This window comes from Lissotriton vulgaris, chromosome 3_1 (assembly GCF_964263255.1).
Source record: "Lissotriton vulgaris chromosome 3_1, aLisVul1.2, whole genome shotgun sequence".
In the NCBI taxonomy this organism is placed as follows: Eukaryota; Metazoa; Chordata; class Amphibia; order Caudata; family Salamandridae; genus Lissotriton; species Lissotriton vulgaris.
The window spans coordinates 296,882,242-298,035,674 of NC_141689.1; the positions used below are offsets into that span (position 1 = coordinate 296,882,242).

The 1,153,433-nt window shown below is 43.6% G+C and overlaps 1 protein-coding gene across 1 annotated transcript; it reads right to left on the reverse strand.

Annotated features, from left to right (window-relative positions):
- Positions 1-40,883: 40,883 nt before the first annotated feature.
- On the reverse strand, positions 40,884-865,864 carry CCBE1 (collagen and calcium binding EGF domains 1). The gene is made up of 11 exons (XM_086960489.1): positions 865,244-865,864; positions 864,258-864,338; positions 171,437-171,489; positions 133,835-133,969; positions 97,457-97,594; positions 59,477-59,580; positions 55,746-55,866; positions 52,723-52,862; positions 52,611-52,646; positions 51,183-51,218; positions 40,884-41,586 (listed from the first exon to the last, which is right to left on the reverse strand). The coding sequence occupies exons 1-11, from the start codon at positions 865,357-865,359 to the stop codon at positions 41,353-41,355; spliced, it is 1,194 nt and encodes a 397-aa protein (XP_086816615.1). The 5' UTR covers positions 865,360-865,864; the 3' UTR covers positions 40,884-41,352.
- Positions 865,865-1,153,433: the final 287,569 nt, after the last annotated feature.

A 1,153,433-nucleotide genomic window follows, 5' to 3' on the forward strand; every position in this document is an offset into this window, starting at 1 on the left:
CTCCACACTGCTCATACAGTGTAGCCTTGCACCCCTCCAACTACTACTCCATTGTTTCCTTCCCAGCAATTGCAATTTGCAGCCCTCACCACTCATTTATCTTGATGCACTTTCACATAGATTTTTTCTTCAAGCTAGGCGTCCATCATCTTTAATTGGTAAGTTACAAGTTAGAAGAAAAAAAAAAGAAATGGCCAGCGCATGGTGAAGCATACATGTGTATCTGTGGTAATACCTTCACACGTATACATCACTATGCTGTGACACCTTTTTTTGTTTTTTGCTCTGTTGTACCACATTGGCAAAGAAGCGTTTTTCCCTTATGACAACATAGAACGGCATCAACGAACAAAATTAGCAAATTGAAAACGTTGAGTAAAGCCATTAAAACTAAAAGTGGATCCTATTGGGTTTGCCAATGTTTGCTTTATTACTACTGCTAGTTTTCCAATATACATTTCTTAATTTCTTGAAACTTGCCCTGTCTTGTATGTAAAGCACTGGTTTGCGCTTATTAAAATCGCAAATAAATACATCTTCCAAAATATATACAACTAGCGCATAAAATATTCTGTCATTGGTGCAAATTATTAGTTTAGAATCTGAGATCATATATGGATATTACATACATTTTGCTGTATTGCTCTTCTCAGCTTTACTGTCACGCAGCACACTAAGAGCACACTTGTTCACTTTTTGTACCAATGATTAACAATTTTATCTCTGAAAAACGAATACTATTGCAGACATCGAAAACTTACACTTGCTATTCCCTTATAGCTATTTTCTATGCACAGTACATTTAAATATAAAGTCATTCTTCTCCGACAGTTCCTTCTTTTTATAAGGATTCAAAATGGATTTTGTGTGTGCATGGAAGAGAAACTAAATAGTGTGTATAGCGAATGAGAGAGTGATGACGCACACAGACCTGAATACTGCTGCACCGTTCCAGCTGCTGCTGGTGAATACAGCTGTGGCTTCTATGACTGCACAGATGTCCCAATAGCTTGCCTTGCAGCGTTTTGAAGTTGTAAGTGACAGACGTTTCATGCACACTTACTGATTATACCTTAGTTTTGAACCATTTATAATGAACTTCCACACAGGCTCAAAAGGTCACACCGGTGTAATTTTGGCTCCCAATCGGAGAAATGTAGGACTTTAGATTCTGTAATACAAGATTCAAAACTCCTGATACCACACGTGTGGTAAGGTCTGGGTGTGGGGTTACTACTCAATCATGAGTAGTTTATGGTATGAGGAGTTACCGAAGAAATCACTGTTACCATGCTGATTTCTTTAGTTGATTGTCAATTACCAGGTTTTTTACAAGGACATATCTGGCAATGCTACACCATATAAATATGTCATGGAAAACCAGAGGGTACAGGAAAGCAGCATGTGAAATTACCAGTCGAGTCAAATCCCTTACAAGGCTGGTGACTCCTGTTACGTCTCCACAGAGGAATGTCAAGCAAATCACAACAAGGTGTTACCATTGTAAAAACTTGGCGCCACTCAGTACAATTTACTTAACCCAGTCTTAAAACTGCAAATTATCTTTCCCCCTTAGTGCAAAAGTAGTGATTTGGGTGATAAAGAGGATATAGTGTGACAGGCAACGTTCTTGAGCGTCTGTAACTGGAAACTCTGGTGGTTTAGTAAATGAACAAAGTTTTGAGGTTTTTGTTGTTGAAAATATGTAGGCCACATTTAGCGTGCCCCATCTTCTGACTATTAGCTAGCAGGGAAAAACCTTTAGTGAAACCACTAGTTAGATCCAAAATTTAGGATGAGAAGTAACCACAGATATTTAACCCTTAATGGATTTCCACTTTACTACAATCTTGCACTAAAATCAGATAGTAATCTAGCATGGTGGTGGACTAACTTACCGGACCATGCAGGCATCCTAAACTGGTCCCACTATGCCCCCACAAAAGAGGAAGACAGGACTTTAAGTGGGATGAAACAACTGGGGGCGGGGGGAGGTCTTTCAAAGGGGCGTGGCCAATGTAATTAAGGGTGCGGCTTAAAAACGCAGAGCAAAAAATCTGTGCTTAGCATAGTGTGCCGCCCAATTCGTATTTTGCTGTTTCTGTCATTGCATCCAGATATATGATACAACAAGTAGCATCATATTTACAACGTCAGGCATATTTGCTTCATCAATGGTTGTTAGTTGCATAAGATAAATAAGCAGCAACTATGGCTTGTATATAATATTGAAAAAGCTTCCACTTAAAGGCCTGGTGACACCACGACAATGTTGCTTCTCCTGGGTCTAAAAAAGAGAAGAGAAATCCAGAGAGAAAATTACTCTTAAAGGATTTCCCTTCACCTGGCATGACGTCATTCCATATCTTCTCCACCAGTGAGAAGAAGTGAGCAGTGTGAGTACCACACATGATGTGCCTGCTGTCACTGCAGTCCCGAAAAAAACGGACCGCCTGTGCCAGGGTACAAAACAGAGCCCGATAGAGACCTGTTTCGAGGCCCCCTTTAAAAAACTGCTAGTGCTCAGCACTGGTGAGACCCAGCCCAACTTAAAGCCCTGGAGGGAGTGCAGGGGTTTATTTATCCAGGCTACACTTTGAAAGGCCCTGCTCTGTAGCTCAGCGGCAACATTGCAATGGAGAATTGAAGAAGAAAGAAAACAAACCTTCTTGTGACCTTGTATGTATGCATGCTTGCATATATTTGGTGTTTCTATAGCACAAACCCAGCCGGACTGCTGTACAGGGTCAAAGGCAAGCATAAAGTGAAGGAGTGATTGGAGCAGTAGCTGGGTTTGGACATTTAATCTATTTTAATGTGGTATTCTTTAAAGAGATGTCTTCAACTAGACCCTGAATTGGATCAGCATCGGGGTGGGGTCGGGGTGGAAGTGGGGTGTCCTGAGGGATGAGGGAATGATCTTCTAGATCCTGGGTAAATGGTTTGGAAATGCCTGCTGCCTTCTGTTTTTTATTTTTTACTCTTTGTAGTCTGCAGTCTGATGGTACCTTGACAGCTGTGCCGAGAACTACCAGAGATGTTGAACTTGGTGTGATGGTTGTGATAGATTTGTAAATGATGCAGCTGTTTTGTTTTTTACAGCTTCAAAAATAACAAACATCCTGGGGGCATCTGGATGTTCCTGAACCTTAAGCAACTGAAACTGGCTGAAAGGGGGCAAGGGCAGAACACGTGGTCCAGGCCATTGGCTTGCTTGCAGGACGTCTTGGCTTTTGTGCCCTTGCACTGAGTGTTTCTTGAAGAAAGTGGTTCTAAACGCTAGTGTTATCATTAAACATAACATTTGTAGAGGAGAAATTTCTGCACTTTTGAAATTGAGGGTGGAGACTCATCGCTTGAAGAAAACTTTGCTACCTCCACCTGACAAAGATAATTATCTGCCATTTTGCAATCTGCTCTTGATTAGTAGTTATTGGGAGCTTGTGTGCAAATGTGCTGATCCACCTAGATATGCAGGGCAGTTTCCTGTCAGTGTTTGAGCGATGTCATGAGACTCATTCATTTCTTGCAGATATGAAAGACTAGTTGCTATTGGCCCAGGGTGGAATGTGGACACAGTGCAGATTCTGCTTGAGCCACTGGCCGCCTTCAATTCTATTGAACACTCCCTGTTAATAAATCGTGTAATGGAGGTGATCGATGTGTCCATGCTGACAAAAAAAAATTATAGGAGCTTCATCAATGGCAGGTTGCACATGGTTTAGTCCAGCCTCAAGTAAATATCCACAAGTGTTCGAACAGTGTGCAGATCTTTCCCAGATTCCCGGATGAATGGAAAAGAGCCATGGTGGTTCCACTCTTGAAAAAACCTGGCGCGGATCCCAAGACACTTTCTAACTACCGCCCCATCTCCTTGTTGCCTATGTTCTCAAAGATCTTGGAGAGGCACATCAATACACATCTCACCTCCCATTTAGAGACTACAGGCTTCCTACACCCGTCCTAATCTGGGTTCCACACCCATTTTTCCACGGAAACCACCCTCTTGGGGGTTTCTGACCAGGGCGAAACCTCGGCGCTTATTCTTTTAGACTTAAGCTCCGCATTCGATGCAGTTTCGCACAGTGTCCTTTTGAAAGCATTGAAGATGGCCGGGGTGACTGGTCCTGCATTGGCTTGGCTGTCCTCTTTTCTGAGCGGACGCTCATTCCAGGTAATTTCTTCCAACTCCTCCTCCTCTGTTCGCTCATCTGCGTATGGGGTGCCCAGGGGTCCTCACTGAGCCCTATGCTCTTTAACATCTATGTGAGGCCCCTGGCAACCATCATGGAAGACGCTGGTCTTTCCCTGTACTCATACGCAGACAACACCCAAATCATCTTTTCCCTCTCCTCAGCTAATCTGTGTGCCCCGTCTGCTCTCAAACAGGGGCTTAGCCGAGTGGCGGAGTGGATGCAGACTAACCTCTTCAAACTGAATGGAGATAAGACGGAGGTGGTCATTCTGGGCAAGCATAAACATCTTTGGGGCTCACAACACTGGCTGCCAGAAATGGGCCCACTACCCCTGCCTGTTGCGCAGGTAGGGAACCTTGGCTTTGTTCTGGATGACTCGCTCTCTATGCGGCACCAAGTAGTCAGAGTTGCAGCCACCTGTTTTTCCATCTTAGGGTGGCTTCGCAAAATCCTTTGGATGCTCCAGGACTCGACAAGGCATACTGTGGTCCAGGCTTTGGTCACCTCGCGCCTGGACTACGGCAATGTGCTCTACCTTGAAGCCACCGTGGAGTCCAAGAGGAAACTCCAGCTTGTTCAGAACTCGGCCGCCCGTCTCCTATGCAATGTCCCATGGAGATCCTCTATCTCCCCCTATCTTAAAGATCTACACTGGCTCCGCATCGAAAGCCGAATCAAATTCAAGGCCTTCTGCTTCATGTATAAGATTAAGCAGAGGCTAGCTCCAGCCTACCTCCAGTCTCTTGTCCAACTATACTCTCCATCTCGTCTTCTCACATCCTCTTCTCAAGGGAACTTTCTGATTCCACGTTTTAAACTGACAATATTGGGCGGACGCTCCTTCTCCTGTCTGGCGCCTAAACTGTGGAACTCTCTCCCAAGTTCACTGAAACTAGAACCATCCTTGATGAAATTTCGCAAAGATCTAAAAACCGGGCTCTTCCCTCAATGATAACTGATGGACTCATGTCATTGCTACCTCAAGTGGCGCCGGGAGACCCTATGTGGGTAGCTGAGCGCATTATACGTGCAATTACAATTACAATTACAATTACAATTACAATATCTATGTGAAACCATTATCCTGGTTGTTCAAGGAAATATTCTATGAGTTTTCTGATGTATTCCTCTGTATACTTAATATAAAGGACCACATGACACCGAACATGATCTAAATACACTGGCTGCAAGTTGATGTCAAGGTCAGGATTAAGATGCTACCCTTGCCACCTGTAGCAGAGTATATTGGTGACACAAGGCACTGAAAATGTAATAGAGGGGCTTGCACCATGATGACAGCGGCAGATCCAACAAATACCATCTTAAAGAATAAAATGCCAGGGGAGGTTATCGCTTCCTAATGGTGTGGCCTCACCATTAGGCTTAGATAGAATTTAAAAAAATCAACAATTTCTTTTTTTTTATGTTTGAAAGCTTTATTAGAGTAAAATCAGATATTACACTAAGGTGACATCAGCAAAATACAAGAAAAAGGTTAAAAGTTGGGATAAACTAAACAGAAGTAGCCAATATCACAATAAAAAACAAAGCATTTTGGATTAATTTTACGGGAAAGAGGGGGGGGGAGGGGAAGGAAATAAAACCATACTAATATCATAAAAGAATGACTAAAAATAGAGACACAATGAGTGTCAGTCAGAAAGTACAGTAAATACACAATATTCAGCATTTACCTGAAATAAGAACTTTTAGCAAAAAGGAAACATGAGTAAAGCTAAAAAACTGCATTAGTGAAATTGAAAAACATCATAAACTACAAGCAGGGGTACATTTGTTCAAGGGGGTTTGAAATTATCAGAGGAAAGTGGAGAATATGACTTTTTGGCAGATTGATCCAAATATAGAGTGAGAGGTAACCAGTAGTGTTCAAAATTTCGGGAGGGTTTGCAGGAGGAGGCAAAAGCAACATCAAGTCTATGTGAGTGGCATACTAGATTCCACCAGCAGCTTAGGGACAAAGTATTCAAGGATTTCCAATTAGAAACAATGTGCTGCAGTGCTAGGGCTAGCATAAGATCAAAGAGACCATGAGAATGTGGAGGGAGTTCCAGATTGTCTGAGAGACTACCTAGAAAAACAAAAGAGATAGAAAAAGGAGTAGAGATGCTGAAAATACGGGAGAGACGAGACCATATCTGAGTCCAAAAAATGCGAACTGAGGGACAGAGGAAGAAGAGGTGAATGAGATCTGCATTGGGAGCGTTACAGGTCCAACAATTAGCTACAGAATTGGATTGAAAGCGAGAAATAGAAAGAGGAGAAAGGTAGAGTCTGTGATAGAAGAAAAATAGGGACTGAGTAAGAGAAGCAGTACGGGAAATCTTCAAGGATCTGGCCCATATTTTGTCTCAAAGAGAAATTGACCATGAGGAACCCAAGTCCTTCTCCCAAGATAATTCCAATTTCGATTTGAGACGATCCGGGTCAGGGGCCAAGAAATACCGATAAATAAGGGAAGCTTTAGGAACAGTAGAGAGGACGGTAAGTAGAGAGGGAGACGAGGTTGGTAAACCTTCAGAAGGGAGAGAATAATAACAATCAAGAATGGTTTCCATAAGTATGAAAAATTTCTTTGCAAAAGAAGGAGGACAACGGAATTGAGATTGGAATTGAGGAAACGAGCAGGGGGATGAACCATCAAAAAGATGACGCACCCAGATGATACCTTTCGCTCTCCACGAGGGCCATGCAATAGGTCTGTTATGTATTAATATGAGTGAGTTGTACCAGATAGGTAATGATAAGAAGGATTCCTGAGAAACCGAGGCAGAGGAAACTAAAGGCCGCAAAAGAGAGGAAGTGTGTTTGAATAGGAGGGGGTTAAGACATGGGGCTTTAGAAGTGAAACGAATCACCTCTTGCAAAGAATAAGGAAGCAATAATTCCTTTTCAACAGAAAGCCAAAGGGGAGAGAAAGGGGAGATTTCCTGTGATAACCAGCGGGAAGCTTGTCGAAGTGAGAAGGACTTATGGTAGAGGCGAAAATCTGGAAAATTGGTCCCACCATTAAGTTTAGATTTACGAAGGTGTGAGAGAGATATACAAGCCTTTTTCTGTTTCCAGAGAAATTTGGACAGAACAGAGTCGATGCGGCGGAAATAGAACGCTGGGATACGGATTGGGAGCATGGATAATAAGTAGATCAAAATCGGGGCAATCATCATCCTGATGGAATCAAGACGACCCCACCAAGAAAGAAATAAAGGATTCCAAGAAGAGAGTAGTGAATCTATTCTAGGGATGACCGCGTTCATGTTAAGTTGAATAGAGGAGGAGAGAGAGTTAGAGAAAAGAACACCAAGAAATTTTATTTTCTTAGAGCTCCAAGCAAAGCCGGTGGATGTGAAGAAGTGGGGAAGGCAAAATTTGGTTAAAGGAAGAATTTCTGTCTTATCAGAATTTATTTTATAACCTGAAACCAAAGAGAATTTTTCAAATTCAGTTAATAAAGAGGGAACACAGGTGACCGGGTCTGAAATAAATAAAAGGATATCGTCCGCATATGCAGATAATTTAAGATGACGATCACCATACGGGAATCCAGAAATGGAGGGATTGTTACGTATGGAAGTGAGAAAGGGCTCAAGCGCCAAAATAAATAAAAGAGGTGACAGAGGACAGCCCTGACGAACTCCACGCTGAAGCGTGAATGGGGAAGTGAGGTGACCATTGACGAGAACGGAGGCCTTGGGCATAGAGTATATCAAAGAAATATAGGAGATAAATTTAGGATTGAAGCCATGCCATTTCAAGGAAGCCATGAGAAAAGACCAGTCAACCCGATCAAAGGCTTTCTCAGCATCGACTGAAATGGCTGCAATAGGAATTGATAGTGAGGGGGCCTTACTTAAAACATTAAGGAAGAGTCGGGAGTTGTCCGAGGTAAGGCGGCCCTTAACAAAACCACATTGCTCTCTTCCGATGAGATGTGGCAGGAGCGGGTCGAGGCGAAGAGCTAGTAATTTTGCAAAAATCTTATAGTCCACATTAACTAAAGATATAGGTTGATAATTCTTACAAAACTTAGGGTCTCTACCTTCTTTAGGGATAAGGCATATAGTAGCGTCCTGAAAGGAGCCTTGGGCCAGTCCAGTAGAACAAAAAGACTGAAAAAGAGAGAGAAGTTTGGGTAAGAGGAGATCGGAAAAATGTAGGTAAAATTCAACCGGAAAGCCATCAGGTCCTGGAGTCTTGCCTTTAGTGAGAGAGGATAAAGCAGTGGATAACTCAGAAATAGTGAGATCAATATCAACGGCCGAAAAATTAAGGTGGGAGGTATCTGGTTGAGGTAGGTTATCAAAATAAGATTGAATAAGCTCTGGGGTGGGGGGGTTCTCAGGTGTATATAAAGATTCATAAAAAGAGTGAAATTGTTCCAGAATTTCTGCATTTGTATGTAGAAGAACATTAGAGGGGGAATAGATAGAATCTATGTTAGTTCGTTCCTTACGCGATTTAAGATAGTTAGCCAGTAATTTACCTGACTTATTGCGACCTCCATAGTATCGTGCACTGCTCCGGAGAAGAAAAGAGGAGGCTGAATCCGTGGTAAGTTTGTTAAAAGCAATCTTAGCCTTAAGAAGTTCAGGAGACATATGATTAGGAGAGGAAGTATAGAATTGATGTTCCAGCGACTTAATGTGTGCAAGGGTGACTTTACGCTTTTGAAGGAACTTTTTCTTCTTTTTAGAGACAAAATCGATAATAAAACCGCGGGCTGTGGCCTTGAAGGAATCCCAAAGAACATGAGGAGGGGTATCAGGCTTAGAGTTAAGTTGGAAAAATTCAGAAGCGAAAGAGCGAAAAGAGGAGGAAAAAAGAGGATCAGTAAGAAGAGAAGGGTTAAAACGCCAGCGAGAAGATTTGGGAGTAGGAGGAAGAAGATCAAATACAGTGATAATAGGGGCATGGTCAGAGATAACAATAGGTTCAATAGAAGAGGATATAAGGTGTTGAGATAGAGATGAAGATAGAAAGATGTAGTCCAGACGAGAGAAAGAAGCATGAGGAGGAGAGAAGAAGGAAAAGTCTATAACATCTGGGTGAGTAAGTCTCCAGGAGTCCACAAGATGTATTTGAGTGATAGTGTCAAGGAACTGTTTATGTGGTTTGTGAGGAGATAAACGGACAGAAGATCTACGATCTAAAAAGGGATCAATGATCTGATTACAGTCTCCACCTAACAGGAAGGAATCATCTTTGTATTGAACACATTTTGCTGTAATGGAGGGCCAAAAAGAGGAGTCAAAGCATGTAGGGCCATAAACATTGAACACAGTAATTGGGATAGCATTAATGAGTAGTTTAGCCAAAATCCAACGTCCCTCATCATCCTTTTCTTCTAGTAATACTTTACATTGAAGACGTTTATGAATCAAAATAGCAACCCCGTTCTTTTTTTGAGAAGCAGGGGAGAATAAAACAGTTCCAACCCACAATCTCTTTAGTTTTAGGGATTCAATATCTGAAAGGTGGGTTTCTTGAATAAGGACAATATCAGGATTGTAAGAGGATAGGTGTGAGAGTACTCTTTGCCGTTTGATAGGATGATTAAATCCTTTCACATTCCATGAAACAACTTTGAAGGTGAAAGAGTAGTAACCTGATCAAAATCGAAAAATGCAAAAACATACTGTACAGTTAGTAATTCAAACTTTAGAGAGGTAATAACCATAAAGATCATCAAAAAGGTAGAAGGAAGGATAGGTAGAGGATGAAAAAGAAAAAGAAAAGGGAAAAGGGAGAGGGGTAGGGAAAGGGAAAGAAGATCAGCAAAGGAAGGAGAAGGAAGAAAAGAGAGAAGGCATAGAAGACAGTACAAATCCAAAGGGATGACTGTATTGAACATACCTGGGAGGGGAAATACACACAGGGGGAAGGTGGGGAGGTGGTGATGCGTTACAAGACGGATGGACCAGGATCAGGAGCAGAACCACACCGAGACCGCACAAAAAGGAACAAAGGATGGAACAAAATGGTGAAGGGAACGTCCGATACAAATCCGTCTGGGGAAAAAAGGAAAAATTGTTAACATACGGAACATGCGACATAAAGTATAGATCCAGAAATTAGAGAGAGAAAGTAAGTATATATAAGATACGCAAAAAAGAGATATGAAGAAAGAAGATAAGCAAGGTGAGAAGATTAAGATTAAGATAAGGAGTATAGAGAGGTACATGAAGTCAGAGAAACACTACTAGAAAACAAGACAAAGAGACAACAAAAGCCAAATTTCAGCCACTGTTCGGAGTAGAGGAGGAGGCGTCCATCCCCTCTTCATTCTGTAAAAGGAGAAAATTCCGTAGTTCCCCAGGATCTTGAAATGACCAAGTCTTATTCCGATAAGTGACTCTGAGAGTACAAGGGTGAAACAGGCCATATCTTGCTCCCAGGGAGCGTAGAGAAGGACGCATAGCTAGAAACTCCTTACGTCTGGAGGCAGTGACATTAGAGACATCTTGAGATAAGTAAACTCGTTGACCTTGGCAAGTCACTTGTTTTTTGTTCCTTGCTGCTGAAAGAATCAAAAGGAGATCTGTGTACTTCAAAAATAGGATGATGACTCCACGAGGCTTAGAAGAAGAATCTGTTCTTGCACCTAATCTATGAGCTCTCTGTATACTGATGGATGTAGAGGGGGACAAGTCCAAAAGTTTCGGCAGGAAGGTGGTAAAGAAAGTCACTGGATTGTCACCCTCAAGATTTTCCGGCAAATTGTAAATACGGAGGTTGTTCCTCCTATTGCGATTTTCCAAATCTTCTGTATGCTTTTGTAGAGAAAGGACAGTCTTTTCTAATGCAACAATACGTTGCATGTTGGATTGAAGCTCAGGGATGTGTAGCTCAACAGTAGAAAGTTGGGCATCCATGGACTCCCACTTGTCCTTCAAAAGCTGCATATCCGTACTTGTCTTTTCAACAAAGGGACGCATTGCTCGCAGCTCCTCCAAAATTTGATCAGTAGGAGAGGTCGAAGGGTTATCTTCCGGTGTAGGAGAATTTTGTTTAAGACGCTTGCCCGATGGAGCAGGTGGAGAGGGCTTACTAGCAGATGGGTGAGCCAAAGATGTTTTTTGAGAAGACATTTTTGCAGAGTAATTCGATTTAGGTGTACCAGATGAAGAACCCACCGAAGTATTCACAGAGGGTGTAAAGACAAATTGAGGTTTACGTAGTCTCACCATAGAAATGTCTTCTTGTGCCAATAAGTAATCTCAATTCCCTGAGAGGTGAAGCGCCATAAGATACAAGACGTTTCCAAAAATACAGCAGATGAAGAGGAGAAAGTGGAGCTATCTCCTGAGGAAGCGCTTGTAAATTGTAGAAGAGAGCGTCAGGGAATTGGAGTGAGAATATGCTGGCAACTGAAAGAGAGAGGGCGATGCGTCATGAAGCAGCTGAGGCGTAAAGAAATGCACAAAAGAGTCCCAAAAAATTAGCAAAACGCCATGAGGAGGAGCATTAGGAATAGCGCTAAGATTTGAAAGACGTCTAAAAAAGAAAAAGCGGGTCTCAGAGATGAAACGCTACGTCAATGCGCTTCAGCAAATCTGCCTCAGTGTAGAAAAAAAAAAAAGAAGATAAACGTAGCAGAGAGTTACCACATAGTTAATTTGCTCACCCCCAAAGTCGGCACTGCCAGGGTGGTTGGTGTCCAGTGACACGTCGTGTTGTGGCGAATTATGAAGTTAGAGGTCCGGGAGTTGAGGAGACCTCAAAATGGCGGCTCCGTGAGGAGCGGCAGAAACATCGCGGAGACGGGTGAAAACGGCACCTCGAGAGCCGCAAAGCCGCTCCGCTCGCTCCCCCGAGGCTCCGTTAGTCGAATTCGGCAGCGGGGCTCAAGGACGTTCCCGTTCACATGGGGAAATCCGTTGTGAGGCTTGACGGTGTAGCGGAGCTCCGCACCTAGCCGGCCATCTTGCGCGGCACCCAAGCCACGCCCCCCCAAAAAAATCAACAATTTCTAATAGCCTTGAAAGCACACATGTCTTCCACCAAGCCCCTGCAAATTGTAGAATCTTTTTAGAGGTGGGGTGAATATCATAGCTGTTCATTTGACTTTCAAATACGGAATCAGCTATTGGGATGTAGATGCCACTGTAGGTATACAATGACATATAATATAACAAATACTGAACATATCACTCATATCATAACCTAACATTAAAATACCATTTGGATCTCAAGAGATTTTGTCCATATCATGCAAGCACTGTGCAATCCTGCTGGCACCAAGAGCCAAGCTTTCAGTTTGAGAGGAGGCATCAATTGAGCTGGGGGCCCAGCAACAAATCATCAGCATCCTCACCTACCAAGAAGCATCTGTTCTGACCATGCATGAATGGATAAGCTATTGTGGATTCAGTGTGGGGATCCGAGAAGTAGAATCTTCAATACCTGCATGTGGCCCTTTGTGACCATATGTTTTTACCGATCATGGAGTAAGACCTACTGGACTGAATTCATGCCAATACTGGCGGACGCTGAGTTACCAAGGTCCCATATCCAAGATATTACGGGTAACATGTAAACATTGGACTGGGCGTCCAGTTGCTAATCTAGAAACAGCCTGCAATGCAAACACTCAGAGAATGGTGAAAACAAGATGTGCTTTCAGTTATTTTCCTGGTGGAGAAATAATTGAAGTTTCTATCTAACACTGAGTTGCAATCTTGTAATGGCAAAGATGATCTTAGACAGGAAGTTCTTTGATCATCAGAATGTATATCTTCACGCACTTGTTACACAATCAGAGGAAAATGAAAACTGATGAAGAGGATTGATCAAACAAGGGCAAGACAATGACAATTACTATAAAGCTGTGGTGGAAAATGGATAGGTGCAGATTAAAGTCTAGTAGAGGCACACACCTGTAAAAAAATGGAGCAACACACCCTCTTTATACATTCTATTGGCTTGGACACCAAGCCCTATGATCTCTAAGTACCCCAGGTCCAACAAGCATCATTCAACAGACGGGGTGGTTGTTAGAACTCTTTAATCTGATGTGAGGCAGATGCTAGTGGCAAGTGTTAGTGAGCACAATTAGATACATGTTCTGCCCAGGGATTGTGGTGTCTTCTGAAAGATTTGAGATCCTAGAATCAAAGAGAAATTGTTTCAGCCCACCATGCTGACTGAATGAACACAACAACAATGGAACCTTTTAAACTGTGTGCGAGCTACAAGATGTGAAGTCATGGCCAACTTGGCAGGAGAGATTGGTGAAGGGGCAACATTCATTTGATATCTATTTGCTGAAACATATTTGATGGGTGGACACCTTTGTAAATGACTACCTCAGAAGCATATTTACCTCTTTTAAAGAATGTTCTATAGACAAGAATCATCAGAAACTCTGGATCCAATTTGGCTTGCCTGTGTTATTTTTACTTGATTTTCTGCTGGGTTGCTTTTGTTTTAGTTTTCCATTACTGGGAACTTTTATCATGGATAAACTTACCAGTCACTGACCAGGAGGCCCATCTTATCTATTTGTTCCTATCCCACTGCTCCTGAGACTAGAAGAGTTGGATTGATTATACTGTTTCAACAGATATCCCGCCTGCTGAAATATAAATCCCATAATATCCTAATGGATTTATATTTCGGTGGACGGGATATCCGTTACCATTGTGACAGAGTAACCCATCTGCCGAAATTTAAATCCAGCCCAGAGTCATGGTAGGAACCTTGTTTTTGAACCATGATTTACAGGTTCCTTCTTCTCCAGGGATTAGCCACACAGGAGGTCTGGGTGCAATAGTTGTTTCTTAATCTGTTAGATCCCCTTTCTTCTCAGAAAATTAGTCTGGAGTCTTTCTAGGGAGAAGGCCTTGCCATTTCAACAGTATCAATGCAAGTCCATATTAATGTCACACAACTACCATTGAGCACTAATAAATGAATACCAAGTCTTTTCCTGACATCCTGTGGATGTTACATATAAATGAGTGAGGACATACAGAGAGGTAGTGGGGTATAAGCTGTGCAAGGTTAAGTGAGCCCGTAATGTAAAACAATTTTATATAAAAATGACCAAGCTCAAAGAGAAATTTTACAACGACCACCCTTCGCTCTCAATAGCATAGACAAAGTCCACACAATTATATTTTATAATATTGCTGCTATTGACTGATGATGGTCCTTGATTACTCACCTGACTACGCTCTCATTTGTGAGTGTTCTCTACTATAAGTGTCAGCTGTTTATATACAACTGACCTTAGTTTTTTGCTTGTGTTTAGGAGGATATGGGAGTTTGATATGTGATATATATTACTTATACATTATTATAGGAGGCGTTTTTTATTGAAGAAGTTTAATTTGTGAAGGTAGCCATCAAGTTTACATCGTGCTTAAGACATTATAGTTGGTGGCGAGTGATTGATTTGCTGGCACTTAATAGATGTGCATGATATGGGTTGCTTTTTAGTTTTTGCCTTTTTGGTTTACACTTTTGTGTTTTATTGCATCAATTGGTGTTGCACTTAGGTGGTCATTAGGATTGCGGTTTTTCCGCATACTCCGGTGCCGGCGGAAGTGTCCGCCGGCCCTAAGGATGCGGAAAAACCGCTGCGGAGGCTTCAAAGACCCCCCGCCAGATTAGGATGGCTGGGCGGTCAGGAAGACCGTCTGCCGCTTTTCCGCCGCGGTTGCCTCACGACCGCGGCGGAAAAGCTCTAATATGGAGACGTGTCTAACAGACACCGCCAGCCATATTAGGATGGGGGTGAGCAGATGCCTTTCCACAGCGGCTTCTCCGCTGTGGAAAGGCATACAGTGATTTCTTTGGGAGCCCGTTGCGGGGCCCCCAGGGTGACAGGGGTGGGGGGTGCACACGGGGGGTACCTATGGTACCCCCCTGCATTTGCATGCACAAAGCGGCAGGCATCGTGCGGTGCCTGCCGCTTTGTGCATGCAAATGCGAAGCATGCATTTTTAACATTGCGGCGGGTGCTGCTTCAAGCAGCAGCCGCCGCAATGTTAAACATACAGGATGTGACCGCCAGGGTGGCGGTCACATCCTAATTTGCACAGAGGGACCGCCACTGTCCCTGCGGACGGTCCCTCCTCCTCTGGAGTGGCGTACGGACGCAGGTCCGTCCGCCATCCTAATAGGGCCCTTAGTTTGGTGCTGGTTTTGAGTTTGGGATTCTTGTCTTTATGCACTGTTCGCTTTTATTTAATTTCCTATATATTCTTTTATACTATTTCTGGACACACTTTCCCACTCTACTCGCATGTGTACTACAAACATATGGATTGGAGATTGTACACTAGGTATCGTGTTTTCTTCTGTACTTTTTTCATCTCCTTTTTTCTAATTTTCTTTTGCGTGGGTTTTTTTCTCTTATATGAGAAGAGTTGGCTAGCATTTAGACTAATATTATATTATGTATTTGTTTGTTTTAGCCCTGAGGAAGTCCTAAATTAATCCTGGACGAAACACGTGTTGGCATAATCTGGGCATAATCTGTGGCTATCTGTTCTGTTGCCGAAGAATAGAAGATTTTCATTGTATAAACAGCGAATAAAGTACCAAGGAGAAAATATATTGACTAGACCCCTGCGTGGATTGATTGACTGTATCTGAATACAAAGTGACTGTAGTTCGGGAAATTGTCGTGTTTGTACATATAAATGAGGCTTACTTTTATGTTAAAAAATGGCTGCACTAATCCTTTAGAGTTTTATGTGGAATGTTTATGGCCTAGGAAACTAATATATGGAAATATGATAATAATTAGCTGGGTGTGTGAAATCACCATATTATTTCATAAGCAGCCTGACATTAGTTATGCTAACAAAAATAACTAAAATGCATGGAAGAGAAAATCTTTCATTCTGCTGTTTAGTAAGTTATGTGCACTACGCAACATTGCAAGGTTGTTTGGCTGAGCACAGAGCTAATGTGGCGGGAAGAAAACTTTTATACCATTCCTTTCGGATGTCTCTAATCGAGGGATTGTTGATGCAGCAATATAGATGCAAGAAGCTGGATACACAACTCCCCACGCCTCTCTCCATAGGGAATCAATGAGGAAGAAGATATAAAGAGCAGTGGCGTCTCCTCCGCTATGGCGGAGGAGCGTCACACCTCTGCTTTTGAGCAGAGCCAAGAAGAAATATAAAATGATAATAACTTAGTCATTATCATTTTATGCTTCATGTCCTGCTGCTCTGTGGGCAGCCGGGTGGGCGGGGCTGCTTCTCTCTCAGAGCAGGGGAGTAGTGGTGTGCCTACCCTTAAGTGCATATTGACTGGCCGGCCCTCTCGGGCCGCCCTAACCAGTCATGCACACTTTTCCCGTTCTCCATGCAAGCTAAATTACAGCCTGCATGGAGAACATGCCCACCCCTCTAGCCACTGGCTGAGCGCTGTGTCACGGTGCTCAGACCAATCACAATGCTGCATTGCAGCGTTATGATTGGCTTAGGGAGGAACCCTGGCTGCCTGATTCCTGCTCCTGGAGTTGGAGGCAGAAGATCAGGAGCAGAGAACCGGGACCCGGCCTCAAGCTCAGTTTATTTCTTATATCCCCCGCAAAATCCCCCATGACCCCCCCCAACACCGCGCAATTCCTGCCACCCGCGATCAATGCTGGCCACCACTGATAAAGAGACTTAAGATTTAGGGAGAGGCAGACACAAAGACTGGATGCTTTGGTAGAATACCAGAGAGCTGACACCTGTGCATGGCATGGGAAAACATAGAAACAGATGACGCTAACAGTTCCATCAAAACCATAATATGGATGCAGATAATAATATATGTATAAAGATAGGTAGAACACTGAGACTGAGATATTATTACCAAAAGTCGCATTGAATGTTGACATATAGATTCACATTACAATTGGAATGTAAATACCAACTCCAAATTACTATTACAGGTAATGTTTTAATACCTGATGCAATATTAGTCCAAGTGGAACTAATGCATGTGTTTCTGAAGCCAAGTGGTCACGGTCAAACCCATAGAAATTTGTCACTGGAAAAAGGCCAAGAATTCAGGAAAGACACCCAGAATTCAGAGCTATAACAGTGATTTCCAGTGTTATTCCTCATCCCTTTGGGGATCTGTAAAGGATTGCTTGTAATCCCATGATAATTCCGCAACCTGCATCCCAGAAATAGTTATACCTGCAGTATCAGCTACTTTTGGTGTGGAATTACTGTATCAGAATTATCAATGGTGTTTTAATGTGGCCATATTGTTGTTGCTAACAAACGTTTTTATGATTAAGGGGGTGAAACCCCCTGTCTAGCACAGTCCTTGTCAGGGTGAACCACAAAATTCACTAAATTAACCTGTGTTTAACCCTCTGGTAGCTTGGCAAAAAAGCATCCAGGCTTAACTTAGAGGCACACAAACAGTAATAAAGTGAAAAAATAACAACAGAAAAATCCCACATAAATTTAGAAACATGCTGAAAATTTTTATTAATAATTTGACACCAAAACAGCAAAAATTCACATCTAGTCAACGAAGCCCGGAGCAAAGTCGAAAGTTATGGCCCATTGAGATGGAATGCTGTTCAGATATATGAGGTGGATTGGGCCCGATTTTGGCCTACCCTCGAACGTAGAAGAAATGTCTGGGAAGGTAAAGTTCAGCTGAGTTAGGCAGCCAGCGGTGTCTGAGGAAGAGCCGTCATCATTGGGGAGCCGCTGGACAAAGTTGCAGTGAAGAATTCTACATTTAGACTTTGTCACTTTTTTGGGAGTTGCAAATCTCCATCTGGACGAAGCTGCAGGCTGTAACTGAGAAGGGTTTCACGCAGCTTGTTTCCCCTTCTGCAAAGAGCCACTGAATATGATTTTCTGGTGCAGAGAAGAATTTAGTGGGAGCTACAGCAACGTCCGGCATCTGGCGATGCACCTTGGACAAATCTGCGAGCAGGTAGTTCCCAGTCTTCTGTCTGTTCTCGGAGCAAATTTTGGGTGAAACACTTGGTAATCCCAAGTTTGAGTTTTGGCTGTTTGGGCACCTTTAGCACCTCTTCCAAGGACCCTGGACTGGGTAGGCACCACTTGGAGGGTTGGACTCACTCCAAGCAGGGTCCTGGCGGGGGTTCAAGTTGTTGGAACTTTTTGTGTCTCTTTAGCTCAGAACAGGAGGCTAGCCTTTAGAGTTAATCTGGTAGTGGTGGGTTCAAGCAGTGAGGCAGCACTCAAGCAGCAGGGCAGCCTTCTGAGAGTACGGGGCAGGCTTAAGGCGGAAGGGCAGTCCTCTTGAGGCAGCAGGGCAGTACTCTGAAGTACACAGGAGGCCACAGGCAGCGGGGCAATGCTAGGAAAGTTCTCTACAGGTCCAGGAGTGAACTGTAGAGTGGGTCTGAAGGTCATATTGTTTTATAACTGGTGCCAGCTTTGAAGTGGAAGAATGTTCTAGAGTTTTCCCACCCACAGGCCTGTGGCCGCCTCTATACTTCAGGTAGGCCTTGACGGAAATGCCCTAGATTGACTTAAAGATTTTCTGGCTGATAGAACCCAAGTGGTCACACTACAAGGGAGGTTTATAAGCCACTTGCACTGCCAGTGTGTCACATTGCGTGATGCACCGGCGGCGCAACCTGCTGAGTGATATTCACAAGAACAGGTAAAGCTACCCTGCATGACTTTACCTGTGCTTTTAAATATCGCCCCTTTTCACGCACCAATTTGTGTGTTAGGGGCATGACATGGGTGTTGCTGTGGGTGTCCCCATGCAATACCCTTGTCCACTGATGCATTTCCAGATTTACGAGGAATAGTAAATCTGGAAATGCGTCAGAATGCTACGCCACGCTAGGGGTGGCATAGCAAGGTGCAACGAGGAGAAATGTTTTAATTTCTCCTCGTTTTTTTCCCTTTTTCAATGTGTGCTGCATTCTACAGCACACATTGGAAGAGGAAATCACCTCAAATGATTGTTTTTGTGCAGGACGTTACCCCTACCTGCACAAACACAAGTTCCCTACGACGCAGGCACACGGGTGCTTGCGGCAGTGTATGGCAGCAGTTTGTGCGCCAGGGCAGGGAGAAGCACAGAGTTAAGACACATTGTTGTAAATATGGTGTATCCCTGGGCTTCGAAACTAATGCAGCACGGTGCAGCAAAATGCCTTGCCGCACCACGCTATGTTAGTTTCTTATAAATCTGCCCCTACATCTTTTCAATTCTAGATCTATGACCATAGACAAAGGGGTTTGTCAGGGCTCTTCCTTGATCCCTACCCTCTTTAACATTTTTGTGGTCCCTCTTTCCAACATTGTTCATGCTTGCAGCTTTCAGATGACACCCAATGGATAATCTCATTGGGCAGGATTTTGAGTTCGGCCCAGATCTCTGTATTGGGGTGAATGTATGACATTGTTCTGCATTCTGTCCATCAACTGTTGTTTTTGCATTTGTCACCCCGAGTGGGACGGGTATGGTCAGACGTGAGTCCTGTGCTCTCCATGCCACTGGAATCAAGCTATCCAGGCTGATGAGGGCTGAAAGACCGAAACCGGTCCTTGGATGCTTGTTTCCAGTCCAGGGAGAACATGGCTTGGCAGTTCAAGCTGGACTGTTCCCATGGGGCACAGGGTCATGCCTGATTTGCATATGGCTGGGTTCAAACTGGAATGGCATGGTGAGCAAAAAAATTATGGATTTAGGCACAAATCTCTGTACTGGGGGGAATGTATGACATTGTTCTGCATTCTGTCCATCAACTGTTATTTTTGCATCTGTCACCCCGGGTGGGACAGGTATGCTCAGACTTGAGTCCCGTGCTCTCCATGCCACTGGAATCAAGCAATCCAGGCTGATGAGGGTTAAAAGCCCGAAACCGGTCCTTGGATGATTGTTTCCAGACCAGGGAGGACCTGGCTTGGCCGTTCGGGCTGGACTGTTCCCATGGGGCACAGGGTCAAGACTGATTTGCATATGGCTGGGTTCAAACTGGAATGGCATGGTGAGCAACAGAATTATGGATTTATGCCCAGATCTCTGTATTGGGGTGAATGTATGACATTGTTCTGCATTCTGTCCATCAACTGTTATTTTTGCATCTGTCACCCCGAGTATGACAGGTATGCTCAGACTTGAGTCCCGTGCTCTCCATGCCACTGGAATCAAGCAATCCAGGCTGATGAGGGTTAAAAGCCCGAAACCGGTCCTTGGATGCTTGTTTCCAGACCAGGGAGGACCTGGCTTGGCAGTTCGGGCTGGACTGTTCCCATGGGGCACAGGGTCAAGACTGATTTGCATATGGCTGGGTTCAAACTGGAATGGCATGGTGAGCAACAAAATGATGGATTTAGGCCCAGATCTCTGTACTGGGGTGAATGTATGACATTGTTCTGCATTCTGTCCATCAACTGTTATTTTTGCATCTGTCACCCCGAGTGGGACAGGTATGCTCAGACTTGAGTCCCGTGCTCTCCATGCCACTGGAATCAAGCAATCCAGGCTGATGAGGGTTAAAAGCCCGAAACCGGTCCTTGGATGCTTGTTTCCAGACCAGGGAGGACCTGGCTTGGCAGTTCGGGCTGGACTGTTCCCATGGGGCACAGGGTCAAGACTGATTTGCATATGGCTGGGTTCAAACTGGAATGGCATGGTGAGCAACAAAATGATGGATTTAGGCCCAGATCTCTGTACTGGGGTGAATGTATGACATTGTTCTGTATTCTGTCCATCAACTGTTGTTTTTGCATTTGTCACCCCGAGTGGGACGGGTATGCTCAGACGTGAGTTCTGTGCTTTCCATGCCACTGGAATCAAGCTATCCAGGCTGATGAGGGCTGAAAGCCCGAAACCGGTCCTTGGATGCTTGTTTCCAGTCCAGGGAGGACCTGGCTTGGCAGTTCGGGCTGGCTGTTCCCATGGGACACTGGGTCAAGACTAATTAGCATATGGCTGGGTTCAAACTGGAATGGCATGGTGAGCAAAAAAATTATGGATTTAGGCCAGAATCTCTTTACTGGGGTGAATTTATGACATTGTTCTGCATTCTGTCCATCAACTGTTGTTTTTGCATTTGTCACCCCGAGTGGGATGGGTATGCTCAGACGTGAGTCCTGTGCTCTCCATGCCACTGGAATCAAGCTATCCAGGCTGATGAGGGCTGAAAGCCCGAAACCGGTCCTTGGATGCTTGTTTCCAGTCCAGGGAGGACCTGACTTGGCAGTTCGGGCTGGACTGTTCCCATGGGGCACAGGGTCAAGACTAATTTGCATATGGCTTGGTTCAAACTGGAATGGCATGGTGAGCAAAAAAATGATGGATTTAGGCCCAGATCTCTGTACTGGGGTGAATGTATGACATTGTTCTGCATTCTGTCCATCAACTTGTTTTTGCAGGATTTTGAGTTGTCCAAAGTCAGATTCATCAACTGCATGCATAAGGTGACACTTAACAGTCTTCAATTGAATGGAGGAGAGACTGAAATTATCTTGTTGGGCAAAGCACAAAAACTTTGGTCAGATGACTGGTGATCTACAGAGCTAGGGCCGGTTTCGTACTTTGAGAATAGCAAAAAACTGGGCTTCCTGGTCTATACTAATTTATCCATGAAAGATCAAGTCAACTGCGGTACCTGTTTCAACACATTATGGCTACAAAAAATATTCTCTTGAGCTCTTGAAGAACACAGATCCGGGCACTTATTAGCAGTAATCTGGATTATCACAACGCTCTTCTTGTAGAAGATAATGAGATGCTCCTCTCCAAACTTCAATTGGTTCCAAACACTGCGGCACCTAGTCTATAGACTTCCTGCTGGTACTCCTTTGACACCTACCCTAGGAGCTTTGCACTGGCTTCCAGTTAAGAAACGTTTGGTGTTCAAATTTCTATCTTTCACTCACAAATCGCTAATGGTCCTTCCTACCTTCGAGTCAAGCTTTCATGGCATCAGCAGCATAGCTAACCCATGTGCCAGCCCTGGTGGTCCCTGCATTTGCTGCCCACGGTGGCATATTAGAGCAGGAGGGGTGCTGGTGATTCCCGCAATGACTGCAGGTAAGAACAGGGGGTGGTCAGAGGGTGCTGGCAATTCCTGCAACGGCCCAGGTAAGGAGGGAGAGGCCGTCACCCCAAAACTCATGCTGCCCTGAGATCCATGGATAAAGCCTTTCTAAGACCACATCACATTTGTTCCTCCCTGCGCAGACTCTAAGAGGCCTAGAATGACAAAAGACTGGTGTGACGTTGTTTTTGAGTGTGCTGAGGTAGCTCCCTTGAAATTTAAGTGGGGTAGGAAATAGTTCTGCCCCCCCATCCAGGAAGGATGGCCTATGTTGCCAACTGCTAGCCCCCATTTGTCTCACTGTCTGGGAGGAATACAGAACTGTCAATTGCAAATGTCATGTGACTCAGGACACAGGCTGCAGGCACCAGATGATCAGGACAAGAAAATGTCAACTTTCTTTAGCAGAAGGATCTAGTATCCTGAAATTGCAGTGCATCTGGGTGTGGAGTGTGAGTTTCGCACTCCCCACTTGTTTATATAACTTTCTAAATGTGCCATTTTCAGAATTGTGATTTAAAATCTGACTTTAGCATTAAAGAGGATTTTTCATTACAATTCTTTAGAGATCAAACATCACATTTCTACCTATTATTACCAAACAAAGGTTATCAATTACAAAATGTAATTAGGCAACCCAATGTTATCCTATGGGAGAGGTAGGTCTTGCCATAGTGAATAATGGGTTAAAGAGTTTTTCAGTATCCTGGACACGAAAAACTTCAAAGTATATGTCTAACTTTTTTAATGCACTGCACCCACCCTGCAAACATAGAGGTGACTTATATCTATTAAAAAGGAAGTTTAGGCTTAGCAAAGGGGTTATTTTTTGCTAAGCCAAATTGGTAGTTTAAAACTGTACACAGGCTGCAAAGTCAGGACTGAGACATGTCCTTCTTAGTGGATAGCACAACAAGTGCTGCAGTCTCACAAGTAGCATTTAAGTTACAGGCCCTGGGTACATGTTATACCACTTTACTAGGGGGTTATGAGTAAATTAAATGTGCCAATCAGGATAAGGCCAATTTTACCATATTTTAAGGAGTGAGTACGAGAACTTTAGCACTGGTTAGCAGTGGTAAAGTGCACACAATTTTAAAGCCAACAAAAACGAATTTCAGCAAAGGGGAATAGGCAAATATTTTACCCCTGTCCCCCTAAGGCTGACAGGTGTAAGAGTAGTCAAAGACGTTTATTTTATCATGACTTGAAATTTTCCCAATAACATCTAACAGACAAAAATAACACAAATTGGCCCAACAGCACTACAATAAAACATCAGAATGACAACAACTAAATGCATATGAGATGTGCGAGGCCGTCCACTCAAAGTGCCTTTTTGCTCTGGACGGGTGGCATTTTTGATTCCGCTTTGGTCACATTCTATTGATTATGTTCAGCCACATGCTGTTCTTTTAAAGGTATATACATTTTATTCTCTTTAGAACCGTATGCAACAAACAGTTTCTAAATATTTAATGGGTAGTTACCGTTCCATTAACTCGAGGAAGCCTGCAGGAACGTAAATAAAATGTGATATTAAATTTGTGTTTGATTGTAAAATTGTGATCAGAGCCAAACTCACAGCATGTAGGTAACCTGGTCTGAAAAGGCTACTGGGGAAAATAGATTTCAGTTACCATGTACCATGTTAGCGGACTGGGAATTTTATGCCTTTACGTAGTTAGGGTGGAGTCCAATGGCATATTATTTTCTGACAGGAATCACCACAAAACTGGTTTCTAAGGCAGAAAATGTATCACATTGCTAACAGTGCTGCCTCATCTTCAAAAGGAATATGATTTTCCATATAAAGCAAAATCAAATTTTATCCACTATAAGGCGACAAGCTGACTGGAATTTAAAGAGGAGGCATTTTTGCCTGCTTTCACATAATTGTAGTTTGCCTGCTGGAGCACTGAATAATTGTTTCTAACTCAGGGGTTAATTACAATGGGGAACATCCTTTACAATGCGGTAATGACACCGCAGTGCCATTAAAACATGGGTTTCACAACGCAAGTCGTCCGACCGCTATCACAGCAGACAGGAGACCACCCGACAAGCAGTCAGGGGTCTGACTGATGAATTATGAATCGACCGCGGTGCTGGTGGTCAGAAAGTGCTCTTTAACGTGGCAGCTTGTGCTGCAGCTCAGGAAAAGGGCTGCAGTGTTAAATAGCAGTATGTGCACATCCATGCAACGTGTGCCAGGCACCATATGGTGCCTGGCACACGGTGCATGGTTGTGCATGGGGGCACCAGGGACGAGGGCCTGTTCTGGGCCCTCAAAGTCCCACTCTCATAGCCTTCTCATGGTGGTTGAACCACCATGAGAAGGCTTTCGGAAAGGGACCTCGTAAACCCAACTGCAGGGCCTGCCTTGGAGCTGCCACCATTCAAGGGATATGATTCCGACCGCCACCCAGACGAGATCATTGATTCTGTCAGAGGCTGCGGTCTTTCCCTGTGATGGTTTCGGTCCCACCACCTGCATCATATTGCAGCTGTTGGACCGAAGTGCTATCTTTCGGTGGGACTGCCCCCAACCACCTGCCGGTGGCGGTCCCACCGACATCAAAATCAGTCCCTTACTCTTGAACGTCTGCCTCTAGCAATATTCTTCAGAACTGGATGGAGGAACTTCCTGCCTAATGGGCCACAGAGAGTTTTTGATTCTTCTCCTGAAAGGAGCATCCCTGCTGGAGAACTTTTTCCAAGAGGTCCGAGTGCAGAGGAGCTGAGAAAACGACTGGGCTGGAGATGCTGCTGCCTGGGAAGAATTAAACTGAGGAGTGTGAGCATTGTGGAAGCTCACATGAGACGGTGCCTGGAAACAGCTGCTCAGATAGACTGACAAAGGGAACGTAGGCCAATGCAATGATGCAAGAGGCCGCATTCTGACCTTTCCTTGAAAAGTAAAATGTTTTAGTCATGTGGACCATCTCCTCTGCTGAGCTAGTGTTTGAAATAAGCCAAGGCCTCACTGAAAGTCAGCCACCAGTGGAGCCTTCACCCTGACACACACTTCCATCCAGCCTCACCTGAAGCCCTCAGGCTTTGAGCTCCTGTACTTGGTTTTGATTCCACCTAAAACAATGCACACCTTGGTAGAGGGAGGGCCACTTTGAGATCCACTGGAGACCTCATGAAGCGTCTTGCTACTTGAAGCCAACAATTATGTCCAGAAACCACTTTAAAATAATGGGGCATATTACCAAGCAATAGCGATAATTATCGCTATTGCTTGGTTAGAGACAAAAATGTACCGCTGCGCTGCGGCGATTTTTACCGCAAATAAACCTTGGTATTACCAAGGTTTATCGCAAATGCGATAAAAATATCCGCAATGCATGAATATCGCTGAAAAGTCAGCGATATTCATGCATTACCGAGCTAATGCTCTTAGCCATGTTATCCACCTCCCATTGGATAACATGACTAAGAACTGCTCAGGGCAGGTGTTAGCTTTTGGAGATATTCGCGCTTAGCGCGAATATCTCCAAACGTTGGTAATAGGAGATAGCGATGTTAGCGACTAACATCTTGGCACGCCCACTTTGCATATCATTAGTGATAAATATCACTGACATGCAAAGTGGGGCCCAAGATGCTCGCTATCTCCTACTAGCTGTCGCTAACTGGTGTTAGCGACAGCTAGGTGATAGGGAGATCATTTTATCTCCGCTTTCTTGGCTTTTAAAGCCAAAAAAGCAGAGATAAACCCCATTGATAATATGCCCCTATGTCTCTTGTTATAAGATGGGGGTACATTCCTATCCCTATCAAAACGGGAGTATGTACAGGGACGGACATTTCGAATAGTGCTGTTTTCGAAAGGTCAATCTTGCCAAAATTTAGCAAAAGAAGAGACTCAGAAAAAAGGGAAAGTCATGTGGAGTATGGTGCGTTAAATACCTATTCTACATGCTATGCCTCACCTACAAGGAAAAAATATGGGACCGAAGGTACTGCTCCCACCCAGTAAATACCTCATCCTAGGATAATGACTTTGATCGGGTTTGGTAAACACCTCACGCTCTTCTGACTCTCTCAAACTCGGGGCCACGGAGTCAGATTGATTTTGCCTTGTGGCAGCCTTTAGTTATTAAAGAAGAAATCATCAACTGTAGAACAGAGTCCTTTTTTAGGCATTATGTGGCACTTCTGTATACCAATTATTTTAAAAAAATCATAGCACATGGCAATTTGATGAATGCTGCGACTGGACTCCTTATGCCATTGCTTGGAATGTACTTCTTATCAAACCAGGTTGAAAGGGCCAGTGAGGCACTGGGAATAAAATGCTCACCCATGAATCTGCGAAGATTCAGACTGGTTCAACTAATGCACATATAGAAATCAATGCAAAACTTTTGTTGACCATATCATCTACACATGCTCTTAAACTATCAGTCAAAACATCTGGCAAATAAACTGTATGTTAATGCAGTAAAAAAAGATTCCTAGGTCAGGATGCGCCATTTGGTGCTACGCTTGGACAGACCAGGTCCACTGCAATATTCACGAAGAGGGATTCCCGTATTTTCAAGGCGTGGTTTCCCGTCATATGGAGCCTGTGCAAAGAGCAACGCTAACTCTTACCTCTGGGGGTCTATGCAAAATAACGTAGCCTATATCTTTTGTGAAGCACATATTTACACCTTGGGGATCTTTGTGCTGAATAGCATATTTATTGTTACTCAACTCAATGGAACTGCTTTTATCAACATTGGAAGGATGAAAGGCTGAGTGGGCTAACCAGGATTTGAACATATTACTGTGAGTTCAAACATAGATTCCTGGAGTGGTTCACTGATCCAGGAAACCTTGCCATGGATAGTCTTAAAATAGAGCTCACAGGAAACGTTTCTGGAATGTATCCCAGGAAAGGCACATACACCTAGGGCCGTATTATACATTGTGCCCCGGGATGCATTGTATATGTACACCTACTTGATGCACAACTGGGGCACAATGGTATTACAGAAGGGGCTGCAGATCCCTGTGCTTTACCTTCTGTAATACTGATAGCGCGGGTACACATGTAACACTAGGGAGGGAGTTCCCTCATTTGCATGGGGTTGTAGCAAATTGCGACTTTTGGAGGTGATTCTGATGCGAGTTACATGGACGTGTGCATGTGCAAGTGGAAAATGACTCTACCCTGCAGGATAGATTACTCATTGAGCATTGTCTCATGGTCAAAATCTAGACCATTCAGGGGATTGTCCTAGTCTGGGCAGATCTACACTGTGTCCTGATGATGGTCTCGTGGAGCGCTTAGCCATAAGAGTCCAAAACGTCAACGGTTCATCCTCTCTAGCCTCATTTATAGTATTATTTTGTTTATTAGTCCTAATGATTTTTGGAGTAAAGAAGAAGAAACTGAACTGGACTCTGGGTTTATAAACATATATGGTTATGTGGATTTATCGCTCCCAATTGATCTTCTGTTTAGAAGCATTCTGTAATTTATTTTAATCATGTGAGGTGCAACAGTGTTGTTGTTCCTGAAAATTATATGTTTTTCTATGATCTATATAAAACTGATAGAACTAAATAAGTACAGTCTTATCAGACCGGTATGCCAAAAGTCAATTTTTTTGGTTATGATTTGATTATGTTTCCTGTATATGAATTATACTGTTGGATTGAGACACAAACTAATTGAAAAGTATACTTAAATGATTCCTCCAGCAACATTCTGTCTGTTAACTTATAGATGTGGGCACAGGCGCAAACAGGCCCATAGCAGGCGTGCTGTCAGTGTGCCTCTTGACAGTGCCCCATAAACGTTGGCGCACTGTTAGTGCACTTCCTCAAGGTAGACCTCTATATGGGAGAAATGTGGCTTGTTTTGCCTGTCCACTTCTGGATGGGATGGGGTAACACAGGGCAATGACAGCCCTGAATTTAGCCACTTTTAGGAAATGTTTAAAGATTCATCTGTACCTGACCATGTAGACATTTTCTCTCCATACCCTGATTGGCTTTATTTGGATATAGCTTTGGTAAGAACACAAGCGTGGAGATACCCCTCCGGGGGTCGAATTCCTGCGCTATACAAGCAAATAAATAATTAAATAAATAAATAAATGTACAATTATACTTGTGTCTGTGATGGTGATTATTTTTCAGAAGGAGATATTACTTGTGAATTAACAATATATTTTCACATTTTATTATTAGTATTTGGCCTGTCTGTGCATTTTTCTTTGATTGTAGTTTTCAGGTTAATTTACTTGAAAGCCTGCATTCACATTTTATTGTATAAAACTGGAGCATCGTAATTTTGGCTCCACCCTTTTTCGTTTGATGATTTATTGTGATTTAATTTCATTAATGTACTGTTGTGCACTTGAGCAGATATAGAAGGTGCATTTACTGCATACTCTCGACATTTACATGAATGTGCAGGCTAATGTTTTCCTCACTGTGTCACGGAATTGCAGTTCTCATATATATATATCTGCATTTGGGTGTTTTGAATAATATTGCTAATTCCTGTGTAATCATGTATCCACTTGAACAGTAATCAGCATTTGCATTAGACAATATATATCTCTAAAAATGCATTTAAACCTGTACTGAATGGTTGCAACATTAATTTGACCAAATACTTTAAGTATTTGTATTTTAATGTTTAATGTTCAATACAAAAGCTTCCTTGGGTTGCAATGTTTTTCTCTCCATTGCAGGTGCATTTATATGATCTCAAAGTTAGTGAAAGGCACATTGTGTATGAGAGATAGTGAGGCTTGAGAGGTCTTGCTCGTGCGTATGCGCACAACGTGGGGGTTTCTAATAGACCAGGATGGTGAGGACGAGGAAGGAGAGCGCCCATGGCAAGGAGGAGGTACCCACAGCAGGTAAGTAACTTTAAAAAATATATATAATTAATTAGAGAGGGAGGAAGAGCTGGCTAGCTCCGCTTTGCCACAGAGTCAGAGTTTTGCCTTAACTCTGCATTCGCAATGGAGCGTGGAGTAGGCAAAACACAGTAAACTCTGCTGGCAGAGCAGATTTACCCACCCAGGGTTAGTAATTATCCAGCTTCTGAGGGTTTACACCAGGCGCGCAACACCCATTGGAATCAAAGGGCTTCAGCCCCCCCCCCCCCCTCCTTGTGTGTGGCAGCCCGGGCTCAGACAGCTCCCGGGCACACACACAGCCGCACCCGAGCACTTCACAGGTGCCAGAACCAGGCTTAATGTTTTAGCCCCGCCCCCCCCGAAATTTTTTCTTAGCCCCCCCGAAATGTGGCTCTAGTTGCGCCTCTGGTTTACACCTTGTGTTTTTTTGGTAATGGAATAATCACTGCTTCTTTAAAGGCTGACAGCACAGCCCCTTGGGTCATGGATGAGTTCAGTAGGGAGAGGATAGTCTCTGATGAGGTTGTAAAAATGTGATGAATTTCAGACGAGAAGGAAAGAGAAGAAGAGAGAGAGAGAGGGGATGAGACAGAGGAAAAAGATGAGAGCACCGGAAATAGTGACAGTGTGTCTAGTGATAGTCTTCTGAACATGTTGTTGTCAGAACGTCCACCTCCGCCTAATGGGACCAAATCAATGGGATGTGGAATCGCTAACACAAGTGTAAATTCTGGAGTTGCTACCGCACCAGGAAATGTGAATCCTAATGTAACAGGAGCTATCCCTGTGAATGTGAATCAAAATTTGATGGGAGGGAATCCAGGTATTTTTTGCCCCTTGTACCTTCATAACTCTTAATGTTCCAGATGCTCTCACTGTACTGGTTATCATTGGCCCTGTGGTTCCAATATATAACTGTAGTTCCACATGGAATATAACACACAACGTGACTGCCCCTGCCAAGCTAAAAGCCCCAGAGAATGTTCCTGCAAGTTCAAACGTGTGAAGATTTGTCCCCTTAGTACCAGTTCCCCTTGTGGTGCGAGTTGAGTTCAACAATGAACCACACAGAATTCCTGACTTTAATGTCATTTCCAGGATTGCCAGATCTAGGTACACTTATCTGGGAGCCATCCTTAAAGGCACACATTAGCACCCACAGACAGGGGGGAGCACCTAAAGCCTCTGAGCTGCAACATAGTTTTAACACTCAGGAGTTAGACGTGTAGTTGAAGGATCTTAATGCCACTTCGGACGAGAGTGGAAGCATAGAAATGAGTCAAGGAATGATTAAGTCATCATTGAGGGTAAACCCGGTGCATTGGGTAAAATTAAAATTTGAATTGGATGAAAGGATTAGTGGAAGTATTGAATTGGCCCAATTGGATATTTATCAGGAAAGTGAAATTTTGTTGTTGAGTAAAATGTTATTAGACAAGCACAGCAAGCCTACGACAAATTGTCTGAAGTAGCTCAGAAATATGAAGTAGATCTGGATCAGGCTAAAGCTTTACAGAAAAGCCACTGACTCTGTTTTAATGATAAGGGCATAGAGTGTCTGAGAATACCAGAAATGAAGTTGTTTATTTGGGAATTGACTCAAAGCATTCGAACTTGGAGTGCACTAGATAAGTGGGAAGGTAAATGGGTGAAGAAGAAATCTTTGGGAAAAACACCTCCTTCCATAGAGGGGAAATGGGAAGTACCCAGTGGATGTTATGTACATGTGCCTTGGAGTAGAAGTGATCTCACGTCATTCACCAGTGATTTCCCCAAGTTGAGAAAGAAACCTATAGAATGGTCAAAGCAAATTGAGAATTATTAGCCCACAAAACCTCAAAGGTTAACCAGGTGATGACATGGTTGAAGTCTAAAGTGTTGCCCCAAGATACTAACTGGGTCATATTTGACCGAGCGATCCAGGAACCAAAGTAAACGATTTATGCATATTATGAGGGATTGTTACAGGCATTTAAGCATTTAAACAGCACAGTGGAATGGAGATACTGGAGCCCAAAGATATGGGATATTTTGTGCCTAGGTTTGTTATGGGAATGAGGCCTGAAATTAGCATGATGATTCAGCTGCATTTGAATAGTTGGCAGAATAAGTCAGTAGATGAGAACGGTGATGGATTAAACCCAGATCTGTGACTGGGGGTGAGTGTCTGAAAAGTTTCAGTGCTTTTTTTATCATCTCCTTGTGTTTGCTTTGTTTGCTCTAAGTTCGCAGGGCATGCTCTGCGTGGGTCCCTTACTCACTTTTCCACTGGATTCAAGCAAGCCTGCCTGATATGGGGTGTTGTACCGAGACTGGTCCCAGGATGCTTGTTACCAGTCGAGGGAAGACCTAGCTTGGCAGTTCAGGCCAGACTGTTGCCATGAGGAACAGGGTCAAGACTGATATGCATATGGCTGGGTCTGAACTGTGGTGGCGCAGTGAGCTTAAGAACAACAATGGATTAAACCCAGATCTGTGACTGGGGAGAGTGTCCATCATCTCCTTGTGTTTGCTTCAAGATGTTAAGATATTTCAAGTACTGTAACAATAAACATGAGGGAGGAGAAAGTGAAAAAGAAATTGATGGGGGCGCAAATGAAGGCTGCTCAGCGAGGAGGTCAAAGTCAGCCTTTTGTAGGGAATGTTCCCCCATTCATGGAGCTCCTGCAGTACAGGGTGGAGGTGGAATTTACCCACAAGGTATAAATTGTAGCATTCCAATTGACCTGTGCTCTGGGATTGATGTAGCTACTTTAAAGAAGTCTAATCCCTGCAGTTATTGTAATAAGTCTTAATCCTGTAAATCAAGGTCAAAATCCAGGGTTTACATAGTCTCAGAATAATAACCCCTTGCAGTCGCAAAATATGCTGAGACAAAGGTTTCAAAATTCTTTGTGCCACAAGCCCCAGTGATGAAAGTTCCACATTCCCTGATGCCACAGCAAGCTGCTAAAGGTCCTAGATTTACTTCAAATCATGTTCGAAATACAATCCAGGCTTTGTTTTTGAATAACAATCCTTTTCAGCAGTACCCCATGCTTGAGAATTATGGCTCCAATCAGTCCTCCTGACGGTGCCTGAGAGGGGAGGAAGATTGAATGTTTGGAACAGTCTTGGAGGTAGACCAGAGTGGTCTATTAATAGACGGTAAGGTAAATGGCCACCCCATATTGTTTTTGGTTGATACTGGTACTACCGTTCTACTGTGAGAATAGTGGAAATTCCAAATCTACCCCTCTCGGGAAAAGAATCAAAGTTGTAGTTGTTGCATATAAACAAATGACCAATCCTGTAACCAAAGATCTGCCTGTAAAAGTAGGAAACATTTGAGATAATCACCAATTCATGGTAGGTGATTTGAGTCCTGTGAGTTTGTTGGGACATGATTTATTGTGCAAGCAGAATTGGTTAATCAAATTCCAGCAATTGAACTGTTCTCTATGATGACAAGTGAAGAGTTACCCCTGGATCTCAGAGATGCAGTGAAGTCAGAAGTGTGGGATTTTTCAGGCAAGGACATAGGACTTATTAAAGGACTTGAGCCTGTGTGTATACAGATAAAGCCAAATTCTGAATACCCAAGAACCCAGCAATATATTCTGACCCTTGACATGGTCACTGGAATTACTCCAGTAATCGAGGTAAAGATCCTACAAGGTATTCTGCAGGAGATTATAGGGAGTCCATGTAACCCACCCATTATGGGTTTACAGAAGCCTAGTGGTAAGTACCTCATAGTGCAGGACCTCCGAAAGATAAACAATATTGTGGTTCCTTGTTTTTCATGGTACCGACCCTTGCTGTGATTTTGTTTCAGGTTCCATGTGAGTCTGAGTTGTTTTCCGTCATCCAATTGAGTCGGACCTTTCGCTCCATACCCGTGCACAAAAACATACATTAATCTTTGCATTTCTGCAGTCGTGTTTTGGCATGCTGCAGAGTCTCATAAGGGTATACGGAGAGCCCATCTATTTTAAATCAAATCCTTAAAAATAATCTGGAGTCCTTGGTTATGCCCTGTAACTCTGTCCAGGCGCAGTATATTGACGACCTGCTGGTTGCGTCAAATACACAGGAAGCTTGCAAGATGGATACTATTTGCCCTGTTGAACCACTTGGCTAAGCATGGACATAAGGTGTCCCCCAATAAGTTGCAATAGTGTTTGAAAGAACTCAGACATCACATTGAAAAAGTAGTCAGGAAAGTTTCACAGGAAAGAATCTCAGCAATTCTGCCAATAAAACTACCAAAAACACAGAAAGAGGTCAGAATTGTTTTGGGAATGGTGGGTTACTGTCACCAGTGGATACCAAACTTTTCCCTAGTGGCCAAGCCTTTACAGAGGCTGGCACACAAGGATGTGTTGGATCCTGTACCATGGGTTTATTATTGTTTGATTGCCTTCTTAGTGCTGAGACAAAGTCTCTGCCGTGCCCAGGCACTGGGAATGCCTGATTACAACCAAGAGTGTTCGCTTTTCTGCAGTGAGAGGGAGTGCTGGACTCTCTTGGTGCTTACACAGACTCATGGAAGTGCCCCTAGACAGGCTGAGTACTTCTCTGCTACACTTGATGCAGTAGCTGCAGCGTTGTCTGGATGTCTTCAGTCTATGGCTGCTGCCAGTATCAGCATAGAGAGATGTGAAGGCATTGTTCTGGGTCATCCTTTAACTGTGTATGTGCCTCTCTCTGTAGAGATACACATACTCGCACTCAACACTTAGCAAACAGTCTCCGGACTTGGTATTAACAGATCATACTGGTGGCTGAAAATGTTACCTAAAAAGATGTGCTATTCTGAACCCTGCCACTTTGTTGCCCCTTCCTGAGAATGACAATGATTCGAGTGAAGTGGAGCATGACTGTCTAGATGTTACTGAACTGTGCACTAATCCAAGACAAGATATACAAGATAAGCCACTGCCTGAATCTGATTTTGCATTGTATGTGGATGGCTCATGTTTACGAGACTATGGAGGAAATTTATGAGCTACCTGTGCAGTTTGTATAGTTTCAGGAGTTGTTGAAGATTCAATGCTCCAATGATTGCTCTTACTAGAGCATGCTGCGTCTCTGACCAGCAAACAGTGACCCTTTTCAGTGATAGTCTGTATGACTTTGGTTTTGTTCATGACTTTGGACAGTTTTGGTCTCAGAGGGGGTTTATTACCTCTTCAGAGTTCCACAGTCAGACCTGAGAAAGTAAGAAAGCGTCTTGAGGACTTGCAACTACCTGCCCAGGTTGCGGATGTCAAGTGTGCTGCTCATTGTAATGGAGATGATTATGTGACCACCGACAATAGATTTGCTGACGAGGTAGCAACGTACTGTGCTCATAATGTTTGCACCTTTAATGGCAAATATATCAATGAAGGGACCGATGAGACCACCTACAACCTTTTGTTAATGACAGCTCATACATGGGAAGTAGTAAAAAGGCTTCAGAAAGAAGTATCAGAGGCAGAACAGCAGAGCTGGGTTAATGCAGGTTATGTCAAGAGGGCTATGGATGAGATTTGGGTTTCAGGAGATGGAAGACCTGTGTTGTCAAATTGTCTTTTGCCTCCAATGGCTAGGCATTATCATGGCCCGACTCATGTATGGAGGGATGCCATGGTCAGGTTGTTTCAGCAGACTTGGTTTAATCCAGATTCAGATTGATGGCTGAATCATTGTGTAACAGATGCATTATTTGTCAACAGAACAATATAGAGAAAAGGACTGCAGTGACATTGTGTCACATAGGAAGATCAGGTGGTCCCTTCAGCAGGGTGCAGGTGCTGTTCATTGAGATGCCTGTGTGTAATGGGTTGAGCTATGCCCTAAAGATTGAGTGTGTCCATTTTTTCACGCTGAGTTGAGGTATGCCCGACTACAAAAGATGGCAGTCTCACCCAAGTCAAGCTGCTTTTGAGGGAGTTAATTCCTAGGTTTGGTTTCCCGACTTCTCTGGAATCTGACCAAGGCACGCACTTCAACAATCTTGAGAATGCTGTGTGCAGCTTTGCAAGTTGAACAGAGACTGCATTGTAGCTATAGACTAGAGGCTTCAGGTCTGGTAGAACAGATTAACAGGACATTGAAATCCAGACTTGAAAAAGTGTGTGCTTCTACGTCTTTGGAGTGGCCAGATGCCTTGCCTCTTATGTTGATGAGTCTTTGCAGCATACCTGATCATGGGACAGGATTGTCCCCCCATGGAAATCATCATGGGCAGAGAAATGAGATTGCCAGCTGTAACTGCAAATGCACTTATGAACATTACAGATGACATAATATTTGATTAATGCAAAGGACTGGCTGACGTGGTGTGCTCTGTATCTCATCAGCCTAAAGCTGCCACAGCCCAGTCACATCAGGAGCTGTGCTATGACCTTAGACCAGGGGACTAGGTCTTGATGAAAAAGCGCGTGCAAAAGAGCCTCGCTGGTGTGGCCCTTTTTCGGGTGTTTCTGGTCATGACAACTGCTGTGAAGTGCGGAGGTCCTCCCAATTGAGTGTATTCTGCCCACACTCACCGAGTTCATGTCCCCTTGATGATGTAACAGCACCTCTTCCAGAAGTGCTGGTGGTGATTGAGAGATCACAGGAGCAGGTTAGGCAAGCTGCAAGGGGCCAGCAAGAATCTGAAGCAGCACTTGTTCAGCCTGAGAGGGGTCTTGGAGAGTTGGTAGCTGAAGCTGAAGCAGGAGAGTCTAGTCCTGTTGTTGAGAACGAACCAGACTCAGACTCTGACAAAGGGCCTAGTGATGTAGAACTGCGAGTGGCAGCAGGAGAATATTTGCCGAGAATACAAGGAGACTAGTTCCGCAAAGAGAAGAAGGCTCCAGGCCATTCTGAAAGATACTGAGGATTCTGATCTAAGTGACGGAGGAGGTGAGGGGACAGCACTCAGAAGATCAACATGAGCAACGGTGCCCTTTTGGAGGCTTTCTTCCCCTGAATGGACTGACTTTGCTGCAAATGACAGAGTGAGAGAATTTAGGGAATTCATGGATAACTGTGGAGATCCAACTGAAACTTTGTGAACTTGACCTTCAGTTTGATCTTACTTTTGAACTTCCTTTGTTGCTAAGATTAAGCGCCTTGATACATCTTATCTTGGATGTGACCAAATTTCCTTTCCTGGATGTGAGTGAATTCCCTTTGCTAATAAATGAACTGTGACATTTAGTTCTGGAACTGATTGTTAATGAACTTGAACCATTCCTTATCAGAGACATTTATATAGACTTTGTAGGAGAATTAAGAAGAATACCGAGGCCCAAGTCAGCTGAAGGAGTGTAAGGTTCTCCTTTAGAAGAACACTAAGTAGGGCTAAGGAAGTCTCACAAATATTTTGTACATATTTTCATTGAATATCATTTGAACTTTGTTTTTGCCATTTGCACAGGTGGGAACCGACAGAGAAGACGCTGCTGCTGGTAAGTTCCACCCAGCGGTTCGTGTGAGGAAGCAATGGAAGACAATCCTAACACTGGTAGACGTAGGTACATAATAGCAAACACACTAGTGTTTGTTGTTGTAGCACTAATTATTTTGCTTGTAGAATTATATCTGTCTACATCTTATCCAGTGGAGACTAAGGGGCTCATTAGGATATCGGGCGGCGGCGATCCGCCCGAAAAAAAATACAGCCCGCATAAGAATTCCCCTGCCACATTACCACGGGAAGACTGTCTGCCCTTTTACCACCGGTAGGCAATCTGGCCGATTGCCTACCGGGCGGAAAAGCAGTTTATATGGTGGCGGTGTCTGTTAGACACCACCATCCATATTAGTATGCAGGTGGGGTGTTGCCTTTCTGTTTGCGGAAAGCAGGCGGTCTTTTACATTGGGGGCCCGTAGCGGGCCCCCAGGGATTCTGGGGGGTGGTGGGTGCACATGGTGGGTACCTGCCACATTGTGCATGGAAGTGCACGACATGCTGAGAGCACTGCCCGCCGCAATATCAAGAATACAGTATGCGCACCCACCAGTGTGGCGAGCGCATCCTAATGTCACCAACGGGACCCCCGCACCAATGGCGGGCGGTCCAGTTCCACGAAAGGATGGCGGGCGGACAAAGTCTGCACGCCATCCTAATGACCCCCTAAGTCTATAATCATTTATAAATCCTCATACCCAAACGGTAAAGTCTTCTATTCATTAGATGAGACAGAGCTACGCATATATATATGTCTAGAGGCAATTATTTAGCAAATGCTTAATTTAAATTGCTTTATCAGTATATTGATAGTTAATTGTTAGTATATTGATACTATGGATGCCAGGGATTGCTATGTTTGTACGCAACTGCCAGCTACCGAGGGTATTACCTATTACTTATCACCATAGTCCATTGACGTATGGTATTAACTGTAGTATTTATTTGCCTTCTAACAGCGGTTGAGAAGATTTTTTTACATTTGGTTGAAGACAGGAGGATACATTTGTAATCTAAGTCAAAAACAGACGAAAATATTAAGAATGAACAAAAGTGGTCTAAGTGAACTAAAGAGGAAATAGTGCATTCAGTGTCAGGAAATCAAGCAGCAATCACTCTAGATTGGAAACATAAAGGGAAATTATGTATATTTGTGAAGCAGTCTTCATTTGACAATTATTTTGTGGGAAACAGTGAGTATGAGCATCTATTTGAAGTTAGGGGAAATTGGAATTTATTCTTTGATGGGTGATGATCCTGTTATTCTTAGAGACTTCTATATTTGTGAAGCACATGCTTTTTTCACGTTGCCCAGAGGTTAGTATGGTACTTGCTACCTAGGTATACTTTCTCAAACATTTATCCTGTGGAACATCTCATTGACTTTGTGTGGCAACAGAATTCCGGGCTTAAGTGAGGTGTTGGTGCTGGAGAAGTAGTGGGAGATATTTTTGGTGCAATGATGGGTTGATTTTGAATGATATTAACATTAGAAATTGTCCACTATAATGGATAGGTTGGCGACTAGTACAACAGGAGCTTTATTATTTATAGATATGGAAATGGTGGCTGTCAGGTTATGGTCTTGCAAAACCGCCTTGCATTAGACATCCTGCTCGCAAAAGAGGGCGGAGCGTGCCAGATGTTTAACGGTCCAGCAAAGTTGCACCTACATTCCTGACAAGAGTAACGATTTGAAGAAGTGTATTACAAATACTTCTGACTTGCACAAGGATTTGCAGGAGTTGGAAGCAACACGTACTTGGGAAGTCACCTGAAACGTTTTGGAAATCTGGGAAGTGGAATTTTGGGTGTTATTTTGAACCCCTTGGGTTAATTGCCGCTGATGTAATATTCTTAGTTGTGATCTTTAAGGGATATAAGTGCATGGAAGTCAGTGAGTGAAGAGAAAGAGAGCAGATTTAGAGCTAGAGGTGACTCATAGTCGATATTAAGAAGTAATGAAACGTCTGGAAGAATCTAGACAAAAGATGCTAAAAATTACATGGCTTTAGCTGGTCCATCTGATAAGATCAGATTTTAAGTTGTGATGGCCATCAAAAGGGGGACTGGAGCAGCTTCATTTTGGCTGCACCCTTTTTAATTTTGACCATGCCATATATACGTGTATGTGGTCTCATGTATTTGCGTGATTTAATATCATTAATGTAATGTGGTAAACTTGAACAGATATAAAAGGGGTAGTTACTGTCTAGAGCAGTTGACCTCAAAGCTGGGGAACTGGTTCGAGACTCAGCAGGGATGCTCAACATCCTGTGATTCTGAGAAAATCACAATCTCGCATTGCCTAACAAAATGAATGTGTCCATCTGTAACGCAACAGGTGCTCAAGTAAAGCGCTCTGATACCTTTGGTCGTGTTTGGGCTATATAAACCCCACCAAAATATGAATGTGCATTCTAATGCTTTCTTTACATTGTCACTGAATTGCAGTGCTCATATATATCTGCATTTGGGTGCTTTGAATAATATTGCTAATTCCTGTATAATCACGCGTTAATTTATATGGTAATCAGCATGTACATTATGACTGTATATGTATCCATAGCCATGCATTTAAATGTGTACTGAACGATTGCTACGTTAATTTGACCAAAGGACTTATACATTTGGATTGTAATGTTTAACCTTCAACGTGAAAACTTGCCTGGGTTGCAATGTTTTTCTCTCCTCTCCAGGTACATTTGGATGATCTCATGGTTACTTAAAGGCACAATGGATATAAGAGTAAGTGAGGCTCTGGAGGAGTATTATTGGCAAGGACGAGAAGCACTAATGAACAAAGAGAGGACCACTGCCTGTGCTGTATAATGAGACAGAAGGTACCCAAGGAAGTTCCAAGGGATGGCTCAGAAGAGGGGAATTTTCAAGTGTAGTTGCCATAGTTTCACACTGAGAAGGTGGGAGAGCCTTCAGACATGTGATATGGGATTCTCAAATGTTCTTTTGTGGGTTTAATTGGTTATAACACTTTAGCTTTAAACAGATTATTTTTAGACTTGAAGGGAACAGACTTCTTTGCTTTTTCTCTGTTGCGTAGCTTTGACTTGAGAGAACTTCTACAGAAGGTCTCCACAATGGTGACACCCTTCTGCTTTATTCTAGCAGCTTAGGGTTTTCCCACTCATCCTAACTAGGGGCCCTATTAGGATGGCGGACCTGCGTCCGTCCGCCACCCCAGAGGAGGAGGGACCATCCGCAGGGGCAGCGGCGGTCCCTCCGTGCAAATTAGGATGTGACGCAACCCTGGCGGTCACATCCTGTATGTTTAACATTGCGGCGGGTGCTGCTTGAAGCAGCACCCGCGGCAATGTTAAAAATGCATGCTTCGCATTTGCATGCACAAAGCGGCAGGCACCGTGCGTGCCTGCCGCTTTGTGCATGCAAATGCAGGCGGGTACCATAGGTACCCCCCATGTGCACCCCCCACCCCCCCTTCACCATGGGGGCCCGCAACAGGCCCCCAAAGAAATCACTGTATGCCTTTCCACGGCAGAGAATCCGCCGCAGAAAGGCATCTGTTTACCCCCATCCTAATATGGCTGGCGGTGTCTGTTAGACACCGCCTCCATATTAGAGCTTTTCTGCCGCGGTCGGAAGGGGACCTTGGCGGAAAAGCGGCGGACGGTCTTCCTGACCCCCAGCCATCCTACTCTGGCGGGGGGCCTTTGAAGGGTCCGCAGCGGTTTTTCCGCATCCTCCGGGCCAGCGGACACTTCCGCCGGTCCGGAGGATGCGGAAAAAACGCAATCCTAATGACCCCCTAGGTTAGACTTCATTGAATAATCTGGCCTTACTTATGCATAGGCAAGGAGAGCGCAAATTATATTCTGACAATCAAATTCTGTTCCTAATTTTCGGCATTGCCATTACTGAATATGTTGTTTGTTTCCTGTTGTTAAGGCTTAATTTTGTCAGATGGTTTGGTCTGCCAGTAGTGAATTTGTATTTTTACAATGTATTCATAAGACTGATGTATATCAACTAGGCCCTGAGTTATTAATAAATCTATGCTTAATCCCAGCTGCCCACGTTGAGTCCTCACTGTGTGGCCAAATGGGTTACACTGTAAATTGAATTTGTGGATGTTGCTAACTCCTCTTTATTCTTCAGTCAACTAAAAAGCTCAGTTGCAGGGAGATTTGGCAAAGGGCCCCAGTGCTCTAGCACTACTGAGCAGACAATCAAAAATTACCAAGCACCTTGAACACTTTTATATCCATAATTAGGAATACACGTATCTGCAGACATATAATAAGTAATTCCTCTTTTTCTCTATGCAGTCTGAAACCATATTGAAGTATTGAAGGACTCTATAAACAGTTAACAAGCAGCTGTGAGGGTATTGGTACACGTTTTAATACATATTTGTGGAATTTCAAGGATCTTAAACAAAATTGAATGACTGACAACAATGTTTTCCACTGAGCGTGATGAATGTTTTAGGAAGCAGTGGACACCACTGTTTAGCACTAATATTGCTTCGCTTACTTAATTGGTTAGTATGTGTATTTGGGCCATTGTCAATTGTAAACAGATTATAACATTTATGCAAAATTGGTCCAATGTGATAAGATTGTTTCTTACTTTCCTTCTACATGTACCCCAAATATGCAACTCAACAGGGATTATCACTAAAATAAACTACAGGTAACTATAGGACTACACAGACGATGGTAAAGCATGATACATTGCGATAGGCAAGGAAGAGATTGGAAAATAATATACATATTTTACATTCATCAGTGCATTTTTTTTATACATTGTACATCTTTGAAAAAGTACAGTTCGCTTCAGCCAAAGCAGTTAGTGCTGATGTTTTTTGTCTGTTCGTGAGTCCTTTGGCACAGTTCTTTTTTTATAGTCCTCTCCAGATCCAAAGTCTACTGTATCTTGATAGTTTGTAAGTTCCCCAGGAAAGGGAAACTCCTCTGTCGAGGAATGTGTCCGGTGGCCATACACTTTCTCCTGAAGTTCAGCAATGTCATTCCTGATGTCCGCCATCATGAGGAGGAGGAAGTCAAAGGAACCAGGCGGGCCCTGGAAATAAATAAACCATGGTTTATTCAGCATGTGGGGACCACACTGACAACAGACTCTAGGATCTTTCTGCAGAGTGTGGGTATAATACACTGAGGAGTACATATTGCATGCAAATAAAATAAAACATGAAGTATATTATCAAACATAAATTATATTATCAGACCTAGGGTGATAAATTGGCCTGGGCAGAATTTCGAATATGTTGGAGTAATTGGAGTAATTTCAGTAATCCCGCATTACTCTTTGACGTGAAATTACTGATAATTAAGCCATTATGCCTCCTTTGTGGAGTAATTTGTGAGGGACAATCTTTCAGCAAAAGCACATTTAGAGAGTGCGAACGACCACTCCGGCTCACTATTCATGTTCTGCTGCATTTAGCGCTATTTCTTAATACAAAATGCATCCTTGCATCTGTTTTGGACTTGGTGGGGCATTTTTGTGCCTAAAAATAGTGCTAAATGCAGAACTACTCTTGCATTATTCGAGCATCATCTCTTATTATTCATAGGATGTTCTGCATGATTAATCCTCTAATTTCCCTTTACAAGAAGTTTCAAGAGTAGATTTGAACTTTTTGGATTCAGGACTCTCTCTTCATAATAGGAAAATGTTTTAGATCTGCAAAAGGGCTATTCGGTGAATCATGTCAAAATGCATAGGAAACAGTAGCCATCATCGAACAAAGAAACATTATTGAATGGCCATTGTTGGCTATTGTTAGAGGTACATGACAAGGTAAAGAGAACTGTACTTTCTTTACACTCTCTACACTCAATGTCCCCTTTAATAGTTTAGGAAAGTCATCTTTATGAAGGTCTTTCAATAGGCATGTATGTTCTCGTATATGTATAATGTTGTCTTTTGTGGCTGGTTTTCTTTGATTCATTCAAGATTTCAATCCAATATTGGGTTATCATAACATCATTTAGACACTAAAAAGTATGTTTTGTCATCTACATTAGTGAGAACATTATTACAATTGCTAAGCCCTTGTGTTAAAATTAAACACTAACTTACACAGATGAAGGCCCCATGTCAAGGCTGTGCCCTAAACAATCACAGGTACTCTTATGGATTAGTAAAACCTCCTTCAGCTACAAATCCTGTTTTGTTCATCTGGTCACATAACCCACCCTGAGACTGCTGTCAGTAGCACTCTGTACTTTACAGTGTCATAGATAAATATAATTATGAGGTACAATGATTTATCTTTAGGGTATCTATGTGTTAGAAGGTGGTTCTGACACTAGGGGCCGCACAGATTGTTTGCTTTTTGGGCACCTAATTGTTGAGCTTTTACTGTGGGGGAGCCTCATAATCTGGGACTCATCCACAGTGAACTCATAAGGAGGGAGACTGCATGGAGATTTTACTGGTGTCCCCCTGGCTTGACTAGGCCGCTGTAGCTGGAGTATGGGGCACCGCGCTGGATACATGCAGACACATGTGTACATGCGTGTGCACATGTGTAGGGGCTTCGCAGGGGAGATTCCTAGCGTGCGCAGTCCAGGAGCAGGTACAAACTGAATGGTGTGGCAGGACCTATGCAGAACTGGGTGGTGACATGGAATAGGCTTTACACTGGAAGGAAACATGCCAGGGAAACTCAGTGTGTTTTAATGTGTTTTTCACTTCATTATTCCCTTATGGGGAAGTGGAACCCATGGCTAGAGTAACTTCCACAAGGCCTACAGATTACAGACATGCACTAAGGTCCAGTATGGCGGATGTGAAAAGAAGTATTCTGCAGAGTCCAAAGTCCTATTTGTACTGCTTTTGGGTCATACAGAACTGTCATATTTCTCTGAGCCAGCCATGACCAGACCCAGGCTGAGGGATGACCTCAGCTGGATGGATTGATAACCTTTCTTCCACAAGCTAAGGCCTCCTCTCCACAAAGAAGAAGATGGGTGGGGCTACAGGCTCATCCATTAGCAGCTGTCACTGGGTGCCAGGCACCAGGCTGCACCAAGGAGGGAAGGCAGTGAGGGGGGAAGGAGTTGGGTTTCAGATGCCATGTGGCCAGAGACACTGGACGACTCCATTTTGAACAACCCAGAGGCTGGACAAGAAGGGGGGAGCAGGGGCAGGGAAGTGATGTGTCGCTGTTTGATAGGACACACAGAGACTTCCTGCCAGACCCCTACTCAACTTTTAAAAAGTACTTGCACAGGAAGAAAAGCTCTCTCTGGGGTGTGGTCTGCTGAGACGAAAGGTGCTGGAGCCTGGCGCAATGGGCAGTTGGAAGGAGGACACCCCTGACTGCCCCCCCAGGCCTCTAACAGCACCAGAAGAAGAGCCCAGGACAGGTGGGCAGAAGAAGAGGCCTCTGCGCGGGGGGAAGAGAGACGCAGGGAGCCAGTGAAAACCGATCCCTGCAGAATGCACCCTCTTGGAGACCTGGAGTACGAAGGAGAGTGCTCCCAGTGGCTTGGGGACGCCACCAGGAGCAAGAAGACGTGAAAATTGGGCAGATCGGACCCCCGGGGGCTGAGATATGGCCCCGGAAGGTGGGCAACCTTTGACCCCATAGAAGACCGACGAGGAAGCGCGTGGGGCTCCACCGTCGGTCTCAGAGATGCCCCCGGGGTGGGTCAGGTCCCGGGGCTGCCCCGAAGGAGAAGTAAAGCCAGGGTGTGCCGTCGCGCTTCCCGTGAAGGTGCCCCCACGAGGTGCCAGGAGCACACCCTGGCCCCCACCGAAGATGGAGGCAGGGAGTGCCGTTGTGCCCCCCCGCGAGGAGGATGGCCGGGGAGCGCCGTTGGCCTCCCTGTGACAATACCCACATAGGGCGCCAGGAGCCCACCCTGGCCACCGACAAAAATGGCAATGGGGTGCACCATCAGGAAACCCTATTTAGAGGAGGAGGGATTTGGGACCCCATCTCAGGGCCCCGAGGTGGAGAGGGGGAGCGCCATCGCCCCAAAAGATATCCAGGGGCCCGGGACCCCATCCCCGGGCCCCGACATAGAGGAGAAGGCTGGGGGAGGGCCGCCGCACTCCCCCGAGGTCCCAACGGGACCGCTGAGTCTGCGTCTGCCCACCGGAGCGGTCAGACCAGAAGTGCTCGGCCGGCTCCCGCGGCAGCACAGAAGTGTGCTGGCCACGCGGGGAGCCGCAGGGGGCAGCCAGGGGTGGGCTCCCCGGGCTGCCCTCCAACGAAGAAGGAATGCGGGGGTCCCAGGTGGGACCGGAGCCCCGAGGAAGACCTTCAGTTGTGTGAGGGGCCCAGGTGGGACCGGACCCTGGAAAGGAGGAGGAGCGGCTGGGGGTGGGCTCCCTGAGCCGTCGGAGCCCATCTGGGGGTCCAGGTGGGACCGGGCCCCCCAACAGGCCCAAGAAGCGGTCGGAGGCCATATCGCAGCTCTCCCCGGAGCAGCGGGAGAGCCGCTCATCTAATATTCAGCGATTCCCATAATGCCTTGCAGGCCAGGAACGGCCTGCAAGGTAAAACCATCATTTTCTTTACTTGTGGTGGCCCCAGGAGGACGGGGTCACCACCACTTGAAGGTGCAGGTGCTGGGGGAGCTGCTGGAGAAGCGCAGTCTCCCCCCTGCACGAAGAGAAAAGTCTCACCCTAAGTGTCTTGGGGATTGGAAAGAATAACCCCTCAAGGGCTCAGCTTGCATTTATCACCTTCTGGGCTGGAACTTTTGATCTTCAGCTGAGGGTGAATTGAAAAGTACTTCATGGAGTGAAGAGTTGAGGTGGTGGATGTCTGGAGAAGGAAATCCCCTGGAGGTGAAAAAGTGTAATTGCACCATAAAGGCTTTTACTAATGTTATTCTTTATAGATGGATTCAAGTTCATGTGTTTAATGTACATGATTAAGGTGGAGTCATAAGCAAAGGGGATTTAAGTGGCTAGACATTCCTGCTAGGCTGTCTGACTGTATTTACTTAAACCTGTGATTTTATCTGTGATGCTTTTAGGAGCTGTAATTGCAATGCATTCTAATGATATCCAAATGGTATGAGTACTGTCGCTCTAAAGTGATTCGTAAACATGTATTCTTGCTGCTGCGCTTAGGTGAAGAACCCAGACTGTTAGCCCTTAAGATATAGATGCGCATACCTTATGGTCGGTAGGAAATGCTCACTCAGGGTTGTGTGCCACCAAGGCAGGGTTACCTATTTTAAATGCTGGTGGAAGTACTGGGTGAGTCGCCACTGGGATGGTGCCAGTGCGCAGGGCCCTTGCTCCAGGTTATGATCCACTAACTGCATTGGGGGGTAAGATGATGTGCATTCATGAGAGTGGTGGTACTAGACCCCACCCCTCCTTGCAGGAGGGGAGGAGATGTTATGCAATGTCACAAAGTAATTCCAACAGCTTATGTATATTTGGAAATTGGTGCATAGTATTGTATAGTGTGTGTGTTTAATAAATGCACTCTTACTTTTATAAAGCAAATTACAGACTGGACAATCAATTATTGAGTGTTATTTTTGCGCACCTGCAAATGGCGAATACTAGCCCACACCACCTCCCTTAAGTAAGCCTCAGACTGCTCTGCAACGCTACCCTCTGAGAGTCAGGCGCTACAATTGGGTGTTTGGTTCCCAGTGAAGGACAAATGTAGTCATATTATTTGTGCAGGCCTCACATATGCTGCATCGTTTTTCAACACTATGATAATTAGGAAGCAGCACCAACCATGGAACCATCGCAATGGATTAATTCTCTGAGGTCATTATTGGCTTGTCACTTAACATTGATCTGTTAGTCAGAGGACATTTCAAGGCATGGGCAAAGTGGGCTCCGGCCCTGGGCCCAGCCTTTCAGGGAGGCCCCCTAGAGAGCCAAATCTGTTCTGCAGAGATTCTTACCCTGATGACCTTGAAAAATTCTTAATTCTTTTTTTTAAATACCATGTTCCCTTAATTTTTCTTTTCATATGGGTGATATGTGAGTCTATTACAGACATTTTGCAGAGAAATGTTGTGTTTGTTTTATGCAACATCCATTTAAAGCCTTTTTAGATTAAAGCAGGACCTCACATATGAGAAGTGAGAGGGTGTCACAGAGATTATTTGCAGTAATATTAGTAAGCTGCTGCTTTGTTACAATATTAAATACGGGAAACATCCTTTACAACGCAACTTTTACCACGCAGTGCTTTTACATCGCAACTTTTACAACGCAAACCATTACAACGCATTGCGCTGGGGGGCGCTCTAGGATAGGGAATAGATTTAATTTACTATCCAACACCTTCCCTACTATCCACGGGGACTGGAGTTGGAATACTAAATTAAACTATTCACTATCCAGCACCCCTCAACACTATGCGTTGTAAAGGCATGCGTTGTAAAAGTTGCGATGTAAAAGCATGCGTGGTAAAAGCATGCGTTGTGATGTCATACATCCATTAAATACACAAGTCACAAACCTTGAATATTTGCTGGAAACACATGTAGATTTAGCATGAGTGTACCTGTACACTGTCAGGGACCTGGCCAAATAAGGTATGAAAAAGCTGAAATTGGATCATCAATTCAAAGCTGTTCTGAACAGCGGACACCACAATGCCCTTGGCCAAGGGTCCCTAAAAAACCTTAAGATGTTCCTGCTGCTAGTGATTCAGAAAAGACCCTTTCATCATCATACAAAACCTCTTTTCACCATAGAAAATAGCTAGAGTCCACATAGATGTTAAACTGGTGGGTGATTCACAGGGCTGTTCTCAACCACTGGTTGCCTTAACTAATTCTTATGGGGATGACAGATATTTGTGATATGTGTCTGTATCTATGGGTGTCCGATACTGCTATTGTTGGCCATTGATTACTTCATATAAATCCAGGACTTTATTCAACCTGCACTTGCACTCCCTCTCCACTGACGGAACTTACATAGGGCGCTCCTAATCGTTTAATTGTAATGTTACATTACTCTGTAGGTCGATTGCCGAAGCCTGCTGATCTAATTTTTGCTTTTCTTTTTGATGCTTTCTGTGAAAATGAATGCAAATTGTTGAAAGAAACTATTACGAATGTAACTACTAAAATGTTTTACCTTTTCGCACCCATAATATTTGTTTTTTTCATATTATACATCCAACATTTTTATAAAACAATTTTTAATGTTATGGCCATTTGTTCAAGGGTAGTGTACTGAAAAAGTTAAAATATCAAAAATAGAATTTCAGCATACACTGTTCCTTTATGCACTAAAATCATAAATGGGGATCCAATGGTTGACAAAAGAAAATAGTGGGAAGAACAGAAAACCCTACTGTAGTAGGTTTTTAGCAGCGCTTCCCTTATGCTTATTCCAACTTCTGAACAACTTCAGAAAGCTTTTCCAGGCCAGATGAACTTTGTAAAACTCCTGTCTCCAGCTCTTACCCACTTACATTTTGGGAAAACTAAGAAAATTCTGTGCTTACAATGTGAGTGTCTCAGCAGCTGATAGGGGGACATTTTTTTCAATGAGCGTTAGACTTTCCAATTCAGATCTTGATGTACAGCCACCAAGATGTTGATGATGACACAGATTTACCTGATGACCATTGTACTTAGTGAATGTGCTCTATACCTTATGTGATGCTGCCAGTTCCCTGACCATCTGAAGACCATGTTAAAGATACTGAGTAAAATGAGAAATAACTATTTGCACTCCTCTTACTGACATGGTGAGTTGTAAAACTGAGCACTTAATGCAAATAGTAAAACAGCAAGGAATAGAATATTGAAGGCTATTAAATGGTTTTTAGTTTCGCTATTGCCGGGTTTGGTTACTCTTGTATGCTGTCCTTTTGATTATATTTCATTCTCTCCCTATGTTTTGCCTCTGCATAAATTATCTGCACAAGGTTTAAGTTACTGTTCACTTCCTATTTGCTTATTCCTGATACTTTTAAAGCAAGGGATGGTGACAGAATCATTTACAGTCATTCACTGCTCCCTAGTTCCTATTAATAGTTAGTAGTCTAAGCTATGTTGTCGTTCCTAGACCCTGTAGGACTTTCTATGTCAAAAATTATTTTCTTTATATTTTTGTCCATTTAAGACTGTTTAAATTTTTATGTCAGTGTGCTTACTGTTTGTAGAGATGTCCCTTCTGGACCCACTTTGGCTTGCCCTTAGTTTAGCAAATTAGGTGTTTTAGGCTACTTCTTCTTACACAGCCACACAGACCACCTTTGTTTTTGTGACGTTATTTTAAAAATATGCTGTACATGTTGCTTTGTTATTCAGTGATTCTTCTTGCGATTCCGTGAGTACATAATGTCCAAGGTAGTCTAGAATACAAAACTTCATGTTGTACTGTTTTCTGCTCGGTCAGCAACAGCTGCTAACATTTTAGACAGAACACGGTAGCCCAGCTGCAGCCTTCTAACGCAATAGTTTTATTATATAAACTGTGTCTTGTCCCTTTGGGGCCAGAGAGACGAATTCCAGCAGAGAGACCTGCCCTTGAACGAATTAACGCCAGGCATTAGGGTTCATTTCTAATCCCGGAGATCACTAATATATCCCTTTGCCTTACAGATAAGAATAGACCCAGACAGATAGATCATTTGTCATGATCTAATTTTTTATTGTTTACTGTCTGCTAGTAATATTCATTACTTTGCTCAGTTGTATTTGCGTTCTTATCACAGCTCATCTGCTTCATAATAGACTACGGTAGTTTCAACAAATGTATTGTTAACTTACATCAGTTCTTTCTTTTGTTTACTCGGGGCATGCTTAAGTGAAGGACGAAAGGTGATGATCTGTGTCACAGTTCCCTTGGGGACTTGAGGGTAATGTTCTAGCTTTGCCAAAATCACCTGCTACTCTGGCAAGGTTAGGAGTTCAGATGAGGCACTGTGAGCTAGCCCAGATTTGGGACAAAAGGTACTGGTAGACGTGGTAGAGACACACAGTCACTAAAATCTGACGTCCTGTCATCACAAGGCACTTTTTTGCTTTCCTAGCTGAATCCCTGCAACAGTGGGCCTTGGAACATTTATTGATTTGTATTAACGTGAAAAATAAACTTAATAAAAGCTAACTTGAGGAAAGCAACCTGAGTAACAGTAAGAATATGAAGATAAAATAGGATCTGTTAATGGGATTGATGTAACGCAAAAAAACGTAGCGAACAACGAAATAAAACCATTGATTTTGCACAATTCTTGAATTTAAATCATGAGATAGACTGCATTACAGGATGCTGCTTTGCCCTCTGGGCTTTGTGGTTTTTCATTTCCAGGACCTCTCCTGTGTATTTAATTGCTATTCAACAGGAATCTACATTTTATATATTGCCATGGCTCTGGGATACTTGCCTTACTAGTCACACATGGAATTGTGAGTTGGGAAACATGAAGATATCACAAGATATGGAACTTCAATTTTTAGTTGTTTTTTCCATAGGTATTTCCAGTTGGTAGTAATTATTGCTGGATGTGTTATCAAGTTTTTAAAATACTAATATAAAAAGACATTTTTGACATATCATCATTAATGGTAAACAAAAATATTTTCACAACGCCTTCATCAGAAAAGATTTTCAAGAGGCTAACCCAACTAATGAAAAATTGCAAGTCAGTGAATTTTCACTTTCTTTGAATGTTCATGCTACCAGAAATTGCCTCAGCTCAAACTAATGAAATATCATCTTTGCCTGAAGGTATAGCATCTGTCACCTTGGCAGATAACCACCCTCCACATTTAGAGATTTCCACCTGCCTTGATTGCCTTTTGAGAAGCCCCCGCCACAGCATCTCCTCTGCAGGCACTGTAGCTTTCCTGAGAGGCCACCATATTTCCAGCAGTCATTCAGCAAAGTTTTTTTGCTTTTAAAAAAACAAACTCCCAAAGACACCCTGCATGTTTTCTCATAGTGTGTTGGATACGTTTTAGTCATTCCTGTTTGGGCTCACTAGGAGTTTCCAAATGGTTAGAAACAGGAAAAGAACTACGTCAGAATGGCTGCCCTGAATAGGGGTGACAGTATATAATGCGTACATCATTGGCCCGATTGAGGCAGAGGAAGCTTCTCTGGTAGAAATATGACAGTTGGCCCTTCTCTAAATAGAGAGGTGGGCCAACTGTTTGATGTTCAGAATACTTTGCCACATTTGTGGTGGAGTACCTTGTCCCCCTAACTCTAAATAAGGCCCTATGTTTGCTTTACAATGGTTGGAAGAAGGGAAGAGGGATGAGAATGAAGGTCCCTGCTGGTAAATGTTTTGTATGCACTGGACACTGGGTAGCATAGCATATTTAATGCGTGAAAAGTCCATAAGTCTTCTAATTGCAGGCAGCAAGAAAACAGAAACGTAGAACAGAACATTATTAGTTAGGAGAAAGTCGGCAAGAATGATGAGACTAGGTATGGCACCTTTTATAAAACCAGGGACACCTGATGGTCCAGGTCCTCCAACTAAGATACAAAGTAGAAATGAACATTGTGTAAAGAAATCCATTGTAGCAGATAGGTGTTGTGCTTTAGCTGAATGTTTGAAAATGTGTTGATTACAATTAGGCCATACAATGCTTTGCATTAAGTATGTAACAACTTAAGTGGTAATTGTTGGTTTTACACTAACCATATTATTATTAAAAATACATAAATTATATACATTTACTTACCGGGGTTCCTCTTGGCCCTGGAGCTCCTCTGTCACCCTGAAAACAAAAGTGTATTTTTGTTTATGGGTGCCTCTTTAAGGGGACAGATGGTAAGCAATGATCACATATCCTTGTTATACAGATGACAAAGTTTGCTTTTTTGTATTATTATTTGTATGATTTATAATGTAGAACAGTGTACACATAACACTTTTAGGTGCAACAGTAGGAAACAAACAGTATTAGCAAATGATAGTGTGAGAGGACTAGTCCAGAATTTAAACTGAATAAATAATTTGCAATTTTCAGACCTCTCAGAAGATAAAAGATTTCTCGTCATTGCAATACTTGTTATGCCCTTGATTGCTAGAACCCAATCTACCTTGTGGAGAATCGTGTAATGGTGGTTCAAATAACTACAAAGTGGTTACAATGGTTTGGTGCTCCTCATACAAAGTACTCACCCGTTTGTAATCAGAATTGGGGTCAACTGCAGCAATGTGGGCTGTGAGAGTCATTGTGCAATTACACCAAACTACACACTAGAATTACAATGTCTAATGTTGGTCCCCTTTTCATATGGAAGTTTAGGTCAAAAACAGTTTTCTCAGTATTGAATGTTACCACTGGCAAAATTAGAGCAAATCAATTTTCACCCTGGTGTAAACTCCCTAGGCTACAATATGTATTGCAGAGGCTACACTAATAAACCAACATCTACCACACAAAACTAAGACCCAGCTACCAAAAGCCACTTGATGGCCTGAGTGAGCTAAGGGGCTACTCCTTTAGAACTACGGGTGGGAACACCCAAGGTGTCCCAGCTCTCTAAATTATCCTTAGGTGTGACACCGAAGGCAGCAGTCTGCAGTTTGGGGCTTAAACTTTTACTAAAAATTAAAAAGTGCAGTTGACCAAGGCAACAAGATGATGGAGATGTCAGATCTATATATTTTCTTGGGTCTATTGTCATTATAAATTGTTTGCCACTCCAAATGAACACTCTTCAAAATGTTTGGACATTAATTGATATAGGAAGCCTTTCTAGTTTATTTTGTTTGAACATCAATCCTCTCCATATACATTAATCATCAAATTGGCTCAATTAACATTTATATAAACTGGGAACCTTTTCATGTTACAGATAAATTTACTTGTGCTCAATTCCTAGTAAATTTGGAAGCATTCATTAATCATGTGAAAGAGTTAAAGATGTATTAATGTCCATGTTCCTATATATAAAAGTGAACAAATAAAAATAAATTTGAAATAACTTTCATATCTATCTACTTATTCCCACTATATTAAGGAGCAATTGTATCCACTAAGATCTTTGAAATAGACACATAAATAGCTTCCACGTCACATAAATAAATATACAACGTTAGAATTTGTAGCACCTGGTATCAGACATTAACATGCACACTTAAAGCAAATATGTATACACACCTTTGTGCCATCCCTCCCAGCAGCTCCTGGTGGACCCTAGAGAAAATATACAGTGTGTTAGCACATAGCTAGGGAGATTAGAACATCTTTCTGATACATTTCAAATACTAACCACTGGGCCCCTCCTGCCTTGCTTGATGTGAGAGATGTCTGGCGATGGTCCGATGGGTCCCATTGATCCCCTGGGGCCTGCAGGTCCTGGAGGCCCAGGTGGTCCAGGATGACCTGAGCTTCCTTTTGGTCCTGGTGATCCTGTAAAAATTCAAAATCCATCTAGCATCAATGCCCATTTACCTGTGCATTACATAGAGGGAAATACATGAAGGCATGATTTTGAACTTTAGGTTTGAATATTATATTCTAAAGTAATTCAATGTACTATTATAATCCTAAGGAAGGACTGGACCATTAACAACACACATTGTTCGAGAAGTTGTGCTGAATTCCTGTTTTAGGGGCTCCAGCCATACTGGTAAACAGAAAAATAATCTAGCACACCGTATCTGAATGGAGAAAAGTGCAAGCAGTATTGAGCAATATAAATTCTGTTGAATGATCAATTTCTTCCCAGTGTCCTAATCCAGTACTGGGGTAATATATATCATTTGGATATCTTTAGATTTGTTGCATGTTGTTAGGGGCTATGATCTTAGCAGTGGCTTACTAATGAATTTCCAGACGAAAGACAGCTACTTCATGCACAAAAACTATGTGAATCAATCCCCTGATTTAAAAATGTTTTTTTCATTTATTTTAATTCTACACTTCAGTTCTCAAATTATTTTTATTATCACAGAAACAAATAATGAACTTTCCGATTACTGGATAATCTTCTGCTTCCAGGATAATCTTACAAATTAATATATGTCATTATCTGTCACTATAGTGCCACCACTGGGAGAAGTGTGGCTCAATGGTTAGAGCGGCAGACCCTGATGCAGAAGTCTAGCCCGGGACCAGGGTTCAATTCCCTGCCTCGGCGGGTCTTGGGCTCAAAATTCCAAGGACCTGATAATTCTCGCCTCGGTGTCTATTCTAATCATAGAGTGCAACTCTGGGCAATAGCTTGCTTAATCTCCACAACGGCCCCCACAATGCTAAGGATGCCTGGCCTCCACCTTGGGGGTGCCCAGGAGTGGACGCCTCACATGGAAAGCCAGGACCGGTTCCACAGCGGTATTTGCACAAGTGCCTTGAGACCCTTGCGGGTGAGTAGTGCGCTATTCAAGTATCAATTTACATTTTACCATTACCTGTTTCTCTAAGGAACAACAGATTTCCCTAGACCAGAATGACATTTAAAACTCATGATATATTGGTGCCATGTGGCCACAGTAGTAATTCATCTGGCCTAATTTGCTGCCGCTGTTCCCACAGGCTATTGATGTAATCACTTCAATTTAGTTTGATAACGTGCAATTCTATTTAAATTGGGCTAGATAAAATATAAATCAGCCAACAACTTCTAAGCTTTATTTGAATTATAGCTCCATTGTTCTTTCTGTTAGGCAATATATATTTTTAACAATTTCCACAATGATACAGCTAAAGAAACTGTTTACAAATACTGTTGCAAGAAGATACAAGTTGTCATAGATATAATTTCTGCAACGAATACCAATGTACACTGAAAAAAAATGCCTAGATTATTGGCTAGTCATCTCCATTACTGTTACTGTACCATACCATGCCATATTCCTTTCTAGTGCGATGACATGTTGGTTACCAATGTTGAGTCTAACTCATTCTGCTAGTGTGCTGGCATATGATTGGAACATCCCTTTAACATGTATCCTATGCCACTAAAATAAGACCACCCCAGGATCTGTTCGATCCTAAACAGACATTATTCAGGTTTATATCAGATTCCATATCCTTCTACCTGCAAGAACTTAGGGTCAGATGTACAACCCTTTTAATTAGCGCCTTGCAATTTGCGACTCATTGTGAGTCGCTAATTGCGAGGCGCTAAATGAAATGTAGAACAGTGTTATTACACTATTTTGCGATTCCCAATGGGGTCGAAAATTGCGAGGCTCATTAATATTAATGTGCCTCTCGCAATTTGTGAGCCCATTGGGAATTCCAGCCCTCCTAGGGATGGTGGCCTGCTGGGTACAGCAGACCACCATGTCTGGGACTGCTTTTTAATAAAGCAGCTGTTTTTTTTAAATGCAGCCCGTATTCCTTAAAGGAAAACGGGATGCATTAAAAAAAAAAGTAACGTTTTAGTTTTGTGTTTTATGGGCATGCAGTGGTCCCTTGACAGTGAGACAGTCACAAAGTGGAAGGGGTAACCTGGGGACCCCTTCCAAATTGAGACTAAATTACCATCTTCTCGAAAAGGGGGATAATTTGCGAGTTTTTTGCAACCGCATTTGTGGTCACAAAACATTCACACATAAAATTGCAGACGCAATTAGGAAGGGAATGCCCCTTCCTAATTGTGACTCACAATTCCTAAATAGTGAGTTGCAAATAAATTTTGACTTGCTATTTAGGAATTGTACATGGCCAACAGTGATTTTTGAATCCGCAAACACGTTTGCAAACCCATTGCGCATGCAAAATCACGTTTTACATCTGGCCCTTAGTGCTAACCTTGTGAAAAATTAAATCAGCATTTCTCCATCTGGCTGTGTTTCTGAGAGGCCAAACAGGCCGCTCAGACCAATCATGACGCTGCTGTCATGTTGTTGACAGCATAGTCGTGATTGGCTACGGGGAGCCAATGTGCTGCTGGGAGCCACTAAGAGAAGAGGACAGAGGAGAAGCTGCGGCTGGAATCAGGTAAGTGAAAAAAATGTTTATCCTCCCTACCCGCCCCACCTTCCTTGTTCCATAGCAGCCTCCACTGCATTAGACTGTGTGCAAATTTCACCTATGGGTTTCCACAACACCTGGCATGGCTTCGGTCTCTGTGAACCAACACCGGGCACCTGAATTTTAGATATGGCACTAAGCAACATTCTTATGTAACACATACTATTTGCTTCTCTTCATACACATTTTGACCCTACAGATACCAAGCAATATTTGTGCTGTTCCTGGGCAACCTTCAGAATCACAATTAAGGACATAAGCGGGATTTATTATGATCTGCTGCCCATAATAATTATTTAAATGCTTTCTTACCTGGGGGTCCTTGAGAACCAGGCTGCCCCGGGGGTCCTGGGAGGTAGGTGCTGGAGGCAAGAACCTTATCACCAGTTATGTGTTTCACGCTGTCAGCAACATTATTTGGAAGCAAAGATATCTGAAAGAACATAAAGCATTATAGTTCTAAGACATATGTGAATTTTCCAATAGTAATATAGGTTATTCATGGTAGTACCTGATATTTAATATAAATGAATCATATTATTAAATATATGATAATTGCTAAAAACTGGGCACAACAGTAAATACTGTAAAAACAATAAAGGCTGTGCATTCTGACCATGTAGAAATCCCTCAATTACTCATTCTTGCAGTCTAGTCAAAACCTTTAAAGGGGTCTTACTACCATTACATATGCTAAAAGAGCATTCAACTTATGATGTCAAATCATCTGGTTTGCCTTATTTGCTACAATCATACTCAAATTATCCGTTCTATTTTCAGTTGTTTACCGTAACTATATTTCATCATAAATCCTTCATTCCCATTTATTCCTATAGGTGTGATATGCTAATCATGGGATAGAAAAGCTGGATGGCGATAAAAGTATATGAAATGATTGTGCAGAGACCATGTTAGCAGCGGTGGCTCCTACGTTAAGATGGAAGAGCGTCGCCCCACTGCTCTCAACAGTGAAAATACGGAAAAATAAAATAATAAAACATGTTATTATCATTTTATTTTTTCTTGCTGAGCCAAGTCCAGGGTGGGCGGGGCGGGCCATCCTCGTTGACAGCAGCAGTAGGTCGCTCTTCGGATGCGGGGGACTGTGGCGAGGGCGAGGTTGGGGGAGCGGAGCTGGCGGGTGGGGGTGTAAAAGGTGAGTCGTCTGTTGAGGTACATTGGTCCGGAGTTGCGGTGTGCTTTGTGTGCGTGCGTGAGGAGCTTGAAGGTTATCCTCTTGTTGATGGGGAGCCTGTGCAGGTCTCTCAGGTGGGGTGTGATGTGGCTGCGGCATGGGATGTCGAGGATCAGGCGTGCCGAGGCGTTCTGGATGCGTTGAAGCCATCTCAGGAGTTTGGCTGGGGCTCCTGCGTAGAGGTCGTTTCCGTAGTCCAACCTGCTGCTGACGAGGGCCTGGGTGACCATTCGTCTCGTATCGGATCGGCATGCGGAGGGTGTTGAAAAAGGAGAAAGAGACAGCGTTGACCTGCTTAGTCATGGAGAGGGTGGAGTCAAGGATGACCTCTAGGTTGCGTGCGTGGTCGGTGGGTGTTGGAGCTGTTCCCAGTGCGGTGGGCCTCCAGGAGTCGTCCCAGGCTGAAGGGGTGGATCCAAAGATGAGGACCCCCGTCTTGTCCAAGTTCAGTTTCAGGCAGCTGTTCCTCATCCATTTGGCAACGGCTTCATTCCTTCTTGTAGGTTGGTATTGGCAGTGTGGGGGTCCTTGGTGAGGGAGAGGATCAGCTGGGTGTCATCGTCATAGGAAATGATGTTGAGGTCGTGCAGTCGGGTGACAAGGGTGAACGGTGCCATGCAGATGTTAAACAGCCAGGGGCTGAGGGATGAGCCCTGGGGTACGCCGCAGATGATCTCTGTGGCTTCGGAGCGGAAAGGGGGAAGGCGGACACCCTGTGTTCTGCCAGAGAGGAAGGAGGAGGTCCAGTCCAGGGCCTTCTCTTGGATCCCGGCGTCGCGGAGGCGTGTTCGTAGTGTGCGGTGGCAGACTGTGTCAAAGGCGGCTGACAGGTCCAGGAAGATGAGGGCCGCTGTTTCTCCGTTGTCTAGCAGGGTCCTGATGTCATCTGTGGCGGTGATGCGGGCAGTTTCGGTGCTGTGGTTGCTGCAGAACCCAGATTGGGAAAGGTCCAGAATGCTGTTCTCCTCGAGGTAGCGGATCAGTTATTTGTTGACGGTCTTCTCGATGACCTTCACCGGGAACGGGAGCAGGGAGATGGGCCAGAAGTTCTTGATGTCCCTGGGGTCTGCCTTGGGTTTCTTGAGTAAGGCGTTGATCTCGGCGTGCTTCCAGCTCTCTGGGAAGGTTGCTGTCTCAAAGGAGATGTTGATGACTTTCCAGAGATGGGCTGCGATGGCTGTGTTGGCTTTGTTGAAGATATGGTGTGGGCATGGGTCTGACGGAGATCTGGAGTGGATGGTGTTCATGATCTTGATGGTGTCATTGTCGTTGATGTTGGACCCGGATAGTATGCGGTTGGTGCGGGTGGTGGTCATGGGAGCGGAGGTCTCAGTGGTTGTCGGGGTGGTCGTGGCGTTGAAGCTGTCATGGATGTCTGCGATCTTGCGGTGGAAGGAGGTGGCCAGCGAGTTGCACAGGTCTTGCAAGGGTGGGATGTCATTGGTGTTGGAGGGCTCTGGGTGAGGGTGGTGGTTAGCTGGTCTTTGGTGACTTTGCTCCAGCAGTGGCAAGGTATCTGTTGGGTGAGGTGTTGTGTGGTGGGCTTCTTGAAAGTGAAGTGTATGCAGCGGCGGTAGGTCCAGTGGAGTTCAGTGGTGTGGTTGAAGGAGACGTGGGGGCTTGCGGAGAAGATGGGGTCAAGCGTGTGGCCGGCAGAGTGGGTGGGTGTTGTGACAAGTTGTCTAAGACCGAGGTTGTCTTGGTTGCCGATCAGGGTGTTGGAGTTGGTGTTGTTGTTGTTCTCGAGGTGGAAGTTCAGGTCCCCGAGAAAGATGTAGCCCGTGGAGGTGAGGGCATGTGTGCTGACGAAGTCGGTGATGGCGTTGCTGAACTGTGGACGGGGTCAGTGTTTCACTGATGCAGCTCACTCTCTTCTCATTCACATCTGAGCGCCCTCCCTGACATGGTCGGTACCATTCTCACTGTGGTCATATAAGTGAATGGCAATAACACAAAAATGCCTTCTGTGGTGAAAAACATTTATCACCCTGATTAACGGCAATGAAGACAGTGCATGCAGGGACATCTATAGGGGGCACTGAAGGCCACAAGTAGGTGGAACTAATTTGTATACATTGTGAAAAGTTACATTTGTTTCAAGTAACGATAATAGAGAATATTCTGAAATGTCCCTTTAGAGGATGAACAATGTGGAGAAAGAAGTCCCGAACTGCAGACTTGGGGGCACATTTCACGGCCACCACTAACTATTCAAATCAATCAGTTGAAAATACAAACGTTAATCTAGTGCAATTCATGCAGTTTCCTGCAAACTACCATGATTCTTGCAAATCATATTCCTCTATACTTATGTTCTAATGTGTTCCCCAAACTCTTCTCCTATTTGCACATCCGCTTTCCCTGAGCCACTTCTCAATGGGCCTCTAGTTTTTATTATTATGCTATTCTCTCTCTTCTTCCTTTTGCCATAGTGTTGTCATGTATGATATTTTTACTCTGTCTTTCAGATTGTTTTAATGTATCTGGTTTTGATTTGATTTTTAACCTAATCCCCCCATTATGTCTCAATTTAGTGATCACTTTATAAACATGAACAAAAAATAGCCCTTGCTATTGTTGCCAGATCACACAATTTCATTGTGACTTAACATTTATAGCATTGTTCTTTATTTTAAGTCAGTGCATGCTAGAAGTTATAACTTTGATTCACTTAAGGTTTTACACTGACTTGCACACTTGAAAATAATATTGTGTAAAATCAAAACCAAAATTGGAACCTGGCATCCCACTGACCTGGAGTTGTATGGCAACTCAAGCTGTTACTGACATATTTTTGCTATTCCACCAATTATACTTCACCAATGAATCCATATAAAAGTGGCTTTACCTTTTGTTTCAACTGTAAAATTGTCTGCTTTATTTGTTGAAACTCCTTGCAGGTGTCTGTGCAGGATCCTGTTTTTAGCACATCATTAGACTTCTCATACTGTCCTGGAAAGACAGAATTCAAACAATAGTTCCAATGATATATTTTGAAATAATGTCATTAAGACAATAGGTCATCTCATTACAGTGGATACATGTGTGAGGATGAGCTGTGATTTTGGTCTGAGCCAATGCAAGTTGATATTTTGCCCTCACCTTGACAAAATAAAATACTGGTAATGGCAATCTGTCTCTAGAGGCCAAATTCCTGAATATAAATCTATGTGCAGATCTATGTGGCCATCCCATGCTAGTAGGTGACAGCCAAGTCTTGGTTTACACTATGCTATGCCATCGTTTTGCTTTGGCTGTGAACTAGGAAAGTCAGTGCCTGACCTCCTCGTATCATAGAGTGTGGTGGAAGATGTGAAGATGTAGCCATCTACAATATTATATATACTATTTTGGTTAATTAAGAACAAAGTATCTATTGTAGGTGTATATTAGAAAGGTGGCTACGTGTGGAAGTCCATGGACAAGCTTTCACAACACAACACATGTCAGGTGGCGATCACAGAGTCGAAAGGATGTCTTTATGTATCATAATTTTACATTGTGGGCTGAGCACAAGGCTTTCTGTAAGGGAGGTGCAGGAGGAGGTGGTTGCATTGATACAACTCAGGTGGCAATATAGGCAAAAGAGTAATGAATGTAAAGTCCTTCACCAAAAATGTAAAAATAAAAAATATATGTAGTTATGTAGGCATTTTCTACAGCTAACAAGTGACGAGCAGAAAAAATAAAAAAATGCTACAGACATAGTGGAGAGAATGGCATTACTATTTTAATGCAGGCTGATAGGAATGCCTGTGAACTTTGCAGTCATAGAGAGTTTAAGGCTATTACCTGGAGAAGGATGTTATGCCCACATGACGTACATGCATACATATGAAACAAATACAATATTTCCAAGTTAATCAAGAATATATGTAAATATATAAAAAGTAAGTATTAAATAGACTTTTTATAACTCACAATTTTGTTTCAAATAACTCTCGACATACTTCCCACATCATGGTCATGTGATAAATGTAAAGCAGACTAAAACACTTAATATTTAGTTGTCATTATACTCATCATTATAGGATTAAGGTATGAGAACTGATAAATTCTGAATGTCAATCAAATATTCCCTTTTCCTTTGTCTATCTTTTCCTGGCAGCTGATCAGAAGACTGGAATTAATGTATGTTAAATGCTTAAATAATTGACCTTATGTTAGCAGTTGCTCTTAACAAATTAATAAAAACTGGAAGTGCTTAAAAAAAACATTCAGTTTCAAGCTTGGTGGTATGGAATATGTTACAATCATAGACTTGATAGAGCTTATATTGCACCTTTCTCACTTGCTATGAAAAGGGACGCTCTATTGTCTCCTGTCAAAAGTCATCAAAATTTTATTTTTCTCTCTCTCCTCTCTTCTTCTTTTCTTTACTTTTCTTTCTTCCCCTCATTGGTTATTCTGGATTTTTCATTATCTCTATTGCCTCATGTTTTAACTTATCATATTCACTTACAATATTGTATGGCTTTGTTTGTGTTTTTGTTAAACTTAATAAAAAATTCTTAAACTAAAAAAAAACATCTAAATACTACTGCAATTTTGTATGCCTTACATCAACTTTTGATTGAAGAGGTGCCCAAACCCCCCTGAAAAGCTTTATTATTCTGCGATTTTGTATAATTTAAAATTCATTATCACATTTATCTATAAACTATATCTATATATGTATATATATATATATATATATAAAAATATATCCACACAAAGTTTGCCCTGAAGCAAGGATGCAACTTCCCAGCTGGCTGCCTTTCAAAAGCCTTTATTTTCGAAAACCGGCATTTTCAGCACCAAACACTTACAAATCCTGACGCGTTTCAGAGCCCCCAGGATCTTTCATCAGAGGATGACACTGCCAAACTGAAATGCAAGGTAGGCGCCATTAGCTGCATGCATATTATATACAGCCCACGTGGGCTTCTCATGTGAGTCACAATTGCAGTATGCTGGTGCCTGTAGTTTTCACTCCAAGCAAAATCTTCCCCATGTGGGTTCAGTTAAGTAGCAATGTCCTTTCTTTTAAACGAATAAAAATGCCAGAGTGGGTTTTGGGAATGAAATCCCCAGTTTTCTTTTTCCATAACACAGCTGCGCCTAAAGGTCAAGAATGTTCAAACCTCTCGGGCCCCATTATGACTCTATGGTGAGGCATCCTTCTCGGCCAGGCTGCGGAGTATAAATCCACACAAAGTTTGCCCTGAAGCAAGGATGCAACTTCCCAGCTGGTTGCTTTTCAAAAGCCTTTATTTTCGAAAACCGGCATTTCCAGCTCCAAACATTTACAAATCCTGACGCATTTCAGAGCACCCAGGCTCTTTCATCAGAGGATGACACTTCCAAACTGAAATGCAAGGTTGGCGCCATTAACTGCATGCATATTATATACAGCCCACGTGGGCTTCTCACGTGAGTCACAATTGCAGCATGCTGGTACCTGTAGTTTTCACAGCTGGGAAGTTGCATTGAATTCCATTTGTGTGCACTGTAAGAAGCTGGCAATGAAGGCATGGTGACTTGGCACTGGTGGTCAGGATCGCACGGTCAATAACCTACATCGATGATTACTCTTTCCCCAACTCCATTTCTCCTCTGCCAATTAGCCTCCTTGGAAAACCAGGTTTTACTTTTGTTCAGTTTTTTTGCGCAAGCAGGGTATATATAAGTGTTTCCAATTGTAAGCGAGTAGTAAAAAGCATACTTAAGTATATCACAGGGAATAAGGTCACACAACTTTTTTTTTGTCCTTCTAAATTTTATATACGCAAGCTTGACCCAAAGGTATCAGGCATCAGACCGCTTTTGAGGAGCAGTAAATAGGGGGAGGCTTCCGGGTAGGTACAGGGGGAGGGATTTAGGAGAGTGTAAGGGAGGGGAGGGGAATGGAGGAGGGGTAGGTGGAGCTCTGATTTGGGGTAGGGTAAAAAAAGGGGGAACATTTTTTATTGCAGGAAGGAGTGATTGCTTAGGTATTCGTAAACTATATTTGTTGGTATTAATAAAATTGCGTGTGCAGAGGACAGACAATTGTATGACTATAGGAAATGTTGAAAATTTGATTTTTAGTTTGGAATGTTGCTGGTCTCAATAACAAACAGAAAAGAAAATTGGTACAAGAAGAAATGGATATGTATAAGCCTCATCTAGCACTTATGTCTGAAACACACATTAGTTACCAAGATAGAAAGCTCTTATCCCAAATGGGTTATGACTTGGTTGTTAGCTCGTCCTTAGGAGCTTCGATCCGTGGGGTTGCTATATTTAAAAAAAAAAGTTTAGTGATGGAAATTATTAAAACGGCTTCTGAAGTACGGGGAAGATGGGCAATAGCGCAAATTCCAATGGAAACTAAGAAATTCGTCTTGTGTCTGGTTTACGGGCCTAATATTGATGATCCGAGATTGTATGAGCAGCTAAAAATTGAGCTATTGGACTGGGAGGGCGAAGTTTTGGTAATGGGAGATTTTAATTGTGCTATGGATAACAAAATAGACACTACTGGCTTAAGCAGTGCTAAAAGGATGCTCAAGGTTAGGGCTGCATTTACGGAGCTGGGTAGAATTCATAATTTGAAAGACATATGGCGCTCAAAACACCCCAAACTAGCTGGCTTCACTTATTACTCAGCACCCCATTGATCTTGCTCTAGAATTGATATGGTCTGGGCTTCTGATCATATAATAGAAAATTGTACGATAGAATTATGCCCAAGGGTTACCTCAGATCACAACCCGATACTTATGGAACTTAAAATTACTGTACAAAGTCTAGGTGTACGACTTTTTACATTTCCAAAGTACTTGTTTAGCGATTCTCAATTTGTCTTACTTTTAAAGGAGCATATTAAAGAATATATAAATTTAAACACCAACACGGCTCCGGTAAATACAGTCTGGGACGCCTGCAAGTGCAGCATTAGGGGCTTCGCCCAACAGTATATTTTTAGGAAAACGCTGAAAGTCGTAGAGAAACTAAGTTAACCATCTCTAATATTTTGCGGGTTGAGCAACAACTAGCAGAAGCTGCCGCTCAAAAAACACCCAACATTGAACTACTAAGAATGGAGCTGTTAAAACTACAATTTTCTATTAAAAAGTCACTAAGAGAAGGGTACAGTACTAAAATCCATAAATATAAATTGGCTCAGTAAGAAGGAGGGGATAGAATAGGCAAAGTACTTGCATATAAAGTTGCTGATAAGAAAGCTAGAACCAGGGTTAAACAAATCAAAGGTTCAGACTTATGCATTTATGAACAAACAGACCAGTTTCTTGACCAATTTACCAAATACTACTGCAAACTATATACACCCGAAATCATCCCTACTACAGCCAAAATACTTCCGTATCTTGACGAGTATATGCCTACACCTTTAGATACTGAGGCTGTGCACCAGCTTAATTCTAGAATAACAATGTCTGAAATAAATGAGGCAACTCTCGCCCTACCCTCTGGTAAAGCGGCAGGAGAGGATAGCTTGCCTATAGAACTGTATAAAGTATGTGCATAAGAACTACTCCCTCTTCTGGTAACAGTGATGGACGCTATAACGTTTCTAGAAAGGCTCCCATGTCCTGGAAAATTGCTAAAATAGCATTCTTTTTAAAGAAAAATAAGCCCCCGGAAGAATGTGGCTCATATCGGCCGATTTCTTTGATCAATTCTGATGTTAAAATCTTTGCCAAAATCTTGGCTAAACGCTTAGCCCCTATAATGCCAGGTTTAGTTAATGCCCAACAACACGGTTTTTTGACAGGAAGGGATACCACAGCCCATGTGAATATGGCAATTACAGCCTTCGATGTCGCCTCAACTGCTCACACCCCACTCGGGATGGTAATGTTAGATGCTGAAAAAGCATTTGACCGAGTGGGGTGGGAGTGTTTGTGGGAGGTTTTGAAGAAGATTGGTATCCAGGGCCCCTATCTCGATTGGGTCTGTTCGCTCTATGATACACCACGGGCGAAGATTAGTTATGGGGGAACAGAGTCAGCTACGTTTTTGATAGAGAGGGGAACAAGGCAAGGTTGCCCTCTGTCCCCTCTACTTTACGCGCTATCTCTGGAGCCTTTTTTAAATGCATTGACAGCTCAGAATAGTATTATACCTGCACAACATGGTGGTAAAAATCTGAAGATAACTGCTTTTGCAGATGATGTAGCGATACTTACTATTGACTTGGTTACAGCAATTCCGGCAATAATACAAGAGGCCGGAAATTTTGGAGAGGTGTCTGGCTATAAACTTAATGTAAGCAAGACACAAGTTACTGCTAATTATAAACCATCTGCACCAATTCTGGGTTTATGCCAAAGCGCGACCTATCTTGGAATCAAGTTGGCAGCTAATATAGACAAGGTGATAACTATGAACTATGACTCTATGTTAAAGGAAATAATGTTACTCTTAAAAAAATGGCACAAGATACCGCTTAACCTAAGTGGGGCGTATCAACTTAATTAAAATGAAGATTCTGCCCAAATTATTATACTTATTTAGATCAATCCCCTTGCAAATTAACAAACTTTTCTTTAAAAAACTAGAAGGCATTTGTAGCAGCTTTGTGTGGGGTTGTAAAAAAGCGCGAAGATCTATCAAATTATTGGAGCTACCAATTGAAAAGGGAGGCCTGATGTTTCCTGATTTTAGAATATATTATTTTGCCACTTTTTTTCAATGCATACGAAGCTTGCTGAAAAATTAGAGTTCTTTATTTTATCACCACTACATGCTGGGACCTGACTGCAATCAATTCTTATTTCGTGTACACGATCCTAATTACTTCAAAAGAGTTACATTTAAGACCGCTAGGCATATAAAAAAATTCTGGGACCAAATCATGACTCTAGGAAAAATTCCTTATTACAATGCTGAGCTTAGACTGTGGGGTAATCCTGGGCTGCCTTGTATTTTTTCAGATGGTTTGGGGAAGACATGGGCTAGGCATGGAATCACCACTCTGGGAGACCTTTATGGCCCGAATGGTTTTCTCGATTTTGGCTTACTTAAACATATTTTTGAATTAAATGACGATATGTACTTTAAATATATCCAAATCAGGGGTTTTCTACTTCGCAAGATGAAGATTGTAGAAGCATCACATTCGGACTTTCTAACGAGTCTCTACTCAGACAAAGTTAAATCACTTATAAGTTTAAGCTACGGCCATTTGATTGCAAATAAAAGAGACGATAGTGGGAAACTAGCGGCTAATTGGTCAACCAGACTAGGAGTTAACATCAACCCTAAACAGATTTCAGCCTCATTATGCCAAATAAACCGGGTAGTTCAATCCTCCAACTTGAGGCTCCAGCTATACCGAACAGTTACTCAGCTATACTACACTTCACAAAGAATATTTAGTTGAACATGTGGCAACCAATCTAATGATTGTACTAAGTGCCCGAAATGCGATTTGGAAGCAGCAGGTATTGAGCATATGTTGGTTCTATGCCCAAAGTTATCTATATTTTGGAACGGGATAACTGATGTTCTGTCGAGGAAACAAATCAATACTCCGCCGATATCGCCTCAGTTAATTTTACTTGATTTTCATGATAACCGTAGTCAGCATAGGGATCTATTAACTATAGTATATGCATGTGCTAGACTAGTCATAGCTAGATCCTGGATCTTAAAAGATCCTCCTAGTGTAATGGAATGGTGGAGTTTGATAAATGAAATCAATGTTATGGAACTCTCTTTAGCAAGACTTAGAGGTCCCAATGCTTTAAAAAAGAAATAAAAAATCGGGGGCACTTTTTTTGATTTTTGAACATGTTTAAAGACCAGTGGTAAAATTTGCTGTTATAATTACGCCTTGCTAAAAAGTATCTTTTTTGGAATTATATATGTCTGTTCTCCGCTAAAGCTGTTAAAGAAGAAATTGTTTTTTTTTCTTTTTATATTGAAATTTGATGAAGATGTTCTTCCTGCAATAATAGTAAAAATATTTTTTTTTAAAAAAGAGGAGCTGAAAGCAAAGAGGATAGATAGACGCAGCAAGACTGGTAGGAAAAAACACAAAACCAGCCACCACTGCAGAAAAGTTTAACACAAGCATAGCATGTCCATGAGAATCCGCAGGGCACTGTAGAAAGTCTATAGGGCAGCATTTCACCCCACACGGTCACCCACTTCCACTAAATACAGAGTAAAATCGGCATTGTTCATTCATACTGGTTGTTTTATAGCATCAGTCTAAAGAACTCCGTTCCCATTTATCAAAATCTGATAATGGGGAGAATGCTGATGCCAAAAGCTTTGTAATTAGGGTCTGCAAGTGCACCACCGCATCCAGCTCTGTTACTAGAAACTCCTTTAAGGTCAACAACTAGTTACACAGCAGCATGAAAGGGCAGACTTCAGTTTACAGGCATTTTCAGAAGATCGACAAAACCAAGAGAGACAAAAGCAAGAGTTAGGGGCGAAATAAGCTTTTCCTATCACACTGGAAGGCACAGGAGACACGACTGCAGCATCATGCTCACAAACCAAGGGACGCATTAAGAATATACAGACTTAGCTTTATAACTGCCCAAAAGATTTCATAAATTAATTTGCCATTTTAGGTAAGTGGTTTGTCTGATATCCATCCTACACACTTGTAAATCAATTCAAATCAGCATGCTAGCGAGTACCCACTTCCTGACCCAGGCTGCTCAGAAGAACCAGATTGTGCACGACACTTCCACTGCTGCATCACGAACACGCTGAGTACAAAACAACGAACACATTTATTCTTAGTGCATCTTTTACACCAACCTTGCTAAACAGGGTCTTCAAGCAAGGTAAAATAAGCATTTGAAAAAACACCAAGGCCGGTTACTCCCACCTTGCTCACCACCCATTGACACCTAAGATGAGCCAGGAAGACTTACAGAAAAACAGGACAACCAAAGGCCTGTGACAGAACTAAGAAAAAGAAGGACAACGCTTTATATGGATCACTCTAGTGGCCTATAAACATGATGTAATCGCCTTTAAACTCACGAGCCAAACAAAACATGAGCAGAATGTGCACGGCAAAACAGCAGCTCTAACAATTTCAAAAACGTCAACTTACAATTTAGGTTGGTCAATGTAAACAGATATGACTTCCAAAAGCGATACTACGATTGAAAACCCTTAATTACATTTAGGCTCCAAACCATTGGCAGCCTTAATGGGGTGGTGGACCCGAGGTACTAGAGAGATCACTGCACACCCCTTGGTGCTCAATGCTCACTCCTCTCACTGGCAGTCTAAACAGCACCTTGTTTTAACATGCCTCAATATTTGTTGTTTGAGCATTCTTAAGCAGCCGTTAGGTGGCTTGAGTCCACATAAAAATAAAAATAAACGCATAAACATGGAGAAGAGCATTTGGCATTGAAATAAAAAGTGGAACATGAGCTACAAGAAGCCCGGCAAAACAGCAGCTTTAACAATTGCAATGAGAGCTATTGTATTGTAAATGCTTGTTTTTTATTGTGTATGCCTCGGTGCCAGCAAAATTCAGCGAGATTTAATGGAAAGGAGCATGAAAATCTATAATGCTTCAACAATCTTGTGACCACCCTAAGGACGAAAACAAATAGAACTGCAAACCCCAGAATCCATGGGGCATGAAAACCCGGTCCACGTGAACAGTTCAAACTTAAATGACTCAAAACCATCATAGTCTTCCAATGAAAAAAAACAGCAAAAATCAGGGGACCGATTGTAAGCATCAGAGGCTCGAGGACACTCAACGCAGGTTCTAGTCTGCTTGTGCACATGAATTACACACCTTCAAAAGTAAGTGTGCACCGCGAAGCACAGACAGGCGTAGGTTAAAAAATCAGGGGACTGATTGTAAGCATCAGAGGGTGAACTATGAGCCCAACGGCTCGAGGACGCTCAACCCAGGTTCTAGTCTGCTCGTGCACATGAATTACACACCTTCAAAAGTAAGTGTGCACCGCGAAGCACAGACGGGCGTGGGTTGACAAAACAGCAGCTCTAACAATTTCAACAAGGAAAGAGGAAAATGAAGTTCTTTGACCGTGGAACAAGTGGGCACCATGGTGGATAAACAGCAGAAATCAATATCTTTCAGCAGTAGTGGATATAAAGGAATAAACAAACAGGTGTAAAGGCAGTCACTGTAGGCAACACTTCACTGTTCGAGAAGCAAACCTGAATGAAAGGCCATAAAAACAAGCAGGAAGTAGGATAAGGGAGGGGGTGGCAAATGGTGAGCACTTTCGCACCCGCTTTGATGTTCTCAGTGGCCGCGCAGCTCACTGAGAACATCAAAGCGGCGCGAAAGTGATCAGCAGGGGGACAAATGGTGCACGTGCCCGGCGCACATGCACTGTACCCGATCCGCACTTTGGGAGCACTTTTGAAAACCCCTCCTTAATATCTCGCCAATGCATCGCTAACGCAATGGCTTAGGGGAGACCTAAAAGGAAAAATAAAGATATTTCTCCCCGTTGCACCTACCTTACGCCAGAGAGGCGTAAGCTTTTGGCACTGCCTCAGATTTACGATTTCTCGTAAATCTGGAGCAGTGTCAAAAGGCTATGGATGTTGCTGGGAACGCCCCCAGCAACACCCATTGCATGTCCCTTTAACGCCTAACACTGCGTTAAAGGGACTGATATTTATCAGGCAGCGTTAAGCCAAAAAAAGTGGCTTAGGGCTGCCTGATAAATTTCACGCAGGCTTCTGCGCCACGGAACGTCACAAAAAGTGGCGTGCCGATGGCGCAAGGGACCCCATAAATGAGGCCCTGTGTATTTGGGAGGAATGACGTATAGAGACTTGGTTTTTATTCAGGCTGCTTTGTTTTCTTTTTTTACATTCTTTCATTTATCAACATCTGGAGAAGGAAGCCCTGTAATAATTCAAACTTATGTTGCAACTTGAAACTGTTTCCAGCAGGCACAGAAAGCAGTAAACAGTTTTTCAGGATGGAAACGTGTGCCTTCATTTAAGGCCACACAACGGTCCCTACAAGAGCTGCAAGACCCATTAAGCTAACTCACAACGATCTGAAGCTGTGACCTCCAGCTTACAGGCATTGCTTTGCAAGAGGACCACAACATTTTTGCTTAACTGCATGCGTGTGGTAACAGCATGTGAGAACCACCAGTGCATCTTCATCACTGTAGAGTGAACAAAGGTGCCTGGAGGAGCAGTGGGATGGGGTGCTGATGGCGAGCTGGCAACGAGTCGCGTTCGGTGTTTATTTATTATTTATTTATTTATGCATTTTTATATACCGCGGACTTTACCCGAAGGTGTCAGAGCGCTTCACAATAGGAACAGAACTGATACATGAGAACATTACAAGTGAACAAATTACAAAAGCAAACGCTAAGTTACATGAGGCAAAAGTGACAATCGTGAGCAAACAAATACAAGAGGTAGCAAACGGTACATTACAGGAGGAAAAAGTGACATGTGTCCAGGTTACAAAAGCGTACAAGTACAAATAGAGGTAATATTAAACCTGGCCCATGCCTGAGCTCACAAAAAGCATCTCTGCTCTCCATTGCAGAAATTGATCAATTATTCAAAATAAAACCACCGACAATTGATCATTTACTGACAAGCGGTGCTGACAAATGCAGCATCTGACCCCATTATTTTTTTGCTGGGAGAAGCTTCAGAATCATTTCTTGGGAGGATCAAAATGGATTGCTTCACTCACACATCCCACTGGCTAACAAGAAATATTGTATACTGATCCCCCCACTTAAAAATGTTGGATTACCTTGCCTTAGATCATCTGCTGCACCGAAGTATAATTTCTTTATACTGCAACTGATACTTACTAACCTTATACAGAGCAATACACATTTTTTTCAATGCCATTCTTGAGGCAAAATGTCCCACTACACCATACACTTTTCAAACTATCTTTAAAGCAAGACAGAACTTACATGTAGTGACGTGTTCCTAAATAACATCCGCAACACGTTTCATGTCACTCGCCTACCACTGCTTTTACCACACCACACTTCCAGCTGTTTTTGAGTATTTGATCACAGTGAGCACACTGATTTCTGATACAGTTTACATGCGGACCTTATTGATTCTTGTCATGCTCCAGGAGGTATCGATCACTTCCTCCAATGAGGACTCTTGCAAGTTACCAACCACTTTTGAGTTTTGTGGCACCTAAGGACCAAATGATTTCTAGTTTCCAAATTCAAATGTGCCTCCAAACACTCTCAATCAATCAATCAATCATAGCATTTGTAAAGCGCACTACATACCCGTGAAGGGTCTCAAGGCACTAGGGGGGGGGGGGGGAGGTGTGCTGCTACTGTTTGAAGAGCCAGGTCTTGAGTAGTCTCCTGAAGGTTAGAAGGTCTTCGGTCTGCCTGCTCTCCGTGTGGGACGGTATCAATTGATGGTCTCACATTTATTTATTTTATTTATTTATAAAGTTTTATATAGCGCAAACTTGATTACACTTTCCAGAGAATACCTTTTGCTGCCTGATAATGGGATTTACTTTAATCTGATTTCCAAGGCATGTCACAGGCCCTTGATAATCATCCACCCCCACTTCCCCTTACACAATGGTAAATATTAAAAAAAATACTCAAATAACTTATAGCTTAAGAAACATAAGGAGTGACTTAACAAAAGTCCCTGAAACACGTGGTGGCTGGCTGTAACTGCTGAGACTTTATGGATACATTTAATTAAACTTATGGAGAAGATTATTAATAAAGACTAAACATCCTGAATGAATAAGGGAGTATGTTTGGATATATGAACTCTGACAAATTATTAGACTACGCCCTAAGGAACAAATATGTTCAAGACTGCACCAGTGGGGTTTTGCTGCTGAAGGTTAAGGCGCTGGGCAACTAATTCCTTTTTGACCACAAAGTTTTGTTCTATAAATCAAAGAATGCTAACCAAGGATATATTGCTATGAATGTCCGGAGTCTTGAAATAGCAAATGCAAATGGGTTTTTCCAAGTATTTGCTAACATCCGTGTTTCCTTAGGTCTCCTGAGCATGGGAGCATTAGATACATGTGGGTTTTCAAAGGGTTTGCAGGGCCTACAGGTTGGATGCAGTCCAGTCAGGAAATTTTGAAAGCAACTAAAAATGCAATGCCTCAAGGGGTACCTGCTTTTTGGTCACAGGCAATGTCTAATGACGCTTCGGCGGCTTATGGTGATGATGTTCGAGGCATCCATTTTCGCTGTTTTTTATTTGCTATTCCATCATAAAGCAATAAATAAACAGAAAATAGAATATGGGCGAAAGTGCCTTTTTAGAAAGAAGTGGCTTATGTACAAATTCTAGCTGCCGGATCCTTCCCCCAAAACTAAAAATATAAAATAGGATGAAGCAGAAGGGGAGGGGGGGGTAATGCTAGACCGGGCAGGGCCAAATGTAAATGCTGGCACTATTATCATGATAAGAAAAGGAACAGGAAACAAGAAAAGCAGAGCCCTGGCACATAGAACAGTGAACTGCCACTGTTTCATACATGAAGTGGCCCAGAATTTATCACCGGACCACATAGTTTGCTAGTTTGGTAGTGCCCATATGTGATTGGGCATCAGAAAACTCACTCCTGAGGATGGGCCTCACCTATAAAAGGAAATTTGCCTTCATTAGGGGCAAAATAAGCAACAGGGGCAAAATGTTTTATGATGTGGAGGGTATCCTGCAGACAACCTTTCATCACATAGTCAAGTAAAGTGTTAAATAATGATGGACAGATTTACGCCAAAGGGTAAAAGAATAAACACAATTAAATCAGAGGTTTGTTGCAAAGGAAAATTAACATTCCCATGATTCGCCATACATGATTACCCGTTTTTCAAGATTTTGAGTAGATTCACAAATGGAGATCAACATTCTAAAGGAAACATAAAGTGCTCTTTCTGTTTTCTCATTGTCTGAACCATAACTACCAAAGTTCTACAGGTGCCTCAGTGAGATACAAATTATTCTAATACACATCTCAGGGTCTTTAGCTTAAATGTTCACTGTTTAACATATCCTTCCACTTCTGAAGAAAGGGGACTTTGTTACTTTATTCACTGTTACCATCACCACATCTGTGATAATATATAGAACTACACTTACAGGGATATTTTTTACCGAGGGGTTGTGAGTGATATAAAATAAACAACGAAAGCAAAGCTCTTGTTGTCAATGATGCTACCTAGAACCCCGAAGTGAAACACATCACCGTAACTTATAGTTAAATATCTATATGTATGCTGCCTCAAACTCATCTGCCCCCTGCTGATAATTACTAGGCAGAAGCAAATAAGTAATTGAGGAGCCATACATAAAATGGACTCTCCTCTTCATCCCAAATGTGAAAACATACCTTACCTGGCATCTTTATCAAACTCAAACCACCTTTCCTGCCTTTCATCTCCCTCCTGGAGCTGTGCTTTCTGCCTTCAGTCAAAGAAGACAAGCAGCGCTGTGCTGACAGGCTCTCCGACAGCCCTGCCAGCCTAGCCTGGAATGCCTTTATAAAGTAGCAGCAGTGGGTAACCAGTTTGTGATCAACTATTGCTACTTTGCAGAAGTGAAGTGCAAGAATTAGAATGGTGCCAACGATACAGGCTTTACATGGAAGCCGTGCATAACAAAGTCATTTGTTTTACAAATAAAAGTAATCTTGTTATGGAACATTTTGTTGTCCTATCAAATTATCATAAATGGCTCTTGTAGTAGATGATATTAATCAGAAGAACGATAAAATTGGCAAATTCAATATTTTGTTGAGTGTTTTTATTCATTAGATAATGCCCCCTTTTATAGGCTCTTATCAAACAGCATGTTTGTATTTTATTTAGATATTGATATTTTGCATTGATTGAAAGGAAACCAGCTTGTTGTCAACAGAGGATTGTTCACATTGCCTGGGATAAAACACAGAGTGGCCCCGAAATCTGTGAAACCCTAGCCTCCTTTTTTTGGCAAAAAGTGGACACTATTTTTTCCTCCTTTTGCAATCTGCCAAAAGAGGGCCTTAAGATCGGAGCCATATGCAAAGACCTTTTTCTAAAGCAGAATTGTAAGAAGTTGTAAAAAAACCTTCCATTAGGTAAGGCTTGTGGTCCCGACGGCTTCCCCTCAGAATTCTTTAAAGTTTTCATTAGTTCCCTCAGTGACTTATTTTTGTTATTGTTGAACTCAATGCTGGAAGGAGGGCAAGTCCCGGAATCCTTCCATGATGGTACAGTCATTAGTTTTTTTTAAAAAGGGAAAGAATCCAAAGATCTGAATTCTTACAGGCCAATTCCTTTATTAAATTCAGATTATAAAATAACTACTAAGCTGCTCTCACTCCATCTTAATGATCATACGGCGGATTTGATCCATCCAGATCAAAACGGTTTTATAATAGGCAGACAATTATTTACTAATACACACTTTTTAGTTGAAGCATTAGATTATTTTGAAGCACGTGGGATACAGGCCTTGGTTTTACTTTTAGATGCTGAAAAAGCTTTTGATTTGGTGGTATGGGACACCATTTTTCTTATTTTATCTAAGTTTGCCATTTCTCAACGCATCATCAATTTGATAAAGAATTTGTATGTGGGCGCTAGAGCAAACATAATTATTAATAAATCATTAGCAGGCTCAATCTTAGTACAACGTGGCACTAGGCAAGGCTGCCCTTTATCACCCATTCTTTTTGCTTTTTTTATCGAACCGTTAACTATTGCTATCAGGAATTGTTTTCAGATCACATCACCAGTTACCTCCATGGCCAAAATCAAACTCTATGCAGATGATATTATGTTACTTATTAAACCTGATTTGGAATCACAGACTTATATTTTTCAAATTTTTGAAGAGTTTGAATCTCTAGGAGGTTACCGAATTAACAAAAAAATGACAGAAATATTGGTTTGTGGGGGTGCAGACCCAGTTTTTCACAAAGATTTGCAAGGTTGTATTAATTCAAAACCTAAAAGATATCTGGGGATTCTGTTCTCTTCCAATATTCTGGATTTATATACACTCAATTTCGTTCCATTAATAAAAAAAGTTCAATGAATGTTTGCTCGTTGGGACCCTATGCCTTTAACTATTCTCGGCCGCATCAATTTAATTAAAATGTCAATCCTTCCTCTTTTTAATTTTTTGTTCGCATCAATTCCAGTCTATTTGCCTGGTACTTTTTTCTCCAAAATAGAATCTATGTTTTCTAAATTTATTTGGGCAAAAAAAACACCCAGATTAGACATACGGACTTTAACTGCAGAAACTGATTATGGCGGTCTTTCCTTACCAAATTTGAAAGATTATTACTATGCTTACTTTGCACAGTACTTAGAGAGATTTAAGAATAGAAATGCAGCAACTGGTTGTTTTATAAATTTTTTCTTTGATTTGATATGTTTAGAAATTCAAATTCCATCCCCTTTGTCTGTACCGAAATCACCCAAATTTGTGCGGTATAAAATCCTAAATTGGTTTTTTTAAACAACGTAATGCAATGCTTAAGAGATATTCACTTCCACCCTTTCATTTACTAACTCCTTTAATTGGAGTGTTTTCCTTTTTAAGGATTAAAATCGATCCCCTTGTTATAAAAAATTGGGGCCGAGCCGGGTTTAGAACATTAGCTGATTTTTTGGTCAGCGGGACTTGGCCCTCTGTCAATGAGATGTCAGGTCGAATTGTTGGCAATTTTTTGCTAATTGGTTCCTATACTAACTTAATTTATCCTATGTTGGCGCAATTAGATCCCGGTACCATTTCAAATTATACTTCTACTCTTGTTTTAGATCTTTTTGTTAATAACTTGGAGAAGAAACCTGGAGCATGGAAACAGTGTCTGATACAAAGTCGGGAGGTAGAGTTGACTACTAAAGCTATCCGTAAATGGTACACTCAGGAAAATTTTATATGATCACCGGAAATATGGAAAACTATTAATCACTTTAATTTCTGTGTACTGCGTGGTGCCAATTGGCGCCGGATGCTGTATTTTAGCAAATGGCTATTATATCGTACACCAGTAATAATTGCTAAAATGTATAACAATACGTCTGCTTTTTGTTTTAGACATTGCAATTGCAAACAAGCCAATTGGTCACACATTATAGTGTTTTGTCCTAAAATTAAGCATTTTTGGGAAGAAATTATTGGTTTTTTAGAAACTTATTGTATGCTATCAGTCCCATGTAATGCAACAATGTTTTTATTTGGTTATGATCCTGAATGTACATTTTCAAGTCACTTGGCAAAATTGATTTATATCATAATGGCCGTTGCTAGATCTTTACTATTGCAGAATTGGCTTTCAACCTATATCGCGACGCTGCAGGAATGGCTGGAAAAAATGAAAAGGGTTAGGAAAAGCGAATTGTTATACGCTCAAAGAGTTGGTTGTATTAGAATATTCGATCAAATTTGGGGATGTTATTTTGAGTAAATTGGTTTGATATTACGTTAAATTGAAAACAAATGTAATTTTACTATTGCTATGATTTTTTTTTCCTGTATTTTATGATCTATACTGCATAAATCGGAATACAACTTCAATAAAAAGGGAAAAAAAAAAAGAAGAACGATAAAATTGGCAAATTCAATATTTTGTTGAGCGTTTTTATTCATTAGATAATGCCCCCTTTTATAGGCTCTTATCAAACAGCATGTTTGTATTTTATTTAGATATTGATATTTTGCATTGATTGAAAGGAAACCAGCTTGTTGTCAACAGAGGATTGTTCACATTGCCTAGGATAAAACACAGAGTGGCCCCGAAATCTGTGAAACCCTAGCCTCCTTTTTTCGGCAAAAAGTGGACACTATTTTTTCCTCCTTTTGCAATCTGCCAAAAGAGGGCCTTAAGATCGGAGCCTGGGGCCGTCAAGAGACATCAAGTCAATCCCCACTTAAGACAGCTTCACCACACTGGAGGCTCAAGATGTCACCAAGCTGCTGTTGGCAATTCAATCTGGTTCCCCTTTAGACCCGTGTCCAGCATCAGTGGTCAAACTTGTCCCGAACACTATCGGGCCTGCTCTTGCCCCAGTGTTTAATACCATCTTTAACTCGGGTCAGTTTCCCAAATCCTGGAAAAGAGCTTCAATCCTCCCACTCCTGAAGAAATCTAACCTAGAACCCAAAGAGTCAAACAACTACAGACCCATATCTTGTCTTCCGCTGCCGGCTAAGATGATTGAAATGGAAATTAAACTCTCAATTAAGGTCTTTTCTTCAGAATAATTGCCTACTAGATTCGACGCAATTTGGCTTTCGTGTTGAACACAGCACTGAGCTGGCTCTGATTAAATCAACAGAAGAAATCAGAGAGGCATTAGATCAGGGTGGAACCGCAATTTTGATTATGCTAGACATCTCGGCGGCCTTCGACAATGTCCACCACGAAGTGTTGATTGACCGGATAGTTGAAAGGGAGGTTCAAGGCAAGGCGTACGACCTCCTAAAATCTTTTCTTACTGACAGAACCCAAACAGTGTACCTGGACAAAGATCGATCGAGGCATTTCTTCCTGCCTTGCGGGGTACCGCAGGTGTCTGCGCTTAGCCCTACACTATTCAATGTGTACGTGTCTCCGCTGGCAGCCCTTATAAGATCATTTGGGCTCCAGCTGACCTCTTATGCTGATGACACAAAAACTGTGTTGTCAATACAGAAGGGAAAAGAGGCTGAGATAGAACGAGACTGCAATGACTGCATGCAAGCCATTGCGAGCTGGATGTCAGCAAACTGCCTTAAGCTAAACGCAGGGAAAACTGCGGTTATCATCGTCAGTAACTCCACTAATCTCTGGACACCCGACTGGTGGCCTGATGCCATGGGCATGCTCCCAGCCCCCACCTATAAGGTTAAGAATTTGGGGGTGATCGTGTACTCAAAACTTTCCTTTGGGGACCAGATTAGCCGGGCCGTTTCCTCTTGCTTCCATCTTCTGAGGATCGTGAGGAAAATAAAATTTCTTCTTCCTGAAGATAGTCTCAGGATAGTAGTCACAGCTCTCATTTTGTCCCGACTGGATTACTGCAACGACCTCTATCTTAACATCCAAAAGAGACACCTCAATCGACTCCAGGTCGTACCGTACAAAATGCAGCAACTAGGGTGCTTTTGGGCACCCCAAGGTTTGTTTCAGTGAAGAAGGGACTTCGAAACCTTCACTGGCTTCCGGTGAAACAACACATAGAATTTAAGCCTCTTTGTATGGTTTTTAAGGCCCTTAAGGGGTCTGGTCCTGCTTACATGAGACAACACCTACAATGGTATGTTCCTGGCAGAGCACTGCGCTCGGCCGGGGCAAAACAAATAATAATTCCACACGTCAAAAAGACCAGCTGGGGGGGTAGGAGTTTCTTCTGATGTGCTGCAAAGGCCTGGAACGGCCTACCCTTTCACCTCAGAAGTGCAACTGCGCTCCTCACATTCAGAAGGGGAAAACCTGGCTCTTTCCCTGACCAGTCATCTCTTCTCAGCAACCAAGCAGGCAGCTTCCAGCGCCAGGACACCTTTGGGTAGCAGTGTGCTTTACAAGCTTCATTAACATAACATAACATAAGATTTTCCCTTCAGTAATGAACACAAAGACTTCCAGTAGTAGTTAGTCTAACTAGTCTACTTGTCAAAGATGGACCGTGTCGGAAAGCTGGGCATCTGCCACTCTGCCAGAGACTTGCTCGCATCTTTTTTGGCTGAAAGAACACAAGCGGTCACCTTGGGACCTTACCAATCTGCACAACTCTCGCTGCCATGTGGGGTTCCCCAAGGCTCATCCCTTAGTCTGACACTATTTAACATCTATGTGTCGGACCTTGCTAATGTTATCAAAGCACATGGGATGAGCCTAACCTCCTATGCGGACGACACGCAATTGGTACTTGCCATCAAAGGTGACGGAGGTGAGGTGGCACAACGCTTCCAAAATGGAATGCTGGAAATTGGAGAGTGGATGGCAACAAATTGCCTCAAGTTGAACTCAGAAAAAACTGAGGTAGTTATTTTTGGACCCCTCTCACCAGCATGGTCATCATGCTGGTGGCCACCAGCCTTTGGAACACCCCCAGTCCGACAGCTAAGGTCAGGAATTTGGGAGTCATTTTTGACGACGGTCTTAACTTTATGGATCACGCAAATAAAGTAGCAACCATAGCCCACCATAAACTTAGAATGATCAGGAAAATCAGCCCATTCCTCCCAGAGCTGCGACCAAAACACTGGTCAGCTCCTTAGTCCTATCGTCCCTCGATTATTGCAACGGCTTATTCCTCAATGCCCAGGTCAGGGTCACGATGAAGTTACAGGCAATACAGAACGCCGCAGCACGTCTGCTCTCTGGAACGCCTAAATTCGAGGCCATATCCGACACCATTAAAGAATACCATTGACTGACTATCCGGAACAGAATTAAGTTTAAATCACTATGTATAGTGTATAAGGCACTCAACAATTAAGGACCTCACTTTCTGAAGGACCAACTGAAACCCTACAAACCTTACAGACTGCTTCGTTCCACCACCCTAAACCAGTTAGTGATCCCACGATCCAAAACAGTGTCTTGGGGTGACCGCCGCTTTTTAGTGGCCGCACCCAAACTATGGAACACTCTGCCTCAAAACATTAGGCTGAGCCCCTCACTTCTCCAGTTTCTTCAAACAGCTAAAGACTTGGCTTTTTGATCAATAATATTCATCTAATCCCTCAGGAGCTTCTTAATACCTATTGAAGTTATGCGAATTGTTTAGCGCCGAGGCGCCTGCGGGTAATTGTTTGCGCTTTATAAGTGGCAAAAATAAATAAATAAATAAATGGATTCCACCTGATTAGAACTGCAGAAAACCCGTTTCTACAAGCATGTCCAATCCATGTCCTTGCTCACAGTATTGAATGCAAGTGTGAATGTAGATTGCTCCAGGCTAGAGCAAAGATTTACACATTCAATCAGACAAAGCAGAGAGGGACAAAAGGAAGTACTCAGTGATGTGAGGTGCATGTATGAGAAAAGAGGTTCTTTTTTAAATGCCTTTAGAAAAAGAATATATGTTACATCTGCTGACAGCTGACGTTTTTGGCAAGCTTTGGGGATAACCATGAGACCATCTGTAACACTCTACAACAAACTTTTGATTTTTATTTCTTTTCGACTTGTACTGTACAATGGGGAGTGTTAAGTTTTATTTGAATACCACTGACTGGCTAGTGTTTTGAAAGGTAAAAAGCTCATTCTGGAATTTAAAGTTAATTCCACATTTTGCACATAAATAGGCATGTCCACGTATGGTATTTTATAATACCCTCCGACAAATCCAAGTGCTGATAAAATTCTATGTCCAGTGTCTGGCCACAATAGATTGTACACACTATACTCCGGCCTTCATTTTATAAATAAGCTGTATGAAATCACCGCTGTATAATGTAGAGAGCTATAGGTTGTTGCTCCTGCCACTCCAATGAGCTCATCATTACTGCTGGCAGGTTGGACCACCTTTGTAATGGAGCTTTCCAGCAAATCTCGTGGAGCTCTGGTCACGGTTCTATCTCATTTAGACATGGGAAATCCATCCTCGGTGGATTACCTAAAAGATCAACATCTCTCCTAAAGGGAATTCATCACACAGATGCCAGGTGGGTTACCTAAGCTATAAAAAAAAATCACTTTATGATATACTTATTACATTCCTAAGATTTTACATTACACGATTTGTAATATCTTGCTCCCAGGATGCTGATGTGAGCAGAGAATGTCTCGTTAAGAGACATTTTTAGATCGAATCAGTCTATTTTGGGCAACCTTTAATTGTAATACTAACAAACCACATTCTGAGCTATTTGCATTATTTCATATAATGTTCATGAAATTTCACAGAAAATAATAGCTAATCTCACACATCCCTGTATAAAACATTCCCGTTAATGCAGATAACATTGCTTTTAACTTTGTGCATTGTTCTCTGCAATCTACACAAGCAGTTACAAAAGCATTATTTGCATTATGCTCAAAATGAGCTAAATCACAGACAAGCATATCACTTAATGTGGTAGCAACCAAATAGGAAGCAAACAAGAGAAAGTAGAATTAAACCATTCTCCTCTTTCCCGTCTCTTACACCCTCCTCATTCAAAAAGATATAGAAGGTGAACTGTACCACCTACTTCTCTGGCAAATCTAAACTTTCCCAAATGGACATTTTCAGATCTTAGCAGATGCCAGTGATATGATAGTACCCAATGGATCAATCCTCTCTCTGTGCATGGACTTTCTAAATGTTCTCTTGGTCCATCAAAGCATCAAAATTCACCAGTGCCGCCGAAATAGCCAGTTCTACATGAAAATACAGGTATAACATCAAACAGCTCAGAGATAATATAATGCTGATCCAAGCCTGGATGTCAAGTGAGTATCCAAAAATGTAATCCACCAAGACCTCACAGATGCTTGTCGATTAGAGCTCCAAAGAATCACAGGATGAAGAGTGGATTACCATGAGTAACGTGAGTATATAATATTAATAAATATACTGAGATTTATTAAGCGCAACAGCTACCCCCAACAGAGGGGTGTCCCGGCGCTGAAAACAGTAGGTGCCAGTGCGTCAAAAAGAGTAGTACGCTTATCGAGTCTACATTGCAGCTGCACTGAAAAGCCACGTCTTCAAGGTTTTTTTAAAGCAGGATTCTGGCTTGACATTTCGTGAGGAAACTGGTAAGGCATTCCACAGAGCGGCCATTCTAACCGTGAATGCTCTCCCACCTAGCCGGAATTTCTCAAAGCGTGGGGTCTGAAGCCAGTTGATAGAGTTTGAGCGGAACACCGGGTTTTGCTTATAGGGGCATTGTCTTTCTTTAAGATACTTCGGGCAGTTTTCGTTCATAGCCCGATAGGCCATTGTCATAGCCTTGATAATGATTCTTTTCTCCACTGGAAGCCAGTGGAGTTTATGTAAATGCGGAGAGATATGGTGTCGGAAAGGGATGCGGCAAACCTTTCTCGCAGCCGCATTTTCAATCATCTGAAGATGATGGATTGCATATTTAGGGAGGCCAAGATACAGAGCATTGGCATAATCTAGCCTAGATGTTACTATGGCATGTACTACTGTTTTGCGGCAATCTTCCGGTAGAAAATGCAACACTTTCCGGAGATTTTTTAATTTGCTGAAGCAAGTTGCAGAGACCTGTTGTATTTGAGCTGAGAAGGTAAGATTTGCTTCCCATTTCACTCCTAAGTTTCGAATAGAGGTGACCAGAGATGGAGGAGCACCCATTTCTGATGGCCACCATAGTGCAGACTATGGCACAGTTCCCTGCCCAAAAAACAGAACCTCTGTTTTTTCCGCGTTTAGCTTTAATTTACTAGAATTCATCCAAATGGCTATATCACATAGGCATCCCTTGAAATTATTGAACCTGTCCAGCGTCTGCTCTTTGAAAGAGAAAACCAACTGGGTGTCGTCGGCGTATGAAATAGCTTTCACTCCCAAGTTGGCAATCAGGGAAAACAAAGGAGCTAGGTAGAGGTTAAAAAATAGAGCCCTGAGGCACCCCACACCAGAGCTGTTTTGGTTGGGATTCATATGGGGACTTTCTGAGTACGTCCCCTCAGATAGGAAGTCAGCCATGTGAGTACTTTACCCTCAAAGCCTACTTCTTTTAGGTGCTCGACCAGGATAGTGTGGTCTAAAGTGTTGAATGCCGCAGACAGATCCAGGAGCACCAGCAGTGCTTGTGCTCCTGAATCCAAAGACCACCTTATCGACTTTGCCACCTCCAGGAGAGCAGTCTCTGTGCTAAATCCTGCTCGAAAGCCTGATTGAATATCATGCAGAGCCCCATTCTGCTCAATAAAGCTGGTCAATTGACGTTGAACCAATTTTTCCAACATTTTTCCTGGAGCGGGTAATAAAGAGATTGGTTGCAGATTTTTGAGATCGCCGGGGTCACCATTTTTTTTTTTCAACGGGAGAAGTGTTGCGCTCTTCCATTTATCTGGGAAGATGCCTGTTTCCAGAGATGAGTTCCAAATGTGTAATAACCCATCTACCAATGAGGAGGATAACATCTTCCATAATTTGGGAGGGCATGGATCATCTGGGGCTTCTGAATGGCATCTCTGAATTTCAATTAGGGCATCCTGCGGCAAAATTGGTGTAAACTCGCTTAGTCTAGGTATCTCCCCTATGAGCGGAGATTTATCCCCTTTCGTAGTGGCCTCTGGGGCCCGAAACGACTCATAGACCTTTACGATTTTTTAATCAAAATAGTTTGCGGTCTTATTGCACAGGGCTGCGGATGAAGTTACTTCTGTCTCCAGTACCCTGGGCTTAAAAAAAGATTGAACTACCTTAAAGACATCGCTGCTGGATTGATTAGCATTTCGGATACTTGACGCAATATGATTTTGTCTAGCTGTTTTTATCTCCTTGTGAAACACTTTTAAGGCTTTTTTATAATTTGCCTTCGTTCTCTCACAGTAGCTCAGCCTCCATTGTCGTTCCAGCTTTTTGCACTTACCTTTGCTCTCCCTAAGGGCATTTGGGGAACCATGGAGCAGTGGGGGATAATGTAGTTGATTTCACCATTCTACCAGGTGCTACCGACTCCACCGCTGTAGCAATCCAATGGTGTATCGAGATGGCATCAGCATCGGGATTAGCCGATAGGCGGGGAGGATTGTCTTGCAAATGGAGTTTAGTACTGTTTCGGTCAAATTATTCCAATTTCTTTTGAGCGTGAGACGCGTTCCTTTTACTTGCCCTAAATTAGGTAAAATAATAGAAAAAGGGACCAGATAGTGATCTGACCATGTCAGAGGAACGGAAGTCTCCATATCAATAGTGGTACAGTTGGAAAAAACTAAGTCCAGGGTATGCCCCGCAACATGTGTGGGATGGGAGACCCATTGTTTGAGATTAGCCCCAGATAATGATGTAATTAACTGCATTGCTTGCGAACAGTTCAAGTCGTTTACATGCAGGTTGAAATCTCCCAAGGCCAGAAAATTAGTATACATTATTGATTAGTTATAGATCGTATGAAGGGCAGGCACTACACAGTCAGGTGGTCTGTAAATAAGAATCCCCCCAAGAGCAGACATGGGGGTTGGTTGTAAACAGAAATGTAAGCCTTCAATGCCCTGAGCAAAGAAAGGAGCCGGGGGCACCAACTCCCATGTATCTCTAAAAATAATAGCCACCCCTCCCCTTTTTCCTCCTTCTCTATTAGCATGGCACATTTTAAAACCTGGAGGGATCGCTAATGTAATAGTTGTCACTGTATCCAAATTAAGCCAAGTTTCCATCATAACATCACAGGTATCCTCAATTAGAATTGACTAAACATCTTCAGCATGCTAGGGCAGTGATCTAAAGATTATAAGACAGGCCTTCATTTTTGCACTACACACCTTATCTTGACATGGGGCGGCATGCCTGCTTTTTCCTAGGTGCCTTGATAGATACCAAAGACTGCCCACAACCATCACAGCTGTGTGGAAGTGGAGTAGTGGCTAGATTAATCTGATGTGGCATAATGCAGCCAGGACCACAGAGCTGCAGTAACTCATCCCGCGTCCAAGATTGAAACTCACTGCTCCTGTTTCTAACAGCATGGCGGACGACGGTCGCGATCGAGTCGGCGACGGGTGCAGACGGGTTTGCCTTAGGCGCGCCTTCGTCGCGCCCGCTGCACGCGGCCGGCAAGCCATCTGTCTAATGAACCCACTGGCAGGAAGTGAGGCAGCCACTGTGGGTGGAGTAGCGTCTGTCCCGCGGTGCAATCGGCACTGTTTGCCGTGGCGGACCTGGGACTGCAACACCCTCGAGTGAGTACCAGCGTCTGATTAAACTAGAGTAATGTATGTTTTTCAGTTTAAAAGCAGATAAAAACAATTTTCAAATTTCCTTATTAGATGCGGGGATGTGCAAAATACAAATTTCAATGTGCAAATCAGGAAGAGACCAACAGTTTAAAAACCAGCATAGCCTCGCGGCGCGATATCACTTAGTGCTGCGCGGCCGGTAAGCCATCCGTCTAATGAACCCACTGGCAGGAAATGAGGCAGCCACTGTGGGCGGAGTCGCGTCTGTCCCTCCGTGCAATAGGCACTGTTTGATGTGACGGACCGGGGACTGCGACACCCTCGAGTGAGTAGCAGCCTCTGATTAACTAGAGCAATGTAAGTTTTTCAGTTTAAAAGCAAATAAAACAAATTTCAAATTTCCTTATAAGATGCGGGGATGTGCACAATACAAATTTCAATGTGCAAATCAGGCAGAGACCAACAGTTTAAAAACCAGCATAGCCTTGCGGCGCGTAATCACCTAGTGCTGTATACTCTTTACTCAGTGCAAGCGTTAGGTCCCTCGGTTTCATAATCAACAGTTACCCTCCAAAATCCATGGTACAAGCTTTCTACTGTAAAATAAAAATACATTCACAAAGCAGAATTCTGAGTCATCATACAAGCACAGGATGGCGACACTGCCTTGTTTGTGGTCCTTGCCAATACTAACTGATACCTATGAAGCGTTTTCTGCATGCCGCCACCTGACCCATCAACAATCTAGTAAAGAATCATCACTGCAACCCAGGCCTGACAGCATCACTCTGAATCCACTTACAGCTCTACATCAGTTTCAGAAGACATATGTAATTGCATCTGATCAGAAAAAGAAAATCATGATCTCAAGTGGTCAGAGGACACCTAAAGCCATGTCACTGCTAGACGGGAAATCATGAGATGAAAATGAGAAATACCAGAAGGGTCACGTCGGACATACGCTAAACACCATTTCTGCCATTACAAGGAATATCTAATCTCATCTAGACCCTCTTTACATTTGAAAAAGTCTAATTTTGTCATTCAGCTATCCACACACTTGTGAGACCACCCCACATACAGTGCTGATCAGCTAAGATTGCCCTAGAGCTGAACCAATACCAAAATAACTGAGTAAGTGAGCACATAAATAGCCTTTATTCTGCATAGTGGAAATTGACATACTTCTTGACAAGAATACTATACAGATTGGAGAAATCAGGCATTGTGAGTGACTGCCAGAGTTTTTTATTGATATTTTAAACAGATGAGGCCATTCAAACAAGCCAAAGTAAAAGCCTCAGATATAAAAGACGTTGAATACAAGACATAGTTCACTGTGAGGCGTCCGCTGAATTTAAACCAAATTATGGGCATATTACCAAGGGGGGCGATAGGCCCCCCTTGGTAATAGGGGGGCCTAATTCTATAATAATTCTATCGCCCTATTAGCAAGCTGTCGCTAACTGATGTTAGCGACAGCTTTTAGGCGACAGCGAGCGGTTTGCATGTCAGCGATGTTTATCGCTAATGACATGCAAAGTAGGCGTACCCAACCAGTTGGCGACTGAAAGCAGTCGCTAACGTCGCTATCGCCTATTAGCAAGGCAGGCGTAGCATTGGAAATATTCACGCTAAGCGCGAATATCTCCAAATACTAACACCTGCCCAGACCAGTTCTTAGCCATGTTATCCAATGGGAGGTGGATAACATGGCTAAGAGCATTTCGTCGCTAATGTGTGAATATTGCTGTATTCTCAGCGATATTCACGCATTTCGCCGCTATCACTGGATATTTTAGCACAATGGAGAAAAACGTTGCTAATAGCATGTTTTCTCCGCTAACATATCCAGCTATAGGCAGCGATAAAAAAATTGTCGCTAAGCCTATTTAGCGATACATATCGCTACTTGTTGGTAATATGCCCCTTAGTTTGTAATTTCTGGTCCACTTTCAAAATATGTACCTACTATGCGATCATTCCATGCTCTAAATGCCGCTTTCCACAAAGCTTCTTTTCTGGTTGCAATCTATAAGAAATGCTCCAATAAGCCAACTATTCCTGTCCTACATCTAGCCATGCCCTGGCAAGGTTAAACATCAAGCAATTACTGTAATATCAGAAAATAAGCTTTCTCTGTGCAAGCACCCGGAGTGCCAACAAGGCTTCCTGTGACTCTTAGCTGATCTTGTGTCCAACAGTTCTGAGAGGAACCTACATTTCACCTCCTCTTTCTTTATCTTGGACAATAAAAGCCTTATCATGTTATCTTGTGCTATGTACCTGGCCGTAGTTTGCTTCTGATATGTTACCCTGAATGATGTAATTCCCTGAGGTACCTTCTCCACTTCAGATGAACAGTGCTAAGCGGCCTGATTGAGACACCCATGAATACTTAAGTAAATCTATCAAGGCTTTAGCATTAAGAGGAATTCATTTTATGAATGAGGATTTTCTAACTGGCGAAAAATCATGCATTAATAATCCTACACAGGTGTGAAATTGTATGTGTTTCCATGATGTGTAACACCCACAAACTTACCAATTTTCTGGTATTCACCTATGTTTGAAGGTAGGGCTGCCCAGAAAATTCCACAAACCCACTACTTGTGGAATTTTCAGATATGCAAATACACCTTGTATGCATAACATTTCTTCACTTCTCAATCGGTAATATCAAGACTAGGAATTTCTATGGATAATGAAGACATTAGCACTATCAAGATGTTTGTGAATCGAGCTCTGCGATACTTCTATGTAGTACATAAAGCACTGGGCAGTCCTTTATAGAGAGGACTACAAAAATAAAATACTCATTGGTAAATCCAATCGTTTTTGACCTTGGTAAGTTGGCGAAAATGGTAACAAATAAAAGATACTTGAAATAATATGCCGCAAAATTGTAAAGAAGCTAAAGAAAATGCAACCACCCAAACATGGTGGCCATCGGTTGCAATAAAAAGTTTACATTGAAAAATAACCATTGTAGATCATTTTAATTGAACAGTATTTCCAAAGTAAAATATGATTCCTTTCGTTGAAAAGAAAAGATGTTATAGCTTTTAATTGCTATCATGAAGACATAGTTCACATACACAAGGGGGACGAAAAAAGGCTGAAGGATGGAAAGAAACAAACATTGGCAAAGTAAAGTATTGGTCCATCAGACTTAGTACTGAAGTGCACTTTTTTACAGGGGTGTGCACACGCGTGATTAGGCAAATGCAATGACTCACAGTGCAAGAAACCAGTGGCAGAAGTGGGCTGACTCCTTGCATACATGACACTGGCAACACAGCTAAATGTATCTTTAGACTAAAATGCAGGCACTAATGTCGTGTCAGAGATGGTATGTGAGTAGGGAAAGATAAACTAACAGGGCTGCATTGCATAAGTACACCCTTGTAGTTCTAAGGCCAGTGGTATGCCATTAAAATTATTTCAAAAACAAAAGTAAAAAGATAAATCATATTGTCAGAGGCAGGTAGCTGGTGTCAAAGGCTACTGGTATTTTTCTTGGCTCCTTCCGGCCACTGGGGATTTCCTTGCACCTATTCCCGCCACTCTCCCAATACTTTAGAACGTCTAACTTCCTAAAATAACAAACGGCACATCATTAAGCCGTGATTTACTGCACGCATGCAGTGTTATGAATTTCTTACAGAGGCACCATGGCTCTTTGAGGGCCCAGGCTGCTGAGCACTGATTTACGGTGGCATTTCTTCTCATGCAAGCCACCGCCGGCCTTGTCCAGCACGAGTGATTGAAATAACTGATAAAGTGAGCTGCAATCTTTCAGTCATCAGGGTACATTTGTTTTTATTCAATTTCACTCTATCCGTGAAACTGACTTGGTTGAAAGTGCCCTCATTGGTAATTAATGCTCCAAGAAGAGGAAGCAGCTCTGGCGTGTTTAGGTTTCACTGCAGACACTCTCTTTTGCAAACAAAACAAACACTTGCAATTGATGTATGTGGCATACCCAACCAGAGGGGATATATTCAACTAGGTGTCTGGTAAATCAGCCACTGTGTAAATTCCACGGGAAACTAACATCGTGTTATCACCAAACAATCGCCAAACAGATCTAGTTTCAGCTGTGCAAAGGCTATATCCAAGGCAGAACAAAACTGGGCCCAAGTTCATTGTGGTGTGGGAAGTGGTGGAGTGAAAACGTATTCTAAAAATACTCTGGCATAAAACCCCACATCGGATGTGATGTGTTACTCAAATATTAGCACGGTATCTGTTTTTACGCCATTTGCAGCGTATTTGCAGTGGTATACAACGCAAGGCTCGGTTTTTTCACAAACTATCAAATGAGTAATATTTTATGTACAAATAATACTACCCAGCTGAAACTATAAGTCATTTGTTCAACCTGGGAAAGAGGAAAAGCAGAGTTGATTTCGCAAGAAATGAATCAAGCGAATCGCGCAGGAATCTTGCAGAGATATTTCACTGACATCCAAATATGTATTTAAACAAAATGTTCATGCAATTAATGTGATGGGGTACACCTGACTCTCTCATAGCGTACAGATATTTCTTGGCATTAGGCTGAATGGGGGCCCCCTTAAAGGGTTTTGCGCCCCCCAGCTCTGCAAACAAACTCCCAAAGTTGGACCATGGCCATGATATGCAGGGAGATTTTTCCCTATGGGTCAGGGTCACTCTTTGTATTCCTTGCCCAGATCCACCATGCCATCTGAGTAAATCAGTGGAGGAAGCCCCACTAAATACAGCCAGCGCAGTTTCTACTGAGAGAACCCCAGAGGCAGAAGAACCCAAGGGTTGTGGATGTGGAATTTACTGATTTTTGAATGGATGACTCCTTCCACCCCCATCACATTCTCCAACATTTAAATAACTCACTAAATGTGTATATGTGTAGCAGGTGGGAGAGTCTTCAAGGCGAATCATAGAAATCCGAATTAAATGCAATATGCAGATATAACTTGGAATTTATAAAACATGGCACTGACTTTGAACAAGATGAAAATACCTGCATTGTTGGGAAGGGCAAAACATAAACACAAGAGCTGTGCTAGCCAGCACTCTATTCATAACAGGAGTCAGGAAGGTACCTGACATTTGTTGTGCATTGTTTCTTTCACCCACATTTGTTGAGGGACCTCATCATCCTTTAACCCCAACCAAGTGAGTGATAATAGCGCAAACTTGTCACTCCTACCAATTGTTAGATGGACGCAGAGAAGCACTGCCCATGTCAATATCCCAACCACTTATAACTCAACCTCAGATAGTTCTATATATGGCGCACCTGCGATTGGGCTGAGCACGCCATGAACATGTAAGCACTGTTCTGAAGCTGCCTCTATGCGTCAGAACACACTTAATTAGATTAACAGAAATAACACCATTTAAAGATACAAGTTATTGAATCACATATAAAATGCAACACTCTGCGGAAAACCGAGTTTCAATTCAATACAAGATGCAGAGCAAAGAGTGAGTGCATATCCTTTACCTAAAGGCTGGGATTGTTGTATCTGCTCCTGTATTATTTTTGCTGTCTTTTGCTGGCACCACTTGTGTGGATTAATGATCCGAGTCTGGCTTTAGCTCCCAGAAACTCGGCATTCATCTACGTAGATAAAATGAATTGTTTTTCTTAGCCACAGCACATTGTCCAGTAGGTAGCCTTAAAGTGCTCGCAGAGTCCCTCTAGCCTACAATGGGATGAAGCACTTGGCAGTCGTAGCTGTTTACACTTCTCTCTCCAAGAGCCAGTAATTACTCCCTGGATGCTTGTGACGTGTCTGCCACGACAGTCAAACCCTGCAGGCTACAGCAATGCCTTTTCACAGTCAGAAGGAACAGCCCAGGTAGGCTGGAACAGTCTCATAGGTAGGCACAGCCAACAGATAAATACCTATTTGATTTCACCTAAGGCATTTTGATGTTTACTGTCATTATTTAAGTTAAACGCTACAAGGAGGACTGTTTCTTTGCAATTAATTGAGCACCAAAGGATTCTCTGAGCTTACATTTGTGCTCTTCTAATGCGGGATAAAGGCCTGTCTTCCTACCAGTAACCCTCATTACTGGAGTTCATGGCTTTATCGTTACCTTCCCTCCTTAATTATCCCTAAAAGCAGTGATTAACTTCCCCTTGCAAGGATATTGTGCTGCATAACTAAATACTTATAAGTTCCCAAAAGCGAGAACTATTGGGTATGCCAATGCTTGTAATATATATATTTGTTTTTCTCCCACCTCTCCTCTTCCCCCCTCTGAATTCTCCCCCTCCCCCCTGCTACCCTACCAGTTTTAGATGCTGGCAGCTGCCACTGACTCTTTGTGCCTCTGTTGTGGGTACACAAGGCTGGAGACTACCCAGCTGCAAGGAGCCTGACCCCACACAATTTGAATTTTAAAATATTTGTAGAGCGCTCTTATACCGAAATCGGTTTCATGGCGCTAGGGTTGTGTTTGCAGAGCAGTATAAACAGGCAATTCAAAAGTGAAGCCACCCCAAGCCAGTTCTCCTGGTCAAGTCGTCTAATGTGCTACGCTTGAACTGCAAAATGTTTTTTTTAGTTTGAAACCGTTTCATTATGCAACTTTCATCGCTTTGAGAAGAAATTAGGAAATAAGAGCATATGTGGCTTTCCTTTAACCACAATTACTTCTGAAATGCAGTGGTGTTATTGATGCCAAACACATTACTGCCTGAGACCTGGACACCTGATTGATGCTGCCAGGCCCGGACTGGCCATTGCAGGCACCGGGCAATCACCCGGTGCGCCTCACGGGTGGGGGCCGGTTTTGGTCCCTGGGGGCTGGTTTTGTTACAGGGCAGTTTTTGCTGCATAGCTGCAAAATCGGCCCTGTAACAAAATCGGCCGAAAACCGACCCCGGCAAAGAGCTCGGTCGCACCCCCAGGGGGCCGGCCGAGCACTTTGCCAGGACCGGTTTTGGTTCTCAGTCCGGCCCTGGATGCAGCGTGCTTCATGGTTTACACACGTATAAGCAAAACACTGAAACAATGTCAGCTGAGTACAGAAACTCTCCCTCTCTTCGGATGCATTATTACATAAAACATAAGTGCCTAGGGGTCGAGATATTGTGAAATGCCGTGATTTTCAAATAGCACATAGCAAAACATGACACAACCCTCCAACCACAGGGTCAATTTCAAGGTAAGAGTATGGAACCTCCGGCCCAGGTACATTGTATCCCAGAGCCACCCAACAGGAGGTCCAAAGATGAACCAAGGTTACGCCAGGTGGCACATTTCGAATGCCTCAAAAATAGGACTATATGTTAAAAATAACTATATCTTCCAATAAACAGTATACAAGTTACAGCACAAATGAAAATACCTGATCAGCAAGCTTTGAATCTTGGACCTGTAGATGTCAACATCATGTTCAAACCTACTGGACTCGAATGTCTTATTGGTTTTGGAGTTAAAAGCTCTACAATGTACATTTCTACATCCCTCCACAGCGTACCAAAGTTGTATCTGCACTGTTCTTCGGCATAACACAAGGAGCAGGCTTCACTGTGCAATATAACACCCCCTCCCCCTTAACCCACCCCCAGGGGTTATCTATGGAGTGTGCGGTTGCGCCATTGGAATACAGGTGCTGCTGCTTCACACCGAAGTATACACTGAATAACCATTACTGAACGCTGTCATCGCTTCGTGGCGGGGCTTGATATATAAGGGGGTACACAACAGCACCTTTGAGCTGCCTTTTCTGTTTGTGGAAGCCCCTTGGGTGGGGTGGCTGTGCCCCCTCCGCCGACAGAAGCAAGCCAACAGTGGCTTTCATGCCACTCAGACGCCTCCACACCGGCAATACCTGCCCCGTCAGATCCACATTACCAGGTGCGGGTGGGTGGCAACTCCCAGCTCCTCTGCCTGAACCCACACACGTGCCACAGAAGGGGGGCACCCGCTGCACAGAAGCAGCATCCTCATAACGCGGGCCTCAGACAAGACAGGAATAAGGCTGCTAACTAGTTAAACTTTACTCCCTGCCATCACAGGGGCATCATCAAGCACAAAGCATCTGCTCACGCCCCCCCCCCCCCCGGGGGCAAATTACCTCAAAGATTGAGGAGACGGTTACAACGATAACGTTTGGGATAGTCATAACACTTTGGACAGGAAGTTTAAAAACCCATTTAAAAGTGTACGAAATATGAGGAATCCAAATAGCCTGGAGTAAGAAGATGCATGAGTTTTATGAGGGTCTGGAGATAGAAATCTGCTGAAATTAGAAATCTACTAATATGTAGATTAAGCAGGGTCCGGGGTAGGGTGGGGGACTCCTTTGTGGGAGCAGAGGCAAAGAAGCCTTCAGTTTCCATGAATCCAGGACCCAGATGTCAGTTTGGGATAAAGGGTCAAATGTACTGAGGGCCAGTTTTCAAAACGTGACATACATTGCACACCAACTTTTTGAGACCGAACTCAGATTTTGCGAGCCAACCTATGTGAGAATAGGTTGAGTCATATAGACATATATTAAAGCCTAATATTGTCCAGTGGTGAACAGGCCGCCTGTACAGCATCTTATTTTGAGTATTTCTATCCTAATGCCTGCCTGCATTACTTTCAGTCCCACCTTCGTATTTCTGTTAATAGCCCATGAATTCGGCTCAAATAGCAAGATGAGGATACGGCAAGAGTTTACACTTTTTAAATAGAATGCTTATTAAAAGGCAATCCATTTGTAACTGAAAATAAAAAACAAAATCCGAGAAGTCATACATAATTATTGACTAGTGGGGCAATGAGTTTTGGCCAAGACATTCAGTGTCTAGAAGCTCGTGTTTAAAATCTTTGTTAACCAAAATCGGAACAATTGTGCAGACTAAAATAATATTTGTTATATCGCCAATATTATTTCATATTATTACTGTTTGTAGAGCTTTTCTTGACAGAGGAAGATCAAAAGAAACTTCACGACTTTGAAGAAAGCTGTGCTAAAATATATTTCAATAGAAAAGAAGACGAATTCCAGTCTGTAAGTGAGCAAAGAATCAGGGTAACTTCAGAAAGGTAAAAAGACAAATGCTATAAATACTGGCTTTTGATGTTTTTATATGGAGGATTTTTGTAATTGATAAGAAAGTATTGCAACTAAGGGGTGGGGGTAGTGCTCAACTATGTACGCTCACAGTTATATTAATAAATCCCCTTGTCGCCCAATGTGTACTTGAATCAACCTCTGCCGAAACCCTTTGGACGTTCCTAAAGAAAGACAAGCATTGGCTGCACAGCAGTAAAGCCGCGCGTCCGTGAAAGTGCACGAGTCGCGCTAAAGAAGGAAGCAGCAGGGTGAGGGGAGACAGGAGGGGGCCTGCGCATGTTTCCCTTGTGTGAATGAGTAGGGGCACCATATGTTTGCAAGGTAATTACAAACATATGTTGCCCCTGCTCGCCCCCGCCAGGGAAAAGCCAGACGTGTACGCATTGCCATTGAAGGCAATGGAACGTGTGCATGGTTTGGCCTGAAAAGGCGCATCGATGGTTTTAGGTGTCTCTCCTATACAACGCATGCGCGTTGCATATGCGAGACCTAAAAAGGAGCTATCTGATAAATGCTACTTAATTATGAAAGGGTCATTCTTTCTTGCAATGGAATCCTCTGGACAGCTACGGTTCCAGAGTAGAGGACAGAACGGACTTGGAGCTGAGAGTGGTTAAAGGGGCTATTGATCCAGTGGCAGAAGCCAAGGAGAGAAAGACATTTGCTTTGCACTTGTCCTTTGTTCTTAAAAACCTTCACTAGCACAAAGAGATACACAGGTATTGTCGAAAGCACACGTAGAACGCACATTGCCCATTCTAATGTTGGCGATTCAAAGTGATACAAAAGGGATGACACTGCAGAATAGAAACTGGAAGAGGAATCTCCTACCGATGGCATGCCTCACAATATGCTTGCGAAGTTGTATGCATAACATGAGGGCTGCATTTGTTTTTGACTTCCTAGAGTAAGGGTATGCAGGGACCTGGGTACATTACTGACTATTATCTCAGCTCTGTGGACCCACAGACTATCTACATTGGTATGAGGGCCACTCGATCTACCCCTGGAAGGCAGGGTCTATTGGGTTGCTTCAAGGTGTACCCCGCAAAAACATTAAGTATCTTTCAAAACAACAGACCATACCTTGAATAAATTCATTGTTACCCCATTAATTGTACCTTACAATATGTGACCTGTTTTAATAGGTGCCCTGGTCATCAGCTGCACCAGTAGAACCAATAATTTCATTGCTGAGGGCTACCTTGAATTCCCAAAAAACTGTGTTGTAAGTCTATATTGTGTGCCCCTATCAACCTTAAAATTCTGCTTGGAATGATCATTGGCCATCTGTGATACCCTGTGTCCTGAGAAGAATCTTGCATCAAGTAATAAGTACACATTTGCACATTGTTATTCATAGTGACAGATCTCTCAAGTATTGACCTTCCCCCTACCAGCACCATATCCATCCTCCCCTGAGCGCACCAACTTCACGGTAATGTCTACAATACTGTGCTCTACTACTCCCCTTGAGTAGTGGTACAGTTGGAAAGACTGGAATACTGCTGCTTGAGTGTTTACAGTATGTGACACCAGTTGACAAGCAGCACAATAAAATGATGGAGCACTTCCAGTTCAAGTTCTCAGGATCAATGGAGAGAACACAATCGGCTTGCCAGAAAAATATGTTGGACCGGAAGGCACAGGTTTTCAAGGAATGTCGAAGACCTTTCAACTAAAAGATAACATCTTGGCTAAAGCTAAAAAATTGAATCCATGCCATTATGGATTCCTGGTTAAACTATTGGAAATATGTTTCAAAAATTACATATGTGAATAGAACAAAAGAGAACACCCTGCCTAGAGATATGAAGGCCCTAACTAGAGGGTCCAACAAATATATATGGAGGGGTGATTAACCTAGGAGTTGACACTACACACAACAATCGCAAGGTCAATCCAAATAGATTCTGCAGATCATATTAGAAATATATATGTTTTTATTTCTTTTGGGATAACAAGGATATAAAAAATAGATAGTACTTTCGTATCACAAATACATTTAGAGCATAAAAAAAGACAAACATTGATATGGGGGCAACAACGAAAGGGAAGATAGGGCTACATTAAGACCTACCCAGTACCAGCCATACTTCAAACACACTATCTCACTTACTTCAGTCTCTTCTCACTCTGTCTCATCTTCTACCAATCACCTTTCATTCTTCCATTCATTCTTCTAATCCTGGCGAGTACAACACATAGGTGGTAAATGTGTTGTGTGGATCGGGATGTTGGTCCAGGTAGATGATTTTTACTACGGGTCCTGATGTAATTAGGACAATGACCGTATTCCTGGAGACACAAGCCGACGCGCGTTTCGGTGACATGCCAATGAGGCCACACCTTCGTCAGGGCTAGGGGCAGTATACTGGGAGGGACACAAGGGTAAAATCTGTATGATTATTTGTCTCTGTTGTTAGAGATCACAGGCGTCTGATGGCAGCGTGTTACACAGGAGCGCCACTGTTTCTAATTTTCATTAACAGGACTCCAGAGCGATACGGATCCGGAGTGGCCGGCACGTCAACGCTGTGTTTATTTCAATACCAAGGAATCACATGAGTTCATAATAATGGTCGGCAGATAGCGAGCCTTCCATGGATATGAATACTTTTTCTCAGTAGGGTTCCAATAGCTTCTCTACTCTGTAAACTTCCACCGCGGAAGACGGGCTGATGCAGTGCCTTCTCTACTCGGTTAACTGCAACCGCGGAAGACGGGCTGAAGCAGAGCCTTCCTCTCGAAGACTGTCTCGTTCGGATGGGGTTCCGCCGACCGCGTCTGCCGGCCTACTGCTGGAGACTGGATTCTATTTTTTATATCCTTGTTATCCCAAAAGAAATAAAAACATATATATTTCTAATATGATCTGCAGAGTCTATTTGGATTGACCTTGTGATTGTTGTGTGTAGTGTCAACTCCTAGGTTAATCACCCCTCCATATATATTTGTTGGACCCTCTAGTTAGGGCCTTCATATCTCTAGGCAGGGTGTTCTCTTTTGTTCTATTCACATTAGTCTTTTCCCCCTACGACCTGCCCATATCCTAAAGTTACCCACGGGGAACCCCCTTCTTTTGTTTACTCAAAAATCACATATATCAAACATTGCTTGCAGTTTGATAAAGCTCCTCTGTTGGCTCAAACTGCAATACCAGTCTCTAGTATGAAATAAAATGTCTTGTAGGACAAAACAAGAGCCTTTGAGATTGCAAATAACTTTTGAGACTAGTATGAAGTGGTGAGGAGATTAGGGTGGTGTGAGATGTAGCGTGTTTGATGAGACCTTTTGAAGGCCTTTCTACAGGCTGCAGAATGGTTTAAGTACTCAAAACAAAACGTAAAATCCAAAGTTTATGGCCTTGGCCAGCCAATCCCTGTTGTCTTTTCCACTTGGACCTCAAAAGCCAAATCAAGCATGTACATTTAACCTCATCCGTGCTGCCCCGATTTACCCCCGGTGCTGGGCCCTAATGAAAATGGGCATGGTCATGACGGAACGGTTCCGTCATGAGCACAGCTCGACCGATGCTCATGACGGAACCGTTCCGTCATGAGCACAGCTCGACCGATGCTCATGACGGAACCGTTCCGTCATGAGCATCAAAAGGGTTAAGCATATGCTCTGAGATGTCAAAGGCTACAATTACATTCTTTGCAAGAAGTTAAAAGCATGAAAAGCAAGCCACAACAACTTCAAATAGATGTTGATCCCTAATGAAATGCGAACAGGAGAATTTTGCATATAAATATGAAATCTCGAATACCAGTACCCTGTTACAAAAGAGCATGTATGCAGTAGAAAGATTTATTAGATAGGTTAAGAACCTTTGTTAAACCTTGACCACAGCAAATGTGTATACTGTTACATGAAATGCATAGCAGAACAGCAGTACATCGAGGTAGAGAATGTTGATGATGACAAACGATGGGTTATAGGACATCATACCCTGGACTCCTTTGATGCATGTCGTCCCATCCTCTTCTAGCGTGTAGCCCTCTAGACAGCTGCATCTGTAACTTCCAGGCATATTGATGCAGATATGAGAGCAGACAGTCACATTGCTGGAGGCACACTCGTCAATATCTGATATCATCAAAAGAATCAAGATTAATGTCAAATAAAATTGTGTTACACAATATACATAACCGCAGATATTTACTTGAAACTCATCTAGGACTAACACAGCTTATTTGATACAAAGCAACAGGATATTGGACAAGGAAGACACAACGGGCCTGATTCACAAAGGTTAACTTAATATTTTTTGGAAGTTTATGTATGTTTTGGTATTCACAAACGCAAATGTTAATAGTAAGTTTACAACTTTGGAGACTGCATTTGGGACAGAGAACTTCACACATACAAAAATAGGCATAGCCTGTCCTACATCCTATCTTAGATAGGATATGGCTATCTTTTTTACGAGCGGAGCTCTCCGCCCCAACTGCAGTCTCTGCAGTTTTAAATGTACTATTAAATCAGTGTTGGCAAATACCATATTAAACTTAAACTTACACAAACAAATAAGCTTAATTTTGTTAATTAGAACCTACTACATTTCATGTGCTGCTAAAATCCATAATTTTGGTTATCCTATTGTTAATGCAGTCATCACAATGAAAGAAATGCTCTCAGATGTTATACACATCTGTTTGATCTGTTGGAATTAAATTCATGCAGAATAATGCAAAATACTACAGTTATTTATACAAGAAAAATGGCTCCGGCTCCTGTTAGGCTACCACACCTAAAACTGTCCTACGATCCTGTTTGCCTTACAAGGATGGCTGTCTGCTAAAGCTGGCGTCTTTGACTTGAGTTTTCCCGTAGTGGGTACAACAAAGTACCACTCTATGCCAATTAGTTAATCGTAAACTGGAAGAAAACGTCCAGAAAAAAAAAGCTAAAATCACAAAGTTGTACCTTTTTACATAGCACACACCTTACCAAATTGGACAGATCAAAAAAAGTCATGGATTTCATGGGGATTTTAACAAGTTTCACACCTGCATTAACTGTGCTATGAATTTCCTTACGAGTACTGTTAACTTCCTCAACACTACCTACATGTAAATCTACAAACCACATATTAGAATATTGGAATGTTGAGCACTCCATTGTAAGCAGTGGAGTGCTCGAATGGATGGTAGAAGCCCAGAGAGCAACATTCCAATGTTGTTTTATTTTCACAGCTGCTGCTGTGAACAAAGGCCTCACGGAGCCCGAGGGGATATAAACCCTCTCAAGCTCGAGAGGCCTTTGTTTGTACTAATCACAGCAATCTGCCCTCTATGGGTGGAATGTTCTAATAGTCCTTGCGCCTACTAGCGGGACTTCAGCTCGGGCCTTCAACGCTGGAGCGGGCCTTTAATGGCCGGTAGAGCCTGTTAGGTCGGGCTCTAAGGCTACAGTAGACCATTGGAATGTTGGGAGCACCAATGAAGAAAATGGAGTGCTCTGGGCTTCTAATGGCTGGTAAAAGCCAAGAGCTCCAACATTCCAATGTTTGCCGTTCACAGGTGTTGCTGTGAACAAAGACCTCAGTGACACCTGCGGGGATGTAAATCCCCTCGGGCTCCACTGAGGCCTTTGGTTGATGTGTAAGAACATTATGCCTTCCAGTGGTGGAATGTTCTATTAGCTTTATAGCCTGCTGTTGCTGGGGTACACCGGCCATTAAAGGCCCACTCCCTTGTTAAAGGCTCTGCCTTTAGCTCAGGCCTTTAATGCTGGAGCCAGACTTTAATGGCTGGTAAAGCCCGCTACGGTGGGTTACAGGGCTATATTAGGAAACCAGACCAATTTAGGTGATAAGCTATCACTTTTTTACAATTTCTACTGCTCGCTTATTTTGTCCTACATTCTTAGGGCTTTTTGACGCCTATTGCTGGCTTGAGAACCAATAGCCATATTATCATAGTCTGCACATGCACTCATCTGTGAGCTCTTGTTGCATAAGCTATCTAAGTGTGAACCTGGTTCACCCAGCCTGAAGCTCTAACCGACAGTCACAGATGCAACATTTGGCCAAAAAGATCTGTACTGTCAGCTGCCAGCCTGCTGTCTTTGAAGCCAAAGGGCTGCCTTTGGGCGAGGAGCCACTGAGGTCTCTGGTGTGCAAAGCTCGGGAGCAGATTAGTACATCTTTCAATTCTCAGGATTACCAGTAGTCTTGTGTACTCTCTGACATGGGCACTAACATTATTAAAGCACAATCTTGTACACTCTGCCCAACTGAGGCTGCAGAGTTGTGTGTACATAAGAAGAGAAGCTACACTGGAGAGAAACACTGCACTGCGGTTATATAATGAGTTTTCTCTACAATCGTGATGAGACTGACTCTGAGTCGAGGGGCTCTGATGTTTCTTTCTATCTGTTCTCACCTGGAGCAGCCTTTAATTTACAAGCCTGGTCCACAGCAGGCTTGCAATGGGATTTGGGGGGTAGAAAGTGGTGTCAATCAGCAGCAGGGAGAGTCCAATAGCAAGCAGGATGCCTACTCCTCATGTGAGTGGCAACTGAGCAGGGGCGGAGACTCAGGGAGGAACCAATGGGACTCGGATTAAGGCTCCACAACCTCTCATCTAGATGGGGGTGCTGAAGCACTTGCTTTGTGCATCACATGGATACCCAATAATGCACAAAGTTAGTGAAACAGTCTGTAGGGAGGATAGCGAGGGACCAGGGAGGGAACGAAGAGAGAGAGAGAGAGAGAGAGAGAGAGAGAGAGAGAGGGAGAAGGAGTGGAGAGCCGGTAAGGAAGATGAGAGGAAACCTAAGGGGTAGTGAGGGAGAGAGTAAAAACCAGAGGAATGAAGTGAGAGGTACCCTGAAAGCAGGTATTGGTTAATTTGAGCTGGTTGGCCCCACCAGCACTTATTTTGGAGCATTTCCCATCTAGTATTGTCTCTGGCCTGCCAGACTGGCAGCTACCTGTCCTATTACACATCACAAATATTTTTGGTGCCGACGTCATGCAAGTATGGCCCCAGTACTGCCATGTTCTTGGTGCATTGATGCGATGCCCCCTGCGTACCCGTATGTCTTGGCTGCAGCCTCCGAGTAGTTCACACTCCCCCCCCCCTACATCTGTAACATTATTTGTTTGGGTGCCGTGGCTGTGAGTTATGTATTAGATTGTGAGTTATACCTACCTAAGTGATGCGCGCAGCATAGAAACACATCGACATATAAATGAAACCCTAAACCTACCAAGAGATAACAGCTAACTACAACTGGTTTCTCTCACACTACTTCCTCTAGCACACTGCTAGACAGGATAAGAGCACCTCTCTGGTCACTCGTGCATGATACCAAAACCCTTCCCACAAAGGTTCACAAAAAGCGATAGAACGCTCTCACAACCACGAATTCCTGTCCCAACCCCCCCAGAGGCCCCTGCAGTGTTGGGGGTCCCCAACCCATCAGGAGTCCTACAAAACTTCAGGATCCCCCATTCACCACAAGCCTATGAACATCTGTAGACATGGGAGACTATGAGGCCCTTCTCAAATTGTGTATGGCGGCCGCATCATTTTGTGTTATGTCACTGTTTCCCCCACGGTGCAGAGTGCTGTCTTTCTGATAATGTACTTTGGAGCCATGCAGAGTGGTATGAAGCACTGTGTAAATACTATAGTACAAAAAGGAACAGTGATAAAACAACAAACGACCCAAAAAAGACATTTATTTTAAAGTTACAGCTTCATCTTTTCTCGTAAACTCTTTAATCTAAAGAACTGTGCCTGGGTGACAAAGAAGGCAGAGCTGAGGACTGGGCCCAGGGCAGGGCACTGCAGGGGTGGAAGTCCTGTGCTGTGTCCCAGGGCATGCACAGTGAACATAGGCTTGTGCTCATACTCACAGCCTGTTGGTAATCAAGCAAGGGGAAATCTCTTTTTCCAAATGTGATGCTTTTAACCACTAAAACACTAATTTACAAGCCTTGGGTCTTCCTGGAGAAGTTTGATGCCATGTGCGATGTATAAGTCAGGAGATGTTTCAACTTAAAATCTAAAATGGTGAAAGAAGCACATTGGGGTACGCACTTTAAAACTCATAGGTTAGGTTGCTTTATTTGGTAGTGTTTGATACCACCCAAGGAAACTTGTAAGCGCTGAGGACAAGATAGATGGATAAGAGGGTCCAGGCAAGACCAGCCCAGGGTACAAGACAGATGGGGTGAGGATGAAGCGATCTTTCCTGAAATCCTATATCTCATCATATGGAGCATCAGTGAGTTAAGGGTAGACAGACTTGGGCTTCTGTCTAGCAGAAGATGAGGCAGGGGTGGGAAGCAAAAGATAATATGATAAGGTATCAGGTCCTGACCCCATTGCCAGCCCCAGGTTTCTGGGCGCTTACCTGTATCCTCATGCTCTGTGCAGACAGACAGCTCTGTGTCGGCCATCACAACCTACCTGGTCTGTAGGCTGTAACCCATGGACCAGAACCTAGAGAGTACCCAACATATAACAGACTCTCTAAGGCACGCACAGACACGCAGGAGGGAGGCAACTTATACGGACAAGACCTAGACCTTGTAGGCACTTATAACATTCATCCTTCTATTACGGGGATACCAATTATTGCAATATTGTTGCAAGAAGTCACTCCCCTATCATTAGTTATTGGGGTAGTCGGTATAGCCCTGGATAGTGCCTCTTTTAACAGTCGCCCGTTCCAAGCATAATTTTGGGTATAAGTGGCTTGAGCCCCACACGCAGGTTGTTTACAAAGGTGTATTTTTATGTTGTTTCAGTTGTGAAGACCAATCTGTCCATATGCAGTGGCTTTAATGTACATGACGCCCTGAAGAAATTGCCAAAAACCTTTGATGGCAATGAAACATGTCGGCAAGTATAGTAGTGGTGATTGGATAGTTAGTAACCACTCCTACTATTTTTAAACTCCCACACCCAACACAAGATACAGAATAAAATTGTATATCTATGTTGTTGTGTGATGTGTTTTTATATGTTTATATGTTGTTTTGACTCTTTGCATGTCATTGAAGACCTTCATTTCACTGCATATCTTTACACAATTTCTTTGTGGTTTTTTTGGACACTTTTCCCTTTCTTTTCTGAGTTTGAAGGCACCAATGATGAGAACAGGGCAATCCTGGTGAGTACCTGCCAGGTTCCCGTTGGTGGTGCGCCCGTGAGGTGCCTGCTCTCTCTCACTCACTTTTTGTCGTTTATGTATCACGGTTCGACACTAAAGTGTATATGTGTGTTGTCTCACAACTGAATTTTATTATGCTTGAAACGGGCAACTGTTAAAAGAGGCACTATCCAGGGCTATACCGACTACCCCAATAACTAATGATAGGGGAGTGACTTCTTGCAACAATATTGCAATAATTGGTATCCCCGTAATAGAAGGATGAATGTTATAAGTGCCTACAGGGTCTAGGTCTTGTTCGTATATGTTGCATTATGAGTGGAGGGCGACCTATGACTAGCTTTACCCTCTAAGCTCCTTTGTTTTGAACGCAGGAGGGAGGAACAAGATGCCACATTGGTCAAGTACATATTCATGGTTCGCTCAACTCTGGTGCGTATGCGTGCCACAGTTTAAGCAATAGTATGACGTCAGACGTTGAGTCAATGCGATACCTGGGTTAATTTGTTTATCGTTCAGATCTCCTGGAAGATTTCTTCTTTTCTGCATACCTGCCAACTCACATGGTGTCAACGTGTCACATACGATTTCGGCTCCCATCACACGGTCTCCCGGTGAGGAGCCCATATCACACGGTGACAGGGAAAACGTGCTGAAAACCGAAGCAGTAGTCACAACAGTTCTGGACACCCTGCGCGATTGTGCTGACAGACGCTCTCCCCAAGCCCTGGTGCTCCTAGACCTCTCGGCCGCTTTTTACACGGTCAACCACGACATCTTGGTCGACCGTGTCAAACAAGCCGGCGTCAGGGACTTAGCTGCCGGCTGGCTGAGATCTTTTTTGACTGACCGTAACCAAACTCTGCGCCTTGGTGATTTAATGGGCTCCAAACAGGCCATCACCTGTGGAGTGCCACAGGGCTCCTCCCTGTCTCCTCACCTATTTAATTTATATATACTCCCTCTGATTCAGACCTTAAGAGACAACCAGGTGAGAGTCTTCAACTATGCAGACGACTTACAGCTGCTGTTCACCATCGATAACACCGAAGACTCCATACGGCACTTCCAGTCCACCATGAGCTACATTAAAGCTTGGATGGACCAGAACCAGCTCAAATTAAATCCAGGTAAAACGGAACTAGTCCTGACAGGTGAAAGCAGTAAGTACTGGGGCCCGCATTATTGGCCTTCTGAACTAGGTCAAGCTCCAATACCTTCCCTGTCAGCCAAAACACTTGGAGTCACCGTGGACCGAGACTTGTCTCTTAAAACTCAAGTTGGTCAAGTGGTCTCCAAGTGTTTTTTCCAACTGAAGAAAATCCGGAAGGTACGCCGCCTGCTTACACCCGATGCACTCACCCAGGTGGTTATTTCTACTGTACTGCCCCATCTGGACTACGCGAATGCCATCTACATAGGTCTTCCCAACTACCTAACTAAGCGACTCCAGATGGCACAGAACCATGCCGCAAGGCTAATTCTGAACCAACCTAGGCGTCAGGCAGCCACCCCCCTCCTTAGGAAACTACACTGGCTCCCTGTGGTCCAGCGATGTGCCTTCAAAACTGGTTGCATAATCTTCAAGTCCCTTTACTGTAAAAGCCCACTATTCATCAACAACCTGATTTCCAAGTACACTCCGTCCCGCAACCTACGCTCACTCCACCAGAACCTCCTGCAGTCGCCTTCCTTCAACCTAAAGCGTGCAGGAGGTCGTAGGTTTGCTACCCTTGCTTCCCGCTTGTGGAACTCTCTCCCTATGGAGACCCGGAATTGTCAGGATCTCCTCTCCTTCCGGAAAGCCTTGAAGACCTGGCTGTTCAGACACGCATTTTCATAACCCTCTTCCCTCTATGTTCATGTTATTGCTGATCACAGCGCCAAGCAACCAATCGGTGTTAGTGCGCTCTAGAAATATTTTTATAACATATAACATAACATAACAAAACCACTGTAAATAGTGGTTTTCCAGCTCGTTTTCCAAAGCTTTGGACTGCAGACGTCCATTTTGGGGAACCAGCCTAAGCAAGTCTTTTCTTAGGTTTTTTTTTTTAGGATTGGGCTTGGGGAACGGGTGGTGTTCAAAAGTGCCTCCTAGGTACTTCTGGACATGAGGTCCCACCCCCTTCAAGGTCCCACCCCCTCCTCACATGGTGAGATTGTTCTACAAGTTGACAGGTGTTCTTCTGCATCAAATCAAAATATTTCCAGGTTTCCAAGAGGCGCCTAGTTTCAAGCATTGTTCTTGACGTTCCTCTGTCACAGGATAACTTGTAAGAGTAAATCAAAGACGAGTGTGAGGATAGACACGTCTTTTGGAATCCGCCCGAGGGTACCCCACCGGGAGATAAACGTGATGCTTCTTCCGTTTCCATGCCATCCAGCGCTCATCCTCTCGCGCCGATGACCACTGTTGAAACCTTGCCCATCCAATCTGCGCCTCAGCTGCGGGGCACCATGTCAGAATCACCCATCTGCCGAGGAGATAAACCTCGAAAATGAGAACCAGAGCAAAATGCTGGCCGCCGAGCTGACGTTTATTTTATGAAATATAGACTATAAAATATTTGTGGACATAGAGGGAAGAAAAGCTTCAAAGATGTTTTGGTATTTTGGCCTGGGAGGGCTGTACTGAGCAGATAATGTGTTTGCATGGATGGAAAACACGAAGATGAGTGTCTGTTGAATAGAATGAACTAGCACGTGTTGTGATCAAAAGATAAAAGAATTGTGATAAACCAAAAATATTTCTAATATTTGAATGCGTTGTAGTTTATAAACCACAGACACGATCTTATTGGGCGTATACATTTCACTCTCAGATGGAAAAAGATGCGTAACCGTGATAAACATGTCTTGGGATTTTTGGGTGCTACAGACAAAAGTTTATCCAGGGTCAGACTCCACTCAGGCAACACCTCTCTTCACACTGTCGCACTCTGAACCGACGTTAATGACATCATTATTTATAGTTATTGAATCATAAAGGAATCATTCAGTGTGGAGGGAAAAAAACTGTTCTTTTTGCACAGTCTTGAATATTTAACAGAAACAATAGGCACTCTAGAATGTTCTTTCTTTGATGATGTCAGCTGGTGTTTGGAGATCTATTGTGACATCATTCACCGGTTGGCCCCTTTTATGTCAATGTCCTGAGTAAGGTACCATGAGCTGTGTTTAGTAAAACATTACCTTCTTCATTGGTATATTGGACGGGATTTTCTCGAATGACCATAGATTAAAGTCCGGTCCCCCTATTCCTTTGATATGGTCAGACCATTTGGTGGTACCATTTGAATTTAAATATGAGAATATCCCCCCTCTTGTCCCTGACTCAAAGAAATGGCAACTCAGGAGGAGTCTCAGACATATTAATAACGAATCGCTTGCACCATTCCTGCATAGTCTCAGTCCCCCTGTGAATAAGGACACTCATTCTGCTGCAACAGATTTGTTTAATTCCATCGCCGGGGCGGTAAACATCTTAGCCCCTGCAAAACTTCATTACTCGGCCAGGAAGGCCCCTTCTGCTCCCTGGTTCTCTGACAATCTCAGAGAACTTAGACAAGGATGCAGAAAGCAAGAAAGGCGCTGGCACGCTAATCTGGACTCCACTGAGAAAAAACAACGGCATAACACCCTTTTGAAAGGATATACAAATGCCATTGTGAGGAGAAAAAGTCCTATTTTCTCAATTTGACCACCTCCTTGAGTTCTTCTAGGGAGCTTTTCAAGATCATCGACTGCCTTTCGGTTACTCCGAAGGCGGAGACCATAGTTGAGTCCCAGGAGCTGTGCAATAATATTTCCATCTTTTTCCATACGAAAATTGCTGATATATATTGCTCCTTGGATACTCTCAATCAGGGGCTTAACCTGGGGTCTGATCCTTCCCTTTTTTTCCCACCCTCTAGTGCAGTTTTGACCCCTGTTGAGTCTGGGCCCTCTCTTCTCTCCTTTCCTCCCCTTACCCTTGTTGAAACAAATGGCATCCTTGACAGAATTAAATCTGGCTCTCCTTTGGATCCCTGCCCTTTGAACATTTTGAAGAGCTGTAGGGAGGCGATTCTGCCCCCTCTTCTAGAGGTGCTTAACCTGGCCATTACGGAGGGGGGTTTTCCCCGTCCCTGGAAGTCAGCTGTGGTTAAGCCTCTCTTGAAAAAAGCCTCTTTGGACCCCGGAGTTATGAAAAACCTTCGACCCATCTCCCTGCTTCCTGCCCCTGCGAAGATTATTGAAATCCACCTTAATCAACATCTCACCACCTTTTTGGACGATTTGAACCTCCTGGATATTTCACAGCATGGTTTCTGGAGAGCCCATAGTACCGAAACTGCTCTGACTATGGTGGTTAACAATATTCGGTCTAAGGTAGACAGGGGGCCAATTACGTTGCTGGTATTACTTGATCTTACAGCAGCTTTCGACACCTTGCCTCCCTCCATCCTAGTTTCCAGGCTGGGGGAGATGGGCGTTGGGGGCACTGCCATCAGACTCCTTGCCTCCTTTCTCCATCGAAGGGAGCAGAGAGTCAAATTGGGCAACTTCCTGTCTCTTTCCACTCCTGTGCAATGTGGGGTCCCTCAGGGATCCTCTTTAAGTCCCACTCTGTTCAATATCTATTTGGCCCCACTTGCTAAGGTAGTGAGATCCTATGGTTTTGATGTGTTGTCCTATGCTGACGACAGCCAAATCATGGTCTCCCTCACCCAGTCGGTGAAAGACTCTACCCTCAATTTTAAAACCTGTAAGGAGGCAGTTTCCCGCTGGATGGTGCAAAATATTTAAAACTTAATGGCGAAAAGACTGAAGTTTTGATTTTTGGCTGTGAACAGGATACATGGTCCAAAGACTGGAGGCCGGATTCCCTTGGGGAATGTCCTCTTCCATCTCTTTCCGCTAAGAACCTTGGGGTTTTATTTGACACCTCCCTCTCATTTGACCGCCAGGTAAACAGGACCGTATCCTCATGCTGTGGGATTATTAGAATCCTCAAAAATATAGGTTCCTATCTTTCCTTAGATGCAAGGAAGCAGATTGGACTGCTGTAACGCACTATACGTGGGCATGAATAAGAGCTCTGTCCATCGGTTACAGATGGTCCAGAATGCGGCAGCCAGGTTGGTGCTTAACCTCCCTAGACTTTCGTCAGCCTCCTTGGCGAGGAAAAACCTCCACTGGCTGCCCATTCAGGCAAGAATCTCGTTTAAACTTCTCTGCCTAGCCCATGGGGCCATTTATGGCTCGGGGGCGGAGGGTATTAGGTCCCTGCTTGTTCCTTACCTTCCAACCAGAGCACTTCGATCCTCTACCAAAAAACTCCTTCAAGTGACCAAATTTGTAAAAGCAAGATGGGGGGGGGGGGAGCTTTTTCCATCATTACTCCTAAGCTCTGGAATTCCCTTCCCCCCGACTTGATGGCACAACCATCTCTAAAAACCTGGTTGTTCTGTGAAGTCTATCAGTAAGCAATGTTCCCAGCAACTTTGAGATCTTCTGTTTTTATTTTGGCTTTGCCCTGCGCCTTGACGCCCTTGGGCTAAGTTGCGCATTATAAAATTTGTTTCATTCATTCATTCAGATGGGACTTCATTCGTATTTCCTAGTGAGGATACTTAGGAATATTTAGGGCTTTAGATTCTACTGGCACCTCAGACGTCTTGTTTTTTTTTAACTCCAAGTAATGCACGTGTAAACATGAATCTAAAAGTTTCAAATAGATGAGGTGAAGGCTGGAAAAAGAGCGGAATAGTTTAAAGTCTATACATTGAACCTCGTTGCTCAGTCGTAGTTTCCAGTTTTGAGCCCTGTATGTTGGATGGGAGCTGGGGTTCCAGTCACTGCTCTTTACCCGCTAGACAAGAAGTTGGAGGGCTCCCACTGAGTGCCTTCACTTCTTGACTAAGCCTCTGACTACGAGTGGTGTGTAGAATTGCAGCTCCCCTTAGTATCTCAGCAAGATTTTGTTTGGTAAGTTTTATATAGCAGACACTTGACTCAAAGTTACTGGAGCGCTTTACATGAGCATAAGTTACATTACACAAGAACACATTCCTTTTTGGTAGACACGGGGAGATTAAGTGATTTACCCAGAATCACAGGATGTTGAGCTGATGTAGAGACCCGAACCTGGTTTGTCACTTTCGCAGTCAATAGCTCTGGCTGTTACATCACATCCATCCAAGATCGCCCAGATCTCTTGCTGGGCTCCTGAGAGCAAGTGTCCCAGCACTGAGTGGATGTTGTAAAGGTAGATGTACCACCACCTACTGCAAACATACCTTGTAGAAGGAACTCCTGTGCTTTCTAGAGCTGTTTCCTTAGGTTGTCTAGTAAGCCTAGTGGTATAGGTCTATTTCTTGCTCGCCCTCACACAGGGAGTTTATTGCAAGACAGGAGGCTAGTATTATGCAATAACTTTTATGCACCCAATTCTGAGCAGCACTTTAAAAGCTTCAAAAGAACAACATCAAGTCACAATTAATCAGAACTTCAAATACAACATAAGTCTTCAACATTCCAGGCTCATCCTCTTTTGTTTGATGCTTCTGAGCAGATAAGTATTCTCTTTACTCTTTCCTTGGAAAGAAATGAGAGAAATCTCATGCAGGCAGAATGTTCACGGCCAGTGATTGAGGTCAAAGAAACTATGACCCCAAACTTGGAGCCTGAACTTATTACATACTTATTTAAATTGGGACGTGATTCTAGGAAGAGATTAGAACATTCCTTAAAGCAATGCAAGGATAAATTGCTAGATAGTTTAGGTCCTATAGCTAGGATCTTTTATATGGTTGAAGAATCCTATATGAATGGGACTGATCTGTATATTAACTATTGAGAGGTTGGAGCCCAAGGGCTATATGTTTTATTGGAAACGAAAATGCAGGATTAATTGCTGAAAGACGTAAGGCAGTGCTTTTCAGAATTAGCCCAAAATTAGCGAAGATTCGAAGAGAGTCGAATGAGGAGTCAAAAGGACTTTTATTTGGGGAAGGACTAGTTAAGTCCTTGGGGAAACATGTGCAGACATTTACTGTTTTAGACAAAGCACATGTTTCTATGAAAAAGGTGTTTGGAGATTGGAATTTATATGGCAGTACTAGAAGACTAAGCTTATCTTGCAGCTGCCCTTAGGTCAGGGGCCAATATTATCAAGCAGGAAATTCAAAGGGAAGAGGAGTCTTTAGAGGTACAGGATCTGCATATTCTGGAAGCTTCTACCCGCAACGAGGTAAAGCAGGAAGGAACTGAGGAGGTCGAGGAAGGTCAGGGTTCCACAAAGGAACACAAGCAGGACACCAAGGTGAGTATGAAAAAAGTAACCGGTTTTATCCAGAGAAATGCTGGAGGGAGGATAAGGTTTTTCATAAAGGAATGGGAGAAAGTAACAAGAGATATGTTGGTTCAGGAAACCGTGAAAGGGTATATAATAGAGTTTCGTATGGAACCATTTCAGGAAAAAGAACCAAGGGAAATTATCTTTCAGGAACAGATTAAAGAGATCATGGAACAGGAAATAGGGGAAATGTAACAAAAGGAAGCAATACTGAAGGCATCAGAGGAACAGTAAGGGTTTGTAAGTACTCTTTTTGTAGTGGAAAAGAGAAAAAGGGTTGGAGACCAGTGATAAATTTAAGGGAATTTTTTGTCATTATTTATAGGCATTTCAAGGTGGAAGAAATCCATCTGTTAAGGGATATTTGAATGGTAAACGATTAAATGGCCAAAATAGATTTAAAGGATGCTTGTTTTTTTAATTTCGATGGCGAAGAAGAGTCAAAGATATCTTCAGTTCAGATGGAAAGGTCAGTTGAACAAGTTCACATGTCTTCCGTTTGGTTTTTCCTCAGCCCCATGGTGCTTCTCAAAGGTTTTGAGGCCAGCTGTTTATTATTTGAGAGTAAGAGGGGTACAGTTGATAGTTTACCTGGACAACATATTTGTGTTATGTTGTGTCTACCTTTCCCTGCGCCAGGACGCTCCTTCGCTGGAGCAGCTGTGCGCATTAAAAATGTAAATAACATAACATAACATATTGTTGATGGATCAGACTATTGTGAAGTTGAAAGAGAATGTTGTGATGGTACAGGGTTTATTGAGAGACTTAGGATTTGTGATAAACAGGGAGAAGTAGATAATGGAAGCAACTCAAAGGATAGAGTTTTTGGGGTTTATAGGGGACACTGTGATAAGAAAAATTGAGTTACCGGAGAGGAAGATTACTTTAATAAAGCGAGAGGTGAGTTTTATGTTGAAAAAAGAAGAGGTCAACTTGAGACAGTTGGCAAGAGTAATTGGCCTTTTGTCATCTTCAATTCAGGTGGTATTTCCAGGTCTACTACACTACAGAGCTTTACGAAGGGTCAAGATTGTGGGACTAAGCAAAGGTCTTTGGTATGGAGACAGAGTGAAGCTGGATGTAGAAGCGAAAGAAGAGTTGTTGTGGTGGTTGGAATATTTACTGGCATGGAATGGTCATGCAATTTTTGGGACATATCCAGATTTTGTGTTGGAAACAGGAGGTGAGCAATTTAGGTTGGGGTGCAAGATTGGACTCTCAGCAGACAGGTGGAAGATGAAATATATGTGAAAGGGAGGAGCACGTAAATTGCTTAGAGTTGAATTCAGGGGAATTGGCAGTCTGCAATTTCAGAAATCAGATAAAGGGAACTTCAGTATTTTTTAAGCTGGACAATAGAACTGCAGTGACATTTATTTACAAGCTAGGAGGGAACAGGTTAAGAAGATTGTCAGAGTTAGCATAGGATTTCTGGAAGTTTTGCATAGAATTAAAAGTGAATGTGACTGCATAGGAAAGAGAATTTGGTTGCAGATTGGAATTCGAGATTATTTAGGAATTTCAGCAATTGGAAACTGGATTCGAAGATATTTCAATTGGTGGAGAAGAAGTTAGGTCCATTGAAAGTAGGTTTGTTTGCGTAAAGGCTGACCAACCAGTTGAGAGTGTATGTGAGTTGGACACTGGATCCGGGTGCGATAGCGGTAGACGCTTTCAGTTTGGATTGACGAGATATCAAAGTTTATGCATTCCCTCCATTTTCAATGATACAGAGAGCACTAATGCAGTAAGGAGACAGATATGCAAGTTAGTTCTAATGACTCTGTTTTGGATAACTCAGGCGTATTACCCATCAGTGATGGAATTAGCTATAGAGGATCCATATCTGATATTAGCGGAGAAGGGTCTTCTAGAAAATGTGGATGGGACTGAATGTCCTCTTGTAGAGTCAGGTGTGTTCAACCTTCTATTTTGGAGCATTTCAGGAAATCTAGAAGATTTGCAAGCTTATCAGGAGAGGCTTCAGAATTATTATATTAATCATGGGTGCCAGGAACCAGGAAGAGGTATGCAAGCATGTGGAAAGTTTGGTTAAGCTGTTGCGTGGAAAGGGATTAGGATCTTGTTGAGGCAGATGAGATTATGGTTGCAAATGTTTTGGCAGAATTGTCCAAGGAAGGTTTGAGTTATAGGACTGTTAACTGTTCTGGGTCGGCAATCGCAGCTGGTCATTCTCTGGTTGAGGGTGTATCGATAGGTTAAAAACTGTTAGTTTTCAGGATTATGAAGGGTATTCATTTGAAGAAACCTCCTGGTGCAAGGTATAATACTCTGTGGGATGTAAGTCCGCTTTGGAAATTATTTGAAGGCTGGCAAGACAACAAATATATGTTATTAAAGCATTTCTCTTGGAAGTTAGCTACTTTGTTGTGTTTGATATAATTTGAAGGGTTTCAGATGTAGAGTCTATTTGTGTTTCAGGTAGATTTTATCATCCAGAGGGAGTCTTTTTTTAAATTACAAGAAGAACAAAAACTATGACTGAAATAATTTTTTTACTGAGATTTGATAATCACCCAAAATTGTATGTGGAGAAATGTATTAGAGAATATGACGCGAGAGTAAGTGAGTTAAGATGTGCGGGGACAGATCAGTTATTAATATCTTACGTGAAACCTCATAGAGCTGTGTCTACAGCACCAAGACACCTCCGTCGGAGGTAGCTGTTTGCGCTTTATAAATGTCTGTATTATTATTAGCAACAAGATTATGCATGAAGCAGGTGTGAATTTGGAAACATTTAAGGCACATTCAATTCGTGGGGCAAGGGCATCAAAAGTGTATTGTGTTGGTGGTAGTTTGAGTGAGATTTTAAAAGCGGCTGATTGGTCAAATGATACAGTGTTTCAGTACTTCTATTTCAGACCTGTGGAGCATGGTTCTGAATGTGTTTAAATGGGCTTTAAACATGCATAATGCTAGCCTCCTGTCTTGCCATAATATGTTGATTCTCAGAGGCTCACTGTATAGAGAATAGTGTTTTTATTAAAGACTAGGAGGCTAGCATTATCCCACTCTCCCACCAGTTATGGTGGAAAGAAGGATTAACATAATTACAATTGTTTGTGGATATTGTATATTGTACTAGAGTATAGATTATTTTGTAAATTATTTTTGGTTTTTAGAGTTTTTTCTATAACATTTTGTTTATATGGGCAGTGAATAAAGAGAAAGGACAACAGAAGAAGAGGGGAAAGAAGACGTTGAGGAGAAGAACAGAAACAAAAGAGGATGAGCCTGGAATGCTGAAGACTTCTGTTGTATTGGAAGTTCTGATTAATTTTGACTTCAAGTTGTTCTTTTGAAGCTTTTAAAGTGCTGCTCAGAGGTGGGTGAATAAAAGGTTATGTATAATGCTAGCCTCCTTGTCTTTAATACAATATTGATTCTCTATACACTGAACCTCTGAGAATCGACATTCACCTAAGGAATCCCACTTTGTGTCCCTCACTTCTCCTCAGCCATGTTAAGTTTTCTGTGGGCTTGATTCACACATTTTATCCAGTGAATATAATAATAAAATTGTGATAGGCAATGACCTAATGATTTCGATGCCAACAATGTTTGGCCTTCTGTTGGATCCTGTATGCCTAGTGAATTTTGGGAAAGATGTATATAATGGGAAGGCATTGATATGTAGTGGTTAAGATCTCCTGTTCTTCCTCAATGGCTCAGATCATATCAGCAGGATACATCCTTATTTTAGCATTATTACCAGTTCACCCAAACAGTGTATTATCTGTTTGATCATTCACTTAAATATTGTGCTAAATGCACTATTGTTAGGGACATAAGAATGCTTTTAGGTGTGAATGTTTATAAGTCTAGGAGTATGGTGTCTGCAAACACAATTTCTTTCTGCTAAAATGAGTACGACGTTTCCAAGTCAGGAGACTTGATATTCACATTTTCTTTTCATTTGCAAGCTTGCAAAATGCAAAGTTTGCAAAGTATGCTTTAAGAAAAAGTACTGTTTAGCAGCAATTCAAGAAGAATGCAGAAGTAGTCAACAACTGCCAGTTTAGCAGGAATTAAACATCTAGGTGGGGATACAGGACAGCTGGCAGAACAAAGGACAGCTTTAACAGTTCATTTCAGTTGCTTATCCCAATTCAGACTAATGACAGTATTTGCTCCCATTCATGCCCAGGGCACTCCCAATACCTTTGGAGCCTACTCCAGCAGCAAGAAGAACCAGTTATGATCCTGACTGAAGGGGAGGAGAGTTCATCTAAATAAAAAATGGATAAGGAACAACATAGAGCTCTTCCAGGAGAAAGAAGGGTGCAGTCATCTTGAATTTCAGGCTTCTCTTAATTTTGCAGCAAAGAGGAAGTGCTGGTGTAAGTTGAGAATGTAGCCTGAATTGGGTATAGGAATGTCTTCAATCACTTGCTAGTGCACAGGATAAGTCCATCACCCCACCACCTATTTGATTTGATTTTGTAAAGTACCTGAATCACCCCGTAGGTGTATCTCTGCGCTACTGAGGGAAAAAAACATTCATATTCAGAACAATCATGGAGCTATGAGAGCTCAACGCTGGTGCATATGTGTGACACAGAGACACCTAGTTTAGGCACCAGAAGTATGACTTCAGATGTTAAGAAGAAGAAGGCCCTGCTGAATGAAAGAAGACTACTAACTCCTCCTGGAAGAAAAGGACTTAAGGAATCCAGACTCTTGCCGGCACCAAGGTCAAAGCACTGCTTTCCAAGGGTCAGGAGGTTGACTTCCTGTTTGCCTGTTACCGGGACACAACAAGCAGAAGGACCCCAACTCCAAGACGGCCCAACTGTCGAGCACACTCGATCTTGCAGGAGCCGTGGCTGGAGAGAGATCTAGTTCCTGGAAACCTGAAGCGAGGAACTGAGAACAACAGGACTGCACAAACAGAACTCAGTAGATTGTCTCTGAAACTTGCTTTGAGACTTAACCAGTGTTTATATAGCTTGTAATTACACACCCTTCTGCAAGTTAATACCCAACTTTCTGACAGTCAAGAAACATTTTTCCACCACTAATTTCAATGGCCTGACTTTATTTGCTGGATGAAACCCAGTCCATGGTTTAAGACTCTCGTGTTTGTAGACAATAGAGAATATGTAGTCAGATAAAAACATTGACTCCAAGTTCCTGGTGGTGACATCTTGCTCAAGTGGAAGTTGGAGGCATCTCTGTTCGTAGGACATGACAACAATGCCACCTTCTTTTAGGAGGCCCTGTAAATTAAAATTCTTGGATTAAAAAACAAATCTTGTTGGCATTATTACTCATGCTGAATAGCTCCATAGCTCTCAAGAAGAATATAATAAATTCATAGGAGCACTCTGGTGGAAACACTGGGAGCTGGTCAGCCAATCTCAATGTTTATATTTCCCTAGTGGGATATAACTCAGGAAAACAACACTATGTACTGCATCCTTTAACCGCATCGCTGCTGCAGTGATTTTTGCGCTGTGCGGCTGTTTTCCATTTACCGCGATACATGACGAGCTCAGCTCATCATTCGCACACGTCACCCGTGGCTGATGACGAGCTGAACTCGTCATCAGCATCGAAGGGGTTAAAGGTCTGTCTTATGTGCTGTGGTCCATAGGAGCACCAAAAAACATTAGAGACCACGGATAGAGCAGGGACTGCCTTCTACATTGAATACAGGTTGAAACACCAGCTCCATTATCTTGTAGCACTGCCTCTCCCTCATCTAATGCAGATGTTGGTTCATGGAAGGCTGGTGTGTAGGCTTCTCCTCCCTCCTGCTAATTGAAAGGGAATCCCAATCAGCCTGAAAAGTAGAAAAATATCAACAAAGGTTTTTCTACTATTTTGGTTGTTTGGGCATTAGTACGGAGCCATTTTTTTCCAGCTGCCTTTAAGGGAAGGGGCAGCTCCTGCAGTACTCTAGTCTATTTTCTATTTTCTTGTTGCCTTTACCTGCATAGTGATGACAGTTTTAAATTACCCTCCCCTTATTAAGGGTTCCAAACATTGGCTCTAGCCATACTTACAGGGATGTTAATAACAGCTGTTCATACTGCTCAATTAGAGCACTGTGGCGTTTAGAGCTCAATAATGAAGTTGTCTGGTGCTAGTAATGGCTGGTGTTCACTTCCTGCACCAACATTCCAGTGCTTGCCTTTCTGTTTATTTCAGTGTGTGGAAAGGTAAAAAACAAATATAGCCCCACCAACTCTCATTCAATCAATCATTTTACACAGCACAGCAATTCACCCTTTAGGATCTTGAGGCGCTGGTGATGTTGGCTGCTGCGTGGTGGTGGTTTAATGATTCAAACAACCATGTCTTGAGTTCCTTCCTCAGTTGCTGGAGAGACGTGAGATGCAGGTGGAGGTTGTTCCATGCCTTAGTTGCCAGGTGCGAGAAGGAGCTTCCTCCGCTGTTCGTTTGCGGGATCCGTGGGGTGTCTGCAGGGAAGAGGGTAGCGGATCAAAGGTGTCTGGTTGGTTGATGGAAGGTCAGGCATTTGTTGATAAATGTAAATGTAAATGTATGTGTCTTGTAAAGCGCACTGCTGACCTGAGGCATCGTGGCGCTGTAGACCGCTGGGGAACCCATCCTGGCTATCCCTGTGAGATGGTCCCTACTGGGTATCTCCAAGGTGAAACCAGGCATCACCGGCGAATGTGGGGGGCCGTTGTAGAGATGAGGCAAGCTAATGCCCAGAGTTGCCGAGTGCGATCCCTGGTTAGAGTAGGCACGAGGCAAGAATTATCGAGTCCGCTTACCCTGGTTCACGACCCTGCCGCGGCGGGAATTGAACCCTGGTCCCGGGCCGTTCTCTGCTTCCGGGTCTGCCACCTCTAACCAGTGTGCCACACGACAGGTCCTTCATTGTGCCAGGCCTTGTAAACGTGGGTGGGCATCTTGAACTGCCATCTCTTCTGAATCAGGAACTAGTGTAGTTTCTTGAGGTGGGATGTGATGTGGGTCCTTCCGGGGAGGTCGAGCATGAGTCTCGCCACTTTGTTTTGTATTGTCTTGGAGTCTCTTCATGAGGTGTGCAGTGATTCCTACGTAGAGTGTGTTTCCGTAGTTTAGCTTAGTGGTGATGGGGGCCTGCATAATGGTCTTCCTGGTATTGGGTGGGAGCTACCTGAAGCGCTTGTGTAGCATGCGGAGGGTGTGTAAATAGGTTGATGAGACTGCGTCAACTTGTTCCATAATCCATAAATAATTGAAATAGACTAAAAGGTCACACATCTATCCCTGCATGAGGACAAACAACAGAATATCTTTCCATCTACAAGCAGAGCAAACCCTGCACAGCACTGTTCATCTGCCAGCTGAGAAGACCACAATGCACCGGAAGCTAAGCAGACATAGATGTACAGAGAGATGTAGAGGTGTGCAGTGAGCAATGCAGAATAACGAGGCACAGACATGTACACAGAGATATAGACAGAGAGGTCTAAAGAGAGATGTAAGTAGAGGCATATACAGAGAGCCACAGAAATAGAGAAGAGGGTGTAGAAAGAGATGGGAGGCATAGGTGAGAGATGAGATGTCGCCAGCAGGCCAGTAGGTGGCAGCATTATTTGGTGGGGTTGTGACCTACTCTTCTGCTTATGAACATGATAGCAGAGGTGGGGAGAGTAAAGCATAGAAACAGAAGTCCCCCTTGGGTAAGGAATACATCCTCTAAATTCTAGCACTTACTGGGAGATATTCTGCCACTGGTGCATACTTCCTGGGACTCCAGCGACTTTAACCATAAAGTCGCTGCCAATGTTCCCTTTTTCCCCTGGTGAATATTTTCACACAAAACGTTTAATGGCTATCAATTGCAGTAAAGAAATCTATGCTTCTAAACGTCACATGTGCTTCATAAATTAAATATTTGTTCCTGATCAGTCTTTTGGGAGCAGACTTTGAGGCATATTTACAAGGCCCCTGCGCCACCAGAGCGCCACTTTTTTGACGCTCCGGTGAGGCACAATGCAGAGCTCATGCAAAGCCACCCTACATGGCTTTTCATGGCCTTGTAAATATGGCCTCATTACTGCATTACTCTGCGTGAAAGGGGCTGTGCATGGGTGTTACTATGGGTGTTCCCACTCAACACCAATGGACTCTGACAAATTCCTAGGTTTGCAAGGTTTCGTAACTCTGGGAATGCATCAGATTCTAACACCTCCCCAGGAGGAGAAATAGATTTTTTTATCCTCACTTTGTGCTTTTTGTTATGTGTGCTGCATTTTGCCGAACACAAAGAAGGGGGAAAACACCATCACCAATTGTTCTTGTGCACAACAACAATCATCCCTAGACACCCAGGGCATTTGTGCACTATATAAATGCACAAATCAAATCAAATCCCTGCAATGCAGGGCATTGGCGCTAGGCAGCCAATTGTACACCAGCGCAGAGGAAAGCACAGGGGCGCGTCGTATTGCTGTAAATACGATACATCCCTGCACTTTTCTAATGATGCAACTTGGCGCAGCAAGACGACTTGCAGCCCAGGCCTGCTTCATTTTCTAGTAAATATGCCCCTGTGTTTTTCGTTGCGCTTGAAGGTGCCTTGCATTCATGCAATTATCCAAGCAAAAAACTAAAATGGAGTTCTTCTAATACTAATGATTAATGCAAGTTACCAGGAAAGTAGTTTTAACGTTTGGATTAGACTCCCCATAGATATTTTGAATTAATGTGTTCTTTGTACTAAGAGGGCCTGAGTCCACATACACGTGCCCAGCTGCCAACTCACAAAACAGTCTGTTTCTACTATGAAAATGAGTTGAGTGAATTTTGAACATTTTGAAAGTTGATTAGCCTCTAGATGAACAGTAGGCTTAAAATCAGCATAAACAATAATCTGGTAGTTTCAGCAGCAGCTGAGTGGATAGCACACTTTATTTCCAAGAATGAATATTCTTTTTCACAAAATGAACTTGAGGCAACTGCTGGCACACAATACTTTCAATTAGTTGTTTATGGCATTTTCTGTGCAATAGACACGTCAAAACACGATTTTTGGGTTATTCATTATAAAATGAAACTTCACAGTCAAATATTTTTATTCCTTGCTACTTAACTCGTATTTGGCATTAAGAGCTTTTGACCTAAATATGAGTACCAGAGGGAACAGACATGGGGCATATTTCCAAGATAATAATGCAGCGTGGCGCTTCAAGCCATCTTGGTGCGCCGAGCTGCGTCATTAGGAAAGTGCAGAGATGCATTGTATTTACAACATCGATAGGCTTCCTAGCACCAAAGCAGTCACCCTTGCACCATGGTGCAAGAGCGCCTGTTTAGCAGGGAAGGTTGTTTTTGTGCAGGAAAACAATCATTGATGGCGTCTTCCTTTTTGCCGACCACGCTGAGCACCTCCTCACAGCCGAAGAACTCAGTAAAGAGTCTAGGGGTTCTCATCGACAAGAATCTATCCATGAACCCTCAACTTGAAGCGGTGAAATCCTCCTGCTTTGTACAACTGTGAAAAATCAAGAAGACTGGCACATTTTGTACATTTGATGCCTTGGTCCAGGTCATTTTGGCATTAGTCATTCTAGATTAGACTATGCCAACTTGTCATATCTTGTCCTCCCTAAGGACCTGAACCATGGACTTTAAATAATTCAAAAACTGGCTGCCAGGCTTATTTTTCAACTGCCTAGGCCTCGCCATTTCACCCCCTTGCTGAGAAAGCTTCAGGCGTCCGGTGGAACAGTGCCCTATTTTAAAAATGGGATGTATCATTTTTAAATCTCTTCACTGCAAAAGTTCTGCTTTCATATCATCGACAATCTCCTTACAACCCCCTCAGTTAAAATGAAGAGATTGGGAGGTTCCTGATTTTTTGTTCTTGCCCCTCGCATCTGGAACTCTCCCCTGTTGAGTTGCAATCTACAGTTAACTATTGGAGATTCAAGAAACTCTTGAATTATTGGCTCTTCAGACAAGTGTATAACTACGTTCTTGCCTAGGGTGCACTGAGGAGGAAGAGGTGTGGTGCCCCAGCTAGGGCGACTGACTCTGCAATCTGGGGATCACGGTTCAGTCCCTGGCACCGGCGGCAGATTAGCCCAGCACCATGTGACTTTCGGCAATAGTTTGCTTAATCTTCCCGACAGCCCCCCAGCGCCTAGAGACCCTTACGGGTGATTGTGCGCTTTACAAATGTGGATTATTATTATTATTGTCTCTGTTACCCAGTGCGAAGAAACCTGACCGGTGATCGAGCGCTAAATAAAACCTTGTAACATAACATAACATTTCCTTTTATGTGTGCTGCAGAATGCAGCTTACATAGAAAGAAAAAAAAAACTAGGAGAAATAAAGGTATTTCTCCTTATTGCGCAACGTTTACGCCTTTCCCTTGGAAGGCGTTAGAAGCTGACGCATTTCCAGGTTTATGAAGCCATGTAAATCTGAGAATGGATCAGAATCCATGGATGTGGCGTGGGAACCCCCATAGCAACACCCATGGAACACCCCTTTCTTGCAGAGTAATGCGTGAAAGGGGGCCATATTTACAAGGCCATAAAAAGCCATGTGGGGTGGCTTTGTGTGGCCTTATACATAATGGTCAGCACACTGCACCCCTGGAGCATCCAAAAAAGTGACACTCCAATGGCTCAAGGGGCCTGTAGATCTACAGGCCGGCAGAGGAGGGTAGGCCCAGGGATAATCTCCCATGAGGATTACTTTATTTCCCGCAGCTCTGTCGCAGGCTCTGCCTCATCCTAAGGGGTTCTTTGTATCCAAGACTACGGGTGGAATCAAACACATTGCATCGATTCAGGTGCAGTATGTTTGACTTTTGTGAGCAGCCAGGGTGGCCCCATACACACATATAGGGTAGGAATAGAATTGATTTTGGTCCTGAGGAAATGCCAATTGACCCTCCTGGCAACAAAAGCATTAAACATGTCGACCCCACGCTACAATTGATTCACTTTGGCTATCAGAGTACATTGTGACATCAGGATAGCGGCTTGTTTTTTATTGTGTCAAGGGACCATTGCCCTATAAAGAAATCCCTGGTTCCCTTAGACTCTTTTACTCTCACTCTTTGTCACCACCCTAGTGAAAGCCCCCACATGCATTTATCTGAAGGCATTTTGCAGATTAAACAGGCCCATCGAGCATTGCAGAACCGGCTTGGCGAGGAGCGCCCTATGATGAAGCATGACCCTCCCCCAGTGTGTGATGGCGTTATGATCTGACCACTAGTATCCACAGTATCCCTTTGGTCGGACCTGTCAGTCCACTTATATTAGGGCCCACTTTCTCCCTGGAGAGGAACAACTCCAGTTGAAGTGGCTTGTAAATATGCTCCATGGTTTCACACAATGCTGGTTTAGGAAGAGGTGTGGCGCAGGGGCCAGGGTGCCTGACTCCGGTTTACGGGGTTCATGGTTCGAACCCTGGAGCCAGCGGCAGGTTAGCCCAGCACCATGTGACTCTGGGCAATAGCTTGCTTAATCTTCCTGAGGGCCCCCTGTGCCAGGACATCATATTGGAGGTAGTTGTGCGCTTTACAAATACTGGTATTTCATTTCATCCATCAAAAGATGTGTTTATACCATCAAAAAATACTCTATACTTTGCCCTGGTGGAAATTTTTAATTGACCAGTCACATAATTGTTTGTGGAAATTATTCCTGTTTCTATTGCAGTGAGAAGTGAGGACATCCATGTGCTCTTCAGTTCTGCAGCTCTATGTTTAGCAGCTCTGATTCTGGCGCAGAGTACTGGTCCCTGAGTTCAATGCCATGTTTCCCTGAAGCTGTGCAGTTTCTCCTCTAGGAACCTGTGGTTGGAGATGCTGAGGCACAGTGCTTGTCATTTGGGGTTCACACAACTCCGGTTCGTGTTCCCTCCATTCCGGTTCAGACCCAGAGATTCAATAGTTTGTTTGTGTGCTGTTCTACTTTCCTGCAGCTTCCTTTGTGTGGGGTGAAATAGTTTTGTGCTTTATGCCAATTTTACAACAGAATTCACATCACAGGTTGTGTGAAATTGCATTATTTTTTACTTGAAATTTTGAGAAATATATATAATAGTTTAACACAATTATGCACACTCGCGCTTTCACAGTGAAATGCGGTCTTCCAATATTTTGGGGCAGATTTATGATGCCCTTGCGCCGCAATTGCGTCACTTTATTTGACGCAACTACGGCGCAAACAATGTGCCCTATTTACAACGTGACGCATCTAGGAGATGCGTCACGTTGTAAAGCCCTGCGCCATAAGGAGGCGTTCCTGCGCAGGGGGGGCGTTCCTGCGCAGGCACGCCTCCTGAAAGTGGCCGAGTGAAATCTATTAGATTTCACTCAGTCACTTTCAGGCCAATGCAGCGTCAAAACCCTGCGCCTGCTTGAAGCAGGCGTAGGTCTTGACGCAGCATTGTGTAGATGGGGCACCCCCAGGCCTTGCTGGAGCTGCGTCGCGCTTGCGACGCAACTCCAGCAATGCGCCACATTTCCGGCACAGATGCGGCACGCATCTGTGTCGTTTTTGCACCATGGTGCGCCACATTATAAATGCGGCGCACCATGGGTGGCGGAGCTGTGGCGCACTGTGGCGCACGTTAACTGGTGCATCCCTGGGGATGCGCCAGTTAACATAAATCTGCCCCTTTGTGTGAAATCCTGGCGTTCCTCCTTTCAGCTGCTCTTGCATCCAATTAACTTGCCACCAGAAGCTGTGATGGAAGTGGTGCAGAGGCTCTGCCCTCACTGGCAAAGCCCATAGGTCTGCCTCAAATGTGCTACTGCATATTCAGTGTCATTTATGCTTATCTGTCTTGGCATGATTTACTAACCCCTGCCTAGCCAAAACAATGCAAGTGGATTATAAAAAGAATGTGCAAAATATGTCTTTATGAAAGATTGTGTTGTGTTGCAGGCACTGCAATGGAAAGATGCTAATGCATTCCAAAAACTAGCATTGGCAAAAAAGCCAATAGGTCTCCCTGTTGCAAGAGCTATTGACTCTGCCAGTATGTTTTAGCCATGTTGTACACCCCTGTGGCTGCTGTTCAGCATTGTTATAAGCCACTCACATGAATCCCAGGTGGTTCTGATGGGGAGATGCTTAAAGCCCCGTTTCCCACTAGGGTCTGTGCACAATGTCAGGAAGTACCACTGTATCTTCTACAGGCCCCATGCGAAAAGCGGGTTGGGATTTGGAAAGTTCAGCACAAGCTTGAACATTGGCTCTGGCAATTATCCATGTGAGGTTAATTGGCAACACCTGCTGCTAGTTTGTGGAGTGTTCATAAAGACCAAAGCAATTAGTTCTAACTGTTGTCAGGTGCACCTGTTGCTGTTAGGCTTAAAGAACGTTCTGGATGATTTTAAACAATCAGTGATTACGCATACAATGTTGACTAAGTGAATGACAAGGCCCATGATTCCCATTATGTTACCAGGAGAAAAATGCATAGCAAACCCAAACCAAGAAATGAAAGTGTCAATCTGGGAAATCAGCCTGGACCCAATCATAATCATCGTAGGGCTGTGGCTGGGACCATGACAGTCGCCCTCCCCGAAGGTAGCCTTACAGGGCGAGGTTCGGTGGGGCTAAGGCATGAAAACGTTGCACCACATAAGAAGCATGAACAAAAGAGCCGGGTTCCCATGAACGTTCTGATGGGTCATACCCTTTCCAGTCAATTAAGTAGTGTAATTTGCCTCCAGAGCGTTTGGAATTGCAGATGTCATGAAGACAGCCAAACCAAATCTCCCTCCTTCCACATGGGAGCTGGGGTCCTATGTTTTTTGGAGTGTTCAAAAAGGTAAAAACAATTAGTTTTGAATATTACCAGGTGCACCTGTGGGAATTTTCTGCATGATTTTAAACAAGCAGTGATCATGTAGACAGTTCTGACTAAGTGAATGACAAGGTCAATGATTCCCACTATGTTACCGGTAGAGAAACGCACATCAAACCCAAACCAAGAAATAAAAGTGTCAACTGGGGAATCAGCCTGGACCGAATCATAAACTCGTAGAGAGTAGGGCAGTAGCTGGGGCTGTGACACGTATGGCTAAAGGTTAGTGGGGTAAAGGAGAGAAGCGCAACGTGAAGTGTCACAAAGTCGAGTATCATGGAGTAGAGTGGAATGTTATGGAATGCCATAGAGCGTCATGGAGTGACGTAGAATGGTGTGACGTGGCACAGAGTGATGTAGAGTGGTGTAGAGTAGAGTTGAGTGTCCTGGATCGGAGTGAAAGAGTGTCATGGAATGGCGTAGAGTGGAGTGTCGGGGAGGGAGTGGAGTGTCATAGAGTGGAAGGGCTTAGAGTGGAATAGAGTGTCATAGAGTGGAGTAAAGTGTCAGAGTGGAGTAAAGTGTCCTAGAGTGGAGTGGCATAGAAAGTCGTGGAGTGGCGTACAGCAGAGTGAAGTGGCGTGGAGGGTGTTTAGTTGAGTGTTGTAGAGTAGAGTGGCCTAAAGCAGAAAAGATTGTCATAGAGTGGAATGACATAGAGTGGAGTAGTGTAGTAGAGTGGAAAGGCATAGAGTGAAGTAGAGTCTTGTAAATTGCTTGGCATAGAGTGGAGTAGGATATCGTAGAGTGGGGTGGCATAGAGTGGCATGGGGTGGAGTAGTGGAGTGGATTAGATCGAAATAGATTGTCATAGAATAGAGTGGAATAAAGTGGCATGGTATGATATAGAAGGAAGTGTGTAGAGCATTGTAGAGAGGAGTAGTGTCATAGAGTGGAATAAAGTGCAGAGAGCAATGTCATAGAGTTGAGTAGAGTGCCATAGAGTGGAGAAGAATTAAATGGAGTAGAGCATCAGACTGGAGTATGGTGGAGTGGAGTGTTGTAGAGTGGAATATAGTGGTCTAGAGTGAAGTGGCATAAATTACAGTGGTGCAGAGTAGACTGGCATAGAAAGCAGAGGCGTAGAGTGCATTGGCTTTGAGTAAGGTTGTGTAGAGTGCAAAGGCCGTAGAGTGGCTTCGATTGCAGTTGCATAGAGTGTAGTGACGTAGAGTGGAGTGATGCAGAGTGTAATAGACAGGCGTAGAGTGCTGTGGCATAGAGCAAATTGTTTCACAGTAGAGTGAAGTGTCAGAGTATAGTGGTATAGAGAAGAGTGTTTTAGAGTGCAGTGGTACAGTGTCCTAAAGTGGACTCGCGAAGAGTGCAGTGGTGTAAGGTGTAGCGATGCTGATTAGAGTGGCATAGAGTGCAATGGTGTACAGTGCATTGACGTAGAGTGCAGTAGAGTGGCATAGAGATAAGTGGTGCAGAGTGGAGTAGAGTGGCATAGAGCGACATAGCATATATTGCAGTGGCATAGAGTGTAGTGACATAGAGTGGAGTGGTGCAGAGTGTAATAGAGTGGTGTAGAGTGCTGTGGCATAGAGCAGATTGTTTCAGAGTAGAGTGAAGTGTCATAGAGTGCAGTGGTATAAAGAAGAGTGTTTTTTTTTTTTGCATTGTAGGGCATTTCTTTTTTTAAATATATTTTTATTGTATTTTCATAGACATGGTACACACAAAATAAAAAGACATATACTATTTCTGGTGCATAGATCACTGCGCCTGTACATTGTATACCATAGACAAATGAATAAACTATGCGTTGTTTTCCTCTGTTGGGCGGTTGGTTCCAAGTCCCCTTGGGCTAATAGTTCAGTGTACACATTACGATGGACTTCCTTTGTTGGCTCTAAGCTAGTTCGTAGACATATAACATGGAACATGTAACATATAGTTGTTGGCAGGTGGTTGAAGATCGCCATACAACATCTTGTTTCTATCTCATAGTTTATTTTTACTACGGTGGTTTGAATGGGTCTAGCGCCTTGTCTAGTGATGACCACATCTGTCTGTGGGTTTCTTCCAGGGCGTATATCTTAGTGCTGTGTTGTCGGCACCTCTTAAGAATATAACCCAGTTTATCCACCCTTTAAAGGTGGCCTTGGAGGTGTTTTTCCATTTGGCCAGTATAATCTTTGTGGCACTAGTTAGGAGGAAGTCGAGAAGGTTTCTGTCTTGTTGTGTGTTGATGTCGGTGTTGATGTGTGCTGTTGTTAGGGTGCAGAACTCCCTCTTGAGGGTGCAGCCTAGTGTCTGGTTGGTGAAGTCGAACACTTTGCCCCAGAATTTCTTGACCTTGCTACACTGGAAGATTAGATGGGCTAGGTCCCCTGTTGCCTTGTTGCAGTTCCAGCACTGGCTATTCTCTCTTAGGCTCAGTTTCGCAAGCTTTGCTGGGGTCCAGTGTGCTTGGTGTAGTAACCGAAATTTAGTTTGCGCTAGTACTGGTGAAATTATATTTTGCGTAGGGGAGGCCCACATGGCCGTTAGGTCCTGCTCTGTGAGAGTACGGCCTATCTGGTTTTTCCAGTACCGTTTATTTTTTTCATTGAGTTTTGAGGTCGTTGGGCGGAGGAGTTTATATAAGTGTGATATGTGGTGGCCCGTTTTGTTTAGGTTTTCCATGAGTCGGAAAATTGATGGGGTAAGACTGCTTAGGTTCGCTTTTGTGATCGCTGTTTTAATGGTCAGGAACTTGTAAAAGTTCCGCCTCTGGAAGGCCGAACCTACCCTTTATGGTGTTAAAAGTGAACGGTTTGCCTTCATCTTCTAGGTGTGCTGGATGTGAGAGGCCTAGTGTACTTCACGTGTTTATTTCTAGGGTTTTCCCTCTGTATCTTATTTTCGGGTTAGCCCATAGTGCCACCCACTAAGAGTATTGTAGGCTTACCTCTAGTTTCTGATCTACCTAAGGAGGGCAGTTCTTGTTATCTTGAATATTGGGTTCCCTTTTAGTGACTGTTTGTTGGCTGTGAGGTGGGTTAGGGTGTCTGAATTGTCTAGGATGGCTTTTTCTAGGGCTAAATCTTTAACGAGTCCATCTAGCACTCTAGTATTTTATATTCTTTTCTTATTTATTCCATTCGTTGTTGTGCAACGTAAAAAATGAGTTGAACCAATTTGAAGACTTATCAGCTACACTTGAAGAGGTTAACAAAAAACTGGAAAGATATGCTAAAGAGATTGAGGACAGAAAGATCAAAAAATACCGGAGAGATACAATAGATTATAAACTTGAAGAAGTATACAGTTGGGCAGAAGTTTATAATCAAAGGAAGTGGCAACAACCGCAAACTAATGTCAGTTCATCACAAGAAAGCATGGTGTCTGACTCTGACACAGCACAAAATAGGAGACCTATATCAAAAGACAAACGCAAAGATCAACAAAATAAAGCGCCTTTTTTAGATATCAGCCCGGCAGCAAACAACGCTCCATTAACGAGCATAACAATAACAGAGCCCTTAAAACAAGGAGGGGAAAAGGAAAAAGAAAAAACACAAGGGAAAGAAACGGTAGCGGAGAGAGAATTGAGATCAAAGAAACAGAAACCGACTTAGTCATTAATATATCAGACAGACAATTGACGGAGGCTCAAACTAAAGTATTAAACAAAGGCTTAACGTTTGTTCCAAATATCAATTTACAAATTTCTACAGAATTTGAGATTAAAGAATTTCTTCAACAACTTACCACCCAGTGAAAGACCGGAGACGGATTTGAAAGAATTTAGACCCAAAAGCACTTTCTGTGCTCCTACCTCACATAAAACCATTGATGCATATGAACGAATTATAACATCTGAAATTCAGAAAATCAAATACTCCAGTGGTACTACCAGTAATTTTTCTAGAAAAGAATGGCAAATCCTACAAACCTTAAGAGACGCAAATGACATCACTATAATAAAGGCAGACAAAGGGGGAGCAATAGTGGTGATGAATACGACCTACTATAAAGAGAGCGTACAGGCCCATCTACAAGATGAAAACATATATCATAAGTTGGATCAAGACCCGACTGAAACCTTTGGAATGACACTTAAAATAATTCTTGATAAAGCCCTAGAGATTAAATGGATCACTTTGAAGACATACCAATTCTTGAATACCAAATATCCAAGGAGACCTCAATTTTACATGCTCCCAAAGATACATAAGGACTCCAAGAGACCTCCTTTTAGACCTATAGTCTCTGCATGTGGATCATTATCAGAACCACTGGGTCAATACCTGGATTGGTTCCTACAACCTTTAGTGCAGAAATGGAGCACACACATAAAAGATACCACCGCATTTCTAAATATGTTATCCACAGTAAACATCCCAACAAATGAAGAAATATGGTTGTGTTCAATCGATGTAACAGCACTGTACACTTTGATCCCGCACAGTGAGGGAATTGAAGCCATGGAATGGTGTTTACTGAATAATGAAGTGACTGGTGGAGAAAAAACATTAATGTTGGAACTGTTACAGTTTGCTCTATTACACAGTTACTTCAACTGGGAAGACAACTTCTATGAACAATGCAGTGGGACCTCTATGGGGTTTGCGGTGGCGCCGTCCTACGCAAACACCTTTATGGCAAAGTTTGAGCATGATCATATAATTCACAACACCAACTGGACAACGGGGCTAATGGTATTCAAACGATACATCGACGATATCTTCCTCATATGGAAGGGTAAACAGGAAGAACTAACTAACAATATTGAAAGATTGAATGCAGTTCATGATCGAATCAAATTCACTCATCAAATGGATCAGAAAGAATTGGCATTTCTAGATGTAAAAATTCATCTTGAACAAAACAGGATAAGAACCAGTGTGTACACAAAAGAAACTGACAGAAATAGTGGTCTACACTACCAAAGCTTTCACCATTATTCCCTGAAGAAACATCTTCCAATGTCTCAATTTATTCGCCAAAAAAGGATTACCTCCGATCCACAAGACCTACTCTCCACCATCGACAAACAGATCTAAAAGTACCTACAACGAGGTTATCCTAAACCATTACTGGAAGAATCCAAGATTAAAGTCTTGAACATGAAGAGAGAGTCTTTACTTGTAACTAAAGAGAGAAGTGAAACTAAAATGACAGTATGTGTTCTGAAACATTCTACACAATCAGTGAAGATAGCCAACATCATGAGAAAGCATTGGGCACTCATTGCACAAGAACCAGATCTAGAACCATTAGTTGCCAATCAGATAACGTTTGCATATAATAGGTCTAAAAAAAATGAAAGAACTACTGAAAAAGAAAATCAAATTGAATGAAACTAACCATAAAGGCATGCAGAGATGCGAAAATTGCATACATTGTAACAATGTGATGGTAGGACAAATGTTTACGCATCCAATGACTGGAAAGAAGGTGACTTTGTTACATTCAGGAACTTGTGACACTAAAAACGTTATTTACGGAATTAAGTGCCCATGTGGAAAATTGTATATAGGCCAAACTGAACGGAAAATAAAAGTAAGAATAACAGAACACAAGAGCAACATTCGGTTGAAAAATCTGAAATCTACATTGACTGTACATTGGTTGGAAGCAGGACATAATGTTGCACAATTACGCTTCACCATACTGGAAGTCATTAAACATCACCCTGAGAGAGACTCACATAAACAAAGACTGAGATCCGAATATTTTTGGATAAAAAAGATGGGCAGCCTACAACCTAATGGATTGAATGACAGGATAGAATTATCCTGCTTTCTATAAACAGACTTTGGGAGAGCCAACATTATTTCCATGCATAACTTTAAGTGTGAGAATTCCCCTACCCAAAATGGCCGACACTACTTGCTTTGAGTTTTTTCCCAGTAATTGTGAATGTTTCTGTTTTATTTCATTTCATTTTATTTACTGTTGACCAGCATTATTTAGGGTCTCTGACCTGTATATATCGTGGCAACAGAGTTATGAGTAATATGAGGAATCATTTTCGATGTTCGAATTTTTTTCAGACATGAAATTTATTTATGATTATTGGTACTGATGTTTAATATTATTAAGGAATTTTTTACAACATTTACCGACATCTACCGATTTTGAATCATTTATCATCAGTTAGATGAGAGTTGAGCATTAGTCCAACGTCACGATCACGTGATCGCAAGCTTAGCCAATTGTAGCGCACATAGCTTAAAATAGCCGCACACCAAGTGTTTGGGAGTAGCGGATTGGATGACAACTTGAAACGCAGGACGTTCGCATTTCCTAGTAAGTGAAGCACAAACGAGGAGCAGGGCTTTTGATATGCTCGAGAAGCTGTGTTTTAGTTTAACGGTTATTTTCGCTAGAACATGTTTCCACAGAGCGCGCAGTTAAAACTCTGCCAGTTTGCTCTAGAAGCTTTTTTCAGTGTAACGGTTTTTTTTGTTTTTATATGTTTTCACGGAGCATGCAGTGAGAACACTGAAAGTTTGGCTATGTAGGGATCACCAGGTTATTTGATAAAGTCCATGTAATTACATGACATGATTTTTGTTTGCTGAATAGTCACAGAGTTAACATAAGAAATGCAATTTGATGTGGTTATATATGCACAGAGATGGTTATGAGGCTGATGGTATTCTCCTTGATTTTTCTTATAGAGACCCCCGAGGAAGGGTCACCATAGACCCGAAATGCATTGGGTAAATGGGATATGTTAACACGAAATGTCCTGGAAATAAAAGGATTCGCATTGATAAAAAAGATGAAATAAATACAAAAGTTTGAAACAAGAATAATCACATTGAATGGACTATTATTGTTTATAAATATACCAGAAGAGAACCAAGTTGGTTCCAGTAAAAGTGTGCACAATATTACCACCTAGACAACGGGATTGCCCGCTGACTCCAAATTTTTCTAGGGCTAGCCACATTGGTGTGTATTTCTGGTTTTGGATTACCCAGTGCAACCCTTGTCTGGTTATGCAGGCTGTCTGAAATGTTCTTAGATTTGCCACGTTAAGGCCTCCTAGTTATTTCCTCAGTCTAAGTTTTTGGAGTGCTATTCTGGGTTTTTTGTCCCTCCAGATGAATTTGTTCAGTGTCTGGTCTATTCTCTTGTGGAAGTCGTTGGTTAGTGCTAGGGGGAGCATACTGGCCAGGTAGTTAACTATAGGTATAGCCATCATTTTGACTGTTTCTATTCTTCTCCACCAGGTGATAAATTTGGGTGACCATTTTTCCAGCAGGCCTCTTATCTTTGTCAGTGTCCTCTTTTCATTTAGGTCCAGGGTGGTTCTTAAATCCTTACCAAAGTTGATTCCTAGGTATTTGATCGATTGTGTTTGCCACACCAGCCCTGAGTCCCCTAGTACTTCTTTGGGCGTGTATACGTTCATGGGCATACACTCTGACTTGTCTCTGTTTAGTTTGTACCCGGAGTGGGAAGCGTAGGTGTCAATGGTGCTCATGAGTGCGGGTATGGAAACTGTTTGGTCTTCCGTAATTATCAATAAGTTATCTGCGTAGGCCGCTAGTTTGGCCGTGGTTTTATTGATGGATATGCCTGCTATGTTCTCGATTGTGATAATGTCTTTGATCAAGGGTTCTAGTACTATTAAGAACAGCAGTGGGGATAGCGGACACTTAAAGTGGGCTCGCTTAGAGTGCAGTGGTGTAGAGTGGTGCAGAGTGGCATAGAGTGCAGTAATGTAAAGTGCAGTGGCGTAATGTGCAGTAGAGTGGCATAGAGTAGAGTGGTGCAGAGTGCGGTGCAGTGGAATAGAGTCCAGAGGTGCAGAGTAGAGTGGTGTAGACTGGAGTCATGCAGAGTAGAGTAGCATAATGGCATTGAGTACAGTGGTACAGAGTAGAATAGAGTGGCGTAGAGTTTAGTGACATAGAGTACAATGCTGTAGAGTGCAGTGGTATAGAGTGCAGTGGTGTAGAGTGTTGCAGAGTAGAGAATAGTGGTGTTGAGTGCAGTGGTGCAGAGAAGATTTCCATAGAATTCAGTGGCATACAGATTATAGGTTTTGAGTAAAAAGGTGTAGAGTGCATTGGCATGGAATGCAGTGACGTAGAGTGACGTTGAGTGCAGTGGCATAGAGTAGACTGGTGCAGAGTAGAGTGACATAGAGTGTGGTGGCATAGAGTACATTGGTGTAGAGTGAAGTAGAGTGGCATAAAGCTAAGTGCTGTAGAGTAAAGTGTCAAGGTATATATAGAGTGGCACAGCATGCAGTAGTGTAGAGTAGAATGTTGCAGAGTAGAGTATAGTGACGTAGAGTGCAGTGGTGCAGAGTAGTTGGCATAGAGGGCAGTGGCGTAGAGTGCATTGGATTTGAGTAAAGTGGTGTAGAGTGCATTGGCATATAGTGCAGTGGTTTAGACTAGAGTGGCATAGAGTGCAGTGGTACAGAGCAGAGTAGAGTGGCATAGAGTGGTACAGCATAGATTGCAGTGGCATAGAGTGGAGTGACGCAGAGTGGAGTGTCGTAGAGTGTAATAGAGTGTTGTAGAGTGCTGTGGAATGGAGCAGATTGCTCCAGAATAGAGTGAAGTGTCATAGAGTGCAGTGGTATGGAGAAAAGTGTTTTATAGTGCAGTGGTACAGATTACATTAGAGTGTATTAAAGTGTATTTGCATAGGGTGCAATGGTGTAGAGTGGAGCGATGCAGATTAGAGTGGCATAGAGTTCAATAGTGTACAGTGCATTAGCGTAGAGTGCAGTAGAGAGGCATAGAGTAGAGTGGTGCAGAGTGGCGTGCAGTGGAATAGAGTCCAGAGGTGCAGAGTAGAGTGGTGTATAGTGGAGTGATGCAGAAACGAGTTGCTTAGAGAGTAGTTACATAGAGTGCAGTGGTGCAGAGAAGAATATAGTGGCATAGAGTGTAGTGACATAGAGTACAATGTTGTAGAGTGAAGTTGCATAGAGTGCAGTGGTATAGAGTGCTTCATACCACTGCACTCTACTCTACTGGTGCTGAGTGCAGTGGTGCAGAGTAAATTGGCATAGAATGCAGTGGCATTCGGAGCATTGATTTTGAGTAAAGAGGTGTAGAGTGCATTGCCGTAGAATGCAGTGATGTTGAGTGGCATAGAGTGCAGTGGCATAGAGTAGATTGGTGCAGAATAGAGTGGCATAGAATGCAGTGGCATAGAGTAGAGTGGCGTAGAGTAGAGTGGCTTAGAGTGAAGTGGTGCAGCATAGATAGCAGTGCAGTAAAGTGCCTTGTCATGTAGTAGAGTGGAGTTGTGCAGAGGTGGCGCAAAGTGGAGTGGCGCAGCATAGATTGCAGTTGTGTAGAATTTAGTGGTGTAGAGTGCATTTGCACAGAGTGCAGTGGAATAGAATAGATTGTTTCAATGTAGAGTGAAGTGGTGTAGAGTGGAGTGGTACACAATAGAGTGGAGTGGTGCAGGGTAGAGTGCAGTGGCATAGAGTGCAGTGGCATAGAGTAGGATCATCCAGAGTGCAGTGGTGAAGAGTAGATTAGAATGGTATAGAGGTACACTGGTGTAGAGTGGAATGGCACAGAGTAGAGTCCATTCTCAGAAAATGCAGTAGCATAGAGTGCCAGCTTGTTGAGTCTGCATAATCTTATCAAATTTCTGGCATTACACATTACAACTGTTAAGCTAAATGCCAGTGTATATACCATTACCCCATGTCGCACAGTTGCAATTGACAATGGCAAAATTATTGTAGCATGTGAAGAAAACAAATGAACGAAACGCAAGTAGCTGTTGTTTGCGAACTATGCGACTTTGTGCCATTGTTTAATGGCAAATATGTCCATTAATAGTGCAACATACTGCATTTCACATACATTTTTGGGCATGTGGCATAATTTCCTCTAGAAATATTACGCAAATGTTGCCCAAACCTACAGAAAATGGTACTATATTTTTAGCTTTACCATTAAGTGACTTGTAAAGCATGGTCTAGAGGATAAAGCTATACTCAGTCGGGTTGACTGAAATGTACATTTGAGTTGTACATGATTAGCACTATCAGGTGCACTTGGCATTGATACAATATAGCACATTTTTTCACCCACCTAAGCAGTATGGCTTCACTCGGTTTCTGTGCCGTTCACGGTCGTACCGATATCCAGGATAACAGGTACATAAGACCCTGCCAAAGTTATCTGTGCATTGCTGTTCACATGGAGCCTCCGCACACACATCATAATCTGAAATGAGAAGAATGTACATTGCATTACACATTACATAAGGAATCATTGCCAGGATTGCCAAGATAAAGGTCAGATATTGGAAGTCACCTAGGAGCTCTAATGACCATATAGAGGAATGAGGCTAAAGGATTGTTTTAGAATTTTCATGAGATTATCTTTACTTTGATAGACTTTTAAAGATGTAGAATATCTGGACACATTTTAGCTGTTCTTCCTTGTAACAAGGTGTAGTTGCAGTGACACCTCAAATTACAACATAGATGAAAGTACAAAAGATTAAAACCATTCATTTGTTTGTGCATCTACAATAGTGATTTATTATAAAGATTCTCTTAAATTAAATCCAAGTATGATTTACAAGCAAGAAAAATATGCATTATGATCTTGCAATTTTAAAAAGGACATGGTGTGAGGTCAAATTTAAAAATGGACATATTGTAAAAATAAGAGTAGATTTTTCTATAGGAGTACATAGAAGCAAGCCAAAAGACACAAAGTAATATCTTTGAGGGAATTGAACAAATATGTTGGAAACATTGTGAAATGTAAAGCGATGAGAATTTGTTAATTTGATGCTAAACGTATTTATACATCAAAGTATGTACTTGAAAACTATGCAGCTTAGCAGCACAGAGACTGTAATTTGCATAATTTATACAAGTGCCTAATAGAAATATCCAAACAGTTGTTTGGATGCTTAACACCAGCATCAGATTTGATATGCAGACCATAACTTTGGATTGTGACAAGGCAAACTCAACTTTCTTGGGTGATGGTAACACCTACTATTTACAGTACTTTAAAAGTTCACTAGTCCAATAGTTCAGAGTGACAATCACCCTGCCATATTTAGATCAGGGTCACTGTAACCAGATTTCCCAAATTTGGACTGCCAGATATGGTGGTCCCAGGATATATCATCCCTCAATATCTGCATCATTTTGAAGAAAACTCCCTTCACATTCACATGAAGAGAGATAGAGATGAAGAAATGCATAGAAGGGGATTAGTATGTCTGCTAATACGTCAAGCTTGTTTATCATTTTGATACAGGTGAGTTTTAAGGCAATGTTGGATCAGGAAATTTTGGAGTATTGATGCAAAATTTGAGGATGAGGAAAAATTGGAATTCCTCCCAGGCAGAGTGAAATTATTCACAAATATGTTGTCAGAAGCAGTTGAGAGGGGATATGATCTAACCATTGTTTCATAAAATAGTTGCCGTTCCTGGGTGGGTGATAGATAATGGTAATTTATATGGACTTGTCAGAGGTGTAGTTTGACCTGTAGACAAGCATTCAAATGTGGTAACAGCTTTTAATAGACAGGATTGCTGTTATTGGAATTTTTGATTAGCAGGGCCACTTCACCTGATCTTGTGCTTTCTTAATCAAAATGGATGATAGAATATCTAGATGGGATAAGGATGTCTTTGAATTTTCATTAAGTCAAATTGAGCTCTTGTGCGAGGTCCAAATGTAGGTTAAAATTGTGCCAGCGATCTAGATTTGATGATTAATGATTGATCTATGATTGTGAAGTAGCCAATTAGGTTGGTCATGGTAATATTCTCATAGGCAGAGGAGTCTTTAAGAGGTTTTAGTTCTACAAGTCCCACAACTTCCTGTTTGAAAAGGCTCCCTTGAGCCATTGAGCTGACAAGCTTGTGGAGATGCACCTGTGCAAGGTACTGAGACCTGTAAGAATTGTGGCAGCCTGCTCAGCCACCCCAGATGAACATTGTTTTTTTATTTATTTCTACTGATGAAGGATAAAATCCAGAAACACATGTGTCTAGAAATCTACAGCACTAACCTGCACCAAATTTGGTGAAACACTCCAGCAAAATACCAAGTGAACATGCACTACAAACTGCATTTACCATATTGCTAAGGGGCAAACTGTGCTGGGAGGTCAGCAGGATGTTCCCACCCCTTCCTGTTTGAAAAGGCTCCCTTTAGCCATTGAGCTGACGAGCTTGTGGAGATGCACCTTTGCGCCTGTGAGAGGTACTGAGACCTGTAAGAATTGTGGCAGCCTGCTCAGCCATCCCAGATGAAAATAATTTTTTTCTTTATCTCTACTGATGAAGGATAAAATCCAGAAACACATGTGTCAGAAGATGTACAGCACTAACCTGCACCAACTTTGGTGGAACACTCCAGCAAAATAATACCAAGTAAGCATGCACTACAAACTGCATTTACCATAATGCTAAGGGGCGAACTGTGCTGGGAGGTCAGCAGTGTGCTCCCACCCCTTCCTGTTTGAAAAGACTCCCTTGAGCCATTGAGCTGACACGCTTGTTGAGATGCACCTGTGCACCTGTGAGATGTACTGAGACCTGTAAGAATTGTGGCAGCCTGCCTAGCCACCCCAGATGAAAATCGTTTTTTGTTTATCTCTACTGATGAAGGATAAAATCCAGAAACACATGTGTCTGGAGATTTACAGCACTAACCTGCACCAACGTTGGTGGAACACTCCAGCAAAACACCAAGTAAGCATGCACTACAAACTGCATTTACCATAATGCTAAGGGGTGAACTGTGCTGGGAGGTCAGCAGTGTGCTCCCACCCCCTCCTGTTCTTCTTTGGAAGGACTAATCTTGGGATACAGGGTTTGGTCATGTTTTTGATGGCCACCATTGGGTACTCTCTGCTGTGACCTGCATCTTAGTCTTCTCATATTCTTTAACAGAATGGTCCTTATGGGCTAGCCCTTAGAGGGCATGCTTAGGATGCTTCTGCTAAAAAATGCTATCTGTATCTGGCCACTGTGCTTCTCAACCACTGCGACCACAATCACTTTGGGCATCCTGTGGGGCCTCAACATGGACCCATCCTGTCTTCTCTTCGTCATTGTCTGAGAATTCCGTAAGAGACAGATTAATTCTTAGACCATAGCTTTGGCCTCGCCTAGACCCACCTGTACTTCGGCTACATTCTGTTGCACCTGGAGCCAAGAACAGCAAAGGAAGAAGTAGTGATGGTAAATAAATGATAAGATGAAAGGGTGATATCCTAGGGAAGTGGTCTTCTGCACTAAACCTTACAGGACTAATAGGTCACCACAGGTGCTACTACAACACAAGGTTTTTTAAGTGACTGAAAAGGCAGGATCGCTCCAGCTGAAAATGAACAGGGTGAGTATTTATATCACATACAAAACTGGCAAATATCCTTTGGAATGCTAAGCTTATCATCTCATCTCTCTTATCAATATGAATGAAAAGATCCTGACCAAGGTGGTAGCTGATAGGGTGCATACCCTTATTTCATCCTTGTTGGAAAATGGCCCTTTCTGAAGGGTCTTTGAAAATGTTTTGCCATTGTCCTTGTATTGTATGGTATATTTTATTTGTAAAGCGTGACTATTGCTCCGAGAGAGCATCTTGGCACTATGCGGATTCCTGGATAGGGCTCAGGAATGCTGCACCCTAAGGCGGACAATCAGAAAAGGGAAGGGCACAGGGGATCAGGGGATCCAAAAATCCAGGTTTTCAGCGAATTCCTAAAGCAAGGTTCTGAATATATGAGTCTGAAATGGCAAGGGAGAAAGTTCCAGGATTTAGCCCAGAGAACGGCCACCATTACCTCACCCTTTGTTTTACACCTGAAAGGGGGAGGTTTCAGGAGATTCGCTGATGAGGATCTGAGCAGGCATGCAATGAGATACAGCATAAACCTGGCTGTTAGATATTTAGGTAATCGATGCTCTAATAGCTCTAACAGTGATTACCAGGATTTTAAATAACACTCTTTTATGAATGGGTAACCAGTGCAAAGACTTTAGGGTTGCTGAGGCTGAGGAACGGTGGGGTAGTTTTAGCACTAGGCGTGCTGATGCATGTTGAAGTGTCTGTAGCTTTTTAAAGATTGTTTTGTTAGTTTCTGCATACAGGCTATCACAGTAATCCAGTCTGGAGGTGATTAGGGCAATAGCCACTGCCTTTCTTGCTGTGCACAGGATCAAATCAAATAACTTTTTTAGGGTTTTTATCAGTTGGAAATACTTCCCAGTCACCACTGGAGCTTGTGGGTGAAAGGATAATGTAGTGTCAAATTTTACTCCTAGTTTCTTAACCACATCTACTGTGTCAGGTGGAGAGGGAGTGTCTTTAGGCAACCATAAGCTAAGCGTGAAAGGATTGGACTGTCCTAGTAAGATGATCTCAGTTTTTTAGTATTACATTTAAGATGGTTATATTGCATCCAACGAATGACTTCTGTAACTCATAGAAGGAAATAATTCACCTCCCCATTGGTAGAGTCCTTGTCTAACACATGGATTAACTGAGTATCATCAGCATTAGAGGTGGTTTCAATATTGAAAGATGATATCAATGCTATATGGGGAGTCATTTATATTTTAAATAGCTCCGGCCTGAGGGCAGAACCCGGCGGGACACTTGAGTTAAAAGTTTTATCAGCTGATTGGTAGCGTCAAAGAGTGAATACTTGCCTACAGTTGGCAAGAAATTACTTCAGCCAGGCCTGGGACAAGTGGGAGATGCCACAAGTTCTTCAGGCGATGTACATGAATATCATGGGAGATGGTGTCAAACCCAGCTGACAAATATAATAGAATCAGCACAACATTTTTCCCAGCATGTAATGCAAATTTGTAATAATGCGGTTTCTGTTAAATGCTTAGGCCTGAGCCCGACTGACTAGGATGCAGAATGTTAGCCTCTTCTAGAAAGGTAGTCAGTTGGCTATTGACTAATTTCTCTCTAATTTTACAAAGGCTTGGTAATAAAGAGATGGGACAGAGTTTGGAAAGAGTAGTAGGATTGGATATTTGCTTTTTCTGAATGGGTTTGACTGCAGCGGTTTCCAGTCCACAGGTACTTCAGCTGATAAGAGTAAGGAGTTAATTATGTCAATAATGACCGGGTTAATAATATCTATGTCAGCGTGCAGTACCTCCGATGGGCATGGGTCAAAAGGAGATCCAGACTTGCATGAGGGAATGGCTTGGCGTGACTGTTCTAAACTAATAGTGTGAAAAGATTGGAGACTAGGACCAGCATTCTCGGAATTTGATGATATGTCTGTGGGGTGGGGGGAGGTGGGGAAGGATATCACCTTAAAATCAATGTGTAGATTTTGTATTTTTTGTTAAAAGAAGTTAGCAATTTGATTGCAAAGGGTCTGTGATGGAGGGATATTGTGTTCTAGTATTTTGGGGTGGGTGAATGATTTCACAATTTAAAAAATGTTTTTTTTGTTCCGACTCTGCTAGTGTTTGTTAAATTAATATAGTGGACCTTCTTTTCCACTTTGATTTTTTGATGGTAGACTTTAAGCACCAATCTGAACTGTGTTGGCTCCTCTAGTTAATAACCTCTTCCCCATCTTTACTCTAGCTGTCTGCAGTGAAGATGTAATTATGTCAGCTTTTGTGTATACCAGGGGGATGACCTTTTGATGGTAGATGTTTCTGACCTTTTTGTTGGCTTTAGAACTCTGTGCACTTTACCACTGCTAACCAGTTCTAAAGTGCATGTGCTCTCTCCCATACACCAGTTTGGCATATTTAATTTACTTAAAAGTCCCTTGTAAAGTGATATACCATATACCCAGAACTAAAGGCACTGATTGTGTCACTCACAACAGTAGCCCTGTAAACCTGCCTTAGGCCTGCCACTACAGAACCTGTGCATTCAGTTTTACTGCCATTTGTATTTTTTACAGAGTTATATATAGCGCGAACTTGACCCGAATCGGGTATCAGAGCACTTTACATAGCACCAGTTGCATTATATGAGGACACACTGTGACAGTCTTGCCAACTTTTTTGTTACCAAAGTGGAACAAATACATTCATCACTGGAAAAAAACCAGTTAACCGCCTCTCCTCAACTGACCTCTGTTTCTGGACTTACCAGTATGGCAGAATCAACCACCAAGCTAGAATCCTGGGTGCCTCTGGATATTAACTCTTTAAAAAATATCCTAGGCAGCCTTAAATCAGGCTCCCCCTGTGATCTCCTCCCAGCTTGAATTACCATCCATGACGCTAATCACAGAGCTACTGAATGCTTCTCTACAAGAGGCAATTGTTCTGCCCGGCTGGAAACATGCCATGGTCCTTCCTCTCTTGAAGAAGGCTAATGGTCGATCCTGCCCAGCCATTTAATTTTAGGCCAATTTCCTTGCTCCCTATTTACTCAAAAATTCTGGAAAAGCACATAAACCTACAACTCACCCAATTCACTGAATTCTCCAGCTTTCTACATCCTTCTCAATCTGGCTTCAGAGCCAGTTTTTCAACTGAGACAGCCCTCCTTGGAGTCACAGAAATTATACGACAAAGCCTGAACACTAGGGACACGGTGGCCCTCATATTTGAGCATGGCATTTGACACTGTATCTCACACTGCATTAATCAAATCCCTGCAGTCCCTCTGCATTTCTGGTCCCTCACTTGGTTGGCTTTCATCCTTTCTTGCCAAGCGGACATTTCAAGTCTTCTCATCTAAGGCTACTTCCAAAACTTATTTTTCCCCAATTGGGGTACCCCCGGGCTCCATCTTAAGCCCCCTCCTGTTTAAGTGATCGCAGAGGAGGCTGGGTTGTCCCTCTTCTCTTACGCGGACGACACCCAAATCATCTTCTCCCTTACAACGGAAAAGTTACCTGGACCATCTGTTCTTCAGGCCGGTTTGAGTAACATTGCATCTCGGATGCAAGCTAATCTACTCAAACTTAACAGAGAAAAAACCGAGGTCCTGATTCTAGGTAACAATAAAGATCTCTGGGGCCCCCAGCACTGGCCTATCGAAATGGGTACCCTTCCGAAGCCTACCAATCATGTTAGCAATATAGGTTTTATCATCGATGACAAATTATTGACGAAACAAACGGCGGTGAAGGTGGCAGCCACCTGCTTTACCATTCTGAAATGGTTGAAAAAAAATGCTCCCTAGCCATACCCAAAAACCGTCGTCCAGGCGCTTGTGACTGCCAGACTGGACTACGGGAACATCCTTTTTTGGGGGGCTAGTAAGGATGTAATACGAAAGCTTCAAGTGGTTCAAAATTCAGCTGCAAGGTTGCTCTGCCAGATTCCTAAAACATCTTCCACCTCTAGTGCCCTGAGAGATCTGCATTGGCTTAGGATCGAAAGCCGTACCAAGTTTAAAGCCTTGGCATAAATGTTCAAGATCAAGGATGGCACAGCCCCTCAATATCTGCAAAATGTGTTCATCCCTACCAACCCTTTCGTTAATTACGCTCTTCTACCCAGGGAAAATTCTCGATCCCTAGAGTCAAGCTTACGAGGACTGGAGGTTGGTTGTTTTCCTACTTCGGTCCATTCCTGTGGAACTCTCTCCCCACAGCACTTCATAGTGAAAGAATATATGCGAACTTTCGTAAACTTTTAAAAGCATGGTTGTTTAATCAGTAATTTTTCATCTCGGCTGCTTCTATTTCTTTAAGCTGGCGCTGGAAAACCCATGTTGGGTAGCTGCGCGCCTTACAAAACTAACCTAACATAACATAATATAACATAACATTTATTTTTGTTAGGCACGGGGAGATTAAGTAGTTTGCCCTGAATAATAGGATGTTCAGCATCATTGCCATGACTCAAACCCAGTTCCCCAGATTCAAGGTCAACCGCCCTTGCCGTTAGGCCAACTCCTCTCCCCATTTTTACTTGGCATTTCAAACTCTTTGGCCAGTCTTACATTCTCCTTTTATTACACATACAAACCCCTAGGTTAGGCTGTAGGTAGTCCAAAGGGCAGGGTGCTGTGTAAGTGAAAGGTAGGACATGTACTTTTAAAGTTTGCCTGTCCTGGTAGTGAAAAATACCTACATTTGTTTTCCAATACTGGGAGGTCTACTCCACTCATAGGTTAACAATGCGTCCTTAATACACTTATAGACAGTAATTCCTGATTAGACAGGAGTAGCTGTGTCATGTTGTATATGTTCGTAATGGTAATGACAAATTCTTTTTACTGGTAAAGTTGGATTTGACATTACCATTTTAGAAATGCCCTTTTTGTTAGAAAGCAGACATTTCTCTGCTCTTATAGCTCTGTGTGCCTGTAGCCTGTCTCCAAGACATGTCTGATGAGGATGACAACGGCACTTGATTTTTTTGTAATTTCGGTCTTGATTTATTTAACAGATTATTGTGTATTTTACCAAACAAGTGTGGAGTCTTTTTGTGGTGTTTTCATTCTGTTACTGTGTGTGTTGCACACATACTTTACACATTGCCTTTTTAGATTAAACTGACTGTTCTGTGCCAAGCTACCAGAACGTGAACACAGGTTATCTATTAGGGTGTATCTAACTCAGCCTGACTAGAGTAGTAGTCCTTACTTGAACTGGGTGCATACCTCTGCCAACTAGAGACCTCATTTCTAACAATCCTTTATTCATCACTCCTAGATTAATTTCTGTTTCAGGCAGCTCCTCATGGGACAACATTGACACCTTGTTCCAGCCGCTATGATAGGTTTGAAATGACCATGATGAGAAACTGGTGTTTTTGACTAGCTTATGAGAAAGTAGTCGAATGAGTGTAATGAGGCTAGCTGTTCCAGATGATGAAAATGGCTATTATCAGCCCAGTGGGGCCCCATTTTTTAGAAATGCAGCACACAGACTATGTGGTACTTCTCTGTTTATCTTCTGCTTACTCTGCTAAATTATTTTGCACTTAGAAAGTAGAATTCCAATGTAGGTTATATAAAAATACAGTCCACTTGTTGCATAAAAGTTAAATGTCAGGTTACAGATGGGAATCAAGAGAGCTCAACAGGGATATATAATGTAACTTTGTCATATGAGGAAAAAAATTACCTTGTCTAATGAGGGATTGTCATGAGTTTAGAAAAGGAAAAACAATCAAGAATCACTGATTTATTATGGCCGATCATAGGGATACATCATCTTAAGACTCCAGCATCGTAAATAGCACCAGCAAATAACAAGAGAATATGAAAAATCTGTAAAAATAAGCAAGGCCTGACTCAAGTCTTGTTATGTTATGTGACTTTGTGCAGCTCGCTAATCACCTATTAGGATATTCAAGGAGCTTGAGCAGGTGGATAGGTGTGAGGACCCGCAGAGTCAGTCGCAGAACCAAGCCTTCTGGAATTCCAGAAGTGGGGAAGAGGCTCTAATGTGTTGTGGGAGATCGTTACAGGTTTTGGGTGCAATGTAAGATAATGAGTGACCTCCTGTTTTGCTTTTGTAAATGTGGAGTGAGTGAGTGAGTGAGTGAGTGAGTGAGTGAGTGAGTGAGTGAGTGAGTGAGTGAGTGAGTGAGTGAGTGAGAGTGTTGCAGAGCACAGGTGTCTGGCAGGCTGGTGAGATTATATTCAACTTTTCAGGTATGTTGGTCTAATGTTGTGCAGCGCCCTGTATGTGAAGAGTTTGAATTGGCTGCATATGTGAATGGCGAGCCTGTGGAGATCTCTGAGTTGTGGTGAGATGTGGTGTGTGATGTGGATGGTGCTGGATGATCTCTAGTCTATGTAAGAGCTGAGTCTGCGTGTGATGAGTGCTTGTGTGATGGTACGTCTGATGTCCTGGGGCAGCAATTTGAAGATCTTTAGTAGCATCTGTAGCATCTGTAGGATGTGGAAGCAGGAGCAACTCACTGCATTGACTAGTGCTGTCATGTTTTTTTGTCCAGGACAATTTCACGTTTCTGGCATGGTCGGTGGATGTTGGTCTAAGCTCTGTCGGCTATGAGGTGGGGTCCCAGGGAGAGTTTTTGTTTCCAAAGACCAGTACTTCTATCTTTTTTGGAAATGAGCTACAGGCAGTTTGATCTAATCTATTCTGCTACAGTGATCATTCAGTTAGAGAAGTTGGTTTTGGAAGTGGTTATCTTGTCTGTCATGGATACGATGAGTTGGGTGCCGTCGATGTAGGATATGATGGTGACTCTTTGAGATCAAATTATGTTAGCGAGTGGAGCCATGTAGATGTCGAACAGGGTGGGACTGAGAGATAAACCCTGGGGGACTTTGTAGATCAGGTTCTTGGACTCTGATTTGTAGGATGAAGGAGCCTATCCAATTGAGGGCTGGTCCTTGGATGTCGATGTGGTAGAGTATTCTGATGAGCGCACAGTGAGAGACTGTATCGAAGGCTATGGAGTGGTCGGGCAGTAGGAGTGCTACAGTCTCACCCAAGTCCAATATGGTTCAGATGTTGTTTTGGCTGTGATGAGTGCTGTTTCAGTGCAAGAGCTACTTCTGAATGATGATTGGGTGCATCCAGTAGGTGGTGTAGTTTAAGGTTGCTGGTGAGTTGTTTGTTGATCCATCAACAAACAACTCACCAGCCACCTCGAGCTACACCACCTACTGGACTGTACCCACTCATCATTCATAAGTTTGCACAGAAACAGCACTCAATTTCATCACTTTGGCTTAGTAGGGGAACAATGAGATTGGGAGGAAGTTGTTCAGTTGGTTTCGGTCAGCTGATGGAATAGTGACTATGAGCCAAATGAACAAAGCATTTTTGTAGTCAGAAACACTCCGATTCAGAATTTGCGATTTCAAAATGTGTTTATTTTTTATTGTAATAATTCCATTTTGGAGCTGATAAACTTTTAATAACTCCAAAAATTGGGATCACGACTACACACTGATTTGATATTTGAAAGAAGCATATTGTAGGCGTCCCTTCCAAATATGACATGTATCAATCTTTTTCAACTGAAATCCATTTGCAAAACATTGACAAATTTCTGACTTCTGTGTCGAGGTGGCAAGCCATTCACAACGAGAAAGGGGTCCCAGGAAACCCCTTCCCCTTTTTGAATGTTTAAAATACGATATTTTGGGAGTAGGCAGGTGTCCAGGGGACCACTGCCAACTCTCAAACTTAAAAAAAGAAACCTAGCAAACTTTCATTTTTTAAAAGCAGACCTATTTCCTACAAAATAAGCTGTATTAAAAAGAAATGTTTTGTTTATTTAAAGGTGATTACAGAAATGGAGGCCCATTTACCCTACTAGGCCACCATCTGTATGAGGGTCATCAATTAGAATGCGCTTCAATTTTGCAATCTACCTCATAAATAATAATGAGGTAGCTCGGATTACAGCCTACTCTTTATTAGAATATTACGAACCAGCCTATTTGCATATATATTAGTCGGCTCATACAATTCTGTACTGGTCGCAAATTATGACCAGTTATTATGTGCAGTTATTTGTGCATCAGACCCCTAGTGACTTTGTCATTAATCAAATTAAGGGAAAAAGGGTAATGATCCTCTTTGTAGCTCTTTAGTGTTAAATGCTTCTTTTGTGAGTATTTAGAGTTCTATAAGCTTCCATCTCACAAGCTGGAAAACCTTATGACCTCCTATGAAAGAGAATAGGCATGACTCCTTTTTTGTTCATTTAAATTCCGTGGAAAGACCTTTTAAGCTTTGATGTGGAAGCTGGCAGGTAGACACCATGCACTTTATTTGGTACCTAGAGCAGAGAAATAGTGCTAGACACAATAAGGTAAAACAAATAGTAGCAGCACTAGGGTAAGAGGAGCACACTCAAGAGCCACCAGGTACCACTTCCCCTCACACGCATTTCAGGGAGACCAACCCTCCTCTAGTTTACACTGTGACTAAGTGTAGGTCTCTCTTCCCCAAGTGTCCTGAAAGGATAGGAAAACTGCTGCAAGAGTGTTGTACTGCACTGTTTTGAGGCCATTGCCCTATAGCTTTAAACATGTGAGGACAGTCTTATGTGTTTAGTCCTTGCACCCTCACATTGTGTATGCTGCACTACATTATTGATGTTGTATGCATAATCACTGCTATGGAGAAAAGTTATCTTCCTTTCTCTTGACTACAGCCTTTGATGATTGTTAGTAATGGGGGTCTCTAGTTGACAATGGTTTTCACATTTGTCCGAGTAGGGACCCTTCTTCCTAGTCAGGGTAACACATTTCTAAAATTACCCCTGCTCACCACCTTGGTAGCTTGGCATGAGCAGTCATGCTTATCCCAGAGGCAGTGTGTAAAGCATTTGTGCACACATACAGTAACACAGTGAAAACACTGCAAATGGACAACACACCAGTTTAGAAAAAAAGGAAATCTTTATCTAAACCAAACAAGACCAAAATGACAAAAATCCAATATACAATAATCAAAATATGACTTTTAGAAGGTAAAAGCTGTTATATCCATAGCAAACTATAGATGCAACACTTTCAACACTAAGTACATTGCATGAGTCAAAATCATAAACAAAAACAGCTGCAGAGAAGGTGATGCGTCGGTTCCTTACCCCCAGGGAAGGTAATGCTTTGGTTCTTTACTCCAGGGTAGGTGATGCGTCGGTTCCTTATTGCCACGCAGGGGAGGCGATGCATCTGTTCCGTATCGGAGGGGAGGTGATGCGTCAGTTTCTTAATGTGCGGGGAGGGGATGCATTGGTTTCTTACTGCAGCCTGATGTTCTTGTAGACTTGGTGCCCTGGTGTGATGCGTGAGGATTGGGGATGAGTGGTTGTCAAAGCAGCTGCAACATCGCTGCGATGGTCTCTCCAGCCATGGTCCCACGATGCGTTGGTTTTTGCAGCAGCCCAGCAGGCCCTGTGTCAGAATGGGTGCAGTGATCTCGGACTGACGGGATTGGTGCACAGCATTCAGTGTGCAGTGATTTCTCCAGCCAAGGGTAGGCGCTGTTTTGGTTTCTTCAGAGACACAGCGGCGATGTTTTGGAAATGGGTGTGGGTGTGTGGCGCTTCTCTTCGTTATATCTCTTTTTCAGCACCCAACAGCAGTAACAACCTCCTGAGTCCCAACACAGCAACAGGAACCTTTTGGTAGGTCAGAACACCCAACAAGGAAGTTCAGGGGAGCTGGTAGACCTTCTTCAAGCAGGATACACAACATTCAGGAGTCTTTATCCTCTCTTTGGCAGAAACAGCCACTACAGGCCAAACCCAGACAGCACTCAGCATAGGGGCAGTACTTCTCCTTCAGCTTTTCCAGTTCTTCTCCTTGGCAGAGGTTCCTCTTGAGTCCGTAAGTATTCTAAAGTTCTGGGGTCTGGACCCCAATATTTATACAACATGTTCCTTTGTTCTCTTGTGGCTGGGAGGCTCTATGCTCAGTCAAAACCAGTTCTGTCCTCTCTGGTCCAGCTTCCTGACAGGAGGTGGAGACAGCATTGTGTAAGGCAGACAAGGCCCATTCAGGTGTAAGGAAATCTCATCTCCCTACTCTAAATGCAGCCCAGGTTTATACAGCCCAGCCCTGACTCATTCAGGAAGGCAGGATATACATCAACACCCCGCCCGTGGCTGTCTCAGAGAATGCACTTCCCCAGCCCCTGTCACTCCAATGCCAGACAGTCAATCCACAAACCAGCAGAGGTACACAGGATGGCTAAGCAAGAAAATACCTACTTTCTAAAAGTGGTAGTTTCAAACCCACAATATAAAAATCATCTTTACTAAAAGATGCATTTTTATATTCTGAGTTCAGGCCTACTAAACTTCATCTCTCAATCTTGTCCAAATGGGAAGTTATGTTTTTAAGAGATTATAAGTAAACAGATAGCCATTCAATAGTGAAAAATGAAATTCATTCTATTTTACTATCAGGACATGTCACACACTTCAGTTAGTGTCCTACCTTCCACATACACTGCACCCTGCCCACATGGGTACCTTGGGCCTACCTTAGGGGTGACTGAAAATGTAGTAAAAAGGGAAGGTTAGGGCCTGGCATGTGGGTGCACTTGCCAGATGGACATGGCAGTGGAGACTGTGTGCAGACACTGCAGTAGCAGGCTTGAGAACCTTTTGTAAGGCAGCGTGTGTGGGTGGCACAATAAGTGCTGCAGGCCAACTAGCAGCACTTGATTTACAGACCCTGGGCACACTCAGTGACCTGTACTAGGGGCTTAATAGTAAATTAAACAAGCTAATCATGGAAACACCAATCCCTAATCACAATTTACAGACAGCATATGCACTTTAGCACTGATCAGCAGTGGTAAAGTGCCCAAAGTCATAAAACCAACAAAAGCAGGATTAAAAACAGGAGGCAAAAAAGCAAAACGTCTGTGGGGTAAACCCTCTGAAAAAGCCAGGTCTAACAATAACCAGTTGTTTATGGGCACAATTTTGGGCATAACCTGCAGTGGGCTGTCTACTGACTCCACTAGCCCAGAGATATTTCATGTGGCCTCTTACTGCTCTCTTTACTCTACAGTGCCATCTTCTAAAGGGCACACAAGCAAAGACATTTAGCCCAGAGTGCAAGAAAAGTAGTTGAACTCCATTGTAGCAAGCCTATGATTACGCTCCTCCACTTTCCAACACAAGTCAACAGCCCTCCTGGTCACCTCTGACCCTACATTCGCTTTCATGAGAGATGCTCACCCTCAAGAACTAGAGTAAAAAAGATCGCTGCCTCATGAAAGGACCAGGTTTATGACCCATCAGTGCAATAGAAGGGGGTAGATTGGGGGCATGAGGCCCTCACCCCAGTGATTTCCAGGAGCCCAAAATACTCACTAGTAGATGCTTATGGCACCTGGCAAAAACGGGAGCAGCCTCCAGGGCCCCGCACGAAGCTTTGGCCACAGCACCCGGCACACCATCTTCGAAGCAAGGCATGACACTGCTGATAATTTCAGGGATAGGATAAGTGGAAACCATCCTTTGCAGTGTAGAGTATACAAATATATGTTACTGCAATCTGTGAGAGGATTCATGTTTCAGCTAGACTCATGAATTCTGACATTTCCTTGCAATTAACTTACTCAGAAAGGTTGAAGTCCCTCTCTGCAAATGAGCATATGCGGGCCTTTTGTCAGCACATTGATTCAATTAAGGAAATCTATGATGAATGTTGAATTTGAGCTGGGTAATTTGTGGGAATATCTAATTAATTTTAAGCAAGAACAGTAGACAGCGGCTTTGGAGCAATCAGGCTGCCAATATCAAGGGCATTCATCACTTGTGTGTTGTGAAATATTAGACAGCATGACTGGAAGGAAGTTCTATTGCATAAATAGTAAATGTTTTTTTAAATACTTTTAATATTTGGCATACAGTTTTCTTTGATCGAATAAATTATTTGAGATCTGAATGCAATCCATGAGATCATTAAACTAAGTTAATTTGACCTTAGCTGAAAGTCTTCTATTATTCATAGAGCCCTGTCTCGTCCATGGCATGCTGTAGTGATAAACAGCAAACACAATTAAAAGTGGAAAGCCTGCTGATAAATCACAATTATTATCGTTAATTCTGACCTTATGGGCCATGTCTGTTTTGTGCTATCAGTTTTGCTGATTAGAATATATATCTAGGCGAAAACAAAGCTAGGTTTAGACGAGGATAGTGACAAAAACAAAAATGATTGCTTTTCTATAACTTTTATGATATAGCAAAAGTAATCGTCTTTCCAAACCCTCTCTGTTTGCATCGCCCCACTTAGGATTCTGGACATGAACAGGCACCCCATGTATCTTTATATATTGTAGCAAGAAACAAAAGAGGTTGCGCTACATCAGCATAAGAGGTGGATACCTACTCCTCCAGTAACCATGTAAAAATGGCTTCTCATCAGGACCTAGAAAGATCCCTTCTGCACTCTAAATGATAATGATAAAAAGTGAATTCTTTACAAGGTAATCACTATGTGGTGCATATTATAATACACATGCACTGTGTACTGAACCCTAATAGGTATGTTTATGGAGCAGCAGTGAGGTAGTATCCAGGCGAGGTAGCAACCTTGAAGACTGTTTGACTACAGGTGCGCCTCCGCTCCCATTCTACAGGCTCATCGGGCACTAGATTGGCTAATTAAAAATCCAATACGGAAACATACCTATTAGGGTACAGCATACAGTGCATGTGCATTATAATATGCACCACATAGTGATTACTTTGTAAATATTTCACTTTTTATCAGAAGGGATCTCTCTAGGTCCTGGTGAGAAGCCAGGGGAGGGCTTCGAAACATGTCGACAAAGGAAGTACTGCTCATTAAAGCATAGTACTCCGCTGATTCCCCACTTTTAACGATGCCAGCTTTAAGAATATTAAAGTCTTTTTTCCGCCTAGCCAGGTATCTTTTAATTAATTCATCACTTCACTTAGTCACTCTTCACCCTTCCATTCGCACTTCTACACTGCAAATAGAATTGTCAAAATCAGTCTCCGGCTTAGTCGTAGGTCGTAGCACGCCCCGTCCTGCAGTGGGGCGGGATGACCCCGATGATGAAGCATGCCACCAAGGGTCCTTTGGTGGGTGAGGGGTATTTTAACAAAGTTGTGTGCCTTCCCAGAACATAGGAGCCACACTCTTGTTGGAAGGACACTATGCATTATCTGATAAAGTTGGATCCCTATTTTTATTACATCTTTATAAATTGTCCCATTGTGTAAAGACTGCATTGTGCAAACACCACCAGGGCAGGTCCTCGTACAAGTGCATTCCTCGATCAGCGAGAGTTCTGTGATCGAAATGTGCATGTCTGAAATTGAACAATTTATTAGCAAATGCAAATAATGGTAATTACTTCATGTTATCACATCCTAGTCCTATGCCTCAATCGGTGAGGCCTGCTGGAGACACAAGTGCTCTTCGGGAAACCAAAATGTAACTCTACTGTCACCCCTCCTGGACACCTCATGTTTTTCATCAGTCTCTGTGTAAAGACATGGGCCTGACTTTGGAAGCCACGTGATATATCATTCAGAGTGTATCCCTTGTTTAAATGTATTTCAAGAAATTTGTAAATTTGTGGAAATGAAGTTTATCTCACAGGGAAACAAATTCCCACACCCTTAGGTGAGTGCTGTTTACAGAAGACAGTCCAATCCTCACTCCTCTTCTAAATCCTGGTCCCTGTGGCTTTATTTATGGTACCCTGACAGAATTACACATTGCTTTTTGGCAGAGAATGCTGAGGGGTTGCAATAGCCCTCCACCGAGGCACTGTTTTTTTCTCCCAGTGTACTCTCTGAGGAGCAAAACTTGACCTCAGCCTGATTGGCGAGAACTTCGAGATTGCAGGATGTCCAGGCCATTAATTGCAGTGTGGCTTGATTCTACTTCCCAGATCTGTGCACATAAACTAGAGCTTCTCAACAACTCACTGATCAGTTCCTGGACTCGGACCCGCTTGAGCTCTTGATGCTGAGATGTACACAGGTTGAGGAGCAAGAGTGCTGCCGTGTACACCCGGCTGGTATTAAGCTTTTGGCACTACTAAATCACTGCAGCTTGTCTGGCTGCTGACCCTCTGCCCTGCATGGAAGCTCACAGCCAGCCAAAAGATCCCAGAGAGCAGGGGCACACCGTGCCGCTAACCATGAGATGGAGGTGGGCAGATGAAGATGTGAACTTATGAGGCGGAGATGTTTGCAAGCATCAGCTGAGTCCATGGGTCTGCCTCCAAGCGATGGAGGCAGGGAGAACAATCCTTGTAAGTAGCAATTCAGTCTGGTGAGCACGTGCCACTGGGTAATGCCATTTGCTATTTTCTGCTATTTCGTTTTGCTTTCTTGATCTGTCATGAGTGGCAGTTCCACACCCTGCTGTTAGACCAGCTAGATGCAGACAGGAACCCCAGATGACATGCACAAACACCAAGACACTTTCCCCTTGCCTTTCAGGCACTCCTGACTCTTTTGAAATAGCTGTACTTGATCTGCAAAGTGTTGTTTGCGAATCTGCAAACATTCTTATATTATGCAAGCGATACAAAGTGTCCAATTTAGGTGAGGACGTTACAGTCCTCCATTGTGAGTGTGTTCGTATCTACATCACTTCACAAACAAATGGCGTTTGCAAAGTTCCAATATTGCATCTGTATTCTGCTTGCAGGTCATTTTGGACAGCTTTTGAGGTTCACAAACGTTAGAGTTTGGAAATGATTAGACGTTTCCAGGAACATTACTGTATTTATCAAGTGCCCATTGTTTTAGTAACTGCATTGTGGCATGTATATAGTTTAGTTGTGGCTAGTGGCCCGAATGAGCGTGCACCATTAGCTCACTGTACCATAATGTATTATTATGATGTTGTGTTTAGTATTGTCTTATCTGCACACCATCGTTGGCTGGATATTTGTAGGGTCGAACCTACGAGTGCCTTGCGCTAGCGCATGCGTCTCGGTTGTGAAACAATCAAAAAAATACTTTAGTTTCCAAGAAATAAATTCTAACAGAAAAATTGCACATTACCCGATTCATTAGTAATCAAACAGAAATGTTATAAAATTAGTAGTGTGCAGCAAATATTTAGATCAATTTGACCAGCACATGACTTTGGCTAATAACAATGCAAACACTTAAAATTTCTGACAACAAAACCCATGAATGGTCAACATCCACAGATCCCACATGCATTAAGATCACATTAAAAAGACAATAGTTGCTAAAATAACCATTTGCCTGCGGTATTGTATACAAAAAAGGGCTTGGAGCCTACCCGTTTCTTACCATTTGTTGGCTTCATGTTACTCTTTTTATAACCTCCTTAATTGGCCAGTGCAGGCAAAACACCCCTCCCGATCACTGCTGTGGAGCAGGGACCAAGCATAGATTGATTCGAGTCAATCTGTGTCAGTCCGCTGCTCCTAACGTGACTGAGGTACTATTTCTTCCCCATCCCACTCTCCGTGCCAGCTGCTCCCTCCATAGCGCTTGCGCTTTTTTTCTTGTTTTTTTGCCTCCACTTCTGTTTCACTTATTGTGCATGCTTCTTATTGCTTTTATCCCCACTCACTGCATCACTGTCTCCTTGTTGCTGGCCTCCATCCTCTCACCCCCCTCTGCTGTTTGTCATAGGCGTGCATATTCGCATGTGCCCTCCCTGTTATTCTCGTGACTGACTGTTCTTTCTTTACATTTTCTTTTCTGTCTCCGGTGCTGTTTCACTTAGTGCACATGCAGTGTCTCTGTCTTTTTCACTGTGCTCGTCTCTGCCTCTGTCTTTTTTTGCTGCTTTTGTCCTTTGCTCTCTCTATTCCGGAGCATCTCTCCATGCCCTAGTCTCTTTGAGGCAGTCTCAAATGGCAAAAATATTTCAGAGCAGCTAAACATCATTCATATGCAACGACTTCACGTCACACAAACGGTCCTCGGCTTGAAATTATTTCACTGCATCAATCCTAACTCAAAGTTACAACGAGGAAGACTCTGAGTGACCAACAGTCCAAAAATATGCACTCCCATAGGAGAAGAAAGAACTTTAGCACATTCTCCATATATTCATCTCACTCTGACGGATAAGAGGAAAAGTTGAACCAAGACAGCCAGGAAAAATACATTCCCAAGGAGCAGTTGGTAGAGGTTCTTGTTTTTAAAAGCAATTTAGTATCTCTTGTTCATGAACTGGTACTATACCCCAGTGGGAGGCTCCTCAAATACATTCTTCACATCCACTAGGCAGTGTCTGCAGAGTCAGAAATGTACCACTCAGTCCAAGTGAACCTGACTTAAACTGCTTCTAGGTACCCAATTGATAAAAAGGTCAATCAATTCCTAGAAACATAATCATTACTGAGTATTTATTTAAAGCCCTCCTCATCCCTCCAGTAAGAGGAATATTGTGCTAAACATTTGAAAATCGATATCTTGTCAGATGTTTCCTTTGGTAACTTTTGCGTGTCTGCTTTTGATTGTTGTGTGTCCATTGTAGACCTAATTGGAGGACTGGAAGGTGGGGTACTAAAAAAGAATAGATCCTCTTGAACATATGAGGGACCTCTCAGGAGTCTCTTGCTGTCCTTAATCTTGATTAATCTTAGATTGCTCACCTGTATTGTGGGGCATATATTGGACCTTCTACATTCAAACAGTGATCCTCTTTTGGCAGATAACTCAGTCCTTTTAATTTGGCCAGACTATTCTGCAGTACCCTGGCAACTGAACTTTCCTTTTCCCAATGCCCCTTCAGGGCTCAAAGAAAACCATGTCTACAACCTGGCCCAAGGTGACAAGTGATCATCTTAAGGTTGCGCCGAAAGCTGTTCTTCTGAATTGGACAGGTAATGTGGAGACTGACAACCCTCTATTTAATGTTTGGATTTCTACTTCCCTAGATATTATTCTCTGCCAATCCTTCAAGACAGATTTTTTCCAAAGTGAACTAATTTCTCAAACATTTAAGCTGTAAACAAACCATCCAGCCATCTCTAGAGTTCATTGATAACTTGGACTACTTCGCTGTAGGCAAAATCTCCATAAAAACGTTAATGCACAGTCGGGGGGCTGCTACTGCCTTACCTTTTATGTATACCTTCACTCCAATTTCTGAAGCTGATGTTGAAGCTGGTTTGGCAGCCTGTTCTTTGGACTCTCCTCTAGACCCAAGCCCCCATAACTCTTACAGTTAGGTTTAGAAAACATTTGCCCTCAACTCTGCAGACATTTTCTAGCACTTCCGGGAAACGAGCATAATGTCTTCTCTTTGAAATCCACTGTAGTGAATCCCTTGTTGCTGAAGCAGTCCATTGATCCGTCCTTACAGGTCAATTTGAGTCCTATTTGGAGACAGGTACTCAGGCTGCATAGAGTCTAATGTGATTTATCTATTGGCTGTTTGGGATTGTGAAGTGGATAATGTTTGGGCAAAGTCCCTCAGCTAAATGTTTACCCCATCTCAGGATTTTCTCAGATGTTCACGACTCAATTGTGCATCAACATTCCATGTTTTAGTGCTTGAATCTGAAAGATGCGACATTTTGTGGTTGATATCATTTTCTGTCAAAGGCCATCTGGCTTAGTATTCACATTTCATTTGATGCCAAGTTTGCTACAAAGTAAAATGAGAATAGATGCAATGGAGATTGCAGATCTCCCCCTGTGGAAAATTGTGACTTGGTTTTTCTTTGTAGATGATTTATGGGTCCAGACTGCATCATTGGATGTCTGATGCTTGTTTTTCCTAGTAGGCCATATAATCCATCTTCTGTGATTCCTGGAATGGGGTAAGGTTGGAGACAGTCAATAGTACAATTCTATAACAACCATGATGTTTTAAGTGTGGTGTCCTGACAGGAAGGCTCAATCTGGGACTAAGTCATCAAATTTTACTGGAACGTTTTGAGAAGGGCTTAGCAATACCTTCTACAAGGTTCCAATGCTTTGTTAATAAAGACATATGAGACCCTATTGAAATTCAGATTTATTTAAGAATATGGCCTCTGGGCTGGACTTTGTCTAATATCTGTGTAGACCTTTGATTTCTCCTTATGATATTTTCCTTGTACAAAGAGTGTTACAGGGTTCACACTGCAAAACCTTTACAGACGTTACCTGTTCCATTGCATTTCATGGAAATATTTTTCTGCAGCTATTGTTACTGCTAAGTGTCTGGGAAAACTGGAGTTCCATTTGTATATAGGTTCTGTATTCAGGCTATCTCTGAACTAGCTGGCTTTCAAGCTTCATTTCAAATGTGTCTTCTGTTTAAAATCTGGACCCAGAAATTATCTTTCCTTCTTTTGGTAAAGACCAGGCCTTTCTTGATGTAGTATTGCTACCTTTTATTGTAGTCTGCAGAGTGGTGGGTATTTATTCAATGTACTGCCGTTCTGCCAGTATGAGTCACACTGTTCTATTTTTTTTAAGAAAGGGTGGACTCTTGCCAATATGCTCAGACCTAGATAACTCATCATTTTGAAACCTAGTGTAATCAGCTTACTATAAACAATTCACAGAAGTAGTCAGACCATACTTGACAAGGGAGAAAGAAAAACTAGTCTCCCTTTTTGTTTTTTAGGGCTCGCGCTGCATGCAGTGCGCAGCGAAAGTCCTTTTGTCCGGGGTTCCGAAACGGACCCTAGAATTGAACATGCTCGTGCATGTGTTTTTACTTTTGTGGCCTGCTATTGGCCTTTGCCTGCGTGTTTGTTTTTAATAGAACACGCAATAGGCCAAAGGTGGGCGCATACCTCCGTCCATGGCCTATTGGTGTCAATTACGCGCATTGTTGCCATATGGTTTTAATTATCGTGCCCAGACACAGGCGCGATAATTGAAACCATATGGCTCGCAGTGGCGCGCGCACACCACTCGCGGCTTTCTATGTTTCCAAAAGCGATCGTTCGCAATCGCTCGCGATTGCTTTACTTGTTGTATATGGCTGGGTCACTAGCGGCCTGCACGGTGTGATCATCTTTGCTCTGTTTACATTTGAGCTGAGCCTTTGTGCAGACGGTGAGTGGGAGAGTGGCTGCATGGTGGCTTGTGGCCGGTTTGCACATTATCCTCCTAGTTTCTTTGGCCGCAGTTGGAGAAGGGCGGAGACCCAAACCTTATTTTCTTTTCTTCTTTTCATTTAAAGAACGAGCCCGGCAGCTTTTGAAAAAAGCCCACGCAGATAAAAGCTTTACTGTGAAGCAAGGCCGTGCTCGAGCATCCCTGGACAGCGCCGAGAGGCTGCACTTGACTTTGGAAAGGTGTTGGCTGTGAAAGCTGCTGCTGTGTGTGGCGGGCGTGCTGTCAGCCTCCCCGCCCTGCCGAGCCCTGCTCCCCAGAATTATTGACTTCGACTGTCGTTTTCCTAGAAATAGCTGCTTCAGTTGTTTTTCTTCTAGAATGAACAATTGCACTTGAGTCACCGAAGCTGCGGAGCATGAATCATTCAGAGGAAGGCGCGCCTGAGAGCTGTAAAGAACCAGGAAGCCTTTTAAAATGTCCTCGCCTTCAGTCTTGCACAAGTCGAGGGGTCATTGTCTGTATTCATGTCCCTGCCAGTGTGTTTCGAGACAAGGAAACAGGACAATTGGTCCCTTTCTACATCACAACCATCTCTGTGCATGTACCCCGGGCTCAGGCACGCGTCAAGGTCTGCGCTTGTGACAGACAGGGGTGAGTAAATGATTTGCCCAGAATCACCGGAGATGGAACAGACGCTGAGACTCCAACCTGGTTTGCCACCTCCAGAGTCGGTAGGTCAAGCCCTTAAGCCACAATTACACTGCAAACAGAAGGAGGGAACAAAACCCCCCTTCACTCAGTACCTTCCCTGACTCCGGCCTCCCGCACCGCCAACTCACCTGCCGAAGATCACACGGCGCGCCCACTTCACACAGCACTTCGGGCTGAAAGTAACTTGCCTGTCTGAGTCTGGCATCCACGGCTTATGTGGTCACCCCACCTTTACCAGTGACGTTAGAAAAGCTGCATTCGGTGAGGGTGGTCAGCGGGGGGCAGCCCCAGAAAGCCCTCCAAGCACCCCCACCCGAAGCGATGGTGGGAGGTTGTAGGACGAGGATAATGGGCAGAGCCTACGTATTCCTCTCCCTGGTTACAAAATAAATAAATGGTGCAGCCTCTTGTAGAGGTGTGAAGTACCTTCCTGCTGTACACCCCCGCCCCCCTCCTCATGCTTTCACCCTAGCTGCACCCCTCAGACTGCAGTGCTGACTCTCCCCTCCACCCCTGGGGCACTTCTCCTGCAGGCTCTGTCCCGTCTCCTCCCCCTGCTGATTCTCCCCCTCATACACATTCCTAGGGGGGAGGTCTGTTATACCAATGTCCTCCTCTCCCCCCTTACCCAGTCCAGACTCTGACTCTCTTTCCCCCAGCTCCCCACAGCCTCCTCCCACGGACCTGAAACCTCTTCTTTCTCCTTGAACCAAAATTGTAAAGCGCTGCAGCGCCTCCGGGTCATGTCAACGCTATGTGATAATGCATAAATGAATACATTAAAAGAGATCTCTGCAGCTGGTAACCTACTCTGGCAGCCAGGGCCGGAGGATTTTATTTTTAATTTTTAATTTTCAAAGTTTTGTATAGCGCTAGCTAGACCCGTAGGTATCAGAGCGCTTCACATACATATTGTGCAAAGCCGAAGGGCCTTACATTACCTAGAAGGCTGACAGTAAGTAGGCAAACTACGGATAAAGAATACAGAATGAACAATAAATAACTGTGCAACGGAGGGGGAGAGAAAAAAAAGAAAAACTAGGTGATTAGCATAGTCCGTTCGCCAACAATCCTTGAATGGGAGTCAACTCAGGATATTGAGGTCTAGGTTAGTTGGCGTTGTCCAGGAAAGTATTTATTAAGGAGATGGAGTTTGAGGTCTTTTTGAAACAAGAGAAGGAGGGGTTGCATCCTAGGACTCCCGGGAGAGCGTTCCATATCCTGGGAGCGTTGCCAGAAAACAATCGGTATTGGGTGGTTTTCTTTTTCATTTTTGGTGGAATGAGAAGGAGTGAGTTGGAGCTTCTCAGTGTTCCGTCTTGACCTGCTCTTACCAGTTTGTTGTTCTGGTAGTTGGGGGCTGGAGAGTGGAGGGTTTTGTGTGTGATGCTGGCCAGCTTGTAAATACATCTCCCTTCCATGGGAAGCCATTTGAGGGAGTTGAGAGCTGGAGTGATGTGATCAAATCTTTTTACTCCAGATACAAGTCGAGCGGCCATGTTCAGCACTGCCCTTAGAGGGGCTAGGTGAGCTTTTGGAGTCCCTGTAAGGATGGCGTTCCCATAGTCGATTTTAGAGAGAACCAGGGATTGAACTACTGTCTTGAGGTCATCATGGGGAAGAAAAAGCTTCAATTTCTTGAGGTGTTTTAGATAGAAAAGAGCACTTTTTGAGGAGTTTTTGATGTGGGCCTCCATTGATAGGTTCTTGTCAAGGGTGATGCCTAGAGACTTAACTTGTAACTCCACTACATTATTGTTTGTATGAGTAACTCCAGGATACAATGTCAATGTAAATTAATATCAGTGACCTGCAAGCTCACTCTGTTTGCCTGATATTTCCTTTCACTTACTTTTACTTTCTCACTTCCCCCCTCTGTACGGCACAGGACTGTGCCCTACTATAACCCCAATGTTTCGGGTTATATGATGTATTTTGAGATTAAATAATCTATCAGATCATTAAATATCCCTTGCCCGGGTGGTCAAGGAACTCTGAATTATATAGTAGTCCATTGTGGTCTATATACAACATTTGTGTTTTCCCTTACTCTTGTATGCTCAGGACCGCTTGTTGTTTTGATAAATAGAGACTTAACTGAGTCGGATAGAACGAGGGGGCAGTTTAGGGCAACCAGATTCTTGAGGCACTCTTGGATAGGACAATGGTTGCTTTTTGGAGAGAATAGGATCAGTTCCATTTTTTCTGGGTTGAGCTTTAAGTGATTGACGTTGAACCAAGCTTGGATCTCCGTTAGAGTGGTATTGAGGTGTTGGATGTCATCGGGGGACTTTATTTTGAAATAGATTTGGGTGTTGTTCGCATAAAGGTGGTAACTCACTCCAGCTTATGCCCACCCCAAGATTGTGAATAGGGGGGGCACAGGGGGACATGTGTTGCAGACAAGACACACCTCCTGTGCACGTATACTATTCACAGGGCCCCTGGAGGACTATAGCGCTACCTGTGACTGCTCTGCCTTCGAGGCGCTAACTTGCCCACAGCCAGGGTCGGGGTTAGAAGGTGGCTATTCACTGGTGCCCGAGGACAGACTCACCCCCCCACCGCCGGAAAGGCAAGTGCTGTTTTTTTAAATGCTAAGGGATCCTTCCTGCTGGTGCTCATTAATTTTTGCTTTTGCTTCATACCAGCATCTTTTTTTTGCCTGTTAAATTGCTGTTAATAAGACAGCTGCAGCTCTCAGTAAAGGTTTTTTTAATCAAAACAATTAATAGTTGTCATCTGGGTGAAACGTCCTGGGGTGTCACTTCCTGTGATGTCATGTCAACAGTAGTGGCTGCAACCAGATGGTAGTGGTGGGGGAGAAGGAAATGAAAAAGAAATCACATACCTGAGCTGGCTACCCGGCTGCAGTCTCTCCTCAGTCCTCTTCCTGTCTCCGACGTCAGCAGGAAGCAGCAGGAAGCACCCACGCTCCCCTAAGCCAATCACAATGCTGCAATGCAGATAGGGACTGGGAGGTTTTGCATGTTCCTCACCAGATTGTGTAATGCAGACTGGTGGTGAACATGCACAGTGCACGTGACTGTTTGGCTTGCGCAAGAGGGCCGGCCAAGCAGAAATGTGCACCTAAGGAGTGCAAACCACTCCTCCGCCTTCTGTGGCCAGCCCCACCTGCTCCGCCCCTCCCCACGCCAAAAGCCACTGCCTTTAGGCCAACACAGTAACACAGCAAGGTAGGACCCCTAGGGAGACCTATGGGTATATATACATCATGCTTAGAAGGGGAGAGGAGACTGAGACTTCCCGGCTGACACACTGACCAGAGACGCTGAGGTTCCTGCATGCAGACGCTCCAGCTCGCAATGGTCTAAGATCCCTCATGGGGTGTCCAACTCAAGACCAGGACGGGGTCCCACATTCTTTTACTTCAGGTAAGTTGGGGTTGCCTAGATCCTAGAGGGACTCTTAGCTTAACACCTACACAGATGCTAGGTACATTTAGGTACAACTAGTTAGGGAGACATCGTAGGAGTATGCACCTTTTATCATGTGTTTTATATACTTGTATGTATTCATGATTATTGCAAGATGGTAGAGCTATAACATCCATTTACTTTCATAGTGCATCTAATCATATATCCCTGCTACTGTCTAATGGTTATTGCAGCTCATCTATTCTGGTATCTGATGATTATCTGCTATGTATCTGCTGTAAAGCGCTCTGATACCCTAGGGTCAGGCCAGCGCTATAGCAAACGTCTTAAATAAAATAAATATATTTTACACTAGAATAACAACTGTTCAATAAATTCTTATTGAAACCCCAGCCTGTTTATTCTGTGTATCTTTCTGAGACAAACTAAGTGAGCACGAGTGACTGAGCGAAAAGTAGTACATTGTTTCCACGATCCTGGGGGATCAGGGTTGTCATGTTCTGAAGTTGCCAAGAACTATTCTCTCCCCGATAAGAAGAGATCTAGTGGCACTGTGAGCTAGCTGATAAAGAGAGACTAACGTATCCGGTGGGGGTGCACATGATCAGTCTGCCACCAGTCCCACAGTTTATGTTATCCAAAACACGAAGATCCTGCATAGGTAATATAGTAACTACACGACAATCAGGGCCAGGTCTATGCATCTGCTGCAGGTCACATTATTCACATGATATTGATATAATTGATTATCTCACTGATTCGGCGCACAGTGTTGTTATCGATGTCTCCAGAGTCCTGGTAAAGAAGAGTGTTGCTGCTGTGAGAGCCTGAGCCATTTAGCCAAGAAGATTCAGGTATGATGGCATTGGCGGCCCTTAGTTCACTGTTGCCGGTGGTGAGTGTGCACTTATTGCGATGGATTTGGTTCCTCTGGGGTAGGGGCTGTGTGGTAGCGTGCGCAGATTTTATTCTGATTGCAACGCCCCAGCACAACCGCACCCCACGAGTCATCATCTGCATTCAAGGCAGCACAACAGCATTGAGGGCAGGCAGCAGCACCAGGCCCAATTTATCAGTTAATAAAGGCACGAAGGTAGTGTGACCCGGCCCGGCCCACCACGTAACCGTAAGTAAGTACTAAATAGCAGTATAGTAAATCGCTGTAGCCATAAATGCGTTGTTACTATCCGCCGACTCCCTAGCACTGACTCGAAGGCTCACACTGGGACAAACAAAATTAAGTAAGATATAAAGAATCCCTGCAACACAGACACAAAGTATACGCACAAAGCCACACACAATGCCTTACACGTCTTTAATGCGGATGCAAACAAACATGCATGACAAACATGTCCCCGCGCCCAATTACACCCTTCTTGTCGTCACCTCAGCACCCCTTCGTCGTATGCCCACCTGCGGCTCGACCCCCTCTTCGCTTGAGGTTCTCACTCTAGATGCTGCTGGCTTCAGGGTTGACTTTTCTGTCTCACAGTTGTGATACTCTCCTTCACCCCACCCAACCCAGTCATGTTACCCAGCAGGTCAGGAGTCGTGTCACCCCCGTCTCCACACAAATGGTGTGAAAGGCAATAGAGAGCAGAGGTAGAGCCGGGACTCCTCTGCATCACTTTGCTCGGCAGCAGCCTCCTTTACATCTAGTGGCCCTTCCTGTGAGGATGTCTCCTGTACCGGTCGGCCTCCTCCTGCAACCCACCTCCCCCCTTGCCCTCCTTTCCTCCTCACCAAACACACACCTCAGCAGACAACTCCTGTCGAGAGAGAGATGGGAGGGGGTGCTACCACGGATGTCCCAGAGATCTGAAAGAGATGACAATGAGCCGTCCCTATTGTGTAACTAACGTCAAATTAGATACCCCTGCTGCGAATTAAGCTAATTTTACTTTTTGCAAGAGAGAGAAAACTGTGGCAGCCATGGTGCAGGAGATAAATGACGTGAGACATTGCCATTGTAGGATGAAGAGATAGGACAGACCTGTACTGTGTGAATGGAGGACAGTGGGGTAGTTCAGTTCATTTGGCAGCCTGGCAGGACAGTATGCGAGTCCCACTATTCGGCAAGAAGGGTGGATAGTTTGAGCACCCTGGACTTTGACAGAGGATTGTGGTTTGGCCATGAATTGTTAACGTAAGGAAAGTAAGTCTGCCCAGTGTAGTGTTCCCCACTACAAGGATGCACAGACACAGACTCATATGTTATCAGTTCTTTATTCCTGCGTCTCTCTCATTCCCCGTCCCTACTCTAACTGCCCCTTCCTGTCCTGTCCCCACCTCTTCCCCTCTGCCCACCTAGCTCCGCCCACCCCAACTACTGGACTGCCAACTCTCTTACATCTCCCCCTTTCTTAACAAAACAACAGTGAATACTGGAAGTTAGTCCATTTCTTCAATTAGTCTCTTTGGAGGCTGCACGTGACGTCTGGGTCGAGCCGGTGTGGACACAATGTTCTCTACTACTGGTTCCCGCGCCGTTGAGGGTGCAGACTCAAGCTCGCCGGACTCCGGTTTGTCACGATTCTCCGGTGTAGAATCTGTGGGTGGGTACTCGTGCTTTCCAGGAGAGCATTTCTTGAAGTGTGATGCATTGCGGGTGACCCGCCGAGTTTCTGATTCGGCGGTCACCATGGTGCCCTTTTGTTGCACGATTGTGAGAGGCTCATCCTTGAAGCGACAGTCAGTCTTTTGGCATTGTTCCTGCTTGACAAACACCTTGTCACCTTCTTTGAGGGATGGTGACCTCGCCCTTCTCTTGTGGTCTGCATACTCTTTCATCCTCTCTTTGCGATGCTGGTCCGTTGCAGTCATGTCTCGGAGTTGTTGGTCCGAGAGGGGTTTCTTCAGGGCTCCTTCCCATGTTGGGATTCGATTTCTCACTGTCCTCCCAAGCATGAGGGTGGCTGGGCATTGCCCTGTTGTGGAGTGAGGGGTGGTTCGGTAGGCACAGAGGACTTCGTTCAGGGCCGACTGTAGGTCTCTCTTCTCGGCCGTGGCCTGTTGGAAGGTTCTCTTAATGGTGGACATGAACCTCTCAACGGTGCCGTTGGCTTGCGGCCAGAGTGGTGTGACCCTGCGGTGCTGGAAGTCCATTTGTTGCGCAAAGTCACTGAACTCATGCCCGTTAAAGGGGGGCCCATTATCCGTTTTGATGACTCTGGGGACGCCCTAGGTCGCGAAGACGTCTTCAAGTACCTTGAGGGTACAGGTGGCACTAGTGGATGAGACGAACTGGGCTACTGGAAATCTGGAGTATTCATCCATGATGACGATCACGTATTTCCCTGAATGTAAGGGCCCATAAAAGTCCATGGCAACCTCCTGCCACACCCCATCGGGTAATGGGGTCATCTGCAGTGGCGCAGGCGGGTTGTTGTGGCTGGTCAGTTGGCAGGGGTGACAGTCTTTCAGAGTGTCCTCGACCATCTGGTCTAGAGCTGGAAACCACACACGCTCTCTTAGTGCTCTCTTGGTGGATACAACCCCTCGATGACCCTCGTGCGCTAGGTTAACTACTCCTTGTCTCAGAGCGGCTGGAATGACTATTCTGTGGTCTCTCAGGAGGAGGCCGTCTTCAGTCACTGAGAGCTCGTCAGAGACGTGTCGGAAGGCCTGGAGTTCTTTCTTGATTTCAGGATCTTCTTCATCTTCCTGCGGGTGATACCTCCACCTGTTGGACTGTGTGCGCTTCCGTACAATCTGTAGAGTTGGGTCTTGGTTGGTTGCTTCCTTGATGGCGGGCATAGGTATGGCTGGTGGGCGAGCATGGCTGGTCACAAAATGGATGTATTCTTCCGCGATAGAAGACGCAGCCTCTGCGGATTCTCGGGGGTGGCGGGACATGTAATCAGCTGGGTTCTCCCCCTTCCCCGGTTTATGGACAATTGTGAAGGTGTACTCCTGCAGACGAAGACCCCATCGCTCGATCCTGGGGGGCATCTTGCTCTTGGGATTACCATAGATTGTGACAAGCGCCTGGTGGTCGGTGATGAGCGTGAAGTGCTTCCCGTATATGAAGATGTGGAAGTGCTCGCACGCCCACACAACCGCCAGGCTCTCCTTTTCGGGCTGTGAATACTTTCTTTCTGTATTGGTGAGGCTCCGACTGGCATATGCGATGATTCTCCGCTGTTCCGAGTCGTCGTCGTATTGAGCCAGGATGGCTCCCAGGCCCACTGGACTGGCGTCTACAGTGATCTCAGTTTTTCTCCTGGGATTGAAGTACGACAGGCAATCGGACGATTCCATGGCGCGTTTGATGTCCCTGAAAGCGCTCTCGCACTCCGGGGTCCAATTGAACGGCTGGCCAGTCTTTGTGAGGAGCCTCAGCGGATGGCTCACTGTGGCATAGTCGCGAATGTAACGAGCGCAGTAACTCGCCATCCCTAGGAAAGAGCACAGATCGTTCACATCGGCAGGACTCTTGGTGTTGTTGAGAACGGCAATTTTGTCGGGGTCCGGTTTCATGCCATTGGATGAGAAGATGTGACCGAAGAATTTCAGGGTTGACTGATGAAATTCACATTTACTTTTGTTTAGAGTCAAGTTGGCGTTCATGAGGGCATGGCAGACACGGTCAAGGGCGATGTCGTGCTCCCGTAGATCCGCGCCGTACACTAAGATGTCGTCACTGTAGTTGAGGGAGTTCGGTATGTGATGGATGATCAGACGAATCGCCTCCTGGAAAATCTCAGCAGCTGAGGACACGCCAAAGCTGAGCCGTTTGTAGCGGAAGAGGCCAAGGTGCGTGGCAAAGGTGGTGATGGAGCGAGAGCTGTCATCCAATTCGAGCTGGTGGTAGCCCTTGTTAAGGTCCAATTTGGAAAAGACTGTTGCCCCATTGAGTGCTGCAATCATGTCGCTCAAGTGTGGACCGGGATGCCTCTCCCTTTCGATAGCTGTGTTCGGCAGGCGCATGTCCACACAGAGATGGACTTTGTCGGGGGCCCCTTTTTTGGGCACAATGACCACCGGAGACACCCAGGGAGTGGGTCCCTCGGTGCGTTCGATGATATCGGCGTCTAAGAGGTCTTGCAGTTCTTGCGCCACGGCAGATTGCAGATGAAAAGGCACTCTTCGCGGATGTTGAGCTACGGGTTTGATTCTTTCATTGATGTGCAAGTGGACTTGCCGGCCTTTCAGTTTGCCCAGGCCCTGGAACAGTGATGGAAATTTCAAGGCATAGTCAGAGCTGTCATTCACGTTGAATAAGATGTGCACCTGGCGCAAGCATTCAGCAGTGGGGAGGCTCAGCAAACAGTCTGCGTCTGGTCCCTTGATGACGTGGATGACTGCCGGGACAGTGATGTCGCCATGCGTGAGGGTGGTGTCGAACTTGCCTAGGCAAGGGAGTGGCTTCCTCGACATCCAGGTGTACACCCGGACGGGTGCAAAGCGCAGGTGAGGCCTGGGAATCATGCGTTCATGTTCGGCAACTGAGATGTAGTTGAGTGACGCGCCACTGTCCATCACGAATTTGGCTGCATGACTACCCACCATGATGTCGAGCCGTGGGTAGCGTTTGAGCTGGTCGTTGTCGGCGATGTTGACGTACTCCGTGGTGAAGGAAGATCGCCTTGATGAGGAGGATCTGGAGTCTCTTGAGGGAGAGCGACGATCCCATATGGAGCGTCTGGAGTCGTGGCTGGAGTGAGAGGATGCAGGAGAACGGGCGGGTTGATCCTGAACGGCTCTGACGTGGTACCGTTTGGTTTCAGATCTCGAGGGTCTATGTTGACTGGTCCGTCTGTCCCGGTCACCTCGTTTCTCTCTGTAGTAATCACTGCACATGGCCTCATGCCACATTTGCGGCAGCGTTGGCCCATAGCAGGGCAAGAGTCAATGTGGGGGTAGTCATACCCACATCTGAAGCATCGCCTCGAGCGTTCAGGCCGTCGATCTCTTCTCTCAGGTCTTTTGTTCTGTGGTCCGATCGACGTCTGGGTGAGAATCTGGATCTGCGTGACCTGTCACGCGGGTTGCCACGATGTTCCTGTCTTCCATGTTGTCGGTCAGAGACACGGTATGTATGTTCGCGGCTGGCGGTGGGTTTAACTTCGATGTCCGCCGCGTTTTCTTCGGCCTGGTCATAGAGCCGGGAGTTTTCTTCAATTTCAGCGAGCTCTTGCGGTTTTCTCAACAGTCGACGTCTCAGCGACTCCGAGTGACACCCCGAAATTATTCGAGACTTGATAGCCGCATCGGGCGAGAAATTTGCAAAGTCACAGTATTAGGACTGACGTCGCAGTCGATGAATGAAAGCATTCAGTGGTTCGTCTTTGTCCTGGCACAGTTGGTGGAACTTGTGTCGCTCATAATCAACATTCCTTTTATGTAGAAAGCGGTTGTTCAGCACGCCTTTCACTTTGTCAAAGGTATTACCTTCATCAGTTGGAATCTCTCGTACGATCTTGCTGATCTCGCGTCCTCCTAGGTTGCGAAGGGTTATTATTTTGTCTTTGTCCGAGTCTATCTTGGACCCTTCAAGGTAGTCCTCAAGGTCTTCCAGCCATTCCTGCCACTTCAGGCCCATGCTGCTCCCTGTCGTGACGGTCAATGGTTCCGGTGCCCTCAAATGCGTTCCTCCCTTGACTTCCCTTTGCGCGGGAGGGTTAGACATCCTGACGGTGAATTGACAGTGCTTGTTTGACTTCCGTTATGGTTACTGGCGTTTGTCTCCCAATTGTCTCCTACAGCTGCCGGTGCTTGTTTGTTACTTGCAGCCCAGGTGCACTTGGTGAGGTTCGCTGGGCTATCTTGTTCCGATTTGTCAGTTTGCGCTGCCAGTGCTTGTTTCTTTACTTTGCCTGACTTAAAGATGGCCGCCGCCCATTCATATAGGGTCTGTCCTTCAAGTCGCCTGACCTCAAGATGGCCGCCCCCTCTATAGCCCACGAGGTTTTCTCTCCCTTAGGCACACATACACACGGTGCTGCTGGACTCACAATTGGGCTGTGGCTGGTCTTCACTCTTCTGGCGGGGCTTGGTGAGTTTGGTCCGCTGTGTGTGACTCGCTGGCCTCACGCGCCGCGTATCAAGCGGCTGTACTTTCCTTCTGCCGGCAGTTGCAGTGCTGGCGTCATGCACTCTGCCACACGCGCTTGGGGCTCTTCTCCCGCCCTCACGGCGCTGCGGGCGTGCTGGGGCAGTGTCGGAACGAGCCTCCGACCCTCGCTAGGCTCTGGCGCGCTTCTAGTTTTCGCGCAACCAGCGCTGCCGGCGCTCTCACTTGGCGCCTCTTCCTGGGCTCTGCAGCGCTCACTCTCAGTGCTCCTTCATGTGGCGCTTCGGCGTTTGCCCACGTCGCTGCTTTCTTTCCTCGACCCTCCTCCGCTGTGGAGGGGAGATCAGGCCGCTCCTGGGGGGGCTCGTTGTCGGCGCCGCAGGGTCTCGGCTGCAGCGGAGCTCTGTATGCTCCACGCTGCGGGACGGGGCACTCTCGGGTGGGTTTCTGCTTCATCCCACCCTCGTCGCCAGTTGTAGTGTTCCCCACTACAAGGATGCACAGACACAGACTCATATGTTATCAGCTCTTTATTCCTGCGTCTCTCTCATTCCCCGTCCCTACTCTAACTGCCCCTTCCTGTCCTGTCCCCACCTCTTCCCCTCTGCCCACCTAGCTCCGCCCACCCCAACTACTGGACTGCCAACTCTCTTACACCCAGTAGCATAGTTTCCATTTGAGCACCATGTGCAGTGGCACCTGGCTGAAGGGGACCACTGAACCCTCATCATTGCTCTGTTTTATAATTTAAACAACAGCCAGGAGGCGTATTTCCTTGCTTGCGCTTGGGTCCGTGACGCATTGTCCACGCTACAGGGTTTTCGTCTGTGACAGAAGAGATAGGGACATGCTGAAATGTGACACACAGAGAGGCCCTTACCGTCTGAAGGAACACTAGACAGCCTTGGTATCTGGCAGAGAGAACAGGAATACACTCGTATTACTCAATAGAAAAAAAATACAAAAGAAAGTCCTGTACTTTGGCAGGCGGGAAAGCGAGGCAATCGTACATCTGCCCACAGCCTTTGGCGTAGCTTGGGCTGCCAACGAGCCTCTTGGTGTGGCACTGCACCAGAGCCTGTGTGTAAATTAAGATTTTCTTGCGCCAGCCCAGTGCGCAAACATTATTTGCTCGCACTAGTTCATGTAATGGATGATTACTGAGGCTGCGTTCGGTCGGCACATCTCTTACCATATTACCACCTTTTTATGGGAACAAGATTCTCGACGTAGTGAAATGTGTCACACATTTGTTGTGCTGATGATGTCGTCTGTTTTTTTGTGCTGCTTTATTGCAGTGTGATTTGTGTTACATGGGCGCGATGGAGACCTGTGCAGCCTCTGCGGCACATCGGGCCCCACCATGACCTAAAAGTATGTGAATTGCATTGCATTGCAAACTATAAAATGGGGCGCAAAAAGTTTTGCGCAGTTTGTTCCTTTCATGTAGTTTTGTCATGTGATTTAGGATTAGCTTTCATGGATATTACCTTGCCAGCCAGCAGTGTTTGCTCAGTGAAGAGCACATTTCTAGGGGATCCATCAAAGGTCTGCTATGATGAGTGATCTGTAAGGAAACCTTTTCCCACTGCGGCTTGCAAAGTATATTAAGGAACGGTCGAACAGCTTTCTACATTACCGACAAGTTATCCTAACTCGAGCAAACTTAAACCACGTATTGCTGTAATATTCCAGTTAATAGTTTTCTAATTACTTTCAAATTCATAAATTGAATAGGAACAGATGTATACGTGTATACGTGACCATTTCACACACTGTGTGTTTATAATTCTGATCACGTGTTTAATTCCACTTTCATGACCTCTGCTTACACTTTTCATAATTCGAACAACCTTTGCTGCTCATTATACTGGTGCGCAGTTGTTGGGAGCTTGTTTTCAGCAGGTAGAAACAGGAGGTGTGCTAACATTTCAGGTGAAGAAAAAGTTCCATGCAGATTGCATTGTGACATTCCTGTCGTCTGATTAAGTAAGCTGTAGCCAAACACAAACTATAGTTAGACTAAGGGTAGGAGCACTAGCACTGACAGGGGTTGTCGCTGCAAGCAGTCATTTAGCATCTGCTGAATCTGAAAATGCACAATTGTGGCTCAAAGAGGTAATGTGGGGCTGGAGCATAGCCAGTAAGACTGAGAGAAGGTTTTCTACTTGTCAAGAGCATCAGACCAGAAAGGAGTGATATAAGAGCATCAGCATCTGATGAACTTAGAAACACATGGGACTTAAACTGCGGCCTAATATTCCAGTGAACAAGCCTGGCCTCGTCAAGTGAGTATGCCTGTTACAGACTTGGTCAGTGCACAGATAAAGCCCCTTTCCCTTGGGCAGTGACCTCACACCTGCTATGGAGGCAGCACACTAGTGAAAGAAATGGATCAGCTGACTAAAGTAGCTGTTTCACTATTTACAATGCAATAGCAAAATGGCCTGTTGTGCCCGCACCTGCCTGGAGTGGGATGTCTGGGGTATCCACGGTACCTTCGTATGGTACCTCAGTATTGTCCTTTCCCCAAATCAGCACATAGAGCACTGGAATTGTCTCTTTTCAATGCATTAGTGATTTTAGCTGGTTTATCCCAAAATTGTGCTTTAGTTTAAATGCACTTTTGATTTAATCTTTTTCCAAATTTTCACAGGGCGGGGGAACCTCCTATCAAACGCTTACCATAGGGAAGGTTCCCTTGCTGAAATTCAGATCGGGTATTACATCTGACTTTTAGCAGTGCCAGTTGAGGATGAGGATGGAGCTAATAGAGTAAGTGGGAGTAGCCAGTGGAGGAAGTGGGTGGGGTCAGAGAAAAGTAGGTGTGGCCTCCGACAAACATTTGAGCACCTGCACTTCATATTTTACATATTAAGCACTGCACCCACACACTACACCACTGCAGCCACAATGACTGGAATAGCAGGATTATGTGAGGCCCCGTTCTCAAATGGACACCAAGAAAAAAAACATGTAACATGAAAAATAAACAAGCCAATTTATTTATTTATTTATTTATTATTTATTTAAGAGGTTTTATATAGCTCTAGCCAGACCAGAAGGTATCGGAGCGCTTTACAGCATATAGGGGGAAAAAACACATAAAAGAGGCGCAAGAAACTGTAAGTGATCAAAAGTTCCAGTGTGCTGTGCGTCCGAGGAGCACATTGAGGTAGAGTGGTTCCGAGGTAGTTTCGATGCGTGGGTAAAGTCCTGAGCTCGGTCTCCACCGGGAGTGGAGGAGAATAGGGGGCATGGATGAGGTGGGGGGTGTTGGAGCAATTGCCTGTTGGCAGCAGGGTGTCGGCTTGTGCGCTTAGGAGTTCAGTTTGGGAAGGCACGGTTGAGGTATAAGTCTTTTAAGAGTCTTTTGAATTTTATGAAGGAGGGAATAGGCCTGATGTCAACCTGGATGGAGTTCCAGATTTTGGGTGCGTTTCCTGCGAAGGAACGAGCTGCAGTTTTTTGTTTGCGTCTTTTCAAAGGGATTAGTAGGAGGGTGTTGGAGCTTCTAAGGTTTCTTGACTGGCTGGCTTTCTTGAGCTTTGAGGCCAGGTATTCCGGTTTCCCTATGTGTAAAGATTTGTGAGTAAGGCAGGCAGTTCTGAAGCTGGCGCGCATTTCCACTGGGAGCCATTTTAGTTCTCTGAGTGCAGAAGATAGGTGGTCGTATTTTTTGACTCTAGTGACTATTTTGGCAGCAGCATTGAGAGTTGTTTTGAGTGGGGCTAGGCGGGAGAGAGAGGTATACCGGAGAGAACTGCGTTCCCATAGTCCAGTCTAGATAACACCATCTGTGAAATGTTTTACATTTCATTGCCTAGTTTACCTGTCCTTTCACAAAATACTATACTCTAAATGTGAACACCATTATTAAATTAATGCATTTGTCTATCCTTTTGATTGGATACTTTACCTCGAATAAAATAGTCTAGTCCATATATGACATATACAAAAAACAAAAACGAATGCTAATTCTGTGTCTCGATTTAATCAGGGGCTGGGAATTCTTTATACACGATTCCCAATGTACACAGCCTATACCACACATTTATTACAAATTAATTTTGCAAACGCAATACTTCAGGAACCTGAGTGTGCAACTTATAAATAAAGAATAAACTTAGAAATGGGCTCACCTTCGGGGATGCATTGTCCGAGAACGAACTTGTAGCCTCTGCAGCATTTTTTTCTGAAATAAAAAAGTACTTTTTAAAAAGAGCGATTTCCATTGGGGTGTAAATTCTGCAAAACAATTGAAAAAATGTAATCATTGTATAGATAGTCAACGTTCTGCATCTATATTGGTGTGGATTGTCTGTCTGGGGATGAGACACTGGAGAAGCTCAAGCGGGCACAGAAGGAAGTGTGAACAAGCATTCTGTAGGATTTTGTAAATATAGATATCTCAGCGTACGGAAGTTAACTTCTAGGCGCATGTTTACTTATAAAGTTGACAGTGCATAAGCATTGCTGAGGGCATGAGCTCATCATTTCATTTGACAAATATCATGAACCAAGTCAACAAATTCCACTGATACTACAAGATAAGAGGCCAGGGGTTAGGAATCTGGTTCACTCACCTGCGCCTCTAGCCCTGAGGTCAATCCCTATTCCTACAGCCTAGGGCCTGCCAACCAATATTTCCTGGCCAACAAAATGCGTACCCTCACATTTTAGAAAATAAAATCATGAAACCAAGTTAGCCGCAGTTAGAGAAAAAAACTGTTCTAAGGAAAAAAAAACTTGTTACACACTCATTAACGTAAACTAAACGTTACTCACGTTACTCATCTTACAGTTTCACTAGTTCCCTTTAGACATGCTTTTTGGTGTGAATAATAGGAATTACTGCCATCTATTTAGTCTCGTTGTCTAAATAGACCTTCTAGAGTCGTAGGGGTCGAGATTGTCAAACATCAACTGCCCCTCCACCTGATTGGACGTGTTCACCCATAAATCGCTTTCATTAAAAAGGGCACTCATACCTGTCAACTCACAGGGTGCCACCGTGTGACACACCATATCGGCTGGAACATGTAGGATCAGTGGGTCACTGGTCCCATCCTTGGGTGCACACTATAATTCCTCTATGATTCACAGAGGTTCCACACTTAGTTCATTGTTAATTGTTCGTATTTATTTTTCTCAAAAAGCATATTTTGTTAGATGAATTATTCCATTCTCAACATATTGACTTTATCCTTTGCGTCAATCCAATGCATTTCCGGGCTATTAACTGCCCCTTCATCAGGGAAAAGGTACTGTAACAAAGTTAGATAAAAGAGGTATAAGCGATAATGAATAGGAATGTTATGGTGTGTGATATAGGGAGGATACTAAAGGGTGTAAGGGGGGGAATGGTGTTTGTGGTTTAAAAGGTCACCTTAACAAACTTTTTCGACCCGTGTTAAAAACATAATCATGCTTTCAATATGGCTTACGTGCGCTGAAGATAGTCAAGATGCACCAGTCTGCTGGAAAGTAAAAGGTGCGTTTCGTAAGTCTGAGTTTAAATCAATTGAAATCAATCATGTGGTTGTCCTTCATGCGGTGCACTAACCTGGTGAAATGGAAGCTTAAAGTTCAATGTTGATCCGCTCGTGAACGCCGGTCAGGACGGAGACGTCTGCTGCCGCGTTTGATCAGTTACGTGTGTTGCGGTCACGTGGGTGATAGACAAGGAAAACAGACTCGCGTTTACAGTCTGAGTTCGGGTGCTGTGATAGACGTATGGAAATTGGACCCGTGGAATTAAAGGATAGAAATCAGAGTGTTGGGGGATTCATGCAGTGCCCGGAAGGGTTAAATAAAATGCTAATAAAGTTGGTGTGGTTAATGTTGGAAATGGATTTCTAAAGTGCCGAGTGGGTGGGTATTAGTAAACACGCAAAAAACTAATTGGCCAGGAAAGTAAAAATCATTACATACATGAGGATTAAATTTATAATACAGTACATATGATGTATAACGGCAGGAAGCCTGTTAAGGCTCCATTGGCAACACTTATAGGTAGCAAGAAAGTTCGATTCTATCATTAAGGCCCATTGGCTTCTGTGTAGATAGTCTTTGGATCCAGGTATTTTCTCGTTGAAGAAGGTATTTGGTATTATCTCTTCCTTCAATTTTGGCAACAGTTTCCAATATAATGAATTTTAATTGAGAAATGTTATGTTTTAGTTCTTCAAAATGCGTGGCAATCGTGGATTTGCTGTTTTTCAATCTTATATTGGACTTGTGTTCTGTTAATCTGATTTTAATTTTTCTTTCGGTCTTGCCGATGTAGAGTTTCCCGCAGGGACATTTGAGGGCATAGATTATGTTGCTAGAATCACATGTCGCATTAACATGAAGTTTGATTGTGTTGCCCTTCATGGGGTGATTGATTGTATTGCCCTTTATAATGCTATTGCAGTTCCCGCAATTAAGACAAGGTTTGGTGCCAGTATATTTGACAGTCACAATGGGTTTGTGTTGAACTAGTTCACCTAAGTTTTGAGCTCTGGTGAATGCAAATAGTGGAGGTTCCAAAAAGATCTGGTTAAAATCCGGTTCCAAATTAAGTAGTGACCAATGTTGGTGTATAGTTCGTTTGAATTTCACGGTGGCTGTGGAATATTTGGAAACTACCACAATACGTGTCTGTTGTTTTTTGAAGCCAGGTTGTAGGAGTTTTTGTCGATCAATGTTCAAAATTTTCTGTTTTGATTCTTCAAGGAGGTTCGGTGGATATCCTCTATCCTTGAATTTGGTGACAATTTGTTCAATTCTCTGTGTGGATTTTACAGGATTTGATACAATCCTTTTAGCTCTGGCCATTTGTGAAAATGGAAGGTATCTTTTTAGATTTGGTTCATGAAAGCTCGTATAGTGGAGCATATTGTTTCTGTCGGTGGGCTTCACAAACAAGTCTGTCTCAAATCCCTGTTGGGTGATGGATACTCTGACGTCTAGAAAATTAATGCTCTCTTCCGATATTTCCCACGTGATTTGTATCCGTTCATCAATGTTATTGAACTGTGTCAATAATTCTTGTAATTTTTCGCTGGAATTCTTCCACACAATGAAGATGTCATCGATGTATCGTGTTAGTAGCACTAGGTTGTCTGTCCATTCTGGTTTTTTGAAGATGTGCGTTTCTTCATATTGTTCCATGAAAAGATTGGCATATACCGGCGCCGCAGAGTTGCCCATGGCCATGCCTTCTAGTTGTTGATACCATGTTTCTTGGTGTTTAAAGTAACTTTGGTATAAAGTAAAGAGCATGAGTTCCATCAAGAATGCTTGGAAATGACTGTCTATGGTAGAATTCAGTAAAGTTTTTTCGATGGCTTCTATGCCCAGAGAGTGTGGTATGGAGGTGTAAAGGGATCGTACGTCCGCAGTGCATAGAATCAGTTTATCCTCAGGATTGATTTGCAGATTATTCAATTTGGAAATGAAGTCTGTAGTGTCTTTTGTGTAGGTTCTCATTGATTGTACTGCTGGTTGGAGGTATTTATCTAGTACTTGTCCAATCGGTTCATGGATGCTTCCACATGTTGAGACTATTGGTCTCATGGGGGGGTCCATGAGGTTTTTATGAATTTTGGGTACCATTCTCAAGGTAGGGCTCTTTGGGTTAGTCTTGATAAGAAAGTTCTTGGTCCTATCGTTTATAGTTCCGTTATCGTGTGCTTTGTCAATGATGTTTTTCAAGGTGGTCATGAACTCCAATGTGGGGTTCTTTTCCAGTTTCATGTATGTTTGGGTGTCAGTAATGTGCTCCATTATTTTGGATTCATACATGTTATGGTCCATGATCACTAGGGCTCCCCCTTTGTCCGCTTTTGTGCAAGTTATCTGGTTGTTTCTTGATATCTTCTTTAATGTATCAAAGTCTTTTTGAGTGATGTTTCTCGTGTGTTTTTTATCATGTTTGATGTTAGTTAGATCTTGTTTAACTATGTTCTCGAATAAATCCAAGGTTTTGTGGCTAATTGGAGGTTGGAAAGTACTATGTGGTCTTAATCCAAGTAGTTGGTCCTCCTGTTGATTAGATTGTTTGGGTAGTACATTTTCAAAAAAGTGACACAAGCGTAGTTTGCGCATTAGCTTAAAAAAGCTGACTTCTAATTCCAGGCTGTTGGTATTAGTCGTGGGTACAAACGATGTGCCTTTTTGTAGTAATCGCTCTTCACTTTTGGTAAGTGGGTATTTACTGATGTTAATCACTAGTTGTTCTGTGTCGTTTTCTTTGGTTTCTTCTCCTTGGTGGATGCTGTCACGCTCCTCGTGGTAGGTGGTTCTATTTCCTTGTCTTTTTCTTTTGTTCTTTCCTCTCCGGGGTCTCCTTGTTGGGCTTGGCCCTGTCCTAAAAAACCAACTACTTGGATTAAGACCACATAGTACTTTCCAACCTCCAATTAGCCACAAAACCTTGGATTTATTCGAGAACATAGTTAAACAAGATCTAACTAACATCAAACATGATAAAAAACACACGAGAAACATCACTCAAAAAGACTTTGATACATTAAAGAAGATATCAAGAAACAACCAGATAACTTGCACAAAAGCGGACAAAGGGGGAGCCCTAGTGATCATGGACCATAACATGTATGAATCCAAAATAATGGAGCACATTACTGACACCCAAACATACATGAAACTGGAAAAGAACCCCACATTGGAGTTCATGACCACCTTGAAAAACATCATTGACAAAGCACACGATAACGGAACTATAAACGATAGGACCAAGAACTTTCTTATCAAGACTAACCCCAAGAGCCCTACCTTGAGAATGGTACCCAAAATTCATAAAAACCTCATGGACCCCCCCATGAGACCAATAGTCTCAACATGTGGAAGCATCCATGAACCGATTGGACAAGTACTAGATAAATACCTCCAACCAGCAGTACAATCAATGAGAACCTACACAAAAGACACTACAGACTTCATTTCCAAATTGAATAATCTGCATATCAATCCTGAGGATAAACTGATTCTATGCACTGCGGACGTACGATCCCTTTACACCTCCATACCACACTCTCTGGGCATAGAAGCCATCGAAAAAACTTTACTGAATTCTACCATAGACAGTCAATTCCAAGCATTCTTGATGTAACTCATGCTCTTTACTTTATACCAAAGTTACTTTAAACACCAAGAAACATGGTATCAACAACTAGTGGGCATGGCCATGGGCAACTCTGCGGCGCCGGTATACGCCAATCTTTTCATGGAACAATATGAAGAAACGCACATCTTGGAAAAACCAGAATGGACAGACAACCTAGTGCTAATAACACGATACATCGATGACATCTTCATTGTGTGGAAGAATTCCCGCGAAAAATTACAAGAATTATTGACACAGTTCAATAACATTGATGAACGGATACAAATCACGTGGGAAATATCGGAAGAGAGCATTAATTTTCTAGACGTCAGAGTATCCATCACCCAACAGGGATTTGAGACAGACTTGTTTGTGAAGCCCACCGACAGAAACAATATGCTCCACTATACGAGCTTTCATGAACCAAATCTAAAAAGATACCTTCCATTTTCACAAATGGCCAGAGCTAAAAGGATTGTATCAAATCCTGTAAAATCCACACAGAGAATTGAACAAATTGTCACCAAATTCAAGGATAGAGGATATCCACCGAACCTCCTTGAAGAATCAAAACAGAAAATTTTGAACATTGATCGACAAAAACTCCTACAACCTGGCTTCAAAAAACAACAGACACGTATTGTGGTAGTTTCCAAATATTCCACAGCCACCGTGAAATTCAAACGAACTATACACCAACATTGGTCACTACTTAATTTGGAACCGGATTTTAACCAGATCTTTTTGGAACCTCCACTATTTGCATTCACCAGAGCTCAAAACTTAGGTGATCTAGTTCAACACAAACCCATTGTGACTGTCAAATATACTGGCACCAAACCTTGTCTTAATTGCGGGAACTGTGAGGTTCCGTGACGATTGTAAGTGATGCTTCCAACTCGCACGAATATGGTCGAGTCTGGTATCTACGAACCGCAAATGATGAGTTTAGTGGGTGTGCGCAGTTTCGCTGTGCTAACCTAAACCGTTTGTCTGTTTCGTGGGTTTATACATCTGTACCCACGGGTTCCATCTTAGATATGACATCCATTTTGTCTCTTGCCCTCAAGTAGCCAGCGAACGGACGCTGTCCGCTTCGCGACCCTGGGATTCCCAAGACTCTTGCGGAAGACACATTTCCTTTGAAAGTGTCTTTATGATGAGGGGGATGATACTGTAAGGCAGATGGCCCCGCTCGAGGCTCATCTTGCCATGCCGGACTGTTGTCTCAGCCGTGCATCTCATTAGGCACGTCCCTTTGATGCCTGTAGCTCGTGTTTCCCGATACCACCCCCTTTTACACCCTTTCCGATCTCCCCACTGTTTCTGCCTTCCTCTGCACCTGTCCTTGTTCCTTCTCCGATCTGTTTACTGTCGATTGGAATGTACTAATGGTGGGAAGATGGGTTTTTACAGTTGGGAACCACGAATGTTTCTGTACTTATGTTCTGGACCTTGAATGCATCAAAGCGACCCCTCTCGGGGATAATTATGGGAACCAAGTTGTAAACTTTTGTGTACCATGTTAACCTATAAGAGAAATGTGTATAAAAAGGAGCGATCCACAGTAGCAAATTGAAGCAGATCCCGAAAACATACCCGTTGTGTACTTCTCGTGAATTCTGTGTTCCCTGCAGTAAATAAACCTCGAATCTTTGACGCCGAAGGAAGTGTCCCGTGTCTCTGTCATTTGTACGCCGGAACAATAGTAAGGAAATCTTTACGATTGTAAAAAGTTTTGTATCTCCCTGTGCATCACAACCTCTGCTACCTGCTTCGAAGGAATGGTGTGAAGAACTATCTGAGTTTTTTATTGAAAAAATTGTTAAAATTCAGGAAGATCTGCAAAATGTTTGTAATGGCCCCACATCGTCTCTAACTACTTTGCTTCCTTCAATGCCTCCACGCACTGAGCAACTGGCTACATTCACTCCCCAACTAAAATCTGATATTACTTCTACAGTTGCTGCTCTAAAATCAGGATCTCCTTCTGACCCCTGCCCGGCTAGAGTATTTGCGGGTTTAGCGGAAACAGTGGGAAATGAGGTTACCCAGCTCATCAACCTTTCGCTTCTTACGGCTACTGTCCCCGCTTGCTGGAAGCAAGCAAAATTGCTCCCATTGCTAAAAAAAAATGGATTAGATCCGGCTACGCCGTCTAATTATCGGCCTATATCTTTGCTCCCAGCTCTTGCAAAAATCTGTGAAAAGACTGTCTTTAAGCAGCTGGATAAATTTGTTGAATCAACAGAGGCCCTACATCCAGCTCAATCTGGCTTCCGGGCCTCCTATAGTACCGAGACGGCCTTGGTCGAAATCTCGGAAGCTATTCGGGAGTGTCTTGACGAAGGTGGCAGAGCGGCCCTGATTTTATTAGACCTCTCTGCTGCCTTCGATACGGTGCCTCACTCCCTATTACTCGCCAGACTAGCCGATATTGGTGTTATTGGCCCTGCATTTGACTGGCTGACTTCATTCTTAAATAACCGTACTCAACAAATTTGGCTGCCTCCATTTGCCTCCACTCCTAAACAACTTTCTACAGGTGTTCCCCAGGGGTCCATTTTAAGCCCCTTACTTTTTAATATTTACCTTACCCCTTTGATTTACCTTGCTGAACAATTAGGGGCTAAAATTATGGCGTACGCCGACGACACACAGCTTTTGTTTACCTGGCCTAAAGATAATTTAGATACGTCGGCTGCCCAACTCTGTTTGTCCTCTGTATTTCAATGGCTTGCACACGCACAACTAAAATGCAATGAAAGTAAATCCGAGATCCTGCTGTACGGCTCTTTTCCTGAGGATTTTAGTGAGCGTCTCTGGCCTGCTGACCTCCCCCCTCCAAAAGCCACATCTGGCCCAGTGAAAAACTTAGGAGTCTGGTTCGGTAAGAACCTTAAGTTCGAGGACCACATAAAGAAACTTACGGGGGTTTGTTTTGCCACCCTAAAAACTTTACGTAGGTTCTTTCCCTTCCTACCAAAAGAAGCTAAAGAGACGGTCATTCGTGCCTTAGTTCTCTCTAGGTTGGACTACTCGAATGGACTGTTCTGCGGATTGCCGGCATACCTGATTCACCGCCTTCAGGTCATTCAGAACGCCGCCGCCAGACTTTTGTTTAATGCACCTAGGCGCTCCAGTGCCCGTCCCCTGCTATGTGCTCTCCGCTGGCTCCCGGTTGCCCACAGGATTCTGTTTAAAATTCTAGTGTTGGCCTACCGAGCTATTTATCAAACTGGCCCTGTCTATTTGAGGAAAAGGTTCTGTTTGTATGTCCCTAATCGCCCTCTGCGATCGGCCAACATGTGCCAGATGTCCGTTCCCAAATTTAAATATTGCAGACTTGGCGGCCAATCAATCTCAGTAAGAGCAGCAAAATCCTGGAATGCCCTTCCCCTCCACTTAAAAACTGCATCATCTCTCAGTGCTTTTAAGAAAGGACTAAAAACTCACCTTTTTAATATCAAAGTCTAAATTTTCTTTTTCTGTTTCTAGATATTTGTCCTCACCCATTCTGTTCTGCCTTCATCGCGCCAGGATACTATTTTTTAGTAATAGAGCGCGCTATAAAAGCCTTTAATAATAATAATAATAATAATAATAATAATAAATAATAACAGGTTACCCACGAAGGTTTCAGGTGTTGTCCCCTGGCACCGCTGGGTCTTAAATAACCCAGTCCTTCAGTTGGCGCCCAACATGGGGCTGCATCAGTGGTACCGGTCCAAGCCCGACGATCGTGATGAACTTCGTGTGAAATCTCCGAGGGAAGGTGCACTCCGCTTCATCGATCCTGTTGTCGAAACAAGTGGCCGACGACTTTTCCCGCGAAGATTCCCGCCTCCTGACGGCTGCGACGGACTGCTGCCCTGACTGTAGACCTGTTTTGGCGCCTGGCGTAGACCTTGGTACAGCGAGACGATTGACGGGCCTTCCTGGTGACGCCATTGATCTTTGAGTTAAGTATTTGTGGGTCGCTCCCAGAGTCCTTGGTTGTGGTTGCTTAGTTGTTGCATGGTTCCATTGCATTTGTGGTTCTTCGTACTTGGTTCTTTGTTGTGATATTTGACGACTGCAGCCGCCAAAAACCGAGGGTTTTTGCTCTTTGCTGGGACTTGGTAAATCCCGTAACCCTTGAAGTTTGTGAAACTTGGCTAGTGTGCAAGATGCCTGGTCGTAGTACTTTGTTCAGTTGTTTCAGACGTTGTGGCACGGATTCCCGGCTGGAGGACTCGTGTCCGATACCTCCGGTTGGAACTCCCACTTATGAGCTCTATAGTAAGCACGGGCTAGGCTCGATTACCTTTAATGAATATTGGATTCGCTATACTAAAAAAGACGGTGTCCTTAGTTGGCCACCTCATGGTAGTTTTGAGACCCCGATTTTAGATAACCTCGAGGCTAAATTGTTTAAGAAAAAGTCAAGGCCGGCCATGTTTGATGCCTTTCGGTTGTGGCGTAAAGAAGCCCGACAGAAAGAGATCAGACAGACTAAACGTAATCAGAGAGATGGTGTTGCTACTATTGTAAAGAAAGCAGAGCAGTTTCAGCGTGATAAGGAGGATAAGGAAAAGGAAGTTTTTGACAGGCTTCAGCGTATGACTATAGATAAATGTTATCCCGCTCTGCCCACGGAGTCGGATAAGAAGGAGGAATTAGTTGAGGATCCTTTAATGTCCTATCTTATGAAGTCACCACCTCCGTACGCACAGGTACCGCAGTTCCTGTGGTTCCTCCTGTACCTGCTCCTGTACCTGCTCCTCAACCTGTTCTTCCGACTGTTCCTGCTCCCTTGCCTGTTGTCGTTCCTACTGCTCCTCTGCCTGTACTTCCACATACTCCTGCTCCCGCTACTGCTCCTGTTCTACTTACTCCTACTGCTTCTTCTGTTTCTACTCCTTCTCTTGTTTCTACTCTATCGTATACTTCTCCAACTACTCGACGTCGTACCCCTTCAATGGCTGCTAACTTTTTCAATTCTCTTGGACCTATTCTTGAGTCCGTTGATTCGGACGGTCCACAAAGACGTAGTCAGCTTCCCGGTAATAGGGAACGTGCTGCGCTGTATAATATGGCGATGTCTTGGATGTTGCATCCCTATAGAAATCCTCCACGTTCGGTGTTGGATACGTTCAGTCAATTCAATATACCGACACAGAGGTATGTTTTCGAAGAAATGTGCAAAGTTTTGCGCGATCAAATATCGGCAGATGCATCGGAAGATGTATTAACTGCTTTGACTAACTTACAGCTTCAGTTTTCGAGCGGAATGGTGGTGGGTACTAATGTTCGACGTGCTATTGAGCAATTATTAGCTTTTCGTCCCTCTCCGATACCTCAAGCATTGTTCGTTGAAGATGTTGAGAGACAGTTAGATCCGTCTGGTCAGTTTCCCATGCGTGAAGTTCCACCCGTGTGGATGCCAGGCGATGCTAATGCTGTCCTTATTATCCTGCCACATTTCCAGAGAGTATGGATACATCTCCCATGGAAACAATCAGAAGTTTTACAGGTGAAGCAATCTTTGCCTGACCCTCGCAAAAACCCTGCAGGGTATTACAAGGAGTTGTCACAGCTCGTAGACGCGACGATAATGAATCTTGCCGATATTGATATGCTGTTTGGCAACGTCGTACCGCAACCGGTATGGGCCAAGATTCGGCACGAAGACCATGCAAACGAATTGGGTGGCGATTGGGCTGCCCTTACTGCGACCGATATACGACAAGTTGGCGGGGCTAAGCCTGAACAGCTTATTACTGCTCTCCCTCAGAGAATAATTACCCTGATGAAAACGCTTATGCCAGCTATGAGGGTGAACTGGGACAAGTTGTCAGCTTGTAGACAGAAGAAAGACGAGAGTGTCTCCGATTTCTTTACGAGATTTGAGGAGGCATTCATCGACCACAGTGGTCAGGATATGAGTACCGAGGGTGGTCAGCGGTTGTTTGTGGATAAATTTGTTTCAAACTTATTGCCCGATTTGAGCAATAAATTGAAAAATTCTGAGAGTGCGTGGGCTGTTTCTACGTCTGCTCAAATATTGGCTACGGCACAATATTATGAGAATAGGGAGAAAGAAGAGAATGATCGTGCCGATAAGAAGACGAAAGAACTTAAAACTAAGGTGTTGTTGCAGCAAGCGTACCCTCCGCGCTCGAATCAGAATGATTCGCAACAACGTAATCGATCGCAGTCGCAATCTAATAGGTCGCAATTGCGAACTGACTCCTCTTCGCAAAGATCTTCATTGGGGTACAACCAGTGTGCCTATTGTAGACAGGAGGGTCATTTAAAATTTAATTGTCCTGTTCTAAATGAGCGTAATAGTGGTAACACATCTAGAGGAGGTCGGGGTGGTGCTCAGCAGATGTCACGTGGTAGGGGTCGTGGTGCTCCCAACGATCGTTCAGACAATTCATCAAATTCTAATAATTGTTTTGATCAACGTGGATCATCGCAAGGACGATCTGCACAATACAACGTAGATGATTATTACGTCGATCAGAATGCTGACGACGGTAATTATTAGGACAGCCGTAGACAAGGAGAGGGAGTGGTATCAGTTCCGGTTGATCAGAGAGGGCCTTACGTCGCAGTTGCCACCTCGGGCGTCGTTGAGCCTTTTCTGTTGGACACTGGTGCAGCGAAAAGTTCCATCATGCATTCGAAACTCCCTGGCGCACCTTTGTCTGGCTTAACAAATGTTTCCGTTGGATTCTCTGGCGCCCCTGTTAGCAATCCGGTTTCGTGCCCATTGCCACTCACAATTGGGCCACGTGAGCTTGAAGCTCCGTTGATTTTGACCACTGGTTGTGGTGAAAATCTCTTGGGCCTGGATTTGCTAAAACGTCTGTATGCGACTTTGTATTGTTCTCCTGCGGGAGTAAAGCTTACTTTGGGTGAGAGAGTTGTCTCTCCTATGTATTTGTCTCTCGATAAGCTCCCACCGGAATTGAGTTCTCTTCCTGCATCTTTGTGGGCAACAGGTCCCAATGACGTGGGCCTGCTTGACATCTCCCCTTATGTTGTGCACGTGAAATCTAATGTGCGATTGCCTCGTATTCCCCAGTATCGTATCTCCCTTGATGGTGAACGAGCATTGTTGGCGATCATCTATGATTTGATTGAGAAAGGTGTTATTGAGGAGACTCGGGGAAACGTGTGCAACAGCCCCGTGCTGCCGATTTTGAAACGTACTGATCCTTCGAAACCACCCGTTTATCGTTTTGTTATCGATTTACGGGAGGTCAATAAAATTGTGATTCCTCAGTTCCCTGTTGTGCCTGACATCACGGCGCTACTGACTCTGATTCCAGCTTCTGCATCATGGTTTTCAGTAATCGATCTGAAGAATGCGTTCTTCAGTATTCCGATTGCTGAGGAAAGCAGAGACCTTTTCGGTTTCTCTCTTGGTGGCCGTAGCTTCCGCTTCAAACGTGCTCCTCAGGGCTACTGTGAGAGTCCATCGATTTACAGTCAAGCCTTGAAGGGTCAACTAGATGCGTTTGTGTTGCCGGCTGGTGGGGCTTTGATCCAATACGTCGACGATTTATTGGTAGCCGCAGATACTCAGGACATTTGCAAAATTGCCACTATATCATTGTTGCAGCATCTCTGTGACTTACATCACAAGGTGTCTCCTTCTAAACTCCAATATTGTTGTCAAGAAGTAACCTATCTAGGTCACTTATTGTCAAAGGAGGGAAGACGGTTGACCCCAGAGAGAATTGCGGCCATTGCACGAATACCTGTGCCAACAACCCAAAGAGATGCGCGTGCCTTTTTAGGTATCACGTCATACTGTAGACAGTGGATTCCAAATTTTTCATTGTTAGCGAAACCATTGGTGGCTCTTACGTGCAAGGATGTTTCAACTCCTTTACCATGGATGGAAGAATGTCAGAAAAGTTTTTCGGAACTGCGTGACGCATTATGTTCGGCTCCTGTGTTAGGGACTCCTGACTACAGCAAGCCGTTTACATTATACGTTCACGAGAGGGAAGGTTGTGCGTTGAGTGTTTTAACGCAACCTTTCGGTGATAAACAACGTCCATGTGCATATTTTTCCTCGACCTTGGACCCGGTATCTAGAGCAATGCCGAGTTGTTTGAGAGCAACAGCGGCAGCCGCGGTCTCCATCCGACAATCAGCAGGATTGGTCATGGATAATATGCTTACGGTGATGGTTCCACATGCAGTTGACACTCTTTTGAATCGTACGAAAACTCAGCACTTGACGAGTGCGAGGTTGTCAGGGTACGAGCTGACGTTGTTGGCAAGCCATATTCAGATAAAACGATGTAATGTCCTGAACCCGGCGACTTTATTGCCAATTAGTACGGAGTCAGATGAAATAGCAGCCCATGATTGCTATTTAAGGACTGAAGAGGAAACAAAAGGTCGAGTGGACCTTAAAAACACTCCTTTGGAAGATCCCGATGGGACCTTGTATGTGGATGGTTCGTGTTTTAAATTGCCAAATGGTGATGTGACGACTGCGTATGCTGTTGTAACTTTGAATACTGTCGTGGAAACTGCAAGATTGAATCAGAACTCTGCCCAGGCTGCAGAGCTGATCGCTCTAACTCGAGCGTGTGTGTTGGCGAAAGGGAAACGAGTGAATGTGTTTACCGACAGCCAATATGCCTTTGGCGTCGCTCATAGCTTTGGACGATTGTGGCGAGAGAGAGGTTTTATGACGTCGCATGGTACGAAAATTCAGCATGGACAGCTTGTGAATGATCTTTTGGATGCACTTACGTTACCTAAGCAAGTGGCGATTGTTAAATTTAGTGCGCACCGTAAGGTGACGGATGATATTGGTCGTGGCAATGCGTTCGCGGATGAGATTGCTAAGGAGACTGCCCGGAACCTTAGCACTAGAATGTATGTGACGAGTTCGGTTAGGTGGCCTACAGAGACTAGTATGTGTGAGGACACTATTGAGAGCGTGAAAGCAATTCAGAATGAGGCCACTGAGACTGAAAAGACGAAGTGGAAAGAGAGTACGGGAAAGTTGGATGCGAATGGTTGCTGGGTCGATTTGTCGGAGCACAAGAGATGGATGTTGCCAGATGCATATGTGCTGGCTGTTGTGACGATGGCACACGGGTTAGCACATATTAGTGCGAAAGGTATTTGTAAGTTGTTGTCTCCTGTGTGGAAGAATGACGGTATTACGAAATGTGCTGAGAGATTGGTGAAGAATTGCATGATATGTATGTTATACAATCCTGGCAAGGGGACCCCCACACCTCCTGGCCATTTTGCTCCCCCTTCATATCCCTTTGAAGTAATCCAGCTAGACTTCATCCATATGGAGAGATGCAATAATCTGAAATACGTTTTAGTTGTGGTTTGCGCGTTCTCCCGATGGATTGAAGCCTACCCTCTTAAAGACAACACTGCCCTGTCTACTGCAAAAATCCTGCTGAAGGAATACTTTCCTCGGTATGGAATGCCTCGAATTGTATGGTCCGATAACGGAAGTGAGTTTGTAGGGAGTGTGATGAAGAGTGTGTGTAAGGGCCTTGGAATTAATCAAAAATTCCATAGCGCCAATCATCCCCAATCAGCAGGTTTGGTTGAAGGGTATAATGGCACCCTTAAACTCAAACTGGCTAAGATTCAGGCTACGACTGGTCTTTCGTGGCCTGACGCTTTGCCCCTTGCATTGTTGTCAACAAGGAAGACAGTACACTCCCGAGTAGGGCTTAGTCCCTATGAAATAGTGTTCGGCCGTCCTGCGAATGTTTGAGGGGTTCCTAGACCAAGTGTGTTTTCTAATCTTGAGTACCCAATGCTGATTGATTATCTTCATGAACTGACTGCTAAACTGAGGTTAATTCACCAACAGGTTTACGAAGCACTGCCGACGCAGACGGAGGGTCCAGGCCACCAGCTCCAACCCGGGGACTGGGTGGTCACCCGCAACTTTGCCCGAAAAAAGAACTTGGAACCCCGTTTCACTGGACCCTAGCAGGTCCTCCTTGCCACGAGAACTGCGGTCCGTTTGGAAGGGCGAAAAAATTGGGTGCATGCCACCCATACTAAGAAGGTTCCTATACCTTTACCGGCAGACTCGTGGGTGAAGAAGGGCATTGCTTCATCTGAAACTGAAGGACCACAGACTTTTGTACCCTTTAGCGACGCACAACCTGTCGGAGAATCCTCAGTGCAGCAGAAAGACATTGTTGAACATTTGCCATCACAAAACTCAAGATCGGAACAATCAACTGATCGGCAGAATTCTGTTCCTTCATTGGATTCTTTGTTTGACGAACAGACACGTCCTGGAAAAACTCGATACTTTTTGCGATCTAACACCAGAGACAAATAAAGAATTTCCGTTCTGTCCCTTGACAACTGCATTATCCCATTTGCCACGATCAGTCTAAAACACCCGCATAATTGTGATTTTTTTGTAAAAATTGAGCTTCGTTCCATCTATGTGCTTTTTACTTCCACAGCTTAGAGACTGTCTGTATATACATTGTGAATAAAGATACCTTGCATCCAGGTGTACCGTAGGGCCGCGCGTGTACTTCCTTCTGGTTAGTAGGTCTTGGCGCTAGGCCGCAGACCGTCGGTTCCTGGGAACTCCTAGGGATCGACTACTGCTACACAGAACGAAGTGCGTCAAGAAACGTTGCGGACGGCAGTAGGGGATGGCGTTTTCGAAGCTGATGGACTTGGAAGAAGCTCAGGCGCAAAGATTCAAACTGCAACAAATTATTCGTACCAAATGTTTTATGCTTCAAGTGTTCCTATTGTTTCTGACTGTTTCTTCGCTATTGGCGGGTGGGGTGTATTGCATGATGTCGTACTTCCTACCCTCTGCCTCACCTAATCCTACTTCTGAACCTAAACTTATCTCCACTGTATCCCCTCATTCTTTTCATATCTTACCCGAACACGAACAGGCTAGACGTGCAGAGTTCAGAAATAATTCCTTTATTCAGCTCCTTCATCAGCATCAGTTAGTGGTTAATACTACGAATTGTTGGGTGTGCGGGTTAATGCCACATACCACGGATAAGGGAATTCCATATCTGGTCCTACCTTATAGTTCCCAGGGTTCAGCTCGAGCATTCCAAACAATGTTTCGAAGTGCACTAGATTCTTACCCCAGTCGAGAGCCACGTTCTCCCTACTCTGGTCCTGGCTCGTATCATAAGCCTTTGTCTATAGCGATAGAAGATTTGGATAAAGATATCTATGAGCCATCGCTCATCCCAGAGGAAGAGGTACAAGCCTATAGGGTCCTGAGTAAGGTCGAGTATAGTGCGCTCACGAGTGAAAAGCAGCTTAGAAGCTCGCCTCCGATATGGGTCGTACCCCACATTGGTAATCTCTGTCTAATGGGTCGTGGCCGAAGATCGAAAGCTCGTCTTGGAGAGAGTGCTTGCTCCGAAAATTATATCCTGTCGATGGTCTCGTCCCCTGTGTTTCTGGCTGCCAAGGGTACATACTTTGTCTGCCATGATCGTGCGTATACATGGTTGCCCTCCGACTTTGTGGGCTCATGTTTTATCGCAAATCTGTTGCCTCCGACGTTCACTGTCGATGCAGACTACCACAAGACTAGGGTTGTGAGAGGCGTGATTAGCGAAGAGGACACCGCCGGTCAAGAGGCAGGAGACTTTTTCAAGGGTTTCCTCCCGTTTTGGGGACCTATGGTTAATAGTAGGAACCTGAGACAGTTGACTCGTGTGGTGGAATCGACAGCTAATATCACTGCCAGTGCCCTTGGTAATATCACCACAGAACTTCAGGCGGAACGGCTTATGACGTTACAAAACCGTATGGTTTTAGATGTGGTCTTAGCAGATCGAGGTGGAGTATGTAAGGTGATCCATTCGAGCTGCTGCATTTTCATTCCAGATAATGCTCCTACTGTCTATCAAGCCATCTCAAGGTTGCATAAGATCTCTGAGTCCATACACGTGGACGTAGGGGATTGGACGCTGCTTGGGTGGTTTTGGGGCTTGATGTCGACTTGGGGTTGGAAAATTCTGATGATCATCGGAGTTGTTGTAGTGTTCCTGTTCACGTGTTGCCTTTGTGTGCAGTGTGGTCCTGCCTTATGTGGCCTCTGTGCTACAACGTGTATAAGACAGCCGCCTGTTACCAAAGGAACTCGGTCGGACAGAGCTATGTTGCAGCAACATCTAGATGGTCTGATGAATATTGAATATGATTCTGACTAGTGCTTGCCTACATGAGGGCAAAAGGAGCGTCTGAGGTTCCGTGACGATTGTAAGTGATGCTTCCAACTCGCACGAATATGGTCGAGTCTGGTATCTACGAACCGCAAATGATGAGTTTAGTGGGTGTGCGCAGTTTCGCTGTGCTAACCTAAACTGTTCGTCTGTTTCGTGGGTTTATACATCTGTACCCACGGGTTCCATCTTAGATATGGCATCCATTTTGTCTCTTGCCCTCAAGTAGCCAGCGAACGGACGCTGTCCGCTTCGCGACCCTGGGATTCCCAAGACTCTTGCGGAAGACACATTTCCTTTGAAAGTGTCTTTATGATGAGGGGGATGATACTGTAAGGCAGATGGCCCCGCTCGAGGCTCATCTTGCCGTGCCGGACTGTTGTCTCAGCCGTGCATCTCATTAGGCACGTCCCTTTGATGCCTGTAGCTCGTGTTTCCCGATACCACCCCCTTTTACACCCTTTCCGATCTCCCCACTGTTTCTGCCTTCCTCTGCACCTGTCCTTGTTCCTTCTCCGATCTGTTTACTGTCGATTGGAATGTACTAATGGTGGGAAGATGGGTTTTTACAGTTGGGAACCACGAATGTTTCTGTACTTATGTTCCGGACCTTGAATGCATCAAAGCAACCCCTCTCGGGGATAATTATGGGAACCAAGTTGTAAACTTTTGTGTACCATGTTAACCTATGAGAGAAATGTGTATAAAAAGGAGCGATCCACAGTAGCAAATTGAAGCAGATCCCGAAAACATACCCGTTGTGTACTTCTCGTGAATTCTGTGTTCCCTGCAGTAAATAAACCTCGAATCTTTGACGCCGAAGGAAGTGTCCCGTGTCTCTGTCATTTGTACGCCGGAACAGGTTACCCACGAAGGTTTCAGGTGTTGTCCCCTGGCACCGCTGGGTCTTAAATAACCCAGTCCTTCAACTGCAATAGCATTATAAAGGGCAATACAATCAATCACCCCATGAAGGGCAACACAATCAAACTTCATGTTAATGCGACATGTGATTCTAGCAACGTAATCTATGCCCTCAAATGTCCCTGCGGGAAACTCTACATCGGCAAGACCGAAAGAAAAATTAAAATCAGATTAACAGAACACAAGTCCAATATGAGATTGAAAAACAGCAAATCCACGATTGCCACGTATTTTGAAGAACTAAAACATAACATTTCTCAATTAAAATTCATTATATTGGAAACTGTTGCCAAAATTGAAGGAAGAGATAATACCAAATACCTTCTTCAACGAGAAAATACCTGGATTCAAAGACTATCTACACAGAAGCCAATGGGCCTTAATGATAGAATCGAACTTTCTTGATACCTATAAGTGTTGCCAATGGAGCCTTAACAGGCTTCCTGCCGTTATACATCATATGTACTGTATTATAAATGTAATCCTCATGTATGTAATGATTTTTACTTTCCTGGCCAATTAGTTTTTTGCGTGTTTACTAATACCCACCCACTCGGCACTTTTGAAATCCATTTCCAACATTAACCACACCAACTTTATTAGCATTTTATTTTACCCTTCCGGGCACTGCATGAATCCCCCAACACTCTGATTTCTATCCTTTAATTCCACGCGTCCAATTTCCATACGTCTATCACAGCACCCGAACCCAGACTGTAAACGCGAGTCTGTTTTCCTTGTCTATCACCCACGTGACCGCAACACACGTAACTGATCAAACGCGGCAGCAGACGTCTCCGTCCTGACCGGCGTTCACGAGCGGATCAACATTGAACTTTAAGCTTCCATTTCACCAGGTTAGTGCACTGCATGAAGGACAACCACATGATTGATTTCAATTGATTTAAACTCAGACTTACGAAACACACCTTTTACTTTCCAGCAGACTGGTGCATCTTGACTATCTTCAGCGCACGTAAGCCATATTGAAAGCATGATTATGTTTTTAACACGGGTCGAAAAAGTTTGTTAAGGTGACCTTTTAAACCACAAACACCACTCCCTCCCCTTACACCCTTTAGTATCCTCCCTATATCACACGCCATAACATTCCTATTCATTATCGCTTATACCTCTTTTATCTAACTTTATTACAGTACCTTTTCCCTGATGAAGGGGCAGTTAATAGCCCCGAAATGCATTGGATTGACGCAAAGGATAAAGTCAATATGTTGAGAATGGAATAATTCATCTAACAAAATATGCTTTTTGAGAAAAATAAATACGAACAATTAACAATGAACTAAGTGTGGAACCTCTGTGAATCATAGAGGAATTATAGTGTGCACCCAAGGATGGGACCAGTGACCCACTGATCCTACATTTTCTGGTTACTTTTTGACATCGTGGGACACTAGACGTTACTTGCGTAGCACCTAAACTTTGATTAAAATAAGTTTAAACTTACACAAACTCGCTGTGCATCTACCCAAACAACTTGATAGATCTACACCATATCGGCTCTCATCCCAGGGTCTCCCGTGAGGAGCCCATATCACATGGTGCAAGTAAAAACAAGCTGAAACCCTTTGTAAATAGTGGTTTTCTAGCTGGCTTTCCGAGCCTTTGAACTGCCGACGCCCATTAGGGGTGAGAAAACACCCCAGGACATTGCACCTGACTCAGCAAGCTTTTTGTTTTTTTGGGGAGGAGGGACTTGGGGGCGGGGTGGGGTTCAAAAGTGCCTGGTAGATACTTCTCAGCACAAGGCCCTGCCACCTTCAAGGCCCTGCCCCCTCCTCACACCATGAGATTGTTCTTCAAGTTGGCAGGTATGGGCACTGCTTCTGTTTCCTTTGTACTCCCAAGTAACGGATACGTTATACATAGTGCTGTACGAACTAAAAATGCAGGAAAAGCTTAACTGGCTAATTCAAATTAGAATACATTTCAGTACTAGCTGCTGTTGTGTGTCTGCTTTAGCTTTTTGTAGAAGGACCTTTAATAGAGTTTCAGGGATAGAAACACCAGAGTATGGTCAGAAAATGCTATGGAGGTAACGCAGGTATATCCTAGTTTTTAGAATCAAAAAGGTGGCAGCCTCAAGAATTGTCAGTTCGGTTTATAAGAATGATGATGATATTGCTTTATCTAACAAAGATATTTGTGGGAAATTCTCTTCACAATTCAATTCAATTGTCTTTATTCGATCTTCCAAAGACAGATAATAAAAGATGCACACAATATAAAGTAAACATACTACATAGTACACACACATGTTAAAAACTACCGACCATGTACTTAAAATAATTCATTGTGCAACAGTTCATAAAATAGAGTTCCAGGCGCATCAAGTCTATAATAGATTCATCAGTATAAGGTAGCACCTTCATTCTGAAGAGGAGCTAGAGATGATGCTCAAACATAAATCAATGTTATATCTATTCCAAACATAACCATTGAGGATGGTGAGTGATTATAAAGACAATATTAGTAGACTAAATATTGAATGCAATTGTCTCCGTACAAAATGGCAAAGCACCTGGCACTCATGGGTACCCAGCCAATACCTCTGGCCTCATGTCACAAATCCCTGCCTGTGCTCCCATGCCCACCAACAGGGGGCCGAATTGTGGAGCTTTCCGGTGTTCTAATATGCTTCCAGACACTCCCCTGCATGCATATCCTGACTTCCAGGCATTTGAACACCATTTAGGAATTGACATCCATTCCCAATCCATGCCGGGTTTTGTGGAAGCCAGTCTGCTCATGCTGGAAACTCCATTACCTATAATCCCCTGCTAACTGCTTTGTCTCCACCCCTGCAGGCCAAGCATGGGTGGAGGATTTCAGCTCACCTGTGGCTGGCTGCTGCTAGCCTGCTCACACCTGAAGCATGTAATTACTGTGAGCTCTGTTAAGCCCCATCTCCCTTCAGCCCAAGGTTGGTCATTGTAGCTGTATACCAGTGAGACCGATCTTAGTTCCAGTGTTTCATGAGCCATTGATATCCTTGTTTTTAGTGTTTCCTGAGATTTAGTTATTCCTTGTTCCTGAGCTCCTGCTGTTTTCCTTATTCCTGAATTGGAACTGCCTGCAGTGCTACCTTAACTTCTGAGCCTTAGCATTCCTTGTTCCTGAAGTGCAGCAGTTTCCCTGCTGCTGAACTAGCACTGCCTGCAGTGCTACCTTGACTCCTGGGCCTTAACATTCCTTGTTCCTGAACTATAGCAGTTCCTCTGTTCCTGACTAGCATTGCCGGCAGTGCTACCTTGACTCCTGACGCTTTAGTAATTCCCTGTTCCTGAACCAGCACTGCCTGCAGTGCCTCCTTGACTCCTGGGCTTTAGTAATTCCCTGTTTCTGAACTAGTACTGCCTGCAATGCTACCTTGACTCCTGAGCCGTAGCTCAATTCTTGTTCCTGCCCAGCACTGTCTTCAATGCTAATTTGTTTTCTTGATTCCTGAACATGCACTATTCTAGTACACCTTGGTAGCCTCCCTTTCTGTATATCCTTTTCCAGTCCCTGCCTTTCTTCTCATTTCCTTGGTTCCAGTTCCTAGTTTGCTGTCATTCTATTCTGCTGTCTTGCTTCTGTTGCCTTGTATGCTTGTTACCCGCTTTCTGCCAAGTGTGCACTGTGATTGCCTTCCTTTCCTGTTATTATTAGAAGTAGAGGGGTCCCAGTGAGGGAGAGCAAGTTATTTAAAAATCTTTAGAATGAATCTAATCAACAAAATAATACCTCCATAATGTTTTAATCACACTATAGGAAAACGAGCAATATTAGGCAATCATAAAGCATACACAATTATAGTGGTACAGGTGCCCCTGGGGGAAGGGGGGGAAAGTGATATAGTGAAGGTAGGGTGGGGAAGTACTTTGTGACAATAAAAACACGATATTGATCGAATGATATCAGAATAACAATGTTAAATAATGAGCAGAATAAATGATTAATCAATGTCACAGTTTCAGAGAACATGCCCCAGTGTCCATCATGCGCACGAATGAAGCAATGACAAGGGCTGTTGAGGGGACGTATGTCGACGTTTCGACCCTAAGAAAGCAGGATGGGTAGGAATCCTTGCATGTGGGTCTTCTTCAGGACGGGCGGTATGGTAGGGGCAGCCAACCTATTATTAAAAAGGGGGGGATTGGTCAATTAATTATATAATGGACATGTCTTAATCTGATCTAAATGGGTAGGGTAGACAAAGGACATACCTGAGTACATCGGTTTAGGGGATGAAGTTAATCCACTTCAAGGTCCATGACATTGGTTTAAAACCTTGAGAAAAAAAAATATATATATATATATATAACCATTAGAATTTGAAAATGTATGGTCAAATCTGCCAAATTATTGTAGGGAAAAGCCCGCGGACTTACTATTGAGGTAAAGTCCGGATTCTCGGGGGTAGATCCAGTTGCTGGACGCGGGACCACTCGAACAATCTATCAAAAAGGGGAACAGCACTTAGAAACAGGCCGTTTTAGAGCCGGGCCTTCAAGAAATCTAAAAGCGTGAAGGACTATGTTGTACGTTCGCTCCTTACAACTAAGGAGGAACCGACCATCAGATCACTCTGGAATCTAGAGCCAGTCACTGGCCATTTCAAATGCGGTCAATGCAAAGCCTGTGATAGCTGTATACAGACAAAAGAATTCCGACATAACCTGAACAAAATCCAATTGCAATCTTTAACCAACTGCAATACATCCACTGTGATTTATGCGATTGTTTGCCCTTGCAACCTTATATATATTGGGCAAACCCAACAAAGAATCAAACAACGGGTCTTACAACATATGAGCCGCATCAGATGTGAAGTGGTAGGTGCACCATTAGTCGACCACTTCAGATCAGCCCAACACCCACCTGAGAGTCTCAAATGGGCCGTGATTGAGAAAATCAATCTAGGGCCCAGGGGGGGAAACATCTCCAATATACTCAACATCAGGGAACTGAAGTGGATGTTCTATTTCGACTCCATTCAGTCAGGCTTGAACGAACATGACAGTTCCTTTTCACAGCTTGCCACCTTAGTTTAAAGTGAATATAGGATAATCACCTATGGTGACTGCACTATATATTGACCCTGTATGATAATCATCTACTATGTTATTTTTCTCTTTCTAAACTTGAGACCAAATGTAGATATACATACAGAATGCAACTGCCTATACCGTCATGTGACAGGTACGCGGTATAATGCTTATGAATTACTCGACTGTACTATATATTGACCCTGTATGATAATCATCTACTGTGTTATTTTTCTCTTTCTAAACTTGAGACCAAATGTAGATATACATACAGAATGCAACTGCCTATACCGTCATGTGACAGGTACGCGGTATAATGCTTTTGAATTACTCGACCCCCAGGGATTTGGGTGGGAAGTCACTCTTGTTGACGTACATGGCATATCTGTGTAATTATCAATGATTTGAACTGCCATACCGTCCTGTGTTAGGTACGCAGCATTATACTATTGATAATATTATTGCCTCACCATCGGATGTACCAATTAACTCACTGCCCCCTACCGGCGCTCAACGGACAGATCCACCGTTCAGCATGCCTTGTCTATATAGCAACCATCTGATAGGCAATCAGTATTAAATCACTGACAATGTCGCTGACATATTGGTAACCCCTCCCGCGTCTACCTTGAACATAATGTTCCCTTTCAATATGACATATTGGTAATCCTCCCTGCGGTTGCCTCGAACGTACCGAACCCGAGTAATTATTTCTTTTTAGCACCCGGCCCCTAAATTTAGTACTGGCACCGGACACAAATCTTTGTTTTAGCTCGTTACCTTGGGAACGGACGAATTCCGGGAGTTTGTTCTCTAGATCTATCTCATGTGACCCTGGTTACCATAACAACTATAATATCAGGAAGTTCCCTGCCTGCCTCGAGGAACCCGAGGCAGACGCCGAGCTGCTTGCCGACCGGTAAGCCCGTCTATCCACTTGTCTTAAATAATACCTATTGATAGTGTAACCATCATCTCTTGTCCACCCACGATGATGACGCCCTACCACCATTTTCTCTACCCTGCAGAAAATGCGCTTGATTTGATCAGCGACCTTTCCTCAAACACAGAATACACCAGCGGACTTCTGAATCACTCGGTAAGTTCCGCCCCCGGTTTTATCTGTAATCAAGTCCCGGCTCTAAAACGGCCTGTTTCTAAGTGCTGTTCCCCTTTTTGATAGATTGTTCGAGTGGTCCCGCGTCCAGCAACTGGATCTACCCCCGAGAATCCGGACTTTACCTCAATAGTAAGTCCGCGGGCTTTTCCCTACAATAATTTGGCAGATTTGACCATACATTTTCAAATTCTAATGGTTATATATATATATTTTTTTTTTCTCAAGGTTTTAAACCAATGTCATGGACCTTGAAGTGGATTAACTTCATCCCCTAAACCGATGTACTCAGGTATGTCCTTTGTCTACCCTACCCATTTAGATCAGATTAAGACGTTTCCATTATATAATTAATTGACCAATCCCCCCCTTTTTAATAATAGGTTGGCTGCCCCTACCATACCGCCCATCCTGAAGAAGACCCACATGCAAGGATTCCTACCCATCCTGCTTTCTTAGGGTCGAAACGTCGACATACGTCCCCTCAACAGCCCTTGTCATTGCTTCATTCGTGCGCATGATGGACACTGGGGCATGTTCTCTGAAACTGTGACATTGATTAATCATTTATTCTGCTCATTATTTAACATTGTTATTCTGATATCATTCGATCAATATCGTGTTTTTATTGTCACAAAGTACTTCCCCACCCTACCTTCACTATATCACTTTCCCACCTTCCCCCAGGGGCACCTGTACCACTATAATTGTGTATGCTTTATGATTGCCTAATATTGCTCGTTTTCCTATAGTGTGATTAAAACATTATGGAGGTATTATTTTGTTGATTAGATTCATTCTAAAGATTTTTAAATAACTTGCTCTCCCTCACTGGGACCCCTCTACTTCTAACGATAGCTACCCAGGTCCCAGCGACTTTATTGGGTCAACCCTTGTCTCACATAACTTCCTTTCCTGTTAAGCACTCCTCTTTGCTAGCTCCTTGTCTATTGTGCTTGTGTTTAGTTCTACCCCCTTGCTGTTACTGCCTTGCGTGTTCCTGTTTGATTGCCAGGATCCATGGGCACAGCTGATTACCTAGGCGGTGGTTCTTGTTCGCTGTGAGTATTGTCTTTGAGTTGCATTTATAACATCACTATATGTATAAGTTCCACAGACCCTGCCTTTGCATGCATATCCTATATGTGGGTATTTGCAGTCAGTATCTGTAACAGCAATTGTTGGTGGAAAACTTACTGAGCTTCAGTCTTACCGTGTGGAGCTCCTGAGTGCTTTTACCCATACTCCCCTTTATTAATAATGTTGTTTCATATATATGTCTTGCACATTCGTCCTGGGTGTAGTTTTTCTAAATGCTAAATTACCTCATGAGTGCCTGTTCTTTCTGAGTCTTAGCCATTGTGTTCCTTCGTGCCGGCTTCCCCTTTGGATCCCTTTTCTCCTCTGACTTTTTGTATGATCCTGGGCAGCGCTGTGCTCCTCTTTCTGTGTACATTTTCAACCCTGTTCCCAGTCCTGGCCCAAGTACCTGACTGTGTTCCCAACATAGTCCCAGACAGTCCCTGGCCTGGCACTTGTATTGGTTTATATCTATTCCTACATATTAAATTAGGAAAATAAAATATCCTCCATGGAAACAGTGCGTATTACTTTGATTCTCCAAGATGTTAGCCTAACTGAATGTGCGCATTATAAACATATTCACTCTTGAACACTGACCTCAAAATCATAGATAGAATCTTTGCTGTGAGTTTGGAAAATACTGTACCAATACTGATTCAGCTTTCATGGTTAGGTTTTATCAGTGGCAGATAACGAATCCATAATAATAGATCTCAACTTAACTTAATTAATCATAATACTAACAATGCAACACCTTTAACATGGGTATGTCCTGATGGAGGTAATATATCTTTTGATGTATTTTTGTAGGTCTCATCTCCACCATGTACATTATTGTGAATGTCTCTGTTGTAGTGAACTAGGTCTTGCCAGAGAATCTCTAACTGCAATGGGAACACTTCAAGGATGCATTGTTCCTTCCTTGCTTTTCATTTCTTCCTTTAAACTGCTCACTGCTTACCTAAAACATAATCATCAGGTCACAGGAATTTTCAAAGGCATCATGAATTTAAATCCTGATCCTATGCAGATTATAATCCTTTGTTGGTATCTAACACTTGTTTTTCTGGCACATGCTTTGCATTTGAATCCAATTATGAAGCTCTCTTAGGAGTTTAGTTAAATGTCGGGACAACTGAGACCTTTATACTAACAAGATTGTAAAGGGGCATATAAATAAGTTGGTTTGTCAAGTGGCCTGAAAATTCCTTTCACATACACCAGAATTATGTTTTAAGGTGATTTCCTACTATTACTCTGGTGAACTTAAAGCAAATATTGATTCAACCAAAGGATGACATATATTGAAGAAATTTAAATTGATTATTTGGCAATGTGCATATACTTAAGATTTGTGCCTTAATTGAATCAGGAATCTTTCTCTGCTTTATTAAATCCATGTTAGTAAAATAAGGCCTCTATTCAGCCTGCAAATTACTATATGATTTTTTTTAATATGATCCAGGGACATTATTGGGATTCTCCTGGGCATCCTAAAGGCAGATATAGAACTTGATGGGTTAGAAATCCCTTATTAAGAAAAATATCAGTTAGTTTTTTCTCTGAATCATCTATCAGAAATGATGTCAAGTGAGGTAACAAATCTGTCTAGAAGATAAATAGCAATGGTATCCTCTTCTTACGTTCAATATCACAAGCAATATATAAGTCTATGATTTGGAACCTCAGAGCACAGCGAGAATAAATACTCTTTAACTTTAACATCAAAAAAAGAGGAAATTCTGTTTGCTCTTATATGCTATATAATACATACTCCTAAGGACATCACTGTTGTGGAATGCTACAGATTAGATAGAAATCTTGGAATAGCAATGGTTACTTAATGCTGATCGACTCTACAATGAGCATATCTTCCTCCTTTAATAACCGTGAACTCAAATATTGGTTATAAGTGAAGGAGATTCATAGATATCTGTATGTGCACTTCCATCTAATAGAAGGCTTTGGGAAAATATATCAGTCTACATCTATCTTTGGTTTGGTAATATGACCTTTTTATTATCTGCCTAAACTGGCTATTCTATTAACAAAATTTCAGATGATTTAATGTGAATCACCAGAAGTTGTTGGCTTACACTATTTCTTCTCTGAATTGTATTGCTGCCTATTCAGAAAGCCCTAGACCAAATTCCAACTATTGGTATGCATTAGCCTGGTACAGCGAAATTATCTTCCTCAATGATCAGCCGACTTTTGGGGTTAACTGACATCAATAAATATTTGTCCGAAATGGGAGCAAACAATTTTGGGCTGAAGAGGAAGTAAAAGTGGCATGAAAACTGCTGCTATTATTTTCTTCTAGCAAAATATGGGAGCAATCCTGTATTCCTGGTAACCTGGAAATTTTATCATCAAAAAGAACAATGGTTCCCTCGGAGGAAGATATAAGCCTATGCTTTCCATGCACTATAAATTTATCTAGACATTTGTACATAAATCCAGATGTATTTAATTTTTTGCATATTTTTCCTTCATATGCAAACAAACATGCATGGTTTAGGTGCTCCATATTAATGGTGCAGTTCTGGAGAATAGTGACAATAGTAAATAATATTGTGCTGGTGCTATTTACAGAGGCAAAAGATAACTATAGATTGATAAGTATTTAAATTGTTGAAAAGAAGCCTCAGGTTTACTTTTGCAACACTATAATGAATGGCAATTGTAGGAAGTTGGCTTGCTATATACTGAACTAAAATGGGGTACACTGTCTAGACAGTCCAGGCTACCCTTATTGGTCTAAAGGGGCTTTCTATAAAAAAAATCCTAAGTGCATTCTTTTGTGGTAGTGTGGTCTAGTAGTTTAGGCTTATCAAAGGGCATTTGTTGCACACATCGATTTTAATGTGTTTTTAGACATCAAGATCATCGGAATCTAGTAAGTATTTGAGATATTATCAATTTTAACAGTAATAGTAGAAAATTACAGCTGTCAGATTTGTGGCATGAGCCTCAAACATGATAATGTTATCTTATGGGAAAAACATTCACTGCATATGGTCACTTGCAAACGACTTGCTGGACTTTTATTCTGGGGATAAGGTAAGTGGGCGCCAAGGTCCAAGAATACACCAGAAGTTCGGGTTTACCTCCCTTGGGGTGTCTGGATGGAGAGGTGCTGGCCACGGTAGTTGTCTCAAGTGCTATGTGCTTAGGTCAATGGGTAAAGTACTTGAAAGAAAGAGGCTGCAAGAGGGGACTGGGAAACCAGTCCAACAGAACCCAAAGGGGGATTAGCTCTTGAGGGCATCTGGACCCCGAAGGTACCGTTGGTTTCTGTGAACTCGGGCTGGGGGGTTCTGGTGCATATGTGTTTTGCCCTGCGGGTCGGTGAGTTCTGAAGTTGTCACTTTGCCGTTAGTTTTGCAGTAAACAGTACAGCTAATCCACTCTTGACGTGGATCTCACTGGCCTTAAATACTAAACACCAGCATTTTCAGTGAAGCCATCATGTAGCAGAATAACTTGTGATGATCAGCCCCCAGTAAATGCATCAGTAAATGTCATCAGTGATGTCACTGACCATGTCATGAATGATGTAATATGTGACATCATCAGCAGTGGATTGCGGGTGCGCGATATATAGTTATTGCAACTAACTATATATGCAAATTTCAATGGTTTTGTGTGAGTAAAATAAGGTTTTGTAAATGCTAATTCCTAACTATATATGGTCTATAACATATGGTTTTTTCAGTGAATTTTCAAGGTTTTATAAATGCTAATTCCTAACTATATATGGACTATAACCTATGGTTTTTTCAGTGAATTTCAATGGTTTTTTAATAGCAAATATCAAAAGTTGTAAAATGTATTCTTCTTTTAATCGAAAAATATTTTTTATATGTTTTTAATATAATTTTTTAATGTATATATATTTTTTAAATTATTTTTTATGTTTCGCTACCGGTCCGCGCACCGGGTAGCTTCCCGTTAGCTCAATTTGGTGCCGCGACCCGGTCCGCAAACCAGTAAACGTTCTGTTAGCGCAACTGCCGCGTTAGAAAACAACATTGTGACGCATCGCGTAAGCGCGACGTATCGCGTTGCCGCGTGATGCGTCTTATGACGCGCTGCGTTAGCGCACCCGGAAGCGCTCCGGAGCACTACAGAGCGCGATGCGCAGCGCCTCGGAAGCGCTCCGGGGCGCTGCCCGGGGTGCGTAACGTAAGCGTAACAGGTCATGTGACCTGAAAATAACACTTTTTATTGGTTCTGAATCTTTTTTTCAAAATGATGAAAGCCCCCACCTTTTTACCTCATTCTTACTTTCTACTTCCAGAGAGCAAGACCTGTTTTTTAGAATGGCTTCTATTTTAGCTGCAGCTGGTGCTTCTCAGCAACCACCACCACCACCACCAAAAGGACCACCTCCAACACTGGACTTTGGTGTAGAGGAAGATAATGAGGATGAAGAGGAGGAGGAGGAAGAGCAAGTAAAGCAGTTCCTGACAGAAACACTATTGCAGAGCCATTCCCAAGCACAAGTAAGGGATCTTGCTGCCAACCCCCCAAATGTCATCCCCAGCACCTCCAGTGGACAAAGCTCGTTCGCCGGACCAGAAGGCCGAGAAATGGTCTACAATTTTCAAACTCCTTTTGAAAACTACAAAATAGTTTGTATATATTGTGGAGGAACTATCAGTTTTGGAGAAAAGAGTATTACTTTGATTATCCGAGCTGGAGAAAATCATAAATGCAACAAGAAGACAAAACATTGATTCCTTTTTATTTTTTTTTGCTCCTGTTGAGATATGTTCTAACCCTGCTTTTTTGTTATTTCCCCTAAAAAAAACACTAAAAAAACACAAAATAGTTTTCAAAAATCCTAAAAAATCAAAAAATTGTTCTGAAAATTATTTAAAAAAATAAAAAACAAGAAAAAGAATAAAAAAACAGTTCTTTTCAGAACTACCTTCCATTTATATCAAAATTGCTAAAAATTTTACACCCTGTCTTTCTTTTTTTCTCTTTGTTGCGCTTCCCGGAGCGCTGCCCGGTTCGCGTACCGGGCGCTCCCCCTGCGATTCTTTTTAATTTTTTTATTATTTTTGGCCTATATGAGCGTCCTAAGCCCCCCTCAGAAAACCTAGAGGGTTAGGAAGTGTCTACTGTGCCCCCTTCTAGCCATTCCCAACGTTTTTTGTCCTCCATCTTGTGTCTCAATTCTACCGAAACACAAAATGGAGGACTCCCGTAACGCTACCGGTATGCGTACCGGGCGTGCACCGGTAAGCGCTCGATAAAAAAAGGTGGGAAAGTAATTTACAAAAAAACCACTGGAGACACTTTCATCAAATATAGAATAGGCCCTACTACAAAGCAGACCCTACCATTTACCCAAATTTGGTGGTATTCCATTGAGCCATTTGGGCTGTAGCCCTGTCTAAATATCCGGAGGTAAATTACATGACAAAAACACATACGAAACTGTTTGAATTTTTAACCAATTAAAATGTTACTTACATTTTGTACTTTTATGTGCTGACATTTGATTGGTTAAGTACAAGAATATATATAAAAAATGAGAGGGAAACACAGCCATTTTGACTAACACTACCTAAGGTACATTTGCAAAAGAATTTGACGTTTTTAGATCGTTATATACTGTCCCTCTGTAAGAGTTAGACATTGAGATAGGCTTGACTATTATAATTATGGATTGATTTAGGCTTCTGTGGTATAATTATGAATTTACTTAGGCTTCTTCACAGGCACTTTTTAATAGTTCTACTTCCTGCCTGAAACCATACAGTGCCCAAAGATAACTTCTCGGTTATAAACTCACAAGTACCTGTCTGAACTTAAACCAAACAGTGCCCTATCTCTACTGTTATATTTATTTTTTATGCAATTTACTGCAAGAAAATGGAAGCACAACAGAATGAAAATAAAATTTCATTTCAAATTAAGATTGAAAACAATCCTAACGAAGAAAAAGAAGAAATAGACTTTTTGGATGACACTGTAGACGAAGAATTAATTAAATGTGTTGATGAATGTGAATCATGGAATGAAAAGGAAGACATACCAGATGAATTAATGTTGCAAATTCTTTTAGATTTTGAAAAATCAGAACAATAAATTTAAATTTTATAAGTTAAAATTGGTTGAGACATTATTCTTTTTTATTTGAAAATGCTGAAAAAGTACCCCAAAAGATATAATATAAAGTGAGAATTAAAATATACTGTGCAACTTTTTTGTGTTACATAGTAAGTTTGCTCATAGTTACTTCCTTTCTCCAACTATATTATCTCCAATGTGTATTTAACATCTCTTTATCATCTCCTGCCTCCATATTGTTTCTGCTTTCCTGACACACTATGGTATGAATTCCATATACCACAATAACTTCTGAAACAACATGCAAGATATCTACAAAAGAGACGGTATATATCCATTTTTTGACTCTGCATTGGTACCTACATGTTGCTACTTAAATAAAAAAAATAAAAAAAAGAACAATCAATAAACATACAATATTTGAAAATTCTTTAATTCTTTTTTCCCTATAGTACGCTCCCCGGACCGCTTCCCGGTGCGCGTACCAGGCGCTCCCCATGCAAAAAAAACGATTTTTTTTTTTTTTGCCCCGCGGGGCCCTTTTAAAGCCCCCACATCAAACCTAGGGGGTCAGGGAGGATCTACTATGCCCCCTTATGGTCATTTCCCCCTTTATTTTGGCCAACTCTTGTGTCTCGATCCTACCGAGACCCAAGATGGCGGCCGCTCCGGACTGCTTAGAATGTTTACAGACACCCGAGAGCCAATCCGCTTCTCCTAGCAAAGTTCCGTTACGCGTCTGGTACGAGAACCGGGGCGCTTACCGGGACGCTGTCACAGATATATTTATTTTTTTGAACCTAAAATACTCAAAATCCACTTGAGCACATATCTTGAAACCTAGCAAAGGCACATCGGACTGCCAGTCCCTACAATTTTGCCAAGTTTCATAGAAATCCATTCAGCCGTTCGAGCTAAAAGTGAGTCCAACCGCCCTATGGAAAACTCAATGTTAAAAACACGTTTTGGGACCCCCCTTTTTTCTTAGCCCCCACTTCAAGAAACCCCCCCAAACTTTCAGGGGACGCTCAGAAACAAAATGTGCCATTTTCCTAAAATTTCAGCCAATTCCATCCTTCAACGCCAAAGTTATTCAACATAGAATTTTCAGAAATCCCTATTCAAAAAAATCCTAACTATATATACCTACTGGCGACCGCCAGTAGGTTATATATACATATATATATATATTTATCCTACTGGTGGTCACCAGTAGGAAGTTATAATTAGGAACATGTTTGCATAGGAAAAGGATTTTTTGACTTGCCTATAACTTTAGCGTTGTATGATGAATCTTCACAAAATTTTCCCCAAAATGTGTGGCAGTAATTCTTGTTGAGCATGGGGAGTTTTGGAATGATACGTCAAGTGGCGGCAGGGAAAAAAGGGGGGTAAACAAAAGTGTTTGGGGACCCCGTCAGACCAAAAAAGCATTTAAAAAAGACATTTGCAGTGAAATTCACAAATTGGAGGCGAAAAAAACAAAACAAAAACAAGCACGTGTTTTGAAGAGTGTGGGCCAGGTTCATATGGACATTTCATTAAAAAAGGAGGCGACACACAAGGCCACCCCCTTGAGGCACTAGAAGCCCTGGGAACCACACCTCCCGGGGCTTTATTTTAAATAATGGATGGAGTCTGCACAGACCCTTCTCCATGGGCTCAAATGAGACCCTGGGACGACCACCTCCCCTGGGCTTTAATTAATTAATGGAGGGGGGGGCCACATGGACCCCCTCATGGGCTGTTTCAGGCCCCGGGTACATAGCTGTTTGCTTTTGCTTGGCAGCAGCTTTGACAGCTCGCACCAAGCAAAATCAAACATTCTGGTTTCAGCAGGCGGGAGCTGTCAAAGTGTTCCTGCCCACTGGAAGTGGAGGTTTGATCTTTTCCTCCCTGCAGACATGATGGCAGGAAAAGAGATGAAACAATTGCTCCTACATGGAAGGAGCTACCTTTTCAGCAACTGCCTCTATGCAGCAGCAATGTGGGCTCCCATAGGAGGTAGGGAGCTGTATGGGACAATGGAGGACTTGATGCACCCCAGTGGTCCCCAACGTGCACACTGGGTGCCTTGGCTGTGACCAGGGCACCCAGAGACACATGGCCGAGTTCTGGGGGATGGGGCTTCAGGGGCTTAAATTTGCACAGGAAAGGGGGCCACTCTGTCCCACTCCTTAATTTTTTTATGGCTGGGCCCCAGGGGATGGGGTCCTAAGGGTTCCCAATTGGCATGGGGAGGGGGGCTGCATGGTCCCCAGTTCCCATTTGTTTAAGGTCAATCCCCGGGGATTGGATCCCCGGGCCAAAATCGGCCCAGTGAGGGGGGGGGGGCGGCGCACATTTCCCTCCCCTACTGAATTATGGCTGGGCCCCTGGGCATTGGGTCCCTGTGTCAAAATCCACCCAGGGAGGGGGGTGCACAGCCACCTTCCCTCATTCAATTATAGCATGCTCCAGGGGAGGCCTGGCCACTCAAACACCCACTCACAGATATACTCACAGACCCATTCACAGATCCACTCACACATCACTCACAGACCCACACAGACACACACACACCCACTCATGGATCCACTCACAGACCCCTGCGCCCACTCACAGACCCGCTGAAAAACTCTTGTGCTCATTCACAGACCCACTGAGAGACTCATGCACCCACTCAAAGACTAAGTCACATAATTATGGAGGCACTCTTAAACACACTCAAAACTACTCACAGACCCACTGAGACACCCAAGCACTCAATCAGACACCAAGTGAGGAACGTAAGCAGCTCCTCTCAGGCCCACTCAAACACCCACTCACACACCAATTGAGGAACTTATGCACTCACTCACACACCGACTGAGACACTCATGCACCCACTCACACATTCACTCTGAAAGGTTACAGTTAGGAATTACAATTTTGAAAACTGTCATTTGAGATGTCATTAGTGATGTCACTTACCAAGTCATGACTGATGTAATACTTGAGATCATAAGCAGTGCATTGCGGGGACGTAAGTTATAAGTAGCTCAGATAACTATAACTGCGGAATTTCACAGCAAAATATGAGCCTAACTATAATGTCCCTGTAACCTTTGGTTTTTTCAATATGTATATATCCACTGGCTACAGCATGTTTCCTTGTGGCAGCCTGACCACTGGTGGTGCTTGGAAATGCAGCGCTCCACCACGCGCTGTGTGGGATTGGCAAAAACGGTTCACCAACGCAATCTGCAAGAAACCTTCAGCACTCCAGTGCAGTTGAAAATCCTTTATTAGTACTTTGGCAGTAGCTCTAACGCTAACGCGTTTCGGTGCGAGGTCGTACCTTAGTCACGGCAAGTTTTTTTGATTAATTGCTTGTATTTGGTAATAGATTAGTTGTAATCACGTATTGGTTAATGAATTCAATTTGCACAAGCCAAAATATAACATTGAGATTCGATAAGGGATGATATAAGATGAAAAAAGAGTAAACTCTGCCTCTTTAATATGGCCCTGTTATTGAAGTAAAAGTACTAGTCATATTTTTATATTTATGTTAATTTGTGTAGTGGCGAGTAAAACATATAAAAAAATGCTGTTGATTTAGTGGTCAGCGCTGTGACCAAGTTGCGTGTGGAACCGTTTTTGCATATAGATCTATATATATATCTATATATATATATATAGATATATATATATAGATATATCTATATATATATATAGATATATATATATTATATATATAGATATATATATATTATATATATATATATATATATATATATATATATATATATATATATATATCTATATATATATATATATAGATATATATATATATATATATATATATATATATATATATATATATATATATATATATATAAACTCTGCTCTGCCGGCGTAGATCACTGAGTTTTGGCACGCCATGCTTTGTTTTGAGGCGGAGTTCGGCAGAAAAACTCAGCTAACCATCATTGGAGCGGAGTTCAGTTTACCAGCACGCTCACAATTTCAAATTCTCTTTTCAAATTCTGGTGTGGTATATTATGTGCATGCCTGCACGGCTGGGACTGCATGTGGTGGATGAGGGAGGGATGGGAGTGGAGTGTGTTGGTGAGGGGCATCACGAACCGCACTAGGCCTCGCCTCCCAACTGTAGGACAGTCCAAAACCATCTCAAATCAGGCATAGATCATTAATGGGGTAGGGGCAGCTGCCAGATGTGAGGGAGCCCAGGCGTCAGTGAAGGGATGGATTGATGATCTCGACGAGGGAGAGGACCAGCTCCAGGGAGGCCAACCCCCAGGACATAGCAGTTTCTCTGCCCGCAGAGACTTAGGCAGAGAAACGTGTGTTTGCTCTTTTTTGGTGTGGCATTTTCAAAACTCCCATCACTCGGGAGCAAACACAAAGTCTGCTCCCAGCTGGTGGAACTTAAAAAAATCTCCCTCTGAATGGGAGCAGACTTGATCTGTTTCTCTGCCTGCAAATTTGTGGGCAGGGTAACAGATCAAAATATTGCTCCTACCCTGTGGTAGCTGCATTAGTAGCAGATCCGTCTGGGCAGGAGCAATGCCTTCTCCCGCTGTATGCGGGGAGCCCGATGGGGCCGCTAGGGCTCCAGTTGAGGCTCCCAACGAGTATATGGTGGACATCCACCTCTAAGAAATGCAGGCCTCAGGGGATGGGGTCCCCCAGGGTCAATAACAGCTCAGGGAGGGGGGCAACGCTGCCCTGCTGTCTTTAAACAAAACAGCCCTGGTAGATGCGGTCCGCAGAGCCTAATAAGTCTTAGGGGTCAGGCTCCTCCCTCTCTTTTATATTAAGTAGTGTCACTAAAGAATGGGATCCCCATGGCGTAATGGGCTTGGGGAGGGTGTCCATGCTGTCCCCCTCACCCTTACATGAAAAAAGCCCCTTGGGATTAGGTCCATATGCCCTAATAAGGCACAGGGAGGGGGCACATGGCCCCTTCCCCTCTATAATAAATCAGGCCATGGGGGATGGAGTCCTCAGGGCCTAATGGGGCTGGGGGGGGGCATGCAGCCCTCTTCCTGTTAAAATATATATATATGCCCTGAGGAATCAACCATAAGGGCCATCATAGGTTCTTAAAGGGGGCCATGAAGCCCCCTCTCCTTTAAAATAAAGGCCATGGGGAATGGTGCCCCCAGGTCCCCGCCCTGTGGCCAACCCCTGCTGTGCAAGACCAAAAATCCTGCGCAGTATGAAGTTGGCTGCCTTTAGGGGGGTTGGCTGCAGGGTCTGTCTGCAGGCCAGGTCTTGTGACCAACACTGCCACTGCACACCACTGAAGGCCATGTGCAGAGTGGAGTTGGCTGCATGCAGGATCCTGGAGTCAACCCCCTTCCGTGTACAGCCGAAGGGATTGGTTGGATTTTCGTATTTTAATTAAATATTACTTTAGGTAAAAAACAAAAACTAGAAATTCACTGAAACGACTAAAGGTTACAGTAATGATATAGTTAGGTAACATGTTCAATATCAATGTAACATTTTAAACTCAAAAACCACAGAAATTCACCAGTTATAGTTTTCTCACGTAACTATAACTCCTGCACTAAGGTAACTATAACTCGCGCCCTCGCTATGCATTGCTAATATTACATCATCCAAGACATCTACTATGACATCATTGATAACAGTGAAATTATTGATGAGAAAACAGTGCATGGCGAGTATGCAAGTTATAGTAACCTTAGGGCACGAGTTATAGTTGGTAGGGAATTAGTAGGACCTGCAAAGAGGACACCTCATACACCTCCCTATACTTTACCTGTGTGGACTGATTGTTGATGGGTCAGTAAAGCAACAGAGCACTTTTCAGTAGGATACCACAAAAATGCAGAATGCTGTGATATTCATTGTGGCGCTGGTGATGGGATAACCTTAATTCAAATAGAATAGACAACTCGGGACCATTGCTATTCTCCCTAGGGTCAATGCCTGAGCCTCTCCAAAGGATGGAAGACTAGACAACCATCCAGACGGTCATCTACTGGAATGTATAGAAGACTTAATTAACCTTGTTTTTTGTTCTGTTATAATGTAATCTCGAAGGGTGTCACTACGGAATCCTAAGGCCTGAGACGCCTTGAACTAAAAATAAAAGAGAAGACTTCCACCTCCTCTTGTGTTGTGTCTGAGACCCAATCTTACATAGTTTGAGCAGCTGAGCAGGTATCAAAACTTGAGGATTCACTATGTGGTTATATTAGTTTCCCAACTTATGAATGATGTGGAGCTCGTTTGAGACTTACCCTTGCTGAGAGACATGAGAACTGCTGATGCTTTTTGACATGTGATACCTGCATTGGTCCTTTTGATGTAAGACACAGAGGTGTGGCGCAGCGGTCAGGGTGCCTGACTCTGCACCACAGGGTTCACTGTTTGATCCCTGGTGCCAGGGGGCAGGTTGGCCAAGCACCATGTGACTCTGGGCAATAACTTGCTTAATCTTCCAGACGGCCCCCAGCGCCTTGACACCCTCGGGTAATTGTGCGCTTTACAAATACTGGATTTTGTTTAATTTCATTCACACAAGCTGTGATCCTTTTTCCTCATTTACCTTATCTTCATATTGTCCTTATTAAGTGTGGGATTCAGGGGTAAATATTTGTTTGCCTTGGTAAGTAGTTATCTGGATTATGAGTGGGTTCTGCTATTAAAGTAGGTAATACTGAAGGAAGAATATTTTGATCTTTTTTGGGGGTCTTCTGCTTCTGTTTTAAGATAGTCTTTATTACATACAAGTGACCCATGATCTCTATCTGGCACCTTATGTTCACCACCTCTATCAGTACCTGTTTCTATTTCAATTCTCTCCACTATGTGGTAGCTATCGGTTATCATTTGCTGAATTGAGGTTCTTTCATAGTGAGCGCTACATCCTCCTTGTGTACTTTTTCCACAAACTTCATCCACAAACGTCTCTAGCACAAACATTATTGACAATACCCTGCTTTTTTGTCCCTCACGTGGAGTTGATTGGTACTTGTTGATGGGGTTCCAGATAGTACCATTTGCAAATGCTCATAGTCAGAAGAATAATGAATAGTGAATTTGCAAAATAATTTGTAATCTGATTTTTAAGTATCAACAAGTACAATCAAAAGGGAAGACAAAATTTACTCTGAGCAAGAGATGACATGCCCTTGCTGTCCGAGTACTAAAGTTTGACTATCTTTCGGCGGGTTTCCCCGGTCTTGGACCACACTGGGCGCATTCTGCTTTGAGCAGTAACCATTGAATGCAGGAAGAGCCTTTATCCCAGTTGATCCTGTAAACTGTAAAGTATTGTCGAGGTGCTGTAACTAGGGATTGGGCATAGGCTATGATGCCATTGAATAGTACGTGAAGATTCTGTATTGTGGGAGACTGGAAACATCTGGCAACTATTGGGAGTGAGGACTGTGTCCAACTGTCCAGGCAGGATGTAAAACAGATAAATGCACTACTTACTTTAACACCTCTGTGGGCCTCTTTAGGAGCCTTCATTAAGATGTTTGCAAGAGACACATTTTACAATGAGCTGCTTAGTTTTTAATTAAGGTACAGGAAACGTTTCATTTACTTATTTCTTTTAATCAAATAGCCATATGGCCATGGCTGAGTTTTTAGCTAACCACAAAAATGCAGTTTCCAGAAAAAAAACATCTCTTTAGTTATTGCAATCCTGACATTATCCTCATTTCCCTGCAAGTGTGCCAAGGATGATCATTGGCTGTGTGGCTCTCAATACTGTAACAGTTCACTATGATGGAAAACCTCTAGCTCCCAGATGCTTTGAATGGACTAACATTCTCCGAAACTCTGGCTTTCCTCATGAACCTTTAACAGTTTGTTGTTTTCTTGGCACAGAACTCTACCAGATGCAGCTACTATTCTTGTAAAGTTTACTTTCTTAAGAAAAGGCTGTTCTTGTTTGAAGAGCATTCGTGCTTCATTGAATCAAAATCAGAATCCCTGGCAGCGACCTCAGGAAGGTATGTGTGCAAACAGGATGAGCGCATAGTGAGAAAAAAACGATTTACCCATCCACTTATTCATTCTTTCTCTTTGCTCGCATACTGAATGAATTGTTTGTTTCTCATTTAGCAAACAGGCGAGCTCGATAGAACTGAATACCTTAATCCAGATTCAGTGGCAATCTCGTGGTATTTTGGCACCAAAAGTGAGTATTTTTCCATAACCCCCTTTTTAGTAGTCACCCATGTAGCTACACCCCAGGTCAATGAATTCATGAGTGACACTCCGAGCAGGGTTGTGAATAGGAAAGATCTTGGTAGAGTCCAAAGCTTGTGGAAAATAGAGAGAACCCCTTCAGAACAAGGGGGCAGGGTTTAAGCAACCGAACAGCACAAGAGATTCCCCTTGATGAATTACAAAAAGTAAATATACTCACATCAAGTCACCACAATCAAACTAATTTGATACCATGGAAAATAAAAAAAAATAGATCATTTCATTCTATGTTCAATAAACATTCATAAATGGGATTTTGCTTGAGAGGTTAAGAGAGGCAGGGATCGCTGGTACGGCCCTGCTTTGGTTTTATTCATATCTTAGTGACAGACTACAGGCTGTATCCCTTCCCCCATACCAATCGGCCTTTTCCCCTGTCCCTCACGGTGTTCCTCAGGGCTCCTCTATTAGCCCGATTCTTTTTAATGTTTACCTGAAACCACTGGTTCTGCTAATCAAATCGCACAAGGTGACCACAGTAAATTATGCAGATGACACTCAGCTGTTGCTTTCTTGGGAGGGCGAAGAATCCATCCCCTTAGAAGCTTTTCACAACTGTCTAAGAGACACCGCTAGCTGGTTGCACCGGAATTCCCTCCAGTTCAACTCCGCGAAAACCGAGGTTTTGTTCTGTCCGGCGAGCCGCATTCCCCGCCCTCTGCCTGCTGAGTTCTGGCCCCCGGAAAACTCTAACAACCCACCACCCGTCACCAGTGTTCGCAATCTGGGCGTCATGCTAAACCACCAGCTGAGCATGGAAACGCAGGTCTCAAGAACAGTTGCTACCTGCTCAGCCCTCATGCGCTCACTGCGCAAGGTTCTGCCTCTTTTACCACCCCCGGCCCGAGCATTGATAGTCAGGTGTACTATTCTCAGTCGCCTTGACTACTGTAATGCTCTCCTGTTTGAATCCCCTGTGACACTACTGGACAGACTCCAACGAGTTCAGTCGGCAGCAGCCAAACTGGCTCTTGGTTGGACCAGAAGATCCTCTGCCACCGCTGCGCTGGCCGAGCTGCACTGGCTACCGCTGAAGCAGCGTATTGCCTTCAAGGCCCTCTGTCTGGTCTTCAAGGCACTACATGGTGCAGGACCTAGACCTCTCCAACGCCTGTTCTCGTGGTACACACCCACCAGAACACTTAGGTCTACAACTGCCTGCCTGGTGAAAGTCCCCAAATATAAGAAGTCCAGGATCGGAGGCAGATCTTTCAGAGTGGCTGCAGCTAAGCTGTGGAACAGTTTGCCGGCCGATGTCCGCCGAATCACTCATCTCCTACCCTTTAGGAAACGAATCAAAACTTGGCTCTTTCCTTCACCCCTTTAGCCTGCTAGTTAAAGTTCAACCTCCCTGTCTATAAACCCAGGAGTAGCCACCAGCGCCAGGATACCTGCAAGGTGACAGTTGCGCTTAATAAATGTTTTAAATAAATAAATAAAATAAATAAATTAAAATCAATCAATGTACCGAATTAACAATAATACCATAAAAGACAAATATACAAAACAACATCAATGAAGGAATTTAATAGACTCTCCAATTGGTTTCTCATAAGAAAGTACACTCCCACTTAGCGCCCAATTGGTGGCGCAAGGTGCGCCCTGCTGCCGCACCGCCAAATCCCCAGTGAGGCAGCACGCCCATCAGATTATGAGGTAAACTCGTGTCTGGTGGGATTGTTTGGGCGTTCCCATGGCGGTGCCTTTAAAAACAGGCACTGCAATGGGAACTCCAAAAACAGTTCCTGCAAGGCATGGGCTGAATAGTCCAGGAACTGGTGTGTATGCACACAGTCGAAACATGTTGTTCCCCACTGTGTGCATACACAGGGCGTGAAGCACCAGAGGGCCCTTTAAGAACCTTGGTGGTGAGGAAACTCGAAATATGCTTGGCGGGACCACAGCAGACCCACAAGCATATTTGCAACCTCTGGACCGTTGTGCCACCTCGAGGGAACAGCGGTACCCTGGCAGTGTCGGTAGTCCTATTGCAGTCCAACTGCCTGATTCGTTATTGGGCGCGCGAAACACCGCCACACCCCCACGAGTTAGGTGGTGCATGGACCACCAGAATCGTAATTGACCCCTTAGTGTGTCACTTTGTGGTTAAAAATGTTCGGTGACATAGCAACATTTTCCACACACTGTGGGTCATGTTTATGTGTTCTGTCGGAGTTCGAGGATCTTAAACCATATATACCACCTTCCTCAGGACAAACATTTTTGACTCCTCCCAAACCAATATCTATGGAAAACATATATTCCATTTCCATCAACAAAAGCAAAAACATCAACATACAGCTAAAGCTACACAAATTGTGACATACTTTAGTAACAATTATTGGTGGGGAATGTTAATTTTTTTGTTTTTTAAACAAGTGATAAAACAAATTTATAAACCATATGGGCCAACCCAGTATCCCATGGTATTAAAGAGTTGCTGCTGAATCACGTTCCACTTGACATTTATACATCTCAACTATCGCTAATTCAAGGTGCACAGACGAATATCTCCAGCGTCAACCAATATCTATAAAGCATGCGCCTATGCCTTTAAAAAACTATTGAACCATGCAAGCAAGATCCATAAGAATCAAGGGCCATTACTGTATATTTTATTTATCCAACACTCACTCAGTGATGATACTTAGGTAATGAAAGCCCGAAACCGGTCCTAGGATGCTTGTTTCGAGTCCAGGGAGGACCTAGCGTGGCAGTTCCGGCTTGACGGTTTCCATTGGGCGCAGGGTCAAGACTGATTTGCATATGGCTGAGTCCAAACTGGAATGGCATGGTGAGCAAAAACACAATGGATTTAAGCCCAGATCTCTGTACTGGGGTGAATGTATGACATTGTTCTGCATTCTGTCCATCCATTGTTCGTTTTTGCATTTGTCACTCCGAGTGGGGCGGGTATGCCCAGACATGGGTCCTGTGCTCTCCATGCCACAGGAATCAAGCTATCCTGGCTGATGGGGGCTGAAAGCCCCAAACCGGTCCTAGGATGCTTGTTTCCAGTCCAGGGATGACCTGGCCTGGCAGTTCGGGCTGAACTGTTCCCATTGGGCGCTGGGTCAAGACTGATTTGCATATGGCTGGGTCCAAACTGGAATGGCATGGTGAGCAAAAAAAACGAGGGATTTAAGCCCAGATCTCTGTACTGGGGTGAATGTATGACATTGTTCTGCATTCTGTCCATCAATTATTCTTTTTTTGCAAATGTCAAATACAAAGCAGAAGCAGTCCGGAAAATGACACAAATTGAATTCAGAAACACAAACATTGTTGTCGAAGATGAAGTTGATTTGCAAGAAAATAACAACTGAGTTGGAATATGCAGATTCTGTTGGTGGTTTAAGTCTTACCAGGGTCGGCATGGGTGGTGATGACCAAGGTGACGGCATTGGTGGATTGTCATATATAGCTTCTCTAACAATAGACAACTACATTGCAGTGTAAAACAATTGATGCATCCAGTCACTCTTTGGGCAAATTGATTGCATTACTTACCCAATGTCAAAGACCGTTATTGGCCATTGTTCCAATGGAATGTCCAAGTAAACTGTTACAAATCAGATGATGCACCAGAGAGCAGGTCTCACTGAGAAAGCTTGAAACTTGTGAAATGACAAATCCCCCTTTCTTAGTTATCCTGTTCAGTAGGTCTCCAGTAAATTAGAAAGCCATTGTTTCATGGGCTTGTTGTTCAGATGGACACATTTCACTTCCATCCATGCTGGCAATCATGCTGGCTTTATTTCTTTAGCAGAAAAAAATAAGAATTGCCCACTGGCTATCAGAAGTATAGTTGAGATTCCACAAAACAAATATCAAAACACCAAACGGAAGAATAAGAAATTAATCCAAAAATAGTCTTAAAACCAAAAAATAGGCCAGTTACAATAATTTCATGACCACAGACTATGCCTGTTGTGTTTAATGCATGGAAGATGGTGTGAAATAAATTAGCAAAATGTATTGGAAACCGAATCGGCAGAAGCTGTTGAATTTTAAGTGCAGACTGGGATTGACGTAAAGTCCCTAAGGTCCAACTCTATTCCTGTCAGACCCTCTAATCAATCTTGGACCACACTCCTTCCAAATTCTGTCATATCGATTATAAACAATAATACCATGTACGCCATCTGCCCGTATCATTTGTTGAAATGAGAAAGGGACAGAAAGTGTCAACTCGTTCCAATAATGACCCAGATATAACACCTGATGGGACACTCATTCTGCAAAAAGCGTTCCCTTATCAATATGTCAATGCCATCAAGAAGCATCCCTAGATAATTCATCAAAGTGGTGTAGTTTAAAGTGATGTCCTCAGACTCCCACTTTCTATACATAACAATCCTAAAACGATGTCCAAGGTTTTCAACCCTGATAAGATTTAAGTATTTAAGGACCACCTCCTGAACCCTTAGGCAGAGAGGTCTTTTGTTCTAGATTATCCTATAAGATACCATCCGAAGACAATCTTGGTTAATGCCAGCATTCACAGAAGCTGATACAGCTTGCCTAAAGTTACTGAGAGCGGAGTACCCCAGGAGAACTGATAGCATGGCAATTGTTCGCGTTTCACAGGAAGCACTTCCTCAAGGCTCTTCTGATAACGACTACCTGAGCTGTCACCAACCTATGGAGACCGCTACTTCTTCCCAAGAAACTCTAGTCTGCAAGTTGCTCTACTACATGCTCTGCTAGAGTAGCGCAAAGGAGTAGGTTTAGGGTATTTGGCTTTTAGGTTACATTTTAATCACGTAAGAAATGTTCATTTTATTTTTAACATATTTTTGTTGCTGTTCTTATGATATCATGTGTGATTATTTACATGTACTAAGAAACAGGCTCCCCTCTGCTGTAAGAAAAACCTTTAGCTAAAAGTGTCTAGTATTCTTAGTGTTTTTTGTGTGTGATAACATTAAGAGAAAAATAAGTATATTCTTACCAAAATGCCCCTGATCCTTTTTCAGGGATTGTTAGTAACCCAAAGGCAATGGCTTCACTTCAACTTTATTTGCTGGGGTTCTGTGGAACTACAATAACCTGTCTTTCACATTCAGTGCTGGTGCATTGAACTGAGTTTACCTGATTCACCCAGGGGTGGGAAAGCAAACCTAGTAGAGCTACACCAGAGTCGTAGCTTACACAACAGGATGTTGATAAGCACAATATTACTGCTGCAGAGGTTAAGAACAACTTTTTCTGTTCTGTGTCTGACTTGCAGCAGGTTTTGTTTAATTTATTAAAATATGTATTCATCATGTGCATCTACTTGTGGCCGAGGAGCACTTCAAACTATTTCTTTGGCAGGGAATAGAATGTAATATCATAACATTTAACAGTCAATTCAAAGATGATTCCTAGAGTCAAACCACAAAAACTTGTACTTGTTCTGATACAATGCAAACCGTATTCTATGAGTGTATGATAGTAAGGACTGAAAGAAACAGGTACTGCAAGTAATTTACAAGCAAGGCTGGGCTTCAAAGAGTTACAAGAGCTATGTAGAGTCATAGAATCACAAAGGTGTGAATAATATAGTGGGTTGTTGCATGCAAATATGTTAATGAATGCAGGATTGTCTTTTGTTCGGCAACTGAACTTGAAAGAGAATTTCCAGATGTTTTGAAGGAAAGTATTGTGCCTTTTTTTTTTTTTTTTTTTAAATTTTTGAAACCTTTATTGTGCATCAGAGAAATACAGTTACGGGCCCACAACCACACGGGCCGGCCTCGAAGCAATTAATAGCACAAAAAGTAAGGATAGGGCAGCCCAGCAGTCCCAAACAACAAAATGCGAAAAGTGTCCAGGACATGGCATATGGAAAGAGGGACTTAGGAGGTAAAGGAGGAATTAGGTTAATTTTAAATTTTGTAGATAAGAAGGATCAGACGCGGACAATCTATCGAAGCAGATGGCAGGCAACGAACCAGCAAATCAGCGACAGTACGAGAGAGAATAATTGAAAAAGCAGCAAAAAATAATATGATTCAGGATAATACCACAAACAAACAGTACATGCTGGCTATCGCCCGCCCCACGGACTCAGTACTCCCAAATCCACAATAATAAAAGAATAAGCAGCAGAAAGAATACTCCGCGCTACCCCTAAACACCCGTCTGACCCGAAGAAAAAGGGAAAAAGGAAGAGAAACCAAGAAAAGGAAAAAATTAAGGCCCATAGAAACTGAAACTAAACAAAATCCCCACCCCCAACCCCCCACCCTGCACGCATGCGGAGGCTATGGCCTATCCCCCCCCCTAGCAGTGTGCCTGTCGCCCAGAAATCGAACCCGAAATTTAGAACAGAAAAGGGAAAGAAGAAAAGAAAAGAAATAACGTAATACACAGAAGAACGGAGGAGGGCCACAGAGATAAAACCAAAACTACCAGCACATATCACTCCGGCTGCCCGATCCCAGACCCCGCCACCAACACAATACCTGTATTCAATGATCCCGGCAGTCCATCAATATCCCAGCAGTACAAGCAAAAACAGTCCGAACATAAGAGGAGACAACCTCAACCTTGCCCCCTGCGATGCGAAGCAGCGACATAGTCCAGCCTCATGGTAGACATCTGGGAAGAGGCGAGCGAGCAAAGTGACCACATCCGAGCGGGGGGGTGTCCATCAAAGTCCATCCGAAACACAGCCATGTAGATGACAATGGTACAGGAAGATGCAACGTCCTTCAGTGAACCACCAAAATCAGCAAGCCCAGTCAATAGGAACCACTCCAGGACAGAAAAGCAAGCCATGTCAGTAACCCCGCGAGGAGTCGCTAAACGTGGCGCCCGGACATTCCCCTCCAGCCACATTGCAGCTCCAGAAACTGCAAGCCTCTCCGAGGATGTAACAGCCGGCCCGCCGTCCTCAGACCATTCCGCCACTTTTCCAATCAACACTGAAGTGTCATCAGGCTCACGCACCTTCAATGTCTCCGAACACACCCGGGTAGACACTCCACCGCAATCAAGGACAGGATATGGCACAGTGTCCTGCAATCGAGGGACAACCCGTCCCACCGGGAGCATATAGGTGGTAATAGTGTCCAGCCGGTCCCCTAAGTCCCGGACAGTATCTTGTAGGGCAGATCTCAAAGTACCCAAGGCACACAGGACGTCTACCACCGTCAGTGGTGCAGAAGAGGGAAGAGGAGCAACAGGTCTCTGCATGCGGGGCTCGCGGAGGTGTCGTAGTCCTTGAGGCTGGTCTCCACCATCACCGCCACAAAGCTGGTCTCCCAATCCGGGTTCCGCGTAAGACGACATGACTGGGGGCACTGGAGCAGCACAACCCATGCCGACCCCATGCACAGCACCAGAGCAATGTGGGCAATCGAACCTCGTTACCGGCAGCAGCCCGGAGTAAGCACAGCAGCCGGGGGAACAATCGTCAAGATGGCAGCACCCGGGACCCTGGAAAGGAAGGCGATCAATCAGTGCCTGCAGTAAGTTGGAGACACAATGTTGCACTCCAGACTCGAAATTCCCCCAAGCGCGGAAATGAGAAGAGCAAAGCAAATCCACGCGGCAGTGAACACATCGGAGCAGCTGGTCCCGCCGGTCTCCTCTGCCCGCTTCAGTGTCCGACGGGAGTGAAAACATGGCCGGCCATCGTCAGGACAAAGACCCGATCTGCTTTAGCCAGCGCCGGAATGGGGACGAGGGCGCTCCGGCACTTTTACAGCTGGGGCTGCGCGAAGAAACACACCGCTGGAAGCAGAATTGTCTCCCGGTCCCGATGATGCTGGTAACAAACAGGATAGATAGCAGAAGAAGGTGATGGCCGGGAGGAAGACGGAAGGATCGGCGGAGCCGAGGGATCAGGCGGCCATCACAGATGCAGGCTAGGCTCCTCCCCCCTATTGTGCCTTTTTTATACCAACTCAGAGATGTGTGTTTTTGACAATTATACAAATGGAATGCAGTGATTGAGAAGGAGATTACTCAGTGCTGGAGCCACATAAGGTGTGGATCCTCTCTATTTGGTCTATTGATAAACGATCGTATGATGTCTCTGTCTTAGGGATTGCTATCTGTTTCAAAGTCAAATTGTAAGGGCCAAACACAGCTGATTCATTTAGGAGCTGCTTTGGTACTTTTTTCATTTGTATTATTACCCATGTCTGGTCTTGCCTTTGTTGCAAATTATGTTTATCTTCTTTTAAAAGGTTGATAGCAGAAAGATAATGATTGAGATTTTTTATAAACATTTTGGGAGTGTTTAAAAAACATTGTCAGTAATATTAAATGTACTGTGAATTATTTCTTTGTCAGTTTCTCTAATTCTTTATGCAGCCTCTTTTTCAAATTAAGTCTGCTCTTCTTTTATAGCAGTGTATATGAGAGTATACATAAATCTTTTTTTTTCCCTGGGATGTCGCAAGAGGAGCAAACCACTTAAATCCACGTCTGTGCTAAGCGTTGATGGGTGTTCTTTCACAGAATTCAAACCAGAATTAATTTGCCTTCTTTGGCATCATTTACCAACACTACATGTGCCATGTTAATTTCTTTCTGATGACTAATAAAGACCTTTGATAATTCATCTATGATTAAAAGTATGAGATCCAATAAAACATTTGTTAAGAATGGTTTACTAACATTCTATGAATTTCTGATCAGTTTTGCAAAGCATGGGTTTTAAAGCGACACACAAACCATAGGGTATTCTTTTAGCCTTGTGATACTGAATCAAAGTTGTTGCATGTAAACGTTGATTTATCTCTGTGCACGATAGATACTCCAAGTATTTAATCTGTTGTGCAATGGTTCTCACTGAAGTGCCCTTTTGGTTAGTTTTTGATGAATAAATATCTGTCTATAGCCTTTTCTGCGGTGTATGCACATGTGTTAGCTCTGTTTTCTGTGATATGTGTCTTATCTTCAAAAGACATGTTGACAATAGGTGTAACAATGAGATATAATGGGCAGAAGTCTACAATCAGAAATTATAAATCTGGAGTAATGCAACGTGATTTTATGTGGTATGGGTTTCAGTGAAATTTATATCAGGCTCTGGAATGCTGTCTAGGTGTGTTCTCTATCCTCATAACATAAGTGGATACTTGAAAATAGCTGGTGGTAAAGGTGTGTTCACCAGTCGTTTGGGCATTTAAAAACTCTTGTTATGAAAATTCGTAACTCCGAATGGATGAACTTTATTTGGAATTTTTGTTTTCTCTGGAAATAAGATCCATTATGATAATGCTAAATTTACAACTATGTTAATGAAGCCATAAAAGTTTTATGATTTAATTTTCGCATGAACTATGATTTAATTATTGGATGAACTTAAATTTGACTTCGATAGAAATTGATTTAGCCCTATTGGCAATTGTGGCTTGGTGTGTCCCGCAACTGGTGAACACACCCCTACCGCCAGCTATTTTCAAATGCAACATGATGATCGCATTGTGCTCTGTGAGAAGAACATGCTTGCAATTCCTGAGCCACAGGATACAGCACGGTCTTATCAGGAATACAAAATTATAATCAGCAGCACTAATCACATTGGAATGGACACAACTTCCGTAGAAAACAAGCTATATGACTATGGTAGACAAAGGTCGATATCAGAATCAACAGTAAGCAAGAAGCCGGTATGAACCCACGCGCAATCTACGCTCCTCCCGAACTGGGTTGCTAAAGGTTCCAAGAGTAAGGAAGGCTCGCATGGGAGGGAGATCCTTCAGATACCTCGCTCCCAGGTGTTGGAATGCTCTGCCTTTAGAATTGCGCTTGGAACCATCTGAGACCATGTTTAGAAAGAAATTCAAAACCCTTTTATATAGTAGGTAGGCTTCTTTAGGGGCGGGAGGGGCGGCTACTCCACTTATCATAGCGCGGGGACACGCCGGTGGCGTAACCAGGCGCTTTATAAATGTCCAATAATAATAAAAGCCATCTGCAGTGCCACCTGATTGGAGGAAGAATTGAATTTCTTTATTCAAACCTTGAATCAGCTTTCATTTCATATAGTATAATGTCTTGTGTGGTATAATTTAAAGTGATGCAGGTTCTGTTGGTGGTTCATAACATATCACAGTTGCAGAAGTTGCAATTGTTCATATTGGAACATTAGTTTCACTTGTTGAAACCAGCAGTTGTACTGCATCATTTAATTCATAATTTGATGTTGCTGGCACTTGGTGTAAAGTTAGAGACTCATCAGTTCCCGCAATGGGGGTGAACATTTCAATGTGGCAGTAGTGTTCTTCGGATAGTTCAGCCAGAATAGGGATGGAATATGTTGATCTACTTCCTAACTTTACTACTCTTAAATGCCCTTTGTGAATACCAAAAGTCATAAATTTAGGATTTTGACTCAGATTACTTTTGTGAATCAGGCCCAACATTTGTCGTGCTACCTTTTGTCTGTAAATATTTAATTTCTAACATATATGCTTGCTGTATATGTGACATAGATATGGATTTTCATTCAACTGTTTTTGGAAAATGTGGGAGAAATCCATTTGTACAAAGGCTTAATCCACTCAGGATAATGTGACAAGAAAACTCTCCCAAAGTTAAGAAATCGTATTAGTGTGTGTAATATTAATCTGTTGGAGGTGGTAAAGTAGCACACTTCTACAGGAAATCAGGTGCTAATCCTTTACCAGACAGGATAATTCATATACAAGAAAAAAGACATTCAGATAGTCTATATCCGATTTTATTCATTATTATTAATTGTAAGCCCATGTTTGACTCAGAGCATCACTGTCTTAGCCACTGTATCCAGGTGTTCAGTCAAGTCTTCATCTGGAATTTAGGTGTCCGCAATATATAATAGTCCCTCAAGTTCTTCATGTAGAATCACAATAACTCTTGCCACAAAGAGGCCAGGGCTCGTCTTTATCCCTAACACAATCTTTATAAGTGCAGTGAAACGCTCAGAATGAGAAAGCTATATTGAGATTCAGATGCTATATTTTGACTAATGAACCAGTTAGGTAAATCTGATGCTATTTTATATTTTTTCCTGATTAGATTCATCACTAGTCCACTGCTGGAAGCATTTCAGACAGCATGTGTAAATATTTGTGCATTTATATTTCTATATTCTAAAACAAATCTATATGAACTATTACGTTATAACACCGGAAAAAAGAGGAGTGTTCATGGTGAAATGACAAGGCACTATCAAGCCTTGATATTTTAATAGGTCTAATAGAGCTAATATATCACACGTAGCTTCTGGCTTAAGAGAATATTGAGTCTGGGCTTGGGGAGGGCTCACTTAAGGGAATCAAATGTGGAACAGATTCTTTATTTGACATCTATACACACACACACAGGAGCTTTCTTGAAGGCACATTTGACTGTGTTTTTTTCCCTAAGTTCTTTGGGGATGAAGGAGGAAAACTCTTCTATTATTGCCTAACTTCGGGGCCATCCTATATAAAAACTGGATGCCAGTAATCCTCTGCAAATATAATTCATCAGTATCTGACAAATGAGACTAGAATAGAGCTTTTATTTTGTGCGATATATCAGCCTCAATCTGTATTTCTACATCATAAACCCTAAGTGGAGGATTTACACGTCCATCTATCAAATTGCAATTGTAATAATGTGATCTACATGATCACCTGCCCATGCGGCTACATGGGATGACACCCAGAAAAATCAAAACCAGGATCAGTAAACACAGAATATCCATACGATGTAAAAGCATATCTACAAAGCTAACAGCACATTATGTAGAGAAAGCACACACTGATTAAGATGGAAGATGGACTATCATAGAGAAATTAAACTACAATACAAAGTGGAACAAAAATTACTCGGAAATCAGAAGCGCTGGGCAGACTGAGCACGCATGAATCAGGACTCAATGATGAGATTCCATGGAATCAGTAAACCCCACATTGAACAGTATCCTCAAAAAATTAATGTCTCATGGTTACGTGAATATTCCATATGCTTACACAATTGTAGATAAACATGATGTATTGGATAAAAAACACTGCCCCTGCCCCCGATAGTATCAGAAGACATCAAAAACTCAAAAAACTAAAGGCCTACTGATGTGATAATAAGAATAGGCATTGTATAAGAACAGGAAATTAATTTGATATCAAATATATGTTTTTTCTATTCTTAATATAAAATGAGTGGATCATCCAATCAGGTGTTGTCCTTTAATATCATGGAACAAGAGAGGGATAATGACCTAAACCTGAGTACTAGAAGAGGGATATGTGTTGGTACGCACAAGGTGCTGTTTTACAGTGTACATGATCAACACGGACCGACTTCGATATCTGGTAATAAAACACAAGTTCCATGACTCATGTGGTTTATGGTAGTTCCACGCCAGCGGCAGGTTGCCCGGACAACCACCGTAATCCATGACACAAACTAACGCTACTTCTGGCTGACTCAGGCACTAGCAGCGTTGATCAAACATAGCTGCAACCAAAACGGCTTATAAAACCGAGCTCTCTACCAAACTTGGAAACCACAACCTGGAAAAAGTGGAAACGAATAGGTCAAAAGGAAGGGTAGGACCCTTGGCGAAGTAAGTTTTTCTTTTACTGTCTTAGGTCAAGATTAAATTATAAACTGCGTTGACATTTCACCTTAAAACGCCATATTTACACTGATGCTTTTTTCTCTAAAAAACGCCCTAAACACCAAGTAGCTTGACTACATGGCGGCCCTTTTTAGGTCTCGCCTGGCGTTGCAGCACACATGCACTGTTGCTCTGCGAGGTCCTCTTGGAATCAGTACGGTTTTAGAACTTGTCTCTACTGCGCCTGTAATTTTCATTGGCGAGCGTTGTTTGTCGTCAGTGATTATGTTAAATATAGTTTGTTGATTGCACCGGAGTGTCCTTGTTGCCATCCTGTCCACTTTAGGCCACACCCACCTGGACTAGATGTTTTACAGGCGGCGTGAGATGGTGGGTTTTATATTAACTTTCTGCACTTTTTATTTTACTATTGCATGCGTCTTGCATGTAGGATACATTTCCTTCTGTTCACAAAAAGCCACATTTACCTTAATCTGTTCTTTACATCAGTTAAGTTATTTTAAATATTCTTACTATAGGCTTGCGGCGCGTGGGGCAATATTGTTACTATAGGCTTGAGGCGCGTGTGGCTTTTTGTGATTTTTTTTAATATGCCAATCATCTTGCGTGTGGGATGCACTAAGCTTCAGGTGTGTGGGTCTTGTGGCGATTTTGTTTTTAAATATTGCATGCATCTTGCATGTATAATGCACTAGGCTTGAGGCGCGTGGGGCTTGTGGTTGTGTATTTTTTGTAAATATTGCATGCGTCTTGCGTGTGGGATGCACTAGGCTTGAGGCGCGTGGGGCTTGTGCCGATTTCTACACTAATAAATACAAAACTAAAAAACAATACCATTTACAACACAAATTGCTTTAACTTAAACAAAGGCGAGACCTATTGCATCTCCAATGCTTATTCTTCCTTCTCCCCAGAAACAAAAAACCCAGACAGACTGGGCGAGGTTATGGATGTACGAGTTGTTAACAATGATACCGCAGTGATGCTTGAAATTATGAAGTGATGGTGTGCATGTTTGTTCTTTCTTGTCTCATGGTTTTGGAAAAGTAATGTAAACAAATCTAATATATTATCCTAGCATGAGACACAATTTGGAGGTTGAAGGCACTAATGACACTGTAAAACGTGTTTCAAAAAGTTCTCCTGATGCGAGGAAAACAAGCTCTTGTTTGCCACAAGAGGGGACTTGAGGCTAATTGCCCCATATAGCTTCCTGACCATATGGCATGAGGTGAACTAGAGAGTATCATTTTCTCAACTAAGACAGCATGCATTGGGCAATGCATGCCACGAGTAAAAAAAAAAGTTCCTGTGCAATGATTGACTGTTGGAAGCACGCACTAGATGTTATAAAATAAATATTATGATAACTATAACAAAAAAATAACATTTCTTTTTTAAAATTGACAGGTCTGATTTCAAAAGAAGAAAATGGCAAGCATATTCACTGCCCAAGCATGCACCAGATTGCATGCATCACATGTGCAAAATAGTGTAATGAGCCACGATACTGGGGAGGTGAGTTGTTTCACCCTGATGAATGCGCCGGACCTATTCAGACCTTCAGAGTGGGGCTGAAATATGTTGGGTACTATACAGTCATAGTACCATTGTATCCTAATCACCCCTTGCTATTTTTAGTTTTAATATCCCTGACCACTTCAGCAATTAAGGGATATCTTGGAGCAGTCGAGGGATTTTTAACCTGTAGTTACACCCCATGGTCTTTTTTTCTCTCAATAGCTCCCTGGAAGACGGTTGAGCTCACCTTGACCTTTAGGAGTTGGGGTGAACCCGATGATAAACCATGACACTATTAGAGTGTGTGAGGGTAATTTAAAGTGGGAAGTGTTTCCTTCCCCACAACTAGATACATCGTGTGTTAGTGACTTCAAGCACTCCCCATCACGCTACTATTTTCGCTTCTTCTGCGCTGGCTAGAAGTTCTACTGCCCAAGTCCCATTCCGGAGAAGTATACGTAGCTGCCAAGGCATCAGTGGCAACCGGTGGTTGTAAAAAGCGGTGGGGCAAAAGACCATGTTTGGAATTACACCATTTAAACCCTAAGTCATAGAGACTCATTTATTGACCTCAGCAGGATGAAATGTTGACCAAGCTTACCAGGATTTGAACACGTACCATAGACTCAAACAAAGATCCTTCTAGAATATACATTCCTTAGTAGAACAGGGAGTAGAATGAAAGACAGAGACTTGAACAGGTTTTTACCTTTACTGAAGAGGCACTCCGAATAGGATTGAATATTTGTTTTGTTTAATCAGTGCACTGCTTTTGTGGGTCACGTCTGGAGTACACTTTCACACCTATGTCACAGCTGTGACACATCACTTGCACTGACAGCAGGGCTGACATGATCATATCACTGTAAACTTTTCATCCATTCGCATGTACTAAATTAAAAAACTGTTGCCAAGTATATAACCTGGCATCAGAGAACAAAGGATACTGCAGTGTCTCACCCTATTCTTTACTCTGCCCTTTACATTTTGTATCAAGGAGGAAGGTTAACCTCTTCGCTGCTGATAATGAGCTCAGCTCATCATCAGCTACAGCGGTCGTGTGCTGATGACGAGCTGAGCTCGTCATGTAACGCTGCTTTTTCAAAATTGCCGCAAACAGCGGGAAAAGCCGCTGCAGCGATGCGGTTAATGATGCTTCCTGATTGCACCCCACCCTGTGACAAAATGGGAGAGGGTGGAGAAATTGTTCTTTACTGACCTTCAGTCTTCTACAACCCAATCTGAAAAGTGAAACGCTCAAGACTAATTCTTACAGTATTGCCAGAGACAGAATGAGACTAGGAAGTGACATCACCTGGGATCAGAGCAATTTATGCCGCAACAGAGAGTCAGGCGTGCACTCAGACATGTGCAGCTACTGATAGTGCCTGATTACCTGTCTATGAGCAAAACAGTCAGGTTTGAGTTACATTTACAATGTATATATAACAAACTTTATTTATGGCAGAATACTCTTAAGTGAAGAGGCGACAAAGGGGGTGGGCAAATCCCAAACACTCTTAATGACCAGCCGCTACTGCAAGGCATTTTTTTTGCTAAACCCGTAAACCAGCTACCTTCCTTTTAAAATGGGTTTTTGAGCCTGAACCTTTCTCTTGCTTATGTATACTACCTTCAACTTGAAGCATCGGCTCACTTTTCTGCCTGACAAATTCATCCTTTTTGCAATACTTAGCCCGTTCACTTGTTCTGCCCTTTTACTCTCCCCAGAGTCTTCAAAAAAGGGAAAGAACGGCTATCAGAATACTGAAACTGATCCAGCTCTAATGTTATTATGTACCCTCAAATTATATACAGACCTACTGGACTCCTAAATTAGAGAGATCCAGTTTTTTGTTTTTTGTTTTGCTTTGTGCTTTTTCTTAGCTGCTGGTGCAGCTTTCTCTTCAGCAGAGCCCTCAGTCTAATTTTTGCTTTTAGCTGCGGTTTTGCAATTCAAAAACGTAAATTATCAGGGCCTTAGAGGTGTAGATTTCCCAGATATTTCTAGGAAGCTCTTGCTCACGATTTCGCTTAGAAACTGCTGCCAACAGCTGGTGTCATGCCAGAACTGTGACGTTTCCTCGAATGTTACTCAGAACTATCGAGGAAACTGTTTTAAAATGTCCTGTTAATTTCATTCCTAAATCATGAACAGGTGTTGAGCTGTGCTCGTTCTGTATTTGTGTTAACACCTCCAGTAACACTGTTGATAAAGTGTGCTATGTGTAGTTATGCAGATACTCCCAAAGATTGAACCCAATGTAGTCCACTCTTCTATGGGTGGTATGTTGTATCTTGAGTCTCCCTGCTGCTCAGCTTGTATGCATGAGATGTGGAATGTTGGAAGTATGGAATGTTAGTGTGTTATGATTGTCAGTTGGGTGAGGGCTGATCAGCAGGACAGCTGCTCCTGATGGGGTTAACATTATAACTTACTACTTAACATCTTAACTTAAATAAAGCAACGTATGAATCTACAGTTCCAGCTTCTTTCAGATTACTTCATGGTACTTCACATTATATGTTTATCCAGGAGTGATGTGTGGGCATACACCACTTCTAACTGGTTAGTTATATGAATGATCCAAGCTGGAATCTCATCTTGCTCTGTGGGTGCTTTGCTCAGGATTGCATTAATAGTCTATGGACTAATTGCCTGCACCATAGGATGCAGACATGTGCAGGGTCAGAAAAAAAGGCTTCCACAGCAATCAATTATAAATCAAACGGTTTGAAGTTGCCCACAGATGTCCACTATCCAATGAGTTTCTTACTTCTGAAACTGTTGAATTTACGGTATCAGTACATGGTGTGTACTGTGTCAATACAGGTCGGGTAGCTGTTTTATTCCTCAAGGGACCCATTCTAACATTCTAAATTACATGGGGTAATTTTCTACAAATACATGCTTGATGCTCTGGTTTTCTACCAGGATTTCTAAATGGCAATACGATTCATAATGATTGGTACAGCTGTATATGTATAAAATTGTTCATCTTTTGGGATCTACAACCAAGACTTCAATTTTTCAAAAGAGCATTTACAATGAAAGTTAACCCACCTCCAGTGTTAAGGAAAACACTACCCAAGATGGTGTGTGTAATTGCCCTAACATGTACTACTCTCGGAAGAGGTTATTGTGCCATTATAAAACAAATTCAAAACATAAGATTCAAAACTGAAATCTAATTAGGGAATAACCTTTTATACATCAAGTCCTTGACAAAACCCAGCAGACAGAGAGCAACTAAGACAGACGCCTTCCCTATTAGTCTATCACTACGGTAGCAGTGGAAACAAGTTACCCGCACTATCTCCACATAATGTGGTCAGTATTGAATATAGCCCTATCAAGGCTGATGCTGCAACAAACGATACTCCTGCTACCTAAAAGAGATTACAGGGAAATGCAAACCTAACTGGAGCACACACAATTATGTTAAATAAAATAGCAAATTAATTAGATGATTGTAAGATGTATTCCGATATAACGCTAGAACATTACAATAGTACACAAGAATGTGTGTACAAACTCAATGTACTAAGATACAATACAGTGAATGAAGCAGCAGGAAACAGTGTAGTCCTATATACAAGCAGGGCACAATAAGTACAATGAACTTCTGAAATCTTTGGTATGAATTCAACTTAATTAAATGTCAGATTTTGGATGTTCACGATAGACATAACAGATACAGCCAACACATGTTCATCAGATTGACTTAAGCAGGGCTGTAACAATTGCAATACATATATGATAATGTAAATCAACAAGAAAAGAAATGTAAAAAAACATACATCAAAATTACACCCAGATGTAAGCAAGAAAAAAGTGAACGAAGCCACGATATTTAAGGCCCAACGCGCTAGTGTCCTAAAAGGAGCAGAGTGTCATTCAAGGAGTCTCCTGTGCTGTGAAACTGGAGGTGGGCAGACAGCTAAACAATAAACAGGCCTTCTCGACAGGGTGCCTGCTTGCCTGAAAGAGATGCAAATGTGCGCAAATGGTTGAAGATGTAAAGGGTGCTTGGGAGCAGTACTGGCTTTAATTGATGGAATCCCATGAAGCTTTGTGATGACGAAGACTTAATCCTTTCGTTAGAATTTCAAGGAATTTACGGGTGGAGCTATTACTTGTGTGCTTTTAAGGGACCGTTATACAATAAAATTGCATTTTGTACGGTCTGGGTATTACGAAAACCTATATTTTGAAAACACAATTTTATCTGAAATGTTTTAGCACATTTTGTAGCAGTGTATCTTATATTGTGTGTAATGCTGGTTTAAAATAATGACTTACATATCCACAGTGCTTTCTGTCACAGGCTTGGACCTCGAAGCACTAAAAATACATAAGTCACTATTCTCCAATGCCACAACCAAGATTTCGTTCTGTGGCTCTTTGGTAACACACAAACCTCTCCAGTCTTTTAACTAATCAAGTTTTCATAATGTCCTATAGTGTATGTGAGAAGTTGGCCTGGTATATGATGTCCACTATTCTAGTGGGCACCTTGCACCAGTCCAATCGATCCTTATTGATGGTAGGTTATAAAGTCAACCTTATAGAAAGCTATCCTAGTGGTAGCTGTGGAGAGCATCCTTCAGGCTAAAACTTGGAGACGAGTTAAGCAAGTTGTTTTACCAATTATAATCTCTCGAATGATCAAATGAAAGCACACCACACAAGGTGTATATCAAATATATATGTATTTATTCTAAACACAACGCCTCTGCACTCTTTATGAGGTCAGAGGTAAAAGTACAAAACAAGGAACTTAATTAGCATAGGATAATTGCACAGTATACGTTATGCCCTAGGGGCCTCACAAGCCATATACTAAAATAGTGGTATAAGAACCACGTGAGAGTTAGAAAGCAGGCTAAGGGCCTGAGGAATTGCTGGGGCTGCCTAGAACCATCAAAGGTTAGGATGTAGGAGGCCCACGGGAGACAGGTGCAGTGTCTAAACACAGCCGCAGGTTACCATTGACTTTCTATGGAGAACGAACAAGTTACAAAGTTACAGTTTAAGGGTACTTCTAGGTGAACTACGATGGAACCCTTTTAGACTAGGACACTTCGAGAGTCAAGACACACGGGAGCACTGGAGTACTCCTGTTAGCTCACCCAGGGAAGCCGGGTGCATAGGTGCCTTTTGGTGTTGGGTTTCGTCATCGATTCCAATGGAGAGCTGCGAAGAAGTGCTGCAGACGACCAAAGGAAAAGTGTCCGGGTGGATCCAAGGGTGGATCGGAGATGTGAAGAACCTGAAAGCAGAGATGACAGAGTCTGGGCCACTTGCCAGTGACCAGGATGGCGACAGGAAGATGCCAGCGAATGTTGGGTGATTTCAGATGAAAAGATGAAGCTTGTCTCTTCAACCACCAGGTCCAGGAGGTGTCGACGACAACCAGGAGCTGGATTTCAAGCTGTCCCACAAAGGATCTAGTTGACTGTGGTGTTGGTATCCAGATTCGACCCAACAAGGCTTGGCAAATGCAATCCACGCAAGATGTCGAGATGGGCTACGGTGCAGACCAGCAATGTCTGAGGAACTCCCCCTTTGGAGAGGAGTTGGAGCAAGCATGGAGCAACCAGGAAAGCAAAGTAAACTAAGGATTGGTCTTCTTGTCTTGGGGCCTCACTAGCGAACGGACTAGGAACCGCGAAGACGCGTCAAGCAGAAATGCACAAAGCAGGCCCACGGGACACACGTGGAGTGTGGGCCTCTGAGCTACGGTGCAAAAGGTGCTATGGGCTGGGGTTTCAAGCACCCCAATGCACAATGTTGGGATACCTTGGGAAGTAGGTGCATGTTGCAAAATGCAGGATGTCCAGGAGTTCCGGTCCCACGTCTCTCGTGTCCGCTACAGGTCTCAGCTTTGCTGGGAGCACAGGTCAGGGTCAGAGATGTCTGGAAGTCTATGTCCGGTGTCACAGATTCTTCAGGATCCGGCAGGAACCTCAAATGCAGACCGGCAAAGATGCAGTTGGTGCCTGTTTGAACAGGGTGGTCACTCCTTGACCACTAGGGAGATTTCTTCCAGTCGATATGGAATGTCAAAGGTCCAAGATATATGTTGCAGAGTTTCATCCAGGGTAATCTGAAGTCCTAGGGACTGGGGTTCTATACTTATAATAAGTTTAGGGGTTGGACTAACTCTAAGGTCCCTCTTATGGGTGGACCTGGGGAGGGGGTGGTTACACCCCTTCCCCTTTGTCCAGTTTCACGGCAGAGCTGGGGCTGGGTGCCCCAGCAACTAGTTTGAACTGGAAAATGCATGGAGCACCTTGTGTGCCCCAGGCAGTGTCTGGAAAGCATTCACTGATTGCAGCCCTCCCTGCCCCAATGCACTAAAGCCTGTCTGGGGAGGTTCCAGCACCTCCCTGGACAGGAAACCTATTGTCCAGTCCTCTCCTGCCAGAGTTTCGTCCAGCAGCAGGAGGGCAGACTCGTATCTGTGGCAGCAGCATCCATTTTGTGATGCTGGGGCTCTGTTTAACTTTAACCGGATTTAACAGTAACTACATGTCTTCTCCCTCTAAAAGGGTGGAATGCCACCAGAATTGGTGGGGGGGTAGTATTCCAAAGTGTTTGACACCTTACATGACATGTTTTGATAACGCCAAACCAAAGTTAGCATTAACCGCGAGGATTTGAATGCACTTAAGAGTAAATGGTATGCCTACATCATAGAACAGCTGTAAGGAGATGGTTCCGAAAGCTGTAGAGGGGCTCAGCTCATGCTAGGACACCCTCTCACACAAAACCAACCACTCTACCTCCAGGATTGTCAAGACCTGACATAGGAGTTACCAATAGGTTACTATGGGCCCGATTCACAGAACTAACTTAAGACAAAATCCTAAACTTACTACTTTTGGTATTCACAGAAGTTAGGATTTTGTCTTAACTTTGTCTCAAGACAGACTTAAGACGGACTTAAAACAAAATCCTAACTTAAGTCTGTCTTAAGACAAACTTAAGACAAAATCCTAACTTCTGTGAATACCAAAAGTAGTACGTTTAGGATTTTGTCTTAAGTTAGTTCTGTGAATCGGCCCCTATGTGTCTATATATAAGGTAGATCTAGATATACTATATCTAAGTAAGGGGTGAGTACACCACCTTACCCAGGCTGTAAGTACAGACCTGTGGTGTCAGTTTGGAAGGCTAACCAGGGGTGGCACAATACATGCTGCAGCCCCTGGTAGGCCTAGGGTGCACCTATGCCTTGGGTACATAGAGTACCATATACAGGGGCGCACAAGGGTGACCCAGTAACCAATCTGGTATGTACCCAAAGCACATGGTATCAATTTAGAGAGAGTACAGCTAGTCTGTGGGCCTGATTAGCAGGACCACAGCCATACTAAAATCGAAAAGCCAGTGAATCACAGCAAAAAGTGGGGGTAACCATAGGAAGCAGACCCTATTCTTCTACAGTGTTTTTCTAAATTGGGTAGGCGGACTGCCTAGTAAACAGGTGGATTAACAAATGGTAGAGTGACGGCTGGACCAGATCATCCAAAATCTAGATCAGGCCCACAGTCTTTAGTCTCAGAGAATTCGGTTGAAGTAATATGGACCTTATAGGCATGTAAAAGCCATTAACCTGCATAAAAGGTTATCAACTTTTCCCAAACCAATATGGTGGCCGGTCAGATTGCAGGGTGACACAGTAGCAGCTCCAAAGTTGTTCCACAATCAACAAAGCATAACACACACTCATTCTCCTTGCTGTCCAAGTGGAGCAGAGGAGGCAAAGACTCTGTTTCTCCATTACGGAACAAGAGAATAAATGCAGACCAACACTGTACACTATCAGGTGAGCAGAGCTCCCCTCTCTCACAACAACAAACAGGAAGCAGGGAATCTCCCAGGCTAACAATCAACAACCATGTAAGTGGGAACCCCTTCCCAGGCCAAAAGGCCTCTTTTCTTTAAAAGGTGCACCTACCTATTCTTAGTCCACTTAACTATACAAGGTTGCATAGGACCTGCAATCCTGTAACCTGGAGACCTGTGCCCAGCACCGGAGTTTGGAAAGAAACAAAAACAGCAAAGGTGGACTTCCTTTGTTAGGGACTCTGCAGGACGTCTCTTGACAGCAGGCACACGGCTAAGAGTAGATTTGTGCAAATGAGGGGAAGGGGCCTCCTCTGGAAGGACTCAGGACAGCTCTTTTTCTTTGAGGTGGACAGTGGGGAGCCAGTCAGTGGGATGAGAACACCTCATTTTGTGAGGACTGTGACAAGGAAGGGAAAGAGGGACAATAGGTTGCAGATGCAAAATCATATTTCCACAGAAAAGCAAACACCTATACAATGCCATAGTATCTGCAGTGCTGTTAATATTGTAGTGAGAAACGTTCTATGTTTCAAGAGGCAAAGGCCACACATGGCCAGGTACACTTCCACCCCCCGTTACAGCAATAAATGGGCACCTGACGCCACAATGTATAGTGCTAGTGTACCCCTAATCCGGACAAGTGCTTGCTATGTCATTAGCACATTATTTTGGTTAATTTAATGAAAATGAGGCGGATCCACTGAGGACAAGGCTTATGATAAAGTGACAAGCTCGGAAGGCCCACCATCTCTCAAATTTGCCAAAGTCCAGTTTAATTCCAGTCGGGACTTCAGCTTTCATTGCTAAGGCCTGTATGACAGAAAACAAAAAACTGTCCACCAGAAGCGGCTTTAACAAGGTGTCCTTGATAATTCCAACACATGGTTTTAGTCACCCCAACCGCAATTTGACTTTTTTCCTGCGAACTCGAGCTGGGTCCAATTTTTTTAATATAAAAGGAAAAAAAAACTCCCTAATCACTATAATGGCTTTTAAAATATGGGAGGAATCTACAGGCCAGGAGCCGCTCAGTGACACGCTGATTTAGCTGGGCTGCACGTCCTTTTACGAGACTAGACACCATTTCCGCCCTCATAAATCAGTTATTTTAATTTTAAAGAGATTAGCGCGCAGTCAGAAAGTTTAGAGGAATTTGGACGCTTCCCCTGAAAAAACGGGGTGTCTGGGCGCTTTGTATTGGGGTTGGCTTCTTGCTGTGCAGTACATGCGAAAATCTGGACAAGAGGGAGGCATGTTTCTGCTCCTCTGGCCTGTGATCGCTTTGCAACATGTGGTTATATTTCCCGGTTTCTATTTTGAACGTTGTATCTAAGGTAGACATCCAAGATTTCTGATAGCATTTTAAGCGCCTTTAATGGGACGGCGGTCCCTCGCAACCTTCGCCGCATTGCTGGAAATTAAGCTGTGAAATGTCAAGAATGCCAAAGCATTCACTTAACATTTCTTCGGTCTGCGTGAAAGGGGCAGGCCCGGTCAGTGGCGTCACTAGGGGGGTGCGGGGGGTGCGGACCGCACCGGGTGACACCACCCACATGGGGTGACACCAAGGTTGCGCTGTGTAACACAGCTCTGCAGCCTCGCCTCTGCTCTGTGGGGACGATGGGTAGATGATGTCACTTTTTGCTACCCCAGGCACGGTAGTGCACTGAAGTCCAGCAGGAATTGTATGACGATGTCACGGTGGAATAAGGACGTCTGTAGGAAAACATCGGGAGCAAGTCAGGAACCTTCAAACTGAAACGCATTTTGGCAATTATGTCGGAGCGGTGATGATGGGAGAGGGTTGTAGAAGTATGACCAGGCGGCAGCGTGCGGGGCCATGTGATGTATTTGTGATGATGAAGAGATGAAACAAAATATGGAAATGTGTGTCCTGAGCCACAAGAACAAAGAGAGGGAGCAGTTATTTTCGTATCTTGACTTCGTTAGAGGCAAGAACAACGCGTGAATTTTAGAGAATATTACTTTTATTGTGTACGGAAATGAATATTGATACATAACTTAACAATGACTTTTTTCAAAGCACAATAAAAAGCTGCATCATTTGTGGACTTCATAGTATTACCATCAAGCCAAAGAACATCCATATTATCTGGTTCGTTACAATTGCAGTTTGATTTATGCTGGGAAGGATTCCGATTTATGATATGCAGGTCAAGGGCACATCTTTACAGCAGAGGGACAACCAACTTTATTATTCTCCAGGGTCTTGTTATCTACCTTTTGCACAAGGCCATATGCAACAGCTGCGTTAACCAACTGAACAATCTTACTACGATTTGTACCAGAAATCTACAGAACAGTGCTGTAAAGAATACACTTTAACATTGCTGCTAAACTGCAATGCTCTTATCACAAGATGCATGTAAGTGAAGTGTTGTGTGTACGCACATATGTGTATGTACTACGTGCACACCCAACACATGCATACATCTATGTAATTTTGTACATGTAATCGGTTACCAAAGCGTTGCAGTTTAGTTCCAATATTAGTATGTCTTTTGCACAGTGTTGTAAAGGGGCCAATTGAAGAAAAGCGCTTAAGAAAGTGTGACAGTGGTACATTAGGAGCTGCAGATTAGGGAATTGCCTTGCAGCACACTGAATACAGGTGCCTGGGGACAACATCGACTGAGTAGATAAGGGCAGACTGACAAGGGTCTTCATGGGCAGTGAGGGGCTCGGGGTTCTAATGGGCGTGTTTTATGGACTTAGAAGCCTAAGGTTATTTTATGAATCAAGAGAGGAATTGAGGGCTAGCAGAGGTACTTTGGAAATATCTGACTGTCGAAGGCAAGCTGAGGTGATCTTTCTATGTGATTGGCTTCAAACACAGGTGGGGGCCCCTCAGAGGCTTTGGAGACTGGTACAGAGAGGCTAAAGGTCAGTTAAATCTTGCTGAAAGTAGGGGTGGGTTAAATTGGGAGAAGTGTGGTGCAGCGGCTAGAGCGGCTTACTCCAGAGAGAGAGGCTGGTGGCTCGATACCCAACGCCTGCGGCAGCTCAGCTCAGCATCATGTGATTATGGACAATGACTCACTTAATCTACGTGATGACCCCCAGCACCTGGATACCCTTAAGGGTGATAAGTTTTACAAAGCTGGAATTAAATGTGAGGGCCAGCAAGGGCTTCCGAGAGTTAGTTAGGGGTTGACTGAGGTCTGCTAAGGGTCTCTTTGGGTCATCTGTTGTCAGTAGAGAGTGAAAAATGATGGTCTGAGACCATGGTGACAGGGTCTGTGAGAAGATGGAGGCAGAGTAAATGGATCCAAGAAGCCGCTGGTGAACGTGCGCTGTACAAATGTCTTTTTCATTCATTTTCATTCATTCATCTGTGTAATGAGCCGTGGTAGAGTGGGCTTGAACACTGTCTGAGGATCAACTAAGGGTGCTGATAGACACTTGGAAATGTAACAACCAGCTGAGAGTTTATGATGAGAGTTGAAGGTAGGCTGATGGTGCCTCAGGACAAGCAGAGGGCCTCTTAGGGTGGATGAGTGCTAGCATTTAGTTGGCTGAAGTATAGCCTGTCAACTCTTAGTGTTAGCTGAGTGTTTATGGTGCCCAGTTGATGGTTTGTGAGAACTTGCTGGGGTGCTGCTGATACCAGCTAAGGGCTAGAGAGCCATGACACAATTTGTAATGACAAGTCGGGTACCTTCTTTACAACCAGAAGAAAGGTTCATTAACATGTCCCTGCCGACCAGAGGAGACCAGTATCCCCATGTTTGTCTAGCTTCTTGTTGTGTTCCAACTTACACCTGTTCGCTCTGTGAGGTTAGCTTGCTTTGCTGCTGCTTTTCCTCTGCCTGTTTTGTGTCTGAGCGCATCATGCACAGCTACTTCTCTGTACCTGCTCTGTGTTGTGTTTTGTGGAAAGGGTGCCCTTAAGCTAGCATTCTGTACCTGTTCTGTGGGTATGAGGGAAGTATATGTGATGTAAGTTTCCACTGCTGCTGTTGCCTGGTGTATGCACTGTTGGGCACTCATTACATTTAATGTTTAGTGGGCAGGGTGGAGGTGTGTACCACTGAATATTATATTTATTCTGCTTCTTTGAGTTTAGCCCAATCCCATTTAATATTTCAATAGAGTAAGCCATTTGGTGCGCCCAGACACTATTTCTTTACTCAATGGGAAATCACCATAAAACATTTTAGTACATTCTTAGTATCATTGGGATGTTACATTTAATTGAATCCGAGATAGTGAAACTGATTTAGATTATTGAATTATTAACGAGGATTTTGAATTATTGTTGTAAATTAGTGTGCATACTCTTTCCTAAGAAGAGCTTGCAAGGATATTTGATGGTATTTTATGTCCAGCATAAAAGGATAGTATGTGACATGCTGACCACTGAGGGCCCTATTTACAAAGGCTTGTGACACTTTTTATGCTTCTGTTGCACCACAGTTTGTAAAACTGCTGCAGCGTACAAAATGCGCCACATTTACAAAGTGATGCATCTAAACAGATGTGTCACTTTGTAAAGGCATGCGTCAGGTATAATGTATGCAGGGTGTGCATTCCCCGCAATAAAGGGTTGTAAAAGTGGTGCTGTGAAATCTATGAATTTTCACTGCAACACTTCTAGGACACTCCTGCATCAATATCTTATGCCTGCCTCACAGCAGGCATAAGACTGACACAGGTCCTTTCACATGGGGCTTCCTTCTGCTTCTTCCTTCACTTTTGCACCTACAGATACGACAGTAATACTGACATATTTGTAACTCCTTGCGATGTGGAGCGGTGTACATTTATTATGGCGCATCTACGGTGTTGCAAGGAGGGCAATCTGAAAACTGTTGCATCGCTGTTTTCACCCAGCGATGTGACCGTTTTCATAAATGAGGCCCTGAGTATTTATCATCATAAAAAAGTGCTTGGCACTGACCTACGTCCTTTATCGAGCACACACTACTTGACTGTGAGGTGAAGGAAATTCCTATTGGAAAGCAGCCTGTCAAGCACAACAAACTGAGCAAATACCAACTAAGCATGAAACACATGTCCGAGAATATCCAGCACTGGCTATACCAACACTAGGCGGCAAACGCTTGAGAGACAGTGAGTATCAACACTATTGAGGACTGCATTTAGCAAAATGTCTTGGGAGTTCTGGTGCAGGCAATATGCTTCTAAGCCCAACAGTTTAATTTGTTTTAGTTAATGAACCCTGGGGATGTTCCTGTGTGCTTCAATGCGGTAAGTCGTGAGGGGGTGACACCATGAGTTACCCGCACCGGGTGACACCAACCCTAGTGACGCCACTGGGCCCGGTGTTTGCAGAACACAAAGCTGAACTTGGCGTTTCCGCTGGCGTCAGCGCGTGCGCTTTCCGAATCCTAACCTGTTCTAAAGAAAACCTCTACGGGCTTGCAGCCTGATTCATGAAAAGGAATTGCGCTCGCAAAGGGCCAGATTCTGAGAATCTGGCCCTTTGCGAGTGCAATTTTTGCATTTGGGATTCATCATCCCAAATGCAAAATTCGCTATTTCAGAACTCGCAAATTTGCGAGGAATAGCATTTAAGGAATCTCTATTAGAGATTCCTTAAATGCTATTCTTGAAACATTTAAAAATTGCGAATTCGCAATTTTGGACCGCTATTTATCGCAAGGTCAAACCTCGTGGTAAATAGCGAAAACTTAGAAAAATGCTTTTAAAAGCCTTTTTCTAAGTTGCATGTTACACACACACATATCTTTTGGACATGTGTGTGTGTAACATCTGGGTAATTTTACATTTCAGGGGTGTTACAGGGTGTCCTTTGGACACCCCTGCACCCTTGAAATCGCAATCTCATTTGCGATTAGCTAATTGCTAATCGCAAATAAGGAATGACTCCCCATGCATTCCTATGGGCCTTTAGGCATGGGGAGTTATTCCTTATTTGCGATTAGCAATAAGTTAATCGCAAATAAGGAATCTGTCGGAATCGCAAATAATATTGCGAATCCTACATGAATCCCGTTTTGCGAGTCTGGAATAGTGATTCCTTATGAATCGCTATTTCAGACTCGCAAAACTTCACAATGATGATTCTGGCCGTTAGTCATGAGCCCTTGCGTCACTTTTGCCCCGCCGGTGCGCTGGTTTCTGTGACGCACCAGCAGGGTAAAGAATGCGCCATGTTGTGTCATATTTACAAAGTGACGCATCTAGGTAGATGCGTCACTTTGTGAGCCCCTGCGCCACATTGTACCTGCGCCAAGTATAACGGGGCTTATTTACAAGCCACTTGCGCCGCCCACACGTCACTTTTCCCATGTTAAAAATTACGTAAAAGTGGCGCAAGAGGCTTGTAAATAAGCCCCAATGTATGCAGGGTGGCCGTTCTGACGCAAGTAAGCCTCGTAGAAGTGACGCAGTGAAATCTATGAGATTGCATTGCGTCAATTCTAGAACACAAATGTGTCAATATCTTACACCTGCCGTATGGCAGGTGTAAGACTTACGCGAGCACATTTCACATAGGACTTGCCCATGTGTTGAGGTTCCGTGACAATTGTAAGTGGTGTTTTCGACTCGCACGAATATGGTCGAGTCTGGTATCTATGAACCGCAAATGACGAGTTTAGTAAGTGTGCGCAGTTTCGCTGTGCTAACTTAAACCGTTCGTTTGTTATGTGGGCTTTTCATCTGTACCCACGGGTTCCATCTTAGATACGGCATCCATTTTGTCTCTTGCCCTCAAGTAGTCAGCGAACGGACGCTGTCCGCTTCGCGACCCTGGGACTCCCAAGATATTTGCGGAAGACACATGTCCTTTGTAAGTGTCTTTATGACGAGGGGGTTGCTGCTGTAAGGCAGATGGCGCCGCTCGAGGCTCATCTTGCCGCACGGACTTATTGTCTCAGCCGTGCATCTCATTAGGCACGTCCCTTTGATGCCTGTATCTCGTGCTTCTCGTTACCTCCCCTTTTACACCCTTTCCGATCTCCCCACTGTCTCCGTCTTCCTCTGCACCTGTCTTCGTTCCTATTTCGATCTACTTTACTGCTGATTGGAATTTGCTAATGGTGGGAAGATGGGTTTTTACAGTTGGGAACCGCCAAATGTTTCCGCACTTATGTTCCGGACCTTATGTGTTTCAAAGTGACCAAAGCGACCCCTCTGAGAGCTAAATGTGGGAACCGGGTTGTAAACTATTGTGTATCATGTTATCCTATGGGTAAAAACTGTATAAAAGGAGCGATCCACAAAACCAATTTGAAGCAGTCTCCCCGAACTACACTCGATGTACTTCCTGTGACTTCTGTGTTCCCTGCAGTAAATAAACCTTGACTCTTTGACGCCGAAGGAAGTGTCCCGTGTCTCTGTGACTTGTACGCCGGAGCAGGTTACCCACGAAGGTTTCAGGTGTTGTGCCCTGGCACCGCTGGGTCCAAAAGAGCCCAGTCCTTCAGTTGGCGCCCATTACGTGGGGCTGCATCAGTGGTACCGGTCCAAGCCCGACGATCGTGAGGAACTTCGTGTGAAATCTCCGAGGGAAGGTGCACCCCGCTTCATCGATCCTGTTGTCGAAATAAGTGGCCCGAAGACTTTTCCCGCGAAGATTCCCGCCTCCTAACGGCTGCGACGGACTGCTGCCCTGACTGTAGACCTGTTTTGGCGCCTGGCGTAGACCTTGGTATAGCGAGACGATTGACGGGCCTTCCTGAGGACGCCATTGATCTTTGAGTTAAGTATTTGTGGGTCGCTCCCAGAGTTCTTGGTTGTAGACACTTTAGCGAGTGTCTTTGTTGTAAACACTTTAGCGAGTGTTTTTGTTGTACACGCTGTGTGAGTGTTTTTGTCGGTGACACTTTGCTAGCGTACTTTGTTGTTGTATTTGTTTGACGACTGCAGCCGCCAAAGACCGAGGGTTTTGTTCTTGCTGGGACTTGGTAAATCCCGTAACCCTTGAAGTTTGTGAAACTCGGCTAGTGTGCAAGATGCCTGGTCGCAGTACTTTGTTCAGTTGTTGTAGACCTTGTGGTGCGGATTCCCTGCTGGAGGACTCGTGTCCGATACCTCCGGTTGGAACTCCTACTTATGACTTATATAGCAAACATGGGCTAGGCCCGATTGCTTTTAACGATTATTGGATAAAATATACAAAGAAAGACGGCGATCTTCGTTGGCCACCTCACGGTAGCTTCGAAGCGTCGATCTTAGATAATTTGGAAATAAAGTTGTTCGAACGCAAATCTAGGCCGGCCATGTTTGATGCCTTTCGGTTGTGGCGCAAAGAAGCCCGACAGAAAGAAATCAGACAGAATAAACGTAGTGAGCGAGATACTGTTGCTACCATAGTGAAGAAAGCTGAGCAGTTTCAGCGTGATAAGGAGGATAAGGATAAGGAAGTGTTTGAGAGGCTACAGCGTATGTCTATAGATAAATGCTATCCTGCTTTGCCTACGGAGTCGGATAAGAAGGAAGAGGCAGTTGAGGATTCTTTAATGTCCTATCTTATGAAGTCGCCACCTCCGTACGTACAGGGTACCGCAGCTCCTGTGGTCCCTCCTAGCCCTCAACCCCGGTCGCGCCCCCAACTGCATCCAAGCCGCTCCAGGACGCACCCATGGACCGTTCTCCTGCCTCTCCTGCAAATTCATCGGCACCGTCAACATCTCCGCTCCGACAACACCACAGATTCCCGACCCCAACCACCTACAATGCATACTGCTCAACACCCGCTCGGTCCACAGGCACGCCATTGAACTTTGGAACCTACTAGACACCATCTCTCCAGACGTCGCCTTCCTAACGGAAACATGGATGAACGCCTCCTCCGCCCCTGACATCGCCATCGCTATCCCTGACGAATATAAGATTACACGCAAAGACCGCACCGACCAAACAGGAGGAGGAATCGCTATCATCCACAAAAAATCAATCCGCGTCTCAACCAGCTCTGACGCCAACCTCGCCAACTCCGAACACCTCCACTTCCAGATCCACATCGACCCCAAGACCACACTCAGAGGCACCCTCCTCTACAGACCACCAGGACCCCGCGCAAAATTCAGTGAAGACATCACAGACTTCATCACCCCACACGCGCTCCCCTCCAAAGACTACATCCTCCTGGGAGACCTCAACTTCCACCTTGAGAAGATCAACGACCGCAACACCGCCAACCTCTTAGACAACCTCGCCAACCTCGGACTAAAACAACTGGTCACCTCCCCCACCCACATCGCAGGGCACACACTCGACCCCATCTTCACCTCCAGCAACCATGTCTCTTTCAACCACACTACGGAGCTCCTCTGGACTGACCACAGCTGCGTCCACTTCACCTACAACAAGCCGCAACCCATCATCCACCTCCATCCAACTCTACAAAGAAACTGGAACAAAATCCCCACGGAACAGATCTCCTCATCGCTCCTTCAAACCTCCCCAGCCCTCTCTTCCAACGCCAGCGAAGCCGCCTCCAACCTCACCCTTTGGTTATCCAACACCGCAGACACCTTAGCACCACTGAAAAAACGCCAACACAAAATCAAGAAGGCCTCATGGTTCAACGAGGACCTCAAGAAATCCAAGAAACTATGCCGCTCCCTTGAAAAGGCCTGGAAAAAAGACTCATCCACCAGCAACAAGGACGCCTTCAAAAACGCCATCCGTACTCACCACCAACTGATCCGAAAAGCCAAAAAAACAGCATTCAAGGATCGACTCGACAACAACGCCCACAACAGCAAGGAACTTTTCAACATCGTCAAGGAATTTTCCAACCCCTCGACCAACTCCAACGACATCACCCCCTCTCAAGCCCTCTGCGACTCCCTAGCCTCTTTTTTCCACAACAAGATTGCTGACATCCACAACAGCTTTGACAACCAACCCGGAAGCCAACCCACCCTACCATCAGCTGACTATCCTCCCCCCGTTAACACCCTCATCGCCTGGAACCCTATCACCACTGAGGACACCATCCGCCTGATGAATTCCATCCACTCTGGATCCCCCACAGACCCATGCCCTCACCACATCTTCAACAAAGCAGATTCCGTCATAGCACCGCACCTCCGAGACGTCATCAACTGCTCCTTCAACTCCGCTACCTTCCCAGAAGACTGGAAACACGCTGAACTCACCGCCCTTCTGAAAAAACCAACAGCAGACCCCACCGAACTCAAAAACTACCGCCCCATCTCACTTCTTCCATTCCCGGCCAAAGTCATCGAGAAAGCGGTCAACAACCAGCTCGCCGCCTTCCTCGAGGCCAACAAATCCCTCGACTCCTCACAATCTGGCTTCCGTGCAAAGCACAGCACTGAGACCGCCCTCATCGCAGCAACAGACGACATTCGAACTCTACTGGACAATGGAGACACAGTCGCCCTCATCCTCCTCGACCTCTCTGCAGCCTTCGACACAGTCTGCCACAGCACCCTTTTACAGCGCCTCAGAAACATCGGAATCCAAGGAAAGGCACTGGAATGGATCACCTCGTTCCTCTCCGGAAGAACCCAGAGAGTCCGCCTCCCACCATTCAAGTCCGAGGCCTCTGAAATCATCTGCGGCGTACCACAAGGATCCTCTCTCAGCCCCACCCTCTTCAATGTATACATGAGCCCCCTCGCGACCATCGCCCGCCAACACAACCTCAACATCATCTCTTACGCGGACGACACTCAACTGATCCTTTCTCTCACCAATGACCCCAGCACCGCCAAAACTAACCTACACGAAGGAATGAAAGAAGTCGCCGAATGGATGAAACAAAGCCGTCTGAAACTGAACTCAGACAAAACAGAAGTCCTCATCTTAGGTAAATCCCCCTCTGCATGGGACGACTCCTGGTGGCCGGAAGCCCTCGGAAAAGCACCCATCCCGACAGACCACGCACGGAACCTTGGCGTCATCCTGGACTCTTCACTTTCAATGAACAGACAAGTCAGTGCCGTATCCTCATCCTGCTTCAACATCCTTCGCATGCTCAGAAAAACATTTCGCTGGATCCCCACAGAAACAAGGAAAACAGTCACCCATGCTCTGGTCACGAGCCGACTGGACTACGGAAACACCCTCTACGCAGGTACCACCGCCAAACTACAGAAGAAACTACAACGAATCCAAAACGCCTCAGCCAGGCTAATATTAGACATCCCACGCAACGAACACATCTCTGGTCACCTTAAAGACCTACACTGGCTACCCGTCAATAAGAGGATCACTTTCCGACTGCTTACCCACGCACACAAATCACTCTACGACATCGGACCAGATTGCCTCAACTCTCGACTGTCCTTCTACACCCCCTCCCGCCAACTTCGATCTTCCAGCCAAGCTTTCGCCACTGTCCCTCGCATCAACAAAACCACCATGGGAGGCAGATCCTTCTCATACCTGGCTGCCAAAACATGGAACTCACTCCCCGCCTACCTTCGTCTCACCCAGAATCATCTAGCGTTCAGAAAACAACTTAAAACGTGGATATTTGACAAATAATCCCCCTCCCCTCCCCAAGCGCCTTGAAACCCTCCGGGTATGTAGTGCGCTATATAAATTTTATGACTTGACTTGACTTGACTTGACTTCCTCAACCTGCACCCGCTCTTCCGACTGTTCCTGCTCCTTTGCCTGTTTCTATTCCTACTGCTCCTCCGCTTCCACATACTCCTGTTCCCGCTACTGCTCACGCTACTGCTCCTGTGTTGTTAACCCCTGTTGTTGCTAATGTCTCTACTCCTTCTCTTGTTAGTCCTGTGTCTTACTCTTCTCCCTCTACTCGTAACCGTGATTCTCCCAGTATGACAAACTTCTTTCAGTCGCTCGGACCTGTTTTTGGCTCTGCTGGTTCTGATGGTCCTCAGAGACGTAGCCAGCTTCCTGCTAATAGAGAACGTGTTGCGCTATACAATATGGTGATGAGTTGGATGGTAAACCCTGTTAGAAATCCACCTCGTGTTGTCCTCGAAACGTTTGATCAATTCAACATACCAACTCAGAGATATGTGTTTGATGAAATGTGCAAGTTCTTACATGATCAGATAGTGGCCTATGCGCCTGACGAGGTGCTGACCGCCCTGTCTGAACTTCGGCTTCAGTTCGCAACTGGACTGATAGTCGACACTAATGTCCGACGTGCTATTGAGCGGTTACTATCTCTTCGTCCCGCTCCTATTCCTCATGCATTGTTCGTTGAGGACATTGAAAAACAAGACGAGTCTGGCCAATATCCTATGCGTGAAGTTCCGCCGGTTTGGGTACCAGCTGATAATACTGGTGCCCAGCCAGTTCCGGCACATTTCCAGAGAGTGTGGATACACCTCCCATGGAAAAGATCGGAAGTGCTTCAGGTGAAACAAACTTTGCCCGATCCTCGCAAAAATCCTGCTGGGTATTATAAGGAATTATCGCAGCTCGTAGACGCTACGATAATGAATCTTGCCGATATCGACATGTTGTTTGGCAATGTCGTACCGCAACCGGTATGGGCCAAGATTCGTCACCAAGATCACGCAAATGAATTAGGTGGTGATTGGAATGCCATCACAGCGGCAGACGCTGGACAAGTGGCTGCTACTAAACCCGATCAGTTGATTGCTCTTCTCCCCCAGCGAATCATTACATTAATGAAAACGCTTATGCCAGCTATGAGGGTAAATTGGGACAAGTTGTCAGCCTGTAAGCAGAAGAAAGATGAGAGTGTATCAGACTTCTTCACGAGGTTTGAGGAAACATTTGTTGATCATAGTGGACAGGATATGGGTACTGAGGGTGGACAGAGGTTGTTTGTGGATAAATTCGTATCGAACTTATTGCCCGACTTGAGCAATAAATTGAAGAATTCAGAAAGTGCGTGGGCCGTTTCTACCTCAGCTCAGATATTGGCTACGGCACAATATTACGAAAATAGAGAAAAAGAGGAAACTGACCGTGCTGATAAAAAGACGAAAGAGCTGAAAACTAAAGTGTTGTTGCAACAAGCGTATCCGCCGCGTTCTAATCAGAATGCGCCTCAACAGAATAGATCACAGTCGCAATCGAATCGATCGCAGCCGCGTAATGATTCCTCTTTCCAAAGATCTTCGTTAGGGTACAATCAATGTGCTTATTGTAGACAGGAGGGACATATTAAATTTGATTGTCCTGCTTTAAATGACCGTAATAGCGGTAATTCATCTAGAGGAGGCCGTGGTGGTTCACAGCACGCATCACGTGGTAGAGGTCGTGGTGCTCAGAACGACCGTTCCGACAATTCATCAAATTCTAATAACTGTTTCGATCAACGTGGATCATCGCACGGACGATCTGCGCAGTACAATGTAGACGATTATTACGTCGATCAGGGAACTGACGATCGTAATTACTAGGACAGCCAAAGACAAGGAGAGGGAGTGGTATCAGTTCCGGTTGATCAGAGAGGGCCTTACGTCGCAGTTGCTACATCGGGCGTCGTTGAGCCTTTTCTGTTGGACACTGGTGCAGCGAAAAGTTCTATCATGCATTCGAAACTCCCTGGCGCACCTTTGTCTGGCTTAACAAATGTTTCCGTTGGATTCTCTGGCGCCCCCGTTAGCAATCCAGTTTCACGCCCTTTGCCCCTTAAAATTGGGCCTCGTGAGCTCGAAGCTCCGTTGATTTTGACCACTGGTTGTGGCGAAAATCTTTTGGGTCTGGATTTGCTTAAACGTTTGTATGCAACTTTGTATTGTTCTCCTGCGGGTGTAAAGCTTACGTTCGGAGAGAGAGTAGTCTCTCCCATGTATTTGTCCCTCGATAAGCTTCCACCGGAATTGGATTCTCTTCCTGCGTCTTTGTGGGCGACGGGTCCAAATGATGTGGGCCTACTTGATATCTCCCCTTATGTTGTTCAGTTGAAATCGAATGTGCGATTGCCACGTATTCCCCAATACCGTATCTCCCTTGATGGTGAACGAGCTTTGTTAGCGATCATCTATGACTTGATCGAGAAAGATGTTATTGAGGAGACTCGGGGAAACGTGTGCAATAGCCCTGTACTGCCCATTCTTAAACGTACTGATCCTACCAAACCGCCTGTTTATCGTTTTGTTATCGATTTACGGGAGGTAAATAAAATTGTGGTTCCTCAATTCCCTGTTGTGCCTGACATCACGGCGCTACTGACTCTGATTCCAGCTACTGCTTCGTGGTTTTCGGTGATTGATTTGAAAAATGCGTTTTTCAGCATCCCGATCGCCGAAGAGAGCAGGGACCTTTTCGGTTTCTCTCTTGGTGGACGTAGCTTCCGGTTCAAACGCGCTCCTCAGGGCTACTGTGAAAGTCCATCGATTTACAGTCAAGCTTTGAAGGGTCAACTGGATGCGTTTAGGTTGCCGGTTGGTGCGGCTTTAATCCAATACGTCGACGACTTATTGGTGGCTGCTGATACTCAGGACATTTGCAAAATTGCTACGGTATCGTTGCTGCAACATCTCTGTGAGTTAAATCACAAGGTGTCACCTTCTAAACTCCAATATTGTTGTCAAGAAGTAACCTATCTAGGTCACTTATTGTCAAAGGAGGGAAGGAGATTGACCCCAGAGAGAATTGCAGCGATTGCGCGAATGGCTGTGCCACGAACCCAAAGAGATGTGCGTGCCTTTCTAGGTATCACGTCGTACTGCAGGCAGTGGATTCCTAATTTTTCATTGCTAGCGAAACCATTGGTGGCTCTTACGTGCAAGGATGTTTCAACTCCTTTACCATGGACGGAAGAATGTCAGAAAAGTTTTTCTGAATTACGTGATTCATTGTGTTCGGCTCCTGTGTTAGGTACCCCTGATTACAGTAAGCCGTTCACGTTATATGTTCACGAGAGGGAAGGTTGTGCTTTGAGTGTCTTAACGCAACCTTTTGGTGGTAAGCAACGTCCATGTGCATATTTTTCCTCGACCTTAGACCCAGTAGCTAGAGCATTGCCGAGTTGTTTGAGAGCAACTGCGGCAGCTGCGGTCTCCATCCGACAATCAGCAGGATTGGTCATGGATAATATGCTTACGGTGATGGTTCCGCATGCAGTCGATACTCTTTTGAATCGTACGAAAACTCAGCACTTGACGAGTGCAAGGTTATCTGGGTACGAATTGACGCTCTTGGCAAGCCACATTCAGATAAAGCGTTGCAATGTCCTAAATCCGGCAACTTTGTTACCAATTAGTGCAGAGTCAGATGAAGTAGCAGAACATGACTGTTACTTGCGGACAGAAGAGGAAACAAAAGGTCGAGTGGACCTTAAAAACACCCCATTGGAAGACCCGGAGGGCACTCTGTATGTGGATGGGTCATGTTTTAAATTACCGAATGGCGATGTGACTACTGCTTATGCTGTTGTGACGTTGAATACTGTTGTTGAGACTGCGAGATTGAATCAGAATTCTGCCCAAGCTGCAGAGCTGATTGCTCTCACTAGAGCATGTGTATTAGCAAAAGGTAAACGTGTGAATGTGTACACCGATAGCCAGTACGCTTTCGGTGTAGCGCATAGCTTTGGACGGTTGTGGCGAGAGCGTGGTTTCTTCACGTCGCATGGCATGAAAATACAGCATGGCCAGCTTGTGAACGATCTTTTGGATGCATTGACTTTACCTGCTCAAGTTGCAATTGTTAAGTGTAGTGCGCATCGTAAAGTGACGGATGATGTTGGTCGTGGTAATGCATTTGCAGATGAGATTGCTAAGGAGACTGCCCGGAACCTTAGCACTCGAATGTATGTGACGAGTTCGGTTAGGTGGCCTACAGAATCGAATATGTGTGAAGATACTATAGAGAGTGTGAAAACAATACAGAATGAGGCCACTGATACTGAAAAGACGAAGTGGAAAGAAAGTACGGGAAGGTTGGATGTGAATGGTTGCTGGATTGATCTGTCGGATCAGAAAAGATGGATGTTGCCTGATGCGTATGTACTGGCCGTTGTGACAATGGCACACGGGTTAGCACATATTAGCGCGAAAGGTATTTGCAAGTTGTTGGCTGCTGTGTGGAAGAATGATGGAATTACGAAATGTGCTGAACGTCTGGTGAAGAATTGTATGGTGTGCATAATGTACAATCCTGGCAAAGGAACCCCAACTCCCCCTGGCAGTTTTGCTCCTCCTTCGTATCCCTTTGAGGTGATCCAATTGGACTTCATCCATATGGAGCGATGCAATAACCTGAAATACGTTTTGGTTGTGGTTTGCGCATTCTCCCGATGGATCGAGGCCTATCCCCTCAAAGACAATACTGCTTTGTCTACTGCGAAAATCCTACTGAAGGAATACTTTCCTCGGTATGGAATGCCTAGAGTCGTGTGGTCAGATAACGGAAGTGAGTTTGTTGGAAGTGTGATGAAGAGTGTGTGTAAGGGCCTTGGAATTAATCAAAAATTCCATAGCGCCAATCATCCCCAGTCGGCTGGATTGGTTGAAGGGTACAATGGCACCCTTAAACTAAAACTAGCGAAGATTCAGGCTACGACTGGACTTTCGTGGCCTGACGCTTTGCCTCTAGCATTACTGTCAACTAGGGCGACTGTACACTCCCGAATAGGGCTTAGTCCCTATGAAATAGTGTTCGGCCGTCCTGCGAATGTGTGGGGGGTTCCTAGGCCAGGAATATTCGTTGATCTTGAGTATCCGATGTTGATTGACTACTTACATGACTTGACTGCTAAACTGAGGTTAATTCATCAACAGGTTTACGACGCCTTGCCGACGCAGACGGAGGGTCCAGGCCACCAGCTCCAGCCTGGGGATTGGGTGGTTACCCGTAACTTCTCACGCAAGAACAATCTGGACCCCCGTTTCACCGGACCTTACCAGGTGCTCCTGGCCACGAGGACTGCCGTTCGTCTTGAGGGGCGGAAGAATTGGGTACATGCTACCCATTGTAAGCGAGTCCCTATTCCTTTGCCGGCAGACCCGTGGGTGAGGAAAGGCATTGCGTCAACAGAAACAGAAACATTGCCGGCGTTTGTACCTTTTAGCGACGCACAGCTTGTTGGAGAACTCTCAGCGCAGCAGAAAGCCACTGTTGAACACTTGTCAGCAAAAGACTCAAGACCAAATCAACAAACTGATCAGCAGGACGCTGTCTCTTCAACGGATCCTTTGTTCGACGAGCAGACACGTCCCGGGAAACATCGATATTCTTTGCGTTCTCACACTAAGGACAAATAACATTTTCTTGCTTTGCTGAAATTGATAACTGCAATATCCTCGTTTCCCATGATCAATTTTGAACACTCGTATCATTGAAACTTGTTTTGTACATATATCAAGCTTCTTCCTTGTATCTTTTTCCTTCCACAGCTGAGAAATATTGTGCTAAATATATACATATTGTGTATTGAGGGCCGTAGGGCCGCGCGCGTACTTCCTTCTGGACAGTAGGTCTTGACGCTAGGTTAAAGGCCGTCGGTTCCTAGGAACTCCTGGGGATTGACTATTGCTGCACAGAACGAAGTGCGTCAAGAAACGTTGCGGACGGTCGTAGGGAAATGGCATTTTCGAAGCTGAATGATTTGGAAGGAACTCAGGCGTACAGAGTCAAGTTGCAGAAACTCAGTCGTACTAAATGTTTTATATTCCAATTGTTTGTATTGTTTTTGACTGCTTCTGCATTTTTGGCGGGTGGGGTGTATTACACTATGTCTTACTTCTTACTTGCTACCCCTACTCCTACTCCTTACCCTAACCTTACTTCTACTACCACTACTGTTTCTCCCCATTCCTTTCATATGTTACCGGAACACGAACAGGCTAGACGTGTAGAATTCCGCAACAATTCCTTTATTCAGCTCCTCCATCAGCATCAGTTAGTGGTTAACACTACTAATTGTTGGGTGTGTGGGTTGATGCCACATACTACGGGTAAGGGAATTCCATATCTGGTGTTACCGTATAGTTCCCAAGGGTCAGCTCGAGCATTCCAAACAATGTTTCGAAGCGCACTGGGTTTCCACCCCACTCAAGAACAACGTTCCCCCAACTCTGGTCCTACTTCGTATCAGAGGTTGCTATCAATGGCAATAGAGGATATGGAAGATGAGATCCATGATCCTTTTCTCATCCCTAAAGAAGAGGTACAAGCCTATAGGGTCTTAAGTAGAGGGGAATATAGTATGTTCGCTAATGAAAAGCAGCTTAAAAGCTCGCCTCCAATATGGGTCGTACCCCACACTGGTAATCTTTGTCTTGTGGGTCGTGGTTCGCACGCCTCACTTGGAGCAAGTGCTTGCACTGAAAGTTACGTTCTGCCAATGTTCCCGTCCCCTGTGTTTCTGGCTGCCAAGGGTACATACTTTATCTGTCATGATCGTGCATATACATGGTTGCCCGCAGACTTCATGGGCTCATGTTTTATTGCAAATCTGTTGCCTCCGACGTTCACTGTAGATGCCGATTATCATAAGACTAGAGTTGTACGAGGCGTGATTAGCGAAGAGGATACTGCCGGTCAAGAGGCAGGAGACTTTTTCAAGGGTTTCCTCCCGTTTTGGGGACCTATGGTTAATAGTAGGAACCTGAGACATTTGACTCGAGTGGTAGAATCGACAGCTAATATTACTGCCAGTGCCCTTGGTAATATCACCACAGAACTTCAGGCGGAGAGACTTATGACGTTACAAAACCGTATGGTTTTAGATGTCGTCTTGGCAGATCGCGGTGGGGTATGTAAAGTGATCCATTCGAGCTGTTGCATTTTCATTCCAGATAATGCTCCTACTGTCTATCAAGCCATCTCGAAGTTGCATAAGATCTCCGAATCCATACACGTGGATGTAGGGGATTGGACACTACTTGGATGGTTTTGGGGCCTGGTATCGACTTGGGGTTGGAAGATTCTGACGATCATCGGGGTCGTGGTAGTGTTCCTGTTCACGTGTTGCCTTTGTGTGCAGTGTGGTCCTGCCTTATGTGGCCTCTGTGCTACAACGTGTATGAGACAACCATCTGTTACCAAGGGGACTCGGTTGGACAGAGCTATGCTACAACGACATCTTGATGGTCTGATGAATATCGAATATGATTCCGACTAGTGCTTGCCTACATGAGGGCAAAAGGAGCGTCTGAGGTTCCGTGACAATTGTAAGTGGTGTTTTCGACTCGCACGAATATGGTCGAGTCTGGTATCTATGAACCGCAAATGACGAGTTTAGTAAGTGTGCGCAGTTTCGCTGTGCTAACTTAAACCGTTCGTTTGTTATGTGGGCTTTTCATCTGTACCCACGGGTTCCATCTTAGATACGGCATCCATTTTGTCTCTTGCCCTCAAGTAGTCAGCGAACGGACGCTGTCCGCTTCGCGACCCTGGGACTCCCAAGATATTTGCGGAAGACACATGTCCTTTGTAAGTGTCTTTATGACGAGGGGGTTGCTGCTGTAAGGCAGATGGCGCCGCTCGAGGCTCATCTTGCCGCACGGACTTATTGTCTCAGCCGTGCATCTCATTAGGCACGTCCCTTTGATGCCTGTATCTCGTGCTTCTCGTTACCTCCCCTTTTACACCCTTTCCGATCTCCCCACTGTCTCCGTCTTCCTCTGCACCTGTCTTCGTTCCTATTTCGATCTACTTTACTGCTGATTGGAATTTGCTAATGGTGGGAAGATGGGTTTTTACAGTTGGGAACCGCCAAATGTTTCCGCACTTATGTTCCGGACCTTATGTGTTTCAAAGTGACCAAAGCGACCCCTCTGAGAGCTAAATGTGGGAACCGGGTTGTAAACTATTGTGTATCATGTTATCCTATGGGTAAAAACTGTATAAAAGGAGCGATCCACAAAACCAATTTGAAGCAGTCTCCCCGAACTACACTCGATGTACTTCCTGTGACTTCTGTGTTCCCTGCAGTAAATAAACCTTGACTCTTTGACGCCGAAGGAAGTGTCCCGTGTCTCTGTGACTTGTACGCCGGAGCAGGTTACCCACGAAGGTTTCAGGTGTTGTGCCCTGGCACCGCTGGGTCCAAAAGAGCCCAGTCCTTCAGTGTAATGATCCATTGCTGGAGTTGCGTCACTTTTATGACACACTCCAGCAATGCGTCCTTTTTGCGCCTACAGATGCGTCAGAAATGCTGACGTATCCGTAACTCTTTGCGACATGATGCGTCATACTGTAAATATAACGCATCATTGGTGTCGCAAGGAGGGCGCAATGGAAAGTGACGCATCGCTGTTTTCTCGCAGCAATGAGTCACTTTTCATAAATGAGGCCCCTAGTCTGGGCAAACGGTTTCTTCTTTGAATCCTGAATATGTAATATAGTGAACAAACCACCAGGCAAGGATGGCTCAGCCCTCAATTTTTTCAAGGGTCCTAAACTGAGTACCATTACATTTGGTAATAGTAAGAGCTATTATTTACAGCGCCTAAACACCAGAAATAGAGCCATATAAAAAAGTTTTTTTTATGTGTCTTGAAGTGACTCATGGCAATAACTGAACAAATCAGATAGGGGTGCTGAGAAGGGCGGGGGGGGGGCTTTTATTGAACCCAGCATTTCTATGGGGCCAGTTTTAAAGCCCAAGGCAACACCTGGTGCCTCTGCCTCTCCCACCAGCTCCCCGAGGGGAGTTGCAGAAGGGAGGGTAAGGCTTCAAGAGAGTGAGGAAGGGGGAAGGTAGAGAGAAAGCGATAAGAGAGATAGAAGAGAGAGAGAGAGAGAGGAGAGAAGGACAGAGAGACTAGATGGAAGGAAAGAGAAAATGTGTGAGGAGATGTAGAGAGTGGGATGGTTTTAGATCCCCAATCCAACACAGAAATCTTTAAAAAATGAAAAGGGAGTGAGATCATATGTTCTAGAGGGATCCCTTTTAGAAAAATCTGTGGGACCCTCAACAGTTATTGTCGGTCAGTGCTACATGCTTTGCCACTGACGTACTTGTAGCTGATAGCATCATCATTGGGTCTTTTTCCTTCATCAGATGGAAATCTCTCTGATCGAAGAGATTAACCGGGATCCGCCTTAGAATATGAAATCTAAAATGTCCTCTTTTCTAGATGGAAATGATTTATTAAGAGCCTAGATAGGGGTAAGGTTATAAAAGAAAGTGGATGTGTATTTGGGATATATAATGTGTCCTTCACATCACTTAGTGAAAACAGGTCTACAGGTTTCAGCCCACCTGAACGGGTCGGCGGCTTTTGTTAGGACCAATAGAGTCGGAGGATCCTTTATTTACAAGTCAGGTGGAACACTGTGCCCTGGTTTCTATGTGGTCACTTTAAATTCATTCCAGATGCGGAGAAGACACTGTTCTCTGCTCTTTTTTCGATTATTTGGGCCCAATAGACTCAGGGAAGGGACGCATAAACAGAGCCAGACTGGCTACCGGGCGTTTTGCTGGGCTGCCAAGCTGGGGGCTGATTTAGTTGATGGGGATCTAAGTGTGTTTAAAACCAGTCCTTTTGCTTTGTTTATTTAGAAGCACATGCAGGTCCCCATCAATGAAATCAACCCCCACCGCAGTGAAATCAGCCCCCAGCTTGGCAGCACCTCAAAACGTCCGATAGCCAGTCCGGCCCTACGCATAGACCAATGACCGAAAATAACTGTTGATGGTACCACAGATTTTTCTAAACTGGTTCCCCCCAGAACATATGATGCCACTCCCTTTTGATTGGCAAATTAATATAGAATGTTTCCGGTGGGTAAGTATTGCTAAGCAGGCTTCACTCTCACATGCACTGTGAAAACAGCACATAGCTGAATCCCTCAGCTCTATGCACTTGTAAAGTTGACTAGCTTGAGTGGCCTTTTTCATGAGGACAAAGTGAGTTTTGACAATTCATAGAGGTCAGTTTTGCACTCATAAAATAACCATGGACACTGGGATTATGCAGCAGGGGTGGACCAGATTTACAACTGGGTCGACTAAATTATGAGGCAAGAAAAGGTAAATTATGCGATGTAATGTGGGAAAGTTTGTGATGGTATACTTCACTATTTTGACACACATTAAGGTTTCACCTCGTTACTATTTTTTTTTTGGCAGAGTTTATATAGCGAGAACTTGACCCGAACCGAATCGGGTATCAGAGCGCTTTACATAGCACCAGTTATGTTACATGAGAACACACGTTCATTTTTGTTCATGTTATTTGTTCAATACCTAAATACAATAGGCAATTGAGAGGTCCTTCTATTGCACAGAAATAAGTGAGGTTATGTTTTTAGCAACTTTTGATCAAGTTGATAAAAAAAATATGTACAAATCTGCAATTTATGCAACAGATGACGGATTGTGTGGCAAATGTGGCAAAACTATACTTATGTGAAAAATGCTGCAGCTGCAGAATTTCATAATTCCATTGGCCCTAAAAAGAACTCACACAAAGGTTTATGTGTGAGTAAACCTCTTGTGCAGGGGTGTAACCATCAATAGTGCAGTAGGTGCAGTGGCACCATGACCCCAAGGGTCTGGGTTGACAACTGCACCCCAATTATAGATTTATTTTCTTACAAACCAAGTGGAAGAGCGCCCATTTTCGTTGCTTGTATTAGGGAACATGACACCATTGCTATGCCACTGCTCATGCTGTTGTCGACTGAATTTTTAAGGACCAAACTAGCCTAGAAGTTTATGGGCTCACAAATGCACATATTTGTGCATATTTACAAACACATTTCTTTTCCTTTGGCTGGAAAGTGGTCATTTTAAGGTAGGAATACCCTGGAAATATGTGTACACCCACAGATGTAGACATGATTGGATATATACAAACTCTTTTTAGGCCGAAGCCACCAGACAACACAGTTGTCTGGTTTGCTAAAGACATATTGGGGACATCCAGAAAGCTGACCTAGGAATGCATTCAATCAGTTGCTTACCATTTGCTTTGTGGATTGTAACCCACATTTTTTGGCTTTCTATTTGCTGGCTTTATTTGCTTTAGGCTTGAGTTTGCCCCTGCTTGAGTTTGCCCCTGCTCTTGCCCAAACCTTGTTTACTATATTCTTCCATGAACTTGCTTTCTGTAAACAGGCCTTTAAATCTAGTTCTTATCTTGTCACATTTGTTGTGCATTCAAAGACGGAGGTCAAATGTCAAGCTCTCTCTTACCAGATTACGATGGTGGGCACACTTACGTCTCCACGCCACCCTATCAGGGATTGGGACTTCCTGACAGGTTGTAGATGGTCCCGCCCTAAGCATTTTCATGCGACCACCACAACAGCAGTTAAAATGATATATTTTGCATTGAGGCAGGTGCTGCTGCCTGCAGCACCCTTCGCAATGCAAAAAAGGGACACTTTACATATCCCTGCACCATGCGGTGCCTGCCATATGGTGCAGGGATATGGTGCCCCCCAGGTCCCGTGTCTCGGGGCCAGGAGGTAAGGGGGGCTCGCTAGGGGCCGCCAATGTCCCTTTCTGCCAGGCAAACATTGCAATTACCTATTTTGCAAATGCAATGCATTTGGTGCATCAGAAAAGCCATTTTACCAGTTGCAAACCGGTCGATCCTGCGAATAAGCCCATTCGCGACCGGTAAAATGCTTGATGCATGTGCTTAACAGAATCGCAGACAGTCTGATAAAAAAATCTTTCCATGGATATTTTGAAATGTATTTCTTTTTAAATGCCTTTGGAAAAGGCCTTATAATTAGGGACAGCATGCATAGATGTTCGTCTGATCACACCACCACACAGCAGCCAAACATTTCCAACGCTTCGAGAACTTCACAGGTGATTTTCAGCGCTCTATAAATGTCTGATTGATTGATTGATTGATTGAGCTTGCGCTAAATCACCTGGATGCAGTGGTGCTGGAACTAAGGATGCGGGAGGTGCTGTAAAACCCCGGTAAAGTTTGAAAGAGTTTAGATGGAGAATGATCAATAAAGGAATCCTTCAAATGTTCAAAGTGTTTTTAACAAGGCGCTCAAACTTTATAAACATCAAAAATATGTTGCATTTCTTTTTAATGGCATGTGTCTTAAATCCAAAAGTAGTTCCTATATTAAGACACATACATATTAACATGAAATGTATTGTACTGCACAGCACCCGCGATTGAGCAGCACTGCATCCTTACTATCGGTTATCGTACCGGACTCCCTTGAACAACCCTATATTCCCGATTGTGGTCCGCCTGACGTTCTTTGACTGGCCAAACCTTGGCCACTCTTCAGTCTTAAACAAGCACATTGATAACCGGAATCGAATCCAAGCTGACCCCAACAGGTCACAGCAACAGCCCGCCCGGCAAATGAGGCTGCTTTACTATTAGGCATACATAAAATGTCCTGATGAGATCCGTAGAGTGTGTTAAACGGATCGAAACGCCATCGACAACTATGAGCACCTTACACACATGGAATGTTTTATTTGCCCTTTAAAAGTATGAACTGTATTGTCAACAGGCACCTATTAGGTTTTTTATGAAGCCCTCACCCACCAACCTAGTTGGTGGCATGCTTCATCATCGGGCCCACCCAGTGACACCTAATGTGTCCCGGGTGTGCTACGACGCCTGATTACAGCGGAGCGTATGCTTGAGGAGGAAATCCCCCTCTTACACTTATAGCACCTTAGTGAGTGCGACACATAGTCTGAAAGCACTCACTTTATTGTATTTAACCCACACTTGCACTATTTATGGTCCTGGGGAAAGCCAGCATAATCAAAGGCACTGGCTGAAACATGTCGACCCAAACTGGATGTAGGAGGTCTTAATCTTGCCACCACAACATCCACTTGCCTGGTTTTTAACCGCTGACGGAGGCCCAGGCTATTAAAATGTAATTCACCCTCGGGTACTGGGACCATCGTTTAGCCGTTTTAACTTCACTGCACAATTCACTACACTGCACTCTCAGAAAAATACCTGCTCCGCTGTAATAAGGCACCGTAGCACACCCGGGACACATTAGGTGTCACTGGGTGGGCCCGATGATGAAGCATGCCACCAACTAGGTTGGTGGGTGAGGGCTTCATAAAAGACCTAATAGGTGCCTGCTGATAATACAGTTCAGAGTCCTATAATATGGTCACACCCAGACTTTGAAGCAGTACACGTCCTCTCTGACACCAACCCCTATAAAGAAAGCGCCATCCTATGGCATCGTTACATTGACAACGTCTTGGTATTCTGGAAAGGAGGATGAAATATCATCCCTCTCTTTGTTACTTGGGTCAATAGCCTTAACCCTAACATAAGGTACACAGCTAGTATATCCGACCAGGAACTAACCTTCCTGGATATTGTGATAAGCCTAAAAGAGAATAGATTGGAATACAAAACCTACAAAAAACCCACTGACAGCCACAGTCCTTTACTCCTTTACAAAAGCATTGTCGGAAAATCTACCCTATGGCAATTCTTGAGGCTCAGACGCAATTGCAGTAACCTTGATGACTTTCATACACAGTCATCGTAACTCACCACCCATCTGGCTGGACGGGAGTACCCGGTAAGAAAGATCCATACTGCTCGTAAGAGAGCACGGAATGCGAATAGAGAGGCACTCCTTGAAATTCGGCCCAAAATTGAAACAGAGCAAATCACATGTGTCACCACCTTTGCCCCAGAATCTAATATGATCAAACGAATCATAAAGAAACACTGGAGGATTCTACAACACGGTGACTTAGCACCAAATCCTCCTAGGTTCGCTTTTAAAAGAACTGCTAATCTGAAAGATTTATTGATTAGTACCAGACCTAAAAAGGATCCACCATCACAAAACCAGCTGTGGAATTTCCCCCCCGTGACAGGCCTCTACCCCTGCGGACAGCACATAGTTTGCCCACTTACAAGTGCAACAAAAAACAATTTCTCTAACTGACACGTTCTAGTGGCTACAAAAGAAACACACCAACTACAACATGTGCAACTGTGTATATCTGATTACCTGCCCTTGCCGACTCAAATACATAGGTATGACTACACGCCCGTTAAAACTAGAATTACAGAACACAGGAGCAAAATAAGGTTTAAAAAGACCAACACCAAAATGTGTATCCACTTCACTGAATTGAACTACACTACAGATGACCTACCCTGGACTATATTTGAGTCGCATCCCCAGATTAGGAAGGAGGCGCTATTCTAGAACGAACAACAAGGGATTTTTAGACTTTCGAACCCATATCTCAGGTCTCAACAATGATATCCCTTGGGTTGAACTGAATCGCATTTGATTACACTCACATACCACCACACCTTAGCATCCTCTTCCTGTGATACCGCTCTTATTATGTATAGCGGGCACAGCCATTGTGCGTATTCCACCCATTATGACTGGAACGCCCCTCCCCCTGTGACACTCTGCCCATTACACACAGTAGTCATAACTACCTGGCCCTACCACCCACAATGAAAACTATTGGGATCCACAATGCTTAGTGTACTTAAGATACACCAAGTACCATGAAAGGCACCCGCAAACCCAGTTATCCTCCTGTACACCCACATACATCCTGTGGGCACTAGAGACCACATTTTCGTCTGGTTTAGGGTTTTGCCCACTCCTATGCAGTGTTAATGACACAGATTGAGACACACAAATAACCTCTGAGGCACCAGCTGACAATTTAATACACAGTGTCCCCCCTACTACTCCATTGTATTAAGTTGCCATACATAACAACCTTTTTTACTCCCATTTGGCACATTTAGGCCATATCAACTGCAACCAGCATGGGTGAGTTGATTTTCATAACAAACGTGCATGATTGTTGGTACACTGTGTGCTTTAATAAAGTTGACCACCAAGATGGCCTGCGTGTTTAGCATCCTAGCGTCGTTATGCGAGGACGCTGAAACATTCCATTACATATATGAAGGTTTCAGAGGCACAGGCACGGGGACCAGAGTTAGGGTAAGACGATAGCTAGTTGCCACACCACCCTACATGAGTATTGCCATCCACCACCATAGGGATTTGTTGAACGGCTATGCGCTACCCTGCTGGTAAGATAACTAACGTTTGCCTAAACCAAGACGCTCAGCGTCTTCGTCTTTCTCCCTTTCTTACAGGGTAAGAGCAAAGCAAGGCTTTGTTGGCACACCCCGTCTTCTCCGAGTACAGGGGTGCGTGTGTCTACAATAAGTCCAATATGGACTGGGCTGAAATTGCATTTACTGCAGAAGCCCATAACTTTATTGAGTGTAAGTGTACACACCTGTCGGCTGCGATGAGACGTGATGTTTTGGCCATAGCTATATGTGTGAACTGGCAAATGGCACAAGCTACAGGTGAGGTGGCTAGTGGCTACCCCTAGTTTTTACACGTGGGTAGTCCACACATGTACGGTAATCACGCTACATGTTACCCAACATATGTGTTGTGTTTTCTGTGTTTGTCTTTTATCACGAATGATATTGTTACCAATTGAGAATACCTTGTGCTCCCATTTAAATTTCAAGCCTCTTGAAACGGGTACTCCTACTGCATGGTTCTCAATACCTTGATTTTGATTTTAACAGTGTAACCAATTGAGAATACTTTTTCTCCCAATTGAATTTTAGGCCTTTGAAACAGGTGTTTCTACCCCTTGTTTCTCAACACTGTGAATTTTAATATTGAGTCCTTCCTCACCTCATATGTGCTTGGACCATTTAAAGATGGACCATACTGATTCAGTCTATTAGATTAAATTACTTGTCAGCCAGTGCATGCAGCGGTTCTGGTCGCTCCTCCACGAGCACCAATGACAACAAGCTTATGAACTTCACGAGTGATTAATCCTTTCTCTTTCACTAGGAGTTTGGTGAGACCCATAAGGGCATATACAACATAACGACAACTCTTCATTGTTTTAACACCTTGAATTCTTATCAGTCTCATTTCAGGTCACAGAACTCCAGGCCAAATGACCTGGTGAAAAAAAGCAAAACTGGTTACACCGTGACGTTCAGAACCAGCATTGCGGTAGTTTAAGAGTCGAGATCTCCTTCTCTTTTTTACAACGGACCTGAAGAATTGCTACGAGACCCTTTAAGGGATTTCTTAGGTAAGGCACATGTCGACCACTTGCACCAGATAGACCCTGCAGGGCCATTACCTCGAGGCAGGGCTCACAGTTTTTAGCTATGTTAGTGCACCCACAGAATAAAATTATTGCTAAGGGTAGTAAATGAAATGAAATGAAAAATTATATTTATATAGCGCGTAACTACCCGGAGGCCTCGCAGCGCTTTAACTGATTACTGAGGCGAGGGCCAGGGTAGAATTAGCATGCTTTAGCGAACAGATGTGTTTTCAGAGCTTTCCTGAATGCCATCCGGTTGTTATTCTCTCTGAGGTTCAATGGGAGAGAGTTCCACATTCTCGCAGCAATGTGCGAGAATGAACGGCCGCCCCACCGGGCTTTTTTGATTTTGGTTGAGGTGGCTAAATGCAGTGCACTGGAACGAAGGGTTCTGGAAGGAGTGTAGGGTACAACCAGAAGGCACAGGATGGCAGGACCCACTCGATGAAAGGCTTTATTCACGATGCACATGGCCTTAAAGGGGAAACATCACTTACAACGCAACTTTTACAACGAGATACCATTACAACGCAACTTTTACATCGCAAAAACTTTTACAACGCATGTATTTACAACGAATGTTTTTACAACGCAGGTACCTTTACAACGCATACCATTACAACGTAAGTATTGGTAAGTATATAATTATATTTTAAATGTTATATGTTTGGGGTAAAGGGGTATTTTTAGGGTTCAGGGTCAGTTTTGGGTTTTTGGGTAAAGGGGTATTTTTGGGGTTCAGGGTCAGTTTTTAGTTTTTGGGTAAAGGGGTATTTTTGGGGTTCAGGGTCAGTTTTTAGTTTTTGGGTAAAGGGGTATTTTTGGGGTTCAGGGTCAGTTTTTAGTTTTTGGGTAAAGGGGTATTTTTGGGGTTCAGGGTCAGTTTTTAGTTTTTGGGTAAAGGGGTATTTTTGGGGTTCAGGGTCAGTTTTTAGTTTTTGGGTAAAGGGGTATTTTTGGGGTTCAGGGTCAGTTTTTAGTTCTTGGGTAAAGGGGTATTTTTGGGGTTCAGGGTCAGTTTTTAGTTTTTGGGTAAAGGGGTATTTTTGGGGTTCAGGGTCAGTTTTTAGTTTTTGGGTAAAGGGGTATTTTTGGGGTTCAGGGTCAGTTTTTAGTTTTTGGGTAAAGGGGTATATTTGGGGTTCAGGGTCAGTTTTTAGTTTTTGGGTAAAGGGGTATTTTTAGGGTTCAGGGTCAGTTTTTAGTTTTTGGGTAAAGGGGTATTTTTGGGGTTCAGGGTCAGTTTTTAGTTTTTGGGTAAAGGGGTATTTTTTGGGTTCAGCGTCAGTTTTTAGTTTTTGGGTAAAGGGGTATTTTTGGGGTTCAGGGTCAGTTTTGGGTTTTGGGGGTACAGGGGTACAGGGTAAAAATAAATTAAAATTACATTTAAATTAAATTACATTAAATTATATTTTTTTAAATTGATTTACGATTATAAAATTAATATATATTTAACAATACTTACGTTGTAATGGTATGCGTTGTAAAGGTACCTGCGTTGTAAAAACATTAGTTGTAAATACATGCGTTGTAAAAGTTTTTGCGTTGTAAAAATTGCGATGTAAAAGCATGCGTTGTAATAACATGCGTTGTATCGACATAGATCCCCTTAAAGTGTACTCTGGCAGCCACTGGAAGCCAGTGTAGGTCTTTTAGGGCTTTCTTAGCTGAATGCCAACGGGGAATGTTGAATAGTAGTCGGGCAGCGCAGTTTTGAGTGACTTGGAGTCTATTAGTCACTGCCGCCGGGACTCCTAGATACAAAGCATTTCCATAATCCAGGCGGGAGAGTATCAGGGCCTGCACCATGATTCTCCTTGCCTGGAAAGGAAATAGAGGGAGCACCTTCCGGAGCATTCTCATTAGCCCGACACAGGTGGATGCCGTTTTGGTGGCCTGAACAGAGAAGTCTAATGCTTTATCGAGCCAGACTCCAAGACTCTTTATCTGAGGTTTAGGGGAGGGAGGAGAGCCAAGACAGGTGGGCCAGATGGAAGCCATAGTGGTCGGTGCGGGGTTGCCCAGCAGCATAATCTCTGTCTTCTCCCCGTTAAATCTGAGACAGTACTAGACCTATTTTAAACTAAACTGCACACTCACTACACTACCCTGTCCATGTAACCTCACACACCCAACAGCTTCATCAAAAAAAGATCTCCGCTAAAGAGCCCCTTCACGGGTGCCCATCAGACATTGCAACGCCGGCCCGACGAGGAGCAGGCCCAATGATGAAGCATGACCTCCTCCGGGGTGTGTGAGGCCAATCCATAACAGCCCTTAACACTCCTTCACATATAGGACCAGCACATTTAAAATTTTCGCATCCTTATTCGACCCCAGTGTGGATTTCAGTCCTCGGCGAAAATCTGCAAGCCGATTGGGGACAGGCATGTCGGTTTCTCTGAAAGGTAGTTGCAATGAAACTTATGAAGGGATTATGTTCTAAAGTGAAGTCAAATTGAAACCTCTTTTGCGCCCAGCACTTGTGAAATATGCAGCCTCAAAAGGCAAATTCGTATTAAGAAATATGTGCTTCTTGGCACTGTTTGTGACAGAAATCATCTTTCATCTCTCAACTTACAAACCTTCCTATCAGCTTGTAGCGATATGAAGCCAATATTTACATTAAACGACGATAAGAGAGATGCATGTTCTGTTGTGGTAGAAGTTTCTACTTAATGTGTTCCAATGTAAGCAAAGCTAAGAGGAAAAGCCTTTTGCAAATGTATATATGCTCAGATTTCATGCTCATAAGTTTAAAGTATACATTTTTATACTGTGCTAATTGCCCTAGCACCCTGTATGTTCAATGTTACACCCTGTCATCTCAGTGAGGGGTAAACTGAAACAATCAATCAGTTGAAATAAAAAAACTATAATTAACTTCAGTGTGTTCGTGCTTTTTCCCAGTACACTCTCAATATCTTTATAATTGAAATACTAATTTATCTTGGAATGTGCTTTGTTTCAACACAGCGTGTGCTTTCCATACTGAATTCAATTACTGAACTGGCATATTGTGAAGATTGGTGTGCCTTACTTTAAACATTTTTTGGGTGTTTGCATGTGCCTCTCGGTATGTCCATGTGGCTTTTGGAATGTAATGTACCTGAATGCCTTCTCCTTAACCCATTATGTGCTCACTTGATGCAGAATGTAGCTATCCAGCCCTCGCCCCTGTCACTCTGGAGAAAATCATAATTTTCAGCCAGATAAGGACAATAATTTGACCTTTAGATATTTCATTTACAAAGCAGAAATAATATGTCATAAACACTGACATCATTAACAACACATTAGATATATAATCTATAAATATCAATATTTGTCTTGTTCAGAAGTAACACCAACAAAGGAACTCGAACAGCCCAAAAACGAACAACTCCATTCTGGAGGGAAACCCAGATTCGATGATGAGAAAATGACACATATTTAAAGACTGATTGTTCTAGGAAAAAGTTACATTGTGTTTTCCTTAAAATTGGTTTCCCACCAAGAGTTCAGAAAATTGGCATTTTACATCAAGGCACGGAGGCTAAAATCAAGTGCACAACCAATGAAACAAACTGACACTGGCACTAGCAATAGGTTTGAATCAGAAGATCTTAGAGGTAGAGCAGCTGGACCAATCAGTAACCTTTAGTAGATCTTTAAGCTGCTGTGAAAGAAAGTCATATCACCACGGGTGGAGTGAACACCAGACTCACCTAAATCAATTCCAGCCATCTTCAGAACTAATCACATCTATGGGGGCAAAAGTGCTACTGAAACCTCAAAAAAGGGGGATCAATAGCACATCAACGACTGATAAGAGGCCCTCGGTTGAATGTTAAGGTGATGTTTCTGTTGAAGGTGCAAACAGTTAATATTTTATTGGGCAGAGGAGAACATATGACTTTATTAGAAATGTTCCTGTCCTATACAAGTTTAGCAGCAGAGAACTTGGGAGTGGGACTAGAGGTAGCTATTAAGGTTTGTACCTATGCCACCCATGAATGGTCCAAGTTTTTTAGCCCTTTAGTGTAGAGGCAGATGGCACAGGTATGACCTGTTTGTTACTGAGTCCAGTATTAAAGTTGGGTGGCCAGGTGGGTTGGGCAATCGATACAGATAACCTTATAGCATAAGGCTGAGTATGGGGACCACAGTCCCCTAATTATTGTTTATTTTTAGCCAAGGTCTGGATTTAAAGTGTAGTCCAGTCATTTGAATGTTTGCCACATAAATTAGATAACCTTGCCACATAATTTGGTCCTCCTGACATTATTAAGCTCTGCATATTGGTTTAGAGGCTGTTATTGTGATGATGAAATCGATGTTTCCCAGGCACCCCATGAAATATTTCCTATATTCCACGATTATCTCTGCAATATGAGTTAATATACCACTGCATTTTGTACAATAAAAGCACTAAAACATGTAACTTCCCTTGGAACACACTGCGACAAAATCCTTTCCACAATGTATGAGTTGCTTCACATATAAGAACACACCAGCACTGTGTTGTGTGTAGCAATAGCAAAGGGGTTTTGGAGATGGGTGGCAATCAGTAATCAACTGTCAGCTCTGTTGTTGTTATTTTACTTTACAACCAAAGATGTGTGATAAGATAATATGCCTCAGCTGGTAAAAAGACTGTTGTGTATACCATACATACAAAACAAAAAGACATATGGTCTAATTTCCCTTCAAGAAACATTTGTGATTTTAATTTGGTAGTGGGAAGGAGGTCTGCTGTCCCTTTAAATGTGACATTTTATGCACCTATTCTACGACCCAGTTGAAGGCTGCGGCTAAAATGTGTAGGTCTGTTCTTTCGGGCGCACATGCACTATGCAATTTGTGAGAAAAATTTATCAGAAAGAATTAGCTTTTTCATGATGTTTGGTATGTTTAGAATGGTAGTGATAAATTCCCCTTACTGGGTAATTGGATTTCACATTACAATTTTAGAAATGCCACTTTTAGAAAGTGAAACTGACCAGGGCACAACAGTCCTAGACAGAGAAAGCACTACGTCTGACACTCATGAATGAGTGTGTCATCAAAGTATTATATCAAAATTAGTACATATCAACCACACCGTTTTTTTTAAAGTACTCCATGTAAACAAAACACAAATATTCCAATTCTTACGACGGTCAACATAAAAAAGTAACTTCATCCAAGATTCTTCTTGACGCGTCCTTTTATTCTTAAGTGGAGTACAAGCTCATGTGAAACTTTGATACTCAAAGTACAATTTCTTGGAAATCATAAAGAAAATCAGTCCCAATGCACTCAGATCTGCACTCTGAGTTTATTAACTACTTAATTCACAGTACCATCGGTGTGGTAATGCTTTCTCCTGTCAGTTTACTTTTTCTTACTTTTCCTTGTTGGTTATAATAACTCACCTCTTAATGGCACCATCAGGATGATTTTCACTATTACTGTTCCATTTCTTAGATTTAGGACTTTCCTTCCTGGATAATGTGAGAATTGTTGAATCATGAACTTCATGTATATGATACAATATATATTATAATGCAAACATTTTGTTGTAGATAGCCCCTGACGAAGGGTGTTGAAGACACCCGAACTGCATTGGGATTGATTTTCTTTATGATTGCCAAGAAGTTGTACTTTGAGTATCAAAGTTTCACATGAGCTTGTACTCCACTTCAGAATAAATGGAAGCATCAAGAACGCCTACATCACCTCCATAACGCCCCACATGTCTATAATGCCCCCCATGTCCACGCCAACATCCCCCCTGGGAATTCACCTTCAAACCCATCCTTTCATACTCCCCCCCTGATGCCAGGAGATATCTTAGCTTCTGATAACCACTCCCATAATGCCTACATCGCCTCCATAACACCCCCCATGTCCATGCCGACATCCCACCCTTGGCATTCACCTTCAAACCCATCCTTTCCTACTCCCACCCGACGCCAGGAGATATCCTAGCCTCTGAGAACCACTCCCACAATGCCAACATCACCTCCCGCTCACCGAGGATCCAATCAAGTAACATCCTTTATAATAGTCCCCCGAACATTAAGAACCCTCACATGTCCATAACCCTGACGCACACCTCTCTGATACATACCTCTCCCGCTTTGTCTACATCCCCATCTCTCCATCTCTGGACAACCTGACTGGTAGTTCTCATTACGCAGATGCAGACCACTGCTACCCTCCAATTCACATCCTAAACCATTCCCCCCCCATTCTCCTAGAAAACAAAATTACAAGAAGCTCACACCGCACCCTAGACTCGATGAAATCCTACTTTCACTACAATGTATCAAAGATGACCTCCACAAGCTATGGAACCTTTTTAGGCAGCAACCCAAGATCAGACGCATACTGGTGATAAGAGCAAGTTCCCCCACAGCAACAGCCCCACACCCCAGCACCAGTCTCAATGCCTCAGCCGCCCCCAAGATGGAGAACAGTTCCTAACTGCAATTCCACAACCCGTCCGATCCGCAGGTAGAATACCTTATCCACCAAGGATAGACACTCCGTCTTCCTCTGCTACGATCCCACCAACCCAACCAGCCCATATTTGTCCCGAACAAGCTAAAGCAACCCTCCCTAATCGAAACCATCCATCTCAGTTCACACAGACCCCCTAATCACAACACCAGAGTTATAATCCTGGAGACTCTTATGCAAGTTCCATTAACACTGGAAACTCCAACGACCTCCGAGCAGTGTCTCAAATGCATCCTACTAAACTCCAGATCAGCCTCAGCACACACAGCTGACATAGCTGACCTTATACTCACTCACAAACCTGACCTCCTAATCCTTTCTGAAACATGGCCAAATAAATTGTCCAACCCGATCCTGGACATACTGGTCCTCCCTAATTATGATATCACTAGACTAGACAGACCCATTAGATCAGGAGGGGGTATTACCTGCATCTACCGGAACAGCCTCGCAGAGAAACGCTCACCCTCACCGGATCTTTCCTCATATGAATATCTTTGCTTAGATATCACAAGTAATAACAAACCAATTTGTTCACTGAACACTTTTACCACCCGCCAGGCAATAACCTCACCTTCTACGAGCAATAGTGACCACACATACGGGTCAACGAATATCCAAATATTACTAGGTGATTTCAATCTCCATTGGAACGACCCTAAGGACCCGGCAGTAAATAGCCTCAAAACATTCCTTTTGGACCTTGACCTCACCCAAATCTACAATAGCCCCACACATGCCAAAGGCTCAACCGGGGGTGATTGCCAATCAGATTAACACAATCCTTCCCTGTGATTGGTTTGATCATCATTCCATCACCTTCTATATCAAGGTATCAGTTAAACTACGCTCAGCACAACCAACAAGACCCAAAGTATGCAAGTGAAACCTAAAAAGCTCCCTCACAGACTTTTCCTCATCCGCCAATGTCAACCTCCTGCTTCCCCCGGAAGACTTAACAGAGGTTCAAGCTTTGACACAGCACTACTTTAACTCCATGACCACGATCTTAGATACAACCGCGCCTATACAACTGAAGAGGCTCTCGACAAAAGACTCTAAACCTTGGTATGATGGTAGACTCAACATGGAGAGACGAGCCCTAAGATTAGTTGAACAGAGATGGAGGTCATCACCATCCATGGACCACCTTAAACTGCTCAGATCCTCCAGAAACTCGTACTATAGAAAGATCAGACACTCAAAAGCAAACTTTAAAATAATCAGCTAGATCAAGTCAAGAACTGACCCAAGAAGCTATTTGAACTAGTTAAAACTCAATCTCTTGGCTTTGCTCACCCTCCCTAAGATGGTCAATGTTCTCCACCCAGCTGCAAAGAATTTTCTTCCTTCTTCACGAGAAAGACAAAACTCCTGAAAACAGATCTACCTAAGGCCTCATTAGCTCAGATCGACATTCAGAAGGAGAGGCCATCTAACACGTTAGTAACCCCAAGCACCTGCACAACCAAGCTCGCCCTCAAAAACAACGCTGCCTGGGCCTCCTTTACAACCTACAGCAAAGAAACAATCCTAAAAGCGTTCATGTCCTTGAACCCCTCCAATCACTTCTCTGACCCCCTCCTTGCTAACTACTTCAAAGATCTCATACCGGTGCTATTGCCACTTTGGACAAAGATCATCAATGCTTCCTTAGCCCAAGGTGTTATTCCGGATATTCTCAAATCGGGACAAGTTTCCCCCATCTTGAAAAAATTGACAGGGGACCCTACGGACCTGAATAACTACATACCAATTTCCAACATCCCAACTCTGGCGAAACTCCTTGAAAAATGTGTTCTCAGCCAGTTACACAACCACATCACCAACTCCCAACTCCTCAATAAATTTCAATCTGGCTTCCGGGCAGGGCATAGTACGGAGTCAGCCATCACCCACATAGTAGATGACGCACTAAAAATCCTAGATCAGAACAAAGCCTGTCTACTTATCCTACCTGACTTATCGTCGACATTTGACACCGTAAAACATGAAAATCTACTAGGCCTCCTGCAAGACAGAATGGGCTTATCAGGGTCAGTTCTAAATTGGTTTACCTCCTTCCTCCGAACTAGATCCCAAAGGTTCAAGGTCAACCAATCCCGGTCCATGACCGTCCAAGTTACATTAGGAGTCCCACAGGGCTCCTCCCTCTCACCTACACTGTTCAACTTATTCATGGAACCACTCACTGAGATCCTCAACTCATCAAATATCCACTTTCACATGTACGCTGATGACACACAATTTTATTTAAAGATAAACTCTTCATGCCACATCAAAGCTCTCAATTTAACTCTATCAGTCAGTCTTGGCTGACTGATAACCACCTCCAGCTAAACTCACTCAAAACCGAATTCCTACTAATCGCCCTCCCTAACCAAACAGACATCATTCAAGAATGGCTTAAACAACTTACAGCGCTCAACTGCCAACCTCTTTTAATCAATTCAGCAAAATCACTGGGAGTAACTATGGACAGTAACCTAAACATGCAAAAAATATTAGTGCTGCAACAAAAGGAGCAAACTTTCAGATGCACACCTTGAGAAAATTAAAACCCTTCCTCCCAGCAAATGACCTCAAACTGGCAGTCCAGGCACAAGTACTTCCCAGACTAGAATATGATAGTGCAACGCTTTGTGGACTCCCTAGATCGACAACTGCCCCGCTAAGAGCATCACTCAACTCAGCGACCAGGCTCATCACACACACATTTCCTCTGACTTCAAAACGCTCAACTGGCTACCCTTGGAAGCAATAATTCAACTAAAAATCGCTTGCATGACACACAAAACCTTACATTACAACACCCCGAGGTACCTGGCCCAGAAACTGGAGCGCTCATGTGGAAACAGATCCTCCAGGAGCCCCAACAACCTTCTTTTGAAGCCTCAAAGATTTGCCAAGAAGAAAACATGTAATCGCGCCTTCTCTGGAATTGCTCCAAGGATTTGGAATGCACTACCCACAGAAACCAGACTAAACCCATCATCTGCATCCTTCAAAAAAGAAGTTAAATCTCTTCTCTTGACGAGATTCACGTGAATATTATTTCGGATTCTTGAAACAACCAGCTGTAACATAAGTCTTTATATCGAAATACTATGTTTCTTTTGTACATTTTTTCTTTTGTTTAACTACCTCACTTGTAAAGCGCTCTGATACTCGCAAGGGTCATGTTCGCACTATATAAAACCTTCAAAATAAAAGAAATAAAATAAAATAGGAAGAATCTTGGATGAAGTTACTTTTTTATGTTGACTGCCGTAAGAATTGGAATATTTGTGTTTTGTTTACGTGGAGTACTTTCCCAAAAAAATGTTGTGGTTGATATGTACTAATTTTGATATAATACTTTGTTGATACACTCATTCATCAGTGCCAGAGGTAGTGCTTTCTCTATCTAAGACTGTTGAGGGTGGAACCACTTCAGAGTGAGCACACCAATTGTGATCACTAGAGTCAAAGTTTAATTGGTTTAGTGTTGAACTGAGTGCATCATTGCTGTTTCTTTCATATTACTTTTAGAAAGTGGGCATTTCTCTTTGCTTATAATTCTTTGTGCCTGACAGCTTGTCTCCAATACACATCTGGGCTGGGTGACTGCTACAGTTTGTGCATTCCCTTTAGACAGCCACAACACAGGAAGGGCTGGGTGTGGCAAGGGATATATCTGAATTCATGTACATACTGACAGCCTTTCGGGGCAGGAAGGGGGAGAGGTGGCTCACACTTACATCTGAATAGGTGGTGTCCTGCCCTCACACAAAAGGCTGATTTACTCCCTACTGATAGTCTGGAGCCAGGGCTGGGCTGAAAGGGATCGTTGTGCACTTCAGCAAGTTCCTTTGAAGTCACCCCTTAATCAAAAGCACTTTTGGTTTAAGAAGTTGGGCTCTGACCGAATCTATTCAGACACTGTGTGGGACTTGTAACAAGACACTGCTGGCCATACATCTGCACATTGCCAGCAGGACTGCTGTGCTGCCAGTCGGGGCTGACACTTTGCTAATTGTTTTGCTGTGTTGGCCTGCTGTCTGTGGATTGTTGGGCAGCAGGAAGGACTGCCACTTCTCAAACTGCCTGGATGTGCTGACTTGCTTCCTGCTATCTTCTTTTGTGCCCCAACACAAGTGTATTCCAATGGCTTGTTGACTTGCCCCCTGTTCTTTTGGAATCTCAGGGCCATCAAAGATTCCCCCTGCCTGCCACGGCTGTTAGACTCTACAGCTGGTGAGTCCGGCAATGGGGTTTTGGCATGTTCAGTGCCCCAGTTATCTAAGACCCTAGCGCTGTCTACCTGGCAAGTACGAGTTCCTGACAAGGATCAGCTGTGCCTGATCGCCCAAAGTTGACTCGTGGCCTGATCTCCCCCGGTGTCTGAAGGATTGTTTAAGTGCTGGTGCTTTTTGTCAGAACAGAGCATTCTGAGTTACTCTACTGATGCTGCAGCACAGAAGGAAGTCTGCAAGCATGGTCCTGCCTGTTATTATGACAGCCACAGTTTCACTGTGGTGACATGGCAGCCATCCACCCTCATGAGAAGGTCTGCCCTAGTGTATAAACTGCACCTGCTAAAGAAGGTGGAGGCGGATCGCTGAGAGATTGCCTCTATGGTGTCTCCCCTCTTTGAGCCACGGGCTGCTGAGCCTGCTCAGCAGACTGCCACACCTGTCCGGAGAACCGCAGAGCCTGCCCAGTGACTGCCCGTGCAGCCACCGCCACCCTGCTGCATCACACGAGCGCACCTTGTATAGTTTTGGTCTTGTTTTGTGCATAATAGAGAAACCTATTTTTATAAACCTGTGTGGAGTCTTTTTGTGGTGTATTGCATGTGTTACTGTGTGTGTGTGATTGCCTCTGTGGATACGCCTGCCTGCTCTGCGACAAGGTACCACGGGTTATCTTTAGTGTGTATCACGCTTACCCTGACTAGAGTGGTGGGTTCTGCCTGGCTTGGGTTCATACCCAAGCCAACCAAAAAAAACATTTTTTTAACACTGAGTATGTGCCCAAATCCCTAGTAATGATCCTTGGCTCTTAGTGAATCCCCAAAATAGGACCCAGAATGCCAAAGAAACAATTAAATTGGTGTTTTTACAAGGGGTAACGTGCATCATCGGCAAGGCCAGGATTATTCTGGAGCTCTGACCCCTGTTTTGGCTACCCCTTTGATTACTCATTTATCGTTTTGTTTAGCTTTTAGTACAAAATTGCAAAATAGATTTTACCTTACAAGGTTCTGGTTAGGAACAATGCACTGTTTGGTACTTTTTCCAGGATTGTTGGATAAGCTTACGCCATGTCCCTGTGACAACTCGTCCAAACAAAGCGCTGTGCAGGTTGTATTATTTTGCGAAATGTATAAGTCAGTGAGAGCAAGCTTCTACTCCCATTAGTAAGAAAGCAGCATCTGTGTATTTAGAGATTTTAGTTACCTGCATTCACTGGCCTCTATTGACATCTGTTTTGAGCTCCTGAATTTTATCAGGAGTGCTGTTGTGATCAGAAAGCGTTATGGGTAAAACTTGCAACAGAGTGCTAGGCAGTGACACCCTTGAGTCTTGGGTGCTAAATTCCTTTGATAAGTGGTGAACATGCTACCACAAGTTGGTAACGCGCCTATATTAAGTGACAGTGATGTCCTAATTCAAACTTCTGAATAAGATATCTAACTAGGCCTGGTTATTTACTATCATCTTCAAGAGTATACCTTCTCTTTCAAATATCATGTGCCAAATCTTGTGGAGGAATAGCTGGGAGATACATACCAGTTTAATGATATTTACTTATGTTTAAAAAAATATTCTTTGCAGAACCTTTTATTGGCCCTCTTGCACCATTTACTCTACTTATCCCAATGCATTGTCAGAGCCTCCCCCAGTTGGAACTACACACGGGTGGCCTTGCATACCCCTCTGAGCTCTTTTTAAAGAGCCTCGTTTTGAGTTTTTTGTCTCCCTGGTTCTGATTGCAGCTTTAGGGTTGCATTTTATTAACTGATATTATGTTAGAACTTGATTATTATATGTACACTGGTATGGAATGTGATTTGGATTGATGAAGTTTTAATGCATTAATAATTTCTTTGTACTGGGCGCTTTCCTGGTTCTTTGAACCAAAATAAAGTTAATCTGATTTACTGACTGGCTCTTAGTGAACAATGACTGAAGAAACTGACACGGTGGAGATGGATGACAAGGAGATTCCCAGGGGTGAGATTACATTAGTTGGAGGAGAAGACCCTAGGTATAATCTATTCATCCATTGAAACAGAAATGCAACAGGGATAGCGTGGAGAAGTGTGGCTCAATGGTTAGAGCGGCAGACCCTGATGCAGAGGTCTGGCCCGGGACCAGGGTTCAATTCCCGGCTCTTGGACTCAATTCCACGGACCTGATAATTCTCGCCTCGGTGCCTATTCTAATCATGGGTCCCACTCTGTGACTCTGGGCAATAGCTTGCTTAATCTCCATAACGTCCCCAGCAGCGCTGTGGATGCCTGGCTTCACCTTGGTGGTGCCCAGGAGTGGACATTTCACAGGAAAGCCAGGATGGGTTCCACAGCGGTATGAATACAGCGCTCGAGGTCTCTGGGTAGAAATGCGCTATATAAATACTCTACATATTCACAAAATATTCAGAAGTAGATCCTGCAGACCTATATAATCCATTTGTTGTTATCGATGTGCTGCTAACCGATTTCATAAATAAACAAAGAGCAATGTCTCAACCGGTGGTCATTTAGAGGGCAAATACATAAATAAAACTTACAATTAAGAGGGGAGAAGTGGGAAAAAAGTGAGAAAAGATTTCGAGCACTTGACCATAATTCCAAGGAGAATTGGCACATGCTATGCAAAATGATGTATCTTTGTCAGGGCAAACATGGTCACCCTGGCCTCATATACAGCACATACCATAGGGATTGATTTCCTAGAAGCCTGGAAATGTTGACAGAAATAATACACATATACAGACAGATGATATACTATTTAGTACAGTAGCGAGGCACTGAGGTCACATGTAGCATTCAGACTCCTATGCACATACAAGCCACTGCCTTGATCCACAAAATATACGTTTGGGTGGTGCCAAGCTAAACAAATTAAATTATGTTTTGGGTACCAAGGAACATAGATAGAAGCGGTACATACTAATTTGGGAGATGACCATGCAGAGATCGGTCGTGAAAGGAAGGAGGACAAAATAGCACTGGCTTTTATATACTCCTGCAAAATGGCATTGTTTGCACATTTTTTTAGCAACTCAGGAGCTGAGTACGAGCGATCCCTCCTCACTCAATAAGATACCATTAGCAATAAAGGTATATATTGTTTAAGGGTATTGGGCAGGGTTAGCACTTAGACTGGTTTCTGACTCAGGATGCTGAAGAGCTGAATTCTGGCTGCTGACCCGATGATAGCATAAGGTATATGGAGAATGTACGTATGGCCTCACATAGGAAAAGCTTAGTGAAATCATATAGCTAATTTGGTTCCCAAACTTATTTGACATATCGAAAAAAATAAATCTTAAATTCTTCTCATGTTTCTTTATTCTCCCCTCCCCCCTTTGTAATTCAATGCCCCCAATTGCACCTGAGGCTGCTACCGTGCTCCCTGGATCTTTCCCCCATTCTCCGGGGGGGGCGGGGGGAGGGCAGTATCGCCCACTTTGGGAATCATACACTGCATACGTAATAGACTAAGACGATAGATTTGTTATCACTATCTGAAGATAAGTGTTTCTCTGACAACATTGTCTGACTCCTGACACTCAGGGGCATATTCTCAAGCCCCCATCGCCACCACAACGTCACTTTTAGTGATGTTGTGGCGATAGGGGCATAGCCTATTCACAAGGCAGCGTTAAGCCACGTTAAGAGGCTTAACCCGGCCTAACGCTGCCTTGAGAATAGGGCCCCCTTCATGCTGTATTTAGCATGAAAAGGGTGTGCAGTGGGTGTTGCGGAACACCCATTGAGTTTGATGCTACCTCCTTTTCACAAGGGCAGTGTAAATAGGACGTAGCGCCAAACTTAATACTGGATAAAATCTGGTCTTTAGGTGCCTAAACGAGGAGAAATGCTTTATTTACCCTCGTTTTGCTTTTTCCATGTGTGTTGCCTTGTGCAGCACACATAGAAAAAAGCAAAATGCCATGGGTTGTTTATGTACAGGAAGGTGTCCCTTACTGCACATAAACAAACCTTAAATACCAGTTTGTAACGCACATGTGTGCTGCTTCATGCAGCACACATGTAAGTAACAAAACGGCATTTAAAAAAAAGGTTTGTTTATGTACATAAACAAACCTCCCGGCTTGCAGACCCCCTTGCAATCTGGTGCAAGGGTGCCTGCGTTGGCGCTAAGTTGTGAAACTTAGAGCCATCGCAGGGGGAAACGCGAGGCTGAGCCATATCCTTGAGGATAGGGTGCAGCCTTGCGTTTCTGAAGTGGTTGAGAGAGGGGTTAAGCCAAGAAGGCTAATGCCTTCTTTCCGCCACTTCTTTGAGATTATGGCCCTCAGTGCCTTACTGAACATAACTTGCCAGAGAATGAGCCATTCCACTTTTCTCTGAAAAGTGCATATTTTCTATTGTGGCTAAGGCAATCCGGTGGGTGTGGACCCTATAATATTGGGGTGAACATGACAGCAGGGAGCAATTGAGTATCAGACATTAATGTCTCTGAGGCTGAGAAAGTAACATTGTGAAACGTTGTGTACACTACATCCCAGTATAATTTCTTTAATTGTGACTTGTGGGAAGATGATAAATATATACCAGGTGGAATTGGAACAGGAAGTTCTATGTCAATTTTCATTCTATCGTGATAAAGGCTTTTTCCCCAAGATTACTGTGCTAATGCAACAGGTGTTGTCTCTAAGCAGTCAGATGCTGGGAACAAAGAATTTGTTTTTTATAACTATATGTTTTTCCTTTTTCCTGCTCACCCATATCTTGAAAGATGGAGGATCTACACCACAACTGACTGAAGGTAAACCCAGATTTTTCTCTTTCAGAGATAGCTTATGTGAGTAAAACAAGTTAAACAAATGTATGGTGTAAATTGCAGATGAAAAGAAACATACATGCACATACCAAATATCTCCTTATTGTGGGGGATCACAACAAAATCACAACACAAGTAGCAGCTGAAGGTGTGGATATTCCGTCTGGGAAATGAACCCTACAGATTGCAGAAGCAGTTAGGCTTTTAGGGGCAGATGTATCAAGCATTTGTTTTGTCGCAAACACTGCGAATCGCAAAATAGCAGTGGTTGCGACAAAAAAAATGGGAAATGCGATGTATGAAAAAAATCGCATTGCAAAAATAAGGAATCGCAACATTTGCGAATCCTCTCTTTTGCGCTACCATTTAAGGAATCGCAAAAAGCGATTCCTTAAATGGTATGTAAGAAACAAGACAGTTTTACGAATTCATACTAAGAAATCGCAAATTACCACCAACTTGCAGTTGGTGGTAATTTGTAAATTCTTTTACAAATGCACTTTTGCAATTTGTAAAGGTGGCATGTGGCGCTCATACATGCCCTTAGGGCATGTATGTACGCCATATGCGGACACATGTCAATTTCAGGGGGTGCAGCAGGGTGTCCTTAAGACACCGTTTAAATTATTCTCAATTTGCAATTAGCAAATTGCGAATCGCAAATTGAGAATAATTTCCCATTCCTTCCTATGGGCCTCCTGGCCCAAAGAAATGAATGGGAAATTATTCCTTAATTGCGATTAGCAATTTGCTAATCGCAATTAAGTAACTTTAAGAAATCGCAAAAAAATAGCGAATTTCTACATACATACCATTTTGGAATTCTCAAATAGCGATTCCTTAAAAATCGCTATTTGAGATTCGCAAAAGGGTATCTTGATACATCTGGCCCTAAGGCCCATAGGAAGGAATGGGAAATTATTCGCAATTTGCGATTCCCAATTTGCTAATCGCAAATTGAGAATAATTTCAAGGGTGCAAGGGTGTCTTAAGGACACCCTGCTGCACCCCTGAAATTGACATGTGTGTGCATATGGCGTACATACATGCCCTAAAGGCATGTATTAGCGTCACATGCCACCTTTACAAATTGCAAAAAGTGCATTTGTAAAAGAATTCGCAAATTACCACCAACTACACGTTGGTGGTAATTTACGATTTCTTAGTGTGAATTCGCAAAACTTTCTTGTTTCTTACATACCATTTAAGGAATTGCTTTTTGCGATTCCTTAAATGGTAGCGCAAAAGTAAGGATTCACAAATTTTGCGATTCCTTATTTTTGCGATGCGATTTTTTTCATACATCGCATTTCCCGTTTTTTTGTAGCAACTGCTGCTATTTTGCAATTCGCAGCGTTTGCGACAAAAAAAGCACTTGACACATCTGCCCCTAAATCTCTTATTTTGTTTTCCTCTTTCTTATGTTATTACCACGGAACAGGATAAACTGAGCAACAAATTCGTGTGATAAGCACAGCACATTACAATCTTTTGGAGAAGAAAGAAACACTGAACATATACATGTTTATATTTCAGGGGATTCATTACAAACGTTTTTGCACGTTATCAAACCATGTATGATAAGTTTTGGAAATCACAATCGTTTGCTTAGTTTTTTATTATTGTGCACACACAGCAACAATAACACAAATCCCTTTGCTCCCTTTTAAACCATATCACATTCCTTCAAAACTAATTAATATTTCTGGTATTCGTTTATAAACAAAAATAATTGTGGTCTTCAATGCCACACCTTAGCAGTATTGGGGCTAGCATCTTTTAAATATAAAATATTTAACTGCAGAACTCCATGGTCTGTTATGCTTCATCTTCCTGACAATGCAACTGTAAGAATGTCACTGTCCTGCCAGAAATGAAAGCGAGAGTAACACCTTGAGGATGTAAACCAGAGCTTTCACATGTTCTGGAGTTAATGATGCACACTGATTAAGGAACCCTTGGTGAGCTGATTGGCTGCAAGGCTGAGCTCAGTGCTTAGTCCCGCAGAGATGCTGATTGATGCATGAAACCAAGTAAGATTGACTCTTCTTCAGAGAAAGCTCCTCTAAAACACAAAACAGTATGGAAAAGACCAAGCCAATCATAATTGTCTTAATCAATCTGTCACCTAAGAAATCCGATAAGAAAGGACGAACACGAACTGTGGAAAACTAAATTTCATATATCTTATCTTTTTTTCTCAGTTTTAGCTATGTTCAAATTAAAGCAAAACATGACGACGTTGTCTCTTTCCTTTTCTGGCACACCAGCATTATACCTAAGTGAAATGCGAATGCTCTCCATCCAGAGCTAAATTTGAATAATGTCTCCATCAGTAAGGATCAATATGCTCCATCGATAATAAAATCTATCCTGACCCAACACAGTTCGTTTCTCACAAAAACTAAAAATGCACGGAACTCATTTTTATCCATCAGCAATGATGTACTGTCTGCCATCATTACAACCTTGACCATATCCCTGTCAAAATTATTCAAGCCAGTTTGTTATTTTATGAAAACACCTGGTGTTGATTGATCAATGCTCACCTATCCTAAGGCATCTTTCCAGACACTTTGCAAACTGGCCAAATCACCCCACACAAAACACCCAACCTCAATCAAGACCAGCTTCTTTTTCACGTCAGTCCTGCTAGGGAAAGCATACGAGAGATATATTGAAAATCAATTACATGCTTCTATTGCTGAGCAATATCTGCAGTCAATTTGGTTATTCCTCTGGCTATGTTGTTAAAACAGGTGCACTGAAGATATTGGATGATGCGCATCTCATCTTGAATAAAGGTGATGCCTGTTTACCTGTTTTTCTAACCTTCAATACAGATAATGACAGCAAGCTAATCTGATCATTGGAATGTCACGGGAAAGGTCCTGAGCAGGTCTCTTCCGTTCGCTCCAAAATATCTCAAGTGGTGAAGATTGGAAATTACATCTAAGGAAAAGCACAAGGCCTTGTGTGCCAACCAAAGTTTGGGTTTAGCTCCTGCCCTGTTCAGTCTGTATATGGAGCCCATGAGTCTGACCCTTACTGATAGAGGTATTGTGGTGTTCATGCTATGTATTTCTATGTTGTTTTTACTTACCTTGTTTTACAGGATATATGTGGAATCCTCATATTCTCTTGAGCCTGTATTATATGCTTTGTTACTGTTGGAATGTATGAGGCAAGCATTGGAACTCCTTAGTGTCAGTTGCTTCTGCCTCCTTGAGCCATTAGTACCTTCATACTTTATCATAAATCTGTTATTTAAAGTCACAAGAAGACTCCAGAAGATCTTTACAAATTTGGCGACAAGCATGGGATGCAGAACTGTCACCTAAGACTCCACCTTTCAACCTAATTTTTTTTTCATTACATACAATCAACTACGTTCTACTCATCTACTTTGTCCACGTTCAAGTTCTGCCCTTCACTTGACTCTCAAGCTCCCTCGTCAACCTAAGGCACTGTGACTCTTGATTACTTTATTTTTCGAGGGCTCAAGGATCCATTTTTCCTTCTGGATACTTTCTCCTCATCGCAGAGACTCTGTGTATCCTGCCTTTTCATTTTACTTCCATATGGGGTCATCATTGGTATTTGTCTTTTCATCGACTCCAATTTTGTTACTTTGGGCATCTACATTTCAACTCTTTGCGCTGCCTCGCTCTGCCGGCATCGTTCAAGTTTGCCTCGCTCTGCCAGCATCGTTCAAGTCTGCCGCAAGTGGCCTGCATTGTTCAAGTCTGCCTTGCGCTGCCTGCATTTCTCAAGACTTCACTCGATCATTCTGCTTGAGCGCAACACGCTGCCAAAGCTTACCTGTGGCCATGGCTGCCTTCCTGCATTCACGTTGAGCGCTCCGCTTATGTGCACCTCCATGGATCTCAGTTTTCTTCACATCAGCTCGCACTGATTACAATTTTTTACAACTTAGCCGATTTCCTCCCCCATCAGCTTTCCGGCTTAATTAAAGGATCTGACACTGTTCAAGAATACCGTCCAGCATTCCTCAAGTTCTTCAACAGTGCCTCCCTTGGTGTACCAGTGTACTACACCAATTCAGCAGTAAGATTGACTATTCTTCTTGCTCGTGTTAACAGCAATTAACACGCTTGTACACATTTTCTCCGGATTTGTGTTAACAGCGATTAACATGCTTTATTTCAACACTAACTTCGAAAGTGTATTATGAAGTAGTATTTATTGATATTCTCATTTCTTCTATATTCTTTGTACAACACTTTTCCTGAAAACAATTTTTCTCTTCAATCTTCTTACTTTATTATTATTTTTCTTACTTTACGCTCCCTTCTTCTTCTTACTCAACATGCAATCAGTCACACCTCCTTCTCCTTTCTTACATGAACCTGGAGAACCACCTGTTAAGTGGCGCTTCTGGTACAGGTCTTTTGATGCTTATTTAGGAGCAATTGATGGTCTTAAGCTTAAACCTGACAGAAAACGCAGTCTTTTGTATTATTACTTAGGCGTTGAAGGCCAAAATGTTTTTGACACTTTGCCTGCTTATCTAGGAGGTGACAGAGGCATCTCAATGAATTTCAGTGTGCTGTCAAAAAATTATCTATTTATTTTGAAGGAAAAGTCAATCTTGCTGTCCACAGGCATAAGTTCTTTACACGTGTTCAAGGTCTTAATGAATCTATTGGCACATATTTTACTGTTTTAAAAGTTCTTGTTGGGTATTGTGATTTTGAAAACATTACATCTCGGCTAATCAGGGACCAAATAGTGTGTAGATGTTATCCAAAAAAGATCCAACAAAAACTGCTGTCCTGTAAAAATCCATCTCTTGATGAGGCTATCGACATAGCTAAAGGCATTGAATGCTCCCAGTTGGACGTTAAACAACTAGAGGTTGAATCTTCAACCACTAGTGTTGTAAAATTCTATAACAAAGATGTGCAAGCCTCTGATTCGCTTTCCAGGAAACCCACACCTCCCTCTAATACCAGCATCAGGGATGGGAAAGGTAAACTTTCTGTTAGCCCAAAATTTATATGCTACAGATGTGGCTCAACTTCTCATATTACCAGCTTTTAGAACTGTCCTGACGCAACGCAGGAATGCTGGAAGTGCAAGAAAATTGGCCACTTTGGCAATGTCTGTAGAGGAGGTGAAGGTACTCCAGTACGTTACGTGCAAGAGCATGCCGTAGACATTGAATATGATATGGTTGAAAAGAAATTCGAGGAACTACTTTTAGCTGTTGACTCTGTGAACATCAATAATATTCAATCTGACAATAACATTAGTGATCCCTTAGTTCAGATTAAAATTGACAATGTCAACAATCCTCTTCTAATAGATTCATGAGCAAGAACTACTATAATTTCTATTGATAAATACAAATTTATCACCTCCCAATGTCATTACTACTGCGTTTGAAGGTAGTAAAATTGATTTGGCTGGGTACTTCACTGGCAACATTACTTTTGAAACTAAAACTATCTTTGGGAACATTTATATAGCCCACAAAGGCATCAATGTTTTAGGATGGTGGCACCAAGCAGAATTTGGCATGATCATTAAACCAGGTCACAAGTACCCTGTCTCTCTAACCAACTACATTTCTGATCAAACGTTATGGAAAGAAAAATTCAAAGATGGTTTTACTCAAAAAATTAGTTTGATCAAAGGTTTTTCACACACCATCAAAGTCAAGGAAGGTGGTTTGCCCATTAAACACAAATTATGCAATGTCCCTCACAGCATTAGATCAGAACTCTCACTTATGTTAAAAAAAGGTTGATGCCACTTTGTGGCTTTCTCCCTTAGTTCTGGCCAAGAAAAAGAATGGTGAATTATGTTTATGTGTGGACTTACGCTCACATAATAATTTATTTTATTTATAAAGTTTTATATAGCGCAAACAAGATCCCGACGGATATCAGAGCGCTTTACAATATGATGGGAGGAAGAGCATAAAAGCAATATCAACATCCAGTAGAAAGAGAGAGAAAAAAAGACTGGAATGGTTGTAGAATGTATGCCATTTGGGTGGAAAATTTTCATTTACCACACGTCAACGACTTCATCACAGCATTTGGCCAATCCAAGTGGTTTTCTAAACTGGATTTATGTACAGCTTACCATCAGGTGGAACTGGACAAGTCTTCCAGACATTTAACAGCTTTTGTTATACCTGATGGTACATTTCAGTTTAAGAGAATGGCATTTGGACTGGCATCGGCTGCCTCAAAATTTCAAAAAGTTATGAGCAATATGTTCCAAGGTGTATCTAACGTTGTAGTATTCCAAGATGACATTTTAATTCATACTGTCACTGAGGAAGATCATTATGCTGTAATTGAATAAGTGCTTTCTATTTTGCAAAACAACAATGTCATTGTTAGGGAGGACAAATGCATTTTTGCTGTTAACGAAGTTGAATATTTGGGCCATATTCTTTCAAAAGACAGTGTGAAACCCAAACCAAGTATTGTAGACTGTATTATTAATGCTCCTCTTCCTGTTGACAAGGATCAACTTCGTTCCTTAATTGGTTTGTGTGAGTTTTACTCTAAATTCATCAAAAACTTTGCCAGTTTTACTGAATGTTTCAGGAGTTTATTAAAAAAATCAACAGATTTTTTGTGGACCTCTACATGTGATGAACATTTTCAACTTATTAAGGAGAGTATTTTATCTGCACCGCACTTTAAGCACATGTTGAAGGTTGTGATACCTTTGTTATAGTGGATGCTAGCGCCTTTGGCATGGGTGCTGTTCTTTCACAAATGGTGGGCAATGAGTAAGTCATCATTGGTTTTACCTCACGCAGAACGAAAGATGTAGAGCTAAGATATTCTGTTTATCGAGAAACAGATGCTTGCTTGTGTGTGGGGAGTGGAGAAATTTAAACCTTACCTCTGGGGGAGAACATTTTGGCTCAGGACGGACCACAAACCATTAGTAGAAATGTTATCAGGCAACAAAATAAAAAATGCAATGGCTAGATTAGCTAAATTGGCCACCAAACACTTAGAGTTACATTTTTCTGTGCAACATATTGCTGGAGGCAAAAATATCAAGGCTGATTTTTTGTCTAGACTTCCCGTTCAAAATTCCAGCACAAGTATAAATGATGAGGAGGACATTGAATAGTGTATCATTGCCACTGTTGATGATACCATCATTTGTGCCAACATGGAGGAGTGGCGCAAAGCTTTAGAAATCGACTCTACTCTTGCACAAGTCATGAATTTTGTCGTGACAGGTTGGCCCAACGAAAGGTCCACTGATTCTAATCTTCAACCTTTCTGCAAAGTTGCCAATAAGCCTTCCATTGAAAATAATGTATTGGTTAGAGAAGGAAAGTTGGTTCCTCCTTCCTGTTTCAGGTAAAGATTTTTAGAAACAGCTCCTTCTGGTCACCTAGGCACGATTGCTACCAAACACAGGATTTAAAATGATCATCTCTCCAGATGGGTAGAAGTTAGAGGTATTTCTGAACCCAACACCAGTTGATCATTGGTTTTCTTCAAGATGTGTTTAGTAGGGAAGGAATTCCTGAAGAATTTTTGACCGACAACGGTGTTCAGTTTACCTCTGCCACCATGCAGGATTTTTTAACCACAGTAGGAATCAAACACTTACGCACTCCACTATATTTTACTCAAGCCAATGGAAAGGTTGAAAGATTCAACAGGGTCTTGGTTGAATGCATGCAGAGTGCTATCAAAGCTAGAGTGGCTTGTGAGACTGCAATTAGAGATGTTGTCTGGGAATACAGAACTACTCCTCATTCTGTTTCTGGGTTGGTTCCTTTCAAATTAATGAGAGGTAGAAAGGTTAGTTACACTCTCAATCCCTTTTGGAAGGTAAAAGCTTTAAATGGAAAATGCACAGTGCTGAAAGATGCTTCCAAAGCTAAATTTATGAGTGATAAAACTAATCTTCACAGGTATGATAAGTCCAGAATATCTGCTACAAAAGGAGTAATCACATTTTCCATTGGATTGGGTTCACGTTAAAGAGCATTTATTACTGCAAAAAGGTAAGCCTAAATTTAGAGAGCCTGCATGCATTGTTGCTATCAGAGGTCAAGCTATAAAATTGGACAATGACCAATGGTGGGATATTTCATGTTTGGCCAAGGTCAAGAACACTGATAATATCTCTAATCTGCAAAGGAGAAGTCATGAATTACCTGCTGTCAGAAGAAGTTTAAGGAACAGAAGAATGCCTTGTAAATTCAATGATTGAACATGTGTTCCTTTATCTTCATTTTTGGAAAAGGGGGAGATATGTGGTGTTCATGCTATGTATTTCTATGTTGTTTTTACTTACCTTGTTTTACAGGACAGATGTGGAATCCTCATATTATCTTCAGCCTGTATTATATGCTTTGTTACTGTTGGAATGTATGAGGCAGGCATTGGAACTCCTTAGTGTCAGTTGCTTCTGCCTCCTTGAGCCCTTAGTACCTTCATACTTTGTGTCCTTACTTTATAATAAATCTGTTATTTAAAGTCACAAGAAGACTCCAGAAGATCTTTACAGGTATCTCTGTCCATAAATAATCTGATGACTCTCAATTGTACCGTAAAATATCTACAATCCCGGACATTATAGTTTTACACATTTTTCTTGAAAGATTTCGGATAAGGATGTTAGATACATTTGATATTTCGCTCTAGAAGAGATAACCATATAACACTAATCACGTTCACTCTTAATTGCCTACCCACAGAGATGAGGCATTTATTCAAGCTGTTATATATAGTGTGTAAGGCTACACCTAAGAACTTTCGAAACTGGGTAACGATAAACTGACCATCTCTAGTGACCCACAATTACCCCGAAGCAAAGACATTTTGATCTTGCAAACACCAGCCTTCAAAAATCAAGAACTCTAAACTAAAAAATTTTATTAGACTAGATTCAGAGTTTGGAATACCATCTAACCTCCATAATTACCAATGTTCCATAGTGTACTTTGAAGTGAGAGCTTAAAGTCCTACTCTTCAATGACACATCCAAATGGAAATATCTGATTAATGATCTTCTTCGAACTGGAGTGAGAGATTTAGAAATTACTTAATGTTGTTAGCCAGAGGGTTCGAACTCTGAGTTACGGCTCACCTTCCATAGTATCATGTCTATTGGAACTGGTTCACTACTTCTCCTAAAAGCTAATGTTTGTGGGCAGGCAAGTACAGTGCAATTACCTTGCAAGTGTTTCTATATACTAATTCCATTTCTATTGGTTACCGGCTTCCACCTTCTCTTTCTTGTGCTTATGTACTTGTATATTTATGTGATCCCGTAAAGCTCTCTACTACCTCGGCCATCCTGGTGCATGCTATACGGAGCAGCAAATAAAAATAAAAATAATTACATTATTGTGATATTATTTGCTAGGATATTAACACATTTCTTCTTCATCACCTCCAAGTTGTATAAAGCTAGAGAGTTTGAGTGGCTAATTCTACCGCCCAATATTGCTGCACTTTCCCCCATTCTCCAGTATTTCTATTGTCTTCCCATCCACTCCAGATTTTCTTTTAAGGTTTTATGTTAGGAATACTACAACATTTATAGGCGACCTCTAGGTTTCCTCCAAATACGCACCAAATCAATCTTGTGCTCTTGATGCTCAATAACTTTAAATGTTGTGTGACTTAGAAAGCTCGACATGATAGCTACACATTTTCAGTTTGAGCTTACACTTCATGGAACACACTTCCTATTCACCTCAGATGAACTTCTCTCTTCACAGAAAAAAATGTAACACCTTGCCCTTCCAGCATTAAAAATCACATGCACTACCACGTTCTGTTAGTGCTTCTCGTCGGGTCTTCGAGAACTATATTAATGGTACATAACATAACAAAACTTGTTCCTCAGTCTGTCATCACTAGAGTGCACAGAGAGAAGGAGATATGCAGGACGAGTTCTTTGTACTCCTTAAAAAGGTAGGCTCCGGCTCCCCCACAGACTGTTGTCCTTCTCATATTCTACAAGCAGCTTTTACCAATTGTCCCAAGCCCCCCCTGGCACTCCTTAACAACTCCCTTAGATTAGGCTTAGTTCCAGATTCCTTTTAGACAACCGAAGTCGTCCCCATCCTGAAGAAACCTAATGCTGACCCTTCCTTATTGAGCAACTTTCGTCCCATCTCGCTGCTCCCTTAACTCAGTAAGGTGCTTGAGGCCCATGTCACCAACTTCTTTAGCTCATTCATTGAACACTCCCAGTTCTTCGACTCGCAACAAGCTGGCTTTTTTCCAGCTCATTCCACTGAGTTAGTCATCCTCTCAGTTATGGATGAACTTAGGAGGGGAGCGGACCTCAAGATCTGCCAAGCCTTAGTGTTCCTGGATTTGTCGGCTGCCTTCGACAGGGTCGACCATAACATCTTAATCGACCGTGTCGGCGAGGCCGGCATCGAGGGGTCGGCCCTCAGGTGGATTTCCTCTTTCCTTAGTAACCGACATCAGGCTGTCCGCCTTTCCAACTTCTCCGCGGAAAAAGTTAAGCTGACATGTGGCGTCCCCCAGGGATCTTCCCTTTCACCCCTTCTTTTTAATTTGTATCTGTCTCCCCTTATTCGGTCCCTACGCGGGAGTAAGGACACTGCTTTTAATTATGCAGACGACATGCAACTGGTCTTCGAGATTGATTCCTCAGACCACTCCATCCATAACTTTTAGTCCACCATGTGCCTCATTAGTAATTGGATGGAGGTCAATCACTTGAAACTCAATCCCGACAAGAATAAGCTGATCTTGACTGGAGGCATTTCCAACCCGTGGAACTCTAATTTTTGCCCCCTCACGCTTCGGCTCCCCTCCGTCCCCGGCTGAATCGGCTAAAAGCCTAGGAGTCATTATCTGTAAAGACCTCTCCATGAAGTCCCAGATTAGTGCTGTGGTATCTTCCTGCTTTTTCCACCTCCGCAGAATTCGCAAGATCTCTCGATTTTTAACAACAGAGGCTCTAACGTTGGCTCTTCCGGCCCTGGTCATCTCACGCATCGACTATGCCAACTCACTCCATGTTGGCATTCCGGCTTACCAGCTTCGTCGCCTGCAGCTGGTACAAAATCAGGCTGCTAGACTCATTTTTCATCAACCTAGACAACACCATGTCCGCCCCCTGCTTAAAAGCCTCCATTGGCTCCCAGTGGCCAAACGCTGTGAATTTAAATTAGGCTGTATCATCTTTAAAGCACTGGCCGGCCTTGGTCCAGCTTTTATCTCATCCCTGCTTCACCGCTATTTCCCCCCTCGTAACCTTCGCTCCTCCCACCTGGCTCTCCTCACAACCCCCACTTTCTTTCGTAAGAAACATGGAGGTCTTAGATTCTCCTTTCTCGCCCCCTCCCGCTGGAACTCACTTCCTGCTGAATTTAGATTAATTACGTCCTACCCCCACTTCAGATCCTGTCTAAAAACTCTACTGTTTTGCCAGAGTTATGAGTAATCCATTAACTGTCCATTCTCCCTCACTGCTGGTCTTTCTGCCTCTTCCCCGCTCACAGAGCCATGAAACCACTTGGTGTAAGTGCGCTTTAAAAATAATTTTAACATAACATAACATAACAACTGGAAAAACATAGGACTTGTGGGATACAGAACAACACAAGCCCTGGACTGATTAGAGAACACTGTCGAAATGGGCAGAATAAAGTGTTTACTATTTTCCTGTGCTGAAAAGTAGCAGTGTTGTTAGCTTCAACAAAGGAAGTGCATTTAGAATCATTTTGCATTAATTGGCTTTTGTGAGTTTTTTTTAACTAAGTAGGATGAGCGAAACAATTTTTCTTCTGTATAGAACTACGAATGTGCTCCTTTAAAAATCTGGATATGCAAAGTATTTAGATCTGTGAGTATTGTGTCGATATTACTTCTGACGTGCTCATGCTACTAAAAATTGTATGCTATCAATGTCCTGCTAAACAGCAATAGGTATTCAGTTTGTTATGTATTGCTCACACATGGTATATAGTATATTTTACGTGTTTGCCTCGACATTTCTGCAGAGGTTCAGTGATAATTTTTCTAAAATGTATATTTTTGAAATCTTTGCCAGTTTGTAACACAACTTGCACTCTTTTGCAATTATTTAATTTTCAAATCTGAATTTCTTTTCTTTTCAATTCTCAATGTGACATTGTTCTAACTGTGATATGTGGACTTGCTTCTCATACACTGTAAAATTAGGATACAGGATATATTCACAAGTCACTTGCCAATAATCTTGTGTCATCAAATTCATCTTCTCAACACTCCAGACTATTTCTAATTTAAAGGGTACGGTAAACACAAAAAGCATACAGATGCCAACACATCTGTTGCACATAATTATATGGCACAGTTTGTGAACTGAAACATTTCTGCTCAGCACCTAATCAGTTCAGGAAAATAAGACACAAAGGACCACAGAGTTTGTTCAAGGGGAGAAAACTGATTTCAGGCCCCAGTGGTTCCACAGTTTGCAGATGAAATACTAGGTTACATCTCCACTTTTACAGTGATGTGCACTACCTAGAACAAAATGTCTATTTATATTTGAAATTAGAACAGAGCTCTGGTATACCTTCTGAGGTCTGATTGCATGGAAGTATGATACTCTTAAACATTATATATACTTTGTTGCTTACGCTATAAAGCAATCCACCTAAAGTCACCTCAATTTCTCCCTCATTACCTTAAATTATCAGGAGGCGCTGTCATCAGTGCTGTCACTGACCATGTCATGAGTGATGTACTATGTGAGGTCATAAGCGGTGCATTATGAGTTATAGCTAGCTCACTAACTAGAACAGCTGAATTTCTCAGGTTTTGTATGAGTGAAATGTTAGCCTAACTATAACGTCTCTATAACCTTTATTTTTTTTCAGTGAATTTCTATGGGCATTTTTCCATTTTCTAACTATAACGTCCCTGTAACCTTTAGTTTTTTTCAGTGAATTTCTAAGGTTTTTTAACGAGTAGTTGCGTTTACGAAGTGGTGGAGAAAGTGGGCTGAGCCTTCGACCAGCTCTCAGGAATCCTGCTGTGGCACCAAGAGGGCTTCTTTGCCCCCAAGGTCCCTCAGCAGTAAAGTGGGCTGAATCTCCTAACCAGTAGTGCACCTTGAGCCGCATTTGCAGAGTGGTCGATGAAGGGGGCATGGGCTTTGAAGACCTCTTAGCAATCCTGCTATGTGGGACTTATTGCAGATAACAGATTACCTCCAGGAAATGCCACACAGCAGGATTGCAGAGAGATTATGAAAGGCCACACCCCTTTACTCTACAAATGTCCAAACATACTTCCTGAACCAACACTGTGTCAGGAGGTATGTTTGCAGAGTGGGGTCGTGGCTCCTGGCGACTTGCTGGAGTTTTTTTTTTAAGGGAGCGGGGCTGCATGGCCCCCTTTCCCTGGGCCATTTTCAGCCCGAGGGACCCCATCTCCTGGGGCCCTCCCCTTTATAGACACACACACATATGCTATTGAAAATGATTCAAATATGTTTGACGAACAATTACTTCTTATTTAACAAAGAGGTACATCAACAACTCTGGTGTGGCTATGGGGGCATGTTTCTCCCCAGCTATGCATGCTTGCACGTTTGCTGGTGGGAGGGGCATGTCCTAGGCCACACCTGGGGTGACCTCTTCAGTAACAATATTGTCAGGCGGTGGAGGTTTATAGACTATGTGTGCGTGATATGGCAGGGGTCGGTTGAGTCCGCTAAAGATTTTGTTGATAACATCAATAGGAATAACCTTAATTTAGAATTTACCGATACCATTAGAAGAGAGAGAGTTGAATTCTTGGATGTGGAGATATATGTAAGTGGCAATATTATCCACACTAAATTACATAGAAAGGCAACGGCCGGGAATTCAACACCAGGTTAAGAGCATCCCCTACAGGGAGTTCTTAAGGATAAAAAGGATTTGCAGCAATGATAATGATTTAACTGACTGAATGATTCTGTGCAGAGATTTTTAGCACAGGTTTATAAGATGGGGGATCTACAGATGGCTTTATCTAAAGTACATAATCAGTCAAGTGAAGTGACAATGATCAATGAAGAAAGTTGTATAACACCCAGTGAAACATGGGATTCTAGAACAGAAAAACCAGTGGTCAGACTGATATCTACTTTCAGTTAATAAGAAAAAACAGGTCAGAAATATCATTAATAAAAATTGGCCAATCCTTAAGGCTAAAAAAAAAAAAAAATCTCTCTGACCTTTTTTCTTTGGACTATATCCAAAAACAGAAAACAAAAACATCTAATGGCAAAGAGATGCATTATTCAACTATCAAAGGTACCCAAAACCTAACTAAACTAATGCAGATGGGTTCAACTGTTTTTAAATCCACTATCTAAGACCAAATATTGACTGAAATTTAAAAAAATATATATATTCTAAATTATATAAATGGAAAGCCGAACACTGGAGCATCACTCTAAAAAACTCCTTTTTCAAAAAATCGGCCAAATAAGAACGCTACACATAATTTTATTACACACTTGTGTAAACTTCAGCGACCTACATCCAAGATGGCCGCCGCAAACAGAACGTTCTAGCATCCACAGAGGCCCCGAACCCGGAAGCGCGGTGATTCTAAATACACCGGCGTAGCCGCACAGCATCAGTATGCGGTCGGGTGAGGAGTGAACAGGTAGTACCGAGCGGGTTTGCCGATAGGAAGTAAGTAAAGCAGCGCGAAACAATACAGCTGTTTCATGCCTTTTAGAGGGTTTGAACTCTTTTAAGATGGAAACGCGGGACTGCAGTTGAAACGAAATGTAACTATTATCTCAAACCTTTACAGCAATGTTTCCACGAGGCGATCCTGCCCTCACCTGAGACCATGAAGTGTAACTTAACACTTATAAATGTAAATATACCATTTGCCATGACAATATTCTATGTATATGTGTTGTGTGTCTTGTCGATAGTCACATTTAGTCTTGTGTCATCTGTGTGAAATCACGAAACCACTTTATTCACAGATTTTATATTTGCACTGATTTGGACAGGCTGCACGCACCAGTATGGTGCTCAAGGCACACCTACGCCCTAGACGAAGTGAGCTGCATGTGTGATCCCCTCACTCTTTTGAGGGGGGATGTTTGCCACTAATCAAGTGTCATTTTCTTTTACAGAACTACGAGTAGGATACAAATCGTATGTATAAAAAACGCATGTTTAATCATTAACAGCGTATTGTACAATAACTATTTTTCTAAAAAACCTATTTATTAAAATATAGGAGTAGAAAATACAGGGCTGGACCCTGTATGGTCCTGATGAAAAGCTTGGGGAGCTTGAAACATGTCGACCATAACATTGATCTAGCCCAAATTTAAGGTTAGAATACAGTGTTACCCCATTTTAATATACCACACTAGGAGCATAATAAATTGTTGAGGCCCACTAGCACAGTATTTTTAATCACACATCCACTCCACCATCACCACACTTTACACCACACATAGTCATTTCACAAACAAGTGCTCCTGCGTAGTTCGCTAGTCGCAGCACGCCCCTTTTCGTAGAGAACTGGGAAGGCCCCAATGATGAAGCATGTCACCGTGGGGCAACCCCGGCGAGTGAGGGGACTCTAGAAAGAAATTTTTCTTTCTCATTTTCTGGTACACACTGACATAATTGACAGTAACCATATACACCAACTAGGTCTCTGAACCCTGTAAAGTGTGTTCCTGTATTTTTTGATACTGACTGGAGGCCGACCTAGTTTGGTTTAACCCCCCTCTCCCTCCTATTTTTTGTTTTGCAATCCTTAAGGCTGACATTACACTTGCCCCTGAACTAGATGCTTAGCCAGCCATTACATTTAGAAGGGCTCCCTCGATGAGGGACGCCCTAGTAAAAACTATAACGGAAGTACGTGACACAGACAATTGGTTGTCCAATAGAACAGGATACTACAAGTGTAGTGCCTGTAGGGTGTGTAAGTTTGGTACCATTAAACTAGAATTCCTTGATGCCTTTTCTTCAACCCTAGTTAATATCAAAGGACCCTTTACTTGTAAGACAGATCATGCTGTCTATGTACTTGAATGCACATGTCAGCTAAAATACATAGGCAGTACTAAGCTCCAGGTTTTAAGCGCATTTTACAGCACCTACGTGCTATTGTTAACTCAGACTCTAGTTATCCTGTCATTTTAAATTAGTCCATCAAAATAACTTGAAAGATCTAAGTTATTTTGTAATTGACGCAGTCCCCAAATCGATCAGGAGGCAATAGAGAAAAAAAGCTGTGACAACTAGAGAGCCAGTACATATTACAACTTGATACTAAAATGCCTAATGGATTGAATACTGGAGATTAATATAATTTTTTATGATATCCATTTATATATCATTATGCTGCTATTTCCTGTACTGTGATGAATTTTTTGATACATACTTTTTTATGGATGAATTACTTTTTATTGGAATTTTATCTTCATTTTTATCAGATTTTTACTGGTTTTACTGGATTTCTGGGTTTACTGGTTTTTATTTGGTATCTGTGAGGAGTGGGGTTCCTGTAGATTGTTGTTTGTGCATGATTACAGTATTGATTAAAATGATTCTATTTTTCTAATGGGTTTCCTGTATTTAAGAATGAACATTAATTAGATCACAAAGATGTTCTTCATTTCTGAGCCATTTTTGCGCATATTTAAAACTCATCGATTAAGTCTACATGATTCTCTGTTTGTGGATATGATATTGCATTAGCACTTTATAAACTGATTGATTCTTGATTTTGAAGTAATTCTGCATTAAGCACTTTACTGTATATTGAATATTTTAATTATTGGCATCCTTGACATTTGCTTCATTTATTTATGGTTAAGTGTATGCTAGTTACTTATGAATTTAATAGTAGAATTGCATTTACTTTTATTTTATCAATATTTGGTTGGTACACATTTCTTTAAAATTTACCACATTTTTTTGCACTTAGCACTTTGCTCTGACATCAGACTTTAGATAGTATATTGGAATCTTGGTATCATGATATATCCATGTTTTGGTAATACTTATTCCATTAAGTGTAGGGGCACTTGCCCAGGAAGTCTGATATGCATTTAATCATGATTATTTTCCTTTTAGGACATAACCAGTATATAACAATTACAAATATGTTTAAATGATTACCTTATGGGAAAAGGTTTTATATTTTGACATGGTTTGTTATATTAGGTTTTAGCCACAAATATCTTTCTTTGTATAGTCTGTTGTCTAATTCTATGAGTGTAATAGGAGAAGCTAACTGTGAGTGTAATAGTATTTAACCATGCATTGGGTCTCTGTATGTCATATGATCAAGACCGGGGCAGCCCGGTCAAAATGCGTCATGCTGTTGGAATAATAAACAAAGCACTGAAGAAAAACGCTTACTGTGTGGTGTTCCTGGTCGTTTTGGAAAAGAAACGTTTAGTGTCAGGACTGTGATTATATATATATATATATAAAATATATATATATAAAATATATAAAATATATATATATATATATATATATATATATTTATATATATATATATTTTCGTAGTTTTATATAGACCAAACTTGACCTGAAGGTATCAGAGCACCTTACATGAGCACCAGTTGTGTTACACAAGGACACATTAATTTTTTGTAGGCATAGGGAGATTAAGTGATTTGCCCGGAATCACAGGATGTTGAGCGCCATTGCCGAGACTCGAACCCGGTTCCCAGATTCGAGATCGACCGCCCTAGCCGTTAGGCTACATCCTCTCCCCCAAATATATATATATACATATATATTTTCAATTAAAAGGGGGGCAATACTGCCCTCCCCTCCTGGGTCATTTTTGGCCCCGTGGAGCCGATCCTCTGGGGCCTACCCCTTTCTACATTTAAAAAAACTAAACATTTTTGGCCCCAGAGACCCCATCTCCCGGGGCCCAATCTGTAGTGTGGGTACCCAGGGCACCCACATTTTACAGTTGGGGACCGTGGGGGAGCCTGAAGGTGCCCGCTGTCCCAGCCGGCTCCCTGCCTCCTGCGGGAGCCTACATTGGTTTTTACACCCAGGGAGCTGCTCAGATGCAGCTCCCTGTGTGTAAAAGGGTGTATTCAAACAAAATATTGAATTAAAATATTGCGGCGCACCCTTATCAAGTTTTTAATATCACGATACACAAATATCGTCAAGCAGGAATATCGGTAACAAAAATATCGATTTTCTATAGAAAGTAATATCAATGCCAAAAATATCTAAGCTCTTAATATCATTTACGAAAATATTGTTGTGAATATCATTGTTTTTATTATCTTTATGTAGTTTAGTATATATTGCAATTGCATATGCTATAAATTGTTTTTAAATAGAGTTCATACATTTTGCATTGTTTTTAAATTCAATTTAATTTTTATTGGCAAAGCAGGTTGTGTGGTTTCTAGGGGTACAGGGTGTGAAGTAAATTAATTATAATGAACTACTAATTAATTTCAACTATCCATTTTTAATTGATAATTAATTATGTAAATTGTGTAATTCATTTATCTTTTAAGTTATATTTTAGGTGCAAGTTATGGAATAAAGGGTGAGAAGTTAAATAGCTATAAATAATTAATTTTTAATCAACATAAATTACTTAATTGACAATTCATTATGTAAATTGTGTGAATATTTTATTGTTTAAGTTATATTTTAGGTGTGTGTTGTAGGGTTTGTAGGGGCAAAGGGTGGGAAGTTAATTAATTATAATGAATTAATAATTTTATAATAATATTAGTTATTTAACAGATAATTAATTATACAAACTGTAATTAAGATATTTTCAAGTTATATTTCAGGTATGGATTGTTGAGTTTTTAGGGATAAATGGAGGGAAGTTAATTAATTATAATTATTTAATAATTACTTCTTAATTAGTATCAATTATTTAATTGATCATTAATTGTGTACACTGTGTAATTAATATATTGTTTAAGATATAGTTGAGGTGTGGGTTGTAGGATTTGTAGAAGTAAAGGGTGGGAAGTTAGTTATGTATAATTATTAATGATTATTAATTATTAATTGTTTAATTGATAATTAATTAGGTAATTTGCATAATTATTGTAATTTGTAAGATATATTTTAGGTGCAGGATGTTGGGTTTTTAGGTGTACAGAGTGGGAACCTACTTAAGAAATAAGTCATTGATATTTATTAATTTAATATTAATTATTTAATTGGTAATTATGCAAACTGAACAGATTATCATGTTTGTTTAGCTATGTTTTAGGTGTAGGCTGTTGAATTTGTAGAGGAATAGGATGAGAAGTTAATTACGTAATAATACATAACATTTTATTTATTCTATTATGAAAAATCATTTTATTTATTGCTTAATATGTTAACTGTGTTATACTTTTTTATTTCAATTACATTTTAATTGTGGGCTGTTACCTCCGAGGCCGGGACGTTTTGCCATCGTATTACAATGCAACCACTGCTAGCGCTGCAATCACATTTATGACAGAGCACATATCACCGAATATGTCACTGCAAATGTATACAAAATCATAGAAAACATGTGAATTGTACACACATGCATGGCATATGTGGAGGTATGCCTTGTGCACCATGTACCCCATTGCTGCAGTGTGGCAGAATGGGCACATTCCAGTCAACAGGGATACATACTGGATAAGGACTTACCTTGATTCATGTGCTCACAGGATTGTAGTAATAGGAGCTGCTCAGGTTGAGGGGGCACCTGACTGGAGGAAGGGATCGATAATGGAGACTGCTGGGGAGACATTAATTTCGGTGAGTTTACACCCCATATCCATTGTTTCTGACGACTTGAGGCAGACTGTCAGACCTCCACAGTTGTGTCATCGGAAACCCACATCATAATCAGGACAGCGCTCAGAGATCTCTGTACTGCCCCATGGATGCTGTTTTTCTCCAACCGCCATCTCAGCGATCGGACCATGCATCATAATCCGGCGGTCGTATGGACCCCTTCCGACTAGACCGCAGCGGTCCGACCGCCTCCGATAGGCTCATTTTGTGGTATTTTATTTAAATTATTAATATTTGTTGTAATTTATAATTATCTAAAAAATATAATTATATAATTTGTTTATTTTTTGTTAACAATTAGATATATGATTATTACATTTAGATCTTTATCGATATTTAATGGAGTTGTTAACATAAGTTAATTGTTTGAAGGAAACTACTCTCTCTCTATTGTTGCACCGACTGGAGTGGGAATAGTCAATTTTACCCCTTTGGTGTCAAATGCTTTCCCTACTCTTGCACAGACTGGAGTGGGAATAGTAATTTTTACCCCTCCGGTGTCCATGCTTTCCCTAATGTTGCACGGAATGTAGTGGGAATATTAAACTTTACCTCTTCTGAGCCAAATGCTTTCCCAACTGTTGCACAAACTGGAGTGTGAGTAGTAAATTATACCCCTACTGAGTCCAACGCATTCCCTACTGTTGCACAGATTGGAGTGGGAATAGAGAATTTTACCCCTTCTGAGTCCAACGCTTTCCCCACTGTTGCATAGATTGGAGTGTGAATTGCATATTTATTATTCCTATTTTTTAAATTGTCTTGTTAATGTTGTTTAAATATATATTATTATGTGTTTGTGTATTTAATTATATGAGTTATATGTATATTAATTTATGTAATTTTTAAGATATTTTTAGTGAAACGTATTTCAGCTATTTACTTTTTATGTATAGATTGAAAATATATTGTAAAAAATTGCTGTTTATTTGTTCAATTTTTTATTTTTCATGTGTATAGAAATATCTATCGAAATATATATATGTATATATATATATATATATATATATATATATATATACTTGTTATATTAGCACATGTAAAAACAGTAGAAAATTTGAATATTATGATATAGATAGAAATCTATATTTTTAGAATAATTTTACATTATATATGTGAATATAAACATACACACATACATATATATGTCTGTGTGTTTGGTTAAAAAAGTACCTATTTATATGCATGTTTAAATGTTATTTAAACATATTCAATTTATATTATAGTAATGATATATGTTAAAATATTTATGATTTACTATTTTTAACTATATATATGTATATATATATATATATATATTTTAAAACAATATTTGTGCATATGTTTTTTCGATATTAGTGTATTTATGTTCTTACTTTTAAAGTATAGGAAAACAAAAATGTTGTGATCGATATTTTTGACACAATATTTATGCAGCATGATATTCATGGTTTCGATATAATGTCAATGAACTGTGTTAGGTATATGAAAGACAAACAAAAACGATATTCTCACTCTTCAACTGGACTTTTAAAGCACACTGCCAAGAAGTATATTAACACCTCTCCTTACTGAACCATAAAAAGGCACTGGTGTACAGATTTGGCATATATTATGCATATTTTGGATCTACATCCTCAACTCGGTGGAAAAAGACTATATTTGTCCAAAATAAGTTATGGTATGTAGAGATTTGATAAATCACTGGAATGAATTCTCTAGTGCGTCCTGTAGTTTTATATAATGCTCACGAGACTTGCTGTTAACACGCGTGCTCTAATGTGCATTTTCCTCTGGTGGCCAGTGATTTTAATGGGTGATTTAGTGTTTTGCAAATTGTTCTGCTCCCTTCTACTTAAAGTCCTGAATGAGAGAGACAGGGCATCCATCTGAAATTCTCAGACGGTCAGAAAAGTCCTGCACCTCCACTGTGGTTAATGAGTAAGTGTCAAAACAAGACAGCTCTATCAGAAGCCAGACCAAAACTACATGGCTAAATCCACAAACGTGCAGCACTCAGGGGAAGAAAAAAAGAGAAACATTAGGCAGGTTGAAAAGAAAAATGAGACGAAATATAAAGTCAACTAACTCGTACTCTTGTGTCCCCCGCTGTTGGGTTTTTTCGGCTGCTGGCACATAAATCAGCCCATGAATTAAAACGTCATGTATGAAAAACCTATTAATCTTAAAAAGGAGTGGTTACTTTCATTAAAATCATAATTGTCTCTCTAGTCGGAGAAGCTGACAAAATAGATTCAAACCTTCACATTTTAGCTGTCTATAATTTACCGAGTTTCGGTATATAGTTTATTTTATTTCACTATTTTTGTACTGTACGGTTATACTTTTATTACCAATGAAGTTTCTATTTTTGGATAATTTCTATGACGTGTAAAAGAAATTAATATTTAAAAAAGATTAAAAATCAAAATACGACGAGTTCACCACATAAATATACGACCAGACTTACTTATTTTATGTCATCCTGGGTGGTTTAACCGGGATTTCCACCTGTAAAGCAGAACCTCCTGTTTTTCTTCTGGAACTCCCATGCTGCTGTGGGACAGTCTGCATAAACGGGTATTTCACAGGATTATGTGCTGGGAGTAACATAAAACAAGTGGCCTTAGACAATATTTGGAAGGCCCACAAAGGTTTGCTTGTATTCACAAACAATGGGGGTTATTAGGATTGCGGACTCACCAAAACCCACCGCCACATTAGGATGGCTGGTGGGTCCTGGTTTCCGTCCGCAGCTTTTCCGCCGCGGTTGGCTTACAACCGCGGCGGAAAAGCTCTGATATGGTGACGGTGTCTCTCAGACACCGTCAGCCAGATTAGAATGGGATGTGAAACATGCTTTTCCGCTGCGACTTTTCCGCCGTGGTAAAGCATGTGTAACTTCACTGCGGGGGCCCGTTGCGGGCCCCCTAGGTGAAGGGGGGGTGGGGGGTGCACATGGGGGGTACCTATGGTACCCCCCTGCATTTGTATGCGGAAAGCGGCAGGCACCGCGCAGTGCCTGCCTCTTTCTGCATACAAATGCAACACCTGCATTTTTAACATTGCCGCGGGTGCAGCTTGAAGCCGCACCCGCCGCAATGTTAAAAATAGAGGATGTGACCGCCAGGGTGGCGGTCACATCCTAATTGCACAGGAGGGAACTCTGCATGCCATGCGGAGGTTGCCTCCTGCTCTGGAAGCCCGTCCGCGATCCTAATGAGGCCCAATGTGCGGTATTCCAGCCAAAAGCCATGTACTCAGCGCTGGCTTTAGGGGTTGTTACTGGAAATTGTATAGCGCCAGCTTCCACTGATGTGAACTCTTAATGCTGTTACTTTACTCGATTTTCTTAATTGTTAAAGCTAAGGTGTGCTTCGGTGGAGGAAGTTCTGCCTGAAAACGATAAAGGGCCTTATAACGAGTTCGGTTGCGGAACCAACAGCATATTGAGGCCTCAGACCACTGCACAACTGCAGCGGGATCACGGGTCCACTACGGTTGCCTCTGTCCTGTGGCGGTCCAACTACCCGAATTATAATAGGGCGGGTGGTCCGCCAGTCTGACGGTCCACCGCCACTGCGACTATGGTGGTCCTATCATGATAAGGCCCAGAGGGCCATATTCTCAAGCCCCCATCGCCACCACAACGTCACTTTCAGTGATGTTGTTGTGGCGATAGGGACTTAGCCATATGCACAAGGCAGTGTTAAGCCACGTTAACGCTGCTTTGTGAATAGGGCCCCCTTCATGCTGTTTTTAGCATGAAAGAGGCGTGCAGTGGGTGTTGCGGTGGGCGTTCCACCGGAACACCTATTGAGTTTGACACTATCTCCTATTCACAAGGGCAGCGTAAATAGAAGGTAGCGCCAAACTTAAGACCAGGAAAAATCTGGTCTTAAGGTGGCGAAACCTGGAGAGATGCTTTATTTCTCCTCGATTATGCTTTTTCCATGTTTGCTGCCTTGTGCAGCACACATTGAAAAAGCAAAATGCCATGGTTTGTTTATGTACAGGAAGGTGTCCCTTCCTGTACATAAACAAACCTTTTTTTTAAATGCCATTTTGTAACTTACATGTGTGCAGCATAAAGCAGCACACATGTAAGTTACAAACTGGCATTTAACGTTTGTTTATGTGCAGGAAGGGACACCTTCCTGCACATAAACAAACTTCCCTGCTTGCAGACACCCTTGTACTCTAGTGCAAGGGTGCCTGCGTTGGCACTAAGTTGTGAAATGTAGTGCCGTCACAGGGGGAAACGCAAGACTGCACCGTATCCTTGAGAATAGGGTGCAGCCTTACGTTTCCGAAGTGGTGGAAACAGAAAATGTGCCACTGTTGGAATATTGGGACTGCAGCTGACCCCCTAACCTTTTCTAGAATGCCCAGTTCTTTTGGTCTGTATTGTGAATGCTTTCCCGCTGAACAAATCTTATATTTACTCATTTTAATTCCTAAACCCATCAATTAACCCAACACCCGTTTTCTGACTTTGGAATAAGATCCGATGCGTTCCCCTGCATGAAGTCCCATGTTTAGATCACGAGGTCTATCCCATTGCTGGCCTTCTGGGGATGCTTTCAAGTTCGAACAGTATTCATCTTCCCCTTGAATCGACACCCATGTGTGCACGACGGGTGGTTTTGACGTTGTGCTGTGCAACAGTTGGGCATCTGTGCTGTGTGTGACTGGGCAGTTGGAGCTTCTTGCCACAGAAGACCAATATACTTCGAAAGGGTTTCATTAAAAAAATTAATAATAATCATGAAGTTCCCAAACTACATTTTCTGGCGAGCAGCCTAGAGAAACCTGGAAATGAATTCCTGGTTAGTGTTCCGCGTCATTGGCTGTGTAGATTTGTATATTAAAAATAAGATGTTTTTACTTCAAGTGCAAAATTTCTCCGCACGGACAGCTTAACACGGGGGTAAGTGAGTGGGGGCGGCTTAGGCTTACAGCCTGTCTTCTGGAAGTGCATGTGCCAAATATGAACACAATTGAAAGAATTGCTAAGGTGTGCTACGTGTACGGTCAGGGTTGTTAAAGAGAAACCACTCATTCACAATTGAAAGGAGGTTCACCAGCATGTATCTTGCACGTTACACCCCATGACGTTGAGTATGATACATTTGGAAATGTTATATGTACAGATATCAGGGATGTCACTAAATAGGTAAATTATAAGATCCCATGTGGAGCCCTAGTTTTATAGCCAAGCATAGTTAGGCAGTGTTTTTTAAGTTTAATTCTTAGTCACAAAAGGTTGTTAACTCACTATTATTCTGAGAATATATACATGTGTAAGTGCAAACGGGAATGCATATATACAGAACATATTACATGTTTTGAGGCTTTTATTGCACATAATACACTGGAATAAAAATCCCAATATCACAGAGCACCATGAATTATAGAACTACTTCACCCGTGCCTGTGAAATACGGGTTTAATCATCGTAATGACACCACCCAAACCACTCTAGAGAGCTTTAACATTGCGTTCTACTAGGCTTATGCGGCATGGTGTAGCAAATAATGTGTTATATTTCTTTAAAGTCGTGCAGCAACAATGCAAATTAAATGACACATTCTCTAGCAGTATTAATTTCATCTATTTGAGCTGGAGACAAACTTTTGGTGGACTCTTTACATTTTGCAAATATGTGGTACATTTTGTGATAAACACAGTAAATACACAACTATGCAGTAAATGCTGACGTCACATATATATCCTTATCCATTAGTCTCAACTTTTAGTCAGAAGTGGCCATCATCCACAAGAGAAGAACCCTCGAATGAGTCATAATGTTGTTCCCCTCCCTCAACAATGGTAATAAATATCATATTATACACTGTAAATTGATCACATCTGCATATATTTTGTCATGCTATTTTTCATGTGTACTTTTTTAACAAATGTATTTAACTAACCACAGGGTGCAAGGGGTTAAATATGTGCATCAAGGTAAAATTACACTGAAGAAATATTGTGAGAATTTAAGAGCAGTTGTGTAATGCAATACTTACATGCAATTTTTGAAGTAGAATTTTTTTTATGCCACTTTTTCTGCACAGTTGTAATGACATTCAAATTTGACATTTACGCTGCAGTAATAAATGTATGAATATGAGTGTACTAATACAATTCCTCCAAATAATGTGTGTTTGGGTCTCATACATTTTTACTGCTGTAGCATAAATATGTTTTAATATATATAAATATGTGCTGAGTTAAATATGCTACTTTTTGAGTGTGGGGGGAGTAATTACTCATGAGAGACAAAGCCTCGTGTTTTTTTTAAATACATGTTATTACAGTTTAGAATAACACAATTTCTGATGAACCTCGGCATATCAATGCATTATGGTAGATTACATTGGTAAGTAAGTGTGGTACAACATAGCATTAAATCAAACAAGGTGGCATTTACTCAACAGTGCCAAAGATTCCTCTAGTTGCAGGTAATGCAATCCAATATAGACTAATGTAACCATAGAACCATCCCCAACTCCCTCATGAACCAGACATCATCATGATGAACATGAATGTGTCTGTAGTGTTATTTGAATCATGGTGGCGTGCTGAAAACACAGCCAACAGACACTAGGAGTGTGCTGGTGCCGGTCTTGATTATATACTAAGCCTCAAGTGGTTTTTGATGTTCCTCCGCTCCCTCAACATGACAATACATAACATCTGCACAACTTCCATTAAACCACCCCTTTTAATATTGATCAAAAATCCAATTGAATCATGAAATTGGATTTATGATAAATATACCGAAAAAGTTGGACTTGCCTACCTAAAACCCCAGCAGCCTAATTAGCATTATCCTTCCTGCAACTAGCCTGTCAGTACTGCCTTTGATAAGGTGCGACATGCCACTCCCAGAGTAGAGGCAATGGCTTGGGTGTGGCAGGATGGCTTGTGTGAGGAATGTGACACAACTTAATCCAAAAAGGGCAGTTAAGGACTGTTAGAATTGGGGTCTCTAGTTGGCACAGGTAGGTACTTGTGACAAATAAGGACCCTCTCCTCTAGTCAGAGTAAGGGGGATTACACTCCTAAAATAACCCCTGCTCACCCTCTAGGCGGCGCGGAGCGAGCAGTCAAGACTTATTTCAGAGGCGTTGTAAGTTAAGCATTTGTGACCACATACAGTAACGCAGTGACAACACTACAAATGGACACCACACAAGGTTTTATATCAAAAATAAGTTATACTTTATATAGAGTTACCACAAGACCAATAAACAACAAAAAGAATCCACAGTACTATTAGATTTCAAGAGTTCTGGTTAAAAGGCTTAAATCAAAGTTCTGTGCGAGTCGGTAGCGCGGACGGGCTACAGCATTGTTAAAAATAACAGAGTCTAGCAAATCCAGCAGACCGCGTCAATATGGACCCACTAAAATGGTCAACAGACTCAGTTATAGTACCTTATACTTGGGGCGGCCGGCACGGACGTGCGAGGCGGTTCCGGTGATCATCGAGTTGCAGAAAGGAAGCGTTGCAGGACGTGTTGTCTCTCGATGCGGTGGAGGCAGCGGCCCGTTGACAGAGTTGGTGGATCCAAGGCTTGCGTTGCAGGGCGAGACGGTGCTTCGATGTGGTGCTTGCAGCTTGCGGTGCGGCAAAGGAGTCGGAGTTCGGGAGCTGGTGTCAGTCAGTCCAGACAGCGGTGCGAGTTGGGCTCTGGAGGCGGTGCCCGACTCCAGTGCAGTCACAGGACTCGAAGTCAGCAGCAGTGACCGCGTCGGTCGAGCCAGTTCGATTTGGTGTAGAGAGGCTGTCCTTCCAGTCATGGTGCAGGCTACGGCTCGTTGACAGAGTCGGTGAGTGCAGAGCTTGCGTTGTTCGAGGCGGATGTTGCTTGGTGCGGTGCCTGCAAAAACAACAAGTGATGGACCGAATGTGGATCAATGTCACACATTCTCCCAGTCAAAAGATCTGGGCCTAAATCCATCGTTTTTTTGCACTCCACACCACCCTGGGTTAGACAATGGCGATATGCAAATCAGCTCTGACCCTGTTGCCCCATGGGAACAGTCCAGTCCGAACTACAAAAGCCATGTCCTTCCCAGAACGGAATCAAGCATCCGAGGACCGGACCGGTTTTGAGGCAACACCTCTCATCAGCCCGGCTAGCTTGACTCCAAGTGGTGTGGAGTGCCTGGGACCCACGTCTGGGCATCCCCAGCGCACTTAGGGCGGCAATTGCAAAAACAACAAGTGATGGACCGAATGTGGATCAATGTCACACATTCTCCCAGTCAAAAGATCTGGGCCTAAATCCATCGTTTTTTTGCACTCCACACCACCCTGGGTTAGACAATGGCGATATGCAAATCAGCTCTGAACCCTGTTGCCCCATGGGAACAGTCCAGTCCGAACTACAAAAGCCATGTCCTTCCCAGAATGGAATCAAAAATCCGAGGACTGGACCGGTTTCGAGGTAACACCTCTCATCAGCCCGGCTAGCTTGACTCCAAGTGGTGAGGAGTGCCTGGGACCCACGTCTGGGCATCCCCAGCGCACTTAGGGCGGCAATTGCAAAAACAACAAGTGATGGACCGAATGTGGATCAATGTCACACATTCTCCCAGTCAAAAGATTTGGGCCTAAATCCATCGTTTTTTTGCACTCCACACCACCCTGGGTTAGACAATGGCGATATGCAAATCAGCTCTGACTCTGTTGCCCCATGGGAACAGTCCAGTCCGAACTACAAAAGCCATGTCCTTCCCAGAACGGAATCAAGCATCCGAGGACCGGACCGGTTTTGAGGTAACACCTCTCATCAGCCCGGCTAGCTTGACTCCAAGTGGTGTGGAGTGCCTGGGACCCACGTCTGGGCATCCCCAGCGCACTTAGGGCGGCAATTGCAAAAACAACAAGTGATGGACCGAATGTGGATCAATGTCACACATTCTCCCAGTCAAAAGATCTGGGCCTAAATCCATCATTTTTTTGCACTCCGCACCACCCTGGGTTAGACAATGGCGATATGCAAATCAGCTCTGACCCTGTTGCCCCATGGGAACAGTCCAGTCCGAACTACAAAAGCCATGTCCTTCCCAGAACGGAATCAAGCATCCGAGGACCGGACCGGTTTCGAGGTAACACCTCTCATCAGCCCGGCTAGCTTGACTCCAAGTGGTGTGGAGTGCCTGGGACCCACGTCTGGGCATCCCCAGCGCACTTAGGGCGGCAATTGCAAAAACAACAAGTGCTGGACCGAATGTGGATCAATGTCACACATTCTCCCAGTCAAAAGATCTGGGCCTAAATCCATCGTTTTTTTGCACTCCACACCACCCTGGGTTAGACAATGGCGATATGCAAATCAGCTCGGACCCTGTTGCCCCATAGGAACAGTCCTGTCCGAACTACAAAAGCCATGTCCTTCCCAGAACGGAATCAAGCATCTGAGGACCGGACCGGTTTCGAGGTAACACCTCTCATCAGCCCGGCTAGCTTGACTCCAAGTGGTGTGGAGTGCCTGGGACCCACGTCTGGGCATCCCCAGCGCACTTAGGGCGGCAATTGCAAAAACAACAAGTGATGGACCGAATGTGGATCAATGTCACACATTCTCCCAGTCAAAAGATCTGGGCCTAAATCCATCGTTTTTTTGCACTCCACACCACCCTGGGTTAGACAATGGCGATATGCAAATCAGCTCTGACCCTGTTACCCCATGGGAACAGTCCAGTCTGAACTACAAAAGCCATGTCCTTCCCAGAATGGAATCAAAAATCCGAGGACCGGACCGGTTTCGAGGTAACACCTCTCATCAGCCCGGCTAGCTTGACTCCAAGTGGTGTGGAGTGCCTGGGACCCACGTCTGGGCATCCCCAGCGCACTTAGGGCGGCAATTGCAAAAACAACAAGTGACTATAAGCACTTTAATTGTTGAGCATGGCAATTTCTGCACTGTGTAGCACAATATGCCAAAACAATACTTACCCCTAGTCTGCGATATTTCACAAAGAGTGTGCATTCAATAGATCTCCTATGTAATACATACTCCTGTGTTTTTTCAGACCCAGTGCGTTTTAGAATCTTATCACTGATGTAGTAGCTACTGAATCCCCCTTTAAAAATTCTAATATATCTGCTTTTTAACCCAGATCTGTGACTGGAGGCGAATGTTTGACAATGTTCAGCATTCTGTCCATCATCTTTTGTGTTGCTACAGTTGCCCTACGTGTGAAAAATATGCCCAGTCGTGGGTCTCATGCTCACTATGCCACTGGATTCAAGCTAACCTGGATTCAAGCTGGCCTGAAACCAGTCCCAGGATACTTGTTTTACGGCCCAGGGAGGATACGGCCTGGCAGTTCGGGCTGGACTTTTCCCATAGGGAGGAGGGACAAGACTGATTTGTTTTCCAATTCAGGGAGAACCGGGCATGGTGATTCTGGCTGGACTGTGCCCATGCAGAGCAGGGTTAAGACTGATTTAAATATGGCTGGGTCCAAACTGGGGTGGCATGGTGAGCAAAAAAAACTAAAACAATGAATTTAACCCAGATCTGCGACTGGGGGTGAATGTTTGACAATGTTCAGCATCCCATTCATCTTCCCCATATTATTTCTGGCATGATTTAAAAAACGGTGTTTTTATTGTTCAAACAGAAAAAAATATGTCGCATTTAGAATCGAAGCTCACCAGCCTTTTCATCTCCTGGAAGAAGAGTCATATAGTCAGAAAATGTGTTTTGACCCAAAAGGAATTATTATGCCACAAGCAAACCAGTTTATTGAAATATAATAAGTTTTGATTTTACAAAACCCCTTACCATAAGTGGTTATGGTTTGTGTGCATGCTAAATACTTGGCCCATTTAAACATTTTGGGCCAGATGTAGGTAAATGCATGTTTGCGATTCCTTAATAGCGATTCTTAGGGAATCGCCATTAAGGAATCCTAAAATGCCATGTAGGTAGGTATCGCAATATTTTTTGTGATTCCTTAATGTTCCTTAATTGTGAATCGCAAATTGCGATTCGCAATTAAGGAATACCTTCCCATTCATTTTTATGGGCAAAGAGGCCCATAGAAATAAATAGGAATTGCTCCCACAATTTGTGAGTCACAATTTCAAGGGTACCAGGGTTCCAAAAGGACACCCTGTTGCACCCCTGAAATGTGCATGTGTGCAATTTGGCCACCTACATCTGGCCCTTTATTAGGTAATTTGGGAGCCGTGCACTGTCAAAGACTGATTCTGAAGTGGACCACACAGAAATTAAACTCTGCCAATTGATGGTGGTAATTTATTTTTATATGACTTGCTCTTTACTTGATTCTTAAGAGCCTGTTCCAGGTTCTAAGTGTTTCCATGAATGCCTTCCTCTCATCTGTCGTTAATAGTACTTTGCCACAAGGTTACACAGTGCAGACCATCAATCCTGTGTAATGTGTGCTGCACGCCAGGCGCTAAATCTACATTTCAACGAACACCACAGTTAGTTCTTCAAGAAAATATTATAATCCTCAATATGCTGTAATTGTATTCCAAAATAGTCAGATCCTTTCCAACTATAAACTTATTGCCAGTAACATCTGCTCTAGTTCATATTAATATATTGGGTGTCTAGTGAATTTCAGAAGTGACACAGGCCATTCAAGAGGACCATTTGCACGTCCCTCTTCGGACTAATGATCAGGAAACTAAACAAATGCAAAGTCTTTAAATGTCATAGACACTCAAGCAATGGCTGTTTACACAATAATAGAAGAGACACGACCTAAAAACGATAAAGACATGCATGATACACCAACCTCTGAGCATGCTATAGCCCTCTGCACGATTGTGGAGTGTGAGATGAGAGAGTTGACATTGCCATATTATACTGTTGATTTATGAAGTATTTACATTTTTTTGTTGTGAAATAAGTCTACAAAATAGCTAGACTCATTAAGCAGATTTCTGCTTGGTACATGTCTCATTGAAATTCCCCCCCCCCCCCCCCCCCCTCCCCTTGTATGTTAAAAGAATCTGTGTTATTTCTGTTTCAGGTACACTGAGACCTTTATCAAAAGGAAACAGGTTAATTATCCTATTTTCTTATCACTTTTTTGAGAGCACTTTACCCCCTTTTTTCCCCCACATTATTCACATAACGGTCCTGATGAATGCCAGTAAGTCCTAACCTAGGCGGACAAGGCAGAAACATGTTGACCAATTTTTACTCCCCCCTCACAATATTTTAATCTACTACTCTAAGTGCACCTACGACTCATAAAAAATCACAAGATGCACTTTTACAGAGTTATCCAGACCCGAACCCAGTCCTAATAAATATTTCCATCAGGTTTTCCGGGCCTTTTTAAGATCCCCTATCACTGGCTCACTACTGTTGCAACCTTGGGTAAGAACCTCCTGGTGGAGGCTGCATAACTCAACGACCTATTGATTATGCACACACGTGACATGTACAGCGGAGAACCAAGATATACCGCTTGAATACCATCATACCCATCACGTGCATGAGGGTCTTTTACTTTGGGACGTCCAGCCGTAACTCCTGCAGACCTAAGGTTGTACAGGACAAGTGATCCTTTCTCTCTTGATTAGTAAAAGTATTTTTGGAAACTGAAAGGATCCTCCTTTCCACCTCCCCCCCTTCTGATTAGAAGATGCCCAAATCTGACAACGAGATTCTCTCACTGAGTGGCAGCTAGTGCAAGATGGAAAGAGCTGGATCTGCAGGTGCACGTCTCGGTAGATTTAAAACAAGGTGTGTTGCTACATTTTGAACCCTCCGCAATTTCTGCAGTTTCCCCTTCCTTACCCCCAAAGAGAGGACATTACAGTAATATAACTACGCTGTCACCATTGCCTGCACAATGTTTTCCCTAGAAGTTATAGGGAGATGGTCCATGATCTTTATCAACTTTTTGAAAATATTAAAACATTTTCCTGTGACACAGGCTATCTGGTGCTCAAAAGGCAATTTAGAGTCAAACCAGACTCCCAGGTTCTTAACCTTTTCCCCTAACAACCCATCTTTAAAGCAAGTATTTTTGTTTTCATTCTGATCCTCCATTGCCATGCCCTGTATTGACACCAAGAAAGGTTGCAGGAGTGCTGACCTACATTGTGTGACTCCAGCTTTATCAAAGATACAATGAATACTTTACAATCTCAACTTCTGATACAATTTCTAAGATAATGCACAGTTCAGGTTTGAGCACGAAGCCATTGCAAGAACATATGGAAGAGGTTTATGAACGATTGGTTTGAGATGATGCCTACGGAAACAAGCCCATTCAAAATCTGTTTAGTACATGACTTCTGTAGATCCTGGTACTCCCGAATGATTTAAGGGGTGAACCGCATTTTCAATCAATGTCCTTTCTTTCTGCAGGAATGTGCCTGGATCTCTAAAATAATACAATGGCACTGATTCCCTGTAAGTTGGTAAATAAACAATTAATCTATTGAATGTGCCAGCTGTGTTCAAAGAACAAAATATCGTTGACAATGTCCTGAGTTGGGAGTACCTTCTGTTCGCTCAGAGTTTCACAAAAGGAGAGAGAAATGCACGTAGTCGTCCATTTATTTCTAACAATGCCGTAGTCCATCTTGAGCCAAACATTGAGTACATTAACAGCACTTGGTACATAAAAATTTATTTTAATCACAAAGTACATGGGGCCCGATTTAAAGAACTAACTTAAGACAAAATCCTAAACTTACTACTTTTGGTATTCACAGAAGTTACGATTTTGTCTTAAGTCTGTCTTAAGTTTGTCTTAAGACAAAATCCTAATTTCTGTGAATACCAAAAGTAGTAAGTTTAGGATTTTGTCTTAAGTTAGTTTTGTGAATCGGGCCCTTGGACATTTTCTCAAAAACATAAAATAAGGTGAATGGTATAGATGTGCCCTACAATATGATAAATTCCCTTCATTTAATGTGCTAAATCTGATCCTGCTCCATGCAGTGTGTTGCACAATAGATAATGGGAATGAGCTAGGTAAGTTAAGTAAATGTAAATTATTTAGAAAACCATTTTCCCAAAGGTACTGTTACTGTTTGAATTACATTTACAGGAGTCCATGGGGTTTTAAGTAGAGGTGTGCGGAACGTGCAGAGATTCAGTCCAAGAAATTCCGCAGAGTTACTCAAAACTCTCAAGATTTCATGGTGTCTGCCACTGGGTGGAAAATATGATGTGGTGCTGCTCGCCCTGCTCATGATGCAACCTAGTACCAGTAGCAGGACCAGTGTTGAAAGATCAGCCCAACAGCACCATGCTGTGTGCAAGAGTACGTGGCCATTTGAGTTGATTTTGCTGCCGCTCAAGCAGAAAAATCTACTTAAGCGGCAGCAAATCTACTTGAGAAGCAGCTCTCTGGCTCGTAAATCTACTTGAAAAGCAGCTCTCTGGCTTATAAATCTACTTGAGAAGCGGTTATCTGGCTCATAAATATACTCGGGAAGCAGCTCTCTGGCTCATAAATATACTCTAGGAGCAGCAGTCTGGCTCATAAATATATTCGAGAAGTGGCTCTCTGGCTCATAAATATACTCGAGAAGCAGCTCGCTGGTTCATAAATATACTCGAGAAGCAGCTCTGAGGCTCATCATAAATATACGCAAGAAGCAGCGCTCTCGCTCATACATTTACTTGAGAAGCAGCTCTCTGGCTCATAAATATACTGGAGAAGCAGCTCCCTGGCTTCTAAATCTACTCGAGAAGCAGCTCTCTGGCTTATAAATCTACTCATGAAGCAGCTCTCTGGCTTAGAAATCTACTTGAGAAGCAGCTCTCTGTGGCTCATTAATATACTCAAGAAGCAGTTCTCTGGCTCATAAATATACTCGAGAAGCAGCTCTCTGGCTCTTAAATATACTCGAGAAGTAGTTCTCTGGCTTATCAATATTCTCGAGAAGCAGGTCTCCGCTTATAAATATACTCGAGGAGCATCTCTCATGCTCATAAATATACTTGAGAAACAGCTCTCTGGCTCGTAAATGTACTCGAGAATCAGCTCTCTGGCTCACAAATACACTGAGAAGCATCTCTCTGGCTCATAAATATACTTGAGAAGCAGCTCTCTGGCTCATAAATCTACTCGAGACACAGCTCTCTGGCTTTTAAATATACTCGAGAAGCAGCTCTCTGGCTTATAAATATACTCGAGAAGCAGTTCTCTGGCTCATAAATATACTCCAGAACCAGCTCTCTGGCTCATAAATATACTTGAGAAGCAGCGCTCTTGCTCATAAATCTACTTGAGAAGCAGGTCTCTGGCTCCTCGGGAAGCAGCTCTCTGGCTCATAAATATACTTGAGAGGCAGCTCTCTGACTTTTAAATGTACTAGAGAAGCAGCTCTCTAGATTACAAATCTACCTGAGAAGCAGCTCTCCGGCTTTTAAATATACTTGAGAAGCAGCTCACTGGCTTATAAATCTACTCTAGAAGCAGCTCTCTGGCTCATAAATATACTCGAGAATCAGCTCTCAGGCTCATAAATATACTCATGAAGCAGCTCTCTGGCATATAAATGTACTCGAGAAGCAGCTCTCTGGCTCATAAATATACTTGAGCTGCAGCTCTCTGGTTTTATATATACTCGATAAGCAGCTCTCTGGCTTATAAATCTACTTGAGAAGCAACTCTCTGGCTTACAAATCTACTTGAGAAGCAGCTCTCTGACTTGTAAATATACTTGAGAAGCAGCTCACTGGCTTATAAATATACTTGAGAAGCAGCTCTCTGGCTTATAAATATACTCTAGAAGCAGTTCTCTGACACATGAATATACTCGAGAAGCAGCTCTATGGATAATATACTCGAGAAGCAGCTCTCTGGCTCATAAATATACTCGAGAAGCAGCTCTCTGGCTCATAAATATACTGGAGAAGCAGCTCTCTGGTTTATAAATCTACTCGAGAAGCAGCTCTCTGGCTTACAAATATACTCGAGAAGCAGCTCTATGGCTTATAAATCTACTCGAGAAGCAGCTCTCTGGCTCTTTAATATACTTGAGAAGCAGCTCTCTGGCTCATAAATATATTCGAGAAGCAGCTCTCTGGCTCATAAATATTTTCGAGAAGTAGCTCTCTGGCTTATAAATATACTCGAGAAGCAGCTCTCTGGCTCATAAATATACTCGAGAAGCAGCTCTCAATCTCATAAATATACTTGAGAAGCAGATCTCTGACTCATAAATATACTTGAGAAGCAGCTCTCTGGCTCATAAATATACTTGAGAAGCACGGGACCTTTGCCTTGCTTGATCAGTTCAAGAGATACCGCACCGCAGAAGTAGAAGCGGAGCTGAGCACGGGCCGAGAGTGCTCGTGGGACTGATTTAGCTTGTGGCACTGAGGCATTGAGGCACATCGCACCACGCCATACAGAACCGCACCGCACCGCACAGCACTGCACCGCAGAAGTGGAAGAAGAAGCGGGAGCGCCTGAGGCAGAAGCGCTTGAGAACGCATGAAACGCTGGTGATATCGGGGTTTTGCTGTGTTTGTATCCAGTGTCCCTTCTGGTTCCAGTTGAGAGTGAGCGAGCTGCAACAGAGGGGAGAGCTGTGGGAGAGGAGCAGAAGCAGCGTGCTGCTTGGTGTAGCAAGTGAGCGAGGAGGTCAGAGCGACCGGAGCGGGGTTACCAGTTATCGGTTACCGCTGATTTAGCAACCGAGCCACTTAAGCCGCCGGACATGTATGACATGTTTGGCGAGTATGCAGGCAGAACCGCCACCACATTTTGAGCCGTCGCCTCCTCCTCCGCTGGAGCCACTTAGCTGCCACCGCCACCGCTATTGGAGGAATGGAACTGAGTGGAGCGGAGCGGTGAAGCGGTGAAGAAAAAGGAAAGGGAGAGTGAAGGAGAGTGGTGAGTCGGGGAGCTGCATAAAGGTAGCAGTTGCAGTGTGGTATACAAAGACGTTAGGAGGAGAGCGCTTGCTCTGCACCCTCCGACTAGTGTAATTTTTCGTTGATCATCACTAGAGTGTGCTAGAGAGCTGCTAGCTGCTAGCTGCAGGAAACGTCAGGGTCACTAGAACGCCGATCCGGGCGGGTGGCTGCTGCTGCGGAGGTTGCTGCAGAAGTGAGCAGGAACAAGCAGGAAGAAGCAAGAAACAGGAACAGGGAACAAGCTACCGGCTACTGGTTACCGGCTACCGGCTACCGGTTCCAGCCTTCAGCGGCTGCTGCGGGGGCTAAGGCTGCGGTGAGGCTGCGCTGCCATACCCCCTGCTGCGGCGGGATCAGGATCTGGTAACAGGAACGTCCGGAGTAGTGTACCGTGTAGTCCCGGTGGCCAGACGGGGGTCGGCGTGCTGCCGAATCGCCCAGGTGCCGGGAGTGGCGGTGTGTGGGTTCTAAGAGGTACTCTGACCCCCGTCGCCTGACCAGTGAGGATCATTGAGGAAACTTCCGTGGAGTGGGAGTGGGAGTGGTAGTGGTGCACCCTGTGGGATTGAATATTTGGAAGCTGTCTCGCCCTCCCTGCAATTGATGGTGAATTTTGGTGGTGAATTTGTCAAACCTACACGAATTCAAAATCTTGAGCACACAAACTCAAGAGAGTGAAGGAGGAGGTCTTTTGTCCGAAGTGGACTTTGTGTGTCTAACGATAATGAGGTCCGTTCGCCAGCGTGGGGGTCCACAAAACTCTATACAAAACTCTAAGCAAACTCAAAAGACAGAGGAGATAACAGAGATAACGGAGATAACAGAAGCTCCTACGGAAGCATCAACCCGACTGAGCAGGGATAAGGATAATGGAGAACAGGAGGAAAACATGCTAATTAATAAATTAAAAGAATTGCCTGTTCAGAGGAGAAACTGTGCACCCCAGCCGAGGAAAAAGCCTCTTCCGTCTCTCTTAGTAAAGACTCTTGTCATATGAGGTCTCCATGTGTGGCGCAGTCATCTATAAAGAGCTACTTCTTTAAGTACCATCAAACTCAGTCTGATAAAGATAATCACAAAGATAATCATAAAAGGAAGTCCTCCGAAAAGGAAGATCCTAGTGGGGGCATTAGTGAATGTTCATTGTCCTCTCCTTTGCCTTCCCCGCTGTGTAAAAAAGAGAAAATAAGTTGCTCAGTTAGTAATCTGACCCAACCTAAGTTGCCTGAAAAATTGGATGCTGCAGTGGTTAATAAGGTCAGGAGGGCAATAGAAGAAGAAGTTGTAACAAATAAAGTATTGGCACCTGTCCCCGCACCCCCATCCCATCCTTTAATTGGTCTGTTACAGGCTCAAGCGCAAATTCACGTCTGTGACCCTGTAGCTCAGGTGGTGACTCGGCTGGCCGATGATCTCGAAATTACCAGTCAAGGGTTGGACTATATAGGGGGTCTGGAGTGTGTGATTTGTCTCCTTGTATGTCTAGGAACGAAAATAAACATGATCATTTGCATGACATAGGAGCTGAAGTTGGTACCGAAGTTGGAAAGTTAGCTCTCAAGGCCGGACCCAGTGAACCAATTCTAGTTACAGAGGACATACTACCTAGCCCAATTAGTTGTTCAGTTAAAGGTGGTAATGTTAGCTTTTTTAACCCGGGCCAGTCAAGTATAATAATGGAAAATAGCCTTTATATCAATATATCATCATTCGATCAAGGTGATGGCAGTTCTGAGAAGATTACTAATACACATAAACAACGTAGCTTAGACCTTATAGGGCAGTCTAAATCAGTGAATATATTGTCATTATCTAAAGCAGAGGTTGACCCTCAGGCATCCCCAGGTGACTCAAAAAGGAGTGAGTTTAGCACGGAGCAGGGTTTATGGGATTGCCTTTTACACACCATGGGCTCAATTACTCATGCGCTTAATTTCCACTCAGACAAATTGGATGTTCAGGTGGATATTTTAAACACGCTAGCATCCCATGTGGCAGGTATTGACACCAAACTCTTACATCTGACTAACTTGATTATGAAGGTGCAAGCAGATAAGGATAGTCCATTTATAACCTGTACCTGTGCAGAGTTGATTGATAGGATCTCTGATTTGCCCTCAATAGTAAGTTCCACGGTGCAAGAAGGTAAACTGCTGTTGGGTAGAAATGTGCAAGGTAGTAATGAAATCGTTGAACCATGAAATAATTTAAGCAGATTAATTGACGCTGATAAGTTGCCACATGTAAAGGATGATAGCAACACACAAGTAACTGAGATCCCTTATCCGAAATTCGAATGTGACATAATTAATGATAGCTTGGTAATGGAAGGTGTGACTAGTGATTTTTCAAGGTCAAGCGATGATTCAAGTAGTATGAAATCGTCATGCTCAAAACAACTCCAAGATTCAAGCGGACCATTAAAACCAACAAACCTTTCGAAAAGGGCTAGGAAAAGGTTTAGGAAAGCTCACAATAAGAAAGCACATGAATTAAAATCTATTAGTAAGAAAGTGAGTGATGATCCTAAATTTTTGAAAGTAAAGGAATCTGAAATGAAATCATATTTCCCGATTTTTTAGCCCAATAAGAAATCGGGATTTAAGGTAAAGGTAAATCAAATAACGGAGTGTGACATTGAAAAACTAGGGGACGCAGATCCCAAATTTAGTTCTGGCCTCATAGGCGAAGTTCCAATAATAATAAAAGAAAAAGCATCTGACCAATCGATAAGTGTGGACGTCAATAGTGTGCAATCTAGTCACATTGAGAAATTAGTGGACTCTAATGGTCAAGTGGGTAGTATGAGCAATGAATTGGGGTCTGAATTAAGCCGGAAACCAAGTAATGAAGTAGTGGTCGACCAAGGTGCACAAAATAATATTGTTAATCAGAATTTAGTAAATCACATTCATCAGCAAGGTGTTAATAGAGCCAATCAAGTGGTCCTCTGTGGGACACAAGAGCGATTAATAAAGGAAGCTAAAGAAGTCAATCTGCTGACGGAAAGGGTTCCTGTGCCCGTTAAGGATAATTCATGCCCGCCAGTTATAATTGAGAAAGATAATTTTGAGCATTTAAATTTGTCGACCGATATGAGGAAAGTAGTCTTCAGGCCCCAATACACTTCTAGAGGCCCACATGACATTTTAAACCGCGGTAACATCCTGGAATTATTACATGCTATTATAGATCTAAAAGATGTGGTAACCACGGATCTGGAAGCTGTGGAGTTTAAGAAAGAAAGTGAAAATTGTGACAGGGAAATAACAGTTACAACTTGGTTAAATATGGATATTGTTGATAAAATAATGGCAAACGGTAGCATATTTGAGAAATGGGGCATTAAAGTTTGGCGAGCTCAAGAATCTTGCTACCCGATGTTGCTAATTCCAAATGAACCAAAAGGGGATGATAAAAAATTAGCTATGGCTACTCAAAATATTGATGACAAAAAAAGAGCCATAGTAGAACAGGTTAGAGTTTTAAAAAATGCTTCAGGCGCATCTACGGAATTGAACTTAGCATATAGCATCAAGATAAGGAGCAGCCTGTCCGGTCTGCGAACTTGTGAGGCGTTGAAGAAAGTCCCAGAGTTAGTAGATGATTGGAGTTGGCTTCCAGAAATTTTAACAAAACATAATTTTGAAACGAAGGATTGATGTCTATCAAATCCTTTGACTCTCTGTTGCTGGAACACCAATGGCTTAAAATCATTAATCAAAGCCCAATATGTAATTGATTTTTTGAAGGCTTTTAGTATATTAATGTTTCAGGAAACTTGGACCACGTCAAAAGAACCTTTTATAGGTTATGTTGAATACTGTAATGTCGCAAGACGAGAAGCCAACTCAGGTCGCCCATGTGGTGGTCTTTCTATATATATATCATCAAAACTAAAAGCCTCTCACTTTGAAATTGACCTTCATGTAAAATGGCTACAGTGTGTTAAACTAATAGCAAGTCACTCGATTATTCTAATAAATGTGTATTTAAGTTGCAAAAAGAAGGTTAGATCCACCCAAATTACTCAGCTATGGGGGATGGTAAAAACTTTATATTATGAGCACTTGGATTCAGTATTTATTATTTCAGGTGATTTTAATATGCACTTTGTTGCACTTAAAAAGCAGACATTTGACTTAAAATGGTTAGCTCAATGGACAGACTGTGAGTTTAAAAAAATACAATTTAAAGATTATACATGACCTTGATAATATCCCGACCTTTACCAAAGCAGATATCTCCTCTGTAATAGACTATACTATAATGTCTGATAACTTATATAAGGTATTAAAAAGCTATGAGATTGCCCCAAGGATTGAAAGTGATCACAATCCACAAGTGATCAATTTTAATATTGATGTAGACCATTTACCGGAAACTAAGATTCTGGTAAAAGCACCAACATCCTTTAATCTTAAAAGGTTAACATGGAATGATAAAACTGAGGATAACATTTTGAGAGTGCTTGACTGTTTAATCAAGGATGTCCATGCTGCTTATGATGAAGGTAAATCTATGGTTGACCTTTGGGCACATTTGTGTGACGAACTGATGGCTAAATCTGCTAGAAATGAGCCCTCCAATGGCATATTGATAATCCTAAGAAACCAGGATGGTATTCTTCTCATCTACTATATCAAAAAAGAAAGCTTAATAAAGACATAAGATCACTGCACCGGAATAAAAATAGGCTATCGCTTCAAACTGCATCGCTTACAAACAGAGAATTAAAACATAGATACAAAAGGGAAATCTGGAGGGCTAAGCAAGCATTCTATGAATCAACATGGGCAAAAGTCCATCATGCTTGTAAAGCCAAAGATTTACGGTTATTCTGGAGCATTATTAATGACATCGAGAACGATAATAATAGAGGCAATAGTGCTAATGTTGATGAAGTGAGTTGGGTGAGCTACTTCAACAATAAAATAGATACCCAATGCCTAGATAATGATAAATGTTTCAATAAAAGTCCAATTCATATGCATAAAGTATTAGATAGAGGGAGTAAGGGTTGTATTCCCCCTCCTCAATGTAGAGTGGATTTGGGGCCCTGGTCGCTCGATAAAGTAAAAAAAGCGATAAATAAGATTAGATCCAACGGAGCACCAGGCCCAAATGGTATCCCGAATGCAATATTTAAAGTTGATATAAGTAACTGGCCGGAGTTGCTAATGCTTCTGTTTAATGAAGTTCTTAAACAGGTCTTATTCCGCTATCTTGGCATGGGAGTGTTATTCAACTAATATATAAGAGTGGCCCACAGGATAATCCGGCTAATTATCGTTTAATTACGCTCACTGATGTAGAGGCAAAAATGTTTGCTAGTTGCCTGTTGGAAGAGCTAGAGGCTTGGGCCACAAAGGAAGATCGTATCCCTAATTTTCAAACTGGGTTTAGAAAGGGAGAATCTACCCATACCAATTTGATTTTACTAACATTATTAGGTGAGAGAGACAAAACCAGGATGCAAAGATTATATGTGTGTTTTATTGATCTAAAAGCTGCTTTTGATTCTGTGCCGCGAAATACTCTCTGGGGTAAGTTAAGGAATTGGGGTATTCCGGAATCTCTATTAAAGATGATTATACTTTTATACACCCACACCTGGGTGCAGATCAAAATTGGCGATGGAAAGCATATGACCCGTCAATTGGATACAAATGTGGGATTGAAAGAAGGCTGTGTGTTGGCTCCTTGCCTTTTTAATCTTTTTACTTGCCAGCTCATTTTAAAAATAGTAATTCACATTCGGCTTTTATTCACGGTCAAGAAATTAAATACCTGCAATATGCAGATGATACCATTTTATTGAGCCAAACAGAAATAGGGTTAAAAAGGTTAATTGACTCTTTTAATGGCTATGTCACTCAAAATGGACTAACAGTTAATACAAAAAAGACAAAAATAATGACTATGGGAAAAGGGAAACAGAGGATTAAGGAGTGGAATATCAATGGCCTGGTAATCGAAAATGTGAAATCATATAAATATCTTGGGATCAGGTTTGACGATGGACTGATATTTAGACAACATTTTAATAACCTTGAAGCGAGGGGCTGCTCTCTTGCATTTGCTTTTAGGAAATTAAGAGAAATTATTATGCCCTAATTATGGTCATCATCTGATGAAGGTGATGAGAGCAAAGTTAATTCCATCTTTGGACTATTGCTCACTCATCTTTCGGGGCAAAGACGCGAAAGTGCTCGACGATATAGAAATTAGAACTTATAAAGCTGTTTTTAAAATCCCTAAATACATCAGTCGAGCAAACATAAGATTGGAATTTGGATTGAAAAACCAAATTGTGGCGCGTCAATCAGCATTTCTGAAGTCCTTTATATCATTAGCCCGCTCGGAGGAAGGATCTTTAGCAAAGCTATGTTCGCTCGAAATTTCAGAAGGGGAATATTAAAAAAACTGGCAGCTGTACCTAACTGAATGCTTATGTAATTTCGATTGCTCTAATTTAGAAGATGAAGTGAGGAGTAAAGTAGTTTTTAAAAAAGAAATGAATCAAATGGCCGCACTACTAACGATTATACCTGACAAGGAAGAATTAAGGAAAAGAAATCATTTCTGGACAATTGCTAATTCCTTTGGTAAGCTGACGCCTCAACCCTATTTAGCATATCATTTAAAACCAAGGTTTAAGAATAAATTCATGCACTTAAGGTTGGGAAGATATCCGACAAAGGATGGCATACCAAAATAGGAGAATCAATGGTCATCGAGCATTTGTAGGCTTTGTAGGCAAAGGGATGAAACAATAATTCATATAGTAACCTTATGTCCAGCTTTGGCAGACGCTCGGAAGTCCATCCTAAAACCGATCTTTAATGAACTAGGAATTAGAACATGTAGACAAGCAATTATCACCTGTTTGAGTGGGGCGAATATTAAACTTACTTATCTTTTTGTTAAGTTTATCATTATTGCAGGGAAGAAACTCAAAGGAGTAGAACGGGTAAATAGCTGTATTGCGATATAAAATACGTAAGAAACATAATTTAATGTTCATTGGATGCAAAGTGTTAAGCTAGCTTAAGGGACTGGGAGTATATTTTAATATAGTTGCGCACATTGCACTTTATTATCGCTTGCACATGGAATACAGCTAAAATTTGTATTTGTAACTGCAACTGCCAACAGAAGTCACTTTATGTAAATGCTGCTATAATAGTTCCTGGGGCAATTATAAGGCATTTTAGTAAGTTTCATGTATTTTAATTATTGCATAATATATTAATGTTGCACTTTACTATCGCTTGTACATGAAACACAGCTAAAATTTGTATTTGTAATTGCATCTGCCAACACAAGTCACTTTATGTAAATGCTGCTATAATAGTTTTTGGAGCAATTATAAGGCACTTTAGTAAGTTTTATGGATTTTTAATTATTGCGTAATGTATGAACGTTTTGATGGAATGGTCATCCATCAACGTATTATTGGAGGATCACTTTAAGATGCTAATAACTTTGTGTATAGTATATGCTTGTTTTATTCGGTTGTTTTAATCTGTCCTTGCTTGTGATGATTTTAATTAATCAACAAATAAAATACTTACTTACTTACTTACTTGAGAAGCAGCTCTCTGGCTTATAAATCTACTCCAGAAGCAGCTCTCTGGCTTTTAAATCTACTCGAGAAGCAGCTCTCTGGCTTATAAATATACTTGAGAAGCAGCTCTCTGGCTTATAAATCTACTCCAGAAGCAGCTCTCTGGCTCATAAATATACTTGAGAAGCAGATTCTGGCTCATAAATCTACTTGAAAAGCAGCTCTCTGGCTTATAAATATACTCGAGAAGCAGGTCTTTGGCTCATAAATCTACTCGAGAAGCAGCTCTCAGGCTCATAACTATACTTGAGAGGCACTTCTCTGGCTTTTAAATATACTCGAGAAGCAGTTCTCTGGCTTACAAATCTACTTGAGAAGCAGCTCTCCGGCAAGCAGCTCACTGGCTTATACATTTACTGGAGAAGCTGCTCTCTGGTAACAAATCTACAGGAGAAGCAGCTCGCTGGCTTATAATTCTACTCAAGAAGCAGCTCTCTGGCTTACAAATCTACTTGAGAAGCAGCTCTCCGGCTTTTAAATATACTTGAGAAGCAGCTCACTGGCTTATACATTTACTGGAGAAGCAGCTCTCTGGTAACAAATCTACTGGAGAAGCAGCTCTCTGGCTTAAAAATCTATTCAAGAAGCAGCTCTCTGGCATCTAATCGAGAAGCAGCTCTCTGACTGCGACCTCTTGCGTCCAGCTATAATTGCCCGCTTTAGAAAATGGTGCTATGAGACGCCAAATCTCGCTTGCACTAGCATTTTTAGAGCCTTGTTGGAAAAAATCCATCATGCGGCAATTGATGGAATTTGGCCGTAACATTGTGTTACAAGATTAACACAGAGTCACTAAATTTCTCCAGTTCCAGCTAACACAGGACCACCCACAATTTTTGTAATTCCGGCTAACACAGGAAATGAAATTGTGCTTACATTGCAAATTACAATGAATGCAATGGAAAACATTTTTTGCATGCACAGACTATTGTCTTTCAGTATCTTCTGCACATCATGGACTGGATATTTCAGTGAGTTAAGTATTTTCTGATGTCTAATATGATTTGGAGGTCATGAGTTTGAATTCTGGTAATGTCAACTCAACCTTAAAGGAATCTTCGGTGCTAGGATACTTTCCTGGGTGATACTACACTCTCCAAATCTGCATAATATAACATACCATGCTGAGGAGAATTAATTGAGTACTACTAAACTAGGTAATCTGAACACCAATTATTAATGGGCAACAACAAAAACGGTGGTATCAAACAATATATAAAATAAACTTACTGGTAGTATTATTTTGTGTCCCAATGCGAACATTGTGTAGTAAAGTGGTCTTACAGGAGCCCCAACAGTGCCTTGAATATCTAGCTTTCTGAATCATGCCTATTTCATGTATACATAATAATAAACATTTTAAAGGCAATTGTATTTCTGCCCAGCCCAAAATCCTTAGGAAAACATCATGGGTCATTTGGTCTGGCTAAAGAGAGCTTTGTCTGTCTGACAGAAGTCATGTAATTACAAACATGATTTTAAAAAAGTATAGAAAGAGGGACTTGGTTAATCTTTTCTTGATCTTTATTTACAGCAGCACACCATATATGTGTTCAACAAGGAGTATTTCCTTTGTAGAAAAAGAAGGGTTAAGTGCCCATGCACTGCAAGGGAGGCACACCTCTGAAGATACCACTCCTGCTGCTGCAATGCTCCATACTATTGCGCTGTAAGTTCCGCAAGTGCCAGTAGCACTTATGAAGCTGCTGCTCTGGTAGTGCTTAGGTCTTTGCAGCAAGGATGCTGCATGTCACTAGGCATCCCAGAGCAGCAATAGCTATTGTCGGACCAGGTAATGATTTGCAGGTCACCAGGACAACAACAGACTGCACAGCTAGCTTCCATTTTGTATTCAACAGCTGTGTTTGAGTTTGCAAATGAAAACAATATTACTGTCTGCTCACAAAGTAAAGTTGTGTCTCTCTTTGACTCTTTAAGACTGGTGGGTGGTTGCTCTAAAAACCTGGGGCTGGCTTAAACCTGAAACCTCCTCCAATATGGGAACTGATTTCCATAAAGCTCACTGATGTTGCCGATGTAGAATTCGTTTAGCTCCATTTATCCTTGTAGCCCTCTTTTAGTGTCATTAATCATAGTGTTCAACAGAATGTATGGTTTGAAAAGAGGGTTTTAGGGAGATAAATTGCCAATCAATTGAATAAGCAGAATATTGTTTGCAGTAAGACAATTCGAAGAAATTTGATCCATCCTACTAATGTTAAAGAAAGTTGCCCCCATATATTAAGCAGTCTTGCCGTTTGTTTTTTAACAGAGATGCAGTGTGTTAATCTAATATTGTCATATGCGAATTTGAGACCAAATCACTAGGTATTTCATATTAGGGACTGTGTATTGGGTACATTGGATCTGTTTAGCAGAAGGGCTGAAAGGGGGTATATGTGTTTTGTCCTGACTATTTTTGTTGGGAGGGCTATATTGGGATTAGGAGTGACCACTAAACACATCATCAGCATAAGCCAAATTTCAATAGTATGTGCCTTAACTTTGATAGGTATTATATTACTGGATTCAACTCGCTTTCCTAAAAAGGGCTCCATATAAAGTGCATGTAGGGTTGGAGACAGTGGGCATCCCTGCATGGTCCCTCGATATTTGTGAAATACTTCAGATGTTGATCCATTACCCAAAATTACTGTCTGTGATTCTCTATAAGTCTGTTGGATCCATTGAATAGATGCATGGGGAAATGTATATCATTCTATTGTTGTCCCAAGAAAAGGGCATTTGACATGGTCACAGGCCTTCTCTGCATCTAAAGCAATAAAGTATAGTGATTGCTTTGTGGCCTCTCCCAAGACTATCATTTATATTTCTGTATTTGGATGGTGAGTTGTATAAATCCATGTTGCCATCGGAAACTAAATGTATAATGTACAATCTCCAGGGATCGTTTATATCAAGTTTACCAATCATTGATGAGATGGAATTCCTACCTCAGGACATGCAGGTATACCAGTTGACATATTTAGTATCTAGATGTGGAGAGCTAATGCATTTGAAGGTCCCTGACATAATAAAGCAGCCTATAGCTGTTGTCTGTGAAGAAGATAATGGTGTAATGTCATTTAGGCCATATATAGAGCAAATGTGCATTTACAAGCTGCTATTAATAGTAATAAGAACACAAAGACCATAAACAAGGGAAATGCTCCTTATGACCTTTAGAAATTAGTCAAATAAAAAGACATCTGCTCCCTTTAAAGAAGCAATTCGCGGGTTGTACACAAAGATGTGGCTTCTAAATGCAAATATATATTATGGTCTTGATAGGCAACCCAGTGTGTCTTTACTGAGACTGCTACTTTGTATTGCTGAAGATGGCACTGTGGCTTCTGGATGAAGTTCACAACACCAGTACAGGACTGAGATCCATGTATTTATAACTTTGTATTATTGCCATTTGTGTGTTTGTGGGGCCTATTTTGGCATCTGTAACATCTGCAGTTCTCCTTGGCATGCAATCTTCAGACTCGTCACTGTCACTAGTGATAATGTGAAGCTCATTCCTTTTAACACATACTGGCTTGTACTCATTTCTCATAGTGATTTGGCAGTATGAAAATAATAATCTGGAGTGAAAAAAATGAGTAACCTGCACACATTTAGCTTCCCTTTTAGACCTAGGTTTGCTCAATATGTTTTTCCACGATCAAAAAGTCCATGATTAGTGTTTGTGGTGCATATGGTGTATTCTGGTATAGGACCCAAGGTCCAAATAGATCCGAATTTGACTAAAACATCACAGTGATGTTGAGGGATCTCTTTCCAGAATGGCAAAAGATGAATTCTTAAGCACATTAAAATTCAACCAGTGCTGGAAATTAAAGCTAGTAGTGTTGGGACATCTCAATATTTGGTAGACTGCATAAGTGAAATAGAATGAAAAGAACCAAATATGTCACTACCATTTTAATGAGAAAATTTTTAACAATGCTACCAAACCATAATAGAATTACACCAACACTGTTAGAAATACTGAGATATGTATCATGAGCAATGTCATCATGCCTAAGCAGGATTGCCATATTTGTATTGCTTTTAAAGAAGAGTACTTGCACTTCTCAGGAGGGTCACTGTGCCTTATCGAGATAGTGCAGACATTCCTCAGAAGGGCTGGCAAACATTTATTGGGCAGTGCCAACAATATTCAGCAAGACTAGCAAATGAGACATTTGTTTCCCATTAGTTCTTTGTAAATCTGGTTCTACAGTTTTTTATGTGCATGTAAAAAAGGGGCATTTGTAAATTGAAATATTGTGTATTGAGTTTGGGGTTGATCGTTGTTAAATGATTGCAGTAATACATATGCCTTGTTGGTACTGAAGTTCATATCTCCATCTCCATATTTCTCCAGTACCTATGTCTGCATTTTATGGTCTAGCCTTCATGCCTCCATATTTGTCTGTCAGTGTCAGCATCCCATTGCCATGGTGAGTCAATTCTGGACTCCATACACCATTGCACATAGATTCATTTGTTCTAATTCAATCTAGTTGCAGCTTCTTAATGATAGTGTCTCAATGTCAGTGTCCACATACAGTGTCTGTGTGCATTACCAAGTATATTTCATCTTGCCTGTCTGACCTTAGGAGCATTCCATTGTCAGTGTCCCTACATCAAAATCACAGAGGTAGTGATGATGTGACAGTACCTAGTGCTCATCATAGTGTCAGTTGTCCCTATGTAAAAGTCAAAATTTCAGTCCCCCTTCTTAGTGGCTCCATGTGCATCAGGTACATTGTCTTATAGTGTCCATATCACAAGGCCAATATCAGAATCCAAGTTTCATGTTCCCACTCTATCTGCCCTTGTCGCTTTCCCTGTGTTGCTGCCTCCTTGTCAAGGTAACATTATCAGAGTCCCAATGTCAATCTCCCTGTGTCACTTTTCCTGTGAGCCAATCCCTTGTCAGTCATTCTGTGTCTTTACCACAGGGTACTTTTATCAGTGTTATTATATCAGTGTTCATGAGCCAATACCACTCTCCATAGTTCAGCACTCAAATCCATGTCCCGATGTCAAAGCCAGTGTCAGTAGCCCTGTGTCAGGTACCATTATGCCTGTGTCCTATGTGTAGGGTAACCAGGCTGTGCCAGGACGGTCCCGGTTTTTCACCAGCTGTCTCGGCAGATTTCAGGGAATTTAGTTCAAGTCCCGGTTTTTAGAGAGTGTCGACTGAAAACGGCAGGAGGTGCTTTTTTATGTTTTACAAAGCAGGGATAGTTATCTGTTGTTTCAAGTAAGCAATTTAATTAAAAGGCGAGCTACTGGGTTTAAAAAAATGCATTTTATATATGGCATTTTCGTGAAATGTCCTGGTTTTTGGTTTTAAAATTCTGGTCACCCTACCTATGTGTCCTAGTGTTCATAGTGGATAGGTTCCTCTGTCAGTTTGCTTTTGACAATGTGCTAATGTACTTCCATGTTGATTTCGTAGCAATAGGGTGTCAGTTTCCAAGTGACCCACCTGTCGGCGTCAGTATATCAGCATCTCTGAATTCATGTGAGCACCCCATTCTCTTTGTATCAGTGTCCCATGTGAGTGGAAGTGTCTCCATGTTGTTGTATGTGAGTGTCCCAGGCAATGCTTCATTTCAGAGTCCATACCCCAGCCTCCTTGCTGCCCTCTCAAAATGCCAGAATACTAAGGCGGGACCGGACTCATGCACGCCGCTGAGTATGGCGGTCGTGCTGGTCCCCCGCAGCAGGCTGCGCCGCGCACAATAGTGACTCGCTGTCCCTGGTCCTACCTGGTGAGCAGCTAATTGACTGTTTGGGCGTTTGACGCAAGAAGCGTCAACGTCGGGGAAGCTGGTTGTAACCGGCTCCCCGGCTTCTCTTTTTCTGCAGCTCCACAGCCTTGACGCAAAGGCCTCGATTGGAGGCTCCAACTGGGCAACATTTTTCTCTTTGTTTTTTCCCCTGCAGGTCCTCGGATTTTCTGCCGCAGGAGAAGCCATCCTCCAGTTTTTCCCCACCTTCTAGTCATTTTACAGGGCTTTCTCTGCACATCGGTCAGCGTTTGTGGAGGAGCCTGCAGCCTTGACCCTACAGCAGGAGAGTTTTGGGGGCATACGTGGAGGTTTCCTCCTGCCCCTGACCAGTGTGCCTTTTTGAGCCAGCTTGCAGCCGAGCAGGCTGAGTTTTTACTCGCCGGTCCCACACGATTGGTGTTGCGGTGGTGGCTCCAGCTAGTGTTTGGTATCCAGGCACACTGGGGGATCTGTTAGGTGGACCTTTGCTTCAGGATTCTCTAAGGTGATGGGGTTTTGGGCCTAAGGGTGCTGGCACTGTTTGGTCCATGTGCAAGAGGCATATTTATGTACCAGGGGCTGTGTTTTTGGATTGCTGAGCATTGTGTTGTGGTATAGCCACTAGAGAGGGCCCCTGTGTTACTCTTTTTCAGTACTTTGGTGAATTGGTGCGCAGCCTTAAAACCCTATGTAGGCTGGGGTTGTTGGGAGTATTTTTTTCTGGTGCTGTGTGTCTGAGAATTTTAAAGAGTTAGTAGCCAGAGGATATCGGTTTAAGGTTTTTACTGAAGGGAGGTGAATCCTGGTGTTACAATGGCCCCCCAAGGCAAAGAGGAGCGAACAGCACTCGCGCATGGACACATTTATGGAGTCCAAAATGAAAAAAATGGAATACAAAGTGGATGGGCAGGATAGGACAGAGGATAGGCCCAGACGATCGGGAGGGCCCCTAAGGTGGCATTCCCATCAATGTCTAAAAGTGCTAGAGCCAGGAGAGGGGAATCACCTGCCCCAGCACCACGGAGGGTGGGGGAGCAGAGGGGGCAGCGGCACCAGCCCCAGCGGGGGCAGTGCTTCAGGCAGTAGGTTCTGTGCCGGTTCCAACGGTGGTGTTCTCACAGGGTGATGATGGGTTAGTCAGCCAGGTACATCTGATAGCAATCCCCCCCTCAGATCCCAAGCTTCCCCACATAGGGGGCCCACCTGGTACCGCAGGGGGTAACCAACCTGGTATATCAGGTAACGCCCTCGCGCTGCAGGCCCTAATCATCAGGGAGTGCGCCAGGGCAGCCTGACTTGGTAGCTAGTTTGAAAGCAGTTTTGCCATGGTTGGAGAAGGCATGCACCTGGACCACAGTGGCAGGGGCTGGGACGTTGGGTAGTGAAGAGAGCACACTGGAATAAGCAAGGAAGACGGTGGCAAAGTTTGCTGGGGCTAAGACTGGAGAAGGGCAGACAGTATCGGCAGGGAGTGCAATGGCCAATGGAACAACACCCACAGTAAATGGAAAAGACCAGCTTGCAGTAAACACGCCATTGGGCGCGGGAAAGGCAAAACCATGGGAAGCACCAACAGCAGGTACGCCTTGGACATTGCCAATGTTAGGGAGACTTGCACTCTTCTAGAGAACGTTTGGGAAGGCATGTGTCACCGGAAGTAAAAGTAAACATTTGGAAGGGGAGTTATGTGAATATGTTTTCCTTGCTGGTAGATGAGGCAGTAAGAGAGGAAGCCAAAAAGAATAAGGAGTGGACGCACCCAAGGGAGTGGTCTAATTGGCTACAAAAGAAGACGGTTGATGCGACCCTGGTCAATTGGTTTTAGGGCTTCTCAACCCACATGGCAATCATGTCTGAATGTTTCCCAGGCCTGGGCTCACAAATGGCATGTTACCAGAACCAGCTATCTGTGAGAGCCAATAATGGAGTGGCGGCAGCAAAAATTGAAAAATAATTAAGATTGTGCAGAGTAGCGGGTCCATTTGATACCATACCGGTGGAGGGTTTTGTGTGCTCTCCATTGGGGGTAGTTCACTAGAAGGAGCAAGGGGAGTTCCGCATGATTCACAATCTGTCGGACCCCAAGGGCCAATCTTTAAATGAAGCCATAGATGGGGAACTGTGCATGGTCAAGTCCTTTGAACAGGCAATTGAGATGCTTAGGGGGCTGGGACCTGGAGCACTCCTGGCAAAATCGGATATCGAATCAGCCTTCCGCCTTTTACCAGTACATCCGCTGGATTGTCGCCTGCTGGGTTTCCAGTTCCAAGGGAAGTACTACATGGATAAAGGCATGCCTATGGGGTGTTCTGTTCCTGCTATTATTTTGAGAAGTTCAGTGCTTTTTTAGAATGGTTTTCAGGCAGGTGACGGGCCACCAGTCAGTCCTACACCACCTAGACGATTTCCTCTTCTTGGGAGCACCAGGCTCCCAGGAATGCGGTTGGGTGCTGCAGGGTTTCTGTGCACTCATGTAGGATTTTGGTGTGCCTTTGGCACAGGGTAAGACGGTCGGGCCAACCATAGAGATCTAATTCTTGGGGATAGAGTTGGATTCAATGCAAGGGGTGTCACGATTGCCAAAGGGAAAAATTGCAGCATTCAGGTCAGCACTACAACACTGCTTAAGGAAGGAGAATATTATACTGCACCAGCTACAACAAACAGTGGGACAGGTAAATTTTGCCTTGCAAGTCATTCCCATGGCACAGCCATTCTCATGCACCATTGCACAGGCTATGTCAGACCTCAAAGAAAAAATTAATCACACCAGGTTATCCAGTGAGGTCAGGCACGACATGTGGATTTGGATGGCATTCCTATGTGAATTCAATGGAAAGGTGATGTGGCCCAGGCCACCGAGATCCAGTCCGGGGATCGGGCTGATGACTGACGCAGCACGTAGCGAGGGATTTTACGCCATTCTAGGACCATCACGGGTGGCACAGTACTGGCCAGCATGGTGAGTGGAAGCTGGGCATATGGGGAACATTGGTTTCCTGGAATTGTTCCCCATCCTGGTGGCATTGTCCATATGACCAGAGCAGCTAAAAACACGATCTGTAGTTTTCTGGTCCGATAATATGTCGGTGGTGGACTGCATCAATCAGCAATCAGCAAAGTGTAAGATGATCCTGCGGTTATTGAAGGAAATAATACTTTTGTGCAGGAGGTTAAACCTGCTGTTTAGAGCAAAACATGTCCCAGGTGTATTGAACCATGCTGCTGATGCCCTCTCTCGCTTTAAGATGAAGGTTTTCAGGTCCCACCAACCAGAAGCGGCAGAGAACCCAAAGCCGTTCCCAGACCAGCTTTGGCAGCTCGGTGCCCCCAATAACCAGACCTCATGGCAGCTAGCCTAGCACCCAGGAGCAGGAGGGCATACGAAGGGGCGTTTTGGGCTTACTGCAATTTTTGGGGGGAAGGATGGGAGGAGACCTGGCATGATACTGCGGCAGTGTTTTCCTACTTAAGAGCAATGAAGGATGGGGGGGCGCTCAGTGACATCAGCACGATGACACAGCAGCAATTTCCTTTTTCGCAAACGTATGGGATGGCGCCACTAGACTTTTTTTTTGGTGAGGAAAGCCCTGAAAGGGTGGTAGCGTTTGCAAGGTTCACAGCCAGATGTGAGGCGACCAATAGGTGTGGAGATTTTGGCCACATTACTGGGCGTGCTGAATCAGGTTTGTGACTCAGTGGGTGAAACACTCCTGTTTCAAACAGCTTTTTCTCTGGCGTTCTATGGTGCTTTCAGAATTGGGGAACTGGTGTAAAAAAACACAAGCATTTACAATGAAATAGGTCTCGCAGCATTAAAGTTTGAGTTATTGGCATTGTGTATGACAATGCGTTGCATACATTTTTTAGCAAACTTTGAATTGGTGAGCAGTGAGAGTGTGTGCAAGAGTATGCTGTTGCTCACAGCTGTTATTATTCACACAGCTCTGATGATGTACCTCACACACGGGGCTGACGCAGTTATTATTCACACAGCTCTGATGATGCACCTCAGGCACAGGCTCACAACTGTTATTATTCACACAGCTCTGATGATGCACCTCACGCACGGGGCTGACACAGTTCTTATTCACACAGCTCTGATGATGCACCTCGGCCACGGGCTCACAGCTGTTATTATTCACGCAGCTCTGATGATGCACCTCAGCCACGGGCTCACAGCTGTTATTATTCACACAGCTCTGATGATGCACCTCAGCATGGGGCTGACGCAGTTATTATTCACACAGCTCTGATGATGCACCTCAGCACGGGGCTGACGCAGTTATTATTCACACTGCTCTGATGATGCACCTCAGCACGGGGCTGCCGGCAGTTACTATTCACACAGCTTTGATGATGCACCTCAGGCACGAGGTTCACAGCTGTTATTATTCACACAGCTCTTATGATGCACCTTAAGCTGGGGGCTGACGCAGTTATTATTCACACAGCTCTGATGATGCACCTCAGCACGGGGCTCACAGCTGTTATTATTCACACAGCTCTGATGATGCACCTCAGGCACGGGGCTGACACAGTTATTATTCACACAGCTCATACGTCCCCGACTTCACCTGCACCACACAGACTCGATGCTCAGACGGGACGGAAAGAAAAAACAGGTGGCAACCCCCCTAATCCGATTGGTGACGGATGGAAGTACCTGTGATTCTTGCGCTCGGTGTTAGAGCCTGATGGCTGCCTGTGAAGGATTCAGTGTCCCGTGCTCCTACAGCCGCCCTCCATAGCAAGGTCTTGACAAGACGTGAGCGAAACCGAAACCTTCCGTGGGGCGGGACTTCCGTCTTCCCGCCCACGGAGTGCCACGGAGAGAAGCAGCGATGGTGACGTGGGCTCCCATGCCCGAGGGAGAGCCGGCAGAAGTCCAGAATGGCGGTAAGTGGCGCTTAGTTGTAGGGGGGTGCGCTTGTGTGTGTGTGCGCACGCCTGTGTGTATGTGTGTGGCGGCGGGGGGGTCTCTACGTGTGTGTGCGTGCGTGTGTGTGTGTATTTGTGTGTGTGCGGCGGGGAGGCGGGGGTCTATGTGTGTGTAGGTGCGCTCGTATGTGTGTCTCTGTGTGTGTGTGCATGCGTGCAGGGGGAGGTGTGGCTGTGTGTTACGGCTTTCCAGGAGACAAGAGCTGGCCACAGCTAGCGCGTTCTTGTGCGCGTGGCCCGCTCAAATCGCCTTCTGGCAGAGGAAATGCGAGCAGTCAGGTGCTGTCTCCAGGAAAGCTGTGTCACTCACAATAGGTCTCTGTCGAGACAGCGCTTCGCGCTGTGAATCGCCACGAGATCTAAACAGTATAACCATAACCGCAATACTTAGGGTAGTAAGAAAGACTTACCAGTGAGTGTTCTGTAAGTAGTTATTTTAGTTACCTCAGGGGCCTGATCTTTTAGCATAGGTGTCAGGGGAAGGTACCTGGGGTCTCTGTACATGGTGCCTACATCTTACAGCTCGTACATAATCTCTTACAGACACAACTTGACAAACCTACACATTTTTACTCAAAATAATAGTTTTTTCTCTTAAGCACTAATCCAGAGTATAAGCAGAGTGTTTTGTTTCTTACGGGGCTTTGTCCTCGAGGTGTTAAGTTTCAGCTACCTCCCCTAGCCAGGATAAGACCTGAACAGAGGGAGGGCTGCTGGCACTTTAAGGGAGGCATTTGTGTAAGGCCCATAGCTCAAAAGGACAAATTCCACAGAGGAAGGTTTGCGTTCCTTGGACAATTGAACAATCCATTCTGTCCTTTGTTCGAGTACATTCCGATGCCCCCCTGTATTAGGAACAATCTATCGATTCTGTACTTGACTGCAAACGATCTTACTTCAGCGCCAAGAAGACTAGGTGCAAGGCCCTCAAACAATTCTGGGGGCCTATTTATTTTAAAAAATGGGTGTCAGAGGATTGTGCCTGGAGTCTCTGCCCATGGTCCCGACTCTCAAGGACCGTCCCGACGTCAGGGGCCCCGAGCAGGAGTTGTTTTATCACAGATACATTAAATTAGACCGCCTAACACGTCGTAGCGCTTAGAAACCGCCCAGGGTTTTCTCTCTCGATATATTCACTTATTATGATCTTTGCACATTAGTTTTGCCTTCCAGCCAGTGTGTATTCACAGTTGTTTGATGGAAATGTTGTGCAGATTTTGGCAGATGTTCTGTTAAAAAAAACCTCAAAAGTTTTGGGCCAATGTTTTGTTCATTGGAAGTAGTAACAGACCAACTGCAGTTATCTACGTTAAATGTACTTACGAGATTTGGTGCTTTAATGATAACTGCATGCAGGGCATTGGCATAAACTGCAGTAATCCGACATGTGGCCGGTTTTGGCCCAGGCCTGACTTTCGAAAGCATCGGCCTATCTCGAAATCTTTGCGGTTTTACCACAGCGCAGGTCACCTCTAGCGGGGACGGCACTTCCAAGAAATGCACTCTGCTAAAACGGATGTGACCTCTCCCCACAGTTTATTAAAACCCCTGCCATGCAAACAAGCTGCGAGGGCCAAGGCTCAAAGCTACCGAGGCTGCACTATCCTTTGTGAATACAAACCTGTGTCAGAGTGTGCTTGATTGTAAATAAAGCCCTTTATTGTGTGCCCCCGTGCCAGAGTAGCATGTCTGTGAATCAAAACCTTTATTGTGAGCCCCCGTGCCAGAGTGGAGTCGAGTATAATGTGCATGTTTGTGAATAAAATACTTTCTTGTGTACCCCGTAAGGCCCATACTAGTGACAAGCCTACGCTTGTCAATATATAAGATTGTTTGTGAGTATACTCACATGATGTCACCACTAGAACCTTGGGTGACATCATGGAGTGTTTGGGGCTTAGTCTGGTGACAACTGGCAGTTGGAACCAGGCAGGCTGAGTGGCAAGCTAGTCACTCCTGGTGGGTCTTTTCTGTAACTTAACTTAACATCTTGAAGACTTGAATAAAGTAACCTAAATGATACCAGGCTCCAGCTTCTATTTACAACAATAAACCTTTGTGTGCCCTGTACCACAGAGGAGTGTAGTGTACATGGTTGTGAATAAAATACTTTATGGTGAGCCCCCGTGCCACAGAGAGGTAAATTGAGCATGTTTGGGAATAAAACCCTTTATTGTGAGCCCCCGCGTGGTTCAACGCCACGAGACCTAAAAAGGACTCGCAGGGGGGTCTGCAGTTCAGCCACGTAAAAGTGCGAGGAGACTCACTCTTTATATCCATCCTTAGGTCAAAAATCGGACCAGGAGGGTAGAGGGGAAGATGTGGTTTTGCGAAGTTTGGAGGAAACACTTGCTGCCCCATCGCCAACCTTGAGGCATCCTTGGAACACATGCCAAGGGGGGCTGGGGGCCTTTGCTAATGCATACAAATGGGACCCGCTCACTACATTTCAATTCAGAAGGGTCATGGGCACGGCAATCAAGAAGGCTGGTTTAGACCCAGGCACTTTTGGGACCCACTCTTTCAGAATAGGGGACACCACTGAAGCAGTGGCCAGAGGGTTTGCCGAGAGCACAGTACACAGGATTGGTAGGTGGTCCTCAGACTGTTACAAGCGCTATGTGCGCCTGCTATGATCTAGAGTTGTAGTGGTGTCACTTACAGTTGTTCTATCTTCCTATTTGACTTACAGTTTCTACATCCTGCTTTTATTTACAACAATAAACCTTTGTGTGCCCTGTACCACAGAGGAGTGTAGTGTACATGGTTGTGAATAAAATACTTTATTGTGAGCCCCCGTGCCACAGAGAGGTAAATTGAGCATGTTTGGGAATAAAACCCTTTATTGTGAGCCCCCGTGCCATAGAAGAGTGTAGTGTGCATGTTTGTGAATAAAAACCTTTATTGTGACCCTGGTGCCAGAGAAGTCGAGTGTGTATGTATGTGAATAAAATCCTTTGTTGTGAGCCCCCCCCCCCTCCGCTCCGGAGAGGAGTGTATTATACTTGCTTGTGAGTATAACCTTTGTGAGTGACTTGTGCCAGAGGAGTACGGTGGGCATGTAGGTGAATAAAAACCTTTCTTGGGAGCCCCCTCTGCCAGAGAGAAGTGTGGTGTGCATGATTGTGAATAGAGGCCTTGATTGTGAGCCCTGGTGCCACAGAAGCATAGCGTGTATGTGTGTGACTACAAACCTGTCCTCTGAGCCCCACAACCCATCTCCGAGACGAGTGGGGTATAAATGTCTGAATATAAGCGGTGACCCCAGTGCCAGTGAGGAGTGCAGCGCGTGTGTCTGTGAATAGAAACCTTTCTTCGAGCCCACGTGTCAGAGATGAGTGTAATGTACATGTTTTCTCTCCTTGTTTCTTTTCTTCCTTCTTGGAAGGCTGGCAGACGCCTGGCACTGCCTTTCAGCTGAAGAGCCAGGACAAGAACCAACAGTAGCCGGATTGGTCTAACCCAGATGGGCCCCGGGGGGAGCGGTGGCTTGCACGCCCTCCCAGCGGAAGAGGCAGTCTAGTGGTATGGATGCGACGAGCCCTCAAGCGAGCACTACAAGGGCCCCTCCTGGCCCTCGGCTCGGCAGTAAAGTCGAGGTGCCAGGGCCCTCGGTGCTGGCTGCTGCATGAGGGATGGCGGTGCCAATAGAAGTGGTGGTGAAAATGAGTAACTGATGATAACTCTGAAGCGGCACAACGCACGCATCGATCACTCGCCAACCTCTAGGTGGGATTTACAGGTTAAATGTAATTCATGCAAGGGGCGGACTTGTCACTTATCCCTTCTGATGTCGATTAACTGAATTTTAGCTAACCGCAACATCTTTTATTTACAATGATCATAAACCGTCGCAAGTACAGTAAAGAAAATGAAGGTACCACTGGGTGGCACCTTTAGGGCTCATTGGGGACCCTACCCGGAAACAGCAGTGGCTGAACGTGTGCACGCGATGAAACGAGCAAAAGTGACCACGGTTAACGTCCTAGCACAGAAACCGGAGTGAGACCAGGACAAAGGAGGAGGCACTGAACTGAAAGTGCCATAGGCCGCTGGCATCCACTCCACCACAAGAGATGCAAAAAAACAATGAATGCATTTCATAAACGTATAAAACTGAAGTAAGGTTCATGAGGACAGGTTGTAGCTGGAGATGGGGCACAGAAAGCACGGAAGCGGCCAGCGCTGCTTACTGGGGGAAACGGTGGTGTCAGAAACTCACTAAACACATAAACAGAATGCCAGCCTCTCCCTCGTTAGTGCAAACTCTCTCAGGCTTCCGTGGGGCGGTACTTCCATCTTCGGAAGCCCGCGCACGTGCCCACGGAGTGCCACGGAGAGAAGCAGTGCTGGTGACGCGGGGCTCCCATGCCCGAGGGAGAGAGCCGCGGAGGCTGCTGAAGTCCAGAATGGTGGTAAGTGGCGCTTAGTTGTAGGGGGGTGCGCTTGTGTGTGTGTGTGTGCGCGCGCGTGTGTATGTGTGAGGCGGCAGTGGGGGCAGGGGGTCTCTATATGTGTGTGTGCGTGCGTGTGTGTAGGTGTGCTCGTGTGTGTGTCTCTTTGTGTGCGCATGCGTGCAGGGGGAGGTGTGGCTGTGTGGCACGGCTTTCCCAGGAGAGGAGACAGGAGCTGGGCACAGCGAGCACGTTCGCGTGTGCGTGGCCCGCTCAATTCCGAGCACACCGCCAGCTCCTGTCCCCTCTCCTCGAAAGAAGAATCCCTAACAATAGGTCTCTGGCGAGACCAAGCTTCGCGCGGTTCAACGCCACGAGACCTAAAAAGGACTGGCAGGGGGGTCTGCAGTTCAGCCACGTAAAAGTGCGAGGAGACTCACTCTTTATATCCATCCTTAGGTCAAAAATCGGACCAGGAGGGTAGAGGGGAAGATGTGGTTTTGCGAAGTTTGGAGGAAACACTTGCTGCCCCATCGCCAACCTTGAGGCATTCTTGGAACACAGCCCAAGGGGTGCTGGGGGCCTTTGCTAATGCATACAAATGGGACCCGCTCACTACATTTCAATTCAGAAGGGTCATGGGCACGGCAATCAAGAAGGCTGGTTTAGACCCAGGCAGTTTTGGGACCCACTCTTTCAGAATAGGGGACACCACTGAAGCAGTGGCCAGAGGGTTTGCCGAGAGCACAGTACACAGGATTGGTAGGTGGTCCTCAGACTGTTACAAGCGCTATGTGCGCCTGCTATGATCTAGAGTTGTAGTGGTGTCACTTACAGTTGTTCTATCTTCCTATTTGACTTACAGTTTCTACATTCTGTCCCGCAGGAGGGAAGCTTGCAGCGGTTCGTTGTTCGCCAGCATCTGTTGTGGACCGGGTGCCCGCCTGGGAAAGGGGAGAAATGGACGTGTGGGGCATTGGCCACTCTTATGTAAAAAGGCTGAGACAATTTTTCTTTGCAGGCAATTATGAACACATAGCACGGCAGGCCGGTTTCAAGGTATCTTTCCATGGGCAGGGTGGGCTATGCTTTGGCCAACTCAGAGATATTTTGGTGGGCTTGCTGAGCAAGAATCAGGTACCCCCTGCAGCGTTTATCTTACATATAGAGGCAAAGAAGTAGGGTGGCTGGCAAAGAGATGCCAGGAAGCAGTACTGGTATGGTCACACATGATTCCCAGATTTCAGTGGAGAGGGGGCGAGTCTGTGTGGGCCTTGAACCACTCAGTGAAAATGATCAACAACCAGACAACAGCGCATGGATGCATCCGGGGTAAACAGTTCTTCCTACAGGATGGTGTGCACCTCTCTACACGGGGTAAGAAGCTGTTCATGTAAAATTTACGAGCATGGCTAGTGGGGAAATGGAGCAGAGCAGGACAATCTGGAGGCAGAGAGGGGAGGCCTGATAGTCGAGCAACTGTACTTGCCTGTGGCAGTAAGGTCATGATTGGTGAGCATAGTTTACGGTCCTTAGCAGGCATCACCATTGTCAAATGGGGAAGCCTGAGGGGGGGACAGATGGTCTCTCATGGAACTCCAGGGGCAGTTACAGCTGGTATGCTGGAAGGGTGCGGGGTAGGGGAAGTTCCACTTCTGATAGGCTGTTTGTCCAACCCCCGCACTTGCACAAAGGTGCAAGTAAGCTGGGCATAACTGCCCTGGCCCTTATAAAGATTATGTTGAGGGCGTAGAGGGTGCCCGGGTAAAGTAACCTTCTGGTGAACTGGGTACCCTGTGCAAGGTCACTCAAGTAGGAGGGTGGATCTGGATCTTGGGACAGTCATTGACATTGCCGTAGGCTCAAGCAGGGATACGCAGAAAGATAATTTGTTGATCACTTAGCTTACGATAGGAATGGCTATGTATTAGAAACATGCTAAGTGTAGCCAAAATGACACACTGTACCTATCAATGTAATGGACCAGACTTTCTGCCAATTGTATAAATGTAAATAGTAATTTTAATGTTTGATTATTGTTATGAAATAAAGTACGGCTGGGGTTTACGACCCTTAATCCAATCTCTTGTGTTGTTTAAGTTGTTGCCTTGGGGGAAGAAGGGACGGTTGACTTCACTGGAGCTGGGAGAGGGCCCACCCCAGAGGTTTGGGAAAAAGGGAGTAGGGGTACTCGGTAGTACCTGGCCATGTCTATCAAGGACTCCCTGCATAGATAGTTAGTTGATCGAGTGTCCGTATCGAATGTCTGATGAAAGGGCGACTCCTCTCTGTAGCATTGCACAGTATAATATAATGAAGGGTGAGAAGTGTCCCGTTTAGAAGTTCAAAGGGGACAAAAAGCCTGTGGTGATCTGTAATGTGTACTGCTTGTTATCATTTCATCACTGAACCCTGTGATGTCATCCATGGGGTTTCCGTGCACTGAGTATTCTTCCCCAGTGTTCCCTGTGTGGCAGTTGCAGCTGCTGTGTCTTCCCTTCAAGCTGGACGGCTCTCTTCTCTTCAATAAATCTCCAACTTCAATCTCCTGCCTCCGCCTCATCCTTACATTGGCGACAGAGGATGGTCAGCTGTTCTTCAGCTGTCTTTTCAACATTCTCGCGTAAAGCGTTCCGAAATTCAGGAAATTTTCTTCCTTTACGAACGACATTCATGTGAGTACTTTTACAAACTGTTTTTGCCTGCTGTACATTTTGAGATTGAGAGCCGTCGCAGCCGCAGGATTTCCGTTCGTTTTATTTTTTTTCTTCTCCTGCCATTTTTTTATTTAATCCTTTGCCGATTAAGCCTTAACTGCGTGTGACCAAGCTGCGTGTGATCAAGCTTCATGTGACTTTCTCTTGTACCAGCCCACATTGTGTATATTGGCTGATTTTTACAAGACTTTTCCGCCGCTATTTAAGACCTCCTTACCTTCATCTCTGCTCTTCCAGCGCTGCGAGTGTCTCCATCGCTTGTTCCTCTCCCTTCAAGCTGCGCTTCACAATGATGACGTTGTAGAATTTCCAACGTATCACAGCCAGGCGCCATCACGTCTCACGCATGCTGGTTACCATAACAACTTTCATTCGTCAAGACGCTCACGCTGTCTGTCAGCTACCACGTCACAACGACGCTCTTGCTGTCTTCCAGCTGCTACACGTCACAAAGGATCTATTCGTCACAAAGGCTTCATCTGCTGCATTCAAGTCTTCATTGTTTCTGCCGTGCACAGCTCACCAGCTACAAAGCTTTTGTCTTCTCTGATGCACACAGCCATTGATGTTTCGCTTTGTTTATTCACGCGCTGACGTACAGAGCTTTTCATTCACACGCTGATGTACACAGCTCTCGTACCATATTTTTGTTTACTTGTTTACTTGCTCAACCTTATTTCACGCTGATGTGCACAGCTGGAGCACGTAGCAAACCATTTCTTTCTTCTCACGCTGATGTGCACAGCTATATATATATTTACATATTACAAAAAAAACTACGTTTTCGTGCTGATGCGCACAGCCTATACTTACTATAGCGACGTTTACACGCTGATATGCACAGCTTCTGCACACGTCAAAAGATCATTTACATATTTGTGCTACAGTACATTTTCTTAGTTATTTGTTCATTGTTAATTGCAGGCTTTATTCTAAAGACTTATTTACAGTAGTCACTTTCATTTCCTCTTTTGTCCATATATATATATTTTTTTTACTTTGTTGTTCCATTGAAACATTTCAATTCAAAGAAAAAATAGAAGACTCCACGATGCAAAGCGTCTCTCCTCCAGCTCCATTTCTTCAGACTCCTGGAGATCCTCCTCTTGAATGGAAGCTTTGGTTGAGATCTTTCATGGCTTATTTAGGTGCAATCGATGGTCTCAGATATCGTGCAGAAAGAAAAAAAAGTTTAATGTATTATCATCTTGGTGTAGAAGGCCAGAACGTTTTTGACCATCTACCTCCTTATGTTCCTCCTCCCGGTGAAGCTCCAGATGAATTCGACATAGCTATAGCCAAATTAGACAAGTACTTTGTTAAAACTAAAAACATGGTTGTACATCGTTACAAATTTTTCACCAGGGCTCAAAAACCTGAAGAAAGCATTGACACCTTTGTTACTGCTTTGAAAATACTTGCTTCCAAATGTGAATTTGATAATTTCACTTCTCAACTTATTAGGGATCAACTTGTTGCTCGCTGTTCATGTAAACAAATCCAAGGGAAATTATTATCTTGCAAAGATCCTTCTCTGGATAAGGCTATTGACATAGCCAAAAGTATAGAGACATCTTTGGAGGATTCTAAACAATTAGAAGTTTCCCTCTCCAATACCTCTATTTCTAGTGCAGTTACCACCAAAACGCCTGTTCCTACTAAGACATCTAACTTTATTCCTCGTGACACACGTGGTTATTTTAGAAGAATGGGAACCACTAGTACCAGAAGACCCTTCATGCCTAATAGACAATTCAGCCAAAGTACTTTTTGTTTTAGATGTGGCTCTTCTTACCATGTTTCTAACTTCAAAAATTGTCCTGCTGTCAACCAACAATGCAGTCAATGTGGCAAAAATGGTCATTTCTCAAGAGTTTGTATGAGAGGTAGAAGAGGCAGTGTGTGTTGTGTCATGAATGAGAATGATTCTTCTCCTGATTTAAATTCTCTAGAGCATTCAACTGAATATTCAGAATGTGATGTAACTACTCAGGAGTATGTAGTTGTTGTGAAAGACAGTGACAACGTCAGTCATACATTTCATGTTCCTGATCCCGAAGTCGATACTATCATTGAAAAACATCACGTTCAATTACTTGTAGACACCGGAGCTCGCATCATAATTGTTTCTCATGACAAATATTCTCATTTTTGGCAAGATAAGTGTTTACTTCCCCCTGATGTTCTCACTGTGGCTTTTGAAGGAAGCAGAATTAATCTTTTAGGTTATTTCTGGGCTGAAATCTCTATTTTTGGCAAATCTATTAAAGGGAAGGTTTATGTTGCCAAGCGTGGCATTAATGTCCTTGGTCTCTTACATCAGGCAGAATTTGGTATTACTATCAAACCTGGTTTACCCAACCCTGTATTTATTGAAGGGTGCAATCTTCCTTGTTCTACGTCTTAATTTTCTGTCCCTGTATGAAACATTTTGGATGGTAAATTGTGGGAGCGCAAATATGGAAAAAATTTTGAAGTCAAAGATTGCATTAGCCCGGTCAAACACAAACTCAGAAATGTCCCACTCAGTATTAGAGATGATTTGTCTAAACACCTAAAGTCACTATGTGAACAAGAAATTATTGAAAAAGTAGAATCCACATTATGGCTTTCTCCCATTGTACTTGCCAGGAAAAGGTCTGGTGACCTTAGGATGTGTGTGGGTTTGCACATTCTTAATGAGGCCATCTGGGTCGATGGCTTTCCCCTTCCCCGTATTGAGGATTTGATAGCAAAGGTAGGCTCATCCACTTGGTTTTCCAAACTTGATCTCAAGGCAGCCTACCACCAGATTGAATTGCATCCTCTCTCACGACATCTCACTGCTTTTGTAACACCTGATGGTGTTTTCCAATTTCGTCGCCTTCCTTTTGGGTTGGCTTCTGCCGCTGCTGTCTTCCAGCGAATCATGTCTGAAATGTTTGAGGAACTCTCTAACGTAGTCGTTTTCAAAGATGATATTCTTATTTTTACTTAAACTGAGAGCGAGCATGACAAAGTCATTGATCAAGTCTTCAACATCCTAGAACAAAGAGGTGTTACTCTACAGAAGAGTAAGTGTGTTTTCAAAACCAGAGAGGTAGAATATCTGGGTCATATCATTTCTGAGAGTGGCATCAAGCCCAGACCCGGTCTAGTTAAAAGCATTATTGAAGCCCCTGCCCCCTCTAACAAAGAACAACTTTTGTCCTTTCTTGGTCTTTGTGAGTTTTACTCAAAATTCATGAGAGACTATGCCAAGACTACTGAATGTTTTAAACTTTTACTAAAAAAGGGTGCCACCTTCAGCTGGTCTGATGAGTGTGAAAAGGGCTTTCAGCTCATTAAAGAGCACATCACTAAAGCTCCTGCTCTTCAGCCTTTTAATGGTAATAGAGAAACTGTGATCACTGTTGATGCTTGTGAATATGGCCTAGGAGCTGTCCTCTCACAATTAGCTTACGGTAAGGAATTTACCGTGGGGTTTGCCTCCAGGACTCTCCGTCCTGTTGAAAGAAAATATTCGGTCATAGATAAAGAACTCCTAGCTTGCGCTTGGAGTGTTGAGAAATTCAAATCTTACTTATGGGGTAGACCGTTTATCCTTCAAACCGACCATCGACCTCTTGTCGACATTTTGTCAGGCAGAAATATCAAACGCACAACCGCACGGTTGGCTAGACTTTCCACTAAATTATTGGAATTCAACTTCAAAGTTATCTATATCCCTGGCGGTAAAAACAAACGGGCAGACTGTTTGTCCAGGCTACCCATACAAGACAAAGAGGAAAATGATTGGGAAACTGAGATTGAAGAATGTTTTGTGGCCAACATTTCCCAAAATTCTATTTCTTTTGCTGAAAGTGATTGGATTAAAGCAGTTGAAAATGATGTTGTCCTCAAAGATGTAACTTCCTTCATACAAAAAGGCTGGCCTAAAGAAAAATCCCTTTCTCCCGAACTTCAGATCTATTGGAAAATTAACTCTGAGCTTTCTTTGGAAAATGGCAAAATTGTTAGGGGTGATAAATTCATTCCCCCTTCTGTTTACCGAGAGAAAATTATTGCTGATGCCCATTCTGGACATCTAGGAGCCACCATTACCAAGAGAAATGTCAGATTGAATTTTTGGTGGCCAAAAATGGACAATCAAATTGTGGAAGCTATCAAACTTTGTACACGTTGTAACACTAGTGACAAAATCCTTATCTTGGAAGGTGTTTGTGATTCCGTTGTTCCTCCACATGTCAGAGCTTGGCAGAAAATTGGTCTGGACTTTCTGGGTCCATTTCATGTTCTTCCCAATACTTCCAAGTACTTCATGGTCCTTGTTGATCATCTCTCTAGGTGGGTCGAAGTTGAACCTATCAATGTTCCCAACTCTAAAAGTGTCATTGATTGTTTAAGCAAAATCTTCCTGAGGGAGGGTTGTCCAGAAGAAATTCTCACTGACAACGGGGTACAATTCATTTCCAAAGAAATGGGTGTTTTTTTTAATAACTGCTGTATTAAACATACCAGAACTCCTTTGTACCATCCCCAGAGCAATGGCAAAACCGAGAGGTTCAATAGAGTTATTGTTGAATGTGTGCAAGCTGCTTTCAGGTCTAATAACTGTATCTTCCAAGCTGTAAAAGATCTCATATGGTCCTATCGGATTTCTCCCCATGTTGCCACGGGTTTTTCTCCCTTTGAACTTATGAGAGGAAGAAAAGCCTGCTCCCAGGCTTTCCCTTTTTGGATGGTCAAAAGTTTCCACCGGGGCTGTGACTTGGAAGAGGTGTGGGAATGTGCCAATAAAAAGTCTTCCAGTTCACTGCCTTGCAATGTGGAATCAGGCAAGAAGACTTCATGCAATATTCATGCTGGCGATTGGGTTAGAATTAAGAATCCTGTCACTGTTAAGAAAGGTTTTTCAAAATTTCTAGATTCTCAGCAAGTTGTGGAAGTTCGCAAGAATGCTGTCAAATTGTCAAATGGCAACTGGTGGAGCACTTCTCGTGTTGCTAAAGATCCTTCCCGTGCAACTGCTCCTTCACCTAAAAATGTCAATGCACCTAAAAATGTCAATGTTGGTAATGGCTTAAGGAAAAGCTCTAGAGTAACTGTTAGGCCTAACAGATTTCGTGATTATATCTGATTTGCTTTTCCTTGTAATTTTATTCTGCTTTTAGGATTGTTTTTCTTTTCTTGTTTTTTTTTTCTTTTAAAAAAGGGGGGAGGTGTGTGGTGATCTGTAATGTGTACTGCTTGTTATCATTTCATCACTGAACCCTGTGATGTCATCCATGGGGTTTCCGTGCACTGAGTATTCTTCCCCAGTGTTCCCTGTGTGGCAGTTGCAGCTGGTGTCTTCCCTTCAAGCTGGACGGCTCTCTTCTCTTCAATAAATCTCCAACTACAATCTCCTGCCTCCGCCTCATCTTTACAAAGCCTTTTGGCAATGTTTGTGATTCCTGATTTAAGGTGTAGAGAGCAGTGGGGATTACATCAATGCACCAAACTCTTCCTGACATCAGGAAAGAGAAAACTGCAAAGCAGAAAAACAAATTCAAGGACAGATGATCTACAAAGAATGACCCAAATGCTTCAGAAAAAGATGATAACAAGGAGCGCTGAAAACACTAATCACAAAATAACAAATCCAAAGAAGAAACATCCAACCTGTCAAGGAAATCATCAGGGAAAAAACGAATAACTTGTGGGACATTAGTGCGATGAAAAATCTTGGAACAAAAAGCATTTCTAATGACTACTTTTAGATGCTTGAAATTGCATGTGACCGCACAGGAAGAAACTCTGCCACTTATTGGATTGCAATATTCCACGAACTTTCACTGACTAACCACTAACTTGGAAAAGTAATTTTATAGGGCCAAGCTCTGCCTGTAATTGGGAAATCTTGGCATCTGCTCTGCCTCAGAGAAGAAGTCTAAGTCAAGCCTTCTGTGCAGCATGCAGGGCTCTGGACGTCCTCTTCACGCGACCCTTGGGATTCCCTGTGGGTACGGAAATACTTGGAACAGTTCTGGTGCTAACAGAGTCCTATGACAGGCTAGGCATGCTGCAGCAACGTGCTGACATAGGGCGCATAAGAGGCATCTTCTCTTCTGAGGCTGCCTCTTCTTGTGCACTCTCTATGTAAGTTCTTGGCACAAGTGCAATAATATCCCTGTGTGAGTGCCCCTACCAGTGTCCCCGTACACACTAAGCTTCACAGCACTGACATATTGCACAGAGTATGGAGTTTATATTAGCCTTTCGCTTTTTCAAGTAAGTGCTGGTGCACAGCAGTGAAAGTCGGTGCACAGAAGTGGAAGTGTTGCACTGAAGATGAGTGGAAGCATTACCCAATACAAAGGACAAGTTTTCAGCTTAGGAACTATTTGCTTTATACTGCATACCAAACCCTGCTCTTCACATTGCATGTTTTAGTTCAACATAATTGTGTTTTTTTTTGTCAAATGAGCCATACGTTTCATTTTGTAGCATGGCCAATTGGTCTTGATGCATGAGTGAAGCTAAAGAAGTGTGTGGAAGCCAAAAGGCAACATAGAACGGTTACACTCTCTTTCTCCCTCAAACTAGGTGACTATAGCGCAGCCCTCAGAAATTCATCCACTAACTACAATGTCTCTGAGTTGGGGCCAACAGCTCAGTAAAAGAGTGACATCTATGATCTGCAAGTCATGAGAATGAATCCTGTCAAGGACAGTTCAGTCTTCCATCCTTCTAAGGTCATAATTTGAATGCCATTACATTTGATATTAGCAAGACCAATTATATACAGGGCCCGATTCACAAAAGTAATATGAGACAAAGTCCTAACTTTACGACTTTCGGCATTCACAAAAGCCATTCAGGAGTATTAGAGTTACGATTTTGTCTTAAGTTTTTCTTAAGTTTTGGTCTTAAAACAAAATCCTAACTTAAGTTAAACTTAAGTTAGGATTTTGTCTTCAGACCAAAACTTAAGACAAACTTGAGACAAAATCCTAACTTTACTACTCCTAAATGCCTTTTGTGAATACCGAAAGTCGTAAAGTTAGGATTTTGTCTCAGATTACTTTTGTGAATCGGGCCCAGAGTGCTTATAATTGAAGAAGTTTGCTATGAAGCACAATATATGAGAACTCCTGACTAATGTAACACATTTCATATGTTTGAGGTTATTCTTGCGCCTCCCCTGATTCACCTGCTGGACACCTCACCTGCTGAGACTCCCCAGTTACTCAAGCCACTAGAGCAGCCTTTTATCATGTTCTTACTCCCCCACACAGTTTCTTCTAATTTTCTTTTTTGACTCCTATTTCCCTTTAGTGTCAGGACATTCCTCAATCAATCAATCAATCAAGAATTTGTAGAGCGCACTATTCACCCGTGAGGGTCTCAAAGCGCTGGGGGAAAAAAGAGGGGTGCTACTGGTCGAACAGCCAGGTCTTGAGTAGCCTCCTGAAGGTTAGCAGGTCTTGGGTCTGTCGTAGGCTCAGTGGGAGGGTGTTCCAGGTCTTGGCGGCGAGGCGGGAGAAGGTTTTGCCGCAGGTGGTTGTTCTTCGGATGCGAGGGATGGTGGTGAGGGTGAGGTCGGCGGAACGGAGCTGGAGGTTGGGGATGTAGAAGAAGAGTCGTCTGTTGAGGGAGGCTGGGCCGGTCTTGTGGAGTGCCTTGTGTGCGTGGATGAGGAGCTTGAAGGAAATACTCTTGTTGACGGGGAGCCAGTGCAGGTTTCTCAGGTGGGGGGTGATGTGGCTGTGGCCTGGTACATCGAGGATCAGGCGTGCAGAGGCATTTCGAATGCGTTGCAATCGTTTGATGAGCTTGGCCGGGGCTCCTGCGTAGAGGGCGTTTCCATAGTCGAGTCTGCTACTGACGAGGGCCTGGGTGACTGTTCTTCTTGTATCTGTTGGGATCCACCTGTAGATCTTGCGGAGCATGCGGAGGGTGTTGAAGCAGGAGAAGGAGACTGCGTTGACTTGCTTGGTCATGGAGAGTGTTGAGTCGAGGATGACTCCTAAGTTGCGTGTGTGGTTGGTGGTTGTCGGGGCTGCTCCCAGTGCTGTAGGACACCGGGACTCGTCCCAGGCTGAAGGATTGGATCCGAGGATGAGGACATCTGTCTTGTCCGTGTTCAGCTTCAGTCGGCTGATCTTCATCCAGTCGGCGCCGGCCTTCATTCCTTCGTAGAGGTTGGATTTGGCGGTGAGGGGGTTCTTAGGGTGGGAGAGGATCAGTTGAGTGTTGTTGGCGTAGGAGATTATGTTGAGGTTGTGCTGTCGGGCGACTTGTGCGAGCGGGGCCATGTAGATGTCGAACAGTGTCGGGCTGAGAGATGATCCCTGGGGTACGCCGCAGATGATCTTGGAGGCTTCGGATCGGAATGGGAGGAGGCGGACGCTCTGGGTTCTGCTGGAGAGGAAGGCGGTGGTCCATTCCAGGGCCTTGTCTCCGATCCCTGTGTCATGGAGACGTGTGCATAGTGTGCGGTGGCAGATGGTGTAGAAGGTGGCAGAGAGGTCCAGGAGGATGAAGGCCGTGGTCTCACCGTTGTCCAGCAGGGTCCTGATGTCGTCGTCGGCGGGAATGAGGGCAGTCTCGGTGCTGTGGTTGCTGCGGAACCCTGACTGGGATGGGTCCAGGATAATGTTTTCTTAGAGGTATCGGGTTAGCTGTCTGTTGATGATCTTCTCGATGACCTTGGCTGGTAATGGAAGCAGGGAGATGGGCCAGAAGTTCTTGAGGTCTCTCGGGTCCGCCTTGGGTTTTTTTAGTAGGGCGTTGATCTTGGCTTGTTTCCAGTTCTCTGGGAAGGTCGCGGTCTCGAAGGAGAGATTGATCACGTTGCGCAGGTGGGGTGCGATGGAGCTGCTGGCTTTGTTGAAGATGTGGTGCGGGAGTGGGTCTGATGGGGAGCCAGAGTGGATTGTGCTCATGGTCTTGATGGTGTCTTCTATGCCCAGGCTGGCAGTCGTTCATGGTCAATGGTGTGCAGGGTGTCTGGAGTGTCGATGTCTGTTGGGGCTGTCTGGGCATTGAAGCTGTTGTGGATGTCAGTGATCTTGTGGTGGAGGAAGGTGGTGAGGCAGTTGCACAGGGCTTGCGATGGCAGGGTGTCGTTGGTGTTGGACCTGAGGTTGGAGAGTTCCTTTACGATGTTGAAGAGCTCCTTGCTGTTGTGTGCGTTGGTGTTGAGATGGTCTTTGAAGGAGGTCCTCTTGGCAGACCTGATGAGGTGATGGTATTTGCGGATGGCGTCTTTGTGGGCTGCGAGGCTGTCCGGTTTCTTTTCATTGTGCCGTTTCTTCTCTAGTTTTCTGCAAGTTCGCTGTTGTCGTTGCGGCTGGATTCCCATCATAAAACATTAAAATACCATTCCAATTGAGTGTTTGGAAGGAACGTCCTAAAAATGCTCCTTCCAAATACCGAATTGGAATTGGGTGGCACACACAAATTGCGATTTGTTAACACAGTACCGAATCACAATTTTATGTTTGTACATAAGAAAAGGCATTTTTGTTCTCACAAACAGCCCAATTCGCAAAATCAGGCTATTTGAGACCGCAAAATGATTTGTAAATCTGGCCCCCGGGTACTTCAGAACATAGTTGTTGGTATCTATAACCACTATATTGGGCCTAGATATCATAGTCAAGAGATTGCAGTTAAGTGGTCTGGTCATTGTCAATATTACTGAGCCTTGGATTATACACTGCTGAACTGCCTTTGGTGGAGGATAGAATTAGCCATATTGTCCTGACTGTTCTCGAGGATCATCATACCCTCACTACTGGATTTGACAGATCTAAGTATTGAATTTGGCTTTGGTACCTTTCATTAGCACGTCCTGCTAATTGTTCCATTCCTTGGGCATTAGATAGGGAAACTGAAGGGTAGTGGTGCTGCCGGTGTTTTTTGGGTGCTAGGAGTTGTTGTGTTGTCATCATGAGCTATTGTGTTAGTTTATACAATGTGTGCTCTTTCTGATCACAATGCTCCACTGTTTTAAAATCCAATTGCCTCTCCTATCCTACCCTATAGGTGCATTTACCTATAAAGACCCCATTGTGTACCATTTGGATTATTAATGGTTTCAGTAGCGGTCAATGAGCTTCTTGGTATACCCTTTTCTATTATTCCTCTTCCTTGTCACCTTTCAATAGCTGCTTTACCAGTGTGAACATGTGTGCTGTTTTATACTGTTACTTGAAGACTCATCCAGTGTTGATACTAGGTCTGGTATTTAGACCTTCACCCTCAATGACTATTGTTTTAGGTCTGGCTGACTCTGACTTAGGGTGGAAAATTGGTCACATTTAATAGTAATTACTTTTCTATTAAAGTCACCATTATTCCCTGTTTTCCCTTCTTTGTAGTTAGTTATAGGTGCAGCCAACTATTAACTATGTTCAGTAGGAGTCTTTTTTGTGTTTGTTCATGTGTAACTAAAGTTGGCAATATTCATAATCAATATCAGGAGCAATCCAAAAGTCCAGTACTTGTGGATCTGGTGTACATGTCTGAAATTTGTGGAAACTATGGTTACACTAACAATCTGACTTGCAATACGGCTACAATTTACATGCTGCGTAGAGTTGTGTAGCACAATAATTCAGTTGTGATAGCAAAGTATCAGGGAACTAGCAATAGTTTAACTTATTATCATTGTTGTTTGCATCCCAACTGTGTACGGCAGATGATGGATGGAGAGCACAAAGCAGCCCCATCTCGACGCTGATGGACTCCCGGAGGAGTTGCCAGTGTCAGAGCTTCATGCTGTGCTACCGCTCACTCCCCCAACACTCATCACTGCCCTTTCCTCACCAAGATAATGCTGCCATCTGCTGAAGTCTATGGGTAATGAAGAAGGTAATGAGATGCTCCTGCCGCGGCTTATGCAACCGGCAGGTGGTTGGTTCTGTTTAACCCCTTCTGTGCTCATGACGAGCTGAGCTCGTCATGAGTTGTGCCGCTCGCATGCTCATGACGAGCTCAGCTCGTCATGTAACGCAGCTTTTTGAAAAAAGCAGCACAGCGCACAAACAACCGCTGCACGCATGTGGTTAAGCTGACATAGGTCCATGAACTGTAGTGAGTGTGACAGAGACAGTCCATCCATAAACAGCGGTACAAGCCATGCTGTATTATCACCCAATGGTAATATTATAAAGTCTTGAACATGATGCTGAATAGTAGGTTTTAACAGACATGGCGCTTCCATTATCATGTTCCCATTTTTGTTGCGCACCAGGAACTGCTCGCAGAAACTTAAGTGGCAAGTGACTGTTCAGCTGCTCTCACAGCAGTAATCTTTCCAGCAAGACAAAAAAATGGGAATTTTATTGTGTCTGGACAACGCTATGCTTCTCTAATAAACTTTAAGAAAAGCAAAACATGTGTGAAGAACTGCTTTAATTTTTTCCAGGTTGGCTTGAATTGTATTTTATCAATCCAGAGCTATAATACTGTGCCTGGAATCGTAAAAAGCCTTTGTTGTTTTTTAGCCCTGCAAGGATAGCCCTTACTTTTAAAAGACTTACAGATATTGCCAAAGAATGGCAAAATACTTCTCTAGCTTGGCATGGATGGCTCGGGGTCATCCTATGCTCAATATCTGTGCTAGAAAAACAGACATGTCCGACTTAGAAAATAGCATTTTTGTATTCTCAAAACTTAAACAGCGATTCGGTAAAATGTTACTGAATTTTTCTGAATCACAATGCGAGTTTGGGAATAGATACTGAATTGGAATTGGAAGGGGAGTGTTAAAGGCTTCTTTTCCAGATGCCGATTCCTTTAGGGATTTACTAATGTTTTGGGACCATAATCCGGTCACCAAACATTAGTATTTTCCACCTCCTCAAAGTGACCCCTTCCCCTTTTTGAATATTGACAAAAACATATTTAGGAGCAGGCAGTGGTCGATGGGTAATTTGGCATTTTTTTTAAATGCATTCCATTTTCCTCTAAGGAAAATGGGCTGCATTAAACAATTTAAAATATTACCTTATTTAAAAGCAATCACAGATATGGTGGTGTACTGAACCAAGCAGGACACTATGCCTGTGAATGTAGCCAATTGTAGTAGGTAATAATTTGCAACCTACCTCATGCACATTAATGAGGTAGGCTTCAAGATTCTGCATTTTGTGAGCCGACCTATTAGTACATACTTCAGTTCACAAAATAAAAATGCATTTGGTAAAAATTGGTGCACTTTTACCAACTTCCCTTTTAGTATATTCTTGATAAGAATCCGCAAATTACAAATTGCTCAGTGGAGCAATTTATGACTTCTTAACAGGAATCTTTGTACATGATGGCCTTAGAGTGTTGATGGTGTTGTATAGCACTCTCTATAAAGGAACTGCTCTCCATCTAAAACTTGGGAAGTGCCCATGGCTCCCTATTTCTTATTCGCAGACTTGAGTGAGTACAAGCTAATGGAAGGCTGTCTCAATATTTGCACTATTAATCAGCATTACCTGAAAAACATAGGTGTGAATACTAACTTCAACATAGCCTCTACATGGCTCTACATTCTACTGGAATCTTGTCCACAGCAGACTGCTAAAACCGGAGTCCCCTTCCCTAGGTCCAAGACCCCTACTCTTTCTCATACTCCTCCAAAGTCCTTATCAGACACAAAACACTTGACCTCAAGGCCTTTAAGAACAGTAGCACCCATGTCAGACAGTAAAGAAACCCTGCTAGCCGCCGCAAAAAACATCCCCGCCTTTGATTCTCCCTAATCGAAAATTCAAGTAATCACAGGTCACCGGAAAGACCCACCCAGCACCAAACCTCAGAGACACCCGGTCCTCACCGCCATACCAAGGGAGACTATAGATAATTCGGCCAGTAATCAGGAGCAATTCTCCAACTGCTTACTAATCAACTGTAGATCGGCCTCAATGCACGCAACTAAACTAGCTGAAGCCATCCTCACCCACGATATTGACATTGCATTCCTCACAGAGACCTGGCTAAATAAGATTTCCCCTCCCCGCCTTGACTTGCTGGTACCACCCGGCTTCTCCCTCATTACCAAAGACAGGTTAGAGCAGCGGGGAGGAGGGGTAGCTATCATCCACAAGGACAGCCTGGACATTTCGGAAACCCCCTCTTTTGATTACGACTCATTTGAATGCTTATCCACCATCATCAAGACCAAAGATAAGGATTCTCTACTATGTCACCTGCTCTACCACCCCCCAGGTAAAAACAACTCTTTTGGAGAACAACTTTCCGACCTGATTGCACAAGACGCACTCGGCGACTCAAACAACCTAATTCTTGGCAATCTGAATCTTCACTGGAACGAGACACACAATCCCCTAATCCAATCGCTATCCAGCCTCCTCCATGATAACAGCCTTAAACAACACTGCACCAAGGAGACTCATTACAAAGGAGCCACATTGGATGCTATCATCTCAAAAAAGAACTCAATCACGGTCAATCACATCCTCCCCGTCAACTGGTCAGACCACCACTTGATCCTCTTTCATATTAATCACCCAATTACCTCACACAAACCTCCCACAGACCCCCCCAAATGGACTAGAAACCTCTCACAAATACCCCTGGATATCCTGGATGGTCAGTTAAGCTCTCTTCTTCCGGCCAACAAAGCGCACCTTTCCACCAATGAGCTCACCGACTGCTACAATTCCGAGCTAGTGTCCATACTCGACAAACTAGCACCACTAAAGCTCAAAAGAAGTAGAGCTATCCCTTCCAGAACTTGGTTCAACACTGACCTCAACGCAGAAAGGAGAACCCTAAGAGCCAAGTAGAGAAAATGGAGAAATAACCCAACGGCCATCCTTCGTGATCAACTGAAAGCAGCCCGCAGGAAATACAACAACCACATCAAAAACAAAAAAATCCAGCTTCTTCCGTGAGGCACTGGACAAAGCCAAAAACAGACCGAAGGAGCTTTACAGCATCATCAGACAACAAACCTCCAAACCACTGTCCTCTTCTGTACAGGCGTCCAAAGAACTATGCGACAATTTCGCCCACTTCTTCAACGACAAGATCACAAGAATCAAACTTTCACTTGACTTCAACAATTCACACCCCAAGAAGACCAGCTCGGCCGCCCCTCAGGCCATCTCTCCCGGTGCATTGAGCACCCCCTGGCTTATCTTTCGCCCCGTTCCAGATGCAGAGATAATCTCACTGATCGCGTCCTCCAAACCAACATCACATATCTCTGACCCCATTCCTCCCTCACTAATCAAGAAAATGAAGTACACTTTTGCACCTATATGGGGCAAAATCATTAACAGGTCCCTAAAAAATGGAGTGGTCCCTGACTGCCTAAAAATGGGGCAAGTTACCCCCCTGCTGAAAAAACCAGGCCTTGACTCAACAGACCTGAACAATTTCAGACCAATATCTAACCTCCCTTTACTCTCCAAAACACTGGAACGCTGCATACTTCTGCAACTGACTCAACATCTGGACAACATCAATCTCCTAGACCCCCTCCAATCTGGCTTCAGACAAAGATGCAGCACAGAAACAGCGATGCTGAACATCATCGATGATATCCACGGATCTCTTGATTCAGACAAATGCTGCCTCCTCACTCTCCTTGACCTCTCTGCAGCATTCGATAAGGTGGACCACAAACTCCTCACCAAGGCTCTTCAAGGGAGAGCTGGCCTCGGCGAAGTAGTTCTCAAATGGTTCTCCTCATTCAAACACAATCAAACACAAATCATAAAAATCAAGAACTTCACCTCCGAAACCCAGCAGGTCAATAAGGGCGTCCCCCAAGGATTGGTGCTCTCGCCTCAGCTTTTCAATATCTATATGGAACCACTTTCCAAATTACTCAGGAAAGCCAACATCCGCTTCCACCTCTACGCGGACGATACACAAATCTATCTGGAAACTTCCTCTCTCACTGACTAAACAATGTCCTGAAAGATGTTCAACAATGGCTGACAAACAATCACCTGAAACTGAATCCAGAAAAAACTGAGACACTCCTCATCTCGAACAAGGATGACAACCCTCAAATCACCGAATGGCTAAAAGCAATTGATGCCCTCAAAGGAAATCTTACTCTAGCCGACTCTGTCAAATCTCTTGGCATCATCATAGACCCCAAATTAAACATGACAAAACACATCAAGAACGCGGCCAGAGGCGCATTCTTTAACCTCAGACTTTTGAACAAGATCAAACCCTACATCCCAAACAAGGATCTCAAAATGGCCACGCAATCTCTGGTACTGTCAAGACTGGACTATGGGAACGCAATCCTAACAAGTATCCCTAAATCGAGATTGGCTCAGATCAAAACAACATTACATGCAGCAGCCAGAATGATCACCAGCATCAATTAATCGGATCACATCTCCCCAGCACTCAAGGAACTCAAATGGCTCCCAGTGGAAATGCGAAGCAACTTCAGAACGGCCTGCCTAACCCACAAAGCCCTCCATACCGGCAAACCCGAATACCTGGCAAATAAACTCAAAAAAGCAGGCCAAGCCAGGAATCTGAGAAGCTCCAACTCCTTCCTGCTCATCCTACCTAAAACTAGAAAGAAAAAAACAGCGGACTGCTCGTTCACTGGAAACGCCCCCAAAATCTGGAATTCCATCCCCCAGCACATCAGAACTATTCCATCTTTTGTGGAATTCAAAAGGCAACTCAAATCCTTGTTCCTTATCCGCTCCCTCGGTTGCGGATAACCGGGGCCAGTAAGCAGCCCCTGTACTATTGTGACTACAACTAATCATGTAACCAAAGAAGTTCGGCAGCACAATCATGTTCCGCTTACTATGTTACTCCTTGAATGCTAATACCTTTCATATGTCATGTTTATGCAGATTTCTGTCTTTCTCTTACTTAAAGCGCTCTGTTACCTCGGGGTCTTGACAGCGCTATAGAAAACTTCCTAAATAAAATAAAATAAATAAATAAATAAAGTCTGCCCAACGTAGAGATAAAGCAAAAAGGTACACACACGGCAGAGGAGCAAAACACCGCACAGAAACAACACTGTCAACAGGAGGGAGCGGCCATCTTTGTGCAAGGGACGGGGCGATGGTGAAAATCGTAACACGGAATGTAGACCGCAAACGTCAAGAAAACAAGTAAGAGCGGCTGATAGTGAGGGAAAAAAAAGTAGTAGGTAGCGCCAGGGCTTAACCCCTGGTAGGTAAACAATCATAAGAAGCCAGGGGCACGCGGAGCGCAACAAAAGGACCAGAAAGTAGGCGCCAGATCCTCTACTATACCGATTCCCACCAACTGCAAGTTGACCACCCACCAGCACCGGCAAAAAATGGAAACACCTGCAAAAGCCAAAATTGAAACAGAACAGGGGCACAGAGGAAACACCATATTGCCACCACTGAACGGAAACAAAACAATACCCTACAAGCGTAAGAGCACAAAAGCACTTGTCAAGGCACAACAGCCACCAAAACTCGACCACACCAAACAAAGAAGCCCGGTCACGGCACAGAATACATCCCAAAGGGACCAAGCACACATAGGGAAAGACAAACCAAGGGTACAAGAGGAAAAAAAGTGCAAGCAAGGCAGACTGAACACAAAAGCACTATAAATTCACACGAGCAGAGAGATAACGCGCCACAAAAGAGAACTCCCACAAGTGCGAGCAACCCAGCCTACACCACAGAGCAGTAACAAAAGATTCAAACTCCTACAAGCAAAGAGAGGACTGGCAAAAATGGCCAGTAACAAAGGGAAACTAGCTCAACAACCAAACAAAAACAAGCCTGAAGGTCACCTAGAGTCCCCCATTAAGCAAACGTCAGACATCAGCAGCACACTGGACAGCATTCTCAAAAAACTGCCTGAAGTCCACGACTTGGCAAAAACTACGAAAAAAAACGCAATCCAGCCTGAACTAGCTGCAGTCAGAGTAGACATGCACACGGCTAATAACAGGCTGTCTGCGGTGGAACAAAGGACAAGTCACAGCAAACAGGGAAGGCGATCGACACCATTGCAAAGGCTACCACGGAGCTCCGAAAACAAGAAGCGGAATTCGAGGATCGAAGCAGAAAAGGAAATGTAAGAATTCTAGTGGTGCCTGAAGGAGAGGAACAAATATGCTGGCTCGTGTGTGTCACTCGTACAGAGCCTCATACCTAAACTGACAAATCTCAAATTCGAAAACCCCTTCGAGCTGGACAAAGCTCACAGAGTCCCGGCCTTCAGACCAACCAACAGATCGGGCCCAAGACCGATAATATGCAAACCACTACGCTCACATCAAACGGACGCCATCTTTTGGGTAGTTAGAAAAAACCCTACTTTACAATGGAACGGACACAAAATCATCCTCACACAGGACTACTCAAAGTCCACAGTGGACATAAGAAAAGGATTTCTTGCCCAAAGAGATATGCTAAGGAAAGAAAATATCACCTTATCCTTCGCCGGCCCAACCAGATTCAGAATAAACACCAAAGGAATCATGCAAACATTCGAAGATCCAGCAGAACTGTCAAGATACCTAATGGGTCCAGCCCTGTAGGAAATGGAGACGGCAACCACGGCAAGCAAAAGGTGCGCCTTGCCAGACCCCACAACAGACTAGGTAAGCCCCACTAGGGGCATTACGAAAGCATCTCAGGACGAAACCTAGGGCCAAGGACAGTGATCAAACGGCCCGAAGGGAAACAAACAGCAGGAACATCATAACACCTCAAGACATCGAAAGAGAAAGATATCTACCTCATGTACAGACCAAGCCTGCAAGGCGTATTACAACAGAAACTACTTCATTGAGAGACCACTAGAAAAAGAATACGGTACCAGCACACCAAAGACTAAGAGACCTAGACACAGAGAAGAAAAGTCTGACATGATTAACCATAAGACTGCCTATATCCTTTATTTTGTATGCAAAACAACAGACACTGCGCAATAGACTAACTGGTCAATTTATGCTGAAAATTTAGAATTAGCAAACTATAATAGCGCGATAGACCATCCCGGGGACGCTGCGGGCGGGAGGGACCTTGCTGTCGCACGTCTACAGTACGACATGGTAGCTTGGGGGGAGGGCATGGGAGGGGGAGAGGGAGAGGGGGGTCATCTTGTTTGTCTTGTTTGTCTTGTCTGTCCTGTTCGCCCAGTATGTCTCGTCCACGTCTTCGTCAATGTCCAAACTAAACTCTCAGACAGACAAAGCTCCCATCACAACCATCTACCCTGAATCATGCAGAGTCGTCATATGAGCCCATATGCCGTAGATACCACACCCAGGTAGAGCCTAAGATGAGGTGGAGAGCAAGCCCCACGCATCGTAATCTATGGCACTGAATAACAATGCTGCACTGCATGTGGACCAAAAGATAGTCTCCCTCAACATAAAAGGTCTAAATCACCCGACTAAGAGAAAGAAAGTACTAGACTACCTGGCAAAGACTAAAGGTGATATTATCCTTCTACAGTAAACCAAACTCTCTAAGGAAGACGCGAACAAGCTTAGGGCAAGATGGATAGGTCAAGTAGCATGCTCACTGCCGGTGGGCAAAAAGCGAGATGTCATCACTCTGATTAACAGTAGATCCAAGATCTCCATTGAGAAAGTACAGCATGAAAATGAAGGGAGACTACTAATTACCCAGCTGAAAAGAGGTGAAGAAACCATACTAGTAACAAACATCTACGTGCCAAACACAGATGACACAACATACTGGGAGGGGATAATGAGAGAACTAGAGGCAAACCAATCAAACTACATGACAGTGCTGGCAGGCGACTTTAACCTAGCTCTAGATCACACCCTAGACCAGAGTTCTTCAAACTGTGGGGCACGCCCCCCCTGGGGGGCGCGACACCATCCCAGAGGGGGCGCGCACTCGACCCTAACATCTGCTTTTGTTGTCCTCCACTGTTCCGCCATCGCAATCTTTACCCATTTCAAATGGGAATTTCTTTTCATTAGCAAACTCCGGTAACAGAGGGTTGGAGAGGGGAGGGAGGGAAAATCACTGGGCGCGCCGTGCCATGCTTTTGTCTATAAAGTGATAAGAGTTCACAGTCCCAGGAGGGGGTTAATTGGTGGAGCTGAATGCTTCAGCTGCAGTGGGAGGCAGGAATTCTTCTTTGCTAAAAACGAAAGCAAATGAAGAGACAGTCTTTATTTATTTATTTATTTGATGCTATTTATAAAGCGCATACAATTACCCTTAGGCGTCTCGGCGCTGAAATTGCATTTAGGTTTCACCCTGGAGTGGTAATACGGAATAAAGTCACTGATTGAACAACCAAGTCTTCAGTTTTTTTCTGAACTGAAGAAGAGTGGGACTTGTTCTTATGTGAATGGGCAGAGTGTTCCAGAGTCTAGGGGCCGCAGTTGAGAAGCGGCGATCTCCCCAGGAAGCTGTACGACTGCGTTGTATCACCAGTTGATTTAGAGAGGTAGATCTGAGCGTTCTTGGGGGATTATAGGGGATCAATTGCTCTCTAAGGAATCTGGGTCCTAGTTTCTGGAGCGATTTAAAGATAATACACAGCGCTTTAAATTTGACCCGATTGTGAATGGACAACCAATGGTATTGTTTAAGCGTGTCCGAGATGGGAGCAAATCTAGGTTTTTTTGATAGCACTCGGGCGGCGGCATTCTGCACTGTCTGTAGTTTTTTAATGACTCTGTTCTGGGCATTGAGCAGCAGACCATTACAGTAGTCCAGTGAGGACAACACTAGTGAAGAAACCAGTGTTTTTGCTGCTGATTCTGGCAAGTAAGGAGTAATTTTTCTTACCATTCGCAACTTAAAATGAGCATTGGCAGCCACCTTATTCGCGTGGGCCATGAAGTTGAGCTGGTTGTCGAAAGTGACACCCAAGTTTCTAACTTTGGCCGTGGGGCATGGAGGAGTGCCCATGGCCGTAGGCCACCAGGTTGCCGACCAGGCTGGGGAGAGATTGCCGAAAATAACCACCTCTGTTTTATCAGAATTGAGTTTCAGGCAATTTCTTGCCATCCACTCACCAATGGCAATCATCCCGTCTTGAAATCTCTCTGCCATTTCCTGACCGTCTCCCTTTATGGCCAGAACCAACTGAGTGTCGTCTGCGTATGAGGTCAGGCCCATCCCGTATGCTTTGATGACACTAGCAAGGTCCGACACATATATATTAAATAGTGTCGGACTCAGGGATGAGCCTTGTGGGACCCCACACGGTAACGACAGCTTGGCCGACTGGAAGGGACCCATAGTGACCGCCTGAGTTCTGTTGGTCAGGAACGAAGCCAGCAGGTCTCTAGCAGTGGACTGAATGCCCATCCTCTCGACACGGTCGACCAAGATCTTGTGGTCGACCGTGTCGAAAGCAGCCGACAAGTCGAGGAGGACTAGTACAGCAGTACCTCCTTGGTCACGAATGATTCTTATGTCGTCAGCTGCTTTGATGAGGGCGGTTTCCGTGCCGTGGTATTTGCGGAAGCCGAACTGGGTATCATCCAGCAGGTAGTTGTTCTCTATATAAGCTGATAGCTGCTGGTTCATAGCCTTTTCTATGACCTTTGCTAGAAAAGGGAGACTAGCAATGGGACGGTAGTTCTTCAGTTCACTTTTGTCTAGCCCAGGTTTTTTAAGCAGAGGTTTAATAAGTGTATTTTTCAGTGAGTCAGGGTAGGTACCGGATGCTAGAATAATGTTACAGAGGGTGGTTATGATAGGGACGACTGTGTCTGGTACTGTGGCTAGTACAGAAGAGGGGCAAGGATCCAAGGCTGATCCTGCTTTTATCGTGTTAAAAATGCTCGTGACTTGATCAGTGGTGAGGGCATTGAAAGAGGTCATAGTAGTACTAGTTAAATTAGTCAAAGAAGTGATCGGAGGGGTGGAAGCACTACTATGAACCTGATCCAGATTAAATGCTTGATAGATGTCATTGACTTTAGTGAAGAAGAAGTCTGACAAGGCATCACATAATGTTTGTGATGGGGGTGGGTTGAGGTCTGGAGCATTTCCCGCAAGGGTTTTTGCAACATTATAAAGCTGTTTGCTGGAGTTTTTAGCAGCTTCTATATGGCGAGTATAGTAATCCTTTTTCGCAGTTATAATCATTAATTTATAGGTGGCCAGGGCTTTCTTATAAATGTCCTTGCTTTCAGTATCGTAAGTTCTTCGCCATTGTCGTTCCTTGTTCCTGGTGAGTTGTTTTTGATCTTTTAGTTCTTTCGTGTACCACTGAGCTTTGGGCGTATTTCGGTTTTTGGAAATTGATTTAATGGGTGCCAACTGAGTAGAGGCTTCACCCAGCCATTTTTGGAATTGAGTGGTAGCAATCGCTGGATCGGTGGATAGTTCGGGGGTTGAGGTATTGAGAAGCAACATTAGATTGTTACGGTCAATGTCCTTCCAAACTCTAAAAGTGCCTTTTGTTGCAGGGTTTACTGTTTTCTGCTGCGGGCCTTTGATAGTGAGTTTGCTAAAAATGACAGAATGATCTGTCCAGGTCATGGGGAGAACAGAGGTGATGGACAGTCCTTCCACATTTGTGAAGATGCCATCCAGCGTGTGGCCTGCCTGGTGGGTGGGGGTGGTGACCAGCTGTTTAAGTCCCATCAAGTCAAGATCAGATATGAGGGTTGTAGTGTCCTTGTCACTGTTAAGCTCTAGGTGAAAATTAAAATCACCTAGTATTGTGGTGGGTCCTTCTGTTGCTATAGATTCGGTAATATTGGTAAGATTTGCGAGAAACGCGGATCTGGTGCCTGGGGGTCTGTATATCAAAGTTCCCTTAAAGTTATACGTAGGGGCCATTTTGATGTCAAAATGCATGGCTTCGCATGCTTTAATGGGAATAGGTACGCAACGGGTTTGGTATTGGTCTCTGGCAATGATGGCTATTCCACCACCTTTTCCCTTGGGCCTGTCCTGCCGATAGGCACTATAGCCTGGAGGTACTGCCGTCACATAGTCAGGCGCAGATGCTTCGTCAGACCAGGTTTCTGTTATATAAAGTATATCTAAGTCGAAATCACTAATCAGATCGGCTATGTCCTGGCAGTGCTTGCTCAGTGAACGCGCATTAACAAGAGCCATGGAAATGTGTGTATCTACCTCCATAGCTTGAGTTTTGCTATACAACGGGGAGGTAGCAAGCAAAGGCAGGGAGTTGCAGTGAGGACACCGTGTGTGAGGTGCCGACTGTGTGAGCGAGACAGTCCTGTTCCTTCGTGTTCAATTTCAAAGCAGAGGAGACTCCTGGCCTCCCACTGCAGCTGAAATGACTGTTTCATAGCTGCCACAGTTTCAGATTGCTATGTGTTACACTTTTATAATTTCAGTGTAATTATGAGTGACATTTCAACTACTGAGTGACAGTTTTCTCGCGAGCAAAATCAAGCAGTAATGACTAGGGAAATTTATATAAACATTAGAAATTACACATATATTGGAGCATTCATTCAATTAATTCACTTGTATAAATTCTAGACCGCCTTGGCTGCAGAGTTTACGTGAGTTGTCAGATCTTTAAAACAATTTCTGTAAAATAAAAATTTGCATTGTGTTGCTTGGCTTTTGAATTCCATAGGATAACTCTGTTATTTAATGACAGAATCATACATTGACTTGAAAGTCATAATTGGCTAAATATATTTACGAACAAGCTACCTGAGAGCTTCAGAATATTGAATGGCTTTTAAATGTGACATATTGCTTTCCGTTGTCATGCTGCCACTGGCATTCCTATTTGATTATATTTTCTGAAATTCAAATACTTTGTATGATTGTGGTGGTATTTAATTCACAGTATTTCTTACCCCCATACACAGTCCTCCTCCCTGTCACCTCACTCAGGTAAACTTGTGTGCCATTCTGCTCACTGCCACTTGGATCGCAGGTGGAAAAGGCCTAACGCCACTGTATGTCGATTGGATAGTAAAGACTGTGGGCCGTATAAAGTTATTTGCTGCCTCGTCGCCACTGTAGCAGACGCAGTGTCTTTACCATGCAGGCGGTGGCTGAGCCGCCAAATCTACAGTTGTCTACTGTTAAACAGACCCATACATACATGGGTAAAAGATACATCATGGATGCAGGTCAGCCATGATGTGTTCTTGTCATCACTTGTGGTTCCTGATTGTAGGCCTCCCAAAGCAGAAGGTGGTGAGCCCATCCTAAACTAAAATCCCCCATGCTGTGATAGTGTTCTTCCGTGGAGTGTGCTTTTCTGCCCTACTACTAGTACTACACAAACCTAGTAACAGAGCTCAAAAAAACTGTAATAGCAATCTATTCACGGCAGCAGCGGATAAGTGTTTAAAAAGATGTAATTGATAACTACAGTTTAGTTAATAGATTACATGCTCTATCAGGAACTTAATTATTATTCATGATCATCACTGGACAGCAGCTGAGCCCGGATGCGGCCCGGTAGGCTTGATCCCTCCACTCACATGGTATATTACCGCCACCGATGTGCCATCAGTCATGCTGCAACCAATGAGCACAGCAGCTTGCTGCACCCACTCTCACTGTGACTGTTCCCCCCCATTTCCACCGGGTGCTGGACAGTGACCCTGACTCGTGAGCCAGCCAGCCTCTCTAGCCCTGACTTTGGCTGACTGGTGCAGGTGGGATCCACTACCACATTGGAACAGTCCATGAGCCATCTTTACCGCAGATGGTCAACGGTGCCCTGCATTGGCAACGGTGAAAATCAGCTGCAGCTGGCATTAGTTACTGTTGGAAATACCTCAGTCAGCTGCGGTCAGAGCGGCCAGTTGCAAGTTAAAGAAATACAGGCGGCAGCAGGAGGACCGTTGGAAGTGACGCACATAGCCTAGTATTGTGAGTCTACTTCATCATTGGGCACTAACTGCAGTGACGTTGACACTTTAAGTTTGGCGCCATTTGTGTCAGCCCGGCCTGGAAGTGTGTCTAACTTGAATCCTACAATTACATTGTAGCAGAACTAACGCACAAGCCGCAGAGCTGCAAACAGATCTAGCAACATTATTTGTCGGATATGTCCCGTGATATGCACGTGGCGGTAGATTCCAGAAATTTCTGTCAGGTGGTGGGGGGGCCCAACATCTAAAAAAATTCAGATGCTGGGGCTCAACCTACAAAAGTTTGAAGACCTCTGCCCTAGACAGACAATCGATGTCCCAAGCCAGACCTTCCGCATCCCACACCGCTCTAAAGAACATACGTAACAGATTCAACCTGAAAGATCCATGGTGTTTACAACACCTCGACAAAAGAGATTACACCTTCTATTCCAACCCACACAAATCCTACAGTAGAATAGACTATATCCTCATCTCAGGCTCACACACACACACCTGGTAGAACACACGGAAATTGCAGCAAGAACAATCTCCGACCACTCATGCATCAGCCTACACCTAACAGGTAGACACAACGAACACACAACCCGCAGATGACGATTCAACAGTATAGTCATGGCAAAACAGGAAGACAAAACCAGAATTGAGAATGCCATTAAGAACTACATCAAAGACAACAACACACCAGACATAGATCCAAAAAGCCTGTGGGACGCGCTGAACGCGACTATCAGAGGCACGCTAATAGAGATCAAAGCTAGAAGAGACAAGAAGCAAAAGCTCAGCTAGATCAACTGGAAAGTGACATCAAGCAACTTGAAACTAGGCATATTGGGGACACTTCAAACACTGCCGTTCTTCTAGAACTCACAGGGAAGAAATATGAATTTAACAGGATTCTTAGCGAACGAGCAGGACTATGGATAAGAAAATATAAAGAAAGCAACCGTTGCGAAGCAAACAAAGCAGGTAAAATCCTAGCGTCATACCTTAAACACAAACAAAGACAACACTGCATCTCAAAATCACAGACGCAAACAACATAACACATACCCAACATAAGGATATCCGCAACACGTTCATGGAATTCTACCAAGAGCTCTACAAAAGAGATGATAATCTGGACCAGGAGGGCTGTACGGCCTACCTAGAAAGACTTAAACTACCCAAGATAACAAAAGAGGAAGCAAGTGCACTAGGTCAAGACATAAAAACCAGTGAGATCAGTACAGCTATTAGGTCCCTAAAAGACAACAAAGCCCCAGGGCCAGATGGATACACAGCCCCTTTCTACAAAACCTTCCAAGACCAGCTACTTCCGGTCTTGACTAAAGTCCTTAACCACTGCGAAAGGGAGGGGGAAGTAACAGAATCTATGTCACAAGCCAACATAATCGTCATACCCAAGGAAGGCACAGACCCACAATGGCCCAAAAACTACCGCCCTATCTCACTAATAAACATAGATTGCAAGATATACACCAAAATCCTTGCCACAAGATTAAACAAAGTCCTCCCACAGTGATTGGAAACACACAGGTAGGCTACCTGAAAACACGCATGTCTCACGACAACACAAGACTCCTATTCCAGGTCATATAGCACTCTTCCAAATCATACAACTCGGCTGTAGCAATTACGCTAGATGCAGAAAAGGCCTTTGACAGGTTATCCTGGCAATTCCTAGAAAAGAGTATGCAAGCATATAACCTGGGAGAAAGTTTCTCGAAGAAAGTCATGGCACTTTACAAAAGCCCTAAAGCACATATAGCCATCAAAAGAGCAACATCAAGCCAATTTAGCCTCCAGAGGAGAACGAGACAGGGATGCCCGCTAACCCTGATACTGTTCCACTTGCACTCGAACCCCTGATTAGGGACATCCTAGCTAACAGAAATATAGCGGGTGTAACCATTAACAATACCACAGCCAAACTCGCAGCCTATGCGGGCTACTTACTCATATTAATGGAGGACCCTGATCACTCCATACCAGCACTCATACACACCATAGAAACATATGCTAGACACTCAGGATACAAACTCAACAGAGATAAATCAGAATGCATGCCCCTAAACATACATACAACCAGAGAGGTAATAGGTGACTCAGGGCTTGCCTGGCAACCAGAGTTTGTCAAATATCTCGGGATCCAATTTGAGAAAAACCTAAGAATCACTCTAGAACAGAATGAGAAAATCAGCCTAGAAAAAATCAAAGTGCTACTGGAATCCTGGTCGCCCTAGTTCATCACCCGGTGGGGGAGGATAGACACTGTAAAGATGATGATCACTAGTAAACTACCTAGCAGGAATGCTCCCCCTAGCTTTCACTGACAAATTCCATAGAAAGATAGACCAAATGTTAAACAAATTCATATGGCGAGACAAAAAACCTAGAATAGGCCTCCCAAAATAAGATTAGAGAAAAAGCTAGGGGACTAAACGTGGTGGACCTGAGAACCTTCCAGACAGCCTTCATAGCTAGACAAGGAATGCACTGGATACTACCGAACCAGCATTACACTCCAACCTGGCTCTCAGTGGAGAAGGCTATCCTAAACAACACAGAACCTTTAACTCTTCTCACTGCCAACAGGCAAGCACAAAAAACAACCCGATTTTTTAGATCACTAGGCACGCGCTCCTCAGGGTAGACCAGAAGCTCGAGCATAGCTTTAAAAACTCACATTGGGAAACACTTTGGGCAAACCACAAGATTAAATATAGAGGGAAACTCCTGGACATAGAATCATGGAAAAAACTAGGATTCTCTTACCCAGCTCAGCTGGAAGACGAGGGGTCACCTCACACCTTTAACAGCCTGAAAACACGACACGACCTCCCAGACATAGAACTATACAACTTCCTGGCAATGAAAACAGCCTTAACAAAATCAAAAATAACCCAGCATAAACCCTCAATCTTTCAGTATATGGAAAATATAAACAAGACTGGACATCAGGTCTCGCACTTGTACAAAGTCCTCCGCCCGGACTCCTCCAAACTCAACGCCAAGAACACAAGCTACTGGGAAGCGCAGCCAGGCTCCAAACTCACCGAACAAGAACTACAAACCTTCTGGGTGGCCCCATCTAAAAATATGTTTTCCCCAGTGCTAGCACAGACGAAATTCTGGTTATTACACCAAGCATACTGGACACCTGCGCGCCTAGCAGCGATAGGCCTGAGAGACTGCTGCTGGAACTGCGGCTTAGAAAAGGGAGACCTCGCACACCTCATCCTCCACTGTAATAAGGTCAGCAAATTCTGGGAGAAGGTGTTCAGCTTCATTAACAAGGCCTTGGGCTGGGCTCTAAAACAAGATTTTGCCACAATCACCACAGCACACATCGCAGTAGACATTGCCACACAGCAAGACAGAAACCTCCTAGACTTCCTCCTGACGACAGCAGTCAAAACAGTACTAGCTAAATGGAAGGACACCACCAAGGCCACATTCAAGGGGTGGCTGAACTGGGTGACCTATCTCAGAGGGGCGGACAACACTGCACTAAGACACACCATGGAAGAAACCCAACAGAGGGATGTGGTCAACACTAGACAAAGTCCTAAACCCATACAAACCCCCATAAAGCAACAAAAATACGCTACGCCAGCAGAACGCACCTCTACGAGGGTCCGGCGTTCTGTCTCTAAATAACCGCCAAGCACATATTTGTTTTGTGTTATGTTATATGTACCAACCTGATACGCGACCAATCGCAATTACCCATACGTTCAATGTTATATGTACGCAAGCAAGGAGGGCAGACAAGCGAAGACTGTAAAACCAATCGCTCATCCACAATCAAACACATTATTTGCCGCAGGCTGTATGCCCTAATGCTATTGTCCGCGAAACCTGATATTTGTTATTTGTCACATCGTATTTTGTAACGTGTAAATACCAATACAAATATATTTTTTTAAACAAAACAATTTGGCGGTCTGCTTAAATTTGTGTGAAATTAGTTGCCAATCAATGCCATACCAAGAAGCATTCACAAAGTTGGTACGTTTGGCTTTTTTTAGTGAAAGTGCTTGGTAATGTATGAGTGAGTTTGTGTGTTTTCAAGTGCATTTGTCCTAGAGCTGTCCACAGCCTGGGGCTTGCTTTCTTCCAATTCCGCTGAAGAGGTGCACTGTTGCCTGTGGCCTTTGACATGATTTGATTTAGATACAAAATATCTTGTATATTTTGTTCATTGTGCAGATGTTTGCGTTTTCTCATTGGTGGCCAGTGGCCCTTGTTTTTGCACCCTGGACCAGTCATGACTCAAAGCACAATTCCATACACTTTATATTAGGCCCATCATAATAAACTGACCCCATCTTGGTTCCTTTGCCTCAAAACTCTGAAGATATTATTCCCTATAATGAGTTTCAACTACTGCAGCACTACTGTAAAGGCTGCCATTACATCTGGCATAAAGAAATATACAAATCCTGCAATTCAGCTTTCAGAAATGCATTCCTCCAATTTACCCTCAAAGTACTTCTTCATCTACAATCCAGTCAACCTTCACTTAGGTTTTCAAAACCTCTTATATTGTCTTCAAGTGGGCCCATTTTCCCGTTGGTGGCCTAGCTTTGTGGACCTCAACCGTACATAAAAAGCCAATAGAGGGTGCCCTCAAGCACACGGTTGAGCGTTCTCATATCAGAGTTCCGGTGCACATAATATCGACTCAAAAATATCGACTGGACATAATATCGACTTTTAAATATAGACTGGACAAAATATCGACAGGACAGAATATAGATGACCAAAATATCGTTTTTAAGGTAAGTGATATAATATCGACTGTTAAAAATATAGATGGTAAAAAATATCGAATTTATAATAATATCTAATTTTTTATAGTGTATTTTTATAGTATAATATATGTGAAAAGTGTGTATTTATGTTATAATTCATTTTTAATAATGATTTTTGTTTTTATAATCATTGCGTAATTTAATTCTGTAGGGGTTGTGGGTTTATAGGGGAATAGGGTGGGAAGTATTTTAATTATAATTAATTAAATAATTAAATTTATTTATTGATAGAAATTTTAAATTAATAATTAATTAATTTATAATAGTTAATTAATTAAATATTAATTGGTAATTAATTTTAATTAATTGATTAATTGGTAATTATGTAAATTTTACTAAATTATTTTTGTAGCGGGTTGTGAGCTTATAGGGGAATTGGGTGGGAAGTGATTAAATTATAATTAATTAATTAATTACATTTATTTATAATTATTTAATTTCAAATAATAGGTAAATACTTTATCATTATTAAATAATTAATAGTAAATATTTGTATTAATTAGTATTAATAGGTGATCAATAGAAATAATTATTGTTAATTAGTAAATATAATATAATAATTAATTATTTGTATACAAATATTAATTATTTTCAATTAATTATTAATAGATATTCAATATTACATTTTATAATTATTTAAGAAGTATTTACTTTCCCTAATGTTGTATTCTCTGGAGTGGGAATAGTAATTTTAACCCCTACGCTATCCAACTTTTTCCCTACTGTTGCACCCACTGGAGTGGGAATAGTAATTTTAACCCCTACGCTATCCAACACTTTCCCTACTGATGCACCAACTGGAGTGGGAATAGTAATTTTAACCCCTACGCTATCCAACACTTTCCCTACTGTTGCACCCACTGGAGTGGGAATAGTAATTTTAACCCCTACGCTATCCAACGCTTTCCCTACTGTTGCACCCACTGGAGTGGGAATAGTAATTTTTACCCCTACGCTATCCAACGCTTTCCCTACTGTTGCACCCACTGGAGTGGGAATAGTAATTTTAACCCCTACGCTATCCAACACTTTCCCTACTCTTGCACCCACTGGAGTGGGAATAGTAATTTTTACCCCTACGCTATCCAACACTTTCCCTACTGTTGCAACCACTGGAGTGGGAATAGTAATTTTAACCCCTACGCTATCCAACACTTTCCTTACTGTTGCACCCACTGGAGTGGGAATAGTAATTGTTACCCCTACGCTATCCAACGCTTTCCCTACTGTTGCACCCACTGGAGTGGGAATAGTAATTGTTACCCCTACGCTATCCAACCCTTTCCCTACTGTTGCACTCACTGGAGTGGGAATAGAAATTTTAACCCCTACGCTATCCAATGCTTTCCCTACGCTTGCACTTTTTGGAGTGGGAATAGTATTTTTTACACTTCTGCTATCGTACGGTAATATAATAGTATCTTATTTAATTATAGTATGTTACTATAAATATATGTTTTAACAAATATGATTGTAAAATTTTATTTTTATTAATTTTATTTATTATTTAATTATTATAAGTTAATTTAAGTATTTTTAAGTATATTTTATTAATTAAATTTTAATATTAATTTAATTTAACACTTTTTTTAATAAAGTCGATATTTTTTAAAACTATATTATTGTAAACGATATTTTGTACTCGATATTTTTGTACTTACCTGTTTGTAGATACAAACTCGATATTTTGTCTGTCGATATTTTGTCCACGATATTTTTGCAAGTCAATATTTTCTCCCTCGATATTATTTCAGTGATCCCTGAGTTCCTCTGTTATTTAGGAGCTCTCTGCAAACTTAAACTTGGTAAGACTAGAATGTTCACTCAATCCTTCATGTGTAGCTACTCTGATTCAGTCCCAATTGTAAATTTGATATATTTCCTTTACATTCCAGTTCTACATAACGTATTATATACATATGTCGCATATTTGGGTTATTTTATTGTACAAAAAGGCAGGTGTCCATGAAACATAGAAAATATAAGTTTCTACATCAAACTACTCTGCAGAAGTTTAATATTGGCATGGATACTCAGATTATGTTGCATAGAGTCTTCTGTCTGTACTTCTGCCACTTTTTGCTGGATTTTCTTCTTAGTCCCAAGTTTCAGAGTTAGGCCGCAGCAGTACCTCTAACATTACTTCTAAGGCTCCAGGACCTCACGGCACCACTTGGAGGGTTAGGACTCACTTGAGGCAGAGGTCAAGTGCAGGGTTCAAAGTCTCTGGAGATTGTTATGTCCCTGTAGCTCACACAGGAGGTCAGATAACTAACCCTTGGAGTCACACTGTTGGTACTGGGTTCAAGGAGCAGAGCCAGTCCACCTTCAGTCAGCTTGGAAACAAGGCATGTTTCCAGCACATCAAAATAGGGCAGCAGGGCAGTCCTTCTGACAGCAGGGTGGCAGGCAGTCTTCTGAACCTTCCACAGAACCAGGAGTGTAAAGAAGAGGTGGTTCAGGAGGTTCAACATTTATACCTGGTGCCAGCCTTTGCAGTGGGGCTGGAATCCTAGATATCTCACATCCAATTCTGGATAGTTCTTCCCCTCCCAAGGCTTCAAGCAGACTGGGGTGAGAATAGACAGGTGTCAAGTTCCTTTGTGAGTGTGCTGAAGGCAGCCCTTTAAAATGTAAGTGGGGCAGGGACCAGCTCTGTCCCCCATCCTGGCAGGCTGGCCCATCCTGCCAACATTTTGTCCCCCTTTGACTCACTGTCTAGAAGGAATGTGCAAATACCAACTGTCAAGCTATCCACAGTCATGTGACCCAGGGCTCAGGCTCCAGGCAGCTAATGGTTGGGGCAAGAAAATTGCAACTTTTTAAAAGTGACATTTTCAAAATTGCGACTTAAAATCCAACGTTATCATTAAAGAGGGTTACATTAGAATTGGCAATTGACTCTTGACATTCCTGTCTATTCCCAATCAAAAGTTAGCACCTATTAAATGTAATAAAGTTACCCAATGGGAGAGATGGGCTTAAAGTAATGAAAAACAAATTTAGGAGTTTTTCACTATCAAAACATGTAAAACTTGGAAAAATGTGTCCTACTTTTTAGATGTACTGAACACTGACATGTGGGCTGTTTTGGGACTTATATTAAAAAGAATGATTTTGGCTTGCAAGAGGTTTATTTTGCTAGGTCAAAATCACAATTTAAAACTACACTACAATGGCAGGCCTGTGTGGCATGTTTGGAAGGGCTAATTTATTGGGTGGCACAATAAGTGCTGCAGGCTAAGCATGGGCGAATTTTGCAAATTCGCAATTTGCGAATTTGCGAATTCGCGATCCGCAAAATTCGCGAATTTGTGCGTATTTGCGGATTTTTTTTGCGTGTTCGTGGGGCGATTCGCATGTTCGCGGGGCGCTTTGCGTGTTCGCGGGGCGCTTTGCGTGTTCGCTGTTTTTTTTGTGCTCGTTGTTGTGCCCTTCTGCCCTCTGCCCCACTCGATTTTTTGCCATTCTGCCCTCTGCCCCACTCGTTTTTGTGCCCTTCACCCCTCTGCCCCACTCATTTTTGTGCCCTTCTGCCCTCTGCCCCACTCGTTTTTGTGCCCTTCTCCCCTCTGCCACACTCGTCGTTGTGCCCTTCTGCCCTCTGCCCCTCTCCTGTTTTATTTTAGAATGGCGCCGGCAAGATGCCAGCGCTATTCTAAAATAGTTACTAAGTTAGCTTCATCAGGAAGCATTAATAGATAAAATAAAGCAGGTGCTCAAATTCAGTTAAACTCGAGCACCTGCTTCCATTAGTGCTTCCTGTTGAAGCTAACTTAGTAACTATTTTAGAATGGCGCTGGCAGCTTGCCGGCGCCATTCTAAAATAGTTATAAGCTTGAAGCTTGAACTTTTGCCCCTCGGATCCGTTCCGCTCACGGATTCGCTGATTTTCGGCAAATTCGTAGGAGTTCGCAGATTGTGAATTTGCCGAAAATCCGCAAAATCCGCGAGCGGAACGGATTTTGCACCCATGCTTACTGCAGGCCCACTCGTAGCATTTCATTTACAGGTCATGGGTACATGTAACACCACTTTACGAGGGTGAGTTATTATTTGTGTCTCAGTGAATGTATGGGTGAGTGACTAATCTGTGTGAATGTCTATATCAGTCTGTCAGTTGGTTGGTGAGTAGGTACATGAGTGCCTATATGGGTAATTGATTGTTGTCTGAGTTCCTACATGCATGTATGAGTGACTGTGTGGGTGTGTGTGACTCCCTGCATGGATGAGTGAGTAGGTGAATCACTGGCTGTTTGGGTTCATGCGTGTGTCGGAATAGGGGCATTATGGGTGAGTAAGTGTGCTTATGGCTCTGTCAGTGAGAGAATGGATGTGTCAGTGGTGTATGTTAACCCAGGTCAGTGGGCTCGGATCGGCTAGTGGAGTTCACAGAGTTTTACCCACTCCGTGCTCCGCTTAGAGCACAGAATTTTAGCAAAAACTCCTCCAAGACAGAGCGGAGTTTACTATTCACGTCCAGAAATTCCCAGGAACACACATCTCACGCTGACCCTCCAGACTACCCTCCAGGACTTCTCAGAACACCCTCCGCATTACCAGCCTGCATCACCTCCCCTGCATTGCCAGACCTATTGCAGTGTGTCTGCATTCCTAACCATGCATGCCCCTCCTGAAATTAGAGAGAGATGCTGACCCCTTCCCTGGCCCGAAGCTGTGCATTCCTGTTCCTTCCTCCTTCCTACAACCTCCTCTGGGACAGAAGACATCGATTCCCACCTCTGAGGTGTCACAAGGACGTAGGGACACCTCAGCACTTTCAACTTCACAACAGTCTGCATCTTCCAGGTCCCCTGCTCCTACCTCCCGGGCTTGGCTGCAGTTCCGCCTTCCCCGTAGACCTACACATCCCCATTCAGGGGCAAACATACAGTTGTGTGGTACTCACCAGTCTATGGAAGGGCACAGCCGGGGCAGTGGGCTCTGAGCGTCAGCAGTTGTCTGGGTACCACTGAAGGATGCTTGTGGGAGGACGGGGAGGGAGCGGGGAGTGGGAGGATGTGGAGGGAGCACAGAGATGCTTGCCGGCTACATGGCACATGATCGGAAGCATGCTCTTTAAAGCGCACCAACAATTGCATGAGGGGAAGGGCAGACTAGAAAAAGCTACCACCACAAGATGGATGCGGAACCACCAAAAATACATGCCAGACCGGCCGTAGCAGGGGTGTCCGTCCTTTATTTCCATTGCTGACTTTTCCCCCTACATTGCTATGCGTGATCACATAATGATCATCAGTGAACTGGTTCACAGTGGCCTCTCCTTCATTCCAAATTCTGGGCACGGAGAGACCAGTGCATCTGGTGGGGTGAGTGTGCCTCCTTTTTTAGGATGAGGGAGGGATCAAGGTGTGTCTCTGGCTCTTGTATCATGAATGGGAGGGTCTGCATACTTATTAGCCTAATAATCGGCCTGCATGCGGAACTCCAAGGAATTCCACTAAGTTTTTCGGTAACTCAGTGGAATTCCATGGAGTCCAAATCCTTGAGCTCCGCCCAGGCTTAGTATATGAATGAGTAACTGCATAGGTGAAAGGCAGTATATGTGAGTGCTAGACTATATATGTGACTGTATGTTTGAGTGAGTGATTGTGGGAGTGGCTGTATGGGTGAGTGTGTGCTAGTGTCAGTGACTGTATGGTAAGCGAGTTGGTGTGTGTATAACTGTATAGGTGAGTAAGTGGCTGAGTGATTGACTCAATGGGTGAGTAAGTAGGTGAGTGAGTAGCTTTATGAGTGTCTGACAGTGTGTAAGTGGCTGTATGGGGTATAAGTGTATATGTTAGTGGCAGGATTAGTTAGTGGGTGCATAAGTGGCTTTATGGGTGAGTGAGTGGATGTGTCTGTAGACCTATGAATCAGTGAGTGGGTATGTAAGTAAGGGTGTGTCAATAGTTTCGAGACTGGTAGTGTGAAAGTTGGAGTGGGTGTATGAAAGGTTACATGGGGTGTGAGTGGCTGCATCAGAGATTCTGTAACCTTTTTTTCCTATTTTTTCAGTGAATTTCCATGTTTTTTTAAAAAGCAATGGTCTTTGCAGAATGGTGTGAAAAGGGGGTGGGCCACTGACCACTCTAATAAATTCCGCTGAGTAGGACTTATATAAAGTACCAGGAGGGATTCTTGGTCCCCAAGGTCCTTTAGCATCCAAGACAACATTATTCTCCAACCAGTAGTATGCCAGGAGACATGTTTGCAGAGTGGTGCAGAAAGAGGGTGTGGCCTCCGAAGACCTCTTAGCAAACTGAATGTGTAGAACTTGCAGGAGGTAACAAGAGGGATACTTGATCCCCAAATACACTCAATAGCCAAGGGGAATTCAGCCCTACACTCGTACTATGCCAGGAGACACATTTGCAGAGTGGTGGAGAAAGGACGTCCTTGAGGATTGCACAGGTAGTGCATGTATGAGTCTATGAGTGCCATTACTAATACACTGTGAGTACCGGGTGTTTTTAACAAAGAGTAAAACACATATATAAACATATTTTAAATAAGGTTTCAGTGCAGCTATTTAGTAAGATATTAATTTAACTTTCCCATTTTGTATTCATTTATCGGAATAACTAAATCAAAATTGCATTTTCCTTCTTCACTTAAACACCTGAGGTCGCAGTGACATCAGTAGTCACAGATACAAATGACAAAGTCTAAAACAGATATTTAGACATATTTTACACAAAGTTTGAGTGTAGCTGTTTGTAACATATTCATTTAAATTTATTTTAACCACACATTTATAAAAAAGAACAGTTTCAAAACATAGAACATAACTACCAAACACTCAAACTAAAGATTGTCATCCTAACTGATTTTAAAAATTATGCTGGTATTTAACTTTTTTAAATTAGTTCCACAAAATTAAAGTGGAATGAGAAGAACCAGAGGGATATATGCCAAAGACAGAAATGGAAGTGGTCAAATCAATTCTGTCCACAAATTGACAAAGCCAGGAAACATGTTAATAAAACTGTTTCTGCATTCCTCAGAGACCATCGCATGGGCTGTATCTCTAACAACAATCTGCCTTTTTAACATGCATGGAGTTTATAGAAATGATGGAGTGCACTTTAAAGATGAAAGCAAGAGGGTCTTTCTAAGTAACTTGAAACTCCGCATCCGGTCTTATGTATAGCCGCCATACACACACAGCCAACACAACAGCTCTTGTCCGAGCCACTCTAGTACCTAAAACCTTGTGATTTTTTTTCTAAAAGATATTATTTTCTTTAGTTTTTGTCAATCGTCGCAACGACATCGCAATCCTCATGGTAATGTCGCGAAAATGGAAAACAAAAGCAGACATTCAATGGCCACCAACACATCCAAAAATAGTAGTTAAAAAAATCCATTCTGAACATTGCTCCACACATATTACTATATACATACTTCTTTCAAAGCATGTTTAAACTCATATTTTTGTACTAACTTTTTTTTTAAAAACTATCATGCAGACCTATTTTCCATTTTCGCGGTTGTATGGGACATCGCAATGACATTGTTAACCACGACAGTTGCGTTTTTTTCATAAAGTGAAAAAACATGCATGCACATATATGATAGTATTTTACACACTAGGGGTTTATTACCATACATTTCAAACTCATGTTTTTCTAGTGTCTTTCTAGAACAACCATCTCTAATACCTATTTTCTGTTTTTGCCGTGAACCCGGAGATCGTAATGACATTGATAATCGCAATTCCCCTGACTCATCGCGAAAACAGAAAGCAAAAGCAGGAATTCAATAGCCACCACCACATAAAAAAATTATAACTATTTAGTTAATTCTAACCATCACAGTACATATTTAACTATATAAATAACTTTATAAAAACATTTATAAAAACATTTATCAATATCTCTATAACAATGTATTAATGGTTCATTGATATATTTTTATTTTTTCACCAATATTCACGACGACATTGATAGTCACAATGTACGCGCAATGGTACATGGAGGGCCACGCTGGCAGTTGTGACATTGTCACAAATATCGCACTAACATCTCCATTTCTCAACCATGGGGTAAGAGTATCTCCATCCTGACCCCTTATATAGGCTTTCACACAGATGTTCAGCCCCGGGAACCATTCTTGTGAGATAAAATGTCAGCCATAACTTTCTATTCAGGTTGTGCCCAGCCAATCAGAGCATTCACGTTGGTGCTTGCAACCGCGGTTCATCGGGAAAACACCTTCAAATAAAATCTAGATATTGACTGAATAAAACAAAGGTTAAAGTGTTGTTACGGTTAAGAATAATAATATGTTACTTTGCATTTTAAAACCCCTAGGAAATTCACTGTAAAAAATCAAAAGATAAAGGGACATTATAGTTAGGATAAAATATCAGGTAAACATTGTGTTGAATGAATAAAACTAGTGAAATTCACTGATTATAAATAAAATATATATAACTCCTGCCCTTGCCAGGCACAGCTAATTACCTCATATATTACATCACTTATGACATGTTCAATGACATAATTGATAACATCACTGCAACATCTGAACTTACATGATTCATGACAACACTGTGCATGGAAGGGCGAGAGTAATAGTTATTTTACGGCAAGAGTTGCTGTTACTTGCAGTAGCTATAACTTGTAAATTTAAGTGGTTTTGTTCACTTAAAATGTTTAGTTTTAACTGACATTTTCACTTAACTTTAACGTCCATTTAAACTTTAATTTTAAATACACACACACACACAAACAGTGATACCATGCGATAGCCACATTTAAAAGAAGTACAATACTCATCTTATTACCCACAATTTTACAAAAGGCACCAAACAACTTCAGAATGAACTCAGAAATGCATTGCACTGTGAAAATCCAAAGTCAATGGTTTTGCGCATGCATGTATGTCAATTCTTTTTTAGGCTACGAATGGTGAGATGGTAGTAATTTGGACCTCTATCATCTCACAATATAGATTTGACAGGAAGGAAGAGAGGTCAAAGTGTTTCTAAAATAGTGACCCTTTCAAGACGTAACATTTATTTTCACCACTTTGTTTTCTGCTGCCAGGAAGGAGTCAGAGAAAAAAGCAGAGAGTTTAAAATATAAAGAGCAGAACTGAAGGTCATGTCTCACTGATTTATGTCTGAAGGCTTATATCGTTATTAAACAAAGGTCAGGTATGTTGTTTTTATGCCAATGTTCCGACAGGAATGTCTCCTGCATGAAATTGCAGACTCCTCTACCATGAGTAACCACGACTGTCGGTTATCTGCTATTTTAACATTTTTTAGCCCAGCATACATGATAATCCTGCGTGTGGACTGAGGCTTGTGCTTGGTAACTGGCAATGAGAGTCAGTGGTTGGCTCCGAGCTCTGAAGGAGTCCACTAAGCACAGTCTCTAGTCAACATGGGATTAACGGCCACATGCATCAAAGTCCGTTTTTACGATTCCTTATTTGCGATTTTTAAGGGAATCGCAAATAAGGAATCGCAAAACGGGATGCATGATTGAAATTGCATAAAATTTGCGATTTGGTAAAAATCGCAATTTTTACCGAATCGCAAATATTATGCGAATTCCAATTAGCGATTTCGCAATTCCCATTGATTCCTATGGGCCAAAAGGCCCATAGGAATCAATGGTAATTGCGAATTTGCAAATTGGAATTCGCAAAATGTTAATGCATTCCATGGGTGCAGGGGGGGTCCAAAGGAACCCCCCCCCTGCACCCCTGCTATGTATTTTAAAATGGATGTTTCACACACACGTCCTAAGGACATGTGTGTCTGTAACATGACAGTGTTTCAAATGCTAATTTGAGCATTTTAAACCTTTTTCGCAAATTACCACGAGGTTCACCCTCGTGGTAATTTGTCCCCCCTAATTGCGAATTCGCAATTTTAAAAACAATCATGCATTGCTTTTAAGGAATCGCAAATTTGCGATTGCTTAGAAGCAATCGCATTTTTGGAAATCGCTAAAAATAGCGATTTTTCCAAAAATGATTGAAGCATACTAAAAAGGTATTTAGGAATCGCAAACGGCCGATTTTACCGAACCGCACCGTTTGCGAATCCTAAATACCTTGATGCATGTGGCCGTAATATCCATGTCCTAGGACATATGCACAAAGTGGTGGCACAAGGGTACCATTTATCATATTGATTATACTAAATAAACCTTTTGTGGTGTCTAAGAGCTCCATTTGCATAACGGTTTGCTTGAATACAATGCCCAGATACTGCGCAGACATCTCTGTGAGTATGTCATGCGTGTGAAGTATGTATAGTGACTGGTAGCAGGGCTTAATGATTGTTATTGTGAATGTACTGTTCCGGAGACCGATGAGATCCCTTTAGATTTCCCAGAAAAAGAATAGCACAAAACTGAGGTTGTTGTACAGCCCCCTCAGTCAGCAATAGTGTTTTGTAACCCTGGGCGTAGGACTACGCTACGCTCGTGTAGTTTGTGTAGTTTGCGCAACTATGAGCTAAGCGAATTGCATGTAGCACAGTACAAAAATGCGTAGCGGGCATTTTTTGCTTGCTCGTGGTCCTCAATGTCAAGTTGGCGACCGCGAGCGAGCGAAATGACATCCCGGCGAGACTTTTTCCTCGTTCGCGATTAGCAACATCAAGTTGCTGATCGCCAGCGTGGAAAATAAGCGTCCCAGCGAGATTCTCAACGCGGGGTGGTCAGGATTCTCATTGCAAGTGGTCGTATATGCTTGCGACTGCTCGCGATGAGAAACTATCAGTTCGCGTTGAGAAAACTGCTGCTCGAGTACAAGTCTACTCGAGCGGCATTGTGCAAGATGCCGTTTGCAATGATTGCACAGTGCGGACAAGTATCCGGCACTGTACAATCAGTGATAACAGTTTTTTTGCTACTGCACTACGTAGTTCGCCTGGCTATGTGTAGCTTTCATAGTGCGAAGTGTACTTCACATAGCTAAGCGTAGCGCGACTTCGCGCACTACGCCCAGGGTTAGTGTTTTGCTCACGTAGAAGCATGTAGCCTACGAAATGTGGGAGGATGCAGTCAGGACTGCTTTAGAAAGGCAGCACGGACCTGTTAGTAATTGCCTACTGATCATCCCTTCCTGAGCACTGCACTTTAGCTGATGGTGGGTGTGATTAGGAGGGAAGTGAGCTCTTTTTTTGTCCATGGAAAATCTGAAAGGCAGGGCTTGCTCTTTTGCCTCTCGACAGTGTGTGACTCCAGAAGGATGGCAACAGCCAGGTTCAGAATCTTCAGATATTATTGTGCTTATGGGAATGCACCACATAGTACTCAAAGAATAACAGAGATCCAGGGCTGGAGTCCCAGACAGCCAGACTTCCAAAGGTGAGGGCATATCACCTGAAGTCTGCAGCATCTTGTTGTTTGGGGCCCTTTGGAGCATGTCTGGCTTGCTGAGAAAGTGGCAAGGAATGTTGACATTGCAGTCAAATGACTACCTGAGACAGAGAAGCCAAGCCACTGTATCCAGAAAGGAGGACTACCCAAAACAGTGTGCTCCATCATGGTAGTGTAAATTTGGGGTGTGCGAAACTTGTGGAGTTTCACTGAATTATGGAAATACTCCACGAGATTCAGCGGAATTCTGCGGGGTGGAAAATATGCAGCTTGCACTGTTTGTGCTGCAATTTAGTGGCTGTGTTGCGAGCAACGCTGAAAATCAGCACGGAGGCACCATACGTTGAACAAGAGCGTGCAGCCATTCAAGTTGATTTTGTTGCCGCTCAAGTACAAAATATACTTGAGCGGCAACAAATCTACTTGAGCAGCAGCCCTCTGACCATGACCGCTCACAAATGCCGCCAACTGCCTGCATTAGAAAATCATGCTAGGGGACGCCAAATCTTGCTTGCATATTCTGGAGCCTCCAGGGAGTAAACGTCTGTCATTCAGTGACTGGTAGAATTTGGCCAGAACTCTGTGTTGATGATTAATTTGGAGTGGCCAAAGTTCTGCTCATTCTATGGGTGGAAAGAAACATTCTGCCCACCCGTAGTGCACAAACTCGAATCTAGGAGTGGGTGTTCAAGTCTCCATGTAAGTTACATGACCAAGCTTTGCATGCCTGCACAGTCAACAGCCTGAAGGCATGCCCATCAGTGCTACTATTATGTTTCAACCCACTGGCAGGTGCAGACTAACTTGTGCTGACTCTGCCGGCAATGTACACCATGGTAGGGGACCTGTAACTAATAGTAACTAATCGTAGTGTGTGTGGTATCTTACATGTGTAATACAAATACTGCTCGATTTCTATAAAGAAAAGCACTGGATGGAACAACATTGATTTTATCTGTTGCATATTTGTTTGACTTCTGAGACGCTGCCCCCCATTAGAAGCCTTTGACTGCTTGCTTTCACTACTCTGAGGAAAAGTAAATGTACCTGGAGCAAGGGTTGAGTGCCATAGTAGGTTTGACCTAGGAAATCACTGGTAAAATTTGCCAGAACCATGGACAAGCCCTTATAGTCCCTAATTGTCCAGTGGCCACCAAATGGGTTTGGACAGCCAATATCCATGAAAATATGAAAAGCGGTTTATTCATATTACATAGAGATTTAGATTACATAAATGTAATATGTGCATTAAGTAGTTTACTACTGGTTGTTGTTGCACTTGCCTCTCATGCATACATAATATATATAGGAATACAGAGCACAATGCACAAAAGAATTGTGAGGTTGCAAAGTGAGGGATTCACAAAAACTCAGTTTTGCAAACACAATGTACAGGGCCACAATTTTTAAAGGGGTACTCTGCCAGTTGGAAATACATTTCTGACTTGTAAAATGCTCTTTGAGACCCACTGTAATTAAGTGGGAGGAGGGGACGGGATAGAGGCACCCCTCTTCTATTGAATTGCAGTGGAAGGTACAATGGTCTGCTACTTCAGTGCTTTGATGCCAAATCCCTAAAAGGATTGGTATCTCCGTGGGAAATCTTTCACCCTGTGGATGTATGTATGTGACATCAGAGGAGCAGACAAAGATACCTGGGACAACAACATGCTGCCCTCGATGTCTTGGCCTTTTAAGGGACTGAGGCTGGTTTTTAATAAAAGTGCCAGCATTTAGGTAATGCTCACCTCGGTGGACTCTATCCCTGCATTCACAGAGTTTCAAATGATCTCATGTTCATGTATATTAGTGAAGCAGGAGTTACTACGATATTGTGAAAAATGCTGGTTTGTGCTGCACCAGACCAAAGGTCAAGGTGGCAGTGCTTAATTTGAGCCAGTGGTTTCCGGTGCTTAGCACCGAAAATTAATTGCTGGAACCTGCATTTATGACAGCTGCCACATGGTGGCACTGTTTGTGTAATTGAAAGATGAGCAAAAAACAGTTGTTTGTTAATTCAATATACATTAAAATCAACTAATACCTGTCACTGAAGACATTCTTAAAGCTTTGGCTACCACAAACAATCTGAATTGTCACACTTGTAGTAGTGTGATGGTTAGTAGTCAGTGGCAATGTGTGTTGCAAACTGATGTGGCATCCTGACGATGGCACCAGCACTTATTTTTTATTTTACAAATTAATCACTTCAAGGTGGGTCACAAAGTAGCCAGTGTGCACCTAATTACATCAGGCCCATGGATATTTAATTATCTGTATTAGGCCTGAGTGGTGAACTCTGCTCTGTTCGTGGAGTTTGCACATTTTTTTGCACTCCAAGTGCAGAAAGCTCCAATCCACATAGTGCAGTGGACTTTTTTCTCGCTTACACTCACCAACAGTAAGTTGGTGAGCGCGAGCTGCCGCTCGGGTAGAATACTCAAGTGGCAGGAAGATCAGCATGAACTGCAGTTCACACTGCACTCCTCCCTGCTGAGTTTTGTTGTCACTTCGCGGAGTTACGCCTAGCGGAACTCTGCAAACTCCATCCAGGCCTAATCTGTATGAGCTTTACTTACACTGTAGCCTTGTGATCTTTCCAAACATCTGTATGTGTGCAGTGTACTGATTCTTTTGCTATTCACTGAATCACGCATCGAGTTAACATTGGACTGATTTGTCTGCTCTCTGATATTTGCTGCAGCATCTAACCCAGATCCACTTAGATATAAATGACATGCTCAAATTAGTGTGTAAACAAAAACTACACTTTATAGCATTGATTGCATTTCCAATGGGAGTGCTCTTTTATTTCCCATAAAAGTTAACATTTGCACATGGTTAAAATATTAATATTTTGCACGAATTACCCCCATATGAGTCTACATTTACGTGACTCAGGTTTGGAAATCATGTGCTGTGTACAGTAAAGAATTTTACTAAGCTTAAAAAGAGCTCTGTGAATCAGTCGCTATAAATAGAATCTCTCTGGCTTCATTCTGTAATCACGGGCTTGTTTCATCCATTGCCAAATGTATTGTTCATTGTTTCCCTCTTGTTTTCTTGTTCTTGGAAGCATGTTTAAATAAACATGCACTGGTGTTCATCAGGAATCAACTCTCTTTTTCTGAATTTCCAATCTCTGTGGAATGCTGGGTCTCAATATCAAGAGACAAAAGTATGACTATCTTTCAGTATGTGGTCTACACTCTTCTATACCGAACACGCTGGGCAGTTGTCCAGGGCCCCCATGTTCATAGGGGCCCCATGCAGGCCAGAATTTAACACAAATTTTCTGTTAAACTTTTTTATTCCTGTGAGTAGTTGTGTAGGCATGGCCCAGTGCACTGCTTTGACTGGGGGCTATAATGCTGTAAAGACAGCCCTGACCAAACAGCATCCGCTCTGCACAGTACCTAAAAGGTTGAAAACGTTCATCACCATCCAGAAACATTGTATGACAACTTTCTCTCTGAAACTGGATCCCACCAAGACTGATGGCAGTCTCATAAACAAAACCAAAACATTTAGCTCTAGCTTAAAACAATCGAAACTGCTAGATATTGCACCAAATTTTTCATAAACAAGATCAATTTTGAAGTGTAAACTCACAAGGAGCAGATCATGAAATTAGCTTTTTACCACACCACCAACTCTAATAAACTCACCCAAAATATGTCTGTCAAGTAGGTCAGATTTGGAGCTCTCACACATGGACGGTGGAAACACTATCACTGCGGTCTTACACTAAGCTACGATGGCCCTCTGAAACGGATCCGCCTTCGGCGACACAGCTGGCCTCTAAGATTCCACCACATCTCTCACCACTAGACTAACTCACATGAGCTACCTCCTGGGAATGTTATTTAGGACCCCATGCAACATGTATGGGACTGCACTAATGTGCCAACCGCTCTACTTACACAGGAAACTCATCATGGTAGTAACCCCCTTATAATGAAGAAAATGTGCCTCATATTAGGGATCTTAATAGAGATTCAGAAAACAAATCAAAAACATTGAACTAGAGCCCTTCTTTCCTAAAGGCTGTACAAGAGATCGTACAATGCAACAGAGACATTTAAAATAGTAAATGTAGTTGATGCTGACATTTGAAGTGTGCTACGTCACATAAGTGCAAGCAAAGCATTAGTATAATAAGGGCCAGATGCATGCCATTTTCAATCATTTTGGGCACTACCAGAACCCATCAGACACTTTGTACCCCATCTAAATCTAAAATCTTGTTGACTTAAAGTTAGATCTATCTTACCTCCCAGAAAAACTCTAAAAATCCTTGCTTGAAAGTGTGTTCAATCTTACCACGCAGAAAACTCTAAGGACTCATTCACTTAAAGAATTCCTGCCAATATTTAATTAAATTCACTTCTTCTCACTAATTTTGGGGTCATTTCAAGCAATTGCATTTCAGAGTTACGTCAGTTTTCTACATCCCTAATGCTGCCTATTATGCTTCTATCCTATCAATTGTTTAGTTCACTTGCTCTTTGTACTTTGTAAAGTCTGCATTTCTTACTTTGTACATGCCCCATTCTGATAACGCTTGTTAAGTCATACCCTCTAATTGGGTTAAAAGATAAATATACTGGTGCATGAAAATCTACAATCTACCTCTTTCCAGGTGTCACTACGGCATTCATCTTTGAATCACATTTTGGAACACTGACATGGAACTTTATGGTTTATTTTTCTTTTTGAAAACTCTCTGTATCACATCCTTACTCAAAATCAATCAATAAATCACCAGCATCATCATAATCTTTATTCGATTTTAAAAATGAAATTATAAAAGACATTGAAACAAAACCGGAATTAACACCCACAATATCACACTTGCTTTAAATCCCCGAGAGATAACATACAAAAGAGAAACAAACTGTGGGTGAATTTAAAAACTGTAAATACAGTATGGCCGGCCTAACTTGAGTGAAATTCATTAACTTCAAAATTGGTCACAAAAACTTATATCGTAGAGTATTATGTTTAGAGCAAATCATAACAATATGTAAGGTGTCATTGACCGAGACACATTGACAGTCACATAGGGGCAATTCCGAATCCTTAAAACAACCATGATTAAAAAAGACTAAGGGGCCAATTAGGATTGCGGTGATTCCGCATCCTCCAGGCCGGCGGAAGCCACCGCCGGCCCGGAGGATGCAGAATCACAGCTGCGGCCCTTCAAAACACCCACCGCCAGATTAGGATGGCGGTGGGATCAGCGGCGGACGGCAGATCCGTCCGCCGCTGATCCGGAGAGGGGGTTGGCCGCAATTTGGTGGCGGTGTCTGCAAGTATTCAGAGCCGGTCATTAAATTGCCCATGGGTCCCCTTTACTGTATGTGGTTTGGGTGTCTGCAAGACACCACCAGTCAAATTACAATGTGTGTCAAAACATGCTTTTCCGCGGCGGATTTACCGCCGTGGAAAAGCATGTGGAAAATAGATTTTGGGGGGCTCTTGCGGGCCCCCAGGGTGTCGGGCCTGGGGGTGCACATGGGGGGTACCTATGGTACCCCCCAGAATTTGCATGTACAAGGCGGCAGGCACCGCGCAGTGCCTGCCGTTTTGTGCATGCAAATGAAAAGCATGCATATTTAACCTTGCGGCGGGTGCCGCAATGTTAAATATACAGGATGTGACTGCCAGGGTGGCGGTCACATCCTAATTCGCACGGAGGGACCGCAGCTGCCCCTGCGGACCGTCCCTCCACCTCGGGGGTGGCGGACGGACGCAGGTCCATCCGCCATCCTAATGAGGCCCTAAGTGTGGAAATAGATTCAGCCTAACTTAACTCAATAAGAGTGGCTGATTACGAGTCATGTTCCAAGTCAAATATGGTTCTAAATTACCAACAATTTTCACTAAAATCGCATGTCTGATTGAAAGTTTCAATATTGCAGAGTCCTGCAGGTCGACTGCCTTCTTGCCCATAAATGCCGCTACAACCCATTTGTGATGGGAGCTAACTAAGCTTCTGGGATTAGCATAGAAATTGTGCCTCCCTAAGGACATCATATTATGCGAGATCAAGGCCAGCCACTGGTTCAGAAAGGGCTTATCCAATTTTAAACAATCATGCAATAGTAATCTGTTAAAACCAAGCTCTTCTTTGGTCCAAATTGATAACCAGAGTTTCAAGGGGAAAGTCAATTCTGGTCAATAATGTAACCTGAGAAGAAAGTTCCACAGCGGATCAAGCCACCAGCACCTCTATTTTCCAATGTCCCTCTGAATATTCAGTTTTAGTTGTGCTGAAAACCTCCAGGACCTGCTGCGGTGTGGTCCCACTGGAATTCCAGATGAAGACTTTAAAGAAAGAGTGGAGGCAGCACCAAACGTAAAGTAAAACAGGACCACGTTGTATCAAAAAGATATATATTTTCCTTTATTTTTTTCAATTTTTCAGACAGCCAACGCGTTTCGCTCCCCAACCATGGGAGCTTCGTCAGGATAAGAGTCGACTCTATCCGTCACGGGCCACTATCGGAAACCGAACTATGGAGCACTTGTGGTAGCAGCTTACCAAGGCCTGCACATATGCCCATCATATTCCACAAAATCAACAATACTTTTATGCAACTGAAATATCTTCCTCTTGGCTATTGAGGCCATTTACCTAAAGGCCCGTGACGCATGTTTACATCCTTATCCTGATATCAGAATCTCTATATTGGCATTTGTACTACTTCATTGGCCAGTTGTCTTGTCTACGTTATTGCGTCGTTTCAAGACCTACTTACATCTTTGCCCTGACGAAGCTCCCATGGTTGGGGAGCGAAACGCGTTGGCTGTCTGAAAAATTGAAAAAAATAAAGGAAAATATATTTCTTTTTGATACAACGTGGTCCTGTTTTACTTTACGTTTGGTGCTGTCTCCACTCTTTCTTTAATAATGTAACCTGATCCCAGTTCTACGTGGATGATTTCATAGGGTGCACTTTGTGGGACTTCCAGAAGGCCCCTTAAAAATTTCTTTTGTGCTACCTGAATCAGGGATACCGGGCCATGGCCCCATATTCCACGGCCATAACTTGCTAATGTGACACACTTAGCCCTGAAGATTTCCAAAACATTTTTAATGTGGGTGCGCCCTAACGGGCGTGAGAAATTCCCAATGCTAAACGTGGCTCTGTTAAAAAACATCACATTCTGGGTGACAAGTGAGTGCCAATTTAGACCAGAATCCAATTAGACCCCTAAATATTTAAACTTATCTACCTGGCTGACGTGGTGTCCATCTAGGACAAATGTTATCGTTTTTGGACCACACTTCATTACATATGATTTTTGAGAAGGTAGTAGAAAGGTCAAGGCTGTTCATAAAATCAGTGAAAAGGTTAAAAATGTTTGTAAACCCATGGCTGTCCGAGCAATTAAAATGGTGTCATCTGCATAAAGCAGGGCCAGTATAGAACGACCTTCTACTTTAGGGACATCTACACCCAAGTCTGACAAAACTTGTTCTATTTGAATAATGTAAAAATTAATAAAAACTGTGCTAAAATACAGCCTTGACGAACTCTTGGCTTGCCTTGCAATTTGAAGTGCTCCGTGCATTCTCAGTTGGGACCAAACCTAACACTAGCAGATAGATCTTTATATAAATGATACAAAAAATTAATTAATGCAGAGTCCACTCCCATCTAAGTCATCATGGACCATAGCTTAGAGCGATTGACTCTGTCGAAGGCAGAACTAAGGTCCATGAAAGCCAAATGGACTGCCCCCTTCTTGACCTTAGTGTACTTACAGATCAGTAGGTAGAGATTCCAATTTTGCTCAACAGTATTGCCACCTGGCCTAAACCCATATTGTAAGGCAGATAAAAGCCTTTCTCCTCCGCCCAATCTGAGAGATTCAGTAGGATCCGACCAATAATTTTCATCTCGGAATCAATCAGAAAAATGGGCCTAAAACAAGCGGGTCTGACCTGTTGCCCTTTATAAAAACAGGAACTATTATCAATTGAGAGAGAAAACCAAATTGCACAAGCACCCTCTTAACAGTCCATTAATCTATGAACATGAATGTAGTCATTTCCAAGGTTCTTGCACCAACATTATTCAATGGTTCGATGTCAATGTAAAATATGGATCCAAAACCAAATCTTGTACTTAAAGTTCTTTATTATTCAAATATGTTAAAAGATTCCCAGCTTTACACTGCCGACACGTGTTTCGCCCTCTCCAGGGCTTTTTCAAGGCTGGAAACATAAAAGTTGCAATAAGTATATCTCATAAAATATATATACACTAAATATATACAATATCCCTAGATAAATACACTTGGTCTATTTACATGGTCTCATACATATAATCCCGTGTATATACATTCATATTAACATCCCTAGAAAACCACTAAAAACAGGGACATTAACATGTTGCCTGTGGGCTGATCACAAAGAGATAGGGAAGTGTCAGATACTGCCTGTAAAGACATCACAAACACATCAAGACAGGCTAAAGAAATTATATACATATAGTTTCAAGCTACGAGGCTGTAGTCTCATAATACTGCATGTGTAGATTATCAATTGAGACCAGGTTAGAGGAAACCTGTCTGCTGACTACTGAGTTTAAATGCAACGTTAACAAGGGGGCCAACAACAATCAATCAATCAATCAAGACAGTGGTAGGGGGCAACAACTACTCCAAGGAGTGTAACGGCAAGAAGAATGCAGCCACTCTACTCCCACTACAATGAAATTTCCATGCTCAAATGCCATGTCAAATAGGCAGGTTTTCAAAGATTTTCTGATTAGTAATTCATACCAAATCTTGCGGCAATGGAGTGGAAGCTGATTCCAAGCATGGACTGCAAGATAGGAGAATGATGTCCCTCCCTATTTCTTGTGTCTGACCCTTGGGACATGTAGCAGACTAGCATCAGATTAACAGAGGGTTCCAGTTGGGTGATAATGCCTCAATTTGTCAGAGAGGAAGTGAGGACCTGTACCATAGAAAGCTTGTGTGTGAGGACTAAGGGTTTTAAAGGATCCTTTCTCTGTTCGGCAGCCGATGGCACCCCTTCAAATGAGGAGAAATTGTTTTTTGTCTGGGGATCTTCAAGAGTAGCATGGCTGCTGCATTTTGTATGACCTGCAGTCTCATTAGCAGATAAGATAGAAAACTCAAGTACAGAGTATTACCATAATTAATGTGAGAAGTGATCAATGAATGAACCACTGTCCTCCGCACCTGGAAAGGGAGCAAGTCCAAACTGTGTTTTAGAGATCTTAATAGAACAATGCAAGAGCTGAATTCTGTAGAGATCTGACTGTGCATAGTCAGATGGAGATCTATCTTAACCCCTTCGCTGTGCGGGTTAATCTCCCGCTGTGCTAGGGGTGAGGGGGGCGTGCACAGCGCCCCCATGCTCATGAGGAGCTGAGCTCGTCAAGCGCTACAGCGTTCCTGTGCTCATGACGAGCTCAGCTCGTCACAGGTGTATTGCCTCCCATGGAACTCTCAGCACAGTGGGGGAATTCTCCCCGCACCTGAGCGTTCCATGGGCCATGACGAGCTGAGCTCGTCATGAGCACAGGAGCGCCGTGGATCATGACGAGCTCAGCTCGTCATGAGCATCCAAGAGGTTAACACCTAAAATATGGGCCAGAGAGATCAGTGCGGGTGAAGAGTCAGTCAACTCTGGGCAGCAATAAGGTCCACAGCAAGCAGAGGGGGGCCCAAACAAAAAGTTTTCATTTTTCCCAGTAATGCACTAAAGGCTGTTAGCTCACATCCATTCAAAGACGGCTTCCAAAAAGTTCTTGAATGTGGTATATGCTTCAGTTACGTCCTTCTCCATAGATAGAAGGATCTAAATGTCATCCACATAAGAATGAATACGCACCCCAAAAGATTCAACTAACAGGGCCATAGAAGGAAGACATCTAAACATTAAATAGGGTCGGGTCAAGACCAGCACTATTCCAAACTTGAAGGCTTTTTTTTTAAATCAGGAGAGTGTGGGGCCATCCAAACTGCTTGACTTTTGTTCTCCACAAAGGAGCAAACCCATGGCAAGGCAAGTCCATCCACACAGTCTGAGTAGGTCGGTTTTCCCCTGATCAAGCAACAGTTTGATGGAATCCATCACCTCTACCAATACTGTCTCAGTACTGTGGCAAAGTCTGAAGCCAGATTGCAAAGCGTGAAGTAGGTAACTCTGCTATAAATAGGTAGATAATTGGACATTAATCAATTTTTTCAGCATCTTCGAAGCTACTGGAAGTAAAGAGATGGGCCTGAAATTGGCCAGTTGGGTGCTATCTACTTATGTTTTTTTTAGCTGTGATATCAATCTGGCTTGCTTCCAACAGGTGGGCACCATGGCTGATTGAATGCATTACTTCAAAAACTGGCCGAAAATGGGATTGATCATCTTGACAATAGAGGCCAGAATTTGTGGAAGTGGGCAAGGATCATGTGGAGAGCCTAACATGCAAGATAAAATTGCCCATTCAGACTCAGCATAGAGAATTTGCATAGTTTTTCAGCATTCGTCCTCTTCATGACTATTGGTCTTTTATTCATGCTAAAGGAACTGGGATTCGCTTCCAAATTGGAAATTATTTTGACGATCTTGTCCTCAAAGACTTTAGAGAGATCCTGGTCCAAGTCAGCAGAAGCTTAAATTGGCTACGAGAAACACAGATGGAGAAATGCTTGACAGTGTTGGAGATTTCTCATGGATTGTTCGCAGCTGAAAGTATTTGATCAGAAAATAGCAAGACTGAGCCTTTCTTATCGACCCATGATATTACTTGAGAGTCACCCTGTACTTCTCCTTATCCTCTAAGGAATAGTGCCTCCTCCAGAGCCTTCCTAGTTTCTTGCACTGTTTCCTTATTTCTCCCAGCTCATGAGTAAACCAGGGAGCAGAGGGAAGACATCTATGATTACCACAGACTTTTTGGGGGGCCACCTTGTCTGCCATCTCCGATAGCCAAAAACGCTAAAAATGAGTGTCCAGGGCATCTGCATCCACTTCTCAGCTCCGTGAAGGGGTAGACCTACCTTTTGCAAATTCCATCTCTGCTGCCTTGGCCTTCGACAAGACTATCATTGGTCTGGTATTCCTTCCCAGGGGGTGGAACCTTTGCCCCCAAGGGAATTCCAATTCCCTTGGGGGCAAAGGGGTGGTGAAAATGGTGCGACTATGGGATAGCCTGAACTTTTTAGACTTCCACAGTCCTGTTGATGAAGATATGGTCCAAAATATAACCAGCCTTGTGGGTCAAAGCATGACATATTGATTCAGGCTAAGAGAGCTAACTTTCTCTAGAAGAGTGATGGTTTGAACATCCGTGATAGTGTCAAAGTGCACATTAATGTCACAAAGAAGGGTAACATTTGAAAATTGCAGTAGGTGATGAGCAATTGCATTGTCCAGTGTAATGAGAAAGTTTCTCAGATATCTAGGGAGCCAATAAACCATAGCCCTGGCAAGGGAGGATTGTGTCAATAATTAGATACAAAACCCTAAGGCCTCAGCCCCTTTCAGTCCAACCAAGGGAAGTGTGGAACATTTAAAATGTTTGCAAAAACAATAGCCACACTGCCTCCTCTGCTGCCTAGTCTGTCTGCATGGATAAGAAAATAATTTCACGGATTGGGAAATGCAATATCTGGGGCAGAAGTCTCATTTATCCAAGTCTCTGTTAAAAATCGCAAGCTGAATTGTTCATTACTGAGCAGGTCGAAGATATGCAAAGAATTCTTGTATAATGACCAAACAATGATCAGAATCGCATGTACCACTGGTCAGTCCTTCCGCATTATTGTTTGCTGACTAAATGCCGATGGCCTCCTCATAGTTCAATCAGGGAAATAAGTCCCACATTCACCATATGCCCCAAGTGATGGACAATGATCTAGCTGCATCCTACCCTTGCACATTGTCTGTGGCTTAGATTTAGTAAATTTTGTGCCGAATAGCAGAGTCTTCAACTGGGAGGGGAAGGCAAACAGATAGCGTGGCTTGCAATGAACGCAGGCCGGACAAGGATGGGTGCAGACAGCCTTGCCTTTGACGTGCCTTCAGCGCGCTCACTGGACACATCTGCACAACAGTACTGTTTATATATGAAGTGTGCATCCCCTTCAGCACAACTAGTGTGCTGGTGACCAAAATGGCAGTGCTGAAGAGTAAAAGGGCCCACAAATATACCAGGTGAGTGCCAATCTCAACAAGCAAAAACAACACAGTAGACTGACTCAATCAATCAATCAATAAAAATTCAGGCACCTTTTTAAAATTAAAAAAAACACTTGACTGTGTGATTCCCACAAAATTAAGGACAGTTGAAGAAAAATCAGCACATAAAAACCTTGCAATGAGAGCAAAAATGAAAGCTGCCTTACGAGCACCAACCTGCTGCGGTTCTCTTTAGATAGGGTGTGTGCATCCCTTTCAGAATCACTAGAGCACTGCCAACCAAAATGGCAGTGCTGAAGAATAAACAAGTCTACCAAGTATACCAGGTGAGTTGCAGTCTCAACAAACAAAAACTCGGTAGATTGAATGGATCGATAAAACAAGTCCAGACCCTTTAAAAAACAGAACAGCCCCCTTCACTGTTTGTGTGTGATCCTCACCAAATTAAGAACAGTTCATATTCAACCTTGCAATGAGAGTACACATGAAAGCCGGACTTAGGAGGGGGACTGGCATGAAGCACAGCCAGTTATCGTGTCTCTTTTTGGACAAATAGAAATAAAATGTAGTCAGCTGGTGGTGACCCGAGTCGAACCCATGGCCTTTGACATAGTGGTACCCAAGGGTGCTTGGGCACAACATTACAAGCAGACGTCTCGGAGTGAGGTGAGAGGTCACAGGTAACCCGGCTCTTGGAATGTCCAAAGCTTGACTGCCACGTGCACCGGAATGTCAATCCTGGTAATGTACATACATAGATTTGGATAAAGTATTAAGTTCAAAGTAAATGTTCTCGGTATACGTACATAAACGCTCCCCCGCCTGCTGCATACGAAAAGAAGTACATTGTAAAATGTTTTATGTGATGCGATGTGAATAAATGGCTCCTGGCGGAGGTCAACGCATGCTGGCGCAGCTCATAAAGCCGGCCGCGCGCTCCGACACACATCATCAGAGAGGACAAAGCAGGAAGATGGCGCGCGCGGTGTGATGTTATCCCCCGGAGGAGGGTAAACGCCACAGGTTCCCAGAGACACGCACCTCGTTAAACTGATAGCGCCCTTTCGTTTCATGAGCGCAGCCCCGGCTTCCTGCTCCGTCCACGTAAATTGCCTTGTTTATCTCCGTTATTAGGTTAATGGGCGTAATGTGTTTTAGATCTCGGTATCTGCATCACTAGCATTCCTGGAGGCAGAAATCTCATCCAGATGTCTGACTCGCGTCCAAGCCCCGCCGCACGCTCCCTTTCATGTGGTCCTTATTAAAGGGAATAATAATAGCTTTGCACGGAGATCCAACCCTTGCACTTATCACAATTGGGGCTGTTCAATCCCATTGTAGTGTACAGCGGCGCTGATAATGTTCAAAGGCCCGGGGTCTGTGGACCCTTTACATCAGGCTCAGGGGGAAGCAGGCGCGAGCCGCATAGCTGACACAAGCCCCGCCCACTGCCCATCCACATTGTCAAGACAAGGAACCTAAACCGAGCCCGCCTGACGGGGCTTCTCACCTAGAAATAGTACCTAAACTTAACTTTCTTTTATATTTTTCGTCCAGAGTGACACTGCTTGATGACAACAGCAACTAGGGAGGGAAAAGGAGGCCTTGGGTGTAGATGTGTTATCTTTTTTAAGTTCAAATAAAATTTTTATTAGGGTAAACAGAATTGTCATTACAAAAAGTAAAATGCAATAGATGTGTTATCTTTGATGTGAACATTTACTGTTCTGAAGCGCTCTGATACCTTCGGGTCTAGCTAGTGCTATATATAACTCTCAAATTAATAAATAAGTTACAGTAAGATATGATAGTTGCAGCTCCTAGAAATGGTTGAATTGCTATACAAAGCTCTACGTAACAACTATAATTAGTATTATTATTGTTTGCACAGCCAGGGCATGTGTAAGAGAAACACAAAAAAGGAGAAATGCCACAAATGCCTGTTTTGATTGACAAAAGATTGCATCCTTGCTATGGCACTCAGAGCAAAAAAGGACCAATCCCATGCTAGAGACAGCTGCCTGGACTCTGATTATGCGGTAAATGCTTGTTTCTTTTACTCAAGTCCACTCTACGTTTTTCATTTTGACTTGATTGTGCTGACACTGCTGCTGTGCCAGGGCAGACTAGGCCACTATGTGCTGATTCTATTTGTATCCCGCGACCTTGCTCCAGGTCAGAATCCAGCTGCTGAGCATGGACTGCTATGCACCGAAGGTAGCTGTAGTTAACTATTACCGATTGTTTCTCATTACAGCCAACGGAAACACAAACACACAAAGACTGCTCTATAAACCCAGGTATAATCACAGTCAAAGCTCTCCACTTAAAGGAGCCCTCAGAATGTCAGCTCTAATGTGGAATTGCTTTCTTCTTTTATAGTATAGAGCAAAAGCAGTGGTTCTTAACCTTTTGACTTCTGTGGACCCACACTTAATCTTTTCTAGAACCCAGAGACCCCCTAAATCATTATTGGAATCTGGGGTACCTCACTGAGTCACTACTGGAAGCTGGTGGCTGTGGCCTAAGCATTTTGGATTATTTAAACCACAACCAAATACAAGACATGCAAATCAAGCACTCATCAAATAAGTACACGCATGCTGAAATATTTTATTTAATAATTCGCAAAAAGTTTTAAAACAAAATCTTCATTTTAATTTTATTGGAAAGGTTAGAATGTCTCTTAATTCAATTGAGACCACTCATCATCCATAACATGTTCAGTTTGATGAACTTGCACTGCTCCCACAAATCAATGAGAGGATACTAACTTCATTTATAACCTGTTTAACACGAGGAAAAGGCTGCCAATAGCCTCTAACAGCATTAAAGCTCAGTGGACATCAGGAATTACTAATCATTGCAAAGCATTAACGTTTCTCAATAGGAAGGTTGGATATACATCCAGCTCATCCCAACATGACATATGCCTGCTATAAGGCATTCTTGCAGTCATTCTTCCCCTGGACCAACCACTAGCAGTAGGTTTTATCATCAACAGTCAACATGACTCACCTTAACATTGGCTGCCAAGATGTCAAATGTCACATCTCAAAGTGGTGGAGAGTGAAGCTGTAAGACTGGTAGCCAGGAAGAAGTCCCAGCACTTCATCTCCCAGACCATACCAGTTAAGGTCACCTACAAATTCCTACGTCTTTCCTGACAACTAGACCTAAAGCAAGAGTCCATACAGGTCACCAATAAAATGCTCCTTGAGGACAACTGGCAAAACCTGCTCCTGGTGCCCCAAATGCACTGCAGCTAGAATTGACATATCTGCTTCTGGGTATCTGGGTGGCAGCTGGGGACAAACGCCATATGACCATTACCTCAAAGATCACTGCAATCACCTAACTGTTAGACACCAGGAGCAAACGTAGAGCTTTCCAGTTCTGCAAAGAAGCAACGAGTAAGTTTTCCATCCATCCACAAAGGTCAGATAAAAAAAATCTAAGCCTTGTACTGAGGAGGGTGGCAACAGGAGAACCGTTTAAAGAAGTGGGTGATGTGCCTACTATTCCCTTTGTTTCTCTACTTCATTGAGAGCATTCAGCTGCACAGAGTTCATGATAATAGAGTAATCCAATAACCACTTAAAACAGGACCAGCACTGACGGAAATGGCATCGTAGTGACTTCCAATTTATTTATGCACCTCCCACACCATTTTCAAATTCGTCCTTTCTTTCCCGAAATGCCACCTAGTGTGAACCAAACCTTGGTATATACTTCCGGCACACATGGAAGGGGCTTTCGTTGCATAATTACAAAAATGAGGATAACTATTATGAGTACGCAACTTCAAAACAAAAAATAAGTGACAACTGGTCCACCATGCTAATAAGGCATGGTAGACCGGTAACAAGTTCTTGTTCTTATTTTGTTATTCATTATTTAGAAGTTTGTAATTTTATGTGCGTAGATTTTCCATTATTTGCCATTACAAACTATCATGGGCTGTTGTCAAGACTGATAATAAGCATTCAGATGTGAGAAAACTATTACCAAATTGATGAGCCACTTCCGCACTTCCGCACAACAGGCCATACCGAAAATGATTTCATGTGGAGGGTGGTCGAGAAATCATCAGCAGCTGCTAATGAAAAACAACTACTGAAGCTGGAACAGAGATGGATTTACTGCCTATCAAGCACAACAAGTGGATTAAACAAGGAAATTCTGTGGACTTCACTTTCACAACCCCAGCCCTTCAGATGACCTACATACTTCTCACCCCATCTGTAAAAATCTCCAAGCCCACATACGTTGAGGATACTGTACCCGCTATAGTTTGGCACTATAGGTAAACCATTAAGACAAAAACACAGAAAAAGAATAACTAGTGTTGGACACAAGGGATTTGATATTAGAAAATACCTTATCATTTTTTTCTGTAAAACAACTTTATTGACTGCCTACAAAATTAAGTGATTCAGCCCAAAATTTACCATGGTCAACAAACAAACCCCAATGAGTTAATATATTTAACTCCACACTTCCATGTGTTTTGAGCATTATTCGCCTGAAAATCCTTACGCAAAAGAAATGTACAGAATATGTATGTCTTTTTTTGGGGGGGGGTAGCTTTTTTAGACCAAGGCCAACAACCCAAGCCGCGGTACAAGGTACCATGGGAAACTGGTTCTACAAATCGTAGGTGGTCCAAGTACTGTTGTGAATCTGTCAGCAAGAGTCCTATCTGTCGAAGAAGAGTCAGTTTCGAATCTGGGTCTTAAATTTGTGCCCAGTAAAAAAACAGATTACACAAAGATTAAACTCGAAGCCATTGAATTCTGTAGAAAAGTGAGATTGAAAGCATTTTTTGCTAATGTATCAGCAATTGAGAATACAGAAAAACAGGCCTCATAAACAAATCTACCTTCGTTCCTTTCAACAATATTCCTAAACAAGTATTGGCTTTCGAGCAGGTATTGCTATCATCTATTAACAAACTAGAGAGAGGCAAAAGCTACACCCATCAGAACATGAGCCAAAAACAACGGGCTTCTATAAAATCTTTGAAAGAGGATCAATCGATTGTCAACAAGCAGGCCGATAAGGGCGGGCCGTAGTCATCTGGCCTCGGGAGATGTATCTTGCAGAAGGTTTAAAACAAGTGTCAAACACGACTTGGTATCGCAAACTATCTGAGGATCCGGATAAGCAAATTCAAGGACAGATTGTCCAAATATTACAACTTGGCAAAGAGAAAGGCTTTTTGGGAAACAAGGAATATGATTTCCTTGATAAAAAATTCCCCAGGACCCTGGTTCTATATCTTCTGCCGAAGATTCATAAAAAATCTCAGAGATCCTCTTGGTCGCCCGATAGTTTCGGGATGTGACTCGTGTCTCGAACCCATTACGAAATATGTGGACCTTTTCCTAAAACTATTCCTTAGTGAGGTAAAATCATACCTTAGAGACACTACCGACTTTTTGTTGAAAGTGGAAGGTACTCACTTTGTCCCCGAGTTACAGATTATGGCAACGATGGATGTGACATCCCTCTATACGCAAATCCCGCAGGAAGAAGCGTTGGAGGTGATGGAACTCTATTTGAACAAAATAGAAAGACACCATAGGGTGCCCACCTCTTTTATTCTGAAACATGCTGAAATCGCACTGAGAAATAATTATTTCACCTTCAATGGTGAGTTTTTCATGCAAGTGAAGGGGACTGCGATGGGTTGTCCTTATGCCCCTGAGATGGCAGTCCTCTTCAGGGCACAGTATGAAGACAAATTTGTAGAAACTAATAATCCGTACAAATAAAACATCTCACAGTGGTATCGCTATATAGATGATGTCTGGATCCTGTGGCAGGGGAGCCAGTCTGATCTGCTGGCATTCCATGAGTGGTTAAATGCTCGTCATAGAGACATACAATTTTCCATTGAATTCAGTTCCACCAGAATGACATTTCTTGATGTCGAATTGACATGTGTCCAGGGACAATTACAAACATCTCTATACAAAAAGTCAACAGATAGGAACACCATCTTGCACCACAGAAGTGCACACCCGAGAAATCTTAAGGCAAACTTGCCTTATGGCCAACTGTTGCGAATAAGGAGGAATTGCTCTGATTTGTGCCAGTATGATATCTATGCCCAAAATGTTTGTATGGACATGAAACAACGTGGCTACCCCAAAAAATTGCTGAAGCATTCTTTTAAAAGAGCACGCTTTACGCCCCGCGAATGCCTCCTTCAAGTAAAAAAGCGAGCAGCACTTGACAAATTAGTGTGTGTAACAACTTTTTGCCCAGATACACATAAAATGAGACAGGCTGTGTTGAAGAATTGGCATTTGTTGGAAGGTCTAGATTGTCCTTTCCCTAAACCAATATTTGCTTATAAGAAGAACCAGAGTATAGGGCAACAGTTAATCAGGGCTGATATTACATTGCCAAAGCCAAAAAATGATTTGTTATCTCAGTGGAACATGAAACCTATTGAGGGCCACCACAAATGTGGAAATTGTGTGGCATGTCCCAATACCATCGAAGGGAAAGAATTTTGCCATTCAGGAATAAAATGGAAACATCTAGATTTCTCAAATTGTAGGACTAAGCATGTAATCTATGTGATACTGTGTCCGTGCATGATGATTTACATTGGCAAAACATGCCAACAGATAAATATGCGTATCAGCCAACATCGCTCACGTATTAAGAAGAAAGTGATGACCGCACCCATGGTGGAGCATTTTGTCGAAAAAGGTCATGATGAACATGACTTCAAATGGTCTATCCTGTTCACGGTTAAGCAAACTAATCGCTGTCTTGATGTAGAAAGAGTCCTATTACAAAAGGAAACTTACCTCATTTTAAAGTTTAATAGCACTCAGACAGGGTTGAATAACCTATCAGAAGTTGCAAGACTGTGAAATTTCGTTTTCACTTGGACCGATTTGGTAGTTAGTGACCACTGATCCGTATCCGATTTTTAATCCTTGGGTTTGAGCCCTACTCCTCAACGAAAAATAGTGATCACAGGGCTGAGTGGATGAAGGTACTAGCAACTTTGTACAGAACTTCCTTTAGGTATAAGTTTACACACTGCGTTCAATTATTATGTACACATGGTATGTGCAAATACAACATGTCCTTGGGCATAATGAATAACAACACGACCAGCCTGGGGCGTTATTCCAGCCACACATATTTCCAATTTATATCCCACACTGTTATCTGTGATTGTAATCAAAAAGACACATTTTACTAAAAGTACCACAATCCCCGGGTCTGAGCTTTGACATAAAGCACGCCCATACAACGAGCGGCCATCTTTGTTGAGATCGACCGGGACGTGTGATACATTCAGAGTGACTCGAATAACAGGTAAGGGCTTTGCCACAATCACAGTAAAACTAGCTTGACTAGCGCGGTTACATAAGAGGGGTTACAATGTTTCCCTTGTGTTTTTCACAGTATTCGAACGTGTGTGGCAGAAAGACGGTGTAGAAATTACTGCATATGATCAGGTAGGAGTCGCAATGCTCCAATGGAGCCCCAAAAGAGTAAGAACTGCTTAAAAGACAGGACAGCAGTATTGAAACGTTTTTGAATGTTTTGCAGCCCTGTCTTGATTTTCACGACATGGAGTTTTTGAGAGTTTGAGTGTGTTGAGTAAACTCCACTAATAACGCGAAGAACCAGAAAGGAATCTGCCAACCACAAATTAAAAGGTAGGCCATAACGCGGCTTTTTAATTAGGCTAGAGAGGCTAAAGGTTAGAATAATTTACACTCGCCATTTTCTTAACAGCCCCGCGTACCTTACACTTCTAGAACGCTGGGGATCACTAAAGAAAGAACACTTTTCGAGCATAACAAGATAGTCTTCCACAGTTCACCGCCTAAATCTGGTATGTAGTCTTAAATCAGAGACATTGTATTGGTTCTTTGTGCAACTTTAATGGAGACAACTATTGAGATTCATATACAAAACTTTATTGTTTTGTCGTGCACATCATACAGACAAAAAGAAAAAAAAGGCCCAGACGAGATTCCAGGAACTGGTTTCCTGAAATCAATACGCGTCTGCATATTTGGAGGAACACTTGGAGGAATAATTGGCTCACAAGAGCTATTTGTTAGCTTAAACATCGTGAAATAGCTTCCTTAATTTGACTCTATTCCTCACACTTTCCTTCCTTCCTGTCTTTTTCCTCCCTTGATTTTGTCTCTCATTCATTGAGATAAAGTACACATCAATTTAATGTGCTTTTTGTTGTGATGATGTTGTTTATTTGAGTTTGTGTAGATACATTGTGCTATGTTTTGTTTATAAATTGGTTTATATAGTATTGTGAATATATGTACAGTTCGTCCTATCTTTGCTAATGAATGTATAAAAAATCTTGAAAGTAAAAAAAGGAAGTCAAAGGTAAAAAATATAAGTACCTGGTCAGAATTCAATAAAGAATATTCTTGACCTTCATCAATTGTTCTTGTGTTTTAAAAAAAGAGTGGTCTAGGCACTTTGTGTATTTTGCAGAATATGTATGTCAGCATTACAAAACTGGAGCCCGTAAGCCGAGACTCCATTTCCCAGAATGACCGCAACGTCACACAGTCGCCACACTATGACGGAGTAGATAGGCAAAAGTGAACATGTTGAAAAATGGACCACCGCCGGCAATCCAGTCAACCGGCGGCGATCGCAGCGGCAGGACTTAGGTAATCCTGTGGTGCCTGGCTCCTTGAGGAAGTAAGTAATTGTGTGTGTGTGAGAGATATGTTTTCACACGCAGCCGGTCCATTGTAAGACTGTGGATATTCTTGGCCCTCTGTTGGGCGGTGTGACATCTACCACCAGTAAGCGTGCAATAATGATTCATTGGGGTACAAATAATACCAGTGGGCATGACATGAGTATTATCCATATAAAACAAAATGTCGGTACTCGGACACTACAGATTCCCAAACACTGGAATTGTAATCAGTCATTAATTCCATATTTGATTAAATATATACAGAGCACGTTAAAGGTACGAATGAAAATTCAACCTTACCGGGCAGTGTTACATGCGGCATAATACCCTAAATACTTATTCATAAAAAAATATTGCAAAAACTGTAGGCTGTTGGCTGTATGGTGATTATAAACAGAATATAAAGTACATTTATAAAGACTGGAGGTTTAACGGAGGTGGAATTTCCACTACCTCAGATTCACTCGCAGCTAGCGGTCAATTGAATGGGGGCTCTCCAGGACCCTTTAGGTTTCCACAAGAGCAACAAAAGGACACTTCCATGATACAGAAAAAGAGAACAAAAAGCTCAGATAAAAGACCTGAAGCATATACTCACCAACTAAAAACGCTTATGCTTGAATTTTCCCTCCAAAGTGTGCGACTATAAGATGGCACTACCCCGCACGAACCGCTTGACCCTTCAAAAGATGCACTAGAGGGTAAGCGCAGGCAGGTTAAATATAAGTGACACGGTATGCAGGTTGCTGTGAGTGACCACACGAGCTAGACCGTCCACTCCACACTTGAGTCACTGAGATATCTGGACCTAGACAGTATACCACTATATAGAAAAAGGTATCAACTATTCCTATTTTTTTGGATATGTAGCCATATCCAAAAATACCACACGTCCACCGGGGAGCACATAGCTTCAAGTTTGTACACTCTAAAGTTAGAAAGCAAGGTTAAGGTCAGACGTGATGATTAACGATTAACGTTACCAGTTAACCCAAAAAGAATGGTCCACCATTAGAGATGTGTGAGACGCATGTAATGAGTCAGAATGGATGACCGAAGCTAAGTCCCCTCTTTTTTCATTTGATTCTTCTGTTTTGCAGAAAATCCTCTGGAGCAAAAAACCAAGACAGGTGAGAACACTAGGCCTCATGAGTGTGCATGGGCGGCATGCACAAAAAACTGACTAAGGCCCCAGACCAGACCGGACTTGCAGAGAGGGTCAAAACATGTTGGCACAGAAACAAAGGGCATAATTGAATAATTGCATTCAATAGAACCCACAAATTTCATGTTTTTACCCATACTGAAGGTACCCTCCTAATAAAGTAAAATCTTTGGGTATACCTTTAGCTATTTTAAATACATCACTTTTCCGGATCCCTGCTTATCCAGTCTAAGAACCCAATTTCCACTTATGGTTGAGTCCGCCCTGCTAGTACCACCTTATTAGGGTGTGGATAGGCGCTGATGATGAAGCAAGTCATGATAAGTGAGTGAGGCGTCTACTCCAATATCTTTGGATACTACCTAAATATTTAGGACTAAGCAGAGGCAACACCTGACATCCTAACACAATAGGCAACTGGATGTTTCCCAATAAGAATCTCTGATTAATCAGTTGCTTGTGTGTGTTTGAGTTTTGCAAGTGGGAGAGTGCAACTGATTTGACTATCTCTCACTCTCCATAGTGATTACAACTCTGAAAATAAAGCAGATTGATTGTTCAGTTGACTAGAGTTTCTCATTAAGCAGCTCCCGTCATATACAAAGGACATGATTTGGGAGGAGGGGGGCACAGGAAATGTCAGTGGAAATGAAAGACAAGCCTAGATGTTGCCATCTGTGTTCAGCGGGATCACAGGTTAAGCAGCGGTGTTCCCTTCATCTAAAATTGGCCCTCTGTTCTCCAGTCAAAATTTGTAGCTGGCGCTACAAAAGACCTATTAAAACAGACATGTGCAAGACGTGGTATTGGTATCTACACAATTGCAGATTACTAACTGGGTGTCCTCTTAGTTGTAGTTGCACACTGCATGCTGCCACTCTTTGGGCGTGGAGGACTACCATAACACACATGGGGCCGTCAGGTCGCTGCTTTCAGAGCTTTCACAGAAAATGCCATAAAGACTGCTAATGCATTGGGCAAATTGATGATGAGTTAGCTGAGTGGCTTCTCGCACTCTTTGAATAGCCCTTCCACAGCTGCTGATAATCAATCCAATGTGACAACCATCTTGAGGCTAAGCAGCATGGTGACTATGCCAAGTTTCACACATATATGTATTGGCAACATGTTTCTTAGACACATTTGGAAAATTATTTTCTCCTGTTGATAATATTTTCTTGCAGTTTGGCAAATGGTTTAGATGACTCAACTGCTTCCCATTTAATTTTCAATTATTTAGATTAAAGTACTCCACCACTCTAACAAAAAACAGGATAAAAAGAAAGCCAGGCAGAAAAATAGGAACCATTAAAGAGACATGAGGAAGAGCTTTACTTGGTTAAAATATATCAATTTTAGGCCAAGACCAATATAATACTTGACTGAAGTTGGAGGATATCAATTGACCATCGAGAAGTTGTTAACTGTGATCCAAACTTTGGAAGGATGCTGGCAAGACACAACACAATCTAATGACATAGGGACTGATGTACAAAATGTTTTAACAGTGGCAAACCCTCAGATTCGGTAAATCTGGGGGTTTGCGACCACTAAAGCACTTTTTGTAATTTATAGAACACTATTCATGAATCGGAAAAGGTCTTCCGAATTGTTAACTGGGTTAAGTAAACATTACGGAATTACTATTTTATCATCCCTTCCAAATACCTATTCCTTAAGATATTAGTTAATGCTTTGCAACTGGAATTAAGATGATAAACATTAAAATGTTACCTTCCCCTTTGAGAATGTAGGCAAAATAGTTTTTAAGGAGTAGGCCGTAGTCTATTTTCATTTTCGTGGTTTCATCAGTTTTTTTTAGAAATATAGCCTGCATTTTAAAAAAAAAGATCAATTTAACTAGAAGCAATCACAGACATGGTCATCTGCTGAACTCTGCATGCAACCAAGCCTGTGACTCTAGCCAATTGTAGTGGGTCAAAATTCGTGAAATGCCTCATGCACATTAATGAGGTTGTCGAACTGCGACACACTTCGAAGCAGAATTTTGCAAACCAATCTGTTAGTACAAAGGCTGATTGGCAGAATTTGTATATCAGGCCCATAGTGAGTTCTGGGATAAAGTAGCTCAGATTCTCAAGGAAACTAGTAAACAAGTTGCCATGATCAGGGAAGTTAAATTATCATAGATAATGACTATTGTGGGAAGCGCAGGTAGTGAAGGGATCCAGTGCATGTAACTAAGTACACATTTTGGGCATAGGAGAGATAGTAATGTATAAAGAGTAGGACATGTATAATATAACATAGTTGGTAAAGATGCCTTTATATGGTTGTTCATTATAGGAATTGAGACTTGAAGTATACAGAAATAAATAAGATAGTCATTCAATATATTGTTGCAAAAAATAATGGGTGTTTGAAACCTGGCCCATGGGAAGGATGGGATACGTAGGACTGAAAGGTATGCAAGATATTTGTTGATCTGTATATTTAAGCTGAAGAGCTGTGATGTGGCATGAACTACAAAGAGCGAGAGGTAGAGAAAGGCATATATATTTATAGTGTGTGTGTGTGATTGATGTATGTGATGCATTTGTATGGTAGTGTGCCTGAACTTGGCGAAAATGTGTGAATGTGTGTTTATGAAGTTGTTAATGTGACAAGTGAAAAGCATTGAATTATATTCATTGAGAATAGTAGTTATAGAAGATGCAATGCACAAATGCAGTACCTATCCCACATGGGTGATGAATACAAGTTTTTTGAAAAGTAATAGTGACTTTGGAATAATGGATGAATTCTATAATATATATGTGTATTGGAGAGCTCTTGTGCATTTGAACTAAAATGTGCATTAATCAGTCCCGCCGCACCTTAAATTCACGTGTACATAAAAATAGGGATACTGAAATCAAAACAAAATCATTGTGCTAAAGGCTGTTTTTTCTGGCTTAAGCTAACTAGGCCTCAGTTAGACCTCAATGCCATCTTGTGCATAATGGATGCCGTATTATGGTGTTCATTCTGTGTTTATATTTCTTGCCTGGCACTACATGCAGCAGGATGTGGATTGTTTATTTCTTTATGATACTGTTCTCGAGGAACTTTCTAGAGGAAATTCTTCTGCAACATTCTCTAAGCTTCTTCCTGCCTGCATACTGTACTGCATTCATTCACAATTGTTCTCAATTGTTTATGCACATAGTTTGTTCTAACAACTCCGGACGATATTAGGTAAGGAGTAGCAAATCAATATTCACTTAATGTGTTAGTTTAAAGTGATAGGGTTATGTGACGTTTAAGAATGTGAACATATGATTTGTTGAAGCAACGATCATTCCATGCTGACTTTGCAGTCTTAATAATTTCTATGCAAGAAAACTGTATATAAACCCTTTAATTTGGGGGTGAGACAGGTGTTTTTATTTTTTTGGCCTCTACTAGGGATGCTGTCCGGTTCCTTACTGATTTGTGAAAGCCTTCATAGCAAATTATTTCCATGCTTGGTCAATGAGATTACTGATGCATCAACATATAATATTACGTTTAACACAGAAATATTTTACTTAAATAAAACGGATGTGGCACTGTCACACAGATTTTCAAGGGCCCTGTGCGCCCATTGGTGCTACAGTCACTCTAATTAGTTGGGTGTAACTGAATGAATGCATCAGGCAGTGTTTATACAGAGTTGTAAACACTCTTGAAAATAAGTTCTCAGAAATCCTTTAATGGAATATAAAATATTTGCAAAGAGCGGGCAAAGAACATGCAACTTCAGTATTTGACGAATTTGGTCTCGGCTAGACAGCGCATGCGCTGTCTCAAAGAGACATGTTGTTTTCAATTTGTGGGCTTCAGTTCACCTATCGTCTCACCATTTGTTCTCTCCATTGTCACTCTCATATAATTTGTCCCAATTTGTCCATGGCATGCCTGTGTCATGTCTCTTCTTGTGTTTATCCCTCCTCAGAGCATGGACCAAGTACTTGTGTCCATCCACTACTACCATTTTCAGAGCGACTTTTCTCTTTGTGTTTAAGCACTCCATATGAATGCTCGTGTTTTTAAAAGCTCCATCTTCATTTTGAACTGCTTCCGTTTTAAGAGCTACTTTTTGCTTGGTGTTGGAGCACTCCACACGAGTCCTCGTATCAGAACCAAGTCTTTCAAAAATCAATCAATATGCATTACGAAATCTGCTGCAAATGTGAGTTTCTAATGCACACACCCTGACCTAAATTGGCAATTAGCTTTTTTGTGCTTTGAAAAACAAAACAGGGGCACTTGTCATGAAGATATCAAGTTAAACTAGCAATCTATGGAACAAAATAGATTGTAGTCATCGAACCTGCCTCAAGATTTCTTGAACAATAGCCAGATTTCACTATATCCAACTAAATGAAAGGATCATCGCTATTTTATCAATATTGGTCTGATTATATTGATTTAATGTACCAATTGGGCAATTATAGGTCTTGAGTCCAGACAAGTGGTTATAAGACCTATAATTCAATACTATGGAAAAATCCTAATTTAATGAGAGGAACTATTTGGCCATTCATGCGAAGGCTGCCGTCACAAAAACCATCATACTTGTGTACTGTGTCAGCAAATGGGTAGAACCCATTGTATAACAAATGATTCCCTTCTCATTTCATCAAATTTTTCTAAAATAGGAATGGCTAAATGCATTAATGTTAAATTGTAAAAACCTTACGATATATTTAAAAAACATCAATATTTACGACAGGACAATGCAGACAGGAGCATGTTCAAATCCGCCTGAGATGCCACAACCAAATGATGCAGATCACCAATCGTGCTGCTCTGGCAGAAGACATCATGCCAGGACTAATAGAAGCACAGAAATCTTCACTATCATAAAGGATTTTACCTTATCAGTGACTGCCTTCAACTCAATCACCACCTCACAGGACCTCTACCACAATCTCTACAAATTCTTCAGCACAAAATAACTGCCATTTACAACACTTTTAACCCACCACCGGACCCAACAATCCTTCGACAAAGCCTCCTAATCTTATCCAAAGAGTCAATGCTAACCACATGGTCCATCATCACTCCAGAAGAAACCACCGCCACCATTAAGTCCATCCACCTATGGGCCCGATCAGACCCCTACCCCCACCACACCTACTTCGGAGAACTGTAACCCATCAAAGCCATGCTCACACCCATTCTGAATGCCTCCACTTCTTCTGTGACCTTCCCAGATGCTTGGAAACATGCAACTGTCCTCCCATTGCTAAACAAACCCTCCACAGACCATCCATGATGGCCAACTACCAATCTCCTTGCTACCTTCTTTGTCAAGGTCTTTGAGAAAATCTCTCAACTGACAGCTCACTGAATATCTCTATGACAATCTATTCCTTTCCATCATTCAGTCTAGTTTCAACCACAGTATTGGAACAGCCCTCATTGCTGTCATGAATGACATCTGAATGACTCAGAATGAAGGAGTGATGGTGGCCTTCATCCTCCTGGACTGCTTCACAGCCTTTTACATGGTCTTCCACCCCACCCTCATCCAACGCCTACACAACATTGGAATCCAAAGCCACACGCTCCAATGGATGTGCTCCTTCCTGACTGGAGGGAACCAGTCAGTTAGCCTGGCACCGTAAATCTTGGACGTGCATGACCACACCTGCCTAGTTCTGTAAGGATCCTCTCTGACTCCGACCCTCATCAATACATACATGATCCCTTTAGTCAGCATCATCTCTCAAGAGATGAAATACCCTCTCCTACGCTGATGACATGCAGCTTATTCTCAAGAAAAAAATGCTCAGTACCCAGATCAAGTTCAATGGCTGCATTGCTGAAATTGCCCACTGGATGAAGCCCAACTGCCTAGAGCTAAGCACTGACAAGACCAAAATTGTGATCTTTGGGAAGAGCTCTTCACCAAAGGACTACACCTAGTGGCCAACAGAGCTACGACTGGCACCCACCACCACCGCCCACGCCAAGAACCTAGGGATCGTCATCAACAGTGAACTTGATATGACCGACTAAGTAAATTTTGTTACCGCCCCATACTTCCATGCTCTAAACCTGTTGTGGAAGATTTTCAAATCGCTACCAATCAGCACTGAAAACCGTCACAAAATCCTTTGCATAAGCACGCTGGATTACAGGAATACCGTCTATACTGAGATCAACAAAAAACTCATCTGAAGGCTGCAGACCATTCAGTACTCGGCAGACATAATCATTCTCAACCTCCTGCACTGCACTCAAACCACACATAAAGGAGCTCCGCATACATAAATGAGCACAATTCAAACTTCTCACCCACACTTTCAAGGCACTACATAACTCTGGCCCAGCATACTTCAACAATAGCATTTGCCTTCACAAATCTTCCAAACACCTCTGCTCATCCGGACTCCTACTTGCATCCGTTCCACATATATGGAAAAACAGAGTTAGAGGCTGAGTCTTCTCTTACACACCTCAAGCATGGAACAAAGCGCTGCTACACATAAGAGCCTCCCCCTCACTTCTTGAATTCCACAAGAAAATGAGGACCTGACTTTTCGAGTAGTCCCACTAGGCCTTAGGTTTGGTTAGACTCATACCTGCTCAGTGCCAGGATACCCTCACTGATGATAGCGAGCTCTATATATCTGCATAGCAAAACATAAGTATATCATAGATTTACTACACTATGCTACAATAAATTGGTGAACACATTTAATTTTGCTGTTATAGAGTTGTAATTATGCGTATACTTTCCTTTGTTGCCAACTGATACTTCATGATTAGTGGCTTATTTAGGAAAAACTTTTATGTACAATAAAATAAAACACAGGGAACCTACTGAAAATATCTAAGGTGTCAGGAGTATGAAACAAGCTACAGAAGACATTGTAAAAAATGCATTGCCTTTTATCTACATGCAGTGTCGGGTTCAACTACAGTTCTTCAATGAGCTGAAATCTATTTTAAGGAACACTCCAAGGTTGCATAGTAATGTTCTGGCAGGGAGATTTCCCAGAGCAACATTCTCAACCAGCGACGAAGCTCACCATAATGAATAAATCAGTACATGGATATGACTCATAGAACAAGTAAAATAAAACTATTGGTTTGCATTCAGGGATGTTCGTTTAAGAGGAACTCTTCTTTTGAAGAATGTAATACAAAATAAGAGTTTTCCATCCGACTAAAAATACCATATGTTGTAGTTTTCTAACATTTTTAAACTCAATGTCTGAATGACGTTTTATACGACAGGGGTCTCCAAACTTTTCTGTATTAAGAGCTACTTATGTTCAATGAAACTCATGTAAAGCTACTAATATTATTCATGTTGTAATAGTGACCGCATCAGACAAGAATATATTAGTTGCCACCATATGCAGAATTACTACCAGCGATCATGTGAGAGAATCAGACATGGTTGCTAGCAGTAATATTAAAAAATTGTCAATATGGAATTCTTCAACATGGGTAATACATAACATATAGCTGCAATGCCCCTGGCACCCATGTAGTACAATTTGTAAAACGTCTCTCAAGTGCCACATTGTTTATCACTCAAATATCAGGTGTATGTATATCTTGGAAATTCAGCCATTTTTCTTCAGATATAAGCTTATAAGATCTGAGACAAACACATTTTCTTCTCAAACATACACTCTCAATTTGGGAATACATATATTAATTCAACCAAGCAAAAGGTTCTAATTTAGTAGGCTAGGCAACACACAGGTGAGTCACTTACAAGTAGCTGGAGAGGTATTGGTAGCTCACAAGCTACTAGTTGGAGAAGCCTGTTATAAGAGGTTCTCTTGGGTGACTGATAGAGAATGAGAAAGTGCACTGTGGAAAAACTGCTTCTAGGCACTAAGGCGTGAGTGCTGATGGACAAAGGCACTGGAGTCAAATCTCCAGCCATGTCTGCAGGAATCCAAACAACACTCCAAACATCAGACTTGGCCCATCACTCTTGCTGGTTAGGTAAGAGTCAAAGAAACATCTCTTCATGGAGCAATTCACACACCACCACCAAGGAACTTCCCAGCTTTATTGACAAAGTTGAGCTTCACATGGATGAGACCCAATTTCTCTCTCCTTCTTCAACTTCTGTACAAGATTTAGAATTGTCTACATTGCTCCAAAATGTACCATAATTCACTGTGCCTCGTAAAGTTATGCTTTATAAATCGCAATAAATAAATACATTGGAAGCATACAGGGAATGGTAAAGGAACACGGAATCAGTGAGTGGTGAGTATCTACTTGCAGATCAGTTTGTAGTTCTTCATGTTGAAAAAGCACTTACTGAGGTGTGCCTGGTTTGAGACACACTACCTGAAATTCACGAGTTGTTCCTGTATGGAAAAATCATGAAATGCTAAAGATGGGTGTTGAGTTTTGAATGAATATCAAGCCTTGGACATGGTCACTGGTACAAGGTGGTGCAGCCCTAGAACATAGAATCCACATTAGTGACAAACTGTACAAAGACGTCACTTTAATGACTAAAACTACTATTCTGAATCAACAGTAACTTCATGTGTAGATATATTCTCCTTTAAATCTAATGATCTGAATCCCACCTTTAAAAGAGGATGTACTGATATATTTTTTGAATTTCATGTCAGGTTGCACCAGTCTTTCGCACAGGATCCAACTCGAACAATGCTCTTTACCGTTTCTCACCACCCCCACCAGTGAGCACTAACACTTAGATGTGAGGGCAAGTGGGAGAAGTGGGAAATGGGACTCCACCGCTCTTGCCTCACCCCTTCTGCTGGTATAGGAAGACTGCAGGCTGTGACCAATTTCTATGAGATGAAGAGATATCATAAGAAATTGGTCATTGCGAGTGCAAACCTTAGTGTAATTGTGAAGAGATATAGCTTAGTAATATCTCTGTGCAACCAAACTAGTGCTTCGATCTGAAATTAGTGACTTCTGAAAACATAAAGTGCGAAAAATAAGTGTCTCATCAAATATACATTAACACTTCATCCTATGTTTTGAAAAAAGTACCAAAAACTTCATCACTGTCTTATAGAAGTTGAGTTATAGTTTCTGTTCGAATCCTATAGAACTGAAAAATAATTTCCCCAGAAACTGGAAGCATTACCCAGAGGAATCTGTCCTTTACAACGACATGTTTGAAGATGTTGATCATCTATTATTTTTTTGTGAATTGTATAAAATGGTAAGAGCAGCTTTGTATAATTTTGGGCGTTAGGCGCCATCAAGTTGCTACTAGAGTCTGTTTTGACGGCTACTCGCCCTATTATACCTTATGCATCAACCTGTTACTTATATGCTGCCTGGATCCAAAAGAAGCAGCTGGGTCAGTCAGTTTGCACTTGATAGTGATTGAATTTATCGCAGCATCAGTGGTGCAACAGTAGAGCCGATGTGCAGGGCATCTTTGAGCTCCAGTGAGCCCCTTCCAGCACCGTGCAAGGGTGGCAGGTCCTGGCCTGAGAGCTCCTGACTGGGCCTCGAATGTGGGGTGCCCCCTCCATATCCTTTGCAGGGGGGCCCCATCCAGTTTTGTTACACCACTGCCCAGCAATTTGTAGCATATTAGGCTTTGGAGTTCCCTTTGTCAGGATTTATAAATTATAGAGGGCTTGAGATGTTACAATATGTAATATACTTCAGATGGCTTTTTAATAATGGTCCTGTATTTATTGCAGTTTCATTATATATACTTTGCAATGTAATTGAGTTAAGATGCATTGTACTGTTTATCGTGTTTTTAAGGGGCTAATCCTCATTATAAACCTGGTAACTACTACACCGTTCATATCTGTTGCTTCCCATTCTTAGAATTTGCATATGCATGTGATGACTCTAATACCTTGTACATGACATTCATATACATATATGCAATCTAGGCGACTCTCAGCTTTTGTTTCTTCAGAGGCAAAGTTTATTAGAAGTTCCCTCCCCCAGACTTTAGAGGTCAGATAAATGTTCAAGTAGTGGTGCATATTCAGTTTTATTAACAGCACAACTATCAAGATATTTCTTTATATTCCTAATGGCCCCCAAAAAAATCCTTTAGGAAGGAATAAGTCTAGGCAAAGGCAACACAAGATCCAGGTAGCAAGGTCCTGATAGACATTGTAGCATGATTGCCTCGCAAAGCACACCCCAAACCACAAGGAAAGATACATCCAATATGGCCATTGTTTCTTTAAAACACACAAAGGTTTGTGGTGGGCTGTGGATAGAGGTTTCTTACTGGCATACCGCCACACAGCACATTTGCCATGTCTGCGCAACTTTAGTCCAGATGGTGGTGGCATTCTGCGATTACCACAAATTAGCGAGAGCAGATTTGGATTACCACTTTCTCACACTTTCTCATACATGAGCCACATCAAGCGGTAAGTAGTATTCCCAGCCCCACCTCCTTACACTTCACCCCATCACCTCTCTTAATATCCTGAAGGCCATCTTGAATGTTACCCCCTGAAAATACTCGGGTGGTCCCAGATCCCCCAAAATGGCAAAATGTATATTAATAATCCTTCTCCTCTATGGCAAACAATGTAATCAGTTCTTCCATGGAATTTAGCTCTTTTCTTGACACACATATTTCAGGCAATTGTTTGAAAAGCCTGACTCAGAAGAACCCAAAAATCTAGAAAATGTATCTCAAAACTAATGGCTACGACAAATATTTCGGAGAAATGTTTAGTCAGCCAGATGAATGTTTCACCTCAAAACATGACCTACTAGGCAAATTCAATAATGTTTTCGATCTGGCCGAAAAACTCTTACTCAGAACAGGAGATGACCCAGCTCATGAGAACACAATAGCACTGAAAGCAAAAAACACGGCTAAGAGGATAAGGAGGTTTAGATATTTTGCAACACAGTAAATGTGTTGAGTGAAGCCTAAAAAACCCTAGAGAAACTGGATGGATCACTTACATTCTTTTATTCTCCTTGCACTACAGTTTAGGAAGCGTGCCAAGTATGAATGATTTGGGAGCATCAACTCTAGTGCATGAAATTTCCTGTTAATAACTTTTACTGATGCCTGTTTGTAAATTCAGCCCTTTTGAGTGATGTTCTTTATAACATTAATGTGACAGCATCTAAAGAAGACCATCAGTGTTAGTTATTTCTCCACTACACAAGTGAAGAGAAAAGACGCATGTCCTAATTTGGCCACATATGCACAACCTACCGGAACTTCAGACTGCAGTGCCCAGCTGTGTTCTGTAGGAGTCTAGAACTGGGCATTGGTGATGAGTCTCAGCACGGGAACAAAAATAATGGGGCGACCCGGTGTCCCTCAGAACCTGGGTATTACCATTCAATAAAGCATATGGCTTTGTTGGGTTATCAATAATTGATTTAAAAACTGCTCTCTCTGTGTTTGGGAGATGGCCTATTGTCTTACCAGAGACATTCTGGCCTGAGGTATTCCCCAACTTTCTCTATTCTTGAGGTGTTGTGGTAGTGTAGTCAAGATGATACATACATTTCCTCCGGAAGCCTTCACATGTGAATAAATGGCTTCCTCTGAAGGGGTTAAAAGTTTTAAGACAAATACAAGCTATGTAAGAAAATGAACCTTGCAGAGAGAAGGAGTGTTTAACCCCTTCGATGCTGATGATGAGCTCAGCTCGTCATCAGCCACGGTGGTCGTGTGCGGATGACGAGCTGAGCTCGTCATCTAACGCGGATTTTAGAAAAAAGCCGCGTAGCGGAAAAATAACCGCAGCAGCAATGCGGTTAAAGAGAATCCAAAGTACTTTGTAAAAACTGCTTTCTAATACAGGGATAACTTATTTCTATAAATAAGTTATCCCTGCATTAAAAAACAGTTTTTAACCACATGCGCGCTAGCGGAATTCCGCTCCTACGCTGAGATTTTCAAAAGCGCATGTTACGTGACGAGCCGGGCTCGTCATCAGCATGCGAGGAGGCTACGCCATGACGAGCCCAGCTCGTCATCAGCGTGGAAGGGGTTAAAGCAATTATTGATAACCCAACAGAACCATTTGTTTTATTGAGAGTCTCAGTGCGGGGTGAGGTCACTGGGGAGTAAATGATAGAAATTCAGTAGCAGAGACATACACACATCTATAAAGAACAGCTATCTCTTAGAATGCTTTTTAGAGGTCCACCGTTAGTCAAGTTTCTGTCAACACAGAAGCTAGTGACCATGTTACATGAAGCACAAGCAAATCTTGACTACTTATAGGCATGGCGATTTGTGCTGCAACTTCAACTGTGGCTTTCCCCACTATTCATTGTCTGCCAATGAGCAGCAACCCATGGGACCTACCCTTAGTGTGTGCAAAAGCTTTCAGACTTGATAGAGACGTGGTGTGAGAAATCTGCAGCCAAGAGAGGCAAGAGTGTGTGCAGACGTTTTGATTTGGGCTTTTGCGGAGTTCCCACATCAACATTACCACCAGAGTCCAACGCAGGCAGGCAAAAGGCCTCTTTGAAGTACCTTGACTCACCACATAAATCCTGATTGCAAATGCCCCGCTGCTGAATCACTACATATTATATCTGATATATAACAATACTGTCGGGATCATTATTTATTGAATATGATAAATTACTCCAATTATACATTTTCACCAGTAAACATGGTGCATAACCTGCATTTTAATAGCTACTACACCAACATATTTATGTTCCAGTATTTTCCTGTCTCCCCACACCAGAAAGACTGGAAGTTTTGACCTGCCAATATTTACCAGGAGAAAATGAAGGGGAAAGTGCTTGCCACCAAATGCCCAGATGGGGAAACATTCTTAACAACGCGGTCAGTACACCGCAATGCTGTTACATCGCGGTCGTTACAACAACTGCGATGTAACCACGCTATGCCATTACAACGCAAGTCTTTACATCGACTTGCGCTAGAAGGTGTGCTAACATTAAAAATAGTGTAGTTTACTATCCCAACACCTTCCCTACTGATAAGTGGACTGGAGTTGGAATAGTAAATTACACTTTTCTAATGTTAGCACGCCACCTAGCGCAAGTCGATGTAAAGACTTACGTTGCAAAGGCATAGCGTGGTAACATCGCAGTCGTTGTAACGAATGCGATGTAACAGCACGCGTTGTAATAACACTCGTTGTAACATCATACAACCGTCTAGATGATGTGCGTTTAGCAACAGTAATTACTTGAGATATGTGTGGTAACTCCTGACAAAAGGATCAAGTGGAAGTCAAAGGACCAATTGCAAACCTAAGGGGAAAGAAGAATTTCAGGGATACTTGTGAGCCTTATACAGTGGCTAGTACAAAGAGGCTGGCTGTGTAACCTTCAAACAGATATTTACTTGAAACTGAAATCCCTCGCTGGATGCACACTCCATGATAACATATCAGTTATTATAGTTAAAGAATGAGGTCATAGTCGAGCTGAGAGTCCAAAGCAAGGTGCTCCCTAAAGTGATAGTTATCTCTCTACCAATAGCACTTTTAAAAAGCAAATAAATTAAAGTATGAGACACCTAAATAAAATAAAAAAGTCCATAATGTTGTTCCAAATTTCCAGAAGGAGGAAGCCAGCTCCAGGGAACACATGGTGTGAGGTTGTTTGATGTTCTCTTTTTCAATTTTCTTATGGAAATACATTCAGAGATTAGGATTTTTCAGTGATGTTTGTTCTGATGTGGAGGCCTGTGAGAGTAGCCACGGCCAAAAAAATGAGTTGAATGTGAACACAATGGTGAAGAATGTGTATATTCAGGAAGAAACTCTAAGGGGATAGGTACATCAGGAGGACATAGCAGAACTAGCTGTCAATACGTACACTTGGTGGATTACATTGGTAGGTTTGCACATTGCAAAGATGAGGCCACTCAGGCCTCATTGAAGGACAGTGATTAGAAAATGAGGCAGTGGTGGATCTGGTCCTCACTGAACAGTATTTTCACTGCCCAAAAAGTTTTGAGTGGCACAGGGCACTGTCTAGTCTACTATCTTTCTATTTGCAATTGCAAAGTAGGATTGCCTACCACAACTTTGAAGTCTTTAGGATTTGCACTTAACAAATCAGTTTGAAAAGAATAGGGGATCTCAAATTTGCACATTTTTGACAGCTGTTAATAAATGGAGGGAGTTATGCTCTTAGCTTTCACACATTCTTCAGGTGAGGTCAGGCCTTTGCCTAATTCTGTCAAGAGTGGCGTAATCGTGGGACCTGATTCTACCTTCCATCTCTGCACATCATATCCTGGTTCATTTCAACAGCACAGTGTGGCTTTCCAACTTTGTTACACTCTCACCCTCTGCAATCAACTTTGTTGCAACAACCTCCTCCCGGGTCTCCACTGCAGCTCCTTATAACCCCTAAATTCTGCGACAGCTGGTACACAAAGAAGCAACTGAGCTGAACTATAATCACATATGAGCAGTGAAGTATTTGGCTCAATTCTGTTCACATCAACATGTTTATCAATTGATGCCAAAAACACAACTTTGATTTCACTTTTTTGCTCCGACTCCTACATTCCACAGATAAGTTTGTGTTATCACTTATGTTGCCTTAGTTATTGCAAGGTTTTATAAACAATTGTTCGGATTACATTTCATGCTTTTTGGAACAGGAGCAACATTAAGAAGGTTATGCACATTAGTATCCCAGGAAACATGCAGAACTGGATCAGTATCTCATAGACCAACGGACACATTAGTATGTGGTCTTCAGTTGTCATTACACATGCCCATTCAATTCTGTCTTTTAAAAGATGCTTTATCTGATAAAATATACACATTTTAAAATGCACTTGTCTATGTGGACAAGAAGTCATAGGCTGTAATACGTTATTTTATTTGGCATGTGTTGTTGGTTCTCATTTGCAGGCCTGTGGATTTGCATGTTTAGGTTTTGCCTGGCGTCCGCTTTTGAGAAGCAGTCTGGGGCTTTGTGCCGCCTCTCTGTTCCATTGGCTAGCTCCATAAGTGGAGGCTAGCCATTGGAACAGAGATGCGTCACTCATTCCCCGAGCTGATTCGTGGGCGTTCCGGCGATTTTTTCGCTCTCCGCCCCTTTGTGAACGTCATTGCGGCGGTGGGCGGTGTTTTTTTTTTTTTTAAGGTTTGTTTTGGTCATTTGTCCGAAGATGGCAGTATCTTACTTGAGAAGCTCCGCCGTGCCGTCTTGAACCAGTGTGTGCCCGTTCCCGCCCCCCACCAGCTATCCGTGTGCCCGTTCCCGCCCCCCTCCCGCTGTCCGTGTGCATGTTTTAACCTATTTATTTTTCTGTATCTCCCGGCTCTGTTAGTTTTTACATCGAAGGCTTTTTTTTTATCCCCTAGGACTAGCACTGAGAGAGCTTTGGCTTTTCTGCGTCTAATAGTTGCTGACAACGGATATATCATTTTAGATCGTAACATGGATAACAGGAGCTGTCCGTCATGTTTGAATACAAAACGTGACTTTTCTGTCCAGCAGCCGTCATCGGTGGCATCATAAAATCCAATGACCGCTCACTCTAGTGAGGGCTTCCCCCGGCTGCCAAAGTAGCCTGTGACATTTCACGCTAACTGCATCTGTCCTTGGTTCGATTGCGATAATTCCATATCTGTGGATTCCCACGTTCTGATAAACTGATATTTTCACAAAACAACTGTGCATGGTGATGTCAGACTATTCTGCGATATCTCACCAACCGTAGTCTCTCACAGTGATGTCACAATAGACCCCTCCCCCGGCGTCTGCTCACGACCTTAGCACCGCCCAGCATTAATGCATTTTATTCTGAAGCACTGACGTGCCACCTCCCTTCTAAGTTGTACGTGGGGCCCGTCCTTTAGGGACCAGTTTCTCCGTGGCGCAGGGCATGGCGAGGGCAGGCCAATGGCTGGGAGAACAGTTGTGCCTTGGTGTACCCATCAGTGAGTGAGTGGAATCTGCCGTGCTTGCGCTTTCACGGAATTGTGCTACCCGGGGTGTCCGAGGCTGTGCAGCTCTGCGGATCGTGCCCATGTACGTGCTGACATCATTTGCGCTCCCTGGCAACACTTCCTGAAATGGCGGCGAATCGTGCTGCCTGGGGTGTCCGAGGCTGTGCATCTCTGCGGATCGTGCCCATTCACGGAAGATCGCGACCAGCTGGGAGGACTGCCATGGCCCTGCTTGCTGCTGGGCGAAGTGGCGGGCTGTGCGGGCCGGGCGCCTGGAGCGGGACCGGACAATCCCTTAGAGCGCAGATGAGTCCTGGAGAGACTGGCGCTGCTTCATGCGCGGGCAGCGGGAGGTAGCAAACGGTGAATTACAGGAGGAAAAGCGCCTGGAGCGGGACCGGCGGCTGAGGTAATGCTCAGGCTCTCCGGGACACAGGCGGGAGGGGGAGGGGGCCGGGGCCGGGGCGGGAGGGGGAGGGGGGCGGGAGGTTGGCCCTGAACAACGGCGGCTGAGGTAAGGCTCAGGCTCTGGGACACGGACAATGTCGTGGCGGGCGGGGGCCGGGGCGGGAGTGCACGCAAGCCTGAAATGCTGCCCCCAGCCCCCTTCTGCCCCGGGCAACGCTGGGGCGGGCTGCTAGCTAGATATAATCACATTTGCTCATATTTCCACCTAATCCTTGCAATTAGCAAATTTTTACATCCTTCTATCTCTTACATGGATTTTATATTTTGCATTTTAACAATTTCACAATGTTGTTGCTTTGTCTATCCCTCTGTACCGCTTAACACATGTGCTAAGATTAGGCAAACACTCTAACACAAGGGAAAAAAATATATTGGGTGGAGCATATGGCTCATCTCTCACTGTGAAAACCGTGGCAGCTTCTTTATAGTGCGAGGGAGCTTCTTTAGAGTGCATTCAAGCTTGTCTTCTTTTCCAGTCATTTTGCCACAGACGTCCTCACAATTTTAGTCAAACATACCTTGTATTGTCTCAGCAGTGAAATTTCTCAAACATGCAGCACACGTCTGTGACACTCATCACGTTTGATATTTAGGCCTCCAAAGAAAACCGCAAATCTTTCTATTTCATTTTAAAAATTAGGTCTTGATTACACAATTTTAAACCAAGGTCCTGTATTTCAGCTTATAAAAAATCAATCACATGTTTGTTTCTCAAGTCAAGATCATTTTTTAAAAGGAAATGATCCCTACTGGAGAAAGCTTTGTAAGGGCTGTGCTTGGAGAATGGAAGACAGTTTAATTGAACCACACTAATCTAGAAAAAGTAACCAGCATTTTTCTTTACAAGTTGACATTTTGTGAAGCTTACCTGGATACACTTTTTATTTTCAGGAAGAGGATTCCCCCGGGAGTGCCCTCCAACAATCGCCATTCCCAATTGTCGTGGTTGTCAAGCCTGTGCACCGCATGCTGAAGCTGCATCGCCAAATAATATAGGCCCAGCCAAGGGACCCCAAGCCCCCCTTGTTCCCATGTTTGCTGCAATGTATCTAATTTTACCCTTTTCCCTTTGGATCCCCATTAGTAGGCGGTCCCTCTTCCGAAAGTATGTCTGTGGTATGCAGGAGAGGGAATTTTGCTTGACATACAAACAGTGCAGGAGGATCACCATTTTTATCAAGGCAACCCGGCCCAACAGAGATAACGGTAAGTCTCGCCAGAACGTGATCGATTTGTGAATATCCTCCTCCCGCAGGCTTGGTGCCTGCCATATGTGTGCAAGTCGACACAGATTATGTGTGGTGTTCGACCAGGGATAAACCCAGCCTGGTCTGAGTGGACCAGTCGGGTCCCAGTGGGAAGAATACGCATCACCAGCATGCCACTCAGTATTTTCTCTTCGATGTTTAGGAGAGAAATGGCCCTATAGGAGGCCGGGAAAAGGGGATCTCCATCCGGCTTAGGAATCATGGACACCAACGCCTCCATCATAGTATCAGGTAGCGCCCCACGGGCCAAGGCTTCATTAAACACCTCCATTAGGTGACTGACTAACTGTGGAGCGAATGTTTTGTAAAACTCCGCTGGGAGTCCATCACTCCTGGGGCACCTCTCTGATTTCAGCACCTTGATTGATGCCAATATTTCCTCTCTGGAAATTGGCACCCCTAGCATCTCTGTTTCTTTGTCCCCCAAAAGTGGGAAGCGTCATGCTCTCAAGAAAACCCTGCAGCTTGAGTGGCCCACTTTGGGCAGTAGTCTAACATGTCTGACTTAAGTGTGTCCTGAATTCTTTTAGTATTGCGTCCTGCGTGTACACCACGTTCCCCATACCATTGCGAAGCTGCAAAATAGGTGCGTGTTCCGTCTCCGTCCTGATTAATCTGGCTAAGAGTGCTCCTGATCTGCCCCCCTCCATGTTTAACCTCTGTCTGTAGGGGGTGTACCTGTACTTCTCTAATCGGTACCAAGCCTCTAGGAGCTCCCCTTGGACCCGCGTCCATTCTGCCAAATTGGTCGATGTCCTATGAAGAACGTCACCCAGTACCTTCAGTCATTTTTCCAAAGAGTCAATATCAGAATTGAGCTGTCGTTGGACCCCATACATGGTCCTCATGCACACCCCCTTGTAGAAAACCTTCATGGCCTCCCACTCCGTGGATCTATTGCCCATTGATCCCCAACACTCCCTAAAGTAGTACTGCAGGGCCTCCGCCAGTGTCTGTGTGGTAGATCTGAAAGTGCCTCCGCGTGAAGCCACCACAGCGGTATGGCTGGCCGTCCCAGCCCGCTTATCAAAGCCAGTAAGATTGGTGCATGGTCAGACAAATATCGAGGAAGGTAGGAAATGCCAACCGTTGCGGCAGAAAGACCGGCCAAGAGGCAGCAGTGGTCGATTCGGGAGAACGTGTTAGCAGTGGGAGTGAAGCTGGAAAACTCTCTTTTTGTTGGGTTGCATGCCCTCCACTCATCTCGCAGCTACATACCCTGTAGGATGGAAACAAGAGATCTCAACATGCGGGTCTTGGTGTTCTCCCTAGAGGGATCCCTATCCAGTCTTGCATCAAAGATGCAGTTAAAGTCTCCGGAGAGGAGAAGCTCTGCACCCATATACGTTGTCGCTGCCTTCAGGACTGCAGGGAAAAAAATCGGGGCAGTCCAGATTAGGCGCATAGACTTTTACAATACATATTTACCCGCCTTCCCACCTCCCAAACAAAATTACATATCTCCCCTCAGGGTCCAGGATGTGGTGGAGATGCTGGAATGGGACCCCAGGGGCCACCCACACCCACGCCCCCGCGCAAAGCCAGAGTATGAGGTGGCATAGATCTGTCCCCACCATCTTTTCTTTAAACTTGCTATGGTATTCCCCCATATATGTGTTTCTTGGAGTCCTGCAATTGCTATTCTATACCTTTTTAGGAAGGAGTGTATTCTGTGGCGTTCATCAAGCCCAGCCATCCCTCGAACGTTCCAGCCAAGAACCTTCAACGTTTGCACTGTCATAGCAGTTTGATAATGAGTGACCTCAAGAATGCCCCTTCTCCCCCTTTGAGTCCGACTTGATGACCTAATAGACAGCATGACAAAAAGTATTCCTGTGCGACCCCAAGTATCCCCAACAATCAAACAAACATTTGAGCATTAAATTACCACAACTCCCTCTCCCCATAGGCAGAAGTATGTATGCCATTATGCAAATTTTAAACTGTATAAGAAACAGTACACTCTGCCCCATACCTCCCCACTCCCTCCCCAGAAGGCTCTTCAACCTCGGTGTCATTGCCCCTGGCCCGAGGCCCAGGTCAGCCATGTCTGAGACACAAGTGGTAATGTCTATTCAGCACTGTGCAAGAGACCTGACTAAGCAGAGGCGCGAAATCACGCTCAAGCTGCCCTGTCGGGCCGGTCTCTGGTGAGTGGCGTCGCTACTCCTAAGGCTGCCCCTGCCCATTTTGTAAGTAACAACCTGCATGGCCTCCGATCTAAACATTCTTATCTAGTACAAAAGGGTAGAGAAAAAGTAAAAAGCCACAATGGCCACACAGGTATCCTCAAATAACATGTCCCATCAGCTTTTCTGCCAATCAGTCTCACAAAAGTGCCCCTCATGGCCCACATGCATATCGAACTTATATGTTCAGTTGTAAGCTTTGTAAATTTATTCTCGGCCATTGACATGGTCTCCGGCCTCAGCCTCCTTGCCCGGGACCGGTTCCATTGAGTCTGGTACGAACTCTGAATCCGAAGCTTGTAGGGTACCATCCTGGAGGACAATGATGCGCCCAGAGCTCGCTGTCACTTGATGCTGTGCCAGTTGTATTGATTGTCTGTGGCCCCTCAAGGATAATTTTGTTGATGCTGCCCCACTGGAGGCCGTAGAGGGCACCAGGCTTCTCCTCTCCAAGGCTCTGACGTCTAACCAGTCACTTGCCTCCTCTGCTGAGAAAAAAGAACAAAGCATGACCTTCACTCTCCACACGGAGTTTAGCCGGGAACATTAGGCTGTATTTTAGGTTTAAGTCTCTCAGCCTTCGCTAAACTGCAACAAAGGTCTTCCTCTGCTCCTGGACCCTTTGGGTACAGTCTGGGGACACCGATATGGAGTGCCCCTCAAAGAAAAATCACCCTCTGCTGTGAGAGAGCTGGAGGGGAAAATCCCGATCCCTGAAATAAAAAAGCTTTGCAATGATAGCTCGGAGAGGCACTACAGGTCTAGGGGGGTCACCAACGTCCTATGCGCTAGTTCGATACTGAAAAACTTTGACAACTGATTGGGAGCCATTTCTCGCATGATCCAGCCCTTGAGGAACAATTCCACCGCAGCGCCCTCCGCTTTCTCAGGAAACCTGACAAATCTCAGGTTCCCTCTTCTTGAGTGCCCATCAGAGTCCTCTGCTCGGTCGGCCAACTTTATCACTTGGCGCTTCAACTCCACCACTGTGGCACTAAGGTTTTTCACTTCCTCCTTCAGTGCATCCGTGTCTTTCTCTGTGACTGTCACTCTTTAGTAAACCTTCCTGAGGTCGCACCTCAGTAAGTTAACATCTATGGCCACAGCATCAATCTTCCGGACCATGATGTCCCTGGTCGCCTGGATGGCTTAAAAAACATCCGTTAGCGTGGGTGGGTCCACAACCTCTCCCTCCAGTGCCCCTTTTCCAAGCTCTGGGTCCTCATCTGTAGCTTCTGGGCCTTGCATTATGGGCTGTTCTTAATGAGATATTTTGTTGGTTTGCGTCTTCGTCGCTTTGTCCGTTCCCATGGTGTCTTGCGGATGCCTCTTCGGGCGGGGAACTCCGGGTGTCTTATATCCTGGATCTTCGACCCCCTGCTGCTTGGTGCTGCCGTGCGCTGTTCCCAACCCTGTCCCAGGTCTCTAGTGGGGTCCACTCTTCAGGATTTCCTCAAGTAGGCCGTGTCGACAACCCATTCAGGGGCACCCATACATAGGAAACCCTTGTTGTGTTTGGTCCACAAGTTGCAGCTGCTTATTTCCTTTTCAAACCCAAGGGTGTAGGCCTATCTCTCACCGGGTAAGGCCCTCTACCCTCAGATGCTGCAGTCCGGGCCCACCGTGACTTCCCTGGCCAGGTGGGACTCATTCTGGCATGGGGCCCTTGGATCACCTTCCCAGACATCTCGGTGTTGTGCAGCTTCAAACGATCGGCCTCTGGCCAGGTGGGGGCCAAAGCTGGCTCTGACTGGTGCCCACCCGGCCGCTCTGGCACCCGTATCTTCTTGTGGCCCAGTTCCATGCCTCGCAGCAGTACGGTCCCGATGATCGGGGTAGAGGGCCCCCAACCACAAATGCTGCTGCAACACCTCAGGGCTCCCCCGGGGGACCTCTTCCTCATGGGGAAGGACTGGCCTCCACCGCCTTGGCAGATTCACTCACCACACTAGGCCGCTTCAGAGCCGCAGACTCTCCCCAGGTCTGTTACAAGTAGATCTCACCGCCTACAGGGTCCGCAGAGTATGTACACCGCCCCGGCTGAGTTGTATGGGCTCCAGGGCTCAGCGTGCTAGCCCAGCCGTGCCTCCGATCACAAGATGGTGCCGGAGCCTCATCGGGTCCGGGGCCCCGATTCCACACACAAGAGGAACCAGGCTATCGCACTCACTCCAGTGGCTGTGGGGGGTCTCACAATATATGGAGACCAGTTGTCATGCCAGTATGGGCCAGGATTTTGAAGGATAAATACGTAGTTTCGGGCCGCTCTGCAGAACTCTGTAGCAGCACGTCTACTCAGCCATGTTAGCAAGCCACGCTCCCGTTGCTTACCTGGATTCAATGGAAAATACTTGCAGTACTTATCTCTGCACATTTAAGTATTTTGAGCCTTTCCATGCATAAGGGTACCATGCAGGAAAAGATCACTGACATTTTTCTGTGAAGTGTATACTAAGCTGAATCCTTTTCTTTCAAAAGTCACAATATTATTACTTTACAGAATAACAAAGGTTGTAAACTTAGCAAAATTGAACATTACAGTACACATTTGCAAAGGTTATGTTATGTGTATATTTACCACACCACCTGGACAGATATAATCACACTATTGAGAATGGGGAGGAGCCCTAACTGGCCCCATTAGAAGAATTCTTAGACTGAGCTGGCAGGTCTAATGTGAAAGGGGAGTTCATTCCAGGCTTTTGGAGCCAGGTATTAGAAGGGGGGGCCGCCGTCTCTGGCTCAGCGGATGCGAAGTACCGATGGGAGCAAAAAGCTGGTTCAGCAAAGTTATCTGGTGGAGCTGTGAAAGCTGACACAATTGTTCAGGTAAGTGGCACCTGGGTTGTGCAGTGCTTTGTATGTGTGTTTGAGTAGTCTGAACAGCACACACTTGTGGATGTGGAGCCAGTGAAGGTCTTTGAGATGAGTGGATATGTGAGTGCAGGGAAGGAGGTTGAGTGTGAGTCTGACTACTGTGTTTTAGGTGATCTGGAGCCTCTTGCTGAGAAGCAAAGAGATTCGTTAGTAGAGTGTGCTCCCGTAGTCTAGTATGCTGTTGATTTTTTTACGTAACTTTAGAGGAAACAAACTGAAGACTCTCCTGAGGATCTTGAAGGTGTGACTGTAGGAGGTGGCAACTCAATTAACCTGCCTGGACATAGATATGCGGTTGTCAATCACGATCCCTACGTTCCTGGCACAGTTTGATGGAGTGTGTGTTGTTCCCAGTTCAGATGGCTATCAGGCCGAGGACCATAGTGTGCTGTCCCTCCGAAATCTACCACATCTGCATTGTCTGAGTTGAGCTTCATGCATTTTTCTTTCATCTAGTGCATGGGTGCTCACAAACTTTCTCTTGGGGGCCAAATTTACAGTGTGGTTTGTGGCAGAGGGCTGCACCAGGGGGCGGGGCCAGTTGGGGAGGGGGCAGGGCTAGAGCAAAAAAAACTGTGACCATGAGGTTGTACACAGGTCCCTGCAGCGGACGCCTTTGTCCACTGAGCCACCAGACCCGGCATACACACATCTCTCTGTCTCTCTCTCTCTCTCTCTCCCTCTCTCGCTCTCTCGCTCTCTCGCTCTCTGTCTCTACCTCCCTCTCTCTGTCTCCCTCCCTCTCTCTCTATCTCTGTCTCCCTCCCTCTCTCTTTCTCTCTCGCCCTCCCTCGCTCCCTTTGTCTCTTCTGTCTCCCTCTCTCTCTCTGTCTCTGTCTCCCCCCCTCTCTCTGTCTCCCTCCCTCTCTCTCTGTCTCCCTCAATCTCTCTCTCTCTGTCTCTCTCTCTCTCTCTTTCTCTCTCTCTATGTATCCCTCTCTCTGTCTCCATCTCTCTGTCTCCCTCCCTCTCTCTCCCTCTGTCTCCCTCTCTCTGTCTCCCTCTATCTGTCTCTGTCTGTCTCCCTCCCTCTGTCTCCGTCTATCTGTCTCCTTCCCTTTGTTTCCCTCCCTCTGTCACCCTCCTCCCTCTGTCTGTCCCCCTCCCTCTTTCTGTCTGCCCTATCTCTCTCTCTCTTTCTCCCTCCCTCTGTCACCCTCCTCCCTTTATCTGTCTACCCATCTCTCTCTCTCCCTCTGTCTCCCTCCCTCTGTCTGTCTCCCTCTCTCTGTCTCCCTCTTTCTCAGTGCCTCAGTCTCCCTCCCACTCTCTCCCTCTCTCTCTCTCCCTCCCTCTGTCTCCCTCTCTCTCTCTCTCTCTCCCTCTCTCTCTCCCTCTCTCTCTCCCTGACTCCCTCTGTCTCTCTTCCTGTCTCCCTCTGTCTGTCACCCTCTGTCTTCCTCTGTCTCCCCCTCTCTCTCTCTCTTCCTCTGTCTCCCTCTGTCTGTCTCCCTCCCTGTCTCCCTCTCTCTCTGTCTCCCTCTCTCTCTATCTCCCTCTCTGTCTGTCTCTGTCTGTCTCCCTCTCTCTGCCCCCTCCCTCTATCTCCCTGTCTGTCTCCCTCCGTATGTCTCCTTCTCTCTGTCTCCCTCTCCCTCCCTCTGTCTCCCCATGACTCCCTCCCTATGCCTCGGTCTGTCTCCCTCCCTCTGTCTACCTATCTCTCTGTCTCCCTCTCTCTGTCTCCCTCCCTCTGTCACCCTCTGTCTCCCTCCATCTCCCTCTCTCTCCCCCTGTCTCCCTCTCCCTCTCCATCTCTCTGTCTCTCTTCCTCTCTGTCTCTGATTGTCTCTGCCTCTATCTGTCTCTGTCTCTGTCTCTATCTGTCTCTGTCTGTCCCTGTCTCTGTCTCCCCCCCTCTGTCTCCCTCTCCGTCTCTCCCTGTCTCTGCCTCTTTCTGTCTGCCCATGTCCCTGTCTCTGCCTCTATCTCTCTGTCTGTCCCTGTCTCTGTCTCTCTCTGTCTCTATCACCGTCTGTCTCTGACTCTATCTCTGCCTCTATCTGTCCTTTCCTCTATCTCTGTTGCTATCTCTGTCTCTCCCTCTGTCTCTCTCTGTCTCAATCGCAGTGTCCTGTACCATGTAGTTGGCCGACCGAGGCAGCCGGCGGAATCCAGACTAACGAGAATGACCGACATATAGACGGGACTTGCAGACCCTGCAGCCCGAGTTTGAGTGAAACGCAGTCGGTGGAATCCCCAAGTAGGAACGCGGTTGGTTCTCACTCCGAGCCACATGTACACTCGATTTGTTCATCTAGAGCTGACCAGGGGTACCGCAAAGGAAAGATACCAGGGAGTGCAGGAACGCCCACGTCCCATCGGTTACCCAGCAGTCCCTACTCATGAAGTGAACTAAATAACTCACAACACTATCAAACTTAAGAATGCTAAAAAATAATTCTCGAGGGTTGGATGTCGGAGTTTGATCACGGTGTGGTCAAGAAAAAGTAGGACACTATTAAACCGACAGAGGAATTATATACGGAGTCCTCTAACCTCGGGAACTAATGAAAAAGAGTCGGTCCTTATGAAAAAATATTCAAGGTGGCCCTAATCCTACAGGTGTACCGAAGATAACTAAACAGATTTTTATCACTATTTTCTGCCCAACGAACTACCCTGGCCCTGATGAAGGTGTAGCCACATTAGCTGTACACCGAAACGCGCGTCGGCACATTGTCCCAGGAATACGGCAACCCCCTCCAATTACATCGGGACCCGTATTAATAACATCTACCTGGATTTTAACAATCTCCCGCGTTAGACAACCAAATTAAGATCTATTGTTGTCTATATCAGGACTAGATAAATGGATTAATGAGAGCTGAATGTCTTTACCTTAGTTAGGAAAACCCCTGTGTGAATGACTGTGGTAGTGTGTATGAAGTATGGGCAGTTCTTAATTTTGAAATGAAATTTTGTTCTTGTGCTCTTTTCTATAACCAGCTAATGTATAAATTCTTATATGTATGTGATTTGAATATATTTAAAGGAAAAAAGTAAGAATAATAATAAAAAATATATTTTTTCATAATATGTTGTTGATCCTTCTTGGAATGACATAATTTTGCCGTGTTCAGCTTCAATCACTGTGTTAACCACCCCCTCTTTCTATCGAAATAGGATCCTTTTATTAGGACCTCCTCTGATCTAGCGGCAGGGTACTTTCCTTGTTCTTTTCACAGTGGTTTTGTCCCCCCTTGGCCTGCCTGTATATCATTGAGTAACCCTACGGGGAGCCCCCTTCTATTGTTGTTGTTCAATCGCTGTCTGTCTCTGTCGGTCTCTACCTCTATCTGTCTCTGCCTCTGTCAGTTTGTCCCTGTCTCTGCCTCTATCTAGCTCTGTCTGCCCCTGCCTCTATCTGCCCCTGCCTCTATCTGTCTCTGTCTCTATCGGTTTCTGTCTCTATCTGTCTCTGTCTCTATCTGTCAGCCTGTCCCTGTCTCTTTCTGTCTCTGTCTATCTCTGTCTCTGTCTCTATCTCTATCTGTCTTTGTCTGTTTATGTCTCTATCTGTCTCTGTGCCTCGGTCAGTGCACACGTGATGTGTCTACACGTCCCCATCACCAGCCCAGAGACAGCCACCCACACTCCCCCCTGTGTAATATAAAAGCCAGGTCGTTTTCTCTCTGAATTTGCTGCTTTGTGGTGTTTGTGTCCCACCACTGGGCCTGGGGTCATATCAGTCGCAGGCTTTAATTTTGACTCTCACCTCGAGCTGTCAGATCAAAGCCCCCCTTTGGCGCCAGTCACCCGTCAGTGTAGGTATGCATGCATCAAATATATGTAGAGCCAACCTGGCGGCGAGCATTTGTGCGCTGTGCTGGGTGAGCGGAGACCAGGCCTGAGCCCCCTGGCCTTGGCTCAACCCTCTGACTAGAGGCTGGTGGGAACCATCAGCACACCTCACCTGGCTCTCACTTCCTGCTGCCCTCTGTTACCTCACCCGGCTCTCCCTCCCTGCTGCCCTTTGTCACCTCACCCTGATCTCCCTCCCTGCTGCCCTTTGTCACCTCACCCAGCTCTCACTCCCTGCTGCCCTCGGTCACCTCACCCTGCTCTCTCTCCCTGCTGCCCTCTGTCACCCTCTGCCACCCCACCTGGGACTCACTCCCTGCTGCCCTCTGTCACCTCACCCGGCCCTCACTCCTTTGTGCCTTCTGTCACCTCACCTGGCTCTCACTTCCTGCTGCCCTCTGTCACCCTCTGCCACCCAACCTGGGTCTCACTCCCTGCTGCCTTCCGTCACCTCACCTGGCTCTCACTCCTTGCTGCCCTCTGTCACCTCACCTGGCTCTCACTTCCTGCTGCCCTCCGTCACCTCACCCGGCTCTCACTCCTTGCTTCCCTCTGTCACCTCACCTGGCTTTCACTCCCTGCTGCCCTCTGTCACCTCACCTTGCTCTCACTCCATGCTGCCCTCTGTCACCCTCTGCCATCTCTCACTCCCTGCTACCCTCCGTCACCTCACCCGGCTCTCACTCCCTGCTGCCCTCCATCACCTCACCCGGCTCTCACACCCTGTTGTTCTCTGTCACCCGGGCTGAGACAGCTTCGTGAGCACACACACAGACACACCCGAGTACTTCACAGGTCTTTCAAAGACCATTCACTTGTTAATGAGGGTTTGTTCCATTTCACTTCTTCTCAGCACCCCTGCATCTTAACTCTGACTATCGCTGGAATAGCCCGGTCCCCATAGAGCAGAGTCTCTCGGAGTCCGCGATGCTGCAACCAGCGGTCTTTGCTGACACTCTTAAAAAAAAAAAACCACAGGTACGATGTCTGCAAGGTCCGCGAGCTGCCAAGGAAGGGTCGCAGGCCGCCAAGGAAGGCTTGCAGACCACCAAGGAAGGTTTGCCAGCCCGCTGGCGACCCGTGGGCCATACTATGAGTACCCGTGATCTAGAGGATGAATTCTGACATACAGCTGATGAACTTTGCTTGGGTGCTGGGGGTTTCCTTAGAGAGGGAGATAATAAGCTGTGAGTCTTCAATATAAGAGATGATGTGCAGACTATATGTTCAACCTATAGTGTAAAGCGAGGTTTTGTAGACGTTGAAGAGCATTGGGCTGAGATGGGATCCCCAGGGGGCACTGCATATCAGGTTAAAGGGTTCAGGGGCTAGACTGACCTTCTGTGTAAGCTCATGAGGAAAGAGACGATCCATTTAAGAGCTATCCTGCAAATTTTTGACTTGTGGATGCTTTGGTTGCTTTGGTTGCAGATCAGGTGGGAGATAGCGTTGAACAGTGAAGAGACGTCAAGGAGGATGAGGGCTGTCCATGATGAGGCACATGTCATCAGTGGCAGCAATGAGGGCAGTTTTGGTGCTGCGATTAGGCGTGTATACTGACTGGGATGGGTAAAGGGGGGTGTTTTTATTGAGTTGTTCTGTGAGTCTTTTGTTGACACTATTCTCTAAGACGTTTGCTGGATAGAGTAGCTGACAGATGGGTCTGTGGTTTGCTGGTGTAGTCGGGTCTGCTGTAGGTTTCTTGAGCAGCGGCAGGATAGTGGTGTGTTTCCCAGTATCCGAGAAGGTAGCTGTGGTGAGGGAATCCCTTGGGGATCAGGGTGAGGGTGTTGCAGAGTGGCTCTTGTCCTTTGGAGAAAGCAAAGTGCAGACAGGGGTTTATGGGGCTCCTGAAAGGATAGAATGCATAGTGGAGGCAGCTTCCATAGAGTGATGGTGGTGACCAGTGGTTAATTTGTAAAAAAAAAATAAGTGCTGGAACTCTCATCAGGAGGCAGCGTGCACAAGCCCATTTCTCATGTTACCGCCGCTTACAAAAGAACACCTACTAACCAAGAAAGTGGGGAGAGGATGTGGCGTGATGGCCCGAGTTGCCAACTTTAGAGCTTGGGAACAGGTTTGAGTCTCTGCGTCAGCTCAACATCCTGTGATTCTGGGCAAATTATTTTAATCTCGCTGTAATTGAATGTGCCCCTAATCCTTAACAGGTGCTCATGAAAAATGTCAGTGTTGATGATTAACTGTCGGTGTTGAGCACCGGGGATCCGCCACATCAAATTAAGCACTGTCGTGGTCCAGCAGGTCAGGGTGGTTTCTGGTGTGTTTTCCTCGTTGTGTTGGAATGGTAATGTCAGAGGTCTGATTTGCAGGTCTGAATGTCACTGTCATTGTGGGTGAGTCTCTAGTGGCACTCTTACTGCTTGCAATGGCAGTTGGTGAGTCATAGATCGTTGGTATACCAGCTGATTTGAGGTCTAGTCCTTGTTGTGGTTGTGGTTTTGAGTGGGACCAGGCCATCCACACAGCAGGCCATTCAGATGTTAAAGTTGTCGATGGATTGGATCAGGTTATCCTGGTGCATTGGGCAGTGGCTGAGTAGTTGTGTGGTCCAGGTTTCCTCAGAGATAGCATTCCAATCGTGACAAGTCACTTTGGTTGGAAATAGGGATGAAGAGTTGGAATTACATCAGGGTTGACTCGATAATGTATGGATGCCCCTCGTATATGTCATTTTATAGTAGTCTATGCTTGTCATACTGAGTAAATGGAGTAGGAGATGTAAACTGTCCTCATTATGTAACTATTTTGCTGGTGGCATCACTCTTTTGATATTATTAATGTATTTATTGATGAACTGAACAGCTGGATATGATGAATTTATAATATTAACATTTTGTAGATGGATATTCCTAAGTATTTATATCCTAGGGAAAAAAACCTTCTTTGATATAGATTATGATATATTTTAGAAAGGATTGTTCATATATATTAATTATCTGGTGGTAGTGGTTTTACCCCTGGGTTTTGTATAGGATTTATATATATATACATATGTTTTTATTTCTGAAAGCTGTGAAGAGTGGTATCAATTTCATCTTGTATATATACATTTTATCTATCATTACGAGTGAATAACTGTCAGCGACAGAATAGGGCACTGGCCCAAGATATTACATGAATCCATCTAGACGTCCTAGTTCCCAATTCAAAAACTTGTACACTTAAGAGTAAGATACACAGGACTGTGTTACACTAATGCAATGTATTGAAATAAGGCAAACGGAGAAAAGAGAAAAAAATGAAAAAATGAAGAAAGACTATTGAAACATTAAGAAAGGGCTTGATGGCAAGTGTAACTTTGCTATACACACTTACCTTATATATACTCACCATTTTGTTGTAAAGACATGCGTAGTAAAGGCATATGTGCGTTAAAGGCAATGAGTGGTAATGGATGCCTGGTAAAGGCATTGTGTTGTAATGCTTGTGTGGTAAAGCTTGTTTCCCAACAAAAGTGTAGGGTGATGGAAGAATGAGGCTCGAAGTAGATTCAAGACAATGCATCCTATCTATATGGCATTCTTGGTATTTGGCAATGGCAACCCTGTAGCCAGCTGGACCTCAGGGTTGCTCCTAAGAACGACCTTGTGCCCTGTACTCTTTGTTTTACAAAGTAAACACGATAATTCTGATTGTCTATTTATATGTTAAGCAATCTATTGACCTAACCATGATTATATTGCCCTAATGCTTAATTTGGACATGTGGTTTCCGTGGCACCGGGACTTAATTGTCAACACCGGCACTAACAGTTTGCCACATGGTGGAGCTATTTGTCTAATTTTGAGACAAGCACAGCAGCAATTCAATAAAATTAAAAATGACATACCTGCCACGAAAACCATTCTCATGGCTTTAGGGGCCTGGATTAGTCAGAATTGTCTCTCTTGTAGGAGTGTAATGGTTCGTGGTGTCACTGCAATTGGCAGCACTGACAGCAGCACCGGGCTTCAAATGAAGCCCCTGGCATTTCTATTTTTACAAACTAAGCACTGTAAATTGCCCAAAGCAGGTTTGGTACAGTTGGTCCATGAGAAGTAATATTTACCAATAAGTTAAATTCACTAACGAGATGGAGAGGTTACACAATAAAACCACCCCGAATACCATTAATATTTCAATGCACTTCTCGTGTTCAGTTCCAGCCTCGCCTCGGAGCTGACTTTTGCCATAAACTCTGCGCTGGCAGCTCGTACACGTCCTCCCTGTTCGTGCTTGTGGCACGAGCCCAAGTTAAGCACGTTACCTGCTGAGGGCTTAGAAACCGTGGTTATTAGCATTTTCAAATAATGCGCAGCACGAATATCGTAACCTGTCAGAGCGCACGGGCGGCTCCCAAATGATATCTAATGGGAGGGGAAGAGATGGAAATATCACAGAGAGTGTTTCTGAGAAAAACAGCAATGTTATTGAAAATGAGCAAGCCAGCCAAGGGAGTACAATGTGGGGTCAGTGGGGCAAAGAATGCTTAGTGAGGTATCATAGCAACATTTTCTCAGCCTCCTTTAAAGCGGCACCCGTCCCCTCGCCCACATGGTACGCGCCTAGCTAGTTCTCTGTGCTTTCCTTTGTGCCTCCAGCGTGGAAGGTGACATAACAGAATGTTCTCGACGTGTATTGTACTGCTTCATAAATTCATTTTTCTTATGTCAGTAGCTACATTCATCTAAAAGAGAATACCACTTGAAAAACTGGGCAGTTTTTGTTTAACACTTGACCTTCCTCCTGGTTCAATCATTTTTACGTATAAGTCGATATGAACACTACTTACTGGCAGACACAGTGCTTTGATTTTCCAGTGACATGATCTTTTGCAGATTTTGCTTTGCTACGCCTCCTTTATCAACATTTAACTTCAGAATTAATTGCACAATATATAAAGAGGTGTGCCAATTTAATATGTGGTGAGAAAAACGTATGCACACCGATTTCTCCGATAATTTTTAGGTCTTGCTGAGCCAATGCGCTTGCACATTATTGGTGAGATTATAGTAAGGGCAAAAGAACAGTGTACCAAAACGGCGGATTATACACAGTTCATGTGAGACAGGTGCGTGCACGAGGCCAGCCACGTCACACACCACCATTTGTCTGTGCCTGGCATCAGACTTCAAATTTGCAGCTCCCCCCCTCAATCACACTTCAAAGGCTACGGCTCCCCCGCCCCCGATTGCACATCGCACACCAGCACTCTCCTACTTCCCCTCCCACCTCCCACGGCCGCTCTTCCCATTCACACGCTCTGCAGGTCACCATTTGCCAGCATGCGGCCGCTATCGCTTTTATCCCTATCCCTCCCCCCTCTCCTACTTCCCCTCCCACCTCCCAAACAGCATCGAGCCGCGAAGACTTGTTGTACTACAGAATTTTTTTAACAGGACAGGTTAGTTTGCTAATTAAATGAGTACTTTACTCAGCCCAGTCTAGAAGTATCTTGATTAAGTTAATTGAAGACCCGTGACACAGCATTCTCCGTTCATGACTGAACCCTTTGGAACACTTGAGGCAGAGATCAGCAACCGACAGTCACCCCGATTTCCAAAAACATGGTGAAGATTAGTTTCTCAGCCAGATGTAACCTACATCTTGTCCCTTGCATGGCTTTGCATCAGTCGGTGCCAAAAAGCCTCATGGGGCACACAAGCAACATACAATACTGGGATACAGAGGGCGAGTCTCAAAAGCAGCTATCAACTTGGTAGGCCGTGTGATCAACTCACACTCAAACTGCAGGCCCAGCTAACAATGTGCCATTTAGAAGGGCTCTGCAAGAATCACATGCAAATCAGAGCCTATGAAGAACTTCGGGACAGATCGTCTGTTGCAGTGTGCTCAGGAGCACACGCTTAAGAGGTAGGAAACATGACTTAAATGTCAACAACCTGCTGCACAGACACTTCCTCTTCTAGTGCATCTTGCTGGCTCCGCAATCAGCATGCGGTGCAGATTACTTGAATCTCTCCAACAATGCAAGTCAAGGAGTCCTCCAAAAAAGTGGACGACTTATATGGCCACTCCACTGTTTAACACTTGAAGGAATGTGGACCAGACCATTGCTACCCATCATCTCGGTAGGGCAACTCCCTGCTCCAGTGCATGCCTTTGTCAAACTCGAAAATGTACCCAGGCACATGCAAATACCTACTATGTGCCACAGCAATTTCATTCATATCCGCACAAATATATTACCCTGCACATACCTAACCCTAGTGATTTCCTTTAGCTCACATTCATCAACGCAAGAAGAAATCATGAAGAGGCCTCAGATATGGCAGACCTCATCAGACAACAACCAAAACATCCTCTTCATCAAAGAAACATGGCTCACATACATCAGCCCTCAGCATTGACAAACTTCTCTCTTATAACCACAATCACTCACCAACTACACACTCACAAACTGGTGGCATCTAACAGTCAGACACAAAACCATTCTACAACTTACAGCCATTTTAGCACCATTCACCTCTTTCAAATGCTTCTCCACCCATTCACACCCCTCTAGCCCAGTACACTGCAACGAAAACTGTGCACTAGGCTTCAGAAATGTAATCATACGCTTTTCACACTTCCAAGCACCAGACACCACTGCTAATACCAACAATGCTGAACTCGAAAATGTTAAATCTCAGGGGATCACCTGAACAAAAGCATTTGAGATTATGTGGACGTTGTCACAATACAACTCACATCACTACCTCCACCCCTCCGCTGATCACCTGCCTGAAAGCAACCCCCATAGACTAGCCTGAAATAGAAATGCAAACCATTTCTAACTAACAACTCACGAGCCTGGTCCCCACAAAGGTGAGGAAAACTCACAGTAACAACTAAAAACCCAATGTAATAAAAATATTATAACAAAAAACCATCTAAAAACAGTTGAATCCCCTTAGACAAAACCCCAGCTCTCTCTCTCATACACATTCCTCTGACATGGGCCTCGATCTTCACTTTCAACACTATTCTCCAAGTCATAATAACACTTTGCACCCTTTATGCATGGAAAATGTCAAATCGAATAACCTCTGCCCCTGGTACATCAAATATAGTGAACGCCCAAAAAAAATGACTTATCCACAAGACTAAAAAAAAGGTATAAAACTCAAATCTCGCCTGAATTCATCACTGTAAAAGCAGAACAAAAATTCGAAAAACATCATCACTTCTAACGCCAACTACTCTTATAAACCATCTTTGAGGCCAACAGCAAAAGTAATACCCTAGCCAAAGATGCGTACAACTATACTCCACTCTCCAACTCCACCCTCCAACTCCACCCTCCAACTCCAACTCCACCCTCCAACTCCACCCTCCAACTTCACCCTCCAACTCCAACTCCACCCTCCACCCTCCAACTCCACCCTCCAACTCCACCCTCCACCCTCCAACTCCACCCTCCAACTCCACCCTTCAACTCCAACTCCAACCTCCACCCTCCAACTCCACCCTCCAACTCCATTCTCCACCCTCCAACTCCACCCTCCAACTCCAACTCCACCCTCCAACTCCACCCTCCACCCTCCAACTCCACCCTCCAACTCCAACTCCACCTTCCAACTCCACCCTCCAACTCCACCCTCCACCCTCCAACTCCACCCTCCAACTCCAACTCCACCCTCCAACTCCACTCTCCACCCTCCAACACAACTCCACCCTCCACCCTCCAACTCCACCCTCCAACTCCAACTCCACCCTCCACCCTCCAACTCCAATTCCACCCTCCAACTCCACCCTCCAACTCCAATTCCACCCTCCAACTCCACCCTCCAACTCCACCCTCCACCCTCCAACACTTTGCACCCTTTATGCATGAAAAACGTCAAATCGAATAACCTCTGCCCCTGGTACATCAAATATAGTGAACGCCCCAAAAAAATGACATATCCACAAGACTAAAAAAAAAGGTATAAAATTCAAATCTTGCCTGAATTCATCACTGTAAAAGCAGAACAAAAATTCGAAGAACATCATCACTTCTAACGCCAGCTACTCTTATAAACCATCTTTGAGGCCAACAGCAAAAGAAATACCCTAGCCAAAGGTGCGTACAACTATACCCCACTCTCCAACTCCACTCTCCAACTTCACCCTCCAACTCCACCCTCCAACTCCAACTTCACCCTCCAACTCCAACTCCACCCTCCAACTCCACCCTCCACCCTCCAACTCCACCCTCCAACTCCACCCTCCAACTCCACCCTCCAACTCCACCCTTCAACTCCAACTCCACCCTCCAACTCCACCCTCCAACTCCACCCTCCAACTCCAACTCCAACTCTACCCTCCAACTCCACCCTCCAGCCTCCAACTCCACCCTCCAACACAACTCCACCCTCCACCCTCCCACTCCAACTCCACCCACCACCCTCCAACTCCACCCTCCACTCCACCCTCCAACTCCACCCTCCACCCTCCAACTCCATCCTCCAACTCCAACTCTACCCTCCAACTCCACCCTCCACCACAACTCCACGCTCCACCCTCCAACTCCAACCTCCACCCTCCAACTCCAAATCCACCCTCCAACTCCATCCTCCAACTCCAACTCCACCCTCCAACTCCACCCTCCAAATCCACCCTCCAACTCCACCCTCTAACTCCACCCTCCAATTCCACTCTCCTAACTCCAACTCCAACTCCACCCTCCACCCTCCAACTCCAACTCCACCCACCACCCTCCAACTCCACCCTCCACTCCACCCTCCAACTCCACCCTCCACCCTCCAACTCCACCCTCCACCACAACTCCACGCTCCACCCTCCAACTCCAACCTCCACCCTCCAACTCCAAATCCACCCTCCAACTCCATCCTCCAACTCCAACTCCAACTCAACCCTCCAACTCCACCCTCCAAATCCACCCTCCAACTCCACCCTCTAACTCCACCCTCCAATTCCACTCTCCTAACTCCAACTCCAACTCCACCCTCCAAATCCACCCTCCAACTCCACCCTCCAACTCCAACTCCACCCTCCAACTCAACCCTTCAACTCCACCCTCCAACTCCACCCTCCAACTCCACCCTCCAACTCCACCCTCTAACTCCACCCTCCAATTCCACTCTCCTAACTCCATCTCCAACTCCACCCTCCAACTCCACCCTCCAACTCTACCCTTCACCCTCCAACTCCACCTCTAACTCCACCCTCCACCCTCCAACTCCAACTCCCCCCTCCAACTCCACCCTCCAACTCCACCCCACCCTCCAACTCCACCCTCCAAATCCACCCTCCAACTCCACCCTCCAATTCCACTCTCCTAACTCCAACTTCAACTCCACCCTCCAACTCCACCTCCAACTCCACCCTCCAACTCCAAATCCACCCTCCAACTCCACCCTCCAACTCCACCCTCCACCCTTCAACTCCACCCTCCAACTCCACCCTCCACCCTCCAACTCCATCCTCCAACTCCACCCTCCAACTCCACCCTCCAACTCCACCCTCCACCCTCCAACTCCACCCTCCAACTCCAGCCTCCAACTCCACCCTCCAACTCAACCCTCCAACTCCACCCTTTAACTCCAACTCCACGCTCCAACTGCAACTTCACCCTCCAACTCCACCCTCCAACTCCACCCTCCACCCTCCAACTCCACCCTCCAACTCCACCCTCCAACTCAACCATCCAACTCCAATCTCCAACTCCACCCTCCAACTCCACCCTCCAACTCCACCCTCTTACTCCACCCTTCAACTCTACCCTCCAACTCCACCCTCCACCCTCCAACTCCACCCTCTAACTCCACCCTTCAACTCCACCCTTCAAACCCCACCCACCAACTCCACCCTCCAACTTCACCCTCCAACTCCAACTCCACCCTGCAACTCCACCCTCCAACTCCACCCTCCAACTCCACCCTCCAACTCCAACTCCACCCTCCAACTCCAACTCCACCCTCCAACTCCAACTCCACCCTCCAACTCCACCCTCCAACTCCAACTCCACCCTCCAACTCCAAATCCACCCTCCAACTCCATCCTCAAACTCCAACTCCACCCTCCAACTCAACCCTCCAACTCCACCCTCCAAATCCACCCTCCAACTCCACCCTCTAACTCCACCCTCCAATTCCACTCTCCTAACTCCAACTCCAACTCCACCCTCCAAATCCACCCTCCAACTCCACCCTCCAACTCCACCCTCCAACTCCAACTCCACCCTCCAACTCAACCCTTCAACTCCGCCCTCCAACTCCACCCTCCAACTCCACCCTCTAACTCCACCCTCCAATTCCACTCTCCTAACTCCAACTCCAACTCCACCCTCCAACTCCACCCTCCAACTCTACCCTTCACCCTCCAACTCCACCTCTAACTCCACCCTCCACCCTCCAACTCCAACTCCCCCCTCCAACTCCACCCTCCAACTCCACCCCAACCCTCCAACTCCACCCTCCAAACCCACCCTCCAAACCCACCCTCCAACTCCACCCTCCAATTCCACTCTCCTAACTCCAACTTCAACTCCACCCTCCAACTCCACCCTCCAACTCCACCCTCCAACTCCGCCCTCCAACTCCGCCCTCCAACTCCACCCTCCACCCTCCAACCTCCAATTCCACTCTCCTAACTCCAACTCCAACTCCACCCTCCAACTCTACCCTCCAACTCCACCCTCCAACTCCACCTTCCATCACTCAGGGGCACCACCACATCACTCAGGGACACCACCACATCACGCAGGAACACCACCACATCACTCGGGACACCACCACATCACTCGGGGGCACCACCACATCACTCAGCGACACCACCACATCACTTAGCCGATTAGCATCATCACTCAGCACCACAACAGCACCGTCCTTGCTTGCTACCAACAAGCATTGCCATAACCAATAGGACTCGCATTAGGAAAGTGTAAGCTATTGGCTTTGTGAATAACAATGCTATTAATTTATATATTTTCAAAGCCAACACATATTAAAAAAATTGTCATTTACAATACCAATAGCTCACACTTTCCTAATGCGAGACCTATTGCATTGCAAATGCTTGTTACATTTACAGTGTTAAATGTGAGTATTAACAAATGTTGTTACTTTCCTACACATCAGCTTCAAACTCAATCGCAGTGCTTAGAAGGAAGTTACCAGCAGTTTTAGACACTCTATGAAAAACCTGTACATTTACATAATTCTTTTTTCCTATCTTCCACTTTACATAAACCCTAAATATTTCACACAAAAAATACCCCTGGAGCTATACATGTTTCACAGCTTTCGAGTTATTGCCAGGTATCATACTTTAAGAAGAACCAAAGCAGGGAACCACAAACTCATAAAAAGATATGTTACTGTATAAATCCATTCTGCATATCAGGAAGTGCCCAGTTGATTCATTTTGCAAAGCCTCACAAGATATGTATTTCTTTCAACCCTTCATGCGTTTAAACATTCATTTGTTTTATCGTTCATTCTGCCCAGCATTCTGCTATTCCAGGAATGATTTACTAAGGGGCTTATTCCTGACAGCCTTGCGTCACTTTTGCACCATGTAAAGAGGTACATGGATGATACAGTGCTCTCATAAAGATTTATGGAGCCTCGCAAAGACACCCTGCTTGGCTTTGAGTGGCCTCATAAATCATGAGTAAGGTGACCCTGTGCAAAATTACTGTGCTGCCTTACTCTGAGCTGAGAGGCATTCCATGGATGTTGCTGTGTGTATTCCCACAAAACACCCATGGAATGTAACCTGTTAACCGCAGCGGTAATTCCGCCGCGGTGCGGGCGATTCCGTGTGCGGGTGGGGCCGCGTCGGCCATTGGCCGACGGCAGCACTGGGGAGGTAGTGCTGCCATCGACCAATGGCCAATGGAAGCAAGGAATGGGTTAACCCTGCCCCAGATTTACAAACACTTATAAACCTGGGGAAGCGCCGAATCCCTACACAGGGTTGAGGCTTCACGAGGGGAAATAACTTCATTTCTCCCTGATTTCCTCTTTCCATGTGTGCATGAAGTACACATAGAAAGTAGGCATGAGCGGATTTTGCGGATTGGCAATCCGCGAATTTGCGGATTTGCGAATTTGCGGATTGCCAAAATCCGCAAAATCCGCGAATCCGCGTGGATTTTTTTTTTATGTTCGCACGGGTTTCTGCAAGTTCGCGAGGGTTTTGTACAATTTCGCAAATTGCAAAATTGTACAAAACGCGTGCGAACTTGCAGCAACCCGTGCGAACACAATTATATGAAGAGATAGAAGCTCCTGGTCACAGGAACAGCACGGGGATTGCGCTCATGAAAGTCAAGGATGCAAAGGCCTCTACCCAGCATCACAGCTGATTTTCCACAGAAGATTTGGGAAGAGGCACACCTGTCCAGCCTCGAAGACGCTCATGATTGTTTTTGGGCTAATGAATGAGTCACAGATTTTGAGCATCAACTAGTTCGAGCGACCATGCAAAGGCCGCCCTCTACCCAGCATCACAGCTGATTTTCCACGGTAGATTTGGGAAGAGGCACACCTGTCCAGCCTCGAAGAAGCTCATGATTGTTTTTGGGCTAATGAATGAGTCACTGAATTTGAGCATCAACTAGTTCGAGTGACCATGTGTGTGTTACTATGCAATCGCCCTGAAGGGCGCAGGGGTCCCTTGAGTGACCTGTGTAAGGCTGTAACTTTTTTACAATGGCGCCAGCAAGCTGCCAGCGCCGTTGTAAAATAGTTACAAAGTTAGCTTGCACAGGAAGCACCTGCTTCGTTTTATCTAGTGGTTCCTGTGCAAGCTAACTTTGTAACTATTTTACAACGGCGCTGGCAGCTTGCTGGCGCCATTGTAAAATAGTTGCATGAGTGGGGGTTCAACTTTTGAACCCGTTACGCTCGCGGATTTTTTTTTGCGGATTTTGCGGGAAATCCGCAAAATTCGCGGATTTCCCAAAAATCCGCAAAATCCGCGAGCGTAACGGATTTCCCGCTCATGCTTAATAGAAAGAGGAAAACGCCTCTTAGGATCGTTTTTGTGCTGGAAGGTGCACCTTTCTGTACAAAAGCAACCTTGCCCTGAACAGAGGCACCCTGGCACCATGGGAACTATGTTGGCACTAGGATGCTGAAATGGGGACAGCACAGGCAGAAACGACAGGAATGCACCGTATTTCTCAAATGAGGTGCATTATCACTTACATGACATCACACCAAAAGGTAACTTCAGCTATTGCAACACCCCTTTCGATCTTAGGGCCGATGTACCATTTTCTTTTGCAGTTTGCACACCAACTGACTTGCAAATGGAAATTACATTTGCAATGCAACCTATGTACTGATAGGTTGTATTGCAATTTGTATATTTGTATGAATGAATATTAATTAGGCAGGTTGGAGTTTGTGACGCCCCTGTGATTGGCAAATGCAGATAAGGGGGCCCTCAAATAAAATCAGACATGGATTTGCCTTCTCAAATGGGAAACACGGACAGGACTGCAAAAGACATTTTACCTTATAGAATACTTTTTAGGTATCCCAGACCTAGCATTGCAGCACGCATGCGCTCCACGGTCAGCGAGGCATATTGTAGTAGGGTATGTTTTAGAAGTGGGGTGGAAGCCCCACCCCTATTTTTCATTGGCTGGCATCATCAACTATGGTACACGCAGGCTTATGATTGAAAATGAGGCTTCTTTGTTACCGCCCTGTCGCCTTTAGGGACCGCCCATCCGGACTGGATCTTTTACTTGAGGCTTTATACAGTCTCCTTTAATTAGATGGTAAAGCACTTTTTCCAGCTTGTTTACAATGGCGTTGGGCTGCTGGCCGGCGCTCTCCCTCCACCGCTGAGCTCTGCCAGATGGTGCAGCCTGTCTCCACCGCTCGCTAGTGCTGCTGCTGGCTCTGCTCGGGAGGAACAAGACTGCCACTGCTACAGACGCGATGCCAGGAAAAGCCTTCCCCCAAGCTGTGGTCGCCGGTGCCGGCAATGCTGTCTGCTTCCCCACCAGAACCCTCCCTGGGTGGAGAGCATTTCATTAACTGAAGTGTATAACACCATATTTAAGGAAAGATATTCTCCTAATTCTTTACATCGCTTTTAACTTTAATGTTGTACTTGACTTTGTTCAGAGAATTTCACAGATTCTTTTTCAACATCTCTCGCAGTGAGTAGCTTTGGAAGTGAAGCGCACTGCAGCTGTGTTTTAGAGGGGTAACTGGCCCTCCCCCTCGCACCCTCTCGCTGCGTGTTCTGCGCACCAGCATGTAAACAGAGGCAGCCGCAGGGCTGGGCCCACCTTCTTCCCAGCTCTCCTCCCTCCTTCAACACCCCCGTCTCCTCCTCCCACCCCTGAACCCCCCACCTCACCTCCTCTGTCCCACTTTCCTCTCTTCCTGTGCTGTGGGCAGGAGATCCCACTCCTGTTCTGTTTCTTGGCGGAAAGGTGAAGCTATCTCTAGCATCGACTCACGTTTCTGCTCTCATCTCCTGTCTTTCTTCCCCTTCTCTCCTACAGCCCACCTCTGGTGCTTACTTTCTCCTGTCTTTTTTACTATCCACCTCCATCCTTAGTCTTCTGGCTGGGGGCTCCACTCTTACAGTTAACTGCAAGACTCTCTGTAATTCCTCACATAGCTCCATAAAGGCTGCGGACCACCAATCCTCTTTTCATCCAGTTACTCTCCCCTCCTTTCATACTCATTTTCTTTCCCGTGCACTTGCGCGTGCTTTTAACCCTCCTCCTCTTTCTGTTCTGTCCCTATCTCTAGTTCACCTGCTGCGCCATTTCTTGCGCTCCATCTTTTCGTCCTGTACTCCATTCTTCTGTGGTTACAGAATAACCCCTTCTCCTGCTGCCATCAGTGTAAGGGAATGGTGTCTCCCTGAACCCCAACTTACTCCAGAAGTCTGGCGCTCCCTCCCTCCTAATCTTTGTGCCCCGAAGTACCGCTAACCCCAAGGAGCCTGTATCCTTCCGGGTGACCCTGCTGGCTTGTCAAAACGGGGAAAAGAGACCCCCCTGAATCTCGAGTTCTGAGGCCTTTCCTTGCGGAGCACAGGGCACACCTCGTTTCAAGATACAGCGGGGAAAATGTACTGTTATTTTACTCAACGCAGCAGTCAAAGTTGCTCTGTTCGGTTGAGTGAAAGGGAGAGACAGGACAGTACCCTGCTCCCAACATAGATGGGGCACTTAGCACTCTTCCTGTGTTCTGGTGCACTTAGGCTGCATATCACCGCTCACAAACTGGTGCACCATAGTGCAGCGCTGGATGCTACTTTGTGTTACTTTTGGTGACTTTTCACCTGGACAGTGTTGCTAAATTTGGCCCCTACTTCCTAAGCACGCAGACAGCTTCCACTCAGGACAGAGCATTTGCCTTAAGAAAGGCCCTCTCCCACTTCGCCACCGTAGAGCACCTCTTTCATTTGGTAGAGGGCATCTCCTTGCGACTCTTAGGAAGGGTGCAGTGGGCCCCAGTGCCACTCCACATCCATTTGAATGTACTGTTTTTTTAAATATATTTCATGATGATTAATGCACACTGTGGATGATTTCTTGTATGTATACCTACCTTGTAAAGCGCTCTGATACCCTTCGGTCAAGTAGCGCTATATAAAACTCTCTAAATAAATAAATAAATAAAAGCACAGAAAATAAGCACCGATCTGCAGATTACTTGCTAAAAAAAAAGAGTTGTGTGCCCCTCCAAACACTCGACCTTGGTGCAACTGCTCCTGCTGCACTATTGATACCTAGGCCCATGTCTCGTGACTCTGGCACCTCCTTCCTCTGAAACACCATGGCTCTGCACAAGAGCTCCTCTTCTCTTAATAACGGGCACCTCAGGCTGCAGGCCTCTCGCATCTTATAACGGTGCTGCACAGGGGCGCCTCCTGCCTCTGATACCTCCTACCTCCGAGTCCGAACAAGGGCACCTCTTATACCAGGCCCTGGGCGCTTGGACCTGCGGGAACTGCTCACACGTCGGCGGCTTGAACCCCGTTGGTTGCCATGATGCGCTCGCGATGGAGCCGTCCGCAGGCCGTCTATAGCGTGTGTTCTCCTCATGTCTGGCTATGGATGACTTACGGAGATGCTGAATAGGTTCCAGCTCCCTGAGTCTGCAGATGTTTCTACCCGGCCCAGCTGATCTGCCCACGTGCACGGGCACCACATGCACCCATTCTCGTGGCCTTGACATACAGACCTTCTGATGTAACAGATCCCTTCCTCATGAAACTCCACTGCGGGCTACCTGCCGTGGGGAGCAGGAGGACACACACAATGCTTGTGGACCACTGACCCTGTGAAGGAATGAGTCTCCTTCCAGCTTAACGTAGTCCTAAGTGTAGAGTGTCATTAAAGACACAAAGAGAGACACCGCTAATGTTTATGGGGCGCTGAGGCTGTCTGAGCTGAACACTCTAATCTGTGGGAGGGGGTCATGCATGCTTTCCCTTTCCAAGCAGCCCGGGACAATGGAGGCTTATTCTTTGAAATAAAATAGGTCTCACATTTATTAGAATGCGAGAACTATTGCATTGCAAATGCTTGTTTGACTTTTAAAAGTGCTTTTAAAATTAATAAATAGTTATTTTGCAGCACAAACACAGTAATTTTGTATATAAGCGTTTAGTTCTAACCTCTAAACGCACACACAAATACAGGTATCCTTAATAAATCTCCCTGACACTGTGAAGATAAAGTCTTCGAATACAAGAGATTTTAAAGGCCGTCCCTCTACAGGGCCACAGTCAACAGGCATCAGGCAAAAAGAAACCCATAACCCTCACTACAGATTATAACACTACCATGATCAGTCTCTCACTGCCTGCATAGAGGAAGAAGTAGCCACTCTCACTAAATGAGGTGTTCTTTGGGTGCCCCCTCAAACAGAGCTCAGATCTGATGTTCCATATCAGTAAACATTGGAGCATCATCATTGGGCATGCATGACTGTTGAGCTCATTGGTGGAAAGATGCCGACTAATGACCAAAAAATGGACAGATGCAGCTTGGCTTTTACAATCCCTGCGTGATCTTCACCCTAAATGCCATAATGCTCATTTGCTAAATGCATTTCAATCTTGTTTGCATTTCTCTGTACCATGTTCATAATGCGAACTAATAAATAGGCCTGGGCGGTAAATTCCGTTCGTGGAATTTGGGTAATTTCGCGTTATGCGGAGAACGTAAAATTGGCCAAAGGCTGCGATCCGCAACTTTGCGAAATTTTTTGCTTGTTCGCGTTCTCAAAATGCGTGATCGCAAGATATTTTTCCCCGAGCACGCAAACAGCGATTGTGAACAGTAAAAAAGCATTGCGAACAAGCAATTCAGCGTGTTTGCGGAATTTCTGCGTGTTCGTGGAGATCTTTTACCGTTTTGCAGAGATTTGCGTAACGCATTTACGCAAATTCCGCCCACCTCTACTAATAAACCTTTTTTTCTACTTTATACTATTATTTCCGTCTAAAGGCTATTGACATGGGAGCCAGCCCTCAACACACTTTCAATTACACCAGCGTAATTAGAGTGATTTTGAATTACTGTTTGACACATATTTTGAAGACAAAATCCTACAGGCAGAGCATATTTAGCAAGTATGAGCGGCTGCATGTGCTGCTGCGTGCTATTTTCTATTGAAGTATGTGTTTTCCACTACAAACTAGCTCTAAATGCTAGGATTAAGTTGCACATTGAGCGAGCTCGAGTGGCTGCTTGCACGGCTATTCATGTTCTATTGCATGTATCACTATTTATTAGAGCAAAATGCATCCTTGCGTCATTTTGGACATCAAGGGGCACTTTTACACTAAAACAATAGTGCTTAATGCAGAATTACTCTTCTTGCAGAATTCTGCATAATCTTGTAAAGTTTTTGGAGTAATTTAGCGAGTTTACGCTACACGGAATCACACGAGTTACGCCCATCCTAAATAAGAACAGCTAGAATTAATGCATAATGTAGTAATATTGTTTATATTTGTTCACGCAGTTTTATTTTATTCACCATTGCAGAATTAGATTTTACCTGATTTGCATAGATTTTTGACGTTTTCTTAGTAACAAAGTCCCAAGACTTACTTCAAAGAAAATAATAAACATTCATAGTTTTATCTGATTAACACAGATTTTTCCTAACCATAGTGAGTTTAGAGTAAATCTGGTGCCTGGAGTTGCAGGCAGAGCAGAGATTATGAGATTTGCTGGAAAACCAACAGCTCTGCTATTTACTCAATCACGTTTTGCTGGTGAACGGGTAACTAGGAAAGTTGTGTGGTATATGAGGGAAAACAGCTTAAATCTGTGTCAAAACACTGATTTCCATTGTGAGACTTTTTTTTAAAGGCGGGAGCAAATCAACATCCGGACATTGCAGATCCAGTAATTTCCTGGTGTAGGAATCGGACCAAATGACTTGTCCGCTCATAATGAAAGCCTATGTGCGCAGAAACATTGCTGGCATAATGGTGCTGCAGTTAATTTACTTATTTTATTCTTCAGTCATAAATAATTTCCCATGCTGTACCTTTCATTCCTCTCCTCCACCTACTTTAAATGCAGGCAGAGAGGGAAATTTTTGATGTGTAAATTGAATTTATGTGCAAAACCAGCTCTAGAATAAGCTTTAAAAGTTTTCCTTGCAAGGGCAGGTGCCTGAGTTCTGATAGTCATCTGTTTTGTTCACTTTCCTCTGCCTGCTTCCCCAAGTTCTAAAGTTCTTCATTGATCAATTTGCTTTACAGAATTGCTACTTTACGAGCCGCCTCCTCCCCTTCTATATTGCATTTGACACAAAGATAATCTGGGCTGATAAGAGCCACTTGCCCACGGTTGGATTTCCTGTCCAAAAGGCTAATACTTTTTCATTCCACACAGGAAATTCTCAGCAGAGCGATCTCGTCCTGTTTAAGTGGGATTACAGCTGCATTCCAGTAGAACACCCGATGTTGAGAGTGTTCTGTTATCCAGGGAGTGGATTTCTTAGTTAAATGTTTCAAATATTTCTTAACCCTTTGAGTGCTCATAACGAGGTCAACTCGTCATGAGCTACCCGGCTCCGGTGCTCATGACGAGCTGAGCTCGTCATGACCTTGCCCGTTCCGTGGAACGCCCGCACGCTGGGCTGATTCCCCTGCTGTGCTGAACGTTCCATTGGAACGGGTGTGGCCATGACGAGCTCAGCTCGTCATGAGCACTGGAGCACCGTAGCTCATGACGAGCTGACCTCGTCATGAGCATGGGGGCGCTGTACGCGCCCCCCGCCACAGCCGGGGAAACAGCCCTGCACGGAAGGGGTTAATTTGAACAAAGAACGCTGGTGTATGTTCAAGCACTCTTCCTTTGTTTCAGAAATGTGGTGATAGTTTCAGGAAATAAGTTCTATGTAATTCTACATCACTCCGTAAATTCTGAGGGACTTATTTATGAAGGCCTGCGTCATATGTACCACGCTGTTGCATGACTTTTAGTGACGCTGTGGCAGCTTAAATAATGAGTCATGTGGCCTTCATTATACCAGCGTCAGGTATAATGTATGCAGGGTGGGCGTTCTCCCGCAAGAAAGGGTGGTAGGAGTGGGGCAGTGAAATATATAAGATTTCACTGCGCCACTTCTAGGACGCCAATGTGTTAAAACCTTCCGCCTTCCTCATGGCAGGCGTAAGGGTGACGCAGGCCCTTGTGAAAGAAACATTGCTGAAGTTACGTCTGTTTTCAGACACACCCCAGCAATGCACCACTTTTGCGGCAACACATACGCTAGTAATACTGATGTCTCTGTCATTCCTTGCAACGTGATACGTCATACAGTAAATATGCATCCATCATGTCGCAAGGAGGGCATACTGAGAAGTGTTGCATCGCTGCTTTCATGCAGCGATGCAACACTTCTCATACATGAGGTCCAGAGTGTGTTGTAGGAGGAGACGCTGTTCAATCACAGCAGCTTTTAATGGGTAGTTTTACTAAAGACAGGAACTGATAGTAGCAAACTAATGACACTGTGGCTAAACGTAGATGAGGTTTATGATGTCAGTGTGTATTATGTTAGATATCTGGAGTGATGTGACATCACAGTGCTTTAAGACCCTCAAGGGATATGGAAAGCGCTATATAAACAGCAAAACCGTACTGCAGCTGGGGCGGCTCTTCCACTAGGGTAGAGGAGCGTTGCCCCACTACTTTCTCGCAGTGGGAGAAGCAGAAACATAAAATGGTAATAACTTTTCTTTATTACCATTTTATGTTTGGTTGCTGGCTGGTGGGCGAGGCTGCTCTGCGAGCAGGAGAGGAGTGGTGTGCCCACTCCTGCCCTGAGCGCGTAAAGACTGTTTGGTTGGCCCTCTGGGGCTGCCCAAGCCAGGTATGTGCACTTTATAGTTCTCCATGCAACCCGCAATGCAGCCTACATGGAGAACATTGCCTCCCCATAAGCGCCTGGCTGGACGCCGTCCCGACCAATCCCAATGGTGCTTGCAGCATTGTGATTGGCTTATGGGAGGGAGCCTGGCTGCCTGCTTCCTGTTCATGCCAGAGGCAGGAGAGCAGGAGCCAGAAGACTCAGGTCCCAGCAGGCAGAAAAGTAAGTTTAAATAATTTATTATTAAATTAACTCCCCCTGCGTTAACCCCCCCCCCCCCAGCGTAGCCCCACGCCCGCACACCCCACCCGTGAGCCATGCCGGCCGCGACTACTCATGCTTACGGTTGATGCACCTTCCGAATAAGTTAAGGAAAATAAGACATTCTCTGCTATCTAATGTGACCCTAGTCATTCCTTATTTTTAAACTTTGTAGCCACTCAGACGCATCACAACTTGATGCTTAGATAAGATTAGGCAGCTCTCATGTCTGACTCACATGTGCTGAAGCCGTGTCACTACTCCATGTTACCCGGCAAAAATCATTTTATCTGCAGGAGCCCGGCTTCAGCAAGAAAAGTGTTGGGAGTGGGGGTGGAGGAGTAGGAGGTGTGTGGGGGGGGAAGGAGCAGGCAGCGAAAGAAGGGAGATGGGGATTGGTGTTTCCTAATCTGACTGAGGGGTAAAGTAGCCTCCAAAGGAGTTGATTTAGTTGTGTTAGTTATTTTGATGTAATATGCAGGTGACTTAATCGTCCTGAATGAAATTAATCCTAAGTGGTTCAGTAAACATAAATATACTTGACACTAACCAAATAAGACAATACTTCACATAAACACAATACAATTAACGCAATGAACAATGGACATGTGTATAGGCAAAAAAAAGTTGATTTTATCAAATTTCAGTTGTGAAGGGAAAATACAATACAGAAAAAGTATGTACAACAGGGAAACAGGATAAAAATTAGACACTAAATCAGAATCACTGTAAAGCCTGTACAATGCCTATCCAAAAAATATAGATGTAAATAATTCTCCTTTGGATAAGGCCGGGAGTCGACGTTTCGGTCTTTATGGATAACTCGTTAAGACCATCATCAGGACGGAGAAAAGTTAATATTGTAACTCCCTTAGAACGAAAAGTGCTCTTTCCCTTTGTTGAGAAGAGTTGCAATTGATAGATAAACCCAGGGAGGAGATTCAATCTCCTTAATAGCGGGGAACGGGGCAATTATGTTAGCACTTATTTATTGGCTCCAATTCGCCGTTCTACGTTGGAACTGTAAAAATTCGTCATATAGTAATGATCTTTGAGGAGTCTGAAGTAGAACGGGCTAGTGCTCTCTGGGTTTGAGAAGTCGTCACTCCAAAGTGAACAGTCTGTGTTAATCTCGAAGGTTCACCGATAGCGGGAGGTGTCAGCCGTCACTCTGCTGGCGTGCAGAGTGACGGCTGACACCTCCCGCTATCGGTGAACCTTCGAGATTAACACAGACTGTTCACTTTGGAGTGACGACTTCTCAAACCCAGAGAGCACTAGCCCGTTCTACTTCAGACTCCTCAAAGATCATTACTATATGACGAATTTTTACAGTTCCAACGTAGAACGGCGAATTGGAGCCAATAAATAAGTGCTAACATAATTGCCCCGTTCCCCGCTATTAAGGAGATTGAATCTCCTCCCTGGGTTTATCTATCAATTGCAACTCTTCTCAACAAAGGGAAAGAGCACTTTTCGTTCTAAGGGAGTTACAATATTAACTTTTCTCCGTCCTGATGATGGTCTTAACGAGTTATCCATAAAGACCGAAACGTCGACTCCCGGCCTTATCCAAAGGAGAATTATTTACATCTATATTTTTTGGATAGGCATTGTACAGGCTTTACAGTGATTCTGATTTAGTGTCTAATTTTTATCCTGTTTTCCTGTTGTACATACTTTTTCTGTATTGTATTTTCCCTTCACAACTGAAATTTGATAAAATCAACTTTTTTTTGCCTATACACATGTCCATTGTTCATTGCCTTAATTGTATTGTGTTTATGTGAAGTATTGTCTTATTTGGTTAGTGTCAAGTATATTTATGTTTACTGAACCACTTAGGATTAATTTCATTCAGGACGATTAAGTCACCTGCATATTACATCAAAATAACTAACACAATTAAATCAACTCCTTTGGAGGCTACTTTACCCCTCTTTATTACGTTTTTACCCAAGCCCCCAAAGGTTTACTGGGTTGCTCACTCTATTTACTCTAATCTGACTGAGACCCGACTGGGGATCCAAAAGCAGCCCTGCCAGAAATGCTCAAACCAGCCCATTCATTTCTTCTCCTCAATCAATCTCACTCTTTCCACCATCCACTCTCTCTCTTTCCCTCTCAGACCCCTTTCGCTCTATCTTCCCTCCCTCTCTTTCTTCGGGGAGTTGGTTAAATTGACAGACGTACCAGGATTGACCAGGGACCTTTGAAAATCGGCCTCCAAGGGCTCGAGCCCACCAGGGAAATGTCTAGAGAAATAAAAGGCAAATTCAGCCCTGCATGAAATGTGTGATCATTTATTTATTCACTTACATCAATGAAAATAAAAGAAGCTCTTGAAGGTATTATGTTCTACTTTGACGGATAATTAAGGTAATTTAAGTAAGAATAACTAAAGTTAAACCAACTTTTTTTTTAATACACAAAAATATCATCGCCCATGCATTAAAGCTAAAGGGAATTAAAGATTTGCATATGTATGCTTACAATCAAACCAATGGATTTTCAACCTATGGAATGTCTGACAAATTAAAGTTAGCATCAGGGTAAAAATGCAGACGTTACTGGTGGAAAGATGGTTTGTGCTGCAGAAGAACTGTGTTTGGGCAAAAGTGCAGTCCATTGAATCCTGACTGACAACATGCAACTGATGAATACATTTTGGCAAATATTTTTCAGATTTTTTAATTGGATTAATTTAACCTTATTTTAACCTGACAAACACCTATTGTGACAAAATGGCATAAGGGAACTATTTAAAGAGGTATTTTAGAGTATATGTAATAATGCTCCATAGTACCCCTTGAACACCTCTTAGGTAATGAATTGGCCCCAAAATATCTAAAATGAGAATTTTTAGGGAATACTCATAAACAATTAGTAGTATTTAAAAGGAGTATGTGTCCTCTTTGTACTTTTACTTCTTCAGAATTAGATGTCTCAGGCAGATTCACAAAGGTTTTTAAGAGTACTCCTCTAGGACTATTTCTCATATTTATAAATGCTTTTGTGAGTTGGCCCCAATATTTTTGCCAGGTAATAATACTCAGTTCACTTTCTTCTGCCACCATATTGCTGAACTCCTTTAAGAGGGCTTTAAAATCACAGAAGTGCTAGTACAACACAACTAAGCAGGACTAAATTAAATACTCATGGGAAAATTGATGTACACAATGCAGACACACATTCACTGTTGTCTTCAATTGGTGGGAAAAGGGAACTTACTGTCTGAGAAGTAATTTAGAAAGCAGGTTGACTCACAAACAGCATGACAAGCTAATCATGGCTATAAATCATATCTCAGCTACAAAACATGAAATAGCACTCCGAACAACTACAGCCAGATTCCGATCCATATCAGCATATCAGGCCACACGCCACATTATAGTATCAGGTGATTGGAGTTTCAAATTCAGATAAATGTAGATTCTTAAATACGTAAGAGAACATTGGAATGTTGGGGGCTCAAATGAAGACAATGATGTGGCTCTTGGCCAATAATTTAGTTTTGAAAGAACATGGAGGATACTGCCCCGCCAATGTGTTAGTTGTGGAAGGCAATTAGTGGCTTGACAGAGAGGTAGGAGTGACCTACCGGCAAAGTGATTCTTCAAATGAGAAGTTTTTCACCCACTCAGTACCTGTCCGTGGGAGATTACCTTATACCTAATTCCAAGGTACCAGATATTACTTGTTTTTAACCATTACTGCGATAGTGATTTACAGGACGACAGAAATAGGTCCTTTTTGATGGGATTGAGGCATGTATACATTAGCCCTTACCCAAATTGGTGGCTTTTTTATAATCTGTGAGGTCTGCCAGGAGCTCTCTATTGGTGCTAACAAAGTGAACAAATTGTGGCTGGGAGATATCTTTTTCCTGAGGATGCTCTGCTATTTCCTAAAATGCTAGATCTTTGGGACATTGGTGAGGCAAAGGATACTAAAGTTCCGACTGGGAACAAATGATCTGCTATAGATTGATGTTGACCTAATGACATGATACAACTGTCTGATATGTTCTTCCATTTGTTTGTCTAATGAAGATGTATTAATTTGTGAACAATGTATTATCTGCGCCGTAGTTTGCATGTTTTTTATATTATAACACATTGTTTTTTTTTAGTATTGCTATTGTGTGTATTGATGCTTATTTAAGAAAAATGTGCATTACTGTTTTTTAAGATAAATACATATATGATATTGGCTCAATTAACTTGGCTCATATTGACAGTAGATATTTTCACTCATTTTTTTATCTCATTTTTTCTTAATATATGTTTTGGTGATATGGTTTCTTTATGGATATGAATGTATGGAAGCTGAGTGACTGATCTTACCATAGAGAAATCATTATTTGATTTTGGCCACTAATGGCAAGGATAAGCCTTCTGCTCCAACATTCCTATGTTTGGCTTTCTTTTTCTTCTTTTTTCATTTATCACGTTCTACCCTTAAGAAGTGAAATGCTCTAATAACCTGATAGCCCTTCTGCCTTGGGCTATATCATTTTTGTTAAAGGACCTTTTCCTCATAAAACTCAGGTTCAGGGCCTTTAACAACCAGTATAGCCCTATGAAGCAGCATATAATCAAATTTACATGACAGGTAGAGAGATGAGTATTGCAAAGTAAAATGGTTTTCCAATAGTAGGAAGTAAATTTAGGGACATTAAAATAATGTTTTTCCTCAACTGAGACTGACAAGCATTTGCAGGGAGCAAAAAGATTTCTGAAAAACACTTGTAGATTTACTTGGCAGTACAGCAAAGTCTAGCCAGAGTTAGAGGTAAGATCATCGCAACGAAGCAAAGTCTTCGAGAAGCTTAATTAGGGCTTTAGTAAGAGTAAAGCACCCGTAGCCAAGAATTGTTTTTGTTGACTGACCTACTGCCGTGCAACCGACACACAATAAGGAGGAGGGTGTTATTTCTTAGGTGCATTTAGCTGCTAGGCAACAGCAGTCAGGATGCGTGACACCTAGAACCTGCTACCGCACTAGAGATTTGCCACATAATCTTCCCTACCTCAAATTTTGTGAGTGGCAAAAATAACAATGGCAAGAAAAACACCCTTTATTCTCCTACAATGGCAGGTGGTGTACCTTTCGTAAGGAGCCACGGGATGGACTTTTGGATACACAAACTTTTCTCTAAAAATAATGGATCCCAATCATTGCAAACATGGAATGCTTTTCGACTTTTTTGTACCGTACCTTTTAATGAAGAGTGAACTATATACACTCTAGATAGCCCCTGTCCCTGAGAGAATGTGGAAGAGATGAAGGACATATCATTCGAAATATAAATGAAAACATATTAATTTTGATAAGATTGGCTTCGTTGTTGATCACGTTTGGTAAATAAATGAACTTATTCTGGATGTCTCAGGCTTTGCTATTGCCACGAAACAAAGAAAAGACGATGACACTATCATTCACAGACTGAAGTGTGGAACAAAAGGAACTAAGAGTTAAAGCCAATGCAAACATTCTGAAAATATGTTCCTGTTGCAACAGATGAAAAACAGAAACCTTGTAATAATAAATCAGGTTCGGTGGTCATTACATATCAACACATCTCCCTCCAGAAGTAATGAGTAATTACACTATCTTACACAACGGATCATGGAATCTATAAATACTTCACTGTTGAGATTGCAAAAACTGGTAACAATATATGACTTTATTTCATTGGCCAGTGCAATGTAAGCAATACATCTTCTCCCTGACAGCTTTCTTCAATGCGGTGAGTGCTGATTTCATTTCATTTGTAAGTGACGTGTTGGCATGCACATGAGAGCCTCGAGGACATGATCACGAGTTAGAGAAGCTAAATACTTCAACAGTCACACAGAGATGGCCTTCCAATAGAACCCCCCACCACCCCTCCTCCCCCCCCTCCCCCGTTGTTTATGCACCAGGATGGATGGTAGGATTGTGGCTGGAGGTTTGCCTGGCCTACTAACAGCAGGGTTTGCAGTCAGGATGTTCAGGGTCCAAGTCACAGCTCCACATTCGCTCATTGTATCTAGAGCCTGCCACTTCCGTCACTGCACCCGATGTATACCTCCCATCCTCTTGAGTATCCAAGGAGGGGGGAGTAAGTAAGTAATAATTTACTGTTTAGTTAATTAAAACCATAACAATTTTGACATAAAATAGAGGGAATACGGTTTCTCAATTAAAAGAGTCTTAGTTAGATTCACATTAAGCATTAATTCCTTATGATGGGCTAGTCTGAGCAGTATACTTTATTTAAAAAACGTTAAATACATATGTCTAGCCGAAGCTAGAAAGCACAAACTTCATTCTTCATTCTTAAGATGGAACATACACATTACATCTGAGGTTGGTGATCAATGTTTTAAGACTGCTAAACTTAGATGTTTAATACTGCTTAATATATGAATCTTGCTCAAAAACTGTTGTGAAGCACTCCGATGCCCTCAGGTCAGGCTAGCGCTATATAAAACTCCTTAATAAATAATAATAAATAAGATAGGGAGTTGATTCAAAGTAGGCAAAGTATACACTAGTCTGGTTTATGAGGAGTATAAAGAGCACTGAGCTTTCTAGAACTGCTACAAAATGGAATGTTGACGCTTAAGTGGTGTGCACAATGAGCAAAGTTGCCCTGGCCTGGTCAAGGAGGGTTACAAGGAGTGGTTTTGGAGGGTGGGCCCATTAACGTCAAATATTTCAAAGTGGGCGAAGAAGCTCTTCGTGCTGGGTCATCTCATTGAAGTCGGTGGAAGGCATTTTTCTTGTCTGTAGAGTGAAGAGGAGTCCACGGAGGGTTCATCACCCAACTGAGGGTGAGTTCAGAGGTATGCCAATGCTCATCAACTGAACCTATGGAGGGCCACTATGAAAGCCTCTCTGCCTGAACAAAGCACAATAAAGCAGACACATTCAAAAGATGATGCGTTACAAGGCTGGGTAATCATTGCCCAAAAAGATGCTCCATTAGTGATGTCATTATTCTGAGCAGCCATTCAGAGGAGAGTCACTTGCAGGCCTTGCAGCTCCGCTTGCGGGAGCTAGAGCCTTGTTTATACACTGAGGAGGGAGCGGATAACTCTTCATTAGCTTTTGGGAGCTCTTAAGGCTGCTAGTAGGAAACACCACGCCCAAGTATCTTATCTTGAAGACATTTTTAAACTTCAAAGTCAAATAATGCTAAATATGTAATATATTATAAGTAGCTTCGTAAAAAAGGTTGCCACCAAAGTTCTGTTTCATAGAACCACTGCCACATCATCTAGCAGGAGAGTTTTTTTTACTATTCAGATGTGCATCGCTTCCTTCAGCGAATAATAGGGGAAGATGAAAGTGGTCCCCTATCAAACGTAAGTGTGATATGGAGGGCGTGAAGCGTCTTCTGATGCATACTCACACAAGGGCACACATAGAGTTCCATTACAACGGTCTTTTCTGATGGGTGTCAGATTAAAAGCTGAAGCACTAATGTAGTGCTGTCCCAGGCAGGAACTACAATTAATATCACAATATAGGTTTTTAAAACATTTTTGTTCAAAAGTGGTTTTGAAATGCCAGTGTCGTTGAGGGCTAAACTTGTAGGAAGTGTGCTAATGAATTACATTATAGTTAAGGAAATTGAATGCATTGTTAGAGTCAGGGCACATAGAATCCTTGCTGCACACCCCATCCAGATCAATTACCCTGCCAGCACACTGCACTGCCCATCCACACACCACATCACATCACATCACAGATGGTGAAAGGAAATACCAAGTATGCTGTTATTGATCAAACCGGTCGCCATATACTCTTTTGAATACCCTATAGTCTTATAAATATCTCTTCAGTTGTGCTCTATGCAGAGGCAAGGTATTGTGATCTTTATAATTCCTTCATCATAGTTATCACTGGAATGAGACTTCACATGTCCACAAACTTATTCTATGAGGGTGTGGTGCCATATAAATGAGGGGAAAGCTTTGCCTCTGCACAAGTGCTGTATTAGAGATGCAGGCCTAGGGGAAAAGAGGATTAGAAGGGACACTGACTGCTTGCCACAAAGAGGTGATGAACAATCAATGCATCCTTGAGGATGCTCTGTGAGAGTGCGAAAAGGAGGTCCCATCGAACACATAGACACCCCCCTGAAGGCGGGGGCAGTCAGTCACTGCAACCACATGCTAGGGGATATCTGTGCAGCGCATTACCCAAAAAGGGGCTCATTGTACCTATTTTTTCACCCAGTGCACCTTCTTAAATGTGCGCTGTGGAACAAAATGAGACATTGTGCCCTTTACATTATCCGATCCTTTGTCAATTGTGTCACAAGTCACTTACTGGCCAAGAGCCACGCCATATTGGTGCCATCCCTTCAAGCATGTAAAAGAATCTTGAGGGTTTCCATCTCTGTGCTTGACTACCAGTAAAATACAGACAGAAAGGTAAACAAAAATTTCCTGAGTGAGATTTGTCAACAGATGTAAAGGCTGGAAATTGGTCAAAACCTCGAATGAAGGATGCGTTCTTATGTCAACAGAGGAGTTAAAACGCTTGCCTTCAAGAAGTAAAAACAGTAGAACATGATATGTACAAAACAATGACTTAGGGTAATGAGTCGGTTTCAAGAAAATAAATAAATAACATTTTATAGAGTGCACTAGTAACCCAAAATACTTTAAAGAACCTTTCTAAAAAAACAAGTAAAACATGGCAGCATGATGGACATGAGCTAGACCTACCTGACAAGTGACCACAACACTTTTAGTCTGAGTCTGAAAGAGAGACTACCAGAGTGAACCTGTTAGAGGTAATTCTTGAGAGAAGATAGAATTGAATGAAAGACCTGATGTCAATATCCTTGTGCAAGTATCTGGTTCAACGAGACTTTCTGAATATACTATTACAACTACCCTTAAAGTCAGTTTCTTCAAAATAAGCCCTGAAGAAGTCCCTTGTGGGCCGAAACGCGTCAGCTGTGTGGTGCTTTACTTTGAAATAAAGAACTTTGAAACTCAAGAAAATACCATTGCTCACGATTTATTGTATAAAATATATTGTTTTGCTATATCTAGTGGTGCACCTTTGTGGTTGTTTATACTAATATCTTTTTGAATTACTACAATTTTGTTAGCTATAGCCAGACATTTCACAGGGGAGCATGTCAAAATGGAGTGAAGGAGAGGTGCCAGACGTCTATGCATCTAAAACATGTAAATGGGCACTTCAGCACATATTTTGGCGATATCAAACATTTCTTATTGTTAAGTCTTGCTTCAAGGAGGTATTAGCTTTTGATGCAACCCCTGCCGTGACTTTGTTAGATCAGGTTTGCATTAAAACTGATGGGTGTTTGTGCTAATCTGCCCCAGAAACACAACAGCAACACCCTCTTACCCCCCACCCAATGCAAAGTGATATAAAGCAGCACTTAACACTTTTTGCTCTGAGAAAAGGACACTTTGTAGAGTAAAATACTTTCTGCACTGGAAAGTAAATGTTAATGTGTCGCTTTGGGTCAAATTGCGATGGCGCCACAACTTAGTACATTTCGATCTACATTTTAGAAAAAGATAAAACGTCCTTCCATTGCTGCTGGAGGCAGACGACCAGTACCCGCAATGCGCTAAAGTTTTAAAAGGAACAAACTCTTCAGTAACCAGATGTTTCTGAATAGAAGCAGTGGATTTGCTGGGCTCCACTTTATAGAAACAGTGAAATATACAATCTTCAAACAGGGAAGAATGCTGGGTTAGGATGACATTTAGCCTGCCTGTCAATAAAAAGTGCATTAATTTGTCCTAATTGTATTCTAGACTTTTCAGGTCTGTAAGCGAGGATAGCTGTGTACATGCTTTACTTTGAGAAATGCAGTGATCTGAAAGGCACAACTTCAAATCCTGACAAGACTGACTCAGCCTTCCATCCTTCTGTATGAATACCAGTACATTAAGTACTGATTCGCTGTATAAAAATCGAATTATTATTATTGAACATATGTAATATGAATTTGAATATGAGCAAATGGACTTGGCGAAATTGAAAAACTTTCCATGATAGTTTCGTAAGATGCACAAGCTTGTTCTGCTGGAATACTTCTTATAAATGTTAACATATATGTAATTTCAAGTATATTTCAACCTCCCTAAACGGCGGAGTTATGTGACTGTTTCAAAGGTGACTGGGGGTGAGTGTTTGAAAAGTTTCAACACTCCCTCCATCATTTTAATTTGTGATGTTACTATGTGTACCCTAAATGGCTATGAGTATGCCCAGGCATGGGTCCCTTGCTTGCTGCACCACTGGATTCAAACTAGCCTGGCTGATATTGGTGAAACCCTGAAACAGGTGCCAGTATGCTTGCTTCCAACACAGGGAGGACCTGGTTTGGCAGTTTGGTCTGGACTGTTCCTATGGGGGGGCAGGGCCATGACTGATTTGCATATGGCTGGGTCCAAACTGGGGTGACGTGGTGAGACGATAGATTAAACCCTGATCTATGACGGGGTGATTGTTTTAAAAGTGTTAACCCTCCATTCATAATTTTATTTTGTGATGTTGCTATGTGCGTCCTAAGTTGCCAAGCATATGCCAGGATGTGGGTCCTTTGTAACCATGGGCAGGTAACTCCGCTCTGCTAGGTGAGGTTGCGGAGATTTGCCTATCCGCGCTCTGTGGTGAACGCAGAGTAAGCAAAAACTTCACCTCAGTTGCAGAGCAGAGTTAGCCGCTCCCTCCCCCCTCCCAAGTCATTTAAAAAGATTTAAAGGAGGAACTTACATGTCCTTCTGCCGCCTCCCCTGCCTGCCGCTCTCATTGCTGCTCCTCCTCTCTTGCGTCGTCCATCTTCTTTAAAAAAAAAAGTACAACGTTGTACGTCTTGCGTGTGCGCATGTTCACGCGCAAGACTTACAACAGAGTTTTTTTTTAAGATATGGACGACGCAAGAGGAGCAGGAAGGACAGCGGCCAGGCAGGGGAGGTGGCAGAAAAATAGGTAAGTCACTTCTTTATATCTTTTTAAATGGTTCAGGAGTGGGAGGGAGCGGAGCTCCACTGATTTTTTTAAAAACTCAGTGGAGCTACGCGAAGAGGCACTAGGCCAGCTCCGCTCAGGGTTAGTTCTTTGCTCGCTGCTCAATTGGATTCAAGCTAGCCTGACTGACGAGGAGTGATGCCCCAAAACTGGTCCCAGTATGCTTGTTTCCGGTCTAGGGAGGACCTGATTTGGCAGTACAGGCTGGACTGTTCTGATGGAGCAGGGTCAAGACTGATTTGTATATGGCTGGGTCCAAACTGGGATGACGTGGCAAGCAAAATAACAATGGATTAATCCCAAATCTGTGACTGTGTTTTTGAAAAGTTTTAACACTCCGTTTATCATTTTATTTTGTGATGTTACTGTTTCAAAGGTGACTTTGTTTGCCATATATGTTTTTAAATATATGTAATATATTTAATTACAATATTCTAATTTGATGATTACAAATGAAAGCACTGACTATGTAGAAGTGGACTGTGAATTCAATTTAGGGGTTTAGAATGTGTAAAAGTACTAAATGAAACTTTTCCATTGTTTGTGTGACTAAAGTGTTGAATCAAATGGTGTTTGTATTTTAGGGGAAAGTTAACCTTCCTGTTTGACCTTGTGTATGAACAGATGATGATAACTATACATGTATGAATAAAGTACGGTTTGTGTTTGCTTAGTATTGCATATGGTTAGTAAGACTTCTGTATGGCTGGTGTTAATGAAGACGTGAAATTTCAGGAGTAAAATAGCGCCACACCTCCTAAATGGTGCCTGTTTCTATCTGTGAGGATCCCAGAAAATTGAACATGCCTGTGATTAGATGAAGGTGAGTGCAGGCATGAGACAGTTGTTGTCGTGTAGATTGTGTGTGGGCATCTTATGTTGTGTGTTGGCATCTGATGGATGTGTGGGCATCTGAAGGTGGTTTTGAAGCAGTCTGATAGCATGTCAGTATGTTGTTCTGTTTTTTTGAGTGTTTGATGGTGTGCGTTTCTTGGGTGTCTGATTGGTGTGTTTGAGTGTGCCTACAGATGTGATTTGGCGTTTCTGATTGCGTCTTAGTGTCTGATGATGCATGTACATGTGATTGTGAAGGAATAATTGTGAGGAGAGGGCTTGCTTCCATCACGTTGCACAATGGTAATGGCATTAACTAACTACCCTGGCTTATCCAAGAATAGGTGAGGGAGTACTTCCATGTTTCCAAAGGGCTGGTTGTATTTTTATCATCCCACCTAGCCCTGGGATGGGTGGGGTGTATATCTCGCTCCCCTATCTTGCCTATGGTCGGTGGGATGTATTCCAACTCACCCTTATATTGCTAAAGTGCAGGTGGGGTGGTTCCCCCACCTCTATTGGCCTGCTAAAGAGCGACACATCAGCTCTGTTCTGTCCCGCCAAATGCTGTCGGCAGGGCCGGACTGACTACCGGAATGCTGCCGAACTGGGACGGATTTCACTGTGGTGGGGGCTGTTTTCGTTGATGGAGACTTGCGTATGCTTTGAAATAAACAAAGCAAAACGAATTTCTTTCAGTACACGCAGGACCCCATCAACGAAATCAGCCCCCAGCTCAGCAGCATTCCAAAACGCCCGGTAGCCAGTCCGGCACGGGCTGTGACCCACAGAGGAGCAGTGAGCTGATTCACAGTACCATGTGTAAGTACAGGACGTAGTGCTACTAGAACACTGCCCTGAATCAGCGCCTTCACATGCTATTCCATATTAGTAGAGGTCACAGTCCTTACTGTTTTCACTAATCGTATATTAATAGAATCTGGATGTCCACATTTATATTTTTTCACGCCAGATCACACATGCATGCAGGAGTACATAAAATAGTTGTTTTTTTCTCCAGAGATTGTGACAAATTACATAAATTACAGGATTGGCACGCACAGTAGAAAATCAAATTTCCCTTACATTGCCAAAATAGAAGAAAATTAACCAAGTCAATCAAAGCCAATGAAGGCCATTACAATATACTGAAACTTTATCCAGTGATTTAAAACTTCTGTGTGACAAACAGTAACTGAAGTAAAAGCCATTGTAAATTAATATGGGACCGGTTTTGGCACCTCGCCGTAATCTCTGGAGCATTTGACCAATATGCACAAAACTTTGGCACGGTAATCCACATTTGTAAAGCGCGAACAATCACCCGTAAGGGTCTCTAGGCGCTGGGGGTCGTCGGGAAGATTATGTAAACTATTGCCCAGGGTCACATGATGCTGGGCTAATCTGGCGCTGGCACCGGGACCGAACCGTGATCCCCAGATTCTGAAGTCAGGCACCCTGGCCGCGACGCCACACCTCTTCCTTCCTGGTACAGAATGTTCAGTGTTTTTCCCCAAAAGTGATGCACATTTTCAGGGCGGAACAAAGGACTTGATGTACTGTTCCAATTCCCAAACCAGGCATGTGCCAATTCATGGGAAAAAATTCCAATGTGATCTATTTACAAATAGGGCAAGTTACATTTTCAGTCCATTGGGGGTCACAAAATAACCTGCCTAATAAATGTTAATTAGGCATGTTGCATTTTGCAGCCTCGTGTGATCAGTTCTTAATGTAATGAGGGAGGCTAGCAACAGACAGCAGATCTGTGCCTCTACATTTGTTTTCTCAGACACAATATATTTCTTTTTACAAGGAGCCTATGTCCATTGAAGGGAGAGGTGCAGCTTTTTGAAAAAGTTACTTTTTCCTTTTCGATGACATAGAGGGAGGGAGGGGAGCAAGCAGTAGTCCTCTGAATTGGCAAGATATAACAAACTTTTGATTGGGAGGGGGAATTGGAAGACAGTGCTCTGTAGAAAAAAAATACCTGTTTTTTTCTAAAAATGGGATCCGCAAAATGTTTGTTGTGCTAAAGTCTTCTAGCTTTCAGGAATATGCAGAGCTGAATAAAAAAAACTATTTTTTACCACAGTTTGGGCAGGTAGCTAATTTCTTTTTTCACTTTCAATCTACTTCCAGTTTGTGATGGAAACCAGGGAAAGAGTAGACAAAATTATGAATTCAGCAGGGGGTTATTTCTGTAGATCCCTCAAAAATTTCCTAAAGAAACTGATGAAATATAAACATATTGAATATGAGATGGAAAAAAAGACCATTTGTGATAACGTTTTCATCTGTAACATGTCATGATAGCCGATTTTTAAAGCAATAATCATTATGTCTGCTAGACTCTTCTGGTTGTGGGGATATACCGGGTTTGCAGGTTTTCCAAGACCCAGACGCACCCAGAGCCACAACTGAGCTGCACCTTACAGTAGTTCATCATTGTGTACAGATTATAGAGCAATTTATGTGGTAAAATATATTGGGGCACATGCTTCAAGCAAAATAGCGGTCGCAAATGGGCCGATTGGCAGAATCGGCCCCTTTGCGACCAGTATTTTGCCATTTGGGATGCATGAAGCCCAAAGCAAATTGCAAAATAGGTAATCGCAATTTTTACGATGACCTATTTTGCAAATGTATTTAAGGAAACACAATTTGTGATTCCCTAAATGCAATACAGGAAGCAAGAAAAAATTGCGATCCTGCATTAAGGAATTGTAATTTACCACCAACTGCAAATTGCCAATACTTAGAAAAATTCACTTTTCTGCATTTTTTCACAGTGCATTGTGGTGCACACACATGCCCTTAGGCATGTGTGTGCACCACATGTGCATACTTACCTGTTTGGGGGGTGCATCAGGGTGGCCTTTCGGCCCCATTGCACCCTTGAAATTGCATGCGCAATTTGCCAGTACCTATTTGGTACTCGCAAATTGCAACTGCAATCCCATTAATTCCTTAGGACCTCTAGGCCCATAGCAATGCATGGGAAGCCATTCCTTAATGGCGAATCACAATTTGCGTTTCTCTATTAAGGAATATGTAGGAAGCACAATTTTTTGGGGCAAAACCTACATGCTTAGGTAATTGCAACTCCTTATGAGCGATTCCTTAATAACCGCTGTTCAGTCCCAATTCCTACATTTATTGCATGTGCCCCATAGAGTGAAAAATGGATATCAAGGAAACCTGTGTTTTTCTGAAATGGACACCAAATATGGAGTTTAGAAGCAGTGAGTATTTGTACATCTATGAATTTGTTGGTACCAATACTAGCATGTAATGCAGAGGATATTTTTCAACATGCCTTCTTCACACTGGTTTACATATGGAAGGCACAAATGCAGAGAACTTCGATTGGTAATAACAAATGTTCTATTATTCTGTGTTTCCACATGTCTCCATATAACAATGGTACCTCACTTGAGTTTGAGTAGGCCTAGTGTCTGTGAAAGAAAGGGCCTAAACCGCAACATGGGCCAGATTTAGGGCAACCTCCCAAATTGGGGCAAACCTCCTATCTGCCGGTAGGGGGGCAAAATGACACTATAGCCCCTTTTGGGGCAGGGACATGGCTCAATGCCAGGGTAGGTCACCCCTCATTTTGTTTGTTTTGATTGCAGTTTCCTGATGTCTAATGGGCTTGATGTCACCAGGGGAGGCGGATTGGGGGTAATTACCTCCTGAGGCAGAAATAATGCACTTTTTCGGGGTGGGGCATAGTCATGCCGATGGTGGGCTCATCGCCCCTCCTTTTTCTACATTGTTTTATCCTTGGTGTAGTGGTCTTCATTGGAGGGAATTGTCCCATCCACCCCCTTGAGGGCAGAAAGAACACTGAGCCTTTTTTGGAGTTGGGCTCATCGATGGCCATACCCATGGTGGGTGGCCCCCATCCCTAGGGTTTTTCCCATCTCCCTGGTGTCTAGTGGGCTTTCATCCACCTTGAGGTAGAATGGGGGTAGTTGCCCCCATCTGCCCTTGGGGAGCAGAAAGACTTTTAGTACCATTTTGGGGTGCAGGCATGGCCACCCTCTGGTTACTACTGGCTTTTATACCCCCTTGGGAGACATATTGGGGATAATCACCCCATCCACTCGCTGGAGGCAGAAAGGCTTATTGTTGGGATCGCTCTCCTGTGGTGATTCCCAAGCAGGGATCAACTAGACAGAGAAACCACTGGAAAGGGGAGATTCTACAGTTTCAAACAGCACGTTTACCAAGATAATCAGTGCTCTGGAGGCTGAGATATGCCCCCGGGCACTGATGGAGCGAAAGTCAAACAAGCCCATTGGCTTTAATTGAATTGAATTGGTTGCTAAATTGAGCCCCACCATGATGGCGGAATTTTTATGGGGGGATAGACAGAAATTGAATAGGCACGAAAAAGATAGATCCTGGTAGCCTGATTGCAGCTAGCAGCAGGGAGCCCTTTCGGACTTGCCGCACAATCTTCTTTTGATGGATTCTTTGATGTGTTTTATGGTGTGATCCAGCGCAATGGAGTCTGGTCTGTGCTCACCTGCAATTGAAAATGTTTGGTTCGAGGCACCTATGTATAAGGATTTATACATGCATCTTGAGAAACATTAATGCCACATGGCTCACTTGATTCTTTTTGCAGGTGAATAATGAGCAATCAAACATCTCTCTGTTTTTTGTTCCTACAGGAAAAGTACAATTCCAACCATTCACAGTCTTGTTTTCTTTTGGCCTCCCAGAGAAGTTTTTTTAAAGGCCATGCGTAATTGTTTGCCTTTGCTCGGCTGGGTGTGGTGCTGCTCAAGGTTTTTTTAATTCCTTTTTTCTTTATTCATAGCCTATCTGTGCCCTTAGCTGTTCGGCATGCCAGCCGTTCTGAAACTTTGATTTAGGATGTTGGTTTGCAAAATCTGAGCCTGGGATGGTCCTGAACAATTCCCATGCAATAACAGGGATTGCTTCCTGTGAGTGTTAAGTGTTTAGAGAGTCTTTCTATAGCTTATGTTTGCAAATAATTGTTATGTTCCATCCTATTCTTTTCCAGCAATCTTGTTTGGAGCAGACCCCCACAGTCAATTTCTGGAGCAAATGAACACTTTTGCATCGGTTTTCTGTACCGGAACTGTTGATTTTGTCGAAGACCCAGAGTGAAGCACAAGTGTAATCTAAAACAGCCTCATGCTGGAAATATCCAGCCTCGAGCTGGAAATCTGGGTGCATTGGTTGATCCTTTTGAAAATGACCATTAAGGGCATGAAGACCCATGCTCTCAAGGAAAGCAAGCAATTTATTGCCAAGATGAACCTCTTGCTGTGCCCTTGTATGGCCCACCAGGGACAAGCTACACAGAGGCTATTTTATCTCGCCATGTTAGTAATGAGGTTTCTCCATGTGTATATAGCAACTCGGTCAGGTATTGTTCGATTGTAATGATAGTGTACCTCTTCGCATTTGGAGGTGGATTGACATATGTAGTTATTATTATCATAGGACCGATAAAGATTCCTCTTAGTTGTCTTTAGGGGGATAGTGAATGTGTTTACAACAGTTCTTTGTATCATTAGGCTGAATCCTTACTCATATAGACTGAGTCAAAAGTCCATTTTTATGTAGAAAAAGGCTCTTTTATTGATTTTAGTAAAAACATGAACAGCCGACACGTGTTTCGCCCCCTATGGCGATTCGCGCCAGGGCTTTTTCATGGCTATTTACATTTCAGTTTGCTCATTGCAATTCTTCATCATTATTTGTACTGTTTTCCAACACACATCCGGTTTTTCAAAATATAGATTTGTAGGGGAAAATCCCTAAGTTTCGTAGTTGGGAGCCTGCAGGTCATTCCTTCCTCTTTCGCGTATGCCTGCCACGTTGTACATTGAAGTGCAGGGGGTACCATAGGTACCCCCCATGTGCACCGCCCCACCCCCCTGGAGACCCTGGGGGTCCGCATTGGACCCCCCAAGCAGACCCTGCATGCCTTTCCATGGTGGAGGCATTTCCAAAGGCACATTCTAATATGGCTGGCGGTGTTTTTCAGACACTGCCACCATATTGAACCCTTTTCCGCCCGGTCGACATGTCGACTGGGCGGAAAAGCATCGGACAGTCTTTCCGTCCAGCGGCGGATGGTCCTTCCGTCCAGCGGCGGATGGTCTTTCCGTCCGCCGTGGACATCCCAGCCAATGTAATATGGTGGGGGTTATTTCTGCAAAGATGGCGGGCGGATAGCCCCCACCGGGCCGGCAGTGACTACCGCCGGCCCGCCGGGGGCAATACGCCGGCCATCCTAATGGTGCTCTATGTTTTTTGTTTTGAAGCTGATCCACCTTTTTGGGTGGAGACTTTCCTTGATTCTGAATGCCTGAGAAAATAAAGGAATATGTAGGCTCCAGCTTAACCACTTCTCGAGCATTTAGGAGTTTTAGGCTATTGTTGCGCATGTTCTCCTTACCCTGGATGAGAGGATGATTGGATGCTACTACGATTGCACTTACTGGAACAGGCTGATAGAGCATCACTTAGTTTTGCTACGTTATGAAGCAGTCTAGAACCTGGCTGCTGGTGTGTGAAATCTCCGGTTATTTTTCTTGTTTCAAATATGTCCTTTTTGTCATCTGTAATTTTAATTGGATTGAAGAGCAGGTAAATTATGTTAGCAGTGTTTTTTTGTCTCTCTGCGTTGCCTCCCATATTCCTTTTTTTGCTTTATTCCTTAGCCTCTTTGGTGTTTGGACATTGTAGGGCGAGTACCATTATTATTCTGTTTGGATTGTACATAGAAATGATCCTATTTGGATCTTCTTGATTGCCACTTTTTGTATTATCCTTGCTTTCAACAGAATTGATATCTGATTTCAGACTTTTAGGATAAATCAGTTTTAGAAGTAGTTTTGTTTGATTGACTACTGCCCTTGCTTTGTTCAAGATTTTTACTGGACTATGCTTTTTTGCAGATTTTTGTCTTGGTTGACACATCTTCAGTAATTTTAAAACTGAGGTGTCCAAGTAATTTGGCATGATTATTTGATAGTGTTTGAGGTATTTTACTTGCCTTATTTTACTACTATGATCTCCCTAATCCCTTTCTAGAGAATCTTAGCTCCTTCATCTCTACATTTACTCATCCCAAAATCATCTTACTATTATGATCTGCCAAATAATACTTTATAGCCTTTTCCCTCTTCTATCTATTCATGATCCTACTCAATGCAACAGATAGACTCGCATGCCCCCTGCTCAAATTAAATCATATTTGTCTGCACTGATCCACCACTAATACGTTTTGGGTTCAAGAGTAGCATGCTACTTGCCAAAAAGCAATTTGATGCCTCGTCAGGGGTAGTAAGCGCCATATAAATACAATTGTAATTACTATTACTTCTTCAACTATTGAGATAAAAATTTGTGGAATAAAGATTTGTTTATTTAAAATATATGTTTAAGACATTCCTAATTTGGAGGGGTGGAAGGCTTTTGGTATTCCGACAACAGTTCTTGTAATGCTGTATATAGGCGCTAAAAATGAGAATTGATTGCTGCAGTGTATTGTAATAAGGTTTCCAATACAGAGATTTGTAAATCAAATGTATTTGATTGAAGCTCTGTTACCTGTGCAGTGGTCTCTAGTGTAGAGAAGAGCTACTTCCAAGTGTACTGTCTGATGTTTTCTACCAGGTGTTCTTTGGATGCCATTGGGGGGGAATGGGGAGCTGTGAGGACTTTTCGAAATTAGTTGCTGTCAACATTCTGTTTCACTATCGTTTCCCTCTAGATTTATGTTATTTTATGGGACACCATGGAGTTGTAGTCCCCCATGGGGAGGTTGGTAGATCCTCTTCCAGTGAGGGTCCTGGCGATGTTGTTGATTGCTGCGCTGTAGTTTTGTTGAAGCAGGGCATTGAATCACTGATTGGCATTGCTGTTCTTGTCCTTGTGCGTATTGAGGTAATGGCAGTTACAAACGGTCTTTTGTGTTTTTAGGTCGAGCCTAGTGCAACCCGCATGCGCTGCTCTAGGAAAACGACTTCTTGGAATCGCTCTGGGCTTTCCACACGCTTGTGGGTGTGTTTTATTTTTATTGGTCTTCGAGGGTCTTTCTAAAAAAGACATCACACAATTGGTCAAAGGCATCTGCATGTATCCGCCCATGGCCTATTCTTGCAGTTATGACAGGGGCCATCTGTTCTACCATCTGTATTTAATTATCGTGGCGCATAGAGGGCACCATTCACGTGCTTGTTTTTATTGGCACAATGGTTGGCGTGGCAACAGATTTTTAAGGTCTCGCTGAGGACAGCGCTTGTTTATTTAATTACAATTTACTGCGCAATTTGCTTTCACCGCGCTTGTTCTGCCTGCCGTGGCTTGTTTATTTTATTATTTAGGTGCGCGATTTGCTTTCACCGCACTGGTTATCTTGGCTGGAGTTGAACACATTCCTTTTCCTCTTTGTCCTTGGCCCTGTGTTTTGTCACCGATCCTGAGTGGAGGAGGTCTGCTAGACTCTGATAACACAGACCGCCAGACCTTTAAATACTGCTCACTCTCGGCTTCATGTTTTTTTCGCTGTGACCCGACAGTGTCACTTAGCGTTTCCTTGTGGGCATGTCCGGCTTCCTTTAGAAATCCTGACCAGCCCTCTCCTTCCCATCGCTATAGTACCAACAGACCTGGTTATTTTTAAAAAAACGTATTTATCAGCAAATATTCCTGGATTTACGTCGTTCCATAGCGAACACAACAATCATAAGTCTTGAATTTTTTTAAGCCAAATAAAGGATTGGCAATGCGGATAAAATGTCCTTACTGAGAGGTAATGTGTAAAGGGGACAGGCTCCCAAGCTACAGTGAGTTCACCATGCAGTTTAGATGGAGCCGGCTGGGCAGGCTGGCCTTTCCTTCCACCGGCCATTTCCGCAGTGAGCTGGAGCCTGAGTTCAGCTTGAAAAGTCCTGGGATGCAGCTGGGGCTCTATCTCTGTCCTTATAATGCCCACATATGCCGTTAAATGCAGTGTTTTCGGTATTCTTGGGGTGCATGATGGATGGTTGCTGGGCCGTGCCCGAACCCTCGGACTTCATGGAGAGATTTCTGGCACCACAACGAGAAAGACATGTTATGTTATGTTATGTTATCGAGCATTTTTATAGCGCACGGCTACTCTAAAAGAGTGTCCCGGCGCTTTCCACAGGCAACTTACAGTGTAAGATCAACATAACAATTAAAAACAGACCCCGAAAGAGAAGGAAAAAGAAAACCATCTAAGCAGAGAGATTAAAAAGCCACGTCTTCAAATTCTTCCTAAATTGAAGCAGGTTGGGGGTGCTACGCAGTGCCAATGGAAGCGAATTCCACAACTGGGAGGCCTTGAGGCTGAAAGAGCGCCCCCCAGTGCGTACCTTCCTCACGCGTGGAACCACAGCAGTGAAAAGGGATTCTGAACGCAGTGAGCGAGCCGGGCGATAGAAAACTAATCTTTTTTTCAGATATCCAGCGCCTGAGCCAAATAGAGCCTTGTGCATCGGGGTCATAGATTTGAAGACAATCCGCTTCCGAATTGGAAGCCAGTGGAGCGTCTGCAGCAACACAGAAGCCCGTGCTCGTCTGTGCAGACCGAAGATTGCCCGGGCTGCCGAGTTCTGTGCCACCTGCAGACGCTGGACTAAGTAATCCGGAAGGCCTAGGAAAAGGGCATTGGCGTAATCAAGCCTAGATCCGATAAGCGCCTGCACCGTAATCCGTCTGTGCTCCGCAGGCAGTAAGGGAAGAAACTTGCGGAGCATTCTGAGGATACCGAAGCAGGTGCCGGACAGGCCAAGGATGTGCGCTCTCAGAGAAAGTTTGTTGTCGAGCTTAACACCCAGGTTCTTGGCAACCAAGGATGATTGTGCCGGAGGACACATGGCGGCCGGCCACCACTGCCGCCACTCGGGATCGGAGGCACAGCCAAAGAATAGAACCTCCGACTTGCTGGAGTTGGCCTTCAGACAGTTTAGCTGAAACCAGCTGAAAACCCTGTCCAAGCAGTCCCGGATTCTCTCCCCATCAAATGTCTGATCTTTTTCACAAGTGAAGAGGAGTTGTGTGTCATCGGCGTAGGACACGATCTGGGCTCCGTAAGCCTCAACCACAGCCGCCAGAGGGGACATAAAGATGTTAAATAATGTCGGGCTCAACACAGAGCCCTGTGGAACCCCAACACCCAATGGCGGCATCTCGGCTGAGCTCTGGGATACCCAGACCGTCTGGCGGCGGCCCTCCAGGAAAGATGTAAACCATCTGAGCACCGTCCCCCTTAGGCCGATGTCATAAAGCCTGGCGAGCAGCGCCTTATGGGGGACGGTGTCGAAAGCCGCCGACAGGTCCAACATGACTAACATGGCCTTGCCACCCCCATCCAAGGTCTCCCTGATGATCTCAGAGACCTCCACCAGCGCTGTTTCCGTACTGAAATTCGGACGGAAACCGGATTGGGATGGGTGGAGCAGATTGTTAGACTCCAAGAAGTTCGACAAGACGCCATGAACATGTTTCTCGGTGATCTTGGCCAAGGCCGGGAGAAGTGAAATTGGCCTGTAATTGGCCAAGACCTCGGCATCAAGACCAGGCTTTTTCAGGAGGGGGATCACCATCGCCCTCTTCCAGGAGCGTGGGACACTCCCCTCGCTCAAGGAGGCATTGAGGATCGGGTTGACCAGGGGATTCACCACTGCCGCCATCCCAGCCAAAAATTTGGCGGGGCAGGGGTCAAGTGGGGATCCAGATTTAAGACTGGCTAACAGAGTCCGGGACATGTCACTGGAGACAGATGGAAAGTCCTCCAGGATAGCCACAGGCGTGGCCGGTGTTCCAAGTCCTGCCCCGGGATCACAACAGGCCTCCACCGTGCTCTCCAAAAAGGAGGCCTGAATAGCCTTGATCTTGTCGGTGAAAAAGGTGGCAAGATCACGCGCCCACGCATCGGGTGACACAGGCGGGGGTAAATAAGAGGAGGGAGACGTGAACTCCTTCACAATCGTGAAGATCTCCTTGCAGGAGTTCGCTGATGCCTCAATCCTCCTGGCGAGGTATTCCCGCTTGGCAACAAGAATATCGCGATGATAGATCTTCACCGCCGACCGGTAGGCAAGTTTGGCCTCCCCATCATATTGATGGCGCCAGGCCCGCTCAGCAACCTTGCATAGGCTGCGAGCCATACGTAGCGCCTCTGTGAACCAGGGCGCAGATTGCCGTTTCACCGAGGACCGGGGGGTTACCCTAGGAGCAAGGTCGTCCAACCTCTCAGTCAGCCATTGCTGCAAGGCCTCCGTGTCTCTTTCCGGATCTCCCGAGAGAGAGCAGGGGTGTTCCGTGAGCGCCTGCTCTAGCATGGCTGGCGTCACTCTATGTAATGCTCTCGAGGCCGATCTGGGCACCAAGGGGGCGCAGATGTCAGACCGTCCCATCTCTAACACAGAGAACCCAATCAGCTTATGGTCCGACCAGAGCACAGGCCGCGTTTCAATGTCGACAATAGGGACAGAGGAGAACACTTGATCAAGGGTATGCCCTTTCTCATGTGTAGGCCCCGACACAAACGGTGCCAGACCGAGCGGAGATGTGATATCCAGCAATTTTGCCCCATCCGAATCGTCCATGACATCTAGATGAAAATTGAAATCGCCTGCCAGCAGACAGTGCTGTGCAGACAGTGCCAGCTCCGAGATGGCTGTCTGTAAGTCCCCCCAAAAGGAGCCCACCGGACCAGGAGGCCTGTAGACTAACAGACCCTTGAGCGCTTGGCTCGGAGACAGTTTAAGCATGAAAGCGAGGGAATCAGAGCCCCCGATGGAGTTCACGGGAAGAACAGAGCAAGAAACGTTCTTCCTAACCACCACCGCGACTCCGCCCCCCCTGCCCTTTGCTCTGTCTTGGCGAAAGATGTTATAGGTTGGAGGGATCGCAGTGAAGATGTCCGGGTTGGACGCCTCTCCTAGCCAAGTTTCGGTCAGGAGTAGACAAAGAGGATTATCCCTGACCAAAAGATCATAGATGTGCAGGGCATGTTTTCCTAGCGACCTTGTATTGAGTAACAGACACAGATGCTTTGCATGCACCTCGGCCCCCATAGGGGCGGTGCCCAGCGTCCTTGTGGGCGACCAGCCGCAGGTCGGACAGTGTCGCTTACCCTTGTACCGACCAGGGAAGACTGAGTGACACAGGCAAGATGAAGTGCGCAAGGCGCGGAGCGTCGCCGAAGAATAGTGGATCATCCTCGTCAGACCAAGGTCCCCCGCCGCCCCGGCGCCTCCGGGACGCTGACGGGCGCAGACGGGCAGGACTCCGGCACGACTCAGGCTAAGCGAAGGCGTCCACCTGCGCGTCCCGCTGCGCGTGGGGAGCGACTTTAAATAGGCTCTCCAGTGAGCCCTTGGCGCGCGCGACCAATCCAAAATGGCGGCCGTCGCCGAACAAACAATCTCCAATCCAAAATGGCGCGAGAAAAGGAGCCCAGGAACCCGGACCCACCAAAGTGGTGGTGCTTTTGAGGCACAGAGGTGCACGTTTTAAATGCGGTAAGGGGAGCGGGGCGCTAGCTGCAAATAGCGGATTTTAAAAACAGGGGTAATTTCTAAAGCAAGCAGTAACAGAAATACCAAAACGAGGAAAGCTTAAAATAACACAGCGCTGGTACAGCGCAGTCGCTGCAATGTGGTAGATGGTCAGGAGCGACGCCCCTCGAAGGACCGCCTTAAATAGGCTCTCCAGTGAGCCCTTGGCGCGCGCGACCAATCCAAAATGGCGGCCGTCGCCGAACAAACAATCCCCAATCCAAAATGGCGCGAGAAAAGGAGCCCAGGAACCCGGACCCACCAAAGTGGTGGTGCTTTTGAGGCACAGAGGTGCACGTTTTAAATGCGGTAAGGGGAGCGGGGCGCTAGCTGCAAATAGCGGATTTTAAAAACAGGGGTAATTTCTAAAGCAAGCCGTAACAGAAGTACCAAAACGAGGAAAGCTTAAAATAACACAGCGCTGGTACAGCGCAGTCGCTGCAATGTGGTAGATGGTCAGGAGCGACGCCCCTCGAAGGACCGCCTTAAATAGGCTCTCCAGTGAGCCCTTGGCGCGCGCGACCAATCCAAAATGGCGGCCGTCGCCGAACAAACAATCCCCAATCCAAAATGGCGCGAGAAAAGGAGCCCAGGAACCCGGACCCACCAAAGTGGTGGTGCTTTTGAGGCACAGAGGTGCACGTTTTAAATGCGGTAAGGGGAGCGGGGCGCTAGCTGCAAATAGCGGATTTTAAAAACAGGGGTAATTTCTAAAGCAAGCAGTAACAGAAATACCAAAACGAGGAAAGCTTAAAATAACACAGCGCTGGTACAGCGCAGTCGCTGCAATGTGGTAGATGGTCAGATGCACCTTGGTTTATCCTAAACACCGGTCCGGCCCTTGACACAGTGTGATTGTGATCAAGACAAATGACATGCTCCTCTTCCATGAACGTTTCACTTTATATTATTAGACTGTTCAAACCAGCCTCACTCGTGGAGGCATGACGTGCCACGACCAGTGTGTATATGTGCATTTGTTTAATGTACTCCTGCCCGGGGACCTCTTCAGATAGCGATCGTTCTGCTACAATATGTCTCCTTAATCAAAGCATTCTTGGTGCTGTTTTCATGTTGAACTAATGTGTCCCCTATCATGGACAACTGTTGCCTGGCTAAACACTGATAAGGTCCCAAAGTTGAGACCTATTGGCTATGCCAATGCTTTTTTTCTTAATGCCGTCTGCCATAGTGGATCATATGCCAGCCGTCAGATGGAAGGGCCTTGAGAGCCCACGTTGCGTATCTTTGCAATTTCAGACAATGTGATTTCAAGCATTGGCTGAAAAGATGGCTTTACTAAAAGCAAAGTCTCTGTAAATTATAGCTGATTGCTGGTGATACACCTTTTGGCATAAAAAGAACGTAATTTGAGCCACAAGTTTCAATATATATCTGATGTTTTAATGTATGTCTGCATTGTTCCACTCACATAAATCACTGTCACTTTTGCAATTAGAGATTTGCCCGTAGCAGTTTGGGTTTTATAAAGCATCCCATTAAAGCCTACGATGACTTACTGCTCGAAATTGCACGGGATATTTCATCTTACACTCTGTCGGCCCGATTCATAGAACTAACTTAAGACAAGATTCTAAACGTACTACCATTTTGGTATTCACAAAAGGCACTTTCTCATTTTGGTATTCACAGAAGGCACTTTCTCATTTTGGTATTCACAGAAGACACTTACTCATTTTGGTATTCACAGAAGGCCCTTACTCATCTATGAATAAGTGTCTTCTGTGAATACCAAAATGAGTAAGTTACTCAAAATTAGTAAGTTACTCATTTTGGTCTTCACAGAAGGCACTTACTCATTAGTGAGTAAGTGCCTTCTGTGAAGACCAAAATGGTAGTAAGTTTACGATTTTGTCTTAAGTTAGTTCTGTAAATCGGGCCCTCTATGTGGAAAATGATGTGCATTTTGGGAGGGTGTCCTGGAGGTGCTGGAAGCAGCTACCGTGACCCTTACTCTACTGCAAACTGCTCCGAGGTCAGCAGCTGACTGCACCCAGACCGCATTGTCGACCCAGCTGCACACACATAGCCCACCTCACTTTTCCCCATGCCAAAATACCTTCCTTTAATTACAACTCACCGGTGGCTTCTGCTGCTGATCGGCCTTAAACTGAACTGTCCATGCAGGAAGAGAAATGGGGTGCATGCACACAGGGGGGGGGCACAACATGTGACCCCCTGAAAGCACCATGTGCACAGGAACAAGATCCTCACTAACCCTGGGCGAAGGACTTCGCTACGCCCACAGAGTGGGCGTAGTGTTGCCTACTTTGCCCTTTGCAAAGTAGGCATAGCAAGCAACACTACGCCCACTCCGTGGGAGTAGCGAAGTTGCCCACCACCCGCCGACCTCCCGCCCCCCCTACATACCTAATTTTTGTAAATGCTCAAAAAAAGTAAATAAAAGGCACTTACCTTGTCCGTGCATGAGCATTGGAATCCAAGACGGCGGCGCGAATGAGAAGAGGGAGCCCCGGGACGCAGAGGACAAGGTAAGTGTCTTTATTTACTTTTCTTTGAACATTTATAAAAATTAGGTATGTAGGGGAGGGGGGCAGGCGGCACGTAGTGGGGCTACGCGAAGTGCGTAGGTGGGCAAAGTTTCTCGCCCACTTTGCATAGCTTCGCGTAGCCCCACTACGCATACTATGCCCACAGCGAATCCTCACCACCAGCAGTTTGATGGAGTAAACCTCTATGGGACCGCTGGCAGTGAGCAAAGTTGTAATATGCTTGGTAGTGTCGCAGGGCACCACCAAGTGTATTGCAGCCCTCAGACCGCCATGCCACCACCAGGGTTCTCTGATCCCTGTCTGTTGCAGTGGTGCCATGGCGGTCTGACCACCCAAGTGGTAATCCGGCGGTTGGACCACCGGTGCATCGGTGTCAGACCTCCGGTGCATGAGTGGCTGGACCGCTACCACTGCGTTAGCATGAATTTGACCGAGTCCGAGGACCACCAAACTCATAATTAGGCCCTGAATCTTCCTTGCACCATTGAGCTGTTGGATGCCATGCTCAGTGTATTATCGAGCATCTTAACTGCGTGTATTCCTCTGTCATCATCACCCTCGCAGTCGCCTAGCGGGGTGTTTTTAAAGAACTCTGCAGTGTTTGATATAAAAGGTCGGGAGCAGGACTGCGAAATGGGCAAAAGATGTAAGCTTGGGCTTCATCTTTGTATGTTAAATGAATTCTCTGACTTTTAGGAAAGGGGTGTGTGTAAGTATTATAAACTGTCCTTTCCAAGATGTTGGTCTGTCGATAGAATACTACTTGAAGTTCTCAATCCAAGACAAGGTTAGTCTTGTCTTGTAATGTTATTTTCTTTGTGAATCAGACGTTAGCAAGTGACAAAGGTGTCAAAATTCTTTCACTTATTATTCATAACATTTTTCACCTTCTTGTGACTATTTTGTACCTGATTTTGCTTGTAGCAGTTGGACTGTTTACAGGATTCTGCTTCTGGATATTCTGGCAGGCTTCTTTTCTCTTCTGTGATGTCATGAAGAGTTTGCTGCTTTGGTAATCGCTTCAATATTAATACTTATCTTGAATCTAAAGTTGCAGATTGCCATGGAGGCTTTTTACCACTGTGTTGTGTTTTCCTCTTAAGTGGGACCTTTTTACATAGCACTTTTCACATGTACTATTCTGTGCAAGATGGCACAATGGTTATTGTGAGCAATGTCAGGAAGAACCCTCAAACTATGTCCACATCCAGTCTGTTAGACCTGGCACCTTGGCGTGAGTTTCCCTTCCACTTTTTGCTGATGTGCCTCCGATGTTTTGCTGGTTTTCCGATACTCAGGGCACTGCGCCACGGCCGACCCGTGCCGCAGTGCAAGTGCTCCCTACTGTAAATTGTACATGCGATTGGTATCCATGATTGGTTCATTGGATTTACTGTTAGTCCCTAGTAACGTGCACTAGGAGTGCCGGGGCTTGTAGATGCCAATACTGCTAGTGGGCCTGCAGCGCTGGTTGCGCCACCCACCGAAGCAGCCGTAAAGATGTGTCTGGGGACTGCGACCGCAGAACCCGCGTGCGGTCTCGTACTGTCACGCTAGCTGGGCAAGTGCACCTACTTGCCAGCCCCTGAACCTTCCCTTGACTACATATTAGTCACCCCTATGGTAGGCCTGCGGGCAGGGTGCGTTGTAGATGTAAGGTAGGACAGGCCCTGATGTGTGGGGCATGTCCTAGTAGTGACTTACAACCAAAATCGTATTTCACTATTGAAGGCTACCTGCTTCCATTAGGCCAGACTGAGCTGCTGGAATTATTACACCCTATAATCCCAGCAGGCTCAAGGAGCATGGTAGCGAGTCGTGTTTAGTATGCCTGAACTAAGGATGATAAAATATTTCTTGTAGTCAAGTTTATTTTAGTATCCTGTGTTTGCAAAAGCTACTTTTAGAAAGTTAGCATTTGCTTGCCTAACCATTTCAGCCCGCCTCTGCTGGTATGTGTATCTGACTGTCTGGGATGTGTGAGTGACAGGACTGGGGGATGACGGGTGGTGAATGCGCAGATTACACCTTAGTGGGAGGTAGGAGTGGCTCTTGACTCTGGACCTTGCTGTGCTCTGCCACCACAATGCTGGCTCCACTCTCCTGGGGAGTGACTGATGACTCAGCCGACACCTGGCCCAGGAAGGGCGAAGCCCCATCAACAAGGTACTCTGGCTGCCCCTGTCCGCACAATGCTGGCTCCACCTCCTGTGGGGCGTCTGATGCGCCTGCCCCTCACACTGAAAGCAGAAGCCGGAGTACACCCACCAGGGTACTCAAGGACTGAAAGTGGCTATGCAAAGGCCCCCCTGGCCTGCGAGAACAAAAGAAATACAGTATAAGAGAAGGAGCCCTGCTCCTTGAAAATTAGATCCTGTTTGGGCTACAGAAGGAACTCTGCCCGACGAGAAGGAACGTGAAGGACAAGGAAGAGTGCTGTCTCTTGCCTGTGTCTGGTGCCTTGCTGCCGAAGGAGAGGAAAAAGGAAAGACTGTGAGAAGACTTTTACTTGACAAGACTTTGTGCCAAACTCTGCTGAAACGATCTCCAAGGGCTTGCTGCTGAACTTGCCCCCTGACCAGCGCCCCAGGACCAGTGGGCGCTACACCCTGAAGAAAGCGACGGTGTGTGCTGCTTATCGCTGCAGTACTGACAGAGGGGTCTGGGAGTGCTGGGCAAGCCTGCCACGCTCCCCGTAATCCAAGGCATCGATATCCTCCCGAACACCGTGACCGGGACCCAAGGCAACAGCGAGAGCAAAGTGAGGTCCAGCCACCGCTGGACTGAACACCGTGACCGCATCTGCACCGGGAACCGAGAGCAAAGCGAAGGAGGACCCGTCCGGTCCAAGCTCCCGAGCTGACTGTGCTTCGAGCCGTCAGCCCACCTGCAAAGACGGACAGCCGCCCTGTGAGAACCCCCCTCTGGTCGGTATCCTGCCCGACAGCTCAGCTGTGAGCGCACAGCTGCAACCGGCCCTTGGCTGGGTACGTCCTGCACTTGGGGACCGTACTGCCACTGGCCGCCACCACAACAGCCGCCACCTCCAGGGTTGGAGAGAACGCCGAAGGAAGGACCCTGCCACAGAACACCGCTGCCCTGGATGACCCGTGAACTGCTCGGCTGAGAGCCGCAACGAACAGCGACCCCGGGAAGGCAGCGCGACGTGGGACAGCTCCCCTGGAAGCCGCCTGCTCCACAAGAACTTTGTTGAACCGGCCAGAAGGCCCTAAAAGAACGCTTATTGCTAGAAAGAACTGTGGCAACCTGAACTAAGTAACTTGGAACCGCTAATTGAAAGTTTGATAACTGTATTCCTAAGCCTGCTTGAAACTTATATAAAGATATATATTTTTACAGAATACAGTTTGGTGTCATTGTGTGGTGGGTTGGTTGTGACGGTGTAATATTGCAAGTGTTTAACCCTATGTGCCCCAAAGATTAGCCTACGACTGCTTAAGCCACACTACCTAGAGGGTAAGCAGAGGTTGTCTGGAAGGTAACCCTCAGCCCTGACGAGGAAGAGAGAGTCCCTGCTTGTCGCTAGTGTTACACTGCGCCAACTAGAGCCTCCCCCTTCCTACACAGTCCTTGACAATTTCTAGAAGAGATACTCTGGTTGTATCATTCCCCAAAAAGCCAGCATTTGACAAACCTCAAACAAAACGTAACCTCATAAATTAAGCCATCCAGTGGTTGAGCTTTCTTTTCACTGGATGTAAAGATACAATGTACTATACCCATTCACCTAATAGTAAATGGGTGACAATCAGACCTTAAGGAAGATGGTTAATAGCTTTTGAACGAGAATTTGTCTAGGTTTCCATATTTTTGCAAAGAGGCTTGTATATCAATTAAAAAGAATCAGCATGGTGTTACATAAAGAGTCAACATTCAGTCACTTTCAAATGTAAATATAAATTAAGACTCGTTTTGAAAACATTTTATTTGGGAAGGTTTGATATTGACTGCTACCTGGATTACTTCTATGACTGGTGAAAATAAAGGACGGCTAAAATATTTCTGAACTTTTGGATTAAACATTGTAGCAAGAAGTCCCTAACAACAGATGCAGATGCTTGACTAAATGAACCAATTACTTTTAAACTAGGTTTTTAAAACTGCAAAGACAGATCAGATACGTACACAATCACGTATAGAGAAGACAGTATGTTTAGTATAGTTGGCCATGAAGTTGACAATCAAACAGCAAAAGCTTTTGTCTTAAAATCGGGTTAAAGATTAAAGGTGGAAGGTGAGGATGTTATCAAGAAGAATAGTATGCTCAGAAACCTACTTAAATATGTTTTTGCAGGGTATTTGAGGTAACCATTAATTTTTCTTGAAATACAATTTCTTTCCTAATTTCATTAAACACTAAACTGAGCTGTACATCAAAAAATCCCCTATTTCTAGTAGAAAGATTGATGTTCTACCAGTGGCCACAAAACCAGCAATCAGTCAACCTCTTCCAGATCTTGGCCTTAGAACTTAAGACAGCCAATGAGAGATGACAGTATGTTGAGTGCAGTTGACCACAAAGATTACGCACAAAAAGACGTTTTTGTCTTGAAAGCCGATTACAGATTAAAGTCGTATATGTGAGGATGTTTATGAGGCTAGTATGTTCACAAACATATTTAAATATGTTTGTAAATTTTTTGAAGGGATTGCTGGATTGATAGTTACTGAAGCCACATTAAACTTAGAAGTTTTATTTAATGTTTGTGGTGTCTACTAACTATTTTGATATTAATTTTTTCTATATTTAAAGTGATTCTTTATGGATATTTGAACTCTTACTTTTCATAAATCATCAGTCAATCATATGATTATCAGTCGAACAAATAATACCAGCTCTCTCAAAATAGGGATGTAAGGGCTATTATGTATTCATCATTTTACAACTGTGTATTCAATTACAGACATCGTAAAAACAATACGTGTAACTGCATGAGAAATGATGAAATATGAAACATTTGAATCATAGCCATGTACTGTGTAAGCCAGCAAAAAGCAAATGCGTTTATAATCAATGCTGCAAAGTCTACTAATATGCCGGAAATGTGTGTGTATTTATGCAAATCATGACTCAAGTGGTTTAAAACATTTAGGACTCGCTGATATTTGAGAAATACTTATTTTTCAAACACTAGTTGAGCTGTTTGCCTCCTAAAATATGGTAATCTGTTTCATGATGTTGTAATCTGTGTTCATTAGTCCACTGTGCTGTGATTTAGATTCTTGCAAAACAATTTGTGATAGTAAAAATCTCTGCTAATAGCTTTTGGGTCCTCCCCAAATAATTGAAATGCTAGTCATCCGAGTCTATTGGTGGTGTGTTTTGTGTCAAAGTGAAATGTTAAAATGCTTTCTCCTTGAACTTTTTCATAACACAAACAACATTTTGGAAATCATTTACTTTTGACCAGAGATATCTTAGTTTAAAAAAAACATGCTAACGTGGTCCTTTGAACAAAGAAGATGATTGGTCTCTGTTTACAACACTGACAAAGAAAGTAAACTACTTATGTTTTGCTCAGCTACACTTTTTCACTCTGGTCAGTAAAGTAAAAGTACATTGACATTCTTTTAACCCCTTCGCTGCGGATGACAAAGCCAGCTCGTCATGGGCGTTACCTGCGCTACGCGGATGACGAGCTGGCTTTGTCACAAACCGCGCGATTTTCAAATCTCAGCGCACAGCGGGAAAACCCGCTAGCGTGCATGCGGTTAAAACACTACGCCAGCAACCCACGCACAGGTCAATATTAATGCTGTTCTCACTACTAGGACCTTTATGTTCATGACAGTGAACCTTTTATATCATTTGTTCATCAATTACAAGCAATTCTGAAAGGAGAAATCAGTTATCACAGAGCATTTTCAAATAAGGTTATCATGGACTAGAAAATTAAAAAAAAACAAGTGGCAATAAAAAAATGTTCTCGAAAATACAAGCTATTCAGACTCTGCTTACATTAATTTTGTCTAGAACTTGTTCTGATGATATTGTCTTCATGTTGGACAGCTAGGTTACTTTTCTGCAGTGCTTAATTTGAGCCATTGATTACAGATTGGGCCCAACTGCACTCATTTTTAAGGACCAGCACTAGCTTTTTCCTCATCAGACTTTAACCCCTTCACTACGGCGGCAATTTCGCCGCAGTGCTAGGGGGAGGGGGGGGGCCGTGCGGCGCTCCCATGCTCTTGATGGAACTGCTCCGTCACGAGCCTCGGGTGTGCTGTGCTTGTGACGGAGAGGTTCCGTCACGGCCCCGCCCGCTCAATAGAACGCCCAGCGCAGGCACGGAATCCGCACCACGCAGGCGCGCTGAGCGGGCCGTGACGGAACCGCTCCATCACCAGCACAGCGCGGCCGAGGCTGGTGACTGAGCGGTTCCGTCACCAGCATGGGAGTGGTTAACCTAAAGCAAGTAAGAGGAAAAACACAAAAGTAAAAGCAGATAAAATAGGGAGTCAAAAGGCCCTGCAAGAGTCAGATAAAGTGGCAGGGAGTGTCTAGTGGTGAATGAATAAATAAGACATGGGGAATCAAAACTTCAGTAGGGCATTTGGACTGAATAATTAGTCCAGGAAAACAGTGCTTAATTTGTAAAAGGAGTAAAGTTTTGCTCAGTGGCCTAAAGTTTTGCTCAGGAGCTTGCAGCCGGTGTTAGCAAAGGCATTGACATTGCAAAGCATGTCAGACAACGATTGTCACAAAGAACTTCTCTTACAAGCAACATATGATTGACCTGGTTTCTTTCACCAATTGCAACTCAATGAACTTGATCTAAGGAATCATCTGCCCCTGTGTACACCTATATGTTGGCCAAACACAAAGAGGATAAAAGCCCAGATATTGAAGCACCAGAGCAGAATCCGGTGTTCTGTGCAGGGTGCACCTTTAGTAGAATACTTTAACACAAAGGTACACACTCCAGACCAAATGCAATGGCTGGTAATAGAAAAAGCCAAACTCGTACCAAGAGGGGGTAATATGTCTCAAATTTCAAGACCGTGAATCTAAATGGAAGGTCCGCCTAGACACCATTGCCAATGGGCTTAACGAAATGAATTCGAGCCATGCACAATTATCATGCCTCACCCCAGAGTAAAGACTTCCTGAATACGGACATTTCTGATTCACAGCATTTGGCCAAATATATATGCCAATCATCGCTATTAATAACACACTGAGGAAATGCATGTTTTGAACGACAATCATTATTACAGGACTCCATTGATTTTTACATTGCCATCTCGTGGCAAACACTTTCCACACGACCCACCTGGTAGTTTTTCCTGATGTCCGAGGAAAATTCTATCAGCACGACAAAAATCCATTTTTGCAGGCCTGCATTTCTGCCCAGGAACTGTCACCCGCCCAACCCCCTGTTCTCTGCAGTTCATCAGAAAGCCACATGGCCCTCACCCCAAGTAAATGACTCATCTTTCCTCTCCTGCTCCCAGCCTGATAACACATCCATGACATCCTGATCAGGTTATCTGGACAATGGTCTGACTGCTGGCTCCTAATAAGGGTGGGTAAACAATGACTTGAAAGACCTGGCTTTGATCAGGCAGTTGAACAATCACCTGAAAGAAAGAGCCCTGATCAAAGCAGAGTGGATAAGGCTCTGTGTACCAAGCCTTGACCAGGTCACCAACTACAAGCATAGAGTGGACAATGCTCTGTGTACCAAGCCTTGACTAGGTCACTAACTACAAATACCACCTGGGTCCAGCTAATCAACAACAAACACTGCCCTGAGTGAATAATGGACTAACAGACAAATGAATGTACTAAGAAACATATAAAAGGCATGTAAGCTACCGAGTGAAGTAGCAGCCTCCTCTGTCTTGTCTTTGACTGGCTTTGGACTCTGTTCCATAGCCCGGGCTATTGAAATAATTCTGGGTTCCTCCTGCAGACGAAGGCTCCTGCGTCTCCTTTTACTACGTATGAATGGTATGGAAGATTTGGGCGGTTCCCCCACCAGCGAGACCCTGTAAGTGCGTTATTACGGTTCTTCAAATGGCGGCCCGAATAGGGACTCCACAAGTATGGAGTTCAGGCCCGGTGGACGTGAGGAGGTGCACGGAGAGACTCTGACGGAGGCGCCCTACCCAAGGATTCTTGTATTCCGGTCGACCGAACGATTCACCCGGTGTTCCTCCCCACCCGGTCTGGGCCACTTGACCGCCTTCTCGCTGGAGTCCCCTAGCAAATAAATTCTGGAGCAGGACACAGCCCTATGTCTGCAGAAGAGAACTACCCCTGTAAGGTAAGGGTGGACTGATCATCCACCAAGTCTGTCTGTTATTGACTTTCGCAAAAGCCAATTTGTTATTGACTTTTGCCAAAGCCAAGCAAGCGAGGTACATTTTTAAAAACCCCGCTGGTGTCTGTTCTGTATGAAATCTGTATGAATAATTTACTTTGCCAAAGTTAAGCAAGCGAGGTGAATTTTTTACCCGCTTGTATCTGTTCTGTATGATTCCGCTATTTAATTGTCCTTTGCAAACGACAAGCTAGCGAGGTGAGTTTTAGGAACCCGCTGGTGTCTGTTATCTGTTTTAAGCATGCCGGTCAGTAGTAAGTTCAGGAAATTATGTTGTTGTATGTGTACGCAGGACTCCCAGCTGGAGGCGGCTTGTCCGCTTCCTCCAGAGGGTACCCCTGGCCATACAATGTATGTTAAACTTGGCCCTTCTGCCATAATGTTTTCCTCCTTATGGGTAAAATATAAGAAACGAAGCAATATGCCCTCCTTGCAGAAATTCCAAGAAAGGATTAGGGTTTGTGCACTTTGCACTACACAAATAAACCAGAAAACTCTGATCTTCCCTTCATAGCCCTCATAACTTAATTTCATGAAGTATTTGCCACTCTATGGCAAAAGGAGTGTCTGAGGAAATGTATTTTTTGAACGACAATCATTTTAAAGGACTCCGTTGATTTTTACATGCCATCTCGTGGCAAACACTTTCCACACGACCCACCTGGTAGTTTTTCCTGATGTACGAGGAAAATTCTATCAGCACAACAAAAATCCATTTTTGCAGGCCTGCATTTCTGCCCAGGAACTGTCACCCGTCCAACCCCCTGTTCTCTGCAGTTCATCAGAAAGCCACATGGCCCTCACCCCAAGTTAATGACTCATCTTTCCTCTCCTGCTCCCAGCCTGATAACACATCCTTGACATCCTGATCAGGTTATCTGGACAATGGCCTGACTGCTGGCTCCTAATCAGGGTGGGTAAACAATGACTTGAAAGACCTGACTTTGATCAGGCAGTTGAACAATCACATGAAAGAAAGAGCCCTGATCAAAGCAGAGTGGACAATGCTCTGAGTACCAAGCCTTGACCAGGTCACCAACTACAAGCATAGAGTGGAAAATGCTCTGTGTACCAAGCCTTGACCAGGTCACTAACTACAAACACCAACTGGGTCCAGCTAATCAACAACAAATACTGCCCTGAGTGAATAATGGACTAACAGACAAATGAATGTACTAAGAAACATATAAAAGGCATGTAAGCTACCGAGTGAAGTAGCAGCCTCCTCTGTCTTGTCTTTGACTGGCTTTGGACTCTGTTCCATAGCCCGGGCTATTGAAATAATTCTGGGTTCCTCCTGCAGACGAAGGCTCCTGTGTCTCCTTTTACTACATATGAAGGGTATGGAAGATTTGGGCGGTTTCCCCAGCGGCGAGACCCTGTAAGTGGGTTATTACAGTTCTTCAACACCTAACCTTGGCGTTTGTCCACTGATGTAATCTTTTATGTAATCCAAATCCATTTAGTGATGCCAACAATGGTTACTATGGCGAGGGGACAATTCTATATGTTTAGGTGTCACATTTACATTTCCTTTGTAGTTTGATTATGGCTATAAGTGCAATGATAAACATCCTTACGTAACATGATAGGAATGCAACAGTATGTGTAGGCCTTTCTAAAAAACTGATTTCTTTTTCATTGAAAAATATAATGTGTCTGGTCTGACGTTTCATGTTGGTAACACAATGGCTTGATGAGAGAGAGTTTATCTGCCTTTCATAACCCCTACGCTCAGCAATAATATCACACCGTTTTAGACACATAAGGGATGTTGATGCAATATGTGCCAATAAAGCATGCTCTAATGTAATAGGCCTTTACAACGTAAATGTATTAATGTTTGTTGACGGTGTTATTTATACTATGTGCGCAATGACATATGATCATCCACACACTACGGAGAATGAGTTTTAGAGTAGTCTTTTTTCCATCCCTCTTAGTCAGGCAGAGGCATTCAGCGTCTGCACTACGCGAGACGGCACGCAGCGTTTTATAAATCAACCTAGCTGCCCCGCTCGTGTGTTCAGTTTCCGATCAGAGAGGAGGAGGCCACACGAGTAGCGGTGAGTTTTCCACCTACTTCCTTATTTACCCTGGCGGCTTTAGATTCAGTCCTTTGATGACTAATAGGGGTGATGCTTTCTGCTTCACTTCTGCAGATCCAGCACCATGCAGACCCTTCATTTTCCCGACGTAAACTCAACCGGGGGAGGCGGTGAGTCATGTTCTTTTAATAACAAGTTGGCTTTACGATTTCCCTCATCCTTCCACCCTAGAGGGTTCAAATATGTTGTGCGGGGACATAACAACGGACTGTAATGATAATTTAGAGTACTTCGTTAGTATAAGAGAAACCACGATGCTGGAGTGTTGTTTTTTTAATATCCGTGTTCACGGTGTTGTTTCTTTTAGATTACAGCCAATTGAGGCTACCTTCCAATATGTAATGGACAGCATGATATAGACACAACGGATTTATTCTGTTTAATGAATTCTGGACCTATGAGGACCACGTTCTAATCCTAAGTAAGAACATTATAGATTACATGTATATGCTTACCACTATCATTACAGATAGGTCTATTGACCGACGCCTTGATATTGCAGGTGGCGTTCGCTCTCTCCCAACTATAAGCACCTGGAGCCTTTGGGCCCACCAACCCTCACTTGAACCTCTTGGGAGGACTTCCTGGTTTTAACCAGGGTAAATACGTTTTTTGTTGAACCCTTCCTCATGTGTAAAGTTTTTTTAGTTAGCAACATCTTATTTATATTACACCCTTAGGTGCCCTTTCCACTTCAGGCACACGCCAGTCCTGAGGAAGACCCCGCTAGCAAGGCTCTTAGATACCTACGCATACACAGGGGTCGAAACATCGACACTACCTTGCTGCCATCCTATCAACAGGACCTGATCTACTGAGATTTGCTGTATTACATGGCTGTGTAACAGACTATATGAATATTTCAATTTGTCGTACTGTTTGGCTATGAAATGTTATGCCGAATGAATAATAAAATTGTGTAACGCGTCGTTAAACTTTCACGTATTTCACTACCTTCACTCAAACCTCTCACTTTTCCTTATCCCTTGCGTCACCTCAGGATCGAGCACTCCAAATGCTATTTCAAATGTTTTCTATGACTAAGATACATGTTCAGTGTGATTAAATAACACTGCTTCAACAAGAAATGTTCTAATTTTTATTTGATTGTCTGAATTATGCAAATCATGTTTTACTAACGCCTTCTGATGTTAGATTACTGGGACCACTGTTAACTATATTGTCTCATACCCAGGTCCCAGTGATTTGGGGTTTACCCCTTAGTATAACTGTCATTCGGAAATGAACAAATGGAATTTCCTTATCTGTGTGTAGCATAAATAATAAATAGTAAATGTGCAGGGTGAGACATCCATGTTGAACAAGATGGTGTTGAGGCCTAGCTAAGGCCTAGTTAGTATTAACCAGGAAAGGGCACTTTAACAGGGCATGGCAAAATTGTTTGAAAGGCAATAACAACAACTGTAGATCCAAATTATGAGCATTGTTAACAATGCACAATTAAAAATTGCAAACTTTTGCCCCATTTTAAGCTCCATTTTAAGCTCACAGAAATAGTGACTCTGACTAGTCGAACTGTAATCCATTTTAAATTATTCCCAGCCCTTGATTTGCAGTGGTGCCATTTAAAAATGCAGCTCAAAACGATTTTTCAACTTGTTTATTGTAAAACAATGTTGTTTTGGTTCCCGGTTCTTAAAAATAATAGCAGCCTCTTTTCATCCTGTGAGGTCAGCCTTCTTCCCCAACATACGCACACATGCACATCATAAAACACTTTAAAAAAAGTTTTTTTGTCATAGAATCTAAGATATTCTTTTGAATGGGACAAGAGCGTGGACGTGCGGCTGAGAAAGCCTGTTTCTTCTTCCTCGTAAAGAGGCTCGCGCTGCACTCGGGCCATGCATCACGCAGATACAATCTCTGCCTTCTGAGTTAGTGTTCACATCTGAAGGTGATAGGATCTTCCAAGTGCACGGCTGCCCTTTTGTCCACCAACCCCCAATAAAGCTATAAAGGAACTTACAACACAGAACAGAGACAGCAGATACGCGCAGAAAGCATTAATCAAGGGCTGCAGCTGTCAGCATGGAGGGGCCCGCGGTCAGAGGAGCGTAGGCCGGGGGCTGCTGGCTGTCACACGCACACTGTTGTAGTTTGTGACCAAATTACTATACAAAAGGCAGCTGCGTTTCATTAGAGGAGTTGAGAACGCACTTGACATGCTGAAGGTCTGGTTCTTGTCTTCCATTAGGGAACTGCTCTTACCACTGACAGACCTCTCAGACCAAAGTTTGGGAATAATTCTCAGTTACCCGTCAGGACAGCAACCATACGGGGTGATCTCGTTAGCAGAATACATCAATAATATCTGGAGAGAGCCTTGTGTCTCTAGTATTCCCAGGTATCCGGATAGTGCTTAGAAGCTGTGACGTGTACTGTATAGGTTCAGCTGCACTGTTTTCAGACTAGTGAATGGAAGTCTTATCCCAGATTCAAGTCATTACTCTTGTGTCTGATTCATGCAATAAATTAATTTATTCACGACGGCATGTTTTGAGAGTGCACACTGCAAATTCGCAGCTTTTGCAAGATAACCGTAATGAATCACGGGGAGATGGCATATTGTCTCCCGGATCACACAATTTACTGAAACAGGGAATTCGGGCTCAAAGGACTCCTAGATCAGAAGTCTACAAATGAGACACTGGACTGTATTTGGAGAGAACTTGGGGGCCCGCTGCCAGCGGTGTGGTGGTCCTGCATCGCCAATTAGGATGCGACCGCCACCCTGGCAGTCACATTCCGCATCTTCAAGATTGCGGCGGGTGCTGCTGTAGAGGCATGCCGTGCACAACGTGGCAGGCACCGCGCGGTGCCTGCCACCTTGTGCATGGCAATGAAGGGGGGTACCATACGTATCCCCCAAGTGCAGCCCCCCACCCTTCCCAACCCCCGGGGGTCCGCAATGGGCCCCCAAAGCACATCTCTGCAAGCGATGCCGCAATGGAAAGGCCTTTCAAACCAGGCATCATAATATGAATGGGAGTGCCTTCCAGGCACCGCCACCATATTATGCCCCAGCTCCGCCAAATCGGCAATCGTAACGATTGCCGACCGGCGCAAAAGCCCCCCGCCATGATAATGTGGCGGGTGCAAATCCAGTTGGGATGGGGTGGGCGGTTCACCCCCAGCGGCGGCGTTCCGCCAGCTATTGTAATCACCCCCCTAGTTTCTACACTTATGGTAACAATTACAGATATATATTGTATTTAAAAAAAATACAAATGTTAATCACCACAGGTTGTTTGCAAGAGTCTGTGCAGCACGGGTAACTATGGTGGGTGCAATTAGAACCTCCTTCCATTGAAGATACGCATACTGTGGAGTTTCACATGAGTGACTGTGCAGCAGAGACCTGTTTACAGCTTTATGGCGTTTTGGTGGAACCCACTTGTGGAAGGGTGATATCTCCGATGGCACCCTTCTTTAATGGAACCATGAGATCCCACACCAATTTAAAGAGAAGGTCCCGTGAAGTCCATCAGGAAAACCCTCAGCAGAAGTGTAGAACTGCAAAAATGTAGACCCGCAAGATCGAACTAGAGGCTCTTTGAACCATCTTTGTACTCCAACAGTGTCCATTGGGATGGATCTGGGGGTGATAGACTTGTCAACTCAAATACTGCTACCATGTGTAAGACAATGTTGGCTCTCCTCGCACACAAGGTGAGCTAGAAAGCCTTTCAAATAGAGCAGTGTTTCCAAAAGTGTGAAAGGAAAGGCCGTAGGATGTAACTTTTTGTAACATACAACAGAATATAAATACCTGTAAATGAACAGTAGACATTCAGCAGTTAGGAAAGGAAAAATGAAGCACATTTTTTTGTAATCCTGAAATGTGATGGAAACAAAGATTTTAATAGGGTCGAAACAAAGATTTTAATAGGGTCAAAACAAATCCATACACTTTATTTCGGGATGCACAAATGATAACTATTCAGTAAAATCTGGTTTCCATACATTATAATTTGTGTGCAATATAGTTTAATCAGTGAAACTGTATGTGTGTGCAAATTTAGTGTTCTTTCAATAAAACATGCTATCTGTTAATGACAGTGGACTACCACATGATACATGATGCTTTACTTACATTAAAAACAAACTGCTCACCTAATGCCCATTAAAACTAGGTGGGTCGTGACATTTTGTTTGTTGAATCTAAGGTACTTGAGGCCATATGTCGGTAGCTAAATACCGGTCGGTAAATACCGATTCGGAAAATACCGATTCGGTACACATTTTCTGATTTTTTCCTAATCAGTAAATGTTACCGATTTTTTACCTACATCTCATTTACCGAATCCTGAATACCGAATCGGTAAAAATCTGTATTTAGAAATCGGTAAATATATTTTACCTTCATATGGCCCTTAATCTGCACTTTTGCATTCGGTATCAGGGAAGGGGCTAAGGTTCCCTTCTGTAACACATGTTTGGGTGCCACAATATATATTTTGAATGCAACAATATGTTTTTACAGCACACAAAGTATTTCAAAAGATATAAACCTTCATATACATGACCTCTAGAGCAAAACTAGCCTTACAATAAAAGAGCTCTCATACTGAGCAAAACAAGAATAAAGATGAAAAATCTAGGAAAATTAGTATGTAACATTTTTATAAAGAAATGTTATGTTGTGGTCCTCATAAATAGGAATGACATAGGTAGCCACTATTATGGTGGTCATTAATTTCTCAATTTTATGAAAAAATATTTTTTGATAACATTTGTCTTGTGGCACTGTTCACAAATCTATTGTTGTTTTTGTTTAGGGCTTTTGAGGAGGGCACAATGAAAATGAATTGACCCTAGGCATTTTCTTTTTTGACAACTATTTCCTGACAGTTCCAATAGACGAGGGCTATGTGAACTGGATGCTTATTGCTGCCAAATACGGCGTTTATGGGGGTCATCCAAAAGATCCAAGGCTCTACCTTCAAAGCTGCATAGGTTGATAAATTGAGTACCAATAAATTGACTTATAGAGACATCTGTTATGCTAGAGCTTACTGCTATACAATAAATAAGCTATTGTTACAATAGGTGGCACTCAAGAAAGGCCAGATGCTCCAACTCGTAAAGAAACCTGCAGTAGACCCTGATGACCTTAGCACCTAACTCCCCATCGCTCACCCACGGTTCATTGGCAAGATCACTGAAAAAGCAATCTATACTCAACTGCAAGATCATATTAATGCTACCCATTACCTGCACAATTGCCGGTCTGGCTTCAGATCACACTGCAGCATGGAAACTGCTACTTTGCACATTGTAGATGATGCCCTCCTGCCCATACATGATGTCTCCTGCCTCCAAACACTTCTAGAATTCTCAGCTGTTTTTGACACAGCTGCCCATCCCACCCTCCTATGCATCCTGGACCTCAAATGGAATTCACTGGTAATGTACTTCACTTGTTCTCCTCCAGCCTTTCCAACTGACACCAACTTGTTCACTTGGGCATTGCCAGGTCCCAAAAGATCCATATCGCCCATGTACCTGCACAGCATTCAGGCCTGGATGTTCAGTGCCTACCTGAAGCTCACTCCTACCAAGAAAACAATCCTCTTATTTGCCTGGAAAAACAAACAAGAAGCAGTACATACCTGGCTCAATGACATGGACACTTTCACGGAATGCCAAGTTACTTGGATTCACCTTGGACACCAAACCTCTCCCCTAAGTAATACACTGCCAAAAAAACAAAAATGGTCTGGTACCAGCTCTCTCTTCTAAAGAAAGTATAGGTGTTTCTTCCAGAAAACATCTTCAGAACTTCTGTTCAAGTCTTTAATATCTCACCTCTGGATGGTGGTAACACCATTCTCCGTGGCCTCTCGGATGCAACACAGGCACCCCTTAAGAGCATCCTAGGCACTGCAGCATGTCTCACATCGAAGACATTATCACACCATCATCCTGAAGAAACTGCTTTGACTCCCCTTGAGAGCTCACACTATCTTCAAAACCAGTGTCATAATTTACATACCCTTATGACCAGCACCCCACTTATCATGCAGGCAATCTCACCAGCTCTGGTGGTTCTAGGCAGACCCACAACAACATCAGACTGTGCAGTAATAAGTGTTAAAAATAAAGAAAAGGGAAGCAGACTTTTCCATCTATTCCCCAAGGATAGGTGATATCCCTCTATCCATTATGATCAACCCGACATTGCTACAATTTAGGAAAGACTGAAGATGCACCTCTTTGAAGAACACTACTTCACAATCCATCAACATTACACAAATGAGCTACCTCTCCTAATAGTTTCTGACCCTATGCTGGACTTTCACCATGTACAGTGCTCCGCTGCCTTTTGGCTAGGTTTGATCTATAGAAATGCAACATACCTACTAACACATACAAACATACTCTTGAGCATGTGAGGTAGGGAGTTCATACAAACTGTAATTACCATGAGGAGCAAAGGAGGCATTGGCAGGGAGATTAAATCCTGTGTGAATCAATATAAAGCAGGCATTTTAGGGCACTTCTATGATAGCTTGAACAATACGCATTTCCTATTTGGCCTTTAGTGCACTTCGATGCAGTTTGAATAATGTGGTCTTTGAGGCTGCGAATACCATAGCAGCAAATCACAGAGAAATCACAAGGGGAGGGCAGCCGAGTTTCTTTGCACCAGGCCCCAGAGATTTTTGGGTCTTCTCACATGTTACAACATATTTGAAGGGCTAAAACCGAACACCTTACATTTTTTACCTTGATGCCACTTACATGGTAGAATCACTGCGTGGTGCCAAATACTGTGTTTTATCTTTCTCCAGAGCATATATCTTTTTAATTGCGAGCTGCTTTTTGTAAGAAGCGCTGCAAAGGTTTTTAGCAATGGCTACCAGTGACGGCTCCTCTGCTAAGACGGAGGAGCGTCACCCCACTATTTATTTATTCATTTATTTATTGACATTTGTAGAGCGCGGCGAATACCCGTGGGCGTCTCGGCGCTAGTTAAGGGATGGATCAGCAACTGGGTAAAGAAGATATACAAGGCTATTGGTCAAATAACCACGTCTTTAGCTGTTTGCGGAATGTGAACAGGGAGGGACTTGCTCGGATATGTGCAGGACCTATATGTGCAGGACCTATATGTGCAGCACGGCCTCACTGCCCTCTGAGCGGTTAAAAAAGGAAAAATAAAATGATAATAACACATTGATATTATTCTTATATTTTTCCGTACTTGCTCAGTTCCCGGGGAGGTGTTGGGCTATGCAGAGCAGGGGGAGTAGTGGTGAGCACTTTCTTAAGTGAGTATGATGGTTTAGCTGGCCATCTTCGGCTGGCCAAACAGACATGCGCACTTTACATATTCTCCACCTGGCTGTAAAGCACAACCTGGGTGAAGAGCATGCTCAGGCACATAGTCCACTTCTGAACAAAGAATGAGCATTTTCTCAATTTTGTGATGTTAAAAGCATTTATAAGCAATTGGCACTTATATACCAAGAATCTTTGAACTCTCACGCTATATAAGGACCATCACTAGCTACTAACAAACAAAAAATCTTGAGAGAAGACCCAAATCTACAAGGACTGAATACACTTCTGCAATGACTGAATAGTTACTAGTTGGACACAAAAACATCCCCAAATTAAGCAGTGAGAACCAAAACCTGCAGCTGATCATTCTCACTCTTTAGGTCTCGCCTGAGCCAGCGCATGTGCTGCCCTGCAAGTCATTTAGTAAGTGGGCTTTTAAAAGTGCTAGCCCGCTTTAGCTGGCCTAGCGATTGCGGTTACGCGCGCGTGCACGCACGCAGCCGCCAGCTTTCAGCGCCCGAGGCACTATCTGAAGCGCGATCACTTTCACTTTTGCCTCTGCTGCGCGCCCACCAATCGTGCGTGCGCACGCACATAACTCGCTCACCACTCGCATGTTTTAAAAAAATTTCCTTCACATAACTCCCGGGCTTGCGGTATCACCAGGCATAAAGCGTGTGCCGCCTTTCTTTTCTGTCCACTGTGTAAGCATATATTATTAACTGATGAAACCATAACACGATGCGGGTGGCATTAAATGTGACCGTTGAGTTTCTTCAGGTTCCTGGATGTTGAGTCTCTTGAAAGATGTGAACGGACTGCTTTCTTGTTATTTGGCGCCTTAGGCACAAGTATGTTTTTGCAGATTCGCATTCTCTAAGGCATATAGCAAAGCTGCCCAGAAACCCCAAGCCTAGCATGTAGCTGCCCGAGGCAGAACACGCATACAAAGGAACTTGAGACTGAGTGGCTGAGACACTCGGATAGAGAGACACTGTTGCTTTGTTTGCTCACAAGTGCATACATTATCTGCCTGATGGAGCACAGATTACCCTGCTGAGAGTGGGGCTGGGGGGCAGACAAGGATCCCCACACTGCAGCCCTGTGAATAGCACACTCCAGTTCCCCTTTTTTCAAAACAATGCTGTCTTTACCACAATGGGCATTCTTGGTAGTTGTTTTATGTTAAGGGTTGGTGTTATGCATCGTCGTCAGCATTAACATGTCTATGAAAAATATTTTTGTCGCGACGGGCCGTTCTATGAAATAGTGATGTGGTGGAGGGGTTTTACAATTTGTTTTAGGTCTCGGAATCTCTCCAGCATCATTCAATTAAACAAATTAAGGACTGAAAAATACTAACAAACAGGGCCATTGAGTCAGTCCTTTTCAACATACATGATTTTCTTCCCCCCATCCACCCCAGCATGCACCCAGACTCTGGTAATAGGTAACACATTTCAGCCACTGTTGGTGAGGCTGATGTCAGAAGCAAAATGAATGTTATTGCTTCCTTTCCTTGGTTATAGGGACCCTTGTCCTCATTGGTTGAGGCATGTGTTTCCCCTCCCAGTGGTGCTGTGGCAGCCGTCTAGTATTGGCTTTCCTTCCATTCTGGGAAGCCTACACCTCCTTTTGGCTTCAGCTGTTTCTCTTAGCCTTGTGCCAATGTCCCCTTGCAGTTTTTGTGCCCCTCATTGCACCACCTTGTGCCAGTACACTGGTCACATGACTAGCATCCCACCTCGTTCCACAGATAATGTTTGTCCTTCGCAAGCATTTTGGCAACTTCTTCTCCTATTTGTATTAATTGGAGCATTTAAACAGCTGTTCCTGTACTGATTATTTGCTAATAATATAATCAACCGATACAAATGGAATTTATCAGACTCATCCCAGAACTGTATCTATATTTCTGGTTATATTTGAATTTCTGTAGGCTTGCGGTAAAGATTAGGGTCATCACATATCCTGTCACTGCACCTTGCAAAGGATTGGCTTTCTGAGAACTCTTCTCTTGGTTTAGTGCACACAGATCTCAATGCTCAGCATGCACGGACGGTATCTGGATAAACCTGTTTCTTTTTCTCCCAGTTGACTCTTGTTATACACGCCTTCTTGCACGTGCATTTTCCTCCACAACGCTGCCCCTCTGTGGGGTAGCTGCCACTGGAAACCGAGACGCACTTCAGACAATATGACAATCTGTTGTGGTATTTGATTACCAGGATAGGGTGAACGTGAAGTGATCGCATTACTGGCGTAACGGTGCCCGGCCTGTCCACGATATGGCAACACACTCATACTACTCCTTTGTCTCAGAGTTTAACACAGGGACCACAAAAATTCCACAGAACTTCAACCTAGGAACCATTATACAAACGGGAGGCGTAGTCTTAAATATGGAATACTGGAAATGCATACCAATCTGGCAAAAATGCCATGAAACAAAAAGCAGTGATGATTTTAGCAAAAAGAAGCAAGCGTGCAAATCAATACTTTTTCTTCAACAATGTCTGTGGTCAGTGTGCAGAATTGCGAGTGGCTGCACTACAACTTGTTCACCACTAAAGAACTTTGTGCCCGTATCTTAGGGCATGCAGAATTTCCAGCATTTTCTGAGTTGCATACATTTATAGCTGTGTCTCTTTTTTTAAAAACTATTTGGAAAGTTTCATTAGACAAAAAAGAGCCACATGCTGTCTGTGGTGCCTTTGAGGAATAGAAGACCACACGTTGTGAAAAAACACCTGGACAATAAAATCCACAAGAATATCACCGGGCATCGGTCACCCAGGAAATAGGATTTCACTTCACAGGTACCAGTGTACATTGAAAACGTTGCACCACCCACAGAAACAGTTCATATGGAATGATGCAAGGTTCTTCTATGGAAAGGAACTGAATGGGGAAGACACATTTTGACACAAAATTTAGTACGCCCTTGAAGAAACTCTAAAACGTCTGTTGCCTTTTTGAAATCTAGCATGGGCTCCTGAGGTACTCCTCTTAAACAACTTGTTGTTCTAAAATAGGGGTCTCCAACCTTTTCTGTAGTAAGGGATACTTATGTTCACTGAAGATCTCCCCGGCATACTACTATAACTAGTGTTGTAATAGTGACAACATCAGACAAGATTACATTGGTGGTATTTCCACCGAAGAAAATTAGCAGTGAGCACCTCTTTGCATCAGGCAGGGTTTCCAGCAGCAACCTAAACAAGCATTGACATAGCCAATAGGTCTCGCCTTGGGGACCTTATAAGTGTTTAGCCATGCAACGGTTGATGTTGTTGCACCAAGGATATTGTGCTCCATAACTAAATACTTATAAGGTTCTAAAAGCAAGACCTATTGGCAATGTCAATACTTGTTTTAAATTTAGGAGGGGCTACAAAATTGGTTGATAAAGAGAGATGGTGTGTGATTCTGAGACTACTTAAGAGTTTAAATGTTGGTAGTAAAGGGCTTTGAGGTTGAGTAAGTTTGCCTAACATGCATATCCTCAGAGTCAGTCCCTTGATGATGGTAACACTGACTAACTATACTGGCAGAACACGTTATGAGGATTCGCTTTAGAACTTCGACGGCATTCATTACAGGGAAAGCAGTGATTCTAAAGGTCGTCATAACCAGTCCAGTTAAGAACAACAAGCCCCAGAAAGCAGTGGATGTTGCGGTCTTTTACTTTCAGCTGACTGAGTACACAAACAATATTGAGAGATCAGCCGCTGGTGAAGGCACTACTTTGTGCCGAAATGCATTGGGCAGGAATGGAAAATAGTGGGCAGGAATGGAAAATAGTGAAATGTTATGAATCATGATTGGTTATAAAATGTCTATATAGTGTATATTGCATTACTGAAAATATTGTGACAAATTGTTAATCACAATTGTATAAAGATTATGGAATGTATTATTATTTGATTGATTTAAAGAGAATCAGATTATGATATTAAATAACTGATTGACAATTGTATACAGATTGGATATTGTATAATTATTTAAGGTGTAGGATTACACCAGGTGAACTGTGCGCAACTAGATGAGAGTCTATCCCATCATAAATAGTCTTGAGCCAGGCAGAGTCAATGGGGGCATGTTTTCCGCCCCAGTTTAGAGACAGTTTCTGATTAGCGAGTAATAATGCCACAGATGTAAATCTACATGTAACTTCTGGGATATTGTTATGCCCTAGTACTGCCATTGCGGGGTCAGGCAGAATAGTGGTATCTGTAATCATACATATGAGGGAGACAATTATGGTCCAGTAACATCCTATGAGTGTACATGACCAGGTTAAATGTGCAAAATTGGCATCTGGAGCTTTTGGGACACTGTGATGAGCGTGTGGGATCAAAGCGTGCAATATCTGCGGGGAGATGTAGGCCCAGTGTAGAAACTTAAAATGTATGAGTTTATGTTTGTGGTTAACTGATACGAGTTTGGTTTGGGAGCAGCAACAGGACCAGACTTTGTCGGAGAGTGGGCCGCCCAAATCAGCACTCCAGGCCTCCCTGATGCACCTAGTGGAATCTGGTTTCATGGCCAGGCAGGCTCCATAAAGCCTAGGGAATAGGTGACCACTGTTGGTTACAGATATAATGAGTTAACAGTTGAGTCGTCTGGGGCGAGAGGGTAAGTGGCTGTACAAGAGCGTAGGGTATTATGGAGTCATCTTAAATCAAAATGAGTATGGACTGTCTCAAAGAGTGGGCAAGGGGAATTTGCTTCATCTCAGTTTATCACAGACCAGTCCTGAAATCTCACGGGAAAAGGAATCTCTGCTAGTTGCGCCACTTTGAAATGCAAAAGTAAACTGTGATGTTGGGGAGAATGATTCATGCCTTCAAGGTATGAGTTGATAAGAACTATTCATTCGTAGTACAAATGCAATGGGCTATTAGCCACTCCAAACATGACAGTTTTGAATGCACATTGTATTGAGTCCCTTTGTGGGATGCAGCTACCACTGTTGGTACAAAATATGATATGCACATAAAGTACAGCAGTAGCAACAGCGAGACTACCATCGGTATTCATATTTACAAAGATTGGTAACAGCAGCAACTAAAGAGTTACCACACAGTCCTAGCCTGTAAGGTATTGCTTAGTAATACAGGGTGCTTAAACCTACACATACCGTTACCTGAGGATGAGAATTGGGACCATACTACCACACAGAGCAAATTGATCAATGTATACAGTATAATAAAATGTATATCCATCTTTGAAGTTTTATTCACCATTTGTTCCTACCGTTCTTTATTTATGTTCTTCAGTACTTTAGAAAATATCAGGATATTCAACTGCCACGGCCAACACAAGTTTCACTGATACAACAAACCTGTTCATGGCTCAATATATGGATAGCCCTATGCAAAAGAACAAAGGTAACCAAAGGCCCGAATTTTTGGGGACAAGTATTACAATGGTACTAAACTGTAGTCAGTAAGAACAAACATAGAGCTAAGTATAAACATGTATAGAAATATTAAACAATATCCTCCTCATATACTCGGTCCCCCATGATCAGGTGATAATTGTAAACACATAAGGGTAAGTCCCAGCCGAATATGTTGGCAATTAGCCCATCTGTGACAGCTGATGGTTGAAGTTTACGTACACTGTCCAGCCATTAGCTACAGCGTGTTTCATCAAAGTTCACAAAAAACAAGTGCTTGTAGTATTATCACATTCTGTTTATGACTATGGGCCAGATGTATCAAAGGATTTTACCCATTCTGTGTATGGGAAAATGTGTTCATACATATGGCCCTATGTCTCTCTGGATGCTCTTCGCTCTCAGTGTATCACATAACAAACACATTTTAGGCACAGTCTACACGAAATAGATCCCCATTCTTCACTAAAGGGGTACTCTCCATTTGCATTTCTAGTTACTTATCTGTGGACTCTTTCTTAAGTTCCCCATCTGTTCATATACCTATATGTGCAATCTGTTTACAAAATGCCTCATCAGTTTTTATCTCGATAATTCATGCCTGACGGCTCTCTGAGTGAATAATGAACAGCTTAGGAGAATTTATCAGTTCCCTTCCATATATCTGCAGTATGTGCTATTCATGCACCTTTCACCTTGACTGCTAAATGCATCTCTTACTAAACATGCACAACAAGCATCCAGATGAAAAGATCCCACATTTACAGAGTTGCTGAACACGGTTTTGTGTAATATTTAAGGCATATTTGAGTTGTGGAACTCTACACTGACATACCCTGCACTTTTTGAAGCATGTTCTTTCAAGTGAAAACAGATCCAGCAAATAAATATCTGTGTGAAAATTAGCATTATATGTTTTGTCCCTTTTGTGTTTTCATTGACATTTCCTGTACTATTAATCTAGTATAAAATAACTAAATGTAAATCGAAGTTATTCACCATGCTCATGAACATTTAGTAACTGAATCCAATAGAACTGTCCTTTGCTTTACCTTTAACTTGTCAATGATGTAATTGTCCTATACAAAACATAGAGGTTGTGCCTACGTACATACTTTATGAGTAAAGATGACACCGAAGTGCTTCTATTACATACTTCAGTGGCAGATTTACATTGGAAAAATGTGCCCAGGATTTAAACAGCCCACTTGTTTATTTATTTATTTGAAAAGTTTTATATTGCACTGGCTAGACCCGGAGGTATCAGAGCGCTTTACATTAGGATCCACAGGTTACAGGTTAGAGGTTACAGGTTACGAAAGTTACATCAGTTACAGTTGCAGTTACAAGTATAGGCTGAGGAGGAAAACATGAGATTACATGATAAAGGAAGTTATTAGCGCGTAGTCTTAACCAAGACTTGCGTCATATGGGGAAAGGAAAGAAGGGGGGGGGGGGACAGGGAAGAGGAATGCAGATAGTGTCAGGAAGGCCAGAGGGCGGGGGGTACTTCAGGGGGAGTAAAACATTGAAATCAAACCAAGAGACAGAGAGATAAAAAAAACGTGAAGAACAGTGAAAAACAATGTCCGAAGTCCGGCTGGGTAGGTGACGGCTGAGGGGATGAACCATAGCCCGACACCTCTATAGCTGCTTTGGTTAGCTCCACTGACAATGGCCAAGGGTATGATAAGGACAAACAGTTTCTGAGCAAAGCATTCAAAACAATCAAAGAGAAATACAGATGAAGCTATGTAGAACTGTGAGAGCAAGTGTTCGATATCCGGCTGGGTAGGTGCCGGTCATGGGGGGTCAATCAGACTCCTCAATAGCTGCATAGAACAGCTCCAATGGGGAAAGACCAAGGGTTGTCAGGTTCTGCAATGAGTACAGATAGTTTCTGTTTCTGCCCAGGTTTACTTAAGTGAGGCTGTTGTGGGGGAGACTTCTACTGGTGGCCATCTTAGGGTCAGGCATCAAGTAATTCTTTTTGTCTTCAAACTGCAGTGGCCTAAACCCTTTGTGGTAGACATGGACTTTGGGACCCCTCCGGAACGCCACACCTTTTCCAAGGGACTCTATGGGTAGCCTACTGTGTTGTAGCTGTAAAGGGGAAAAGCGGCCACTATTTTAAGATCAGGCGGGGCGCCTCCGGTTTACTTCTCCACTCATTCATTAAACTTCTTGTGGGACCCCCGCAATGTTTCTCTGTGGAGTCAGGGACCCCGGGGGAGGGGGAGGCCAAGGCATCGGCCGCCGCCCCCTGCTGCCATCCTACAGGGGCCTGGCCGATACTATGCAGGACTGCCCCGGACTCTTGTTCACCTGCCTCCTACTTGCCCTGCTGCCAACTGTCGCCTCGGTTGACAGGCTGCCCGCAATACCTCTCTGTGGCTTGGTTCAACTTCCAGGCCCCATTCTCGCAGATCGGTCCGGAAGGCCGAACACCTCACGCCGCCATGTTTGGGTCAGGCAGCATGTTCTCGATCCCTCCCCAAGTCACCTTCAGGCCGTCATTGCTGCCGCCAACGAGACTGCCAGGCTCCTGGATGCATCCGACAGCTGAAACTGGCGGCGTCCTGGAGCAGCCAGGCCCCCTGGGTCCACTAATGAGAAATCAGCAGAGCCTCGCAAGTATGCTACCGCCCGGGCGCCATCTTGGGACGCGTACATCTTGTATAGCTTTGGCTAGAAGCTGTCTAAAAATTAGATTTTTCTGACCTTTACTAGTTAATGAAAATGGATTTCTCTGGTGAACTAATAGTTTGTGTATGCATGAGACTACAATAACTTTTGGGAATATTGTTAAGCCCTGACTTTTCATACACTTGAGGCAAAAATCTGTTTTCCCAGGTAGAGGTGGGTAGCCTCTGTCCGGACTCTGAGCATCAACTTGTGATTTGAACCTCTCACCTACTCAGTGCTCTGCCAGAAACAATGGAGCATTTGGCTTCCTGGACCCTGTTGTAGAAAAGTCATCATGATAACTAATGAATTTGTAAGGAGTGACTCTGCCAGGCTTCTCAACCCTGTTTTTTCTTTGAGAGAGCAGGTCTGCTGCTGCCAAGCTACCAGGGATAAGCACTGAACGGCTCAGAGAAACCTGTTTGAATTTTAGATGCTAGATTGTCACAACTCACATCAAGACTGGGGCTTTCTCACCTTCGTTTTTCCCAAAACCCTTATGCAAAATTGTACTTAAATTGGACACACTAATCCACATGAGCACACAGTCTGAAGACATTATGAGTCAGACAGTGCCATTAATGTAGTGCAGCCCCCCTTGTACCTCTGGCCCATGAGGTGCATGCATGGGGGCACATATTGTGCCCTCCTGTGTGCATGCACCCCACTCCCATCACCAGTCCATGCTGTGCAGTTGCTGTTGTTCCCATTGCAGTGCCTATTTCTTTGGCATCACCATGGGAATGCTATAGAACCACATACCAGTGACTTAAAAAGTCATAATATGGTGGGTGGTGGGCACATGGGGTTGGAGGTGTTGCAGCAGGGTGGTCCCGCCGCAGCACCGCCAAACTCGTAATCAGGCTCTGAGTATGCAGTAACTCAAAGTCCAGATTCAGGAAAGAAAGAAATAAAACTTATAAATAATACATATTTGGAGAGAAAGATTTATTTCATGGAAATGTTATCATCGTCTTCCAGCTTGAATCATGCTTGCAATTAAATACAAAACACACACACTACTATGTTTTCACGTCCCAATTCCTGGATTTACTAGTAACACATCTGTTTTTACTATGCTATTGAAAAAGAACACACATAGTTTTGATGGTTATGAACTTGGCATGGGCTCAGAATGATGTATATTCCAGTATTCTTTTCAACTGGCCCATAACAAAGAATTTTGGAAAACTGATGTGTTCTATTTTTATGCATGTGCAATCCGTTCTTTTGATGTATGCACAACAGACTAAGAAGAGAAAGTCAAGACACTGTTTCTGGGTTTTTAGTGAGAGGGCTTTTCCATATTTATTTTCCGATTATGCTAAAGTTCAAACGTAGGCCATAAAGTCCTAGAGGAAATGCTAAAAAACCTGGGCAATCAGTAATTTGGGTAACTAACATTGAGTTACTCTAGTGAAGCAAAATTACCACAAAATTATGCTATTATTCCCGCTCCTGTAATTTATAGTAATTTGGAGAACAAATGAAGACTAAGAGCAGAGGAACAGAGCGGGAGTGGCAGCTGGCTACTGCTGTTTATGTTCTGTTGCATGTAGCGTTATTTTCTTAGCTCAAAATGCATCCTCAGCTCCATTTTGAGAGAAAATAGTGCTAAATGAAGGGTTATGCTCCTCGTGTAATCCAGTCCAATCGCCTGTAATTCGCATAATTATACTACAGCAAATTACAGTCACACCCACTAAACTAACTAACAATGGTCCTTCTACAACAGATGCAGTAAAGGTATGCAAGATATTTCGATTGTATGCTGATTTGGAATTCCTCCAGAGATATGACAGTTTTCAAACATGGTACATGTACTTCTTGAATAAAATCAGTTGGGTCCTTGTAGAAGCCTGAAAGGCAAGCATGTCACAATTTTTAAGATGGTGTTGTATTGTCATAAATAAATGTATTGATGTAATAACAGTTAAAGACAATACTGGAAATAATGTAGGATTGTACTGAACTTTGATAGGAGCACTGATCTGTATTAGTATGTTGAGAACATGAGTTCCAATGATAGTACTGTAAGCATGGCAGATTGATCCTTCTTATGCAAGCTGGTGTGTCACCATAAGCAGAGGCAGCATCATTTCAGCAATCCATCCTCAGGAATGCATTGCTTAGGCCTCAGGCACCCACCCCACCCATACACCACATCACTCTCATACATTCATTTTTAGTTTCCTGCTGTCTGCATCACATGGCGAGGTGGCCAACCAACTGCAATGTCCTTTGTCCTGTGTCCTCTGCAGACCCTGTGCTGGATAAGTAAAGCCACAACATGGTTCCTAGTCCCTTTGGCGTTCGTTCCCCCTTACATTTGCACTCTGTAGACAAGCCTAGGCCAGTATGTATAACCTTGTAATGGACTGCATGGCGTAGATTGTGGACGAATCCACATTTTATGCTATTGTGTATGCTTTACTGCTTTTTGCTGCTAAAAGCTGCTAGTATGACAGACAAGATGTACCATTCACGGAAACATGAAACCCATACTCTTTATGCATCAAAGACCTGCCCCATCTTTGTGGATTTTTGGTACCTGATAACTCTGAAGTGTAAATAGGCGGGCTATTTGTTACATTCCTTATTTATATTACTTAGTTTAAATTTATCTTTCCATTGCTTTACTTGCTGTTATAGGAGGGGTCGTAAGTAGGTAGTTATAGTTAGGATTATTTTCAATAGAAAATCTCAACATTCTATTGTGAATAACTTTGCCGCCGGTTGAGGAATCTGCCTGAAAATTTCCTCAAATTTGCCTCGCGGCGCCCCGGTCCTTCCCTGAAAGTTTGGGGGGGATTTGTCAAGCGGGGGTCGAGAAAAAAGGGGGGTCCCAAAATGTGTTTTCCCAATGTTAATTTCCATAGGGCGGTTGACCTCACTTTTAGCCCGAACGACTGAATGGATTTCCACCAAACTTGGCAAAATTGTAGGGACTGGTAGCCCTATGTGCCTTTGCTATGTCTCAAGATATGTGCTCCAGTGGATTTTGAGTAATTTAGGTTCCAAAAAATATATATATCTATAAGCGCGCCCTGGTACGCGCACCGGGGCGCAAACCAGCGCGCTATGCGAGTTCGCGCGCGGAAAGCTGATTGGCTCTCGGGTGTCTGTCAACATTCCAAACAGTCCGGAGCGGCCGCCATCTTGTGTCTCTGTAGGATCGAGACACAAGAGGTGGCAAAAACAAAGGTGGAATTGACCATAAGGGGGCAGAGTAGACCTCCCTTGACCCCCTAGGTTTGATGTGGGGGCTATAAAATGGCCCAGCGGGACAAAAAAAATTTGCGCGGGGGGAGCGCCCAGTACGCGCACCACGGAGCGTACCTGGGAGCGTACTATGGGGAAAAAAGAATGATAGAGTTTTTAAAAAATGTAGCCTTTTTTTATAAATTGGAGGTAGTTCTAAAAAAGAACTGTTTTTTTTCTTCTTTTTGTTGTTTTATATTTTTTTTATGTTTTTTTGAACATTTTGTACTTTTTTTGGCTTTTATGAACTATTTTATATTTTTTTTTGTTATTTTTATGGGGAGAAACAAAAAACAGGGAATTGAAAACGGCTCAAATGGAGCAAAAAAAAACATGAAAAAATTATGGATTTTTGGGGCATTTGTGGTTGTCACCAGCACGGTTGATGAGCGTTATGCTTTGCTCACCATAGGTGATGGTCTTACCACAAAAAATACAAGAGATCTTGTATTGCCCAAACTTTTGTTGAATGTTTGGGACCATCTCCCTTGTTTCTGGTCCCGATGGAGTGGGTTGCTTTCGTTTGGAGGTGCTGGGTGAAGATTGGGGAGGGTTGCTGGCCAGTTCTCTCACCTCTGCCGCAGCGTAGTTGTTGGGATGCTTGCGCTGCTTGTGCTGAATCATGGTGTTATTACCAAATGAATATTTCTTATTAGGGTTCCCCCTTGAAAGTTCAATGCCACAGATTTGGCAAGTCACCTTTGGCGCATTCACTTTCTTCTCTCCCTCTGGGATGGAAAAAAACTCCCATACAATGTGCTTCTTTGGCCGGTATTGTCTTCTGGCAGCCACCTCCTCCCCTCCTCCTCCTCCTCCTTCTCCTCTTCTTCTTGACCACCAATGTGATGTTGTGGTGGTCCTCTTGGTGGTGGTGGTGCAGATGCTCCAGCTGCTGCTGCTACTGTAGCCATTTTAAAGTACAAAATATTACTCAAAGATCTCCAAACAGGACTTCCTCAGTCAAAGGACAAAGTCAGAATAAGGAAAAAAGGTGGGAGCTTTCATCATTTGGAAAAAAAACTGTCGTGAACCAATGAAAAGTGTTATTTTCAGGTCACATGACCCGGGCTTTCATCATTTGGAAACCAAAACTGTTCTGCACCAATAAAAAGTGTTATTTTCAGGTCAAATGACCCGACGCGCGCCCCGGGGCGCGTCGGTTAAGCGCGTCGGATGCTTACGTTGCGCGATCGTATTCGCTCGAGTGCTTCCGGGTGCGCTTACGCCGTGCGAATCACGCGGACACGGCTACGCGATACGTTACGATGATGTTTTCGTTCGCGGCAATAGCGCTAACGGGACACTCACCGGTGCGCGCCGGAAAACTGCGCTTTCCATTGCGCACACCGGGGCGCGCACCGGGAGCGCTCCAGGGCAAAAAAAATAAATAAAATAAATAAATAATAATTTTAAAAAAGTATTATATAAATATACAATATAGGATTCATTATAAAAAATATTACATTTCATAGGTTTGAGGCCCTATATATAGTTAGGAATTAGCATTTAAAAAACCTATGAAATTCACTGAAAAAACCATAGGTTTCACAACAGTTATAGTTAGGAATTAGCATTTAAAAAACCTATTAAATTCACTGAAAAAACCATAGGCTTCACACCAGTTGTAGTTAGCATGAGTGATGTAATATGTGACGTCATCAGCAGTGCATTGCAGGTGCGCTTGTTATAGTGAGTCCAACTAACTATAACGTTGGAATTTCTATGGTTTTATGTCAGTAAAATTTCCAGCTAACTATAACTGGTGTGAAACCTATGTTTTTTTCAGTGAATATATATATATATATATGTGTGTGTGTATTTATCCATTAAGTTAGTCAAGTCTGCATCTTTTCAATGTTTCTGTTAGTTAGCAATATAGAATGTTACTCTCTTTGAAGCTCCAGTCTGCAGTTGGAGAGTAGATGCTGAACAAGAGAGACACTCTGTTGGATCTGGAGCGCTGTATTTCCTCTAAGAATAAATCTTCACTTCTCTTACCTGCTGGACTCCTGAAATTATTTACAGGATAAAACATAAACTTGGCAACGAGGTGGCGGATGCAGCACTCCAAGAACCCACCATTTCAACTATTCATTGAAACAGTGAACATCTGGCAGAAATTATTTATTGTCATCTCTACATTTTACCTTATATTAACTTCGATATTGAACATAACATTGAATCGTAATTGAAAACATTTGATCTACTTCAATCTCTTCTACGTGATTTTTGAGACTTCTGAACCATTCATTTCATCTACCAACTGCCACTCTACCAAACTTCAGCACCTTGAGCCTTCAGAGAACTCTTCGCTACGTCTACTCTTCACTGAAGGTATTTATTTATTTTCCCCTTACTACACTATGTAATTCCTGGACTTTACTATATCACTCAGATTTGAACTTTTTACAAACTACATATGACTTGCTGAAGATTATACGACTTGTTGAAGATTATTTTCTAATCTAGCAACATGTGTCTTCGAGTTGCACTGATTTATTTTTTTTTTTTTAATCACCATTATTGCCGCTGAAGATTGGAATTCCCTCCTCTCGAGTGATGCTGTTTAAGTTCAAATCGGTTTACAATTCTATTGCCTTACCGATTTCTTGGAATCTTCAACCGCATTCGTCATTGGTTCTTCACGATCTGTTTTCACGTGATGCGACATCTTCAATCATCACGCAAGGAGACGCTTGTCATCATCATGTGATATTCGTCATTCACGCTGCGTCTTTCACGTCAATAGCTACATCTCCTAGCAACAACACGAAGCTGAACTTCATTGGCATTTCTTCACTACAAGCGTGTTGACGCGCACACCTATTACTAATTAAATAAAATGGTGACTTTTATTACAGAGTTTCCACTTCAATTTAACTTCCACTTTCTCAAATTGCTACAACTTCAATGCCATTTACAAGTTCTTTAGCGCTGTGACACGCACACCAGTTTCCTTCATATTTCCTCTATAACTACTCTAGCGCGGTGACGTGCACACCATTTAATTCATTTTCATACAAGTACCTCAGCACAGAGACGCGCACACCATTTAATTCATTTTCATGCAAGTACCTTAGCACGGTGGCGCGCACACAAGTTCTTCCTCATTTCCTCTGTAAGTACTCTAGCGCGGTGATGCGCACACCTATTTATTCATAGTCATCTATTTATGTATTCAATATCTATTCTTAAATGCTTATCTCATTCAATTTATACAGTAAATTGTAAGTCATTTCTTAATTTGAAAATTCTAATAATGATTAAAAAAATTCTGTTTTATTTTCATCACTATATTTGTTAATATATAACATTTATTATAAGTATGGCTGTTCAAACTGCTGTTCTTCCTTCTATTTTTCTCCCAGAACCCGGCACCCCTAAAATTAAAAGGACTCAATGGTATAAATAATTCAACAGTTATATCATAGCTATATATGGTGTAAATGTTTCTCCTGTTAGAAAAATGCAATGTTATACAACTGTCTAGGCAATGAAGGTCAAATCATTTTTGATCATCAACCTCCTATAGTTCGTCCTCCCTCTGATGATTGGAATGAATTCACAGAAGCAGTATTAAGATTAGAAAAACATTTTAAAGATGAGACAAGTATAATTGTTGAAAGACATAAATTTCATACACGTAAACAACGTAAACATGATAACATTGATCATTTTTTAGCCGAACTAACAGTACTTGCTTCATCATGTGAGTTTGAAGGGCCTGTTGAACAATACTTAAGAGATCAAATAGTTGTAAACTGCTTTAGCAACAAAGTTCAAGAAAGATTTTGTGCTGCAGAAATCCTTCACTTATTGAAACATTGGAAATTGCTAGAGGAATTGAGAGATCTGTTTCTGCATTTAAAGAATTAGGTAATTCAAAAAACACCTCCACTGAAGCTATAAACAAAATTTCTCCTCAAACTTCACAATCTGTTGTTACGCAACATAGTAAACCTTCTAATATCAAACATGATTGGAAAAAATCAGATAAACCACTTCAATGCTACAGATGTGGTTCCAAATCTCATTTAGCGAATGCTTCCACTTGTCCTGCTATTAACAAACTATGTACCAATTGTAAGAAAATTGGACATTTTACTTCTGTTTGTAAGTTCAAGTCTAAAGTAATGCATTTGGAATCCATAGAGTCCAATGTCTCAAATTCTCATACAGATAGTAGCACTGTAAATAAAATCTTATTGTCTGTTGACATGTTAGAGTCAGCAGAAGAAATTAATAAAGGTGATCCAGTTTGTGACATTAAAATCAGTGAAATATCCCATCATATCAATTTCCTGACCTCCAAAGGCTACCGTGCGAATGTCTGGAGGGAGAAATGTAGTTTCATTCCATTCTTTAAAAAAGAATTCATCCTCTGTGAACCAGAGTCCACAGTAACTTTTGTACACAAAAGTTACTGTGGACTCTGGTTCACCTGTTACCATCCTCTCAGATGAATTATTTTTTAAAGAATGGAATGGAACTACATTTCTCCCTCCAGAAATTCGCACGGTAGCCTTTGGAGGTCAGGAAATTGATATGATGGGATATTTCACTGATGATCTCAACTTCAAGGATAGAATTAATCATTAAAAAATGTATGTGGCCAAAAAGGGTTATAATATACTCGGTTGGAAAGATCAAGGCAAATTTCGCATGATTTTAAGACCAGGTACTAACAATCCTATTTCTTTGGATGATTTTACCAACGTTAATGCATTACAGTCTTGACAACAGAAGACAATTTTTTTTTATATTTCTTTTTATTAAAACAAGGCATCAATAAACGCATCAGTGCATACTACAGAAGAGGGTCGTTCACAATGTCAACATGCGACACAATAAGTATTGGCAAGACTGGGGGGAGAGGGGGAAGGGGTACATGCACCATACGTATTCACATCTGAGGGTCATGTGGAAAGCGGGACATCAAAGACTACATTTGCAGGCGGTACACAGATATTTCCCCTGTACTGATTCCAAGAGCCCCAAATACTGTTCCATTTTCGAGGGCGGCCCGAGCCAGGTGTGAGAAGTTGGCCCGATATGCAACGTTCGCTATTCTAGCGACCGCTATGTATCGTTCCAACGACCCTTATGGTGTTTGGTTGTAAGTCAACCTATAGACCAGCTATCCTAGTAGCGTGGATATGAGCAGTCTAAGGCTAAAGACTCGAGAGGGCGTGTTAAGCCAGCTGTTTACCACACATGTACCCCTTGAACACCAAGTGAAAGGACACCACACAAGTGTTATGAAAATAAACAGGATATTTATTAAGATTCACAACAGCCCTGTGCTCTTTATGAGGACAGGGTACTAAGCACAAACCAAATCTCTTAGGAAAATACTTCAAGTGCACAATTAAAACAAGTGTCCGAGGACACGGAAAGTTTAAGGTCTCGGGCGGACCCGATAAGGCAAGTCGGAAGCGAGGGACTCGGGACCCTAGAGTAAAGAGGCTATGCAGGCACCGAAATGCCGAGTTACCTAGCCACGAGGGCTGCGGCTGCACAAGTCTTACAGGCGTCGGGGTCTTCGCTGACGAGCCAGGAGCCGGAAGAAAAGGAGTTGCTGGCCGGCGACCAGTGATGAATAGTTCGTAGAGATCCAAGCCTGGATCAGAGATTGATGATACCTGAAAGCAGAGGGGACCAAGTTCGTACTACTAGCCAGTAGTCAGAGGGTACCAGGAGGGCACCGGTTGGCCGTCACCTCGACCAGGTGAGTGGGCGACGCTAGGCTCTGCAGCCTCTCGGACCAGGAGGCGTTGTCGGCGACCACGGTGGAGGTGCGAGCTGTCCCACGAAGGATGATGCTGTCGGCGTCGCTGGGCCCAGGATGGGGCAACAAGCCTTGGCAGATCTCAGGGCCACGTGGTGGGCCTAAGATGGCGTCTTGAGTGGACCAGGAGGGTCCGGGGTGCTTCTCGCAAAGATGGAAGCAAGGGCCAGTCTGGAGCAACCAGACCAGCAGTGTTGATTGTCGGATGTCGTCACAGAAGGGCACAAGCCAGCGGCTAGTGACCAGACAACGTGCTGAGCAGCGAGCAGAAGGGCCCCACGCAGATCGTGGAGATGCTGGGAGACTGCACTTCGGTGCTGGAGCGGCTCAGTGTCGGGGCTTCTCGGACCCCAGAGCACTCACCAGAGAATTGCTTCGATGGTCGTGCTGGTTAAGAGCGTGCAGGTTCTGATGATGGCCGGTCCCTCGAGGTCTCGTCGCACCCACAGATCACAGCTGAGCTGATGACGTGGGTAGAGGTCAGAGGTGCCAGGGAAGCCGGTTCTCGTCGAGCTGGGCCGTCGGATCCTTGAGGAAGGACTTGCAGCAAACCGCAGAGTTCTTAGATGGTGCCCGCTGATGCAGGGTGACTACTCCTTAGTCACAAGGGAGAAATCTTGAGAAGAGTCTTGAGTGTCCTTTCGTAGAAAGTAGTTCTTGATTCAAAGATGATCTAATTTGGAAGGGTCCCCGCTCCGGCCTTTATTCTAAAGAAAGGGGTGGGTACATGACTAGGTCCTGCCCTAAGGGTGGGACCAGGAAGGGGGGTAGTTACACCCCTCTCCCCTGCCGGACTTTCCCCAGGCCAGGGCTGGCGCCCCTGGAACTGGTTCTGACCGGCAGATGCGTAGTGAGCACCGGGGTGCCACTCCGCAGTCACCTTCTCGCAAAAGCCCTACCTACCCAGAATACACAAACCCTGTCTGGGACGGTGCGAACACCGCCCTCGACAGGAAACCCTTTGTCCAAGCTCTCCTCGCTGGAAGGACTCCCAGCAGCAGGAGGTCAGACTCGTGTCTGTGGTGGCAGCATCCATTTTGTGGAGCTGAGGCTTTAGTTAACTTTAACCGGGGTTCACAGTTACGTACATGTCGTGTCCCTCTAGAAGGGCGGAATGCTAACCTCGTCGCCAGAGTTGGTGAGAGGGCAGCATCCCGATTCGTATGATACCTTACTCGACATTTCTTGATAACGCGACACCGAAGTTACCGAGGTGGTACGCGTTATCATGGAACAGCCATTGGGTCTTGATTCCGCAAGCTGCAACCGGGCTCGGCTCGGGACAGAACCTAGTTCACACGAGCCCACGCACTCTGCCTTCAGGATTGTCAAGGCCTGCCATAGGAGTGACTGATAGGAACTTGGGTGTCCATGGTATGGTTAGATATAGGGCTACTATATCTAAAGCAAAGTGTGATTACACGACTTCGCCCCAGCTGTCATGCAGCCAGTTGTGTCAAATTTAGGAGGCCAGCCAGGAGTGGCATAATACATGCTGCAGCCCCTGACGGCCCTGGGTACACCTATGCCCTGCGTTACGGGGTCTGATAAGGTGGCCCAGTACCAATTGGTAAATGCACCTAGGGTACATATCGTAATTTAGAAAGAGAACAGCCAGGCTGTGGGTCTGATTGGCAGGCCCACAGCCAGAGAAAGTCGTAAACCAGTGAAACAAAAGCAAAAAATCTGGGTGATCATAGGATTGCAGACCCTACTCTCCTACATGACCCCCCCCCCAAACGTCGGAACAATAAGCTAACCTTGACCAGGTGAGTCTTCTTGTTCTAAGTGGAAATATCTGGAGAGCCCATCGGCATTGCCATGATCAGTACCAGGTCTATGTTCCACTGTAAAGTCCATCCCCTGTAGGGAAATGGACCACCTAAGCAGTTTGGGGTTTTCACCCTTCATCTGATTTAGCCATAAGAGGGGCTTATGGTCGGTCTGAATCTTGAAGTGAGTGCCAAACAAGTATGGCCTCAGCTTCTTCAGGGCCCAAACCACAGCAAAGGCCTCCCTCTCAATAGCTGACCAATTCTTCTCTCTAGGGGTCAGCCTTCTGCTTATAAAAGCAATGGGCTGGTCTTGACCATCAAAATTCAGTTGAGCAAGAACAGCTCCCACACCCAACTCAGAAGCATCTGTTTGGACAATGAATGGTTTGGAGTAGTCCGGACTCTTGAGGATAGGCGCCGTGCACATGGCCTGCTTTAGGTCATCGAATGCTTTTTGACAGCTCGCTGTCCACTGAACCTTTTTTGGCATTTTCTTGCTTGTCAGTTCGTTTAATGGTGTCACGATGGAACCATAGTTCCTGACAAACTTCCGGTAGTATCCAGTCAGGCCCAAGAAAGCTCGAACCTGAGTCTGGGTGGTTGGAGGAGCCCAGTCCCTGATTGACTGTATCTTGCTCTCCAGTGGCTGAACCTGGCCTCCACCTACAAGGTGGCCCAGGTATACAACCTGTGTCTGCCCTATCTGGCACTTGGTGGCCTTGATAGTGAGGCCTGCTGCTTGCAGAGCCTCTAACGCTTTCCGCAGGTGGACCAGGTGATCCTCCCAGGTGGAGCTAAAGACAGCAATATCGTCAAGATACGCCGCACAGAAGTCGTCCAGCCCAGTAAGGACTTGATTCACCAACCTTTGGAAGGTGGCAGGTGCATTTTTCAGACCAAAGGGCATCACCACGAACTGATAATGCCCACCAGGGGTTGAAAATGCGGTTTTAGGCTTGGCGTCCTCAGCTAACCTGATTTGCCAATACCCAGCTGTCAGGTCAAACGTACTTAAGTAGTTGGCCGACGCCAATCTATCGATAAGCTCGTCTGCCCTTGGTATTGGGTGGGCGTCAGTCTTAGTGACTGCATTGAGACCCCTGTAGTCTACGCAAAACCTCATCTCTCTCTTACCACCCTGGGTGTGAGGTTTCGGCACTAGAACTACGGGACTAGCCCAAGGGCTATCCGAGGGTTCAATGACTCCCAGCTCCAACATTTTCTGCACTTCACTCTTGATGCAGTCTCTAACGTGATCAGGCTGCCGGTAGATTTTACTCTTAACGGGCAAACTGTCACCAGTGTCGACCTCATGGGTGCACCAATTGGTCTGACTGGGTGTTAGAGAAAACATATGTCTGAACGACTGAAGAACCTGTTTACAGTCGCTCTGTTGATGTTCGGAGAGGCTGCCACAAAAGACAACACCATCTACCGATCCATCGTCAGGATTCTGAGTGAGCAGGTCGGGGAGAGGGTCACTCTCCTCTTCCTGTCCCTCATCTAGGGCCATGAGCAAACTCATGTCCTTCCTGTCGACATATGCCTTGAGCCTGTTGACATGAAGCACCCTGTGGGGGCTCCGGGGAGTTCCCAGGTCGACCAGGTAGGTGACCTCTCCCTTTTTCTCCAGGATGGTGTAGGGCCCGGACCATTTGTCCTTGAGTGCTGCTGGGGCCACCGGCTCCAACACCCACACCTTCTGTCCGGGCTGGTAAACAGTCAAGACAGCCTTTTGGTCATGCCAAGCTTTTTGGAGTTCTTGGCTGGCCTTAAGGTTTTCAGATGCCTTCTCCATGTATTCAGCCATCCGCGAGCGGAGGCCAAGCACATAGTCCACTATGTTGGCTGCAGGCTTTTTGAGAGGTCTCTTCCATCCTTCCTTCACCAAACACAGGGGTCCTCTTACAGGATGCCCGTACAAAAGTTCAAAAGGGCTGTAGCCAACCCCCTTCTGTGGGACTTCTCTGTAGGCGAACAAGAGGCAGGGGATCAGGACGTCCCATCTACGCCGAAGCTTTTCAGGTAGTCCATGAATCATCCCTTTAAGGGTCCTGTTGAATCTCTCAACAAGCCCATTGCATTGTGGATGATAGGGTGTAGTGAACTTGTAGTTGACACCACATTCCTTCCACATAGCAGTTAAGTAGCTCGACATAAAGTTTGCACCTCTGTTGGAGACGACCTCCTTAGGGAAGCCCACTCTGGAGAATACTCCAACTAGGGCTCTTGCCACAACAGGTGCTGTAGTGGTCCTAAGGGGAATAGCTTCAGGATACCTGGTGGCATGATCCACTACCACCAGTATAAACTTGTGCCCTGATGCTGTTGGTGGTTCCATGGGACCGACGATGTCGATCCCCACCCGTTCAAAGGGCACCCCCACCACAGGCATTGGTATAAGGGGGGCCTTTGTCGTGCCACCTGACTTACCACTGGCTTGGCAAGTGACACAGGAGCGGCAAAACTCCTTGGTATCTTCGTTCATATGAGGCCAGTGAAAGTGTGAGACAAGCCTGTCCCACGTTTTCGTCTGGCCTAAGTGACCTGCTAAGGGAATCTCGTGGGCCAAGGTAAGTAGGAAACCCAACTGAGACAAGGGTACAACCAGCCTCCTGGTCATGCCAGGCTTGGGGTCTCTTGACTCAGTGTACAGGAGTCCATCTTCCCAGTATACCTTGTGGGTACCTGTGGCGTTCCCAGCAGCCTCAGCAGCAGCCTGCTGTCTGAGGGGTTCAAGAGAAGGGCAGTCTAACTGGTCCTTCCCCAGGTCTTCCCTTGAGGGTCCCCCTGAACCCAAGAATTCAACTTGATCAAGTTCGAACTCCCTAGGCTCAGTTTCCCTCAATTCCTGTAGGTCAGCCTCCTCTGAGACTTGATCCACGACCTGGGGCAAGGGGGAAGGCGCAGCCTTAACCCTACTGCTCTTTTTCTTGGGAGGTGTCTGGTCCGTTGTTCCAGGATCCAGCACCGGTTCAGTGGGGCATTTCCTGACCTGTGACCTGGTCACAGCGAACACATGTGCTGGCAAGCCTAACATTTCCATGTGAGTCCGGTGCTCCACTTCTGACCATTGTGATGACTCCAAATCATTGCCCAACAAACAATCCACTGGGAGGTCTGGACTAACTACAACCTTCTTTTGGCCAGTTACCCCTCCCCCGGAGAAAGCTACAATTGCCATACTGTGATTGGTAGTGACATTGCTTGCATTGGTCACCAGGAATTCTGTACCTGGCATGATCTGTCCAGGGTCCACAAAGTTTGGCGTCACCATGGTGACGCTGGCACAAGTGTCCCTATAGGCCTGAGCCATCTTTCCATTTATGAAAGGCGTCTGTCTGTATTTGCCCAAAGTATTGGGACTTACGTCAGGGGACATATCCACATCCCCTGTACTGACAAGGACAGCCTGAGTGAGTGTGCCAACTAAGTTGTCACGCCCCTCAGAACCCAGGGTTAACCCTACTAAACCCTTGGGAGGTGCACTACCACTGCTGGCTGTACTAGGGGGCACAGGTGCCTTAGGGGCTGCAGTGGCAGGAGCCTGCCCTCCTCCTTTCTTGGTGCACTCACTAAACCAGTGAGATTTACTTTTGCAGTACTGGCACCATCTTTTGGATTGGCCTTCTTTCTTCTTTTGGGGAGCCTGACCCCCACCCTCTTTGGGTTGTTGGGGACCTGTCGAAGACTTCTGGTCATTTTGTTCCCCCTTAGAATCTTTACCCTTCTGGTCTGCTTTCTTCTGACCACCTTGATTCAGGCCCTGGTTCTGTTTAACTCTTGTACGAACCCATCTGTCTGCCTTCTTTCCCAATTCTTGGGGAGAGGTCAGATCCGAGTCGACAAGATGCTGATGCAACAACTGGTTCTGACAATTGTTTAAAATTTGCTCTCTCATCATCAAATTATACAATCCTTCATAATCAGTAACCTTACTGCCCAGCAACCAGCCTTCAAAAGCCTTAGTGGCACAATCGACAAAGTCAGCCCAGTCTTGAGACTGCGTTTTCTGGGTATCCCTGAACAGCACCCTGTACTGCTCAGTGGTTAGGCCGAACCCTTCAACGAGTGTATTTTTCAAGACTTGGTAATCGTTCGCATCCTCCACCCTTGTGGTGAGGAGCTTGTCTCTTCCTTTACCTTCAAAGGAGAGCCACAAGATAGCTGCCCACTGACTCTGGGGAACACCTTGCACAGTGCAGGCCCTCTCCAAAGCAGTTATCCATTTGTGGATGTCGTCCCCTTGTTTAAAGGGGGGCACTATCTTACCAAGGTGTTTCGTATCAAAACTCCTTTCCCTATTGCTAGGTACATTGCTGCCACCAGTGGGGACTACCCCACTTAACTGTTGCTCTCTAGCAAAGGCAAGCCTCTCTTTGGCCAGGGCAAGTTCTTCCCTTTCAATCCTCAGATTAGCTGCCCTTTCCTTAGCTTCGTACACTCTCCTCTGAGGGGACGTCATCCCTCTTTGAGAAGAGTTGTGAGAGCCATTGGTTTGAAGGGATCTGCCAGAGTCTCTTGACAGAGATCGGGCTCGTCCATTCCCAATGTTAAGCTGACCTGATAGTAGCGCTGGGGGTCCCCCAGTACCACTATCATGTTTGCTTAAGTTGGACCTGCTTAGTCTGACGACTTCTACCTGTCCCTTATCTGCCTCATCCCCAGAGGGATCCTCATCCTCATCATCCTCCACATCTTCGTTCTCAGTTGCGAGGTGGATGAGGTCAGGATCGTCTCTGGTTCCCTCGAGGGGAGGCATGTCTCCTTCTGGATTAGAAGAGCTGGGAAGGATCTCAGCTTTTCTGGCATCATAAGTCTCCAAGAGACCAATCAGAAAGGACGTTGTGGGGTTAGACCCCTGCTTGATCTTCCTGGAGTGACACACTTGTCTTAACTCCTTGAAGCTCAGCACAGTATATCTCGAAGGGATGACCTGTGGAGGGTCAACTGACACAAGGGGAGACTCAGAGTTTCCTCCTTTGTCCGACATACTGTTTCTAGTGTGGTGTAAGTGATGCACCTACCTACACTATGTGTTTTCCTACTATTCCCTTGCTAAGAGTTGCAGCCAAGGTGTGCTAAGCCTTGAGGAGCTGCAACAGCTGGTTCAGTAGAACTCAGAGTATTCTAAGCTTTAGTTATATGTACTAACAGTACTTATGCGATCTTTCAACAAGATATTCTTAGGATACGCGTGGTAAAACAACAGCAAGCTCAAATCCCAACCGCTGCTCACCAATGTGAGAAGTTGGCCCGATATGCAACGTTCGCTATTCTAGCGACCGCTATGAATCGTTCCAACGACCCTTATGGTGTTTGGTTGTAAGTCAACCTATAGACCAGCTATCCTAGTAGCGTGGATACGAGCAGTCTAAGGCTAAAGACTCGAGAGGGCGTGTTAAGCCAGCTGTTTACCACACATGTACCCCTTGAACACCAAGTGAAAGGACACCACACAAGTGTTATGAAAATAAACAGGATATTTATTAAGATTCACAACAGCCCTGTGCTCTTTATGAGGACAGGGTACTAAGCACAAACCAAATCTCTTAGGAAAATACTTCAAGTGCACAATTAAAACAAGTGTCCGAGGACACGGAAAGTTTAAGGTCTCGGGCGGACCCGATAAGGCAAGTCGGAAGCGAGGGACTCGGGACCCTAGAGTAAAGAGGCTATGCAGGCACCGAAATGCCGAGTTACCTAGCCACGAGGGCTGCGGCTGCACAAGTCTTACAGGCGTCGGGGTCTTCGCTGACGAGCCAGGAGCCGGAAGAAAAGGAGTTGCTGGCCGGCGACCAGTGATGAATAGTTCGTAGAGATCCAAGCCTGGATCAGAGATTGATGATACCTGAAAGCAGAGGGGACCAAGTTTGTACTACTAGGCAGTAGTCAGAGGGTACCAGGAGGGCACCGGTTGGCCGTCACCTCGACCAGGTGAGTGGGCGACGCTAGGCTCTGCAGCCTCTCGGACCAGGAGGCGTTGTCGGCGACCACGATGGAGGTGCGAGCTGTCCCACGAAGGATGATGCTGTCGGCGTCGCTGGGCCCAGGATGGGGCAACAAGCCTTGGCAGATCTCAGGGCCACGTGGTGGGCCTAAGATGGCGTCTTGAGTGGACCAGGAGGGTCCGGGGTGCTTCTCGCAAAGATGGAAGCAAGGGCCAGTCTGGAGCAACCAGACCAGCAGTGTTGATTGTCGGATGTCGTCACAGAAGGGCACAAGCCAGCGGCTAGTGACCAGACAACGTGCTGAGCAGCGAGCAGAAGGGCCCCACGCAGATCGTGGAGATGCTGGGAGACTGCACTTCGGTGCTGGAGCGGCTCAGGGTCGGGGCTTCTCGGACCCCAGAGCACTCACCAGAGAATTGCTTCGATGGTCGTGCTGGTTAAGAGCGTGCAGGTTCTGATGATGGCCGGTCCCTCGAGGTCTCGTCGCACCCACAGATCACAGCTGAGCTGATGACGTGGGTAGAGGTCAGAGGTGCCAGGGAAGCCGGTTCTCGTCGAGCTGGGCCGTCGGATCCTTGAGGAAGGACTTGCAGCAAACCGCAGAGTTCTTAGATGGTGCCCGCTGATGCAGGGTGACTACTCCTTAGTCACAAGGGAGAAATCTTGAGAAGAGTCTTGAGTGTCCTTTCGTAGAAAGTAGTTCTTGATTCAAAGATGATCTAATTTGGAAGGGTCCCCGCTCCGGCCTTTATTCTAAAGAAAGGGGTGGGTACATGACTAGGTCCTGCCCTAAGGGTGGGACCAGGAAGGGGGGTAGTTACACCCCTCTCCCCTGCCGGACTTTCCCCAGGCCAGGGCTGGCGCCCCTGGAACTGGTTCTGACCGGCAGATGCGTAGTGAGCACCGGGGTGCCACTCCGCAGTCACCTTCTCGCAAAAGCCCTACCTACCCAGAATACACAAACCCTGTCTGGGACGGTGCGAACACCGCCCTCGACAGGAAACCCTTTGTCCAAGCTCTCCTCGCTGGAAGGACTCCCAGCAGCAGGAGGTCAGACTCGTGTCTGTGGTGGCAGCATCCATTTTGTGGAGCTGAGGCTTTAGTTAACTTTAACCGGGGTTCACAGTTACGTACATGTCGTGTCCCTCTAGAAGGGCGGAATGCTAACCTCGTCGCCAGAGTTGGTGAGAGGGCAGCATCCCGATTCGTATGACACCTTACTCGACATGCACATGGGACGGAATCCGCGTTGGTGACCGTGTTAGACAATCTGCGGGCGCGAGTCGACAGTGGTCGGGCAGCATTTCTGGTGCTGCTCGACATGTCGGCCGCGTTCGACACGGTCAGCCATCCCACCCTGATTTCTAGGCTGGAGGAATGCGGGGTCAGAGACAAGGCCAGGGATTGGTTAATCTCCTATTTGGACTGCCGTCAGCAACGGGTTTCATTACCCCCCTTCAGCTCGGAGGAACGGAGAGTGGGACAAGGAGTACCTCAGGGCTCGGCCATCAGCCCTATACTCTTCAATGTCTACCTCCGCCCCCTAGTCCAGCTCATTAAAACCTTTGGTATCTCTGCATTTAATTATGCAGACGATACCCAGCTGGTCTTCTCTCTGGAGGGACAGGAGGCAGTCACATTGGAGACCTTTCATCGGTGCATGCAGGCGACAGCGGAATGGCTCCGGCTGAACTCGTTACAGTTCAACGGAACTAAGACGGAGGTTTTACATTGCTCCACTGATCGAATTCCTCGTGACCTTCCAGTGGACTTCTGGCCGCCGTCCTTCTCAGAGACGGTGTCTGCGGCACAATCAGCGCGCAATTTAGGCGTCACTTTTGGGCCTAACCTGCAGTTGGATCTACATGTGAATAAGATCTCGTCAACATGTATGATGCTGATTCGTATGCTGCGCAAGGTCCTTCCTCTCCTCCCTGTGCAAGCCAGACCAGAAGTAGTGCGTTGTACCATCCTAAGTCGACTTGACTATTGTAACGCACTACTTCTGGAGGCCCCGGTAACACTCTTGGGCAAGTTGCAAAGGGTGCAAAACATCGCAGCCAAACTCGCCCTTTCTCTCCCTTACCATAGTTCATCTACGGCAGCACTGCGAGAACTTCATTGGCTGCCAGTTCATCTTCGAGTGCGCTACAAAGCGGCATGTATTGTGTTCAGGGCTATCCACGAGCTAGGCCCCATTCCGTTGCGGCGAATGTTTGCCTGGTACTGTCCATCTAGAGCTTTACGCTCTTCGTCATCCAGGCTACTGGTAGTCCCACGATTCCAGAGAGTGAGGATGGGGGGCCGCTCTTTCAGAGTAGCGGCAGCCAAACTCTGGAACTCTCTGCCTTTATCCTTGAGAAGCCTTGGAGATCTCCTCTCCTTCAGAAAGGCTTTAAAGACTCATCTTTTCCCCAGGATAGGCTGAGCTACTGTTTTCATTGAGTACGGGTCAAAGCGCCAGGATGCCCTTGGTGGTGACAGGTTGCGCTATATAAGTATGCCACAATACAATACAATGTCTTGATAATGCGACACCGAAGTTACCGAGGTGGTACGCGTTATCATGGAACAGCCATTGGGTCTTGATTCCGCAAGCTGCAACCGGGCTCGGCTCGGGCCAGAACCTAGTTCATACGAGCCCACGCACTCTGCCTTCAGGATTGTCAAGGCCTGCCATAGGAGTGACTGATAGGAACTCGGGTGTCCATGGTATGGTTAGATATAGGGCTACTATATCTAAAGCAAAGTGTGATTACACGACTTCGCCCCAGCTGTCATGCAGCCAGTTGTGTCAAATTTAGGAGGCCAGCCAGGAGTGGCATAATACATGCTGCAGCCCCTGGCGGCCCTGGGTACACCTATGCCCTGCGTTACGGGGTCTGATAAGGTGGCCCAGTACCAATTGGTAAATGCACCTAGGGTACATATCGTAATTTAGAAAGAGAACAGCCAGGCTGTGGGTCTGATTGGCAGGCCCACAGCCAGAGAAAGTCGTAAACCAGTGAAACAAAAGCAAAAAATCTGGGTGATCATAGGATTGCAGACCCTACTCTCCTACACCAGGTACACAGTTTTTTCACGGAACATGCACCAATCCATACTTTCTATCCACCCCTCTATAGTTGGCGGCCTTTGAGATCCCCACTGCTGTGCTATGTTTCGCTTAGCAATCATGGCCCCCAAAGTGTCCCATTGGGTCTGTGCAGTGTTCAGGTCAGTAGGCTCCCAAATATTCAGTAAACATCTCCTACCTTCCGGCAAGAGAGCCACACCCGTCACTTACTGCATAACATCATGGACAGTGCCCCAGTAATCTACCATATACCGACATTCCCATATGATATGGATTAACGTCCCCAGTTGACCACATCCCCGCGGACACAGACCTTCCTCCTTTAAACCCATTCTAATCAGACGTGGACCCGTGACATAAACCCTGTATAGTATTTTCAGCTGGACCAGTCTCAGCCGTGCCGGAATCGCAACCTCCTTCGGAGAGGAAATTGCTGATTGCCAGTCCTCGTCGTCAATTTCAAGGCCGTCTCGGGTCCACTTATCCCTTAGTTGTACTAAAAGATCAGCTCTGTGATTAAGCAGTTTCTTATAAACAAGAGAAATGGTGCTATCAGGCAAATGTCCATCTAGTATGCGATCTTCCAAAGGGGTTGCCTGGTATCTCTCCCCCTTCGGGGAATACTGATCTCATTGCATGACGAACCTGCGCATAGCGAAAGTACTCCGTCCCACTCAATTCGTATTCAGTTTGTAATTCAGCAAATGACTGAACCTTTCCCTTCACCCAGAGATCGCCCACAGTAGTAATCCCTATCAGGTCCCATTTATCAAAACCCGTCGTATTCCATAGCCTGCCAAATCTATCAGATCCAAAGAGCGGGGTCCCCAAAGTCAAACGATCCTTCCATCCAAGCGAACTAGTAGCATCATGCCATATACGTACTGCCACCCTGGTCGGTCCCGTCAGACTTTTCTCTACTGATCTAGTGTACAGCGCTCCGCTATAACATACATTACAATACATATAACTACCGCCAGGAAGTGTCCATCTGTCCATGGCATAACCGGGATCCGATTCGGACCCGTATGTACCATGGTTAATAGCCCCCAACTGCGATGCCCAATAGTATCTCTTAATATCGGGGAAGGCAATCCCTCCGTCGTCCCATGGGAGCATCAGTTTAGCTAACACTATACGTGGTCTACCATCCCACAGCAAAGTACGCTGCCGACCCTCTACTTCTAGAAATTAGCTAGCCGGTACCACATCTAGAGTGTTTTGGAGGGCATAAAGAAAACGGGGGAGAGACATCATTTTAAAAAGGGCCGCCCATCCTAGCATCGAGAGCGGAAGTTTCTTCCAGCCTGCCACATCACTTTTCAGCTGAGCCAATGGAGGGAGAAGGTTTTTCTCATACTGAACTGTGGGATCCATGGAGACATAAACCCCAAGATACTTGAACACTTCCTTTGCAATTTGAATGGGACAGTTCCGAGGCAGAATGGGGACGTCACCACATAAAACGTACGGATAGGATTTCGCGCAATTTATTATCAATCCTGAATTTCTACCATAGGAGGCCAAAACATCACAGAGCACAGTAAGGGACTTTCTAGGAGAGGACAGATCGAGTAATATGTCGTCCGCATATAAAGAAATACGATCTTTAAACTGCGGAGACCAACGAATACCCTTGATCGAAGACTCCCAACGAAGCCAGGCTGCGAGAGGTTCGAGGGCCAACGAAAACAAAAGGGGAGAAAGCGGGCAGCCCTGCCGAGTGCCCTGCCCAAGACAAAATGGCGCCGAGACACGACCGTTAACAACAACCTGCGCAAGAGGCTCAGTATATAATAGACGCACCCAGCTAATGAACTCCGGACCAAAACCAAATTTAGCCAGAACAGCCCACAGATATGGCCATTCCACCGTGTCAAAAGCCATAGTCGCGTCAAGCGACGCTATTATTGCCGGCTCTCGCAAGGTAGACGCCCTCGTAAGAACCCCATGCAACCGCCTCAGGTTCAAAGCCGTAATTCTATGCGGAATGAATCCCGACTGGTCGGGATGTACAAGCTCACTAATGACTTTGATCAATCTATTGGATAATATTTTAGCTAATATCTTGGGTTCTGAATTCAACAATGAGATAGGCCTATACGAAGCGCATCTGTTTCCAGGCTTCCCCTCCTTATGTATCACCACTATCGATGCCAGTCTCTGGTCCTGGGGGAGTATACCACAATCTCGGGATTCCAAGAACATATCTCTCAAATAGGGGGCAACCTTGTCTGGTCGAAGTTTGTACATCTCAATAGGGAGACCATTGGGACCCATCGCTTTGCCCGAATTCAGGGAACGCACCGCCAAAGCTACCTCATCTGCGGTTAGCTTACCATCCATGAGTTCACGATCTTCCTTAGTCAGACAAGGAAGCTTAATATCCCTCAATATTAGACACAAATCTTCCTCCGGTCTCTCTGAGACGGAAGTGTAAATAGTACGAAAATAATCAGTGAAACATTCCACTATCCCCTGTGGGTCAGTTATACAAGTCCCACCATTCCCCCACCCTTCTTCAAGCGCCTTGAGACCCTCTGGGTATGTAGTGCGCTATATAAATCATTTGACTTGACTTGACTTGACCCGATCAGCTCTATCTTTCTTATCCAACCAGGCAATCAATTTGCCGGCCTTGTCCCCAACGTCATAGAGACGCCCCTGTTGTTCTCGACTCAGGGCTCTAGCACTGTCCGTAACCAGTGTCCTGTACTCAAGCTGCTTAAGTTGTAAGACATACAATCTAGCGCGGGTCACCTCCTGTTCCAGTTCCATTTCTATGTTATATATATATATATATATATATATATATATATATATATATATATGTATGTATGTACCGACAATTACCTCTTTCGATCCGAAGTAAGCCAGGACACCCGGAATGTGTTTGCGAAAATTTATTCAGCAAGTGAAAAAGTGCGACGCGTTTCGCCGATAAGGCTTGCTCACGCTAGTCTAGAATACAATGATGGCCATTTTTAAAGTGCTCAAAACACACCACCAGTGTACGCATATCACCACCATGGTAATGCGGGCTGCCATCTTATACAAGTACTAATAATACAAATTCATTGTGTACATAATACATTATTGTCATGATTGAACCTTGTACCGTATTTAGAACCAATACTAGAACGTCTGCATATTAAACGACGTAATTATAAACAAAAGTTTCATGTTTGTGCCTCATGTTCGTAAATATGAAAAAACATGAAAAACAATTTGACCAGGCACATTGAAGATATTGAAATTCCTTGAACGGACACATATTCAGCCCAATACTTCAAGAGTTGTCACAATATCAATATACAATGAATTTGTATTATTAGTACTTGTATAAGATGGCAGCCCGCATTACCATGGTGGTGATATGCGTACACTGGGGGTGTGTTTTGAGCACTTTAAAAATGGCCGTCATTGTATTCTAGACGAGCGTGAGCAAGCCTTATCGGCGAAACGCGTCGCACTTTTTCACTTGCTGATTAAATTTTCGCAAACACATTCCAGGTGTCCTGGCTTACTTCGGATCAGAAGAGGTAATTGTCGGTACATGCTGAAGGCCGGTCGGTGGCCTATCCGGGACCGTTCCACGACAGCCCAAGGTGCGCAAACCGGCACTGGAGGAGAGAAATATATATATGTATATATATATATATATATATACACACATATAGATAAATACACACACACATATATATATATATATATATGGATAAATACACACACACACACATAGATATATGTGTGTGTATTTATCCATTGAGTTAGTCAAGTCTGCATCTTTTCAATGTTTCTGTTACCCAGCAATATAGAATGTTACTCTTTTGGAAGCTCCACACTTGTGACCAAGGGTGTAATCCCGAAACGTGTTGAGTGTTCCTGGCACTCTGCATGTCTTTATGCCAATAAATCCTGCTGTTTGAAAAGTCTGTTTACGTGTCCGTGGTTGCTGTGTTTAATGGCTGCGGCGTTCGTCGGAGATATATATATATTTTCCAACAGATCAGGGGGGTAGCCATGGGGTCCTGCTTCTCTCCCAGTTATGCCTGCCTACACATGGGCATGTGGGAGGAGCAGGTCCTCATGGCTAAACATAAGAGCACCCTCGATAATCATGTCATATGCTGGTACAGATTTATTGATGATTTGTTTGTCATTTGGAAGGGCTGTGCATCTGAGGCACTGGCATTTGTATCTGAACTAAGCAGAAACAGTCTTAATCTAGAGTTCAAGCCAGTAAAACAAGCATTGTATTTTTGAACGTGGAGATATATGTACAAAATAACAAGCTTGAATCCCGTCTACATAGAAAACCTACATCAGGCAACACAATTCTACATGCTTCCAGCCACCACCCCTCGCACCTGATCAACAGCATCCCCTATAGGGAGATGCTAAGGATCAAGAGAATATGTAGTTCTGTAACTGAGTGCACACAGGCCCAAAACGAGAGCAGAGAGAGATTCCTAGCAAGGGGTTACTCTAGAAAAAATATCAATAAAGCAATGAGTAAATCAAATGTTGTGGAAAGACAATCAATGTTGGCCAAAAAACCTATTCCTCAGTCGAGCAACTCAGATCCAATGTCAGAACCTACCAGATTGGTGCTTACATATAATCGACAGCACCAGTCGGTTCGAAAGATCATCAATAGGAACTGGCCACTGGTATTGCATGATCCAGTGTGGAGTAGTTGTTTAACTAAATCCCCAAATATCACCTACAGGAAGGCACCCTTTATGGGTAATGCCTTAGTTAAAAATAGTTCTGAAATTGGGAACTCACCCAACTGGCTAGCCAGCAGAGAAGGCTTTTACAAATGTGCTAGCTGTAAAGCATGTAAACAAGGGGTTAATACAAAGGCATTCATTTCACCCTTTAAACCCAAACCATTCCCTATCAGAAAATTCCAGAATTGCAAAACTGAATGCGCCATATATGTGCTGGAGTGTCCATGTGCCCTGCAATATGTTGGGAGTACCAAATTGCAGGTCCACAAACGGATACTCCAGCACATGCGGGCTATTGCCAACAAGGACCAGGCTTACCCGGTGGCGAGACATTTTGAGGATTGTCATCAAAGCAACATCAATTCCCTGAGGTATTTTGTAATCGATACCATTTCGCCCTTACGAAGAGGTGGTAACAGGGAACAGCTCTTAAGACGGCTGGAGACAAAATATATCCTAGAGTTGAATAGTAAAAGCCCAAATGGCCTGAACATGAGTGAGGATTTACATACCTGCCTTTAATCAACTGTTAATAGATTTCTCAACTGCCCTTAGACACTGTCGGCATCTCGCCTACTTTTAGTAGTTTATATGTAAATTTTCCTGATGAAATTTATTTAATCTTATTATTCTATTGTATTAGTTTTAGATATGGTTTTACTATTTAAGAATTTAATTATTGACGGCTGTCAATGAATTATTAGTAAGCCATTGTATAACTGCACTAGGGGGATCATTAGTTTTCACATTTCTATATTTAATGAGTTTTCACACGGGTAGAGGCTGGTTGGCCATTGCTAACTTGAGCTTTATTCTCAATCACTGCTGACGAAAATTCACATTATCAATTTATGTAAAGGGTTATACTCCAGGATTTGGTTTTACACAAGGACTTCCGTTTATTATAATGGTTTTAACATATTGTATTTATGATATTGTTTTAAAGTCCTTATGTTATTATACACCTTGATGGTATTTAATCATATGTATACAAATATGTATTTATTTATTTATTGAAATAGTTATTTATTTACAAATTGTGTACGGACATTGACTGAAGTATTGCATCATGCGTTTAACCCTGGGATATATGTACAGCAGTATTTGTTCAGTTGTGTTTTAATGCCTCACTATGAGGACTATTTATAATTACATGTACTGTATTGCCGTCAGCTTACCTGTCTCACCCACGTGACTCTGTGTGATGCACTAGCACTTTATTAAAAAAAAAATGGCAGAGGATAACGTCATGTGATCAAGGACTCAGACGAGTCTGAAACGTGTCATGGTGGAGGTGCGGGCGGTTGCCAAATAAACCCGGTTTTGCACAGCAATTTGGGTTTGCCTTTCGTATATATATATATATATATATATATATATATATATATATATATATATATATATATATATATATATATATATATATATATATATATATATATATATATATATACGAAAGGCAAACCCAAATTGCTGTGCAAAACCGGTGTGTGTGTGTATTTATCCATTGAATTAGTCAAGTCTGCATCTTTTCAATGTTTCTGTTACCCAGCAATATAGAATGTTACTCTTTTGGAAGCTCCAGTCTGCAGTTGGAGAGTGGATGCTGAACAAGAGAGACACTCTGTTGGATCTGGGGCACTGTATTTCCTCTAAGAATAAATCTTCACTTTTCTTACCAGCTTGACTCCTGCAGATTATTTACAGGATACAACACTATTGCAATTGATTTCAAAATCTTGTTATGCATTAGTGTTGCACATCCAACCAGCAATTAGTTTATTAGCCCATTAAAAATGAGATTGCAGCAGCCCAAATTTGTGACTAATGATGCAAACCTGTAGAAGGTTCTGAATGTTAAGGATTTTGGCAGCTGGGTCCAGCACCAGTGGTGTAACAGAGAAAATCTATTTACCAGTAGAATGTGATGAGAATCCTCTTAGACCTCCATATTTCTTAAATAGGCATAGGTCCTAGGCTGAATTGGGGATCCCTAAAGGGTTAGGCCCCCTTCCCCCCACAACACCCTGAACCACAGGGAATTCCGGAACTTGTTTTACACCCTTGTCCAATACATCATGAATACTGACAATAACCACAGGGTGGTAGGAAAGGGCACATTAAATGGGTTTAGAGTTCGACACACAAGTTTCAACAGATAAATTATGAAAGGAAAACTCACTTGTGGATCCAGTTGATACGTGCAATGGTGTGCAGATGTAGATGATGCCCTATATGAGTCTAGAGGTGCCTAAGTACACCCGTTCTCTGTTGCCCATCAGCGTCTTGACTTTGTGGAGATCATTTTCTCCATATAGCCTACTACATTTAGGCTGGTCGCAGATCAGCAGTCTTTTCTGCTTGGGAACCAAATAAGTTACTTCACATTTACAGACAATTCCTATGTTCCTGATATTAACACCTTTTAGAGAGTATTTCCAATTTTTCTGTTTGTGACCTAAACTGGAGTCTTTAAAGGTGACGCAGAATATAATATAAGAATTTTGACTAAAAGAGATGCAGGTTTAGTTCAGCTCATTACAGAAGTTTATACAGCGGCGAAGTCATCACAATATGAAAGGATCTTAGTGAAAGTAAAGCGAGGACATAAACTTGTAACACCTAAATAATAGAAAAATGAAAACGTGTAACAACTCAAGACTGAAAAGATGAAAACTTGTAACAACCCAAGACCGAAAAGATGAAAACGTACTTGCAACAACCCAAGACTGAACACGTGTAAACTTGTAACAACCCAAGACAGAACAAGGGAAAACTTGTAACACCCATGACTGGGAAAATAAAAACATACAACTTTTTAAAATTAAATAGATGAACTTGCAATAAATGCAGAGGAAAACTTTGAATAACTCAAGACTGACCAAAAACGTAGAGGAGGGTAGATTTATCAAAACACTGCACTAGAAATCAGACACATCACGTATTTGCGTGGACGAGGCTTTATATGTGTGTCTTGCCTCTAGACTTTTGGGTCTAATTTTAGACCCATGCAGTGACAGCCCCATGTCTCTTCCGTTCCCCCAGGGTTCTATATATTCACAACCGCCAGCTAGCCTCCCTCTACTATTCTGAATCAGAACACTGGGCCCTTTGTCTCACTTGAATATTCTGATTTTTTTTCAACCAAAGTCCCCTGAAAAAATAAGCATTTGCAATGCAATCAGTCAAACCTTTGGGACTTTCTGAGTATTTAGCCATGCGGCACATTATACTATCTATTGTTGCTTAGTGTACAAAATAACTGGTTACATAAAGGCAAAATCCTGACCCTTCTATTGAAAGGAGTCGGCCATGTTACGTGGGGGTGATCCCACGAAAGATGGCAGAATCTGTCACGGTTCAGTTGTAATTTATTGGCCATGTTTGTGTTGGCAATGTTAAGTGTGGTTATCCCATGAAAGATTTAGAAGAGGAGTTGAAAAAGCGCTACAATCCCTTGAAGGATGTGAATTCTTTTAAATTAAAGGACTCAAAAGACAAATACATAAATACGGGAAAGCCTTGCAGGGGAGAATGAGAGCCCATGTTAGCGCGAACAAATAAACACATCAACGACACCACGCTTGGGGCAGAGTTTGCACAATGTGTTGTTTTTTTTAGAAATAAAGCACATAAATTGCAATAAATATCAATGCTCCCTGCTCACGTTATAAGAGGTGTTGAAAAAGCGCTCCCATACTTTGGGGCAGAGTTCCTGTGATGCTATGGTTTTGTGTAATAAAGAAACTGAATGATAAATACATTCATGCGGGAAAACCTTGCAGGTGCAATGAGTGCCCGATGTAGTGTGAACAAACAAATTAGCACATCAAGTACAACACATGAAGGGAAAGCCTTTCTGGGGGATTAAGGGCCACACTAGCCTAAACAAGCCTTAAAAAAAAAGTGTGACCCGGCAAAGGCATACATAACAAAAGAGTAGGAGGACATGTATCAGGGGCAGTCCCCACAAAAGTCAAATCACACTTAATGGTGGGACAACAAGCAACGATTCCCCAATGAAAAGAAAGCAATTTTGACAGGCACAGGAAGGAGCAATTGGAAAGCAGTGCACACTTGACCTGAAAAGAGCCTCTTGGTCTGTTACTGCCTGTTCTGGAACTTTATGCTGCTCATCTTTATACAAGAGTGACACCTATATTTGAGACGGTAATGTGACCGCACCATACACACGTCTACACTGGCTGGACACCTGAAGGTGCCGGTAAGTTCAGCTGGAGATTTTACACATGTGAGGGCTTGAGTATGGTATTTAATTGCACCTCTTTAGAAGTTGATTGTGTGCTATTTTGTGTTTTTTACTACTCTACCTACTTTGGAATCTGGTAACTACCGGCCTATCATAACCCCCTACACGGCAACGTTCACACGTATCCGTTGTTATTGAAACTTGAGGTAAGACAATATTTTTGTTTGTGCGCATAATCAGGTATATGCCTTGTTGCATTCAAACCTATACTGGTGTTTTACTTGCAACATTTTGATAATATATCAGTATTTTTTTGGGCATATTTTTGATTGTGCCTATTGTGCACGTCGCTTCTATGACATTCATGGTTGTTGTCCTTTTCCTTTTCAGCGTTTTTTGAGATACTTGGATCTGGAACTTTCTTAGGTTCTCACTGCTTATAGAGAATTACTTTAGCCAAATAAGTTTCGTCCTCTGGGCTCCAAGGAATGTGTGAAATTATTGTGCTATATGCTATTGGAACACATTTATTTGCGAAATCTTTGAGGTATTTTAATATATATATATATCATTTTTTTCAATTCTGATAGTTGGAACGGTTGTTCTGGGTTTTTTCATCGATTAAGTCCCTCTTAGAAAAACACATGGGTGTACCTTGTTTGGTTCAAGGTACATAGGTTTTTGGTTCTCTTTCAGTTCTATAATATCTTCATTGTCTTTTCACTTAAAAATAGACCCAATCATTTATTTTATCATCATCTTTATTATCTTTTCACTCATTAATAGACATATTGTTTCTTGGGAGTCACATCCAAGGTATGTTCTATCCTTTCTGCTCATCCCTCAAAACTGTCAGAGGCAACTGACACTGTACAGTGTAAAACACGTATTTCTTAAATTCACATCCTTGATAAAGTTTTCAAACGGTGAAAGACGTGTTGGCATTATTCATCTTTGGATTCCAACTAAAAAATGTTTGCCTGGTAAATTAAAGCATTTTGAACTACAGACCTACATGGTGTCTTCATATTTGGACTTTGATCAATGTGTTACTAAGTTTCAGTTTCTCTGCGGATAAAGCTTTAGACCTGTCTGGAGGACGAACCAAGACTCTCCTATTGTGTGGTTCTCTGGACATGTTATTATTCTGGTTTGGAATTACTGTAACAAAGTGTGTGTGTGTGGGTGTGTGTGGGTGGGTGTGTGTGTGTGTGTGTGCGTGTGTGTGTGTGTGAGCGTGCGTACGTGTGTGTGTGCATGTGGTCTGATGCTGCCTGTACTGTAACTACTGTTTTCTACAGGTGTGTGTGTGGAAAGGTGGTTGTGAGACTTGGCCCTTTCCCCAAAATTCTTCGCCTTTTATTCCCCTTTTAATTTAGAATGCCCTCATGGTAACAACAATGTATAGGCCTTGCGTAGTGAGGAAAGCCCTGTGTACTGTGAAACTGATGTTAAGGTGCAGGTGACTTATACCCCTAACATGGCTGCCACTGACCACTGCTGCTGCAGTGTGGTTTAGTGGGCGCATTCTAGTGGCCAGGGTCTGGCTGGAACCCTCCAAACAATGTATCCATCTTAGCCTGCCCACAGGTAGAATGGTGGAACCTCCTGGAAGCCTCTGGAACCTTCTGGAAGAGGTGAGGTGACACCAACTGCCACTACCAACTGTCAACTGGCAGTATATAAGGAAAGGGAGGGAAACTTTCCTGTCAGAGTGACTGAGGGGAGACCTGGGGAAGAACCTACGCAGGAGTTTAGGCAGTGGGGGCCTAGTCAGGGACTATGATACTGGAAGTGACAGGGCTTAGAGTGCTGCCTTACAAGTATTGAGGACTCCTGTAAATCCCCCCTGATCTAGCCCAGCGGAAGGGAACCCCCCAGGGACCACTTGAAGGGATTGGCTGAGAAGAACTTGGAACACCAGCCACCAATTTATTCCCCCTTCAAGGAACAAGAAACCAAGCAACTAAATCAAGGAACAAGTAACCAAGCAACTAAACTAAGGGCGCAAGAAACATCACGCCAAGAAGAAACTAAGCCACCACAGGACGCTTGAGGAACCCACCAGGTATTGGCGCTGTGTCGCTCCCTGTGCCCCCCCTGACACCATCTGGGGTCCCTGCGCTAACCTGCCACTGCTGTGTGGCTTGTCCTGTGAGCTGCCTTTATTTTAAATCCACTAATGACAAGCGCTGTATTGTTTCCCTCATCTGGAGAAGCGCTGTATTAGTGCCACTAAGCGCTATCTTGTATGCCCCTGCGAAGCGCTGTGAAGTTGTGAGGCGCTGTACATCTGGTAGCTGTCATTAGTGACCAGCACTACATCAGCGAAGCGCTGTGTGCCCAGGAACCGAAGTGGCTGCCTGGCGCTGTGTTAGAAAGCGCTTCTGTGCCCAGGATTACTGCCACTGGTGTGGGCGCTGAGGCTTTGAGGAGCGCTGTTGTAATTGCCACCTTCGGAAGAGCTGTGGCTTGAAGTGCTGCTGGGCCACAAGCGCCGTGAAACCCCCCTCCACGCGCTTACCTGAGGCGCCGAAGAATCTCCACACGCTCGGTGTCAAGCGTCAGCATTTTGACCCTCCTTGGCGGCCCCCGTGTGCAGGAGAGGGTCGCCGGAAGCTTCCACCGGCCGCGCCTGGCCTGCCTGACCGGCCCGACCCTCGAGTGAGGTCGCGCCCGTACCGTGTCCCCCTCGGCGGCCCTCGGATGCCAGGAGAGGGCCGCCGCATCCAGCGCAAGTCATTAGTCCGTGCCAGGCCTTGAAGTCGGAGACGCCGACCACGTAACGGGGGCGCCGCGTCTCTAGCCGCGCCCCCGCCTTCCTTATCTCCGGATTGGTCCGCCGAGCCGAGCCTCCCAGTTCCCGGCCCGAGACCCGGGGAAAGCCCGGCCGGGCCCAGCACTCATCGCGGAGGGGGGCCGTGGAGCCCAAGAGCCCCCTCCGATTTGTCCCACCTGCCGGCACCGGCTCAGAAGGAGCCTGTGTGCCCCCACCTGCCAGCACCGGCCCCTGGAAGGCCGGTAATCGAGCGAGAGGCCTGCCAGAGGGACTACTCGTCCCCGAAGCACGAGGAGCTGCACAAGGGCCCGGGAGGGCCAAAGAGCACAAGATAATCCCCGGGGAGGTGGGCGGAAGGTCGGAGAAGGCCCCGTGTTCGCCCCTCCCCGGGAGAAACTGTTGTTGGGTCCCGTTGGCCCCCAAAGAGCCTCAAGTGGTGACAAGGCCTTGTTAGAGCCCTAGACTACCCGGGCCCACCGATTTGTACCCAGTGACTGTCAGGCCTGAGAATAGGCCTGCCCTCATTTATATGTTTCACCCTGCATAAGGGGATTATTAGCCCCAGTTGGGAAGATTTGCCTGCTTGGGCCTGAGAACCTAATGAATTGGGCCGCGATGGTTTAGCCCTGTGCCAGGGAGTTCATTGCTTCATTCACATGCTCATTGAGACTGCGTTATTGAATGTATAGTGAATTGCTTATGTAGAAATACGTTAAGGCCCTGGTTAATGAAATATTTACAGGAAATGCTTTAATGAAATGTTCACTTTCAGCCTGATGTAGGGCTTCTAGGGGCCGACGGAAATACTTGGGGCTGGCTAATTAAATGTTTTACATTTATGAAAATGGTTTCCCCCCCTTCAGTGAAATGGAGTTGTTCTCCCTGCTGTGTACTGAGCTCCTTGCCTGGGCTATCGTAAGGAATTGTCTATTTTTACGCAAGTTAATTACTGTAATGTCTACACCTGCCAGGTGTGTTACCTAATGAAATGTTTTATTCCTACTCACGTATCCTTGCCTAGTGGTTCTTAGGCGCAGAGTGTATATGTATTTAACGGGACAGTTATGTCTGCCTTAATGAAAGGCTCATTTACCATAGGCAATGGTTATCTCTGCCTTGAAGAGATGTTAACTGTTGATTGCTGAGTAGGGGAACGTTAATGCTATAAGGATATAGCTACACTGCCTAATGAGATGTTTTATCCGCAGTGGCGTGTTTTTATTCCTACCTGCGATAGCAGCTGTACCTGGCTGGGCTGGGTATAGCTGGGGCCAGACGGGGAGAGAGCCCCGGAGGCACGTAAACATCGAACAATTTCCAGTAGAAATAGCGGTGCTCCACCCTACACTTTCAGTGCTTTTATTCCTGCCATAGGAGTTTCATTCCTGCCTAAGGAAATGGTTAATGAAATGTTTTACCCTCAGTGAAGTGTTTTACTTCTGCTAAACTGATTATCTCTATTGCAGGAAATGTTTTACCTGTAAGCTCCTGATTAATAGGGGGAAGGCCCTGCCTGTTCAGGCATCAGGTAATGGGATGGTATGTTATGCCTAAAGAAATACTTTACGCCTAATGAAAGGTGTTGTCCTCATTTGAGGCAATGTTTACTCCTGCCCAGGGAAGGGTCTCATACCCCTGCTATAACAGAGATCTACTTACACCTGCTCAATGTAGGGATTTCTACTTCCCTGATGGAATGTTGGTGTAGCCCTGATACAGTTAAACCTGCACAAGGGGATGGTTACCTATATTGCAATGTTTTCTCCTAGTTAGTGCTGGCTAATGCAATGGTTATCTGGGCCCAATGAGAAGTTCTCCCAAAGGGATGCCCAACCTTGTTATATGGAATAATTATTCTTAATGAAATGTTTAATTCCTATTACAGGAGGAGAGTTACGTCCACATACTTTTGTGGCAAATGAAATGTTTCATATTTAAGGAAATGTTTGAACTACACTTAACAAATTGTTTATTCCTACAGCGGGGAGATGTTTCTGTTATGGAACTGTCCCTTTGTTTACCTGAGGAAATGGATATTGATGCTTAATGCAGTGTTGTTCTTATGATTTTGAGATGTATTCCTTTCAGGTGCTGACCAAGAAGCAAGGCGTAGGTCGGGCCTGTGTTCCACTAAAAATGTATTTTAAATGAATTTATGATTTCCCTGCTCCTGCTCTATCTAACTATTTATCTTAATACAAATTACTTGTTTTTATACAAGCTTTGGAGTGGAGTCATTTATTGCGTGCCCAGGTTTCTGTCTCAGTGTGAGTGTGTGCTGCATGATCGCTTAACACATGTGCTTTCGGATGCCTACCCGCTCGTACCGTGCTACCCTAGGGGACTGGTGACCCCAGTTCCAACAGTGGTGCTCCAATATGTTTGTGTGTGTGTCAAGCTTGCACTAATGCTGCCTTTGCTTAAGACTCTGTGTGTATCAAGGTTTGCACTACTGTGTACGTGAAGGACGTCTTCTCTGCTGCTGCATATGCAGTATTTTTGCTACATATGATAAATGTGCACTGCTTCTACTCATTCTGGGCTTGTGCTATGGGTATTAGTGAATATTGATAAAATCTCTTCTTTGAAGAAAATCAATAGTCATTGGCTGTGTCACTCCTTGTTTAATAAATCAGCGAATGTTCAAAGTACAGCCCTATTTTTACACCTTGTGGTGTCTGTTGGTTTTGCTGACATCTGTTGCACTATGTGTTGTAGCGATATGCAGTTTCATGGTTGTAGTGTGTAATTGCTTTTCCCACAGTACCCACAGTACTGCAATTGTATCAGTATGAGTTATGTAACTGGTTTCAAATACAGATGGTGGTAGGCAGAAACAAAGGACCATAAAATTTTGCAAGGTTGACTAAATTATGAGGCAAAGAAAAGGCAAGTAGTGCTAAATTATGAGGCAAAGAAAAGGCAAGTTATGCTGATAGGAAAGCCATATCATATGCACTCAAGGATAAACTGTGAAACTATTTACAAAAAAAGGGATATATACCTTATGATTCTTAAGAAAAAAATCTATACTCATTTGACTTCTATTCGAAATGTTGTCCATCAACATAGAGTTATGTCTTGCAAGGAAACACAGGAATGCCATTAATTGAGATGTTCCCGTCTCTCTGACTCACCCTGGACATGCACTTGAACATGAGGAATCATATTAGTAAGATGTGCAAGGGTGCTAATCACCAGATGAGGATACTTAGGAATCTCAAGCCATTCCTTCCACAAGATGACTTCAAGCAGGTGGTTCAGGCGCTTGTTTTGCCGAGGATAGACTATGGAAGTGCTACACCCTGTGGCCTCCCCAAATAATATTAGGGATGGGCGGAATTTGCGGAATCGCGTACGCAAATGTCCGCGAAACGGTAAAAAATCTCAGCGAACACGGAAAATTTCATGAACACGCGGAATTGCTTTTTTCGCGATGCTTTTTTCCTGTTTGCAATTGCTGTTTGCGTGCTCGGGGGAAATATCTTGCGAACACGCATTTTGAGAATGCGAACAAGCAAAAAAATTTGTGAAGTCGCGGATCGCAGAATTTGTGGCAATTTTGCGTTTTCCGCAGAACGCAAAATTACCCAAATTCGGCGAGCGGAACGGAATTTGCCGCCCAGGCCTACCAAATATACCTTGGACCCACTAGGGGCTTCCTTGAATGTCACTGCCAGATTGATTACGGGTATAAAAAGAAATTCTCACACATCGCCAGCTCTAAAATCCATTAATTGGCTGCTCTACGAAGCAAAAATACAGCTAAAGACTGCCTGCATGACTCACAAAGTCCTCCATTTCAAAACCACTGGTTACCTGGTGCAAAAGTTAGAACTATCTGGAGGGGGTTCAAGAACTATCTGGAGGGACTATCAAGAAGTGCAAACTCTTTCATCTTGAAACCACAGATTTTTCGCAAAAATAAAACGAGGCACAAAGCTTTCTCAGGCTCTGCCCCGAAGATCTGGAACTCTCTTCCATTGGAAGTCCGCAGAATCTCCTCCACGGTTTCTTTCAAAAAGGAAGTAAAAATAATCCTTATTAACAAGTTCTTGCCTTAAATGGCCATGGCTTGCCAGTTTTACTCACCGCCCCCTGATCACTTACTATATTGGACTAATCATCTGTGAAGCCCAGTGTCGTCTGCCATACTCAGATAAGTAATGTTTGTTCTTCTCCCAGTACAATATTGTATTAGCGAAATGTGTTTTTTTCTTTGATACCCACTCTGTCATTGTTCTTGCTTGCATACTTAAATGACGCTGGTTTTTCCCTTTATTCTTTCCTACCCTCCCAGAGTTTGAAGTGCTCTGATACCCATCTGGGACATGCTCGCGCTATACAAAACTTTATAAATAAATACATACATACCTTCCACACACAATGTGGCACTCAGAATCAAGCATCTCTACATTGTGTATATTTTGTAATAAATCATGTGCCTCTTATTTATTTAGAAGACTTTTATTCTTCTGACCTGGTCATTTGGACGTTACAGCATTGTGCAGAAATTAGCATATCAAATGTAGTGATTACAGGCCGAGGCAGACGAATGCTGCACAAAGCAAGAGAGCGAGAGCTTAGGGTCCAACAGCAACAAGTTCAGACAACTTGATTTATGCACATGGCAGGAAAGCAAGTGCACGTTGTTCCACACTGTCCAATGAAGCTGGCGAATGAAGCTCACAGCACAAACATGTGTTCGTGGCATTTGCTGAATCATTTGTTTATTTATTTCGGGGTTTTTTTTTAAAGCACTGCTATCTATCCATCCTCCAATGGACTTGGAGCGCTCTGGGTGTAGGCAAATCAAAAATTCTTGGAGGGTTCCGGTTTCCCATTGGGAATGATGGAACATTCCAGGAACACGTGACTTCAATGTGTCCCAAAAGATGACATAGTCCTAAAGAGCAGGATGTTGATGCCAGCAGTGAAGAAGTTATGCAGGTGTTCTCCCTTCTGCAACTTCAAGGAATTGATTTGGAATGCATGAAGCAGGTTACACCGTTTTGACTATGACCAACACCTGGGAGGAGAACAAGAAATTAAAGTGTCTGTGTGTGGGGGAGAGGGGCAATGAAGGAATCCTTCTTTGCACCCTAAGTGAATTACGGAATTATTGGCAGTGCCAGTGGAAATAGGCGAATCTGTGACCACAGCTTTTTCTGCATAATTATATATTTTCCGTCACATATTCCATCATCTGCTGTATAATCTGAAAATGTGAATAACGAATTTGTATCTAAATTGATCAAAAGTCACTAAAAATGTGACAACTCAAGTCCAGGCAATGGAAAGCCTTTTGCAAATCTTGACTGGTCATCTTCCAATTGCTTTTAGCTGTATTTGGGTGTTACACTGATACCAATTAGGTTAAATCTTTGCCCAGAGAGTGTGACCATATGTTTTTTTATCCATGTGTTATGGACTGGAGTGGAAGTATGTGGTGTTGAGTGGAATTATGTAGGCTGGATTGGAAATGCTTGTTGGGGAATTGTGTGTAGTGAAATTATGTGGTGCTGAGTGGAGTTATATGTTGTGGAATTATGTGGCATGGCTTGAAGTGGATATATGTGGATAGTAGTTATGTGGTTTTGAGTGTACTGGAACAATGTAGAGCATTATCATGTGCTGCGGATTGCAATTATGTGGAGTGGTATTGTGTGTTGTGGAATGGCATGTGTGGAGTGGAATTATGTGGTGTGGAGTTAAATTGTGTGACATGACATGGAATTCTGTGGCATGGATGGGATGCATGTGGTGTGTGTAGAAATTGTGTTGTGGAGTGGAATTATGTGGTTTGTTGCAAAATATGTTGTTTAAAATGGAAATGTGTAGAGCTGAATTGTGTGGAATGGAACTGTGTGGTGTTCAGTGAAATTATGTTGAAGGGAATTATGTCTAAGAAAAACAAACAAGTACCAACCACACACTTTTTTCAATCCTTCTATTAAAGGAAGAAAACAAACCAATATTACTCTTGGGTCTGTTGGGTATTTCTTATTCTTACCCTTTTAATTTCTATTTTTTCTATTTTCAAAAAGATTTTTATGTATGAAAAAGAACACAAAACATTTTTGACATTTATACATAAATACAAAACATTATTCACATATATATACACACTGTACAATATTTACTTAATTTTGATTAATATACACAGATCCTTGTCTAAACTTGACAAAGTGACGCTCAATATCAGTCTTAATTAAATACATCTAAATGCAAACAATCAAAGATTATTCAAAAAATATAAACCATATCTAAATTCATTGGTCTATAGGTCAATTGATGTCGTATTTTATATGCCTACGCGTTTCGAACCAGCTGACTTGAGTTCATAGGTTCTCTTCAGGGCTCTGTCTTTTAGTAAGTATCTGAAAGATGTGTACAAAAAATAAATAAAAAATTCATTTTAGCTTCTATTTTAATGGTTTCTTGTCTACATCTATTCAAACTGTCGCTATTTTATACCTGTTTTTCCAGCAGCCGCCGGTCTACAGGTTTGGCGTTTATTTCCGTAGTCTTGGTCCTGCACCCAAAGTGGAAAATAAATTCATCACTATTTCTGTTGGGTATCTATGTCCAACATTGTCAAGCCTCATATCCCCAGACATACCTTTCTTTATGTTTCAGTGCTCTTGAATCTTATTATATTCTCTTCATGGGGAGACGCTCGTTCTGTACTTTAAAGGACGACCTAGAATTTGAAGAGGTGTCTTAGTGTATATCGAGCCAGTGATAAATTTCACCATTCTTATTGCTTTTTTTAAACTCGTGGAGCATACCTGTTATGATTTCACAGTGTCATCAGCACTTTCTGCTTTTCCAAGTTTCTATGTGTGGAGGCGATACTCCAATGTTCAGTTAAGGGAATTATGTGGCATGTGTGGAATGCATTTATGTGAATTGTTGCTATGTTGAATAGAGTGAATTTAAGTGAGGTGTATTTGTGCGGTATTGAGTACAGTGTAATTATGTGGTCTTGAAAAACATTTAGAAAGGCTATAAATTCCATAGAATTGACTATCGGTGTCCAAATCGTGTATGCTTGTTACTGGAATGCATTCCTGTTACTGTTTTTTTAAACTAGAGCATTTTTCTTCAAATGCACACTTTTATACCATTTTGTAGAATAGCGAGACCAGTTGAAGAATGGTGTGCTGCACAAGGATGGCATCTGCCCTCTTCAATCTTTAGTGACACTGCTCTGTAAAGGGGGAGAATGCTTATCTGCACTGGTGGAGACCGATGTAACACTTTGTTGTGAAAGCCATGGGAGTTTCCTTCTGGTCGAGGGGAGTCTCAGTGCCACTTGCCGCTGTAGAACCCTCATGGCCAGTGTTGTGATTGTGAGCCTGGCTTTACAGGATATGCTGGACAACAATTATGGTCTTCTGCCGTTGTTTGCATGACCTTCCAACAGCCTGTAGCAAAATGGCACAACAGGGAAGAGGCGCAAGTGTGGATGGAAGGAAGGTTGAAACGTGTTTCACAAATGGAAGTTCATGCAGTAGATTATTTCTTTTAAACTGGAACTGCATCTCCACAGGTGGCTGACAATCAGACAGTTAGGGAAAAATGGCTAATTGCAGGTTTCTACAAGATGACGGGAATGGCTCATTTATTTTAGTGCTCTGATGCGACTGGAGCACTTTACAAAACCCCAGACAATGCCCAATACTTCAGAATGTGTCGACCTTTACAAAGACAGGCACAGGAATTGCTTGGTAACCCTTAGAGCAGTTCATCTAGGGAAGGTGGTTGGTTGTATTAACCAGCTCAGTGTCAACACTTGATATATTATGCACTGTAGCTGATTTCGGAAGTCAAATAAAAAGAAAAATATGACTTGTATCAAATGCCATCAGCCAGTGCATAAGGTAGGCGAGCCAGCTCCTTCGCTTCCTGCTGATGGTAAATATATCCATGGGAAAAAGAATTCCTGAAAGTCTTGTATAATAATGACCAGTATCGCAGTTAATTATGCATGCCGAAACCCAACTCCCAGCTTCTGACTTCAGATCCAGTGGCTAAACACCCCAGATCACGCTTGCTCTGCTGTACCCAGTGGGGAAACAGATGTCCGGTGTCCTGCTGACTGCGCCTTCCATTGGCCTGGCTAAAACCAGTTATTGCGGACACAGGGGCTCTATACAGCGAGAGCTGTAGCTACCATGGTTAGAGATGGGCAATCAAACAACCCACGCAAAGCTCCAAAGTGTTTGCAATGTAGATCATGCAACACACATCACATAAAATATGATAGGGTTTATAAAACACTCAAAGAGTGTATTTCTTCAGCATGTTGAAACTTTGATATTATTATGCAACATTATGCATGGCACTAAGAGGTACTTGTTTAAAGTGACAGTTTTTAAAAGTTTCTTAAAAATGTGTGAAAAGTCTTTGCAGTCGGAGGTTCAGGACAGGAGGAGAGAACGTGGCATTAGGACAGAGCTGATGAATATGGAGCTGGGAAACCCGGTTCAAGTCTCAGCATCGGCACAACATCCTGTGATCTTGGGCAAATCGATTAATCGCCTTGTTCCTACAAAAACAAACGTGTCCTTGTGAAAAGTAACTGGCCTCACGTAAAGTGCTGTTTCAGCATCAGTAAAACATCCTGTGATCTTGGGCAAATCACTTCATCTCCCTGTTCCTACAAAAGCAAAGGCGACCTTGTGTAAAGTAACTGGCACTCATGTAAAGCGCTCTAATAATACATTTATTTATATTATTTATTTAGTATATTTATTGAGCGCAAACCTGTCACCCGGAGGGCATCCTGGCGCTTTGATCAAGAACCATAGACTTTAGCAACTCAGGATACATTCAGGCGGTGTTCGAGCTATATAAACCTGCATTAAAAAAGGTACAGAGCGAGTGAACTGAAAACATGAACACTCTATGGAGTGCTCCTAGAGAAATAAAAAAGTAGTCCCAAAAACATTTCCTAAAATGGATGCTGTGTATGAATTGTAGTACTTGGTCTCTGCTCTCGGGGAGGACTAAAAATGGGAATAGGCATGACGCACGTGTGCCATTGGCAAATGGGGAGAACAGAATAATGGGGCGATGAGGGAGTCAGCAAATGGCAAGCCTATGGATGGGCTAAAGCCCACGAAGTACATGCAACAGGTCTCTTTTCAAGACAGCACATGAATGCAGTCTAGAGCAGAGACCTAAAAACAGGGTGCCATCTTTTAGTTTTATTCAGCGGCAGCAGCATTTGGGCAAGAAACAGTGTGCATAGCACTAAGACGATGGAACATTAAGTCAGAAAGCATCAAGACAATGCAAGCAATTATGAGAATAAATGCATCAGTGGGCAGGGAATATGTGGTCAGGAAGTCGGGTCAAGCAGAGGTGTGTCACTGATGCCATTATGAAAAGGAGTTCTGCTGTTACTCACATGAGAGTGTACAGTTTGGGACCATTCGGCCACAGTTAAACAACTTTTCTCTAAAATACCACTTTGTATGACCTCGGAAGGTGTGAAACATTAAACTGATTTAAGCAGGAGTCAGAGAACGTCATTACTCCTAATGTCCACACCATGTGCTGGTGTCCCCACAGTAAACTGGCCAGTGTTTCAGAATCCAAGAAGGTATTAATAATTATGTAGGCAATAGCCCTATAAATCTGGTATCTTGCTACTTTCACGGACACTGTCTGCACAGACAGCAAAAGGGCTCTATCAGAAACTCTGTCCTTCCCCATTACACGCTGTAAGTGGTATGATCCCCCGCAGCAAGAAGACAAACACAGCCTCAGGCTGGAGTGCATGCCACTGCTGCCTGATCACTAGCATTGGTTTAACACCAGGCAGGGGGCTACAATTCAGCTTTGGGTATGGTGTTAGGAGCGTCAGTACAATTATTCAAGTTTCGGCATAGGCACAATGTTGTATCTTGATCTCCTTGTCTTGCTGCTCAGCCTGTATGAATGTGTATTGGAATGTTAGAATGTTGATGTGAGAGCAGAATGTTGGTGTGCCTGGTTGTGAGAGAATAGACAGTTGGAGACTGAGGGCTGAGCAGCTAGAACCTGCTCCTGGTGGGGCCTTGAATTATACTTGAATATACCATCTTCCATCTATTCTTGAATAAACCTCTACATTAAAATTACCTCATGACTACGTCTGGAGTTCCTACCATTCATCTTTATTACACACAACATTCAGTGATCTTGGGCAAATCACTTAGTCTCCCTGTTCCTACAAAATAGAACGCGTCCATGTGTAAAGTAACTAACGCTCACGTAAAGTGCTCTAGTAATACATTCTGGTTGTGCTATATAAAACTTCTTTTAAAAAAAACAAAAGAGACGGAGGGCAGAGCGAGTGAACTGAAAACATTAGCAATGTTCACAGTGCTCCAAGACAAATAAAAAACTTCCTAAAATGGCCACTGTGTATGAATAGTAGTAATTGGTCCCTGATCTTGAGGAGGGGTAAAGGCGGGAAGAGGCATGACGCATGCATGCCATGGGCAAATGGGGAGAGGTAATAATGGAGCGACGAGGGAGCCTGCAACTAACAAGTCTATGTGAAGGCTGAAGATCACAAAGTACATAAAATAGGTCTCTTTTCGAGATAGCGCCTGCGCTCTGTCTGGAGCCGTGACCTAAAAATGACAGAATACTTTTCATAAAGTGTTCTGCGTTACGCAGTGTAATTTGCCTGTGCTTGCTGCATAATTTAGTCAACGCTGCTGTATAATTTGCTGCTCCTCTGCCATATAATTCCAGTGGCCCTGGTTATAGGGTTTGTATTTGCTCTTGGAGTCCATCAATCAAAGATAATTAAACCAAAAGGTCAAAAATATCACTCCTATAATGCCTGAATACAGCAATCAAAAATCTGAGTGTCTGCTGCATTGCTGCACACCATACGCAGCGTTCTTAATAATATTTGAAATGCTGAAATCACGAAACTATGCGCCAGATGGTGGATTATGTGGCACTTGCAGAAAATCCATTCTTAAGTGGAAAATGCCACAGCCCTTGAATCATTGAATGGGCAAACACTGCATGTGCCCACCTGTTTATTTAACTCCATGGCTGCTAAGGCAATTCCCCTCCTGTGCTGGGAATTGCTATTTTCCTTTATTTTATGACGAGCTGGGCTCGTCATCAGTGTACGAGGAGGCTACACCATGACGAGCCCAGCTCGTCATCAGCTTGGAAGGGGTTAAGACACCAAGAACAGTAACTGTCCTTTTGCATGAATCTGAGGTAAAATGGCTCGTGTTTTAAGTTTCAAGTGCTGACAATCCGTCCCATGGGCCCCATTCACAGAACTAACTTAAGACAAAATCCTACACTTACTACCATTTTGGTATTCACAGAAGGCACTTACTCATTTTGGTATTCACAGAAGGCACTTACTCATTTTAGTATTCAAAGAAGCCACTTACTCATTGATGAGTAAGTGCCTTCTGTGTATACCAAAACGAGTAACTTACTCATTTTGAGTAACTTACTCAATTTGGTATTCACAGAAGGCACTTACTCGTTGATGAGTAAGTGCTGTCTGTGAATGCAAACATGAGTAACTTACTCATTTTGAGTAACTTACTCATTTTGGTATTCACAGAAGGTACTTACTCATCAATGAGTAAGTGCCTTCTGTGAATACCAAATGAGTAAGTGCCTTCTGTGAATGCCAAAATGAGTAAGTGCCTTCTTTGAATACCAAAATGAGTGAGTGCCTTCTGTGAAAGCCAAAATTAGTAAGTGCCTTCATTGAATACCAAAATGAGTAAGTGCCTTCTGTGAATACCAAAATTAGTAAGTGCCTTCTGTGAATACCAAAATGGTAGTACGTTTAGGATTTTGTCTTAAGTTAGTTCTGTGAATCGGGCCCCACCTTTTTATCAGATAGCATAATGAAGTACCTTTTAGCCCTGTTATGCTCCTACACTGTGAATTTGCTAATTGTTTCCAGTGAAAGGACGTGCTGTAGATAGTAAAATGTCTGCAGAGTACTAAATAAAAATGAGATCATGATGTGGTTCCAAGGGTCTAAGCTGTGGACACTAAAATCTAATTTTCTTAAATGTTTGTGAAATATTTAATGTTTTTTTTTTTACCTACGGGACTGAGGAGTTTCTCCCCCACTCCTTGTGTCCTCCACAGTCTTGGCCTTAACATTTGCTGCCTTACTATAGCACCAAAAATATATTACTAAGGTGTATATTTGCACTCTTTAAGTAGAATGGAATAGAATAGAATGGAATAGCATAGCATAGAATAGAACAGAATAGAATAGAATGGAATGGAATGGAATAGCATAGCATAGCATAGCATAGCATAGAATAGAATAGAATATAAAGGCCAGTGGAATTAAACAAGGGATAGTAATACATAGACATGGGTGAAGCTAAGCAGCACAAAATCTAACTCCACATAGGAGCATACTCCAGTTTAAGTCAACTAATCACCAAGCTCCAAGCAGCACCAAAGGCCAAAGGATGTTGAAAACCATATTTCATATAAAGCAACATACCTTTATATGACTTCTGTGTCATATCACATGCAACAGTTTGCATTTCTCATCTTGCATCTCTTTTACTGTTTCCTCACAACTGCCTTGAGTTAAAAAGCAATGGAGACAAATGGCTTACACAAAATATACGGATCAAAGAATTATGAGGTTCCCTTGAAGAGAAAAGGTTGCTGTACATACCGAACTGTCCATTTATTGGTTTTATAATTGATTAGATCTGCCTCCTGCTGAAAAAGCCTATCCTAGATACAGTCAACCTTGCTAGCTTCTGCCGCATAACCCACATTCCGTTTGGTGGGAAATCCATCAAGAAGTAGCTCACCATATAGCTACATGAGCACGTCATCAAGAATAACCACCTCCAAGACCATCATTAGGGTTCAGACCACGCTTAAGTACTGACCCGGCATCCCGCACACATCGGTGGCGAGGATCGCTCCAGACCGCCGTTTCACTCAGCTCACAGGGCTCGTTCCACTCAATCGGAGCACCCTTGGATGATTTTGACTTCCATTATCCCTGTGCCTCCTCAAGTTTCACGAAGGAACGCCCGTGCCTAGCTTCACGAGACAGCCACATCAACCTGGATATATTGAGTTACCCTTACCGCTCCACGCTGCACAGCACTGCTTCATCTACACAAATCCGTCCTGAAGATGATCCTGAACAAATAGGATCGAAACGTCGTCCACTCCTCAGCTCATTAAATGGTGCACTAACAGTGTTGGCTCAACTGAATTGCTCACCTAATGCAAAAAAGTTTTCTTGATTCACTATATATACCTCACAAATTGCACCTCACGCGCCGTCCTAGCTGTTTCCAATTGTCACTTGCGTCGCTACCCGTATGTCACAATCACATACCATGCACTAAGTCCAATTTTGGGGTTGTTTCCTTGTACAGTGCTGTTACAACTGTTCTCTCAAATCCTTTTTTGAATACATGATGCTCGAAGCACATTTCTAAAATCATTGTGAGTCTCCTTATTTCTGTTCGTATACGGCTTGTGCATATCAATGTAACTGCCTAAAAATAATACCAGTTGGGTCTTTGTTCATATCTTACATAAGTACTGAAAAAGCATGGGTTACACTAGTTGAGGGCCCACTCCGCCTCAATGACAAAAAACATTGATCCACCGTGGAAAGTTGCATTGGCTTTACTGGCTCAGTCCTACAATGAATCACTTTATACCTTACCAAGTGGCAGAAGTTCATTAAAAGAAGAACTACCAGATACAAGACTCTCCCCATCCCTTGTGGAGTCCCCAACTGCTCCATCCTGCCACCCATCACTTTTAACTTTAACACAGAGCTCTTAGGGATCATCGAGGCAGATTTCAACAACAAGAATTATCATTTTTTTCACAAAATCCAACTCTGACTCAAAATCTCCTCAGCCAACAACATATATTTACTCAAATCCTGCCTCAAACACATCCAAACCTGGATGTCAACAATCTATCTGACGCTAAACTCCACAAAGACTAAATTCCTCCAGTTTACCAGCAATGCCAAAGAATCTAGTTTTGGCTCTCCAACTTAAAACTAATTGGTTTCACACCTAAATTGACAGAAGAGCCCAAATCCCACAGACTCACCCTCAAATCCAACCTCTTGTTTAGAGAACACTTTGCGAAGAAGACCAAAATAACCTCTCTCTCTCTCTCCTGAAGAAAGTGAAATATTTTCTCCCTGAAAAGGAATCCAGAACAATTTCAACTGTAGTCCTACCAAAGATTGATTGGAAGCAATGGAAGCAATTCCCTGCTCAACGCATTCCAGAAACACCCTTGCTTCTCTAGAAGACACCCTTCACACAGCAATAGCTCATGATCATCAAGAAGCTGAATACATTTGACCCCATCACCATTCCACTAAAGGAACTCCCACTATCCCAGTAGGCGTGGGCGGAAAATCCGTTCCGCTCGCGGATTTTGCGGATTTTCGGGAAATCCGCAATCCGCGAGATTTGCGAATTTCCCGCAAAATCCGCAAATCCGCGAGCAGCGGATTTTGCTCGCACTGCTCGCACTGTTCGCGTGAGTTCGCGCCCCGCGAATAAGTGCAAAATTGCAGAAATACGATCTTAGCAAAACTGAAAGTAACTACTTACCAGGTTCAAAAGTTCAGGCTCATCATTAGTAGCCATTTCCTGGAGTGCTTCCTGAGGGGCCCCTCCAGAGTTCAGTTGGCAGTTGCAACTATTATGTGACCCTGCTCTGAACCTCAGAATAGTTACACATATGCCACAAAGGTCCTGAATTACAGCTAAGGGAGACAAGCAGGAGCCAGGCTGGAAGTTAAAATCCATTAATCAGCCCCTAATTCATTATTGTCAGTTGGGGCAGGGCAGGTGTTGTAACTAATTTTGCAACAATGAAAGCACTTAGCAAGTGCAAAAGATCACTAATCAGGGCGCACTAAGGAAGCAGGTGCCAGCTAAAAAAATATTCTGTGACACATGAATCAGCCCCAAATTAATTCAGGTCACTTGAGGCAGGGAAGGTGTGCTTTGCTTTGCCGAAAATAATGTACACTGGACAACCAGAGGGTGTGGTGATGAAACAGAGGGTGGCATGGGTGGGCCAGAGGGTGGCATGAGTAGTCAGAGAGTGGCAGTGGTGACAGAGAGTGGCAGTGATGAAGAAGAGTGTCCCAAACAGGCTGGACACGTAGAAACAACAAGTTCGCGAAACTTGCGACCCGACAGGTAAGTTCGCAATTTGCGAAAGTGTACAAAACCCTCGCGAACTGGCAGAAACACGGGCGAACACAAAAAAAAAAAAAATCCGCAAATTCGCGGGAATTCGCGGATTTTGCGGATTGCGAATCCGCAAATCCGCAAAATTCGCGAACGCGAGATCCGCAAAATTCGCTCATGCTTATATCCCAGTTCATATTTAAAATCAGCTGCATCGCTTACAAGGCCCTTTCCACAAACACCCCAAGCACCCTAGCTAACAGAGTTACATATTTCTGCACCACACCAGACAATGAGATCCACTGTCACCATATTGGAAACTAAACACTGAAGGAAGGATAAATGTAGAAATAAAAGCCTTTTGAGATTATACCATCAGGATCCATAACATCCTCACAGTACAAACCAGTACCACTACTACAACTGTTAAGGAAGAAACTGAAAGCCTATCCTGTGAAGGTAATGCCACAGATAGGCTGGCATCCCTCCTCTGGAGCTCTACCCTTTCCTACTGTCTATACACTCTGACCTATGATTCCACCCTGGTCTATGCAAGAGCCACACCTAAAGACCCCAGCACTAGTGTAGAATAAATTTAAAAATGTGGTTGAGTTGGGATAGGAACATGGGTCCATATGCACTAAGGCATTTTGCAGTTGGTTTGATTATAAAAATCAACATTTTGCAACTGTATAAAAGGCTTTCTGGTATGTACCAAACCATTACACATCACTTTTTGGAAAGGGTGTTTAGGGCGTTTCTCCGAAAAAGAGATTTGCAAAGGGATGTAATGTTTTCCAAGGAAATTCCGGTCCCAAAATATTGACAGGTAGAGTGGTAACCCATTTGCAAATGAGAGAGGGTTCCCAAAGATACCCCTTCCCCTTCCTAAATGTTAAAAAAAAACATTTTTTAGGAATAGGCAGTGGTCCATGAACCACTGTTTACTTATAAAAAATGTTTGTAAAGATTTTTTTTTTTTTATTTAGTGGTGTGTGATAGATCTAGCTATTCCCAGTAGAAAGACCCATTTCTTAAAAGGATACTCTTCAAGATGGTTCCAGAGCAGCGCTTGTGTTACACTATGCCAAAACTGCTGTACTTTGTCCCTCAATCACTATCTCCTTGACTCTCGCCTATGCCTGTGGTATTATGTTTTTAATATTCCAAATCCTTCATCTTCTAACAACAGAAATAACTTTTTTAAAAACAGTCTTCAAAATTCTTCTCCTCTGAGCCAATGGGACAGTTCATGCAACAAACAACAAATCAAAATACATATGTGTTTCATCTGCCAGCACCTAGGGTGCAACTGCTGATTTTGACTCTCCTTTGTCCAAATTGCATCCCAATGGGTTCATTCTCTGAGCTTGTCATGTTTCCTGCTCCTCTGACAAAGAGGTTGTCTGGTGAATAAACTCTACCTCCTGATAAAGAAATGAAAAGTATTAACAATCTCACCAGGCCAAAAAAACGAGAGCTGAGAGAGCGGGAATTATGGCCACGCGCTCCATTTTAAATACAGTGCTCCCGCTGCGGACTAACTGGAATCCTGGACTACTCTTGTCGCATACATTCCTACACTCTGTGGGACAACTTCTTGTCAAACATCGGTTTGTGACTGAAAAATGATTACACACTTTGTGGAATTGCCACATATCTGAGAGGATTCCCCTTGCAGACAGCAAGGTGGAACTTACATGGAGACCAGATGTCCAAAAGAGGGAAAATCTGCGGCAGCGAGATATGCAAACGTTGATACAACATGGATTGCATCATACGGAGCGCGATAACATGTATCCATTTGGTAATATCTTCCAAATGAAATACCACACGCTGGGATATTAGTATTTCTCAATGTCAAAATTTGCTGCCGGTGTACCGGCCAATTGAGAAGAACCTCCATAGTATAGACCCATGCAGATGTATTTTATGTGTTGACTTATTAGATGTTACTATGCACAAAGCATACAACATTCTAATGGCTATTTCGAAGTGCATAGTAAAGTGTAGTGAGATGGTGCACAAAGATCTGCTCAAATATTTGGAAGTTAAATTGTGACAGCCATAAATATGTTGAAGGCAGGCTGATTCACGCCACTGAGATCCTGATTATGAGTTGAGTGGAACTCCTGTGTGGAATTCAGCTCTGCTCAAGGATGCCTGGGGTGTTATTCTGGGTGTGAGAATAACAGACCCAATTTCTGGCCTACAAAATCACCTTGGGAAAGAGCTGCTTTGCAACCCAGGACTCTAGTTCCAACAAGAAGGATTCCCTTCCTTTGTGCCTTCACTCACTTTGGTTTCAACTGTCTACAGAGTTTTTTATTCTGGGGAACTGTGTACTCTCTTTTGTTGTATTGTGAATGGGACCCAGGACACCTGCCTTTGAACTGCCTCCTACAAATCAGAGGCCATCAAGACCAACATATTTTTCCAGCTTGATTTTCCATGTTGGGCCCAATTGCCTACCCATCCCTTTCCCTCACATATTTAAGGCCTGTTTCTTGATGAAGAGGTTTATAGGGCATATTCCCCATTCGTTGCCATACTCTGCATTGTCTACTTGCCACTGAAGTTGTGATATTCACCAATGTCAGGTGCTTGAGTAGTGGGACATGTACCCAGCTAAAGTACTTCAGTGCCCCACATGGAACTATTAAGCGCTAAACAAATGCCACAACAGAATACAATACAATACTATGCAACTGATCACTGAAAAGCCAAGTGGTTTTGGCATGGCAAGGATGGAGCCCAAACCACTCTATGCGCAGTAAGGCATAAGGGGCAAGGCACCATGCCACAAAGTCTTTTCTTTCACCCTTTTCCTTGTGAATTTCCTATGGGGAGAGAACAGCAATACAAGCCATGGTTACCAGATGACTTCATGTCACCAAGAACGCAAATGCTCTTTTCCTCTTTGCAAAAGTATTATGCAGGCGCAGCCCTTGCAGGTAAGAGTGGTGAGGCGAGGTGGCGGGGTGGCGGGGTGGCGGGGTGCCCGAGGAGTCAACATACGACGACGAGGGAAACTTACATTTAAAAAAAGAAAACCATGTTGTTCATTTTTTAATTTCTTTCCCTAGTCATCGTATGTTGACTAATACCGCCCCCCCACTCTCACCTGCCCCCCGCTCTTACCTGCATGGTATTAAGTTAGTTTGATCTGAGTGCTTTTTATGACCCAATGAAGACTACACCTATGCATGAAATTGTAAAATAAAGTGGCCGGATAGAAGTTTTGAGTTCTTGGTGACATGGAGTTATCTAGCAACTTTACCCTGGAGGAGAGATGGAGCCACAACAATACAAACCTTCACCCTGCAATGACAGCCAGCATTACCCACAGAAGGGTCGATACTGCCTGCAATACTCTAAACATGCACCCTGCAATGACAGCTAGCATTACCCACAGAAGGGTCGCTACTGTCTGCAGTACTCTAAACATTCACCCTGCAACTACAGCCAGCATTACCCACAGAAGAGTCGGTACTGGCTGCAGTACTCTAAACATGCACCCTGCAATGACAGCCAGCATTACCCACAGTAGGGTCGGTACTGCCTGCAGTACTCTAAACAGGCACCCTGCAATGACAGCCAGTATTACCTACAGAAGGGTCGGTACTGTCTGCCCTACTCTAAGCATGCACCCTGCAATGACAGCCAGCACTACCCACAGAAGGGTCGGTACTGCCTACAGTACTCTAAACATGCACCCTGCAATGACAGCCAGCATTACCTACAGAATGGTTGGTGCTGTCTGCCCTACTCTAAACATGCACCCTACAATGACAGCCAGCATTACCCAGAGAAGGGTTGGTGCTGTCTGCCCTACTCTAAACATGCACCCTGCAATGACAGCCAGCATTACCCACAGAAGGGTTAGTACTGTCTACCCTAATAGTCTAAACATGCACCCTACAATGACAGCTAGCATTACCTACAGAATGGTCAGTACTGTCTGCAGTACTCTAAACATGCACCCTGCAATGACAGCCAGCATTACCCACAGAAGGGTCGGTACTGTCTGCCCTACTCTAAACATGCACCCTGCAATGACAGCCAGCATTACCCACAGAAGGGTCGATACTGCCTGCAGTACTCTAAACATGCACCCTGCATTGACAGCCAGCATTACCCACAGAAGGGTCAGTACTGTCTAGAGTACTCTAAACATGCACCCTGCAATGACAGCCAGCATTACCCACAGAATGGTCAGTACTGTCTGCAGTACTCTAGACATGCACCATGCAATGACAGCCAGCATTACCCACAGAGGGGTCAGTACTGTCTGCAGGTGATAAATGTGCGAATTATCCAAAGGAAAAGGGAATACCTTGCAGAATATTAATTGATAACACCAGCTCTACAAAGTTATTCCCCATTTCCTGGGGTTTACCTCATACTAGTTGTAAATATGTGTGGAAATACCAATCAGAAACGTTTAATGCAGCCACCTGGAATCTTTGCATATGTTTACTCCTGCTTTCTACTTTATTATATTTTTCTCTACCCATTAATAATATTTGGGATGCCTTACTCTTGAGAATACGTCACAGTAACCATTTGCAAAAAGATAAGAGTAACCAGTTTACCACGTTGAAGAGGACAGATTTTAGCTGAATCGTTCAAATCTGTACCACATAACATCCAAAAAGAATGCTGAACATTCTAAGGCTGAGGGTAATTTGTTCAACTGGATTCTTCCCTCTTTGAACTTAAAGCAATCAGCTCTTGATGTACTTAAATCAAGACATCAAAAGCAGTATATTATAGGAGGAATAACCAGTTAATGACGGTATTTAATGTGTTCCATAACTCATCTCCTGCCTCACAGAAATGGTCTGTAGGAGCATTATTCTCACGTGACAACTGAAACCACATCAAAATAATGATAATAATAATAACAATTAATACAAACACCCATGTGAGAGATGGTAAAAAGTTAAATTTCAAGGTCACTGTATAATCTAGAGGATTAATCAGTTACTGGACATTAACAATTTTCTTCATATGGAATTTTGAACAAGATCACACAGTTGATTTTCCCCAAATCAATCCAAGTTTAAAACTCAAGTCTAGGGGCGGCTCCTCCGTGTGGCGGAGGAGTATCGCCTCACTGCTTTATCACAGTGCGAGAAGAAGAAACACAAAATGGTATTATAAATACCATTCTATGTTTCTGCTTCTCGCACTGAGAGAAAGCAGAAGGGGGTGGGCGGTCCTGCTCTAAGGCAGGGGAAGAGTGTCTTGCCCACTCTGAGGGCGCTGACTGTTTGGTCAGCACCAGGGCCGATCAAACCAGTCATACGCACTCCCTTTTCTCCATGTAGGTTGCATGTAGCCTACATGGAGAAAATGGCCTCCCCATAGATGTTTATGTGGTCGGCTTCTAAGCCAATCACAACGCTGCCATTGCAGCATTATGATTGGCTTAGGGGAGGGGGAGGCCGCCTACGGTTGCTTCCTGTTGCAGAGAGGGCACAGACCGACGATGCAGGACCATGGTAAGTAAAGTTTCATTTTTTAGATTTTTTTAATTTAAACCTCCGCCCCAACATGCCTTCCCGCCCCCACACCCGCGAGTCATAACGGCTGCTGCTGCTCATGTCTCATTCTTCCTCACTATGTATCAAAGGCACAAATCACATCCTGCACAGATCGCTTCACAAGAAAGGCCCCATCTTTTTAAGACTGTTAGCCATCCATTACACCACTGGAAGGCTACTTACATTATTCTAAGCACTACTACCGCAGGTCCCTAAATTTAGCAGCTCCCGTTGGGGTGGTCGTTCTTTCTCCTCTCTGGCTCCCAAACTTTGGAACACTCTTCCTCTGGAACTACGTATGCTTTCCAACAAACTTACATTCCATAAGGCCCTGAAAACATGGCTTTAAAGCAATTAGCCCTGCTGAGTGCTGACAAATACGACCCCTTAGTTCCTGTCTGACTGTTCTAGCGTTGGGAGGCCTCCAGGTAGGTAGTCGCTATATAAGACCTGCAGAATAGAATAGAATCTTCTCCTGATACTAGGAACTTTACTGATTGCCTTGGGAACAGTTGATGTGAAGGATCATAAGCATCCTTCATTCTGCAAAAAAATACATTGTGGGAAGACCTCAGATTAGTGTTTTTGCACACTCTTTGCATACTAGTGGTGATCACATCCTAAAGCAGAGATTTTACTTATCTGTAGAACAATAGGGAGCATCAACATTTTAGATTTCAGACAACATAGCTGTGTCTCCTAAATCTAAATCTTCGCAGCCTAAGTCATCCTAACAGGTCTCCCACAGTGCAATGTATCAGATGTAGACATTCTCTTGAGAAGACTTTAGATAATTAGGCTGTGAAAATTGAAAACTTCAATGTCCTCACCTGACTCCTTTGATTACACTTTTCAGCTCATCTAATCACCTCTAGTGAAACCAGATGTGGTCAGAAAGAGCAGGAGCTAGAAGAGAAAATGGGGTTAATCTACTTGAGCGCGATGGTTACTGTTCTGGGATGGAATATGGATTCTGGGGATGGAAATCTAAACTGCGCATCTTGAAATTGTGTTTGTGCTGCGGGAGCTTTTGAATCGATTTGTCTGTTGGCAACCAAACTTGTCAGCATTGGCTAGCTTCATTTCAAAGTCAACTATCAGCCACCGCTTTATGGTTGAGACACCTAAGAAGAAAGTCAAGACGAGCATGCGTGAACAGGGGGAGGTGTAGAAAATGAATGCAGTGAGTGCCTGAGGAAATCCTGGCACTTTACATCTCAATGATGTCTCTCACCAGGATGTTCCTTTCAAGGATGCTCACTGGGTAAACTGCATCATACAATTTGGACACCTCTCACTTAATGTAACATGCATCAAAAATTTTAGTTGAATTGCAAAGCTCAATGTTACAAATAACATCTTTTTTTATTTTAGTCAGGAAGTACCATTTCTAGATGGTTCATTGAACGGATCCATCAAACTAAGGGTCTTTTAGTAGAGTGAACTAGTTGTAAACTAGTTGTGCAGTGTGCAGTGTTCCATATATGTCAATGTGAACCTCTAGTCGTGTGTCGTATTGGTAAGTCATCTCTTGTCCACATCTAGTCCTTAGTCCACCGAGAACTAACTCCCCTTCCTCCGAGCAGTGGACAACCCAAATATGATTTTCCAAACTACTACAGCTGACACTTTTCTCTAAAACCTATTTCTTTTTTGAGAATCATTCATAAATAAGCCAGCTGTGAAAATGAAATTACATATAGCCCCACAACCCCACAATAGTATTAAAAACACAATAATGACTGTGAATAATTGTGTAGAGAAACTGGTGGGGTGAAACTAAGAACCTTATTGATCTGGATAACAAAGCAAAAGATAATTAAGAGACCACAAGCCAGTTTGAGTCGAAAGGAAGTGTCATAATTAAAGCAAATACACTAAAGCATTATAGTTTATATAAAAGTGTACATTTTTTGTTACTAACATGGTCTCTCTATGCCACATGTCTCTGTCCTGGTGCCCGTTTAATATACAACCTCAAAAAATGTTGAATTAACGCGGCAAATCACCAAATCCTGATTCATTGGTTTAGGATTACAGGACATTTGTAACCTTATATCAAACTCACAACTGCAAAATAAGTGTCAATATGGAGAATTTTATAGAATAACAAGTATAGGGTTAGATGGTAGGAATTGGGAAGGCCAGAGAGGAGGGGCAAGGAGTGTTTATTCGGAATTTGATGGATCCCCACAAAGGAATTATTCTGTTGGTATTAATAAACATTCCCTTTGCATTTTCAAGCGCAATATTCACTCCTAAATGTTGTGTGTAAATTGGGTGTGAAAGTGCCACAGTAATACTCTTTTATTTTTAATTTTAAAATCTTGTTGAAAAAATATAAAAAGTAAGCTTTCTTTGTAATTACATACTAACCCAAATTTGGGAGCATATCCCGCATGGGGCCGGAAAACCAGCCAATTTAAGGCTCGGTGTATGTGCACATGTTTGTATATTTCTAGGCACCAGGGAAGGTCTTTCTATGAATCCCAAAAAACGAGTAACTTTATGAAACTGTATGCACAAGTCTAAATGTCTGGTTCGAAGTCTTGCACAACCCCGTGTGATAACAGCGCACCTCCCTGTGTGGAGTTTATCGGGGCTGGTTTACAGCGCCATTCCCAGTTTTGGACATCGGAATGCCGGATAATGTAGTAATGCCTCGGAATGTGGGTTATGTGGCTCCATAAGTCCCATGTTTACAAGGCGCAACTCATGCGGAAAACCCCCACAGGGAGTATTACCGCATTAGTTATAATCCCGAGTCTAGCTCACACGTCTGTTTGTGTGGCATGGGGATTAACGCGGAAGATGGAACGAGGGCCTAAAACTCCTAACATTGCTCATGTTTTTCTGTGGCTCAGGAAATTGGAGTTTCAGTGATGAATGAACGACCGTCATGTTAAGGAAATGCAAGGTTTATATTGTTCCCTGTACAGGAACCAACACAATTCATATCTTTATATTACACGTGAGATAAATAAATCCAAAAGTAAAGAACATTCAGCTAGATTCATGAAGCATTTTTGCGGGCGCAAACGGTGTGAATCGCAGAATTCGGCCGTTTGCGTCCGCAAAAATGTCATTTGGAATTCATCAATGGGTCATGAACTCGCAATTTGAAAAATCGCAAAAAATTGCGATTTTTCAAATTGCGATCACATTTAAGGAATCTCAATTTGAGATTCCTTAAATGCTATTCATGAACCATTAATAAATTGGGATTTCGCTATTTTTTGCCGATATTTACCGCGAAGTCTGACTTCGTGGTAAATAGCGAAAACTGAGAAAAATGCACTTTTGTGCATTTTTCTCAGTTGTATGTTACAAACACGCATGTCCTTTGGACATGTGTGTGCGCAACATAAGTCGAAATTTACATTTCAGGGGTGCTACAGGGTGTCCTTTGGGCACCCCTAGCACCCTTGAAATCGCATCCTTATTTGCGATTAGCAAATTGCTAATCGCAAATAAGGAATAACTCCCCATTCATTCCAATGGGCCTTTAGGCCTATAGTAATGAATGGGGAGTTATTCCTTATTTACGATTAGCAATTTGCTAATCGCAAATAAGGAATGTGTAGGAATCGCAATTTATTTAGCGATTCCTACATCAATCCCGTTTAGCAAGTCCTTAATAGCGATTCCTTAATAATCGCTATTAAGGACACGCAAAACGAGACTTTGATTAATCTAGGGGATTATAATGTAACAGGTGAAAATCACCAGATATGAGCTACAGTGATTGAAGGACAACACTACAAACCCGCTGCTTGAAGCAGAGTAAGTGCTATTGTGAATTAGAAGGCCAAACCATCTGTTTCTAATGGAAATGATGCCTTGGCAGGGAGTCTGGCTTAAATCATCTGCTGCAGCAAACATTTATCTGTCGTTTAAAAAAGTTAATGAGGGTTCTATTAAAATACCTGAAAAACACAGAGCTTGATTTTTCGGAGCTCTTCTCACTTGAAGTTCTCGGGAAAAGTGTTGGATTGACTACAGTAGGACCTAATAAATATTCATTGGTCCAGAGATCAAACACAACCCCTGGCACTAACAGTGTCTCTCGCTGCGCCCTAGCATTTCGAATATCTGTAACCAATAAAGTGGTTCTGTTTTTTGCCACATCGGCTCATCTTTCCAAAGACCGGTCTGGGGTTGTTTTGTTGTCAGTCGGGTGTGTTGGGGTGTCATGGCGGTGAATACTGTCCTCTGGAGAACAGAATGACCATCACATGGGTAAGACCTCCGGTCACTACTAACTGCAGAAGGGTTTACGGTACGTATAACCAGTGCCTAATTTGTAAATAATGAAGTGCCAGGGCTCTTCTCGGAAGGCCACTGTAGCCTGCACCACTCATTGCCCTAGCCAGAGCTGCCATTGGCAATATCAACATAACATCTAAATATCACACTCCTACAAGTGTAACAATTCAGACTATTTCAGGCCACAAAAAGATATAAGAATGACATGAGAGGCTGGTATTATTCGTTTTCAATGCCATTTGACTTAATAAACATGGCTGTTGTGCTCATCTCAGGCAGTGCCACCGTGTGGTGCACTGTCACTAGAACCGGTGCTGAGCACCGGAAACCACCGTCTCAAATTAAGCACTGCCTATAACAAGACTGTGGTATTGTCTGTCTGCCAGAGCAAAGAATCCCCTAAAATAACTGTCAAACATCTAACTTATGCTGCTTTAAGTAGGAACTGGAGACAACTCTAGGCAACAGCTAAGTTCTCCACAATGTGCATTTGCTATAGCCAGAGCATCTTAAACACACGGTACAGCACATACAAGTGCATGGTGTGTGAGGTTTAGGCGAGACAAATTACAGAAGCTAGGATGGGATGTAGCTGGAAGCATGGGATTGGAACAGCATAAGACATCAGTGCTGTTCAAATTTGCATAATTACAGAGTTCACTGCTCTGGTTCACGTACCAGAACAGGAAATATAACCCAGATCCACAACTTCCAAGATCAGCAGCTTAAGCAACTCGACCACATCGCCATCTTGTTCTACATCTTGGGGCTCATTTAGGAACTTTGTGATGCAGTGCAGCGCAGCAAGTCACCTTGCTGCGCTGCATGAAAGGTAAAGGGCAGTAATGCGTCGTATTTAATGGAATATGGTGCGTTCCTGTCCATTCCTATGTGCTGGCGCACAATGGGCTGCCTAGCGCCAACACAGGCACTCTTGCCCAATGGTGCACCAGCTCCTGTGTTGCATGCAGGATTGTTTTTGTGCAGGAAGGGCAAAAAATGCAAATTGAACAGATGATGGGCGGAATGCTGTACAAATAAAACATTCATGACAGACACAGATCTGGATTAAGTCCATCGTGTTTGTGCTTATCATGCCATTCCAGTTTGGTCCCAGCCATATGCAAATCAAGTTTGACCCTGTTCCTCATGGGAACAGTCCAGCCTGAGGGTATCACCCCTCATCAGCCTGGCTAGCTTGAATCCCGTGGCATGGTGAACACGGGACCCATGTCTGGGCGTACCCTTCCCAACTACGGTGACAAATGCAAAAAGCACAGATGATGGGTGGAATGCAGAACAAATCAAACATTCACCTCCAGTCACAGATCTGACTTAAATACGTTGTTTTTTGCTTGAAATTCCAGTTGGGACCCAGTCATAAACAAATCAGCCTTAACCCTACTCCCATGGGAACAGTCCAGCCCAAACCTCAAAGCCAGGTCCTCCCTGGACCAGTAACAAGCATCCTGGCCCCGGTTTGGGGATATCACTCCTCTAAAGCCAGGCTAGCTTGAATACGGTGGCATAGCAAGCACGGGACCCATGCTTGGGCATACCCTTCCCGCTTAAGGCGACAATTGCAAAAAGAACAGATGATGGACGTACTGCTGAACAATTCAAACATTGACCCCCAGTCACAGATCTGGGTTAAATCCATTGATTTTTTGCTTGCCATTCCAACTTGGACCCATTATGCAACTCAGTCATGACCCTGCTCCCCAGGGGAACAATCCAGCCCAATCTGCCAAGCCTGCTTTGCCCTGAACCAGAAACAAGCATCCTGAGACCAGTTTCGAGGTATCACCCCTCATCATCCAGGCTAGCTTGAAAGCAGTGACCCACATCTGGTAATACACTTCCCACTTAGGGCCACCCATGCAAAAAGAACAGATGATGGGCGTACTGCTGAACAATTCCAACATTCACCCCAGATACAGATCTGGGTTAAATCCATTGTTTTTTTGCTTGCCATTCCAATTTGGACCCAGCTGTATGCACATCAGTTATGACACTGCTCCCCATGGGAACAATCCAGCCCAATCTTCCAAGCCAGGTCCTCCCTGGACCAGAAACAAGCATCCTGAGACCAGTTTCGAGGTATCACCCCTCATCAGCAAGGCTAGCTTGAATGCGGGCCATAGCAAGCACGGGACCCACATCTGGGCATACCCTTCCACCTTAGGGTGACAAATGCAAAAAGAACAGATGATGGGTGGGATGCTGAACAAATCAAAAATTCCCCCCAGTCACAGATCTGAGTTAAATCCATTATTTTTTGCTTGCAATTCCAGTTTGGTTCCAGCCATATGCAAATCAGCCTAGACCCTACTCCCCATTGGAACAGACCAGCCTGATCTGTCAAGCCAGGTCCTCGCTGGGCCAGAAAAAAAGGATCCTGGGACCGGTTTTGGTGTATCACTCCTCATCACCCAGGCTAGCTTGAATCTGGTGGCAAAGCGCGGACGGGACCCATCTCTGGGCATACCCTTCCCACTGAGGGTGACAAAGGTCAAAAGAACTGATGATGGACAGAATGCTAAACAAACCAAATATTCACCCCCAGCCACAGACCTGGTTAAATCCATTATTTTAATACTTGCAATGCCATTCCACTTTGGACCCAGCCATTCGCTAATCAGCCTTGACCCTGCTCCCCAGGAGAACAGTCCAGCCCGAACTACCAAGGGAAGTCCTCACTGGACCAGAAACTAGAATCCTGGGATTGGTTTGGGGGTTTCATACCACATCAGCCAGTCTAGCTTGAATCCAGTGACAAAGCAAGCCTGGGACCCATGTCTGGGCATGGCCTTTCCACTTAGGGCGACAAATGCAAAAAGCATGCAATTGCCAATAGCTGAGATTAATTCAAGCATTCCATCCATCACCTTGTTGTTTTTGCATTTGTCTGTATGCGTCCGCATGTGTGTGTGAGTGAAAGGAAGTGTGAGTCAGCAACAGATGGTGAGTGAGATTGCGTGATACTGATTTCCATATTTACTGTTTGTTGATGCAAGGCAACACTGCACCGCAGTTGCCGAGCAGCCTTGTGTCAAAGGGAGAGAAATGATCTACTAAGGTATAGCACACTTTTTTCACCCTGTGCAGTGGCGTACTTTTGGCAGCCATGGGCCAACGCACATAGCATTGCACTATAGTGCCTGGGTGTCTGTGTTCTCTGAAGCATTGGTTTTGTACTGGAAGGAGTTCCTTCCATTAAACAATTATGCTTTAAGGATTTCCCACTTTGTATATGTAGGGTGCAATATAGCACACATGCAAATTTGGAAAAACAAGGAGATATTAAACATTTACCCTCATTACGTCTGCCTTGTGAAGGTGTAACATTTTGGCACAAATTCCTGTCTATCAATATTTGTAGATAGGGATTTGCACCAATATCCATGGGTGGTTGCATAAGAATGCTCATGCACCATCCAGGGAATGCCTCGTTGGTGCAAAGGAAAGGAAAGCAGCACATAGCATAACCTTGTGCTGCTTTCAGATAGTTGCCAGTGCAAACCCTGCTTTGCGTTGGATAACATAAGCTATATTTGTAAAGCGCACGCTCAACCAAGGGTATCTTGGTGCTGAATAACAGATGTTTATTGTTACCCAACTCAATGGTACTTATATACTCAGTTATTACATCCCAACTTAACATTTAGTCTCAGTAAAAATGAGGGAGTGACATTAAGAGTGAATGCGAGTGAGTGAGTAAGAGTGAATAAGACTGAGTATAAATGTGTGCGCGAGCGTATGAGTGAGTGAATGTGGGTATGAGCAAGAATGTGATGTGAAGCTTGGGAGTTTTTCTTTGGTCTTGGCACACTCAAGATAAGTATTCTCTCATAGAGACACACAGGGTAGAACACTGGTGCTGGCATACTTGCAGACATTTTTAGCATGGAAGACACCTATGATAAAATACCGGCACTGACACACGTGGGTTAATAAATGGCATAAAGGGTACCAATGCTGAAATACTGTTACTGGTATACTGAGGAAATTCTTGGTATTTGTCACCAGTGTCAAAGTGCAGGTACTGGCATAATGAGGGTAATTCTTGGCATAAAGGGGCACAGCCTGGCATATAGGAGGGTGAGAACCAGGGGAAAATGCTGGCCATGACCTACTGAGGTCAATTTTAACAGACATTTCACCCCTTTTATATGGATGGCATAAATTGCAAAATACTGGCTATGGCAAATTTGATGTAATTTTTGATATGAGGTAGTACCCATATAATATGAGGGCAGCCATGGCAAAATGCTAGCCCTGAAACAATAGAGGTAATTTTTGACATATGGGAACACCTATACCACATTCTTTTTAGGGCTCGCCTGCTGTGCGCATGCGCATAGCTGGCAAGCTCTATAGGGGCTTAAATAAGCTTTACCTAGACTGGCGATTGACTGGCGATTTGATGCTGTGCCCGTGGCTTTTAGGTCAATGCGCAAGCGCATTGACCTAAAATGCGCGTGCACATCATCAAATCGCCAGTCAATCGCCAGCAGCACTCCTCCCCTGCTGCTTCACACCCTCATGCCGCTCTCCCCGCTCCGCCCCCTCCCCTGCCCGCCGTGTCGCATTTCTCATCCCCCCTCCCCACAGCAATGCCCTCAGCCGGCCGGCTTGTATGCCTGTGCCATTTTGTCGTTACACGCATTTATGGTGCGCATGCTTACAAAACGACGCAGGCAGCCATGTCAAAAGCTTATTATTATTTTTTTTTTCAACTTTAGCCACTCTGCACTGCGTTGCTAAAACAATTGGCGACTTGTGATCCTCGACCTCTGCCAGATAGATTTATCTGTCAACCAAACTTTTAAAAGTAAGTTTGCATTTCGTGGCCGTTGTTTGTGTCTTTCAACAGTCACTGTTATTTACCGTTGTACAACCTCCAGTTTGAAGAGTGATGAAACCACAACACACTGTGCCAGCCACCATCTTTCATGCTGGTATGACTGCACACACTGTGATCTCATTGGGTGAACTGGCACGTGCTGCCAATCTTGTGCTGCCATTGAGGGGTTAAAAGGCACAGAATGCCACCCTCTATGACACTGTCGAGGATCGAATGGCTTTCAATATCACTTCCTATGATGTCTTACTGGAGCTCAAATGCATAGGATGTCCTTTCCTAGTAAGTAATTTCCCATGATGTCACAGAGGGGACAATTTGCATATGACCTCACGTTACTTCAGTGAAATAGGTTAATGGGTTTCTTTGACAATTGTACTAATTGTGAAACAGGCATACTTTTCTGCAGATGGTTATACATTGTTAGGTTTCTCTTGTACCAGTATCACTTCCACGCCGTTTCACTATATATGGTACCATCTCTCTGTTGGTGTTCATCTGCTGAGGCTCACACATGCTTTCACAACAGTGTCCTTACATTTGCATTTGAATGCCTGAATTTCAAACCATTTCGGCATGTGTCTGCCAGATTTGCCAAGGGCATTGTGTGGAGTTATGTGGGATGCTAGATTACAACCATATGTAATCATATGCAAAGTAGGTGTGCTCCGTGTGATTTCTTAAAGTGAACACACATGCACGCGTGTAAGATATACTTTATCAGTGTTCCATTGTCTTTAGGAACCTTATTCTTTACCTTACATGCTGTTTTCCCCTAAATGACCCTGTACCTACAAACCACCTCCTCATTCGACTCACATTCTTTCTGAATTAAGCGTCTGTGTGTCTTGGCAGTCTGCAGATGCCAAAGAGCTGCGCGGATGAGTAAATCGAGCAAGCATCTTTGACTTGTGGCTTCAGCTACGCTTGCCTTTGCCCAGGCTTGTCTTATGTGGCAATCGTACTAGTGATTTATGGTATCAGTTTTCCATTCCATAGCATGTATTATATTTTGGTAGGGTGAAAACAACTTTGCAGCATCTCCAAATATTTACAATCGACGCCCTAGAGACCTTGGTAGAGAACATGTCACTAGAAGTGTGCCTGTTGCACGTACATTCCTTTAACACTTATATGCTAAACAGATATACTCTTCAGCACATCAGCGCTTACAGTCTTCTTTTTATGATGACCTATTGAACTAAGTAATCTTCTATTCATGTACAAGGTGCCTTTTTATGAAGTTAGAGAACCACGCCTGCTGTTCTGTGGCTCGTCGTGGTAGGCATATCCATAAGGGTGAACTGGTATCTATCACCATAGATCACCATAGATAGTGGGTGATCTTTTCTTCATTCAAGAGATGCAATATGTGTGAATATTATTATATGTGTTTTGTATAGGGGGACATTAACAGGGCGGCTTGGTATGAGTTTTTCAGTGTTCATTTATCCATATCCTGATTAAAGTGAGTAGGTGATGTATGGAGAATGCAGGATTTTACCAAAGTGGTGTTATATCTCTTCAATGTACATTATATGTGGATAAACCTTGGATGAATAGATGGATGGATGGATGGGTACACATCCACCACATCCACCACATCCACCACCACTTCACCACCGCATCCACCACCACATCCACCACCACATCCACCACATCCACCACATCCACCACCACATCCACCACTTCCACCACCACCACATCCACCACCACCACATCCACCACTGCATCCACCACCACCACATCCACCACCACATCCACCACCACATCCACCACCTCATCCACCACCTCATCCACCAACGCATCCACCACCACCACATCCACCACCACCGCATCCACCACCATCGCATCCACCTCCACCACCACCACATCCACCACCACATCCACCAACACATCCACCACCACCACATCCACCACCACCACATCCACCACCACCGCATCCACCACCACCACCACACCCACCACCACTACAGCCACCACCACATCCACTACAACCACCACCCCATCCACCACTACCACCACCACCCCATCCACCACTACCACCACCACCGCATCCACCACCACCGCCGCATCCACCACATCCACCACCACCACATCCACCGCATCCACCACCACATCCACCACCACATCCACCATCACCACCACATCCACCATCACATCCACCAGCAAATCCACCACCACATCCACCATCACATCCACCATCATATCCACCATGACATCCACCGCCACATCCACCACCACATCCACCACCACTTCACCACCGCCACATCCACCACCACCACCAACCACCACATCCACCGCATCCACCACCACATCCACCACATCCACCACCACATCCACCACTTCCACCACCACATCCACCACCACCACATCCACCACTGCATCCACCACCACCACATCCACCACCACATCCACCACCACATCCACCACCTCATCCACCACCTCATCCACCAACGCATCCACCAACGCATCCACCAACGCATCCACCACCACCACATCCACCACCACCGCATCCACCACCACCGCATCCACCACCATCGCATCCACCACCACCACCACCACATCCACCACCACCACATCCACCACCACATCCACCAACACATCCACCACCACCACATCCACCACCACCACATCCACCACCACCGCATCCACCACCACCACCGCATCCACCACCACCACCACACCCACCACCACTACAGCCACCACCACATCCACTACAACCACCACCCCATCCACCACTACCACCACCCCTGCATCCACCACCACCGCCGCATCCACCACATCCACCACCACCACATCCACCGCATCCACCACCACATCCACCATCACCACCACATCCACCATCACATCCACCATCAAATCCACCACCACATCCACCACCACATCCACCATCACATCCACCATCACATCCACCATCACATCCACCATGACATCCACTGCCACATCCACCACCACATCCACCACATCCACCACCACTTCACCACCGCATCCACCACCACATCCACCACCACCACCACATCCACCGCATCCACCTCCACATCCACCACCACATCCACCACCACATCCACCACTTCCACCACCACCACATCCACCACCACCACATCCACCACTGCATCCACCACCACCACATCCACCACCTCATCCACCACCTCATCCACAACCTCATCCACCACCTCATCCACCAACGCATCCACAACGACCACATCCACCACCACCGCATCCACCACCACCGCATCCACCACCACCGCATCCACCACCACCACCACACCCACCACCACTACATCCACCACCACATCTACTAAAACCACCACCCCATCCACCACTACCACCACCACCGCATCCACCACCACCGCATCCACCACCACATCCACCATCAACACCACATCCACCATCACATCCACCACCACCACATCCACCACCACCACCACATCCACCAACACATCCACCATCACCTCCACATCCACCATGACATCCACTGCCACAGCCACCACCACATCCACCACCACCGCATCCACCACCACCGCATCCACCACCACCACATCCACCGCATCCACCACCACATCCACCACATCCACCACCACATCCACCACTTCCACCACCACCACATCCACCACCACCACATCCACCACCACCACATCCACCACTGCATCCACCACCACCACATCCACCACCACATCCACCACCACATCCACCACCACATCCACCACCACATCCACCACCTCATCCACCACCTCATCCACCACCTCATCCACCACCTCATCCACCAACGCATCCACCAACGCATCCGCCACCACCACATCCACCACCACCGCATCCACCACCACCGCATCCACCACCACTGCATCCACCACCACCACCACACCCACCACCACTACATCCACCACCACATCCACTACAACCACCACCCCATCCACCACCGCCACCGCATCCACCACCACCGCATCCACCACCACCACATCCACCACCACCACCACATCCACCAACACATCCACCATCATCTCCACATCCACCATGACATCCACCGCCACAGCCACCACCACATCCACCACCACCGCATCCACCACCACCGCATCCACCACCACCACATCCACCACCACCACTACATTCACCACCACATCCACTACTACCACCACCCCATTCACCACATCCACCACCACCGCATCCACCACCACATCCACCATCAACACCACATCCACCATCACATCCACCACCACCACATCCACCAACACATCCACCATCACCTCCACATCCACCATGACATCCACCGCCACAGCCACCACCACATCCACCACCAACAGATCCACCACCACCGCATCCACCACCACCGCATCCACCACCACCACCACCACACCCACCACCACCACACCCACCACCACACCCACCACCACCACACCCACCACCACCACACCCACCACCACCACACCCACCACCACCACACCCACCACCACCACACCCACCACCACATCCACTACAACCACCGCCGCATCCACCACATCCACCACATCCACTACCACATCCACCATCACCACCACATCCACCATCACATCCACCATCAAATCCACCACCACCACCACATCCACCATCACATCCACCACCACATCCACCGCCACATCCACCGCCACATCCACCACCACCACATCCACCACATCCACCACCACCACATCCACCACCGCATCCACCACCGCATCCACCACACCCACCACCATCACTTCCACCACCACATCCACCACCACTTTCACCACATCCACAACCACCACATCCACCACCACCACATCCACCACATCAACACCACATCGACCACCTCCACCACCACCACCACATCCACCACCACCACCACCACCTCCACCACCTCCACCACATCCACCACCACCCCCACATCCACCACCACATCCACCCCCACATCCACCACCATCACCACCACATCCACCACCACCACATCCACCACCACATCCACCACCACCACCACATCCACCACCACCATATCCCCCAGATCCACCACCACCACATCTACATGTGTGTGGCTCTGTGTGTGTAGGTGCAAATGCAATGTTCTTGGATTGTCGTCACAATAAAATACACTGAACATAATCTTCACAAAAGTTATTTACAAACGTTTAAGCTATTGCCATTATAAATTACAATAACTTTTATTTAAGTATTAATTATTTACAAAATTAAAACCCATTGTTATTTGTAATATCAATACATCTAAGTCACGTAAATACAACACACATTGCATTACAAATGCTATAGGTGTCACATTTGCAAAAGTTAAAACTATTGACATTGTAACTGACAAAGCTATTAATTTTGCTACTTTCAAAACCAACACATAAATAAAAAAAGTGTCATTTACAATACCAATAGCTCAAACTTTCCTAATGCGAGACCTATTGCATTTCCAATGCTTGTTTTAAATGGTTTCAATGCTTGAGGAAAGTCAAGTTTCATTGGCTTGACATACCATGAAATGATTTGAATATTTAATAAGTGCCTTTGTAGCACCTATGGTATTTTACCAAATATATTTGAAAACTGTGCTTTGAAATGCACTATTTCACTCTATTCTTTCAAAATTTTCACGGTGGGGAGAAATACCTTAGAAAAGGTCTGACTTGGTCGCGTTGCTTGCTCATTACAATTTGGTGCACACATTATGCCCCAGAACTTTTGAAGATCAAGTCAGCACCATAAAAAGTCTGGTATATAAAATAGACATTTATTTGTCTTTGTTATACTGTTATACTAATCATGCATTGACAGTGGAACTTCAGCTATGTAAATTATTGTGAGGTTTGACTTGCCTTCCTGGATCAAATCGTGGTCAAGAGTCGCCTGATGTCACTTCCTGTGACGTTAGCAAGGTCGATAGGAATGTAATGGACCTTCTGCTATCTCTGGCATTTTGATGAATTGACGCCCATGGAAAATAGAACTCTTAGTTGCAGCAGGAATCATGGGCAGTGAGGCCTGCCTCACACTTTGAACTGTGATTGGTGTGCCCAGGAGGCATGTGGCAGATTTAAAGCTTTGCAGGATACTAAAGTGGAAGATTATTGATTGTTTTACGTCCCAATAGTTCCTGCAACGATCTTTTTAAATCATGTGTTTCTTTATGGCTTTAAGTAGTCACACCTCTCGTTACCCTAATTCATTCTTAATGATGTTTGTAATATTGTGTTTATTACATTTTTCTTGAGGCTTCCAAATGTGTTTGATAATGTTATTGTGTTGTGTTCTTAGCTTTAATAATCCTTGATACTTATTCAAGTTAACACACATTTCTCTTGTGAAATGTTGACAGACACAGATACCAGGATCAAGGAGAAATGCTCATTGAACTTTCTAGTGACCCAACCAGATTGCCCGTTAAGTTCATAGCCATCCGCAGCAGCCTACATTAGTCAATAATACCTGGGACCATTGTTATAGCTTCTGACCTTTGACTGGGGCCAATGATGATTGAACCGGCCTTTAATGGCTAGAATATCCCACGGTGGAAGGGGTTTATTTGGCTGTAATAAAACAGTGGAATGGTGGTAACTTCATTGAAGAAAATGGATAACAGAGGGCCAATAATGACTCCTTCAACCCTTCTGTTTCAACATTCAGATGTTGCTCTTTTGGTCTGTGCATTCTGCCCTTCTGTGCACGCAATATTTCATGCACTATTCCAATAGGATTAAAGCACTTCTGCCTTTGGTTTTTCCAGCTGTGAAATGCCCTAAACCCTGTTAAAGGGCCCTGGGACATGGTCCAATAACTTGAGATAGGGCATTTAACAACTAATATAGCTTTCAGTAGCAGGCTATGAGGCGGCTACATCTATACAGACGGTGTTAAGCATCCTACAATTTTTTGCTTCGAGTTGAGGGACATGACGTGTAATGAGAGGAAGAACAATTAAGAACTGCTAACACCTTGTCAATCAAGTTCACTCATATTTCATGGGACATATACAAATAAACATGTCTAACGCCTCTGCCACTGATACTAGAATGCAAGCAAAGGTCAGAAGCTGGTACCAGATTTACTTGTGTCCTGATTTTCTGGACCAATTTCAACCAGTCAAGGCAGTAGCGGGGGGGGGGGGGGGGGGGTGGGGGGGGGGAGGGTTCTGGGGCATAGTGGGCGCAAAGAGAGGGGGATAAAAAATAGCAATTTGTTTGTAAATGTACTTTTAGTTGGCAACGTCCCGCATCACGCACCTCTGCACCTTCCTCTTCTTCAGGCACAGGCTCCCAGCCTGCTCTGCGGCCAATCCTGAAGCTGCTCTCACATGACAGCATCTTCAGGATTGGCCTGCGCACTCTTGATTAGCGTTACAGGACAGACTGGGAGTCTGTGCCTGCTCTCTCCAAACCCAGCAATGCGGCTGGGGATGGAGAGAGGTTCACTGCGATTGTTTGGCCGGCCTGAGATGACTGGTCAAAACATCATGCGCTGCGCAGTGAAGGGAGGGGGGGGGGAGGGGTGGAAGGAGGCAGCCACTGCCGCTGAGTCAAGGTGCTAATGAAGTCTAAAGACTGAAGTCTGCCAAGCTGTGTAGACATCTTGACCATTTTACCTCACAGTGCTACAAAACCTCGTCAGGGGTAGTAAGCACTATATAAATGCAATTACAGTTACAATTTTGCAGCGTTTACTGCACCGAGTTTTACCTGGTTTTATAAGCACTATAATCCCAGCTGTGAGGCTCGGGCGCCTGCCTCGTGGGTTAACGCGATGCTCATGCCACAGGTGTGCACTTCAATAAAACTTCTCAATGAAATAAAAGGAATGCCATTGAGCTGGGTGATGCAATATTAACTGTGCACACCTGCACTCTTCTTTTCAGCTAATGTATGACAGTCTACAACTGTTGGCCTCCATCAGCACACAGGCTACTTGAAAGTAAAGTTCTTCAACGTTAGTGTTGTGACTCTAAAAAAACCTAGAGAGGAATGCATAAATCAGTGCCCTTCGGAACACTGAGGCACAGCTGCGGGCAGCTCATCATTCAGGTCTGATTTATGAATCTCCAGCACAAGAGAAAAATATAACTTTGTAAGTGTGAGCATGGAGGATTGGCAGCATTCAAGAGTATTATAACCCTGACCACCAAACAGCTGTTCCTCGACATCAAACTACATCAAGATGAAAGGCCTGGTGGAGAATTCAAGAGCGCTGTGCTGTCTGCTGGTAGCATCACTGAAAATAGATGCAGATGCAGGCATAGCTGACCACCGCCCCCATGTCAGAGGGAGCCTTTCACCAGTCCGGGTTTTCCAGCCAACAGCGCTGCCAGTCATCTGTATAGAATTATGTACAGAATGTGTGAGGAACCTGGAATGGGGCTAGGTCCTCCCACTGCACTCGTTTGCCGGTTCATCCCTGCTGTCACTGGGGATCCTGAAACCCACGCCTTTCAACCTCATCTGCTGCTCTCTCCAGGTGTCTCCTTTCACCTCTCCATGACTGTAAACTATAGTCCATCAGCGCGACATCAAGCAACAACAAGTGCATTATATCAAAGTACTGTAAAACGTGCACTTTAAACACTACATACTTTTGGTCTACGTGAACTTGAAAAACAACCTTTAGTAATTTTGGGTTACACCTCAGAGTTAAAAGTGAGAAGTTTAATATTAGTTTGATAGCCCTTCCCACTTCTATTCCTCCACTATCCTTTTTCAATCCAAATAAAAAACTCACATGTCCCCCGCTCAAATTAATTTCATATCTCCCTATACTAATTCACAACTAATCCTCTTTGGGTTCCGGAGTAGCGTGCTACTCGCCGAAAAAGTGCTTCAAATCCTCATCAGGGGTAGTAAGGGCTATATAAATACAATTACAATACATTTTTTGTAGCTTGAACAGTTTAGGGGTTAGGGTCCACCACACTCCTGCGCTTCAACTGTTTGTCTTCAATGAGACTGTATGTACGCATGGATTTATAGGATCTATATATCAAGAAGTTAGCTCGAAAGACCCGGAACACTCTGTAAGAATGCAGTTTCCAAAGAAGGTTCAGGAGAAGGAGAACAGGGTGCCCTCAGGAAGGGAAGCAGGGTGCCCTCAGGAAGGGACGCAGGGTGCCCTCAGGAAGGGACGCAGGGTGTCACAGGAAGGGAAGCAGGGTGCCCTCAGGAAGGGACGCAGGGTGCCCTCAGGAAGGGACGCAGGGTGTCACAGGAAGGGAAGCAGGGTGCCCTCAGGAAGGGACGCAGGATGTCACAGGAAGGGAAGCAGGGTGCCCTCAGGAAGGGACGCAGGGTGTCACAGGAAGGGAAGCAGGGTGCCCTCAGGAAGGGACGCAGGGTGTCACAGGATGTGCAAGGGAGTGTTTTGGAACAGAGATGGAGGAGGTCACAGTCGAATAGGGAGGGAAAAGAGTAGTATGGAAAGTAGAAGAAGGGGTCCAGATGCGAATGTGTCAGTGAGGTGGTACAAGTAACGTAACTGGAGGAGCGATGAGGGATGAGAAGGAGGAGGATGGAAGACTACATGGTCACAGGAAGAAGTGTGGACAGGAGTAGGATCTGTTTGGATTGAAGCCTTTTTTAGCTGATTAAACCCAGATTATTTGTTGCTTTTGTACACAGAAGAAGCCGGGTGTGCTGAGTTATTCAGGGTTGCCAGCTACCTAATTTCTTCAACATTTCTTTTCATCCTTGCCTTTTACTTTTCATTCAGTTGCACAGCTTGCATTACCAGATGTACACAAAAGAAAGCCAGATGCCTCTTGGCTTGGATGGAAATCACGGTGTCACATTTACAGCAACACATATTGGTGGTCCTACAATGGATGGGTAGGGGCTATTTGCTCAAATTGAACACTACCTATACTACAATCATGATTGTCAGTGAGGATCTCAGGGACTCTTGGTACAGCCAACAGAGCTCGATACGTCCCACAGAAGCAACGGTGGTCAAAAAGTATTAGTTAGACAAGAAGGAAAAATGATCTCCCTGCCACCAGGTTTTAAAGTGTCCAGTGCCTACATTTCCAACTGAGGCTTCTTAGGAGCTAGGCAGACCCATCCATGCCTCACTGTGGCTAGTCAGAGTTCAGCAGTGATGGTGTTGGTCAGTTCTAGATTGTACTGTTGTAAACCACTCTATTTGGGTTCTCAAAATGAATATCAGCTGCTGCTTCTCCTCTCGCTTGGGCTCTGCCCGGCTGCCCCACCCAGCGTTAACTCCAAGACTGTCCTCAATGTCCACCAGCTCTTTTGGCTCTGTTTAGAATTTCTGGGGAACAAGAGATCTCGCCGCTGCCCTGTTCGCGCTCTGCTTTCCTCCACTCCGTCCCTTCTACGGTCAGGTCTACGCCACAAGAGGCAATGACCGAAAGCCTCTTCTAGCTCCACGCTGGATCTTTAGCTAGGAATTATTCCCTAGCACTCTTGGTTCCATTGCAACTCAAAGGAATCCATATATAAAGTATAACCTTGCTCTATGGATACCTTCTTTACCCAAGAGATGCTACTCATATTTTTTTCCCTGCGGCGATTTCAAATGGTAGAAAATGCTATTTAAGGTGCAGTTTGAATGTAGAATTGACGCCGTGGTACAAATCAGGCCTCGAGTTAAATACAATTTGAAGTTGGAAAGCTTTAATCCAGAAATAAACCAGATCCCACTGAAGCTGCAATTAACGACACAATGGAGCACCTACGAGACTGCCATCTGCCTTGCTTCTCTCAAACCCGTAGGAGCACGAGCATCAATTATGCCAGAGGAGGATGAACAGATGCTGAGGCCTTTCGCTAATGGAGTGTTAAACCACCTTAACTGATTAGAGGGCATTTAGTGGGAGAAGAGTTTGAGTGAATTACAGTGAAAATTACCCATGAACCAAACACAGCCACAAAATCATCGACAGTAAATCACCATGGTGAATGACTTTAAAACAGCTTGCAACCATCTTTTTGTGCGAAGTATTCTCTACGAGGCCACAATTTAGAATTGTCTGCGTTGATCTAATAAGCATTGGTAAAGCTAATAGGTCTCGCCTATGTGAGGGGGTTATTGGCTTATCCAATGTCTTTTAGCCATGTTGTACATATAGCAGCATGGCAGCTGTTCAGCATGACTAATAGTGCAGTGACATTGAGTAAAGTGTCATAGAGGAGAGGGAATTAGAGGAGACTCGAGTAAGGTGGCATTGAGTCGGGTGGCATAGAGTGGCATTTGGTACAGTGGAGTGACATAGAGTTGCGAAGGGGAAAGTGGCGTGGCAAAGAGTGGAGTGGCATACTGTTTAGAGCAAGGGTGGGTGGTAAATTCCGTTCCACTCGCGGAACTTGCAAAATTTCGGTATTTTCGCGGAACGCGGAAATGTCGAAACTTCCGCGATCCGCAGCGGAACAGAATTCGGGGACATGAGGTATAATTAAACCTCACCAGGAAGCACTTACAGATATAAATAAAGCAGGAGCCTGAGTAGAAGCTCAAATTCTGTAACGCATTAATCAGCCCAAAAACCTCGTGAGCTCGGTCGAGGCTGGGCAGGTGTGCTTTCTCCCCATATCTACCATCGTAAATTAGCTGTAATGCTTGATGGAGGTCTTTGCATCCATGACTTTCTAGAGTGCAGTCTCCTTGTAGTTCCTGCGACCAGGAGATTCTTTCTCCACATCTGCTGCTCTGATCGGTCTCTGACCCTTTATAAACAAGAGGCATGTGAACTTGCATTAAAGCCCTGGCCCCCACACACACTAGCAGCATGCAACTTCTTCCTGCCCTTTACTATGATGGACAGCTCACTCAAGGGACCCCGGCGCCTTTCGGCGCGGTGGCAAAGTTACAGACACACATGGTCACTAGCCCTTTAGGCACCTGTCGTGTAGGAAAAGCTCTATACATTTACCCAACGAGGTAGCACTTACTGATTAGCCAGTAGAAAGTACTCCAGTTGAGTAGAGGAATTGCACAAAATGGTGGCATCTTCTTGGATAAATATGCAGGGCAGGATTTATTCTGGCACGATGCTCGTCTGCCCCTGAGACCCTGCATAGATTACAACGGGCGCAATAAGAAATCTCTGCGAGAAAGCAAAATTCCACGTGCTCGCAGAGATTTCTTGCTGTTTTGTGGAATTTTGCATAGGGCAACTACGCAAATTCTGCCCACCCCTAGTGGAGAGGTGTATAGTAGAGTGGTGCACACTACAGTGGCGTAGAGTGGCAGAGACAAGAGTAGCATGGAATATAGTGCAGTAGAGTAATGTAGAGTGGAATGGAGGGGCCTAGAGTACAGTGGTATCAAGTAGAGTGGTGGACAGTTGAGTCGTGTAGAGTGGCATTGAGTGGAGTGGTGAAGAGCAGAGGGGCATGGAGTGCATTAGAGTGGCATTATGTGGATTGGAGTGGAGTAGCATGGACTAAAAACCTGGCTTTTCAGTTAACTGACTTCCGCCCAAGGGGTTTGCCACAGCTACTTTAGTAGGTAGTGCATAGCGCCAGGACACCTCAGGGTAGCAGTGCGCTTTAAAAATCCCATTAACATTAACATTAAAGTGAAGTGGCATAGAGTGGAATGACATAGAGTAGAAAAGGGTAGAGTGACAGAGTATAATGGCGTAGAGTGGTGTAGAGTAGAGTGGATTGGAGTAGAGTGGTGTGGAGTAGAGTGAAGTGAAGTGGTGCAGGGTGGTGTAGAGTAGAATGGCGTTAAGTAGAGTGGCATAGAATAAAGTGCTGTAGTGTAGCATGCCATTGTGTGGAGTGGCGTACAGTGGTGTAGAGTACAGATGAATCGGGTGGAGTTACATAGAGTAGAGTGCTGCAAAGCAGAGTGCTGGAGAGTGCCATTGTGTTATGTGGAGTGGCGTAGAGTATGGTTGAATGACGTGGAGTGGCCTAGAGTAGAGTAGTTGAGAACACAGTGGCAGAGACTGGAGTGGCATGGAGTATAGCGCAAGGACGATGTAGAGTGGACTGGGGTAGCTTTGAGTAGAGTGGTGTAGAGTAGCATGGAGTAAAGTAGCACAGAGTGGAGTGGCATAGAGTGCCATAAAATGGCACTATGTTGATTGGAGTGAAGTAGCGTGGAGTGGTGTAGAGTGAAATGGCATAGAATGACATAGATGGGAGTAGAATGGAGAGGTGTGGACTAGAGTGGCATATAGATTGGATTGGTATAGAGTGGATAGGCACAGAGTGGTGCAGAGTAACAGAGTAGAATGGCATAAACTGTCGTAGAGTACAGCAGAACAGAGTAGATTGGAGTAGAGTGGCGTGGAATAGAGTAAAATAGCGCAGAGTGGTGTAGAGAGGCATGGAGTGGGATGGTATAGAGTGGGCTGCTATAGAGTGGAGTGGCATAGAGTAGAGTGAAGTGAGTATAGAGTAGACCTCAATGGTGTAGAGTAGAGTGGAGTAGAACTAACTGGAGTGGTGTCGAGTAAAGTGGAGTCTAGTGGTGTACAGTAGAGTGACACAGAGTAGAGTGGAGCGGTGTAGAATAGAGTGGGAGGATGTAAAATGGCGTAAGGTAGAGAAGAGTGGTGAGGAGTGGTGAAAAGTGGCACAGAGTAGCAATATGTGAAGTAGAATGTTGTGTCATGGAGTGGCATAGAGTGGAGTAGGGTGGCATAGAGAGGAATGCAGTGGCATACATTAGATTGGAGTAGAGTGGCATAGAGTTGAATAACAGAGGGGAATGGCATAGAGTTTCATGCAGTAGAGTGAAGTGGTGCAGAGTGGCATAGAGTGGCATAAAGTGTAATGGCATATGGTGGAGTGGCTTAGAGTGGAGTGGCATGGAGTAGCGTAGAGTAGAGTTACAGAGTGACATTGTGTAAAATGAAGAGGCACAGGGTAGAGTTTAGTGGCATGGAGTGGAATGGCGTAGAGTAGAGTGATGTAGATTAGAGTGGCACAAAGTGAGGTGGAGTAAAATGGTGTGCAGTAGAGTGGAGGTGCATAGAGGGGAGTGAAATGGAGTGGCATAGAGTTGAGTTGAGTGGCACAGAGTGCAGTGGCGTAGAATAAAGTGGCAGGGTAAAATGGCATTTATTAGAGTGCCTTAGAGTGCCATTGTGTTGATTGGAGTGGCATGGAGTAGATTTGCATACAGTGAAGTAGAGTGGCAAAGAGAGGAATGCAGTGGCATAGATCAGAGTTGGTGTAGAGTGGAGTGGTGTAGAGTGGTGCACAGTGGAGTGGCACAGAGTAGAGTGACGTAGGGTGGGGTGGCGGTTAGTGGTGTAGAATAGAGTGCCACAGAGGGGAGTGAAGTGGCATGGGATAGAGTGGAGTGGCATACAATGGTGCAGAGTAGAGTAGTGTGGAGTAGAGTTCCATAGAGTAGAGTGCTGTGGAGTGGCATTGTGTGGAATGCAGTGGCAAAGAGTAGAGTAGAGTGATGTTTACTGAACTTAGGTAGAGTGGTGTAGAGTTGAGCGAGTGGCATAGACTAGAGTGTAGTGCATTGAGTAGAGTGTGTGGGAGAGAGTGGAGTGGTGTAGAGTAGATTGGAGTGGTGTAGAGTGGAGCTGCGCAGAGTGGAGAAGAGTGGTACAGAATAAAGTGGAGTTGTGTACAGTACAGGGGCATAGAGTGGAGTGGTGTAGAGTGGCACAGAGTGGAGTAGCATAGATTAGAGTGGCGCAGAGTAGTACAGTTGTGGGTGTAAGTAACTAAAGCATTTAATATAGTTATTATGCAGCGAAAGGATCAACCCCCGGCCCGAAGGCGCTTCACACGGGGAACTCTAACTAAATGCTGCCCTAAAGATCGCAGCTGGTGAGTGGGAACATACGGGGTTAGCTAGTTAGTTAGGAGGCTAGGGAAAGCAAGCTTCAAGATCTTAAAAGATAAGCAAAGGGCCTTAAATTGGATTAGTTTGGCCATAGGTACCCAATGCTACCTCCGGATGGCCCCAATAGAGGGGCGCGGAAGTCACAGCAAGGCTCTAGCAGCAGCATTTTGAACACTCTGCAGTCGCATTACCTCAGCCTGATTAGCCCCCAACAAAAGAGAACTAGCGTAGTCTAATCTAGATTAGATGGCTGATTGATCGATCATCTGATGCGTAGGTGAATCAAAGAACTTCAGAAAAGGCCTAAGTCCCCGAAGGAGGCCAAAACAAGTGCCAGCAACTTTTTTTGTGTGATCTTAAAAACTAAGGGTAGAATCCCTGGTTTAAGTCGGTGGTCCTTGGTCTAAGTTGTTAACCACCGACTTAGGGATGGGGGTACTACCAAGAGCGTTCGGTCACATTGCTCAGATAGATGCTATTAGATAGAGTGCAAGTAACATGCATGTGTTAGAAGTAGGAAAGCACATTTTTCGACGAGGAATAATACTGAAATGCTCATAAAATCAAATAAAAAGTATGAGGTTGAACAAAGATGAGAAAGAACACATTTATTTTATCCATGATCCAGGGAGTTAAGCTAACAAAAGATTACAAAAGAGAGTGACAATGAAAACAAGGGATATATCCTGTACTGTACTACATGGAGGCGTGGGGATTCTGTTACAAAGTCAAATGCAAGCCACTGGGGTTGGAAGATAGTGATACAGGTGGAAAGTTGTTGAAAGAAGAGTAAACCTTGCATATGAGTTTCCTGGAGCTGCTTATGGGCCAGTTTGCTGTAAAGAACGCGGATGAGGCAAAGTAAGATGCAGCATCCTGCTAAGGCTGGACAATATGACACAGATACTTTGCATCAATTACCTATGGGTCTTGATGTTCTAGGGAGTTTCTACATCAATATCGGCCATAGGGGATTTCTGTAACAGCAAAACATCTTTCAGACATATAAAGACTGGTTGAGGACTGGAATTTTCAATACCTTTAATTGGGTGCTGGAAGGGGCACTATGTCGATAATTAAAGGCCAATTGATGTTTCTCTTTCAAGGGTCTCTAAATGGACCCAGTGGAGGCTTTCTTAAAGGTCCGAAATGAATGAAGTTTTACTCACAACTGTTATCATAACAAGAGTGCTAGAACATGTGCAGAAACAACCGAGGAACGATGGTGACTGGTGGCCGAGAAGGATTTTGATTGTGTGGAAGCACATCTAGTTCATACCTTACTACCTTGTCAGAGTTATGAGAGCAAGCTTAGCCTCCTCAGAAACAGTAATTTCAATGGTATGCCTCTCTCCTTTTGGAAGGTGGCACACCAGTGTGGGAACAGCAACTAGCCTGCAAACTGTTGAAGGGAGTGAAGGTGGCCATTCTTTCGAAATACATATGTATTGTATTGTATTGTATTGTAATTGCATTTATATAGCGCTTACTGCCCCTGATGAGAGTGTCTCTATTGGACATGGACTTGGTCCTTTGACTTTTCTTTGGATGGCCAGAAAATAACATGTCAAGGAAGGGTGAGCTAAACTAGCTTTGTTGTTGAGCATGGCATTTTGAATGAAGGTATCAGGTGGCTGGGCCTTTGATTTGTGTGACAGTATTCTGGACAGAGAAACTTGCACTATTGCCATCAAGGCAAAATTCAATATCATTAAAACCTGTATGCTCTTTTTCCAGATGAATGAACGAATGAAATGACATTTATATAGCACATGGCTAACTGGGAGCATCCTAGCGCTGGAGCTGTAACTGGAGAAGACGATTACCTAGGGCAAAAGCCAGGTTTTTAACTCTTTCTGGAACACGAGATGATTAGAGATGATTAGATTCTCTACGCAGATGCAAAGGTAGGACATTTCTTCTTCTGGCCTTCTTAATCCTAGGGACCACCACCAGGTGGAGATTGTCAAAACGGAGATGTCTGTTTCCCCTATAAGGGTGAATCAAGTCCTTGTTGATCGGTGAACCGCTCTCTCTCAGAGACTTATGGGTGATGCAGAGGGATTTAAAGTTGATTCTCTCCTGTACTGGGAGCCAATGGAGAGAAGACAGTGCAGGCCTTGCCGAGTAATGGTTTGGGATTCCCATAAGCAGCCTTGCCATACAGTTTTGTACAATCTGCAGTTTCGAGACTACTGAGATCGGGGCACCTAAATAAAAGGCATTGCCAAAATCTATTCTGGGCAGAATGAGTGCCTGAATCAACAGCTTTTTGGCTTTAAAGGGAAGCAAAGGGAGCACTTGGCGGAGCATTTTGAGCACGCCATAGCAGGAAGCAACAGCCTTCCTGGCCTGAACTTTAAATCTGAGGTTCTGATTTAGCCAAACACCCAGACTTTTTAGCTCAGATTTAGGGGCCGGAACCAGGCCCATGCAGGCTGGCCACATTGTGCTTGCTCTAAAACTTAGAGGGTTGTCAAGGACCATGAGCTCGGTTTTGTCGCCGTTTAATTTTAGATGTGACAGACTCATCCATTTTGCTATTTCCTCGAGACAGGAGTTGACATCATAAGAGATCTGGTCAGCATGGTTTAGGGCTACGACCAGTTGGGTGTCATCAGCACATTTTACTATATGGATCCCGAAGGGGGAGACAATATCCGCCAACTGAGCCATATAGACATTAAAAAGAGTGGGTCTTAATGATGCTCCCTGAGGGAAACCACATTGTAGAGGGATAGGTTTTGAAGTGGTTTCGCCTTCAAATATCTGGAAGAATGTATCTTCAAAAAAAGATTGCAGCCATAATAAAGCTGAGCCAGTCACCCCTACACTCCTAAGACGGTGGACCAGAATTCGATGGTTCACCGTATCGAAGGCTGCGCTCAAATCGAGAAGAATGAGCCTCCTGCGTCACAAATCTTTCAGGATTCTTCCACCACTGCTAGCAAGGCAGTTTGGGTGCCTTGATGTGAGTGAAAGCCCGTTTGGGTGGTGTGGAGAAGTTCATGAGATTCAAGAAATGAGGAAAGCGTGAGATTAACATATTTTTCCGCCACCTTGCAGATTCCAGGAAGGAGTGAGATGGGGCGATAATTGCCCAGATCGACAAGGTCCAGGTTGGACATTTTCAGTAACGCTTTCACCATTGCCCTTGTCCACATGGGCGGAACCGTACCCGTGGAAAGTGAGGCATTGATCAGGTCAATGATAGTGGGGGTGACAGTCTCCACTACCAGTTTCATGAAATTATTAGGAGCTGGGTCTATTGGGGACCCACTTCTGATCGAAGTCAGGATGGCTTGAAATGATTTGTGGGTCATTGGGGAGAAGGCCTCCATGGAATGTTCACTTTTTATGCGGGCCGGCATCATTCAGCTCAGTTATCATGTCACTATCCTTTGAGGGAATGCACTGAAGAATATTTTGAACTTTATTAGAGAAACACTCAGCCTGTTTATTACAGCGGTGACCAGAAGTGTCTGGTATAGCTGTAGGGGTGGGGACTTTGAGCAGATAACAATTGGTTATGTGTAATGAGATGCCTGTGTATGAATAGAGAGGTTACAAGATAGCACAAGCAAAGAAACAACTCTTATGTTTCACAAAGAGTCACAGGACACAACAGCAAAGCTATTAATAGCGAGCTATTATACTTATCCTCACCCTCAACCTAACACTATATTGGAAGTAAAGTGTATAGCTTGTCATTCCTCGTTCCACCCATCCTTATCTTGGGAGGCTAATATACATGTGATAAAGTACGCACAGCTGTACATTATAAGGATCTTACAAGTCAATGAGGAGTTCTATGACCGTATAGAGGAATGAGGCTGAAGTCTGCTATTTTATATATAACATGTAGCTACAAAGAATGTGTGTAAATCTGCTGTGTAATGGGCAGCTCACTGTAGCACAATTAAACTTTTGCCTTCTCTTCCACTTCTCTCAGGCAAGTAACTACCTCAGACAGAAGGAAAAGGTTGCAAAAGCTGGTATTGAGTTGCATTTGTGAAATTCAGTTTTAAGCAAACCGAACTCACATGAAATATTTATGATTTGCTCAAATACCCCTTTTTCTTACACATTAAATTGTCCTGGGGAAAAGAATGTTAACTGAGATCTCAGAACATTATCCTTACCACGGGCATGAGGCAATGAGCCAGGATTTTACATTTCCATGTGTAAGTGATGGTTTCCAATTGGAAAAGAAAGATATGCTGCTTTAGGACTCCCAGCCAAGCATATAAATGTGAAGTTAAAAAGAACAAGCAATTTCCTCAAAAATAATAAAATATCAAGTGTGCACCAACCCTGTGAATTACAGCAATGAATCAGATTTGGGATCAGATCACTGCTGATTTTAATCCAGTTAGGGAATTATTATTATTGCAGCTGCAATAGATTTGGTATTTTTAGATACTGGAACCAATTGTAAGTTAAAAAGAAAATAGGACTTTCTACTAGAATGTATTTTCTGTTATTCAAGATTGATTTTCTGTGATGCACGACCAGTACAACATTTTGTACAGCATTCACCTTGCAATGACCGAAATAACTTACAATGTTAGGATTTGTTTCAAGGTTTCTTTAAGAAAACAAATTATTGTCTGGGGTAAAAGCTGGTAGAAATCAAGGCGGCTTTGCAAATAACACATAGTACATACTGAAAAAGTTAAAGTGCTTATAGTTGGAGAAACAGCAGGCATGCACGTGCCAGTTGACACGGTTAATTATAGTGAGAAATTCACTTAACAATTGAACCTCCCCTCGTTCAAATAATAGCGAAATCTATACATATGATACTTAGGGCCATTTGTATCATACTATCGTTTTGCGAATTCCAAATAAGGAATTTTAAGGAATCGCTATTTGGAAATCGCAAAACGGTATGTATGTAAATAATCGCTGTTTTTTAGCGATTTCCAATAATTCCTTATTTGCGAATTCGCAAATAAGGAATACATCCCATTCATTTCTAAGGGCCTCTTGGCCCATAGAAATGAAGGGCAAAATTGCGATTAGCAATTTGCTAATCGCAAATTTTGCGAATTTTCCAGGGTGCAGGGGTGTCTCAAGAACACCCTGCTGCACCCCTGAAAATGACATGTGTGCGCATATGGCGCACATACATGCCCAAAAGGCATGTATGAGCGTCACATGGCACCTTTTGTTTTGTAAAAAAATGCTTTTTTAAATGTAAATGTAAATGTAGTTGAGCTTATATAGCGCACAGCTACCCGCAGTAAGTGTCCCGGCGCTTGCTTAGGGAACCCGTCCTGATATTCCCCTGTGTGATAGCCCCAGCGGGTATCCACAAGGTGAAAGTCAGGCATCCCGCCGCGAGGGGCCGTTGTGGAGATTAAGCAAGCTATTGCCCAGAGTCGCAGAGTGTGAACCCATGAGTCGAGAAGGCACCAGAGCGAGAATTATCGAGTCCGTGGAATTTTTAGCCCAAGACCCGCCGAGGCGGGGAATTGAACCCTGGTCCAGGACCGATCTCAGCTTCCGGGTCTGCCGCCTCTAACCCCTGAGCCACACTTCTCAATTTACCACCAACTACAAGTTGGTGGTAATTTGTGAAATCTTATTCCAAAATCGCAATTTTTAAATATTTCATACATATCATTTAGGAAATCGCATTTTGCGATTTCCTAAATGCTTGTCCAATGTTAAGGAATCGCAACATTTGCGATTCCTTAACATTTGCGATGCGATAATTTCATACATCGCATTTCACGTTTTTCTTGTCGCAAACGCTGCGAATTTCCGATTCGCAGCGTTTGCGACAAGAAAAACGCTTCATACATATGGCCCTTAATGATGTAATGGTGCATCTACAAATCTGCTAGACAATGTCTTAATTTGGATTTTGAGCGGTGATACCATAGCTCATACAGTTGGTTTATCACAGGAAACAGCCTTTACCACAAAGCCAGAACCCTGCATGTCTTTGCCATGCAGGCTTTACCACGCATGCGACTGTATCACGCATGCTATTACCACGTCTGCCTATACCATCCATGCCATTACAACAAATTTTATTGTAAAGGCACGCATGGTAACGGCATACTCGTTGTAAAAGTTTTAAAGGTATGTACAGGTAGGTGTTTGCCCCCTGCTCTTGTACATGCCAGGTAATCGAATCAGCATAATAGTAATCAGTCCCAGACGTCAGACTACATTCACACATAGGACCCAGCATCCACCCCTCCTCCCCAGTAACCTCGTGGCAATCAGGTAGGTCACACAGCTGGTTCCCCAAGTGACACATCCGCTAAGGGTTCATTTAAATCAGACAACATGGCTGCCAAAGCTCTTATATATGTGTGATCCAATGGCCTTTACACTTGGGAGATCACTCGCCGGCGCTCGTGTGTCAAGCAGCCGCCCTCCTTACTTCACATAGTTTAAGTTTGCCCAACGCGTTTCAAGGTGAAAACCTCTTCCCCTGGGGGCTTCAAATGAAACATCTGAAGCTTGCATCATTGTGTAACATTTCCGGTTTTATTTAATTATCACATCGCCCTCCAGTGGGCGTATGCACAGTGCCAAGCATTATGGTGCATGATGGGACGTTTAGTCATTGATGCAAGAGTCAATCTGCATTTAGTAATTCAAATGTTCCTTCGCTTATTTTATCTGTATTGTTGCCTTAGTAGGTCGTTTTTCATTCAGGCAGACTTCATTTTGCATTTTGAACATCGTGCTCAGCAGGTTTAAACAGTGTAGACCTGAAGCCTCGCTCAGCTGGTTTTCCGTTTCTCTGCCAGCTGACGATGGTGCCTCTCCCCACAGGTAGGCTGCCGTGTAACAATCTGTGATCCAATGGCATTTACGCTTGGGAGATCACTCGACGGCGCTCGTGTGTCATGCAGCCTTCTTCCTTAAAAAAAATATATATATATATATAGGAAAGGACATTTTTAGGGTTTAGGGTGGGAAACAGTATATGGGTTTTTGGGTTTGAAAGGGGATTTTAGGGTGTAGGGTGGGTGGGAAACAACCCTAACAATGCGGGCATCACTTTGCGATGCCATTACAGCACGGTTGTTACAATGACCGCGTTGTTGCCACGCAATGCCATTACTACGCAAGTCGTTACATCGACTTGCAGTAGATGACGTGCTAACATTAAAAATAGTATGGCTTACTATTCCAACACCTTCCCTACTGTTACATAGGCTGGAGTTGGAATAGTAAATAATATATTTCTAATGTCAGTGCTTAATCTACTGCAAGTCGATGTAATGACTTGCGTAGTAATGGCTTTGCGTGGTAACAATGCAGTCGTTGTAACGATCACGTAGTAATGGCACGCGGAGTAATGGCTTGCGTTGTAACGAGTCATATTCAGGGTGGGTATGAGTTTTTAGGTGGTATGGGTTTTTACGATGTAGGGTAGAGGTGGTAGTGTTGGGCTTGGTGTAAGGACCATGAGGTAAATGCATGCGTGGTAATGGCATGAGTGGTTCCCTCATACAACCTTTAATCGCATTGAAACCATGTTTTCTTTCAACACGTAACATACCAAATGTAAAATTTATAAGTGATATGTGTACTTTGGCCTTCGGCCTCCGGGTCTGGTCGCTCAGTGGTCTAATTTCTCCAATGCAGAGGCCTGTGTTCAACCTCAGGGTCACTGGTTAAAATCCCGGTTGGGTCCTCTTAGCCTTTCATCCATCTGAGGTCGATAAAATGAGTACCATTGAGTTAGGTAACAATACACATCTACACCAAGATACGTGTGCTTTACATGATATTTTATGTTGGCTTTATAATATGATTTAGGGTGTATATTACCTATATAATTTTCAGTTAAGCAAATGCATCATAGTGCATTGTATACATTTAAATAAATCTATCTTTATGAATACAGACATAATTCACTGAAAAAACTTTGTGAAGGCTAATTTATGGTTTCTTCTCCTTATACTTCCTTAACTTATGTGTAAAAAAACTAAGAAAATCCTGGAAAAACACAGTTAAAGTGAAGTTTTCGCTATGAAATAAAACCAAAACCCCACCAATGTAGTCAATTATTAACTTCACTAACCTTGACTCACACCTACTCCATAAAACATATAACCACATGACTTTACATGTAATGTGATACATGACAATCCAACCTACAATGACAACATCACTGACGTCATTACATTTCACCTTTCTGTGGACATTATATATAACTTCACTAGAGGTACAATATGAGTTCTTTCAGTGTATTTGTGTTCTCACTTAATGATTTTAGGGTGTTAATTTCTGTTGTTTATTTGTGTAAATATTGTGAGATCATAAGCAGTGCATGTGGTGAGCAAATAAAAAATACACTCATACAGTTATACCCAGAACAGGTAGAGGCAGTTTGCGCAAAGAACAAGTTTAAAGTGTCTCTTCCATAAAGCCTCTTGCCCAGTTGCACACCAATCGATTTTTAATTCTATGTTATTTCGGCAGTACACTGAAACTGAGATAAAACCACTTATTTCTCTTCAAGGAAGATATGTCTCGGATAAATTCAATTTCACAAAATTTATGTAGAGCTTTCCATTCGAACATACAAGCAGCATTTCTTAATTTTATCCTGTTTTGTGTAAAAGCAGTCAACTGGAAGATGTCCAAAAATGAGTCTGCTAAAAGTTACAGGAAGGTAAGAATTACTGGTGAGGTAAACCATCTATACTGTTTCACTTTACAAAGTGCAGTAAAGATTTCTCTTTTTTGCTGAAAATGTGTTTGATATAAATAACCTCTTCACTCATTTTGTGTATTTGGGAAATAATGTATATGACAGAATAGGTGACAGCAAATCTGTTGTTATTCTTAAATGGCACTTTCCACGAGAACTGCATTTCCTGATCTTTAATAGCTTTGACACAATCTGACAAAACCCTGAAAATGTTTCCTAAACTTTGATTCATCAGGGTTGGCTCAATCTTGGAGAGTGCTGAAAAAGTCAAGCAGTGGGAAGGGGGTTGTGGGGGCGGCAATAAGTGCTAAAACCCATGGTTATTTCCACAGGATTAACATGTCACACCTACAGTCACATCGCAAACAGATTTTCACAAAACATGGAGGCTATGAAGCAGCTTGGTCCAACTTCCAATCACTTTGATTTCGTAAAAAATCGTTCAGTGTTTTTTGCTAAGAGGCCAAAGGGTGAAATGAGGTCAAAGCTTGCCAGTTGGGGTATAATCTTGAATTGGTTAAAGCTATCAATGCATCTGAAAAATGTAAGAATCTGATTGCACACTCAAACATGGTTTCTCTGCATACAAAGTAGGAATTCCAGATTGGCCGAATCCATGGATTCTACAATCTGATTGGCTGGCTAAGAGGAAATTTCCCTCACCATTATGGTATTTGAGGATCCCATGTATTTTTGGTTGTAAAACAAAATGTGGAGGATTATAGGTGAGCATCCTTTGAAGCCATGGTGCATGTGGGAGAGTTCCCAGGGGACAAATCATGCCCCTTGTTATGACAAAAGTTCACTGTTTTCCTCATGGGATTTACAAATCTAGGAACCATGACGTTACCCAAGAACTGAGCCTGATTTCCAGATCCCCAAAGAGGTGACTGCCTCATAATTTTTAATGCCATGATCCAGATCCTAAACAATTTAATAAAAGAAAACCCAGAGGCCAACTGTTTCGAGTTTAAACGGATCAAAGTTTACTAAAAATCTGAGTGACTCCTGTTGCCACTCAGTAGAGGGTCTATGCAAAGGTTGACTGGTGAATCTTTCAGTTGCTTATTACTGTATCTGGGTTTTAAACCGACTCTAATGAGCTGAACCTTTGCCCAGAAAAAGTTAACATTTGATCAAAGAACAACATTATGAAGTAATACTATCAGTAATGTGCAGCATCAGGTTTCATAATTTGCCTTTTCTTGTTGCAAAATTCAGTCAACCCAGATGCATATTGGCATCCTTCCATGCCACATAATACCAGTAGCCCTGGCTATATTTATATTAGGCCTAAGCAGAAGCCATTTCTATATCCCAGACTCTTTGCCTAGAGCACACTCCACATGGCCTCTGTTTCTGGCAACACAGATGACATATCTTTACCTGCCAGTGGGGCAGCACCTGCGCCTGCACCCAGAACCTCCTGCGTAAAGCTGAAGGGTAAATGTCCACATAAGGGTTACGCTGAGTCATACCTAGTGGCCATGGCCAAGTAAGCACCGTCAAAGGCCATCTGCAGCTGACAGTGCTCACACACTGGCTGGGCACAGAGTAAATGGCCATGGACCGCCAGTTTGTGTGGAAGAGAGGATGGATGCTCAGCCAGCCCGTGGACAAGGCCCTCCTCCTATAGCCTGCTGCAAAGGGGCAATGCCTGTGTGCAGAGGAATATGTCCACATGGAGGCTGGGCTCAACCAACCCCTGTAGTGCTTACGCAGAGAGAGGGTGCAGAGCCTGAAGAAAGCCAGCCGCTGTGCCCTACATTTCACATTTCCGTGTGCTCTGTATTAGTCCCACTTCAAAGCTTGGAGTAGAACCTTGTCAAAGATTAGGCCCCGCAAGCGGCCTCTGATCCCGGCTTCAATAGTTTCTATGCACAGCTATGACTTTGAACAACTGGTTTGAACCCGCTGCACACAGCCAGAGGCTATGCACAGCTGACTTAGGTTGTATAGGGCTGGCTGCAGAAAATCACTAAAAACATACACCTATTCACACACATTCACTGGAAAAAACCATTGCTAAAGGTAAGTTACGGTTAACATTGCTTAGACGAAATTGCCTTTTTGTCTTAAAAATCTCAGAAATGTATTAAAGACACAATTAAAGAGATCTTACCTTTACAATTGAAAAGTCTAAAAAACACTTTAATACCCAGTTATGACAAGCTGCACAAAGCAGAACTCATGCCCTAGTGTATAGGTCGTGACCTCACACATGACATCACTGATGATATCTCATATAACGCTGTTGATGACATCATTGGACTCTGTGACGTACACATCGTATAGGGCTGAAGAAAGTGCTTGGTTGGATTTGAGGAACTGCAAAGTAAAAATGAAAATTGGCAGTGCATCTGCATACAGGATAGGCAATGAGCAGCGAGCTGCTTGGACACGTGTGTTGGGAGCAGATCACTTGATGTGGGTGCAAGGTCTAGTCAAAGAGCTGGCCATACACTTACCTAGCCAAAGCCGAGCACAAAAGCTAAAGTCTAGTGGTTGTTCAACGTTGGGCCAAGCACTGCTCCCAAACACAAGGACATAGGTGGGGGGTGCTTGGCCCGGCCAAAGGCTCCTCGTTTCACTTATGCCCTGCTGGTCATGGTTAAAGGCTATGTACTGTTGTGTCCTCAGATCAGCAGGGAGCAGAAATCAGCAGAATGTCTGGCCTTGAAACCAGTCCCTGCTAAGCATGCACGAAGGCCGTTCTCAGCCTGAAAGCCAGACGGTGACCTAAATTCGGTTGCGCTCAGCAAAAGGGTGGCTGTGCAAGCGTTGATGAATAATGGGATACCCAGTTTTGTGCAATACCATCTACTGCTTGTGCATGCGGAAACATGACGATGAGGTCACTCAAGGTTTTAAGAATATGCGATCTAAGCTCTACTGCTAGCGTGCTGTTAACTATTTTTGTTATTCATTTAGAAAGAGCAGTGGGCAACTGAAATGAACAGGGGTGGACTCCAAAGCGGCTGGGTTTTTTGCAGATCAATCAATCAATCACTACATTTATAAAGCGCGCTTGTAATAACTACTATTCCAGATGGTATTTATGTATAGGATAATGTTTATTCCAAGCAGGTACAACGAATAGGTGATCATACAGCCAGGTCCAACAGCTAACTGCCAGTACACAATTCTAGAATGTATAACATCATGCAACATCATGGAACACTTACCAAGTGATGTAACACAGAACTCTAAAAGTAGCTATGGAGACAATGATGCAAGTATGCCACAGCGCTACATACCCGTGAGGGTCTCAAGGCGCTATGTAGTACTAAGTATGCCATCATCTCAGAGTAATTCAACACATCAGGGCTTCTGAACACCATAGCAACACAGAAGTACCCCTGAGGGGATCGCGGCAGGTTCATACACGTGCACTACACTTTGAAGCCGGAGCGTATTTGCTCTGTTCTGAGAGAAATATACGTAGAAATGCTTTAGCCCCATTTGAGGTGGGTAATAAAATGTGCCCTGAGATCTGCCTCTATGCTCACATTACTTCCATTAATGGAGCTGAGCTGAAGAGTTGGAAAGCATGATGCCGCATGTAAAGAGTCAGCAGATTATATCTTGTGTTCAATGCTTGATTATTCTCAGGACTCAGCCAGCCTGGATTTGTCCTGATCTCGCGTGGTGTCTCTGAGTGCGCGCACTCACTCTGCGGATGAAGGCTAGGGTGGTTTTTGCAAATTGGTTCATTCTTTCATTGCTGAAGCAACACAAACTGTAAAACAATAATACTTGTTCACATTAAGGCACCTGTTTTGTAAGTAGATATAATAAACATCTTCTCCGCTTGGGTGTGTCAGGGTCAGTTGGTAATATGCATTATTGAACATGGCGACTCTAGCTTGAAGGTACTATTGATTACAAACGTGTGGAACACAAACACTGTGCTAGGGGACTTGCTTACAACGCTAAGGGGCCCTGCTGGTGGACAACAACAGAGGTGAACTAAGGGTGGCTACTCCATGTGCTTAGGGATTCTCTGATTCAGGAAGGGTCTATGCAGGGAAGTGTCACAGCTACATTGTGTACCTGCAGACATTAAAGCATTGCTGTGCCATGGAGGAACTAACCTCTTTGTCCTGCTTAACGACAAAAACCACTTACGATCGAGCAAGTACTTTACAACGAGGTCTGCCCTCTTGAACTTCCTGTGTGTCTGCCGCTTGGTTACCTTGTCTTATTCTTATCTTCATTAGATCGTCCTCTTCGTCCGTCTTCTGTTTCTGCACCCATCCTCCTGTGACAGCAGCCACACAATGCACTTCATCTCTTGAGCATCGAGGTCAAAGGTCAGTAATGATTATTGGTAGCTTGTACACAGCGACTCGATTGTTATGCAAATGGGCACGAGGCTTTGTGCAAGAGACACTTTACACATGTTCTTTGCGCAAACTGCCACTTCCTCTGCGCTGCATGTAATCAAATGCTAACATTTCTTCATAGAGTCAGTCTAGGAAATAAACCTTCAATTTACTCAGGTGATATATTGGAAGATTTTACTTTTATTTTTGTAGGAGATCTCTTTGTAACTGGGACAATCCATTGGAGAGTATATTGAGATTAACCCTGGGTAATGAAGTAGTTGGATCAACCAAAAATTGCTGAGTTGTGGAAAGAATGTACATTATTACTGCAAGGTAGGCAGGTGTATACACAACTTCATATTGTGACATTAATTACACCTTAGAAAGGCCCATATTCCGAGACCAACTCAGTTACTTGTCAAGCCAGTACATGGATGTAACCCACTGAGGGCAGGACACACTGTGACTGGTGGGAAGATTGCATTCAAAGGATAGGATCTCACCTATGAGGAGGATGGTGTTGGGAAACATCCTTTACAACGGAACCGTTACAACGCAATACCGTCACAACGCAGGATTTGCAACGAAAGTCGTTACAACGACTTTCACTGGAGGGGGCTCTAGGATAGGGGATAGTTTAATTTACTATTCAACACCTTCCCTACTATCCACGGGTACTGGAGTTGGAATAATAAATTAAACTATTCACTCTCCAGCGTCCCTCAACGCAAGTCGTTGTAACGACTTGCGTTGTTAAACCTGCGTCGTAAAGGTACGCGTTGTAACGGTACGCGTTATACCGTCATACATCCATGGTGTGCATTGGGGATGCACTGAGTGCAATACACATATTCAACACCACCACTTTTATTTATATAATTTATTTATATCATTTGTAAAGCGCCTGAATCACCCCGTAAGGAGTATCTTCACGCTGAGGACAGGTATAGGTATGGGGTGCAAAGTTAAAAAAGCAGAGTTTTTAGTTTTTTCTTAAAACCTGGATAGTTAGTGGTGAGGCGGATATCCAGGGGCAGTTGATTCCATAGTTTGGGGCCAGGTAGGAGAACGATTTTCCTCCCAGTCTGGCTTGCCTGATGCGGGGGATGACAAGCAGGCCTTTCCCTTCAGAACGAAGGGAGGGTGACGGTATGTATTTAACTAGTTTATCAGCTAGATAGGCAGGACCCGTCTGGTTAGGCCTTTGAATACAATGCAACAAACTTTAAAATGAATTCTTTTGCGAATAGGTAGCCAGTGAAGTTTGCGTAGTAGGGGAAGTGATGGGGCACGATAAGGTGCACTGGTTACCAAACGATCAGCTGTGTTCTGCACCACCTGAAGACTATGCAAGGCAGATTCCTTGGCAGAGATCAGCAAAGCATTGCTGAAATCCAAACGACTAAGTACCAGGGCATGGATCAGGGTTTTATGTGTTGATGCAGGGAGGAAATGGAAGACCTTACGAAGGAGGCTAAGTGCATGAAAGCAAGTTCTTTTAGTTAGTGCTATATGTTCATCCATGTTTAAATCATTATCTATCAGTACCCCAAGATTTTTAACTACGGTCTTGGGAGATGGTGCTGGGCCTAATTCTTCTGGCCACCAGTTAGGAGACCAGCTGGTGACAGCATCCTTGAAAAGCATTATTTCTGTCTTCCCTGCGTTCAGCTGCAAGAAATTACTGCTCATCCAAGATGCTATGGCCTTCATACCTTCCGCGAACATGCTTTGGGTGTTAGGGGCATCTTTCTTGTAGGAAAGCAGAAGTTGAGTGTCGTCCGCGTAGGAAATCGGGGTAAACCCGATATTCCTAAGGAGTACTGAAAGGGGGGCGACGTACACATTAAACAAGGATGGGCTTAAACAGGAACTCTTTGGTTACTGAGGTAGTCTTGGATTTAAATGGTCCAAGATTCACTGTTTGGGTCCTGCCTTTGAGGAAGTCCTGCAACCAGTCTAATGCTGAATTCTGGATGCCTATAGAACACAATCTGTCCAGCAGAATCTGGTGTGAGATGGTGTTGAAGGTGGCGGACAGGTCGAGCAGTATACTGCTTGGCCGGCGTCCGCCAGCAAGCACACGAATGTCATCTGTTACATTAACCAGGGCTAGTTCAGTACTGTGCATGGGACAGAATCCTGACTGAGAATGGTCCCGACAGTTGGAAGATTCAATAAAGGCAGAAAGATGAGTGTTAATGTGCTTTTCCAGTAATTCGCTATAAAGTGGAAGCAGTGAAATGGGGCGATAGTTGGTTATATCATTGGGAGACAATTTAGGATTTTTCCTGATGGGCATGATCTGAGCATCCTTCCATTCTTTAGGCAGTTTACCATCTTTGATAGAGCAGTTAAGAATAGAACAAAGAGGATGATTGGTGCTTGTGATGGAGGATGTTATCTTATTATAAATATCCTCTATTTTTTGTGAAAAATGATCAGCTATATTGTCGCAAAGTAATTGAGTAGGTTCCTCATCTGGGTTACAGGCTTTGGGGTTAATGAGGGTGTTAAGAATGTGAAAAAGGGTTTTAGAAGTGTTGCCTGATTGCTCAAGTTGGGTAGCTATATGATTTTTCCGTGCAAATTTTACATTTTTATGGTATATGTCTAGGGCCGCTTTGTACTACACCTTGTCTATAGGGTCTTTAGTTCTGCGCCAATGTCGTTCCAGCCTTTTACAAGGCTGCCCTTTGCCCTCTCTAAGACCTTTATGGTTTTGTACCAGGGTCGATCTCTGCACACATGTATTAATGAATCATTAGTCAGCACCGGGAAAGCCCAACCTGCACTCAACCTGGAAATTGTTTGTTAGACTTGTAATCCTTAGAGTGATCATCCCCAAACTTTTTGTCTGCTTAACTCCACTTTTTGCTGTATCTTTTTGTTGGAATTTGGACTATGAGCACTTTACCACTGCTAATCAGTGCTAAAGTGCACGTGCTCCTCCCCTAAACATGGCGACATTGAAGTACATCTGATTGCATATTTACTTTACCTGTAAGTCCCTTGGAAGGTGGCATATCATATACCTGCTCAAAGTGGGCCTGCAGCACTGATTGTGCCAACCAAACAACCTGTCAACCCTCTCTCAGGCCTGCCATTGCAGGGCTTGTATGTGCAGTTTACTGCCACTTCGACTTGACATTTAAAACCCTTTGCCCAGATTTAAACTCCCCTTCATTACACATAGGTCACCCCTAAGGAAGTCTCTAGGTCGCCCCAAGGGCAGGGTGCTGTGTAAGTAAAAGGTAAGAAATGCACTTTTAGGTTTTACATGTTCTGGTAGTGACAAACAGCTACATTTGTTTTTCACTCCTGTGATGCCTAGTCCTGTTGCAGACTAGCATTGGGAATTCCTTAAAATACTTTAAAACTGTAATCCCTGATTAGAAAGGAGTAGCTACATCATGTTTCATACCTTTTGAATGATAAATCCTATTTAGTGGTAAAGTTGGAGTTGACATTACTATTTTAGAAAGTGAAACATTTCTCTGCTCTTAACTTTTGTCTAAGTGCCTGTAGCCTGTCTCCAATACACGGCTGGGCTGGGTGACAGCTACACTTTGTGCATTCCCTCTAGACTAGGCTGTGTCCTGTCCCCACACAAAGGACTGGCTACCCTCCACAGATAGTCTGGAAGTCAGGCTTGGGATAAAAGGGGACCTGTGCACTACAAGAAGCTGCTTTGAAGTCACCCCCCCCCCACATCAAAGGCACATTTGGGTATAGGTACAGGGGCTCTGACACAACCAAAGTAGTACACTACTGGACCTGGAAAGAACTCTGCTAGAGTACAGACTGCTGTGCTGAAAGGATTACCACTTTGCCCTTGACTGACTGTTCTGAGGAAGTGTTTCTCCAAGGGCTTGCTGGCTTGCCACACATTTTCTTAAGTCTCAGGGGCACAAAATACTTCCTGCAATCCTGCTGGTGCTGATGGACTCTGCCATCTGTGAGCCCTGCCCCTGCCTAAGGTGCCCCTTCCAGTCCTGGACAACAGAAGTGGGTTTTGCAGCTATTTAGCTACAAAACCGATGCATTGTCACCACCGCTCAGGTTGGAACTGAAGCATCGCCATTCGACACATAGGCTGTTCGGTGACAGTCATTCTACAGCCTGCGCGGCCCAACGACAAAGCTCTGTGTGGCTCGACAATGATGCATCTCAATGGAGTTCGGCGATGATGCAGCAACCCGACTGCATGGAAACAATCAACGCATTGTACTGTTAGTGTCGATGTTTTGCTCCCTCCAAGGTTCCTTTTCAGCTAGACCTGCTTGAGTCTTAAAACCAGCCGGCCCTCCATCGTGGTCACCTGAACATTAGATTTACTCTGATCCCTCCCAACCCTCTGCACAATGCAGCACAGATAGAAACAGCAAAAACGTGGAGAAATAAAGCAATTCTCCTAATTTCTCCATGTTAAGACCAGGTTTTCCATGTTCTTAATTTTGGCGCTGCCTAGCATTTATGCCACCCTTGTAAATAGGGGGCAATGTCAAACTCAATGGGTGTTGTGGCGGAACTCACTGCAACACCCATTTCCTACCCCTTTCACACTAAGTGTAGCGTGAAAAGGTGCCTTATTTATAAGGCAGCGTTAAGCCACTTAACATGGGTACAGGCAACCTTGTAAATAAGACAAAGTCCCTGTTGCCACAGGAACATCACTCAAAGTCACGTTCCTTTGGCAATAGAGGCTTGTAAATATGCCCCTTTGTTTCCTATATCGTACCACATTAAAATAATGCATGTTTTATGTATGTAAGAATGCATTGCTAGGGACATATCCATTTTTATGTCCCTTGTTCGGATCTAAGGCAGTATTATATAACATATGCTTACCAGATTTTTATCCCCATCTTGTATTCTCCTTAAATATGTAAAAATAAACAGCTAATTCCTCCCAGATGCTGGAAATCAAAACTGCCAACAAAGATGGCAAAGAGAAAAAGTTTGAAATCCTGTCAAGTAGGATTATGGGCGTCATTAACAAAGAGTCCTGAACTTGGATCCATATCTCCTTATTGTTTATTTTAATTTTAAATAATTTTAAATTCATGTAGACGCATCCAATAGAATGGAAAAAAGATAGCAAATTCCAGAATAAAGCTTACTGCATCACATCAAATAACATCTAATATTAAATCATCGTTGAATCAAAACATCTCTTCTGTGGTGAAAAAGTTAGATAAGCCACTGATGCTAGTAGGGAACTTGCTTGGACTTTAAATAATCTAACTTGCCCTCAATACATAGGGAATAAATCTAGCACACTTATAAGGGAGGCAATCTCACTTAACAAGTTTTCTTGATTTTACCCCAAAATGCTTCAACCCTGAGGTCTGATCAGCAATGCAGCAGGGAGAAGTTCCCACCATAGAGACGAACCACTACAGGAGAAGTAAGATATGATGTGGCGGCATCAATATGTTTGATTAAATTGAGCTTCCCAAAGAGGAGGACATTATTTCCCTTTTAAAATGAATACCAGCCTATACCCACGCGCACTCACTAAGATCTAGTAACCAGAATCTGCTCCGTCCATGCAAAATCAAGAAAACTAATAGGGGAGGAAGCTCATTCTCGCATCTAGCCCCTCTCCATTGAAATCGGTTTTCCGATGAGTTGCACGCCTGCCCTAGTCTGGAACAAGTTAAGAAGCTATTAAAAACTTGGCTGTTTTAAAGTCGTAATTCCTGTGCTAGCCGCCTGCACTGTGCCGCAAAAAGGCGCAGAGAGATCCCTGTTGGGATGATTCGTTTGCACGATACAAGTCTTACAAATAAAAATAAAAATAAAATACTAGACCGTATTACTGAATGGCTGTTAGTAGACGAAAAAGAACTTCTGACTGGGATCATGCTTGATAGTCATATTGTCCCTCTAAAAAACCTCTATGATTCTCCTTTGTTAAAATGAAGATGATTACGCAATGATAGAGGCACTAAAACATAAAATATGAAAAATAGTGGCACACTCTATATTTGAAAAATGTGCTTTCACAGTGAGTAACGTCCTCAAAGCTGTTTGGGTAGGATGAAACAATTTTACTTATATCTTTATCTTTACTTGTTAAGCGCTAGCGAAATCATTCAAAGTTATTTTCCCCCTTCGTTTTCAAAACCTAATTTATAGGTGAAATCAGATTTTTGATAAAGTACATTGAGCTGTCTTAGTCAGAATTGGATAAAGGCCCACCTCCAAGACCAGCACACGGTCCTGATTGGAGTTAGTGACTGTGACTCTGCCTGTCAGAGGACTATGCTCGGCTTTTGGTCCCAGGAGGACAGGGGTTTTTGACAAACTAGTCACTTACCAAGATTTAGCCATCTGGTGATGGGTTCAGGACAGCTGACAGAGCAAAGGAGAGCCTGGAGACACTTTTATGACTTATTGATCCTGAAAAGAGCTGACTGGATCTGCTCCTATTCGTTCCCCGATCCTTCCTCGACATATTGAATCCACTGCCAGCTGATGGGAAAATCAGCTTAGACACTGAAACAGGGGAGATGACCTCCTATAAATGCAGGAGTATGAATGGGGCCTGTTTGAAGGTCTTCCAGAGGTTTTCCAGAGGGAAGAACATTTCAGCCATACTGATACTGGAGGATCTGGAAATGGTTCCAGTAAAGTGAAGAGGAAGTGTTGCAAAAGGAGGTGGGTATATGGCGAGAAAGTAGCTAGAATAGCCAAGACTGCGTAGGAAAAATTCTCCAATCAATGACTAGAGCACAGGATAAGACTGGCACCCGGAAACCAACTTCTCAGAACATTCCTTGACCTGTGAAGACCCTGTTAGAAGAAAGAAGACTCCTGTCTTCTCCTGGAATAAGAGGACTGAATTACTTTTGCTGGCACCAAAGAACTGGAAGGGTCAGGTGGCTAACCTCCTGTTTGACTGCTCCTGGGACACAAAAAAAGAGATGGTTTAATGGCTCCTGACTCCAAGATAGCCCAGATGACCATAGAGCACGGACCCCAGGATGGAGAGAGACCAGATGCCTTGAAGCTTGCCATGAGGAGCAGGGGGCAGCAGGAGTAGCCAGAAAGAACTTTTCCAGCAGTTGGAAAAAAGTGGGACTTACTATTTTTCCATATCTGAAAGACTGGGACAAGATGCTGAAGCTTGCCCTGGGAAGCTGCACACAAAGTGAGCAAGAACACCAGGTTTGTTGCACTCAGAGCTTTTTGCCACACTGAAAATGGGTTTAGCAGAAATTTGCTAAAAGGTATCAAGCCTCCTGGAAAACTGCTTAGGTAGAGCTTCCAGCCTGAGTATTTTGAAAATCAAAAAGTAATTAACTAATACCTTGAATGGGATGAGGAAGAGTGACCATCCCAGCGACGAAGAGATCTCGACAACTACAAAACACATCTTCATCCCACTCAGAGCCATTGATGTCAAAACCAATGGTTTCGGTGGAAGCTTAATGGCAACATATCTGACTTTGAAAGACTATTTCTGGCTTCAGCCTTGAAGTATGGCCCACTGAAGGTTTTTGCCTTGCATTTCTGAGACTATGGACCTGATCTAGAGTTCAACAGACAGCTTACTCTGTACAAACATGATGGATATCCCATTTGCTGTATTAGAAGTGCATTGTATCCAATGGTACTTGTAACACGGCAGACAGGATATTTATCATGTCGGAGTAACTCACCTGTTAAACTCTAAATCAGGTTCTAAGATGGAAAATTTGACCAGAACACCTTCTTGATGTATTTGACATCTGCTCCATTGTGGTTGGCTTATATTATGCTGAGGCCTGGTTAATTGCAAACTCTTGTTTTTGAATAAGTCCGTTCTTTTCTCAGCATTTTTGGCCTTATGTCTTGTTCATTCATTTCTTCTCTATTTTCTAAATTGTTTGAGAATTGTATTTTGTTGCTTCCTTGTACTTTTATTAAATTGCTAGTGCTGCTTCGATTTAACAAGCCTTTCTCTGGGGGATTTCCTGATGTTTAAAAACTACAGCTATAACCATAGCTACCAGGGTTTGAGCAGAGTTTATCTGCGAATCGTGTTGAGGCCTATCCAGTGTCTGTTTATTAAGTTGGTAAAGGTCCCCCCTTCCCAAGTTAATAATCCACTTTCTGATATGAACTGCATGTGCCACTGCACTTTTCAGGTCTAATGAAGCAGATGCTGTGACAATGAAGCCCAAAACTAACCAGAGAGTTGAAACCGCACTCTTCAACTTCTCTGATGCTGCAACCAGAAGTCATGACATAGGACGTGCGCTTTCTTCTCTTTATAATATTTGAAAGGACCTAAGAGTAACATTGCTACATGCAACTTTACTTAAAGTTGTGATGTAATCTGTTATGCAAAGGTGATTTGACAAATGATGTTGAATGTGATGTGTGGAACCCTGTGGGGAAGTTTGACTCCAAACTTTCATTTGCTCCCAAAGTATTAGTGGCAATGAAATTGGCCACTTCCATCTAATATATAACCCTTGCTCGGACTCACCCATACAACAATATTAACCCAATCAATCGTATTCCCGATGTTTCTCTGCTACTCAAGAGTCTACTTGACTTTGTCAAGACCACAAATGGCTCAACTGCAAGCTGCACAATGTAGGTCCATTAGAATAATTATTGGGTTGAGAAAACACAATTATGTTTCCAATGAACACTTGGCATCCCTGAGGTGAATGTTTATCTGTGGTTTTGATGGACAGCCGATTCTTTGTAAATATTTGCTCTATTTATTACACAAACATTTAAATGTCATGCATGATCTCAGATTTTCATTGCTCTACTTCCAGGGACCAGGGAAATATTTTTGGTTCTGGCATTTGTTGTGCAAAATAAATACAACAAACGGATACAAAAATACATAAAACACAGTAGCGTCTCCTGCGCTAAGGCACAGCGTCGCCCCAAGTGCTTTTATGTAGTAGAAAAAAGGGAAAATAAAAACAGAATAACTCCCGTTATTGTTATTTTATTTTATTCTGCATTGGCAGCTTTGCATGAGTAGGTGGGGCAGGGGAGGAGTGGTAGCACCCTCCTAAGTGTGCAATGACTGCTTGGCCGGCCCTCTCGGGCCACCCTAAACAGTTGTGCACGCTTCGCATGTTGACCATGCAGGCTGCATTACATCCTGCGTAGAAGACATGCCCAGCTCCCAGTCAGCGTCTGAGTGCCTTGTTTCGGCCCTCAGACCAATTACAATGCTGCTAAAGCAGCGTTGTGATTGGCTGACTGGGAGCCTGGGTGGGCTTTCTGTTGAGGCCAAGTCAGGGAGGATGCGCAGAAGGGAAGCAGCGAGGAAGCATAGAAAAGGTATGGTTTTTTTATTTTTATTTTTTATACCTGCTGCCCTCCCCCCCACCTCCGATCCGTGGCGGCCGCCACTGATAAAACGTGTAACAATGCAACAATGTCTCAACCGGTAATCATTTAGTAGACAAATACACAAAGAAAACAAGTCAATTGTAGCACAAGGGAAGAAAGGGAGACCACAATAATTAAGCCTGTCTGTAAGCAAAATGGTCTGTAATAAGGCAGTTGAAGGTAATCAGCACTAGAATACATTGTATGCAAGTAACCCAAACATTGGTGTACATAAACGTGCTTGGGTAGAAGCTGAACGGCGCAAGTGACACGTGAAGAAAGGAGAAAAGCAGCAAAAAACGGCGCAACAAATATTAATTTGAGGAATGGTTACGAAACATTATATAGTTAATTGTTATAATGTTTGACTGTTTTCAAGAAACCAAAAGTACACCCAAGGATGCGCTGAATGGTCGACGGCGTTTCAACCTGTATAAAATCCAGGTCGTCATCAGGACTAGGGGCCTCATTTATGAAAAGTGACGCATCGCTGCGTGAAAACAGCGATGCGTCACTTTTCACTGCGCACTCCTTGCGACACCAATGATGCGTCATATTTAATGTATGACGCATCATGTCGCAAGGGCTTACATATACGTCAGTATTTCTGACATATCTGTAAGCGCAAAAGTGACGCATTGCTGGAGTGTGTCACAAAAGTGACGCAACTCCAGCAATGCGTCCTTTCACATGGGGCAAGCCCCATGTGAAAGGGCTTGCGTCAGTCTTACGCCTGCTGTGAGGCAGGCGCAAGATTTTGACGCAACAGCATCCTAAAAGTGACGCAGTGAAATCTCATAGATTTCACTGCGTCACTATTACGAGGCTTTTTGCAGGGGAACGCCCCCTCTGCATATATTATACCTGACGCAGGTATAATGTGGCGCAGGGGTTTAAAAAGTGACGCATCTACCTAGATGCGTCACTTTTTAAATATGGCGCAACAAGGCGCATTTTTTACGCCGCTGGTGCGTCACAAAAAGTGACGCACCGGCGGCGCAAAACTGACGCAAGGCCTCATAAATAAGGGCCTAGGTTACAAAGAATTGGTCAGTGCTGTAGTGATGGTAGCTGGTAAAACTTGTAGACAAAGTAAAATAATCAAGGATTGTGGTAGTTGGCATCTGCGTCAGGTCACGTCCAAATCGTGGCAGGGGCATCAATGGGGGCGCGTGCAGGCGCTGGTCTCAGCCTAGGAAGGTTCCAGAGAGGAATCATGGGGTTGGTGCAGTAATTGCCAAAGCGGTGAAAATGCGCGAGACAGGACAGCGGCTTGTATCGGGAAGTCAACAAATATGTTGAAGTTCCAAGAAAAGTTCCAGGGAGGAACCCAGGGACCGGTGTGGTGAATACCACAGAGCAGAAGCTGAGTAAAGCAGGACCGTGGCTTGTTTAGGAAGATCCAACGGTAGTCTTGACGCTCCGAGAAAGGGTCGGGCAAGCCTCGGGCTGAGGTCTGGGGAGAGGATTCCAGCGTAAGTCTGGAAACAGACCCTGAAGGGATCAGGTTTGTGCCGCGTTCGATGTCGGGGCAGGGATAAAACGTGTACATGATTATGTAGTTTACTGGAATATTGATGTTTCTTCTAAAACAATAGTTTTCGGTGTGAATGAACAGCTTTTTGGATGAATAATGCTACCTAATGATGACCCTCTGAAGATCTTAATGGTAAGCGGAAGTGAGAGGAAAGACCCCTAGGAGCCCCTATAGATTAATAAGTGATGGTGCTCTTAAAGTAAAATAGGTACCTTTATGAACATGCGATTAATAGACTGGAATAGGTTCCTCCTTTACAGCACGCTAAAACAATCTTGCAGATCGCCACATTTGAAAAATCTCTGCCCTGTGCGCCTGGAAGGACATGGTAAAGCTAGGCGCTTCTGGTTCACCAGTGCCCCTTGTGAGTGAACGTAGGTCAGTGGAATTTCTGTTAGTATAAGGTCCTTGCAAATCTTTCTGACTTTTTTCTACTTCTAGAAAACATTTCCATTCGAATGCATTCCTATTCAAAAAGCTAATGTAAAAGTCAATAAAACATCTTAAAAAAATTAAAATCAGATTCAATTTGGAGGCTTTAATGAGAATCTGAAACGTGGAGTTGGTAAAGAATCCACCCTAAAATCCAACGGGTAGATTTATAAGCCCCTTGCAACAACTTTACGTCACCGTTGCATCACTTCAGTGACCCAACGGCGTCGTAAACAATGCGCCACGTTGAGACATATTTACAACGTGATGCATCTAGGGAGATGCATCACGTTGTAAAGCCCTGCACTACATTATGCCTGCGCCAGGTATAATGTATGCAGGGTGGGCGTTCTAACGCAATAAAGCCTTGTAAAAGTGATGCCGTGCAATCTAGAAGATTTCACTGAGTCACTTTTGCAACGCCACTGTATCAAAACCTTATGCCTGCTAGAAGCAGGCATAAGGAGTGACGCAGCATGATAGGAATAGGCATTCCTGACCCTTGATGGAGTTGCGTCATGCTTGCGACACGACTCCAGCAATGCGCTGCCCTTACGCCAAAAGATGTGGCATGCATCTGTCTATCCTTGCGCCACGGTGCACCAAATTGTATGGCAACGCATCCATGGTGGCACAAGGTATTTTTAAGAGTCGCAAATAAACTGGCGCATCTCTGCTAATATGCAGAGATGCGCCAGTTCTTGTAAAACTGCCCCCAAGACTACAAGCTCAGCGGTAATGTGTCTGCTTATTTAACATAACGTGCCAAAGTGGAGGTTTCTACTGTAGAAGACTAGCGTAGAACAAAAGGCCTGACCTTGAAGACTCTCGAACATGTTTGTGTTTTTGTTATTTTGGATACCAGTCAGAAATGTTCCATACCAAATGGGAAATGGTTCAGAAAGCTTTACTGCTGGGACTGAAGGGAAACATCGGTCTTGGCTTTGACCTGATCACTGTAGGAAGGGCAGCTCTCCAAGAGTCTGAGTATAAAAATTACATGATTCTTGTGTACCAAGTCTCAAGAAACAGTAGACAGCTCGCAGGAACATTGTAAGATCCCATGGAATTTAATGTTCTTGCCATGTGTCACTCTGTCAGTTTAATTTATGATATACGTTTTATAAGTGAAATAAGGCATAAAAGTCGTAAATCTGTTCCTTGCCTTGGCGCCCACATGCGCTGCCGCATCAAGCACAGTACACATTCGAGAAATCTCAGGAACTTTTCCAAGACGAAAACAAAATCTCCTCTTTCCAGCTTTTTTTTCACCATGATCAGGAGTAATTGAGAGGAAGGGTGCTCTGCAGTCACAGAAGATAAAAACCCGAACGCCACCCGTACCCATGTATTGCCTTCCCCCACTTGCACCTCCATGTGTTTGTCCCCCTCCCCACAACTTAAAAAAAAAGAAAGCTTTGATGTATTAGTTACCAATCAAACTTTAAAAGGCAACTTAAAGAAGAAAAGCATCTGTGCCGCGTTGTAGGTGCAATCATGCGTGTTGTGTGTGACTAAAAAATTTCAATGTCTGAAACTTTTTTTATTCTATAGTCATGCAGCACAGCATCGGGGATGCTGTTCCACATGGCGAAAACCATTGGCAAAACTAATAAGTCCCCATGGCTAAACCTATTGGTTTTGTCAGTGCTTGTTTAATTCTACTTTACAATGGTTGTTAGGCCTTCCATTCCTCACAAGTGAAAGAGAAGGAGGGACCTGCACAGCGCCACAGAGATACCAACTTCGGATAAAAGAGCCCAGACTGACTGCAGCAGAGGGCTGCCTTCTCTGCAGGGGGGGGGGGGGGGGGGCGGGAGGATGCTATTAGACGTATTGCCCTTGACTGCAGGGTTAAGCTCACCTGAGGCTCAGTTTCATAATTACAAGGAGGGTGATTAGCAGTTATTACTGCCCGCAGGTGAAGGCATTAATGATTAAATGGAGCTCTTGACCACCATACTTGCAGAAGACTGAGTTATCAGCATGCCCATTGAGGAGCTGGGTGCTTAAAGAGGATTTAAGCCAAACCAAGCTGATCTACTGCCTTACATGCTCCCTCTTGTGTGACCGCAGCTCAAAGCGCTTTATTGGTAATCCATACTGCAACTACTACAGAATACACAACCTCTGCCGTGAAACGCTGCGGGTTACTTGTGCAAGTAGCAACACACTACCATCTGACATGGACCTCTAGGTTGAAGGAAAGGAGAACATTCCCATCAATAGGTGTCCATGCGAAGGAAACACAAAAGATGTTTCTGATATTTGAAAGAGAATCCACAACTACAACTGGAGAATTCCCAAAGTGCAGCAATCCACAGGCGCAGGGTGTAAATTATCCACGGGACTCATGGTTGAATACTTGTAAAGATTATATTTTTCACAAATTGATGTATATCTCCGTTTCTTTGTCTCTAGTATTCGCGTTTAGTTGCTTTCAAGCATTATTTCCTCCAAAACTGAATGATTTTCTTAACATAAAATTAGGTAACCATCAAAGTCTCTAACTTCTTTAATAACATCTCACGGGGAAATGCCTTCCTTAGTCTATCATCCATTTAAACAACACAATTCAAGATTTGTATCTCAGTCTCTCATTTATAATGAGTATACATCACTCTCAACGTTATTTGGATAGATGGCTCTATAAAGAAAATGAGAGATTACCACTAGGTACTTCGATCTCCAGCCCACCTCCATAACCCTGATCAGCCCCACTAGTTGTGAAGAACAAAGAGGGATTAACATAAGGTAGTTCAACCTTCAGCCTTCCTGCCCGACCTCAACAGGAGCACATGTTTATATTGTGGCGGATAGCACCTCTTTTCCAAGGAACTCTGAGATTTGCTTGCATTAATAATCCACGCTTCCCATCCGTTCTCTTTAATACTGTTGGTCCAATGTCCATCTTGGCTTTGTCTCGAATGATAAGCATTGACAAAGACAGTAGGTCTCGCCTGTGCAAGATCTATTGGCTTTGTTTATTTCTTTTTTTAGCCATGTTCTACAGCAGTATACTTGCTGTGCAGGATGACTGAAAGTTAAAGAAAAAGAGGCTGGCCGCACCCTAGCACTTAGAAAAAAATGTATTAACCATGCTGTAAAGCAGCTGTGCTGTTTACAACATGGCTACAAAACAAATTGAAAAAGCCAAATAGCTCTTTCATATTTGAGAGGTATTTGGCTTTGTCAGTGGTTTGTTTTTTTGGTGGTGGGTGGGGTGCGTGCAGGGCGGGGCAATCAACACTGGTTGGGAGGTATGGAGGTGGGAGGAGGCCAGGTGGGACAGAACAAGCAACAAGAAGTGGGAAGGAGCAGTGGTGGATGTTACAGGACAAGCAGCCGTGGCAGAGGGAAGCAGGTGGAGCTGGGAGTCACAGAGCAGGCAACAAGGGTAGAAGGATGAGGGAAGAAACTAGAAAAATGTAAGCAACAATGGCCAAGCAACGACGTTGAAGGGGTCGCAGAGCATGGAGCAAGCAAGAATACCAGGCAAGCAATGACATGGGAGAGGGAAGTAACCATGACAGAGCGATCAATGACGGGCAAGCAACAATGTGAGATGGGATAGTGGGGCAAACAACAATGGGCAAGCAATGACACAGGAAGAGGACTGAGGAAAAGCAAAAATGACGGCGGGGGTAGAAGAAAAAAAAAGTACCTTAAGCCGAGCATGAGCAGCGGAAGGACACTCATCAAAAAGAAGCAATCACTACTTCGCCCCTGGCTCCATGGAATCGAGAAACAAATGAAGAAAAAGTGAAACTGACACGCGCTGACCAATCAGAAGTCAACAAAGAGTGATAATGAAGCCAACGAATGGTAAGCAATGTGCGGGCTCTAAGCCCACTCTCCACTTAACCTATTTTCTTGCTAATGACAGCACATGCTCTATCTCAGCGGAACCTAAAAATCACGGTCCTGTCAGCAGTGCGTTTGTGGCTGCGTTTGCCTTGTGACTGACACACAACGTCTGAAATTCCTATTTGGTCCGTTTTAGGAATTTAATTCTCAGTTATTAACTTCAGCTTTGGTCGGGGGGGGTTTGGTTTATATAATTCTCTGGAGTGTCTAGTGCTATGACCAGCCTACTTACATGAAGCTTTCCTCCTGAAACATGCTACCATTCTAACCATCGATGCCACCAGGTTTTTCTGTTTAGAATCAGGATGCCGAATGTGGGCATCTTTGTTATAGTCATAGTTCCAATGTAGGGTTTTCTGATGAGCTTACTTGTTTACACATAGTTAGATGATAGAAGAGATTGCCAGGAAAGTGGCAAAGGCCTTAACATTGCCTACATGAGAGGTCTTTTAAATTCGGGTTTGAAGGAGTAAATCTCAGGGTGAGCATACTTCTTCATGATTTATAAATCAGGAAAATTGGATAAATCTGCACAAATGTTAAGTAAGTTGTTGCGGTGGAAAGATACATCGGTACACCAGAGAGAGTAATCCTTAAACAGGCTTTATTGGAAACACAAACGAACGAATTCAGCCTCCTGTCTAATGTAAATAACCAAACAAAGTCCACCCGTACTTCTGAAATAACTATACTTTGAGTAAATTTATTTAAGGAAAATTATAAGTTTTCTTAAAATAACCCTTACCCGCCACAGGGTCCCTTGGTGGCATGCTTCATCATCGAGTTCTTCCCGCCCGCTGCAGGACGGGGTGTGCTACGACCGACGAAGACGTGGCAGCAATTTGTAGTGTGTGGGCTATATGGTGATGTGAGAGTGGAATGGTAAAAAAAATGTGAATTAAAAAAATACCTGGCTACGTGGAACATAACCTTTATTAAATCCTGTAGCTGGAATTGTGAAAAAGGGGGAGAGGGAGACATACAATATAATGAGTGTATATCTCCTGGTCTACATGTTTCTAGCCTATCTCATTAGGCTTTTCTTCAGGACCAGACTAAATTATCCCTTTATCCGCTCCTTAGAATGCCAAATCGGTCTTTTTTAATTATCCCTATAGTGAAGTATATAATTTGTCATGCATATACAATACCTTGTCATTATAGTTCTTTAACAAGATCTGGAAAGATAGGATTAGAAATATACTGACTAGGTATTGTAAATGCATGAAAAATTCTATACCTCACTATAGGAATTTTTTTTAAAAAAAGACATTATAAATAATAAATCAATGTGCTGTGAACTTTGGTTTAACAAATTGCCGATAACTCTCTACATCTCTCCATCAACATTAGCTGGGACCTAAGCCATGCAATTTATTTACTTGGCTTTTTGTTGTTTTTTGTTAAGTTCATCTTAATTTGTAAGCATTTTCACTCTTCAAAGCAACAGAAGGTCTAGACAAATCTAGGGCCTATATTAGTATTACCATTTTTGTATATTGTGTTAGAATTACATGATAAGGCTCATCAGCCATATCACTTAATACTTCATTTTGCAACACATACCTACAAGATAAGGGCCCAAGTGCTAAAAGCAATTTACCTCTGTACCAGTTACCCTTTATGAGGGGTCTCCAGCCTTTTCACTAACGAGAGCTTTTGCTCAACTAATATCATCCAGAGTTACCAACATTATCAGTGTTGAACGATTCAGGCATGAGTACATTAATGGCTACCCTATGCAAGATTACCAGCTGTGATCACCTCAGTGCAGGATTGCTAGCAATAATGTAAAAATACCTCTATCAAAGTAATACATAACAGCAGCAGTTGCAATGCTCCCTAGTACAAAGGGAATAATGTTGGTAATAAGCCTCCCTAAGCTGCATGATTTATCACCCAAATATCAGCTTTAAATAAAAATATTTTTGAAATTATAGGTTTTGAAAATACTACCATTTTCACCTCAAATACACACTTTTCAATTTTGGTATACAGATATTCATTCAACCAAGCAAAAACGTCTTATTTCAGTATGCTGGGCTGCACACAGGAGGGCTACTCAGAGCTAATTGGAAAGTTACCAGTAGCTCACAAGCTTCTCATTGGAGAAGTCGGCCCTATATATAGAACACAGGCTGTATGTAGGCCAAGATTTACTTGAAAAACACTCATGCATATTTAGGATGAAAGATCACTTCTAGAATGGTAGTACCAGAAGTAACTTAAAGAGGTGTACAAATGTGCCTTTTAACCTTATCAGTCATATTAACGTCTTCAAATGCATATTCTTCACCATTTCTTCACTACATGTTGGGCTTTTCTTGCTCAACCAAAATCGCTATTTGTAACATTCTTTGGGAGTATGAAAATAGCACAGAAATTTTAAAATGGCTACATCTTGGACTCATTATGTGGTGCTCTGGTAGACCTCAGAATTTTTTACTGGGCAGTATAGGGAAACATATTTGAAGCAGTGAATACTGAAGGGAAGACCATGGTGTCACCTTTATACATGCAGTTGATTGGTGAAATGTAGAGATCCCAACAACTTGCATGTTGATATTCGAAATTATTCAAAATGGTAAAACTGAGCACATGTTTTGTCTGTATTTTGGTTAGGGGGGCTAGTGCAAGTAAATCCCTGTTCACAACACTTGTAGACTGAGTCTGATTCAATCTGTCTCTTAGTAATTTCATCAATGGCAGAATCTCACGCCTGTGGGCAGCCCGGGTATAGATGGATTAGTGCACGTTTAGGAATCCAATGGTTTTATCTGTAAGTAAGGTCTTGGCTGAAATCACCTAGCAAGTAAACTGTTATCACACCCAGAGATGAATGATGCAGATATTTCCTGAAATTAAAGAGATATACGTTTTATTATTATGGTATTCTTGACCTGGCTTGATACAATCTGAAAGAGTGGGCTTGCAAATCGTCTCAGGACCCGGACCTTACAATAACAATACAAAACAAATGTATACATTAAGGTAAATGACCCAGGCCCCGGTCCCTTACAAACAGAATCCATCGCTATTCCATATCCTCCTTAAAACAAATGTAACACCTGTGAAGTTTGGGAGATTGAGAAGTGCTGGGAAGGCTTAGTACCAAAAACCCATGGCAGTCAAAGCCAGGCTGATACATATGCTGGCAGCTTACCATGCATTACAACATAATTTGAAATTGCTTTTAGTAAAAGTAGCACAATATCAATAGATCAATTATATCAGACTCTTCTTCTGGGCCTTGAAGTTTCTCAATCGATACCTGGTATCAGGTTCCTATGGAAATCGATTGACCTGAATGTTCCCTAAGTGTGTAGAGTACAGGGGGACATAAAGTCTATACTACACAGAGGTTCAAAGGGAATTCTTAATCTCTGGCAGAACCCAACCTACATCCTCAACTGTACAGTATAACATTATCTGGATTTATTTTCTCGTTCAAAGAACAAACATTCTTTTAATGTGCCCAGTATTACCTGAAACCAAAAGAGAGACTGTGATAGAGGTATCACTTTTATCACATTCACCCAACAGAAGTCTACAACTGATTTTTATTTCGTAGGCAATTAGCACATTAATTAACACAAAAATCATGATCCCACAGAGCAAAATTAAAGTTATCTCAGAAATGTATGTAGAAATTGATAGATCACAACTTCCTGAATTTGAATGAAATCAAATTCTGAATCGATGCTACTTGGTCCCAAGCAGCCTTTAAAAAGATGCCATTCAACAGGCTAACATCAATCACTAATTGTAATCCACATAGCATCAGCTAACAAAGATAATTTCTAAAAATCCATGTTAAAGAACTCATCTCCTCAGATACGTATATAAACAATACAAAAATAAATAGTACGTTTTATTTATTTTCAGTACAAAACCTTGTATTTTCGAACTCCTGAAATTGAAATTTGGTAGCAGAGAAGATAATCAATTCTCATCTTGAATATTTATTTCATCGAATTTAAACCTTTTACTGAATACATCAGATTTTATCATTATGTGACTGAAAGTCCATGCTCTGAAACAAATCCTATTGGCTCCTAGTATGAAGCATGAAGTGAGTTGAATCATACACCAATCCAACTACATGTAGGCCCCATAAATGGCTGAAATAAGATATGTCTTCTTGATTCAAAATGTAATATTAGTTTGACAAACCTCTTTCTCTACTCCATGTCTACAAACTTGCTCACCTTTAAATATGGTCGCCAATTCCCTACTTTTGGCCCACCCGTAGAAATTTTCTTGCATAAAATCATATTCTGCTACTATTCAGGAAACCAGCAACAAATTTGCTTTGCAACTGAAAATCATCATGAACCTCTGGTAGTTAACCTCCTGGATGGAGTAAATAAAAAAAAATATTAAGTTCTCACTGTATGCTCCATGAATTTCCTACACAAACACATGTATAAATGCATCTTTTAACCTTTTTGTTTGTGTGTTGAACATGGGTATCTCAAAGTTCAATTAATTTTTTTTTCTTTTCCATTCACTTCTGTTATTACCTTTCACAGTTATGTATGCCGTAGGTCCTCCGTTAACTTCCTGCGCTAGGACTGGCACTTCTGAATCTGAATAACCCTCTATATATGATGCGTATTGTACTCAACATACAGGAATTAGAGGTACTGAGTTGCTAATTCAGTACCTTTAATTCCAGGATTTTGGTAAGGTTAACCCTCCTAGATTAATTAAACCTGTCTTCTGATGTTGGACATTTGTTAGGGTTTTGATTTTAAAGGATCTGTCAGTGGCATCTGACACCGCAAGCCACACACTTGTTTTACTTGAATTTCAAAAGGCAGGCAGAGGCAGTACCTTTCTGTTGTAGTTCAGCTCTTTTCTCTCAAATCAGGTACAGAGTTTCTTATCCACTGATTTAACCTCAAATAGTTATGATTATTCAGATGATACCCAGATTTTGTTTATAATTTCTAGTCACTCTCACACTAAACAATATCTTCACTAGTGAATGAATGCTTAAGGTTAAAGAATGAATGAAAAGCTGATGTGTGAAACCTAATACTAAAAAGACAGTAATATTAGTGTTTGATGGCAACCTGGATCACTGAAATGCCTTTGTTTGGCCACTGATATTGCTACTGTTTTTTATCGCCATTGTCTAACCCAGGGTGGTGTGGAGTGCAAAAAAATGATGGATTTGGGCCCAGATCTTTGGACTGGGGTGAGTGTGTGACATTGATCCACACTCGGTCCATCACCTGTTGTTTTTAAAGCACTGGGGACATAATCAACTCTAGTCTGACCCAATCCAAACCCCCGAAGCAAGCCCCAAACATATTAGGTGAGCTCTCCGTGACGAGATTCTATAATGCAGGCTAACTAGTAGTGAACGGAAGGACAACAAGCGATTCACCCCCAAACTGGACCTGGTCAAACGGAAGGAAAAACTCTTACTTAGATTTCACTATCTGCAATTCGGAACTACTGTTCAAATTGAACTGTTTTTGCATCCACCCACGGTCTGAAAGCGACCATAGGCCCCAGGTCATCACTCTCACCGCAAACCAGGAACTCCATAAAGCGGCTCCCATAACTTACAAGGGAATTCATACGGAAAACCTCAAGCGCCTTAAATGGAATGAAACTAACAGTCAGAGTGTTCTAAAAGCAAGCAAGGACTATATAACAGGCAGTCTTGACAAAGAAGCCAACCCGATATGGAAATGGTCGCAGTTGTGCTTCCACCTGATCAACTCATATCCTTCGACTGTTCAGAGCTCAAACCGTTTGCCTCCAGTACGGGCCGCGACCTCAGCCGCCATTAAACCACTAAAGAGAGCAAGGAACACCGCACTGAGGTTGATTTTAAAATTTCCTCGGAACAGCGCCTCACTTGCCACATATCATCACGCCCAAAAAGCATTTAGGAGGGCAGTCTCCCAAGAGAAACAGGCTCAGGAAAATCAATACTGGATAAAATTGGTGTGGGAAAGCAAGCAAAAAAACACAAGAAAATTCTGGTCCCTTGTTAACCGCACCCATCTAAACCTGACAAACTCCGGCTCTGCAAATATCCAGGAAGCAGAATGGGTAGCATATCTAACAGATCACTTCCAGGCACAAGATAACCATGACAGTTCCAGACCACCCATGGGACGCGGGACTGTAGATGACGAATCACTGAACACCTCTTTGGATACAAATTAGGAACTTACCCCTGTATACGCATTAACAGAGGAACGAGTTGCCAAAGTGGTGACACAAGGGAGACAAGATGGAGCACCAGGCCCTAATGGCCTGCCACAAAGGCTATTTAAATCGGACATTCCTTTTTGGTCCATGGTGTTATTGAATCTTTTTAATTATACCCTGCGAACACTGACAATCCCGGACTCATGGCGGGGCGCGATAATTCATCCCATCTACAAATCTGGTTCACGAGCTATGCCCAACAACTACAGACTAATCGCCCTACTGGACATAGAGGCAAAACATTTTGCAGGACTCATTCTGGAGGATCTAAGGCAATGGGCAAAGGACCACGATCTGATTCCTCTAAACCAGACAGGGTTCGTTGCCAATTTAGGAACTATGATAAATTTACTGGCAGTTTCCACCATAATCGACAAAGCTTTATCAACAAACAGGATGGTCTTCTGCTGCTTTGTCGATTTTAAAGCAGCGTTCGATAGAGTGCCCAGGGCGGCCCTTTGGAAAAAACTGACTCAGTGGGGCATTCCAAATGAAATATTGAACCCAATTATTCAACTCTACTCTGACACATGGGTCCGAGTGAAGCTAGGGTCCGGCTCGCATCTCTCGCGAAAAATTATGACCTCACGCGGTGTCAAGCAGGGATGCGTGCTGGCCCCTCTCCTCTTTAATCTATTCATAACCGACCTGTCAAGCACTCTAGACAAGGTAAATAGCCATCCACCCAAAATAGGAGGTGCGGCTTTATGTAATCTTTTATACGCCGACGATTTGGCCTTGTTCAGCCTCACTAGAGTAGGGTTACAAAGGCTCCTTGCTGAACTATCACAATACACGTCTGACAACCAGCTAGAAATTAACATGGAGAAAACCCTGATAGTCCCATTTGGCAAGAAACACCACAGCGGCGGTGGTTGGTCAATTAATAGTACAAGCCTTTCGATTGGCCAGTCATATAAATATTTAGGCGTCCATCTGGACGCAAGGGGCAGGTTCTCAAAGCAACGCAGTGTGATCGCAGCTAAAACTACGGCCTTAGTGGTATCCTTAGCCAAGTTATCGAAGAAACTCTCAGGCCCAACCTTCGCCCCTTTATTAGAAGTCCTTGGAGCAAAAATTGGGCCAACACTTTCTTATGGCATAGAGATCTTCAAAGGCAAAATGAATACTGCCCTTAACAAATATACAACTAAAATCTACAGGAAGATACTTCATCTACCGAGCGTTGCTTCCCCAGCTCAGATTAGACTAGAGCTGGGATTAACCAACTATGAAGCCTCTAACGTCGGTACTTACCTTAAACTATGTCACAAATTAAGACAGGCCGAACCAGGCACGCTAGAATCCCTAATATGGAAAGAAATAAACGAGACTAATCCAGGGGGAACATTCGGGCACCTTCTGAATGATTACATTCATCAAATGTCAGCTGCCGACCTTTGGGCCCTTAACCGCAGTCAGACTGTTTTTAAAACCATAATCAAAAAATGTGTAAGACTGAAATCTCTGGCTTCAGACAAAGCTCTTGTCACGAAACGCAGTCACTCCTGGGTGGTAGTTAATTCCTACAAACGATTGACCCCTGCTGCCTACCTCTCCACGACATTTGCACTTTATCTAATGCGCTGTCTGATTGCCCTAAGACTGGGAGATTGGCGCTTTCTCCAAAATCTTTCCACCTGGCGTCGTAAGCAGGAAGACATAACATGCAGAGGATGCAGGTCAGCAACAGAAACAATTTTGCACATGCTCTGCATCTGTCCCTCATTCAATCTCCAGCGCCGATACCTGCTCAAGCCAGAATGGAACAGGCTTGGTATTCGGACCTGCAGGCATGCCATCATCGCTGCTCTGTCTCCAGATAACATTGTTTTGAACATAAACCTGTCCAAATTTATTCAGCACGCTTATTGCAATCTAGATACAATGGACACTGCTGAGGCCATATAGCTGATTGCTAAGACGGAACCTGCACTTTAAAAGACCTTGCAATAACGGGGAGAGTTAATTTACAAATTGAAAGGTTTTTAACTAACATGCTTATGGTCATATTTTATTCTTTTATCATCTTTTATTCATAAAACTGTACACAATGTGATTTGTGCAATCTTTTAAAGATATGTTTGTTATATCTAAATAAAGAATTACTACTAACTCTAGTCTGCCAATATCCACTCAGGTGTCTGGTGTAGCTTCCAAATATGCAAATTAGACAAATGGCTCCCTACTATACTTTGGATGGCAGACATGTCTCAGTAGCCATCCTGATAGGTTCACATCCTGATTACTGCAACAGTGCCTATATTAGTATTACCATTTCTCCACTCAATTAATTAATAGTGGTTCAAAACTAAGCCACGTTTTTGATTAGTTCTGTGCCTAAGTTTTACAAAGCTACTGCACTGCTTCAACAACTCCACTGATTGCTTATTCAGGCGGATTATCTTTGAACTAATATAAATAGACCCCCACACTTTCTCACAGTCCTCATTCATATTTATTTTAGAATACCTTACTCTGTTCTCTCACCGTTCCCATGCATTTGACCTGAGGCACTATTAGAGCGTTGGCAGTTTCCTACCTAAACCCAATGTGCATGTCTGCCAGTGTCCAGAGTCTCATGACTCTTAATGGGTCTCCTGTGGTGTAATGTGTATTTTGACCAGACAGAGGTCAAAAAAGTGCCTTGAGTGTTGGTAAAGGTGTTCCTCACCTGAGGAGGATGGCTGGGAGGCTGTGCCCTGCCCTTTCATGACTTCAGAAGATGCCTACTCTATCACTGGCAGATGCAGCTCACACATGAGCCTACCTGACCTTTGTTTCACCAGACAGACTGGAGCCCATTCCAGGGGAAAAGGAAGAACAGACCAGAACCAGTTTTACGGTTAGGCAAATGGGTGACCCATTCCCACAGGCTTGCCCTGGTAAAACATGTTGCATCCTCAGAACCTGAAATCAGAACACTCCTGGGCCTGTGGAGATTCCGAAGGCCTGTCCTGCTTTCTGAAGCCTGGAGGAAGACTGGACTTGTTTGTCTTGACCAAGGGCCCCAGAAGTGAATCTAAGGGTCAGTTGGCTGACCTGTTTAAACTACAGGGACACTGGATGAAACGCAGTGTGACGCAGGACATTGCAGAGCTCTTTACAGAAATATCAGAAGGTTAAAGGTTCCAATGGAACAAATGTGGGGCCATTGTGTACAAATTTTAAGACTAGCCATCACCAAATTGCGGGATTCTGCAAATTGCAATTAGAAAATTGCTACTCCTAATGTATGAAACTCACTGAGTTTCATTTAGTGAGTCCTAATGGGGTGGTAAGTTGACCTTTCTCATGAATATTAATGAGGTAAGTCGCAATTTGGGATCCATTGGGAGTTGCAGCCATCACAGGAATAATGCCCATCTGGGGTCAGGAGACCACCATGCCTGTGATTGCTTTGGGAATTTTCAGAGAGTTCCAGGAATAATCCTGGGAAGTGGCGACTAGTGCAGCTTTCCCGGATACTAAAATAGATACACATACCCTGCCCTTAACTTAACAGGAGCTGTTCCTGGGAGCATATTTGCTCTCAGGTAAAATTGCATCAAACTGATGTTGTTTTACATGTGAATAAATCCTTTCAGTTGACCGGTGCAAATACATGTTTTGTGAGTAACAGCCGAGTTTACGCATGTTAAACAAGGATTTTACACACCGTACTCAATTTAAGAGTGCAAACACCTGTAAATACGTTTAGTAAGTGATTTTAAACCTGTACGTAGTATAATTTGCATGAAGGCAAGAATGTAAACATTGGTGACTGTAGCCATAGAAAACCATGTTACTTGCTAAACACCTATGGAATAAACATGCCTGTGCCTGTATATCAAGCAGAGAGAAAGATTGCTGAAGATGTGGTTCCAATTTCCAATTGCTTCACATGGAGTACTACAGCAAGTTGTAAGATGAATTGTACAGATGCATAACACAGTAAGGCACTGAGACCCATGGGCCATTTACAGCATTCTGTAGATCACCAGGCATTAGCTCTGCGGTCGAACACATTTGAATAAAGATTTGTTACAGCCAAAGAAATGCGAGGGTATCATATTAGAAGGCGTAAATATTTAATTGGACGCCTGCATCGCTTAAAGCAAATCAAGTCAAACGTTATTGAATTTGCTGCATGTTTAAGGAGATTGCTGTAACGTGCTCTACAGAACAGAAGAGTAAACATTCGCTTGCCTTCAGCTATATGTACCATGTGCTGGGCTGGAAATGCGTGTTTGGCCCGCATAGCATGAGCACAGAGAGTGTCCTAAAGGCATGGTGTGTGCTGGGGTTAAGCAAACAGCAGCATTCGGACTAAAACTAAAATCAGATTTCCTTCAGCGTTTGTTTGGAGCACCAGCACAGTGTGAATAGGTCTACATTGTCAATAAGACTGCAATGAAACAACAAGCAGTGGTAAACCGCAATGCTTTACATAATGCTACTAATTCGCACATTTTTAGATGCTCCAATTTTAATTGTCTCTATTGGCTACTTTAATGTGTGATTCATGTGGATCCAGAAATACGAAAAAAAACATTATATGAAGAATGCTAGAGCTGCTGGTAGTGGGTGTTACAAATCGAGCGTTCTAATGTCCACATTGTTAGGCCTTGCGCATCGTGAAAAGGGTCTGGAAGTGGCCTAGAGTGAGCCTTCCCTTTATTGTGGGCGTATATCAGTGCAGTGTGGCTGCGTATGGGGTCCGTGAAGGGTCACTTACACTTTGCAAGCAGAAGCATCCGAGAAGATGTCAGCAGTCCCTCATTCCTGCACCTCCAAGGCACACTCACATTGTGCAACTTTCAGGGGCATTGTGACACCTGCCCCCTTAAAAGACATTGGTGGCACATAGCATGCTTCATGTAACTGCTGTGCTCGGGTTTGCACTCCCCTGAACCCAAACTCAAAGTAACAGAAAAGGTACATGAAAAGTACATATGACATTAAAAATGTGAGTAAACTATTGCATAAAAACTGAAGAACAAGATGAATTGAGCACCCCAAGCACCATCAAATATAGTTTTTAAGCACCGGTCCCAGGACATACCATTCTATAAGGAGTGCCTGGCTGCAGAGTGCTGACAAGCTCTACCATCCTCCATAATAGAGACTCTAGCCACTGGTGGCCAGAACAGATCGAGGGAAGAAAGGGCAAGGGCTGAGGAGGTTTTAAAAAAAAGTGTACCTGATTACCGCGTCCCGCCTCGTCTCTCGTCCGTAGTCTCCACAGGTATGAACAGGGAAGCAGGAAGCACCCGGCTCGCAGGCTCCCCATAGCCAATAACAATGCAGCATCGTGAGTGGTCTGAGCGCTGTGGTTCGGCGTTGAGTCAGGGATTGGGGGCCTGGGCATGTTCTCCACCCAGGCTGTAATGCAGCCTGCGTAGAGAACATGCAAAGTGCGCATGAATGTTTGGACGGACCAAGACAGCCTGCCGAGCATTAATGCGCATTTGGAGTGGGCAAACCACTCCTCCCCTGCCCTGCTCTGAGAGCAGAGCAGCCCGTGCCGCCCCGCACCACCAGCAGAGTTGCCGCAGCAGGGAAACATACAATGATAATAACAGCGAGTTAATTAAGATTTCTTGTTTCCTGTAATTACACTGCTAGAAAGCAGTGGGGTGACGCTCCTCGACCTTAGCGGACAAGCCGCTACTGACCAGTAGTGGCTGGGGCAATTTTAAGGTGGCGGGACGTGGGATGTTGGATCAATTAATAAAGTTTTGCGCACATGTGACTAGGCAAGCTGGGGGGGGGGGGGGGTCTCCCCCCCACCCTGGAGAACATTTTTTAAAACGGATATAAAAATTTAGCATTTTTCAGCACAAGCTCAACATCTAATTGAACAAAAACCACGGTTCTTATAGGCATTTTTAAAGGAAAACTCAAAAAATATTGCACAGAATTTCTGGTTTTCAAAGCTCGATACTTGAGAGGTAGAAGTAGGCAAGCCATTGAACGCTTGAGCCAGCTGCCTGGCTCTGGCTCAGAGTGAGGGCCTCTTGGACTCTCAAGCCCAAAATGAACCAAGCCTTCTTGTAACATCTACCTGCTCACATGCTCTATCTAACCTCATGTGCCTAAAATTAAAGACAAAACCCTAACCTTCAGCGTAATATAGGACAGAGAGAAAGATATCCATTGAGTGGCTTATTTGTACAGCGGGAAAGCAGAAAACTAGGGATCCATCATGGCTTCCCCACATAACCAAGTTTTGCGATCCTTGGCATCACCTCTGCCTTGTTGCGATGGCGGACTGACGGCCAAGGCCTAAATTATACCTCAATTGCCAAGGTAACTTATTCAATTGGCATAATCTCCCATTTGAGGCAAACTGTGTGCACTCACATCTTTTTTAACCTAGAGATCCTCCCGGTGATGCTGTAAACCCTATGAAGGGAATTTGTCATTTCAACCCGGAAATCTCCAGGTGGGGCATATCTTGTGACTTATAGCCAATCCACAAGAATAAGCACAGATTCATGTTGTGCCAGTGCTTTGTCCTTGGGATGTGGTCTGCTTGTTAGTGTTATCAGCAGTGTTTCCTGATTGCACTCTCTTATGTTCTATGGATTTGGGTTGGCTGTGGTCTATTATAGGTTGTCCATCAAGTGGCTAGATGTATGCTTTATGCATTGGAGATGCTCGGCGATTTTCTTTCCACTCCCTTCCACCACTCATCGACTTTTCTCAGACAGTATAAACTGAACAGTGAACCTCCGAGGCCCATTTGGAAACCAACTGGGTGATGGCACATGCGCAAGGGGTTACAGAGAAAAAGGGGAAGCGAGCTCCATCTGACGTGGGTCCAGTCCTGCACAATGCATGTCCGCCTATACAATTCCACACTGCCAAGGCAGACTGTCTGGCTGTGACTTCTGTAAGAAGCATGCACAGTGCATACGACCCGATGACGCGACTGCTCACAGACTCCTGCTTAACCTGTAAACCCACCCCTTTCCAATTTGTCACAGGATAGGGTGGGGTCAGCGATGACTGTTGATCCCACCCCAACCTATCAGGACTTGGGGTAGAGTAGGGGTCAGTTGCGAAGCAGCATTGATTGGCATGCAGCCCCAGGCTGTATAGGGCTGACACTCAAAGCGCAAGGGGCTGCTTTGAAAAGGTGATCTGCTGAGTGTCATATGGTGTTAGGTCCTGAAAAACTGCTACGCCCATATGTAAAAAACAAAACAAAATGTAGGCTGTCTGGCACATGCACACTAGCTTATGTTTCTGTACAAAGTGCCTGGCAGCCTCACGCTTGTATTAGTGAGAGTCAGCGAGTGACGGCCAGGCACTGGCTGTACATTGTGCAGCACATTTTTTTTATATAATAAATGAAGATTGATAGATAGTACTTGAGATTACCATCTTCGCTGGTAGGGTGGAACTCCCTCGCCCAAGCTCGTCAGCCACCTCTGTACTGAACTAAACACCTTCCCGAGGCGCCAATGAAGCTATGAATATTTTTTCATTGGACCCTATTACATACAAAGCTCGCCGCTCTTTCCCTGGAGGCCTTTGCTCACTGATCAGCTCCCTAGCCATGTTGCACTTCTTATCACCCTTTCTTAGGGTTATGTTTCTGGGTGTTACATCCATGCCAAGAGTCTTGGAAATGTCTAATCAAAGGTTCCAATCATTCAAGAAAGGAAGGAATATGTCTTACACCACAGGCCTTTATGTTCCTGGAACATCAAGCTCAGGGAACGCTGGGCACTTGTGCCAACCAGATCACTCTGGCACCGCAGTGACTGCGGTCACTGAAAGGTTCTGCTCTGAACTGAAGAAGAGTCAACTGAAGAGCCAGGCATGAGAGACTCCAACAGTGGAAATAACTAGATTAAAACAACCTCAGATCCTCTCTAATATTTCACAGGGTGCTTCAAAATCTGAAACTCCAGTCCTCTGAGTTGCAGAGGACCCTGTCTGTACGCTTCTTTTCTGCCATTGCAATTATGGGAAATGTGTACAGGTTTGTTTTTTCAATTTATATAACGTTTCTTTTTATTTTTCTTGCAACTCCTATTTTTGTAAGCTCATCCTTGTAAAAGTGTAACAACATTTACTCTGTAAAGAGCGACAACACCTTTAAGCAGTGGCCCACACTACATAAAACAGTTAATAAATAAAAATAAAAGTGCATTAAAAATGAAATACAATGTAGGTAAAACTGCATATAAGTGGGAATGTATGGCAGGTGACCTATGGTATAGCACTCTAAATTGTAATTTAATGTCAGGGCAAAGTTTATAAACTGTTGTGACTCAGTTACATAATTTTCTAAATCGTTCCAGAAGTATCATGTATTGTAGAAAGGATGGAACCTGGAAAAATCTAAATAGTGCCAACAACCGAAGCATATTATATGGTTTGATCTTTTAGCACAAGCAATGTGAGCCTAGATCATAGCGGTGCTGAGGTGCAGATGTCAATCCAGTAGTTAGATTCCAATATAAAGGTTAATTAACTTTAATAGGTGTTGTGACTAAAGACACAGGAGAATGTTGATCTACAAGCCCTGCCTTCTAATTCGGGATTAGTAATGCTCCCCCCCAGCTGCTTAACCTTCCTTTATGAGAGTTTTCAAAACAGAAGCCAAACCAAAATTCCCATTCTTAAGAATTCTAATAACAAACTCCCTGCTGAGAGTCAATAATGTTCTTTTATTATCTGAAATTCTTTCCTTTGGATGTTGGAATGGCACGCTCAATATAGAATACACCACAGGCTCGGGACAGGCATGCACAGCCCATTCAGCCTCACAGTATGTTTGGAAGTTTGAAGTGATTGAAAATGTGGCAAGGGTGACACGTGGCACTCATCTACACACATGTGGACCCTGTGAAGCATCATTTCTGAAATATGTTGATGCCTCTAGTATAATGTGTAGGCCTATGAAAAAATTGTATTATGCTGATGTAATCAATAATAATTTCTCTTGCTACCAGAAATTCTTTAAATTACACCATTATGCCATGTGGCAAAATTTTAGCATGGGAGCACATACACAACACAAATGACCAGAATGCGAGAAGCTGGTTTCTGTGGCATTTGTGTTTTGCTATTTTCTTAGCATGAAATGCATCAAAAATGGGCACAAAGGTGCCTTAGCAGCAAAATATACTGCTAGAACTAAACCCGGGCCGAGCTTGTGTTGTTCCACTACGAGGAGTTCCATGGAGTTGGGAAAAAACTCCTTGAAACTCTACTTCACTCCGCTTCCCGCCTCCAACCCTCCCCCCCCCCCCTATAACAAATATTAAAACACAAATTAGAAAAAGAAAAAAAGGCACTCACCTGTACTGTGGCGTCTCTGGACTGCCCTCCTCCTCCTCACCGTGGTCTCTCTCACGCAAACCCTTACGTCCGATGTACGTCTTAGGAGGAGGAGGGCAGCCCAGAGATGGCACAGTACAGGTAAGTGCCTCTTTGTTTTTTTACTTTGATATTTATATTTTTTATTAGGGGGGTGGAGGCGGGGAGCCTTTTTTTGTCAGGGGGGGCTGGCCAACTCCGCCCCGCTGCGGAGTTGGAGTTTTGCCTAAACTCTGCGTTCTCAGCAGAGCGCAGAGTACGCAAAACTCTGCACACTTCACTGGTGGGGCGGAGTTCTCTGCCCGCCCTCAGCTAGAACCCAGCTTTGCATTTCACTAAATTTCACATAATTGCATGCAGAAGGTACGCACATTTCACACACCTGTAATAATGTGTTGACATTTGGCAAGACAATCAAATGCTGATTCGGTGGTAGGTTAACTAAAAATTGCTTCGTTTTCTCCCTTTTGTTCTCCAGATATCTTTACACACTATCCTTTGGGTCTTGGCACTTTCATCATGACACTTTGGGCATGTCAACTCCATTCAAATGGCATAGTTGTCCTAATTAATCTTGTAAGTGCCCTCTATTTCTTTATCTGAGGTATATAATCTGGTTATTCTGGTCTCTCACAAAAATCCACATGCCATGCAAATAAAAGCACCTAGTCAAGTAGCAGGTTATTCGGTTTGTGCTGTCTAATAAATCTAACAATTATCTTTAGAGTGTATAATACAGCTTACTTAAGGTTATAGATATGTTATATTGCCCTTTCCTGACCGTAAATGATAAATGCCTACATTTCTTGACCTCTTCAAATCGTTTTTTGACCTTATTGTTCACCTTGTTTCGACTTCCAACCCATCTGCCTCATAATTACCCCTTCCTTTTTGACAATTTAAATAGTTCCCCAACTGCGAACACATCTTATAAATGTACCTCTCAACAGTCACCATTCTTATGTCAATTTTAGAACTGCCAATCGTTCCACCAAACTCTCAAATTTGTCAAAATATCAATATTTACCTCCTCCCCAGATGGATTTGGCGCATAACCTCCACTCCGCTTTGTTGTTCCAGCTTTTCTCTTAAAGCTTCCTTGGCACGCTATTTACTGTGTAGTATGATTTATGACTATATTTTATCAAAGGTTTCATGCATTCAAGAAAGGAAGGAGTACTCCTTATGCTACAGACCAGCATGTTCCTGGGAGATGGAGCTCAGTGAACGCTAAGAACTTGTGCCATCCAGTTCACTCTGGCACCTCAGCACTCGTGGTCACTAGGGATGGGTGATAAATTCCGCTCCACCAGGAGAGTTCGCTGGGTTTTGCCCACTCTGCGTGGAGTGCAGGGTTCCAAAAATCCGCTAAGCAGCGCGGACAGGAGTGTTCTCCCTCCCACATGGCTCACCAACATTAAGTTGGCGAGCGAGAAAAATCATACGCTAGACCACCAGACGAAATTTCTCAATGCAGGCAGTCAGTGAAGATGGCTACCGCTGGCAGTGAGGAAGCTGCGTTTGAGTAGAACATCTACTTGAGCTGCCGAAAGAAGGAGAGCCCACTTGCGCTGCATGTGGGTCTGTTCGCACTGATTTTACAGCACAGGACAAACTTCCGGCGCCAGAAATCAGCGCAACTTACCACACTCCACTGCTTGCGAAACTCTGCAGAGCACTGCAGGTTTTTTCATCACTTCGCAGAGTTCTGCTTAAACTCTGAAAACGCAGCCCAGACCTAGCGGTACCCTGAAGGGGTCTTCTGCTAATCAGCTGGAGAGTGAGACATGAAAGTTGTTGTGGTCGAGGGATACAGACTGGAATAAAGAATGTTCTTTCTTGATCTCCAAACCTACTCCCTGGCTTTATAAAAAGGGAATGGACAAGTGGCTTTGAAACCATACCTTCTCAAGGTAGTGTATTGAACAAGCATAGAGCATAATAAGAGATTCCCGATCCAAGATGGAGCTTGAGTCTTGCTATGATGCCAATTCCTGTTTAACCAGATATAAGGGCGACAGTTCTTAGAGGAAGATGTGTTGCAATACATTTATTCTCTGTTTTGGACATGTTCTTCTACCCCTTGTTGCAATTTTTGTCCCAGATTATTGCTTTTAACAGATTGATATTTTCGTGTATTTCTTCACCTAGATTCTAGCTTGGCTCTTTTCTCATTCCTGATGTCAGGAGGAGTTTGTTGCCTTGCTCTCGTCTTCAATTCTAATCCTCATCTTCACTCAAGGGCCATAAGATTGCTAAGGGTGTTTTTTTCCATGTCACCGTTTTCTACCTCTCTGGGACCTTTGTTAAGTATTCTCATGTGCGCTGGTGCAGCACTATGTGCCCAATCTACCGGGGTTATTTTATCAATGATCATTTTCAACAAACTTTTAGACTAGGGTTTCACAAAACAATTGCATTTTATATGTTTTACTGAAAGCGAGTAGGAAAAGAATGTCAACCTTTTTTTTATATTTCAGAGAAAGCTGCGTTGGGACCGTGGTGTAGTTCATTAATAACAAATTTGAAAAGTTTAAATCACATTGCATCCATATTTTTACACTGTGTACTAAAATAAACACATTGTGCATGCACTTGATTTCACCATTACTTAATAGGAAATGGGAAATGTGTGTAGAAGGGCAGGTTGTGGTAGCTTGGTTAAAGTGTTGCACACGTCTGACTGCTTCTGCCAGTGTGTGCCAAGGGTTACAGTGATAACATGTTACTTGCGCTGCATTTCACCACCGCAGCAAGGGGTCACGTGTGTGGGGGAGGAAGTGCTTTAACATTGCAAGATGGAAACACAACACCACTTTCTTCTGGACTTGTACAGCAGGCGCAATATTTCTGACATTTCTTAAGAAACACCTTTCACAATCCCTTTTGGGAAGTGTTCCAATTTGTGGAAGAGAGGGCGGTGTTGGAATGTTTTTAAGAGTACAAAATCTCCTTCCTTTGAAGCCTGAAAGCCAGAAATGAACCACTGCAGCTTCACTGCAGGCTGACTCCTAATACAATATCTCTTGACACCGACATCTCCTTCTAAGAATGATTGGCTAAGAAGAACATGGACTACAAATCAACAGTGTAACTAAGCACCAGACTTTTCGCTGGCATTGACCTGCTCACACCCCTACCATGGCATGCTTGAAAGGTGTCCTACGAACTGTGTCTTGCCCAGTGCTTAATTTGAGCCGGTGGTTTCTGGTGCTTGGTACCAGCACTTAATCGACAACACCAGGAATTATGACAGCTACCACATAGTGGCGCTGTTTGTGTAACATGGGGAGGGTTAAAATAACAGTTGCTTATTAAGCAAAGAAACATTAAAACACCTTATGCTACATCCCGAGCCATTCTTACAGCTTTGGGGGCCTCTAACACTCTGAATTGTCACACTTGTTAGTAGTTTTGTATGTACTATCATTGGCATCGCTGGCAGTGGCAATGGGTGCTGCAAGCCGGGGCGGAGTCCTGACAAGAGCCCAGGCACTTATTATGTTTTGTTTTACAAATTAAGGACTAGTCTCCCCTCATTAATTTAACCCCCAACTCAGAGGCAGGCTCCCGGTATACTCCAACGGACTGCCAGCTCCTTCAGGAATAGAAGTTTCCGTGGAAACCTATGACTTGTGAAGATTTTCAAATATAACCCAGGGTGTGAGGAGGAGGGGGCTATGTGAACTTGCAACACCAGAAAAACATACAGTAGGTAGATTTTCAATTTTTTAATGAACCGTTCAGTATTTGGGGCATTTTAATGGTACAGTGCAGTTGATCATCCCAATTAACTGTGGGTAGCAGGCCTAAGCTGCAGGGGCCGAAAATTTCCATTGGTGACTGCCATTCCATATTTTCTGGGCTCAGGGCAAGAACCATTCTACATTCTTGTAGGTTTCCTGGCTGGAAGAATTCTTATTGTATTGTATTGTAATTGCATTTATATAGTGCTTACTACCCCTGACGAGGCGTTGAAGTGCTCTTTCAGCGAGTTGCACGCTACTCCAGAACTCATAAAGAATTAGTGTTAAATTAGTAGAGTAGAGTGAAATATGAAAGTAATTAAAGTGGTGGATAGGTTAGTCAGTTATTTATATTCAGAAGGATAGCGGAAGGATATAAGAGGAAAAAAGGTTTGTATTTATATAGCGCTTGATACCCCTGATGGGCAGTAGCACGCTACTCCGGAAACCAATAAAATATTAGTGGTGAATTAGTATGGTGAAATATGAAAGTAATTTGAGTGGTGGATATTAGTCGGTTATTTGGAGTGAGAAGGATAGCGGAGGGATAGAAGGGGGAGAAAGGTTTGCATTCATATAGTACTTGTTACCCCTGAAGGGGTGTTGAAACGCTTGTCTGGCGAGTAGCACGCTACTCTGGAACCCATAAAAGGATTAGTGTTGAAAATTAGTATAGGGAAATGTGAAGTAATTTGAGTGGTGGATATGTTTTTCAGTTATTTGGATAGAGATGGGTAGCGGCAGGTTAGAAGATGGTAAGAGGTTTATATTTATATAGCGCTTGCTACCCCTGATTGGGTTTGAAGCTTTTTTTTGTGGGAGGGGGGGGGTGTGAGTAGCACGCTACTCTGGAACCCATAAGGATTAGTGTTGAATTAGTATAGTGAAATATGAAAGTAATTTGAGTGGTGGATATGTTAGTCAGTTATTTGGATTAAGAACGGTTGGGGAGGGGTAGAAAAGGGAAAAAATGTGCAGTTATATAGCGCTTGTAACCCTGATGGGGTGTTGAAGCGCCTTATTGGCGAGTAGCACGCTACTCCGGAACTCATAAAGGATTAGTGTTGAAAATTAGTATAGTGAAATATGAAAGTAGTTTGAGAGGAGGATGTGTTATTCAGTTGGATAGAGAAAGGCAGCGGAGGGATAGAAGAGGGGAAAAGTTTACATTTATATAATACTTGCTTACCTCTGATGATCTCAAATTATAGCTATTAGGCACCATCCGATTTCATAACCACATTTTTATTAACTCTCAAATATGTGGTTAGTGACGATGCAATTCTTCTTTGATATACACTTAAAAAGTTCCAGTTTGTTTGACGTAGATGCGAGGTATTGCAAAGCTGTTAGTGTTCTTTGCTGCCGAAAAAAACCGCTGAAATTCATTGTTTCTGCCAACATTTCTAATTAACGGAGGACAAGCAAAAAATAAAACGCAAGAGCGCTCATGGAAAGTGTTTTTATTTAGAACTCGGATAAATATACATGATGTCGGAGTAAACTGAGTGGCTGTTTGTTTAACTGAAGGGGGGTCACAGAGCAACAGGTGGGACGTATAGCTGCAGGCAGCAAGGCTTTTTCACAATTTTACAGAGTTATCTTTGGACAGCTCAGAAGCTAAGACTCAGGCTGACCTTTGACACCTGCTTCCCCCAGTCCTGGGGCACTTTACCACACATACCTCCCAGACTTATCTGAGCGGCTCACTTATATCAAAACACAAAGATGGGAGGCAGCGTGCTGTTCGCGCCCGGTGCTACAATATTTTTGGTGGCCCTCCCCTTCTTCTCCATGAATTTCCTCACTACCGCCTTCCAACAGTACCCCTCATATCCCCATAGCCCCTCTGTCACATAAATTTCATTTTTTATAGCGCTACTAATTCACTCACACTCAGGTCTGTTATCTGCATGGTACAAAGTCAGTCACACATTTGCAGCAGGCACTTTAACCCTTTGCGCTAATTGAGAATGGGTCAAAACTGCCCCTAGACAAAACTCCGATCTCTCTCCAGCAGGAATATGAATCAGCTGAGTTTTCTTGACATTTTTATTGTTACCTAAAGACTGCCGGACACATGCTCCTGTGCAGCATGTGTTGACTGCTGGACACACAAGGAACTCTTCAGCACCTTCTTTTAGACACAACGTTATTTTTAACACAGCTACCCTCCTCCCCAGGTCAGTGACAGGTGAAGCTGCACCGGTCGCACCGCCCTAAAGCCAGCCCTGGCAGCATGCCAGTAGAGTTCAGTAACTGGCGATCACTGGGTGGCAGACCAGTGCGTTTTTTTATGAAGTTTGCCAGAACAGACCTGTACAACCAAAAATGCCATGCCAGGCCCCTGCAGGAGGGGAATACAAAAGAAACCCAGACCAAGCCTCAGCTGCAAGCGACATTCCACTCATCACCTTTTGTGTTTCACTTATACTACCAACAACCATTTCAGGTCCTCCTGTACCAGGCATAAGTTAAAACAGAAAACTTAGATTTAGTTCTGGGTTTATAGCTTTGAAAGACATACCACATTTCACAGATTGCAAATATGAACATCTTTGCTAAGATTACAGCATTTTAATTGCTTCACTGTGCCTTTTTTGTGCAGGAAGTGTGTGATTACGATGCATTAGCCTGTTGTAAAGACACAGTGCTAATCACTAATCACCGGTCTGAGTTCAGTGGTTTACTTTACTCTCATGATGCGATGTTGGATTCACAGCTTTTTTTGTTCCTAAAGTCAATGCATAGCCATACATAGGCTTTCATAAAGACTCAACAAATGTACTGGTCATTTTTAAAAGTAACAATGCATTACTTTTTTGTATATATATTTTAAGTTCACTATTTACAATGTAAGTGCCATCTTCTGACTCCTTTTCATAGCACCTTTCTTTGAGAATACAGCTTAAATCTGTCAATGAATCTGTCCAGAAAAGTGGTCCTACTCCTATCGTTCACACTATTATAAATCAAGATGGGTTGTTCTTTCAAAAATAGCTGGAGGCAACGCACACAAAGTCACCCAACCATTGCCAACATCTTCAACTCCCTAACAAAAGCCAGAATTATTGGCTTTGCCAATGCTGGTTATTTATTGTAATGAATTGTAATGCACTTATTTTTTAGTACATAAAAAGTATAATTTACAATCAGAACAATCTATTAATTAATCTGGAAGTAAAGATTTGAGATTCGAGATCCCCTATCTATGTAATTTATAATCTCAAAAACCTTTGTGAGTAAGGCCAATCAATCAAATGATGAGCCAGTAATGTGGCTTCGAATTTACTGAGAAATGTAAGACAGTATTTGAAAATGTGAAGACTCATCAGAATGGGGATGGGATCGGATTAATTGTTTCGGATTAAATAAAAAAAAAAAACTTTATTACGGTAACATAAATCACCCTTCAGATGATTGGCGGACTGCTGCCTGCTGTTCTTAATCAGGATAATATTAGAAAAGAAAGTAGTCCCACAGTCAAAAGCGGTGATGTCATTGCACTACCCTCTGCTAGGGTATGGCGGAAATGACGTTCGCAGCAGCTGACTAGGGAAGATGGCCGCTGCACAGGCATAGGCAAGACATGCTTTAAGGGAGAAGAGAAGGTGCATGAAGGCCTGTCATGGATATGTGATCCTACCCAGTAAAAGGTACTGTGTTGCAGCCAGCGGAAGCAGAGCATATATATGACTTTGCAACTCCCTAGAGCCGGTCATATTGTACTGCAAGGGAGTGAGGGAGGATACCTCCACAGGGTGAAAATCCGATTTTTAATATTTGAAAAAATTAAAAAACAGGGCCACCGTGGATGCTTCTCGCCAATCTCTCAGGAGACAGAACATTTCCCTCATGGCTTCAGTAAATTTGCAGCGGCCATGCAATACCCAAAGAGTTCCAAGAAAACTCAGTAGAATCAGGCACTGTCCCAGACCCACAAGACTAAACATTTGTTTTGTGCATTTGGAAATGTAGCAAGTCAACATTTACACACACAATTATGTAAATTACTCCGTGGTGGGCGCCAGAACCTAGTTATGGATCAGCGTCACCTTCAATTGAAAATACTTTTTTGATATGCCTATAACTTTTGGGCTCATGAACGGAATTGCACAAAAATTGCCAGTCATGTGGCTAGTTAGCTCATGCCCAGCATGCCAATTTTCTTAAAGAACTGTTCGATAGAAACATCAAAGTTAAGGGGAGAGTTAAAAACTCTATTCATTTCCATGTTACCTCCGGTAGGAATTGTTGAATGTGCCTACAGAAAAGTCAGCTGAATAGATGTATTCCACTTTTGGCATTAAACTAGAACTTTAGTCAGAAATCATTCAATCACTGGTTTATCAAATATGATTTGCAGATTAAGGGGTTTATTTATAAAAAAAAAGAAAATTGCGCATTTGTGTAGTGGAAAAAACATTTCCTCAGCCATGGGGAGCACAGTCTTGTCATCAATGATGTCATTTCAGATCTTGTAGTGATGCTATCAACTATGTCATTGAACATGTCAGGAGTGATGTAATATGTGAGGAAATTAGCAGCGCATGGCAAGAGAATGGATTATAGTTACATTAGGGCACGAGTTATAATTACTTGAGATAACAATCATTTGTGAATTTTAGTGGTTTTGGTAATTTAAAACAGTGCACTTTAATTCACATTTTCACCCAACTATAACTTTCTTTTAACTTTTGCTTTAGGGTAAGGAAAGATACTATTACAGTCGTTAACTAGAACATCATTTTAACCTTTTTTCCAGTGAGTTTCTATGTTTTTTTTAACATATAGTAAGATGTCCATTGACATCATGGCATGCGGCTGGGAGCTTGGGGAGAGGGGGGGGGGCTCTCTCATGAACCATCCCTCCCACCCGGTCTGGGTGAGAAGAATATCCCTACCTTGCCCCCTTATATGTTTTGCTTAAACATTTTTAAAGCACAGGGGACTGAGTCTCTGAGTCCTAAAATGGCTGCTGCTTCATCTTTGTTGATATGGTGGCAACCAATCAGACCATATCTTTTGATTTGCAGCATGTCATACACATACATCTTGAACCTTAATTTATCAAAAACTTCTGAACAGATTTACACAAAATGACAATTAGTCATATCACAAAATGGGGGTGCAAAGCTTCAAGAAGTCCACTGAATCAATGCAAATAGAAAAGTAACTTCTTTATTCGAAAAATTGTTTTTCATAAAAGTCAATTGGTTTTTACAAAATCCAGCCAACGCGTATCATCCCCATAACAGGAACTTCTTTAGGGCAACTGGCAAAGTGTCCCACATGCGAGTACACTTGAAGAGCAAATATAACAGCAGTAGTCGCTAGGATGCAAAAATGATGATAACGGTGACCCTTTCCAATGAACAGCAGGCTCCTATCTAAACCTATATATAATCGTCAGTGACCTCAATTCCAGAGCTGGTTAAAAGCAGGCAAGACCCAGCCAAAACATGGTGGTCCCACCCACACCGATATGTAAATACTACAGAAATAGGATTCTGGGCTGTAACCCGGTCACCGTCAACTCAAAACGCCAGCGGTGTGGCCCAAAAACATCAACGAAGTAAGAACTGTATGAATCTTCAGTCTTTATACCAAAACCTTGTACTGGTGAGAAGTCAACTGTCTTTTAGGGATTCATTTTGAGTATAGTAGCGGCAGAGTGTATTGCATCATGACCACACAGGATGCATGATCGGTGCGAGGATTTCCTCTATTGCAAGCAAAAGCGTCCCTGCATATCCCTCCGATTAATATGCAGTCACGGTGCAATACACTCTGCCGCTACTATACGGCCAGGAACAGTATCCTACATGCCCTCAGCAGTCACCCAGAGCCCCTTAAATGAAGCATCCCCTATGGGGAACTGCTGAGGGCAAAAAGGAACTGTAACACTGATCTGGCATATCAGCAGGAATGTAAGGTTATGTTGGCACGTTTTGCAGCAAGAGGCTATCCTAATTGGGTGCTCCGTAAAGCAAAGGAAAAGCCAGACAAGATCAACAGACAGGACACACTAACATATAATAAGGACGCCACTGAAGAAGATAATGAATGCAACACCCGTTTGATTTTGACATTTAACTCGGAGTCTAAAAATGTACATAAAATCTTATGTAAAAACTGGGACATATTGAAATGTGACACTGTGATTGGTGGAGAAATATCAAAAAGACCATGTGTGACCTACAGAAAAGGCAGGAGCATTAGAGACATGCTTGTCCATAGTGACATTACTAACTACAAGACAGAACATCAACATGGCCTCAAGGGATTTTTCCCTTGCGGCCACTGCAAGGCCTGTAAGAAAAGTATTTTTACCAATAAGGTCACGTACAATGGAACTCAGAAAGAAATAACTCAATTTCTCACTTGTAGTACCACCTTTGCTATTTATGTCATTTTATGTCCATGCAATAAGTGGTATATAGAAAGTACAACACTCCTAGCAAAAAAAGTGTCCTAGAGCACTATCGTGCAATAACACACAAAGACGAGAAGTACCCTGTAGCCAGGCATTTCAGGGACAAGCATTTTGGGAATCCCTCAGAAATGAGATTCTTCATCCTTGAACAAATAGACAGGAGCCCTAAGGGAGGTAACAGAGAACTTAAACTGAGACAAAGGGAATCAAAATATATCATTGAATTCGAGACCAAGGACCCGAGTTGTCTCAATCAAGATGAGGAGTTAGCAGTTCATCTTAGATCATAGTGATCCCTGTGATTCAGCATCTCTTGTAATATGATCATAAGTTGCAAAATGTGTTTTGTACATGATAGAACTGTGATCACCCTCACCCGAGCAGTCTGTGGTCATCTTTTTCCTTTCTCTTCCTGCAGCGCTTTTTATGCTCTACTTTGTGCATCCATTCTAGAAAGTCTTAATGTCTATGTTTTTAGAATTTTTAATATCACCTCACTAATTCCTTTTTTATTTAATTTTTCACAGATGAAAAGGAAGGGGCCCAATCACTGTATCCACTTTCACGGGCACCCCCACCCTTTTCAACGCAGAATCATGAGCACTTTTGTACAGTAAAGCACGTTACAGCACCTGAATGAATAGTAGCTGGTATGAGTTTATATATAGCCGAACGGATGGCATTAGAAACATGTACGATATGATGTGAGCATATAATGTACTTGTTTTATCACTGTGGATTTAGTATTTTGCCTAGACAGCTTTGCTCACTATAACTGTAGGTATTAACATTTATGTTCAGAACTTAGCAGTATGGTATTTAACCTGATAACTGTGGTAATAGTGGAAACCACTATCCTAAACTATTCATTTTAGGAATTTCAGAGGATCAAGATCCATTTCCTGATACTACCAGGGTAGAATGGTATTTTACCTGATAACTGTTAGCATTGCTGCCCATGACAGTAGAATCTTATAAGGCACGCAATATCCAACATTTATTATTATGAATAACTGGTATGCTTTGCACCGTGTGATTAACAACAGCGATGTTTAGAACTATCTAACCCACAATGCACCTATTCGATACGTACTGAATTTATGTAGGTACAAGGGCAGATTGAGATAACACAGATTTAAATTGTGTATTTTTTGCCATGATATTCGAAGTATTATCTCGCAGCGATATACTCATGTTGATAGTAATCATGACGTACGTTGAAAGCATAATTACGATGTTTACAGCTATAATGTGTAGTCCCGATTGGCCATGCTGTTATGGTTACATGGTTGCATTTCAGGATTTATAAGATTTCTTTTGAATCGCACATGTTTATTGATATGTATTTTTGAAGCGGAAACCCATGTATATATAAATGGTGGCATGATTTGCTAATTATAAAATGGTGACCGCTGCTACTTCGGAAAACATAGGCAAATACACGTTCTATTATTATGTTTAGTAAATTCAAAAGGCTGTTTAATGCTTTATTAGTATGTTGGTTGCACACTACCTTTAACGTGATCAAGGCTTCACTGTCGAAACATGTTGTTGGAGCAATAAACACCCTGAACTGACTTCTGGCGTCACATTGCATTATTGAGAGCTTACAATACTTGGATTCTTTGGAAAAACTTTAATTCTAGCGTGCTCCGCTGGCGTGTACACCAACTGCCGAGGGGCCCAAAGCAATCGGAAGTAGCTGTGTGTGTGGAAATATATATATATATATATCGCTGTCAAGCAAGCAGGTAAGCAGACACATTGCATTAAGATCCAGGGAGCTGCATGTTAGCAGCTCCCTGGGTCTCAAAGCAATGCTGGCTCTTGCAGGCAGTGAGGAGCCAGCAGGGACCACGGGGGCCTTCAGGCTCCACCCATGATCCCCAATGGGTAAAATGTGGGTGTCCTGTGTGGAACAAGGGCACACCACACTACAGCCTGGACCCCGGGGGATGGGGTCCCCAGGGCAGAAATCGGCCAGAGAGGGAAGCTGCAGCAATGCCCTACCATGTTTAAAAAACATTTTTTTTAATAAAAAGGGACAGGCCTGGAGGGTTGGGGTTTCCAGGACTGAATATGGCTTGGGAGGTTGGCACTCGGCACCCCTCCCTTTTACTTATATATAAAAAATATCCCCCTCTCTTTTAAAAAAACAAAAAAAGCCTTGGGGCCCAAAATGGTCCAGGGAAGGGGGAACATGTGGCCCCCCTTCCTAGTAAATAGATTTTTTTTTTTTAAGCTGGCAACTCGCTGAGGTCTCTACCCCTTTTGTCACCACTCTGCAAACGCACCTCCTGGCATGCTGCTGGATGAGGAATGAAGTCCCCTTGGCTGCTGAGGGTCCCTATAGGCCAACAAGACCTCCTGTTACCTCCAGTAAACCCCACACAGTGGGATTGCTGAGAGGTGGTCAGAGGCCATGTCCCCTTTCTCCATCACTCTGCAAATGCACATCTCAGCACGCAAATGGTGGAGTGTGGTTGGCTAAGAGTGATGCAGAGTTCTAGCCAAATTCTGCCAATCGTCGCATGGCTGACTTTTATTCCTCAAGGATCTAAACACAAGCATGAGTGAGATTGGGCATCCATTAGTACCACTGTGTACATGGGTGTGTGAGTGCCTCTGTGGGTCTTTGAGAGGGTGTGTGAGTGGTTCTCTGGGTCTCTGAGTGGGTGTGTGAGTGGCTGTATGAGTGTGTAAGTTGGTGTAGAATCATTTTCTTAGTCTCTGACGGGATGTGTGAGTGTTTGTATGGGTGTGGAAGTGGTTTTCTGGGTCTCTGATTTGGTGTGTGAATCTGCCATCTATAGGAGGACACTTGTACAGGCCCTGGTGACCAGTCGTCTGGACTACTGTAACGGCCTGCTCACATTAGCAAACGCAGATGCTGTAGGTCGTTTGCAGGTAGTCCAGAACACAGCAGCAAGACTGGTCATGAGTGCACCAGCCAGGACTCCCTCTAAACCCCTGCTGAAGGAACTGCACTGGCTTCCCATACGGCAGCGTATCAACTTTAAGATATGCTGCACGGTTCACAAATGTCTCTACGGAGCAAGCCCTAAATATCTGTCTCAATCCCTTGAGCTGTATCAGCCTAGCAGGTCTCTCCGCTCTAGCAACCAAGCCCTTCTAAGCCCCCTGCAACTAAGAAATACAGACAAGGAGATCGTGCTTTCTCCGCAGTTGGACCTGCTTTATGGAACAAACTTCCCACTGATGTAAGAATGACTACCAACCACCTGTCTTTTAGAAAGACACTAAAGACCCTTCTTTATCAAGAAGCATTCCTGTCTAGTTAACTTCTATGATGCACTACCTGTCGTTCTATAGCTGGCAAAGCGCGGAGATACCCTTACGGGATTGATTCCTGCGCTATAGAAGAAATTAAAATAAAATAAAAAGAATGGCTGTGTGAGTGTGTGAGTGAGTGGTTGTGTGAGTACGTGAGAGGGTGTGTGAGTGGGCGTGTTAGTGTGTGTGTGAGTACATGTGTGGGTCTGCGAGTGGGTGTGTGAGTGGTTCTCTGGGTCCTGGGTTTATGTATGAATGGCTATGTTTGTGAGTGGTTGTGTGAGCAGTTGTGTGGGTGTGTACGTGGGTATGTGAGTGAGTGGGTATGTAAGGGGGCTTATTCTTTTTTTATAATTAGGTTCTGGACCCACAGATTCACCCAGGGGCCATGCTGAGCAATGCAGTGGATCCACATAATCTCTCACGCCCCAAAAAACATTTTTGGACAATTTCTTGCCCATGAGAGGTCCGTTATAGACCCCTCCATCAGTTCCATGAGGTCAGGATACCTTTATCCTCACTCCTTATATCCTATTTCTACTTTATTCCCCACCCCCCACTGGACCGTGTCCCGATTCACAAAATGGTGACCTCAACTTTTCTCTCAGGTTACAGCCAGCCAATCACGGCACTGATGTTGGTGCGTGGATCCACATCTCATGATTTACATAAACATTTTTTCTTTATTAACTCCAAAACTACTGAACAGATTTACACCAAATTACAAAAAGCACTCTTGCTGAACCAAGAAAAATCCAGCTTTCTGCCAAATTTGATGTAATTCTGTTTAGCAGTTTGAGCAGTAGTCTTTTGTAAAATCCTTATGGGAAATTGCATGGGGAATGCACAAATTTGGGACCCCTTTTTTTCTCAACCCCCACTTGATGAATCACCCTGAAACTTTCCAGACAGCAGCTGATGTGACGGCAAACTAGTTTTGAAAATTTTGTGAAGATGCATCAAATTGCAGAAGTTATCAGCAAATCAAAAATTGCTTTTCCTTTGGAAACTAGGGCCTAACTAAAACTACCTTCTGGTGACTGCCAGTAGGTAACAAATATATATGTTTGTATGACGAAGGCCACTGTGTTAACTGAAATGCGTCATGATCGACTGCACTTTATTATGAAATAAACACTGACTTTGACGACAAGCGAATCCAAGTTGTCCGTGTCTCTCATGTGGGACGACAGCACGAAGGAGTGGTAGTATATATATATATATATATATATACATATATATATATATATATATATATATATATATATATATATATATTGCAGTACTCTATCCTTCGGGAATCCAGTAGCAAACACGGACTCAGATAGACAAAACGGATCCAATTTCTTTGTGCGTTTTCTTCATTTATTTAAAGTTTTCCGCCCTGCATCATTATGCCGCCATGACGCGTTTCGGTCCGACCTGGACCTTGATCACATGACGCGTTACTCATGGACCAGTGCCAAATTTAAAGTGCAAGATTCAGTAAATTGCTAGCAGCTGTGACATTACATTCATAGAACTGAAAAACAGACTATGCAATGCACCATGCAGAAACCAGACTGCAAAACAAATACAACAAACTCCAGTGGAATGTACAAGGTTAAAAGCATCATAAATAGATTTCATAAATGTACACCTACATATATACAAAAATATATACATTTTTATAAAAATATATATTTCTAAATAAATAAAGTTTGTACGCTACTCCTCAATTGATTTTACGGAGCTTCAAACACATCAATTCATGTGTATAGTAACCACTGGCTACACACTATGTGTGTATACAAATGCAGTCTGCAAATTGCTGTTTACATAATACTGCCCAAGTGGGCAAGCACTTAAAAAGTAGGCAACCAAATCCAAGTACTAGATGATCGATTATATCAGCTGCCTGAATATCGTAGGCGAGAAATACTGTGATATACTTGAAAGTGAATGAAGTAGTGAACCAAAAATAAATCAAAATAGATTCTAACATATAACCACCAATGTGTTGAGTGACAGTGAATTTTTAAAAAGAACAATACTTAGTTTCAATATATAGAGCGCAGATGTATATGTAGAGAAACAAATTAGGGCATAAGATAGACATTGAAAAACTGTTGCAGTACCATATAAATACAACTATAATTGTATGTATAAAATATTCCAAACAGATTGGCAATTCAATGCTAGGCACATCTTTATATCCCTAGATTCAGATAGAAGGAAACCATTGCTTTACGGTAAAAATGAGACCAGATTCATATACAAGTATACAAATACTCAGTAGTGTTGAGACCCATAGGAGTTTTGGAATTTAATTCCAGGATGTATTTGGTCTCCAATACCCGTACGGCACTATCTCTGTTTCCACCCTTGCGAGACGGTGGTATACAGTCAATGGCAAAGTACTGGAGAAGAGTATTGTCATTGGCATGTTTGGCTTCAAAGTGCCGTGCAACTGGGTATGTTTGATCCTTATTATTAATAGCCCGAAGGTGTTGCAGGATCCTCATGTGCACGGGTAACTTAGTACTGCCAATGTAGCGTAATGCGCAAGGGCACTCCAACACATAGACAACGTATTCAGTTTTACATGTAATACGTCGTTTGATTTTAACAGGTTGGGGCAGGAAAGGAGTATTGTATTCCTTAACATTTTTAGCATGCTTGCATGCTTTGCAGGTAAAGCATTTGAAAAAGCCTTTTTGTTTGGAAAGCCAATTAGATGGGGGCCTGATTTCAGGGTTACATTTATCAAGACAATTTCCCATGGATCTGGCTTTGCGGAATGTTATTTGAGGAGTATGGTTGTTCTTAATCAAATCCTCACCGATAACAAGATCCTTCAACAATAAATCCCAATGCCTCCTGAGTATTCTTCTTATGGCCGCCTGTTGTTTATTATAGGTGACAATTACCCTCACCTTTTTACTGGCGCCATTATCAGTGATTGGGATTTTAGGGGCTAAAGTGCTTTCACGAGTTAGAGACTCAGTTTTGTGAATAGCTTTCTCTATAATCGCTGGACTATAGCCTCTTAAAAGGAACCGTTCTTTGCAACTCTTTTGCGCCTGTTTGCATTCCTCCACATCACTACAGATACGTTTGATCCTCAGCATCTCCCCATAGGGGATGCTGTTGATCAAATGCTGGGGATGGTGACTGGAAGCATGTAATACCGAGTTTCCGGCAGTGGGTTTACGATGTAGTCTAGTACATATACTGTTGTTACTTATATACACTTCAACATCTAAGAAGACTACACAAGTCTTGCTCATATGAGCAGTAAACTCTAGGTTCAGTTGGTTGACATTTAACCTGTTGATAAAGTCCCTGGCTAGGTCCTCTGACCCCCTCCACAATAGAAAGAGGTCATCAATATACCTCAGCCAAAGGGGGACATGTGCCTTCAAGGTAGTCTCATGCTCAGTTTTCAGGACCTGCTCCTCCCACCAGCCCATATGTTGGCAGGCGTAGCTGGGGGAGAAGCAGGCCCCCATAGCTACCCCCCTTATCTGCTGGAAGACAGTGTTATCAAATGTGAAATAGTTATATTCCAAGCACATTTTGATCATATCGACCAACATTTTGTTGTGGAGAGTAAAACATGCAGGTCTGCGATTGAGATAGTGTTCAACCGCCCTGATCCCATCCCGATGGCTAATAGAGGTGTAAAGGGACGCAACGTCCATGGTAATTAAAATCAAGTCATCAGACCAGTTATTGTCATGAATTTTTCTCAGGAAGTCAGAGGTGTCCCTAACATAAGATGGTAATGTGAGCACCCATTCTTGTAAAAAATAATCTACATATTTGGAGGTGTTTTCAGTTAAACTCCCAATGGCTGAAATTATGGGCCGACCAGGGTTTTTTTTGATGTTCTTATGCACCTTGGGAAGAAAATATATGGAAGGTACAGTAGGATAAACATTGTGCAAGAAAAGATATTCATCATTACTAATTAACCCACTGCTTTTCCCAGCTAACAATTTGCCGTAATAATCCAACCAAGATGACTTCATCATTTGTAAATTACTACGTTTATAGCAAGATACATCATTTAATTGGCTGTAAGCCTCCTCCATGTACATGAGTCTTGGCCAAAGGACAATGTTGCCCCCCCTTGTCAGATTGTTTAATAACAAGTTCCTCATTGGCCTGTAGCTTCTTCATCAGTTCAATATAGCACCGTTGTTTACAGTTCATTTTGGTGCCACCTTGATTAGTGACTCTGTAAAGATCTTTCAAGTCAGAGGTAACCAAGTCATGAAAACGATCTAAATTGTCATGCATCATTATTGGCAAAAAAATCGATTTTGGTTTAAACGGCGTTTTTATAGTGCTACCAAAATCCATACCTTCCAATCCCAATGCACCAATGGGTTCATTTTGATCTTCCTGTAATTGCTGTAAATCAAAGAATAGATCCACATCACCAGCAGATAATAAAGGTGGACTGGTTGCTTACTGAGGAGTCTTGGTATTCTCCTTATTGGCCTTTGTTTTATGATATTTCTGCATTTTCAATTTGCGGATAAATCAGAACACATCCATCCGGGTTTCAGAATAGTTAAAATTGCTTTCCGGGCTGAAAGAAAGGCCAAGGGACTGTATATGACATTCAGCCTTGTTTAATGCGATATCAGAGAGGTTGATTACTGTATTGGCAGCATCCTCATAATCTATTTTCGATTCCATCTGCCCCTCGTTGCATTTTTCGGAGGTTTGCTCACGTTTGCGCTGCCTGTAGCACTTCCTCCTGGCCCCCCGCTTGGCGTTTGCGCGCCTTTTTGCTGCGGCTGTTTCTTCCGGGGTCTTAGCGTGTCTCTCCTGTCTTGGCAAAGGACATTCATTTCCTCTGCCCGGGACATGATTAAAACTCCTTCTTTTAGCAGGTTAGACGGACCGCTTTCCTCTTCATTTTCGCTTCCACTGACAGCACTTTGTTCAGAGGTAGATGTTAATGAGGGTGTGCTGTCCCCCGCAGTGCCTTGTTTCTTGCGCTGATTTGCCACATTGCCTTTATTTTTAGCAGCGCCGTATCTTCGGGCAAAGGTAAAGACATTGCCATTCTGGTAATCAAGTTTGTCTCTGTTAAATTTAAAAGCTTTGTGCTTCTTTATCGCATCTTCATCCTTTTGTAGTTTAGTCAGCATATCCTGTCTCATTTTCTTAATGTTTTCAGTTTCTTCGATAGCAGCCATTTCCACATTCAGTTCATCAATTTGTGCTTGCAGTTTTAGTCTGTCACTGGCAGCATATTTCACCAATATTCGTAACAATTTAGCCGATGATTCGAGATTACAGTCCGCCCATTCTCCCAGCATAGCAGGGTCGGGGTTCTCATAGCTTGGCGCCAAAGTAATCCGCAACCCTCTGGGGACCCTGCCCACCTCCAAATAGCGAGTAAGTGGCTTCTCCTCCCACCATTTGGCCTGCTCGGCACGCATCAGTTTTTCCAGGCGCCTAAATAAGTCTCTTGCGCTAGGGTTCACTAACGGTGCAGTATCCTGTTCCTGCACCATCACAGTTGACCCCCCGGCCGGGGAATCATCAAAGATATCGATCGCAGCCTCCTCTCGGCTACGTAACGCCTCCGCGGCCATGATGCAAAGGCGGGCGATAAGAAATTCAAACTGTGGGAGTGTTAGTAACACAATTGAAACTCCACACCGAGCACTCTCCTAACTGGATGATCCGGTACTTTCCTACCTTGCCAGATATCTTCAGGTCGCTCGGATTCACACACTCCGGCCACCTCGATTCCGGTACCACAGGCAAGAATTCTTTTACGGTATATATATATATATATATATATATATATATATATATATATATATATATTCAATCCAGAGTTTAAGCCCTGACATGAAGATGCCACAGGATCGGCATATTTGCATCCATTTCTTTTTGGGAGCACAAGTTCACCAGGTGAGTTACTGCCAGACCGGTTTCAGGATGGTGATCCCTTTATCAATGGCGACCGTTAGTAATGATGAGTGGCGTGCGCTCTATTTGAAAAGAACCTGCTGCAGTGGGCGTGGCTGCTTCCAAAAAGAAATGGATGCAAATATGCCGATCCTGTGGCATCTTCATGTCAGTACTTAAACTCTGGATTGAATACTTGCGGCTAAAGCCCAGCCGCGGAAGTAATTCCTGCCGCTCTGAGGCGGACCGTGCAATGGTGTTCACTTGGCTCTATCGTGGTGCGGGGGACCGACCATCCAGGTGCAGCAGAACGAGCAAAAACTGGACAGTACAGCACTATTTTCACCGACCCACTGGGGTTTGAATTTGTGTTTATTAAACCGTTTTAATGATGAACTCACTGGAGATGATGTATTTTTGCGTGTACTTCAAGAACCAGCATGCCGCTTCACGGCCACGCCCACTGCAGCAAGTTCTTTTCAAATAGAGCGCACGCCACTCATCATTACTAACGGTCGCCATTGATAAAGGGATCACTATCCTGAAACCGGTCTGGCAGTAACTCACCTGGCGAACTTGTGTCTGCACCTCCTGTTTGCTGCTGCTCCCAAAAAGAAATGGATGCAAATATGCCGATCCTGTGGCATTTTCATGTCAGGGCTTAAACTCTGGATTGAATATATATATGTCATGTGACCAAGCTCCGCCTGCGGAGCGAAACACGTCAAGGAGAGCATTTGCTCTGCACTTGCTGCAATACATTTTCCAATGGTGTGACGGCGCTTTACTTCAGAGCCTAATTTGCGTAAATGAGAAGAGGTCTGCGCCTGCTGTGTTACCGCTTCGACAACGGTCAAGAGTGCTAATTTTATATATATATATATATATATATATATATATATATATATATATATATATATATATATATATATATATTTATATTTATATGTAAATATATATAAATATATATATTTATTTATTTATTTATTTATACACTACTACGCCTCTTTGTTAGTGGCCGTTGTGCATGTATAAGAGTTTTTTTTCCAGGTGTCATCCACTCCACAAGCACAGGTTATAACATACTTGGAACACATCCTTGATTCTGCTGGTGATAGTGCTTCCCTGCTACCACCTATAGATACGGATAGGTCTTAGTTTTGCTTCTTGTGAGCAAAGCTGTTTTAGATCTTGTGAAATATGACATTTCTTTGGCTAAAATATAAATCCAACTACAAAGACGCCCATTAATTATCTAAGTGGTTTGGGGGAAGCAGAGACATTGGAGACAAAGATATAATCCTTTGAGGAATAACAATCTTTTTTGTCCTTGTTAAGTAACTGTGTAGTGAAAGCAGATCCAATATGCTAAATAGGAAAAGGCTGACCTTTCATTCAACAAACATTAGCCTTTGGAACTGCAGGTACCACAATGCCTTACAAACAGGAAGTAATCCTGACATTCAAGTACCACCGGAGGATGTGAAAACCTAATATCTACCATTGGACTGCAGCAACCAACAGTGCACAATCGGTGTAAATGGCTCACCTTGAAAAAGTTCGAGTAGAACGAAACGCGTCGGAAAATGCCACATGCTGTTCCTGTTCTAATAAATTGGCGAAAAAACAAGGTTCGTGTTGCGACTCAATTCCTTTCCGCGAGGGGAGAAGTGTGAGAATTAATATCGGCTGGCTCCGCCGAAGAGAAACGCACCACCAGAAGAGCGCCATCATCCTCCAGCCTGGAGCCTTCCTGTGGACTCGTGCAAACGAAGAGGGAGATGCGGTGCCGCCAGGGACCAGCCCTGGTATTGGACCTGGGTCAACTTCGAAAGTAAGCGGACTTGGGGAACCTTAGCCCACACAATCATGTGTTTTAATTGACAAATTATAAATGACTCTAATTTCGGAACAGTAGTAAACTACACTACCCACTGGAGGGAAACAAACATTAGCCTTTGGAACTGCAGGTACCACAATGCCTTACAAACAGGAAGTAATCCTGACATTCAAGTACCACCGGAGGATTTGAAAACCTAACATCTACCATTGGACTGCAGCAACCAACAGTGCACAATCGGTGTAAATGGCTCACCTTGAAAAAGTTCGAGTAGAACGAAACGCGTCGGAAAATGCCACATGCTGTTCCTGTTCTAATAAATTGGCAAAAAAACAAGGTTCGTGTTGCGACTCAATTCCTTTCCGCGAGGGGAGAAGTGTGAGAATTAATATCGGCTGGCTCCGCCGAAGAGAAACGCACCACCAGAAGAGCGCCATCATCCTCCAGCCTGGAGCCTTCCTGTGGACTCGTGCAAACGAAGAGGGGGATGCGGTGCCGCCAGGGACCAGCCCTGGTATTGGACCTGGGTCAACTTCGAAAGTAAGCGGACTTGGGGAACCTTAGCCCACACAATCATGTGTTTTAATTGACAAATTATAAATGACTCTAATTTCGGAACAGTAGTAAACTACACTACCCACTGGAGGGAAACAAACATTAGCCTTTGGAACTGCAGGTACCACAATGCCTTACAAACAGGAAGTAATCCTGACATTCAAGTACCACCGGAGGATGTGAAAACCTAACATCTACCATTGGACTGCAGCAACCAACAGTGCACAATCGGTGTAAATGGCTCACCTTGAAAAAGTTCGAGTAGAACGAAACGCGTCGGAAAATGCCACATGCTGTTCCTGTTCTAATAAATTGGCGAAAAAACAAGGTTCGTGTTGCGACTCAATTCCTTTCCGCGAGGGGAGAAGTGTGAGAATTAATATCGGCTGGCTCCGCCGAAGAGAAACGCACCACCCGAAGAGCGCCATCATCCTCCAGCCTGGAGCCTTCCTGTGGACTCGTGCAAACGAAGAGGGGGATGCGGTGCCGCCAGGGACCAGCCCTGGTATTGGACCTGGGTCAACTTCGAAAGTAAGCGGACTTGGGGAACCTTAGCCCACACAATCATGTGTTTTAATTGACAAATTATAAATGACTCTAATTTCGGAACAGTAGTAAACTACACTACCCACTGGAGGGAAACAAACATTAGCCTTTGGAACTGCAGGTACCACAATGCCTTACAAACAGGAAGTAATCCTGACATTCAAGTACCACCGGAGGATGTGAAAACCTAACATCTACCATTGGACTGCAGCAACCAACAGTGCACAATCGGTGTAAATGGCTCACCTTGAAAAAGTTCGAGTAGAACGAAACGCGTCGGAAAATGCCACATGCTGTTCCTGTTCTAATAAATTGGCGAAAAAACAAGGTTCGTGTTGCGACTCAATTCCTTTCCGCGAGGGGAGAAGTGTGAGAATTAATATCGGCTGGCTCCGCCGAAGAGAAACGCACCACCAGAAGAGCGCCATCATCCTCCAGCCTGGAGCCTTCCTGTGGACTCGTGCAAACGAAGAGGGGGATGCGGTGCCGCCAGGGACCAGCCCTGGTATTGGACCTGGGTCAACTTCGAAAGTAAGCGGACTTGGGGAACCTTAGCCCACACAATCATGTGTTTTAATTGACAAATTATAAATGACTCTAATTTCGGAACAGTAGTAAACTACACTACCCACTGGAGGGAAACAAACATTAGCCTTTGGAACTGCAGGTACCACAATGCCTTACAAACAGGAAGTAATCCTGACATTCAAGTACCACCGGAGGATGTGAAAACCTAACATCTACCATTGGACTGCAGCAACCAACAGTGCACAATCGGTGTAAATGGCTCACCTTGAAAAAGTTCGAGTAGAACGAAACGCGTCGGAAAATGCCACATGCTGTTCCTGTTCTAATAAATTGGCGAAAAAACAAGGTTCGTGTTGCGACTCAATTCCTTTCTGCGAGGGGAGAAGTGTGAGAATATATATATATATATATATATATATATATATATATATATATATATATATATATATATATATATATATATATATATATATATATTATATGTAAATATATATAAATATATATATTTATTTATTTATTTATTTATTTATACACTACTACGCCTCTTTGTTAGTGGGCGTTGTGCATGTATAAGAGTTTTTTTCCAGGTGTCATCCACTCCGCAAGCACAGGTTATAACATACTTGGAACACATCCTTGATTCTGCTGGTGATAGTGCTTCCCTGCTACCACCTATAGATACGGATAGGTCTTAGTTTTGCTTCTTGTGAGCAAAGCTGTTTTAGATCTTGTGAAATATGACATTTCTTTGGCTAAAATATAAATCCAACTACAAAGACGCCCATTAATTATCTAAGTAGTTTGGGGGAAGCAGAGACATTGGAGACAAAGATATAATCCTTTGAGGAATAACAATCTTTTTTGTCCTTGTTAAGTAACTGTGTAGTGAAAGCAGATCCAATATGCTAAATGGGAAAAGGCTGACCTTTCATTCCAGAGATTATAAACAATGGCAACACTGAGCCTTAGTTCAGCCAAATGCACAGTAATCTGTCGACCAACAATACCACAAGCACAGTCCTTTAATGCAACTGGGAGGTCGATGCCTGAGCAGGCTGCAACTTGTCAACTTCACTTTTAGAGTGAACTGGTCATCCAGGTCAATGAAGAGGGCATTGGGAAGCATGCATGCCGAAACCAGACACATGGACACTGGATAGAATGACAACTTGTAGTGACAAGAGTAGCAATCATCTGAGAAAACTGCCAGATATCAGGGTGGCACTATAGAAAGGAACAGCAATCCTTACCAGAGATAAATATGTATTTTAAGGCATATTTTAAGTAGTGGTTATAACTAGAGGGGTGTTGCCTCTTTTCCACATGTGACCATTGAGTGTTGCTCTGTGGAGGAGGTCAGTGTGTGTGACGGGCACCAGCAGGAGTGTTTGCAGGTCCTGCTGGCCCCCCTGCCACAGCAGCACTGGTTCCCAGGCAGACATCGCTGTCAGCCAAGCGTGGCACCGGATGATAAACAACGTACCTGCCCTCCACATGTGTTGGGGGTGGTGAGGGACATAATCTTATGTCTGGTGACGAAAACTGCACTGATGGACCTCTTTTTAAAGTATTTGTGGAATGTTTTATACATTTTTAAATTATTTATTGTAATATGTATTCTGTTTGGAGACCAATGGTAAAAAAAAGCATACTTTTACTACTACTACTACTACTACTACTACTACTACTACTACTACTACTACTACACTGAGGGACTGAGCAGCCCCATGAGTCAAAATTGAGGCTCAGAGCCTGCCTACCAGTGTAACACCAGCACAGCCAATGAAACCAGCACTAAGCAGCATTGACGTAAATGCAGTTTAGCAGAGCACAGCAGTCCACCACTGCTAGAGAGCACCACAGCTTAGCCATTATCAATCTATATTTAATATTTAACTTTATTCGGTCGTTACGACCATCAAAGTGCATGTGCATACATTATAAAGAGCCAATTAGTACCATGAAAGCTATTATACATTCAAAAACAGAATACAATTTTAAAACCAACAGCGTGTATATATAATGATTTAAAACAATAATAAGAGAAGTTAAAAAAAGGATAAACCATCTAATACTGTACAAATAAGCCCACACAAATGTTTTGAAAAAAGTGCTAGAGCAGGGAAATACAAATGTACGCCACAGTCAGAGTAAAAATAATTCATTCATAATACTTGATTCAAGTTAGTTATCAGTTAGCAAACAAAAAAGCTGCTAAAAAGACAATTGGATAGGGCTACAGATTAGTAAAGTATTAAGGTACAATAAAAGAGGTAGTAAAAGGGTCAGGGTAGTGTGCTTGTATCTATTGTGTAGCACCTAGTATTCCACATTTCCCCCAAGAATTTTGCCACTTCACAGGCTATTAGTGGCCTAGAATCCATTTTAAGGATTCGAAATGCCTCTTGGTGGAACTGGATTCCCATCTGTCTACATACAGGTGCTAGCCATTTAAGTCTTGGTGTAATGTGTAGTGGACACACAAAGAGGACATGTTTAACAGTTTTGGATGTCCCAGGGCAGCCTGGGCAGTGCTGTGCAGCCCCGGAGAATAGTTGCCCAGCTGCTGTGAAAGAAGTTAAAGGGAGGCAACTGAATCTGAACTGTATGTAGAACTTTCTGTCTTGTGGGGCAGAGATTACTTCCATGTACTGTTCATACATACCTATCCACTTAAACTCCATAAATTCTGATGTGAAACGACAAATAGAAGGCTGGGAAACGGTTAGACTGACCACTCAATTCCAATAATGGGATTTTACAACGTCTCTACTAGGTAGAAGACTAGGATCAGAGACGTCCCACAGGTTACCCAAACCTATGGCAGAGAGCAATGCTTTAACTTTAGTAAACCAGCCTATTTTTTTAATTGATCTAGTTTACAGAGATCTTCAAAGGATATAGCATAATGGTTATGCTCAGGTGTTTGTATTAGTCTCAGTCAGAAGAGGAGGGGACGGAGCCTGGTTTTATCCACCCATATCCAATCTCAGGGGGATAAGCGGGGTACTCTGGGGGAGAGAGCATAGAGATCTTAAAAACGTATTTTCAGTCTGTAAAACGCTTTCAAGATTTTCAAAACCCCTGATTTCAGCCCCATACAGAGCAGATGTTACTACCTTCTCATCATAAATCTGTTGTGGCGCTTCTCTTGGCCTAGATTGTGAGGTCCTGTGTTCTTTCAATAATGCCCCTGAGGTTTTCTTCTGCTGAAGGTTCCTTTTGATTATGTGGTACTTCCACTCCATTGTCTCTAAAAGTGTTACCCCCCCCCCCCCGGCCCCCCCCGCCCCCCCCCCCCCCAGGTAATCAAAAGTAGACTCTTTCTCCAAATGAATCTCTCCCAGGGTCAGTTTACCTTTAAGCGATTTATGAGGGTTCATTGTCAGGAGCTTAGTTTTTGAGGTTTTAACCTCCAGTCCTATCTGGTTGCAAAAGGCCATAAAATGGTCAAGGAGAAGTTGAAGGCCACTAGGGGTCTTGGAGACTACTAATGTGTCGTCCGTAAATAATACATTTGAAACTTTTCCACCCCCTAGTGTAGGTTTGTCAGCTGGAACTTCCTAATGGTGCTTCACCACCCCATTTACAGAAAGTGAAAAAAGGGTGGGAGCCAGGACACACCCTTACCTGACCCCTCTGACAACCTAAATTTGCTCAGTCAATTGCCATTTATCCCCCCAGCGTACCCTTGCATAAACGTCTTCATGTAGCCGGACTACAAGCGCAAGAAGCTCAGAGGGTATCCCCAGATCCTGTAGTACCTGCCATAATTTGGATCTCGGAATAAGGTAGAAGGCCCACTTTAGATCAATAAAAGCAATATACAAACTAGCTTGTTCAATGTTCACTGTTGTCCATGTCAATAAGGAAAATCTAAAAACTTGGTCAATGGTGCTGACTTATCTCCTAAACCTAGCTTGGTATGGGGATAAGATATTGTTTTCCTCCATCCAATCATTAATCTTGGACAAGAGGGCACGGCAAAGATCTTCTGGACGCCATTGATTAAACCAGAGGTCTTCGAATTTTTTTAGGTTGAGCCCCCCAGCTGAATGTTTTTAGATGTTGGGCCTCCCCACCACTTGGCAGAAATTTCTGGAATCTGGTACACTACATGATCGACTGCCAAGCGCATATTACGTGCCATATCCGGCAAATAATGCTCAACACAATAAGAGTGTTTAGTAAACTGCAGGTTTGTTAGTGGGTGTGGTGAAATGACAGAGGCGTATTACACAGCCCAAAACATAATTTTCCAAGTTAAAATGTGCGCAAATTCTTTTTACTAGGATGCTTTGATTTACACAGGACATAGATTAATAATAACACCACCAACATGAATGTGACGGGTGTGCCGGTGTTTAGCCACATTTAGACTATCAATCTGCAGGTGGATTTTTACTTCTGCCATCCTCAGGTTGTGCTTCACATCCAGTCTTGAACGGTACTTAGTCTTTAATACCGCAAGTGCTGAGAACCCAATCTCACAAACTCCTTAATAAATAAATAAACTGTAAGATGTAAAGCACCATGCATAAGTGAACTAAAGGGTGGATTGCTGTGATGAACCCACTATAGGGAATGTCATATGCATGATGTATAGATCCCACACATGAGCACACATAGAATACAGAATAGTAACACATAGGCAAGGGAGTAGCCAGACAATTTAAATACCTCCCACTCTGAACTACAGCTCTTATGGCACCAAGAAAGCAAAGTAAGTCATCACAACCCTCCCCATTTATCATGTATATTTTGTCATCTATTAATTCTTTCACCATTCATTCTGTCCTTCCATCTGTGTCCCATCCATATCCAAACATTTTCAAACATTTGCAAACCTATCCATCATCTATCCTCCCATCCATCATTTCCCTCATCCATCTCTCCATCCACCCCTTCACTCATCCATCCATCATCCATCCATCCTTTCACCCAATCCATCCTTTCACTAATCCATCCACTCTTCCACCCATCCATCCACTCGTCCATTCAACCATTTACCTTTTCACCCAATCTATCCTTTCACTCATTCATCCACTCTTCCACCCATTCACTCATCCATCCAACCATTTATCCTTTCACCCATCCAGCCATCCTTTCACTTACTTCTCCATCCACCCAGTCACTCATCTGTCCACCCATTCAACCTTTCACTCATCCATCCATCCATCCATCCATCCATCCATCCATCCATCCATCCTTTCTTCCTGCTCTCCACCCTCCCTCTCACTCATGTATGCATTCTTTGACTCATCCATCTTTATGTTCTTCTTTTCACTCGTCCATGCACACATTTGCCCATCCATTCTGCATCATTCATCCATGTTTTCACTCATCCATCTATCCATCCTCCCTTTCCCTCTCCATTCCCCTTTCACTTAGCCACCCATCCTTCTATCCACCCTTCACCCATCCACCCACTCATCCATTTACTCATCCACTCATGAATCCATCCATTGACCACTCATCCACCCTTATACTCTTCTATCCATCCATTTAACCCACCTACCCTCATCACTCACTCATTCATCCTTACATCCACCCTTTCACCCATCCATCCATCTATCTATTCATTCACCCTTTCACCCTTTCACTTATCAATACATCAATCCATCCATCATTTCTCTCATCCATCCACCCATTGACTCCTCCACCATCCACCATCCACCCTCTCATTGATCCATCCACCATTTCACTGATCCATCCACCCTTTTACCCATCCATCTACCCTTCCACCCATACATACATCTATTTACTCTCATCCATCCTTCCACTCATGCATCCATCCATCCTTTTTCTCATTAAACATTCATTCTTTCACTCATTATCCATCCACCCGTTCACTAATCTATCCATCCTTTCACTCATCCATCCACCCTTTTACCCATACATCCACCATTTCACCCATACATCCACCATTCCACCCACCATTCCACCCATACATCTACCATTCCACCCAGACATTTATTTATTTACCCTTTCTCTCATCCATCCTTCCACTCATTCACTCATCTATCCATCCTTTCCCTCATCATTCCATTCACCCCTTCACTCATCCATTCTTACTTTCACTAATCCATCCAGCTATGGCTTCTTTGTATAACACATTTTGTCTGCAAAATGTCTGTAATACACATTAAATATGAATGATAAAAAACCACTATTTACAACTTTGTGTTTAAAAATTACTCAAGGTCATAAGGGCAAGACTCTGTAGAACAGAGCTGTCTCTTTCACCCCCTGCCCCCCCCCCCCTTCACTCCCACCCCCTTTGAAAGACTGGGGCCCTGGGCCAGAACCCACTTTGCCCATGCCTTAAAACTTCTCTGGAAACTTTGATCCTTTCTGGGAAGAGCTAACTCTCCCAGGAGGGGGTTGGAGTTGACAGCTTCAGCTGCAGTGGGAGGCAAGGGTCTCCTCTGGAAAGGTGTCTGTTTGTTTGCTTTCGTTTTTAACAGAGGAGACTCCTTGCCTCACACTGCTGCTGAAGCTGTCAACTCCGTGAATTAACCCCCTCCTGGGAGAATTACCCAGAGAAAAAGGACGGGCACTTAGTGCCCCATCGATTTCCCCTTGCACCCCCCTCCAGCCATACCAGAGTTCTCCAAACAAAGGGAAGATTGGAGTGGAGTGCGCGCCCCCCCTGGGATGGTGTTGTGCCCCCCCCTAGGGGGGCACGCCCCACAGATTGAAGAACTCTGGATTAAACCGATCTGCCTATAGTTGGAGGGCAGTGCATGATCACCCTTTTTAAAAACCGGGATTACTTCTGCTCCCTTCCAAGACAGTGGTATTGGTGCCCCGGCAGCAATTTCATTAGGAAGTACCCAAATATATTTGAATCAGTTGACAATGTCATTATGAAAGACGTCTCCAGGTACGCCATCAGGTCCAGGGGCTTTGTTCCTGGCTGTCGATGTTATGCTTTGGGTAATTTCGGTTATTGAGAACAGCTCACTGGATCAATGGCTTATCCATTATCCATCACGACTACATGCTACTACACGCAATTCACCTTTCAACTCATCCCATTTTTTTAATGTGAGGCTCTCGCATTTAATATTGAACTTTCAAATACCCAGAGCAACAAGGGAATGTTAATTTACTCCTCACCTGGTCCTAGAAATAAGTTTGTACAGGAGTTCACTGTTCTTCTAGGAACTTGCCTACACTATCCAGAATACTCTATTTTGGGGGATTTGAATTTCCATTTGGAGGCCTCATCGGAGAAAGACACAGAGTCACTAACGGAGATGATGTCCTTTTTTAGCCTCACCCAAAGTGTCAATGGCCCCACTCATTTGGCAAGCCACACAATGGTTTTTACACAAACGACCCCTCCTTAACTATTCTTCACATTCTACTGCTATTGTGTTCAAACGGCAGCTCGATTCTTTTCAAAATAAAATCGGAACAAAAAAGAGTGTGCAGGACATGGCATTAAATTCAGACTGATCAATTTAACCAATTTTTAGCTGAAACTCAGCCGCCTAAAACTTGTGACTTAGAGCAGTTAATTTCTAGTTATTTTCAGTGGTGGCTCCTTCACTAAGGTGGAGGCGCATTGCCCCTCTGCTAATTCAGCAGTGCAAAAGAGAAAAATTAAATGATAATAACAGTGCGTTATTATCATTTTATTTTTCTATGAGGGACTCAGAGCCAGTTTGGGGCAGGGCTGGGCTCTGTGATGCCGGAGCAGAGTGAGAAGTGGTTTGCACTCATCAAAGTGCGCATGATGGTTTGTTTGCCCTTTTCGGCCTGCCAAACAGTCATGCGGACACAGCATGTTCTCCACTGGCCTGTGTTACCCATCCTGTGGAGAACATACCCAGGCTCCCAGACACTGCCTGTGCGGCCAACCAGGCTGCTCAGACCAATCACAACCCTGCACATGCATCGCCGTGATTGGCTGGGAGAGTAAGGGAGCCTGGGTGCTTCCAGTGCTAGAATCAGATGAAGAGGACGCAGGAGAGCCGTGCAGCGAGGCAAAGTTAAGTTTATTTTTTTATTTTTTTTCCATCAACCCCCACCGTTCTGAGGCAGCCGCCACGGGTTTTTTAATTGGCTTAGCTAAACGGTCTCTGCTCTGGCACTAACAAAGATAGCTAAGCATCACAGAGGCAAACTGTCTGCACCATGGGCCTCAAACAGACTTTAGAATTCAGAAACCTGAATGTGATTTTTTAATAATTTCTCCTCCTACACGAAGTCTGAGTTAAAAGTCAGTGCCTCCGCGCGTCCTCATCAGAGACTGCAACATTTACCAAATTCTCTCCTTCGACCTAATTAATTCCTCTAAATCAGGCTCTCCAACAGACCCTAGTCCACTGTTTGTTGTTAATATGGCCACAGATATTATTGCACACCAACTAACAATAATTTTCAATGCTATGTTAACTACTGTTCACTTCCCTAAACAATGAGAAAAAGTATCAATCCTTCCTTTAATAAAAAAAACAAAAACTTGAACCCGCCGGACCCAAATAGCAACCCCCCACCTCAAGGCTACATCTCCCTGCTAAAATAGCAGAAAAATGAATTAATCAAAAAACTGTCCAATTTTATACGCAACCATCAACTCCTAGATCCCACACAATTAGGGTTTAGAAGCGGTCACATCACAGAAACTGCTCTGATCGTAGCCACTGAAGAGATTAGAGCACCCACGATTAAGGGGAGAAAGTGGCGCTTATCCTGCTCGATCTTTCAACGGCAATTGATACGGTCAAACACAACTGGTTGAGTGACCGCCTCTCTGCGATCGGAATCGAAGGGAAAGCATTAGCCCTCCTGTGCTCTTTTTTTATAGAGAGAGAACAAACAGTGCCATCCGAAGATTTTGAATTAGACCCTTTCTCCCTGCCTGGTGGAGTTCCGCAGGGGTTTTCACTGAGCCCTACGATATTCAATGTATATGTTACATCATTGGCCAGTCTGATCAAATTCTTTGGTTTCTCTCTCACATCATATGTGGACAACACCCAGATTGTTGTCTCTTTAGCCAGTAACATTGTTTTTAGATTAGATTTAGTAACTGTATGTTGGCAGTCAGTGAATGGATGAGTTTGAACTGCCTTAAAGTAAACTCAGGAAAAACTGAAGTTATCCTCTTTGGCAAAGACACCTCCTTCTGGTCACCTAGATGATGGTCTCAAGAACTAGGAAATCTTCCAGTACCGGCAAAGAAAGTAAAGAATCTGGGATTTCAAGTAGACAGTAAACTTACATATGGTGACCAAGTAAAACAGTTTCCAGTGGTACCGTCCTATGAGACAACAGCACTCGTTCAGTGCCAAAAGTATTATTGCACCCAACTTAAGACACACTTCTTGGGGCCGAAAGAAGCTTTGTATTGAATGACTCTAGGTGGTGGAATACCCTTCCAGCACCCATCAAATCCATTTTGGACAGCAACAAGACACCTCTGGGTATACGTGTGCTTTGCAAGTAATTTTAACATTACATAACAGCAGAGCTGCAGCATTTCCAGCAGTTGGGAAGTCACCAGTCTAGGAGGCACTGGCTACAGAGTGATGTCTGCTTGGAGAGGTGTTATGCCTAGTATACATATGAAAGGTAAGAGCTTGGCTACATACTCCTTTCCACAAGACTGATCATTAAATCCAAACATTGCCTGGCAATTTTATACTGGAGAAAACAATGTGGTTTGTCTGTGGTGCTCTAAGCAGGTGTAGTGAAGCTGCTGTAAAATGTAGGGTGTGAGGAGAATATGCAAGCATATGGGAGACTCTTGGAAAAGAGGTTTTTGGATCCTGTTAGAAAGGGGCGGTAGATTAGTGACATTCCATTTCAGGTTTCTTGCAGCAGTTTCAAGATCAAGTTAGAACGTCTTATTGCTCAAGAGGGTTTAATCTCTGATATTTATCTCTTTCCAAGCAATTCTTTGCATGGTTTTACCCATGAGAAAGTGCCACTCTAAGTGTGACATTTTTGGTCTGTGAATGTCATTCATAAGTGCAATGAACCCATGGACATGCTACATATAACAAATCTCAATACTTGACAGCTATGAAATAATACACTTATCCAACCTTATCTGCTAATATGTAAATGGGCTCCACCTAGAGGCTCTCGTTATTTCTGAGTCTCCAGGCATTTCTTTACTATGCCTCTGATGATGTAACAGACAATATTACGACCACTGCCACCACTTTTACAATGAAAAATATAGGTTGTGACAAAAGAGTCAATGTTACATGTCTGGAATGCACTTTGAAAGAAATGTGCCCCCATTCTCTGCTTTGTCCCATCATACCAGTGCCACCGGGTCATTAGCAATGGTAATGAGTCTCTCAGAGGATGCTGCGATCCACCAGTTTTCACTCACTGCTGGGGTGATTTCTCATGAATGATATATGCCTGATTAGCTTACACGTGAGGCTATTCATCTTCCATTCCCATTTCCCTTCTGGCATGAGGAGGTAATGTACACTTGTTTTTGTTTCACCATAAACATTGACTGTACTACACCCCCTGAATTCAAAGTTTGGGGGACGGCTCTCTGCAAAGGCGTCATCACCAAGAATAATTCCTTAATAATGTACAGCACCAGTATGCCTCAGCTTTTTGAAAGCCACCCCTCTAAACTTCTCCCCTGTGAGGTAGCTTCATCTTCTTTCAGGATCACACTGGCTACTAGAGATGCTGTTGTCAGTGGTGGACAGAGATGCATGGCATGGAGTCACACCTCAAGATATAACCAGTGCTTAATTTGAGCTGGTGGTTTCTGGTGCTCAGCACCAGCACATAATTGACAACCCCGGAATTTATGACAGCAACCACATAGTGGCTCTGTTTGTGTAATATAGAGAGGGTCACAACAACACTTGTTTATTAAGCAAAGAGACATTAAAACAACTTATACTGCCTCCCAAGCCATTCTTATAGCTCTGGGGGGGTTTCAATCACTCTGAATTGTCACACTTGTGCAGTGTGATGGCCGGTAGTTGTGTAGGTACTGTCATTGGCAGCGAAGGCAGTGGCAATGGGAGGTGCAAGCTGGGGTGGCCTCCTGACAAGGGCCCTTGCACTTTTTTTTTTTTTTACACATTTAGCACTGGATATAACATAAATATTTTTTCTTCAATAACTGCAAAACTACTGAACAGATGTACATCAAATTACAAAAAGGATTCTTTCTGAACCAAGAACCAGATTTATGCCAAATTTGTTGTAATTCTGTTCAGCGGTTCGCGCTGGAGTCGTTTGTAATATCCTTATGAGAAATTGCATGGGAAAAATACATTTTGGGAACCCCCCCTTTTTTTCTCTGCCCCCACTTGATGAATCATCCTGTAGATGTAGATGTTACTCTCCATCTACAGAACAACCACTTTCTCTAGCCACTAAGCTTTTATCTGGTCACTGTCTCTCCCTGGCAGCTGACCGTCTCAGTGGTACTGTCAAATATCTTACCGCCAGAAAATGGAATATCCGCTGCAAGTTGCTTTGCCAGCTTGTGTTGGAGAATTGGCCGGGTGAATATCATCTATTTTGTAAGAATGTTGATTGCAGAAGCAAAATTCATGTTGTAGATTGTTTCAAATGCCCATGCAGGGCATTTCCCTCTGGATCTTACTGTCCCCAGCCTTAGGACGCATGGGTTTATTTTCTTTCTACCTTTTGTTCACTACATCGGTCTTTTGCAGGATGGTTGCTGATGCTTTCCTGGTGGTGTTTTATTAAATCCCGAGAGAACTCCTTCAATAGTAGCCTTAATTTGATTATTCTTCAATATGCATCTAATCCTATTAAAAATGATACATTGTGTAAAAATGTGTGTTGTTATTTTCATTTATTTCCCGTAAAATACTGCTTGTGTCGGTGTTTTGTTGTAGCCTGCTCTGCATATAAACATGTTTACAAATGCTTGTAAATAAAAATCTCAGTAAGTTCTATTTTAGTACACCGTAGTCCTGCCCATCCTTAGCAAAGTAAATACAACGTAGCCTTTTGTCTATAAAAACGCGCAAACAAGCATTTACAGCTCTCTATTCTTTGCCAAGGTTAATGACTCAGCCTTTATTCCCCAAATAAGATTACCCAGACCTTTAAAGGGCAAAGTGACAAATTACTGATGCTGAGAAATGCTGTGCCCATTTCCGTGGGGTTGCAACTGTACATGAAGACGCAGCCGCATGATTTCTGAAACTGTTATGGTGCACATACTAATACATTCCTAAAAATGATGCAGCATCGATAAAAAATTAAACGAAAAAGTCCTTCCTAGAACAGATTTTTGTGAAAATTAAGAAATCTTTAACAAACATGATAATGACAAATTCAAACTAAGGAATTGGTAATGAATCTTGCCACTTGGCAGTAGGCTTCTTGTAATGTGAAACACACAAAAAATGAATCCCATAATTAAGAAAAGGCATGGGAATATTAAAAACACTGACGCTCTTCCATCAAAACACTTACCCTAATCGCCCTAATTCTGAATTTACCACTGACAGAAACCCAGTATCTAACCTTAAAGCAAATCCTGTAGGTAACACTTTTCCTTAACCAAACTCTAATTAACGTTGCATTGCCTTTTTAAAAGGGTTCCCTTAATTTCAATGTTTCCTTTTCTTAATTTTTACCTAAGGTAAGTTTCTTTATTTTTGGGTTCTTCCATTTTTTATTTTCCTTTATTATGGTTTCTACATTTTCACTTAATCTACCCAAAGCACTGTCAGAAGGACACTCTTTGGTTATTCCTGACCCTCAAATACCCCATTCAAGGAAAATCATTGTATGAAAGAGGAAAGTGTAGCTATTAGGTATTATGGCTGCCTTTGCCTTGGGGCTGCATTCACATCATCATCACCACCTTGTGCAAGTGTTGCTTATTTTTCATAGGTAACACTGGACCTTCAGGCCACTCTAGTAATCCAAAGACCAGGGAGCTGTGGATGGACAGCTGAAGCGACTGCGAAAACTTGCCAGCTGAGTGGACTGAGTACCACAATTGCCCAGTTCAAAGGCACAAAGATGGAGACACAACTAAAATCCCATCCTCAACCAGATGAGGGTGCATTGGACTACTCGTCTCATCTCTCCTCATTGATAGCATATGCTTTCCACCACAAGCAGAGTTACTGTGCTAGGTAGGTGGGGACTTGGGCTATATGGATTCCCAAGCTGTCATGCATTCTCCCACTAAACTAAAAAAAATTCAAGTTACAGAACTTCAACATTCTTTCACAGTGTCCAAGAGTAAGACTACAGCGCCCATGTTACCTAATCCGAAAAATCAGAGTCAACCAAAAGATCAGAAACACCTTTGAAAGTGGTGGTAAGTAATACCTGCTCCAAATTCCAGTGAGTGACTGAGCCTCACTTATTATGGGAAGATTCGCGGAGGTTCTCCCTCTCAGAACGTTTTGAAAAACATGGGGTTCAATTGTGCATTTTAAAGCATTATTTTAACACACATTTCTTCCAAAGTCAGCGGTGTGCGAAGTCAATGGAGCTGGATGCTCCCCAGCAGGTGACACCAATTTATTTTTCAAAATGGGCAGTGGGTGCCTAATTACCTCAATTGTGTGCCATTGCCAGCAATGTGCCATCAGTATCTTCTCGCAATATGCCATGGATGACCAATTTGTCTTTTATGCCAAGAATTACCTATAGTATGCCAGCCCGGTTTCTCAATAATTACCAACAATAAGACAGATTCAACATTTTGAAATGTGTACATCATATGCCAATAATTACCTCCAACATGTCAGCCCCAGCATTTTGCCAATGGTACTCTGGAAGGCCATGGTCAACAGCGGATTCGCAAGCGTGACACACTGACACAAAACTAGCTCACTCATGCTCACTTACATTCACTCCCTCACACTAATCCTTACTCATTTATTCTCACTCACACTTGCGCTCATTATTACTCTCATCACACTCCTAGTCTCACTCTTTCATTCTCACTTAGGTTCTCTCCTACTTTCTTAATCATTTTCAATCTTTATAATTTTTTCTTATTCAATTTTCCTGGCACTCCCTCACTTTCACTCACACTTTAACCCCATACACACGCTCTCACACACAAACACACACATGAACACACACACACATACACACACAATCTCTCTCACTCGCTCACACACATGCATGAAACATTTGACAGGCTTTTTTTACTTACCTTCTTACCTTGAGACGCTCGCATCGGTCCACCATTTTAGCTCTTCGGCCACTGGCACATAGACACACACGGATAGGCACACAGTCCCGCCCACCTCAGACAATGAAGAAAGAAACTGAAGCTTGCACAATGAATATAGACTTCAGCTTTCCATCACTTTCTTTTCCACTCTACCCTCTGCCATCTCATTACAGGGTGGGGTGAGGGTAAATGAGGCTCCTAATCTCGCAACAACCAGTGACGAGATGAGGGTGAGGTGATGGTATGATTACCAGATATCCCCGATCACTGTAGGGATTAAGCCTGAGGCACCTGAGTCTACCTGTATGGGTGACATGTCAGTGTGTTAGAAATGGGGTGACCCTGAGGTGTGTTAGGCCCTGGAGGCCAGGGATGGGACCAAGCCAGCACTGGCCGATCTGTCTGATGGTTGGTGAAGGTCCTCCTATACCTTCACCAACCATCAGTCAGACTCACTGCCTGCTTCCAGACAACTGCATGACCGTATTCAGAAGTGTAGGTTGGCATATTTATCATACCTCTTGAGAACAATATATTACTATTCAATATTGGTATATTTGCTTTAAAAAAAAGATAGGCAACAAGAAGGCAGAGCCCCAACGTCCCGAAGGGCACACCGCCACTGACAACATACCAAAAGCTGCTGCCATATCAAAAAAGGTGCATGTCATCACCTTCTTGATTCTTCCTGAATCCTTTAAGTCTACTGCACCTGCCTATTGACCATAATGACATATGTATTTAAACTGACGCACAAACTAACCAGCACGATTGATAAACTGAGCAAAATGTATTTTCCACATGTGGGAGGTGTATCTCAGATTTGGATGGGGGGGTTGTCTGAGATTTTCTGGCAATCATCAGGGACTAATTAGCAGGGGGTAGACATTTGGAGGTGAGGGTGAGGAATGGTAGGGATGCCAATGGGGCATGATGATATTTGAAATAAAAGCACAATTTTCTGAGCTCTTCATATCTATCAAAGGCTTGCAATATGTGTGTGGTGTGTAAATGAGCATTAGAAAACCTAGAAATTGATGATTTACTTGAGACCATAGCACAGAATATATGTCCCCTTCCTGTTAGAAGCCACATTACAATTGTGAGGCCTTGGGAGTTTGAGTGCCTGCTTCGGTGATGAGTTTCAATGGCCCTAAAACAGCTTTGTATGTTGTGTGTGTTAGTGTATTTGTGTGGGTGTGTGTGTGTGGGTGTGTGGGTGTGTTAGTGTTTGTGTGTCTGTCTGTCTGGTAGACAACAGTTGGCCAATCCACTTTCCTTAAAGGGAGGTGAAATCACTGAGACCCATTCTGAAATGCTCACAGATCAATAGACCTGCATTGTGATAGTGGGCTTAATAGAGTGTGCTCCAGTCACTGTATTATACATCGTAAATCTTAACATAGATGGCACCACACAGGCTCTCCACACCATGATCACTGACCTATAACTGGTATGTCACCAATAGCAAATACCTTGGAGGGATCCAGCACAGGGTCTTAAGCGCTAATATTTTTACATAATAAGTAGCGACAGGTATACACGTAAAATTGGAGATGCCTATTAGTGAGTTCTGCCTAACCTATGGTTAAGGTGGCTAAATGGCATGTGAGAATCAGGGGAGCAGTTACCATTGGTGCAGTCAGGATGTCAATATTCTTTACTTTCACTGGAGCTTATGTGATTGAACATTGTGAAGCTACTCAAAAGTTTACCTAAGTGATTTTAGGTGCCTCGTTCAAACCAGAGTCTAAGCTTAGCTGGACATTTCAACATTAGCCAACTTTGATAAATACAGACATGTGATGGCATCCATGTCTTTCTGTCATATGCTGTTTGTTGAATTCTTGAAATTTGTCAGAGAGTATGAGGTGAACTTGGATTGCCAGTGAAGACCATGTTCACTAGAGGGCTTCCTGTGGCTTCTCATTAACCTCTGTCCTCTTAGTGCTCTACCCATACTAAAGCCATGAGGTTGCAATTCACAGGTAGATCTCTGAAGTTCCTACTCACTGCTAGGTCCCACAGTCTCCTACCCACTCTCAGTTTCCCGGGAAAGGCATTGCTCAATTTAGGTCCTTCAGTCTCCATCTTATGCTCAGATCTCCAAGCCTCTGGCCTCGCTCTTAGGGGCCGATTAGGATTGCAGTGATTCCGCATCCTCGAGGCCGGCGGAAGCCACCGCCAGCCCGGGGGATGCTGAATCACCGCAGCAGTGCCTCCAAAGACCCCCCGCCAGATTAGGATGGCTGGGGTGTCATTGGCGGATGGGAAAACCGTCCGCCGCTTTTCCGCCGCGGTCGCCTTCTGACCGTGGCGGAAAAGCTCTAATATGGTGGCGGTGTCTATCAGACACAGCCAGCCATATTAGGATGGGGCAGGAAACATGCTTTTCCACTTCGGCTTTTCCGCCGTGGAAAAGCATGTGGTCTTTTCAGTTTGGGGGCCCGTTGCGAGCCCCCAGGATGTCAGGGGGTGGGGGGGTGCACATGGGGGGTACCTATTAAGCCGCCCTGCATTTACATGAACAAAGATGCAGGCACCACGCGGTGCCTGCCGCTTTGTGCATGTAAATGCAATACATGCATTTTTAACCTTGCGGCGGTAGATACGGGATGTGACCGCCAGGGTGGCGGTCACATCCTAATTTGCATGGAGGGACCGCCGCTGCCCATGCGGACAGTCCCTCTACCTCGGGGGTGGCGGACGGACGCAGGTCCGTCCACCATCCTAATGACCCCCTTAGTATCAAGACAATGTAGGTTTTGGGTATGTGCTTTCCTGTGTTTTCAAGCAGAAATGGGTGAACTGGTGAATAAAGAGGGGTCCCATAGTTTCAGTCTCTGTTTCTATGATTAAAGAGGAGAAGATAAGCATGTGTGTGTACATTATGAAGGGTGGAAGGTAAACTCTTTGGCTCTAACTGAGGCCATATGTCACCAGATTGCCTTGGTTCCATTCCGACTCCCATTTCTCCTCAACGCTTTTGAGGTTGCTCGCTTGCTGGTGTTGCCTGTAATCCAGGCGCATGTAATGAATAACTGGCTGTGACTTGGCATCCGTCCCGTTCAGCAGAATTGCGGTCTTTTAAGGGCCTGATTACGATCTTGGCGGATGGGATACTCAGTCACATACGTGACAGATATCTCGCCCGCAAAATTGTAAGTTCCATAGGACATAATGGAATTGTAACTTGGAGGACGGGATATCCGTTACATATGAGACGGAGTAACCCTGTCCGCATAGATCATAATCAAGCCCCATAAGTCTGCAGCTCTTGCACGTTCAAGATAATGGGAAAGAGGTGTCATGACTCCTTCTGCTTTTGGCTTTCATCAGCAGCCTCTGACAACACTCACTGAACTCTGGGACCACCTTCTGTTCAGTTACAATTAAAGAGTTACAACTATCTGTGACAAAAGCATTTCTTCTGCTAGGGATCCATGACGGTTTAGAAACTTAAATATTATCAACAGAGTAATAAAGAACATACACATGAAAAAAATTGAAAGTTTTTAAGTGCTCTACAAATGTGATTGAAATTGGAAGCAAAAAAATGAAGTTGAAATCTTTATCTTGATTTGTGGGAGCAGTGCATGTACAGCAAATGGAACCCAGTATGGACAATTGGTGGCTTCAATTGAAGTTGAAATGTGCTGATAAAAAGAGAAGATGCATTAGGAGCAAAAAAAGACAGCATGATATGCTAGAGTCTAGAATATTGCTTAATCTTTTAGAAGTAAAACCACAATTTGAGAAGCTCCAACCTTATATTAAAATTAAAAATGTAATTGTTCACATTTTTTGTTTGTCAATTAACGATTTGTGTCTTTTTTATGCATACTTGTTTCTGTATTTTTCTGTATTTTCTTGATATTTAAATCGTAATCACTTATCTGGTCGGCCCTGGCTTCAAGTAGTGGTTCAGTGGGGTCCACAGAAAATAAAAGGTTAAGAAACTATCCTCTAGAAGAAATATACTTCCTCTAAAAATATGTCTCATTAGTAAAATACTGGAGTGATGACTACATATGTTCTAGTGTAATTTTTCACAACATGCTTGCATTCTTGCATAGCTTTCAGCTAACATTACATATTCTATTTTGGCTTAAAGGACGATGTCTAGTAACAGCTACTCCCTCCCTCTTCAATCCACCGGTGAATAGGGGATGCCATGGGAAGGCTAATGTACATATTCTGGATCTCATCACAACATAATAAATTGCCATGGTGAAGGTGGCTGTGTAGTGCTGAAAGATGGGCGATTTGATTTATTACTATGTAATTACTTCCAGTATAATTGGTTTCCCTATTCCCTGAACCACTTTAAAACAGGAACACCAGCAGTGAAGGGATAGAAAAACGAATGCAGTAAAAACACGCTTCTTTCCGATTCTGTCCTAATATGGCTTTAATACAGTCTTCGATATACATTTTACCTTTACAATGGCCACGAAGGCGATGCCTTTCCCAATGCTCGTCCCATTGTCAACTCTACAGTATACTTTACATACTAGCCGCCCATAGGTATTCCATCCAGTATATTTACATCTCTCCCTTCATACTGCATCATATTTTTTATAAAATATATTATTTTCATTCACTATAAACTGACAAACATTTTAGGCAGACAACTTGCTTTTATTTCTTTTAACATATTATTTCGGTTCTAATGTTTTATTACTAAATAGAAAGGGATGGTGAGTGGGATGACTGAGAGAGATGATGGCAAAGGAGAAGGCATGAGGGAAGGAAATGGGATACACTGTTTATGTAACACAACTAAACCAGTCTAGAACAATCAATTTCATCAAGTGATGCACATTCCATACAAACATAACACACGTTTTGTAATATGCTCTTATTGGTTAACATTTTTATTGACCTTTCCATCGAGGATACTATTCTGCTATGATAAGTTCAGAGCCGTTCCGTTGGCTCAGTAGAGTAACATCTTCTTTGACCCCATGGTCACAGGTTCAAACCGTGGCAGGCACACCGAGCCTTTCATCTTTCTGAGGTTGATAACATAAGTGCCATTGAGTGATGATGGATGTTTATACGATGAAGTCGTTTTATACTTTTTGTGACCAAATCGTATTCCACTGCCGTCGACTTCAAATAATATCTAAGGTTTATCAAGTCCTACAGGATACTTATTCTGATCAAAATCTTCTATGTAATAGGGGTAGATTAATTTTGATAACATACACTTTCTCAATTTCGACAACCGAATATCGCTCCTCCTTCCTCTGGTAAGAGTGCTGTGATCTTATGGTTGTGTTTTCATCTTATGGTACTACAGAAGTCAACCATTATAGATCATGAGTTCACCATCATATCCTCAATGAACACACATCACAATTTTTACAATATTTGCATCCCCGAATTTCATAATTATAGTGAGTGCTAATTAGAACTCGTCAGAATGATTCTTCTATGAAGCACATATTTTCTGATTGCTGCAGGTGCATTCATGGCCATTTGTCGTTACAGGTAATAAACTCAATTTAAGAGCTTTTCAAGACTTTGTATAATGACGACCCATGATCTCTCTCTATACATATTGGATTCTGTAAGTGGACACCCATTTTCAAATTCCATGATAAGTGTAAAATCTGAATATGGAGAGCCTGCCTATTTCTGTTTGGTTGAAGTGTGGCAATCTTGCTGGTGTAAGCATTTCAACAATGTTCTATGCCATTTTTTGGTCTTGCCTACTAGACAGGTTGTAGCCGTCTGTTTTGAAAGGCATCTTGTGCAAAACACCAAAAACTTAAGAGTGGTATTTTCTTTACTGCCGATATTATTTGCTTTCCTCTTCTTGTGTTAGTACCGTACCTAAAGCATAGCCCTTCTTATCATCCTTTTCATTTGCTGACTTGTGTACTTCCACTGCTCAGATTTCAGGAACTACCGTTTTCTTTTTCACTAAGCAGTCCATGAGGGTGCATGTGTTTTCTTGCTCTTTTATGTGCTGCTCCCCCGCAAAATAAGTAGCCTCCGGTTACTTCCCCTTCACGTACTCCCCCCCCTACCCACTGAGATGTTGGTCTCCTCTTCCTTGCAGTCCTTAAACAAAATGCTTTTATTGTGATGGGCCCGTCAGTTGCCATTTGCTGTCGGGCTGCTCTGCAGTCCACTAAGTGGTTTCAAGGGCCTCCATAGCTCCCTCGATGCCCATCCACTCCAGGTGGCATCCACTTCTGAGATCAATACATTTACAAAAAACTGTGGAAATGGCGTCAGTGTCATTCCGTTGGCATTGACAAAGCTAATGTGTCAACAAGGCGAGACCTGTTGGCTTTGCCAGTGCATGTTTAATTTGCAGTGTTTTTAAGTAGACAGGGGAGCTGTCTCAGGCCTGCCTTTCTGGCCATAGGGCTTAAAAGGCCAGTGCTGGTTTTATATCCCAACAAGGGGTCGTTTTGTTTCCAAGTTGGGCCATTTTCTGAATGGTGAGTACATTACTGAATAACACAGTAAAGAATATCAGCACAAAGATTGCGGGGGCTGTAGTGTCACGAACATATATCTTCCATCTACAAATACAGAAGGAGGATCACAGACACACACAGACACAAACACACACTAAAAATCGACCTTGGAGCTTGCTGCCTAGGTACTACCAAAATGCAAGTCATAAAATATCTTGACTCTCAATTTGAACACGTGAGTTACTTTCCTTTTTCTTGCTCAGGACAGGTTTGTTTTTTGCCCAATCTGACCCTGCAGGAAAGCAAATAAAAAAAATTTGAACGTTTTTATTGAGGGTTGTATCTTGCATTGTACCATTCTCTGTGGTCATTTATATGTTTGTCGTATTTTCATTTCAAAAGTTTCCCTCCTAGATATCCGAAACATTCTAGTAATGGCATATTTAAATCTATATATTGATTGATTGATTTATGAAAGTTTTTGCCAGGTTTAACATGCATGGGAAAAATGTAGCACATGCTTACTGTACAACTTATCCGAAAGTATGAAACGTGTAAATGAGGTCAGAAGAAAGAGAAATATGTCAGTGAAAAATTCTGTCAATTGAAAAATAAGCAAACAAGTAAATCACTGATTCCTCAGGGTTCCTAAACTCACACTTGCATGAGTTACACAGTGCATGCAGCAAGAACCCTCAGAGTTAGGAATAGAAGCGCAAGACAACTTTTTAAGTTAGCGCCAATGCGCTTACAACAGAGAACTCCAACATGCCTAATTTATGCATATTTAGTTCTGAATGTTACTAAGTCAGCCAAAAAGGTATGAATTATAAAAATATTTAGATGCTACCTATGTCTGCCATTCAATACAAATGCGTTTGTAAATAGTGTCCAGAATATTTAACAAAGGCCTCAATTTTTTCCCCAAATAGTTTTATAACCAGAGGGCCTAACAAATGAATCCATCAAATTTGGTACTAAGGGAAAACTGACTTGGAACTCATTTAGTCATGTTTTTAAATTGGGAAAAGCTGTGGGTATTTGTCAGGGGCCAATTTAAATCCATCTTCCGTCGGCATTGTAACAGAGCACTGTAGAAAAACATGCATCTTTAGTCTGTAAAACAGTGGGCATGGAAATATTGCTTCGGGGATTTTCAGGAACATCTTAAGAATTTTGGGGGCCCTGGGCAAACATATTTTGGCGTCCCCTGTTCGGAACAGATTTGAATTTATGATCTAATTTCAGCAGTTTCATTCCCTCTTTGGGCAGTTCACTGACAGAGCACAGGCACACTGGTCCAAATTCTAAATGAGTTTACTTCTAATATTCAGGCTTAGTGATGTGTTTTTAATATTGTAACACAGCAGCAGACACTAATATTTTTGCAAATCATTTTTGTGACCCCCCCCCCCCCCACTACTCTTAATTGAGATCCTATTTTGCTGTATTACAAACTTTTCCATGGCTGTTGTGTGAAACATAAATACAACATTCCTCTGCAAAATGTCTGTAAAAGACACCCACACATCACCCACATTGAAAATAAATTAAAGGAAAAGGTATTTAAAACAATCTGTTTAAGAATTATTCAAAGACATCAGGGCAAACCTCTTAGCAGAACAGAGCTGGCTCTAAGGGGGCCCCCTAAAACATTGAGGTCCTGGGCCAGCATCCACTTTGCCCATGCCTTAAAACGCCCTTGGTGTTTCTCACGGCTGAAAGCAGTTGAAATCTTCTGGAGGACACTACGGGGCGCATGAGGAATAACCAGATGAATCAGACCTGGAATTTTTTATTCACCAGGTAGTTGCCCATTCTTCCAGGTGGCCACAGGGATCCACTTGCAATCCCGGGTAATTCTGCATCCATAAAAGGTAACAGGCCCCCTGGTATTATCAACAATGGGAATGCAGAATTAACACCCCAAGACCAGGCCACTCACAATAAGGGCCTTCATGCTCCAGCCACATACATGTAAACAATTATACTAGAAAGTTCATCTCAGAACTTTCATGTCATGTTTATCCATTCAACTCAGTTATCCAAGAATATTATCAAAGCAAACAATCCACACTATCAGAAAAGAGTATAAGGCTATATAACAGGTTTAGGAAGAACCAGCCATCCATACAGAGTGGCACACCACATTCATAACCACATGGAATAAAATCCACAAATATTATGAAATTACGTCCAGGCTATAAAAAAACTTAATAGGTAGCTACGTGTCTGCTATCTTCAAAGGCATCTTGGCCTACACTGGGTTTAACTAAACCAGGTCTCCAAAAGCAATGCCTAAGGGGACTAACATTCAGGCTTCCGCTTCCAATGCCTCATGGAGACCGCCTATACAAAATTGCAGCTAATGTCCCACGTAGCCAATGTGATACTTGCCTGCTCCTCCTCATAGACTTATAAGTGAACTCAATAGCACGCTGACCCTCATTTTCTCAGACTGGCTATATCACCTCGCCTCATCAGTCGCCTCTGTCACTCACCCAGGTGACATTCTTATTGCCCACTCTCAGAATTTCAGGGTTTCAGGTCAAATCTTTCCAGTGCCTACAAATTCTTTCTTCTTGGGTTTCTTGCTTTATTGCTAATCTGTTATGACATTTAAACTCATACACCGTCTCCTTATTATTATGATGTGAGCAGTCTAGTAGTTGGGTGTGGGGTGAGCTAGGGGGTGGAAGGAAGAGGAGGAGCGAGGACAGGAAAGGGTTAGTTAGAGTAGGGACTGGGACGAGTAAGGAGTACATGAATAAAGCTCCATGAATCTAAAGATAGTGTCTGTCATTATTGCAAGCAGACACTACAGCTGGCGACGCGGGTGGGATGAGGTGACCTGCCATCCCTGAAGAAGCAAGAAAAACCTCCCTGCCACGTCCCTGCCCCGGGCAGCACGAGAAACGTGGTCACCGTCGCGACATATGTGCCCCCTAAGAGATCGCCGCCTAAAGACTCAGGCCAGCGGTAATTGTCCCAGCTCCGCAATTCAGTGATCGCGTGGAGCCCTGCCTGACGAGCGCCGTCGAGCGCCAAAGACAGCTGAAGTCGAGCACTACTTTGGGCCAAAGTCGGGAGCCACCCCCTGATGCGTGAGATTTGGCACGCGGCCGCCGAGAGAGATCGCGACCGAAGAAGTAAGTCGGGAGCCCACCCCGATCTTACCTGGATGCTGCAGTGACGCAGGAAAGTGAGAGGCAGTGAAGAAGCCCCACCGCCTCCAAGACCGGCTGCCGGTGAGTCCTGGAGAAAGAATCAGCCCGAGAGAATGAGTAGAGGTGAAGTCTCGTGTGAGCTGAGAGGCCATCTTGGAATCAGGCAACCATCAGGACATCCCCTATGTGTGGATAGCAAGCGGCCATTTTGAGGTCAGGCAGTGTCAGACATTAAGAAATAAGCATTGATACATGCAAAACAAGCACTGGCAAAAGCAACGAGCAAGCAAACAAACAAGCATTGATAGATACAAAACAAGCATTGGCGAAGACGAGAAGCAAGCAAACAAGCAGTGATACATGCAAAACAAGCACTGGCAAAAGCAATAAACAAGCAAACAAGCATTGATAGATGCAAAACAAGCATTGGCAAAAGCAAGAAGCAAACAAACAAGCATTGGCAACAACCAAACAAGCATTGGCGAAATTCAGAACCAAGTGAACAATCATTGGTACATGCAAACTAAGCCTTGGCGAAAGCAATAAACAAACAAGCAAACTAAGCATTGGCAAGAAACAAGCACCCAAGTAGTGACAAAGAGCAGCAAGTGAGTGTCATCGACACACCTGCACGGACATGTCGAATCCTCAAACACACAGAGATGCGCCGGATGCGCCTGGGGCATCACATCTGCGCCCCCCGGAACCTCTGGCTTTGGTAGCGGATGGGAGCATGGGCCCCAGATGGCAGGAATGACTCGAGGACTTTGAGGATTACATCGAAGGATCAAAAGTTACGGGGGACAGAGACAAACTGATTGTACTGCGCAATCTAGTAGGAAAGGAAATCTGCAAAGTGAGTAAAGAGTTGCCAACGGACGATAAAGGAACATATGACAAAGTGCGAGTTGCATTGAACAGAAAGTTCGTACACAAGAGAAATGTGGATCATGAGAGATATGTAGTTCACCAAGCACGTCAAGACAAAGAGGAAATGATGAGCACAGTCATATCTAGACTACGCCGACTGTCTTAATACAGCAACTTTGACACATTCTCAACAGAGGATGCCATCTGACTGAGAGTCATTGATGGTTGTCACTCAGAGACACTGCGAAGGCGGAGGTTAAGGAAAAGTCACAATCTCGATGAAATAGAGGAAATTACCAGAGTGCATGATCAAGCGGAGGAGCATGCCAAAAGTATGGAGATGGGGTGTAGCGAAAGGAGAGAACAAGCACATAGAGTGCAAGATCACAACACTCGCAGAAGATCAAGAGAATGACAGAGAAAGTCCGGACCAACATCACAACATCAGTACACAAGACACAGACGGTATGAGTCCGGTAGGAGAGAGAAGAAACCCGAACGCTCAAGAAAATGCTATCGATGTGGTTATGATTTCCCGCATATAGATGCGTGCACAGCGATGGGTCAACAATGCCGAAAGTGTGGACGGAAGAATCACTTTGAGGTGATGTGTGGAGTATATAGCAAGGAACAAATGAGAGAAACCACACGATCGTCTCGCCAGGACACAAGGCGACATCATGCGCAAACAGTACAGGATCGAGTCAAGTCATCCTCTGGCTCGTCTCATTCCAGCAGGGAGTCCCACAAATCCCAATGGATGAGAAGGTCGCCGTCGAGAGAGGCGAGATCCGCATCTCTGGAATCAGAATACACACATGAGTATGTCTGCATGGTAGCAGACCCGGATCAACTAAAAAAGTACCCCCATTGGACATAAGTGTGGGAACACATGCAACTAAATTTGTGTTGGACAGTGGGGCGTCATTAAACTACATCCCCGTAACTGAGCATAATAAAATGAAGCCGTCGCCCCCCTTGAGTCCGGCACATGTTAGAGTATTTACCTGGATGTCTAAAAAACCTCTTCCATGTCTGGGCAAATTTGCAACACCACTCAGACACAAATCCACCTCTGTGTCAGCATACATGCACGTCATTGAGGGTCCGGAAGCTGACTGCCTCCTCAGTCTGCCTACGGCAGAACCTCTACGGTTGGTTGAGGTACTATACCGAGTCAGTGATGATCCGGACATTATCCACAAGTTCCCCAAGTTGTTCACAGGGCTTGGGAAAATGAACAAATGCTTGATTCCACTACACATCAATGAGCAAGCGCGGCCTGTGGCACAACATCCCAGGCGAGTGTCTTTTCATCTTCAGCAAGCGGTAGAGGATGAAATCCAGGAGCTGTTAAAAGCAGACATCATTGAAAGAACTGAAGGCCCCACACCCTGGGTATCACCTGTCATCATTGTGCCAAAGAAGGGCACTCCTGAGAAGGTGCGTCTATGTGTGGACATGAGCTTTCCCAACACCACTATAGAGAGAGAGCGTCACCCAGGACCACACCTGAGTGACATGATATCAGCACTGAATGGAGCCAGAGTCTTCTCCAAGCTTTACTTGAACAAGGGGTACCACCAGCTGGAACTGCATGAAAAGTTGCGGTACATAACAACGTTCCCTACTCATTTGGGTTTGTTTCGGTACAAACTGCTGAGTTTTGGTGTCTCTTCGGCAGCGGAAATATTTCAGGCAGGTATTCGGCAGACCATCAGGCACATACCCAACACCCTGAACTACAGTGATGACATCTTGGCCTATTCGGCAGACCATCAGGCACATACCCAACACCCTGAACTACAGTGATGACATCTTGGTGTATGGGTCAAACACCCAGGAACATGACAAAGCACTAGATTGGGAATGCCATGCTCTCCTGGAAGCCAATCTTACCCTCAATAAGGACAAGTATGAGTTTCATCAATCCACTCTCAAGTTCTTCGGACATGTGTTCTCTGGAGCCGGGATGAAGCCTGACCCAGAGAAAGTGACAGCGCTCAACGACACCAAGAGCCCCCAGGATGTGAGTGACATCCGATCCTTTCTGGGCATGGCCAGCTATTGTGCGGCCAGCTATTGTGCCAGATATATATAAAAGACTATGCCACCATCAGCCACCCACTACGAGCCCTCACCAAGCAAGGACAACCGTTTGTGTGGACCCCACAGAGTGAGCGGGCGTTTCAACGGATTAAACAAGCTGTTGAATCAGCAGACAATCTAGCGTATTTCAGTCCCAAGAGGAAGACGGAAATAACAGTGGATGCCAGTCCAGTGGGACTGGGTGCAATACTGGCCCAGTATGACAATGACTGTGACCAATGACACATTGTGGCCTACGCCAGTCGCAGCCTATCAGACACCGAGAAGGCTTAGCACCCTGCTCGACAACCTCACCAACCTGGGACTCAAGCAACTGGTGTCCACCCCCACCCACCTCGCCGGACACACACTCGACGCTGTCTTCTCATCCAGCAAGGACATCAACTTCAGCCACACCACAGAGCTTCAATGGACGGACCACAGCTGCGTCCACTTCACCTTCAAGAAAACAACGACCCACCACCACCAGCAACAGACCGCCCGCAGAAGCTGGAACAAGATCACAGCAGACCAGCTCGCCACCTCCCTGAGCCAGCACCCTCCTGCCAGCTCAGCGAACCCCAGCCAGGCCGCCGACAACCTCACGAAGTGGATCAGCAACTGCGCGGACGAACTCGCCCCACTGAGGACCCCGCCCAGCAGACCCGGCAGCAAGAAAGCCCCATGGTTCACCGACGAACTCAAGAGCTCCAAGAAGAACTGCCGAGCCCTCGAGAAAGTCTGGAGAAGGGAACCGACACCGGACAACAGGACCTCCTTCAAACTTGCCACCCGGAAACACCACCAGCTGATCCGCGCCGCCAAGAAAACAGCATTCAAGGACCGGTTGGACAACAACGCACACAACTGCAAGGAACTCTTCAACATCGTCAAAGAGCTTTCCAACCCCAGCGCAGGAAACAACGACATCACCCCATCGCAAGACCTCTGCAACTCCCTGGCTTCATACTTCCACAACAAGATCGCGGACATACACAACAGCTTCAACAACCAACCAACGCACACCATGACCGAACAACCACCCCCCACCACCACCCTCCGCGCCTGGACCCCGATCAGCACCGAAGACACCATCCGCACGATGAACTCCATCCACTCCGGATCACCGACCGACCCCTGCCCTCACCACGTCTTCAACAAAGCCGACGCTGTCATCGCACCCCACCTGCGAGACATCATCAACACATCCCTCGACACCACCATCTTCCCCGAGAGCTGGAAACACGCCGAACTCAGCGCCCTACTCAAGAAACCAACAGCGGACCCCACCGACCTCAAGAATTACCGCCCCATCTCGCTCCTCCCGTTTCCAGCCAAAGTCATCGAGAAGACCGTCAACAAGCAGATGGCCGCTTTCCTCGAGACGAACGGATCCCTCGACCCCTCACAGTCCGGCTTCCGAGCCAACCACAGCACCGAGACCGCCCTCATCGCCGCCACCGACGACATCCGAGCCCTGATGGACAATGGAGAAACAGCGGCCCTCATCCTCCTAGACCTCTCCGCGGCATTCGACACGGTCTGCCACCGCACCCTAGTACGGCGCCTCAGCAACGTCGGAATCCAGGACAAGGCGCTGGAGTGGATCACCTCCTTCCTCGACGGGAGAACACAGAGAGTCCGCCTACCACCGTACAAGTCAGAGGCCACCGAAGTCATCTGCGGCGTCCCCCAAGGATCATCTCTGAGCCCCACCCTCTTCAACGTCTACATGAGCCCCCTCGCGGCCATCGTACGCAAACACAACCTCAGCATAATCTCCTACGCCGACGACACCCAGCTGATCCTCTCCCTGACCAACGACCCCGCCGCCGCCAGAGCCAACCTGCACGAAGGGATGAAAGAGGTAGCCGAGTGGATGACGACCAGCCGCCTGAAACTGAACTCGGACAAGACGGAGGTCCTCATCCTGGGCTCCTCTCCCTCCGCCTGGGACGACTCCTGGTGGCCTCCCGCCCTGGGCACCGCACCCAAACCGACAGACCATGCACGCAACCTGGGCTTCATCCTGGACTCCTCCCTCTCCATGACCAGGCAAGTCAACAACGTCTCCTCGGCATGCTTCAACATCCTACGCATGCTACGGAAGATCTTCTGGTGGATCCCCACCGAGACCAGGAAGACCGTCACCCAGGCCCTCGTCACCAGCCGACTGGACTACGGCAACGCCCTCTACGCCGGGACCACCGCCAAGCTCCAGAAGAGACTCCAGCGGATCCAGAACGCCTCAGCCAGACTCATCCTCGACATCCCACGAACCAGCCACATCTCCGGACATCTGCGAGACCTTCACTGGCTCCCCGTCAACAAAAGAATCACCTTCCGCCTCCTCACCCACGCACACAAAGCCCTACACGACCAAGGCCCGAGCTACCTCAACAGCCGAGTCAACTTCTACGCTCCCAAACGCCACCTCCGATCAGCCAACCACGCCCTCGCCGCCGTCCCCCGCATCCGAAGAGCGACTACAGGAGGAAGGTCCTTCTCCCACCTGGCCGCCAAGACCTGGAACTCCCTCCCGACCGACCTGCGCCTGACCCAAGACCACCTCTCCTTCAGGAAGAAGCTGAAGACCTGGCTGTTCGAGCAGTTGCGGCTCCCCCCCCCCCCCAGCGCCTTGAGACCCCACGGGTATGTAGCGCGCTTTATAAGTGTCACTGATTGATTGATTGATTATTCTCAACCCGAGAAAGAAAGCCTTGCGGTTGTCTGGGCCTGTGAACATTTTCATGTATTCATCTAGGGCAAACATTTTACGATGGTGACTGATCATCAGGCGCTTGTCACCATCCTTGGGAATCCCAGAGCCAAGATGCCACCTCGCATCGAACGATGGGGTTTGCACTTACAGGAATACACCTACACAATAATACACAAACCGGGGAAATCGGAGAATCCAGCGGACTACATGTCCCGACATCCCCAAGCATCCCAGACCTCGCCTCCCTCAATTGCGGAAGAATATATACACTTCGTGTTGGGAGTAGCCCGGCCACCGGCGGTTCCTCTGGAAGCGATACAGGACAAGACAACATCTTGCAGAAGGTGGTCCGTCGACTGCGAACACACCGCTGGAGACATGACAGTGAGGAAGAAAAGAATGACCCGCAGGTTCGTCAAGAGATGCAAGCATTCAGACACATCAGCGAAGAATTATTTGCCACCTCAGAGGGGCTCCTGCTGAGAGACCATTGGATTGTCATGCTGAGGCAGTTTCGACAAGGCATTATCAACCTAGCCCACGAGGGCCACCATGGAGTGGTCGCGACAAAAAGAGCTCTCCGAGAAAAGGTGTGGTTTCCACTGCTGGATCAAATGGTAGAGCTCACCTTGAAGGACTGTCCGCAGTGTCAACTGGTAAGCCAAGGAGATCCACCCGCTCCTCTCCAAATGACGAAGCTGCCCAGTGGGGTATGGCAAGAGCTTGCCATGGACTTTTATGGACCCCTCCAGTCAGGCAAATATGTTCTAGCAATAATGGACGAATACTCAAAGTTTCCCATTGCACAGTTCGTCTCATCTACCAATGCCTCCAGCACGATTGCTGTACTAGATGAAGTATTCGCCGTCTGGGGCGTTCCTAAAGAACTCAAAACAGATAATGGTCCTCCCTTCAATGGACATGACTTTAGTGAATTCGCGAAGCACCTCAACTTCAGGCACCGCTACGGAGCTTTTGGAGCTGTTAGACATATAGACCTACAGTACTCTACGTTAAACTAGAATTTTTTTCTTTAAGAGATCATGAACACCAGACATGGTTTGGTGGTCAGTTGGCCCATGCACCATAAAAATGTTAAAATAAATAAGGACAGTCACCCGTCACATGTTGGCTGGGTTTAGACATGTGTTAAAAAACATTTTAACACTGCCACAAGTAAGACACTTGCTGAGTTAGGTAATCTTAACTTATAGAATTACACACTAGGTCTTTCAAATGACTTGTATAAGACTAGTTCCTACCGGACCTGCACAACATGTGCACACATGCAATACATACAACAAATGTAATACATGTAATCAATTCATAAATAGCACTTCAGGTTGGTGCAGCAGAAGTGACAACAGTTCACGGGAATTTTGAAAGAACATCTGGTGGTAAATTTAACTAAACTATATGCGTATTGAAATGGGCATACCAGACATAATTAAAGCAACATTCTGGTCACATTTATCTGACGTTTGAGACATAATTTTCCAACATCATTTTTGCAAAGGTTGACTGGCCTTCAGTCTTTATAAAGAGGTGCCTTTTAAGTGAGGAGGTAATAATAGTGGCATTTACCTCTTTTGTACTTGTAGAGCTCAGGGAACACAATTCAAGCAATTTGGCTTTTAAAATAGGATCAAGAATCCAAATGGAGTGGGGCTTAAATTCAGTTCCACACCGTCATTTCCTTAAAGAGATCAGTGCAGGATTAATATCCTCAGAAAACAGAAGCTAAACATGACATATAAGCTATTAGTAGCAATCACCATCACTGCCTCAATTCAGGAAGTACCTCACGACCTGGCTATTTAACTGAACCACAGCCCCCTAGTCGGGCCAGCAGTCCCCCCCCCACATCCCAGTGCCTTGAGACATTTATGGGTGAGTAGTCACACTCTAGCACTCTACGAGCCACCTGATTGATTGACTGATTGACTGAGCTACAAAAGCGAGGCATTATACCAAAGGCGTGTATCTACTTGAGGGCTTCATGGCCACGGGAAAACTGATTTGGCAACTGTTTCCCCCATCTGTCCCCCATACCAACCTGTCTACCACAACATTTTAGCACATCCACAAGTAACACACTTACGGAATTAATTAATATTGACCAATAGGAAACTTACACAAGAGGTCATACAAATGACCATTATAAGACTAGTTCCCTGTTATAAGACTAGTACCTACCAGACCTGCACAACATGTGCACTCATGCAATACATACAATACATGCAATACATGTACTCAGTTCATAAATAGCACTTCAGGTTAGCACAGGTGAAATGACAACAGTTCACTGGAATCTTGAAATATCACCTGGTGGTAAATCTAATTAAACCATATACAGATTGAAATGGACATACCACACACAATAAAATCAACATTCTGGCAACATTTATCTGCTGTTTGAGAAATAATTTTTTGACGTCATTTTTTGCAGAGGTTGACTGGCCTCCTGGCTTTATCAAAAGATGCACCCCAAAGTGAGGAGGTAAAAATATTGGAATTTGTTTCTCCTACGTACCTGAAGAGCTCAGGGAAAAACGATTCAAGCTAATGGGCTTTTAAAATAGGCTCCAACCCAGTACAGACATTAAGCGGAGTGGGATTATAATTCAGTTTCACCTGTCATTCTCTTAAGGAGTGAGCCCCAGGTACCAGCTTATTATCCTCTGAAAACAGAAGCTAAACAAACTATTTTTAGCTAGCCACTATATCAAGGCATTATATCCTAGAAGTGTTTCTACCTGAGGGCTACACGCCCACGGGAAAACTGGTTTGGCAACTTTTCCCCCATATGTCCCTGATGTCAACCTCTCTACCAGAAAAAAGAGCAGCCCCTCTTGTGTGTGTCCACTATGTGCCTTTCAAAGGTGGCTTACCCTGTGAACCTCCCCTTTTGGGCTCACACCCTGCTTGGCCTTCTAGCCAGAGGGAGGTAAGACTTCTATCAACGTCAGGCCCTTTGTGTTCCTTCCTGAGAGTCATTCACACCTCCCCCTAAGGTCCTCGGAAGGATGTCTTGTGGCCAGCACCTGTAAACGGCTGCTGGAAATCTTTAGGCAACAGTTTCTATTTTCTATTTCTAGGTTTGGTGAAGCGCAACAGCTACCCCAGCAATGGGGCGTCCCGGCGCTATGAGACAAGCACGCACCAGCAAGACAGAAAAAGAAAGGGGGAGAGGAGGGAGGGGGGGCCTAGAGAGCAGGGAAGAGGTAGGTCTTGATAGCTTTAAGGAAGGCTGAGAGGCAATCTAAGGAACGAATGCTGAGGGGGAGATCGTTCCATAGTTTGGGACCAAGGACGCTGACGGAGCGGCCTCCAGTTCGGCAAAGCCTAATCCTGGGGACGGTCAGAAGAAGTTGATTGGAAGAACGGAGTGCACGACCTGGGACATAAGGTCGGGCCAGATTCCGCAACAGGGGGGGATTACCTTGTTTGACGATCTTAAAGATCGTGGTAAGAGCCTTAAATTTGACTCGGTGTTCCACGGGCAGCCAGTGGAGCTTACGGATGGTAGCCCTGGCAGAGCATCTACGTGGTAGGCCAACCAACGTTCTGGCCGCCGCATTCTGGATACGTTGGAACCTAGCTGTTTCCGCTTTGTTTGCTCCCAGAAGGAGGATGTTAGCGTAATCCAGGCGTGATAAGATGGTAGCCTGGATGATTAGCTGGCGAGCTTTAGGGTCGAAGAGCCCAAGTATAGGCCTGAGATTCCTTAGGAGACCTATGCAGGTGGCTGCCACCTTTTTAGTGTGGGACTGGAAGCTGAGGTTGGCATCCATCCAGACTCCCAGATTTTTAACACAATTTTTAGGGAGTGGAGTGGCGCCCAGGGATGACGGCCACCAGCGCTCGTTCCATAGGCTGGTGTTTCGGCCAAGGAGGAGTACCTCGGTTTTTCCGGCGTTAAGTTGGAGGTAGTTGTCCGTCATCCATTGTGCCACTGCTGCCATACCCTCTTTAAACTTGGATGCCGCAATGGACGGGCTTTCCGAGAGGGTGACGACCAGCTGGGTGTCGTCGGCGTATGAGACCAGCGTGAGCCCCCACTCTGTAGCCACGTCAGTAAGTGGCTGGACGTAGAGATTAAAGAGGGATGGGCTCAACGCTGAACCCTGAGGGGACACCTTGAGCTATGGGATGGGATTTGGAGAGAAATGGAGGGGCCGACACCTTGAAGGATCTATCCTTGAGAAAGGATTGAAACCATGCGAGAGCGAGGCCAGTCACACCGGCCATCTCCAGACGTTTCAGAAGGATGTCGTGGGATACCGTGTCAAAGGCTGCGCTGAGATCCAGGAGAATCAGCGCAGCACTTTGACCGGAGTCTAAAATCGTCCGGAGATGTTCTGTGGTGGCCAGTAGGGCAGACTCAGTGCTATGGCCTGCGCGAAAGCCATTTTGGGAAGGGTCTAGTATTCCGTGATGATCCACATGTTTCGAGAGAATACCATTGACATGGGCCTCAGCTATCTTGGAAATCCAGGGGAGAAGGGATATTGGCCGGAAGTTTTCCGGTTTAGAAGGGTCGAGGGTGGGTTTTTTTATTATCGGTGATACCCACGCTTGCTTCCAAGCCATGGGAACAGTTCCAGAGGTGAGGGAGAGGTTAAGGATGTTCAGCATGGGGGATAGAAAAAAATCAATCGAGTCCAGGAAATGAGAGGGGCTCATGGGGTCAGCTGGGGAGCCGGACTTCACTTTCCTACACAGGTTGGTCAGGTCAGCAGCAGTGATGGCAGGAATTTTGGAAAGTGGAGTGAATTTAGCAGCTGGGGTCTTAGGTATTCCAAAGGGGGGAGGGATCTGCGGGAATGACGCGTAGATTTTTTGGACCTTTTCAACGAAGTATGTTGCAAGCTGCTCACAATGTTCGCTGGAAGAAATTTTAGGTGGGGGCGCCCTAGGGTTTTGGAGTTCTTTAACTAATTTGAAGATGGTTTTAGTAGGATTCGGGTTGGAGCTAATTTTGTTGGCATAAAAAGAGGCACGGGAAGATCTAATGGCTTTATGATAGATTTTAAGCCTGGATAGATAGTGTGCCTTATCCTGGTTGTTATAGTTTTTTCTCCATTGGCGCTCGGCTTTTTTACACTCCTTACGCATTGATTTAAGGGTATGGTCGAACCATGGATTGGAAGGTGTATTGCGTCCTTTGGTCAGTTTAGCCGGAATGAGAGTGTCAAGGCCATTGCTGATCCAAGTAGTAAACGAGGTGTAGGTTGCGTCAATCTCCTGGTTAGCTTCGAATTGGAACTCTCCAAGGGTTTCATGAAGAGCAGGGAGGGAGAGTTTATGCCACGGTCTTTTTAATCGCTGGTTGGATTCAGTTTTATACTGACGTTGAGGAGTCGGAACCATCAGTTTAATAAGATGGTGGTCTGTCCATCCCATCGGTGTGGGGGTATCTGTAACTGCCTCCTGGATGTTAGTAAAGATTGGATCTAGGGTATGGCCTGCTATGTGAGTAGAAGCATAGACTAGAGAGTTAAGTTGCAATGCCGCAAGGTCTGCAAGAAGGTTGGTGATTGTATGGTCACCAGTCGCATCAAAATGTAGGTTGAGATCACCTAAAATGGTGAAGTTAGCGTATTTGGTGGTAAGCACTGTGGCCGTTTCGAGGAGGGCGTCAATAAACCTAGTGGCCTGGCCTGGTGGGCGATAGATGTATAGGCCGGATAGCGTAAATTGAGGGGTCACGCTGATTTTAAATTGGGCGCATTCACAGTCTAGGAGCGGTTCTTTGATAAAAGAGCAGGTCAGGTGCTTTTTATAGATAATTGCTATGCCACCGCCACGAGAATCACGGTTAATGGTGACCAGTTGGAACTCGTCTGGGAGCGTTAGGTTAGGGATGGTAGTTATGCCGTCTCGGAGCCATGTTTCGCACAGAAATAGGACGTCGGGATTTTCCTCCTGCAGAAGCGAATTCACCTCAAGGTGGTGTTTAGTGAGGGATCTGCAGTTAAGTTGTAGTATCTTCAGCGGCGGGGTAGTAGTATTGAGACGGTCACCCCACACGCGGGTGGGCGTGTTGGTGGAAAAGTGGCAACGGTTACAGTTGAGTTGCGTAAGACCTAAGATGCCAGTAACATCAGAACATCTTTGGGTAGGGTTCAGGTGTAGGAGTTCCTTACCGTCATAGCGTATACGTGGGTATGGCCTGGAAGGACCAGGGGGACTGGCGAGAGGCGATGGTCTGGCGATGACGGGCGCAGACGGGCTTGCCTTAGGCGCTCCCGCTGCGCTCGTCCGCTGCGCTTCCGGTGACAGCACATGATGTAGGCGGGAAAGGGGGCGTGGCCTGCAAGGTGGGCGTGGCCCAAGGAGTCGCCGATCGGCGTCTGTCAGGACGAGCGTTGCAGCCGGCGCTGAAGAGCGTTCCTCGGCTGTTTAGGTAATCAAGTTGTCAAGAGTAACACAGATTAGTTCACAAAGATTTCAATAAATTTTAAAATAGTGCTAAAATGCTCCCGGCGAGGTTGCCTGCGGAGTGTGGTACAGGTCTGTGTGGCGCTTGTGTTTTGGTGCTTTTATGAGGTCACGAGTAAAGGGGGCGTGGCCTGCGAGGTGGGCGTGGCCCAAGGAGTCGCCGATCGGCGTCTGTCAGGACGAGCGTTGCAGCCGGCGCTGAAGAGCGTTCCTCGGCTGTTTAGGTAATCAAGTTGTCAAGAGTAACACAGATTAGTTCACAAAGATTTCAATAAATTTTAAAATAGTGCTAAAATGCTCCCGGCGAGGTTGCCTGCGGAGTGTGGTACAGTGGCAACTTTCCACAGTTGCCATTTATTTTAAAGTTACATTAAATTTGGCATTGGCATCAAGCATGTTTAATGCAATGATTCCTTTGGTACTTTAAAATACCAGCTTTAATAGTCCCATTCAGAAGTTAGAACAGCAGAGTGGAAAGCGTGTATTCACCAATGTGGTGCTAGCCTTTATACAACAAAAGCAAATGTTTTTTTTTTACTGTTAGAACATGTAAAAACACGTTGCACTTTTTAATATACAGCACCCTGCCTTAGGGCTTGATAGGCCTACCTTAGGGGTGACATATATGTATTAAAAAGGTAGGCTTCGACTTTGTCATTATTTTAAAGCGCAAAGTTGAGCTAGCAGTTCGAAAACTGCTCTGCATGCCAGCAATGGCAGGCTGGCAGTCATGCTTTGATTTGTCACACTTTTGATGGCACAGTAAGTCCACAGGGGACACTTTGACTTACAGGTCCTTGATACCCCAGGTACCATATTCTAGAGATTTACAAGTAAGTTAACTTATGCCATTGAGGGTGAACCAATCAGTCATACATGATTTAAGGGTCAGAGAATAGGCACTGAGGCATGACTGTCAGGACTCAGTGCACCTTCGCAGTCTAAAAACCAGCAGCATCACTCCAAAACCTTTAGGGTGATCAAGCACAAAGTGGCATTTCCTTAAAACCAACATGCTAATGTATTATCCAGTTTTTTTAATGGACAGAATGCTGTACCTCTGACAATGGTGACTGGGAAGCTGATGGAGCTACCACACTGAGTGTGACTTTTCAATCTCACTTCCCTTGCCCTGTGCATTAGGTGCACTACAGAAATACCACAACGAGAGTATTTCACTCAGTGTACCCCCCGTCACGTGAGAGGCGTTCAAAACTAGTCAAGCCAACTGTTTTATGATCCAAAATGTCTATGCCATTTTAAAACAACCACAAGGTGGTGTAAAATTGTTCCCTGCACCATTAATTCTCCATAAAAGACTCTGCACCATCAGCAGGAAATGGTGGAACCATTTTTATGTAGCTCTGCATTATGCCAACAGATGAGCAAGGTGCAGAGAAGTCACCAGTGAACAAAAACTGAATGCAGCCAATTTCTAAACATTTAATGTGTGCAAAAACAGAGAAGGATAAGTTATAGAACAGGACATTTAGAGTTGCACTAGCGAATAAATACACTGACTTGTATTTTCAAATGAGGGATTTGTTTAAAGTCTAGTAGAGGGCCCACTAGGCACCCAGGCCAGAGCCCTGGACTCTGCTTCACAAGGTGGAAGAAGAACCACCACGTTTAAAAATCCCTGCCTGTTTAGTTGGGATCGCCCTTATGAAAGTGCATCTGCAGGTACCCCGGATACACTTTTATCACTGCTAATATGGTCATGATTTTTCAGTTACAAACAACATTTAGATTTCTTGCTCAGAAATAAACCCCCAAAGTGGAGATTTTCTTCTTAAAAAGGAAAACTTGGTGCCCTTTCTGCCAGGATTATTGTGTTATCCTTATTCGAGGAGAAAATCAACGACCGTCAGCCTACCCTAAAAAAAAGAGTGGCCATCACTGTGACCTGGTGGCAAAGTGGCACACAGGTCATCAGGTTGAGGGTTCTCACTGGTGAAGCCAGTTGGGGATTGTTGGACTTGGCCCTTTTTGCAGGGTCATCCCTAAACTTTTTGCTTTCCTCCTAGCCTTTTTGCTGATGTGGTGTCGGTGGTATTAGGACTCTGGGCACTTTAGCACTGGTTAGCAGTGCAGAGTGTGTGCGCTCTCTGCCCTCGATAGGCTAACATTGGGTACTCCTCCTAATGGGATAATTCCTAAATAAGACAAAATAAGCATGTCATGTTTGGTAAGTGTGGAATGGGAATAATAAATGCTGTGCAATGGTGTGCGCAGATTTACTTTTACTATTTTAGAAGTTGGCATTTCTGTGTGCTGTATGCCTGCCTGCATGTCTGTTTCTAGAAGTGACCGGAGCTGGTGAGGAGTGAGTGGCGCCAGGGAGGTAGGGTCAGACTGAGTTGGAGGTCTGCAACTAGAGTAGTGGGCGGAGGAATCCCCTGTCCCTGACTAGGTCAGTGCCTGCCCTGTACAAGGTTAGCTCCGCCCCCTACTAACACCCCTCGCAGTGCCAGTTGGGACTGGAACTTCCAAGACCCTTTCAGAAGCCCCTACCCCAAGACCCTTCCAGAAACTTCTACCTCCTTCCAGACGCAGGGAAGGGAGGTGTATAAATACAGGGGCTGTGAGCCCATGTGTGTTGTGCTGGTGCTGACGTGGAGGGGAGACCCTGCCAGGAGGGACCGCCGCGGGACCCAGCTGCTGCTCCTGAGGGTCCCTGCGTGCTGGCCTGCCTGGCTGCGCCAAGGACTCTTTGTTTCTACTGTCTTGAAAGAGACTATACTGGAGGAAAGGCTGCTGCGTTAGGAGAGTTGCCACCTTGCTGAGTTTGATTGTTCTCCGGGATGGCTACTCTATATGGCTGTACTGCCCTGCTGCCTGTAGATCTTGCCCCGCATTGCCCCTTCTTTCCTGCCTTCTAGCACCTCATGAGTGCTATATTTCGATTTGCCCAGGCGAAGAGAGACGCTAGTATCCTGCAGCGCTGTGCTGCCAGAGTCCTATAAGAGAATCCCAGCTTGTGGGATTCCCCCTGCACTGCCAGCCATCGAGCGAGAGCCCACCTTGCATTTGTATCCTTGTTATTGCCGCCTCTATATGTACGCTGTTCACGGGTGCCCACCCCTCGTTCCTATTTTTGTTTTACTCAAGGGTGCCTACCCCGTGTTCTGCCTGTTTTTAAAGTCAGGAGCGGGTGCCCACCCCGCTCTCTGAAATCCCCGGGAAGATTCACCACCACGGCCCGAGGTTACATTGAGGGCCGACGCGCTGCCTGCGGCGACCCGGAAAGAGAAAGGAGCAACCTGGAAGCCAGGCGGATCAGAGCAAGGAAGACAGGGTTCCTGTGGTGCTGAGGGAGCCCTGTGTTTGCGAGGAAGCCAGGCGGGAGCCTACCCCACGCTGGTATATCACCCAGAACATTGGAGGCTTTGCTCCCTAGGCTGGGGGCTCCCCATGAGCAGAGGGGAGCCCTGTGCATGTGAGGCGCAGACCAGCCAATCAGAGTGCGGCCTGAGAAGGAAGCAGATGGACTTACGGCGGGGCTCCCGTAGCCATGAGGAGAGCCCCGCAGGTCTGACACTTGTCCCGGGTGCGGCGTGAGGCTCAGTAACGGCCGGTGAGGTAGCGGGGCTCCCATGCGGTGAGGAGAGCCCGCGACATTAGCAACATGAGGCGAGGCCTGGGGAAGCCTGTTGTTGTGCGGGGCTCCCAGAAGCGTGGGAGAGCCCCGCGAGACTGGCCGCACATATGGAACTTCCCCGGCATGCTGGAGACCAGTGCAGATCCAGGACTGCCGGTGAGTGGGGCTGTACCTCTTTTGTTTTTGGTCTTTGGTTGTGCGGGGCTCACCTTGACCACAGCTGCCCCGCAGGAGTGGGCGTTGCAACGTGGGAGACATTTCTACTTTAGAGCCCCAGAGAGGGAAGGCTCCAACTTAACTCTGACTGGCCTGGGTACTTGACAGCTGCTGCAACGACGGAGGCACTCCTTGATTTCAGAGTCCCAGAAGGGACTCCAACTCTGCAAGTACTGAGTCACACTTCACAGTGAAACCGCAATTATTGGCCGCTGCAACATTTAGGCATTTTTAATAACTTCAGAGTCCCAGGGTTGGGCTCCAACGTGCACAGTAGTGCCAGGGATACCTCTGCTCTCGTGGGCCTTATTCTTCCTCAGCTGTTCTGCAGTTGCGGCGGCTGCAACGTGGGGGATGTTTTTGCTTTAGAGCCCCTGATAGGGAGGGCTCCAACTTGCCTTGGACTGGCCTGTGCGTTTCCCAGCTGTACCGCGGTTCCGGCAGCTGCAACATTGTGGGCACTGGTTTCTGATCTCCTGATTATGTTTTATGCCCCATGCCCATATGAGTAAGCCTCATGTTTTTACACTGATGATGATGCTTTCATGCTATGCCTGAGCTAATGGGTTCATGCTAATGTGATTTATGACTAACCTGATTAGGCTCAGTTCACTTAATGCTTTTATGCCTAATGAGATGCCTCATGTGATTATGCCCAATGGTAATATGATTATGTCTAAGGTTATGCATAGTGGGATTTATGCCTATTGGGGGTATGCCTAATGCTAACATGACTTATGCCTAATATGGTTTACGCTAATTGAAGTGTTGCTACCTTCATTATTTTACCAGTAGGGACTGGTGGGTTTTACATTTACTGTGTGTACTTGGTGATGGTTCCGGCAGCCACCCGATTGGCGCTGCCCTGTACAAAATCCCCTGTAAATAATTTCTGTGCCTGTAGGCACAGTGTATATGTCTGTGATTCTAATGTGTTTTTATAATACAAAGGCTATTTTTATATAACCTTGTGTGGAGTCTCTTTTGTAGTGCGCCTAGTGTGTCACTGGTGTGTGTGTTGCGCAAACACTTTACACATTGCATCTGGGATACGCCTCACTGCTCGTGCCAAGCTACCAAGAGGGTGAGCAGGGGTTATCCTCAGGGTGTAGTTCTCTCGCTCTGACTAGACCGGGGGTTTCTGCCTGGCTCTGGCGGGTGCCCTAGCCTACCGGGAACCCCCTTTTCTAACAGGGATCAACCAGCATTAACCTTTAGTTGCTTCCCCCCCCCCCCAACTTTAAATAACCTTCTAATTCGTTGTTTTATAAATATGTGATCACTCTAGGGAAATTCATTAAATCCCAATGGAGTTTTTCCTAATTACTCAAACTAACTGTTGACTGCTTTTGATGCTTTACATATTTTTTTCTTCACCTTATACAAATTTCAATGTTTTTCTCTAATTCTGCTGTCATATCTCTTTTATGGTTTCATTGTTAGTTCCTGCACTGTGATTAAGCGTCAGCTCAAATATATGTGTTGATTCTCATTGAGCACACACGCAGATGAATCAAAGGTAATGCATCTAGAGTTTCTAAAAAGTAAACCTTTTAAAGGGGTGTCATGAAAGCAGTGGCAACAATAGTCAATATACTTGTATATTGAAGAACTATATAATATACTCAAACAGTGGTGCTGTCAACTTGACATAAAAACAGTTTTGGTATGTTTAAAGGCCAAAAATAAATAACAGTAAGTGTCTAAAATAGAAGAAGTAGCCCTAGTATTATTTACATTAAAAAAATCTTTGGCACACATCAACCACATAACATTTAATATGTTTGAGATGTCATGTGTTCAACTGAGAGTTATAACCACTGAAACAAAGATCTCCTGACTAGGTCTCATAAAGAAGTGAGTGGTACTATAAAGGGGCATGCTTGGCCTGCAACTTGCAAGATTAGAATATATGCTAGAAAAATCATATCAGCTCAAGTAGATATATAAATCAGAAATGTGGTGATTGACCTGTAATGCCACACACCTTTCGTGTATTAAACAAACCCATTTAGACCAGGTGATTTGCTCCCAAAATAGGTGATATTCAACCACTGTAAAATGCCCTGGTCAAGGAATTGTAAATGTACCTGAGGCCATATTACACAAAGTGCCCCAGGAGCGCAGTGGTCATGTGCACCCACTTTGTGCATCCCTGGGAAACCTTGGTCTTATGGCCCCTTCTATAATACAGCTAGAGCATGCAAACATGTAGCGTCAAATACAAAAAGAAAGGATGATGGACGGAATGCTGAACAATGCAAACATTCACCCCCAATCAACAGATCATGGTTTAATCCATTGTATTTTTTTTTACCACCACCCCAGTTTGGACCCGGCCATATTGTTGTACATAAAGAAGTTCTTGAGTCAGGTATAAGACAAGCTGGATTTAATAAAGGTTAGTTCCAAGTTCCAGTTTCAAGTAAAAGAGTTAAGAAGACAATAGCCCCACCAGGAGTGGCCTCCCTGCCACTCAGCCTGCCTGCCATCAACTGCCACTACACACACCAGCCAGGCACCCAAGATTCTATGATGACATCAGGCATTCCAAGACCCACACCAGCTGGGCAGCAGGGAAGTCACCAAAGCTAAATATAACACATATGCAATCAGTCTTGTGGCTCCTCATGGGAACAGTCCAGCTCAAACTACCAAGCCAGGTCCTCCCTGAACCGGAAAAAAAACTGAGTGGGACGAGTATGCCTAGACGTGGGTCCCGTACTGTCAATACCATTGGAGTCAAGCAGGTTTGCTGATGAGGAGTGATACCCCAAAACCGGACCTAGGATGATTGTTTCCGGTGCAAGGAGTATCTGGCCTGGCAGTTCAAGTTGGACTGTTCCGATGGGGAGCAGGGTCAAGACTGATTTGCATATGGCTGGGTTTAAACTGAAATGGCATGGGGAGCCAAAAAAACGCTTTGTAGCAGCCGCTCTACATTTCACTTGAATGAAGTTCCCACAGGGCAGCACAAGTTCGCAGCTGCCCTGAGGGTTTTCCAGTCTTAATAATTTGGGGACACTTTCCCTGTTTGCGCAAGGCGCACCTATTTCAAGTTGCACCACGACACAAACAGGAAAAGTGTGCCCTATCTGTAATAGAGCCCATGGCCTTCATGGTATAACACTGTTTGGTATTATGGCAGTGATACCTAGTAGAGCCAATTATGTGGCGAACACACAAGTAGTATTGCTTATATCTCAAATCTAATCTAGATAAAATCAGTGAGGAGCAGGTGTAGTGCAGAAATAGATCGAAAAGAAAGAGCAAATTCTGGTGTAGCGGAGTGGGGAGTCTGCCCTGTATAGTTTATTCGAGTTTCAATTCTAAATAGCCTTAAGATTGTTTGTGCTGATATTGTCACATTTTTAATTTTCAGGATAGCATCACGGATATCTTCCTCTTAAATTTCTGTAACTGTCCTGACTAGGACAGACCCCAAGTTTTCAATAAGGTTAGTAAGACAGATCCATTAGATTAAGTTAAACAATCCAGATGCAGTAGTACACCCTACATGTCGACATAGGGGATATGTACTAGTTAGGCCAGAATGCAGTTCGTTCACAAAGATAAATAGTATAATTCTGATGCTAAATATGGTAAAACAATTCACAGTCGGTAACTGAAACAGATAGAAATACTTTTAAGTGAATTAACCTGCTATAAAATATCTTTGAAACAAATATTAAATTGCACCTAAGCACATTCAAAAGTTAATTATTCAGATAACAAGCAAAGAACACGCAACCTCCTGGATTGTGGAAGGCATTACTTTTATTATGTTTTTTTAAGCATTTGATGTCACTAGACACACCTTCGTGGCACTGGTATACATACGCACATTTGCATACAATTCATATATAAAATGTAGATAATAGTAATTAAAATCGTGTAAGCACACTCTTTGATGGCATAATGAGAAACATCTCATTTGGATGTGATAAGAAGCTTATTGTATGAATAACCCAATTATCATTTACAATAATATCATCATTCTCAAACACATAATATACTAATAAACACAAAACACCTGAGCACACCAATATCATCATTTCTGTAATCCCAAAAAAAGTATAGGTATTTCTTCAATCAGTCTAGCAGTGTCTCAACACCCTGTATACTAAGGATCCGTAATGTCACAAAGGAAGAAGTAAAGTAGTCCGATCAAGTCTTCTGTATTGATGTCTGCTTTTAATTCTCACAGTTCACAAACAGCACCACAGCAGCCGATCTGCGTTTTTCGCCCACAGAATAAGTAAAATTCACCGTTGTTCTTCATCCAGGCTACCCAATACGTGCATTCAGTGTTCCTTTCTAAGCTCACACGGAAAGGAACACTGAATCCACGTATTGGGTAGCTGTCCCATCACGGCTGAAGACGTGGGGATTTATCAAGATCCAACTGGGGAACGATATGGTACAAATTATGTGGCTCTGTCACTAAGCCTGGATGAAGAACGATGGTGAATTTTACTTATTTGGGCCACGACTACCCATCGATGAATGCCATTAGGAGCGCAATTTTTTTCTATTGAACTGAGACTGCGTTTAAAAACATCCGGGCTAGCACCTAACCACAAGAGAGACGTATTTTCATGGAAACTTTACAATCTTGGGTCTTGGAATAATCAATCAAAGCCTTGAAAAAGCCCTATGGGCGAAACACGCGTCGGCTGCTGTGGTGCTATTTGTGAATTGTGAAAATTAAAAGCAGACATCAATACAGAAGACTTGATTGGACTACTTTAATTCTTCCTTTGTCAAATACCTATACGTTTTTTTTGGATTACAGAAATAATGATATTGGTGTGCTCAGGTGTTTTGTGTTTATATGTGTGACCTGGGTTCGGCTGAATCCAAGGACTGATTGACACTTTGGTGGGTAGGTGTCACACACCTTCGGAGCACTCCGGCCTGAGTTGTGTTTGATAGCAATAGATTTTATATCAAAACAGGAATAACGTTTAGATGTTGAGATCAATATAGGCAAACCCATACCTCGTGTTATATATAACATAATATACTAAAAAGACCTTATTTAGTTCTTCTCTTCAGTAGAATTTTCTAAGATCATAGCAAGTTTGAAGCAGTGCTTTCCTTTATAAATATTATATAAAAATGTATGTCTACTGCAGGTCAGCTGGCTTAAGGTACAGAAAGTAAAACTCTGTGACACTGTTACCTTCAACTAGAACCTAGCAATACTCATACAATCTCAGATTTAACAAGAAAAACGTGATTAATGCATTAGATTTTACTAAATAAGTACAGTAGCAGAAATATGTGAGTGCACCTGTAATTTCTCTGAGCACCAGTTGAATATACATAAAAACTTTACCTATAGTCTTCTTATTTGCCCAAAGGAAGCAAAACATATTTGATGCAAAGACTGTACAAACCCTGCCCTGTTAAACATTGTATGACCCAAATATCTTTTGGGGAGAAGTAATTTTGAACATAGGAGGACTGAATATTATTTACGTTTCTCTTTACATAGGCTGCTGCAGATCCATGCTCTAATTTGTCTGCATGTCCGCCTACTTTCAATTTTCAAAACTTGTGACTTAAAAAGTCTGACCCTATGAAACTCATGCTTGACCTTGGATGCTCGATTGGATTAATCGTTTGACTGACTAGCTGGAATATAGGTGTTGATTATGTATTTACTGAAAGCTTTCTTCATCATATCGTTCTTATACATTTCTTGTGATCTACCTTTAACCTTGTAGATTTAACTAATTGCCTATTGAAATCAGAACTATAAGTTCTAGATTTTTTGTTACTTTCCCAAAGAATGCCAGTGTTCTATAAAGTACAGCCTGTAGGAACTTTGACTTAATTCTATTATGACGTTATTAATAGGTCGACATCCATATGTAAACATAAATCTTCTGTTACACCCATAACTTGCATACAATCCTACAGAAGATTGAGAATGGGGTTTCCATGACATAGTTACATTATAAAAACCTTCATTCGCAGTTGGTTGAGGTATCAACTGTTTCAATTTTGGACATTAAAAACATAGGAGCTTAATCATTACCATATTCACTAGCAAAAGAGTTAGCAAATGTTATTGATCATGTCTGACACGTTGCCTTTGTAGGCCCATTGTAGTAGCCATTAGTAGTACCGAGTTGTCAGCATGTGACAGACAGAAGATTGGCTCTTTACTAGATGAGCATGAGCCTGTTGTAGGGCCAGAGGCAAATGAGCCAAATATATAGGAAATATCAGGGGGAAAGTATGTAATTTAAAACCACAATAGTGAGAAAGGGATGTATATTAAATGAGAAAAGGTGTTTTCATTGCCTCAAAAACACTTTGGAGAAAATAGCAAGCCTCAAACGTGTTTCAAAAGTGTGCAGCCAAACACTCCAAGAGATTTCCCACTTTGGTCCTGATTACGAGTCTAGTAGTCCAAGGACTGACAGACATGCGCGGGCATGGTGGTGGCAGTCTAACCACCACCGCACCAGTGTTCCTCCCCGCCCTATTACATCTGGAGCAAGATCACCGCTGACCAGCTCACCACCTCCCTCAGCCGGAACTCCCCCGCCAGCTCAACGGACCCCAACGAAGCAGCCAACAACCTCACACAGTGGATCACCGACTGCGCAGATGAACTCGCACCACTAAAGACCCCCCCAGCAGACCCGGCTGCAAGAAAGCCTCATGGTTCACCGACAAACTCAAGAAATCCAAGAAGAACTGCCGCACCCTCGAGAAGGCCTGGCGCATCGACCAGACCACAGACAACATGACCGCCCTCAAGAACTCCACCCGCAATCACCACCAGCTGATCCGTACCACCAAGATGTCAGCACTCAAAGAGCGACTGGACAACAACGCCCACAGCAGCAAGGAACTCTTCAGCATCGTCAAAGAGCTCTCCAACCCCAGCGCCGGAAACAACGACGTCGCTCCCTCGCAAGACCTCTGCGACTCGCTCGCCTCATACTTCCACTGCAAGGTCGTCGAAATACACAACAGCTTCGGTGCACCATCCACGCACCCCACCACCAAATCAACGCCCCCCACCAGCACCCTCCGCGCCTGGACCCCGGTCAGCACCGAAGGCACCATCAGCACGATGAACACCAACCACTCCGGATCCCCTACCAACCCCTGCCCCCACCACGTTTTCAACAAGGCCGACTCCACCATCGCACCCAAACTCCGGGACATCATCAACACCTCCTTCAACACCGCCACCTTCCCGGAGAGCTGGAAGCACGCCGAGATCAGCGCCCTCCTGATAAAACCAACAGCTGACCCCTCCGACCTCAAGAACTTTCGCCCCATCTCGCTCCTCCCGTTTCTGGCCAAGGTCATCGAGAAGACCGTCAACAGACAGCTCGCTGCCTTCCTCGAGACAAATGGATCTCTCGACCAGTCACAGTCCAGCTTCCGAGCCAACCACAGCACCGAGACCGCCCTCATCGCAGCCACAGACGACATCAGATCCCTGCTCGACAACGGTGAAACGGCGGCCCTCATCCTCCTGGACCTCTCCGCAGCATTCAACACCATCTGCCACGGCACCCTAGTGCCGTGCCTCAGCAACACCGGAATCCAAGAGAAGGCACTGGAATAGATCAACTCGTTTCTCGCCGGATGAACCCAGAGAGTCTGCCTCCCCCCGTTCAGATCAGAGGCCATCTTAGTCATCTGCGGCGTACCACAAGGATCATCACTCAGCCCCACTCTCTTCAACATCTACATGAGCCCCCTCGCAGCCATCGCACGCCAACACAACCTCAACATCATCTCCTATGCCGACGACACCCAGCTGATCCTCTCCCTCACCAACGACCCCGCCACCGCCAGAACCAGCCTACACGAAGGGATGAAAGATGTCGCCGACTGGATGAAGAACAGCCGCCTGAAACTGAACTCAAACAAGATGGAAGTCCTCATCCTGGGGTCATCACCCACCGCCTGGCATGACTCCTGGTGGCCCCCCGCCCAGGGCACCACTCCCATGCCAACGGACCACGCATGCAACCTGGGCTTCATCCTGGACTCCTCCCTCTCGATGACCAGACAACTCAACGCCGTCACATCATCATGCTTCAATACCCTGTGCATGCTCCGTAAGATCTTCCGATGGATCCCCACCGATACCAGGAAGACGGTCACCCAGGCACTCGTCACCAGCCGACTCGACTACGGAAACACCCTCTACGAAGGAACCACAGCCAAACTTCAGAAAAGACTCCAACGCATCCAGAACGCCTCTGCACGTCTCAGCCTAGAAATCCCCCGACACAGCCCCTTCTCCGGCCACCTGAGAGACCTGCACTGGCTCCAAGTCAGCAAGAGGATCACGTTCAGACTACTCACCCTTGCACACAAAGCTCTCCATGACCTGGGCCCCAAGTACCTCAACAACCGACTGACCTTCTACACGCCCACCCGCCTGCTACGATCGACCCACCTCGCCCTCGTCACCGTTCCACGCATCCGCAGAGCCACCGCCGGAGGAAGATCCTTCTCCTACCTGGCAGCCAAGTCCTGGAACTCCCTCCCCACCCACCTTCGGCGAACCTAGGACCATCTCGCCTTCAGGAAGCAACTCAAGACCTGGCTGTTCGAGCAGTAAACGGACCCCTCTCTCCATCGCCTTGAGACCCGCCCGGGTAGTAGCGCACTATGCAAATGCAATGATTGATTGATTGATTGATTGATTGGTTGACCGAACTGCCATTGCACCACTGCAACTGCCAGGGATCAGATATTGGTGGTGGTGGTGCGGTGGTCTTGAGTCCGCAAGATTTTTACCAGGACCGCACCGGTCCCGCCAAGCATATTATGAGTTTCCTCTCTGCCACGGTCTTCATGGCGGTCCCTACTCCATGAAAACTGTGGTGCCTCAGGGCCATGGGGTTCATGCCGAGGGGCACATGTTGTACCCCCTCTGTGCATGCACCCTAGTACCTGCAAGGCATGGACTGCACCAGTCCATCCCGTTCAAGTACTACCGTTGATGTTCCCACCATCTTGAACATACATGTTTTAACAAGTTACAGTATCAATTTCTAGTTAGACTTCATACTTAAATTACATCTCTTAAATATTTAGAGAAATGTACAGTACACTAATAAACTCAAAGCATACAATAGTTTTTGCAAATTGGAACATCACAGATCCTGCATCTGGCACCATCCAGTAGCCTCAACAGTGTTAGCAGCATTGTCATTAATACTGCTTTAAAATCTATAAATAAATATTGCAGCATGGGTTTGGGACGATGACAAAGCACATGGTCTGGGGAATAATACCCCTTCCCTCTATTGGGCCTGGCTAAGAAGTGTGCTTAGTACAACTAGCATACACCGTCATGTTACTTCACATGGCTAAGCTGTGTTAACACTACCCGGAATGGCCAACATTCTGAACTGAGGTATGTGTAAAATAAAATGTTTGCAAATCAATTGCACATAGCTTCTTGTTTTATACTTTATTTTACTTTAACCTCTAGATCCATTTTGGACTTTCCATAACGTTTAACTAGTAATGTGTTCCCAATGAGAAACCTATATCAGAAACATGTTACAATGTTAGACAATATTTCCGCTCATGATGGCCTTCGAATATTTTAAAGTTTGATATATGCTCCAGTTTTTCTTCAAAAAGTGATTAGGTTGAAATCAAGCAAGTACTTGGCAATATATGGTGTCTATCAACTGCTAAAATCCAAAACAAATCAGTGCGTGTGGTTAATTTACCTACATAACAAGGCGCCATTTCTCTGCACGTCCTATGCCTTTCTGACCCATTTCCATGCTATAAAATAGATGCCCTAACCTCTGCCTGGAGGTCTGTTTCCATTGCTTATTCATAACTTTCTTTCATTTTATTAATTGTCATTTACTGATTACTAGGAAAGGCGTTATCGCCATCAATCCAGATTCCTTGAATTAGGTGATATTGTACATAAGCTATTTGCTATGTATTGATTTATTCTTTTGCATAACTTTTCACGTCTACTTGTTATTTCTTCACCGTTTATGATAACGTTTTCTCAAAGCGTTGATTAACTCTCCAATTCATCTGCCACTTTAGATGTTAATCAAGCACTTTTGCTCCGCGCAACTCTAACTGGTCCCCATAGTTTATTGTAAACCAATGGCTCTTTTGACATGCACGGAAAAGTGGTTACCCCCTAGTGAATCATGCTGCTCGTCGCCATCTTGTACACTTGTACGACCACGCCCTTCTTTCTGAAGCAGATGCACCGTTTCTTTATCTCGAGTGTGTCACATACTCTTAACCGCTGAGATGTTCAAGACGGATAGGTTATAGTTCATGTCCTTGTACCCAAGAGGTAAACATTTCCTGTGGACAAACACAGTCCTGCCCAAACACCATTGTGGATTATATATTCAGTTCTCCTACGTGTGAACTTTGCAAACATTGCCTATTGTGCCACAACACCTCTTTCAGTGTGTAAATTCAGTCTGTTTTCACTGGTCCTTGCGGCGATCATGTACTGCGCCTCCCAACGCTACGAGTGTATGTGAAACGAAAAGCAAGCCATTGCTTATTGTCACATACCTCAGGAATTAGGTGTAGGGACTCAGCAGGGCAAAGGTCAAGATCAGGCAACGCCTTAGAGCCATGGAAGTAATCTGGGTAAGTCACCGCCCGTGCCCTTCAAGAAGCAGTAAATGTATACCTCTATTTTAATTACTTAATGCTAACAGTCATTGAAAACTAAGGCTTTTGCAAAAATAAATTCACTCCGTTTTTAAATAATTGAATACACAAGAAGCTATATATATATATATATATATATATATATATATATATATATATATCCCCACACAGTTTTTGGTCCACTTTGACGCTGGCGCTCCCAATTTTGTGCGGTCAGGCCCGGACTGGCCGTTGCGGGCACCGGACAATCTCCCGGTGCGCCGCAAGGGTGGGGGCCGGTTTTGGGCCCAGGGGGCCGCTTTTGTTACAGGGCCGTTTTTGCAGCATATATTACCTACTGGCGATAGCCAGTAGGTATATATAGTTAGGATTTTTTTCCTATGGGACTTTTGAAAATTCTATGTCTAATAACTTTGGCGTTTGTGGACGGAATCGGCTGAAATTTTCAGGAAAATGGCACATTTTGTTTCTGAGCAGCTCCTGAAAATTTGGGGGGGGGTTCGTCAAGGGGGGGCCGAGAAAAAAGGGGGGTCCCAAAACGCGTTTTTCCCATGTTAATTTCCATAGGGCGGTTGGACTCACTTTTAGCCCGAACGGCTGAATGGATTTCCACGAAACTTGGCAAAATTGTAGGGACTGTTAGCCCGATGTGCCTTTGCTAGGTCTCAATATATGTGCTTCAGTGGATTTTGAGAAATTAACGTTTAAATCAAGATATATATCTGTAACAGCGCTCCGGGCAGCTATCCGGTTAGCGAACCTTTCGCGTATCGGAACTTTGCAAAGCGAAGCTGATTGGCTCTCCGGTGTCTGTCAACATTCTAAACAGTCCGGTGCGGCCGCCATCTTGTCTCTCGGTAGGATCGAGAGACAAGAGGAGGCCAAAACAAAGGGGGAAATGAAGGAAAGGGGGCAAGGTAGACCCCTCCTGACCCCCTAGGATTGATGAGGGGGATATTATAGAGCCACGCCGGGCCCAAAAAAAAAAAAAAAAAAAAATCCGATTTTTTCGCCGTAGAGACGCGTCTTGGTAAGCGAACCGGGCAGCTAACTGGGCAGCTAACCGGGAAGCTAACCGGCAGTGTAACGGGAGTCTGAGGAGTAGCTGATTGGCTGTCAACATTGTAAACAGTCCGGAGCGGCCGCCATCTTGTCTCTCGGTAGGATCAAGAGACAAGAGGAGACCAAAACAAAGGGGGAAATGAAGGAAAGAGGGCAAGGTAGACCCCTTCTGACCCCATAGGATTGATGAGGGGGATATTATAAAACCACGCGGGGCCCAAAAAAAAAATCCTGAGGAGTAGCTGATTGGCTGTCAACATTGTAAACAGTCCAGAGCGGCCGCCATCTTGTCTCTCGGTAGGATCGAGAGACAAGAGGTGGAAAAAAAAAGGTGTAAATGAATGAAAGGGGTAAGGCAGACCCCTCCTGAACCCCTAGGATTGATGAGGGGGCTATTAAAGTTCCCTGCGGGGCAAAAGAAAAAAAAATTGCGATTTTTCGCGGTAAAGGTGCTTCCTTGTACGTTAACCGGGCAGCTAACCGGCAGCGTAACGGGAGTCCGACATATTGTGTTTTTTGAACGTTTGTGATATGTGCACGTGTGGATTTTGTCTAATTAAGGTTAAAAAAATATATATATATATCTTTAAGCGTGTTCTGGCGCGCTTACGTTTTGGGTTTGGTTTGCGCTGCAGAGACGATACGTCACGGTTATGCGATGCATCATGAGGCGTCTCACGGGCTACGTGATACGTCACTTAATAAAGAATATATTTTACAGCTATAGATATTAGCTTTTAAAAAACCAATGAAATTCACAGAAAAAACCATAGGTTATAGACCATATATAGTTAGGAATTTGCATTTACAAAACCTTGAAAATTCACTGAAAAAACCATAGGTTATAGACCATATATAGTTAGGGATTAGCATTTAAAAAACCTTATTTTATTTGCACAAAACCATTGAAATTCCATATATAGTTAGTTGCACTAACTATATATCGCGGACCCGCAATCCACTGCTAATGATGTCACATATTACATCATTCATGACATGGTCAGTGACATCACTGATGACATCACTGATGACATCTCAAATGACATCACTGATGACATCACTGATGACATCTCAAATGACATCACTGATGACATCACTGACATCTCATTTGACATTACTGATTACATCACTGATGATATCATTTATGTGATAATACATCTTCAGACTCTAATATAACCTTAGATACACTCAGTGTAAACAGGCACTCACAGACTGTCACACATCCATGGAGTTACTCACACACCTAGTCAGTCATGCAAAGAATCAATCACATCTCCATTTCCTCAACTATACAGTTATACACACCTTACTTATTCAAACATATAGTAACACATATTTACTCTCTTATACAATCCTTGATACAAGTTCACAATGATTCATACAGCCACTCACACATTCACTGGCTCTTATGTTCAGTTATTTATATATGTCAACTCTCACATGGAGTGTGTTTTACATATGTACTTACTTTGACATGTAGCACTGAGATATCCATTCACTCACCAATATACTCATGCACACAGTCAACTGTCCATACAGCTGTTTCTACATGCACTTTTGAACCCATACACCTAGGGAATCAACTGCTCACACATCTATGCACAGAGTTATACACCTCCCAGCCACCCACACACACACTCAGTCTCCCATACAAATACTTGGGCAACCATTCAATAACCCATATAGTTACTGATATAGCTACTGATTTAAACATGCAGCAGTTTACAGAACAACATAAATAATGATTGCCAAATTAAGACACTTTAATCACTAACCCATACACTCAGTGAGACACATTTAATCATTCTCTCATACAGTCAGTCATGCACCTACTAAATCCTTCATCCAGACACTTATACATCCACTCATTCTTCAATATGTAAGACATATTTTAACTTTACAGAAACATACAGTCACTGGGTGTTGTCATCAGTGATGTCATCAGTGATGTCATCAGTGATGTCATTTGAGATGTCATCAGTGATGTCATCAGTGATGTCACTGACCATGTCATGAATGATGTAATATGTGACATCATTAGCAGTGGATTGCGGGTCCGCGATATATAGTTAGTGCAACTAACTATATATGGAATTTCAATGGTTTTGTGCAAATAAAATAAGGTTTTTTAAATGCTAATCCCTAACTATATATGGTCTATAACCTATGGTTTTTTCAGTGAATATATATATATATATATATAGAGAGAGAGAGGGCAAAAATGGCACAGATGCGTCACGCATCGGTGCCGTAAAAGCGGCGCATTGTTGGAGTTGCGCCGCAAGCGCGACGCAGCTCCAGCAATGATCAGAGGGGCCCTATGTGCACAATGCTGCGTCAATCCTTACGCCTGCTTCAAGCAGGCGCAGGGTTTTGACGCAGCATGGGTCCAAAAGTGACTGAGTGAAATCTTGTAGATTTCACTCAGCCACTTTTGGGAGGCGTTCCTGTGCCGGAACGCCTCCCCCTGCTATGGTACACCTCTTCTGGCGCAGGGCTTTACAACGTGACGCATCTTGGAGATGCGTCACAATGTAAATATCCCGCACGTGGTGCATCTTTTACGCCGCCGCTGCGTCACAAAAGTGACGCAACGGCGGCATAAAAGCGGTGCAAGGGGCTTGTAAATCTGCCCCTAAGTGTTACATTTCTGCAGTAGGGTAAAATGGCTTCTATCCGTAATGAGAGTTGTTTCCATGTGTAAAGTAAATGTTAAATGCAATCTGTGAGGTAGTAGCAATGTTTTTCTAATGTCCGTTTTGGAGTACTGAGGTAATAGAACTCGAGTGATATCAAGCGTTCACTGATGTAGCTTTTTCAAATCCCTGCCCTATGTTCTAACTGATAAACTTTTCTTTTTGAATTGTACCTTCAATTCCTGGAGACAGAACAATTTCATTAGTGATGACAGAGGGGCCGGGACCTACCGATAGGCGAATCCCCATCCGCTCCCTATATGGATCAATATAGGCACGCGAGCGGTAGGGTTAACAATCCCTAGCTCATGTTGAGGAGAAAGCAGCCACCACAACTGGATCTCTCTCCAGCACCCACCCCTCTTACCCCCACTCATACAGCACTTCCTCCTATACCTACTAACTTTATCAGACCAGATCTATACCTCTTTGCTCATTAGCAAATCTTTTCCAATTGTTAACCCCACCAAGGGGCGTGGTGCGACGTTCGCACTGAGATCTGCATTATGCTTCATGTTCTTGCTAATCCTTGCTGATTGGATTACATGTTATTGTTACCTTTACTGATATTCTCTTTGTACACTGTTGATCCGGTTACAACAAATTCAATCAAGAATTGAAATACGAAACAAAATAGTGATGTCAGGCAATACAGGGGTTCAATGTTTATGTTGAATATGGTATGCAATATTCGTGATAAATGTCTTTACACTGTCTGAATGACTCATTCCCTCCTAGAGATGGTTACTCATGTGTACCTAATATTGTTAATGTTACAGTAACTCATTACAAATGCAGTATGGGTAAAAAAAGTCTATTTTATTATCACATTTGGGGACATAAATATAGTGCAACTCACAAGATAACAGTTTCTCTCTCCTTACGTGTTTTCACTTGTCTTTAATAGGTCCGGTAGAGGGTATTCCATAAGTCTCCACGGTGGGAGATTGAGGTTAATAGTAGCAAATAAAGGTCTGCAGCACCATGATATCAAATCATGTATCCTTGGTCGGCCCGCACCCCTACCCCATCACATTGCTACGCTCTCCGTTGCTAGTAATAGCCCATTTGCAGCATATCTGCAGCTTGAAACTGCAAGATCACCCACAAACCCCTGCAACACCTCCAATTTATCAGACTGTTCAGAAGAGTTTCTTCGATAGTAACTATCTCAAATAGTGTTTCATTTATAGCAACCTTGAGAAAGATGTCAGCTCAAAATCAGTTATCCCATGATCATACCTTTCTAATTCATGCATCACTGATGCATGTGTCCACTGACATAATCTTTGTTCAATATATATCCCATGACTGCATGTTTGCAAATATACTTTTTATTAATGACAACACTCACTTGCATGTACACATTGAGATTTTCTTGATTTGGCAGAATCGGCCAGCATGTTTAAAATGTGTCCCCTATCTCCATATACTATTCTATAAAATCAACATACACATAATAAAACGTAATAAAAATGTAGATTCTGTATATTGTATATATTTGTCAGACTGCCACTGGGGTCCAATTAAACATATTAGAAATGTTTCTTCACTGTTATAGTCTTCTCTATTGTGTTAGTGTTAAAAACCTAGTATTTTAGATCGGAAAGAAAATAGATCACTTTAAAAATGCTTTTTTAAATAGCACCCCCTACAACCTCTGTTGACTCTAGGCACTAGCTTTAGTATAGTGTTACCTTTGAAATTAAATGGCAATAGGTAGATTTTGAGTTCTAGGTTGACGCTCCACAGCATACTTCATTTAGAAGTGCATTTAAAGTCCAAAAAGAGCCTGTCCTCTGATCTTCCATAATATGAAGGTGATAGAGCCTCTGTAAGTGAATGTACAGAGCTACCTGGGTTTTGGGTATATTCTCATCCTATCTTGAAGATACCTTGTAGCAATCATGTGCATGCATTTGAAAAGAAGGCATAGACATTTAAACCCAATCCTCATTTCTGTTGGTGGCCATTGGAGGACCCATCCAGCTTTTGAGAAACATTTCTTTTTTCCCTTATCCCAATTTAAACTTGGTTGCCATCTACCAGTCCAGATCTCCTTACCAGCTTTTTTAGGCAACTCATCTTTTTATCTTTTCCCGTTATATAACCACCTACATACAGAATTACTTGGCTTCTACAAAGTAGCATTGCTTACCTTTTATCTCCGTAAAAACCTCATAGTAGGGTTGACTGAAGGCTGGTCCCTGTGATGCTCCTCTTAATCTCCTTTTTTTTGTCATTGTCACTGAATCTACTGGGCAATCAGTTTCATGAATTAATGATTGATCTTCCATTGGAGCTAAGAATGGTGTGTTTCTTGGACAGATTCAAGAAGGGATTAAAGGCTGCTCTCTATTACGTTTGATGCTCAGACTCTGTTTGCGCTTGTTGTGGGTGACCGGATATCTGACTATCACTACCCACAATGTACTTATGGGCATTTATGGATGAAAGCACCTTAGTGAAATATTGTAATAATAATACTTTCTCTCCAACCAGTCTAAACGTGCCACATTTGAAAAGGCCCACTTCACGTATCTGAAATATGTGCATCTGTGTCACGCTTGCACATATGCATGCACACATTCAAAACTGTGGCGACAAACAAGCTGCAACAATCTTCTTCCTGCATAGTGTCCCCACCTTCCACAACACCCCCAAGGCTCTGTGCTTGCACCCACAGTGGCAGGGGAGGCATATATTGTTCCTGTAACATTGTATTGAAGCTGACCAGCCTGTAGTTGGCAGTCTCTTACCTGTTTACAATTTATAGGGAGGGGCTCAATCTGTCCCTCAATGGCTGTTCAGAACATTTCTTCCTTGATTGAATAGCACTGCAAGCCCTTAGTCACCAGCTACGTTCCCTCTAAGGCGCGCGCGCGCGCGCGCGCGCACCGCTCCTGACCTCACCGCGCACCACCTAGCGTGGAGCGCGCACACAGTCAGGAAGTCGCGCCGCCGGCCGCTTTGAAAGAAGCAAGCGGCGCGAATGCGGCGGAGCGGTCGTTAGGCGTGCAGGTAAGGAGGTGGGGGAGATCTTGTGGCGCTTGAGGCTAATGAGGAGGGCGGGGTAGACTCTGGCCTTTTGTTTAAGTAATGCTGTTAATCAGAGCCCCTTCACGGGCTCCGATTAACAGTAATACTTAAGCAAAAGGCCAGAGTCTTCCCCGCGCTTTCCTAACAAAAGAGTAGACAGTTTTCAAACACACGCTGTGTTTGGAAACTGCCTACGCTTTTGTTAGGAAAGCGCGGGGAAGACTCTGGCATTTTGCTTAAGTATTACTGTTAATCGGAGCCCGTGAAGGGGCTCTGATTAACAGCAATACTTAAACAAATGGCCAGAGTCTACCCCGCCCTCCCTCATAGCCTCAAGACCTGGCCTTTCTGACGTCTTACCAGAAGACAAGATGATGTCTAAAAATTATGAAACCTGGAAGAAGAAGTGGAGTGGCCCTCATCCACCACTCTAGTTTCACCTGCCACAGAATAAAGAACAAACAGTATGAGTCCTTCAACGCATGCTTGTCAAACAATTTACTGGCACTATATTGTCCTTCTTTTGTGAAATAATCTAGCACACACCTAAAAAATTACCTACATTTATCCAACATAGCTACGTATGTTGTCTATCTTAAAATGTGCCTTAATTCTCAGACACTATAGAAATAGGCGGCAGATAATCCTAAAACATTTACGCACATGGTGTTGTGGGCAATATGCATAACTTGGGATTCGAGCAACTCAGTTCATCTACACATGACACACGCTACTGTCATAAATTCCATTTTCTAATATCCCAAATTTAACAGTCACAGCTATCACTCATTATAATGGTCAGGTCATGTCCTCATCTGTTTTTCAGTGACTGCAGAGCTCTCACATAACAATAGCCCCAAAACATGCCTACCTACCTCACTCTTGATCAAAAATGTTAAAAAGTCAATGATAGGGACAAGCTGTTTATGCTCTTTGACAAGGAAAGCTCTCCTTCTAAAGATCCTTCAGTCATCCTGAACAACCTTCGTATCACCACTGCTGCTTTGACCAAGATGGATTTGCTTACCAAATTGGAACCTGAATCGTTCAAAGCCACACCTAACAAATGGTTTGCCAATGTGTTTCTCCTCCTAAATGAAAAAAGCAGAATGATGAAAAGATGATGTAAGTAACTCACATTTATAGTCACACACCACAGCTTATCATATAAATGACGAAGGCTGCGAAGATACCATCAGAGAAAAAAAGTCTTTTCTCAAATCTGGTATTGCTGAAGCTGAAATCTCTGCCGAGTCTACCAAGAGCTGATTGCTCATCCATCGCTAACTTCTCAATCGCCATATCACAACAACTCTGGGAATACTTCATGGCTTTCTTTGATGATAAACCTGCAAAACTCTGGCATTTTGCTTAAGTATTACTGTTAATCGGAGCCCGTGAAGGGGCTCTGATTAACAGCAATACTTAAACAAATGGCCAGAGTCTACCCCGCCCTCCCTCATAGCCTCAAGACCTGGCCTTGGAGATGATTTCACCAGCGTCATCAGACCAATCAGTACCGGCTGTGGTAATGGCATGCGTTGTAACGCATGCGTTATAAAGGATGTTTACTGCTCAGATAGTCACTTTCTTGATCTCTTAATAGGTATTTAACCACGTGACCAGTACTACCTTTGTGTGAATCAGAGCATATATTAGGGCTTTGCATCGCATTAAGTAGCTGTACTCCCTTGCCAATATATGGGGGGATCCCCTTGCCTACAACCTATGTGTTTTCCAGACTATTAGCTTTTGTCAACAAACACTTTCAAACTTGGCAAAAAAGCAAAGGGAAGCTATCTTCGACATGGTCACTGGGGATAACGTGCATGTGCTACCTCTGCACATCCCTTTCCTATTTGAAATCTACCTTATCACCCACAATGATGTTACTGCAGAATGGATCGGACAAGCTAGCTTTAATTTGATTAACTTTATGATGCCAAAAAGTTCATCAAAACGGCATAAAATGTTGATAAAATATTTACTTCAAAGCACAAATCTTATATGCACTTGAAAATAGGCATTAAAGAACCTTTAATAGTGCTTTGTCTGCTTTATGGTACCTTGCATTAAGTGGGTCTCCCACAGGTGGCACATGGTGTTCCCAAGCTAACACCCATGGTTTTTGATGAAAAAATACAAATATTGTTAGATAAGGCTTGGTACAAAAAAAAAGTCTCCTTGAGGCAGGTGCTAAGTAGAAGTAATCATTACATTTCTCTTAACTTTTCACACATTGTATGTGGGTTGAACTTTACATCACACATGCAATGTGTGAAAACTCTAAACGTTTGTCTGCGCATAGTATTTTCTAAAGGCAAGGAACCATTCCAGGACAAATTCTGTGCTAGACATCACACATTAATAAATTAAGTATTTCTAAAGCTCATACACATTCCATAAGGCGTCTGAGCACTGATGCAGTTGTAGCTAACTGGTGGGCAGATTATGAAAGTTAGATAGATTTCCAAGGCAAAAAGCCAGGTCTTCAAAGTTTTACGGAAAGGAAGATGTAGCTCTAAACCGGATATGGATAAAGGAAGAGTTTTCCAGATCTTAGCTACTGTGACCAAGAAGGCTTTCCTCCCCTCTTGCTCTTCTGTATGTCGAAACTACCATCATGTTTTTATTGGTTGATTGTAATTGTCAATTAGGGATATAGAGGAGGAAGATGTTTCTGATTCCTGCTGGTCCTATATTGAGTAGTGCCTTATGAACAATGCACAAAAGTTTAAATAGAATTCTTGCTGACAGCCAATGCAAATATATAAATCGCTCCAAGTTTGCTGACCTAGTAAAGATGGAAGGCTGAGCCTGCCTGCCTGGTGTGTCTGTTCCTGCGTGTGCATAGGCAGTGCCACTTTTCCTCGTGTTTATGTGTGTTGCTGCCACTGGCCTCTTAATCTATATTTGGGAGTGTGTAGTTTCTTTCCACTGACGCACAGCAGGAGAAAAGCCTCTGTGGAGCAGTTATCAGAACCCCTTCCCAGTGTGAGGAGCTGGGTGGGGTAGGTGGGTGGGAGGTAGGTGGGCAGTGGTGGGTAAGGCGGATAGAGGGGCCAGTTCCTAATAGCCGTTTGAAATGCTCTAGGGCACGGTGGGTTCGCTGATTCTCAGTGATTTCTGGAAGTTTATCTCGCTGTTTGTCTTTTTCCAATTTCGCGGGAGGGAGCCTTGGGAGGGGGTCGAATCGCGGGCTTCCAACTCTGCCTGACATCCTTCAGAGTTTGTTCAAGTCAACTAACTGAACACGAGTCCATTGAGTAGTAATATTAAATGTTCTGCTGGTCTGTCGCCTGAGTTATCCGGTTGAAATGCGCTAACCAAAAGCAAGTGGGGCAGAGGGCAGGAGGGCACCAAAAGCGAGTGGGGCAGAGGACAGGAGGGCACCAAAAGCGAGTGGGGCAGAGGGCAGGAGGGCACCAAAAGCGAGTGGGGCAGAGGGCAGAAAGGCACCAAAAGCGAGTGGGGCAGAGGGCAGGAGGGCACCAAAAGCAAGTGGGGCAGAGGGCAGGAGGGCACCAAAAGCGAGTGGGGCAGAGGGCAGGAGTGCACCAAAAGCGAGTGGGGCAGAGGGCAGGAGGGCACCAAAAGCGAGTGGGACAGAGGGCTGGAGGGCACCAAAAGCGAGTGGGGCAGAGGGCAGAAAGGCACCAAAAGCGAGTGGGGCAGAGGGCAGGAGGGCACCAAAAGCGACTGGGGCAGAGGGCAGGAGGGCACCAAAAGCGAGTGGGGCAGAGGGCAGGAGGGCACCAAAAGCGAGTGGGACAGAGGGCAGGAGGGCACCTAAAGCGAGTGGGGCAGAGGGCAGGAGGGCACCAAAAACGAGTGGCATTTGGCGCCGCAGACACGCGAGGTTCGGTTCCTGGCGCACATAGCCATGGTTGCAGCGCACAGAGACCCTCCACTGCCGCACACAGAGGAAAATAATTAGAGGGAACATTGGTCACCAGCCAGAGCAATTCTCTTTCTTTGGGTCCTGAGCTACAACCCACCTCTTTCCCTTTGTTCTTCTGTATCTCATAAGCAGACAAATATATTGGCTCAATAACTCTATGCATTCTGGTCTATCTTTTTAATTCATCCACACACAACATACTACTTTTTTGCTAAAATACATTAGAATTATGTTTCCCTTTTCCCTGAGTTGGTTTAGAAACGAATCATTTCTTTTTGCATTTGTCATGACCGGTACACATTTTTGCAACACCTTGATTAAAAAAAAAAATCTATTTTCTTTAAAAATTCTTAAAGTGTTACACACTCCCTTCTCTTACCCAACCACCTGCAACCTTTAAATTGGTTCTATTTACCAACCAAGGTGACCCTCACTCCTTAGGTCTTAAGAGTTTTAGATTAGCTCTAGTGGTTGCAGGTGCGGCACACCAGTGCTCATTTTTGGAGACCAGCACATATTTGTTTTCAAAAGACTTTGACCCAGAGGAACAGAAGGAAAAATACACAGGTGAAAAGGAAAAAAAGACAGAAAAACCGTGACAAAAGGGGAAAGCAGGAACCCCAAGGGTGAAATTAGGGACAGGGAGTGTCTGATGGTGGATTAAAGAGCCATGAGGTGGAATCAAGACTAAACATCCTTGGTATTCGTTATTCATTCATTCAGTATTTCTAGCCGCAAGCTTTTGAGTCAAACTTCGGGTCCGGCATATATTCTTTTACAAATTAAGCACTGGTAACCTTATTCCCTGTCTTCGGAAAATGTCTCAGCTGGAGTCCGACAGCTTTGGATTATTATCTTCTGGCCCATAAAGTGACTGAGTTTGACATAACATTCCGTGCCCCTGACGCACAGAATGTTAAGTACCCCCATCACTCCCTGCATCAACATCCGCAAACAGTGTCTTCACATGTGAAGTGTGAATAATGTCTTAAGCGGGGTAACTGTGTGACTCGCTTTATAAATGATAATGTCTGGAACACGTAAGCGTCGCATTATAGAACAATTAAGGCCCGTTTTAGACTTTATGGCTTATCGGAAAGTCCTGACTCAACCACCATCTGAGGGATACCAAAGAAGTCCTGACTCAACCACCATCTGAGGGATACCAAAGGGTCGCGTTTGCACAACGCCCAATCCTTAGATGAAACTGCGCTAACAAAGATGGGCTACAGATGTCTCCTCACGGAGAAATTTATCATTTGAAAAGCACTAGACTTGGGGTAAATAGTACACATGAATGTAAGCAAAATTGAGCAATTGGCATCCTGCTAGCGGGACACGTATTTATAAAGTGCATTCCATGGCAAATGTTAGGCAATATTTCATATCTGCATAACTTTAGAAATAATTGAGCCTGCTTCTCTCTCAAGGGCTGTCTGAAGAGGCTACTGACCAACATTGTGACAACCAGAAACCTTCAGGTAGGTTATCTGCATTCCTTAATGAGAAAGTCCAAGGTTAATATTGTGCAGTGCCAAATTCATAAAAAAATAAAAGTGCCAGGGCTCTCGTGAGGAGGCCACTGCACCTTGCACGACACATTGCCCCCCATGCTGCCAATGATAGTAAAACGATGGATTTAGGCCTAGATCTCTGTACTGGGGTGAATGTATTACATTGATATGCATTCTGTCCATCAACTGTTTTTTTTGCATTTGTCACCCCGAGTGGGATGGGTATGCTCAGACGTGAGTCCCATGCTCTCCACACCACTGGATTCAAGCTATCCTGGCTGAAGACGGCTGATAGCCAGAAACCGGTCCTAGGATGCTTGATTCCGGTCCAGGAAAGACATGGCTTGGCAGTTCGGGCTGGACTGTTCCCATGAGGCACAGGGTCAAGGCTGATTTGCATATGGCCATGACTGAACTGGGGTGGCGTGGAGTACAAAAAAACGATGGATTTAGGCTCAGATCTCTGTACTGGGGTGAATGTATGACATTGTTCTGCATTCTGTCCATCAACTGTTGTTTTTTGCATTTGTCACCCCGAGTGGGATGGGTATGCTCAGACGGGAGTCCCATGCTCTCCACACCACTGGAGTAAAGCTATCCTGGCTGAAGACGGCTGATAGCCAGAAACCGGTCCGAGGATGCTTGATTCCGGTCCAGGAAAGACATGGCTTGGCAGTTCGGGCTGGACTGTTCCCACGAGGCACAGGGTCAAGGCTGATTTGCATATGGCCATGACTGAACTGGGGTGGTGTGGAGTACAAAAAAACGATGGATTTAGGCTCAGATCTCTGTACTGGGGTGAATGTATGACATAGTTCTGCATTCTGTCCATCAACTGTTGTTTTTGCATTTGTCACCCCGAGTGGGATGGGTATGCTCAGACGGGAGTCCCATGCTCTCCACACCACTGGAGAAAGCTATCCTGGCTGAAGACGGCTGATAGCCAGAAACCGGTCCGAGGATGCTTGATTCCGGTCCAGGAAAGACATGGCTTGGCAGTTCGGGCTGGACTGTTCCTATGAGGCACAGGGTCAAGGCTGATTTGCACATGGCCATGACTGAACTGGGGTGGTGTGGAGTACAAAAAAACAATGGATTTAGGCTCAGATCTCTGTACTGGGGTGAATGTATGACATTGTTCTGTATTCTGTCCATCAACTGTTGTTTTTGCCAATGATAGTAACAGCACAACTACTAACCATCACACTCCAGTAAGTTTGACAATTCAGACTATTCCAGGCCCCCAAATTTATAAGAATGGCTTGGGCGGCTGGTAAAAGTCATTTTTTAATGTATATTAAATTAATACTTGACTGGTGTTGTAGTTATCTCAGATAGTGCCCCCTTGTGGCAAACTGTCACAAGCGCTGGTATGACAATTAAGTGCCAGTGCTGAGCACTGGAAGCCACTGGCTCAAATTAAGCACCACTACAGTGTGAAGATTACCTTTAAAAAGTGATCTCAGCTACTAGTTGCTAAAGAAAACAAGCATTAGCAAAGCCAGTGGGTCTTGCCTTTGGGACCTACTAGCTTTGAAAACAAGGTTTTAGCGACCATGAAGGGTATTTGTCTGAATATGTGTCTCCCGATGGACAAGGTGAACAAACAACAAAATCATGGAAATGTTTGACAATGGTTAAAATACAGCTACAGACTGGTTTTGAGAGGTGTCTCAGATGGAGATGAGGGTTGGGCAGGAACGGGAGAGCAGAAAAGCAAGACAATGGACGTTTGAATGCTGAGCCTCCCCTACAGCAGTGGGGTAGTAAAAAAGCAACAGAACAGGAGTTAGGGGGGCAAGCAATATAACCAACTGGATCAGAGGAAGGGTTGAAATGACGAGAGAGGGAATGGGTTACGTCCAGAGCTAATGAATTTGGATATATGGAACCAGATTCGAGTATCTGCAGTGGCTCAAAACTGTGTGCAAATCGGACTGGGTAGATTAGTTTATTGCACCATGCATACAAAATAAATATGCCCTTGTACAAGGCAACTGGTGTTCAGGTAAAGCGTCCGATACCTACTTTGAACTATGCAAAAAATTTCACATCACTAAAACCTAATATAGAAATAAGCAACAGACAGATAAACAGTTAACCTTTTCGAAGGGCCTTCCATTGCGTGTGATCACATACTGCCACACTTTTGGTAAGTTTTGATTTGTTTAAGCAATAAAGATTTATTTTGTCAAATCTGCAGACTTTGCAGCAGATGATGGATTATGTGGCAAATGCAGAAAATTCCTAATTCTAGGAAAAAAAGCCAGATCTGCAGAATTGCATAATTCCAGTGGCCCAGACCATCGATTGTGCTCAACACAATTCCAATATTTTTTAACTAACAAGCTATCCAATCATTTATTTTTCAAAAGATCCTCCTTGAGACAGATTTGAAAATACTACTTTAGCCGTCAACAAACGTTCTGCTTGATATACTGTCCCATATTATTTGTGGTTGTAGGAGTTAGCTTTGTGTCATCTACTTACCCAACCTTGACAAAGGTCTGGGTTGGATTTGCTAGCCACAGTGCTTGAGTGGTATGGAGCGTGGCGTTAAGTGGATGTGTATGTGGTCATAATGAGCAGACCGAAACATTGAACTTGCAATAAGAACATATTACTTGTTGCTAAAGTTGTAACTAAAATTCATTTCAAACTGTATTGACAAAGCACATTGAAAGAAATATCGAATTTGATCATTTAAGGGCCTCTGTGATCCATGGAGGGGTTGAGGCCTGTATCCAAAAGCTGCTCAAGATAATTGAACATATTCTGTTCCACAGACTGCCTGACCTGCCCCATCAGAGCACTTGGTTTCACAAAGAATATTGAAAGGCAGATCCCAGTTTTGATCCATAAAAGCCTCTTAAAGAAGCCTGTACTGAGCACCTAAACACCAATGTGCGTTCCCTGGGCCAGGCGGATAAAAGAAAACATGCAGTAACAGTGTAATAATACTAATAAAAGGGGAAGATGTAACAGCCAGTGCTCGATTCCGAACCCCTTAAGTAATGCTGCACTCTTATACTAAACATTCACCCCAGCGCTATCATTATAAACAAGCATTTACAATCCAATGGTCTCGGCATTATTAAAGGTAGAGCTATTGGCATTGCTCATGACTTTAAAAAAAAAAATTAAATCATAAATAAATGGCAATGTCATTTACAATGCCAATAGCTTAATCGTTAAATAAATGGCATTGTCATTTACAATGCGAATAGCTTAATCACTCGCAAATGCGTGGCCTATTGCATTTACACCCATACAGAGCCACACACACAAAGCCACCCACAGACACATACAGAGCCACCTAAAACAGAGCCACCCACACAGAGTAATTCACATAGAGCCACCTACACAGAGCCACCCTCACACAGACAGAGCCACCCACACATAGAGCCACCTACAAAAAAAAGCTATCCACACAGAGCCACACACACATACAGAGCCACACACACACAGAGACACACACACACAGAGCCACACACACACACACAGAGACACACACACACAGCTACACACACACAAAGCCACACACACAAAGAGCCACCATTCCCCAGTACTTGGTGGCTCCCCATCCCCCACTGTAATCCCTCTGACTTCTTGCCAATAGGCCCAAATCTTAGTGTGTTCATTGTGGCAGCTTTTGGACTTGTAGATCAGTAGTTGGATAACTATGCAATGACCAATCCCTTCCTTAAGCCACTTCAGGAACCAACACGAAGAATAATATGTCTGCTTCTGGAGAGTGGCTCTGTTGGTATGATGACCAGATTTGGATATCAGCTGTGACGTTTTGTGTTCAGTTCTGGGGGCCGATTCTGGCATTTTGCATCCAGTTTTGAGGGCTACCTTGAAGTACTGCCTTCAGTTCTCTGGGCTACTTCTAGAATATTATCTCAAGATTCTGGGGGCCTTTTTGGCGTATCACCACAACTTCTGGAGTCCATATTTTAAGTGCTTTTTTTAATTGTTAGTTTGGTTATTGATTGGTGAATGTGGTTGAGGTTGTGAGGATGTGTTGTTAATTGGTGGATGCACAGGGAAATAGGTGGATGGAGGAGTATGGATGGATAAGTGGGTAGCTGAATATGTAAGAGTTAACCGTAGTTAAGGACATGGTCAACAAGTACATTGATGAGTGAGTGCATTGCTGTGCTAGTGGATAGACAGATGTGTATGTGAATAAACGGATGAATTTGTGAGTGAGTGTGTGAGTGAATGAGTGAGTGAAAGAATGAATGAGTGATATATTGTAGGGCAAGATGGTGAGCATGTGGATAGCAGATCTAGTAGCTTTTGAAGTGATGTGATGTGCCTGGCCCAAGTGTTGTGTTTACGTGCTTGTTTATTGATGGTGAAATTATATATGTGTCTGTTTGTGAAGATTGGTAAATGAGTGACTGAGTTGGTGGGTAAATGGATGGCAAAATAGTCAAAGTCAAAGTCAAAAGGTTTATTGCATAATTAATTGAAATCATTACAATTTCCACATGGCAAAATAGATGAGTCAGTTATTTGAAGGGTTAATTTGTGTACGTGTGAATAGGGAATTTATCGGATGGATGAAGTACTGCTGACTGAAGAGTTGTGTGTTTGTTGATTGATGGTGGAGTTTACGAGCATGTCTGAATGTGTAGATTGGTAAATGATTGGGTGCATAAATTAGTGGGTGGGTGAATTCATGGATGACTGAAAGAATTTATGAGTGAGAGCTGGCCAGTAAATGGAATGATTGATGGGTAAATGAATACGTGTGTGGATGGATGGATAAATTACTGAACAGAGGGGCGAGTGAAGAAGTATTGATGGGTGAATGAATGGGTGAGTTATTGGGTGGGTGGGTGTGGATGTGGTAGACAGATGTTTAGGTGTATGAGTGAGTGAGTCGGTAGATGAGTGAACAGATGGATAAGGCAGTGAGTGGATTATTGGGTGAGTAAATGAATGAATGGATGAATGATAGGGTGAGCAGGTGGGTAAATCGGTTAGCGTGTAGATGCATTTGTGCATCACACTATTTCCAGTTTGTGTATTGAGCTCACAACACCAAATGTCGCCACAGTAGCTGACAGATGTGTGCTTCCATGAAAAGCAGGTTATCAGGAACAGTGAACACCCCAAAACACAGCAACTTGAGTATACATCTATTTTGTGATGTCCCACATGCTTAGTGGCTTTAATGTGAAAAGACATAATTCATGCTAGATCAGAACTCTATGTCCGGCCCTTGCCAATGCAGTGCATCGCATTCTAGCTATTGTGAAAGAGGAAGGCGGTTCCACGTCTGTGTACAACTGCATTTGCAAGAGAAAGTCTCACATCAAAGACCATTACTGCATCTGCACCAGCCGCTTTCAAGGCACACATGGAACTGTAGGCTTTGAGCCAGCACAACATGTATCCATGTGTAGTGGGCCTGTGATAGGCCAGGGCCTCCACCTCTCCTAATTCTTGTCCACAGAACCACAGCAGAGGCCCATGTCTTCCACAACCTTCATCATGTGTGAGCATCAAAGACAGCCCTCCTTAACGCGTACGGGTGGAGCTCCAGGCAAGATTCAGAATGGCCCTCTCATCTCCAGGACCATCCTTCTGACCTTACCTTCTCAGAAACATCTAAGATCCCTGGATTCCCCTGAGCATCTCTTCTAAGTGAACTAAGACTCGTTCTAAGAACCATTGAGAATGGATGACATAGGAAATGTAATCAATAATTGTTCTGGATCCATCAGACTGAATATCTTGTATTCTCTCACTACAAGAATTGTTTCAAATAAAAAAAAAAAGAAATCTATAAAAAGACCTGCAATGGGAGAGCTTCTGTTCCAACATGAGCAACATGTTTCTTTCTTCCTGTGACGCCTGGATTTGCAGGAATAAGGATCAGCGCGCAATTCTTATGGGAATGTGCACCGCGTAGCTGAAATGGTGAACTATATTGCAACTTCCTTCCCAGGGCTCACTCCTGCTATGCCAGTGCAATAGCAACAATAATTCATGACTATTCCAAAACTATTCTTCCCTTATCCTATTAAATCCAACCAACAGGCTCACATGTCCACCGTTGGAGTAAATAACTTATATTTCTCTAAACCAATCCACCACTTTGGGTTCTGGAGTAGCGTGCTACTCGCCAAAAAGCGCTTCAATGCTTCGTCAGGGGTAGTAAGCGCAATGTAAATCGAATTATAATTACAACTGGAGAACGGACATCCACTCCAATTTTTGGCATCAGCTTTTTGTTCATTTCTCCACGCCACATATTTTTGATATTTCACAAGAAAGGTTCTTGCTTCTATTTGGTAAATGGAGAATGTGCTGAGTCAAAAGTGTGAACAAGGACTCTGAAAGTTTTGCTTCCAGTAACAATATCGAGTATTTCCCTTCAAAATACTAGTCATCGGGTTGTGGGTGCTCCCTGAGGTGGCGGAGAGGACAGCCCTCTTTCTGTTTTGTAACAAAGGTGATACTGCAGACATTTATCGACATTTCGGAAAGGTAACGTGACATTTCACATGGGCTGAGTAATGAGTTAAATGAAACAAACACCATTTCCTTCTAAAAATACAGCGCGCCGGTCGTCTTTCATGGATCCGTTATGTTTCCTCCGAAGCCACGCTGAACATGACTTTAATTAAATCTTTGCCACATGCTTTCGAATCTTCCACAGAAAGTGCACACACCTGCTACCATCCTCAGCCTTGACTAGATGCCTACCGCGGCCACATGGGAGAGAGGCACATAAGCCCCGTCCTTTCCAGACTGGGGGGGGCCTGTTTTTTGCTGAGTGACGGATGACGTCACGGTGAGCAAGAACGCAAAAAACACGCCCCCGAATCTGGAAAAGATGGGGCTTGAACCGAGTGACGCACCTCTCCTCCATTGGCTGGCCAGCATTTACGAGGCCAGCCAATGGAGAAGAGGGGTGGGTTCAAGCCCCCTAACTAAGAAACATAATATCTCGGAGCTCCGCCCACACTGCCACACACTTAGGAGAAGTGTGGCTCAATGGTTAGAGCGGCAGACCCTGATGCAGAGGTCTGGCACAGGGCCAGGGTTCAATTCCCGCCTCTGCGGGTCTTGGGCTCAATTTCCTCGGACCTGATACTTCTCGCCTCGGTGCCTATTCTAATCATGGGTCCCACTGTGCAACTCTGGGCAATAGCTTGCTTAATCTCCCAACGGCCCCACCAGCGCTGGGATGCCTGGCTTCACCTTGGGGGTGCCCAGGAGTGGGCATTTCACAGGAAAAAGCCAGGAAGGGTTCCACAGCGGTATGCGCACAGCGCCAAGACACCTCAGGGTATAAGTGCGCTATACAAGTACGAATTCATTTCATTCACTGCTACGCAGTGCGACGCAGTCCTCGACCTAAAAAGTGCACTTGCAAAGTTGTTTGCCATCGAAAACTCCTCCAAGGTAGGGAAATAGGAGACTTTGGGGAAAGCCACGACGTTCTTATTCTGTGAATGATTTTGAATTTAAAAAAAAAAGTTTCTTTCAGGCAAATGTCTATATCTGCGCCTGTAGTTTTAGTTTTAAGTTTCCGACTGCGGCCTGTGGTTTTCAATGCCATTTACTTCTGTTTCCCACATACAAAAAGAAGGGGTGTTTGCTTTATAAGAGAGATGCTAGTTTAAGGAGCCTGAGAGGGCAACACTCAGTATTTCCTGCGAATCGTGTCAAAATTGCAATGCCAGCCAAGTTGTTTAAATGTAAAATGTCGGTGCAGTTCCATCAGCCGCCACCGGACGCGTCTGCTAACGTGCAAGAAATTCCTGCATGCGAAGTACCATCAAAACTCTGCTACCAGGCTCCTGCCTCCGTGCACAGTCACGACATCTTTAATGTCCTTTAAATCCCAGTTAACATTTATATCTGCTGAACGGGGTCGTGGCTGATTTTAACGTAGAATGCAGTTCACGGGGCGGCCGCGGTGCAGAAACACCAAGGACACCTGACCTTGCAAGCAAACGCTTAAACTCTCTCTGCTTCTTCTTGGCGCACTGGAATTTCAATTACTCTTTTGAAGGCATGTATTTTTTCTGGAGTTTGGAGTTAATTTGAGAACTTTGAGTATTTTTTGTGTGCAATATATCTCACCGCCCTTAACTGGTATGTTTGATGCACAGTCTGCATGCAACTGCACACTCAGCAAGGAAAACATGCCTGCTGTGTCAGTTTCACCTGAAGCTAACAATGACATCAAATACATGAAAACAGCTTGATCTCAAAAAACAAATAGATCTGTATATTGTTTAATTGATTTTAAAGAGGAAAACGCATCCATCCTCAGCCTTGACTAGATGCCTACTGCTGCGACATGGGAGAGAGGCACATAGGCCCCGTCCTTTTCAGACTGGGGGCGTGTTTTTTGTTGAGTGACAGATGACGTCACGGTGAGAAAGAACGCAAAAAACACGGCCCGAATCTGGAAAAGACGGGGCTTGAACCGAGTGACGCCCCTCTCCTCTAATGGCTGGCCAGCATTTACGAGGCCAGCCAATGGAGAAGAGGGGCTGGTTCAAGCACCCTAACTAAGAAACATAAAATCTCGGAGCTCCGCCCACACTGCTATGCAGTGCGACGCAGTCCTGGACCTAAAAAGTACACTTGCAAAGTTGTTTGCCATGGAAAACTCCTCCAAGGTAGGGAAATAGGAGACTTTGGGGAAAGCCAAGACGTTCTCAGAAGCAAGTATGTGAATGATTGTGAATTAAAAAAAAAAGAGTTTCTTTCAGGCAAATATCTAAATCTCCGCCTGTAGTTTTAGTTTTAAGTTTCCGACTGCGGCCTGTGGTTTTCAATGCCATTTACTTCCGTTTCCCACACACAAAAAGGAGGTGTGTTTGCTTTATAAGAGAGATGCTAGTTTGAGGAGCCTGAGAGGGCAACACTCAGTATTTCCTACGAATCGTGTCAACATTGCAATGCCAGCCATGTTGTTTAAATGTAAAATGTCAGTTCAGTTCCATCAGCCGCCACCGGACGCGTCTGCTAACGTGCAAGAAATTCCTGCACACGAAGTACCATCAAAACTCTGCTACCAGGCTCCTGCCTCCGTGCACAGTCACGACATCTTTAATGTCCTTTAAATCCCAGTTAACATTTATATCTGCTGAATGGGGTCGTGGCTGATTTTAATGTAGAATGCAGTTCACGGGGCGGCCGCGGTGCAGAAAAAGCAAGGACACCTGACCTTGCAAGCAAACGCTTAAACTCTCTCTGCTTCTTCTTGGCGCACTGGAATTTCAATTACTCTTTTGAAGGAAGGCATGTATTTTATCTCGAGTTTGGAGTTAATTTGAAAACTTTGAGTATTTTTTGTTTGCAATATATCTCACTGCCCTTAACTGGCACGTTTGATGCACAGTTTGCATGCAACTCCACACTCAGCAAGGAAAACATGCCTGCTGTGTCAGTTTCACCTGAAGCTAACAATGACGTCAAATACATGAAAACAGCGTGAGCTCGAACACAAATAGATCTGTACATTGTTTAATTGATTTTAAAGAGGAAAACGCATCCATCCTCAGCCTTGACTAGATGTCTACCGCTGCCACATGGGAGAGAGGCACAAAAAGCACCGTCCTTTTCAGACTGGGGCGGGGGGGGGGGCGGGGGATTTTTTGCTGAGTGACGGATGACGTCACGGTGAGAAAGAACGCAAAAAACACGCCCCCGAATCTGGAAAAGACTGGGCTTGAACCGAGTGACGCCCCTCTCCTCCAATGGCTGGCAAGCATTTACGAGGCCCGCCAATGGAGAAATGTAAATGTAAATGTATTGCGACTTATATAGCGCACGTATCACCCGAAGGCATCAAGGCGCTTGCCTTGGGAACCCGTCCTGGCTTTTTCCCTGTGAGATAACCCCAACTGGGCATCCCCAAGGTGAAAGCCAGGCATCCCGCAGCGGTTGGGCCACCGTAGTGGAGATTAAGCAAGCTATTGCCCAGAGTTGCAGCGTGGGACCCCACGATTAGAGTAGGCACCGAGGCGAGAATTATCGAGTCCGTGGACATTTTTTTTTTTTTGGGCTTAGGACCCTGCCGCGTCGGGAATTGAACCCTGGTCCCGGGCCAGACCTCTGCATCAGGGTCTGCCGCTCTAATCAGTGAGCCACACTGGGTGGGGTCCAGCCCCCTAACTAAGAAACATAAAATCTCGGAGCTCTGCCACACTGCTATGCAGTGCGACGCAGTCCTTGACCTAATGAATGAACAAGTAAACCATCGTAAATGCATATTCCATTTCCTTTCATATTATGCATGGCAAATTGTTTTATGAATTTATCATTGCTTTATTTTAGAACACCGCTTGCATTAGCGCAACAGCATTCATGGCATCAAGATAACTGGTCTATTTTGAGGCAGCATGGTGATGGGGCAAGGACTCGTAGAAAAGAGACTTGCTTAAATACAATCCTCTCCAGTAACACTTAATATTGTACTAAAATTTGTTTTGTTGAATTAATATGCATTTACACAATATTTTAGCATCAGATTGAAGCTTGCCTATGTGTCGTACTAAATAATAACCCAAGAGTGATATTAAAATGGCCGCTAACCGAAATTCTTTAGTGCGCATGCGTCTACTGTATCTACGTAGTATGACGTATCTATGCTTGGAGGGAAACTTGCTGCACTTGCGCAGAAGCTGACAAGATGGCAACTTGAAATCACATGCTTGCTATCTGCTTGCTGAAAACTAAACCCAGCTATTTTACTAATGCTAATGCCGAAAGAATAATAAAAAGTAAATGGGATTAGAGTAGACATAGGTGGTATACATTGCAACCATTTATTTTTTATTTTAACATTTGTCTTTTTGACTCTTTCAATAGTGTTTTGTTACGCGCCTAAAACCAGCACCACAGTCTATTCCCTCTCATTCTTTTACACATGCACAGTATGCATGGACTGAAAGACGCAATGTCAACTTGAACATCGTCCAAGGATTAATGTTGCTACTTTCATGAGAACCGGAATGACAGCCCACTGAAATGTATGGGAACTACTTTTTTTTTCTTCTAAAATGTGACAATTACATTGTGAATACGGGTGGGAATAAAGACTGATGTATAAAACTTAAGGGGTAGGATTTTAACCAAAGGGCTGACAGAAAATATTAGAAAATAAGCATGGTTTGATGATCACCACCCCTTGCCTGTCCAATCAGAGTCAGGAGTTTCATGAATTGGAAACATTAATGGGTGGCACTAGCATACAGAAAGGTATAACTGAGGTAGTTCTTAGCTATTTAGAGAGATCCAGACAGAGATGCAGATGAGGTTGGGATGCTGTCAAACTGGCGAGTGAAGCAGAAGAAGAATCCAATAGCTGAACCAATTATCTTACGCAAATTAATTTAGAAGAAGATCGCGGAAGAATCTTGAAGAAGAAGAGAGTGTTAGAGAGGGGTGCTGTGTAAGCGTCGGTGATAGAGAGGCTGCCTGTCCTGTCCTGATTCCTGTCCTGAAGTCTTTGTTCTCCAGATCTTTCCCTGGGGGACCTTTTCCAATTCCTTGGCCTCGTAGTTGGTTTTCACACCATACTTGGTAAATATAAATGTTCTCTATTTGCGCTTATGTGCGGTTCTCTCTATCCTCTCCTTTCACGCTGTTATTGCAAATATACATGACTGCCTTTGATTGATTGAGTGATTATTTGAATCTTCCTTCCTGTGAGAACGGAGTCTGTTCTGTACTGTGTAAGTGGTTCACTTGAATTTAATCTAAGATAAAACTTTAAAAGACATCCTGACTCTGTGATCATTTCCAAGGTGTAAGTAAAATAAAGATTTTATGTCATTTCGCCATCAACTAGTTTACCTAAAATGGTCCATTGACCAGAGGAAAGAACATTTTGATCAGTGAAAGGTAAGTGTTGTAATCCCCTTTGGTACGCCCGCCTTCCCTCCGACCTCCTTTTCTTTGCTACAACCCAGGCAAGAATGTGTGAACATTCCACAGCTGACTCCAGCTGACTGGAACCTGTGAGGGTGTTAAGACCTAATAAAGAAGACTTCTGATGAACTACCTGTGCGCCTCATCTTTGTAACACTGGCGACGCAAAACCGTGTGGGGACTGTACACCATCACCCCCAATAAGTACTCCAGTGACAGCAAGTAATTTGAAAGAAGACTTACCTGATGCTGAGGATGGTACTGAGAGAGCGCAATTTGAATAAAAAGTATATCGTAGCCATATTTAGACGCATATATTGTAAACGTAGGAATGGAACACATATCGTAATGTGAAGTCGACGACTATAGCATAAAGTCAACTAAAGTGATAACATGGTATAGGAAATGTAAATGTATTTACACGTTAAACATGCATTAGATTTAGAAGGCCTGTATACATAATGGGTAAATGTAGAAATGTGTAGAAATGCTTATGAAATGTAGAACGTGCACAGTAGAATTTACGTACGTGTGTAACTTTAAATGGAGAAACGGAGTGAAATTGTAACGTGGATGAATGTATAGAGAACTTATATAACGATGTAACCAGTGAGAATAAAAGTTATACTCTACGTAGTTTATATTCTATGTAAAATGTATTCAAGTATAATTAAGACTTTAGTTAAAGTACGAATATATAAATGTATGCTAAAGGTTATACTGTGTAGAGGGTTTTGTAGGAATGCTGGAAGAGTTTAGGTCATTTGTGATTATAACCTGACTGACCAAGAGTTCGCAGGAGCATAGTCAAATGTATGTAATTTAGTGGGCTTGTAAAAGTCGTAAATAGTTTGATGTGGACGTGAGAGTCAAGAAGTCTAGCACTTGTTAGATTTAAGGTGACAATGCCGGACGGAGCTTATTGCTCGAACGTGAGGAGAGACACTTTTGAATGTGAACTATGTTTTGACAAGACCATTCACAGGATCTAGAAGGTTAAAGAATTGCAGTTATAAGTTAAAGCCTTGTATAAGTTCATATGACATTTGATCTGAAAGAGTCAGTAAAAGTCGCCAACAAGATGATGAAGATGACATCTAAGGAGAAGGGTCAACTTAACGGACGACGCAAGAAGTGGACCAATGGAAGAAGCCAGAAGTTGACATCATCGGGGAAAGTCCGTGGTGGGCGTCAAGGGGCGTTCCACCCACACTGTGATTGTGTATTTTAGGGACAGCACCCCGGGGAGGAGGTAGCAATTGGAGATTAGGAACAGCGAGACGAATTGCTCAGAGCGAGGGCAAGGGTAGATGCCTTGAGCAGATGCGCTGAGAGATCAGAGCGCAAGGGAGCAGTAGGCCGAGGACCCTTAGAGAGCGGATGGGTAGGTAGATAGGGTACTGCTTCTGAAACTTATGATTCCTTTAGAGGCTAAGAGAGTTTGATCTTCTTTGGAAGTCAAACTGCTGACACCTTTTTAGGGAAGAAACTTGCGAAGTAGGGATGTCACATAGCATGGAGTAGGGACAGATTTAACTTGATTATTTTATCTTACTGCAGATGACGCAGAAGGAACCACTTCACATCGAAGCTTTAAATTGCTGATATTGGAATTGATTTTGTATTCTTTGTATACTTTGAGATTTATCCTGAGTGGATTGTATCGCATTCAATTTAACTTTATATAAAACTTTTGAACTTTATCAGTTGTAAGTGGTTCTTCAGAGTGGCGTCAGTTAATGGGGTTTGTCTAACCTATGCGGGGGGTTGTCTTTTACTCAATGACAGATAAAAATCGGTCCGAAAATGACGAATGAGATAAATTATTAAATTGATCATAATCATAAATTGATATCAAAATCTCATTCCCCGCAGTTGGTAGCAGAGTATGATGGTTATCTTCTTGAGGAAGACGACCTAGGCCAGGCTAGTTTACCCCAAGGTCCCTAGTCATCGTCGACCAGAAGAAGAATTGCAGCCGAAGACGGTGCTGACGGTGCGTCAAGAGAAAAGCAGCAGAGTCGGTCGAGAGTGAGTATAAGGGTCATGCGTTGTAAGATTGCGGTGTTTTATGTTGTTCCTGTGTTGTAATGTCAAGCGGAGTTGAATGCCTGTAGTGTGATTGAGGGAAGGTTGTGAGCGCGCGCAACCGGATGAAATCTTATGTCCAGAGGACTTAAGTGGTTCGGGTGTATCGAACACCCAGAGTACCGCAATCTTACAACGCATGACCCTTATACTCACTCTCGACCGACTCTGCTGCTTTTCTCTTGACGCACCGTCAGCACCGTCTTCGGCTGCAATTCTTCTTCTGGTCGACGATGACTAGGGACCTTGGGGTAAACTAGCCTGGCCTAGGTCGTCTTCCTCAAGAAGATAACCATCATACTCTGCTACCAACTGCGGGGAATGAGATTTTGATATCAATTTATGATTATGATCAATTTAATAATTTATCTCATTCGTCATTTTCGGACCGATTTTTATCTGTCATTGAGTAAAAGACAACCCCCCGCATAGGTTAGACAAACCCCATTAACTGACGCCACTCTGAAGAACCACTTACAACTGATAAAGTTCAAAAGTTTTATATAAAGTTAAATTGAATGCGATACAATCCACTCAGGATAAATCTCAAAGTATACAAAGAATACAAAATCAATTCCAATATCAGCAATTTAAAGCTTCGATGTGAAGTGGTTCCTTCTGCGTCATCTGCAGTAAGATAAAATAATCAAGTTAAATCTGTCCCTACTCCATGCTATGTGACATCCCTACTTCGCAAGTTTCTTCCCTAAAAAGGTGTCAGCAGTTTGACTTCCAAAGAAGATCAAACTCTCTTAGCCTCTAAAGGAATCATAAGTTTCAGAAGCAGTACCCTATCTACCTACCCATCCGCTCTCTAAGGGTCCTCGGCCTACTGCTCCCTTGCGCTCTGATCTCTCAGCGCATCTGCTCAAGGCATCTACCCTTGCCCTCGCTCTGAGCAATTCGTCTCGCTGTTCCTAATCTCCAATTGCTACCTCCTCCCCGGGGTGCTGTCCCTAAAATACACAATCACAGTGTGGGTGGAACGCCCCTTGACGCCCACCACGGACTTTCCCCGATGATGTCAACTTCTGGCTTCTTCCATTGGTCCACTTCTTGCGTCGTCCGTTAAGTTGACCCTTCTCCTTAGATGTCATCTTCATCATCTTGTTGGCGACTTTTACTGACTCTTTCAGATCAAATGTCATATGAACTTAGACAAGGCTTTAACTTATAACTGCAATTCTTTAACCTTCTAGATCCTGTGAATGGTCTTGTCAAAACATAGTTCACATTCAAAAGTGTCTCTCCTCACGTTCGAGCAATAAGCTCCGTCCGGCATTGTCACCTTAAATCTAACAAGTGCTAGACTTCTTGGCTCTCACGTCCACATCAAACTATTTACGACTTTTACAAGCCCACTAAATTACATACATTTGACTATGCTCCTGCGAACTCTTGGTCAGTCAGGTTATAATCACAAATGACCTAAACTCTTCCAGCATTCCAACAAAACCCTCTACACAGTATAACCTTTAGCATACATTTATATATTCGTACTTTAACTAAAGTCTTAATTATACTTGAATACATTTTACATAGAATATAAACTACGTAGAGTATAACTTTTATTCTCACTGGTTACATCGTTATATAAGTTCTCTATACATTCATCCACGTTACAATTTCACTCCGTTTCTCCATTTAAAGTTACACACGTACGTAAATTCTACTGTGCACGTTCTACATTTCATAAGCATTTCTACACATTTCTACATTTACCCATTATGTATACAGGCCTTCTAAATCTAATGCATGTTTAACGTGTAAATACATTTACATTTCCTATACCATGTTATCACTTTAGTTGACTTTATGCTATAGTCGTCGACTTCACATTACGATATGTGTTCCATTCCTACGTTTACAATATATGCGTCTAAATATGGCTACGATATACTTTTTATTCAAATTGCGCTCTCTCAGTTCCCCCCTTTGATGACTTTTAGGAGTCATCACTAAAAGCAATTTGAATACATCCCCTTTATACAGAACTAGTTACATCATTTCCTCTTTTTATCGATTCGAGTGCTCTCAGACTTTTATACTGTTGATCTTGCAAAACAGCTAGTCTCCTTTCCTGATCTCTTATCGATCTTTGTAACTGGTTCGACCTATACCATTTATACAATTTTACTAATCCTAAGAGTGTAATTATGCAAATTAATACTATTAATACAGGCTTTAATATGTACCATATTATACTTTTGCCAAGATTAGCAAACCAACTTCCAACCTTTCCTACTCCATTTCCTACTTTTTCCCAAACATTTATTTTTGACAAATCTTCGATTTCCTGATGAATCTGTGTTATGTTCCTTATGACCTTCTCAAGTGGTTTTGAATTATCAGGAATATAAGTACAACATTCCTGAACTTTCAAAGCCTTACAAACTCCGCCTTCTTTTGCTAGTATTACGTCTAGAGCAAGTCTGTTCTGAAGAACCATTGCTCTGATCGACTGCATCTCACCTTCTACTAGCATTAATGACCTTGCAGTACTGGCAGACAATCTATCTACGACTGTCGCTAACCTCCTAATCTTAACATCGTTAAGAATCAAACCTAACAATGGAAACATCGCTCCAAATACATCTCCTACTACCTCTGCATCTTCTACTTCCCTTTTCGTTCTCGTCGAAGCCTTTCCTCTATTATCGCCAAATCCTTTGCATGATATATTTTGGGGAAGACAATTGCCAAGTAACACGAACCATACCAATTGTCAGGTAGTTTTACATAGGCATTTCTCCCACATACAAAATACACATTCGGAATAGCTTGCATCCCTTTCATAAAATCTTTCGTGTAGTACTCCAGTTTAAAAGAGTGCTCGCAACTAACTTCACCTACAAATTCGCTCTCATAATATGTCTTGCTTCGAGCTAAACATAACTTTCCCTTCTGCGTTCTATCCAATGCTATTGGACCATTGCTACCTTTCTTTTTATGTGCCTTCTCTTCTTCTGTCCAATCTGTTTTCCATTGTCCTGACATTTTTAGAATCTTCTGCCTTCTGTATCGGTCATCTACTTGTCCAATAAACTTCTTCTCTACCTCTGATACTTTGCAAGTCAGATTATTTCTACGTGCATATGATGTATCTAATGTATCCCAAGGAAGAAAGAACTTAGCCAGTCTATCCTCCTTTTTGTAATAGTCCCACTTATTCATTTGCTTATAATTCGGAACTTCAGGCAGCACCGAATCATAATTTGAAAAGTAGTACTCAAATCCTTCTCTACCATAAAATATACTAAGCAGTAAACTACATGTTATCCCATAAGTCAATGGGAGATGATGATATCTAATGCCTTCGTCTACAGAAGCCGGCAATTGCATACAAACGTAGCAATCTTTGGCCTCCATGGCATCGATATATTCGTATAACAGTTTAGCATATGCATTTGACCTAAAGTTTCCCTGTGACTCGTCTACGTGTAATCTACGAGCTTCATCTGCAAGTAACGCCTTTTCACGTATAACATTGCTCTCCTCCTTCTTTCCCACAAGAGCAGGTTTCAAAGTCGTTACAGTTTTTACATTTGGTATTTCTTCATCATTCTCATGTCCTATCATGTAAGATATTGTCACTACTGTAATTATGAGAAATATCACTATTGCTATAAGTGTACCTACTATACATCTAGCTTTTCTGTTTGGGTTTCCGTTCTCCATGTTATCAAACAGCGTACCTCGTTCTCTGGCGAAATTTCTCTTTTCCAGTCTTTGGTTGCTTGTTTGCTTTCTCAGTCTTTAAAGTGCTTTCATTAACAAAGTCTCTTTTTCGCAACAATGTCTTTTTCACTTTTCGCAACGGACAACCCTAGCCCTTCTCCGTCCTCTAAATGTAATCCCTAATTTTATTCTTCTTTCCACTCGGCGCTAGGTTATCTTCTTCCTTTTAGCTTATATACAAAAGTCTTTATGCATCAACAATTATTTTTGGACCTGCAGCTTTCACAACAATTATTAACAATTCAAAGCGAATAACTTTTTCTTCTTCTTCTGACATTTGCTGGCCAAAAGTTGGAAATTGTAATCTTTTCAACACTAGATCTTGAATTTCACTCAAACGCGGGGGTATGGGAAGTGTGAAAGTCAGTAACCCCTCAATCTCGAGTCCAGGCGTCAACATCCATATCTCCACTGCCACATATGGATCGAGATCGATTACTTTCACACTCTTCACTCTCCCAGATTTCTGTCCCCAATACATCTGCTAGATAAGTCCACTCTGGGGTGGCGTACCTTCTGCAGGGCACACGTACCCTTCTCGATCTTCGTGGACTCTCCGTTCCTGAGTCTGTCGTTTCCTCCTCCTGATCCAATTCTTCCGTGATCGGGACAAGAGTTCTTTCTTTCTTTCCTTCCGAACTTGGCCTTTTTCTTCTCTCCGGCCAACTGGCTTCGTCACTCTTTGTCTTTCCGCTCCTTGTTCTAGGACCTGTCTTTTGGTCACTCTCAGCCTGCTCGATATCTGTGTCGGACTCCCAATCACTTTCTTCTCCTGAGGCGACTTCGGTCCCACTAGTGTCCTGACCTTCGTCGTCCTGTTCCAACACAGTTTCAGTTTCTTCGATCACCTCCCCAGCTTGGCTTTCCCTCTCTATGGCTTCTCCGCTTCCCGTCGGATTTTCATCCGAGAGAGGAGCTGTTTCTTCTGGAGGTGCTGGCACTCTTCGGGTGTGTGAGGCATGTATCCAGTTTGGCAGACCTCCACACTTCACTGCGGTACTCGTTACAAGTATGACTTGAAACGGTCCTCGCCAACGCACATCTAAGCAGTTCTTCCTGACATGCTTCTTCACCAGGACCCAGTCTCCTGGACTCAGGTCATGGCACAAGTCTTGTGCTGATGGAACCTCTGCAGCCTGGACCTGGAGGGACACAGAATTAACGGCATCAGATAATCCCTTGCAGTAGTCCAAGATCAAATCGTCTGTGATGTTCACTAGCGCTGCAGTCGGAACCGATGGCAACCTCATAGCTCTCCCCATGAGCACTTCGTGTGGAGAGAGGCCTGTTCTTCTATCAGGTGTGCTACGTATGCTCATAAGAACTACTGGAAGTGCGTCTGGCCAACTCAGGGATGTCGATGAACAAACTTTAGCCAGTCTTGACTTGATGGTGCTGTTAATTTGTTCTACAATCCCTGAAGCTTCTGGTCGATAGCTGCAGTGTAACTTCTGATCGATATTCAAAGCTGAACATAGCATCTTCACCACTTCGCTATTAAAATGAGTTCCTCTGTCCGATTCCAAAGAGGATGGCACCCCAAACCTCGGTATTAACTCCCTAAGCAATAATTTTGCTACTGTAAGTGTATCGCACCTACGTGTAGGGTAAGCCTCAACCCATCTAGAAAATATGCAGACAATCACTAAAACGTATCTGAGTCTGTTGCATGGAGGCATTTCTATAAAGTCAATCTGCATCCTATTGAAAGGCCCCCCAGACCTTCCTATGTGACTCAAGGTAACTGGTGTTCTCTTTCCCACGTTTAGTTGCTGACAGATCGCACATCGCTGACACACTGCTTCTGCCGCTACTCTAAACTTAGGGTTGAACCACGTTTGTCTGAATACTCTCACCATAGCATCTCTTCCTATGTGTGCTGATCCATGCAATTTCCTTGCCATGGAACTAACAAGTTCGTTTGGTAAAACTGCCCTTCCGTCGGCAGAAACCCAAAATTTCATCTCGCTTTTTACACATCCTGCTGTTTCCCAGCTCCTTTTCTCCTCATCTGGTGCATTTTCCTGTACGGCTCTTAGTTCATCCCATGTATCTACAGTATCTAGTAACATTGTCAATTCAGTTCTTTCCTGGACTCCCCCCACTTTCGCATCAGTGTGAGAATAGCCCTGCTCTGCGCAATATCGTGCTACTTCATCAGCATATCTGTTTCCTAGTGAAACAAAATCAAGATTCTTTGTATGCGCTGCACATTTGACCACAGCTATGGCCATAGGTTTTTGCAAAGCCTCTAACAAAAGTCTCACGAATTCTCCATTCCTAATGGGAGAACCCGAGGAGGTCATGTAACCTCTTTGAGACCATAACTGCCCATAGTCGTGAACTACCCCGAAACCATACTGGCTATCGGTGTATATGGTGACTCGAAGTTTGTCGCCCGCTAAGCAAGCACGAGTCAAAGCAACAATTTCGGCTACCTGTGCGGAGTGTACTCCTTCCAGGCAAGCGGCTTCTATAACTCTGGTAATCGTGCATACTGCATAAGCTGCTCTCAGCTGACCGACATCGTCTCTTACACATGAACCATCAACGAAGAAAATTTCGTCTGGGTCTGTCAATGGCTCATCTACGATATCAGGTCTTGGTTTGGTACATAGTTCAGTCACATCGAGGCAGTCATGATCTGTACAATTTTCGTCATCCACTTCATTCGGAAGTGGCATCAAAGTTGCAGGATTCAAGACGGAGCATCTTTTTAGGGTCACATTCTCGGCAGCCAGTATGACTTGCTCGTAGCGTGTGAGCCTGCTATTCGTCAGATGCTGAGTCTTCGTCCTGGTCATTAACAATTCCACAGAATGCGGCACATACACCACTAACTGGTGTCCCATCACTACGCTCTCAGATCGCTCAATGCTGACACCCGTTGCAGCTACGGATTTGAGACATCCGGGCAACGCTGCGGCTACTGGATCTAATGTAGCCGAAAAATACGCCACTGGCCTGCGCGCATCTCCGTGGATCTGAGCTAAAACCGCTAAAGCGCATCCCTCTCTCTCGCAGCAGTAAAGCGAAAAAGATTTGGTGTAATCTGGCATTCCCAAAGCCGGGGCGCGACATAAGTCCTCCCTCAGCTGTAAAAACGCCATCAAACAATCTTTGTCCCATGGTACCGGATCACTTACTCCTTTGTGCGTCAGTTGTAATAACGGTTTAGCCTTCAGTGAAAAGTTTGCTATCCACTGTCGACAATAACCGACCATGCCTAGAAACATCCTGACTTCTCTTTGTGTTGTAGGCGCGTTCATCTTCATAATCGCCTCTATTCTGTCTGGAGACACCTTCCGCTTTCCCTTTTCAATCCTATGGCCCAAGTATTGCACCTCAGTCTTACAATATTGCAATTTACTTGGAGACACCTTGTGCCCGTTCTCGGCCAAGTGATTTAACAAGGTTATGGTGTCTTCTCTGCAAGCTTCCTCAGTTTCTGACGCAACTAGGAGGTCGTCTATGTACTGGACCAGAACTGAATTTTTGGGCAGCACTAGACTTTCAAGGTTTCGTTTTAATAACTGGTTAAAGATCGATGGGCTCTCTGTATACCCCTGAGGGATACGACACCATGTTAAAACGCGATCTTCCAGCTTAAAAGCGAAAAGATACTGACTCTCTTCGTCTAACGGTATCGAAAAGAAAGCCTGGCACAAATCTATCACGGTAAACCATTCAGCTTGGAACGGTATCTGAAATAATATCACTGATGGATTCGGTACCACTGGACAACATGAGACAACAATATTATTAATCTTTCGAAGATCCTGCACTATCCTGTATTTTCCACTAGGTTTCTGCAAACCCATGATCGGGGAGTTACATGGACTACCCACGATCTCCTTCAGTATTCCCTGTTTAATCATGGATTCGATCACAGGCTTTATTCCTGCAATCGTCTCTGGTGTTAGCTTATACTGTGGTGTTCTTGGATACTCAGCATGGGGTCTTACCAAGATCTTTACCGGTTCTACTCCCTTGATCAATCCTATTTCTTCTCCAGTAAAATCCCATACCTCAGCTGAGACCTTCTCCCTCAAGTCCTGTGGAAGTTCCTCCACTGTTAAGGTAGGATATAGTTCCACACACTCCTGCGAGTTCACAACCTTGAAATCAGCATCCTCGTCATTGGTCTGCACTTCTACTCCTTCTGGTGTGCAATGTATCGTGCAGTTCAGTTTACACAGCAAATCTCTCCCTAGTAAGCACACAGGACTAGAATCACAGATCACAAACTGATGTTCGTCACTGTAATTCCCTATCCTTACTGACACTGGTTCGGTCAGGGGATTCGTCATCCTTTTGTTCGCGACTCCTACCACCTGAACCATTTCTCCTGATATAGGCAGACCTGGGACTACCGCGGATCTCAACGTGGATCGAGTGGCCCCCGTATCCACCAAAAAGGTTGTAGGACATCCAGCTATTTCAGCCTCTACGTATGGTCCCCTCTGATCTACTTCCAAGGCGGCTCCTAGAGTACAATCTTCCTCCCTATTCGCCCGCTGCCCTGTAAGTGGATCAACGTAGTAGCATTCCTCTCCCCCTACAAACAATGGCATCTGTCTGTAGGTTTTCCCTCCGTTTGAGATGCGAGGTGGTTGAGGAAACGGGGCTCGAGGAGTCTGAGTCCCCCCTTTGACAAACTTGCCCTTCGGGACTGCGGCTCCCTTAACCACGTTGTTCTGAACCTCTTCCTCCTCCTGTTCTAACTCCCCTGTCTCAACGTTGTAAGGACACTCGCGTCGCCAGTGTCCCACCTCGTTACACTGATGACACCTCGTTGTCCTTTTCAGTGTCGCGATATCCATTCTCGGTCTCGGTCTTTCTTCCTCATCTCTACTCTGGTTGTTCTGTTTCTTTGCTTGCGTTCCTATTCCCTGTTGCCGCTGTTTATCCTTTCCAGCAGCTTGCATTTGCACTAGCATCAACTTTTCCTTGAGCTTCTTTGCCTTAGAATCTATCTCGTCGCTACAGTACCTTGCATACCTCAGAATTTCATCCAAAGGTTTGTTCTGCCAACAGATCAGATGCTGTTGGATCATTAGGCATATGTCTGGTCTCAATCCGAGAACAAACTTCGACACAAACTGTCCTATGTCCTTAGGATCCATTACATCTAACCCGCTGTACTGCTTGAATGCTTTCAGCAATCGTTCATAGAACTCATGAACTGTCTCTTTCGGCTCCTGAGTAGTTCGATCTATCTTTACCCAGTCTATGTCTTGCACTGGCACTTTCTCTTTCAGCCATGTTATTACTCTCTCGTATTTTTCCATGACTCTAGCTGATGGACCATTCGTCCGAGTATCTCTCGGTGGCTCACAAGTAGGCCATTCAACACTAAGCTTGCACGCCGTCCACAAGTCTCCGGGTACTACGATATCGAACAGTGTGTTCAAATCGATCCACAGTACCTTCGAGATTTTCACGAATCTTTCTACCTGTTTGTTCCACTCGACAGGATTATCTCTAAGCTTTGGGAAGGAATTGGTAAATGCCGCCAAATCCCCCCTACTCCAGGGCACGTGAACATAGCTTCCATTCGCGATTTCTCGCAAAGGGAAGGCTTCCATTCGCATCAAGTCTGCGTCCTGGGACTTCTCAAGCACACTCCGTCTAACGGAGCCCTTCTTGGACCATCTTTCCTCCCATCTATCCAGATCTTTCCATATTCTGATACTTACGATCAATTCCCTTATGTGTACCTTCAGCGCGATCGTTCTACGTTCATCCAGATCCCGATCTGTGCAAGTTAGCCTATGGTTACTCTGTAAAGCCTTAGTTCGCGACAGGTCTACCATGTACCTGTTTGCCAAATTAGATAAATTCTCATGAGCTGACCTCGCTCTTCGAGTAATATCCTTGGATAAGAACAATATTTCATCTGGTGAATACAAGTCTAATCTCTCTAACGACACTGTGCCATCAATTAGTTCATCCAAGTCTGACTTCAAACTCATTACGTCAAGTCTTTTTGCTTTTATTTCAGCTTTTAGCATTTCAGTCCGGTGTTGTTCTCTCATATCCCTCTCACCTCCACTATGTGCCCTACGCCTGAGCACAGGTGAGTTATGAGGAGTTTTGTTTCCATCTCTCTGTTCCCACCTCTCTAGATCCCAAGCCTTTCCATCTTCACGTGGGGTATGGTGGAATAAGGCTCCGTCCCCCAACCCTACGTTCCGTCTTTTCGGCTCGGTTTCACCAGATACGAGATAGGATCCACCGTCCTGTTCTAACCCACTGTAACCTGCTTGTTGTCTGGTGTCACTTAATAAACGATAAGGTCCTTCACGGTCCTCCATGTTCCCGTGATCTCTTTCGCGATCACCGGATGAATGGCGGGACGTTTCGCGACTCCCTATGTTTTCCTGACTCCGTCCACTATCGCCGGATGCATGTCGAGACGCTTCGCGACTCTCCATGTTTCCGTGATTCCAGTGTCTCACATCCTCACCTGGGGCATGGTGTGTGCACCTAAAGGTATTCCGGTACTCCTGTGTCCTACGTTCCCCTTCACTGAAGGTGACGCGAGGCGCTTCGCCACACCCTGCACTCCTGTCGTCGCACCTTTGTCTATTACCGCTAATGGTAGGACAGGTATCTCTTCTGCTTTCTTGACTTCCTCTCTCCCACTCGGGGCTGCTTTCGCCAGCTCCACAATGAGAGAGAATCCTGTTATCCTGCTCTCTCCATTCGGATCCCGTCTCTAAACTTCTATTTCGAGCCTCTTCGAAAGTTTCCCATTCTTTTAAGTATTCTTTTAACTCCTTAAAAGACTTCGGTTTAGGACCCCTCAAATCCATTGGCCCTCTTTGATCTCCCTGTTCTATCCTGAGACCCGTTGCAGAATCTAATGGGGTACTCCGACTCATCGGTGCTAGTATTGGCCTGTGGGAATTCATTGTGGCATTCCTATTCTCCGCTTCTGCTCTTCCACTGTCCCATCGTGCCTGTTCCTCCTGCTGGACCCCTTCTGGGTTGTAGATTGACACAATAGGGCCTATGGTAACAGGAACTTGTAAAGCGTCTGGCATTTGGTACGACCTTGCGCATTGCGTCTCTGGCACCTTCTGGACCACAAATCTTCCCACTACTCTCTGTTCAGAACTAGTCTGGGGTATTTCCTCAGTCTTGTTAGCGTCCCACTCTGTTACTGGGATCGATTTATATTCCCCCCACCTAGCTCCGTCCACTTGCGGTAATATGGGACTCGCAAGTTCACCGCTGTATGGAGGTGGTTTATCTGTTAATAGCCTTTCTATCAGATCCTCCTCCGACTCGCTTTCCTCATCTTCCTGTTCTAGAGGTTTCCTTTCTCCCGTAATTTCCAACATCGGGTACAGTTTCTCTGCTTCTATCTTCTGCACCCTCCATTTCTTAGCTTCATCGTCCCATTTAGCATCCTGCACTGCCTTTACCGATCTTCTCACTCTCTCTTGGCGCCTTTTTACGCCCTTTTCGTGTGCTGTTCTAAACCACACACCAAGTGCTTCAAATTGTGCTGGCCTCGGTAGAGGTCTCATTGAAAGCATTGTCGCCTTCAGTTGGTTCAACACGTCTAGTTTAAATGTTCCGAATCTTGGAAACGCCAGTTCTTTTTGCCCTTCAGTTAGCCTGTGCCACTCGGAAATCCATAATATCGAATGTAAGCCTACATTGACTGCCATATGATATGCTGGTGTGCCTTCTGGTGGAGCTTCTTCTCCCGCATATAAATTTCTCCTTTTTCTTTTAAAGATTTTACCTAAACCCTTGAAACACTTCATTTTCGATAACGTATGATATTCCTTACTAATTCTCTTCCTTATTTACGTCTTGATGACTACCACCAATCCCTGTGCGACTCTCGCTTATCGGCCTATCCCAGCGCTGTTCTACACCAACTGACCAATCTCAGCGCGGCTCTACGCTGACGTCACTTGTCTCTTCTTCAGCAGCTTCCCTCGTTTCTCAACTCGTCTCACGATCCTACATGCGTTTTCATTCATACACTGAAAAATGACTACTTCCGTCCAAGTGATCACTTTTCTCTGACTGTACGGCCACAGTCTAACTGTAATTGTCACCTCAACTGGCACAGCGTCTTTCCTCTTATGGTCGGACACTTGCCTCAACTGATAGGTTACTTACACACAGTAAACGTACGACCAGCGTCCGCTACTCATTCACTCACTCATACGCTCCCCCTATCATCGGTCTGTCGGGAAATCAATGGTACCTCATGACCCCCTTTCAATGGTAGACAAATTACTCTGGGTGTTCGATACACCCGAACCACTTAAGTCCTCTGGACATAAGATTTCATCCGGTTGCGCGCGCTCACAACCTTCCCTCAATCACACTACAGGCATTCAACTCCGCTTGACATTACAACACAGGAACAACATAAAACACCGCAATCTTACAACGCATGACCCTTATACTCACTCTCGACCGACTCTGCTGCTTTTCTCTTGACGCACCGTCAGCACCGTCTTCGGCTGCAATTCTTCTTCTGGTCGACGATGACTAGGGACCTTGGGGTAAACTAGCCTGGCCTAGGTCGTCTTCCTCAAGAAGATAACCATCATACTCTGCTACCAACTGCGGGGAATGAGATTTTGATATCAATTTATGATTATGATCAATTTAATAATTTATCTCATTCGTCATTTTCGGACCGATTTTTATCTGTCATTGAGTAAAAGACAACCCCCCGCATAGGTTAGACAAACCCCATTAACTGACGCCACTCTGAAGAACCACTTACAACTGATAAAGTTCAAAAGTTTTATATAAAGTTAAATTGAATGCGATACAATCCACTCAGGATAAATCTCAAAGTATACAAAGAATACAAAATCAATTCCAATATCAGCAATTTAAAGCTTCGATGTGAAGTGGTTCCTTCTGCGTCATCTGCAGTAAGATAAAATAATCAAGTTAAATCTGTCCCTACTCCATGCTATGTGACATCCCTACTTCGCAAGTTTCTTCCCTAAAAAGGTGTCAGCAGTTTGACTTCCAAAGAAGATCAAACTCTCTTAGCCTCTAAAGGAATCATAAGTTTCAGAAGCAGTACCCTATCTACCTACCCATCCGCTCTCTAAGGGTCCTCGGCCTACTGCTCCCTTGCGCTCTGATCTCTCAGCGCATCTGCTCAAGGCATCTACCCTTGCCCTCGCTCTGAGCAATTCGTCTCGCTGTTCCTAATCTCCAATTGCTACCTCCTCCCCGGGGTGCTGTCCCTAAAATACACAATCACAGTGTGGGTGGAACGCCCCTTGACGCCCACCACGGACTTTCCCCGATGATGTCAACTTCTGGCTTCTTCCATTGGTCCACTTCTTGCGTCGTCCGTTAAGTTGACCCTTCTCCTTAGATGTCATCTTCATCATCTTGTTGGCGACTTTTACTGACTCTTTCAGATCAAATGTCATATGAACTTAGACAAGGCTTTAACTTATAACTGCAATTCTTTAACCTTCTAGATCCTGTGAATGGTCTTGTCAAAACATAGTTCACATTCAAAAGTGTCTCTCCTCACGTTCGAGCAATAAGCTCCGTCCGGCATTGTCACCTTAAATCTAACAAGTGCTAGACTTCTTGGCTCTCACGTCCACATCAAACTATTTACGACTTTTACAAGCCCACTAAATTACATACATTTGACTATGCTCCTGCGAACTCTTGGTCAGTCAGGTTATAATCACAAATGACCTAAACTCTTTCAGCATTCCTACAAAACCCTCTACACAGTATAACCTTTAGCATACATTTATATATTCGTACTTTAACTAAAGTCTTAATTATACTTGAATACATTTTACATAGAATATAAACTACGTAGAGTATAACTTTTATTCTCACTGGTTACATCGTTATATAAGTTCTCTATACATTCATCCACGTTACAATTTCACTCCGTTTCTCCATTTAAAGTTACACACGTACGTAAATTCTACTGTGCACGTTCTACATTTCATAAGCATTTCTACACATTTCTACATTTACCCATTATGTATACAGGCCTTCTAAATCTAATGCATGTTTAACGTGTAAATACATTTACATTTCCTATACCATGTTATCACTTTAGTTGACTTTATGCTATAGTCGTCGACTTCACATTACGATATGTGTTCCATTCCTACGTTTACAATATATGCGTCTAAATATGGCTACGATATACTTTTTATTCAAATTGCGCTCTCTCAGTACTTCTGCCTCAAAGTGCTTCTGCTCGGAGGTGCTGGTGATTCCTATGTGTTCCCAAACTACTGGTGTCTGTTTCGAACTGCGACCCACCTGCTGTCTGGAGCATCTTGTCACCTGCATCCCTGTGGCTGGACGTGGTGAGGCGGCAGATTTGAGGTCGAGAGTTGGCGTGGTGAGGTGAGACTGCGCCGTGAGTGATTAGGGGAGGAATGTCACCTTCCTGTTATCGCTAGCAGTAGCAGTTGTGGGAACGTTACTTGAAGGAGGCGTTTGCCGCGACCTCTGCCTCATAAATAAAACGTGCGGAGAGGTGAGCCTCGTAGTTATAACGAAAGTGGCCCTGCGGGTAGCTGCGCAGTTGTGGATCTGCGGGAAGGGTGGAACGATTGAATTGACTCTGCACCCACTCGAGAAGAGTGGTGGTGACGGCCCCTGCCAGCGGCCGCACTTTGAAGGGTCTGAGGGGAGCCATACAACTACGAGGGAGCGGCTGTCCAAGCCAGCAGTCATGTATCGAGGGGGGCACACTTTAAGACGGGAGGAAGCTGCCCTGCGGCGAGGGGAAGCACTCCACAAAAGGCCCCGCGGGCGACTCGCCTCCTCATGAGGAGAGCAGCTTGCATCACGTTGTACCTCCGGCAAGCGCTTCATCGCCTGAGGTGGCGCTGACAGCGTGAGAGGCCTCCCTCACCCGGCAGCTTAACCCTTTACTCACTGAAACTTCCCTAGGGAGCAATGCAACGGGCATAAGGCGTTTTTGCAGCTTGTTAATTCATCGCTGACAGGCACAGCTTAAGGGTGACATTGAATGACAGCCTGTCAACTCATCGCTGCTTATTAGTGACACTCCTGTTATCATGGCTTTTGCAGTTTATTAATTCATCGCTGACAGGCCCAGCTTAAGGGTGACATTTAATCGTTCCCAAAGGTAGCATTCTGTCAACTCATCGCTGTTTATTGATGACACTCCGTTATCTTTCCTACGAGGACGGAGTTTACCTGTCCTTCTGGTCTCACAAACAAGCGTGGGCATGGGTAAAACGAGTTGGGGTTACATTGATTTGTACTGCTGATTTGTAGTGCTTCTGCCTTGCAGATTGGCACATCTGGTAACGCCTTACCTGTGTTCCATTGATTCACATTGCTAGTCCTGTTTAAGGGGTATCAGTAGGAAAACACAATGGCCATCACAAATATGGCTCAACCACCACCTTTCATAAATGAGGTGGGGGAGCCATGAAAGGAGACAGGGAGAAAAGCACTGAGGTAAACACCATTATAAAACAAGAGGTCATCAAGGAGAACAAGGATAAGGGATCTAATGCCTTTCCCACAGGGGTACAACTTAAGTGCTTTAGATGTGGCAGCCCCAATCATTTAGCTCACAATACAGGATGTCAGGCTAGATCAGTCACCTGCCACAAGTGTGGGAAGAGGGGTCACTTGGCCAGGCTTTGTAGAGATCACCAACCTAAGGCAGTACTCACTATTGAGCAAGAACCTCCAGAACCTCCCCAAGAAACTAAGCTAGTGTTCCAATTAAAAACTGACCTTAAGGCGGATGACTTTCCGTCTTGTACCATCACTTTGGACAAGAAGTTATGGTGTTCGCAGATTCCTGCTCACCCTACACTCTGGTGGAAGCTGAAATGTTTACTCAAATGTTTCCCTCGTGGCAACAGATCATGCAGCCTCCCGATACACATCCAGGGGGTTTTAATGGAGACCCCATACCCTTGTTAGGCATGACAACCATGAATATAGGGTTCAAAGGTAGGAGTACGGGAGGCGAAATTTACATAACACAGAAAGGATCCAACTTGCTAGGGTGGAATTACCAAAGGGAACTGGGAATCAAGCTAGACCCTAATAGCCCGGACCAGGTACTCCTGGTGGACCAATCTGTAGGGGGAACTGAGGTTTATGATGAGTTTTATAAAGTCTTCACAAAGGAGCTAGGCCTATTAAGTAATGTAGGGGTATTCACTATCCAGATTACTCTGTTATAATTAAGGCTCCCTCTTTTCTGGTTTTACTGATTTTTACAGATAAATTCAGACAGAAAACATTCCTTTTCTTGTCTGTATTTATTTTTAAATGTGGATAAAAAGGAAATTGGGTTGCATTTGAATCATTGTTAATACTGTCTGGCATGACTGCCAGGCCCATAGATGTGTGGATTTATAGATGAAGGGGGTTCAAAAAGAAAGGAATTTTAGTAAACAGGCTTTAACAGCAGTGCACAAGGTTGATACTAATATTTGCATATTTTCATATAAATGCACAGATTTATCTTCTGCAGGTGTTCACAGCACTGAAACCTGGCAGACATTCAAGTATGAGTGCATATATCGGTTAAATAATTGTGGAAATATACTAATTTCAGCTTAATTTTTCCACAAAACCCAAAATAAATATGGATAAAACAGATAAAATTAGCTAAAAATACATATGGATAAATACAGATGGAAATGGCCAAAAAATAAATACCATAAAACCGGGAGCCCTAATTATAATTATCTTCTTATTAATGCAACCGAAAATTCAAAAGGTTAAAAAGCAAGTCAGTAACATATTTTTCCAGTGCAGCATGGAAGTACATGCCAGTTCACTTTTGAAGAAAGTCTAACAAGTGTCAATTGAAAACCGAATACACATCAATGCACTGTGGGGTTTGCCAGGCTTCTTAAACTCGTGTACAGTCTATTGACAAGCACTAGTAAATCTCCACCAACATGCTGGGGCTTAGAATCTGAAAACAAGGCCCTAGCTTCTATAAACAAAAATTCAAAAATAAAAACCATTGGCAGATATACGTTTGCCTGCAACACAGCACATCTTTGGAAAAACCCACATATGGGCTTGAGATGCACCTCAAAATGCTACCTATTCAAGAAGAGCCTGTTGAATCTCCAATTCAAGCGACTTGTTACATTTTAGAGTAAATGCCTATCTTAATATCAGATTAAATGGCACAACATGTACAGAGTTTCCCAGATGCGATTTTCACTCTATTTGAAATCTCTGGAAACACTGGAACAGGACAGGCATCAATGTTCGCTATGATCAATTCAGAACCTTACTTACTTTAAACTAGGTTTTCGCAAACTTCTAAGAACATGTATTCATTAATTAATCCTACTCAAACATACACAATATTTCAAGACATATTTATAGTTCTTGTTCATGAATGTGAAAAATCTCATACAACAGGTGCTGTGATTTCATCTTTTCTGAAGACTAAGAACCTTATGCAAAAACCTGTAAAAAATCTAGCCTCGCTGGGTTTGTAAAGAAACAAGTGGGGCAAACTATATGTGATGCCATGAAAGGGATGTGGGGAAGTTAGATATGTGGCTGCAGCATAGAATTAGAACTCTGTAGAGACATCTACTGACAGATACAAGATTTTCAACCTTACTAAAGCAACATATTCAGGAGTTTATTTCAATTAATATTAATACTGCTAACATCAACATGGTATGGGACTCATGTAAATGCAGTATCAGAGGTTTCGCCCAACAATATATATTTAGGCAAAACGCTGAGATTCGCCATGAGAAGAAACAAATAATAGAAGAGATACGAAATCTGGAAATAAGCTTGGCAGAGGCAACGAAATATGCAAAGAATAACACTGAGAGTATTAGGCTAAAGTTGGCGAAATCACAAGCAGGCTTATTAAAAACACTGAGAGAAAGATACACTTCACAACTACAAAAATATAAATTCAGACAATATGAGGGTGGCGATCGCATTGGGAAATTACAGGCCTTTAAAACCGCGGATAGGAAAGCTAAAACAAAAATCAAAGAAATAGTAGGGAATGACTTAAACACATACGACAGAACGGATCAAATATTAAACCAGTTTGTCAAATTTTACCAACAATTGTACACTCCAGAGACATTACCTGCAAAATCAGCCATAACACAATATTTAGAAAAGTACATAACTGCATCTCAAACACTCAGTATAGAAACAATTGAACAACTCAACTCTGTAATAACACTAGATGAAATAAAACGGGCCATAGATAGTCTACCATCAGGGAAAGCGGTCGGAGAAGACAGCCTACCAGGTGAACTTTACAAACTTTGCGCACAAGAATTACTACCTCTATTAGAGAAAGTGATAAACTCAATTAGCTTATCCAAAAAAGCACCTCCTTCATGGAAAATAGCGAAAATAATATTTTTTTTGAAAAAAGGGAAACCGGAAAAAGAATGTGGGTCTTATCGACCGATTTCTTTACTTAACACTGATGTTAAAATCTTTTCTAAGATACTGGCAAATCGGCTGGCCCCTAGTATGCCTTCTATTGTTAATCTACAACAGCACGGCTTTGTTATGGGAAGGGATACTACTACACACGTTAACACTTCAATAATCGCCTTTGATGTTGCTGAAGGTACACACACCCCACTCGGTATGATTCTGTTAGACGCAGAAAAGGCTTTTGACCGAGTGGGGTGGGATTATCTGTGGGAAGTATTAAGGAAATTGGGGCTTTCCGGTTCTTACCTGGATTGGGTTATGTCCCTCTATGACGAACCATTAGCTTTGATTAGTTATGGAGATAAAGAATCAGCAAATTTTAAAATACTAAGAGGCACTAGACAGGGCTGCCCTCTTTCCCCCTTACTTTTTGCCCTATCCTTAGAACCTTTTTTAAATGCTTTAAATGACCAAGTAAACATTATTCCAGTGAGTCACGGAGGAACTGTTTTGAAATTAACGGCTTATGCTGATGACATAGCTATTTATACGAGCGACTTTAACAGAGCTATGCCAGAAATTATTAACGAGGCACAAAAATATGGCCAAATCTCAGGTTACAAATTGAACGTGAGTAAAACTCAAATTATAGCTAACTATACTCCTGATATACATATCTATGACACTTGCAGAGAAGCTACTTATTTAGGTATCAAGTTAATGGCTAAAGTAGGGAAAATATTGGAAATAAACTATGATACTTTTCTAAAAGAAACCTCCACAACTCTTAAAAAATGGCACAAAATCCCTCTTAGTCTAATAGGCCGGTTAAATTTGATTAAAATGAAAATACTCCCCAAGCTACTCTATTTGTTTAGAGCCATACCACTACAACCGAACCAATCTTTTTTTTAAAAAACTAGACTCCGTTTGTTGCAGCTTTATTTGGGGATACAAAAAGGCACGCAGGGCTATAAAATTTTTGAAACTACCAATCTCAAAAGGGGGACTTGTTTTTCCGGATTTTAAATTATATTTTTTGGCAACCTTTTTCTTTCGAATTCGGAGCTTATTAAAGAAAGAGTCTTGCATATTCTTTTATCAATACTTGTTAGGTACTGACTCCAACCAATTTTTGCTTCGCACACATGACCCTAATTACTACAAACGGGTGAAATTTAAGACTGCTAAGCATGCTATAAATATTTGGAAGAAGATTATGCACATCAGTCAGATTTCATTTTATAATACGGAACTCAGACTATGGGACAACCCGGGTCTTCCTGGAATTTTCTCGGATGGGACTGGGTACCGTTGGATTAATTGTGGTCTTAATACACGAGGCGACATATTTGGAAATAATGGTATGTTAGATTTCGACACCTTGAAAATATTAAATGGTGTGACAAATGATATGCACTATCGATATCGCCAGCTGAGAGACTTCTTTATCAATAAAATGAAATTAACATTAATTACTCAGTCTGAAATTATAGAGTGTATATATTCCGATAAAACTAAATCACTTATAAAGTTGGGATATCAACTTTTAACCAAGGATAAAATTGAAAATACTACCAACATAGCTACTAAATGGTCTCGCCGGCTAAATCGGGACATAAACTCAGAACAGATCAGTAAAGCCTTAACTGATATAAATGATGCTGTGCATTCCTCTAACTTAAGACTGCAATCATACAGGACTATTTCAGAATTATATTACACTCCAGAGAGAATATCTGCTTGGGCTCAAGGGAACCAAACATCAGAAAAAACAAAATGTGTGAAGTGTAACACATATGCTGCTGATATAGAACATATGCTCTACTCTTGCCCGGCGTACTCTAGCTACTGGATGGGAATTATAAAACACCTTCAAGACAGTCAGATTAAGTTACCGGATTTATCCCCCCAATTGGTTTTACTTGATATTTATGAGACTCACTGTCCCAATCAAGATCTCATAACAATCTTATTAGCCTGTGCAAGATTAATTATAGCAAGAGCTTGGATATCTAAGAACACTCCAACTGTTGCTGAGTGGCTAACATTGGTTATAGAAATCAGAACCATGGAACTTACACTCGCAAAATATAGAGGACCAAAATCCTTAGTTAGAAAGGAAAAAATCTGGAAGCAATTTTTTGAGGTATAAAAATTGGGGGTTAGTGTACATATACGAAGATATTTGTGAGAAATAATCAAACCACCATTATCTGTTTCTGTGAAATAGCTCTTTTATTACTAGGGCCGTTCAGAAGTTGTATAATTTAACTCATGCTCTATCTCCTTTTTCTTTTTCTTTCTTTCTCTTCTGTATCCCAATACCCTAACCCTTTACTACAAGCAATGTAAATTTATGCTTTCGAAAAATACTTGAAAATGCAACTGTATCTATGTATTATGTTTGTTTCTTATGGAATCCTGCGACAATAAAAATATTTTAAAAAAATAAAATTAAAAAAAAGAGTTTCCCAGATGCGATTTTCACTCTATTTGAAATCTCTGGAAACACTGGAACAGGACAGGCATCAATGTTCGCTATGATCAATTCAGAACCTTACTTACTTTAAACTAGGTTTTCGCAAACTTCTAAGAACATGTATTCATTAATTAATCCTACTCAAACATACACAATATTTCAAGACATATTTATAGTTCTTGTTCATGAATGTGAAAAATCTCATACAACAGGTGCTGTGATTTCAACTTTTCTGAAGTCTAAGAACCTTATGCAAAAACCTGTAAAAAATCTAGCCTCGCTGGGTTTGTAAAGAAACAAGTGGGGCAAACTATATGTGATGCCATGAAAGGGATGTGGGGAAGTTAGATATGTGGCTGCAGCATAGAATTAGAACTCTGTAGGCACTTAGTAGTTTTGTTGAAAACCTTTCTCAACACAGGTAGCCTCCTAACTCTATATAATGGCAAACATCCTTTACCACACAATCAGCCTTTACCATGCATGTCTTTTACCATGCAAGGTAAGTATGCATGTGTGTGTATGTGCTGTTGCCAGTATGTAATTATAGGTAGGACCTGGATTCCTTAGGAATGGCATTTTTTGACTTGCCTAAGTCTTTAGCAGCGTTTGACGAATCTTCACAACATTTGCCCAAATAGGTGTGCTGGTGATTCTTGTTGTACTAGGAAAGTTTTGGTGTGATCTGTCAAGCCATGGTTGAGAAAAAGGGGGCATCAAAAAAGTGTTTTTCCAATGTCAATCCCCATAGGGATTTTAGAGAGGACAAACTTGGCAGAATAATAGCTCTTGGTCCAGAAAGAGTGCCTTTAGTTATTCGGTGTTAATCCATTCAGTAGTTTTGAAGACATAAAAAGAAAATTGGATATATAGGGACGCGGATCCTCTGAGGATCCAACAGTCCTGTGCTGAAATGTGATTGGCTGCCAAAACTTCACCCAGGAAGTGTTGGCAGCCATCTTGGGACTTGACTTCAGCTACGTCACACAGAAAAACTTTTTTTTTAAATGGGAAAGGGGCAGGGCAGGATTGGCCTCCTAGGCCACTTGGGATGGTCCTGCAAGGACCCCACCTATGGCAAATAAAGGTTTTTTTGGCAGAAGTGCACTGGATCAGTGGCTCCCACCCAAACCTTTTTTTACGTTGTGTGGGCTCACGTGATCCTCTACAATTTAGCCCCTGGGTGGGCCAGGTCCTAAGGGCGTGCACCTCAGAGAAAGTTTAAAAGTGGGGGGTGCATGGGGCTCCCCTCCTGAGGTTTATTGAGCCCTGGAGAACACCACCTCTCCGGGGTTAAAGAAAGACTAACGGGGCGTGCATACCCCTCGAACGCTGAGATCCAACACCTCCCGAGGCTAAATAACGCCCAGAAGTCCACCACAGCAGGATTGCTCAGACCTCAGCAGAGGCCCCACCCCTTACTCAACCACTCTGCAAAGGCACACTACTGGTTGGGGGATGAAATCTCCTTGGCTGCTGAGGGTCTTTGGAGGCCAAGAACCCCTATTGTTGCCACAAGTAAGTCCCGCAAATTGGGATTGCTAAGAACTCGTTGGAGGCCCACCCCTTTCTCAAGCACTCTGCAAATGGACCTCCCGGCACACTGCTGGTTGGGGATGAAGTCCCCTTGGCTGCTGAGGGTTGTTGAGGGCCAAGAACCCTTATTGTTGCCACAAGTAAGTCCACCACAGAGGGATTTCTGAGACTTCGTCGGAGGACCCGCTCTTTTGCAACCACTCTGCAAAGGGGCCTCCTGGTTGGGGGATGAAGTCCCCTTGGCTGCTGAGGGTCTTTGGGGGACAAGAACCCCTATTGTTGCCACAAGTAAGTCCCCCAAAGAAGGATTGCCCTAACGCTTTTGTTGCCACAAGTAAGTCCCCACAGTGGGATTGCTCACCCCTTTCTCAAGCACTGTGCAAATAGGCCTCCCGGCACACTGCTGGTTGGGGGATGAAGTCCCCTTGGCTTCTGAGGGTTGTTGAGGACTAAGAACCCTTATTCTTGCCATAGTAAGTCCCCCACAGAGGGATTATTGAGACCTCGTCGGAGGCCCAGCCCTTTCTCAAGCACTCTGCAAATGGGCCTCTACTGGTTGGGGGATGAAGTCCCCTTGGCTGCTGAGGGTCGTTGGGGGCCAAGAACCCCTATTGTTGCCACAAGTAAGTCCCCCAAAGAAGGATTGCCCTAACCCTTTTGTTGCCACAAGTAAGTCCCCACAGTGGGATTGCTCCGACCTTATTGAAGGCCATGCCCTCTGTCTCAACCACTCTGCAAAGGAGCCCCCTGGCACACTACTGGTTGGGGATGAAGTCTCCTTGGCTGCTGAGGGTCTTTGGAGTCCAAGAGCCCCTATTGTTGCCACAAGTAAGTCCTGCAAATTGGGATTGTTGAGACCTCGTCAGAGGCCCAGCCCTTTCTGAAGCACTCTGCAAATGGGCCTCCCGGCGCACTACAGGTTGGGGGATTAAGTCCCCTTGGCTGCTGAGTGTCGTTGTGGGCCAAGAACCCCAATTGTTGCCACAAGTAAGTCCCCCACAGAAGGGATTGCTCAGACCTCATCGAAGGCCATGCTCCCTTTCTCAACTACTCTGCAAAGGGGCCCCCTGGTGCACTGTTGGTTGCGGGATGAAGGCTAAGGATGAGTGTGCCGGTAAACTCCACTCCGCCGGCCATTGGCAGTGTTTTTGCCAAACTTCGCATTCTAAGCAGAATACAGTGGTGAAACTCTGCAAACTCTGCCAGTAGGGTGGAGTTTACTACCCACCCGTTTCAGAGACTCACACAACCATTCACAGACACACTCATATGCCCACTTACAGCCCCACTCATACTCTCTCACACCCACTTACAAACCTACTTAGACACTCATATACCCACTGAAAAACACATGTACTCACTCACACACTTAATTTTAATGGTTAGTTGTTACAGTTAGGAAATAAAATATAAAAAAACCTTACAAATCCACCTAAAAAACCAAAGGTTACAGGGATGTTATAGTTAGGAAATAGATTTTTTTTTAAACATAAAATTTCACTGAAAAAACAAAGGTTACAGGGAAGTTTTATTTAGGGAATAGAATTTAAAAATCTTAGAAATTCGCTGAATAATACAAAGGTTACAAGGACGTTATAGTGAGGCTCGGATTTCATTCATACAATACCAGTGAAATTCAGCAGTTATAGTTACCCGAGCTAAGTATTATTACGCTGCCCGCAATGCACTCACACATTAGATCACTTCCCATACTGGCAGTTGGGTTTAAAATCTAAAAAGAGGAAAGTGAGTGACCTCTCAATCATGTTCTGGAATTCACTGTAATAGACAAAGACCCAATATGCGTCCTAAAGTGTGGTCTTGGATAAATAGGTCATGGAATCTGTCAGGAATCAGTTAAATGCGGTCACCATTACTCCTAGGATAAAGAAAAGAAGTCAGAGATTTAGTTGCAAGGTAATATTTAAGCCTTCAATGATCCATCATTGCAGAGATATGTAGAGTCTTAAAGAAGCGAGATAGCTCAAGATGGCCGCTACATTTTTAGAGCAGTTGTTATTATTGAGGGTTAGGAAATCTCGTGAGTTTTTATGTAAAAATGGTTGCGCAAGAATGTTCCTCAGCGCACTTCAATTAAGATCTCTAAAGTGAGGAGAGTGTTTAACGGTCGCCCTCTTCATGTTTCCTAAGGAAGAAGGTTAACCGTTAATTTTGGTAATTAGTAAATCGAAAGTTTTGCTCTCGCAAGCACCTCGTTCCTGCTTAAGTCAGCAATCCAGTAGGAGGGAGCAGGGTCTCCTTCCAGAGTGAACTCAATACTCCACTTGCTCGTGTTTGAGAAGTGTTTAGTTTCGGAGCAATCTCCCGGACTCAAGAACCGCCTGAGAAGTAGTGTCTTGCTTTCAAGAAGTCTCCGTGCAGTTTGTAACTCTGAGCACTGTGAAAGTGAGTAGTGTCTCACTTTCAAGAAGAGTCTGTGTATCAAATCTCTTCAGCGCATAGACTTTGCAAAATGTTTTCCTTTTGAGAACTCAATGGTAGAGTCCCCCAAAGAAGGATTGCCCTAACCCTTTTGTTGCCACAAGTAAGTCCCCACAGTGGGATTGCTCCGACCTTATTGAAGGCCATGCCCTCTTTCTCAACCACTCTGCAAAGGAGCCCCCTGGCACACTACTGGTTGGGGATGAAGTCTCCTTGGCTGCTGAGGGTCTTTGGAGTCCAAGAGCCCCTATTGTTGCCACAAGTAAGTCCTGCAAATTGGGATTGTTGAGACCTCGTCGGAGGCCCAGCCCTTTCTGAAGCACTCTGCAAATGGGCCTCCCGGCGCACTACAGGTTGGGGGATTAAGTCCCCTTGGCTGCTGAGTGTCGTTGTGGGCCAAGAACCCCAATTGTTGCCACAAGTAAGTCCCCCGCAGAAGGGATTGCTCAGACCTCATCGAAGGCCATGCTCCCTTTCTCAACCACTCTGCAAAGGGGCCCCCTGGTGCACTGTTGGTTGCGGGATGAAGGCTAAGGATGAGTGCGCCGGTAAACTCCGCTCCGCCGGCCATTGGCAGAGTTTTTGCCAAACTTCGCATTCTAAGCAGAATACAGTGGTGAAACTCTGCAAACTCTGCCAGTAGGGTGGAGTTTACTACCCACCCCTTTCAGAGACTCACACAACCATTCACAGACACACTCATATACCCACTTACAGCCCCACTCATACTCTCTCACACCCACTTACAAACCTACTTAGACACTCATATACCCACTGAAAAACACATGTACTCACTCACACACTTAATTTTAATGGTTAGTTGTTACAGTTAGGAAATAAAATATAAAAAAACCTTACAAATCCACCTAAAAAACCAAAGGTTACAGGGATGTTATAGTTAGGAAATAGATTTTTTTTTAAACATAAAATTTCGCTGAAAAAACAAAGGTTACAGGGAAGTTTTATTTAGGAAATAAAATTTAAAAATCTTAGAAATTCGCTGAATAATACAAAGGTTACAAGGACGTTATAGTTATGCTCGGATTTCATTCATACAATACCAGTGAAATTCAGCAGTTATAGTTACCCGAGCTAAGTATTATTACGCTGCCCGCAATGCACTCACACATTAGATCACTTCCCATACTGGCAGTTGGGTTTAAAATCTAAAAAGAGGAAAGTGAGTGACCTCTCAATCATGTTCTGGAATTCACTGTGATAGACAAAGACCCAATATGCGTCCTAAAGTGTGGTCTTGGATAAATAGGTCATGGAATCTGTCAGGAATCAGTTAAATGCGGTCACCATTACTCCTAGGATAAAGAAAAGAAGTCAGAGATTTAGTTGCAAGGTAATATTTAAGCCTTCAATGATCCATCATTGCAGAGATATGTAGAGTCTTAAAGAAGCGAGATAGTTCAAGATGGCTGCTACATTTTTAGAGCAGTTGCTATTATTGAGGGTTAGGAAATCTCGTGAGTTTTTATGTAAAAATGGTTGCGCAAGAATGTTCCTCAGCGCACTTCAATTAAGATCTCTGAAGTGAGGAGAGTGTTTAACGGTCGCCCTCTTCATGTTTCCTAAGGAAGAAGGTTAACCGTTAATTTTGGTAATTAGTAAATCGAAAGTTTTGCTCTCGCGAGCACCTCGTTCCTGCTTAAGTCAGCAATCCAGTAGGAGGGAGCAGGGTCTCCTTCCTGAGTGAACTCAATACTCCACTTGCTCGTGTTTGAGAAGTGTTTAGTTTCCGAGCAATCTCCCGGACTCAAGAACCGCCTGAGAAGTAGTGTCTTGCTTTCAAGAAGTCTCCGTGCAGTTTGTAACTCTGAGCACTGTGAAAGTGAGTAGTGTCTCACTTTCAAGAAGAGTCTGTGTATCAAATCTCTTCAGCGCATAGACTTTGCAAAATGTTTTCCTTTTGAGAACTCAATGGTAGAGTCTCTCTAGTTCCAGTTAGTAGTGTCAATCATTAGTGGTCCATTCTCAGCTCATCTCGACTCATCTCAAGCTTCACTCTTCAGACAGTGACAGCAAATTCCTGAAAATCCTGCCATTGGTTCCTGATCCCTCTTCATTTATTAGTAAGAGCGCTTGCTGTTTCTTGTTTACAAGACAATTCCCTCAGCTCCCTTGAGCGATCTTTCCTCTCCTTTCCGACCTCTTATTCCTTCCCCCTATTCCTTTTTGCACTATTTAGGCTCTGCAAATAGCACATTGTTATAGAGCGAGAAGATCCAAGGATTCAACAACTGTGAGCATCTATCTGTCAAAGAAGGAAATAGACATTGACTTCCGATTCAAACAGTTAACTCCAAGTGTACTATGCAGTTGGTTGAACTATATTCCATTTATGATTGTTAGAAAAGCTACGCTTCCATACACAAATAGAAGAGAAACATTCAACAAATAAGTCTCTCTGGTATGGGAATGTTGTGAGATACTATAAAAATATAGATTCAATAGAAATATTATTGTAGTTGGGAGTTGATCTACATGCGCTCTCCTTTTTCTGTGCATTAGGTATTCTCCTCTTACTTGTGGGAACCGCCGCTGTTTCTATGTTTGCAGAAATAGTGGAGAAGCAAATCCAATCCAGAGAGTGTCAGAGCAGACAGTAGTTGTCTCTTCTTTAATCCATATCCCCTTTCACCCTTTGTGGTGTGGTCTTGCCCGAGAAACCTTTGGTAAGATACACTGGTGAGAGGGCATTGGGAAATCACGTCTCTTCTGCTTCTGTGAAGAGTCAAGGTACCTGACAAAAGCCAACGAAGACCAATAGTTGCCTAAGCCAATTTGTACTAGCAACTTTAGGATGTAAACTAACTGCTTGGATTTGGCACATCTATCCAATGAAACCACCTCCTTCAGGGCTCTACAATAATCCACCAAATCTCCAGAGTACTTCAACCTTCTCCAATGGAGTAGAGTTCTCTTTTGGAATTTGTCCATTATTGAATTGAGGCCCATATCTCGTCTCAGCTGTATTAACAGGGGGTTAGTAGGAAGGTTAGTTAATGCTATTAAAATGTGATCTCTGTTATTACAAGTCTAGTCAAACTCGAGTACATTTTATGTACGCTTTACAAACCTCAAATATTGACTAAAATCTCAGATCTCAGAAATGTTCCAGAAACTGCTGGCAAATACAAAAGACCCTTATCACCTGGTGTTCCCACACTTCTCCAAAAAAATAATGCACAACACTTGTGTGGATGGACCCTGTGCCCATGACAGGAATTGACCAAACTTGGTAAAAGGTAACACCATTTTGACTTTGCATGGTCACAGTTTCCAACTATTCTTACGAGGGCCAGCCTCACAAGTGGGGCAACGTGTTTATTGGGATAAGTATACCAAAACGCTAGGTGGTATGACTTTTTTGCCAAACCTTTCGAAACTCAATCTCACAAAAATATGTGATTTTATCCACAGGTTGAGGGTTGCTAAGAATTTTGGGTATGAAAACATAGTGGGATCTAAGCAAGTGAAACTAATCTGGACTCCCCGTAGGAGTCCAGTTTTCAGAAATGTCTGCATTTGGTAGGGTTCCCTAGGTGGCAGTCGAACATAGCAGCAAATTCCATAGTTATCCGCACTACCAAAAAGGGTCCTTTTTCATGTGAAAAAATTGATGGCTTAACATTGTGCTTTGGGGTGGCTGAGCCCGGGCCCAAATTCCACAGCTACCCACATCAACAAAAAAATAAATGTTAATATAAATATTTTTATGTCTTCATTTCACATTTTGGCACCTTTCCTGCTGCAGGTGATAGGGTTGCACCACAAAAGTGAGGTGCCATTTTTATTGCTAGAGGTGTGGGAGCACAGAATAGTAGCATTGTTGTTATTTTCGATTGGATTTCTCTCTTGTTTTGTCCTCCAAGTGTAAGCAAGTCCATTATTCTCTACCAAAAAACACATTTTTCAAAAAGTCATCCAAAACACAGTATAGTATGGGTAACCCCAAATTCAGAGGTGTTTTCTGTTGAAATTTGTCCATGCTTTTGATGTTATATTTGATAAGAAAGCGTTTGCGAGCCATGCATTATCCTAATAAAAGCCCACACACCATACACCATAATTGCTCTTTTGTGTCTTTTGATGCAACCCTCGGACTTGCCTATCTGTTTCTCCTGTTCACAGCTCGAGTTCATGTTTTTAAACGTGATTGGAAGCAGGTTTATACTTTTCATTTTCTGTTTTTCGGTATGCTTTAAATAACACGAACACTGATGACCTAGCATTGGTCTCTGTGATTTGACTGCAGTTTCCTCTCACCGCCTGTTTATCTGTTTACCTTGGATCCAACAGGGATGCGCCCTCTGTCAGGGTGTAGAGCCATTAAACTATATATCTATGACGAGAATGTGGTTTAGGTTTCATGACTGGTGTTAAATCTTCAAATGGAATTTCGGAATTTCGTGCATTTTGTTTGCCTACGGTAATTAAAAAATCCCGGGTTTATTCCATGGAGACTGCGCGTGCCCCCATACATCAGAGGCCTTGCCACCCATGAATGATTTAGGAATGCAAAATACCTCTACTCTCTCGGAGGACGGCTGCGCATTTCCGGCTGCATTTCCTGCCTCTGGCAGAGAGCGACAGGGCACGTATGTGCTGAACAGGGCGGATGAGGGCTGCGTTTGCCAGCCGCACACCTGGCAGCGGTTACTAGAACTTTGATGCCCACAGGTATGGCGGCCCTGCCTGGGCCTTACTGACAGATCCGCCGCAGCTGGTCACTCCCCGGGCTCCTCGCGCGCAGTCTGTTAATGTCTGTCAGGACCCCGCTAACAGGCATCGGCCAGGGACAGTCACAACCCGCCCCGCTGACCCCGGGCCATTCATCAAGCGGGACTGCTTGACAGACAGATAAGGCCGCCTGTGTTCCTGTTCCTAGCTATGTCTGGAGGAAGGTGGGAAGCTCAAGGTACCGGGGAATTAAAAAATATATATAAATAATTGTAGCTTACTTCCCCACTATGACACAAATAAATGAAGACACCAGCAGTTCCTATTCAATAATGTAAAACAATTTACGTATGCAATTAGCAATGAAGTAATAGTATTAATTTACGTGTTTGTGTATTACTTTGCATCAAAATAATTAATTAACTGGAATTTTCTTTCGCTGGTCATCCCAGCAAACCGTTGTGTGCGGTCGGTATGTATTTTGTTGGCAGTAAACAATGGTGGCGGTACTTAACTGGCGGTACTTAACTGTCTTGTGTAAAATTGTATTTATTGAACTGCCACTGGCAAAGAAGAAAAAGACATAAAATTGTGCAATACTGTGATGACGTCAAGTGCTGTGCAATTTAATGCTGACTAGTTAAAATACGGACAGACATAACCCAACCACTAGAATGGTACACAGCTGTTAGAAGGCATTTTCTGGCCAGCTAGCCCAGTCAGTGGGAAACAATTAGAAATATAATCTGTTCTGTAATGCAAGAGTTGTGCAGAAGTTGTGAATGCCGCCAATCCTCTTCTTTTTTTATTTTACATTGATTTTCTATTTACACAGCAAACTGAGGGGCGTATTTGCAATCCACTTGCGCCGCTTGTGCGTCACTTTTAATATGAGGAAAAGGCATACGAGGGGCTTGTATAGAAGTCTCTGAATTCCCAGGTGAGTTTCCCCAAACTCCCCCCATACACAAACACACACGTCACATATTTGAATCCCAGCAGGACTTACTCGGCCTTTCTTCAGTCTGAGGCCGATAACTGATTTAATACTGCTGTAAGTAATATTAAACCTATTAAGGGAGATTGATAGCTATAGTTGTTAGGGCCTACCATTGAGGGGGACAATGCGAGTGTCAAGTAAGAAAGAACTTAGGTTCAATAAATGCAATCACTTTGCCAGGACTGAGGTGAACGAAAGGAGACATGAGTCTGCCTCTGAAACATGTCCATGTATCTGATATGTAACATGCATAATGTTGCTTGCTGTGCATGATGGCACACCAAGCACACATAGAAAAGACGGATCTGCAAACAGTGGCACTTCCTGTTTTCTCTATAACACACAAAAGCAGGCAATATGTGGGATGCAGTGTAAAGAAAAAGAGTGGGCGTGGTCATTTTGTCTAGTAAATTTCCAATGCAAGCAGATTGAGAACTTTATTTCACCCATTTCTTCAATAGAAGATCTTTATTGCAACCTGGGTTGAGGTTATTGTGGTTTTAGGATTAACACACTACATGTTAGTTTGTAGAAATGTAACACATAGTGTGCTCTACATTCACTGACTGATAAGGAAGGAGGAGCTCATTTCTGATCAATAACAACATTCGTCCTTCACCTGTTCCCTCCTCACGTCCGATAAACCAATCCCTTAAATTACAGAAAAAGCTTGTGGTAAGGCAAAGGCTTGGGGGTCCAGACCTCAGGGCCAGGCCTTATAACTCCATTATATTAGGTGACATCGTGAATATAGAACACAAACTCAATACAGAATTTCTGGGTGTCTTCCACGTCATTATCCGAGATGCGGCAAGTGAAAATATGCTTAGTCCTTTCAAATATTTCAGATGTCCGCTCCCTGAAGTCAGTTGCTAAATATGCCATAAATAGGGCCAATCCTTTAAAAAAAACATGTCCTTATATTCCGAGATTGTGTTTTTCTCCATTAAGAGGAAATCCCATGACTTAAGGCTCCTATCATGCCAAGTAGGTACTGTTTCTTACCCTCATAGAGCAAGTATTGCATGGAGTGCCACCCTCGTGTCATTACTAGTGGAATGGGACATGGCCTCATTCTCCTGGTAATTACTAATCTCTAAATTGGCTCTCTGGGTGGCACTTTCAATGCCCCGGATTTTCCCCACTCTTGATTTTACCAATACCTTCGATTCCCGAAGAGTGGGTAAAATCTAGGCCATTTTTCAGATCACGGATAATGAAGGACTTAAAACCCACAGATCTCTTCTGGGGATACGCGAGCCCAAGTAACATCACCCCATGGTCTCATGGAATTCTGATAGTACACCCTGCATCCGTGGCACCCAGGGCCGTTTCACATGCCACAGAATTTACCAGATTGCACTTACACCTCCTCCAACAGCCCGGGGGGTAGGCGTGGGCGGAAAATCCGTTCCGCTCGCGGATTTTGCGGATTTTCGGGAAATCCGCAATCCGCGAGATTTGCGAATTTCCCGCAAAATCCGCAAATCCGCGAGCAGCGGATTTTGCTCGCACTGCTCGCACTGTTCGCGTGAGTTCGCGCCCCGCGAATAAGTGCAAAATTGCAGAAATACGATCTTAGCAAAACTGAAAGTAACTACTTACCAGGTTCAAAAGTTCAGGCTCATCATTAGTAGCCATTTCCTGGAGTGCTTCCTGAGGGGCCCCTCCAGAGTTCAGTTGCCAGTTGAAACTATTATGTGACCCTGCTCTGAACCTCAGAATAGTTACACATATGCCACAAAGGTCCTGAATTACAGCTAAGGGAGACAAGCAGGAGCCAGGCTGGAAGTTAAAATCCATTAATCAGCCCCTAATTCATTATTGTCAGTTGGGGCAGGGCAGGTGTTGTAACTAATTTTGCAACAATGAAAGCACTTAGCAAGTGCAAAAGATCACTAATCAGGGCGCACTAAGGAAGCAGGTGCCAGCTAAAAAAATATTCTGTGACACATGAATCAGCCCCAAATTAATTCAGGTCACTTGAGGCAGGGAAGGTGTGCTTTGCTTTGCCGAAAATAATGTACACTGGACAACCAGAGGGTGTGGTGATGAAACAGAGGGTGGCATGGGTGGGCCAGAGGGTGGCATGAGTAGTCAGAGAGTGGCAGTGGTGACAGAGAGTGGCAGTGATGAAGAAGAGTGTCCCAAACAGGCTGGACACGTAGAAACAACAAGTTCGCGAAACTTGCGACCCGACAGGTAAGTTCGCAATTTGCGAAAGTGTACAAAACCCTCGCGAACTGGCAGAAACACGGGCGAACACAAAAAAAAAAAAAAATCCGCAAATTCGCGGGAATTCGCGGATTTTGCGGATTGCGAATCCGCAAATCCGCAAAATTCGCGAACGCGAGATCCGCACAATTCGCTCATGCTTACCGGGGGGTGTATACGCATCCCAATCATAAGCATCTGCTTACATCATAAATTTACTTAGGCCCATATTACACATGACCTCTTAATTCCCATGCAGCTGGTAACAGTAGTTACCAGCCACATGAGCATTAAACATCTTTTACTTTCATGCAGAGGTTTTGGCTACTGAAAACAACTGAACTCTCCTTTGAAAAGTCTGAGGAAAATGAGGATTTATCAGAGGAATCAGAGACAGAATTAGCAATTCTATCAGAAGTTCATCTTTTCTTAGTGGACCAACTCATAATTGGTTGAATTTTCCCCATCCCTGGAGTTCCCCATCCCTGGAGTTACTGCTTTCCCTTGTATTAGTAACTCCAGGGGTGGGGGAATCGAGCCCATTTTCTGGGTTACTTGTACTGAGGACCATAGTGTTTCCCTCCCTCCCTCTAACATTATGGATGGTTTATGTACCCTGTAATCGATTCTACACCAGCCATTGTCTGAAAGTGCCTTACCATGGTCTATTTCTCACCGTTTCTGGCCTGGTATTGTATCCACTGCCTGACATAAGAAGATAATTAGTTGGTAGATATTGGAGATTAGGTGTTTAATATGGTCGCACTTCACCAACCACTTATCAAAAAACCATGGAAACCCTAAATAGTGCACCTAGCAAACAATTAAACTGCTTCCATTTATGTAGCCCATAATGCCATTTCAATCTGTCAAATGGTTTGATGTCTCAAAAAGTCTGTACTGTCTCTGATGTATGCTGGTAAAGTGGTCACGAAGTCTTGCAAATAATGATCAATGTACTTTGACGTATTTTCAAATAAGCTATGGATGGCAGATACTATTGGTCTCCCAGGTATTGGTCTTACCCCCTTGTGGACCTTTGGAATGAAGTATAAATTCGGTATAACAGGATGATCCTTATACAGATATTTCATTTCTTCCTTGGTAAGAAGACCATCCCGTTTCCATCCATTCAGTTGTTTCCAATACGCTGTTTGAATATTCTTGACTGTTCTAAAGTCACAAGGTTCATAACAAACTGTGTCATTGAGGTGGCGATACGCTTCTTCCATATATTCAGCTCTGCTCCAAAGAACCACATTACCACCTTTATCTGATTGATTGATTATGATGGTATTATCAGATTGCAGTTTTTTCATCAAGTCATTGTATGGTTTGGTTTTTGCATTGATGTTATTTCTTTGTCTACTGACTTGTGTATGTAATTTCTTCAGTCCATCTGTTAGTAAATCTGCATAGGTGTCTATGGCATCCTTGGGCATGGAAGGAATGAATGTAGATGCAGGTTTAAAGCCACTAGGTTCACTTTGGCTAATGTCAAGATTTTCTTCATTGGCCACTTCCTGAGTGCAGGGGGTGGATGTCAGTTCGTTGCGTAACCCATGCATAGATTTTAAAAGGGGTACATCCCTGGCTTGTAGCCCACTTCTATCCAGGTTGGATGTAGAAGGGCCAGTTTTTTTGTTTTGAGTTGAGCCCCCTTTGATAGCATAGTATTTCCGCAATTTAAGTTTTCTAATGAACTTAAAGACATCTACTCGCGTATTCCCATAGTTAAAATTGCTCTCAGGGCAAAAAGAAAGTCCTAAAGCCAACAGTTGTTTTTCCGCTTGATCTAGTTGTACATCGGTCAGATTTACAATGGATTTCTCGATAGCTGCTACTTGTTCGCAGCGTTCTTCTTCCTTTGTGGCCTCCCTTTGTTTTTTGGCGCATTTGCGGCGTTCCCTACGTCTTTGGGTTCTGCGGTGTTTGTTTTCGCGTTTCTCGAGCGTAGAGTGCCCTTTCTTTGAGTCCTCACGAACTCCATCTCTTCTTCCAGGGTGAGTTGCCCCAAATCCCCTTCCTCTGAACCTTGGGCTCCTCCATCCGATTCTTCACTGCTTGGGACAAGGCTCTCTGTTGAACTTGAGGCAGTGAGATTACCTGCTCCCGATTCATTAGACTGGGCTTGAGGGGGTGCTGTCACAGGTTTAGGCTGTTTGTTTCCTGTAGCTCTTTGTTTGCGCAGATGATCATATTTTTTCGCAAACGTATAAATTTGCCCCAATTTGTAATCCTGCTCATCTCGTGCAAATTTATACACTTTCCTTTGTTTAATGGTGCTTTCGTGCTTGCTCAAACGATCCTTTATGTCTTTTCGCGTTTGTTCGATAAGGGCACTGTCATTTGAAAACATATCTTTGGCCAACTCCTCATTGATCCTTGTTATTTCCAAAAGGTCGCTGTCCCTATCAATTTTCGCATATTTTACCAACAAACACAAAAGCCTCATAGATGCTTCCAGGTTACTCTCTGCTCAATCCTTCAGCAGCAATGGATTCGGATTTTCAAAGCTGGGAACCAGCATAATTCTGAGGCCCCTGGGAACCCGGTTCACTTCTCGATACTTTTCTAGTGAGCGAATCTCCCACCATTTTGTGAGTTCGCTTCTCATACGTTTCTCTAGCTCACGCAAAAGTTTCCTCACATCGCTATCTTTGGCCACCGTGGCGTTTTTACTCGTATTGCCGCTCTGTTTAACTGTGGGCAAATTTGAAAACAGTTGCTCAAAAGCCTCCTCCCGTTCCCGCTCCTCTGACATGGTTGCTCCTCACTGGGTATGCACATATGATATATAGCAAATGAAAGAGACTGCACTTGCCTCGTGCGTCTCCTTACCGCTGGCTGCTCGGATACTTCCTCGACCTGCTTCGGGTTCTCACTTCCGTAGTCACCCAACGCAACTGGGCTTCCGTGCCAAACGGTTCCGACTTCCGACGGTTCCCTCGGCACACCAAAAACCCGGTCACTGGAATGAACAATTCCGTGAGAATTTCCACGATGCAGGGGGCTGGTATACTTTGCTTCCCAGCAACACAATCCTTGACGGTCCGTCTTTACCAGCCTGCTTGATTCTGAAGGAAGGGTCTGCGTATACAGGAGCCGACCACGTCCTGTGACATATAAATTCCAACCGGAAAGTTGATGCGGCGCTTCCACAACAAACCCAGTGCGCAGACACAGATGGATAAATCCACAGCCAGACTTTCTTAGGATATTTCTTCGTCCTTTATTGCATATAACGTGCAGAGGTGCAACACACTGCCAAACAGACGCGTTTCGGGCGTGAACGCCCTTGCTCACTGTCAGCGGGTAAGCGGTACATGAATGATTTAAATACATTGGTTGATTGATTAAACGCGCCAAAAATCCCCTACAGTTACATTGAACTAAACAGAGGACTAAGGCTGCAACCTATATACATTGTATGTGATAAGTGGTTCGGCCATTTTGCAGTGGAGCCAATTTGGAAGTTTGTTATACATGACAATAAGAAATATACATTTGAAAAACTTCCTTATGATTCCAGGGACTGTGGTATGGTTGTTAACAGCTAAATGCAAGGAATTATATATGTAAAGTGCAAATATTTAGCAGCCATTGGTGTAAACATATTACCGTGCAAATACGCAAAATTGTTAACTGTGCAAAATACGCAGCATATTAACTGTACAAATACATTAATTTACACAATAAAACATTAGATATATATACATTATAAAGTGCAAATGCTTAGCAGCCAAATCTTGTGCAAAACATTATACGTGCAAATACGCAAAGTTGTTCAACTATACAAATATGCAACAATTTGATTATGCAGATACATTGACTGGCCATTTCAATCTGTCAAATGGTTTGATGTCCTCTGCATTGGACCAGAGACCGCACCATAATTAATGTGTTGTCCTGCCAACACATGTTGAACTCCCCCCCTACGTAACCTGGAGTAAATTCCCGATTGTTACATGTTAAAGTTCCTTAAAACGATATGGCCCTCCATCACACAATGCCATGGAGTACTCCTAGGTGATTCTTGTTCGGTAGGAAATATGAACTAATAGGGGAATCAACAGGATTAGCTCTGTTGGGGGGAGGTGGGGAATACGATCATTATCCCCCTTGTTAAGATCCGATACACTGGAATCAGAATTTGGCAGATGTTATAATTATAGCCTTTTTTGAGTTTAGCACTGAACTCCACATGTCCCATTATTTTCTGGGTATTTTGCACAAGTAAAATTTCAGCAAGTCAAGTTTACCAACATGTTGCTCATGGGGGCTCAGTAAACTCCAGCAAACTTATAATTGTAAATCCCCGCACAAATAAGTGTATGCACTAGGGCACTATGAAATAAGGGCCAAAGGAGATTCTGAATAGATGTAGTACTTAGTCACAGTGATCAGACAATGCATCCTTAAATTGGTAAAATAGAACAATTCACTTAACAAACATACATGAAGACATCCACCCCCTCATTAGTCAAACTCTGGAGAGACAACTTTCTAATATGCCATTAACTGAGAACTGGAACTGCTATCCTATTCTGCAGACACACACACACACACACACACACACACACACACACATATATATGTATATATATATTATACATATATATATATATATATATATATATATATATATATATATATATATATATATATATATATATATATATATATATATATATATATATATATATATATTCACAGAAAAAACCATAGGTTATAGACCATATATAGTTAGGAATTTGCATTTACAAAACCTTGAAAATTCACTGAAAAAACCATAGGTTATAGACCATATATAGTTAGGGATTAGCATTTAAAAAACCTTATTTTATTTGCACAAAATCATTGAAATTCCATATATAGTTAGTTGCACTAACTATATATCGCGGACCCGCAATCCACTGCTAATGATGTCACATATTACATCATTCATGACATGGTCAGTGACATCACTGATGACATCACTGATGACATCTCAAATGTCCCCCTCATCAATCCTATGGGGTCAGAAGGGGTCTACCTTGCCCTCTTTCCTTCATTTCCCCCTTTGTTTTGGTCTCCTCTTGTCTCTTGATCCTACCGAGAGACAAGATGGCGGCCGCTCCGGACTGTTTACAATGTTGACAGCCAATCAGCTACTCCTCAGACTCCCGTTACACTGCCGGTTAGCTTCCCGGTTAGCTGCCCGGTTAGCTGCCCGGTTCGCTTACCAAGACGCGTCTCTATGGCGAAAAAATCGGATTTTTTTTTTTTTGGGGCCCCGCGTGGCTCTATAATTTCCCCCTCATCAATCCTAGGGGGTCAGAAGGGGTCTAACTTGCCCCCTTTCCTTCATTTCCCCCTTTGTTTTGGCCTCCTCTTGTCTCTCGATCCTACCGAGAGACAAGATGGCGGCCGCTCCGGACTGTTTAGAATGTTGACAGACACCGGAGGGCCAATCAGCTTCGCATCGCAAAGTTCCGATACGCGAAAAGTTCGCTAACCGGATCGCTGCCCGGAGCGCTGTTACAGATATATATCTTGATTTAAACGTTAATTTCTCAAAATCCACTGAAGCACATATATTGAGACCTAGCAAAGGCACATCGGGCTAACAGTCCCTACAATTTTGCCAAGTTTCGTGGAAATCCATTCAGCCGTTCGGGCTAAAAGTGAGTCCAACCGCCCTATGGAAATTAACATGGGAAAAACGCGTTTCTTTTTTCTCGGCCCCCCCTTGACGAACCCCCCCCAAATTTCCAGGAGCTGTTCAGAAACAAAATGTGCCATTTTCCTGAAAATTTCAGCCGATTCCGTCCACAAACGCCAAAGTTATTAGACATAGAATTTTCAGAAATCCCATAGGGAAAAAATCCTAACTATATATACCTACTGGCGACCGCCAGTAGGTAATATATATATATATCTATATATATATATATATATATATATATATATAGATATATATATATTTTACCTACTGGCGGTCGCCAGTAGGTATATATAGTTAGGACCTAGTTACCATAGGAAATCCCCAACATTCTATTGGGAATAACTTTGGCGCCGATTGAGGAATCTGCTCCGCTCCCCTCCTTCCCTAAAAAGTTTAAGGGGGATTCGTCAAGCGGGGGTCGAGAAAAAAGGGGTGTCCCAAAACGTGTTTTCCCCATGTTAATATCCAGAGGGACCTTTAGACACGGCTACAGCCCGAACGGCTGAATGGAATTACACCAAACTTGGCAAAATGGTAGGGCCTGGTATGCAGATGTGCCTTTGCTATGTTGGGTGAAAATCCCTCCAGTAGTTCTTGAGAAAATTTAATTTGAAAATTTTCAAATGGCATTTTCTATGGGACCTTTAGACACGGCTACAGCCCGAACGGCTGAACGGAATTACACCAAACTTGGCAAAATGGTAGGGACAGGTATGCAGTAGTGCCTTTTCTATATTTGGTGACAATCCCTCCAGTAGTTGTTGAGAAAATTGAATTTGAGCAAATTATATATCTATATGCGCTCACCATACGTGCACCGTACGCGTACGGTACGCGTACGTGCGCGTACCCTTACGTGCGCAAGCGAGTTTCTGATTGGCTGGCAGTCGACTGTCAACATTCCAAACTGTCCAAACCAGGAAGTGTTGGCCACCATCTTGTTTTTCAGGAGAACTGAGGCACAAGAGAGCCCAAAACAAGAGTGGACAACACAAAAAGGGGGCAGGGTAGAGACCCCCCAACCCTCTAGCCCTTCTCAGGGGGTCCCAAAAGGACCCCCAAGGGCAAAAAAAAATAAAAAAATCGCGGGGTACGCGCACCGTACACGTACGATATGCGTACCGTGCGCGTACCCCGCGATTTAAAAAAAAAAAGAAAATAAATTTTGCACTTGGTGGTCCTTCTGGGACCCCCTGAGAAGGGCTAGGTGGTCAGGGGGTCTCAACCCTGCCCCCTTTTCGCATTTTCCACTCTTGTTTTGTGCTCTCTTGTGCCTCACTTCTCCTGAGAAACAAGATGGCTGCTCGGGTGGTCCCAGAAGTATAATAACATATATAAACGTTATCCACTAATAGAATTAGCATTTACGAAACCTTTGAAATTTATTGAAAAAAATATAGGTTTCACGCCTGATATAGTTTGGAATTAGCATTTAAAAAACCTTGGAAATTCACTGAAAAAACCATAGGTTTCAAGCCTTATATAGTTAGGAATTAGCATTTCAAAAACCTTGCAAATTCACTTAAAAAACCATAGGTTTCAGGCCTTATATAGTTAGGAATTAGCATTTTAAAAACCTTGCAAATTCACTTAAAAAACCATAGGTTTCAGGCCTTATATAGTTAGGAATTAGCATTTAAAAAACCATTGAAATTGCTCCTATATAGTTAGTTGTACTAACTATATTTCGCGCACCCGCAATCCACTGCTGATGATATCACATATTGCATCATTCATGACATGGTCAGTGACATCACTGATGACATCACTGATGACATCTCAAATGACATCACTGATGACATCTCATTTGACATCACTGATGACATCATCCAGTGACTGTGTGTTTCTGTAAAGTTTAAATATGTTTTACATATTGAAGAATGAGTGGATGTATAATTGTCTGGATGAAGGATTTAGTAGGTGCGTGACTGACTGTATGAGTGAGTGATTAAATGTGTCTTACTAAATGCATGGGTTAGTGACTAAACTGTCTGAATGTGTGCATCAGTATGTCTGTTGTTGTGTAAGCTGCTGCATGTGTTGATCAGTAGCTATATGAGTGGCTATATGGGTTATTGATTGGTTGCCCAAGTATTTGAATGGGAGACTGAGTGTGTGTGTGGGTGGCTGGGAGGTGTGTGACTCTGTGCATAAGTGAATATATATATATATATATATATATATATATATATATATATATATATATATATATATATATATATATATATATATATATATATATATATATACACACACATATATATACATGTGTGTATATATATATATATATTTATTTTTCTCACTGAAAAAACGAAAGGTTACAGGGACTATATACTTAGTCTCAGATTTCACTTGTACAAAACCATTGCATTTCAGTGTTGAATGTGTGAGTGTGTGTGCGGGTTGCTGTGTGGGTCTTTCAGTGGGTTTGTGGTGTTTGCACCGAGAAGAACTCATTTGAGACCTGCTGGCGCTGCCGCGGTCCCACCTCGCTGAAACCATCTTTGGGGCCCTGCTGGCGCTGCCGCGGCCCATCCTCGCTGAAACTATCTTTGGAGCCCTGCTGGCGCTGCCGTGGCCCACCTTCGCTGAAACCATCTTTGGAGCCCTGCTGGCGCTGCCGCGGCCCATCCTCGCTGAAACCACCTTTGGAGACCTGCTTGCGCTGCCGCGGCCCAACCTCGCTGAGAACATCTCCGGAGCCCTGCTGGCGCTGCCGCGGCCCGACCCTAACTAACCCCCCGGCTCGAGGATTGAGAGCTGAGCGCAGGGTATTCCCGTACCCGACTGGTACCAAGACTGTCCCGCTACCCGATCCCCCCAGCTACCAAAGACTTTGAGGATTCCTCGATCCCCTTGTATTGTATTGCTAAGATAACCTGCCTAGTTTACTGATAAAGACTTTGAGAGCCTATCCTTGTGTGGTGTCCGTCTGTAGTGGTGTAGTGTTCGACCTGTACGATCCTAAGAGGGGAACCTCACTCGGAGGCCTCTCGACCGCGCTCGGCCAGTTCTCAGAGGAGGGGTGAGACTTGGGGTGGTCTGGCAGGGAGCCCCTGCCCTCCCCCCGAAGGTCGCCTTTCTAACATTGGTTAGAAAGGCAAACACCACCAATTGATCCGATCCACCAAGAAATCAGCTCTAAAGGATCGACTCGACAACAACGCCCACAACAGCAAGGATCTTTTCAACATCGTCAAAGAATTTACCAACCCCACCGCCAGCACCAACGACATTACTCCCTCCCAAGACCTCTGCGACTCTTTATCCTCTTTCTTCCACAACAAAATCGCCGACATTCATAACAGCTTTGAAAACCAGTCCGAAGAACAGCCCACTCCAGCCACATCCGAACCAAAACAGCACTCTCACAACCTTTGCACCTGGAACCCAATCACCACTGAAGACACCATCCGCCTGATGAACTCCATCCACTCGGGCTCTCCAACCGACCCATGTCCCCACCACATCTTCAACAAAGCAGACTCCATCATTGCACCCCATCTCCGCGATGTCATCAACTGCTCCTTCAACTCCGCTACCTTCCCGGAAAGCTGGAAACATGCCGAACTCAGCGCCCTTCTGAAGAAACCCACAGCAGACCCCTCTGAACTTAAGAACTACTGCCCCATCTCACTCCTCCCATTCCCCGCCAAAGTCATTGAGAAAGCCGTCAACAGTCAGCTCGCCGCCTTCCTCGAATCCAACAACTCCCTCGACCCCTCACAGTCAGGCTTCCGAGCTAAACACAGCACCGAAACTGCCCTCATCGCAGCTACAGATGACATCCGAACGCTACTGGACAACGGGGAAACAGTTGCCCTCATCCTACTTGACCTCTCCGCCGCCTTCGACACAGTCTGCCATAGCACCCTCATACAACGCCTCAGCAACGTCGGAATACAAGGAAAAGCTCTGGACTGGATCATCTCATTCCTCGCCGGAAGAACCCAGAGAGTCCGCCTCCCCCCATTCAAATCAGAGGCCACCGAAGTCATCTGCGGCGTACCACAAGGATCATCCCTCAGTCCCACCCTCTTCAATGTATACATGAGTCCCCTCGCATCCATCGCACGACAACACAACCTCAACATCATCTCCTACGCAGACGACACCCAGCTGATCCTCTCCCTCACCAAAGACCCAAACACCGCCAAAACCAATCTACACGAAGGAATGAAAGATGTAGCCGAATGGATGAAGAACAGCCGATTAAAACTAAACTCAGACAAAATGGAAGTCCTCATCTTAGGATCATCCCCCTCTGCCTGGGACGACTCTTGGTGGCCACCGGCCTTGGGCAACGCACCCATACCTACAGATCACGCACGTAACCTGGGCTTCATCCTAGACTCCTCCCTCTCAATGACCAGACAAGTCAATGCCGTCTCATCGTCATGCTTCAACATCCTTCGCATGCTCAAAAAAATCTTCCGTTGGATCCCCACCGAAACAAGAAAGACAGTCACCCACGCACTAGTCACCAGCCGATTGGACTATGGAAATACCCTTTACGCCGGAACCACAGCCAAATTACAGAATAAACTCCAACGCATCCAAAACGCCTCAGCCATACTCATACTGGACATCCCCCATCAAGCTCACATTTCCGGTCACCTGAAGGAACTCCACTGGCTCCCCGTTAACAAGAGAATAACGTTCCGTCTCCTCACCCACGCACACAAAGCCCTATACGACCTAGGACCCGAATGCCTCAACACACGACTATCGTTCTACAAACCCACCTGCCAACTACGATCATCCAATCAAGCCCTCGCTGCAATTCCGCGCATCCACAGAGCCACCATGGGAGGAAGATCCTTCTCCTACTTAGCGGCCAAAACCTGGAACTCCCTCCCCAACTACCTCCGCCTTACCCAGAACCACCCCTCCTTCAGAAAGCAGCTAAAAACCTGGCTATTCGATAAATAACGCACCCACCTTCCCTCAAGCGCCTTGAGACCCTCTGGGTGAGTAGTGCGCTATACAAATTTCAGAACTTGAACTTGAACTTGTGAGTGCCTGTGGGTCTGGGAGTCAGTGTGTAAGGTGCCTTTTTACGTCTGTGAGTGGGTGTGTGAGTGGTGCTATGGACTTTGGGCACTTGCATACTTAGGGTATAGATAAGAGAGAGCCATAGACTATGCTCTCCCCAGAGAGACAACAAGAAATAAACCACTCCTCACAGTCATTACACATCAGATTGTCCTCCAATAGATCGACATTGAATTCCCCACCATTAAGGATTTACAAAAGGAAACCCACTTGCTTTGCCTTCGCCAAGTCCAAGAAGTTATGATTGTTTCTGCTTTATTGAAGTGGAGCTTCAACTGGGCACCTGCTAGGTTTATTTTTGTAAGTGCTTCCTGGTGAGGTTTAATATCTGTGAAATCAGCCCCAAGCCAGAATTTAACCAAATTTTTTCTAAAGAGTATCCAGTTTTGCCGAAACGTCTGCCCAACTAGAGTACTTTCCTTTGGTTGATTAGAAAGTGCTACCTCATTGGGTAAATGTCTTGTGCATATTCTGCACTACAGTTGCATAAAGGACCACAAGGTGTGCATGTCATTTCGACACTGTGATTGTTCCTCAAGCGTCTTCATCCACAAATCTATGATAACTTGAATCCTTATAATGAGAAGATGACAAGACTACAAAGAGGTGAATCTTTACCTAACATGGGTACTTCCCCTTAACTAAATTAAGTAAGTTCTTCTTTGTTTGGTGGAGATGTCCTTGTATTTCTCTGCATCAATAAGGTGTCACCAAACTCTGCGGGAAACATGGGAGAAGGTGGGAAGACCTTTACATACTACTAAGGAAAATGGGGCGTTGCCAAACGGGCAGAGCTTGCAGGTGATTTTGGGCATTTGGGTACTCAGAATAATTAGAAAAGGGAGAATAATGGGCTCTGCTCTCACCAGGAGACAATGAAAAAGAAATCACAGTCACTCCAGATCATATTGCGCTCCAATAGATCAATGGTGGAGTCAACTCCATTTAGGATTTCAGATAGCGTTTCAATGTGGAATACAAGAGGAAACCAATTTGCATTGCCTTCATCAATGCCCGAAAGTTAGGATCGTTTGTTCTTTACTGACGTGGAGTTTTAACTGGAGCACCTGGCATGTTAATATTTGTAAGTGCTTCCAAAGGTTTAATTTCTATGAAATTTCCCTGGTCTGAGGAGGTGGGCCTTGTGGACCCCCTCACAGGGCAGATTTCGGCCCTAGGTCCCAATCCCTCGGGGCCCGGCCACATCTACCTGGGAGCTCTGGCCCCACCCAGAGCACCCAGTGTGTATTGTTGGGGACTGCAGGAGGAGCCTCAAGGCCTCTGTGATCCCAGCCGGGTCATTGCCTTCTGCGGGAGCCGGCATTGCTCCTGCACCCAGGGGGCGGCTATAGTTTCATCTGTTTCCCTGCCTACATGACAGCGGGCAGGGTAACAGATGAAAACTCTACTCCCAGCAAGCGTGACCAGTTTTACAGCTCGCGCTTGCTGGGAGCGGAGTTAGTGCTTGCTCTTGCTTGGTGGGAGCTGTCATAGCTCCCACCAAGCAATGGCAAACTGCCATCTCCTAGGGGTAGGCACCTCAGAAAATAGCAGGAGCTGGTTGTGAGGGGTGGTGGCTCCCAAGGCCATTAACAGCTCCAGGAGGAGGGATACTCAGCCCCTCTCCTTTCATTTTCACGGGCTGACCCTGGGTAGGTGGTGGTCCCTGTGGCTGTGTATGGTAAAATGGATGCTGCAGTCACAATGACTAATGGCACGGAATTTCAAGTTGTCCTTTGTCTATATTTAATAATCTGTATGTAAATGTGTGGCTTTCTGAAAATCCGGTGTGTGAACAAGACTGCGTGGCAGTCGAAACGCGTTACTGGAAATAAAAATCTTGGGCTTCACAATGATACCCTGAGTGTGTGCTTAGTTGGTGAAATTTTGGAATTCTTTTGTCCATTGGGCTCCGCAGGCGTGGTGCACCAACAACCAGCTGGCGCATGTGAGCAGAAGGAGTACAACAGTGATTAAATATATATGTCAGGAAAAAAGACTGGGCAGTGTCCCGGGCCCTGGACATGTTCTGGGCATAGAGGGACACAGTCAGACCTGCCTTTAGAACCCTAGTGACTCTTCACCCTGCTGCCAGTCTAAAATAGGGTGTGAATGGATGACATATCCCAATTGGCAAAGACTAGAGAGCGCAATTCCAAAACTTCCAATACGGCACATCTAAAATGGCACAATTGAGAGTGAAGTAAAAATGGCAGGTGCTCTTGCTGTAATACAAGCGGACCATAAAGTTAAATTAAAACAAGCTTTGGCAAAGCCAATAGGTCTTTGCCAAAGCTTTGACAAGCTTTGACAAGAGATATTGTCTTTGCAAATGTGTTTTAGCCATGTTGTCTCCATTGCACTACACTATAATTCATTCTGTACTCCCTCAATATATACTCTACCTCCCGTCTCTGACTCATTCTACCTCATTCCACTAGTATAATTTTCAAAATAACTATTTTTATACTCTTTCCTCCTCTATCCCTTCTTGGATCACCCCAAACCTCATTTTAATACTATGATCTCCCAATCAATCTTTACTCACCTATCCCTCTTTTCACTCATCCCAAAACTCATTCTACTACTATGATCTCCCTAATCCACTTCTAGAGACTCTTTTCTCCTCATCTGTCCTTTCAATCATCCCCAAACCTCATCTTACTACTATGGTCTCCCATTAAACATTTTCTAGACTCTTCCCTCTTCTATTCCTCTACTATTCATTCAAGGGCTATTTAAAATGCAGCCATGACCATCTGCGCAGCACAGCAGAGAATCAAAGACACTGTAGGCATTTCAAGTGCAATTTCTTTTCCATATAGGAAGCGGCTGCTTTAGGCTCTCGCTTCCAGTTTGGAGTTGCCTGGCTCCTGACATTGGGCGCCATATTAGAAAGAGTTTAGTCTTTTATTCATTTTACTTACTCAACTGTTTAATTTCATTATTATTCTGTTCCGAGTCCCTAGGGGGCTCCCAGGGAAACCTATGTAGGGTTAGCGGGGTAGCTGGGACCCAGGTTTGCCCCTTTCATTTGTCCACCAGATTTAAGCATCTTCGCGCTCTGGTGCTGGTTCTGTAGCCATGCCCCCCTCATTTGAGGGCTATTTAGAACGCAGCATGGCACATCGAAGGCGCCTCTCAGGCAAGTCCATCTGTGCCTGGATCGAACTGATCGCCTGGAACCCTGCCAGTGCCAAACCAGAGCAGATCATCTTTTCAGGTAACGAACAATGCTCGCTTAACACCACAAATCAAAGCTGCATCTGCACTGACCCACAATTTGAAAAGAAGGGGACCCCTACTATTAATGCATTCACTACTTGTAGGGAATAATATGAACTCTTTTTTGCAAAGCAGACAGTAGTGAGCTAAATTAATAAGCCAACACTGCAGCTATGTCTAGGGCTTGAAGCTTCCTGTAACAATTGTGGGTATCTCATTCCCCTCCTAATGTCACCTCAAAACAGACCCAGAGCTTGCCTGAGTGGCTAAATTCAGCCACCTCTAAAACTGTCCAACTAAAAAGGTCAAAATCAGGCAGGAAGAAACCAACCACTCAATGGTTTACTGAGGCTCTCCAGCTTGAAAAACAAAAGTGGAGATCCGAATATTACTCATGAGAAAGAAATCTACAAACTTTCTCTTTCAAAATACAAGGTCTACTTATTAAAGAAAAGACTGCATTTTTTACCCATCAAATCGAATCTTTAAAAAAAACCACTAGGGATCTATTTCAGGGAGTAAGCAGGCTATCTAAACTTCGTGAGAACTGTTAATAGTCAAATCCTTTGCGACAAACTAGCCCATCATTTTCGCGTTAAGTAGGTCAAATCTACAGTTTGTTTACTACATCCACATATTGTGACTTCAGCAACGCATCTTCTATTATACACTGCTTCAGAAATTAATCGAACACATTGAATAACTCTACTCAAGTTAGCCTTACTGAGTTTACTCCCACTAGCTTCACAGAAGTGATTAAGCTCATCCAGTCTACTAATTCAGGATCTCCCTCCTTTCATTCTAAAGTGAATTTCTGAATTCGTAGCTCTATGTTTGACCAACATATGCAATGTTTGCAACTGGAATCTTTCCTAGTATGTAGAAGAAGGCCTCCATTCTTCCACTCCTCAAAAAACTCAACTTGGACTCGGGAAACGCAATCAACTATCACCCTATTTCCAGACTGCCCTTTCCTGCGAAGATGGTTGAGAAAATGATGAATGCTCAACTGACCCATTCGTCCAACCCAACCACTTATTGGATCCCACTCAATTTCGATTTAGAGCTGGGCACAGCACAGAGCCTGCACTGATCAAAGCCATTGATGAGTTAAGGACCGCCTTGGATGAGGGAGGCCTGGAAGCCCTCATCTTTTTTCGACTTATCGGTGGATTTCGATACAGTGGATCAGTCCACACTCATCCACCACCTCGAACATCTGGGCATAAATAACTGAGCTCTGGAACTCCTGGGATAATTTCTGAGGGTTAGGGAACACTTGGTGATGCTGAATAGTTTCACCTCCAACTCCAAACCGTTCTCCCTTTCTTGTGGGGTCCCGCAGGGGACCTCGCTCAGCCACTTACTCTTCAACATATATATCACTAAATTAGCCTCTCTTATCAGGTCTCTAGATTTTCATCGACTTCCTACGCAGAAGACACACAAATTATGTTGTCAGCCTCCAACAACGTTAACCACACAAGTTTTCAACTTCATAACTATTTGAGGTCAATCGGTATCTGGATGGGCAAATATTGCCTTAGATTGCAATTTTAAAAAACTGAGGTCAACCTATTTGGAAATAACCCACAATTCTGGACCCCTAACCCCTGGACTTAGGACATGGCAACATTCCCATTACCAGTCCTACAAGAAAAAAAAACCTGGGAGTCACAATCAATGACAAGCTTCACTTCAGAAAACATATCAATTCAGTTATCTCTTCTTGTTTTAATACCCTTAGAATAATCAGGAAAATTCTTCCCTTCATTCCCCCCAACTCGAAGCAATTGCCTTGCTAGTATTAACAAAGTTAGACCACTGCAACAGCTTATACCTAAACCTTCAAAAGCAATATTTGAACAAACTACAGTCTTTATAGAATGCAATGGCCAGACTTTTTCTAGACCTTCCTAAATTTCACTCTGTCTTCCAAGCCATTAAGAGAATCCACTGGTTATCAGTAGGTAACCAAATCAACTTTAAGGCACTTTGCCTTACTTACAAAGCCCTTCATAATTCTGGCCCAGAGTATTTTAAACAAACCCTAGCTTGGTATGAACCTAGAGGAGACCTTCAATTGAGAGAATCATTAAAGGTTATCTACCCCAGATTTAAAAGAGTGAAATGGGGCGGAAGTTGCTTTGCTTCAGGAGCTTCTAAACTCTGGAATCTCTTACCCTTTAACATTGGAGCCGCTCCCTCTTTATTGGCATTCAGAAAGCTCCTAAAAACTTGGCTTCCAATAACTAACTTTCACTTCAGTCTCTGTGTTTGTCATGCTGAGTTGGCACCAAGACACCTCTGGGTATGCATGTGCTTTTATAAATGTATTAACATAACATTACTATCATTTTCAATCCAACTAACAGACCCACATGTCAACTGCTCAAATTTACTCAAATTTCCCTATACTAATCCACCACTAATCCTTTTTGGGTTCCGGAGTATCGTGCTGCTCACCGAAAAGCGCTTCAAAGCCTCAGCAGGGTTAGCAAGCGCTATATAAATACAACTACAATACAATTACTATATATATTTCACCTCTCAAGTCAACAAAGAGAGTGTTAATTTCTTAGATGTAGAGGTTTACATTAGTAACAACACACTGCAAACGAAACTACATAGGAAATCTACTGCTGGAAATACATTGCTCCAAGCCAGTAGTCAGCATCCTCAGCATCTTATCCGTAGCATCCCCTATGGGGAGATGCTTAGACTACGGAGAATATGTAGTTCGGACTTGGAATGTGACTTGGCTCAACAAGCCAGTAAGAGTAGATTCTTGAACAGAGGGTATAGCAATGCGATAATAGATGGAGCTATTAAACGCACCAAAAAGATTACAAGAGAGCAAGCCCTAATACCCAAAGTAGGATCAAAGGCAGTGTTGGGTGACAATGAGCAAATACAATCCAGAGCCATTGTCACCTACAGTAACCAGCACCTAGCAATAAGAAAAATCCTTAATAAGAACTGGAATCTGGTCAAAGGTGATCCGGTTATAGGGAGACTAGTGCCTGACAAGCCGAGTTTAACTTTTCGTAGATCACCTAGTATGGCCAATGCACTTATCAGTAATATACTTGAACCCCCTAAATCCTGGATGGATCACATTACGGGTTTCAAGAAGTGCCAAACGTGCAAAGCCTGTCGCCACGGGATAAACAAGACACATGTCCCAAGTCCTTTCCTAGAGAAGCCACTTGCAATTAACAAAAGACTTACATGTAAGACCGAATATGTGGTCTATGTTTTGCAATGTCCCTGTGGGCTCCAATATGTGGGCAGTACTCGTTTGCCCGCCCACAAGCGGATCCTACAACACATCAGGGCGATATCTGGAAAGGATCAGGCCTCAATAGTGATCCCAGTAGCTTGCAATATTTTCTCGTTGATACAGTCCTACCTCTGAAAAGAGGCGGGAATAGGGACGCAAAACTGCGTTTACTAGAAACGAGATATATTTTGGAGCTCAATAGTAAGAACCCTGGGGGTTTAAACGCTAGTGAGGATTTATACACCTGCCTCTAGCTTTTGTTAACTCATCTCTGGAATAAACTAGTTGATTTGATGTCTGAAAACATAATGAGATACACATGAGTTCCCCTGTATAGGTTCTCGGTTTTAAACCGGATTCTGCAGCCTGTTATAATCTGTAAGATGTTTTTAATGTTAAGACTTGCACTTTGCACTTAATTAATTTGTTTGATCTGCAGCATCCCAAGGAGGGTACAATATAGGTGCATCAATGTAATTGAGTTGGCTAAATCTGTGTTGATTGTGATTAAACCCACAGGTAACGATGTGATCTGTTACTGGTTCATCAAAATAATGAAAGAGTTGTTTTTGGGTTCAAACATTTTCTACTATTATGATTTTCTTTGTACATAGTATAGAGACTTATACACAATATAATGTACATATATGAATTTTTGTAGGGGTTTGGAAGTTTTAACTGAAATGTAAATATATGAATTTAATCATATGCATTTTGTAATATAGTACAACCCACAATATATTTAATATGTATTTATTAAGTGAACCCCAAGGGCACTTTGCCCTTTATTGTTTGATCGGAACCAGATAGGATTTCTTCACTGTTTATGGTAACTACCAACACAGCTGATCCCATTTGAGCACTTGCACTTTAAATACCCTTGTTTGTGTCCATGACACGCTATGTGATCAAGCCTCATTGTTGGAGGCGAAACGCGTTATGGTGGTTTGCAGGCTTGAATTTTGGCACGAATAAAAGAACCTGAAGAAACTGCACTTATGTGGTGGTCTCGCTCCTTTCGTTGTTCTGCGGCAAGCAGATGATGTAACGGCGACTTTTGAAATATATATATATATATATATATATATATATATATATATATATATATATATATATATATATATATATATATATATATATATATATATATATCCTGGAACACTGGAACCACCTCCTGGTTTCCGCCAAAGCAGACAGGCGAGGAAAGAGACACAGACCTCCGAGATATTTTCAAGTAGGCAAGATGATTTTATTGCAGTGACCCAAACATAACGCGTACATATATCTACTTCTGATAAATACGACTAAGGATAGAGAGACTTTGTACTTTACCCTGTAAATGACATCTCGCCCTTCAGTGTGAGAAACACTAACTGTATGGTTTAAAGATTAGCAGTGATACCCACAGAATACAGAGGTATTAAGCATACATTGCAGATTGTTATGCATTGTTTGTATTTATAATTTATGCTAATATTTATTATCACTTACCTATTTGTTTTTCACTCTCCTTGATGGGGATTGTTATAACGTCAAGTCTTTCTTTGTTTTCCATATGTGTGTCTTTAAAAAGTCCTGAACTTCGAGCTGAGGTCAACGCGTCTTTTGTATATATATATATATATATATATATATATATATATATATATATATATATATATATATATTTCCACCTGCTAATATATATATATATATATATATATATATATATATATATATATATATATATATATATATATATATATATATATATATATATATTAGCAGGTGGAAATACTAATGGTGGCTCCCACCTAACAGTTTGCTCCTTTAGCAAGCCCTGAGTCCTGTCACCATCACACTCCCCATATACATTAGACAATGCAGTGGGATGTTGTTAACAAAAGGCAAGTCTACTGTCTTAGTCAGGGTGTCACCGTATTAATAAAAGCAGAAATATGTAATATTTAGACTAATGCAACACAATTAAATTGACTGAGGATGGGACTGCCTCACAATGGCATTCGTCAGGACATGTAATCACTCACTGGCAACTTTGGGGACTGTCAGCAAAGCATTTCATTGACCTTCAATAAGGTATTTCACTGACCTTCATTATCCGTTAACCTTCTTAATATCAATAGAGCATTCCCATAACATTCATGGAAACACATACTGAACCACTGTTATATTTGTCATTTGCAATAAAGCATTTCAACTTCAATAATCTGTGTGCATGAATGTTTTTTCTAATTTTAATGTGCTTTTAATGTGCTGCAGGGCAGCCTTAGGACTCACCAAGAGGGGAAACCATACTTCAGAGCCTTTGTGTAAAAGCACAAGCCCAACAGGTTTTATGTTATGTGTATTTGTAAAGTGCACTATCATCCACGAGGGCTGAGCAGGTGTGTGTGTGCCTAGCCCTGCCTATGGTAGGTTGGTTAATTCAATGACAGGTCTTCAGCTTCTTATGGAATTCAAGAAAAGGGGAACAGGCTCTGATGGTGAGTGGGAGGCCGTTCCATGATTTAGGAGCAATGGAAATGAATGCCAGTGTGGTTCTTTGTTTGTGTGGGATGTGTGCGAGTAGGAGTCTGTGAAGCGGAGGAGTCTGGGTGGTTGGTGGAAGGAGATGCGTCAGTTTAGGGAGATGAGGTCTAAGTTGTGTAGTACATTGAATGTGTGTGTGAGGTGTTTGAAATTAGCACGTTTGTGTATCAGGAGGCAGTGGAGCTTCCTGAGGTGTGGTGTGATGTGAGTTCTGTGTGGGAGGTTAAGGATGAGTCCAGCTGCTGAGTTCTGGATATTTTGTAGTCTTTTAGTGAGTTGCTTAGTGATCCAGGCATAGAGGGTGTTTCTGTAGTGCAACTTGGTGGTGACTGGGGGATGAGTGACAGTTTTCTAGTGTTGCTAGGGAGCCATTTGAAGATCCTGCTCAGCATCTTCAGGGTGTGCAGGTAAGATGCACGGACAGCATTGAATGGTGCAGTCATGTCTAGTTTACAGTTGATGATTATTCTGTGGTTCCTGGTGTGGGTTCTATTTTTGTACTGTGGTTGGGCATGATTCTGAACTGTGTGATGTCGAGGAACTGGTGGTTGCTAAGGCTGTTGGAGAGGCATCAGATTATTTATTTCTCCGAGACATTTGCTGCATATGGTAGGAGGGAGATGGATCTGTAGCTGGAAAGTGTGGCTAGGCCCCCAGATGTTTTCTTGAGTAGGAGCATGATGGTGTCATGTTTCCAAGTGTCCCGGAATAAGTTGATGGAGGCATTGAGGATGGTTGTTAGTGCTTCACTAATAGGTAGGAGTCCTTTGGTGAAAGTGTGGTGGGGGCAACGGTCATATGGGGTCCCCAAGTGAATGGTCTTAATGGAAGCAGCAATTTCAATGATAGTGATGACAAGCCATGAGGCCAGGGTTTGAGTTGCAACAGTGATGGGGTCTGGTTGAGGATAGAAGATGCTGTATATGGAAATTATTTTATTACAAAATAATTCCGAGAGTGCTTGCATGAAAAACAAACCATCCTTAGGTCATCAATGTAGCCCCCTGGGAGACTTAGGGCACACTTTTGTGGAACTCTCCTGGCATCACCACTATCACTCTGCTCTACATTTGTGGTGCCTCTCTGGGCACCATAAGAAAATATGCAAGTTTTTACATGACCTTGCATGGTGTTATGGGGTGTTCCATGGCCTCAAGTGTTGCATATTATATTAGTGGCTTCACACTGCAATTAGACCTTTCTTTTGGGCCACACAGCCTTGTATCAAGTCTTTTTAGTTATTTTTGGTATGTTTCCCCGACTTCATTAAGAGGCACCCATCTTCTCCTGTGTTGGGGCCGTGGCCGTGCATGCTCCCATCCTCCCGCAGCCAAGATGGTTAGCTGTGAGCCACATCAGACACACTCTGCTGCATCAGTACAGGAGCTGAATACATGATGCTCACTCCCACTAGCTGTCCATGGAAGCAGGCACTGAGGGTGGAGGTAGCATCCAATACCTCACTGTTAAGTCCTTGGGTTCCCTGGGAAAAGATGAGTTAAGAGTATGTGGCACTCATTTGGTTTTGCCTTTCCGATGTCATTGGTGCCGACTCCTGAAGAGATGGAGGCCCATAGGGACGAATTCACTAGTGGAAATGGGCTCCATCTATATACCTTCCCAGTTCCACCTCTGTCCATTAGTTCCAGGAGGAATTGGGGTCCCCATGGACAGTTTTAGAGGAAATAAATGGGACATGACTCACTGCTTCCTGGCTGATTCCCGTAGAGCCACTTCAGATAATATTGTTGGCCTTTTGCTCAAGATGGCCAACTTTAGCCACAAGGACTGTTGATTTTTGGCAACTAGACCTCTAAAAATTTGCTAAGCCTGAGGAGCTTTATCTTTACTGTACTCCCCCATAGTGCAGGACCCCTTACCTGGGCCTGAGGTCTTCTTTAGCAGTACGCTCAAGGCCCCAAAACAGAGTGCCCTGCCAGTCTGCACACTTCAAGCGCCACTTCGAGAAAACCTGGGGTCACCTTTGGCCACTTCCAGAACATCTGGAGGCTACACTCATTGAGGCCCAATCCACAGAAGATTTAGGAGAGTCCTCCAAGGACTTCTCCAGCAGGTCCATCCCTCTTCTGTCCATCAGAGGGTATAGGACAGCCAGTGCTTTTGGACATCTGGAAACAAATCCTAGTCCCTGGATGCCAGCTAAAATCAGAAGTCCTTGAATATTTTCTTGCATTGTGGTTTAATTGTCTTCTCTCTTCTAACTGGGCAAGCCTCCAGGCTTCCCCCAGGTCCAGAGTGTTCTCCAAGGCCTCTCCCTTGTGTATGCGCTTTTACAAGGGGGTGAAAAGTTCTAGAAGGTAAGTAATCCCGGAACAATTCTGGAATTACACATCATCATTCTATCTCTGTCTCAACACTTCTAGACAGCATTGTGGGACATTTCAGAGTGGTGATGTGAAGTGGTCTGTTTAAAGTCCTTCTTTAAGAGCCTAAGTCCTGCCCCAAATTACCAGAGCTGCCTGGTCCCTTTCTTCCAAAACTTCAAAGGGCAGCCCCTCCTGGGATTGGTTGGAGAGGTCTGACTATCCTTCTTTGTTTCTTTGGGCTTGAGCCTTTCCAGGCTAGATGCAGTATGAAAAGCAATTATCACGTGCAGAGTCCTTCCTGATCTATTCCTTTCCAAGAAACAGGCCTGGTACTGGAAAATGGCCCTATCGTGGGGGAGACCGTTGATCCTCCAGCTGGCCATCAGAGCAATTAACATGCATAGCAGAGAGAACAAAAGCCTGCAATCTGAGCTAAGCTAAACCAGAGAAATATGATAAATGATCAAGTGCTAAAACTAGTGAACAAAAGTCTCATTGAATTTGCACTCTGGGTCCATTTTCATGTTATGATCAAATCAGTCACACTAGGCTCTAGATCCAACAATGGCAAAGTTGTATTTGCTGCAAATTTCACCCATATTGTATAATATAAGGGATAAAGTACCCCCTGCTGTATATAATAAGGATATTACAAGTCACAGAGGAGTTTCATAACCATATAGAGGAATAAGCCAAAAGGCTGAATTGCTATATATGGCTATGGAAGTCTGAGGTGACTTGCAACATCCTTAACATGAATGTCAGGGAAGTACATTATCCCATATAATACATGGTCACACTATTACCTTTCCCACATACCACTCAAAACCTTGGAGTGTAGCTCTTTCACAAGAAAGAACAAGTATGTTTTGCAGATATGAAGAATAAAAATAAAACCTCTAGTGCAAAATTAAACACATCAAAAAACTGTTATTTGTTGCAAAAGATATTAGAAACAGGAGATCAAACAAACAATGGTGGCTAGGGGACCTGTTGTCGCACAATCACGTGTTGCTGGTAATGTCCGGAAAAAAGATTTTAAATCACATTTGCCTGCTCAAGAAATGGATAGCCACGAGTAGGAACCACAAATAATTCAGCAAAAGACACAAAGATCTGAGAGACAACATAAGCAATTTATAGTGAAATAACAGCAAAATTGCCAAGCGTAATCAGATGAAACAAGAGGTTGTCTTTGTGAATTAGTTCCTTTATTTCATATGTTTTGAAAACTGTGAATACAGCCGATACATTTCGCCCATATCTGGGCTTCTTCAGCGCATCCAAGAAGACAAACTCCTCAGTCTCATGGTTGTTCCCAGTGCAATATCTTTTTAGAGACCCAGAAGCTATGTGGTTAGATTTCCTTCCGCTTACAAGATTTCTAAAATTGTGGACGCTGAAAGTCTTCAGTGAAGAGCTGTGCGACTAGGCTTCTCCGCGCACACACTAGTAAAAGAAAGCTTTAATCAGCATCGTCGGTTTTGACCCGTGTCCAGTTCCGGCATTGAGGTAATGTGGGATTCGACCGATGCCCTGAAGAAGCCCAGATACGGGCGAAATGTGTTGGCTGTATTCATAACACCATATACAAAATAGGGCAACCCAATAATCCCTTTGGGACTGGGTATAATCAATAACACAGTGAAAATGTTCCTAGAGGAATCATTTAAATGTTATTTCTTATTTGAAAGCATGTCACAGATGTGAACATAATTTATCACAAACTCGGGAACTTCTCATAAAACAATGTTGTATAAATATTTGTTTAATGCCATTTTAGACAAAATATTCATTTAGACATGTACGGCAACCAAAATACTACTGGTTGTCTCCATCAATTACACAGTAGTAACAAAACAGGCTCACTTGTGAGTATTGTGTGTTTTCTACGTTTGGAATAGATGGATGAATTGTGGTTAGACTTGGGCGTAATCGTTAGTGATACATTTTTTATTTCTAGATTTGGAGATTTACTCTGAGGTAATAGGAATTTCTTGGGGTATACTTAATGTATTAGGTGCAATGTAATGTAACTGAGCCTCAGGTAGTGAGACTTACAGCAAACACCCATAAACCAGAATGGGCAAAAAAAGGAAAAAAGCTAGGGGGATTGACAGGTGGAACCCATTTCTCACAGTTGTCCTCTGGTCGCCATAACAAATAGTAATGAGGAAGATTTCCCATAGGGATAGTTTCCCTATTGCGAATCAGATGCCACCAGCTTTGAGGTGTCGAAATCTGATCAATGGCTTATAACCAACAATTGATAAACCAACCAACCAACCACTGATAAATCTAGAAAAGTAAAATCATGAGCGCTTTGTTTATGTACCACAATATACCCTCCAAAGTCTTCTAACGAGTTTCTATCATATGTTCATGTTTTGATTGACTTGTACTGACAGCAAATGCATAAATATGAGGCAGATAAGTATAGATTTCAGCATTATATGCTCCAACTGGATTTTGAGAGAAAGCTCTGGTCCATTGAAATGACAACTGTCACTTTTTATTCTGCTTACATATCGGCTAGTTTATTGCACTAAATGCATGTTAGTCTTGTGGGTGCCCTTAAGTGTTGTGTTTTATTTTACAATCCTTTCCGAAAGTGCAGATAAGAGTGAATGTTCCTTTCATGCCTCCTCCTATTTGCAATGTTGACTGGTTCGCAAAAGCCCTCTTGTGTGGTTTGAAAGGATTTTTTTCCAGCTTGTTAAAGGTCTTTTGAAAATAACATAAATGTATTTAGTGGTTACAAGCCAGTAACAGGCTTTGCAAGAGTAAAATATCTTTGTGCATCAGGCACCAGGTTTTACCTCAAAACATGGGACAGTAATCATGGTGCTGCAATGGACTAATAAACTGGATTTTATATACAATAATTACCATAAGAAATATGAATTGAAGGGCCTTCTAAGGTTTTTTTTTCTCAATGTATGGTATTATTTAAATGCAAAATTATACCTCCATCCTCTGAATGTTTTAGAAATTAACTTCACTGCCTCCCAAATCTGTGGAATGCTAGCCTGATATACCTAATCAGAAGTCACATTTTTAATTTAAAACATATTTGGAGGCCTCTGTACACCAGTAATTGAATGATTTAATTTAGTCACTAGAGCAACATAAAAATGTCGTGCCATCCACCAGCCTTCTATAAAATGAGGAATAGGTCTCAGCTCAGATGCTTTTGTAATGCAATCGAGAAGAGTGATATAAGGCCCTAAGAATCCGAAAGAAGCCGTATTCACTACCTTCAGGTAGTAAAATGCTAATGTGTACCTCCTCTCGGTCTCATTATAATGAACATGGGGTGACTTTAACCCATTGTATAATGCTGTGCAGGGAAATTATTTGCTTATGTTGTAACAGTAAATATTTTTCTAGAGAGTTTAGACATGATGACTTTGGTTCCCCAGTTAATCAATGTCACTGGTAGAAGTATCTCTTTGGAGATCAAACGACCAGCAGACGTGGTGCAGGAAAGAATGTCACAGGACTTTAAAATGGCAGCCTGAGCGGTGCCAGTGCACTCACCTACCTAGCACTCACACTCTGTCACTCTGTCACTCTGTCCAACAAAGGTTGTCGAACAACCAATTCTATTGGAAAGACACAAACAACCCTCACAAACTATAATGAGAAAAAACGAAGAAAAAGAAACTAGAAGGAGCCAACAAATATTAAGTCCTCAGTCAATAATTCTAGCAAATTTCTGGGACTGCTCATACGCTCATGCCCATTACGATGTTGGTGGGTCAGTGTCGGTCCCACCGACATCTGTACCACGATCAGACCGCCACATTTCGATGCAGTCCGTCGGACCGCATTGCCACAGGGACCAACTGACAGCTTCCAACAAGCTCAAAGGAAGCCATCGAGCGGTCGTTCAGATCGTATTCCCCACAATCTGGGTGGTGCCTTCTCAGACACCACCGTGGGAATTCCGATCCACCTTTTTGCCAGCCATTTCACGTTGGTTCTTCTGACGTGAAAATGCTGGTGGAAAGGCTTTTTTGGGCCCATAGTAGGGTCCCTGTCCCCCATGGCCCTCCGTTATGGGCCCTGGGGCTCGCTATGGTGCCCTCCTAAACATCCATGAATCCTGCTCATGGTGCCTGCCACAGGGTGGAGGGATGTTTAAAAGCATTCCTCTTTGCTTTGGGGCTTGTGCTGTGGCCCTTTTCCGGTCTTCAGCTCAAGCCTTTTTGGAAAGAGGCATGTTTCTGACTGCCTCCACGGCGGTGGATTGTAATTTGGCAGGCGAGACCGCTGACTAATTGTCGGCTGGTCCCATTCGTGCAAGGATGGCAGCCGGACGTTTATTTGACTGCCATCGTAATCAGTCTCTTAGTCTTTATAAAGAGACGCTTGACAAAATTACCATTTCGAAAAACCCATAATCTCCCTAATTCAAAATTCAGCATGTCATATATATGATGTACAAATATTATACTACTATGCTTTAAATGCTGTCTTATAACTGTTTTTTTAAAATAAAACCTAGAGCAGTCTTTTAGTCAATAGTTGTTCACACACCATCCAATTGATACATGCCAGCCTTTGTAATACTAAATGCATGAATGGCCAATAAAAGCAAACAATTTCAATTGAATCTACCGCAAATCCCTGAAATAGTCTTCTAAGAGCATTAACCATGACTTGAACTAAACAGAATTTAAATGTTTCACGTTAGTCAACTAAGATAATGAATCCACAAGAGTAACTTGAGAAATCTTCCATACTTAGGCACGCTTATTATTTTAATACTTTATTCAAAGTCTGAGAGGGAGGCACAGGTGAATGTATGCTTTCCACTTACACAAAGAGCACAGACAACAGTTCTTACCACAATCTACCTAAGTAACATTCAACACCCTCTGCTGATCTCGCCATCTGTTCTTATGTTTTTCAATCCCAGTGTTTCTTAACCTGTAGCCCGGGGCCCAATGATGCCTACTTAGGGAGTCCACTATGGCTTACAAAATCAAATATTGACAGGTTAATAAAGTGTATATCATCATAATCTTTATTTCTGCACAATTTGAGCCATAAAAGATACATATATCAACAATGCATAAAAAAAAAAGATTTGGTTACATAGTGCGTTTGCATTATAGAGAAACAAATGGCGTTACACAGGACAGTGGTATGGGTGAGATTCGTTAGGGACATAAATAGATTAAAACAACATACAAATATTAAAAAGTGTTATTATTAAAACTTTAAAATTGGTACTGGTTAAAAAAGTGAATAGGTATTACGACAAAGTCAATTCTCTTTCGTTTTTACAATTAGAGTCCCTTCTTACTTCGTGCAAAATGTATGGAAAGTAAGAATCTGCTAATACCAAATACAATCACTCTTCTGGTATCTGATTTAATAATCCTCAGTGCCTCTCCACATGATCTTACTCCTAGGAGATTACACAGTGGCTTTATCCATTTCTTTCTAGCTATCGCATAGGCAGGACAGAAAAAGAGGATATGCTGATCATCCTCCTTGGCGCTATTTTGACAAAGAGTGCATAATCTACTTTGCCTTGTTTCGCTTTGCCCTGATTCATCCACCCTGAACCATTTTGCTAAAGTTGAGTTAGTTTTTAGGTTGCCATATCTGAATTTCATAAATAGACTTTTGGCCAAAGGGGGTTGGATGTCGTCAAGGAAATCCTCGAAGCTAGGAGAATCCTTGAAGACCAAGAAATTGCTTGTTAGTGATCCACCCTTATGCTCAGTGGTCAAAGTATATGTGATGTAGCCCCAGAAGGCAACTTTAACCAGACTTTTAGCATTTTGAGGTAAATTTTCTGGTTCTTCCCAAAAATGTGACAACCCAATTTTGATGAGCCAGGAACGCACATGTTTGAGCCAGGTATTTGTCTTTAGTGAGTCCAGGCTCATTTTTTCCCTCAGTCCATTTCTGTAGTCTAAAAGCTCGGGTGTAACCCAGAGCCTAACCCAGAATGATGAAGGCCGTAAGATGGTATAATGATCTGTGCGTTTGATATTAAAATCTAGCATTAGTGGTATTGACGGGGTGCCCGTTAGCAACTTCACAAGGCTTCTCAAAAATTTGTTCTCATTAGTTGCTGGAGAAACAGCTTTGCTAGTACTTGTGCCATGTCTTTTTAGGATAGGTATGGTGTTCTGCATAAATGTCAGTTTGCTCTTCTCTATTTATATAAGTGTATATAAATAAAGGAGCAGAATCTAAAATTTTAAATCTTAAAATGTTCTGTAAATGTGAAGGAATTTGAAATTTGTAGGTTCGAAATTAAATCGGTATCTTAAAATGGATTCGTGGGAGGAGTAGATTATTAAATCAATCCTGATCTGTCTAATTCTGCATAAAGTCAGAGATGCAACTTCCTCTCTTCTGAGAAAGGGAGGTATCCAAGCAACGGGAAGATCCTAAGGCATATGTTCTCGTAATATTATGCCAATTTTAAATCATGACTTGTCCTGATATTCATCTCTTAACAGATAATTAAACTCGAAAGAGAGTACACAAATGTTCATTGAGCACTGTGGGCTCAATTATCAAAACATGTTGAAATCTGCTCCACAGGTTTACAACCTCACATAGGTGCTTAGCTCTGTGTTTATGCAATTCATAACAATTTCAGAGTGTACCTGAAAAGGTGCGACAGTCACTGCTTTTTAGGCATTTTAAGAAATGTTTGGAAATGCTTAATTAAAACAATGTGGAGGCATTAAGGGCCAGATGTGTAAAGTCACTTTGAAGTCACAAACCCCTCACTTGCATTTTTCTATAAACAAAACCAGTTTTGCAAGATGAAAAAGCCTTTCCCATTCGCAAAGTGAGTTTGGCAATCCATTCCGAATCGCAATTAGGAGGGGGCATAAAAAGGACTGTAAATTGCGAGATGCAATGGTATATATTAACGGGGTGCGACCACAACTGCGGTTGCAAACCATTTATCCGTTACCATGGAGGAGGGCACTTATTCTCAAAGGGGAAGATGTCCCCTTTAAAACACATCGTCTTTGTGAACATTTTTTCACCAGCTTAGGAGGAGAGGACAGTAGTGCACTGTTTGCTCTCACTGATGTTTTCCCATTTGAGAATACCAAGGCAAGCATTAAAGGTCTGCTGTTCCTAGTATGCTATTTACAACAAGGGGTGGTGAGGGACAGAGTCTCTGAATTAAACAGAATACTCTCACCCAGTCAAGAGATCAGGGCTAGATCCAACACCATTTTTTAGCTCACTGCACCATCCCAGTTTCAGAACCTGGCTGTATGCAAATTAGTCTGTTCCTGTCCATCAGGATTCAAGCAAGCCGGGCCGAAGAAGGCTGAAATGCCAGAAACCGGTCCCCGGTAGCTTGTCTCCTTTCTGGTGAAGAATTGGCTTGGTAGTTTAGTCTGCCCTGTTCCCATGATGCACTGGGCCAGGGACAGACTGATTTGCATATAGCCAGGTTCTGAGCTGGGATGGGGCAGTGAGATAAATAACGGTGATGGATCAAGCCCTGATCTTTGGACTGGGTAAGAGTGGTCTGTTTAACTCAGACACTCTGTTCATCACCACCCCCTTTTCTAATTCGTTTTTGGCCACTATAAGTGTGGCAGGGTATACTCAGACATGAGTCCCTTTCTCACTGCTCCATCAGGATTCAAGCAAGCCGGGCCGAAGAAGGCTGAAATGCCAGAAACCGGTCACCGGTAGCTTGTCTCCTTTCTGGTGAAGAATTGGCTTGGTAGTTTAGTCTGCCCTGTTCCCATGATGCACTGGGCCAGGGACAGACTGATTTGCATATAGCCAGGTTCTGAGCTGGGATGGGGCAGTGAGATAAATAACGGTGATGGATCAAGCCCTGATCTTTGGACTGGGTAAGAGTGGTCTGTTTAACTCAGACACTCTGTTCATCACCACCCCCTTTTCTAATTCGTTCCTAGTATGCTGCCATCCCTTTGTTAGTAGGGAAACACAAAGGGGGGTTGTAAAGAGCGAACTGCAAACTTAATATTCATGAGGCTGGTCGTTCTCAGACCCCCTGGAACCGGATAATTTAAGGTTATTCACTCACAGGTCATAGTGCAAAATCAGAGACAGGCGAAATTATTTTCTTAGGTTTTCATGCAAAAGGTTGGTGCATAATTTGTGATCACTTTTTGCGACTTGTCTATTAGTACAGCAGGCGTAGTTACATGTAATTGTACATAATATATACCTGTGCTTGGGGGAAATGCTTTCCCATATGTGCACTTCCACTATTTACTTTTTCCTTCCAAAGTGAAACCTCTTTTCCAGTACTTCTGCTAATTGAGCAGATTCTCCATTCCCATTCTCACCCAGGAAAAGGATATTACTCCAGCCCTTGACAAGAATATTTGGGAATGAGTCAGAAAAAGGTTTGTGAATATCCACTAATTCTCAAGATTAAAGGTGTGGGTGTTTTTAGGGCATCCCCCAAACTCCCGACTCCCCAGCTCTGCAGTGGGATTTGCTCACTCACAACATTACAGCATTATGGCCTTACACTGACTGCACATGCGTAAATGGATTTTTTGAACACGAGTTCACTTTTTGTGAATAGCTTGCACTTGCAAATAACATTTTGTGTCTTTAAGTTGGACTTACAAGTCTTTTTTGGATAGGGCCTTTCATCTTCGGTTTTAGGAAACGTTAGTGTAGTATATATTCCCTGAAGTCTACATTATGTCTTGCTGGATAAATAACTTGTTTTATATTGTAAATAGAGAAATACTATAGCGCTCTTGATTGGATTACTGCAAACCAATTCAAAAGCATGGCAAACCACATACAATTGCAGAAGGCTATATGGAGTTCACAAAGTCTGAGATCTATACCAGACTCAACACATTAAAGCAGATGAAAATTGGAATATAATGCTCTACATGAAACAAATACATACATTTAGATTTGGAGAATACTGGAGTTTTTCGAGGCACTGTCCACACTGCAAAATGTTCATTTTGAAGGCTACATAAAGTGGTGGTGGATTGTTTGCATTAATCTCTGCCACCTCAATTACTCTGTGCTACAATCTAGTCCTAGTGGTGTACGAAACCTGAAGGGGCCCCACTGTAATGTACATGCAGGGGGCCCCACACTCTGGATGCCGTCTGAAGCTCTCAGACCAGGGGCCTGCCATTGCCAGAGAGGGCCCCCCACACCACTGGGGCTGCGGGGCCTTTGTTACGCCACTGACCCACAAAGACTATGTGTCAAGGGTCCCCTATTGGCTGATTGGACTGCCTTGGTTTGACAAACAGTAAATATGATAGCCAACTAATGAAGAATACAAAAAGCATAAGCAGATAAAGGATAAACCAAAACTGCCAGGGTCCGTAGTAAATGGAAGCAATGGTGTTGATGATCAAGTACAATCTATTGTGCATGTTCCAAAGTATGAAACACTACAATTCAATGCGAGACAACGCAGAAGGTAAAAGACGTCAACTATATCCTAATTAAACTGAGGACACCTAAAAAGAAAATAGAAAGAAAAGTCTGATTTTAATGACTAAGACAGAAGCGCCAAACGATCATAATGAGGCCAAGAGGGGTGGGAGTCTGTAGTAAAGGAGCCCTTATGGCTGCGGTCTCCAGGAACGACATTTATGTTGAACCAAATGTTGGATTTAACCATAACAATAAGGTGCTAAAGGAACAAAAAATTGTGGGGACAATGCAAATAACTGCATCTTACTCACAGCCCGAACTTAAGCCATTAAATAGGAGCATACTGTAAAAATCTTTGCAACAATTCCAAAGATGGATGGTATTTCAAGAACAGATATTAAAGCAATTAGGTGTGCGTTTAATGCCAATAACGCAATACACAGGTAGCCTTCTACTCTGTAATAATGTGAAAAATGGCAACTGACATGGATGGAGACTTGTGTTATGTTGTCATGCTAATAGCCTTCAAACGTGCTAATGATAACATTGGAAAGATGGATGCACAGCCCCGGTTCAGCTGTAAGCCTTTTTTCCCTTGCCAGAGGACCAAATATATAGGACTGCTCGTCAGTTGAGTGAAAGGGAATTAATAAAATGCACAAAGAACTATAACCATAAATGATAACATTTAAGTTACTTAAGTGACAGAACTGTAAGCAACCAGCATTATCCTATTCAAAACAAACATGACAGATAGCTTCAGGAAAACTGGAAGTACAAACATGAAGAAAAGAACAAAGCGTGACATATCAGAGAGAATATAGAGAAATTAATGAAACTGAGCTGAGTGAAAATGTGATTGATGGAAAGGCTGGAAATCCAGTATTTCAAACTGCTGGAAGGTGTAATAGGGAAAATATAATATGGATCTTGCGCGATAACACTCCCTCAATAGCTACTATGTGCTTGAAAAAAATGGAAGAGTGGATATTCTACTAAGAGATTCTAGGAAGTATTATCATTTTATTTATTTACATATAAAAACAACCAAGAAATAGAAAATGTGCTTTTGCTGTCTGAAAATATTTGAAAGCTACATGTAGATTAGGTATCTGTTGCAAGAGATGCTTATCTAATAAAGGTATGCTGCATTGTTTGTATAAATACAAGGCATCAATGCTTCATGAGGAATCGAAAATATTTAAATGATGCACCCTGCCAAGAACCCAAAGTTTTTTTTATTTATTGTTTACAGAGTGCTGGCCATTTAATTAAAATAAAGAATACAAATCAATAATCAGCATGTTCTAATTACACTTGTACACACATGCCAATAGATCCGATTCAGGCAAAGACTCACGATTTGTGAAGCAAAAAACTGCTTTATTTTGACTGTCTGACACCTAAAATTACCTTTCCCTTAATAGAGGTCAATAAGGGAAAAAATATTCTCCCCATTACTTTTTTTTTTAATCTCCCACTTTCGACTACTAAAATGTTGGCAAGTTGCTCGTTGCATAAATCTTCAAGATAAATGCACACATTTATTCAGCATGTGGCCAAGCTTTGTAGACCACATTGTAAGCAAGTTGATATAAGGACGTTTGAAAAGGATTTTAGTTCTCTGATGAGCTGTATGTCATTTACCTGATGGTGTTCAATTGTTATGAACCTTCACCATATCCTGAGGGTCTGATTTTTTTTGCTAAAATTCTAATAAACAAGTGCTTTAAAGATACAATGCAAATGCATGGACACAATCTGGGTGCATTTGATCAATAGTTCAGTACAATAGAGTTAAGGGAAATCGCCATAATGAAAAATTGCATACCCAAGGTGATTCCCAAGCCAATATCGCCAAATCTGCTATCTAATATAAATAGCCAAGTTTCTTCTTGTCTATGTTCTTTTACCTAATCATATTGAGCCTGTGTGCCTCCCACCTACTTCCCGGCTTCCCAATTCCTGGATTGTCCCTCCAGACCCAAAACCACACTCATTGCTCTGCCTCCGCTAAAAGTTCTACCATAATCACTGAAGACTCCACTGATAAGAAAGATATCACTTCTGCCCTGCCTCCTCAAAAATCCTTTGTGTGCACTCATCTCAACGCATAATCCACCATCAAAACACTTCCAAAATCCATGCCCTGCTCCAGCCCTAATCAGCTGCTTATTTGTCCTCGCTGACGCAACACCATATCGAAACTCCTTTTATCAACTAATTTATTATATTCAAAATGGGTATAGAGTGAAGGCTAGATGCAGAGAAAAATTCTTCACACCCTAGTTAACAAATGACGGCCACCTAATTAAATCAAAGGGCAAGAGTGTTAAAAAAAAAGCCCGGTCCAGACTTCAACAAATGGCTGAGCAAAGACTGTTGGTATTTACAAGAACATTGTAGCCATTTAATAGCACAGGGCAAAAAGGCCTTTTTTCCCCCTGAAGTCTGCAACAGCTGTGTGTTTTTCCAAACAACCTGACTAGATCCACAGCCGGAATAACTATTGTTGCTTCTCTGGCTGGAGAGGTGATCATAATAAGTGCTTCTCACTGCATTTACCCCACTCCAAACATAGGGTAATAATATGGCTATTAAATACAAATGCACCTTCCCACAAGACACAAAAGAGAAAGTTTTTCAATAGTGGCCTTAATGGAGTGGCCACTAGCCTTAAGAGATTATGTAATATCTTGCAATCTACAGGGAAGCCTGCCCGTAACTCATACATGCAATAGTAATGTCACAAGTACAAAAGACACGTTAAGACTCGTCGTGAAACCAAGTTCAACTTCGGACCATTGTCTGGCTTATCTTTCTTTGCAAAAATACTGGAAAGCGTGGCAGCCTAACATGCATCCTCAGACCTAGAGATCAAACTCCCTGACATACTCTGGTACTGCAAATACCGAGGGACAGAACCGGACTAATAAGTATAAATGATCTATTCTTCGAGCAGGACAAAGTCCAATCTTGCGTGTCAATACTGCAGGGCACCAAGGAAAGTATGTTCTTAGTTTAACTGTACAATCACGGTGAAGTGTTGGGAAATGTTTTAACTGACATCAGATACTTCTTAAACGGCCCCACAAGTCAAAGTGCAACTCTAAGTTAGCTCTGCATCGCATATTAAAATTCTGCAAACCTAGCACAATGTTTTATAAGCCAGAGCTGTCTGAAATCAGTGTATCATCCTCGTGGAGCCACGTTCCCTTTGGAATCAACACTTGAAAAGAAAAAAAGCAATGAAAAATCTCTCAGAATGGATGTCTTCAAGCTTTCACTCCGGTTTCATCGCCAGTTTGTCATAGTATGTCGTTGCCGTCTCCTACCTTGGACAGACTCGGCTGAGGGCTGAGGCCTGGCCTGCCACCTGCCGCCTGCTGCTTCAGAGCAGGCAGGCGCGAGTGGGCAGGAAATGCTAGCCAGGCAGGGGCTTGGGGCTAGTAGTAATTAAAATTATGGCGGGTGACGGCGTGGCTGGGTCCTGGGATGCCTCACCTCAAGTCATGAATGATGTGCACTTTTAATTGTGCTCCGCAATGCGCATGACAATGGACCAGCCCCACCCTGAACCCTGAAGCCCACGCAGACGCAGAGACACACCATTTCATTAGTGAACAAGAGCCTCTGAAGTCCGGCTGGGGCCCAGGCGTGCGCACATTTAATTTATTAAGAAGTTGGGTGTGCGCACGCACCATCGTGATGTAGAGGCTTGCTGCTTGCTGGCTCCGGTGCTGAGTGAGGGGGCCCCTGGAGCGCGGGCCCCCCCCCGCAATGCGGGGGCTGCGGGGGCCTGTGTTATGCCCCTGTCTAGTCCATAATGCCTACTGCGCCAACTCGGAGAGTAAGCAACCATATGCAAATCAGCCTTGGTTCTGCTCCAGTAGGATAGGCTGCCCGAACTGCCAGGACAAGCAACCTCCAAGCGGGAACACAAGCAACCGCAGACTGTGAGTGGTCTATTAAGACCTCTTCGGTAGGGTGCAGCTTGAGTCCTATGGCATAGCAATCATGTGACCCAGGCCTAGGCATTGGATGGGGAAGGATTGGGATGCAGGGACTGAGATGGGACTGAGATGCAGCTCAAGCGATTACCAGTGGCTGAGATTAAGTCGAGTAGTCCATCCACCACTTTGTTTAGTTGTAGCCTACTTTTCACAGACAGAACACCAACAATGCCATCAGAGTACTTCCATTTTCAAATGATTCTAGTAAAACATCAGGCAATAATCCACACAAACATTTTTTTCTATCCCAAATCCACTCTCTATATTGAAATAACACTATATAAACTGTACATTTAGCATGTGAACACAAACTATTAGAGGTTCCCTGTGTCAAACTCCCTTCATGCGTGGCAACTGCAGCCTCAGTAACTTCAACATGTGGGTTGACAACTAAAAAGATTGAAAACATGTTGTAATGCCTATCAGTGACAAGAACATGCTGACCCCAGAAGAGGCTCTATTAATAATGAAATACAAACAAGAATGAACCCATCTGGATCATATGTGACTCCAAGCTCAGCTCTGGTATCTCTTAACAGTCTATGGCATGATTAGGAGCACACAGAACCTCATACAGAGAGGAAGAGAAAATGTATCAAAAAGGAAAATACCAACTTTTACGACTGAGGCTGCGAATAACCTCAAAGAGGACACTAAGAGGCCGCATTTTCAGAATTTGCAACTCAAATTAAATACTTAGATCAGAGAATTCATAACAAGAACTAGTGCAAGGCATTCATGTCCTGCAAATGAAATTAGCATCAACATCGTCATACTCACCATAATCATATACTTTTAGCAAGCAACATGCAAAACCGCTTCACCCACACACCTTGCATACGTGGGATCCTAAACTTTGAACTCCCCAGCCAAGAATCACAAAAGAACGCAAAATAAAATCATCAACAAACTGAAAAAATGTAGACAAACAACACAAGATATGTGGAAACTCCATGCCTTACGGGTTCCATCTAAAAAATTCCCATTCGCCCTGGCATCATCTGACAAAATGATCATATCACATCTAGAAACAGCAACAAAACATGAAAGAAGTACAAATTTGGTCCTCATGCCCAACCTAAAAACACTACCCATATGAGCCACATAATAGACATGTTCTTGGAACCATAACAACTCCGATGTAGTAAAATGCTACTGATCCACAAAAGGACTTTGGTGCCTCATTATGGGGAAGTGACAATATATAAATGCAACCATAATAAAATACAATAATAATGCTCAAGTTGTCGATCACTTGTGCTAATCACAAGTGAAATATGTAGGTTACCATAATAGTCAATTTGCGTGTGTTAAAGGCCATATACGCCATCACTTAATGCTCCAAAATAGGCACTGTCCTGTATCAACTAAAACACATATCTGTAGCCAATCAACTCAGACTATCTATCCTATTGTGACTCTTGCATCAAAAACCCATTAAAAAGTAGATCTTCTAGTTCCAAATCATACCTAGAGCAGAAACACTCCTAGAGAAAAGGGAAGGGATGTCTGCCCACAATGAACAAAAAGACAGTCATCTTTTTGATCTCTTCCAACATTCTACATCAAGCAGATAAAGGTGTATCACTCATTTGCTCCCCTATTTGGGACCACGCACAAGTTTATTTCAAAGAATTAGTAAAAACATCCAAATACTATAATCACCTTTCCATTTATTTTTGATAAATTACATTGTTACTTGTTTTGAAATTTAAAAAACAGGCTAGGTACCCAGGGCTCAATTTTGATACAAATCTTGTTCAACATTATGTATAACCAGTTGCTCAATAAAGGATTAAACATCCACTTCTCAATTGGCAACATCTAACTAAGCAGATGACTCTCCAATGCCAAATCACAGACAGTGTGTCGCAGTTCTATCCAACTCTCCACCCACTTGTGGATGATACAATCATCACAAGGGTAAATTGCATGAAAAAGCGAATTCTGAACACTTAAAAACACTGACTGAAAGCATTCTGCTCCTACTCTCTCGGCATGCCACTCCAAAACAGGTCAGAGACACTAAAAAGTATTATGACTATAGCAACACCCTAGTAGTAACGACATACACATTAATAATAACATCCAAGGTCTATGATATCACAAAATCAGGTCACAATCATAACACCCATCATAACTTGTCAGGCCATTATTATCAGATGCTTACCAGATCAGAATCAGCTTCAACCTTAGAATACTTGGAAAAAAGACTGGAAAACTGCAAGTTATTACATGTGTGACTACCGAAGAAAGCCAAAACCAGAAATGCCAAATATTGAAATAGCATAGCCAGGACCATCATCTCAACCAAGAAGATAATCCAGGTCGCCCTGTCCAAATATTCTAGATTCACATTCCAAGCACCATCCACCTTGAACCACCTCACAAATACAAAGGCATCCGCAAAAGTCCCCAACAATATATCACAGGCATATATTTTGGTGTAACTCAAAAGTAAATGTGTATCCCAAAACTCAAATCTTTCATCCAATAGCCTTTCACTCAACATTTATTTTCATGTAACCTAGGCTTTTATTATTTTTGTTTATATTCTTGACCTCTGAAGGTGCTTAGATTTGCATGTATCACCCCCTCAATAGCACCTAAAGTAATTTTCTATCTTTTCAAGATACTAAGGCCCTCATTATGATGTCGAGGAGACTTGCATCCGCCCAACACCGTTGCGGAATCGGGACCGACCAACCTCCAGGCAGTGGTCCCTACCGCATTATTAGGATGCGACCCCATATGGTGTGGTCACACACTCATTTCTCTATGAGGGCTTGTGCTCCGTCCGTAAACTGGCCATAGCACAAGCTCCCATAGAGAAATGGGTGTTTTTGTTAATTCCTGCACTGTGTGGCAGGTGGCAGGCACCTGCTGTTGCATGCCACTTGGTACAGGGATTAACAGGGGACCCATAGCCCAGCAGGCCTCCAACTGCTAGGGGTCCCCAAAGTCGCTTTCCGACAGGCTTTTCATGTTGGAGAGCCCGGCATGAAAAGCATGTCGAAAACGACATCATAATTCCGACTGTTTAAGCGCCGTACATAGGGGATTATGAGCCGCCTCCAACTGGCCTACGGGCACATTGAGCCCGTCGGAAGCCAGTCGGCCCAACCAGCCGGTTTCAGATATAACAGCCTTCATCGTAATAAGGCTGTCGGATTTCAAACCAACGATGTAAGTCGGAAAGCCTCTGACATAGGGTCGAAGGCTTTCCAATTTACATTGTAATGGGGCCCTAAAATGTTAATCCTCGCCACTATCGTGACCTATCATCGTTATTCTTCTAAGCCTTCCTATTTCTATTCCAATGCATTTCTCATCTATCGTAAATCTGATATTTGCCTTCTTCTTTAATTACTTCATAGTGCCAATACATAATCATTTTATACTTCGCTCTGCTGGCTCACAGTTCACCTTCATCTACACTTTTCCGTCCTGGTACATATAGTCGCTTATTGATATACACATTCTAGTGGTTTCTCTTCTTTTCACCCTGAGAAACATTGTTGTCCCTACACACTCTAGGGACGATTATGAGCTTGACGGAGCAGCGGTGGGACCACCCCGCTGCCGTACTGCCAAACCCATGTGAGAACTGCCCGTTGTATAATTACTTTTTTAGTCATAGGGGGCAAATTCCTTTGGCATTCCCACGGCGATGCCAATAAAATAAGCACCACAATGGAGACGTCAAAAAGAGCTCCAGCATGGCATGAACTGAAAAGTCCATGCCGTGCTGGAACTTCTGTGCATGCACACAGGAGGGCACATGTTGTGCCCCCAGGTGTGGATCCACAGGGCGTGAGGCACAAAGGGGCCTGTTTCCTCTCCGCCTGGGTTTTCATGGAGGAAGATCTGCCATGAAAACCCTGGCGGAGAGGAAACTTGTAATATTCTTGCTGGACCACGGCGATCCCACCAAGCATATGGATGCCTCTGGACTGCTGCGCCAGGGAATAGCAGTTCCCTGGCAGTGTCGGCAGTCTCAGGGCAGCACAACCACTAGGGTCGTAATGTGGTAAGACCGCCACGGCCATCTCACCACAAAGTCTCCTAATTAGGCCCACTGTGGTCAACTACCTAGGTACTCTTACCGTTCTTTTGTTCAGCCCAGCTTTTAGGTTTATTTACCCTAAATTCTTTTTTTTTTTTTTTTTTTTATCCTCATCTGCCCGACACACGTCCCTTAGATGCGAAGAGAACCACCCAACCATCCCACTGCCTTTGGGAGCAATGCCCTGGAGATTGAGCCGCTTCACAACTCGGCAGAGAATTCTTTGAGTTGGTAGGAACAACCATACATCTTGTGACGATGTCTCAAGGCAACTTCGTGCCAAAAAAGTCAGTATATAGATACCCTAAATTCTTGTAAACTCTTGAATATCAATCCTTTGCCTGTGATTACAATCCCTCATTTTCACACCTTGAAATAATCATTTCAAATGTTGCTTGTTTTCTGATGCCAATCTCTCACTGGGATAGAGTATGTTTTATTTGCTTTTTACAGTGGACTATGTTTTTGCATCATCTGGTTCTACGCCAAGAGGTTTTGAAAACATTACATGTAAACAAAATGAATGAAAGTTAACACCTTAGCTGCTTCGCAAATATCCCTCCCCAGTGCTGCGCTGTCCATTGGAACTAGTGCTGAATGGACGTCCAATGGTCGTGCGCAGCACTGGGGAGGTAGCGCTCGTGACGACCGTTGGCCGTCAGCAGCGCTTAAGAGGTTAAACAAGGTATCAACTGTGTCCCTGGACAATAGTATTGCTCGTAAGGCAGTAACATGGGTTCTTTGCTGTGCAAATACATTAAAGAATGTTTGAATGCCACTCATATGGGAATTTCCATTCCTTCAGTGAAGAGGAAATCAAAAATTGTATTAGAGAAAATGAGCCACCCAATTATAAGCAATATGTTTTTAATCTGTCCTGAATATAATCCTCGTTTGAGTTTGAGGAATGAATTGAAAGGACAGAGTTTTACTCTATAAGCTGGCTTGCACAACACATCGCCACTCCAGAATTTGTACCAGAAGCTGTACCTGAAATGCACCTATTTTAAAGGAAAATAACACAGAACATATAGAAAGAACAGCGCCTAGACACCATTGAGTAGTAGTGTGCTTTGGAAATTTGTTTTTTCATTTAATTTTCATAGCAATGAGGTAGGCTTATATATTATGTTTGGGGCTCCCGATTTTATGGTATTTCTTTTTTTAACATTTCAGTCTGTATGTATCCATAGTTATTTTTTGGCCTTTTTATTGGTATTTATCCATATTATTCATGTTTTGAGAATAAAAGAAGTCCTAAAATGGTATATTTCTACATTTATTTCACTGATAAACATGCACTCATACTTTGAATGCTGTCGCGATTTTAAAAATTAAGCAGGAAAATATAAGAAAACATTACTCTAGCAGGTAAATATTAGCATTATATACAAATATACGTTAACATATGCCTGTATTTAAGAGAATCTCATCCTGTTTTTAAATCTACATGGTGTCTATTTGCTTAGTAGTCGGTTTGGAATTCATGAAGGACAACAAGAATGGTCTCTCACAAGAAGCACAATTTTCTGCATTTTTCCGCTTTTAAAAATAAATACAGACAGGAAACAAGTTGTTTTCTGTCTGGTTTTATTTGTAAAAATCAGTAAAAACTGGAAGCCTTAATTATGTTATTTCCATAGAACTAAGCTAGAGGCAAATTAATTATGCCTTGAAGAATTAAGTCAGCTTGTGCATGCTTTCATCACTCTAGCACAGCACTTCGTTCCCCAGCAATTATGATGTTTGTACCACTAAAAGGAAGTAGTTCAAGGAGCTGCATCCCTGAAAATCACAGAGGTCAGGGCGGAGTTCGTGGAGTTCTGCTTCGCGGTACTCCGTGAAGTGAGAAAAAAATGTTGTGGAGTTACGCAAGTGAAGGTGTGCAGCGTGAACTGCACTTCCCACTGAACTTCCTGCTATTTGGGTAGAAATTCTACCCGAGTGGCAACTCGCGCTCGCCAACTTACCATTGGCGAACACGAGCAGGGAAAAAAATCTGCTGTGCTACGCGGAGCAGAGTTTTCTGCACTCCGTGAGCTCTGTGGGGCGCAGAGTGCAGAAAACTCTGCAAACTCTGCGAACGGAGGGGAGTTCACTGCCCAGGTAGCCAAGATGACATTTAAAGATATCATTTTAGTACAGAGCGTGGAGCAACAGCAGTTATGTTTCTGCCAAAACTATGCAAAGTAAATGTCAAATGTCAAGAGTCTTAGTCTTTCGTAAGATTTTATGTTAAAATTCTGATGGTTCTGTTTTAAAAAAAAAAAATTAAATGTATTTTTATTGCAGAATTAGAAACAAGACCTCAGAATAGGCCAACCAGTACACTTATGGCATCACAAAAAATTGAAGTGACATAGATATCGTACACAGACATTTAGCCCACATCCCGGAGGCTGGGCGGCGCGCCAAGTCTTTCATTCTCAAGAAGATGCCACAGTTTTCACCTCTCCTGGGCGTTTGGTCAGCTTCACCATTCAGTATCTGCTTTTACCCCCCTAAAATCCCACCCTCCATGCACCGTCAAACAGACACAAACTTCCCATGGGGACAATGTCAACGGCTCTTACCTGCTCCAATGCAGTCCCACCTATGTCTCTCTAGAGACCCCCTCCTGGGTCCCCCTAGTATCACTTCCGGGTGCCTGCCTGCGTTCCTCGGGAGCCCCCCTCATCATGGACCAGCCCTATGTCCCAACCGCCGGTACTCTTCTGATGGTTCTGTTATTGTAAGAAGTAAATGTAATGAGCAATGGACTTCAAACTGATCACCATCATGTAAATTTGAAAGAAGCTAGTTTTGGATAAATGGACAATGTATTTCAAATGGAGCCGTAGCCAGGTGATCTGGTAAAGCCAAAATTGTGCCAGGCACAGTAAGGCAACATTGAGGGTCACTACTAATAACATCAACACCAAATTAATGAGAAAAGACAGAATACAAATCACATCTGGTATGCTGGGGAATGGCTGGGTGAAATATGCTGAAAAGGGCACACTAACTCTCAAGCACCTTCCCCGAAGACTGGAAACATGTAGAGACCAACCCCGTGCCGAAGAAACCCTCTGCCGACCCAACAGACTTTAAGAACTACAGGCCCATCTCTCTGCTCCCCTTCCCAGCCAAAGTCATCGAGAAGGCCATCAACACCCAACTCGCAGAGTTCATCGAAATGAACAACAGCCTAGACCTCTATCAGTCGGGCTTCAGAAGAATCCATAGCACCGAGACTTTACTCCTTGCTGCTGGAGACGACATTCGCACCATCCTCGACCATGGTGAAACTGCAGCCCTCATCATACTGGACCTCTCGACAGCCTTCAAAACTATACTCCATCACACCTTCTGCGCAAGACTCCACGACGCCTGCATCCATGACAAAGCCCTGGAGTAGATCCGCTTCTTCCTCACCTGCTAAACACAGAGAGTCATACTTCTACTGTTCTACTCAGAGCCCACATAAATCAGCTGCGGAGCTTTAACATCTACATGGTCCAACTTGTGGCCATCATCAGAAGCCACGGACTCAATATCATCTCCTATGACAATGACACCCAGCTGATTCTCTCCCTCACAGACGAACCCACACCTGCCTACTGCAATTTCCACAACGGGATAAAGGCAGTCGCCACCTGGACGATGCACAGCTGCCTCAAGCTCAACTCAGACAAGACTGAAGTCCTCAACCTGGGCTCCACCCCTTCTGCTTGTAACAACACCTGGTGGCCCGCAGCACTCAGAACCCTCCCACACCAATGGACCTTGCACTTAACCTTTGCATCATCCTGGGCTCCTTGCTTTCTATGAACTGCTAAATTAATTCCGACTCGTCCTCCTGCTTCCACACGCTCTGTCATCTTTGGAAGATTTACAAGTGGATCCCCAGTGAGTCCAGGAAAACGATCACCACGAGGCTGGATACTACAAAGGTCCATTAAACCAGTTTGTATTGTGGCAAAAAGCTCCATGTGACGGGAAACCTGGCTTTCTTGCCTGTCTTGGGTGGGACCTCCCTGGTGAAGCCTAAGTACAATGTAATGTTACTCCAGAGGGAAAAAAATACCTAAGTCCAACATATATGAAAATGTTAGAACAGTTCTTTGTCAATCGTGCAGACCCTAGTTCTTCAGGGAAGGCTTCTAGGAACCAGGTCTCTGCCCAACCAAGCCTCCTGCCTTGTTCAGTCCTCTGTAGCCATCAGGGCCTTCTTAGAACCCAGAGGTCTTTTGCTATTTCGTTTCCCTGAAGCAGACTGATGGCCAAGTACCTGACCCTTTGAGGGCAGTACCAGCCCCTGGTGCCATTAGGACTCATGAGTCTTAAAGTGATTCCTGTTCTTCCAGCAGGAGTCTTATTCCAGCAGATCCTCATTCTGGTAAGGTTTGAGATGCTGGATTTACCCTGTGCACTAGCCAGTGACTTGGAGAAATTGTGTGACCCAATCCTACCTATTTTCCTACCCCCTGCTCAATCATTTCTCTTTTCCTTACTCTAAAAATGCCAAAGAGCTCCTATTTCAAAATGTCAGCATCAATCTGCTACTAGTTAGATCTTTTGTCAGCTTTTGAAACACTTTCCTATTTAGAGGAGTTCTCCTCCCATTTAACATGGTGGAAACAGGTTTCCTCCCCTATTATTACTGGAGCCTTGCTAACTGGGAGGGTCATGTGAATGAACAGAAGAAGCTGTCCCTTGCACCGCTAAGTCAAATGAGGTGGTGCTAAACCTGCCCATTTTTCTGCCAACTGTTCTTGTTCACTCTCAAATACCTCATCCTTGTTAAGTAGTCAACAGCTAATATCCATCTGCTCTTCCTGGGCTCAGAGGTATGTTATAGATCTTTGAGTCAGAATTGGTAACTCTCCCGGCCAAACATGTCTATTCCAGGCCTAGAGCGGCAAAAATGGTTTAAGCCAGTTCTGGCTCAGGTAACCAAAAATAAATTGTTATAACGTTACATTTCCAATTAAGGTATCACAAATCTAATAAAGTAACAAATAACTTTAGAGCATTTATTTCTAGCATTTTCGCCAAACATAGATATGAAATAAAGACTTAAATCCCACCTAGGCCTGGGCAGATAAAAGTATAGCAAAGCCTACACAGTGAAATAGCTTTTGGGTTCAATTTCAGTATGAGAGCATACTAACCTCAATATGTAATGTGCCCTTTTTATATTAGTGCAATTCCCCCTGGGATTGCAAGGCACACTTTAGGGCAAATGATTGCATATATAAAAGTAGGCTAATGGGAAAAGGACATTTTTCCCACCATGTGTCACTGCAGGGCATTTAAACCGAGCCTAGTGGTACTTCTAGAAGACACATATCTTTCCGATACATTCAGATGGTGTGTGTGCACACTGCAGCACTCAAATAAAATGTACCTCCCAAGCAATAAGTGCATTCTCTGCAGCATCTACAATGGAATTACAGGGCAGTTAAAAAAACACAACTTGAATGAAACCAATTTTACCACTGCCATTATAGGCTCAGAAAACACACACTGTGGCATAGATTACCAGTGCCACGGGGTACAGAGCCCTAATAGCAACAAAAAAACAAAAATAGGGTCTAGGAAAAGGTAAACAAATCTGGAGAGAACATGCAGAAATGGCAAATTTTCTACACTTGTCTATACAGGGATAGTTTTAGAATTGCCCCTATGCTTCAGCAAAGGAGAGGATAGCAAACTCCACACCTACAAATTATGTTACAGGTCTATTTCCACTTCCTTCTTTCAAAATTACAAAAATGGAATAACAAGCATTGGCATAGCCAATAGGTCTCGCCTTTGGGACCTTATAAGTGTTTAGCCATGTGTGTATAGGCATTTATATAGCGCACTACTTACCCGGAGGGCCCCAAGGCGCTTCGACCGCTGCGAAACCCTTCCTGGCTTCCCTGAGAGATGGTCCCTTAATGGGTATCTCCAGGGTGAGACCAGGCATCCCCGGCGGTCTGGTGGGGCCGTTAGTGAAGATGAGGCAAGCTAATGCCCAGAGTTGCCGAGTGTGATCGCTGATCAGAGTGGGCACCGAGGCGAGAGAATTATCGAGTCCGCTGACCCTGGTCCAGAAACCTGCCGCGCCGGGAATCGAACCCTGGTCCCGGGCCGTCCTCTGCTCTCGGGTCTGCCGCCTCTAACCAGTGAGCCACACTACTTCACCATGCATGCAACACTTGATGTTGTTGCGCCAAGGATATTGTGCTGGATAACTAAACACTTATAAGGTCCCAAAGGCGAGACCTTTTTATTGTTTAGATATAGAATACCCCCCTGCCTTACAATGGAGGGAGAAGATCACAACCAAACACCCATCAGAAATATAGAAATGCTCTTGTGAGCTGAGTCAAGATGTGACTGACATTGTCTCAAAATAATGGCAGAATATTTCTGAGAAAAAAAAGCATACTGAAAACACCAGACAGTCCCGGCATCCAGATGCTTTTAAAATTTTTAAATACATTTCCCGGCTTTTCAGGCAAAGGTCAAGTGATTCTGCAAAGCAGATCTGAAGTGTATGTTCACCTTTTCATCTCTTTCTTTTGGATGAATGCTTCAAGCAGAGGCGACTCTGAGAAGGAAAGAGGCAGAAGGTCTCAGAGTGGAGTTCCTGTCATAGCTAATGTTTCGTAAAAGTAGCCTTGTAAATGTGTACCTATAAACATATATATATATATATATATCAACATCCACCCTTCAAACATATATATATATATATATATATGGATAAACAATTACAAGGATATAGTCACACATTTACAAGGCAACACGCAAAAAAAAAGGCGCCAGTCCTATTTTTATGTCTAGCCTGTTCCTAATTTCGCTACTTAAAATCTGGTCACCCTAGTATAAAACGACATAGGCAAACCATTAAAGTGGAGGTTTTGACTAAAGCCTCTAATTCGTGTGCAAATAGGCCTGTGCATGGGGCACACATGTTTCTTTTCTGTGTCATTTGTAGCCACCTCGTCAGCCCCTTAAACTCGCTGGATGGCTCCCAAATTTGGCCTTGACGGGTTAAAGCGGCAATATACAATAGAAGGGGGTTCCCCAGGGCAATACGGGATGTAGGCAGGAAGGGAGGGGATCAGAAAGTACAATTAGAAAAAAGAACACCCTGCCAAGGTAGGTGATAAGAGGTCCTCTACAGGATCCAATTCTGATAAGGAGGGAGCAGTATTAACTATATATCAGGGCCCAAGACAACAAATAGATAGCATTTAATTCATATTTTTATGGAAAATTTATATTTTTATTGGTTTTTATGCAATCAGTCATTTCTAAAAAACTTTCAAAGCTATCAGGTTCAGGAATTAATAAAAACAATCAATAAAGTTCATCATTTCATATAGGGAATGAAATTCTCCAAAAAGTTAGGTGTTCCACTCACTCCGGGACATTTCAGGGGGCTCAACAGACACTCACACCTTCTGGGGGTCATTCACACTCATACATATTCAACCAATTCACATGGGTAGATCTCGCGTGACCTGCAACTTTTTGGAGAATTTTATTCCCTTTATGAAATGATGAACTTTATTGATTGTTTTTATTAATTCCTGAACCTGCTAGCTTTGAATGTTTTTTAGAAATGACTGATTGCATAAAAACCAATAAAAATATATATTTTCCATAAAAATATGAATTGAATGCTATCTATTTCTTGTCTTGGGCCCTGATATATAGTTAATACTGCTCCCTCCTTATCAAAATTGGGTTAAAGCGGCAAGTCTGCTAGTCTCCATCTCAGAGCCAACCACAAAAACAACTGTGGAAACATTCGATGCCTGTGGCCGACTGGGCAGGGTGAGGGGTTGATGCTGCGGCAGGGCGTGAGAGAGGACACTGTCCCTACGCTGAGACGTGCAGCATGCCGCTGCTGCGAGCACACCTTGCTGTCTCTCTCCAGCGCTGCGACCTAAGAAAGCTATTTTGAAAGTTTGCTTTGGACAAATGGCGAGAGCCGCCATCTTTGTCCATGCAAACGCGTGCATGAAAGCCCTCAGCAGAATTGATTGCAAAAGGTACTCGCAATGGCGAGGGCAGCGCATGCGCTGTTTTCGCCAGGCGAGACCTGAAAAGGAAGTCCCAGTCTTGAGTAAATGCACATTCATCAATATTGCCAAGGTGTACAACAAAGCGCAATATTTATGCATCTGATGCAGACACCAAGATACATCTTGCAAACAAAAGGTTCAGATATTGGTGCAATTAACTTTTTATCCTTCTGAGGTTGTAAAAATAATACTGTTGAGTAGGGTAAAAGTAAAAATGGTTATTTACAACACGGTAAAGATCAAGGGCACTGGCAGAAAGTACTAGACAATATTATTATTATGTTTCTATCACCAAGTATTGAGACATTTAAGCATTTTGACACAGTGTGTGTTTAATTCCAAACTAGCAAAACATTGGCAGTGGTGCTGCTGCCCTATCACTTTCAGGAAATTGTTTCACAGATTCAGTGGCTTAAGACATCCAAACTGGCCGATTTTAAGTTTCTTCTACTTTGCCAAGAACATTTCCTCTATTTAGCTTACAGTCTCTGAAGCTTAAAAGTGGATTTCCTCGCTAAAATATGCCTTCACACAGCTACTGCCGTTGACTTCGCATTGTATGTAATGCTGTATGTGGCATTTGCAAAACAGAACCCTAGCCAAAAAAACAGTGGAATGCAGTAAAAGGTCAAAGGCAAGCATATGGTTACTGAATTGTGAAGTAGTATTATTTAAAGAGTTGCATTTCAGTTTTTCTTAAATTGGAGCAGCATTGGCTTGGTCCTGATGGATACAACAATGTTGACAAAGACAGAAAACTCCTCCTGCCTTGTTTTCTTTTTTTTCACTGCTTTCTAGAAGGAACAGTTTAATTTTGCAATGTGTTCTTTTTTGGACTGTGAGGTTGGGGTCCAGTGTGTATCCAGGTGACAGCATTTGGTGAAAGTTAAGGTTAAAAGCTGTCTAGGTTCATGTCATTGATCCAGGTTTCTATTATGTCTTGCCTGTTGGCAAAAAATACCACATTTTTTGGTGGGGTGGAGCTCTGGGTAACACTAGACATCCAGGTCTGGATAAGGTTTAAACAGTGTTTGAGGTGCTGGATGTCTGGAGCAAAGGAGACTTTCAAGTAGAGTTCTATGTCATCTTCCTATAGCTACATTTTGATGATGCTTTCTGTTGGCCTAGCCCTCAATACAGAGGTTGAAGATGACTGGGGACAGTATGGCTCCCTGGAGGGCTCCGCAGGTGAAATAGATCTTTTGTGACCTGGGGGTGCCCACGTGGATTAATTGGTATTGTTTGGAAAGGTAGGAGAAGAACCAATGAAGGACATTGCAGTGTGCTCTATGAGGAAGAGGAGAGCACTGGAGGGGAGATGGTTCAAAGGAAGATTCTGGTGATTGAATCTCTGAAGTGAGGTGTGAAGAGATGGCTATGGCTAGGGTCATAGCCCATGTGCAAAAGGAAGTCGATGACCCCGTATGCTAGGTGGGGCTGCCTTGAAGAGTGTTGTTGTGCCAATCAGACCATAGCACAAGTGCACAATGAAGTCAGCAACACTGTATGAGGGGGGACTGGCTGTAGTAAAGACTGTTGCCATGCCAATCGTGCCGTAGCCCATGTTTGAAGTAAGGACGGTAACCCTGTATGCCAGGTGGGGCCACTGTGCCAAATGGGCAACAGCCACTATGCAAGCAAGGAGAGTGACCCTATATGCCAGGTGGGGCCACCAGGAGAAAGGCAAGGAGTGTGGTCTGGTTGAGGCCAACATGGTGACTTAGGTGGGTCTGAGCCCTGACTGAAGATCTGCAGCAAACGCATTGAATCCTCCCCTCCACCACCTGTTTGGAGGATCCTAGAAAAACTTACCAGCACCAGAGAAACATCAAAGACACCCGGCCAAACCTACTGCAGGACCATGAGTGAGGTACTCGAGGACACCCGCCTGCCCCCAAACACAGGCTGCGTGTGTGATACTCAACTGTTACAGTAGCTGCTGCCTCCATACCTGTGGGTGGGGGTGTACAGAGAGAGTGTTTAATGAGCTAGAAGGTCCATGACTTTTAACTTTAATAAGAGTCTGAGTGGGACTCCTGAGACTCAGACTAAGAGTAAGGCTTAACCTGAATATTGCATATAGTGAATGGGGAATGACTACTACTGCTATCGAGAGATAGAGGGACTCAGGAACCTGCCTATAAAAACACAAGAGTCCTGATCCCAGGAGCCTGTGTATTGTTTTTGAATATCATATTTAGCTTTGTATTGGTATATAAATACTCCTTTTTTCATAAAAGCAAGTATTTGATTGGACAATCTTTTGATGATGCTACTGAACCTATTTTGAGTTGTGAGCCTGTGTTCACCCCCATATGTCTGCCCACCCTCTGAGAAGACTTGAACTGCTCGACCCTCGCTACCACTTAGGGTCAAGTGCTGAAGGGGTACTTGGCCCTATAGCTCAGGATCCATAGTAGGTCAGGCCCCAGAACATCAGAAATAAGAGGCCTCAACCCAATGGTTGGACACAGTAGCTTCTGCTTGTCCTGTGGCCCCCTGGACGGGGTTCTGAAAAGGGAGTTGAGTATGTTTGTAAGCTCTGCAGATAAAGCCCCAGATGAAAGCTGCAGGAGGATATGTAATCTGTAGACTCTCAAGAGAAACAATTTTTTTCAGTGTTACATGCAAACACACTACACATTGGTACCGTGCAACATGTATGTCTCATAACTCTCAAAACATGTCATAACTAGTGCCACTAAAAAGGATGCATTGTATTGGTCATTAGTGAACATCTTTAGGGCAGAAATCCATGGTCAGTAACATTCTAAATGTTACTGATAATGGATTTCAGAATTATTGTGATATCTTTTACAAGAAATTAAGCTAAAAGTTGACTCTAGAGGGTTGTGTGTTTTATAGATCATTATAATGATGAATTCTAGAGATTCTTGTATTTATAATTACACATTGACCATTGCACCACACTGAGGGAATTACGAAAACTGGTTATTAATCTTCTCATCGGTATAGAAGGCTAAATTATAATTGATCTCGATATCAGAAAAGGATGCAGAATTTTGTATGTGCAATGTTAGTGTTGAACAACTGTTAGCAAACACAGGAACATGGAAAAAGAAAAAATAGGATGCTGTTGTATATGAGGGTGGAGGTATCTTTGGTAAACTTCATGTGTAATGTACATACTGATCTGGCAGTAAAAGTGCGTGTGAGCCTAAATGGTGAAATGTTCCCTGAATGTAGCCTTAATCGCAGGGTGTGCAAAGACTGCATTATGACCCCCTTACTTTTTATTTTACATATTAACGGTCCTGGCTCTTAACTGACCTCTTCCCTGGGTGGCACTCCCAGAATTGTTGACACTCACGTACCAGCATTGCTGTATGGTGACGAAGCAGTCCTATTGATCCAGACCCCTAACTCTGCGGGTACAAGTGGACTGTTTAGTCCATTTTATAAATAGTCTCAACCTCATTACTAGCTATGGCAAATCTCAGATTATTGGCAGAACTGGTATTCTTAGGCTTGTTGTTGGAGGCCAGTCTTTATGCAGCATGCAAAATTTTATTTACTTGGGTGTAATTTTTAGCTCTTCGGGCTCATAGCTATGTTGTAAAGTTCATGGGCCATATGTATCAACATCCTTATTTGCGATTCTCAAATAGCGATTTTGTGGAAATGCGCAAGCATGCATTTAGAGCAGGGCTTCGCGACGAGTAGCTCGGGAGCCACCAGTATCTCACCAGTTGCCTGTAAGTAGCTCTCTTTTGTGCAGCCCAGTACACTAAATTAGAAGCTTTTGCTCGGTTGAATTAATATAGGTATTCCAAAATTGAAAAAGGGTTTATTAGGGAAAAATGTGCTTATTTTCAGAACTCATAAGCTAATGTTTGGAGAAAAATGGTTGACATTATTTAAACGTCATACGTAAATGAAAAAATCATCTGGCGTTGGGCAAATCTAATATTACTCTTACGAACTTGGGGCCAGGAGTATTGCTGTTGGCAACCCCGCCTGATGTAATAATATGAACCCTGTTGGTAATCTTACATATGGGGGTCATTAATTTAATCCTGGCTGAAGTGGTCACTATTTCAACTTTCATAATATAGTAGGTCAGGTCGTTTTCATTGAACGTAAATAGCTCTCATTTCAGAAGAGGTTGGAGATCCTGAATTTGGAGCAACCACACCAAGTGAAGGTGGGGGGTGTAGGATTAATTTGTCCTCCTGAGGGTCTGATCGTACTAAGTGGGTATATCGCATAGGATATTGGCCAGAGGCATTTTAGTCAATGTTCTTTATCTAGACAGGCAATATTTGAAGCCACCTTCTCTTGTTGTGATTCCGCCATACTTTCTTCTGTGGTAAGGTCTAAGCTCTCCTCTCTCTTTTTATAATTTCCTTCTTCCATAACTCCCAGGAATCAAACATGGATTGTCTAGATCTGCGCCCATGCGATTTAGCTTCTGCTGTCTCTATTTTCTGAAGGTCAAATGAGACATATTTTTGCAAGGTTTTATCCCTATCCTTTGACATGTATTTGTCCCACATAAGCACCATACGCACCATACGCAAACAGAAATTTACAGCATATCCCTCTGTATACAAGCATTTTTTTCACTATAGATATGTACCTATCTTTGTGTGTTACTTTGTATAAACATGTAAAATAGTTATGTTGTTGAGAGAAAAAAATAATAATAATAATAAATAAAAATCTTCTTTGGTCTACATGTACATACTTCCATTGTGCATCTATGTACCTTCCATGTACTTGGATCTGTGCGTCTGTTACTTTTCTCCTGAAAAAGCATATCCAATGCACTACCCTATTTCTCATCCTGTGCCTCTATCAATATCTTTAATCTACATATACTTACCATCCTATACATCTATCAGTATATCCTCTACATCCACTCTCTCATTTATCCCAAACCCCATACCACTACAATGATTGCCAAAATAAACCTTTCAAGACTCTCTCTACTTTACCCAGCCTTGCATCATCTGACACCTCTTTTACTATTCCGATCCCCTAAAGCAAACCTTTCTAAACTCTTCCCTCTGAGTCCTCCCCTCCAAAACTCCTTTTTACTCACCCAAATGCCTCCTGCTACTGCTAAGACCTAAAAAAAAAACCTTCACTCTTTTATCCCTCCACTATCCTTTTCAATCAAAATTAACATGTTCACTTCTCAAATTCCATATTAAACTATACTAATATACTACCCAAATAACTGAATAACATATCCACTACTCAAATTACTTCATATTTTTTACTATACTAATTTTCAACATTAATCCTTTATGGATTCCGGAGTGGCGTGCTACTCGCCAAAAAAGCGCTTCAACACCCATCAAGGTAACAAGTGCTATATGAAAGCAAATCTTTCTTCCCTTTTACCCCTCCGCTAACCTTCTCACTCCAAGTAACTGACTAATATCCACCACTGAAATTACTTCATATTTCATCATATTAATTCACCACTAATCCTTTGTAGGCTTTCTGAATAGCGTGCGTCAACAAGCGCTATATAAATACAAACCTTTGTCCTCCTCTATTCTTCTGCTATCATCCCAAATCCAATTAACTGACTAACCTATCCACCACTTAAAATGTACTTGCATGTTTCACTATACTAATTCAACACCAATCCTCGATGGGTCGCGGAGTAGCGTGCTACTCGCCGAAAAAGCGATTCCACGCCTCGTCAGGGGTAGTAAGCACTATATAAATGCAATTACAATACAATACAATAAGGCACCCTGATGAACCCCTGAAATGTACATGTGTGCGCATATGGCGCACATACATACCCTAAGGGCATGTATGTGCGCCACATGGCACCTTTACAAATGCCAAAAAGTGCATTTGTGAAAGAAATCTCAAATTTAAGGAATCGCAATTTAAGGAATCGCAATTTGCGATTCCTTTAAAGCTGACGCAAAATTAAGGAATCACAAATTTTGCGATTCCTTAATTTTGCGATGCGATTTTACTCATACATCGCATTTTCTGAATTTTTTGTCGCAAACGCTGCTTTTTTGCGAATCCCAGTGTTTGCGACTAAAAAAATGGATGATACATATGCCCCTAGGTCTCAAGTTTAGCAGCTCATCTGGAGCAGCAATTTTTAAACTAATAAATGTATGTGGGGTATGCAGTTCCTAAAGTAGAATGCATGCAAATCGTGAAACATGTGTTTTCTATATGTACAGGTGACATACTTTGGCACAAAGCACGCGATTGATGCAAACAAATAAGCATTTGTTTGGTGTAACAAAATAAGCCCGTATTTCATGATTTGCGAATCAGAATCAACGTTGGAAATAATGATTTTGAAATATTGAATTGTATTTTTACTGTGTACTATGTGTCTTTGAACTACAGGTCATTGCTAAATAAATCACAAATCAATACAGAAACCAAGGTATGTGTGAGTGGAAGAAAATCAATGAACCCAAACTTTAAACCTCCAATCACTAAGTAGGTTAGGTTGATGTTGGTCCTGATGAATAGCTACTAGATCATTGTTATGACTACAAAGAAGCTAGAAACATCTTGACCTCTAGCTATCTAAGATGAATAAAGTCTAATAGATAACACCACACATTTTTAATATAGGTAAACTTGTTCATTAAAGTTTTTCCTGAGAAGTACTTCTTGCCCTATTTCTACCTCACATTTTCACACCTCAACACCAATCTACTCCTTAAGTCCCCATAACCGTACTTCACCAAATGGCGGACAAGATGATCTCCAGCAAAGAGCCCCCATTGAGGGTGCCCGTCGGGCATTGCAGTGTTGGCCATTTAAGGAGTAAATGCCCTATGATGAAGAATGAAACCTATCAAGTGTTTGAGGGCATTTGATTCTTGCCGGGTCACGCCTACTGTGTACCCTACAGAATAGTCATTGACCCACATAGACACTCATTCTTCTTTAGGAACTGCATACCCCACATACATGTATTGGATTATTTGGAGCATGTATGCTGGACCTTGATGCGCTTTAAGTCCCTCCCTTTGTGAGACGCAATTTTTAATCCCCCTAAGGCGAGGGGGAAAGGGACCATTTATCCTCTTTTAAAATGATACAATGTGCAATGTGTACCAGCCGCTACGTACTAGGCGGGGATTTTGGGTTTAATATAAGAACTCCCCTCTCCAGCTTGAGGAAAACAGCATATGTCAGAGGCTTTTACAGCTCCCGCCGACTGCATCCAGTTATATTATCCACGCAGAGTTAAACTAGCATGAAATCGAAGACAGGGTTCAACTTGCCCAACTTGTAATTTGAGTTAACATGTGGGACAGCCCACAAATACAGCTTTGTAGGAATGTCATCTCGGCAGTCTTAGTCTGGTTAAAGTGTGTGGTATCCCCTGGTTAAGGTATATCTCTAAAACATTCCAGATATTAGGGTTGGCCTCTCTGTTCACCTCACCCAAAAGTATAAAGTATATAAAAGTATATAAAGAAAGACGACAAAGTCTGGGTAATAAAGAGCCTCTTTCCAGAATTTTTTCCGGAGAGAAGGTTGCAAGCTGAATTGGCAAAAAGTACAGTGTTGGTTTATTATAGGCAACTCGCTAGTGCTGAGCCTGTAAAAGTACAATATTTATTTTTAACTGAAAATATATCTTACTGATTTTGACTATTCAAATGAACATCACTGTAGTTAAACTTGCCAATCAGGAATGTTGCAGAATAGGCTACCTTACAATTTTCCCAAAATTGATTGCCCACTGAATGTATAATATAGCCTCAGAGCCCGCCGTAGCAGGCTCTACCTACCATTAAAAACCCGCTCCAGCTTTAAAGGCCTGAGTCAAAGGCGAGGGCCTTTAATGCTGGAGTGGTCCTTTCATGGTGGGTAGAGTGCACTACGGAGGGCTCTAAGGCTATTAGAACTTTTTGCCCCTAGAGGGCAGTAGGTTTTAATTTGTAAAACAAAGGCCTCGTGGATCTCAAGGGGGTTGAAATCCCCTTGGGCTCTTTGAGGCCTTTGTTAAACATTCAAATGTTGATGTTCCAGGCTTCTACCGGTTATTAGCAGCCCAGAGCACTCCATTGCTTTCAATGGAGCTCCCAACATTCCATTGTTCTAATACCCAACAACACATATTCAAATGCCCAATAACATTGCAGCTATTATAACAGGGCAGAGGAGAAAATGTTTCCTAACAAAAAGCCCTGCCAAGATGCTTGGGCAGTCCCTTTCTAAACATAATACCGTGTTTCCTCCACATGCACCTATATAACCTGTAATATGGCCAAATGGTAAATTAGAAAAACAACAAGCATTGACAAAGCCAGTAAACCTGGGTTTATTTTTGTTATGCGTGAGACCCCTTGACTTAGCTAAAGAAGCCAGGCATACTGAATTGTTATTTTAGCAGGAGTTTGTCAGAAGGGGCATGGGAGCTGCCGAGCTAGATGAGTTTTATCAACAGCCCATCGTTGAATGTGGTTGCTGATGACATCAAAGGTTTGTTCCTTTAATAAAAATCCTTAGAGGAATGTACCTTTTGTTTTGCTGTAACATGAACCAATGTAACATGCAAGGGGGGGTTGCTTTTAGTATGCAATGCATGTAAGAGGTAAAGAATTGAATGTGAAAAGGTAAGACGAGTGGGTGTCCTTTTCAGATAAAAATGAGTCCCATTTCAATGGAAGCGTCCCCCTAGGAGGCAGAGTGACACATCAAACAGACACTTTGATGGCAGGGAGTGCTCATGTCATTGGGAAGAGAGTAGGCTTACATTGAGTTTGAGAGAATGTGCAGTAAAACATTCAGACGTGCAGAAGGAGAACATTAAAAAACAATTCAAACTAAAATACAAAGTCACGTCCACCACTAAGGTGGTCCCTCAGTAACTGAAGCAACACAATGTCAATGTCACGGAGGAATCAAAGAATTGGGGTGACTGAATATTATCTCCAATGCCCTTTTTGTTCTGAGACACAATCCTCACTGTACTACAAAGACATTCAAATCAGCCCAGGTCCAAAATAAGGTATTCTGGCCAAGAGCTAACAAGCTGTCCCCAGCAAAATCCAATAAGGATTTCCACCAACCTTTCTCTCAAAGGGGGTCGTCTGATGAATGATGCCATTTGAAAATCCAAGCAGATATCATCAAACTAATCAAATCCTATTGTAAGTGAGTGCCGACCTATTTGGTATTTACCCTGCCCTTCAATGCTATCTCCAACAATAGGCGTTCTAAACTTTTGCTATGTTTAAAAATGCTTGCTGGGGTTTTCGGCTGTATGAAAGCATTACTCTCTGCCCCCCCCCCCCTTAAAAGTTTGATCTTATATAACAGTAACTAAAACTATATAGAACAACAAACTCCAAATCTTTCCACAGTGAATGAATGACAGCTAGAACAGGAATCTTTACTGGTCCTGCTGCTGCCAGAGTTGTCCAGGGATTTAGAAAGGTAAGTTAAATATATATTCTAACTTCTAACATTGGGCCCCGGGGCATCGTGCTGCCCTGCATAAAGTGCTTCAAAGCCTTGTTAGAGATAGTGAGCACTATAGAAATGCACTTTGACTGAATTGGGGTACTTTTATGAAACCAAATGAGTTTGATACTACAAAGCAAAATGTGCTACATATTCTTAATACCAAATCGTACGGTGAAGATTCTCCTATGGTGAATTAAAGATCAAACAGTGTTCCTTTGTATAAATTAGTGGGGAATTCCCACTTGTTCACAAATGCATATCTTTGTGCTGGACCAGCGCCTTCTCAAAGGGCGAGCGCCAATTGCATCTCCCTGAATTGAGGATCCATTCCTTAAAGCCCCATTAGAGGGGATTTAAGAGGTGTCCTTGAAAGTTAAGGAACTTTATGCTCTGATACATTTCACTGCGAGATCCATGCTGCCCTCCCAGGCAGTGCAGATGAAGCCATGCTGACAATGTGCACATCCGTGCACATCTGCAACTGGGCACGGGGGACATCATGTCCACATTCTAATCGTGTTTCAGTACATAATGTGGCTCACGGCAAGAATATGCGGCAGCTGTAAATGACTATCCCTGTCCACATTCTCTCACAGAGAGACACACGAGTCTGGTCCACTGGAACACACTCTCAGATTAAAGTGGCATAAGACGCCAGAAAAACATACATGATGCTAAACAGTTTAAGACAACAACAAGAAAAGTTAATGCAGCTCCTCCACTAGGAGCAGTTTAAGAAAAAATAAATTGGTAACTCAGTTATTATCATTTATTTTTTCCTTTTTCGTGTGTGGCAGCTTTGCGAGGCGAGGCGGCGGGGCTGACAGAGCCGCTGAGGAGTGGTTTGCCACCACTCCTAAGTGCACATGACTGTTTTGCCGGTCCTCTCAGTCCGACCATAACAGTTATGAGCACTTTCCAACATGCCCAGGCCCCCATTCCCCGTCTGAGGGCCGAGCCAAGAAGCTCAGACCAATCACAATGCTGCATTGAAGCACTGTGATTGGCTCAGAGGAGCCTAGGTGCTTCCAGGTTGCTTCCTATTCCTGCCGGCGGAAGGAAGAGAGACACGACCACGAGGAGCGGCAAGCAGGTAAGATGAATTACATTTTTTTGCTTAACCTCACCCCCAGTTCCTGAGCCCCGCAACCCCTCCACCTCCCAATTGGTGCCGGCCGCCAGTGCTTGATTCAGAAACTGATCATCGAGCTGAAATAGAGTGAACATTATTTGCGCTAAATTAGGACGATAATTCTAATGAAGTTTTAAAATATTATTGCGTGTGTCCATTCATGGTGAAGGAAGTATCGGAATTCACTAACAACGAGTAATAATCCTGGAAGTCTCACAGGACCTATCATTGCCCAGAACGCACCATTCCTAGGGAATGTGCAGGTAGTTTGTGGGTTTCAGTCCACTAGGTTCCCTGTCTCAAGTTGGTAAATTGGCATTACGAAGGAGTAGGAAGCCTACAACTGGGCCTTATTTTGTATGGAATTACAAAAATCATATCAGACTGCCCACTCTAGCTCCTAGTAGCAGCTCTATTAGAGCAGAACTGGACTCCAGCAACAGTCCTTGAATTGCCAGAAAAAGTCAGAGACAAAAAAAGGCCTTTCTGGGGGTGTTATCGGATGTCATCCAGCACTATGGAATCGGTGAGGCTGTTAAAATGATGAGATGTTCATTACCATAGTACGATTAGGTATCTGCCTTCGGGAATCAGGATCAGACTTCATCCAGGCACTTTTGGAGAGCCTGTTGTTTATGTTGTTGACACAATTTATTCCAATGTGTAGTATAATCATAAGAAAGTAAGAGTTACATGACCCATTACCAAGGAGCTGGTGGCTCCGATGCGTGTTGAGCTGTTTTTGCTGCACTTTTAAGAAACACGCTTTATGCAAATGGAGCCGCAGCATGTTCTCTTTACTCAGCTGTCAGAACAATGTTCTGTAAAGGTGTACTTCTATAGATCTACATCTATACATATATAGATAAATATATATATATATATATATATATATATATTTATCTATAGATATAGATATAGATATGTATACCAGTACATCAGGCAACCTTTACAGCACCATATTTCACAAATATAGTGTAGTACAGTGTATTTTTAATGGTTAACATTTCATTCTTTATAAAACAAAGTGTAGAGAATACCGCAAAAATACCAAAAATTACTGCACAACTTAAAAATAATTTTTTTTAAAGCTATATTTCTTTCAAAAAAATTGTAAGCACTCCATAAACATTTAAAAATATATAGGTAAATATAAATACATTTCCCTATCTATTAGGTCGCTGCATTGGTTTATTCTGCACAACATGTTCTACATTCCTGATGAATTTTATGTACATCCATTTAGCTGTTTTCACACTACATCTCTGTACACTACACTCTATGACACAAAACTCCACTACACTCTACTAGACGCCACTCTACTCCACTCTATGATGGTCCACTACACTCTATGACACTGTACACCACTCTATACTATTCCACTCTATGCCACTCCACTCTACGGAAATCCACTGTATGCTATTTCACTGAATGGCACTCCACTGTATGCTACACCAGTGCACATCACTCCAGTGTTTACCATTCCACTGCACTCCACTCCACGCTGTGCTATTCCACTGTATGCCACTCTACTCTATGCCAGTCCACTATATGCCATTCCACTGTACACCACTTCACTTTACACTATTCCACTCTACCGCACTCCACTCTATAACACACTACTTGACGCTACACTACTCGAGTCTAAGCCAGTCCACTATACGCTACTCCACTCTGCAACACACCACGCCAGTCCTCTGAAGTCCACTCCAGTCTATGCCACTCCACTATACGTTATTCAACTGTATGTCACTCCACTGTAGGTCACTTACTCTACAGTATTCCACTGAACTTCACTTCACTCTATGCAACTCCACTCTACGGTATTAAACTGTGTGCCACTGCACTCTATACCACATCACTCTAAGCTATTCCATTATACACAACTCCAGTGTATGACACTCCACTCTGCACAATTCAACTGTACGCCAGCCCACTGCATGCCACTCCACTCTATGCCACTCCACTGTATGCCAAGACTCTGTATGCCAAAACATTATGCACCACTCCAATGTATGCTATAACACTCTGCCCCATGACACTCTACACTTTGATAGTCTACCATATGACACTGTACGACATGACACTGTATGGCACTGCGCTCTATGCCAATTACTCTATGCCACTGCAGTCTACTCTGCTCTACTACATTATATTCCACTTTATGACACTCTGCAACATGCTACACTCACTTCAGTGTAACAAATTCTTGTCCACTCTATGTCACTCCATCGTACAACACTATACTCTAGTCTATGGCACTATGTAACACTCTAGTACACTATATGGCAATGTATGACACTGTACTCTGTTCAACACAGCCCCCTCTACACCACTCCATCCCAATTTACTCTACTCTACTCTACAGCACAGTACTCCAGTTCCAGTGTACTCTACTCTACTCCACTAACCAATGTAAGGCACACCACTCTGAGCCACTCGACACCACTCTATGCCACTCCACTCTACCACTCTCTAACTCACATTGTAGTGTACTGTATGCCACTCCACTGTACAACCTCTACTCCACTGTATAACACTCTGCTGTACCGAACTATACAACAGTTTCTGACATTCTACAAAATGCAACACCACTCCACTCCACTCTATCACATTTTACTACACACTGGGCTATGCCGCTCCACTCTACGCCACAACACTCTAATGCATGACACAGTACTCCACTCTTTGACAGTTTACTCCACTCTATTCTACACCCTACACCACTCACCTCCACTCCACTCCACCACAATTTACCACTGTTTCCCAGTCTTTGACACTCCGCTCAACTGTATATAATGCCACTCCACAACACTCTATGTCACTATCGGCCACTCTGCTACACTCTATGCCTCTTCTCTCCAATACACAACCCTACTCCACTCTTTGACACTGTACTCCATTGTATGTAACTCTTTGACACTCTACTCCAGGATACACTATGCAACAACCTCTACACCACTACACTCAAGTTGGTACACAGACAAAATATCGAGATTTAAATTTCGAAATACAATTATATCGAAGTTTAAATATCGATGGGACATAATATAGAAGGTAAGTAATATCAACAGTCTTAATATCGATATTAGTATGATATCAGTAATTTCGAAGTTTGAAATATCGATGTCAATAATATCGAAATCAATAATTTCGATGTTACTAATATCGATTTTTAAATACATTTTGTGTATATTATAATGTATTTATTATGTTTTATTATGTAATTTTTAATGTAATTTAATTAAATATTGTCTTTTAGTACTGTAGCGGGTTGTGGGTTTATAGGGGAATAGGGTGGGAAGTAATTTAATAATAATCAATTAAGTAATATATGTTTGTAAATATTTTTAATTAATAATTAATTGGTAATTATTAATATTAATTAGTTAATTCATTAATATAATTTTGTACATATTTTTAATTAATAATTAATTGGTAATTAATTAATATTAATTAGTTAATTACATTAATTAAAGTAATTTTTATATATATATATAATTTTTGGTTATTGTTAATTAATTAATTGGGAAAAATAATATTAATTATTAAATTTAATTAATTACAGCTAATGTGCTAATATATTTACTTTATTGTTATTGTTAATTAATAATTAATTGGTAATTAAATAATATTAATTAATTCTGGGTAAAGGAGTATTTTTAGGGTTCAGGGTCAGTTTTGGGTTTTTGAGTAAAGGGGTATTTTTAGGGTTCAGGGTCAGTTTGGGGTTTTTGGGTAAAGGGGTATTTTTAGGGTTCAGGGTCAGTTTTCAGTTCTTGGGTAAAGGGGTATTTTTAGGGTTCAGGGTCAGTTTTCAGTTCTTGGGTAAAGGGGTATTTTTAGGGTTCAGGGTCAGTTTTCAGTTTTTGGGTAAGGGGTATTTTTAGGGTTCAGGGTCAGTTTTCAGTTTTTGGGTAAAGGGGTATTTTTAGGGTTCAGGGTCAGTTTTCAGTTTTTGGGTAAAGGGGTATTTTTTGGGTTCAGGGTCAGTTTTCAGTTTTTGGGTAAAGGGGTATTTTTAGGGTTCAGGGTCAGTTTTCAGTTTTTGGGTAAGGGGTATTTTTAGGGTTCAGGGTCAGTTTTCAGTTTTTGGGTAAAGGGGTATTTTTAGGGTTCAGGGTCAGTTTTGGGTTTTTGGGTAAAGGGGTATTTTTAGGGTTCAGGGTCAGTTTTGGGTTTTTGGGGTACAGTCGTACAGGGTAAAAATAAAATAAATTTAAATTAAATCAATTAAATGAAATTAAAAAATATAAAATTACATTCAATTATTAAGTTTTTAATTTATTTTAAATGTATATGTATTAGTTTTCATTTTTTAATTATGTTTTAATATTTTTATTTAATATTTGTAACATTATATGTATTTTATAATTATTTTTACATTATTATTAATACATTTAAAAAAACGATATTTTTAATTTCGATATTTTTGTACTACGATATTAATTTTTCGATATTTTTGTACTTACCTTGTTAGGGATAGGATTCCTATATTTTTGACTTCGATATTTTTGTTCCGATATTTTTGTATTTCGATATTTTTGATTTCGATATTTTGTCAGACATTCACTCAAGTTCACTCTATGACACACTACTCCACGCTACTCTACTCAACTCTACACCTCTCCACTCTATGCCACTCAGCGCTACTCTACTCTATGCCATTCCACTCTACCACACTGTACCTCACTATACCCTACTCCACTTTATACCATTCTTATCTAATATGTTGAACTCTACTCTACAACACTTTCCAAGACTGTATAGCACACTTGGTCACTCCACTATCTGACACACCACTTCGCTCTATGTCACTTTACTTCAATATTTGCTATGCCAAGCCACTCTACTCTACAACATAACACTTGACTCAATGACACTTTACTCTCCTCCACCATACAATACTTTACTACCTTTGACACTACTATTCCATACTCTACTCTATACCTCTCCACTGTACGACACTCTATGCAACTCCACTCTACAAAACTATATCACACTCTATCCCACACTATCCCCCATACACTACACTGTACAACGTTGCACTCCAATCTATCCCACTGGACTCCAATCTATTACACTTTACTCAACTCTATGCTTCACCTCTACATTGTACTCAACCCCACTCTACTATATGAGACACCACTACACTTTACACCACTATACGTTACGCCACTCCACTGTACTCCACACCACTTTACGGCATTCCACTCTACAACACTCCACTCTACATCTCTCTCCTCCACTGTACTGTAAGACACTCCCCATAATGGCACTCCACTTGACGACACCAGACTATAATATTTGAAACACATTTTTATTTTAACATGTATTTATTCTTCTTATACAAACCCAAATTAAACTACAAAAACATTAGAAATTCTAGAATTATAGTTATACCTTACAGTTAGAATTTATGCACCATTTTAATTTACCATAACTTCATTACTTCTTTCTAAACAAACCAAGCTTAAACTACACAAACATTAGTACTTGTAAAGCTAGTTATACCTTAAATTTAAATGTTTGCACAACCTCCACATTATTATTACTAGTGCACCTCCATACGGACTGTTTTCAGCTCACTAACCACACAACTATAACTTATCATCACTATGCCATGCACCGTGTTCTCATGAATGATGTGGTTTGAGATGTTATACGTGTTGTTATTAATGGCCTGATTTCAAATGGTATAGCTGATGTAGTATAAAAGGATATAAACAGTGCATGGAGAAGGAGCAATTTAAAGTTATAGCTGTGTGGTTAGTGAGCTGAAAACCAGTGTGTATGAAGGTGCACTAGTAATATTAATGTGAAGGTTGTGCAAACATGTATAATTGTAACCCTACAAGTTCTAATGTTTGTGTTGTTTAAGTTTGGTTCGTATAAAAAGAATACATGTTTCCTAACTATATAACTATAACTAAGTTGAAATCTTGTTTTTTTTTATAGAATGAATATTCAATTAATCAAATAAAACATTAAAATAAAAACAGTAGCCACTGTGTAGTTAAACATGAGTCAGACTTTCCATAGGAAGGCTGTTTTTTGTTTTGGTAACAGCTTTGGTGCCATTTGACTAATCTTTACAAAACTTTCTAAAGAAAGTGTTCATCTACCTTAGTACCTTCCTGGAAAAGTTTTGGTGTGATACATCAAGCAAGGCTGAGAAAAAGTGCGGTACAGTCTTAGAAAGGTGCTGCCGGATATTCCAACTGAACTGCATCGGTCTACTATCATTGCACTAGTCAGGGCCGTTTCTAGGTGTTTTGCCGCCCTAGGCGAGAATTGAAAAATGCCTCCTGTCGTAATTGGACAATGGCCGAGTTAGCGCTTAGCTGTAGCTACACGTTTTCTGTTATATTGGCCATACTCGAAAACGCCATTTTATATGTTACGACGCCCATCTTAGATCATGAGCGGCCTCGTGGCCAGCGTTCCCTTTAGTCCGTTGTCCGTACCACTGACCACTTGAGTTTGCCCAGCAACAGGCTATTTTTAGTAATGGTCAAGCCTGTACATGCGCAGTCCCCTCTGACCAGTCACCCCTCAGGAATGTGCCGCAAACTGACCAGTGGGTTTGAAACCCTCCAATGAGCTGGCAGTGTTCCAAAACATGACCATATATGTACATAATGTTCTGTAACTTTGTGCCGCCTGTCCTTTTTATTACCTGTAAAACGTATAAAAGAGGGGGTCACACCGATGTTCGGTGTGATACTTCTTGCATTACCGAAGGGTGCTGTAGGAATGTACCACCACCCCATGGGGTCTTAATAAACTTGTTCTTTGAATTTTTCAGTTTCCGTGCCAACAGTCCTTCCAATGTAAGTGGGTTATCTTTGGAGCATGTAGGCCTCGGGAACCCGATACTACAAATTGGCGACCACGAAGGGACTTATCGGCGACTCGGATGCCCGAAGGAGAGGTCGTGACGAAGGTTTGGACACTCGCCATGGACGCGCGCTGCCACTGAGTGACCCGAGTCTTGGCACCCACGGTGTTTCTTCCTTTCCTTCCGATCTGACCTTCCAGGTGGCGCCGGTCTCCGACTGAGTTTTCGATCGTTTGTGTTGCTGGATAAAGCGCCGTTTGGCTGATTCGATTAAAAGGACCTTGGCAGTTGGAACCTGGACCTTTGATACTTTGGGTAAGATTTGTGATCGGTAAGGTAGTCTGCGGACGCTTACTGAGTTCTATGATTTGTGATCGGTAAGGTAGTCCTCGGACGCTTACTGAGGTTCTGTGATTTGTGAGTGGTAAGGTAGTCTTCGGACGCTTACCGAAGTTCTATGACCTATGATTTTGATTTGAGTTGGCTAACATTTGTGAATTTGGGATCTTTGAATCTATATGTGCAGTGCACTTCACATAGGCAGGCATGTAGAGATGTTTCTCTAACTTTGTTTTTTTTCCCTGAGCGGCACATTTGTGTGAAGTACTGTAAGTGCCATTTTTCTAAGGTATCGCGCTTTCGTGGTACCACCTTGAACATGCCTGTTTTAAGCACACTCCGAGGGATGTGCTGTCTTGGAAATGGTACCACAATTAGGTTAGCGGAAGCACAGCCGGCTCCCCCAGAGGGAACACCAAATAGGGACATGAATATAAAGTATGGCCTTCCACCTATAATGTACAGTAAATTATGGAATAAGTATACTAGATCTGATCCTGAATTGCAATGGCCTCTACATGGGTCGTTCGATTTGCGAAAAGTACAGTTTGTGGAGCAATGTCTGTTTCAGCGAAGGTCTAGACAGAACATGTTTGATTGTGTGCGAATGTGGGAGAAAGCGGTGCGTGAGCGAATGAAGCGTGAAGTTGCCTTGGCGGACAAAGAGCAGCGCAAGGCTGCTCGGGATAAAGCTTTACAGCTTGAGGAAAAAGAGGAGCAGGAAAAGAAAGAGAGGGAGGAACGGGAGCGTAAATTGCAAACGACTGGTCAATTCCCTATTCGTCGACCACTTTATCCTGTCCTTAATAATGAAAGTGATGATTTTTCTTTATTAGATCGATCACCGCCTCCGTACGTTTCGCCTACGGCTCCACTTGCAGAATCGGATGATGAAGGACAGGATAAGTCGGTAAAGAAGGGGATATCTGCTCTCAGGTTTACGGCGGAGAGATCCGCGCATTTACGTAGTTGGGCTCGTAGAGTGAATACGAAGTTTGCTTCTCAGTCTGAAATTATTGCTGAAAGGGGTACCTGGACAGACCAAGAGTTATTGTATTTTATGTCCACTTTGGCAGATGAAGTTGTTACCTCATTTCGTAAAATTTCAGATACATTAGAGCCTAAGGATGTGTCAGTTCATCGTGAGAATTTAGAAAACGGTGTATTTGTTCTTGCAGATGTCGATGCCTTTTACAAACAAATGATCAAGCTGCGGGATGAGACTAGCAGATTGCGAGACGAGCTGAAAAAGATTAAGGAGTCCGGGCTGGAATCCGACGGGCAGTCTAAGGAGTGTTCTCTCCGGGGTTCAGATAAGAGTTCTGCAATGCATGTTATGCCTATGCGTGAAGCTGCACCTTTGTATGTTCCACCTAAGGGGGAAGGTACAGATGATGATAAAAGGTCGAAGGATGCGAAGGGGTATTTTGTATATAATTGGGTGTATACGCCTTGGAATAGAGCGGATGTTATGGCGTTGAAAAATTCTCTACCTGACCTTCGTAAAAATCCGGCAGCATTCTATGAAGGGGTGGAAGGGGCTATTTCATCTTGTGTGATGACTCTGGTTGACATAGATCTGTTTTTTGGGTTAATACTTCCGCCTGACATGTGGAGACAAATTCGTAAAAATAATGATGAGACAATACTAGGGGGAACATGGAAGGAGATAAATCAAGCAGACTTAGAGAGGAAACCGGCATGCAAGCCTTGCCAGCTGATTTTAGATTTTCCAACGGCTATTTTGATTAAATTAAAAACGCTCGTACCTTCTAAAAAGATAGATTGGACCATGTTAGCTTCGTGTAAGCAAAAGCCAGATGAAACGGTCTCAGACTTTTTTACACGCTTCGAAGAAGCGTTTCACGATTACAGTGGTCAATCTTTAACAGACGATACAGGTCGGCATTTGTTTGTAGATAAGTATGTGGCTAATCTCCTGCCGGAGATTGCCAAACGATTGAAGTCGAGTGAAAGTTCCTGGGCCACGGCGACCCCTGCGTCTTTGTTGACTATGGCTCAGTATTACGAGCGGCAGGAGTTGGAGGCTAAAGAAAGTGTTGATAAAAAGGCGAAAGAATTGAAAACGAAGGTGATGTTGGCACAGGTTCGTGGAACACAGGGTAGAGGGAACGACAGGGGTAGACGAGGTGGAGGAAATACGTCGTATGGTCGTACGGATATTGCGGAGGATCAATGTGCTTATTGTAAGGAGTTTGGTCATTGGGCTGAGGATTGTCCGGTACTACGGGAGCAACGTAGCCAGCGTGGTCGAGGAGGTGGTAGGTCGCGGGGCGGTTATGCGGGGGCGAGAGGTGGCGGAGATGATCGTGGAAGGGCTGAGCAAGGGGGCCGTGGCCAGGATGAACGAAATACTTTTGATAGACGGAATCAATATCAGATTTCAGAGGGTGAGAATGTGGAGCACCAGGATTATGTGCATGCGTAGGACTGCGTAGGATGGGGTGCGGAACCAATTGAAGTGCTGGTAGATCAGGAGGGTCCGTATGTAACAGCGGGCATTTTGGGTTCTACTGATCAATTCCTAGTAGACACCGGAGCTACTCGTAGCGCATTGTCAAAGAAGTTGGTTCCGAGGGCTCCCCTGTCTGGCGAAATGATAACATGCGTAGGGTTTGATGGCACACCCTCCCCTAGCCCTTTGTCTAAACCCCTTGCACTCTGTCTTGATAAATTTTTTAGTTTTGGCCAATTTTTGTTATCTCCCTATACCCCAGATAATATCTTGGGCCTTGATTTGCTTAAATATTTTCGAGCAACGATACGGTGCGCTCCTGAAGGAGTGCGGGTTATCCTGAATGACAATTACCCTGACCCGAATAGGTTTTATACCATATCGGAGATTCCCGCTTTGGCCTCTCTCCCGCACACGTTATGGGCGACCTCAGACACGGATGTGGGGGAGATGCGTATTCCACCTATTCATATTACTGTTAAGGAAGGGGCAGTTTTGCCACGAGTGCCACAGTATAAGATTTCGAAGGAAGGTGAAATTGCCCTGACTCACATTGTTCAAGACTTGATTGTTGCTGGGGTGGTGGAAGAGGTTTCTTATAATGTCTGTAACAGCCCTATTCTCCCGATTCTTAAAAGAGATACTGATGACAAAGTCTATCGTTTTATTATTGATTTGAGAGAGATCAACAAAATTGTCATTCCCCAATATCCAGTGGTGTCCGATATTACGACCTTGCTTACACTGGTACCTCCAACAGCCACGACCTTTAGTGCAATTGACTTAAAGAATGCGTTCTTCTCCATCCCTGTCCATCCTGATAGCAGATATTTGCTTGGCTTCACGTTAAATAATAAATCGTATAGATTTTGTCGTGTTCCTCAAGGTTACACTGAGAGCCCGAGTATCTACAGCCAGGCTCTGAAAAGACAGCTTGATTCCTTTGAGTTGCAGTCGGGGGTTGTTCTGATCCAATATGTGGATGACCTTCTGCTTGCCGCAGATTCTTATATACAATGTGAGGAGAGTACGGTTGCGCTGCTTTCCTTTTTGGCACAGAATAATCACAAGGTTTCTAAGAAAAAGCTTCAGTACTGTAGACCCAAGGTGACCTACCTCGGTCATCTTTTGTCTAAGGAGGGGCGTGCATTAACATCAGATCGAATTCAGGCGATTTTAGACACACCAGTCCCCCGTACGCAGAGAGATGTACGCGCCTTCATAGGGTTAACGTCTTTTTGTAGGCAGTGGATTATGGGGTTTTCGCACATTATAAAACCCTTGTTAGCATTACTGTCCAAAGCTACGCCAATGCCTCTTGAATGGACAGATGAATGTCAAAATGCTTTTGAACAGTTGAGACAAGCCCTTTGCTCTGCCCCCGTATTAGGTACACCAGATTACACGAAGATTTTCACATTGTACGTACACGAGAAAGATGGGTGCGCGTTATCAGTGTTAGTGCAGACACACGGGGACAAGCAGAGGCCATGTGCGTATTTCTCAGCCCTTCTTGACCCTGTAGCACGAGGGTTACCTGGGTGTTTTCGAGCAGTCGCAGCAACAGCATTAGCGATACGGCAGAGTGAGGGAATAGTGTTATCGCACAGACTGTTGGTGTTAGTTCCTCATGCAGTAGATGCCCTGCTAAACCAAACAAAGACCCAATATCTCACGAGTGCACGGTTAACAGGATACGAGCTTACCCTGTTGGCGCCACATATCACACTAAAAAGATGTGCTACTCTGAATCCTGCCACCTTATTGCCCTATCCGGTCGAGGAGGGTCAGGAAGAAAAACATCATGACTGTGTTTTCCTGACCGAGGAACAGACAAAGGGTCGTGTTGACCTACAGGATATGCCACTTCCAGATGTGGATGGGGAACTGTGGGTTGATGGATCATGTTTGAGGCTGCCAGATGGCACAACTTCCGCAGCCTATGCAATAACGACACTTAAGACAGTGGTGGAAACAGCTAGAATACCACAGAAATCGGCTCAAGCAGCGGAGCTGATAGCCCTGACAAGAGCCTGCGAATTGAGTGCTGGCCTATGTGTGAACATATACACAGACAGCCGGTACGCCTTCGGGGTAGCACATGACTTCGGTCTACTCTGGAGAGAGCGTGGGTTTTTAACTTCTCATGGAGTACACATTATGCACGGAGAGTTGGTGCGTGATCTCCTCAACGCGTTGCTTTGTCCAAAGAAAGTAGCGATAATTAAATGTAGCGCCCATAAAAAGATCACTGATGAAATAGGTCAGGGAAATGCCTTTGCGGACAGCATAGCGAGACAAACGGCTATGTCCCGAACTGACTCCCCCATGTACGTGACAAAATCCCAAGCAGAGCGATGGAATGATGCTAGAGCGGAAATATTAGACATTCAGAAATCAGCTACTGAATCAGAACTTGCATCATGGGCAACTGATGGGGTGCTAGACGATGAAGGGTGTTGGAGAAGCAAGGACATGGAGAAATGGAAATTGCCTGCAGCTTACTTGCAAGCGATGGTCCAGATGACACATGGGTTAGCGCACGTGGGGGCTCTTGCAATTACTCGATTGTTAACGAGAGTTTGGGAGCATCCCGAGATTGCTAATACTGCTAAGAGAGTAGTGCAGACCTGTCTGATATGTTTGCAGCACAATCCTGGAAAGGGGACCCATACTCCGAAAGGAGGGTTCGTTCCACCTTCTGCGCCATTCGAGGTACTCCAAATGGATTATATCCAGCTTGAGCGCTGCAATAACCTGAAGTATGTCTTAGTGGTGGTATGTGCTTTTAGCAAATGGGTTGAGGCCTTCCCCACGAAAGATAATACAGCACTGACAACAGCTAAGGTGTTGCTCAAGGAGTATTTCCCTCGATTCGGAATTTGCAAATTTTTGTGGAGCGACAATGGGCCTCATTTTGTCGGGAAAATTGTGGAATAAGTGCTGAAGGGGTTAGGGATCCAGCAGAAGTTTCATGCTGTGTTCCACCCTCAGTCGGCAGGTCTTGTCGAGTGGTATAATGCCACGTTGAAATTAAAATTGGCTAAGATCGTGGCGTCCACGTCATTAAAATGGCCGGATGCCTTACCGCTAGCGTTACTCTCTCTTAGATCAGTGCCCCACTCACGAACAGGCCTCACACCATATGAAGTGGTGTTTGGAAGGCCTATGAATATCTGGGGGGTGCCCAAGCCGCGATTGATCCATGATGTGCCTTGTATAATGATGAACGATTATTTGGCACGATTAACAAATGATTTGCTTTCTATTCATCAACAGGTTCGAGAAGCGCTCCCTGACAACTCTGCTGGAGAAGGCCATGATCTTCGCCCTGGTGATCATGTAATGATCAGGTCGTTTGAGAGGACGAATAGCTTGGAACCGAGGTGGCGTGGCCCCGAGCAGGTCCTCCTGGCTACTCGAACGGCTGTACGAGTGACCAACAGGAAGCGGTGGATACACTCATCCCACTGCCGTCGTGTCTCTCCTGACCTGGTGAATCCTACTGTGTTGACCGACTACAAAGAGATTCTGGATAAAGAAAAGAGCCCAGCGGCGACATCGGCTGAAGCTGAGGGAGCCTTCCCGGACCACACTGTTTCTGGACGAGAGCACTACAATCTACGGCCACGATAAGAAGATTTTTTTTGGGTTGTTTTTTGAAACTGGTTGGTTACCGCTCCAGGTTTGTGAAACGGAAACCGGGAATTCCAAGGGGGGGGGATCAGTTCTGCTCAGTGTAGCGACACCCGTCTTGGGCCCGGAGAAGAAAACATCGGCTACCTCGGAGTTCAGCACCGTATTTTTCTTTTTTAGGTATAATACACACATATGTCACATTTGACAGTCCTAATGGTATATCGTTTGTAACATCCCGCAATACTTACTTTATCTGTGGAACGAAGGGTTATCATCAGCTTCCATTAGGATGGTCAGGCACTTGTTATGTATCTTTCGTATTGCCCCCTGTATTCATTGCCCCACCAATGTATCACAATGACTATATTTTGTATCACAACTTCGTTTTGAATCGAGCTAAACGTGCTGTCGTGTCGAATGACATTGACCAGACAGATACTACTTTGCAGCAGTACGTGGATTTTAATTTTGGGCTATTTTCCTTTGTGGGGGCTGCTCTGAATAGCAGAAAGATACGACGATTGACCCGTGTTGTTGAAACTGTAGCCAATGATACTGCTATTGCATTGGGAAATATAACAGAAGAACTGCAAATTTCTAGAATTGTTACGTTGCAGAACAGAATGGTTTTAGACGTAGTTCTAGCCGACCGTGGGGGGCATGTAGAATCATCGGAAGTAGCTGTTGCGTATATGTACCTGACCATTCACCATCTGTTTATGATGCTATTACCAAGCTGCATAAGATAGCTGCCGAAATACACCCGGACAATGGTACTTGGACTCTGTCAGGATGGTTCTGGTCAATGCTCTCCACTTGGGGATGGATGCTGTTAACTATTTTATGTATTATTGTGGGGATACTGTTTGGTGTATGCTTATGTATTCAATGTGGTCCAGCATTGTGTTCTAATTGCCTAACGGCTTGTATACCATCAAGACGAACTCTTGCTCATGACAAAATGATGCTTCATAAAGAAGTAACCCAAATAATGTTAATCAATATCGAAGATGAACACCCAGATTATGTTCACTATGAGGTAGCTTCAGCTAAACGCTAAAAGGGTCGTCTGTCGTAATTGGACAATGGCCGAGTTAGCGCTTAGCTGTAGCTACACGTTTTCTGTTATATTGGCCATACTCGAAAACGCCATTTTATATGTTACGACGGCCATCTTAGATCATGAGCGGCCTCGTGGCCAGCGTACCCTTTAGTCCGTTGTCCGTACCACTGACCACTTGAGTTTGCCCAGCAACAGGCTATTTTTAGTAATGGTCAAGCCTGTACATGCGCAGTCCCCTCTGACCAGTCACCCCTCAGGAATGTGCCGCAAACTGACCAGTGGGTTTGAAACCCTCCAATGAGCTGGCAGTGTTCCAAAACATGACCATATATGTACATAATGTTCTGTAACTTTGTGCCGCCTGTCCTTTTTATTACCTGTAAAACGTATAAAAGAGGGGGTCACACCGATGTTCGGTGTGATACTTCTTGCATTACCGAAGGGTGCTGTAGGAATGTACCACCACCCCATGGGGTCTTAATAAACTTGTTCTTTGAATTTTTCAGTTTCCGTGCCAACAGTCCTTCCAATGTAAGTGGGTTATCTTTGGAGCATGTAGGCCTCGGGAACCCGATACTACACTCCCACTCCCTTTTTCTACCATCACTCTCTCCCCGTCATCCAGGCTAGAAGAATAAATTCATTAGATATAAAATAACTTGTATTCAACATTAAACAATTAAACACTTCAAACATTAAATAACTAAATAAGCACTGTTCATGATATTTGAAGGGGTGTAAGTTCTGTAATTTATATATTTTTCTTGTTTTCATTGCTAGACTTTGCTCGTGAAAAAGTGTCACTCATATTCGTTGAAATGTCACTCATAATCACAATGAATTAAAGAAAATGTCACACATAGCATCCAATCTGAAACCTTGGCAGCTATTCCTCACATGCAGGGAGATTCCATCACCTCACCTCAGTCACAGGCCGGAGGGAGGCCTGGACAACATGGGTCCGCCACCGCCCACCGCCATCTTATGATCTTTAGCCACATCTCCCCCTGGCTGCCTCCCTTGGACAACAGAATTTAAATTTTGGGAAACCCCAAGTTTGAAATTTGGGGTCCGTTGATATGCGTGCAGTGCAGCATGTTTCATAGCTCAACAGTTCAGGCAACATTTCTAAAATCATAGCTGAATGGCCCGTGTTCTGGGAAAAAACACAAAAAAACAAAAGCGCGCACCGTGAAATCAGGTTAGGTATTTAATTGTTCTGTCACCCTTCTCCCAAATGTTGACTAATGTAACTTTGTGAAACTTTTACAAAGTACATTTGCTATTCACGTTCCCTAATCTCACAAACAGAACCCTCTGTACACAGAATGTTATATCTAATAAGGATCATTTTGACCAGTGACACAGTCTCGTACTTAAAAATCAACACTCGCAACAGGTGCTCTAAAACATTTCTTCAAGAGAACCATAGCCAGCCTGCCTGGCCTGCTGCACCTGAGAACAAACAGACCCGCCCCGCCTGCGCCACCATCCAAACCTCACTCAGACACACGTCACCTTATCCCTCACAGTGCTGCTACCCAGCTCTCACTCAGTGTTTTTCGCCAGTCCGGCTGTGACCGTGAGGACGAGCTCGGAGTCTCGGAGATAATAATTCACTCACAGGCCGCCGACTCATTTTCATTTAACATTAGCAGGCCTGAGTGAACAACATTATTACATTTAGATTGCATCCGATCCATCCGAAAAATATATTTATATTTATTTTCGCAGCCAGCGGACTTTGCTGACTACTTCGCTGACTGCGCTGACTCACCGGTGCACTGCTCAAATCACGTATGTCCCCACAACCACCACGGCTGTGCTGTTTGCAGGCTCGTGGTGCTGGAGTCGGAGACAGTAAAAGAAGAGGGCCGGGAGTCGGGACTGGACAGGACAACAAGACTGTGTGGCACTGGTGGCATCTGCAGTATTAGTAATGATTTAATTCAGGTTAATTCACGGCCATCACACAGGGGCCAGCCAGGGGGCACGGGCATCAGAGCAGTGCGCCAGCCATCCCCCGCGCGCACCGAGAGAGTACGATGGTGAGACTGGTGGTGTGCCGTGTGCTGCACGCGTCACTGGCTGCCCTCCCTGGCTGAAGCACTGCTCACGGATTGGCCAAAAATGTTGCCCACGGAAGTCATTGGTAGCTCTATCCAGCGCTACAAGATTGATGGCCCTGGGGACCCACACTTAGCACTAGTGTGTCCATCGCGCTCCACACACGCCACTAATCTAGGGTGCGTGCCGCCCCCGCCACTAATCTAGGGTGTGCCGCGTGCGCTCGGCTCTAAAGTTTAAACTGAGCAACATGTCAGATGCCGCAGGTGCGCTTGCACAGTGCACTCTACTGCATGATTTTTTTTGCCACAACACAATGCCGCCCTCACCATTTTGCCGCCCTAGGCAGCCGCCTAGTCCTGCCTAATGGAAGAAACTGCCCTGGCACTAGTCACCTCTAGGCTGGACTACTGTAACACTTTGTACCTTAACATCAATGCAGTATCCGTGAACAAGTCCAGGTGGTACAGAACGCAGCGGCAAGGTTGGTTCATAACATTCCGAAGTATCAGTCAGCCAGGGAAGGCATTGGCTCCCCATCAGGAAACACATGTCCTTCAAGGTCCTGAATATGGTTTATAAAGTTATGCACAGTAAAGGTTCGCCACATTTGAAAACCATGTTTCAATGGTACTCTCCTGGGAGGACCGTGAGATCCTCCACACAGAAAAACTGGTCTCTCCAAAATTTTGCAGGTCCAGATGGGGCGGACGCTCCTTTTCTGTAGCAGCCACCAAGCTTTGGAATTCCTTGCCCTCTTTCATTTCCAACGGGGACTCTCTCCCAGTCTTCAGAAATTTTTTGAAAGCATGGGTATTTGCTTCTTAGTTGGGGGCTAGCTCATCTCTCTCCTCCTCCTTCCACCCAGCACCTTGAAACCTTTGGGTATAAGTGCTCTGTACAAATATTATCCTATCCCATCCTATAGGACTCCCATAGGACTGCAAATTTAAAAAATAAAGCATTCTGGTTGGCTGAGGGGGATTTTTTCCTGTCAACAGTCTTGCTCCTGCTGGACAAAACAGTCCTGCAGGAGCACAAGCTGTGATTGGCTGGCTGCTACCTGAACAAAAACGTTGTGATGACCATTACAAGACTCAGTGACTGCAAATTAAAAACAAATAAGCTATGATTGGGCACGGTAGGTGTGGGTCTTCTGACCAACCCTTGGACTTTGTGGGGGGGCTCCAAAGGGGTCAAAACAAAGTGGGAGGACGGCTGTGATCACATGTGGACTCCTGCAGGAGTCCTGCAGGATCAAGATAGCAATTTTTTTTTTTTAATGAAAGAAAGACTTTGTGCATGGTGTCCATGGGTGGTTACCCACTAATGGTGGCTTGACTACCTGTAGGGGGTTAGCGGCCTGTGGGAAATCGAAAGCCAACTAAATGAGTTTGCGGCAGCCTTGGTGACAAGTGACCAAGGTAGATGTGGTTCTCCATGTAAATAAACTGGGATAACAATCATGACTTTTTTTAAATAAGGTTTTGTATCTCTGCCATAGGTTTGAGAGTCTCGCGTGTCTAGTGTCATGCCTAATACTGTAGGTGGCAATTATAACCTCTGGACCACATCTGTAACAACCTCCTGCTCCTGCCAGTTTCATTACCTCCAACCAGCACATTGGCGACTCATTGAACTAAAAATTCAATTTCTTCCAGTGTATCAGCTTTCTTTAATTTAAGCCTTTTCATGTTTATGAGATGATACAGAATATATTTAGGTTGCTAATGTGTGTATGTCTTTGCAGAATAACTATGTTGTGCTCTTGGTATTAACTGAAAGATGCTTGTGTTGATCCAGACAAATGTCTAAGACAGATCAGATAATCTTACAAATTTACTGGCTTTCATTTCTGCTCACACTAATTGCTCTCAAAACTTGAGTAATTGTTTTGACAGAGTCATTTTACTCACTTTCATAGAATACACATGCTTCCTCACATGCAAACCCTGACCCTGGGTTAACACGGAGGTCCAACAAGCATTACATTACAAAAATATGTAGCGATGCCAAGGTCGTTTTCATGACTAGCTGCTACCACAATCAGCAGTAGTTCGAGCACTGCTTGTTGCCTCCATTAATCAAGTTGAAATAATATCCGCAGAAGATTTATTGTACATGGAATGTTTATTGAAGGTAGACATTTATCGAAGAATTTACTAACAATTAAGGCGAAATAAGACATCAGCACTGAAGTATGTGAAACATCTCATAACTCATTCACAACAGGAACTTGAAATGCAAAGCTGTGCACAATAAATGCATGAACAGCGACGTGAAGTAGCCTCAAAGAAAAGCCCATTTGTAAAGGTGCCTGGATTGAAACTGTGACAACTGCCATGCCGCTGCGAACCCCCAAGCCTTTGAGGTCCAGCTTTTAGAAGCTCCATCACCAGAGACTGTAGAATCTACGCGCACCTTTGTGAAATACCACCTCCCACAGGAACCATTAAATGTCTGATGTCAAGTGATTACATCACAAAATAACCAGTCAGGTATGTGTAAGAAATGGGGTTGTTGGTTGACTGGGTTGTGAGCCCTGATCAAGCAGCAGCCACAGTCCTCGTCAGGGTGAGGCACAAGCCAATCCTAGGTTAACCTGTGCTCAACCCTCTGCAGTCAGGCTTAGCATAGAGGCAATGTGCAAAGTATTTGTGCAATACTTCAAACATTATTAAAGTGAAAGCAGCACACAAAGGGTCCCAGAACAGATTGGAAACAAAGCATATTTTTGTAATAAATAAAACAAGACCAAAACAAATATGCAATTTTGAATATTCAAGGGAAAATAGCACCAAAATGCACAAAGCACCAACTTTGGATATCTAATCATGCCATACCGGGACAAAGTCACAAGTTCAGGCCAACTGCGATGGAGAGCAGGCCAGCTACAGGGATCCAGTTAAGCCCACTGAACAAAGTACATTACATATCGGTTTGTGACTAGTGGTCAAAGATACATCGGGCTGCTGAAGTGATGCATCAGTTCTGAGTTGCAGCGAGGCCGCGATGCAAGCTCCTGCATCGTCAGAGGATCCTGTCAACGAGTGCTTGCGTCGCGTAGTCGGGGGATGCATCGGTCTGAGGAGCTGTAAGGCTGTGATGCAGAATCTGTCACCGAAGCTGCCGTGAACGAGGGATGTGAGGGCTTGTGCCAAGGATGCACCATTTTTGCAGTGGTTTTGGTCCACGCAGGAGCAGCGATATGTCGGTTCTGCTCGCTGTTTAGCCAAGCAGCAGAGGAGATGCAGAGGTTCTGCTGGATCCACAGAGGCTGGCAGAGCACCTTAGCCCCACTTGCAAGGGTCTAGGACTGTGGTGGCACGAATTGGAAGGGTAGACTCACAGATGACAGAGTCCAGGTGCTTTGTTCAAGGTTGTTAGAATCTTCTGTCTCTGAGGCACAAGTCAGGAGGCCAGCCAACTAGCCCTTCGAGTACCTCTGGTGGTTCTGAGTTCAACAAATCCAGGGTCAGTTATTCTCGCCCAGGCAAGAGGGCAGCAGGGCAGTAGGTCAGCACAGCAGTACAGCAGCCCTTCATAGTAGCAGTCCAGCAGAGTGGCAGCCCTTTTAGCAACACAAAGGTCCTTCTTCCTGACAGGGTATCCACAGGTCCAGAAGTGTACTGAAGAGTTGGTGTCTGAGCTCTACTTTTATACCCTGGTGCTCTCCTTCTGGAAGTTGGGAGAAGCTTCTACACAGTGGCTTTGGAATTTTCTGACTCCCCTGCCTTGGCTCAAAGCTGGCTGCAGTAATAATGTGGAGGTGATAGGTACTTTGTGTGAACGCAGAGCACTCCCTAGTCAGTTGCAAATGGCACTGTGCTCAGCTGCTTCCCACCCATTCTGCCAGCAGCTTCCCCATTGAGGCACACCTAATCCCAGGGGAGTAGCTAGAGCTTGTGGCGCCCGAGGCTATCCCTCAGATTGCCGCCCCTTGGGGAGGGGGGGGTTGGGGAAAAAGGACTGTAAGCACTTGAAAGATGTCTGAGAGACACGTAGTATTGCTGCTAGTTACCTCGATCATGCAAGTTACATGCACATACATGACACGGTCAAAGGCTAAACGTTTGAATACACCGGTGACTGGCGGTACAAAAGAGAACACCCAGACTGCATGATCTATCTGGGGACTCAGAAAAACCGCATGTGACACAGACCATCCATGTATCTCATACATCTTCATGGAATAACAAAGATGCAGACAGGCCATATGTGTATATTGTACCTCATCATTGAATAACAAGGGCGCAAACAGGCCATATGTGTATCTCGTCATACCTCTTCATTGAATAACAAGGATGCAGACAGGCCATATGTGTATATTGTACCTCTTCATTGAATAACAAAGGCGCAAACAGGCCATCTGTGTATCTCGTCATACCTCTTCATTGAATAACAAGGGAGCAGACAAGCCATCCATGTATCTCATAACTCTTCATCGAATAACAAGGGTGCAGACAGGCCATAGGTGTATCTCATACCTCTTTAGTCAATAACACGGGTGCAGACAGGCTATCCATGTATCTCATACCTCTTCATTGAATAACAAGGGCGCAGACAAGCCACCCACGTATCTCATACCTCTTCATTGAATAACAAACAGGCTCACAGGCCACCTATGTCCCTCATAACTCTTCAATGAACAACAAGGGCGCAGACATAACTATCTAATCTGGTTAACGAGTACAAACTCTTTAAACATCCTGATACACGGACATCCCTGCAGCATCCGTTTTAGGTCCGTAAAAACCTATCTTTAAAGTAAATTTGATCTGTAGCCGAATAAGTCAAGTCAAGTCAAGTCAAAGAATTTGTATAGCGCACTACATACCCAGAGGGTTTCAAGGCGCTTAGGAAGGGGGGGGATTACTTGTCAAATATCCAAGTTTTAAGTTGCTTTCTGAATGCTAGGTGGTTCTGGGTAAGGCGAAGGTAGGCGGGGAGTGAGTTCCATGTTCTAGCAGCCAGGTATGAAAAGGATCTGCCTCCCATGGTGGTCTTGTTGATGCGAGGTATAGTGGCGAGGGCTTGGTTGGAAGAACGTAGTTGGCGGGAGGGGGTGTAGAAGGACAGTCGTGAGTTGAGGCATTCTGGACCGATGTCGTAGAGTGATTTGTGTGCGTGGGTAAGCAGTCTGAAAGTGATTCTCTTATTGACGGGAAGCCAGTGGAGGTCTTTAAGGTGGCCAGAGATGTGTTCGTTGCGTGGGATGTCTAATATGAGTCTGGCTGAGGCGTTTTGGATTCGTTGGAGTTTCTTCTGGAGTTTTGCGGTAGTACCTGCGTAGAGGGTGTTTCCATAGTCCAGTCGGCTCGTGACCAGAGCGTGGGTGACTGTTTTCCTTGTGTCGGAGGGGATCCAGCGAAATGTTTTTTTGAGCATGCGAAGAATGTTGAAGCAGGAAGAGGATACGGCGCTGACTTGTCTGTTCATTGAAAGTGAAGAATCCAGGATGACGCCTAGGTTCCGTGCGTGGTCTGTCGGGATGGGTGCTTTTCCGAGGGCTTCCGGCCACCAGGAGTCGTCCCATGCAGATGGGGATGTGCCTAGGATGAGGACTTCTGTTTTGTCTGAGTTCAGTTTCAGACGGCTTAGTTTCATCCATTCGGCAACTTCTTTCATTCCTTCGTGTAGGTTAGTTTTGGCGGTGCTGGGGTCATTGGTGAGAGAAAGGATCAGTTGCGTGTCATCCGCGTAGGAGATGATGTTGAGGTTGTGTTGGCGTGCGATGGCCGCGAGGGGGCTCATGTATACGTTGAAGAGGGTGGGACTGAGAGAGGATCCTTGTGGTACGCCGCAGATGACTTCAGAGGCCTCTGACGTGAATGGTGGAAGACGGACTCTCTGGGTTCTTCCGGTGAGGAATGAGGTGATCCATTCAAGAGCTTTTCCTTGGATTCCGATGTTATTGAGGCGTTGTAACAGTGTTTTGTGGCAGACTGTGTCGAATGCTGCAGAGAGGTCAAGGAGGATGAGGGCGACGGTGTCACCATTGTCCAGTAGAGTTCGAATGTCGTCTGTAGCTGCGATGAGGGCGGTCTCAGTGCTGTGTTTTGCTCTGAATCCGGATTGTGAGGGGTCGAGGGATTTGTTGGCTTCGAGGAAGGCGGCGAGCTGGTTGTTGACAGCTTTCTCGATGACTTTGGCCGGGAATGGTAGGAGCGAGATGGGGCGTAGTTTTTGAGTTCGGTGGGGTCCGCTGTGGGTTTTTTCAGAAGGGCGGTGAGTTCAGCGTGTTTCCAGTCTACCGGAAAGGTGGCGGAGTTGAAGGAGCAGTTGATGACGTCTCGGAGGTGCGGTGCTATGACGGAGTCTGCTTTGTTGAAGATGTGGTGAGGACATGGGTCTGTGGGAGATCCTGAGTGGATGGAGTTCATTAGGCGGATGGTGTCTTCAGTGGAGATTGGGTTCCAATCGTTAAGGGTGTTCGCCGGGGGAGGATGATCAGCAACTGGTAGGGTGGGTTGGTTTCCGGGTTGGTTGTCAAAGCTGTTGTGGATGTCTGCAATCTTGTTGTGGAAAAATGAGGCTAGGGAGTCGCAGAGGGTTTGAGAGGGGGTGATGTCGTTGGAGTTGGCCGAGGGATTGGAAAATTCCTTGACGATGTTGAAAAGTTCCTTGCTGTTGTGAGCGTTGTTGTCAAGTCGATCCTTGAATGCTGATTTTTTGGCCTTTCGGATTAGTTGGTGGTGAATGCGGGTGGCGTTTTTGAAGGCGTCCTTGGTGCTGGTGGTTGGGTCTTTTTTCCAGGTCTTTTCAAGGGTGCGGCAGAGTTTCTTGGACTTCTTGAGATCATCGTTGAACCATGAGGCCTTCTTGCTGCCAGGTTTGTTTTGACGTTTTTTCAGTGGCGCTAGGGTGTCAGCGGTTTTGGATAGCCAGATGGTGAGGTTGGCGGCGGCTTCGTTAGCGTTGGATGAGAGGGCTGGGGTGTTTTGAAGGAGCGAAGCGGAGATTTGGTCCGTGGTGATTTTGTTCCAGTTTCTTTGCAGGGTAGGTTGGAGGTGGATGCTGGGTTTTGGTTTGTTGTAGGTGAAGTGAACGCAGCTGTGGTCAGTCCAGAGGAGGTCTGTGGTGTGGCTGAAGGAGACATGGTTGCTGGATGTGAAGATGGGGTCGAGTGTGTGACCTGCGATGTGGGTGGAGGTGGTGACAAGTTGTTTAAGTCCGAGATTGGCGAGGTTGTTCCAAAAGGATGGCGGTGTTGCGGTCGTTGTTCTTTTCAAGGTGAAAGTTGAGGTCTCCCAGAAGGATGTAGTCTTTGGAGGGGAGCGCGTGTGGAGTGATGAAGTCCGTGATGTCTTCACTGAATTTTGCGCGGGGTCCTGGTGGTCTGTAGAGGAGGGTGCCTCTGAGTGTGGTCTTGGGGTCGATGTGGATCTGGAAGTGAAGGTGTTCGGAGTTGGCGAGGTTGGCGTCCGAGCTGGTTGATATGCGGATTGATTTCTTATGGACGATAGCGATTCCTCCTCCTGTGTGGCCGGTACGGTCCTTGCGTGTGATTTTATAGTCTTCAGGGATGGCAATGGTGATGTCTGGTGCGGAGGAAGCGTTCATCCATGTTTCCGTAAGTAAGCCGTTGAAAGCCAAGTTAGTAAAAAAATACTCCACATGAAGTGGTAGACCACAGACTGCCTTCCAGTGACTCGCTGCTTGTCACGACACTGCACTTCATCATGACTAAGGCCCTATAATTCCAGGAGTCATTGACTTGGCCCTTTTCTGCCCACCACCTACGTGCGACCATCGATTTGTGGTTAAGTAAAGCCAAAAAAATATTTCAGCACTGCATGTCGCACCAGCAAAAATCTACCCTACAAAGAAAAATTAACCACCAGGAAAAGTCTATGTCCAAGCAAATTCAACATGTTGTATACCAAAGCGTTGTAGAGAAGCTTTACGTCCTTTATAGACAAAACAGCGAGCAACTTGAGACAACCGAGAGATTTACTAATCTTTTGTACAGGAGCTAACGTGATGTAAAGTGGTCCTAATCAAGGAGAAGAGGTGCAAATTGTGGCCTCAATTACCCTGCACTATAAGAAATTTCAGCAAAAAGCAGACACGAGCACATCACAAAACAACTGTGCTTCACGTCGCATCAAACTCCTGTTAATGTCTGGCAAGTGGGAGTAACAGTGAAGAAACACTGCTGTCAACTCCTATCCCACAAAAAGCCATATACACTAATATTGCACTAACAAATGATAGACGGAATGCTGAATAAATCCAAACACTCACGTCCAGTCAAGAGATCTGGGTTAAATCCATCATTCTTTTGCTCATCATGCCACCCCAGTTCAGACCAAGCCATATGCAAATCAGTCTTTACTCTACTCCTCATGGGAACAGTCCAGCTCAAACTGCCAAGCCAAGTCCACCCTGGACCAGAAACAAGTATCCTGGGACCAGTTTCAGGGTATCACCCCTCATCCGCCATGCCATCTAGAATCCAGTGGCACATCGAGCATGGGAACCACGGCTGAGCATATCCATCCCACTTAGGGCGAAATATCAGTCTTGCGCAAATGAACAAATCCAAACATTCACTTTCACCCCTAGTAATATATACTAATGTAACGCATCATGGCTTTCTGTGACCTCCTGGCAGCAAAAGAATACTGGCGTAAACAATGGGCATAATGGGCAAAGTTTCTGCAAAGTAACCAATTTTGTGAGATTTATGTAAAAGTGACGGCATTTAGAAATTTGCACTGGAGACGGCCACTCGAGTACATAAGCTGGGCAATAACTGTTAACTTACCTTCTTTGCGATGTAGGACAAAGCTGAAACTTACTCAAAAACAGTTTTTTGTGCAAGCGTCACCGATGAGATCATCAGCACACAACTTTTTATAAATAGGGCAGTGTGCAATCTTTTACCCTTCATGCAACACAGCGCACAGATTTTCACAAATAGCTTCGTTGGACAAATCTTAGTAAATTTGGACCAAGGTCATAAATCACAATTACAGTGGTCGCCGCCCGCGGCCCAGTAGTTTAAAAGTGCAAAGCCGGGAATAGCAGATGAATTTTGTATTTGAAAGACCTGGCAGACTGTTTGCCTTCAAAGCGCGCTGTACTCAACACTAAGCCCGATTCCAAAATGGCATCGGAATTTGTAAAATACATTGGTTTAGGTCCGGGTTTGACCTTTGTAATGTACAGCTCAAACCCGGACCCAAAGCAATGTATTTTACAAATTCCGATGCCATTTTGGAATCGGGCTTAGTGTTGAGTACAGCGCGCTTTGAAGGCAAACAGTCTGCCAGGTCTTTCAAATACAAAATTCATTTGCTATTCCCGGCTTTGCACTTTTATACTACTGGGCCGTGGGCTGCGGCCGCGGCACTGGAGGCCCATTGCGGCCGCGGCCGCCTTTATAATTTATTTGGGGACACTGTGTTCGTTCCCAAATAAATTAGAAAGGCTGTCTCAACGGGCCTCCAGTGCCGCGCGGCCGCCTCAAAAATGGTTCAGCCTCGGGCGGACCGCCCCCCCCCCGCACCCTCCTAGCTACGCCACTGCCTATTCCCTCTATTGTGTGACTGGCGGAGAGGAATTCACAAATTATCAGTGTTGGTTACACCCAGTCATATCACCCAAGACAGGATGCAGGTACAAAAGGACTATGGGCAAAAAATTGCCATCTTTCTAAAATGGCATTTTCAAAATAGTAATCAAAAGCCCAGCTTTAACATTAAATAGGGTTTTTTATTACAAATCCAAAGATACCAAACATAGTCTTAGCTCCCAATTGGAAATTACAGCTTATTAAATGTAGTAAGGAATCCCCAATGTTATGCTATAGAAGGGATAGGCCTAACAGTAGTGAAAAACTAATTTGGGAGTTTTTCACTCCCAGAACATGTAAAACTAAACTGTTTTTGTCCAGCTTTCCAATTAAAAACCACCTTGTCATATGGGCTACCTAGTGTCTTCCATAGGGTTAACCTATATGCAAATAAAAGAGGAGTTTATGGCTTGGCAAGGGGGTTTTAATTCCAAGTTGGCATGGCCATGTAAACATGTTTTAAGGTGCTATCTAACTGTATGGCACAGTAAGTGCTGCAGGCCCACTGATAGCATTTAGTTTATAGGCCCAGGGTGTGGGTATATACCACCCTTCAAGGGATTTATAAGTACATTAAATATGCCAATTGGCTACAAGCTAATTTAACCCCGTTTTGGGGGAGTGAGCACAAGCACTTTAGCGCTCGTTAGCAGTGGTAGAGTGCATAGAGTCCTAAGGTTAACAAAGCCAAATTCAGCAAAAGGTGGAGTGTAAAGGCAAAACGTTTGGGGATGACCCTGAAGAGAGGGCCAGGTCCAACAGCATGCAATTTAGAGGTCACCCTCATTGCAACTGGGGTTGCTTTGCTCTCTGTTTTGTCTACTATGAGTTTGTGTTATCTGCTAATGCAACATTTTGAAAATAATTGTTCATCAAATAGTTTCATACAACTACAGCATGTATGTCAAGTGGCTTTGTGACAGTGGCAAATAGAAATCAGGGCTCGTGGGCCCATCACTGAAACAATAATGACTTAAAGAGCAAGGATCTTTCACCAGCTGGGAGTGCACCTCCAATTTCAAATGTTATATTGTCTAAAGAAACAAGTTACATTAGTACGCCCCTCAGAGACCGTTTCCCCCCTTCCCCATCAGCCAACCTTCAATCTGTAGTGCTTCAACCAATGCTCCCTGGTGTTGGTGAATTTGCAGGACAACCTTGCCTCGCATAAACCACTTTTTCATATGCTATGGATCTATTTGCTTGTATTGCATCACCATAGTACGGCTGGATGAAATCGGCTGCTCCTGTGCAACATCTCTCTTGGTAATCATGAAGCCAATGAAGTAGAGAATCAACCTATGTCTTGCCAAGTCAAGGTTATCCAGAATACCCAGATGAGCAATCTGTAGAGTCCAAGTGATCTTGGCTTGCAGTATAGAGGACAACTTACTGCTTATCTCATTCCAGAAAATCTGGATCTCACAACAATATGCCATTGTTCACATTACTTGATTGACGCATGTGATTGTAACAAACTATAGGCACAATACTTAGCTGGATCGGACAAAGATTGGCATGAACTACCATATTCCCCATGTCTATTAGCGCTGCTTCCCAATCTAAGCCATCAATGACACAAAGTTCATTCTCCCATTTTCACCTCAGTCATCCCTGACAATGAGGCATATTAGTAATGAGCATTGCATTCTTGAAGAATGTCCCCCCTTGGGCCAGTTTCTCCAAGGGCACTCTAGCTTCTGATGGAATAATATCAGGGATTTGACTTCATCCAATAGTGTAGTCAGCAACAGCTGGACAGACTGGCAAATATTGATTTAATAAGTATGTAGATCATTTTGAACTGAAAATGTCTTTAACCCGTTAACCGCGGCGGTAATTCCTCCGCGGTGCAGGCGTTTCCGTGCGCGGGCGGGGCCGTGTTGGCCATTGGCCGACGGCAGCACTGGGGAGGTAGTGCTGCCGTCAGCCAATGGCGTATTACCCAGGGCTAATCTATCAAATCTGATGGAGGAGTCCTCCGCCAGTCCAAAAGCTAAGTTATTAGCAATTACCTACTGTGATCGTCAAAAAATAATGTTAAAGTAAGACGAATTGCGTAACTGGGGGACACATATGCGCACTCTTAGGCCAAACATCTCGCAATAGAGGCTGGAGTTGATCTAAAGCTTCTGAAAAACACATTTCCAGAGCATAATATGAGGTGTCATGTACAGTGTCCAAAGGTTTGAAAGCACGTTTTAAAGACCGCAGAATGTTGCACATCACTCAGCACAGTGATGAATCCCATATCAAGGTTAAGTTCAAAAAGCAGTGGGTGCGGCAATAATGAAGCTCCTCCTCTGCCTGTTGGAGATCGACCTCCACAGGAAATAAAGGCAAACTTGGAACAGATAATATTTTCTCCTGTTATTCTGAAATAGGGTATTTTAAACATATCTGGAAAATGCGCATGGGCGTGCTCAGCCATGATACAATCCACAGATTGTAGCAAGTAGCAAGAAATCTTTTATATAATATTTTCACAGACAGCATATGAGAGGGCTTTAAAAAGTCCATCACTTTAGGTACATAAATCCCTGAGACCGGCCACCATGACCCATGTAGGAATATGCTGACATTTGTGTGCCTACTCTCTTACACCCTCGACCCACATTGAAATTCGGAGAAGATGTCAAGTTTATGAAAAAAAGATCTTTTAACTCTCCCTTGCATGAAACTCTGCTCCGAGAATGAAGTGCAAAACTCAGGAACCCTGTTTGTTGATTTAGCCTTTCAAATATAATAAGACTTGAGTATGCTATGGACAGTCAACTTTGCTCCTGGGGGAACTTGACTTATCGAAGCTTCTGCTTCAGGAAGCTCCCTTGTAACCTTGTTAGGTCAGATGTGTACTTGGTTCTAATAATGGAAGCTCCTAAACGCCATCCGTCAACAAGGCTGTACTTACTGACACCAGTCTGAAGACTCCTGAAAGAAAATAATCTAAAATATTTATTCTATCTTTAAAAGCCTTGTTTTGTAAGGACATTTGCCTTCTTTGTGGCACAATAACGGCATATTTCTAGGCTCCTAGAGGACCCAAAGTGAACCAGGAGGACAACTGCAGTTTTGTCCAGTTGAAATCTACAAAGGGAACTTTATGACCACGAGGAGCCCTTTCTAGTTACCACTTTTGGCTTCCTCCCATTGGACCGTTTCTATTGCCATACACATTTGAGTAATCTGCATCCTCAGACCAGCCACACACACTTACTAATAATATTTTCATTATTTAAATCGATGTCTAATTCAATTTTTTTCTTTTGGTTTTCATTAGCAATGTCATTTTCCCATGCCCTTTTGATCCCCTATCTGTTTGTCAAAATTTCGGTGACTTTTCACGTTACATTTTGGTTTTGTTCTATCTGAAATTGGTTTTAATATTTAATATTTATTTTTTCTGGATTTAAGTTTTATTGCTCTGCTTACATAAGACCTCACACACTTTTCAATGAGAATTGTCTTGCTTCCTAAGGCAAGATCCCCAAGGCGAGCCGAGACACTTGGAACCCACTCAGGTCAGTGGGAACTAGGCACAGTTCATATCAAGACTGTGGCCTTCCTCCTATGTCCAAGGGCAGAATCAGTGAGTGGCTTGCATGGGGAACCATAGAAGCAGTGAATTTCACTGATAGCAGCTGTATGTTTTATAGTTTTATATAGCACAAACTTGACCCGAGGACATTATAGCACTTTGCAAGAGAACCAGTTTATGTTATAAATTATCAAGGCACAAGGAGATTAAGGGGCATATGTAGGAAGCTTATTGCGATTCGCAAACACCAGAATTCGCAGAATTTCTGCGTTTGCGAATCGCAAATGGCGTTTTGGTATGTATGGGCCACATAGCAAAATAAGGAATCGCAAAAATTGCGACTCCTTATTTTGCTCAAGCATTTAAGGATTCGCAATTTTGCGATTCCTTAAATGCTATGTAGGGGTGCCTCGCAAATTGCGAATTTGGCTTAAGGAATCGCAAAATACCACCTACTCAAAGTAGATGGTATTTTGCGATTTCCTGTCAAAATGCATTTTTTTTTTAATTCAAAGTGCCATGTGGCACACAGACATGCCCTTAGGGCATGTATGTGCGCCACATGTACTTACAAGCACATTCCAGGGGTGCAACAGGTGTCCTTTGGACACACTGGCACCCTTGGAATTGCTATTCTCAAATTGCGATTTTCTCATAGAAAATCGCAATTTGAGAATGTATCCCTATTCATTCCTATGGGCCTCCTGGCCCATAGGAATGAATGGGACACTCATTCCTTAATTGCGATTCGCAATTTGCTAATCTCAATTAAGGAATTTTAGAGATTCGCAAAAAAAATTTGATTTATTACCTACATTCCATTTTGCAATTCTCAAATGGCAATTCCTTAAAAATCGCTATTTGAGAATCGCAAAATGGAAATTACCTACATATGCCCCTAAGTGATTTATAATGAGTCACAGGATGTTGAGCCAAGGCTAGGATTCCACAGCGAAAACGTCTGTCTGGATGACTTTAATGCTACTTCTTGTGCACACTTTCTTCCTCCTCCTCCTCCTAATATTCTGTCTCTCTAAATTCTTTCCACAGAGCATTCTTGCAAATTACGAGTTTGTGCTGGTGTGGCACCTCTCGGCTGAAAACTGAATGGCAGCTGAGGGAAAGTTGCATCCAATGTTGCTCTCTATACCTGTTGTGCATATGTTGGCGCGAACAGTAGAGAGTGGTACTCTTAAGTGCAACAGCAATATTCGAGGCGGCCACTTGACCCAATGTTGGGCCCAATTCACAAAAGTAATCTGAGACAAAATCCTAACTTTACGACTTTTGGCATTCACAAAGCGCATTTAGGAGAGGTAAATTTAGACTCTTGTCTCAGTTAAACTTAAGTTTTGGTCTTAAGTTTAATTTAAGACCAAAACTTAAGTTTAACTGAGACAAAATCCGAACTTTACTACTCCAAATGCCCTCTGTGAATATCGAAAGTTGTAAAGTTAGGATTTTGTCTCAGATTACTTTTGTGAATCGGGCCTGTAGTGTTTTAATCTATCATCAATAAGAGGAATAATGGTGTACTATGTGCTACTTTTTGGATTTACTTATATAATTGCACTGTGTTTCTTTTTTTTCTCTTCCCAGATATATTATGTCTACCTTGAATCTGTCTATTACTTATCTTGTAAAGTGCTCTGATACCTCCTGGTCTAGCTAACGCTATGTAAAACTCTCAAATAAATAAATACTACCTGTGGGTTGCCAGTTGGGTCATGCACCATTTCTAGTGGACACAGGCTCATTTGGAAAAATTAGACATGATTGTGTCTCCTGCTCTGCAGGAGAGCCACAAAACATTTCTTATGTAGCTCTCACATGGCCTAGAGGCACAAATATATATGCACCCCGGTCCATGAAAGAGCAGGGTCCCAGTGTTGTTTTGCACCAGTTTCATTCAGGCTGAATCACTGCCTCGACGCTACTCACTATCAATGAGCTGGTGGAATGCAGTTTCCCTAAAGCACTCAGGCCCACAGCTGTCGACTGCAGTTACTGCCCAGTTTGGTAAGACAGGCGCCCCTTCAGGTGCCCTGTGGGACTGCACCAGGTTACTCTGCAGCATTATCACGAAATTGAATGTAGACATCATTCTTCAACTACTGGAAATACAGACTCAAACTGCATCACTTCTGCAGCAAACTTGCTTTCCATTGTAACATTTATGGGTTTGGTTTCTCAAAACAACGTATGGAACTCTATCATGCACCAATACCTAGCTAACGTGGGACTAGTCAGTCAATGGGTTTTGACAGTGCAATACCCTGTGAAAATGTCCTTGTGGGCCCCCTGTATCCAAGAGCTACAAACATTGGTGGTACGTCCAAACTCATAGGAAGACCTGGGAAACAATGTTTGTGTGACTCTTCTTCACCCAGAACTGATCGCCCCTTGAAATAAGACTAAGTAGCCCTGGTTGAAATTTCTGTTACACTGGAGTAATCTCATTTAATTTTGTGTTGCACTTGAGACGCAAAATTACCAAAAATATGTGCGATACACCTAGTGACATGGGTGCAAAGGAACAATGTGCACAAGCCTCTGTTGTTCGCAGATCTTGTTGTTGTCTGCTTGTTTATCATGAAGGATGCATTCACCCTTCAAATATAAAGCTAAACATCGGTTTTGCATTTCACATAATTCTAATTGAATTTTGAGTAATTATGCAAAAGCAAATTATGCAAATTTCACACACCTTTACAGAGAAGAATGACATTTCAACAAATGAATTTATAAAGTTGACCAATTTAATAATTATAATTTGCATTGCTAAAATTGGTAATCTCTTTAATGCCTCAGCCCTGTTATCTGACAACTCCAAACACAGGGACAGCAGTTCTAGCCTCCTTCCTCACTTTCATAATCCAATCAGAATTAAGATGAGAAGGGCAACACAGTTTTTAGAAGTTCCCATAAGTAGCTGCAGACCTGGTCTCATATTCATTCAAACACTTAACCAGGCATACTTTTGTATTTCAAGCACAACAGATACATGTTTATGTAGTTATTCATGCCATTGTTCAATATAGTTGTTTTTTGTCTCACCCTCCTCCTATCTATGATCATTTTAGACTACCAACTCTTCTTTGCCAAATCCCACAAAGGTTTAGATCATGTTGTCTGGTTCTTTAACTATGTTGATGCAAAGGGCAGGCTGTTTTGGTCTGCCGGCTGCTCCAACATTTGAGAAGTGCATTTTGGTGAGTAGACGAAACCATAGCTTGCACATCCTCACTAACACCTCCCCATCAGCCACATGCACTAACACTATGTCGTTGGGAACGATGATTGTTTTACAGTTTACTGTGTAACTGCTGTGTTTATTATGCACAATTTCTATGATCATGGAGGTATGCACCTGTAAATGCAAATAAATATATATTTTAAAATGTTTCTTTAACCATTCTGATACTCTGGTGTAAGTGCACCACGACCACAGGAGCTGGAATGGAGTCCAGAACTCAAACAGCTAAAGTGATGTACTGCGGAAGCATGTGACATCAGCCCAGTGCACCTTGGAAGTGAATATATACCACCAAGCCGACCACGGTCAAAGGCGCACAACATGTTCACACGTAGTTGACATGGTAAAAACCATGGAAGACCCTCTATGGACTGAGAAGCTTTTTCCATCTCTCACCGCCTCCCAAGTTTTCTCTCCTGCCCTAATCAACTTTCACTAGTAACACCACTGGGTTTGGGCTCCCAATAGTAAGGCCAAGCCTCTATTCAGAAAAGAACTATACGAATGCCAATACTGCTCCCTTATTCGTACTCTTTTTTACGAGAGGTCATATTGAGAATCCAACAACATGTACCATAGACTTCTTTTTCTGTCTGAAATAAATCTTTTTTCTTTTATTTATTTTTTCACATATTAAAATTATACATTTCTACAGACCCTTCCATTTTTAAACATTGCGCCTCACCGAAATCTTATTTGATAAAATCTTATACTAACTTTCAGCATTCTTCCATTTTTACACACTCATACTCTCTTCATACTGTATTTTCATTCACTTACCACACAAACAGCATACACCCTATATCTTTGAATGTCTTTCTTCAAAACTTCTTTAGACCTTTTTTCAAAGACAAGCCATAGTATTTGATTTTACAACACAAAAGTTCACAAGTTTAAACAATTTAAACTTTGTTTTATATTCTTGTGGCTAAAAAACTGCACCGCTGGTGAATCACTGAAAACTAAATAACCACACAGAAAAAGATCTAAGATGTTCCATCATTTCCAAAGTTGACCAAGACCCCAGAGGTGGAGATATTGAAGAAAAGTTGTCCAGGAGAGAAGCGATGTTCATCGTTAAATTTAACACAGCAGTAGACGGGTTAAATGAACTGCCAGAAATGTATAAATTAAGCTGAAGTCCGAAATTCGCCTGAGATTAAAAGAATTTTGACATGAGATCAAGGCCGACACTTCGAAAGCATAAAAGGCAGCCCCGTCCCCCACCCCCTTTGAATGGCCCACAATGTACCGTCCACTGCAACAAAATCAATTTGTACCCAAGTTTTAGGAGTTGTCAATGGCGCCATTGTGTAAACACAACCGAACACCATAGTAAATGTTCCATTAAAAGAAAGATTCTTGACAAAATCGTACATGAGCTAAAATGGATAACCGATTACAATGAGAGGTATTGTAACTGGTCGTACCACAAATCATCAAACATTACAGATTTGTATACTAATTCCGAGCCATTACCAACCTAATAGGGGAGTCCGCTCTAGTGTCAGAGTAACGCATTAAAGTTAGAATAAAAAGAAAAAGGACCCTGGGTGACCACAGTCTTGAAGTAACAATAAAGTTTTATTGAAAAGCAAAATGTATTTCAACCACAGTCGAATTTTAACTACTAATGGGAGGTGCCATTTGCTTAATGGATACATCTAAAGTATAATTATGATTCATAATTTAGAGACTCCCACTGAAGGAAACGTGACAAGGTGCAAGTGGCACGCTGCAGGAAAATGCACCAACATTGAGAAATGCGGAAGCAGCTATTAAAGCTTTTTTAACTACATACAAGAAGTGATTCACCATGATTTCATATAGTATAGCCGAGAGCTACAATTGATGGGAAACATACAGTTCCCAGAGATCCGTACTAACGGAAGCGCACTATGTTTTAAGTGTGTACGGTCGCGCCCCAATGAAACGTGCACCAACCCTGAGGACGCGGAAGTCGCCACGCGTTCCTGCACGTTTGCAGCTTACAACGTTAACGAAAGAGGTAATAACCTGTTCGTAAATTAATTTTGTGAGTACAGTGAAAGCATGCTGTAGACTACAGCTAATGTGGTCCATACTTATAGTTGTAGGTCCGCTCCCCGCCCAGGAATATACCAAGAATACGAGCAAAGGAGAAGGGAAGCCCCTGCCCCCAACTAAAGAAAATTAAGACGAGTAAAAGCTTCCACTCAAGTGAGTAAATATTGGAATGACAAGTGCTCACACATAGCCCAGAAACGGAGATGTGCAATTGTGAATAGTTGTTTTTTGTTGATTATAGGCGCCTCCCACAGGACATCTACCAGTCCGAGTGAGACGAGCGCCATATGGAGCCATTGATGTAAGTTGATGTTTGTCGCCAACGATGGCATATGGAATTAAAAGCATAGAGTTGTGTTACGATAGGTACCAATAGAATGGGTGTTACAATTGGAGTCTCTCCTGTTTATGTTTTGATACAGTTTCCAACACCGGGTTTCGCATTATCAGAACAGCTAGGTTAAGTGAAGGTAAGCGTCACCAGACAATGAGCCATAAAGTGCAATGAGAGGTGCAATTGGGCATTTAGAGTGAATATAAGACCATTTTTGTTTGTTTTTCAGCTGATTGGTCTTGATGAGAACTCTACAAGTGGAAAGAGTTCGAAACGCGTAGACCAGTTTGTGTGCCTTTTAGCCCTAAGAATATAATACAAAGTTTAAATTGATTAAACTTGTGAACTTTTGTGTTGTAAAATCAAATACTATGGCTTGTCTTTGAAAAAAAGGTCTAAAAAAGTTTTGAAGAAAGAAATTCAAACATATAGGGTGTATGCTGTTTGTGTGGCGAGTGAATGAAAATACAGTATGAAGAGAGTATGAGAGTGTAAAAATGGAAGAATGCTGAAAGTTAGTATAAGATTTTATCAAGTAAGATTTCAGTGAGGCGCAATGTTTAAAAATTGAAGGATCTGTAGAAATGTATAATTTCGATATGTGAAAAAATAAATAAAAGAAAAAAGATTCACTTCAGACAGAAAAAGAAGTCTATGGTACATGTTGTTGAATTCTCAATATGACCTCTAGTAAAAAAGAGTACGAATAAGGTAGCAGTATTGGCATTCGTATAGTACTTTTGTAATCAACTTTCAGCACTCACCATGAGCCATCCCATGGAACCGCACTGTGCTCTGGTGTTCATCTACAGTAAGGCCCAGGACAGTGCTATTTCTGGACAGAGGAGCAGCAAAAAAGCACAAGGACTCTTCCATAGATACTGCACTTATCACGCTACTCTCAACAAGCATTGGAGTAATAATGGTCTGAAGAAGATGTCTTAATGCGCCGAACAAGATGTGACATTGGAATGGGATTTGCAGAATTTGTTGCTCTATTCTATTGTATTTGTAACAGTTAGTGAGACCTGAGCTTTGGTGAAGAAATTTCAGCAAGGGTCATTTGGAGGGAGGGTACAAGTGTATTGCAACCCTTCCTGCGTTTAGAAAGGGGTTCATGAAACCAGTGTAGCCGGATGGATAACACTTGTCTCCGACGCTGGAGCCTATGAGCTGGTGTTAACTAGCCAGACACACAAACTGGCAGTGAAAAAGATTTTATTGATGCATTCGCAATAATTTCTTGTGAGTCAGCCCTGCTCATCCATCTGTTTTCTTGAAATTAGTTTGAGACAATACAAGAGCAGTTATGCTGACCGCCATCACTGTAATCCTGACTTCGCTTTGATACAGGTTGGCCTCCCCTCTCCCCGTCCTGAGGAAAACCCGCCTGCAGAGGATGCAAACCACCGTCTATGCCCCAGGGTCGAAACGTCAACATCTTTCCCTAGTGGCCATGTACCTACTTCACCCCATCCCTGCCTCTTTAGAGACGATCACAGTCTGTACAATATCAAGAACCAGAAAAGTACTTTCAAATTCATGTGAGACAGGCCGCACTGTAAAACTGGTGCTACTGCAAACCACAACCAGTTTTCTAAAGACATTACTATGTGTAATTGATTGTTTTAACTACTCTCTGATTTCCCTTCCTATATATCTGTTTTATTCTCACAAGCTCAATCCTTTTTCCACACTCCCCTTGGAGCAACCCTCTTTTCTGTCCTGAAACGTTCTCGACAGTGATCTGTGATAATAACAGTGAGATTAAACAGTCACTATTGAAGCTATCTATGATGCTTGCGTGTCATTTTGAGGATATACTTAATTGAATTGAGAAACTACTGGGGTACACGTATGATGCAACTTGAGTTCTGTGTGTACCATGTTCATAGATTTTGACTTAACGAATATCTTCCTAATGAAATCAGTCTAGGACCATTCCAATCCAATCCAAAAATTATTTATTTCGGCCATTTGAGACCATAAAAGATTCAATAAAAATCTTTAAAACATTTAAAACACATCCACATACAATAAAAACATGACATGGTACATTTCATAGATAGTTCATTTCCCTGGAGGGTCTGGGCATGAGGAGCGATTTCATTACAATTCATATCACTTTTCAGTCTTTTGGTATTTTTCCCCTTATCTGCCACATGGCCATTATAAACTTGGCAACTGCGAAGACTATGTGGGGCAGGGTACTTGTCTTCAGTATTCTGTATGAATGTAAATAGTTTCTTATGCCCAAGTTCCTACACAATGGCACTAGCCAGTATTTCCTCGGTCTAGTGTAGGCCGGGCAAAAAAACAGAATGTGAATTTCTTCCTCATCGTAGTTATTGCACCCAGGACAGATTTTATCATCCCGCATTGTCCATTTGCAAGTGAAGGTTTTCAAGGGCAGGGTGCCAATCCTCCATTGAATGAACAGTTTCCTTGCTAAAATAGGAAATATGATGTCCATAAAACCTTCGAAATGATAAGAATTTTTGGCATCCAGGAATTATTCAGTCAGGGTGCCGATTTTGGATGCACACACCAGAGAGACTAGACTTTTCTCCTGAAATATTTCAACCAGTCTTTTGCAAGGGACCCTTTGACAGCCTCTTTCAGGAACCTCCCATAACTCAGGGAGTCCCAGACGATGTAGTTCTCTCTTGATAAAAGCCAACCACGGGATTCTGTCACGCTGGTTAAGAATCATAACTTATGCTTGAGGTCTTCCCTGTAGTGTGCAAGTTCGCCAGTGGACCAGAGCTTATGCCAGAACCTCAGCCGTTTTAGTTCCAATTCGTCCCCTATTGAGGGGAGCCCCAGATCTAGTCTTAGGGGTAGCAAAGGTGTGCCTTGGGGAGGAACCAGAAGGCGTCTGAGGAAGTTATTTTCTACTCTGGCAAGTTCTATCCCAGCTTTGTGACCCCACAACTCACTACCATAGGATGCGTCCGCTTTGGCTTGAGTTTTATACATCTCCACAGCTGGACTGATGGATTTAAAGGTTGATTTATTTGCGACCTTCAGAATTTCCCCCGACAATTGGGACAGCTTTAACCTGGATCTGGCTATCTGGGGGCCCCATGATAAGTTCTCGTGTAAAGTTAGCACCAGATACTGGAACGTTTTTACCCTTTCCAGCCTTGCAGAACCCAGTTTTGGATTAGACCTAGTTGTAAAGGAGGGATTAAATATCAAGAATTTGGTTTTTTCTGTATTATTCTCCAGACCATGTTGCCTGCAGAAAACGCCAAACCCATCTAATATCCGTTGGAGCCCCATCGGGGATTTGGAAAGCAGGAGGGTATCATCGGCAAACATAATAGCCTGTACACTCCTGCCTGCCAGCAGGGGTGCGTCGTTGGCCCTGACATTGTCAAGATGGAGTATGATACTGTTAACAAAGAGTCAAAACAGGGTCGGCGCAAGAACGCAACCCTGTCTTACCCCTCTGAGAACTGGGAACCTAGAGGACAGCGCTCCATCCCTCCCACACCTAACCTGAGCGAAATTGCCTTCGTGGAGCCTAATTATAGCATGCAGTAGTTGAGAAGGAACGCCCAGCTCCTTTAGGACCTCCCATAGTTTCTTACGGGGAACCAGGTCAAATGCGGACCTCAGGTCCACGAACACCATATAGAGACTCCCCCCCTCGATCCTCACTATTTTCCAGTAGAGGAGAACAAGGCGGAAAATCTGATCCATGGTGGACGTGTTTTTCCTGAAGCCCACGTGTTTTTCCTGAAGCCCAAGGACCATTGTTTTCTATACCGATTTTTGATACATATGCCTACCTGCTCACTTCAGACACTATTCTCAGTCGTTATAGAACAACTGATTTACCTTTTTACATGTGTATGCACTGTTGAGGTTGACATGCCTACCAATGTTGTGTTAATGTACAGCGTGCTGACACTCCTCAGGTCCAAATATAATTTACAAAATGTGACAAAAAGTTTCAAAATGATGCAAAATATTTTAATCTAAGTCCAAATGGACCTCTGTTATCTGGCTCTCTTAAGAGTTGAACATGTTCCATCATTGTACATATTAGAGCAAACAGGGCCAATTGCATTATTTAGAATGTAGATTGACAGTCAAATCAGTACTGTGAAATTAACACATTAGTATGCAACTTGCAATTTCTTGCCTTGTAAACCAGTATCGTCCAGGTAGAGACCAGCGATCCAGCCAAGCTTTCAAGGCAACAGTCCCGAGAATCAAAAGGACAAGATCGGGTGGAAGAACGTTTGCTTTCAATGCCGCCAAGATCTGGAATTCCCTTCCTTTGCATTTAAGATCCAACCCCGACCTAGTCTCTTTCCGCAAACAACTAAAAACACACCTGTTCAATTCTCCGCAATAAACCTGTTCTCCCCCCCCCCCCCCCCCCCCCCCCCGGCTCTGCAACCTCACTCACCTTCCAACAGATACCTCTAGCGCTTGGACGCCTCAGGGCAGCAATTCGCGCTCTAAAAATCCACTTTCTTCTTCTTCTCTTCTTCTTGCAAGCATACTTGTAAGCTGTTTATGTGCTCCTCTATCAAAATTAGAACTGTGATCTAAAATGTGTGATAACATACAACATGATTCCTGCTCATCTGTATTTACTCCAAGAGGAGTGGATTGTGGGTGTGCACCAAGGGCTACGTTACAAAAAGTGCTCTGGGTGCATGAGTGCTTTCTACACCATACAACACTTTAATAATGCAGAAGGGGCTACAGAGACGAGTGCAATCTCTTCCGTATTTGAGGTAGCGCTGACACACATGTAGCGTCTGCACAATCTTAAGGGGTTGTGCCCTCATTTGTATGGGGGTGGGGTCTAATGCAGACGAGGAAACTCTTTGCCTCTGCACCTGCATCATATTATAGAGGTGGGTACAGACACAAAAAAGTAGTCAGGAGGTGCACTGATTTTCCACCTCAAGGAGGTGTTGTACTGTCAGTGCACTTCCCGCGGGCATCCATTGAAAGGGAGAAAAGCTGGTCCCAAAGATTCTCCTGGCGTCCGCCTGCAGCCAGGTGCACTTAATCACTGCATGTGCCTGCAGGGGGATTTCAGTCCCCTCCCTTTCTAAAGCAGGCCGTGTTGTTGCCTGCACTGTGAATGACAGATCACCTGCATCAAACAGCCGGTCTGACTTTCATCAACACACTGCACTCAGGCAGGGCCGGCTCTAGGCTCATGGTGGCCCTGGGCAAGGAGCGTAGGTAGGGGGCCCGGAAGAGGTGGTCCGGGCGGGGCGAAGCGCGCAGGCCAGTAAAGAGGGGAGGGGGTCAGGGTGTTTAGTAGTGGAACAGAGCCGGAGGCCGCCAAATCCCTGCCAGGGGCCACCACGCAAATATGCATCCATCCTCAGAGGATTAATATATTAAGGATATGTATTGGCGTGGTGGCCCCTAGGGTTTGGTGGCCCTGTGCAGGTGCACAGCTTGCACATGCCTAGAGCCGGCCCTGACTCAGGGCAGGAGCGATCTTTCGGCTGTCCTACGGGCAGTGCATTACCAGTAATAAGGTGCACTGACCAGGTCTTCACTAAGGTACATCCTGTGTTGTGGTCTCATGTAATGAAAGAGCCCTTTTCCCTGTGCCTTTATACCAACAAGAGTAACATGGGCTTGGAGTATCTCGGAAAGTAAACTAAATGTGTTCCAAATAGGAAGGGCAACGGCCCAATGCCCCCTGCTGAGGGGTACCTCCAAAGGCAGGACAGATCCTCCTGCAGCTGGATGTGAGGTTTGAACCGCTGGTCCATATTTCACTGCTCTGCTCTCTATTGCATCTGCTACCTTTGAGAGTTAGTGCAAGCACTGTCGACAGCGCATTTTTGTGCAATTGAGAACCCAGTCCTGGTCTGTGTTGGATTACTTCATGTGGGTGCTCACTGGTACAAACCAGAGCTGTGTGTTCAATCTGTAGCCGGGCACCACATGGGCAATATATTGACTTTCAATCACAAACCCCTTAAGCTAATCACTTCAGATGTTCAGTATAAGAAGCAAATAAGGAACGGAAATTTAAAAAGCTATAATCTTCCTGTACTATTTACCGGGGATGTTTTGATCGGCGTTTAGTACAGCGTTGGCTCTGGCAGTAGGACTGAAGACATCACAAGTTCACTAAGAAGTTCTGACTTTATAGTAAACATGTCAATTTCTTTCTACATGGCAAGGTCATTGATAAAATTAGAAAAATAGGCAAAGGCTAGATACAAGAAATGCCAGCTTCCATGTAACATTAGAATGTCTGTTTCACTCCAGGTCATTATGGAATTTTTTTCCAGTCCTGAACTTTTCACCTGCAAATCATTTATTTCAGGGGTGTTAGTCTAATTAGTTCAATGGAAGCAAAACTAGATGTTAATGCACAGCAGGCATTATGTTCTCACATGTCGGTCTAGGACAGGAAGTGTCTGTTGAACCTGGCCCTCTCTGCATGCCCAACCTTTTTGTCTTCCTCCTCCTATTTTTTACTGAATTCGTTTTTGATGGACCTTGGACTCTCTACCCTTTACCACTTCTAACCATTAATAATGTGCATGTGCTCTCTCCCTAAAAACATAGTACAATTGACTTATACCCAATTGGTATATGTAATTTACATGTAAGCTCCTAGTAGGGTGGTATTGCATGTACCCAGGGCCTGTAAATGAAATGCTACTAGTGGGCCTGCAGCACTGGTCGTGCCACCCACTTAAGTAGTCTAGTAAACATGTCTCAGGCCTGCCATTGCAGCTTGTGTGTGCAGTGTTAAATTGCCATTTCGACCTGGCAAAGCAAACCTTTTGCAAGGCCCAACCCTTCCTTATTAATACATATATAAGTCACTCTAAGGTAGGTCCTTGGACAGCCCAGAGGGCAGGGTGCAATGTATTTAAAAAGCAGGCCATGTATCTTTATGTTTCACATGTCCTGGTAGTGAAAAACTCTTACATTCATTTTTTTTCACTACTGCACGGCCTACCTCTCCCATAGGATAACATTAGAGTTGCCATATTACATTTAATATGCAGTCATTTCCAATTGGAAGCTGGAAGCTATGTCATGTTTGGTGTCTTTGAAATTGTGGAGAAGAGCGATATTTGATGGTGAAGTTGGGGTTTCAATCACAATTTTAAAAATTCCACTTTCAGAAAGTGGGCATTATTCTGCTCTTAGTCCTTGGGTGCCTATAGCCTAGCCTGGGTCACATGACTGGGTGTATCTGACAGTTAAATTTTATAAATTCCTCCCAGACAACCATGCAATAGAGGGATTAGATGTGTCTGAGTGCGCTATCTGCTGGCAGGATGAGGGGGCGGAGCTGAGCACGGACACACTTGCAACTGAATAGCCTGTATTCTGCCTTCACTCAAAGGGCCTAACGACCCTTCAATGCCACTTCAACCAGCAGGGAGCCAGGGCATGCAGGGAATTCCATGCCTGTCGAAGTAACTGTCTGTAAGCTTCTTCCATCTTACAGAACAAGGGCACCAGGGTGTAAAAGTAGGACCTCAGACACCAACTTTTCAGTACACTTGTGGATCTGTGCATTCTCTGTCAGTAAGAAGGGCTGCTGTCCTGCTACAATGACTGCCACTCTGCTGGGATGCTGCTCTAAATTGCTGATGTGCTACTGAGCGGTGCCGACATGCTGCCCTCCAGCCTGGAGAAGAACAACTGGACCTGCAATTTCATCTTAAACCCAGGACCCCAGAGTGACTCCAAGGTCTAGCCTGCAGGCCTTCTAATCTAAGTCTCTGGGAATGAAAGGCTCTCCAAACAGCTCCTGGACCCACCTGCTCCACGTTTCTGGCCCCCAATGTTGTTCCTCTCAGGCCCTGAACCTTGGTGTGGCTTGAGAGCTATTAAAATCAAGCTTTTGACCAGGGCTCACATCCCAGTCAACCAGTAACCCAATTTCTCACAGTGTTTGGAAAAAAGACTTGCATGATAGAAGATCCCCCTATGCACTATGTTTATACCTTTGTCAAACCAAAACTACTCAATGCATCACACAGACTATTTGTACTGGACTGCTACTGCTGAAAGGGCCCACCCCCTTCCTACGCATCCAAAACAGAGCACATATCCTCCATCAAAGTAAAGCATCCCATCTCAATTGGTATGACAGCACTGGAGGAAATATCACTCAAACATCTGGATTTCGACTGTATATACGCGACTCTCACATATGATAGAAAATCCAGCGCACTCTAGATGGAATTCATTTTGCTGCAAAACATATGACAAATATTAATTTGGAATGTCAATAACTTATCTGTGGTGTTTAGCCGTCCACCCACTTGGAGCTTTTTATACTACGTCTTTCGTTGTGTTGTTTGGATATCTATATTTGATTCATTTTGCACATGTGGCTCACATATTAGACATGGGTGTTTGGCAAGCCTTGATATATACATGTTTCACTGAATGCTATTCATTTAAAAAAAAGGTTAAAAGAACTTCAATGCTTGCTTGGGGCCAGATTGACCAAAAATATTTTGAACGTACAAATGCAGACATAGGTTTGAAAAAGACACAATTTGCTTATTCCCTAGTTCATAGCTGCATTTTTTAACACATGTAAATTGTACTAGGTATACATAATTAAACCAGCATCCACACATGGTGGAAAGTGTAAAAGTCTATATCTAAGCCCTGATTACAGCAGGAACTCAGACCCTGCGTTGTGTTAAAATTCAGATTTTCTCTCGCAGCTGGGTCACGAGTCAGTAAAAAATAGCATTAGATGCAGGAGTTTGTCCCCCAGAGTCAACTGCGGAAGGGCCTGCACTTGGCCAATTCACAAAGCCATGATAGGATGGGCCCCAGGACATTGGTGACAAATTACCTCAACCCCTACGGTCGGGCCCAGTAACCCCTGCCAGCCCCATTGTTGCTGAACTACCAAAGATCACACTCTACAAGTGTAAAACTTCAGACTATTCGAGGCTCCCATAGCTTTAAGAACGGCTTGGCTGAAAAGTATTAGTCAATTTTAATCTATATTGAATGAATAAACAACTGTTGTGTTAATCTCAAATTTAGGCAAACAGTGCCACCATGTGGCAGACTGTCATAAGTACTGGTGTTAACCATTAAGCGTTGGTGCTAAGCACCTGAAACCACCTTCTCAAATAAAGTACTGAGAGGAATATTATGTACAAAGGCTGCTTACACAAGCAAGTTATTCTACATTGTAAAAGAAAACCCACTAACGGTAATTCTCTGGGTACTTATAACACCAGATTTTAAAATGGCACTTGAAAAAATGGCATAAGTAATGTTTTGCCCTTCTCTGTGCCCTAATAATGCTAGTCATCTAATAACAGTTTTGCACAAAAAATATACTACCATTACAATAAACGGTTTATTTAGTTTAAACTTAAATTCAAGACTATTTGCCTCTATTGATTATGTCAGCAGACTTCACCTTCACTGTTCAAGTGTTTCCTGCATCTGTTGGGTCATGGTTAGTTAGTACCACCATACACGAAGAGTGCAACAATCATCACCCTATTGCACAGGTGAAAACAAAATGTCTTGGCATTGAATATTAGTTTTAAAAATCACTTGGCAATTGAATGAATATTCCAACGTAAACTATGGAAAAATATGAACCATAGATATGGAAACTGGTTTCCAGAGACAATACGATTCCTCTGAGTAATTTTTTTTCCTGTTTTCTTTAAACTTACAGGAAACAAATGGTTCTATGGGTCTCTATCGTGATTGCCCTTGAAGTTTAAATACACTCCAAGTCTGATCGTCTACATTGATCACAATTGATTATTCTACCAATAGGTGATAAGTGAATCAAAAAAGTAGAGATGGAGTAGTACTCACAAGAGCCGTGGTGAAACAATAAAATGATACATACATACATTAGGGATATCCACAATGTCAATACTCAGTTCAGTACAACTGCTTATTCAGGGTTGGAATCTATTCCTATTGGATAATCCCCACTTCAGTGTCAACGTTTCAACCCACAAACTAATTTCAGGGGGACCTCTTCAGGAGAAAAGTCAGTCTGACATAACACCTCTGAGCTGTGCCTATCCTTCACATGTCAAAGTCTCAGGATGAGCTCAACAAGGATCCCCAACCACGAGTTATGGCTACACCGCAAAGCACCAAATGAATTGGTGACAGTAACAGAGCTGCTTCCACTCATGAAGCTGCCCATCTTAATCGTCTGAGTCCAATCACGATTGTGACCCACAGAGCCATCCGTTCCACGTTTCCAGTATACCCAGGTTCCCATCTCAGGCAGATTGGCATTTGGTCCTCTGCATTTTTCTATATTTTAACTTAAAACCACCAATGATTGAGGTTTACATTCATTTGGAGTTCATTATCCCCAGCATAAAGAGTTGCAGAATACACAAAATGACTTCTTTCTCAAATTGAGTTTGAGCTGCAAACGCAATTTTGCAGGTCTACATCAGCGGGCTCACTGACACGTTATGCATTTTAGGTGAAAGAATACAACTTTACGCAGAAACTTGAGGACATTCCACACATAAACACTACGTGACTAGAAAACAGACCCTACTTCAGCCCAATCAGGAGCAGGCACCTTAATTTACAGACTCCTGTAGAAGGTCTTCCAAATGAGTACCAGATTCTCTTGTAATTGTTAAATTTACGCAAGAGCCCCATCAACACCGCATGCTCTTTACTGGCTTGCTAGAGCCTAAAGAATCCAGTTTAAAGTCCCCATGAGTGGTGCACCAGCAGGCCAATGAAGAGCTTCCTTTCTGGTGGAGAGATTCTACCAGATTACATGATTCTTTCTTTCTTCAAAGGGACACTGGATGATCAACCAATAGGAGAACGGGCAGCATGATCTGACAGTGCCCTGAGACCCTCACGGGTGAAGCAGCCGCGCTCTACAAATCCTGATTGATTGTGTGACTTGCTTATCGTTTTGTGAACAAAGAAGGCCAGAATGGGGCAGTTACAGCACCACTAGGGTGGATTTCTCACCGCCAGCTATTAAAACAATTACCTAACATCATGTGTTTATGAAGAGGGAGAAAAGTTTCCTTTCAACAAAGTAATCCATCTAGTGCTTTAAATGGAGATATAGAAGTGCAGGTACTCACTATTCAGAGTACCAGTTTTTTCCCCCCCTAGAAGTGCTGATACTCTCCCATTAAATGTATTGCAGCAGTGCTGAGAGGTGCAGGTACTCTTCCTTTCAAATTAAAGAAGTGCAGGTACGGTACCGGATAGTACCTGCCCATTTAAAGCACTGAAGTCATCAGCATTGGAAACATCTGGTCCTCAAAACCAAAATTACTCCATTGAGTGAACAATACATTCTACAAAAAAATGCATAACAAAACCACATAACATAACAGTAGTTCCATTTGCATATGAAGAGATTCATATAATTGTCTATCCATTTCCAATGTCAATACTAGTACAAACAATGCGCCTTGTCCAATCCACATGGAGAATCATGGCGCTACTGTGCTTCCTCAACCGATTTTTTCCAACTTATGTGTGCCTGTCAATCACATACAGGGTACCCGCTCCTCCCCTCCTTCGGCTTCTGACTATAATGCTCACTGCATCCTCCATGTACCAGCAACCACACCTAAGCCATCTTCCAACAAATCCCTGTCATTTAGTGAACGCAGTAAATGTTTGTTGCTGATTGCACTGTAGAAGAAGCCACTGCTCTCCATCCAGCACTTGGCAGGAGCCCTCAATAATGCAGTAGACACGCGTGCCATTAGCCCAGCCATACTATAGTCCAAAGGTCTCCAGTCATTTTATTTGAAATGCACAACAAGGTAAGGAATCAGATTATTTGTGGTGATAAGATATATCGAAGTCCTGGAAAATCGCCTCTATTTAAAGAGTACAGAGAGCACCCCAGCAGGCAAAATTACATTTAGCTGAGAGCAACTAAAATCCTTCTGCCCTTCTAGATTAATGCCACCAGCTTTCAGGATCCATATTCTGCCTCTATTTACATTCTTTATGGACACACACCTTGAAACTGCAGAATAAATTGCTCATGGGATGGTCTTCGTCTATTTCCCAGTGGGAGGCCAGCCTGCCTCCCACTGGGAAATAGACGAAGACCATCGAACCACCGCTCAGCATGCCAGTAAAATGTGTCTATTTAATTTATAATCTTTAATTGGACTGTTTAGAAAGGAACGTGTTGCAGATGCAAGTGCAACTTGAGGAAGGTGTAAAGAACATCTACTGAAGTGACCCCGCTGGAGGCAACAAGGAAGAGGACACTGCAAGGTAGAGAGGGGCTCCCTCCAGGGAGCAGCTCAGGCACTTCGGATGCAAAGGAACATTTAGAAAAGTGCACAAGCGCAGCGGGGAAGGGAAACAGCGATCAGCAGTGCTTCATTTGTAAAGGATAGGATAGGAAAGGATGGCACTTGTAAAGCCGGAGGTGTCAAGGCGCTATAGCAGACCAGTGCGACACCAGCTGAGAGGCCTCTTTCTTCAGCATCCTACACTTTCCGTCTCTTGCTTTTAGCCTTGTATGTTCTTTTCATCACCGATGTCTCCCTTTGTTGCTTTTTCCCTTTCTTTACATCTTCCTTCTCCCATTTCTGCCTTTGAGTCTCTTGCTCTGGGCCAACATTTGATGATGGGAAAATAAGTCCCGGTGACTGTGGAAGAGTGAGAGTGGGATGGGGGAGGGTGGCCAAGACTCCAGCTACAACCACGGAACACATCAAGAGCTGGAGTCATTGAAAGGGTGGAGTCCCCCCATAGGAGCAGTTAAATTCACACCAGTATGCGTCACTAACGCAGCCTGCGCTTTCATAACCTGCCCACTCACTGCATCGGAGCCGCCGATCTCAGATCAGCTCACCCGGACCTGCTCCAACAACAACGGCTGAAACATGGAGCAGGGTTTCTGGGAATAATAAAACCCAAACTTTGGAACCATCCGATCCCCAGCTTCGGGGCAGAGCCACAAAATCAGCATGTTAAGGAAATAGCGAGGCCCGGAGTTGTCAGGATGCCTTTTAACTCGTCTAACTCGCAGAAATGAATGTCAAAGGCATACCAGATAGCGCTCTATGATGTTTCATCGGTCAGGGACAGGACGAGGCGCTCACCAGGTGACAACTATACCCCCTTTGGCTCGAAAATATGATTAAATCGTGTGAGAACACAGGAGCTGAGCTCAGAATAAACCCCTGATGCTTTTTGATTGTGTTGAACCTGTTTCGAAGTTCTAGCTCAAAGGCAGATGAGTCAGTAGCATAGGGAAAAGTGGAGTTGCCCAGTATCAAACAAGTTGTTCAATTAGGAGATTTGAGATTACCAGTTAGGACTGAGTGCTTCAGTACTCCTAACTTCACCACTTGATGTACCCAAAGTGGTAAACAGCCTTTACAACGAAACTTTTACAACGCACTACTATTACGACGCAACCATTACAACGCAAACCATTACAACGCATTGCGCTGGGGGGCACTCTAGGATAGGGAATAGATTTAATTTACTATCCAACACCTTCCCTACTATCCACGGCGACTGGAGTTGGAATAGTACATTAAACTATTCACTATCCAGCACCCCAAAGCGCTATGCGTTGTAATGGTATGCGTTGTAAAAACTGCGTTGTAACGGCATGCGTGGTAAAAGCATGCGTTGTAACGTCATACATCCACACAAAGTGCGAGGCTAGGCACCGGCTCCCTGCCTTGCCCTGAGTGACATCCAATGGGTTTCAGTCAAGGTGTCTATCTCACTCTTACAACCAGTGTTCAGCCTTATTCTGCAAACTCTAAATCTTAGCAAAATCAGGAGCAGAGGAATAAGTTCATGAAGTGATTGCTCAGTAGCGCATAATTTAGTTGCATGAGGAGAAAAAATAAAATACAGTTGGGTTAAGAGTGGTTTTCAAGGTAAAGCTCGAGGACTTCCCTACTCATAAAATGCCACACTGCTGGAAGCAAGCCCAGATATACCATACAGGGCTTATTAGGAGCATATTTTAGGAAAGTGATCATGGAGGGATCAGATATTAAAGTTGTTATCTAAAAGGCACCCACTGAACGGAATTTACATTGGTGACGCTTACGGAGTACCCCAGAGTTAGAAGCTTTTAGAGCCGAGCTAAAGGAAGTGCTGAGCCTACAAGGAGCTACGAAAATACCATGGCTGGCGTATATTAAAAACTCCTTAGAAACTATGGGGATGGGAGACCTATGGGCCAACGCTGAAGGAAGCAGCATGTTTATATCCAGGAAGACCCTGTCAAAGATCTTTAGGGAATATACAATTAATCAAATTAAGAGGAACCCTGTGACTGGTACAATGACTGCATCCTTCCTAGAGATTAGAGAGCAATATAGCCTAGAACCTGTTCTTGATGTCATCCAGCCTCCCCTTGCGAAAAAGCTGTATCTACAATTCAGGCACGGAGTATTGCCACTTCGCTCCCTGACAAATAACTGGGGGGGGGACTCTAACTCAGGGTTGTCCGGCTTGCAACCACATTTCGGAGACAGTTCAACATGTGCTTTTTTTTGATCTGCATACAAGAAGGCTAGAGGCCGATGGATAGTACAGATACGCAGAAACCTTGGAACAAACCACTGTGCGGAGGCCTATAGGATTTTAAAATATGACACTAGTATGCCTATTGCGCATTCTGTCTCCCGATGCCTATTCTCCATGTGATGTGCGCGCCAACTACTGTCTTTCCATACGCAATACTCTACGCATAGTGACCATGAGCCGTCAAGGCTCACCCCAGGAGGAGGTAGCGGGAATGGAACTCAGATGCGGTATGGTGCATTAATAAGGACATATTCGATATCTGCTGGTCAGAACAATATATTTCAAACAGAACAGGGGGATGATTTAGAGGAGTGCAGACTTTTATTTCTTTATTTATTCATTTTTGGGAAATTTTAGAGAGTGTAACATATACCATGACACGGGTCTCTCACAGCTTTAGGCAAAAACAGAACGCAAAAGGTGGGAGAGATGCCTTAAAGTGTGAAAAGCGAAGTCTTCAGAAGTTTGCAGAACTTGAAAGGTTAATGGTCTCCACGGATATTTAGTGGTAGCCAATTTAATGTAAGAGCGTCTTGCACTCGGAAAGCTCAGTCACCCCATCCCTGGAATTGGAATTTAGGAGCACAAACATGATTCACAGATCTAAATGTTCGATATGGAATGAAACCTCACAAATGAGCTTCATGAAGCAGAGTCTGCCCTCTTCGTCCCTACATTAAGAACATCTGACGTCTCTGCATCCTAAGTGTCCTGTGAAGTGATAATGAACTGCTGGCCACCCTATTTTCTACTGTAAATATGGGCCAACAGAATCTCAGTGTGCCATGTTTTGATGTTAATTACATAGGTGGGCCTCGTGAAACCAAGACTATACAACTACTTGGCATTTAGAACTGTGCACCCACAACATTATCATTCGTGATACCTGTTCTGCTACTCAGGCTTTCCCTTGAACAATGCAAGACACACAAAACAAGGGAAGGGCTTTTATCAAAAATCGACAAAACACTGACACATGAATTCAGCACAATACTTGTGGAGCAGAGTTGCTCAATTTCAGAGGCACGCTTTCATCTTACTTTTTTCAACTGAAAGCACTTTGCCTGGTGACACTTTTGACCCCCTGCTACAATAATAAAAGCCAGATAACAAGCTCCAGAATGCACCATGTTGTTGGCTAAAAATCCAGGGCTTGCTGAAGGGGTCACAAGTGACATTATGCTACTTGGCAGCTATGATTAAGAGCAAATTTGGCTACTGCAACACCAAAAGCACTTTGAAGCATTCTTTTGACGTGACCGAGAGCACGCAAGTGTGTAGTGCTTTCACTGGTCCATGGTTGACTGCACTAAAACAGCAAAGCAACCTGCCGTTCCGAAAACTAGATATAAAATAGGGAAACTGATCCAGAGATACAGATGTGTCAAAACTTCTCACTCACACTTTCAATGCATTACAGAACATTGGCCCAGCACACCTAAATAATTGCATCAGTTTTCGCAAGCCTTCGAGACACCTCTGCCCATCCGCACTACTACTCGCACAAATCCCACAAATACGGAAACCCGATGCGGAGGTTGAGCCTTCTCCTACATCGCTCCTAAAATGTGGAATGACCTAGCCCCTATCAGTGGCATAACATAGGCCCCCGCAGCCCCCACAGCCCGGCAGCACCCGCGGTTTGGAGAGGCCCCTAAGCTCCAGGGGGCCTCCACAGCACAATTCCCTGGCCGGAGAGCTCCTCAATTGAGTCCGGAGGGGGGCCCCTTAAGATGCGTTACACAAATGGCCCCTACACGTAAGAGCCGCCTCCTCCTCACTTCTTCACTCCGGTAAGCGGAGGAGCGTCACCGCACTAACCAAAATGCCCCCAAGCCCTAGAAATGAAAAATAAAATGGCAATGAAGGTAATTTATTGCCATTTTTTTTCCTTCGCCCACCCCGAACCAAGAGTCAGAACGGGGTGGGTCTTACTGAGAGCAGCAGCAGAGAGAAGGGTGGGCTGCTGGGCACTTAATTTCAAAGTGGGCATGTCCCTTTGGCTGACCATCTTGCGATGCCCAGCCAGACATGCGCACTTTGAAACCTCTAACCAAGCAGTATTAAGACAGCTGGGTTAGAGCAAGTGCAGGCCTGCAGTGCCCTCAGGAGTGCTCCAATCCTGGCGCTGCTCTCATGCTGGATGAGAGCAGTGCCAGGATTGGTTAAGGCACTACACTGGGTCCTGCGCTGAACACCAGAGTGCAGGTGGAAGACGTGCAGTGAGGAGGAGGACGTGTCGCAGGTGAGTGGACTTTAATTTATTTTTTACCCACCATCCATTTGCCCGTTCACCACTCCCCATAGATACCAGCCGCCACCACAAGAAGCTGAAGACCTGACTTTTCGAGTAGTCTCACTAGGCCCTAGGTGTGCGTAGACTCACATCTGCTCAGCACCAGGATCCCATCCCGGGTGATAGCAGGCTCTACGAATCTGCATACCACAACAACATAACATCTTTAGGAGCACATTCAACAGACAACATTCCGAAAGAAAAGTACACGTGGGTTTCTGTTAAAAAAAAAAGCAAGAAAACTCTAAAAGAATATTTCAGATGTTCAACAGTTAAAGTATTGCTCTCCACACGTGAGGTTGGACATCCACGTTCTGATCAGCTAGCCCGGCATTTCCTGCTCAGCAGAAGCTGCATCAAATATGTTCCAGGAATGCAGCTCTCAAGAGCAGTCGGGTGCACTGCCAAATATCCAGCAGGCCAGGCCTCCAGCAGGCCACAGATACCGAGCAACAAAGGCAAACAACCGCTGACACTGCCAGCCAAACGCTGCAAATTATCTCTGCTTATAATTTGCTCTACTCTTTTTTTTCTGTACACAACAAGCAAACAGTTTAAAAATGGGTCCCCTGCCAACACGAAAGACACAAGTGTTCACTTTGAAAATAATATACAGTACACATATGGAAATGGAGTTTACCCTCCAGGAAACACAATTCACACGCAAAAGGGCGATTAACAGCAGAAAGAATAGGTGACATGGGTGTATTGAACTAACAGTGATTTGCCATAAGGAATTCAATCGGCCAGTCCTGCTCTTTCGGGCTTCGTCGCTAAGCATGCTGGGGCTTGTAGTTTCACACCGTAGGTCGGCAAGTAAAACAATTCATAGTGCTATTTTAGCGTCGACCCTCTCACTCTCCTCCCCAAAAATAATAAACAACAGCCTTATTGTGTGAGTTGACAGCTATGTCGCCGCAAGGTCAACTCCCTGTACCCAACGTGTAAGAGTAAGACCATATTTATAACGGAAATCTACAGTACAAGTCCCAGAATGCAAAGCGTCGAAGCGATGTCTGTAAAAGGCTAGCAGTAGCCAAATGCGTCACATTTGGTGTGAGGCTACTTGACAGGATTGCAGAACAGAGTAGGTTTCAGGGGCTTTCTAACAGACAATTCATACAAAAACACTGCCTTTGGGCTTGAAAAGGATCGCAAATAATAATAAAAAGTGCCGGAAAATGGATTTGACCTTCAGAAAACCCTCCTCTACCCACTGTTTCCTGCTGCGCTCTACTCCTGGTGATACCGCCAGCCTGGACTCACTTGCCTTTATTTCCGGCGAAAATCAATGTTTCCAGTTTTTTGTATTGAAATTGTTCGTGGAGAAAATATAGTTGTTTTTCTCCCATGGTTTTTAAATGAAACGTTGAAAGTGTCCTACCTGAAACACGTGGTCAGCTCCCCGGTGGTTTTTAAGCAGGGGTACTTGGTTGTCGCTATCTTATTTTCTGAACACATCTCCCTGAAAGGGAATATATATATACAATCTTGTTAATCCAATTAGTTTTAGAACCATCAAACTGGAAACTTTCTCACATGGTGTAAAATGTGTAAAACAAAAAAGCTTTATTGTTAGAGTTGTGCCTTCGTTGTTTGCAGTTCTACAACATGGTTATGTAAAGTATTTTCAGTTTCTCGACTGCTATTTGGGGAGGGCGCTGTACATCTAAAAATACACAAGGGAGGGAGAGCCGGAACACATCTAGAAGGACCCCTCAAATGATGATTAAGTGCGACTTATGCTCTGCAAAGGTCGCATGCCAAGACCTGGCAGGATTTGGACTTCTCGCCTTTCCCTGGACACTGAGAAGCGTTCGTCAGCAGCAGCGCGGGGCTGTCCGAAGATTACAAATCACCTTCACTATAACCAATCATATAGGAAAAGACCATACATGCATGGCGTTAAAAGTCAAACCAAGCATGCGGATGCAAATAAAAAATTGCACACACTCACAAAGGTTCAGGTTAGGGTTAGATAGGTGTGTACTGCTGCCAAGGTGTGTGTATATATATATATATATATATATATATATATATATATATATATATATATATATATATATATATATATATATATATATATATATATATATATACAGATAGATAAAGTGTTCAGAATTAGATGAATAGACAGATAGATAGATAGATAAAGTGTTCAGAATTAGATGAATAGACAGATAGATAGATAGATAAAGTGTTCAGAATTAGATGAATAATAACCTCTTTACTTGCAGTTCACTTTTCTCCCGCGCAACACACATTTTAAACACTACTCACGGGTGTGAGGTTTCCGCCAGGGCAGCACCGCAGCAGGCTGCCGCTAGGGGGCGCTATAGTCTCCCTGCGAGCCTGGTCCTAATCACCCACCTGTCGGAGTCTTCCGCCTCCTCTCTGTAGGTCCAGGCCAGTCCCAGGGCCAGAAGCAGCCAGAGGCAGCCCAGACTGCGGCAGACCCCGCGGCTGAGGGCGCCCCGCTCTCTCATTGGCCCGGGTGAAGGGCGGCAGTGTCTGTCCCAGCGGTCACCTCAGCTTACTCCTGCCTTCCCTTTCCGAAGCGCAGGACCCGGCCGCTAGGGGGCGCTGTTGGAGCAGGATCAAGACGGGGGGCAGAGAGGGAAGCTCTCGCTGCCGGGGTGCCACAGGCAGCGGCAGGACCTCGGGCAGCCCTCCAGTCGTCCGCGTGGAGCCGTGCTTTCATCCAGAAAGATCAAAGCCTTCTACGAAGTTTATTATCGAAACTCCAGCCTCTGTCGGCGCACCTTTCACTCGTTGCCTATCCTTTCTGTTCTCCTCCTTTTTCCACATTTTGTTCCATTTCTTCCCCCTTCATCTATTATTATTTGTACTCCTCCAATGTGCCTTTCTCTTCTCCCTTTTCTTCTTTATTTTAATTCACATCCCTCTTTTTTGTCTTCTTTTCTCCCGTCTTTGCCACTCTATTCACTTCCTCTCATTTGGCTGTGGTTCGCCAGTTGCTCCACTCCCCCCCTCCTCCTCCTGTGACAGGCTGCCCTCTCCGGGATGCTCCCTCGCCTCCTCTCTGCAGGGGGTATGCCTCTCGTCTGACGGGGCACATGGCCATGCGATGCTTGCGATGGGCTGTGTTTGTTTTGGCGGTGACCTGGGGGTAGAGCTGTGCAGGGGGAGGGCGGGCTCCTCCCTCCTTCTATCCACCTCTCACCGGTGCCAGGGTAAGGGGGGGCAGGGAGTTGGGACTGGGAACCCTTGCTGCGAGCATCTCCAAGCGCGTCTCCACTGTGTATGTTCTCCCTTGGGTGGTAAATTGAAATAAAACCTTGCATGACACCTTTTACTGCGCTATACTGGGCACCTACCTTAGCCCTTAACGTTTTAAATTTCGAGGATTTATAAACTTTTTAAAATTGATGTCGTTACTTCTACACAGCTGCGTCAAAGAATTTCACAAACCCGCGTGCGCTGCACTTCAGGACAGCTTAGCTCAGGCTGGGAGGTTGCTGCTTCAGCCTGGAGCCCTGCGGCCGTTTTATGGGTCTGTGGCACCCACGTGCAGTGAGTGCACTTAAGGGAGGGGGGCACCATCCGACGTGCCCTGCCATCACTGGACAGACGGACCTTACCGGGAACAGCGCTGTCACAGGCACTTAACTCTGCCCCCTTCAAAGGGATACGCGCCCCCTCCTCTCTAGAGGACGCCATCCGAAAACAAACAGGGATTAAGTGTGTTCAGTCAAGAAACTGTGTCGGCACTTGTATATTCCCGGCACTTCGTGTCTCTTGTCGCCATGTTACCAAGACATGCAGTATATCACACGGCACACACCGGTGTAAATGGGGACCATCCCAGGGAAAGAGCTCAGTAATGGGAGGCAGACCCTGGCTGGCTGAGCTCTAATGCACCGCAGACCCCCTTAAGCTCGCGCTTCTCCTCACACTGAGCGCAATAATAACCAGGCAAGTAGCACATTACACAGACAAGAAGTGTACCTCAGCCAGCGAGAGGGCAACACTCAGGCTAGATATAGCGCCAAAATGTAGCACCTCTACCGTTTCTGAGCGCTTTAGATTTAACGGCATCGGAAGGATGAATCTGGGTTGTAGGGAGGATTCAAACTCTTGACTCCTAAGGCAGCACGCTTGTGAGGGAGGAGACTTCAGTTCGCTGAGCCACCCTGATCGCTAGAGGAGGTGTGTACCCCACCACCTTCCTCGGGTACTCTTAAAGCCCCTCCCCCTCTTGTTGCAAAGTTGCAAACGATTTATTCTGCCTCTAGTTACCTCGATATATTTGTGAAGACATAGAAAGACAATCAATCCAATGAAAGAGCTTGAACCAAAAACACTGTTTTCTGCCTGTTCATCTCGATGTAAATACGGGAAATGTAAATAGGAAGCTATCCGCCCAGGTCGTTTTATAGCGGTATTTCTTGCAGTTTCACCCAGATTTCCTTAAACCAGTCTTAACTGGTCAACACACTGCTCTATCGGCAAGACCTTCTAGTTGAGACCAGATTATGTTATATTACGAGATCTGTGCCCTTGTTAGAACTGGTTGTTGGTTAAGGTTGGTGTTTTTATTTAACTAACACGTGTCTTCTGTTCTTTCTCATATATAGTCAATTCCTTCTAAAAGCCTTACTCTTCCAAGGGATTCTGGAGAAACCATTTGTAACTGGCAATGTGGAATTTACAGCACAGTAATAAACTTGTCATTTTATTTACTGTGCCTAAAATTTTAATTTTATTTACTAAGCCTACACATTTTTTTGCATCATGGCAGAGCGCATCTGACAGGGACATATTGAGGAAGATACAAGCAAAACATTTTTTTTCATGTGTAAAGCGAGAGTTGTGGCCTTATGGCCAGAGATGCTCACTTTGGAGCTTGTGAGCCAGGTTCGAGTCTCCCTGCTCAGCTTCCTGTGATTCTGGACAAATCATTTAATCTCCCGGTGCCTGCCAAAAATAAATGCGCACTTGTGTAACGTAACTGGTGCTCATGTAAAGCGCCTCAGCACCTCCGGCTCGAGTTAGCGCCATATAAAACTGCTTCAAACAAGAAGGGTAGGGAGGAGAATGAAAACCAACTTTGCTCTCAGGTATCTTGTTAATGGTGGCAACACCAAGCTGTGTCTGGAGAATGTTTTGCTTCGTTGCCCCTTTCATCAGATATAAGAGTCTCTCCCTGCCGTCTCCACTTACCCCGGAAGAGCAATTACCTTCCGTGGTGGGGCGTCATTCACTGCTACTTAGACTTGTCAGCTAGAGACCAAACCGGGCTCTCTTTTTGCTGGCAGGCGGCGGCATTCCTGAAGTGTTTTCGCACAGTCACGCCGCGTGTGTCCTCTGCACTGTTAAGTCAGTGCAGTTGTGCTGCTTTGCGCCCACGTGCCTTTGTTAATACTAAAAAAATCTAGCCCACACCCAGGGGTCATTTGTAGCACAGCAAATTAACTTTGGAAGTTTATGGGCGCGGGAACCCCAAAAACATTTGCACCCATAGGTTGATGAATCATTTCAGCATTAACCCTCAATTTCATAAGGAAATGTGTCCCAAAGATAAGGCACCCCACAGCATAGCAAACTGCAGTCAATCAAGTAGGGACAGACTCAATAATTTAGTTTTAGGGCAATAATAAAACCGGACAGCACCTCTAGAACCATTGGAAAGTCTTCTGGCTAACCACAGAAACCCAGGGTTTTTATACAGCTTTCTTGCATAGGAACTCATCACATTTTGCTAAATCATCATGGTTTGAGCAAAATAATTATGCTCTGAGCAAATTAGACCACAGGTTTATGAAACATCATATTGCCTTTGCACAGGGGTCTACAAACTGGGGGCAGGCCCCCTTAAGGGTGCCTCAAGGGATCCCAGAGAGCACCAGGTTCTGGCCAAAAGAAGCATTATGCTGCTAGTGCTTTGTTTTAAGCTGATAAAAGGAGTGTCAGTAAGCCACTCTGTAATGGGCCACCACTAACATCTTTTGTCATTTATAACCTGGCTGGGTGAAGGTGTCTTAAGGGAAGGGATGCCAAATATTCTTCAAAATCATCACCCCCATTTCTAATAATCAGACTGTGGATACGGTCACATGTTAGTAAGGCCTGGCTGACCAGAATAGTATGTTTGGGCAATCATGTATTTGATTACATTTTTAAAACAGCAACAGAACTTAACTGAAATGTTTAAATAAGTTTAGGCATATTTAAACATTGCCAATTTAATAGAATAGTTGTGAAAAATATAAGGGGGCCCAATGATTTTCTTTCCCACTGTGGGAGGGCGCAGCATTGCAAAGATGGAAGAGCACTGCCTTGGCATCTAAGCCCTATCACACTAAATGAATATTGATTTTGCCCACTCAACTCTAATGTCGTTCAGAGATGGCAGGGCAAACTAGTTTCAAGAATAACACTTTGTTATAGTGAATGAATGAGATTCCGGGAGCTAGTGGAAGGACCATGGGAAATGCAACATTTTGTTTCCCGTGTTTGAAAGTTTTCTTCGAGAGCAGTGAAACCATCGTCCATGGAAATAAACAAACATGACTATTTATTTATTTATTTACTTGAGTTTTATATATCGCTGGCTGTACCCGGAGGTATCAGAGCACTTTACATAAGGACACAGCGAGTTACAAGTTACAAAAGTTTCACAGTAGTTACATAATAGATAAATAAACAATACAGGAGTAAATTAGTGAACACGAAAGTCAGGATAGGAAAGACCAGGGTCAGCAGGTAATACACAGGGAGGAGACCGCAGCGGGGAAGAAAACAAGACAAATTTCCGTGATCCGGCTGGGTAGGTGACGGGCATAGCGGTGTGCCAGGGCCAATCTCCCCTATAGCTGTTGGTGCAGCTCCAACAGGAAGCGGCCAAGTATGCGTTAAGGGCTCTGCCAGAGAAGAGTGAGGATCAGGAGGGAATCAGAAGGCTAGAAACCAAAGACGGGTGGTAGGCGCTGGTGAGGATGGTAAGGTAGGAGAAGGAGTGTGGTGTTGGAAGCCATTTTAGAGTCAGGCACGCCAAGTCTATTAGTCTCCATGGCTCAGTGGCTAGTTGCCACCAGTTCTAAAGTTGGTTAAAAAGCACAGCGCCAAAAATCCTGGAAGAAGCATCAGGACCTGGTCTCCGAAGGCGGCTGGAAGGGTGCCAGTGTAGCATTCTCAGGCAGCAGCGATCATCTGGGATTACATGACGCTTCCGTGAGGTGCTAGTTGTGTGCTGTTCTTTGTTCTGCCATTGAGAACGAGCAGCTCTGGAAACCCAGCTCTTAGTCACCTTGGAGAGGGTGGATCGGTAGCCATGCACCGGGCCGCAGGTGATAGCATGGGGAGCAGCAGCGTGTCTAGCAGCATTTGAGGGGGTGTTCACCGTGCAGTGCAGCAGCGCACAGCCTGTGTCTGTGTACTTCCAGGCCAGGGGCACGTTCCCCACGACGGCCGTGAGGGAAACCGCAGGGCAAAATTCATGCTTGACTGTGTGCTGTTGAAATGATGAACAGTGAACATGCAGGAAACCCCCATTTAGAAAAAGTTGGCATCTTGGCCTGAATTGCAGCCATAACCACGGTTGGGTTGGGATCAAAACTAGGCCAAGACACGCCAAAAAAAGTGTCCCACATTTGCGGATTGCCTTTCCACAAAACACTGACAGAAGAATGTTTTCTTAACTTCACTTAGATAAAAAAAATGCATGGATTAGTTCACACTGGTGAACCACACATGAATACAAGTGAGACCACTTCTGCTCAGCACCCTGCCCTGGCTCACTCTGCATATATTAATGGGCTGGCCCAGCGAGAGAAAGGGAGCAACACCTCCACCCTGTTGGTAAAACGGAGGTAACAGAGGCCCATCCGCCTCCAGAAAGGCCACTCAGGCACTCACTGGACCGCTGCCTGCATCTGAACAGCTCGGGCACCACCCAAATTGGCCCCCTAGTCTGCAATCAATCAATCAATCACAGAAATTTATAGAGCGCACTACTTACCCGGAGGGTCTCAAGGCGCTTGGGGGGGTGGTGCTACTGCTCGAACAGCCAGGTCTTGAGCTTCTTCCTGAAGGAGAGGTGGTCCTGGGTCAGGCGCAGGTCGGGAGGGAGTTCCAGGTCTTGGCGGCCAGGTAGGAGAAGGACCTTCCTCCTGTTGTTGTTCTGCGGATGCGGGGGACGGCGGCGAGGGCGTGACTGGCTGATCGGAGATGGCGTTTGGGAGCGTAGAAGTTGATGCGGTTGTTGAGGTAGCTCGGGCCTTGATCGTGTAGGGCTTTGTGTGCGTGGGTGAGGAGACGGAAGGTGATTCTTTTGTTGACGGAGAGCCAATGCAGGTCTCTCAGATGTCCGGAGATGTGGCTGTGTCGTGGGATGTCGAGGATGAGTCTGGCTGAGGCGTTCTGGATCCGCTGGAGTCTCTTCTGGAGCTTGGCGGTGGTTCCGGCGTAGAGGGCGTTGCCGTAGTCCAGTCGGCTGGTGACGAGGGCCTGGGTGACCGTCTTCCTGGTCTCGGTGGGGATCCACCGGAAGATCTTCCGTAGTATGCGCAGGATGTTGAAGCATGACGAGGAGACGGCGTTGACTTGTCTGGTCATGGTGAGGGAGGAGTCCAGGATGAAGCCCAGGTTGCGTGCGTGGTCTGTCGGTTTGGGTGCGGTGCCCAGGGCGGGGGGCCACCAGGAGTCGTCCCAGGCGGAGGGCGAGGAGCCCAGGATGAGGACTTCCGTCTTGTCTGAGTTCAGTTTCAGGCGGCTGGTCGTCATCCATTCGGCTACGTCTTTCATCCCTTCGTGAAGGTTGGTTCTGGCGGCGGCGGGATCGTTGGTCAGGGAGAGGATCAGCTGGGTGTCGTCAGCGTAGGAGATGATGTTGATGTTGTGTTGGCGTGCGATGGCCGCGAGGGGGCTCATGTAGACGTTGAAGAGGGTGGGGCTCAGCGAGGATCCTTGAGGGACGCCGCAGATGACTTCGGTGGCCTCTGACTTGTACGGTGGTAGGCGGACTTTCTGTGTTCTTCCGTCGAGGAAGGAGATGATCCATTCCAGTGCCTTCTCCTGGATTCCGACGTTGCTGAGGCGCTGCACTCGGCGCCGCGGAGACGTCTAGGAGGATGAGGGCCGCTGTTTCTCCGTTGTCCATCAGGGCTCGGATGTCATCGGTGGCAGCGATGAGGACGGTCTCGGTGCTGTGGTTGGCTCGGAAGCCAGACTGTGAGGGGTCGAGGGATCCATTCGTCTCGAGGAAGGCGGCCAGCTGTTTGTTGACGGTCTTCTCGATGACTTTGGCTGGAAACGGGAGGAGCGAGATGGGGCGGTAATTCTTGAGTTCGGTGGGGTCCGCTGTAGGTTTCTTCAAAAAGAGTGGCCCACAGCTGGAACTCAGATACTGACCCCTCGGCCATTGCCCGAGCTGAGTGCCCGCCTTACCAATCTGACTTTGACGGTAACGTAAGACTGAAAAACACACTTCTTTAAACCTTAGCAAATACAATAGTACGATATCAGTGTGAATATGTACATTTTAGAGAACATTAACTTTCTGCACTTTGTATATAATGCACAAAAACATGAAATGCACAGAAACTTCAACAACCTCTCCCCTCTGATTACTCCATAATCACCCAAACAGCAATTAATCTAACAGTTATCACACAGACTGCATCATTTTCGATTTGATTCAAATCTTCCAACAGCTTCAGTTTATTATAGACTCGATTTCTTGTATCTACCATTTCAATAACATCTTGTTTCCTCTTGGAGGATCTTCTTTGCTCTTAACACCCTCATTTTATAAACATTAGCTCAGAGAATTTGAACAAAAGAAACAGGACAATTGCACAAATCAACACAATGTTTATAGGGGTTAGTATTAACCTAAACATACCACCTCCCAAACAATCAATCCATTTACCAACCATACTAAACCGTCCTATCTCACTAACCCAAGACTCTACTACTTTCCAGAAATCATGCTCTTCTACAGCATAAAAGACATGAAAAATATTACTAATATTACTAACATAAGCATAAAAAAGCCTACTGTTATCGGGAAAGAAGGTACAGCACTTTCTCACCTTCCAAACTCTGCCTTCCTGTGCGAGAAGGATATCTAACACTAAGAGGTTTTCCATCATCATTCTGTGCATATCAATTAGATCAGTTTAATCTGCGTTAGTGCTCGAGCGGTGTTATAGGCACAAGTGTAGATAATCTTCTAATTATCACATAATTCATAGCCACAATATAGATCTATAGATTCAATAATAGCTCCTAATTAGTGTTATAAATGGACCAAAAGAAGTGCAGGTACTCATCAAAACGAGGGCTAGACTGCTGGGGAGTTTGGGGTGGACATAAGGGCAGTGCTAAAAGCAGGACAAGGGGTGTGGCTGAATTTTAGACCTTTCCAGGCATTTTATGCAAGAAATCTGCATGCATTGTTAGAATATTGGATGTATCTGTCCATTAGTTTTTTTATACTAATAACCATTTTTACAGCACTTGTTTGTAAGTTTGGTACTATCCAAAGTAACCCTTTTTAAGCAAACTTGAAAAATGAAAAGATTGAGGAAAAACAAGTAAGGTTATATATATATATATATATATATATATATATATATATATATATATATATATATATATATATATATATATATATATATATATATATGAGAAAGGCTACCCCGCTGGCCGAAACGCGTCATCTTGTCCATTTTATTTGCGCATATGGCTGAATAAAAGTCACTGTTGCCCGCAGTGAATGAAAAGGAATTTGAAAGAGTCCGTTTTTCTCTTCGTGGTGGGTTCAAACACCGGAGCGGTAATTGGATATATATATATATATATATATATATATATATATATATATATATATATATATATATATATAAGACTCCACACAGCCTCCAGCAAGCAACGCCAGCGATGAAGGAGACGGACCACCAGGCTCAGGTACAATGTTTTTATTTAACCACAACAGAGAACAGCTACGCGTTTCGGGCTTAAAGCCCTTGTTCACACTGTAATTGCGCGGGTCTGTTTCTTAGGATTAGTGAATGATTGCCTTCAAAAAAGCGAGCAATTAATCAGACACTCTGTTCATTCTTGGCAATAGTGGGTGTTTCTGTCTAAATTAGAAATCAGAGTTGCTTTCCAAGGGACATACTTTGTGTAACTTCAGTTTATATGGTTGAAAAAGTGTTCGTGGACAGAGTAAACATGTTGCACATGTGATTTTAGATGAATAAATATATCTACTGGGTTATCTGAATACACTCTGTGTAATTAAAATATACAAAGAAAGTATTATCCTGGTGCACTTGATTTTCATACCCCTGACGAAGGGTCATGTTGTTATGGACCCGAAATGCATTGGGTGGATTGAACCATTTAAAAATCACGCAATGACTTCATAAGAATGGAATTATGTTTGTCAGAAACTTCCGTTTAAACGTATACAACGCATCAACTGCTAAAATTTGAATTAAGAAAATAAAACTGATGAACTTGGAGTAGAAACTTCGTTTTCTTTGTTAAATGAGTGCTCAGCCTCGAGGATAGTGTGTTCTACCCTCAACATTCACTGATAATTAAAATATACACCATTATCTGTAGCACAGCACACAGGTTGAAAAAGTGCCTCTGTTTTATAAGTTGAATTGCTTTTAATCCGTTGTTGACATTACTTTTCAGTATTTATGGCGATCCCATGTATGTTAATTTAGATAACATATTACATGCCTCATATACTATACATAGTCAATGTGAAATGTATTCTTGCATTTTTAACTATCAATAAAAAAAAGCAACAAACATTCACATCACGTTACAAATGGCAAGAGTGTCTGTCTGAATCAAAATATGACTACTGCCATGAAATCCCGCTCAAGAGATGAGGCTTATTACAAATTGAACATATTTTCTGTGCTTGTACCAAAATAACTTGTACCAATGATCACCTGGGGGTGCAAAATAGATGAAAAATTTCAGTTTTGCTGCTTTAGCCATCCGATCACAGAGTGCAATAAATTGCAACCATGAGTGTGAGTTACACACATGTACCTAGTCATGAATTACATTTATTGGCTTTTGATAAAAATGCAGCCATATACTTCCTTGTGGCATGTAACCCCAGATGGTTTAGCACTGGCTGCATCGCTTTTCAAAGAGCATCTCACATTTTTTACTGGGCTTCCCTCCTTCTCTTCTTTTCAAGGTCGATAAACAGGGATCAGTGAGTTTGGTAATAAGATCCCATATTATTCACACATGAAAATAGACAATACAGTTGTATAACAACGGCTAGAAATAGTGAAAGCAAGCACAAGAGTAATTCTGTGTTTAGAGCTAAAAACAACAGAACACGTTTAGCATGCGCAGGCAGTCACTCACGCTCGCCAAATTTGCGCTTAGGGTAGAATTTTTCCCAACCTACTGCTGGCATAAAGTGCTATTTTTTTAGTGAAAAAATATACGCTTTCATACAAAATGGATGCGAGGATGCATTTTAAGCTAAGAAATTGAGCTAAAGGCAGCAGAACACAGATAGCGAGCATATTGCAGTAGGGTTTTTTTCCCAAAAATTATGCGAGACAGAGTAATCGCACAACTATCGCTAATTCCATGTCAAAGAGTAACACAGAATTACTAAAATTACTTTGAATACTCTGGTGTAATTGAAATTACAATACAACAATAAATACTCCAAAGGAGACCCACTCTGAAATCCACTGGATCAATGTGGGTAATGATATTGAGGATAGACCCTACGGGTTGGGTGAGATTATACAACTAAACACTTAGGGTGTGTGTGATATGCTAATCATACCTATATGGTGATGAGGGGGCAACACTAGTTGTTTTTAGTTACCCTCACACACCCTAGTGGTGTCATGCTTCATCATCGGGTCACCTGGACTCCTATAGGTCCAGGTGGGCTCAACCACAGTATTGGGAAGCTCTTATGATATTGAAGGCAGATGGATATAAATAAAATACCTCAGACAGTACCCAGGTATCCCTTTATTCGTGGGTCTGTATGGGTAATTAAAATTAAAGATAAAAAGGGTTTCGTCAGGATTTTTATGGTCCTATGACCCTAGTGAGATGCCAACATGTTTCAGTCCTAAATTGGCCATAAAGGTCCTGGACTTTCTTCAGGGCAAAAGAGGAACCCACTATGTGTGTGGATATTAAAGAGGCGGAATTCCCTACTCTTTACAATGTAGCAAGGGAAGATAGCTTCTCCTCGTATTAATGTGTAATGCCAGGCTCCATCTGGGAAGAAATTAAGGCAAAAAAACATAATTATACATATAGACGTTCTCCATATATTGTGTAAAATCCCACGCGTGGCACACCGACTATTCAGTGAACATGCTAGAACTGTGGAGAGCTAGAGTGCTCTCATGCTATGTCACTCAATATTTTAATGAAGTGGCATTTATTCGTGACATCCAGTATTCTGTGTCAAATATCACACACTTATTGAATTCAATCGATGTGACATTGTGAAGTGAAATACCAGCACAGTGGTCGTAGTCTCAATTGCAATGAAAAGTTATTCTGAATTCACACACTCTTATCCATTGTCTGGTTATCGTGTCCTACACTCACACCCATTCACACACATCATGCATACGTCGTATTTGCACCTTAAGCACTTACCCAATAAATGTTGGGCGAGGGCTTCTCAGTCAGCGAGAAAATGGGGCTTGTACACCTATCCAAAAGGGTGTTGGTAAATGGTATGTCATTAGCAGTTTACCTATAGAGCAGTCAATACACTAGATCGACTTCTCAGCGTATGAGAGACCCAATAAAATAGGTCCGATATTATCGTAAGTACGCGGCGGGCTTATTACTTACTTTAAATGAAGAAGCTCCCTACCGTGAACCTACTCTCTCGCGTCCCGGCTCGTGGCTGCTGGTGAAGCCGTGGACGGAGAGAGTATTGTTTATTTCCGACGCGGCATGACGCAGATGACGTCGCCGGCGGAAACAGAACCCTCCTTGATGCAAAGGATGCTGGGAATTGTAGTTTTTAACGACTACAATCACGTAGTTTCGGGTCTAGTAGACAGCGTATACGCTGTTATCTCGTTCTTCATCATAGTGTATCTGTTTCTTGATTCAAAAGGTTTTAGAAGCAAGATATGTGATTGTCATGCTATGAAGTAAATAAAATCGTATGTAGTCATATTACTATGGTGTTTATTAAAAACGGGGGCGCACTGCTCTAATAAAGGTCAGGTTATGTCTGGCCGTGGGTGTGAATCTGGACTAAATTGTGGAGAAGCTAAGTGATGTCGAAACCATGTTGGTGTGTAATGCAGAAAAAAATATCACTTATATCTGACATCATTATGTATTGGTAACAAAATGTAACTGTATCCTGAGTTGATAGACTACGTCGTGTGTGTCTACAAATTCAGTGCTCGGTGTAGGATAGATCACTCATGGATAAGTGGGGGCTCCGTTTTCCATGGACTATATGTATGCGTTGAGTGTGTCTGTCATACGACAGTGGGGCCTGGAGAATTCAAGTTATAGGTTAATAGGGACAGGGATCTGCTCATAATGCCCTTAGCCCCTAGTCTGCTGTCTGGTCACTGGTGTGGGAGGGAGGGTCTGAACATCCAACAGGTTATTTTCCCAATTGTGCCCACGGTATGGAATCATTGAGGCCTGTAATGTGGGTTTTGAGGCGGTAAACCCACCGTTGTTCTTTTTCCAGTAGTGTTTTTTGCAGATTGTTACTGGATTTGATTTTCTCAATCACTGTCCATTTTATATCTGTGTCTTTATGATTTTTCTCAACATAATGGGCTGTGAGTCTGGTTGCAGTGATTGCTCTCCTTATTGTGCTGCGGTGTTCACTTATCCGTGTCTTTACCTTGCGGGAAGTCATACCCACATAAGACAATTGGCACGGACATTTGATCAAATAAACCACTCCGTCTGAGTTACAGTTCGTGTGGCATCTTTGTTCCCAGGGTGTGTTTAAACCGAGGTCCAATTGTGTAGTGTGTTCAGTGAACTCACAAGCTACAATTGAAATTACACCCGGGCCTAATAAACATTGGGCCACTGAATACACCATACTATCAGGAAGAACATACTTATATTCAGGAGACATCCCAACATCGAGATAGCTGATTTTGCAAGCAATCTGCTCCCATTTCTATCTCTCATCCTCTTGTATTCCTCTTGGAGATCCCTTAATTCACTCAACAACGCCTGCATTGTGTTCGCCAAGAAATAATTTACCTTTTCTCTATGTTCAACAGAGCTTTCATTTGAATTGTTCTGTTCTGTTTCGTGCTTTGCAATTTGCTCATTTAGACTCACAGCTGCATTTACAATTTTCACAGCATTTCACCACCTGGCCAGCGTATTTGTTTCCCAGCATGACCAAATCATTACCAGACTTATGGGCAGCACATTTGACCACCGCAATTTCTTTTGGTTGGTGTATTGTTTCCAACTAATCAAAAATAAAAGAACTATTTTCGAATGGAGTACCGGAGGACATCATAAACCCCTTTGTAACCACAACTGCCTAAAATCATGAACCCTTCCAAAACAATACTGGCTGTCTGAATATATATTCACATTCAAATTCTCTGCAATGCAACCATCTCTTGCCAGTGCGATCAATTCAAATCCACCACTTATGCTAAAGTTACATTAGGAAGGACGCTTCAATATTTTCAGAGATGGAAAAGACAAGCACATGCAGCTTTCAATGCTTAACACCTTGGCTGCTAGGCGTTTTCCCCTCCTGTGCTGGAAAATGCTTTAGTACATCATTCATGACGAGCTCAGCTCGTCATCAGCACAGCTCAACTGTGCATCATGACGAGCTGAGCTCGTCATGAGCATCGAAAGGGTTAAAGATGGTCTTTCAGACAAGAACCAGCTACAAACAAAATCAGATCAGTTGTTTTGAGAGGAATTCATTTGATGTCTGATCTTAGTTTGGTACATAATTCTGTGACATTCATATAATAGTGTTCTGGTTTATCATCATTATCCCTGTCATCATTTATATCTTTTGTCGTTTCTGTCTGAGCTAGGAAGCAGTTTCGACAGATTCAGAAAATTACATATTTTGATAAAGATGTTCTCAGCTGGCAGTATGAGTTGATCAGACCTAGTAAGGCAGCTGTTTGTCATGTGCTGAGTATTAGTACAGGTCAGCAAAGCTCCAGCTGTATGGGGTACAAACAGAATAAGTGTATGTCCCATGACAATCCCTTCACTTTGTTCAATTGCAATGAAAACTGCATCAACCAATTTCAGACAATGAAAGAACTACAGCTACTGGATCCAACACAGCAAACATGTATGTAACTGGCCATGTGATTCACCCATGTTTTGGGGTCAACAGAGAAAACCAAACCGGTCTCTTTCATGACAAAAGAGGTAGATATCCTTATAGTAATTAGGCATCCCAAGGGCAGGCGCATTGCATCATTTTTCTTTAAAATCTCATAAGGCCTTCATACATTCATTATCAAATGGTACCGGATCCTTGATATTACTGTGAGTTAACCTTATTAAAGGTTTTATGCAGAGGAAAAAGTTATGCAATTGCCAATGACTCCCAGAAACATCCCCCTGTGGGTGGTCGAAGGATTCATTTTCAGAACTACAGAAACAAATTCCTTTGAGATTTTCTTTGCTCTTTTTCAATGTGATGACCAGGATAAATCACTTCCATTTCACAGTACTGCATCTTTGTGGGGAAAATCTTGTGGCCACTGCAGGAAGATGATTCAGAAGTGCAGTAGTATCTAGCTTATTGTGTTTATTTGTCGTTTGTGCCACTAGTCGGTCATCAATGTTTTGCACTAGGACTGAATTAAAGGACAACTATCGACTCTCCAAATCTTTCTGTAGAGTCTACAAATTAAAGGACTTTTAGTATACCGCTGTGTAACCACACTAAAGGAGAACTTTGTTTTGGTACTGGAACACAAAAAGAAATTGACTATTCTCATGCAGATAAATAGAGAATAGTCCTCAGTGTAAGTCAATGACTGTATACCATTCTGCATCTGCTAGAATTTGGAAAATCATGACTGCAGAATGTGGTACCACTGGATAACAAAGTATCACTATTGCATTCACTTTTTTCAGGTCTTGCATAATTCTACATTTACCATTCGTTTTTTTAATGCCCATTATCAGCGAATTGCAAGGACTACAAATTACCTATGGTAGAAAGCCTTGTTCTATCGTTTGTCCAATAGCTTCTTTTTAAAGTCTTTAGGGCCACATGCATCATCTCGGCCTTTTGCGAATTCCAAATTGCGAAAAATAGGGAATCGCAATTTGGAATTCGCAAAATGGGATGCATGTATATTTTCGCAAAATATTTGCGATTCGGTAAAAATCGTAGTTTTTACCGAATCACCAATATTATGCGAATTCCAAAGTGCAAATTCGCAATACCCATTGATTCCAATGGGCCAAAAGGCCCATAGGGATCTATGGGAAGGCTTTAACAAATTGCGATTTTCTTTTTGAAAATTGCAATTTGTTAATGCATTCCAAGGGTGCAGAGGGGGGTCCAAAGGACCCCGCCCTGCACCCCAGAAATGTAATTTGAAGTGCATGTTTCACACACACATGTCCTAAGGACATGTGTGTCTGAAACATGAAAGTTTAAAAAATGTATTTTTGAGCATTTTCAAAACTTTTCGCAAATTACCATGAGGTTCAACCTCGTGGTAATTTGCACCTCCTAATTGCTAATTCGCAATTAGAAAAACAATCATGCATTGCTTTTAAGGAATCGCATGCTGCATCCCAAAAACTTATTTAGGAAGTGCAAACGGCCGAATTTACCGATTCGCACCGTTTGCACTTCCTAAATAGGTTGATGCATGTGCCCCTTAGTGCCTAATTCATCAGGTTTGACATTAATTCTGACAGGTTTTGTACTTTTCATCCTGCCTCTTTGCACCTGAAATCTCATATATCTAATAAAACTGCAAGAGAAAAGTGAGGTTTAAAACATGTTGGCAGATGTATTATTGTTTATGCTAGTTCATATGAGTCTCTGGAAAGGTACACTTGAAGTAGGCTGTATAAATGTAGGTGTCTGCTTACAACAGAAAGTTTGAATAACTGTTTGCTTTCATGTCTGAGTTATATCTCTACTTGTACTTGTATTCTGACACATGTTCAGCAGCTGATGACCCTAACTATGTAGCTTATAATACAGAAGGACAAATGTTGTCAGTGCTACTACACCATTCAGTTGCCGACGCCTGGATCTCTTGCCAATGTAGTCATCAAAGAAGCAGTCAAATACAGACTTCAATACCCACCTGCCCTGTATAGTGAGGAGAAAGTTATGCATACATATTCTTCGACACAAATTTAGAGAGCATGTGGTGTAAAACTGAGGTATTCTAGTATTTGTAGGCTTCTTTTGATGTATGATGTCACCACAAAAAAGCAGAGACACACACATTGACATCTTCAGAAAGAAGCTGAGACTTACAACAGTGGCATGAGAAGAGTCGGCGTTTCATTTTTGCCTAGACCCAACGTTGTGAGTTGTCAATGAATAATACAGCTGCAAGAGAAAAGTGAGGTTTAAACTATGTTTGCAGGTCTATTATTGTATATGCTAGTTCATATGAGTCTGTGGAAAGGTACACTTGAAGTAGACAGTATAAATATAGGTGTCTGCTTTAAACGGAAACTGTACTCTGTCAAGTTTGAATATCTACTATTACATGTATTCTGACGTGTTGTGCAGCTGATGATCCCACGTTAAAAACTATGTAGCTTATCATACAGCTGGACAAATGTTGTCAGTGCTAATGCAGCATTTAGTCACTGATGTATAGATTCCTTACCTAGGTAGGTGTCACAAAAGCAGTGAAATACATCATTTAATATGCATTTGTTCTGTATAATAAGCATGAAGTAATTCATTCAGATTCTTTTACAAATATTTTGAGAGGATGCACTCTGAGAAAGAGGTAGTCTAATACCTGTAGGCTTCTTTAGATGTTATCTTACTTGTAAAAAGTATAGAGGTACTTATTGAGCTCTTTAGAAAGACACTGCGACTCACAAGAGTGGTATTAGAACAGTTGGCATTTTAGTTTTGGTGTAAGTCTAGTATTGTCAAGTCTGACTTTCTAAGCAAGCTGCTAGAGTAAAGTGAGGTTTAAAACATGTTAGCAGAAGTATTAACCTGTATTGTAGTCGATATAAGACTTTGTAATGAAATATTCCAAGTAGGCCGCAGATAGTGAGGTATGTGCTTTAAAATAAAAACATACCCTGACAAATTTGAATGTCTGACTGCTTGCATGTCTCAGGTATGTTTGCACTTCTACATGTAATCTGACTCGTGGCGCTGCTGATGATCTTAAGTTAAAAATTGTGTAGCTTAATATACAGCTGCATACATGTTGTCAAATCTATTACAGCATTCAGTCACAGAAGTCCGGATCCTTTATCTGGATAGGAGTCACCGAAGCAACTCAAATACAACGTTCAATATCTGCCTGCGCCGTATAATAAGCAGGAAGTAATGCATACATGTTCACCTATAGAAATCTTGAGAGCATATGGTGTGAAACAGTGGTATTCTGGTACTAGCAGACTTATTTATATGTGTAATCTTATGCCAAAAATGTAGAGACACATTCATTCAAATCTTGAAAAAGATGCTGAGACTGAGACTAGTGGTATAACAGGAGTAAGAGTTTCATTTTCCCATAGGGCTGGCATTGTGAGCTGTCACTCTGTAATGAAACTGCAAGAGAAAAGTAAGGTTTAAAACATGTTGCTGGATGTATTAATCTTTTTCCTAGTCCATACAAGTCTCTTCAAAGGTATACTTGAAGTAGGCTATATACATGTGGGTGTCTTTTGAATATCTGCCTGCTATCATGTCTGAGATATGTCTCTACTTCTACATGTGTTCTGACACGTGTTGTGCAGCTGATGACCCTAACTTAAAAACTATGTAGCTTTTCATACAGCTGGACAAATGTTGTCAGTCCTAATACACTATTCAGTTGCTGAAGCCTAGATCCTTTATCTAGGGAGGCATTACAGAGGCACAGGAATGCAGAGTCAAAAATCTGCATTACCTGTATAATGAGCAAAAAGTAATGGATACATCTTCTTCTATACAAATGTAGAAAGTAAAAGGGTACAGTAATTTATAAAGGTTTTCTGCCAGGGTTTCAACCATTTACAGCTTTCCTAATGCGCATAGTTAGATATCCTAAATATGTATTCGTAATGGAGACAATGGCAATGTAACTGTAAGTAACTGCTTATCGATTATTATGAATATTATTATGTAAATAATTACAAATTATTAATTGATGTAACAAACTATTGAAACTATTTATTTTTTAGATATTTACTTTATTTGAAAAAAGTAAATGAAGATGGCATGAAAAGAGAAGAGAACCAAATAAAAACTACTACTTAAAGAAGAGTGAAAAGATGAAATTGAATGATGCACACAAGGTTATAAAAAAAATCATCTGGTAAGAGAATGAAACAGTTTCTTAAAACACTTTTACTTAGATTGAAAAATGTAGAAAATGTCGAAATGAAAAAGAAAAGTTTCACAACAAATCAGAAACCAAACAGAATTTGTCATGCTGAAAGAACTTTGAATTATAGAAAAACAATGCATCTCACAAGAAGGCTGAAAGAGTATAAGGATATAAGAAGAAGAATGTTTTGCAGTAGAGTAATTCAAAATGTATTACAAAATTAAAAAAAATATATAAGAAGGTAAAGTTCAGAAGAAAAAGCAAAAGATTGAAAGTGTAGTAGATAGAGCTTTTGAATTGAAATAAAAATTATTTATATTAAAATTGAAGAGAATGAGAACATTTGATAAAACAATGGTGTTTATGAAGGAGAAAAGCAAAAGAAAAATACTTGTTAATAGAAGTAACTTTTGTAAAACCTTTACTGGTGAATGTAAACACACTTCCAGTACTGAGCTTTTCTTTAATGTAGAAAGCTGTTTTCAAGAGAACACATCAGAACATGCAGTTGATACTAGTGGTCGATGTTATGAGGTAAAAGATGTGCTCTCCCATTTCAAAGGAATAAATGGTTCCTAGAATTGTAGAAGAAGTGATAGCTGAAGAAGTTCAAGGTATGCATACACAAGTTCCTGTTTATAAGTGGTATTGTAGCAGTATTTGCAGCATTCAACAGGAATCTATTGACATATTACGATTTGTTTTGCGTGAATATGCCAATAAAAGTGTTAAACTGAAGATTTAGATGTTATAAGGACTAGATTCATGCAAAATAAGAAAAAATACTAAGTTGCAGGGTCATTCTCTGGCTTTTCTTTCAAGAAAAGGGTGCCAAAGTACGCTTTTTCATTAAAGAATGTTAGCTGTACACCACTCTGAAATGCGTAAGTTAGTAAGGAGACTACTATGTAAAAACTCCTGCATTATGTTTAAGTGAAATGAATACAACTCTTTTGTATGGTTCTGTATCAGATGTACAGAAAGTTTATGGTGGTGTACAGTTTTGATATTTTGGTTCTGAAGAGGAGTATAGAGAAACTTAGAGTTTGATAAGTGTAGGTGTTGAGGAATGGGAAAAGGAGATTAGTACTGAAGATTTTGCAGAAGAAATTACAAAGTTTAATACAGTTTCCTCTGAAAAAACAAACTATGGGCCTCATTAGGATGGCGGTGAATCCGCATCCTCCGGGCCGGCGGAAGCCACTGCCGGCCCGGAGGATGCGGATTCACCTCCTTGGCCACAGAAAACACCCACCGCCAGATTCAGATTAGGATGGTGGTGGGATTGCGGTGGAACCTGCAGCGGACGGCAGGTCCATCCGCCGCTGATCCGCGGGTTTTGGAGGGCTATTTGGTGGCGGTGTCTGCAAGACACCGTCAGCCAAATTAAGATGTTCATTGCTACATGCTTTTCCATGGCGGCTTTTCCGCTGTGGAAAAGCATGTGGTCTTTGGTGTTTGGGGGCCCGTTGCGGGCCCCCAAGGTGCCTGGGGTAGGAGGTGCACATGAGGGGGTACCTATGGTACCCATCAGCATTTACATGCACAAAGCGGCAGGCACCGCACGGTGCCTGCCGCTTTATGCATGTAAATGTAAAACATGCTTTTTTAACCTTGCGGCGGGTGCTGCTTCAAGCGGCACCCACCGCAAGGTTAAAGATACAGGATGTGACCGCCAGGGTGGCGGTCACATCCTAATTGCACCGGAGGGACCGCCGTTGCCCCTGCTGACGGTCCCTCCAGCTCGGGGGTGGCAGACGGACGCAGGTCCGTCTGCCATCCTAATGAGGCCCTATGTTTGTATTTGTTGTCGACATACTCACTATAGATGTCAAACTAGGAATGTTTATTTATGTTTATAAAGTGAAAAAAAAACAATAATAAGTGGCAGCAGTTTGATCTTTTTTTGTAGAAGGACAGCTTTAGTTGTCTAGTGACCAAGTTATTTGTAAGTACTGTTTCAACAAATGAGAAGAAAACAAAATTCTAGCTGGAGCAGTACATAACAACTTAGAGTTGGTATCTATTCCTCAGGAACTGGCAGATTTAAATGTATATGAGTGTATTCTTATTCAATCTGTGCACCCATTTCAGGCCATAGTTTGTAGGGAGCCTAAAACAAGTAAGCTGCCACCAACAAATTTACAGAAAAGTGTGAACGGAAGAGTTGTATACTTACCTTCAGATATTAAGAAAAACATTACAACTGTTGGTGTAGAGAGAGAGGGAAATGAGCCAGTAGGTACTATAGTAAATGGTGTACCAACAAAGAGTAGAAACATCGGGCAAGAGTTTGTAGATATTAATAAATTTCAAAATGCTACATTATATCTGGTACAGAATAATTATTATAAGAATGTAAATGTCAATGAACAAGTAATATGCTTACAATATGAAACACTAATCTCAACTGGCCAAATTGAAAAAGTGGGCAAAGCCAGAAGTGAAGAGATTTATGAACATTATACAATACATCCACAGCATTCAAAAGAAATCATAGGAAACAGTATTGAGTTATTTCAAATGAAAGAAGCAAAGGAGCTCCCATGAGTTTATGGGAAAAAAAGTTTAGAAGCTTGTTTTCCATAGCTATTCCCACTGGAGAAGGGAGGTGATTTGATGAGTGACCTGTACAGATTCCAGCATCAGAAGACTGATAAACAAGATTGTATTGTGAAGATCCAAGATTATGGCATTGTATTCCAAATATATTTCATCTTCTGTAGGAGAGTGATTTGTCTGTACTTTCATATAGAGTAAACAATATATTATAAAGAGGAGTTTATCTTCAACATGTTTCTGTAAAAGAGTTTATGGACATAGTTGAAGAAAGAGATGAAAATGTAGAATCTTAGTTAATCAATTTGATGGTTTGCCAACATGGCATCAATAAATGTTGGTATTGCCAATGTTTGTATTGCCATCATGGTGAACTTATTTGCATGAAACCTAGGTACAGCTACATGTATTTTAACACTTAGTTGTGCTGAATATGCGTACGATAATTTACTAGAATTCCTACGAGAAATAAACTCAAATGTTAAAAACATTGAAATGAAGACATCTGGAGAACTCTGTTCTATGGATCCTGTAAATGTCTGCAGGGATTTTAACCATCTGCAATAAAAACATTCCACATCTTCAAGAGGTAACTGATTTCTTTTGGCGAAAAGAGTACAAGCTAGTGGTACAAAATGTTGTTTTGGATTCCCATGTCCTATAATTTCTAAAGGAAGAGTAAATACTTTTTCTCAGCAGTACGACATACAATAACTCAAAAATCTCCCAAGAATACATACAACTCAAGCAGAGCAGAAGCTTCAAAGTACATTAATGACTATAATCCAGATATTTAAAAAATGTGGGTTGCAAACATGGATCTTCAGTTTGTTGCAGACAATTCAATTACTGTTGCTCGTTATATTACATCATATATTACAAAATCAGAAAAGTCAGAGATGAAAGAAATGGGGGAAGAAATTTCTGCAGGAGAAAGCCTTAGCAAGAAATTGTACAGCTTCAGCTTAAAAATGCTTTCCCATAGAGCTGTGGTACTCATAGTACAACCCGTGAGCCACTAGTGCCCCGGCAGGCCTTCATTGGCTGCTCATGGACCTTGCCTTGCCAAATCTACATTTCCAGTGAGGCCGGCAGTAAACACTGAAGATGACCGCAGGAGCATACCTAGTGAATACCTATTAAATGCTCCTGCAGCCATCTTCTGTGTTTACTGCCGGCCTCTGTGACATCACGGCACCGTTTGAAAGCTTCCCAAAGGGCCCTTTTTTCTTTTTTATACGCAGTTTTATATAGCACAAACGTGACACGTATCGGTTATCAGAGCGCTTTACATAGCACTAGTTGCGTTACATGAGGACACATTTATTTTTTGTTAGGCATGGGGAGATTAAGTGATTTGACCAGAGTCACAGGGTGTTCAGTGTTTTTGCCGAGACTCAAACCCAGTTCCCCAGATTCGAGGACGACCGCCCTAGCCATTAGGACAACTCCTCTCCCCTTTAAAAGTCATCTGTAAGCGCTTTCACAGCTGACTTTTAAAGTGCTTTTTCGGAAGCTTCTTATTTTGATAGAGACAGAGACAGAGAAAGATAGAGACAGATAGAGGATACAGACAAAGACAGATAAAGACAGAAACAGATAGAGACAGAAACAGATAAAGACAGGTAGAGCTAGACAGAGAGACAGACAGAGAGAGATAGAGAGACAGAAACCGACAGAGACACAGAAACCGACAGAGACAGACAGACAGAGATGGATAAAGACAGACAGACAGAGACAGAGAAAGACAGAGACAGAGAGATAGAGACAGACAGAGACAACAGATAGAGACAGATACAGACAGAGATAGATAGAGACAGAGATAGTTAGAGATAGAGACCGATATAGACAGAAAGAGACAGAGATAGATGAAGATCCAGAGATAGAGACAGAGAGTGACAGGGACAGACAGAGACAGATAGAGACAGAAACAGCTGGAGACAAATAAATAGAGACAGATAGAGAGAGATAGAGACAGACAGAGACAAAGAGAGACAGACAGAGACATATAGAGACAGAGACTGAGAGATTGAGACAGATAGAGACAGCAGATAGAGACAGACAGAGAGAGATAGATACAGAGACAGAGCGAGACAGGGAAAGACAGAGACGGATAGAGACAGAGACAGAGACAGATAGAGACAGAGACAGGTAGATACAGAGAGATTGAGACAGATAGAGACAACAGATAGAGACAGACAGATAGAGACAGAGATAGATACAGAGACAAAGAGAGACAAAGACAAATAGAGACAGAGATAGACAGGGACAGACAGACAGATAGAGACAGAGAGACACATACAGATAGAGACAGAGACAGATAGAGACACAGACAGATAGAGACAGACACAGATAGAGACAGAGACAGACAGAGAGATAGAGAGATAGATAGATAGATAGAGAGAGATAGGGAGATAGAGAGATAGATAGAGAGATAGAGATAGAGATAAATAGCGAGAGAGAGATAGAGAGAGAGAGAGAGAGAGAGAGAGAGAGAGAGATGGAGAGATAGATGGAGAGAGATAGAGATAGAGCGAGAGAGAGAGAGAGAGAGAGAGAGAGAGAGAGGGAGATAGAGAGAGATAGAGATAGAGAGAGAGAGAGATAGAGGGAGATAGAGATAGATAGATAGAGAGAGAGATAGAGAGAGAGATAGAGATAGAGAGAGAGAGAGAGAGAGAGAGAGAGATGGAGAGAGAGATAGAGAGAGATAGATAGATAGATAGAGAGAGAGAGAGAGAGAGAGAGAGAGAGAGAGAGAGAGAGGGAGATAGAGATAGATAGATATATAGATAGATAGATGTGTGTATGCCGGGTCTGGTGGCTTAGTGGACTAATGCATCCGCTGCAGGGACCTGTGTTCAATCTTATCGCACAGTTTTTTATTTTGTGCTCTATCTCGACCCCACTGCCCCTGCCCCCACCCGTGCGGCCCTCGGCCACGAACCACACTGTATCTTGGCCCCCAAGAGAAAGTTTGTGAGTACCCATGCTATAGAAAGATATGATTCTACGAATATTCGATTCGCTTGAGCTTAGCCATGTTTGCATTCAATGTCAAGAGGAATCATTAGGATAAGTCTAGGTCCGCCCTCCACACGAAATAGAGTATTGAACTCTTCACAAGAAATTCAATCCTTAGCACAGGATGAGCCACAAAGTACTGATATTGTCAAAACGAATATTTTGGATACATACTATCCCAAAAGGAGTCAACATCTTGAAAACCTATGTCTGTATGAAATACATCACCATTATAGGTATAAAAAGAATGTTAGATAAATATAATAGAAGAAAAATATGCAGTAATTGGATGTGATGGATATTTAGTGAAACATATCAAAGGGAATCTTATTAACCACTGAAAGCTGAGTTGTAAAACTGCAGGTAAGAGAGAATTTTTCTATTTAGCACTTCTGCAACTGTCCAAGCCTTGGTGTAGTGAAATAGAATTACTTGAAGATTTTGACTGCTATGAAGATTCTTTTCATGCAACTAAAGACAGCATTCAGTGTACGTTTTTTCCAACTTACTTACAAATGTTAAATGATGAGATTGAACAAGAAGGAACTATTGCAGCTGAAATAGCTAGATAACGTCCACAAAGCAGTCATAGTTCAGGTCCAATGACTGAAGATCCACTGGGACAACCAATTATTGAAAATGAAGCAACAATATCCATGAATGAGGTAGAAACTGCAATGCAGCAAGCACAACAGGATATTATTCAGTTTGAACAGTTAGAGAAACAACTAAATAGTGGACAAAAATAAATATATCTCCAAGTCAAACAACAGTTAGAACATGGTTTCCTCCACACAAAAAAAGAAAGCCAATGCTCGTCATTTCAACCTATTGTACATTAGTGGTCAAGCTGGAACAGGAAAATGTTTCTTAATAAAGGTTTGACTAGTTATCTACACAAAACTACAGTATCACCTTTACTTTACTTTTAAACTTTATTTGGGCTTGTAAACCATAAAAGCACATGGAATAAAACATACATAAAACATTTGACATTTACGGTCTAAATGTACAAAATTCAATACAATAATATTAGCAGTGTACAGCGTAAGGATTTTGCAATTTGATTGGTGGTGCTTAATACCTCCCTGGTCTTAAATTAATTGTTAACTTCATTGCAAATCCAGCTATCCTGAAGCTAAGCGAATGTGGCTTTCTAGGCAAGAAAATAGGTTATTCACCTGCTATTATACAACAAGTATTACTGTTCGCCACTTATACAAGTTTCTTATAAGGGATGCTTAACTTGTACCTTATTCTCCACTCACTAATCAGAAAATAAGAGAGAGCAAAGACTTACAACCTGCATGTGTCTTATCTCAGAATCCTGAGTGCCTCCTTATGTTCCTTAAGTCCCAGTTTCTGACAGAGCGGAAAAATCCAACACCTCCTTTGCGATACGTAGATTGGGCAGAAAAAGATAATATGCTCATTGGTTTCTTTTTGATCCCCGCATGACAGGCAATGCAACTCCTTTGCCCATAGTACATTCTCCCACTTTGCAATAAAAGCCCGGGCAGGTAAAGTTCCATACAGGAACTGCAAGTAGAGCTGCCTGGCTGGAGGAGGTTCTATTTTGTCCATGAAGTCCTCTAGCTTGAAGGAATCCTTAACTGTGAGATAGTCATTTGTTAGGGTTCCATGGCTTGACTGGCTATACATACGATTATCTTTATATGGCCAGTATATGGCCAGTATGCAATTTTAATATGTGATTTGGAACCGGCCCCAGCCTGGACCCTGGTATTCCGTAGACCCTCAAGGGGTTAATTAATGTACCCATTACATGCTTTAGCCATGGAATTCTTCTAGAGCCCATTTGGGACAAGATTTTTTCTAACCCCTGTCGATAAGCATATAGCTCTGAGGTGACCCAGATCCTCTTCCAATAGAGTATGGGGCGCAGTGCCAATTTTTCAGAAATATTTCTGGCCCCAAGGTCCAGTCTAAGTGGGATCAAGAGAGTGCTTATTGGTAAACTGACCAGCTGTCTCATAAAGCGATTTCCTACTTTTTCCAATGAGGTCGTACCCTGATGTCCCCACAGCTCGGCATCATAGGCAGCAGGCCTCAAGGCTTTAAGATTGTACATTTGGATCGCTAATAGAATAGGACGATACTGCGAACTGCTTGACATTTTGAGAATACCTCACACTACTTGCTCAGTTTTTAATCGTCACTGTGTATTATGAGCTTGCCACCCCAGGTATTCTGTAAGTGTGAGGCCTAGGTACACAAATGTACGGACACATTCTAAATGTACAGTTCACATTTCTCTTGTGTTGTAACAGCTTCAACTGGATTAGCAGCACACAACATTAAAGGTATTACTTTCAATTGATTACTTATGCTACCTATTGAACATGATAGCATGATAGTACATTGGAATATCAACAAGCACTGGCGTTGCCAATAGGTCTCGCAGTAGGAAAGTTGGAGCTATTACAATTGCAAATAACAATGCCTTTTATTTTTATTTTGCATGTTAAAAACATAAAGGGCTTTGTCATTTACAAAACCAATATCTCCAACTTTCCTACTGCGAGACCTATTGTGCACTGCACAGTGTGTGTGAAAGTGGCGTTGCGTGTGAGAGTGGCGATGCGTGTGAGAGTGGCGTTGCGTGTGTGAGTGGCGTTGCGTGTGTGAGTGGCATTGCGTGTGCGAGTGGCGTTGCGTGTGTGAGTGGCGTTGCGTGTGTGAGTGGCGTTGCGTGTGTGAGTGGTGTTGCGTGTGTGAGTGGCGTTGCGTGTGTGAGTGGCGTTGCGTGTGTGAGTGGCGTTGCGTGGTTGAGTGGCGTTGCGTGGTTGAGTGGCGTTGCGTGGTTGAGTGGCATTGCGTGGTTGAGTGGCGTTGCATGGTTGAGTGGCGTTGCATGGTTGAGTGGCGTTGCGTGGTTGAGTGGCATTGCGTGGTTAAGTGGCGTTGCGTGGTTGAGTGGCGTTGCGTGGTTGAGTGGCGTTGCGTAGTTGAGTGGCGTTGCGTGGTTGAGTGGCGTTGGGTTGTTGAGTGGCGTTGCATGTGAGTGGCGTTGCATGTGAGTGGCGTTGCATGTGTGAGTAGCGTTGCGTGGTTGAGTGGCGTTGCATGTGTGAGTGGCGTTGCGTGGTTGAGTGGCGTTGCGTGTGTGAGTGGCGTTGCGTGTGTGAGTGGCGTTGCGTGTGTGAGTGGCGTTGCATGTGTGAGTGGCGTTGCATGTGTGAGTGGCGTTGCGTGGTTGAGTGGCGTTGCATGTGTGAGTGGCGTTGCATGGTTGAGTGGCGTTGCATGTGTGAGTGGCGTTGCGTGTGTGAGTGGCGTTGCATGTGTGAGTGGCGTTGCATGTGTGAGTGGCGTTGCATGTGTGAGTGGCGTTGCATGTGTGAGTGGCGTTGCATGTGTGAGTGGCGTTGCGTGGTTGAGTGGCGTTGCGTGGTTGAGTGGCGTTGCGTGGTTGAGTGGCGTTGCGTGGTTGAGTGGCGTTGCGTGGTTGAGTGGCGTTGCATGTGTGAGTGGCGTTGCATGTGTGAGTGGCGTTGCATGTGTGAGTGGCATTGCATGTGTGAGTGAGTGGCGTTGCATGGTTGAGTGGCGTTGCATGTGTCAGAGGCTAAATGTAGCACAGGGAGACCTCCAGCGGTAAGACAATCAAAAACAACTTAGAAAACATTTCACAGTATGGAGAGATCAAACTCATGAACGAGCGTGATACACCTCAGCTAAAAATCATGATAAATAACAACACACATTAGAAGTGAAACTGCAAGTACAGAAGGACCAGCTTTGCTTGTTTAAAACTCCCACTTCAAGCAGATGAGTGTAATGTGTAAAGCGTCTTGTGCACATGAGCAGATCGTGGAACACACATTAGAAGTGATACTGCAAGTACAGAAGGACCAGCTTTGCTTGTTTAAAACTCCCACTTCAGGCAGATGAGTGTAATGTGTAAAGCGTCTTGTGCACATGAGCAGATCGTGGAGTCTGAGAATGGCAGCCGAAGCAAATACAAACAAGAGGAATGACTGTGAGGCGCATTGGTGTGAAGCACATCAAAGGGCTTCTCCTCCCCTAATTAGGTGAGGAGAAGCCGTTTCAGGACACTGAAAGTACGGCCGGCCTGCGGCCGGCCATGAATAATTAGGGGAGGAGAAGCCCTTTGATGTGCAGGGCTGGCTGGCCCTGAATGCGCGTGCATGTTATCACGTGGTTCACGTGAACAGCATGAAAACCGCGGGGCTGAAAGCCCTTTGGTTTGAAGATGTTTTCGCCACTTGAATTCTCGCTCCGCTCGATGCGCTTGCGCACATCGATAGGTCGCGAGACCTAAAAACTATCAGGAAAAGCTTGTTACGAAGTCTGAAGAGCACTACAGAAACTATAACGTTTAATCTTTAATGAGGTGAGCATAGTCTCACACTTAATACTTGTGTTTGTACACTTGTGAATGCAAGAGACTACAATATTCTGTTTGGAGGAAAATATTTAATTGTATTTGGAGACCTACTACAATTTACTCCTGTTAAAGGACAACCTGTTTGTAAAACATTTCTCTATGATGACACAAGGAAATCTTTGGGAGGTATTGGGAATAGAAATATTTGGTTACACTTTGAATATAAAGACCTTGTTAAGAATGTGCGACAAGCAGGTGATGAACATTATGGAAATATTCTTAAAGAGATAACAATTGGTATGCTGACCGAAACAAGCTTTAGACAGTTGGCAACTGAGGTAGTTGTTTACATCTGAAAAAAAAGCAGCAAAAGTAATGTACAATATGCTTGTAGAAAACAAATCTATAGTTTGCCTAATGCCTACACTGCCAGAGTGTTCTACATTTAATGAACCACTACTCACGCTAGAAAAACAACAAATTCTGGAAATTAAAGCTATTGGCAAGATTGAACACCAGGGAGTAATGCCTTTTCTTACTGAGAAACTACAGGCTAAACTGGATTCTTTGGAAAAGTCTGTATCTAAAACAGCAGGATTAGAAAAGAGTTTACATGTATGTAAAAACAGTTGAGTAAATTTTGCATTTGAACGTAGGAGAAGGATTAGTAAATGGAGCAATGGGAAAAGTTGTTGATTTTTCAAATTTTCGAAAGCGAGATGTAATCAAATTATTTATTATAAAATTTGACCAGATTCATGAGATAAAAGCGATTGGGAATTGTGTAGTAAGTTTTTTGCTTGTAAAGGACTTGTATGTTCGAAGACAACTGTTTCCTCCGTCTCTAGCATAAGCAGTAATTATTCAGAAATCTCAAGGTTTAGTTATAGGCAGAGCTTTTGTAAATATTGGAAGTACTGTGTTCAAAGAAGGAATAGCATACATTCCCTTGTCTCGAGTAAGAACATTATCTGGTTTGTATTTGATAGATTTTAATGAGTAAAAACTTAGTGCTGATGCAAATTGTGTAAGAGAGTACAATCGTTTAAGAATACTTTATGCTCCTCAATTAGGTGAATATCCAATATATGACAAATGTACAGCGCGTCCAAAATGGAAATATCAAACATTCAACTGAATTTGAAAATAGGAAATCGATTGAAGAGTTAAAGGCGTGGACAGTGATGAAAGTGGACAGTGATGTTGGAAAACAGTTCAGGTATCAACCTTTAATGCTAATGTGATTCTGAACTTAGTGTTTCATTTACCACATCTTCATCATGAAATCATGGAAAACCATGAACAAAGATTTTGTTCTGCACGACATCATTTATTTCAACAGTTGGTAAGTCACAGAAGTAAAATATATACTGCTTCTGGCATTCAACTTCTTTCAGATATATGTACTGGTTCATTGACATTTAGTCTAAACATAGAACACGATGCACACAAATTTCTAATGCTCATGCTTGGAGTATCATGAGATAAAGGAAAACACATTGATAACTTATTTGGACTAAGTTATAAATGGGACCATAAGTGTGAAGATTGCTTACTTCCTCCACTGAAATATGTTGAGAACAATTCCTATACTTTGCCCATTCTGCAAATCATACCTTTTAACAAACTGATTAACACAGCAAATCAGGATATGACAAGTTCACATTGTAGATCAGACATGTTGTCTACATTACATATGGGAAGTCAAGTATCTATTTCAGGAAGACAGTGGCTATTATTTTTCATGATGGATCCACTGCAACATCTGGACACTATACTGTTTATTTAAAGTATAACAAAAAATGAACACATTGCAATGATGCCCACCTGGAATTCAAAGCTAGATTGCCTTCTCAATATAAGTTATTTCTCCAGCCAAAATTTTGAGAACATCATTCAGCCTATTGTGGTAGATGTCCACAGAAAGTAGAAAACACTGCAATCAATTAGTGTTTTTGCTTAATAGATATAACAGTTTAAAAATTGTGTTTAAACCCTTAAGCGCAGCGTAGAATCTGTCGCAGTGCGGGCGATTCCGTGCGCGGGTTGGGCCACGTCGACCAACAGACCTGCGCAGCATTATGGAGGTAGTGCTTGCGACGGCCGTTGGCCGACGCACGCAGCGAACGGGTTAAAAAAGAAATAGTTTATACATTGTACAAGATGTAAATGAAATTGTACATTTTTAAAAATGTATTTGTGGTAAACAGTAGAGTAAATCTAGATGAAATAAGTGATTAACAAAGTGAAAATAGGAAAAAGTATAGTAACACATATTGATAATGATGTACTATGCTGAATTTTTGTGTACAGTCAGTTTGATTATTTTTTCCCCGCTGTTCAATGATGATGCTACATTTAAGTCACTGTGTATGGTGAAGTTATGTGCAATCTGAGATCAGGAAAAAAGGGAAACTGCAAATGTTATCTAATTATAAAATAATGTTATGTTGCCAAAAATGTAACATTATAATTTCTCTAGTATATTATGATTACATATTAGATTTTCTTTTTCTTCTTATTAGTAGGTACTATTCAATATTGAAAACAATTTTAATGCTGTTAAGGACAATACTACTCTAAAACAGATTTACTGAATGATATATCTAAATTACTTCAAAGGTAAGAATACATAATATAATATACTTGATAAACTGTAGAATTGTTTAAGAAGTACGAATATGTTATTTGTGTCTAACATGAATAATCTACTACTTTTAGACTATTTGAAATGGATTATTTTACTCATGAGAAGCAGTAACACACTAACTTTATGAGAAAATGCAGACACCAATAAAAGTGGTGAAATAATAGTTGGCCTTTTATTTTGAGATACACCATTTATTGCAAACTGCTTCTGCTTTAAGAAACTAGAAGTGTTGTGCAACTTTTAAAACATGTTGAAAACTGTATTTACCTCTGTACTAGCATATATTATTCTCCAGAAAGGCATACTTGAAGTAGTACATAGTGATATCTATGCTTGAAACTGAACTAGCATTTTGTTACATTTGAAAATTTGACAGTTTTCAAGTCTGATGTCTCTTCTCATTTGAACAAGTATTTTAACATATTTCATGGAGCTAATAGGCCTAAGTTTAGAAGTAGAGAATCTACTACATATGGCACAACCCATGTACTCATCCAGTCACTCAGATGCTACGCTTGCACTTATTCATTCAATAAGACGTTACCCATGCAGTCATCCAATCACCCATGTGCTACTCTCGCACTTGTCCAGCCACACAGCACTAGCAATGCACTCATTCAATCATCACCCAGCTACTATGGATGCAGTCACCTAATTTCCCAGGCACAATCCATACACTCAGGCACTACTGTAGCGATCGCTACCATCGACATAGCCAAATGCAAAAGATTCCGTACTGACCCCCCCTTACGGAAATACTACAAGTCCCAGAAGGCCATCCGGCGCTGGGGGTTGAATCAATGGGAGGACCTTATTTAAACTCCACCTCCGGAACACAACGGGGCTTGTCAATCTTGTTCCGTATTCTCTCGTTAGCAGTATTGGGTGTTCTCTCTCTCTTGGTTGATTTACCGTTATCTACGCTGAAGAAAAGCCTGCGTGGTCAGCTATCTTGTTGAGCACGACGCCGAAGAAGGGCCAGCGTGGTCAGTTCTCGTTGGAGCAATCAACGCTGACGAAGAGATAGCGTGGTCAGGACTCCAGTAGAATTCTTGTTGCAAGCCTTATCCTGTCGTGCAAGTATACCTGAGGAGTGCGGGCTCGCCTCATATCCTTTTGTTTATTGATATTGTTTGGTTTGGTACAGGTGCATCTGCCATTATTGTTTATATAACTTGGGAATTCCAATTCTCTCTGTCCGTGTTCTACTGACTCTATCTGCTACATGGGCTACACCCTTCCACAAGGAGTATTGTGGTTCTTACGAAGCATGGCTTTTTAACGCTGAGTACAATTAGCCCTCATTTAATTACCCTAGACACCTGTAGTGTGTTTTAGGTCGAGAAGTGAAGCTAACTTCTCTGTACTTCTGGCAACCTTTTCGCTAGTGCGCAGTGCGTATTCATGGATTCCTTCTCGGATACAAGGGGTTGAAAAACTGGTGAGTTTTGAATCAAAGGGGGGGAACAAAAGTTCAGACAGTTACAGTTGTGGTATTCATCTCTTGCTCTCTGTCCCCTCCTCTGCCTGCAGTGTCCCAGTACCAGTAACCTCGTGGTATAACGACCAGACGATACCAGAAGTAACAGATCCCCCGATGCCAATCCACCTCCTGGCCCCTTTCTATACAAGCTCGAATAGTGGGTATATTCCATTGTTGGGGTTTGTGCAGTGCGGAGTTGGGAGGACTATCGTCTATCGTCTCTGCGGGCCATCGGAGTCAGGTTAGTGGCGCTTGCGTGTTCTTGCGCTGCTTTCAATCCCGACAGATTGACAAGCCCAAGAATACAGCCCAGCCTAGACGATGGATACAAATACTATTCTCACTTCCTTGTTGGAGAGCTTTACAGAACTTCAACAAGAGGTCCAAACCTCCCGTGCTGAGAACCAGGCTTTATATAAAGAGGTCTCTGATTTACGTAAAGACATGTCCGACCTTGCTCATAAAGAGCAGGTTGCGAAACCGTTGATTAGACCGGCTACCTTGCCGCCGCCTTCTTCCTTCCAAACAGGGGGTTCGTTTGCAGCCCCATCCACTTCTACCGAGACCACTCCCACGGTCCATATAATTCAAAATCATGGAATACCTCTAGCTCCTCCCGGAAGGTTTGATGGAGACCCGCCAAAATTTGAGACGTTCTTGAATCAATGTCGTCTTCATTTCCTATGTAAGCCTATGGTTTTTCAGGATGAGGCTTCCAAAACAGCCTTCATGATGTCCTACATGTGAGGGAATGCGTCCAGTTGGACCATTCCTTTACTGGAAAAGAATGACCCTGTTTTGCATAATTTCTCCGATTTCTGCCTGGAACTACGTAAATTATTTGACAGAAAGTCCCATATGTTGTCCCTAGATCATGAATTAATGACCTTAAGACAAGGATCCCAGGATCTGTTGTCCTATATAACCAAATTTAATCGCCTAATCGTAGAAATGGATTGGCCGGCTCAGAAGCGGATTTCCTTGTTTTATCAAGGCCTCCGGGGAGAATTGAAGGACGTATTAGCACAGGTGGTGCAATTGCCTTCTACTTGTGAGGAATTAATAGATCTGACCGTCCAACTAGATCACCGGTTGCTGGAACGAAAAGGGGATAGAAACAGGGGAGACAATAGATACTCATACCCCATGGTTAAACCCCGGCAGGGGGGTGAGGAAAAAGCAAAGACACCAGAAGGACCGGAACCCATGCAAATGGGGGGAATCCGTGGTCCTCTCACCAGGGAAGAAAGAGACAGGTGACGGAGGCTCAAACTTTGCCTATATTGTGGCAAAGGTGGGCACTTCATCAATGACTGTAGAGCCAGGAATTACGTTCCAGGGAAAAATCCCCTTCCTCGAGTACAGGCCGCTCTTAGCTCAAGTGAGCCGTCGGAAAACTGAAGGTCTCGGATCAGATAGAGACCTCTGATTTGAGACGCCCACCTGATATGGTCTCCCCATATGTTGCAAATACCCTTCACCCTGCAGTCGCCCATATGAACGTGAGTGTTTCTTTATGGGTAGCTAATCAGGACCCTTTAAGACTCGATGCCTTGTTAGACTCGGGGGCTATAGGGAACTATATCGACCAAGACTATGCATTCCGCATGGGTATCCCCTGTGAAAAGAAGCGTATGCCTGAAACCGTTAAAACAGTGGATGGTACTGTACTGTCATCAGGCCCTGTAACGTACCATACGCTTGCCTTATTAATGAGATTTGGAGAAGTTCATTGTGAGTACATCCAGTTCGACCTTATTGATGCCCCACAGTTCCGTCTCATTCTGGGTATGCCCTGGCTAACGCTGCATGATCCTAAGGTAAGCTGGTCGTCTCGTACAGTCAGTATGACTTCCGAGTATTGTAAGGAACATTGTCGGGACGAGATAAACCATGACTTCCCACCTGATCCATCACCCGCTACTTACTTAGCGAGTGCATGTTCCGTGAATTCCTTTTGCTGTGCCACAGCATTACCCAATGAGTACCGTGATTTCCACGCCTTGTTCGACAAACAAAAGGCCACCCAATTGCCTCCCCATCGCACCTACGATTGTCGGATCGACCTCATTCCGGGTGCGGATATCCCTTGCAGCAGGGTGTATGCCCTGACAGAAAAGGAGACACTATATCTAAAAACCTATATAGAGGATAATCTGGCATCTGGGTTCATAAGACACTCCACCTCTCCTGCCTCTTCGCCCATGTTCTTTATACCCAAGAAGGACTGCGAGGAGTTGCGACCTTGTATAGACTATCGAGCCATCAACAAAGTAACAATCAAGAACCGTTACCCTCTGCCCCTAATTCCTGTTTTGATGGATCAGTTGAAGGGAGCTCGCTATTTAACCAAACTCGATCTGCGCGGGGCTTACCATCTTGTACGCGTAATGAAGGGGGATGAGTGGAAGACTGCGTTTAGAACTAAGTTTGGCCTCTATGAATATCGGGTGATGCCTTTTGGCCTATGCAACGCCCCAGCCGCCTTCCAGTTCTTTATGGACGAGGTGTTAAGGGGGTGTTTGGAGTCATTTTGTGTGGTTTACATTGACGATATTTTAATATATTCTGCATCTCTGTTAGACCACATCACACTTGTAAGAACTGTGTTGGAACGGCTACAACAAAACTCACTGTATGCCAAGCTGGAAGAATGCCTTTTTCATGTTCAACAAGTTGCCTTTTTGGGATATGTGATCGATGCTCAAGGGTTTCAAATGGACATGAGTAAGGTCAAGGCCATCCTAACTTGGAAAACGCCACGAAACGTCAAGTCAGTGCAGAGCTTTCTTGGTTTTGCCAACTATTATCGACGTTTCATTCAGGATTTTTCTAAGGTCATCCATCCCATCACTGCCCTTTTGAGGAAAAATGTACCTTTCAGATGGGGAGAGGAAGCCGAGAACTCATTCCAACGTCTGAAAGAGAAGTTTACACAAGCACCCATTCTTCGACATCCAGACCCTAAGATGCCATTTGTGCTGGAAACTGACGCATCACAGTATGCTCTCGGGGGAGTCCTGTCCCAACGCCACCCTACCACAGGTCAGCTTCACCCTGTGGCATATTACTCTAAGAAGCTCACCCCGTGTGAAGTCAATTACACCATCACTGACAAAGAGCTCTTAGCCATCAAGAGAGCGTGCGAAGAATGGAGACACTACCTCCTAGGGGCATTACATACTGTCGAGATCATCACAGATCATCGTAATCTGTTGTTCTTGAAAACAGCAAAGGCTTTGACTCCTCGTCAACTGAGGTGGACCCTCTTCTTCTCAGACTTTGACTTTGTGATCAAATATAGACCTGGGACCCGTAACGGAAAAGCAGATGCGCTCTCCAGGTTGGAAGATGAAGAAGCAGTAGTTCCTATGGAACCCCCTTTCATTCTTAAGGGAACCGAACAATCGGAACTGTCCATTGCCTTAATCACTTCCGAAGATTTTCTAGAAGACGTTCGAGTCGCTCTAACTGACCAGGACATAGCATCTTGGGTGCAAGAAGAGCCTGACAACCGATGCGAAAAAGATCAGTTAGCATATCATTACCATGCCTTATATATACCCCGAACTGTGTTGCAACTCAAGGTTTTGGACTGGGCACACGATTCTGCTTTAGGGGGACACATGGGCATTCACAAGACCACAGCTAATGTGGAACGATCATTTTGGTGGCCTGGTGTCAGAGCTGATTCCAAGGAGTATGTAAAAAACTGTGCGATCTGCTCACAGGGGAAAGCCAGTCATATCAAACCGCCAGGACTGTTGCAGCCATTACCGATTCCACCCAAACCATGGCATACCTTGTCCATGGATTTTATTGTGGAAATGCCCCCTTGTGAAAAACAGACAGTCGTTTTGGTGGTGGTTGACCATCTTACAAAAACGGGACATTTTATCTCTTTGCCCGGTCTGCCTTCCTCCAGTGAATTAGCTAAAGTCTTCCTGCAACACATCGTGCGACCACACGGATTGCCGATTGTGTTGATCACGGATCGGGGAACACAATTCACCTCTCGTTTTTGGAAGGCTCTATGTACCATTCTGCAGATAGATGCTCGTCTTTCATCCAGCTACCATCCGCAAACGGATGGCAAAACGGAACGTCTGAATCAGACGCTTGAACAATACCTGCGATGTTTTACGTTACAAAACACCACTGATTGGACCATCCTTTTGTGGTTAGCGGAATTCGCCTATAATAACGCGGTGCATACCACCCTGGGTTGTTCTCCGTTCTTTTGCCTTTATGGATTCCACCCGAACATGCTTCCATTTGAATGGCCGGCTGAATCCTTGGTTCCTGCCATCCATGAACATCATGCTCATCTTCGGGTGATTCTGATCGAGGCTCGGAACAATTTGGAAAAAGCCCAAACAGCCCAGAAGCTTTTTGCTGATAAGAGACGAACCCCGGAACCTGAGTATAAGGTTGGCGACAAAGTTTGGCTTTCTACGAGCAACCTGCATATTAAGGGACTTACGAAATTGAAGCCTAAATATGTTGGTCCCTATGGTATTTGTGAGGTAATAAATACGGTAGCCATGAAACTCTCGTTGCCAGTATCGTGGATGATTCATCCTGTGTTTCATGTGTCGCTCCTACGTCCTTGTCTTCCAAGCGTGCGGTTGCCTGAACGTCCTCGTCCTGTGGAAGTTGAAGGACATGAGGAATACGAGGTACTGTCCATCCTGGACTCTCGTCTGGTACGTGGCAGGATTCAGTACCTGATCGATTGGAAAGGATTTGGCCCCGAAGACAGAACCTGGGAGCCTGTGGACCATCTACATTGTCCCGATTTGGTTGAACAATTCCATGAGCAGTATCCCGGGAAGCCAGGACGTCCGCCGGGGCGGCGGTCCTCAAGAGGGGGTTCTGTAGCGATCGCTACCATCGACACAGCCAAATGCAAAAGATTCCGTACTGACCGCCCCTTACGGAAATACTACAAGTCCCAGAAGGCCATCCGGTGCTGGGGGTTGAATCAATGGGAGGACCTTATTTAAACTCCACCTCCGGAACACAACGGGGCTTGTCAATCTTGTTCCGTATTCTCTCGTTAGCAGTATTGGGTGTTCTCTCTCTCTTGGTTGATTTACCGTTATCTACGCTGAAGAAAAGCCTGCGTGGTCAGCTATCTTGTTAAGCACGACGCCGAAGAAGAGCCAGCGTGGTCAGTTCTCGTTGGAGCAATCAACACCGAAGAAAAGCCAGCATGGTCAGATATCTGATAAGCGACGACACCGACGAAGAGCCAGCGTGGTCAGTTCTCGTTGGAGCAATCAACGCCGACGAAGAGCCAGCGTGGTCAGGACTCCAGTAGAATTCTTGTTGCAAGCCTTATCCTGTCGTGCAAGTATACCTGAGGAGTGCGGGCTCGCCTCCTATCCTTTTGTTTATTGATATTGTTTGGTTTGGTACAGGTGCATCTGCCATTATTGTTTATATAACTTGGGAATTCCAATTCTCTCTGTCCGTGTTCTACTGACTCTATCTGCTACATGGGCTACACCCTTCCACAAGGAGTATTGTGGTTCTTACGAAGCATGGCTTTTTAACGCTGAGTACAATTAGCCCTCATTTAATTACCCTAGACACCTGTAGTGTGTTTTAGGTCGAGAAGTGAAGCTAACTTCTCTGTACTTCTGGCAACCTTTTCGCTAGTGCGCAGTGCGTATTCATGGATTCCTTCTCGGATACATGGGGTTGAAAAACTGGTGAGTTTTGAATCAAAGGGGGGGAACAAAAGTTCAGACAGTTACAGTTGTGGTATTAATCTCTTGCTCTCTGTCCCCTCCTCTGCCTGCAGTGTCCCAGTACCAGTAACCTCGTGGTATAACGACCAGACGATACCAGAAGTAACAGATCCCCCGATGCCAATCCACCTCCTGGCCCCTTTCTATACAGGCTCGAATAGTGGGTATATTCCATTGTTGGGGTTTGTGCAGTGCGGAGTTGGGAGGACTATCGTCTATCGTCTCTGCGGGCCATCGGAGTCAGGTTAGTGGCGCTTGCGTGTTCTTGCGCTGCTTTCAATCCCGACAACTACCCATGCAGTCATCCAATCACCACCAGGCACTATCCATGCACTCATCCATTCACCCAGGCACTACCCATGCACTCATCTAATCACCCAGGTGTTACTCTTGCACATATCTAGTCACCCAGGCACTACCCATGCACTAATCCATTCATCCAGACACTAACCTTCCACTCACCTGTTCATTCAAGCATTACCCATGCACTCATCCATTTACTTAGATGCCACCCATGCACTCATCCACTCACCCAGGGAATGTCCATGTATTCATCCATTCACCCAGGCACTACCCATGCACTCATCCAATCAACCAGGTGCTACTCTTGCACATATCTAGTCACCCATAAACTACCAATGCACTAATCCATTTATTCAAACACTAACCTTCTACTCATCTATTCACTCATGCACTGCCCATGCACTCATTCATTCACTTACAAACTACCCATGCACTCACCCAATCACCCAGCCACATTCCATGCACGTATCCATTCACTCAGGCACTACCCATGCACTCATCCAATCACTCAGGCACTACTCTTGAACTAATTCATTTAATAAGACGCTACCTATGCAGTCATCCAATCACCCACGTGCTACTCTTGCACTTGTCCAGTCACCCAGGCACTAGCTATGTGCTCATTCAATCATCCCGCAATTATGAATGCAGTCCCCTAATTAACCAGGCACTGCCCTTGCACTCATGCATTAACTCAGGCACTACCCATGCTCTCATCTAATCACACAGGCACTATCCATACACTCATCCATTAACCCAGGCACTACCCAGGCACTCATCAAATCACCCAGGTGCTACTCTTGCACTTTTCTAGTCACCGAGACACTACCCATGCACTAATCCATTCAGTCAGACACTAACCTTCCACTCATCCATTCACTAAGGCACTACCCATGCACTGATCCAATCACCTAGATGGTACCCTTGCACTCATTCTTTCGATGAGGCGCTACCAATACTCTCATTCATTCACAAAGCTGCTATCCATGTACTCATCCATTCATGTAGGCACTATCCATACACTCATCCAATCACTCAGCCACTACCCTTGTACTCATCCATTCAATGGGATACTACCCATGCACTCATCTAGTCACTAGCTCTGCACTCATCCATACACTCAGGCAGTACCCATGCACTCATCCATTGACTCAGGCACTACCTAAGCACTGATGCATTTACCCAGGTACTAGCTCTGCACTCATCTATTCATTAATGCACTGCCTATGCACTCATTCATTCACTCAGCCACTGCCCTTGCACTCATTCATCTACCCAGGCACTGGCCATGCACATATGCACTCATCCAGTCAATACCCTTGCACTCATCCATTCACCCAGTTACTGCTCATGCACTCATCCACTCACTCATACACTAACCTTGTACTCATCTAGTCACTCATACATTACCCATGCACTTAACCATTTACTTACTACCCATGCACTCACACAATCACCCAGGCACTATCCATACACTCATTCATTTACGCAGGCAATACAAATGCACTCATCCAATCATCTAGGCACTATGCCTTCAATCATCCTTTCACTAAGGTACTACCACTCATGCATTCACTGATCCACTACCCATGCACTCATTCAATCATCCAGGCACTGCCCAGGCACTCATGCAATCGCATATGCACTACCCATGTATCTTTGCATTCACTCAATTACCAACCACTACCTGTTCACTCATTCCATCACTCAGGCATTACACTCACATATTCACCAATTCATTGAGGCACAACACAAATGTTCTTAAAATTACTCATATATACTTAAACAGTCTTCCAATTGCACAGGCAGTATTGATGTACTCATTCAAACTGTAACACATTATTCATCCAGTCAACTAAACTTTCAAACACTAATCATACACTCATCACATATACATACACTATTATACAAATCATTCACCCACACACATATTTATCCATCCAATCAGTGTCACTACATAACATTTTTCTATTTTTTTTAACCAAAATTGGTGGTTCGTAAGAACCTTTTTAAAAAAAACGATTTTGTTTTTTTTGTATTTTCTAACATTTTTTTGTGATTTTGTGTTTTTCACTTTTTTAACCCCTTTGATGCTCATGACGGAACAGTTCCGTCATGAGCGTCGGTTGGCCTGTGCTCATGCCGGAACTGTTCCATCATGAGCCCGTTGACTCATTAGAACCATCAGCACAGCGTGAGAATTCGCGCCGCGCTAAAGGTGTTAAAGCAAGAAAAAAAAATCTATAGTCCAAATGAAGTGTTTCTAAACAACAAAGAAACACAAGGCTGCAAAGCCAACAAAAAATGTTACACTTGTGTGTCTTATAAGATTGATGAAGGTATCAATAGACTGTTCCCCTACACAGAGAATGATTTGGCACTTCCTACAGTGCACTCCAACATCTGCCAAATCCCTGAAGATCTGGGGTAGATGTGTGGAGGGAAGAGGTACAGCAGTAGTTGATGCACAGCTTGCTCCCTCTTCTCTTGATCCATCATTTCCCTCGCAAGATGAGTTGGGTGCATGGTCTCCAGGTAGGTTTTTTTTCATTGAGAATGTCCTCCATGAATATTTTTTGTGAGATCCTGATCCTCTTGAGTGAACTTTTGATGCACAGAAGAGCAGGAGAATTTTCGAGCTTTTACTTTTTTTTTCCACCCTCAGGTATAGTGGATGCGAAGATGCCATGTTGAAAATTTTCCGGTCGAAACACCAAAAATACAAAAAATTGAGTAGAGCCTACAAAACAGATGTCCACAGATGCAGAAACACCCAAAACAAGAAAAAAGGAACACGTATTGGATCCTCCTTCTAAGATAATGAAAACCTTTTTAACCATGTCACAGCTTTCTGTGACATGATGTTGCGATGGAGTCGCATCCCTAACGCATATAAGTTGCGGGCCCGCAAAATGTGCTAAATTTCATTTAAAAGTATAAATTACTATTTGTAAATTGTTTTTTAAAGTATTTTAGTGGAAAGTCTTTAGGCAAACCAGATATTTATACTTTGCACAGTGATATTTCAAACTTTTAAAAATTGCAACAGGGTCGCAACCCCTACGCGATGCCACAAATATGTGCCAGCACTGTGCGCAACGGCGTCACAGTTCCATAAAATACTTTTATGAATAAGTTTAAATATCTTCAATTATATTTTAATATTCTAGGTGTAACTTATCATAATTTTAGTGTTACAACATTTTTTTAAAACTATATTTAACAGTGAAAATAATTTGAGAATTTGCAACCCCTACACAACCGGTCGCAATGGTGCAGCGTACATAAAAATATGTTGAAATCCAAAATCTCTTACAAATATTTTACATTTACACTAATTCTAGTTATTCATATTCAGTAATAAACCTCTTTGCTAAACATATATATTGTTTCAGTCTTAATACGTATTTTACACTTAAATTTGTATAATGGATTCTCACACCAAACGTGTAGATGATGCGCAAAGGTGCCTCATCCATAAAAATCTGTTTAAAAGATTTATAACTTCGGTAAAACAATTTTTTTACACCCATTAATAAACCTCTACTTGAAAAAATATATATTATTTCACTGTAAATATGTATTTCCCACTTACATTGGTATAACGGATTCGTAAACCAAGCACGTAGGTTCAAGACCTGTGCACAATGCTTTTTTAAAAATAAAAAAATATATACATATAGAAAGAAGATATTTATCATAATGACACAACAATACATCTTTTTTACTGTTAAAAGTACTCATACATGACTTAATTTAGCAAAAAAAGTAAATAAAATTACTGCAAAATAGTAAATACAATTTGTATTTCTACACATAATTCTGTCATATAATAAGATACTCTAGAAAATGATAAATAGAGCAATATTAGAATTTTCTAAAAAATGAAATCATTCAAATGAATAACACTATCAATATGTAATCAGCTATGTTGTATATATTTTAAAGAAGTGATTATAATTATTTTAAAACTTTTTAGAAATGCATATATAATATTTCAAAAAACGACACAAATAATAGTTACAAAAATCTTTTAATAAATGAAACTGTTTAAAAAACCTTAGAAATTCACTGAACAAACCAAAGGTTTCAGGTACATTATAGTTAGGAATTAGCATTTAAAAAACCTTAGAATTTCACTGAAAATACAACAAGTTTCAGGGACGTTATAATTAGTGATGTACTTTGAGATGTCATCAGTGATGTTATCAGTGATGTCACTGACCATGTCATGAGTGATGTACTCTGAGAGGTAATAAGCAGTGCATTGCAGGGTGCAAGTTATAGTTAGCTCAGCTAAATATAACAGCTGGTTTTGTACAAGTGAAATGTCAGCCTAACTATAACGTCCCTGTAACCTTTGGTTTTTCCATGAATTCCTAAACTTGGTGCGTATATATATATATATATATATATATATATATATGTGTATATATATATATATATATATATATGTGTATATATATATATATATATATATATATATATATATATATGTGTATATATATATGTGTATATATATATATATGTGTATATATATATATATGTGTATATATATATATGTATATATATATATATATATATATACGCACCAAGGTTACCCTATATTGGGAAGCACTCTGATGACTGTTCTTTTACAAACCCTTTATTCTGTACAGGAGGAGCAGGGACGTCGATTGCTTTAGCAGTTCAGTTGGGTGCCAAAGCCTGACGTGTTTCGAAGTATTTCAAACTTCTTCCTCAGAGGCACGGACGTGCTGAAAACATGTGCGTTCTGTGGACAGGCGTTTAAATACTAAATGACTCACCCTGGATGGGCCCCTCCCCTCACTTCAATTAAAGGATTCTGGGTTGTAGATTTGCCCAAAAACCCTGTCCGGATGGGCCGATTGTCGTGTTGGGAGAGAGGCATGCTGGGTCATGAAGTCCACACTGATTTAGATCAGTCCCGCTTGATGAGCTGCTGCCCATTTCAGGCCCCCAGATGGGCCTTGATATCCATGCGCCTCCATGATCCACAACAGTTATCCCCAAAAGAGGTCCGATAGATGTCAAGACTCCTGGCCCCCACTCAAGGGGTGGTGCCTCCAGACGACTGGACTTGCCACCTGTAAATAAACGCTCCAAGGTTGCCGTATATTGGGAAGCACTCTGATGACTGTTCTTTTACAAACCCTTTATTCGGTACAGGAAGAGCAGGGATGTCGATTGCTTTAGCAGTCGTTTGCAGAGTGGTGCCGTAATATTTTTTTGGGGGGATGGGTACCCTACGCGTATCCTGGGTTTTATTTAAAAAAAAAGAAAATTGGGGGTGCCTTGGGGGTCCCTGTGGGTCCAGTATGTGCCAGGGGGCTGCATTGCAGAAAGGTGTAAAAAGGGGCGTGGCCTCTTTACACATCTCTGCAAGACAGCCCCCTGGCACGTTTGCAGAGTGGGAAACTAATTCCCCTTGAATACTGAGAGTCCCTGGGGGCCAACTAGCCCACCAGGAACCTCCAGTATGCGCCAGGGGGCTGCATTGCAGAGAGGTGTAAAAAGAAGCATGGTCTCTACACGTCTTTGCAAGGCAGCCCCCTGGCGTATACTGGAGGTTCCGGGTGGGCTACTTGGCCCCCAGGGACCCCCAGTATGCAAGGGGAATTATTTCCCCATCTGCACACACGCCAAGGGGCGCATTTGCAGAGTGGTGCCTTAATGGTTTTTTTGGGGTCAGCAGGGTGCGCGTACCCTACGCGTATCCAGGGATTTAAAAAAATAAATAAATAAAATGTTTGGCCTTGGGGGTCCTTGTTCGACCCAATGAGCAGGCCTAGGGGGTCAGTAACCTCCAGTATGTGCCAGGGGGCTGCCTTGTGGAGACGTGTAAAGAGGCCATGCCCCTTTTTACACCTCTCTGCAATGCAGCCCCCTGGCACATACTGGAGGTTCCTGGTGGGCTAGTTGGCCCCCGGGGGCCCCCAGTATGCAATTGGAATTAGTTCCCCCTCCGCAAACTCACCAGGGGGCGCATTTGCAGAGTGGTGCAATCCTCAACTCAAGCCCTGCCCCCTCCCTGCACCACTCTGCAAACGCGCCCCCCTGGTGCGTTTGCAGAGAGGGAAGTAATTCCTCTGGAATACTGGGGTCCCTAGGGCCCAAGTAGCCCACCAGGTACCTCCAGTAAGCGCCACGGAGCTGCTTTGCAGAGGGTTGTGAAAAGGGGCTTGGCCTCATTACACCTCTCTCCCTGGCGCATACTGGAGGTTGGTGGTGCGCTAGTTGGCCCCCAGGGACCCCCCGTATGCAAGGGGAATTAGTTCCCCCTGTGCAAACGCGCCAGGGCGCTGCGTTGCAGAGAGAGGTGTAAAAAGGGGCGTGGCCTCATTACACCTCTCTGCAACGCAGCCCCCTGGCGCATACTGGAGGTTCCTGGTGAGCTAGTTGGCCCCCAGGGACCCCCAGGATGCAAGGGGAATTAGTTCCTCCTCTGCAAATGTGCCAGGGGGCTGCGTTGCAGAGAGGTGTAAAAAGGGGCGTGGCCTCATTACACCTCTCTGCAACTCAGCCCCTGGTGCATACTGGAGGTTCCTGGTGGGCTAGTTGGCCCCCAGGAACCCCCAATATGCAATGGGAATTAGTGTCCCCTCTGCAAATGCGCCAGGAGGCTGCGCAGAGAGTTGTAATGAGGCCACACCCCTTTAATTAATTCCCCAAACTAAAATGCACCACAGGGCATGTTTGCACACGTCGCCTCAGGCCCTGCCCCCTTCCTTCACTATTGAGCGAAATATTCCTCTAAAATCAGCCGAGAGACCTCATTGCTGCATCTTTCAGCCCACTACTGATCCTGAAAAGTAATTCTAACCATACTTACAGTAACTTGAATTTCCTTCCATAGGCTAACATTGATTGGTTTCACTTGGAAATTTTTGTGTGGAGTTTTGGAACTTAAAACAATTCTTCAAATATCAGCTGAACTGCGAATTCCGATTTACTCACCTGTTATCTGGAGAGACCTCAGTACTGCATCTTTCAGCTTACTACTATTCCTGAAAAGTAAATTTAACTGAACTTACCAGTAACTTGAATTTCCTTCCATAGGATATCATTGCCTGCTATATAAAATATATATAAATTAAAAAAATATGAAATAAAAATAAAAATATTACAATATCAATATTTAAAAAAATAAAAAATGCAATTTATAATAAAAATATGTAATGTAATTTTTTTTAAAAATATCTAAAAATAAATACTTTAAAACAATGTAGTAAATTAGTATAAACAAATATAACAATTAATACATTTAAAAATTATGATTTATAAAACCTTTGAAACTCATTGAAAAAACCATAGGTTTCAGCCACGTTATAGTTAGGAATTAGCATTCAAAAACCCTTAGAAATTCACCGAAAAAAACATAGGTTTCACACATGTTATAGTTAGCTGGACATTTCACTCATACAAAACCATTGTTATAGTTAGTTCAGCTAACTATAACTCGCGTGCCCGCAATGCACTGCTGATGACGTCACATATTACATCACTCATGACATGGTCAGTGATGTAATATGTGATGTCATCAGCAGTGCATTGCGGGCATGCGAGTTATAGTTAGCTGAACTAAGTATTACGGGGAAATTTCAATGGTTTTGTTTGAGTGAAATGTCTAGCTAACTAACAGGGGTTCAGGGGTGTTATAGTTAGCTGGACATTTCACTCATACAAAACCATAGAAATTCCTCCGTTATAGTTAGTTCTGCTAACTATAACTCGCGCCCCTGCAATGCACTGCTGATGACGTCACATATTATATCACTCATGACATGGTCAGTGACATCAGTGAATTTCTAAGGTTTTTTAAAGGCGAATTTCTAACTATAATGTGCCTGAAACTGTTTTTTCAGTGAATATAAATATATATATATCACCAACAATGTCCAACACGAAGGGCGCTCTCTTTCACAGCTGGTGTGCGTGACAAGGCTGGACAAGCCTCGCATTAAATCTTTCATCAATTTAAAAAAAACATGCAGCACTCTCCCAGTTTGGCAGGATAACGATTTATTCAAACTTTAGCAGAGCCATTATCCCCCTTCACCAACGTGTTTCACCCTGCTGGGCTTGATCACGGTGCAAAAACATTAGACCATCCATGGCTGTCCTTCCCTCCATCATTAAGCATGTTCAGGATGAACACGGGCCGGAGGCAGGGGTTGAACTGGGAATGAGACTCGTTGAAGCGTTTGACGTAGTTTCTGAACTGGTCCTTGCAAATGTCAAGGGAGATGCGGTTAGCTTCCAGGTGTCTAATGCTCTGCGCGGTCTCCGATGCCGATAAACTCCGTCCATTGCCGAAAATTATTATGGCGGCATATAAGACCATTGGCCGTATTAATTTGGGTGTTAAGCCTTTTGCCAAAGCAGCGCAGAAGCAAACTCAGGCGGCGCAATCTGATAAGGATGATCGCCCTAATTTTCCAAAGCAGAATTGGAGCAAGAAAAAAACCCAGGGGAAACAGCAACAGAAAAAGGGGTCCCGTCCGCTTCCCCAGTACCTGCGTCTACTGACTGCACATATGAATTGCGCGAGCGTGCTACTATTAGGTCACCTGATCATTTTCAGCTTTCTGATCAACATTCTCCTCGCTCTTTATAGGAAACATCGGTCTCACCCACCAGTGGAGGAGACGGCGGCAGAGGACGGGGTGCGAAACAAGAGCAACCGTGTAAGACAGACGGTAAAGGCAAGCAGGACGACTCTACACGTCAAAGACCCCAGTTTCAGAAAGAGAAAGTTGCAGTTTTAACAGCGAGATATGCCACGGATAGTGAGAATGCAGCTTCGGAATCTGACATAGGCGCTGATGCTGCTGGACAGCGCGGCAGAAAGTACCATGGTGCGGGAGGCGCTGCGTCCACTGCTAAATGTGACAGCAACTTACACGTTCATTGTTGTTGAAACAGCTGACACTGGAGGGTCTCATCCTGAAAGACTTTTTGACATAGTCCTTTTGAATGAAGGTGATATACAACGTACTAAAAAAAGGGGTATTTTGGGCGAATCTAACTACTACCTATGACATTTTGTTGGTGGCGCCTTTCGTTCTAGCAGCTCCACAAGGGGAGGAGGTAATCCTCCATAGTTTCGGTCGCACTGTGCCAAAGGAGCAGGCTCTGCATTTTGCAGAAGATTGGGCTAAGGTGCTTGCACCGGCTTTGTACCGTACTCACTGTGGCTGGGACAAATATCCCCCCCAATATGAGATACCATTGCGGTCTATGCCACAGCCTCAACCCCAATACCCCATGCGGTGTGAAGCGAAAGCTACTGTGGCATAAATCCTTGAACAATTGGAATATCAAGGTGTAATTGAAACGTGTATGTCTCCGATGAATAACCCTCTTTTTATTGTGACTAAGCCTGATGGCTCGTACCATTTGGTATTGGATTACCGGCATTTGAACTCTCATTGTCGGACCTGCGCGGTACAAAACACTCACGGTTCTGCCCTTATGGATTGTCTTGGGCGTAAAAAGTTTAAGACCACACTTGACATATCCAAACCCTTTTTCAGCCATAACCTGTCCTCTATTAGTAGTCAATGGACAGTATTTACCTGCGGTGGCAAACAACGCCAGTTGAGAAGATTGGCTATGGGCTATAAAAACAGTCCAGGCGTCTTTGCCGCCCGCATAGTCTGTCTTTCAGAGAGGCTAGACCCAGATGCATGTTCGTATGTGGGTGATATTTATCTCACAGACGACAAATTGTGGCCGCATCTGTGTCACGTTGACCGCATAATTTGTCAGTTTGTGGACTTCGGTTACAAATTCAACTTTGCAAAATCTCACATTGCTGAGTACATAGTGTTGTTCCTGGGCTATGCGCTCAACAAAGACGGTTGAGGTTTAGCACCTCACTTCCTGGAGAAATGTGCACAGCTGCGCGCTCCTACAATACTGATGAAATTACAATCTTTACTGGGCTTTTAAAAATTTCGGGCGTACTTACATTCCCGAATATGCCCAGCGTATCAAGCCTCTTTACGCTTTGGTACGACCTACCTTCTCCAAATCTTGCTGGCTGCCTGCTCATTCAGCCATCTTGCAATCTTTGCAGGCTGATCTTCTAGAATCTAAATTCTTATTGACTCGTGATAACCACACCAACTTGGTGATGAGAATCATACCAGGTGGCAGTGAATTTCACGTACCTGACTTTTAATGAACCTATCGCTTACAGGTCACACTTGTACACTTCGGCTGAGCTGCGGTTTTCCACTGTGGAAATTTTTTTAACAGCAGTGCAAAAGGCGATTCCGAAAGAACTTGCGCTGTCGCAGTGAAAACGCACATTGGTTGTTACTCTGTATTCTGCCCTGGAGGCAGTGACGAAAGCCAGTGTACCAAATTCAAAAGCTTTGCACCCTAGGTGGATACAGTGGGCTACGTCCTAGACATCACCGGATGTCACATTAATTTTTGACTCCTCTTTGCAGACTCAGGAGTATCTGCAGCATGAATTAGTTCATCCAGCTCCTCTGACCATGCGCCTGCTTGAGGATTTCCATTGTATCATTTACACTGATGGTTCAGCGCAACTGGCCACGGGTTTGAAGCACGTTTATTCTTCAGCCTGCGCAATCGTTGTTGGTACTATGGTGAATGGTGATTTCAAGTCCGATGTCATGCATACACAGACATTATGGAACTGTACCGCCCAATTGGCAGAGCTACGTGCTCTACTGCTTGCATTGGAGTACGCTGATCCTAGAGTGACTACTCTTATAGTAAGTGACTCTTACTACTGTGTTCAGTCTTACAATGACAATTTGTTCTTTTGGACTCAAAATGAATATCGTGATTCCAAAGGTAGCACAATAAAACATAAAATGATCTGGGTTCGAGTGGCTGAGCTTAAAGAACGGCTGCCACTCGTGTTTGTGATTCATACACTTGGTTACCAGCATGTTGAAGTTCACCCTGTTGGCAATAGTCTTGCAGATGAAGCAGCGAAGACAGCAGTATCGACATATGTTGTTGCAGCAGTTACACGTTCCAAAAGTAAGATTGATGATGACATCTTGGCAGCTATTGCCGCTACGGAAGTTGAAGTTTAAGTTAAAAGCATTTATTGAGCGCGCTAACACCAAGCGGTTTCATGGCGCTATGACTAGACCTAGGGAGGAAAGGAGGGTGAAAAATTGAGAAAGAGATACGAACAGTTATTGCAAACGAAAAGCTAAAGAAAAGAGATGAGTTTTAAGGGCTTTACGGAAATCCATGTAGCTTGGCAGGGACCGGATTGTGAAAGGAAGGGCATTCCAGAAGCTGGGGGCAAGGATGGAGAAGCGTAGGCCACCGTGTTTTTTCCTCTTAAAGCGAGGAACCACCAAGAGAGCTTGGTTTGAGGAGCGAAGGCTCCTGTTGGGGAGATAGGCCCGGATTTTAGAATTGACAAACCCAGGGGCAGTGCCTGCAAGGGCCATGAAAGTAAGGCAGCCCAGCTTAAAGAGGGCATGCTGGGAAATGGGGAGCCAGTGGAGGGATTTAAGAAGGGGGGGTTAAGCAATGGTACTTGGGGAGCCTATAAATGAGGCGTGCCGCCTGATTCTGGATGAGTTGGAGGGGACGGAGCTCATACGCCGGGATCCCTACATAAAGGCTATTGCCGTAGTCTAGACGGGAGACAATCATGGCCATGATGATGAGTTTGAGGACATCAGCGGAAAAAAAACGGGAAATTTTGCGGATGATGCGGAGGGACCGAAAACAGGACGAGACAACGGCGCTAATCTGAGGGCGCATTGTTAGGTCTTCGCTAATTAGGATACCCAAGGATTTTGCTTTGGTGGAAGGTGAGGGAGGGAGACCAAGGGCCGGGGGCCAGAAAGCAGGGGACCAAGGGCTGGGGAGGCTACCAGCGAGTATCAGTTCTGTTTTGTCCGGATTTAATTTTAGATGGTTATAGTTCAACCAGTCGAAGACAAAAGTGAGGACAGTGCAGAGGTTGAACCTAGAGTCGTGGGAAGGGGAAAGATTGAAGATGAGCTGGAGGACGTCCACGTAATTGTAGACTGACAACTCCATGTTTTGTAAGGCAGAAATGAGAGGGTGGATATAAAGATTGAAAAGAAGAGGGGAGAGAGAAGAACCCTGGGGGACCCCACAAGTGACCGGGCAGGGAGGAGCAGCAAAGCCATCCAAATGGATGGCTTGTGTCCGATCTCTTAGGAAAGAGGCAAGCCAGGCCAGAGCAGTCCCCCGGATGCCGGCGCCTCCGACACGGTCGAGAAGGATGGAATGGTTGACCATGTAGAAGGCGGCGGACAAGTCAAGGAGGACCAAGGCCTGGGAGGAGTTGGTGTCCGCGCACTCATCCAGGACAGAGAGGACCACGGACTCCGTCGAATGGACTGGGCGGAAGCCGGCCTGATGAGAGGCCAGGAGATGGTTGTCCTCAATGAAGGTAGAGAGGCAGGAGGTAATATAACTCTCAAGAGTCTTTCCTAAGAACGGGAGTAAAGAGATGGGACGGAAATTGGAGGGGGAAGATGGGTCAGTCCCCGGTTTTTTCAAGATGGGGGTGATGATGGCCGATTTGCAAGCAGCTGGGACGATCCCCTGTTGAATGGATGTGTTGAGGAGCGTGAGCGGGGGCTCGGGGCAATTAGAGAGGACCTCCTTCAGTATGCGGGCAGGACAGCAGTCCAAGGGGGACCCTGATTTGACTTTATTCAATAGGGTAAGAAAGGTCTCCTTAGAAATTAAAGGATACTTGTCAAGAAAAACGGATGGAGGGGGAGGGAGGGAGGGCTGAAGGAGGGGGAGGCAAGGGTATATTGTGCTTGATGACGGCTATTTTCTCTATGAAGAAGCTGTTGAGGGAGTTGCAGAGAGATTGAGAGGGAACCGGTTTGGGTGAAACACTATCTGCGGCTGCTAAATTGTGTACGATGGAAAAGATCTCCTTGGGTTTGCTGCTAGCAAGGAGGATTTTGGCCGAGAAGTGCTCAGTTTTGGCCCGAAGAATAGCGGTTTTATAATCACGAAGGAGGGCAGAGTATTGAGACTTAAGGTTGGGGCAGTACCTGCACCTCCAGTGGCGTTCGGCCTGTCTTAATGAAAGTTTGAGGGTTTTAAGATCGTCAGTGAACCATTTATTGGCCTCATGGGAGCGGCAGGACCTGACTAACTTAAGGGGGGCGATTGAGTCACATGATGCCGAGAACCAGTTATTGACGGCGGCTACCTGTGAGTCCGGGGGGGTGTCCTCCAGCTGAGGGGGTGAGGCCGCAAGGGAGGAGCACAAGGCGGGCATGTCCACACGGTTCCAGTTGCAGAGCCAGGTATTTTTTGGTGGGGATAATTTATTGACAGCACCAAGGAGAGGGGAAGTAATTACCCTAGAGGTTTCCCTTCCAAATACGTTTACCACTTAAGTCCTGATAAAGTTCCTTATGAGAGAATTACCGACGTTGGTGTGACAGATTGATTCCCAACGCGGACCGCAGGTCCACACTGATTACAGCCGCTTACGAGGGTATGGCATCCACCCATGCCTGTGTTTCTGCGACTGTATCACTTTTGCAACAGCGCTACTTGTGGTGCGGATTGTACAAACAATCGTGTGATTAAGTCCTTCATTGTGACATTTGCCAGCAGATTAAACCTTCAAGTGCCGCACGCCAGCCCCAGACACAGTTGTATTTATCTAATAAACCGCTTGGTGGTGTTTACTTAGATCACTGTGATCCTTTCTCCTCTGATACTGCGTAAAAGTACATCTTAGTTGCAGTTGATTCTTGCACGCGCTTTGTGTGGGTGTGGCCCCAAAGGAGTGCTGATTCTCGAACTGTCATAAGAGATTTGCGTGTCTTTGTGGGAATTTTTGCATGTGGTACGTTCCACTCGGATCAGGGTCCAGGGTTCGCCTCTAAGGCGTACATGGATGGCATGCGTTCATTGGGGGTCCATGTCAAATTTTCGTCTTCATACCGGCCTGAAGGCAATATTGTTGTGGAGCGGATGAACCGTAACTTAAAGCAATCCTTGACAGCAAGGGTTTTAGATACAGGCCGGAACTGGTTAGCCCACCTCAATATCGTTCAGCGTGGAATTAATAATCTCCCTAGAAGGTCTCTGGGTGGGCGGACCCCTTACGGAAGGCTCTTTGGCATCAAAATGTTTGTTACGGACCTTGAGGGTCTAGACCTGGCGGCGTCTGGCACTCCCTTTGATGTGGATGAACATTGTGCTGTTTTCCAGAATCTATAAAAGACACGAGACAGTCTTTCAAAGGAACATTTGCCCTCCACATCTGATGCTGCGTTGCAGATTCCGGTAGTTGGCTGGCTACCCCGAGTTGGTGAACTGGTCCGAGAGAAGGTCGAGAACAAGACGAAGTTTGGCCCCTCATATCGTGCTCCAGTTCCTGTACTTGGCATGCAGGGCACAAGAACAGTCATTTTACCAGTCATTTTACCTCCACTTCCTGGTCGTAAGGAAAACAAGTACATCTCCATTGACAATGTCAAACTACAGAGAGTGGCCGACTCTTCTTAGTGTGACACCTTCGGTCTCTTGTCCTGCAAAGCTGCGAAACTCTGTTTTGGCTCCGGCACCTACCATCTAGCCTGACTTTGCCATTTAGATGCCTACAGTTACAACTCCTTTATTGAACCCACCAGCTGGTGATCCCCTTGATGACACTGAGTACACTTACCCCACAGACTTATCTATGCCTGATTTAGAGACCTGTGTGGCTAATCAATCACGTTTTTCATTTGACACTGACTCTGCCACATCAAAGTCTCCCTCAAAAGTTTTGATTTTTGCTGTTTGGTTTAAAAAACAGTTTTTGATTCTCCCCTGAACTTACATTTGACTGGTTCTTTTTTAGATTTTTGTATTCATGTCTATTGGATTTGTGGTGTATTTTTTATCTTGTAAATGGACACTATGTTAAAGAAAGATCTACTGATTGATGGAACTTTAGCACCCCACTTCTCACCACACATCATGAATAGGGACCAGACTTTTATGAATATCACTGCTTGGCCTGTATTAGATGGGATTGTATGGGGTGCTGTCAAATTTCCGATTCATGATACTACAGAGGTTTTTAATGTCCCTAATGTACTTTGTGTTTCAATGGGGGATGTGGTTAAACAAAAGATATGCTCTGATGCCTGGAACTTCCAAGCCGTAGAGGCTCTATTTTCTGATTTGAAAATTTATGCTGCCTTTGATGCTGAAGATTTGTATTTAGACTGCAAATTATGCTGATTTGCTTTCTTACCAACACTATGGCAATCATTTTCATCAGCAACAGGATGCCCATGGGGTTGCAGTGTGCTCTATAAATGTGGAACAATAATAATAATTTCTACACAAATCTAACACATGTAGGAATGTGGTTAATTATACACAATGGGAACATTGACCCGCTCCTATTGACGGCAGCTCCAAAACTCTTTTGAAAAAGTTTCGCTAGTTAACTGATTTTAAGTAAATCCAAAATGGTGCATTTTATTTTAAGATGACTGAGAAGTCCACTTCCAAAGTTAGACTTACACACACTAAATTATTATATTCAAAGTCCTTTATCGACCAATTGGCAATAGGAAGCTATCAGCTATGGAAAGATACAATTGATCTTAAATCTGTTTGGGGTTCTAAAAATTAGCAAATGCAAGGCACTGAAGCATTGCATCGTGCATGTCTCAACCCAAACCATATGTTGTTTCTGAACTTGACTATTTCACAAACCACCTGCTTTGGATTGGCTACGTCTAAACAATTAAATGCTCCCTCTATTCCTGATTTGGGAGAATACCCCAATTGGAACAATCACACCAGTAGGTCCCTTAGTGATTTACAGTCTCTGCTACTAAATTAGTCTTTTAACATTTACAGTTTGGATCCCCAAGAGTGGCTATTATGGCAAAAAAGTACAGATTCTTTCCAGCATCTTTTTCTGGGTTTGGCCCCTGGCTATACACGGGTTAGAGTGGATCCCCGTTTTCAGAGTGAACATTCTGTCACTACCTATTCTGTAGGCAAGCTATGTCATAACTAGCTCAAACACTCCACTTTAGCACCAGTTAAGCTTCATTTGTCTAAATTAACTGACGATGTTGACTTGAATGACTTTGTGAAAGGTCCTGCAGCAGGCAGATCCAAAAGATGGATTTGTGCTGTTTATAACGAAGTTTGGAAACTGTCCCAAATTGAAGCTGCTTTCAGGTTAAGAGCTATTGATCGAGCTAATTTAGAGAAAGTGCTTGCAGTTGTAGATAATAGCATTAACACACTTTCTTCCCGAATTTACACATTGTATAATATTGTTTCTTCTGTTGTTGATATTGTGCAAGATGAAGTCTCAGTTTTGTACCATGGTCAAAATCAAATGTGTTCTATTATTCAGTTTGCATGGACTTTACAAACGTTTAAGGCTGGGAAAGTGCCTTGGGACTATATGAACACTTCTTTGCTGTTTTTACCATTTAATCTGACTGTTAAACAACAATTTATGTCAATGAAAGATGCTACATTTTCACTTTTGCATATTAAAAAGTTAGAACCTTTACCATTTTCTGTGGCTGAAACAAATTCAGCAGTTTGGCTTATTCATGGGTTAATAACGCTGCCTTTCCCACTGTTTAAATTGGAATCTTGTATGAAGCACTATGCCATAGGCAGCTATGAACCATCGGGTAGCATATACCTCCATAAGCTATGGTCTTTTACGTTCACCTATAGGTGTCTGATAGAGGGTAAAGAAGTTTATTTGAAAGGTGAAGATTGCACTTCCACACCCGATCACTTATTGGTCTGTAGGAATATACAATTGCACGGCTCATGTAATTAAGAAGCACCAAATTTGGCTTTTATTTCAAAAGGTACACCCGCCCGGCTATTATCTACTTTCACGTTGTTAGAAAATGGCAGTTATCTGCGTGTGAAAAATTCGTCCTTCATGTGGCTAATACTCGTACTGAGGTACATGCCCTACTAAACACAGATCTCCCCCTGCATTTTGGAGCGTTGATTCCCACTATCTTTAATGCCTCTTCGACACCCAAGCTTGGCACACTTTTTTAAAGTAGTAAGTTCTGGCCTTTTGACTTCATTCAAACTATATTTGGTGTGATACAGGCATTTTTTCATTCTATTTTTTCCAGCGTCTTTGGAGGTTTACCGTTAATTCTCGCTTTGGCTGCTGGTGTACTGCTGTTAATTTGCTTGCTGCAAAATGGTTGTACATTCTGTGCCCCACAAATGTCTGCCCTGGCTGCTCCAACTTCGTAACCGGATGCTTGAATACTATGGATTGCTACCTCTGGCTACTTTGAGTTTGGCGTATGGTTTATCTTTCTGGTTTTCGTACTTTACATGCGTGCAGCCAGTCTACCACTGCCTGGATTGTGGTTTTGAGTGGGCTCTGGATTTGTGTCTCTGCAATATGGTGTCTCCTAACCCGGATTATGATCTACTAATGAGTCCCTCAGTTGCTCATGAACTAGACTGTTCTGGTGTCAGGATTATGGCCTGCGCAGCAGCGCATGTGTCCTAGGCAATTGGAATATATGGACTGCAGCCCATGACTTTCAGACACGCAGTTATCTCAAAGAACATCCGAGTTATCCTCTGATGGTGCTAGAGGCTCCGGCTGTTGAAGGATATGTGTGTTCTTTCCCATTGTTAAATTGGATGGCTGAAATGTTCACTGCCGATAACAACATCTTCCTATTGGAGGCGGTTGCAAAGTACTGTGCCTATAAACTGTTGGATTGAAATTACAATTTATTTTTTGCTTCAAAGACACGTACTGCACTCGTGAATTTTTCTCCTTAATTTTTTCTACGAATTACATGTGTTTTGACACTATACAGCCCTGCTGGGTTTTGACATTTTTATGGGTACTAATTCGGATTTTACTCCCACTTATCCAGTTTGGCGACATTTTGAACTTGGTTCTGTCTCATTTGAACTTGAACTCTGCGTTCTAAAAATTGCCCCCACTATTGGGTGTTCTCTGATCAAGGGAGGGTGTAGTGAGGGCTGGGCCTTGTTGGGCACATTGCTATGTTAGCATAGGCTTATTAGAAGTTTAAATGCCTTTTACCTTTTTGCTGCTTTTGCACATGACACTGCCTATAGCTGTTGTTGTAAGTTAGGCTGCATGAAATGCTTCACATGAGAATGGCTTGTTTTCGGCATCCCTAGACTTACTTTGTGACCCTAGTCTGCACAGTCAGGGCTAAAGCCCCCAAGGTTATCATGAAAAGGTAGCTGTTGTTTGGGCTGATCGGCTCACGTTTTAGCCATAACATTCATGCAGCAGCAGTCAACGCGATTCTGGTGCCTTTAATATTGCACTGTAAGCATGATTTCAGACACTTGGAAGAATCCCGTTTTTCCAGAGAGACCGAGAGCTTTTGCAGATTCTGATGTGATACACTCCTGCTGATCTTGGAGGTATGGGGTCCCCCACACAAGCCTAAGAGACCTTCTATATTTTATAAATCATAGTTCCTTGCTAGGGAGGGTGTTATACTGTAGTGTAGTTCCTAGTTTCCCACTAGGCCCTGCGCATTGGAATAACATAAACAGTAGTATCGACGTGGAACTGCGGATATTCCAGGCCTCCACTGACTATGCTAAACTTAATTGGGTTGTGTTACCAACTAGCTCAGAGGTCACTGGAAACTTTCTTCTCTGCATAGGAAGTGATCAGCTTCCTTGGCACAGACAAGAAGGGATTCAGCTTTCCAACAACCGTGCAACATGACAACTTTGCTCCTCAGATCAAGAGTCAATCTCTAGGGTCGTGTGAAACAATAGACATGTATTTCACTCAGTCAGTCTAGTGCAGTTTACTTTCACGAGATGTAGAGAATAGAGAGACGGGCGTTTGTCAATAAAGGGTTAACATTTATTGAACAGTCTTTCTTCTCGTACAAGAGAAATGTATTGCCACAATTGCAATAATTGTTATTATAAAAAGTACGTACAGTAAGATAAGGATTGCGAAATAGAACTGTAAAAGCATTGATATGGTTTCTTAGCCATACAATGGTTTAAAAGTAATAAAACATATATACAGTCATATATACATTAGGCTAACATACTCATCTGGTGCTTCTAACTAAGCCTACCCCAGTGTGCCTGACCTAAGCCTAACACGTGAAAGGGGAGTAAGTAAGTAGCTTTAAGTTAAGTTGGTTTTGCCAAGGTTTGTTTCAAGAATTCTCGTCTAAGGGTTTAGTCAACAGTCGCGAGGGTAGACCGGAAACGCCGTGGCTGGATTTCTCTGCAGGAGAAAGGCAGCGGGTCTCTTCAGCGCGTCGAGGAAGGAGGGGGGACAGCGTCCGCGGGCAGCTGGAATCTGCTGGATGTCTTCGCAGAGGACGGCTGTTCAGCTCCTTAAGCGTACTGCACCATAGTTCGCGCTTTAGCAGCGATAATGGTATCAGCAGCTTCACCACCACAGGGACAGCAGGCTGCAGCGACAGAGTGCTAGATTTACCAACACGGGGTCTTGCAGGCAGCTGGCATCAGCAACAGTAGCTCGAATTGCTTAAGGCAACGTTGGTAATATTTATACCTGACAGGTGCCGGGTTTGACGCAAGTTTGCTGGACATAAGACGTCAATTAAAGATGTCACTAGGAAGTGATAGTTATCAGTTGCTCATTAGAGTTCCATTACTAATCAAAACATAGCAAGCGGGGATTTCCAGGTTTGCTGAGTTTTTATCTTGTTGAAGAACTCGGAGTGTTATCTAGGAATATCAGATAGTGACTACTGCTCTGTCATTGCACTAATTGGTTGCAAAGGAAGTGGCAGAGAGAACTATGCTGGAATGTGGCTCTGTTCGTGTGAGGCCAGAGATGACTTTTCAGAAAATCGCACTTCAACGGTTATGCCAATATAGGGAATAAATGGATTTATAGCCGAATAGGGGCATAAGGTCACAGTATCGATCAGGAACCTAGATAAACACGCAACAATACTAGGCACGATAAGACCTGTTTTACAATCATTGTAATATGATTTCTCCTTTTGTGTTTTATGGGATTGTAGCAATGCTGATCATAATATTTCTAATCATATATCTGCTTATGTTAGCAAAAATACTGCATCTTAGAGCACGTTGTTAAAATAAATATTTGAACCTTTCCCGTGTCTCTTTAAACTCCTGTTGTGGACTGTTATGAGAGTATAACAAAAGAATGTTCTTGCTTCCGACCATTTCTGAGTATAACCTAAGTCACATGTTCTGGTTTGTCTAATCATTGGTTCCTTTGCTATAGGACGAAGAGCTAATGTGACCCTGATGCTAGCTGGTTAGGGTTTCTAGGTACTAAGGTGAGTCTTTTGGTCCACCACAATTCTCTGAGGTCCTGTGTCTCTGTGCACAGTTCTGTGTAGGAGCAGAATCCCTGCAACAGGTCCTGAAGAGGAGTGTAGAGAAGGCAAGAGTGTCATTAATGTAGGTGTTGAACAAGAGGTGGAAGATAGTAGTACACAAAAGTTTGCTGAAGAAATTACAAAGTTTAAAATAGTTTGTAGTGAAAAACCAAATAATGTTTGTCTGTGTTGCAGATGTAGTCACTATAAAAATCAAACTAGGAATGTTGATGTGTATTTAAAAAGGGAAAAGGAAAACAATGATAAGTGGGAGCAATTTGGTGCTTATTTGATGGTGGCAGGTCGCTTTAAGTTGGGTACTGATCAATGTATTTGTAAATATTGTTACAGCAAACTAGAAGAAAATAAATTGCCAGCTAGAGCTGCACATAATAACCCAGAGTTGGAAGGTATTCCTTCAGAACTAGAAGATTTAAATGCATATGAATGTATTCTAATTCAATCTGTGCACCCGTTTCAAGCTATTGTTCCTTTGGAGCCTAAAACAGGCAAGCTGCCTCCTACAGATTTACTAAGAGGATTAAGAAGAAAAGTTCTGTTTTTACCTTTGGATTAAAAAAATATATATTGAAAAAGTTGATGTAGATCGAGAAGAAATTGAACCTGCAGTTACTCTAGTTAATGGTGTGCCAACAAAGAGTCAGAAAATATGGCAAGAGTTAGTAGATGCGAGCAAACTTACAAAAGCTACATTATGTCTTACACAGAACAATATTTATTATAAAAATATACCAGTGGACGAAGAAGACATTTCTTTAGGAGATGACACAGACATTTTAACTGGACAAATGAAAAAGTTGATGTCTCCAGGACTGAAGAAAGTTATGAACATTACAGTATTTATCTTTTACATTCAAAAGAAGAGATTAGAACTAGTATTGAATTATTCCAAATGAAGAAAGCAAAGGGAACTCCCATAAGTGTTTGGGAAAGAAGTCTAGAAGCGCGTTGTTTTCCAAAGCTGTTCCCCACTGGAAAAGGTGTACGACATGATGAATGACTTGTGTAGATTCCAGCTTCAGAATATCTTACAACGAGATTATACTCAGAAGAGCCAAGATTTTGACAATGTATTCCATACATATTTCATCTTTTGTTTGAAAGTGACTTGCCTGCACTTTCATATGCAGTGAACCACATATTAAAGGCAGGAGTTCATCTTACAGATCTTTCTGCAAAGGAATCCACGCACAAAGTGGAACAAAGAGATGATCATTTAGAATCTCAGTTGATTAATTTGAGGGCTTGTCAACGTGGTACTAATGAGTATTGGTATCGTCATCACAGAGAACTGAAATGTATGCTAAGGAATTTAGGAACTCCTACATGGTTTGTTACGCTAAGCTGTGCAGAATACCCATAGTACGAATTACTTTATTTTCTACTAGAAGTGAATTCAAACGTTAAAAACATTGAATGCAAGACACCTGGAGAACTGTGTTCCTTGGATCCAGTCAATGTGTGCAGATATTTTAATCATAGGTTTCAAGCAATGATGACTTTTATCTGCAATAAAAAGAACCCACCTCTTGGAGAAGTTATTGATTTATTTTGGAGAAAGGAGTATTAAGCCAGAGGCGCTCCACATATACATATGTTATTATGGATTAAGGATGTTCCTAAATTTGGAAGCGATTCTGATGAGACTGTTTTATCTTTCATTGAAGACTATGTTACATGTTGTATTCCAAAAACAGGAGGAGAAAATACCTTAAAGCAGCATGTTTTAAGGTTTCAAAATCATCAATGTGCAACGTATTGCCAATGAAAATACAAGTCCAAGGAAAATTTTTATACAAACTGTCAATTTGGTTTTTAACGTCTAGTAATTTCCAAAGGAAAAGTCAACAGTTTTATGTCAGCAGTGAGACATACTATCACTCGGAAATCTCCAAAGAATACTTACAATATAAAGTGAAGAATCAAAATATATTAATGACTACAATCCAGTAAATTTGCCAATGTGGAATGCTAATATGGATATCCAGTATGTTGCAGGTAATTCCATTGCGGTTGCTCGCTACGTTACATCTTATATAACTAAATCTGAAAAGATGGAGTGAAAAGAAATGTGGAAAGATATTTCACAAGAAAGAGTCTTAGTAAGAAAACGTACAGCTTTAGTTTGAAGATGCTTTCACATCGAGAGATTGGTTCCTACAAATGTTTGGGTCGGTTGACATCTGCAAGTTTATATTCAAAGTTAAGAGGAATTGTTTGGGTAAGTCTAGGTCTTGCTGCAACACGAAATCGTGTATTGAAATCTGTACAAGAAATTGAATACTTGGCACTGAATGAACCGGAAAGTACAGATATTCTTAAAACAACTATGTTGGATACGCACTATCCTAAAAGAAGTCCACATCTGGAAAACATATGTCTCTATGAAGTACTGCAACATTACACCTTTAAGAGAAATGCAACAGAAAATATAAATGAAGGAAAATATGCAGTGATTGGATGTGAAGGATATTTGATAAAACATGCCAAAGGACATCTGATTAATCACAGGATACTCAGTTGCGATACTCCAGATTAAATATATATGTTTTCTTTAACCCTTCTTCAACTCTACAAGCCTTGGTGGACTGAAATGCAAATACTTGAAGATTTTGAGTGTTATGAAGATTTGTTTAATGCATGTAAAGATAGCATTGAATGTAAAGAAGTTCCAAATTATCTGCAAATGTTGAACAAAGAGATTTATCAAGAAACTACGATTTCAGCTGAAATAACTAGAGACAGTTCTCAAGATAGTCAGAGCTTTGTTGCACTAAGTCAAGATCCATTAGGAGGACGCATTGTTGAAAATGTAGCAGCAATAGCAATGAGTGCAGTGCAAAGGCTATGCAACAAGCACAACAAGACACTATTGATTTGGAAAACGTAGAAGAAACTGAACAGAAAGATATATATCAGGAACTTACACAACAGATACAACATGGTTTACTGCATGAAAAGAAAAAATGCCAATGCACATCATTTGAACCTATTCGAATGTGGTCAAGCTGTAACAGAAAAAAAGTTTCTTAATTAAAGGTTTGAGAAGTTATCTACAGAAAACCACTGACTTACATTTATCTTGTGTTCTAACCGCTCCAACTGGGTTAGCAGCACACAATATTAAAGGGATTACATTACATTGTTTACTCATGTTACCAGTAGAACATGAAAATAAGTTGGAATACCACAAGCTATCTGGAGAAGCTTGTTATGAAGTGTCCAAAGCACTGAAGAAAATGACAGTTCTGATAATTGATGAGGTAAGCATGGTCTAAAACGTAATGCTTTCCTTAGTACATTTAAGAGTGCAACATATTGTAAAAACAGACGATGATGTTTTATTTAGAGGAAAACATATAATTTTATTTGACGATCTAATACAACTTACTCCTGTGCGAGGCCAGCCAGTTTTTAAGACCCTTGTTCATGACGGCATTAAACTAATCATTGGGAAGTATTGCAAATGTGAACATTTCAGTTTGAATATAAATGTAAATGTAAATTGATACTTGTGTAGCGCACTACTCACCCGCAAGGGTCTCAAGGCGCTTGTATGAATACCGCTGTGGAACCCGTCCTGGCTTTCCCTTTGAGGCATCCACTCCTGGGCACCCCCAGGGTGAAGCCCAGGCATCCTTAGCGTTGTGAGGGCCGTTGTGGAGATTAAGCAAGCTATGGCACAGAGCTGCAGAGTGGGACTCTATGATTAGAACAGGCACCGAGGCAAGACTTATCAGGTCCGTGGAATTTTTGTGTCCAAGACCCGCAGAGGCGGGGAATTGAACCCGGGTCCCGGGCTAGACCTCTGCATCAGGGTCTACCGCTCTAACCATTGAGCCACACTTCTCCACATAAAGAATTTATTAAGAATATGCGACAAGCAAGTGAAGAACATTATGGAAACATTCTTCGAGATATTAGAATTGGTGTCTTGACAAAGGACGGCAAAGAAGGTTTCCAAAGTTGGCTACTATCAAACTTGTTTCCAAATGAAAATATTGCACCTGGAACAAAGGACCAACAAATTGCAGAAAAGAAGTCTACAATTTGACTTATGCCAAAACTGAAAGAATGTTCTACATTCAATGAAGAACTGTTGAAACTGGAGAAACAACCAATAATGAAAATGGAAGCCATTGATAAAATAGAGCATGAAGGAGTTACTATTCTTCTGTCAGAGAAATTTCAGTCAAAATTAGACTCTGGAAAAATCTATATCTAAGACTGCTGGTTTGGAAAAGACATTATATGTATGTGCAAACTGTCGGGTAATATTACGGCGTAATTTAGATGTTGAAAAAGGTGTAGTGAATAGGAAAAGTTGTTGATTTTGTTAATTATCAGAACAGAGATGGAATTGAATTTTTGAAGATTAAATTTGATCAGATTGAAGAGGTTAAACAGATTTGACATTGTGCTGTTTGTTTCTTGCTTGTAAAAGATTTGCATGTTCGTAGAAAACAGTTTCCTCTTTGTTTAGAATATGCAGTGACCATTCACAAATCTCAAGATTTAAGTGTAAACAGTGCTTTGGTAAATATTGGACATTCAGTGTTTAAAGAGGGTATGGCATATGTTAGATTGTCTCGAGGAAGAACTTTATCTGGATTGTATTTGATTGGTTTTGATGAGAGCAAAGATTAGTGCAGACGCAAAGTGTGTAAGAGAGTATAATCGTTTAAGAAAACTGAATATCCAGTATATGAAAAGCGTGTAGTATGTCCAAAACGAACATATGAAAAACACTGTGGTGAGGTAGGAGAGAAGAAAAAAAGTTAAGAGAATGTTGAGGCTCCGAAGAAAATAAAAATGGACACTGTTGATAATATTGTGGGGTACCAGTTAGAAAATAGTTCAGGCATCAACTGCTATGCTGATGTAATTGTGAACATCATGTTTTTTCTAGAAAATCTACATTATCAAATTATAGAGAATCGAGAAAAAAATTTTGTTCTTTGTTTCGTAATATTTTCGAAAATTGCCAACAAATAAAAATAAATTCCAAACTGCTTCTGGCATTTGGCATCTTTTGGATATATGTTCTGGTTCTTCACAATTTACACTTAATGTACAGCAAGATGTTCAGAATTTCTTATGCTTATGCTTGCAGTATTAGAAGGTGAAGGAATACAAATTGAAAATCTGTTTGGAGTACGTTACAGATGGGATCAAAAATGTGAAGACTGTTCATTTTCTTTTACCACTGAAATAGACACTGAACGATTCATATATTTGACAATGCCAGATTGCAAAACAGTGTCTTTTAACAAATTAGTGAAATCAGCTAAAGATATGAAATGTACTCAAAGCAAATCGGAAATGTTGTCAACATCATTAATAGAAAGATTTGGACAATATATCATTTTAATTCTACAACGTTGTAGAGCACATGGAAGAAAATTGGAAATTAAAAACTTTGTGGCAAGTCAAGTTTCAATTTCAGGAAGAACTTTTAAAGCAGTGGCTATTATTTTCCATGATGGATCTAGTTTAACATCTGTACACTATGCTGTGTATTTAAGACGCAATAAAGGATGGACAATTTGTAATGATGTCCATTTAGAATTCAAATGTCGGTTGCCCTATGAATTACCAAATTCATATCTAATATGTTTGATGCCAAACTTCTGAAAACATCATTAACATGTATTAACCCGTTTATTTCAGATATTGTCAATGTAAATGGTTTCACAAACATCATTTGGTCTATTGAGAAGATATCAAAATAGATTAATGAGTTTGTTTTGGATATTTTCAAAGGAAACAGTTTGGCAAACATCATTTGGCCTATTTGGAAAATGTGACTATTAGATTTGGGGGTCTCTAGTTGGCACAGGTAGGTACTTGTGACAAATAGGGACCCTCTCCTCTAGTCAGGACAATGGGATTACACTCCTAAAATAGCCCCTGCTCACCCTCTAGGTTGCGTGGCGCTTCCACAACAAGCAATGTTGCAGCGATTGGAAATGCGGCAAAGTTCAGATACAAAGAAATAAAGACGTGAAGATCTTCCAGATGAGGCACGCTTCTCGAGGGTGCGAGAGGTTCTCAGTTCGATGCTTGGACTGCAGTGGCGACACCCTTACGATGCGAGGACAACAGCTCCAGCGACGACGCTCTTCTCCACGATGCGTGAAGCTTTCGCTCAATGCAACAACTACAGCGGTGACATTCAAGATGCGACGGCAGCACCTTGAAGGCAGAGCACTCCTCGGGCATGCAAGGTGCTCTTGATTGATGCGGTGCAGTGCGACAGTTCCAGTGGGGGCACCCTCCTTCGGAGTTGCGACAGCAGCTACAGCGACTGTTACACGCTCCGACCTTGCTGCTGATGCGGTGCAGTGCGACAACTACAGCGGCGACACCCTCCTTCTTCGGAGTTGTGACGGCAGCAGCAGCGACTGCAACACGCTTCCTCTTAGTTGCAGCACGCTTCTCTCCGATGCGGTGCAGTGTGACAGTTCCAGCGGTGACACCCTCCTTTGGAGTTGCGACGCAGGCACAGAGACGGCGACACACTTCTTCTCGTTGAGTGGCGCTTCCAGCTCCTTGAGACACGCAGTTGCTCAGAAGGCTCAAAACAGCAACAGGCACTTCCAATTAACTCTGGGGTGCTGGGGGTGAAGTCTGTTGTCTCTGAGACTTCAGCAGGAGGCAAGCTCTTTTCTAAGCCCTTGGAGATCCTTCACAAGTTGAAAGCAAAGTACACAAAGTTCCTTTCTCCTTCCTTTGGCAATAAGGCAATCACTGCAGGCCAATCCCCCAAGCAGCACTTCAGCTTAGGAATAGTCTCTCCTCAGTTTCTTCAGGTTCCTCTCCTCAGTAAATGTTTCTTCTTGTAGTCCAAAGTGATCTAATTTCATGGGATCAGGGTCCCAATATTTATACTCCCAAATCCTTTGTTTTCTGATGGGAGAGGGGCCTTTGCCCAGTCCAAACCAGTTCTGAAGCACTCTGTTTACCAGACTTCTCCTTTCCTTTCACAGTGCAGGGTATGCACATCAGACACCCCACAGGAGGGGGAGCCAGCATTGTGGAAGGCAAGTACAGTCCTGGAGCACTTTGTTTACAGGACTCCTTCTCTTCTTTTAGTGTGCAGGGCAGAGATATCAGCCGCTCTTCATGGGGCGCAGCCAGCATTGTGGCAGGCAGGCACAGCCCTATTCAAGGTTCAGGTGCAACTCCTCACTCCTATCTAGATGCAGATCCCTCTATTGGGCTCAGCCTGTCTCCTGGAATTCTCCAGCCCTGTCACTCTCAAAACCAGACATAGGAATACACAACCTAGCAGAGACAGGTTTGAATGGTTAGACAAGCAAATACCTACTTTCTAAAAGTGGTATTTGCAAACACAGAATATTAATTTATTATTCTGAGTTCAGGCATACTAAACTCGAATTTCTACCATGTTCTCTGAGACAGTTAGGATTATAAAATTTAATAACTCTAACAGCCCATTCTGGCCTATGGAGAACAGGTAGCCTTGCAATAGTGAAAAACGGAAATGGCTGTAATTCACTATTAGGACTTGCCACACACATCAGGGCTTGTCCTACCTTTTACTTACAATGCACCCTCCCCATGGGCCTACCATAGAGGTGACTGATATGAAAAAAGGGAAGGTTTAGGGACTGTGAAGTGGATGCACTTGCCCAGTCAGCATTACAGTACCAAACTGCACGCAGGCTCTGCAATGGCAGACCTTATACACATTTTACAAGGCTGCTTCTGTGGGTGGCACAACCAGTGCTGCAGGCCCACCAGCAGCATTTGGATTTACACGCCCTGGGCACCTCAGTGCACTAGAGTAGGGTCTGACAAGTAAACCAAATAGCCAAACATTGAACCACTGATTCATACATCAATTTACAATGGGGAGCACTTGCACTGTGGTACTGGAAACCAGTGGCACAGTGCCCAAAGCATCTAACACCAGCAAAAATACATGAGGCAACAAAAAATGTAAGGGAGACCCACACCAATGATGCCAGGTCTAACAGTGACCAATTATTGTTTTTATTTGCACTTCAGTTCATTGATATTGCATTTGGAAAATTGTGATAGAAAAAAGTAGTTCATATATTTGGTCTTTGTATTTTATGCAACGTAAATGAAAGTTTTTATTTTTGAAAATGTAATCAGATAGTTGAAGTTGTTGTGACCATTTTGAATAGAGATTTGTTTTTTTGTACAATCTTATTGATTGTAATTTTTTTGCCTGCTGTTTTATGATGATCAACATTGAAATCACTGTGTATGGTGAAATTCAATAGATTCTGAAAACAGCAAAAAAGACAAACTGAAGATGTTATGTAATTGTAAAATGATGTTGTGTTCTTAAAACTATAATATTATATGTAAAATCAGTATTTTTTCTTCTCTTTTACAGGCACTAATTCTAAAGTTTGCAAATATTTTACATTTAGATTATAATAAAATAACTGAAAAATTGTTTCAAGGACTTTCACATCTTCTTAAAAAAAGGTAAGATTAAGTAACCCATGCATTGCTACAGTTCAGTTCAAATAGCTTTATTCGACAGCATGTATCATAAAAGCTTCAAATTGCATCTATACAATAAAAACAATATTTGCTAAATTTTAGTATAAAGTCTTGGAGTACTGTGCAGATGGTTCTTAAAAATCTTGACATAAAATTAATAGCAGCATATTTGATTTAAAAACATAAAACAAATTTCATAAAAAGCTTAAGTCTGGGACACTATAAATAAAGGGGACGTAATCCATCTCAGCAATCAATGTATAAAGTACAAGTGCTATCTATAGGATGGTATATAGTTTTAGTCTCAAGTAATGAGTCATAAATATCTACATTAAAAACACACCTCGTAGGGCTCTGATGCACTGCTACAATCGCCTGTTGACTACCCATGCAAACCTCAAATTACCTACAAACTACTCATGCACTTCTTCAATTACCCAGGTAGTACCCATGCACTCCAGCAATCAGCCTGTCACTACCCATGCACTACTCCAATCACCTAGCCAGTACCATGTACTTATTCAATCACTCCACCAATACCAAAGCACTTATAAATTCACCATGCACTATCCTTGCAGTACTCTAATCATCCAGTCAGTACCCTTGTACTCATGCAATGACCCAGGCGCTAACCGTGTACTGCTACAATCACCTGTGCACTACCCATGATGTCCTCTATTCACTTAGACACTACTCATTCATTCCTTCAATTATCCAGGTAGTACCCATGCACTCCAGCAATCAGCCTTTCACTACCCATGCACTCTTCCAATCACCAGCTAGTACCATGTACTAATCCAATCACTCCGCCAATACCTAAGCACTTGTAAATTCACCATCCACTATCCTTGCAGTACTCTAATCATTCAGTCAGTACCCATGCACTCATGCAATGACCCAGGCACTATCTATGCACTCATGGAATCACCCAGATACTACTTATACACTACTCCAATCACCCATGCACTACTCATGCACTCCTCCAATTACCCAGTCACTACCCATGTACTCTTCCAATCACCAAGGCACTACCCATGCAGTCATGGATTCATCCATGCAGTACTCATGCAATCCTCCAATCAGCCAGCTATTGCCCATGCAATTCTTCATTCACTCAGGCAGTACCCATGCAATCTTCCAATCACCTAAACATTGCCTCTAGACTCATGCAATCACCCAGGCACTATGCATGCAATGTCTCAGCCAGTACCCATACACTCCTCCAATCACCAAGCTTCTAGTCATACAGTTCTCCAAAAAGTCCACCAATACTGAAGCACTTATAAAATCAACACACACTACCCTTGCACTGTTCTAATCACCCAGGCATGTATATGTATAGGCATTTATATAGCGCACTACTTACCCGTAGGGTCCCAAGGCGCTTCGACCGCTGCGAAACCCTTCCTGGCTTCCCTGAGAGATGGTCCCTTAATGGGTATCTCCAGGGTGAGACCAGGCATCCCCGGCGGTCTGGTGGGGCCGTTAGTGAAGATGAGGCAAGCTAATGCCCAGAGTTGCAGAGTGTGATCGCTGATCAGAGTGGGCACCAAGGCGAGAGAATTATCGAGTCCGCTGACCCTGGTCCAGAAACCTGCCACTCCGGGAATCGAACCCTGGTCCCGGGCCGTCCTCTGCTCTCGGGTCTGCCGCCTCTAACCAGTGAGCCACACTACTTCACCCCTACACAGATGCAATAATCCAGGCATTACCCATGCACTTGTCCTATTATACAGCCACTACTCATGCCCTCATGCACTCACCCATGCTCTACTCATGCACTCTTTCAATCAGTCAAGCTCAACGCATATACTTATGGAATCATCCAGGCATTACCATGCAGTTATTTCTCTTTGTTTTAACAGATAAGGTAGTTCTGAAAAGAACTCTTTTTTACTTCTTTTTCTTTGTTTTTTTAAACCGTTTTATATATTTATTTTGTGTTTTAAAAAAAACAGGAAAAACAACAGAGGTAACTCTTAACTTTTGCAATTAAAGAGTCATTGCAACCAATAAAAAATAATTAACAATGGTGGTTTCTTGCTGCAGAAACCAAGACATCTACAGACTGCTCCCCGTAACATAGCACATTCTTGCATTTGATGCAGTGTTGCTCGAGATTAGCAAATTCTGGGCGAATGTCCGGTCCTCGAGATGAGGAGCTTGAGGCTTCTGAAGTGCTTGGACCAGCTCCCTGGTCATCCTGCAAAAAAGCTTCTTGGGCATGTCAGTGGTGTTCACACACCAGATGTTGAGGGTGAATTGTTTGTAGATGTTTCATCATTCCTGATGTTCCACAAGTGTATTTTTTTTTCCTTCTTCTCGACAATACTCTTGGGCAAAGTGTGTAGCTCACTTTGCATGCATTCACCTTCTTTCTCCATCTGGAATGGTGAAACACTTCCCTACAATGGATTCCTTCCTTTTTCTAAGAGGTTGGTCCAAGTCTTCTTTATCAGATGGAACAACAGGAGTAGAAGAAGCCATTTTTTAAGTTGTGAGAAAACACCAAAAAAATACACCAAGCGGCTCAAAAAACACAGCAGGTGTGTCTCCTGTGATGGTGTAGAAAGAATGAGAACAAGCATTTGCAATACAATAGCTCTCGCATTAGGAAAGTTTGAGCTATTGGGACACCCTGACAAACCTGCCTTGCTGTTTGGATTGCCCGTGGACTCCTTGCATCTCCACCAACGCCTCGCGGAACCCGCTGCGCGGGTCCCGCTTCGCAGAGGGGCGCTCTCCTTTGTGGGCTGTTAGCTGCTGCTGGGGTAAAACAGGGGCTGAGGGCTGCGAGCAAGAGGGCTGGGACTACATTTCCCAGGAGTCCCGGTAACCCCGCCCGTTCCACCTGGGCTGCTCTCCCTCCCCGCCTCCAACGACCGGGTGATCAAATACCGGACTGCCCTGCACTTCGTGGGACACCCTGACAAACCTGCCTTGCTGTTTGGATTGCCCGTGGACTCCTTGCATCTCCACCAACGCCTCGCGGAACCCGCTGCGCGGGTCCCGCTTCGCAGAGGGACGCTCTCCTTTGTGGGCTGTTAGCTGCTGCTGGGGTAAAACAGGGGCTGAGGGCTGCGAGCAAGAGGGCTGGGACTACATTTCCCAGGAGTCCCAGTAACCCCGCCCGTTCCACCTGGGCTGCTCTCCCTCCCCGCCCCGCCCCCAACGACCGGGTGATCAAATACCGGCCTGCCCTGCACTTCGTGGGACACCCTGACAAACCTGCCTTGCTGTTTGGATTGCCCGTGGACTCCTTGCATCTCCACCAACGCCTCGCGGAACCCGCTGCGCGGGTCCCTCTTCGCAGAGGGGCGCTCTCCTTTGTGGGCTGTTAGCTGCTGCTGGGGTAAAACAGGGGCTGAGGGCTGCAAGCAAGAGGGCTGGGACTACATTTCCCAGGAGTCCCAGTAACCCCGCCCGTTCCACCTGGGCTGCTCTCCCTCCCCGCCCCGCCCCGACAACCCGTCCATCACCATAACAGCCATAAAATAACGTGTGAATACCGCTGCGCGGGAGCGCGCGGGAGCTCGCCGGGAGAAGCCCGGGACAAGGGCGGGCCCTCTAAGGCCCTTGTAGGCCAGAGGAGGCCGGGCTGGGCCACCTCCCTAACATCTGCTGCCCAGTGGCCCCTGACCTGCTTCGTCGGATATGACGACAGAGGAGGATACCCCTGGAAAAAAAGGTAGATTACGCAATGGGTCATTGGAGAACTATTTTCAGAAGAAGAGTGAGGGCGAAAAGGACTCTATTCTAGCAGAGCGTAGGGCAGAGCGCCGTCGCTCTGTTGAGAGCATGAAGCATAGACCCCTCACGGATAGCTCCTTGCTTGTTATGACCCGGGAAGGAGGTTCAGTAGACTTGAGTGAGGACAATGCTAGTCTAGAAGGCGTCCCACTATTGTTCCGTGATTTTGTATCCACACCTTGTCTGCCTGTGGATAATATCACAATAGTTTCTCCTACCCCTAGTCCCAGTCGCATTAGGGCCACACCTAAACCTAGGAAACAGAAACTTAAGCCTCTACCCGCGGCTCAGATTCATCGCCCACCACCTAGTAAAAAAAGGAGAAAACTTAGGGAGGCCCCAGGTAAAGCAAAAACCCCGCATACTGAGTTTGGTAAAAGGGCAAAAACCCCCATTTCAATTGAGATTACCCCAGCAGAGGTTCGGGATTCTACACCAGCAGTAGTACCATCATTGATTTGTACTTTACCTGAAGTAGCCATGCAGGTGGTGGCTTCTGACAGTAATATTAGAGATACAGCAGCTGATACTTTACCTCCCCCCACATTGATAGGAAACTTGGAGTTTTTGTTGAGATATCTCCTTGTACCAATCAATGAGTCTATCAAAAAGGTGGAAATCAGACTTACCATATTGGAAGCAGCTATAACTAGTATGGCCACTCTGTCAAAAACCCAGGGGAGTGGGGGGGTGCATCCTACACCCCCGATAAGGCCCCCCCCTACCTCTGTCCAAAAGAACCCACCTGCCCCAGCTCAGTCGGCCAAGCAAACTATTCAGCCCCAGGGTAGAGCTGACCTTCCCTCCGAAAACCCACTGCCTCCTAAACATGTAAAGACACCAGTAGTTGAATCGGGTGGCGCCTCAAATAAATCTATTCCTAAGGTCCCGGCAAGCAACAACCTGGATGTACAAGGGGAAACTAGTAATAATAGAATACCACGCAAAAAGGTGCCACAAGTGGAGATTCCCCCTGAAGCAGTGCCCTTTGTGGTGGTCCTAACAGGGGTCCCTCAGCTAGCAGAAAATAAGAAGGAGGGATATGTTGACCTTAAGAATAAAATTATTCATTGGTTAAGGACGTATAGGCCGATAGCGCCCAACATAGATGGAGATATAGTCCATGTTAGACGGATTAACTGGCTGGGGAGTAGAATTAAAAATATGGAGGGGGATCTAGTGGTGGTCAATTTTAGAGACCCTCGGGCCGTTGATTATATCCTAAATTGGCCACCAGGAAACGGGGGAACTTGCATCATTCCTCAGGCCCTAACATACTTCTATCCTAGGCCAGAGGACACTCCATTTAGATATCCAAATAAACCTCATTCTTATAGACCACCCCTTACTTTGCCCTACAATAACAATTATACCCATTTTGGGCAACACTTTTCCTTGGTACCTGAACAGATCTCTGCCTGGTCTACTGTCCCTTATAGACATACGATGAACCATGGCACCAGGATGAATCATTTGAGGCCTTTTACCCCACTGGACACTTACAATCGGTTTTCCCAGCTTTCTGGGCTGGAAGATTGCGATTGAAGTTCAGCGCCTGGGGGGGAGGCAAGTGAACTTCTGGGTGGGGGGGCCCCAACAAGACCATGTGGTAGCATAGGTATAGGGGAAGGTAGTTCTTTTCCAGCTCAAACTGTTAGTATTAATAACATTACAGAGGTTCCTTCCTTTGACGGGCCTATGACTAGCATGGTTGGTTGCCTCGTAACACCTATTCACCCGGCACAGGAGGGGGGGAGATGTAAGACCAGGCGGGTAATACATTTCCTTTCTTGGAACATTGCGGGGCTAAAAAGGAAGTTAGACATTCCAGAGTGGCATACGTTCATTGAGGGGTTCGATGTTTGCCTATTTCAGGAAACTTGGAGCCTATCACCATTACACAAATCAGGGTATACAACCCATTTTCTGTCAGCAGTAAGTAAGGGAAAGGGTAGACCAGCGGGAGGTCTCATGTTCTGGATTAAAGTAGAACTGGATTGGGTGGTCACACGCCACAATTTGGAGTGTAATGATATACTCCATCTCTCCTCCAGAGGAAAGTTAGAGGGTAGTAGGCTTGAAATTTTCAATGTCTATGCTAGAGGGACACCTGGTGACTCTACCTCTCTGACTTTAACAGCCCTGGACTCCGCCTTAGCTAATTGCCCTTCAACAGCAAAAATTATTGTGGGGGGTGATTTTAATTGCACGTTTGAACCCCTCCTCGGAGATGACCCCTTGGGCATTGAAGAGGAGGATTCAAAATGGTCCATCTCAAGTTTATCCTTGCCCCCCATTGGGAGGTGGTCGGCTAGGGCTATTCAAATCAATACATTGACCAGGGTTCACAAGTTAAGAGCCCTCAATGGCAGGACTATATCCGACCAAGCAGGGGCATTGACCTTTAAAAGGCTTACTGGGCCATCCCGAATTGACTATATCCTAATGGATATTAATTTTTGGGCAGAGCTTATTGACATGGAAGTCCTCCCAAGCCAGGATAGCGATCACAATCCCTTGTGCTGCAAGTTTTATTGGGGCACCCTTAAAAATAGGAGGATGAATGTCACCTTAAAAACATCTAAAGAGATTATCCCCTATAATAACAACCGTAGATTAAAATGGGATAAGGCTAAACTCAAGGAGGAAGATTTAGGGGCGATAAAATTATTGGTTGAGGGCTTGTCTTCTGATCTGGAAGATTGGGTGGGTAAAAATCAGACCAGCAGGGTCCCATACCCCTCCCTTGACTCAGCCTATAAAGCTACAATTGATCATGTTGGCAAATTTTTCATCTCGAAAGGGAAAAGCAATAGGGATACTGTCAATCCCCCCTCTTCTAATAAACCTTGGTATACAGTCCTGTGTAAGGGCAAAAGGAAAAATCTGACAAAAGCCCTGATTTCTGGGGATCCTTTGCTGGTTAGAGCGGCCAGGAAGGAATACCTAAATGTATTATTATTGGCCAAGCGGGAGTGGGAGGAACAGCATTGGCAGGACTTATCCAATGCTGTAAGTAGTAGGAACCCGAACCTTTTCTGGGACCTGATCAATAGAACTAGGCAGAGGAAATCGCAACCATTGGCTGCACATATAACCAGCCAGCAATGGTTTGATCATTTCTCATCCCTTTATGGAGGTAATGAGGAAACAACTAGCCCTGGGGCAGATAGTTTGAGAGATGGAGTTTTCTCTGGGGTGGACGATCCTCCATTTACGACCATGGAAGTAGTGATGGCGATCAGGCACCTAACCCCAAAGAAAGCAGCTGGACAGGACGGGATTCCCGGAGACCTGTTGATAGCGGAGCCGCAGGCTTGGGCTAAATTAATCGCTACTATAATGAATTTGATCACCAGGGGTCACCAGGTGCCAGACTCCTGGAAAGGGGCAGAGGTAGTAACCGTGTTCAAGAAGGGGGTAAGAGACGACCCTGCGAACTACAGACCTATTAGTCTGATAGACATAATTCAGAAAGTGGTTGGCAGGGTCATCATCTCAAGAGTAGGAGATTGGATGGAGGAGGCCAGTATTCTCTCTCACATACAGGCGGGGTTCAGAAGAAAGGTAGGCACGATGGACCAGGTCTTTCGTTTTTTTGTTATCTATTGGAAGGCAGTTACCATCAAGAAAGGCAGTTTATATATGGCCTTCATAGATCTCAAGACGGCTTTTGACCTGGTCCCCCGGGCAAAATTATGGGAGATTCTAGGAGAGATGGGTTTCCCAAGTGGTCTCCTGAACCTTATCGTAAAGCTCCACGAGGGGAATTACGCGAAGGTTAGATGGGGACCCCAGGGACAATTGACAGAGAGGATCCCTGTGCGGAGAGGAGTACGCCAGGGATGTGTTATGGCTCCGACCCTCTTCTCCCTATTCGTGAATGGAGTGGTGGACCATCTGAAGGGGGAGGAGACGGATGCCCCATCCCTGGCGGGGGAAAGAATCCCCACTTTACTCTTCGCCGATGACACCATATTAATCTCCAAATCCCCAGTGGGTCTACAAAAACTCTTGAACCGGTTTAGCTCCTTCTGTACCGCCCGAGGCTTAACCATCAATACCTCAAAAACTAAATTGATGGCACTTTCCCCCTCTAAAAGATTCAAAAATAATTTCCTGCTTAATGGTGTCCCTTTGAAGCTGGTTGAGTCTTTTGACTACCTTGGTGTCCGGATAAACAGCCGAATGACCTGGAAGGATCACTTGGCCAAAATATTACTCAGTCATCAAAGAGTATCGGGGGTGATTCTGAGGGAAGTCCGTGAATCATGTAGTAAACCTGTCTCCCCGGCCATGGCAATATACGAGGGTCAGATTCTCCCAGCTGCATTATATGGCTCTGAACTTTGGGGGTTCGAAAATGTATCAGATCTATCGACAGCGGAAAATAATTTTCTAAGGAAGGTGGTGGCTCTTCCTGCTTCCACCCCACTAATTCCCCTGAGATTAGATCTGGGCAGAAGAGCATTTAAGGACTTGGTAAGGCTACGCCCGTTGCTCTTTTGGACCCGTTTAAGAAGAACGGAAGAGCTTGCAAAATATGCTGAGGGGCTGGACGATCTTCTTTTACTGGACACGGGAAAAAAATTGGATGGTTGAATAAATTGAAAGACTTGGTTCTTAAGTTAGGGCTAAGAGATGCTTAAGAGTCACAATCGCCGCCACCAAAGGATGTGATCAAAAAGTTATACTGGGACTGGGTTCAGAGTAATGTGTTGAGGGCCACGGATGGGGGCTCACTCACGGACCAATTTTTGTTATTTAAATGTGTGAGGAAATTGGAACCCTTCCTCGACCTGATAACTAAACCCTTTGATCGCGCACTATACCTAAAACTGCGATATGGGACACTTCAGGTGCATGACTTTATGGTGAGGTGGTCAAACTCTGGTGCCCCCCCGCGTTCATGCCCTGGCTGTGTAGCACCAACAGAGTCTGTGGCCCATCTATTTTTTGCCTGCCCAGCTTATAAAGGGGCGCGGAAATTTTGGCTGAAACCTGTCTGCAGGGAACTGGGGTTGAGGTGCCATAGACAGGCTCTTTGTGTACTCTCCACGGACTCATCATCTTCCTTTATGATTTGTGGGGTAGCAAAGTTCTTGGGAAGTGCATGGATGACGCGATCCCGCTTACTGAAACTGCAGTCGGGGGGCCCAACGGTCTGATGCCATATCTGCTGGTAGCAAATTGGTGATTTTGTTGCACCTTATTCTTTTACTGTATTTTAATATTTTATTGTGTATTGGAAATGTATTTTATATGTATTCTTTTATGGTGATCAAGTTGCCGAATAAAGATATTCAATAGTAAAAAAAAAATAGTAATAGTATTTTAAATGACACATTTTTTATTTATGTGTTGCTTTTGAAAATATCAAAATTAATAGCTTTGTCATTTACAATGCCAATAGTTTTAACTTTCGCGAATGTGATACCTATAGCATTTGTAATGCAATATGTTTTTTTTTTACGTGACTTAGATGTATTGATATTACAAATAACAATGGCTTTTAATTTTTTTTAATAATTAATACCTAAATAAAAGTTATCGTAATTTATAATGGCAATAGCTTAAACTTTTGTAAATAACTTTTGTGAATATTATGTTCAGTGTATTTTATTGTGATTAAAATCCAAGAACAGAAGTTAAATAATAACATCTTTTTATGACATTTGTAGTAAAGCTTGAAACATTGAGAGAACATATTTGAACCAGTTGTTGTTGAATGGTTGCACAGATTGATGCTGTGGTGGCGCTGAGTGATGTTGTGGTGCCCCTGAGTGATGCTGTGGTGGTGCTGAGTGATGCTGTGGTGATGCGATAGATAGATAGAGGGAGGGCAATAGATAGATAGAGGGAGGGCGATAGATAGATAGAGAGAGGGCGATAGATAGATAGATGGAGGGCGATAGAAAGATAGATAGAGTGAGTACGATAGATAGATATACAGATAGATAGAGTGAGGGAGATCGATAGATAGATAGATAGAGTGGTGGCGATAGAGTGAGTGCGATAGATGGATAAATAGAGTGAGGGCGATAGATGGATAGAGTGAGGGCGATAGATGGATAGAGTGAGGGCGATAGATGGATAGAGTGAGGGCGATAGATAGATAGAGTGAGGGCGATAGACAGAGTGAGGGCTATAGATAGATAGAGTAAGGGCCTTTGATACTTTGAGGGCCATAGATAGCTGGACAGATGGTTGTGTGTGTGGGGGGATTGTGTGTGTGCTTGTGTGTGTGTGTTTTTGTATTGTGTTTGTGTGTGGGGGGAGTTTTTGTGGGTGTGTGTATGGGGGGGTGCAGGGTTTGTGTGTGTGGGGTTTGTGTGTGGGGGTTTGTGTGTGTGGGGTTTGTGTGTGGTGTGTGTGTGGTGGGTTGTGTGTGTGTGGTGAGTTGTGTGTGGGGTGTTTGGGTGTGTATGTGTGTCGGTGGGGTTTGGGTGTGTGTGGGGGGTTGTGTGTGTGGTTGTGTGGGTGAGTGTGGTTGTGTGTGTGCTTGTGGTTGTGTGTGTATGGTTGTGTGTGGTTGTGTGGGTGGTTGTGTGTGGTTGTGTGTGGTGTGTGTGTGTGTGTGTGGTTGTGTGTGTGTGCGTGTGGTTGCATGTGTATGGTTGCATGTGTGTGGTTGTGTGTTTGGTTGTGTGTGTGTGGATGTGTGGTTGGGTGTGGTTGTGTGTGTGGTGTTATAAAGCTTGCAATGCTCGTGATGCTGATTTTTTCCAATCAGTCATCTAGTTTCATCCGCTCAAACATTAAAGAAAGGAGAAAAAAGTTTTTTGTGATCAAAGCAGGACCTCACGTATGAGAAATGGAAGGGAGTCTCAGAGATTATTTTAGGTAATATTAGTGAGCTGCTGCTGTGTTACAATGTTGAAAACACGTGTCACTGTTCATGAATATTATATGTAAACAAATTTAGAATTTGGACCAGTGTGCCTGTGGACTGTCAATGAATGACATAGCTTAAGAGAGAACAAACAAACCTGAAATTTGATTACAACTTCAAAGCTGCTCTGAATAGGAGCCCCCAAAATATGTTTGGCCCATAGGCCCCCAAAATCCATACGATTTCGCCTGCACAATTGTTCTTTAAATGAAAAACGAAACAGAGCCTGCTGGCTGATTTCCTGGCATCATCCCTGCTCCGCCCCTATTGTATTTTAATTAAACTGTGCCTATTGAGATGTACTTTGTAATTGGACATTATGTGGAAGGTCCACGTGGTACACTGTGCTCCAGCGTTCCCTAACTTCTCATAGCACATATTCACTAAACATTCGCTCCTCCATAAATGAACTGCCGTACTTTAGAAGGTGAGGTTTGATCTGTATTGTTTTATCTTTTGATATACTGTGTGTGTACAGGCGTAAGGATGGGAGTGGGCTGGAGCCCCCCGGAAGGGTAAAGAGGTCACGGGCTCCGCGAGAAGCTGACGAGGAGGTGGGGAGAGGCAGAGCGAGGCGATTGGGAGAGCACTGTGCTTTGAGGCATGACTGTCTGATGGAAGGCGATACAATGTGGAAAGAGTTTCAGGGGGAGAGTGTGAAAAGTGGGAAAGGAGGCAACTAAGCCGACGAGGGGGAGAGAGAATAGAAAGGCAGACTGGGGGCTATGTGGACGTTAATGTTAATGTTAATGTTAATGTTATGGTAATTTGTATAGCGCACGGCTGCCCCAGCAAAGGGGCGTCCCGGCGCTGCGAGCAAACAAAATGCAGAGAGATAGAGGCGCAGAAAAAAAGAAAAGTTATTGAAAGAGATGGGTTTTGACGGCCTTTCTGAAGGCTAAGAGGTCCTGTATACCACGGATGGCTTCGGGCAGGCTATTCCATAACTTGGCAGCCTGGAAACGAAAGGATCGGCCGCCTACTCTGGCCAGTCTAGTGCGAGGGATGATCGCAAGATGTTGCCCCTCTGAGCGGAGCGATCTCCTAGGAATGTACTCTGACAGGAGGGGGGGCAGCATTGGGGGAGTGGCGGTTTTAAGGATTTTAAAGGCTAAGCACAGAGCCTTGAACTGGATCCTTTTGCCCACCGGGAGCCAGTGCAGTTTTTTCAAGGCTCCGGATACCGAAGAATGGCGAGGGAGACCTACCAGAGCCCTGGCTGCCGCATTCTGGACTCTCTGTAATCTGGTGGTTTCAGCCAGATTTGCCCCTAATAGGAGAGAGCTGGCATAGTCCAGTCTAGAAAGGATGGTCGCCTGGACAATTAGTTGGCGAGTGCGGCAGTCAAAGAACTTCAAGATGGGCCTGATGTTACGTAAAATGCCAAAGCACGTGGCAGCCACTTTTTTAGTGTGGTGAGTGAACTTTAGAGCAGAGTCCACCCAGACTCCCAGATTTTTGACGCATTCCTTTGGCTTGGGAGGTGGGCCTAAGACGTCAGGCCACCAATTGTCTCCCCAGGACGAGATGTTTTTCCCCAGGAGCAGTATCTCAGTTTTCCCGGCGTTTAATTGGAGGAAATTTGCCGTCATCCAGTTGGTGATGTCAGTGAGTGTCTGTTTGAAATGATGGGCCTCCAGACCACTGTTGTCATTCAGAGCCACCACCAACTGGGTATCATCTGCATAGGATACGATTGGAAGTCCGTTCCTTCTAGCCACCTCCGCCAGAGGGCGGACATAGACATTGAACAGGGTGGGGCTCAGGGAAGAGCCCTGCGGCACTCCCTGTCCAATGCTATGCTCCTTAGAGATATAAGGGGGGGTAGAGACTCTAAAAGACCTGTTAGAAAGGAAGTCTCTAAACCATCCCAGGGCTATCCCTGTAACTCCAATTTCCTCCAGTCTCGTCAAGAGGACCTCATGTGACACCGTATCGAAGGCAGCACTGAGGTCCAACAGGACCAGTGCTGCCGTTCCGCCAGTGTCAAGAATGGTACGGAGGTCCTCTGAAACACTGAGCAAGGCTGTCTCGGTGCTGTGACCAGCTCTAAACCCGTGTTGGGAGTCATCCAGAATGTTATTGGTAAGGAGGAAGTCGGACAGAATGTTGTTAACATGTGCCTCGATGGTTTTGGCAGGCCAGGGAAGCAAGGAGATGGGCCTGAAGTTCTCAGGAAGCGAAGGGTCTAAGGTGGGTTTTTTTAAGATGGGGGAAACCCAAGCCTGCTTCCATTTGGAGGGAACTCTAGCGGTGGTAAGAGACCGATTAATGATGTCTCGAATGTGTTCTGTGATGAGTTCGTGAGCTTCACAGAAAGCATCCGGTTTTAGGGGATCTGCCGGGGAGCCAGATTTAATCTTTCTGCAGATTTTTAGAAAACTCTCACGCTCAAGTGTAGGAAGGGAGGAGAGAGAGGGCCTGGTAGGATCAAAAATGGCCGATGACTGAGGGCATTTTGGGAAGGTGTCATATATTTTCTGGATCTTATTAGTGAAAAAATTAGCCATGTTATTGCAGAGGTCGGAAGAAATGGTAATAGTATTGACAGTTTTTTTGCAGTGAGGTCTTTCAAATTTTTAAATAAAGATTTCGAAGTATTGGAGCTATTGCTACTTTCATTGGCATAATATGCCGCTCTTGTTCTGCAAACCTTACGGTGATAAGTTTTTTGGAGCAGGACATAATCCTGTTTAAGGTTGGCATCATAGTTTTTCCTCCAACACCTCTCCGCCTTTTTGCATTCCCTTTTCAGAGTTGCCAATTCAGAATTGTACCAAGGACTAGCTGTGTGGATGCAGGCCTTGGTCCACCTTGCAGGGATCAAGATGTCAAGTGCCTGGGTGATCCAGAGGCAAAACTGGTCATATCCTACATCCAGGTCTTCACTTGGGGGTAGGGGATTTAATACCAGGAGATTGTGTAAGTCTTCAAGGTGAAGTTTTCTCCATGGCCGTTTCTGAACTAAAGGAGTAGGCACCGCTGCAGGGCTCGAGTTGCAGGAGATAGACAGAGTTAGTAGGTGGTGATCTGTCCAGGTCATGGGGACAGGCAGGCCTGCGGATCCACTTGTGATGTTAGAAAAGATGGGATCGAGAAGGTGTCCCGCTCTATGGGTGGGACCAATTACAAGTTGATTAAGTTGGAAGGCTGCAAGATCCGCTAAAAAAGTAGCCACTTTAGGCTCGGCGACCCTATCGAGATGTAAATTAAGATCCCCTATGATCGTACCCTCCCCCTCTCGTGCTCCTGTTCACCGTGTGTATGGTATATCCAGTGGGAGTCGCCAGGTTGCACGTGGACGTGGGGTGATGAAAAGGGTGTTAGGAGTGAAAACTGAAGCTGGGGTTAGAAAAGAACAGAGAGAAAGAGGGTACGGAGGGGCAAATGACAAATCAGTGAAATGTGAGTGAAATGGCTAAAGATGGGTAAGTGGAGTGAGAAATTATGATGGAGTGGGACGGAGAGGAAGGACAGGAAAGGTGGAGGAGGGCGAGGGGCAGAGAAGCTGACGAGGAGGCTTGCTGCGCGCTTTCACGCGCACATGCACGCAAGCTTTAAGCTGGAAAAGCTTGTGGGTAGGGTCCAGTGGTGACGGTATGGAGGGGTGTGGGGCAGGGGCAGCAAGACAGAGACATGCTGGGTGAGAGGAGAAAGGGAGCGAGTGAAAGCACGACAATTGTTGTGCATTTGAAGCTCTCTGCATTGCTGAGAAGCTGAGAGCAGATAGCGGGAAGGGGACGGAATTGGAAGATTTTGAGGAAAGAGAGGCATGTTCGGAAACAGAAAATGTGAACATGCTCTTGGCATTGCGTGGCGGGGGAGCGGCTTAGACACTTTAGTGAGGCAGCGCGGCTCAGCAAAACAAGTTCTGGCATTGCGCGGAGGGGGGCGGGGAGCGCATTCCTTTGAAGTCTGATAGGGGGCGGGGAGAGGCTTGCTTTTAAGTCACAGACAAATGGTGTATGGAGTGCGATGTGCGATGTGGCTGGTGATGTGCTCGCGCCTGGCTCACATTAACTGTGTCTAATCCACAGCTTGGGGAGACTTTTCGGAAGCCTTACTAGAATCTCGCCGAACAATGCTTACGCATTGCTTCAGCAAGACCTAAAAATGGGTGGTGTCTTTCAGCTTCCAGAATGGAAAACCTTGTGAACTAAGAAATGCTTTCTTTTAAAGTCACATGAGAATCGTGCACCAGCGCACAACCAGCGCGCACCAGACGCGACTTCGCGAAAATATTTTTAAGAGTTATATAACTTTATTGCTACAACAAATACATGAGTTTAATAATTAGTTTAGATAACTTCTTGCTCTCAAATACACATTCAACATATATATAGTTTTAAGACGTACAAATATTTATGGGATTCGCGCACCCGGCGTGACCCCATATATATATGATGTTACTCGGGGCCGGGTAACGCCACCCATCGCATATCAAACACGCACACAACTCAATCCCATTGGTATATGACGTTACGTGGAGCCGGGCCCTACACACTTGTTGCACATCAAACACGCACACAACGCAATCCCATACGTATATGACATTACGCGGGGCCAGGCACTGCGCACCCATCGCTAACCAAACGCTCATCCTTCATGACTTTGGCAATATGGTGGCTTGAATCTATGCATTCCCGAGATAGGTACATGATGGGTACGCAACTCCACTTTAAAAAAAAATAAAAAAATACGAATATATTTATATTTTAAGAAACACAAGACATTCCATAATTTTAATAACAAAAAAACGAAAAAAAAACTATTTTTAGGATATTAAAGTTTCAAAATATCACTAAAAAAACTTAGAAAATTACTGAAAAAACAATAGGTTTCATGAACATTATAGTTAGAAATTAGCATTTGAAATTCACTAAAAAAACAGGTTTCAGGGACGTTATAGTTAGAAATTAGCATTTAAAAAACCTTTGAATTTCACTGAAAAAAACATAGGTTTCAGGGACGTTATAGTTAGGAATTAGCATTTAAAAAACCTTAGAAATTCACTGAAAAAAACACAGGTTTCAGGGACGTTATAGTTATAAATTAACATTTTAAAAAACCTTGGAAATTCACTGAAAAAAACACAGGTTACTTATTTTTTATTTTGAAAGTTTTATAGAGCGCGAACAAGACCCTTGCGGGTATCAGAGCGCTTTACAGTAAATGTGTATAGGCATATCAAACAATAAAATTAAGCAGGACCGTAAGAATAACATCAGAAAGCTAAATAAACAAAAGGACAAATCAAACATTAAGGATAAACAGGACCAAAATAAGCATGAGCGAATTTTGCGGATCTCGCGTTCGCGAATTTTGCGGATTTGCGGATTCGCAATCCGCAAAATCCGCGAATTCCCGCGAATTTGCGGATTTTTTTTTTTTTTGTGTTCGCCCGTGTTTCTGCCAGTTCGCGAGGGTTTTGTACACTTTCGCAAATTGCGAACTTACCTGTCGGGTCGCAAGTTTCGCGAACTTGTTGTTTCTACGTGTCCAGCCTGTTTGGGACACTCTTCTTCATCACTGCCACTCTCTGTCACCACTGCCACTCTCTGACTACTCATGCCACCCTCTGGCCCACCCATGCCACCCTCTGTTTCATCACCACACCCTCTGGTTGTCCAGTGTACATTATTTTCGGCAAAGCAAAGCACACCTTCCCTGCCTCAAGTGACCTGAATTAATTTGGGGCTGATTCATGTGTCACAGAATATTTTTTTAGCTGGCACCTGCTTCCTTAGTGCGCCCTGATTAGTGATCTTTTGCACTTGCTAAGTGCTTTCATTGTTGCAAAATTAGTTACAACACCTGCCCTGCCCCAACTGACAATAATGAATTAGGGGCTGATTAATGGATTTTAACTTCCAGCCTGGCTCCTGCTTGTCTCCCTTAGCTGTAATTCAGGACCTTTGTGGCATATGTGTAACTATTCTGAGGTTCAGAGCAGGGTCACATACTAGTTTCAACTGGCAACTGAACTCTGGAGGGGCCCCTCAGGAAGCACTCCAGGAAATGGCTACTAATGATGAGCCTGAACTTTTGAACCTGGTAAGTAGTTACTTTCAGTTTTGCTAAGATCGTATTTCTGCAATTTTGCACTTATTCGCGGGGCGCGAACTCACGCGAACAGTGCGAGCAGTGCGAGCAAAATCCGCTGCTCGCGGATTTGCGGATTTTGCGGGAAATTCGCAAATCTCGCGGATTGCGGATTTCCCGAAAATCCGCAAAATCCGCGAGCGGAACGGATTTTCCGCCCACGCCTAGACCAAAATGAATAGCAGCAAAGACAATCACAGATAAAAGGACAAATCAGATATGGTGCAGAACCGGACCGGTCGGTCTGAAGGGTGATGGTAATACATTGATGATGAAAACGTCAAATAAATAGAACAGACTGTACATATAAAAAGCAAAGTAGTGAGGTGCACAGCAAGGGCTAAACATGCAGATCATGGTAGTGACAAAAATTGAGTAGGTTGATAGGTAGGATAAAAAGTAAAGCAGTCAGGTGCACAGCAAGGGCGAAACATGCAGATCATGGTAGTGGCAAAAATTGATTAGGTTGATAAGTAGGATGAATGGAGTAGGTGTTCTCACAGTCATGTGGCGGGCAATCATTTTGTCCTTCCATTTGTCCTACATTTCCATTTTCTTTTGCTCTGCAGACCATTATGAGGTTGTTCTCTTTCCTGCAATCTTCACAAGTCTGTCCTGTGGCTCGACATTGACCTTAGTGGAGAAACTTAAAATCTACATCAGAAGCATAATCTTGTTTTCGCTAGTGCTTGCTTTTCACAGTTATGGCTGATTCATGTTAGGCCTTTCCCGTTTTCACTTCAGCAGTTTGTCGATCTGCTTGCTCTTCGGCTCTTGCAGCCATTTGCATTTTCTCCAGGCTGTGTTTCTCTCAACCTGCATCTTTTAAAAGAGTCAGAAAGGCAGCCACTAATAATTATGAATCGCATGGGTTCTTACTTGGTAAAATCACAGAACGTTAGTTGTTCATTACACTCGTACAAAACCAGAGAAATTCTGCAGTTATAGTTAGTACAGCTAACTATAATAACTTGCGCCCCTGGAATGCACTGCTGATGATGTCACATATTACATCACTCATGAGATGGTCAGTGACATCACTGATGACATCAATGATGACATCTCAAATGACATCACTGATGACACCATCCAAGTGATAATCTGTTGCACCTCCTCACACCCTCATATAACTTTTTATACACATACTCTAAAATACAGACTACCAATATCGAAACTATAGACAGACCAATAGCAGTTAGTACATACCCGCTCAGTGACTCCTAGGTCTACATACACACATGTTCTCATTCACCCATACAGTAACTCATACATGCAGTCACTCATCAATACAGCACTTTCATATGCACTCATGTACTTACACATACACTCACACACCCCACTCATCCATAGACTTACTCAAACACCTACTCAGTCATGCAAAGAATCAATCACATCCATTTACTCACCTATACAGTTATACACAGACCACCTTACTTATTTATAAAAATACTAACACATACTTTGTTGTGAAGTTGAAAGGAGCTGAATGTGCACATTTGTGTAAACTACTGCCCTACCTCTCTTATACAATCACCGATACAAGTACAGGCTCATCCATACAGCTCACTCTCACCTATAGTCATTTATATACTCCAACACTCACATATACTAGCTTTCACATATGTAGCTACTCACAGATATACCATTGAGACATCCATTCACTCACCAACACACTCATACACTCACTCACCCATCCATACAGCCCTTTACAGATGCAGTCTTGAACCAATACAAACAGCGACTCACCAACTCACACATCTATGCAGAGTCACCCACCTCCCACCCACTCACACAGACACTCAGGCCCCGGATACAGATACTCAGACAACCAATCAATAACCCATATAGACAGTCATGTAGCTACTCACCAACCTATGCAGCCGCTTATACACCAACTGACAGACTGATGCAGACATTTATATAGTTTACTCACTAACCCATGCATACAGTTAAATATGCTTAATCAGTCACTTATACAATCAGTCACGCACCTAATAAATCATCCATTCAGACACTTATACACCCACTCATTCCTCAATACACCGTGGCATATTTATATAAAAACATATTTAAACTTTAAAGAAATACACATTCACTGGATGAATTCATCAGTGATGTCATCAGTGATGTAATTTGAGATGTCATCAGTGAGGTTATCAGTGATGCCACTGACCATGTTATGAGTGATGTAATATGTGACGTCATCAGCAGTGCATTGTGGGCGAACAAGTTGCAGTTAGCTCTACTAACTATAAAGGCCGAATTTCTCTGGTTTTGTACTAGTGAAATGTCCAACTAACTATTGGATGAAATTTACAAGATTTTCCCAGAAAGTGCTGTACTTTGCTTAGTTCGTCATTGTAACGACCAGATTTTCAGACCAGATAGGATCCGCTCACCAAGACACCACCAACCCAGCCGAAACGCAACCACTTCCCTCCTCAGGACCCATCTATCCAGGCACCTGGGTACCTACCTGAGGATGGGGAACTCGCAATATACAAGCTCATATCATCAGAAACACCACTAAATCTATAGGGATTACTAGGAATACTCACTGATTACTAAGGACGTCCATGCCCCACACCACACTCAGACCTTATAGTCTCGCGGCAACTCAGACCCAGACTATTCTACCCTAGGGCAGTTCTGATTACTTACCATTACACACTGACCGCAACCAGTGCTCTCATTAAACAAGCCACAATCTTGTGGGTATAAATACCAGTATCCCCCCTGGTACTCTCTCTATTTCATACATACACAAGCCACAATCCTGTGGGTATACACATCAGTTTCCCCCCTGATGCTCTCTATAATCTCCAAGCCACAATCTTGTGGGTATACACACTGACTACAATCAGTGCTCTCATTAACGCCGCTACACAACGACGATCACTTTCCTATGAATACCTTCAGCTCTCTCTCTATGTTGGGAAGTTTCTCTCACTATTCGCCAGAGGTACAATGATATTATGGAATGGCCGAATTACACGGTGTACAACTTATCCTCTAGTTCAAGGGCCCCTCTCTCCCTAATTATTCAAGTACCACTTACCTGATCGGGGGTCGCTTCCGTTCGTGCAATGACACCTGACTAGAAGAAAAGGTTATCTTTACTGTAAAAACAAGAGGTACACACTATATGCAAAAGTTATTCCCTGATTTAAGCGCTCCTCCTTCCTTTTGATCCATCAGTTACTACTATACAGCATCTGGTTAGAAGAAAGGTTAGCTTTATCATAAGAATAACACATGCACACTGGTTCACTAAGAACTGGGGTTCCTTTATTATAATACCATTAACAATATAACACTATACTATAACACATAGCCTGAAAAGTAAAAGGGGAATAGACACATACACAGATCTGCGTGGTCTCTGTAAAGCTTTATTACTATGACACCTCCACATGTAATTGACTGTAAATTGTTAAAGAGGGAATGGATTATACTGCACACCGCTGAAAGAAAAAGGATTAGCAACACAATAGGGGGGCTCTAGCCTAGGAAATAAAAGACAAGATTAAGGTGTAAGTGTAATGCAAACTAGTTTAGAATACCTCACCCTATTAGGAGGAATGTTTCTCTCTCTCTCTGGTGGAATCAGAGCTCTCTCTCTCCCTCCGTCACCACAGCTTCACTCCTCTGGCTCAACTGCACCAGCTGGCAGCTTCAACTTCCTCCATCTGACTGGTAACTGCTTTAATGCATCCTGATAAACTGGCAGCTCCAGCTGACAGTTCCAACTTCGTTCATCTGACTGCTCTCTCCAGCTTCAGCAATTATCTGCCTTCTCTCTCCATTCCAGAAAACCAATTGAACTGAACTGTTCTCTTCAGCTCCAAAAACCATCTTACTTCTCTCTCTCCAAGAACCGACTGACACTCCTCTTCTCCTGCACTTCGCTAATATGGAATGCTCTCCCCTCATGGAAATTTCCAACAGAGGGCTGCCTCCCACCGAATTCCTGTGCCAGCTCCAGGGCTCTCCGCGCAAACGCAGTGGCCATCTGCATGTTACGTCTGGGCCCAAGACACAAACACATTCTTCCGATAAGAACCAGTCTCGGCTGGTTTTCCCCTAGCGAACAACACCTCATAACTAAAACATCACCTTTACCCTGCAAGCATCTCAGTCTGCAGGGACAGAAAGCAAAATGGAGTCTCTCTAGTTCTAGGTCTTGTAGGCCTGAGAAGGATGAAATAACACTTAGCTCTGTCAGAGTACCTACACAAACCATACCAATATGTAATATAAAGTCAGGACTACAGGATCCACCCTCTACTATAGGTAGGATGATGAAAGGACACATAATTATGTCAAAGCCAATAGGCAATAGATGGATTAGATTCAAGAATAAGGGATCTATCATCATATAAAGCAGCTATCCTCTAGTTTATGCTTCTAGGTTCTGAAAAAGGCCTGAAAAGGACCAACACAAGGCAAGAATAGAGATTCAGGATGGTAGCAAGCTTAAAGTCACCATCACTCAGAAATAGAGCCAAAAATACGGTCACAACACTCATGAAAAGTTTTGAGGTGATTCGACAAGTAGGGGCCAAGAAAAAGGAAGGCCCCAAAACGATTTTCCTCAATGCAATGTCTATTGGGGTTTTACAATTTTTATACATGGCTACAGCCCAAGTGGGTGAACGAATTTACACCAAATTTGGTTGAAAACTAGCTCTTGTTCCAGAAAGAGTACTTTTCGTAATTTGGGGTAAATCTGTTCAGTAGTTTTGGAGTTATTAAAGAAGCAAAACTTTGAATATCTAGGGATGCACTCAGGTACCCACGGACCAAATTATATATTACTGTACATTAAATAAAACATATAAATTCAAGGAAAAAAACAAAGGTTACAGGGACTTTATATTTAGGTTCTTGCTTTATTAACAGAATACAATGGAAATTCAGCAGTTATTGTTATACTAGTCCTCAGGGGATAAGGTTTAAGGGTGGTCCTGGGGAGTGCCCCACTTGTTCTGGGGTCAATTAGAGTAAGAGTAAGAGTAAGAGTCTGCACTACAGAAGGCCATCAGGGTGTTCCTTCTGCCAATTGTCTATGGTGGCTGCTTCCAGGTCCAGTGTCCAGTAGAAAAGCATACCCAAGAGCTCTCACCTATGCAGCACCTTTTAAGTGGGGGTAGGAGTATCCAGCCAGGAATGCACCTCTGGCCTATACTATGGTGTTGCATCACCTCTCCCCCCCTGTCCCAGCCTCCCTGCACTGTCTTCTGGAATATTAAAAAATGGCGTCACCCATAAGTCACTTGCCACATCTAGCAATAAACAACTGCTGCTAGTCCCGAAGGTTAGATGGTCTCGGACCGGGGGATGGCTGTTCTCCTATAACTTGGCCAGGCTTTGGAACCAGCTTCCTGAATCCATCTGCTTTGAAGTTGACCATCTTACGTTCAGGAAACAGTTGAAGACTTTTCTTTTTGCTTGATCACTGTTGAATGTTTGGGGTTACCTTATGCGCTGGGATGCCCTATGGGTAGCCATGAGCTGTATAACTGCGTATTCATTCATTCATTCACATCTGCTCTGAGGTTCCCAGCTCCACCCCTCACTGACATCACTGCCAAGGCCTTCCCCCAGCAAAATGTCAAAGGAGCTCCCTCCTGGTTGGCTCCAGAGGTTTGGTCTTCCTCCTCTCTTTAGCGGGCTTGGGCTGGCCATCTTTCTGGCAGAGGGTGACAGCTGGCTGATTGTTGCAGAGCAGTCCACCCCACCCCTTTTCTTCTCAGGAGCTGACTTAAGAACTCTTAATTTTTCCCTTTGTTGGGGGGGCCTATGTACTTACAGCTAGAAGGAGTAGTAAATAACCGAGCCCAGCAGGGTGACAAAAGGCCTGGGCTCTGATCCTGAGCTGAGCCTTAGAAATATGACATTCCTGGATGACCTGTAAGCTGTAGGGATATGTCTTTGGACTTTGCAGAATTGTTCTTTTTACACATGGTAAACTGTGAATCGGTAATAATCTGGTGTCCGTAGACCAAGGGAAAGCAGAGCTACACTCTAAGGCAACCTTCCCCAAAAGTGTATAATGCAGTGTCTCTGAAGACAAGACAGTAAACCACACTGACTTTCCCTATATGTGTACACCAACATTATAAGATCTAGCCCAGGTCAATATCCAACCCTGTAGAGTCCCTTCTGTGTCAGGCTACATGTCTGCAGCTACTGGGAGTTTCCCACGCAAAGCTCTCATGCGTGTGCACACACATATGCACATGTATTCACGTGTAACCAGCCAAATGCCTTTTTTCCCTTGCTGAGCTGCAGCACTGGCAATAAACACACGCAGTGCATTTACTTTGAGTTTACTGTCAGTGATTCACAGGTGATGAGGCTCCCTCACAGCAAGATGGTCACATACCAGGTGGTTAAAAAGCAAACAAACAGGCTGATTTGATGGGCAAAAACACATCTTCCATTAGTGAATCAGGCCCATTGTCTATGGTGTTAACCCCTTTATGAAAGCCTGCATTGTAATAGGTGAGCACCTTAACAGGGGTGACCCAGTCTTCTAAGTGATCCAACAGCATTCTCCCAAATATTTGTGGCTGTTATTTTTCAGACTGATGGGTTGAAAATGCGGTGACCTCCATTTACTTTCACATCCTGAGGATGTTGTGCAAGATCTTCAAGTGGCAAACAAAGAACACTAGAAAAATAGTTACTCAAGCCCTAATTACCAGCCGACTGAACTGCGGTAAAACGCTCTATGCAGAAATCATGAAGAGCTTCCTGTACTGGCTCCAAACCATCCAAAATGCTACAGCAAGACTCATCCTCAATCGACCTCGCCGTAACCAAATCACCCCATACCTCAGTGAACTGGCTCCCCATACGCAAATTCGCACATTTCAAACTCCTGACACACACACACACACATACAAAGCCCTACTCAACAATGTTCCAGCCTACCTCAGTAGCTGCATCCCTTCAACCTACTTACCAGGCATCTATGTTCAGCTGTATTCTCACTAGCACACATACCACGCATTCACAAAAACAAAGCCGAAGGCCACGCTTTGCTTTCTCTTATATCTCCCATGGAATGACATCTCATATCACATCAGAGCCTCTTCATTGCTCGAGTTCCACAAGAAGCAGAAGACCTGAGTCTGTAAATAAATGCGCAAGGAGGAAAGCCCCACCTGCACAGCTCCTGGATATCCTCATGGGTGATTGGCGTGGTATACAAATAAATATAACATAACTTAACAAAACGTGAGCAATCTCAGTTAAGTTGGAGGAACTGGCATCCTTCTAAGATAGCATTAGCCAGTACTTGGATGTAGCATACCCAAGTTAGAAGTTGTGACTAAAATAGGTTTGCTGGAATTTAATCCAGACCAGGTGCTGCTCACCCACCCTTGGGAGTCTGGAAAGCCTGAATTGCCTCCTCTAATGTAGATGGTCCAAATGCTGCCAGAAAGGCAGAACGTAAATGGAGACGCACAAAAATTTCCGCAGACAAACAGGACTATAAAACAACACTCCGGCGCTGTATGGACCACATAGCTGCAGCCCAAAAAACCTACCTAGGTGATAGAATCAACAAGGCATCCAACCCACACAAAGAACTGTATAGGATATTAAAAGAATTTACCAATCCCCCCTCTTGTTAACCAACGCAGACCTCCTCGCAGGAGTGAGTTGACCCCCTTTTACTCTTCTTTGTGAAACAAAATTCATGTCATCCAAAGACTCTTTCCCCAGCCAACTGGAACACCACCTTCAGAGAGAGACCATAACAACCCCCCCCCCCCCCCACACACTCCAACCTTCTTAGAGAATTCCGTTTAGTCACTGAGGAAGTAGTTTTAACAACCCTGACAAGGATTAAATATGGCTCCCCCACAGATCCAGCTTCCGCCCAGATTATATCCAAAATCGGGCCAGATCTTCTGCCCAGTCTGACCAAACTATTTAATAAGTCAATATCTCTGTCCACCGTGCCATTAATTTGGGAAGAGGCCATAGTTAGACCCATCTTAAAAAAGCATAATGCTGACCCAAAACAGGACAACAATTTCTGACCAATTTCCCTCCTGCCTCTCTTTGGAAAAGTTCTGGAATCACTGGTAAACAATCAACTATCCAAACACTTAGAGAGCAATAACCTGGTGGACTCCTCTCAATCTGGTTTCTTTGCCTTCCACAGCACCGAAACGGCACTACTGGATATAGTCGATAACATCAGGCTCTCCCTTGACACCAGACAATCTGCCATCTTGGTCCAACTTGACCTGTCGGTGGCTTTGAACTCTATCTCCCAAGGCAACCTCTTGGACCGCCTTTGGGAGCTTGGTGTGAAGGGCCCCAGGCTGAGCTGGCTCAGGAGCTACCTGACAGACTGCACAGCTAAAGTCCAAATAGGAGCCTTCACCCCCAGTAGCCAGCCTATTGACAAGGGTGTTCCCCAGGGATCCATTCTAAGCCCCACAATTTTTAATTTGTATCTATCTCCTTTAGCCAAGATATTTAAAGCCCATGGCTTTGATACAGTGTTGTACGCGGACGACACCCAACTGCTAATTACCCTTGGACCAGATTCTAACAACCCAAAACTAAGATTTAAGCAATGTATGGCAGACATCAATGACTGGATGACAAATACTCATCTCCAATTTAACACTGGTAAAACGGAGATTATAGTCTTCGGAGATGCACAAATTGTGGACCGATGACTGGTGGCTGTCTACCTTAGGCCCCTGCTCTTCACCTAAGACAGCAGCCCGCAATCTTGGAGTGATAATTGACAATAAACTCTATATGTCTGATCACATCAACCATGTGGTTCGCATAACCTATGGGCTAATGCGTAGCCTTAGAAAAACCTTTAAATGGATCCCCTCACGCATGCAGTTAGTGCAGGGATTAATCATAAGCCGTCTGGACTATGGCAATGCCATGCTAGCATCTATAAATGAAGCATTTTTAACAAAGCTCCAGGTTTTGCAGAATGCAGCGGCTAGACTGGTCATCAACATTCCCCCTTACTCGTCCTCGGTCCCCACTTTGAAGACCCTTCACTGGCTCCCCATTAGGAAGTGGATCGCCTTTAAACTCTGCTGTCTGGTACCCAAAGCTCTTAACAGAAAGGGACTACAATATCTGATAGAGAGGGTCCTTCCAGGTAGACACCAACCAGGAGACCAGAGGGTGTTACTCCAACGAGAACAGAGATGGGTGTATCGCCTTAAAAGTCACCTGGTGGGATTAAATGATGACATTCCATGGCAGTCTCTGGGGAGAAATTGGACAATTTGCTGTGATATAATATTGGCATCATGGAGATCTGTCACTAAAGTACTGAGACTCGATGTCCTTGGTGTATTTGAACTATATGAATCATGTCCAGATACACTGTTACTCAATACAGGAGGTACTTTGTCTGGAACATCGGTTTGCTACAAATAACATATGTGGGGTATGGGCTTTTTGGTGATGGCATACTAGATCACTGTGGTAAGTGACTAAATACTTTGATGACAGCGCAATAGCGAGTGAGGTACGAAATAAGGTGGCTTTGTCAAGTAGTTTCGACTGAGATACACTGAAACATCTATTCCGCCTTACATATCAGGATTAAAATAATTATTTCCAGATGCATGGGTACGTACTGTCGACTTTGCAGGCAGACACTCTTAAATGAATATAGTATATTGTTCTAAGGCCTAAAAACTAATCAGTAACACAGTGCAACACCCATGTATGTGCCCTAAAACTAATCAGTAACTCAGTGAAACAACCACAACAGCGCCATAAAAGCTAATCAGTAACAAGGTGAAGCAGCCATCCCTAAGCCCTAAAAACGAATTAGTAATTGGTGCAAAACCCATTGCTTTGCTCTAATAACTAATCAGTAAACTGGGGCAACACCCACACCGGTGCCCTACAAGCCAAGTCATAACCCAATATAACGCTCATTGCGGCGCCCTAAAAATATGTCAGTAAACCGGTGCAACACTCATACTGGCACCCTAAAAACTATTCAGTAACCAATGCAAAACACATCCCAGCAACAGAACAACTAATAGTAACCCAGTGCAACTCCACCATTCCAGTGCCTAAAAACTAATCAGTAACCTGTTGGAGTAGCCCACTGTTCCCCTAAAAATGAATCAGGAACCTGGTGCACCAACCACACCAATTCCATGAACGCTAATCAGTAACAAGGTGCAGCACCCATCCCTGCAATCTAAAAACTAATTAGTAATCGGAGTAACATCGATTGCTTTGCCCTAAAAACTAATCGGTAAGCTGGGGCAACACACATACAGGCACCTTAAATACTAATCAGTAATACCGTTCAACCCCCATCCCGCTGCCCAAAAAACATGAATCAGTTGCCAGGTAAGTTAGAGAAATGGTCCCCAAAAGACTAATCAGTAACCTGGTGCAACACTCATCTCTGTGCCCTAAAATCAAAGCAGTAGCCCGGTGCAACACCCAAAATCAGCACCCTAAAACCTAATCAGTAAACTGGTCCAACACCAATCCCTGCACCACAAAAATTAATTATTAAAACAATGCAACATCCATCAATAAACTCAGTAAAACATACACAATTCCATATTTAACTAAAAATATTACAAATATACTTTTTTTTAAATTAATCATGCATTTCAATTCACTACCCCAAAAAACTCTAAAACTGAACAACCCAAGTGAAAAATAGCATACAGAAATAAAAACATAAATTGAATTACCATTACAAAAACACATTTTCAAAATGTAAATATAATTCAAAATGTAACACACTACCAACCAAACCCCTATAAAACTCAAAACCATGAGATAAATTATATAGTTACAAAATATAAAATTATAAAGTAAATAAATTACAATCTAAAAATAAAATGTAATACATTTCACCAATCAAAACCCAAAATAATAAATAAACCCAAAAAGAAACAACATTAAATCATTCACAAAAATTAATTTGAAAATGTATACATTTCTAGTATTTCAAATTTTAAAATGTAATACAGTACCTAGCACAAACCCTGCATTACCCAAAAACTTGAGCAATTAATGGCACATTTAGATTTTTATGTAAAAATGTATTAAAAATGTAATATATATATATTTTATTTGATTAAATAAACCACCCATCCAAACCCCCAAATAACCACAATCCGAATAATACAAAAGAAATATTAAACAAGTATTAAAAAATAAAATATTTTTTTCAAACATGTAATTATATTTAATACACTACCCACCCTAATCCCCGACAATACCTGACACACTGAATCAAAAAATAATTATTAAAAAATAATGTTAATAATTTATATAAAAAACGATATCAACCAGTTTACGGTGCTAGAAAATGTTTTGGGCCCAACTTACCATGAAAGAAAGAATCTACAATTGGTAAAATATTTTCATACAACATGGGTAAAGCATTTCTAGCTACAATGTCATCCCATTTTAGCCTTTTTCTATTATTGACTACATGCACTTCATTGGGTAGACTATTGCCCTGTATGCTTTCGGATTTTGGAAGACCAATACGTTTCTAAATGATAGTATGAATGGATAAAGATTACTTTCCTCATGAATGCCCGCTACCATATCATCCAACATTTGCCAATCAGTCAGATTCAGCAGGTTGCATTCAACATGGCTCCTGTGTTTCCCTAAGTAAAAGCTGGTTTGGGTGGTACATTTTTCCACTATTCGAAGTTTGCTGGCCATGTTTCATTGTCAGTAATGCCAACATTCGAGCAGATTCTGGTGGATGTTTGATATAAAGTTTTTAAAGCAATGTAACACTCCAAATTGATCTTCGTTCTCCATTAATCAGAACAACCCCATATTGATTGTTCAAACATGATGTTAAATTCACAGGCCACTATTAGGGTGCATGTGTGGAGTGTAACGTATGTGTGATTCACCTGTAGCTCGGGTTAGAGAAAGGCTACTACTATAACCATGTAATTTTGGAAAACATTGCCCAAAGGGCAAAACAAAGTCTGATGTAGGTCCTCTGAGTGTGTTTTGATAATCTTTTTTGGTAAATTTAAAAGCTACCCTCACCTAAATTACCAACCCTCCATAGGTGCAGCCTTTCTGAATTTGTACAGCGTGTACAGCTAGTCAACTCACATTGGAAAAGCCTAACATGAAAATTGGGACCACACAAACTGCCTTTCCTGGATGTGATTGTCTCTATTCTGCCTACAATAGTTCATGACATTACACTTAAGTTTAAAAAAAATATTTAGCCCCCTATCTTTTGCTAATCCATATATTGGCGTATTGGCCACTGGTTCATTAATCAAGGGATAGGTGGAACTACCTAGTTCATGTGCACTTGATCTGGCTGATCTATACTCTCTATGTCTGCCCCAGTTTACAGTTGATTAACCTGGTCGGCCGTCAACGAGGAGTCTATTGTCTTAATTATGGTCTTATTTCCCATTGTTTTGTTTTCTAAAAATGTTTTTTTCATTGAGAGCATACCTGGTCTTAACCGTGACCAATGTATTGTACACATTGTCATGGACAGAGTCCACAGGATTAACTCTAACTGAGTTTTGACCTATTGTTGCTCAATTCCCAGAGGGAGAGCATCTTAGTGAGATGGATGTTGAAAAGAGGAAGTCTTGTCTCTATTCAATGGTAAGCAAACCATCAGCAATGTCTGTAATTTCTATTTTAGGGTGTAAAAATTCAAAGTTCGCCTCCTCAAATCTGCTTCTTTTAGCCCACCTAACGTCACAATGTATGATCTTATACTAGTGCCTTATATTAATTGTCCACTGGATACATTTGTGAATCAAGACCTCCCAATCTGCACAGCAAGCCCTCACTTTTGATATTTCCATCATGAAGCATGAGGAGGAATTTCTGGGTGCCTTAGGAGATCATCCCTGCTAGATTGAATACTGAGGGGAGATCTCTTCATGCTTCCCCATTGCCAATTCTACCTTTGTGTCATTGGTGTCATTGGATGGATAAATAATAACTATTTCCAGTTTGGTTTCTTACCATAATTTCCCATAGTTCTTTCACAGAATACTTTGTTTGGAGGTGGATGATTGTCTGTGTTATAGTTAATCATCTTGTTAGTCCCAGGACAACTTTCATTTGCTGTGATGTTATATTTCTGCTGAGCTTTTGAGGTGTGCACAGCACTGATTCTGGTCCGGTCGAAATGCTGTTTATTGAGCTCTACGTTGATTAGAATAATGGATCATTTTTAAAGTTGGTTGTCATTGTTCAGGTGTGCTTTTTAGGCCAAGCCTGGCAGTGTACATGCACTGTCTGCAAGACATGCATTATTCACTAAAAGGACCGTGATCCTTATTGTTCATCACCTTAGGTTGGCTCCCATGTTGCCTCCTAATTGGTTTGGGACTGAGTCATCACTTCCATTTTTCGCTGAGTAGCACTGCTCAACTACAGATTAATTCCCCTTGATTAGTGGCCGTCCACTTTGTTAAGGTACTATTTCTGCTACCCCCACCCCTTTCATTCCCCCTAACCTCTTTGTTTAGTTTCTATTCAGGATATGTTTTGTTTTAAATGGCACAAGCCTTTGAAATGGCTCAGCACAGCTCCCGTGAAGTCGCGTGACTCCAGGCATGCAAGGCGGAGCATAGCGGCAAAATGGTAATCTTTCAAACATGTGGGGGGGGGGTTGAATGTATCTTAAAGGGGCACGCTGTGCGACTATGGTGACTGTCATCTTGTTTTTGGGATGCACATTGACCGCTGATATATCCACACATACAAAAACATTTTTGGAATGATTCTTTCATCTGATGCCACTTCTTTTTTTTTATGTCAAACGTTTTTATTAAAATATAAATTTGCATATCAGAAGATACAAACAGTACAGAGCAATTCAGGGGGGGTATACATTCGGGGGTTGGGCTTGTTTCGCCACCAGGTTGTGCGCTGTATACATAGTTAGGGGATAGGCTTGGCTGTCCTTGAGTTTACAACATTACCCCTCCTGGAGAGAGAAAGAAAGCGGATAAGGAGATAGTGGGGCGGGGGGGGGGGTAGGGTTTTAGGTCCGGCGTGTTTCCAAGTGTGCGTCGAGGGCTCCCCACATGTCGTTTTTGGTGTTGTGCTCCTTCGAGAATTTGCCAGTGATGTTATCTGCGCCTCTGAGGAAGGTGACCCAGTTTATCCAGTTTTTGAACGTGGCTTTGGCCGTGTTCTTCCAGTTTGTTAGTATGATTTTTACTGCCGCTGTCAGTAGGATGTCCACTAGGTCCCTTTCCTCCTTGTTTTCTAGGCAGTCCGTCATGAACCCTGTGGCGAGACCAACGAAACTAATTTGTATGTCTTTGCCTGTGATGGCGTTGATGAAATTGTTCACTTTCTTCCAGAAGTTCCTGACTTTGTGACACTCGAAAATGAGGTGTTCCAGGCTGCCATTCTCTTTGTCGCAGTTCCAACATGTTCCAGTGTCCCTTATGCCTGCTTTGTGTAGTCTCGCCGGGGTCCAGTAAGCTCTATGAAGGAGCCAGAATTTCGTTTGCGCCAATTGCGGCGTGACTTTGTTAGTTGTGGCAGACTTCCACAGTTTGCTTTTTTCCTCGTCACTGAGTTGTCTTGTTGTCAATTCTTCCCATGTGCTCATCACTTTCTTGTTCAGCGTGGATGTTTGGGGGCACAGTAGTCTGTAGATTTTTGCTGTGTGGTGGTCTGTGGCGTTGAGGTTGTCCATGTATTTGATGATGGTTGGTGGTGTTTTGCTTAGGTTCGCCTTCGTTGTGGCCGTTTTTATTTTTAGGAATGTGTATAGTTCTATGTCTGGGAGGCCGTGGATCTGTTTCAGATTTTGGAAGGTGATAGGGGAGGTTTTCGTTTCCAGTTGGTTTGGCGTGGTGACTCCACTCTTCATCCATGTTTCGTTGTCTAATGTCTTGCCCTGGTATAGTACCCTTGAGTTATACCATATTTATTCCCAGTTGGTTCCCCCGATCCTCTGTTCCATAAGTTTGTCCACGTTCATTAGGGCTTCTTTGGTGTGTTTGATGATGGGGTTTAGTCTGTGAGGGTGCTTGTTCGCTGTGAGCAGTGCTATTGGGTTTAGTCCCCCCAGGATGTTCCTTTCTACTTTCAGCCACTCCAGTTCGTAGTCTTGTGTGTTTGTGACCCAGAATATTCCTTGCTTGGCTAGGCAGGCTGTTTGGAAGTGTTTGAAGTTCATTATGTTCAGCCCACCCAGGTTTTTCGTTAGTCTCAGCTTCTGCAGACTGATTCTTGGTCTCTTGTCTCTCCATATAAATCTGTTTATTAGTTTGTCAAGCTTCTTATGAAAGTTCTCTGTCATTGCTAGGGGCAGCATGCTGAGTGTGTAGTTGACGGTTGGTGTCACCATCATCTTAATTGTTTCAACCCTTCCCCACCAGCTGATGTATTTGGGTGACCAGAGGTCTAGTCTCTCCTTCATCTTTTTCAGGGTGGCTTCTTCATTGTGTTCTAGGGGTGCTTTGAGGTCTCTCCCAAACAGTAGTCCTAGATACTTGAGGGGTTTTGTTTGCCAGGCAAGGCCTTATTGGCCCAATAGTGCTCTTGTAGTGTGTATGTTCATCTGCTTGCACTCAGATTTGTCCTTATTGAGCTTGTACCCTGAGGCGGCTGCGTATTCCTCCTATGGTCATTAGGGCTGTGATTGATGTGGTTGGTGTTGTGGTTGTAATGAGAACGTCATCTGCGTATGCTGCCAGTTTCACCGTTTTGTTTTTGATTTTGACGCCGGTTATGTCGTTGTTGTCTCTTATCATGGCTAGTAAAGGTTCAAGTGCTAGCAGGAATAGCCCCGGTGATAGGGGGCAGCCCTGCCTTGTGCCCCTTTCTAGCGTTAGGGGTTCTGATGTGCCTCCATTCACCACAACTCTGGCCATTGGTTTGTTGGACAGGGCCATTACCATTGTTCTGTATTTAGTACCCAGACCGAATTTCCCCATGCATGAGTCTAGGAAAGGCCAGGAAACTCTGTCAAAGGCTTTCTCGGCATCCAGTGCTATCATTACGGCCTGTTCTTCACTGTGTGTTGTTTGATTGATGAGGTGACAGAGCAGTCGCGTGTTGTCTTGGGACAGTCTGTTCTTGCTGTAGCCTACTTGCGAGTTGTGGATGAGTAGTGGCAGGACTCTGTTTAGTCTGTTTGCCAGTATTTTTGCGTAGATTTTGCAGTCCACATTGATGAGTGATATGGGTCTGCAGTTTTGTGGGAATTGCGGGTCTTTCCCTTCTTTGGGGATCACGATGATGTTGGCTTCTGCCATTGAGTCCGTCATTCTACCTCTTCGGATACAGTGCGTGTATGTCTCTGCCATGGTTGGTCTCAGTTGTTCGAGGAATGTTTTGTAGAAGGTTGCGGTGTACCCATCTGGCCCCGGTGCCTTGTTCGGTTTCAGTTGGTTGACTGCTGCATCGATTTCCGCATCTGTTATGTCCTCCTCGAGTACCTCACTTTCTTCAGTTGTCAGTACTGGCAGTTTGACTCTACTGAGCAAGTTCTCCCCTCCGTCCAGGTTTGTGTCTGCACTGCATAATTCCTGGTAGAAATGTCTGAAGACTTCTAGGATCCCTTTGTTCGTCGTTTGTGATTTGTTTGTTTTGTCAGTTATAGCTGCGATTGAGTGCTGCCTCTACTTCGCTTTCAGGTACGATGCCAGTTGTTTCCCTGCCTTGGTGGCTGAGCATAGATTTATGGCTTTGAATTTATTTAACCATGTGCCTGCTCTTTCACTAAGGATCTTGTTAAGCTCGTATTTTTTCTTTGTTAAAGTTGTGAGGGTATTTTTGTCTGTGATGTTTGCACAGTGGCCTTTCTCCAAGAGGCCTATTTGTTCTTCTAGTTCCTTTATCTTCTTGTTCCTGCCTCTGTTCATTCTGGCCTTGATGTTTATCAGCTTCCCCCTGATTGTTGCCTTTAGGGCATCCCAGATGGTGCTTTTCTCCACTTCGCCGTTGTCATTGATGTCCAAATAGTCTTTTATGGCCTCTTCGATTTCCTTTATATTGCTCGGGTCTTGTAGGATATCGCTGTTCAGTCTCCATCTGCTAGTTGGTTTGTCATTGTGTTTCCTGCTCACTGAGAGTGTGATGTGCGCGTGGTCCGAGATGGTTATCAGCGCTATTTCTGTGTGGTCAATCAGGTGTGAGTGTGTTTTGGACATTAGGATGTAGTCTATCCTGCTGTAGGAGTTGTGTGGATGTGAGTAGAAAGTATATTCACGCGCATCAGGGTGCTGCAGCCTCCATGGGTCTGTGAGTTGAAGCTTGGTGCAAACGTCTTTCAGGATGTTGGGATTATGGGTGTTGTGGCTTGCTCTGTGCGTGTGTCTGTCTGTTGCTTGGTCTAAGACTTGATTCATGTCTCCCGCCACGAGGAGGAGGTCTTCTTGGGGAATTCCTGATAGTCTTGCGGTAACTCCTTCCCAGAATTCTTTGTCATCCGAATTTGGTCCGTATATGTTGGCTACGTGTATTTTTTCGTCCCCCATTTTCAGACTCGTAAGTAGTAGTCTGCCTTCTTCATCTGTGTGCGTTTTTTCTAGGGTCAGGTTGGCCTTCCTCCTTACTATTGTGACTACCCCATGCTTCTTGTGCTTGGCTGGTGAGCAGAAGGTTCCCCCTATCCACCTCACTTTCAGGTGTGAGGCCTCTTCTTGTGAGAGCTTGGTTTCTTGTAATACATAGATGTTTCCTTTCAGTTTTGAATGCAATGAAGGGTGGTGCAGGTGCACACCTTAGCTAAGGCGTTTTTGTTATGAATTAAACAAAATATTTGGAGTAGTTTAAAAGGTGTGTAAAGGAATTGCGTGCTATTCCCTTTTTCTATGGAAAAGGACCCTAGTTTCCCATTCTTTTAAACAGCAAAGTGAACTGTGGGATCACCAACAGTTAAGGGAGTGCACAGCCAAGGGACTTAATGTCTCAAAACAAGCTTTTCATATGTAATTTTAAACAATATTGACAAATGCTCAAGGGCAACAAGATTCATTTGAAATTATCAGGTTTAGTCTATGTTTCAACAAGAGATTATGTACAAATAATTACAAGCATTATCTGCATACCACTTATCATAGAATTAAACAAAACGATATACTTTTGTATAATCGTGCAAAAACATAACATTGTACATAAACATGTGACTGCGTGTTAATAATGTTCTTTTTCAAAAATCCCAATGCATTTCGGGTTTACTACAGAAACCCTTCGTCAGGGGAAGTCAATTCCATGAGTATGATGAACTTCACAAGTAGAATGGCATCCACAGTAATCTAAAACGCAACAATATGCAGTAAGTATACTGCTTTAAATGTAGGATTTGCACCCTGGTTTGTGACTGTAGTGTGCTTCATGAAAACAGACAAGAAAATGTGCTCAGGTGTGTGATAGCAAGAGAACCAATAGTATATGGTATAACTAGTTGTAGAAGAACACCTTTGAAAGAATGTGTAACATGAAGTAAAATAGGTGACAAGAATACCATAGCCCAAAGCGTGAGAAGTAAACGATAAAGGGCTTGCCTGGAGAATTCCTAAGAGCTGCCGTGTTTGACAATCTTAAAAATGCGGCTAGAAGCTCATAGTTTCTAACGATCTGTGGGAGGTAACGTGACCGGTGTAAGAATCAAGGTTTTGCAAAAAGAGTTGAGTTAAAGACAGGCTAGTAGCGCGGGAGGCTTACCAGAAACCAAAAGGAGTTCTCGTCTGTCAATACTCGGGGCGAGAGCTTCGTGGAATCTGAAGTGTGGAGTTGTGAGGTTGCAATGCTCGCGGGAGCTTTCAAACGCCAAGGACGCGTTGTGTTCAAAACATCCCAGAATGCTAAGCGGTTTTAAAGGGACAGTAGTAGTAGTCCAAATGCCGCGGGAGTGTATGTAAAACAATAATTGTAACCAAATTGTAGTTTGTGTTGTTATGTTAACACAATTAAAGATTAGTGTTACTAATGAATGTAGGTTGTTGATGCTCAGAAAGCGAAATAAGACAAGGGTAGAGAGGTATGTCTATAGTGACTTGTGTGTGCAAGCCTCTACTGAATGAAAGATGTCATAAGTAAGTGTTAATTGGAAGCGACGGAAAAGTGAGTGTAAAGAAATGAAAAGGCAGGGGATATCTGTGAAAAAGTAAATGATAGGGATAACGAAAAAGTAATGTAAAACCAAGAGAAAGGGGGACGAGTGCAAATCCTGTACAGTTTCAAAGAATAGCTGAATTTTTCACATGTGGTATTATTACAAAAAACATAACATTTCATAATGATCGTTAAGCCCATTCGGGGCCAACGTACATAGTGTTTTTATCCAGTGCGTGTCTCTTCGTGCTAGGGCAGTGTTAATGTCAATGCCAGGGTTGTTTCTGAGGATTTCAAGAATTGTGTAGCATAACTGAGGTATAGTGTGACCTGCCGTGTCCCAGTGTACTGCCAAAGTGGTGTTTTTATTCCTGATTCTACTCTTATGCTCTATAATGCGTGTCTTGATTTTCCTGCTGGTTCTGCCTACGTATACAAGGCCGCAAGGGCATTTAATCGCATAAATTACTTGTTCAGTGTTACAGTTGGATGTGTGTTTCAGTTTTATCTTATGACCCATTTGCGGGTGCATGAAAGTGTCGCCCTGAATCACATTACTGCATTGACCGCAGTTGTGGCATTTCGTCATTCCCATGAATGGTTCCGCAGGCTTAGAGGCAGGCTCCACTGCCTCTAAGCCTTCGCAGTGGAGTGGAGATTGCTGGCTTCCACCATACCACCTGAATTTGCGATTTTTCTCTTGGAATTATTACATTTTTCCCTGTACCACAGTTATTTTGTTTGGTAGAAGAAATTTTATTTACAGAAGACGGGAACATCCATGGGCTTTCCCGGTGCCCCTTCATATGCTAACACCTTCATGGCTTATTTTGAACATCAACATATTCTCACCAATCCCACATGGCAAAACAATGCAGTGTCAATTTTCCGATATATTGATGACATCCTAGTCATATGGAAAGGCCAGAGACATCTACTAGAAGATTCGATTAAAGTGCTGAACTCACATAACCCTAGGATACAATTTACATATAACATTCAGGAAGAAAAAATACACTTCTTGGACATAGAAATCCAAAAAAACTGCGGCAGGTTTAAGTACATCAGTATATACAAAACCCACAGATGTAAATAGTGCACTTCATTTCAAAAGTGCACATCCATTTTCATTGAAAAAACATTTACCAACTTCTCAGTTTACACGCATAAAAAGGATCACGTCTGATGAACAATTATGTAAAGTAACATCGAAAACCAAAAACGCAACTATCAAGCTAGAGGTTACCCATTGAAGTTACTCAACCAAGCAGAAGAAAAAACAGCAAAAAAATCAAGGAAGGACTTATTGGAAGCCTCCACTAGAACAGCATCACAGAAAGAGGTATTCGGGTTGAAAAACTCCACTCAGGCACCCCTCATCAAAACAATAATCAGAAAACGTTGGGAAATTATCGAGAATGAACCTGACTTCAAAAATATCTTCACTGAACCTCCACTGTTTGCTCACCACAGATCCAAAAATGTACGCGAAATGTTAAAATCTCAGGAAGAAAAGCCTGCGGAACCATTCAAGTTCAAGTTCAAGTTCAAGTTCAGGAATTTATATAGCGCACTACTCACCCAGAGGGTCTCAAGGCGCTTGTAGGGGGGGGGGATTATTATTTATCGAATAGCCAGGTTTTAAGTTCTTTTCTGAAGGAGATGTGGTTCTGTGTAAGGCGGAGGTGAGTGGGGAGTGAGTTCCAGGTCTTGGCCGCCAGGTAGGAGAAGGATCTACCTCCCATCGTGGATCTTTGGATACGCGGGACTGCGGCGAGGCCTTGGTTGGAGGATCTTAGTTGGCGGGTGGGTGTGTAGAAGGATAGTCGAGTGTTGAGGCAGTCGGGCCCTAGTTTGTAGAGGGCCTTGTGTGCGTGGGTGAGGAGACGGAATGTTATTCTTTTGTTGCCAGTGGAGGTCTTTCAGGTGGCCGGTAATGTGATCTTGGCGAGGGATGTCCAAAATGAGTCTCGCTGATGCGTTTTGGATGCGTTGGAGTTTATTCTGTAATTTGGCTGTAAATCCGGCGTATAGTGTTTCCGTAGTCTAGGCGACTCGTAACCTAGACTTAGATTGTACTAAGTGTTCTTTATCTTCTCTCTTCCGAGTTGAGATAGGTGTGTCATCAAAGTTAATAACAGTGCTCGCCGGCCTTGGGCAGAAATGTTCCAGTGTCGGTTTAGGTAGGCTTTACTCCTCTCCGCCTTCTGCAGCGTCTGACGAGGCCCTTCTCTTTGCTCCTGGGCTCTGTGCCTCCATGTTCTCTGGTTCTGGCCCTCTTAAGTATCTCTTTAGTTCGTTGGGGTCGTCGAATAAAGAGGGTGCTGTTCCTGTCAGTTATTTTCATCCTGGACGCCCGGCGAAGCTGAAGGTGATATTGTCTCTTCGCATTTTGTCCTGTAAGGCTAGGAACCCTTTCCTGGTCTCTACTGTGAGTTTAGAGTAGTCTTGCGTGATTGTTATCTTTTGGCTGTTTTTCGTCAGCGGTTGGCCCTTCCTGGCGATTGCAAAGATTGCATCTGTTTGGTTGCCACACAGTGGTTTGCAGATGATTGGCTTTGGGCTGTTGCTGTTTTGGAGCTTCCTTGCTGGGATCCTGTACGCTTTTTCTATTTCGAAGGGCCTGTCGAATCTCAGACCCGTGAGTTTAGGTAGTAGGTGTTCCAGTATGGCTGCGCACGATCCTGGGGCATCCTCTTCTCCTTCTGGCACTCCCAGTAGTCTTATGTTCCCTTTTCTGCTCTTATCGTCGTACTCTGCCTGGATTCTCTCCAGGGTGTTTGTCTTCCTTATTACAATGCCCAGGTCCTTGTGGGTCACTCTTGTGAGGTCTTCAAGGTCACCAACTCTTTTCTCTGCTGCATCTATGCTGCCGTCCGCCCTGCTTTGCGCTGCTCTTATGGCTATTAGTTTCATCTGGATGTTGTCAACTGTCTTTTTCGTAGCTTTTGCCAGGTCGTTACCCTCGGTAATTTTCTTTAGGAGTGTGTCTAGCGTAGTTGCCTCACTACTTTGGCCGTTTTTGAGTTTGCCTCTGGATTCTGGGTATTCGTGCCTGCTCTTTTTCGGATCATTGGCGATCTTTTTATCGTCCTTATCCGCCATTGTTTCAAAACCTCTTCTGATCTGGTGCGTTAGGTGCCTGCCTGCTTTTTGCTGTCTGACAGGGTTCTTCTTTGGGATTCCGGCCGCCTTTGTGGTCGTGCTGTTCTGTGTCAGTGGACCTCCTTCCCGAAATCGACTTGGCCCCCTGACTGTTCTGGTTCTGGTCTTCATCTCCGCCAGTTCCTTGGAGTACCCCCCCTTGGCTTAGTGGCTTATTGGTTCTCCTTTGTCATGGCTGCTTGCCTTGAGCTGCGTGCTTCTTTCACTTAGCTGCTGGGTCCGGTCGCGCTTCTTGTGTTGCGTCGTGCACTGCGTGCCTGCTTATGTACTGGGTTGGTGGGCTTGTCCCTGCCGCGCTTGATGCCTATGTTGGTTTTACTTTCTTCTGCGCTATTTTACTCGATGATTTGTGCTTCGTGATTCGTGCTTCTCTGTGCACGCCTGGGTGTGATGCTATTTGTCTTCAGGGAAGCTTGATTCGCCCCAGGGGTTACGCTGTGCCTTGGGGCCTCTTAGCCGTGTACTCGCTGTTGGCAGCGTGTTCGCTTTGCTCACACCCACCCCAAAGATGGCTGCCTTGTACTGAGTGCTCGGTTGCTCTGCGGGCCCCTCCCAATATGGCCGCCACTTTGTTTCTTTTCCGCGAAGGATTCCCCTTGGCCTTGACTCACAGGTTGGCTCGTGTTATGGCTCTCCGTTGCTGCTAGTGGCGTGTTTGCTCTGGTTGCCGCTCTGTGTGCCCACTCTTAGCAAAAGGTGTAGGCTTCGTTCGGGCTGGTTCGCAAGTTCGTGTGCCCACCTCAAGATGGCCGCCGCCACCGCACTCCAAAGTGCTCCCCCCTTCACGTCGCTTACTCTGGGTTCCGCTTACTTGTGTTGCCTCGGTGGTGCACTTTGCCGCCGGCAGCTTCCTCTGACCGTCCTGCTTGCTACGTGGCCGCTACGTGCTGCGGGTTGTTTGACTCTCCTCATTCCTACTCCGTACTGTCCCTCAGTTGCCCCGCCTGTAGCGCCTTTAGCTCCTGCTGTCGCTACCTCCACTGCCTCCGCCAAGCGCCAAGCATAAGTGTCTGCTTGTCCGTGTCTCTGGCTTGGTAAAATGGCCACCTCACAATGGCGCACAGCCTATTTGCTTTCGGTTTCGTTTCCCCGAGTGGGGGGGGGGACTCACCGCTGCCGAGTGCGTGTTGTCGCTTTCTCCGCTTGTCTTGTCACGCTTCTCTCTACTTCTTCTTACGGCAGGGTTCCGGTGGGTCGCGCTTGCGGTGCTTCCCCCTGGCTATTTGCTGGTCCCTCGGTTATGCCTTACTTGTTGCCGCCATCTTGGCTTCTCCCCCACTACCTCTGCTCGTCTACTTCTTTGCTCGTATCTCCTTTTCTGTTGCTTCTTGGGTGTGACTGGCTGCTGCTGCGTGTGCCCTCCACTTTCGCACACCTTCTCCTGTGTAACCTTCCTTGCTCCGGGCTTCTACGCCATTGTGCTTGCCGCTAGTTCGACTTGGGGGTCGGGAGCTCTGGACCTAGGTGTGCTTCCTCCTCGCCATCCAAGCCACGCCCCCTCTGATGCCACTTCTGTGAGAGATTCTATCTCCATTTTACAGCACAGCACTGCAGCAGCATCTCTAGGGCAGTGCAGGAGCAAGAAGCTGCTACACCTTTGGTACATCTGGTATGAGTCTCAAAATGAACCACAGTCCCATGAGTTTCACTGCCAAGCTCCCCTTTAGATCAGCACTAAAACAGGTAAAATGTTGCCAAACAGGAAGGGGTAGAAGTGTGCTCTCCACCAGCTTACTAAGGTAAACTTAAGGACCAGTGAGGGGCACGCTGCTGCCTCTGATAGACACCTTCTGCCCTGCTGTGCGGGGCCAGTGTGGGGCGAGTGTGGGGTGGGTTTTGGACCCATTATCTCTGATTAACATTTATGCTCTGCCTGCCCAGCTTCCTCCTTCTTAGATATGGTAACACAACTGATAGGGGACCTCCTGATAGGCCTTCTGGTATTGGAACGGGGTGATTGAGGAGTCTCTAGACAGACTTTATACCCGGGCAGTGGAGAGGAAAACTTCCTTGCTGCAACCCTTCATAGAGGCCCTTGCCTGGGGGACGCATGGCAAGTGTTCCATCAGGGCGAAGGGCTGTACTGCCATCGATTCTGGGGTGCACAATACTTTTTGCTTGATTGATTGATTGATTGATTGATCTTTCGCACCCAATTACGTTTTCATCCCTAAGATGGAATCAAACAGGCTCCAAGATGCACAAATTCTTCCCCTGAGTCACTCTGACAACTCCTCAGTGATGATTATCCTGAACATCAATCACATTAGAGTCCCTCTGTGGTGGAGATTATCAGTATGGTCCCTTCGCGATAGGACACTTACTTCTCAGGTAGGTGATGAGATCAAGCAACAACTGGAAAACTGTCGTCTTCCCAGGCACCCTATGAGGAGAGATTATCTGGGTAGATATTATCATCTTTTTGATCACAAAAAAGTGCAAGAAATGGCACACAATTTGAGATTTAGAAACGCAAATTAATCACTTAGAACAGCAGAATAGTGACGCTCACTCACAAAAACTGCACAACAATATCGACTTACCCCAAACACAACTACGACGAATGCAACTCGACGAGTCCAAAACCATATGGTTGGCCTCACAGTCTTGCATTTATCAATGGGGGTACAAGGGCAGTAAATTACTTCATTACCTTTTCTCCTGTATCACACAACATGTCTTTCTTACTTACCCCTACCACCAGACACGCCCATAGCCAGCCACTTTGCACAGTACTAAGCAGCGGCATATGCCAGTAAAAATTTGCATCAGAGATTCTGAGTCGTGACTTTGTTGCAGACCTGTCCCTACAATCTCTCTTAAACCCAAAAGGAACGCAGACCTCACAGGTGGATTACTCGCCATGGCACTGACTCAGCTCCCATCTAGGAAAACGTCGGGTCCTAGTGGTTTTCTGATCTAATCCTTTAAGACATTTTGACATAAGATAAATGAACCCCTCAATGATGTTTTGAAAGAGGATGTTACTAATGCCTGCCTAACCCCATAACTCCAGACGGTTGGAATAGCAGTGATCCCCAAACCAGGGAAATCCCCAAACATATGCTCCTCCTGTTGCCCCATTTACCTTTTAGACACCGAAGCAAAAATCATTGCCAAAGCACTGGCAGATAGATTAGTCAGAGCCAATTTCTCCTTACCACCTGGAGAAAGCGGGGTTTATGATTAAATGTGCTACACGACATAACATACATCAGTTGCATACTCCTCACACAGAAACTGGACAGCCTAGCAATAATATTGCTAGCAGATATAGAAAAAGCCTTTGACTCTGTAAGCTGGATGTACCTCTTTGCCCTTCTCCAGCACCTCAGCTTTGGACCCCAATTCATAGCATACGTCAATGACTTGACAGCACAGGTAAGAGTGGGCTTCCGAACATCCTCTCCATTCCCTACCGGAAGAGGCATATGTCAGGGATACGCTTGTTCGCCATTGCTATGGACCCCTTGATGGTATGATCCGAATTGACACTCAATTATTAGGCTTTAAATGGGCTCATGGGCTCTAGAACAGAATTTCACTGTACACAGAACACCCACATATCTTTCTTACTGATCCTGACACCTCAGGCCAGAGAGCACCATAATCTTAGATAGATCAGCCCCACATGCTCTGGAATGGAGGATGAAAGGCATACCAATTGCCTCCAATTATGTTAAATACTTGGGGGTATGTATTACTATTGTCGAACTCACAGCCTGGACACTGAATGTCCAACCATTGCTGGTTGGCCTGGTCCGCACACCCATGGAAGTTAATGGAGTGCCTGGATATTTCCAAAATGGTCTCCCTTCCATGCTTTTTAAATCACCTACAGGACTACCAGTTCACATTCCCTGCATCCTTTTTTTGCAGAGTCCACTCTATGTTCCGCAGCTTTCTATGGAACTCCGGCTGCCCCCGGATAGCCCTTCTTAAGTGTTTTTATTCCACTTATGATGGGGGCATTGCAGCAGCTAATGTCAAGGACTATTATAATGCATCCCAACTGATGGCCATTAACACAAATGACACCCAAAGCAACTCTGCTGATATGGTAGAAAAGTGGGCGCTCCAAGGGGTAACCATTTATCAAATACTGTATGGGAGAACGCTCCCACCAGCAACACTGGTAGTGACCCAGGTATGGGAAAATGCACTGAAAAACATAGGATGGGAAGGGAGACTCACTGGACCCACTATGGGAGGGATCCATTCTGAGCCAAGTACTAACCCTGGAGGGCTTACCTCCATTGGGTCTCAATAGCATCTCCATGCTAGGGTACCTGATAGAAGGCACCATATTAAAAACATATCATACACTGGAGACAGAGTACACCCTACATCACAGTCACTTTTATCGCTACCTACAACTACGCCATGCTCTTCACCATGCACTACAGGGCTAGAGAACCTCCCGGAGTATAACCCCCTGGCGGCCAAACTGCTAATGGGGAGGTTGGGGGCTCCACAAAATATAACAGATTTAGTGCACCACAACATTAACACCTTACCAGCCCTACACACAGCCTGGGTGGAAGTCATATGACTACTTGAGGATGAAGACTGGGAAGAGGCTAGGACTTCTCCAAGGTAATTGGTGATGGTCACACAACAGCGCCTTATTCAGTTAAATTACTTTTATAGACCATACTGTATGACTACAAAGCGTAGACTTCACCTGATGGGATTCATCCACTCCCCTCTTTGCTTGCAATGCAGCATACACAACAAAGACTTCCTCCACAACACCTGGTAATGCTAAGAGGAGCATTACAAGGCAATGGAAACTGGACACTCCACCGTCGATTGCGGATTGGAAGAGGGGAATACACTGGCGCATGAATAGAGAACGCCCGATTTACAAGGTTCGAGGATGCCCCCAAAAACACACTAAATATATGGAGTGCATTGGCGGCCTACAGAGACATCGCCATTAACAGAACTTTCCTTTCAGAGCCACTACTCAATAATGAAATCCAGACATACAATAGACCAGGACTGCGAACACCTACTAGAGCATATCTAAATGTATTGTTGGGGGAGGAAAATACAGGATCTATGGAACATAGCACCATTGTATGGTTAAAAGGTCCTTATATCTGCTACAAAAATTAATATAATGTGTTATATAAAAAAAAGGGAAAAAAAGGAGGACCTATTAATTCAGCAAAGAGTAGGTGACAAAAAAAAGTGGCTAGGGAAGGGGGTGAAAACAAGCCTATCTGGCTGGCATAGTCTGAGGGCATTTGATCTTGGAACCCTTGCTCTGTACTCCATACCACTCCAGAACCACTAACCATCCCCAAGCGGAATTTAGGGGGTGTAGGTCTAAACTGGAGTCTTTTCTGGTGACTCCTGGGACTTGAAGTCCCTTCTTGATCTTTCTTTCCCCACAGTAGAATCACAGGGAGCTGGTGGGTCGCAGTAAGTGGGAGAGGAAAACAAGTCAGTCTTGGTCATGCTCCAACAGGAAAAATCCAGCCCAAACTATCAGGCCTCTCACTTTTACACAAGCGGCCCCCGGCTAATGTCAGCCTTGTTTGGCCTCATAAATGAATTGCAGTTTGTATCCTTTGGAACAGTGAGCAGAGAGCTCGTGCTGGGCACTCCATACAGTAATATTATAGTCACATTTAAATAAAAAAGTGTTGGGTGGAATTCATGCAAAGGTCACAGAGACAGGAAATTACTTGGGTCACATTTCAGTACATCTTGTTTGGCCATTGCACCCCTCCAGAAAAGTAGAAATGTGCAACAGGAAGTAGTGTTGAATGTCAGTTTACAGCTCAACACACAGATCTGGCTTACAGAATCCCTTATACTAGGTTTTACCCAACATATGAGTTGTGGAAAGCCTTGCTTCACCTCACATGTGGAGTATCGGACTACTCCCCAGCCTGTACTCGGTGTGCTATATGTGGCAGACAAATTATTGAATTAACATACCAAAATAGTTAACAAGGTTTAAGGAAAGGCACAGGCAATTAGGCGTAGTTTAGCAGTTCCTTGCTGCAAAATGGTCCAAAACAAAAGCTTTCCAGGCCTATGATGATAAAAAACAATTTTGGGCACATATGAAAAAGATAGCTCTCCTACACATCCACCCATCCATTACCATCCTTTATTCCTCTCCTGCAACTAATTAAATGGCAGCTACCTCTGTATTACAGCTCTTATATCTGCATGCTACCCTACCAACCCCACCTTCCCTGCTCCCTAATCTACATCAACACGAATCTTCACCCTCATGTTCCCATTACATCTCTCTGTCAACCCTCTCTCCTCTCTTATTTTCCTGAAGTTTAGTTGAATTTGTCACCTTGGATTCTATGCATTGTTAAATTCAACTTTTCATTCCCTATCCAACTCAAAAATATGACTTTAAAAGTATCCCTTAGGCCAGGGTTCTTCAAACTGTGGGGCGCGCCCCCCTGGGGGGCGCGGCACCATCCCAGGGGGGGCGCGTGCTCCACTCCGAACTTCCCTTTATGCCCGTTCCTTTGTCTGGGTGATTCTCCCAGGGGGGGCCAATTCATGGAGTCGACAGCTTCGGCTGCAGTGCAGGCAAGGAGTCTCCTCTGCTAAAAACGAAAGCAAACAAACAGACAAGCTTTCAGCTTTAGCAGAGGAGACCCTTGCCTCCCACTGCAGCTGAAGCTGTCGACTCCGTGAATTGGCCCCCTCCATAGCTGCCAAGGTTTCAGATCAGTACGTTTGACATTTTCACAATATTAGTGCAATTATGAGTGACATTATATATACACTCATTTCGACAACGAGAAACTTTAAAAGGGTCTTTAAATAACTGCACAGCACTGGAAATGAAAGTACACCGGTCTGACCTGAGCGGATTACTGTTATTTAAAGTACTCAATATACAATATAAGTAATTCTGTTTTCTTTTTCCTTTTTTTTAATATATTTTTTTTTCCCTTGTTCAATAATTATGTATATGCTTGTCTATTTACATTCGATAATTTGTATTATTGTATATTGTGAATGTATGTTGCTCAATAAAAAAAAAAAAAATTAAAAAAAATGGAAATGAAAGTACACCACTAATCTGGTACACTACTCGGGTTGGGGTGGCAACTGGTAACTAGTTTACTTTCAAAATATTTTGGTATTCAGATCTTCGGCCAGGCAGCCGCAGGGCTGCGCGTGACTCTGCACTTAGGATGCCTTGAACCACCCTCCACAGCAATCATTCTTGGTTTAATGCCGCCGGTACTCAGTTAGTCCAGGCAGCCGCTGCAATGAATCGGATAGCCCTTACCTTTAGTAAGGAGGGTCATGACTCCGACTACGCCCTGCACTGCCCTCTCCCCACTGGGCTCAGTTGCTGCTATATTGAACTGTCGGCCCCTAACTAGACGGATCCCTTTTGGCGATTTCTGTATTGTATGTCCACTGATGAGGCTTTCTTAACGTGAAATAACACAATTCATTAGAACGGCAGTACTGGCGGCGCACTAGCGCTATTAATAACATTTAAAGCTAATTGTTTAAGAAGAGAGCGATACCTCAGTAAGGCACAACTTACTTAGCAAGGTGACTGGATGTGCGGCAATTGTACAGGCCGCCGCTCCGTGTGTGGCCCAGCAGCAGCTGTACAGGAGGGGCTGGTGTGCTGGGCTGCTGAGGGACAACTCCAGCCGCAACAGGCCATCCAAGATTGAGCTGATACCGCCGGTCGGGTCCTTAGTGTCCATGGCATGAGAGAGGTGATGGATGTATTGATGGGTGAATGAATGAATGAATGGATGGATGGATGGATGGACGAGTGAAGGGGTGGATGTGGGGATCGATGGGTGATTGAGGAGTGTGGATGGATGGGGGGATGGATGGAGGAGTGAAGGGGTGGGTGAGAGGTCAATGGATGGATTCATGAGTGGATGCGTGGATGGATGAGCAGGTGGATGGAGGGATGGGTGGCTGGGTGAGGGGGGAATGGAGAGAGAGGGGGAGGATGGATGGATGAGTGAGGACATGGATGAATGATTGGCAGAGTGGATGGGTTTGCAAGTGGTTGAAGGGGTTTGGATGTGGATGGGGCACAGATGGAGCGACGGAATGAATGGTGGGGGAGTTGGTGGGGGAGTTGGTGGATGACAAGGTGTACATGATGGATGGGGAGGGTTGTGATGACTTCCTTTGCCTTGCAGGATTGTGTTTTGAGCTGTGTGGTACGCCTCTGTCGTTTCGCCACACCCACTCACAGGCCTGCAGTTTGCTAGGCACTCTTGTTGTGTTGAGCATTGTTTGCCGGATATGGCCCGTGGTGTGCACGTTGCAGTCGATCATGTGGTGTGCCGGATTCCCGAGGTTTCGGTCAGGTGGAGGGGGGGCCCAACTTCTGGGGGAATTCAGCTGGGGGGGCTCAACCTGGAAAAGTTTGAATACCTCTGCCTTAGGCCCTGATTATACATGGACAGATGAGCATCTGCACATTGGACCCACCGTCAGTGTGCCAAAAGCAAACTCTATACCCCCGTCCGCATACAATACTGCCACTGAGACCATCGACAATTGCCCCAAAGAACAAAGTAACTCAAGTTTTTATAAAACCTCTTAAGTTCGTTTGAAAAGACTCTGGTTTTAGCCTAAATGAAGTGGCAGCCGATATCCTTTAAAATGGGGGGGGGGGGAGAAGGTGGAGTGGGCGCATTGGAGTATGGGGGGAGCATGCAAGGGATTAATAAATAAAAAAGTGCCTCATGATGACGGCCGCCTTGCCTCTCGCTGCTTCCCTGCTGCTCCCAGTAGTCCCTGGGGCAGCATCACATACTCCATGTGCAATCTTCGTGCTGTTCTTATGCTATGAGAGCAGCACTGAGATTGGCCTGAGCGTGCTGAAAAGACGGTCACTCAAGCACAGGGAGTCTGTGCTGTTTCTCCAACCCGACTGCACAATACAGTCGGGTTGGAGAAAGGAAAGTGTGCATGTCAGTTTGAGCGGCCTCATACAGCTGGCCAAACTGACATGCTCACTTACAAGTTCACATACCACTCCTCCTCTCCCCTTCGCATGGCTCGGCCGGCCCCTCCCTGCACACGCTGGCTCAGAGCCAGCAGCCGAAAAATAAAACAATAGTAAGATGTTGTTTTATTTTTCTGCTGCTGGCTCTGAGCCAGTGGGGCGACGCTCCTCCGCCATTGAGGAGGAGCCGATGCTGCCTAAAGAATAAATCCCTTTTTCAAAATTATGGAAGAGCAATAACTCCGCTCATTCCTCCTCCCCCCAAGGATGACTAATTTTCTTAACCCTCAAATTCAGACTCACAAATCAGGAATTAAAGCAATGGCATGTAATGTACACTCTGCACACGACTGCTGTTCAATTATCTATTTGATATCATAATAATTTCATTTTGATCGATTGTTCGAAACTTAAACCTAATTATCTCCACACTGTAACTTGGTACTTTCTGAACTACCTTCTCCAGGTGTTAAGATGATTCAGATGACTCGAAACAAGGTGGAGGAGCCGCACTTATCTTTAGTGTCTCTATTCCAACACAGAAACGTTAATCTTTGCCCTGCCAACAAGTAGGCAACATAGTGTTATGCTTAATTTCAATAGCATTTCTGATTTATGAGCCTCCACAATTGGGAGCAGTTTCTACAGACTCTTTGCTAGACAAACGTAGCCTCTTAAGCCTTCAGCAGGAGAATTTAGTGGTGGTAGGCAATTTTCACATGAGTTTGAGACCTCTTTGGGCATGTCAAAACAATTGACAGACTCTCTTAGTACCTTCAATCTAGAATGCATCTCCTTATGCCACACATATTGCTGGACATCTGCTTGACCATTCACAAATGGGATCTAATCAAAGTTTGAAATCCAATCCCTATGAGGAAGACTGGCTAAAGTGCTATACCATTTAGTCTTTCTATACTAGAGTAGAACTTCTCTTAAAAAAACCTCTGTGGCTCGTTCTTGGAAAAATGTCTGCCCTTTTTCCATTAGTCAGGTGGGTTATTTCTGTTCTTAATATGCAAATGCAAATCCACTAGAAAAACTGGAAATTCTTCCTGAGGACATTAGATAGATATGGCCTAGATAAAGTGGTCTGTCTCTGGCAGAGGTCTTATTAACCTCTATTACTAAATGATTTACACCTGGTAGAGAAAGAACTCACAAAAAAGTAAAAGGTGTAAACAATTTGATTTCTCACACTGCATATCAACCGCATCAAATATCTCCAAAGAATTGTTTACAATTATAAAAGAGCTTCAATGGTCTTTTGCTGCACAAACTGGGCCACTTCATCTCCATTGGTTTATGAAAAAAATTTAACCAGGTGCTGGGGTCTCAAATTGGATCTTGAGACCCAAGAATTGGCGTTTAGATCTTGCCAACTTAGACTCAGTTCTTCCTTTTTCCTTTGATGGTGTGGTTTGAATGAAGTATGGGTGTGAGAGTGTTAGTATCTTGAGTTTGTGTGTATGATATCAGGCGGTGTTCTCTTAAGTATTTTGTGTTATATTATTTTGTACATATTCATAATTATTTTGTGATATTTGTCTGTATTTGTTAAGAATCATGTATTTTGAAAAAATATTAATAAAAAGTGTATTTGTGATGAAATGTTTTTTATAAATTTAACAATAAGGAATAATATAAAATGAAAATAAAATAAGTGATAAAATAAAACATGTCTAGAATATACCTGTCACCAAGTTTAAATTAATAGGATGTATACCAATATTTGAAGATTATGGCCATTATTGGAACAATTCTTTCACAGTGATGTTCACACTGCATATCAACCGCATCAAATATCTCCAAAGAATTGTTTACAAATATAGAAGAGATTCAATGGTCTTTTGCTGCACAAACTGGGCCACTTCATCTCCATTGGTTTATGAACAATTTTTAACCAGTTTTCTTCTGGTAAAACTCTGAAATGCAGAGCATACATTTAGGGTAAATGCTTGCAATGACCCTCATGTTTAATATTGATATAATCGCCTAGTGCTTAGTCTAGTTTGTCTTCAATAAAACTCCTAAAGGGAGCTCCAGGTTTGCCAATTTATGAATCGGAACTTTACATTTTATTTCATTAGGTTCATTCAAAAGGTTCACCTCTAAATCTATGACTTGCTAAATTTATCCAATTGCTAGCCCTCTTCTTGAGCTTGAAGATTAGTTCCATTTTTACATTATCCCTCATCCAGACAATTATCATCTTGCTAGAAGGTCGCTGTGTTTAAACCTTTATTGAAAGATTCCTCTTTGACTTGAGACTTGAAAACGTATTGACCCATCTCTCTTGTCTTTTTTGTTCAAGATATTTGAGAACATTGCATTAGAAGAATTTGGTGAATCTTGCACCATCTATGACTGCCAACGTGTGGGTTTTTGCCTTGGCCGAATCACTGAATTTGTGGTTGTCTCGGTCTTGGATAATCCATGCAGGATGAGGAATCAGAGAAACCCAGGGCTTTGGTTCTCTTTGAGCTCTTCTCACCGCTTGACACGATCATTCCATCCTCCTCTCAATAATGTCAGAAATAGTGATGGGGGTTCGGCATTGGCCTGGATTGAATCTTTCTTTATCAATACGAAACAGATGGTTTCCAGCCCCTTTTTCTCCTCTCCTAAAGATTTTAGGTGTGGCGTTCCTCAGCAAATAATCCTATCTCAACTTCTTTTTTACATCTATATGTCCCATATGGCACATTTTTTACATCAGAGAAGGAACCCAGGATTTTATGTATGATAACAACATCCAATTTGTTTTTTATTAATGCCTACCAACTAGAGTATCAAATCTGTTTAGTCTTCCAGAACTTTCTGACAATTTATTAGTCACTTGATAGCACTTTGTGTATGGATGTGCTAATTGTGGAAAAACAGATTGATGTCACACATTAATTACTGGAACCTCCTGAGGCTCAGCCGGGAGTAGTTTGCTTCGCTCGAGAGACCTGCTCTTTTTTATACTTGACAGCATCTCTTTTAAATTGCACTTTCTTGAGTTGTAGGCACCCGCTCTTACCTGTGCTGGCACCCTCACAACGATTTACAAAAGGGGGTGGTGATGAACAGAGTGTCTGAATTGAGCAGACCACTCTTACCCAGTCCAAAGATCAGGGCTTGATCCATCACCGTTATTTATCTCACTGCCCCATCCCAGCTCAGAACCTGGCTATATGCAAACCAGTCTGTCCCTGGCCCAGTGCATCATGGGAACAGGGCAGACTAAACTACCAAGCCAATTCTTTACCAGAAAGGAGACAAGCTACCGGGGACCGGTTTCTGGCATTTCAGCCTCTTCGGCCCGGCTTGCTTGAATCCTGATGGAGCAGTGAGAAAGGGACTCATGTCTGAGTATACCCTGCCACACCTATAGTGGCCAAAATCGATTTACAAAAGGGGGTGGTGATGAACAGAGTGTCTGAATTGAGCAGACCACTCTTACCCAGTCCAAAGATCAGGGCTTGATCCATCACCGTTATTTATCTCACTGCCCCATCCCAGCTCAGAACCTGGCTATATGCAAACCAGTCTGTCCCTGGCCCAGTGCATCATGGGAACAGGGCAGACTAAACTACCAAGCCAATTCTTTACCAGAAAGGAGACAAGCTACCGGGGACCGGTTTCTGGCATTTCAGCCTCTTCGGCCCGGCTTGCTTGAATCCTGATGGAGCAGTGAGAAAGGGACTCATGTCTGAGTATACCCTGCCACACCTATAGTGGCCAAAATCGATTTACAAAAGGGGGTGGTGATGAACAGAGTGTCTGAATTGAGCAGACCACTCTTACCCAGTCCAAAGATCAGGGCTTGATCCATCACCGTTATTTATCTCACTGCCCCATCCCAGCTCAGAACCTGGCTATATGCAAACCAGTCTGTCCCTGGCCCAGTGCATCATGGGAACAGGGCAGACTAAACTACCAAGCCTGATATGCCAGAAACCGGTCCCCGGTAGCTTGTTTCCTTCCCAGTGTAAGAATTGGCTTTTGTAGTTTGGTTTGCCCTGTTCCCATCATGCACTGGGACAGGAACAGACTAATTTGCATACAGCCAGGTTCTGAAACTGGGATGGTGCAGTGAGCTAAAAAACGGTGTTGGATCTAGCCCTGATCTCTTGACTGGGTGAGAGTATTCTGTTTAATTCAGAGACTCTGTCCCTCACCACCCCTTGTTGTAAATATTTTTGTCCACCCTAAGCGTGGAAGGGTATACTCAGATGTGAGTCCCTTGCTCATTGCACCATCAGGATTCAAGCAAGCCGGGCCGAAGAGGCTGAAATGCCAGAAACCGGTCCCCGGTAGCTTGTTTCCTTCCCAGTGTAAGAATTGGCTTTTGTAGTTTGGTTTGCCCTGTTCCCATCATGCACTGGGACAGGAACAGACTAATTTGCATACAGCCAGGTTCTGAAACTGGGATGGTGCAGTGAGCTAAAAAACGGTGTTGGATCTAGCCCTGATCTCTTGACTGGGTGAGAGTATTCTGTTTAATTCAGAGACTCTGTCCCTCACCACCCCTTGTTGTAAATATTTTTGTCCACCCTAAGCGTGGAAGGGTATACTCAGATGTGAGTCCCTTGCTCATTGCACCATCAGGATTCAAGCAAGCCGGGCCGAAGAGGCTGCAATGCCAGAAACCGGTCCCCGGTAGCTTGTTTCCTTCCCAGTGTAAGAATTGGCTTTTGTAGTTTGGTTTGCCCTGTTCCCATCATGCACTGGGACAGGAACAGACTAATTTGCATACAGCCAGGTTCTGAAACTGGGATGGTGCAGTGAGCTAAAAAACGGTGTTGGATCTAGCCCTGATCTCTTGACTGGGTGAGAGTATTCTGTTTAATTCAGAGACTCTGTCCCTCACCACCCCTTGTTGTAAATATTTTTGTCCACCCTAAGCGTGGAAGGGTATACTCAGATGTGAGTCCCTTGCTCATTGCACCATCAGGATTCAAGCAAGCCGGGCCGAAGAGGCTGAAATGCCAGAAACCGGTCCCCGGTAGCTTGTTTCCTTCCCAGTGTAAGAATTGGCTTTTGTAGTTTGGTTTGCCCTGTTCCCATCATGCACTGGGACAGGAACAGACTAATTTGCATACAGCCAGGTTCTGAAACTGGGATGGTGCAGTGAGCTAAAAAACGGTGTTGGATCTAGCCCTGATCTCTTGACTGGGTGAGAGTATTCTGTTTAATTCAGAGACTCTGTCCCTCACCACCCCTTGTTGTAAATATATGGCACCCTCACAACAGCGGATTTTAGCGCTGTAGGGGAGAAGTGCAGACTATCCTCTGCCGCCATCACACACGCCCAGCCACGGGACACGCCCACCTGAGGCCACGCCCACCGCATACATCTTAAAAGCGCGCTGAATACTAGCGGCGCTTAATTAATTACTGGAACCTCCTGAGGCTCAGCCGGGAGTAGTTTGCTTCGCTCGAGAGACCCGCTCTTTTTTATACTTGACAGCATCTCTTTTAAATTGCACTTTCTTGAGTTGTAGGCACCCGCTCTTACCTGTGCTGGCACCCTCACAACAGCGGATTTTAGCGCTGTAGGGGAGAAGTGCAGACTATCCTCTGCCGCCATCACACACGCCCAGCCACGGGACACGCCCACCTGAGGCCACGCCCACCGCATACATCTTAAAAGCGCGCTGAATACTAGCGGCGCTTAATTAATTACTGGAACCTCCTGAGGCTCAGCCGGGAGTAGTTTGCTTCGCTCGAGAGACCCTCTCTTTTTTATACTTGACAGCATCTCTTTTAAATTGCACTTTCTTGAGTTGTAGGCACCCGCTCTTACCTGTGCTGGCACCCTCACAACAGCGGATTTTAGCGCTGTAGGGGAGAAGTGCAGACTATCCTCTGCCGCCATCACACACGCCCAGCCACGGGACACGCCCACCTGAGGCCACATCCACCGCAACCTGCCCCCGCCCTATAAACATGTGCATTTTTCGGAAGTGCAGCGGACGAGCGCAGCGGGCGCGTTGTAGGCGCGCCGGAGTTGCGCCAGAGTTAAGCCCGTCTGCGCCCGTCCGCGACTGGCCGGGGCAAGGGGCAGGGGATGCTGGCCATTTTATCTCATACACGGCCAGACACTTGATGGACCTCAACTCACCCGGACTGGCTCTCCCCTCAGCCACCAGGGGAAAACTCACTGCACTTGACATTCTATGCAACCCCCCCCAACACGATCCCCTTACTCCCCAGATTACTCCTGCACCGAGCCATTACACAATTCGGGTACTATTTCTAAATACCCGCTCTATGGTCAGACACCAAGTAGATATCTTCACCCTGCTAATCCAAGAAAAGCCTGACCTACTTCTGTTGACCGAGTCTTGGCTCACAGAGGATTCCCTCCCTGACATCCTAGCAGCCCTCCCTCCAGAGTATTTCATCCTTCATGCTGACCGGACCGCCGATCATCCCGGCGGGGGGGTAGCGGCCATTGTCTCTAAACGATTCCATCTCATTTCCTCGTCATCATTTGAGCTCCCACATGTAGAGAATTTGGTCATTAACCTGGGTACGGAAGCTGGGGCTTTTTCTTTTGCCCTTTTATATCGCCCCCCCGCTCCATGCCGGATTTTGCCGAGAAACTATGCGAACATCTGACTGCTCTTTTGCCTTCAGTCTCTACGTTCGCCCTATTTGGGGACTTTAATCATTGGTTCAATGACGATAAAGCTGGGCCACAAGCCACAGCGCTATCCGAGACTCTGACCAGCCTGAACATGAGTCAGCATGTTATCTCACCCACACATGTAAAAGGCCATATATTAGATCAGATCTGGACTTTGAATTTATCCCTTTCACCACCTTCCACGTCTCCATGTGTATGGTCAGACCACTATATAGTCGAGACGACTATCACTCTCAGTGGGCGTGCAAGGGCCCCCTTGATGGCCGGCGGCTCCGCACGCAAATGGAACAATTATGACTCCAAGGGATTCTTAGCCACCCTGGCCTCTACTCGTCCAACCACCTCCCCTGTTGACGATGTCAACAGGATTGACACTAACATCCGAGGCTGGTTAAAAAGGGCCAGTGATCAATTTGCCCCAGTAATTAAGTTTCCCCGCACTAGACATCTGAACGCTAACCGGTGGTTCTCGGAAAACCTCAAGAAAATAAAACTGGAGGTGCGTCAATCAGAACGCATCTGGAGGCGAGACTATTCCCTGTCATCCAGACAGAAATATGTAACAGCTCGGAGAGAATATAAATTAGCTATCCTCTCAGCCAAATCTGAGCATATCTCCGACAGAATCTTCTCAGCCACCAACAAATCCTGTGAGGTGTTCAGGATCATGAACGAACTGACCACGGATGATAGGACCCTCCCAGCCCAACTCCCGACCAAAGAGACCTGCGAGACCCTCAATCTTTTCTTCACCGAGAAGATTATCAAGATCAAAGATTCTATCACCTCGGTTCCACTACCGTCACCTCCTCTTGATACTTCTTCGAACAATTGCTCATCTCTCACCTTGCTACCTATTTTAGACCCCCCTACCTTAGCGAAATTAGCCAATCGCGTGAAATCTGGCTCCCCGGACGACCATTGTCCTCCAATGGTGCTCCGGGATGTCTGTCTTGAGCTGCCGGAATGCATACTGCCTCTCCTGAATACTTCGCTCACCTCTGGCACAGTCCCTGGCTCCTTCAAGGAAGCCATTCTTGTGCCGCTCCTGAAAAAGCCAGGGGCTGATGCGGCTGAACCTTCTAATTATCGCCCAATATCCCTGCTGCCTTATTTTTCCAAACTGCTCGAAGCCCATGTCACCGGGTGTCTCTCCAATTTCATCGAGAGCTCTCGCTTCCTTGAGCCTAATCAGGCTGGCTTTAGGCCAGCCCACTCCACGGAAGCTGTTATCCTGGCAGTTATGGACACTTTAAGAGGGAATGCAGATGCCAAGAGACCACAGGCGCTGGTCCTTTTGGATCTATCTGCCGCGTTCGACACGGTGGATCATGACATCCTTCTCCACCGTGTCGGACAGGCTGGCATTCAGGGCGCAGCCCTTAGGTGGGTGGAGTCATTCCTGACAGGAAGATCACAAGCTGTACGCCTTGGCCCCTTCACCGCATCAAAATCCCCAATCACCTGTGGTGTCCCTCAAGGTTCCTCTCTCTCCCCGCTATTGTTTAATCTTTATCTCCGTCCCCTGATTCATTCTCTTCATAATTGGGACGTTACCGTCTTCAATTATGCTGACGATTTGCAGCTCATCTTCCCCCTTGATTCTCCCCAGGCAATCAACAACTTCCATGCCGTTATGACTCATATCCAACAATGGATGAATTTGAATCAGCTAAAATTAAATCCTGGAAAGACCGAGCTACTTCTCCCCGGTTCCAGTGCTGTACACTGGGGTCCGCAGTTCTGGCCCCCCGTTTTGGGTCCCCCTCCTACACCACTCAAGGCCGTCAAGAGTCTGGGGGTGACGATCGACGCCGAATTGTCGCTTAAAGCTCAAGTAGGGGCCACGATCTCTTCGTGCATGTTCCAACTTCGAAAGATCCAGAAGATCAGACACCTACTCCCACATGCGGCTCTGTGTCAGGTCGTCATGTCCCTTGTCTTATCGCGCCTTGACTTTTCTAACTCCCTCTACCATGCACTTCCACGAGCTCTCCTACATCGTCTTCAGGTTGTACAGAACCAGGCAGCCCGCCTGATATTTAAGATCCCTAGGTGGCAATCCGCGAAGCGTTTGCTCCGCGAGCTTCATTGGTTGCCAGTGAAGGAGAGAGCTGCCTTCAAGATGGGCTGCATGGTATTCAAATCCCTTCACTGTCCCTGCCCCGCGTTTATAAAATCTCTGGTCACCTTGTATCAACCTGCACGCTCCCTCCGTTCAGCTTCCCTTCATTTGGTCGTCACTCCTAAATTCAAACTTAATAAGTTTGGAGGTCGTCGATTTGCCTCGTCGGCCCCCAAACTTTGGAACTCCTTTCCTCTGGCCATTAAATCCAGCAATTCTCTTCTTCAGTTCAGGAAATCCCTCAAAACTTTTCTTTTCACTCTGTCAGGATAAACTCTCCTTGCCCTCACCTCAGTTGTCCTCCCAGTAAGCGCCAAGAAACCCTTGGGTGTTAGTGCGCTCAATAAGTGTCATTTAACATAACATAACACAGTGAAGTTAGACTATGGCTTGATGGGCTGACCTTTTGCCCTATGTTGTTTGCTATAGTAGGTGGAAGAAAATTTTGAAAGGCACAACAACAAACCAATGGATACAAAGGGCTGGCTGAAATCCCTAAAAGAAGTGCATATATATATTTGGATGTTTGGATGATGAAAATGTAGGAACTTAACAAGATCGAAATGAATGTTGTAAACTTTAGTATTGGGAGAAACTTGGAGATGTAGTAAGATCTTTACATTGAGGGTAAATGTTGGAATTATGACATCAGAGTCATCATCAAGTTTTAGTGTATTGCATTGTACTGTTAATATTGGTACTAGTAGAATGTCCTCCATCTAGAATTGCTCCATTTTAGGGAGGGAAATGTCGAAATACACTGTTTTTTTCAATGTACTTTACAAACATTTAGGTTGACAAAGTTGCATGATTGACACACCACCACCACCACCCTCCCCCCCCCAAGAAAAACCCAAAGGAATCTCTAAAATGGAGCTATGAAGAATGATGTCAAATAATGGCAAGATTGGAAGTTTTTAAGAAATTGTAATTTTTGTAATTTTTGTACTAGTAGTTTGATTATTTATCAGTCGGATGCATATTATAAGTATTAGATAAATGGCAATTCAAATGCCCCATGTGGATACATTGCACTAGCACTTTATATTCTTTGAATGTACTTTACAGTGAAATAGGAAAAATGGCGATAGACTTGCACCATGTTATTGTGTTGAGGTTAACAGTCTAGTGTTTTAACAATAGTAAACCCACACAAGGGTAACAGCACATATCACTTTAAATACAGTCTAGATGTTGGGGACTCCATGGTCCAGTAGAAGGCTAATGGTAGCCGAAATACGTAGGCCATCCTAATTCTTGCAGAATTGCACAACTGTGTCTAAATAAATGAACTTTGAAACCTACCCTACTGTGGTGCTGTGACTTTCGCCAAAAAAAGAAGGAGGCAAGGGAATCCAAGAAATATATATTTATATATATAATTTTACTAAAGACAAAAAGTCTTAGCTAACACCAGACCTAAAAAGGGGGGGGGGGGCACAAAAGCAGATGCTCTTTCCTAAACGACCCCATTCCAGAAGAAGGTCATATGTGTTCTCATCACCAAAGTGGAACTTTCTGGAAATACCGTTTGCATTGGTATGTTCAGAATCAGTAAATTATTACACCATGCATAGTGATGAAACACCTCAGCAGGTTGGGAGTCTCCCACACATCTGCATTAGACATCAAAGTGGCCTGTAGTCTGTTTGAGTCCAGAAACGAATTATAAGCAGATATGGCATCAATTACTTCAGAGACCACACAAATGAAAATGCTTTTCTTTGGATAATACTCAACTACTCTTCCCTATGTAGCAGACAAACATAATAAATGTTACAGGCCTTTGATCACTCAGCTCAGAAAGTGCTGCTCCTGGTCCATCCCAGCTCTTCCAAATTGCATTCACACCAGTGGCAGCGGAATAAGGAAGGGGCCTTAAACTGGCCACCAGATTTGCCACTGGCCTAGGAAGTCAAGTCAATCAGGAGTGACAGAAGTCCCTTACTCTGTCACTCATCTGTGGCCAAGGTTGGTGGCTATCTAGCCAGTTGTGGGGCTTAATCACAACAAGTTGCCAAACCAGAGGGACACTGTGTGTTAATTCAAGAAAGAATCTCTCAGGTGGCACTAATCTCCATGAAGACCCAGGTTCAGGGTATTTCTCCTCACTATGGAGGATATCATTCTATCAGTAGTCTTTAAACAACTGGACAATTCAATTGTCCCATCTTTTAGTTGTGTTTCAGTTTCATGCCGCCGAAGCCTTTGGAGAGTGCGGCGCTTCTAGAAGTCAACCCGGGTTGCACCTACAGCGAGTTGCAACTCAGCAAACTAAAGCGGGCAGTCTTGTGCACACGTCTTTTCCCTCTGGTTCAGTATGCTCCCCCTGAGGGATAGATTCTTTCTCAACTTCCAACCACTGGTGAGCATCTGAAACAAGCAGCGGTCCTCTATAATGTCCTGGCTGCAACAGTCAAAACAGGACCCCTTCATGGAGAACCTTTTCCCTTGGTGCCCACTCCGTCTTTTTCTTTAGGTCTGCATGCACTTGACCTAATCAGAAAAGATTATAGAAATTTGACTAACTAGGCTGTTCTGTATCACAGCTACCATAATGCACTAAGGGAAAACTATATCAAGTTAACCAACTAGGGCACAATCCTTCTATTGAAAACACGTCCACCGTCGCTGGAGGTGGTCGTCTGAACCAGTAGCCTGCCCCTACTGGCTACTGGGTATCCTAACATAGGAACTAAAGCAGCAAGTCATATACTTCAACACAGACGGCTCCTGTTTGCTTCAAAAGTACAAAACATATGCGAGCACATCGGTAATTAACACTGACTGTCCTTGCAATGATCAGCAAATCACAAGAAACCACAATTACTTTGATGCACTCACAAAAGTTTGTAGAAGGCTTTCCAATCTTTGTGCTACTCTTCTCTAGCCTAAAGGCTTTAACTGAAAATGAATAAGACTCTTTAATACATTCTACTCAGTCATCATGCCCTACCTACCTCCTGTAACCGACAGAGTCCTACCCGCTGCCCTTTATCTCAGTGCCTGGAGACAACCTGTCAATGCCAGATCCCAATGGATCACTGCAGTCCTACAACTACAGAACCGCCTCTCACCTCAGTGCCACATTGACATTAGGGTTGACTCTGCAGAATTGGGTTATAAATTCAAGAAGGGCAGTCCTAGAATGCCCCCTGCAATAGCATACCTCACATTCACATTTTAAAACTCCATCCACCATCCTTAAAAATGGAAAGCACAAAGAGGAACAACCAGCAATTCGACATGAAACACATACTTAGGTCACAGTGTATAAGAAGAACATGAGCACTGTCTCCATTCACATACTGAAAATAGAGGAAATCCTAGTATGTAGACCATGTGGTCATGTTGACTCAAACTCTATTTGGCTTTCAGTTAGCTATATGTCTGTTAGCTTTCTCAATGCCTAGTCAGCCACCGGCCCAGAGATATATTCCTGGTTATTCCCACATGTTATTCCCCCTAATTCAACAGTCTGAAGGATTAATCCTGCCCTCTTCTCTCCTCCCCCCAATTTGGAATTGATGCTCTGTATCGGTAATTCTAGAAGGAGGTGGAAAAAGAAGTTAAAAAACAGCCCTGCTAATAACGGGCACCTACAAAGGGCATGGAGGTCAAACATTTATAGTAATATTACTAAAAATTGATTGAGAGGCCACATTACTCAACATCTTGATAGACATACTTGTAAAGACAAGTAAAAGTCACTAAAAATAATAGAATTTGCTTTCACTGTTTGCATCAGCTGAAAGCACCTAAACTTTAATAAATCTTTGTGACTCACTGCCTCCATAGCACATTGTATTTCTTGGATTTCGCAAGGGATACTTGCATGTACTTTCAGTCGAAGGACCTTGGCTTTAAATCTCTGACAAGCCACAGATGTTTGTATTTTTGCAAGTACATTTTTTTAGCATATTTTTCTTATTTTCCCATATTTATTTTAATTAACAAAGAAAATGTATCAAATAGCTTTTGCTGGAAGTAGTCAGATTTCTTAGGAAATGTTTAAATTGACAATTTCTAAAAACTTTCTTGTTACACATTGTTAGTTGTTTTTAAAACCACTGCCCGATGCTTGTAAAGATAAAGAAGAAAGGTATTTTGAGCACTGGCGCTTTGATGACACCTCACGATGCCTCATTCACCAGTTGATGATGAACAGTGGAGTATAATATATTTCCAATTTAAGAAACAGTTTGCATTCTACTTCTTAATAAGCACAGGAAGTGCAAATCATAGTCGGACTAACTATCACACATTATTGCTTGTTATACTACGTGTTAATGAGATTCACCCAAGTCAAATGTAGGGTAAAAACTAGCTGTGAGTGTAATTCTGTGTGCCATAATCACGCATAATTGACCAGAAATTCCACTAAATTACCCAGAATTTCCACAAGAATACACAGAATTAAGCGAGAAAAGTAATTCTGCACGAGTAGTCATCTATTCTCCACGTTCAATAAGAATTGCGTGATATTCACGTTGATTACGCACGTATAAGGTCATAAAAAGAAAAGTAGTGTACATTTTACAGCTGTACAGAAATCTATCTCTTAAGTGACATTGTGTACAATGATCACAACACGCCAGCTCCTGTTTCCGGAAATCTGCTTGTGGAGAAGTCTAAATGTTGGAAACTCGTGAGCACGAGAGGTATGTCAATAAAAAAGCAGATAAACCAAAACGTGTGCTTCTTGTTTTAGTCTTCAGGAATCCAAAGGCACGCGAGGCAAATTCCACACTGCATTACTACCACGTGGCGACCGGTTTACATTTTGTTTCAACCAGCAGGAAAACGCGTCGCGAATTTGGGCCTCAAAACATCCGTATCGTTACTTTCGTGTTAATGTAACAGGCTTCTGTCGCGGCATGATGAAGCGGATAACTTCATAATAATAGAACTTCACAAGAATAGCACAGAAGGGACCTGATTCTCAAAATAGTCCTCGTGGTGACGCAGGCAGGGTGAGCCAGGCCGCAAAGCACGGGTCCTTCTGAGAAGATTCCTGCCTGGCGCGCGGCGAACTCATGAGCTGCGCAGCCAATCCAATTCGAAGAAATCCCCCCTGGCTTTTGTGCCCACATTTATTAAAGTAAGAAGAGGAAATTGCGTGACGCAGAGCAGGCGTTACAAGGGTGAATCTTCTTCATTCTTTATTTCGGTCTGTATAGACCATAAATAAAAGCACAAATATTAAAAGTACAAAGCAATTATTAAATACCTAGGGGCAGATTTACGAGGAAGTGCTGCAGCACGGCAACACAAACCCTTTGGCTGTGCCACGCTGCGGCACTTCCAAAGCTAAGGCTAAGGAATGCGACATATTTACAATAATATGTTGCATTCCTGTGCTTTCCCCTGCGCCGGCGCACAAACTGCAGCCATGCGCTGGCGCAGGCACCCTTGCACCATGGTGCAAGGATGCCTGAGTCATGGGGAGATTGTTTTTGTGCAGGAAGGTTCCGGCACAAAAATAATCACTACAGGCATTTTCCTCTTTTAATGCGGGCTGTAGAATGCAGCACGCATTGAAATAAGAAACAAGCATTTGCAATGCAATAGGTCTCGCATTAGGAAAGCGTGAGCTATTGGTATTGTAAATGACAATTTTTTTAATATGGGTTGGCTTTGAAAATATATAAATTAATAGCATTGTTATTCACAAAGCCAATAGCTTACACTTTCCAAATGCGAGTCCTTTTGGCTATGGCAATGCTTGTTAGTAGCAAGCAAGGACAGTGCTGTTGTGGTGCTGAGTGATGATGTGGTTGGGCTGAGTGATGTGGTGGTGCCCCTGAGTGATGTGGTGGTGTTCCTAAGTGATTTGGTGATGTTCCTGAGTGATGTAGTGGTGTTTTTGAGTGATGTGGTGGTGTCCCAGAGTGATGTGGTGGTGTCCCAGAGTGATGTAGTGGTTTCCCCGAGTGATGTGGTGGTGTCCCCGAGTGATGTGGTGGTGTCCCTGAGTGATGTGGTGGTGTTCCTGAGTGATGGAGGGTGGAGTTGGATGGTGGAGTTGGAGAGTGGAGTTGGAGTTGGAGGGTGGAGTTGGAGTTGGAGGGTGGAGTTGGAGGGTGGAGTTGGAGTTGGAGGGTGGAGTTTGAGGGTGGAGTTGGAGGGTGGAGTTGGAGTTGGAGGATGGGGTTGGAGGGTGGAGGGTGGAGTTGGAGGGTGGAGTTGGAGGGTGGAGTTGGAGGGTGAAGTTGGAGGGTGGAGTTGGAGTTGGAGGGTGGAGTTGGAGGGTGGAGTTGGAGTTGGAGAGTGGAGTTGGAGGGTGGAGGGTGGAGTTGGAGGGTGGAGTTGGAGGGTGGAGTTGGAGTTGGAGGGTGGAGTTGGAGTTGGAGGGTGGAGTTGGATGATGGAGTTGGAGTTGTAGGGTAGAGTTGGATTTGGAGGGTGGAGTTGGAGTTGGAGGGTGGCGTTGGAGGGTGGAGTTGGAGTTGGAGAGTGGAGTTGGAGGGTGGAGTTGGAGTTGGAGGGTGGAGTTGGAGGGTGGAGTTGGAGGGTGGAGTTGGAGGGTGGAGTTGGAGTTGGAGGGTGGAGTTGGAGTTGGAGGGTGGAGTTGGATGATGGAGTTGGAGTTGTAGGGTGGAGTTGGATTTGGAGGGTGGAGTTGGAGTTGGAGGGTGGCGTTGGAGGGTGGAGTTGAAAGTTGGAGTTGGAGGGTGGAGTTGGAGTTGGAGGGTGGAGTTGGAGTTGGAGGGTGGAGTTGGAGTTGGAGGGTGGAGTTGGAGGGTGGAGTTGGAGTTGGAGGGTGGAGTTGTAGCTGGAGGGGGGAGTTGGAGTTGGAGGGGGAGTTGGAGGGTGGAGTTGGAGTTGGAGGGTGGAGTTGGGGTTGGAGGGTGGAGTTGGAGGGTGGAGGGTGGGGGAATTCAAAAAATGAAGCCACCATGTTCAAATACTGATGGAGGGTTGCGTTGCTCAGTTAACTCTTTAGCATGCCTTTTTACAAAATAATCTTTCATTAAGGTCTTGGTGAGGAAACGTTAAGTGAAGGGATAAAAGTGCAAGGTCTGTAATGAACGGCGGCCGTGACATGGGAGCCGCGAGAGTGAACATAAAGAAGCGCTCGGCATTGCTGTGGCAGGGTGGCGGGGGAGCGCATCGTATCCCACCGAACGACAAAAGAAAATTATCTCGAAGGTGGGGTTTTGAAGATTTATCCCCCCCTTCCTCCGAGTCTGATGGTAGCGTCTACTCAAAAGCCTGCCCATGGTGTGCTCCGGAATCATGGGGGCCTGGGAAGGTAATGGTTTATTTTATTTTATTAATTTCCTTTCATGCTGAGCTATCGAACTTTGGTAACAAGTATTATTTAAAACATTTATTCTTTTTTCAAAGCCCTGGTGAGGAAACGTTAAGTGAAGGGATAAAATTGCAAGTTCTGGAAAGCATAGTATTCCACCGAACGACAAAAGAAAATTAGCTCGAAGGTGGGGATTTGAAGATTTTTCCCCCCCTTCTTCCGAGTCTGATGGTAGCGTCTACTCAAAAGCCTGCCCATGGTGTGCTCCGGAATCATGGGGCCTGGGAAGGTAATGGTTTATTTTATTAGTTTCCCTTGATGCTGTGCTATCGAACCTTGGTAACAAGTATCATTTAAACATGTATTCTTGTTTGAAGCCTTGGTGAGGAAACGTTCAGTGAAGGGATAAAAGTGCAAGGTCTGTAATGAACGGCGGCCGTGAAATGGGAGCCGTGAGAGTGAACATAAACAAGCTCTCGGCATTGCTGTGGCAGGGGGGCGGGGGAGCGGGAGCGCATTCCTTTGAAGTCTGATGCGGGGGCAGGGGAGCGGCAGCCTTTGAAGTCTGATTGGGGGGCAGTGGCAGCTTTTGAAGTCTGATGCAAGGCACAGACAAATGGTGGTGTGTGACGTGGCTGGCCTCGTGCACGCGCCTGTCTCACATGAACTACGTCTAATCCACCGTTTTGGTAGACTGTTCTTTTGCCCTTACTATAATCTCGCCGGCAATGCGCAAGCGCATTGGCAGGCGAGACCTAAAAACGAGGAAACATTTCTCCTCGTTGAGCTTCGCTATCCCATTCCTAGGGTGGGGTAGCATTCAGACGCATTTCCAGATTCATGATTTCCTTGTAAATCTGGAAATGTGTCTTGTTCCATGGGTGTTGCGTGGGAACACCCACAGCAACATCCATGGAACGTCCCTTTCACGCAAAGTGCTGCGTGTAAAGGGGCCATGTTTACATTGACAGGAAAAGTCACGCAGGGTGGCTTTTCCTATCCTTGTAAATATGGAGCAGTAAAATGCGCCACCAGTACATCACAAAAAGTGACATACTGTTGGCGCAAGGGGCTTGTAAATCGTCCCCCTAGCAATCAAGGTTAATAACATTCTGAGTTATACCTAAAAAAAAACATTCTGTAAGCACTATTTTCTTTAATGAGTTTCTCCTGCTGCAGTCACAACATGCTTTCCTGCAACATTCATCGTACTATGCGCGCTTTCACTTTGCAAGCAGCCTGGACAATGATGGTCGCTTCTTTGAAATGAAATAGGTCTCACATTTACAAGAGTTTGAGCTATTGGCATTATAAATGACAATGCCTTTTATTTATGTGTTAATTATCAAAACAGATAAATAAAAGGCCTGACATTTACAATGCCAATAGCTTAAATGTGATACCTATTGCATTGCAAATGCTTCTTTTTTTAAGGTATTTGCATGAGTCTTGCCCTTTATTTGCAGATTCATGAGACTTTGCATTTTAGTGAACTACTAAGCTACCTTTAAGTAAAGTATATTTGCATGCTATAATACAGATACAAAATGTGCCCTTAGTAAACGACTATGTAATTGATTAATGACATCTTGCACTAAGTTACAAATGTTAACAGAACTGTTTTCACTTCTAAAGATTTTGTGATGACATTAAATTTAAAAAGGATATATTGCTCCGGATAGAAATTCAGAACAAGCGACTTCAAAGTCGATGTGACAAAGTAGGGTAAGTGTCATCTCAGTACATGTAAAAGCAGTGCTGACAGGTCTGAATGAGCTCATGAAATGGCTTCAAGTAGACATTGAACAGAATGGGGGAGTCTGGGGTGCTGGAGGAGAGGGAGAGGCTCTAAAAATGCTGCCAGCAGCAGGTGGGGAGAGTGAAAAGTAATGGTCCAAATAAGGAAACAAATTAAACCAGTGCACAGGTATTGTCCATCACAATAGTCATGATTCCAGCTTTGCTTTGATATTGGCCCAAGGCCCAGAATCCCCTCATAGTGCCAAGTCCTGTCTCTACCTCAGAGGCGCCGCCTTCGACAGACTGCCTTGGATTGACAGGAGCCTGTAGGTTCTTTCACTTTTCATGCGTAAAGAATCTCCGTTCAGCATCGCATGAGCCAGATCATGGGAAAACTGCAACAGAGCACAAGAAAGTGGAAATTTGTACAGTTAAGATTGATCATCAAGAAAAATAACTGTCTGTATTAATATTAACAAAAAAACTTGCATGAGTAAGATTCAAAGAAGCAAATAACTTCTACATTTTTGTAAGATCTGGTTCAGCAACAACCTGTAGATTAGTAGTCTTAGAAAACATCAGCCTCCTGCTTAACTTCTGTCACTTCTCCATCTCTTGAACAATATTAGAACAGACACTTTACCAAAGACAGGTTTTTAACTCAGACACTCCAATAAGCAGGAAATGACAATTACTGACAAATGCTGTGTGTGAAGATGTCAAAGGTAGTCTCCAAAGTATGCTTCGGCTCCACAAAAGGACATTCTGGTAAGTCCAGATGGCCTTTGCACATATTCAGAAGCATCGTCAATCAGTAGCTTAGTCAGAAACTGAGATGGTAACCTCGCGAATGAAAGAACTACGTATATGGCCGCCCAAACAGAATCCGTGCAAACAGCAGCACATTACTCACACCAACACAAACAAGAGACAAGAGAAAACTCAGGGGCATAGTCACAAGGCAATATTGCCCTGCCGATAAAGCGGCAATATTTTTATCGCAAAATTCACAAGCTTACTCTAACAGCAGTTAGTGACAGCTTTTAGGCAAAAACTACACTTTTAAACATCTCCATTCTGTCAGCGTTAAATAATGCTAATGATATGCAGGGGAGGTATTCCCTTGCAAAATCTGATGTTAACCCAGCATTACCCTATTCACAAGGGGACTCCTTGATTTGATTTGATTTGATTTGATTTTGATATTTCTAAAGCGCAAACAAAGGCCCGTGGGCGTCTCGGCGCTGAGTATCTGTAGTATTTAACCTAGGAGGAGGGAGCGGGATCTATTGATTAAAAAGCCAGGTCTTGAGTTGCTTACGAAACGACCAGAGAGAAGGGCTGGCTTTGATCAAGTGGGGCAGAGTGTTCCACAGCTTTGGAGCTGACACCAGAAATCTTCTGTCACCCCATGAGACAGTTTTAGTGCGGGGAACCACAAGATCGATTTGACTTGAGGATCGTAATGTTCTGGACGGACAATAAGGAATCAGATTGTGGACGAGATAGGCTGGTCCTAGATTATGCAAAGCCTTGTACACAATACATAGAGTCTTAAACTTTATTCTGTTTCTGATGGATAGCCAGTGTAACTCTTTGATGGTGTACGAGGCAGATTGATGTTTGGGGATTTTTCCCAGGAGCCTGGCAGCTGAGTTCTGTATTATTTGCAATTTATTTAAGACTCCCTCTTGTGCATTGAGGAACAAAGCATTGCAATTGTCCAAGGTGGACAGCACAAGGGAAGTGACCAGGGTTTTACCAGCTGTGTCTGGAAGAAAAGGGAGAATTTTTTTAATGAGTCTCAATTTATAGAAGGCTGAGGAGGTGATCTGGTTGGCGTGTGAGTGAGAAGTGAGGCGGTCATCAAAAATGACACCCAAATTCCTCACCTTGCTAACAGGCTCGGGAGGGGGGCCTAGTGACGATGGCCACCAATTGGACGACCACTCAGGAGTTAGTGGTCCAAAGATGACTACTTCCGTCTTATCGGAATTTAACTTTAAACAATTGGAGGCCATCCAACTCCCAATTGCTACCATGCCTGATTTAAGATCTTCCGCTATTTTGTGGCCGTTGTTCTTAATAGCTAGGACCAGCTGTGTGTTAAGCATGAGTGAATTTTGCGGATCTCGCGTTCGCAAATTTTGCGGATTTGCGGATTCGCATTCCGCAAAATCCGCAAATTCCCGCGAATTTGCGGATTTTTTTTTTGTGTTCGCCCGTGTTTCTGCCAGTTCGCGAGGGTTTTTACAATTTCGCAATTTGCGAACTTACCTGTCGGGTCGCAAGTTTTGCGAACTTGTTGTTTCTACGTGTCCAGCCTGTTTGGGACACTCTTCTTCATCACTGCCACTCTCTGTCACCACTGCCACTCTCTGACTACTCATGCCACCCTCTGGCCCACCCATGCCACCCTCTGTTTCATCACCACACCCTCTGGTTGTCCAGTGTACATTATTTTCGGCAAAGCAAAGCACACCTTCCCTGCCTCAAGTGACCTGAATTAATTTGGGGCTGATTAATGTGTCACAGAATATTTTTTTAGCTGGCACCTGCTTCCTTAGTGCGCCCTGATTAGTGATCTTTTGCACTTGCTAAGTGCTTTCATTGTTGCAAAATTAGTTACAACACCTGCCCTGCCCCAACTGACAATAATGAATTAGGGGCTGATTAATGGATTTTAACTTCCAGCCTGGCTCCTGCTTGTCTCCCTTAGCTGTAATTCAGGACCTTTGTGGCATATGTGTAACTATTCTGAGGTTCAGAGCAGGGTCACATAATAGTTTCAACTGGCAACTGAACTCTGGAGGGGCCCCTCAGGAAGCACTACAGGAAATGGCTACTAATGATGAGCCTGAACTTTTGAACCTGGTAAGTAGTTACTTTCAGTTTTGCTAAGATCGTATTTCTGCAATTTTGCACTTATTCGCGGGGCGCGAACTCACGCGAACAGTGCGAGCAGTGCGAGCAAAATCCGCTGCTCGCGGATTTGCGGATTTTGCGGGAGATTCGCGAATCTCGCGGATTGCGAATTTCCCGAAAATCCGCAAAATCCGCGAGCGGAACGGATTTTCCGCCCATGCCTACTGTGTGTCATCTGCATAGGAGGTAAGGCTCATCCCATAAGCCCGAATGACATTGGCTAAGTCCGACACATAGATGTTAAAAAGTGTCGGACTTAGGGATGAGCCTTGAGGTACTCCACTTGGCAGAGACAAGGTGGACGAGTGAAAAGGGCCCATTGTGACCACCTGGGTTCTATCAGCCAGAAAAGAAGCCAGAAGTTTGCTGGCATTCCTCTGGACACCCATGTTTTCGACACGGTTGATCAAAGTAACATGATCGACCGTGTCGAAGGCCGCCGACAAATCAAGCAGTACCAAGACTGCTGTGCCCCCAGCATCTCGGATGGATCTGACGTCATCCGCTGCCTTAATCAGAGCCGTCTCCGTCCCATGGAATTGGCGGAAGCCAAACTGGGATTCATCAAGTAAATGATGTTGCTCTAAAAAGGCGGAGAGCTGTTGATTCAGAGCTTTCTCTGCTATCTTAGCGAGAACTGGTAGGCTGGCAATAGGCCGGAAGCTCTTAGGTTCGTCCATATCAAGGTGTGGTTTTTTAAGATGACCCAAAAAAGTGGCTAGAACTGCAACTAGAGGCAGTTTTTAAGACCAGAAAAAATCAGGTCTTATGATGGAGATAACCATTGGGGCCGCATTTCTGCAGGTTTTGTTGCTGGACCACGCTGCAAGCAATGTTGCTGCACTGCTCTGCCACAATATTTCAGGGCAGGACTGCGCACTATCAATAAGATAGTGCGCATTCCTGTGCCCCAGTCATGAAAAGCGTTGTAGTGCTGCGACAAGACTGTGTTGCAACACTTCTCTGAACGCCCTTCTTGTGACAGCATGGATGCACTGTACTCACCGAACAGCGCTCCATGGCACAAGTAATGACAGTTACGTCAGGAATCCTGACGTATCTGTCTGCGCTAAAGTCACGCATTCCTGTAGTTGTGTCACAACCATGATGCAACTCCAGCAATGCATGGGGCCAGCCTATCCCTGTGTCACTGCCTCACCCTCATGCCTGCCGTCAGGCAGGTGGAAGGTTCTTACGCAGTGCAGTTCATGAGGGGTACCCGAATGTCGATGCTGTTGAAGATCCATAGGTGTTGGTTGTGTGCTGCGGTGTCATCGTTTGTAAGCAGTGGTGGAGTTTTGGTGCTGAGAGAGTAGATGAGACGTCTAACGATGACCTTGATCCAGCTGCGAGGGGTTGCGATGATGGTGTTGGTGTCCGGTGGGCAAGGTGAAGACGTGATGTATCCAATGATTGTTGGTCCAGGAGAGTCCGGTGTTGTTGCTGAACTTGAAGCTCGCGCCTACGGCGGTGACATATTCGACCGTGTGTCTGCTATGTGGCCTGTTGATGTGAGTTGCTGCTTGTGTCTGATGTTGGTGACCTTCCCCAGTAGGCGGTGGTGTCCTGGTCACTGTGGTTGGCCAGGTGGAACCTCAGATCACATAGTAAGATGTTGTCGGTGGTTGGGAGATCATGTGGCACAATGAGGTCATCAATGGTATTTGAGAATGGGAGTCCAATGTCCAGGAGGCCTTCACATGAGTGTGCCGCAGTGGATGTGCTTGGGCTTTGTCAGGATCTGGGGGTTGAGGTGGTCCATGGTCACCCATGGGTCACTAGAGTGCATGATCAGTCGGAGTGTGCTCCTGTAGATGATGTCAATGCCTCCTCCTTGACGGTCGGCGTGCTCCTTGTGGGTGAAACTGCAGCCGTCAGTGATGGCGATATAAATGTTCGTAACAGAGTAGAGGGAAAAGGAGGTTTATTCAAGACCAGGTCGTCCTCCTAGGTACAGTTACAAAAATGAAGCCAGTGTCTGGGTTCAGGGACCTGTCTTGTGTGTGGGCTATCTACCAGCAGTGTGTAGGTGTAGCCGTCCAGAAAGAAAAGAATTTTTCTTTCTTGTTATCCCCTCACTCACCGGAGTTTCCTCACGGTGACATGCTTCATCATCGGGGTCATCCCAGTTCTCTACGAAAAGGGGCGTGCTGCGACTCTCGAGCTACGAAGGAGCACTATGAAGTGAAGGACTATGTGTAGTGAGAGTAAGTGGAGTGGATGTGTGTGTGAGTGTTAAAAATACCGTGCTAGTGGGCCTCAATGTTTTATTCTGCTCCTAGACCGGTATGTTAAAAGTGGGGTTTGTACTGTGGACCAACCAGTGATGTGGGTTGGTTCAGTACCTGGTCGACATGTTTCACGCTACCCCTAGCGTTTCTTCAGGACCATACAGGGACCAGCCCTGTATAATACCACTCCTAAAAAACCTAGATTTAGGATTCAAATGATAAATTAGTGAGAAAAAATATATTTACAGTGATTGGCGCTGTCCCTACTTGGTACAGGCGTTGTTATGTTCATTGGTGAACCTGTAAAAGATATGAACAGAACAATGTTAAAAATTACTTTGCCCCTTTCTCTGCCGAGATCGGGGTCTTTTAGTCCCTCAGGACGTGCACATATCCATGCACGCTCGTTCATGCACGTGGTTTATATGGTGTGAGTTTTCCATACAAGGGACGTGCATTCTTTGGAGTCTGTTGTCTGTCGGCGATTGACACTGGAAGTGAAACTACCGTGAGAAATCGTGTCAGACATACAGCTTGTGACTTTACAGGTAACAGTGAATACACAAATCAGGCACACACAAAAGAGAAAAGAAGTCTCGCCAATAATTACATTTGTTGGTGCAATATGGCACATCATGGTCTCATGGGGGGCGGTATCGCCTCGTTGGAAACAATGCTAAAAGGTTATTAAAGGTGTAAAAACAGAGTTAGTATTCCAAAGCATCTACTCTTCAGAGTACGAGTCTCATGTGCCCAAAAAGAGTTCCTAGGTCTAGATGGATATGACTTACTTCCTGATCAGCAATGCCGCATGGTTTTACCTAGCTGCTTCCCCTTGGACCGCATCTTAAGGAATGGTCCGTGGATCAGGGTTTTATAGGTCTTAACTTCCGGTTGGAAGAGACTAGAATGTTGTAGCGGCCATCTTTGGAGGATGTAAATTGACCTAAGTTGGGTCTTTCTACTATTCCCATTTAATAAAAAAGGCCTAGTCATTGGATTGCATTGTTTACATGGGATTTTTTTCGGTTCCAAGTGGGGTTTCTCAAAGAGTTCTAGTTCGAGATTCAGAAATGTCATCTATTCAAGACACCCCATGGTATGTCATCATTCAATCCTCTGGTATCCGTCTGGAGTTTGAAAACCCAGCGTTGTTCCCGTTCGTGGAGGATTTTCTCGAGATTTTCTCTGTTTTTAACACATTCTAAGACAACCCATCTTAGATCGTTCGGGGTGTGATTTCTCTCAATGAAGTGGTTGGTCATTCTGGTTGTTGACTTTTTGCAGCGGATGTTGCTTCGGTGTTCCACGATCCTGGTGCTTACTTTCCTTGTTGTCATGCCAACATAGTGCAGGTTGCATGTGCATGTGATCAAATATACCACTCCACTTGTGTTACAGTTAGAAAACTCTTTGAGTTGCCATGTCGAGTTGTTGTTGAAAGTGATTTTCTTGGTTACTGAGGTAAGATGACATACGCTACAGTTGTTACACGGGTAGTGTCCGTTCGGAAGTGGTTGTAATCTGTTTGTGTTATCTGTTGATTTCGGTCTCGTATGTACCAAATAATCCTTCAGATTTCTTCCTCTTCTATGACTAAACATTGGTTTCGGGATGTTTAGTTCTCCACTGTTCAAAATTGTCCAATGTTTATTCACAATCTTGCTCACTTGATCAGATACTTTGTCGAAAGTCGTGATGCAGATTGGTCTTTCATTGTTCGTAGGATGTGCTGTTTTCGGTTCCAGGAGAGCATCTCTGTTATTGTTGCTCGCTCTTTTGCATGCCTTTTGTACCATTTTCTTTGGATAGTTTCTTTGTTGTAATTTTATGCTTAGTTCATCAGCTTGGGATTGGTAATCTGATTTGTAAGAGCAATTTCTTCTAAGTCGGAGAAATTGTCCGAAGGGGAGGTTTTGTTTGAGGTGTCTCGGGTGGAAACTGTTAAAGGTTAGGAGACAGTTTCTGGAGGTTGGTTTGTGATGTGTTGTTGTTATTAACATTCCGTCTTTTGCCCAAATATTCAGATCCAAGAACACCAGATGGCTCCTGCTCATGGTGTTGGTGAATTTCAAGAATGGATCTTGGTCATTCAACCATTCGCAGAATCTCAATGCCTCTTCCTCATTGCCGTTCCATATCAACAGGATGTCGTCGATATAACGTTTCCAAAGTTTTATGTGGTCCATGTGGGGGTTAGTGGTGGTTAGGATTTTCTTTTTCTCTAGTTGATGGACGTACAGTCCCGCTATGCTCGGCGCAAAGGTGCTGCCCATGCTGGTCCCATGCTGTTGGCGATATAGGGTTTCTTCGAAACGGAAGAAATTTTCTGTGAGCGCTAGCCTGCAGCATTCCAGTACCACATGTCTCGGTGCGTGGTATTTCCACTCCTCCTCAAATAGAACTTCTTCCAAGATTTCCAATGTCTCTTTGTGCGGTAAGCTCGTGTACAGACTCTCCACATCTAGACTTATCAAAATGCTAGATGTGGGGTCAAAGGATGTATCTTTTAAAAGGCATAGTACGTCTTTTGTATCTTTCAGATATGTGTCCGTTTTCTGCACAATGGGACGGAGGAAGGCGTCCGCATATCGTGATACCGGTTCCAGCACCGACCCTATACCAGAGACTATTGGCCTTCCTGGGGGGTCTTCCATGCGTTTATGGATTTTTGGAATTGTGTAAAAGTATGGGATGACTGGTTTTGTGTTGACCAGGAATTCGGATTCTTTCTTGTCCATCCAATCATTCACCAGGCTTTCCTCAATGAGGTGTGCTATACTGATTCTTATTTTCTCTGTTGGGTCTTCCTTAATGATAATGTAATTTCTTGTGTCGGCCAGGAGTCGAAGACATTCCTGTCTGTATTTTTCGGTGTCCTGTAGTACTATTGCTCCTCCCTTGTCCGCCGGTTTTATTGTTATTGAATGGTTATTCGATAGTTCCCGGATTGCTTCGAACTCCAGATTACTTGTGTTCTTGAAGACTTTTACGGTGTTGGGATCCAATTCTCTTACATCCTTCATTACTGCTTTTTCAAAAGCCAGTAATTCTACTGGTAGGTTCTGAGATGGTGGAACAAAAGTTGATTTCCTTTTCAGGCCCGTGTCTGACCTCGAAGTTTGTGTTTGTTCATTGTCTTTGAAAAAGACCTGTAATTTCAATTTCCTCAGAAACTCTTTTAGCTCCGCACACAATCTGAACTTGTCCGTAGTAGGTGTTGGTATGAAACCTAGTCCTTTATTTAATACTTGTTTCTGGATTTCCGTCAGTGCCAGAGATGATAAATTTACCACTAAATCTGGGGGTTGCTCGTTGACGGTTCTGGTGGTCCCTGGCTCCGTGTGTGGCGTTTCGAAACTTCCACGGGCTCTGCCCATCGCACCTGCTGGCCTGTTTTGTTCTTCGCTCTCTGAGCCGTCTGGCCTCTTCCTAAAAAAGGACGAGATTGGTTGCTTTGGTTACTGTTCCAATTTTGAAATGGTTGTTGGGGGTACATCGGTGGGAACTGTGGTGGTCCATAGAAGAATGGTGGTGGAGGGCCGAACGGTTGCTGGTAGGTGGGCCACATTTGTGGTTGATTGCCACGGTATCTCCCTGCATTTCCTCTGCCTCTCCTTTGCTTTCTATTTGGAGGGTAATTATAGGCTTTTGGCGAGTTTGCCGATTCTGAGCCACTATCGGATCCATCACTATCGGTGTTGTATCCGGGGTTTCTATTGCTTGGTTTGTAGTCGTCTCGTATGTATGGATATACTATTTCATGTGAGAAATTTTTCTTGTCTTTATCCAGTTTTGTGTATTTTGAATCTTTGAGACTGATCTCGAAGTCATTCATGGTTTTATTCAACTCGTCTAATCTTTTTCTGAGTTCAGCTGGAGCTATGTATGTTTTCAGGTGGACCTCCATTGTCTGTATTTCTTCTTTCAGTGTTTCAGATAGGCGAGCTGCCGTTTTTATAATCAGGACCAACCAGTCCCTGGTGCAATGCCATGATATTAATGACCAGTCCTTTTTGAATTGTTTGTCGTTTTGAAAAATAAAAGGTTCATTACGGACTATTAGGCCTCTTGGTGCAGTGCTAACTTTCAGGTATTCTGCCATCATTACGCCATGGATCAGGGTCTTAATTTGTAATCTCTTCAGTTCTGTTAGTTCATCCCAATCTTGGTTGGAATCCCCACTTGGTTTGTTTGGTGCCCCAGTGTGTGGTAAGATGGAGGCCATAACTCTCTCGATCTCCTCCTCCGAAAAGGAGAGGCCGGTGATCTCTGCCATTTTTGTAACAAAGGGGGGTGGCCCTCGCTCTAGAGTGTGTCCAAATGAAAAGTGCCTCACTGTTCTGTGGGACCAGGTATCGGAATACCTGTCCTGAAGTAGGTTATGTTCCCGCAGCCAGAGGCTGCTTAAACCCGTAACAGAGTAGAGGGAAAAGGAGGTTTATTCAAGACCAGGTCGTCCTCCTAGGTACAGTTACAAAAATGAAGCCAGTGTCTGGGTTCAGGGACCTGTCTTGTGTGTGGGCTATCTACCAGCAGTGTGTAGGTGTAGCCGTCCAGAAAGAAAAGAATTTTTCTTTCTTGTTATCCCCTCACTCACCGGAGTTTCCTCACGGTGACATGCTTCATCATCGGGGTCATCCCAGTTCTCTACGAAAAGGGGCGTGCTGCGACTCTCGAGCTACGAAGGAGCACTATGAAGTGAAGGACTATGTGTAGTGAGAGTAAGTGGAGTGGATGTGTGTGTGAGTGTTAAAAATACCGTGCTAGTGGGCCTCAATGTTTTATTCTGCTCCTAGACCGGTATGTTAAAAGTGGGGTTTGTACTGTGGACCAACCAGTGATGTGGGTTGGTTCAGTACCTGGTCGACATGTTTCACGCTACCCCTAGCGTTTCTTCAGGACCATACAGGGACCAGCCCTGTATAATACCACTCCTAAAAAACCTAGATTTAGGATTCAAATGATAAATTAGTGAGAAAAAATATATTTACAGTGATTGGCGCTGTCCCTACTTGGTACAGGCGTTGTTATGTTCATTGGTGAACCTGTAAAAGATATGAACAGAACAATGTTAAAAATTACTTTGCCCCTTTCTCTGCCGAGATCGGGGTCTTTTAGTCCCTCAGGACGTGCACATATCCATGCACGCTCGTTCATGCACGTGGTTTATATGGTGTGAGTTTTCCATACAAGGGACGTGCATTCTTTGGAGTCTGTTGTCTGTCGGCGATTGACACTGGAAGTGAAACTACCGTGAGAAATCGTGTCAGACATACAGCTTGTGACTTTACAGGTAACAGTGAATACACAAATCAGGCACACACAAAAGAGAAAAGAAGTCTCGCCAATAATTACATTTGTTGGTGCAATATGGCACATCATGGTCTCATGGGGGGCGGTATCGCCTCGTTGGAAACAATGCTAAAAGGTTATTAAAGGTGTAAAAACAGAGTTAGTATTCCAAAGCATCTACTCTTCAGAGTACGAGTCTCATGTGCCCAAAAAGAGTTCCTAGGTCTAGATGGATATGACTTACTTCCTGATCAGCAATGCCGCATGGTTTTACCTAGCTGCTTCCCCTTGGACCGCATCTTAAGGAATGGTCCGTGGATCAGGGTTTTATAGGTCTTAACTTCCGGTTGGAAGAGACTAGAATGTTGTAGCGGCCATCTTTGGAGGATGTAAATTGACCTAAGTTGGGTCTTTCTACTATTCCCATTTAATAAAAAGGCCTAGTCATTGGATTGCATTGTTTACATGGGATTTTTTTCGGTTCCAAGTGGGGTTTCTCAAAGAGTTCTAGTTCGAGATTCAGAAATGTCATCTATTCAAGACACCCCATGGTATGTCATCATTCAATCCTCTGGTATCCGTCTGGAGTTTGAAAACCCAGCGTTGTTCCCGTTCGTGGAGGATTTTCTCGAGATTTTCTCTGTTTTTAACACATTCTAAGACAACCCATCTTAGATCGTTCGGGGTGTGATTTCTCTCAATGAAGTGGTTGGTCATTCTGGTTGTTGACTTTTTGCAGCGGATGTTGCTTCGGTGTTCCACGATCCTGGTGCTTACTTTCCTTGTTGTCATGCCAACATAGTGCAGGTTGCATGTGCATGTGATCAAATATACCACTCCACTTGTGTTACAGTTAGAAAACTCTTTGAGTTGCCATGTCGAGTTGTTGTTGAAAGTGATTTTCTTGGTTACTGAGGTAAGATGACATACGCTACAGTTGTTACACGGGTAGTGTCCGTTCGGAAGTGGTTGTAATCTGTTTGTGTTATCTGTTGATTTCGGTCTCGTATGTACCAAATAATCCTTCAGATTTCTTCCTCTTCTATGACTAAACATTGGTTTCGGGATGTTTAGTTCTCCACTGTTCAAAATTGTCCAATGTTTATTCACAATCTTGCTCACTTGATCAGATACTTTGTCGAAAGTCGTGATGCAGATTGGTCTTTCATTGTTCGTAGGATGTGCTGTTTTCGGTTCCAGGAGAGCATCTCTGTTATTGTTGCTCGCTCTTTTGCATGCCTTTTGTACCATTTTCTTTGGATAGTTTCTTTGTTGTAATTTTATGCTTAGTTCATCAGCTTGGGATTGGTAATCTGATTTGTAAGAGCAATTTCTTCTAAGTCGGAGAAATTGTCCGAAGGGGAGGTTTTGTTTGAGGTGTCTCGGGTGGAAACTGTTAAAGGTTAGGAGACAGTTTCTGGAGGTTGGTTTGTGATGTGTTGTTGTTATTAACATTCCGTCTTTTGCCCAAATATTCAGATCCAAGAACACCAGATGGCTCCTGCTCATGGTGTTGGTGAATTTCAAGAATGGATCTTGGTCATTCAACCATTCGCAGAATCTCAATGCCTCTTCCTCATTGCCGTTCCATATCAACAGGATGTCGTCGATATAACGTTTCCAAAGTTTTATGTGGTCCATGTGGGGGTTAGTGGTGGTTAGGATTTTCTTTTTCTCTAGTTGATGGACGTACAGTCCCGCTATGCTCGGCGCAAAGGTGCTGCCCATGCTGGTCCCATGCTGTTGGCGATATAGGGTTTCTTCGAAACGGAAGAAATTTTCTGTGAGCGCTAGCCTGCAGCATTCCAGTACCACATGTCTCGGTGCGTGGTATTTCCACTCCTCCTCAAATAGAACTTCTTCCAAGATTTCCAATGTCTCTTTGTGCGGTAAGCTCGTGTACAGACTCTCCACATCTAGACTTATCAAAATGCTAGATGTGGGGTCAAAGGATGTATCTTTTAAAAGGCATAGTACGTCTTTTGTATCTTTCAGATATGTGTCCGTTTTCTGCACAATGGGACGGAGGAAGGCGTCCGCATATCGTGATACCGGTTCGGTCTGAAGCAGAGGTTGGTCCTGGCAGGTGAGGTTGCGTCCAGGGTTGATGGCGAGGAGGGTGCTGGCGTCATAGTGGTGGAGTGTCCAAGAGGAAGGTTTCTTGGTGCTGAGCACGGTCCAGGGGCAGACGGACACAGACAGGCCAGGCTATGGTTTGCCTTTGGCATGGGAGACGTCCAGTACAATGTTGGCACTGGCAGTACATCATTAACTACGCAACATATTGTGAGGTCAGTAATGGGGTAATTTAAATTATTTAGTGTGTGTATGGTTATCGGATGTCGGATTTGAAAAATTGTGTGTGCCTTTTGTGTAAAATATGATTTTTGGGGTGTGATTTGGGGGTAAAATATGATTTTTGGGGTGTGCAATTGGATCAATTTTGAGTTTTGGGTGTGTATCGGGGGCTTAAAAAGGAATGTCTGGGTTCACATTTGGAATTGGAATTGGAATTGGGGTGCAAACTTTAGTTTAGGGTTGCACTCGCTGAAGTGGAAATAGTGATGTTCATGTCTCCTGAATACAACACCAAACCTACTGTTGCAATGTGCCTAGTATTGGTATGATTGAAATGGAATGCAATGTCATGTTATGCATTGCAACTATGTATGTGCCTTTGGCACACACGTGTTAATCCCCCTGTGCATGTGTGCACAGGGGCCACCATTGAGAAGTTCTGGGGTGTGGGTGATGGACAGCTGTGAGGTGGTAAACGCTGTAAAGATTACTGGATGGTGCGTGGACGCGGGGATGTGTGTGAGCAGGTGCTGTAAATATTGTAATGAGGGAAGTCTTACCTGGAATCCGGGCCACGTGACTTCGTAGCTCATGCTCCCCTGCGTCTGCTTCCAGGGACAGGATTTCGGCAGCCAGGCTCCCTCCCCTGTGTCAATCCCAAAGCTGCATTGCAGCAGTGTGATTGCTAATTTGCAATCGGACAAATCATGCAGCCAGTGGCCGGAGGGGTGGGCATATTCTCCACAATGTAGCCTGCATTGTGAATAGGGAAGTACGCATGGCTGCTTTGGACGGCCTGAGTGGGCCGACTAAACAGTCATGTTGCACTTGAGTGGGCATGCCAATACGCACATGCCCTGCTCCGTGTTTGGAGTACTCCCACCCACACTCCCAACACCAGAGGATACATGGCATGATTAAATCAGTTATTTATCATCATGTGATGATTGTTCCTCTCCTGCACTGCTTGAGGCAGTGGGGCAACGCTCTTCCACCATTGCAGAAGAACTGTCACTGGGTGTGAGTCATCTACGTGTGATAGGCCTGAGAAACTTGTCCACCGTCCCTCCTGCACTACGGGTCTCAGCTCCTCATTACCTGGAAATTGACACTGTGGCACAATCCACTGCAATCTCTCCTAATCTATGACTCAGCCAGCAGGAAAATCAGCCAGGTGTAATTTCAATAGGCCCGGTACACAGTCGTGGCTGGTGACATTTGAAAGTGCCGGGGCGTAAAAGTTGTGGACGGCGCACTGTGGCGAGCAAGAGCAGCCAGCAAACATGAACGCATCAAGAGTGCACCTCGCATTACTTCACATGACCCTTCTCCTGATGCCTGGTGGGACAGACACATTAAACAGACTCAAAATAACCTCGAAATAAAGCCTTGAGTTGCAAATGTATATCCGTGATCTATAAAGACCTGGGCGCCAGGCACGAACAAGACTGGGACTATAATCACGATAATGGTTTGCCAGTCATGCTTGACACCACGACGCGACACTCAATACAAAATTAGGCAGCTGTATTTTTCCTTTTTCAAAAATAAATCCCAGCATGGCACACATTGTTTTCTGTATATATTTATATGTAAATCGCAGCAACAAAAACACGGAAAACTTGAAGCCTTGAACACAGCAATTCACACTCCGTACACAGACACGGTCTTACTGTGAACAAGGACCTTGATTCTCCACAATAGGTCTGAACTTTTTCCTTTGCAATGTGCGCACCTAGGAACCGAGGGAATTATCATTTTGCCAATATTTTATTACTAATGCAAAAAAAGTGTAAGCATTATTATTTCAATTCCTATGGGCTGGGCGGTCTAGTGACGTACAGAGCAGAGGATTGAGAGGTGATCTCGAGCCTTCATCCATTTACCCCTGGATATGGTGCAAGAAGGGAGTGCGATGTGCGTGCTCGTGTGAATGATGCCGGGAGGTAGTGCTTCCTCCGGAGTGCCGGGGTTGGCGAGAGGCTCGCAAATGACACTGCGGGGAAGATGTCTGATATGTGCCCATGCTGGCAGGCGATGTAACAGGTGCCCATCACATCCATTACACGAAGAAGCAAACGAAGCGTGCGTGGTATCTATTGTGACACCCTCTCATAGCCCGCTCAGAAGAGCAGACCAGACACGTCCCTGCTAAGCCGCTGAAAGCACAGCAACGCCAATCCCTCGCTAGCCCATTCCTCTATGATGGCGTGTGAAACACAGCCTCGGGAATTAAGTATTGGCACTGTCTTCCAAGCATCCTTGGCATAAATTAAAGCCCTGCAAATGTAAAGAAGTGATCAAATGAGACATCTATGTGCCGCTCTAGAGCTTTCACTTTCCCCACAGTAAAATGTCACAAGCTCTTTACCAGAGAGAGACCTACGGGAGGAGACACTTTCAATACATGTGAGCCCCTGTTAGTGAATTTGTCAATTTTACCACACAGTCGCGGCCGGCAATACGGGTGGGGGGGGGGGTAGAAATGGTGTTGTCACACTGCTGAGGGGAGGGATGGGAGGGATGGGGGGGGAGCGGGATAATTTTAATTAAAATAATAAAACAACAAAGTCAATAAAATAAACTTAACTTACCTTACCTTCCCGCTGGCGCCTTCAAGTTAGTTCTGACTCCACACGTCCCGACTCCCGCCCTCCTGTTCTACTCGTAACGCAGGAAGCCAGGCAGCCTCCCTCCCCTCCACCACAGCAAAGCGCTGTGATTCGTTCGGCCGGCTGCCCCAACACCACGTCATTTCTCTGTATGCTGCAGCATACGAGAACAGGGAGAGTGGGAGGGGTTACTCGAGGGCAGAAGGGAGCGGCTTGCCTGATGTTATTAATACAGTTAATACTGTCTGTTTGAACAGCCTCTCAGGCTGTCCATCAGACAGTATTGACAACAGTGGGGAAAGCCACTCCCCCCTGCCCTCGAGTAACCCCTCCCACTGTCTCAAGAAGGAACTTCTGCTTTCTCGCTGTGCGAGAAGGCAGAAACAAATGGTAGTTCTCTACTATTTGTTTCTGCCTTCTCGCACAGCGAGAAAGCAGTGAGGCGGCGTCCAAACGCCCCCATGGAGGATCGGCCACTGCCGGTACAGCAGTCACCATCTAGTCCGCTGGTGGACCTCCAAATGCAGTTGATGTAGCAAGGCCCTCTTAGGCGTGACGGTGCAGCACTTATGCAACACATGTTTGACATAGCACAGTAGCCTCACTCTCCATAGCGTACGGCCAGCCCAACATCATCCGACCTATGATGCATTTGCATTTTGTATATGATGCAGGGAGACAACACACACCTTTGGTTATCCCCTCCGTGCACTCCGGTGTAGTGGTGGGTCGTAGTATGCGATGCAGACCTCCCTATGTTGGTGCAGCGGAGCGCCTCTACCATTAACAACTCACACACGTTAGCAACATGTCTCCATGCATCCTGCCAGACTTCACCACCAGGTTTGGGCGAACGTTGCGCAACAATGTCTACTGCCACAGCTCATCGACTCCACAGCTCCTCAACATCCCAGTACACGCTCCAGATGCAGGTCCAGTGAGACATCCAAGCTCCAGACGCAGGTCAAGCGAGGCATCATTGCTCTCATCCTTGTCATCCTGGAAGTTGGCTGGCTAGTTTGAGGTGCGGTCTAGGATCTATTGCTGTCTAGTCAGAGGTGTGGTCTCATATGTTAAATGGTTGTAAGTGATCTAAATGTTAAATATATTGATTTAAAGCTATGAAAAAGCTATGAAAGCCCCATAAACCACTTTTTGGATCATAGCAGCTCATTTGACTTTTAAAGTCAGTTTTTCTTTTGATTAGTCTGTGCACATATTGTTAGTGCTGCATCAGTGGTACAAAGTCATTCATATTTTGTCTGTCCCTTCCAGTGATGAAAGTAACCTGATGTTTTTTATTACCTGCATCATTAATATGCAGTGATTACTTAAGGGACATTACTATTTCTATTTTGTATTTGTATTTTGTGATAGAAGAGAGGGTCAGCAAAATGCTGTGTATTACAGAAGTAAGGTCTATAAGTGATACGAGAATCTTTCATATAGCGTCTTGTGCGCCATGTAGAAGGAGAGGTCATCTAGTGACTTAGGGCCAGATGTAGGAAGGCCATTACCGACCGGTAATAGGCTTTTCCTATGTAGGGGGCAAATATACCGATTCGGTAAATACCGAATCGGTATTTACCGATTTGGTATTTATTGAATCATCATTTACTGATTCGGTATTTACCAAATCGGTAAATGAAATGTAGGAAGCACTTTGAAGAGTGCTTCTGTGCTTACAGGATTCGTTATTTACCACCAACTATTAGTTGGTGGTAAATAACGAATACCTTTGTTAATACAAATATGGGCATTTACACCTGTGCCATTTGACAGACATACATGTCCTTAGGGCATGTATGTGTGCCACATGTGCACACAAGCACTATTCAGGGGTGTAACAGGGTGTCAAAGTGACACCCTGCCACCCTTGAAGCTTTCCCTATTTTACAGAATCGGTAATTACCGATTCGGTAATTGCCATTCATTCCTATGGGCCTTAGATTCGGTAATTGCCATTAATTCCTATGGGCAAGGCCCATAGGAATGAATGGCAATTACTGAATCAGTAATTACCAATTCGGTAATTACCGAATCTTAAAGATTCGGTAATTTTTACCGATTTTTTACCTACATAGGATTTACCGATTCTAAAATACCGAATCGGTAAAATTCGGTATTTTAGAATCGGTAAATCCAATTTACCTACATCTAGCCCCAAGATACAGACTTTGAAATTAAGGTTCGAATCCTGCCTTGTCTGACATGTGGCAACATCTCTTTCCTTACCAAACAAAAAGTAACAGCACCTAGATGAGCTGCAGCTGTCAATATGTGCTATACAAAATCATGATAATATTTCCTTTCCATTTCAGCATATGGCACATACTTCCTGATTCACAAGAGTGGTATGTCATGAAGTGTCCACATGCCTGGAGAGTTCACTGTGCCCATGTTACTTCGAATCCATCTAGCCAGCATTTGTTCTATAGGACTTTGGTGTTACTCTCTGGAAGCTTCCAATAATTTGTCTAGTGCTTATTGCCAATGTGTTGCATGTTTCTAAGCGCTTCCTTTATCAGTGTTTTCTATTACCCACACATTCCACCTGTCAGACGCTTCGGAGAACTGTTAAAATAAACAGAACCTGTGCACACGTGATTGCAAATAACAGTATTAATACTGAGAGTATTTCAAATATAACACGGTCATGCAATATATGATCCAAACAACGTTTTTTTCTCCTTAGTCAGGTTTATTATTTTTCCAGGTGCCCAGGCTGGGCACCTGGAAAAACTTGTGTTGTTCATATTTCCGTTAACACTAGAGGTGCCACCACTTGCCACATCACTATCAACCCAGTTACTAGTATTATTACTTCGGAGCACTGTGCTTATTGTTGAGTAAAATGTTTTATGGGTATGTAATTGGGATGGCTACATGTGAAGTCAACGTGGGTATGGTGGTTAATGAGCTGAAACCTATTGATTGAAGAACCTTTCAACGGTGATATTGTCAATTTCCAGGATAGAAACGTCATTAGGTGTGGGAGTTCAGAAGGAAACTAGGGACTTGGAGATTGTGGGCATATTCTCAAGGATTTATCACCGAGTTAACAGCACTTTATCGCAGCCAAAGTGTCGATAAATGTATCGCCCCATTCACAAGCTGGTGTGAACAGCCCATATCAACAGTTTACCAGCGATAGCAGCCGCAAGAAACATCGCCACAGATGACACCAGCAACTAATGCTAATGAGATGAAATTAACACCTGCTCTGACCAGCCCAGAGCCAAACCTGAACAACAACAGATGCCATGGAGCTAACGATCATGTAGCTCGAAGCCCCAACGGGGCCACAACACCCACCGTCACCTGCCCCCCTGCCAGACCACTCCACCACCCCCACCCCCCCACCCCCCGGACCACCACAGAGGCAGTGCAGACAAAGACAGCGACTCTCAGAAAGCACACCAACCTCACAGACCCAACACCAGAGAATGTCAATACCCACTATAGACACAAAGGGACAACCATCCTCCGCATCCTGACCACCATTGTTCACAGGCTGACGGTACCAACACAGCGGACAACCAACATCCCACCACAGACAAAGCTGCAGGCTTTGCTGCACGTGTTGGCCTCTGGTACCCTCCAACCAACAACCGCCTGAGTCAGAGGAGTCACACTGCCAGCCCAATCCAAGCCCCTCACAGCGGTCATGGATGACACCATCAGCTTGGTACCCCACTCTCTATACTCCCCCCAAACTGTGCAGGAAAAGCCGGAGACCAAGCAAGGCGACTACGCCACAGCTGGCTTCCCGCACATGTAAGTGGGAAATTGACAGCACAGATGTCCTACTTGTGCCCCTGGCAACACTGCGCACAATAACCGCAACAGAAAGGGCATGTATTCTATAAATGTGCCACCGGGGAATCTCCACCAACGTCGATGCCAACTGCCCTGGCAGTGTGCATGATCCCTACCTCTTCCGACAGTCCATCATCAACCAGCACCACCAGGATGGCACTCAAGGAAATGCACTGCTCGTTGGAAAATACCACATGAACACACCACACACCTGAACTCCACAATCATGCAACTCACAACACCGGGAATGCACAGGTCACAAACTCACATACAACATGCCAAACAACATGCACACCTACCAGACACAACAACACAACATACTGTGGAAACCTGGGCCAGCCATGTACATTAGCCATCAACGGCATGGCACCTCAGACACACAATAGCAGAATGTGTGAAGAGGTGGGGACCAGGCATGTGCGAAGCAGGCAAGTGATCCATGAATAAGAATGTACACAATGTCAAGTGTTCCGTGGATGTGCGGGCCAGATTGCAGTATACAGTCCACACACAAATCCATGTCGACACACACCGCTGGTGTTCGGAGTGTAGTGGACAGTGGATGCGACCTGATCTGACCTGGTCAGACTCGGTCGCTCCCTCCTCCCGCCGCGTGGCCTGCCCCGAGTGTGCCTGGCCTCCTCCTGCTGCCTCGGAGCTCTGCCCCTGACTGTGGAACCTGCCCTCTGACGCTGCCCTCTGTACCTGTACCGCCACCCTTGTGTGCCTCGTACCGCCGTCCTTGTGATCCTGGTATTGTACTCCGCTGTCCCTGTGATTTGTGATACTGTTCTCTTGTGAATTTCCGCCGTCCTTTTGTTGTGTAATATTGTACCCTCTGTGAATTCCCCTTGGATTGTACTATTGTGTGTCGCTTTGTGCCCCGTGTCTCCGCCTGTACCCGGCTCCCCCGCGCCCCCACCCACGCTCCCTCCAGCAGCACCGCACCGCTGCCCCCCATCCCGCCACCCCGCTCCCGCCTCCCAGCTGCTCCTCCCTCCCGCTAGAGTAGATAAGGCACGGCTCACGGGCGAGGAGCTGTGACCTGATCTGACCTGGTCAGACTCGGTCGCTCCCTCCTCCCGCTGTGTGGCCCGCCCCAAGTGTGCCCGGCCTCCTCCTGCTGCCTCGGAGCTCTGCCCCTGACTGTGGTACCTGCCCTCTGACCCTGCCCTCTGTACCTGTACCGCCGCCCTTGTGTGCCTCGTACCGCCGTCCTTGTGATCCTGGTATTGTACTCCGCTGTCCCTGTGATTTGCGATACTGTTCTCTTGTGAATTTCCGCCGTCCTTGTGCTGTGTAATATTGTACCCTCTGTGAATACCCCTTGGATTGTACTATTGTGTGTCGCTTTGTGCCCCGTGTCTCCGCCTGTACCCGGCTCCCCCGCGCCCCCACCCACGCTCCCTCCAGCAGCACCGCACCGCTTCCCCCCCTCCCGCCACCCCGCTCCCGCCTCCCAGCTGCTCGCCCCTCGCCACTCTCCATTTATGGCAGAGTGCACGCGTACGCGCAGCGGGTGCGCCGATTGCGCGCCGAAGGCGCGCCAAAGGTAAGCCCGTCTGCGCCTGTCCGCGCCGGGACCGCACCCAGTGCCAGGACCCCTTGCCCCCACCGATGCAAGAGGACCCGACAGACCTACGACACCGCTGCCCTCAACACACTCAATGCCGGCCGGAACCCCACCTGCTGCCGGGCCGCCCCGAAACACATTCACGGACCCTTCACCTGCAGAACCTGCAAGTTCACGTGCCTCCTAACCGGCACCGCGCCCGCCAAGCCGAGCACCAGCAGCAACCTCAAGTGCATCCTGCTCAACACCCGCTCCATCCACAGACACGCCGTGGAACTCTGGAACCTCCTCGACACAACATCAACAGACATCGCCTTCCTCACGGAAACCTGGATGAACATCTCCTCAGCCCCCGACATCGCCATCGCCGTCCCGGACGGGTACAAGATCATCAAGAGGGACCGCGTCAACCAGACCGGAGGAGGCATCGCCATCATCCACAAGAACACCATCCGCCTCACAACCGACTCCAAAGACACCTTCGCCACCGCCGAGCACCTCCACTTCCAGATTCACACCAACCCAAAGACGACCCTCAGAGGCACCCTCATCTACAGACCCCCCGACCACGCACACAATTCAGCGAAGACATCACGGACTTCATCAGCGCACACGCCCTCCCCCCCGCCGACTACATCCTCCTAGGAGACCTCAACTTCCACCTGGAGAACAACAAGGACCGCAACACCGCCGCCCTGCTGGACAACCTCGCCAATCTCGGACTCAAGCAACTGGTCAACAGCCCCACCCACTACGCCGGCCACACGCTTGATCCCGTCTTCTCATCCAGCAAGCACATCACCTTCAGCCACTCCACCGGACTCCACTGGACCGACCACAGCTGCGGACACTTCAGCTTCAGAAAAACCACAACCCACCACCACCTGCAACAGGTTCCTCACAGGAGCTGGAGCAAGATCACCGCCGACCAGCTCACCACCTCCCTCAGCCAGAACCCACCGGCCAGCACAACGGACCCCAACGAAGCAGCCCGCAACTTCACGCAGTGGCTGATCGCCTGCGCCGACGACCTCGCACCACTGAAGAACCCTCCTAGCAGACCCAGAAGCAAGAAGGCCCCCTGGTTCACTGACGAACTCAAGGACTCCAAGAAGACCTGCCGCACCCTCGAGAAAGCCTGGCTCCTCGACCAGACCACTGACAACATGACCGCCCTCAAACATGCCACCCGCAAGCACCACCAGCTCATCCGCACCACCAAGAAGAAATCATTGAAGGAGCGACTGGACAATAACGCCCACGACAGCAAGGAACTCTTCAGCATCGTCAAGGAGTTCTCCAACCCCAGCACCGGCAACAACGATATCACTCCTTCAAAAGATCTCTGCGACTCACTCGCCTCGTTCTTCCACCGCAAGATTGCCGACATCCTCAACAGTTTCGGCGCTCCATCCACGCACCCAACCGTCGAACCAACGCACCCCACTGCCACCCTCCGCACCTGGACCACGGTGACCACCGAAGACACAGCCCGCACAATGAACACCATCCACTCCGGATCTCCAACCGACCCCTGCCCCCACCACGTCTTCAACAAGGCCGACTCCACCATCGCACCCCAACTCCGGGACGTCATCAACACCTCCTTCAACACCGCCACCTTCCCAGAGAGTTGGAAGCATGCCGAGCTCAGCGCCCTACTGAAGAAACCAACAGCGAACCCCACCGACCTCAAAAACTTCCGCCCCATCTCGCTCCTCCCTTTTCCTGCCAAAGTCATCGAGAAGATCATCAACAGACAGCTTGCCGCCTTCCTCGAGACGAACGGATCCCTCGACCCCTCGCAGTCCGGTTTCCGAGCCAACCACAGCACCGAGACCGCCCTCATCGCAGCCACCGACGACATCCGAGCCCTGCTCGACAATGGGGAAACAGCGGCACTCATCCTCCTGGACCTCTCTCTAGCGTTCAACACTGTCTGCCACCGTACCCTAGTCCAAAGCCTCAGCAACATCGTCATCCAAGAGAAGGCACTGGAGTGGATCATCTCGTTCCTCGCCGGAAGAACACAGAGAGTCCGCCTCCCCCCGTTTCGATCCGAGGCCACCGAAGTCATCTGCGGCGTCCCGCAAGGATCATCACTCAGCCCCACCCTCTTCAACGTCTACATGAGACCTCTTGCTGCCATCGCACACCAACACAACCTCAACATCATCTCCTACGCCGACGACACCCAGCTGATCCTCTCCCTCACCAGAGACCCCGACACCGCCAGAACCAGCCTACACGAAGGGATGAAAGACGTCGCCGAATGGATGAAGAACAGCCGCCTGAAACTGAACTCAGAAAAAGACGGATGTCCTCATCCGGTGACCATCGTCCTTTCACCTGGGATGACTCCTGGTGGCCCCCAGCCCTGGGCACCGCTCCCAAGCCAACAGACCACGCACGCAACCTGGGCTTCATCCTGGACCCCTCCCTCTCGATGACCAGACAAGTCAACGCCGTATCCTCATCATGCTTCCACACCCTTTGCTTGCTTCGCAAGATCTTCCGATGGATCCCGACCGAAACCAGGAAGACGGTCACCCAGGCCCTCGTCACCAGCCAACTGGACTACGGAAACACCCTCTACGCCGGAACCACAGCCAAGCTACAGAATAGACTCCAACGCATCTAGAACGCCTCCTCGACTCATCCTGGACATCCCCCGACGCAGCCACATCTCCGGCCACCTGAAGGACCTGCACTGGCTCCCCATCAACAAGAGGATCACGTTCAGGCTCCTCACTCACGCACACAAGTCTCTCCACGACCTGGGCCCCAAGTACCTCAACGACCGCCTGACCTTCTACATGCCCACCCGCCAGCTACGGTCTACTAGCCTCGCCCTCGCCGCCGTACCACGCATCCGAAGAGCCACCGCCGGAGACAGATCCTTCTCCTACCTGGCGGCCAAGACATGGAACTCCCTCCCCATCCACCTTTGGCTGACCCAGAACCACCTCGCCTTCAGGAGACAACTCAAGACCTGGCTGTTCGAGCAGTATCGGACCCCTTCCCCCAAGCGCCTTGAGACCCTTCCGGGTGAGTAGTGCGCTATACAAGTGTCATGATTGATTGATTGATTGAACCATGTCACCCCAGCCAGTGGGGAAGATCGCGGCAATGTAGCTTGTTATGTCCCCCCGTAAGCGTGAGCGGAGTGAGCTGGCCCGGAGTACGCCACGCAAGCATAGGGGTGTGAACAAAAGGCACGTAACTCTTGGCGTTGTCCTCTTTCAGAATGGCCAACGTGTCTGTTAGGCCGGTGCCTCTCACCCCACCATGCGGTCAATGCCGTCGCAGTGAGCGGTTGCCTGCGATCCTGTACGCCTGCTCCATCCTGGGCCGCTGGTCCCTAAAGCAGTCTTGCCCGCCCCTGCGCACCCAGACCTCAATGCCCACCTGCCAACACCGACATGTGTCGTAGAGGATGTTATCGTCACAGTCCCCAGGATCAGATTGATGCTCAAAAGGTTCCACCTCTTGATCTAACCAAGCCCGGAGTTCTATAATAGCCTAGGTCAATGGAAGGATCAAGCGTGGGAAGATAAGGAAAGGGACTGCAGGGAGGGAGATCTGAAACAACAAAGAAAAGGTCATGTAGCAATACTCTATTTTGACACTACTGTACTGAATTGCTGTGACAAGGATATGCTCTACCTGTAAAGGAATAAAGTGCATCAAAGAAGAAGAAGAAGATAGTTCTCTTCGGGGTATCCTGAGTGTATTGTAAGGAGTAGTCCAGAATATCTCCAACCTATATTCGCATCTAACACTACCTACAACTGCCCTGGTGTCACTGACTCTGTGCATCGCGAGCCCATGACATGTAGCTGTGGGTCACTGCTGGCCTCTGGCCTACACTGTGGTCGAGTAAGTCACATATTTGGGACTAAGTCTTGATTACACCATGGCAGAGAACATAGTTATGGTAGATTGTATGTCACTGTACTCCCTTCGATGTGGTGCCACCAAGTCTCTGTATGGGACTTCAAACAAATATGTCTGTGGGCCCATGCTGTCAACTGCCCTCGGGCCACACAGTGCTGGAGTAAGACACACATTTGGAACTGAGTCTTGATTTTGCAATGGCCGAGTTCATATCATTGTCCCAGCATCATCACAGACTGCATCTCCTCTCAGCCCCGGTGCCACTAAGTCTCTTCCCTGACATTCATGGACACACTCTGGTTGAACTTTGGTGCCGTCTGAGTGTATGGACTTGAGGGTTGTCTTCACCCTCATGTAGCTGATGCTGAATTGGTGGTGAAAACGAGACTGTAGTATTCCACTCTTCAATTTGCTGCTTCCGGATGACTACTGCCCTCTGCATCATGCCCTGAAGGACACCTTCCACTGTCCCCCGAAACCCTCCGCCACATTCACCTCGGACATCAACGAGGACCCGCTCAGTCGCCATGGCCTACCTCAGTGCACCGCAAGTCTACATCCCATGGCGGCGTGCCTGTGCCGGCCACAGTGCATCCTCGGCCACTAACTCTGTGCTGGTCAAGTCAGGGACCCTTTCTTTTGAGATATTGGATGTCCTCTGAGATGATGGCCTTGGGGTCACTGTCGCCATGTGTATGTGGCCCTGCACTGTCCGCTGCCTCCGGCCTCAACTGCGGTCCACCAGGGCTCATACATCAAATCGAGTCCTGACTGGTCCAGACGTCGCATCACCGCAGGAGGCACACACCAACACCGCCAGAATCACCTCCAACCTTCATCTGCCAGAATCGAAAAAGTGGTCATGACAGACTAACGGTGTTCTCACAACCTGTCGTGGATGCCATAATCGACCTGATACCCTGCTCAGCACTCCAGGTGCCACTAACTCAGTACACTGCAAGCCATCGTCCATTACTGATTGAGTTTTGTGCTGTGGAGAGGTTATGCAGCAATGTCACCTCAGGCAGTGTGGGAGACCTAGGATGACGATGAGGAAGATCATGCAGGTGTAACCCACCCCTCTGCAGCTGCATCAGGACTATCCCAAAAGGACAAAATCCTAGACAATCCATTCACATGTGCACGCTCAGCTTTAGTGCCCCAACCTCAGTGCACTGCAAATCACGGACACTTATGTGTGCATTTTGGGTGACCTCTGTACTTGCTCCGGCTACCACCATGATGCTTCGCAGTTGTTTAAGTTATGGTGATGTTTTCAGTCTCTGTTTTAATGGTAATCACTGTAAAAGTTGTTGCCAGCATCCAACCACTCCATGTGGGCTGTCTTACACTCACCCCACACCCATCTAGCACAGGCGTCACTGTACATGTGACCCTACCAATAAAGGGGCCAGGCGCCCATGCCCATTGCCAGTTCCACATACTATCTCCATGTGTCCGTGTGGTCATGATGTATGCATGAGGGCCTTGGGCCCTTCAACATTACAATGTGCTGTGTACAGCGGAAGCAACCATGTCACTACAGGCAGCGAGATGGGCTTGGACATGTAGCTTTGTCGTCACCCACGCAATACGTAAGAGTAGTTGACTGGGCCGCTGTACGCAGGTCCAGCGTGGGTGTGTGACTGATAATAGCGGGGTTCTGGGCGTGGTTCAGTAAAATAAATGTGCAAATGCATGTGTCTCTGTCGCAGTTGGGTCTCCTTTGTGGTGTGTAGGTGGTCCCTGAAGGGAATTAAACACCCACGTATGTGATCTAGTTTGTCTTCCATGTGTTCGGGCCACCGCTTTTTGGCATTCTGACACCTGGCATTGGGATACCATGTGTGGCTCAGTCAAGTGTTGGGAGCCAGCAGTGCTGGTAGGTGCTTCCTGCTGTGTGGTCTGTGCAGGGGGTGGTCTCTCCTCTATGTAGTTTGGCTGCCCTGCTCCTGGCAGTGGGTTGCCTAGGATGTCCATGAGCTTTTGCAGGATGTCGGTTTCGAAGGTGTGGTGGTCCTCTCCAGCATTACTGATGAATTGTGTGGTCTGCTCTGCTGTAGGTGTTGTGTTGACATGTATGTTGGTACATTGTTCTTGGTTACATATAGACTATATGACAGTGTACATTGTGACTGTTTGTGAGGTGCTAGATTTTGAAGCGGGACAGTAGACATTTGGACTACAGGAAGGATGTGGGGTTGTACACGTACCTATCCATCGCACAGTTACCAGAGTGCCACGGGTATCAGGGACGTGATTCAGGATCATTGTGGGTGTACAGTGTGCTACACATCGTTGTGCATGTGTGCCACTGTGCCCATCCACCTTTCTCCCCCAGTCCCTGGTCGTTACTCACCCTGTTGATGTTGTGTCAGGTCCACTGGAGCTGTGTCCGGACTCCCAGCTCCTTGCACAGTCTCTACACTGATGACTGTGGCCTCAGTTTCCTCCAGCTCCTCCTGTGGCACAGGACTCCCACCTCCTGTCGCCGTTGCTTCCTTCAATTGGCAGCGAGTTTGTCCTTGGTTTGGTTTTCACAGCATGCCAGCGCCTCTTGGCTTCCTCCATTGACCTCCTCAACACTCCAACTTCACTCACGGTAATCCACTTGTGGGTCAGTTAATGATTTTGTTCTGTCACCTCCTTGACACTGATCTGGTTTGCCTACGGAGTGCATCTCGTATTCCTCTCCCTCTTCTCCTTGGCCTTCCCCGACCCCATTGTTCGATGCTGGTGGTCTGTGGGGTTCGCGTTGGCCTCTGTATGCGGTCTGGGTGCATTCATATTGCCCCGCACTTGTTCTTGTTTTTGGTGTGTTCTTTTTGTTGTTTTAATAGAGCATTTTCCTGCCAGACACGTGGGATTTCCAGACCTGCCGCTGGTTTTCACTGCTTTTTGTATCACGAGTCACCTCATTGCAACTTATTTGACGTTTGTGTTTCGCATTTTTGCAGCGTCGCGTTGACTTTATCGCGGACATTTGGGGTGTTGTCGGGGGCCTATCGCATGGTGCCTCCGTGCTGTCAATACTTAGTTAACACAGCGTTAGATTGCGACGTTGAATGTTGCGTTAAGTTACTTTTATGATGGTTTTCACACGTTCTTGAGAATATCCCCTTATGTTGTTTGCCCAGGAGCACACAGTGTGGCACTGGTTGATGCCAAAGCTAGAACACATACCTCCACTGAATAACATAGATATTAGACAATATCACCCTGTATTACATTTCAGGTTAAACTTAACCATGCTAGAATTGTGGGAAAAATAATGCGCCTACCATTGAAGAGCATGCAGGCATCCCTGACCCAGAACCAGCCTTGTTTTTAGACATTTCTACCCATTCCCTCACAGGACTTCTGTGCTGCTGCCAGGGGAAGTCCATTACCACCAGACCCAAAGCAGCGATCCTGCCCTCCTGCCCTTTCCCTGCCGCCTGACTGCGAAGATCCACTCTGTTCCCAACACTTGATGCAAACTGAATATAAAGTCAGATGGCGGAACCTGGAAAGGTAGCAAGCCTAGGATGTTTTTCAAAATAGTGTGGGGCATATTCTCATGGCAATATCGCTGGGAGTGAAGATGGGACTTTTCTGGCTCTGATGTGCCGATCCCCAGGTATCGCTGGCTAACGCCGGAATTACTATCACTATCGCGATAATATTTTCGGTTGATTTCTCCTCCTTTCCCTGTTATTATTGCTGTGTAGCGTGGGATTGTTAATACCATGCTAACATGTCGATAATATTCAGGGTTAGGTGGTGTTACCTTTTCTGGCGATGACTGATATTGGCGATAGTTATCAAACGTCATTGTGAATATCCCTCTCAGTATGATAAAACATACATCTCTACACTTTTGATGGAGATTCAAGCAAACGCACAGTAAAATATTCTGTATATACACACTCCACTAGGCCTGGGTGGTAAACTTTGTTACGCTTGCGGAATTTGGGTAATTTTGTGTTCCGCGGAGAATGCGAAATTGTCAAAAATTCTGCGTTCCGCGACTTCATGAAATTTCTTGCTTGTTCGCGTTCTCATAATGCGTGTTCGCGAGATATTTCCCCCTGAGCACGCAAACAGCAATTGCGAACAGGAAAAAAGCATCGCGAACAAGCAATTCTGCGTGTTCGCAGAGATTTTTTACCGTTTCGTGGAGATTTGCGTAACGCGATTACGCAAATTCCGCCCACCGCTACACTCCACCTTTAAAGGACATTGGACATTCCCATGGGTGGCTTACCCACTCCAGATATGGCTGCATCCCAGAATACGTTTGAATCAGCACATATTCTTGAATGGGCCACAATGTGGACACTTCCAAATCCCTATATCTAGGTCTATTCCTCAGAAAGTTTTCCCTGATCCATAATTTGTCCTCCTTTCTGATGGAGCTTGGGTCAGAAAAGAGATTGGGTCTACCCAAATTAAGAAAGTTCAACTGAATATACTTTAACCAGGGTACTATGGGAGTTAGAGCACATGCAAGACAATCCTCCATTATATCTGTGTTGAGAGTGGCCAGGTCGTTACTCCTGATAGAACACCAGAGCAGCAAAGGCAGCAATTTCATGTGGTCCTCTACATAGTCCAGACCAGGCTCTTTATGCACCATAACATTATGACTGCTAGATGGGGCCCCAAGATTGTTCTGAGCATCCTGTTTTCTTCAAGCTGCAATTTCTTTGTATTACAATATCCCAAACCCCTGCTCCATATATGAGAACGGGAATATAGCTGCATTTATAAATCTCAACAAGTGGGTGGGTGGGTTTATTCCCTACACTAGCAGAGACACTGGGAGCCCTAACTAGTAAAACTGCATCATCAGTGAAAATAAGCGCCAGCAGCAATCTATTGTTGGCTACCAGCATGTCTTTCCTGACACCTAAAAGAACAATCTCTAGCTTATTGATGTATAGTAGAAAAAGACTTGGAGCCAGAGCACATTCCTGGCGGACTCCATGTGTAGGACTAAAGGAGTCTTTACACTCTCCATTATTCCCAAATCTAACTGATGGAGAAAGATTAAAGTGCAACCAGTGGCAGCTGCCGCCAATCAAAACTGGTAGGGCGGTGCCGGGGTATGAGGGGGTGGGGTAAGGAGGGGTTGGGAAATAAAAAATAAAAAACAAAAAATCACTTACCTGTGTTGCTCCGCTTCAATCCCACTGCCGGATGCCTCATTGCTCCTGCTTCTCCTCCAGGAGTGGATGGGCCTGAAGGCACAGGCTCCCCATCCAATCCAGACAAGGTTCTTTAGTATGAGAACAGGGTCTGGATTAGTCTGAACGGCCTGGTTTGCCACTTAGATGGTACCTGAGTGCCTATGGAGTTTCCCCAACAGCCGGGTTGGAGTTACAAAAGTGTGCATGTATGTTTGGCTGGCCTAAGATGGCCGGCAAAACTGACATGTACACTTAAAAGTGCACAGTACTCCTCCCTGTCATGGCCCAGCCCCTCCTTTCAGATGAAAGTAGATCAGAAAGACATAAATAAAACGATAATAACAATGCTTATTATCCTATTATTTATCATCTGCTGGCAGTGGGGCGATGCTCCTCCATCATTACGGAGGAGCTGCTCCTGAGTACAGTGCCCGCAGGAACTGCACCAACCTCTCCTCATAAGTCAACTTGTTCCAAAGCTTTGATCTATTTATGCTGTCAAACGCACTTATATGGGAAAGTCAATCAACACTATTTTTGCACCCATGGCAAAACATTTTGGCATTTCTTTTGGGCGGCCTCTTGACTGCACTGTTTTATGGGTGTAATGGAAAGACTTAGTTTTCATTTTATGATCCAGCTGGATAAATGAGATGAAAAAGTTCAGGGAGAAAACCTCCTCCAGGTTATTACAGACACTGTGCCCAGTCATGGACTTTTGTGTGATATCCTACCGTATTTTGGGGTTTGCTTCCATTCAAATTAATTAAACGAACACACTTGACATCAATGATTTGTGGTTGATAAGTCCAGGACTGGTGGCAGTGCCCTTTGTGGCCTGGAGGGTGGTGGTCAAGTGGTCACTGTAAAATTGGTACACTTGAATAAGCATTGGCAAAGCCAATTGGTCTTACCTATACAAAAGCTATTGACTTTGTCAATGTCTTTTAGCTATGTTGTACAGCAGCAGGTCTGCTGTGCAGCATGGCTGACAGAAAAATAAAATTATATGATGCGGCAGTGCTCACTGCGAAGGGCAGCGATCTGTTTTCTTAGTATGGTATTATTCTTTGCCTTCTCAAAAAAAAAGTTTTCTGTGACAAATAACAATAACACCACGTCAGCAAACATAAATCAACAAGAAATTTAAATACACATTTAAGCAACAGTCTTTTTTAATGAGGGCAGGAAATGTGTTCCAGAGGCAGAGAGTGTTGGGCAAAACACAAATTAAGCAATAATACCAAAAATAATTGATGACCGCCATTCATAAATGGGTTTATGCGCTGCAATCTAATAAACGTACTGAAGCTGTCAAAAGCGACAAAGGATCAAAACATGGCTATAATGTCTGAACCTCACAAATACATAAATAGCACTAAAGGAGAACAACTCTCATTTTTAACTTTCTTACCTCTAGGTTGACATTGTCAGTGTTTGCCCTGCATGAAGACAGTGCCAAAAAGGGCAATGCCGATCAGGGAGCACTGGCTCATCTGAATCTTTATAGCATCTTCATACCCATGGCGTGACTTTTGGGCACTTTTTTTCTGGATGGATGGGAAGGACCACACAGAGGGAGGAGACTGGTGGTGGGGACAGACAGGCCAAGCAACAATTAGGGAGGGGGAGGGCAGGGGCAAAGCCTCAGGGGGGAGGTTGGGGTGTTACAACCGTGTCATAAATGTACTTTCTGATAAATAGTTGGGTACAGGTGCTTTCAGTCGGGTTGTGTGAGATGTTAGTCAAATTTCATGAGGAATGTTTACATACACACTAATAAATGTATTTTTTGATAAATAGTTGGATACAGATGCTTTCAGTCGGGTTTTATGAGATGTTATCCGGATTTCACCAGGGATGTTTACATACACACGGAGAAAAATGTACACACATACACTCTGTTTTGAAAGTCCTCAAAATATTAGTTATTTTACAAAATATAGTGTTTTCTCCCTTAGAAGTCCTACTGATCCGCATGTCTCTCCCTTTCCATAGCCCCTTAGGCCCCTCTCATGCACCGTGCTTGTCCTTTAATGTATGGCAACATTATATGCAAGCTTGATTGTCAGAAAATCGAAATCTCACAACCCCTCCAATCTTACCGACCAAGCTACACCCCTGGGGATGGGGCAGAGCGGCTAAACAACAATTCAGGAGGGGAGTGGCGCAGTGGGACAAGCAACAATGCAGGCGGGAGACAGGGGAAAGGGGAATTACACTGGACAAGGGAAGTAGTACTTGGGCCATGCTCCCAGAAAGTTACAAACACCGATAACGAGGAAGTGAAGTTGGCCCTTTCTGACAAAAGAGAAGCAAGGAAATGAGAGTGATAATGAAGCCAAACAATGGTAAGCAGTGGGCGGAATCAGCTCCCTTTAAATAAACAACATTTCTCACAAGAACAGCGCATGCTCTGTCGCAGGTGACCCCTAACGTATAGGGTATGAGGGGAGTAGACAATGTGTCAAAGAGGCGAAGGTGTCCACCAAACAAACCAAAGGGCATAAAACAACCAACAGTGCCCCTAAAGCATTTAGTGGAGCGGGAGTGAAGGCAGGAGAGTGTTTAAGTCGCCGACCTCGTCAGCACCCACGCACTCGCCTCCACGGACTACATCCTCCTCGGAGACCTGAACTTCCACCTCGAGAACCACAACAACGCCAACTCCGCCACCCTGATCGCCAACCTCGCCAACCTGGACCTCAGACAACTCCTCACCGCACCCACCCACGCTGCCTGCTACACATGGATCCCATCTTCTCCACAGGTTCCCACGTCGCCTTCGACCACGCCACCGAACTCCACTGGACCAACCACTGCTGCATCCATTTCACCTTCCAAAGACCAACCAAACACCACCGCACCCAACAGCTGCCTCGCCGCTGCTGGAGCAAAGTCACCGAAGACTAGCTGATCACCTCCCTCACCAAGAACCCACCCACCGACCCCACCAACACAGACGCCGCAGCCCGAAACCTCAGACATTGGATCGACGACTGCGCCAACACCATCGCCCCGCTCAAGAAACCCTCCAACAGCCACGCCAACAAGAGAGCCACCTGGTTCACCGGCGAGCTCCAGACCTCTAAACATGCATGCTGGAAACTGGAGAAGACATGGCTCCACAAACGCACACCGTACAACCATGCAGACCACAACTATGCCACCCGCAGACACCACCACCTCATCAGATTAGCAAAGCAATCCTCCTTCAAAGACCGCTTGGATAACAATGCACACAACAGCAAAGAGCTCTTCAGCATCGTAAAAGAACTCTCCAACCCCAACGCCAACAACATCCTGCCCTCACAAGAACTGTGCGACTCACTAACCATCTTTTTCCACTGCAAGATCGCTGACATCCACGACAGCTTCAACACCACGACCGCCCCGACTACGCCAGACTCCACCTCCCCTGTGAACACTACCAGCGTCAACGCCTGACCTCCTGGTCCATCGTCAATGACGACGAGACACGCAAGGTCATGAACTCCATCCACTCAGGATCTCCGTCTCTGACCCGTGCCCACACCACGTATTCAACAAAGCAGGCACAGCCATCGCACCCCAACTACGGAAGGTCATAAACATCTCCTTCGAAACAGCGAGATTCCCGGAAAGCTGGAAGCACGCCAAAATCAACGCCCTCCTCAAGAATCCCAAAGCAGACCCCAAGGACCTCAAGAACTTCCGGCCCATCTCCCTGCTCCCGTTCCCGGCAAAGGTCATCGAGAAAATCGTCAACATGCAACTGGCCCGCCACCTCGAAGACAACAACATCTTGGACCCTTCCCAGTCCGGATTCAGAGGAAACCACAGCACCGAGGCAGCCCTCATCGTCGCCACAGACGACATCAGGTGCCAACTAGACAACAGCAAAACATCAGCCCTCATCCTTCCTCTACTGCAGAACCCAGTCCTTCCTCTACTGCAGAACCCAGAGTGCCACCTCCCACCCTTCTGATCCGAAGCCCCCGACATCATCTACAGCGTCCCCCAGGGCTCATCCCTCAGCCCAACGCTGTTCAACGTCTACATGGCCCCCCTCGCACAAGTGGCCCGCCATCATGACCTCAACATCATCTCCTACTCTGACGACACCCAGCTCATCCACTCCATCACCAAGGACCCACACATCGGCAAAAACAACCTCCACGAGGGAATGAAGGCCGTCGCCGATTGGATGAGGAGCAGCCGTCTGAAGCTGAACTCGGACAAGACGGAGGTCCTTATCCTCGGACCCACCCATTCAGCCTGAGACGTCTCCTGGTGGCCAACCACAATGGGAACAGCACCAACACCCACCGACCGTGCACGCAATCTAGGATTCATCCTCGACTCCTCTCTCTCCATGTCTAAGCAGGTCAACGCCGTCTCCTCCTCCTACTACAACATCCTCCGCATGCTCCGCAGGATCTACAAGTGGATCCCGACCGAAACAAGAACGGTGACACAGGCCGTTGTCAGCAGCAGACTGGACTACGGCAACGCACTCTACGCAGGAATCCCAGCCAAACACCTACGACGACTACAACGCATCCAAAACGCCTCCGCCCGACTGATCATCAGCGTCCCCCGCCGCAGCCACATCACCCCCCACCTGAGAGACCTACACTGGCTCCCTGTCGACAAGAGGATCACCTTCAAGATCCTCACCCACACACACAAAGCACTCCACAGCCTACCTGAACAGCAGACTCAGCTTCCACACCCCCACCCGCCAGCTCCGCTCCACCAGCCTCACCCTCGCCGCTGTCCCCCGCATCCAACGAACGACCTCCGGCGGTAGATCCTTCTCTTACCTCACCCCCAAGACCTGGAACACCCTCCCTACCCACATACGGCAGACCCAAGACCTACTCGCCTTCAGAAGACTCCTCAAGACCTGGCTCTTCGAGCAGTAGCAGCATCCCCCCTCTTCCCCCTCAGCGCCTTGTGACCCTCACGGGTAAGTAGCCCGCTTTACAAGTACTCTGATTGATTGATTGATTTAAGTAGGGGGCAGGATGTGTTTAAGTAGGGGACAGGATGTGTCCTGATTGAAGGAGAAAGAGCCTTTACCACACAATACCTTTACCATGCTGTGTTTACCATACAGGTAAGTAATTGTCACTTTAGCACACAGTACTTTACCAGTCGGTTAAGGTTTTTAGTTTTTTAGATAACATGTTTTATAATAGTTTAAAAAATTACATTGGGGTTTGGGATGGGTAGAGCTAAAGGGAGGAAAGGGTGATTTTAGGGTTTAGGGTTGGATAGAGGTAAAGGGAGATAAGGGTGATTTTACAGTTTCAGGGTGGGTAAAGGTAAAGGGAGGTAAGGTAGATTTTAGGGTTTAGGGGTGAGATGACGCAAAGGGAGGAAAGTTAAAACATAAACTTCCTGAAAACAATGTGTGTTTGATGATGAATAAAACATCCTCTAAATTATAAAACAGGTAACCAACAGATACGTTAATGTGAGACAGCTGCAAACGTTAATTCTTAAAAACATACACTGTCTGGCAACAGTCTTAAGGGAAGTATGTGTATAGCATGATAATCAGTATAAGTGAAAGACGGGCACACTGGTTGTTTGTGGATTATGTGTTTATTACTTTTAATTTTGAGGGTGTTTTATTCATCATGAACAGGCAGTGTTTTCAATAGTTTCATGTTTTCAGACTTACAGCTCAGACAACACTGAAGCATGAAAACTACTTTACATTGTGAAGTGTTTTATTAATTGCTTGCACGCTTTGCAAAAATAGATTTACAATATAAAGTCATTTGCATGCTCTAAAGTTCTCACAAACTGGTAATATGGTTGTTCTGCAAGAAAAAACAAAATTAACGCAATCCCAGTGCAAGCAGCACAAAAAATCACTAATGAAGAAACCAATCAGTACTTGGTCCATGCTCCAGGGAAGAGACAAACACATGTAGACAAACCGCAGCTAATATTCATTGGCACATGCTCACCATGAGAAGCAAGAAAATAAGAGTGACAATGCAGCCAAACAACGGTGAGTAATAGGCGGGCCTTAAGCCCTTTTAAGTTTTCTTTTTTGAAATAACAAAAGATATTTGGAGGCCACAGCGCTTGTACTGTCTAAAGTGAAAACTAAAAAATAATGTGACATTTGCTAAATAACGTAGGTTAGTTGAAAAAGTATTAATGTAAGGCCTCTATTTCATAAAGCATACTCCTACTATCGCCGAAATCAGGGCATTTATTGACCCACTCATGAATGGAGCGCCTTACAAGATTCATGTCTTGCCACATACCAGGTGCACTTCTGTACACAGTGCTTTTCATAAGGTCCCCCATCTTAGCCCTGCTTCCTTTAAATGTATATGTTGTCTATCTCCTATGTCTCTTTACCACAGTAATTAACAAACACAGATGCCACAGTTAGGGTCAGACTTACAATAGTTGCAGTGGCAAACTAACACAACTGACATTACAATGAGTGTTAATTGTAATTGCATCAATGAGAGCCATATGTGACCGCTTTCTTTGTGCCAGTCCTTACTCAATGAGTCCCAATTTTTACTCAATAAGAGTGATTCCCCTCTGCATACCAGAAACTCCTTTGTTAGCACACTACACCATTTTAATTCTATTTGAAGGCTTGATACGAGTATTCATCCTCTCCCACATCCTGTTTTGCCTGTTTCCATCCAGAGACAGGTTGCTTCCTCCCCTTGCTACCTGTTGGTAGCATTGTTTTTCAGGTAAGTGTTTGCTCCTCCTGTTGTCACTCAGGTTGAACAGATGACTGTTATGCCACTGGTCCTCTAGCAGGGATGGTTGTATTTCAGGGTTTCCAGGGGTTAAAGGTCTATGGTCACTGTATTTCACATTATAGACTCAATCTGCACTTAACACCTTGACCGCGGTGTGAATTCCGCTGCGGTGCTGGAGAATTAATGAGTGGGCGGGTTCGGACATCCAACGCATGGAACAGGTTAAGTAGAGTTTCACCCCACTTAGGCCTACAAGTTCCAGGGAGTTTCAATGTAGTGGTAAACATATACCAAGTATACATTTTCAGTCCTTGTCAATTATCTCTGGCTTACCTCATTATCAGATTCCAGGCCTTTGTCCCTTCTTCTGTGCAAAGTTAATTACTCTGTTCCCCAGTGTGATAACCAGAGGCGTCCTCACACAATAAAGCCATTAACAGTGCTGAGCTCGGTTCTTGGGAAATGAAGGGGTGGGGAGGAAATCTGCATCTGTTAATTAGCTTGTCACATTGCACATGTGCTGGGGCAGCCCAGGCCCACAGAAACAAAAGAGGAGGTCCATCTCTCTTTAGTCAACACAGGAGGGGGTGTGCCTTTGAAGTTTTAGTTAGAAGAGATCAGTCAGTTGTGTCAGCTAGGGGCAGAGCTGAGGCTCTTAAGGAAGCACTTGCTACAGACAAGTTAAAGTTTCCATATTGGATTGTTCAAGAATGTTGTGCAGTAGGGTTTGGACAGAGGTGGAGTGATGTTGTGGTACCCAAAAATTGTCTAGGGGTGTCTGGCTTCAAGAACTCTCCATACCCACTTAAAAACATCTGTACAAGGGATAGACAGAGAGAAGATACTGATTCAAGAGCAACAACGGCAAAATAATGCCTTGTAGAGAGGAGAAGCCACCTGATGCCCTGCAAGGATAGAGTTTGAGACTTTGGTTTCAGCTTAACCTTCGGGACTTTGATGGGTTTCTCCAAGGCCAGTGGCACTGGCCATCTTACACTCCCTGAAGAACAGTTGGGGGAATGGAGTTTTTGGCTGTGCCTGGGATGTTCCTTTGGGTGTTCTGTTATAAAGCTTTTGACTCCACTGCTGATACACAGGTGCCCTACAAGATGACCAGGAGGCAATGGGGCATCTGCAGTGCGGGAGGGGGAGTGTTCTGCTTGCTGGCTATGAAGGGACTGTGAAAAATGCCACAAAGCAGAGGGGCCCTCAGGAGCGCAGGCAGAGGACAAGTCTGTGAGTCAAATCTGTTTATTTTGGGAGCTAGCCCATAAAACATACATTAAAAAGATAAAAACATTCTTAAAAAGTATCAATAAAAATCATAACTCGCATTAAAATACATTACAAACAAAGCACCAGCTCTAAATCCATGCCGCAAACCACTAGCAGGACATTGGAGCACCAGGAGAGAGGCATGCATTTGTATATAAAACAACTTGGGACCTTCTAGGAGAACAAATAGAGAGCAACAGGTAAGGTAAATTACAATTCACACAGCATTAACTGGAGGGATAAATCAACCGGCCAAAGAGAGGAAACTTACAATCATATTTGAAATATTTTAATCGTGATGCTAATAGGTTTAAAATATACATGCAAGAGTTGCAGTTAATATCTTTCCAGAATCACATTAGAATTGATTGTTAAAAACAGTCAGCCATAAAGTAAATTAACCTTCTTTGCCAAATGTGCATTGATCTCTAAGGAGCATAGAGGGATGCTTCAACGGAAAGCCTAAGGGATTGGCAGCTAACAGAAAGCAGCCAAGGCTTAAAGCCTTTGATGTGCTGCATTCAGATCTCAATATTCAATAGGCATCACTGTAATGTCTTGTACTCAATGTAGTGCAAATCAGCCTAATTCAGGATCTCCTAAGTAACCCTGGGCGGAGCTGGTGGAGTGCAACTACATGAAGGTCCACGGAGTTGGGGGAAAACTCTGTCGAACTCCTCTCCGCCAACCACCTCCACCCCCCTAATAAATTATAAGTTACAACATAACGTAAAGAAATAAAAAACCACTTACCTGTATTGTGGTGTCCCCGGGCTGCCCTCCTCCTCCTCGCCGAACATCTTGCATGAACTGCACATGCGCAGTTCATGCAAGATGTCCGGCAAGAAGGAGGAGGACAGCCCAAGGACGCCACAATACAGGTAAGTGGCTTTATTTTTTTTAAATTAAGTTGTCACTATTATTTTATATGGGGTGGGGGTGGAGGTGGGGCAATTTAGCCAGGAGGGGCTGGCTAACTCTGCTCTGCTGCAGAGTCCGAGTTTTTTTCCCTACTCCATGTTTCCAGCGGAGCGCGGAGTAGGGGACTCTCCGCACACTCCGCTGGCAGAGCAGGGTTTTTTGCACACGCCTACTCTTGGGTTTCGTTTATAATTGGCAAAAAGAAAAAATATTGTCTATGTCCTTAGTACTATTGGTGCAGGGCAAACAATTCTATGAAGTTGGACCATTTGAGTCCCAATTTTACGTGAATTTCTTTACTAGCAGGGTACTAAGGCTAAATTTGATTAACAAAGTACAGTCCGGCAGTAGAACAAAAGCTCCCATGTATGGCTCTAGTGACTGCTGGTACAGCCTTAAAAGGCAAAAACCCATTAGTCAGCCCACTTGTCTTCACATTGCGGTGGTATGCATCAAACACGTGGGTCCAGAATTTCTCCTTAAATGTTATCTTGGATTTAGAGTTAATTTGGAATGGGTTGGACCAGTACATGCCCAAACCCAGGAGATTCAACTGGGACTTAATGTAACTGAACCATGGGATGGTGGTACTATTTACTATACTTAGTACCTCCTCGAGTGCTGATCGATAAGTAGCCAATTCTGGGACCACAGTCTCACCCACAAAAGTAATGGTCTTAGCTTAGCTAGATCTCCTGTCCATTTGAGTGCAGTATCAAAGAACAGTCTCAGTAAAGTGAACAGAAATTAAAAAACTATTTTCTTTAGTGGTCAACCCATTGAGATTCTCCATCCCCCATACTTCAACACTGTATAGGGCTGCAGACTGCACCTTGGCACTATACATTTCTATGATTGGGGATATTATTGACTATATTATCCTTAAGGGAATCAACCAACAAAACAATAACTCCAGTTGGTTGTTGGTTGGTACATTAATGATTGCTGGTGGTGCTGGTTGGGTAGTTTGTTGGATTGATTCTGGAAGTAAATGGGACAATGGGGCAAACTAATTTGAGCATGTGATATTGGGGATAGGAGCATTGTTGTTGCTCCAGTGGTTCAACCCGGGAGGGGGGAGGATGACCGGATGCTAACAGTTGGCTGAATTGTAGGTGGAGTCGCTATACTGGCTCAATCAGGAACAATTCGGGCTGATGTTCCCTGAATCGTGCTTAAAGTAGAACTCCAGGCTTGGGTGCATTTTTTATTTAAAAGTATGTTATGCTAGACTTAGCACCCTTTGCCTCTATACGTGCTGTGCCTTGGGTCAGCATGACCTCAACCTCCTCTATTAAGTTATCGATGCTGGGGTGGGTGTAGTACTCTGCAGCATTCGATTTGACAGATTTAGTTTTTTGTCTAGAGCCCCTGTTATAGCCCTGTAGCCTTCCTTTTCCCCGACCCCATCCATTACCTTGCAACACCTCCAGGTGCTATTATTGCTGGGTATTGGAGTATTCTTCCAGGGAGTGGACCTAAAGCTTCAGTAGCTTGCCCATGCCCTCACCACATCTTCCACCTAGACAGAATCAGTCATGTAGTTACCACCTTGTTCAACACCTCCCTCAGTTGTAACGGCCACCTTCCCAGAGGACTGGAAATATGCTGAAGTCAATGCCCTACTAAAGGAACCACCGGCCAAGCCCAGCAAACTCAACAACTACTGACCGATCTCCCTGCTCACGGCCAAAGTGTTAGAAAAAGCCATCAACCAATTGTTCTTCTCACATCTGAAATGGTACCTCGTACTCAACTCACGGCTACCGACGACATCCAAGCCCTACTCAACCGAGGAGAGACTGTGGCTCAGATCCTCTTAAACCTCTCACCAACCTTTGTATACAGTCCCCCACCACACACTCATCACAAGGCTACACAACATAGGCATTCAAGGAGCCGCTCTGAGATGGATCATCTCTTTCTTATCTTGAAAAATGCAAAAATTACACCTACACCCCTAAACCAAAGGAAAACATCTGTGGAGTACCCCAGCCCCACCCTCTTCAAAACTTATACGACACCTCTGGTCAGCATTGCCAAAACCCTTAAACTCATTATCACATCCTACGCTGATGGCACACAGCTCATTCTCTCCCTCTCTGAAAACACCACCAATACCAACTTCCACAACTGCATGACATACATCACAGACTGGATGAAGGAAAACTGCCTGAAGCTCTACACGGACAAGACAGAGAAACTGATTTTCTGAAACAAAAGCTCCCCATGGGACGCATCCTAGTGGCCCTCAGAACTCTGACCGGCTCCTACCCCACAGACCACTCTTAGAACCTAGGCATCATTCTGGACAACAGTCTAACCATGATGACTCAGGTCAACTATGTCTCCTCCTCCTGCTTCTTTATGCAACGCATGCTTCATCAGATAATAGAATGGCCTCCCCTAAGCTCAAGACACACTATCACCTAGGCCCTCATCTCCAGCTGACTGGACTACTTCAATGCCCTCTACGCAGGGATCGCAGCTCACCTCCAATGACTACAGGCCATTCAGAACGCCCCTGCAAGACTCATCCTGGACCAGCCTAGACAGACCCACATCACCCCCTACCTCAGGGAACTCCACTTGCTCCCTGCACAGAAAAGATGCCAGTTCATGCACCTGACCCATACATACTTGGCCCTACACAACTGCAGGTCCACCTACTTGAACTACCGCCTGAACCTCCATCAGCCCACCAGACACCTCCGCTCTGCGTCCCTTTCTCTAACCTTCACCCCCCATCCGATGTTGCAGATGCTGAGGTCACTCCTTCTCCTACCGAGCAACGAAGACATGGAACGGACCTCCCCGTCTCTTCCAGAGTTCCGAAAGTCCCTGAAGACCTGGCTATTTGGCTAATTAACTGGAACCTGCCAGCGCCTGGATACCCTCATGGGTGACAAGTGGTGTTCTACAAATCTATTGATTGATTGATTGATTGAGTAGCAGCATAGTTAAAGTAGAAAGACAGACTTTAGGACACATGTTTATAAACACGAGGCTTTATTGAAAATGTTGATGTGAACAACGCATGTTTTTCTACTACAATCGATGCATTTGAATACTGCTACTCCCACTGACTTCAAAGGAAGGTGATAAAATGTACGGTACACTGGTACTGTGCCCGTCGATTTCAGTGGTGTTACATTTATGAATTTCAATGTGTAGCTGTTTTTACTGATGAGGTGACATCTTTACAAATCCTGTAGGTCCGCATTATTGATAATGACACCCCCTTACATTGTATTGTTACATCTAGTATAGGTGGGAGGTATTGTGGGTGTAGGGTTTAGGACACACTAGTGGCGTAAAATGATATGAAGGTGTTTCCATCTACCTAATGGTTCATATTTACCTATTGAATTGAAATCTTCACTTCCTAGTTACACATTGTTTATACTCAATAAAAAAGAATTTTGAAAAGTCATGACATTTAAAGAGAAAGGTATCGGATACAAATATTTTAGAAAGTGTCCAAAATGCCTTGTTAAATCAATTAAATATTTCTCTTAAACAAAGGTCGTATTTTATCATTGGTTAAGTGCACCTTTCTGGGATGAGGCTTTGTTTAAAACACGGTGGAATTTTATTTCGTTTCAAAAATGAAACACAACACTATTTTCGAGGCTTAGCATGTCAGAATGATACATACAACGTCTGGTGTAAAGTGTCTGGCTTACAACCTTAATGAACAACAGAAAGCTATAAATGTCCACTGGGTAGACACACGTGCTCTTGCTGTCAGTGAAATTACGTGGCCACAGGAATGTAGGGCAAAAGAAATAGAAGCGTGAAATAATCGCATGTGAAGCCTTGGATTGACAACAGGAATTCAAAAAATGGCCACTTGGGAAGAAGGAAGCGTGATTGCGTCACACCTCCACGTCAGAGAGGCCATCTTTTACTACAACAATCCTAGGCGGATGCATGCTCTGTGAAAGTCAGAACCTAAACTAATTGGAAACTCATTGCAAGGTCGTCCATAAGGGGGCTGTTTATCTTGCTTCTTTGCTGATTTGAAACGAACGCCAAAACCTTGTCACGGAGGCCACGGCAGACGATAAACACATCCACACTTGCACACCTCAGAGGTCTGTGGGGACTATATAAGCATCCTGGTGATCTCGGACAACGTGAGATTTCAAATTCTTCAACTTTGGGCTGGAACAACAAAATCAGGGCCAACCACAATTTTTAACACTGAGTCAGCTTTGTTTACATTAATTCGATATGCAAATGTATATTTTAAAGGCGGATTAGGACACACAAGTTTACATTTCCATAACTGGCATAGCAATGCCCCCCTCCTCTTTTCCTCCACATGTGGACCTTGTAGTTTAGAGGTGCTGTCAATTTTAGTGTAAAAGGAAGTAAACTATCCTTGTTTTTTTCTATTTTTCTAATTTTACCAATTCTTATTTTGGATTATTTTTTACGCATGATCTGCGTTTGTAAACCACGCGATGTGAAATAGTGTCCACAGTGCAAACGGCACACACGCACACACACACACACCTTAGTAGGGTCACAAGGCAGCAACAGTTTCTGCAGAAAGAACGTGTTGAGAACATACTGTCCCTGTCAGCATTTTCAAAGTAATTTGCTAATTAAATACATGTTTTACAGCGTAACTACACTGTTATAAATGGTCAACCTTATCCATAACCTTCTAGATGATAACAATCTGGAATTCCAGCCTAGGACACTGGGTTCAACATCGTAGCTTTCTCCCGCCTTAATGGCTCATGCTTGGAATTGAAAAAATTGGCATTCTGTTTATTGAAATTGTGCCTTTTTTCCATTTGGACAGAAACTACTGGAATTTTGGAAGACCTGAAAACAAAAAAAAGACTCAACATGAACAAAATAAATCCATTGCCTGGTAGCAGGCTGTCTGGAATGAAACTGAAAATTGTAACATCTGGAAATGTCTACTTTTTCTGTGTTTGCTAGGGAGGATAAATAAAGTGGTAGGTAAGAGAGGAGCTACTTGACGGTGCTCTATCTAAGTGGGAATATTATAATGATCAGCCCACACATTTGTTAGAATGTCCCAGGGAAATTTTGGGTGATCTACACTATGGGGCCGATTATGATGGCGGGCAGACTTTCAGCTGCAAAAGGGACCGCGCGCCATAGGTGCGGCGGTCCTGCCATACGGATTAGTATGCGCCTGCCACACTGGCGGGCGCATCCTGTATTTTAACATTGCGGCACCCGCCAAAAATGTAAAAATACATGTTTTGCATTTGTATGTAAACCGTGCGATGCCTGCCACCTTGTACAGGCAAATGCAGGGGGGTACAATAGGTACCCACCACGTGCAGCACCCCACTCCCCATCCACCCAGGGCCCGCAACGGGCCCTCAAAGGCATTCTCCTCCTGTCTTTTTGCGGCGGGATCTCTGCCAAAAAGACTGGCATCTTAATGCCCACAGCGGTGCCTGGACGGCACCGCTGCCATTGCCCCATTGTACCGTGTCCTGCAAAGCGGGCGGAAAAGGACTGCCTTGCTGGACCACGGCGGACGGTCTGTACCATTCCCATTCCCACTGGTCTCCTAATTTGACGGTGAGAATATTCAGGCTGATGGCGGGTGGTCCACCAACGCTGGGCCGGCGTTCTTCACCGCCGTCCCGGGGGTGGCGGACCGCCAGCCAACGTAATCGGCCCCTATAATTCTTTACCGTCCAACTTCAAAACATCTCCAAACGGAGGAGTGGTGGCAAGCAGTGAGGTGAATAGTTAGCTCCCTTTCTTTGGAGCACACTATTTCTCCATCTTATTTTTGATTTGAGAACTTGTTGTGTTCTGGTAGTTGTTGCCTTGGTGTGATTCTATTAAACCAGAAGGAACAGCACATCTGCTAATAATCAATCCAAATGGCGATTTGTAACTCCTATGTCTGCTGCATTGTGCAGCACACATAGAAGTTGCAAATTGGCATTTTTTTAATGATTGTTTATGTGCAGGAAGGAACACCGTCCTGCAAATAAACATTCATTCATGGCGCTTTGCTGTTTCTAAGTGCGCTGCACAAAACAACACACATATGAACAGCAAAAACGAGGAGAAATATGCACATTTCTCCTTGTTTCGCCATGTTAAGACCAAGTGTCTTTTTTTTGGTCTTAATGTTGACGCTGCCCCATATTTACGCCACCCTTTTAAATAGGGGGCAGTGTCAAAATCAATGGGTGTTACGGCAGAACGCCCACCCCAAGCCCCATTGCCCGCCCCTTTCACACTGAGTGTAGCATGAAAGGGGGCCTTATTTAGAAGGCGGTGTTAAGCCACGTTCAGTGGCTTAACGCTGTCTTGTAAATAAGGTGATGGACTTGATGTCACCAGAATGTCTAAAGTGACGTTATGGTGGGTATCACTAAGATAGGAGACCGATTCCAAGAGGGAGTTTTGCGTAAATGGGAGGAAGTTCAAAAGGAGTGGGTGTTCATACTCAACTCTTGATCAATTCAAGTATTTTAGAATTAGGCATGCCTTACAAGAGTTATTGGGCGAGAGTTTACAGGAACCAGTGGATATGTTGGCACTTACACGCATTATCCGCACTCCCTCTCCAGTTAAATTGGTTTCTAATGTTTATAAGTCAGCCCAAGAAAACTGGAGATTCTGACAAATGAAGGTGCGTCAGGAATGGCAAACAGACCTAGCCCGTATTATAGATGATTGCAGCTGACGGTATTGTTGCGAGATGACCAAATGTATTTCTTTAAACGGTAGACATCACCTCATACACTTTAAATATATAAATTGGGTCTATTACACTCCAGAGAGGCTTTTTAGATACGGTTTTCGGCACTCAGCTACATGTTCTCGCTGCACTGAGCATGATGCCGGATTCTTTCTTGTAGCTTAAAGCGGTCCTAAAAATTTTAAGTTCTGGGAGAAAGTATATCAGGCACTCCATGACATTACAGGGTTATCTCTTCAATCTGACCAATTCCTAACCTTATTGGGGTTTGATAAAACAGTCTATAGGAGCGCTCATAGGTTGGTAGCCATGGGACTACTGTTGGCTAAAATCTGGTGGCAATGCGCTGGTCCAAGGGTCCAATCCCTACTATAGAGGAGTGGACCAAAGATATGAGGTACTGTAACACTCAGGTTGACACATACAGCAAACTGCTGTCTCCCCCAAATCGGCCCAAAAATGCTTGGGGCTTATTCCAGCAATATTTAGTAGGGTACGAGACTGGAGAACCAGAGGGACATTGAGAAGGATGGCTGTCAAGAAGATTAAGATATGCATGATGGTACAGCAGACAGGCATTAGTGCAATCTATGTACTGCCTCACCGCTCCAACAATCAATATGTCGATGATGTCAATATCTGGAATCAAATTGATATAATTGCTCCATAATGTAATGATTTCTGTGTGGCTATGTGCTTGATGTGATTATTATTATTATATTGGTCTACATCTGCAAGAGAGCATGTACACCTGCAATTGTGTAAAGCTCATTGAAAAGCAATAAATACATTTTTTAAAGAAAAGTGGCATTAGGGTGGTGTTAAGTCCTTGTACATATGACCCTGAGTGTCAGATCAGGTGTGCGGAATTTCAACTCTTCCTCTGGGGCACTTGTAGTCAGGCCCTAACTGACAGCAAATAGCAGGACTATTGATTATTGTTATTATACAATTTTTTTGCAGAATTTATATGATATGATCCAAAGCCTGGATACCATCACAGGTGCCAAGCAGCGCTCTACAAATCCAACTTATATTACATTACATTGGTTAAGTTCTGCTAATGGGCCCCTACATATTTTACAAATATCAAACCTGTTGTCAGGCAGCAGCAAAGTCCATTCTGGAAAGACAGCTGAGCGGGAGGATGGCAAGGTTTGGCTCTAACTTTCAAAAAGCATACCCTACGAGTATATGACAATGCTTCATCAAGTGCTGACATCAAAGACAGATCCCTAGTCAAGGTCTGGCTGGTCAGTGATGTAACAGAAGCCCCCGCAGACCTACGGTGCTGGGGGACTCTGAGTTCCAGCGGACCTTCTCCGACACTTATACAAGCAGCGTACCACTTGCCTGAGAGCTCCTGATTGGTTCTAGAGCATAGGGGCCCCGACCATGTACTTTGCAAGGGGGGCCTCTCGAGCTTTGTTACACCACTGTGGCTGGTATATTGGAATGATTGGTGGATCTTGGGTGGAGGGGTTTAGAGCTGTCCTTAGAGGCGGTACTTGTAAGTGCCCTTTACCGCACTTTGACATTTCAACCTGTAGAGAGAATAATAGGCTGCTCTGCCTTTTTTTCTACTGATCCCAGCAGAGACAGAACACCTCATAATGATCATCTGCGGACACTTTCTCGTGCTCATCTGCAGATATCTTTAGCTGCCTGGTAATCAGACCTATTGTTTAAAATATACATAGAGCTGGCTTTGGATCTACCTCTTACTTGGGATTGCATTGGTTTTGTTGTCTTCCTTACTTCCCTGCTCCTGAATCGAAGTATTTTTCCCTAGTCTTGTGTTTCTCCAACTCAGGAACATTGTTGTGATTCCATTACTCGTATCCTTTCACTGCTTAGAGGAGCGTCCTTTGTTTTTTTTTTCTACTCTTAGCCCTCCATGGGAGTGCATGTGTTGTTTGCTCTCTCCACCATGTGCTGTTTCCTCAATATTCTCCCTTCCCCACCAATCTCATATATTGCTTTCCCCACCCCTCCTCGTCCCTCTCAGCTTTTAAACAAAAGTTTAAGTATCAAATCCCATCCATCTCCTTATTTGTTTTCCCTACTAGCTTCAACTGCTCTGCAGCATTTACTTATCATTCCATCTCCTGCACACTCTGCAATTGCTCCCCTGCCCCTCTCCTTCACATTCCATTTTTAGAAAAGATTGATATTGATTTATTTTTGAGGGCCAGCAATGGCAAGTTGCTGCTGATCTGCTCCTTACTTAGAGCATGCTTTCGCACACATTTAATTTGTGCTTTAATTTCCCACTCCAAGATGAGCGTCCACCATCTTGGAACTTTTAATGTGTCATGATGTACGAATACCCACACCTTACGAATCACATATGCACAAGACATGTATATATGTATTATGCTCCATCGTGCTCATACATAATGTGGTGGCCATTTTGGATTGGGTTTCCTGTAGTAAGAAACCCATTCTTAGGCAAGCGTGCTCTTGTGTTTTTTTGCATGCTGATACAAATAAGAATTGTGAGCGCCAATAACTTGATGATTTAAAGCTTAGACCTGTTGGCTTTGCCAATGTGTGTTCTAATTCCTCTCACTCTGGATAACAATGTAAAAATATTCTCCCAGTTTGTTGGTGCATAATTGTAGGTCTAACTTTAGCCATGCCCTTTTGATTTTACTAAGATTACATATGTAGTACATATACTTATAAGGGCTTTCATCCAGTCCAAGTCATCCATTGGTTTGTTCTAGTGTCATTCACATTTTCCTTCCACCCACAACAGCATATGGCAGGAGGAAGTTAGCCAGTCCACTTCATTTATTAGTTACCATCACTTTAAGTAAGAACATTTTGCTCATTTTCAAGGAGCACTTGTTCACACAAGGTAGTTCCCTACAGTGCCAAGGACTAATGTGTGTGCTTTTTGAGACCAGAAAATATGTTTTCTTTTAGCCAACTTGTTTTTTTTGGTGAGTGATGGCCACACTTCCAACAATAACGTTTACCAAAAACTTGACAATACAAATCAAAGCCGAAAAGTGTCCAGACAAATCCAGACCTATTGGCTTTGCCAATGTTTGTTTACATGATGAGGGCTAGTATGTTCTAGCTGAAAGCAATAACAAAGCATAAAGCAGCTAATGAGTACCTCACTAGAGTCACATTTTCCAAGACCGGGAACCTCTCTCACAGAGACCCTGTGAGAAGAGTACTATAGCTGTGGTATACGCATAGGTGGCATGAAAGAGAATCATTCTGGTCACCTGAAAGCTTTATTTTAAGTAAATAAATAAAAGAAAACACAGACATATTTTTTCAGTAGTACTTCCTAAGATGAAGCCTGCATGCCTAAAATTACCTCTAGTGGGTCGTTTGGAATAGAGAATCCAATTGTCTTTTTTAATTAGACTTAAAATGTCTTTCCAGTATGACTCAATAGTTGTGTATGTCCACCAAATATTGATCACTGTTGCCTCGATTCCACACCACCTCAAATATATCCCTTCTGCTCATGGGTATTGTCATTTGAATTTCTTTGGTGTGGTCATGTGCCAGTTATACACAAGTTTGTACCATGTTTACCCTCCCTGGACATTACTGGTTGGTTTTTTAAATGTCCTGTTACCATTTTTCTTATACTTCCATTGTTATATTCAGCAGCAGCTCCTCCGTTAAAGCGGAGGAGCGTCGCCCCACTAATGTCTGAGCAGTTTAAAAGGAAAAATAAAATGATAATAACGCGATGTTATTATCATTTTATTTTTCCTACTGCAGTGGCTCAGTTCGTTTCATATGGGTGGGGCTGGGCTGTGCTGTGCTGATCAGAGCACTGCAGGGGGAGGAGTGGTGGCGCTCTCTAAGTCAGCATGATGGTTTGGCCTGCCATCTTGGGCCGGCCAAATAGTAATGCGCACTTAACATGTTTTCTACCGGCTGTATTGTACAGCATAGTGGAGAACATGCATAGCCTCCATTTCCCTGTCTGAGTCCCGAACCACGGAGCTCAGACCAATCACAACTTCTGCTATAAGGCATTGTCATGATTGGCATGGGGAGTCTGGGAGCCTGTTTGCTTTTGGGGCTCGAACAGGAAGAAGAAGAAGAGGATGGAGGAGAGGCGGTGACCGATTGTACACAGGGATGTTTTTAGTTTTAGTTTTTATCATTTCCCCCACCCTCCTCACCGCCCCCCACCCCGTTCGGTAGTAGCCACCATTGGTTATATTGTTCCCTATCGTATTACACCATTGTTTCAGGAATAGCCACACCTGGTTATCCGCCGTAGATTTTATTACTGATCAGATATTAGTGATTGAGCCATTAGTGGATTGGTAGCATAAGAACAGTTTTTCCAAGGTTGTCAACTCTAATCACCCCAGGTTTGTTCAGCGCCGTGCCCAGTGATGAGATTACATACATCTGACTAACCCTCTCCACCACTTCAATTCCTTCTACACATCTCAGACTATTTCTTGGTTGTAGAAGAGATCTTTCAACAACCTAACATTGCATGATTGCCAGTGGGTAATGTATGTTGCCTCGAGTGCGTTAGTGAATTAGGGCTATTGTGTATGGGATGAAAGGGTAAAGAGTCAAAATATCGAGTTTTTATTATCGATTTGCATTAATATCGATTAAAAACTGTAGAATGGACAGAATATCGACTGGACAGAATATAGACTGCAAAAGTATCGAATAGGATAGCATTAATATCGAATTAAAAAATATAGAATGGACAGAATATAGACTACAAAAATATAGAATGGACAGAATATAGACTACAAAAATATAGAATGGACAGAATATAGACTACAAAAATATCGAATTTGAAGTAAGTAAGTTAAGATCAATTTTTAAAAGTGTTTTTTATGTTAGTATATGTTTGAAAAGTGTATATTTATTTTATTATTCATATTAATTAATTATTTTTATGGTATTTAATTTTTGCGTAATATAATTCTGTAACGGGTTGTGGGTTTAGAGGGGAATAGGGTGGAAAGTAATTTAGTTATAATTAATTAAATATGATAATTTATTTATTGATATGTATTTTGAATTAATTGTTAATTAATTATTAATTGGTAATTAGTTAAAATATAATTGTAATTATTGTTAATTAATTGATTAATTGATAATTATGTTAATTTGAGTAATTTATTTTCTGTAGCGGGTTGTGGGTTTATAGGCGAATACGTGGGAAGTATTTTAATTATAATTATTAAATATGTTAATTTATTTATTGGTATTTTTTTGGAATTAATTGTTAATTAATTATTAATTGGTAATTAATTAAAATAAATTGGTAAATATTTTTAATTAATTGATTAATTGATAATTATGTTAACTTTAGTAATTTATTTTCTGTAGCGGGTTGTGGGTTTATAGGGGAATAGGGTGGGAAGTAATTTAATTATAATTAATTAAATATGTTATTTATTTATTGGTATTTATTTTGAATTAATTGTTAATTAATTATTAATTGGTAATTAATTTAAATATAATTGGTAATTATTTTTAATTAATTCATTAATTGATAATTATATAAATTTTAGTTATTTATTTTCTGAAGCGGGTTGTGGGTTTATAGGGGAATAGGGTGGGAAGTAAGTTCATTATAATTAATAAAAAATGTTAATTTATTTATTGTTATTTATTTTTAATTAATTATTAATTAATTATTAATTGGTAATGATTTAAAATATAATGTGTAATTAATTTTAATTAATTTATTAGTTGATAATTATGTTAATTTTATTAATTTAGTTTAGGTAGTGGGTTGTGGGTTTATAGGGGAATAGGGTGGGTAGTAATTTAATTGTAAGTAATTCTATTTTTAATTTTTTTTATTTTATCCAATTTTTAATTATTTTCTAATTTTTAATTAATTTATTGTTAATTGGGAAATATTTTGTATTAGTAGGTAATTATTTTTATTAATTAATTTTTATTTGCATTTTTAATTTATTAATTAATATATTATATAAAAGTGTTAAGTATTTTAATTAATTTGTAATTGGTATTATTATTTATTTTATTTTTATTTATATATGAAGTATTTACTTTCCCTACTGTTGCACTCCCTGGAGTGGGAATAGTAATTTTTACCCTCCTGCTATCCAATGCTTTCCCTACTGTTGCACTCACTGGAGTGGGAATAGTAATTTTTACCCCTACGCTATCCAACGCTTTCCCTACTGTTGCACTCTCTGGAGTGGGAATAGTAAATTATATCCCTACAATATCCAATGCTTTCCCTACTGTTGCACTCCCTGGAGTGGGAATAGTAATTTTTACCCCTACGCTATCCAACGCTTTCCCTACTGTTGCACTCTCTGGAGTGGGAATAGTAATTTTTACCCCTACGCTATCCAACGCTTTCCCTACTGTTGCACTCTCTGGAGTGGGAATAGTCATTTTTACCTCTACGCTATCCAAGGCTTTACCTACTGTTGCACTCTCTGGAGTGGGAATTGTAATTTTTACCCCTACGCTACCCAGCGCTTTCCCTACTGTTGCACTCTCTGGAGTGGGAATAGTAATTTTTTCCTCTACGCTATCCAACGCTTTCCCTACTGTTGCACTCTCTGGAGTGGGAATAGTCATTTTTATCCCTACACTATCCAGCGCTTTCCCTGCTGTTGCACTCTCTAAAGTTAGAATAGTAAATTTTTACCTGTACGCTATCCAACGCTTTCCCTACTGTTGCACTGTCTGGAGTTGGAATAGTAAATTTTTACCCCTACGCTATGCAATGCTTTTCCTACTGTTGCACTCTCTGGAGTGGGAATAGTAATTTTTACCCCTAGACTATCCAACGTTTTCCCTACTGGTGCACTCTCTGGATTGGGAATAGTAATTTTTACCCCTACGCTATCCAACCCTTTCCCTACTGTTGCACTCTCTGGAGTGGGAATAGCAATTTTTACCTCTACGCTATCCAACGCTTTCCCTACTGTTGCACTCTCTGGAGTGGGAATAGTAATGTTTACCCAAACGCTATCCAGCACTTTCCCTACTGTTGCACTGTCTGGAGTTGGAATAGTCATTTTCACCCCAACGCTTTCCCTACTGTTGCACTGCCTGGAGTTGGAATAGTAGTTTTTACCCCTATGCTATCCAGCGCTTTCCCTACTGTTGCGCTCTCTGGAGTGGGAATAATAATTTTTACCTCTACGCTATCCAACGCTTTCCCTACTGTTGCACTCTTTGGAGTGGGAATAGTAATGTTTACCCCTACGCTATCCATCGCTTTACCTACTGTTGCACTCTCTGGAGTTGGAATAGTAATTTTTACCCCAAAGCTTTCCCTACTGTTGCACTGTCTGGAGTTGGAATAGTAGTTTTTACCCCTACGCTATCCAACGCTTTCCCTACTGTTGCACTCTCTGGAGTGGGAATAGTAATTTTTACCTCTACGCTATCCAAAGCTTTCCCTACTGTTGCACTCTCTGGAGTGGGAATAGTAATTTTTACCTCTACGCTATCCAACGCTTTCCCTACTGTTGCACTCTGTGGAGTGGGAATAGTAATTTTTACCCCTACGCTATCCAGCGCTTTCCCTACTGTTGCACTCTCTGGAGTTGGAATAGTAATTTTTACCCCTACGCTATGCAATGCTTTCCCTACTGTTGCACTCTCTGGAGTGGGAATATTAATTTTTACCTCTATGCTATCCAACGCTTTCCCTACTGTTGCACTCTCTCTGGAGTGGGAATAGTAATTTTTACTCTACGCTATCCAACGCTTTCCCTACTGTTGCACTCTCTGGAGTGGGAATAGTAATTTTTACCTGTCCACTATCTAGCGCTTTCCCTACTGTTGCACTCTCTGGAGTTAGAATAATAATTTTTACCCCTACGCTATCCAACGCTTTCCCTACTGTTGCACTGTCTGGAGTTGGAATAGTAATTTTTACCCCTACGCTATGCAATGCTTTCCCTACTGTTGCACTCTTTGGAGTGAGAATAGTAATTTTTACCCCTACGCTATCCAATGCTTTCCCTACTGTTGCACTCTCTGGAGTGGGAATAGTAATTTTTACCTCTACGCTATCCAACGCCTTCCCTACTGTTGCACTCTCTGGAGTGGGAATAGTAATTTTTACCCCTACGCTATCCAGTGCTTTCCCTACTGTTGCACTCTCTGGAGTTGGAATAGTAATTTTTACCCCAACGCTTTCCCTACTGTTGCACTGTCTGGAGTTGGAATAGTAGTTTTTACCCCTACGCTATCCAACGCTTTCCCTACTGTTGCACTCTCTGGAGTGGGAATAGTATTTTTTACCTCTACGCTATCCAACGCTTTCCCTACTGTTGCACTCTCTGGAGTGGGAATAGTAATTTTTACCCATACGCTATCCAACGCTTTCTCTACTGTTGCACTCTGCGGAGTGGGAATAGTAATTTTTACCCCTACGCTATCCAACGCTTTCCCTACTGTTGCACTCTCTGGAGTGGGAATAGTCATTTTTACCTCTACGCTATCCAAGGCTTTCCCTACTGTTGCACTCTCTGGAGTGGGAATTGTAATTTTTACCCCTACGCTACCCAGCGCTTTCCCTACTGTTGCACTCTCTGGAGTTGGAATAGTAATTTTTACCCCTACGCTATCCAACGCTTTCCCTACTGTTGCACTCTCTGGAGTGGGAATAGTAATTTTTACCTCTACGCTATCCAACGCTTTCCCTACTGTTGCACTCTCTGGAGTGGGAATAGTAATTTTTATCCCTACACTATCCAGCGCTTTCCCTGCTGTTGCACTCTCTGGAGTTGGAATAGTAATTTTTACCCCTATGCTATGCAATGTTTTTCCTACTGTTGCACTCTCTGGAGTGGGAATAGTAATTTGTACCCCTACACTATCCAACGTTTTCCCTACTGGTGCACTCTCTGGATTGGGAATAGTCATTTTTACCCCTACGCTATCCAACCCTTTCCCTACTGTTGCACTCTCTGGAGTGGGAATAATAATTTTTACCTCTACGCTATCCAACGCTTTACCTACTGTTGCACTCTCTGGAGTGGGAATAGTAATGTTTACCCCTACGCTATCCTACCCTTTCCCTACTGTTGCACTGTCTGGGGTTGGAATAGTCATTTTTACCCCAACGCTTTCCCTACTGTTGCACTGTCTGGAGTTGGAATAGTAGTTTTTACCCCTACGCTATCCAGCGCTTTCCCTACTGTTGCGCTCTCTGGAGTGGGAATAATAATTTTTACCTCTACGCTATCCAACGCTTTCCCTACTGTTGCACTATTTGGAGTGGGAATAGTAATGTTTACCCCTATGCTATCCAGCGCTTTACCTACTGGTGCACTCTCTGGAGTTGGAATAGTAATTTTTACCCCAAAGCTTTCCCTACTGTTGCAATGTCTGGAGTTGGAATAGTAGTTTTTACCCCTACGCTATCAAACGCTTTCCCTACTGTTGCACTCTCTGGAGTGGGAATAGTAATTTTTACCTCTACGCTATCCAATGCTTTCCCTACTGTTGCACTCTCTGGAGTGGGAATAGTAATTTTTACCCCTACGCTATCCAACGCTTTCCCTACTGTTGCACTCTGTGGAGTGGGAATAGTAATTTTTACCCCTACGCTATCCAGCGCTTTCCCTACTGTTGCACTCTCTGGAGTTGGAATAGTAATTTTTACCCCTACGCTATGCAATGCTTTCCCTACTGTTGCACTCTCTGGAGTGGGAATATTGATTTTTACCTCTATGCTATCCAACGCTTTCCCTACTGTTGCACTCTCTGGAGTGGGAATAGTAATTTTTACCTCTACGCTATCCAACGCTTTCCCTACTGTTGCACTCTCTGGAGTGGGAATAGTAATTCTTACCTCTACGCTATCCAACGCTTTACCTACTGTTGCACTCTCTGGAGTTGGAATAGTAATTTTTACCCCAAAGCTTTCCCTACTGTTGCACTGTCTTGAGTTGGAATAGTAGTTTTTACCCCTACGCTATCCAACGCTTTCCCTACTGTTGCACTCTCTGGAGTGGGAATAGTAATTTTTACCTCTACGCTATCCAAAGCTTTCCCTACTGTTGCACTCTCTGGAGTGGGAATAGTAATTTTTACCTCTACGCTATCCAACGCTTTCCCTACTGTTGCACTCTGTGGAGTGGGAATAGTAATTTTTACCCCTACGCTATCCAGCGCTTTCCCTACTGTTCCACTCTCTGGAGTTAGAATAGTAATTTTTACCCCTACGCTATGCAATGCTTTCCCTACTGTTGCACTCTCTGGAGTGGGAATATTAATTTTTACCTCTATGCTATCCAACGCTTTCCCTACTGTTGCACTCTCTCTGGAGTGGGAATAGTAATTTTTACTCTAGGCTATCCAACGCTTTCCCTACTGTTGCACTCTCTGGAGTGGGAATAGTAATTTTTACCCGTCCACTATCTAGCGCTTTCCCTACTGTTGCACTCTCTGGAGTTAGAATAATAATTTTTACCCCTACGCTATCCAACGCTTTCCCTACTGTTGCACTGTCTGGAGTTGGAATAGTAATTTTTACCCCTACGCTATGCAATGCTTTCCCTACTGTTGCACTCTTTGGAGTGAGAATAGTAATTTTTACCCCTACGCTATCCAATGCTTTCCCTACTGTTGCACTCTCTGGAGTGGGAATAGTAATTTTTACCTCTACGCTATCCAACGCCTTCCCTACTGTTGCACTCTCTGGAGTGGGAATAGTAATTTTTACCCCTACGCTATCCAGTGCTTTCCCTACTGTTGCACTCTCTGGAGTTGGAATAGTAATTTTTACCCCAACGCTTTCCCTACTGTTGCACTGTCTGGAGTTGGAATAGTAGTTTTTACCCCTACGCTATCCAACGCTTTCCCTACTGTTGCACTCTCTGGAGTGGGAATAGTATTTTTTACCTCTACGCTATCCAACGCTTTCCCTACTGTTGCACTCTCTGGAGTGGGAATAGTAATTTTTACCCATACGCTATCCAACGCTTTCTCTACTGTTGCACTCTGCGGAGTGGGAATAGTAATTTTTACCCCTACGCTATCCAACGCTTTCCCTACTGTTGCACTCTCTGGAGTGGGAATAGTAATTTTTACCTCTACGCTATCCAAGGCTTTCCCTACTGTTGCACTCTCTGGAGTGGGAATTGTAATTTTTACCCCTACGCTACCCAGCGCTTTCCCTACTGTTGCACTCTCTGGAGTTGGAATAGTAATTTTTACCCCTACGCTATCCAACGCTTTCCCTACTGTTGCACTCTCTGGAGTGGGAATAGTAATTTTTACCTCTACGCTATCCAACGCTTTCCCTACTGTTGCACTCTCTGGAGTTGGAATAGTAATTTTTACCCCTACGCTATCCAACGCTTTCCCTACTGTTGCACTCTCTGGAGTGGGAATAGTAATTTTTACCTCTACGCTATCCAACGCTTTCCCTACTGTTGCACTCTCTGGAGTGGGAATAGTAATTTTTATCCCTACACTATCCAGCGCTTTCCCTGCTGTTGCACTCTCTGGAGTTAGAATAGTAAATTTTTACCCCTACGCTATCCAACGCTTTCCCTACTGTTGCACTGTCTGGAGTTGGAATAGTAATTTTTACCCCTATGCTATGCAATGCTTTTCCTACTGTTGCACTCTCTGGAGTGGGAATAGTAATTTGTACCCCTACACTATCGAACGTTTTCCCTACTGGTGCACTCTCTGGATTGGGAATAGTAATTTTTACCCCTACGCTATCCAACCCTTTCCCTACTGTTGCACTCTCTGGAGTGGGAATAATAATTTTTACCTCTACGCTATCCAACACTTTCCCTACTGTTGCACTCTCTGGAGTGGGAATAGTAATGTTTACCCCTACGCTATCCTGCACTTTCCCTACTGTTGCACTGTCTGGGGTTGGAATAGTCATTTTTACCCCAACGCTTTCCCTACTGTTGCACTGTCTGGAGTTGGAATAGTAGTTTTTACCCCTACGCTATCCAGCGCTTTCCCTACTGTTGCACTATTTGGAGTGGGAATAGTAATGTTTACCCCTATGCTATCCAGCGCTTTACCTACTGGTGCACTCTCTGGAGTTGGAATAGTAATTTTTACCCCAAAGCTTTCCCTACTGTTGCACTGTCTGGAGTTGGAATAGTAGTTTTTACCCCTACGCTATCCAACGCTTTCCCTACTGTTGCACTCTCTGGAGTGGGAATAGTAATTTTTACCTCTACGCTATCCAATGCTTTCCCTACTGTTGCACTCTCTGGAGTGGGAATAGTAATTTTTACCCCTACGCTATCCAACGCATTCCCTACTGTTGCACTCTGTGGAGTGGGAATAGTAATTTTTACCCCTACGCTATCCAGCGCTTTCCCTACTGTTGCACTCTCTGGAGTTGGAATAGTAATTTTTACCCCTACGCTATGCAATGCTTTCCCTACTGTTGCACTCTCTGGAGTGGGAATATTAATTTTTACCTCTATGCTATCCAACGCTTTCCCTACTGTTGCACTCTCTGGAGTGGGAATAGTAATTTTTACCTCTACGCTATCCAACGCTTTCCCTACTGTTGCACTCTCTGGAGTGGGAATAGTAATTTTTACCCCTATGCTATGCAATGCTTTTCCTACTGTTGCACTCTCTGGAGTGGGAATAGTAATTTGTACCCCTACACTATCCAACGTTTTCCCTACTGGTGCACTCTCTGGATTGGGAATAGTAATTTTTACCCCTACGCTATCCAACCCTTTCCCTACTGTTGCACTCTCTGGAGTGGGAATAATAATTTTTACCTCTACGCTATCCAACACTTTCCCTACTGTTGCACTCTCTGGAGTGGGAATAGTAATGTTTACCCCTACGCTATCCTGCACTTTCCCTACTGTTGCACTGTCTCGGGTTGGAATAGTCATTTTTACCCCAACGCTTTCCCTACTGTTGCACTGTCTGGAGTTGGAATAGTAGTTTTTACCCCTACGCTATCCAGCGCTTTCCCTACTGTTGCACTATTTGGAGTGGGAATAGTAATGTTTACCCCTATGCTATCCAGCGCTTTACCTACTGGTGCACTCTCTGGAGTTGGAATAGTAATTTTTACCCCAAAGCTTTCCCTACTGTTGCACTGTCTGGAGTTGGAATAGTAGTTTTTACCCCTAGGCTATCCAACGCTTTCCCTACTGTTGCACTCTCTGGAGTGGGAATAGTAATTTTTACCTCTACGCTATCCAATGCTTTCCCTACTGTTGCACTCTCTGGAGTGGGAATAGTAATTTTTACCCCTACGCTATCCAACGCATTCCCTACTGTTGCACTCTGTGGAGTGGGAATAGTAATTTTTACCCCTACGCTATCCAGCGCTTTCCCTACTGTTGCACTCTCTGGAGTTGGAATAGTAATTTTTACCCCTACGCTATGCAATGCTTTCCCTACTGTTGCACTCTCTGGAGTGGGAATATTAATTTTTACCTCTATGCTATCCAACGCTTTCCCTACTGTTGCACTCTCTGGAGTGGGAATAGTAATTTTTACCTCTACGCTATCCAACGCTTTCCCTACTGTTGCACTCTCTGGAGTGGGAATAGTAATTCTTACCTCTACGCTATCCAACGCTTTCCGTACTGTTGCACTCTCTGGAGTGGGAATAGTAATTTTTACCCGTCCACTATCGAGCGCTTTCCCTACTGTTGCACTCTCTGGAGTTAGAATCATAATTTTTACCCCTGCGCTATCCAACGCTTTCCCTACTGTTGCACTGTCTGGAGTTGGAATAGTAATTTTTACCCCTACGCTATGCAATGCTTTCCCTACTGTTGCACTCTTTGGAGTGAGAATAGTAATTTTTACCCCTACGCTATCCAATGCTTTCCCTACTGTTGCACTCTCTGGAGTGGGAATAGTAATTTTTACCTCTACGCTATCCAGTGCTTTCCCTACTGTTGCACTCTCTGGAGTTGGAATAGTAAATTTTTACCCCAACGCTGTCCCTACTGTTGCACTGTCTGGAGTTGGAATAGTAGTTTTTACCCCTACGCTATCCAACGCTTTCCCTACTGTTGCACTCTCTGGAGTAGGAATAGTAATTTTTACCTCTACGCTATCCAACGCTTTCCCTACTGTTGCACTCTCTGGAGTGGGAATAATAATTTTTACCCATACGCTATCCAACGCTTTCCCTACTGTTGCACTCCGCGGAGTGGGAATAGTAATTTTTACCCCTAGGCTATCCAACGCTTTCCCTACTGTTGCACTCTCTGGAGTGGGAATAGTAATTTTTACCTCTACGCTATCCAACGCTTTCCCTACTGTTGCACTCTCTGGAGTGGGAATAGTAATTTTTACCACTACGCTATCCAACGCTTTCCCTACTGTTGCACTCTCTGGAGTGGGATTAGTAATTTTTACCCCTACGCTATCCAGCGCTTTCCCTACTGTTGCACTCTCTGGAGTTGGAATAGTATTTTTTACCCCTACGCTATCCAACGCTTTCCCTACTGTTGCACTCTCTGGTGTGGGAATAGTAATTTTTACCCCTACGCTATCCAACGCTTTCTCTACTGTTGCACTCACTGGAGTGGTAATAGTAATTGTTACCCTTTCCGCTATCCTACGGTAAAAATATTGTAATTCTTTTATTAATATTACGTTTATATATATATATATATATATGTATTAACTTACATTAATTATTTATTATTTTTAAGGTTATTTAAGTATTTTAAGTATGTTTAAGTTCATTATATTTATTATTTCATTAATTTTTAATTAATTTAAAGCATTTTAAAAATTTCGATATTTTGACTAACTATATTTTTTACATCGATATTTTTTATTCGATATTTTTGTACTTACCTGTTTGGAGATAGGAGGTCGATATTTTGGCATTCTTTATTTTTACCTCGATATTTTGGTAGGTCGATATTTTGGCATTCTATATTATGTCAGTGATCCGGGATGAAAGGCAATAGTGAGTACGTGATTCTCACAGCGTGTCACACTGCTACCGTAACTGCTCTCCTGTGTCAATCACCGAAGAAGCAGGCTTCACTCTCTCCCCCGCTGGTACTTTAAAGTCAGTCTTAGCCGGTTTTCAGGCGTCCGCATCCGAAAAAGTCCTCCGACCTCCCGACCCGTTCCTTCTTCTCCAGGGCTGACTCCACAGGCTCCACAGCTTGCCAGCGATATGGAGATGGCGGTCTTCTTGAATAACAGCTTGTTACTCGAGCATCTACAATAGGGGTCTCCAAACCAGTCTTTGAGGGCCAGATCCATGCCAGATTTTTTAAATAACTACATGTATCTCAATGGGGATATCCCAAAAATTTGGCATGGATCCGGCCCTCCAGGACTGGTTTGGAGACCCCTGATCTACACCCACTCCTGATCGAAAGTTGCGTCATCTGAAAAGACTCCTCGAGTCGAGTCTTAATATATAAAGTCAAAATTGACGATGCTATGTACGGTATACAAATCTTTTTATTTTGCCGCTGCCAAACGCGTTTCAACTGCCAAGCAGTCTTGCTCACTGGACAATGAAGTAACAGAAAGTGGCCATTTTAAACAGTCATTAAAGTTACTTTGAAACTACACGTTTAAAAAACATAAAAAACAGACTCGTAGTTCATATCAACATTACACAGATAAAATTGTAATACATTTCCATTATTTACAATTACGCAGTGATCATTATAAATGTTTTTTTACATGTTTTTAAGATATAATCGTTTTGCAAAAATGGTTCAATCTCAAATTCTGTGAAGAGTGTTTTCTGGGGGCCTGGGGTGGGTATGTTCCGGAAGGGGCTGTGGTGAGCCAAGCAATATAGGCCGGGACTGGAGGGTAGACATGTCCAGGGTTAAATCGCAGGACCGCCATCACTCACTGCAGGCTCCGGTTTCCACAGGCTCCAGTTTCCAGCCATGTATTACACTTGAGCGGTTCCTCGCAGGCTACTCGACGCAATCACCACTCCTCCCGGTCGGAGGGGGAGAGCCGCCAGCTCAGACTCCACAGCAGTGAGGCATCTCTGCCGAACCAGCGGCCATGTTGGTAAAAGCTCCGTGGGTGCTCCCTCCAGAAACTTCGAGGGTGCAAGGAGGCCATCCGGATCGTTCCTGGGGTCCGCAATGCGAGGATAAATGGGCGAAATCCTTGAGTAGGGTGGCGGTCGGATGGGGAGAGCCGCCAGCTCAAACTTTACAGCAGTGAGTCACCTCCGCCGAGCCAGTGGCCATGATGGTAGAGTTCATTTATTCATTCATTCCTGGTTCTGAAACGGTGAGCGCTTGGGTCGCCTCCGTGTCTAAGCTTGTTAGCATATCTACCCCCATGTTTAATTGAACATTGATACTGCAACCAACACTGCACCAACCTTCTAGCAGCACAACATGAAACTGGAAGTTTTGCAACGCCACACACATCTACAGATCATGTTCTTATAGGACACAGTAAGACTGTGTGGCATTTGATAGGGGATCTTCAACTGAGTTCACTCTACTTGTGTATAAGACATGAAGATGGAATAGCAGCTGTCAAACATTTTTTGTCGAAACGCCCCAGTGAATATTACCAACAGAATGAAATGCTTCTTGCTATGATTGAAACGTGCCTGACTAATAATTTTTTCATCTTTAACAAAGAAGTGTATCAGCAGTTGCGGGGTGTGGCGATGGGGGTGTGCTTTTCCCACAGCTATGTGTGTCTGCACGTTGGCTGGTGAGAGGAGCGCATCCTCAAAACCACGCACAAGACACAAGACACTATTTGATACACATGTTTAACAATGGTGGTGCTTTATAGATGATGTGTGTGCCATATGGGAGGGGTCTGTGGAAAGCGCATATGAGTATGTTAAATTGATTAACAATAATGACCTCAACCTAAGTTTCACAGCAGAAGCAAGTATGGAAAGAGTACAGTTCTTAGACGTGGAGGTCTATATTCAACATAATGCTATCCACACCAAGTTGCACAGAAAGAGTACTGCAGGTAATGCAGTGTTACATGCCAGTAGTTTCCACCCTAAGCATCTGATAAAAAGTATCTCTTATGGGGAATTCTTGAGGATAAAACGCATCTGCAATTTAGATGGGGACCTCAAGAATTGCCAAACTGAGGCATTTTAGAGATTTAGGAGTAGAGGATATAAGGAAAAAGACTTGAAAGTGACTATGGATAGGGTTAATACTCCTATTGTGGTGGAGGATTCAGCTAGTGTCACACACACTGTTTTTGCCAAAAACAGCAATAGTGTTTCTCCCAAATCAGACAATATAGTAAGACTGCTTACATCTACTAGTCAATAAGAAAAACAGTTCAGAAAGATCATATATAAGAATTGGCCCATTATAAGAACAAACTTGACTATATCTGAAATGATGCCTGAATTATAACAGATTACCTTTAGAAGTGCACCCTCTATGAGGGATGCACTAGTCAAAACTAGTCCAGAGGTTAAAAGCAAAATGAACTGGTTATCTAACAGAGTGTTTTTTTTTAAATGTAGTTCATGCAGAGCATGTAAATTTGGTAGGAACACAAGTGAGATAACTACAGCTTTTGATCCTAATCCCATGAAGATTACAAAGCTGTTGAATTGTAGGACAGAATTTGCGGTCTATGTTTTAGAATGTTCCTGTAGAATGTGATACATGGGCAGCACCAAATTACAAGCCTTTAATCGCATATTACAACATTTGAGAGCGATAGTGATCTCAGATCCTAACTACCCCGTAGCTAGGCACTTCAAACATGTGCACAACAATAACTTAAAAGAACTGAGTTACTATGTTGTTGACACTGTGCCTAGATCAATAAGTGTAGGAAACAGGGAGAAGAAGCTCAGACAACTTGAGTCATACTATATTTTAACTCTTGATACTAAGATGCCTAATGGTCTAAATAATGGGGAAGAATCGCACTACTTTTTATAAACTGTTTTTTATAACTGCTTGGTGTGTATAAATAATATGAACTGTATCACTTTATTAATTTGTCTACCTTTCTACTTTTTTACTCCATTTTATTGTAATTGTAATTGTAATTGTAATGAGATTTCTGGAGCGCATGGCTGCCCGTGAGCGTCCCAGCGCTAGTTGATGCACCAGATGGATCAGACGAGTGCGGAGCAGATGGTTACGGGAACAGCACAGTCTTTAGTAACTTTCGGGAAGGCAGCAGATCGTGTTGGGCACGAAGGTCGAGTGGGAGGGCGTTCCACAGCTTGGAAGCTTGGACACGTGATAGGAGAAACGCCGGCCTCCGTAGCAGCTTTCTTGATCCTGGGTATTTCGGTTAGATGAGCGTTCGAGGATCGAAGAGTTCTAGACGTGGTATGGGGGACAACAAGGTCCTTAAGGATTGGCTGGGCTTGTCCATGAAGGATTTTGTGGGTTAGGCACAAGGCCTTGAAATGCACCCTTTGCTCCACGGGCAACCAATGTAATGCTCTCATCGCTGGTTTAGCTGAACAGCGGATCTTGGTATCAGTAAGAATCCGAGCAGCAGCGTTTTGCACAACCTGAAGCCTGGCTGTGACTTTCTTTGGAGCACCGAGGTATAGGGCATTTCCGTAGTCCAGTCTGGACAAGATAAGACCCTGTAAAAGAAGCTTTCTTGACTGAAAAGGGAGCAGGGGGAGGATCTTGCGGGTGGTGCGTAGTAGACCAAGGCAGGTTCCAGCAGTTTTTCTTGCCTGGGTGTTTAGGGTGAGGTTGTGATCAAGCCAAATCCCCAAACTTTTAATTTTGGCTTTGGGGGTTGGGGGTGGGCCCATGCATGGGGGCCACAGAGACTCCGGGCAGAAATGGGACTGGTTGCCCATCACCATTATCTCCGTTTTATCGCCGTTGAGTTTTAGTTGGGATGAGTTCATCCAGCGGACTATGTCTCCCAGGCAGGAGTACAGATCGATGGTGGGATTGTCCTGCCGACTGAGGGAGACAACCAGCTGGGTGTCATCTGCGTAGGTTAGGAGTTTGATACCATACGGGATGACAATCCTTTCCAGGGGCGACATATACACGTTAAAGAGCGTCGGGCTCAGTGACGAGCCCTGAGGCACTCCGCAACGTATAGAGGTCTCCCTGGAGATGAAGTCGCCCTCCGCCACCTGGAAAGAGCGGTTGTGGAGATAGGATTTTAGCCACGACAGGGCCGGCCCTGAGATACCAACGTCTCTGAGCCGCTGGGCCAGGATGCTGTGGTTAACGGTGTCGAATGCCGCGCTGAGGTCCAGAAGGATCACTGCCACTGATCCTCCTGCATCAATGATCTTCCTGGCCTCTTCGACCACCGCTACCATTGCTGTTTCCATGCCTTGGCGTGGACGGAATCCTGTCTGTGACGGTTTTAACAATTTGTTGATTTCCAGGTAGTTTGATAGTTGGCTGTTGATGAACTTTTCAGCCATCTTGCTAACGCAAGGGAGGAGGGAGATTGGCCTGAAATTGACCAAATTACTGGGGTCAAGGTTGTTTTTTTTTATTAAGGCTTTGACTACCGCCTTCTTCCAGCTTGGCGGAACCGTTCTGCTTTCTATAGAGGAGTTTATCAGCTTCATCATTGGTGCAAGAATGGTGGGAGCGACTAGTTTAAGGTGTCTGACTGGCGCTGGATCATGCGAGGACCCGCTTTTGAGGGATTGAAGGATGGGCCTTAGGGTTTCCTCACAGATGGGAGAGAACTTATCAAGATCTGTGTTCGGGTTCTGGGCCTGCCATGAGTGGATAAGTGGGGGGTCCACAGGAGGAAGAGGGGGGAGATGTTGGAGGATGTTTTGTATTTTTTGGTCAAAAAACATGGCTAACTCGTTACAGTGGTTGTCCGAGAGATTATGCGAGCATGATGATTCTGGGTTTTTAAAAGTTTTTTCACTATTTGGAACGTTTCTTGGGACGAGCAGGATGCCTTACTAATTTTTTCATTGAAGAAGGCTGTTTGAGCATTTTTGAAGGCTTTTTTGTAGATGAGAATAGCCCGTTTATAGTCACTTTTGCTGTTGGGGTCAAAATCTTTCCTCCATACTCTTTCCGCTCTCTTGCAGTTTTTCTTTAGGAGGCGGACCTCGTGTGTAAACCACGGGGAGGTGGGTTTTTTCCTAGGTTTCAGATACGGTTTTTTGGGGAGAACGGTGTCAAGGGAGTTTTCAATCCAGAACGTGAACTGCGCGTCCGCAGAATGAGGGTTACTTTCAAGCTGTGGCCTGGTATGCTCCAATGCATGTTTCCATTTATCGAGGTCGAGTTTGGGCCAAGAGCGGGAGAGTCTGCCCGGTGCTTGGATGGAAGGAGAGGTGGTCTGGACCCGCCAGCTGAAAGGGATAAGCAGGTGGTCGGTCCAGGGCATTGGGATTGGCGATCCCACCACGAGGTCGGGGAAGTTGCAAAATATAGGATCGAGCAAGTGCCCAAGATTGTGCGTGCGAAGATTGTTTTGTAAGTGAAGTTGGTGAGCTGCCAGATCTAGGATCAGATCAGTGGCAGTGTCATCTTTGCTATTGTCGAAATGGACGTTGAGATCTTCTAGAATTAGGAAATTGGGCCGGGTGCTAGCCATGGCCACGGAGCATTCCAAGAGTGAATTATGGAACTGCCCCATGGCTCCTGGTGGACGGTAGATGAGAACTCCTGAAAGGGAGTTACAGGGGGAAATTTGAATAGTGAAATGCGTATTTTCACAGTCCGTCATAGGGCTGTCGAGAAATCTACATGAGAAGGATTCTTTAAAGATGACGGCTATTCCTCCTCCCCTACCTTTCGGACGGTTCTAATGTTGTATAAGGAAGCCTTGGGGCAGTGCCTGCACGATGTCGGAATCTGAGTCTGGGGCAAGCCATGTTTCTGTAAGAAACAGGATCTCTAGATGGTGCTCCTCAATGAGTAAGTGTATTTCGTGGGCGTGTTTGGGGAGAGACCTGCAGTTAATCATGTTTTACCATGGATTTTATCTGGGATTTTCCGGTTTTACCTTTGATTTTACCAGTCTGTTTAACAGGGCTTTAGCTGGGGATATTGGTGGGGGTGAAATTGTAGTAAGATAACTATGAACTGTGTACCCAAATTCTCTTTTGACATCTTGTTCCTCATAAGGGTCTCCTATAAATGAATTAGCACTGACTAGATATTTAGGAGTATCCCATATAGTGAATATCATGACTTGTCTCCCACTGGATTGCACTTTATACATACCTAATTTCGCACTAGCAAATTATACTATTGGAAATTACTGTGATTACTAAGCATCTAATAGGCTTCTCTAAATGTTAATTATGTTAAGATATGTAATGGTGTATGATTAATTGGTGATGTTTTAAAAATAGTTTTTTATGATTTCTAGCACTTGCACTTTATTTTTCACGTATTTATTTGCGACATTGCACAATGTAAAGTCCGACATACAATCAATACTAATTGTATATGTATGGACTGATGGAAGTATTTCTTCTATGTTTACTATGTTGGGATTGGATGAGGAGAAAAAAAGCGGACATAGTGTATGTTTTTTTCACCATTTGCACATACATTTATTGCTGATAGGCCCAGGCAATGCCATGTGATCAAGACAGTGTTCCACTGTCGAAACGCGTCATGCTGGGCACTCGCCATCACAAAATGCTGTTGATTGTGTGGCAATAAACTGCACTTGAAACTCTATTGAACGCGCTGTGATCTGTACCTGAATTCCTGGGGGAACAGAATTATGCTAACCTATATATATATATATATATATATATATTACCTACTGGCTATCGCCAGTAGGTATATATAGTTAGGATTAATTCCCTATGGGACTTTTGAAAATTCTATGTCTAATAACTTTGGCGTTTGTGGATGGAATCGGCTGAAATTTTCAGGAAAATGGCACATTTTGTTTCTGAGCAGCTCCTGAAAATTTGGTGGGGTTTCGTCAAGGGGGGGCTGAGAAAAAAGGGGGGTCCCAAAACGCGTTTTTTGCATTGAGTTTTCCATAGGGCGGTTGGACTCACTTTTAGCTCGAACGGCTGAATGGATTTGCACGAAACTTGGCAAAATTGTAGGGACTGTTAGCCCGATGTGCCTTTGCTAGGTCTCAATATATGTGCTCCAGTAGTTTTTGAGAAATTAACGTTTAAATCAAGATATATATCTGTAACAGCGCTCTGGGCAGCGATCCGGTCCGCTTACTTTTCGCTTATCGGAACTTTGCGCGCAGAAAGCTGATTGGCTCTCCGGTGTCTGTCAACATTCTAAACAGTCCGGAGCGGCCGCCATCTTGTCTCTCGGTAGGATCGAGAGAGAAGAAGAGGTGAAAAACGAAGGGTGAATTTAATGAAAGGGGGCAAGGTATCCCCCTTTTGACCCCCTAGGAATGCTGTTGGGGTTATTAAAGGGACCCGTGGGGAAAAGAAAAAAAAAATGATTTTTCACGGTAGAAGCGCTTCACGGGCCGCGAACTGGGCCGCAAACTGGTAGCGAAACGGGAATTCGCCATTTTGTGCTTCGTAAATTAAATTACTAGTTATAAGTGGGTACGGGAGACGTATCCTAATCCCCTATGTTTCCTGAGGGTGGGTGAGGAGGCTGATATATGTTGATACATCTCTTCCAGCGGCTGTGCGTGAGCTTTTTTTTTTTTTTTGCTGCGTGACAGTCCGGAGCGGCCGCCATCTTGTCTCTCGGTAGGATCGAGAGAGAAGAAGAGGTGAAAAACGAAGGGTGAATTTAATGAAAGGGGGCAAGGTATCCCCCTCTTGACCCCCTAGGAATGTTGTTGGGGTTATTAAAGGGACCCGTGGGGAAAAGAAAAAAAAAATGATTTTTCACGGTAGAAGCGCTTCACGGGCCGCGAACTGGGCCGCAAACTGGTAGCGAAACGGGAATTCGCCATTTTGTGCTTCGTAAATTAAATTACTAGTTATAAGTGGGTACGGGAGACGTATCCTAATCCCCTATGTTTCCTGAGGGTGGGTGAGGAGGCTGATATATGTTGATACATCTCTTCCAGCGGCTGTGCGTGAGCTTTTTTTTTTTTTTTGCTGCGTGACAGTCCGGAGCGGCCGCCATCTTGTCTCTCGGTAGGATCGAGAGAGAAGAAAAGGTGAAAAACTAAGGGGGAATTTAATGAAAGGGGGCAAGGTATCCCCCTCTTGACCCCCTAGGAATGTTGTTGGGGTTATTAAAGGGTCCCGTGGGGAAAATAAAAAAAAAATGATTTTTCACGGTAGAAGCGCTTCACGGGCCGCGAACTGGGCCGCAAACTGGTAGCGAAACGGGAATTCGCCATTTTGTGCTTCGTAAATTAAATTACTAGGTATAAGGGGGTGCGGGAGACGTATCCTAATCCCCTATGTTTCCTGAGGGTGGCTGAGGAGGCTGATATATGTTGATACATCTCTTCCAGCGGCTGCGCCATCTTGCCTTTTTTCGAATGCCACAATTTTGTCGTGCACGGCAGCCATTTTAGATGCCAGGCTGGTCCCAGGCTATCACCTACCCCTGCGGATGTAGTTTATGGCCCCAGCTGTAGAGAATTCAGACATGCCAATCCTCCTGATTCAGGCGTGTGAGTACTGATTTCAGTGCTAGTCTCCCGCCTCCCGATTTCTGCAAGCAAAAACCCGGGGGCATATTACTAACAACTAGCGATAATTTTTGTCTATAACTTGTTTAGAGACAAAAATTATCGCCGCACATCGGCGATTTTTATCGCAGATAAACCTTGCTATTATCGCAGAAAAGTCAGCGATATTCATGTATTATCGACCTAATGCTCTTAGCCATGTTATCCACCTCCCATTGGATAACATGGCTAAAACCTGCTCAGGGCAGGTGTTAGCTTTTGGAGATATTCGCGCTTAGTGCGAATATCTCCAAAAGTTGGTAATAGAAGGTAGCGATGTTAGGGACTGTTTCCAGTCGCTAACATCTTGGCACGCCACTTTGCATGTCATTAGTGATAAGTATCACTGACATGCAAAGCCGGGCCCAAGATGGTCGCTATCTCCTTTTAGGTGTCACTAACTGGTGTTAGCGACAGCTTGATAATAGGGAAATAATTTTATCTCCGCTTTCATGGTTTTTAAAGCCAAAAAAGGGGAGATAAACCCCCTTGCTAATATGCCCCACGATTCCTTGGGGGTTTCAGCTGATAGGGCTTGGTATTGTGTTACATGGTAATTTTTCCATGAAACGTCAGAGGGTCGATGTAGGGGTTCTAGAAGAGGTGATAAACCATTTAAGCCTCATGAACAAGCGCATGGTCTTTTAAAGATTTCTGAAGTACTCGGGGCGGCGGTGTGTGTGTGCCCTCTTTCAGGAGCGGGCGGGGGGGGGCACTGCCAGCAACTTGCCAGGTCAGGTAGTGTTCAACACGTGCATCACCCTTTCTCTGCTTGCTATTGCGCTCCATGCTTCGGAAAGGTAAGAAAAAGAACGTGCATTTGAGTTTGAAATGTCCGATCCTGCAGCAGCACACTTCCAAAGCCCACACATGACAATAACCCGATTCAAGGCCCCATTCACCCGTTTTTCAAAAAATAGATAACACTCCAACAAATTAAGGTTATAAAACTTTATTAACTTTTAACGATAATGAACAGAACAAAAACTAAAAACATTTAAACATTTATTAACACAAAAAGCAACAATGGTTAGAAGCTGTCTTTTGTGCGAATAGTCCCAAGGCAGCACAACGTGCAGAGTTCTGGACGGCACCCAGGTGATGTCGCCTGGGTGCCGCACTGGTTTAGGGATCCTACAATGCTGCTCCGAAAATTGGCGTGGGGCGTCCCGGGTGGGGCGGGGGGAGGCCTCGTCAGTAGCGGTCTGTTGTGCGAATAGTCCCAAGGCAGCACAACGTGCAGAGTTCTGGACGGCACCCAGGTGATGTCGCCTGGGTGCCGCACTGGTTTAGGGATCCTACAATGCAGCACAGAAAAACAGCGTGGGGCGTCCCGGGTGGTGCGGGGGGAGGCCTCGTCAGTAGCGGTCTGTGTCCAGTGTCACATGGCTGACACAACATGTACGACAGGCACCCAGGTGATGTCCAGTAAACTGCCGCACTGGTTTTGGTATCCTACAATGCTGCTCCGAAAATTGGCGTGCGGCGGCCCGGGGGGGGGGGGGGGAGGCGGCGTGAACGGGTCTCCCCAGGTGGCGGCCATCTAGCTGAGTTGCGCTCGCTCTTGCGGCCACAGCGTCTCGCTCACCATGTTGTGGAGTTGCTCCCACTCTTGCAGTGCAGCGATAGGCGGCTGCCACATGGCTGTCAAAATGGCGGACGGCTCTTCGGTTTTGGGCCTGGTCCACTGAAATGGCCCTGGGACACCTTGGAAGTCGGACGCTTGCCTGCTAGGGCTTGGGCTCCATTCTCGAAAAGCGTCCCCACAGCCGTGAAGATTGTATAAAAGTCTTGGGGGCCCCCGACTCCCGCAGGCTTCCGGTGGGGAGCGGCTGCCATGATTGCTCGCGGAATGACCACGACGGAGCCACGAGATGGTGGTGCTCTCATGCTGACGCCAGCTTCAGTCTGAATGATCCAGAAACAAGGTGGGGCTTTCATCGTTTGGGAAAAAAAAATGTTCTAAACCAATGAAAAGTGTTATTTTTAGGTCATATGACCAAGCCTTCCATCTTTAGGAAACCAAAAGTAAAATGAACCAATGAAAAGTTTTATAAACAAGTCACATGACCTGTTATGCGACATAGGGCTACAAAAAGCGTAGAAAATCCGTTGGCACGTGAGGCGGCGTCAGTAGCGGACCGATGTGCGAATAGGCCGAAGGCAGCACAACGCGCCGAGATCCGGATGGCACCGAGGTGGTGTCCAGCAAATTGCCGCACTGGTGTGGCCATCCTACAATGCTGCGCCGAAAGACGGCGTGTCCAGCTGAATTGCGGTCACTGTTGCGGTACAGTGACTCGAACGCGCCGAGATCCGGATGGCGCCGAGGTGGTGTCCAGCAAATTGCCGTACTGGTGTGGCCATCCTACAATGCTGCGCCGAAAGACGGCGTGTTCAGCTGAGTTCCGGTTACTCTTCCGGCACAGTGACTCGAACGCGCTGAGATCCGGATGGCACCGAGGTGGTGTCCAGCAAGTGGCTGCACTGGTGTGGCCATCCTACAATGCTGCGCCGGAAGTCGGCGTGGGGTGCCCCGTTGGCTTATGAGGTGATGTCAGTAGCGGACCGATGTGTGAATAGGTCGGAACCAGCACAAGGCGCCAAGATCCGAATGGCAAGTCTTGGATGTTGAGTGCCTCAGTTGAGATTTCTGAGAAGTGCTTGTAGAACTGTCTGAAGCTTATTTGCACCTGCTGCAGCTTCACTAGGTCCGGCGGAACTTGTTGCCTTTTCCTTTGTGCTTCTTTTCCTACAATGCGTTTCTTCTGAAGACACGACCAGGTCCCTGAATGTGTGCAGGGGGACGCTATTGAATGAATGAACGCGCCGAGATCTGGATGGCACCGAGGTGGTGTCCAGCAAATTGCCGCACTGGTGTGGCCATCCTACAATGCTGCGCCGAAAGACGGCGTGTCCAGCTGAATTGCGGTCACTGTTGCGGTACAGTGAGTCGAACGCGCCGAGATCTGGATGGCCAAGTTTCAAGTTTCATCTGGCAGTTTTTCTCCATCCCTCCTGGATCAAAGAAGGTGAATGCTAAATATGCCACCTGCCTCATCTGAACATATGAAGTTAACTTGTATACACTGTGGTGCTATGCTGTCCTATGGCAACATGAGCATCAACCTGATGAATACGGCATTCGAAAATCATAAATGCCCTAATGCACCCAAGAAGTAATTTTTTTTTTGCTCCAGTTGAGCCGTTTTCAATGCCTGTTTTTTGTTGTTTCCCCTCCATCAAGAACAAAACAAAAATACAAGGCGCTAAGATCCGAATGGCAAGTCCTGGATGTTGAGTGCCTCAGTTGAGAGTTCTGAGCAGTGCTTGTAAGACTGTCTGAAGCTTATTTGCACCTGCTGCAGCTTCACTAGGTCCGGCGGAATTTTTTTCCTTTTCCTTTCTGCTTCTTTTCCTACAATGCGTTTCATCTAAAGACACGACCAGGTCCCTGAATGTGTGCAGGGGGACGCTATTGATTGAATGAAAATGGCGGCTTGACACAAAGCTGACTCAAGCGTTACTGTTGGTGCTATACAGACAAAAATTGGTTTTCAGTTTGTACATTCTTCAGGTTTTTTTTCCATCTAAGTCTGATTGAGAGTTTGTAGAAAAATGGCTTCAGATTTTCCACATACTACTCTTCAACATTCTTCCTAAATGTAACAATGTGAAACTCACTAGGAGAACGGCTGTTTCTGTTTCCTTTCAAAATGCTGCCACCAATATTTTCTGAATAGAAGACACCATCTTGTAACATAAAGGGCCGAAAGGGGTTCTGGTCTGGCCGATGGTTGGTGGAGACATTTTGACTATATCTTGGACCTGCCCGGCCTCGCCCAAAATGGCGCCGGTATAAATGGGACTCGTAACTCTTTGCCCGCAAATGTATATCTAGAAAATGTTATTGTAAGTGGCCCTGTCGTATTTTAATTACAAAATGTACGTCCACCGATTCCGCAACTGTTAGACACCTTTGTTCTTGTCACCTAATGGCCCGCTCGTTACGTTCTTCTACAGTGTAAATGTCTCCTCATCATATACGATTTGAGTTTGCTCCGTGGCCGGCCCACGTGGTTATAGGCCCGTATTTGTATACTGACATTTTCACAATAAAGGTTTTTAAAACAAAACACGGTAGTAGTATTTTCATTTGTAAAGTTTTTACTTTTAGTGACTGTTTTGGAATCAGTAAAAGGCAAGTGAAATAAAGCAGTCCAATTACATGACGGATAAAAGGTATAATATGTAGGAACGCAGTAAAGATAAATGGTCAAGGGCAGTTGTGTTTTTCATGTCTGCAACATAAAGTGATCGATAAGAATCTGATAATCAGGCGTATCGGCGACTAAGACAGCAGGCCGAATCTCTTTTACTCAACGGCTCCGTCATGGAAGGAAGAAACGCCCTTTTTCTCGAAAAAGGAATATATTTTACTTGCAAGACAGTTGTAAATTTTCCGGGAAAGTACATTAGCCTGGAATATTATAACATATGTTTGAAAAAAAAATATTGTTCGAAAATAATAAAAAGCGTAATTTTTAGGTCATAAGACCAAGCTTTTCATCATTAAATTAACAAAAGTAAAATGAACCAATGAAAAGTTTTATTAACAAGTCACATGACCTGTTATGCTTACGTTACGCGCTGCGCGCCGCGCCTCGGATCACTTCCGGGTGCGCTAACGCGGCGTGTCATAAAACGCATTACGCGACAACGTAGGTCAAGAATATAGTCTAAATGTCTCCACCAACCAGCGTTCAGAACACAACCCCTTTCAGCAGTCCAAAAAGTTCTGTTAAATGACAACAGAGGGGACAGGCAACAAGAACCATCAGTCAAAGAGGGGAGGGCAAGTTCTTCTCTTCCGGGTCATGTTGGGGCGCTACCGGAACTGATCGAATTGGTAGTCTACAGTGTTTCTGGATGTTTCACACTAAAGCTGGCGTCAGCATGAGACCACTACCATCTCGTAGCTCCGTCGTGGCCATTCCACGAGCAATCATGGCAGCCGCTCCCCACCAGAAGCCTGCGGGAGTCGGAGGCCCCCAAGACTTTTGTAGAATCTTCACGGCTGAGGGGACGCTTTTCGAGAATGGGACCCAAGCCCTAGCAGACAAGCGTCCGAGTTCCAAGGTGTCCCAGGGCCATTTTAGTGGACCAGGCCCAAAACCGAAGAGCCGGCCGCCATTTTGAGAGTCCTGTGGCAGCCGCCTATCGCTGCACCGCAAGAGCGGGCGCATCTCAACTACATGGTGAGCGAAACGCTGTAGTCGCAAGAGCGGGCGGAAAACAGCTGAATGGCGGAAGAGGCACAGTGTAGCAAAAGCGGGCGGAATGGCAACTAAAACGATAAAGGGGCGCCCCACTACAGCTTGTCTTCAGGTCAAACGGATTGTGGGACAAGGTCCAGAATTGAAGAGTCATCAAAAGGCAAAAAGTACCGCCGGGAGCCGGCCGCCTATGTCGGGGGCGATCTCAGGCTACACCAGTGCTATAAGACTTGGGGAGGGTGTCGGAGCCAAGCGTCTTCTCCGAGTCCATGGCCATCACAGCGTCCCTCAGGGGCCTCCGTCAAGCTGTTTAGGAAGGTAACATATCACATTGTTTTCTAATGCAGTCAGGTCCACAAACGACACTCACTTACTTTGAGAATAGTGAAGCTGCAGTAGGTGGAAATAAGCTTCAGACAGTGTTACAAGCGCTGCTCAGAACTCTTAACTATGGCACCCAACATCTAGAACTTATGCTATTTGAGAATGGTAGTGACATCGAAGCATCTCAGGGACCAAAACTATTAACGTACTTTCACGTATGAAAATCTTACTTGGGGAGGGGGCAGGAGCGAAGCGCCCCCTCCCAGTCAGCGCCACCACACCGTATGTTGAAAATCTGAAGCCATCGTTCTACAAAGTCAACCAAACTTGGATTGAAAAATCTAGAAAAATGTACAAACTGAAAACCAGTTTTGGTCTGCATAGCATCAGTAGCAACGCTTGAGTCAGCTTTGTGTCAAGCCGCCATTTTGATTCAACAAAGCACAGGCATTGAAAAAGGCTGAAATTCAGAACTCTAAACTATGGCACCCAACATCCAGGAGCTTGCTATCCGGATCTTGGAGCCTTGTGCTGTTTTCGATCTATTCACACATCGGTCCACTACTGACATCATCTTATAAACCAACGTTATGTAAATAGTTTTTTAATAAAATGTTTTACCCTGTTTCTTTGCTGGTGTGTTGTCTATATTTTTAATATTTGCATAGGGTTTGTCATTATTTTGTGCGGGATGGGTGATGGAGCCGAGCTGTCTTGCAGCCCTCATGGTGTGGAGCTCAGTTCATGTCACTATTTTCGTATTTCTCAAGAAGGGTTGTTCCTAATATTTCTATTTTAGCGAGGTCAAAAAGAGATCCAATTAGTGGCCTACTGATTTTGCTCGATTACTTTTATTTTTTTTACACGATTTTTCACTATCTGCAAAGACTAAACAGAGTATTGCGACTTTGTGCTTGTTTGTAAATAGAGAATGATCCAAAGAGAACCAATTCTAAAACAGTAAATGCTTGGACAACAATCAATCAAATGGAGAGACAAGGAGGTACGACGGATTACAACGGAGGGGAGGGGGGGGCAGCGTTCAAAGCACATCAGCGTGCATAAATACGAAAATGTTTTTATCTATCACGTACTTGACATTTTAAAGCTTTTCATATTTGCTATTAAAAAACCAATGAAATTCACAGAAAAAACCATAGGTTATAGTGGATATATAGTTAGGAATTTGCATTTACAAAACCTTGAAAATTCAATGAAAAAACCATAGGTTATAGGCCATATATAGTTAGGAATTAGCATTTACAAAACCTTATTTTACTCGCATAAAACCATTGAAATTCCATATATAGTTAGCTAACTATAAGCGCTAACTATATATCGCGCACCCGCAATCCACTGCTGATGATGTCACATATTACATCATTCATGACATGGTCAGTGACATCACTGATGACATCACTGATGACATCTCAAATGACATCACTGATGACAACTCAAATGATATCAATGATGACATCTCAAATGACATCACTGATGACAACTCAAATGACATCACTGATGACATCTCATTTGTCATCACTGATCACATCACTCATGTGATAATACAATGAACCTCTTCAGACTCTAATATAACCTTACATACACTCAGTATAAACAGACACTCACAGACTGTCACTCATCCATGGAGTTACTTACACACCTAGTCAGTCATGCAAAGAATCAATCACACCTCCATTTCCTCAACTATACAGTTATACACATCTTACTTATTCAAACATATAATAACACATATTTACTCTCTTATATAATCCCTGATACAAGCTCACAGTGATCGATACAGCCACTCACACATTCACTGGCTCTTATGTTCAGTTATTTATATATCTCAACTCTCACATGTATTGTGTTTTACATACGTACTTACTTGCACATGTAGCAATGAGAAATCCATTCACTCACCAACACACCCATGCACAGTCAACCGCCCATATAGCTGTTTCCACATGCACTCTTGAACTCATACTCCTAGTGAATCAACTGCTTACACATCTATGCACAGAGTCACGCACCTCCCAGCCACCCACACACACACTCAGCCTCCCATTCAAATATTTGGGCAACCAATCAATAACCCATATGGCCACTCTTATAGCTACTGATCAACACATGCAGCAGCTTACACAACATCAAACATACTGATGCACGAATTAAGACAGTTTAGTCACTAACCCATGTACTCAGTGAGACACATTTAATCACTCACTCATACAGTCAGTCATGCACCTACTAAATTCTTCATCCAGACACTTATACATCCACTCATTCTTCAATATGTGAAACATATTTAAACTTTACAGACACATACAATCATTGGATGTTGTGATCAGTGATGTCATCAGTGATGTCACTGACCATGTCATGAATGATGTAATATGTGACATCATCAGCAGTGGATTGCGGGTGCGCGATATATAGTTAGCGCTTATAGTTAGCTAACTATATATGGAATTTCAATGGTTTTATGCGAGTAAAATAAGGTTTTGTAAATGCTAATTCCTAACTATATATGGCCTATAACCTATGGTTTTTTCATTGAATTTTCAAGGTTTTGTAAATGCAAATTCCTAACTATATATCCACTATAACCTATGGTTTTTTCTGTGAATATATATATATATATATATATATATATATATATATATATATATATATATATATATATATATACAAATGTAAATAAAGTTTAAAGGAGTGTTAGTGTAAGAAATTACATCTGCTTGTGGCGTAAGTAACCCCAATATTGTTTAACATTTGTTTTTGAGTCTTTGGAATTCGAAATCTACTCCATCCCGAGTGGTACACAGATTTTCCTAAGGTTCCAATCTCTGCAAAAATGGATAGGATCTCATGTGTAACAGCACAGCTAATGAGCAATATATTACAGAAAAAAGTACTCAGGATGTAAGTTAAATGTTAAAAAGTGAATGCACTTAGTAAACCTAAAAGGGTGAAGAATGATAAAAATGCTTAAAAGTTATTCTGGAAAGAAAAGTATCTCATTCATTACATTCAACTATTCTGAAACACTTCGAGTTATAGATGATAATTATAACTACTGAAACCAGCTTGAAGCTTCTGTCTGAGGTGGGCTCTTGTGGTGATTGCATACCTCTAGCAGATGCCTTCAGTGAGATCCGCTCATTTAATTGAAAAAGCTACAAGTGGTACCAGAATCCAGGAAATATAGTCACACAAGTGAAAGCAGCTAATTTGAGCAGGTTTATCCCAATGAGAGGATCCACATTGAGATTAGAAAGTTTTATGGAGCTCACGTTGCCTGATGGGATAGTTGAACTTCCATCCACTGGAAGAAACTGTCTGCTCTAAAACTAAAGTTGTTATGGAAGTGCTGATGTCGGAAACCCTAAACTAAGTAGCATACTGGATGCTTAAAAACTAGTCCTAAAGCATAGCATTGAAAGAAACTAGCAATACCTCTTACTCAAACATAAATCAAAACCTCCATCTTTAAACTAAAAAAGTGAGTTGCCAACAAATCCACAGAGCCTGCTTCAAACTACTTTTATTCAAAGTGATTTCTCTGAGGCCTCACCACCTCATCTGCAAAATCCTTTGGGACTTTGAGAAAAGCATACCTGACTGTGTAGCAACCCAACTTTCTACTATAATTTACTTGCTCTTTCTGGCTATGCAGTTGTTTTTCTTGGCAGTTGATGATTTATTGATGGCACCAATTAAATTTACACCCTAATTTTTCAAAGTGGTTCCTATCAAACGTGGAAAATTGCTTCCAATTTGTAAACATTGATAGCTCGGTCTCGCGACGTCAACAGGGCATACCAAAAGGATGGATTCCTTCTTCTATCCTCTTCAATCTGTACATGGAGCCACCTGGAGCCCTTCTAGAAATTTTTAAAATTTCGTACCACTTCTACGCAGATAAAGATATCAGAAATAATTACCTTCCACAAATATAGTCTCCTGAAGATATTACTCTTTATGCACAAATCCTGGATAACCCTTCCTCACCTGAAATGAAATCCTTTAAAGACTGAATTCCTTCTTATCTCTGTCTCCAATAGCTCTAACATTATGACATCCTGGCTGAAGGTTCTCAGCATCTAAGGCTGATAACCATCATCATTGATTGTGCCAAATCACTAGGCTTTATCCATGAAAGAATCTCTCTCCAACCCCACATTAACCCATCAGTCAAAAGTAGCACATTTCTAAATTAGACATATTAGATATCTTAATTCATTTGTTGCTAATGATGATTTCAAGCAAATGGTACCCTTGTACAGAAAAGTCTCTGGAAATTCCCTAGTAGCTGCAATACCAAAAATATATCTCCTTCTTTCAAAGCAGCAGAGTAAGGAATAAGGAAACCTGACCAACTCAGTGTAACAATCATCTCAATAACTTGCATCATTCACACATCCTTTCAGGAAGGACTCCCCGCTTTCCTGCTAGTCTGTCCTCTGTGGTGTGGTTCTGTAATTCTCAAACCTGACTCCATTTTAGTCTTGCCCTCACGTAGGCCTGTGAAGTAGGCCCAACGAACAAGTGGCCTGGCCTTCTGAGTTCAAGCATATATTAACTTGGGTTTTTCTGACTCTGACTGAACTGCAGAGAGAGTGACCCTTCTCACCTGAAACTGACCTTTTGCAAAACCAGTTTCACTAGCTGATCGTTGTCTGAGTTTATCAATCACTGTTCAGGACCTCGTTAACCTTTAGTTTCCTTGCACATATCTTATCCTAATCGATATCTAAATTGTTTCTTTCCTTACGACTTTCTTTTCTAAACATGGGTTTTTGCCATGCGTCGTGACTGCCATCTGGTATTGCCTTTTATGTAGGCCTCAGAAGTTAGTCTGCGAGCAAAGCAGTCTGACCTTTTGTGGGTCATGTATACATTAACTGAGGTTTTCTTCGTGCGCTGGAGTTAATTTCAGAAGCTGGCCTTTCACCTGGAATTGACCCTGCCAAGCCAATTTCCCTGCAAGATCGTTATCCACTTTCCCAATCACCATTCAAGACATTTGTTAACTTTTAAGTTTCTTTACATTTCTGTTATCTTGCACATTATCTGAAACTACTTTTCTTTACTGTTTCTTCATTTCATGGGTTACGCTTTCAATTAAGGGTTTGTCTGAGCCTTCCAGATTATTATTTAGATATGCCTAAATATTAACTTGTACGTTGGGACACTGTAAAATGAGCTTTACTGTATGATGCTGTGTGATGTCATGTATTTTCTATTGGTTGAATTTTGGTGCAGGGGCGTCCATTTTAAATGTACCTTTTTGTGTATAAATAGGGATGTCTCGCCTTAGTAAAACTGTGCAGTTTCTTGAGTTGTACACCGTGTTGTATTGCTGGGATTTCTGCTACTAGCTGCAGCTAATACATGTGATCTCTGATGCCACCTAGAAGTATTCCGTGTCTCTGTGTACCAAGGCAAGGGAACCCAGAGGACTTTGGGCGTGTCCCTGGCGCCGCTGGGTATTTGATATCCCAGTTCTTCAGTTGGCGCCCAACGTGGGGCGACTTCAGTGGTACCGGTCCAAGCCCGAAGATTGCGAGGAGCCACGTGAGGAAATTCTGGAGAAGGGCCCCCACTTCATCGACCCCTGCATGTCGACGTGGACCAAAGGTCTTTTCTGCGAGACTTCCCGCTTTCCAACGGCTACGAAGGACTGCTGCCCTGACTGTCGCTTTGTCTTGGACCCTCCGATTGATGTTTGTAAAGCGAGACGATAGACGGCCTTCCGGTGGCGTGACAGATATTTGGTTAAGTATAAGTGGGTCGCTCCCACGACTTTGTTTGGTTCCTTGGTTTTGATTTGGTTGCTGCACTACCCAAAGCCGAAGGGCTTGTATATTTACGAGTGTATCATTTTTTGATTCCCTTTGAAGTTTGAAGCCAGACTAGTGAGCAAGATGCCTGGTCTTGGTAAATTTGGTAATTGGTTTGTTTGTGGTAGTAACAGGGATTCCCGATTGGAGGATTCATGTCCGATACCTCCGGTGGAACTCCGACTTATGAGCTCTATTCTAAACACGGAGTGGGTCCCATTACTTATAATGAAGTATGGGTTCGCTACACTAAAAAAGATGGTGTTTTGCAATGGCCCCCACATGGTAGTTTTGAAACAGAGATTTTAGACAATCTAGAAGTTAGGCTATTTAGGAAGAAAGCCCGGCCGGCAATGTTTGACTCTTTCCGCCTTTGGCGTAAGAAAGCCAAACAGCGAGAAATTAAGCAAGCAAAGAGAGATAGGAAATATAAGAATATGTCAGTACTACAAGCTGCTAGACAGTTTAAGGAAGATGGAGAAGAGCGTGCGAGTGAAGTCTTAGATAGACAGCGTTGCATGGCCATAGATAAATGTTATCCGGCCTTGCCATCTTCTCCTCCAAAAGTGATGGAAGACCTTGAAAAAGATCCTTTGATCTCTCATTTACTGAGATTGCCTCCTCCCTATGTGCAGGGTGCTACTGCGCCTCTATTACCCCCGGGTGTTCCACCCTTTGTTGTTCAACCTCCTGCTGTTGTTCAGCCACCCTTTGCTCCACAGATGGTTTTGCCTCCTTCTGCGCAACCCATTCTAGGGTTGCCAGCCTTGCTACCAGCTTTGCCTCAAACTCCTTTGCCTTCTGCTTCTGCATCTTCAACTTCTACTGTTCTTGTCCCTACACCTTCCTTGCCTCAGAATACTTATTCTCCCGTTCTTATGTCTACATCTTCCCCTTCTGCTCGAAAACGAATGACCAAGACTGTTGTTAATCTGTTGTCACCATTGTTTGGGTCACTGAATATGACCCCTGTTTCGGAACGTAAACAGAGTCGTAGTCAGCTTCCTAGTTCTGAAGAACGGACAGTGTTGGATTTATTGGCTCATAGGTGGATTTTAAATGCTCCGAGGTATGATCTGCCAGCAGTTATGGATGTTTTCTTTCAGTGGGAACCGCCTAAGCAAAGGTATGTTTTTGATGTAATGTGTACTTTTCTGGGTCAGGAATGGGAAGATAATGAGTTGGGTCCGATTCCGCAGGATGTGCTCGATGTTCAGTCAGATTTTGCTAAAGGGATGATAGTGGAATCTGATGTTACAGATGTCGTAGAGACAATACTTGCTTTCATATCTAGACTTTCGCCTCAGACATTGTATGAACCTGATTCCTCTGTTAGGAGGAAAGTGAAACAGTACCCTATGAGAGAAGTTCCTCCTGTATGGAAAGAAGCAGTTCAGGCTAATGTAAATTTGGGTATTCAGGCCGCTCCTGCACATTTTCAGCGAGTATGGGTACATGTCCCTTGGAAGAGAGCAGAGGTCTTGGCTCTTAAGCAGACCTTACCTGACCGTCGTAGGAATCTTGCTGGTTATTATAAGGAGTTGTCCCAGACAGTTGAATCGTGTATTATGAATTTAGCTGACATCGATATGTTGATGTGTAATGTAATCCCTCAACCCTTGTGGGCGAAGATTCGTCATGAGAATCATGCTGCTGAATTAGGTGATACCTGGGCGAATATTGTTGCTGCAGATGGTAGACAGGAGGGAGGTGCTAAACCTGAACCTTTAGTCTCAGAATTACCAGGTAGAATTATTAATCTGATGAAAACAATGATGCCCGCTTTACGAGTGAATTGGGATAAGTTAGCAGCATGTAAGCAGAAGAAATACGAGAGTGTATCTGACTTCTTCACAGACGTTTATTGATCATAGCGGTCAGGATATGAGTACGGAGGGTGGTCATAGGTTGTTTGTGGATACATTTGTTTTTAATTTGCTTCTCGAACTTTCTAATAAGTTAAAAGACTCTGAGAGTTCATGGGCTGCCTCTTCGTCGGCCCAGATATTGGCTACTGCACAATATTATGAGAATAGGGATAAAGATGAGAAGGATAAAGTGGAGAAGAAAACTAAAGAGTTAAAGCCGAAAGTTCTTTTGCAGCAAGCTAATCCACCTCGTCAGAATCAACCTCAGTTTCAGCAACCTCCAAAATTTCAGAGATTGTTACAGAAGCCTGAGCCTTATGTTCAACGATTCTTTCCTGGCCCTAATCAGTGTGCTTATTGCAGAGAGGAAGGTCATTACAAGAATAGTTGCCCGGCTTTGTTACAGCGTGCGAATGGTGTATCTGGTCAGAGAGGTTGTGGTAGTTTTCAGCAAGCTCCTAGGGATAGGGGACGTGGTGTGATCCCTCAGAATGAGCGTTCCTCTTCCCTACAGAATTCTGCAAATTATTTTGACAGACAGAATGTTCTGAGTGGTCAGTCTGCCCAGTACTATGTTGAGGATTACTATGTCGAAGGTGAGAGTTCTGGTTATAATGATAACTACGTCCACAACAAGAGAAGGATCAACTACTGGGACTACGCCCACATAGCTCATTTCAAGCACCCATAAGTCACAAGACATTGGACTTATTTGAAAACATAGTCAAACAGGATCTCAACAAAATCAAAATCAAACATACCAGACCCAGAACAAGAAACATGACACAAAAAGATCTTGACACTCTCCAAAAAATGGCAGCGAACGATCAAACAATATTCACCAAGGCTGACAAAGGGGGAGCGATCGTCATTATGAATACCATCATGTATGACAATAAAGTGAGGGAGCACATAATGGACACAAATACCTACAGCAAACTAGACTCCAACCCCACTATGGAGTACTCCAAAATCCTTCGAACCATCATTGACCAAGCACACAACGATGGCACCATTACCGAGAGGACGAAAAACTTTCTTATTACTTCTAACCCCAGAAGCCCGACATTAAGAATGGTACCAAAAATACACAAAAATATCATGAACCCACCAATGAGGCCAATTGTCTCCACTAGAGGAAGTCTACATCAACCGATCGGACAGATGCTAGATAAATATCTACAACCGGTGGTGCAATCCATGCAAACATACATTAAGGACACCCCACAGTTCCTATTGAAATTACAGCAAATAACACTGGACCCAACAGAAAAAGTGATCTTATGTACTGCAGATGTATGCAGCCTATATACCAGCATACCCCACGATATGGGAATTGAAGCTATGGAATCAGCACTCTTGAACACGGACCTGGACCAAGACTTACAACTGTTTCTAATGGAATTAATGCATTTTACGCTGTACCATAGCTATTTCAGAGTAAAAGAGGAATGGTACCAACAACTCACTGGGATGGCTATGGGCAATTCGGCCGCCCCCGTGTACGCCAACATTTTCATGCAATGGTACGAAACACAACACATCCTCAAAAAGACAACATGGACCAATCACTTGAAAATGATAATCCGGTACATTGACGATTTCTTCATAATCTGGACCAACACAGAAGAGACACTAAGAACACAACTCATGAAGTTCAATTCAATTGACCAAAGAATACAATTAACTTGGGACACATCAGACATCTCTGTCAACTTCCTTGATGTGAAAGTATCTGTAACCCCACAGGGATTCATTACTGACCTCTACGTCAAACCCACAGATAGGAACAACATGTTACTATATTCGAGTTTTCACGAGCCGAATTTAATACGGAATTTACCATACTCGCAGATGGCGAGAGTTAAAAGGATTACCTCAGACACAACCACCCTCAAACAACGTCTCATGGAAATGACCAACAAATTCACCAAACGAGGCTATCCTCAACCTCTAGTTGAAGAAACTAAAGCAAGGATTGATGGAATTGAAAGATCTAAACTTCTAACCCCAATCCCAAAGACTGAACAATCACGGACAGTGGTGGTTTCCAAGTACTCTACAGCTAGCAAAAAATTCAAACAGATAATAATGAAACATTGGAAAATCCTTAACATTGAACCGGATTTCAAAAATTCGTTCAGCCAACCTCCATTATTTGCCTTCACCAGGGCAAAGAACCTAGGAGAAATCTTACAACAGGAACCTATGGAAACCACAGTATATACTGGAACGAAACCTTGCCTGAACTGTGGCAATTGCAATAACATCATCAGAGGGAACATTATCCATCACCCTAGACAAGGCAATCCAATTAAACTCAAGGTAAATGCTACTTGTGATACTAGCAACTTGATATATGGGATAAAATGCCCCTGTGGGAAATTGTATGTTGGAAAGACTGAAAGACGAATCAAGGTGCGCCTTACAGAACATAAGTCGAATATTCGACTCAAGAACTTGAAGTCAGCACTATCATCACATTTTGTTGAAACACAACACAACGTCTCGCAAATTAAGTTCATTATCCTGGAGACTATACAAAAACAGGAAGGGAGAGATAACAACAAATATCTCCTGAGAAGAGAAAACTACTGGATCCATAAACTATCAACCCAAAAACCGATGGGTCTAAATGAGAGAATTGAACTGGCTTGTTACCTTTGAATTATGAGAATTGTTTTGCTTTGATATCTTTGAATTTATTGCTCCTGAGACAGTATTTGTTGTTACTGTGTATATTCACCATTAACATCTACTTTGACACCATATCCCCCGTTTTTTCCTCCAACCTCACCACAGCCTACTCCAGCCACACGGTTAGCACACAGCGTTTGCAACCCCCACCTCCTCGGTTCGAATCTCGCCTTGACCTTTTATTTTATCATCTCACATTTGGGTTTCACTCATGTTTTTTACGACTATTTTAATTATTCCACTCTTCTTCCTCCCCTCTTAAGGATAGATGCTAATGACACATTGTTTAGATGACACTGAGATTTCATACGTATTTCTCAATGCCGTAGTCTGTCCACTATGTCCTAGAACCATGTGACCCACCTCGTGACTATTTCACTTTCAAATAAAAAAACGCGGCAAACCACTTTCTTTGCCGGCGTTTTTCGGAGACTATTACCGGATCGGAACACTTCAACGAACTTCCACAGGTCAGTGCTCATCACCCGCTAGACCCAATACCGAGTGCACTACACGGCACTCCGCGAACACGCACTAATTGGAAACCTCCCTTTTATTCTTTTTTAGATTGTCCCAGCTTTCACCGACAGGCATGTGAGTGATTCACCAATATAGTTTTCCACTCATTTTCCTTGTAGTTTTTTCTTGCTCATGCATGAAAACACACCCTGATACTGCCTGCACTTTAAAAACAAATAAGCATCACTGTTTATATTCGTTTTTGTTGGCACAGTCATTTTATCTCATTTCGTTTCATGTATTCACCAGTGTGTACTGCTTCATTATATATATTCTGAGTAGCCATACTAATGTTTATTTATATTATCATTTTTAGTGTCAATTCCCTGATGAAGGGCAGGTTTGATATGCCCGAAATGCATTGGACACGCTTTGAAAGACAATGCCAGAAAATAATGATTGTTGATAAAGACATTTGAAAACACATGAATTAATGCTGTAAATCATGATCTCAATCTTCAAACAAATTTAATAAATATACAACAAGATACTCTGTATGAAAGTCTTTCCTTGAATCTACGAAAGACAACCTCGTGTGTGCCTGCGAAGGGATGAGACTAGAGACCCTCTAGCCTCACATCTTTAAGTATAATGATAACTAGGACAGCCAAGGACAAAGTGAGGGAGTAGTGTCAGTTCCAGTAGATCAGAGTGGACCTTATGTTGAAGTGATTACATCAGGTGTGGCTGAACCTTTTCTTTTGGATACTGGTGCGATGAAGAGTTCTATTATGCACTCTAAACTTCCTGGCGCACCTTTGTCTGGCTTGACCAACATTTCAGTAGGATTTTCAGGCGCCCCAGTTCGTAATCCGGTTTCTAGTCCTTTGTCCCTTTCCATTGGCCCTTGTGAATTGGAAGCTCCACTTATTCTAACGACTGGTTGTGGTGAGAATCTGTTGGGTTTGGACCTGCTGAAAAGATTGTATGCGACATTACATTGTTCTCCTTCAGGAGTACAACTTACCCTCGGTAAGAAAGTGATTTCCCCAATGTATTTGTCTAAGGATTGTTTACCACTGGAATTGCGTTAGCTTCCTGATACACTTTGGGCTACAGGTCCAAATGATGCTGGTCTTTTGCAGATTCCACCTTATGTTGTCACCCTTAAGTCAAATGCTAGGCTACCTCGTATTCCCCAATTCAAGATCTCGAGTGATGGTGAGAGAGCTCTTTTAGCGATTGTCTATGATCTGGTTGAGAAGTGTGTAGTTGAGGAAATGAGAGGTAATGTTTGTAACAATCCTGTTTTGCCTGTCCTTAAACGTACTGATGCTTCTCAGCCACCTGTGTACCGGTTTGTGATCGACCTTCGAGAGGTAAACAAGATTGTCGTGCCACAGTATCAATTTACATTTACAGTTTCCTGTGGTGCCTGACATTACTGCTTTGTTGACTTTGATTCCTGCTTCGGCAGCTTGGTTTTCTGTCATCGATTTGAAGAATGCTTTCTTCAGTATTCCTATTGCTGAGGAGAGCAGGGATATTTTTGGCTTCTCATTAGGAGGCCGAAACTTTCGGTTTAAGAGAGCTCCCCAAGGTTATTGTGAAAGTCCCTCCATCTATAGTCAGGCGTTGAAAACTCAGCTTGACGGTTTTGTGTTACCTGTTGGTGCTATTCTTATTCAGTACGTCGATGATTTGTTGATTACTGCTGATGATGAAAAGATTTGTAAAGAGGCTACTCTTTCTTTGTTGCGGTATTTGTCTGACCTTCATCATAAAGTGTCACCTTCAATGTTGCAATTTTGTCTCCAAGAAGTGACCTACTTAGGTCATCTCTTGTCGAAGGATGGAAGGAAATTGACCCCAGAATGAATTCAAGCGATTGCGCAAATGAATGTACCATCCACACAGAGAGAAGTGCGTGCCTTTTTAGGTATTACATCGTATTGTAGACAGTGGATCCCCAATTTTTCACTGTTGGCGAAACCTCTGTTAGCATTGACTCTGAAAGATACTCCGCATCCTCTTCCTTGGTCTGACGAATGTCAGAAAAGTTTTTCTGAACTACGCGATGCATTGTGTTCGGCTCCTGTGTTGGGTATTCCAGACTATAGTAAGCCTTTCACGTTGTACGTGCATGAGAGAGAAGGTTGTGCGTTGTCAGTGTTGACACAACCATTTGGGGACAAGCAGCGTCCATGTGCGTATTTTTCAGCAACGTTAGACCCAGTTGCTAAGGCGTTGCCGAGTTGTCTGAGAGCTACAGCTGCAGCGGCTGTTTTTATCCGACAGTCTGCTGGTTTGATACTGGATAATACGTTGATTGTGATGGTCCCACATGCAGTGGATACCTTATTAAACTGGACTAAGACACAGCACCTTACTAGTGCATGTCTTTCAGGTTACGAGTTGACATTGTTGGCTAGTCATGTTCACATTAAAAGATGTAATGTGTTGAATACAGCTACATTGTTACCGAACTCTACAGAGACGGATCCTCAGGAACAGCATGATTGTTTTCTTCGTACAGAGGAAGAAACGAAGGCTAGAGTTGACCTAAGGGATGCTCCCCTTACGGATGTTGATGGTACCCTATGGGTAGATGGTTCGTGTTTTAAGCTTCCGAATGGTGAAACGACTGCAGCGTATGCTATTACAACTTTACATACAGTTGTTGAGACAGCACGCATACCACAGAATTCTGCGCAAGCAGCAGAGTTGATTGCACTGACTAGAGCGTGTGTGTTGTCAGAAGGAAAGCGAGTGAATGTTTACACCGACAGCCAGTATGCGTTTGGTGTTGCCCATAGTTTGGGGCGTTTATGGAGAGAGCGTGGGTTGCTTACTTCGCACGGAACCAAAATACAGCATGGGCAGTTGGTGAATGAACTTTTGGAATCTCTCACTCTCCCAAAGCAGATTGCAATTAGGAAGTGTAGTGCATATAAGAAAGTTGTGGACGATGTTGGTCGAGGGAATGCGTTTGCAGATGAAGTTGCGAAGGAAACGGCGAAAGACATGATGAGCCGTATGTATGTTGCAGGCCCAGCTAATTGGGTTATGGCTGGTGGAATGTGCGAAGACACAATAGAAAGTGTGAAAATGATTCAGGCTGAAGCGACTGAGAAAGAATGAGTGTTTGGAGAGAAACTACGGGTATGTTGGATTCGACAGGTTGTTGGGTTGAGTTGTCAGAACAAAAGCGATGGCTGTTGCCTGATGCGTATGCGCTCCCAGTGGTTACAATGGCTCATGGAATGGCTCACATAAGTTCGAAGGGAATATGCAAGTTGTTGGCTCCAGTTTGGCAGAATGGTGGAATTCCGAAATGTACAGAGAACGTGGTGAAACATTGTATGATTTGTCTGAAGTATAATCCTGGTAAGGGAACTCCAACTCCAGCTGGTAATTTTGCTCCTCCGATGTATCCATTTGAGGTGATACAGCTAGATTATATACATATGGAGAGATGCAATAATTTGAAGTATGTCCTTGTGGTTGTTTGTGCCTTTTCCAGGTGGATAGAGGCCTACCCCCTAAAGGATAATACTGCCTTGTCTACAGCCAAGGTTTTGCTGAGAGAGTACTTCCCTAGGTATGGTTTGCCGAGAATTGTATGGTCGGACAATGGGAGTGAATTTGTGGGTCAAATCATGAAGAAAGTATGTGCTGGTTTGGGAATAAATCAGAAGTTCCATGCAGCAAATCACCCCCAGTCTGCTGGACTTGTTGAATGTTACAATGGTACCTTGAAGCTGAAATTAGCTAAGGTACAAGCGAGCACTGGTCTTACATGGCCGGATGCCTTGCAGTTCGCTCTTTTGTCAACAAGGACGACTGTGCATTCTCGAGTGGGACTTAGTCCGTATGAAATTGTGTTTGGTCGTCCTGCGAATGTTTGGGGTGTGCCTCGTCCTAAAGAATACAGCAGTATTGAGCACCCTATGTTGGTGGATTACTTACATGACTTGACTGCTAAATTACGTGTTCTCCACCAGCAGGTCTATGACAGTTTGCCGACAGCTACTACAGATCCAGGGCACACGATCCAACCTGGTGATTTTATCTTGACGAAGAATTTTCAGCGATCCAAGAATTTGGAACCGAGATGGACTGGTCCCTATTTGGTATTGCTGGTCACTAGAACTGCTGTTAGAGTAGCTGGTAAAAAGAACTGGGTGCATGCCACCCATACGAAAAAAGTTCCTTTGCCTTTACCGTATGATCAGTGGGTGAGGGATGGTATAGCTGACACAGATTGCGAGAGAATCCCCAAATTCGTTCCATTTAGTGATGCTCATTTGACATGGACACTGTCAGAACGCGAGGATGATGATGTTCTGCAAGCTGCTGTGCCTCCTCATCTAAAGATTGACACTACCAATCCGCAACTTTTCTTTAAGGATCCAACTGTACCTGATAAACAACGCTACATTTTAAGGCCAAGAAAGCCTAATGCCCTGGACAAATAAAACCGAATTTTTTATACAGTGAATTACACCTTGTCAGATCAGGAGACTTTTTTTGCTTTTTCCTTTTTCGAGTCACCATCCGGACTCAGCTTCAGGGTCACGGTAGGAAGTTCTTAAGGGATGAGCCGCGTATTGACACAAGGTCTCTGGTTCAGGGTCGTTAGTGCGATCTTGGCGCACACTTAAGTGAAGAAGGAAAATTGCCGTGAGCAGCACGTTAGAGGATGGAGTTTCTTGAGTCTGATAAATGTGTTAGGAAAGTGGATTCTAAAGTCCGAATATGTATATTGATTCGTAGCAAATGTTTTTTAATAATGTGTTTTCTTATGCTTGTGAATATTACGTTAGCTTGTGTGGGTTGGATTTTCTATGCCACACAATTGCCACTTACATCTACCTCCCAACCTACTTTTTCTTTTTCTACTGTTTCTCCACATGAGTTTCATATGTTACCTGAACATGAACAGACACGAAGATCAGAATTTGTGAACAATTCGTTTATACATATGTTGCATCAGCATCAGCTAGTCATAAATACCATGAATTGTTGGGTGTGTGGTCTTATGCCACATACTACAGATAAGGGAATGCCATATTTGGTTTTGCCTTTTTCGCCTAAAGGGTCAGTTTGGGCACTCCAATCAATGTTTATCCATGCAAATGAAGCCTCTCCTGTACGTTCCGTCAAAGACAATGCAAGTAATAATGCCTTGATACGGGGAATAGTTGATATGATTAGAGATATCGATGCGTATGACACTATCCCTAGAGATGAGGTACGAGCATATGTCGGTTGGAATAAGACTACATATAGTGTTAGCTTGACGGAGAAAGAAAGGCAGCAGAGGTCTCCTCCTTTTTGGATTATACCCCACCGAGGTCATCTCTGTTTGCAAGGTAATGGTCAGAATCCGAGAGCTCAGCTTGGTAAGGGTGTGTGTGTTCACACATACGTTTATACGTCCCAGAAATCTCCTCCGTTCGTGCCAGCTAAAGGCACGTATTTTGTTTGTCACGATAGAGCATACACATGGTTGCCATCTGATTTTTCCGGTACATGTTACGTGGCATTTTTGCTTCCCCCTGCATACACTGCTGTTTTCGACTACCATAAGGCAAGATATGGTAGAGGTATAATCGATGCGAAAGATACTGTCGCACAAGAAGCTGGAGACTTCTTCAAGGGTTTCCTACGCTTTTGGGGTCCTATGGCTAATAGTAGGAATATTCGTCAGCTTACGAGAGTGGTTGAGGCCACTATAAATGAGACTGCAGGTGCCCTTAGCAATATTACAGCTGAGCTTCAAGCGGATCGCCTTATGACATTACAGAATCGCTTTGTTTTAGATAATATACTTGCAGATAGAGGTGGGGTATGCAAATTGATTAGATCTAGTTGCTGCGTTTTAATACCAGATAATGGCCCGACAGTGTTCCAAGCCATCTCTAGACTACATAAGATCTCTGAGTCTATTCATGTGGACGAAGGTAACTGGTCGTTGATGGGATGGTTATGGGAATCGCTGTCCAAATGGGGATGGAAGATTCTGATGTTCCTTGGTATGGCATTAGCTATCCTTTTCTCGTGTTGTTTATGCATCCAGTGTGGTCCCGCCATTTGTAGTCTTTGTGCTGTGATCTGTGTGAGAAGACCAGTCCCAAGAGAAGTGAAGGATAATAAGATGATGTTACAGCAACACCTTGATGACCTGATGAGAATAGATATAGACCTAAATTCAGATTGACATGAGTTTAGGTTATTGCCTACGTAATGGCAAAAGGAGGGTCTGTGGTTCTGTAATTCTCAAACCTGACTCCATTTTAGTCTTGCCCTCACGTAGGCCTGTGAAGTAGGCCCAACGAACAAGTGGCCTGGCCTTCTGAGTTCATGCATATATTAACTTGGGTTTTTCTGACTCTGAATGAACTGCAGAGAGACTGACCCTTCTCACCTGAAACTGACCTTTTGCAAAACCAGTTTCACTAGCTGATCATTGTCTGAGTTTTTCAATCACTGTTCAGGACCTCGTTAACCTTTAGTTTCCTTGCACATATCTTATCCTAATCGATATCTAAATTGTTTCTTTCCTTACGACTTTCTTTTCTAAACATGGGTTTTTGCCATGCATCGTGACTGCCATCTGGTGTTGCCTTTTATGTAGGCCTCAGAAGTTAGTCTGCGAGCAAAGTAGTCTGACCTTTTGTGGGTCATGTATACATTAACTGAGGTTTTCTTCGTGCGCTGGAGTTAATTTCAGAAGCTGGCCTTTCACCTGGAATTGACCCTGCCAAGCCAATTTCCCTGCAAGATCGTTATCCACTTTCCCAATCACCATTCAAGACATTTGTTAACTTTTAAGTTTCTTTACGTTTCTGTTATCTTGCACATTATCTGAAACTACTTTTCTTTACTGTTTCTTCATTTCATGGGTTACGCTTTCAATTAAGGGTTTGTCCGGGCCTTCCAGATTATTATTTAGATATGCCTAAATAATAACTTGTGGGTTGGGACACTGTAAAATGAACTTTACTGTATGATGTATGATGCTGTGTGATGTCATGTATTTTCTATTGATTGAATTTTGGTGCAGGGGCGTGCATTTTAAATGTACCTTTTTGTGTATAAATAGGGATGTCTCGCCTTAGTAAAATTGAGCAGTTTCTTGAGTTGTACACCGTGTTGTATTGCTGGGATTTCTGCTACTAGCTGCAGCTAATAAATTTGATCTCTGACGCCACCTAGAAGTATTCCGTGTCTCTGTGTACCAAGGCAAGGGAACCCAGAGGACTTTGGGCGTGTCCCTTGCGCCGCTGGGTATTTGATATCCCAGTTCTTCAGTGGTTAGAAGGAGACAAAGTTCAGTTGACATGAAGCAAGGGGCTGATGCTTCGTTGAACAACAGATAAGAGGACAAGTTGAAACATCTAAAAGAAAACATAACTGGAAAATTGCAAACACGTTGAAGGCCTGTGAGTGGGCAAGTATAAAAAGGCCTGCTGTTGCAAGCTGTAAATTACCATTTAAACAATCAAATAGTGGGTGTAAATACAGATACCTTAAACTATTGTTTATATGCTACTGCTGAGCTAGATGCACAGAGGTGTTAATAAGCTTTGGAATATCTGCTGAAAAGACTCCACTTAGCTGCATAGAAATAAGATTTCATATATCCATGCTGGTAACTGTTGGAGTTGGAGCATTAGTTATTCACAGACTTTTTTCAGCATTTTTATTTGTGCTGGAGTAACCTGTCTGCCAGAACTCTACATCAAGCCCTAGGTCTCTGGAATGGAAGTGAAAAATTCAAACCCTGGCAAGGCAGCAGGCTGTGGCCAAAGAGCTCTCCACATCGTCATATATCAACTGGACGAGGTCTCAGTAAAGTAATTGACTTTTGGCAGAAAGCTCTGAGCGGTAGAAATCTGATTTTCATGCCCAGAGAAGGTCCCTTGATGGCCAGATACTTTTTGCATCTTCACACGATGAAGATTTCTGCCTTTCGACTTAGTCAGCGGATATGGGCTCTGCAAGGCAGAATACCTTCTCTGCAAGGTCCCACTGAATCAGATTTTCTGCTGCAGAGAAGAATGTAGTGGGACCAAATTAAGTGTTTGGCCCACTGGAAAAAAAACTATGATGTATTGGCTTGGCAGGTTGGTCCCGGTCCCCCATCGGTTCTGAGAGCAAAAAGATGGTAAAAAAGTTTAAGGTTTCAGGAAACTTTTGGAAGAGAACACTTTGACACCAGCCTAGGGCCCAGGACCTTGGGGATAGCACTCAGAAGTCTTACTCCAGCAGAGGGTAGTAACTTGATCTAGGGTAGGTCCAGTTGGAACTGGTCAGCTGGGAATGCAGACAAAGGTCTCTTGAAGCTTATTTCTCTTTAGCCCAAAGAGGAGCCGAGCCTTATGACGTCTTTGGCCTGGGTGCAGTAGCAGGAGCAGGTTAAATCTTCTGGGCTGTTCCAAGGTAATAGACAGCAGGTCAAGCCATCTTTTACCCTTCCACAGGTCCAGATGTGATCTGAAAAGGGTACTGCAGGTATCACTTTTATGCCCTGTGCCAGCCTGTGGGTGGGATAAACTCCTAGACACCCACTACCCAATGGTGTAAAGATAGACAGGGGTGACCCTACCCACATTTGCAGTGCTTCCTGTGTATTTTACAGTATATAATCCAATAGTGCCCCTCTGTGCCCAGGGCCAACATAGTAGAAACGTTCTTGCTGTTGTGCAGTGCTCCTGTGCCGACCTCAGAGGTGTGGCCTGGGAAACCTGGACAAAGCCGTCTCTTTCTATCCAATGCAGCCCACCTCGTGCTAATCTTCTGGAAGGGATTCCTTCCAACCCTGGGGAAAACTAGTACTGAGGGGACCCATCAAGGAATGCACATGCCCAGCCTCTGGCAGTATTCACCACATTCCCTCATGGTTCCCACGGAGTGTCTTGGACTGCGACCGAGATACTCAGGGACCTATTCTAAAGGAGATAGGCTAAAGGTGACTGTTAACGTTATTTCAGCCCCCTCCACTGTCCGACTTTAGAATGAATCCTCTGCATGTGCTTCAGAGCTGTGACAGACATGATGGGGTAAACGCTTGTGTGGAGGGAGAGTGAACAGCAGCCCGCCCCCAATCTCCATGCAAGAAGTGGTGAGGATCCCTTGGAATGATAACATTGTTGTTGGATATGGGCCCCTTTTTTCGAGGAACAGAACAATCAAGTATTGGCTAATTCTGGAGAATGGACAGGACAATCACAATTGGGTCTGCCTTTCGGGTGGGATGGGACAGAACAACCCAGTATGGAGAGGACAACTGGTATTTTGTGGGGGTTGGAGATACTTGTTTGGAGGATCAGTAAACCAGATAGTTTGCTATGTTTAGTGGTTCAGAAAGGCGCAGTAGACCAGGTATGTGGATGAGTTTTGGCGGTAGGACAACCAGATGCACTGTAGTCTTTCTGCAGTGTTTGTGGGAGGACAACTTGCTACTTGGGTGTGTTAGGAGATTGTTGTAGTGGGTATTAATGGGGCGCATACACTATATATGCAGCTGTGTTTGGGAAAGGGTTCGTACAACTAAGTATAGACATTACATTTGACAATTATGCCATTGTGGTTGGGGAGTTGGGGAGAAATGAAACCAGGTATTTAGGGGGGTTTGGAAAACCGATATAACCAGTTTTGCAGATTTGCTTTTGAGTAAAGAAGGGGAAAAGAAAAGAAACCAAATGTGCAGATGGGTTTGAGGACCAGGCAACCTGTTATGCTCTGATATTTGGTGAATGGAAGCACAACCAAGAATGCAGTTGCGGTTGTGGAGTTTGGGGCAGGGCATTCAGCTATGTGGCATTATTTTAGTGCCACCTGATTTTTAAATGTATTTGGTGAAGGTGTATGTTGAAAGGTGTCCTACTTTAAAGTTATTAATTCGAAGTAGATTTTTAAAATCACTTTCTCCATGTTAATGTTTACATACTTTTTAATTGTGTTTGCTTGATTTATTTGGTACATGAAAAACAATGACTAGCCTTAACATTTTAGAGAGAGTGCATGTTGCCCATCTTATACATCCAATGTGCTATCCCACCGCAAACATGTCTAAAGACACCGAGCATACAATGCAGAAACAACAGTATGATTGCTGTAACCTGGATATTAGCACCAGACCGGACCACAGAGTACAGAGATTTGATGCTTGCTGAAGGTGGATTCATATTTTGCACCGCATAGAGTGCTGCTGCACAACCGATATGCATGTGTGAGCCTAAACGCACGCATAGTACCTCCATAGACTAAATCCGCGAATGGCACCTGACTTTAGCAATATCTGGTGTAATTCTTGGTTTGCTTCTGTGTTGAACAACTACAAGGACTTTCACTTGTATGCAGGATTTGTTGAATCTTAGATGAATGAAAAAATCACATTTGCTAAAATTCAGGAAAGGCCTGAAAACTTGACTATTCAATCAGTAGTCCACACTCTCACTGTCACTGACTGTTCCACCCGGTTTATCAGAAGGTAGCACCTAGACACGCCGAGGGTATTAGCAGCGCTTTATAAATCTTCATTTCATTTCAAGCAAAACACGAGCTGATTTCTTGGAAGCCATCAAAGCATTCAGAGCTTTGAGACCAAAAACGACATCAAAGTTCCAAAGTAGATAGGGGCTGACAATAGTTACACATATTCCTTTTGATTTATCTTTTACTGTCAGACACTAGTGACTTTGAAAGTGCACGATTACACGGGACCTTCATATGAACTCCACAAATAACACAGTCCTCAGGCAGGAAACGTTGTAACCTTTACTGGGCACGATGTTGGGGCGAAACTAACTCAACAAACTGAAAATGCCCTAGATAGGAGGACAAAGTGCATTGGTGATGTCATTGAAAGAGACGAATTCCTCATAGTTTTTCTGTCACAGTTGTCTTCTGTGCATAAAGAATGTGTGTCAGGTTTTGCTGATGTAGAATGGACTAATAGCATCTATAAAATTAGTCTGTCAGCTAAGCGTGGCTCACACAGAGCAGTCCATCCCAGGCTGATGTGTTATTGTACCATGGCCAGCAGAAGGGTGATGGACTGTGTTCAGGCTGCTCCAAGGAGTTTGAAAAACCCTGTCAAGATGAGGACATGGTAGCAGAAATTCATTATAAAATGACTTGCAATAAAAATTAAGAAGGTGCCACATAATAAATAGTTTCTGCAGAATCAGTTATTTGGCAGAATGCTGCGCTAAATAAATAACTAGTAAGAAAATAGATGCAAAATGCCATAAAAATGCAATGGCGTGCCTACAATATTTACTTTTTTAGTGTGTTGTGAAATTTGCTTATCCATGCATCAAAATGATGAACATTTATTTTTTACTTCTACGCCCACTATTTGTGCCCTGGGTGTGTTTTCTTTTGTTCATGGCTTTCTCGTACTTTATTCCAGATTAGTCTTGAACATTGTGATTATTTTCCCACAAAGTCGTTTTTATTTTTGCTTTTGTGGTTGTGCCCCAGTGGATTTCTTTGGTTTGTTGTTTATTCGTGCTTGTCATATAATTTGATTTTCTTCAATAGTCTTTTGATTGCTCATGAATTGCAGTCATTTTCAAGCCAACCTTTCAGTATTCAGACTAAAGAAACACATAATTTTTGTATTTGTGTTTAAGGCTTAAACTCTATACACAAAAGCGACCAAGACATGAACTTTCCTACATAAGTAACAAATTATATTATTTTGTTATGTTTTGTATTTATTTATTGTGTGCAGGCTACACAGGGTCTTCTTGTTGCTGTAGCATAAACGCTACAAGAGTGGGATAAAAAGAGAAATACGAAAGAACTTCTCTAAACATGTTGCCGCAGATGTCTACTTATATTTGGACTGAGAGGGAATTCCAGGTTGGGGACCCAACACATGAAAGCGGCTTGTTACCGAAACAGATATACTTATTTTGAGGCATACGAAGGAGGACAAGACTGCTAGATCACAGGGAGTAGCTTAGATAATTTAGAGGCAATAAAGTTGAGCAAGTCTTGTTACATAGCTATGTAGATTACAGTTAAGGCTTTGAAAATGACATGCTTTTAGATGGAAACCCAGTAAAGGCAGTGAAGATAGGTACAGATAAGGTCCATCCAATAAACCCGGCTAACTGATGAGCGGCCGTGTTTAGCACCACTTTCAAGCAATGCTGTCTTCTCTCAGATCCATCGAGATAAAAAGGATAATCATAATCCAGGCATATCTAGTGCTTGGTTTCATGACTGGAGTGTATAGATGGTGAGTGGCATCAGGACTTGGAGGTGAAAATACCATGCTTACCACTAAGACTATTTCTAGATCTGAAGTTGTGACAAATACAAGTGCCCACATTGCACATTTTCTTGGCCAGAGTGGGGCAGCGGCAATAACCTTTGACCCGATGTTCTTGTCCAGGTAGCTAAGGTCCTCAATGCCAACAGGACCTCAGAATTTCAGGGGTTCAGATTTGAAAAGGTGTTAGCCATCCGCCATCCGACGAAGGTGTGGGGCTTAGACAGAGAGTGATGTTTAGCCTCGTGACCAGCTCATTGAAATCTTGAGAAAGGCTAGCGAGCAGAAGATGTGATTGGTGTACACATAAAAGAAAGACCCTATTTGGGAGAAAAGTTTACAAGGGGCAACATGTAAATGTGAAATAAGAAAAGCATTTAAAACGAGCATCGTGTTGACATCACCACTGAGCTATTGTGGGTTGCCGGCTGACTAACTGAGTTCCATTGGTCAAAAAAGATTGAAAGGGATGTAGAAATTTGTGTAATTTGATTTCATGTAATGATGCAAAATGTCATTAAATTACGCATAATTAAGCAAAATGCAAATCCATTATCTTGCTCTATATTTTAGTGTGAAATGAGTCCTCATGTCAATTGTTGATATGAGTACGCATTTCATGCCGAAAAACAGCATGAGAAAACACAATTACAGCAACAAAGCAACTGGCAGGTTGCATTTTTTCCACACACCCATACAATATGTTTTCAGTGAACTGTGGTGTAATTACATGATGTGGCATTATAGTATAATTTCATACATTTTGTGATAAAAGCGTACTCTAAATTCCCCAAATTAGGCGAATTACTCTGGCATAATTCAAATTTCATCCAGCCCCACAAAACTGTCTCTGCTTACATGGCTCATAAGAGATGTCAGTGGTTTGGAAGGCATCTGAAAGATCCAAAAGGAACAACACCCTGAGACCATCACCATACACCTCACTGCATGGAAAAGCCACTAGCAAAATGTTGTTAACAAAGAAAGCAGCTCTCTAGAAAGTGTAGTATCTCTAGAAATAGGCAAAGAAGAGTAATCCATTTTTGTTTGCTTCTTTAGGCTATTAGAACTCACAACTTAACCTAGGTATAGAGTTTTGAATAAATAGAATAGACATTCCTCCAGCATATCTCACACCGTTTGCTGTTGGTGTCTTGCAATATGCGTGGGTTTACCAATAAGTTGAAGAAAACACAAAAGTGGTCTACAATTCTAACTGCCTCAGTAATACTTGTTTTGAGGAAAACCATTAAATCACCTAAGAGAGTAATGTATTTTGGAACCAGAAGGATTAAATAATCTATAATTTACAGCATAACCTGCAGCATCTCTGATGCACTTCTCACAACAGAATGAGAAAAACCTTCTGGGACAGATTCATGAAACACTTTGTCCACCTAAACTGGCCATAAGTGCTCAAACAATGTTATAAACAAGGGCAGAATCCCATTACTGAAAGAATCAGGAAAGGGATCCAATGGTTGCTTGTGGGTGTCCACCTGCGAATGCCGGTGAACAGCCACAAATCTATGTGTTTGGTGTATTCTCCAATAATTTTGCAGACACTACCAAACTTTGATAATGCTTACAAATTTTAGGAAAATTCACATTTCATGCGGTCTCCCAAGAAAGCTCTATTTTTACACTAACTGACTGGCTGGCATAGCTTGCCTTCTGGGCAATTGGATGTAAAGGAGTTTTGGTTTGTTTATAATCCACTGTTGGGGAATATTGAATCACCTACTACCTGTCAGAAATCTAAGTGCAGATTTTATTTGGAGCCAAATGAATATGTAGTCTTGCTTCTTAAGTGAGGGACTAACTTGACACTTAAAACCAAGCCTAGGCCTATGCCAGGCAGGTGATCTACTTACTTTACTACCTATAGAACTAGAAGTAACACTTTACTGTCATGTTTCACGGAACCACAGACGTAATCATTACAATTTTCCAAAATTAATCACATACGTTATGTAGAGCACCTGATGTCATAAATCTGTTATACGGACACACATTTAAAAATCAATTCACTTCTGGAAACAAAAAACATTAAAAAAAATGATGGCTTTTCAATCTGAACTAATTTGAATGCTAATTAAATCGTTCACTATATTTCAACATGAAAGTGTTATCATAAAAAAGTCTGTGCTGCACAGCACTTGTGAAGTCCTTCCCATCCCACATACGAGTTAGAGCCACAAAATCCAAGTTTTTCTCATCAAATGCCACTGTTATTCTTACTACGGCCCAATGACGTAAAGACCATAAGGTCAAACTCAAACTTGAGCAGGCAGAGATTCAATTTTCTCTATTTTTTGCAGAATCATCAATATGTCTGCATTGACACAGGTTTTGTCTGTCCTAATCTTTCCAAGTACATTTGAAAGTGTTAAGTCACTCAGACAATGTCAGTAAAAAATCAGTACAGTAGTGAATTGGTTTTTAAATGTGTTTCTGCATAATAGATTTATGAAATCAGGTTTCTTGTTTATTTGAAACACATATATGGTGTCTACATGCTTTTTAAGTTTCCAATTTCAGCTAAGCCAAGGTAGTGAAAGGGTAGGAGGACAAGTTTGAGTAGCATTTCCAATGTTCCCAGTGGGAGAGAGCTCATTTAAATAGACCAGCTTTGGACCGATACAAATGGCCTATCCATTTGAAAAAGGAATGTATCTTGATGCAAAATCTACAGAACACTGCTTTTTGGAAATGTTGAAGCCATTCGTGACATGAATGCCTCAAAAAGTAAGAGTGCTTAGAATGAGAACATATGGCAGCCAGTTCTGCGTTCACACCATGTACTGGGGATCCCACCATATGAAACTGAAAACACTATTGGACTTAGAGAAGACAGGAAGAAAGAAAATGAACATTTGTGATGTCTATGTGAGAGAAGGCATATTAAGTTGTGTTCCACAGCCTAGGAAGCTTTGGGGACTCTGACGTCCAGTAGTTCCCGTGGAAAGAAGGAATCAGCAATTCTGGAAAGACTGGACTACTGCTGTGATCCTAAGAAAATAGGGGTAGATGAATCTGCTTCCCTATTAAATCTTGGCTATGAATCCTAAAATTCTGGAGGACCCCTATGCCAACTTCAAACAAAGCTTGAACTGAAAAATTTCTGCAGAGGACTGGAAAGGAATGGTACACAATGCTATAGCTACTCGAGAAAGGTGCAACTTAGGTTAGCAAGATATCGGGGTTTATCCCACTATGCACTGTTTTTCTAGCAACTGCACTGAAGGCAATGAACTGTCAGCCATGCTCCATGTTTGTGCACCCACTTGTCAGATTTTTTTTTGTTTTCAAACAATAAACTCTTAAAGCGGGTGTGTTTTCCATCAAAACAAAAAGAACATGGGATGCTCAGAGAGGTGTTTCCCCTGTATGTCAGGGTCATTGATACATTTAAGTTCCCGGAACAGCCATGCCTTGCATAGTAGTCATGGGCCTGGAAAGCTAATGATGCCCACCCACCTCCAAAATAAAGAAACCCAGTGGAAGATGGCCCTTAGGTCAGTGGTTTAAACCGGTGGAGCCAACTGAAGATTCCCACTGTAAACCTAGTGCTTTACCCACATTTAAATGAGGCTGGAAAGCCATAAATATTGTCCAGCAGGAGCCCTACAGGAATACAGCAGGGCTACTACTCTGCAAACTTAAATGATGATTATTTATAAATAATCAAAGTGGGGCAGTTCAATTCATAGTTCAATCAATAATTGAATGACCTATTTAAATCTTTCTTCAATTTGAATTTTATCGTTTAGTATGATAGTGACCAGCAAACTGTGTGGTACTGCATAGTCTGATTTCCCTATTGTGTCTTGTACTGTGTTTTAGTGCACTATGTATTATATTGATTGACAGCTATCACCAGGTTCATTACTGATTTTTAAAATATATCCATGCAAAGATTATATTCAAGGTGGATAAAACAAATTGAGGGTTACAAATAACCCCTCCTATATAGGTGTACAGTGGAAATTAACTGTATTGAATGTCTCAATTCTCTTGAAGTTGGTCACATTGCAAATTAGTGGTATTATTATCTAAGAAAAACATTTGAAAACTGCTGAAAAAATCTGTTATAGAATCAATTTCCCAACTACTCAAGATATTTTACATGTTAAATTGGATATGATTGCCATATATGATCATGCACTTTTAGCGTTTTCTACCTTTAGTGTGCTTAACAATAGAAAATCTAATATTTGGTGATTGCATTGCCATATACTAGAAAATCAAAATTTCAGCAGATATTTTTACAGACATTACAATTTTATATTCAATTAGGTGATTGTGTGATGGTTGCATCTTCTATATACAAGTGCTTAAAATGCACTGCTAAAACATTTGTTGTTTCAGAAATGGCATAGATCAAGAAAGATAAGATTTGAAATGGTAATCCGTAAACAGACATTTATCAGAAGTTGAAGCTAGGATTAAAAAGGAGGTTTCAATAATTAGCCAAAAAGAGGATTGGAAATTGTTGCATAAAGTGAATTTAAAAAAAGCGCAACACCTAGTAATGAAGTTTGCGAACTCATTTGAGGAAAATGGTATATATGTAGCAAATTTCAGTGCAAAATAAGGAATCATAAATTTGTGATTCCTTATTTTGTGATTGCATTTAAGGAATCACAAAATTTGCGATTCTTTAAATGCAATGTATGATGCAAAAAAAATTGCTAATTGTCCCTAAGGAATCGCAAATTACCACCAACTCCAAGTTGGTGGCAATTTGCGAATTTCTTGAAAAATGCCAATTTTTGCATTTTTCAAAGTTCCATGTGATGCACATACATGCCCTTAGGGCATGTATTTACACCACATATGCACCCATGCTTATTTCAGGGGTGCAACAAGGTGTCCTTTGGACACCCTTGCACCCTTGAAATTATTCTCAATTTGCGATTAGCAAATTGTGAATCGCAAATTGACAATAATTTCACATTCATTCCTATGGGCCTCCTGGCCCATAGAAATAAATGGGAAATTATTCCTTGCTAATCGCAATTAAGGAATTTTAAGAAATGGCAAAAAAATAGCGAATTTCTACATACATACCATTTTGCGATTCTCAAATAGCGATCCCTTAAAAATCGCTATTTGAGAATCGCAAAAGTGTATCTTGATACATCTGGCCCAAAATGCTTTGGGATTTGGTATTCTAAATCTGTTAACAACTCAGGTAAACATAGATTGGGGTGAAGAGTAATATTTCTTGGGATGGATGGTAGTCTAACACAACTAATAATGTCACTATTCTTGTTCGGTCCAGTAACAATTTCAGTAATGTAAACCGCTGGTAGCTATGGCACAGAACAGACATGCTTAATTTAAGAAAATGTGTAAAGCATTTAGGAGCACAAAAACAGTTAAAGAAATAAAAACACAACACAATAAAAATCCGACTCCAATTTATAAAGAGAGAGAATTGTTTAATGAATACACTGAGGCCAAAATGTCAAGAATCCAATAAGGGGAGCCAGAGATATGCATTTTGTGATTTCTAAATAGAAATAGAGCTAAAAGTTATTAAGCAACAAATGCAGCTATCTAGTTGTTATTGACAGGTATCTAGGCATAATTTAATACTGACTACAGTGGAGATCAGGTTCAATCCTGTCAGAAGTTTTACCTTCTTGCTAAGGGGCTGATTTAGAGTTCTTCGAATGGGATACTCCCATCTACCTTTCTGAAATATATCCTTTGGTACTTGTAATATGACAGAAGAGGTATCGGTCACATTTGTTACGGAGTATCCCAACCACCAAACTCTAAATCAGGCTTTGGTCTCTGATATTGAGGTAAAAAATCCTTACTGGGGCAAGGCAGAAAGCTATGAACGAGAAGGGCTTCATGAGGCTGGTAGGGTTCAGACAAAGTCCCTGTGAAGCTGTTAAGCTTTTTTTGGGAAAGCTCGGAGCAGGAGAAATGCATCATTCATGCTGAAGGAAGGGCCATACATTTGGCACCTTCACACAGTGATGATTTCTGCATTCAAATGTAGTCACTTTTATTGTCACACGGATTCCTCGATCCGGGCAACACTCCAAGCTGTAGCCAAACAGGGCTCCAAAAGGCCAGATACCCTATCCACTGCATCCTTCTAAAAGAGATTTGCTTCTGCAGAAAAAACCCTGAGTGGGGTCAACTTCCATCTTTGGCCCAGCAGCAACTCTCCTTCATGGGATTGACTTGTAAGGTTTACCCTGTTTCTCCAGAGGTCTTTGGAGCCAAATGTTTCTAAGCCCCAGGTTTCTCAGGATGTTAGGAGAAGTAAAACCCACTCCAGCAGAAGCCACCAGCAAAGTCCAGGGGAAGTCAAGTTGGAACTGGTCAGCTAGGCTCTTTTGTAAAAATGCTACTCGTAGCTTGTTGGGTCTCTGTCGCATAACAAGAGGTCAGCCAAATGAACCTTAGAGTCCACTTCTGTGTGCTGAATGTAAGTGGGAGCAGTTCCACCTTCTCAGGTTTCCGCACAGGTCTCAACAGCAGATGCAGTCTTTCTTGTCTTCCTCAAGTCCAGTAGTGTTCTGAAGAGTGCTCCAGAGTGCCACATTTAGCCATGGCTTCTGGCCCCTTCCTAACCAATGGGGGAAAATTCCGAGTTGTAAACCTGCTCACTTTGCAACAGTACCTCTGCGCCCTAATACAGACAACCCCCCGGTGTCCCTCTCTACATAAAACTAATATGGCAGACCCTTTCTTCTCCTGTGCCCACCATGGAGGTGTGGACAGGTAAATGAGCAACCTCTCCTCTGTGGTCACTCAAAACTGGTTGTGAGACAGCTCCCCTTCCACTGGAATTGGTACCTGGCTGTTGAAAAGGACAAAGGATAGGGAAAGCCAGGGTTAAGCTACATCTGTCTACTACAGGGTAGTCTTCTTTAAATTGAATCTAATTCCTGGACACTATCCAGATGGTCGTTCTGCCAAAGGGACAGAACACCTCCCCACACCAAAGGTCGCTGTTTCAGCTCTGGCTATAAATTCACAGCTCATCAAGGGGGCTAGTTAGCTCCTGCGTGACAGTTGAAGGCTCATGCAAATTAGCGTCTAGAAGTTTTAGGCAGGAAAAAGGAAATTTTCTATAAGTACTGCTTCTAAAATATTTATCACAAATATGACTTTATCAATGAACTGGGCGTATAATAAATATTTTAAAAAGTCAAAGAAGAAACTTTGTAGGTGTTTTCTAGGTGGGGACAACATTACTAAATGATATATTGTCCTCGATGCTTTCTTATATAACAGCCAATCCTGCTACAATGAAAACAACTTTTGGGGCCTTGTTACTTTAAAGAGAAGTTTAAAATTTGATTTACATGTCTTTCTTTTAAATACCATGCAGCCTGCATTATGGACTTTCAGGCCTAATTTGGGGTGACTTATTAATATTTAAAAGGAGGGTTTAGGCCTGTCAAAAAGAGATATTTTGAAATGTTGGATTTGTGGGTTTTAGACTGCACAGACAGACTACATTGGTAGGCCTACAGTCATGTTTCCACTGTCATTGTAGTGGGTGGCACAATGGTTCTGCAGTCCAGTTGTGTCAATTGGGTTACAGGCCCTGGATATTTATTTTACTGTGTACTTGGACTTCTAGTATGTTAAATATGCCAATAAAAAATATAGCTAATTTTGACATGTAATAGAGGCAGAGGCACATGGACTGGTTCCTGGGTAGCAGAAGCCCAGTGAACAGAGTAAAAAACCTGGAAGAGTCAGTCCAAATAAATTGGAGTGAGCATGCAAAAGGGAGCATTTCGTACATAGATAATCTTAAAATTAAAGTGTGCAGTCTCAAGGAGCAAAGGTCTCTCCCCTTTCTTACCAGAGTGGAGCATATAAGATTCAATAAAAATGTTGTATTTACATGGAGCAGATAATGTTCAATAAAAATGTTGTATTTACATATTATTAATGTTTAGTTATCTTTGAATTCAGTTAAGTTACCCCAGAAATATTTTTGACTATTCGATATTCTGTTGTCAAATGTTTTAGTGGAATAAGAAATAGCATGTAATCTTTTGCAGACTCACACAGGTTACAATGTCAGCAGGAGTTAATTTCCCTGATTTAACTAAATATCTTCTAGCTTTTACTCTCAGCATATGGCCTCTTCTATCAAATGATTCTTCCACTCCTAAAACTACTTGGCAACAATTAGAATGCTCTTTATTTTGTCCCTTGTGTATTGCGAATTATATAGCGCACGTATCACCCGAAGGCATCAAGGTGCTTGCCTTGGGAACCCGTCCTAGATTTTCCCTGTGAGATAACCCCTACTGGGCATCCCCAAGGTGAAAGCCAGGCTTACCGCAGCGGGTGGGCTGCCGTAGTGGAGATTAAGCAAGCTATTGCCCAGAGTTGCAGCGTGGGACCCCATGATTAGAGTAGGCACCGAGGCGAGAATTATCGCGTCTGTGGACATTTTTGGGCTCAGGACCCTGCCGCTTCGGGAATTGAACCCTGGTCCCAGGCCAGACCTCTGCATCAGGGTCTACCGCTCTAATCAGTGAGACACACTTCCTTTACTTTTAAGGGCCATACTTATATGTTTTGATTAGTCCCTCTTCCTTCTTAGCCAGTTCTTTGATCCTTAAAAAAGTCTCTGAAACAAATACGTTTATGTTTTCTCCAATATGGTTTAATACAAGAATTCAGTTGAATAACAAAGTGATACATTGACCAAATTGATTATTAACAGGATCATAAATGTTAATCAATTATTTATAAACATTCAACTACTACCATTTCAAGAATTAAAACATAGACATTATGGGGTCCATTAGGATGGCGGGTGGATTGCCCCCGCCAGGCCTGCAGTAGCCACCGCCGGCCTGGCGGGGGCGATCCTGTCAAAGCCCAGCTCACCTGAGTTTCTGTTCAGTTCTGATGGAGGTTGAAGACAGTCCGACCCCACCCTGAAACTGCTTGTTCCAGCACACTAGTTTTTAAACAGTGCACTAAGAACCAGAAGCTCAAGGGAAGGGGGGGAGTGGATAAAATAAAAAAAGAGAGACAACACCGTTCTTGCGTTTCCACTGTAGAAGAGCTGCTAAAATCTGAGGCCCTCTCTGACTTCTGTAGAAACTGGTGCCTAATGAAACATAAACAAAGAACAGATAAGTGCAACCTATCCCTAAATGTGTTCCTGACTAAACATTAATCTTATGAGAAATTCTCTTCTAAAAGTACCTCTTGGATCCTGGTCTCAAGCTTCCAGGTTTGGAATGTGTTACTGTTCTGGGATGTGCTTTCTATTACTGTAAAACTTCTGTAAAATCAAACGAATATCATTATCAGAATTACCAATGTCTAACATTCACCTTAATATAACTAAAGTCTAAATTCTTAATAGCAAACTCACTTTTCACACATTTCCCGACTTTTTATAAAACCAATACTATACTTTTACATCAAAATACAGCAGGTAATTTGTGCAAGTCCTTGATTTACTGTTTGCCTTGCTGTCAATGGTTTCCGGTTTTGTTCGATTCTTAAAAAAGTTCCATGTAAAACAATGTTTATTTCACAAAGTTCCACAAAGTATTCTTGTAACAAAGGGTTTGAACCACAAAGTTCGTGGGAGATGTTTTGTTCCGAATTGTCTTTACATGAATCCAGAAATCGCCGATAAAGTTCTTTCAGGTAATAAAAGGTTTTGCACTTACTTGTTTCTGAAAAGGGATACTGATCAGTATAACCTTGACCTCTTTCTCTTTTGCAGGTCGATTGCAGTGGACATAAGAGGGGCTGAGGCAAGAAGTAGCCGGAAACCAGAAGAAGGAAGAGCCAGAAGCTGTGCCCGCTGAAGTCAATGATGGTCTGGAGAGAGCAGGAGTGCCAGCGCCGAAGGATTTGTTCTCAGGTAAGTGGGAGGTAGACGAGCACAAGCACTGGGCGAGGCTCAGGGGCTGCCTTTTATAGACAGGGCTGGGTGTGGTTCGAAGAGGTGGGTGTAGTTCGAAGAACTGGGTGTGGTTCTCACAAGCAGGTGTGCAGAGCTTCAGTTATCATGCTAATGAATTGAAGTAACACATGGCCTAGGGAGGAGTGTTCTAAATAAGCCTTGGTAAAAGCAAGGTCCATTGTTTTCTAAATAAGCCTTGGTAAAAGCAAGGTCCAATGTGCAAACAAGACCGTAATGTTCAAACTTGTGAATACATTGAGCAACATACACAGAAGTCTTAGGGAGGGGCTGAGATAACAAGAAAGGCTTTCAGTAGTATGTTTAAAGAGAGCTATTACAGAGACCACCAGTGCAATGAGAGGGGACATGCTCTTTGCTGTGCACAAACCCTAACAGTCGCCCCCCTCAAAGGCCCTCCTAATGGACGGGGTTTCCCAGGATTTTTTTGATAAAACTGTCTAATCAACCATGGGGCATGTACATAGGATGCTGGTTCCCTTGAATTTTCAGTTTTGTCATATCCTTTCCATTCTACTAAATAAAACAGACGTCCATGAATTCTTTTTCCGGCTTTTATGTTTTTCACTTCATATTCTAGATTTCCCTTAATTGGTATGGGGGGAGGTGGTGGTTCGGGTCGGGTATTTGGGTTGTATGGCTTAAGCAAGGACACATGGAATGTAGCATGTACAGGGTATTCTTTTGGTAAGTCCAATTTTACTGTTACCGGGTTTACTATGGCAGTTATACTAAAGGGTCCAATGAAACGTGGTTGCAGCTTTCGGGATCCCTCTATATTTAGGTTCTTTGTGGAGAGCCATACTTTGTCACCGATTTTATACATTCGGGCCTCAGATCTGTGTTTGTCTGCTTGTCTTTTCATGCTTTCTTTGTACTTTAATAAATGTTTCCTGGCCTTGTCTTGTATGTCACCTAATCTCGTTAGTCTATCTGTTACTGTAGGCAACAGGGAATCTTCTAATAAAATGGGTATAGCTCTCGGGTGATACCCCTGCATGAAATAAAATGGTGAGCAAAGTAGAGCTGCATGCTCAGTATTATTATAAACAAACTCCGCTACAGGGAGAGCTTCCAACCATTCACTAAATTAATCAGCCAATAAACAACATAGCGTTTGAAGTAAGGTTTGGTTCAGTCGTTCAGTTTGTCCATCTGTTTCTGAATGGAAAGCAGTGGATAATGCCACATCTATTTTCAGTTTTTCGCATAATTTTTTCCAAAATCTAGAGTTGAACTGGCTACCTCGGTCTGACACCACTTTACTTGGCAAACCATGTAAACGCACAATTTCTCTTATAAAAATATCGGCAAATTCTGCAGCAGTTGGCAATTTCCGTAATGGTACAAAATGTGCTATTTTAGACAAAAAATCCACTATCACTAATACTGTTGTGAAGGATTTTACTGGTGGTAAACCTACAATAAAGTCTACACTCACAGTGTGCCAAGGTTGTTTGGGTGATGGCATTGATATTAACAAACCGTCAGGGGCCTTATGAGAAGATTTATGTCTTGCACAAACTGGACAGGTAGTGACAAATTGCTTAATGTCCTCACTCATATTGTCCCACCAAAAGTGGTTTCGCACATTTTCCAGGTTTTTTACCCAGCCAGGATGACCTGCTAACGGTGAGGCGTGAGGCCAAACTATCACCTGTGTTGGTAATTCTGTGATGGGCACTAACAGCATGTTGTTGTGATACAATAAACCTCATTGTATTGAGTTATGGGAATCCTTTAACCAATCTTGAGGTGCCATTTGCAGTTGTGCATTATATAGATATGTGATGAAATCCTTCTGTTGTACTGGTGCCAAAAGTTTTTGGGGAGGAATAATGGGTTCTACTATTTTGTCTTGTTTCATGTCTGAGGTATGTCCGTATCTAGATAACACATCAGATTGAATTTGTTGTGCACCTGGTCTATAGGTTATAACGAAGTCACATGTACTAAGAAAATTTAACCAGCGCATCTGACGTGGAGTTAATGCTTTTAGTGATCCAAAGAACTGTAGGTTCTTATGGTCAGAAAAGATGGAAACAGGTTACTTGGCTCCCATTAAATGGGGCCTCCATTCAGAAAAGGCTACTTTGATAGATAATAGTTCTCTTTCAGCCACAGTGTAATTTTGTTCAGCTGGTAATAACTTTTTGAAATAGAAGGCTATAGGATGTAATTGGCCATCTATTGCATCTCGTTGAGAGAGAACTCCTCCTAAAGCTACTTGTGAAGCATCCGCTTCGACAAAAAATGGCAAGTCAGGATCAGGATGTTTCAGAATTGGGGCTGAAGTGAACTTTTGTTTCAAGAGTTGACATTCGTGAGCCGCCTCATCAGACCAAAGAAATCGTTGCCCTTTCCGCAACAAGGTGGTTATTGGGGCCGCAATGTCTGCAAAATCAGAAATAAACCTCTTAAAAAAATTGGCGAAACCCAGAAATTTCTGAACATCCTTCACAGATGATGGTTCTGGCCAATCAGTAATAGCGCTAATTTTCTTTTCATCCATAATTATTCCTTGAGGTGACAGGCAGTATCCTAAATATTCCACTTTCCTGACATTAAAAGTAAATTTTTCTAATTTAGCAAAGTGATGATTTTCTTTTAACTTTCATAATACAGCACCAACATGTTGGGTATGTTCTTCCGGGTTCTTAGAGTAAATGAGGATGTTGTCTATGCATACTATGACACAAACTTCCAGGAATTCGTGTAGGACCTCATTTATAAAGAATTGAAAGGCCGCAGGGGCATTACACAACCCAAAGGGCATTACTGTGTACTCAAATAGACCAAACTTTGTCTTGAAAGCTGTCTTCCACTCATCCCCCTCTTTCATTCGGACCAGGTGGTAAGCTCCCCGCAGATCTAGTTTAGTGTATACAGTAGAATGTCTTAATTGATCCAACAACACAGGTATTAGAGGAAGAGGATATTTATTTTTTATTTTAGCCTTATTTAGTCCTTTATAGTCGATACACGCGCGCAGAGATTTATCCGGCTTCGGGATAAAAAAAAGTGGAGATGACACCGGAGATGTGGAATGTCGGATGAACCCAGACTGTAGTAGGTCATCTAGGTAGGTTCTTAAATATTTGGTCTCTTCATCAGTCAAAGCATATACTCTGTTATTAGGTAAAGGGGCCCCTGGGATGAGATCTATACGCAGTCATATGACCGATGTGGGGGTAGCACACTATAAACTACAAAAAATATCAGAGGGTCTGAAAAGGAAGAGGTGAACGCCAAATATAAACTAACAAAGAACTAAAACCCCACTCCTAGTGTTTATTCTAAGGTCACCCCTACACCAAACCCACAAAGTGGTCAGGTACGGATGCCCATCAGTCACCACACGAAACCGCCCTTCATCATTTGGGTTTCCTTAAAGACCACCATTGAAGGTGCCACTTGTCTTTCACGGGGAGTGCCTAGATCATAAAATGGCTCTCACCCGATCAGACAGAACTACCGTGGTTTCACTTCTCACTTAAGAGGATGCTACAGTATTCAAGGGGGGGACTGATGTTGCAGTGCAAAAAATAAAGTGTGAAAGAATAGGAAAAAGTGTGTATTAAAATTGGATGAGGGGGTACTGGAAATAAATTTTATTCTGGTGCTACCCACTCTACCAAAGTTAAAAAGTAGTCAGTGACAACCACAACATTTTTGGATTGTCTAGATGTACTGTGAGGTCAACATGTTTCAGCAATTAGCGACACGTTATGTCATTGCTTTCATCAGGACCATTTATACCGATAGCTACTGCAAACCAAGTGATAAAGTAACAAAAACTGTGCTCAAAACCATATTTAGTAAAACTGATACATAGATCACCTGAATCCACTAGGTGTCCGCATCATTTTCTTCACCTTTCCAAGTCAGGAGAAGTTTCTAGGAATAGTGAAAACAACGGAATTAGAATAGATATTCAGTCAGTGAATAAAGCGTTCACACAATTATGATGGTATGCTAGGTCCAAACTCGATAATCCTAGTCATGAGTGTTAGAAACAATTACACCTACTGCAACCTATCATTGCATATTGGTCTCATCAATGGATAAATTGAAAATGCCAAAGGAGAGAAAAAACATCTTACCCAGCTTGGAAGATGTATAGACCTCACCCCACCTGGCCACGGCTCAGGGACAAAAGGGGGGAAGCACCGCTCTATAGAGGAGGGAGGCAAAAACATAGCTTGCTGAAAATGTGACTCCTTCGTAATTGTTTAAATGCAAGTTAATCCGTGCCACTCGTTAACAAATAATGCTTCATTTAACCTTAAACAAATGTGACTAACAATTAAAATGCTCGGGCTTATGTTTGTTTGAGGCAGAATGTCCGCCACGCCAAAGGCGCAGAGCCCAGCATAAATATACCCACAGGCTTGTGACTGACAATTACAATGCTCGGGCTTATGTTTGTTTGAGGCAGGATGTCCGCCACGCCAAAGGCGCAAAGCTCAGCCCAGTTTGTTTGAGGCAGAATGTCCGCCACACCAAAGGCGCAAAGCCCAGCATGAATATACCCACAGCGCAGGACAAGCGCGGCATCTATCTTACCGCCTAGCGATTAATTTATCAAAGTAATCACGCACTCTCTCGGTAAGCACCGTACCTTTCTGTCGGTACTTCTGTAATCGGCGTCCGAGCCGATCGGGGAAGTACAGAGACCGGCATCGGCTGTGGTATATGACGCTGCGCGTCATTCGCTGATTCCCGGTCACGTGATCCCCTAGCTGTTGAACCAGGGTATCTGATTGGCCGAAGGAACAGCCAATCAGAACACCGGGAATACAATGTCACCAGCTGAAGGACTTTTCAAATATACGGAGCACAAAGTGTGCTCGATTATGAAAAATTTCAAAACGGGGGTTTTTCTAATATTGAAAGAAAAAAGACTTTAGCACATAATTATAATGGATAATTATACCAGACCGCCAAGCTTAGATCGCTCATTATTACAATTGGTACGTACATATTGTGAACCACAGGTCTTTATGCGCACATTGGCAAGGGAGGAAAAAGGAGGAAGGATCCTCTTTGGCAGTCAACCAGTTCATGCCGACGTGGTTCATTCCTCTGTTGTACCTTTCAGATGGAGTTTGGGGACTATCATATAAATTACACTCACATGCCAGGGCAGTGTGAGAATCACACCAGAAGACAATAACCTAAACATTGACACACTTTCCAATTCTCAGTACTTATTGTTATATCCAGGGCAACATTTTACACTAGTAGCAGAGATGTAATTGAAATGCAATTTATAGTGTAGCCCAGGGTATGTCATCGTTTAGACCCACACGATTTGTGCCCATTTTAAAAACCCACTTTCGTTCTTTGAGTAGGAGAAACTTGGACACATCAGTGATATGTGCGGGGAAGTGAGGGTGTTCAATGACTGTCCATTGAAACGCCGTGGATGGATGGCGTGCCTCCAGAAAGTGATTTGTTAATTTGGTGGCTTGTCTCTTGCACCATATAGTTCTCTTTTGCAGATCGATTGCAGTGGACAGAAGAGGGGCTGAGGAAAGAAGTAGATGCAAACCAGAAGAAGGAAGAGCCAGAAGCGGCACCCGTTGAAATCAATGAAGGTCTGGAGAGAGCAGAAGTACCAGCGCCAAAGGATCTGTTCTCAGGTAAGTGGGAGGTAGATGAGCACAAGAACTGGGTGAGGCTCATTGGCTGCCTTTTATAGACTGGGCTGGGTGTAGTTCAAAGAGTTGGGTGTGGTTCGAAGAACTTGGTGTGGTTCTCACAAGCAGGTGAGCAGGGCTTCAGTTATTATGCTAATATGTTGAAGTAACACATGCCCTAGGGAGGTGTGTTCTAAATAAGCCTTGGTAAATGCAAGGTCCAATGTTTTCTAAATAAGCCTTGGTAAAAGCAAGGTCCAATGTGCAAACAAGACAGCAATGTCCCAACTTGTGAATACATTGAGCAACATACACAGAAGTCTTAGGGAGGGGCTGAGATAACAAGAAAGGCTTTCAGTAGTATGTTTAAAGAGAGCTATTACAGAGACCACTAGTGCAATGAGAGGGGACATGCTCTTTGCTGTGCACAAACAATATTATAATGTGCGCTGGGGAATGCCAGCGCACATTATATTGCCGCCACGGAAAGGCATACGGAGTCTACCTGCAGGGGCCCATTGCGGGCACCCAGGGACTCCGGTGGGGTGAGGGGTGCACATGGGTGGGTACCTGTGGTACCCCCCTGCTTTTCAAAGAACAACATGGCAGGCACCGCGCGATGCCTGTCACGTTATGCTTTGAAATGCACAACATGTATTCTTAGCATTGCGGCGGCCGCAATGTTAACAATACAGGATGCGCCCACCACTGTGGCCGGCGCATCCTAATTTTCCCCACGGGATCCCCGCCCTTATGGCGGGCGGTCCCTTTCTACGATGGGATGCCGGGCAGACAAAGTCCGCCCGTCATCCTAATGGGCCCCTATGTCTCAATGCCTCTAGATCTAAATCCGACTTGCTAGTTAATGCTCTTAATTCTACCCTTAGGAACCGAATTCCATCTCTCAGTATCTGGTTCATACATATCCCTTACCTGATTTTAGAACCAATGTTAGGGCCTCCTTTTAATATTACACATGTATTGGCCAACCTATCACTAAATAAAATCACTATGGCAACAATGTTTGAACTTGAACATGGAGGAAATATGGCCCAAAGTTCATTCAACATCCAGATGTGCGCACTGTGGTGTCTGCTCTGCTCTTTTCTGGGGGTCATTGTGTTCTGCATTCAGTTTTCCTTGTCACAAATTATTATTATTAGAAGAAAGACATTTAAGACTGGAAGAGGACTGGAAGCTGTGGATGGAGCTTGAAGTCCATACTGATGGCATAAACTTCACTTTTGTTTACCAACTTGTTAGAGTCTTGGATTACTGTCATCTTGGATTACATCGCAATTTAGCGACGAGCGGAGAACTGCATTCATATTCTTTTGGACTCTAATTCTAACTCTCCTTATTCTGAGGATAACATTAAGGTACTGTGATTCCCATCAGATTGCTTCTTACCTACTTCCTTCTCATCATCTTTTCCATATTAGTGTAGTTTCATCCTGACCTGGATTTATTTTTAACCCCCCAATAATTTTTTCATGGGATTATTAAACTGTGTGCTTGTGCTTTCTCAAGGGAGTCATGATTGATTTTTATTTGTTTATAATAAAACCTGTACTCTCTATTAAGTTTACGGTATTAGTCTAGAGTTATGAGGAGAGTGTCGTCAAGTTAGATTTTAAAGTGGATACCTCTTTCCCTTAAAACAGAGGTAATGGGCTTAATAACGTTGGTGAAGCACCAGGGGCTGAGGATAGACCGAAGGGAAGAGCTTGGAACTGGTACAGGTGATTGTTCCAAGCAAATTGGAGGAAGGACTGGGATTCTTGTGCCATTGGAATTGTAAAGTAGGTGTCCTTTAGGTCTAATTTCACTAACCAGTCTTTTTCTAAAAGCATGTCCCTGAGGAGATGAATACCTTCCATCTTGAAGTGTCTGTAGGTGAGCGATTTGTTTTTGAGATTTAGTACCGTCTCCACCCTTTGTCCTTCTTCTCCACCAGGAAAATATTGCAGATGACAACATGTCATCCGTAGCCTACATAAATCTCCTAGGGGGCACCAAGTCACCAGACCTCTCCAACCTAGCAAAAAAGCTATGGATGTTCTGCCTAGAACACAGAATATCATTAAGAGCAGAATACCTTCCAGGACAAAACAATGTTTGTGGGGACTGGAATACCAGATTCTTAGTAGATCACACCAACTGAATACTGAACACAATTGAATTAAGAAATACTAGATTACCTTTGGGGTCCCTTAGAAGTAGACCTCTTTGCGAGTAGACTGACCTGCCAACTATGTAAATACTTCAGCTGGATGCCCGACCCAGGTGCTCTGGCAGTCATTGCCTTTCTTCAACCTTGGAATATCGGGGATATGCTTTCCCCCCCTTTGCAATGATCCAACGCGCCCTGCAGAAATTGAGAATGGAACAATGTTCAATATTCCTAATTACTCCCTTTTGGCCATCCCAACCTTGGCTTCCAACAACCTTGGAATTAACTTACAAAATACCCTTTCTTCTGTGATGTATTAACTTTAAAATGGCTGCTTGAAGTTGCATTAAAGGAATAATGCATAATGGTAGTCTCCAGTCTAGTAATGAAATCCCATTGCACGCTATCTGCATGAGCAATCTCCCTTGTGCTGCTTTGCTTAAGCACTATCAGACTCTGCCGACTTGGTGACTCTGTCACTCCCCTGTGCACTAAGGGGCCTCTGGAAACTGTGTAATATCCCACCACATCTCCTTCTGGCATATCTTGATAATCTTCTTAAGTGATCACAGGACCATTGCTCATTCCCCAACTTCTTTGTTTTCCTCATTAGAATTGGTACATCCCTGTCTGTAGACATCTTTTAAGGCATCATTTGTGATATTCTGTTGTGTCACACTGCCATCATGTGGATTTTGGATGTCACACTCTATGCAACAGTACTGAACTGACTCATGGAGAATAATATTTTCACTTGCTGTAGTCTGAATTTTAACAAAAAGTATTTCTGTTGTGTTGTTTTATATTTTTTTACAGGTGTATAAGGATTTTGGGTATCAGACTGGGTGCTGTAGTCTCTTATGTTTTGATGTTGAAGTGATTACGTGTCTTTTTATTGTGTTTCTATTTGTATACTACCAATATGCTGAATATTTATCCTCCACCATTCTAACTGCCAACACCTGGTGAACCAGTTTTGAAGTGGTCAAAATAGAAGGCAGTTTTTAATAGTTATTTAAAACTATGTGGTTCTAATTTCTCTGCTGAGAAAAAGGCTTCCTTACTACTTCATTGCTTGGGATCAGTAGGCTAGTAAGTTTTTGAAAACTTAACTGATTTGTCTGATGATGAAGGAGATGAGACCACATCAAATCCTGATGAATATGAAGTGTGTTTGAAAAAATTGGACACGCAATAGCAACAATTGCCCTGCCATGAGAAGTGTTTGTACTGTGTGTGGGGAAAAAAGAGCACTTTGTGAAGTGTTGTAAGAGTAATCCTAAGTATTCTAAAACCAGTGAAAGAGTCAAAGAAAAGATTGGTGAAAATGTTAATGTAGTTAACTCCTTGAATTAACCTTATCTTTTACAAGTTAAAGAATCCACTATAGAAGTTGGCGAGGGTCTGGTATTTGTAAATGACACAGATGTAGAGATGTTCAAAATGTTATTTATTTATAAAGTTTTGTATAGCGGGAATATGACCCTAGTGGGTATCAGAGCACTTTACATGACGAGAAGTAGGGTATCAATTGGACTGGTAAAGAAAGGTACAGGTACAGGTGTGCATGACAAACGGATATGAAGTACATAGCGTAAGAAGCTTGATCTCAATTGTAGTCGGTAATAAGATGGTCAATCTTCGAAGATAAGTTAAAATGGTTATATTTCCATAGGCAAGGATAAATTGTCTTAAGATAAAAACTCAGCCCATTAAAAAAGATTTTGCTTCTTTTTTGAAGGCGGCTGTAGAGGAGATTAGGTGAACATCTGAAGATAGAGAGTTCTATATCTTAAGTGCAACAACCAAGAAAGCTCTGGCGCCCGTTTTCTTTTCGTGGGTTTGTTGGGGTTTCAGAAGCAGGGTGTGCGCACTTCTCGAGGGTCTGCAGCCCCCTGATTTTTCTAGCTTTTGAGTCAGGTATTTGGGGATATTGAAATGTAGCGTTTTATGTGTTAAGCATTCAATTTTTAATTGGTTTCTTGCTTCATATGGTAGCCAGTTCAGGGATTTTAGGGCCGGGGAGATGTATGTATTTTTTTTTGTTCCAGAGACTTGTCTGGCTGCCACATTGAGGGTGGCTCTTAGGGGCATATGCATGAAGCAATTTTCCCGTTTGCAAACAGGGTGATTATCAGAATCGGCCCGTTTGCGAATGGGAAAAAGCCTTTTGGGACGTATCATCCCAAAAGCCCTTCGCACAATAGGGAATCGCAAAATTTGCGATTCCCTATTCTGCAAATGCATTTAAGGAATCACAAATTGCGTTTCCTTAAATGCAATTCAGGAAGCACCCAAGTTGTGCGATTTTGCCTTTAGAAATCGCAAATTACCACCAACTTCAAATTAGTGGTAATTTGAGATTTCTTCAAAAAGTCACTTTTTTGCATTTTTCAAAGTGCCATCTGGCACACAGGCATGCCCTTAAGGCATGTATGTGTGCCACATGTGCACACATGCTTATTCAAGGGGTGCAACAGGGTGTCCTTTTGACACCCTTGTGTCCTTGAAATTTCATTCAAAATTTGCGAGTACCTAATGGGTACTCACAAATTGCGAAGGTCTTCCCATTCATTCCTACATAGGAATGAATGGGAAGGTAGTACTTAATTGCCAATCGAAATTTGCAATTCGCAACTAAGGAATACATAGGAATCGCAATTAATATTGTGAATCCTACATACATTGCCTTTTGTGAGTCCTTAATAGCAAATCGCTAAAATTGACTAGGGGGGACTAGTAGGTCTATGATGGGATGAGATGCGCTGTTTAACCACGTTTCCATGGGGATAACTATATCAAACTTATGTGAGAGGATAAGGTCGTATATGTCCGCCGCATGTTTGTTTGCCGATCTGCAATTAGGCAACATTTCTGCTGATTGTTAGAATGTTGAGAGGCGGTCCGTGATATATTGACATGCTTGAGGTTGTCATTATTTACTATATTGTGATGGTAGCTTGGTTCTCTGAATGGGTTTGCAGGGATTATTTGGATTAGCTTTTGTTCAGTCTTGTTAATATTATTTTCGGTCTGATAAGAGAGGATGAGTTCATGGAGCTCAATGTACGAGAAATCATTATTCGATCTCTTAGGGCGAGAAGAGTCATTGGGGTATGGTATAGATTTCAACCCCTGATTGGATATGTGTGGGACATGAAGTGTATTATTTGAGCCTTGTGAGAGCCGCAGATCAGAAGTAATGGATGTGAGTCTCTGGAGATCATCATTAAGATAGTGTAAGCAATGATCGATCGCGTTGAATTGCTTTTTCCAATAATCATTTTTACAAGTAGTAGTGGGTTGGGTGGGGAGGTCAGGGGAAGAAAGAAGTAAGCGGTGTCATTCTGAGGGTGGGGTCTTTAATGGGTGTCTGGCAAGCATGTGGATCTAGACAATATTGTTGAGGATATGCATGAGGATAATTAGATGTGATGGGAGGAGCTGTAGATAGAGTGGTTGTGATATGGTCAATAGATCTGGGTGACCTAAGGTTGGTTTGGCGATGGGTTATAGGTTGTGGGCCCTGTTGTTCCATATGTACGGGAGCATTGTGGGAGTGCTTGGAAGGCACTTGCTAGGGTGCCCTGAGGAGGTAAGAGGGGGTGTATGGGGAGGGAGAAGTTCGATGAGGTCTGGGTCTGTATTCGTTCGGGTTTTTGGAGGGACTCAAAAATAGGATCTACTATTCTCAAGTTCTGACTGCAAGGGTGGTTCTGGAGTGGGAGTGATGGTATTGAGATTGCGGTGGTCATCGCTTGTTACCGGAAGTGGGTTGATAGAAATTGGCATTGCCAAATGCGTTGAAGAGGGTGAAAGTTTTTCATCAAGAACGTAAGGGCAGTTATGATTAAAAAAATTGGCGTAAATCCCCTTTTTAAGAGTAGGGAAGATCTTGTCAATTAGGGTCAGATTTTCATTTAAGGACTATATTAGAATGATTCCCATTGATCAATATGGATATGGTAGCATTGGCCCTGCAGAAGGAAGAGGGGGATACAGATAGTCTAAGTCTGTGAAGTGTTTTCCCAGTACCTGTGATGCGTAACATGAAGAATAAGATATTTCTCCATTGGGCTCTCCTCTTTGTGTGAAATATAAGGTCATTAGTTAGCGTTCCCTTATTGGCGCAAAAGGAGGGGTCTGAGATAAGTGTTTCAGGGTGTGTTTTGAGTAACTTATGTTTATATTTTTTTGATGCATTTTTGGAGAGGTTAAGGGGGTATTTGATAGTGTAGGCGTTATGACCCGAGGGTTCTAGTTTTATATCCTTTGTTTATTGCTAAAAGGAACCTTTAAGGTACTGAGATTGGAAGGAGGTGAAGAAATACGCAATTTGTAGAGGCTAAATTATTTGTGATGATTCTTAGTTGGAAGTAAAGTTGGATTGAGGAAAATAGAGTAAATCTTCTGATCGGGATATCATTCTAAGGGTGATTACGTCAATCATAGTAGTTTGAGAGATAATATAAACCATTGTCTGATGAACATTTAAAGATGGTCATAATAAGGGGTGTAGTAGTCCTATTTTTGTTTCTAGGGATGTGTTTTTTTATCGATTCAGGCAGTGAGGGGGCGCCATCTTAGTGAGTGTCCCGCTTTACTAGCTGATGCCAAGTATAAATGGTAAGCCAATTCACATTATTCGTAACACCAAGGCAGCTAGCAGAGTTAGCCCTGTGTTATCGATTAAACAATCTCCTTGATTAGAGTCCCTTCCTCAGGAAAAACTTGAATTTGTAGTTACAAAGAAAGTGGCTCCTTCATCCTCAATGGGCCCTTCGTTAGTAGTGGCGAGAGGAAGTACTCGTCCTCTTTGAGATTTGCTCGTGATCGGGTCCTTCTGCAATCGAGCCCTTTGAGCGTGTCAGCACGGGACGTCGTGAAGCGGTGGTGGGGAGGGTGCACTCAACCGGTCCTCAAGATTTTCCTCCCAAGCGGCTCAAAGTGTGTTAGAACTGCTCCCGTTGCCCATCTCTTCAGGGCAGCTAGATACAGGGGAGTATGCAAGTTTCGACCTCCCGCATCACTCCACCGACGATCCGTCCTGAGACTGCAGTCTCAGCATGAATGGTGGTGATGCCACAGAGTGAAGAACCATGAAAACCACAAAAGTTCCTCAATTGAGCAACATGGGAGCCTCTTTTGTCTTGCCTCTCTGTCCTCTAATCTTCTGTTAATTAACGCATTTCGGTGGGTCTAGATAACCAGGCTAATGAGTGATAATTTCTGACTGAAATCCCAAAAACCCAGGAGCTGCTGATTCTGGGGCATGTTTGACTTTAATTTCTGACATTTTGATTTTTGACAAATATTTTAAGGGAAATGTCAAGTTGTTTGATCCTGATGTAAGTCCATATGCCTATGGTGGTAGGCCAATTCAATTAATCTTTTGAAGTATTTCAGGGGTAATAAGGCTGAAGGTTAAGTCTATGTGCCTGTGGTTGGTGATACTGTAGGAAGTTGACCACATCAAAAACTACTAGGCATTATCTTGAACCCCAGTGGCAATCCCCAGATCCAAGTTAACTGTGTCAACTAAGTTCCAGAAGATTTGGTTGCAGAGTTTCCCATTGTGATTTCAGGTAGGATTGGTTGTTTAAAGAGTTATGAACACAACATAAAACTCAAGGAGGATGCTGTACCCTTTTATTGGCTTGCAAGGTGAGGAATATTTGTTACAATGTTAGAGAAGCAGTCAAAAAGGATTCAAGTAAGCTGTGTTCCATAGGTATCATTGACCAGGTAGTAGCTACCACATGGCTGGTGCCTAGTTTAGTAGCCTCCAAACCCAATAATGAGATCAGCCTTTGCATAGATTTGATAGAACTTAACAAGGGAGTTGTGGAGTACAGGTTTCCACTTCCTAATTTTTCTGTAATGGTGGAAGCCCCTTTGAGGTGCACATTGGTTAACCACGTTGTATGTTACATCAGCCTACCATCAGGTTGGACTCACTGAAGGATCTCACCTCTTTCATAACACCATTTGGTCCTTACGGATTTATTCACATGCTTTTTGGTCAGTGTTCAGCTGCCTCTGTCTATCAGAGACATGACTTTGGATGTTTGGAGATATGAATGGGGTCTTCTATTTTCAAGATCACATCTTGATGTTTGGATGTGATGTGAAGCAGCACATGGAAAGAGGTAGAAATGTGCTCAGTATGTTAAATTAGTATGGAGTCACACTTAAGGCAAAGAAGTGTAAATGTGCCTACGAAGAGAAAGAATATTTGGGGCATGGGATTTCTGTGGCAGGTGATAAATTAAAGAATGACTTGGTTAGTACTATACAAGGATTATCAGGGCCTGAAAAAGGATGTCCAAACATTTCTAGGAATGGCTGAGTTCAATTCTTGTTTTGTTCTGAATTTTGCTAGCAGGACGTGTAGTTTGAGTGAACTATTGAAGAAAGAGGAGTTTAATTGGAGGGTGCAATGTGAGGATGAGGTCATGAATATTAAAAAAAGTTTAGGAAAGGTGCAAAGTCTTAGCAGTTTTGTCCCAGGACTTCCATATTCCGTCTCTACTAATGCCAGTGAAGTAATCTTGAGACTTGTCCCAGATGGTAGTGAGGTTACCATATCATATGGTTCTAGAGCACCTAGGGAGTTGGAATCCAAGAATTTGATGATTGAAAAAGAAGTGCTGGCTGTTTACTGGGCTATAAAAAAAACTCACAAAGTTTTTTTATGGGGACAAAGATTCAATACACATTCATATTAGAAGAGAGGCAATTAGTACTGGAAGCCGTGGCTGGAGGTTCGAGTCCTTACTGATAAAATAAACGTCACTTTTGTTTACCTACTTGCTGTAGTCGTGGATTACTTTCATCTTGGATTACACCACATGTACCTATATATTTTTTTATAATAGATTGATGAAACCTCTATCTTTTTACAAACTGGAACTAGTTAATGATGAGAAATGTAGGTCATGCGGCAACTCAAACAGTGATTTGTTACATATGTTTTTGATTGCACTAAGATTATGAATTTTAAGTTCAAGTAATGTTTTGTCAACAAATGGCCTGAAAGGTAGATTTGTAGATTTTGTTGCCTTGCAGATTATAGCATTTAATTGGAAAAACTCAAGTTTTGTTTCTTTTTAAGTATGGTGGAACTCATATGTCACAATCATAGAATGGATACAGCCTATCTTCCATCAATACAATTAGCAATTAAAGGAGATATTTTATGGATGCTCTTAACTTCCTATTTGTCGAATTCAGTGAATAATGAACATAGGAAAGATTTGGTTTTTTAACCTAACTAAACACATATTATTGCATTTAAAGTTCTTATATCATTATTATTGTAATGTTGATGTATATTTTTTATTATTACATTGTTTGTATATCTTCAGGATTTTGTTGTTTTTATAGGGAGCTCATCACAAGGTTCTTAATTTCCATTTACTTCACTCCATTTTCAAAAATTATTGAAAAAATGTTATACCTCATATAATAGTCTCTAATAATATACCGATGTATTACATTGATTGTTATAATATTTGTTGTTTGCTCATGATATATAATTAGCTTTCCTATTTATCTATTCTGTATTGCATTTGCTGTTGAGTAATTGATCAAGTAACTATCAGCTATTTATAGTCTAATAAAGGATTTTTAGACTACAAAATGGTTAGGCATTTAGACTCCCACTCATTTAATTACCATAAATCGAACATGTGACCTGCAGACCACACCAACTTGCTGTGATTTACTGGTGTCACGATGCAACTATCCGTTTCAAGACTCTATTTCAAATTGTGGATGTACTCATATCCATGTTGCACATCCCATTTTCCTAGACGCCACTACACATAATAAATGAATTCAACAACTTTCTATCATTAGCTCCATGACAATAATTGCACAGGCCCCATTATTAACAAGTATCCCATAAACCCCTTAGTCTATGTCACTACAAAGGATAAACCCTCTTCAACATATTGCAGGTAAGTGATGCATATCCCAGTGTGCTGGTGCCTTGGACATGCTCTTCTTAACAGAAACTTGGCTAGGAGAACACTCCGACCCCGAAGTTATAGAAGCCATGCCACCTGGTTATTCTCTCTCCAGACTAGATAGGAAGGAGGGGAGGGGCAGAGGGATTGCAATTGCGATCAAAGCTCGCTGGAATGTTCTCTATCACCCCTTGACCAATGTGAAGCGGGTTTATTCACAATTATACTTGGACCTCAACACTCTATATCGGGTATTCTTGTCTATAGACCCCCAGGCAGGCTCTATGACTTCACTACTAGCCTAGTGGAAGCGGCTGCCCACTTAGCCATAAGGAAGAGCAGAATTATGGTACTAGGAGACATGAATGTCCATTTTGACGACCAACTAGATAAAGAGGCAAAGGACATCAGGCAAGAGCTACAGTCCCTACAACTGGACTTAAAAAATAGTTCCCCCACCCATAAACACGGTCACCTATTGGACCCTGTATTCGGAAACTGGAGCGGAGTGAAAGTTCTAGCATCCTCACCGGTACCCTGGTCAGACCACTTTTTAATTTCTTTTCACATTTTGATATCAGAGGCTGAGATTAAAAAGGACAACAATAATCGTTACCAATGTCGTAAATGGAAAAACTTCTCACAAGAAACCTTTAATAAAATACTCGAGATAGGGGGACAGCCAGGGGGCACGGACTGCGAAAGCGCATACAGTAGGTCAGAAGAACGCATCTTAACTGCCCTAGACACTACTGCCCCAATACGCACTATCAAGAGAGCTAATAGCAGAAAGAAAACCGCCCCATGGCTCACACCCGAGTTACAGGCCGCGAAATCTATCTGTAAAAAACTAGAACGGCAATGGCGCTTAGACTTCTGCCCTATAATCAAAACCCATTACAAAAAAGCACAAAAGGAATATAACATCAAAATACGTACCACTAAGGCCATGCACTATAAATCCCGTATTGGGGAAGCAGAAAACTCCTCTAAAGAGCTCTACAAAATTTTCAAGGAGATCTCAGTGATAGCCAATGACAACACTTCCCAAAACGACTCAGTGGAAACATGTAATAAAATAGCCAACTACTTTTCTGGAAAGATAAGAGACATCTATGCTACTTTCTCTGGAAATATGAGATCTGGACAAGATTTTGTAGAAAGGGAAGGAGCAAGCTCTGTGGAGGTTTGCTTACAATGCTTCACGGTCCCCCCTCCAGAGATTCTTAATAGCATATGTAAAAGTATCAAATCAGGCTCCCCTCGTGACCCAGCTCCACCTAGGGTACTAGGAGAGAGCTTGACTGTACTAGAACCGTTTTTCAGGCATGTGCTCCAGGTCTCCTTTGCTTCTGCCAAACTCCCGGAAGTATGGAAGAAAGCAATTGTTCTCCCGATCAAAAAGAAGCCGAATGTGAGCCACGAAACCCTTGAAAACCTCAGACCTATCTCCCTGTTACCCTATTTAGCGAAGGTGGCGGAGAAAGTGGCTAACACTCAGTTAGTAGCCCATCTGGAAACGAACAATCTACTTCACGCTTCTCAGTCTGGCTTTCGGCCTGGATACTCTACAGAGACTGCCCTTCTGAGAGCGACTGAAACCCTGCGACAAGGAGCAGATGCTGGACATACCATGGCACTTATCATGCTGGACCTCAGTGCTGCGTTTGACACTGTAGCACATTCCATCTTGCCACAGTGCCTAAACAAAGCCGGGGTTACTGAGTCGGTGCTGGGCTGGCTGAAACCGTTTCTTACAGATCGTAGCTTTCAGGTACAGCGGGGATCTTTTTCCTCAGACAGCATAGCCTTAGAACAAGGGGTGCCTCAGGGCTCTGCCCTGAGCCCCACCTTGTTCAATCTATACATGGCGCCCTTAGCAGATGTGGTGCAATCGTACGGTGTAGAATTAGTCTCATATGCCGACGACACCCAACTGCTGATCTCTCTATCCCAAGCTCCAACCACTGCAGCTGCCAACTTCAAGGCCTGCATGCAGGACCTAGCAGGTTGGATGAATCACCACTGCTTGAAGCTCAATGGCTCCAAGATGGAGGTACTGGTGATAGGAGGGAATGACTCAAGCTGGACGGGGAACTGGTGGCCAAACTGTCTTGGCCCACTGCCTACTCCCTGTAAAGAAGCTAAGAATCTGAGTATTTGGGTAGATCCAAAATTAGCATATGATGGCCATATTCACAGGTTAGTGGGAAAATGCTTCGGGGTATTAAAAACTCTCAATCGCACCCTGGACCTACTTCCCTTAGAGGCTAGACGAACCATGACCCAAGCTCTGGTGACCTCCCGTATAGATTATGGCAAGGTGCTATTCCTGGGAACCACCGAAAAAAACTTGAAGCGTCTGCAGGTACTTCAAAATACTGCAGCACGCTTGGTCCTGAGACTACCCAAAAGAGCAGCATCTAAACCCACTCTTGCTGCTCTACATTGGGTCCCTATAAAAAAAAAGGATCCTATTCAAAGCACTCTTAATGTGCCATAGGATTATATGGCACAAAGCTCCTCAGTATCTTAAGGACCTAGCCCACACATATGAGCCAAGTAGAGCACTTCGCTCTAAAGGGACAGGCCTACTCAAAATCCCCCGTGTTCAAAAAGCCAAATTGGGAGGCCGCTCTTTCAGAGTGCTAGCTGCTAACAAATGGAACTTACTCCCTGTGAACATTAGGTTAGCAGAAACAGAAACCAAGTTCAGAAAACTTTTAAAAACCTATCTTTACACCTTATAGACTCTGTCTATTTGTCACGGCACTGTCTCTCTCTCCACAGCGCGGGGACACGCCGAGATGGCGTCACCATGCGCTCTACAAATCCCTTTATTATTATTATTATTTTGCAGGTTTTGGATACATTAACTGTGCCCTACTATGCAAAATGCTCATATGTGTATGCAAAACGCCATGTCTCCTTATGCTAATGCAACAAACAGTCATGACTCCACTCTTCCACCACAGATGAAAGTGGCTACCATATGAACTTCTAGAAGCACATTGATTGACCCACTGGAGAGTAAAACAATGCTTCACATGCTTAAATCCAGAAAAAAAAGGAGCCAAGCCTACCCACAAAATGCACGAGAACCTGCCTCGTGTACAGCAATACATATGTGAAGAAATTACTAACAATCCTAGAAGACCCTAAACAACCCTACAGTCATAAGTGCTAGTGAATGGGTGGTCAGGCAACCACTACACCGGGTCATGAACAATACATCCAAATGGACCTTCAATTTATTTGGAGTTGATTTTCTGTGTACGTTTGATTTTATTGTTATACTTGCTGGCTTTAACAACGGTGTTAATTTAATGCTTTATTGGCCTTTGCTGCTTCCTCATGTATGCAATGCAAGGGGAATCCTGCATTATGATGGTCTGTTCTTTTGGAGTGTTCATGTTGGAATGGGTGCCACTTGGAGGAGAGTTCATCCTATCCCACTGTAATTGTGTTCCTTTTGGTATCAATTGTTTTGATAAACAATCAATCATTCATTCAGGGGGTTTGTAAAGCACGCTACTTACCCATGAGAGTCTAAAGGCGCTGCCATGTTAAAGTACCTGTGCCTGTTCATCACATTTTGTTCTTCGTCGAATTTCTTTTTTAAACATCTTTTCATTGCAATCAAGAAAAAGAAACATATGAGAATTATATTTTCACTTGCTGTAGTCTGAATTTTAAATATAAGTATTTCTGTTGTGCTGTTTTATATTTTGTTACAGGTGTATAAGGGTTTTGGGTATCAGACCGGGTACTGGAATCTCTTATGTTTTTGTTTTTGAAGTGATTACATGTCTTTTTATTGTGGTTCTATTTGTATACTACCAATATGCTGAATATTTATCCTCCACCATTCTAACTGCCAACACCTGGTAAACCAGTTTTGAAGTGGTCAAAATAGAAGGCAGTTTTTAATAGTTATTTAAAACTATGCAGTTCTAATTTCTCTGCTGAGAAAAAGGCTTCCTTACTACTTCATTGCTTGGGATCAGTAGGCTAGTAAGTTTTTGAAAACTTAACTGATTTGTCTGATGATGAAGGAGATGAGACCACATCTAATCCTGATGAATATGAAGTGTGTTTGAAAAAATTGGACACGCATTATCTGCCTAAAATGTGTATTGTTTTTCAATGGTATAATTTTGGTATGTGTTCTGAGCATTCAGAGGAGTCTGTTGAAGATTATCTTGCAGCTCTAAGTTGGCCCCCACGTGTGAATTTGGTAGTAATGTTGAAGACCAGTTTATGTTGAAATGTAAAAATTATAAGGTCAGAGATGAAGAATGGTTGAAAGGTGATCCTAATTTCAGTGAAGTGTTTATAATTGCCAAACAAATTAAACATTCCTCTGCATGTCTCACTGAGTTACAAGGGAAATGTGAAGCACAGTCTGTTCATGCCATCAATGTTAAGTTCAAGAGCACGTTAATACAAAAGAAAAAGAGCTCTTGTTTCAGATGTGGGAGTGCAGGGCACAGCGTCAATAGCAGCAATTGCCCTGCCATGAGAAGTGTTTGTACTGTGTGTGGGAAAAAAGAGCACTTTGTGAAGTGTTGTAAGAGTAATCCTAAGTATTTTAAAACCAGTGAAAGAGTCAAAGAAAAGATTGGTGAAAATGTTAATATAGTTAACTCCTTGAATTAACCTTATCTTTTACAAGTTAAAGAACCCACTATAGAAGTTGGCGAGGGTCTGGTTTGGTAAATGACAGAGATGTAGAGATGTTCAAAATGTTATCTATTTATAAAGTTTTGTATAGCGCGAACATGACCCTAGTGGGTATCAGAGCACTTTACATGATGAGAAGTAGGGTATCAATTGGACTGGTAAAGAAAGGTACAGGTACAGGTGTGCATGACAAACGGATATGAAGTACATAGCGTAAGAAGCTTGATCTCAATTGTAGTCGGTAAGAAGATGGTCAATCTTCGAAGAGAAGTTAAAATGGTTACATTTCCATAGGCAAGGATAAATTGTCTTAAGATAAAAACTCAGTCCATTAAAAAAGATTTTGCTTCTTTTTTGAAGGTGGCTGTAGAGGAGATTAGATGAACATCTGGAGGTAGAGAGTTCCATATCTTAAGTGCAACAACCAAGAAAGCTCTGGCGCCCGTTTTCTTTTTGTGGGTTTGTTGGGGTTTAAGAAGCAGGGTGTGCGCAATTCTCGAGGGTCTGCAGCCCCCTGATTTTTCTAGCTTTTGAGCCAGGTATTTGGGGATATTGAAATGTAGCGTTTTATGTGTTAAGCATTCAATTTTTAATTGGTTTCTTGCTTCATATGGTAGCCAGTTCAAGGATTTTAGGGCCGAGGAGATGTATGTATTTTGTTTTGTTCTAGAGACTAGTCGGGCTGCTGCATTGAGGGTGGCTCTTAGGGGCATATGTATGAAGCAATTTTCCCGTTTGCAAATGGGGCGATTCTCTGAATCGGCCCATTTGCGAATGGGAAAAAGCCTTTTGGGATGTATCATCCCAAAAGGCCCTCGCACAATAGGGAATCGCAAAATTTGCGATTCCCTATTCTGCGAATGCATTTAAGAAATCACAAATTGCGATTCCTTAAATGCAATTCAGGAAGCACCCAAGTTGTGCGATTTTGCCTTTAGAAATCGCAAATTACCACCAACTTCAAATTGGTGGTAATTTGAGATTTCTTCAAAAATTCATTTTTTTGCATTTTTCAAAGTGCCATCTGGCCCACATGCATGCCCTTAGGGCATGTATGTGCGCCACATGAGCACACATGCTTATTCCAGGGGTGCAACAGGGTGTCCTTTTGACACCCTTGCGTCCTTGAAATTGCATTCAAAATTTGCGAGTACCTAATGGATACTCACAAATTGCGAAGGTCTTCCCATTCATTCCTACATAGGAATGAATGGGAAGGTAGTCCTTAATTGCAAATCGAAATTTGCTATTCGCAATTAAGGAATGCATAGGAATCGCAATTAATATTGCGAATCCTACATACATTGCCTTTTGTGAGTCCTTAATGGCAAATCGCTAAAATTGGCGTGGGGGGACTAGTAGGTCTATGATGGGATGAGATGTGCTGTTTAACCACGTTTCCATGGGGATAACTATATCAAACGTATGTGAGAGGATAAGGTCATATATGTCCGCCGCGTGTTTGTTTGCCGATCTGCAATTAAGCAACATTTCTGCTGATTGTTAGAATGTTGAGAGGCGGTCCGTGATATATTGACATGCTTGAGGTTGTCATTATTTACTATATTGTGATGGTAGCTTGGTTCTCTGAACGGGTTCACAGGGATTATTTGGATTCGTTTTTGTTCAGTCTTGTTAATATTATTTTCGGTCTGATAAGAGAGGATGAGTTCATGGAGCTCAATGTATGAGAGATCATTATTCCATCTCTTAGGGCGAGGAGCGTCATTGGGGTATGGTATAGATTTCAACCCCTTATTGGATATGTGTGGGACATGAAGTGTATTATTTGAGGCTTGTGAGAGCCGCAGATCAGAAGTAATGGACGTGAGTCTCTGGAGATCATCATTAAGATGGTGTAAGCAATGATCGATCTCGTTGAATTGCATTTTCCAATAATCATTTTTACAAGTAGTAGTGTGTTGGGTTGGGAGGTCAGGGGAAGAAAGAAGTAATAAGCGGTGTCATTCTGAGGGTGGGGTCTTTAATGGGTGTCTGGCAAGCAGGTGGATCTGGACAATATTGTTGAGGATATGCATGAGGATAATTAGATGTGATGGGAGGAGCTGTAGATAGAGTGGTTGTAATATGGTCAATAGATCTGGGTGACCTAAGGTTGGTTTGGCGATGGGATATAGGTTTGTGGGCACTGTTGTTCCATGTGTACGGGAGCATTGTAGGAGTGCGTGGAAGGCACTCGCTAGGGTGCCCTGAGGAGGTAAGAGGGGGTGTATGGGGAGGGAGAAGTTCGATGAGGTCTGGGTCTGTATTTGTTAGGGTTGTTGGGGGGGACTCAAAAGTAGGATCTAGTATTCTCAAGTTCTGACTGCAAGGATGGTTTTGGAGTGGGAGTGATGCTATCGAGATTCAGGTGGTCATCGCTTGTTACCGGAAGTGGGTTGATAGAAATTGGCATTGCCAAAGAGAGTTTTTCATCAAGAACGTTAGGGCGGTTGTGAGTGGAAAAATTGGTGTAAATCCCCTTTTTGTGAGTAGGGAAATGTGGCAGAATATTGGATGAAATACGAATAATTATTACATGTTAAAAGATTTTCTACTCAGGAGTATTGATTTTGGATAACCATCATGAACACGAAAACTACATGAGTCATAGACTGATTGTGATGCATTGCACTGTAATGAGAGTTTATGGAAATTGAATTTGGTTGAAAATGAAAAACGAGGATTGTAAAGACTGGCATGTTAATAAGAATGTGGTTTATTTTCATTAGTCAGCAAATATTTCATTAGTATCTTGAGGCCATAGCGCAGTAAATCGTGAAATTCTGAAGGACTCACACACATGGCACTCTGGGAAACGTAGTACGATTTGAGAATTTAAAAGAAACTCAAGGGCCAGTGTGGTGTGGACTAAATGTTGGACTCCAGTACTGGTTTTATTGTTTTCTTGTGGGCATGTGACCATGAGTAAGGTGGAGTGAGAGGGGTTATAAAGGAGTGAACAGGTTTAAACCAGTTGTAACAACTTTTGATGCTGGGAAATTTTTATGAAATACGAATGCATCAGTTAATGGGAACTGAGTGAATTGATTTTAGAAACATCACGATACGGTATGCGTGCTGTATAAACATTGTGGGAGTAAAAAGCAGAAGTTAGATTGTGGCATAACATGGGGGCATTATTTATTGCAAAAACTGTAATTTGGTAGCAGCAAGAACTTCATAACAGAGACGTGTGGTGCCTTTTAGTAAGCGGATGGTTTGACAAGGATTAGAGTTGGTTTATAGAGCTGACTAAAATGCAAAATATGGAAGCAAATGCAAATAAGTAGTTTATTGAAACATAACATTTTCGAGAGATAAAACCCTTTTTTTAAATGTATGATAAGTCTGCATGTTTAAGCTGATGGATATATTCATTTTTTTAGAGACATCCCTGACAAAGGTTTCGTAACGAAATGCATTGGGTGAAGTTTAAATAAAGTTGTGTTTTACGGAAACATCTCCTGGCTATGAATATTATTGAATGAAAAACGGAAATGGATATAATAAATTGATAAAACATGGATAAAGAAAAAGAGAATTGCATTCAAAACATTGATAAAATGAAGAGTGGAATATATAATTGGTTCATTGGATTCATTTGGCAGCAGATATGGCTGTGCAGCTGGAGTGGGATCATAATAGGTCCCCCGTGTGTTCGATCGAGATTCAGGTGGTCATCGCTTGTGACAGGAAGTGGGTTGATAGAAATTGGCATTGCCAAATGCGTTGAAGAGGGTGAAAGTTTTTCATCAAGAACGTTAGGGTGGTTATGAGTGAAAAAATTGGTGTAAATCCTCTTTTTTAAGAGTAGGGAAGATCTTGTCAATTAGGGTCAGATTTTCATTTGAGGACTATATTAGAATGATCCCATTGTTCAATATGGATATGGTAGCATTGGCCCTCCAGAAGGAAGAGGGGGATACGGATAGTCTAAGTCTGTGAGGGGTTTTCCCAGTGCTTGTGATGCGTAACATGAAGAATAAGATATTTCTCTATTGGGCTCTCCTCTTTGTGTGAAATATATGGTCATTAGTTAGCGTTCCCTTATTGGCGCAAAAGTAGGGGTCTGAGATAGGTGTTTCAGGGTGTGTTTTGAGTAATTGGTGTTTATATGTTTTTGATGCATTTTTGGAGAGGTTAAGGGGGTATTTGATAGTGTAGGCATTATGGCCCGAGGGTTCTAGTTTTACATCCATTTTTTATTGCTAAAAGGAACCTTTAAGGTACTGAGATTGGAAGGAGGTGAAAAAATACGCAATTTGTAGAGGCTAAATTATTTGTGATGAGTCTTAGTTGGTAGTAAAGTTGGATTGAGGAGAATAGAGTAAATTTTCTGATTGGGATATCATTCTAAGGGTGCTCATGTCAATCATAGCAGTTTGAGAGATAATATAAACCATTGTCTGATGAGCATTTAAAGATGGCCACCAGTTTTGCAGGGTTTTCGTAATAAGGGGTGTAGTAGTCCTATTTTTGTTTCTAGGGAAGTGTTTTTTTATCGATTCAGGCAGTGGGGGGGGGCGCCATCTTAGTGAGTTTCCCGCTTTACTAGGTGATGCCAAGTATAAATGGTGAGCCAATTCACATTATTCGTAACACCAAGGCAGCTAGCAGAGTAAGCCCTGTGTTATCGATTAAACAATCTCCTTGATTAGGGTCCCGTCCGCAGAAAAAACTTGAATTTGTAGTTACAAAGGAAGTGGCTCCTTCATCCTCAATGGGCCCTTTGTGAGTAGTGGCAAGAGGAAGTACTCGTCCTCTTTGAGATTTGCTTGTGATCGGGTCCTTCTGCAATTGAGCTCTTTGAGCATGTCAGCACGGGACGTCGTGAGGCGGTGGGGGGGAGGATGCACTCAACCGGTCCTCAAGATTCTCCTATCTAGTGGCAATCTTGGTTGCTTGGATTCTGGGGCATGTTTGACTTTAATTTCTGACATTTTGATTTGTGACAAATATTTTAAGGGAAATGTCAAGTTGTTTGATCCTGATGTAAGTCCATATGCCTATGGTGGTAGGCCAATTCAATTATCTTTTGAAGTATTTCAGGGGTAATAAGGCTGAAGGTTAAGTCAATGTGCCTGTGGTTGGTGATACTGTAATAAGTTGGCTACATCAAAAACTACTAGGCATTATCTTGAACCCCAGTGGCAATCCCCAGGTCCAAGTTAACTGTGTCAACCAAGGTCCAGAAGATTTGGTTGCAGAGTTTCCCATTGTGATTTCAGGTAGGATTGGTTGTTTAAAGAGTTATGAACACAACATAAAACTCAAGGAGGATGCTGTACCCTTTTCTTGCCTTGCAAGGTGAGGAATATTTGTAACAATGTTAGACAAGCAGTCAAAAAGGATTCACGTAAGCTGTGTTCCATAGGTATCATTGACAAGGTGGTGGCTACCACATGGCTGGTGCCTAGTTAAGTAGCCTCCAAACCCAATAATGAGATCAGGCTTTGCATTGATTTGATGGAACTTAACAAGGGAGTTGTGGAGTACAGGTTTCCACTTCCTAATTTTTCAGTAATGGTGGGAGCCCTTTTGAGGTGCAACTTGGTTAACCACATTGTATGTTACATCAGCCTACCATCAGGTTGGACTCACTGAAGGATCTCACCTCTTTCATAACACCATTTGGTCCTTACGGATTTATTCACATGCTTTTTGGTCAGTGTTCAGCTGCCTCTGTCTATCAGAGACATGAATTTGGATGTTTGGAGATATGAATGGAGTCTTGTATATTCAAGATCACATCTTGATGTTTGGATGTGATGTGAAGCAGCACATGGAAAGAGGTAGAAAGGTGCTCTGTTTTTTTTAATTAGTATGGAGTCACACTTAAGGCAAAGAAGTATAAATGTGCCTAAGAAGAGAAAGACTATTTGGGGCATGGGATTTCTGTGGCAGGTGATAAATTAAAGAATGACTTGGTTAGTACTATACAAAGATTATCAGGGCCTGAAAAAGGATGTCCAAACATTTCTAGGAATGGCTGAGTTCTATTCTTGTTTTGTTCTGAATTTTGCTAGCAGGATGTGCAGTTTGAGTGAACTATTGAAGAAAGAGGAGTTTAATTGGAGGGTGCAATGTGAGGATGAGTTCATGAATATTAAAGAAAGTTTAGGAAAGGTGCAAAGTCTTAGCAGTTTTGTCCCAGGACTTCCTTATTCCGTCTCTACTAATGCCAGTGAATGGAGTAATCTTGAGACATGTCCCAGATGGTAGTGAGGTTACCACAACATATGGTTCTAGAGCACTGAGGGGGTTGGAATCCAAGAATTTGATGATTGAAAAATAAGTGCTGGCTGTTTACTGGGCTATAAAAAAAAATCAAGAAGTTTTTTATGGGGACAAAGATTCAATACGTATTCATATTAGAAGAGAGACAGTTAGTACTGGAAGCCGAGGCTGGAGGTTCGAGTCCTTACTGATAAAATAAACATCTCTTTTGTTTACCTACTTGCTGTAGTCGTGGATTACTTTCATCTTGGATTACAACACATGTACCTATATATTTTTTATAATAGATTGTTTTTTGACACCTGTATCTTTATACAAAATGAAACTAGTGAATGATGATGAATGTAGGTCATACGGCAACTCTAACAGTGATTTGTTACATATGTTTTTGATTGCCCTAAGATTATGAATTTCAAGTTCAAGTAATGTTTTGTCAACAAATGGCCTGAAAGGTAGATTTGTAGATTTTATTGCCTTGCAGATTATAGCATTTAATTGGAAAAAATCAAGTTTTGTTTCTTTTTAAGTATGGTTGAACTCATATGTCACAATCATAGAATGGATACAGCCTATCTGCCATCAATTTAATGAGCAATTAAAGGAGATATTTTATGGATGCTCTTAACTTCCTATTTGTCAAATTCAGTGAATAATGAACATAGGAAGAATTTGGTTTTTGAACCTAATTAAACACTTATTATTGAATTTAAAGTTCTTATATCATTATTATTGTAATGTTGATGTATATTCTTTATTATTACATTGTTTTTATATCTTCAGGATTTTGTTGTTTTGATAGGGAGCTCATCACAAGGTTCTTAATTTCCATTTTCTTCACTCCATTTTCAAAAATTATTGAAAAAATGTTATACCTCATATAATAGTCTCTAATAGTATACTGATTTATTACTTTGATTGTTATAATATTTGTTTATATGCTCATGATATATAATTAGCTTTCCTATTGATCTATTCTGTATTGCATTTGCTGTTGAGTAATTGTTCAAGTAACTATCAGCTATTTGTAGTCTAATAAAGGATTTTTAGACTACAAAATGGTTAGGCATTTAGACTCCCACTCATTTAATTACCAGAAATCGAACATGTGACCTGCAGACCACACCAACTTGCTGTGATTTACTGGTGTCACTATGCATTATCCATTTCAAGACACTATTTCAAATATGTGGATGTACTCATATCCATGTTGCACATCCCATTTTCCTAGACGCCACTACACATAATGAATGAATTCAACAACTTTCTATCATTAGCTCCATGACAATAATTGCACAGGCCCCATTATTAGCAAGTCTCCCATAAACCCCTTAGTCTATGTCATTACAAAGGATAAACCCACGTCAACATATTGCAGGTATGTGATGCATATCCCAGATGTGTGCCTGGTGCCTTGCAGGTTGTGGATACATTAACTGTGCCCTACTAAGCAAAATGCTCATATGTGTATGCAAAACGCCATGTCTCCTTATGCTAATGCAACAAACAGTCATGACTCCACTCTTCCACCACAGATGAAAGTGGCTACCATATGAACATCTAGAAACACATTGATTGACCCACAAACAATGCTTCACATGCTTAAATCCAGAAAAAAAGAGGAGCCAAGCCTACCCACAAAATGCACGAGAACCTGCCTCGTGTACAGCAATACATATGTGAAGAAAATACTAACAATCCTGGAAGACCCTAAACAACCCTACAGTCATAACTGCTAGTGAATGGGTGGTCAGGCAACCACTACACCGGGTCATGAACAATACATCCAAATGGACCTTCAATTTATTTGGAGTTGATGTTCTGTGTACGTTTGATGTTATTGTTATACTTGCTGGTTTTAACAACTGTGTTAATTTAATGCTTTATTGGCCTTTGCTGCTTCCTCATGTATGCAATGTGTTGTATATTTATCTTTTCTCTATTTCCATGCCGTACAGTGATTCTTACCTGTGTCATCCATTCCAGAATGTAGATGGCTCTGCCTCCTCCTAGTGTTCTAGGTGGTGACAGTTTGTGCCTGGCCAGCTTGTGTCGAGGTTGTTTCCTTCTGCTTTCCTGCATTAAACCAGTTGTGGTTCACCTGTGGTCTCCAGCTCCTTACTACAATTTTGGCGACGTTTTAACGCTGGCCAGTATCCTCTGAAGACCTCCAGCTGATGCCTGACTCGTTCCGGACATCGTACCGGTAGCAGTGTGCAGCGGAACATCCTCGAGAGAAACGAACCTGTTGCGTGTGGACTTTGTCACTTTCCACTTGGTGCGTCTCGATTCTGCCTAAAGATGCCCCCGTGGTGAAATTGTGAGTACTTTTGCTCTTGCGCGAGCGAAGCACGAGCGCAACCATAAGCTCTCAGCAACGGCTTAGTGGTAGCTCCGACGTCATCGTCATTGTTGTTGCCTGCTGTTGCCTAGGAGACGCTTCATCGGCCGGCTCTGATGAGGCTCAATCCACGTGCGTTTCAAGCCTCAATAGGTTGAGTTCCAAGCCTCGTTTTCGTCTGTGTCCTGGTGGCGGCCATTTTAGCTCTTGTTTGTTTGCTTGCCAAGCCTCGATTTCGATCGAGTTTCGGTGGCGGCCATTTTAAGTTGTTTCAACACGATTTTACATCGGAGAAACCCTTGCTCTTTCATCCTGTCACAGCGTATAAACATCGTTATTCGGACTTTTTGCCAGATCTTCAAGGAAGAGAGGTATGTTCCTACTGTAATTACAACTTTTCCTGGTTGTGCAATTTTTCTCCTATTTTTCTTTTATTTGGCTTTATTGTACTTTGGACATGGCACAACAGTTTGTAGTTACTTTACCTCCTCAGTTTTTACCTGAGTCTGGGGTTCCTGAGATACCTTGGGAGGACTGGTATATAATGTTTGACAACTACCTCGTAGCCCTAGACGGACAGGAATTTTCAGCCAAAAGGAAAAAGGCTATCCTTTTGAGCACTCTTGGCAAGGAAGGACAGAGGGTTTTTAGATTTTTACCGATCACATTAAGAGCAAATGGCCAGGACATTGACGAATTTAAAGAAGCGGTTGCCCGTCTGGAGATCAGATTCGCTAAGGAGGAGAATTTGGTTATGAACCGCTATAAATTTTATACACAACGTCAAAAAGATTCAGAGACAATAGACGACTTTGTGGCTAGACTTAGAGAGTTATCCATAAAGTGCAAGTTCGGTCCTATGAACGGCGAACTTATAAGAGACCAATTAATTGTCCAGTGTTCAAGCAAGAAAATTCAAGAGAGGTTATGGGCTGCTAAGAACCCGTCCTTGAAAGATGCAATTGACCTGGCTAAAGTTATTGAGGAGTCCAGCAAATGCATGAAAGTCCTAGACTCACATAAGTCTTGTCCTCAACAAGAGGTCTCCGTTGTCTCTGACAAAGGTGGTGTGGCGGAGTGTGAACATTGCTGTGGGGACAATGTTGCTGTAGTGAAAAACAGACCCAGACCTCCTGCCAAAAAATCCTCCACGAATAGATTCTGCAATAGGTGTGGCAGTAGTAGCCATTCATCTGACGCAAGGTTTTGTTTTGCTGCAAACAAGGAGTGTTTAAAGTGCGGCAAAGTCGGACATTTCTCCAAAATGTGCAAAGCTAAAGCTAGACAAAGAGTAGCCATTGTTGATGACTACGTTGATGACACTGTAGCTGAGCCTGAAAGACTCCTGGTCATTGATGATGTGGATGTCATCTGTGATGATCCAAGACAAAACAGACCCAAGGCCACTTTCAAGATTGACTCCCATGAGGTGTTGTTGATGGTTGACACTGGTTCTCGCCATACCATCATCCCTAAGGCTACTTTTGACACTTTTTGGGAGGGGGTGAATCTACATGAGAGTGATATTTCTCCTAAGGGTTTTAATGGCCAGAAGATTGAAATCCTTGGTTTCTTCGAGTCTGAGATTGTCTTCGAGAAGAGGTCTATATTTGGAAAAGTTTATGTTTCCATTGATGGCCCTCCCATCCTGGGATGGGTACATCAATACGACCTCTACATAGTTATCAATCCTATGGCAAAGAATCAAATAATGGTTGTAGATGATGATTCTATTGAGTTTATCCTTTCTGAATTTGGGTCTGTGTTCAGGGAGGAGTTGGGTGAGCTTCGTGGGTATGCTCATCTTATTAAGTTGAAGAAGGATAGTTTGCCTGTACAACATCGTGTGAGGAGGATTCCCATTTCTATTCGCAATGAGGTGAAACTTCTTATTGAGGAGATGCTTCAATCCGGGGGTAATAGAACCAACAGAAGCATCGGCATGGGTTTCGCCCGTTGTGATTTCTAAAAAATCAGACGGAAAATTGAGATTCTGTGTGGACCTCAGGTCCCTAAACAAGTGTGTCGTTGTGGACACCTTCCCTTTACCTAATATTGCCGAGATGGTGTCCACTCTTCAGGGGGCTAGATATTTCTCTAAGCTCGACCTGAAGAGTGCCTACCATCAGGTCAAGCTCCACGAATCCTCGAAGCACCTTACTGCCTTTATCACCCCTGAGGGGATTTTCCAGTTTACTCGCCTTCCCTTTGGGTTGATATCGGCAGCGAGTGTCTTCCAAAGGTTGGTCAGCGAAATTTTCAAGGGGCTAAAGAACGTAGTGTTCTTTCAAGATGACATCTTGGTTTTTGGAGACTCTGTGGCAGATCACAATCATGTTCTGAGAAATGTTTTGCATAGAATCTGGGACACTGGCCTTACTTTGCGTAAGGAGAAGTGCTCTTTTCTTGTCCAGAACATTGAATACTTGGGACATGAAATCTCAGTCAACGGAGTTAAGCCTAAGAAGAACCTTCTTGACGCAATACGTTTAGCCCCTTGCCCGTCTGATAAGGACCAGTTACGGTCATTCATGGGGTTAATCGGATACTACTCCAAGTTTGTGGAGAAGTTCTCGGAGAAGACCTTGCCTCTGAGGGCTTTGTTAAAAAAGGGTTGCAAATTCACTTGGGGGCCTGAACTGGAAGTGTGTTTCAATGAGATCAAGGAAGCTATCTGCAGTGCTAAGGTGCTGGCACCCTTTGATACTTCAAAGACTTCCACTCTGTTGGTGGATGCCAGCGCTCATGGTCTTGGCGCCGTATTGTTACAGTCCCATAAAGACGGTGACGGGCCGGTTGCCTTTGCTTCACGCACTCTTTCCAAATGTGAACAGAACTATTCTGTTATTGAGAAGGAGGCTTTGGCTGCTGCGTGGGGTGCTCACCATTTTCGACCTTACTTATGGGGCATTCGGTTCAATCTGAAGACTGATCACAAACCCCTTATCCGCATTCTTTCTCCTGGTGGGGGGGCCTTTGGTTCTCCGAGGTTGGCGAGGTTGGCTTCCAAACTCCAGGAGTATCATTTTGACATTTCCCACATCTCTGGGTGGAGGAATTTTCAGGTGGATTGTCTGTCTAGGTTGGCTGTTCCGTCTGGTGCTGATGTTGGCTTCAGCCTAGAGGGTTTCGATGAGAATGTTGCCTGGATTGATGATGTTCTTTTGCTAACTGAGAGCTCTTTCTCTCGGTCTGAGTGGTTGGATGCTATGTATAGTGATAGTGTCTTACAGGAAGTCATCCAGTTGATAAAACTGGGTTCCCGCAGGGAGAGCTGTGTCCATGTTTCTGTTCGCCCTTTCCTAAAGGTCATTGATGATCTCTCTGTATGCAATGACAATGTCATAATGCGTGGCGATAAATTTGTGCCTCCTGTTGATTTGAGATCCAAACTCATTTCTTTAGCCCATGAGGGTCACCTTGGCCAGACCCTGACGCAACAGCGTCTCAAGTTGAACTTCTGGTGGCCCGGTATGGACTCTATGGTTTCTTCTTGGGTTGAGGACTGTCATACTTGCAAGGTGGGTGAGAAGAGACTGAAGGTTTCTGTGGGGTCCCAGATGGGTGTGTTGCAGTTTCCTGAAATCCCGTGGCACACTATCTGTCTAGACTTCATAGGTCCCATGGCGGAGTTACCTCCTTCGCAGAGGTTTGCTATGGTCATTGTAGATTGCCATTCCAAATGGTTGTCCGTGGAGTTTCTAAAGGATATCACTACGGATACTACCATCAAACACCTGAAATCTGTATTCTTTATGGAGTGTTTTCCAAGTGTCCTTATAACTGACAACGGAACACAGTTGGTTTCGCATGACATGCAAGCCTTTTTGGCTGATTGTGGTGTTTCTCACCACAGGACTTCTCTCTACAATCCCCAAGGGAATGGTCTTTGTGAACGCCTAAATAGATTGGTGAAAGGTACTGTTCAAATGGCCCTCTCCAGCAGTTCTTCTGTCTCTTCCCTTGTTCGTGAAATGGTTTATGCGTATTGTACCACCCTTCATGGCTCTCAGCCCAAGTCCCCCTTTGAAATGATGAGGGGTAGGCACCAAACTGATTCCTTCTTGGCTCAAGGACATGGTTTATCAGTCGGTTTTGGGTAAGGGTGTTTCCTCGCTTCCTTCTTCCTCTCGTCCTTCCACCAACATGTACCCTGTGGGTAAGGTGCCTCGAGTGGTTCCAGGGGTCCCAAAGCCTTCCGGTAAGAGTTCTGTGGGTCTGCCTGCTAAAGTTGTTTCAAGTAAACTCGCTAAAGGCGACCTGGTTCCAGGGGTCCCAAAGTCTTCCGGTAAGAGTTCTGTGGGTCTGCCTGCTAAGGTTGTTTCAAGTAAACTCGCTAAAGGCGACCTGGTCAAGGTAAAGTCTGGTCGTGTTTCTGGTGGTTTGTCAAAATTCTGTGGTCCCTTCCTTGTAAAGATGGTCTATCCTCACTATGTAGTTCTTTCTAATGGGGAGAAATGGAATTTAAGGAGGGTTGCCCTCTATCAGAAAGCTGTTACTGGTCCTGGCTCTGTTTCCTCTCCGTCCTCCTTTTCCTCCTCTGTTCCTGCCCAGGATCCTTCGTCTTCAGGGTTCATGTTTATTCCCTCTCAGGATCCTGCTGCAGCTCCCGCTGTGCCTGTTCCTGTGCATGCTTTGGTGAGGGGCGATGGTGGGGGGGATGCTCCTGATCCCGTTGTCTCTGATTCCAACCCTTCTGTGTCTTCCTCCAGGCCTCAAAGATGCCGTAGACCCCCTGCATACTTGAATGATTTCTGTTGCGATTAGTTTTTTTTTTTTTCTTAGAGGGGTGACGTGTGTCCCTTTCAATGCCTAGTTTTATTGATCAATTGCTTTGTCTTACTGCTGGTTTTATTGCTCAATTGATATCGCTGACCTTCTTTAGTTTTGGTTTAAGTTTCCTTTCCATGACATGTGTGTTTTATGCGTTAAGTTTCCTTGCCATGGCATGTTTCTTTCTTCTTTATTCTACGAGAGGAGATGTGTTGTATATTTATCTTTTCTCTATTTCCATGCCGTACAGTGATTCCTACCTGTGTCATCCATTCCAGAATGTAGATGGCTCTGCCTCCTCCTAGTGTTCTAGGTGGTGACAGTTTGTGCCAGGCCAGCTTGTGTCGAGGTTGTTTCCTTCTGCTTTCCTGCATTAAACCAGTTGTGGTTCACCTGTGGTCTCCAGCTCCTTACTACACAATGCAAGGGGAATCCTGCATTATGATTGCCTGTTCTTTTGGAGTGTTCATGTTGGAATGGGTGCCACTTGGATGAGAGTTCATCCTATCCCACTGTAATTGTGTTCCTTTTGGTATCAATTGTTTTGATAAACAATCAATCATTCATTCAGGGGGTTTGTAAAGCACGCTACTTACCCATGAGAGTCTAAAGGCACTGCCATGTTAAAGTACCTGTGCCTGTTCATCACATTTTGTTCTTCGTCGAATTTTTTTTAAAACATCTTTTCATTGCAATCAAGAAAAAGAAACATATGACAGAAATATTCATCTCAATCGGCATCCGTTCACAAATCCCATGTCTTACATATATCAGGACTTCCATCTTCTTATTTTTGCTGTGTTATTCGCCCATCCCCCAGATCTCAACGATGTAGCTATTTTATTTCGTCCTCAGTCGCCGCCGGTTTGGGGGTTCCTACTAACAGGTAGGCAGAGCATCCGCCTACTTTCGTTCCATCCCCCCAAATCTTCGTCCTTTTTGTGGGCAACCTCTTCCCTCATAAACCACCCTCTCCGCCTGAAGCACAAATCCATTTTTCTTCGCAGATTATTGATTGGGCTAGATACATTGCAATTGTTTATGGCCTTGTTGGTGCATAAATGTCCATGCACCGTGGGGTTGGATATTAATTCTTGCAAGTGTTGTACTTTTAGAAGTGTGTTTCTTTGTGTCTCTTTATGCCATAATGTATTTTTTGCAATCTTCATGTGGATAACGACAGTTTGCCCACGAGCCTGCTTTTAGATTTGTTTTTATAGACAGTAGGGTTCGTTTTTTTCAGTCAGACCATAGTGTTTTTACATCCGAATATGAACAGTAAAAATAACATTGCATTTAGCTGTTTAGGGATTGTCTATAAAAGCAAAAGCTGCATTTACCTTGACTCAGTTATTGCTCTCTTGGTAAATACTTATAAACAGCTGGATCATGTGAGGAGTTGAGATGGGAGGAAAACAGCTTAAAGGAATCCAGTCTGCATAACTGACCCCATGGATTTAGGGACATGTTGCTTTTTAAAGATAAACCTAGTAATTTATCATGTAGAACTGTTATAGGCGCAGGCTTGAGTTGGTGAAACTTGTCACATGATTACATTGCTCATAATTATTACTCCAATTATAAAAATCTTGTTTCTTCAAGTGATTTAGTACATATGCATGATAAAAACATCCATTAAACAAACAGGTCTGCACAGCTGGCTTTTCGATATATGCAGTCTAATTTTCTGTCTTCATAAATTACTGAGTCCATCTCCAGCAACATAGGAGCCATGATTTTAACTTAATTTCACATTCACATAGCCACACACACACACACACATCTCAGTAATAGCTACTGCCTTTTACAAAAGACGTCAACTTTTGTTAACCTCTCTTACTTAAAGTTACAATAAATCAATGTCTAATATGCATCCCATTGTTGTTGCTCACCTGACACTGGGACATCCTAAGTCATGACAAATGTGCAGGATGTCTGCTGGCCTAGCTATACTGGAGTAAAGGTGGCTTCCTTTGGTTTGTAGGCATTTTTGCAACACAATAGTAGTATTGTAGGTTGTGGCTGTTCTGTGATAATATCAGAGGATCGTGAAGGAACAGCGTTCAGGAGGAGACCCTAGTGCAGAGTGAAATGAGCTATCATAGTTTTGTGTTCATGTGCACATGTGCTTGCATGCGTGTGCATGTGTGTGTGAATACCAATGCATAAGAGTCTAAAATCAACACAAAAGGGCTAAGACATGGTTTTTAATTAGTTTATTTCAAGGCATGACTTTCAATGGGTCATGCCCACCTTACAACTTAGGTGTTATTCCCCAACATTATTCCTCTTGCTTCAAAACCATTTTATTATGACAAAATCCACTAACTGATCACACTGATCATATCTCTCCCTAAGTGTGCACATGCAAGTCCACGCCTAGGAGACCATCTTTTGACCTTTGAACAACCGAAGGAGGAAGAATCCAGTCAAGGAGTATTGGGCCTTACACAAAGCCCATAACAACCTTAGTAAAATGTTGTGCTATTCTGTAGCTGGAGTGGGAGGAAAAATTAAGAATGTCAGGAGAAAGGCAGTAAGTCTATTTTTAAACTTTTGTGGCATTCACAGGATGCATCAGATTCTCTAGTGGTTCATTTGTAAACATCTGGAACAACTTTTGTCTACCATGCCATTTCACTGGTGTAAGAAAATAATTTCAAGTCCCATGATGCAGCAACCAGAACTGGCATTCCTTCTGCAGCACTCAATAAAGCATTGAGGAGCATCAATTGGACTTAAGTTACTTCCTGAATTTGGGTAATGTAGTTTTCTAGCCTTACTTAGAAGACCTTGTACAATGGGGGCGGGGGAAGGACCTTCCTCCCTAAATGTTGAGCATGGCACAAGATTCCCTGCGGTTCATATGAAAGAGTTCCCCTCCTTTTAAAAAAAATTTTTTATTGTGATTTATATAAAACAAAAAAACAACTTTATTACCGTACAAAGTACCCCACGATGAACCTCACTTCAACATAAACACTAAAATAAATAAGATCCAAATAAGGAATAATAACATCATAAGATAGAAAGGAGAGAGAGAGAAAAATAATGCACAACAGAAGAGTCATCACATTTAACCAGCACAGTTTGAGAAACAGCTAGGGTAACCCTCCCCATATGAGACATACTCTCCACAAACAAACATATAACACCACAAGCCACTAGAATACCATCCCAGGTTCTAATCCTAAAAAGAAAGCACTGCAAACACCATCCTAGTTTAATGGATAAAAGAAGTAGTCACATGCCAAAAGGGAACAGTCATTTATCACAAAGCCTCAAAAAAGGACCCCAAACCACGGATCACTGACAGAATATCGACAGTCCGAATATCGAGCTGCAGAAATATCATCGCAAGAAAATCGATATCCAGAATATCGAAGTCCTATCTAAATAATAAGTACAAAAAAACCGATAAAAAAATATTGTTGCTAAAAATATCGGTTTTTTTATGCATAAAAAATAATGTACATTAAAATAATTAACACATATAACTAAAAAACTGTTACAAATATTTAAAACTATTTAAAATTATAAGTAATACATATAATGTAAAAATCAATTAAACATTTATGTATAAAATATAATAGTAATAGCTACTTAATAATATGTATAAATAATTATTCTAATAACTTATACATTTTTTAAAAATATATTAAACATTATAAATACATATATATATACAGACACCAATAATATAAAATATATATAAACAATTGAATTATTATACAATTCTTAATCTTATAAAATAAATTTTTTTTTACACTACATTAACTAAAACAGTAGAGAAAATATTGGAAAGCGGAGGGGATAAAATTACTATTCCTACTCCAGAGAGTGCAACAGTAGGGAAAGTGTTGGATAGCGTGGGGTAGCAATAACTATTCCCACTCCAGAGAGTGCAGCAGTAGAGAAAGTGTCGGATAGCATTGGGGTAAAAATGACTATTCCCACTCCAGAGAGTGCAACAGTTAGGAAAGTTTTGGATAGCGAAGGTGTAAAAATTACTATTCCCGATCCACGAGTGCAACAGTAGGGAAAGTGTTGGATAGAGTAGGGGTAACAATTACTATTCCCACTCCAGAGAGTGCAACAGTAGGGTAAGTGTTGGATATCGTGGGGGTAAAAATTACTATTCACACTCCAGTGAGTGCAACAGTAGGTAAAGCTTTGGATAGCGGATGGGTACAAATTACTATTCCCACTCCAGTGAGTGCAACAATAGGCAAAGTATTGGATAGCAGAGATGTACAAATTACTATTCCCACTCCAGAGAGTGCAAGAGTAGGGAAAGAGTTGGATAGCGTAGGGGTAACATTTACTATTCCCACTCCAAAGAATGCAACAGTAGGGAAAGTGTTGAAGAGCGTAGGGGTAAAAATTACTATTCCCACTCCAGTGAGTGCAACAGTAGGGAAAGTGTTGGATAGCGTAGGGGTAAAAATTACTATTCCCACTCCAGTGAGTGCAACAGTAGGGAAAGTGTTGGATAGCGTAGGGGTAAAAAATACTATTCCCACTCCAGTGAGTGCGACAGTAGGGAAAGTGTTGGATAGCGGAGGGGTAGAAAATTACTATTCCCACTCCAGTGAGTGCAACAGTAGGGAAAGTGTTGGATAGTGTAGGGGTAAAAATTACTCTTCCCACTCCAGTGAGTGCAACATTAGGTAAAGTGTTGGGTAGCGTAGGGGTAAAAATTACTATTCCCACTCCAGTGAGTGCAACAGTAGGTTAAAGTGTTGGATAGCAGAGATGTACAAATTACTATTCCCACTTCAGTGAGTGCAAAAGTATGGAAAGAGTTGGAAAGCGTAGGGGTAACATTTTCTATTCCCACTCCAAAGAGTGCAACTGTAGGGAAAGTGCTGGAGAGTGTACTGATAAAAATTACTATTCCCACTCCAGTGAGTGCAACAGTAGGGAAAGTGTTGGATAGCGTAGGGGTAAAAATTACTATTCCCACTCCAGTGAATGTAACAGTAGGGAAAATGTTGGATAGCAGAGGGTTACAATTTACATACTTATCAATTAAATATTTATTAAAAATAAATAACCAATTAATAATTAATTATTTATAAATGAATTACAAATACTAATAAATAAATATTAATAATGATTTTTTTATAATGAATTTACTTCCCACCTATTCCTCTATAAACCCACAACCCACTCCTAAAAAAACACAAATAATATAAATATCAATAAATGAATTAATAATAATTAATAACTAAATTGTTTAATTAATAATACATTATTTATAATGACTAATACATACATATTAATAATTACTTTATAAAAATTTAATTACTTCCCACCCTACTCCCCTATAAACTCACAACCCGCTCCTAAAGAAATAACACAATAAACACATTGATCTATTAATAAATAATAACCAATTAATAATTAATTAATAATTAATTAATTAAGATTACTAATATTTAATCATTAATAATGACTTTAATAAATTAAATTACTTCCCACCCTATTACCCAATAAACGCACAACCCAATACAGAACTAAATTACGCAAAAATGTTTTACATAAAAATATTTTCTGCTAAAAATGTAACACATACATTTTAAAAAAAGCTACACTTATTCCAAAATATAACCTCACATACTTTCAACACACATACTAAAATACAGAACACTAATATAAACATCAATATTATCAACAACAATATTTTTACAAACAACATTACTGTCTTTGATATTTAAAAAACGATATTTCTTACCTTACTGTCGATATTCTGTACCACAATATTCTTACAGTCAATATTCTTGCCCTACGATATTTAAAACTCGATATTATGGTAGGTCGAAAAAATAAACTCTATATTCTGTCTGTTCACCCCAAACCTCATCAAAAACATGTATTTGATCCTCTACCCTGTAGATGCGGCATTCCTACATAGCCAGCCTATGAAGCTCAGTTGTTCACTCTTGATGCGTGGGCACCAGTGCAGTACACCATTACTATTAAATGCCGATCTTGGCCCCCATAAGAGCTGTTGACTTCCATTTATGCCAATGGGAAGTCATATTATCTAAATTGACAAAGTCATGTAACAAAGCCATTTTGTCTGACTCCTCAAAAGTAATAAAGCTAGTCTTCCATATTCAATGCCAATTTGTAACTTATGCAGGGCATGACCAAAGTATGTGGCACAAATCACATGCTGCACTAGAGCACCTCCATTGCTGCATTGGGAAATCGACAAGCTTTGTACAATTTGAAAGGAGACCGAAACCAATTGTGCAGAATTTTAAAATAGGCAAAATTTAAGCAACCTTTTATGAATGAGCGATCATGATACTATAAGGTTTTCTTCCAGTCGCCCTCCGATTATTCCACTTCTAACCGCTTATGCCAATAGGATTTAGATGCAAAACAAGCTTCACATAAGTATAAATTGTCAACAGGTATTTGGTAAATATTAAAAACACTACCCTTATAAAGGCCCAACAGGCTTAGATAGTGCACGACCGGTGAGGCTGAGAGATTAATTGGATCTTGCCCTAGTCTACCTCTCAAGCAATGCCACACTTGCCAAAACTTCTAAAGCTGCGACAATGGCAAAAGCAAATTCTTATAAAGGAACAAAGAGAGTTTCCATCAATGAGGTCTCCAATTGTTTTAATTCCCGGTTCTACCCAGAGTCCATTTAAACAACTTTTGATCTACAATAATTCCTTCCTTGTTCCAATGTGGTGCATCCTTATGAACTGTACTATCCACTCCCAAGAGTAGGTGCACATCTCTCAAAATGGCCCATATAGACCCGAATAGACTCATAGATGAACAAAAGAGTGGTGCTGCCAAGACATGAGACTTGTACAAGATACCTAAACCCTAAGGAGCCTTAACAATATTGTCTCATGTTACCTCATTCTGCTGATCAGTAACAGCAACCAACAGATATGCCAATTGCCATAAATAATGAGCCAAATAATAAAGATGTATGTCAGGAAGCCGAAGACCACCTCAATTGGAATCTACATTTAATGTTGATGATTTAAGTTGTTGTTTCCTGTCTGCCCAGATAAACCTCTTAATACTCCGAATATAGTGTTTAAGGGTACACGCCGGAATAATCAAAGACAGCATACCACAAACTTGGTTCCCCTCATATCTTCCAAGCCACAAATTAAGTCTCTGTTTCCTACAGTGGATATCTCATATTTAAACTGTAACATCGCCGCCATGGAAAGGCCTTTTCAACCAGGCATCATAATATGGAAGGCACCGCCACCATATTGTGCCCCAACTCCACCCGTCCCCCGCTCCACCCGGCCGTCAATCGTAAACCATTGCCGGCCAGCGGAAAAGCGTCGGACTGACTTTCCGTCCGCCACGGTACCCCCGCCATGATAATATGTCGGGGGAGGGTGAATACAATTTGGATGGTGGCGCGGATCTCCACCACTGGCCCGGCTGTGGCGATCCGCCCGCCATTATAATCACCCCCTAAGTTCCTTAGATCATCCTCCCTCACAGATTAGTGCTCCAAACTCTCCCAGTTTAGCCAAACTCTTACAAATCAAAACTTCTCTCCATATGTTTTCCTCACCATTTCATGAACTACACAACCAAAACAAAATCTGATATCTATCTGCCCTCAAATATATCACACTGTCTCATACTAGCGAACAAAACACACAAAACACATAAATGCTGCTCTCATAAACTGTAGGTCTGCAGATCTAATGCCACATCCATATCTGCCCTCATCCTGGATTAGGACATTAATACTCTAGTTTTGATCTATAGGTCAGTTAACAGCTTTTAACCTGTGGGCCCGTAGGATCCAGGGGTAAATACTTCTTTTGGCTGTCCCTCTCACTGTGAATATACACATAATACTTATTTATCAATACTGTATCACTAAGTGGGCACTTGCACATTAATCATTTAATTGCATTTTATACTATATTGATGTTTTACAAATTTTGGATAATATATTGTTCTACAACATTATACATTTTTGCATGTCTTATTATATTAATTAAATTGTTATTGGGTATTTTGTTATAATTAATACATAACAGAGTGTGTATGTAATGATCAATATGATTATCTAATCATGGACAACAGTGAACCACTGTTGCTCAAACACAAGTTTTGATGGAAACATGTTTCGGTCTATCTTCACACCAATATTTGATGTATAAGTGGTACCTTGCGCCTCCTTTTTCACCTTGCTAAAACTGGCAATGTAGAGGGTAGAAGTCAAACTCATACATGAGGAATTCCTGAAATAGAATGCAGCTACCTCACTAAACTCACTTTTCCAGTGCCTCATGATTGAGCCAAAGGCAAGTCTGTCTGTGCCCGTCTGCTCCTGGACCTCCGACCACCCATCGCTACTCCTTTGCAGAGTTTTGGACCCTGGACCCCAGAGGTCACAACAACTGCTACATCGCCTCCCTAAGATCAATGGAAGGACCTTTCACATGATGGCTCTGTCATTTCATCTGCAACCCAGGACTGGCCGTACACACAATAATGCTTGCCATACCTACCAAAGAAACAACTGACATTTCAAAAGTGTTACAGGGCATTCTTCTAGGTGCCTGGTCCCTCTACAGACACACCATGGAAATATGGGACACCATCACTGCCCTAACCCTGACATGATCTCCATCACCGAGATGTGGCAGAACTCTTTCTCAACCCCAATATCACCACCACAGCACACAATGGCTACAAGAAGATATACCGATACTACACCAACAAACACGGAGGAGGCATCGCCATCATCCACAAGGAAACCATGTTGATGCATCTCCCTCAACAACTGCACCACACCAATCATGGAACACCTCAATTTCCAGCTCCAAACTGATGCCAAGACAACTTACAGAGGCCTCCTCATCTAAAGGCCCCTGGGACCATAACCTACATTGTCAGTCGCCATCACTGAATTCATTGCCTCTCTAGCGATCAACTCCAGACACTACATCCTACTTGGCGACCTCAACTTCCAACTCGACGGCCCCTACAACGTCAACTCCACCAACCGCCTGAAAAGCTTTAGGATCATCTACCTCGCCCAACTGGTCACGAACCCCACACACAATGCAGGACACAGGCTGGACCCAATCTTCACATCCAGCGACAGAATCAAATACAGCCACGTCACCAAGCACACCTGAGCTGATCACGCTATCGTCCATTTCACCATCAAAGACTCTCCGCATACCACCACCCAGCCCCCGAGCTCCTCCCACTGAAGCTGGAACAAAGTGACCAGGACCATGGACGGAGGCCCTCAACAGAAGTCAGACAACACATCAAACCTGGAATGGGCCATCCAGAACTTCGCCGACTGGATCACGAAATGTGCCAATAGAGTTGCTCCCTTGAAGTAAACTAAAACCAGCACACCCTCCTAACAAACCAGCTGGTACACTCGAGAGCTCAGAACCATTAAGAGCAGCTGCAAATGACTGACAAAGCAATGGTGCTCCCCAAAGATCCAGCAGACTAAACTGCTTTCAAATCATCCTTCAACAAGTACCATCAATGCATCAAAGACACAAAACAAGACTCCCTCACAGACAGCATTGAAACAAGTGCCAACCACACTAAGGAAATCTTCAAAAAGGTCAGAGAATTCTCTTGCCCGGCTGCCACCAAGAACGTGGTCCACCCTTTCCAAGAGCTCAGTGAAATCTGGTCAGTCTACTTCCACAGCAAAATAGCCACCATCTACAACAACTTCGGCACTCAAGCCACCGACCTCAACAGCCGCTAACCACCAACGGGCACTAGCCACCCAATTACTGCTTGGACTACACTCACCACACAGACCACCCCAGCCATAATTTTCTCAGTCCACTCCGGAGCATCCTAGTACTCCTTCCCCCACCGTTTCTTCGACCTTGGGACCACAAGAAATCAGCGCCGAACTCACCAACATCCTAAATGCCACTATCACCACTGTGGCCTTCCCCAACAAATGGAAGCACGCCGAGGTCAGACCTCTACTCAAGAAACCAACGACGACCTCAGCGAACATAAAAATTACCACCCCATCTCGCTGCTCCCGTTCCTCGCCAAAGTTCTTGAGAAGGCAATCAATGGCCAGCTCACCGAACACCTAGAAAAAAATACACTACAAAGATGGAGGCAGCCTCAGGGATGAAGTGATAATTCAGCCACTCTATTTCAAAAGTTCTTTAATAATCCTCATAAAAACACAGGACAACAGCCAACGCATTTCGTTCCTGGAGAAGGAACTTCGTCAGGGCTCAACAATATCTGTACATAGGCGCAGTTTGGTTATCTCCCATGCAGGTAATCCCTCCAGGCTGAATAGTGCACAGCCTGTGTGTGTATTAGGTTAGTTCAAAAAAGAAGTCCAAATAGAAAGTGTGATTAAGAAGTAACATCCAAATATGATGGTCCTGCTAATGTATGCAGCAGTATCAAGTTGAGGCCAAGCTCTGATAATGACCGAGGTCCGAATCAATCAATTCGACAAAGGGAACATTAGGAATTCAAAGGTCCACACCATGCAAAGAAATACGGTGCAGATTTCCCGTATCGTGAGTCGTGGCGCAGGTTTCGTTACTTTGCTTGGAAGTCCAATTGGATTTCTACGATTGAGGTGTATCACAACCTCGTGGGCATAGGAAGATATGCCCCTTATAAGGATGTCCTATGTTATTTGAATTGAATTCTTCAAAGTTGGATACAATACTTACGAATAATTGTCGTTCCATTGGATTTCTTTGGATGGTGCGGACCTTTGAATTCCTAATCCTGAGGGATTACCTGCATAGGAGATAACCGAACTGCACCTATGTACAGATATTGTTGAGCCCTGACGAAGTTCCTTCTACAGGAACGAAACGCGTTGGCTGTTGTCCTGTGTTTTTATGGAGATTATTAAAAAACTTTTGAAATAGAGTGGCTGAATTGGGACTTATCCCTGTGCTGCCTCCATCTTTGTAGTGAACTTTGTCTCTGGATTTCCAGTGGGACCGATCTGCAGCAGGTCCCGTGGGTGGCTGGCAAAGGATTCAACTGTATGTGGGACTTTATGATTGATGTGCTCAGCTTATAGTCAACTGTAGGTTCAATAGTTTTTTTACATTGAAAAAAATAACCTGCTCGACGCCTCCCAGTCCGGCTTCTGATCCAAACACAGCCCTAAAACCATCCTGATAGCTCTCACCAACTACATCAGATCCATACTTGACAGCAGTAAACAGCAGGCGTGATCCTCCTTGGCCTTTCAGAGGCATTCAACATCATATCACGCCATACCCGCATCAACAGACTAAACCACAATGGCATCCAGCGGGGCAACCTCAGATGAATCACATCCTTCCTTACAGGACAAACTCAGAGAATCTGTCTACCACCCTTTGCCTCAGAATGCAAAGGTATCCTCTACGGTGTTCCCCAAGGATCATACCACAGCTCCACCCTGTACATGACACCCCTCGCCGACACCGTCAGAACCCACGGACTCAACATCATAATGTACTGAGACGACACCCAACTGATCCTCTCACTCAACAAAGACTCTTCCACCACCAGAATGAACTGCCATCACATTACCATGGTTGCCAACTGGATGAGGACCAACTGCCTGAAACTCAACACCGACAAGATGAAGGTGTTGATCTCCAGGAACAATGCCTCCACTTGGTACAGCTCCTAGTGGTCCCAGGAGCTCGCACCCACACCCACACTGACAGGCCGCGTCTACATCCTTGACAGAAAACTCACCATGAATCGCCAAGTCAATGTAGCCACCTCCTCCTGCTTCCACACCCTCTGCACTCTCCAGAAAATCTTCAGATGGATACTCATCAACCAGTAAGACCGTCACCCAGGCCCTCATCACTAGCCGACTAGAGCCACCTAACCCCTCATCACCAGCCGAATACACTACGGAAACGGAAACAGGCATCAACACCCAACTCGTCAAGAGACTCCTGACCATACAGAACACAGTAGCCCAGCTCATACTCAACCTCCCAACACGGACCCACATCATTCCACACCTCAGGAAACTCCATTGGCTCCTCATCCTATAGAGATTCAGTGCCAGATTCCGATACACTCCTACAAGTCACTACACGACCAGGGACGAGCAAACATTAACCACCGTCTGAGATTCCACCAGCCCGCCAGACACCTACGTTCTACCACCCCGGCCCTTACCCACCTCCACATCCGCAAAAGCTACAGCAGAGTTTGTTCCTTCTCCTACCTCATTGCCAAACCCTGGAATGTACTACCCCTCCACCTATGAACATCTCCCTTCCCAGTGTATTTCCAAAAGGGACTCAAGACCTGTCTTTTGACTGAAACAAGCAAAACCTCAGCACCCGAATACTCTCAGGGGTGATGATCGGTGTATTAAAAATGATTGATTGATTGAGCTCATAAAGAAAACACCCATACCTATGAGCATCGGAATCCTCTCCTGACCAGAGAAAATACTTATTTGAAGACTTCGTTAAATATGAAAGGGATCAAATAATCTATTGATATAACCATATTTTGATTGGAGCCTACAACCTCTACTGGGGAAATGACAATGAAGCAGATTCAGCAGCACTCCAAAATCTTTTACTTAATATTAATCTAATACAACATTGCATGCCCCATCGAACAAATAGGGTGCCAGTTTGTACCTGATCCTTGCAAAGAAGGATCTACATCAAGGTTCACTCCCCATTTAAGTGGAATATTCAGATCCCCTCCTCACTCCTATGAAAGTGTTTATCTTCACATTCTCTATACTTACTGTATAAGAAACCAGAATATAAAGCTCTATAAACTTTATAGACATTGACAAAAAGTAGTTTGATTCCCTGATCCACTTTATGCACCCAACAACAGGTTTAAGTATGACCATGCCAAGTTAGGAGAGAAGTGTGGCGTGGAGAAGTGTGGCTCAATGGTTAGAGCGGCAGACCCGGATGCAGAGGTCTAACCCGGGACCAGGATTCAATTCCCGCCTCGGCTTGTCCTGGGCTCATTTTCCTCGGGCCTGATAATTCTCGCCTCGGTGCCTATTCTAATCATGGGTCCCACTCTGCAACTCTGGGCAATAGCTTGCTTAATCTCCACAACAGCCCTAGGATGCCTGGCTTCACCTTGGAGGTGCCCAGGAGTGGGCACTTCACAGGGAAAGGCCAGGAAGGGTTCCTCAGCGGTATTCGTACAAGTGCCTAGATGCCCATGGGTGATTCGTGCGCTATACAAGTACCACACATTTTACATTTACATGTTCTTGCTATCATTGACAAATTACCTCTGTCGCCACAAAAATCAATGATGAGTCAAACAAGATACAAAAAAAACTAAAAGCATATGATAGGAGATGGAGAAGCTTTACTACCACTGCCTACCACCTAAAGTCTGGGTTCTCTGTGGATGACAGCACTGAAACTTTAATGTTTTTTTATTGTGGATGAATTTACCCTTGCTACACTCTAAACCCAATGACAGACAGGAGCAGCTTATCACAAATGCATTGATCCTTATCACATCTCATTGTGGCTGGTGATTTTACCCTTGTCGCTGACACGGCATTAGACAGGTTGGCTCAACAGGTTGACACACCTGGGCCTTTACACCGGAGGACTTCAGTGGCTACAAGATGCGGGTCTTACTGATGTGTGGTGGGGCCCAACACCCTCTTGTACAAAACTGCTCAT

Bases quoted from the DNA above. Each gene is read 5' to 3' on its own strand.
- CCBE1 (XM_086960489.1), bottom strand. From the start codon at position 865,359: ATGAGAGAGCGGGGCGCCCTCAGCCGCGGGGTCTGCCGCAGTCTGGGC. The intron at 51,219-52,610 runs GTGTGTATACAT...TTTTGTTTTCAG, and splicing joins CTGGGAGGGATGGCACAAAG to GGTGACAGAGGAGCTCCAGG. The intron at 41,587-51,182 runs GTAAGTAAATGT...ATTTATTTCCAG, and splicing joins CAGGGCCAAGAGGAACCCCG to GGCCCGCCTGGTTCCTTTGA.